Source organism: Hesperophylax consimilis, chromosome 7 (genome assembly GCF_061612785.1).
Source record: "Hesperophylax consimilis isolate HC1 chromosome 7, BYU_Hcon_1.0, whole genome shotgun sequence".
Lineage (NCBI taxonomy): Eukaryota > Metazoa > Arthropoda > Insecta > Trichoptera > Limnephilidae > Hesperophylax > Hesperophylax consimilis.
In genome coordinates, this window is record NC_142842.1 from 32,747,073 (window position 1) to 33,900,505 (window position 1,153,433).

The 1,153,433-nt window shown below is 33.6% G+C and overlaps 3 protein-coding genes, 1 long non-coding RNA gene and 2 other non-coding genes across 7 annotated transcripts; 2 read left to right on the plus strand and 4 right to left on the minus strand.

Moving 5' to 3' along the window:
* Positions 1-9,204: 9,204 nt before the first annotated feature.
* On the plus strand, positions 9,205-424,834 carry Nmdar2 (glutamate ionotropic receptor NMDA type subunit 2). 2 transcript variants are annotated; one of them, XM_089633429.1, is made up of 19 exons: positions 9,205-9,300; positions 21,157-21,795; positions 132,593-132,766; positions 140,571-140,752; positions 141,468-141,705; positions 176,686-176,860; positions 200,660-200,807; positions 245,722-245,951; positions 325,623-325,824; positions 342,922-343,080; positions 403,376-403,543; positions 405,206-405,330; positions 406,743-406,895; positions 407,101-407,203; positions 408,156-408,304; positions 409,703-409,923; positions 415,383-415,569; positions 419,784-419,894; positions 423,208-423,316. In XM_089633429.1, the coding sequence occupies exons 2-19, from the start codon at positions 21,411-21,413 to the stop codon at positions 423,314-423,316; spliced, it is 3,219 nt and encodes a 1,072-aa protein (XP_089489555.1). In that variant the 5' UTR covers positions 9,205-9,300; positions 21,157-21,410. The 2 variants fall into 2 exon arrangements, with proteins under 2 accessions (XP_089489555.1, XP_089489554.1); XM_089633428.1 differs by lacking the exons at positions 9,205-9,300; positions 21,157-21,795; positions 132,593-132,766 and adding an exon at positions 424,425-424,834 and having other exon boundaries at positions 140,581-140,752; positions 423,208-423,312.
* On the plus strand, positions 88,351-89,219 carry LOC149422641 (uncharacterized). Its single transcript, XR_016302434.1, has 3 exons — positions 88,351-88,398; positions 88,486-88,557; positions 88,642-89,219. It is a non-coding gene; the product is annotated as an uncharacterized LOC149422641 (long non-coding RNA).
* Positions 424,835-425,008: 174 nt separating the features above from the next.
* Aptx (aprataxin) lies at positions 425,009-433,037 on the minus strand. Its single transcript, XM_089633430.1, has 2 exons — positions 432,418-433,037; positions 425,009-430,957 (listed from the first exon to the last, which is right to left on the minus strand). Exons 1-2 carry the CDS (start codon positions 432,857-432,859, stop codon positions 430,803-430,805), a joined length of 597 nt encoding a protein of 198 aa, XP_089489556.1. The 5' UTR covers positions 432,860-433,037; the 3' UTR covers positions 425,009-430,802.
* Positions 433,038-441,460: 8,423 nt separating this feature from the next.
* On the minus strand, positions 441,461-922,182 carry LOC149422643 (dipeptidase 1-like). Its single transcript, XM_089633431.1, has 3 exons — positions 922,081-922,182; positions 516,795-516,842; positions 441,461-443,344 (listed from the first exon to the last, which is right to left on the minus strand). The coding sequence occupies exons 1-3, from the start codon at positions 922,180-922,182 to the stop codon at positions 442,001-442,003; spliced, it is 1,494 nt and encodes a 497-aa protein (XP_089489557.1). The 3' UTR covers positions 441,461-442,000.
* A 186,798-nt stretch (positions 922,183-1,108,980) lies between these two features.
* On the minus strand, positions 1,108,981-1,109,052 carry TRNAP-UGG (transfer RNA proline (anticodon UGG)). Its single transcript has one exon. It is a non-coding gene; the product is annotated as a tRNA-Pro (tRNA).
* An 8,030-nt stretch (positions 1,109,053-1,117,082) lies between these two features.
* Positions 1,117,083-1,117,154, minus strand: TRNAP-UGG (transfer RNA proline (anticodon UGG)). Its single transcript has one exon. It is a non-coding gene; the product is annotated as a tRNA-Pro (tRNA).
* Positions 1,117,155-1,153,433: the final 36,279 nt, after the last annotated feature.

Genomic DNA, 1,153,433 nt, shown 5'->3' on the forward strand with positions numbered 1-1,153,433 from the left:
GCAGTCCTAAGTAGAGACCCATTCCCTTCGCAGGATAACAACAAAGATATTTTGATTTTATTCCTGGATATCTGACAAATATTTATGTCATCACAATGGTGAGTTATTGTTGGTATCTCATCGTATTAAAATCGTAATTAGTTTATGCATGTTGCGATCTCTGCATAAAAATATGAGTATTTTTAATAACTAACAGGGTTACGTCAAAAAAACTTATTTGATAATTTAAAATAATAAATTACGCTAGTTAATCCTTCAATACTGAAACTTCCGTCAAATTTTAATGTAACGCTCAAATCTGATTTACGATCAGAGAAATTAATTTGCTGTACGTTCACGCCGTTTTACAAAGGCTTTTGGCTTCAAGTTTGGACTTGGTAACTTTTCCTTGGCTATGTTACTAATGAGATTTTCTGGTAACCGGGTAACTCAGAACAGCGGCAATTCAACAAACTACAACACACTCTTGAAAAGTGATATAAATTCATGAAGCGTGATGAAAAAAAATCGTTAAATACGTTACGTTAGGTATAGTTATATGGGTCTATCAATTTTTATGGCTTTTTTATTTATTTTCAGTAGTGTATTGATTTGCCACTGCCTGATTTTCCATTGAACCGATTTTTTATTGAGGATCATGTTGATTCATGAAATTTAAATACACATTACTTTTGCAGACCATTGTTGAAGGTGATATTATAAATAGTTTACTACCGGTCAAACTTTACGTTAAGCTGTTGTGAAGTAGATATCTATATACTTTAATTTACTGTTATCTATAAGTTATTACGGAATTCAATACTTCGTTTGTGTGAAAGCACTATGAAACAATACATGATTATCTCTTCAATGGTGAAAGCCAAAGTTAATTTTATTCAATATGGTAAATAACATAAAACATAAAATAAAACCGACTACAATAGCAATGCAGGTACAATAAAATCTTATTGCGTTTCCGCGCTTTTGCAGCGCTTCTACAAGCAACGCCTTTATATCTCGTCTGATGCACAAGGTCACTAGTTTCAATAAAAATCAATAAATTTGGGACACCTTTTTAAAAAGATCATAGTATAGCACGAAAAAAACAGATTTTTAATGAAATGAACATTTGCATGAAAGATATAATTGGACTATGAAACCCTAACGGAACTTTTTATTTGTTTAAAATATATACAGATTTAGTTCGATTATAAAAACAAGCAATCGGCTTAAAATTCATTGCAAATGGATTTGTTGGTATTGATTGTGATAGATAGATGTCATCAGCCAATTTGCTTGTCGCGTTGTTTTCGATATAGGATTAAACCGCAATTCACTGAAAGGAAATATAATAGGTAAATACCCGTTCAAACCTCTGGTAAAACCAATTAATAGTTTATCAATCCAAAATATGGAAAACTACAGTAATATTTACTTTTGTTTTGTAATTTTGAATGTATCTATTCGAGAGGAGTCAGGAGGGATTTAAAAAGAATTCGAACTGCTCAGACTTCTATTGAAAAAAAAAAGTTTGGTAGAAAGTATTAGGAGGAGAGAATTGCTAATTATACGTTTTTTGTCACTGAAGCAATATCCAGAAACTGTTCTGAATCAAATGGTGATCTTTCCACACAGTGGTATAAACGGTTGAATTCAATCTGAAGCACAATAAAGCTCTATAAAGGCAAAAAACTTACTCACAGGTATTTCACATCTTGCCATTTTTTGTTTTATGTCAGCACCTAACGTACAATAGTCCCTCCTGCTCCCAAATCTGAAGCCGTTGTGACTTTTGTAGCTTCATAGGGATATGTTGTCAGGCTGAAGGTAGTGAAGAGGTAAGTATCATGGTTTGGAATACCGGAATATTCAGATTTGGTCATCAAACACGGCTTAATCCAAGCAACGTTTCGATATTGAATGGTGGTCTTTCAGCAGGGTGATATTATTAAATGAGTAAATTGTGAAATATCACAAATTAAAAAAAAAATAAAAGTTGAAATTAAATTAAAGTTAAAATCTATTTTATCTAATCGTATAAAGCTTGTTATGGCGTGCCCGTTAAAACTGCTTACAATAGTTTCTAGCAAGTGAACCTTACAATAAATTATTTTTCGATTATACAAAATTTACGTGTGTTACAGAATATTGCTATCATCATGATTTTCAGCTATCGTGGAAGCCAATCTTAAGTATAATATTTCAGAGGCTAAAACAATTGGTACTAATGGCAGCAAATATGTGCTGAGTTATCCAATGTAGTAGATTTAGGAATTGTTCTCCAAATGAGATATGGCTTTCGAAAAAAATCGAGTTATTTCTAATGATAGATACTACGTACCCACTGAATTCAATGTTACTGAAAATAGTAATCGTTAGAACGACTGATCTATGATTCTTATAAATAAATAATCAGCATTAATTGGAAAAATATTGTTATGTAGGAAGTACGATAATATTTAAATAGCCATTTCAACAAATTTACCATTTTGAATAATGGTAGATTGTCTGTTACATTCTAAATAGTGGTAGACTATCTGTTACATTCTGAATAGTGGTAGAAGATCTGTTATATTCTGAATACCGTTAGACTATATGTTACATTCTGAATAGTGGTAGAAGATCTGTTACATTCTGAATAGTGGTAGAAGATCTGTTACATTCTGAATAGTGGTAGAAGATCTGTTACATTCTGAATAGTGGTAGAAGATCTATTACATTCTGAAAAGTGTTAGACTATATGTTACATTTTGAATAATAGTAGACTATCTGTAACAATTGAAGGAGATGAAAGTAATGTGCACGACGTCCTTCTTATAATGCAAGATAACATTTTTTGTATGGGTAACCTTCCCTTTCTGTTCTGTGACTTTAATGAAAAACACATTGAATAAAAAAATATTCGTCTAACGGCAATTTTTAGTTGAATCGTTTTCTAAAAAAAGTAAATTATCATCAATCTCATATCTTTAAAAATTCATTAATCTGGTGATGAATTTAACAATAAAATATATTTTTTTTTTCATTTGAACAATTACAGAAAAAACTGATCAAAATATTTTGATAAAAATATAAACAGACGTGGAACACCTGTGGTATTTATCCGATGAAATGTTTGATAGGTTAAGTAATAATACATATTTGTAATTTCAGAGACAGGTACGGGTACCGTCGCCCCGGGAACCACTTATCGGATAGCCAAAACCTCTGACAAAGGGCACACCGAATGGTTCGCTACGTTTGGTGGCTTGGCAGAAGTACCCAGCTTCATGGGGGTGGGATTTGCTTGGCGGCGAATGCGTCTGCCCACCAACCGAGTGGAGATCTTTTGACCTCTCCAACAGGTCTTTCTCCGGACATGGGAGAGACGAATTCATACGTCTATCACTTCTGAACACACTGACCCCCAGATTCCTACCCACCCTTTGTACCTTATTCCTTCCCAGAACTCTCCTTCCTTTCCAAAAAGACCCTCCACACAGCATCCCCAAAGATGACATAGGCCCTGAGGAAAATAATTTTCCTTAGGGACTACTGAGTGTAGCTAATGTAAATAAAATAAATAAAAAATAAAAAAACTTAACTCTTTCTAAACGTCTATGCCTAGATGATGGTGAAATAATGATAAAATGATTGTGAGTTGTAATCAACCAACAGCTTACATGTTTTTTTAATAATATTCATATATGTAGTTTGCACAACTTTAAAACACCTTGCCTAGCAGAAGGCACAACTATTTTAGTAGACATTACTTGGAGGAGGCCGGGATGGCGAGGTTAAATGTAGACAAGACAATAATATTCCATTTACTGAACTGTTGGAGAGTTAACGCTATCAATGGAAGCATACAAACCGCTTCCTAATTAAGATTCGCGAGGTTATCAAAATAAGGCTCCGCTTTGCAAAATGTAATTTGGATACATTTCCGACAGAAATTTTGTATTCTGATTACCCACTCTTACATAAAATTGAAAACATTTTGACGTAAATCCGTTAATCAAAAATAACGATATCTTCTTATACATCACAAATAGACAGAACTTAATCGTATTTTATATTTCTTAACATCACTAAATCATTGTTTTTCATTATACAAATCACCTATGTGCATCCATAATATTATATAAATACTATCAATTTAAAGATTCTGAATTGACCATCGACATTTATAATTTACAAACTGCCCCCCATGATCTTTATGATATACTAAATTGTACTTCAAATTTATAAAAAAAAACTTTTTTGTGATACCACTACACCATATTCTATATATTTTCAATATATAAAATCAACCAGTTTTGGTGCAGCCTAAGCCTTCACAGGTTTAATTATAAAAACATTTTAACTGTTTTAACCACTAGAGCTTTCTGCTATACGAGTACATAAATATAATCGCGAAAAGCTCAAAAATGTTTTAAGTGTTTGGTTTGAAATTTCCCGCCCTCTTTCAAAAAATTATATCTCCGAATATTGATATGGAGACATACAAACTGCTTATAGTGCTAGAGAAAAATTGAATGCACCTACATTTTATCGTTTATCGCATCTTTTAATAAAAAAATCATTAAATTTATAAAGCATGAATTCGGCTTATTATTTACTTTAAAATTGCCATTTGCATTACCTAATTGATGAAATATTAGTGTTTATGACTTCTGTGTGTTGTCTTGTTTCAAATTCACTGATGTAGTTACTCCGACTCTCAGAAAGAAACAGGTTGGGTGGGAAATGCAGGAATGTGTGTTAAAGAGGGATTCATATAGTTGCGTCAACAATTTTCATAAATCCAACATTAAACATGAAGGTAAGATTCACAATGTTTAGGGTTACTATTACCATTATTATTATTATATTATCTTGCAACGCATTTATTGCGATATAATATGGTGGGTCACCATGATACATCCATAGAATAAAAAAAAAACAGAAGTGTTTTCCATACAATTTTAAAAAATGTTGCCACTGAACCTTTAGGTTCTAGATAATTTAGCTTGCGTACTGTCTCTCTTACACTCGTATGACATATTTAATCTCTCGTCAATCTCTTCGTAATCAAAGCAAATCACAGTTTTGTACTAGAAATTTATGGCCTAACCACCCTACCTTAATCCCATATTTTTTATTATAAAATTGTTACAAGGAATGAATCCAAGCTTTCAAAAATATGCGCAAAGTTCTATCTAAAAATCGCAGTGCCGAACACGCCACTATGACCGCCTAGTACAACGAAAGTTTTCCGTGTATTTTAAATACGCTTTATACATCTTATTTCTTAATTTTCCCAAAAAACAAATTCTCTTTTCGATTATTTATTTATTAATTATTTTTATTTTTTATTATTATTTTTTTCTCTGGTGCAATCTTCTCACATATACGGAATAATAGGATGGGGCGGTGCGCTTCATGCACATATAAAACCTTTACAAATAACTCAAAATTATATCATCAAAGTAATGTATAATCGGAAAAGAACATTTTCAACAGATAAGTTATACAAAGAATCTAAATTATTCTGTCTCCGTAAACTATTTATTTTGCAAACTTTGAAATACATCTTTAAAAACAAAAATAAATTCGAAATAAATGAAAACAGAATCATCATTAGAAATAATAATGTATTTTATACTCCCCAAACGAACACAAAACAAATGCAAACACACTGCAGTTTCATTGGACCTCGTACTTTCAATCTTTTACCGAAAAATATTCAAGTGATTACTAAACTTCCTCAATATTTAAAAAAAGATAAAATTATAGCTTTTCGATACGGCATTTGAAACTTTTTTTTATTTAATTTGTATCAATTTGTGTTTCTCATATAATATTCACCATATATTACACTAAACACTTATAACTTCACTATACATTATTGTAAACAATTTTTATACAAAGCGCTTAGACAAAATCTGGTTTTTGTTTTATATGCCCACAGTTTGTTTATTTCTAGGTACAATAATATAATAACTGAAATATATAACCCACGCACAGGCTGCGCCTTATTGGGTTCCCATCATTCATATTGATTTATATAATATTGTATGTAATTAATGTAAAAATTGGGAAGAATAAAGGAAATAAAAAAATAAACTAGAAATCTATATATATTTATATATATATATATATCTTTCCCGTGTATGCATTTAAAATAAACATAACTATTTATAAATGAGAAAATTTTCGTATAAAACGTGAAAAAGGTTGTGAAAAACGTTGACCACAGTTTTACTTAATTTTTTAATCCAAAGAAAAATTGGGAGAACTCGATACTAGAAACACATGTTCTTTTTGTTTGGGGAATTCGTAAGAAAACTGTACCTTTGTTTTTATCTCGTTCTTATAATAAAAAATAAGAAACAATTTTGAAAATTAAACCGATTGTTTCGTTTTGGTTATTTTCAGGATTTTATTAATGGATTTCAGTATAAATATTTGAAGCAAACTGGGAAAAATTATTATTTCTCTTCTCAACGTCAAATGAGTTAAGTTTTTCCACATGATAGGAAAAAAGAAAAAATACTTTTAAAAAAAATGGTCCTAACCTAAGCTAAACTATCCTTACCTAACCTGTCCTAACCTAACCTATTTTAACGTAACCTAACCTAACATAACCTAACCTAACATATCTTAACCTATCCTAAACTAATCTTACTTTACCTAACCTAACCTAACCTATCCTTACCAAACTTAACCTAACCTATCCTAACCTAACCTATCCTAACCTAACATATCTTAACCTAACCTCACGTATCCCAACCTAACCTAACCTATCCATACCTAACCTAACTTAACCTAACCTAACCCATCCTAACCTAACCTATTCTAACGTAACTAAACCTATCCTAATCTAACCTTATCTATCTTAACCAAGCTATAGTGACCTAACCTACAACAACCTAACTTTTTTTTAAATATATCTTTATTTATAAAACATGCCTACAGACCTTTATTTTATTTTCAGAGTTCGGCCAAAATAATGCCTACCTATCTTTCCAAGAGTAAATGGTAATAACTCTCTTGTAGCCACTCGTATGGTATCAGGAATACCAACATAAGAAAATGTCATCAACAGAAATTATTTTAGTTGTCATCCCATACAATGAAAGCGAGTTTTTATAATTTAAAATTAAAATTTTAAAAAATCCCGAATGCAGACAGTTTCCTTTTATAGTAATTAAATAAAAAAGTTTTACTTAAAAAAATCGTATTAAGCCTGGCCAGCGAATTCAAATAATTACCAAATGTTGATGTGCGCGCAGTGCGCATTCAGAAGAAGACTCGCTTGGGTTAGTGTCAATAATTTCTTTTTTGAATTATTCGTATTTCAATGTTTCGGTTACCTAAATTTTTGTTTTTGGACAGTAATATATTGTATCATTTCACACCGAAATATAAATAGTGATGCTGAGCAGCGGTAGTCTTAACATTTAGATGGCTATTATGCCTTTTGTTTTGAATTTATTGCTTTTGCTGTCGTCATAAACGGTGAATTTTATTTATGAAATATTCTTCATTAAATTTGATGTAAGGTGTTTTTTTTATACAATTCAGTAATAGACGGTACATTAAATTCCCAAAATATGTCTAAAATTGGGAAGTCTACAGTTTCTTAAGGATAATTTTAACAATTATTCTTTGAATTGTTATTAAGGGCTGTAAGGTAGCTTTAAAAGCCCATCCCCACCAAATTATGCCACACTGCAATAGGGACTGTATTAACTATTTTAACTAGCATTTTACCTATTACCTTAAAGTATATGTAATTCAACTATTTTGTTACGTTTTTATTTGTGTAATAAAATACCACTCTTCATTTGAAACCGGTTTGATAAACGTTTAAAAATAACTTTCATTTTCCTTAAATATGTATTTTTGTAAAAGGTAATTTGTGTAAAACGCCACTTTGTTTCAAAATAAATCATTTTTAATTCTCGAGAACGGAAATTATGACAGTAAAGGGATTTCATTTTGAAACAACAGAATAATAATAAGACGTTGATGAAATAACAAGGAGTAGCGTGAAAATTGTGTATCAAATTTATTATTCCATCAACTCACCCTTGTACAGATTGATAACTTCACCAAACAAATGTTAAAATGTATGTAATGTCGAATCAGAAAAAAAAATTCATTCGTAAATGGGATTCTATTAAATTATAAATTATTTCATTTTTTAGGGGAGCAAGAATAATTATAAATCATTAAATTTTATAAAGATGAATTTCTGAAATGAAACCTTTTGATGGAGGCACTTAACATTAATTGAAATGGAATGCGTTCTTAATAGTACAGGCTATTCTGCGGAATTCTTAATTTTACAACGGTACCGGGCTGACCGTTATTAGATTAAGGGGTGCTTGACCGTTATTAGATTAAGGTGCTTTTATTAAAAAGAGTGTAAAAGCCTAACGCCGTTCTGCTTATTTAATTACCCACTCGCATAAATTGCGCTTAGAAGTTGTAAAGATTTTAAGGCTTTTTTAAATTTATTTACTGAAGAGTGAGTTATTAAATATCGAGCACTAATTTTTTTTATAGCTCATAATGCTAACCAGGTTTTCTCTCTCCTTTAATGGCTGTTTTGGAAATAAGTTACAGAAAGATATTGTGAATATTAAATAATTTCGAAAAAAGGATAAAACAATTAAGTAGAAGTGTTTCATTAATAAGGTCTCAATGGGCGAGTGGTTACAAGCGTTGTTCCGGTAAAACAGAGATCATGGTTTCGTTTACCAGTTGAGACCGTCGCCTAATTTTGTTTTCTATGTTTTGTTCTGTTTCGTGTTTCATTTAGATATATTAGTATTTTCTTGTTATTCTTGGATATAACGTAAAATTTTATTCCAGTAAAATTATAGTTTTTCCTTAAATAATAAAATATATTAAATATTTTAGAGTTAATAGCTTTCAGCGTTTGAATGTTCTGAAGTGATTAAAGCATAATAATTATGTTCATGGCTAAACTTATTTTTCCCTAATGCATTAGACCGTTTTAGGGTGATACAATTCTAGTGAAACCAATATTGGTAAAACATCAGTATAACTTATTTACAGATAAATAGCACAGTCAGTAAACAAAGTACCATCACGTCACAGTGCGCTTAAAAGCTCCGTAAAGCGCGCAACTTTTATCCCTGAAACGGTGGCCTGCGGGATGCTGCGAGAAAGGCTGTAGCGGGAGGGAGGGGGGGGGGACGCCGCGGCGCTTCTATAATCAGTTACAGTTGGGCGTCGCCGCGCGCCCGACGCCTCGTGAAGCTTCCGAGCCCACCCCGCCCCTCCTCCCTCCCCGAGGGGAAACGTCATCCTCGTTGAAGATGACAAGTGAACACCTTAATCTTTAAAAGTTCTACACTCTACCAAGTGGCAGTTTTGCATCTTTTGGGGGTTTGTTTTTTGTTTGGCGGTTCTCAAGGTGTCGGAAGGTCGAACGGTTCTTATCAGCGAGTGTTGTTGGGATCCTGCGGATAGTAGCTCTGGTGATAACACGTGTTGTTGGGGAGAAGTAACGAAAAGATACCACCTTCGAAAGTAGATCTTTACTAACATCACAAAACAAATTTATATAAAAAACAAAGCCTTCTTTGTTTTGTTCAAAATATTTAAAAAATCACACAACCGTTTTTTATTTAAATATCACGCTTCAGAATTTTTGTCACTTCTAATCGATTCTCCGTTTGTTCTCATTTCTAATCAAAATAATCTTTTCACAAATTAATTATTTAGTTAATTTAATTCTAATTGTTGTAAATATGCCAAAATCGCTAAATTAATTCAATAATTATTTTTTAAATATTTTTTTGTGCGGTGTAAATAAATGTCAAATTTTCCATTCCACGAAATTTAATCCGTTTAAATTTTGGCCAACGAACATAAATACAAATTTACGTCTTAATATTTAAACGTGTTGCATTATTTGGCAAGAAACTTTTATGGGCGTGTAAAATTAAAAACTCTAGCGCAAGTTAGCTGAGATATGATATCATATTATTGTTGAAATACATCATATGTTGTTAAAGAGATAACATTAATATGAGCTCCAGATTATTTTACTGAATTGTGCTGCCTTTAAGCTTTGGCGAGCTATTTTTAGCTACGTGGCGGTGGAAATAAACTGCATGAAAATAATGTAAACGATTTAAACACGTACTGAAAATGAGTTATTCCAAGCTTATATTGCTAAAATATGACACATAGTATTTAGCTATTGTTAGATATTGAACAAATCTTTTGAGGTTCAGTGAACCTGCGTGTTAGTGATTTCAAGTGATTTTGAACTAATGGGAGTTACTATTACATAATCAAAAACATATTTACTTACATCAACCTCTTTTTTGACATTTTGAGCTAATTGGGGCTATTGGCTTTTTTTATTGAGTGGTTGTGTAAACTCTTTGCAGCATGTAGTTTTTTGAGATAATCTGAGCATAGTTTCCTAAAAAGATTATTATTTTATGTACTTATTCAATTGATTATATGTAAACATAAAGTAAATTTATTATAAAAGATCTAATTTCCATTATAAGAAATGCAGAAGAAGTTTTCAGATATAATTAGTTAGAATTGCCAAATCATACAATAAGCAATTCATTCATATTTCCCAGAAAATAGTACCAAGTACTCTCAAAAATTTTTGTAAAAATGCTTGAGCAGTTATTTTGATCTCATGTTAGACGATTTGGAAAATCGAAATAAAATTTAAAATATTCATTTTATTTTAATAATTTAATGAGTAAAACCTCAATTTGTAATATTTAATGATTGAAAACAATATGAGCGGTTCTTTAACGAAAATTTGAAACAGAAAAAGATACGGTCATATTCATTCGACTTCAACCAAAACCTCGTAGATCACAAGGCCGGGACACTGAATCAAATCAGCTTCCTAACTTGTATGGTAACTATAATTAACTAAATTATTTTAAGACGTTTTAATAATTAAGAATAAATTTAAAAAAATTTAAAACTATATTTTATGTAAAATCCCATACAAGTTATATTCATCGGACTTGAACCAAAACCTACTAGATTACAAGGCCGGGACACTGAATCAAATCAGCTTCCTAATTTGTATGGGAAATATAATTAACTAAATTATTTTAAGACGTTTTAATAAATAAGAATTAATTTAAAACAATTTTTTTTGTAAAATCCCATACAAGTTATATTCATCGGACTTGAACCAAAACCTACTAGATTACAAGGCCGGGACACTGAATCAAATCAGCTTCCTGACTTGTATGGGAACTATAATTAACTATTTTTGTTGTTTGTTTTTGGGGTGTTATGCCGTGTTGCGCTAACTCCTTCTTTAGCCGACGTTTCGGACAGCGTTGCAGTGTCCATCATCAGGGCAGATCCGGTAGATCCGAAGATGTGTCTACCGGATCTGCCCTGATGATGGACACTGCAACGCTGTCCGAAACGTCGGCTAAAGAAGGAGTTAGCGCAACACGGCATAACACCCCAAAAACAAACAACAAAAATGCTTTTGGCCGTGAGAATCTAAAAACTTACCTATAATTAACTAAATTATTTTTAGACGTTTTAACAAATAAGAATAAATTTAAAAAAAATATATATTTTCTTTGAAAAATCCCATAGAAGTTAAGAGGCTGCTTTGAATGAGTGTCCCGGCCTTGTGATCTAGGAGGTTTTGCTTGAACCTAGGACCCTCGTCTTGCCGGGACGCCGCTCTACCACTACTGATTATACTAATTTTTTGTTTTTCTTTCACATATTGAATAATATTATTATACAATTTACAAAAAAAAATATGTTTATTTGTGATCAAGTTCTTCTGTGTAACTACTGTTTCGCCTTTTGAAGGCAAAATCAAATTGTTTTTTTTTTCTGTATATTGTAAAATAATATTATTCAATACATGAAAAAAATAACATAAATTAAAATGTAGTTCTACAAACTGAACATAATAACAATAAAAAATATACTTATTTATAATTCAAATGTTCAGAAAGTCAACACAATTATTCATAATTAAAACGATTTATTCACAATATTCTTCATAGTGTACCTCTATACCTTCCATTATTATTAGTTTCTTTCACAAGTTCTTATATTGATGGAATTTTTTTAAACCTTTCTCGATACTTCGAGGAAATAAGTGTCTGAATTTCTTATCTCGAATGAATCGTTCGTATTCAGATGAGGCTCTATTTCTTCTTTCCAGGAGGCTTAAAGCTCTTTGACTCAACTTAACCGCGGCATCTATCGTTGTTGGCTCCAGGCAATCGTCTTATCTTATTTATCTGAAAGATCGGAAGATGCTCTGAGGAACTAGCGTCATTGATCCCTTCGGCACCGGTGCGTAGTCGGGATACACGCCAAACGCGCGCCCAACATTTGTACACAGTTGACACTTGTCACATGAGAACGGGTCGCTTCTATGATTCGTTCTTAAGTTCAACAGCTCGGCTGTGGAACGAACTGCCGGCCTCTGTGTTTCCTCCCTCCCACAACATGGGACTCTTCAAGACCCATGTTCACTCCTTCCTCTCCACAAAAAGACCCTCCACACAGCATCCCCAAAGATGACATAGGCCCTGAGGGAAATTATTTTCTTCAGGGCCTCCTGTGTGGAGTAAATATAAAAAAAAAAAAAAAAATCTATTTATGTAGGCAAGTCTCAGCTCATTTTGTACCTGTATTAAAAAAGATTAAAATTTGACGTTGTTAAATGCTAATTATTTAATGTGTTAACGTTTTGCTCTTAAAATAAAACGCGTTTTTTTGCACATGGCAAACAAAAAATATAAAAATAATTTTGCAGCAATATTTAATTTGCGCCATTTTTTAGAAAAATCAGTTTTAATGTATGAGGAGAGTATGTAAGAGACGATGTATGAATGTGAATAAGGCAAGGAGTGTGTGTCAAGACCGAGTTGTTTGGCGGTCCGTCATCTCTTTTTACCCCTTCAGAAAAGGACGTGATGGTTTTTTAGTTAGTTATAAGTGTGTTTGTTTTTATAGCGCGAAAATTGGAATCTCAATTGAATATCTGGTTAGTGTTTTGTAATCTTTTGTATGAAAATATATACGGGTATTATTGTACAGCTGAAAGAGTCAAATGTAATTTATGTCATGGCAAATTTATCATCCCCCAGCTAATTTAATTATTTGATGAAAATTTAAAGTTCAGCTAAATTATGCGGGTTTCAAAAATTTCATGCCATCATTTGTATGTTGGGTTAAGTTTTAAGCGATTATAATTAAAACATCTTCCATTCCGTGATATTTTCATTCTATACCTACAATAATTTCTTTCTTTATATTTACGGACTTTTATTTATCAAAATGCTGCTTCGTGTTCAGAACTGAAGTGTATGTGCAACGAAAGTATCGATGCCGGAAAGGCAAAAGGGTGTAAGCGACAATTTAGTGAAAAATTAGTTAAATTTACAGTTTTGATCAGACCAAAATTCCAATCAAAACTGTGTGATTAATTCATTAAATTTTTACTTAATTGTTGCTTACGCCCTTTTGATTTTACGGCTTCGATATGTTAATGCGGTGATCTGGAAACATAAAAGTCGCGTATCTCCATGAAAGTAGATATAAAAAAAAGTTGGCTCACGACAGTGACAGTAGCTGCCGTGTTCTATTTTGTTATCAAGACACGGCGTGGTCTTAACGTACTAGGAACACAAATACGTAAAATTGGCTCACGACACTAAGTCACAGATATGTTATCAAGACACGGTGTCGTCTTAACGTACTAGGAACACAAGTACGTTAAATTGGCTCACGAGAGTGACAGTAGCTGCCGTGTTTTATTGTGTTATCAAGACACGGCGTGGTCTTAACGTACTAGGAACACAAATACGTAAAATTGGCTCACGACACTAAGTCACAGATATGTTATCAAGACACGGTGTCGTCTTAACGTACTAGGAACACAAGTACGTTAAATTGGCTCACGAGAGTGACAGTAGCTGCCGTGTTTTATTGTGTTATCAAGACACGGCGTGGTCTTAACGTACTAGGAACACAAATACGTAAAATTGGCTCACGACACTAAGTCACAGATATGTTATCAAGACACGGTGTCGTCTTAACGTACTAGGAACACAAGTACGTTAAATTGGCTCACGAGAGTGACAGTAGCTGCCGTGTTTTATTGTGTTATCAAGACACGGCGTGGTCTTAACGTACTAATAACACAAGAACGTAAAATTGGCTAATGACACTAAGTGACAGATGTGTTATCAAGACACGGTGTCGTCTTAACGTACTAGGAACACAAGTACGTAAAATTGGCTAGCAAAAATGCTTTTAGTAATCTTGCTTTGTTGTTTTATTGTCAAAAAACACTGCGCGGTTTCAAGATATTAGAAATAATTATTAATTACTTATAATTTAAAACATACTTACTTATAATAGTGACAGTTGCTGCAATGTCAAATGTTGGCAAATGACTCTGAATGATCTTTATACCAGACACATACTTATTATATACGTTAAATCAGCTTACTACAAAAATTACATAAATAAACAGAAGTATATGACTCTTGAACTTACGATGGCAAAATTCCTTCCACAAAAACATATTTAAATAATAATTAAGAACTACAAAAATGTGAAAATTTATTTACTGAATATGATTTTTCCGTTTAATAAATGACAAGCTTCTAAAACTTATATTTATACATATAAAACAACAATAACTTTGAACGTAAAAATAATGATGATAGATAAATTTACACGTATTTTTGCGCTAAATGCAACACATCTACGATGATCTGGAATTAGAATCTTCAAATTTTGACCGGTCGGTGGCTGAGTTGACATCGCGTTTGGTTCCCAACTTAAGTGTAGTGTTTTCAATTCCTCGGCTGGCTAAGTTCTCCATCACAACACAAGCAACATTTTCGCTTACTGTGGTGGTAGTAGAAAATTTTCAAATATTGTCAGGTTATTCGTGACCTGGGAATTTTCTTTCTTTCTTTTATAAAAAAAAAACTATTTTTGAGGTGAAGACGGTATTAAAAGTACTTGGTCGAGGGTTTTGACTTGTATTGAAACTGGAAAAAAAGGAAACAACAGCTGTCTATCCCCCAGCGCGCGATCTCTATCAGAGTTTACGAAGATACTGAGACGCGCGGAGCACAGCATACAGGAAGAGAGACAGAGGGGGAGAATAGTTGTGAGTCCCATGGACCATGGGACCCACAATGTCACTTAAGGGATAATAACAACGTTTTTTGGACTGGAAAGTTTTACCGTGGAACAATGATGAAGAAGAGTACATAAAATTAACGCAATCCAGTTTTTTTTTCATTTTATATGTACTATGCTTTTTACGCCAATTTTTTTTTAAACAATTTTTTTTTCACCATAATTATGATATCGCTAAGAAATCGTTTATTTAATGCTTCTGATGAGGTGATCTGTTATAATTTTAGTGATTAGAATACGTTGGACTCTTAATTTGTTTTCTCGATATGATTCCAATAGCTTCAAAGTCCTTTTCTACATCATCAGCGATTCCAACTCATAATAACTGAAACGTGTTTACGATCAATCCATGCAAGAGTCAACAAAGGAATAAGAGCAAAAAGAAATGTATGTATCGTGAAAACCTCCCCTATCTCTAAGCTGCAACATTCGCCTGATTCCAGCAAAACCCCATTCAGCAAATTTATCGAATCGTGTAAACGAAATGTAAATGTACATGTAGTTTGTCACGCTTTATTCCACATAAAATGTACATAATAAGAAATTATGCCTTATTTATGTAGTAGCACACACAGCAAGCATTTGGGTTCGGTAGTTGGGGCATTAACATGCGGGTCCAGGGCTATGGTCGGCATGCTACGAAATCATATTTTATAACGGTCAGTTTCAATTTAAACCACCCGTTTATACTTTCAGGGATATTTATTTGTACTAAAATAAGTAAGTCTGTAGAATGTAGATATCCACGTAACGGGTAGGAAAACTTTAACGACTCCTCCGCAATGTATTGACATTTATGGACTTCAATATTATTTTCTTACGATCTTGGTAATATTATTGAAAATGGCTAGTCTTGGAAACGTTGAACTCTCAGCATTAATGGGAATGATTTCGAAATGGAACGAAGTACAGTAATTATTCCAGATTGCACATTTATTAATGACCTGATGTTCGTGTACAGATGTATTGATAATTATAAGGCTTTTCAGGAAACAATTGCTCCCAGTGAATTATCCATACATTATTAAGAGAACGACTGAAAGCTGTCTTACGTGCAGTGATGTTTATCAGTAGACAAAACATTGACAAAACGTGGTATGAAAAACATGGCCGTGATGGAGAATATAAAATATTGTTGCTGTATTTTGTATTATTAGTGGAAATGAAGACATAGTAACAAAGGTTAATAAATATTTTTAGTTAGTCTTGGGTAACTTTATTTAAATAGGCGTGGTTGCTTAATAGAATTAAATAATATAAACCAAAATTGTGAATGTTGTTACCAAAAATCAACACGTTAAAAATGAAGTTTTTTATTTTGTTTTTGTTTTAATACATATATTTTCAATGTTCGACCTAGTCGCGCCATCTCTTAGGCTGGCTAGTAGCCAATTTCAAAGATTTTTGTTCCGACTGAGGATTAAACCTTCTTCCCCAGGGACTAGCTCTAAAACTGCTGTGAACTTTTGAAAATATATTTTACAACTTGAAAAAATAATAATAGATTTGTCTGTGGATGAGTTAATCGCGCAATAAATGGTATAGAGATTTATTTCGTACAGTTGTAATTTTTTATAATGTCATATAATTTCCACTTCAAAAATTCCATTTCATTCGTTCATTCATTCAATTGCATTTATTTATTAATTCACTCAAGAAAACAAAATCGATATTGAAATAAATGTATTTAAAAATAGTTAGGTTTTAGAATTATCGATAGAAAAATAAATTCGGGAATCCATCAATCCGGGAATAAAGTATCCTTCAAGAAAACTGAAGTGGGACTAAAAATAAACATTTTATATACCTACGTCCACCAGTGTTAAATTTTATTGTCCTTTCAAAATGCAATACAAATATTTTTATAATTATATATAAATCAGTAATAAATAAGATATCTAAATAATTTAATCGATCGTGCTTTAATTGTGTAATACCGTGTAATAATATTTAATATTTACTAATTTTATATTTTATAATATAATATTTTTTAATGCAGTAAAAACGTGAATCTATATTCAGATATTTATATGTATGGGTAAAATAAAATTTTCCATTATTTGTTTAACTAATACATTTCAAAATGTTAAGGTCAAATTCATAAATAACTTGTTATTACTAATAAATTTCTTGAGAGTTTCAACGTAAATGTTAAATATTTTTGGTCTAAAACGTTAGACCAAAAATATCTATGCATCTGATACAAAAATAAATATATTTCAGGCCAGTTTAGGGATATTTAATGTATGATTAATTATAATTGGTTGTAATTACCGTAAAGCACATTTGAATTGAAATAAATGTTCTCGAAAACGCCATGAAAATATCATCACAACAAAACTTGCCATTTTTTGAACTTTTAGTTTTCCTTAATATATATATATACAGCTTTTTAAAATTCAAATGATAATGGGTATCAACCCTTTTAGAACGCGGATAAGTTCTTCACACGCGTCATTTAAATAAAAGACATTTTAACGTTAAATCATGTTCAATTTACTGACGTGATAATAATACAATCACGTTATTTTGAACCGTGTTCACATCTCGTCAGTCTGATTCCGACGCGCGCAAATAAAAAGGTCTTGCGTAACAATTTGTTCGCTGTTTGATCACTCCGTTCACCTCGCGTATAGCAGTTACTTCCACCCCATTGAGTGCCTGGCCGGAAGGACAGCGCAAGGATGATTATTTTTTTTAAGCGATTATTCTCCGAAGCGAGGCTTCCTGAGCTGATTACACAGGGGATGTAGATTTTACGCGCGCCGGAATAAAACTCCCATGTAAATTAAAATCGTCACCTATAAAATGAAAATCGGTTGCTCCAAAACGACGATAAACATGAATTATCTGAAGTAGTATAGTGTTACTCACCATCGTATTGATGTTTTATTGAACCAAATGTATTTATTGGTTTATGCCATCTTATTTGAGACTTTGATTTTTTTAGAAAAGAAAAGTTAGTCAGAATACTGTCCGTCAAAATAATTCATACTGAGATGGGAGATGGGATGAGAGGCTTTCAAATTCTATGAATTTACTTGTTTGTAAGATTTTCCAATAATGTATTTGAATTTTTATTTTATCAATATTTTTTACTGTAAGACCTATTAAGTAAAACCTTAAATTAAAATATAAACAACTCTCAAAGAAAAAAATAATGTAGAACAGAAACATCTGAAAAAGATTCGGTCGCATCTAGGAGGCCTTAGAACCTCAGCCTTGCCGGGGCTATGCTCTGATAACTGAGCCACTCTGACCCTGTCCCCTTCGGTCATATTTAAGTGCAACATACTTCGACTAAGAACTACTAACAACATTTACAATTAATGTGAATCACACTTTGATTAAGAACTAACAACATTTACAGTTAAAGTGTATCAGTTTTTTTTAATTACTAACATGTTTAGGAAAAGCGTATCATACTTCGACTAAGAACTACCAACATTTACAGTTAAAGTGTATCATACTTTGACTAAGAACTACCAACATTTACAGTTAAAGTGTATCATACTTCGACTAAAAGTACCAACATTTAAAGTTAAAGTGTATCATACTTCGATTAAGAACTATCAACATCTACCGTTAAAGTGTATCAGTCTTCGACCAAGAACTACCAATATTTATAGTTAAATATAATCGAAGGGGTTAGGGTCGGATTAGCTCAGTGGTCAGAGCAAAGGCAAAGCAAAGGTTGATGTTTTGGGTTCAGTTCCTAGTAGCGACCTAATCTTTTTCTTTATTTCATTTTTTAAATTTTCGTTTGAGAGTTGTTGTCAATATTATCTTCAATGATTAAATAATATTATATTTGAGGTTTTTTCAGCTTTTCGAAAGTAAGTTTGTAATGTGATTGTTTGGCAGATTTCCAAAAAACAAAAGATCTTCTGAAAGAGTTTAGTTCATTTACTCTAAATAATCATGATGTTGATTTGAAATCTGGCATTTTAGCAGTGTATCCTTTCAAAGGCGTACTACCAAAAATGTCACAATTATTCACAATAAATACTCGATTTTTTTGTTTAGTTGAAGAACTACGAATTACCCACGGTGGTAGAGCGATAAGCTCATTAGCCTGATTTTTGACATTAGCCTGATTTTAGACCTAGATTTTGCAGGTTTAAACTTGACGAAGGAAAATTATTTACTAACCGTATTTTATGAGTCTGGTACTAAGTACGTCGTAATGAAGTCTTCACCACCATTTTTTTTTCATCTCGTTCCCCTACTCAATATTTTTTAGTCTCATAAATTCATCCTAAAACGTAGATGTCATTATTCCACTGATTCTGAGCAATTGAGACTCTTTTGCGGTATCGCAGAAGAATCATAAATTCCTTCATGTCAATAGAATAAAACCCAAATAAGATTATTTTGTTCTCATATAAAACGAGTGTTGGATACTGGGCTCGCATTTGATATTTTTCATGGCTAATCTTTTAGAGCGCATTCAACTAAGTTATTTGAGAATACTGTAAATTAGGCCTCTGTGCTGGTACCTACCTGTATTTTTTTTAAATTTATCATAATTTATTATCAATCAATGGTATTCATATAAAAAAATGTGTAAATATCATTTGAGTCGGAAATCTATCAGTATATACCCACTTTTATACTACTTTAATAAATAACATCACGTGAAATGAGCCCAATAGGGGGATCAAAGTCAATAGTTCAACCATTTGTTAGCAATGGTTGAATCGCTGTATTGTGTGTATACAAAGCCAAATAAGCGGGGAGACGTCTATTTCTTTCGGGACCCAAACAATTAAAGGCCTCCGTCTTTGAGGGATTACGATCCTTTGCTATGAATCCAAAGGTCACAGTTCAGGCGTGCGCAAGTAAATTTTATTGAATTTCTCTGTAATATTGCAATATAATAAAATAAAATTATTTAGAAAATAATAAGCCAGCACAGGTACCCTGTATTTAGTTAACAGAAGAATATTATTGTTGCCAACTCACTATAAACGTACTGCCCAATGCTTCTTTTGTTGACAATTTTTGTTTTATTTTTCGTACATTTGTTACTAAAATTTCGTTTATTTTTGTCTACCGGTCTCGAAACAACCGTGTCATTAACTTTTCTTTTTTGGGTTTAAATTAAATGCTATTATTATATTAAGTTTACATATATGTATTTTTTTGAATGATGTAATTGTAAAGCTACACATCTTGATACAAGAATGCCCTAGTGAGATGTGCAGAGTATGTTTTTTATGCTAAAAACTGTTGTTTGAATAAAAAATAAATCAATTGCACAATTTATTAAATTTTTAAAATGTGTTTGTGCGTTTTCGGGACGTTCCAGAGTTGTAGCTACTTTCAGTATCGTCCTGGTGAAAACGTTGCTTGAAATGGCTTTAGCCATGTTTGGTGACGAGTACTGAACAGCTGAGAACTTCCCTACCTCCCTTTCCCTATCTACTTATTCCTCCACAATACCTTCAGCCTCACAATATACCTCAATTGGGTGTGCCACAATCTCACTGGCTCCAGACGACTCGAAGCAATCGAGACTTTTGTGCGGTGCTCATATAAAAAATAAAAGAAAGGCTTAATCGACTTCTGAAATGGGTCGTCTGAATAGATTTCAATAACTGTTGCTTACCTGGTCCCACAAATTGGACCTTGGACATAAAAAAGTCACAATCCCTCTTAATCACGTGCATCGTATTATTCCCTCTCATAACAATATTAATAATATTTCTTTATCTGGGATTAGATGGCTTCTGTATTCAAAGGAAATTAAATTTTCAAGAGCCTTTGTACTCTTTAATAGGGATACTTTAAGATGTTTTCTTTTACAAACGCTCCTGAAAATATTTTATTAATTTATTTGTAATCACGTCGTTCGAATGGGAACCACCGACCAAAGACGATTTATTTAATTTGAAACCTCAAAGTGAATAACGTCCATTTTCGTTGAGACGGTTTATTTAAAGGACTGTTTTTTTAAGATTTAATAATATTATTTTTGTGTAGGCATGTGATTTTCACAGCTTTGACGGAACTAAACGGATAATAATGAGTGCACGTGGAGTGATTAAATGTCAATCTTCAGCTTATTTATGCGAGACTGTATTCGAGAACATAAAACAAAACAATATAAAATGAAGTGACGTAAGTGAGCGATGAATAAAACCTTCTTAGGAGCTAGCAGTAGATAGAATATACTAAAATGTATTTCTTACTACTTCTGACTAAGTAGATACTTTCTTGAATGCAAGTCTTCCGAGATGCATCACTTAGATAAGAACCTTCCTCTTCCTTCAAAGAATCTTAATTATTTAAGTCTTAAAATGTGCGATTTGCGATGGAGGTCCGACAGAATCTGGAAAGTTGCATTGTCAGTGATGTGTTTAGTGGTTGTTTGTTCCGGTGAAAGGGAAGCAGAAGCTTGGAAGAGTCACGCATCATCGAAGAGTTCTTCCACAAGCCTTAACATTGGGCTGATAGTGCCCAAGACCAACTTTGGCGTTCGAGAATACATCAGAGCCGTCAACACAGCTGTGGGGAGCCTCCACAGAGGCAGAGGGACCAAACTCAACTTCCTTAAGCAATATGGACTCACGCCCAAGAACGTCAACTTCGTCATGTTTTCTCTGACACCAAGTCCTACAGGTATTTATTAACAATTTATGCGTGCTTATCTCAAAGTGGCTTATATTATATGCCTATTTATGAACTTTCGGAACTACGTGTTCTGTAGACGATTTGAAAATATACTTAATACTTATTTGAAAGCAATTTCATATTTTTGATGTCTCTCGCTGGCAGCGAATATAATAGCCACATAATGTATTTTGGTACCGCGAACAGCACGCGTTTGTTGTATTGTATATTTAACCATTAAGTTCTCATTGCAAACGTGAGAGAAACTATTGAAGGATATGCTTTATTCTGGTGGGTTATGCTATGTGATATAAACTGTGTTTGGACACGTGAGTTAACTTTTCGTCCGTAATATGAGAAGAGATACCTCTACCAACTGTGGTGTGGATTATGAAAATTAATTCCATTTGATTTTCTATTTTTTTTTAGAGAATCATGCTTGTTCTAGTAAACCTTAAAATATTCCAATATATACGAATATATACCAACGTATACGAAGATATGCCAACGTAAACGAATATATGTGATAAGTATATATATTAAAAGTTTTGTTGTTGTTCTTTACGTTACCAGATATTTCATTGTTAAGTCTGTGAAATTAATATTGGTGTCTGAAAAAAATATATATATTTTAAAAATGTTGAATGTCACAAGAAATGATTTTATCAAACATAATTTTCGAAGATTATTTTACGTTTGCAAAAAAGCATTTTACGATTACAGCCATTTTTATATATTGTTGACTGTTTGCTGGACTAAATTTAGATATCGTTGAACGATCTGTCTTCCGACTTTTCCGTAGAAACCATCTATGATTTACAATATTTCGTTAAAAGAATAAAATAAACTTTTTTATCCACTCGGACGATGGGTGTTTTGTTTTCGATTTGACCAAAAGATTTAATTAATATCATTCCTCAAAATATTAAAACCGAAATATGAACTACTTACTGCAGTTTAAAGCTTAATCCCATATTTTTAGGTTCAATATAAAGTTGGCACATCATTCAGCAACAGCAAACGTTAGAGTTGTTTTAAACCCCGATTTCGTGTGCATCATTATCAAAATATTATTACTTTTATTTAATAGTGGTACAAAATTAATCATTTTAGTTTTATACAAATGATGCCGCAAAGCGAATTTAGAATATTCTTGAAAAAAAAATGTTAATTTATTACATCATCAATGATATGAGGCGGTTAATATTTCTGTTAACAACGCTTTCGATTAACACGTGCTCACGTACTGCTCCGTTTATCAAAGTCAGACTAAAAATCAAAAAAATTAGAAGATAATAATATATTGTTTTCATAAATATGCTTCGTTTTGCTCGGGTTCCCTGAAAATATACCCGCAATGACTTTTATCAAAAAACTGGGGAACCTAAGAATTTTCTTTACATCTTGTCCGCATTTTATCATCGCCAGAATCATTGAGCGGTAACTTTGGTAATCATCCTGCCTTTTCTTTATGATAGTATGGCAAAAAGTATTATATTCTGTGGATACAATTGTGTTCATTTGTCTGGAAACAAACATAGTTAAATATTGAGTTTAAAACCGGCTTAACAATACTGTTAATATCTGTTACACATACGGTTGTTGGTTATTTCGTAGTACTTCAAACATACTGTTAAATAATCCGCTAATTAAATATATTTACAGGTTTCAAACTTTTTTCCACTATCATAGAATAAATGATTTCTTGTATTTAGGTATTATGTACCATTTACTGGCTGAAAACGATGGTGGTTAGTGGTTATATAGACAATATTTGGGGAGGGGAGTCGAGACGTGACGTGACCGCCGAATGTTATTAGTAAACGTAGCTTGTAAACGTAGCTTTTTCAAATAAGGAATTCCATCTGGGTAACCAAGCTTACAATGTTTTTTTTAATTTTATTTAACAGATATTTAAACATTAAAATTTTCAACTACCACACTAGGCTAATGCCTGTGTTATGAAAGTATTTAATTTGAAAGGGGAAAAAGCTACCACAAATACAAACAACTGTGTCTAAATCTTTGAGTTGAAAAACGATGTAGAATATTTAGTTAGTACACAAAAACAATACCTAGTTAAGTATATCAAAATGTTTCACTGAATAAGCATTCAAAATTTATGACTTTTGCAAAAAAAAATTTTTGAGTGAATTATTTTGTTATGTGTACATTAAAAAGAATTTTTGCGAATTGAGTTTTAAATAAAAAAGGAACCATGTTAGTAAATTTGGTTTAAAGTTTTATTTTTATTTGCGGGTTTTCAGACTTTTGCACACTTTTGTCCCTTTCCTCTCCAGCAGCGGTTCTCCGACAAACAATTTCAAGTTTATGGTAATCCCAAGCTGATTTGACAAAAAATAATGAGGAAAATTCTGAAGCCACTTTGAAAAAAACCCCGCTTTGTCCGTTTAATAATAAAGCTTTCCCAGCTTTGATTCCACCATCACGGCGGTATTCATTTTGTTTCTGGCCCCAAACATTGTTTATTTTAAACGAAGAACCTTTTTTTACGGCAAAATTGTTGTTATCTTAAATTAATAAATAGTAAAATAACATAGACCATTTTTTCCAGCATCATGTATCCAAAAATCTTCACAGTGTAATTTATTCAACTTTATAATTTTTTTAACAATGCAAATATTTAATTATTTAAATATTGTTTTTAGGTGTTTTACGTCAGTTCTCCCTCATCGATGAATTCATTTTGTACCTACCTACAAAATTTAATTTTTCAGATGTTTCTATTACAATCGTACTCGTATACAAAAAACTTTACTGTCTTACATTAAAATTACGTTAAATTATTATTATTCGTCGTGTTTAAAAACACGACGAATTTTTTTTTCAAACAGTTACTTGTTTTCTTTTGTATTTTAATAGACTTTCGACTAGATCATTTTTATTAATAATTTAAACTTTTTTATTGATTATATTACATTACTTTTTTTAACATAATAATAATAATATCACAATACAAAGCATATATACAACAAAACATTATTGAAAAACAGTAGAAAATTATCGAAGAATTTGGTAGGGACCTAGCCACAAATTAGCTTCTTCTGAATAAAGTAACGAATGATTACAGAATATTGTTTTGATGCAATACATGATTTATGCAATTGCATAAGTTTTTCTAGTTTCAGTACATTTTAGCTCTGATGAATGTGAACCTATGTACAAAAGTAGTTATGCATTAATCTTTTTAATTTTTCAGTTCACAGTAACAATTTATCAATATCGCACATAATACAAGTGCATTTTATTTAAATGTGTACAGGTGTTATTATGTCTTGTCAGATCAATATAAGTTCCTAGCTAGGCAGATTGCCTGTTCTGAGGAACCAAATATATATTACATATATATAAGTTCTATATCAATCATTCCATTTTTTGTACTTTATTTTATTACATTTTTATTGACTTGCGTTAACGTGTAGGTACCATGATGAACGTGCTAGTAATTTTCTAATTATTAACGTTTTTCCCTTTCTTCTTGTATCTATAATAAATTTAACATACTTTTGCACTTTAATACGAGTACTTTGAATTAAAATTATTATTGCCATTAAAATACATATTTTCTATCTTCTACGAAATGTCCATTTTTCATCTCATTTCACTGCAATAGCTACAGTTTTTTTTATTAAAGTTAATATATATATATTTTTAATTTATAAATTAGTATTTTTTGTTAAAGGAAAGGTTACGTGGAAAAATAAATGTGAAAATGGGTTACACATTATTATAATATTAGCGAAACAAAAGGTTTGAAATTTGTGATTTAAATTTTACAAAGGAATAAATGAAAATATGAACAGAACTTATATTATTTCCAAGATTTTGAAGCCGTTGGACAGGGCAATGAGTGAAAAAGTATTTTTATTTTATTTTCAGGAAGAAACAAAGAACTTTTTTACGACTACCATTATACTGGCATAAACCTAGGTAACGTGAAAAAAGTAAAAAAAGTTTTTCTAATGCAAACTCGTTTTTTTATGATTTGATAATCAGTTCATTATTGACTGAGCCATCCGTCTGCAAATGTATTCATGTGTTCTGTGTCCAGTCAATCTTGTAAATATAGTATATTGTATATTCAATCCGGAGCGCAATAGCGTTGTGACTGTTGCGAGCTGTCAAGTCAGAGTAATCAATAGTACACAAGGTCTGCTGTTCACAGAACTACAAGTCTAAAATAATCTTACGCGGCGCAAGTTATGGAGCTTAAAAAAATAAATAAGAAATGTCAAATAATCACCAGCACTAAGTACTTAACTCCCGAAGTCGTGGCCTTGTGATTTCTAACTAAAAACTTAACTTCACGGAGTCGTGGTCTGTTATTTACAACTAAAAACATAACTCCACGGAGTCGTGGTTTTGTAATTTCTAACTAGAATTTTAACTTCACGGAGTTGTAGTTTGTTATTTCTAACTAAAAAACTTATCTCTATCGTTATTTCGTTCATATATTGTTTTTTTCCCCGCCAGTTAGCCCGGAAATTATTTTATTTCTACTGACAGCTTATCAAGTAATTTTAATCTCCCTGAAAAATAGAGATTGAAAAAAAATCTTCCTTAATATCAAGACAGATAAAAGAATTCTTTGGAAACCCAACTTCAAAGTTCTCAATGAACAAGTAAATATCACTATGATAAATAAACAATGCTAATTGATTAGCTCTATTTTGTCAACCGCTTATTCACAATTCGTTTTATTCGTTAAACTTTCATAAAATTTCAAGATTATTCTTTCAAATCGTTAAATAGTTTTGACGCCGAAAGTTTTCTGCGTCTTTAAAAGAATTCAATAAAAGTTGACATTTTCACAAAGTTTTTTGAAAACTGCTCTAACAAGGAAATTGCTGCCTTTGCTTTATACCCATCACATATCGTATTAATTATGAATTAAAGATTGGCTCGTGTCAGGTGTTTATTTAAACTCTAATAATCTCATGTAAAATACATTGGTATTGTGGAAGAGATTGCTCTTTTAAAGAAAATAACGTCAGATATCAAAAAAAAAAATTCTCACCACCGTTAAATCACGGGAGATTGTTTCATATGGAAATAATAATAACATACAAAATAATCAATGTATCTACCTACCATCACATAAATTAAATTTTATATTTTTTCTCTCAGGCTCAGGCTATTTTTTTTTATTTAAGAATTTTTCCTATCAATATGCCAGTAGTGAAGCTAGTAAAGTATTTATAAGATATTATTCAAGTTGATTCTGAAACACCTTCACCACAGATAAACACATACCTATATCATGTGCCTCACTGCAAAACCAGGTTGGCCCAAAGGCATATTAGTTTTATTGCTCCAAAAATGTATAATTCTTTATGTACAACCTTTAAAAGGGACACGTGTGTAAACCTTCAATCTTTTAAAAAGTACATCAAATCTTGGCTAAAAAACACTGAACTAGATATTTTTTTCTTATAAGTTTAAGCAAGTTGAGTAGCGCCCTTTGTGGCAGCTGGACGCGTCATGCCGTCTCCAACCGCTTTGTGTTTTTTTAGTATTTTCAAGGGAAACGAGGCAACATCCCTTTGAAGTTATTTAAAAAATCAGTGAATCAACATTTTAAATTAACTTACCAATTAGTAAGCAGAACTTAATAGTAATGTGACTAGAGTGCAGTGTTTCAAAAATGAATAATCGAAAATTGTGCTAAAAACATTCTAAATTCGCTGAAGTTGAAGTTGAACTTGGGACGAGAATCGGTAACTGTTGTACGCCAGATGTTTTCAATGTTATTCTTGGAAACAGTGAAAGCCCTAACAAGTGCCCAAGGTGATTTATTATTCCGTCCGCCGCCTTTTATTTCGGAACAATGCACCACTAACATAATCACCAGAAACAAGTGTACAAGGAGATGGACTTTCCGAGCGTCACAAGGTTTGTTATCTATGTGAGGATACTGTGTCAGCGCTTAATTAGCAGCAGACACATACCTGAACGGATGACGAACCTCGTGCTGGCACTGTTGGTGGCGCGGTGCACTCTTTCGCTGCAGTAGCTGGTCCAGTTTCCTCACCACCTGGGATTCTTGCTGCAGAGTCTCCATCCTCTACCTTCGTCGAATGTCACAGCGGTGCTGCCAAGGTCTGGAATCCATGAGAGGACATTGTGTCAGCGCTCTATTAGCAGCAGACACATACCTGGAAGGATGATGAACCTCGTGCTGGCACTGTTGGTGGACGCGGTGGACTCTCTCGCTGCAGCAGCCGGTCCAGTTTCCTCACCACCTAGGATTCTTGCAGCAGACTCTCCATCTCCGTGTCACCTGTTTCTGTACTTCATTTTATTTAACTTAATTTCAATTTGTAATATATATATTTTTTTTTGTAATATCTGCATTAACTGTACAGCGCCCCTGAGGTGATATTTCGCAAAAGCGGCGCTATAAAAATCATCCAATAAATAAATAAATAAATAAATAAAGCTATCTGTAACATTTATATCCATGTATACATTTTTTTTATTATTTCACATACATACAAAACAGCGGATATATTTTATTGTTTGTAATGCTTTGTCTGCTAATTCACTTTTGAAGATGTCTTCAAAAACTAGTATTTACCTTATTTTTTTGTGTTATTTTAAAACTTTTATATGTTACATGATTTAGTTTCTTGTATTGCATCTCTACAGTAACTCTTTTAAAATAACTTAAATTTATATTTAATATTGTATCTCCACTTAAACCATAGAAATAAGATAAAAATACTTATAACACCCACACTCAGGCTTCGCCTTCGTGGGATTTTTTTTTAAAATTATGTACATTTATTTCAATATTTTTAATATATTTTCAATATTTTATGTAACCATGTATGTATAAAAAAAAATTCAATAATAAATTTAAAAAAAAAAAATCAGATTACGTCTTCATGTAGTTGGAACCGTGTTATTTCAGTCTTGCGAAAAATGACGGCCTTCAAAAAATAAAAATTAATATATAATGAGAGTCCTTTACATCGCGTACCAAAATCGAGCTTCTGAGAAGAAAGTCTTCTTTCCGTAAAGCTTCGTGTCCTTCGAGTCCTTTAAAAGTCTGTGCTAGGCTCGAGGGTGCTTTTACAAAAAGAATGCTGGCTTATTATCCGATGCTGACTAAACGGGGCTGGGATTGTCAAGTCTAAGCCCTGAGCTGACTTCAACAGTTTTTGAAACTTCGACAGGTTAATTAAAAAATTAACCATCAAGTTGATAAGTTGGAAAAGTTTTAATGAGAAAATATTATGTTTGGTTGGAAAACATCACTTTGTTCGGAAAACATGTTTGTTCGAGAACTTCACGTAGTTTTTAGAGCGAAGCTACGGCTGCTTTTCATTACATTTACCAAAACCGCAGCGATTAGTAAAAGCGATTTATTATAACTCTCCATAAAATAATGTCTAAGAGACATCATTGAATGCCAAAATTCTTAAAAAAGTCTCTACTATGATATTGCGTATATAATACATGAGGTATGTATGATTTACTTTGAAATATTTACGTATCTAGGAATTATGTCGTCCATCAATTGTATTGCTAGTTTTGCACTTTAATGCTATTTATTTACGAAAAAGCAAATCTATTATAATAATATTTGTGACTTTTTGTATGTAATTATATCCGAAGCAACCTACAGCTCTTATTTTCTTGCTTGCCTTAAAAATATATTAGGAAAACTCTTTGTTTATTGGCCGAGGCGTGAACAAATTTGACATCATTTTACATTGTAATTGATCAGTGACATGTAAAACCAAAATGTCACCGATCAAAATAACAAAATGTTGCAGTGAATATAATTTTCATATTTATATAAAAAGTAAGAGTACAACAGTGAAAATGGAATTAGATAAAGTGAAAATCTTTATGCCATGGCAAACGTGTTGGTTACATCTTATGTAACCAAATTACTGTACTTTACCATGTTGCCTTGTCATGTTTATTAGTTACTTGTAGCTTACTTTGAGGTAATTTGATTTTATCACCTGAGAGAAGTATCATTTTTAATAATATGTTAACTGTCTCATATTTTCCTTAAGTCAAAATACTACCAAACAAATATATGTTTTGACATACACTTAAGATGCATGACTATCGAGTGACTTTTCATTACTACTTAAATATTATCGTAACATTTCACGACACAAAGAATTTTCCGCTTCTGTAAATGAACGCTGTACGAGACGTGTTTGCCTGTACAAGAAAAGACTGTAAATAATAAGCACCGGCACATATCGGTCCTCAACCTGGGTAATGATTTAAGTTAAACACCGTGAGGTGTTCTATCTAAACAATTATAAAAGAAAGACGATTCAAATCAAAATTAACATTTTTCCAACCCATTTTATTTAACAAGTTTTCCAACCCATTTTATTTGAAAAATGGCGTAAAGCAAGGAGGAAGCATGTCGCCAGCACTGTTTAATATATATACTGATGAAGTAATTCAAAGACTAAATAACAGTAAGATAGGTTGCCATGTTCAAGGAGCATGTGTAAACAATATTAACTACGCAGATGATATGGTTCTTATAGCACCGTCACTTAGCGCACTGATGAAACTACTCCAAATATGTGAAGATTTATAAAAAGTCATAACCTTGTATATAATACGTCCAAATCAATAGTTATGGTTTTCAAATGCAAAAACGAAAACATGCTAACACCTTCAGTATGGCTAGATGGAAGGAAAATGGATGTTAGTCGTAGCGTCAAATACCTGGGACATATTATCACAGACGACCTGAAAGACATCGAGGATATGGAAAGGCAAAGAAGAGCGATATCCGCTAGAGCAGGTATGCTGTCAAGGCGTTTTTATCTCTGCAGTACAAACGTGAAAAAGATACTTTTCAATGCATTTTGCACTTCGCTGTATACGTCAGAGCTGTGGGTGGATTACACTTCATCCCAATGGCATAAGATAAAAGTTGCATACAATAATGCATATCGCCAACTATTCTGCCTACCGAGATACTGCAGCGCCACGGAAATGTTCCTGGAGGGACGAGTACACTCTTTCAGAGCGCTTCTCCGCCATCACATGGGAAGCTTATGGCGCAGACTACGCCAATCTTGTAACAAAATCATCGCTGCCATGGCTGCCTAGATGGAGTCCCCTCTGATGGCCCTCTGGAGACGGGAGATGTGCAAATATCCCCCATAAACGGCTGTTTACACTCATTTTTGTGTTTATATTTTATCTTTTTTCACTTAAATTACGCTTTTTTGTGCCTGTCGGAATCGTCATGTTTTTACCAACCTTATTATTATTTTTATTACTTATTATTTCAAATATGGGTATTGCATTGCACTACCCCTGCATACATTCTGGAATAAATTCTTATTATTACTATTAATTATAAGTATTATTCTGGTATACATAACGTACAAAGTGGTGTAGCTTATAGGTACTTCCTATTTTTTACAGCCAACCCAATTCACAGGAAATAGTTATATGTATTTCAATACAACTGGGTTTTAATACACAGATAGAAACTGAGACAATCGGGATTTTTTCAGCGATAATTTCAGATTGGAGCATACTGTGCATCATCGTGCCATACGATACAGCAAATGGCGTTGGTGACTGCTGCAGCAGTGGCCAGTTCAATTGGTAGACAGCAAAAATTGGCCAGCCTTTAGGTGATCAGCATCATTGACTAATTCAGTCGGTAGCCAATAGAAATTGGCCAGCCTCTATGTTGTCAGCATCCCTGGTTAATTCAGTTGGTAGCCAGGAAGAATTGGCCAGCCTCTAGGTTATCAGTAAAAATAGCTTATTCAGTCGGTAGCCAGGAATAATTGGCCAGCCTCTAGGTTGTCAGAATCAGTGCCTAATTTAGTTGGTAGCCTGGAATAATTGGCCAGCCTCTAGGTTGTTAGCATCAATGGTTATTTCAGTTGGTAAGCCAGGAAGAATTGGCCAGCCTCTAGGTTGTCAGCATCAGTGCTGGTTCAGTCGGTAGCCAGGAGGAATTGGGCAGCCTCTAGGTTGTCAGCATCAGTGCTGGTTTAGTTAGTAGCCAGGAAGAATTCGCCAGCCTCTAGGTTGTCAACATCAGTGCTGTTCAGTCCGTAGCCAGGAGGAATTGGCTAGCCTCTAGGTTGTCAGCATCAATGGCTTATTCAGTCGGTAGCCAGTAAAAATTGGCCAGCCTCTAGGCGATCAACAGCGGCGGCCAGTTTAGTTGGTAGCCTGCAGGAATTGAATTGAAATGCCTGCGGCATGGTCATTTGATTATAAGGGCCGGCACACGGAGACGCCCCATTATTGAAATGATTACAGATGCGTCTGGCTCAGTTGATAGAGTGCCAGCAGTAAACAGCTCGTTGCACATAGTTGTAATCTTTGAAATGATTGTGCCGTGATGGATGAACAGAAGCGACTACAGATTTCAGTTGACACACAGGAATTTATAATTTTAAATTATAATTAACAGATTGCGTTTTAACTGGAGGTGTTCCGTGATGGAGGAACAGAAACGAATACAGCTTTCAGTTGACACTCAGAAATTGTAAAAATAGATTCCGTTGTTACCGGCGTAGTTTTAAAACTTGAATCCACCAATATTTTGTTTTAATGGGCGATTTATAATATCTCCTACAAGCTTTTGTGTGACGTCAGCTTGCAAAACATGTTTACGTTTTCAAAATGCAGGTATTGTGGTGCGAATAATATTTCAACCAGCAACTGCTTTTGGCTTGGTCAATATTTAAATTTTGTTTTAGAAAATAGGTTTATCGAACTGTTTCATGTTCGATCAAGTTTTTTTGCCACCTGGTAACAGATTGATGCATTCTCAACTGGTAAATATTATGATTTTAAAAAAGTGGTGATCAAACTTGCAGGTGTGCCACTTTAGCCGCAATTGATATTAAATGCAATAAAATCATTTTTCATGTTTGATACAAACGCAATTTAATATCTGACATCATTTTGAAAAAATAATGAAAGTTTTTTAAATTTCTACAATCAATTATTATTTCTTTAATCTCAATTCATGTAATATTTTATCATTACTTCAGTTAGGTACATTGAAATGTGAGACTTTATTTAATAATTCTACTTCTTTATTCCGCACCTAAATGGAATAAATATCGTATTTGGTACTTTGTGGATGTCGGGTCATTTATCATCAACTACCGGTCCCCCTTCACCCTTCTCTACTCCTGGCAGCTGCCGTAGATGAAAGCATCTGATAGAAGAATAAATATGAAGAAAGGTTCTATGAATTGAATTAGGAGTGTTGATATCGTTATTAATAAGAAATTTCTTCAAGAAATAAAACGAATTGATCGATAGCACTTTAAGACCATTCATCTTTTTTAAACTCGATTCCTGTTATTTTATGTAAATCATATTGTATTCTTTTTTACAATATTTATAAGTAAATTGTTAATAATCTTTCACGTGACGTTTATAAGTTTCCGTATTTTTTATTTATATAATATACCTATAGATTTGGGATAACATTTATCAGTTTGTACATGTGTTGTACCTTGACCGGAAAAAATATTTTTCATTCTTGTGACTTAATATAATTAAGATAAGATATAAAAATTAATGAAATAAATAAATAAAACTATGTTACAAAACGAAAAATCGCTTAAGTCAAGTCAGAAAATTATATAATTTTATAATTTATATAAGGTTATTGTACACGTACACATAAATTATATAATTATGCAAGATATTATCAGAATTATAATTATTAGATAAGACATTAAAAAAATGTTTTTCATGACAGAATTATATTATAATATTGTTTTATTTTATAATTAAGTTATGTGTGAAAACGTCGTTAAAACATAAAACTAGTATTGACAAGTTAACTTCGCGCTATGATTACTCCGACTTGACAGCTTGGAGCGCTTTAAATCTGGTGGAATAAAAAGGTACAGTCAAAGACGGCTACCATCTTGACAAGATTGAGCGGATACGGAAAACACAAACAAATGTGCAGACAGATGAAATGCAATATGGTGGAGTCAAAATTTTCAATAAATAACATAATGTGTGTAGATTGATACCTGTAACTACCGCAACAATTGTAGAATCTACAATAAAAAACAGATTAGTTTGTTTTTGACCACTTAAATTTTATTTAAACTTTACCGGTTTCGGAAGAACCCTTTCTTCATCAGGAGAATATTAAAAACTAATCTACGATACAAAATATTGACATATATACAAAAAAACTTTAGGTGTATGAGGGAATGGTGGACAAAATGGTAATTACGGGATTTCCAGGAAGAACAGAACAATTAACGGTTAACTGGAAGTATCTATAATATAAGACTGGTCGGTGGCCGAGTTGACATCGCGCTTAAGTCTCACTCGGGCGTAGTGTGTTCAATTCCTCGGCTGGCTAAGTCCTCCATCACAAAACAAGCAACATTCCCAGCTTACTGTGGTGGTAGTAGAAGATTTTCAAAGTTTGTCAGGTTATTTGTAACCCGGGAATGTTTGTCTTTCTTTTAAAAGAAAAAAAAACTCTAAAATCGTATTAAACGATTGATGAAGGAAGGGTTTTTCCGAAACCGGTAGAGTTTAAATAAAATTAAAGTGGTCAAATACAAATTTATGTATTTTATATTGTTAAATATGATGAGCCACAAAGTTAATGTATTTTACAAATACGTAAAATAGAATCATTTTCTAGAACGCTTCCAATAAGGAAATCTGTAATTCTTGGTAAGAAGTGTCGTTCGGAAAAGGTAAAGCGCCCTTGAGGCGAAGCCGTGTTTAAAAAAACGAATCTTTTTTCTTTCATTATCTTTTTAAAATGCACAGAGGAAACATACTTATATGAAATACTGTTAATTTATAAAAAAACTGGTAAAATTATTTGTTTTACTGTTACTGGACTGCGAGCCCATAACGAATGAATTAAAAGAGTTCGTAACGAAGTATAAGTCATAAGAAAATGTTTTATACAGTTGGCGGAACACGTGTTCATACAAATTCTGATTTTGATTCAGAAATACTTATAAATATTATGGCATGCCGCCAAAGCTTGGAAAAGAACACGTGTTTTCGATATATTCTGAATGACTAATATTTTATCAGGAAATTAGCATACTGCCACAAATTTAACAGGATCATTTTTCTCTTCTGATTTTTTTTTAATGAATTTTAGGCAACATGCAATTTAAGCATACAGAAGTGCATTTAAAATGAGTTCTTAAGCTGATAATTTTCTGTAATAAAGGAATGCAGAGCTTTTCTACGTATAATTTTTCCTCCGTAGTGAAAAACTAATGTTTTCGAGAGTCACGGTATTAACATTTAGTATACATAACCAAAAGCTAGCATTCCACAATAGAGCGCCGATACCTGATACCTGATATCTGATTTTAAATGTTTTAAGCGTACAATGACATATATATCTCTTAGGGAATTATACGATTTGCAGTATGTGTACGTGTGTAGAGTATATGTAATGATTAAAAATAAATGTAATGAGTAATATAAAGAAAGGGATGCTCATATTTTTTGGCATATAGATCGAATGAATGAAAAAGTGGGTGTAAGAAGAATATGCGATGTGAATGTGAATGGAAGCAGAAGAGTCGGGGTTATCGTGACTCGTGGCACGATCAATTGAGTCAGGCCATGTCAAGAGTCAGTGTGCAATATTCGCGTGGACTATCGAAACATGGCCTGTGTAAATAAACGCTCTGTTTGCTGAACCAAAAATATAGGTATTCGCAAATATGACTTACGGAAGAGTTGGTTGTAATGATCGATGATATGGTTCTTTTGGTAGCGCTCGTTTGGTGGAGGAATTCACAGGCACTCGTATAAGATTGAGCTAATTATAACTCTAAAATTCGGCTAAAATTCGAATTGACACATCGGTTCTTTTATCGGTACGTTGTTTTGGTCTACTGTTAAACCGGTAAAATTTGAATCCTAGCCTCCTTATTGGTTGGAGCGGAAAAAGCGTTCAAACACTTCAGCGTGACGAAACAGTCAGAATTACAGGAGCATTTGCTTAGGACGATGTATGAATGTGAATGAAATAAAGAGTGTGTGCAAAGACCAAGTTATTTGGCGGTCCATCCTCGTTTCAAGTCCATTGTATAGGTTGAAAATTGTGTTTTGCGTTGGATAGTTCCGTAGACCAATGAATTCCACACATTTTTATAGACAAAATGTCTAGATAACAGAAACCATAGATAAACTCTTGTCACTAAAACAACTCCACTTGGTACTAAAAATCTTGTGTTTTCTTAGTAACGGGTAATGAACAAAAACATTTTTATGATTACTATTACGGATGGGTTGTTCACAGAACTTAAACAATTCATTAAATTGCAACGCTTTGTGAAAGTCCTATTCAAGTTCTGTTATTATATCATTATAGGCCAGTTGCTGGTCAGAAATGAAATAAAAACAGAACTTGAAAAATCTTTCGCATAACTTGAAAATTAACTAAATTTGAAGAATTGTTGAAATTCTGAACAACGCTTCCTTTGTCAAATTATTATTTTTTTTAACATTTCATTCACTGGTTTTAATGTGGTCATAGCTTTGAAAAGATTATTCATTATGGTTTTTGAAACCAACCTTCCTATAAAATACCCTAATATTTCTAAACTTGAACGATGTTAAAAAAATAATCCTGAGTAACAGGCAATTTACGGTGTATTTATCAAATCATATAAATTTGGAAAATACATAAGGACCGTGACATTCCAACCCTTGAATATTCAACGGTATAACAAGGTGCGCCTGGCTTACGCCGCGCGGCACAGCTACGGTGCTGTGCGGATTGCCTGCCCTATCTCAGGCAGGCGTCATTCAATATTTCCGCAATTTTATCATGACCGTTTACCGGCTGCCGGAATAAACGAGTTTAGATATCAAGGAAATTGCCGCTACCTCGAAGGCGCTAGGATCTCGGTGGTTGATTTATACAGGCGTCTATTTCGTGACGATGCAGCAAGAAAATTAAAATCTATTTGGTATCATTAGTAAGCACAACGATTGTGGTCATATCATTAGAAAATATAAAGTTCAAGGAATTTAAATGATTACAAGAATTTGAATTTTCGATAAAATTCTTGTTACTTAATTTGAATTCATACGTTATTAATACATTAATTCCATACAGGGCATTTGTCATATCTGGGAGTGCTGAACCTACGTAGGATATTTTCATCGAATGGAACGATACATGTAGTCTACCTTGTTATCTTGTAGCAGGGAGAAAACACAAAAGCCGGTTGGTAACGGGGTACATTTTTGAAATCAGTTCTGGCTGCGCTGACTGAATAAATGACGTCAGTTCTTTTGCGCATCTACTATCCAGGTACCGGTAGAACGTACGTAGCAAGTCGAACTTATTTCCGAGCTAGATACCTAATGTTACAAAATACACGGAGAAAACTAACTGATAAAAAATATTGCTAATTTATTGAGAATCTCTTCGAATTATTCGTAATTTGGTTAAAAAAGGGATTGCAGGGCCTCAACGAATGAATTGAGAGGATTCCTGAAAGAAATTTATGATGTCGTAAAGCGTGTTTATAAAATGATAAATTTTTGTATTTCGTCATTATTTGTTATCAAGACAAACCTATTACAAAATCCCTATTACACTTCAATCTTCTTCGTCGATTATTATCCGTAGAATATCACAGTGAAGAATTGTATCATCGATTTTGTCACCATTTTAATAACACCATACTGGACATTTATTTTTCTCCCTTATTGCTCGATACTGATTCAACAGGCAAAACAGCGTGTTTTATTACAAAATGGTAAAAGGAAACCCTTCATTTTGGGAAAATTCTGGAATCTCATAGTATAATATCTTATAATTAAAAATATTCGCACATTGAAGATAGTGTAGTGTTCAATTTGTTTTGATTTCAATCTCTAATGGAGGTGGGTGAAATTCAAATTTTGTAGACACTTTTTTGCGTATCACAAACTTTTCCATACAAAAAAAATTGGTTATCCTGAGATAATAAAACTGGCAAATATCGAATAATTTTCTAGATATGTAATTACTATATTCCTTTTATGTAATAAACTTCGTGAACACCATCTCAACGGCAGTAATTATTAAGTATTAAAAAATGTTTCAGTTATAGATGATTTGATTTTTAACAATGCTTTGACCAGTCTTTCCCAAAGTAGTATATATCGACCCCTGGGGTAAATTTCGACCAACAGGGGTCCATGTCAATGAACAAAAAAATGGGTGTTCATGAGATGTGAAGCCACATTTTTTGAGAATTAGTGGATTCGAAAATATTGTGTGGAATCCCAGTACTGAGCAATTGAAAAAGCATGGGTCTACCCAAAACAGAAAAAAATGTTTGGGGACCTCTGCTTTAGACTGATGTTTTCGATTCCACTCTGCCGGAATTTCATTTATTTGTGAAACTTTCAAACTTCTATGCCTGACTTTAACACTTCTGTGGATTTTTATTCTTTTTTTATTTATTTTTTGTTAATTTCAGCATCCGACGTGACCTTTATTTGATTGTTAAAGATGTTTCCCCTTACAAATGAAGCGCTAAATACAGGAAGAATCTCAAAATATACCTAACACAATGTCTGAAGCCTTTCTATACTACAGTATCAATCATTGTTGCCTTATAATAACAAGCTTTCAATCCTAATTCTCTTCTAGAATCAGATATTCTTGATAATCAGAAAATCAAAGAAATACATACAGTTTGTAATTTTTACAGTTCTTACGGGTTGATTCACAGAATTTGATCATGTTTTCAAATTTCAAGTTATGTAAATATTTCATAATTGGCCGAATGTTTCACAGTATATGGATAATAACAGAACTTGAATAGAACTTTCACAAATTTTTTGAAATAACCCATCCTTATTATTTTACATGCCATTCCTTTATTGTTTTAATTTAATATATAAATTAACACGTAAAAAAACAATCGTAGCCTCTATATTCTAGGCAATTTAAGGTGAGTACTTACATTATCTGATTAAATGAAGATACGCCAGTGAAAAACAATTTAATTACACATGTGGTTTGTGGTTCATTCAGCCGTTCTTACGCAGACAAAGAACTTTGCAGCATCCCTAATGAAGTAGATTAATTGTAACTTATGGTCGATCTACCGTACTGGTATGCGCCAATATGTGGTTTATTCTCTAGAACGTAGTTGAACCCACCGATGCATTATATTGCTATACAGGTACCGTGAATTTATATGTAAATATTATTACAAATGCCTTTATTCATAATTGATTATGAATTGTTTATTTAATTATTTTAACCCAAGAGGGCACATTGAAAGTTGTCACAAATGATGCAAAAATTACATTTATGTTACCTACCTAACGAGGGCTCCTCGTGTTATTTTGTGTACAACCAGGGGATTACAAAAAAAAACTCGTTTACATTATATCGCCACTAGTTTAGGCAATACTGTGAGGCGGTAAACGTATATTTTATTATTTCTTAAATTGTGTTTCAATCGAAGATACCCTTTTACGGTGTGTTTTTGTATTTAATGAACTTATATCTGACACTTTATCTGAGCACTAAGACTTTAATACTTTGTTTATCTTTGAACACATTTGAACAAACACGCCTAGCATTTTATTTTACAAATTCAATTTTGTGAACACAGATGATCAATTTACGATAGGAAAACAAAAAAACAATGAAATCGTAAATCAAATATTTTCACTGACTAGACGGTACATAATAATATGATAAAATCACTTCAATGTCGTTGTACCTAGGTTTATAATCGATTCGTTAACTAAATTGTCTAAAGTATTCCATTTATTTGCGCTAATTACTTTATATTCATTAGCTTAATACCAGTGTTACAAATTCGTGACTTGGGTGTAATATTCGATGAAAACTTGACATCATTGCACACATCAAATATATAACTAATAAGGCTTTTTTAGATGCTTGGCTTTCTTTGCAGAACTTTAACTGATTTTAATACATTAGACTGTATGAGAAACCTCTGTATTTCATTAGTCAGAAGTCAAATGGAATATAGTTAACCTATTTGGTCCCCTTTATATAAAGTTCACTCTAGCAATATAGAAAAAAAATCAGCACAAATTTCTTATTTACGTAAATTTAAAGCTCAGAATTCCAATTGATTACATTAAATATGTCAGTTTGATGAATTAATTGCCTCTAATAACACTGTCTGACATGAGAATTATTTCAGACCTGGTTGTGTTACACAGAATCATTAACAACGATCCACTATTAAATTCCATGTGCCGACTAGGAATACAAGATAAAATATAACATTCTTCTGCAATACATACACAACCAACTATCAGACACACTCACTGACCAATAGGATGCATAATCAGGGAAGCAAGTATGAGGACACTATTGATATATTTATTGACTCCATTTTTAGAACCAAGCATAATCTATACCTATAGCACTTACCTACCTACTTAACCCAGTTAATAAAGTTTTTGTTTCATCACTTTCCATGACTTTATATAACTTTTTAAAGATGTGATGAATTATCACTGTGATGATTTATCCGGTCACCAAATAGTCAATGTGTTGAGTTAGCATGGAACCAAAATACATATATTCTCCTATGTACACTGCATCATGTATTACTTTTATATAAAAGCCTTTTTAGACGAATAAATAAATAAACTTAGGTTTACGTTGTTTGAAACCAACACCAGAGGTGCTTCTTTGGTTAATATATGGTTTTTAATTGCCACAATAGAATATATTGGTCACCAAAATATCCTAAGTATTGCCCTTTAAGCCTTTTTTTTCGCCATCAAATGCCACCCAGTTGACCATTTGAGGTAATCCTTGTTCACATTCTGAGATACTTTCAGGTCGTTAGTTGTTATATGCCTAAATCCTGAATCGTTGGTTCACGTGGGTACTCGTGCGTTTGAATTTACTTGCATGGTTGAATTATAATCGTACGTTTGAAATTACGCGTGTGTTTAAATGCACTCGTTAATTTGAATTGACACATAAATTTGAATTTACACATGAATGGTAATTAGCAAAAAAATTAGCACCTGTGCTAGAATAAACACTACAATTTGAATTCAAACAATGTACATTTGAATTGACTTTTATTATAGTTTACAATATATATAGTCAAAGTGTGTCATTTGCCAATTTTCGTGTATTGCAAAGTGTAATTAGTTTTATATTAAATATCCAGACAATTTTGAACATATATAATTTTTTTTAAAGTGAAATCTTATAAGAATCTCAACTTCTTCAAACCGTCTAGGGCAGTGAAACTGTGACATCCCCAATTGGTGGATGTTGTTAGGCTGAAGGTAGTGGGGGGGAAGGAGAAGGGGAAGAGGAAGAAGCATATAATAATAAAAAAACAAAAAAAAATGTTTTCATACCGACCATGTATTTACACAACTTTTTTCTGCTGAAAGGCGCTTGATAGAAAATATAGTTTATCAGTGTAAAATTATTCGATATTTTGACGAATAAAGAATGTCATCAGGAACCCAAAATGCCTCTGAAATGTGTTCTTTGAATTTCCGATTTATAAATGAAAACAAAGAATTCTCAAGACAGGGGTCACGTCCTTCCCATGTCACCCCTCCGCTACATCCCCTTTTAATCACCCATAGTACTCCCCGCCCTCCCCTAGATCACCGCCCCCACCCGGCTGGGTGGGAAGGCTGCTAATGATATTCTCTAGTGACCCAATTCACCACTTAAGAAATTTTGCCTTCATCGAGCAAGAAAGACCGAACTGCCACTAAAATTTTCTAGAAATTTCTTCGGCCTCTAAAAAATTAAGCTTAGCTTGGAGGAGTTTTGTTCTCTTTTGAGAATTAGCTTTTTGCTAGAGGCGTTTAGTGACTCCCAAGAATAATTTGCAAGAGAACCTATAAAATTGAAATTTTGCAGGCGTCTTAAATGTTTGAATTTTTAAATCATATTGGTTAAAAAAAATCCCATTGACATTTTAAATACGTTTAATTTGTAACTGAAGAGTACCTACCTAAGTGTTGTTTTGTGACGTCCTTGATCATTTGCCAAGTATCATTCCAATAGCATTAAAATACATTCATATAAGTATCATTCGACACTTATTGAAGTTAAGAAAGTACCTACCCATATTAAATGAATATTGCGATTGAGCGAAATTAAACGGTTTGGGTTTTGAAAAATACACTCCCGACACATTTTATTTCAAATCAATGGGCTCACTCTCGCGCCCATTTCATTGGAAGTCAAACGTGTCGAAAAATCCCCCGGCAACTTCCATTTCAACGCTCCTGTCAGATTTCACATACTCGTAAAATTGGTGTGGCAGTATTTAAAACACGCTTTTTAACACTCGAATTTTTTTATGTGTGCATCGCACAAGAGTCCAAATTGCTCCCAAATGTCTGGAGTCAGTGAGAGAGACTATGGCATTCCCAATAATTGTAGTATTTTGTAAGGATAAAGATAGTGATAGGAGGAAGAACATGGGAAATACGATGGTGGGGAAGTACCTAGATATTCAGGTCTGGTTACCAAACACGACTTAAGCCATTTCAAGCAAAGTTTCAATTCTGAATGGTGGTCTTAAACCAGGGCGATAAATACAGTATCTTTCACTCTGGAACATGTCGCAAATATACCTTACATTATTTTAAATGATTAAATTGTGGAATGATACAAATAAATCAAATAAAATTTATTTGCAATTGAAAGTAGGTATGAAAGATTTAAATTTATTATTTGAAAGAGAACCTATTTTTTTAACAAAATCATTAGCTAATGTGGCGGATTTAAATTCTATGGATAGTTTGTATCGACCTTTCGGTTTTATTGATCCATTTATAATACCGAGGTTATTGAGTTTTGAGCTAAAAATATATTTACCAAAATCCAGGGGATGAATTATTTTCCCCTGTTCAGTCCTTTGGACATTAAAAATAAATGGAGCTGAATATTTATTTGTGAACGCCGGGATTTGAACCTGCAACCTTTGGATTTCTAGTGGAGAGCCTTACTCCTTGACCACGAGACTGTCAAAATATTATCAAAAAATTTGGTAAAATTATGCATGCAATGTAAACTTCACTTAATTCAATATTTCAGTGTACTCTTAAAGAGGCCCTTTGGTAGTAAATAACAAACCAAACGATGCAAAGCGAAATATTTGGTGACCAGAGCTGGACTGGTAATCATTATTTTTACCTTTATAATTTTCTTCTTCTCTCTTCGGCATCACAGCATTATCCAATTTGAAAATAGCATAGTTGAGTTTACTTTAGTATTGGGGAGTTAGTACTATAGCGCAATATTAATAAAGTATTTATTTTTCACTCTCCGGGAATTTTTAATTTACGCAATTTTTTATTGTGTACAATTTAACTGTGCTGAGGCCATGAATACTAATTATACCCACAGCCTTCCGATTAAAATTCTAATGGGTAGATCACTAAGCCATGAATCCATAGAATACAGACGAACATAAGAAATGCCTTGTGGACGTGATTCGTCATCCAAATATTTTACCAATCGAGCCTTAAATTTCCAATACAAAACTGTGTTTCGCCAAGAACGCCAATTCGCCAATTAGGATATTCAAATGGGAGATCTACGATGTCAGGTGAGTGTAAGTAAGAAATAGTGCCTGATAAATGGCCTAGAAACAAAAAATTGAAATAAAGTCATTTGTGGCGACATTTTTTTCCATTCAAATTTGTATGGAAGGTACTCCTAGCTTTCTTATTTATTCTGTGTATGGGGCCATCAGCCTTTTTTTCACTCTATATTAAGCTTGAATTTCAACAACACTAGAGTGCTATTTATGTGAGATAGTTATGTGATTGATTAGCATTTATGCTATACTTAAAATCACCGTGTAAATCGAGAACCTACAATTTCGGAGGCGAATTTGGGTACCGCTTCCCCGGGAATTATTTATTGGACTAAACTCAAGAGCTAGTTCTCTTCATTGGTGTAGATATACTAAAAAAACAATGTTGGTCTTATGCCATTCTTATTACCAACACTTACATTTATAAATTTACTTAATTTTGTTTGTTAAATACTATTACTGATCTGTATATATTTTTAAATAATTATTTAGATAAGAAGGAAATATGTTCTATTTCTATATTCAAGTAAACAAAGTATGTATTATTTAGATTATTTTTTTGGTGTCAAATAGCTTACATAACATGTTTCTTAAAAATGTACAATTTTTACATAAATTCTTACCAACATTGGAAAAAATGATGTAGGTCTTTTCTAGTAAAGATTCCGTTAGTTTCATTACGTCATTACATTAATTGATTTTTAACGATTATTTTTGGAAAAAAATTATGAATAAAATCTCAACTTGTAATATTTAATTATTGAAGACAATATTAGCGATTCAGAAAGGAAAATTTAGAACAGAAAAATTTGGAAAAGATACAATCGCGTCTAGAACTTGAACCCAGGGCATTAACTTTGTCATGTTAAAATAAAAATGGATACATTTATCCGAGACACTATGTTGTAATCGCTCGTATTATCCTATCATGGTATTTGTACAGAAATAGTTAATTGTTAATAGTTGATACATAACTGAAGAACCCTAGGAACGATCTTTTGTATTTATTAAGTAATAAATTGAAGATGTCCTTTGAAGAATCCACGTTATTACCCTTCATTAGTATTATAGGCAATAAAAAGTATATATTAAGTCCCAAAATTTCTGCCTTCAAAAAAAATCCCATTTTTAAATAATTCGGTACTGGTGAACAATTTTTCAAAATTTCAAAGTAAATTTTCATGATCTGTGAAAAAAAATTTCAAACTCTGTTATAATTTCAGTTCTATCGGGAACCTAGCCTATAATGATATAGTAACAGAACTGAATAATACTTTCACAGAACTCGGAAATGAGAGTTGAAATTTCATGAATTGTTCGAATTCTGCGAAATAACCCATCATTAGAAATTAAACGTAAAAATTTCAAAATATAAATTATAAAATTGTGAAAAAATGCTCAAATTTTGGCGAAAATGCCCACATTCTTACTAAAATCACGCTTCAAGATGAAGAGAAGGCACAAAAAATTAAGAAATTGCAGAAATCTGAAGTAAAGAAACCCTCGAACGGTAAACTCTGGAGTCATGAAATGATAAAGTGCTTTTTGGGATTAAATTGAATACTTTATTTGTAATCAATCAATCTCAAGTCTGGTAAAACTCGCAGACCATTCGATACGCAAAGGCGTGCAGTACATGAAGACTGAAAAACTCTATAGTAAATAAATATCCCATAATACGCGAAAAGTCAGTTAAATGCGTGCTTATTTATTCAGTTGTCTGCAACGATTAGTGCAATACGAGAAAATAATGAATATTTTCAAATATTCCATGCTCATCTTTTCTTTCCCTCCCCAAATTATAGATTCTGTGGTCTAGAAGTGGGGACATCAGATCACACGTTTTTCTGTTGTTCTTTTCTAAATAAATTAAATTATATGTATGTAGTAAAATACTCGATAAAAAGTAATCATAATAGTCTTAATCGTTATTATAAAGATGAATCATATTTTGTTACAAAGGCTTTATTAACATTTTGTAATTATTTTGTCGATACTGATGGGTATTTCTAAATTATCCCAAAACTCGAAATATTGCCATCCTTGCTCGTGCATAATAGATATTAAGTCATAATAACCAGAACCAATTATTATTCATAGAATTACCATCATCATGTCGCTAAATCCCTTATCTAAAAGGCGATGCCATGTTTTAGCAGAAGCCATCAGGTTGTATGGTAATTCCGACAGGAAAATGAACGCAGAAACACATTAACGTTTTCACCGGGACATGTCCCCACTCCCGCGTCTAAAGGGTAGTTCTTCTTATCGAAAAGGGTCGCCAAAGGGGATGAACAAAAAAGGGTCAGTAATCTAATTTTTGTTAATGCTTCATAAAGTTTGCCCTCTAATGTGACGTTCGGTGACAGAGACGGTAAAAACACTCTAGTGTAATTCGCTGAAACTCCCTCACAATGAACTGTCATATTTTCAAAATATTATGTAATAAAGAAGGTTATATCAGTGCTTTTTTTTTCAATAAGTTCGAAGCTTTTTGGTATTCGAGGTAAATTCGGAAAGTTTTTTTTTGTTGTTTGTTTTGGTTTCGTTAGCTTATGAAACCGAAAAAACACAATCATATGACGCTTCTGACGTCACATGTCATATTAAGGAATTTAAAATTTAGAAGTTCTGAGAAGGAAAGTGGTATGAGCGGTGGTAAAGAATCCGGGAGTGCTGGACGAATAAAGAAGAGTCTGTATTGTGTGTGATTTCAGTTGGTGTCTGTATTGGTGTCAGTATTTTATATTTCTGATCTCCCTATGTTTTGAATCTAACTTTTTTTTTATATTTAAATAATATAAAATTTTATTGATGAAGAAGTTATTAATAACGAAACATGAAACAGAACAAGACACAGAAAATCAAAAGCTGACGCTCTCAACTAGGAATAGAGTCAAGGATTTATTGTCTTACCGGAATAGGTATCTTAACCACTCGAACATTGTAACCTACTTATTTAACGTCATATTTGTCGATCTCATATTTCAAATTAAGAAATAACAATATCGTTTGCATCTAATTTTTCCGAAGTTTTTGGCAGTCACCTTTTTAAATGATCACAGAGTTTCTAATGAAATTGGTTTATAACTTAGATGGTGTCTCGGGTAAACATATCTGAATTTTATTTATATGAGAAATATTTTGACTTTTTGAAGTCAAAATAAATATTTAGGAACAACTTTTTCTTTTAACTTATTTTAAAGTTTAGACCCATCAAATACCAATCAATATAATATAAAGAAGATAAAATTGTTTGATATTCTTTAATATAAAATTGTTTTGAGTTTTGAATGAGGGTGGGATTTCGTTGAAGAGTTTAGTATCATAGTAAAGGAAGCTTTTTTGACAAAATATTGACCAAATAAGTTGGTTGTTAAATATGTTTTAGACCTTGAGATCTAGGGTTTCTAATATACATGTGAGTTTTTATTTATTGTATTTTGTATTTATAAATATAAAAATATATTGTTTTAGAATAGAGTGATAGTTCTTCCTTTATTTTTCATCGTGGATTTTTAATTATGACTTTCATTGTGATTTGTCTGTGCGTGCAGGCAAATCATTTCAATGAGGGCATGTTTGCGTTTGTGCGTAAGTACCGATAATATCGTAATAAAAACAAAAATACCATTAAATTATATAATTTTTGATCCATCCCTCACACCACCAACAAATCAAGGGCCTGGAGTTTATCCACCGCTCACGCGCCCTGGTATAAGTAACAGATGGTTACTCCTTCAGGGCTCTCACAAGGACTCTAATTTTTTTTTGGTTAAACGATTCTACATTTATTATAAAATGAATCTAGACCTCCAATGTCCCTGCTGGTTATGCTGCATGATGCCTACAATATGCACAAAGACACAAATAACAATATTAAAATATTTACAGGCATAGTAAAATAAAATAAGCCTAAAAATAATACAGGACGAAATAACTGCTTAAAGACTAGGCCATCTGTAGAGAAATATGAAATGAAAAGAAACACATTACATACATTCATGTTTATATTGTAGGAATCTACATTTAAACATATATAAATCAAGGGTGTCTTTAAAAAGATAAACTTATTTTTCAACCGATGAAAAAATATTACTTTTAGAAAAGTTCTGTGAACATCTTCACATTTATTCTAAGCCATAATGCGTCGGAATTTTCTGATTCACTAAAAGTTTTAAAGAATGTTTAAGACCTTAATTAAATTTGGAGCAAACTTTGTAAGAAAATAAAAGCTCATCTTTTTCTCCCGCAATAAACAAATCTCTATCCCAAAATTTTGAACACATTTTATTTTGTAATTGCGATATTATTAAGAGATTTTTATTTAAATTTAATGAAAATTCGTGTTTTTTCTCAATTTATTCTTTATTTTTTTTTTATTTTAACCTTCAAGTAAAAGTTTTTTTTTTCAATTTTGAAATTGGTTTTTAAAAAGTTACGTTTATTCAGCTAGAAATAATCACGTATGTAAATTAAAGTTAATATTATATTTTGACTAAAATAGAATGGTTAAAACTGTAAATAATAATATCCTTGATTTATTTTTCCAATTAAAAATTTTCGCTTTTTGTTTTAGCGTTTAAAAATTGGGTTCAATCATTCCACCCATCAGTCGTCGCGTCACGTCGTCAAGTCAGTAGAGATTGTAATGTATAGAGGTATAATTGAAAAGCACATCAGCTTCCAAAATAGTTTATTTTAGAACTGGCGGTACAATATGGTATTGCCCACACAGTGGGTAGGACGCCTCATTGCCAAACTACAGAGATAAAATAGGATTTGTTTTGCAAAAGGTGTTCTAAGAGATATTTTTATTTTATTTTGTAAAATTATAGTTGGTTGGTATACCCTTAAAAAATTAAAGTTTTCAACTCTGGGTGACCTCTATGAAGGTCGCAATTTCTTATGAAAGGTACGAAAAAAAAATTTTTTCGAAATAATTGCACGAAATTAATTTTACGAAAAAAATATTTAAGACAATTTAAAAATAAAAAATAAAAAAAACAACACTTTAAATTCTGACATTTGTACAAGTAAATAAATCCATTTTTACATCACGTAACACGGCGTAAAGCCCTCCGCGCGGCTTGAGTGCAACATCGATTTCTGTTCGTGAAACTGAAACACTGTAGATCTGTGGATACAACGGTTAAGAAAAACACACTTTTCTGTTCCTCATGATGGTGTGAATAATAGATCCACGGCCCCGTTCCATTCCATATCCCGGCCACGATCCACTTTTCACAGCCAAGCTGTAGAACGAATCGTAGAAACGAACCGTTCTAATGTGATAAATATCAACCATTCACAGGTGTTTGCCCCGCGTTTGGCGTGCTCCCCGACTGCCGAAGGGAGCAATAACTCTAGTTCCGTAGAGCAACTTCCATTAAAATACCGGTATAACAAGGATCGCACTGTGATCTAAAGTTTTTTGGTGGCTGCCAAATTTAATAATAGGCGCTTTTGTTATTTTCACAGAGTAAACATTTGTGTACTATGATGTACAGCAATTAAAAAGTTATAAATATCAGAAAACATCTTATGCCACTTCGAGATGATATTTTTATGATTCAACATTTTATCGAAGCAATCACGCGTAGGCAAAAAATATAATTGAAAAAGATTCTCGGAGAGGCTTGTTACGGACTTGGCTTCGTAACCTTTACACAAAAAGTCGATTTGACGGGTGAAAGTTGACAGGTTCTAATGAGCTGAGTTAGTAGGTGACCTTTCCATCTTGTATTCATCAATCTTGGACAAACATAAACAACATTTTTGAACACATTTTTGAACATTTTATACAACTCAGAAATAATTATTTTACTGGGCAAAAATATCGGATTTTAGCCCTTATCAGCTAATTCACAGAAGTGATAAGTGATAGTAAAGAAATAAATGTTGACACTCTACGTAAAACCTACATAGCCCATGGCAGGCTAATAATATTCTTTATCTGCTCTTGAAATCATTTAGATAATTGAAAATGTTTGATTAATTGAATTAACACTAGAACATAATAAAGTAATAGAGTTTTATTTTTGTATAAATTAAAATAAATAGTCGTTCGATATACATTTGGTAGAATATAGTCTACAAAAACACAAAACGAAACCAATATTCGGTGAATTGAAATATGTTTGCAGAGATAAACACGAGATAGAATACTAAGAACTAACACCAAAAGACAGTGATCATGTACATATCGAGTTTGAATGATATGCGATATCGAAAAAAGAGACAGATTAGCACTATAATTTTTCGAGGTGGAATGGTTATGTTGTAAACTTGGAGGAAAATGGTTTTAAACAAACTTAGCTTAGTGGCCTTAACCGTCACATCGACGGCGGCGGTCTTTGTAGGTATAAATATATTTTTTTATATTTTACCATACTCGTTAAATCAAGAATCACAAAAGAAAAATAAAATAAAATGAATAACAATAAACTTTAAGTAAAATATCCTCACATTACAGCCGTCAAAATGACGGATACGGTCTTTCAGTGTTAAAAGTATGGAAAACTTAAGCTTACCTAAGCAATATGATTACGCCCTCAATTCATATACGAATCGATTTATCTCTTCAGTGAATATATAAGTAAAATTGCCTTCTAAATTTATCATTTTATAAAATGACAAACATTATCTCTAAACTGTTTTAAGAGCTTTGGCCATAATTGTTTGCCTTTTACAAATAATAATTTTTTGAAATAATCGTAAAAAAAAGTAATTCCAATATGTAATCGAATTCAATATCAGTGACCTCCTCACTCGATAATCCTTATCTAATGGTGTTTTCGACTTTTCACTTTTAAATTAAATCAGTGACCTCCTCTCTCCATAATTCTTATCTAATGGTGTGTTAAAATTGTGACCTTTTAATACAATCAGTGACCTCCTCACTCCATAATCCTTATCCAATGGTGTGTTAGAATTGAGACCTTTTAATTACATCAGTGACCTCCTCTCTCCACAATCCTTATCTAATCGTGCATTCGACTTTTCATCTTTAAATTAGACCTTATTTTTCTAATTCTTTCAGTGTCCATCTACCCTGATCAAATTTCCTTTGTTCATCTTGTAATGTCACACACATATTTGCTATCAATTTTCCATATTTCAAGTTGTTCTGTAAATCATTACCTCCCAGATATCTGTTAATCCATCAAAACACCTCGAGTCCCAAAGGGCGGCGCGATGGGCTGTTCGACGACCACTCCAATTCCCCGCCCTATTACCTTTCCAATTATTTCGTTACCAAAATGTCCGCCTTTGCGCTGGGGGTTTAATATCGAGTTTAATCAAAGTGCTTCTTTGTCACCGTTATTTTTATTAGACCCGTTTTCTTCATGCAAATTTCAATAAATATTAGGTGTACTGGCAATAGACTTGTTTGTGATAGCCAGATGGCATCCGCATCGTGAGATTGTAGGAAGTAGAGAAGAAAGAGAAATTTTTGAAGAATATGAAACTCAACATTTCGTTTCTGATTGTCTGTTTGATTCTGCACCCAACATAATCCATAGGATTGGCCTTCATTTAGTAGTATTCGAATAGTCGAAAGTTTCGGGTTCCTGTTCAAACGTCACGAGTTTAATCCTTTGCTGTGTCATTTATCAACACACAAGCAACATTTTTAGGCTATAATAATGCGAGTCAGAGATATTCTATTACTTTCAGTATGTTTTTATTAAAAAAGAAATAAAAATATTCCAAAGCGACAAATAAACTAACGAAAAATGAAATTCTGCTTTTACCATTACAGTAAGCGAAAAATATTGCTTGTATCATGATGGAGGACGCATGCTTGGGTTCCCAGAAGCGATGCCAACTCAGACACTGACCGGTTTTTGGCAGGTCGAATTTTTTTAACCCTTCAGTACTTTCATCAATTTTGTACAGTTTGCAATTTTTTCTTTTTTTTTTAATTTTTCATGAAACAAATACTGTTTTAGAAACAAGATAAATTTATCTTTCCAAGTATGTCAATAAAGTTTGTTAATAACGCTAACCACATTTTTACTTCAATCGTAGAAAAATTGAGACACCTAGATATTTTTAAAATTTTGAAAAGAATTTGTAAGAAAACTATTTCTTCACTTTTATCTCGTTCATATATCAAAAATAATAAATAAAACGACAGCGGCGCGAAATATGAATTATTCATTTTGGATATATTTGGATTAAATTAATGGATTTCAGTACCTACTTTAAAAATTTTTCAAGAAAAAAATATAATTTCTCTTTATTACGTCAAAAAAATTAAGTATTTCTGCATTATAAAAAAAAATATAAAATACGGACTCCCGGTCATATATTACCTTCAAACGCTGGAGAGGTTAAAAAAATAGGTGCTGCAACGGTGATGCATCGGAGATGCCAACATGTATCAAGTGTAGTCAATAAATTATTCAGGTTATGAAATAAAAGAGTACACGGCGAACGACAAAATTTTATTTCATTTTTGTAAATGATTTAACTGTAAGTGCAGGATTGATTTATGGATTACATTTACACATGAAAATCAGGGGTGCACAAAAACAAGAGATTTTGTCAGTTAATTAACATAATTTACTCCCGTTATTATCACATCAACCTATTGGTCAAAATAATATTATATATCAAATAATACCTATTTATTTTTCAGTGCGCCATACGATTTAGACATAATGATATTGTATAGGAATAAGTTTTTTTTCTTGTTTATTCTAGATCTCGGGGAGGGTGGTGCAATCCCACGAGCTCCATATTTTACATAGAATATATAAAGTAAATATAAAAAAAAATGTAAGATAATATAAACACAGTAAACAAAAACAAAATATGTTAATAATAATAATAATACAAAAACATAATGAGACTAAAGTTTTTAAAAAAGTTTTTCGCTTGTAAATAGGTCCCTGCCAGAAGTGCAGTGCTGCCAACACAAGACCGTTTTCGCTCGTAAGACTAAGTTTGAAGTAGTAACTAACTATGAATGTTTATGTGTTTCGTTGGTGTCGCCATGTTCGTTTAGCTTCTGATGCATCTGTCACTCAACCTCTTCGTCCCTCGGCCCTACGTGACTGAACCAGAGATTCTGTCCAGCTGTCACAAATGCTTGCAGCGGCGTGTAGTTATTCCAGACAGTCGATATTGTTGTAGCGGCTTGAAGTTTCAATTTTCTACAGTGTAATTTTATTTTATTGAATTACTTATACCTGCACTCACGCCTCTACCTCTATTATTATGCTGTAAAAACATAACATATAAATTTCAAACTTATATAATTTTCTCGACGTTTAAAGATTAATTTTATGGAATTTATTTCATATTATTATTTTTAGATAATATTTGAATAATCACCTTCTCCGACCACTTTTTGCTACAATTGTATCAATTGTATCGATTGCCCTCCTCTAGAAAAAACAGAACAAATAAAGTATCTAGGAATCGTAATTGACCATAACCTTAGATGGATACCTCACATCAAACAAATCACAAATAAACTTCTCAAAACAATACACATTTTCCTAAACATAAGAAACATATATAAAATAAAACAATTGAAAACAATATATTTTGCACTATGCCAATCGATAATAGAATATGGAATTATTGCTTGGGGAGGAGCAACAAACTCGGCTATCAATTACATAGAAACCGCACAGAAAACGATCTTAAAGGTAATACTAAAAAAACATAGACTGACTGATACAGACCAAATATTCAACAGCTGTGACGTACTAGATATACGCCAATTATACGTTAAAACACTACTAAACTACATTTTTGACCAAAAAAAAAATTTCAACATACACAAAATAACACTAACAGACCAGTTAGACAAGCGTACAAAGAAAAAATAAAAACTCCGACAATAAATTCAAGCTTTGGACAAAGACACTACCAATACCATGCTATAAAAGCTTTCAACAGTGTAAAAATTGAAATTAAAATTGAGGAAAATAAAAATAAATTCACACACAAAATTAAAAAATGGATTAAAGAACAAAAAAGACAATATTACCGAAATGTCATAGCATAAAATAAAAATAAAACCTACACGTAACACACAAAACCAATATAAACACACATCACTCACAAACACACAAGATTATATATAAAATGTATTATTTTATCTTATATTGTAGATTGTATTTAGATTTTATTATCATATTATAAAATTAAGGACGTTAATGGAAAACTTTGTAATGTAAAAATATATTGTACCAAATAAAAAAAAATAAAAAATGTTTATTTGTCCATAATTAGGGTCATGTCATGTACTTATGAACAATATCCAGAATAAGTCATTAATTATTAAGTCGAAATTCTCTCAATGATGGTGAAAACTATATCAAACTCCGTTGCATAGTTTAGTGTAACTAAGCGTACAAAGAGACAGACGCGGATAGTGACTTTGTTTTATACTATTTAGAGATATCAATGTACTGTCACAGTGTACAACGTAATGTACAATGTAAAATATTCCCGAACATTCCATAATGTTCCGGGATGTTCTGGAATGTTATGGAATGCTCTCGAATACTCTCGTTTCTTATGTTCTGGACTGTTCTAGAAAAATCTAGAAGGCGGAACTTCCAGCCCTTATATCTTCAAAAGCACGCTATTTAGGTAAAAACGGCAACCTTCTTCATGGATAGGGAATGGACGGCTACCACACCATATTACTACCTTGATAGTACCGGAACGGTTTTTCTGAATTTTATGGAACGGAATGTTTCTACGAGTATGAACGATACTTATTATGTCTGTTTTTTATTATTAAATATTGGATTTATCTTAAAAAAAAAATATATATATAAATGTGTAAACTTAGTGAAACCCATTTTTAGGGCATTTAGTTTGATTTCATCTTTTTGTGAAACTCTTGCTCTTAGTTGTGACGTCCAAACATTCATCTGACTAAATGTAAATATTTCTCGAGATTGAATGCTATGTATTTGATATAACGTCGCCTAAGCCCCCCATCGCTTCTTAATATAGTTTCTGCCTAAAATACACTTCCTTACTTGTAGTGCGGAAATTCAGCATGTTTTTATTCTGTGAGCATTTATCAATATAATATGCGTATATATTTTGTCATCATTCAGTTCCAGTATTTTCATAAATATTCTGCGTCCGAACATGATGGTAAAAATATTCTCGTTTATAATAATAATGACACTGTGTTTTTCCAGAATTTGAGGAGGTTTGTGCAATTCTATACAATAATAAGAATATACAAAATGTTAAAAGTTAGATTGACGGGGCAGACAACTTTCTCCAGCATGCTGTGATTCTTGAGTCTGGACTCTGGCAGGATTTCATGATAAGGACAATTCAAGGAGTTGTCCTCTCCCTTAAATCTGCTATCCGGGCTCTTATAAGGGCTGCAAAGTATTGGATTGAATCATCGGTAAAATATTGTATTTGTGTGCCTTGCTCGAAAGAATTAAGTCTTTAAACGAACAAAACTATTGATTCATATTCATATTGCGTATATACGGGCGCAAACAAATGATTTGTCCTAATATTGTAAAGCAATACCTTGCAAAAGCGTATTTAAACGAAATTAATTAATTAACGCCATCTGTGAACACGTAGAATACAACGAGCGTTGCGTTTAACCAACGTTCAAAGATAGTTACAGGGAGCGCGCTAATATTTAAAAAAACGATAATGAATAAGCGAAAATGGTGAAAATACTTAATAAAACACGACTCATTTGAAATAATACAAAAATCTTTCGAAAAATGCTTTAGTTGCATTTAAAGATACAGTGTGATTTTTTTTTTATTTCTATATCACATTAAATAACAGAACAGAACGTATTTTAAATAATTTTCGAATGTTACTTTGCAATTTTTTTCTATCGATGGAATTTCAGGTAATTAACGTTTCAGCCTAACAAATGTATATGTTTTATATTAAAAAATAACTTTCTTTTGGAACACACAAACTTAAAGAATTAACAAGAAACTTGTTTTGATCTGTAGAAATTGGGTATACGGTGGCTTAAGGTTGCACGTGTAAAGGATTTACAAAACGTAAGTAATAGCATTATTTTTACACGTAGGCTGCAAAACCGGAACCTTCTACTGAGTATATTCGACTTAGTTTGTCTTTGCCGGTCGATATCATCGATCGTCGTCCATCAGTTTATTGTTACTTCTTTCAGAATCTCACCGTTCAGGAAAACTGGTGGAAATCTTTTCGATGGTTATGAAATTGGAATAACCAAAATTTTTTTGAGATATGCGACAAGTTATGATACAATTGAGGTTAAATTTGTTTCGTAAAGCTAATTTCTTAGTAATTTAAAATTAAACAATAACTTTGTAAACATCACTTATAGACAAATACTTAATGCCGACCGGGTTTCGCTACAACCGTAGCTTCATCAGGGCAGTATAATCTGTATTATACTGCCCTGATGAAGCTACCGTTGTAGCGAAACCCAGTCGGCATTAAGTATTTACCTGTAAGTGATGTTTACAAAGTTATTGTTTAATTTTAAATTATAATGTCACATCACAAAGTAACCGCTTCATATGAAGAAATAATTTCTTAGTGTTAATTTTCTATAGTTAAGTATAATACCAACCTAAAAATAAATATACATTGTCATATTAGGGGTATTTTTACTTAACCTACAGTTATAGACATTAAAACATTTATTTTTTCGTGTAAGTGAAGAGATTAGTGTAATCCAACCCACACGTCACAAATTTCATAATAAATTATATTAATATATTAATAATCACAAGATACTAAAGGATCGGTCGGTGGCCGAGTTGACATCGCGTTTGGGTCCCACCCAGGCGTAGTGTGTTCAATTCCTCGGCTGGCTAAGTCCTCCATCACAACACAAGCAACATTTTCAGCTTACTGTGGTGGTAGTAGGAGATTTTCAAATATTGTCAGGTTATTCGTAACCCGGGAATGTTTGTCTTTCTTTTAAAAAAAATATATGATTTGTCAAACTGTCAAGTAGTTATAAAAAAATATTCGCCTCAGAATCATTGGGGCAAGTATGTTTTACAAAAGAAAAGAAAAAATCGAATGTAAGTAAACTTACGACATTTAAACAGTGACATTATACAAATACAAGACACGTTATATTCGCACTAATCGAACAAAAAATGCAGCAACTCTTATGAAAAGAATACCTATGTTTGTACGAAAAAATAGCTATAAGAAAGGCACGTTAAAGTATGTCCACTGAACCTAGTTCAGTGAAACCTAGCGCGTTGTTTCAGCATCGTATTTTCACTTTATGTATTCATATACATATCTTTTAAACATACAAAACAAATACGCATACGAATAAAGAATTATTATTTAATTAAATTATGTTGGTGTCTACTTTATCGCTTGTTTGATGTTATGATAATGGAATACGTCACATTACCCGTGTACTAACAACTGGAATTAGTTTGTTGGGTATCTAATCCATACTTGAGGCTCAGTAGTAAGCGTTTAAAGAGAAGAAGAAGATGGCTTGAAAGGGAGATAATATGCTAATACGAATGTTAAAGAGCGTGCAATAATATCAAAAAATATATTGAAAAAAGAAATCGAAAATATTTAAAAAAGCATAACATTTTTTAAAAAGAGCAAAAATTTCTCAGCAAATGTATAAAGCAGCTTTGATAAATATTTTTTCCTACCTATTATAACATGTTAAATGATTTTATGATAATATTCTGAGCATACATTGCGATTTTGTTTACATCGAGGGTATTTCATAATATTACCGGTACGGCTCGTCATCTGTAAAGATATTATAAAAAATAACAGATATTTTTTAAGAGCTTAATGTTCAAGGGAAATAATATACCTCTTGAATTGATAGAAATTCGTAATGCAGGGGCTTTAAAGTAACAGTATGAACGTTTAAATGGGAAAATAATGTAATTAATTCTAAGTTCTCTTATATATCAGTACAAACGCATACTAAAAAGTTTCTGATAAATTAATACCTTCCGATAACGATTTTATAAATTAAAAAAAAAAAAACATTTCTACGATCGAGCCGCAGAGAAAAGTACTTTTTAATAATAACATGCAATTTGGATTTTATTCTTATTTTATTTAACTTCGTTAAAAATATGAAAAAAATACCTATTTTCATATGGATAACTTTTTAAAAAAGAGCCACTAGAGTTCCAACTGTTCCCGGCTGGGTATGTTGTGAGGTTGAAGTTGGTGGTGAGGGAAAGGAGATGGGATGGTGAAGGTTAGGATGTACTGGCTGTTCGAATCTGGTCACCAAACACGGATAAAGTCATTTCAATTCAGAGTGGTTGTCTTACACCAATACGAAATTGAGTGGAAGGTATGTTGTGAGGTTGAAGTTGGTGGTGAGGGAAAGGAGATGGGATGGTGAAGGTAAGGATGTACTGGCTGTTCAAATCTGGCCACCAAACACGGATAAAGCCATTTCAATTCGGAGTGGTTGTCTTACACCAATAAGAAATTGAGTGGAAGGTATGTTGTGAGGTTGAAGTTGGTGGTGAGGGAAAGGAGATGGGATGGTGAAGGTTAGGATGTACTGGCTGTTCAAATCTGGTCACCAAACACGGATAAAGCCATTTCAATTCAGAGTGGTTGTCTTACACCAATACGAAATTGAGTGGAAGGTATGTTGTGAGGTTGAAGTTGGTAGTGAAGGAAAGGAGATGGGACGGTGAAGGTTAGGATGTACTGGCTGTTCAAATCTGGTCACCAAACACGGATAAAGCCATTTCAATTCGGTGTGGTCGTATTACACCAATACGAAATTGAGTGGAAGGTATGTTGTGAGGTTGAAGTTGGTGGTGAGGGAAAAGAGATGGGATGGTGAAGGTTAGGATGTACTGGCTGTTCAAATCTGGTCACCAAACACGGATAAAGCCATTTCAATTCAGAGTGGTTGTCTTACACCAATACGAAATTGAGTGGAAGGTATGTTGTGAGGTTGAAGTTGGTAGTGAAGGAAAGGAGATGGGATGGTGAAGGTTAGGATGTACTGGCTGTTCAAATCTGGTCACCAAACACGGATAAAGCCATTTCAATTCGGAGTTGTTGTCTTACACCAATACGAAATTGAGAGTATCTTCCACTCTGGAACATGTCGCAATTATGCTATACTTTTATTTTTTATTTAATAAATTGTGAAATACCATAAATTTATCAAACAAAATTTATTTTGATTAAATTGATTTGATCCCGCTACCTCCGGATTGTTAGTTGAGATCCTTGCCTCTCTCACGGGGGCCATTAATTACAAGTTTCTTCAGATATCAAGCTTCAGTATCAATGGTTTCACTTCACGCCCACTTATGTAAATTTAAAATGTCAACAATATTCCATCACTGCTGTCCCCGCCCTGAAAAACGTAACGGTAAATTCAATTCAATTATTTTATTAAAATACGCTTTTGTAAGTTATGCTTCAAAATAATTATTTGTTGCGCCCGTACATATGCAATACCAATAAATATTTTTTTTCAGTATAAATGTATCCGTGATTTAATGCAATGTTGTATTTGTATGCCTTTCCCTTATCCCTTTGACGCAAAGAAATAAAACTTATAATATTTTAGAGCAAAGCTTGCAAAAAGTATATTTTAATATAATCTATGATTCCGGGCTGAGTTGGTGACGTCGCATTTAGCCTTGGAATTCAGAATCCTTCCAAGCAAGGTACTAAAATGTCTATGTTTTGTCAGATGAAATGTAAAATAATTATAACTCCGAGACGATATGTGTATTATTTATAAAGCACAACTAGTAGCCGGTCAAAATGGAAAAAAGGCGACAAAAACGCGTACCGGGCCTTTCAAACATTCGTTCAAATGTATGAAGATTCATCAGTGACATACATTCACCACTATTTCGTGGTCTTCGACCTACGTTCATTAGAAGTACTGACTTCCAGGGTTGCCGCGATCCGTTTGTTTTCTGTCTAACAATACAAGCGTACTGATCCAGTCATGATGGGATTTTAGTGTAACAGGCCCGCTCATCTGGAATAGACTTCTCTCAGCTCTTATTAATCTCCAGAATTTGGCTGAATTTAAACGGGCTTTAAACAAAATTATTTTAAAAATCTTACAATTCATAAATCCTAACTTCTTTTCAATATTTTATAATAAGCCGTATTCTAAAACTTTCGGTAATTGTTTGGTTTCGGTTGCCTCCTAATTGTACCTTTTTAAAATGTCTGCTCAGAAGATTCTCAATTTTTCATTTCTGAGCACGAACTGCCTCCTGTTTTATATTATGTTTTAATTTTAATATTCTTGTGTTGTCCCGTCCTGCTGTTATTGTTATTCTAAGTTTTTTCATCACTTTGTACAGTATATTTAGTGTTATAATTATTGTAAGTATTGGGTAAGGCACACTGTAGGAATAATTTTAAGAATATGACCTCTAATACTGAATTACCGTTTTTAAGTTTGTTATAGTTTAGCGCACTTGAAGTGAAATTACACTAAACTGCGCTATAAAAATGCAATTAATATTAATATTATTAATTATAAAACTTGGCACTCCTGCTAACTCACCAAACTTAGCGAACTACAATTGGGTAACCTGTGGTAGAGATATTTGTTATCCGATGAATGGTTCCCGGGCAGCGATACCTATACCCATCTCCCAAATTGTCTTGATGATGGATTGTAAACTGATCTTCAATAATTTGCCGTAATGTCGACCACGAATGTATCGAATTTCATATCAACTTATTTAAATATCTTCATGGTTCATGTCTTCTACTTATCGAAAAGACCCCGAATTATATTTTAATTATAAAAAATAAAAACCGGCTACATAATGTTCTTGCTAACAACAAGGTTAATTCTCTGATTAGATTATATTGAGTAGAATTTACAAGGGTCAATTATGATGCAAATACATGCTGATGAATCCACAAAGGTATAACTTTAGTTACACCACCAAGTACCCTTTGTCATCCAACCTCAGACTCTAGCGCTTGGCACAATCAATGAACTTTGGCTAGTGGCGCATAAAGCCATCGGTGCAGGTGAGAGGAACTAGTAGGCCATTGTTTTCTGTCGAATGAAATAATGCTTTGACCCGGTTTGTGTGTTGATTTTATGCTCGGCGTTGTTGAAATGTTTCCTAAGCGCGGCTTAAATGCGTATATAGGGCGTCAGCCTGTATGTAAGCAATACATATATTTTTTTTTCATGTATACGTTGCCATCAACAAAAGAATAAGAATAGTGAAAGTACAAAAACTCAAACAAAAGTATTAAGTAACAAGCATAAAATGTAAAAGTTCAGCAACTCAAAGAAATGTATAAAATGTAAAAGTACAACAACTCAAATAAAAGAAGAAGTATAAAAATGTCAAAGTAAAACAACTCAAAGAAAATTATAAAGTTACAAGTATTTAATGTTAAAATAATAAAATATCTAAAAGTATAAAATGTACAAAAAAAAATTTTTTTTTTTTAATATTTCAAAAAGTGAGTACTGCTAAGTATGAGCAATGAAGATGAAAATAATTAACAGGAGAAGAAAATCTTCGATAAATATAATTATTTATTTAAAAAGTTCAATATCAAGTATCCAGTTGTGAAATTTTCGATTGTCCCATATATTTCAGGCCATTTTAGTTCTAGATTATACAAGAAACGGGTAAGCACTTAACTTATTAATGCGGTGGGCAAATACCTGGCTGTGTGATTATTATAGTAGAGCCGTGGCTTACTGGCAATACTAATTTTATCAGATATTGCGCGCGAATACGTTTGACACGGACCTGTCAGATGAAGAAAAATATGATTTTGGAAAATAGCTTTAAGTGACAATCATAGACATGTTTTCAATACTGAGCGAAGCATTATTAACAATAAAATAATTGAAAACCAGTCAGTAAAGATCGACCAATGAGAATTTTATAAATATAAATACACCTTTTTTCTCAATTTGTTAGTAAAAAGGCCTTCCAAATTCATATCCCTGAAGACTAATATAATATCCATACCTACCCTTTGAAATGTAATTCCAGTCAAAACTATTATTATAGCCTATGATTTTAATAGAGAAACGTTTTTCTTCTATCTTCATAAAACTATTGTCTACGCTAGTGATGTACGAGTATATATAATATCTAATAACATCGCGAGATCGCAAACCTTCAAAATGCCAACGACTGCGGTTTATTTTTTAATGGATGCAATTTACTAGTTGATTTTTGAAAAAGCTCCCCACTTCAATCAACATGCTATATGCCAGGATACTAATTTTGAATTGTATTTTTTTGCTTGAGTAGTGAACTGTATATAAAATTCTGACGAACTAACCACTGAAAATAAGCTGTCCTGACGTTGAAACTTTTAAAATCATTCATATTAATACCAACCCAGACTATTTTAGATTGATTATTGATAAATAACATCAAAATTCCTCAGCGCTCGATGAATATAATACTCCATACTGATAAAATTAGGCAATTTAGGTAAATTTCGGTGAGACTTTAATGTCAGATTTAAAATGCGTTCCTTACTGCTAGCGCCTCGGCGTCTAAAAATGATAATTTCCGCTCTATGTCACAAAGCATGAATAGAAAACGCCTATTTATGATAATTGGTAAACTTCTTCACTTGCGTGATCGACCGTAAGATAAATGATGTTATATTTGATATGATTTGAGATTTTCACGGCCAAAAGTGTAAAAGTTAGTCCGAAACGTTTTTGTTCGAAACGTTGTCTAAAGCAGTACGTAGCGCAGCACGGCATAATACCCCGAAAATAAATCACTATTAGATATTGTATTCTGTATAGTACAGGTTCTTGAAATTTAACACCTTAGCCATACCACTATGAAAAATACTAATTTACGATTTCAATGCCAGCTTATTTCATCCGGGAACATAATGTTATGTATACATAACCTTACTATGATTAAAACATTAGAAAACGAATCACTATAACTTTGCGCATACTTTACATTCCTTTATAAAACCTGAGATATGGTATGAAAGTACTAGTTCAGAGTTCAGAGAATTCAATTTCAAATCATCTACAAAGTCTGAATACTCGTAAGGACGTTGATTGAGGCACTCGATAATTTCTAGGGAAAGGTGAACCTTTTACAGATGCACTAAAACAATCCTAGCTTTAAGTCCGAAAAAATTCCACGCTTTTGGCATTTCTCAAGTTACTAAGAGATGACATAAAGGCAAACGGAATTATTCTCAGGAAGTCAGATAAAGTACTTGCATGCTTTTGATGAGACGGAGTTATTCTCCTTTATATTAATAACATTCAGAGAAAGCCCTTGCATGCTCTTGATGACACGGTAAAATTGAGATAAAAGATAATAATAATTGAGACTTGCTTGCCTTTTTTTACATTAGCTCTACACGGGAGGCTCTGAGAAAAACATTCCCTCAGGGCTTTGGATGCTGTGTGGGGGGTATTTTTATGGACAGGAAGTTCTGGGAAGGAAAAGGGTATGAGGGGTGGGTAGGAATCTGGAGGTCAAAGTGTCCAGGAGTGACGTATGAATCAATTCCTCCCACTGCGGTGCAAGGAGATGGGTCGAGAGACTCCGTCTGGAGAGGTCAAATGGTCTCCCTCAATTATTCTCTCCGGATTCGGCCCGCCACCCAGTATGTGGTCAAACGCATCCGCCACCAATATCTAGACAAATTTTACCCCATGAACCCGGGCACCCCTGCTAAGTCTCGAAACGTAAACATGGGGGTACCCATGGAGAAGTGCTGGTTATCCAATAAATGGTTTAAAGGGCGGTGGTACCCATACCCGCCTTCCAAATTGAAGAGTTTCAAATTTTCAAAGAAACTTACTCGAAGCGTACGTAATTTATTTATTTATTATTTATTTATTATTTTATTTACGCCCTAATGGGCTTTTACATGAAAATATACATTTACATTGATTACAATAATTGAACATAAGAAGATAAATGGAGTTAATTGTAAGAAAGCAACACATATAATAAAATTTTGTGCAAATTAGCAAAACACTAATAAGATGGATTCAATATAAAATATACCCAAGCATGAAATAGTAAGTAAAAGAAAGTTCAACATAAACAGTAAGTAAGTGGGTGTGTTTAAACCCAGTATTAATTGTGTGTTTAACAAATCGATAAACCAATATAAATTAGAGTGTAACTTACTCGTGAGGTAAAGAACATTATAACAGAGATTTAAAAAAAAAAAAAAAATAACAAAATAAGAGTTGCACCTGTAAAAAGCAAAAACTAATAGAATTTAGCAATATCGACATGAATAAGAAATAATAAGATCTGAGATGGAACATAGTGTTATGTATAAAAAGTAGTTAGTAGGTATATGCATACAATTATAAGTGTATAGTAGAGCAAATAAAAAACAAACAAATATGGATATAATTTACTTGAAAGGTTTCGAATGGGAGAAGATGTAATAAAATTATTAAAGCTATAAAAGTTAATTATTAGCCGATAGAATCGAAATAAGTTGCCTTTTAAAGCTCACAAAATTGTCAAAACCAAATATATCTATAAGTTCACAGTATTTATTCGCAAGGTTGTGAATTCTAGGAATTGGTGAAAAAATAGAATAATTAGTGTTGAGGTTCTTGTTAAATTTAAAAGTATCTTTACTGCGAGTTTGCCTAGCAGGAACATTAATGCAAATAAGTTCCAACAAATTAGGGCTGTCAATTAAAGATTTAATAATTTTGAATAAAAATAGCAAATCAATTAACACTCTTCTATCAGATAATTTAAGAAGTTTAGTTTCAGCAAGCAAGTTATTGTAATTTATAAATTCGATTGGAATTTTCATTTTAAAATTAATGTACCGAAGGAATTTATTTTGTACCTTTTGTAATGATTGAGAATGGACCTTGTAGTACGGTGACCATACGGTGGAATTGTATTCTAATTTGCTTCGTACTAACGAGCAATACAGATGTTTTAATGTTGACATACTTTTAAAATTTGCTCCCATTCTCAAAATAAAACCTAGTATTCTCATCGCATCGCTTGTTATTTCATCGATGTGTTCGTTAAACTGTAGACTCTCGTGGAATATAACACCAAGATCACGAATCTGTGATACACGAAGAAGATTAGCACCATTCATAAAGTAGGAAAAATTAAGTGGATTTTTGCCTTTGTAAAAACTGATAATCTGGCATTTACCTAAATTTAGTTGCAAATCATTGACAGAACACCACGCACATAGTTTATTAAGGTTCAACTGCAAAATTGCGCGATCGTCATCGTCTTTGATTATTCTGTATATCTTCAGATCGTCGGCAAATAACAGGACTTTAACATTAGTAAAAATATTAACAATATCATTGATAAACAAACAAAATAATATTGGGCCCAAGTGAGATCCCTGTGGTACACCGCTCGAGGCAGCAAATGTATAAGAAGTAAACGAATCTATCTTGACTGCTAAGTACCTTCCTAATAGATAACTCTTAAACCATTCCAACATACTCCCTCTTATTCCCAACAATTTTAGTTTACGTAATAATATTTTGTGGTTTACTTTATCAAATGCCTTACTGAAGTCAGTATATATGGAATCAGTTTGATGTGATGCATTAAGGGCATTAACAATATCATTCGTGTACAATATCAAATTGGTAAGAGTAGATCTACCTTTAATGAATCCATGTTGAAGGGGAGAGATGGTTCGATTGATTCGGGATATCAACTTATCTAGTACTAGGCTTTCAAAAAGTTTGGGTAAAGTAGACATTATACATATTGGCCTATAATTTGTTACTTCGCTCTTATTACCTTTTTTGAAAATGGGCGTTAAAAGACTAAACTTCCAAAGGTCCGGGAATACACCTGATGAGAGTGACTTTGTAAATAACTTATGAATAGGATATGACAATGTATGCATACAATTTACTAAAAACCTGGGCGGAACATTATCAGGTCCTGCGGATTTTCGGGAATCAAGACTCTTCAGCTTAGATATAATATCGTCTATGGTTACATTACAGACAGATATATCAAGAGTTTCAACCAAATCAAAGCACGAAATATTGCTGTCTTCACTTGCATTAATGTAAACGCCGCTAAAAAAATCAGCAAAAAGATTAACAGTTTCCTGAAGATTTTGGGATAATTTAGAATCGAATGACACACTACTAGGTATGTAAGTACCATTTTCTTTTTGGGATTTAACATATTTCCAAAAGAAATTTGAGTCGTCCATGATAGAGCCTTCGACATCACTAATGTAATTTTTGTAACATTTTGCGGAGAGCTTATTGCACTCTGCCCTCAATTTTTGAAACGCAGTATAATCGATGGCCAGGCGACTTTGTTTGAATCTCTTATGAGATAATTTTTTAAGGTAAATTAAGTCTATCAGGTCTTTTGAGAACCATTTTGGGTATAGAGTTTCTCTGTAAGTCGTTAAAGGAACAAATTGTTCAATTGCAGAATTAACGATGAAGTAAAATTTTTTAAGGTGTACATTAATATCATCGTCGCTATCAAAGAATGACCAGTCAGTCTGTTTAAGGAAATTTGAAATTTTAACATAGTCAGCTTTTTTGAAATTTCGAGTTTCTACTACCTTTTTTACGATAGGAATTGGTTTAAGATTAGACATGCATATTTCTAGTGGTGGATGGTAAACATCGACAGGTAATAGAATTTCGGTACTTCTCACAACACAGATGTCAGACACATTTGACAGTGCCAAATCCAACGTACGACCTCCTATATTATGAACATTATTACACTGTGTTAGACCTAAGAACAGTGCCATATCTCTAATAACACGAATATTAACATTAGAACAAGAATTGACAGAATTCATATTACACCAATCATAATGTGGCAGATTGTAATCACCAACTAGAAGTAGTTTAGTATTAGGATATTTAGCACAAATTGATTCAACCTCGTCGCAGTGATTGCTGTAGCTTTGGACATCAGAATTCGGAGGTAAGTATGCACATCCCACTATTATTTTACCTCTAGAAGTGTTCACATTGACAAATAGTTGCTCGATGGATGTGTTTTTTGTGGATATTTTTGAAGAACTGAGATTTTTAGAGATAGCAATGGCTACACCACCTCCTCTCGTTTTGGCACTTGTTTTAGAATTCCTATCCATACGGTAGATGTTGAAATTTGGGAAGCCTAATTCGGCAGAATTGATTCCTGAGTCGAGCCATGTTTCGGTTAAAATGAATATAAAATTATATAAATAAACAAGACAAAGGAATATACGTGAGTACAAAGTTATTGTAAGACATAAAGAAGAAACAAAATCTAAATGTTATACAATGACCTCGTTAAAAAAATTCACTGTCAAAGTTTTAACTAATAGAGCTTTATACTTCAATAAAAACATCAGCTAATATGGCATAAGAGTTACATATGGTTTGTTATCTATTTACATGAGAATTGTAGCCTGAAACTGCACTGTTTATTACAAAAATGCATACATACCTCGTTTTTTTACATTGATCCCCACAGGAGGCCCTGAGGAAAATAACTTCCCTCTATGCCCATGTCATCTTTGGGTATGGTGTGTGAAGGGAATTTTTAGGGAAGCGAAGGAAAGGATATTCAAGGAAGGAACAAGATATGAGGGGTGGGTAGGAACCTAGGGATCACTGTGTCCAGGAGTGACGGACGAATGAATATACACCATGAATATGTTAGATGTAAATTGTAAGTATTAAGACGAAATTAGTAATTCTTTGAAACAAAAAAATCAGAAAAAGGTACGGTCGTATCTAAGACATGAACCCAGGACTCTAGCCTTGCCAGGGCGCAGATTATCCTAGATGCTACCGTACCTTCTTTGGATTTTTCTGTTTCAAATTTTCGTTTAAGAATTGCTAATACTGTCTTCAATAATTAAATGTATTACATTATTTTGTATATCTATGAAACGTAATAAACGTCTTGGGTAATTCACCCTGCCTGCTAACCGATGCGACGCTTTGTCTGACATTAATAAGGTTACGAACGCCACCCTTAACCTGTAGGAAAAATTAAACCTTTGAATCCTCAATAATCATTAGGCCAGGTCGCAAGGGATAAAGGTTCTCGCAGGCTTCCCTACCCTTACGTATAGAGGGTACCAAGCTATGTCGGAAACTGTTTGGGGTAGTATTTTGGGCTGCAAAGAAAATATGGAAGTAATAATTCTGCTCCCACAGCGGGTACTAATTAGTTTCAGAAATTACGTGCACGATTAATTTTCGTAATGGGACGTTTATCTTCATTTCATTTAATAAAATTACTTGGATTACAAAAGAATCGTACCAAATTTAGATAAATTATTGTTTTAACGATGCTGATTGACCATTGACTTTTCAACATCAATTACAGGCAGTTTAGCAAATATATTTTAATGCACGTCATAAAATAGAAAACTGTCCTTTACAAATGACCTTTGTGTACTTCTACTTTGCTCTATTTCCGTTCAACCTTTTTAAGTGGTACCAACGTAACATAATACATTAAGGTTAACAATTGCGTATGCCTTTAATATTTAGTATTTTAAATTTTTACTATACCCATGTTATTTACTTATTTTTATAACTCGTTATTGCTACGACTTGTTTTTTACACACATATATATTTACCATTTCTCACTTTGTATCTTAAGTGAATTAAAAAATAAGATAGGTTATCGGGACAACGCGCGAAGTTACACTGAACTGGGTCCAGTGGACAAACTTGTGATTTACTGCGTTTAGTAATGCATATAAGCCCGTCGGTCATACAAGCTGACACCGGCTGCCGTAAACACATCGCTCTAGGTTATTTTATCTGAAAGAAATGCCTTCCTGTGCTTTTGAGATGTGTTTAAATTATTCTCGAGTAAAAACCAAATCTGATAGATTTCTTTCCATTGGCGTGTATTCAAATATGACTTATTATTTCAATAAATACAATTATTCACAATGCTTTTCGAATAAAATAAAGTAAGATAGCAAACATAAAAATACATAAGAGTATGAAAGAAAACCAAGTGACAGTACGTCATATTCTATTACTCTGCTCGCTAGTTTGTTAGTCAAAACTGAAGGCAAGCATGAGCATGACGTCAAAAATGCTCGTCGCTCGCCCGTCAGTGGGCCGTTTTAAGCTCGCAACTGATGTCGCGAGAAGGTAAGAGAAACGAGGGGCGTTCATAATAATATAGCCGTTTCACACGTACACACATTCTTTAAATGGCTATCTCTTTCAAATGCGTTCCGTTCATTTAGCTGTGAATGATGTTATTTTTAACCATTGCATTCGTTTACACAATTCGTTGTGTTTATTATTTCCTCGTACGTTTTGTTACTCGATTTCAACCTAGAAATAAGAGCGTGTCATATTTTTTGTTCGATTCGTATGAACATAATGCGTCTTTGTTTTTATATCAATTATATGTTCCCTAAATTTATAATGTAATGGTGAATGACTACTTTATGGAGAACATAAAAAAATGAATAGATTCAAATTTTCCGTCATATTATTAAAATGTGAATATAAATGCTATAAAAAATACTCTCATTCAAAATAAACGAGTCAGCTTAAAAAAATCATTGGTTGTATGTGATAATATCTGTTAGTCACAAATTATTATGTTATTGCTTTCTTATCATTGTTAATCTTACTCGTAGTACATTTTATAATTAATATTTAAGTGTATAATAATAACAAAACATAAAGTTCAAGGTTTACGTGAGACATGGTGTCATGTGCCACTATGATCAGTCTACCTTGCGGTAGGAACGCGAAAACTAGTAAATAACGCGAATTCAGGTTGTAGAACCTGAAAAACTCTTGGGTTTTTAAAATATTCCTTCACAACCAATGTTCAATATTAGAACCAGGTCAACTGCAAATGAAACTGATTTCATCCATCATAAAACGAAATATTTATCTTATCCAGCCAATTTCGAAGGGGTGACAAAAACGTATATTTTCGCCAGAATATTTTAATTCCTCGTTCGAATGTTCCATTTTCAATAATTGAAAGAAATTCAAAGCATTTCAAAAATATTACTTTCACAAAAACGTTCAGGGAAAACCAACACGCCATGCTGCGTGTTGGGGAATTACCATTTAATTAACGTTTGGTGACGTAATAAATAATGTAGGTATAGTTTATATGCTGCACGTTCAAGAGCGGAAGATATATCGCACTTGTGAAAAACCACCCTTCGGAATAAAAACGTTGTTAAAATAGCTTTAGCCATGTTTGATGACCAGATATTCTTCATCTTCTTCTTCCCCGTCTCCTTCCTCTCCCCATTACCTTCAGCCTTACAACGTACCTTAAATATCAATGATTCTTAAATATAAATGATTGTCTCACCGGATCTAGATGGTTGGAAGCAGCTGCAACACTGGTGTCTATTTTAGTCACAATTTCAAATTTAAGTATTTTTAAAGTTATTCTACGCAAAAATTGCAAAAGAAACAGGTTTTTGGCACAGCAAAAGTTTTGTTATTAAGGATGATTGATCTGTGCATTTACAATAATTTTAGATATTTAGATAGAAATATACAATTTTTCACAAATAGAATAAAAATATAAAAAATATTGTTCGTTGATTCGCCCTAAGAAGCCTGTGTTATTTGGTCTACATTCTATGGTATTCCATGTTAATCATATCGAATCCGTTGTAAAGGGCGCAATTTCCCTGTGAGAGGTCCATTGCAAAAAGGGTGCCTTAGTACATATCGGCGTTAGCTCAGGTGGTAGAGGTTGAGATCATGATCATCAGGCGTCAGGTCAGCTACGGCTTTTACACGGGTAACTGATTGCCAAACAAACCACTTCGAATTCGTCAAAGGAAACGCATTAATGGGGTATGATAGTATATTCACAAAGCACAATTACAAACAGATACACAAATGAGATGGGTCATTTACATCCTAAATATTCCTAGCGTTTCGTTAGGAACAATCTCTCTTGATAATTTAGGTTCTGGCTGGCAAGCGTGTGTGTAGGCATAATTCAAGTCACAAAAGGCACATAAAAGGTAAAGATAGTTAATCCGCTTACATGAATTTGTAGTAGGTTTCGCGTACATGTTGAACCACAAAAGGAGGGTTATCTTCCGTACTGTACGCGCTATTACGCGTACATTTCTCCATGGTGAGTAGGCACAGCAATTAGGTACAGGCTTCGAAAATACTTGTACAAAGCGGCCGTTAATTTAGGCGCGCAATCATGGCGTCCTGGTTGATAGCAAAACAGACATGTTGACAGGGCCAAGGCTAGATTGTGAGTGTGGGCGGTTGGTGATTTGAATGGCCGGCGTGTCGAGCGTAGAGCAGTTTTACCAACTTGGCCGTGCACAAGGCAGGCGCGCGCGCACAGCGACAATGGTAACAACTCACCGCTGACTAATTTGAATTCGCGGGAGTTTTGAACGTGTCCGATTCGTTACGTGACACATCCCCGCCCGCCCGAGAAAAAGCAACGTGGCAATGAAGCAATAGGCTTAAGAATCCTCTTTTACTTAAAACATGCCACTGGCTTCTCAGAGAGATGGCTTGCGAGAGAGAGAGAGAGAGAGAGATTGTTGGGTGTGCTAGCTAATTGATGACAAACATAAAACACATAGTGACATGACAAGACAAGACAAAATACAGTAACATATGACATGACAAGACAAGACAAAACATAGTAACATATGACATGACAAGACAAGACAGAACATAGTAACGTATGACATGACAAGACAAGACAAAACACAGTGACATATGACATGACATGACAAGACAAGACAAAACACAGTGACATTTTGAAAGAGAGAAAAAAAATGACTCTAAGTTTATCATTGGTCCGGGAAGCTAAGATTTGCGAAGCGTAGTTTGTTTGCGTAGTGGGTCGGAGTTTGCGTAGCACTTGTTATTTTCAAAACACATGACCCTTTGAGATTACACTCAAATGAACACTAGGGTCTTGGAAAAGAACACGGTGTGGAGCTTTGTTGTTGCGGAGGGGTTCTACTATCACAGAGGTCAAAATAGGTGCTTCAGGTTTGTAGAGATGCCAGAGTGGATCCATGCTGGTAGTAAGCAAGGTTGTACTGGTTATTAAAGCGTGCAGGGCTGCAAGTAACATGGGTTGGTGCCAAATGGAGGTTGGTGGTGAGTATGCACAAACGGCATTTGGTGAGTCTGCATGAACGGCGACTGGTTGGTCTGCGTGTTTTAGTATTTGCAAGACAGTGCTTGTGTCAGTGCTTGATGGAGCAAAAGACAACTGTTGATTTGGCAGGAACGGACAACTAACCTGGAGCTGACATGCTCGGAGGTTGTTGTTTGGAAAGTGTCATTATATTGTGAGACAACTTTTTCGCAACTGCACAAACGGATCACACTTGATTGAGTTGAGTGTGGTCGGGTGCTTTTTATATAACGAGGCTGAAGAGAGGGGACCTCCGTGACGGTAGTGAAGGCGGCAATGAAGAGGGCTCAGCTGGTGATGAGAGAGGCTGCTGGGCTTCTTTTTAGTCCAGGGGTGAATTATTATTAGAACAAAATTCTTGAAGTTTACCAGCCTGGTAGACCAATGATGCAAAAATGGTTGGAGAGAAACAAATGTGCCTTGGGTAGAAGAAAGAGATTTGCTTGCCAGAAACCAGAGAAAGAGAAAGATAGAGATGTTCCTAACTAGTTGATATTTTACAAATGTGAAAAAAAATATGTTTTCGTATCAAGAGGTGACTCTGTATAGTCCATTCAGTGCAATAGTACTGAATACAAATCCACTGATACAAGAACATGTTTGTGCAGTGAGACAAAAAAATAACTTCTTTGAAAGCAATTGACCTTTCATGGTCAATGTCATCGCTAAAGCGGTAACAACGTAAGGCTTTCAAGGAAGAAAACATAGTGAATATATTTCATTGAAGGGTGAAGGGATGATGGAAGAAGGGGTGAGAAAAAAAGATTCGTGGATGAGGTTTGTCCTATTTGACAGGCGATAACCCAATGCTTATCGTACTATTTCCAAATCCGTGAATAATTTTTAACAATATGTACATGGTGAAAGTGATGACGAAAGAAGATGTTTGAGTACAGAAATCTGCTGAAAACTGGCTAGAGTCCGGATTCGATCTTCAGGAGAGAGCGAAATATATTTGACAGCAGGTTTCCCGACTCATTACATTTACAAGAAGGTGTGATGAAACATAACATACAACATCATACAATTCTAGTCTTTCATGTGTGTTGGATGAAAGACTAGGGGTCGATTTAATCTTCTACAAATTTGTGAGAAAATGACAGACCCTTGTTCAAATTTCACAAACCTGGGAGTTTTCTTATTCGTTTCCCAGCCGACGAGTTAGGTGTTTTTGTGTCATGTCCCGATTGACCTCCTACGACACGATACCTCATAATCAAAAGTGAAGCCGATGATTAGTCCATGGTCAATGGATAGTAGATAGTTCTTGGGTTTAGTTAGAAGAAGTCTACAGGCATCAGTTCAACCAAAATTTGCTGAATGCACAGCTTCAATGTTATTATTATTTTTTTTTTTTAAAATTCTTCCAAGAGGGAAATTTCCTGCTGTTTGGCAAGTTAAACAAAAGTGTCAAATGTTTTTAAAATGACAAGACATATCCGGGTAAAATGATCTACGTCAGGTAGTTCAAGTATAAACAGGTGGCAATCTTAATTAAGAAAGGCCAATTGATATTATATCGTTCACACGAATCACGGTAAGTATTATGACGTCTTCACGTATCATGTAAGAATTTGAACGATTTTGAAAAAAAGGTCGAGCCTAGTATTGCAAGGGTGTAAGACAGTAGGTATTTATATCAAAACATTGAGACAAATTACCTATTCGCTGCATTGGCGAAAAAATTAAGTGATTATGACGAGCTTCTCGTATAGCGTTGGATTTTATAACGTTCGCACGTATCATGGTGGATTTTATAACGATCTCTCGTATCATGGTGGATTTTATAACGATCTCTCGTATCATGGTGGATTTTATAACGATCTCTCGTATCATAGTGGAAGACAAATTTACGTTTAAGTTGATAAAGAAGTTTCCATTTCAATACAGACGGCATATGAACAAAATACACAATAAACATACTCGGTGATGTCGATAGTTATTGGTACCAGCATAATACAAAAGTAACATGACAAGCAGATACAATTGTACAAGACATGTGATGTGATGGTAGTAATTACTTACACAGCGCACAAATATAGCGAAAGAGACCTATTGGTTTTACTTACTCTTTGCTTACAATATACTGTGATGACACAACCAAAAGTTGAGTTTACACGGTAAGTGATGACATAATACAAGACATATGTCAACAAGAATTTTTTATACAAGACAAAAAAAAATATATATATATATATATATAGAAAAGGAGGCCTATTTGGCTTTACATATTCTTTGCTTATAATATAAAAGTTTGTAGTGGTTTATTTAAGACCTGATTGGGTTTTACCTACTTAAAATGACCAAACAAAATGAGCAAGGAAACACGCTTGGTGTTACCAATTGCCACAAACACGAATGTTGTGAACTTTACATGTTATACATTTTTATATACAAAAAGGAGGGCACCTTGAGACACAGGATAACTTAATATGAGTGACCTGGCTTGGTGTATTTTAACAAGGCAAATTAATGTCATTCAAGACAAAATAAAGTGCGACAAAATAACAGATTTGGGTCAGGAAGTTGAGATCCTATGATTTTACATACTCAATGTGACCGAAAGGTGTTATGCATGGTACAATGTTATTGATCAGGAAGACAAATTGCAATTTGTTTTTCTTTACAACAACTATTTTCAGAAATGACGTGTCAATATCAAATTCTGAAAAAAGACAAGAGCAAATGGGATAGTTGAGCGCCATTCAATTTTGGGAAAACTGAAAAAACTTTAACATGGTAATTGTAACTTATTTGTTACACCTGTGTAACTTGAATCAAATGACGATACCGAACTGGAATTACACACGCATTTTGATTACAAATTACAGGGGTAGAACATTCACCTCAATTGGGTGTATGTTGCAAAAGGGTCATTGTTTTATACGATGGAACCCATTAGAACAAATATGAAGGACAATAGGAAGAACAATAGGAAGAACAAGAGCAAAAAAAAATAAAATGATATGTCAAGAAAACTTGGTGTGTTGGGAACAGGGAATGGAGAACATTTTCGAGTATCGCGCGTACCCAAAAATACAAACCGACATTGAGGAGGTGTCTCTTTTCTGAAATGATCAGTTTCAAAAAAGGTGTGTACATGAGAAAAAGTGAAACGTGAGAAAAAGAATAGTAACAAAAGTTTATATACAAAGAAATAGTGTACCGAGGTCAAGGTTACAATTGACACTTATTGTACCTTGTCGTATAAGATTTACTTACAACAAACCATAATGGATGATTAACTTATGAAAATCAAGAACATTATGGTTAAAAAGGCTAATGATTTCAACAAAAAAACGAATAACACTATGGTAGACGGCTTGTGAGATCAATAGTAGAAGTCATAGATAGTTGTTTGAGCAAAGTTTGTAGTGTATGGCAGTGGTTGTTTCTGCCAATGAGGTACAAACGTAGGGACAGGAGTGATGGTTTCTATTGTTTCTATATTTCCAGCCTTGACAATGTCCTTTATGTGGTAGTTGCCTATGTGTTTACCAGAAATGTCGGACAGGGTGTACACCAAATCTGAGATTTTTCTCAGTACTTTAGCCTTGATAAAGCGGGGTGCCAATTTGGCAGAGAAGTACATGGCACCTTGTGACAATGTGTTATTTCTTCTCCAGACAATATCCTCTTTATTAAAAGTGACATGTTTCCTGCGTAAGTTGTATCTGTCCGCACTTTTTTGGTGGGCCAGTAATAAAGCGTCTGTTACTTCGCTGTAGATAGCAGAGAGTTCTTCTAAACGGTGAGCATATGTTTCTACAGGGTCTTCAGATGAGGGGACCGATGATGGGAAATCAATATTCCGATGTAGAGAGCCGTGAACAATTTGTTCCATGCCGTGTTTGAGGAAGAATGGGGTGTAACCGGTTGTAAGATTTACCGTGTTGTTTATAGCTGCTTGATTTTTTTCCAAGTTTTTACACCAAGTGCGTTGGTCTTTATCAACTAAGATAGCCAGGGCAGTATTGATGTTTTGGTTATAACGCTCTACATTGTTGTTCTGTGGTGTGTAGAGAGTATTATAAAAAATGTCCTTTATGCCGTATTTGGACAGGAACTCCTTAAATTCAGTTGCGATGAAGTGTTTTCCGTTATCCACAATAATTGTACGGGGGGTTCCGTAAGGTATAAATATGTGTTTTTCCAAAAGGCTTACGACTGCAGATGCGGTGGCTCTTTTTAAAGGGAAAATCCAACAATATTTGGTGAAAATGTCCACTACACTGAGTATATGCATGTGTCCAGCATAACTTCTGGGGAAAGGTCCAATAAGATCCATTGACAGTGATTGCAGTGGTCTATCGGCGCGTTTGGGTTTACCCATAAGACCAGCAGGGGGTGCAGTGCTGTGTTTATAAGCTTTGCAAGTGTCGCATTTAGAAATATAATTTCGCACTTGTTTGAAAAGACCGGGCCAATAATATTTCAAGGATATTTTTTTATATGTCTTGAAGGTTCCGGGGTGTATGGATTCCGGGGCACTGTGGTTGTTGAATATTATTTGTTCTCTTTCTTCAGGAGGAACAACCAGTTTCCAGGCATGGTCTTCGAGAATAGACAAAGGAGGTTTGCAATTACGGTACAATTGTCCTTTTTTTATGATAAAATTGGGAAACTGTTGAGGAGAGTTAATGCAACCGTTGAATATCTTTAGATACCAGGTGTCCTTAGTGGAAGAGATGGGAGCAGTTGGTTCGGTGTTTAGGAGAGCAAGCTCGATTCTTGAGAGTGCATCAGGTACAATGTTGTCGGCGCCTTTGCGGTGTATGACATCGAAAGTGTATTGAGACAAGCGTGATGACCAACGAGCGAGTCTACCGGATGGATTGTTCAAGGAGATTAGCCATTTTAGGCTGCTGTGGTCAGTAATTACAGTGAATTTGCTACCGTCTATGTATCCTCGAAAGTGGTGAATAGAATCCATTACTGCCAGTAACTCTTTTTCCGTTATTCCGTAGTTCTTTTCGTGTTTGTTTAAACTTCGGGAAAAGTAAGCTACAGGGTGTTCTCCATCGGGAAATTCCTAAGTTAGTACTCCGCCGATTCCAACATTAGAAGCGTCAGTATGGAGCGTGAAAGGAAGTGTGAAATCAGGGCAGTTCAGCACAGGTGCTGTTTGTAGAGCAGATTTCAAAGTGATGAAGGCTTTTTCGGTTTCAGGAGACCATAAGAAATTACTGATGCCTTTGCGTGTACCAGTGATTTTGTTGAGGGGTGCTGCAATGTTGGAGAAGTCTTTGATGAACCTTCTATAATAACCAGCCAGTCCTAGAAAACCTTTGACTTCTTTTGCGTTTTTGGGTCTGGGGAAATTTGCCATGGCTTCGACTTTAGCTGGGTCCGTTCTCAGACCTTTTTCGTCGATAATAAAGCCTAAATAACGCAAGCGGGACTTGCAGAATTCTGATTTCTTCAAGTTGATGGTAAGACCGGCGAGCTTGAGTTGTTGGAAGACTTTTTCCAGCATTTCAATGTGTTTTTCGAAAGTGTCAGTTATGATGATGAGATCGTCTAGGTAACAGAATAAGTTATTATCCGATTCTGGGCCGAATAACTTGTCCATTAACCTTTGTAGTTCGGCAGGGCTGTTTTTGAGGCCGAATGGTAACCTTTTGAAGTGGAACATACCTCTACCTGGTATGACAAACGCAGTTTTTTCACAAGATGCAGCATCTAATGGTATTTGCCAAAAAGCTTTGCTTAGATCAATTGAGGATATAAACTTGGCGTTTCGTAGTTTGTCGAGGATGGCGTGAACAAATGGAAGTGGATAGGCGTCAGCCTCAGTGCAAGCATTAAGCCTTCTACTGTCGATGCAGAATCGTGCAGAGCCGTCCTTTTTTGATACAAGTAGAGTTGGGTTGGTCCAGGCGCTTCTACTAGGAACTACAACGCCTAAACTCAACATTTCGTCTAACTCTTTTTCCAATTGTTTAAGTTTCTGGGGAGCTAGGTTATAGTACCTTTGTTTGATGGGTGGTCCGTTGGTTTTGATGTGGTGTTCGACTAGGTTAGTTAGTCCTAAACCGCATTTTTCGAAGGATATTGATTCAAATTTGTTGATCATCCTTTTTAATTGTTGTGACTGAGCAGAACTTAGATTTTCGTAAGGTATTACTGTACGAATTTCACTGACTTGTGTGGAGTGAGAGGTGTTGTTGCAAGTGTTAAATACCTGGGGGGCGACATTAAAGGCCTTCCAGAAGTCTACACCGAGGATAAAGTTCTGGGTTATTGAAGGAATCACTAAGAAGTTGATCGTGATTGTTTTGTTTCCGCAACTAACAGGTAGTGCTAGAGAACCTGTGACAGTTTGTGCTGTGTTGTCTGCGGTTGTGACGTGTGTAGAATGCATCTTGATTCTAAATCCGCAATTGACGAAAGGTATGTGTGCATTATTGCCGAGGCAACTAATAGATGCGCCACTATCCATAAGTCCCGAAAAGGTGACATTATTGACAGAGAATTGAGCATAGGGTCTTCCGTCTTGAGCTTCTTTGCAACTAACAGTTGAAAGATGTAAGGCCTGGTTGAAGTATTTTACGTGTCTCAACCACTCTATCCATTCCTTAGGCCTTGGAGTGAAATGGATTCCCGAGAGGTTGGGTATTAGTTTTTTTGCTTCTTGTTTACCCAATTTGGAGGGGGTTTCGAAAAGTCCGGTGGAGGTTTGACAACTTTATTGGGAGCGTGTAATCTCTCGTAATTGTGTCTTGATTTTTTGAAAATTTCTCGTAGATTGTCACGAGGTGGAGAGCGGTTTTGGGAAGAATGCCTCTTAGGTGCTCTGGTGTCTCGGGGTTTTTGGAGGTTAGCTTGCTTAAAACAAGTAGTTTGAGAATGACCGGTTTTCTTGCAGAATGAGCAGGTTTTTTTTTCATTATATTCTGGTTTGATACCAGAGGATCTGCTTGGTTTGGTGATTTCGTTTTCATCGTTAGAGTCTTTTCTTCTGTTTTGGTATGTTTCCAATAGAAGGCAAACGTCGTTAAGTTGGTTTATGCTGAGGATTTTTTGTGAAGTAATGATGTTCTCATATTTATGGAGGAGACCATCAATTATAATCGGCAGCAGTTCGTTGTCCGAAACAGGTGAAGAGAGCCTGGCGTTTATGAATTCAGCTCTTTGTATGTAGTTGGCAGCTGATTCATTTGAAAGTTGCTTGATTGCAAACAGCGATAGTTTTATTTTGTGTTGGGCTTCCTTTTTTTCAAAACTGCTGATGAGGGCTGATTTTAGTTTGGGCCAAGAATCTGCCCTTTTTCTGTGATTTATGCCACGAGAGCAATTCGGGTGCAATGAGATCAATAAAGTTGCGATGTAGGATCTCTATGGGAATTCCTCTGACTTGGGCAGTTTCTTCTATTCTGTCAATAAAATTTTCCACATCGGTGCGACCGTTGAATTTAATTTTCCAGGATGATAGGTCGTTACTTTTATTTTGTGGAATGACCGGTGCTGGTATGTTTTTTGACTCAGGTGGTACTGGTGTACTTATTTTTGCTTCCTCTGGTTCGGGGTAATTAAAACGTAAATTCCTGATGTATTTCTTGTTGAAGTACAAGGCGTAATTTATAAGCGACTTCCTTGATTTGTCAGTTGGCGACAAGTCCCTTTTACGAAGAGCTTGTAGTAATATTTCTCTTTTTGATTGGAAAATGTTGGTGATTACACCAAATGTAATTTCTGTAGGTACAGTGGGTGAGTCCATTTTGAAGGTTTGCTTGATGTTTGAAAAAGGAAGATGATTGTGTTCCGGAATTTTTGAAGTGTTTTGAAATTTTGAAAATTTGGCCAGGACTTTGCTTTGTAAAACTGTGTTTTTTAGTTTCACTAGTCACTTTCACTTGTTGAGAAGAAAAATTGGCCAGAACTTTGCTTTGTAAAACTGTGTTTTTTAGTTTCACTAGTCACTTTCACTTGTTGAGAAGAAAAATTGGCCAGGACTTTGCTTTGTAAAACTGTGTTTTTTAGTTTCACTAGTCACTTTCACTTGTTGAGAAAAAATTGACCACAGATTTACTGATTTGAAATTGAGGATGTTGAAGAAAAGGAATGAATTTAATTTCACTTTTCACGTCACTTGTTGTAAGGTTAAAACTTGTCGAAGGCACTTGGAAGGTTAACACTCGTCGAAGGCACTTGGAAGGTTAACACTCGTATTTGCACACTAGAGGAAAAAACAGTTGTACCTATAATTTATTAGGAATAAATGTATAATTAGTGTTGAGACAATCCCGTGTTTTTATTTACACTAGTTGAAGGAAGGTGATTTGTTGGTAATGTTCGCTATGTGAAAGGAGACATTACGGTTTTGAAATGGGCGTTGAAAAAAAATAAACACACACGAATTCGTGATGTTTATTGCTTGTTGAGAAACAAAAACAACTCTGTTGTGTTTGTTTGTAGTTGTCGTGAGTGTTCACGATACGCGGCAAGGTGTGAGCACGCGTGGCCACCATTTTGTGAACCCAGTTTTTTGCGAGCGCGCCAAAAAAAACGGTTTGTGGACATTTGCTAAGGAAATCACATGTTGTTACAAGAATAATGTACATGAGTAGAATTTCAATTGACGAACACGAGGTAGTCTATTGTTGGCTTATGAAGGGATGACAAAAAAAAATTTGCCCTATGTTAGGCGACAGTGTAAGGGGCGCAATTTCCCTGTGAGAGGTCCATTGCAAAAAGGGTGCCTTAGTACATATCGGCGTTAGCTCAGGTGGTAGAGGTTGAGATCATGATCATCAGGCGTCAGGTCAGCTACGGCTTTTACACGGGTAACTGATTGCCAAACAAACCACTTCGAGTTCGTCAAAGGAAACGCATTAATGGGGTATGATAGTATATTCACAAAGCACAATTACAAACAGATACACAAATGAGATGGGTCATTTACATCCTAAATATTCCTAGCGTTTCGTTAGGAACAATCTCTCTTGATAATTTAGGTTCTGGCTGGCAAGCGTGTGTGTAGGCATAATTCAAGTCACAAAAGGCACATAAAAGGTAAAGATAGTTAATCCGCTTACATGAATTTGTAGTAGGTTTCGCGTACATGTTGAACCACAAAAGGAGGGTTATCTTCCGTACTGTACGCGCTATTACGCGTACATTTCTCCATGGTGAGTAGGCACAGCAATTAGGTACAGGCTTCGAAAATACTTGTACAAAGCGGCCGTTAATTTAGGCGCGCAATCATGGCGTCCTGGTTGATAGCAAAACAGACATGTTGACAGGGCCAAGGCTAGATTGTGAGTGTGGGCGGTTGGTGATTTGAATGGCCGGCGTGTCGAGCGTAGAGCAGTTTTACCAACTTGGCCGTGCACAAGGCAGGCGCGCGCGCACAGCGACAATGGTAACAACTCACCGCTGACTAATTTGAATTCGCGGGAGTTTTGAACGTGTCCGATTCGTTACGTGACACCGTACAGGTTCGTTTCTTAAGTGGAATTCCTTGAAGGTTGGCGCTAGAAAGATGTGATTACTTGAATCATAAACGTGAAGCAAAATTTAATATTTCTCCTTTAGAAAAACGTAGGAAAGAGTTTAATCTCGTCTGAATTTTCAAAAATAAACAGGATGATTGACTCACCTACTTTGTTCCAATTGCTTTGTTGCAAATATCCCTTCAATATCCCTTCCCGTAGACTCATTAACAATGATTTGATTTTCCTTAATCAACACTTCACAAATTATGGATACCATTCACCAATGCCTAGAATGGCAAGTCTTGTCAACTCAAGTCAGGTGACCAGACCAGATCTGAATGACAACGAAGATACTTATTTTTCTCTTTCCCTTTCCTCTTCCTTTAGCCTTAAACATTCCTTAAATGAGAATGCCTTAATTCTACTGGCTACATCGAGTCTGAACCAAACGTACGGTACCACTTTTTTGGTTCAAATTGTTCTACATTTTCAAATTAAAAAAAATATGTATTTCTATAATTAATAATAATTATTATTATTTTTTATTCCAGGTTGTGGGGAGGTGAGTGCAATCTCACACATCCCGTAGAGAGCATAAGTACATATAATATTTACATCATAGGTATTTTATAAATAATTAATTCGGTATTTTCACCAAGTGTGAATACTGTTAGGAATGTGTGGAAAATTTAAAGTTTATTTTTGTGTTTACGATTATCTTACTAAAATATGTAATTTAAATATTTTCATTCATAGTAATTGATTTCAAAAACAATCCAAAACCGCACATTTCGAAACTGTTCCAACTGGCTACAATGTCAATATGTCATAGAAAACGCCAATGGCTGGTAAGACTGCTGTCGGCAACATCGCCCGGCATGACTTCAACGCCGCCGAATTCACGAATGAAAACGAATATGTCGTTTTGGCCGCCAATCGAAAATGGCACATTTTTAATCGTTATTGAAAATCTTATTCATAACATATGAATAAGATTTTCAATAACGACATAAAACGACATAAAAATACCTCCATCATTGTATTTTTTTTGTAAATTAAAAAAAACACAGTCAAAATACCCTATTGAATTGTACTGAAATCATACTTTGTGTTTTGCCTTTTCACAAAAATGTTTTAAATTGAATGGGAAAAGGAAGCACGCCATTAAGGCGAGGCTATCAGTGGAATCACAATTTTTGATTAATCTTTACGACGAATCCGCTTACATTATGAACACAAAAAATATGTTTTGGATAAATTGAAGGTTTTCCGATCGTTTCGTTTATGCAGAATTTATTTTTTGTTAAAAACTTTATAGAAATATAAAAAAAACAACTCTTAGCATAAACTACTTAATAATGTTTATTTTTTGGAATAACATTATTGAGTAAAACCTCAAATTGTAATATTTAATTATTGAAGACAATATAAGCGATTTCTAAACGAAAATCTGAAACAGAAAAATCAGAAAAGGATACGATCAATATGTCCTAGATGTGACCATATTCTTTTCTGATTTTTCTGTTTCAGATTTTCGTTTAGAAATCGCTAATATTATCTTCAATAATTAATAATGCTTTATTTTTAGATCGCAAATTGTAAAAAGCATACAAGAAACAACTTTTAAAACTAGTGTTTTGTTGATTATACTATGTTTTGTGACCTTGATTTACTTTTTCTTTTTATAAAATTCTTCCAAAATTCTAAAAAAGCTTTTTGCGCTTAAAGCGACCATTTCTGGACTCCGTTGTCCAAGAAATTTTATGCCTTTTCCCTATATTTGTGATGATATAAGACTTAGAATTACATACCAAGAATATACATATTTTGGCTTGTCCTCTTAAGGAAATACAATAAATAAGTTAGTTATTATTGATTATTAATATTTCAAATTTACCATTTGTTGGTCTTATTATAACTGTACTCGGATAAACATAAATATCACAAAAAAAAATTTTTCCGAGGAAAATAAAACTTTGAGAAACTCTTAACTAAAATATCAAAATATTTACTGTTTTTCTTGCATTAATCCACGTCATGATTCAGTTAAGCTACTAAGAAAAGTTGGAAACAACAACATTTATTTTAACGAGCTAATAAACTTCGAGATGTTTGGCTAAGCAAGAACACCATCGTCTCAAATTCTCTGAAAATCACGTCAGCCTCTTTAATAATTACTTTGAATCAACATCAATACAAAACAATTTCAAGTCGACGAGCTTCAAAGCGCTTAACACTTCATCACGATTTTTTTTGAGGAAAATGGTGGGTGGAAAGGAAATCTAAAATGTGACAAAACTTACAATAGTTATTATTATTTTTTTGGTAAACTAATGTTTTAAGACAAGGTTTTTTATGCATAGCACATATAAAATAAAGTTGGTTGTTTTCAGTTGAAAAAATGTAACAAGCAGTAATAGTTGAATGAAACGCTAGTATATATTGAATCATTTCGCGGGTAAGAGATAAACCGCCATAGCTCAGTGGTCAGAGCTGTCGACCGGAAATCGAAGGGACACGGGTTCGAGTCCCGTTGGCGTCATGTATCTTTTATCAGGAGATTTTTCAATGTGGATGAGTATTTCAGGCGAATAATTATTGCTTGTAAAATAATTGTTACAATAGTTGTTTATTGTGAATGTAGTGTAGAAATATACTGGTAGTATCTTTCATTACGAAGTGATTTTTTAAGACCGTTGGTCAAACCCGAGCTAAATGTGCATGTGGCTCTGTTCTTCTGTGCTTATTCTATTCAGACCAGTGGCAGTTTTCTCTCTAGTGCGTTTGTGCAGTGAATCCCCATTGAAAAGATAGACAAACTTGCAAATTAATAAATTTAGTACATTGTAAACAGCGCACTGTTAAAATTCCGAGTTTTTTTTTTACAGGTGTTTTTCGATATCTGTCTCACAAGGATATACCTGTGTCGAGACAGACGTATTGGATACACACATGAGTATTTACATATTATTTTATACATGTATAACTTTAACCAAAAAATAAATTATAAAGATGTATACATTTTGAACCGCAAAAATATAAAAGAAACTGTAGGTTATCCTACCGAGATAACAATATTATTTTTTTTATATTAACTCCACACAGGAGGCCCTGAAGAAGATAATTTCCCTCAGGGCCTATGTCATCTTTGGGGATGCTATGTGGAGGGTCTTTTTGTGGGGAGGAAGGAGTGAACATGGGTCTTGAAGAGTCCCATATTGTAGGAGGGAGGAAACACAGAGGCCAGCAGTTCGTTCCACAGCCGAGCTGTTGAACTTAATAACGAATCGTAGAAGCGACCCGTTCTCATGTGACAAATCTCAACCGTGTACAAATGTTGGGCGCACGTTTGGCGTGTATCCCGACTACGCATCGGTGCCGAAGGGATCAATGACGCTAGTTCCTCAGAGCATCTTCCATTGTAATACCGATAGAACAAGGACAGAATACCTACCTGACGCCTGTGCTCTAAAGATTGCAGTCCGTTTGTTAAGATTTGGGAATCTATCAAACGGACCGCCCGTTTTTGCACAGAGTCAAGGGTTTTTTTCAGGTATTTAGGGGCTCCGGACCAGAGATGGCTGCCAAATTCGACAGTAGGGCGCACTTGCGATTTGTACAGGGTCAGCAGTTGTGTACTATTAAAGTATCTGCGGGCCCTGTACAGTACGCCCAGCTTCTGAGAGGCCAACTTTACTCTGGCTTCGATGGAGCCCCCGTACCTGATCTGGTCACTTATAGTTATATATATACATGTATTATAAATGTATATGGAAAATTTAAGATAAAATAGATAATGAAATAAAAAAATACAGTGTGTGACAAGCCTACGCACGACGGAAGTGAAACTTTTAGAATTCTTTTCTCTCTCTTTTCATTTCGTTCTCTCTTTTTTTCTGTCTATTGACATATTTATAAGTAGCATGTGATAAAAAAAAATTAAAAGTTATAAAAATATGGGATTAGAACCAGGGTTCTGCATAACGAGTGTCGAACGCTCTGCCTCTAGACCGCGAGGAGAGGTATCTCGCGCAACGAGAACCGCGTATACAAAGTATACTTCTTAATTGACTTGACAAATTTTTGTTTTCAAACACGGCAAATGAATAATATCACATAACGTCTCGTAAACGCTTTATATAGGGTATATATATACAAATGGTTAAATTTTTGGATGAAAATAAAATATTATCAACTACGCAATACGGTTTTAGGGAAAACCTGGGTACTGGTGATGCTATAGCTAAAGTAACAAATACAATTATAAAAAAACTGGATGAAGGTAAAAAATGCTTGGCAGTTTTTATTGACCTTCAAAAAGCTTTTGATACAATTGACCATGAAATACTATTTTTTAAATTAAAAAAAATGGAATAACACAAACAACTCTAAATCTTATTAAAAGTTACTTAACTGGAAGAGAGCAGTATGTACAAATTGGTAATAAAAGTAGCAAAACTCTATCAATCAAGTACGGTGTCCCTCAAGGAAGCGTATTGGGTCCAATACTATTTCTCATTTATATTAATGACCTTATGAGTCTTCCCATTGAAGGAGACATAATGAGCTTTGCAGATAGCACTGTCATTATATTCTATGAACAAAATTGGACAAGCACACATAAAAAAGCCGAGCAAGGTCTGACTGTACTCCAAAACTGGTTAAAAGCAAACTTCCTTACATTAAATGTGAGTAAAACTAACTATCTAACTTTCTCTAAAACCAAAAGAGGTCAACCAACGAATGAGTATATACTCAAATAACATGAATGTCTAAACAAATATCCGCAATGTTCTTGCCCGCATATAGTCCAAACTAAAACAATTAAATATCTTGGGATCGTAATTGACGATAAACTTCATTGGGATGCACACATCGAAGGAACCTCAAAAAAGCTAACAAAACTCATCTATTTCTTCAAAAAATTACGAAATATCTTGTCAACTACAGATCTTAAGGGCCGGAATTCCGATATTCTACCGATTTATATCATATTTCCCTTGAACACTTTAAGTTTCTAAGTTCTTAAAAAAATATATGCTATTTTTCAAGATATTATCTGAATATGTGTAGGGCCGAAACGTTAATTACATAAAATTCCCTCGATAGAAAAAAATTGCAAAGTATGCTCCAAAAATTATTATGTACACATTTGTTTCTGTTATATTACAAGTTACAGGTATGAAAAAATTCAAATTGCTTCTTTAAATGCTACTTAAGAAATTTTTAAAGAATTTTTTGCTGTATTGTTAATAAGTCATGTTTAATTAAATATTTTCACAACTGTCGCTTACGCTTATTGCTTTTAAATCACATTTATTATAGCGCGCTCGCTCCGACATGAAGATTAACCTATCTTTCATTGCAAAATTTCATTCGCCAACTCGAGGGCTTTGGGGGCAGACGTGTCGTTCAACGTTTTATGATATACAGACTTGCGATTACGTGCAAATATTTGAACCTATAAAGATAATTTAAAGCGTATATCAGTTCATAAATATTGTTTTTTCAAAGATGGGAAATAAGCGAAAGACATCTCGTATTCCAAAGAAAACAATATATCTCCAAAGGGTTCAACGCATGATAGGTGAGAAGAAAAAAGTACAATATTTGATTTACAAGCTTATATTTATTATAAACGTTAATTTATTATAAACATTTGTAATTCATATTTTTATTTATGTATTGTGTAGTAAAAAGTTATAAAAATTATTATTTTATTTTTTTCAGAATACGATAAACGATAATTTATTATAAAAATTAATTATTATTTTTATTTATGTATTGTTTAGTAAAAAGTTATAAAATTTATTATTTTATTTTTTTCAGAATACGTACTTTGGGAAATAAAACTAATTCCAAAACATTAGAAATTACGGGGCAAGTTCTTATTAATTTAGTTTGCTTGTTGAGGATACTATATGATCGTGATTTATTTGTGAATTAACTTTCTACGTACACAAATACACACGTCACTTTACATCTGCTCCTTAGAGTAATATTACTCTAAGATCTGCTCTAATGATTCACAATGCAACGATGTCCGAAATATAATATAATATGTAATAATAATATATGGGCCATCTGTTTCAAATAACAATACTCGAACGTGGAATCCAGAAAAATAATGAAGTGCGAGCGAAAAAAGCTATTGAAAGTTCTGAAACTGTGGGGAATATAATTTTATAAAATAAAATACTTTTTTGTTTTAAAACCACGATATTTATTAATTTAAGAACCGACCGGTTTCGCTTTACTTAAGCATCATCAGGGTACAAATTAATACTAAACAATAAGTACATAATGTAGAAATAAACGTAGTATAACAAAATATAGAGGGAGACAACATGATACAAATATAAGCAACACAAAGACGGTCATAAAATACATTAACATAAGTGCACAAGTAATGGAAAAACCGCTAGATAATTATGTAGACTAATGGGTTATACGAATAAATCGGGAGAAACAAAACATCAACTGGCAAGGTGGTAAGGAGGTAAGGAGAACTGGGAATTTTTTATGGGTTTATTCGAAACAGACTTAATATTGGACTACTTGATATGTCTAATTGATTATTAAGTATCTGACTTTTGGTTTTTACAGCTTTTTTAATTTCTAGTGCCTCTAAATTGTTTAGTCTGTTACCATGCCCGTTTTTATGTAAGATGTTAGCACCGGTGCTATGACAGAATGTATGATCTTTATCGATCAAATGATTTGCGAATTCGGAAAAACCGTTATTATTGAGGTTTTATTGATGTTTTGTTTCTCCCGATTTATTCGTATAACCCATTAGTCTAAATAATTATCTAGCGGTTTTTCCATTACTTGTGCACTTATGTTAATGTATTTTATGACGGTCTTTGTGTTGCTTATATTTGTATCATGTTGTCTCCCTCTATAATATATTTGTATCATGTTGTCTCCCTCTATATTTTGTTATATATATGCACACATTATGTACTTCTTAGTATTAATTTGTACCCTGATGATGCTTAAGTAAAGCGAAACCGGTCGGTTCTTAAATTAATAAATATCGTGGTTTTAAAACAAAAAAGTATTTTATTTTATTAAATATGTCAAACCACAAAGTGATTGCTTTCTACAATAATACAAGAATATAATTTAGTTCAGTGATGTTATTTTTTATGTCGGAAGGAGGCCCTGAAGAAAATAATTTCTCTCAGAACCTGTGTCATCTTTGAGAATGCTGTATAGAGGGTCTTTTTTGAGGAGGAGGGAGTGAACCTGTCCTGAATGTCAACTGTACAATTTCTACCCAGAATTAACTTTATTGTACGTTTTTTGATTAACCGTACCTTGGTGTTCTATTTTCAATAAACTTTTTAATTATGTTTCAGATGTGAAATCTATATTCCGCTACAGAATGTTTTGCCCAAGTCTTGTAAAGATGCAAAGGCACGGAGGTAATAATAAAATCATTTGAGCCCTTTACTGTTATTTAAAAGGTCACTTGAAGTGCAGTTATAATCAATGATTTTATTTTTTTCTAGCTTCCACGAATAATCTGAAAAGGCATTATCTAAGGATTATACTCTTAAGGAGAATATAGAAAATGTAGAAAGGTGAAACGGACTTAAGATTTTCGATGAAATTATTGTGTTGTGAAATATTTATTTTGTTATTTATTACTTTATTTTTTTTTACAGTTTTACCGTACGCGGTCTTGTTGTAGAGTGGTATATCTAACTGTCATGGAAAGTTTTTTTCTGAGCTTTAAGAGAAAGGTTTCTTAAAGATACTGGAGTTATTCTAGGGCTATGTTAGATTTTTAACATCGATCACCGTAATGCTTGCCTTCCTGAATAAATCTAATTTTATTTAATCATTTACGGCCAAGATATTTTTGACAATGGTGTGTTTTTATCTTTCTGTATTCCAATCATTTAGCTTTGCTTCTAGGGTTGTGCCCCAGTATTGCTTTTTGGAGACTGTAAACGGATCTCTCGGCATTTAATGAAACTGCAGCAGAACAAAGGCTGTTGCTATATTGACGTTCATGGTATGTTTTGCTCAGATTGACGATAAGGTTTCCAGATCCGCATTTCGCTCGAAGCATGTTTAGGGTAATAAGTTTATAGTTTAGGGTTCTTTCACCGTATTTATGGGAACATTTCGGAACCACCAATCCTTCATTTTGAGTGAATCTTGTGTTTGTGATTAAATTATATTTGACAATTTAAACAAATAATATTTAGAGAAGTTAAAAATAAAATTGAAAGTTCACTGAAAGCTTAAACTATTAAAAGTAGTAATTTCATAAAAATGTAAATAAATAGAGCCCCTTTCATATTTTAGAATGTAATTTTATGATGCTTACATGTTTTATAACTCTTTATAATTATTGAATTGTTTAAATGAATAAATAAATAATTACCTAAAATTCTTCTGATTTGTAAGTCCTCAGGAAGCACTAAGGATCCTTCTATCTATCTTTATAATATAATAAATTTGATGCGCATAAAAATGTAAACGTGTATATAATTTATATAAATGTACAAAAGTAGATATTACACGTGTATAAATATTATATAGCGCATATTATACAAGATGTCGGGGGTAAAGTGCACAAACTTCGGGAGGTGATTCTAATTGATAGTACAAGTAAAAAAGATAAAAAAACTTTTTTTGGAATTCCAACGTTTTAAGATAGTTTTCGAGTAAAAAAGTATAATTTTTTGTATAGAAAAAAAAAACAATTTCTTCTACGGAAAATAAATTTTTGTGGAAAAAATTTGGAAATTCGAATAATTTCCATTTCTTTTTTACTTCTTCTAGCATTTAGAATAACCTCCTGAAGTTTGAGCACTTTACCCCCGGACACCCTATAAAGATAACCATATAAGAAAAACCTTATTGATGTAAAAATATATTTATTGATTTTATAAAAGTTATAAATTACTTTTATAAATGTGATAATAGTATTTTAGTAAAGTCAAGTAATTTGTATACCTATACAAATAACTTTCGTAAATGTTTTTTGTAAAATTAAAAAAAAAAAATTAATTAATTAAATCCGTAATAAAACCCATATTTTGAGAACCATCTTCATTTCGACTTCGTTCTAATTTGCTCGGTGCTAACTAAAAATGGGTCTGTTTTTCTAAAATTGCAATAGATGTCGGTAATTTAATTTTGTTATTTAAATTATTAAATATTCCCCAAAATTATTCCTAATACGAATTCAGACACCTCTGTCGGATTCTTTTAACACTAAATATTGTTTATTTTGTGGGTGTTGCCCAAATCTAAATTCTTTACGCGGAAAGCTGGCCCTTAAGAGAGTATATTATGCTCTACGCCACACTCTACTGGAATATGGAATAATAGGATGGGGCTCAGCATCATCAAACCATATTAAACTACTAAAGAAAACTCAAAATTGGATCATAAAGACCATATTAAAGCTCCCCGTAAGGACGCCACTTACTGATATTTTAATCTGTTTGATGTTCCAAGTTTACAAAAAATCTATGTTAAAAATATTCTAGTTCATCACTTAAAAAATAAACCAGAGGCAAACCCCTCTCACGATCATAAAACCAGAGCCAAGCAAACAGACATGCTAAATATTCCTAAATGTAATTTTACCTTTGGACAAAGAAACTCTGAATTTTTAGCAATTAAATTATATAATAAACTTCCTCTCAACATCAAACAAAGGAAAACGAAAAATAACTACATTAAGGACATCAAATCTTGGCTTAAGGAAATATCGGAAGAAGAACTAGCTAATATATTTAAAACATCATCTTAGTTGCTGAAAACGTATACTAACATATATAGTCCCCCTCAGCACAGGATCTCCTAGTGAGGAGGACTTCAATGATCTGTTTTAATTTTATATATATATTTTATTTCATGTGCCATACAAAAATGTACCTAATTATTTAAAAAAGTAACTAAATAAAAAAAGGGTCGAATCGAAGATATATCGGCAGCGTGAAGTCATATCTGTCGTTTTTCAAAATATTTCCGTATATTTGTCCGTTTTGGAAAAGATCTATCGTGTTTTAACAGTCTCATACCCGTATGGAGTCTGAATTTGAAAAACATTTCTAAATTTTGAAAAACTCACTTACGGCTGTGTTTTTTACTAAAAAAACTTGTCACGCACGTCTTCGGGGGTAATTAGTCGCGTTATCGGCCTTGATTAGTAATTTTAATGATTCAAAATAAAAATAATTAATCAAAATACCGAGCGACTCTACCGGCTCGATTTGTAAGCTACATTTCGACCAAAATATCATATAGTCAAAATATCTAAAAGTCGCAGCACGAGAGCATTTTATCACTTTTCCTCGTATTAAAAAAATCACAAAAAGAAAAAAAAAATAGTTAAAGCGGGGATCGAACCTCGGTTCTTCACGACGGTAGTCGGGCGTTCTGCCTCTAGACCGCGAAGCTGAGTTTGGAGAGTGACCTAAACTAGGTATATAATATTAGCTAGGCTCCTTAAGCGAAATGATCACGGTTTTTCGTGACGGTCATGAGTCGGTTTTTTACTCCGGTCCTCGAAAATGCATAACGCGCGTAAAGAAGTTTCACTTCAATAAATGGAAGTTGATATAAGCAGTATAACCTAAGATAACATATATAACAATATTTCATTACATTAAATGACAGAGGTCAATTAGTATCTAGTTAGAGTATATACTTATAAAGGGGTTTTTATAAAAAAATTGATCATAGATCTGTCTTGGCTGATAATCCAAGACTTAAGTTTAAAATCAACGCGACCAAAAAATACCGTAGAAGAGCCACCCGATATTTTAATCTTGTACATTATACGGAGTTTTCCAATAAGAGGTGTTATTTTGATATTCAATCGTAAAAGATCAATTGTTTCGTTGCTTGTGTGGCACCTACCGCCGTCTTGTTGAAAGTAAACGTTGTCCAGATTAATACCATCCAATTCCGGCCATAAAAAAACATTAATCATATCTCGATAGCGCAATCCATTCACCGTAACTGTTGCTCCAGCATCATTTTCAAAAAATAAGTTTCAATGACTCTGCTGGACCATAAACCGCACCAAACAGTCACACATTGAGGATAAAGAGGCTTTTCAACAATAACTCTTGGGTTTACCGAGCCCCAGATGCGACAGTTTTCCTTGTTGACGAAGCCACCGCGGTGGAAATGGGCCTCATCACTTAAGATGATTTGCATTTGATTCACTCAAGTGAATTTTAATAATTTCAATGCGTTGTTGAGGCGTGTATCGTTCCATTTTTATTAATGGCGTAGTTTTTACTTGTCAAACGTTAAAAATGACAGCTTTAAAAGTAACATCTACTCAAATTGCGGGTTATTCAAAATAACACCTCTTATTGGAAAACCTGTAGAATCAACTCTAAGTACTTAACACCCTTTCAAACAACACAATCCTCCTGACAGTGAAATTCTATAACCTACGTCAAAATAAGACAATCTTTGTGCGCCGCAATAGACGAATATTTGATGCCATGTGACCTCTGGAATTTGACGAGTGTCACCGAGATTGGCTGATTCCTGCGCCCGCGCCGATGCCGGTAACTAGACTTGGGACTAAATTTAATTCAATTTTACTCTTTAATAATAAAAATAAATGTATAATTTGTATAGCGCTGTTTTTGTGAAAAATCACCTCAAGGGCGATATAGTAGTTAGTAGTGAATTTGTTTTTTATTGTTTTTCTGCAACCTTTTGCTTATGGCATTTGTAAATCTACCATCAAAACAGATATTGTCTTCAGTTTTCAACTGAAAATCCGTTGCAATTATTGGTTTGTTGCAGTAATTTTTTTCTGGTGTACCAACGTATGAAAAAGGGGGTTAAAATTAAAAATGAGGTAACTCCGTACAATTTGATGAATTTGGTATGTAATATCTTCCCTTGAATTTCTGAACCCCTAATGAAAAATACCACTATCCACCACTGATCGGGACACAAAAAATAATTAGCTGCCCGAAATATCCAATTATTTAACGCTTACGGACATATATCATTTGTTTGCTATCACGCGACATGTCCGAAAAAGCAAAATTGGAAAAGTATCCTTATGAAGTCATTTTTATTTGCACGATTAAATACGAATAATATTACATCTGCCCGTTTTTGTAAGATTTTTCCAAGATGCATTATAACTACTTCTATCGTTAATTTCACTCCCCTTTTTGTAGTATTTACGAAGGATATTTGACTGGGTTTGAAGAGACAGATGAAAGAGGGAAATAAAGAATTAACTTTGTATTATTATTTTTTTAATAATAAACTGACATTTATAAGACAAGGTTTTTTATACATAGCACAAAGGAAAACAAATTATTATAAGCAATAATTAGTTGCCTGAAATATCCATACAAATTAAAAATATCTCCCGAGTAAAAATAAATTCCCGTCGGCGGCATATAATCGGGAGAATTTTCAATTTTTATGGATGTTTCAAGCAACTAAATATTGCTTATAATAATTTCTTACCTTTTTTATTTTCACCTGCGAAACATCCACAGCTACATGTAGCACATTCATTCACCTCCATTTTTTTTATAGGATTGCAATTATCATTCGTGATGCAATACAATAAGTTTGACAACTAGTACTAAATTTTTAACGGTAACCCAACAAACCATCGTAAACACGTGACTCCAAGGACGCAATAAGTCACTCTATTGTAGACGATATAATTTTTTAAAATAACAATATTATATGTATTGCATTTCAAATATTTTAAGCACACAATAACCTAATTTGTATTCATGAAAGTAATATATGGAGTTTCATAAAAGGTAGACGTTTCATCATGTTTCATTTTGTATTCGTAGAAAATTGTTCTATCAACAACTTTAAAAAATCCTATTAAAATGCTACACCTTTTTTCTTCAATATTAACTATTATTCATCTCCGAACATTTTTTAGTCTTTCTGTCTTGCATAACTTTTCGCAAAAAAGATTATTGTCTCCAAATTGAAAATGGCATTAGTAAATACCAATTCACCTACGGTGGGCAAACCTCAATATTATCTATTAAATTTAATTCTCACGCAAGAAGGCCGGCTAAGAAGAAATTTATATTAGCAGAAAATAAAAAAAATATATGGCCATTAGACTGGCGTCTACTAACTATATTTAAGAAAAACGTCTGAACATTGTTACTTACGACGTGAGAACTGGTGACGAGTCAGAAGTAGTTAGGTATCACAGGATAAGGGTAGGTTTTTTTTTAGTAACCCTTCTTTATCCATCCAAGAAGGTCGTTCTTTTCCCATTTAACACTTTTTGCTTCCGGTAAAGTACCATTTGTTTTACAACTTCAACTTTCAAATAGATGGAATTTCACGGTTTTGAAATAAGGCTTTTTGTACGCTGTAAGAATTTCGGCATGAATCGTGTTTATTACATTCATAAAAAATGTGGTTTTAGGAGCTGGTAGTAATATGAAAAGGCGAAAAGTTTAATTTAAAGCATGCTTTTCCTAAAAAAAGCAAAAGTAAAATATTTTTTATCTCAAAATTGAACAGTCTAAAATGCTGGCTAGGAATGTATTTTAATATTGTGTTAAAACGATCCACTAGTGTCTGATCAGAACTTTTATAGAAAATGTTTTGAATGCCCTGAATTGAAGTCTGAAACAATTATGTTCATTCCAGAATGCGACAAAACCTATTATAAAACCTAATTAGTCATGAGATTTATGTGTTTCCACCATCTCTATTTTTGAAATTTAAAAAAAAAAAAGTACCCTTTCCCCACGTCTGCGCAAAAAACTTCCAATATTTTATGAACGCAATGTCTTTCAACAATTCAAAGAATTTTAGAAATAGAAATAATTAATATTGTAACTTTATGTTTAATTGATAGTTTTGTTCAACTTGACCAGTAAGCTTAACTACTTTTCTACCTCCCGAAGCCCTTAGTTATTGTCAATTTTCAAATCTCATAAAACTTATTACATAAAGCTCAAAACAAAAAAGTGTACTCCGTTATGACCCTAATGAAGCTCAAAAATGCATTTTGAGTGAAACGCCGATGTTGACATTTTTGAAAAGTAATAATAAAATTTAAAAAATCTAATTACTTTCTTAGCACATTTTATACAATTTGTAATTTCGAATTAATAATATACACAAATATATCATTTATATTTTAAATAAAAATAATTTCTATTTTTTTTTCTTTTAAGTACATAAAAATTATAAACAAGAACTCTTCTTTAAAAATGTGATATTACATTCATGAAAATATTGTTTGAGTAGGTCAGGTTTTTAGGTTGTTTATTTTATCACCTGTATGTTTCTTCCCCTTTTTCATCACACCGTCATAGGAACAGTAATAATAAAAATCATAATAACTTTTTTCACCATTAAGAGAATTAAATATTATAAAGAAAAAATATTAAAGAAAAAAATATAAACGCAAGATTTATCGAAAAAGGAAAAAGAAGCATTTGAAATGTTTATATGTATATGATTTATTAAAGAGAAAAAAGATAAACGCAAGATTTATCGAAAAAGGAAAAAGAAGCATTTGAAATGTTTATATGTATATGATTTATTAAAGAGAAAAAAGATAAACGCAAGATTTATCGAAAACAGAAATATGAAATGTATATTTATTTTTTATTCTTTTTTTTTGTGAATACCGCACTGCTCCCAACTGTCTTGAGCCAGTGAGACTATGGCATTCCCAATTGGGGTATATTTTTAGACTGAAGGCATAGGGGAGGGGGAGGAGATGAGGAGTGAAAGGTCAGGGTACCTGGCTGTTCAGATCTGGACATCAAACACGGTTAAAGCCATTTAAAGCAATGTTTCAATTCTAAATTGTGGTCTTACACAAGGGGATACTGAGAGTACCTTCCTCTCAGGAACAAAAAGCAACTATACTGTATATTATTTTAAATTACTGAATTATGCAAAAATACAAATTCATCAAATAAAATTTACTTGCACACGCCGAGATTTGAACCCGTGACCTTCGAATTGCTAGTCGAGAGTCTTACTCCTCGACCACAGAGGTCGTCAAAGGTTAATCTTGAAAAGTTAAGTCAGATTTTGTGATTTTTCAAAGGTCTGTGCTGTTTTTTCCATTTTCAAGAGAGCGTTATTTTATCTATTAAATGAATAGATTTACATGACTTCTACCAATACAAGTAAAGAGCGGATTATACTTTGGTTTAATTCAATCCCATCTAAATTTTCTCAAAGAAATATGGGGAAACACAAACATCACATATCTAAATGAAATTCAACTAATACAAAATAAAGTTATAAAAAAACTTTTTAACTATAGACCAGATACCCCCACCGAAAGTGTATACCAAGAAACTAACTTACTTAAAATTAGAAAACTGTACGAATACAACATATGCCTATTAATTCACAAAATCCAAAATGGCCTCATACACACAAATACTTCATTTATGAAAACATCACAAGTACAAGACCACCACACAAGACAACATAATAAATTATACACAAATTCAGCAAAGACAGAGTGTGGTAAAAGAAACATAGACCATGAGGGTGTACACATATATAATCTCCTTCCTGATAGCCTGACAACCGTAAATAGAATAAATATATTTAAGAAAAAACTGTTTGCCCTCAAGATCAGTGAGCAAAACCAAAATGCTCTTACTTAAGAAAAATATGTTACTTAGGTAGTAAACCATAATTATTAATATATATATATATATTTTTTTTTTAATCCATGTACACTTAAGTTAACAAAGCGAAATATTTATTTCTTTTAACTTAATAAATAACAAAAAAATAATAATAATAATGCATTTACAAATTTATTAAATGTTTACATTATGGTGTGCTATTTTTATTTGGTACAAAAGAATCCATGAAATACGAGATAAATGTGTTGAAAGAATAATCTTTCTAATTAATTTTAACATTCAGTTATTTTGTTTGCAGTGATAGGAAAGGGGATTTTTGAACTTAAATCTTTGATGAAGAAAGTTATTCCAATCGCGAAACATTTCTTGTGTATTTTCTTTGACAAGAAAAGGTTCTGGTTTATTTATTGCTTATTTTATGAGATGAGCCTATTCCCCGTAGGTAGTGGCTTTGTATGAGCTTTTTGATTGAGCTTCCCTATAATATTACCATCGTATTTCCCGTATGAGTTCCCACGATTTTTTTTGTGGTTTATATAACGAACTCCATCAAAAGGACATTCTGAATTATCCTTTTTCATAGAAAAAAATGTACGCGTACGGTTGAATGGAAGATGAATGGAAATTTTTTGTGGTCCCAAACAATGTTAATGTTGACTTTTTAAAAAGTAATTTTGTTGTGTCTCTGTCAGTAACTTTGGTTCAGTGAACTCTATAACTTTTGCTTTGAATTTAAGCTTCAAAATTGGAAATGTTTGTACTTGGTATTCAGACAAAGTAAACAGTAGATACTTATCTAAAATATGATATTCAAAAAAAAATATATATATATATTAATAATTGTTTCACTATTTTTCCTTCAATTAGTCTAATTCGACCTCTAACTCTTTAACGCCAAACGACCGGAAACTTTCGAATCCGGTCCGAGCCCACTGCTATTCGCGTGATAATAATGGAATTCAATAGCGCCTCTATGACAATGAAAGGAAGTAGTGAATATGGGTCTTGAAGATACCCATGTTATAGGAGGCAGGAAACACAGAGGCTGGTAAATTATTCCACAACCGAGCTGTTAAACTCAAGAACGAGTTTTAGAATCGACCCTTTCTCATGTGACAAAGTCAACCGTGTAAAAATGTTGGGCGTTTGACGTGTTTCTCGACTGTGCATCAGTGTAAAAGATCCATTACGCTAGTTCCTCAGAGCGTCTTCTATTAAAATACCGGTAGAACAAGAACAGCATTCCCACCTAACGCCTGTACTCTAAAGATTGCAGCCTGGTTATGACAGGGGAATCTATCAAACGGACCCCCCCGTTTCTACCGAGTCAATAGATATTTCAAGAACATTGGGGCTCCTAGGGGCCATGTTTATACAGTCGAGGAGCACATCAGTCATACGCTTTCATTTAAATATTCGTCTAATTCGTACTCGGTTGTCTCTTTCATATATGTGGACAAATGTTCACTTGCAATAAAATTTTAATTATTTGTCAGTAAATTTTATAATATAAATGCGTTATGTAATTATTCACATTACTATAATCTCGTGATTGGTTAATAGTGTTGTCATCTGCCTCGTGATTGGTCAATAGTGTTGTCACTTTTGACGACTTTTAAAAATATCAACATGAAAAACACAAGGGCGAAGCAAAGTTCAGATGCGTGCTCTACAAAAACCGATCAGAATATCAATGTCGAACCACTCAATAAAGATGACTTTCAGCAATACACCAAGTACATCGATGATAAACTCGAAAAACTGACGGCAGCTCTGGAACATAACCTAATTCAAAAATTTAGTGATATAATTACAAGTTAAGTGACAATGGAATTGAACTCAATAAAAGAAAAATTTGTCATGCTCGACGAAATAAAGACCTCACTGGATTTCCTATCTACAGAATATGATCGCTTATGCAAAGAAGCCAAAGAAAATTCCGCAACAATAAATAAATTATGTGTCGATAACCAACGTCTCCAAACAAACAATGATATTCTTACAAAGAAAATTGATTCTCTTGAACAATTTAATCGGAAAAATAATATAGAAATACAAATGGTTCCTGAGAAATCTAATGAAAATCCAGTGAACCTGTTTAAAAAACTTTGTTCAGCAGTTTCATTCCCAATTCGGACAGAAGAGATATTAGCTTGTCATCGTGTCCCTCAATCAAACAAAAGCTCCATTCGACCTAAAAATATTGTAGTGGAACTACCTAGCAGCTATACCCGAGATGCTTTACTGTCTGCAGTAAAAAACTACAATAAAAAATACCCAAATTGCAAACTCAACAGTGAACATCTGGAGATTACTGGAAAAACCCCTGTATATGTATCGGAACAACTTACTCCCAACAATAAAGAACTTCACGCCGCAGTACGTCACGCAGCCAAGGAAAAAAACATTAAATTCATTTGGGTACGGAATGGGAAAATATTTATTCGAAAAAATGAGAATTCCCCGGCAATATGGGCAAGTAGCAAAGACGTGTTAGAGAAAATCTAATTTCTGCATACATATACACATTTCTATATCCCTCTGACAATCAAAATGGAAATGTCTTTATATTATCAGAATATAAGAGGCATGAGAAGCAAATTAGATCAAATCTCTTTAAACACTCTCTCCTCAAACTATGATGTTATATGTTTAACAGAGACATGGCTAAATTCCTCAATTCAAGATGCAGAGATACTGGATAAACGATACACTATTTTCAGACAAGACCGAGAAAAACTAACATCCAGAAAGAAAGACGGAGGGGGAGTTTTAATAGCTATCAAGAAAAACATTGTAGCCTATCAAATATATGATGAACCTTCTAATATTGAACATATTTGGGTAAGAATTAAATCAAACGGATCAAATAAAAAATTTATAAATATTTGTATAGCTTATCTTCCACCAGATATTGCAACTGACGCATTTACTAATTTCATCAACAAGTGCCAAGATATCTGTATTAAATCACACATCAATTCTCATACATTAATACTGGGAGACTTTAATATCCCTTCCATTGAATGGTCAGTTAACGCCAACAATGATAGTAATTATGTTGAATCATTTGCTAATCAAAAATCTTCATTGTTATTAGAATTTCTACATTTCTCTAACTTACATCAGTATAACTATACAAAAAATGTTAACGGTAGAATACTTGATCTAGCTCTCTCTGATTTTACGCTTAATGTTCAACCTGCCCTCGCTCTTTCTAAAATTGACGTGCACCATCCACCAATTGAAATGGATCTAACTATTAATACAATGCACAATCTTAATGATAACCTTGAACGTCCTTTATTCAATTTCAAGAAAACTGATTATCTTAATTGTACCAATGAATTATCCCTAATCGACTGGACCCCAATGTTAACACTAAATTGCAATGAGTCTCTTCAATTCCTATATAATAGCATCTGGCCAATTATAGAGAAACACACACCAAAAAAAGTGAATAAAAACAAATATCCTATCTGGTATTCCAGTGTTGTTATCCATCAAATCAAAGAAAAAGACAAACTTAGAAAAAAATTCAAAAAGTTTGGGAATCCTAGAGACTATGATAGTTTCACAATCCTACGATCAAGGGTCAAAACTGGAATTCACAAATGCTTCCAATCTTATATTAATTCTATCGAAGACACTTTACATCATAGTACAAAACCACTATGGACTTATGCAAAATCAAAAGGTATGACTCACTTAATTCCTAAAATAATGCACTTCAATGAAACTGTAGCAAACAATGGTCATGAAATTAGTGAACTTTTCTCAAATTACTTCTGCTCTGTTTTTAATACAAATGATGTATCAAATCAACATGTAAATTATGATTCTCAAGAAAGTACCTATGAGCTCAGTCATGTCGAAATATCAAAGACTGAAATATTCAACGCTATGAAATCACTAAACTCAAACAAAGGTCCAGGTCCAGATGCCATTCCACCATTATTTATATCAAACTGTGCTAAATCTCTTGTTTATCCTCTTCATGTTATATTTCGTAAATCTCTTAAAGAAGGTGTTTTTCCTGATCTTTGGAAAACAGCACGTATCACTCCTATCTTCAAATCTGGGAATAAAAGTGACATCTCTAATTATCGCCCAATAAGTATACTCTCATGTTTTGGGAAAATTTTCGAATCCTTAATCTATAAAAGCATTTTTACACATTTTAAACATATTTTAAGTTCTGTTCAGCATGGATTCGTATGCAAAAGATCCACTACCACAAACTTAATCGAATATGTAGATTTTTTATGTACCAATTTTGACAAAAGAACACAAGTAGATGCAGTCTATATTGATTTCCGAAAGGCTTTCGATAAAGTCAGTCATCCTCTTCTGATCCAAAAACTAAAAAGAACAGGTTTCCATGGCAACCTCCTGAGATGGATCATATCTTATATCTCTAACAGGAGTCAATATGTACAAGTTATTAGTTATGAGTCCTCTCCCAAACTTGTCACATCTGGTGTCCCTCAAGGATCCCATTTAGGACCACTACTCTTTATTATATTCATAAATGATCTAACGGCAAAACTTTTTTGTAAATGTTTACTATATGCGGATGACTTAAAAATTTTTCAACCCGTGAATTCACAAGAAGACTGCAAAACTTTGCAAAAAGACCTCCTCACATTGTCTCAATGGTGTATAGATAATAACATGGAATTAAATATTAGCAAATGTAATATCATCTCGTTCACGAGAAATGTCCGTAAAATTGATTTCCCTTACACGATCTGTGATGAAATCCTAAAACGAGTAGACTCCATTAGAGATCTGGGAATCTTACTTGACTCGAAGCTAACCTTCAGAAACCATTACCAAAACATTGTCAATCAGGCTAATAAAATGCTCGGTTTCATCACCAGAGTCACTAAATCATTTAAGAACACCAGTAGCTTCAGAATCTTGTACTACTCATATGTAAGAAGCATCTTAGAGTACGGCTCTGTGATTTGGTCACCACATTATGCAATTCATAGCAGGAAAGTGGAGTCCGTTCAAAAAAAATACCTCAGAATACTAGCTTACAAATCTGGAGTACATCGGAATCTCAGTAACTATGCTGAAAGACTTACTCACTTTAAAGAAGTCTCACTCGCCAAAAGAAGAAACATATCAGATATAATCTCTCTGTTTAAAATCATTAACAATGTATATGATTCATCTTTAATTAATCAAATTAACCTTAATATAAGACCGAAATCCACAAGAAACCCTGTAACCTTTTGGATAGATACTTGTCGTAGTAATACAAGTTTTTTCAAACCAACATCGAGAATGACTCGATTGTATAATAGATACTGCAATCTTCTAGATTTAGATATATTTTCAAACTCAATTAATACTTTCAGAAAGAACTTACACATACTTATATCTGATGATCTCCTCACTTAGAGCCATATTATTATTGCATTTTCTTTACCAATCACCTACTTATGCATTAGCTCCACTATATATGATTCGTGCGTGCATATGTGTATATATGTTTGCATACAATATGCGTACAGTGTACACACTTATGAGTGTGTTTGTATTTAAATGTGTATGTACGCATCTATGTATGTGTGTATATATGTATGTATGTGTATTTATTTGAGTATTTAGATGTATGCATGTATGCGTATACATATATATGTATATATGTATAATATATTAATAAGTATGTAAGTTTCTTCCTAATAATTGATTTCGATCCTCCTTGTTTTTATATACACTCTTGTAATTAAATTTATTATTACTGTAACTAACCAATTATTATTACACAAATAATATTGAGATGAATGTTGTGCTCACCTATAATTAGAAACATCATTATAACCATGTATAAATGTAAATTACTGTTAAAATTATGTGATGTATTCTGTTGGCGAGCCAATAAATAAATAAATAATAAATAAATAAACCGAAAGCAAAGTTGGTAAAACGAACCACATAACATGACATCGTTTTGCACAAGAGTAGGCAGACAGGATGAAATGCCACACAACTTTTTAATGGCGCACTCCTTGGTTCACATGTATTCAAGCATCTTCTAGTGGTATTTTTATTAGGCAATAAATATCTACAATACATTGTTTCAGAAAAACAAAGCCGTATAATACAGCGCTCGTAGCCTCCCGCCATGTTGAATTACAGGGTAGTCATAAAATACTTTGCTGTTTAAAGTTTTTTTTAATAAAAACAACATTATTGCACACGTACTGTTACTAAATTCCAATTTGCGGTTATCGCAGAAGAAAAAATTGGACGTGAGAATATTCTCATAAACATCATTTCTTATAAACATCCACTTGACTATCAGGGCTGAATGATGGCTTGGCATATAACTAATTAATATAATAAATATTTTTCGTCAACAAATAGTACTTACATTACAATAAATCCTAAACATGTTGTATTTGAACTGTGTTGGTCAACAAAACACATGACACGACATCTCTTTAGTTGAGCATTTTTTAGTAAATAAGTGTGACATCAAGAAATCGATGCTTGGAGTAATTTTTGAAGAAAATTAGCTACTGTATATTAGGGTCTATCGATTTTTAACTTTTTTTTTGTTTTCAAATTCCAAGTTGAAAAAAAGTTGCTACTAGGTATCATAACTTACCACAAAAAATTTTGGATTTTTAAAAAAATGTTTTGGTCTCCCGCACAAGGCCTAAAGATTTAATTTTTTTCAAAAAATATCAATTTTTTTTAAATTTAAAAAAATAAAATCGTAACTTTTGTGATTATTCCAAGTTAAAAAACAGTAATATTGGGGCATAAAAATAAGTAAGAAACGATTTTTATTTATAAAAAATGGATTTTAGGTGTCCCGCACAAGCCCCAAAGTTTGTTAATTTTGATGAACTTTTGTAATTTTGTGTACATATATGAACCATGTTTATTTTAAGTTTAAACCAACGGAATTAATTGTACTTTTCTTACAGAAGGCATAAAATGAGACAATATATAATACATAATTCATATATACATATAGTAAAAATATATACCACATATATACTATATAAATATAACATGTTTTATACCTGAAAAAAGATAGTTGGACGGTGTAAATTGTATGAGAAAGGTGTTGAAAGTAACTAATGTTATTTGCTATAACTGTTGTTTATTACAAAAGTATAAAAGGTTGTAACATGTCATAAAATGTAGTATAATAACTAAGCACAAAATGTTTCTGATTACTTTCCATACGAAATTAGTGGCAGTTTTCTTGTTCTACTGCAAATTTACTGACTTGTTTAAGTATTCGTCCTTTCATCTTGGCTTCAAAACCTCAAATCAAAGTTATGTAGGTATAGTATTTACATAGGCCTAGTGAAAATTTTATAAATTTTATAACAGTTCCAAAATGAAATTTGTCATTTAATATGGAAGACAGTATGATAAAGACGTTATTTAGAAACATTATAACTACAAAATAGTCGAAAAAAACTTACTTAAATTCTAATCCTTTGCAGAGGTTTTGTACTGGCTCTTGGTCTCGAACGTAAGTAGCTCTTTACGGTCTTCCAGTCTGGCACGGATAAAACCATCTCTCTCGATCAGCTCACATACTCGCTTCGAAGCTTCTGTGACTTCCTTGACAATTCGTTCCACCGCTTGAGTGTGAGAAGGAATTCTAAATTCAACCCTTCCAATTTTTCCAGTTTCCGCAATTGACTCCAACTCTTCTAGGCTCATATCAGTAACAAAAGGGGGTTCGGTTACTGAAGTGGATTGCCAGTCAATCATATCTATATAGTCTATCGTCATCAAAATTGATCTGAGGGGGTTTAAATACCCTTACCCCTATCCTTTCGGTTCCGCGAGCTTTCTGGATTCTCTTATAAGCCAAGGCTCTTATATGTTTTCGTTCATCAAACAGCATAGCTATCAAAACTTGCTCTGGGTGAGCCATGAAAGCATTTCTCTGTAAAGTTGCATGGACGACTTTTCTTAGCTCATCTATCCCCAAATCCCGCAAGCTTCCATTCATTTTTTTTAAATGATTTTTTTCAGCAATTACTTGGAAGATTTATAAATAACGTCTTTATCATACTGTCTTCCATGTGAAATTGAAATTTTATTTGGGAACTGTAATAATATTTATAAAATTTCCACTAGGCCTATGTAAATACTATACATAACTTTGATTTGAGGTTTAGAAGCCAAGATGAAAGGACGAATACTTAAACAAGTCAGTAAATTTGCAGTAGAACAAGAAAACTGCCACTCATGTCGTATGGAAAGTAATCAGAAACATTTTGTACTTAGTTATTATACTACATTTTATGAGATGTTACAACCTTTTATACTTTTGTAATAAACAACAGTTATAGCAAATAACATTAGTTACTTTCAACACCTTTCTCATACAATTTACACCGTCCAACTTTCTTTTTTCAGGTATAAAACATATTATATATATAGTATATATTTGGTATATATTTTTACTATATGTATATATGAATTATGTATTATATATTGTCTCATTTTATGCCTTCTGTAAGAAAAGTACAATTAATTCCGGTGGTTTAAACTTTAAAAAAACATGGTTCATATATGTATACAAAATTATAAAAGTTCATCAAAATTAACAAACATTAGGGCTTGTGCGGGAGACCTAAAATCCATTTTTAATAAATAAAAATCTTTTCTTACTTATTTTTATGCCCCAATATTACTGTTTTTTTACTTGGAATAAATACAAAAGATACGATTTAATTTTTTTAAATTTAAAAAAAAATTGATATTTTTTGAAAAAAATTAAAACTTTAGGCCTTGTGCGGGAGACCTAAACATTTTTTTAAAAATCCAAATTTTTTTGTGGTAAGTTGTGGTACCTAGTAGCAACTTTTTTTCAACTTGGAATTTGAAAACAAAAAAAAAGTTAAAAATTGATACACCCTACTGTATATTTCAACGGAAGACACTAGAAAGTTTTATTTTTTAAAATAACTTAATAAGTAAAATCTCAAATTTAAATATTTAAGTATTGAAGACAATATTAGCGATTCCTAAATGAAAATCTGAAACAGAAAAAGATACGGTCAAAAGATAGTTGCCAATAAATATGTGCGGTGAAAAAAATGAAGACAATGTTGGTAGTTCTTATTCGCAGTGTGATACAGTTAAATATGTCCAGATGAGATAGGTTCCATTAGCTCAGTTGGTAGAGTTGTGCCCCGGCAAGGCAAGGGTTTTAGGTTCGAGTCCTAGATGTGACCGTAACTATCTATTTTTTCTGTTCCAGATTTTCGTTTAGGAATCGCTAATATTGTCTTCGATAATTAAATATCATTAGAAAGAGTTTCAAGGGCGATAAACGATAGTCCAACACTTGCCACCATAAATATTTATGATAAGTTACACAAAGATGTCATCGAAGTTCAATAATATGATGTGGTAAAGGATGAAAAATTAAACATACAAGGATTTTGAAATTCTTAAATTTAAAAAAATCATTCCGGCCTAATAGAAATTCACTTATGTATATGATTTCGACAGTGAGAAGGGACAAAACCATAGTTGAACCTATATAATATGTTGAAGCCCTGTCTCAATTGTCATATTTTTATAACAGACCACCAGCCACATGTTAATCATAATCCTATAAATGGTTTGAATCGCCTATTGAAATAATTGTATTGTTTTAAAAGTTTTCTTTAATCAAAACAACCATAACCACAGAATGGTTCAAGTAATTTATTATTCCATACCAAATAACTGGTATAACATTGGCGCAGCCGGTAGGATATAATTTTCTATTGTGCACGAAAATCAATTTCTGGCCTTTTAAAGAAAATTGATGGTAATCGCGAATCATTCCTCTTTTATTTACAATCAACCCACCATTCGTAATCTCAAAATTCCCCATCAGTTATTCAATCTCTTTTATCGAAAATTTATGGCATCAAAAGCTGATAGATTCGTTTGTGCCGTTAACTTACTCTAAGAATTTGTTTGACTTTTCACACTCTTCAAGTTTCTTCAGTCGCAGAATAAAATAACTAACATTACATTATATTTTGCACGCTCATTTCAAATTAAAAAAACTTAGTCCCTCTATTAATTTCAAATAATAAGGCCTTGTTATGGTAACCCTATATCAAATGTTTTATATCATTATAATATAATATTATAGTAGATTCTGGTACGCCATTAGTGCCGCTGGCCGACTTCGCAAAACAGCTTGGGGATTTAGCTTCCACTCCTTACGCTTATAATATCCTAACCCCCTTCTCGGGCGAATGGAGTAATATGCTTTATGCTAATGCCCGTGTGTTCTAAATTGCGTGTCCGTCGGAAGGGACAATATAGTTTATTTCAGACCGAGCCGACAGAGGCTTCGTTGAGAAATTGAACAGATTGCGGGAACTCGGCCAAGCATCTTCCGGCTATACACGGGCTAAACTACATACTTCCAATATGGTAAATACTGTGTGGTAATATGAACTAGAAGTGAAATAAGAACAATCTATAGTTAATCATAACTAAAGATGTGTGTATTAATCGATATTGATGACATTATTTTTACTAGCTATAACCTATAACGAGTATCTCTGCTTCGTACAAACTTTTTAAACTCGGTTACTGCTTACTTAGTTTTTATTTTTAAAAATCAATCCACACGGAAAAAAACTTCCTGATTAAAAACATTGTTAATTTATTAAGGATCTCTTCAATTTTTTCGTATTCTTGTTAAATACTAGATTTTAGGCCATTAACTAATGATTTGATAAGTATCCTGATAACTTTACGTAAAAAATCAATGCATTTCGTCTTGTAATATTATTAAGAAAAACGCAGGTTCGTGAATACGTGTTCCGATATTATTATTGAAGTGAAACTTCTTTACGCGCGTTATGCAATTTCGAGGACCGGAGTAAAACCAACTCATGACCGTCATCAAAAACCGTGATCATTTCGCTATAGGAGCCCTAGCCAATATTATATACCTACTTTCGGTCGCTCTCCAAACTCAGCTTCGCGGTCTAGAGGCAAAGCCCCCGATTGTCGTCGTGAAAAACCGAGGTTCGATCCCCGCTTTAACTATTTTTTTTTCTTTTTGTGATTTATTTAATAATAATTTTTTTTAAAAGTGATAAAATGCTCTCGTGCTGCGACTTTTAGATATTTTGACTATATGATATTTCGGGTTCGAATCCCATATTTTTATAACTTTTAATTTTTTTTATCAACGATTTGTATTTTTACTTATAAATATGTCAATAGACAGAAAAAAAGAGAGAATGAAATGAAAAGAGAGAGAGAAGAATACTAAAAGTTTCACTTCCGTCGTGCGTAGGCTTGCCACACACTGTATTTTTAACCTAACACTTTATCAGGACGCGGCTTGCAGTCCCATTATTAACAGGATTACCAATAATTTGACGAGATTTATAATATTGGAGCGTTACTCATTTTTCGCCGTGCATAAAAAAAAAACAATTTTATTTTACAAATAAATTTATTTTAAAATGTCAATGTGTAAAGCAACAAGGAGTCTATCTGCCGAGTTTCGGCGCGATCGGATTTTGGAAAAGTAGTTTAATTTCCGCTTTGAAGATTTTAACTTATTAATATAATAATAATAAATGTTTTTGTTTGTAATAAATAAATATAATGATATTATAAACATATGTTAAGTTAAGAATAAGTTATCGTATGAATTCGGCTGTTATTTTTGTGTATTGATAATTAGTAAGGCAAATATAGGATCACGTGTAGTGGATTCCAGCATTTACCTTTCTCGCTCAAATCTAATAAATATGCTAAAAAGCCTTCCGGAAAACGTTCGCTGGGGACTAAAAAAAATGACAGTGATGAATAATTTATTATTTTCCCATGTAACAACATAACCATTAAAAATAATTCATGATATCCGATTTGTTTTTCAAATTCAGCGACTCACTAACTTAAATAACAAGCGTTTTTTTTGCTATGTGTAGGAGATTTTTCTCATGATGGCGATAATAAAGTATGTATCTACGTGCATAATAATATGATACAATTTATAATTCATTATATTTTTTCCCTAAATACATAAAAATACATTTCAAATTACTAAGTAATTATTAGATGTTGTGAGAGCCAGTATTTAATTAGCCATGTGATGATATTTCTGTAAAAGGTTTCAGTAGGTTAACTTTTTTACACACATCATCACTAAAGTCATAATTATTTAATAAGCAGGCGTTTTATTCCCTTGTGAGGTTTTAACGAAACCAAAGAGGAGTTGAATCTTCCGTCGTGGGGCCGTCAGGGAATCAAGGAAGATTCAAGAGGAGAGATGAGATCCTCTTTCCTCGTGGGACCTTCAGGAAACGAAAGGGGAGTAGGGAGGAGAAATGAGACTGTGAAGACACATTGTGAAACCAGAAGATTATAGTCTTATATCCAATGACAACCCAGGTGAACTTTATAAAAGGGACCGGGTTACTTTTAAAGGAATGATATAAAATGGGCCTGCGACGTGTGCTCACGTAAACTATATTGTGTAATGTGTAAGCCGTCTCCGCTCTATGATCAATAAAATAATGAGCAGGCTGCATTCTGCTGATGTGCACATACCTAATTTCAGTTTTGTGAAACAACTGGCCACTAATGTTATTCTAACAGAACTTGAGAATCAACTTCAAAATTAGATAATTTTTTTTTTCCTCTAAAACAACCCATCCTAAAAGTAATTCAATTCAATGTACCTGCGCATTCAACACGCTCTTCTGTCCTGTTCAGAGTGGATCTATGCAAAACGAACTCTAAGCAGAATTTTTGCCTGAACAGTCTATGCAATAATTACAATAGCGTATTATCCAAGGTGGATATTTTCAGTTGCAAACTTACCAAATACAAGAGGTACATAAAATAATATTTCTCTGATGGTTTGTAAATAATGTTATGTCTCTTTTGTTTATATTTCTATTATTATTTGATTTATATCTCCAACCTCTCTCCAAAGCTATTAATGTATTGATAAATGTTTTTTTTGTATATTTTTCGTTTTATATAATCTTTTGTTTTGTATAAATTTTTGAATCCATATTCTGTCTCTGTAGAGGCAAAGTCACAAGAAGGAAATCCTTAATTGGTTTTATTTCGGCTATATAATACTTATGTACAATAATTTGAAAAAGGTTAATTCTTTCTTCTCTCCAAATAAGAATCCAATCAAACGTTAAATTGGTTTATCTTAGTAGAATCGATGCTTGTGGAAGTTTGCTCCATGCATTCATTACACTATTCTCAAGGAATTGTTTTCTAGGATTCGATTGAAAAGGTGATTTATTATTTTTATTAGTATTCTCAGAGATGTATATTTTTGTTGGTGGTGAAAATTTTCTGGATGCCAGGGCAACTTTAAAATTTGCTGAATTATTAAAACCATATCCAGATACATTTTTGAAAGTCTCAATCAAGTCACCCCTTTCTCTTTTTTTTCTTTTAACTTGGTAATCTTAGATCTTTGAGCCGATCTTCGTATTGCCAATCTTTCAAAGCTCTTGGTATTTTATAAATGTACAAGAATTTTTCCTCAAACTCGTTTGCAAAATATATACCTGTTTTATGACTTATGTGTGCAAAATTGTGTCTTATTTGATATATTGATTCTACTACCTATAAGCTGTGTAAAATTTTTAATCTAAAAATACCTTTACCAATCAATTATTGTTTGTCTACTTTTTCAGTTTTAATATTTTTTTGTATTTTAAATTAATTTATCTCGGTTACAGAAAGTTATGTTACCAAAAAGTTACATTTAAATGAGGCATAGTAAAATTAATGTATCTATGTATCAAATAACTTTCATGGGAGGGTTTTTTTTTATAATAAGCCTTCAACACATGTTTATAATTGGGTCTCATGGTAAAGTAGTTATACTACATAACATGTATTTGTAAACGAGTAATTAACTTTAACCTTTATTTGAAATTGAGTTAAACTTGACATATCCGTGTAAACGTTGACCCTCTAACGAGAATAATTCTCTAAATGTTGTACCCAGTAATGGCCGTGTCTATTCGTCTAGTTGAATAATGGATGTAAAACAACTCCACAAAAGACACAGCCCAGAATATAGAACCTCAACATTATTCGGAGAAGTATTGAAATTAACATTTTGTGTGGTTTGCCATTATAATAACACAACAACTACTGTATTAATTTCATGACTTTAGAAGATTTATTTTATGAAATTATTATATTTTTACTTTATTACACGTTTACGCCAGATGCCTCATTGCCACTGGGAGTCAAAAATATTTATGATGGTCTCGAATAACTGTCGAAAAAGGTTGCCATTTTTTCGAAGATAATGTCAATTATCCGTGTGTGATTGGAAGTCAAGCTCCTAGTATTTTTCAGATGTCCTCATTTCGTTTATTATCTATTCACGTTATTAATTTATGTTCTCGGGTTTCGAACAACCTGACGATATTGAAAATCTCCTACTACCACCACAGTAACCGGAAAATCTTGCTTGTATTGTGATGGAGGTCTTAACCAGCTGAACAATTGAACACACTACACTTGGGTGGAACCCAAACGCGATGTAAACTCAGCCACCGACCGGTCAATTTATTAATAGTTATAATATACGGTAAAAAAAAATTCATTGAATGAACAAAATTGAGACAAATATGTTTCCTTACCATGGGTACTAAAGCTGAAGGCACGTGGAATCTTTACACATTTTTATATCGTTGACTGCAGTAAGTACATAAATAATCAGCATTTTTCGTTCTTTATTAGTCAGTTCCATACATATATAAGGGTTAGTATCAGAAATCTATTGTGGCCTACTAGTTTAACTTATTTTGAAATATTTCATTCGCGGCTAACACTTTTAGTAGTTCATTTAATGAAATTTCTGCATTCACCCGTAATTCAAAGTCCTGACCAGCTTTCCTATCCCTCGAGAACATACTCCCTAATAAACTTACAGGAAGTTTTTAAACTTCCAGCAAGAATTCACGAGTTTGTTTACATTCACCAATATATCATTTTGCCGGAACACTTCGTTCGTTCTAGACACAAGATTCTTCAACACAAATCTTCAGATAACATTAATATTATTTTAATTCTAACTAAAGCCGATAAAGGAAATACTGTTATTATTATGAATAAATGTGATTATCATTCAAAAATGGGTGATTTCATTAATAATGGTAATGTGGAGACCCTATCCCAAGATCCAACAAATAAATTCCTCAATAATGTTAAAAATGCTTTAAAATCATGTAAAACCCCAATCTTTATAGATAACTCACATAACCAAGTAAAATTTTTGACAAAAAACCCTAAAGTCCCCAAGTTATATGGAGTTCTAAAAATCCATAAAGCTAACACCCCTATTAGACCTGTGGTTTCTTCCTGTGAGTCACCAAATTTTAAATTAGCATCATTTATTACTAATGTGTTCAATAATTCTAAAGTGTTTTCCCCAAAACATACTATTAAAAATTCATTAGAACTAATTAACGACTTAAAAGACCTAACTATTCCTAGTAACAGTAAACTCATTTCTTTTGATGTAGTGAACTTGTTCCCTAATATCCCAACAACAGAATATAAATCTTTAATTGGTGAATTACTGACTAACTCTAAATTACCATGTGACTTTAGTAATGACCTCTCTCGTTTGTTTAATGTCTGCTTAAATCAAAATTATTTTAAATTTAATAACATCATCTATAACCAGACTACCGGATTGGCGATGGGTTCTCCAACTTCACCCTTGATCGCGGATTTATTTATGGATAATTTAGAAAATAAAATTTTTACTTGTAAATCGCCGCTCCTAAAAAATGTGCTAATATGGAAAAGATATGTTGACGACATATTTTGTATTTGGTCAGGTACGGATCGACAGTTAAATATCTTCCTCCAGCTTTTAAATTCGTTCCATACCCAAATTCAGTTTACCCTAGAAGTAGGTGTCAATGCTTCTCTAAATTTTCTAGACCTCACGCTCACCCTGATAAATAATAGAATTGAATTTAACATATACCGAAAACCGACCTACACAGACATAACCATCCACAATACTTCTAATCATCCCATCTCCCATAAACATGCAGCGTTCCATTCAATGATACATAGGTTAATTTCCGTCCCTCTATCTACCAATAATTTCTCAAATGAATTATCAATAATAAAACAAATAGCAGCAAATAATGGCTATGATTCGGCCTTAATTGATAAAATTCTTAATAAAAAACAAAAACATATTTCCACAAACAAATTTCTATATAGCAGTATTCCGCCAATTAATATCAACACCCCTATTCACCACTGGCGTAGGATTTTATTTATAAATAATTTTTCAAATCAAAGCGTTAGGAACCTTCCTTTAGATATTAAACCTGCCTTTTATACAAACAATACCCTAGGAAAATTTTTGATTAATACTAAAGACAAGGATGACATACTAAGCCATTCGGGTATTTATAAACTCAACTGTAGTGATTGTCCCGCCTTTTATATAGGTAAAACATCGCGCAATGTAAACACCAGAGTGAAGGAACATGTACGGTGTTTAAATGGTAAAGGTTTTTCGGAACTCGCCAACCACTTAATATCAGCAGACCATAGATTTGATAAAATAACAGGTACTAGCCTCTTACATAAAAATAGTATAGGCATTAGGTTAGACAATTTAGAATCATTAGAAATCAGGAAATCTATAAACAGTAACTTATCAGACCATTTATTAAATACACAAGTTAATTTATCTAATCAAAAAAACACATTCTATAGTCCTATATTTAACTTGTTTCCCAGAATCCTTTCCACTCTTAATTAATAAGTTTATGCTTTTTCTTATGTCTTTAAAATGTATTATTATATGTATAATTCATGTAAAAATGTTAATTGTTATTATATATCTTCAATTCACTATGCCTATGTAATATTTGACTCCTCCCACTTTTATAATGTATTATATTCTGTCTCCCTCTGTTTTCCTATAAATATGCATCACCTCTGTCTTAGTTTTTAGTTATATTTCACATCCTGATGAAGCTCGACCGTAGCGAAACCGGTAGATGTAATAATAATAAAGTCGTGGTTAATAAACAAAGTGTTTTATTTGATTTAATATAATATGTCTAACCACAAAGTGATTGCTTCCTACGAAAAAAAAAAAAAAAATAAAATAAAAAATAAAAATAAAAAATTAATATTATTGTTTAGATTAATAATTGTGAATGAGGAATACTTGGAACAGGTAGATGTGTTTGTGTATTTAGGAATTATGTTTACGAGAGATCGGGAGGCTGACATAGATATTGAAAAAAGGGTAAATGCAGGTAACTCCATCAATAGAGGACTGAACGCTGTTGGCGCTAACAAAAAATTGTCCAAAGAAGCGAAGCTAGCAGTCCACAATGGAGTGCTGGTACCTACCCTGATGTCCCGAAGTGAGGCATGGAACAGGCAGAGAAAGGATGAAAGTAGACTGAATGCTGCAGAAATGAGATCCCTTAGGCATATGTGTGATAAAACCATGTATGATCGTGTGAGAAATGTGGAGATGCGCAAAGAAAGGGACGCTTAGATGGTTTCGGCATGTAGAGCAAATGAGCGAAGAAAGGAGTGTAAGGAGAATATGAGATTACGTAACGGTAATTTATTTTAAAAACTTTGTAAGAAAAATATTCAAAATTTTTAATTTTTTATCTGTCTGGAGCGGTAGACCGAATACTAAGTTAAGCTAATTAACATTTTATGCGAAGGGGCTTCCATCTCTCATCTAGTCTAGGTGACCCTTGTCAAATAATAAATAATTATATTTGACTAATCTCGGTACCACTACACACGTCATTTAAATTGGATTTAATCTCAGAGACTTGCCATACGTACGGTATTTAAATTACAGAAAATATATTCCTCTCATTGGTGCCACTGTAGAAATAAATTGATGGAAATGTGTTGTGGGCATGTATGTGTACCCAAACTATGGTAATATTTACCTTCACCTTGGAGTAAATACTTCATAATATTGATTCAATTTCATCTTTAGTACACGTTTTACGCCTTATGCCTCGTTCTCACCGGAAAATACCTGTGATGGTCTCGATTAACTATCGCAAATGGTTGCAATTTCACAGGATAATATTAATTATCCGTGTTTTATTGGAAATCAAAAAGCTTCCGGAATTTCGAAATGCATTTTTTTGAATATCCTCAATGCGTTTATTGTTTATTCACATGGTTAATTTATTGTTCCCATTATAATTTTTAACCTTGTAGCAATGCTACGAGGTTTATCTAGAACACTCCAGACGCAATGCGAAACGTTTGTACGTTCCTACCTACGGCCTACGAGTACTTGCCGCTGAGCGAACTCTCTACGTCAATACGTTGCGAGTCTGGCTAGGTACATTTCGCGCATTCGCTAGAAGGGTCTAGACAATCACCTAGGCATAATTCCAGCGCCATCGAAATTACCGGAAGTATCTAGTTTGAACGACTAACCTCCAGTTTACCAGCGGTCTCGCGTAGTTACTACCGCCATCGGCTGGACTATATAAATAGGCCTGACGCAGAGAGCAGTCAGTCAGTCAGTCAGTGACAATCTGCGCACCTTCGCTGCGTACAGAACGATACACCCGGCTTTGCACGGTTCATCCATTGTTTATGCGCGATTGCTTTATGTTTTATTTTTATTTTTATATACTCATTGGTTTTACTTTCTTTGTCTTATGGCATGATCGCAATGCATTTATTATTTTATTTGTTTGTTTTATTATTTCTTATTCATTCATTGTGTATACTGGCTTTTTACACCGTTTTTGCCAATTCTTTACACTGTTTTTTTTTTTTATGCACATTCTTCCTTTTACTTTTGAATTTGGGCCTTATTTATTAGGAACGCATTGATAATGATAATACTGTTTCTTTTTGTGTTTTAGCTCTTTAATACTATGTTAATCTTTTTTTTCCCTTCTTTTTTCTTTCTATTATGAACGGTCAATTTGTTGTTGATCACAACTTATTTTCTACGTTTGTTATTTGCCTTTTTATTTGTTACTAACAAATTGGTTTATGAATAGGTTGTCGAACTGAACTCTATCGTACTGTATTGTTCATTTCCCCACCACGGGGGCGGATAGACCCTGTTCCTGCATCCAGTAAGGTGACATTAATCCGGGGCGGCTGTCCCACGAACCACGGGTGCCTCCCCCGGCATCATGAGCGGGCCTGGGGAATGTTTGCGCGAGCCCGGTCCCCTTCCGTCCTGCCTCCGGTGACCTGAGGCTCACTTCATTCCCTAGGGTCTTTGGGAGTATCTCCCCCCCCCTCCCCCCATTTACATTTCTTCGAGGGTACTCTCGGAAAACTGGCTAAGGGACGCGGGTGCTTGGGATTGTTGTGGCCAGGCCGCTTGCCACGCTCATTCTTGCCGGGACCGCCCCGTGATAGTGGGGTAAACTGCCCTCAATACGCGGCTTGTATATTTTTATGTTTCAATCATACTTCCATTTATAAAATTTGTGCTCCTTATTTATTATTTAATTTTAGATGTCAAACCACCAGGCGAACACATTTCATATGTGTTCTTATGTTGTGTTACTATTATTGTAAGTATGGATACATTATTTCGTACTAACAATCATGCATGCAGGGACATTGGAGGGTCTAGAATCGTTTTAAAATAAATGTAGCTTCTTTTTACAAAAAAAAATTAGAGTCCTGACGTGTGCGGCTAAGGAGGTTAAACCATCAGTTTCCTCACACAGCCGTCGGGAAAGGGTGGGTCCCCTCCAGTGGTTCATCCATGGACTCCAACGGGATTATCACAGCGCCCTAGTTCCAGCACATATGACCAGCGCTACATCCACGCACCTTGACTCCGCGGCATCCTCGCTGGTCCATGCATCTCCCGCACAACCGCCGACCAGGTACACCGCACCTTCGGCTTCCCTGTTCAGCACTGGATCACCCGGAAGACCCATAGTCTTCACCAGTACCTTACACCTCTACAAGTCCGGTCACCAGCAGTGGCATCGACTTAAAGGCCAGCACCTTGACCAACTCTCCACCGCCTGCATCCGGAGTCTTCATCATCGGTCATGAAGTCATTTTATAAACTGATCCTGATTCACCAATAAACACCAAAACCTCACCAGGACAACTCATTTTTTTTAAATTGTAAAATTAATTTATGAATATTTAATATATGGCATAATTGTGTGAAATATGTTTCTAAAAAATGGGTGCTTAGGTGAAGGTGTGGAGAATCATTTTACATCTTTAAATATTAATTTTGTTTACTGCACTCCCTTCGTACCTGTCTAGTTTTATATCGTTTTATTTGCTTACTTCTGGTCAAATTCGATCCAACAATTTTTGACGAGATAATAAATTTCATAAGAAGATGATAAATTCGAAGGAACATATTGCTTAGATAGGAGCAAAACCATTAGAAAATTTTGATATTCGAGCACCCAAAAATAAAAGAAATAGCTCAAGACCATCACAAAATCAGAAAGATTGTTAAAAAAATAGGTTAAGTATAAAGACATGGCCGAGTAACCGGACACCGATAAATCGGAGACCATTTCACCTATAAGCGTGAAGAGAAACTGTATTTAATGAAACAAATTAAGGATTGTGGCCAGGAAAACTGAGAGACCTGTTAATATGCCATAGATTAATATAATTGGGAGTTCTAGTTGCTCGCTCATTTATCTAGTACATAGCTAATGGTTACAAATTATATTTGTTGCGTTTATCATAGAGTTGTCGGCGGCTTTTCGTAAAAGATTTTCCTGTACCTACTCTTTTTTTATTTATTTATTGAACGCCCGGCTTTTAATCACATAAATACAATATGTGGAAATTTTATAAACGTAATACAGAGATACATAACAGTACTTATAACACATATCAGTATAACGTTATTCAAGAAATACATATCAGTATCATAGACACATTTAATTTTTCAAAGATAAAACAGAAGTACATACCTGAAACATTCAAAAAACAAATTATTATTTTTGGTGTGATGCAGGACAGAGATATTTTGAATATTTTTAAAAGGTCTGAATAATTATTACGTATTACTAATTTGGTGAAATCGCGCCACAGTGGTATGAACAATTGGTGCTATGGTTGTCAAAAAAAGTTCGTAAAAAAAAGTTTTTATGAGTAGCATATAATTTTAAAATGTGTAGTAAAAAAAAAAAAAATTTTTACAAGTTAAAAAAGTTAGAAACTTTCTTCCCAGGGACTGGATTTAACCGCGCTAGCAACCGTTGGGTTGGACCGAAATTTATTTCGTGTATAAACTGCTGTAATGTCATACAATTTCAGAGACATACGTATATGGGCGCTTGTGATTGTCACAAAAGGTTGAAATAAAGCATGGTCATTGGCAACATGTTTATGTGTCGAGTTTCAACTTGATCAAATGTCGGGAAGTGGGTTAATTTCCACTTTCAAGATTTGAGTTCATTCATTCACTAAGAAAAAGTAAAATTCAAATATATTTTTAAAGTATAAGAATATTATTATTATTTCTCCAGGTAGAGAGTAGCGGCGGTTTATATTAGACATTATTGTTTTGTAGCAGATACCATTTGTCAACAAGTTGTCTTAACTTGCATATTTTGAACATATCTGAGAAACTTCCTTTGTACTTTCTCCAAGCAGTGTAAGTTAGTTTTGATATCAAATATTATTGCTGAGCAAAACGAACACCTAGTCACAATAATACGGTACACAAGTTCCTTTCCTACAGTGGGGGTAAACTTATTTTGTTAATAATTGTAATAATAATTAATCTTGTTCAAGAATTACGTCAGTCGAGAGACAATAGGGTGCTTAAATGTGTTTACCTAATTATAAGTACTAACCAAGCTTCTGGAAACGCTGAGGCAAGCACCTTCGAGGCAGAACAAATTCCGAGAGGAAAAGCAATTTATCAAAAGTCGGGAAATAACTAATAAACCTCAGTTTTATTATTAACGACGTTTATTTGCATTAACAATAACGGTCATACTTTTTCTCTTTATAAATTTAATAACAACAAGAAGTCGATTAGGGAAGGTGGATGGCGAAAGCAGATGAAAGAGAAAGCTTTTCGAGGGAATTTTATAAATAATTATCTTCATTATTTTATGTTCTGTTTCAGATGATATGCTCCAAAAGCAGTTACATGATAGGAAAAAAACAGAAAAACTGAAATTCGTTTTTTAAAGTGGAAATAAGGGAAGTAGTGTTTTACGACCCCGCTGAAATTACATGATTCCACGCATGTTTTTTGGTAAAGCTCAGTTTTGGTTTCGACAAAAAAATCTATTGAATTGCCAGGAAATATCCAAATAAACTTGTTTTCGTGTGAAAGTTCTTAGAATTAAATAATAATAACATAATCAAAATTATGCTTAAATATTAAAGAGCTGCAGTTACCGATGAGTTGGCAAAATTGGTAAAATATCCTTCTCGCAGTTAAACGACAATCTAGTGAAAGGGTAAAAATATCCTTCCAGCGGTTAGTGCGTTAATTACAGATTTTAAAAAATTTATGATTTGCAGAAGATATTTTTTTTATAATTTTATTTATTTATTGAACGACCAGAGGGCTTTTACATATAGGTGGTACAATTTTAATGGCAGTTTTGAAACATAAGAAAGAAATAATAAAAATAAAATTACGTAAAAAAATAATATATGCATGAAACAAAATTAAAAATAACAAGAACATAAATTAAAAAATACAGCGAACTGACTGGTTCACTAAAATTTAACTTCCATTTAGGAATAGTTTTGAAATAAGTCTTTTATCGTTAATTGTTATAAATATATCGACATCACCTAAGTATTGGTTTCTCATAGTGTGAAACCGTTGTATTGGGGGATTCGCAATGTAATTGCGCTTATGTGTGTTGCAGTGGAATAGTTTATTTTGTCGTGTTGTCATTGTAGGTATTCGTATGTTTATGAGTCGCAGAAGTTCGCAACAGTCAAATCTAGAGTTTAGAATCTTGAATAAAAAAGTGAAGTCGTTTATCGTTATTCGTCTTCCAATGTGTGTATTTTTAGAGTATTTAATAAGATATGATATTGTAAGTCTTTTAGTGGGATATTTAATTAAAAATTTATAAAAAGTAGAATTTTTTTTATATGAACGCAATTTTATTTTATTTGTGTGCAAGAATACGATAAGAAGATTGTACTTATTTCATGGTTAAGGCGGACCGGTAGAGGTAAGAGTAATACGTCTTAAACACTTAAAATTGATTAACTCCTAAAGCCTCTGCAATAAAGATATTCTGCAATGATATTTTCCAATGTTATTGCGGAAAATACATATGCGATTGAAAATAGTTAAATTTTAAACGTAATCAAAGATAAAGTCTGAAAGTCGCTTACTTATGATGATTTCTACTGTCTGATTTGTAAAATGTAGCACCCTGGTATTTTTCCTTCGATTTTCCTGTGCAAGTGGTGGCACCCCTTAGGAGGCATACCTTAAAAAGGAAACCCTAGCTAAGCCTTTCGATCTCTGTATAGAGTTTATAGTAACAAGATCTTAAGAGTTATTTTCGCAATAATGCTCTTTTTCAGCGTTGTGTTATCTTTTTTGGTTTTGAACTTCATATGTAGGGGACTTTCCCTATGTGAACGAGCTATTAATGCATATGTTTGTGGTAATCCAGTTTCGTTTAAATTAGAGTGAGTGATCTCTTTACCATTGAAATTTTTAAAACTTTTCTTATAAAACCGTGCGCTTGACCTACTCTCGTCCCCTACAGTACGCTTAATCTAATACAGTTCTACAACTCTTCACTTGTATGTTTCAATCTTTCTGACCTTAAATAAATCCGAGGACATGAAATAGTTTCGTTATTGCACAAATTAGTATAGTATAGTACCGACATGCATAGGGTGTCGGGTTTCGGGGAATTCCCTACCACCTCAGCTCCGGGGTCGCCTCCATCTGTTCTAATATATATACTAGTTTTGTTACTCGACACTTAATCTTATTAAAAGGAAGGAATGAGAGGGGGGAAGAGGAGGAATGAGAGGGGGTAAACTATGTGAATGAAATATTTTTAAAACTACGTTGGCTCCTCCACTAACCAATACAATAACGGTGGATGGTGATCAGAAATCAAATATTGACTCCGACGTGGCTGGACTGTCTCCCATAGCTGGCAACCCATTTCATAAAGGTACCCTGCCCTACGTGGATCCATTCACGCCCGAGAGAAAACAAATTAAGTCATCACGCCATTTCCGAAATCGCTCCCACGCTCATACCTCCGGAAGATCTACTGTTCTGGCTCTAGATGGGGAAGGTAATTGCATCCCATATCATGATGCTAACGCGGAAAAAGTGTCATTTAGGTTTCGTCTGATGAAGCTCATCTCCCACGCGCTGTCAGACCTACACTCCATCTTAAAAAAATTGTTGTAATTCCACCAAGGGATCATTCCAGTTGGATTACATCAGCTTCCTGGTCGACACCACTGGATTATGTTATAGCGCTGTGGACTTATTCTCATGTGATATCACGTCTTCAATTTCACAGACACCCCGAGGTATCTTCATTCTAGACGCCCATCAACAGCGGACCATGTTCCCGTTCATTACAAGGCGGCGTCACAATTTTTCATTCTTCTTTCACGCCCCTCACTCAACATGGTCCCGTTAGAGGGAATAGTTTTCAACATCCCGTTAGTCCGCTTCGTCCATGTTGGCAACCCCTATCACACGGTAGCGTGAGAAAAAAAGTCCTTCTGATTGGCCCGTATTTGCGGAACACTGTGTTACAGCGTCACTATCTGTCATCAACCAACTATGAAGTTTAATCAAGGTTTAAATTCGGGGATGAGGTAAAGGTTTGCGAACCTTAGCTGTTAACTACCGAGGTAAAATCGGACTTGTTGAGGAATCTTTAAAAATTGACATGTTGGTTTTTACATACATATTAAAATGGACCTCAATTGGAAGTGAGAACACTTACATAGCTCCTACCCTATAATAGCAAAATCCTGTCGGGAAACACACAACCATTGCTATTGGGTGGAGCGTCCCGTAATTACTACTAGATTTATCCTGAGATGGTAACCTAAAATTTTATACCTTAATCCGAGATATCTACCATCTTATTTTCCTAATGTGATTCTGTTACCCACACTACCCTCCATAATTAATGTACTTCGAACTTTCAATTTTCTACTAATCTATATTTGAATTGCCTATATATTCAACCCCATAATTGTTAAATCAACACCCCTCCCTAACCTAGCAATTATTGAAATCTAACAGCTATTTTTTTTTTTTTTTAAAAAGAAAGACAAACATTCCCGGTTTATGAATAACCTGACAATATTTGAAAATCTCCTACTACCACCACGGTAAGTTGAAAATGTTGCTTGTGTTGTGATGGAGGACTTATCCAGCCGAGGAATCGAACACACTACGCCTGGGTGGGATCCAAACGCGATGTCAACTCAGCTACCGACCGGTCGAAATGTATGTCTATCCGCTATGTCTTTTATTATGTTTTGAGAAGACTTCAGGGATATTATTTTATTTATCATAATTTTATTTTTAATGCGCAGCGTTGATCGAGCATAACATTCGCGTTTCTATACAGTTCAAAAAGACATTTAGGTATATAAATTTTCAATTATAAATTTATTTACAATCGGAGACTTCATCAAAATCATGACAATTGCGTTTTTATTCTGACCGTGAAAGAATTAGTCGTAATTACACGTTCTGATCAAAACTCCGCGAAACTGTTAAAACTCTTTAAATTTAAATAGAACACTTTACTATTTTAATTTGAGATTTTTATCTTGAGGTATCTAACACTGAGTTCCAACTCTCCTAAGTCTGAATTTAATTATTTAAAATACCGCGACGTATTTACTCTGCGAATTCGCTTCTCAAAACTGCCGAAAACTTTCCAAAACTGTGTAAAACTGTTTAAGTTAATTTGAGCACTTTTTTATTTAAAATAAAGCAACAAAATTACTCTGCAACTTACTCCCCGAAAATTGTCAAAAACTGTCCCATTTTTTCTAAATTCAAACTATTTATAACTGTATTTTCCCATTAATCACGTTAAAAATATGCTATTCTAACCTTTATCGACTCGTATGTTCTTTTCTATTTGGGTCATAGTAGCATCATGCTAATTAAGGCCATTCTGGTTATTTCAAAAGGTTCACTCCCCGAAATCTGTTTCATCCGATCAAATGGTCAGGCGCGGACTGGAAAAGCGAGTTCCGATTCCCATAGGGCGCTTTCAATATAATGCTTTAGTGAACGCTGTTTTTTGAAGTGTGAATTCCGGACTATTTTATTTTAAAAATTTATTGTGTCCGCAAAATTGCTTTAATGACTGTCGTTAGCTACCCTGATAGATGAATGTCTCTTTATTCTAACCAGTCCAACCTGAGAAATGCCCACTGCAATCGTCCTTGACTGAGGTTACAATCTAATGTAGACCTGGGGGGTTTGCAAGCATTACCGCTTATGTCGATTATTATTTCAATTTCGTCGCTACCTACGTCTTATCACCCGTTATCGTCGAAACACTCCCTTTCATATATTGTCCTACAATCACAAGAGGCGTAGATTGGTTTAGGCCTAGACATCAGTATTCCCTACCGTCTACAGTTGTTTATGATGTGGTACGCTTGTTTTTAACGCTTTCGCGAGCCTAGCTTTGATCGTCTTCAATTTTCCTCTGATGACTCACTTCTCCCTCTCTTCTACGTGAACCGATCACTATTTCACGATTTTTTTTGTCTCCAACTTCCGATTTTTCCCTGATTGTACGTAATTTTAATTGCCAATTTTTCTTGTACGCTCCTTCTTTTGGACGTGACTTTCCCATCTATTCGGGGCTGTACCTTTGTTTTGTCTCTTTTATTTACGAAAAATACATAAATAAGTTATAATGTGCCAAACATCACATGAAAATATTAACAAAAAACTATAAATTTATGTTATCTCTGGCCATTAATTTTAATGGATATTCTCATTCCTATACCCACCATGTAAAGTCTCATGGGTACTTTAGACTAAAATTCTGTTAAATCTTTCCCACTTGATTTTTAAAGAAATCGGAAACCTTTTTCTCGAGTAACAGATCTGTTGCAACCCTGTCTCGCGTCTTCCCATCCGGCGATAGGCGTTTAAAAGGGTTGTGAATCCCTCAAAAATGTCAAGTTAATCAATCTTGATCCTGAGTGGCTCTAGCTAATGCGTTCACGTAAACATTTGGTCGGAATATTTTCAAGGTCGGTGTCATATAAATCAAAGCTTAAACCACACCCCTCTCTTAAGATATCTTTTGTCCTGTCAAAAGTCGTACCTCCTTCTTTAATTAATCCGATTGGGCAATTCAATTCCTCTGATAATCCCTGATAGAAAATTCTGAACCATGTATGCAGTTCCCTTTAATTCATATACGCCTTTTCCGATAGAGGTCTATGCCATGTCGGTTTATGCCATCCTACTTGGGTAAGACCTTGGTCCATCACATGGTTTATGTAGTGTTAACTGAAATTAATACTTTTAACCAAACCAAAAAAACCTAATTATTTAGGCAAAGAAATAATAAAAGTTAACGTCACTTAATTTTTTTTATTAGTATGAATTCCTTCATGACAACAATGCTGCCCAACCAAATGGCGATATGGTTGTTTTTTCTTTACACTGCACAGACAAGAGTGCTCTTGTGAGGTGACATTTAAAAATAGAAATTAATATCATTATAAATTTCTATTGTATATTGTTCAAGAATTTCGATTAAAACTTTCTTGACAAACGTATAAAAAACATTAATTCTGAAGTCCTAAAAGATGTCAGTAGTTTACCGGCAAATATGATAAAGACAACAAACCTTTGTACATCTAAATGTATAAAAACTAATAATAGAGAAAGTTAAATAGAATCAGTTTCGTTGAAAGTTAACTAATTGAAAATATATACTTTACCTTTTTTCCAATTGTCTATAAGTTCATACTCGAGAAGAATTTTTTTGCTTAAATAAGCTTAGTTGTTTACGTTTCAGATGTTTTTTTTAAATGAAAGTCGTTTTATTTTACAACAAGAGATGCTATTCAGCTTTTAGGTATTGCGGAGCCTTAGAATTAATGAAGGACTCTTGTTAAAAGGCTTCATATATTTGTCCACCTTTTTTTTGTTATTTTTTAATGTGAGTTCTGCACAATAGTTCCAACTATTCCCAACCGTCTGGAGGCAGCGAGACGTTAGCATCCCAATCGGGGTATGATGTGAGATTGAAGGTGGTGAGGAGAGTAGGAAGTTGGTCAAAGGATGGTAGAGAAGGTGGAATAGAACTGTGATTCTGAAATTATTTACCACTCATGTATCAAAAATGATCGCACCTTAAATACATTTAACTGAAATTAGTCCAGGCGCTGCTTATATTTTTTCTAATAAAACCATAGATATTATAATGAAACGTATTTTGTAGGACAAGAATATTCTCGGAATAGATTTGCTTGGGTAGGTGGGAACTGGGAAGAGTGGGGATGTTTAATTAGGGGCTGTAAACAATGCTGCTTTATCACTTCCGAGAAGCTCAGATATCTGAAATAATTTACGACCGCATGCCGCTTGCTTATTTCTGAAATGCTCCGCTGATTTTCTCCAATCATGAATACCTACTAACCGCAAGATTTATTAACCCAACTTACCACAGCCATGTAAAATAATTAAGGTTTAGTTAAAGATTTTTGGTTATTAATTTACGTGTTCTTTGGCCAGAGTTTTCCATCTTATCGCCTATTTTCAAAGATTTTTTTTCCAGCAATCGCTTCTCCAGGAAAATTTGTTTTGTCAACTAATCTTAACATTTGATAATGTAAGTTTTAGTATGACAGAACTGGATGTATGTATATTGTACTATTGCGTATTCAGCTGATATTTGCTAGACTGTAATAATAATAATAACATGGAATTTATATAGCGCAGTTTAGTGTCATTTCACTTCAAGTGCGCTTAATAACTGTACTAGGCAAGACTAGGATAGTAAAAGGGGATACAGAATTATTTCACTTTAAATCGGTGTTCAATGTAGGTATTACATATTTTAGGAACGATGAACTAGAATTATCGTTGAGTTCGAGTTTTTTAGGACCACGCATCCATAGTTTATTGTAAAGCGGGTGTGTTTGATATTTTGAAGACACCAGCAGGTTATTTTACCGTATGTAGCCAAAGCTTGTCTTAGTTAATAACTGACGAATATCTAAGATCCTTATTTTAGCAAATAGTTATTTTGAGAGTGGGTAGGTTGGCATTTAAATTCAAAATTTCACTGTCATAAGTGATCTGAACCCTAAGCGTGCAAGGAAATAACTACTTATGGATAAAAACCCCACCTATCGAGAAATAATTAATTTCATGATTATAAAATTATTTAACCTTGTCTTCAAATAATTATATGCTTAATTCGTGTTATGTGTTGTTCTCTTTTTTTCTCTTAAAAAAATGGCATCACCGTATTCAGGGCTCAGAGTTTGAAGATGGCCAAAAACATTTTCAATTTTCCGTAATTCTTCTGGTTGAATGGAGTGGGACAGCTGTTCTCCAACAATGGGTCACTTTTAATTCATTATTTAACATAATCCGGATAGAATAAACATTCGGAGATATTTTTTTGACTATTCATCTCAGAGCGTATCATTTTGCAATGCAGATTACTTTAAGAATCGGAGAACTATTTGGTAAAACGGAAGTTTCAATCGTAATGGCAGGTTCTTGTACAGCGTATCGTGCTCCGAAATTCATGGGTTAGTGTTAGTGTACCACAGCCATCCGATAGTACTTACGATGGTACGTGTGATTAATTTCATTCCAGATAATTTTCGGGCTTATTACGAACAATTTGGTACCAGATTCCACAAAATTACCCAGCCACTCTGAACCTGGAAGAGTGTGCCCATCTAAAAGGCATCTAATTGTTAGGAGGGTAGCTCCACACTTGTAAAGCCCATCCGGTGCCTATTGACGGATCAGCGCTGGTGGCTGAGATGTAACACAACCACATCGAGGGTCTGACCAATCTAGATCCTGACACGCGGATGTGAATGCCACAAAACGTTAGTTATGACAAGAATTATGGGTCTTCAAGTATGAATCTGCTTTATATCTACGTGAGTGGTTTATTTATGATATCCATCTTGTATTCTTAAGTAAGTAGTATATTTATATTGCTTAGTTCTACCCAATTGTTTAATTCCGAAATGGGTAACATTTTCCCAAGTAGAGTTAAGTAAGTTATGGAAGCGATTAGAGTTTGGCGCCCATTATTTTGTAAGTCACTTTCACTGGGATATTGATTTGTTTATAAATAATATTCACAATGATAACACACGACACTGACGCCTGCAGTGGTCACCCGCTTATCATACATCACGAGATAAGAGACGAGATATTGGGAGTAGAAAGCACAAATAACTGTAAGACATTCGATGAAAATGAAAGAACGTGGATCCAAGTAATTTTATGCTAGTTTCTTGCCATGGTGGGTAGAATACTCGCCTAGCGAGTAATTTTGTGGAATTTAAACTCAATTAACTATCCTGAAACCTGACTCTGTATTTTGTATCTTCCGGGTTAGCAAACAGTAAGTTCATAGTTTAACCTTTCCTTGCCGGTGCTATCAACTGAGTGAACATCGTCTCTAATTAATAAAATATCTCTTTAAATATACTAAACACAGAGTTCAAATTTCAGGTATTTCTCTGCGATACATTTATGTATTGCATTAATTAATTTCAATATATAAATATTTACCGAGTGTATAGCACCGGAGGACGAGGAATTTTTTAACACCGTAAGGGAGGGGTTAATACGGGTTTGTGACATGACTAAACTGGCGGCAGTAGAATTTCGAAAGATGCAGAGTAGGCCCTTTGGTCTACTTTAGGGACTGGGTTTCTGTCAATAAAATACTGTGAAATATGGTGAGTAGCAAAATGGGGCTGTAGCCTGAAATTTGGGACTATGCAGCATGCAGATCATAGAGACATCCGAAAACAATAAACTGAAATAATCTTTGGTGATATTTTGAAGGTATCATCACCGATTTACTTTTCCTTTGGGCTAATTATTTACTTTTGGAAGGACTCATATGTTTTGTAGTACAGTACAGAGTGCAGTACCAAAATATCAAGGACTCTTAACCCCTTGGGCTAGTTAATTTGGTTTTACGGCCTATAGCTTGGAGTCAATTTGTTTGCTTTTGGGAATAGCTCATTGTATGATTTCAAGTCGTTCTGCCTCCATTATTGAGATGGTGAGAATTATAATCTTAACGGCGTTAGAGAAAAACAACACCACGATTTAAATTCAAATTTAGAAGGTAACCATAGAATAAAATGTGTTTTTTTCCAAATCAATAATTTTAGTTACAAAAAACATAATTTTTGCAGTCAAAATTTAGTTCACTTCAAAAAGTGGACGGTTAACCTACCTATCTATCTTACATCTCCGAAAGCTCTTCACTGATAGCTTTAAAGTTTTGACACCACTGGTAAATACATTAAATGAAATGGGACTTTAACTAGATAGTAAGTATTAAAATAGAAAATAAAACATTTTTTAACTTATTTCCACTTTTTTATTTTACCACTACCGGTTTCATCCTATTATGGACATCTTCAGGCTGGCAATTGAAATTCTTTTGTTACAGAATTTATACAAAATTAGGTACACAATGTCAAGGTAGGTACATATTATTGGGTTATTAAATTACAATGGTTCTTTAAGGTTAATATGTCATAAATAAGAAATAATAATATAACAATGGTCACTATAGCAGAATAATCGATAATTTAGTAAATAAAATAATGAATTTTCCTGCATACCACGCAGGACAATCCGGAAGAGAAGAATCAAACCGTACAAAAGAACACCTCCTTAGTTTAGCAAATCATAAAGTTGGGGGGGGATTATGATCTATTGAACATAATTTTGCATCTACCAGAAAACGAAAATTATTTCTATCAAGATAGAGATGTCAAAACTCTTAACGTTTGTAACAAAGGATCAGAAGATTACATAATTAAATTACATAACTGTTATTTAAGGTAAATAAGTCATGAATAACAAAATGTTCAATAATCATCAATACATACATCGCAAATTACTTAGAATAAAATTTTACCTCAGAGTCTAAGGTAACATTATTAAAATTAATTACAATGGATATATTAATGGTGACTGAGCACCATGTTCCAACTGTTTATTCATGACATATTTACGATCAATTTTCTTCGTTAGGCGATTAATTTCTAGTAATTCTAATTTGTCTAATTTCTGTCCCTTTTCACAAACGTGAAGAACCTTGACATCTCTATCCTTGTCAAAAGTATGTTGGTTCTCTAGCAAATGCAAGGCTACGTTCGATAAATCTCCCTTTCGATTTACCCAACATGCGAAATGCTCCTTTATACGGGTCGATACTGCTCTTCCTGTCTGTCCCACGTAACATGCAGGGCAATTCGAGCAATTCACTTGGTAAATTCCAGAGTTCTCCAATTTATCTCTCTTATCCTTATTGTTTATTAATATCTTACCCAAAGAATTCACGCTACAAAAAGCTGTCTTACACTTCTTGTCACTGTCTATCAATTTCGAAACTTTATTTGATACTTTCCCAAGGTATGGTATTTTACACCATTGTTTTGTTTCAATTTCATTTTCTGGTGTAAGGCCATATGTAATTGAAGTTATAGTCAGTTTTTTGTTTTTCTTTTTTATTAAATTATCTATTATTCCGCTATCGTAACCATTATTCACCGCAATAGCTTTGATAACATTCAATTCATTATTGTAATCTATATCATTCAATGGTACATATAACAGTCTATGGATTAGACAATGGAATATTGACAATTTGTGTGAGATGTGATGTCTCGAAGAGCTGTGGATGATATTATCACTATATGTAGGCTTCCTGTATATTGAAAATTCCAACTTGTTATTAATAATCCTAATTCCTACATCTAAAAAGTTGATTCTATCTCCTCCTATCTCCATAGTGAATTGAATCGACCTATTGATTTGATTTATCTCTTTGATGAAGATATCTAGCTGCCTCTGTGTACCAGTCCATACGATCAAAATGTCATCCACGTATCTCCGATAGAAAACAACATTCTTAAAGGACACTAACCTCTCAATGGTCTCTTCTAAGTGGTCCATCATGATCTCTGCTAAAATTGGAGAGATTGGGCTACCCATTGCCAACCCTTTCGATTGTAAATAGAATTTATTATCAAATCTAAAAAAATTTTGTTTTATGCACACATTTATTATTTGATTAATTTCTCTCTTTTTTATAATATTTATGTTGGATTTCTCCATGTAGTTATTGATTATTATTTTTAATTCATCTGTAGGTACACTTGTGAATAGACTAACAACGTCAAATGACACTAAAGAGGCGTTGTTTGGTATATTTATATCTTTTATCAGGTGTATTAGTTGTAAACAATTTTTAATACCATATTTTGGTTTGAAATTTAAAGTATTTTTAATTATTCTATTGGCGTATTTTGCTAGTTTGTAGGCTGGTGCTGAGTTATAAGCTACGACGGGTCTCACTGGTATATCTAATTTGTGAACTTTAGGTTGTCCATACAATCGTGGACATTGGGGGTTCATGACAGTGAGGTAGGATTTTTGGAATTTATCTTTAACAAGTGTTTTGCATGTACTAAGAATTGAATTTATTTCTGCGGTAAATTTTGGGGTTGGATCTTTATTCAATAAAATTACATCACTAGAGTTTAGTACATTTTGAACTTTTTCAATATAAATATTTTTTGGTAGAATTACTGTGCTATTAAGTTAAAAAATGTTTTATTTTCTATTTTAATAATATATAATTCCACCAAGTATAACAGTATAATAAATAAAGTCATAGATAGTAAGTATTACTGCATTACATTTTAATTATGACTGATAACAAAATTCGGATTGATATCACTAACAATAAATACATGTAATGCTTTTATATTTATTGCGTACACATTTAGAATATTTATGGCATTATGTTAACACTTCTAAGGTTCTATAGACTCATAAAGCAGTCAATAATCCTAAAAGGCTTTATTTTACGCGTCACATTTACAAATGTCGTGCAACGAACTTTCCACTGGGTGACATGGCGTCGCTGCGCGTTTGTGTTGTCTAGACCAGTGGTTCCCAAATGCAGGGCGCTTGTGATCACAGTGGTAGACTCAGGGCAACGGGGGTTTTCGGGATAGTAAATCAGAATTTGATGGCGAAAAGGAAAATAAACTTTGAAAACATGTTACTCTGCGATTTTAATACACAAGGTGTATCAGCAAGTACGCGAAATGATATGTTAAAACCTTTCAGGTACGTGATGATAAACCTTGTACAGAATGTTACAATCAATGCGACAGAATGTACTGCACATGACTTACGCGAAATTTTACAAGTGTGTGTTTTTCAGTTCAATACCAAAAAACTACCAGCATTAGTCTCTAAGCATCAGAGTGAGTTTTGAGAATTTCTCATCCAGACAAAGGATACCGCCCGGATGATCACCTATTTCTCCACAGCTCAGCGAAAGAATTTCACATATAGAAGATACCGTTAAATAAAATGAACATTATAGAACAGTAACGCAGACCCGTGAAAAATCACAGAATAGTCTGAATTATTTACGTATTTTGAAAATTTAATTAAACTTATTTACTGTTTATTTATTATAATAAAGACAGGTATTTTATCGCTTGTCTAAATTATTGACGTAATCAATTCCAATTTTAAAAATGATAGTAAAAAAAAATTTAAATCTGAGTTCAGAACCAGTTCAAAATCACAAACATACATGCAAAATTAGATGTTCGATATCACAAAAAACAATTAAAAGCATTCGATGTGAGGAATGGGGGCAGAAGGAAAATTGGGCAATAAGCATAATGTGTTTGAGAATCTTTGGTCCAGACAAAGGATACAGCATTGACGATCACACTTTTCCCACAGCTCAGCTGAGAAACTTTTCACCACGTACAGTGAATTCCGTTTACGAACATGAACATTATTGAACACGAACAAAATAAACAAGCCCAAATTGATCAAAATCTCGGTTCATTTGGCTCGAGCTTTATAACTTTACGCATGAGATACGATGAAATTCTGTGATGCTTTAAATCCATACAAAAGACACGATTACCATTCCCACTTTTTATCACCTGTTTGTCTTGAGTTATCAAAAGAACAAACAACGAAAAGCACGTCCTTTGCGTTTCCTGGATTATTTACATTCTGGGTTGCTCGACTGATTTTTCATTTTACAATTATATGTATACTCTCCGGAAATTCATGTAAGTTTTTGGTTTTAATAATTAAAAGATAAAAAAATATTAGGTCACTGTAACACAAAAAGGGAAAATTCTTTCATTTTCTTTTGGAAGGAAATAAATGCTATATATCCCTATTTGATTATGGGAAAATAATTTTAATAGTGTGTTTTCGGTCGATGCACAATTTTGCTGAAACGCTAAATTGTGTAACCGAAAAACACGTTAATACAGAGTTAAACTAAAAAGGCGCAAGTGTATAATTTTTTAATGAAAATCATTGCGTTTTTCATTGCCTGCAGTTAAAAATTAAAGCGAAGTCCAAGAAATAAATAAAAAAACATGCATTTTATGAAGTACCTACATCTTTTATAACATAAGTATTTATGGTATGGTATATATAAGTATATATTATTAGATACAAGATGCAATAGTTAATTGATAAATTACATATGGGATTTGTTAATTGACAGTTAACAAAATTATTCTGCTCCTGTGAGATAGTTTTATAAATATTTATCAAAGATCGAAGAATTATTAGGGGATTACACAAATATAAAGGTGTCCGCTGTTGAAGATGTATTCGGAACCACTTGTTTAAATATTGTTATATTATTTTTGTTCATCACACTTTTTTTTACAGCCATCCTGAACTCTCTCTGCAAGGAGTTTCTGTCGGTAAACGTGTCGGCCATCCTGTACCTGATGAACTATGAGTCCTATGGCCGCTCTACCGCCTCCGCGCAGTACTTTCTGCAGCTGGCGGGCTACCTGGGCATACCTGTCATCGCTTGGAACGCAGACAACTCTGGCCTTGGTATGTTTCACTTCATTACTTATTCACCGCTTGTTCAAATAGTTTCTGTCAGTGAAAGTGTCGGCCATCCTGTCCCTGATAAACTTTGAGTCCTGTGGCCACTCTACCGCCTCAATGCTTACCGTACTTTCTGCATCTTGCAAATTACCTGAGCATTATTGTCATCGCTTGGTACGCAGACAACTCTGGCCTTGGTATGTTTCACTTCATTACTTATTCACCGCTTGTTCAAATAGTTTCTGTCAGTGAAAGTGTCGGCCATCCTGTCCCTGATGAACTATGAGTCCTGTGGCCACTCTACCGCCTCAATGATTACCGTACTTTCTGCATCTTGCAAACTACCTGAGCATTCTTGTCATCGCTTGGTACGCAGACAACTCTTGCCTTGGTTTGTTTCACTTCATTTCTTATTCACCGCTTGTTCAAATAGTTTTTGTCGGTGAACGTGTTGGCCATCCTGATGTACTGATGAACTATGAGTCCTGTGGCCGTTCTACCGCCTCCATGCCTACCGCACTTTATGCATTCTGCGGGCTACCTGGGCATTTTTGTCATCGCTTGATGAACTTTCTCTTGATGAGTTTTATGGCTACTCTACTCCCATCATGTTAATGCGCTTCTGAATACTTAACATGTATTTAAAGGGTTCAACATAACTAATGTTATTACGACCTTAACAAAAACAACGTATTTTCAAATTGAATTTATTCATTTCAATTAATTACATTGCTATGTTTGTCTTACGGTGTCTCAAAGAACTTATGTATTGAGAGCAGTCGGAATTTATAACATTAGCAGCTTACAAAAAACAAGTTAAGGGTTAAATTTAAAGGCAATCAGCATCGTACCATGGAAATACATACTTATAAATAGATTTGAATAATAATCGTTGATATTTGATTGTCTAATTGTCTAATTGTCCGATGATCCAACACTTGGTGTAATGGCCAGTGGAAGTGCTTTGTATAGCTAAGTATCTAAAATTTATTAGTTTCTGAGCTTTGAAGATTGGATCAATGGCAGCGGCGTTTGCTTTTCCCTAAGGTAAAATAACACACTCGATTAAAAATTGACATAGTTAATTGTTTTTACTTGATTCGGGTTAAGATAGTTGCAAGTGTAACTAAAAATATATATGGATTTTCTAATTTTGTTTGCTGTAGTGATGATACGTTCTTTTCACTTTAATTAACGTTTAATAATAAATATTGCTTTGTCCTTATATTATTAAAGCTTAATCTCCGGTCCACGCGTATTCTGTGCCTACATTTACTTACTGTTTCCTCTGGGAAACAAATACCCACTTTTGACGATGGCGTATTAATGGGTAAAATTATTTGGATATTCTAGGGTTTCTATATTCAACAGGGCATGCCGGAAAATCAAAGGATTTTCACTGATCCCTCAGCATCTGGGGCATTTTAGACAATGAATTCCTAAGGATCTGCTCCTTTGAACTACCTGGATTTAGAACTAAGGATCAGAAATTCACACCTGAAATCATTATCTTGCTGAAGCTTTCATTTACTTTAACTTATATGAATTATTTATGATAAACCCCTAATATGGTCGTGTGTTAATTTTTGAAAAACTTGACATAAATCATGAAAGGAAATTAAGACAAAGACCACTTTTTAATTAGGTATATGTGATTCTATTGCTGTTGTGTGGTCATCTTATACATCCTTATAAAATAAATTATATATGTATAATTTGAAAAAAAATCACTTTCGTTAGATAGCGCTTTATTGAGTATATAAATTAATAAAAATAAACCAACCGGTTTCGGTTCAGCCTGAACTTTCCACAAGATTTCTATAAAAACAGTTCGATGATAAATCAACACATCGACAATTCAACAAACTTTTAAAAAGTGATATAAAGTCATTAGAAACGATGAAAAAAAAATTAAACCTAACACAACCTACTTAACCCAGTAAATAAAGTTTTTGTTTCATCACTTTCCATGACTTTTTATAACTTTTTAATGATGTGATGAATTATCATTTTGATGATTTATCCGGTCACCTATAAAAAGATAGGTTTATATTAAATAGATTGATTTTATGAAACCCTAAGGAAGATTCAGGCTAAACCAAAACCGATTGATTTAAATATTATTTTATAAACTCAGAAATTCGTGTCCTAATAAAGTTATTTCATTCTAATTATAACTATGATTTACCACAAATTGATTGACCGTGAAAGTTATATTTGAAATGCTACCAATGCATAAACATTGTCAAATATACCACCAACAATATGAAAAGGAAAAGGTTATGATGAAAATACTGTTGGAAACAAATGTAGGTAATATTAATATTTTTTTACCTATTTGTATTGATACGCGTAGAATATTTTATGCTTATGTACTTTTACTTATTTAGCATCTAATTTAAAATCTGTTTTTTTTTATGTTTCTTACATCACCACACAAATAGTATAAAACATGTCATAATTAATCATCTCTTTCATCGTCAAATTTTATTCTTACTTTCATACTATTTTTACCCACGTGTATATTAAGAAGGATAAAACTATTTTTTTGCCTGAAGAACTTTCGTAAAAATTTCAGTCTAATTTTTGGTTGAAATTGAATATCTATTCAAGTAGTTTAAGTAGATACAAATAGACACCTCCCTTCAAACAAATGCAAACTCAGTTTAATCAAAATCTAACCACTTCAAACGAAATTACTCATGACCAATTTCCATTACCAATCTCTCACCACATATCGCAGTTGCTTAAAGTTTCGTCTAACATACACGCTTCGTAGTTTTTCGTTATATTTGTATAGAAGATACGCAATATGTAGAAAATCTGCCCGAACTTCCCATTCCCTTTTCCTATTCCTTTCTCTTTTCTAACCGCCTGGCAATATTCCCCGAAATTAGATATAGAGTCACGTGGGGTAACCGTGCGCAATTTTTACATTGGGATTTTTGTATTAAAAAGCTTTAGGTATTTTACTCAATTTTTTTGTTCATTAATATGATCGATTATTAAGGCATCTCAAACAACCATAAAAACTTCATATGGTTCATAAATCAAACAGTTATATAAAAAAGTTTACATGCATGTCGATTGCGTACACTTACCCCGTGTGCGGGGTAAGTATACGCATACCGTAGGGTAAGTGTTCGCACCGCGAAGAGTTACCCCCATTGCAATTATCACACTTAAATTGCCCCTTATCGTAGTCTGTGCAGTTCTCATGCCACCATGCTTTGCACACAATACATTCTATCCAATCTTCTGTTGGTGGATCTCGATATTTCTCCTTGCATTGTGGGCAAAAATAGTCCTTAGAAGCCTGTTTTTGTGCTCTATTTAAACAGTTATGCACGCTGGAATCTTCCGCCTTACGCTTTGTGGTGATTCTTTGTGGTGTGACTTTCTTGAAAAGAGGTGGTCGTCCGATTTCCATGGTTTTAAATATTGGTTTTCGGGCAATTTTTGCATCTGCATCTCTCTGCTTCTGCTGAAGTTTTTTTTTATAAGGACTTGATTTTTCAGTTTGCGTAATACCGCCGAACTTGAACAATGTTAAACCCAATAGCTCTCGCAATACTTGTGGGAGTAGTCTGTCTTAAATCTAAAACAGGGTTACGTTTTAGAAATCCATACACCCAATCCTCGCCAGCCGTTTTTGTAATGTTGTCAAATCTGTTCTCGATCTTGTTGATTTCAGCATACTCGTAAACAATTTTTCTCATTGTCTGCATAGTCAGGCCGTAGAACATTTCGTCAGTTTTTTTACAATGATCAACGATTTCGGCCTGAAAATAAATGAATAATTATCAGATCAATAGTTTCACAAAAAAATGACATCTGCACGATAAATTAAGTACCTATTTATCTAAAAATCTACCTCTTTATCTGGTGTAAAAGTCGGACGATATCTCCCCATTGAAGTTGCTATTAATTTTAGTTTTAGGCGTTTACGCAGAGTGGCTTCACTGATCCCAACAATATCTGCAGCAGCCCGCTGACTCTTCCCCTCTTTCACAAGCCTTTTTGCAGTTTCAATCTGCTCTTGAGTGCAAACTGACCTCTCTGGATGCTTTCTCACATAGACACGCAGCATATTTCACTGTAAAAATATAACCAGAGTTGAAATATTATGCTATAAAATCAATTTTATCTATCGGGGTAAGTGTTCGCACTCATCCAACTGCGAACGCTTACCCCAGCACACTTACCCCATCACACCAAAATTCAATAAACTTAAAAAATCAGATTAGTGGTTATCTTTATTAGAATTATCACTTTGCACCCGTCTAACTAACAATATTTCACTAAAAATTATCATAGACCAAGTCGCTCTGACACAGCTGGTTACACAATAGCACACATCGGTAACGGAGATGAAAAATTTAAGAAAAGCACGAAAGAAAGGAATTTACCTACCAGTTTTTATGGACAAATCAGCATCCACTGTACACATTTCCCTCTTCGGCGCGATCCAGAACGCTACTGAATTAAGGAACGCGCGGGCGCTTAACAGGCACAATCTTGTCGGAAACATCACTGCGAACACTTACACTCCGCGTACGGTTACCCCACGTGACTCTACTATAAATAGTCCCATATTCTCGGGTAGTTGGAACTCAAATACATCTCGTAAAAAGCGCCCCTAAAGCGACGGTATTGCGGTATTGTTAACCACATAAAAATGTTCCGCTTTTAATGTACTTTTATAGGTTTTAATGTCGGTTGCTACACGAATTTCCTAGTTTTCTCTTTTCTTCTGGTAATAAATAATCAAACTTGTAGTCTGCTTTCAGAAAGGCTTTTAATAATAAACATGGTTATTGAATCGAAATGAAACCTCACCATTTTAATTAAACATAAATATACCTTTTGAAATATGTATTATGTTAATACTTAATCTCAAACGGGAGGCTAAAACGATTTATTTTTTTAAATGCTAACTTTTGGTGTGTAGCGTAAAGTTCGTGAAATGAAAAATGTATATTAATATCCAGTGAATAAAATACTTAACCCAAAAATAAATTTTTGGTGTTTTATTAATTTTTTTTTCGTGTATCCGCACAAGAGTCCCAACTGCTCCCAACCGTCTGGAGCCAGTTAGACTGTGGCATCCCCGATTAGGGTATATTTCAAGGCTTACAATAATGGGAAAGGGAAGGAGATGGAGAAGAGGAAGATGGAAAATTGCCTCGTTAATCAGACCTGGTCACAAAACACGGCTGAAGCCATTTCAAGTAACTTTTCAATTTTGTATAATGGTCTTACACTCTGGAACGTACCGTAAAATATGCTATATATTATTTTTAATGAGTAACTTGTGAAATAACATAAATTATTCAAACGTTGGGATTTGAATCCGCGACCTTCGGGTTGCTAGTCGAGAGCTTTTTTGAAAAGTTCTGTGGTTGTGTAAAAAAACGCACAAAACTTACAACTGCCCAAAGTCAGTAGAGCTATGAAATTCCTAATCAATAAATGAAAATAATTAAGAAGAGGGTTGCGGAAAACGGTCTAATTTTAAAACATTGCATTGCTTCTATTCTTAATGATAGTTTATCAATAGGGTTGGGGGAAACAGTGTAATTTAAAAAAAACGATACTATACATTTTAAAAGATACTATACCAAGAGGGTTGGGAAAACAGTGTAATTTTAAAACATCGCATTGCTTCTATTCTGAATAATAGTTGATCAATAGGTGGGGAAAACAGTGTAATTTTAAAACATTGCATTGCTTCACTCCGGAAAGTGGTTGAATTTTTGCCTTCAGAACTTTAAATTACTTTTGAAACCAAAATCCGAAAACCAAAACAATGTTTATAAAATAGTTAATTTATTTATTTCATTATTAACACTCTTTTTAGGAGCTTTTATAAAGAAATAGAAAAACTACACAGTTTTTACTTTCTTTGTATGCATAACTGAACTGCTCGAGCAATAATATCAATATTTATTTAATTATAAATGGAAGATATCCGCTAATTCGGCAAAATTATTTCCCTTCTTTAGTTATACAATAAATTATTACTCTACTCTAATTCAGAAGTTCATATAAGATAACGTCAATATAAATATAATCTAAGCAATAACCGGTAATGATTCCACGTAATAAAAAATAAATCAATAAGAAAAATAGTTATATGATCAATCCACGACTTTACAAAATTCTGATAATTCGATTTGCGCGCCAGCGGCAAACCAAGGAGGAGAACAAAAACCATTTTGCAGGCGGAAAGTAATGACTAGGTACCCTTATTCCATTTTTGTGCCTAACAAAGCCCGGGGGTAGGTGCTTATTAAACCTCAAAAAGCCAAAGTTCGTCCCTTGTTACATAAAAGCAAACCTTCAGACCTTTGAGCTCTGGCAGACTTAAGATTGTATCACTGCTCGGGATTAATGAAGACTGCTCCAATACGGTTTATTCTGTTCTGCTTTTTAACCAATTCTCAAAAGAATGATTATAACCGCCCGGTAAAATTAATTAAACCCCAAATCGAAATTCATAAATTCACTGGCAGCAACTCCCACGCTATTTTCTGGGAAGTTATTTATTGGAATCCCTGGCATCCTAATTAACGATACGGGGATATAATTCCTCAAAATTATTATTTACATAACCGTTATTGTACATTCAACGAATTGAAGAATTTTCCAGCCACATATTTCATATTCATGTTTTCTTGAACGTATATATTTACATTAAATTAGAAATTCTCCTCGTGTTTGTGTTAAATAACATTCTACTTTTGTGAATTGTTTATGTTTTGCAATGCAGTATTAAGATTAATTAATTCATTAGCAACCAGCATCTAGTTTTCTGCAAAGGTATGCAAGAGGATGGAGTACTGCATCCATCTGTCGTAGTACACAATTTTTACTTCACTCATAATTGTGCACCTTCTGATACAAACTGTTTTTCTTTTCGCATTCTTTACACAGCCCAACTCGAGTCCATAACTTGCTCAGATTATTCCGACTTTTTTATTAATAAAGCGTATCTTTTGAGAAGTTCGCTTTATATTTGGCTACCATTTACCACATATATCAAACCTAAGAGGGCATATTTATACAGAATTCTTTCGTCCTTCCTCTGTCAATTCCACAACTTAACGCCATACATCAGGATTATTATCAAATATCTGCTGTGGATTGTGAGCACTGTTCCACTTTATCAACATTTTTTTCCCGTTATTTGGTTATTTGATTTTTATTTTTTTATGTGTGTTACGTCAAGCATTTTGTAATAAAGATATGTAGGTAGATCCTTTTAGAAAGAATTTTATCTATGGTGTCGATGTGTGGCACTTATTGAAGAATTCAGAATTTGGCATTAGCCATATTGCAAACAATGGATTTTTGGGTGGCTATGGTTGTTAAAACTGCGAACTAGCAACCGAAACTGGCAGTTCAAATCTTGAAAAAATGTATTTCTTGTACTGCAGTCAAGAGCTTTGGAACTTTGTATTGACAAATGACAAATAAGAATTTACTTATACTTCTTTTACTCTGAATACAAAACTCAATCCTTTGCAGATCAGTTTTTTAATTAGAGTTCAAACCCAAAATTAATCAAGAGTAGATATAATAGTGATTATTTTTGGGATATTATTCTTCAGCAAATGTATCGGACAGCACTATAACGTTCATCGTCGGGGCATATATCTAAATATTGTTGTGAGAGTAGATACACCCAGAAAAATACGTTTAATAAGCTTGACATATTATTTATTTATTTTAATGAAAATCTGACTTTTTGTTTAATTATTTGAATAAAAGTATTTTGCAATTTGTTTCGTTCTTTTTCTTGTAGAACGAAGGGCTTCTCAGTCAACCCTACAGTTACAGTTGGCTCCTTCCATCGAACATCAAACGGCGGCCATGCTCAGCATTCTGGAGAGATACAAGTGGCACCAGTTCTCAGTGGTCACTTCGCAGATTGCCGGCCATGACGACTTTATTCAGGCTGTCAGGGAGAGGGTCTCTGAAATGCAGGTAAAGATAAAACCAATCTGAAAGTTAAAGAAAATGTAGAAAGATTTAGTTTATACCATCATCAAACTCCATCCACCGCTGAATGAAGGCCTACGTAAGGTGTCTTCGCTCATCTTGTTCGGTGATTTGCGTTACTACCATCCAAAATTTGTTTTCGTTGATTGTGTCTAGTCATCCAGCAACTTTTAAAGCAAACTCTTGGCATCAATTTGACACGATATTATTTGTTAATTAGTTTTCAAAAGACCGAAAGATGTTTCCTGTCCATTGTCACTAAGCTTGGTGGTTATTTTTGATTGCTTCGATTTAAAAAGATTTTTATGTTAAAAATAAAAACAAACATTTCCGGGTGACGAATAAATTTAATATTGATATAAGTGGGTACAGTGGTGTTACATATCGGTACAAAATATATTTACAATCGCAATCTCACCAAAGAAAAAAACTGATTTTTTTAATATTTGTAATATTTAAAAATCTCCTACTACCACCACAGTAAGCGGAAAATGTTGCTTGTGTTGTGATGGAGGACTTAACCAGCCGAGGAGTTGACACACTACGCCTGGGTAGGACCCAAAATCGATGTCTCCTCAGCGACCGGTCTTCCTCATCTCTTCAAATGATACCTTGAATAAATTTTTTCATCCACCTTATAGTAGAAAAGGGATAAGAAGTTATAAATCAGTAATAATTATTTTTTTTCGTGTGTATCCAGGACCGCTTCAAGTTCACCATCCTCAACGCCGTGCTGGTGACCAAGCCCGCTGACCTCGTAGAACTGGTATCGAGTGAGTCACGCGTCCTGCTGCTGTACGCCACGCGTGAGGAGGCAGCGCGTATCCTGGCCGCCGCGAGGGACCTTCACATCACCGGGGAAAACTATGTGTGGGTGGTCACGCAGAGCGTCATCGAGAACTTGCAGACGCCCAATCAATTTCCCGTCGGCATGCTTGGTGAGTAAACTTGAAAACTTTTTATTTGCATTTCATTACCGTAATGTCGCAGCTTGCGACTAAAAGTTTATTTGTTTAAATATGAAAACAATATTATACACGTCAAAAAATAGCAGGGGAAGCACAATTTAACTAAGTATATTAGTTAAACTGAGATATATGAAGAGTTGTAGTTGTCGCAGCGGAAAAATGGTAGCGTCGACTTTAACATGGACATGTATATTTATGGCTTAGGCAGGTAGATTAGTTATTAATATTTTGTAGCAGATATCATTTGCAGGAACATATCCAAGAAACTTCCTTTGTAGTTTACCAAAGCGCTGTCAGTTACAAGTATAAATAGGAAACCATACAGAAGATGCATACTCTAGCTGCGATCTTATAAGGGAGCAGTATAGGAGTTTCATTGACTCAATGCTGCTGTGAAAGTCTGAAATATTACCTAAAATTTTCTTGGCCGTTTCACAGTTCAGTGAAGTTCGAAGGTAAGTTTCACATCGAAAATAACTCAAAGGTATTTGAGGAATGGCACTCATAAAATTTCGTTATCATGAATATAAGTGAATTCGATGTAGATATTGATTTACCGCGAATTAATAAAAATGTAAAAACATTTTTACATGTTTAGTAAATATTTCGTATTTATATCACACCACAATCACTAGGATACGTGCATTATTTATTTATTTAATTTATAATAGACATTATTTATTAAAACACATAATAGACTTCAAAAACTAGATGAAAATAGAATGAACTCAACTTAGTGCAAACACAAAAGTTAAAAGAATTATATACATTAAGAAGAGAAGTGGTCCCAAATGAGAGCCTTGAGGCACTCCCGACATTATTTAAAATTAATAATAAACTTTATTAATCAATCTAACCATTATTTATTAATAAAATATTAAGATAATCATTAAATAATTAATACCAAGGGCTTTTAGTTGCCACAATAAGTCCACCGTAGTCCCAGTAAATGAGTAACTAATATATTACATTGTCCTCTCAGCTTACACCTTCAGATGATTGGCTTTGATTATTGAGTTAATCAGCAATGGTTAAATCCATGGACATAAATACAAAGACGCATTAAATTCGTATTATTCGAAAAAACATATGGCAAATTCCTGTTTCTAGATTGAAATCCAATAACAAATCCCACACGAAAGAAGGTCACAACGAATTTGTATAAAATGGCTACAAATAACATAATTTATGTATAGCTAAATGAACAAAACTCTTTAGAACGAGATAGATATTAAAAAAACATGTGTTAATTGTATTTATTGAAATAAAAAGAGATTTATGAGTACATGTGAATGGAAACATTGATGAAAATGAAAACTCCATGAGATTTTATTTTTGCTCGAAAACGACTTGGGCACATCTCAAAAGCAAAGGAAGTGGCATGTAACGGGCTTATGTGCGATACTAAACGCAGCAAATCACCAGTTTGTCCACTGGACCCAGTTCAGTGCAACAACGCGCGTTTTCTCAGTAACCTATCTTCCCCTTTAATTCAACTAAGGTTTTCCAAAAGTTTCTAAAAAGTAAAAAAAATAAAGAACGAAAAACATCTGTTTATTATCACATTGAGGTAGGTAGGTACTCGTAACTACATAAAACTTCACATTTTAATACATCGCAAACTATGGCGCGCTTTCACAGAAAGTTCGCAATCAAATCAGTATCAGTTCTATAATCAACGTGAACGGTCGCGCGCAGCGAAGTAAAGTATTGTCGCAAAAATTGCAAGCGCTGACGAGCGCCGAGCTACTTGCGCAGCGAGCGCAGCGAGTTAACACATTATGGACACGGCCATTGATAATATAAAAACTGAAATACAAAAAATTACAACAGTGAAAGATTCGAAAGCAAAAACGAACCTAGAACAAAATGTTTATATATTAGAAGAGCTTTGGAAAACTGAAAAAATTAAACACCAAAAAGAAATAATCAAACTACAAAAAAAAATTATCGAAAATTACGAAGAACTTACGAAGAAAATAGAAAAAGTCGTGGAAAAAAACAGTAAAATACCATCTTACGCGCAAGTTCTAGCAGCAAATAAAAAAGAAATTTCAAAAGAAGAGAGGTTCTCTATAATAATATCATCAACTAAAAAAACAACAAAAGCTGCAGAAATATGTGACAAGATACAGAAAGACATCAAACTAGACCAACTTAAAATTGGAATAAATGGATTAAGAAAAACAAATAAAGAGCAAGTAATCATACCATGCCCAAAAAAAGAATATAACAACATTCTTACGGAGGAAATTAAAAAACTCAATTATAACCTGGAAATAAATGAAATAAAAAAGAAAAAACCCAAATTAATTTTGAAAGGACTCAAATCGAACTTGACGGAAGAGGAAATAGTAAATGGGATACTCACACAAAACGAAGGGATTCAAGACATTGTAACGAAAAACGAAGAAAATAAAATAAATTTGTTTACTGAAATAAAATACAAACATTCTAATAAATACCAACGTGGTACTCGGGATCAAGAAAATGAAGAACAAAACAAATTCTCGAACACTATATCGTGGAAACCAGCGGTACAACACGAAAAAATTTGCTATCATTAGAAAAGATAAATATCCAGTACCAAAGGGTTAACATAGTGGATTGTGATCCTTTAACTCAGTGCTACCACTGCTGCAAATTCATGCACACAGCCTCCAGATGCCTAAATCGAACGAATCCATCGGTGTGCCCGCATTGCACGGGTGACCATACTTTTGCTAAATGCCCTGAAAGAGAAAAAACACCGGTTTGTGCAAATTGCACATCGCAAAATAAGAAATATGGCGAGAAAAATAAAACAGACCACGCAGCTTTCAGCAACTTATGTCCCTACAAAAATAAAATGCTCAAAGTAGCAAGAGACAGAATAGACTTCGAAGAAAAATGACAGAATTTTTATATAACGCACTAGACGAAAAAAATAATATTGACGAAAAAACATATGACAGCTATCAAGAATACCGTACCCACCAAAACGACCTCAATCGCAGCCCTTTAATTCTACACATGAACATAAGAAGTTTAGAACGAAACATGGATGAATTTTTGACAACAGTAAATAATGATCTCAGGAAGCCCGCTTGCATTGTGTTAACGGAAACACATTCAAGTGGCGAAGTGGCGTACTATATACCGGGATATACCTATGTATCTACTACAAACCGAATTAACAAAAACAGTGGAATCGTTATGTTCGTAGAAAATAATTGTGACATATTGTGCGAGGAAGAAATTAATGTGAATGGAACAAACTGCTTACATGTACAAATGAAGTGTTATAACAAAAAAATTGATATTATCTCTCTATACAGAACGCACTCGTCTACTGTCTGTTTGTTTATTGAAGAATTAAGACATGTGTTATTAAACTACAGAAACGCGAATACAATAGTTTTAGGTGACATTAATTTAAACATATCGCACGATTATACATCGAACGATAAAGATAATTACTTAAATATGATGGCGGAATTGAATTATGTGTCGTGTATTAACTCTTACACCAGAAACGTCAATGGGCAACGTCCATCATGCATTGATCACATTTTCACAAATATCAAGGATATAAATAATTTAAACTCGGGAATTATAAAAACCTCAATTACCGACCATTACATGACTTTGCTACATTACAATTCAATAATACCTCAGGCGATAAACCAACATTGCGGACAAACTGCTAATAATAAGAACGAAATATCTGTTGTTAATATCGAATCTTTGAAAAATAAATTGTCATCTGAATTATGGTTAGATATTCTCCAAAGTGATAACGTCAACGAGTGCTGTAAAATATTTGAAAATAGATTAACGAACTTTATAAATGATTCAAAAAAAATTATTCCAAAAGGAAATTCGGCAAAATTTCGTAAAATCAAACCGTGGATAACACATGGGCTTGTTGTGTCCATAAGACACAAAGAATGGCTTTATAAAGAAACAAAAAAAAAAACCACTAGACATTAAATTAAATGTTCATTTTAGAGAATACAAAAATAAATTAACCACGCTCATAAAAAACACGAAAGAAAATTATTATAAAAATAAACTTGATGATTCTGAAAATGACAGTAAGAAAGTTTGGAATATAATCAATGAAATCATGGAAAATAAACAAAATACCAAAAGTAATACTATTAAGAGTGTAATACAAAACAATAACATAATTAACTGTATTGAAGAACCTAAAAAAGGAGCAAACGCTTTTAACGATTTCTTTGCAAATATCGGAAAGAGTCTAGCAGAAAAAATTACCGTGAAAAAAATAAATAAGATGTATATTGAAAATATTCCGAATATAGAAACTAAACTTGAACTCTTCGAACCAACCAATCCGTCTGAAATTGTACAAATTATATCAAAAATGCGAGGTGGTTCTGCTCCGGGATTTGACGGTCTCGCTGTAAAAACACTAAAAATCATTAAAAATTATATTTCTACACCAATTTCTCATATTATAAACAATAGCTTTAAGACAGGAGTTTTCCCGAGCACGTATAAGAAAACCATAATCTCTCCAATATTTAAGTCCGGTAGCCCGGAGGACATTTCTAATTATAGACCCATTTCACTCTTATCTAATATATCGAAAATTTTTGAAAAAATTGTTAAAAAAAGACTAACTGCATTCTTAAAAAAAAACTCGATTATAAATGAAAATCAATTCGGTTTCACAGAGGGAAAAAGTACCCAAGATGCCATTGCAAAAATTTCATCTAGTATTCAGAGTGCCCTGGACAAATCAAATAAATGTATAGGAATTTTTATTGATTTAAAGAAAGCATTTGACAGCATTTCCCATGAAAGACTTATATTAAAATTAAAAGAAAATGGCATTGACCACTTAGCTCTTAAATGGATAGAAAGCTACTAACAGAGAGACCTCAAATTCTAAAATTAAACCAAACCTTTAGTACACCACTAACAAGTACATTTGGCATTCCTCAAGGCACGGTCCTCGGACCATTACTATTTCTAATGTATGTAAATGACATTTTCCAACAGAAAATCAAAGGTGAATTAATCTCTTATGCTGATGATACTGTCTTATTAATAAAAGGTCAAACATGGGAACTAGTTAACAAACTTGCAAATGAATGTATTAATATCTTAAAATCATGGTTTGATAATAACCTACTCACACTTAATGCCAAAAAAACAACATATGTATTATTTTCACTACAAAAAATACCTAAACACAAAGTAAATATCATAATCCATAGTGAAAATTGTGACAATGTCAACTGTAAACTACTTAATCCTATTTGTACTGTAATCAACTCTTCTTCTGAAATAAAATATCTTGGTGTGATCATCGATGAAAATTTGAAATGGAAAAGCCATATTACGGAGTTAGTAAAGAGAATAAGGAAATGTATATATATATTTGTTAGGTTAAGAAATATTTTAAATGTGAAAATACTAAAAAATGTATATTATGCTCTTGTCCACTCCCTGCTTATTTACGGAATCATAGGTTGGGGAGGATCTTATAAAAACAACCTACACTCAGTAAAAGTCTCACAAAAAATTATTATAAAGGTAATACTTAAAAAAACTCTACTTTCCCAACAAAATTGCTTTTTAAATTGTTTCCAGTACCAAATATTGATGATATATTTAAGCAAACTTCAATTATAAAAATGTGTAAAGAAAAAAATAACACAGAATATCAAGAATTTTACAAACTGATGAGAAATGGAAATCAATTTATTACGCCAATCTTTAAAACAACTCAAATGCAAAACCATTATATTTACCAAGCCATAAAAAACTACAATAATCTCCCTTCCGAATTGCGCTGTATTACGAACCAACAAGAACAAATAAATAAAATCAAACTTTTTTTCCAAAAAAACTTATATTAAAAAAAATATGTATATATATATAATATTTATATTTTACACATAACATTGAATCTAAGTAAGAATCGTGGCTCCCTTATCAGGCACAAGAGCTCCTCTTTTCTGATAAGGTATACATGACCAACTATGTACCTAAATATGATATATTGCAAAATATGTATGATTTAATGTAACTATGATCTATATTAAAATAATAAAAAAAAAAAAAAAAAAAAAAAAAAATTAAGTCAGACGTTTCAGTACTGTCAGGGTTCAGCAAGAAATGCCTTAAATGTTGGAAATGCTCTGATGGGCGAACAATGGCTCTGAATTAATTTCCTCTAGAGTAATTCGTTTGTTACCCTGTGATTATAGCCGTGCAGCAAAACTCCGTTCAGAGTTACATCGGGTCGGTATACTACATATAATATAATTGTGTGTAAGTTTGTTGGTCGTTGCACAACTTCCACTGCAAGCTTCGAGTTACTATCATCAAACTTGGTAATACGAACCCGTCTCCGGGCTCTGAGTTAATCATGCGGCTAGATGGCGACAAAAGGCGCAAGATGCTAAAACCCCAACTTTTAAGACCGAGTAGTTTTTTGTATTATGATACAAGTGATAAGGTATATTAAATCAAACCTTTGTAATGTACCTATTTCGTAGGTTTATACAATATCAGTAGTCTCGCCTGGAATGAGAACGGTTCTTCTTAATCTTAACAAATGAATATGTGAATAATAATAATTAAGAATAAGAAAGGATGTGGAGAGTTAAAGAGCATTTAATAGAAAGTAATTTATTTTGTTGAAAAGTTTGGAAGGCATTTGTATGGATTGTCAAATAGTTTTGTTTATTGTCACAATAAAAACGTTCAGTTAGTCTTAGTTTTTTTAAATGTATTTATGTCATACTTCATTGAGTATTGAATACAGTGTTATTTTTGTCGAGTTGGTTTGCAAATATATTTTTTATATAATTTTTCGGTGATAAGAAAAAACTTCGCAGGTTTTATTTTACTACCGCAAAAGAGCTCTCTCCTGCTCGCAACCGTCTGGAGCCAGTGACACTATAGCATCCACAATAATCTGAATATTTTGTGGGGATGAAGGTGGCGGGGAGGGGTAGGAAATGGGGAAGAGTAAGGACGAAAATAAGCTGGTTATTCAGATCTGGTCACCAAACAAGACTTAAGCCATCTCCAGCATCGTTCCGATTTTGAATGGTGTCTTTCAACAGAAAAATACGAAAGTATCTACCACTCTGGGACGATTTGCAAATATACTAACTTCCGAATTCGTAGCCAAGGATCGTAAATATTCAACCAAGGAGGCTGTTATAAAGATCTATTAAATCAGTATTTTTTTGTATATTTTTACGAGTGCCATTAACATAAAATATATTTTAATTAGGTACATAATGTGTATGGTTGTGATGTAAAATATTTTCAAGTTGTTAGATTGCGTTAGTTATGTACCTACGATGCAGAAACAAAAAAATTATTTCTAAGATTGACTCCATATCATACGTGTATCGTTGGATACAAAATCACTACGGAATTGAGCTCTTATTGCAATATTGTATTTATCAGCATTTATATTTAATATAAATGATTCCTTTCTCAAAGCATTTTAATAGAAACAAAACATAGAAAGTTATCACATACATCACCGCCTTACGAAAATACTTGCTTATTGTAATTTTATTCGAGTGCCTCTCCAATAATTCTTGTTGATGTTAATCTTATATTATCATTTAGATTAAAATGTTCATCTTATGCCTATCAAAATTGATAAATTTCACGAAATTCTGGTTATAGTATAACATTAGAATGTTCGAGAATTTAAGTCACCGATCAATTCAAAGAACTGCTCCCGAAAATTTATAATTCACTGGGTTATTGTATAACGCTACTAGCAAAAGACCTACCAGTTGATATTACTGTTATAAGAAAAATGTCTAAAATTCTTAATTTGTTTTTGATACGCTGTTTGCACTTAGTAGATATACCAACACAAAGACACAATAAGGTATTTTCACTTTTTTTTTTAATTCTCGATTAAAAATTATCGAAAAAATTACGATTGTGAATATATTTTTATGTTGACGAATAAATTTTCTTTAACGATTTGAAATGTGCCATTTGATAATATTCGTTTTTATTGGTGAATTCGGCGGCGTTGATGACACGTCGGGCGACGTTGGTGACAGCCGTCTTACGAGACTTTGGAGTTTTCTATGTCATAATGAGGTTGTAGCCAATGGGAATTGTTTCGTAATGTGCATTTTAGATCGTTTTTACGATTTGGAAAGGACGAATAAATTTTCTATGACGATTAAAAATGTGCCATTTTCGAATTGCCGCCAAAACGACGTGTTCGTTTTTATTCGTCAATTCGGCTGCGTTGACGTCACGCCGGGCGAATTTATATGTCATAATAACGTTGTAGCTAGTTGGAACCATTTCAGGATCTGCGATTGTAGACAGTTTTCGAAATCAATCATTATGAATGAAAATATTAAAATTTCATATTTTTAGTACGACAATCATAATCATAAAAATCAACTTTACATCTTCCACATATTTTTAACGGTATTCATTGTTTTTTAAAAACCCCACTGTATAATTGTGCCAGTGTCGCCTAAAGTGTAATGTCGCTTAAAGATTGTTAAAATAGCTGATTGATCGGGGAAAACAACGTTCCAGAGAACTTCTGAATAAATCTAAAACACGTTATCACTGAATAGATAAAACACACTAAAAATGCCTTCTATCTACACGTGAAAGATCTAGATCTATCTATCACAGTTTTTGATTTATCTATCAGGCTTTTGGATCGCGAAACACACCCACCTTACATTTCTTTTGCTCTTCTTATTTATGTGCATGTAATTATCTCTGAACCACTGATAATGTTTCTTATATCTCTACGGGCCTCTTTCTAGAAAAAAAAATCTCAAAAATAACTTGAGAGAATTCTAAAAATACCGTCAATAATTTTTAATTCAGAATAACTTGACGAAGTTTAATTTTATGGACAAAACACGGAGCTAAAAAGATAATAAACTAGGGCCGCGTATTGACTTATTGGTAAAAAATTTACGCATAACATTGGTAAAAAATCTAACTAATTGGAATTGCATTTTTTACTTACCTATCTAAAATCACGTGTGCTTCTGAATTAGATACCGTTTCTGCGTCGGTGTACAGACAGTATCGATTTAGTGGTGGGAACAGTACCTATCGCTATAACACTTCAGCGGTATAATCATCTAGTCTATCCAATTACTCGATTTACATTCCCACCCCGCTTCGGTCTCACAGTAATCTAAGCTTCGTGTAAACTTTACTGCCGTTTACAGAGCTAATGATTTATTATGATTGAAATCATAATAAATTTGAGACGCTTGTAGCGAATGGAGAATATTTACAGAGTCGGGCCGTTGATACTTTGTTCCCGGGACACAATCAAGCCACCCCCTTTTCTGTCTCCACTTTTGTTACGCTGGTGATAGTAGCCGTTAACAACGCTCATTGATCACGATTGTATTTTGTAGAAAATAGAATAATTAACATAAAAGCCAGTTAATTTCTGTCAGCATAAAACAAAGCGAAATCTTATTTTTTTTCTTTGCTCTCGTTCCTTTGGGGCTTAGAATATATGGTTGATGCGACGGTAATTTATTAAATGTCGAATTAAATGTTTTTGTTATTTTTTTACAGAAATTGGATCCCAAAAATAAGTTTCCTTCAACAGAAGAAATATTCTCAACAAACTTTCCATTAAAGTGACAAATTAAGTGGCCAGCTCAATCATAGGGGCTGCTTCGAAGCCTGAGTTAAGCTGGCCTCTGAGAAACTGGATATAGCCCACAGAATAAGTACAGTCCTGGAAAATATTACACAAAAACAAGGCTTGTGTAATTATTTGGTAGCTACTTCTGGCATGGAACCGTTGTGTAGGTAGCTACCTAAAATAGGATAATTTAATACTGTTAGTATAGTTGTAGTTCGGACTTCCAAGGCACTGCAGTGCCTCCTCGATGTTAACAGAAGGGCGAGTTCCAGGATTTACAGCTCTGTTAAGAACCAGGATTGCAGGACTGAGGGAAAGGATAAACCATTCCAGAAAAACTATTATCATAGAATCCCGTCTGACTTCAGGATCGAGCATTGAAGACCATTGGAGAAAGATACTTGCTCCCACAATCTTAGATCCGATGGATTTCCGTGCTTCTCTGCTTTAACTTAATTTCATTTTCTATTTAATTTTTTAATTTTTTTTAATCTCTTTTTATTTATTTTACTTTATGTAAATATTATTTGTACTTATATCCTCTATGGGATGTGTGGGATTGCACTAACCTCCCCACATCCTGGAATAAAGAATTTATTATTATTATTATTATTATTATTATTATTAATAAAAATAGTATAAAATTACAGACAGCTCATTTCTGTGGAATGACATTAAGTTTTTTTATATCCCCCATCTTTCAATATGGGTTTTAATATCTCCTACCTTTGAATATGGGTTTTTATATGCCACATCCTTCAATATGGGTTTTTATATCCCATATATTTCAATATAGGTTTTATACGCGAAATTTTTCAATATGGGTTTTTATACTCCCCATATTTCCTTGTGGGTTTTATATCCTCCATCTTTCATTGTGGGTTTTTACATACCCATCTTTCAATGTGAGTTTTTTTATACTCATCTTTCAATGTGGGTTTTTATATCCTCGATCTTTCAATGTGAGTTTTTATATCCTTCATCTTTAAGCATGGGTTTTCATATCCCCCATCTTTAAATACGGGTTTTTATACCCTCTATCTTTCAATATAGATTTTTTAATAACCTCCTCTTGTGCGTAGTAAATATAAACAAAGATGAATCTCATTTCCGCTAAATTTTGGTAAAATACAAATCCAAATAATAACACATGTATTTTAACCGGTAATTTCCTTTAAAATTTTAAAATCCTTGCATAAAACGTGTGAACGTGTTCTCTTCCAGAAATAATAAAATTGTCCAGACCGTCACCGCGAGAGGCGGCAATAAAAGTTTTTTGGATGATTTTTCATCTTACGACCGCGAAGATGAAGGGTGTGAAATTATTTCTTCATCCCCCAAACCTTTCCCTGTCAAGACGTCTTACATAGTACCTGCCAATATTCCCATGACAGCTGCGAGCCGCTTTTAATTGAAGAGATTATTAAAATCCTGGAAAAAAAATAAAAGATGAAAATTACATTTCTTAATTTTTTTAAACAAACTTATAAATGAGGAGCGTTTTCGCAAGGAGAAATATGCAAACATTTTTTTTCGTGAAAGTGAATAATTACTCGGGATAAATATTTTATGATCATCTTTAAATGCAAATTCAATGTAAGATATGATGAACAATAAAGAATTTAATTCAATTTGTAAAAAGCCATCTTTATCAAAAAAGAAGTCGAAATTTTGAGAATTTTTACAAAAGAGGAATATCTAAGCATTTGAAAAAAAAAAGATTTCACAAAATCTTTACACTTAAGCTCTACAACGAAATGATGATTTTCAATAAAAACAACAAAAAAGTTTGCTTTATCGTTCAAAGTACGTAATGTTTCCTTGGCTCTCCTTGAACCGCGAAGAAGCCTTGTCCGACAGGGAAATTGTAGTTGGGGTCACGATCCACGGCAATAAGGAAGAGACTAGAGGAGAAATCGTTTCCCTTGTTAACTCAGTTCGATTCTCACTCCAACTATTTAAAAAATAATAACTTTAATGCTATCGTTCTTTATTAATTTTGTTTTGTTGTATTCATTATAATATATGTTTCTACTCTCAAACTACAGCAATACTTAATTTCTTTTTTATAAAGAAAGCCTTCATTGGCAAAACTTTTTAACTGCTACGGTGTACCAAGATTTTAGCCACTATTACGGCTGTCAAATAATATCGTTGCGATTTTTTTTTTCATTTAACAAACCAATCAAAACTGGCGAGATTAATTATTTCAAAAATATTTTCAGGCAGAACATTCATTTTCGCTGACTAAGTTTGTTCTTATACGGAGAAAAATGAATACTGCTGATACGTTAAATTCCTGTTATAAGTGTGATTGCACGTCATTTCCCTACAAACTATCAGTCAATTCAGAATATACCAGAAACCGTATTCTTTCTTGCAGGTGCGCTCATAAATAAATATAAGGACGCAATGCTAAAATATTACAATTTTTACGAATTTATTACTTGTTCCGATATTTTTTTAACATATTCTTATTTAAGCGAGAGTTCTTTAGGAAACCTGTTAATTCATTCATTAAATGCCTACAGTCCCGTTTTCAACAGGAATACGAATAATATATCCAGATTTTTAATAAACTAGCAATATTTTATATCAGTAAGTTTTCTCTGTATAAAATCTATTCCTATATGTATACATATCATAGCAAATTTATTATTCCTCCCAATGAGACACGCATAGCTCAAATTGTTATGTTAAATGCAACCAAGATAAACGAAGAGAAATAAGTATTTTCGCTAGTTAAACCTGAATAACATATTTATTTAAATCTATGTTTTAATTTATTGAATACAATAACTTCCCTCTTATCACGAAATCGTTACAAATAATCAGATTCGCAACAGGCAGGTTGTAAATTTTTCCTTGCAGGAGTGGAAAACAATTAATAGAGTTAATTGTTGTTCAGTTAAATGGCTTCTCTTTAAAGTGTCGTTTGGGTGGGGTAAACAGCTACAGCCGAAGGGGTAATTAGAAGCACCGGAGGTTCGCAAAGTGCCTCTCTGACGAGACATTTTGTAGCTGTATTGTTTATTTATTTATCAGTTACTGCGAACAAACTTAAGCTTAAAAATCTGCTCTTTAATTTATATACCTACGTTAAATTTGTCACAGATAATGATATGAATCAACAGATTAATCAAAGTGTTTTGCTTCAATTAGGTGAGCTTTGTAAGTTTCAAGAAGTGATTTAACTAGTTATTGGTAAAGTGTTCCTTACTTTTTCGTTGAATTCCATGAATTGTGCTAGCTATGAAACTAAGAAACCTCTAATAAATTGAACATATTGTAAGGAACAATAAATACTTACAAGATTACCCAGATGATGCAGGTGAAGACGTAGCAAAGAAAGACGCACCATAACTTCATAACTTAGTAATCTACAATAAAGTTTGCCTTAATGATAACAAACCTCAAAAGATTAACCTATTCCTACAATGGGCTTCATTAGACAAATAACGAATAATAAGTTCGTTATAATAATGGATACTTATTCAGGTATAAAAACGGGAATTTTTTGACATGGGCGTATCAAAATTATTTCCACAGATATTATGTGATATCTAAATGTGTTCGGGTTCTACGTCGTATATTGCAAAATTCTACTTGATAAATAAATAATAATAATCATATATTACCTTGGTCATGAGGGGGGACAAATATATACAAGTTAGCCATTCTGAATAAGGGAAGACATTTCACATCTTGACCTTGAAATGTGACTTGTTGGAGTACCTTCAATTCCCTAATAATTATTGTCCAGAGCCTTACTGCAGCCCGCAACGTAAAAATTGCCCTGTCGATAGCCTAACTCTGATAGGTGATTGCACCAGTGCATAAAAAATCATGAATTCAAGTATTTGCTAACAAAATTAAAAATGTTACGTTATGTACTAACTTCTGTACACTTGTAAGCGTTTTAAAAAGAAAGAAAAAACACTTTAAAGCCATCAATTTACTTCCAGATTTTTAGCAAATCTGTTTACCTATATTAGGCCAGTGCAATTAGCGCCAAAAAGGGGGTCGCGATCGAAGTAATTCCGGAAGTCCCAATTTTTTTATATATTATATAAACTGATTTCCTGATGTAAAATCTGAGTTTCCGACCTTGGCGCACCTGTGCTCGCGCCGCCATTTTGAAAAAACTGGCCGAAATCGGGCCAAAATCTAGTTTTTCCCAAATATCTCATTTCCAATGCAAATTTCGGCTAAAGTATAATAGAACATAAAATAACCTACAACTTTTGTTAATATAAATTTCTTCTATCTCTAATAGGTACCGAGGTAGAAAGTCGTAAAGGTGCGTATATTTTTGAAAAAACAAGTTTTTTGCGCGACTAGGTTTGGTTTTTTATAAATACCTCGTTTCCAGTGGAATTTCATGAAAATTTTATTGATACCAATTTTGTAGAACATAAAATTTCAAAAAAAGCTGTGCAATTTTTATGTTTATATAGTTTTTTTTACCGATATAAAGAATAAACAAATTTAGGTAGGTACGCACAGAAAATCTATCACGATTTATTATCACGTTATTAGATTTTTGTTTGCATTTTTAAATACATACATCTATAAATTTACTAGAGGGCACTTCGGTATGGGGGAGGCTACCACCCCCCCACCCTTCTACTCCTCCCTTCCGGTTCCCTTCACAGACAGTTCCATCCTTCGTTGGACTGCTAGATTCGTTTATCTGCATAACATTTGTGAGGGTATGGAGTCATTCTGTGGGATTGAATCAGAAACGTCAAAGCAACATGTAGAGATGAGGCCTACAAGAATTAGGAGGGATGATCGAGACGTTCAAACTCTCATTGATTGGTTTGCTTGCCATGAACCATTTCCTCAAACAAACGTGATTATGTCTATTAGCAGTGGCACAATCGGGGATAGCAAAGTCACTTGTCACATGGCTGAAAAGATGGGGAAATTAGCTATGTCTAAAGTTATCAACCAGAACTTTGGAAACCTACACTTAAAACGTAATGATGCGATAGTTTCTCTTGCGGCGGTGACCAGCAGTGTCAAAAATCAGGGTGTGACTATGGCAATAGATCCATTAATGCTATTCAATATGAACTCTCTCCTGTACCATTGTCTCTTTTCTCAGAGGAAGGCATGCGCAAAGGAACGAAGTCTATATTTTATTCATCATTCAACCCTCTACCAAATAATACAAAACTGGGAAGCAGTAAAATACAGGTAATTGATGGAGGATATTTACTGCACAAAGTGGTATGGGGTCGTGCTCAACCTTTTTCAGTAATTTTCCAGCAATATGTCAGGTATGTACAAAATCATTATGGATCCAATGCAGTAGTGGTATTCGATGGATACCCAGATTCTATGGAAAAGAAAAGCACTAAAGGGGTGGAAAGAGCACGGCGTGCCAGAGTTACAACTTCTGCTGAAGTTTTTGTTTTTTGAAAGCATGCACCCACAAGTGCCACAGAAAAAGTTTCTGGGAAATGAGAAGAACAAGTCTCGTTTTATTTCCTTACTCAGAACCTCATTTACACGATCCCACATAACGACAGTACAAGCTGAAGAGGATACTGACGTTCTCATAGTGAACACAGCAAATTCATTGTCATCTCAACATGATGTAGTCATAATCGTTGGTCAGGATATTGATCTGCTGGTACTCCTCACAGCTCTCTCACCTCCCAACGTATATTACCAAAAAGTTGGAAAAGGTAAATCACCTAACGCGTTGTACTCGAACAAATGTTTTAAACACATTGAAATAGTTGAAAACATTTTATTCCTTCATGCCATAAGTGGTTGCGATACAACTTTTTTACGATAAAATTTTGTAATATTCTTCTCAAGAACCACTCAGTGAATGAACATGTTCGTGTATTTCAAGACCCAAAAGCAAAGACAGAAACAATCACTTTGGCTGCCGAACAACTATTTGCACTTTTGTATGGCGGCAACGAGAAATCAAATTTGGAAAATTTAAGGTACAGCATTTTTGTCAAAGGAGTAAATAAGAACAAATTCAATTTATCCAGGCTACCACCCACCAAAGATGCAGTCCAGCAAGACGCTTCAAGAACATACTTGCAAGTGCAGACTTGGCTTGGTCACGATAAAGATCCGACTGAATGGGGGTGGAAAAAGGATGCTGTTGGGTTACTTACTCCAGTAACAATGTTGAAGGAAGCTGCACCTCAGGCCTTACTGAACTTCATATCATGTCAATGCAAAAAATGTTGCGCTGGAAAGTGCACCTGCAGAAAGTCGGGTTTGAAATGTTCCCTACTCTGCATTCATTGCTATTTCAACTCCTGCGAGAATGCTGTAGAAGCCCTTGTTGATGACGATCACGAGGAATATGATGACCCAGTCGCCACAAATTTGGGTGATGAGACAGATGAAGAAGCTATTCAGGGCCAGAAGTAAGAAACTATAGTCAAGGGCTCGTACTTCTGTCTAAACTGATCTACCATTAATTTTATTTTTTGTTATGCTGACAACTTAACTAATAAAGAAAAGAATGTCAATAAATGTTAATTTTACGAAAATACCAATTTTTTATCTTTTTTATGTACCTTATCATCTTCATTGTATTAATAATCTTAAATGTATGTTGTGATTACGTTGATAGGCATGTCAGACCAAGCTGCGACCACAAATGTAGTGGCTTGGCCAATTTTAGTGGTCTTCCCATTGGGAATGTATGGCGACCGATATGCTGAAATAGTCTATCTACTATATTTATTGCTAGGTCTGACACAGCCATGACGATTGTTGTCAACGTATATGTTCTTAGAACAATAATTGTTAAAGAAAAATAAAATCAAGGAATGCCAAGTTTAAAACACCAAACCTCTGTTTCAATTTTTGGCCTGGTTTTGGTGGATTAGAGTTTGGATACTTAATAGAGATAAAAAATATAAATTATATACCTATTTCTTTAACGAAATTTTATTTTCTACAAAATTATTATCCATAAATTTTTCACAAAATTGTACTGGAAACGAAGTATTTATAAAAAACCAAACCTAGTCGCGCAAAAAACTTGTTATTTCAAAAATATACGCACCTTTACGACTTTCTACCTCGGTACCTATTAGAGATAGAAGAAATTTGATCTTACAAAAGTTGTAGGTTATTTTATTGTCTATTATACTTGTCAAATACTTTAGCCAAAATTTGCATTGGAAATGAGATATTTGGGAAAAACTAGATTTTGGCCCGATTTCGGCCAGTTTTTTCAAAATGGCGGCGCGAGCACAGGTGCGCCAAGGTCGGAAACTCAGATTTTACATCAGGAGATCAGTTTATATAACATATAAAAAAATTGGGACTACCGGAATTACTTCGATCGCGAATCGCTAATTGCACTGGCCTATATATACAAAAGCTAGAAAAAGAAAAAAAGATTTACCTTCGTTCCAGATTACCTTTCCGCTAAAAATGTAATTACAAAACTTTCTTTAATCACCGGGGAACTTTACCAGGACATTTCTACGGATATATTTATCTATAACAACTGTATCGCAAAAGTTGGGGTAAATCAGCTGTATACCTTTGCCCCACCCTTGGACCTATGGTCCATCCGGAGACCTCCAGACCACCCCGTAGCGAGGGTGTCTGTTGATCCCTGTACTCTTTACAGTCCTGAAAATTTAATGAGTTTTTGGCGAAAACCGTTCTCGGTTAATTCCCGGTGCGTTGTATTAAATGCTGTAAAGGAATATGCTTCACAAATTCACGTTCCAAATTTTGTGGTGTGAATCAAAATTACTTTAGTGATGAATTTGAAGAACCTCTGGTAATTGACTTAACACCCTTGGAAAGAGTGGGAATTCCCCAAATTAATTGGTAAATATTTTGTCTTATTTGTTGAAATTTGGTAACTTTGTAATGGAAAATATTTATTGGCCTCCGTGGTCAAGGGGTAAGACTCTCGACTAGCAAACTGAAGGTGGCGGGTTCAAATCCCGGAGTGCGCTTGAATTTGATTATTTCGTATTATTTCACAAATTGCTTATTTAAATTAATAATAAAGATTGCATTTGCGGCACCCTCCAGGGTGAAAGATACTCTCTTGAAATGACTTTAACACTGTTTGGTGACCAGATCTTAGTACTTCCAGACCTTTCTCTTCCTCATCTCTTTCTTTTGCCCACTATCTTCTGCCTCAAAATACCCTAATTGGGAATTGAACACTTGTGCGGTTTCACAGTTTTAAAGAAATCTTTGAGGCAAGTTTTGGATACAACATTTGCTCTTTCTGTTCAAATTGAAGTAAAAAAGTTTTATCATTTTCATTCCCATTTTAAATATGAATGCCCAAGGCATTATATAGTAATCTAGTTAGTTGGTACGCACCAACAAGAGATTTTTTAAGAACTATATAATTTTTTTTAACAAAAGTTTTCTCTAATAGAATATATATACCAGTCAGTGGCTGAGTTGGCATCGTTTATGGATCCAACCCATGTGTCTTGAGTACAATTCCGTCGCTGGCTAAGTCCTCCGACATCTTATCACAACCCAAGCAACCTTTCCGACTTACTATGGTGGTATTAAGAGATTTTCAAATATTTTTAGGTTATTCGTCACCCGGGAATGTTAGTTTTTCTTTTAAAGTATATATATTTTTTTGTAATGCTCTTAACATTATTAACATAAGATATAAATGCATTATCAGAAGAGAGGGTTGGTTTTAATTTGTTTTTTTTTTTAAATGCGTGGATGTAATCAAACAATGCTGCAAAACTCATAAAATAAAATAATATGCTTGAACATTTTTAAATTTCAACGAATTGAAAAACAAATCGGTGACCGAATAAATTGATTTCATATTTTGCTAAAATCAAGCCGCAGAGAAAGATTGACAAAGAAATATAAGTCAATTTCGGTAGCCAAATAATTCCATGGGCGTTTCTGAACCCATAAATTAACCCGGAAATTCAGATTAATCGTCAACTCAATTCGCGAGGTATGGCTGGGCCCTGAAGCCAGACGAATGGATAATGTTTCCAGTATCGGAGTATCTAGAATACGCATTTTTGCTTTATTTTTGCCGGTTCCACAGTAAAACAGAACAGTGACATAACAGAGCACTGACAAAATAGAACAGTGACATAAGAGAATAATGACAAAACAGAACAGTTGCACAACAGAACAATGACAAAAGAAATCAGACAAATAACAGATTAGTGACATAACAAAGAATTGAAAAAATAGAACAGTGACCAAACAGAACAGTAACATAAGAGGCACTAACAAAACAGAACAGTGGGCACCACAGAACAATGACCAAACAGATCAGAAAAAAAAACAAATAAGTGACATTGCAGGGCAATGAAAAACCAGAACAGGAACCAAACAGAACAGTGACATAAGAGAGCACTGATAAAACAAAACAGTGGAACAACAGAACAATGACGAAACAGATCATATAAAAAACAGATTAGTCACATTGCAGAGCAATGACAAAACAGAACAGTAACCAAACAGAACAGTGACCAAACAGAACAGTGACAAATAGAAAAGTGACATAACAGGACAAAATAGAGAAGTGACCAAACAGAATAGTGGCAAAACAGAGAAGTGATGAAACAGAACAGATAATTAACAAAATAAAACAGTAATTTAACAAAACATTGAAGAAAAGTAAACAAAAAATCTTACTTAACTTATTAAAGGGATTTATTTTTGGAGTATTATGGCGTGTATTCTGATTACACCTCTGCCCTGTTATTGGACACTGTGATTATGTCATATCTGACTAACAAGGAAATCAAATTTTGTCAAAATTTGAGGAATTTCAAAACGGATTAATCATGAACAAAGCATTTTTTTCACATTAGATCCACACAAAATTTCCAAAATAATTTCCTCAGGGCCCATTTCATCTTTTGAGATACTGGGTTGAGAATCTTTTTAAGTAAAGGAAGAAGAGAAAATTCTTGAATGGGAGTAGGTAGGAATGTAGAAGTGTGGATAAGAATCAGGGGGCAGTGTGTCCAAGAGTGACGGAGTATGAATAAATCTCTTCCACTGCGGTGCATGGAAAGTCTGGTTGGAGAGGTAAAAGGGTCTCCCTCAACACTTCTCTCTCGATCCGAACCGCCACGCAGTATTGAGCAGACCACGAACCCGGGAGTGACCGGATAACTCATCAAAATGACAAATCTGTTAAACACACCTTCAAAGAGGGATATAAAACAAAAAATAGATTAAATAGGTTACGTATGTTAGGTTTTTATGTTTTTTCGTTAATAATAATGATTGGATTACTTGTATAGCGCCGTTTTCGTGAAAAAATCGCATCAAGGGCGTTTAAGCTTTTAATGACTACATATCACTTAAAGGTGTGTTGAATTGTCAATATGTTGAGTTTTAATGGAACTGAATACGGGGACCCCTGCTTAATCACCAAACTACTTGGTGATCTATGGCAGAGATTTTGGCTATCCGATGCATGGTTTCCGGGGCGGCGGTACCAATACCCGCCCCCCTAATTGTATTATGTGTACTCACCTTTTCTTAATTATATATTTTCTAATACTTTATTCTATTCTAATATCCACACTAGTAATGCCACCAACTGTAAAAAAAAATACTGTAGGTAGGTATTTGGCTTTTGATAAGGTGCCTACACTACAATATATTTGCCACCGCGAGTGTAATAAAGCAAAAATTTGACTGTGGCAAGAGTGTGGGTTTTTCTTTTGCCTTTTCTACGTGCTTTGTAAATGTTCAATAATGGGTAAAAGCACAAAAAACGAGCCGGAGGCATTGGCTCCAAGAGCCGATTGAGCTCAAGTAGCGTGAAAGTGTTTGCCTCAGTGAATGTTCAATACAGTGATTGTAATGTACCTTCTTACAACTTTTCATGTGAGCTCTATGGTGTTAATTTAGGTAGATATTCTCAGTATCGCACTGTTTAAAGACCACCATTAAAAATCGGAACGTTCCATGAATATTCGTGTGCGGTGACAAGATCTCAATAGCCGGGTAGGTTTTCCACGCTTCTCTTCCTAATCTGCTTTAGTTTTCCCCTTACCATTTCAGGCTCACTACATACCACAGATCGGGGATGCCATAGCCCCCCTTAGTTGAGACTCTTGTGCAGTATTCACATAAAAAATTGTCAGGAATCTATGAGCATTTTACATAAATTAAAATTATTGTCAATTATTATTATTATTACAATTAATATATTTCAATTTTGACAGTGACTTCTCTGGTTCAAGATTATAATATAATAAAAAAAAAAGTGGGTGTGTCAAGCCTACGCAAGACAGAAGTGAAACTTCTAGTATTCCTCTCTCTCTATTTTCATTTCATCATCTCTATTTTCTCTCTTAGGTTAGTTTGAAAATTAGAGGTTAAATAATTCAACGACGAAGCATGGATTTGCTTTTTCTAATATTTTCTTATAGATGAATGACGTTCGATTAATGTATAGTTCCAAAAATTTTCAATTTATTCACAAGTATACAATATTACATAAATAACAATATTACAATTAAATATCTCGTCACTACTCATTTTTAACACTGAAATTCTGTACCAAACCGTATGAACCACAATTTATGAATGTGGGTTCTGTTGGTTTGTCGGTTTCTTACCTTTGTCGTCTGCGCCTCGAGCCGGTACAGCCGAGATGTTCCTGGTCTCGAGGAACTGTCTCACCTTACTGCAATTGCTTTCCTCGAAGGTTCTATCGGAATTATCCACATTTTTGGAGGCAGCACTACTCACTAAAACCAGCAGCAGCAAGCTGAACGCACAACACGTATATTTACACGGCATTTTAAACATATTTTTTAAAGTTTATAACAACTTCCTCGACAGTAAACAATATTTATATACTGGAATACGAATGGAACGGCAAAGCGCGCGACGCGAGCGCTCTCGACGGACGACTAAACCAGACTGAACGGCGGACGGACGGTACAGGAAAGCCCTGTCCACGTCTGTACCACAGCTAAGGCATGCGCCAAACAAAATTATACTACCGAGTAAAAAAGTACTTAAATAAAACACATAAAAACTTTTATGCGCATGCTAATGATTTGTTGCTTTTACTGAAAACAGTGAACGGTGAACGGTGAGCGGTGGTGGGGGTACCCGCATTTTCGTGTCGATCCTGACTCGGTTTTACTCCGTCCTCGAAAATCCATTACGCGCCTAAAGAAGTTTCACTTCAAAAATACTTCTATTTTATACCACAATGTCAATTTTAAAAAGATTATTAAATTCATTTTATGGATTTTTTGTTTTATTTTCCCAAAATACCTTTTAAAGTGGACATTTTTACATTTTCGGCTACCATGGAGTGCCTTAAGGCGAAATAGGTAGACTTGACCTGAAATTTGGCATTTTTGAGGTCACTTTTAGAGGTATGGACACTTTTCTAGAAAAAAACACAAATTGATTTCGAAAGATCGTTATTTTATCTTGTAAAGTAAGTTGTAAAATTTTGGAAAATGATATTATTTTCATACCATAATAAAGTGTTACCGTTGGACGATATGCAGATTTGTTGCATTTTCAAAGGCGAAGTTGTATCATACAACAAATATTTCAAATCATATAATAATACAGTATAAACAATCAATAAATTATCTATCATATATATGTATAAGAATTTTGTTTTTATTTCAAATAAAATTACTAATAAATAAATCCGAGGACGCGTTTTGTGACGAAAATCCCTCAATTTGACTATTTATTTATGACCTTACAAATTGGTATAGTTGAGATCTTTTTACAAAAATAATTTACTATGATGTTATTGAAACATTAAAAATAATTTTTGACCAAGAAATATATTCTTAAAGTATATAATAGTAATTAATTTCGATTCGCGTTTATTGTTTGTTCGTTGTTTCTGATTACCTCGGCGCAAGCCAAAATTTTATCATTCCCCGCTGCGACAGCGCGGCGAGCAGACGTCTATTCCACGCCAGTCTACTTGATAACATTTTAACGAAATTCCTCGTTTAAAAATGAGGAGAAAAATACTATCGGACAAAATTTTTATAAGAAAACAAAAATTTCGTCATCAAAAACGTACATGGGAGAAATATTTGCAGAAAAAAAAGGGTTAGTCATATTTAATTATCCTTGTACATTGTACGTACTCTATATGCTACAGGGTCGTTCAAACGAATCAGTCAGAATACGCATATATTTTTTATAACATTTAGCGATAATTTTGTGTTGTTTAATTTTCAGGGAAAATAATCACCTACCGACGAATGGTTGTGATTCTGAAGCAAATATTGTCTCTAAAATTCCGTCGGTATGTGTAATTTACATTAATATTATTATTATTTTATTATGTAAATAGGTAATACCTACAATATATTGTGAATCATGGATATTATGGTGACCGAAACCGTCAATATCGGGGTATTTATAAACTAGCAATTATTCCCGGCGTTACGCGAGTTACACGCACAAAACCATACCCTTGTATACATGGTGTCGGGAAACGCGTAGTATATTACTGTGACCGATTCAACTCTAATTACCGCAGTAATTATAAACAAGCATTTATTACCCGGTGTTGCGCGATTTACGCGCATGCAACATTACCACGTGTACACGGTGTCGGGAAACTCGTGGTGAAATTACGGTGACTGAAACCGTGAATATCGCGGTAATTATAAAATATCAATAATTCCCGGCATTACGCGAGTTACACGCACAAAACCATACCCTTGTATACCAGCGCCCTTGAGGTGATTTCAGCGCCCTTGAGGTGATTTTGCACAAAAACGGCGCTATACAAGTCATCCAATTATTATTATTATTATTATTATGGTGTCGGGAAATGCATGGTATATTACGGTGACCGATTCAACTGTAATTACCGCGATAATCATAAACCATAATTTACTACCCGACGTTGCGCGAGCAACACGTATGCAACAGTACCTTGTACACACGGGTAACTCGTGGTAAAATGTTTCCAGTCATGGATTCAACGTTGGGATAAGTATATCTCTAGTCAAGCACATTACTTCGAAGGAGATTAATTCCATTTCCATGTAAACTTATTTGTAATAAAATTTTCTTAGTTACACATTAAGCTGTACAATTTCTGTTTCGAAATCTTCCTCATATAAATATATTTAACTGGCTACAAAAGAGCAGGCAATGCCGCATTCTAGTCTATGCGTATATGATTCCCGTCAAAATAACGGTTTTGAATCGTGATGTGCGATTCAAATCATGTTTTTGTTAATAATTTCTATTCTATTGTCCAATTCCCTATTACATTGGTATAATTCAACATATTTAGTATTTTTAGTGTTACTTTTTGTCAGTTTAATAATGTCATATTGTGAATTGAGCTTCTTGTGTTAGAAGAAAAAAAACAAGGTTATTTTGATATAATTACTTTAAGTATTAGAAATAAAACTTACTGGTAATACCTATCTTACAAACGGATAAATATGTAAGACGAGAGGTTTTTTACAATCAAACTTAATGTTAATCACTTTTGTAAAACCTATGTAAAATAAAATTTAAAAAAAAAACAAGTGAATAAAAATATTTGAAAAATTAAAAAAAAAAGTTTATTCAAATACCTACCTATTTTGTACCTACTATGTCAACGCACTACATTTGTATTTATTTATGTTTACGCACTCCGACGTATAATTTACAAATATGTATGTAACTACTTATTAGGAAGAAAGCTACAACCGAAAATTCAAACACAATAATTGTTATTTCATCGGAACCATGCTGTAGGTTTCGACCGCCGCGCGGAGTATACGGCTGGCAGTGGAATGAATATGGTATTTCTGTCTCGTTCTAAAAAACTTCCGATCGTGAGACTGTCTTTTGACGAAATTCGAATTCTCGGTCGCTGGTTAATACGCCTTAAGTTACTTTATCTAGTTTTTGCACTAAAATCCATTGTCACAACTGTGATTGACTGTGAAATGAGATGATTGTATTTGATGGCAAATAATACCACAGGCCCAGTGGTACCTTAATTAGCTCATTACTGATGCAATTGAAATTCGACGGTTACTACAGTTTACCTAACGCCAGTAACAGCCATGTTGTACGGACAACATCTACGTTTGTGTACATTATGTACAGTAACAGGTGTATATTATGCACAAGTCTGCAAGTACGTTAACGCCAGAGTCATAATCACCAATTTGTTCATTGGTGATTATGACTTATTAAATAAAAGGGACTACACCAGGGACTTAATTAAATAAAAGAACAGATATAATTTTAAACTTTCGGACTGGCAGAAATTCTTTTTGACAAATATATTTTTTAAGAAAAAATGGGTTGATTCGTGCAAAGAAATATCAAACTGAGTGGTTTTTAATGTGATTATTTATTTTCCAATCTACGAAAGCATTGTTTAGCTTTCCCTAGATTTTTCTTAAAAATTATACCTTTGTATTTTATTCAATATTTTATAATTCATTAATTTTGCTGTACCGTTAACATATTGCATATTTATGTGAAAGTTTCAAAACCTGTTGAGAGTAAAATTTAAAAAAATTTTTTCATTTAATTTAAAAATTAAAGAAATGCCAAGTTTCCACTACCGTAAAACCCTCAGGATAAAAAAATGATTCAAGTTTCTATTGAATTATTAATTTAAAACAAAACGCTTAGCTTTTGACAACACGCTGTCCTAGTTCTTGTATGTTCAATAGACCTTTTTTTGCAAAACTGAGTTATGAATGCCAATATGTTCATTAGCCTATTGCCCATTAATGAAGCTGAAAAAAACAATATTTTTTTGTTTTTAAGTGACATTTTAAGGATTTTTCGAGTGCCAATATCCACTCACGGAATAATGTTTCAGTTCTTATTTGTTCAATCTCCTGGATATTGAACATTCAAACACTCTAAGTTATGAATATAATATTTTTTAAAAGTTCGTAGATATTTGTTCAACATCCCGCCGAGCGTTGAGGTCTTGAATGTTCAATCTCCACTGTCAACCAATCAGGAGCCGGCTAGTTAAAATGTGAGGCCATGTTGATTTTTAGTTGTTTTCTAACAACTAAATTGTTCCACTAAAAAAACGTTTAATTACGAATATATACTGTTATTGAACTAAAAAATGACCGACTCCAGAATCCATAAACCTTAGAACAGTAGCTCAAATAGAAAGGTAAGTCTTAAAATTATGTCATTTATAGGCTTTTTCACCATATTTTACATGTACTTCTTGAATTTGCTAGGCTAATATACAGGATTATTGATTTATTTATTCAATTATTTTTTTACATACTTAGGACTTTTACCTAAAAAATGAGTATTAATAAATTATATTAGAGCATTAAAACTTATTTTTATTCAAGAAATATAACAAAAAAGCCAGGACCTGGAAATGTGCAAAAAGTCGACTGTCCTCATAGTTTGATTGAAAGACATCTACGACACATATTTTGTCCGTTATCACTGCTGAGATCGCTGATGAAAACGAAGTCCAAATATTTCAATAATATAATAATAATATTTTACTCACGATAATCAACATAAATAATAAGCTCACGGCAAATAAGACCTTCCGAAAGAAAAAAAAAAGTGGGTGTGTCAAGCCTACGCAAGACAGAAGTGAAACTTCTAGTATTCCTCTCTCTCTATTTTCATTTCATCATCTCTATTTTCTCTCTTAGGTTAGTTTGAAAATTAGAGGTTAAATAATTCAACGACGAAGCATGGATTTGCTTTTTCTAATATTTTCTTATAGATGAATGACGTTCGATTAATGTATAGTTCCAAAAATTTTCAATTTATTCACAAGTATACAATATTACATAAATAACAATATTACAATTAAATATCTCGTCACTACTCATTTTTAACACTGAAATTCTGTACCAAACCGTATGAACCACAATTTATGAATGTGGGTTCTGTTGGTTTGTCGGTTTCTTACCTTTGTCGTCTGCGCCTCGAGCCGGTACAGCCGAGATGTTCCTGGTCTCGAGGAACTGTCTCACCTTACTGCAATTGCTTTCCTCGAAGGTTCTATCGGAATTATCCACATTTTTGGAGGCAGCACTACTCACTAAAACCAGCAGCAGCAAGCTGAACGCACAACACGTATATTTACACGGCATTTTAAACATATTTTTTAAAGTTTATAACAACTTCCTCGACAGTAAACAATATTTATATACTGGAATACGAATGGAACGGCAAAGCGCGCGACGCGAGCGCTCTCGACGGACGACTAAACCAGACTGAACGGCGGACGGACGGTACAGGAAAGCCCTGGCCACGTCTGTACCACAGCTAAGGCATGCGCCAAACAAAATTATACTACCGAGTAAAAAAGTACTTAAATAAAACACATAAAAACTTTTATGCGCATGCTAATGATTTGTTGCTTTTACTGAAAACAGTGAACGGTGAACGGTGAGCGGTGGTGGGGGTACCCGCATTTTCGTGTCGATCCTGACTCGGTTTTACTCCGTCCTCGAAAATCCATTACGCGCCTAAAGAAGTTTCACTTCAAAAATCTTTCTAAAGTGAGTAAACTTTAAAAATTACAATTATCAAATGTGGGTAACGAAACAATAAAAATAAAACAAATTTTCAACTGAAAATTGAACTTCAATAGTTTTACGCATCACTCGGGATTTTTTTATGGAATACCGAACACAGTCTCAACTGCTCCCAACCATCTGGAGCCAGTGAGACTATGGAATCCCCGATTGGGGTATATTCGTCTATTGTGAGGCCGAAGGTAGTGTGGAGCGGAAGGAGATGGAGAGGAGAAGAGAGATGGTATGTGAGTATCTATTCAGATCTGATCACCAAACACGGCTTAAGCCATTTCAATTCTTATGGTGGTCTTTACACCATATCTTCCTCTCTGGAACATGCCGAAAATAGACTATATTTTATTTTAATTTAATAATTTGTGAAAATAACATAAATGAGTAAATAAAATTTACTTGCGCACGCCGGGATTTGAATGCGCGACCTCCGGATTACTAGTCAAGAGTACGCCTAGACCACGGAGGCCGTAATACGTACGATGTAAGAATATTTCACATCACGCATGCACCGACAACCGATAGTAGTATATTAGCGGTAGGTACCTTTGTACTTGTGCATTGTTTTCAAACTTCCAAAATATTGGATGATTTATATAGAGCTGTTTTTGTGAAAAATCAACTCAAGGACTCTGTTTGTATATTTTAAAGTAATACTTTAAGTCAACTACTAACTAAGATAAAAGTAAAGTATTTGAAATCTGAAAATAAAGCTGTATATGCAATTTACCACTAATTGGCTAATTGAACAAAAAATACCTCAAACTTATGGGAGCCGAATTGTTCAATCTCCAGACGATATGTTCAATATCCAAAATAATCATTCATCATTTTCAAGCCATGTTCAACGTCCACCTTTAAAGTCATATTATGGGCATATTATAGCTTCAATCTTCGAAAAATGATCTTTAATAATTTCCTGTTACACATATGTATTAAACGAAATGACCGAAATCGAGAATTTTTTAGAATTTGCCTGTAAAAACAAAAAAACGTCTCCTGTAAAATTTGCCAAGTTGTCTATTGAACATACAAGAACTAAGGCAACGAACAAACAAAATCCACTCCGGATAGTTGTAAGATATATGGTAGAGTTATTTTATAAACTGCTGATATAAACAGATATGTAAAATATATGTAAATATTAAATACCAAATCAATAGACATTTCTTTTGTATGTCGATGACCAAATCAAAAGAATGTACCTAATTACTAAGATATGCACTATAAATTCGTATAATTTATCGCTTATTGGAGACCTTCGGATCATTCCCTTTGGGACGAAAAATAATTACGTTAGAAGAAATACCTTCTGAACCTTGAATAAACAGCAAAATCCATTCCCGTAGAAAACATTAAGATCAAAGTTAAACTTTTTTTGAATTCCATCTATTTGAAAAAAATATCCAAAGACCGTCGTAATAGTCCGAATCTAAATTACCGGTTAAAATATTTGCTGAAGTCCCAAAAGGCAAGTTCCAGAAAAAACTATGCAGCCTTTCCAATTTGATTTAGGTAGGTACTTTAAAGATTTACTAGTTTTAAAAGAATGTCGTGTTCGCAGAAAAGGAAACTAATGTTTTTACCATAAAATAATTATTTTAATTGAGTTTACCGGGTTAAATGGATCGAGTAATTTGAGGCGATATTTTTTCATATGATTTGAAAGAAAAGTTTTCAAAAAGATCTTCCAACAAGCAATTTAATTGAATTTTCTTAGCCAAATTTAGAGAAAAAAGTATTTCTCTTCAAGATTTGATCAATCCAAATAATTTCAGATTTTATCTCATATAATGTATAATATAAAAGCATGCATAGACGAAAATTTATATAGGTACATGTTTAAAAAACATTAAACCAAAATAAAATCTTTGATTGGCTGTTGATTAAATTTAACTATTTGGAAGAATCGTTTTCATAGAAATCGATTAGATGAACATTAAACATTTGAACTTTGGACCATTTTGCTTTGATTTTAAGGATGTTTATTCAAAATTTATATTAAGTTCCCAAGTACAATGTGTTACTTATAATTGTCAATGACCGATATGCAAATAATTAAGAAGTGATCTTCTATTGAAATACATCGCACGAACTAATTTCAATAATACATAACCGAGGTCAAGTTAATATTAAGTACTAGATTTAAGGAACCTTTCCATTAATAAGATAATCCGCTTAACACAACTGGTTTATAAAATAATTATATTTATTTAGATTGGGGATTGTGTTAATTGGTTTAAGAAGGGTTCAGCATATCCCTAGAATAAGTTATCGGAATAAACACGGGATTTAAAATAATAACAGAATTTAGCAAAAAAATGCATAAATTGAAGTGATTTTACACAAAAATGACGCTATACAAATCATTCAAATATTATTTTTATTATTATTTATTATAAACCGATTTGAGAAGTTACCGTGGTGAGCACCTTCTTTGTGCAATTATTTATAACATAAGACTTTAATCATTTTCTTTCTCATTTTGCAAACAACGCTCTATACTTAGGTTTTATATCGTGGTTGGCACCTATAAATGCTCTACTCACCTGAATTATTTTTTATCATTACTACCGCTCAAGAGACCTAATTAATCCCGACCGTCTGGATCCAATTCTTAAACCGGAACCAAAACGTAACAACAAATTTACAGATAGATAAGATTTGGCGGTCGAGTTAGAACTGGACTTTGTTACGGAATCAATATAGTAAAATGTTTATCCCACAAAATAATAATAACAAAACTTATTTACCTAACAACTCATATTGGTTCTGTACATCTTTAAGTATACTGAAAACACTTCGCCTTTATTTTATGATAAATTTTTCTTTATAAGCATTTTAAATGAGTTTTATTTTTTGTTCATAGTAAAATTTTACATTAAACTTTCTCACGCTTACGAAATAAAAATAACAAATAAAAGTGTTATGTTCAATTCTCAAACAAATAATATCAGATACTGAAGAAATCTACGCTCACTAACGCCGACAGTAAAAAACTTTTCCACCCTTAATCTCATATTCAATGACCATGTTCGTACTTCTAGAGAAGGGTTTGGGAAGCGTTTTCATTAAAGAGATGGTAGATAGGATATGGGACGAGATGGGGACTAGTGTCAGCAGATAACCTGAATTCTAAAGTAAGCACAGATGTAATAGAATTACACATTGTTAGAAATTTTGCGGAAGCACGTAAAGTAAGGTTCAGTTATTGATCCGCGTATGATCGTACTCTGAAAATAGCTTTATTCTATCTAAGTTTCACGCCTTAATTTCATAAACTTATTGAAGGTTTTTTTAAATTAAAATTATTTTTTAATGGTTTCATATTTTCATACTTGTCCATTAATTTGTAAAAACTCAAATATGTTTTTATTAAAAGTTTTTTTTTTGGCTAGCAAAATTAAATGAAAATTAACCGTTTCCAGTGTTTACAATCGACATTTTAACAACCTTAAGATGTAATTATTGTAAGGCCCTCTTCAACAAGAGTAGATAAGTTTCAGATACTGATGTTGTGTATTCGCATCGCAAATATAATGTTGCGCAAGGTCCGTAAATGTCGCAAATGAAATCACAAGACCCGAGTCTTGTCGCCACTCAAATAGCTTTCACCATCTCACTTACAACTGCTAATATACAGGGTTTTCCAATAAGAGGTGTTATTTTGATATTCAATCGTAAAAGATCAATAGTTTCGTTGCTTGTGTGGCACGTAGCGCCGTCTTGTTGAAATTAACCGTTGTCCAAATCAATACCATCCAATTCCAGCCGTAAAAAACCATTAATTATCTCTCGATAGTGCAATCCATTCACAGTAACTGTTGCTCCAGCCTCATTTTTGAAAAAGTAAGGTCCAATGACTCCGCCGGACCACAAACCGCACCAAACAATCACAAATTGAGGATAAAGGCTTTTCAACAATAACTCTTGAGTTTTTTGAGCCCCAAATGTGACAATTATGCTTGTTGACGAAGCCACCGAGGTGGAAATGGGCCTCATCACTCAATATGATTTGCATTTGATTCACTCAAGTGAATTTTAATAATTTCAAAGCATTGTTGGAGCGTGTATCGTTCCATTTTTATCAATGACGTAGTTTTTACTTGTCAAATGTCAAAAAAAATACAGTTTCAAAAGTAACATCTACCAAAATAGCGGGCTATTCAAATAACACCTCTTATTAGAAAACCCTGTATACGCTATTCTTTTGTTGACTGTTTTGTTCCCAGCATTGATGTCATTAATCCCAGCAATCACATGCATTGTTACAAAATGTCATGTAACCATGTAACAATACTATTCGCTAGACGATGGTATTTATTGATTGCTCCGCTATGCTTAAAATCTCGATAGTGTGAGTGGTAAGGACTTTCAGCAACTGGTCGCGGGAGACTGTTGTCACCGACGAAAAAGTCTGCTACGTGTGTCTATGTAGGTACAAACCTCCGCGCAGATGTATTGTCGTAGTCGAGAAGATATTTGAATCGTCAAGCAGCGAGTAATTGCATACCCCTGTGGAAGAAGGCTTTCCGTGTAGTCTATGATTCTATTCAGTATTTAGGCATTTTTAAAATCAAAATATATGCCGTTTTCTAGGGAAATAATATGTCATATAGGTTGAACCGACATAGGTGTGTTGTGTATGTTACGGTTCCATGATAAATAAACACAATGACAATTCAACACACTTTTGAAAAGTGATATAAAATCATTAGAAACGATGAAAAAAAAAATTAAACCTAACCTAACCTTCTTAACCCAGTTAATAAAGCTTTTGTTTCATCACTTTCCATGACTTTATATAACTTTTTAAAGATGTGATGAGTTATCATTTTGATGAGTTATCCGGTCACCGTACGTTACAATTTTCCATGTTTACTTGGAATGTTTACAATAATACCATAAAATGGAATTTCTTTTTATAATAAAGTCAAGTAGACTTTATGACGATCAATCTTTTTTCTGATTTTTGGTTGGATGACCTTGTCCAAAACGTCAACGTAGCCAAGATATTGACGATTTATTATTAATTATATTTTACAAGATTTCGCACTTTTATGACAGCAGACAAATAACTTTTACGTTAGTTTCCTTCTCTGATCTTAGTATGTTGAAGAAGTGCCAATAAATCATTTTTTTATACAGCCTGTGAAATAACGCGATACAAGAATAGGATTTTTTTTTATCAGTTGACACAAAAAATGTAAAACAACATTAAACTATTTCTTGATTATCCTTGATCTTGGATAAATAAAAATAAACACAAAGACTTTTTTGTATATTTCACATCGCGGAATTCTTTATCCGATTATTATTCTTATCATAAGCTTTTCCTTTTTGAGACAATTGAAAGAGTATATTTATTTAGTTTGTAATTTTTTTTTTCGTTTGAAAAATTCCGATGTTTGAAATCTTAAGATGTGAGTAATCTAATTTTTTAATTATTATTTTTTTTGGTAAACTAATGTTAAAGACAAGATTTTTTATGCATAGCACAAAGGGTAACAATTATTTTATAAGCAATAATTATGTAGATTTAATTATTAGATGATATCGATGCTATCAAAAACTTTTGTGTTTTTTATGATGAAGCCTAACATTTTAGCAGCTTTATTTGTGATTTGATGTATATGGAGGTTATATTGTAGTTTACTATCAAGGGTTTTTCCAAGATCAAGAATATCTGAGACTGTTGCAATCAGTGGCGGTTCTTCCCTTAGGTCAATTGGTGTTTGACCCCCCAAAATTATAAGACAACAATAATAATCAATTATGTGCATCAAAACAACTGGTCTAATTCTTATTTTATTTAAAATGTAACGCGAAACAGCGGCGGCGGCGAGTGACTACCAGTGACATCTGTTGTCTCTAATAGAAGCTTTCATTCACAAGTCCACACGATTGGCCGGGTCAATTTAAAGAATGTCCTCTTTGGCATCTTCTGTCCCTATGCGCGCCATAGAATAAACGAGATGGCACTATATTTTTCGTCGAAGTAAAAATTAGGTACCGAAGAAAACTTAGGGACGTTTAGGTCATGACCGTGGGGGTGACAACACGATGAATATTATATGTTTTACAGAGATGGTGACATAAACAAATGTCGGTTTTTCATTTACACGCTTGTAGTGTGTGGAACGATGGTTGTTTTTCAATTGGATAGTTCGAGAAACGTTTGGAATAATTATTTATGTTATTATCGATTTAGAATGAAGCTGTAGAATGAAACAAAACAAAAAAAAAGTAAAAGATCATTGTCAAATATAATCAAACTCTTATTTTATTTACTTTAATGTTGTGCACAACTACATTAAAACTAAACATCTTAAAAATAATTTGCCGTAAGTAGGTACATGGATTGTGTATTTATTTCAATGGAAATATTATAACAAATTGATATAGATAATAATATATGGGCACACATTTTTTTCAAATGACCTACCACGACTGGATCCTTAGAGCCGCCTCTGGTTGCAATGTTGTTGTTTGTTTAAATAATAATAATATAATATTTTATTTTTATTTCTCAAAAAGACAATGTGATGATATTTTGAAACATTTAAATACAGTTGATTTTGTTGGCAATAGGTGGATATATTGATCATGTTGTAAAATGACAATCGTTTAGACTTTTTATTGGCTTGTATAGCTTTAGATCATCAGCAAATAATTCTAATTCAGAGTTTTTCACAATATTGATCAAATAATTTATATATATAATGAAAAACAATGACCCGAGATGAGAACCCTGTTGGATCCCAGAGGAAATTACATTGAAATCCGATTCGAAGCCCTTTATTGCTTCTGCCTGTGATCTGTTGAGTACATATTATCCAAACATAGTAGTAAAATTTCGGATCATAATCTGCTACAAACATAAGCACAGTTTGATAATGGCCTCAAAAGCCGAAACAGCTGTCACATTAAAAACTGTAAAAATAACAGAAATACTTGCAGAACTTAATAATTATTATAACATTATTAAATTTGATTTATTTTAAATTTATTTAAAAAAAAATTAAATGGAGTTCTACGAGTTAAACACCAAAACAATAAATAACATAAGCACAGTCGTAAGGCAAGTTACGCTCGCTTAGTAGGTACCTAACGTATGATATCTTTGACAGATATTATAACTTTACCGAGTTTCGTATTGTGATTAGCCATGTCGGAAATTTTGTTGTTGTTCCGCGCTCGACAGCACACACTAACTGGCCGCTACTGCATCACAGTGGACATATTGCACGGAGATCAATATTATACGATCTCCATAAATACCTAATAATATCTTCTTTTATAATTGCAAATTTCCTTCGTAGTGTCATATTGATTAAACGTAAATAACAAACTTTGTTTAAGCCAATCTTTTAAAATGATCAACCTATTTTAAAATCAATTTTTTCTTCATCAGGATACAAAACATACTGAAAATTAAAATGTATAAGAATGGACGAATAAGAATTGACAAATAAGTACCTACCTATATAAAAAAATATATTCCATTAATTTTATTAAACAAAATTGGTGTCTACAAAGTTATTTGTTTGTATTTAATTGAAACAATACCATGTTCAGATAAATAATAAATACATCATTTCAAAATTAAAATCAGTACTTGGCTGAACATGCTAGATAAATTCCAAAACAAAATCTCAACACTCCCAAACGAGGTACTCAAAATACTGGATGTGAAGTCTTACGAATAAACCCGTATTCAATCTCTCAAAACTCCAAGAAACTAAAAAATATCGTGATTGATTTTGTTCCCAGGTGTGCACTTCGACACGTCATCGGCTTCGCTCGTGAACGAAATCACCACGGCCATCAAGGTGTATGCCTACGGGGTGGAAGAATACGTGGCGGACCCGAAGAACTCCAACCGGCCGCTGGGGACACAGCTGTCATGCGAGGGACCGGGTGACGCACGCTGGCCTGCCGGGGACAGGTTTGTTACCATTAGATACTATTGTCAATGACTGTATTACTGCTGTAATAACCGGTGCAAAAGGCGCATTACGCTTTGAGATCACCATGACCATCGAGGTAAGCCAACGGAGTGGAAGAACTTAATATCCGTGGTGACACCAAGAAATCCAACAAACCGAAGGCGCTGGGAGCGGGCATTGCACGCTGGCCTATCATTTGTTACTGTATTTTTTGTTGTTTATTCCGGATCTCAGGGAGGGTGGTGCAAATCCACGAGTTTCGTATAATACATAGAATATAAGATAGTGAAAATAAAATTTTTGTAAGATAATATATAGAAAAGAAAAATAATAAAATATGCACAAAAATAATAATAATACAGAAAAAAGAAAATAAAAATACTGTTAAACTTTTAGACATATGATACATAAGGAATTTTCTCCATCGCTTGTAAATGGGACCTTGCAAGAAGTCCAGTGCTGCCATCACAAGAGCGTTATAGCTCGTGGCTAATTACGTTTTGTAGCTAGTGATCCCTTTTCTGTTTAGGGCTCGGAATCCAGGAAATCGCATTTCTTCGAACATTGCAGTGGCACTGCAGTACCGGAACATCCCAAAAAGTATTTGGTAGGAGTTGTTGTATTGAACTTCCATTATTTTTAGAGACGCTTTTCATAGTCGATCCAAAGCTCCGAGCATATAAGCTGGTGCAGTTGGTGATGTGTTATTATTAAATCTTCGAGAAATCATATTTGTCCTAATGTACAGTGATCTTCTCAGTCGATATTGTCAATTACTTTTGCAATCACCTTTGTGAATTATGTGAACGAGATCACTACGGCCATCAAGGTATAACTACATCTCCAGACACTAAACCGGCTCCAATTATTGTTAACAATGAAATTAATGATATTGATATGAAATCAATGACAATCAGTCGGTTAACGGTAATCAATCTATCAACTAATGTAGGTAGATAATTCAGACTTATTTTTTTGACGAACAATTATAATGCTGTGGTTTTTGACAGTAATATTATGTTTTACTGACAGTTATTACTTTTGTCAGTGATGTCAACTAATATTAAATTTGTCAATAAAAGAAATTACTTTAAAGGGGTTGTTTAAAACATCATCTTTGGACTTTTTAGTCCAATTTGATGGTCAGTATATGAAAGTTAAATATTTATCCACAATAGAAAGACAGAATGGAAAGGATAATAATGGAGGTTATTTTCGCCTGAGAGTTTTTTTAACTTAAGAAGTAATAATAGAGTGGTTGTAAACTGATTCGTCGTGTATGTACTGATTCGTTTAAGTTGGTTTTCTATACACAGTGTGCTATCATTTTCTTTTCCCATCACCTCCACATCTAGAAAATGCAGGATTTTATCTTGGTTTTCTAGATTCATTGCGAACTTAATTTTGATGTGGAGTGAATTTAGATGGTTCAAGAATTTATTGAGTTTTCTGTTCCATAGGGCCAAATGGCGAAGAGAGCATCAAAGTAGCGCCACCATACTTTAGGAATAGCCAACTGATGCAAGACACAATTTTTTTTGTGTCTTGCGTCTGTTAACTCATCTTAGATGATTAGAGTTAGTGACACGGTATCACATTTACATATATAATTCATCACAATTTTACACATCTGCCTTTATGATGGACACTGTAACGCTGTCCGAAAAGTTGACGAAAGAAGAGGTACCGAATTGCTGCGTAATACTCCCAAATAAATCACTATAGTTGTAAATTTTTCACTCTCATAAAATAGTCGGGGTCATAAATATACCACCCACTGAGGGGTTTCACTGGGAGAGGTATTAAGGTACGACTGGTCATCAACCATAACCATAGTAAATTTTAATTAATATAGACAATTATACCATAAACAATACAGACAGTGTGACAATATCGAATGTAAACCAAAATTTAACATATTGAGACAATTGTTCGCTAAAAAGGTTTAATTCACTACTGTTGAGTTCGTAGTTGTCACTTTCGTTGTAAGAGAGGGGTAAATTAAAAAAAAAACATTTGCGTCATTTCTTATTTTTGAGTTTATTTGGTCGTAAAAACGGTGACATATAAACTGATTATATTTAATTATTGTCAAAATTGAAAACTGAAAACGTTAACGTAAATACAACATATATTATAACATATATTATAAAAATAAACCCGTATTTTCCTACCAGCCTAATCTTCTTCACGACCAGCCACTGTCACCAACCGGTAGTTATGGTGGTAGCTCTTGGTGTCACATCGAAAGTTAGAGAGTTTGGTGGGAGTGGCTGAGCGTAGGTGGTAGTGGGTGACGAAAATGTTATACTTTGTTGTAGGAAGCCCGCAAAGGCTTCAGATTATTTCAGAATGGCCCCGCCGACTGTAAGTCTGAAAGGTTCTAGAAAGTTCCAGAAGGTTCTATAAGGACCCAAACTGAGTGGCGGAAAGTGTCGGTGAGTCTAAAAGATTCGGGAAAGTTAAGGAAAAAAGAATGCTATTAAAAGTTCTGGACATGTACTGGTGGTGTACAGCTAGTATTTATATTATTACCGTGTAATAAAAGTAATATAGTATATATAATATAACAAATAACTTCAATTGGTGCTTTCTGTTAGTACAAGATTCTCTAATTAACTAAGCAGATTGTATTTTCGATACATTTAAACCTATTGCATATACCTAAGAGGAACCGTCGGTAAAGCCGCCAAATAACAGATCATTACAAAACACACTCTGAGCTAATAAATAGTGTTTATTGACTTCACGCCGCAGCATTATTGACAGAAGATTGGGAGCTAAACGAGCTAAATAACACCTGTCTCCCATAATGTTTCCGTTAGCGCCTTATTACGTTCTGAAGTTCTTTAGCCTCGGGTGCTTCAAAGTGATTGATCTCGTTTTTGTTGTTTCTACTTACATCACAGAAGTGCCGCGTTGATAAAATCAAAGGAAAGTGAAAAATTAAGTACCCATTTTTTGAAGGGGATAAAGTGCCATCTAGAAAATATTAGAAAGATTTACTGCGCTTTTGAGTGAAATATTACGAAACCATACAATAAAAGGTAATAAGAAACACCCAAAATGAGTACCTATTATAACTCCTGGGATTTGTTATAAAGTAAAAGTAAAAAAAAAATTAAAAGTGAAAAAAACATGTTAATTGAATGAGCTTAGCGAAATTCTGTTTTAACTAGATCATTTGGAATTTCATCTATCTGTTAATTTATGACTGCTATTTTTTGTATTAATTACGCAGGTAGGTATAAAGCAAAATCGAAAATCTTATTATTTGGGGGGAAATTTTGGTTTCGACTTCGACAACCAGAAAAAAAATGAATAATATTTTTTTGGGAATGAAGTTTGCCTGTTAACAGAAGTAATAGTATTGGATTAGCTTAATATCCTTTTTGTCAATATGTGTGTACATGTGCTCAGGTTCACACATATTATTATTATCTACATAGGTAGGGACTAAACTTTTCACGAGGCAATTTTTTTTTTATTGGCGCTACAGTTGTTTTTTTTTATTTATTTCCTAAATTAATTAAGTTCAATTCCCATGATGGGTGAGAAACTCTACGTTATATTAATATGTTATAAGTCTACAAAATTTACCCATATCATCCAGAGGAGAAATAGTGTGAAACGATGACTTTAACTCTCGAGTAAAATTGTATGTCAGTAAAAGTGAATTGTTGAGCAAACAAAAAACATTAAGAAAAAAATCCTATTTAACGACCAATGTACTTCGAAAGAATCTTAAAAATTGATCACAGTTCTGATGATGCATATTGAAAATTTGTTATAGGTACAAATTTATTTTAAAAAATGTTAGCGTACTCAGTTATATTCTTTTACCCAAATATTGAAAAACAATATACAGCTTGTACTCAAATGTTGATGTTAACTAGTGGATGTCATTAAAACTTTGGTAATCAATATGTTGGTGCTGTAAGTGAAAAACGAATGTGACCAGAGATTTATCTGAATTGAATTATTTCATCTTACTCAAACATTATATTCAAAATGGTTGATTTTGTGAAAAAGAATATATGTTTAATTATTACCCTTTATTCAAACCTAACATCACAGGTTTTCTTTCTAACTTCATTTTTACATACCCGTATTCCGTTTATAAAAAGTAATACCGATATACTCCTTTTCTCAAATGAACATAAAAAAATTAGCCTTCGATCTGTGTACTTCACTCCATTTTAGCAAAAATGCAAGATATACCCTCGAAAGATTGGACATTGTCATGAAATTAAATTTAACTAAATTAAACAACAAAATGATTGTCATTGCGTCATGTTTACTAAATTAAAGAAAAATTGTAGTACTTGCTGACAAGTTGCCATATGCCAATATTTTTTTTAATATTTAATTTAAATGATGAGACAAAATGAATTTGCGATTAATCAAGAAAAAAACACAAATTTATTTGAGAATTGAAAAAAATTGTGTTTGAGAAACCAGAAAATTCATATGCTTCATGTCAAAAATGATCCTAGTAGGGATGTTTTTATCCCTCTTTGTATGACTTACCATTTTTGGGTGTTTTTGTTTCGCATTCATATTATAGTACTAAAATCTTGCGCCGTACGAAATATTTTTTAAACACAAATGTAAAGCGTATACAAGCAATCGATCTGAGCTATGCTCATCTGAGAATTTTTGTAAATACACTATATTATTGTAATATCTCTAGGAAACCTCCATCATCGTTTGTCTAGGGATGCGGTGTTCGCCTAAAAATTAACCAGTTTTCTTTATTTGTGTGGATAATATTAATTATTATACTAACTTTTACTTTTACCAATTATTGTACTAACTTTTATAATTTTGTAACTATTGTCATCTATGTAATTATGTACTGTTTGTTTCTGCAATAAACAAAAATAAAATAAAATAAAAAAATAAATTTGTTCTTGCAATTTACGATAATACATTATCCAATCACAGTTCGCTCAATAGTTTGAAGCATTTTGTCACTGCGGAATTTCATCTCCGCCATAATAAATGGCAGCCAGCAACTATCGGGATCGGAGTCAAACTAATTAACAAACTCGAAATTATCTAATAAAACCAGTTTGCGTTCGCTAATTACTGCTGAACGCAAATTAATCAAGATCGTCCCGAATAGGGTTGACGGAGAGAGTCTGGTATTGAGCTAGTGGTACTTTCCTTTCATTATTCCGGCACACAAATCGACAGGCTCAACGTAAACTCTGTTATAATATGCAAATCTGTTTTAAAAGTTTTTTTTACATTAACTTTAATTTTCGATCATAAAATATTTCCGACATATTTAAAGAATTAATTGGTATATATGTATCTTGTTGAGATTGGTTGTTATTCTTGTTGTGTGTACGTATCATGTTGAGATTGTTTTTTATTCTTGTGGTACGTACCTATCTTGATAAGATTGGTTGTTCTTCTTGCGGTATGCATGAATTTTGTTAAGATTTATTGTTTTTCTTGTTGAGTGTATGTATCTCGTTGAGATGGGTTTTTCTTCTTTGGTATGTGTGTTTTTTGTTGAAATTGGTTGTTCTTTTTGTGGTATGTGTGAATCTTGTTGAGATTGATTATTGTACTTGTTGTATGTACGTATCTGGTTGAGAATTAATTTTTCTTCTTTGGTATATATATTTCTTGTTGAGATTGATTGCTCTTCTCGTGGTATGTACGTATCTTGTTGTGATTGGTTTTCTTCCTTGGTACGTATGTTTCTTGTTGAGAATGCTTGTATTTCTTGGTGTATGTACGTATCTGGTCGAGATTGGTTTGTATTTTTGTAGTTTCATCTTGATAAGTATAGTTTTGCTTCTTATGGGATGTTTCTTTGTATATTGTTGAGATAAGTTGTTCTTTTTGAGTTATGTATGTATCTTGTTGACAGTGGGGGTTGTGCAGTGTAGATGAGGAAGTGCTTTCATAAAAAATTAACTGTAAAAATATACATGTATCGAACGTGAAAACAAGATTTACTGCATTTGACTCGATTGCGACTAAGGTTGAACACCTGCAAGTTTGATGACCCCTTTTTCTAAGCCATAATGTTTACGAGTTGAAAAATGCACCACAATAATCGGTTACTAAGTGAATCGAGCCGGAGAAAAATCAAAATATTGACAAACCAGCCGCTGTGCGAAATTATTATTCTCACCTAAAAACACCTGCGTCTGAAACGAAAACAAGTTGTGGTCAAGATATTGACGTCACAAGAGGGCTTGCTAGAGAAATTATAAATAGCTAAAAACACTACAATATTCGGCAGTCAAAATTCAAAAAATTAACACGAGTGGACGGAATCCAATCCTACAGTTAAATCGCGATCTGTTAATTATAATTAAGAATTATAAATTTCTGAGTGTCAACTGAATCCTCCATAACGGCACAACCATTTTAAAAGTTTACAACTATTTCTAACGAGCTGTTTACGACCGGCACTGTATCAGCTGAATCAGACGCATCTGTAATCATTACAATAATGGGGCATCTCCGTGGGCCGGCTCTTATAATCAAACGACTGAACTGCCCACTGCCGGTGATCACCTAGAGGCTGGCCAATCCCTGCTGCATTGATGCCGACAACCTAGATTCTGATGAATTCCTCCTTGCTACCGACTGAACCAGCCACAGATGCTGACAACCTAAAGGCTGACAAATACCTGCTGGCTACCGACTGAACTGCCCACTACCGGTTGTGATGGACCAAGGTCTTTCCCGAGGTAAATGATATAAAATCTTCATAGTAGAGCCATCTATCGGAACAAATTACAGGGAACTGCATACAAAGGTGGGAGGTTTCCTTTAGGGTTGCGACGGGAGGGTTGAATTGCCCAATCATGATTACAGAGAAAAAAAGGGCGCAACTTTCTGACAGGACTAAGGATATTTAAGAGAGGAGGTGTGTTTAGGCTTTGATTTATATGGCATCGCCTTTGGAAATATTCCCACCAGATGATTAGGTGAACGCACGAAGCTGGATTCAAGGCCGAACAACTTGACATTTTAGGGGTTCAAAACCTTTCTTTAGAGGCGTAGCACCACTGCGACGGGGCGAGATTTGGTGGAAACAGATCTGTTACTTGAGGTTAAAAGAGGGAGAAAGGTGTGCGATTTCTGGCACTCGAGCGGGTTAATTTTGTAAAAAAATTCGAACATGGTTTTGCATAATTTAGACAGTAATAATCATTAACGAAAGTAATAAATTTTACACGTGGCTTATGGAAGAAGAAAATAGATTAAAATTAATGGGTGAACCACTAACAGAGGAATTATGAGCGAGTACATTCGGTTTTGTTGTGACAGGGACTTGAAGTCTCTGATTGATGTGAGGTGAGAGGAGAGACAGAGACAAAAGATAGGCGTGTGGCAGAATCATTAGGGTCAACACCCATAATTGCAGAGAGGAATCGTGAAAATTCAGTAATGGTTCTTAAAATAAAACTGGCTGGAGGAATAAACAGGATATCGAATCGGAGCGGTCTCGGGAGAAGGACAAGAGAAATAGCTGACATAATGTGTACTGGGACATTTAAACTAGAACGAGTACCGAAAGGCCTTAGGAGGTTGGAATAATCGGTGAAAAGTGTGATAGTTATACTAAACCACGGAAAAGAAAGGTGAATAAATGTGCAATGTAAGAGACGACCTTACGCAAGGGATTTAGCATACGGTGGAATGGGAATGATTGTCAGAAGTTATCGATTCGGAAGGTAAAGGGAGGAACGGACGTGTACACCATTTAATTCGACAAGAAGCGAGTTGCGAATTCTAGCTTTAGACAGAGGAAAGAAGACGGGGAGGAGACTGTAGAAAATATGCACGAAAACGGAGAATTAAAAGGAAAATTTTGGCTATTTACGCGCAAGGGGATGGCTTGACGCACTAAAAGGAAGGTCATCAGAACACACATCACGGACCAAATAGAAACGCAAAAAAATTTAAATTAGAAAATTAGGTCAATTCTGACGGATTAGAAGACACCTACCAGATGAGGCGAACTTGAGATTTTCACCAGTACGGGCCTGTGCTGTGAGACGGCAAATGGCCGTTTTTTTCTGAGAAACGCGGAAGTATAGACCTGAGAAGTTTTAAGTGACACAGAGGAGATTGGGCGAGAAATATAGGGCCGTAGCGCTTCAATAAAGGTGGGATTGCAATGACAAACGTAATTAATTACTGTTATAAAACAGCGTGCACGGGCACAAATCAGGATAGTTAGTCACAAATCGCCGGGGCCTTTAAAAAAAGTATACGCGTCGCGCTACGTATTAATACTACTTGGTAATTTTTCTGGACTTAGCAAGATTTCCAGCCAAACAATTAGTTAAACTCAGTGGATCACGGGTCGCCGGAACTTCAAAAAAAATATATACTTGTCGCGGCAGTTTAAATAATTAAAATCAGACTTGGATAGTTAGTCACAAATCGCCGGGGCCTTTAAAAAAAGTATACGCGTCGCGCTACGTATTAATACTACTTGGTAATTATTCGTGGACTTTTTTAGTCAAACAATTAGTTAAACAGAGTTCGACAAATCGCCGGGAACCGTTCAAAGACACGTCACGCTACGTCTTAATATCACTTGGTAATTGTTCGTGGACTTAGAAAATTTTCTGGTCAAAAACATACGGTTAAATTCAGTGTTTGAAGGAATGATAAACCGGACCTTAAAGAATTTTGAAACTACGAACAATTAGTTAAACTCAGTGTTCTAGACGTAACAATTAATTCAGGTTGAAAAATTTAACTGGTTTAAATTCAGTAACTAAAATTCATAAACCCTAAAATTCCTTCTCGAATAAAATTGAACGCGATTGCTATGATTTAAATAAAGTCACGGATTATAAATGAATTGTGATTAAACAATTAAACCCTAAAATTCCTTCTCGAATAAAATTGAACGCGATTGCTATGATTTTAATAAAGAAACGGATTATAAATGAATTGTGATTAAAAAATTAAACCCTTAAATTCCTTCTCGAATAAAATTGAACGCGATTGCTATGATTTTAATAAAGAAACGGATTATAAATGAATTGTGATTAAAAAATTAAACCCTTAAATTCCTTCTCGAATAAAATTGAACGCGATTGCTATGATTTAAATAAAGTCACGGATTATAAATGAATTGTGATTAAAAATTAATAAACCCTAAAATTCCTTCTCGAATAAAATTGAACGCGATTGCAATGATTTAAATAAAGTAACGGATTATAAATGAATTGTAATTAAAATTAATAAACCCTGAAATTCCTTTTCGAATAAAATTAAACGCGATTGTTATGGATTTAAATAAAGCCACGGATTATAAACAAAAAATGTAATCAAAAAAAATAATAAACCCAAAAATTTCTTCTCGAATAAAATAAAACGCAAGTGTTAAAATCTCTCGTTGGGACTTTGATGAAGTCTCGGACTAAAGTTAAATTTATAATGAAAAATCTATATACCTAAGTGTCTTGCTATCGCGTGTTAGGCTCAATCGAAGCCGTGTTACAACGAAAATTTTTTCAATAATTACTAGGTTAGGGAGGGAAGATCGAAGTACATTCATTACGGCAAATAACGAGGGTAACACAATCAAAATTAGGAAAATAAGATTGGGGATATCTCAGGTGAAGATAAAATATTAGGTATAAACTCAGGGTAAATCTGGTGATATTTGCTGACACCCCACCCAAATGGCAACGGTTGTGTAAAATCCCACCAGGATGTTGCTATTTAGCGGGTAGGGGCTTGGTAAGTGTTTTTATTTCCAATTCAATACAACCAAATTCCCAGATTAACTTGGAACGCGCGGTGCTGATATCTGTCGACTGACAGCTACTACTAATCCACTTTAATATGTACATAAAACCAACATGTCAATTTTCAGAATTCCCCGACAAGATCAATATTACCACCCTCAAGCCTTACCTCATTCCCAAATTTAACCCTCGACTAAACTTCATAGTTGGTTAATGTCTGATAGTGTCGCTGCAAATCCGTATCCCACAAATACGGACTAGTCAGAAGGATTTTTTTTCTCACGCTATCACGTGGTAGGGGTTGCCAACGCGCACGGATCGGACCGACGGGGCGCTGGGGGACTACTCCCTCTGACGGGGCCGTGTTGAGTTAAGAGGCGCGAAAGTGGAATGAAAATTGTGATGCCAACTGGTAATGAACGGGAACATGGTCAGCAATTGGGGCGTATAGGATGAAGGCACTTTGGACGTCTGTGAAAATCCACGTGAGGGGGGCGACGGCGTGATATTACGTGAGAATAAGTCCGTAGCTCTATCACTTTATCCAATGGTGTCGACCGGGAAGCTGATGTAAGCCAACTGGAACGCTCCCTTGGCGGAATTACAGCAGCTTCTTTGAGGTGGAGTGTAGGTCTGACAGCACGTGGGAGTTTGAGTTTCATCAGGCGAAACCTACACGACACACTTTTCGCGTTAGTATCATGATATGGGATGCAATTACCTTCCCCATCTAGACTCAGTAAAGTAGTTCGTCCGGAGGAATGGGCGTTGGAGCAATTTCGGAAATGGCGTCATGACTTAATTCGCTTTCTCTCGGACGTGAACGGATCCGCATTGGTCAGGGTACCTTTATGAAATGGGTGGCCAACAGTGGGGGATAGTCTAGCCGCATCGGAGTCAGCGTTTGATTTCTGATCACCATCCACCGCTATCGTATTGGTCAGTGGAGGTGCCAACGAAGTTTAAAAAAATATTTCGATCATATAGGTTACCCCTTCTCCCCCCCCTCTCGTCCCTTCCCTATAAAAGATTGAGTGTCGAGTAACAAAATTAATATATGTTAAAACAGACGGAGGCAACCCCGGAGCTGAGATGGCGAAAACCGTCGCACTATGCATGTCAATACTATACTATACTAATTTGTACAATAACGAAACTTTTCATGTCCTCGGATTTATTTAAGGTCGGAAAGAGCTTAAAAGGAAAAATTTACAAGTGATTACTACTGTATTAGAGTTAGGCGTACTGTAGGAGACAGGAGTAGGTTAAACACGCGGTCTTATAAGAAAGTTTTAAAAAATTTCAATGGTAAGGGGATCATTCAATCTAATTTAAACGAAACAGGATTACCACAAATATATGCATTAATAGCCCGTTCATATCTCATATGAATTTCAAAACCAAAAAAAACACAACGCTGAAAAAAGGGGCATTATTGCGAATTAAATTTTAAGATCTTTTGCCGTATGTTCCATACAGGGATCGAAAGGCTTAGCTAGGGTTTCCTCTTAAGGTAGTCCTTTTAAAGGGCGCCACCAACAGCTTAGGAAAATTGAAGGACAATGACCAGGATGTTACAACATTTTGCAGATCAGACAGGAGAAATAATCATTATTTTAATGTAGGTATAAATGTAGCATGACGGAAAAATTACACGGTGATCACCTAGAGGCTGGCCAATCCCTGCTGCATTGATGCTGAAAACCTAGAAGCCGGCCAATTCTCCCTGGCTACCAACTGAATTAGCCATTGATGCTGAAAACCTACAGGCTGGCAAATTCTTCCTGGCTACCGACTGAATTAGCCATTGATGCTGAAAACCCAGAGGCCGGCCAATTCTTCCTGGCTACCGATTGAATTGGCCATTGATGCTGAAAACCTAGAGGCTGGCAAATTCTTCCTGGCTACCGACTGAATTAGCCATTGATGCTGACAACCTAGAAGCTGGCCGATTCCTGCTGGCTACCAATTGAACTAGCCACTGCTGCAGAAGTCGCCCACGCCATTTACTGTATCGTATGGCGCGATGATGCACAATGTGCTCCAATCTGAAATTATCGCTGAAAGGATTCCGGTTGTATCAGTTTTCTATCTGTGTTTTAAATCCCAATTGTATTGAAATACATACAACTATTTCTTGTGAATTGGGCTGGCTGTAAACATAGGAAGTACCTATAAGCTTCACCCCTTTGTACGTTCTGTATGCCAGTACAATACTTGTAATTAAAATTTGAATTTTGATTCGAATCGTTTTACTTTTATAATGGTTTGGATAGAACACCTCACGGTGTTTTACTTAAATCATTACCAAGTTGAGGACTAATGTGTGCCGGTGCTTATTATTTACAGTCTTTTCTTGTGCAGGCAAACACGTCCCGTACAATATAAGTACCCATGTACCCAAAATAAAACATAATTTCATAAATATTACAATCTCATTTAGTGTAAGCTTTAAAGTTACATGATTTTAAATGTAACCAATTAATAATATCGTATTTCCTAATGATTTTTTTTGCATTAGCTCCACACAGGAGACCCTGATAAAAAAAAATCTTTCAGGTAATATTTTATTTTTATTTTATTTATTTTATTTTATTTATTTATTTATTTAACGCCCAGAGGGCTTTTACATGTGGGTGGTACAAATTTAATGACAGTTTTGAAACATAAGAAAGAAAAGAAAGAAATAATAAAAATAAAATTACATAAGTATATGCGAGAAACAAAATTAAAAATATCAAGAACATAAATTAAAAAATACAGTGATTTGACTGGTTTACAAAAATATAACTTCCATTTAGGAATAGTATTGAAATAGGTCTTTTACATAATCCACAAAATTCGCAAAGTTAATGTTAAATATATCGACATCACCTAAGTATTGGTTTCCCATAGTGTGAAACCGTTGTATTGGGGAGTTCGCAATGTAATTTCGCTTATGTGTGTTGCAGTGGAATAGTGTATTTTGTCGTGTTGTTATTGTAGGTATTCGTAAGTTTATGAGTTGCAGAAGTTCGCAACAGTCGAATTTAGAGTTTAGAATCTTGAATAAAAAAGTTAAATCGTTTATTTTACGCCTGTCTTCCAATGTGTGTATTTTTAGAGTGTTTAATAAGAAATGATATTGTAAATCTTCTAGTGGAATATTTAATTTAAAATTTATAAAACGCAGAAATTTTTTTTGTATTCGCTCAATGTTATTAATGTGAATTTTGTAAGAGGGAGACCAAACTACTGAGTTGTATTCAATTATGCTTCTAACTAGAGATATGTATAACAGTTTAATGGCTTGTATGGAGTTAAAGTTTTTAGTTGTTCTTAATACGAAGCCTAGTGTTTTCATGCCTTTGTTTACAATTTGGTGGATATGATTGGCGAAACTTAGTTTTTCATCCAAAATAATTCCGAGATCTCTCATTTCCGTGACTCTTTCTAAAGCTGTATTGTTAATGGAATATTCAAATAAAACAGGATTTTTATTTCTGCAGAAAGTCAGGGTTTTGCATTTGTCTACATTTAAAAACAGATTATTTTGTACGCACCAATCTTTAAACTTATTAATATTTGATTGTAGTATTTGGCAATGATTTACATCAGTTATTTTTTTGTATAGCTTGATGTCATCAGCAAAGAGCAATACCTCGACATCGTCGAAGCAATTTGTTATATCGTTAATGAAAATGAGAAACAAAACGGGACCAAGGTGACTACCTTGCGGTAGGCCACTGGTCGCACAGAAAGCTTTCGATAGCTAAGATTTTATTTAACAAATAGTTTACGATTAGTTAAATAGCTAGTGAACCATTTTAGCATGTTGTCTCTTACTCCTAGGGCAAATAGTTTTCGGGTTAGTAGTTTATGGGATACTTTGTCGAATGCTTTTGAAAAGTCTGTATATATGCAGTCGACTTGTTTATTTTTTGCAAAAGATTCTAATATAAAGTTTTGAAATATTGTTACGTTAGTTGCGGTTGATCTACCTTTGATAAAACCGTGTTGTTTTTGGTCGATTAGTTTTATTAATTTGGGATAGATTTCATCAAGGACCATTGATTCAAAAAGCTTAGAAAGTACTGACTGTATACAAATGGGGCGATAATTGGTTATGTCAGTGTCGTCTCCTTTTTTGAGGATAGGTGTAATGAAGCTCGATTTCCAGCGGCTTGGAAAATATCCAAGGAATATGTCATCTTTGGGATGTTATGTGTAGGTTTTTTTTAGGGAAAGAGAGGAGAGGAAGTTTTCGGAAGGAACGGTAAGGTAGGGAAGGTTTTGGGGTGGGTAGGATTTTGGGGTCAATGTGTTCAGGTGTGACAGACGTATATCACTCCCACTGTGGTGTAAGGCGATGGGTCGAGAGAGAGTCCGGCTAGAGAGGTAAGAAGGTCTCCCTCATTCAATCTTTCCCGATCCGACTCGCCACGCAGTAGCCAAACTATGGTAGGAAAACATATCCGCCACCAAGACTTCACATCAATAACCTGGGATCCCCTGCCAAGTCACCAAATGAAGCGAACCACTTGGGTTGACTTCTGGCAGGGGTGTTAGTTATCAAATAAATGGTTAGTTATTAAATAAAGGGGTGTTAGTTATTAAATACCCTGGGTAGCGGTCTCCACACTCGCCTCCCAAATTGAGGTTGTCTTTATTTATTTTATTATTTTTTTATTAAAAGTATACAATACAGAATATAGTATATTATATAAAGCATTGTACTCCCAGGAGTTAATAAACTCATTGCGGGAATGATACGCATTACATGAAACATATAGCTGTATGTATTAAATGGACATATGATGGGACATACACAGCATTATTATTTCAGATAGTCATTAATAAGATGAAGTTTGAGCATGTTAGTTTGGGTCTTTTTACATTGACTTGCACATTTGATCTCGTTGGGTAGTTGACTATATTTTGTGTGAGCTATGTATTCTAGGGATCTTAGTCCATATTTTGTTGATTTGATTTTTGGTATATGTAGTTTGTTGTGATTTCTTGTGTTGTGTTGGTGTACGTCGTAATTGTAATAGAGTGTAGTGTTGGAATGTGCCGAGTGTTGAATTACTTGTAATATAGTTTTCGTTATTTCAAAAGTGGGAATGGTATTAAAAGGAAGTATTTGGGTGTTTCTGTAGATGTCTTTGACATGTGTGTCCCAAGGTAAACTGAAAATATTTTGCAGGGCTCTATTTTGGACGACTTGGACTTCTGAAATCATTTTTTTTGTTGCAAATCCCCAGATTCCGGCGAGATATATTAGATGTGAGTGAATCATAGCATGGTTAATCGATTTTAATAGAGAGGGAGGAAGTAACCCGCGAAGTCTATATAAAACACCAGTTATAGGAGTAATTTTGGATAGAACATGTTTAAATTGGTGATTCCATGTGAGTTGTGAATCAATGAAAAGGCCAAGATATTTTGTAACATCAGCCCTTTCAAGGCGGTTATTATCAAGACTTATCTTAAGACTTACATTTTTTTATTTACAAACAGTATGTAATGTGTTTTTTTTTATGTTTAGACTAAGTTTGTTTAATCGCAGCCAGTTTGCTAACTATTAAAATATGTAACTAATTAATATGTAACTCATTAAACCAGGGGGCCTACTCTGTATCTTTCGGGTTAGCAAACCGGTAAGTTTGTGGTTTAACCTTTCCTTGCCGGTGTTATCAACTGATTGAACATCGTCTTTAATTAATAAATTATCTCTCTAAATATACTAAACACAGATTTCAAATTTTAGGTATTCCTCCGCAATACATTTACGTATTGCATTAAGTAATTACAGTATATAAATATTTACCGAGTGTATAGCACCGGAGGATGAGGAATGAACACCGTAAGGGAAGGGTTAATACGCATTTGTGACGTGGCTTAACCGGTGGTAGGACAGTTTCGAAAAATACAGAGTAGCCCCCAGGGTGACGCGGCCGGCCACACGCTAGGGAGGCAAAGATAGGGCCCGCCTCCGAGAGCCGCTGATTTCGTGTTGGCGGACGGGGGTGAAGAAGTCACACTGAACGAAATAAATGAAGTGGTTGTGAGCAAGATGCATTTATCTACTCAGTCACCATATTATTTTACTGAAAGCATTCAAAACGCATTTGGGGTTTAAATTACAATTTTCCATAAGAGTTTTTAAATCGAGTGTTTTAAAATTTTAATAAAGTAATAAACTTCGAAAATCAAATGGAAATTCTATTTGTTTTAAGAAAATACAAACAAAAGTTCCCTATCTTCTCCAATGTTCTCCAATCTTCAGTCAAAAAGCCCTAGGCATACAGAAACATTTACAGAAGCTTCAGTAGTTTACGTTACTTCCAGAAAGCTCCTTTAATAAGGGTAGAACTCGAATGTTTCTGTTCACGGGCTTTAGGCTCTCAAACAGGAATGAACAACTTTTTCAGTATTTTAGTATTAAACATTACTTTTGACTTTTTTCCACTTGTTTAGATTTGACCGGACAAGACCGGTTTCATCTTACAATCGGCGCAATTTTAAGTAGAGCTTTATTTAAAATACTTTGCTTAAAATAGCACCAGTCTAGAGATTTCCGTTGAAAGACACAACCGGTCCAATCCAGTCAAAAAAATAAATTATAAAGATTTTTTAACCAAAAATAGTCTTTAAAATGGATTTCCATTATGAATTAACTGTTTTAAAATTACAAATGATTCATTTTTTTGTCCTAAAAGAAGTAAATAAGTTTAGTACAAACAAACTTCAGATCCTTAAATGCAAACATTTAAAAAATATATAAAACGGTAGTTACATAATCATTCAGATATTTCCCACATATTTCGAATGTAATGTTTATGTAGGTACTGTAAATGTGGGTGTGTTTATACGTTTGTGGGTACGGTTAAGTGGGTTATTTGCTATCCTTTTTCATGAGGCTTCTGTAGTCAAGCTTATGACCTTCCTCAATTTTATCAAGTATATTTGAAACTTGGCAGCTCTGAAATGAATTTTCTATTTATTTGTGTTCTTTAAACGTACATTGTTTTAGTATTGAATTCCGTTGTCAACAGTTATATATCTCCCCGACTCGTTTTTTTTTTAAACGGCTTGAGTTATTGAATGTGGAATCGAGCTACAGGCATTTATTTATCATAATCAATTTTACTACGGGCCTTTTTTTCAGTAATTGAATTATTTTCATCGTCACAGGAAGATTGCTCATTGCTCATCGATCAAGTTTTATTTTAAAATCTAACGTGCCAGAATATAGCTCGCGGGTCGCAGGTTTCTAACAACTGCTGTAGAACTTTCACAATGTATGGCACATTTTGAAGCGCTTATGAGTTTTATAATTCCATTAACATTTGCCGCCTCTTCTTCATAGTAATTACTCCGGGCACTTGACACAATCACTTTTCACGGCACGTCCTGGAGACACGTGGAATTTACCTCAAATGTTAATTATAATGTAAGCCTTGCCACTAAAAACTTATTCAAGCAGGTAGAAGTGGCGTGTCCTGACCAACAATGTTTGCTGTATTTTTTACTTGCTACTAAACATTTTAGAAATAAAAATTATTTGTTCAGAAAGGACTTATTATATTAAACAATATTGTTAAAATTATGATTTGAGATTTTTACGGCCAAAAGTATTATCATGATTCACTTTTATGTTATTATGCCGTACGCGTGTGATTTCCAAGCATAGTCGAGAAAAATGCCAAAAGTTAGTTAGATCATTTTGTTGAGTAAACGGCCTCACGATTATGGAAGAAAACACACTGGAAAACAAAACTTATCGCCCCCTGAGGGACGGATATATTAATTGTTCTAGATAGTGAGGATCATTTATTATTCAAGAAATTCATAATTCCAATTTAAAGTACGTATTAAGTATTATATAATAAACAAATAGTGTAATTTAAAATATGTATTTCTTATTAACCTGATAACTGGCCTAAATTATAAACTTATTCAACAATATATACCCAATAACCCGTCCTGATTTCTGCTTCACAAAATAATCTATAATAATTTTAGTATTTTCCATTTTTAAATTATTTCATGTCTACTTCAGTAGTTTTTAAACAGAATAGCTTTTTTAAATAACTGTAAAGGCGATGCCATACGTAGTAATGCAAAATCATGTGTTTTTGGTTTGAAAGTTTGGTCGCCTAGAAATGTTTTAGATGCTTTAATTAAATACTGCGAGTAGAATAAATCTTGGCCTTTGAAGTAATTGAGTATTTTTTAGATAAGTTTTTTTAAAAGCCCAAAAAAAATAGTGTAAAGGCCTATAAAAACTGCTTTAAAGTTCAAAATCTCCTACTTACGAACCCATTTTTGGTTATGATTTTATTGTATAATGTGGCAAATTAAGTTATTTATAAAATGATCGGAAAAAAAATATGCCTGAACATCCACAAAATAAAATAAAAGGCACTTTTTGGCCATGTTTTTTTCTTGCATAATTCAAAACAGGCGGATAGTGTTAAGCGGGAATTTAAACCTTATCGCCATCTACGTAAGGGTTGTTGTTGATAGCGGCTCAATTTAAAATATTACACGACGTAGTGCGTCGCCTTAACACCACCTCACAGATACAAAAATAAATGTCGGCGTTTAGAGTCGGAACTACAAAATTATACTCCAAAACTAGTTTTCTCTTAAGGCGATGCACTACGTCGTGTAATATTTTAAATTGAGCCGCTATCAATAACAACCCTTACGTAGATGGCGATAAGGTTTAAATTCCCGCTTAACACCATCCGCCCGGTTTGATTTATGCAAGAAAAAAATATGGCCAAAAAGTGCCTTTTATTTTATTTTGTGGATGTTCAGGCATAAATATTTAATGTTTTTTCGATCATTTTATAAATAACTTAAATTGCCATATTATACAATAAAATCATAACCGAAAATGGGTTCGTAAGTAGGAGTTTTGAACTTTAAAGCAGTTTTCATAGGCCTTTACATTATTTTTTTCTGGGCTTATAAAAAGACTAATCTAAAAAATACTCTACTATTTCAAAGGCCAAGATGTATTTTATACACGCAGTATTTTTTTTAATTTTTTTATTATATTTATTTATTATATAAGTACATTTTTGTTTATTTGTTACAATATATGATCAAATATTTAAAGACTCCTCTTCCATAGAAGCATTAGCTTGTGGCTGGAAGAGGAGTGTACATTTTTTTATTACAATAAGTAGGTAATTAAAAATAAAATTATTTTAAACTTATTTGAAGTGATTTATTCTTAAGATTAATTCAATTGGAAACATTTTTATTTTTTGTAAGTTTGTCTTTAAAATATTTTTTCACAGTGTTTATTTTAATTAAAGCAACTGAAATATTTCTAGGCCACCAAATTTTCAAACCAAAAACACCTGATTTTGCATTACTACGTATGGCATCGCCTTAAATTCAAAAGAAGTAAACCTGCAAAATTAACAATTATTATTTTCGTTCTAAAATCAACACTTAGAAGGAATCCATTATTTTTACAACTGCTGAATTTTACCGTTTTTGTCCAGTTAAAATGGCTTCGTCAGACTCTGTTACTTGGTCAGTGACCTTTCTTTATTTCAAACGAAACTTTTTTTGCTTCCGTTGTAAAGTTGGTATTTTTTCCAATCTTGTTATTTTACGAGGGGGCAAATCTCACCCCTATATTTTTGAGAGTAATCGGTTTTAAGAAAAACTTTTCATGTCTACTTTAAATATCTAGTAGAGGCTATTACAAATAAAAGCTAATTGAAAAAATACAATTAAAAAAAAGTTACTTGTTAACTTTTCTCGAAGCAGTTGTGTTGGCATTTAAATCAATATGAAATGATTAAGCAAAAATGTATTATTATTAATTAGTATGTAAAAGAATCCTATATATGTACAACTACACATATAGATAATCCAGAAGTTTCAATTGTTCCTATTATATATATACTTACCTATTGCCTAATGTCATTCTATTTTCCTTATAATTAGTGTAACTCGCTCACCAAGCACAAGAACCAGTTTCTTCTTTTGTGAAATTGCGAATATAAATATATTTTATAACTTTATGTACTTATATAACATCACTGTACCCACTTATTTATATGAAAAAATATATATATATACTGAAAACTAGTAGAAAGTAAAAATTAAGTTAGTATCTAGTTAGTATATATATTTTTTTAAATTCAATTCATAACACTGGTCGACATTTATTTTTTTAAGTGCAGTCCCTTAAGCATAGCTAATTTTTTTATATGTATTTAGTATCCATAAACACGAAATGAATCAAAAAAAAAATTTGATAGGTCAGGTTTTTTTATTATTTAACATTTTTTTTACATTATTCTTCCATAGTATGACGGGTATTTACTTAACAAAATTTCAAAACTAATTCAATTTAATTTTTTTTGCTCCTGATTTGCGCTTGTGAGTATCTTGAGAGTCTCTCCACAGGGTCCAGCAATAGTCTGCTAGCATAGATGGACTCCACTTTCCTTGGTATCACTTTTCCATAGCCGCAATGTCCTGGTGAAATCGTTCGCCGTGCTCCCCACTGACATCTCCCATATTTTCGGGGAAAAAATTCAAATGAGAGTGAAGGAAGTGTATTTTTAGTGACGTGTTACATCCCATATTTTTATAGGCCATGTACATTTCAGACACAATGCTGATATGGTCTTCACTTTTATGAGTTCCAAGAAAGTTTTCGACAACATTCTTGAAGGCTGACCAAGTGGCTAGCTCGACTGGTCTCAACACTGTTATAAAATTTGGATCAGTCAAGACCTCCCTTATTTGTGGTTCCACGAATATTCCTTCTTTAATTTTGCCTCGCTGAACTTAGGAAACTTTTGCTTTAAGTAAATCATGCCATTTCCATCCTTAGACAAGTCTTTTACAAAAAATTTCATCAAACCCAATTTAACGTGTAAGGGTGTAAGTAAGATATCTTTAGATTTTACTAAGGGAGCATGTTGAACATTCTTCGTGCCAGGTTTAAGGTGCTTTCTAGTAGGCCAGTCCTTCTTGGCATAATGGTTTTTCCTGTCTCTGCTGTCCCACTCGCACAGAAAACAACAATACTTTGTGTATCCCGCTTGCAGTCCTATTAGGAGCCCTATTATTTTTAGATCACCACATATTTTCCATTCGTATTTTATGTATATATATTTTTTGTTAACAGCAGCTTGTTGTCATAGTTCTCTTTCATGTTTGCAGCATGACCAAGTGGAATGGATGGTCAAAAAATCAAAAAAATCAATGATAACTCACGAATAAATATGAATTAATACACATTTTAGTAAAAATTAAAACCCATAGAAACCTGACGTGATAGAAAAAAACTAATCACATATCTGAAATCAGCGTGAAATTTCCTGTCAGATTTGGCTACTTTCGTTAAAGGGACAAAAAATGTGTTGACCAGTGTAATCAGTCGAGTGATTTTCGGTATATTATGCCGAGTTTGCAAAACGTCTTGAGTGATCGCAAGCCATAATATTCCATTTTTGACTAGCAGAATTCGCGCATTTCTGATTTTTAATAATGATTTTATAAATTCAAAAAAAATATGATAAACGTAAAATATAAGTAAATTCACTGGCTATATAGCACTATAATCTTTTTATATGTGTCTCCGTATTGAAATTCAGAGGTATGATTTCTTTTAAATGATGACGAGTAAACTCGAACGCAAATCATTTACATATCACTCAAGTCATATTCCAGATATTGACGCAACCGCTCGAGTAGTGAAAATAATTATTAAATAATTACATATTAAGCTCAAAAAGTCGTACCCAAATAATATTATAATGAATATTACTTAATCACCACTTTGGCGTTTAGCATTCACATATTTTCACGGGAATCATGTCGAAGAATTTCTGTGGAAATTTCTAAAACTTGCAAACAGTATTTTTAAAATTACTTTAAAAAAAATTTTATGGCAACTAATTTTTTAAGGTTTTAAATTGAAAAAATAAACTTTGAATCAAATTTAGTTATCAAAAAAACTAAACTTTCTTTTACCTTTTATATATTTAAAAAAATACTGATTAGCAGTTGCCCACTAGTTTTGCCACATCAAAGAGTGAAACATATATATTTATTTTTAAAAATATATTAAAATGTTAACAATTGTTACGGAAGCTTTTTTATTATTGTGTCGCAAAGGTCATAGACCTCATTGAATGTTTTTATAAAATCGTTTCATAAAGATTCAGGCCACGGAGGGGCTAAATAAACAGTTCAAACCGCTCTTTCTGCATTTTTATAATCACATTTGCCGGAATTCATAAAACTCTCACGTGAGCTAGGGGATGATCTAACGAAGCCTGGGGTTGGTAAGGGAGCATTTGGGGCGGAAAAGGGAAGAGGGAATGAAAGTAAGAACGGCACCCTTAAAGGTTTGAGCGGCAGAACATCTGGGAAAGGTGCAAGAAGTACGGGAGTGCCGACTTTGTTCTGGCACATTTTGGGATTATGTAATATGTGCAGAAGTTTCGTATCACCTGGTAGAACAAAATATACTCTGAAACGATAGTGGAAGGTCTTAATTAGAAAATAATATATTACTCTAGTAGATTTCGTTCTGTTTTCAAAAGTTGATAATTTTTTTTTGCAAAATCAGTGATGATTTTGTTTATGTGAAAAGGTACCGTACAAGAGACAGGAACCGTTCTCATCTGTCCAAAGCCAGTGGGACTGTGAATTATATTAGTATGTTAGAGACTAAATGGAGTGGAGATGGGAAGAAGTTGGTGAAGAGGAATGCTTTGAAGTACCTGGTTATTCAGATCTGGTTATCAAACACGGCTTAAATCATTTCGAGCATTGTTTTGATTCTGAATAAAGGACCAGGACGTTTCTTAGTGTACCTAAGTACCAATCTGTAACTTGCCGCAAATATATTGAATACATATATGACATGAAACGTATACTGAATCGTTTTATATTTTTATAACATATGAAGTCTATTTTGGTTACGTTTTATCCGTCCTCCACACACGCGACCAAATTCTTGTTTAAGTGTATATATTATTTAAATTTATTAATTTTACATAATACATATCATTCAATGAGCTATAATAATGTTAGGTATTCACAGCATCCCCAAAAAGACATTGACCCTCAATACCTAAACGCCTCCCACGTCAAGTTAATGTAAAATAAATCATCAATCAAAATATCTATTTTTTTTAAATACGAGTACCTTAAAATAAATATATTCTTTGTACCTAATGAGTAGTCCGCAAAGGACCACTCCATTATTCCTTCCCTGGTGTAATTGATGAGGTCCACGGGGTGATGCCTGAGGCGCTAGATAGGCTCACAGTTTGGGATGTTCCCATTTGATCTCCGATCACACGAAATAAAAATAAGTCATTAAATTTTAACTAAGCCATCGGGCGTCAGTAAAAACTTTTTAAAGATAGAATACATTGTATAGGAACGTTTAAGATAATCGATAAAATGGAACGTATATAATATGTGAATTATACGAAAATTATCTAAGAAGCTTATTTAAACCTGTGTAATATACGATGTACTTTGATTAATAGTTCTTTTATCCGGTTTTTGATGGCTACACCCAGATTAAACACCGAAAACCACATTTATTCAACTAAATATTATACTGAAATACCGGCTCTAAGAGGATCAATGTGCGCAAAACGGTATATCTTCAGCTCATAACAACCTACACGTCGGTTGGCTGCTCGGGATGATGATGATGCAAAAACATGCAATTTCGTAGGCTTTTTAAATTAGGTATAAAAATGTGACGCCGCGTGCACATGATGCGATTCTATTTGTATTAAGAAAATTACCTTCAAACTCAATGAATGTAAATGATTTTCTATTTCATGTAAAATAACAATTCCCTGATGAGGGCACTGTAACGCTGTCTGAAACGTTGGCTAAAGAAGGAAGAAGCGTAACACGGCATAGTAACCCTTAACTTAATAACGCTAATACTTTTGGCAGGGATGTGTACAGGGGTATCTTAAATGGTATCCTACCTAAAGCAATAACATTTTTGATTTCTCAATTAAAGGATCTAAATCAAGTGCATTTTTGCAGGTTCTTCAAGTACCTTCGAAACGTGTCTGTGGAGGGCGACCAAGGGAAGCCAAATGTGGAATTCACGGCGGACGGTGACCTGAAAGCAGCGGAGTTAAAGATCATGAATTTGCGTCCGGGAGTATCCAAGCAACTGGTTTGGGAAGAGGTAAGTTTCACACAAAATACATATTTATTTATCCGTAGTTAATAATAAAGACAGAAAGACTTATTTCATGTATCTATGCAAAAAGAAATTACTTTGTGCACTTTTATTGTTAACTAGGTGACGGGCACCCAGCGTTGTTGGGAGACTTATAAATTGTTTGGAGTAAAGGTTTGAGGTTGTGAATTTCAGTGTATCCACCTATCGGGTCCAAAACTATCATATGCTTCAAGCTAGAACCAACCATACGCATTCACAAAATTCATTGAAATCGGTTAAGCCATTTTCAACACAGTGACCTGTATGTCTTTTAAGATGCGTGGAAAACTTTCATAGTATATCGATACAATAGATTTAAGTGCTTTATAGTTGGCAGGTTCTTGTAAGGCATCACAAAAAGCATTCATTATATGTCACATAATAACGAATCGAGGTCAATTTCAGGCTACATTTAGACGTGGCAGAATTATCAGCGCAAATATTGGCGGCTTTTCAAAGGGGCAGAATCCAACAAATCAATCGTTTCAAAATTCAATGCTCGATCAACTGAATGCTTACGAGTCATTGCATAGCGCGCTGATTCTTTGGATGAACCGCATTACGAATTCTTCACTCATGTGAACGAATGTACCAAAATCGATACACTGTGACACCTTCCAAACGAATCACTTACGTCTGAATCGGCCTTGTACTTTTGTCTTTCTTTATATACATTATTGTATAAAAGTGGGCTTTTTGCATTTAAGTATGGCATTTTTTCCAAACAAACCTTTTTCCAAACAAAGGAATTAGCAAATATACAAATTGACGATTTGCGTTTGTAGTTTTTTTTATATTACACAGGGGAACCTGAGAAAAATAATTTTCCTACAGGGCCTACGTCATCTTTGAGAATGATGTGTGGAGGGTTTTTTAAAGGAAGGAGAGAATGACCGCACGCTGGCTGAGTTGACATCGCGCTTGGGTTCCACCCAGGCGTATTGTTTTTAATACCTCAGCTGCCTAAGTCCTCCATCACAACACAATCAATATTTTAAGCTTACTGTGGTGGTAGTAGGAGATTTTCAAATATTGTCAGGTTATTCGTAACCCTAGAACCCTATTTGTCTCCCCAAACCAGTATCTCCCGATAGATGCCGCCACGTAGATGGTGGGTAGTCACATCCCCTGCTAAGTCACCGAGCGTAGCGAAGCACTAGGGGTGACTTATGGCATAGGTGTTAATTATCCAATAAATGGTTCCCGGGCGGCGGTACCCACACCTGCCTCCCAAATTTTTCAAATAATATTATCATTCTGTTTTTAAAAAAAAAAACTTAAAAAACCATTTTTAACTTTAGTCGTGTTAGGATTTGTAAATTGAATAAGGTAGTGACTTCAACGTGTAGTATGCGGAAGGTGGATTATGTCATTATTTTTGCTAACTTTGGGGCGTAAACCACATCCGACCAAGGGAATAAGAGCCGTCAAAAGTTTATTTGTTTCAGTGTAGTTTAATTTCATTGAATAAACATTAGAGTTGAGTTCCCATTGAAATGCATTATTCATTCTTATATTTGTTTGTTACTGTGTATTTATGCGAATGTGAAAGAAATGAACCAGTAAACAAATTTATATTTCGTGAGGTTTTTGTATTTTATATAGATCTCCGTTTTATCTCATTTGAAATTGTAATGGGGTTGTTTAATGTGTAATAAAAAACGTTGTTTTCCTAACGTCGCTCAAGTTTCAGCAGTAGTTTTCCAAAACTTATTTATTATGGAACAATGAGTTGTGTGAAAATAACAATATGGTAATTTTTTTATTGTTAAATTGAATTTTCTCAGCATTGATGTTACGAGACGAAAATGATTTTGTTAACTTGTAAATCCACACAGTTAATTAATTCGCGATGCTATTTTAACAAAGTATTTCTTTGTTTTTATTCCACCTTAAAACAACCACTCATTGTGTAAGATTCAAGAGGGAAATGAATACGAAGGTTAAAATTTGAGGCAAACCTTTCAGTCCGCAGCATTTTCTACATTTTAGATTTTTTTTTGGCATCTCTCAAAATTCTAACAGTAAACCATGAAAGTTTTTTATTCTGTTTCCTGGTTTAGGCTGGCCGCATACATACGTTTTCCGTATTTGATTTCCGAATTCGTTTTCCGTATTCGGAATTCCGTGAGACTAGCGCAAACGTTCGTTTTTCTTAATTCGAATGTATAAACGTCAGTACCAGTGTTGCCAACAAGGGCGATATATCGCCATTTGGGCTACTTAGCGCGAGAATCGGCGCCGAAGAAATCTAAAAGGCGTAGAAACCTAACCTAACCTAACCTAACAGCAAATTCGGCTACTTTACGCTACCTTATGTATGAGAAACGGCGATATTAGGTCAAGATCCGTTGGCAACACTGAATTACGAACGGAAATTTCCGTACGTTTGCGTCGGCACAAACAAACTGTATGCAATAGCTGCGTTCCACATGACGTCATTAGGTTTTTTCCATTCGGTTTCTCCGAACGCGCCGGCTCGCATTCGGAACGTGCGTAAGGAATTTGTTCCGTTCGGAACTAAAACGAACGTGTGCGGCAGTTAATGTATTTTCTACTGATTCCGTGCATTCGGATGTCCGAATACGGAAAACGAATTCGGAAATCGAATACGAAAAACGTATGTATGCGGCCAGCACTATGATAAGTCGATATTTTTTGTTCTTTGTGAGGGATATTGATAGAAACATGGAACAAAAAATAACGTTTTTTACAAAAAACTACTTTGTAAACTATCTGTGTAACCTCCACGCCGTTTCCAAGGGATGGGCGCAAATAACGGACCGATAACAAAACTCGGTCTTATCATGCACTCCTTGCGTCGTTCTGTTACTATGACTCTTGTTGAGGTCCGATTTAAGTACCTGATTCACTCGATCGTGCCATGTCTTCTTCGGGCTTTTTCTATCACTTACTTTAACGTCATATTCGCACTCCTTTCTTCGTTGATTCGCTCTAGACGCCCCAATCAACTAAGGGTCTCTTTCTCAAGTTTTCTCATTACATCGGCCTTGCATCTTTTACGATTCTCCCCATTTCTCACATGATCATAATGTACGTGGTTTTAACTCACGTACTCCTCAGTCATTTCTACAGCATTTGGTCATCTTTCAACCTTTCTCTGTCAGTCAGCCTTCATCGTTGACTACTAGCTTCGCTTATTTGGAAACGTTTTGTTGTTAGCGCCAACCACTCAACATTTCTAGCTATATTTCGGGTCCTTTTTTAACTAGGTAGTTAATGTTCAAACCTTTAATGCCTAAATGTAGGTCATTTGCTTTATAACATTATTATTATAAATAGTGAAACATTTTAAGCTTCATCAAAAGTAAAACACTGAAATTTGGAAAATTAGTTAATTAACATAATAGAGCGAGGATCACTCAAAATATCCATCAGGCACACTCCATTTACCATTTAAAATGTAGGCAATTATTATAGAGACATCCACATTAAGCTGTCAGTGGGCTTTTTCGAAGCTTTCATCTTTCAATGGGAGATGTGACATGTATTTGTTATAAAAATGTTCATAAAATAATTGAAAATAATTTACGCTAAATAAATTGACATTCAAACAAATATACAGAAGTTTTACATCAGTGAAGAAATTCCTATTTTTCCAGGGGAATTATTTCAACATGCATTTTTAACGGTGTAAATTTCTCAACATTTTTTCATTGTGTTACTTTACAAAGGCATTTTACTAGCGAGTTGTTAGGGTTCATTTTTTAAACATTTTCCCTGAAGAAAATATTTGTTCTAGTAATTTTTTCAGGACCTATGTCATCTTTGGAGATGCAGTTTGGGGGTTTTCTTTAGGAAAAGAAGGAGAGGAAGTACTGTGAAGGAAAAGGGTATGAGGGATGAGTAGGAATCTAGGGATCAATGTTTTGTGTGGATCTGCAGTGCAAGGCGATGGGTCAAGAAACATAAGTTGGAGAAGTGAAAGGTAAAAGTCTCCCCAAACCAACCTCTACCGATCCGGCCCGCAACGTAGATGTTGGGTGGTCACATCCCCGTTTTTCAGTCCGGTTCCGGTTCACTGCCGGTAGACATATTTTAGTGGCCCATTCATGGACCCAATTATTTTATTTGAATACAATAAAACATGTTGAAGCCCAAAAATTATATAAATGGATGTTATAATGTAAAGTAATAACATCATTTTACAAACATGGATGTTATGATACAAAGTAATAACAAAAATGTATATACCTGGATGTTATAATACAAAGAGATAATTTACGTACATGGATGTTATACACGGAATACATTACAACTACAATACTCATTCATTCTACACTCAATCAATTTAATTACCTTTCAGATAAAACAAAATATATCCTTATTCCCTAACTTAGCTGTATAGTATGTATTTAATTAATAAGTGTGATGTATTTACTAATAATTTCTCAAATTTTTCATCTTCTTATAATTCTCTAACTTTTCCATCCTCTTCTTGCAACCCAAACTAGCTATACATCATTTTTCTTATTTTTCTATTTTATATTATAGTTATGTATAGATCCTATGTCCGCAAACTGTAAAATTCACCCGCCATAACTCAGGGTCATCCCTAGCATGGAGGGTGAAATATAACAAAAAACCGCTTGTACTCTCTAAATCATGTATCAATAAAATAAATAAATAATACAAAGTAATAATTTACGTACATGCATGTAATAACACAAAGTAATAATTTACATACATGGATGTTATAATACAAAGTAATAATTTACACACATGGATGTTATAAAACAAAGTAATAACAAAAATGATAATGCATTATTTGAAAGGCTATCTTTTAATGAGCACTTTTACATTTTTTGTTCGATTAGTATGAATAAAACATGTCTTGTATGTTTATAGTGTCATTGGATAGATGTGATAATGTTCAAGTTTATTATTTATAAATTTTTATTTATCGTTAAAAACAATACAGGATTATAAACAATGTACTATTCCAGTTAAAATTAGATATATAAGAACAGTTCTAAAAAATGTGCATTTTGGCACAGTAATAAACATAACAATACTTCTATTTATATTTAAGTTGAATGCAAACCTGCCTAACCTGCCTAACCAGTCACTAGGTGAACTTGTATTGAGGCAGCATTTTTTAACAAAATTAATTAAAACGATATCTATGGTTTACCAATACATATAAAATAAAGGGTTCCTAAAAAAAAATATTTATTAGTAGGTACCTACAAACTTTACTCTTCGTCTATAGAACAATAATTTCAAACAAAAATCGCTAGTCGTAGATGAGTACGACCTGTGTTAATTTTCATAAGTAATTTTTTGCTTATGAAAGATAATGATTTTTATTTATTTATTTCTATTATTTTTCATTCACAGTTTACAAGTTTTGTAAACACACCAATAGGAGAACCTGTGTTGAGGTGTTTGCATGTTTTTGAAAAGTATTATTATGTTATTATTTTTAATCCTGAGCAGTTTTTGTTTATAAATACTTTCAACATCACGAATCCTTCAAATATAATTTCCCGTCATTTTTCAGGGGTCTACGCTAGTACGATAATAAAAATCTTGTTAGAAATGGATATTATGTAAATATCCTGGATTTCAACTCTGGGACCATTCGTGAAAAAAATTAAGAAATAATTTTATTAATTAGTATTTAAGAGCAATTTAATTTACCCGCCACTTGTGACGTGTATTTGAGTAACATATTACGCACCGAGTTTTTCTGCCTAAGATTTTACTATTAAGCAATACTTCATGCTACTTTTAATTGGTGAAATATTGAGAAGATGTTTCTTAAAAATAAAACAAAGATATATTATAAATCAGATCTCGTTTATTAATCTTTACGCGGATATACTTAGAACACTAGAAATTACCGTTTAATTAAAAAAAAAATTATGCTAATTTAAAAATATCAAAACTTTTTGCAATCATTTTTTTTAAGCTTAATCATCCTTTATCACGACTGATACCTGATATATTGAATTATTTCGCGGATAAGAGATAAGCCGCCATAGCTCAGTGGTCAGAGCTGTCGACCGGAAATCGAAAGGACACGGGTTCAAGTCCCGTTGGCGTCATGTATCTTTTATCAGGAGATTTTTCAATGTGGATGAGTGTTTCAGGCTAATAATTATTGCTTATAAAATTAATTGTTACCCTTTGTGCTATGCATAAAAAATCTTATCTTAAACATTAGTTTACCAAAAAAAATATAAATTAATATTTGACAGGTTCAAGTATCTTCACCAAAAAATGTAGATAATTTGTCTCGACGCCATCTAGTGAGAAAGTTAGCACTTACAATGCCTTTCTCATATAAAATAAAGTTGGTTGTTTTCGGGTGAAAAAATGTAATAAGCAGTAATTGTTGAATGAATCACTAGTATATATTGAATTATTTCGCGGATAAGAGATAAGCCGCCATAGCTCAGTGGTCAGAGCTGTCGACCGGAAATCGAAAGGAGACGGGTTCAAGTCCCAAGTTGGCATCATGTATCTTTTATCAGGAGATTTTTCAATGTGGATGAGTGTTTCAGGCTAATAATTATTGCTTATAAAAATAATTGTTACTTTCATATTCGTCAATAATAGCAACTCAAAATACAGCATCAAGCTTGCTTCTCTAAATAAATGATCTACTTACTCAATTAACCTAACATGACATATATTTAATTTGACTATGGGATAACCAACTATCAGTTAGATGACGTTATTGCACAGGCGTGAATTTAACGTACCAATATTTCAGTACCAAAATTACACATGAGTATGAACCAAAAAACCCTGATAACCTGACCTGACTTTTTTTCAATTTAAAATTTATTTTACTCAAACCTAAACACTCTAAACTTTAAACCTACAAATAAAACTCAACAAATGCACAATAATTATATTTACAAAGGCATAAGATATTTTAATAGTCTTCTCGAAGAAGTGAAAAAAATACCAGATTTTATTTTATTAAAAAAAAAGGTCAATTTTATCTTTAAAAAAATTAATATCACCTTTCAAATGTTATTACTTCAATTCATGTTACAACCAAAATTAACGTCACAATCCTCATTTAAGTTTATTTTTATTGTACTGTATTTATGTTAATTACTGATATAAATATGAAATAATTGTGAAATAACTCCTACGCCAAGCTCAAGAGCTAGCACTCTTCACTCTTCATTGGAGTAGAAATTCAAAAACATACGTTTTTGACTATTACCTATTATTATTACTTAATTTTATGTACAGTGTAACAATGTTATAAGTTAAACAATAAAAAAAATAAAAACGGTTTTTTTACCTCTCTAATTTCAGTAGGTGCAATAAGTAGATGGAATTCTCTCCATCTGTAATTTCGTACTAGTGTAATTCCCACCATATGTATTTCTGGCATGGGTTTGTGAAATTTACGTCTGTGTAGTTTTGTCCTAAAACCTCTTTCATATTCAACGTGTATATCATTTCTGGTAGGTACATTATAACTTCGTGCCATTTCAATAATTATTTAGCCAACAAACCCCGCATTAAATTCCTAGAACAGTATATTAGATCGAGTTTCAATTTAATTGAAATGAGTTAATTTAATCAAATTTTGATATATCTTCATTCATCAAGTTCCAATATCTAGCATCATCACAGTGTTCCAATATCTAGCATTATTATAACTTACTCCTCTCAGCAAATATATTTCAAAAAAATTCTTTCCTTTATTCGTAAAATATATATGTATCCAGTTTTTTACATGCTTTTCGACTACCACACTAGACGCATGTCTATTGTGTAACATTATTTCTTGAGGGCCCTTGCCACGTCTAAAAAACTCCTCCGCTTCTGATACTGTTGTATTCCTGTTTATACGGTACGGAATTATAGTACTAATATGGTATCAATACTATAATTTCTCTAGTAAACAATCTTCTAGCCACTCAAATAAATTTTGGTCTCCCAATATGCTTTATCCTTCAGGCGTATAATAAAGGAGCCCCTTTGGAGATGAGTTATCATTAGATCCTTGCAATATTTCCATTGACTCCGAATGTTTTTCTAGAAATCTTCTTTCCAATTCAATACTTTTTCACTATTTTGTCAACCTGGTGTTGGTTTGGTATTTTATGAAGATTGGATTTGGTTTATATCGAGAGAAATCTAGAAATGCAATTTCAATAGAGAGAGCATATCATGAACTCGCATGATACTCGATGATGTTTCAATTATCTTGTCACCATTTGTGCGCAGTTCGTGGAGACTCTATTATTTATTATTAAACTTTGTCTAGTACAATAACTGTTAATTCACTTTGTGCTATAACTTTCATTTAAATAAAATAAATCACTTTTTTACACCACTATTTAATCAAAATACTCGAAATATTTCGAAAATAATAGGATAAATATTATTTTTAATTTTTTTGATTGAATAGTGGTGACCCGCCAATATTTAATAATAAAAGTCATTTATTTGATTTAAACTTAATATTGTATTCTAGTTTAATCTATTGTAACAGCTTTAGCCTATACCCCTATACAATATTTTGTAATTAAACCTCGGCAGGTATTAATAATTCAAAAGTGGTGTTGGTAAAACATCAAGAATGTGACATTTCCACTTCATTAGTAATAAAACTAAACTGTAAGCATTTTTGGATTGGTAAGGGCTTACGCCGCCATACAGTGAAAGAACGCGAAGAATATATTTCAAGAGGGTAGATAAAAACACACTTTCGTAAACGAAGTATAAACGCAGTAATTTCAATGTACTCACCGTATTTTTACTTACATAAACATAAGTACTGCGTTTTTACTTACACATAAATTCAAAAAAATGTGTCAACTTCTTTTAATACGAAAAATGTTTAATATTAAGTTTTAGCGTAAGTACAACATGAGAAATTCGAATCTCAATAAGGTCGCGTATTCAACTCATTTGTCTAACTTTGGTAATGAAAGTGTTTTTACTTTCCACGGCAGAATACAGTATAGCAGTGTGGGTGTGATTTGTTGACTATTGTCTCTATTGTCCAAAGTGAAATCTTTTTGTTTCTTATTATTTATAAAGCAGAAAATATTTTCTTTTGTATCCAATTGTTCTCTCTTCCAGGAAAAATAAATTCTTATTCCACTTCGTTAGATACGAACTGTAGGAAAATCATTCCTGGAATGGTGGGAAGAAAAAACTGAAGTTCTTCAAAGTTAACTGCCGGCAAATTTTTCAAACTTCAGCTCTCTTCGTATCGTACCCTTTTTTGTTACTATAAAACATGGAATTACGATTTTTAACAGTCTTTCATCGAAAATTTTTTTATGCTGAACTATGTACGTATTGAACACAAAAGATACAGTGATTTGTCTTGTTATTTACACATTGATTTAAATTTCCAAGATTCATAGCTCATGACTAAAATTAAGTTGTTTGCGTGAGAATTTTTTATGAACACAGTTTACTTTTTTTTTAATAGCGTTTTGGTATATCTTTGTCTTAACCACAAGTTTATTCGAGGTTAAATTCAACTCGTTTCGATCTCCGCCTTCATTATGTTAGAATAACAAATGCAAATAAAATAATACATTTTTTCATTAATTGAAACGATTATTTTCAAGGGCTTTCAACTATCATTTTATTTTAGTTAAAAATATTTGTTTTTGTGCTGATATAGAAATAATATCGTTACATTTGAACACACCATTCCAACTCAACACACGGAGAAAATCGAGTATCGCTGATAAATAGATAACTGAATAGGGTAATTTCCCAAGATCCTTGATGGAACTGTCCGGTGCAATAGAAAGCGTTCGAGTTTGTACTAAATTTTAGGATGCAATTTCGGAGTTCAACGAAGGACCACCTCTTCGGCCTTAGTAGTTGGATGATGCTTTTTTACTAAATAAAGAAAAATTTTAACTAATGCAATTCAGTATCTTCGTAAATAAAAACTCTGCCGATTACCACCCGTCTTGTGATGTTGTTTGTTATTCTTTAGTTTGGTAGAAAGATCACATCGAATAGTGTAACTTCTACAAACGCATTCAATTATCTAAAAATGCAGTAAACTTGTGTCCTGAAACAACAAAACTCTTGAGTGATGTGAATTTGTTTGTCTCATTGTCTGGTTGACTACCTCCATGGCTGAGCGGTTAGGTCCTTATTTACGAATTCAAAGGTTGCGGGTTCGATGCCCGGCGAAAGCATTAAAAAATATATACATAAGTAGCGGCATTTCCAGAGTTCTTTAATACCTCCGTTGCTTTTTTCAAAGTTGAACATTCATTCCCACAGGAATATCAATTTATCTAAATTGTCTACCACCTTGCAAAAGCACCCAAATGATGCTGCATTCACCTCACACGTCCCCGAATGCCGCCCTAATGAACAGACTTCTTGAGTATGAAATTGAAGTCTCTAGTCAGAAATCTCAATTTTCCTCGAGCCTTACATAAATACATCTACTTTTTCTATTTGATGTGACATCTGTTAATAAATTACAATGTTCAGACGGAGTTTCCAGCCCGCATGGTTTGATTATGTACCAATATAGAATTTCACGCTTTTTCCAGGAAAATTAAATTATTTTCGCGAATAAATTCAGACTGTCTTTATTGAACACACAATTATACGATTTTATGAGCATTCTCAACATAATTGGTATATCCAACCATATTTGACATTATAAATCAAGACACCTACACCTTTAAAAGTTTTTGAAAATTGCTATAATATCCCGAAAATCACTCGAGTGGATATAACACATTTAGAAATTAGTTGATATTTAAGTTTAAAATGAAAAAAAAAAATTATCCCGCTGTAATCCACATTAAGTGATAAAATTGAAAACATTTTTTTTATGCAGATAACGCACAAGAGTCCCAACTGCTCCCTTCTAACCGAAGTCAGTAAGACTATGGCATTCTTAAACTAAGTGAAGGTTGTGAGGCCTCATGGTATTGAGAATGGATAGAGTTCAGGAAAAGGAAGGTGGGAAGTAAGATTCAGATCTGGTCAATAAACTCGACGAAAACCATTTCGAAATCATTTCGATCCTGAATGATGGTCTTTTCCAGGGCGATAGTGGGAGGATATATCCACCATTCTGGAAAGTGCCGCAAGATTAGTGTTTAACAGGATTATGTTATTTTATATAAATTGAATGTGAAATAACAGAAATTAATTCAATGAAAATCATTTGTCACACATTTATGTATTCTTACTGGAACAATTATTTAAGGTTTTTAATGAAAGGTTTACCCATCAATATTATGGGACCTAATTATTATACGTCATTCATGTCGATCTGATATTTAATATTCAGAATTAACAATATTATATGTTAACTTATTTTTCCCATATTTTTAGCAGCTTCTGAAGACGACTAATTTATTCTTTATTTGTGACCTTTTTAATAGCCTAAATGAATATTCAAGTAATAATTCGAACAACTTTTCTTTAATAAATTTAGAAAGGTTATAATTAATGTAATACATCAAAAATTAAGATCGGATAGGTTTATCCGAGACACTATCTAGGTTACAAAATAATTCTTCAAACATTTGAAATCATTCAAAAATGTGGAAAAAAATGTTGCAAGATAATATGTTGAAAATTCTGAATTTAAAGTATGAGAACGACAAAAACTAAGTATAATTAGGTCCCAATGGTCGAATGGTTAAAAACGTTATCCCGCATGATCTGCTTAAGACATCGACCAATATGACTGAATTGCTCTTAGATAAGCCCCTAATCTGGAATTACATAAATCTGAACATCTATTATATAATAATTATTATCAAGTTTTCCTAATAACGATAAATGGATTTCCATTTCAGCGCAAGATATATAAAATTTACCGAACGATTTAAATTGAATATCATCAGTAGTATTATATTTATATCTCAAGGACAATATCCTCTTATCAATTAACTCGAGTGAGCTTAGCCCAAAGTTCCTAAGAAACTTCAAACTTCCAAATTCTCAAATCCCGTACAAGACTTCCAAATATTTTTTTTACGCAAGTGGACAATCCACATTTGAGAATAATCACTCTACCAATTAAGAATAATATATAATTTATGCAATATTGACATTCTTAGATCATACAATATGCCATTAAAATCGTTAATATTGTTATTTAGTTATCCTATTATCATAGAAAGAGCCTATTTCAAATTTCTGTGGTGTATTAATTTTGGCATCGGAATTCTTTTGAATCAATAGATTTTGATTTTTTATTACCTTCATTGAAATTGTTGAATTTTAGTGACAGAAGAAAAAAAAATTATCATATTTTTTTTTATAAAATTGTCAATTATCAGTTAGCCCCGGTATATTAATATCGATTCAATTTTTTGTTCCCACCATTAGATCAAGATTCCCTAGCATATATTTTTGTAACTATTATACTACAGTTGGATTACACATGATTGGTAAATCTTATGCTAATGTTGCTGATGTTTTTAATATGCCTCTATAAAAGTATAAAGAGGAACTAATTTAAAATTTTAGCAGTGCATAGTTTAACAAGGTCACTTCATAACAGATTTTTTTGTTTTTGTTTCTTCTTCATTGCTTTAATTAGCTTTGTTCTAATGTACATTATTATGTTTTGTTTGGTTATATAAATTAACTAGTGGGCCCGGTAGACGGTTTCGTTCCACAGACTAACTTCTATGTAGACCGCATTTTATATAGATCTCATTTTATGCAGAAAGCCTTTTATCTTTTGTTGGATGTTGTATGCATTTGACATAGAATACATGCGCAAGTCACATCCATATAAGACATTGTTTTGACGTTGCATTTGATATCGATCATTTCAGAAGATTGTCCAGTACGATAAAAAATGCAATCGGTAACGTTTTATACTCATAAAACTGCCTTGAAGTATATATATTTTACAGTGTGACAGATATCATTACGAATAAAATCTATGGAAAACACTTTTGACATACGTTTTTTATTTAATTTTTTATTCATCTCGTATTCAGTGTAACAAATAAAATGAAAATTCATAATTTATCATGCAATGTTATAAATGAGGTAAATTAAGAATGATTTTTAAGTCTAAACAATACTGTTGTTTAAAACTATTGCAATGAATTTTAATTTAATGTAGTGCGATTTGGTGAACAATATGTTTTGTTAATCCGTACTTTTAATATTATAATATTTATAATCAACCATACACATTCACAAAATTTCATTGAAATTGGTTGGGCGGTTTTGGAGATTATCGTGAACGAACACAGTGACACGTGATTCTTATAAATTAAGATAATTTGTCTTTTCTTCCTTCTTTTTGTATTTGACTATGACTGTCTATTATTTATGTAAATGTTACTTATACGGTTAATTTTAAATAAATAAATAAGTATTTATTATTGGATTTAATGAGTAAAACCTCAAATTGCAATTTTTAATTACTAAAGAGAATATTAGCGATTCTTAAACATAAATCCCTCGCCTTGCCGGGATCGTTCCTAGTTGCGACTGTATATTTTTTTTTCAAATTTTCTGTTGAGAATCGGTAAAATTGTCTTCAATAATTAAACAAATTAGTATCCTGAAAATACTGCTCTCTGTGGGTGTATATGAACATGTCGCACCGGGATATGAGTGCTCCTGGCTGGGTGGCGATACAATTGTATTGAATTCGTTTAACCAATATTTCATCATAAATACTTGGTAGGCAAAAGAGTTGAATCATATTCTTCTTATTTTGAACCCCTATAATATGATGTTTGGGGATCTCGTGCTGATATGAGCTTTTTTTAAAATCAATGTTCCGAATTCTTTACAGTCTCGATATCTCCTGAATTATCCTTCAACAATGATACATTAATTTTTCCGTTAAATCATTCCTTTTTTTCATTTTCTATTGCGGAAGTATGTTCTACAGCACTGTGGAAAAATATCATATGTTTTGACAGAGTTTTTCATTTCCTCTTTTTACTGACCTCGCATGTTATGAATGCGTGGCTTGTTTAGGTTCTTTGATGTTTTAATTTTGAAATATGGATATTTTTAATACAAATATGCTGTAATAAAAATATTTGAATTTGCTGTTTCTCGGTGACTAACATTTTGAAAGGTTCGCAAAATTTTCTCTTGCGTAATATTTAATTGGCTTCACAAATTGTCACAACAGAACTCCTTGATAGTTGAACATTTTTTGTCGGAATTGTAATGGTTTTGCGTTTTTGTATATATTTTACAGATATCGTTGTTCTAAAAAATATGGGAAGTAAAAATTCGATTTATTTAATTTATGTCTATAACCTTTGACAAAAATCTGTTGTCTCCTTCCTTAATCCTTTCTTTACATTTAACCCACACAGGAAGCCCCGAGGAAAATATAAATATATCAAAGATAAATAATAGAACAAATGAATACATCCATTCCACTGCGACGCAAGGCGATGGGTCGAGAAACCAGATGGAGAGGTCAAAGGGTCTCCCCAAACTAGCCTCTCCCGATCTGGCATACCGCGTAGCTGATGGGCAGGTACATCATTAATACACCTTACCCAATGAATCCGGGCACCCCTGCTAAATCGCCAACGTAGCGAACTACTTTGGGTGACCTACGATATAGGTGTTGGTTATCCAATAAATGGTTTCTGGGGCGGCGGTACCAGAACCCACCTTTCAAACCCTCTTCAACGTCGATTTCAACGTCACACAACCGAATTGCTATTGTGTCTATTTAACAAAAAACTTTGGAACAAAAAAGCAGTTACTAAGCAAGAACCAGAAGTTTCGGGAAAAAATGATCGTTACGCAGTTCGATGGTCATACAGCAAACACTTGGACAGGTTGTTTCGCAGAATTTGAACAATTTTTCAATTTTTAACGTTCATTTTCAAGGTCTGTGATAGTCCTATTCTAGTTCTGTAACTATATCATTGTGGGCTAGTTGCTTCGCAGAACTTGAATTTGGATTTCAATGAATTTGAAAATTAAGTTTGAAATTCGATGAATTTTTCTAATTCTGTGAAACAACCCTCCCTTAGGATAGGTTGTTCAATTCATCAAATTTCAACGTTCATTTGCGAGTTTGAATCATTAAAATTACTTATCAAGGCCGATAACGCAACTAATTACCCTCGCAGACGTGCGTGATAAGTTTTTTCAGTAAAAAACACAGCCGTAAGTGAGTTTTTCAAAATTTAGAAATGTTTTTCAAATTCAGACTCCATACGGGTATGAGACTGTTAAAACACGATAGATCTTTTCCAAAACGGACAAATATACGGAAATATTTTGAAAAACGACAGATACGACTTCACACTGCCGATATATCTTCGATTCGACCCTATATAAAGCGTTAACGAGACGTTATATGATATTATTCATTTGCCGTGTTTGAAAACGAAAATTTGCACTGAACAAGTCAATTGAGGAGTACACGTTGTATACGCGGTTCTCGTCGCGTGAGATACCTCTCCTCGCGGTCTAGAGGCAGAGCGTTCGACACTCGTTATGCAGGACCCGGGTTCGAATCCCATATTTTTATAATTTTTAATTTTTTTTTATCACATGCTACTTATAAATATGTCAATAGACTGAAAAAAGAGAGAATGAAATGAAAAGAGAGAGAGAAGAATACTTAAAGTTTCACTTCCGTCGTGCGTAGGCTTGCCACACACTGTATTTTATTTTTAAGCCTTGTAGCTCTTATTTAGCTTTGAAATATTATGCGTTTCAATAAATTATAAACGTTTTGTTTCTACGGTAGATTTTTAAAAGAGAATGTTATTAATCCGGCAGCGCCAGGTATAGGAATACAATTGTTATCAAATTTTCAAGATACCCATAAAAAGACCCTAAACTTAATTATCTCTGTAAAATAACAAGACTATTTTTCAAAACAGGATCATTTTGATGAAAACATCCAATTAATATCGCTATTTACATTGTTTAGATATTTCTTATCATAACTTTCGAATTATCGAAATAGTCCAAGTCATAGCGGAGATGAATAAGGGATGCTCTCAAGGGATGCTGCGGGTAAAAGAGGGGTGGCGGAATGGGAAGAAAGGGGAATTCTTAAGATATTCACGTGATTTTGGGAATATGCAGAATTTCAAATATTCTGAATACGCCACGCTGTTGTGAAGCTGAATATTTCCATTACGTTGAATTTTATTAATGCTGAATCGAATTTTGTACGTTTTATCATTCAATATTTTCACTTAATAAATACAAAAAAAATCTATTTATATTGCGCTGAGAAATCCGTTGTAACTTTTATAATTAATGTAAATGTGTCGTTTATGGGAAATAGTCCAGTCAGTGGGGGATAAAAAAGGGCTCCACCTTGCAAAAGGTAAGGTAGTAGCGATTTTCACATATGTTGTTAAGATTGGGACTCTAAAGAAAAAAAAAGTTTTCGACCTTGGGGGGGTCGAGCTCGACCCGCCATCTTGGATTGAAAGTGCCAAAATTTGGTTTTTTCAAAATAATTATGAAGTGGTTGATTTTACAACCAAATTGTTGAAGGCAAACTTAAAGACAACTAAATTACCTACATTTTTTGTAAGTCTAACAGGTAACGAGTTACCTGTTCAAGTTTCACAAGAACGGTTTTTTGCCAATGAAAATAACAAAGTCCGTCTGATTTCGATGCTTACAAAGCAATTTATACAGGATGATTTTACAGTTAAGCAGGCTGAAGAAGATGCTGATGAGTTGATTGTCAATACTGCGATTTCCTTGTGTTCATCATATGACGCTGTTTTCATTATTGGCGAAGACGTTGATCTCCTAGTTATATCTTAAAGTTATATATCTTCTTATTATATCTTCCTGTTAAAAGTAGTATATATCTTCGCAAACCCGGGAGAGGCAAAACTTTTGAAAGACTGTATTCCGCGAATAGTGTGAAATACAAAGAGGCGGCTGAGAATATTCTGTTTCTTCATCCCTTTAGCGGCTGCGATACAACATCGTCCTTTTTCAACCAAGGAAAAACAAAATTTTGTTCGCTCGTGCAAAACGACACAAGACTCAATGCCATGATAGGAATCTTCAAACAACATGATGCAACACCAGAAGATATAGCAGTTGCAGGAACACGCTTTCTTGTTGCTTTGTACGGGGGTGACACGGATAAGGAAACCTTGGAAGAAGTCCGCTACAAACGTTTCGCAAAGTCGAAAACAAAAAGCAAATTCAATCTTGCCTCTTTGCCACCAACGAACGACGCTGCATGGTACCATGCATTTAGAACGTACCATCAAGTCCAAAAATGGCATGGAATCCAAAAAAATCCAGAAAACTGGCGCTGGAAACGTGACACCAACGGGCTTGTTTCAGTAAAAATGACAAAGAAACCAGCACCCGAGACTTATTTATTTCATGCAATTGTAAAAAAGGATGCGGCGTTTCATGTAGCTGCAGGAAAGCTGGATTGAAGTGTTTTATTGTATGTGGGTGCTGTAATGGTCAAACATGCCGAAATTCGCCAGAGGTTCACATCGATGTCGAGGACGAAGAAGAAGAGATTTTGTCAATGGAAACCCAAGTATCACAGGCAATGAGTTAGATGATGACATTGATGACGAAGACTGTTATTAAGTAACATAATTTATAGTAACATAATTCATAGTAATGTAACATAATTTCGAAATCTACCATCGCTGGTATATCTGTGGAGTAGACCTACTGGGGATACCACAATAAAAAAAATGCGCCATGTTCTCTACCTCATGGCGGTGTGGAAATGAGTTAGCAAAATTATTATAATTATGTAGTGAATAACCCGAAAAAATTACAAAGTTGGGAATTACATCATTTTTTAGAAAAATATTCACATTTCCGCCACTGTAACTCGTTACCTATTAGACTTACAAAAAAAACTTTCTACAAAAAATGTAGGTAATTTAGTTGTCTTTATGTTTGCTCTTAACAATTTGGTTGTAAAAACGACCACTTCACAATTATTTTGAAAAAAACAAATTTTGGCACCTTCAATCCAAGATGGCGGGTCGAGCTCGACCCTCCCAAGGTCGAAATTTTTTTTTTTTCCTCAGAGTCTCAATCTTAACAACATATATCAAAATCGCTACTACCTAATCTTTTGCAAGGTAAAACTCCCCACTGACTGGACTAAAAGTGGGAGACGCCACGATGGACCGATCAGCCTTCAAAAGATACCTAACGGTAACATTTCTCAATTGCAGACAAGCTTACAGCTTTTTGTCCCTTGTCGTTTATTATAGTGAGCAAAGTTTAACAGTTTGTGAGGCGGGTTTGGGTACCGCTGCCCCGGGAACCATTTGTTGGATAACCAAAACCGCTGCTATAGGTCACCCCCAAGTAATTCACTACTTTTAGTGATTTAGCAGCGATATATTCACTCTTCGACACACTGATTCACAGATTCCTACCCAACCCCACACCCTTTACGTTCCTAGAAATTGTTCTCTTTCCTTTCCCTAAATAAAAACACCCTCAGACAGCATCCCAAAAGATGAAATTGGCCCTGAAGGATATAATTTTTCTCATTTTATATTTTACACAAATTGAACGTATAATAGAATAATAGTAGATTTAAATAAAAGCTAGTAAAACCAGCGGCAGCTAGAATTTAAAATTTTGATTTCGCATGAATTTATTAAAAACATTATTAATATTTCTGGAGAACGAATCATATTCTTTTCTAAAAGCATGTTTTTAAAATATGTGCTGGTATTTTCTTTCGATAAAATTTGATCCTTTCCATTTTGTGCGCATCGCCTCAGGCGCTGCGAAGAAAGGAAAACAATGTTACGCCGTAAACGTTTTGAAGAAATGGTTGCCTCGCTATGGGGCATATTATGCGTGCCATACATTCCCAGCTCGTGCCTGGATTTGGGCTAAGCAAATAATCCTTCTAGAACTTTTTACGGGACACATCACAGCCTCGATTTAGATCAACTCCGGCATAGGACACCAAGGGTATGAAAGGAACATTGATCTCAGGTTCAATTGGAAGCTGGACACGTCCGCATATGAGCATATTTTCCCATTCAACACGATCAGCTGGATTTGTGTCGGAGATAGTGCTAAGTGGAAAGATAAGAGTCGAGGACCCATGCACTATGTATATATATATTTTCAAAGCGAGGACTTCTGCCTACGAGAACATGCCAATCATCATAGCGACTCAACTGTTTACGATTCTGCATTGACCATTGAAATTTACAACGTCACCTACATACAGTCAATACTATGTGTGTAGTTTATGCTATATTTACTATCAACCTTTTTTAGCTATACCAAAGTAACATAAAACAATAAAGTCAGCTCTTGTTCATTTAATATAATTTTCAATATATATATATATATATATAATAGTAAAAGTAAGAAAATAGCGTCAAATATATATATATTTGACGCTATTTTCTTACTTTTACTATTTTTTATTGCTACTACTTGTTAAAAATTGTGTTTTCAAAGAAAAAACCTTAGCGACATACCATTTCTCCATCCTATGTATTTCATGAAGAGGACATATTGACCGATCAGTGGCTGAGTCCCACGTTGGGGTCCTACACAGGTGTCGTGCGTTCAAGGCTTTTCGTTTTAGTAGGAGATTTTTAAATATTTTTTTGGTTATTCGTAACCCGGAAATGTTTGTCTTGTTTAAATTTTTTAAAAATAACCCGGATAATATAAGAAATGTAAGACGTTCAGATTGGTTAATTATTAAGAATTGATCCCTGCCGCAGTTCCAACTCTTTATTGGACCAACGTTATTATAGCCTTACTGGGAATCATCTGGAATGTTTCCATAATAAGAAAAGAGAAAACTAAATTATGGCAATATAATATTGATATTCTTTTCATGTTCAAAGTTCATTCATTTAAATGAATACCACTCAGGCGATTGGTGTCATATTTGTACATATATTATTTAGTTAAAACCATTCCTCAAAATATTAATATGGAAACATATAAAACTGCTTGCTGCATTTTAATGCGAATGAATTCGCCTAGATTTCATTGTCTACCCCGTATTTTAGGTTCAATAAATTTGTCACATTATGGCAAGTGATTGCACAAAAAATGTTTGCAAACTTGACATAATATGCCAAAAATCGCTAGAATGGATATTAGCCAAATCACTTATTTTGGCCAACACGAATTTTTACAGATTGTTTTGACTTATCCTATCTGGGGGCGGAATCTATTGCAATATGTTACACAATATGAAAATTGTGAATGTCAATATGAAAAAACACAATATAATAACAAATTGATGCTTAAAACTATTTTTTGGTTTTTTGATTAGTTAACGTCGTTTCAACCCTGCGGTTTGCGGGTTGCACCAATCAATATTGCATATCATTACTTGAGGTGTTTTAAAGGTGAAGCTATAAGTGAAATCACTATTTATATTAATCTTTACTTCAAATCGGTATAAGTTATAATACCAAAAATATGATATGGATACATTGAAGTTTGTTCTATCGCTTGGCTTGATTAGAATTAAAATAAAATTGTTGTAAACTACTAAATAGATTTCTTTTTCAAGAGTTTACTGTGAACTCGTGTAAGAAACAACTTTTGATAAATAATTTTATATGGCTATGTTTATTTGCTACCACTTGACTTGATTAATTTTTTTCCGTTTTTATTAAATTTAATTAATTAATTAATTTACAAAAAAATAAAATGCACTTTGGCTCTTACGTAATAATTTTTTGAGTGAAAAATTGAATCGAATTCTATAATTTCGTCAGAAGACCGCGGAGCGCGGCAACAGACAGACGTCAGATCTGTGCCAGTTTTTTAACGGTTTTTTTCGTGTTTAAATAAATTTCGCTCGCACCATTTTTAGTTCTCAAACTGTGTGTAAGCTTGTCTTTTTCCGATATAATTATTTTTCATGACCAAAATAATATATCGTCTCAATACATCTTTTTGAAATTCACTTTCGTTTTCTTGAAAGAATGTATCAATGAAGTGATTTTTGGAAGTTGAAATTAACCCACCACCCGACATCCGATCGAGCTGAAACTCGGCAGATAGTCTCGTTGTCAAAAATAATGCATTTTAGTGGCACATAAATGGACATATACGCATTTATCTCAAAAATTGAATGACATTACAACAGTTAATATACGCAATAAATGTCGGTCCTACCAAATTGGGATTTGGCTGAGTTGTTAGCGTGGTTGACTCCACACCCCTTGGAGGAATGTTTACTCCTCGGTAAAACAGTTATTTTGTAATTAGGAATCTTAGAAGAAATCTTGAAATTAACCCACTACCCGACACCCAATCGAGCTGAAACTCGGCAAATAGACTCGTTGTCGATGATTATACATTTTAGTGGAAATACACACACGTGGAAATGTATGAATTTATTTGACATTGTATGACATTACAACAGTTAATAAAGGTATAAATGTTGGTCCTTCCAAATTGGGATCTGGCTCAGTTGTCCAGTTCCCGGAGAGGAAGGTTTAATCCTCAGTAAAACCATTTTTTAAACTTTATTATTAATAAAAACAGATTTTTTATAGAGAAAAAAAAAATTGTTTTTCACAGTTTGATTTTTTAAATCTAAAAATACTACTTGTTAATCGATGGTTTAATTCCTTATTTACCTGAATTAATTATTTATGTTTCATGGAAAAAATGCTTTCCATTTGTATTTATAATGAATAATGACTAATAATTCGTTTTTATAGTTCTATAATTCCTCGATAATTTCTAATACTGAGATTTGTTAGATTGTTTTTTAAATTGCATTTGTAGAATGTTTTTTATAATGATTCTAGTGGGCCGAGGCAGACGTTGTTCTGCCACAGACCGCCTTTATGAAGGGAAGTTAAATTTTGGATTTGTATGTTTTTTTGGATGAGAAATCAGAAAAATTAAATTTTCGTTGAAAAAATATTTTTAGATTTCGACAACAGCGCCACATATCGGGTCTAAAACTATTCTATATTTCAAGCTGCAACCAACCATACACTTTCATTGAAATTGGTTGGGCGGTTTCGGAGATTAGCGTGTACGAACACAGTAACACGCGATTTTTATATAATAAGATTATGTAAGGTCTTCTTCTGCAGCACATATTCTTATTAAAAATATAACATAATAGTTAAATTAAAATATATTTAACATATGTATGACCGGTCAATGGCATATAAATTATAAATTTCGACACACCATGTTTTTCACATGGATAATTATAATTGCTATGTTCTCGCTTGGGTAAACCATCGAGCTGTTAGATGTGTTAGCTAAAGACGGACTGACAAAAAATATTGTACACTCAATTACTCTTCGAAATTAATATTGATTTGCTTTATTTCATTTTCCTACTTTAGGATAAAATATATATTGATTTTTTTCACTTTTCATTTAATTTTTAAAAGATCGATCAATGAATAATGAATATGCCCGTTACTTTAAGGAAACACATTGAATTAAGAAAATGAATGGTTGGCTTTTTTTTTTGTTTTTATCTTCTTCAGTGCTCCATTCATCTTTCTGCGATAGATCCCATCCCAATATACACACTTAAAATACATTCGTTTTTTTTTTATTTAACAACCGAAACAGCTAGTAAAATATAAAATGTAGATGGCTTCCGTGGTTAAAAGGAAAGACTCTCTACTAGCAAGCTAGAGGTCGCGGGTTGAATCCTGGCGTGCGGCAAGTAAATTTTAGTTTATCAATTTGTGTTATTTCACAATTTACTCACTTAAAATAATATACCTAGATATTTGCGGCACGTTCTAGAGTGAGAGATACTCTTAGTATTGCCATGGTGTAAGACCACCACATAGAATTAAAAGATTGCTCGAAATGACTTTAGCCATGTTTGGGGAATAGATCTTAGCAGCCAGATACTCCCCCACCTTCGAATTTTCTATCTCCTTCGCATCCCTACTACCTTCAACCTCACAACATTCCCCAACTGGGAATGCCATAGTCTCACTGACTCTAGACGGTTGCGAGCAGTTGAGACTCTTGTGCTGTTTCAATTTTTTTTAAAGATGTATTGGCATTCATTATAACAAGCCTTTGAAATTTGCCGGGCCTTTTTCCTGTCAGCCTATCGCTAGTACACTCATCATTAATCTGGCTCAAGGGTTATCGACCTCTTCAATCCCTTTGTTATCAAAACTGGACCCCGCCGTAAAACCTACTTCAAGATTACAAGATAAGCCCGAATAGGCTTCACCGTGAGATCATTAAAAATGCCTCGTCTTTTTATCCCTTCCAACATCAACCCTCCGTTTTTTCTCTTAAACTCTTGCAAATTATGGCCGTGTTACATTCCTAATAAATGATAACTTTTTAATACTTAAACTATTTATGGTTTGATGTTTTTTTAAAATTTTATATCTTTGTCATCTGGAAGCACTCACTTATATTTTTTTTTTATTCATGGGCTAAGATTCTAAAGACAGCGGGTTCAAATCACGGCTTGAGCAGGCAAATTTTATTCGATTGATTTAATAATTGAACTTATAAGAAAAATAAAAATTTATTGAATTATGTAGAAAATTTTCGGCACGTTCCAGATTGGTAGATACTTTCAATATCATTCTGGTTAAAGATCATCATTCAGAAATAAAACTTTGCCTAAAATGGTTTTAGCCGTGTTTGGTGACCATATCTGAATAGCCAGGTACTTCCTCACTGTCCTCTTTGTCGTATCTTTCCCCTCCCCAGAATCTTCAGCCTCACAACATACTCTCGGTATCACCAAGACACAATATGCACACAACATACTCTCGGTATCACCAAGACACAATATGCACACAACATACTCTCGGTATCACCAAGACACAATATGCACACAACATACTCTCGGTATCACCAAGACACAATATGCACACAACATACTCTCGGTATCACCAAGACACAATGTGCACACAACATACTCTCGGTATCACCAAGACACAATATGCACACAACATACTCTCGGTATCACCAAGACACAATATGCACACAACATACTCTCGGTATCACCAAGACACAATATGCACACAACATACTCTCGGTATCACCAAGACACAATATGCACACAACATACTCTCGGTATCACCAAGACACAATATGCACACAACATACTCTTGGTATCACCAAGACACAATATGTTGGAAGCCTGATGCTGGCGGATCTACGTCTATATTTATTGAAATGATTGTTTGTTTGTTTGTTCCCTATAGACTCAAAAACTACTGTATCGATTGAATGAACGTTTGTTATTATTTGTGTCAGAATTTTTTAAAGAGTAAATGGATGATAGAAGAAGTCGGGGACGCTAGTGGAAGACGTAACACTTTATCTCTGCATTGGAATGGGATACTTAGTCGATACAATGTAGTTTTTTTAACAGTAACAATATGGTATACAGTGTTGAACGGTAGAAAGAGTTAGAGACGCCGAAGAAAACAAATAATCAAATAATTATAATTAATTATCAAATAATAATTTGTAAAAAATTTATAAAATAAGACGTAAGTAATGAATGAAGAAAGGGGTGTAAGGAGATTATATGACATGGAAGTAATGGTTGAAGAAATCAGGAACGCCCGAGGAAGACATGGCATGTTCAAGTAAAACAAATACAATAATGTTATTTTCACATTAAAACTATCCATTATCCAGCCCCCAGTATCCATGTATACTAGAACTCACAAACTCAAAACTTTACTCAAAATTATTCACAACCCCGTGCAAAGCCGGGTACACGTCAGCTAGTAATAAATATGATTAGAAAATTAAAATATGTTCAAAAGGGTTCCATGATAACTCAACACAGTGACTATTCAACACACTTTTAAAAAGTGATATAAAGTGATTAGAAACGATGAAAAAAAAATTTTCACCTAACCTAACCTACTGAACCCAGTTAATAAAGTTTTTGTTTCATAACTTTCCACGACTTTATATAACTTTTTAAAGATGTGATTTTATTTATTTATTTATTTAACGCCCAGAGGGCTTTTACATGGTTGGTAGTATAATTTTAATTTGACAAATACTTTGAAAGATAAAAAATAAGAATAAAATTACATTTGATAAAAGCTATGCAACAAGTCATACAAACACAAGAAGAAAAAAAACAGAAAATTACAGCTATTTGTAGGTTTACATGATGTGTTTAGGAGTATTGTTGAAATAAATGTTTTAAATGATCCACAAAACTTGCCAAGTTGGTATTGAATATGTCAACATCACCCAAGTAATGATTTCCCATGGTGTGAAGCCGTTGTATCGGAGAGTGGGCAATGTAGTTACGCTTATGTGTGCTGCTGTAGAATATTGTATTTTGTCGTGTTGTTACTGTGGGTGTATGTATGTTTATAAGTACATGTTACAGGAATTCACAACAGTCGAATTTAGAGTTAAGTATTTTGAATAAAAACGTTAAATCGTTTATTTTAGGTCTATCTTCTAATGTAATGTATGTATTTTTAGAGTGATGAATTATGGTTATTATACATGGTTATGAATTATCATTGTGATGGTTTATCCGGTCACCGTTCAAAAGTGTTGAATAAATATAATTAACATGTGACTAGTTTGAGGCAAAATTTATGATCGCTTGGTTATTTTAATGTGTTGTGGTTTGTTTTCACAGTATCAACCATAAATATGTGTTATTTTGGTATTTCGGCAGGGATATTGTAGGTAACACTGTGAGCGTAATGTTTTGTGGGACATTCTATTCTCCGCAAGCCTCAGCCCTAAAACACATTACCGTGTAATCTTCCGGTAACATTTGGTCATTGCAAATACATTAGGCGTAATGTGTCTCGTTTCAAACATTAACCAATTATAAATGGTCCGAGTGTTATAACTTGTCATTATTAACAAAACGCAATTTAAACAACGTAAATAAATACTGCGGCAAAATAATACAAATCATAATATGTATTTTTTATAATTAGAAAAGGTTCCTCTTAGTTTTAATACTGTGGAATTGTGTAATTTTACTCCAATTACAAATATGATTTTTTTAAATTTGTCGAAAACAAAATATGTGATTCTTTTCATGGTTGAAAAGCGACACATAGACGCGGAACTAATTTTATTTCCAAACCAGCAAAGGCTTGGAAATAAATTCAGTTCCGTTGTTGATTTCATTAAATATACATTAAAAATTTTATCATTTTGCTTACGTTTACTTATTTTCTGTTTTCTTTTATTTTGTTTTAGTCTGTTAATTTAAAAAAAATCTATTTTGTATATTATCTGTATGGATATACACTAAGATACTCGTAAATAAAAATTAATATTCTTGAAAGTAGCTATAAAAATTAATGAATTAATTAATCAATTTAACTTTGTTTGAACGTTTGTTTTATATAAAGTGTTTGTATTTACATTTACTTATTTAATAAAATATATTTTTTTAATAATTATAACTAATTCATCGCCGCTTATTGTACTTGATGAATTGAATGTTTTTTCGTCTTTAAGTAATTATTTTTCTATTCTAATGTTTATATTCTTTGTCTATTCTTTTGTGTATATATTCTCAGTATCTTCACGTAATATCCTGATGAAGAAACCATTGCTTTTGAAACATATTTAGATTACACTTTTTATCAAATACTGTTGTAAACAAAGTTTGTTATTTTCATTGAGTTAAAATAACGCTTCAAAGGTAATTTGCTATTACTGAAGAAGTAATCCATTTTTTTTAGTGTTAATATTGTATATTTAATCCCTGATGGCTTATATAAACAAATACACAGAGAGTGACAAATCAACGCACTTATATAAAGTGGTATAAAGTCATTAAAGGTGGTGAACAAAAAACCTACCTGAAAATGTAACCAAACGTAACTTATTTAAACTTTTTTTTACTTCAATCAATCTTTATGATTTTATATAACTTTTCCAGTTTATTTGACACAAGTCCCGAGTTGTCAAGTACATGTGTGTCTTGCAAGGAAGGTGTAAAAACAAAACATCAAATAAATATAAGTTTCTTTGAAGCTAAGTACCTACTAATTGTGAAATAATGTATGTATTGTGTGTGCAGTACAAAGTACAAAATAATTTAATCATTATTATGATTTTCTACTTTCTTTCACAGACAGATATACTCAGTGTCGCCATTGTTCCCGAGTAAACCTTGATATAATAACTGCCTATCAAATAATTTAACACTCCAAATAAACACCTCTTCAGTATTCCCAGTTTCAATACTAGATATATATCCGTAATGAAGGTGTTCTGCAAATGTCAGTCAACCATCACTTTTTGAACGGAATTAGTTCTATGAATTGTTACAGTAGACCTCGCGTTAAAAAAATATGTTCATCATTTTAACTTTTTTATGTGACTATCTGCTCCCAACCGTCTATAGCTAGTGTGACTATATCATAACAATTTAAGTATTTTATCAGGTTGAAGGTAGTATAGAGGAGAATAAGATATTGAAAAAGAAGGTGGGGGAGATCCTGACTATTGAGATCTGATCACAAAACACGGCTAAAGCCATTTAAGGCGAAGCTTAATGCCAAAGCACTATTTTGATTAATCTTTATAACGAATTGGTGTAGGTACATTATGAATACAAAAAAATATGCTTTAGATAAATTAAAGGTTTTTCTATTGCTTTGTTCGAGTAGAATCTAAATAAATATATAAATTACTCAATGAATAATATAAATGCAAACTACTAAAAAATATTATTTTTTCAATAGAAATGTATGAACGCATAAAGGAAACAACTTAAAAAAAATACAGTATTATAGCTAAGATTATCTGTGACACTTTCACTTGATTAACTTTTTTGCTTTCTTATCAAATTATTTACAAAATAAATAAAAACCAGTTTTTTGCTTGAAATCGAACGTTTCTAGACTCCATTTGTCAAGCGATTTTAATGCCTATTACCTGCGATATAAGGTATACCAAGAATATACACATTTTTGGCTTGCAGCTTCCTCTTAACGTAACTTTTCAATTCTGATCGGTGGTCTTACACGAGGGCGATACTGAGAGTATCTTCCACTCTTAAACGGGTCGCAAGCTTATTTTAAATTATTTTAAATTAATACATTGTGAAATAACACAAATTTACCAAATAAAATTTATTTGCGCACGCCAGGATTTGAACCCGTGACCTTCAAATTGATAGTGGAGAACCTGTTTTTAGAGCCAGTGAGACTTTGGCATCCCCAATTTGAGTATGTTGTGAGGCTGAATGTAGGAAGAGGTAGGTGGGGAAGGACCTGGCTATTTAGATCTAGATTATGAAATCAAAAAACATATATCCCCTGAAATCATAAGGCGCCAGACGTGTACCATATTTTGAGAGAAATTAAATAAAAATTCTTCAAATTACTATTCTTTTTAATTTTCGAACCGTTTTACATAAAATATTTAAAATAAATTGAATGAAAATACTTGGTTTTAGGTCACTTTATTGATACATTTTATTGTCTACTGGTTATAGAACATCCGCACCATCATTATGATAGTTATAAAAATTCAACTTTTATAACTGACCTGATGATGGTGCGGCGGTATTGAAACCGATAGACAGTAAAATTTACCAACAAAGTGACCTAAAACCAAGTATTTTAATTTCATTTATTAAAAATGTCAAGTCACAATGTGTTTGCTTCTTTGGAAAAATTAAAAAAATTTTAATGGTAACGTCTTGTTTTTAATAATTTTAAATATAAATAACTTACATCTGTGTGAATCCCTCTAGAATGTATTGAGATTTTAGTAATACGTTCATCAGAAATAGTTAAAATGTGAGCGCATAGTGAACGCCCGTTATTAGAGTCTTATGTCGTCTTAACTGATGCTTCGATCGAGCCCCCGTGCCTGAGCTGGCCACTTTAGGTTGCACCGAGGACATAAATGAAATACTTTTAAGGGAGATTGCTTCCATTGAAAGACACTTGATTATCATTTCGATCCCCTTAGTCATTATCTCACACTATCGGAGCTTTGAAACGTCAAATTCTCACTCAAAGGGAAATTCTCTCTGGGCTGTCATACGCACGAGAAATATACTATCTTCAAATAATTGCTCATCAAACAGCAAGTTGTCTCATCCGTTATGTAGATCGAGTACTAGTACCTATTGACAAATTTACTTCTTACCTTTTCAAGAACAAAAAACATTTTACCCCCTTCCAAATGTCATGGACCTTGTACTTCGTCATGAACCTACATATCTACCCATAGTAAACTAACAAGACTGATTGTAGCTTCCTTATTTATATGGACATCAAATAATTAGAAACCATTAAATATCTTACATAAATGTTTATGCTAATATCTATACTCAAACAATTGTAGTAATGATAACCAAAGACCTTATTTGCAGTCTGCAGTTTTTAATCTTAACTAAATAATAGAAGTAAATAAGTAAATGAATTCAGTCTCTATCTATTATTGGAAATACAATATTTGAAGTATTAATCAATACATTGTTACACAACAACTAATATAAATTCAAGAGAACTTCTTCTCAGCAGTCAGTCAAGTATCACATCAGAATCAGTTCGGTTCAGTTCGTAATAAAAATGATTTGTGATTAAAATGTAAACTAAGTGATTTAATTGTAAATTATAAACTTAACCTCTAAATAAACATCCTAACAATAAAAGTGTTTTCATACTTCAAACAGGCCCATAACACAAAAGGGTATATAAATAAGTCAATTATTTGAAATAGGTACAAAATTTTCAAATATCAAATTAAAAATTCTGATGAATTTAAATATTTTTATATAAAAATGTCATGAAAGCATCCAATTGCCGCCTTTTTCTTTTCTCTTTCAATGGTATAACATCCCTGTCACAAAAATGATAGCGCCGAAACTTGAGTAACTCGTTTCTGATTTGGTTTCAATGTAAAATATTCAAACACCGTGTTGTATGCTAATTGCAATGACCTAACCAATATTGGTACGGTAATGATATTTGATTCAAACATTTAATGGTCTCGCTTCCAATTAGGGTTTGCGAAAGACAAACCGTTTCGCAAATCTCCGGCGCATGTAAATAATTTATGTCGTACGGTCCAACGTATTTTATTGTCATTACTGAACGACTCGATGGGACTAAACTAGCAGTCATGGGTGTCGTAAAAGCCCTTTAGGGATATTTTAGGGTAAACAGAGTTCCGGTACGAATCGGGTCATTAATCACATGATCCATTTGTTTAGACATCACTAGGACCGAATATTTAGACCCTTTTGAATCAGGGTCAAGAATTCGATTTTTGTGAAAGACTTTCTATTTTTATGCCTACATGTTTCTAGGGTAGTAATCAAATTGGCTTTTTAAAATTCTTACATTTACTTAGGAAAGAAACATGAACAAATATCAAAGTTTCACTGCTGAAGTATTTCACTCTATAACTAAGAAAAAATCAATATATTTTGGATACATAAAAATGTAGCTTACTTTTGGAAGCCGTTCGCTGACGAGACTTAGGCGGGATTATTTTGCAGGCAAATACAAATGTGGACAGAATTTATATGAACTCATGGATGAAAAGAGAATTTCTAGTTACAAAATACGTGTGGAACTTTGTAAAGACCTATTTCGGGGTAGTTATCATTAACGATAAATTCACTTTTTAAATTAATATCAAGTCAACCCCTAATGTTCAATGAAACGTTGTAGAAATTTATTCTGATTATTTTTATATTGATTGTAAAAAATAACTAAAATTTATATCTATCGTATACAAATTGACTTTTTAAATTTCATAAAAATATGAATGACAAACTGAAAGAATTTACACTTAAAATGTTCATGCAATCAACAAGTATAAATTCGGTTCCAATATTTACATTGAAAACTTTTCCAATACGTAATTAAATAATCCAGGTATTTCCCTTTTCTATGAAAACAGTGGTTCCATTTCTTAAAAAAGGTCATTTGTTTCGCTTTCTATTATTTGACCAAGCCATCAAAGAGAGCCATCGCAGTAAACAAGAGAGATCTTCATTATTTGTTCACGTTTTTGGAACAATGCGACCATGTCGGTTTTGCAGGCAGAACCCTACCCCCCTACAGGCACCCTAAGTTCCCGGTCATCCCCTAAATCAGTGACGTGCATTTCTCTTTGACCTAAGGACTGTAGCTTCTAGATGCTGATTATAACGACAAATAAATGACTCCGCAGAGTCATATCAGTTGTTCCTAGGTGGAAATATTAATTAATGAATCTGGTTATTGAAACGCAAAACGATTGGCATTAAAATAGTTATAATATGTGTTTTCTTTAAAAAAAATTTTAAAGAATACTATTTATCAAAAATATACAATTTTATGTCATATTTTTTTATCGTTCATATTTTCTCGGGTTTTCTGAATTTAAAACTTTGTTAAAAAGAGCATTACGAAAAAAAATTATCTAGTTTTTATTTAATATCTTGATGTTTTTTTACAAATAAACACGACGGAAATATTAAATTATATGTAAAACATAGTGTAGTATGAAGTTAACATATATTGCTGTTCTTTGACATACAGATTCAAGGTTTATGTGGTCAGTGAGCGAATTTTGCTCAAATAATAAAATCACATAATAAAAAGTAATGTTTAGTTTTGACAATACAATGGAGGAAAATATAAAGCAGTTGTGCGAAATTCGTTATAGTTGTAAATGTTAGTAAGTAAATAAATAAAATACAACGTTTGCGGACAAATATAAAAGAAAAAAAAAACAAAATAAAAGCAAATGGATTGTTACAGTATAGTTTGAGATAGTATTTATATTTAAGTTCAAATTCATGTAAAATATTCTGTACAGTATTAAGATTTGAAGAAAGATTTTTAAAGTAAGTTAATCATAGATGGATGGGATTCGCTTTTCTTACAGTTGGCACAGCTCATTAGTCTTTAGACCGCACGCCACTGCCCTACACTTAGCAGCGCTCCAAAGTTGCTTATTACGTCCCGAGACAACACTATTCATAGTGCTCATGAGTAACTGAGTTCTTCTTGTTATTCTAACAATGTTATATAATATGGAATGTGAATTGTGGAACTTCAACATTTGTTAAAACTGAAAAATGAATGATGAACCGGATTATATGCAGAAATGAAAAGAACGCCTAAAAAATGAGTAAAAAAAAGACGACGCAAGTTAAACAGAGTAACCATATTATTATACTATGTGCGTTAAGAAGAGCTTTTCTTAAATGAACATCTGTTTCGCCTTTTAAATTCCTTATTTTTATTCAATAAGCAGTTTACATTTAAAAAAAATCTTGATAATTAGTTAATAAGATAAATAATATTACGCCAATACCAATAACTGACATTTATTCAGGGATTTTTATGGTACAAATTTAATCGCATTTTTCAACTATGTATATAATTTAGATTTTCCTGAATCAATTTGTTTTTCTTATTTTTCAGATAGGTATTATAAACAAATCAAATCTACGTTATGTAAGCAATGTCAAGACAGATTGTGAAGTTTTGTTCAGTATTTTTTTCCAAAAATTGATCACAGAATAGAATTTTTCAACCTACCGCCATTTTATTGTCGCGAATTACAAGTTTTGTATTTTCTTGTTGCGAGTTACAAGATTTGAATTTTCCTGTTGCAAATTACAAGATTGGTATCGTGTTGCTTTGTTAGGAAGATATTATTTTCACATTAAATAATTTCAATACATTTTCACTGTGAAGAGAATAATCTTGTTGGTTGGTTAGGCGTGATGAAAAAAGAACACCACAAAAACTTATTGAAAATATACAGCATCTACTGATACAGCCATATGAAATTATAAAGTGCAAAAATTCTGGGACTAACTAGCATATGTATTCCTCAATGCCCAGAATACTAATGGAGGGAAACAATTATACCAAGTCAGTGGACATCTTGAATTTATCTTTAAACAAATATAAAAGGTTGTTAATGAAGCAATTCAGTTGTGTATAATAAAAAAATGTATATTTCTTAATGTTCATATGTAAAAGCCCCGAAAAAGGGCGTTAGTTAATAAATAAATATTCAACACGAAACATAATAAGTCATAATAAGTTGTGGAAAAACTGACCAAACGCAAAATACCGCCCCAAATTGTCAACATATTGAGTAGATGGTACAACCAGCAAGAAAATTTTGTCAGAAGGGCTATTAGCCTATCAGAAGCAGTCAAACTAAAGTGTGGCATTAGATAAGGAGCATCAATATTCCCAGTACCAACTGTTCAATGTGCATATTGATGAGCACAGTAAATCATTGAATAAAAACAAGAATCGGATGCCATATTGCCGGTGTATGTATGAACTAATATTAAGTTATGCAGCCGACACGAGCAATGAGGAAACTTTTGGCCATATGCGAAGTATACGTTCATAGTCACGGGCTAATGTAAAATCCTAAAAAATCTTCACTGCTAATATAGCAAATACTGGTCCGGCTGTCATTCTGCCCATATGTCTAAACGGAGCAAATCTCAAAATCTGTAGTGAAAAATATATTTGGGACAAGTCGTCACCGGTGACCTAAATGATAAAAATGACATAGATCGTCAAAGAAGAGTGTTGAGAGCGTGAACCAACATGCTCGCCAGTAGATTCAACAGGTGCAGTCTTTCGGTGAAGAAGCAACTATTCCAGACATACTGCATGAGCTTTTACACTAGCGAACTACGGACAAGGTACACACAAGGCGTCATGAACACACTCCAAGTGCAGTATAACCAAGCATACAGGGCGCTTTTCGGCCTCCATTGGCGATGCAGCGTCTCACAGATGTTCGCAGAGGGAAGGATGCATGGGTTCGCTGCCTTGACAGAGTAGCCGAGACAAGTCAGCGCTACCGGAGATCGGAAAACACTCTTGCCCAGGACGTCGCCCAGTGACAGGGCGCGCAGTACAATTTCATTTAATTTAGTACAAGTGCTAAATATGTTTACCATTTTATTTTATTTTCATTTTGTTATCATATTAGTTATTTAAATGTACGGTTGTATATGGCAGACAGAGTATTGCATTAACTGCTCCTTTCAACTGAAATAAATATTGTTATTATCATATTAAGTATGCCATCATGTCATATTTTAAATTAAATTTACGTTTATTTCAAAGCTTTAACTTAAATTTCAGACCCAAAACGTTTAAAAACTTTACTCCAGACCTCAAAGTTATTGGGCTAACGACCAAAATTTCAGATAACGAAAGATTTCTGCTTCAGATTTGTTCAATGAAAAGCTCAATATTATTTGTTCTATAGCTCAAAAAACTCAGGTGGCATTAATGTAGAGTTTGTAAAACGAATAAATGAGAGAAATGGTTTTTGTTCTATATCCCATTAAGAATCATAGCATTTTTTTTTTTTGCAACTTCAACGGAAAAAAGAATGCTTTACTATCACGGCAAAAAATCAAATAAATATCAGGCAGCCATGAAAATTCAAAGTCACGAAAATCGAGACTGAGCCTTAAACGTCAATGATTTATTCAATTAAATTATTCAAATCAATTTTGCAAAAAAATACGCCCGATAAACGGGAAAAGAATTATAATGAATTCTAATATCTAGGAATTTCCTTATTTTTCAATAGGACCCCCATCGATGGTAAAGAATTCCCTTTGAACATTGAACGACAATTAAATTGAGAAGACTTTCTCGTTTGGTTATGCTGGGTTAGATTAGGTTGACTGTACGAGCGATTTTTTTTATTTGAACATTCCGCAAATTGCCCTGTCACGAAATAATTTGTATTGAAAAAAGTAAATAGATTTAAAAATAAATTTATCTTTGCATACATATTCATGTCAATTACAAGAAAATAAGTTATGGGTACAAGCAAACAACCAGGCTTTATTTTTATTAAAGATATGAACCAATTTAACATAAGAACGAAAGTACCCATGTTATATGAATAAATTATGACACTTGAGTAGAGGTATTTTTTCCTTACATACATTTTTTGGTGCTCTCTTTTATCACCTGCTCTCATACAAAATGCAACGATAAATCATTCAATTTATTGTACAACATTATTAGGTCAGGCCAATATTTGCCTTGCATAGTAGAGTCAGGAACAACCCAATATAATCTTTCTGGAGTCTATCACAGTGAAGTCAATAATTTTACAATATCGGATCGATATGCGTAACTGCCGATGGTTTTATATCTATTTTCCGAACACGGTCGCCCTGTTGATAGCCAGACCGATATTGATAATGCAATAAATAAGAAATCGACATACCCTGGCAACAGACGGCCGGCGTGGTCTAGTGGTATACGCTTTTGACTACAGATCCGAAGGTCGCGGGTTCGAACCCGGCGTGCGCAAATAAATTTTATTTGATTAATTTGTGTTATTTCACAATTAATAATTTAAAATAATATATAGTATATTTGCGGCACGTTCCAGAGTGGAAGATACTCTCAGTATCGCCCTGGTGTAAGACCACCATTCAGAATTGAAACGTTGCTTGAAATGGCTTTAGCCGTGTTTGGTGACCAGATCTGAATAGCCAGGTACTTCCCCACCTTCCTCTTCCCCATCTCCCTCCCCTCCCCAATACCCTCAGCCTCACAACATACCCCAATTGGGGATGCCATAGTCTCACTCGCTCCAGACGGGAGCAGTTGGGACTCTTGTGCGGTATTACTGTAAAAAAAAAAAAAAAACTACTAATAATACTAGCACATTTGTCTAAACGTCAGACAGCTATGTAAAATTTAAAAATACTTATAAATAAATGACAATGTCAAATTGATATAATAACTTTGATATACATTGGCAATCAAAAAGTCATTTTTGACACTAAAAAGGGAGGCAATAGTTAATAACGGTTTTAGTTACAATAATTATTGTTTCTCCAAGTTGGAACGGAATCAATTGATGGCGTTCAGATAAATTAATTAAGAGCGTAAATACGATTTCTTTCAATACTAAAGGCAAGACCAAACCGCCGCGATCATTTTGCGTCCGCGATAGCGTGCACGGTGAGCGTCCTGTGTGCGTGCAGAACCGTTCACACCAAACTAGCGATCAACTAGCGATCAGCTGGCGTCCGTGGCACTCGTACGTTCGTGTCGGTTGTGTGGTAGGTATAGCTCGGAGCGGGAACCATTTAAATAATCATAATCATGTTTGGAGACGAATCTGAAGAAGAATTATTACTTCTGTTTTTGTGAAAAAATTACTGATACAATTTTTTAAGAGAAAATAATTTCTAAAAGAGGCGTGTTTTTAATGTTTTTCGCAGTTTTGTTCACTGATATAATATTGATATTTTCTCAAGTATAAACAAATATTGCTAGGTGAAAACAGAAGATGTTAATTCGTGAAAATATTAATTCATAAAAATGTATGTCCTATAAAAATAAATATATTTTTTCTAAAACTTAACACTTAATCCCAATAATTCTTCTATTTCTTTCCAAACTTGATACTTCTTTCTATTATTTTTATATTCTGGATGTGAAGTGTCATAAAGTAAACGATGCTTGCTAATTTCGTTGATCATTCTCTCTGTATTTGTATCCGACATCATGAGAAATACCACAAACTCAGAGATAATTACGTTGCGTGCAGCGTGCAGATCCTGCAAGCAGCAACTGATCGCGGACGCGAGCGATCGCCGCGTCCAGACACTGCACAGGACGCCGCGGCCGGTCAGAGAACGCTTCGATGTGAGCACGTTGCTACAAGTTCATACACAACATCTGATCGCCACCGTGCACGGGATCGCGGACGCGCTTTGATCGCGGCGGTTTGTTCGGGCCTTTAGAGTTCGGATACTTCACCATTAGTAAGCCAGTTATTTATTTTAATACGAAAGACATTGTCCAAAAAGTTGTGCATATTGACAGCTTATCTGAATTTTTAAATTGTTAAATTTTTTAACTCATTACCAGAAAAAATTAGAAACATGAATGCAAATATAAAAGAATTCAAAAGCCACTTTAAAAAGTATTCCGAACAGTTGAACTGAATCATATCAAATATAAACCAATATAACAACACCCCCATACATACAAGCCCTGCTTATTTATGAGGGTACATCAAATACTAATATTATGTAATTAATAACTGTACTATATTGTGTAATTATATTATGTAATTGTTATATTATGTAATTCGTGTATCTTTTTTTTACTAATAAAAAAAATAAATAAATAAAAATAAAAAATCTGACACGCTGGAGGCTGCGCTAAAATCTGATCGTGGTCGTAAATATACGTATGTAACTGACCATAGACGACGGATTTCGTCAATATCGTATGGATGTAGCGTTTTATCTATCTACCGTACTAGATAACCTGGTCAATGGGTATCATAAACCTTTTTCTGTACCACGTTTACTATCTTTATCGAAGGTCTTAGGTAAATTAGTGTTACCATAAGCCGGTTACAGTGCTCTTTGTGATATTTTATGACAGTATTATTAGGTCAAAAACTTCACAGGTCGCTCTTGTTAAGTCTAATACTTATATACCGTGCATAAAATAATACTACTCTATAAACAAAGTGCTTTTAGGATTAATTAAGCTTTTTTATTTACATGCAATAGTATAATTAACTACAGCAAAATTTAATAAAATTATATTTGGACATAGCAATATATTTTCCTTGTGAAATAAATGGTTTTACCGAGAAGTTTTCAAAATAAATATTTGTGCTATGTATTTGTGATAATATATAATGGGTATGCGCTGTTTCTCTTAATAAATTCAATGTTGTGTTTGATAAAAATTTGGTAATAATATTTAAGCAACACAAATCAAAACATATAAACAAACATAAATATCTTGTAATGATTTAACGTTTTCATTCGTTTGAACCCCGCCTATCCTTATAAGCAAGCCACAAAAGTTTTAGGCGAACTATTGATGTATAATGTTTCCTTAAAGAGCTTCTTTGAGGAAATATCCAGCTAAACAGTAAGATTAAATAACATTGAAGTATCAATATCTTCGTAGAAAGCTATATTGGTCTTGAGCTAATTTGAACCTAACACGTGCGAAGCTTATTTTCCGAGTCATTATTAGTAAAAAAATGTAACTTCATTTTTTACTCTAACCTAGGTCAGAAATCGCTCGTTAAAGTAAGTGAAGGACCCTGTACAATACAACAATAAAGCGTCGTAATAATAGCAGCACAATAAACTGATATAAATTAACCCTTACTTTCACATAGAAATAAATAAATGTTTGTTTAAAAAATTAATGTCACCATAACTTTTGTAGATAGATTTGACCTTATTATTTGAACTAAGGCTTTGCTGCAGGAATTTTGTTTTATATATAAATTATTTTCTCCTGGATCCGTTACAACAAAGGGAGCCTTTCAGTCTATTTGCCGAAATTAGCATCTCTCCTCATTCTGCTAATCAATCCTGATTGTTTTGAGGTGAGCCCCTGTCAATAACTGATCGGCAAAGACCTGTCTTGGAATAAGGATCTATAGGTATTACAGGTCAGCCGTCTAGAGACAAAATTACTCCTGCATTGTCCTACACACACCAATCTCGTGAATCTCATATCAATGTGCCTCTAGTGGTTTTCTGATTGAAACCACCCCTTCTCGGTGAAAACTACCCCTTAAGTTTGACGAGAAACTTTACGGCAGACGGGATCTTTCCAATATTCCACCCTCTATCTCCGGCACGTTCCGCTAAATTCTATTGACACTGCCGGCGTGAAGACTTAAGATGGGATGTTCCGTCCTGCTCGTGAAACCGTCACTATGTGTGGTCTGTTTCGGCTTCATTTTAGTACTATTTACTATTTACACACGGTGAAGTAACTGAGTTAAAAAGTTTATTTGTTTTTTTACGTTTGCTGGACGTACTCGTACGATAGCCGAGGCAGAGTAGTGAAAGCTTTGGTCATGTGATCGTATAGGTCACTGTCACTGAAACAAGATTAAAATAGCCATTTCAATAAAAAAATGATTGATCACCTGTAATTTTGCTTCCTTCACTATTCTAAGTTTTAATAAAATGCTCTGGTTGGTGAACACTACCAGCCTTTTCGAAAAGTTTTTTTTTATTGAAAATGCGTTTGGTAGTTTTTTTTTCATTTTTAAATTAAATTATTTATTTCGGTTTTTAAATACTTATTTCAAATGCCAACAGCTGTTTTGTTGAAAAAAATATAAAAAATATATTTAATATTTCTGTTTATGGTATTTTCCTGGTGACTGAAAGTAATGGGTATTTTACCATCCTCCGGAAAACTATCTATTAGTTATAACTTGAGGTAGTAAACTCTAGTAGGCTAACGTATTTATAAGTTCGATTACCGATTAGTAAGCTTGAACTTTATTTAGATTTTATCTTTTATAAACAATATAAATAATAAAATTATCATGTCATGTTTGATGACCAAATCTGAATAGCCTTTCGCCTTTTTTACCATCTCTTCCCTTCTCCACTACCTACAGTATGACAACATACTCCAATTGGGGATGCCGTAGTTTCACCGGCTCCAGATGGTTAGGAGTAGATGGGACTCTTAGGGGCAAGTTGTTGTTCTCAATTTTCAATAAGGATTCGAAAAATGTTAACCGTATACATATGAACTACCTGACGCCACCTCCCACTCCCCAATCCCCACTACCTTTAATCTCAACGCGCTCCGATTGGGGACTCCATAGTACTACATTATACTGTAGAGAATTGGTTGAAATTAGATTAATATGTACCATGTAGGTACCAAATTCATTACAATATTGTTCTCTTAATATATAATCTTTGTGTCATTTTGTAAAATTATTAACCTCAACACCGGCTTGTTCTAGTGATGTTAAAAATTCAAACGTTAAAAAAGATACAATGTAAAGAAACAATAAACAATAGTCTCGCTGGCTCCAGACGGTTGTGAACAGTGTGTACTCTTATGCGGTAAATATTATTTAAATATATTCACACAGTTATATTATTTTCGTTAATAATAACTTTTTAGAACTTTTATAAAAAATATGTAACGTTTCGTTAGTATTTATATCGTTTTAGCGTGTAAATAATGAATAAAATAAATTAGTCATTACTAAATATCAAGATACTAAAGCTAGCCGCAGCCATTTAAAGGTCAGTTAAGATCCTGAGGAACATAAGTATATTAACATAGTGTATATTTTTTACCTTGAAAATGATTTTTATTTTGTACGAGTCGAGAAAGATGGGGAAGGAACACAATAAAATAACAGCCGTCGCTAAAACAAAATAATAAAAAAAACGAGTAAAATCCTTGTACCTATCACACAAAGTTATGTAACACACTTAACTCCCTTTCCCGCCCTGTTATGATACTACTATGGTGCCAGGCTGCCAGGAAATATTTTGATATCAGTTTTATTTTATTTTCAACGGGGACAAACCACCCGCGCCACTTAAACACGGAATATATTTTCACTTTGAGTCACAACGTGTCAAACACTCTAAACAATGAAGTTGCTCTACGACTGTGTCGATTTCGAAGGTTCTTTAGATAAAGTTCTTGGTCTACGTTCTCCTCCCATTTTACCTTGAGTAAACAGTTGCAGAACATAATACTTATCGTTCCTCATTGCACAAACAAAGTTTTTAAGATGTCTACGCATAATTTTTTTGAAATTTAAAATCTCTGCGTTAAGCGACAAACCAATGTATTCTATATTCTTAAAAAATCTATCCACTGCAAGTCGTGCAAATTCTATAAATTCGATAAATAAAGAGATTTGTGTAGAGTAAAATAAAATGGAATGGGTTATTACATGAAAACCTTTGAGTTTTTTTTGTTTCATACTCTTTACGCCATACAAAGAAAACTATTATGAAATTACTTGAAAAAAATGTTTTACTGGAAGCTTTTAATGAGCGTTTAACTGGTTCTGCGTCTTGAAATACAATTGTGGAAAATATATCGTATTCTTAGTATAATGGTTATATTTTCTGTACAATTTTTTAAAATAAATTATGCGCGTCTCATTTGAGAAATAACACAATGATAATGTTGTAACAGCAACAAAAGAAAAACCCTGAATGATATCTATTCAAATGCCACATGAATAATAATGGCCCTTCAAAAGTGCACAGTCTGAATTGCTGCACCTTGTATTCAAATGCTACATGATTTTAATTTTAATTTAAAATGATTTCATGATATTATTGTCCTTCCCTGAATTAGTTCCGCCAATCTCATTGGGAGACCGTTGTAATAAAATGATTTTTTATAAAAATGTTTATATAAATAAATAAAATCTCTCAGTACAAATACCTCTTGAATGTTGTAGATTATTAATGTTTGAGTAAGGTTAAACGTGCTTACCTTTGTGCAAAGACATTTTTTTTGATAAATGGATTTATTTATTTCGGGGAAGACATTTAAGATTTCCGGTGATTATGTCTTAATCAAAAATCTATCAAAATTGCCGTTTAGATACTCGGGATGTTTTGGTTTATATTTATTTTTTCTCCTATGATATATGAACCTTTTTTGTTTACATCGCAAGCATTAATGCAAACCAGCCAATAATAATAAAAAAATTGTTAACGAATTTAACATTTCACCGATCCTACAATTTTTTATCCATTTAAACAGCACAGAGATAGCTATTTCGTTTATTTTAAACAAAAAGTTGAAGTGTTGTTTAAGTAAACATAAAAATGAAATGATTTGTGATTAGTTAATACGTACTGAATTAAAATAATTATTATCAAGTTAGCTTCTCCTAGTATCAGAAGATGTGGGACAACAAAGTCAGGTGTTTGATTGACTTCCTTAGTGTAGAGCGAGACAGATAAATTTTAGAAGTATAAAAGGCTATGTATTTGCTTCACTATTCTCTAACCAGGTACGCATACTTAATCACTGTACTCGGTTAAATAATAAACTAAAGTAATCTAAACAGAGTATCATTATACCAATAATTCCATAATAGTTATTTTATTATTATTATTTATTTTTTTTTTATTTTTTTTTTTATTAATTTATTTAACGCCCAGAGGGCTTTTACATGTAGGTGGTACAATTTTAATGACAGTTTTGAAACATGTGAAAGAAATATTAAAAATTACAAGAACATAAATTAAAAAATACAGCAATTTGACTGGCTTACAAAAATATAACTTCCATTTAGGAATAGTGTTTAAATAAGTCTTTTACGTAATCCATAAAATTCGCAAAGTAAATATTTAATATATTGAGATCACCTAAGTATTGGTTTCCCATAGTGTGAAACCGTTGTATTGGGGAATTCGCAATGTAATTGCGCTTATGTGTGTTGCATTGGAATAGTGTATTTTGTCGTGTTGTTATTGTAGGTATTCGTAAGTTTATGAGTTTCATAAGTTCGCAACAGTCGAATTTAGAGTTTAAAATTTTGAATAAAAAAGTTAAGTCGTTTATTTTACGCTTGTTGGTGATGATCTGGCTTGTAAGTAGCACAGACCATCAGGTAAATTAATTCCCTATGAAACAAAATGGTTGATTGTTAAATTCACTCTGCAGGAGAAGTAAATTCAGCCACCAGTTACATAAAAACAGAAGACTCACCAGAAATAATACTCGCATTGAGTTTAGCTCCAATCTTCTAATTCGGCAGCGGACTGGTGATCGGCACAATAATATTTGCATTCGCAGTATGAAATTATAATCTGTCACCACGAGCTCAAGAGAGTGAAATTTAGAATAATAAAAGAATCAACACATTGTAATTCTAAAGTACTGTCACATTATTGTGACAAAAATATTTTAATCATTTTAGTCTTAAATCTACCTCTTTTGACAAACGATATAATTCGGATGAATCCATCTGATTAATGCAAAGATGACTGTAATTCGTTATCACTCACTTACAGAGCAAAATCTATACAAAACTGACCAGAGATGTCTCTTCTACCCACTATTTTAAATTTTATTTCAAACTAATTTTAAGTCTACTGCCTCTCCACCTGTCTTCCAATGTGTGTATTTTTAGAGTATTTAATAAGAAATGATGTTGTAAGTCTTCTAATGGGATATTTAACAGTTAATATAACAGTTAACATAACAATGGCGCAGCAAATATAATTTTTAAAATAACAGTGGCGCAGCTTCAGTTACTACTGAAGAAAAGTTAAAAGTTCCTCTATTTTGAAGAAAACTTACATTTACTTCAAATTTATGTTGATACCGCATTCTCACTCCAAAGTTACGATATGTTTGACTGGACCCTAGTAAAAAAGTGTGTAAGGGTATGTAAGTATGTAGTTTGGTGGTCCGTCCTCTCTGCCTACCCCTGTGGAGAAACGGCGTGATGGTTAGTTAGTTAGTTAGTTAGGGTTTTGGAATTTAATTCATATAATATAAATATTCAATGTTATTTATTTACACAAACGATCTCTTAATAGTCCTTATACTAACTTTTGATGGCCTCCGTGTTCGAGAGGCAAGGCTCTCGACTAGCAAGCAAATTCACGGTATCAAATGCGGCGTGTGACAAGTAAATTGTGTTTGATCAATTTGTGTCATTTCACAAATTACTCATTTAAAATAATATATAGTTTATTTACGGCACGTTCCAGAATGAAAGATACTCTCAGTATCGCCCTGGTGTAAGACCACCATTCAGAATTGAAACGTTGATTAAAATGGCCTTGGCCGTGTTTGGTGACCATATCTGAATAGCGAAGATCAGCCCACCTTCCTCTTTCCCATCTTTTCCCCCTCCCACTATATTTTGCCTCACAACGTACTCCAATTGAGGATGCTATGGTCTCACTAGCTCCAAACGGGATCGGTTGGTACTCTTGAGTGGTTTCATATTTGAAAAAAATAATATAGAGAAGAAAATGCCAAAAAACAGACCAATTATAAATGTTTAAACGTAGATTTAGATGAACAAAACTATGTAAGTTCCTACATAATCAATGAAAGCAGAACTATGTTACAAATTTTAAAAATAAAATTATAAGAGTTTTTACCTACAACAAATATAATAGAACTTATAAAATATAAAATACACAATTATTTTTTATTTATTTAAAAGAAACACAATCATTCCTGGGTTACGAAAAAACTGAGATAATTTAATAATATCCTTCTACCACCACAATAAGCGGATAATAATTCCGTGTGTCGGAATGGAGGCTACAAGAGGAGTTGAACTCACGACGCCAGGGTGGGACCCAGACGCGATGCCAACTGCTGATAACACTAACCGGGCCAAAATACAACAATATAGAATATATGTTATTATAGTTAGATATACCTAGATAGAATGAGAAACGGATATGTTGCCGCGCAAGTAAAATGAAAATGATAGGTTGTAATAGTAGTTGTACACACAATTAATTCATTAAAATAAAAATGAAGTCTTCGTGTTAAGATCTTCAATCGGAACTTTTTTCTTTCATTATTTGCAAGAGCTTAAGGCATCTCGTTTTAGTAGATGCGTAGATATCGTACGTTAAAAAAAAGTTTCCACACTTTCACCCAAATATCTATTATTTTTTTTTATTAAAGAGGAAACCAGTTCTCTTTCTTTTTAGAAAGACAATTTTTACCGGATCATAAAAATAAACTGTCAGTATTAATTGAAAAAACTCCTACTATTCGGAGAAAAATGAGTATCGCTAATTTATTTAGCATTAGAATCACTTTTGCAGGCCGTTTCCTGGAAAACTTTTAAAAAATCCTAATATATCGGAACAGATGTTTTTGCAACTGCTTTAGTCTTGTTAACATGTAATGACGAAATTTGAAAATTTTAGGATTTTTATGAACACGTGTTCCGACATAGTGCTATAATAATATATTTGTATTATATTATAAGTTTATCAGGAGACCTATCTATTCATTCGTTAAGGGCCTAAAATTATTAATAATTTGAAGGTATTCTTAATAGTTTCCGTGTACCATCAATATAAGCGAAAAATGTTCACTCAACTACTAATCAATCAACCTTTGAATGAATATATTTCTTAGGAAGTATTAAAATCATGTTTTCTTTTCAGATTGGAGTATGGAAATCATGGCAGAAGGAAGGTCTTGACATCAAGGACATCGTGTGGCCGGGCAACTCGCACACCCCTCCGCAGGGTGTCCCCGAGAAGTTCCACCTGAAGATCACCTTCCTGGAGGAGCCACCCTACATCAACCTGGCGCCCCCTGACCCGGTGTCGGGCAAGTGCGCCATGGACCGCGGAGTGCTGTGCCGAGTGGCTGCCGACCATGACATGACTGAGTGAGTACCTGCTCTACATACGGATTTTAAATATAATTTCACACATTTTTAATCCATGTAGTAAAATATATTGATCGACCTTATTCAGTAAGATATTCTTTATTAAAATTAAGTATTACGAAAGTGGTATTACAAATTTCATAAGATCCAACGCTGTACACTTACAAAGAAAGCAGATATCTTGATTTCTGTCTTATTAATTACTTGATAATTCTAATCTCAGCATCTTTTTCTAATCCATGCGTGTTCATATTAGGGGCAGGGGCAGGTCATATAGAACCCGATTGCTGGATTCACTTCAAACTATCCCGCGTTTGTTCACTAAGATTCATTTAATTAATTTATGTCTTGTTTCGTAACAAAAATAAATAAAACATTGCGTCATTAGTTAATTAATTAATTAATTTTGTGGACTGTGATTAATATGTTTTGGTAACCTATCAATTTGACACAACTATTTGGAAAGTGGGATAAAATTTAGTTACAATTGGGACCTAATTTACCCCTGGTCCTTAAGAAAATATCTTGTGAGACCACATATGTGAACTTTCCAGGTTATTTTAGCAGACACGATATTAATACTCACCGAGAGTCACTCAAAGCGTACACTTCACGGCTTGCTTTAGTAGAGAACATATAAACCTTATTCGTTTTCTTAGCAGACTCGATATTAATACACTCTTCTGGTCACTTAAAGGTGACACTGCACGGCATAAATAAACCACTCACCTGCGCGGCTTGTTTCAGTAGGGTCGCAAGGTAATGATAAATTGTCAATGAGGTGGGTATACTCCACACGTTTTAGATTGTTCTTGACAGAACAGGATAGGTAATTGGGTAAGGGAAAGAGGTCAGGGAATGTAGGAACATATGTTTCGTCAACAGTTATTAATATTAAAAATCCTTTTCATACATTATCATTATTTTTATTACTAGTAATCAAATTTCAAATATTTTTAGTATGCCATAAAATTCTCAATAGGGATGTTTATTAGTATTTTTGTAAAAATATTTCAGTAAATATTTGCGTAATAACTTTAAAGGGGATTTCACCGTTTTTGGCTGAAAAAATTTACCTACCTAACTAATATTTCTACTTTTATAACGGGATATTAAAACGTTGCGAAAAATCAATCATGTTTTTTACGGATCCAATGCTAACGATTTGGGAAGGCAACGTAATTAGTAATTACATACGTATTGTGGTAGAATATAATTATATAATAGCCAAAAATTGAAAATATTTTGATGGTGACTGGTTAACCACCATAATATTTTTTTTCGGTTATCTTATAATTTCCTAATATTTAAATAAGTACCTCAAAGATTGTGTTTCATGCCTCTATGTATTTATATAATGTGTACTAATCTTGTAAGTACTTACCCGAATGCATTACAAAATTGTTTTAGTCTATGCTTCAAAAATAGAACTACGTGTCATTGTGCTTTTGGTAATTATTGAAAGTAGCAGATGCCAAATTTGCCAAACGACAGTAAGTGACAATAAAGCCAATAAAAGTAATAAATTATAAGTCTAAGTGATAGGAATAAATTAAGTTGTTAGCGCCCTTGAGGTGGTTTTCTCACGAAAACTGTGCTTTACAAATAATCCTATCACCATTCATAGACATATTGGTAATAAGCATTTACTTTGTGGCTCGTCATAATTTACAATAAAAATATATAAATTTGTTATAGACCACTTTAATTTTAATTACACTCTACCTTTTTCAGAAGCACCCTTCCTTCGACAGGAGAATATTAAAACTAACTAGTGATGACAGGTAGAGTTTAATTAATATGAAAGTGGTCTAAAACAAATTCATATATTTTTATTATTTATAGATTCCGAATAATTACCATATTTTCTCCTCACAAATTGCCTTCTGATAAAACAAAAATCGCTTGCGCATATTGCTTAGGCCACAGGAAACCTTACAATTGCAGGAACGGACATACAACAGGTAAGTGCACGTTTTTATTATACGTTCAGGTGATTCGGGTGAAATGCAGATTACGCCAAACTCTGGGAATTGAATAAAAATGCACTTTCTAGATGAGAAAAGTGTGTAGAAACTAACCTAACTAAAAATTAGTCTAAATCAAGTTCAATTTCGGTTATTCGAGTGACTCCGAATTTTACCCTCCGATCGCGAAGTGCAATTTTATTAAACTTTGATCGGCTGTATCTCCCTCAATTTATTCTTCCGCGCCTTAATTCTTTTTTTAATGAGTTTCTACACCCTTTTCTCATCTAGAAAGTGCATTTTTATTCAATTCCCAGAGTTTGGCGTAATCTGCATTCCTCCCGGTGATTCTTCACCATAATCTTTGAGGTTAGAGTAATTTGTCAGTTTTACTTTATTGGGTATAAAGCTCTTTTTTGTTGGGTACACGCTCCGACAATGACAGTAGGAGGGATTTATTTTTTTTAAAGTGGGAGATTCGTTTAAGGGTGCGAAAAAAAAACAAATCAAAAGCATCTGGTAGAAGGTATCTGTATGTTTTTCCTGTGACTGCACTCTTTCTAGTATATCGCATAGGTTCCTTTGTATCGAATATCACTCTCAATATTAATTAAATAATACCCAGTAATACCCACTCCCATGTTCGAGATAGTGTAATTGTTCCCCACTCAATCTCTAAGTTATAGGTGGCTTTTAATTATTTCTATAACTGATGGTATATTAATAAAATCCTCTTTTATTTGGATCGCATTCGTTATAATATATTAATTTAAATAACAATGAATAAGATTTTTTACAATTGGAATCTTAATTGAAATAAAACTCGTATTAGCAGAATACATTGTCTCGTGAGCTTTGTGGCAACATTTATTTTTCGGTGACCGGATAAATCATCAAAATGATAATTCATCACATCTTAAAGTTATATAAACTGATGAAACAAAAACTTTATTAACTGGGTTAAGTAGGTTAGGTTAGGTTTAAAATTTATTTTTCATCGATTCTAATGACTTTATATCACTTTTTAAAAGTGTGTTGAATTATCACTGTGTTGAGTTATCATGGAACCGTGTAGTGCATAGCTAGGCAATATTGCTAAGCACTTGTTTACCTCGTTAAAAGTAAACTAGACAATTTCTTGCCAGCAAGGTATTTCCGTTAAGATTTCCACATTGTTGGTCAAGATTGTAGTTTATTGCCTATATTGTATGTATGATTGTATGTTGTGAGACTGAAGGTGATGGAATTCCGATCAGGTAACCAAACATGGCAAAAGTCATTTCAAGCAACGTTTCAATTCTGAATGGTGGTTTTATACCAGGGCAATGCTGAGATCGTTCCACTCTTAACGAGTCGTAAATATAATGTTAATTATTTTAAATGAGTAATTTGTGAAATAACACAACTCAATCAAATAAAATTTACCTACTTGCTAACGGTGGGATTTGAACCCGCAACTTTTAGCTTGCTAGTCGAGAGCGTTAACCCTCGACCACTGAGGCTACCGATATATCTATTTGAAATCTATTTCCTTTTAGCTCTGTAACCCACCCGCTACCAAAACTAATGATTAATAATAATAAATAATTTCGCATTTTTTCGGTTCCATGATAACTCAACAGAGTGACAATTCAACACACCTTTAAAAAGTGATATAAAGTCATTAGAAACGATTAAATTTTTTTTTTGCCTCACCTAACCTAACCTACTAAACCCAGTTAATAAAGTTTTTGTTTCATCACTTTAAATGACTTTATATAACTTTTTAAAGATGTGATGAATTATCATTGTGATGATTTATCCGGTCACCGTTAGAAACATAACTTACACCGATGTTATTGTAAATGATTTGCTTAAAACCATGCGGTATATTTCAAATAGTTAATAATGAAACGTTTATTTGTCAACAGATAATAAGTTTGTTATTTAATAATAATAGTAATAAAATATTTACTTTTCAACAGATTATTTGTTTTTTATTTAAAAATAATAGTAAAAAATATTTTTTTGTCGACAGATTATTAGATTGTTACATATTTGGTGTGATAATACTTACAAAAAGATCAATGCTCAGCTATATATTCCGTACAGGAATGCAGCTGGCTTTCTGCAGCGCCCTTAATCTAGAAATATACCTAAAAAGTTAAAAGGTAAATTAAATTAATTCAAATTAAATAACGAAATCAATAATACGAGTAGGTATCCCTGTGATTAAGTATTTATACTAGCAGTGCAACGATATTGTCCAAATTAATATATAATTTGAAGTATGTTAACTGTAAACGACACACTTTTTTCAAGGCTTTTTTCATTTCTTAGGTAGGTACCTAAGAAATCTGAATAAATTAAGTACCTAGTTTAAAAAACACAATGAATAAAAGTAAGTTTTAACTTATTCTAAAAAATATATGTAAGATTCAAATCCTTTCCGGTTTCAACGAAATTTTAAATACACGTCTCGTATTAGAATAAAGAGCTTTTACAACCGCGACAAGAAAACTAAATTCAACCTTACATTATGTAAATATAATATTATATCCTACTTCAAAACATAACGTTATCATAATCGCGAAATAAGGAGTATCCTATATCCATTTGGCTTATAAAAACAATGCCCCCTAAAAGCTTTGTGAATATGGATAACGGCGAACTGGCGGAAAGCTCACGGGGAAAGTTAAGGCGCTGATCCCAGAAAAGGCGCCTATTAATTACAATAAAAACGGTGTTTTCCTGAACTGTATTAACACATGCGCAAAAGTTATACCTACATACTACAACCTAGAATAATAAAATTACGTTCATATTATACAGTTGAGAACAGTCCGGAATAAGAAAAATCCATGTAGGGATTTAGGAAAGCCTGGGTTGTTTCTGTTCACTAAATTCTTTCAAAAACACATTCGGGGTCTGCAAATTTGGGGGTATATAGTTGATAGTTGTATTACCCGGTTTCACCAGAGTTTTCTGACGCTATTGGTAAAATTACTAATAAAATATCTTTTCTCAATTATAATATACATTTTGCCTTAATTAAAATGCAATTTCTTTTTAAACCCACCAGATTTAAATAGTTAACACAACATACCGCTTCTAGTTTTACATTCTATATAGTTTACATGTATGACGGTGTTATATTAATAACCTATATATAATTCATGCACGTTTATCTTCGGTTTAGATCCATTAACCTTAAAGAGTTAACACAACATACCCATTTATTTATTTATTTATTTATTTATTTATTTATTTATTTATTAAACGCCATAAAAGGCTTTTACAGTAATGTGAAACATGGGATTATAAGTACACAGTTCAGGGCTATCAGAGACTTGACAATTAGAAATAGCATTTTTGATTAAAATAATACATCCACAAGCAGTTTTTATTGATGCTATACATATACATTTCACATATATGTATATATTATAGAATTATAGAATTACATCCTTTATAGTTCATACTTATATCCAATGGTGCTATAAGCGTAGCCTACTATGTAAATAATGCATGTACGATCACGAGGCTTTTTTTTCAAACCCCCGGACTTAAGTTAACACAACATGCTCCTTGTAGTATTTCACCCTTTACAGTTGATATTATATCAAATAGTTCCATACCCATAACCTATATATAAAATGTAAGGTGTAGTGTGAGTATGTATAAAAAAGGGAGGGATGGATAAACCGCACGTGGAGCCAAGGGTATAAAAGAATATCGGATCCAATAAACGTAAACGTACCCACGAGTGGCTGGCTTATTGACACCCCTGACCCGATGCCTACCTGAATCTAATATTAATCGGAACGTAAGCGATCCCACTCAGCCCCCAATAACATGCTCACAATACTTTAGGGATGCGATTTAAGATATCGTTTACGTATTATATTTTACTTAATCAGTATGCTGATATTTCTACTTTATTCCGTTTTTCTCGCATGTTTTCTGGCAAATTTTTCACAATTCATTAAAATATTCATTCCAATACGCATTCAAATAGGGTGGTAGTAACTGCATATAATTTAAAGATAAAACTATTTAAAAGAGAACAACAAAGCAGTATACACACACCAACTAGACATTATTATATGATATTCGTGGTCTCACAATATTAAATGTCAGAAATTATGGAGATTTGTTAAGGCATCCAAAAGAGGCTGAATGAAAATGTCGTGTGTGTTATGTGTATTTTTGAATAAAAATTATAAAAACAATGTATTGTAAGTAATGTATCACAATTATAATGTAAAGTAATGAAAATAAATAACTTTGTATACATAACATCAACATGTTTCAAAACCAATGGTTTCTTCGTCAGGATAAACATGTAATGAAAATATTTGTATATCTGAAAATAAAATAATATATTTTATATAAATGTACCTTCATAAAATTACACACTGGAACAAAGTGTAAGTTATTGGTTATTTTAAATGCAGATATTATGTATAGCAGTTTTTTTTAAGTAAGCTTCACACAGGAGGCTCTAAGAAAAAAAAACCTTCAGGGCATATGTCATCTGTGTAGAGAATCTTTTATGGAAAGGAAGGATAGGAAGTTCTGGGAAAGAAAAATGTATGAGGGGTGGGTAGGCATCTGGGGGTCAAAATTTTCAGGAGTGAAGGACGTATGAATCTCTCTCTCCCACTACGGTGCAAAGCAATGCGCTGGAGAGCTCAAAAGGTGTCCCTCAACCAGTTTCTCCCGATTTGGCCCGCCACGCAGTAGGTTGGTAAGATCAAGACAAACCACCTCACCTCCATGAACCCTGGCAGCCCTGCTAAGTCAATAAACGTAGCAAATGACTTGCATTACCTGTGGCAGGAGTGATGGTTATCCATTAAATGGTTCCCGGGTCTACGCGCCTCATTAAATTGGTATGTCGTCAGTGTACGTGATGTCGTGGTTCCAGTATCTTCTGTCTTTTTCGTTTTCATACAAGATATGTGAGAAAGAAGAGGACGATCGACAATGACGTCTTTACGATCTCTCTCTCGGACTACTACAGGTACCTACTTAGAATATTGCATTATTTTATAATATGATAAAAACTCTCTTGAAAAGAAATTGATTTATGTGAATTTCGCTCTCAACTACTCCCAATCGCCTGGAGCCAGTGAAACTACGGCACCCCCGATTGGAGTGTGTTGTTAGGCTGAAGGTATTGGGGAGAGAAGGGAGATAGAAGAAGAATGTGGAGAAGTACTTGGCTATTAAGATCCTAAATTATGCCCTTATTTGCTTTGTTATTTTTAATTTTCTGATTCAAAGATTTAAGTTAGTTTGAACCCGTTAGCTTAATTTCGCACCATCTGCTTTGTCGGGAATGTACCAATGATCGTTACTTCTACAAACCTTTAATCGATGCCGATTATTCAACCGTGTAACAGGCAATGAGTAGACAGATTCCCAGTGGTCGTTTTTCTTCCTGAATATAGTCACAAAGGATTTATATAAATTTGTACTCAATCCTCGCTAGCTCGGAGCTTTGCAAGTGCAAAAAATATTCATTTGTTTTTTCGAGAACTAATTATTCTTCACTTTAATGCTTCCTTTTTTGCTCATAAATGCAACATGAATAGTTAATTCATTTGATAGTGTCAAGTTTTCTTGGGGCGTCCCCGACTTTTTCTAACATTTACTTTAGAGTGACAGATTTCTCCTGAGACTCCTTTTTACGTTCATCAAACCATTCAAGTATTCCTTTTATCTGGATTATACTGACAGCCTTACCTTTTATTAAAAAGTATTTAAATCAGTTAAGTTTAAACGTTTAAAGCATAAGTTTTCGTAACTCAAAGCACACAATGCCTACATTAGTATCACATTGTTAAAATATTATTGACATGCCGTGTACTTCATTTATTTTCATGTAATAAAGTATTCCGTTTGATTAGCCGCAAGTTGTAAACTTTAATTCATAAACTATCCTTACATTTTTAAAATAAGGACCAAAAATTAGAACACATAATACAAATTCTGCAACACTGTGTTTATCAAACGGTATATTAATATTCATTCGCAGCTATGTATATATAATAAACATTAACCATCTATGGTATTTTTACGGAAAACCACTGCCGGAACCTAATCTAATACATATTATAAAAAGAAACCCGTGTTTCCCTACCCGCCAAAAAGCCGGTGGTAGATTTCCCTTGGTTTTACATCGAAAGTAAGAGAGTTTGGTAGGGGTGGCTTATCGTGGGTGGGAGTGGGTGATGAAAATGTGCTTTGTTATGGGAAGGCCGCGAATGCTTCAGATTATTTTAAAATGGGCCTGCTCACTGTATCGGTGAGTCTGGAAGGTTCCAGAAAGTTCATGAAGGTTCTCAAATAATCTAGAAGGTTCTAGAAGGAGAAAGTTCAAAAAGGTTCTATAAGGTTGGTGTGACGGTTTCTGTATACTAAGTGGTGAAGTGTGACGGTGAGTCTTGAAGGTTCCGGAAAGTTTTCAAATGCTCTTGAAAGTTCTGGGAAGGAGCCACAACAACGCGTGGCGGGGTACAGCAAGTTTATAATAAGTTATACAAGTTATCTATGATAACCATTCAATTATCTGTTAAATTAATTTTAAATATCCAATGAATTTAAGTATACATTTGCAATCACTAAGATGTCGCACACTGCCTTTCCCGGTTAGTCTACTTTCTATTATTTTCTCACCAAATATTACCAAAGAAAAAATACTAAGCTCGTTATAGGTAGGTACGTTTTATTCCATTTTTTGTATTATATTGGTCATTTGCCAGATTATGGGAGGGGACCTACCACTTTCTCAACGGCTATGTGAGGAAACCTAGACGCATGCGTCAGGACTCTAATTTTTTGTAATTATCAAACTACATTTATCTTTAAAACGATTATAGTCCCGCCAGTCTCCCGGATGCGTAATTTTAAATATTTACAGTAACTCAAAATAAAGATATGTGTTTGTCTGATAGTTCAGCATCTAAAGAAAGAAAACAATGTTGACAGTCGTAGTTATGATTACAAAAAAAAAAAAAATAGGCAAGCCGGATATCGTGGGCAGTTGGTCACACTATCATGGGCTGGTCGCGGGGAGAGTGAGCGCTTTGTAGGCCGGCCACAACAGATTGCTGTCACTTGATTGGATGCAGGGACTGGGTCTATCCGCCTCCAAGATGGGGGAGATAAACAATTCAGTACGACTGAGTTTGGTACAGCAACCTCATCATTAATCAAATATTAGTAAAAAAATAAAATCTGAAAAGGCGAAAAACAAATACAGAAAATATGTTATAATCAACAGCAAATTGACGCTTTTCGGTAGTATCATAATTAATTAAAATTCACAAGTTGAAAAAATAATTTTTTATCCAAGATCAAAAGTTTTTTACACCCAATTGATACATAATTTCGTAGAGCTTTATTGTAAAATCATCAATTAGTCGTCTATAAAAATCTAAATTATTAATTCAGTTCATGGTATTTGGTATGGTATTTCCCAAGTATTTCCAATAGTACAAAAATTGCATAACCCATCACAGAGAATGTTAATTAAAATATTAGGTAATCTATTTATATTTTACTTATTTTAAAGGCCCAGAGGGCTTTTGGATACTAAGTGGTACATCTTTAGTAAAAATGGACAAGAAGAAAATACAAATAACAGAAAATTTAAATGCATCTTAAAGTGATTACAGGTAAAAAAAAATTTTTCGAAAAGTTAATATTAACGAAAATATACAAAATTTGATTTTGGGAATAATTTATAAAAAAGATATCAAAGAATACGACAAATCATTAGAAATTTTTAATAATTAAACAATAAAAGCTCTAAAAAATACTATTTATCTACGCAAGATGAATTTAAACTTTGAAATACTATTAATACGTTTTAGTTTAACTCGTACTTAGTAATATTCTCGTAAAATTATTGATTTTGTAATATTCTCGTAAAACCGCAAGTTTAACGTGAAATCATTTCTTCAAAACTAGGATAGTCTTAAACATAAAATAAATAAGAACCCATGAAATACCTTGTGGTTGCGTTTTGCCATCCAAATATTTGTCCAATCGGGGCTTAACTTTCCAATACAAAACTATCTTAACGAAATTCAAATGAGATGAGTGAGATAGAGCGCTTGGCTATTGGGCTAAATAGAACATTTGTTTCATTTACGTTTTTATGGGAGGCACATCTAGTGTTTATCTTTATTTTATGTCATTAACCGTTAACATTTGCCTGTAAATACGTTTTTCCACCAGGAATAATTCCTGGAATCACATCCCCCTTCCCTCACATATTGCACTATTCCCCTTGCCCTGTTTTACACATAATTGATTCTTTGTATATACTCTATCCGCTTAAAATCAAGCAATTAAATATTTCGACTACCCAGGGGATGGGGAAGGGGAGGTGTTGGTTTCACCCTCTCTAGATGAGAGATATTTCACTGGCATGAAATTCAAGTAGCGGGTCGGTTGTCCAATGTGAAATGTGTGAATGGCCTCAGTAGGAACTGCACTGCGAACAGTCTTATCTACACTATTGTTAGCACCTATGTATTTGAGTGCAGCGTAGGTAGGTACCTACATAAATTGCTCTAGCACTACTTGTGGCGGTTAGTTTCAGTCAATGGTTTAGAATACGTCAGATGGGCCCTTACCTTTTACCGAAACTAATGAATTTATGAAATATTTTCTTAGGATAAATTAATTAAGTATTTGACAAGTATCAATACAAATAGTAATCCCAAAAAGCTTTCCTAGTATATTCAGATTGTTCTGTTTTGCTATGTCAGCACGCTTTAGTTTTGGTCATTATTCAATTATTTCAAAGAATATTATGTACCAACCTGCCTACTGACATTTAAAAACTCAAAATACCGTTTTTGAGTTTAAATAAATAATAAAAAAAAATTAAAAACTAAAAAAAAAAAAAAATAGAGCCTACGAATATCAAGTATAAATAAATATATATTTGTATCATGGCGATAATACAGCTCGCAAACTGGCGACTCAAAGATATAACACGGTAAAATTGACAAAATAACAATATTGGATCAATTGAGTACAATTTCTACCTTAACATGAACGCAAATCCGGCGAGAAGACCACAGTTTCGATAATAGTAGATAGAATAAATGTAAGAATACACAAAGAAACGGAAAATGGTACTGCAGTGAGTATGCCACCAGAATATCAAATAGACCTACCTTGATGGTATCCTCTTTGTTCCTTCAGATGCACAAAACACTCCACGGCAAATTTCTTCACTTTGAGCGCCACGCGGACTTGATCTTGTAACTTTTTATTTGTTGCACAGTAGAAAATGTACTTCCCGGGTACTTCGTACTTTCTTTTCCTGGCGACAAAAGGAGAAGACGGGTAGGGAAAATAGTTATGGATTAAACGAATATTGATCAGCAATGCCCGAACAATAATAATTCTTGTCAGAGCTACCTATATGCTTGTATTTGTAACCTCATTCTCTCAAGCGCTCTTCTCAAAATTGATAGGCATACCTCAGTCGACTTTTGCTCCGTCCGAAATTCCCGAACTGATCGTATTATTTATGTCATCGCGACTATCTATAATATTTTACATCTACGGCTCCCACCCTATAAAGAGTACGGGCGCTGCATGGGCTGCTGGCAGTTGCACCACGCCTGCACTTGGACCTGAAATATGCACTTGGCCTAAATTCTTGCGGCTAGGACTAATGTATTCCAAGCTGACTCCTTTCATTGTGAGTCTGTTATGTTTTGGATATTTATTACATTGGAAATGGTTGAAAATTCGATATGAAAGCGGTGGCGTTGGCGAAATATTGTTTATGGAAATCCTTTTTCTCTTCTTTTGTTCCTTTAAGAACTATTATGTAATGACAATTCTGTAATGATATTATGATTGATATATTAATATAATATTATGTAATGACAAAACTAAAATTCTGGCAAATAATATTTCTACAGAGCATGTTGATTTGAAACAATGTACATTTATTGAAAATCTGGTCGAATTATTCGTTTTGCTGTTAAAAACGGGACTGCACGCCAAGAATGAATTAACATAGTTCGTAACAAAGTATCAGTCAAAAGCAAATGTTTTATTGGGACGACGGAACATGTGTTTATACAAGTATCGATTTTGACATACTGATATTGTCGCATTCCATCATGATATTTACAAGGAAAAAAAAACGTGTTCTCGATATATTCTGAATGACTAATATTTTATCAGAAAAGTAGCATCGTATTTTTTTTAAGAGCATCATTATTCTACGTGGGTCCTCGGTGATTTTTTTTAAAAACGGCGTCAATCAAATTAAACATATTATATAATTATTGTTTTGGTTAAATATTTTAAATACTACCCAATAGTTAGGTACTAATCGGCTTCGTCCAAGTTTTTCAATACATTTTAAAAAAAAATTGTGGCGTAAATTAAAGATTTGTTTTTTTTTTTTTTTTTTTTATTATTTTAATATAGATCATAGTTACAATACTAATACATACATTTTTTACAAAATATAATATTTGGGTACATAATTGTCATGTATACCTTATCAGAAAAGAGGAGCTCTTGTGCCTGATAAGGGAGCCACGATTCTTACTTCAGTGATTCAATGTTATGTGTAAAATATAAATATAATATATCCATATATTTTTTTAATATAAGTTTTTTTTGAAAAAAAGTTTGATTTTATTGATTTGTTCTTGTTGGTTCGTAATACAGCGCAATTCGGAAGGGAGATTATTGTAGTTTTTTATGGCTTGGTAAATATAATGGTTTTGCATTTGAGTTGTTTTAAAGATTGGCGTAATAAATTGATTTCCATTTCTCATCAGTTTGTAAAATTCTTGATATTCTGTGTTATTTTTTTCTTTACACATTTTTATAATTGAAGTTTGCTTAAATATATCATCAATATTTGGTACTGGAAACATTTTAAAAAGCAATTTTGTTGGGAAAGTAGAGTTTTTTTTAAGTATTACCTTTATAATAATTTTTTGCGAGACTTTTACTGAGTTTAGGTTGTTTTTATAAGATCCTCCCCAACCTATGATTCCGTAAATAAGCAGGGAGTGGACAAGAGCATAATATACATGTTTTAGTATTTTCACATTTAAAATATTTCTTAACCTAACAAATATATATATACATTTCCTTATTCTCTTTACTAACTCCGTAATATGGCTTTTCAATTTCAAATTTTCATCGATGATCACACCAAGATATTTAATTTCAGAAGAAGAGTTGATTACAGTACAAATAGGATTAAGTAGTTTACAGTTGACATTGTCACAATTTTCATCATGGATTATGATATTTACTTTGTGTTTAGGTATTTTTTGTAGTGAAAATAATACATATGTTGTTTTTTTGGCATTAAGTGTGAGTAGGTTATTATCAAACCATGATTTTAAGATATTAATACATTCATTTGCAAGTTTGTTAACTAGTTCCCATGTTTGACCTTTTATTAATAAAACAGTATATTTGTATAATTTTTTAAGGTTAAATTAAAATTTTAGAGCTCCATACCTCATACGGAAATAAGTGTTAGCTTAAATTGATTTTGTTGATCAAATAAATTAAATACCAGACGAAAAAAATGTGTGCTAATTTGATGATGCCGGAGCTAATCGTTAGAGATTTTTATGTAACGTTTTCTGGTTTGTAAGGAATATTACAAATTTTACGACCACTTCGAGCCAATACCCACAATTAGCAAGATTAAGCCAGACAAAGGGTGTTCCTTGCTTTGAAATGACATCACTATTCGAAGCATATTGTACATATGCATAAATATATACAATCCACAGTATGTTCCGGTTATCTCAACTCCCGTAGTGCGACCTTTTCCTTCTTAAATTGTAAATAAACGATTTATTTCTAGCTCAAATTCTGAAGAAAATACGTGGATATGTTTATTTTATTTTCATAAACCATAAATACCGTTAAACTGTTTTGAACAATTAAAGTTTATATTTCTGATTATGATCATTGTACTAAAAATGCTTACTTTAGTATAATCATTCGTAATTACTGATTTTAAACACGATCTAAAAACACACTTTCCCTCGGGCCTGTGTGATGTGTAACTATAATCTTTTTAAGGAAAAGAAAAATAATAAGTTCTGGGAAGATAAAAGGTATGAGGGATGGGTAGGAAAATAGGGATCATTATGTCCATAAGTGACTGACGAATGATATTTTCCTGCCGCTGCGGCGTAAGGCGATAGGTCGAGAGAGACCGGTTGAAGTGGTCAAAGGGTCTCCCCAAACCAGCCTCCCCTGATCTAGCACGCCACACAGCTGGCGCATCTTGAACACACCGCACCCGATGAACAAGGCACCCTTGCTAATTCACCAAACGTAGCAAACCGCTTTGGGTGACCTATGGCAGAAGTGTTGGTTATCCAATAAATGGTTCCAGGGGCGATGGTACCCACAATCTAAAATGGATCCAAATGACCACAATTTCATTGCGCCATGGAAAATATCTGGTAAGACGGTTATCACCATTCGTCGTCCGGCGTGTCGTTAACCCCAGCGTATTGGAAAATAAAACGAAGATCTCGTTTTGGCGGATAACCGAAAATGGCACATTAAAGATTTATTTCCCAACATAAAAATAGGAAATATTTAATCGCTAATGACAGAATGTTGACTAATTTCTGCAACCAACACGAACATCTAAACATACATACGTATGTTACCTACATAAATTAAGTTATTATTTTTATCATATTCTCTGGAAAATAGCAAATAATATTAAAACCGTTCCAATTCACTCCATACTAGATTACATATGCATACACAATACACATTGCAGCGCGCCGTAAAGCAGATGGTTTATCCTTGAACCGTGCATCGGATGCCACATTGCGCATTCGACTGCAGTCAGGGGGTTAAACCAGATACACTATAATAATACGTCCAACTCCAGTCTGGCAATACCGACAACTCTGGCCACTAGAGGCGCTAGCGTACCATATTGACGTCGACATTCCTTTCAATGGTGGCGAATTGACTTTATTTAGTACTTGGTGGTGGTGTTTTCTGCTTCCTATTTTGATCAATATTGATTAAAAAAATATACGAAATGTCTCAAAAAGTAGGTTCTGTTTGTCTAGTTTACGGATGTTATAATTACAAACAACAAAACACTACCAAGTGGTTTTTCCAGATCCAATACGTTGACGGTGAAATATAATATGAATTCGTTAAATCCTAGCAAAAAAAATGTTCTTGATTCCGTAAAACTTTGATTATACCATGAAAATGTAATTCTTAAAAAGCTAAAGTTAACTCAAGGAGCATTATGTGTTTATTTTGAAGATATAAATCAATTTTGACGCTCAAAACATATTTTTCGAAGATATTTATATAAAATATTAATGTATTATGTATTTTTTATAATTAATTTATAAGAAAATTTCTCCTGAAAGCTTATCACTTTGTGATGGCATTATTTATTATATTAAATCATAAATAACTTTGTTTACATCACTTTAATATATATAACCTCTACATGTTTCGTTAACAAAGTTCACCTCATCAGGGGCAATTATATACTTAAGTCAAAAATTAAATAAAGATTACAATTGGAAAGAATAGGTGGAAATACTGCACACAGGATATAAAGCTTTTCAAATAAATAATTTAGAAATTAGAATACATGTTAATATAAAAGCAGACTTAATTTCCCACATAACTGGTCTTTCCCGTCTAACAATATTGTAATTCCTTATTCTGATAAACCCTGCCCACTCTTACCCCTCCCCACTCCTTCCACTTCTTCTTTTCAATTATAAAGTATATTTAATTTTTGACTTTAGTATATACTTGCTCCTGACGAGGTGAACTTTGTTCATGAAACATATAAAGGTTATATATATTAAAATGATGTAAACAAAGTTATTTGTGTTTTAATATACTATTTTTTATACTTACATCAACTTTTTTAAATATATTGAAATCTTTTAATGAAATTTCTCAAAATTATGAAAATATTTTATTACCTTTCTGAACCATAAAAGACACAGTTAACAGCCGCTTCAAAATGTTTTTACATGTGGGCAAAAAGCACTAAGGTCGTGTGTGGGTTTCTATTTTTTTCGATTTCGCTAATTTACTAACGTAAAATAAAGAACATTTTTCACATAAAATCCTTTAGAATGTATGAGAGAAAACCAAGGCGCATAACTCATGCCACTATTGTAGCAAGTTACCATCAGAATGAATGGGAAATGTCACAAGTTTGAAGTATTATTAATTTTACAGGCTATTTGGTTAAACTAACATCTAGATGCAAAACTTCACAACAGATTTCACCAAAAACGTATTCTTAGTGTACAAAAATTTTGTAGTAAATTTAACTTGAATAAGCCAATGTGTGGCGAGTCATAGTTTGATTACATTAAGGACCAAACGGTAACACGTGGTGTGATAATTTTACGGCCTCCATTACAAAACTTTGATATTTTTACAAATACGTAGCTTTATAACTCTTGCATGGAGAAAAATTATCCTATTAAAAAATTGACAGCAAGTTCCTGATAAAATATTTGTCATTCAGAATATATCAAAAGCACGTGTTCTTTTTCAATTAGATACAATGACGACATGTTATTATATAAGTATGCCAGTGTCAATATCCGTTTTTATATCAACACGTGTTCCGCTGTCCGCATATGACATTTGCTTTTAAATGATACTTTGTTACGAACTCTTCCACGTCATTCTAAGGCCCGTTGTCCCATTTTAAGAAATTTAGCACATTTGACTTCCAAAATAAGAAGAAAATTACAGTTTACATAAAGATGCCAAGGAAACGCCGGGGATTTCAACTAGTTTATTATATTTTTCCTTAAGCTTGAAGAGTAAGTTGTTTTAATCGGAAAATCGCTGGAGAACACAAAGATAATTGTTTTTGTCCATTTGCAATAGTATGTCATAGTGACAGTAATTGTCCGTGTGAATGCAATTTCACCGATCCACGAAGTGTCGATATCTAAAACAAACCCATTCAACTACACGATTGCTTTCTCCACCGCGACCGGCGCTTTCATTGGCAACTTAGTTTTGCGGCAGGACGATAAAAAAGTGTAATATATTATGCTGTCGACAGCAAAATAACTATCTGGAACATAAAAATAAACACGAAGAAGAAAACACGATACCGAACATTTTAAAAAATCAACCAGTAATAAAATGTTGTTTTTTAATATTATACACCAATTTTTAGTAGTAGATATCTTATTAAAAAAATTGTTTGATAGGATTAAACCTTCCGCCCCAGGGACTGGCTCTTAACAGCCGTGATAACAGATTTTAAAACTTAAAAAAAATGCTTTGACTGAGGATAGTATCTTCCTTCTAAGGGACTGGGGTGGACTCATCTAACGTAAAATATTAAAGTAATAAAAACGGTATGATAGACAAAGGGTATGAATGGTACAATCCCTTAGGCGGAGAAAGCAAATTCATATTTTATTTGCTTACTTTCAGTTAGTATTTCTTGAAGTGTAGATTTCATCCAACTTATGTATAATATATAATACGGAGGAACATGTTTAGAAGAAAACGTTTCTCAAAATCACGCGCATGCGTACTGCGTATACCGGCCGTAATACCCCAGTATGGATGACAGATTTTTAAACCGCCCGACACTTAGAATTAGGGACGTATTACTATCCTATTAAGACGGAGATCGCGGAATGTGTTAAAAATCTGGTTGATTTGACAAATATCGATCGGTCGCGCAGTGAAAATATTAAAAAGCAGTAATACCCATTAGCAGCACTTTCCGAGGAATATTTTAAATCTAAATATGGATTTACAAAAGCAAATAAGGAACGCATAATCAAATTGGCCAAATTCCAAAGCAATTCAAACCATTTCGAGTCAGTGACATCGAAAATGCCATCTAAAGAAAAGTAAAGTTAGCAACTAAATGCGAAAATGACTGTGTTTTTGAGGATCGGAACAAAGTGGTACCAGTCTAAAACAATCTTTCGTGAATATTATTAATAAAGTAAATATTTTAACCCGAGCAGTATACGGCCCTCTACATCGTATAGCTATACCAGTACTGTAGCGTCGTATAAGGGAATCTTTATGAGTAAGACTGCTTTAGTTTAATATTTCTCAATTCTGTATTCATAACACAATAGTATTAAATATCAAACACAAATTAATCTTCTTTAATATAACTATCTAAACATCTAACCTGTCATCTCATTGGTGCTGGTGAAATGGCAAATCACTCTTAGAATAATTATAATTAATTATTAATCATAACGTCGCGTTTATTATTATTAATGACAAGTGGGTACGACACATTCTCAACGATATTACAGACTAATATCCTCGGGGCAGGTATTTACTCACCCGTGAAAGCTTCATATCAATATAAATCACCTCTTGACGGCTACTTCAGATCACCACGGGTCCATTCACCAGAAATAAACTGCCGAACAAATAATACTGAAAATATTGGTTTGACGTGTAGACCATTATGTGCGGAAAATCACTTTTTTTATCCTAATATGATGAAAAGTTATCTTTCATGGAATGAATGCGGTAACCCGAAAGCAGAAATATAAATCAACATTTATTTACCCTTGAAAAATAAATGAAAAGAGATATTTCTCAGTTTTTAACGATGCCTTTAATAATGCCTAGTTTTTTCTCAGTAGGTATAAATATTTAAAGAAATGTGATTTGTGAGTGTTATTGAACAGTAAGACGAAACAATACCCTTAAATAACGCCAGAATCTAAACGACGTAAGTGAAGCAGCGGTGCACAAAAATATGCGACGCGCGGCCCTGGTGTATTGGACAGAACTGCGGTTGAATTTGCCCTATCAAATCGCTAAAATAAAGTGGGAATCTTATCGACATAAGTGATGAAGTCGTGTAAAAAACAGTATTTGGCGCGCGGCCCGGCGAATTGGATGGACCTACTGTTGATTTTGCCCTAGCAGGTCTAGAAAATCGATCTTTCCGTGGGGTTTATTTTAATTAATTCTGATGAACGTATTACTAAAACCTCAAATATTTCCATAGGGATCCCTTGTGAAGTTCCTAACTCATCGTCTAAAATAATAAAATCTGGTGCTTAAGGCTAATTTTATAGTTGAAAAACGTTTTGTAAAATTTTCAAACCATTTTAAATAAAATATTTTAATTGAATTTAATAATCTTAAATACTAATAACTGACATCCGTGGGAATCCCTTTAGAAACAATTGAGAATTTAGTAATACGTTCATCAGAAATAATTAAAATGTGAGTGTCGACCACACCCCTTTATTAGAGTCTTATGTCGCCTTAAACCACTACCGGACTTTAATTTTCTTTTTATGACCTACTCGTTACAACAAACGACTACTTTTTTATTAATTATTTCGGTACATGTCATTGGAAAACATATACAAATAAAAATACATTTTAGTATTTAGTAAAATATTAAACAATTGCAAAGCCTGTGCGTGGGCATTATAGTAATTATTATCACATTTATATGTTTTAAGAATAAAATATAGAATTGAGGTGTAAATTTTCTTTGAAGACAGATGGTACAAAACAAAGATACGTGAAAAATGAAAAAAAAAAAAATATATATTATGTCTTTGGTTTAATGTGGCTAGAAGGGTTTGATTTTTTTGTGAAATTGTTTGGATGCATGTAAATACACTTATTATTTCAAAGCATTTACAGCGCCCTTGAGGTGTTTTTGCACAAAAACGGCGCTATACAAGTCATCCAAGTATAATTATTATTAAAGCAAGCAAATACTTTGGTGTGTGACATTATATAATAAATGAAAAAAACACACTTTGTAATTCACCACTTTTTATTGAATTAACAAATGACAGCCAACCAGGTTTCGCTTGCCTCAAGCTTCGTCAGGGCTATTATATTAACTAATTTAAATTGCATACAGATTCATCTGCATAAACATGTCTCTTTCTCTCATTACTCGCTGTAGGTTTATCTTAGGTCCAAAACATATCTTTATTGAAACAATTTTATGAAGGGGAAACCTTTGATTTTATTTTAGATATTCTTGATAATCGATGTTTGTGCAATTGCACAAACATCGATTAGAAATAGATAAAACTCCCAGAAATTTCTAGGAGTTTTATATAACGATAACCACAATAACCACAGTAATCTTCTTTCTTAGTTTGAAAAATATAATTTTCTTTTAGATCAACCGTGAAAAGTATTGCAACCAAACTGCTGCCGGAAATTTCTCACCCGTAAACTTTTCGCAGCCGTTCGTGTACCTGCAATATTCTTCCACAGCATTTCACAAGTAAACTTTGTGAGTCGTGAATTTTTTTCTTTATAAATATAAGTAACTAGTAAGTAAAATACAGGAAAACTTGATGGAGCCATAGTTTGTCTCGCTGTAGGATTAAATCATCGATAAATCAGCTCTCGACGCATATCGTCAACAATACGATACGGAATTCGAGAGTACTTTTAAACCGTTTATAATAAATCCAGCAAATTAACCGGGCACCGCTAATAAATCACCGGGGCTGGTTCGATCTATTCAGCAAATCGTCCTTCAGTCGTGCGTTATAAAACCAGCCCCACGAGCGCCCCTTGCGACAAGTGACCCCGCAGTCCCGGGCTCGGGGCGAATATGGGCCAAAGACATTGACCCACTTTGCCCCAGCTTCCCCCTTGTAATTCTTACCCCTGGTTTGGAACTAGTTCCCGGATCGTCGGAATGCCCGGAACGAGGAAGCGGATCCTCACTATAAAAACTTCGGTGCATTGCATCGCTGAACTGTGGCTAACTTACGTTTATATCTTATAAAGTAAGCAAACATATAAGGAATCTTTAATATAAAATGCTACCACATAAGATACTTATGGCGCACAAAAACGTCAATTCCGTCGATTAATACTTGCAGCAGTCTTCTACTAGTAATGTGCAGTAATGCCTGGGTACATTATTGATCCCTCGGGTACACGCCAAACTTGATAACCCCGAGTAATTTTCTTCCCCTCCCTCTTTTGTGGAGTTAATATGGGAAAATTTAAAAAATGCTGTAATTTCTGAATAAAACCTGTATTTCGATTGACATCAACTGTTTTTATTTCTTTATTTAGTTATATTAATGTTGAAAATAACATATTAAAAAAAAATAATGTTGTTTTTTAAATAATATATTTTTTTAATGTAGAGAAACGTTAATAGTTAAATAAAATGTTGACACAAATTTTTCATAAAGAGCTCTTGCGCTTTGTTTATTAAAATATTATGGGTAGGTATATGGAAATTATGGATACGAAAGAATAATAAAAAAATGCTTATCATTACATACTAAAAAAACAAATATTAAATATTATTATTAATGATTGCGAATTTTTTTTTTTCTAAATTCAATGTATAACTCCGATTCAAAAGATTTTAAAATATTAGGTACCTACCTTTGCACTAGGAAAGTTGTTCAGTCCAAAGGGGTTTTATATTCCCCCATTTCTGGTAATATAGTCCTAGCGCCAAGTTTTTGATTGCATCGAATTAGTATCCAGAACGGACGCCAAACGTTTGAAATTTCAGAATGGGATTGCACTTATGCTACCTACTAACTTTACTATCGACATTACGTTCTACCTTAAACTCACATCTAAACTCTCAATATACCACAAAACGTATATCGTGTTCCGATTAAAAGCACAGAATTTGAGCGATGAACTTGATTACCGTGATGTCTGTACGAATGTGGATGAGTGCAAGCGAGATGGAATGCTTGCAAGATCTTATAAAAGGCGATGCACGTTAGTTGTGGGCCTCTTTTGTTACAAGCAGCTCCCCAATAAATATCAGTACAAGATCACGTATGATTATTATGTACTACCTTCACCCGCTACAATAATACGTAGCCTCTATACCACATTAGCATAGAGCTACATTTGGCATACATTACAATTACTGAAGGAATAAAGATAAATAAATATTTCAGCTTCATGAAAAGTTCTCAATCGTTATGTCTGCTACCTATAAACTCTCGGAACTATGCAATAAAAAATGAATCAAACAAGAACTAAGAGACGAAAATTAAGAAAGTAATTGATACTTTGAGTCACCTCGCTTCAGGAAAGTTTCATAGAGTGTAGAGCACGCAATACTGTGCGTTGTATCGATCGAAAGTATTTACGAGTAATTTGACATCTACCCATTTAAAAAATTAATTTACACGCAAAAAAATACCTGTATAACATACCAGAAACCACTATAAACCGTGTCCTTGGTGATGAGTGACCCACTTTACTGCGGTCGGCAGATGGCACTAACGATCGTTTGCTAAATCATAATAGAATGGGAGTATACGCGACAATATTATTTATCATCGGTTCACGTACGAGTATCCCGTTGTAATTGTTAGGTCGTGTGGAAAACGCGATAAGCCTTTGGTAAATTGTATCATTCTTTGACAAAACCGTACTGAAAACGCTGAAAGATTTAAATGTTTAATACATGTAGTCTTAATCTCCCATTGCTCGTGTCGACACAATATATAGTATACTCTAGCCTTTAAATATTAATATATGTGTTTTATTTGATACTGTACTGTTGTGAAATCGATTCAATTCAATAGAATAATAAGTACATACCAACTCTTTGTTGCTAACAGTATTATTGTTTGTTCCGTGCGTTTACTACTCTGTGGTGAAGTATTTCCTAGGATTGAATGCAAAAGGTGTTCGGTTATTTTTTTAGTTTCCATGGAGATTTATATTTTAGCTTTGCTACCAGGGCAACTACAATGTTCAGATAAATAATTTAAAGTCTCAATTAAGTCACAACTGTTTCTTCTTTCTTTCAACCTCGGTAATCTTAGTTCCTCGAGTCTCTCTTCGTATTGCCGGTCTGTCAAAGCTCTTGTAATTTTTGTAAATAGTTTGTGCACTCTCTCTCTATTAAGTCTATGTCCTTCGCAAAATATGGATTGTATATTTGGAAAGCTTATGGATATATATATATTTGGTACAATACTTATATTTTCATGTATAATTTTATATTTATTTTTCGGGATAACTTTATTGAGTAAAACCTCAAATTGTAATATTTAATTATTTTATAGTGTGGGTCTCACTGGGTGATTTACCCGTTCTGCAGGCGTGGTCCGTCCATTCATTCTGTGGATGCTCCGCATCCCTGGCATTTTAAGATTTAAATAATTGGACTTCTAGCCGTAAACAGCAATACTGCAATTTAAATATTTTAATATTTTTTCAGCGACCTTAATGTGATATTATTATTGATAATATTATTTTCAGACATATTATTATAAGACATCGTGCATATATATAGATAGTATAAAATATCTAGGAATTATGATAGACAAATTTCTGAGATGGGACCTAAATAAAGACTCGATTTCCACAAAAGTCAGAAAACTTACTCATCTTTTCCTGGGCATTAGAAATATTCTCTGCATAAAAGATCTGAAATGATTATATTATGCTCTGTGTAACTCATTACTTGAATATGCATATTTGGGATGGGGCGGATGTACCAAAACAATACTGGATCCCTTAGCAAAAGCACAGAAATCACTACTAAGGGTCATCCGAAAAAAACAATTTAGGTACCCCAGTGATGTATTATTCGAAGAGATACCAGTTCTTGATGTAAGGCAAGTATACATAAAAAAAATTATATTACACACTCAAAAACAACGTCACCACTACCCTTCCATTGATTATTATCACGACACTAGACATTCAAGGAGGAATCCAGTTGTTCCACCTACTACTATGACATCCTTAGCCCAAAGACAATTCTATTACCTTGGTCCAAAATTATTCAACCTCTTACCCGATTTATGGAAATCGAAAAGCATAAGCATTCTGCGTAAACTAGTTAATGTTTGGCTTCTAGACTTAGGAAGAGTCGAAAGCGAACTTATGATGACCAACAGATAAACAAAAATGTTCTGTACTCACATTTATTCATTGTTATTGGCAGTTAAATAAAAAATTCCTACCATGCATCTGATTGATACAATTCGATTGATAATTTTTGTGATTGATAATGTTTATACAATATGTTTTCATGTACCTTGTTTACATTTTTCTTGATTATGTATATTATATTATATGTACCTTGATTATGTAAATTAATACACAGCATAGTAACAGCGAACAAATTAAGAAACCCACCTAATATTTTTCTTATATTGTAACTATAAATTGAATTAATCCAATATGTTATCATGTACCCCGATACAGTGTTCCTTAATAATGCATATTATTACATGTACCTTGATAACATTTATCAGGTGTTTTCATAAAAAAAAACTAATATTCGGGTGTACAAATATGTCTGAAAAAGTTTTTATTTTGATTACTTTGAAAAATATATATGTATATAGACTATATATTACTAGCTTAACTATTAATGTAAAGTATGGAAATATAATTCATAACAGCAGCGTGTACAAATGTTAACTAAACCAGGCAATTTGGCTGTCCTAAAACGGGAAAATTTCCTAGTTGAACAGCCAAAGCTTCCTTAATATGTATGTAATTATTTGTATCTAATAAATAAATAAATATCATCGTTCCGTTTTTGTGTACGGACACGATACAAACAGTGCGGGCGAGTCTAAATACACATACGTATACAAGCAATAATACTGTAGTGTGGAAGCGATCTGTAAACCGTATCCAAAATGCTACAACTTACGTTCTTTCCGCGCATGCGCACTGAGACCCACAAGCCAATATCTTCGTCAACTTTATACGATATTAATGACAGCATCCAACGTACAAAAACCGTCTTTAACGCTCATATGTATAATGCACAGAATCGTATACTCTATTACTAACCCATTGGATTATATGCGCGCGCTGCTTTGACAGTTTGCTTCGAGCTTGAATACTGAAGTCGAATTCTAATTGAATATTATTAACCAGGGATTTACTTTTTAATCAAAATTTTAATAAATAAAAATTAATACCCAAAATAAGGTGGATACTTCACAAACGCGTTTTAAATGATTTTAGTGAATTGTTTGGTTGTATAATTAAATCATTAATGCTAAAAAGTTTTGTGTCTCGGCCATTTGCGGAAAAAAAACTTATTCTGCATACTGGAAATATTGAGTTAGACGGTACCTAATTGTATCTTGTTAGTGGGCTAGCGTCTAGATGTGCATATTTGATATCAAGTACGTAGTATGTACGAGTATAAACATTTGATGTCCAGCATCCCTTCTACAAAAAATCACTGACCGCCACTGCCGTGCTGAGGCCCCCATTTTATAGTTTAAAAAATAATTAGTAAAAGGATGACATGAAATGAAATAATAAATTGAAAATAAAATAAAATACAGGTAATCAATGCGGTAATTCCAGAATAGGTCGCACATACGTTATGTATATTTATATTGAATATCAATGTATTACACACCTTATTTATTTTATTTAAGCGCCCATAGAGCTTTTAAATGTAAAAATGTACATCTTTATTTTTTTTAGTTATACAGATTACATAAAAAATCAGTGTTAGCAAAATATAGGTTGCATAAAAAATATCAGAGTTAACAAAATATATGTTGGATAAAATATAAGAGTTTATATAATATAGGTTTGATAGAGTACAAGGAAGTGAGTCAAAAAATAGAAAATCTGCCAAAATCTTCCAAATCAACGATAATGAACAAGAAAGTATAGAATTACTTGATAAAAATAGTTTACAAAGTAGGTAGAAATAGTTCGCACATACTCCGCTTAAAGTTTGCTAAGTTCAAATTATTGTCAAATACATTTATATTATTTAATTATTTGTTACCAAGAATATGTAAACGTTGTATTGGAGAGTAAATACTATAGTTGGAATGAGATGTATGTATGTAAAATGCTGATATTTGCCTAGTTGTTAGTGTAGGTGTTATTGCAGGAGTTCACAACAATCGAATTTAGAGTTCAATAATTTAGCCATTTCCTTTAGCCTTTGGTAAAAGTTTTGCATTTTTCTACAATTAAATATAAATTGTTTTGTAAACACCAGTTATTTAGCATGTCTATATTAGATTGAAGAACTTGACAGTCGTTAAAAAAGTTTATTTCTTAATATAATTTAATATCGTCGGCGAATAGCAGTACATTATTGAAGGATGCGTGTGGCTGGGGGATATGAAGGAAAGTAGAAAGAGAAAAAGAATACTGAGCATCAGGTATTTTACTTACCAGACTAAACAGCGAAAACTATTCCAAGCAATCCATCCATTCGAATAAATGAATCAAAATTAAATTGTTTCAGTTTTCCAATTTGTTTGAATGACATTTGACTATCATATTAAAAACTCACAAATAAAAAACTCTAGCGATATACCTATTTTTAAAGTCAGAGCAAAATATATTTTCAGCTCACATTGTTATTTCTATTCCAAGCATAAAACTTATCGTTTCCAACGCTGACAACGGCTAGATTTGTTCGTTATAAAAGTGATTAAGATTTTATTAAACTATAAAGTATATTTGATAATCAGATCTAAATGCAATATTGAACTAAAAATGGTTTTTCAGACAGTAAAATACGAGTAAGGGTCGATATTATAATAGCATTTGGTAGGTGATGATAGATAAAAATACCCCTATATCCCAATTTGTAATTACAAACATATAGATATCGCCAGATCTCTCTGAGTTTGGCCTCGGAGTACGTCTCTTAAGTCTGTAATCCCAAGTATATCCACAGAAGGGATTGAAAAAGTACAAAATCGTTTTATACGATACCTTGATTTTAAGGGCTATTGTCCTGATCTGAGTCATAATTCCACAGCAAAAATAGCCACCTCTATGATACAATGCCTGGAAATACTTAAAAGAATTCAATTAAGAGTGCCCATCAGACAAACCTTACGAAACCACAAATTTTACGACCCTTAAAATTCACCAACACATACCAATATTATTCAACATCGACGAGGTTTATTCCCTTTCCTTCCGTCCCACCTACCCATCCCAATAGTCAAATGTAACTCTTCTGTCTTTTGTTTCACTAAATTAAGTTATATCATCGAAAACCTTTTATCGGTTGAGTAATTATACCCATTTTTCCATTGATTATAAAATATAATAATTACTCGTAAATAAAAGAAAATAAAAATCATTGAAAAATATCAGGATGAGGTGAATTATCAGTAGGAGGTGAATTGGTTTACTGACACTACAAAAGGTTCAGTGTTAGCACTGAAACAATATATTTTTTGAAATGTCTCGGTTAGATGATTTCAAAGCACACCATGTGTTTTTCTCGTGGAAGGGAATCTCAAGTTTACTCATCATAATTACTTAAACGTCAGAATGTGTAAAATGTATTATTTACCCACATTTGCAGGAGTAAAACTACTGTTCTACAGTATGGAATTAAATAGTTCCTTACAGGCTAAAATATGTAGACTCTCAAAAATAAGCGATCAGACCTGATTAGATAGGTGCTGAATAACTTAGTCATACTTGCTCCCTTCTAATTTCTCTCCCCGAATTATTCCATAACTTTATTTGCTCCAGGCAGTTGGTCTCTTATGTGGAATCACAGAATAATACTAAAACAAATGTTACAAAAAATTATAACTTGTTGCAAAAAATATATAGTCAAACTCAAATGTTTTGAATTATTTTACAAGCAAAGTTGTTAGCCTGAAACACTCATCCACATTGAAAAATCTCCTGATAAAAGATACATCCCGTCCCGTCCCGTTGGCGTCATGTATCTTTTATCGGGAGATTTTTCAATGTGGATGAGTGTTTCAGGCTTACAACTTTGCTTGTAAAATAATTGTTACCCTTTGTGCTATGCATAAAAATTCTTGTCTTAAACATTAGTTTACCAAAAAAATAATAATTATTAAGTTTTCGCTTAACCAAGATTTACAGAAACCATTTGTAAGTAAACAAAGCGTCTATCCCGTCCAAACATCTTAATCAGAGTGTTTTCTAGAAATAGATTTACTTAAAACTTGTTTAAAAGACGTTAGACGCCAAAGGGTATATGAATTGGGAATACAAAGTATTGCGGCATTCTGGGCGGCTGCCAAGAAGGTGATCCAAGTTACAAAAAGCTGGCACGGTCGGGACATAAATACCTGGGATTAGCCTCTTAGGGGTGAAACCTGGGGGAGGAAATGGGTTCCAAGAAGGGGTGGGTTTATCTACGGCACGCACGGGACGGCAAAGTGATCATCGTATTAATCATACGCTTAATAACGCCTTTTCCGCAGATAATTTTCTCGTTTTCCAAGCAACGACAAACAAATATGGAAGGAGCGTAGTTCATGTCGTACTAAAACCACAAATATTTTTTATGGGTTTTCATAATTTATTCCTCGACATGGGTTATTTTTTGTTGGTTGAAACATTGAAACATAAGTATCAAATTACTGTTATAATTGTAATATAAGAAAAACTTAGAGTATTATATGATGTTATAATATCATTGTATTCGTAGTAACGGATTTCCATTTGCGTGATTCTAATTATTTTATAAATACATTAAAAATAGATATATATCTCCATGTAAATCTACGTAGAGAGAATTTTTTTATTAAATTAAATCTCTCTTCTCGATAACCCATTTAAACTCTTTACTTGATAATATATTTGTTTTGCCTTGGATTCTAGTATCATTTTCCGCCTTAAGGACATTACTAGCCACAAACACCATATTCTGTTAGAGCCTCCGAAGGAAAGATCTGACCGGGTCGTCCATACATTATAAAAGATTTTTTATCTTTTTTTCTGCAACGTGGTGATTTGTTATTTGTAGGAAAGAAAATGAATTATTCTTTTTAGTTTGTTTCAAATATTTATACTTAATTCTATGGATAAAATTGTATAAATGTATATTTACAAATTGACGGGTTTTTTACGTTGATAATTTAAAAATTAAAACATTTTCAATGCTTTTTTATTGTGTGAACTTCAAAAAAGTGAAGTGACAGTTTACTTACTAATTTCCACATAAAAGAGATGTGTTTTCTAAATTTCTTTTTCTTTCAAAATTAATGTTTCGAGTGAAAATTTTTTGGTAATTTTTTTTTTTACCGTCTTCATGTTTGATACTAAAACTTTATTATTTATAAATACGTTTACTTCAAACATCGGAAAGATAATCTTATTCGGTTTCTAAAATGGTAATTGTTTTTGCGACTACATCATAAATGAGATATAGGAACACTTTTAAAATACCATTAGAAATTTCACCGTCGCTGGTACTTGTAGGTAATAAAATTTAAAAGCCTGAAGGTTTCTTGGCAAAAATTAGAGTGATTTTTTTTTAAATTTAAAGCTAAGTAGCCGCGCGCCGCTTTTACATGGGTTCATTTTTACTACAAACTATTTTGAATTTTTTAGTACTCACGTTCTGTACTTTTATAAAATATCAATAAGTATTGGTAAGTAATAAATGCCTACTCTCGTTACAACGGAGTTTACGACACTATGTAAAATATCCACGGTTTTTACTGGCGCTTTTCCGATATATTTCAGTCCATCAAATAATAATATGAAGGCGGTGTTTTTACGTCATGCACCAGAAGACATTTATACCCCTCCCATCCTTTTACTCTTTTACTCCGCATCCCTGCTCCCTCCAACCTCCTTTCCTCCCAACCTCCTCGCCTCATCCTATAGCAGCGAGGAGGGAAAGTTCATTATTGTTCCAGAAAAAGCGAAGGAGACAAATTATCATTGCAAACCTCCCGCATACAAACCAGATAACAACTAATTCTATAAAGAATGCTCTTAGCTGAGAGTAAGTACTATATTTAACCATGTCGGTTATTAGCAATTAACACCAAAATTATCATTAACGTATAAATTACGTTTTACCATGATTATAACTTTACTGTGTGATTATAATATTTACTGTGAAAAGACCATGCTTACAAAAAAAAATTCATAATTTTTTTATTATTTAATTAATGAAAATCAAAATTTCCAATGAAATCATAAGATTTTTAAGTATGAACTTAAATACATACTTTCTTAATTATAAACCATACATTTTATGTAACTTCTTTAAGTTTTTTAATGTGGAATTATACAATTGTCCTCGATAAACATAAAGGTACCAAAATACTACAAATGCTAATTAGCAAGTCTAAGTAAACATGACGATTTCACATTCGAAAAAATGTTTTATACTGAACCATTTTGACGGCCACCATTTTAAAACGGAAACCAAAGGTACAGACTGATAGACGCAATGCAAAATGGTCGAGTTGAAACAGGAATTCGCTATGATCAGTCAATAAATTGATACAGAGACGAATATAACTCCACTAAGCACTTTAACGATGATGCAATGTGATATGTTGATGTATACTTTCGAAATGTTATTAAATTATTTTTGTGCATTGGGGTCGGATGTCTCTGTGCTCTGCATAGACCCCCTAAGCACTCAGGCCACATTCCCATTGTTCCGTCTCTCTTGTTTCACCATATATTCCTTTGACAGCAGCCCTTTGCCTTTAATAACGTTTACCAGGGCTGTTTACGTTGCTGTTTGATGGTGTCTGCTGGTTTTACAGAATGGCTCCACAGGTAACAGCATTTATTCATTAAAGTGGGACAAAGACATCATTGATAAAATGGTATTTCTTTTTAACAGCTTTTAGTGAAGTACACATTTTACCACGTAATCTGTCCAATCGTTTAGTTAAGTAAATAATAATCAACTAGTTATATTATTCAAACACGCCAAATAACGGTTTATTATATATATAATCATTTCTGATTGCACTTGAACAAATAAACTCTAATTTTAGTGTTCGAGGAACGAACAAGGTTTGGGATAGCCATATTTTGAAGGGCTATTCCACACAGATAAAGCATGGATAAAGCCTATGGCTTATGACAGGCGAATGCGATAACACAATTTGTAAGGTTAATTCACAGTCAACTTACCGGGTGGCGAACAAAATCTGCATCTCGAGAATCATCTGTCAGCACTGGAACGGTGATCGTTGTCAGGTAGCACTCGTTATATTGAATTGGATTGCGATAGTTGCGATAAAATACGTTTAAGGGATTATTCCGATAAATAACCAGCGATAGTACACACATTGGTTTTGACAAGACAAACGTTTCGATGCGATTGTACGGCTCACGGCACTCCTTGATCATAGCTGACGTGTGTGAATTCAAAAGTTCAAATTCTGACCATAGGTACTATTGGTTAGCACACGGCCTGTCAAAAGCAAATCGGCGTGACGGAACAGTTAGTCTGGATGGGACACTTTTGGCACGAGCGTTCTGATGACACAAATATCCGAATACCTTCATATGCAAAAGCAATTGTATAACATTTCACATCCCTTTTAATATTCGACCTAGAAATATTATTTCCTCCAAGAGAATCAAAAATAACCGGTACCCTTTGTGGAAATATGAAAGTGTCGGTTCATTTGACCTCGGATATAAATAAAAATTAAATACTGAAGACAATATTAGTGATTTTTTCAAACGAAAATCTGAAACAGAAAAATCAGAAAAGGAAACGGTCACATCTGGGACTCGAACCCAGGACCCTTGTCTTTCCGGGACAATGCTCTACCAACTGCGCTTTATTATTATTATTTTTCGGAATAACTTATTGAGTAAAACCTCAAATTATAATATTTAAATATTTAGATGTGACCGTTTCCTTTTCTGATTTTTCTGTTTCAGATTTTCGTTTGAAAAAATCACTAATATTGTCTTCAGTATTTAAATATTATAATTTGAGGTTTTACTCAATAAGTTATTCCGAAAAATAATAATTAAATAAAAATTCTTCCGAGCCTTGTTCGCAAATACCCCATTAGCGTATTTGCGGAAAGTTAAGAAGTTCGATGGTTTCATTGTGATATTAACTGTCCACAACATTCCGGCGAATGCTCCTTGATAATAAGTAATAAACCAAAGCCTTCGTAATAAACCGCAGTCGTAATCCCTTGTTTGTTGTCTTCGTAAATAAAAAAAGAAGAAATTTCCGATGTAAAAGTTATAACGTAACTATTGACTGGACAGATAAAGCGCGCTCCTTTCTTCAATGGCATATTATTATTTATAATAGTTTAATAATTTATTTGTCCTCAACAAAAATCCATTTGGAATTAAGTAATTGAAGATATATGTAGCTTATCTTTGACTAACATAGTTTTTAACTTACAATCCATCACTCCATTTCAGTGCAAGAGTCGTCAGAGACGAGAGAGATATTTTTTTATCGAAGCTCTGTCCTACTGCTAACTAGAGACAATATAATATAACAACTTGTAAAATGAGGCAAATTGATTGCTTCCACCAGGTCATCAGTCAAAAATATATTTTTATTTATTTGGGTATGTACATGTACAACGTACACCAATGAGCGTGATGCTGCGAAAAATTTGTACAGGTAGATTTTATTTATTTTCACTATTTATTAGAGAGTATATACATAGTATATTGCACGCATATGACATAATATTGGAGCACTGCGCATGGCATTATGCTGCTTTATTTCTGGTATTTATTTTTTATTATGTATGCTCTATAGTGTGCACATTGGAAAGAAAAGCAATTTTACGATGGGCTCCTGCCCATGTTCTTTTTTCTACTGTACCCAAGTACATGGATTTGACTAGAATTTATTTCTTAGTATGATTCGTCGCTTAGTAAGATACAGATTGATGTGAAAACCTTTGAATAGGTAATATTAATCTAATAATGTAAAGTGTAATTCAACAAAATCAAAACAAAATTTTATGGAATGTTTACCATTGTAAATTCAAAATCTGCTTTTAGATATAACCTTTCTTTACATCTATTTATTTTAATTTTCTTTGTTTTAGTTTCTCAACTCGCTTTTAAATTTTTATTTTTATATATATTGATTCTCTAGAGCATTAATTCAACAAAATCAAAACAAAATTTGATGGAATGGAGGAAAAACAGACTTTTTTTTTTTTTTTAATATTTATTTGATATTAACTTATTTTTTAATCTTCTATCTATTTCTACTCTTCCTTTCATTCTCTATCTCCTCTCTTTCTTTTGTCTATTTTTGATTCTCTAGCTTATCAATTTCATCTAAATAAAAAGTAAAATTTCAATTTGATAAACTCACATGTCAATAATTTTTTACTATATTGCTATTTTTGAATTATCATATTTGAATATTCTTTTAGTCTATTCTCTACGTTTATATTATTTAAAATATATAGTTAGCAACTTCTTATATCAACCAAGAAAACTTTTCAAATTATTTATAAAGTGCAATAACTAAGTAAAAGTCAATAAAGTAGACAAAACAAGAATTGCATTTAATAAATCTGCCTATTTCTGACTGTCCTAAAACAGGTAATCTCCTAGTTGGACAGCCAAAGATCACTGTAATATGTATTATGTCATGTTTTTAAAAAAATTAATAAATAAATAAATAAGGTTATGTAAGCAATACAAGAAAGGTACCATTCAGGTATATTGAATGTATATGAAAGTAAATACTTGTAAGCCAGGAAACTTTCTACAAACAGCTGCCTTGATGGTGGTCACACTGACCGAGCCGTTAGCTTATGAAGGTGGAGGTAGGCATAAAACCCCAATAATCAACGAACTCACTGACTTCGATTGAAGTTCCTAATTTTACTGTGAATGCCTATTCCCTTTAATACCTTTAAACCATAAAATTAGCGAAAAACACCGGTAAAAAGTCGCCCAATTGAAGATGGAAATAATTGAGACAATAAATTACAATTACCAACATAGCAAACCCATTTATTTATCCACTAAGGTAATTTGAGACTAGATACGAATTTAATTACTTCAGTTATAAATTATTTTCTAGTAAAAAAGCTTTGTTTTCCCGGATACCTAGGCTTCCAAACTACTTGGAACTTTTCAAAAGTTATTCCATTTTGTATTAAATTACAAGACCCTTGATCGATCTATTTTCCTTCCCCTCCAGATTTACCGTTTCCTGTAAAATATTGTTGAAAAAATATTATGGCTATATTGACTAAAAACGGATAAATGAATTAATAAATGATTAATAGAAAAACCATGTTAACTTTCTTTTTGTACATCGCTTTACAAGAAATAAGATGGTTGAGTGCTAATAGATACTACCAAAATTTAAAAGACAAGTTTTCACTAAAATAAGACAACATTCCATCTTATTTATGGATGTTTCAAAGTGCATAACAAATAAGTTGCGAGCTGTAAATATTTTCAATGACTTTTGTTACTGCAGTTTTCGTGAAGGTTTTTGGATCTTTTTAATCACTCGAGGTATGGAAACTTAATTAATATTAAACCGCAAAATAATAATACGAAAACATGTGAACACTGCGGTTTAAAGCCAGTAAATCTACCTAGAACTGCTCATTGCGGCTTAGAGCCAATGACTCTACTTAGAACTGCTCACTGCTGCTTAGAGCCAATTAATTTACCTAAAAGTTCTCACTATGGCTGAGAGTCAATGACTCTACCTAGAACTGCTCACTGCGGCTTAGAGCCAATGAATCTACCTATAACTGCTGACTGCGGCATAGAGCCAATGAATCTACCTAAAACTTCTCACTGCTGCTTTGAGCCAATTAATTTACCTAAAACTTTTCACTGCGGCTTAGAGTCAATTAATTTACTTAGAACTGCTCACTGCGATTTAAAGCCAATGAATCTACCTAGAACTGCTCACTTCGGCTTAAAGCCAATTAATCTATGTAGATTTCACCGCTTATCCCATATTTGTAGGTCTAAAAAAAATTAAGGCATCGTTAAATTTATAATTCAATTAGATGCCAAAATTTTCTGGTTTTCAAATAATCTGATTGATTGTGCAATCGTTAAAAGACTAAGCACAGGATTGAACCCGGGGCGCGTGGGTAAGAACCCAATGCGTCTGTTCACCTAGGTTAATGAGGGGCGAAATAAATTTCTTGCTTCATATATTATATGATTCGATTGTACAATATTCTAAGCCAGGTAAAAATGAAGTTTCTCTCTACATCTCCAGATAATACTAATAGTCCACGCATACAATCAGTATCGAAAAATGAAGAAAGAAGAAACAACACTGTGCTTCAATAATATAAAGCCGGTTCAACATAAAATCAGAAAAAAAATGACGAGCTTTTTTCCCTTTGGGCGAACGCGAGCTTTTTCCCAGTATTCTTGTATTCCTTTCATATCTGCTTCGCAAGTCTTTTTGGTTCCCTCGCGGTTCCTTATTTTTATGTTCGACTGTTTTCAATACCATTGTTTACGTCCCACATAATATATTATTTTTACCCTCATAGCCATTTATCAACCCTTGAATTTTTCAATTTTATATTTGAATATAAAATATTTTTCAAGTGAATTCTTCACGTTTTTACTCATACTGATACTGTAAAATCAGTCCAGTATCATTTTAAAGTATTAGTTTGATTTTATGCAATTAAAATACAGATGTTTATCACAATAATTGTCATTTATCAAAATTCTCGAAGCAATTTCATTTAATTTATTATTTCGGACATAAAATTTGAATAATTATATAATATATTATTCGAAAAAATTCATTTGAAACTATCAATAAGTATATATATCGGTCTGAAATACTACACAAAGCGAAAATTAAAATGTATTGTTTGTTTAAATAATTACATTTCAATAATATCGACAAATACACACGAAATATTATGTACTACGCTCAATGTGTAGCAACACTTATAATTATTGGTGGAAATAATGTTTTATTTATCCTGATTACGGAATGTTTCTTATTTTATTAAAATGTGTTGACAGTAAAACTTTTCTAGACATTTTGTAGATAAAGCAGGGTTATAAACTCTCTTCAGTAATTAACTTGTAGGTATAATTTCGAATAAAAAATCCCCCTCGTTCCTTTCCGTCCTATTATCCGCGAGCGAATATTATTTTCCTCCAATTAAGCTCCCAGAACAACAGAGTTTCTAACTACGACTATCTTATTTGTCCAGCTTCAGAATGGCACCATATTAAGATAAGTTGTAGAGATACTACCCAGTCTACCCATCGCCTAAAGAGAGGAGGTGGTATGCTACAAAGGAAGTGCTTTATTGCAGCAATGGGGGTGATTCGGACTCTGACATATTAGTTTCTAGTTTAGCCACTGCCTAGTTTTTAGTACACATCATTTAGCTCCAGCTCAATAATTCTCGCCTTAAAAAATGAAAACTAATGGCTAGGTACTTTGTAATGCATCTTGACTTCAGTATTCATCACACTAGATTAAGTCACAATGACGCAAAAAATTAAGTTATGAAACCACATTAGTACAGAGAAGCAATATTTATTTTTCGACAAAACTCTTTCAGATTTAAAGCGAATAGAAAATTTAAATGATTACAAATCAAGAATAAAAATCTGTCTGATCATATATCAATGGAGAAAATTCTGAAAAAACATTTAAAATGACATGGAAAACAAATATAATAGAACTTTAGTCCGCCACATTATAGGTCAACCTAGTGAGGAGGACTAAGAAACACAATTTACTATGCATAGATTCAGTTTCATATTTTGTAAGTACAATGTTTAAATAGTCGAAATAATAAAAATAAAATATAAAAAAGTTCAAAGATTAGCAATTTTCAGTGAGTTTGTACTTTTGGGTGTTTCATTGGATCATTTTATGAAAAAAATCGACTTTTATAATTTTTAACATCTTTGCAGTTAATATGACTGAATGCAATCGCCATATTTTAAAACACAAACTTATCAGAAACCAGTGGAACAAATACATTTCCAATTGAGTGCTAGCTTTAAATTAAAGAGGAGACGAAGAAAAAGGTGCTACACAACCACCTTTAAGTAACATTTTCCAGTAATAAATATATAAAACCTAGAAATAAAATAATTTTAAATCTTGGGTAACGAAGCAAACAAATGATTTTTTAAATTTACCTCACCGAGTCTTGAACATGTAACTTCTCGTCCCAGAAATCTAACAACTGCAAACAACTTGGGATACTGCAGCAAGATATTGAAAATCGCCTAGTTAGCATTATTTTTCTGCTTATGAAGTCAAAATGTAGTGCTGGTACGAATGCTCTCTTTTCAATTCACACAACTTATTAAATGCTTAACATTTTTATAAAACACCTTTAGAAATATTTCATAGATTTTAAAAGAACCTCAACAACTTGAATCACGGTAAAAAAAACTTTCACATGTTTTCATAAGTTTCAAATAAATTGGATTGCATACCACATAACTGCCTCAAAACAATTGTACATGTTAACATAGGTCACATAACTGACATTCAAAGTTATTTTGTCGAGCGAGACCTTCGATAAAACGAAAGTAAAGTCACACTATTTTTTTTTTACATACAAACTACATTAACTTTTCTTCTTTAATAAAAATTCATAACATTTCCCGATTTTGGAGGCTCCGCTTTAGATGTATTATTTAAATATTTTGAAATAATACCCACCGAGTATAAAAGATATGCCTAAGAAATCAGAACACGAATCTCCGTTAGGTGTTCGCTATAATGTTAACTTTATGAATATAAACGCACAGATTTTGGTAGAAGATAATGTAAGAAAACCCGGGTTTTCTCTCGCGATCAATTTTTTCCCTCCTGAGCAATAAATTTTCATTTTTAAGCCATTTGCTCTTTCTGTATTTCTACGAACCCTTTAAATATAAACTAGTAAAGGGTTAATGTTAAATGTAAAAAGAAAGTCGTTTCCTTTTTTGTTACTTCTTGTTTGTTCTACTTAACCTCCTTTTTTTATTTGTGTACTGTTTTGTATGTGACACTTATAATTATGATATTTTTCTAATTTTGTACTCCTTCGTATTTGAAATTTATAACTTTGATATCAAAATACCAACGTAAAATTGTAGCTCTTAACTCCTACCTATGTAGGTATTGTAAGTTCCTCTCGTATTAGAATGAGTTTTGTAACTCATCGGAATTGCTCTAGAAAGAAATAAAAAATAAAAAAAATCAGGGTCGGAGATAACGCCATTTTTCCCAGTAAAAAATGCTTTACGAAAACATCATTAAAAAAATCCTCCAATCATCTTGCTTCAGAGATTACACAAAAAAGTTCTGTTAAATTGTGTATTTACAATTTTTTCTAGACAGGTGCACAAATATTTAAATATAGTTTGGACGCGTTGCTCTCTAAACTGAGGACACCAACTTAGAGACACTCATATTCGCTTGCAAAATGTTTGGCAGGAGAAGCAAAGGAAGGTCACCAATGCGCTTAAGTGACAAATTATCACAGGCGTCCGGTATGGGGTGTCCTTGGCTCTCCACGCAGCGCAGTTTTTATGATCACATCAAAGCGAACATAGCTTAAATTTATTCTTCACACAGAAGACTTAGGTTAGGATGTTTCAAAATTTAATCACATTTGATGAATATTAAATCCCCGATCAACGACATTTTGAAATTTTTACATTTGAATGTTCTCCGTTATACGCCGATTATGGGTGCTTTTCAGCTTCCGAGTCATCAGTAATATATGAGTTTGCCTGTCAGGAGCTTGGAGGAATGCTTACTCACCTAACGCATTGCAAGGATTTGCACGGCTTACGTATAGAAACATCGTCAATTTAATAATTCACTTTTAAAAAACTCTGAAATCTTTTCTAAGAACTGTTTTTAGAATAATTTCTTCTAACCTTCTACAAAGGCTATAAACAGTATTATTTATTTCTAACACCATCAAAAAAGAGATGTACCTAACACACCAAACACGGTGAATTGCAATAGGTACTGGCTTACTCTTTGGGGACCTCGTTTGGAGTGTGTTGAGAATATGTAATTCTTGAAAAGGTTTTTGCGTTTTGTTGGAATGAGGTTTGTTGAAATAAATCATTTCATTTTGTTTTTATGTATTCCTATTAATCATTATTTACAAAAAACAGATAATTTATAAAATAGTTCTGCTGTTTAGTTATTATTACGAATGACAGTTGTTTTGCCTTCTGAAGGGATTAATAAACTGTTTGAAAATGCCTTCAGTCTTTCTTCTGCTAGTCGGCTGGGGCACACGACCACAAATTTTAACTTCCCTACATAGAATCATTAAATGCATTTCAAATGGTTGTGTTAAATTATAATTGGTTTCTAATCTTAATTTATAAAAATTCAGCCTGCGTATCTTAGTGCTTGCAAAACTCGAAAAGTAGTCCACCGATATCGCTGAAAATTTCAAAATCTGTTGTTATTAGTGCCAGAAGTGTTGTGTTGTTATTAGTGCCTGGGAGATGTTCAAATGGTAAAAGAAGTCGTCGATGGCTCAAGTATCTCATTACGGGCAATATCTCTGCACTGTAATGAGATACTTAGTCGAATTAAAGTCGATGTAATGTATTTTTTGAACTGTAACATTGCTTTTTTTGTTATTTGTTTTTGGGGTGTTATGCCGTGTTGCGCTAATTCCTTCTTTAGCCAACGTTTCGGACAGCATTGCAGTGTGCATCATCAGGGCAGATGTGTTTTTTGAGGTTGTGTTAAAATGTGAGCTTATGTATGAGGTTGTGATACCGTGTTGCCAGCTCCAACCCTCTGAGCTAACATTAATGTATCATTTTTTTTTTTAAATTTAATGTGGTTTTCCTTCGTTTAGCTCTGGTGTAGCCGTCAATTACCGGATACCAAGAACTATTGAACTTTGCTCCATCGTCTCTATTAATGTTTACGGGATTTTTATGAATTTCAATCCGTAATCAGCCGTGCTCTATAAGTTTTGGGTCTCCCCAGGATTTCAGGAACAAATTCAAAGTAATGCCCGGTGTCAATCAAATGCTCGGCAATTGCTGATTTGTCAGGGTGGCCGAGTTTACAAGCTCTGAAGTGTTCTGAAATCCTTTTGGAGATAGAAAATAATTAAATCTATACACTATTATTATAATCTTCACACTATTGTACATAAAATTCTAACGTTTAGACATCAACCCTTTGTGGGGCGCACCTGATCTGTCAGGCACAGTCCGAAAACTTTTATTAGCCCCTCCCCGTCAGAGTGGCATTGGTTTCCGTCTTTTCCAGTACTTCACTGTCTTTAGGAGGCGAATTGGGCCTCCTACTCAATTTCTAATAATTTGACAAGTACGTGACGTCCGTGTTCTGTTAGGCTCATTGCACCCGATTTGGTCATGCTTTAGTCATATTTTCTTATGTACTCCATCACAAATATGCCTGATTCTTAATAAAATGGTTCTAGTAACATTATTATGCTTTACAATATAAGTTTGTTAAATTTAGTTTTAATGTTTATGCAAGTTTAATAATTTGTCTAATTTTTGTTTTATTACTAAAACAATAATATTACATATTTTTAAGCCATTAAACTTTTTTATATCAAATCACATTCATTCTCGTATAGTACATCCTTATGAAGGTCATTGATTACTTTTGGAAAGCTGAGATTAATATAGGTAGTTAACACTTCCACCCCGGACCGGGGTTATAATTCTACACTAACTAGAGTTTTAAGCTGTATCTAGATGGTTTTTTACACCATATAACAAATAATTTAGGTAATCTTAGAAAAACTATTCAGCTATCGATCTGCATTTAAAAAATTTATATCGCATTACTACTTTTTAAGATATTAAATAAATTACATCTAAATCTGATAGAATATTTTTTACGGGGCGGGACTTTATAAACGTTTCCACGAACTGGACGAAGATCCTGCCGAAGCCGGTAGCCGAAAGATAAATTTTGCATTGTAATAAAAAGGGCTACACCGTTATAATTGAGTCACGCTAGTATTCTTATTATCACTTTACCATTTTGCTTTACCTAATGATTGACCGGAATTGAAATGGGAGAGGCGGTAACTGGACAATTTTTAAGGGATAGTAAGTAATTTCTTAGTTATTAATGAAAAGGACTTAATCCGAATCGGTGACACAGCGCTTCTCATATGTCCTTTTGAAATACTAAGATATTCACTTGGCGGTCCCAGACCATTTCGTCTGGGTAACATCCGGCGCAGGTGTCCTTATACATTCTATGAGCAACACATTTTAGGAACACAATTAAAATTGCATCTGTCTCTGTTTGTCGTATGAAATACAAATAGACCAGAAAGAGACAATTATTTTTTTAAATTTGTTGGAATTTGGAAGATAGAACTTGCTCAAAAGTTTAAAGTACAGTATGATTGAAGACTGCAGCGAATAAATAGTGTTTTCGGTTATTGCTAACTTGTGTTTTGGTGTTAAATAATTCTCTTTGGGAACGGACCAGTTTCACAGTGCTACGGGCGTCTTCAGATTGGTAAGTACATTTATCTTATGCAATGGCGTATAAAAGTATATGTTTCAGGGGTGTTAACTAACTAACTAACCATCACGCCGTTTCCCCGCAGGGGTAGGCAGAGAGGACGGACCGCCAAACAACTCGGTCTTGGCACACACTCTTTGCCTCATTCACATTCATACATCGTCTCATACATACTCTTCTATTTTTCTGACTCTTGACATGACCCGACTCAAGTATCTGATTCACTTGATCGTGCCATGTCTTCCTCGGGCGTCCCCTACTTCTTACACCATTCACACTTGCGTCATATATTCTCCTTACGCTCCTTTCTTCATTCATTCGCTCTACATGCCCAAACCATCTGAGGGTCCCTTTCTTAATTTTACTCATTACGCTCACATCAGCCTTGCATTCTTTGCGGATATCCACATTACTCACACGATCATACATGGTTTTACCACACGTACGCCTCAGGGATCTCATCTCTACAGCATTCAGCCTACTTTCATCCTTCCTCTGCCAGTTCCATGCTTCACTGCCATACATCAGGGTAGGTACCAGCACTCCATTGTGGACTGCCAGCTTTGCTTCTTTGGACAGCTTTTTGTTGGCGCCTACGGCATTTAACCCACCATTTATGGAGTTACCTGCATTCACCCTTCTTTCAATATCCCTATCAGCCTTCCCATCTCTCGTAAACATACTTCCCAAATACACAAACTCATCCACTTGCTCCAAGTATTCATCATTCACAACTATATTGCACACTGTTTTCATACTCTCTCTTTCAAATACCATGACTTTGGACTTACTTACATTCATAAACATTATTTATTCTCCACAATATTAAAATATTGCATTTTAATAGTTTGCTTTTATTGATGGTATCAGTGTCAAAATTTCTCGGTGTATTATTATTATAACTGCATATTATTGCAGCTTGTTTTTGCGCTTTTACTCAAAATGTTCATTTGGTTCCCATATTCTTTTATTTTATGATAAAAATTATTATATTAATTCTAAATTTATTTTCATGTAAACATTATGTATTCCATTGCTCAAACCATACAATTTATAGAATAATCGTACTACTAGTAGTACTAATAGTACCTACTAGTTTTTCACGCATTAGAATATGACCATATGATTTAAATAGCGCCGTTTTTGTGAAAATTCACCTCAAGAAGCGTTAAATTTAGTCTTACATTAATTATAATTAACAAAAAGGTATCATTTAATTCTTTTCTTTATGTGAAATAATAATTTCAAGATGTTTTTGTTATTTATTTTATTTTATCTTCGTTATTTGATAGATCATTAAAAACATAAAAATGTAAACACATAATCAACGGAAGGCACCCATGGTTATTTTTTGGATGCATAAATTTTCGATTTGAGATATTTTGAGAATATCAATCTCAGATGGGAAGGCTGATAGAGATATTGAAAGATGGGTAAATGCAGGTAACTCCATTAATGGAGGACTGAATTCCGTTGGCGCCAACAAAAAGCTGTCTAAAGAAGCGAAGCTAGTAGTCCACAGTGGAATGCTTGTACCTACCCTGATGTATGGCAGTGAGGCATGGAACTGGCAGATGATGATGATGAAAGTAGACTGAATGCTGTTGATATGAGATCCCTGAGGAGTATGTGTGGTAAAACCATATTTGATCGTATGAGAAATGTGGAAATCTGCAAAGAATGCAAGGCTGATGTAAGTGCAATGAGTAAAATTACAATATGCCCATGCTATTGATTATATTACGACTGGCAATTTAATGTTATTTTTCTTGGAAGCCTCGAACCAGGTGAAGGTAGTTATAATGTGTTGATTGTTTTGAGAAAGGAATTGTGGAGCGGGAAAACGAAAAATTAAAAACAATCATTGATTATAAATTTTATGAATAAAAGTGTTGTTTTCTAATACACTACACATATATTAATAGTAGGGGCAGGTAGGTAGGTACTTACGACTTTTAGAAAACCTATTTTGGATAAAACGAGTAATCGCTCTAAGGAGAAAATTTAGTTTTTTGTGCTCGCTATAACCAAGTTTGACTGTATATATATATTCATATATCGTCTCATATATATATATATATATGAGACGATATATGAATGTGAATGAGGCAAAGAGTGTGTACCAAGACCGAGTTTTTGGCGGTCTGTCCTCTCTGCCTAGGTACCCCTGCGGGAAACGACGTGATGATTAGATATTTAGTTAGTTATTATTGAAAAGTAAGTGGGTTGATGCTACATAATTACTTTTTTCTGATTACAGATTGCAGGCTCTGATTGCAGATTCAGTTACGATATCAAGTTTACCTACTTACTTTTTAAATTTACACAATTCTAAAAAAATGCCCAAAAAATTTTTAAACGCTGAGCAGGTGCGAGCGTTATTAGAGAAAGACTCTGGTAGTGATGAGTCAAACAGTGATTTTGAATTTGAAAACATTCAAAACACATCGGACATTGAAGATCATGTTTCTTTTGAAAGTTCTTCTGAAAGTGAATCCGACACCTCTGACGAAGATGCCGAAAAGATTACTGATGAAACGGAAGAAAAATCTTTTACTTCCAAATCTGGATTTAAGTGGAGTTCCGTTCCTCCGACACAATCCCGTAGTAGGCAACACAATATTGTTTACTCTCGTCCTGGCCTGACAAATGAAAGCAAAAATATTTCATCTATTGGAGACGCATTTTCATTGTTTATTACTGACGATATTCTCAAAGAAATAGTTACTGAAACCCAACGTTTTTGTGTGAGGGAAAACAAGGGCACAGCCGATGATGCATCAATTTCTACGGATGAAATTAAATCCTTTATCGGCATATTGCTTGCTGCTGGGAGAAACCGTTGCAGAAAGATGCAGTTGAAAGAGTTGTGGACAACGAATGATCTATTTAGGCAATTTTTTTATACAGCAGCTATGTCTAGAGATAGATTTGCATTCTTATTTAGTACTCTACGATTTGATGATAGAGTGACTAGGCACGAAAGAATCGCACAAAGTGGGACAAAACTGGAGGCGATAAAATCAATTTATGAAAATTTTAACGCAGCTTGCACTAGAAATTACTCCCCGGATTCCCACATCACCGTAGACGAACGTTTGGCGACGTACCGGGGATCATGTCCTTTCCGTGTATACATGAAAAGCAAACCTGGACGATACGGAATTAAAATATGGGTGGCAGCTGATGCCAAAACAGCCTATATTTTAAATACTCAAGTATACACGGGCAAAATTGGCAATGCCCGAGAAGTAAATCAGGGGTTACGAGTCGTAACTGACTTAGTAGCACCATATTACGGTTCTGGAAGAGGTGTTACGACAGACAACTTTTTCACGTCAATACCTCTTGCCAATAAATTATTGGATAATAATTTGACGCTGACTGGTACATTGAGGTCGAATAAAAGAGAAATTCCAAAAGAATTTTTACCTTCTCCGCAAAGGGAATTACATACAAGCATTTTTGGTTTTACCGATGCACTTACAATTGTTTCTTATGTGCCGAAAAAGAAGAGTGCAGTGGCTCTTCTTTCAACCGAATTCCACGACGACAAAATTTCATCAGCGTCAGAGTCAAAAAAGCCAGATATAATATTACATTACAACTCAAGGGGGCTGTAGACACCGGGGACAAAATGACAAGGGAATATTCCTGCGTTAGGTCGACAAGAAGGTGGCCATTTCGTATTTTCATGGAGATTTTAGATATGGCTGCCTTGAATGCTTATGTTATTTGGATCACTAAATATCCAGAATGGCATTCAAATGACCGAAGCAGACGAAAAATCTTTATCAGGGAGTTGGCCATGGACTTAGTGAAAAACAACATTAAAAGTAGAAAAGAAAGCGGTGTAAAATTTCACAAAGCGCAGCAATACGGCTTCGAATTATTTGAAAAAGTTATGCCGAGCACAAGCGACGATATTGTATTAAATGAAGTACAAGTTTTACCTACCAAGGCAATACGAAGACGGTGTTATCTTTGCCCGCGCAACATTGATAGAAAAACTAAGCTGTGTTGTTATACTTGCAGGAAATCTATTTGTGTTCTGCACAGGGTCCAAGAAAATTTTTGTACTAACTGTAAAACTATCAAGGACAATGCCAATAATGAATGTTGTTAAAATAATAAAAGTTGCTTAGGACGGATCTTTTGACAGATTTTAAACAATTCATCAAATTTTGATGTTAATTTTCAGGTTCTGCGAAAGTTCTATTCAAGTTCCGATATTATTTCAGTTCTGTGAAGTACCTGGCCTATACTGATATCATAACAGAACTTGAATAGAAATTTCATAGAACTTTAAAATTAACAAACAATCTGTCATTTTTGTAATAAGCATATCCGACCTTTAGAAATTTCTTCTATTATTCACTTTTTCTAGTATTTTTGCTGTTTCTTTTCAAGTCATCACTATACTAATGGTGCCATGATCTGCAATTTTAGGTTTGTCTAGTATTTTAGAATTTGTTCACGTTCATTTGATTACACAAACTCAATTAGTGTACTGGTTGTTTGTGTTATCTTGGTGTATTCTCAGTCGAATTGTTTCATTTTTAAAATGATCACGTTGGAAAATATTTTGCATAAAAATCCGTTTTGTTTATTTCATATTAATATTATAGTTTTTAATAATAAATTACGTGTATTTTAAATAATTAAAGCATTCATGATAGTGCATGTAGTCACTTACTAACATTTGGTAAATGAACAACATATTTTTCTATAAGAAAACAAACATTTTTCGACCATATCTTTTGTGCTTTTAATCATTTCTCTGTTTATCACTTTTTTATAAGAAGTCCCTCTACTGTTTTAGACGTGGTGCACTTTTCTCATTTTCCATTTAAATTTATGTATAAAGGTTTCAATTGCTCAAAGCATAGTGGTCATTTGGAAATTGTTAATTTATGCGATTGTTTATTGATAACTTGATATCAATTTTACAATGTTTTCCAGAACATCTAGTTCACTTTTGCAGTCTTGTGCAATAAGTATATATCCAGGAGTCATTACGCTATAATATCTTACAAGTGAAATGTTGTCAAAAACCGGACATAATATCCAATAGTTACTGTACCTTCTTATAACATTATATTTTATGTTTTTCCATCAAATTACGCAAAAATTGTGTTGTTAACGTCAGCTTGTTTTTGTTTTGTCTTCTTTTATAAATATGATCCCAATTTTAGATTAGATTATTTCTTGGTAATCACTTTGCATTTCATTTTTTCATACAATTTATTCTGGAGTATATTTATTCGATTTACCAATAAATTAAAGTTTGGGATATGTATGTACCAAAATTAATAGCTGACAGAATTATTCGCTATTTAATAATGCTGATTTTATTCCATGTTGTTTGGGTTTAACTTTCATCGTGTTGTGTGTGTTTTTCTAAATTGTGAATTTTTATTTAAAAAGTTATTGTCTTCTAGCTAGGTTATAATTTTCGTTTATTTCATCTTCAATTTTGGGAACTCGTGCCGTGTGTATATGTTACATTCCACTTGCTCAAGAAAAAAAATTCTTTGTAATAATACGATAAAGAGTAAATATCTTACATTTCAAGTTGTGATTTTCATCACGCGATTTGTGTATAATATGTAAATATAACGATCGTCCAGTTGATTAGTCAGACATCTCCGAAGAATCGGAATTTGAGTTGAGTATACAGTTATATGTAAAATGAAAAAACAAACAAAATATATGTTTTCTGGGTTATTTGTAGAAAATTTAAAAATGTCGTACTAATGTACCGAACCGTTATACTTCCCGGTGTTATTTTTTTATAGCATATTTAATTTATAAAATACAGACACATGTAAATAATATTTGGTTTATGGCGAGCATTCGAACATTGCTTTCCTCATTATCTCAAAACTTTGTATTTAGAGATGTCTGACTAATCAACTGGATGATCGACATGTCTTGTTTACCAGTAATAGGTATGTTCATTATACTATATGTGTAATAATTTTTGCTAATATCTAATGTTTGTTTCATAAAACTCATTTATTATAAAGTAGGTACCTACCTTATGTGTTTCCAAAATGTTGAGGTGTATTTTTGTAAAAATATAATATTTTGAGGTGTGTTTTTTGTCTTTTTGTAAATTTCTTCATTTTACTACGATATTATGTGTGTAAGATATTTTAAAATTATATTAAAATTATGTTTTATATTACGAATGTCTTTTTCTATTTTCTATTATAATTTTGCAATTTTCAGTTTATTTAATCAATCCCTATAAATGGTCACCATAAAAGAGATAGCCTCCTAGTATGATGACGTTTCTATTCTAAATGGTGGTTTTTGTTCAGGGCAATACTGAACGCATTTCCCATCCTTGGCCGTGCGGAAAATATATTATATTAAATGCATTATATTTTATGAATTATTTATGAAATATCACATAATTATTGAATTAATTTGCGCTTGCTGGGATTTTGAACCCGCGACCCAGAATCTCAACCATTTGACCATGGGGGCCGTCATTACTAAGAAAAAGAGAGAAATTCTCCGGTTTCTCATATGTATCCTATTACGAGTTTATAAATACCGTTTCCAGATCTCTCATAAATATTGTTTATCAAAAACGGGGAATTCTCAGGCTACAATAAAAAAATATTTATTTCAAGATTGGATTTCAATACTTTAAAAATACCTTATTTTTAACAATTTGAAGTTATTAAAAATACCTTATTTTTTACAATTTTATTTGATAAAACATTACAAAACAAAACCATTCACCGTTAAAAATGTAAAACATACCTACATAAATGGATCAGTGAAAAACTATAAACTCAATATATACCTATTCAAGCAAACGCATCATTTATGATTACAGGTTAACTGCGGCACGATGCTAGATGATACTCTAAATGAAATTATAATAAAAACAATCAGAAATAAGATATTAATTATTTTTTTTTTTGTAAACTAATGTTTAAGACAAGAATTTTTTTTCATAGCACAAAGGGTAACATTTATTTATAAGCAATAATTATTAGCTTGAAACACTCATCCACATTGAAAAATCTCCCGAGAAAAGATACATAATAATAATAAGAATAATTGTAGAAATAAAATAATTTAATACCTACATTAAATATCAACATACAACATTTGTTTCAAAATATTTAACATCCGTACCTAGTTTAGTAGTACGTAGTAGTTTTCATAAACTATAAAAGTAAAAAATACATATCCATCATTTACAGACCACCCTATGCAAGAAACTAGCCACCCACGTCGACGCTTAATCGCCAATCGGCAGTCGAGATTCGGAAACGAGGCGCGATGCTTGCTACGTACCCGCCTTCTCCGTTTTCTTTGAAAACATATGCGTTATGGTCTAAATTCATTAGAACATTAATTATGACTTTATTTATGAAACGATTTTGATAATGACTACTGAAATATGTAATATATACTTCCCTCTAATTATAACCAAAACAAATTTCATCGAATTATGTCATTAACACCTTTTAATAAGCAAAACAAATTGGGGGACTGAGTGACCCCGCTTCGGATCCAATGTGATTTTTTTCTTTCCGGGACGAAAGGGTTAAAAACGGCAATTCTCAAACCGGTGCCTGGCAGGCACATTGCGCCCAAACTCAGGTGGCCTCGAGATGCGCTCGACGAAGGGTTAAACGTATGCGACAGGCACAACGTTTCCTGTTGAGATGCTGTCTCATTTTAATACGTTGCGAAACCAGTATTCGCTAATTGTTATTCCCATACTTAATGTTTATTAGTAAGCGCGTATTAAAAATATACTAAATTGTTTCTGGTTTAAGGGAAAACATTCTTCGATGGTGCTTTTGCAATCTAATAAGCGAAGTGCAGTTATACCAACGAAGTGCCTCAACAGAGTATGGATATAATTTACTGGCGGTCTCCAACACGCCTTTTACTAAAGTCTGTGAGACAAAATAAAGTATCTAAGAGGACTACTTCATACCGTGACTAAAAGCGCAAAAATGTAATGGCCGTTGAGCGGTGCAGGGACCTCCAACCCAGGGGAGTTTTATGATGACTTTTAAAAGCTCAAAAAAGTTTAACACTTTTATAAATTTCTTGAGATTATGAACATTTTTTGTTAGATCACCTGAACAAAGCGTTGGTGTGATGAACAGTAAAGTTGAGGATTCTATCACCAACATTTTTTTCGAAGTATTTTACTAAGAGTAGTTTCACATGGCACGTTATCAAATAAATTTTAAAAAATGGCTAAATCTAATTTAATTTACCACAGGGACTAAAAATCACTATACCAGATGCAAAGCTGCATGATGTGTCCAAGAAAAGTGGAAGGAAATTTGACAAATGAAAACATTTTTCTAGAAATTTTTCAGGCTTGCAAGTATTAACAGGATTTTGCAAAGTTACCCGGGCTTCACACATACTTTTTTGAAATAAGAGGAACACAGTAATTTTCCTCCAGAACTATCAAATTTCTAATTATGCAATTCGTCAAAAAAGGGTTGGGAAGAGGGGTGGGGTGGTTTTTAAAAATATTGTCTTGTGTTTCAAATGTTCAATTTCATCTCTCTCGGAAATTAAATTTAAATCTGTAGATTTGCATGAAAAACAAACCAGGCGGTCAACCCGCCGCAGTTACTCTACTTCATGATATTATATAATGCGCAATACTAACTAAAGTCCCCGTCGTTGCACGGGCTTTACGCAGAATTTTTCAAAATCAGCTTTAGACAGTATTTTTCTCCAACTTTGAGGTTAAGAGTGTAAAATTTCATCAATCTCGGAATAAATCTCTGGATTTGTCTAAAAACTAATGCCGAGCTGCCCGATTGCCACAGACATTATTATTTTTATAACATATGTAGGTAGACAGAATATATAAATAGGTATAGGTTTTACAATTAATTTATTTAATAATATTTTAGTTTTAGAATAAGATCGGTAAAATTATTTACAGTTTTGGTGGCGCACGCTCTTAGATTTGCAAGTCATAGACGGTTACCATCAGTAGAAGTAAACACGTTGGGAGCCCCTATTTTAAATTGAAGGGGCTGAACTGAATGCACTTTATGCTGCAAAGTGCATGATAAAAAGAGGACATTAATGTAGGAAGTATACTTTACCAACGTTCATTAACTATGAGCTTTTAAATCTTTTTTTGCTCTTGAATGATTTGGGCAGAAATTGTGAATTGAAAATGGTTCGATGCATTGTACTTTAAAACACCATGTTTTAAAGTACAATGTACAAAGAACATTAAAGATCTGTGGAAATCCTATTCAAGATCTGTTACTATCCAAGTATTTCGAAACAACCGGTCAATTATGAAATACTAACAGAAATTGGATAAAACGCATTGAAATTGAATTTTTAACTTTAAAATTTTCATTAAATTTTCAAATTCTATGAAACAACCCATTCTGTGTACTAGGATGAAAATTAACCAGTATTTCATGTAAAGCTTGATATAAGTTTTCGGAACTAGTAAGAACTCTTTCACTGGATAGATTTCTAAAAGTAATGCATTTATTTCGTTATTTCTCACGGTCATCTTCAGGGAATGATAAAGGACGAGTTGTTGTACAGAATTTGATTTTAGAATACTTCAAATATCAAAGTTAATTTTCAAGTTCTGTGAAATTTCTATTAAAGTTCTGTTCTGAACCGGACCTCCAAATTTGATGAATTATTTAAATTCTGTAAAACAAGACATTCTATGTAAAAAAAATATTTATTTTGTTCGGTTCAAACTAAATGGAATAATTCATCAGTCATATACACGAGAGACGTCGTTCAAAATTCGAAGAAGGAAATATTTTTTAATTTTTAAACTCTCATAATACCATTATTACTTTCATAATAAGTTGGCCTCATCCTTACCAACCGTTGTAATCGGATTTTCCGGAGATTTAAAATCATATTTTGTCTTTGCGCAAGTTGGTAAAACAATAAAGAAATAAAACAAGAGGTTTTCGACCAAGAAGAATTTGACTTTACAGAGCTCTTTGTGCGTTTTCAATTTAAATTCTTTTATAGTGTTCATGAATTTTGACGGAGCAGACAATCGTGAAGTGTCAAAATCTAATTAAATCTTGTTCGTGTCTGGGATTTTAGTATTCAAAGTACCCCAAAGCTGCTTAAGTTTCTGGACATGGTATTAATTCCCATAAGAGACCTAAATATATAAGTGAATTAGATAGACTGAGCTGACTTCGAGTTTTATAATAACTTTCCAGCAAACATATATTTTATTACATACGAGTGGTGACATTCTACAAAAAAATTAACGTTGGCTAAGTAAGTATTTGTCACAGTTTTCATCACTTGGTTCACAAAAAGATTATACAAAATAATAATAATGATCGCTAGTAAGATAAGTTTGTCACTTTCCTGTTCACAGTAAGTGGGTTTAGGATCACAGGGGACTATCTACAAAAACATAGTTTTGAGATAAATGCAAATAAATTATGCCCAACTGTATATCTTAAACAGGTGTATGTATGGGATTAAGCTTTGTGTCACTAATAAATATGATTATGGCGTTACCGAAACAATGTTTAAATCAAAACACCTGTTTCTGTAGTTAAGCCCCAGTGATTCTAAGCCCGTTTTGAACATCTTGACGACTATCCGTTTCTTTGACTATTAATTTTGCAATAACTAAACTCGTGCATTCTTCTTCCGTTCTTTAATTAAAACAGGCATCTTCATGGTATGCTTTAATAAGTCCCTTCCTTTAGCCCCTTCCCTAACATGTTTCATGGTATCCTTGACTTTACACAGTTTATTCCTAAAAGGTCTTGTGAAGCAAGTGTCCCATCAAAAAGGGACCTCTGTTCCATTTTTTTTGGTAGAATAAACCAGATATGTATTTATTAATGCTCCCAATAAATTGTTGGATACTGCCGCGATGGAAATGGTGGAAAATCATAGATGTTATCTCTCCTGGCTGAAACATCGAACACCTCCACTCAAACCTAGAGAAAAAAGGTGTCTCGTATCACTACTAAGAAATTCATTTTGCGCCTCGGAAGCGCCTTTTTAGTAGAATTAAAGACAATTTTCCTACGATAACATTTAATGAAGTAAGAGCATATTTAAACGTCCAATGTTCTCAAAGTTTTCTGAGGTGAAAAAGGTTCAAAATAATGCTCTATACAACCGACATTATTTATCTTGTTAAATTCAAACTTTCAAAATGTGTTCAAAACAAGTAAACATAATTGTAATACTCGCATATATTTTTTGTCCTTCAAGTAATCTGGGCCTCTTCAAGCCTCGCATTAATAAATCCCCTCTTACAGCACCTACCAAGGCGATTTAACCAGCGGACGAGAATTCAAATTTCGTTAGAAGACGATCTCGCGATCGGACGTTTTTTTAGACCGAGACAGAAATACCGAATTCATTCCGCTGCGAGCCGTCCACTCGCGCGGCAGTGAAAACTACAGCATGGTTCCGATGAAATAACAATTATTGTTGTTTAATTCTTGGTTGTAGCTTTCTTCCTTATAAGTAGTTAAATACATATTTGTAAATTATACATCGGAGTGCGTAAACATAAATAAATACAAATGCAGTTTGTTGACATGGTAGATATAAAATATGTAGGTATATAAATATACATTTAAAAAAATTTCAAATATTTGTTTAATTTGTTTTTTTTTTAAATATTTTACACGAGTTTTCCAAAGGTGAGTAAAAATCTTTTGTTTTACTTATTTATTCGTTTGTCCGAAAGGTATTACCGGTAAGTTTTATTTCTAATACTTATCTTCAAAGTATTACTTGATTTGATATGTATGACATTGAAAAGAGGGTTTATTCCTTACAACTGAAGTAGTTTATATATTAAAACTAGGTTTTATTTCCAACTATTTTCTACGGTACCTACCTACATATGTAGTTATGCGATTGCATAATATTGTATCGCTTTCATGTATTTGTTTTCATGATTAACGGAGCGACCTGACTCGTCTAATTTTCGAAATGTTATTAAATTCATGAGTAAAAATCATAGGTTTGTATGTCAAAAATAACCTTCTTTTTTTTCCTAAAACAAGAAGCTCAATTCACAATATGACATTATGAAACTGACAAAAAGTAACACAAAAAACATTAAATATGTTGAATTATACCAATGTAATAGTGAATTGGACGATAAAATAGAAATTATGAACAAAAAAATGATTTGAATCGCACATCACGAATCGAAATTCATTTGGTTCGTGTCACTTTTTGACTACCAATCACAAACAGTTTCACGTACTTTGGCATAAGTTTTAACATTTATACATGAAAAAACGATAACAGACATAAACTCCTGTCCATAGTTGATTCTTTTCCCTGGAAATTAAACAACACAAAATTATCGCCAAATGTTATAAAAATATGTGCTTATTCTGACTGATTCTTTCGAACGACCCTGTAGCATATAAGTACGAACAATGTACACGGATAATTAAATATCACTAACCTTTGTTTTTTCTGAAAATATATCTCCCACGTACGTTTTTGATGTCGTAATTTGTGCTATCTAATAAAACTTTTTTTCGAGGGTATTTTCCTCCTCATTTTTAAGCGAGGAATTTCTTTAAAATGTTATCAAGTAGACTGGCGTAGAATAGACGTCTGCTCGCCGCACTGTCGCAGCGGGGAATGATAAAATTTCGGCTTGCGCCGGGGCAAGACACAAACAACAAACGCGAATCGAAATTAATTACTATTATATACTTTAAGAATATATTTTTTGGTCATAAATTATTTCTAATGTTTCAATTATGTCTTGGTAAATTATTTTTCTTAAAAAATCTGAACTATACCAATTTGTAAGACCATAAATAAATAGTCCAATTGAGGGATTTTCGTCACAAAACGCGTGCTCGGATTTATTTATTAGTAATTTTATTTGAAATAAAAACAAAATTCTTATACATACATATGATAGATAATTTATTGATTGTTTATACATTATTATTCAATGATTTGAAATATTTGCTGTATAATACAACTTCACCTTTGAAAATGCAACAAATCTGCGCATCGTCCAACGGTAACACTTTATTATGATATGAAAATAATATTATTTTTCAAAATTTTACATCTTACTTTACAAGATAAAATAACGATCTTTCGAAATCAATTTGTGTTTTTTTCTAGAAAAGTGTCCATACGTCTAAAAGTGGCCTCAAAAATGCCCAATTTCAGGTCAAGTCTACCTATTTCGCCTTTGTAAATAAGTGGCGCTTTTTTGAGGTGTCACATAAAAAGTTAATAATAATCATGAATTCGTCGTATTTGCCTTTTGAGAAAAAGGATTTTTCTAACTCATACGGTTGGTATTTCGTATTCATTCAAATTCAAAAGTCATATACTTACATAAGTACAACATAAACCAATACATTTGTTAAAAAAATTTCTTTAAATTACTCAACCGGTTTCGGAAGCAGCCTTCCTTCATCAGTAGAATTTCTTAGAATTTATAATTAAACTAACCTAAGATAACGAATTCTGACAGGTAGGTATGCATAAATATTTAGGTCCTGGAGTAGGAAGTTAACAAAGGTTGATTAAGGATATTACGTTGAAAAATTTTATTGCCAAAGAGTTACTTTTTCTTCTTTAATAGTAGCAAAATTACTTTGTGGCGTCATTTTAAGTAAATAAAATTACAATTTTTTCCACACCGTTATTCAATTATAATGAAAGTTTTGAAATGTGTTGTTAGTTTTTATTGAATAGTTGAATAAACAAAGTTTATGTTTTTTTCAATTAGTTACTTTTTCAATCAAACATTTTTCAAACTATATGCATTTTTACAGTCTGTGGTCAAACTCGAATTTTGGTTACGTTTTTCTGTTTCATGATGTTTTACGTCTAACAATATTTATTAAAATATTCATTATCAAAGCTCATAACATCGACAATGAATAACAAGCGGAACACTGTTGAGAAGGACACTATTTTGGTAAGCAATGTGATTATTCTACGTACATTAAGGATATACTTAAAATAATTCATATTCTGCTCTTTCATAGGTGGTGCTAATTTAATTATTTTAGGAAAAACACTTTTTTTAATGATGCTTCAAAATAGTAAGATAAATTATTAGTTTGCGCCAGTGCGTACGCAATATAAATATGAGTTAATAGTGTTGTTCGTATACAAATTCAATTCTTCAAGAAAGGCATAAAATATTGAATTGAATCATTGATGCAATATTGTATTTTATCCCTTTTTTGTAAGCATTGAGTACAAAATTGAATTAAGGACACAACTTTTATTCATATTTGTATTGTTTACGTACGGGAGTAAACGAATAATTAATTCTAATATTTTAAAGCTTAATTTCCAAAATCTAAAATAATTAAATTAGCGCCATCTATGAAATAAAAAGCAGATTACAAATTCTTTTCAATATATCCTTAAGGTAATTAATTATTTCGATATGTCATATCAGAAAAGTATACCTTAGTTTAAACAGTTTTTGTACCGTTCGTAAATTTCATTGATTGAAACAAAATGAGATGTAATTGACACTTCCAACATCTCGAAAAAATTAACCGGCCCTTTCTCTCACTTAAAAAAAGATACAAACGCTTAAACAATCAATTTTTGGCAGAGTATTTGAGAAAATTACTTGTAATTTGTCTGACACTGGTCCTTTCTGTAAAGAAAATGAAATTACTTTCATAGAAGATTCTCAAGTGGTAACATCATCTCGAATTAGTGTATCAGTTGGCTTCCAACTCCTTTTTATTGTTAGCTCTTGGCGAAATTTTCTTTCAACGACATTAAAAAAAGCTTTTGGATCCATTATTGTATCGTGAATTTTCACCCCTTATATTTGATGCTTTTCGTGGCTGACATTAATAATTTACATCGATGATGTTCTTTTTGACATCGTGTGATCGATCAAAATGTGAATGTTTAAAACAATTTCTTTCGTTTCCTTTGCGCGATTATTCAAGCGACTCGTCTAAGTGAAGATGTGATGTTTCTAAATATTAAATATTTGGTACTTGAACACAAAGTAAAAGTCATGGAAGGTTAATTTAAGAATTACAAATGAGCTTGCGAATAGGACGTTAAGTGGTTTTCACAAATGGAGCGCGTGGAACTACAAAATAATGTCAGCAGAATATTAGATGACATGCAAATAAATGGAAGAAGGTCCAACAAAAACCTGGCAAGACCAAGTAATTTTACACTGTCGAATTATGCTTTTATTTTATTTTATACTATCTGAAGTCCCCGGCCTTACCCGGCCTGTAAGCTGAATCTTTCGAAATCAGATGTCTGCTGTAATTTTCTACATATTTTGAACGTACTACCAATTTTTATCGATTGTCAAAATTCTGTTTTTAGGGGAGGAAAAATGGTACGGAGATGAATTTTCAAAATCTCATGTAAACAGTCAACTATTTCTTGTTTTGAAGGTCGTGAGAGCAAAATTTCATCACTCTCAGAATAATACTGTAGGTTTTATGAAAAACAAGTCAGGTCGCCTGCCACAGACGCTATTCTTTATATAACCAACTAACCTTACCGCCATTTCGCCTGGAGGGGTAGGTAAAGAGGAAGGACCGTCAAACAACTCTTTGCAAGGTGTTAATCCAACACTTTCCATAGCCCGACTGAAGTATCTGGTTCACTTGATCGTAACATGGTTCCTCGGGCGTCCCCGAGTCTTCTTCTGCTACCATTCACACTTGCGTCGTATTCTCCTTGCACTCATTTCTTTGCTCATTTGCTCTATACACTCAAACCATCTAAGCGTCCTTTCATAGCGTAACATAGCTTTATATAATATATAGATAAATAGATATGTTGCGAGGCTCAAGAGAGTTCGGGAAATTCATTTATAAGAAACGAATAACAAATCCGAATTTAGAAACACATGTTTCATATTTAACAAAAATGCCGATTTTTTTGTTTATTTATATTCTGTAAATGAAAACATCCCTCATTTTAACGGGTGAGCTTGGTCGATGAATGAGCGTGAGCGTCTCCTAGAATAACAGCGACCAAACAGCAGAAGTGATCTCGCAACCATCGGTGAAGTGCTCCGGGCAGCAATTGAAGTTATGCAGACGGATTCAGTAAGCGCCGCCGGAGGCTAAAAATCCAGTAATAAAATATGACTTTAAAAGTATCTAGTCAGAGATGATAAATAAACGATCCTTAGGAAGTAATAATTCCAGAGGAAAATTATTTTAACTATTTCTTCATTTTCGGGGTCCCTTTATTCCCGGAGAATCTTGATTACTCTTCTGCTAAGCATTTCCAGATCCTCAGTTACTAAGAAGAAGAACGTGGAAGCAATAAGTGTGATAACATCGATGGCAGAATTCGAAAACTATCAGAAATAAGATATTTCATATTGAGTGATAGACTGCTTAGATAATGATATTATGTTTGGTGACCAGATATAGCTTATAATAATAGGTAAATTTAAAAAAATATTTATTAATAAATTATTACATAATTTGTATTTTTTTTTATTGTAGTCCAAAAAATGTGGGTTACTTTTAAAGTTATTATATATTTTGTAAATATTATATTTAATGTCATCATTGATCGTGTACACCCCATCGGAGAAAGGAACTCACGTTGTATATTATTGATGCTTTTCGTGGCTGACATTAATAATTTACATCGATGATGTTCTTTTTGACATCGTGTGATCGATCAAAATATGAATGTTTAAAACAATTTCTTTCGTTTCCTTTGCGCGATTATTCAAGCGACTCGTCTAAGTGAAGATGTGATGTTTCTAAATATTAAAGCATTTATCTCGGGAATGCTGGGTATATGCAGCCTTAGTTCCAGAAGGGATGTTGCATTACTCCTGATGGCGTATAAGCTACTAAACGGTTTAGTATCAATACCAGACATTCTGGCTAAAATAGGATTTTATGTCCCGGATAATTTCGCGCGAGGCCGCCAACACAGGCTTTTGATTCTTCATAGGTGCAGAACTAACTTACCAATGGTGATGCCCTTGGGAAGAATCACTAGGTTAATTAACTGCCTCGCAGGAAATGTGGATATTTTCCACATGTCTTACAACGTATTTAAACGTGAAATATTATTATTCAATACTTAAAATTGTAAATCTAAATTTGAAACTTTTTTCTTTGTCCCACTTGTAAATGTACCTATTTGTTATTCACTTTTTTGTAAATGTTAATTATCGATATTGCAATGTTCTGGTTCATACTGTTTTTGCAAATAAACAATAAATAAATAAAAATAAAATTATTATATGTTTGGAATGATATTTATCTTTTAAATGAATTTTTTGTTTTGTTAAATATTTAATTATTAATTTTTTTTTCGATTGGTTGATAAAAAAGCGAAATTCAGAACAGAAATATACATCTTATTTTCAGAATAAATATGGTTAAATTTAGTATGTGTGCAAAAGTGTCACTGCTCAACTGAGGTACTGTCATGAATATATTTAACTATAAATTATTTATTTGCGCCCTTTCGGGCTTTTACACACAACAATAATATTATTTTATAGTGTGTAAATGATATGTGATAATAATGGTTTTATTCTAGGCTGCTGTGCGGTTGATGTTAGATGCAATGCAATACTATCATTATAGCGAACAGCAGAATACAAAATGGGGTGCGAAAAATTCACCGCGGAAATTTCACCACAAGGAACACCCTATGCACAAAAATCATTGCGGAAAGTTCGCTTCTCAAAATTCACCAAAGGAAATTTTATTTTGAAGTGTTAGGGTATTTTAGGTTAGTTTAGGGTAGTTTAGGCCTGGTGAGGTTAGGTAAGGTTAGGTTTGTGAGTTGGTGTTAGGTTAGATTACGATTGTTATTTACTTATTCTTTTTTTCCTCCGCTGCTTATCTCACTAAGAAATTTCTTTGTCAAGATAAGTAGCTTTACAACTATATTCAATCAAATAAGTATATCATATAACACATACACAGACGGATCACATCAAATATGGGGTTCCTAAAATAATTTATGACAGAAGCCACGATATGGGCAATCCAAAATCACCACTCTCAGACAGAATGGAATTTTTTGCCATTTTCTCGAATTGATTCAAAGCGTATTATCAAACGACGGAGCTTTATTAGAAAAACTCTTTTGTCCAAAAGATATTCTGATATTCAGTGGCTGGCACATTAAAGAAAAACCCAATCTAATGTTTTTGAAAAAATCGCAGAGACCCTGTAATATGTACAACTAACTGCCTTATTGGCATAATTTTACTTTCACTGTGACGAATACAAAAAACTTTCCAGATGCACTATTTTTTAAATTAATTTTTATGCAACATTTAAAGGCTCTAGGCTTATTGATTTTCTTGTTGTATTAGTAACAGGATTACATTTATTAAATAACATTTTGTTGAATTTTTTTTATTACATTGCAAGGGTTTTAAACAAGAAGAAATGTACAATTTTTAAAGTGTGTTTAAAAGTTATTCATTTCACATTTTGACAACACATGTATAAAATTTCCAAACAAACTCTAAAAACTCTCTTTCTTTTGTCAAGAAACCTTTTTTATATTGGAACACATTGACAAAGGCGGGCAAAAAATTTGAATTACTTACCCCAATTTGGTAAAAATGTCGCTTTTATTGCCCTGAATCATAAGATGATACGACGGTGAATATTTGAGAGAGCTTTGGTTCCGAGGGTGGTTTGAACCGTATAAAACTGTGACGAATGAACCCAATGTCTCTCCATCTGACCGGTCCCGAGGGTGTGACAGCTTTTTTTCAGAATACTTGATTTCTGTCAACTTGAAGCTTGTCAGGAGATAAAAAAGTGTTGGATGGCAAATAAACGCGAAAAGCAAATGTGGCAGGCGCCTTTCAATGGAAACGTGTTTTATATGATAGAATATGTAATTGATTGAGGACAGATCTTTTTTCACTATTGCAATACCTGATTTAACAAATAAATACAATATTTCAAAGTGGATATGCCTTATATCTTTTTATATATGAAGAAGATTCTGGCCATACAAATAAAACGTTTTCAAAGTCACGGTGCAAATTAGGAAAAAATATGTCCTTAAATGAACACGAACCTACATGTGCGTTGTATTGTATGTATGTTAGTGCAAAATCTCTTATTTTTTTATGTCAAACTGCACAAGATTCCCAACTGCTCTCAACCGTCTGAAGCGTGTAATTTTATAGAATGATCACAGGTTCAAGACGTGGTTGGTGACCAAATCTCAATATTCAGGTTCTTTCGAAACCTTCCTATTCATTATCTCCCTCCCTTTCCCACTCTCTTCAGGCTCACAACATAGCCCAATTTGGGGTATTTTCATAAATTATGCACGTCCTTAAAAATGTGTGGAATATTTAAAGATTATATTTCTGATTAATATTATCGTACTAAAAAAAGTGTTTTTTTTTCATTCGAAATCATTGATTTAAAAAACCGTCTAAAATCGCACATTTCGGAATGGTTCCAACTGGCTACAACGTCATTGTGACATAGAAACGTCTATATCCCGTAAGACGGCTGTCGCCCGGCGTGACGTCATTGCCTCTGAATTCATTATAAAAAACGAACATGTCGTTTTGACGGCAAATCGAAAATGGCACATTCTAAATCGTTTTAAATTTATTGGTCTACGTTAAAAGATAATTAAAAAAAACTTCACTATCTTAATTTCTTTCTTAAGTTTTATCGAGAATTAAAAAAAATAGTGAAAATATCCTTTTGGCAATCTGGCTTTGGACAGTTGGGACTCAGTATTCAGTATTCACAAAATTCTCGAGAATGGCTTAATTTCAGGCGTTGAATAGATAATATACACTAGAAACGCCTTCCATTTAGATTTGAATGGAAACCAATGACCCTACTTACCCAGGTTTACTAATTCAACTTCTGAAAAGGCCCCCGGCACAGCACTCCCAAATTTATTAGTAACCATTAAGTCCTAAAAATATCAAAAAATGTATGGTTAATTGAAAAATGATGAAACTCAAAATAAATTGAAATAAGTCAATTTGAATGACGTCCTCTACAATGTCGCCTTGAAATAACGATTGTATAACACTTTCATGTGGCAATCGGATTACCCTCCAAAAATGCGGCAATTCTAACAGAAAATTAAGTGTCTCTGAAATAAAATTAACTTTACCAATCTCTTTAATACTTAAACTTCTAGTAAGTACTTAAGTGCGAATATAAAAAAAGGATTTTAACTTAAATGAACCCAAGTCAGTAAAATTTATTCGTAAAAATTCCGTTGTTTATTTTATAGAGCCTCCTCGCGTATTTTTATAAGTACATTTAATGCTAAATTTTAAAATAAAAGTCCCATTTGGCTTCAAAATACATTTTTTATCAAATAAATTATTCTTCTTCTCTGTTTTGTTATTTATTTTGCATTTGCATTTTGAAATAATGATAACAATTTTTTATTGCCTATATTTTTTAAGTACTTTCCAGTAACTAAATGGTATATGTTAAATCAAAAATAATTTAAAATCTCAAGGTACTTTAAACAGACTCTACTCTTAACAGTCTTAACTAGTGCAATAAGTTTTTAGAAATGACAGTACTTTATTCCAAAGTGAGTTATTATAAAAAAATAAAATTGTAATATTTAAGTATTGAAAACAATATTAGTGATTCTCAAACGAAAATCTGAAACAGAATAATCAATAAATACGGACGCATCTGTGACTTGAATTCAAGTAGAGCAACGTTCCGGCAAAACTAAAATCCTGGTTTCAAGTCCCAGATACTCACGTATTTTATTCAGATTTTCTTTTGAGATTTGCTAATATTGTCTTAAATAATTAAAAATTACAATTTGAGCTTTTACACACTAATCAAACCCTCACTTTGATCGTATGTACAAACGATTACAAATAGTATATATTTATATTAATTAAACATTTTTTAAGTAAAGTACAGTAAGGTTTTTCATTGGGTGTATCTTACGATGTATACTGCTCTTCCATTAAAAGCATTTGCCTGTTGATGGAAGACGATCGTACATTTGGAAAAAATAGAACAATTTAATAATATTTAGTAATATTTAGTTTATAAGAAGCGTTTTCTTAAGTTTAAGAGTTTGCAATTTTAAAATAATTTATAATTTTTTTTTTAAATTTATCGTTCAAAAAATATTTTTTTATTATATTGCTATTATCTAATATAGAGACTATTAAATGCGAAACTAATTCATTCAAACGCTTTCATTTATGTAAATCAATTCACTGTGTATTTTATTGCACTGTACATTTATTGTGTGTAACTCAAACTTAAAGAACTCTTACAAGTTGGGTGTAGAATGTTTTTTTTACCTTAATTAAAAAAGTAACAAATTCGGTTTCGGCTTCGGCTGAAAACCTAGTTTCGGTCGGTCACTATTTATTACGTATAAATGGATTATTTTCTGGTCACCTTATTCGGAATACTGTTTCAGAACTCCATTGTAGACTGCTAGCCTCGCATTCTGTGACAAATTTTTTTATTAGCAACCATTGCATTAATTAGGTTTTCTCCATTCATCCTTTTGATGCCCTCAACTGTCTTCCCGACTCTGACGAACATAATTCGACTGGATACAATTAATTAATAATTCCATATAATTTTTTTTATATTTGAATAATAATTTTAGACTCGTGGAATAAATTCATAAAATGCCTGTAAACGAATTTGTTTATACGTAAATCAGACAATTATAAAATAACTACTCAGTTTCCCTGGAAATGGAAATTTTTTCCGTAGGTAAATATTACATTGAAAATTCCCCTATTCAAATGAAAATATGCCCCACATTTGCAAATTAGAATTCAGCGATCGGAATATACGCATGAGTTGTTAGCTTTTACGTTTAGGTAATTTGTTTTCATGGGTTAAATTTGTGAGGCTGTACATTGTAATTCTCTTCCTAAAAGTTATTTAAACAAAAGCCAGGCGCAAAGGCATATAATATATTTTATTATAATGAGATAGTAAACTAAACACCTCATTTTATTTTATATTGTCAACAATTATGTAACGAATATTGTGATGACGATAAGTTTTATGATAGGTTTTAGAGAAACGAGAAATGCGTAATTCTTGATTCAGCCTCTTAAACAATAATTTTAACAAATATCAGAAACTTTAAACGGGCATTTTTTCAAGTCATTCTTATCGGCAACTAAATAGAAAAATCGAAACACCATAACTTGAAGCAGTTGCCTTAGGTGGAAATAAAAGGTGTTTTGGTAAAACCCTTCAAGCCACATTTTTGGGAATGTAATTTTTCAGTGGTTTCATATAGAATAGTCCGCAAAAGTAATTTTGTAATCAAGTAATCACTTCTATATAAATTTCAAGATTTTTCAATAGTTTTTACAAATTTTTAAATATTCGTTTTTATCGTCTCCTGTAAAACTTTCATGTCGTGACTTGGAGGGTTTTACCAAACAACAGTCGATAGAGTTTACCTACACATTTGAGAAAAAATCATGATCAAAATACAAGAGATTGTTTTTCTTTCTCATGTATCTTTATGAGTTTATAACAATTTCTACATTTTATTAAAACCGTTAATTTATTTTTTTTCTATGATTTTATTTAGTTATAAAATAAATTTTAATATCTAATTTAAACCTTTAATAACTAGTAAGAACTTATTTCTATGATATTGTGACACACTTTACACTACATCTAAAACTTTTTCTTTATAGCATTTAGGCATAACTCAAAATTTAATATTTATCATTACCTTGGTGAACAGAATTTTATCCTTCTTTCCTAGATATATATAGATAAAGAAGAGTTTAGTAATTTATATGAGTCATTTTTAATAAATCATTTTATGGGAGGTCGAAACAAACACAAAAAACGTCTATCTCTTTGCTTGGAAGCATTGGCAAGAAAAAACGTATTTTCTTACGAAAGGTCCTTAGAGAACTACGTTCCACATAACTTTTGGCGCTGAAATATAGGTAATGATTTCGCCATTTTCCGCAATTTTCTTCGTGTGACGTCAACCTGACACATTCCCTTTACTGTGGCTTGTGATATTGACCGAACGGCAGCCCATAAGTCTTAGGTCCTTAATATAAAAGAGAAAAGCCAACATCCTGTTATCACGTAGCGGAATGGGTAAGGTTTCATCCCTTGTCTCACGGATTACCGACAAAAGTTGACCTGTTAACGTGAACGCAATTCCAATACATTAAGATATAGGTCAACCTTAAGTTAATATTTATTTTATATTAAGAGAAAATTTATTCCAATTCAGGTTTGTTTTTTTATTTCATTTTGGGGGTTTAACACTAGGAAAAATATATATTCAAGGTTCACTTCATATAGAGTAGAAAGTACTTGATAACGAGCATTCTCGAAGAATAAGTATTCAGAATAGGAATGTTGCTTGAAAAAGTCAGTTAAATTTAGGTGCTTTGACTATCTTATTTCCATTCTCCTCCTTCTGCCCGATTTCTTTATGTATATCAATACTACCCAATTTGTGATTCCACGTACCAACAGGCTTCATAATATTGTTGATATTTGTGTTCAATAAACAAAAAATATGATAATGAATGGGTAAGAAAATTTCCTACGATGCACAGTGGACCGCCTAGAACAAGCCAGCTTGACAAAATTGTTTTATATTCTTTCATATCATATTATGTGGTCATTTACGAAGTGTCATCATTTAAAAGCATTTCCGTTAGATTTTTTAATGATATGCAGCTTTATTTAGCATTTTTTGAGTCACTGACATTTCTGTTATTATAGAATACACTTTCTGAGTGCATTTGGAATTGGAAATTATTATAATTTTTTTTTTTACTTTTTTTAAAATAAAGACAAACATAACGAATAACTTAACAATATTTGAAATCTCCTTCTACCACCACAATAAACGTAAAATGTTGCTTGTGTTGTGATGGAGGACATAGCCAGGCGAGGAGAACACACTACACCTGGGTTGGATCCAAACGCGATTACAACTCAGCCAATGATCGGCCAGTGAAATTTCGAAATGATTCCAAGCTGTGCATTCATCATCTAGATGATTGTACTTATATCCATTCTAGCAATTGGTTTTGTGTATATATACATACATTTAATATCATTCCTCAAAATATTAATAAATATATATATCACAGCCAACAAATCGACTTAGATTTCACCGTTCATCCCATATTTTTAGGTTATATAAAGTTAGCGCATTATGACAAGCGATCTCTCAAAATGTTTCTATGACCGATATAATGACTTACCTTCGCAAATGCCATTTCTGTAATAAAAAGTATTATGGTAGTGCTAGCATCTCGAGCAGGTGCGTAAGTCACATCATCCAAGATTTTTTTTTAAGAATGGTGTGGGGTCGATTGATGGAGATTCTATTTCGGTCCCATGGAGCAACTTCCACCACGTCTCTCAAGAATCTCATTTCGTCGATAAGTACCTACCTCACCGGCAAAGCATTTAACGATACTTGAAGTTATTTAATCGAAAAGTGAAAATTTTAATCAAAGTTTAGGTAACCTACTCGCAAAAAATAGAAACGATTTTATGTAAATATTTATTAATTACATCAATTCAATTCATTTTACATGATTTAAGAGAACAAAAAACTAAGGTTAATTTTTCTTTTTTACTATCTGTAAATGGGGTAATTTCTAGGAAATTAGGAAAACGATTCATGGAAAAAAAGGTTGAAAATGTCAATCTCAATTTAAACTTCTCCTCTTTCTTTTGTTCTTCATAAATATTCTTGTGTTTTACACTTATTTTGTGTTTTATTGTAATAAGAAACGTCTTATTCATTACTTATGCCAATCAACTTCACTACGATTACCACCATATCAAAACTATTTGATCAGTTAAAAATGACCTATTTTTAATAATGCTTATTTGACCACGCTGAAAACATTTTTTTTTCTCTCTAACTTTTTACTTTCGGTACACACTTTTAGAACGCTGTTTAAACTTGGTAAACCATTTATCTTCGAAATCCCTAAAGCACCGTTAACACACCAAAATCATAGAGAATTCAAGCAAATAAAAAAGCATTTTTACAACCCCTTTTTACATAAATAAATCGCGTGAATCACTCGTGATCCTGCATACTTGACTAACCCTTAACTAGAAGTACACTTGCAGGAATATAATTTATGTCGCATGTTTTTTACATAAATTTAAAGAGAACTCACTGATGCATATTATTGTTTTCCGATAAAGGCATGTTGTATTTTTCACACGAAAAAAAAACATTAGATAACACTCGTGAATACAGATTTAGTTATTGGAAAAGGACGAAAGCGGAATAGATAAATTTATCTAAGCACATAGCATGAATGATTTTCGAACGTTAAAATAGGCATTATAGAATAGAAAAACGAAACACTGAAGTTAAAAAATAACGTTGTACATTAGATCACATATTATGTATGCTGAATTAATTTCTTAACATCTGGAAAAAAATACAAGCTTCAATATATTAATTTATTTTTAAAAAACTGTGTTCATATATTATTTATCACAAAAACTTTGCCTGTAATTCACTTTCGGAAAAACGGGCAATGTCACCCAGTTCTATTGTATTAAACTTTTATCGGGTTGGTAGTTATGATTAAACGGTTTTCTTGCGTTAAATAAACGATCGTCGAAATAAGATTTATTAGATTTTTTCCAAAAAATGCCGTGAAACTTATATTTTAAAACATTAATCATGTTTCAGGCTATTTTATTGCACTAAGAACGGAAAATATCGCTTCAAACGGATATTTTTATTATTGCCAATAAGAATTTGTAGCACGTTGATTATTTTTCATACTACTATATGTGAAGCAAGTTACTTTAATATTTAACGTTGTGTGAATAATAACGAGTTGTTCAAATGTGGAGTCACGTTATAGCAAAATTACATATTATTTGATTCATTTAACCAATTTCCATTTTCAATTTTGAGAATAAATAATGTGTTTTCATGCTCATAAAAACATGAGGTATCGTATAAAATACATCATTTTGATAAAGTTTTCAGTGTGACCACGCCGAGAGCAGTTTTTATATTGCTCCTAATAATCCTTATAAAAGTGCATTGAATGATAGCATAAATTATTCATTAAGGCCCCGTAGTAAGCGTTCAAAGATGGTTTGAAAGAGAAATATGTAAAAACGAATGTTAAGGGGAACGCGCTAATATTAAATAAAACGATAAAAATTAAGCTAAAATTGTGAAAATATTTAATAAAACACGACTCGTCTAAAATAGAGCAAAAAATTCTCGACAAATTCTTAAGTTTCATTTAAATATATCCATGATTATATTAAATAACAGAAAAAACATGTGTTTATTAATTTTAAGCTTACTTTGCGATTTTTTTTTCTATCGAGGGAATTTTGTATAATTAACGTTTCAAAATAACAAATGTAAAGATATTGATTTAAATAGTTTTATTTTCAGAACTTATAAACTTAAAGAATTAACGAGAAACTTGTAATAAAGCGGTGGGTATATTTAATGGGGTTTAAAAAAATTAAGTAAAGGAATAGAGGCATGGCGAACGATCGAGATCGGACTACTTTTTGTATAGTGAAAAATGGGAAAAAAATATTATTGATGTATAGAAACGTACGAACTTCATATCATTATATATGTCGAAATTCTTTTAGGGTGGCGAACTCTGTGCTGTGTTTTATCGTTTAAAAATGGATTCAATAACTTCCGAAGGGTTGGAAATTGTACAAATAACTATTGATACATATTATATCGTTAGTTATTTTATACCTAAAATTATATTACAATAGGTATCATTAGTTACTTTTATAACTAATGATACCTATTGTAATATAATTTTAGGTATAGGAATCATTAGTTATTAACATTAGGTACTTTTATACCTACAATTATATTATTAAGTAGTTTGTATACAAAAATGTGATAGCACATTTTTTTTAAATAACATAATAATTTGGATTAAAGTTAAGGATGTTAGAAAAGCAAAAAGGTCAAGTCAACGGAATCCTCGGTTTTAGGGTATTTAACAAAAATAATCGGTGATAAATTTTATAAAAAAATAATTTTTTGAAAACCAAATTTCATAAAAAATAAATTTATTCAAAATATATATTTTTTAAATTAATTTTATAAGAAATAATTTGTTTTCAATAAATTTTATACAGAATAAAATTGATAAAAAAATAAATAAACAAATCGCTGACCGGACATTTTTGTAATAACTGTACATTTATATATTTTTTTTAAATCTATGTACAAAGATCGAACAGTATGATTTCTTTCAAGGTACCCGGGAATCCCGGAAAAAAATGTCATATTAAAATACTTATGGCAATGTCCATATTTTAAGAAACACACCATTAAATCAGCGATAATCTACTTCATATTTCTGCATTTCGAAAATAAAACATGGTCTTCATGACTTAGTCATGACTTATTACTCAATGTTTTGTGAAAACTACATTTGCAAAAGGGCTCTAATTAGGTTTAGCAGTCGAAAACAATAATAAATTACCATTGTCAGTGACCTTCTAATGAATAGGGAAGGGGATTTTGTTTTCAATTTCTTAATTAAGCTAAGTGTCTGCAAAATTATTTGTTCTGGGAAGAAAAACAATGCAATATTCAATAAATTTAAACAATCTTCTTAAAATAAAATGAGTATTTTAGTATTTGTCACTATAAGTTTTGTTCTTTCTGTTTTTGATTATTTATTTAGTTGAATGCAAGATTTAATTTAATTTGAGAAATTATTACAATAAGCATTATTTTTTTCCAAAATACGCAGGGGGTTAAACAATTCTTGGATTTAAAAAAAATTCATTACAATAAGTATTCCGTAGATGACCGGGTTTGAATTTTTCATTTATTTATTTAGATGTTAGGTCCAATTCTTAGCTAAATTTATCTAAGAATTTACCTAATATCAAAATTAATCTAACTGGAATCCTTGAGGCACCCCATTTGAAGTTTAAATTTATGAAATTATAATTTATTTATTGTGTATATATTGATTGATTTTATATTTCCAAACCGTAAGCTATTTTACTTTTTTCTTATGTTTCAACAGTATAAAAAAACTGAAGATAAATAAATAACATAAAAAGCTGAAAATAACTAGGTTAATCTAAAAAACCTTAAAAAGCAGAGAGCAGATTGAGAGATTTTCCTCTTTTAATTAGTTACATATAGTTTATGTGAAATCTTAGGGCCAAGGTAAAGCAGAACAGGATAATCTCGGTGTATGATACAAGTTGACGATTGATCAAGTTTCCGACATGTTTAATCGAGGATATCTCCTGCGAGGAGTGCATGAAAGAAAAGAGTTGAGATCCACTTCATTAGTCTGTGGAGAGAAGCGATCCATCACGGGAGATGGATGGTCTTGCATTACGGAAGCTGCAAAGATAGCCCATTTTCTAACCGGGACAATGTATGGATTTATATTCTATTATCATCTAAGAACACTTCTATATTAATAAGCCGATACGACAACGATATACAACCTTTGAAGAAGGTTATTATTTTCTGTTGGTATAGCAAAACCGTACATAAATCAGACGTTTATTATGTTGTCAAATACTAAGCAGACTTTCATTATCAAAAGCAAATAATATCTGATGTCAATTTCGATCTAACGTTTAGAATTTATTAGGAACGTCTCCAACCTAGCATGTTAATTAAAGATACATAGTCAATATTATTTTGCTGACTAATAATATGTTACGATTTAAGGAAGTATAGATATTTATAACATAGTAGCTGACGTGTACCCGGTGTTGCTCGGGGTTATGAATGGTTTGTAGAAAAGTTTTTATGCTGTCATTTAGTTTGCATGAAAACTGGGTGAATTTTTAAGGTGGAAATAATATGATTAAAATTACTTTTAAAAAATTGATTTCACTTGATTGTGCCACGTCTTACTCGGAGGTCCTCAACTTCTACTACCATTCTCTTCATCACATCATATTTGTCACATTTTACCGCTTAAGTTTTACTGATTTTGATTTTATTAATGCCAAAGTTACACTAAGTAACCCACTACGCGTTCATAACAATACACTATAAAAGATCAAAGGGATAGATTTTCTAACCAAAAAAATATATACAGGAGAACATAAATGTTATTTATAAAATATAAGATGAACAAACGGCTTTTAGGTAAACATTTTTAAAGGAAAGTCTGTATAATTATTTAATAATAATAATGTTTTTCACTCCGTAATGTAGCGAGGTTAAAGCAATCCTACATATTATTATAGAATGTAAATACTTCGTCACAAAAATAGCTGTTCTTAGCCCCGAGCCAATACATCTAACCCAAAAATTATTCATATATACTTCAATTGAAAGTACATTTAACGCCCTCTCATCAGACTATAGTTTCATTTCAAAAACGATACTAATTTTCCGAGTACGAGACTTTAAAGAAATGTTGAACATATACTCTATAAAGGTGCCACAGCTTGTGTTTTCTTCCAGGGCTATAAAAGGAGCAATTTAAGTCATTCACTATTCAAAAGTTGAAGAAGACACACGTAAATATGTAATTAGCGCTACAAAACAGCCCCTTAAAATGGACACCACTGCTGACGAAGTCGCTTAAGTGGTGGCACTACTGCAATCAGGGATGTTAAATGTTCATCCAGAGGTGCGGATCAGGGCGACGACGCTGCACATCCGAAAGAGACGATCGTTTTATGGTCTCATAAGATTTTTCATTAAGTGCAATTTTTATGACGTTGAGTATATACACAAGTAATAAAATAAATAATAGAATAGGAAATTAGTATACATCATCGATTCAGCATTTCTTTTTCGCTGTCAGATTGAAGATTGTCGGGGCCAATATCTTACTCTGATTCGTTTCTCATCTCGAACCTGAACTCTGAAAAGAAATTTTTTAGAGTTATTGATGCTTTTCCTCATTCCAACCGCCGATATTACTATTGGGGCTGCAAATCCAGGAACCCGCCTTCGGTTAACATAGAGGGGGCACTGAAATTCCTAGGCAGTTTGAACATCATGCGATATTTAATTTAAGTTTGTTATAGTAAAGCACACAAAATGACATTAAACTGTGCTATATTTTTTTTAATTGCCGGCAACCCGGGCGTTTATTGCAATAACATGATCAAAATTACAAACATGAAAGTAACCAGCCTCACTAGAAGATTTCTGTTCTGAGGCGGGTACATATAATTGCTTCCACATACACATACATTTATACAAATATATTAATATATACATGGAGCATTCCATATAGAGTTACATACACATATAGTTACATAAAAACAGGAATTTCGTAGGAACTTTAAATTTACAAAATAGTAGCGTCTAAATATCATAATAATAACATATCAAAAAATAGTTTAAACAACAGATATTGATAAACTAGACATGCGTAAAACATAAGCAGTTTTAATAAGAAAGATTAAATCACTATAAATGTAAATAACACATGTATGTAAATAAGGAATGAGAATTAGACTAAGAAGGGATTGCTAGTAACTTGCTGACGCATGCCCTTTTTTGTGTAGTAACCATATGTTGAAATGTTTAAGTAAACTGTTTGGTTGTTGATGAGTGTTGCAGTAAGTGGTTTCTTTTAGGAAGGTGTTGAAGATGAAAGGTCCCAGGAAGGATTCGTGCTTTTTGGCAAAGGTTGAATTAATTTTTGGCCCTTGAGGTTGATTCTGTGATTTTGCCCCAGTGTTATGTGGGTGAGTTACGTGGCATAGTGAGGATTTTATGCAGTTTATTTGAATGATCTTTTTAGTGAATAGTTTCCTAATATCTAGTATATTATTTGTAATAAGGAGATTTTCCGTTGGATGCATATGTGGTTTTTTGAACATAATCCTAATTTATGTTTTATGAGTTGTGTTGAGGGGCTTAAAAACTTTATCAGCGGCTCTCACCCAGGCTGATAAACAGTACCTACTTTAAAAGGCTTTGACATAGCGCGAAGTAAACATTTTTTATTTGTTCTTGTTATATATATATATTATTATGCATGAATTGAATTGCACCCGCAGCCTTTCCATGATTTTCTTACTGTGGTATAGAAAGCTAATGGTATGGGCGTGCTTTTCACTTGTGATCTGCAGACCCAAAATCTTCCGCTGACCATATTTCACTATACATAAATTTAATGCTCGCCTCTGCCTGTCCCTTTTTTCATTATCCATTAGCTTGTTGATGATGATGTGCCCAAGTTTTTTTTTTACTTCTGCTAGGTACATACTTCATCATGATCACCAATCACATTAAAAAATTCAAAATCTTATCCCTTTTATCTATAGTAGGGGAGAATGGGGACAGTTGTACCAATTTGGCTTTTATTATTTTCTGCGTCTTAGGTATAAGGCTTATGAAAAAAATACTTTTTACCATCTGATAATTTAGCTGTCTACCAAATTCTTCTATTATTATTTTTATAATATTTTTAAGAAAGCTATAAGCGCGTAAATAGATCGGGAAATGCTACAACACACCACGACCCCGTGGTCAGTTGTACCATCAACGGAATTTTGATTAAAACCCAGAATTAATACATAAAGTTGTTCAATTTTAATAATTTCGGCGAGGAAAAACTATTTTACTATTTTACTTATAATAATTACTGTTCATAATTTCAATTATATTTAACATAATACACAATTTATCTGGCATCTAAAAATACTTGCATTATTTTTAGTTGAAGTCTTATCACGAAACTTAACTATTTTAATATATTAAAATGATAAAACAAATACATGTCTATATCAAAGGTTGTTTTAATGTCAAGAAAATTAGGAAAACAAAGATTTTGTATGAAAAAAATGTGCTTCAACTGTCCCTGTGGAACAACTATCCCCCAAAAATATGTTTATTAATATTTTTAAAGTATAAATACGAATTTTTCATGGAAAAAAAATAGACAAACAGAACAATGAACAAATAATTCGACTTTGAAAGTGTTACAGACGGACAAGCACTTGGGCTTTTAAGACTTGGGAGCTGTATTCACATAAACTTGCTTAGCAAAAAAAACGTTAGTTGCAGCACGAGGTAAATTGTACCGGTAATAATCCCTCAATAAATCAGTTTAACTATCCCCGACCGGGAATTTCAAATTAAAAGGCAAAATTTTGGTAATTCTCTACTGGCGAACGCTTCAAAATCCGTCCTAAAGTTAACCCTTTTTTCCAAAAATGTGTGAATAGTAAAACAGGTACAAACAGAGCATAGTAAGGAGGTATTTCACTATCTCTGATTATGTTCTGACTAAGCACTAATCCGCGGATTAGTCATTTTTTCATTTTCACTATATCTGAATAACGCTAACGCTCGGGTTAAAGTTAGATTTGACTAATCAGTGCTCGAACCTCACGTTAGGCGCTATTCCTCGAATCAAAGATGGCGTCAAAACATTCCGAGTTTGACAGCGGAGAAGTGAGTCGAATTTTGTTGCGAATTATTATGGATACCGAGGTTTTTGATTTACAGAAGCAGGTGAAAGGGCGGCGATGAGAAGGCCGCGAGTTTTAAGAGCTCGAATGAATTTGAATGCTTGTATGATCCATCCTGAATTATTTGATTGTGTTCAACATAAGAAACAATGTATTAATTCGACACGAATCTATCTAAAATGACCTGATAATCAACATAACATAACCAAAAAAATGCACACTTTGCGGTGTGCGGACTGTGGCGGGAAACTTGTAAATTGGCGTTGACGCTAGCATTCCATAGACATTGCGGCAAAACATGACAGGCGTTGTAGTAGAGCAGGCGTTGGGTAACTGCAAACATTTTGCGATGTTGCCAGACTATTTCGAGTGTTATCTATCCGGAAGCTCGGCAACAATGGTGAAACGGTCGCCGTTGAATAACGAAGTTATTCTGATCTTTAAAGCCAGCCAACGGCTAGCTAGTCAGATATTTAGCCCGACATAGTGAAATACCCCCTTATTGTAATTTTAAGCTATGAATGCAATTGAAAAAAGATAATTTTGGTGCCCTAAAATATCTTTTTCCAATTGCAAATGTCCTGGATCCACCGTGTCCCGCGGCCTATTGACGACATGTCCGCACGTGTCAGGGCAATCGCCTAGCGACGCATCATAAACTTATATAGTGAATTTTTCGCTTTGGTACTTTTGACCCGTGATACAATTGTCCACGGTCTTCCCTACTGTATATAATATTATGCGTATAAAGATAAATGGTAGTATAAAACGGCGTGAAACAGCTGTCCTTATGACCTATTATTTTGAGTTTTTTTTGTAAGAAACTGTGAAAGTAAAACCTATTCCTTATATTTCCGTACCTATACCTATTACCAAACATACTAATATTTGTTTTATGTGAGTCCTACGTGAAATCTGACTCACGAACTCAAATTCGCTTTGAATTTCAGTGTCATTTTCAAAATTAGAACAAGTTGAGTGTAGAATTCCGACAAACAAAAAATAGGCACCTACGTATTATATAATATACCTTACATTTGTTTATAAATATATAAAAAGAGTTTTTCATGCCGATAATTTACTAAAACAATTGAAGATATGAATAAAAAAAGTTGCATTCGACGATAATACAGAGTGTCCGGGGGTGAAGTGTGCCATCTTTGGGAGGTGAATAAACATGATGGTAGAAGTGAAAAATAAAAATCGATTTTTCAATATTTATTTTCATCTGCAAACAATTCAATTTTATTAGTATAATTTCGAAGTAAAATATTTTTATTTGTTACTTGTACTTCACCCCCGGACACCCTTTGTAATACTGTCGATAAATCATCATAAGAATAAAAACAAATGAAAAAATATCACGAAATGGTTAATGTTCTACGCACTTTTCCTAATTGATATCCTCACAACACGAGGTCTTCCTTAGATTCTTTTATTTACTTAGCCTAATAACCTTCCGTATGCCAACTAGAAATATGCGATTATTTTTAATGGCAACAACAATATCGGGACTAAGTCATTAAAATACTCGCTTGTACACTAAAAAATGCATGTAATTGACAAAACCTGATCAAAAATAGTAGATGTGTGCAGCTTCGCGGGATTAAGTCACAAGAAGGCTATAATAACATACCACTTAAATTTATATTAATTTTAGATTTTATTACTTTTTTGAATGTGTTATATTATACACAAATGAAAGAATATCTTTGTTTTAAACCACTTTATTAAATTTATATACGTCGACCGGTTTCGGTTGAACTCAACCTTCATCAGGACAGTATAAATATAAAGGGTTTATATTTGTACTGTCCTGATGAAGGTTGAGTTCAACCGAAACCGGTCGACGTATATAAATTTAATAAAGTGGTTTAAAACAAAGATATTCTTTCATTTGTGTAATAATGTCAAGCCACAAAGTGTTTGCTTCCTTCGATAATGTTATATTATAATTTCTTTGATAAATTTTACTCTTTTAATAATGCTCCACTAAATTATCTACTATACGTATCACATGTTTGTAAAAGCCCGTATGGGCGTATAATATAATGTTATGTAACGATATCTAAATGTCAAAGTAAAATATGTAAAACGCCACTATTTTATTCATTTAAAGTTGGCATTTCATCTCGATTTTACTTTTTGGCGCCTATAGCCTCTTTCATTCAGGTATTCAAATTAACCGGGGCTGAAAACGGAGTTGAAGTGTTTTTGTAAAATTTACATCCTATAATATGCATTCCTTTATTAAGTTGTTATTGGTGGCCAATTTTATATGTACCATAAAATACTATTTTTGTAAAGTATCATTTTTTTATCGTAGAAATTGTACAGAATTTCCTCCCGAACCAAACTTGACGAGTGTCGCGTTTATGCCATCATAAATCTTTTTACAACCCCGTTAAGGAATACATTTTACTGCTGGAAATAATATATTATGTATTAGATCCGTATTGGTATAGTAAATAATTACTTAGATCTCGGAAAGCTCCTTGGTTCGTATTTGTCTGACCCGAATCCCGTCCTGTCTTATGAACTCCGGGTAGAATTTAAACTTACTACATAATGTAAGTATATAAGGATTGAAATAAATCCTTAGATTTATAACTCCGGGTAGAAATTAAACTTACTACATAATGTAAGTATATAAGGATTGAAATAAATCCTTAGATTTATTATCAACTTTAAACATTACAAATCGCAATGATACATGGAATTTAGAAATGCTTCCCAATGTATCTAAAATGTGCTACATATTTCTTATTTTTTAAGTTGTTGTAAAAATAAATACTGTTTTGGAAACTAGATAAAATTATTTTTGAAATTTTTGTATTTGAAATACGAGAGTAGATATTCACATTTCTAAAAAATTACATTTGAATATCAAACTTACCTTGGCATTTTGATTCCATAATTTTGAAAGAATTCGATATTTTGATAACACATTCCTTTTGTGTAGGGAATTTTTATGCCGTTTATGCAATAATAAAAATATAAATAATTTTTATCTTTCAACTGTCAATGAAAAAATCTCGCCAATTCGTATTCAGTCTTTGACAATTTTTTGGATTAAAGATATATACTATTCTACTCAAGCGAAGCAATAGAAAAACCTTTAATTTATCTAAAGCATATTTTTTTGTATTCATAATGTACACTAATTTGTTATAAAGATTAATCAAAATAGTGATTTAGCATTAAGCTTCGCCTTAATACAATGCGAAAATGACCTGACAGTTAAATATAATCGTTTTCGGATTTCTCGCACGGTTCTTGTAGGTTTTTTTTATATGAAACCGCACAAGAGTCCCAATTGCTCCCAACCGTCTAGAGCCAATGAGACTATGGCATCCCCAATTGGGGCATGTTGTGAGGTTGAATGTAGCGGGGAGGGGAAGGAGAAGGGGAAGAGGAGGGTCTGAAAGTACCTGGCAATTGAGATATGGTTACCAAATAGGCCATTTCAAGCAACCTTTCAATTCTGAATGGAGGTCTTACACCAGGGCGATACTGCCAGTATCTTCCACTCTGGAACGTGTCGAAAATATACTATTATTTTTTTTTTAAATAACTAATTAATAGACCTCCAGCTTGGTTGTCGAGAGCCTTACCAATTGACCACGGAGGCCGTCAAAGTTTAGTACTAAATTAGTTAGAGCTAACTAAATAGTTAAACCCTGATAAACTCAGCGCAAGAAGTCAGGAAACAGGTTTATTTAACTGTCGTTTTATTTTGTACATCACGTCTTGTATTAATAAAGATGGCGGTGCTTGAAAGCACAGTTCTCTGTGAGTTGGCTTTTAGTTATAAATTGCTTAGGCTGAAAATGTCTTATAACGGTAGAATTGACTTGACGTTGGTAACCGCGCGATTACGTTAAGTTTACTAAATGCATGACACATACCGTTTACTGTCAAATAATAACAATTTTATCTACTAAATTTAAGTCGCAGAAGGTTTAAATCACATGCAAATTCATATTTACTATGTTAAACTGTGTTTTAGAGATGTTCTCATTTATGTGTAAATACTGAACATCCACTTACAAGATCTCAGTCAAAGGATATGTCATAATACATAAATTTATAAAACTATTTCAAACGATAAATTATACATAGAATCAAGAGACATAAAGAGACACAAATTGAATCTGAAAATTATCGAAACTCAAAATGTGAAATTCTGGGAATTGATAAAAAAAGCTACATTTCTCTTCACAATATTATTTTTCGTGTTATTTAATTTACTGAATGGTATATTTTAGAATTTAAAATGGGCTATCAACTTTTGGATTTTTTGAGTTTTGTTATTCGATAATCATTTTGTGAGTTATACTCGTAGAATGATTTATAATATTGTGATTAAAATTATGTCATAATATGATTAGGCTTATATTATTTTTTTTAATTGATGTAACAAGGGTACAATAGTTCAAGGCTATATAAAAGAAATATATTTTTTTAACAATACTACCCATTAATTTCGAGAAATCTATTCTCATGTTTGAGATGGGAAGTAGTTAAAACAGTTTTAATTTAAGTATATGCACAATGTAGAGTAATAGTAATGTTATAGGAAATAAATTTAAAATATAGAATGCTGATAGCAACGCAACGAGAAATTATTGTGATGAAATATAAAAAAAATTTGATGGCTCTCAACATATCAATAAATTGTATTATGAAAGTAAATGTAAGCTCTTTAGAAGATGTGTCTTTTTTACTTTGTGGAAGTATAATGAATAGTAGGAATAATTTAACGCGATTTTATTTATGTTAGAATAAATAATTCTGATAAGACTGCATTTTAAAATGTTCGTACTTATTTATTAGTTCTCTTAGTTTATGTGTTATTAGATAGTAATTTATTGTACCATATTATACCAAGAAAATGATGATAATCTTGAGCCGTGGTGGTTCTCAACATTAGGATGGATATTTATTCCATCCCAATAATAATTTATCGCTAATTGAATCCAAACCTCACATATTTGCAATTCGTACATTTTTTCTGAAATTGTATTTACTATCGACAAAACTATCAACATTGGCAGTGTCAGTGACTTGGCAGAGATGCACGAGTTCATAGAGTGAGGTTTGTCCAGGTCTTAAAGGCGGATGCATCTGTCCACTAACTGCGTGATAGGTGGGATCGGGTGAGGCCGGTTGAGGCTGACACTTTAACTTCCTATCCTTCCTTTCCGACCCTCACTCAACATCCCCAAAGATGAGATAAGCTACTCTTTGTATTGAATTATATAATAATAAGAAGCCTTTTATTCTGAACTTCTGTTATGTATATTAATATTAGAAATGTGTTGTTTGTTATAATATATCCCGATTAGTCTTTTGCCTTTACTTTACTTAATCAGTTTGCCTCTTGGCATAGGCCTCCTCTAACGATTTCCATTGGGACCTGTCACGCGCTACTCTTCTCCATTGATGTCCAGCCGTAAGTTTTAGGTCGTCTTCCCATCTCATGTGTTGACGTCCTCTACTTCTCTTGCCATCTCTGGGATACCACTCAGTGACATTTTTACACCATTTCTCTTGTGGGTCTCGGATCATATGACCTGTCCATCTCCATTTTTGTTGGTCTATTCGGGTAACTATATCGGCAACATTAGTTATCTGTTATCTCCCTTATTTTGCTACATCTCACTATGTCCTGTTTTCTTATTTCTGTCAAACTTCTTTCCATGGCTCTCTGGCAGCGTTCCAACTTTTCTCTGTGGCGTTTGGTGAGTGCCCTAGTTTCGCATCCATAGGTGATGACTGGAATTATACACGTGTTGAAGACGTTCCTTTTTATTTGCAAACTTAGTTCCTTGGATTTCAAGACTTCTTTCAAATACCAGTATTCCTTCCATCCATTCGCTACTCTTCGCTCGATTTCTTTAGTGGTTTGATCTTTGTGTGATATTATTTGTCCAAGATTACATTTAATTATAGTGTCCACCTAAAATACTCATCGCTTATTAATATTTGTCCCCAGGGTCGACATGGGCGCTGCCCACCGCAACGGATCCTTCTACCAGTGCTGCTCTGGCTTCTGCATCGACCTGCTGGAGAAGTTTGCCGAGGAGTTGGGATTCACGTACGAACTGGTCCGGGTGGAAGATGGGCGGTGGGGTACTCTGGAGGGCGGCAAGTGGAATGGACTCATCGCTGACTTGGTCAACAGGAAAACAGACATGGTCAGTTCTATCAAAAACACTGTTATAATATTTCCAACTTCTGAAATTTTCCATACGTTCTGTGGCAGTATGCTACACTATGTGCCTTCTAGCGGCGGGAGTTTTTGTTCAAACATTAAAAAAATATTAAATTGGCTATTAGTTAGCTAATTGGTTTGAACTAACAGTAATGAGCCTGCCACCGCCACCAAGAAAAATATAAAATTCCTTTTTTATATTGTACTTGGGGCATTTGCCAAGTTTGTGGTATTTAGAAAAAAATCACTGAAAAACAAGATCTGGTTGCATCAAAGTAAATGGAATTAATATGAGGTTTTTACGGCCAAAAATATTTATGCAGATGGTAGATAACATCTGATTTAATGATGGACACTGTAACGCTATACGGTGCGCAACACTGAATAATTTGACGGTTTCAAATCCCGACGTGCGCAAGAATGATATATAAAATATCTGTGGCGTTTTCCAAAGTGGTAGAAACTTTCAGTATTGCCCTGATGAAAGAGCACCTCTGAGAATATAAACATTGCTTGAAATGGCTTTATTCGTGTTTAGTGATCAGATATGAATAGCCAATACTTCCCAACCTTTTTGGTTTCCACCTCCTTCCCCAATTTGGGATGTCATATTCTCTCTAGCTCCAGGAATGAAGTAATAAATATGATTTTTTTAGCTATTTTTGACTGGCCAAGAACAATTTTTAATATAAATATGGTTACTCTGTTTTCTAAAACTATAATGAAAAGATACGTTTATTTTATTGTCATGGAAAATCTAGTATTCCTAAATAAACATTTTTTTAATCAGAGTTTCCGTTCATGCTTTTCGGTTTTGGATACAAATTTGAGTATTTCAGGTCAAATATCCATTGCATTGAACAGATTTTTGATTTACGTTCCGTAGAGGCCGCCCTGTCCCTTGACAGGATCGAACTTTGGACTGAAAGTTTTTATTTGGTATTTCTGTACTAGTTCGAAAACACATTTGTCATAATATTTTATAAGATGGCAACAGAAAATTTTCAAAGTTCTCTCCTGTGAAGTAACCAACAAAAATTTTAATTCCATTTATGAAAACATATTATATCACAAATTTATTAAAACATGATTGATGTCAACAGATAAGTAATTAATTAATTAAATGTATTTTGATATGTGTTCATTTTAAAGCTAGTGACATCACTGTAGTTTGATCAAACCGCAAAGCCAAAACATGTATTACAATACACTGATCACAGTGACTGACTGACAACAATCATGTTGTCTGTGGTCTAAAGCTACTCGTGTGGTATTGAGACAGAAAGTGGCGGGCCAGTATAAAAATATATCTGTATTGATTTAACCAATTATATTTGTGACTCATTCGCGTAAGATTCTCTAAGCGTGGGCGTTTTAATGTTGCCTATTATGTTTAATGCACCTTAAAATGTGGCTTTACATCAATGGATATTAATAAGAAGAATTGTTTTTTTGAGTTTATCAGTTGAAAACTTGTAGCTCGATTTAAATATAAACAGAACTACCGTTGTTTAGATACATTCAGCATTATCATATCACCGTCGTCAAAAGTGATAAGTCAGACATTTTTTGTCCATTTTTAAAATAACACCATTGTCAAAAAGTATCTTGGTAAAAGTAGCACCGATTTTGAATCATTTTTATATCACTGATCAACCTTATACCTATTTCTACTATTATCATCAATGAATTAAACTTTCGATTTCATTCGTTCAGATGACAAACACAATTTTATACAATATCATCGTCCATCTGATGAGCAAAGTTAACAATATTAAATTCTTTGTTTTAAAGGTTACAATTATGGTAGGTATGTTTTAAAATATAACAATGTAACTGTCACATATTATTTTGGAGCACAATATAATAAACAACGTTTCTCTGAATATCCGACATCCAGCTAAGGACGGATTACATTTCTTTTTCTAATTTATAGGTTTGGTTAACTACTGAAATTTGTCTATAAATTCTCAATACTTCCAATCAATAGTTGATTCCTATGAATCAATAGTTAATTTCTATTAATCAATATTTAATTCCCAAATCATTTCAAAGAATGAGAGATTAATTAGGTTAATTAGATTAAGAATAAGAATATTTATAATATAGTTTTTCTCTCACAGTATTTCCAGGAGGCGAAAAAAGGCGATCAATAAATAAAGCTTTGTAGATCAAATCCTCCCCGGATTTTTTTCAAATATCGACATTTTGACTGTTGCCTTAGGTTTTTTGATGATATTTTATTTTACAGTTGCCAGAATCAGAGGTTTTACCGTGACCTTTAATAGATTAATTCACTTGTATTTTATTGTATGTATTAATAACTTGACCAGCTTCACCAGTGGCGTAGCTAGGTAACCAAGGGCCTTGGGGCAAATTAAAAAATGGGGCCCTATGCTATACTGCTATGTAAACTGACTAGGTTTTATCAAATAAAAATATGAAATATACAAACACTTTAAAAATTATAAGCTACTTAAGCTCTTTTTGTGCACTGCAGACTGCATGACAGGTAATAAAAATATTAAACAGTAACAACATAAATTACAATTAATACTTGGTGTAGGTTTGGCTAGTAAAACGAAATAGAGAAGATTCAAGGGTTTATTATATAAAGGTCAGGCCTACCAACTGATTAAATAATAATTAAATTAACATTTTTTTCCTAGCTTTAGTTTTCGCAAAAGTATCAATGACTTCGTTTAAATCCAGGCTTGATGCGGTTTTGTTTTCAATTGCTATTAGCGATAAATGTCAGAGTCGAGTTTGGCCCATCTTATTTCTTAAATAATTTATTATTATTTTTAATTTGCTAAATGACCTTTCAGCTGCTGCAGAAGTGACAGGAATTGTAAAGAATAATAACATTGCTGTAAATACTTCCGTTAGGTCGCATTCTAGCACTCCATATTTGCTCATTATTTCCTTACATGATTAGAGTTAGTTGAGGTAAAACTAGATGGTAAATATTAATAAATTGAAGTGAAAAACTAGGACCTATTATATCTGAATATTTTCTTTGGAATTTGTCACACTTTTGTAATAAAGTTGCTTCATCAACATGTAATAAAAATGTTGGTGTTAGATAATCGAATATATGACAGACTGCACTCATACCAATAAAACGTGTATCTAATTGAGATATTACTGTGTCTAGTACATTATTGAAAATCTCAATTTTAAATATTTTTTCTCGGTTTGGAAATCGGTGATCAGCAGCTAATTCATCAATTTTTTTTTAACTTTTCTTTGCCTTTTTTCTTGAAAATGGGTATCAATACCATATTTTCTTGCAGTTTCACTGGCTTTGCACTTAAATAATTCGAAATCATTTCTATAAATTTGCAACTTTGCTTTGTTCTCTGCTAAAACTTTACTCGCCTCGCCCAAATTGATGTCAAATTTTTGTAAAGTTTCGGATGCATAATTGATGTCATCTAAAGTTAAGAGAAGGTTACTTTACTGGAGTAACGCACAAAGCTCAATAGTAGATCAACGGTAAGAGAAGATGACTGCTGCAGTAACACCCAAAGCACCTTAGTAGATAAACGGTAAGAGAAGGTAAATCTACCAAAGTTACACAAAAAGGCTTGAAAACCAAGGATGATATAATTTAAATAGAAATTAACATTACATGTTATCGTGTGTTTTACAATGGAGAACAGAAGATAAAATACCACCAGGAAGAACACAATAGAAATGGAGCAATACTCACTGTGCATAATATTCACTGTGCATGAATTCGCAAAGCAACACGAACTCAAAATTTAGCATTTTTGTTTTAATACTCTCTGCTTCACTACGCTCATCTTTATTAGGACTCTTTAGAACTATAGGACTCTTTTTAGGACTTATTTAGGACTCTTTAGAACTATTTCTGATAATGCTTTGATAATATCAAAATAACGAAGTTTTATTTTGCAGATATTCTATTGACCCTCTATTTAGTCGTATCCATTATGATGGCAAAAAACGGTGACGCTCTAATTTGTTCTAGTAGATGGGTTTCGAGTTTGGTCCCCAAGCCCGAGGAAGACATGGCACGATCAAGTGAATCAGATACTCGAGCCGGGCTATGTCAAGAGTCAGAATAATATAAGAGTATGTATGAATGTGAAGACCGAGTTGTTTGACGTTCCGTCCTCTCTGCCTAACCCTGCGGGGAAAAGGCGTGATATATAGTTAATTAGTTACAAAAAATAGCCTTTCATCGCCAAAAAGAGACAAGGTTCTTGCGTTTGGGAGGGAATTCTATCTCCATTATAAAAAATGAATAAAATATTGTAAATAATAACAAGAAGTTAATAAGAAAAACGCAAGGTTTATCATTAATAGATTTCAAGATTTAAAAACAAAATTATTTTTACATATAAGTATATTTGACATCTAGGTTCCATTATTGGCGGCTCACAGATTTGGGGATCTTGGTATTGGTGGACAAATCCGGAGACATCGTGTTAAAATTGATAAATCAAGAATACTTTAGGTGTCCATTTATTACACACCTTGATTTTGTTGAGAGACACCCCTCCACCTTGTAATTGAGTGTAGGTATTATAATGAAGACGAATTTAGCCAACTAACTAATTGGGATAAGTTGCTTGGCAGCCAGACGATTGTTTACTTGTCAGTGCCCGCAGACCCCAACTTTACTCGGAGGGGTTGTAAAAACAGTACAGGCAGGGAAAGTGTATACCCGACATCTTTCCGAAATTAAAATTAGTTGAGATTACTAGATTAAAATTATTAACTAGACTATCTTTTTTTCTACGAAATATAACATTTGTACAAACTTTGTTTTTATACAATAATACTAAATATATTGTAAGGCGCCAGTGTAAGAAGGGGCAGTTTTACTAACGTGGGCGACAGTGTGAAAAGGTGCCTTTGTACGGAGACTTACCAGTGTACATTTCGGTTTTAGCTCAGGTGGTAGAGAATTGAGTTCCGTATCTTCAGGTGTTAGGTCAGCCAATGGGCTTTTAAACGGGGGACAAATGCCAATTCGACCACTGCATATTCGTCAAAAGAAACACAAAATGGGAGTATGAGAGTATATTCACAAAGCACAATTACATTACAGATACACAGATGAAAAGGGTTATTAACATCCTAAATATTTCTAGCTGTTTGTTAGGAACAATCTCTCTCTGTATTTAAGGTTCTGGCTGGCAAGCCTGAATGTTAACACGATTCAAATCATAAAAGGCACATAAGGAGAAATGGTTATTAATCAGCTTACATGAATTGCAGGAGGAACAACCGTGCATGTTGAATCACTAATATGGCGGGATATCTTCTGTACTGTACGCGCCAATGCGCGTTCTCCATTGTAAATTGGCACTGAATTAGATATTGGTTATTTAAAGTATTAGCACAAAAATAGCCTTTAATTTAGGCGCGCTACAGGGAGCGTCTTTGTTAATTGCAAGGCACACATGTTGTCAAGGCCAAGGTTGAATTGTGAGTGACCGTTGATTTCGTCAGCCAGCGTGCGCGCGCATTGTGCAGTGCCAACTTAACCCTGCGCAATGCGACGCATGCGTACAGCGAACAAAGGTGACAACTGATAGCTAGGTAATTTGAATTCGCGGGAGTTTTGAACGTGTCGATTCGTTACGTGACAATATATATACTATGTTAGTGTTGTGAATGGTTTGAAGTAAATTTTTGAGATTGCAAATTCTAGTGTGTACCTAAAAACTGGGTCTATTCTTAAGGTGAATTTAATATTATTTTAAAGAATTGAAAAAAATATAAATGTATAAGTTTTTGTTTCACTGGTTCGTGCCATGTCTTCCTCGGGCGTCTCCAACTTCCACCATTCACTACTGTATACCACATCGTTACTTTAAAAAAAACTACATTAAATCGAATTTTATTCGATTTTTTATCTCATTCTAGTCCAGAGATAATGCTTTCTCGAGTCTTCCTCGAGCACCCCCGACTTTTTTTACCATACAGACCCTTATGTAAACACTCCTGACATAATAAGAACTAACTTTGAAATTTAAAGGAACATCGGTTCAGTAGTTTTTGAGTCAATAATGAACAAACAAAGAAACATTAGTTGACATATTCGTTATACATAGAGGACAAACAAAGAAACATTAATTCACATATTCGTTATGGTTCCATGATAACTCAACACAGTGATAATTCAACAAATTTTTAAAATGAGATATAAAGTCATTAGAAACGATGAAAAAAAATTTTTTTTAACCTTACCTAACCTACATAACCCAGTTAATAAAGTTTTTGTTTAATCACTTTCCATGACTATATATAACTTTTTCAAGATGTGATGAATTATCATTGTGATGATTTATCCAGTTACCATTCGTTATATATAGGGGACAAACGAAGAATTATTAAATCACGTATTCGTTATATATAGGGGACAAACAAAGAAACATTTTATTTTTTATTTTTTATTGTTGATCCATTATTTTACAATATTTCATATTTTAATTCAGTAATGTTGGCCTCACTGGGTTGTTTACCCGTGCTGAGGCCTCCATTTTAAAATATAAGAATTTATATTATTATATAATTATATTTATAATTTATACATTACTTTACATATTCGTTATAAATATAAAAAAATAAATATAAAATATAATTTATACATTACTTTACATATTCGTTATAAATATAAAAAAAAACAAAGAAACATTAAGTCACATATTCGTTATTTAGGGGAAAAACAAAGATACATTAATTCGCAATATATTCGTTACATATAGAGGACAAACAAAGAACGATTAATTTACTTATTACATTTATAATATACGTACAAGGGTGTATCAGCACCTACTTGAAAGATATTAACCATCGATTCCTGACAATATAATATGTAGATATTATTTTACCGTCGGATGATATTTTTTCTCGTAATAAAAAATACATATATTTTTCCATCACACTAATCCACTAAGAGGTAGTTGGGTACAACCTAGCGGGTTACGTGATAAGCACTCCGTCTCGTTCCGGCAGCACGGTAACAGACGAGATAAAGCGCATTATCACGTGATCCGTTGCGACATTTGTTTTTTTTTTATTGAAAAAATATACTATGGCAAAGAAAAGTTACATTAATTTTTTTACTCCAAAAATGCTCATGAATCTCTGGTTAAAATCCTTCGGGTACGTGCTTACTTACACGTGTATATTAGATTACACTGACGTGAACCGTTTAGACATAATATTACAGCGTGTAGTTAGGAACAAATTAATGATAGCAGCTGTAACCCAAAAAATGTTGGTGATATATTTTTGTCCTTTGAAATGCGAGCACATATTCGAATTTCATTGGCTTCTTATCAAAATAGGAATGTATTTTTATTACCTGTATCGGCTCTCTCTTTGCTTAATTTAAGTGAACTTAATATAAAATAATGGAAACCTGACACACAACATCGCATTCTTTCATTTGAAATGTGGTGCCATTAGATATATGGGCGCATTTCTACACAAACTCTCCGTCAATGCTTTATTTCCGCCAATATCCCACAGATCTTATTCTCCGTATATAAAGATGAATTTGTTTTATTTTCATTTTGTGAGGCGGGTATGGGTACCGCCTCCCGCCCCGAGAATCATTAATTGAAAAACAAACACGTCTGAGAAAGGTCACCAAGTAGGTGACTTGGCCGACGTTCTCGGGTTTATGGGGTGAGTCCAGGTCTTTGGAGGCGGAGGCGTATGTTAAGCAATAGCGTGGCCGGTTGTGGAGACCTTTTCGCGTCTCTAGCCGAGATCTCTCGACCCGTTGCCTTATACCGCCGTGGGAGGGATGGATTCACACTGAGCCCCAGATTCCTACCCACCATTCATAATATCTCATTAATTTAAAATACCCTCCACACAGCATCCTCAAATACGAAGAGGCCCTGAGGGAAAATATTTAATAAATTGTTATAATGTAAAAAAAATTACTACATTCACATCGAGATAATTTTTTACATTAGCTCCACACGGGAGGTCTAGGTAAAAATATCTCTCAGGGCATTTCTCATCTTTGGGGATGCTGTGTGGAGGGTTTTTTTAGGGGGAGGTAGGAGATGAAATTCTGGGAAGGAAAAATGTTTGAGGTGTGGGAGTCAATGTGTCCAGGGGTGGCGGACGAATGAATCCATCACTCCCACTGCGATGTAAGGCGGTGGGTCGAGAGAGTCCGGCTGGATAGGTCAAAAGGTCTTTCTCAACCAGTATCTTCCGATACAGCAGGTTGGCCAATTTATCCCCCGCCAACAACATAGAAAATTTATAATCTTAATATATTTATTTTGTTAGACTTATTTTTTAATTTTATGTTTTCAGACATCTTGATAACTCTTTTATTCTGTTGTGTCGATTTATAAAAGTTATTGATGTACTCATAAATGTGTTACTTTATAAAAGTTATTATTGTACAAACAAATGTGTTACTTTACAAAAGTTGTTGTTAGATAACTAATTGCCTATTTTATGATTACATTTATAATTGTTTTATATAATAATAATTCGTTTATGACCGCTCATTGTAATATCTTTGTCTTTACTTGTTTCTCTATTCTTGGTTAATTTTCATTATACATTAAAGCCTTTTAGACACATTACGCTATTATTATGTTCGCATAATTTGGGCGTGGCATATACATATTCTATGTTTGGGTGAAAAAACTACGCTATAATCTTCCTCAAGAGAGGGGATCAGTTCGATTGGGAAACTGCCGTGGAATATCATTTCTTTGTATGGGATCAGTCACTTTGACAGATGACAGTCGCGTAATTACGGCGTTCCGTAAATTGTTCTGACCCCTTATCCTGCCGTAGGTCGGAGAGGGAGTCGCATAATTTTCAAATATAGCCTGGCTAGCAGATCACAGCGCATATCGTCGCCACGCCCACACTTATAACGCTTTATCTTTGAATTTTTTTTCAATGCAGAAAAACCTAACCCCATGAACACGGGCACCCCTGCTAAGTCACCAAACGTAGCGAAACACTTGGGATGACCTATAACAATGGTGTTGGTTATCCAATAAATGGTTCCAGGGGCGGCGGTACTCATACCCCGTTTAGATTGTTTTTGTAGGAAAAAAATGATGGCAATAAGCCCAACTTTATACTACTGCGCACCCGAAATTTTATGATATAATAAAAATAAATCCTTCATGTGAAATCGTTTCTGAAACGTAGACACCAGATTTTCAACAAAATAGACATAAAATATTGGAAGGTTCTAATTCTATATTGAGTATGGCATTGACAAGAGCGATGCCACAAACAATTCCGATTAACTGTTGTAACCCCTGTTTATTAGTGTTTTTCTCTGTTCCCCTTATAACTTCTGTCATCCGGCAACCCTAACATGCAATGTTGTAGTTTTGTACCAATTATACCTACGTCATGCCACAAAGGCAAAAGAACTTACGAACTTCATACAATAATGAATAAATTTGTTGAACTTAAACATTCGCAATAGCAACTTGAAAGTTTGGCGTATTTTCTTACCTTATAGTTAATAAATGGATTGATGCTAGTTAATGAATTGTGTTTATTTTTAACAGTTAATTGTTCAAATTCAATACCAACTTTTTTATATTTTTTTAAAGAAAATGTATTACATGTGAAGAGTTAATAAATATTGTAAAACTAATTAATTACTTTCTGGTAAACTAATGTTTAAGACAAGATTTTTTATGCATAGCACAAAGGGTAACAATTATTTTATAAGCAATAATTATTACCCTGAAACACTCATCCATATTGAAAAATCTCCTGATAAAAGATACATTGGCGTCATGTCATGTCATCCATATTGAAAAATCTCCTGATAAAAGATACATTGGCGTCATGTATCTTTTATCAGGAGATTTTTCAATATGGATGAGTGTTTCAGGCTAATAATTATTGCTTATAAAATAATTTTTACCCCTTATTGTATAACTAGTTTTTCTATATCTCAAAAAATGACGAAGTCATGTACTTTGAAAGTGAAATTGATTAAAACGAGGTATGCAAATAAGTGCAATATCTAGTAACTTCATTCGAGACATATTTCATTTTCAAGTTGAAACAGTCGGCACTTTTTGGCCAGCTGCAAATATCAAAATTTTGACGTTTTATATCTTCGGTATTATTCAGACATTTACAAAAATTCATTAAATTGTGTCCTCATTTGCTGTCTCTATTTTTTTTTATAATGAAACCGCACAAGAGAGATCCAGTGAGACTATGCCATCTCCAATTGGGGTATATTGTGGGGCTGGAGGTAGTGGGGAGGGGAAATAAATGGGAAAAGGTAGATGGAGAAGTACCTGGCTATTCAGATGTTGTCACCAAACACGTTCAAAACCATTTAAAGCAACTTTTCAATTCTGAGTGAATTTTTGGTGGTCTTACTAGGGCGATACTGACAGTATCTTCCACGCTGAAACGTGCCGAAAATACACTATATATTATTTTAATGAGTAGTATAAAGCCTTACCCCTCGACCGCAAAGGCCATCGAGGGGTAAGGATATATATTATAAACATATATATTATAATCTCCTAGAAAATATATTATGTCAGTTAAAATACTTCGGGCATTTCATACGTGTACTTTCTTAGGAAAGATACTTTTAATAACTACTGTTTATTACTCATAGCAATACGTATTTCTTATTACCTTTTACTGTACCAAAGTTTGCAAACAAAGAACGTCATAAACAAAAAAAAACTAATATTGGCAACCGTAGAAGGCTTTTCTACTCCGTCCTTCCACCGCCTACGAGTATATTATCTAAAGTAACCAAAATAGATAATTTTCTTGTTATTTCCGCTATTTTTATACGCACATTTGATCTTCCTAATGGTTGGCAAGGGACTGTTAAACATTCAGTTTTTTTTGTCCTTTGGCCGACACGAAGTTAAAGTAAAGAACTTGGAAAAGGGGACCTCTTGCGATTGATTATAATATTTTTAAAAATACTCGTTTGCAATCAATTGTGATTTTATTTTCTCCTTACCCTTGTGAAATGGTTCAATGATTATTGTTCCAAGTTCCAGGGAAATGTAAATTTGGTTTGAATATAACTTTCACGACAATTAAAATAAAATGGATCGAAGGAACTTTGCAAATCTGAGGCATTCAAATTAATTGGTACTTGGTGTATCTTTTCAAATGTACTATTTAAATGGCTCGGTTGAGTGGGGCTGAAATCGTTAAAGTTGATGATATTTTGGGGAAGCTAAAACGTGGGGGTGAGTTAAAGGGGGTTGGGCAAATAATGAGACAATTCCGTCACAGTTATATTAAAGGATGAAGTTAGCTTGAAGCTCTGAATACAACTCTTTATGGTGAAATCTATCTCACAGTTATTGCAAAAATAATAAATATTGGACTTATTTTCCCCATGCAAGACGGATTAGTAGATAAAACATAAAAGCAATGTGAGACCACACGAGTGAAACAATAGCATTATTAAAACTGGTAAGAACTTGGCTGTCCAGGCCTGGTCACTGCCACCTGCTACTTTTGCGAGTATGCCCAGATCTCGCAAATACAGAGGCTCTTGCAGATCGTCTGAACAGCCGATTTTTCACGAGCGCACTAAACCACGAAAATACGAACAGAAAAAATACTTCTTTGTGGAATATTATGTACCATGTTTATCAATAAAGATTCACATTTATTTATTTTTTTCACGAGCAAACAATACATTTGTTTAATATTTTTGGCGTGGCTTTACATTTTATTTGAGGATATAAAAAATCTTTACAAAGCTTAAAATATGTTTCATTGAATAAGTAAGTCTTAAAAGATTCGTAAACTCGTCGCGTACCGAATTTCCGAACAAAACTCCGAAATTCTACTGTTTGCTCGTGTTATGAAAATCTTATTATATTAAAAACTTTAATTTCTAAAGTGGATAAAACTTTTATAAGACCTTTGCGATAAATAAATAACCCTCACCCCGAGGCAAATGCCACCCTTTAAGAGTTTTAAATATTTAAACACATTCGCAGTTACATTTTCGAGTTTGAAAGCTTTAAACAACAGTTTTCCATGTTTTCCCATTGCATACTAAATGGTTCTAAATCTTGTTAAAGTTTCCTTTGTCGCGTGTTGTTCCTTGTTCCACGGTAATGCAACGTTATGGGAAGTTTGTAATCGCGAGGAATGATGTTGACCGCGCCCCGCGACAAATAGCTTTACATTAAAAACTTCGAAAAGGAGCGTTTCTTGAAACAGGATACTTTAGAACGACGGGTATTTGGGCAGCATTGTCAGGATTTCACTTAACTAACTTTATACGGTTTTTTGTTAAAAAAAATTTGTTTTTTGCAGGTTTAGTGATCAGAAGAAATGCAGTTCATGTAGGTAATTTCTGTTATTTTTTCATTAAAAGTAAAGGTATTTTTATAATACAATGCTAAGTACAAAAGATAACAAATTATTATAAGCAATAATTTTAAACCTGAAACACAAATATAAATTGTAAAAAACTTCAGAGAAAAAATAAATGCCGAAAACAAGTCAAAATCATTCACCGTTAAATGAAGATATGATATATCTCAATGCCAACAAGTGAGAAATTAAGTATTCAACAATACCTTTCCACAAACGTAAAGTTGGTTTTTATCAGGTGAAAAAAATCACAAAAGAAATATTTGTATGTATCGAACTATTTGGAGGTTAAAAATAAGCCGACGTAGCACAGTGTTTCCGTGCACCTGACCGGCAATCACAAGGTGGGGGTTCAATTTCCGTCGGTGGCATTTATTTTTTCTGGGAAGATTTTTTCAATTATATTTGTGTTTCAGGATGATAATTATTGCTTGTATGTAAATGGTTTATGTCTTTAAGGCGTGGTAAAGGAAAGAAGAAAATAAACTGAATGCAGCAGAATATCTTTTCCCGAAAATAATACATACCACTCATTACCAGATATATAATACCCAGAAAATCCGCACGGCATGAATATCTAAATTTAAAATCTCTTTTTGTATGGAATGGAAGAAGTAGGAAAAAAAATTGTAATAAATTAGAGTGGAGCACATAATTATTTGTTTGGTATTATTATTATTTTTGTGAAAAAAAAACACATGATGCACGAATAGCAAAGATAAAAACTAAGACAAAATTGTACTTTAAGAAGATTAAGACAAGTTAAAGCTTCAGCAAGGGTTCTATAAAGTCTAAATAATATTGAATCATAAAATAGAAATTTATTTGTCAAGTAGTTGCTTAACGCCGCGGCCCGTCAAAAATCAATTTGACTTAGTACCGAACAATGTAATGCTTGGTAATTTTACAAATCACGATTTTCTGAACGATTGAGAATGGTATCCATAATATTAGTAATGTCGATAGGCACAGCAGTTCATAATTTTGGAGTCTACGGAAGGAGGGTTGAACTGAATGTGTTGAAACAAAGGAGGTAAGACATTAATTCTGTTGAAAATTTTGAATATGCAAGTAAGATGAATTTTTTTTTGCATTTTTCTAAAGAAGAAAGGTTTACAGTTTGTTCAATTTCATCAAATTTTATGAGTCACCTAATTCAAGTTCTAACTTCCAAGCAAATCCCCGCAAAAGCGAAATGTGTGACTGAAGGGTAAAGAAAACAACTCTCATGCAATCACGTGAACTTAAAAAAAAAAGTATTTTTAGGAAGTATCGGTTAGTTTTTTGTTGTTTAGAATGGAATTTTAGAGGCAGTAGAGATATATATTAGAGGCAGTCCGAAACCGCAATGCGATGTTTATCTCTGTAAACATGTTCTTAGAAATTGTTTGTATATCCAAACAGATCCTGACCAAATGCTCACAGTCACACGGAGAGCTTAAAAAACTCCCTTATCGGAATGCGGTAAACCTTGGTAGCTTGTCTGTAAAGCCCGTTTCATATTAATGTTTTTTTTAAATGATTTTATTTGTCAAAATTCAAATTCAAATATCATTTTTTTCTATTGGTGCCCTTTTTTACTCATTTAAAGTACGCTCTAGCCTCTAGCGTGTTTAAATCGCACTTTATGGAACGCGCGTTTTTTAAAGTTACCATGGCAACATCAACAAATCAACAAAATATGAAGTAATGTCAACTTTTAACTATAAATCTGACAGGAATATTTTAAACGTCAAATAAAACATTACAAATGTTTCAAAAATTTTATTCAAAGTTTATTGTATTAACCGCGATTCTGCTTTGGTATTTAAATTATGAATGTTAGAACTCATTTTACAACACACAATAACTAGTAAAAACTGTGATGTCAACTATTAATCTTATGTGACAGATTGCAAATTAATGTTTGTGTTTTTCATTTCCATGACAACAAGATATTGTGATGTCACATCACGAATTCATTAATAGTTCTTATTTCCAAATTTTTAATAATAATATCAATATTTATGTTTTCAAAGTGTACCAATAAAAAAAAATAGCGTAAAGTATTCGTGGATAACTGGTCTTTAAAACACTTGCTTTATTTCGAGCACTCGGCTACGCCGTCGTGCTCGAAAAATCGCGCGTGTTTTAAAGACCTGTTTATCCACTTATACTTTAATATACTATTATTGTTCATGTATAAAGGGAATAGTATATAGGCACGTCCTATTTCTTACAGCTAAACAAATTCGTAAGAAATAGAGTAGATTTTATTAGAATATATATGCTTAAAAATACAAATAGAAACAGTGTTATTTAAGTCGTATGAAGTATTTGTGATAGAGTGATATTATATTTAAAATAAATGTTTTCTGTGATGACTTAATGAATAAAAATATTTCATGTATTTGCTTGATGATATATGGAAAGTTGTTATAATGAATTGGTTATTAGGGTATATAATATTATACTTTAAGTATAAATGGCTATGAAAGTATAAATACTTTGATAGCTTTAATTTTAGTTAGCCATGTAGTCAGGTTTTTTAATATTGTTTCGTTTGCTTGTAGTATTAATAACTTCTATTTACCTTTTGTCGGGTGTTAATTTTTTGAGTGTTTTATTGGGAACTTGTTTGGAGATAACCGGCATATGCATAACTTCATTACGTAATATATCTGTGATCGTCAGAAGTTTCAGTTTTTTTAACAGGGGTCTACATGAATCCAGATAACCGGAATTCTTGATTTTTATTAATTATCTTTTAGATATATAATTATAAAAATATCTTTTGCGTTTACTGCATTTCCCAAAAAAAATATTCCTTATATCATTGAATAAATGTATCCATAATATGCAGAGATTACTGACATGATATTCACGTGTGCCTAGAAAAAATGAGAATAAGCACGAAAATTATCATGGAAGATCATATTATATTTAAGTTAAAATTAATTAATTCGCCGGTTTCATGGAAAGTGTACAACTTCAGCAAAACTAATACTATTTAAAAATAGTATCCTTGCATGTAGCACCAGACTGATTGAAGTTGGAACATTATGAAAAATCAGTTTGTAAATTCTCCTCACGAAAAAACCGCTGTCTTTGGCATTTTGAAAGTTCGTTATTGCGCGATTATATTATTGACCATAAATATACTACTCACGTAGACTGTAGTTTGGTTTGGTTTTTGTTTGACAAAGAAAATAAAAGACGTTCCTCTATTAAAATCAAAGAAAATGCTTGTAATATTGCTGATATCTAGACTTACGACCACTATACGGATTATGTTCCAAGCCGTGCTAAGCTCGACATTCCAACCAAGCCAAGCTTAAAACCAACTGATATACCGGGCCTTAGAGTAGAATTATGACTCACGTAATCGATTTCAGCAGATCAACAAAAAGTTGCAAGCAGTTGATCAACAAAATCTTGCCTTGTGAACCAGGCTTTAGGCACCCTGTTTCTGTCACAACAACCCCCTTAATACGCTGAGGGGACTTCTTATCCTGTTTGACTAGTGGTACATTATTAAAGCCCCCAACCCTCGGCTTGTAAACATTTCCGATATTCTTTCTGCTTCAACAACATTAAAACAAAAACTATTTTGTTGTGTTTTTCGCCTACTGCTATTACTTATATGTATGTTTGTAATATCAACAGCGCGGAATCTACTACTGTTGCGAATGTCACTTATGATAAAATCTGTTTTTTGTTTATCGCAATCTGCCAAAGCAAATCATAAACTTCGGACGTTTTAAATTTTATTTCTCGTCTTATATTCCATAGAATTATCACTACCATATTTTGTAAGGAACGCGACTTAGAACGCTTGAAAAAATATGATTTTATTTTAAATCTGTTTGAATATATATATATATGTAATTATATCACGTGTTCAAAAAATATGATAATGGAAAATCACAGATTGAAATCAGCCGTTTCTTATCTGTTTGTCATTATAAGAACAATACAAATAAACCGGAGGCATATTCGGCCAAATCTTCAATTAACGTCGAAATTTCTAAATAAATATCTAAATCATACATTCGATAGTCCAGAAATGCTTGCATTGATAAGCTTTTGAATTCCACCATTTAATGCTAGATTTTGGAATTTATTTCAGTGCAGAAATTATGGGACTAACTACCATATGTACTCCGCATTTTCCAGAATAGGAATACAAATGGTAAAGAGAAATTATTGTACCGTATCAATGGATATATTTAATTTATCATTTAACTAATATGATGAAAACCACCAAATAAATTGTTTTCAGCACTGAATTAGCAAATTTAAGGTGCGTTAAATTGTATAACCTGTGGAAATCGTCGATTCATTTCGTCGTCCTGTACCATGTGCGCGAACAATTAAGCGTTTAGCTGATCGTCTCGTGCAAATCCTATAATAAACATTCCGTGAAAACAGTGTCCATTTCTTTTTTTTTCTAAGAAAACGGCAGCCAATTAACATTATGACATTACTTTTGCCCTACCTGCGTTAAAAGAACAGACCGGAAATTGGTCAAATAAGCTGTAACAATAATTTTGCGTTCTTCGGGTGTGTATCTTGTAGTCAACTAATTCTCTATCTATGTACAACATAAATGTTAAAGCATAATGACATTTGAAAAAATTATGACATATTTGCATTATGACATTACTTTTGCCCCAACTTGTATTTAACGCCATCCGGTTAAAAAAAACGTATTTGTTTTCAGGTGATGACTTCTCTGATGATCAACTCAGAGCGGGAGGCTGTAGTGGACTTCAGCGTCCCGTTCATGGAGACCGGTATAGCCATCGTGGTGGCCAAGAGAACTGGCATCATCTCGCCCACCGCCTTCCTGGAACCGTTCGACACTGCCTCTTGGATGCTGGTAAGTCACATTTATTCTACGTTATAACTTTTACAGGAATAATCGCTTAACAATTATCTAAAAACAGATCACACCGGCACTGTAGAATTTTGGTCGTAAATCTATGCGTGTGTTCAAAATATGAATTGTTGCTCATGGTTGATAATATTTGAAAATACGATACGTAAACCTACTGAATTAAGTAAAAAGGTTGTTCATTATAAGGCACTAGCTTAAGTTCCCAGAGTTGTCCGCACTTTTTCTGCATAAAGGGGTGAGAGAGGCGCTTCGAATTTGTGATCTTCACCTACATATAGGACAAAAAATATGCCATCAGATATTCCCACTTAACATTCAATTTCCAATAGATTTCTAATAGATCTGATTTAATGAGATGGAAGACTCTTTCGGATTTTAACTTTACAAACGGACAAACGCAATTAAAAATTAAAAAATATCGATTGCACGCTTTGCTAAAGTTTTATAAGGTACATATAATATCAAGGTTCCCTAGTATGTATTATTGTGACAATAACACCATGGTTTCAGGCTACAATTCTGTTATAAATGGATTACACACAATTGGTAACTCTTCAACTATGTTAGCTGATGTTTTTAATATGCCTGTTGAATTATAAAGCTGTAGATACTAATTAACCTTTTTAGAAATAAATTTTTTAACGAGGTCACTGCATGACAGGTTTTTTTTTTGTTTCTTCATAATTTTTTTTACTAAATTTGCACTAATTTATATTCTTTTTTCTTTTGTGTTGTTTACTTATGTTATCATTTTTTTTTATTTTCTTTTTTCTTTCTATATTATAATGTGACGGTCAATAACTATTATTTACGTAAATGGCATTTGTGTCTTTGATTCTAAATAAGTTAATATGTCTGACTATAATAGAGCAGTGACAGTACGATTTTTATGAGGACATATCATTTGGTGACAGATATAGCACTACGTGACCAAAGTGTAAAAAGTATTTGATTTCGTGTTGATTTCACTAAAACAAACTATTTACAAAAAAATCTTTAACATTTTGACACATAAAAGTTAACTTTTTCAACAATGCCAAAAAATCAGAATGTCTGTAGAAAACAGACAACACAACTAATTTACGCGCACAGACAAAAAATGTACCCTGGTTTTTATTTGATCACTATTTTATAAATTCTCAAGAAACTGATCACATCATATATACTTATTGGTTTTTATTCAATAAATTGGGCAGCGTGTGTATCAATTATGTTTACTGATATAATTATTGAAGGTTTATCATCCATTAATTAAAAATCATTATAACGACTTTCATCGGAAAGCTATAATTTCAATGACTAATCTTCTGTGTTTACATTGGCATTTATTGAGACAGAATACAAAATCAATGTTTAAATTGACATTGATTGAGATTTGATTAGTAAACATTATAAACCCAACCTGATTTACATACATTCGACGGCTATAGTTGAGGTAGGGAATACTGATTATTGAAGGTATTTGATTAATGGTTATGTGAGTTAAAATTATTTATTAGATACAATGATTCTTATTACATTAGTTCAATATTATCAAACGTATCACGATAAAATAAAAGAATAAGCATACAAACAATGTATGTGTTTTAGAAGACAACTAGCACAGACCCATGCAAAATTGCGGGATAGTTTTAGAAGCGTTATTATTTTAAGTTGTCAATAATATTTAACTTTTTTTTTTTTTCGTAGGAAGCAATTAGACATTATATATTAAATCAAATAAAACACTTTGTTTATTAACCACGATTTTTTTTGTTATTACATCTACCGGTTTTGCTTCAGTCGAGCTTCATCAGGATGTGAAATATAACTATAGTTGACTGAAGCGAAACCGGTAGATGTAATAATAAAAAAATCGTGGTTAATAAACAAAGTGTTTTATTTGATTTAGTAATATTTAACATTATCAGACACATCATCGTTTTCAATTTACACTCGGAAAAATCTTGATTTTTGCGCGAAACTTGGTAGTATAACTTCTAGGAATCTAATGAAAAATAATAAAATTCCGTGGTCTTATTTTGTTGTTTTGGTAGATTTTGAGAGGATCAAATGACATGAAAATAAATTTTGATGGATTTAGAGCAAGCAGGACGCCACTTTTGTCCAATTTCCTGTGTCCTTTCCCCGTTATTTTTCATCTAATGTAAGTAGTATTCAGAGGGACTTTGTGTGTGTATAGGGACAGACTTAAGCGCCCTTGAGGTGATTTTCTCACGAAAACGGCGCTATATAAATAATCCAATCATTATTATTATCCTTGCATTCCACTAGAATTCGTATTAAATCGCTGAGGACAAGGGTGTAGGGTACTCAACTCATTCTCCCTGTTCTTCTTTGTAAAGACAAACTTAGGTTTCAATTACAGGCGAGATCATTTCCACGATATGTTAGGTGATATGCTTAACCCTGGTACTGTTTGTGTACATTCCTTCAGCAATCTGATTTTGTTCTTTGAATTGGGAATCTTTATACTAGAATTTTATTAATAAAAAATTTCATCAGATTTTTTGTTGAGTAATCCGAGGGCAGTGGGTACTTCCCAATTTCAATAGAATCCTGATTTATTTAAAAGACTACCAAATGACTCTGTGTGAAAATAATTTGAGATTTAGCACTTCAAAGCAGACTCATATTTTCTACTTCATTTTTATAAGAAGATAAACAATGAACTCAAATATTGTTTGGTAGGATGTTGTTTTTAATACGGTTTTATTTGATGTTATCGCACTAGGGTTACCAATAATTTCAAGGCACTGGAGCTAAGGCATCCCCATCTCTTAAATATTGTGGGGCTGATGTATAAAGGAGAGGGGAATTAGGTTTATTTGTACCCGGCTATACAAATATGGTCACTTAATATAGCAGAAACCATAATAACGTTTATTTCTCTCTTACCAGATAGTAATTTACACCAAGTTGGTTTCCTATTTTAATTGGAGGTTTGCAATTTGCCAGTTTGTACCATTATTTTTTTACACGTAGTAAAATGAGTATTGCTAATTTATTAAAAATCTCTTCAAATTATTGGTAATCCGGTTAAAAATAGGATTACAGGCAGTTTGCCGATAAGTTTTAGTAAATTCTGAATGTATCGGAACACGTATTCATGCACCCGCATTTGCCTTGATAATATACATTTAGTGACGAAATTCGAAAATATTAGAATTTTTAAGAAGAAGTGTTCCGACATTGTTATAATATATTAGTATATTTATTTTGTAAGAAACAAACAGCTTTTATATAATATACAGTGATAGATATTAATATACAAATTAACTGAAGTCAAGCCACAGAAGTTTCTTATGTTAAAGTGCATTAGAAATGAAGTTTTAGAATTATTATTGCTAAAAGTTTATCAGGATACCTATTAATTCATTCGTTAAGGGCCTGCAATCCCTTTTATATGTTCTTTAAACCTGGCCGGTCCTTTAACACTAGGTTTAAAGAACATATAAGATCTTTTAAAAATAATAATAAAATACAATCTCAATTTGCCAAACATCTCCTAGATGAAAATCACTCACTTAATGATAATAATAAACCAACTCCGTTACACATACAAAATAAAGGCCGTAAACTGAATCTTTTAGAGCAGTTAGAAATTAACAAAAACTCTAATAATCCAAAAGCTATTCTAATTAATGAACAAACAAATATAATTCGTTCACCCCTACTAGATATCTTCAAACCTAATGCAAATATGAGTGCACTATGAAGTACTTAATTATGCTATTAAAATAACCCTATGAGTCATCGTTTGGGAATAACTAACATAAAGACATTCAGTCAAATTTAAACATTACACTAATTGGGGAAACTTTGCTGGGGTAATAACCATTAATAATTTTTGATATTTTACTTAGAAATCAATTAAGAAATCAGTAAATGAAATTAAAATACCTACCTAGAAATAATATAAATTTATCGTCTGTAAGTGGGCTACCCACAGTTTGATAATGCCTTCAGAGGGCGAAACAGCTGTCACGCGTAATAATAATTACACAGCAGAACTTGTTTAAAAATAAACTGTTTTTATAAACCCAATAATAATATTATTGTATATATAAAAAAAAAAAAAAAAAAAAAAAAAAAAAAAAAAAAAAAAAAAACATCTTTATAGTCACTACCCAAATTTTGTATACGGCGAACGGGGGTATAGAATTGAGATTCAGTGTTGGAGTTATCACAATAGAACGGTAGATAATGCCTCAATGTTGGTTTACGAGGTATATTTAGGGAAATCAAATATAATAGTTCAGGGCTGTCAATTATTGAATTTATGATTTTATATAAACATTTTAGGTCATTAACTATTCTACGTTCAGATAATTTTAATAAATTGAGTTGACATAGTAGATAATCATAGTTGACGCATTCCCTTGTAATACCCATTCTGAAATTAATAAATCTTAAGAATTTTTTTTGAATTCTTTCTATCGTGAGTGAATGACTAGCGTAACTAGGTGCCCACACTGAATATTCAATTCAATTCCCAGAGTTTGGCGTGATCTGCATTTCACCCTCGAGTTGTACTCAATTTGACTCCTAACCAATGACACATACAAATGTTTATATGTTTGAATATTTTTAAATTGGCTGCAAATTCTTATAACAAAACCCAACATTTTCAAAGCTTTATTTGAAGTAATTTCAATATGATTTATAAAATTCAGTTTTTGGTCAAAGTTTACACCTAAATCATTCACCTCGGTTACAGCGGTTAGAACTACATTATTGATGGAATAATCATAAATAATTGGATTTTTTATTCTATGAAATCTCATAATTAGATATTGGTTTATATTTAGTTCTAGATAGTTCTCTTGGCACCAAACAAATAGTTTACGCAAGTTATTTGACAATGTTTGACAGTCGTTCATATTTCTTATAGCTTTGAATATTTTCATATCGTCCGCAAACATTGAAACTTCGACATCGTTGAATATAGTGAGCACATCGTTCACAAATATCAAAAAAAAAATTGGTCCCAAATGTGACCCTTGGGGGACACCGCTGGTAGCTTTAAATTTATAAGAAATAAAGCCATCAATTTTAACGGCCAATTGCCTGTTACTTAAATAACTGTTAAACCACATGTATAGATACCCTGTTATTCCTAATTTATGAAGCTTTTATAACAACAGATCGTGATTAACCTTATCGAATGCTTTGCTGAAATCCGTATAGACTGAATCAACTTGTAACTTCTTAGACATGGATTCTGATATATATTTTTGGTAAATTAAGAGATTGGACAAAGTAGACTTTCCTGATGTAAAACCATGCTGGTTAGGAGAAATTACTGGCTTGATACAGTGAATGATTTTATTTAAAATGAGTTTTTCAAACATTTTTGGAATAGTTGATAAAATGCAGATCGGTCTATAATTGCTCACCTCATTTTTATCTCCTTTTTTAAATATTAGGGTGAGGAAGCTGTATTTCCATTTTTCAGGAAAGTGTCCTGTTTGTAGTGACTGGTTAAAAAGAAAATGTAGTGGATATGCAAGAGTAGTGGCGCAATTCTTTAAGAAAACAGGTGGGATATTATCAGGACCTCCGCTCTTGCTTTGATCCAATTGTTTTATCTGAGTCAGTACATCGTTAAATTCAATTATTACATTAGTCAAATTTAAGTCATGATCCGTGAAGAAACTAGGCAAGTGATCGTTGATTATTATTGAGTCACGGACATATACACTTTTGAAGAAGTCGGCAAATAGGTGAGCTACATTTTGGGAGTCGTTGGCTTTTTTACTTTCATAAAACATATTAGAGGGTATGGTAATATCATCATTTTTCATAGACTTTGCGTAATTCCAAAATTGTTTTATGTTTCCATTAATTGACATTTCTACCGTATTTATATAATTGTTGTAACAAATTTTTGACATATTTTTACAATCTTTTCTTATTTTACTGAACTCAATATAATTTGGTAGGGACCTCACTGCTTCAAATTTTTTATGTAAAACTTTTTTTTTAGCTATTAATTGAATTAATTCCTTGTTAAACCATTTTGGATGCTTTGATTCTTTGAATTTTATTAAGGGTATACAGTCTACGATAATGGCATTTATTTTATAATAAAATGATTCTGTATTATAGTCATATCGTTTTCCTTGAGAAAATTCCAATCTACTTTGCTGAGATGGTCATTAATATCATTGTAATTGGCATTCTTGAAATTAAAACTAGAACTTGAGAGTTTAATATTTTTTTTTAACATTGTTTGGAATAATTACTGACAGTGGAGGATGATGATTATCAATGGGAAGGATAGACTCTAATGCTTTACTAACTATTATGTCCTCTTCATTTGAGAAAACAAGATCTAGGAGGCGATTATTCGAATTATGTACATTATTAAATTGGTTGAGATTCAGAAATATTGACATATCAATGATTTCTCTTTCGCATAATGTAACTGATTGGGAATCAGTACAGTTGAAATTACAATTTGGAAGGTTGTAATCTCCAAAAATTATGAATTTATGTTTTTTGTGTTTTGATTTCAAAAGTTCGATATCTTCGGAATGATTTTTATAAATAGATAAATTAGCCGACGGAGGAATGTACACGCAACCAATAATGTAATTTTGATTTTTATCGTTTACCATAATGAAAATTTGTTCGACATCACAATTTTTGGTTTTCAACACTTTTGAGGACATTTTTCTGTTGACTGCTATAAGGACGCCTCCACCTCTTGATCTGGAACTGGTGTTGATATTTCTGTCGAGCCGGTAGACCTGATGAAAGGGTAGACCAAGCTCCGCTGAGTGGATTGACGGTTCTAGCCAGGTTTCCGTAAGAGCGATGACATCGTGTGAAATAATTGGGGCGTTTATCCTAAATTCGTTCAGCTTTGTCCTTAAACCTCTGACGTTCTGGTAGTAAAATCTTCTCGAAGACGGCTTGACGAGTTTTTTGGGAGTGAATAAAGTATTTTGGGTGTTGAATTTATGTATTTTATTGTTAAATTTGATTCACCATTGTTATGTCTGGATTCCAACTCCTTCCACAAGCTTGCAATTTGTTGACGTTGTATTACGGTAAGGTCGTGTTTTATTTTAATAGTATTACTATCCAGAGGTATAGTTTTTTCACTAGTACAAGTTTGGCTTGGTTCGGATCTGATAGTACAATCTTGATTGGGCGAGTTTTTTCAGCACTTTTTCGACCAAACCTATACATTTGTATGTGGGTGGTGTCAACGTTGTCCACTTTCTTCAGTATACTGGTTACTTGGCTCCGATCTTCAATGATACAGTCCGATTGCATTGTTGCCGTACTTTCTGGAATGTTGAGCAATATAATATTATTGGCACAAATTTTCCTCTCCTGAATATGAAAATGAATAAAGAGTTTGTCCGTTTACAAACTCAATTTGTATGCCTTTTAAAAAAATAAGTTTTTATACGGACAAAACTATTTATTCATATTTGTATTGCGTATGTATGTGTGCAAACAAATAATTCATCTTAATATGTTAAAACACTATTAGAAAAGGCGTTTTTTCCTGAAACAATTATTGTAAGCGCCATCTATGAAAGAGCTGATTATAAATTCTTTTAAATCGCATGTTACATTCTGTTACTTTAATTTTTAAAAATGTTTCATAAATGCATGTTGCTAAATATTTTATTTAAAAAACCTAGTTATTTTTAATGAATATTTAGCGATGCTACTTGAATGCTCGGGAACGTTCGCCCATGCAAACGCATCGTAGCTAGAACTCCCTAGATAAGATGCTAGCATTCGGCGCACCTGCCTACACACCTGAATATTCTCGATGCACCGGGCGTCTATAAAACGGGCGCATCGTTACGTGGTCAGTCAGTCATCAGCAGTTATAACAGTGAGCAACCTGTTACCTGGAAGACTCCACGTCATCCCCAGTAGTCCGGTCTCCACCACCACTTAATTTCTGAGATTCCTCTACCTTAGGGAGTATGGCTACTACCCGTGGCTCTATCCTACTGACTTTTTCTTCGGCATGCTCGATATGAACCATCTGCAGGTCAGAAGAGATGTACATATTGTATCACACTTCTTCAAACTGATTCTTGGATGGTTTTAAAATCCGACTATCATGGAGAGTATTAGTCTCTATGTTTCTGATGGTTATCTCCGTCACCGACAGCATAGACTGTTTTATCTCCCGGCCTGCAGGACTAACTTGCCAAAAGTCATGCCGGTGGGGAGAGCAGTCTTGCTGTTGAACAGAATTTATTCGGATATAGACATATTTAGCATCGATGAAGCTACCTTTAAAATGCAAGCTCTATTGATGCTGGTATAGTTGATTCACCGCTTACTTATTATGTAATACCATTTTACAAATGTACTTAAAAACGAATTAAAATGTAATTTTGTAATGTTTTTAAAGGAATAAACTAATTGAATTGAATTGAATTGAATTGAACGCGATGTCGAACCACCGATTTTACCGCCTCGTACACTCCACCGCTTACACCTGGTATCAACGTCATCGGTCTGGAGTCATCTCGCAACTGCGCAACTCTACTAAATCAAAATAAACACTGTGACATCACAACCACCATCTTTCATTGTCTCCTTACCAAATCCCCAAAAATATTAAAACTTTGAAATTGAGTTAATACTTTAAAGAATTTGTAAAATGTTTCAAGACGAGTACTTTTGTATAAACATCATTCAAAAATAATTTTCCTATTTTGCTTGTAAATATTTTTTAATGTTTTAGTAAAATTAAACACTAAATAAATAAGACAAACTATTCAATTAAAATAAACAATGTTCCACATCCACACGCAAACACATGTTACATTCCAAAAGTAGATGGGAATAAAAAAAATTCTCAGGATCGTTGTAAAAGAAATAAAGTCTTCGAGAAACGAAAATACACTAACTCTAACGCTGTTACATTGACAAAAAAGGAGATACCTTTGAGGTTATAAATAGAAAGGCAAGAAAGGGTTTTATTTAGAAAAGGCTTCTTAAAAAAAACATCGAATACTTAAATACTAGTAAAATCGCTGCTTATTCCAAATTGAATTTCGTCGAAAAACGTTAGTAGAAACGTTTATACGGGACAATAACAATGTAAGGAAACAGATTGTGTTCATTTACTTTGATTCTCTTACCCCATCTCTTGGTATAAGTAAGTAGACGCGGTCTTCCACTTCACCCTTGCTATTTGTATCTGAGCCAATCTATTTTATCGTCCTCCGACAATGCTCTGTCAACCAGAGTAAATCTCGTTTCATATTATCAGATGCAGCAGGGGTAGTTCTACACTTTATACGAACTTCTCTTCTCGTTTATTCTACTCTCAAAGATAATTGACAGAGATATTTTGGAGTAAGATGCATTTTGAGATTTTTATGAAGTTACGCCAACGTTTCTACGGTTCCATGAAAATGAATTGGTTAAAATAGCTTACTAGACTTACGTTGAAGTGTAATTGTCTTGTTGATATATTTTCAAAGTGGGGCTAGCAGTCTACAAATGATATACATGGAACAGGCGGACCAAGTGATAATCAATATTTTAAAGCCAATATCAGCGTAATTGTCGAGTTAGAAAGGGACGTTCAGGTGGCTTGCATATTATGTATAGTGGATGTAAGGAGAAAGCAGTGTCTTTAGAATAGAGATGGAATAAGAAGTCAGATACATCCCATAAAGACGTGGCGGGACTAAAGTAACTAAAACGGTGGCTGAGTTGTCATCGCATTTGGGTCCCACTCAGGCGTAGTGTGTTCAATTCCTCGGCTGGCTAAGTCCTCCATCACAACACATGCAACATTTTCCACTCAGTGTGATAGTAGTAGGAGATTTTCAAATACTGTCAGGTTATCCGTAACCCGGGAATTTTCGTCTTTCTTAAAAAAAATAATAAAAAACACTTGCGTCTAGTCACGTCAAGAATATGTAGGGTATAGGTACGATACAATGTAAGAATGTAAACAAATCAATTTCGCACATTTTTTAAGCAGTTAGGTACTCATTGATTGATTTTGAGAAACATAATGGTTGAAAATAATAATTAGTGATATTTTCTTTTTATATGTGGAAGGAAGCCGAGAAACTAAAACAAGCTATACATTTAAAATGTTAATATATACATGGCACCCTCATAAAAAAATTTAAATAGTTTCATTTCAGTTATCGCCCGACTTTCTTTTAAGTAAACATACCCTATCCAGTCGGGCTTTTTGACACATACGAGTATTCAATAATTCATATTTACTTAACCATTATTTAACTTGAGGTTATTCTTTTTGAATATGTTAGAATGATTGTTGAAAGTTATATTTTCAAAATAAAACAATGCAATAAAGTTTTTAAAAAGTTGTCGAAAAAAAAAATTTTTTTTTTTATTTACGGACAAACGAAAAACAAGTAGGCACCCAAATCAATACAAAAATCGAAGTCAATATCGGAATCATCATCATTGACCAGAGCATCATTGTCAGTAAAATTCAATCGATGGTTTCGTTGTTTAGCCATTTTCAATTACACGCAAAGCTTGTGAGGCATCTGAAGCCCTTAAACTCTCGCCGTATAAAAACGATTTGTTATACAGCGACAATATTGGGAGTGTGTGTGATTTAATAATCCCATTTGATTCTGAACTTAACACCTCACATAGTTTATATGGGAAAAACATTCAAACCAAACACGAACACAGTTCGGACTTGGCCAATTAGCCGAAAACATATACACGAACGGAGTTCGGATGAGGATGGAAAGTGAGTTAAGTGCCGGCACATTGGAAGAAAGATGCAAACCGAACAGGATCCATGCATGACCTGGAAAGTGTTAAATTAAGCTTTTGGTGGTAATATTAAACGGACGCCAATAATTAAAAACATCATTTTTATATTTGAACATTTGTTCAAATCTCACAAATTTGATCCAAAACAAAGCTTCTTTTCCTGCCTCTATTTTCCTGCATATTTTTATTCTAAAATCAGCTCTTATATTTTTACCGGACTAAATTTAATTAAGGTGGGTAAAACTATATTATGTATATACAGTCCACCATTTGTTTATTTTTACTCGTATATCCCTGGCATGAGGTAGGGATTTCGCATTAACCAGCGGTTTTCCAGGAATCTAATTACCAGTCGGGACTCAATATTGCCGCAGCCTGTTCGATGGAAATGGCTGATGATGTTATCGGGCATACGTACCAAAATATAAACCAGCACGGTTAATTGACTTGATTAGCACTTAGATTTTTCACAAAATAAAAGATTTTAATATAATTATTGTGGTCCCCCGCCTTGTCCCGTACTACCGATTTAGTCAGTCTTCTCTCCTTCGCCGTTGCAGTAGACTGGCAGTACTTGATTTGTCATGTAATCTGATTCGCGTAAATCACGCATCGTTTCAATTTTAAGTATCGATCTTTCACCAGGTCACTGAGAATATCGCTCTGAGAAATGAGGGTCTTGTTGAGGAGTGGAAGGAGTGAACCTGGGTTCTGAAGAGACCCATGTTGTGGGAGGGAAGAAGTAAATACCGAACTAAAGAACGAGCCGTAAAAACAACCCATTCTTACGTGACAATTGTCAACAACATGCAAACGTTGGGTTACCTTTATTTATTGATGTTTTATCATTTTCTTCAAGGTTTTACCGCAATTTAAATGTTTCATCGTTTTCCACCTACTATTCTTAACACTTATATTTACTACGTTTTGTCATATAACCGTAGGTTTTTTAATCGTGTTTTACATGTTTCGCCATATTCAACCATATTTGTCTTTGGTTTACATAGTTTCACCATGTTTTACCTTGTTTTCTAGCTTTTACCATGCTGAACTTTGTTTTACCATGCTTTACCATTTTTCACCATATTTGACCGAGCTTTATCATGTTTTACCGAGTTTCACCATGTTTTACAATGTTTTACCATGCTATACCATGTTTCGCATTATTTTAATTTGAAACATGTTATACTTTGTTCTAGCAAGTTTCTCCATGCTTCATAATGTTTTACCCTGTTTTACCATGTTTCACCATGTTTTACCATGCTTTATCTTGTTTTACTTGTTTTTACCATGATGTATCATGTTTTACCAAGTTTTATCATGTTTGTCCACGTTTTAAAAAAATTTACCATGTTTTACCTTGTTTCACCATGTTTTACCATGTTCCACCATTTTTTACCGTGCTTAGCCTTGTTTTACCAAGTTTCTGCATATTTAATCATGCTTTACCATGTATTACCATTGTTAACCATATTTTACCATGTTTCACCATGTTGTTATTATTAAGTAATTAACAATTGAAAAATGTGCTCTACAACACAGGTGAACTTCTAGCGTGGAGGACAATTTACAAAATTTTGCTTTATTTATACGATTCATTAATTCAAAAAATAAATTAATAGAACCTGCCTAAAGACGGACTCAGTAAATTGAAGTAGAAGAAATTAAAACATATTTGTTTGCGCCGAAATTATTATCTTTTCTTTGGTCTTTATTAAGGGTTTACATGTTACAGATGATTAGTACTGTGTTCAGTAAAATTTAAAATTGCATTTTAATTTTTTAAGTTTTTATAAATTTTCACCTCGAGTGCCATCATTGTAATCCCGACTATAATTATTCTTTAAAATATTAATAATTGAAAATTGGATAATCTCCTACTCGAGTATAGTTATTACTGCTCGGTTAGTCTTTCTAATATCTAAGCATAAATTGAAAAAAATTATTGTCTTGAAGAAAATAATAATCTATTATATCGTGTTTTTCTAGATCAATGCATTGGTTTTTACCGTAATGTGTAATTTATTCCGTTTTTTAGCCATAACCATAAACGAACCGACGCACAGTGGGCTGAAAATCGCCTTTCATAGACATAGAGACTTGAATTTTCAAGGGTATTTTTTTTGGCTAGAAATGGATTCTGCTGATCATTACTATGCTATAAAATGTCGTACGAAGCAATTGCGTGTACAAATGAAGGAGTTATAATTTTTTAAAGAAAAATTTGTATGGCGCTGACATTAAAAATGAGGCTATCTCTGGAATCATAAGGTTGGCCGTTCTATCCTTACACACAGATATTACTACTATTTATTTGTATTTTTTGACATACTTCATATTGTGGCGCAAGGAGCGATTTTTTTTTTTAAATCCTCAAAGTTGAAAAAAACCCTTTTTAATGTTGATGATTCATTTTAATGCTTAAATGCTTTTAGGTTTCCAGTGTAAATAAAATATTGTAAACTAGACAAAGCATACTCACATGTAAAGCATTTAAGCATTAAAATGAATCTTCAACATAAAAAAGTTTTTTTTTCATCTTTGAGGATTTAAAAAAAAAAAGCACAAATTTCGCCCCAGTACAAAGTATGTCAAAAAAATACAAATAAATAGTAGTATATTTGTGTGTAAGGATATAATGGTCAACCTTATGATTCCAGAGATAGACTCATTTTTAATGTCAGTTCCATACAAATTTTTCTTAAAAAAATGATGACTCCTTCATTTGTAAACGCAATTGCTTCATGCAAAATTTTATAGCATATTAATGATCAGCAAAATCCATTTTTAGCCAAAAAAAAATACACTTGAAAATTCAAGTCTGTATGTCTATGAAAGGCGATTTTCAGCCCACTGTGCACAGTGTTTTGGCTTGCAGTGTAAATAAAATATTGTAAACTAGACAAAGCACACTCATATGTAAAGCATTTAAGTATTAAAATGAATCATCAACAAAAAAAAGATTTTTTTTCAACATTAGGATTTAAAAAAAAAAATCGCACCTTGCGCCACAATATGAAGTATGTCAAAAAAATACAAATTAATAGTAGTATTATCTGTCTGTAAGGATAGAACGGCCAACCTTATGATTCCAGAGATAGCATCATTTTTAATGTCAGCGCCATACAAATTTTTCTTTAAAAAATTATAACTCCTTCATTTGTACACGCAATTGCTTCGTACGACATTTTATAGCATAGTAATGATCAGCAGAATCCATTTCTAGCCAAAAAAAATACCCTTGAAAATTCATGTCTCTATGTCTATGAAAGGCGATTTTCAGCCCACTGTGCGACGCGACGATGAGTTCTACTGGAATCTGAAACATGAAGATGGGGAAGGAAAAATTTCCATTGACGACTTTCTTTGTTTAATGCAATTTTCCAGATTTGCTTTGAACGTTTTGACAACTTTATGTTGATTTAAAATTTGCACTTAAACTGCTGCGCTTTGAATTTATGGTTAAAAATATCCTTGAAGTTATGTTTTTTAAGTCAATAAATAATATGATCATCTTTGTAAAAAGTGATTTTTTCAAGGTTCGTGGTATGAGCATGAAACTTTATGTAGTCAGGAAAATAATAGCAAAACCCTTAAAACAGCAAAAATTTACATTTTTCTCGTGCATTTTTCTCCATTGTGGGTTTCCAATAGAATTAAATAATTCGTTTCATCCATCGACCAATGAAAACTATGCCAATGGTTTCATTCAAAGCTGAAGACGCCCGAACAACGGTATTACTCTTTTTCTTTCAAAGATTCAGTTGAACGCTTCTATTGAAAGTTGAAGCGATTTTAAAATCGAAAAAGTAACTTTACTTTAACATAAAAGAAATGTTAAGCATTTAACAGTCTCTTGTGTTAGCGTAAAATTTAATTTATTTGAGATTTGCGTGGTAATTGTAATAACAATTACGTAATCTGACATTATCTGAAGTAATCTAAAATCTCTAAGACCTAACCTATAAGTCGCTAAATAATCCACCACGTAGCACAGCTATCATAATGTATAAATTAAATTAAAATCGTTTTTATGATTGTTATTTCTAATTTATATTGGGTAAATACCTTATAATTAACATATTCAGTCGGCTCTCAAAAGGTTGCTGTACTGATCACTGAACAAACATACCAATATTAAATACATCTTTTGGTCAGTAAAACCTTATATTCCATGCTACAAAATTATATAATGCCCTTGAAAATTAAATATAGATCATAAAATACCATGGAGATAAAAATTTTAAAAACGACATCAAAATATGACTTACTAAACACGAAGATGAGAAAATCATTAAAATTAAAAAGTAACAACCGAAATTACAGTCAACATATGAGAAAAACATTGTGTACCACCCATACATCAGTTTATAGTCCGCATTGGAACAGAAATATTAAATGAGAAGTACTGTGAATAAAGTAAATTTCTTTGTATTTATAAAATCGGCATTAATAAAACTATAAAATGTTGAGATGTTTACTATTATGTATCAAAAACTGAAAATCCCACGTTGCCCGGGCTTTTCACATAGTTTTTTGAAATCAGACATAGACCGTAAAGCTATTATTAGAGGTGCTACTGCGTACTAATATCTCGTCAAAACTTGTACCACTATTAGAACGCAATAAACGCGTAGACCGTAATTGGTAGTTTTAATTAGAGCTTTGAGAGAGTTGGAGGTCACTTGGAGGTCAAAGAGAAAAACCTATTTTATCGCTAAATGTTTCATCTAAATACAGATATTAATAATTTAACACTTACTTTAAACGTCAAGTAAGCAAAATTTCATCAAGAAGTAGCAACATTCTGCTTTAAGGGACGGGAAAATGTGTTGCGGGTGGTTTTTCAAAATCTTCTGTAGACTGTGTCCTCTCTCCTGCTTTGAAGGTAAAGTGTGCAAAATTTCACCAATCTTGATATAAAACTATAGATTTATTTGAAGAACAAATTCACAACGGGACACTCTTCTTTATGTGTGTAGATTCTTAATACCTATTTATAAATTTAGAATTAAAAAAAAAAAAAATTATGTGAAAATCGATTTTAAAATGTACCCATTTATTTTGGGGTCACTAAGCTGCATTTCGGATTTGTCTAAACTTAGATCTGCGATATTTATGGATCATTTCATTAGTATAAAATAAATTAAGTTAAATGAAGCGTGGGTGTGTCTTTTTCAAAGGTAAATCACTTATGCTTAAATGCTTGGTACAATTACATATTTCACGCTCAAACACACAAACAATTGTTTTACATTTTAATGGGTAGCCAAAATGAATACTTAACAAGTATAATAAGAAACTTTAAACGAAATGTTTCTTTGAAATGAAATTCATCACAAAGAAAATGACTGCTTGATTTGAATTTTACCCTCTCAGAAATCACTTTTCAATGATTTATACGTCGGTTTAGTCGGTTATGTAGACTTCTGTAATTTCAGTCCGTTGAGAGATATTTTATTTCAGTTTGAAAATATTTTAAGAAACCTGAAATTTCAGTCAGACAAAGTGTTCCTCGTTAGTCACATGTCAGAAAGCCTCTTTAAGGGAAGAGATCTTTATTATGTGATTATTCTTGAGATATTTGGTACTTGACAAGCTAACAGCAAGCGTTCCAAGGTTATACGCTAACTATTATGATAAAACCCTTGATGTATAGCGCCTAATTTACTTTGTTTAAAATTACAGTATTCTGTTTACGACGTTTTTATGTGGCTTTAAAATTAGACGAGGCTATAGAGTCGTTTTCATTTTTCAGTCGAGTTTAACTCGGCTCAACATATTTATGAAGGTACAAGATTTTATTGTCTGTGTGATTCGACATTAAAAAAGATTTTAAAATTTGTATTAAAAGCTCACTGTTTGTAGTTTTAAAAACATTTTCACTGATTTTACTGAAAGTGGAGAATCATTTGGCTTGGAAAATTAGTAATAAAGAATAAATCGAGGCGCCTTGCAACTTTAAAGAAAATACAAATCGCGTAATCATATTGCATAATTAAATTAAACCAGTTCGGCATTTTCGTTTTAAATATTTGTAATCTACATTAATGAAACATTTTACGAAATAGGTTTTGTAAAAAAAGTAGTTTTCTTTCCAGGTAATAATAATGAATCATTATATTATTGTTTCGTAGAAAAATTCTTCATTATGCTTATCACTTTTTGATGTCATTAGTTTTTTATTAAAAACTTGGTTTACATCACTTTTATTTATATATACCATTCACATGTTTCGTGAACGCTGTTCACATCATCAGGATTAGATGTACACTTTAGTTAAACGTACATTTTAGTTATATCTAATCCTGATGATGTGAACATCATTAACGAAACATGTAGATGGTGTATATAAATAAAAGTGATGTAAACAAAGTTTTTGTCTTTTTAATAAACAAAACTCAAATGATACAAAAAGCCATGTATTTTTAAAAAATATTAATAGCACAAAGGTCTGGTCTAAACCTCTTCAGACGTCAGGGTCTATGGCATCTTTGGGAATAATTTAGGCTTCTTGACTATTTTTTTAGAAGTGCAATCTATTTATTTCAAAGCTGCATAGTCAATGAAAAAAATTGCAATGCCAGCTAAAAAAATATATGCGTTTACCTAGAAATTATATACAAAAAAACTTCACCATTCGCAGTGGAGATCATTGCTTCCTTGAATGAAAATGTTTTATGTAAAGAAATTAAAAAATTTCACCTTTCGCAATGGAGATCATTGCTACTGTGAATGAAAATGTTTTATGTAAAAGGAAATTAAATCACTGAGGGATTCAGAACTTTCCGAAAAGTGGGTACCAAATTAATTTGTTGTACCCGTTACATGTTCTCTTTTGGCAATAAATTCTGTTTAAAAATCTTTACCCATCCGCGAATGAAAATATTTTTTATTTTTTTCACAAAAGGACAATTTTTTTATAAACCGGATGACGGGACATCATTTATGGGTGCGAACATTTTATTAAATAACAAAAAATCATTTTTTAAAAAAGCCAACGGTTCGCAACAAGGTGCCAATTCGTGGGAATATCCCAAGATTACGAGGAATTTCCGAGAATTCAAGCCGAATGGGTATTTTGTGACGTGGGGAATATGCGGGGATTCTACAATATGAGAATTAGGCGTAATTTCTCAACTTACATTTGCACAAGTGAAGTAAATGATGTCATCATAAATAAACCACTCACGATGTCATGTAATGTAAAATGTCAAATATAGTTATATAGGTGTCAAAAGCAACGGACTACAGTGTTGCTTTATTTAAAAATAAAATTAGTATTGGATTTTATAACAAACATATCGAAGACGGTACATTTTTATGTAGTGACATCACAAGGTAAAAAAATATTTACTTATTTTATTAGAAAAAAACTATACGATCTAATTTTTTTTAGAAACATTTTCGTAACCTTAGTAGAAACATCAATTCACGCGATTTTTTTAAGACAGTGTAAAATGCGTGTAATTGGCCTATTCCAGATAAAATATCGAGAGATTTTCCATGCAAACAAATTGTTTGTATTTAATAAAAATTCCGCTACTGTTACTTATTCTTAGGAAATTTCCCTTCGTGATTTATAGGACCGCGCAAAATGTCAAGCTTTGGTAGATTGTTTCTTGTAAAATATTCCACCCTTAAAACGAGTCTAGATGTGGTACAGGGGAGGGAAATACCATCAACTTGGAACGTGTTTCGAATCCAAATTTAAACAATAATCACTCGTCGAGTTCGCTGTTACAATTGAAGCTTTATGTCCAAACAAGAAAATACTATATTTAATCGAAAATTACGACACGGTATTGGATATATGACTACAAATTTATTGCTGATGTAGAAAAAAAAAAGAAAACAATAATTTTATTTTTTCAATACAATGTAGATTTAACCTGCCATCACCGTCTGTAGATGATCTGATATATACCAACAAAAGCTGTATAAAAGAGACATTCTTATTACTCTACGCTCACTGGGTATTAATACCATCCAAATGCCTGTAGGGGAGAGAGGGGCTAGTTGTAACATTTTTTCCTTCTTTCGATGGAGTGACTAAACTATTGAGTATTTTAATTGAAAAAAGCTTTTAAATGAGTAATCATATATTTGAAAATATATTCCCACTAAATTTTTTCCTGAATCTATAGTAAATTGGTATTTATAACACTTTTTGTGGAAATAGTCGCTTGTTACAACTTACCCCGTTTTTGGGGCAAGTTGTAACTAGTGTGAGGCAAGTAGTAACGTCATATTAAAACAACAGGTTTCATTATTTAAGGCTTAGTATTATAAAACCAACGAACACATAATAAGACAATTGTATTTCTTACGAACAACGAAGTGAATACTTATCGTTTTCTTTAACAACAATAGTCATCTTTGGACTCGTATACTTAGGTTAATTAAACTTATTAATAAACTCAATCATCAGTGAAAACATTTTTTATAATTTGCACTTATAATCGACATAAAACAAATTTTCAATAAGAATTCTTTAATTTTTGTAATCAATGTCGCATACTACATGGGCTTTAAAACATGAAAACAAACAAATCTTACATTATTTTTGGTCAAAAGTTTAAAAAAATCAATTCAAACAACTAATTTCCTCAACCTTCGCTGCTTATGCTTCGTCTTCATCAGATTCACAGTTTATCCAAATGTACGAAACAGGATCACCTCTTATACATAACGTGCGACCACAGTTTACAGATCATACAATCGACCCAATCTTCTTTGTCTGATTTGCTATATTCTTCTCCGCAAATCAAACATAACCACTCTTCTTCTTCAGAATCTAAGTCTTCATTGAAAACTTTATTCTTCACTTAATCAATCTTGGTCTTTTTAGGTCTATTCGCCTTTGCTTTACCAACCTTTAACAATGTGCAGGCTTGGGGAAAGTTGTAACAGGTTACTACTTGCCCCTTAAATTTTGCTACAACTAGCCCCAAACCGAAATTACTGAAATTTTTATTTATAAAAAAAAAATTATTGGCTTTGTTTATGTGAAAGTTCCATAATACGATGGCTTAATAAATGCTTAGCAAAATTTAATAGAAATATTTTTCAATTTGACACAGTGTGATCTTGAAATCAAAATTTACGAAATAATATTTTTTAGGTTACCTGGAAAAAAAACGCACTCCTGCAGAAAACCGGTCACGGCGCTCTCCCGCACTGTATTGACTGTGCTTACGTCGTAAGCCGTATCATAAAGAGCAGAGTTATTAAGCTGTTACTACTTACCCCCGTGTGATGGACTCGCCCTGGGATAATTTTTTTTATTATTGATTTATTATGGTGGGAAAGAAATTTTCAGTTGGTCTCACGACATAGGGGATTACCAGATGTTGGACAACTGATTTTAAAACAAGTGCATAGATTTATTATGGTACTAGAGAAAAAATAAGAACATGCACTGTATCGTCAGAGACCTCCGGGGTGGTTTGAATTCTTAGATTTTATTCAGTGGAAAAGCGACGAATTTAGTTTGGGGCGGATAGAAAAAAAACCCTAACAAGATCAATAAGAAACAATTCAACTAGGTAGAGCAATGCTACTAAGTGACTTTCTAAGTATGAAATACGCCGTTAAATATAGTTACGTAATTTTCAAAGGATTTAGACGAATTATAATTATGAATAGCGAGGTAAATAACATTTTAACAGGACGAGTTTGGAATTTGCCTGATTAAATTAAAATCTCGCAAGAAGATTTAAAAATAAAATTATTACATCATAATTATTTAATACATCCTAGACCGTGTTGATAATTATAAGCCGAGCTAAAATGCTGGTGGGCCAACACGCCACTGGACTAGAAGGGTCAAGTTTCATCCTTTGAACAAAGAATTAGACAGTTTACTTGAGAAGTAACAATTTATTGGTTTTGAAACGATTTACTTAATGTGACGGGTTCTAGAGCTCATAATTGATGGGGTCTTTTAGTGCGTTTCTGTCCTTGGATACACGAAATTTCAAGAATTCAGGAGACATAAATTAGAAATCGCATATGGCGAAAGGCGGGGTTGGTTTGGGAAGGGGGTCTGGATTTGAAAGCGCGGGGAGACGGTCGAGACAGTGAGCGTCAAAGAACGGGAGAAGGAAGTCGAGAGTCGTGGTTAAGGAGCGCGGGCGGATAGTCAGTTTTGATAATCTAGATTGGTGAGAGCTAAGGGGCGGTCGAGGGTGAAAAAAGCGGTTCAAGATAGTCAGTTTGAAAACGTTGAGAGACGATCAAATAGAGTCAAGGTGGTCAGAGTTTCAAAGTTTGGGAGACGGTCAAGTATAGCTAGCATCGGTCAACGTTGTAATATAGTCAAGGCGATTAAAAGCTACAAAACGCGTCAACAAGAATTCATCGTCGAAACACGAACACGGCTAAAGTCATTTAGTGTAGAAGGAGTGGTTTTTCTAACAGCATGGGTATTTTGCTGCATGTGAGTGTGGTTGGTTTTTATAATTGTTTGGATTGCACAAGGAATCGAAATTGGTAAGTCTTGTTATAATCTAATTATTAACCCTTATTTTCCTTTATGTAAACCAAATGGTTCAATTGTATTTTGAAGTGAGAGTATTTAACTTGAGTACTATAGGTGATTATGTTGAAATCTTGAACGGAAGAACTTGTGACAATAGTCCGGACCCGTTAGCAAAGGAGGCCATAAATTACGTATTGTGTTGGGCCCGCCTGGGACTTAGTTAGTTTAGCTTTAGATCATTCAACAATAGACATTATTTATGAGTTAGACTATTTTTCGCAATTAAAAATGATTTAATAATTCTCCAGAAGTTATATTTAGCGTCAAAATTTATAAAATATAAACCATTGTAATTATGCGATGTTTTTATAATTCGACGAACGGTTATTAGTCGAAACAATCAGATACCTATAGGCGGAGTGGTAACGAATGGAACGGTTAATTATATGCTTCAATGCCTGTTATTTGACAATGAGTTATCGTATCCTCCTTGGGAATTCAACTTATTTTTCACGGAATTCATAGAATATATTTAATTAAATATAACTTATTCAAACATCACTCTCACTTAGCGTGTGCCGCGAGCGCACCATTATTTCAACTATAAGAGCCACGTGCGTATACCTACGTACCACTAATACCTATTTTCAAGTCCGTTTTACGAACTTTGTGAAGGCTACAGTGTATTGTAGTTATTACAGGGGTTTCTCTGTAAGCATATAATTTTCTTTCATTTTTGAATCGGGATAACGCAGCGGATTGAAGCTAGCCGCCGAGAGAATGCATCTGTCTGGCATTCCTATTCTATCAAGTGAGATTTTCATTTTTCATAAGTTTGGCGGGGACGAAGTGTACGAATTTTCCGTAGGCTGTCCTATCTTACCAAAGCGACAAAAGCGAAGGGAACAAAATTTGTGATTGGCTTGCCTAATAGGGACTATTGTGTTAGCAAAGTCGATAACCCTGGATACCGAGATAAAGTCTATTTCAGTAGGGCAGCGCCGGCTTTTCCCCTGCTCAGGTGTGGTTGAGTTATTCCCGTAAAAGCATCGGTTTCTGTCGAAGGTGTTGGCGGACCAGCCTTAGATAGTCACCCTGAATGGACCCCTGTTTCGAGTATTTTCAGCTGGTGAGAGGACGCTTTCACGGAGTTTAAATCGAAGGGAACGAAGATTGCTGATGGGCTTTCCTAATTGAGTCAACTTGGTAGACGAAGGAACAAAGCGGATAAGGGCTATGCTATTCTTGTCTGGCGTATGAGGAGGATTTTTTCGCTTACAGAACGAAGGGATCGTGACGAATATGAAGTTGTTTCGGCAATTTCTGACGTCTTTCCTGCCAAATTCAATAAGTACTTACCCCACTATAGGAGGAGAAGTCATCCAGAATTAGGTTGGAAATTGACTCCGACTGAAACCGTTTGAGCTGACGGAGATCGGATGATTTCAGATTCACGACCTGATGATTCCAGTATCCCTGATCCTTAGCGCCGGAAGTCGAGGATATCACTTTCTACCATTCTTTGATATTTGAAGCGAGCGGAGGTTGACAAACGATAGAGCGAATGACCATGACTTTGAAGTGGGGTAAAATCTCCTGTCTCGGAAACATTCGTTATGTCGGATGGACGCCCTCATTCAAATTAAATATTGACATGACTATTTTGAGTGTGGACGAAAGACTTGAAGTATGTTCTGTATTGTACATATGATAAATATAGGTCATTACCTCTACTGGAACGAGAAGCTGTATAGACTGGAGCCAGGAGCTATTTGGAGTAGCGTGACTGCAGAGGCGAAGTCGAACAAACTGAAGCTGAATTCATCATTATCCTTACGAGCGTAAACCAGAAGGGTGTTCACGGGACTCCCGAACTCCTGACGTTGCTGATGCAAACCACTTCAGTATATGTTTATGTTTGAGGTTAATAGAGTAGACTCCTAACTTTCGGCATACTGGCGAAGCTTAACTCATCATCGATTTGGGGGAGGTTGACGCGACCTAAACCTCGCGCTACCCACGTGACCCAAATGGTTCCTGACACCAGGCTATCATGCCACCGGACCGGAGCAGCTCCTTATACCTAACGGTATAAGATGAATCTTCTTCAATCATCATCATCATCAACATCATCATTTACCAACAAGGACCCACATCCCACCTTCATCACCCTCCGGCAGGAGGCAAAACATGTCATTATTTCATCTGTCGCTGAGCGATATTCAATTAATTTCTGGAGGTGTTGGGATTGGACCATCAACTTGGCTGCTCTCGGGCTGGTCACGTTGATGGATGGGATTTGGACGGAGACCAATCGAAAGCAACAGATGTTTTGTCTCTAGCTATTTCCAAAAATACCTACTCATAAAAATAACTCACAAAACTAACAATCCATAGTCAAATCACTAACCTAGAATCTTGTGCATCTTGAATTGAATTGTCTATAGCGAATTTCATGTACTTGTAATTAATTGTCTCATTATATTAGCACATTATCAACTGCAGCAACCGAAAACGTTTGGGCGAGCAAACAAGGTAGGAAAAGGTAGTTAAAATCAGGGTAGTCGGTCATTGTCTTATTTTCAAACCATACAGAGTGTAACACGCCTCATCTAAAAAGAACCAAAGTTACCACAACCAATTAAAAGGATCCTTCAATGAATTAATCACTGTCGAAACAAAAAATTACACAACGTGACATATTAATTCGTTAAGATTGAAGGGTTGATAAACCGCGAGAAGTTGAAAATCAAACGTAACAAAATATTAATTCGTTAAGATGTTAGTGTAGACGGTTAAAAGCATTACAGTAATTTAATATAAATATTTTTCAATTTGACACAGTGTGATCTTGAAATCAAAATTTATTATTTTTTAGGTTACCTGGCAAAAACACGCACTCCTGCAGAAAACCGGTCACGGCGCTCTCCCGCACTGTATTGACTGTGCTTACGTCGTAAGCCGTATCTTAAAGGGCAGGTTGAGTTCAAAATTGAAACAAAATATTTGAAACCGGCTGAGTTATTAAGCTGTTACTACTTACCCCCGTTACAACAAGCCCCTGGCTCCCCTACGTATGATTTACTTCCATAAATGAGTACCGCGGGAAATTTGTCAAACATTTTTAACAACAAAAGTTTTTCAACAAAAATTAGCTGTTAGTAACACAGTTATTATCTATAGTTATTTAAAAACACAAGGGAAAAAGACACATGAAAAAAACAAGATATATGTTTGTATAAACCATAATGTAAATTTAAATTAAACTGAACGATAAAAATATATTTTTAAGAAAATAGAATCAAAAATAAAAACATTAAAAAGTAAGAAGGCTAGAGCACAAAACAGAAAAAATATTTTGGAAGCCTTCAGAGAGGCGCCAAAAGTGGAATCTAAAGTTTTACTAGCCCAAGCGATGTTGATTTTGTTTTTCATACATTTTTCGAAGCGTTTCGGTCAAAATCGCATGACAAATTATTCTAAAAAATATATTATTAAAATGCTCGTATGTTCTCCGGAGAACCATTGGCAGTCCACTGGTTAAAATGCACTCAAAATTATACCAATTATTTATATCAAAATGTTTTCGAGGTTAATCATGGTAGGTACCTATCTAGAATGGTACATGTTTATGTCACATTGTCAGATCTTAATTTGGTAATTTTGTGATTTGAGGAAAAACGAAATGATAAAGTGACTTTTTTTAATAGTGAAATAAACTAATGTATTCTTTAACAAAAAGCTCACCCCCTTTCAAATATCCAATAGTAAAAAAGTGATAAAGAATTATCTGACTTAATATCAGTGCTCTGTACATTGTATAGTTTAAGAGCGATGAACCGAAATTGTCGTTGAGCGATGGTGATTCTAGTTTTAGGGAACACTTTGATTAAAAGCGAGTACGTGCTTTATGTTGTGGTGATACCAGCAGGTTATTTTTCCGTATGAAGCATAAGCTTGTCTTAGTAAATCACTGCCGAATATCTAAGACACTAATTTTAACAAATAGTAATTTAGAGGGATGGGTAGGCTGTCATTTGATGTTGATATATATTTTTTTCAACCATTTTCTCATGTCGCTATTTATACACTTACTTAAGATAAATACTAATCTGTTATTACATAAGATAAATATCAATCTGTTTATTAATCATTTTCTGCATCATTTTCGAGTAGCATCCTTTTAAGTGTCTTTACCGGCTCTTAAAAATGAAGAACACGTCATTCACTTTAAGTTTAATATTTTGTAATCACACTTGAAGAATGTTTGTTTTCGATTTTTGCAAACGATTTAAATCTATTGTTAAACATAAGCATTCAATACTAATTTTCTAGTTTAAGATATAATTTTTTTCTTTCCACTTATTCTTATAATTAAGTACAAAATTGTATATTTAAATAAAACTTCTAACAGGAATTCAATCCTAACACTTTTTTTCGTTCTATAAAATAATATGTTCTATAATTAAACAATGTAATATGAAAATATGATATGGACTAAATTTGTCAATTTGACTGGCATAAATCAGGATCCATTCCTAGTTTGCTAGTCAAAGTTTCCTCATACGTTTTATTGTATAATTTAATGTGAAATATACTGTTTAATTGTTCAATAATAATGTTCATAATTCATTAGTGTTTAATACATTAAAATATAATTCTTAAGATAAGTTTTTATTGTGTTATAGTTAGATTGACAACGGATTTAGCACAACTACCCAGACCTACAATACCATATGTTTCTATGGATTAGAAAAAGGCAAAATAGACGCTTCTTAGAGACTGCAAATCTAAATTTGACCTAAGAGAGCTGAATATATGAGTGCGTCATTGATATGGGCCTCTCAGCATAGTCGGTTATCTGTGATTATTCGCAAATATTTAACTTCCTTTGTTGACTTAAGGGTAGAACATGTGCAATGGATATTAAGTGAGGTTTCGAGAGTGCTTAGGGCAGATATTGTTGATATTGTTTTTGCAATTACACAAAGTACAATTTTGTAGATCGCCATTTGGTAGTACGAGGAAGATTTTTTACAATTACGTGCATCACATCTGTTAGAGAGGGCGTTAGTAGCAGTAAAAGAATAAAAATTACAATTAATTAAACAATTTAACTAAAAAATACTATACACAGAAGATTAGTTTTTTGTGGGAGTTCTTATTTTATTAAAAATATAAGCAGGTACATAATTATGAAAACGAAATGGTAGAATATACAGTATATATTAGTTATTAAAATTAAATGGTTCAATATTATTATGTCATTAAAATTGTACCACCTACATGTAAAAGCCCTCTGGGCGTTAAATAAGTAAATAAATAAATATTAATTTTGAAAATGACATGGTACTATCTATAGTACATATTAATTATAAAAATGAAATGGTACTATATTTAGTACATATCAATTATTACTATGTTATCATTTTATCGCTTCACAAAAATTAATACATTTTGTAATGTTTTTTTCAAATCATCGTTTTTTAATATTTTGTTGTCTCCAAGAATTTATAATCACACACAACGCATTGTATTGTATTTTTAATAACGTTTCACCACAAAGATAAAACTGCCTTTCAAAAGATATACAATGTATTGTTAGGACAGCAACACAAACTCAAAGACGCCTGGGGCAACTATACATCTACATTGGTTTGAGTTTTATCAACACAAACATTAGGAATGATATTCAAATACTGTAGAACTCTCAAATATTACTGTTATAGTTGGAAATTGTGAGATTAAATTGAAATTTTGCGGGGACTGAATCCAATTAATTAATGTCTCTTGCGCTTAAATTTATTAGATGGAACACAATCAAAATTGGGGAATACTGAGCGTATTTATAGAACCTTTTAGCTGAAAGGTTATTTCAGCGGAGTAAAAATTATTATTCTCAAGCGGCTTTTAAGAAACGAATTTCGTATAATAAGGAAATCCTAAACTAAACAATCGAGTATATCGTACAGTGCGTCTCTAGTAGTTAATATTATACCACACATTCTATAAGCATACATACATGTAAAAAGTTAAAATGTATAAGCAAAAAAATATATTTTAAAACATATAATATATTGTACCGAAGTACATTTTGACCGAAAAACTAAACTTCAACAAACAAAAACTAACATTAATAGACCAGCTAGACGAGCGTACATACAATACATAATGAAACCCGTTGGTAAGCAAAAGCTTTACACAAAGACATCACAAATACCAGGCAATAAAAGCATTCAACAAATCTTACACTTGACACAAAATTAAGCTGTGGACTAAAGAACAAAAAAGGCCATACTTAAAAAATATTATCTTAAAAGAATAAAAAATATACCTACATAGTACACATATTTTACACAATCGGACTAATAATTACATGCATTAGTAGACCAGTTGGAGTGTACACACATAAAATAAAAACTCCATCGATTAGCACAAGCTTTGGACAAAGACACCACAAATACCAGGCAATAAAAGTATACAATAATCTTACACTTAACACAAAAAATTAGGGAAATAAGAAATTTATACAGAAACAAAAATAATATACCTATGTATCAAAGAACAAAAAAGGTTGGTAATATTTGGCTAATTTATATAGCACCGCTTTTGTGAAAATGTAATTATCTTAATAGAATAAAAAAACATACCTACATATTATACACAAACGGCTAAACTCCGTAATTATTTTATTTTATCATATATTTTTTATACTTCTTTTTTTTATTTCTTAATATTTCCATAGACTTAATTTTATTTGAATACTTTTTTGTCATATAAAATTGTAAATAGAGGCCTCAGAATGGGTAAGCATCCAGTAAGGCCCAAATTACCAAATAGTATTTTATAAAAAAAATACAAATAAATAATATATATAGTAAGTATGTGAAGAAAATTTCTTATGGTTCGTATAATTCCGCGAACCGAACTGCCGAACTGAACCTGAACTTATGGGAAAGAAACGAAGCAACCGCAAATGGCGTGAATCGCAGCTTACAGTTGATTCGTTCCTTTCCGTAAATTGTGGTACGGTTCGCAAATGTATACGTACCCTAACGCTTAGTAGTCTAGTTATAATATTTTGAAATTAAAATAATATCAGAATAACCCTAAAAAATTTCTCACAACAAAAGTGTGCTGTTGGTATCGTAACCCTTCAACTAAGCTGTCAAAAACTGTTATTTTATACAATTTTATAAATGTCGGAACCTTGATGGATTCAATGAAATAAAATTATAATTTTTTTCTTACAGTTAATTTATAATTTGTAGATTTCCATGGTTTTATACTGTTTAAAATTAATTACGTTTTACACTACCTAAAGTTTATAACAAAGGTTTTATTTATGTGGGTAAAATTACATAATTCCGCTTCACGCTTTATGCGCAAAATATATTGAAATAAGACCACAATATGGGTGGCAGTGTTAAAACTAACAAGAACAAAACATGGCGTTGAATTGTCAAAATACGTGATTTTTTTTTACCAAACCCCCCGATGTAAATAGTGGCTTTTGCAGTAATAATTTGTGCGTGGAAAGCGTGAAGCGATATTCTAGATTTTTACAATTATCATGGTGTATTAATTCTCCTAACGATAGCTTTTAAAAACAAAAACAAAATCTAAACTGCAAGAGCAAAACTTAGGTAATGACAGTACGACTGACATATAACATGAAAAAAATGGTATGAGAGAGCCAGAAGAAAGGTCAGTAAAATGTATGAAAGGTTGTCCAATTTTTCTTCATCATAATCTCTAGTGTTACTCCATAGAATATGCACATTATGTTATTTAGATAGGTACAGTCTATTGACTAGTATTCCGCCATACGAATTCATAGTACAATTAATGTAAAAGCCTTCGAGACACCATCGAGTTTGCAAATATATTCATGAAAGCACTTTGCAAACTTTACAAAGAATATGGAAAATATTTGAAAACACATAATGTTAGAAATTCTAAAATTGAAATAATATTAGATGGATAAAAATATAGAATTCAGTGAGGTCTTAGTGGCTCAAATGGTAGAATGGTCCCGGTAAGAAAAGAGAATCTTGGTTTGTGTCCAAATTGTGACAGTGGCACGCCACTGACATAGAATTCTAGTGAAGTACCTTATCGCTTGGTACCTCTAGGCAACGGCCGATAAGTCCAGTAGATTCTAGGACGGGCTAGGTACTGTAGTACCTTAGCGTTTGGTACCTCTAGGCAACGGCCGACAAGTCCAGTAGATTCTAGGACGGGCTAGGTACTGTAGTACCTTAGCGTTTGGTACCTCTAGGCAACGGCCGACAAGTCCAGTAGATTCTAGGACGGGCTAGGTACTGTAGTACCTTAGCGTTTGGTACCTCTAGGCAACGGCCGACAAGTCCAGTAGATTCTAGGACGGGCTAGGTACTGTAGTACCTTAGCGTTTGGTACCTCTAGGCAACGGCCGACAAGTCCAGTAGATTCTAGGACGGGCTAGGTACTGTAGTACCTTAGCGTTTGGTACCTCTAGGCAACGGCCGACAAGTCCAGTAGATTCTAGGACGGGCTAGGTACTGTAGTACCTTAGCGTTTGGTACCTCTAGGCAACGGCCGACAAGTCCAGTAGATTCTAGGACGGGCTAGGTACTGTAGTACCTTAGCGTTTGGTACCTCTAGGCAACGGCCGACAAGTCCAGTAGATTCTAGGACGGGCTAGGTACTGTAGTACCTTAGCGTTTGGTACCTACCTCTAGGCAACGGCCGACAAGTCCAGTAGATTCTAGGACGGTCTATGTAATGTAGTACTTTAGCGCTTGGTACTACGTACTACAGTACTACCCGGCACCGTCTGGCTAGAGCAGTGGCAGCGACAGCTCGAATTCTATATCAATGGCGTGGCGCTACAAAAAATTTCCGATACAGAATTATATATTCAGTTACTGTACCGGCATCCCGGGCGTTTATTTTATTTTGATTTTTTATTACATATTTTTCTTTACCCGCCTCACTAGACAAACTATGTTCCGAGTCTGTCTATATATGTAATCGATATATTCATCTATTAATCGTACGCCTCGTCTCTTAATAGTTTTAAGATAGCGTTTAAAAATGTTAAACTCGGTTGGCACGTTTCATACATACAAAACCCGTAGCATAATAATATCCCTTTGTCATGCCAATGTTCTCTTGAATAATATATGCCATGTAGAAGATGGCAATGTACCTTAGTATCTGCATAAAATACAACAACTTGACTCGGCAGGGGTTGGGGTCATAAACGCAAGTACTACAATAACTTTCCCCGTGATCGTCAACAATTCTCTCGCAAGATGCATTAAAATCGTACACATGAGAATTTGCTATTCTGAGACAGTTAAGCTGAAATGGTGATTGAAACAGATACAATAAGAAAGTTAAATGTTCTGTTTTAATGACGTATTGACTTCCACCTGTGTATTATACGAAAATTTGAGACCATGTTCAAATTTTGAACCACGTGGTTTTTTCACATACGTTGGTGTTTTGTTGTAAATTGAATACTGAATACAGATATTTATTGAATTAGTTTTTCACAAAAGGTGATTTTTCTGATAGATTGTAAGCACTTACAACTCAAAGACATCAATCAAGAATTTATTTCGATATGGAAACAGGTTTTATCTATTTGTCCATTCACGCCTTGGAGGCTTTTACATTTTAGAATAGATACAGTACTATAGGGGAGTTGTACAAAGTTGTATGTTAAATGTTCTATAACAGTACATAAAAAAAATAAAAAGAAAATTAAATATATAAGTAAATATACTGCTTGTGACTCGTGAGTAAATACAGTGCAATGCCAAACAGAAATTTCCCGAAAACCTGCCTTTTTAAATGTTAGCACTCTAGTGCACCTAAAAGTAACGAGTTGCCTCTGAGAACAACGTAAGCAATTAGTTGCGTTACCTTAGAAAATAGTTAGTTTGATATTTTAATAATAATAAACATGCAAAGTTGTAAAGCGTGTTTGTAATACAGCAAACCTTCATTACACTCAATTGGGTATTTTATAAATAATCGCTAAATTAATACGACGATGCAAGGTGCACATGAAAGAAAATTATAAATCTGTTACGAACATTCAAATAAACTGATATTTAGTTAGGACACTATTATTGTCACTACTATGTGTACATTGGCTACATCAGTTTTCTTTCAAATAAGTAATGATCACAATTCTTGGGATTTTCTATTCAGTGGTCAAAAGTAAAGTTCTGCAGTTGTGCCGGGGCGGAAGTTATGATAACGATTTGCCGTTTTTGCTTCTTCCTCTATCGGCAGCGCGGCACGTATGCGCCGAGTGCATTGCTGCATTGGTCCAATTAGTGATATGTTTTATATCAATTCCGTGAATAGTTTCATAGCTCTACCAACTATATATTTCAATCCAAGGGTCTAGCACAGTGAAATCGATATCTTTACAAAATCGGATCGATAGGCGTAGTATCGATCATTTTATACTGATTTCCATATTGATTAGTTGATAGCCATACCGATATTAAAATTCAATAAATAATAAATCGATTTACGTTACAAAATCGGTAACACTGGGGATACTCTCTATGAATTGACATTAAAAACGTCAAAAGTTAGACAGCTATGTAAAAATATGAATAAATTAACAATTTAGAACTGAAATACTAACCTGTGCATTGGCAGTCCGCGTTTACTTTTTGACACTAATGAGGTGTTTATTCATAGCATTTTATGTGAACAACTTTAATTTATCCAAACCCGAACGGATTCAACTCACCGGGTATACAACTTCTTTCAATTCTACGAGTTTCGTTAGCTTATCTCCGGTAGTAAGCAATTGAGTTTGCATAACGAACGATATTATTCAAAAAGATGTGTATATTGACAACTAACCGAAGCTTATCTGACACTATGAAGGCCGCGCTAAAATTTGCCTATCGGCCGTTGGAACATTTCTTATAAATTGTTGACCGTGCTCGCAAATATCGCTATCTGGTCATAGATGACGAATTTAGTCAATATTGTATGGACACGGGGATTTATCGATCGACCGTGCTAGACTTCCAGGCATCTGTGCAAGTACATACATTCGAGTAGGTTCGAACCAACTCCAACAAAAGTCGAACGAGTATTATATGTATTTATAATACTCGTTTGCTATGTATTATATGTATTGATTTACTCGTTGAACAAGTACGACAATAGCCACTGTATGATAAGTAGTCAAATCGAACAAAGAAAAATCATTTTTGTTCTGCCGGCGTAGCTTGTGGTATTACATTCCTACATCGATATGACAATAATAATATCCCCTAAATCAGGCAAGTCACCGACTCTGACAAAAAGGTTTGAATTTTCGATATTATTTTGTATATTTGGAGATTCAAGTGTCTTTTAATTTAATTAAATTAGTAAGCCTCACAAATTGGGCTATTATACTTAATATATATTATATGTAATAACGTATAATATCATAAATTTAAAGCATACCAAGTACATCTATGTAAGTATAAGTCTCTTCTGACGTAAGTATGTTACTTTGCAGTGGGTATATTGAAAAGTATTAAAAAATATCATTATTATTCAATTTTAAATTAAAACATCCCTCTACAAAGAAATTGAGTAATATGAGGTCGATCATTAAGTCTATTTCTTGAATACGTTAATTTTGTATTGGAAGATGTAACAGCTTTAGATTTGTGGGTGGATTTCGGATTTGAATTTCGTTTTGAATTTCGTTTTGTTTATTTATTTATTTATTTATTTATTTATTTGGAAAAGTTGACAGCAAATCTGTAATTATATAATGATACAATAATAATATTATTAATTATGCCAATTATGAACTTTCCACTGATGAATAGTTAATGGTGTTACAATGGTGTACAATGGCATAGAGATGTTCTCTTAAATTAATTTCTTGTTTAGTTAGGAAATATTAAAAATATTAAAATAAAGGAGGGTGGGGGGAGGAGGGGGAAATATAGGATAAGGATTAAGAGGCAAAGGACGGGAATATATAGGAATTGAACTAGTTTGAGTTTTGTTGATTATTGAGTTTTTGTTTTATGTCGCGTAAAGTCGAGTTAAATATGTCAATATGGTTATAATTTAAGTTAAAAAAGTGTGTGGATCTGTAGATAAATGAGTTTTGTTTGGAATTTGTCTTACAATGAGCGATATTAAAAGTAAGCGACTGTCTGCTGTTGCGATTGGGAACATGGAATAATAGGCGTTGAAGAAGATCAGGACTATCGATTAAATTGTGTGTAATTTTGAATAACATTACCGAATCTGCTATATTTCTTCGGAAAGTTAACGTCTGTATATTGAAGAACTTTGCAGAGTCTTCATTACTGATGTGAGATCGAAAAGAGCGGAAATTAAGGTACCTTAAAAATCTATTTTGAACACTTTCAATTCTATTTTTATGTATTGCATAGCCTGGGTTCCACACTTGTGATGCGTATTCAAGGATACTACGAACGTATGAGAAATACAGTGTTTTGAAAGTAGCAATATCTTTGAATTGTTTACAGGAACGGATTATGAAACCCAGCATAGAAGATGCGTTAGTGACTACGTGGTCAATATGTTTATTGAAATTCAGTTTACTATCAAGTATAACCCCAAGGTCCTTAATTTCTGATTTGGTAGATAAAGGTTGATGATTAATTGAGTATTCGTGTATAAATATGTTTTTGTTTCTAGTAAAGCGTACGATGAAGCATTTGGATATATTTAATTCCAGACAATGGGCATTAACATACGCGTTTAAACGTTGTAAATCCTTTTGCAGCTTGTGACAGTCTTCGATTGATTTTATAGGTGAGAAGATTTTCATGTCATCTGCATATAGGATGGTCTGCGAGTGTAAAAAGCAGTGACCAATATCATTGATATAGATATTAAATAGTAACGGTCCTAACAGGCTGCCTTGAGGAACTCCCGATGTTACAGCAACAGAGTCGGATTTAAATCCAGCAACCACTACTATTTGACTACGGTTGGAGATATAAGAAGAGAGCCAACGATAAAGATTGCCGTGAATACCAATCTTTAAAAGCTTGTTCAACAAGGTTGAATGATCGACCTTGTCAAACGCCTTACTATAGTCGGTATAGACAGTGTCCACTTGTATTCTGTTATCCAAATTATCCTGCAGGTACTCTGTGAAGGTTAAAAGATTTGTGGTTGTAGATTTACCACTAATGAAACCGTGTTGGGTCGTATTCAGGCTGGGCTTAAGAGCAGAATATAGTTGGTCATAGACTATTTTTTCAAAAATTTTGTTAAATATACAAAGTTTGGAGATTGGCCTGTAGTTTTTAACGTCTGTTTTTTTGCCATTTTTGAAAATAGGAGACACATAAGCAGATTTCCATATAACAGGGACAGTGCAATCGGTTAGGGAACGATTGAAAATTAAAGAAAGGGGTAAGGCTAGATTGTGTGCACATTGTTTGATAAAGATTGAAGGTATTTCGTCAGGACCGGCACCTTTGCGAATATCAATTTCCTTAAGGTATTTTAAGACGATTTCTCGTGTCACCTCAATATTGCTTATATTGGATGTATGGTTCCCGATGTCAGTTGGATCAAGGGTAAGTGGATCGGAGGGTTTACTGAAAACTGAACTGAAATATTTTGAAAATAAATTTGCAATTTCCGTTCCATTATTGGCTTTCAGCTCTCCAAAATACATACATTTTGGGACACCTTGGGATGCGTTAGAAGATTTGACGTGGCTCCAGAAGTTTTTAGGGTTTGAGGAAATATTGTTTTCAATATTACTCAAGAAACGGGCTTTGATTTTCCGACATAAGTCTTTGTGCCGTTTACGAAGCAGGGAAAATGCGTCATAGTCAGCCTGGTTCTTGTGTTTTTTATATTTGCTAAAGTATTTTGATTTTTCCTTAGTTACCTTAATAAGGGCAGCACTGTACCAAGGAGGATATTTCGAGTTCCACGAAAGTTTATGAGGAATATGAAGATTTATGAGGTATTTCAAAAACGTATAGAAACCGTCAAGCGCTGGTTCTATTTGAGAGGTAGAAAAAATGGAAGCCCAGTCAGCTTGTTCAAGGGCGAAATTAATTGAATCGTAGTCTCCACGATTATATAGAAAAACTTTTCTTTTCGCATTTGTCAATGAAGGAGTTTCCTGAAATGGCACACTAATGGATAGAGCTTTATGATGTTCATCTTCGGGAACTAGCGGGTCGTCATTAGATTCGACGGAGATTAGTAGATTTGACAGAATCAGATCTAGGATATGGCCGCTTGAGTTTAGTTCACCGTTATATTGAGAGAGGTTCAGAAAATGCATACAGTCTACGAAGTAATTACTAACGTGAGTAGAGTAATTACTAGCTGCATAGTGAGCAGATGGCGTAGTTTGGATCCATGAAATTTCAGGAAGATTAAAGTCACCTAAGATAATAAAAGAATCATTGGGGTTATTTGATACTACGTCTGATAACATGTTCAGGAAATTTTCGATTAAATATTGATGTTGAGTCCCTCCGGGGATGTACACGCAACATATATGGACCAAACTGTGAGGTGTAGTATTGGTGCGAATGGTGACCCAAATGTCTTCAGCACAAGAAGTCCATTCTGGTCTGGCGACGCTGATCAGCTCCTGTTTAATAGCTATCACTACACCACCGCCAAGACGCTGACCGGTGGAAGCGTAATCGCGGTCTCTACGATATACATAGTATCGAGGATCGAAAAGTTCTTCGTCTCTGATACCTTTGGTGAGCCATGATTCTGTGAGGGCAATTAAATCGTAATCGTTTGAAAAGGTATTTTGAAGGATCGTCGTAGTCTTGGTACGAAGACCTCTACAGTTCTGGTGATATATTGCTAAAGACATGGGGAGTATTCGAATAAATATTAGTGAGTAGGCGGTAAGTTATACATATAAATGATAACTTCAATAAGTGAGTTCGGTTATAGTGGTCATGCAGTTTTACAAAGTAAGTACATCTAACACAATAATTTCTTGGTATGGGTGCATAAAGTAGTTTAAAATAATAATGGTATAAAAATCTTGTAATACGCATCTCTGGCTCGGCTAGTGATAATATTATTCTGATGTTGATATAATTAGATGGAGGTAGATATCCATATTTGAGGTAAGAGCGGTTAATAATACTATTCAGTTTATATTTGAGTGAAATATTTGTTGACAAATGAGTATACGGTAATTTGCTTACCACGGCGGAGAATATAATTAGTGTGTGTGAGACCGCGATTGTCCGTCGAGTAGGTCTGATTGTCGGGAGTGCAGGGGGTCGCCAACATGCGGTAAAATGTATTCCAGGTTGGTTCTTGAGAAGTGTTGACTGATTTAGAAAAGAATTAGAAAGTTTGTGGGAGAGGGTGAAATGGTAGAGGGAGGGTGAGTGTAATAGGAGTGGATAAAAGGAGGGGGGAAATGTATGGGGAGACACATGAGTATATGAAAAATCCATTTTACGACGCGAAGAGAATGCAGATCGACTCAGGCTATTTTCTTTAGGTCCTCTTCCTTGAAAATTGGTATGGGAGGCGAAGTGGGATTTTTTCTCACAAATATCCTGGTGTTTTTTATCCACGTGAACTGGAATCCCTTCTCCTTGGCAATACCCTTGGCCCGAAAAAGGAGGTTTTTGTTAGAACTAGTCAGATGGTCGTTGACATAGATTTTTCTATCGTCACCAGGGTAATTCAGGTCCTTCGTGCTTATTCCTTTCCTTCGTCGAATTTCGGTGATGAATTCATTTTTACGCGAGCGGGTGGTAAATTTAACAATTATTGGTTTGATTAATTTGGAATGAAGTGGGTCTTTCGCCGAGACTCTGGTGGCGAACTCAATTTCGTTAGTTTTAAAGTTGTGTAAGCCAAGTTTGTTTGCCATCTCTGATAGAATGTTTGGAATGTTTTCATTGTTATCTTGAGGTATTCCTTTTATTTCGACATTCTGTAGTCTCATCCATTGCTCCCTTTTGTTGGAATCTTCTTGTATTTGTTTGATGGTCGATTTAAGGAAGGAAACTTCTTGTTCCAAAAAGTCTACTTTGCTCATTGACTGTTCGAAAGCTTGGAATCTATTGGAAAAGTCATCCAATTTTGAGTTGTTGAAGTCCACAGATTTTTTCAGTTCTGACATGTCTTCCTTGACTTGCTTATTAAGTGTTTTGAGAGAGGCAAGTTCAGAAGATATTTTTTTTATTTCTACCATTACATCTTCTATTGGGTTGGTTGACGTAGCGGATGATTGGAGTGAAGTTTTGCATGCAGTGCAGCGCCAGCTTCTTCTTTTCTCGTTATTAGCCTTTCTGAATGTAGTTTCAGATGTTCCTCCGCATTCGTAATGAAACTGCTTACTGCAGGAGTAACACGTGATGCCGTCGGTAATAGTTAGTTGGCACTTAGAACAGTTCATGTTGAAAAGGTTGGGCACCTCTGGATTGTCGGGCACCGGCGATGAAGTGGATATATAGCTGAGTATGTATGTCTGTCAGAGCACGCACGGCACTGCACTGCCTCTAGTAGGTAGTATTAAATATGGCTACGCGGAACTGCACCTTACTGGACTTTATAATATTGGTTTCACAGCAAATTAACATCAACACTGTAGAGATTATATAAGAGTCAATTTTATGTGAGTTCACTGAAAAATTTTGCGAGGTTCAATGATACAATTTGATGTTTTAACTGTAGGAAAGCAATTATTTTAAGAGAGCGAAAAATGACGTGTGTGTGACACTGTAATCTGTTATGTTATTGACAGTATTTTTATGACATCAAAGTATATGAACCTTATTAACGATTCACGTAAGATCAATTTGATGAACCTCCAACATATAGATTTTTATGAGAAAAAACGTGATTTATATAAAGCGAGATGCAATAAACATTTTTTTTAAATTTGATAAAAATGAAATTTAATAATATAATTATTAAGTTCTGCAAGTATTTTTTGGTTATTGTTATTATTACAGCTGTTTCGGCTTTCAAAAAGTTTTAAAATGGCCTTGAAAGCCGAATCCCGCACAACGCGCTGAGCCGATCGCAACTTGCAAAATTGTTCGGGCCTTCCCGTCAAAGTAGAATTATGTATTAACTTTCTTGCCAGTACTCGCCGCGGCTCAGCGTGATGTGCGGTCGTCGTGTGGATGGCGCCATTAACTATTAAAGTAAATATGTGCCTTACTATTTAATAGGGTGTATCGATTTTTAACTTTTTTTTTGTTTTCAAATTCCAAGTTGAAATAAAGTTGCTACTAGGTACCACAACTTACCACAATTTTTTTTGGATTTTTAAAAAAATGTTTAGGTCTCCCGCACAAGGCCTAAAGTTTTAATTTTTTTCAAAAAATATCAATTTTTTTTTTAATTTAAAAAAATAAATTCATAACTTTTTTGTTTATTCCAAGTTAAAAAACAGTAATATTAGGGCATAAAAATAAGTACGAAACGGTTTTTTTTAATAAAATATGGTATTTTGGTCTCCCGCACAAGCCCTAAAGTTTGTTAATTTTGATGAAATTTTGTAATTTTGTGTACATATATGAACCATGTTTTTTTTAAGTTTAAGCCACCGGAATTAATTGTACTTTTCTTACCGAAGGCATAAAATGAGACAATATATATATACATAATTCTTATATACATACAGTAAAAATATATACCACATATATACTATATATATATATAATATGTTTTATACCTGAAAAAAGATAGTTGGACGGTGTAAATTGTATGAGAAAGGTGTTGAAAGAAACTAATGTTATTTGCTATTACTGTTGTTTTTTACAAAAGTATAAAAGGTTATAACATGTCATAAAATGTAGTATAAAAACTAAGTACAAAATGTTGCTGATTACTTTCCATACGACATGAGTGGCAGTTTTCTTGTTCTACTGCAAATTTACTGACTTGTTTAAGTATTCGTCCTTTCATCTTGGCTTCAAAACCTTAAATCAAAATTATGTATAGTTTTTACATAGGCCTAGTGAAAATTTTATAAATGTTATTACAGTTCCCAAATGAAATTTCAATTTAATATAGAAGACAGTATGATAAAGACGTTATTTAGAAACATTATAACTACAAAATAGTCGAAAAAACTTACTTAAATTCTAATCCTTTGCAGAGGTTTTGTACTGGCTCTTGGTCTCGAACGTTGGTAGCTCTTTACGGTCTTCCAGTCTGGCACGGATAAAACCATCTCTTTCGATCAGCCCACATACTCGCTTTAAAGCTTCTGTGACTTTCTTGACAATTCGTTCCACCGCTTGAGTGTGAGAAGGAATTCTAAATTCAACCCTTCCACTTTTGCCAGTTTCCGCAATTGACTCCAACTCTTCTAGGCTCATATCAGTAACAAGAAGGGGTTCGGTTACTGAAGTGGATCGCCAGTCAATCATATCTATATAGTCTTCGGCATCAAAATTGATCTGAGGGGGTTTAAATACCCTTACCCCTTTCCTTTCGGTTGCGCGAGCTTTCTGGATTCCCTTATCAGCCAAGGCTCTGATATGTTTTCGTTCATCGAACAGCATAGCTATCAAAACATGCTCTGGGTGAGCCATGAAAGCATTTCTCTGTAACGTTGCATGGGCGACTTTTCTTAGCTCATCTTCCAAGTAATTGCGGAAAAGAATCCTTTTTAAAAAATTTTTGGACGGGATTTGGGGATTGCACTTAATTGAGAACCATGATGGTATGTAGACCTTCATTATGAACTCTGCAAGCTTTCTTAGCTGAGGGGTCGGATCATCGGTGGCTACATACAAACGAAGGACTCGATTTGCCAGAGTAAGCCACCTGGCGTGCGAGATGTTGCCGGGGTTTCGTTTGGCCAACTCTTCAGCAATAGAATTGTCTTCCATATTAAATTGAAATTTCATTTGGGAACTGTAATAACATTTATAAAATTTTCACTAGGCCTATGTAAAAACTATACATAATTTTGATTTAAGGTTTTGAAGCCAAGATGAAAGGACGAATACTTAAACAAGTCAGTAAATTTGCAGTAGAACAAGAAAACTGCCACTCATGTCGTATGGAAAGTAATCAGCAACATTTTGTACTTAGTTTTTATACTACATTTTATGACATGTTATAACCTTTTATACTTTTGTAAAAAACAACAGTAATAGCAAATAACATTAGTTTCTTTCAACACCTTTCTCATACAATTTACACCGTCCAACTATCTTTTTTCAGGTATAAAACATATTATATATATATAGTATATATGTGGTATATATTTTTACTGTATGTATATAAGAATTATGTATATATATATTGTCTCATTTTATGCCTTCTGTAAGAAAAGTACAATTAATTCCGGTGGCTTAAACTTAAAAAAAACATGGTTCATATATGTACACAAAATTACAAAATTTCATCAAAATTAACAAACTTTAGGGCTTGTGCGGGAGACCAAAATACCATATTTTATTAAAAAAAACCGTTTCGTACTTATTTTTATGCCCTAATATTACTGTTTTTTAACTTGGAATAAACAAAAAAGTTATGAATTTATTTTTTTAAATTAAAAAAAAAATTGATATTTTTTGAAAAAAATTAAAACTTTAGGCCTTGTGCGGGAGACCTAAACATTTTTTTAAAAATCCAAAAAAAATTGTGGTAAGTTGTGGTACCTAGTAGCAACTTTATTTCAACTTGGAATTTGAAAACAAAAAAAAAGTTAAAAATCGATACACCCTACTATTTAATCGTCGAAGATAAGATTAACCACTTTTCAAGGAAAAATGTGAAACGAAAAATAGAGAAAAATAATGCAAGAATTGAACTCAGGACTTCTGTCTTGCCAGAAGATCCCTTTAACCACTGTCATTTTTAACTACAACATACTTCAACTAAGAATTATCAACATTATCTTAATTTTTTTATCGCATATTTTTGACACCTATCTTTATGTAAAATTGCAAGATTCCACCAGAATTAAATTGCAATCTAAACGAATGTAACAATTTGTGATTTTACGCAATAAAATAAAATAATATGGTTTATTATAGGGCTAGCAAATTTTTCAATAGTAACCAGCTGCTAACAATCGATTTTGGGAGCCACCTCTGGGCTGGAGCCCCACAATACTTGATAAACCTACTTGATTTTGTGCAAAGAAAGCTGTCGGTCTGATTAACAATCTATTTTTAACAGACCGCAATATGGGGATGCTGAGTCTGTTCTACAGGTATTTTAATGGAGCCTGCTCTAGCATATAATCCAGGTCTCTTCAAGACCCGCATTAATAAATCCCTTCCTTAACCCGCCTCATAACGCTGCTCAACCGGCTAGTGACATAGCTACCTTTACACTGTACAGACAAGGGCGCTCTTGTGAGGTGTCACATTAAACAAAAACAAAAAACAAAATAAGCTACTACAGTCTATGCAACAAACCAGTACAGTATTTGCGACATAAACCGCTTGATTGTATAATAATAAATGGCCAAAACAATTCCCCGGGGTATACAAACTGTAGCAGCTTTCATAATACGTGAATGTGGGTTAATTTTAAACTTAGCAATAAAATACTCATGTCCGAGTTTGCAAATAGTATGGGCGCTTTGGGATTATATGGGTTTTATCGTGCATTATTAGATTGTTGGAACACAACTCACATAAAAGCTATGAATAATAGTGTTGTTGATATGGTGGTCAGTAAAAACCGAAATAAAAACAATAAATTTTAATGGATTTTTTTATTTTTATTTTTAAAGGTTTTACCCATTCATGTAATATATCATTAAAGAAGAGAATACTAGTAAATCTATACGAAACATGAAACAGAATAAGATACAGAACAATTATAAGGCAACGGTCTCAACTGGGAATTGAACCAAGGATTCCTGTCTTACATAAATTACATACAATAATTAGGTCACAATGGCTGAGTAGTTAGGGGTGTTGTCACGGTAAAACAGAGATCCTGGGTTCAATTCCTTTACCTTTCCCTGTTACCTTTTTTTTTCAATGCATTGTTCTGCTTCATGTTTCGTTTAGACAAGGACGGGTTGTTTCGGAGAATTTGAACAATTCATCAAATTTCAACGTTCATTTTCGGGTTCTGTGAAAGACTTATTCAAGTTCTGTTTTATATCATTGTAGGCTAGTTGCTTGACAAAACTGAAATAAAAACAGAACTTGAAAAAATCTTTCACAGAACTTGAAAATGAACGTTGAAATTTGATGAATTGTTCAGATTCTCAGAAACAACCCGTCTGTAGTAATATTATTTTAATCTTCATTTATTTTATTGGTTGTTTATAATTCCTTATAAGAAAGTGAAATTCTTTGTACACACCACTTTAAATCAATGATAATCTACATATTTCAAAGCCAATGGCATCTTCGTCGGGATAATGAAAATTGAATAGTTACTTTTCGTTATGCTGACGAAGATACCATTGGCTTTGAAACATCCCTCCACACAGCATCCTCAAAGATGACATAGGCCTTGAGGGAAATTATTTTCTTCAGGGCCTCCTGTGTGGAGTTAATATAAAAAAAAAAAATGTAGATTATTATTTATTTAAAGAGGTGTATACAAAGAATTTCATTATCACATAATTAAATTAACGCCATAAGGTAATTTAAAGTGGTGTTTACAAAGATTTTCAATTTCACATAGTTAAAATGACGCCATAAGGTAATTTAAAGTGGTGTTTACAAAGAATTTCAATTTCACATAGTTAAAATGACGCCGTAAGGTAATTTAATGTGGTGTTTACAAAGATTTTCAATTTAACATAGTTAAAATGACGCCATAACATAATTTAAAGTGGTGTTTACAAAGATTTTCAATTTCACATAGTTGAAATGACGCCACAAGGTAATTTTGCAACTATTAAAGTTGATTATTCTGCCTGGCAGGCATTTTTAGGTACCATCCTAAAAAAAATATGGTGTAGGTACGTGATTTTGATATATATTATTGTTGATTTAACACTTACAAACTGAGTGCATAACGGTAATAAACGCTAAATGCTTTAATTCACGGCAATTGTACATTAACTGTTTTAGGTATAATCTTTATGATGCAATAATATGTCAAGTTAAACGTGGTTTAACTAAGTGTAGCCGATACTTACATAAAACAGTGCCTTCTCATGAAAAATATATTTACTGTGAAATGCAAAAAAAAGTGGATTACAGAAGACCGGTCTGTGGCTGAGTTAGCATCGCGTCTGGGTCCCACTCAGAGATCAGTTGGCTAAGTCCTCCATTAGAACTCAAGCAACATTTTCGCTTACTGTGTTAGTAGTAGGAGATATTAAGGTTATTTGTAACCCGGAATGCTTTTCTTTCTTCTAAAATATACAATAATAATGTTTTCGTTTATGTTCTACGGTCTACACTTCTACACTAATTGTGCAATAACAACCAAAATCATTTAACAGTAACCTTGATTTGTCAAAAGGACTGATCTCAAAATTTCAGGTTCAACGACGTCACGTATTATATTATGACGATAGCTTCCCTCCTGATATTTTTTCCGTGCATGTTTTTGTAACACCTCACACGTGCGATGGGATAAAGATCTGCGTTAAATATTTTCCGGTGTGAGAATTTTCTTTACGTGTCGTGACAACGTTTGAGAAATCACCATCAAGAAGGCGCCGTGTTTTACACATATAAACGGAGCCAAGTACAAATTCCTCCAATAAAAGCCTTTCCGACGTGTCAGCTAGACCTCACAATTTTTCCCCTTGGCGGGTTGAATATTTGAAAATACCAGGAGAAAAGCAGGGATGCAAAGGTAGAAATCTCGGTCTGCTCTTATTGGAATAAAAAAGTCGCTTTAGGGCAAGTAGGTTACATACTTCTAAGCGAGGGTGTGGGTACTTTTTTATTCGCACTTTTGGATATGAACACGTGTAAATAGAATACATCCTGATCAAACTATCCCATGCAAATAATACTTAGAAAATGGTACCTGCCTTTCGGACACTCTCTGTCGTTTCGTTTATTATAGTAGAAAATGTTTGTCGTAGAGAGTTTTGCGAGGGGTATCACCACGTCAATTGATATTGCCACATTGCAAACAGTCTCAGCGAGCAGAAGTTATCGGCATTTTCCTGAAATACAACAGATTTTGTGGATCATTCTGATTGATGAAAATATTTTTCATTGAGTCCTTTAGAATATTTTAAGACACGATATTGATGAGGTCAAAATATGGACAATTATTAAACCCATCATATCAATCTGGTGCAGGTTTCAAGACGTAAACATTTATCAAAGAGTATATTTAATACTCCAGTACCCAACAATAGATACAGACGTGATGTTGACGGCTTGCGTACTTGAGTTCAAATCCCAGCTTGCGTAAGTAAATTTTATTTGAGTAATTTGTGTTATTTCACAATTCATAAATAATACAGGGTATACTTGCGGCACGTTCCAGAGTGGAAGATCTATAAGTGTGACCCTGGTGTAAGACCACCATTCAGAATTGAAACGATGCTTGAAATGACTTTAGCCATGTTTGGTGACCAGATCTGAATAGCCAGGTACTCACTCACCTTGCTTTTCCCTCTATTCTTCCCTTTGTCAATACCTTCAGCCTCACAAAATAACCCAATTAGGGATGCCATGGTCTCACTGTCTCCAAACAGTTGTAAGCAGTTGGCACTCTTACGAGGTATTCACATTAAAAAAATAAAATAGGAATTAAATATTTTTTTAGTCGTAAGACATTTTATGAAGATGCTGATTTTAAAACAAAGAAATCTCATTTGTTTATAGGTAAAAAATATTGGGTGGTGTCATCGTCCGACACTTTTTCAGAAGAGACATAACTTTATTCATTGACGTCTTTATAATATAATTGGAATCAATCTCAATCCAAGAAATGTACATTCCTTAAAATAAACAGTTTCAGAATATTTAGTTTTTAAAACAAATAATACATAAGGTCGGAGGAACCCCCCAAGGGGACACATCTAAATAAAATTCAATCAATATATCAAAACCAATGATGTGTTTCCATGGATGAAATAACCTAGACAATTTGTATGTGCCGCAGCTGTCGGAGGGTGCCACCTCTATTACAGAAAGCCCTTGGCTGTCAAAACGTTACGTTAAGAAAATCTTATTTTTTCAAATAGCTAAATAAAAGACGCATTACATTTTTCAAATGTATTTTTATGTTTAAAATGTCATTGATAAAACAATAGGGTTTTGTCTTCTTGGAAATAAGTTGACGAGGAAATTACAAAAAAAATCACAATGCTGTTTCGGTTAAATTAAATTATTGAAAACTCCGCCTCCTTATTTTCACATCCTCCCGATGGAAAACAAAAATGCTAATTTAGTGCTCGGAGTTTATTCTGATTATTTATTGTTTGTGTCACCGCGGTGTTCTGTTTAACTACGCTTTACATTGAACAAAAATATCACTTCGCAATTACAGATACAATAAACTCTACAATGTTAAATTTCAATATATTACTTTAATTACAATGACGTCAAGAGCTGGTTGTACGCAGTTCTCATATTTATAGACATGGTTACAGTATTATTACTACAGGGTTTTCCAATAAGAGGTATTATTTTGAATAGCCCGTTATTTCGGTAGATGTTGTTAGATTGCGCTATCGAGAGATGATTAATGATTTTTTATGGCCTGAATTTGATGGTATTGATCTGGACAACGTTTACTTTCAACAAGACGGCGCTACGTGCCACACAAGCAACGAAACCATTGATCTTTTACGATTGAATATCAAAATAACACCTCTTATTGGAAAAACCTGGATTATGCGATAACATTATTATCACCACCGGTTAGGCGACGTTGTTAGCTGAGATATAGTGTAAGAAAAGGGCTGTTTGTTAAAGCGAATTTGAAACGAAACAGGTTTTTTTAAACATATTTTGTACTAATTGTACCCCACCGCGCGTTTCTGTGATTTATTCTGTCCGTGCAGATAGAAAAACAATAGAGCGTGTTGCTACGTCCAACAGATGGCGCCGTTTAAAAAAAAGAATTTTTATCTGTCTGTCTTAAAAGTGTCTTTACCTGATTTTTGTTTTGTTTTGTGTTTGAAACCGCACAAGAGTCCCAACTACTCCCAATCGTCTGGAGCCTTATGTCTTTTTAAGGAATTTTCTAAATAGTATAAAATGTTTACTATCCTCGCCGTTATGGATGCGTGACAAATAAATTTCATGTAAAAAGGATTAGAAGGATGTATGAGTTTTCTTAATACTTCATATACTTATATATGTGCCTTATGGAACCAAACGGGATGAAATTTCGGAATCGTGATAAGAATCATGGTCCAAAACGAAATCAATAACAAAATCTGCATAATGTTGCATTTCTGGAATAATCATCATTCTTATAGGCGCTAATATGAGATTTTAACACCATTTTTAGGCCCTATGGTACCAAACGGGCTGAAATTTTAGAATGGTTACAGGATTCATAATGCAAAACGAAATCAGTCACAAAATTTGCACAAAGTTGAATTTTGAAAATTCATCTTTATTATGGGCGGTAATATAAGACTTGGGTTCGAACTTTAAAAGCCATTTTTTCTGGCTATCTTTGCCCATCAATGTAGGTATAGGTTTCTGCATCTCTCAAAATTTTATCCTTCACCACATTTTTTACCAGAATTCATGGCTTTTTTGAATTAACACCACACAGGAGGTCTCTGAGGAAAATAATCAATTCCCTCTCGGCCTGTATGGAGTGTGGAGGATTTTTTAAAGAAAATTTGTTTTTGTAATTTTTAAGATGTACGCATTTGGTTTCTTATTTTCTTAAGATGGGCATTATCGCGAACTGTGGCTCGAATGATTCAATTTATTTTAATATTTTCATCAACACTAAATTTTTTCAATGAGTCAGACCAAGTAAATAAGATTATAGGTGCTCTTCAAATCTATCGTGCAGAGATCATTGGATATTGGTTATTCGGGCTTTTTATTGTTGTGATTTTATATATGGTTTCTAGCCTTTGGATTAATTTTTCTTACTTGTTTTTTCCATGATGTTTTTTTTTTGTAATTTATGCTGTCTTATCAGACAATGATATAATTATGAAATTAGTATTTTATCTAACATACGTAGTTTCCACAGAATATACAGTTTTGTTCAGAGAATTATTTTTTAATATCCATGAGGATAAGTTGGCACCCAAGACGTTGAAATAGCGTTATCAAAAAATTTCCAAGGAAACAAAGCTAGCAGTCCCCAATGAAGTGCAGGTACGACAGTGAGGCTGGCAGAGGAAGGAACAAAATACACTCAATGCTGTAGAAATGATATCCCTGAGGCGTAAGTGTGATAAAACCATGCATGATCATTGATCACGTTAGAAATGTGAAGATTCTCAAAGAATGCAAGGCTAGGAAATGAGCAAGATTAGTTTTGACGGTTTTGGCGTATAGAGCAAATGAATGAAGAAAGAGTGTAAGGAGAATACATGACACAAGTGTGAATGGTGTAAAAAGTCGGGGACGCCCGAGGAAGACCACATCAAGGATCAGAATAACAGTAATAACATAATAACAGAATAACACGTAACAGAATAACATTTAACAGAATAACAAGTAATAACAGAATAACACGTAACAGAATAGCAAGTAATAACAGAATAACAAGTAATAACAGAATAACACGTAACAGAATAACACGTAACAGAATAACAAGTAGTAACATCTTCTTCTTCCTAGCACTATCCCAACTCATTGCCTAGGTAGGCTGTTGGGGTCGGCTCTTCTCGTTCTCAGGTTATAGCTTCTTCGGTTCTGAGTGTCACTTTCATCTAGGCCGTTTCTTTGTATGATTTTGGAGCATTGGGTCATCCAGGAGTTCTTTGGTCTACCTCTGGATGACTGTCTTTGAAGCTCTATAGACATTGCCTGCTTCACTGTGTGGTCTGGTGGTCTCCGTCTTATGTGCCCATACCATCTTAACTGTCGTTCCTCTAGCTTACTGTTTATGTCAGTGACACCCAGGCTACCACGAATGCGTGAGCTTTTAATTTGTAATAACAAGTAGTAACATAATACACACTATTGCTAATTTATTAAGAATCTCTTCAAATTATTTTTAATTCCGTTTATGATATATCATTACGATATGTATGATGGTTCCATCTCTGCGGAGAATCGGCGTGATGGTTAGTTAGACAGATAATTAAAGTGCCTGTGAAAGTCATCGAACAGCTAAATTCTAAAAGCCTTGCCAAAAGACGTGGTGTTAATATTACGCGGCGCGTAAGATCAGCACAGTGAATAACTTGACTTATTACCATGGCGTTTGTTTAGTTAAAACTGTCTTAAACCATGCCGATGGCCGGCTTTGCCACACCATCGTTAAACGGGCGTATAAGAATCTAATTAGTAAGACGATTTTGCAAGAATACCGAAACCTTAACATCAGTAGTAATTAATAATGTTTTGCAGAATTTTGATTAAAGGCGGTGTCTCATGAATAAACAAAGGGGGTTTCATTTTAATGATTAACTAGAGATGGAAGTAATATAATAGAAATATAAGATTCAACTCTACATTACTGACGAAGTTATTGAACTGTAAATATTTACCACGTGACGTCGGTATTTACTAAATTACCAGTATAGGGAAAACGTGGTTTCACGCAACACTGCGATTCCACTCCTTCCGCAGAACTAACAAACCACGCATTTGGGTAAATATTATTTTAACCCCCATCTTGAGTAAACAAGACACCTTAATAGTAATTATTTATCGGGAATCCCGGATAGAAACAACGAGATTAGATTTCTAGTGCAACAAAAAACTGGCACGAATTTAGCATCAAAACATTGCTTGAAATGGCTTTAGAATCATTCAGTGATCATATTTAATTAGCTAGGTACCTACTTACCAACCTTCCTTCTCCTCACATCCTTCTCTTTCCCGATCCGTTCGACTACACCACAAATAATACGAGGACTAATTATTGAATAATTTGTGTAGTTTCTTCAATAGTTGTACCTTCTTCAACTACCGAAGAAGCTGTATATTTTAAAGCTGCATAAATATTGTTTATTTTAATTATCCTGATGAAGAAGCCATTGGCTTTGAAACATGTAGATTACTTTTAATTAAAAGTGGTTAAATTTAAACAAAGTATTTTATTTATAAATAAATTGTGTAGCGTTTAAATATATGATATAATATTGGTTCAAATCACGGCGTGCACAAGTAAATATTATTTGATTAACTTTGTGTTATTTCACAATTTATTAATTTAAAATAATTAAAAATGTATATGAGGCATATTCCAGAGTTGAGAGATACTTTAATTATTACCCTGGTGTGACCACCATTAAAAATTGCAACGTTGCTTGAAATGGTTGAAGCCGTGTTTGGTGACTAAATCTTATAGCCAGGTACTTCCTCCATTCGCAACCCTACCTCTTTCTCCTCTCCTCTAACTTCAGCATTCCAACATACCCCAACTAGGTATACTGGCTCCAGACGGTTGGGAGCAGTAGGAACTCTTGTGCAGTATTCATATAAAAAAGCGAAGTTTTGCGAACAATCTTCTCAAAGGCTGTTAGTGATGGCATAGTCCCACTGTCTCTGAACTGTCCTGAGAAAACTAATATTATGTCACTCGTAATGTATAATTTATATATTACATTTATTTCAAACACTATAATCAATATCAGGAATGAAAATATTCTGCTGCATGACTCTTTGATATCTTAAAGTGTTAACTAACATTTTATGTATTATTTCTTATTTATAATTACCATTGAATCGCTGACAGCCCTGAATTGATAATGCCAAGTTGCGATGCCTACTCAGGTATTCCGAGTTCAATTAATTTTGCGGGTAACAATGACTCACCTCACCTCACTTCATACTTCTACTTATGACAGGTTTTATACAAACCTAGTTTAAAGTAGTTTAACTATTGTTACACTGGTATATATTTCTTTTGAATTTTGCATTGTTTTACTGTACTTATATTAATAACTGCATCACTTGCAATAGTGTTTTTGTTTACACACATGTTCTTTAATTCATTGCTATTATTATTGTAACGGCCGTACTGCTCCGGGATCGGACGCGGTCGCCACATATTAAAATCTGCTATTTACCTTAACTTTGCCTGTCCTTAAATTGAATAAACTGCCTGTAAATGTATGGAAAATTATGTAAAAATGTATATTTAACGTCAATATGTAATGTCAATACAATAAATGAAACGTCGGAGCTTGGCTAGAGGTATACGGGCAGAGAAGTAGTGTGAGAGCTGGTAAAATCATAATCATATTTTAATTCGGGCACGATTGTTAGAACCGTGCCAAAACGTAGTGGGAAGCCGTGCCGTGCGCCATGCGCCGTCATAGCGTCACAAATGACCAGTGGTACGCCGTTATTACGTCCCACGGGCACGGTTCTGAGGATCGTGCCCAAACAAAGGAAGGCCGTGGTCACGTTCGACCACGGCCCGAAACTACCGGCTGAGCGGCGGGGCGCCGCGATAGCGTCGCAAACACGGCTCACGGATTCCAGGAATCAAAGAGAAAGTGAGCCCGTGTGCGCGTCATGCGCCCGCTGGCGGCTATAAAACGGGCAACAGGCCCTCAAAACGTCAGATCTCCAGAAACCACCACCAGCTCTACACCTCTCTCTCTGCTATGCCCTCTACCTCGCTCCGATTTCTGACTCTGCTCGCCTTCTTTCACTCTGACCCCCGCCTCACCCTGGACCACGGACTGCCTACCCCTTGCCTGCCTGGACCAGACTCGGAATCAGCTCAAGAACAAGCGACAAGCGAACGGACCAGCTCTACAGCGGCTTCAGAGACGGCCCCGTTCTACCCCTCCACGCCACTGAAGGACGACATCTTCCGCCTCCACGGATTGGGATCACCGGCCCCTTACAGTCTTATGTGTCACACGATTACGTCTGATACAATTATCCTGTTTACCACTGTACGCTTGTAAATCGATTATAACTGTATTGTAAAAGCCATAATATGACGTTTGAATAAATAAATAAATAAATAATGAAAGTGTATATTAATATCACTCACCATAACGCAAACAATGAGGAAATTTATTTCCGGATTTGTGGGACAAGACGATACTGCTTTCCGTTAGAGGGCTTATTGATGATATACGAGGCGTATCCAGAAAGTAAGTGTACTGAATTTTTGTAGGTTACAAATCTTTTTATTGAAACAAAAAAATTACATGGTTACCGTTGTACATATGTAACCTATTTTTCTACATAGTCGCCATTCCTCTCAATGCAGGTGGTGAAGCGGGAGATCAACTTTTTGATGCCTTCCTCGAAGTAGTTTCCCGCCAACACCTTCGTCCACTTTTCCACCTCCTCCTTTACCTCCTCGTCGGTTAAAAACCTTTTTCCACCCATGTACAGCTTCAGGGAGGTAAAGAGATAATAATCTGAAGGTGCTAGGTTAAGGGAATGCGCGGGGTTGTTCAGGATATCCAATTTAAACGAAGCAAGCAGTTCCTTCGTGGCGTTGGCCGTGTGTGGTCTGGCATTATCGTGCACCAGGCTGACTCCCTTTGTCAGCATGCCTCACCTCTTGTTATGAATCGCCTTCCGCAATTTTTTTAGGGTCTCACAGTATCTTGCAGAGTTGATGGTCTCCACTTGAGGCAGATATTCAATCAAAATTATGCCTTGACAGTCCCAAAACACGGATGCCACGATTTTCTTGGCTGAAATTGTGGTTTTGAACTTTTTGGTGGAGGGTGAAGAGGTGAGAACCGTTTTTTAAACTCGCGATACCACTTGTACACACTCGTACAATTCATAGGTTTATCGCCATATGCAGTTTTAACCTCATTATAAACCTCAAACGGAGGTTTTTCCTTCCAAACGAGATAACGGATGACGCCGCGTATTTCGCATTTGGCGGGAGATTGGATTGACATTTTTCACGAAACGTGTTGTCGCGTTGACACTTCTCAACGTACTGACCTTGAACAGGTCTCGTTGCGGAGGGAAAGAGTCAGGCTACACGTAAGTGTAGCCAACATATCGAAAATAAAATTCATTCGGTCGTGAGAGCCTCAGTACACTTACTTTCTGGATATGCCTCGTAGTATGTTAGGGAGAGAGAAAAAGAGAGGAACTTTATGGCCGCGTGTTTTTGTTTGAAGGCAGTATTCTCCTCCAGGTGCGTTCTTATAGGATTTTTTCTGGAATGAAGGTAACGAGGTCCATCCCTCTTGTCCGGGAATCAAGCGGCAATCTGTTTCCGATCTTTTCTCAGCCAACTGCGTGTATATGAGCGTAATGAGGATAGCGTGGCTCTCGGCATAATTTCCAGGGTTTCTTTTCAAGTCCAAGGATACTAAACGAAGGAGACGCCCGCACCAACCATGTCAGCCATTTTCATCATTTTGGTAGTCTCACGAACGCAGGAGATCACGCCGTCAACGGGGGGAACGACGAGCTCGTTTGAAAAAACTCATCTTATTATATTACTACGTAGAAATAATACACTCCTTTTAAACTTCGTCGAAATTCCCGGCAAAACCCGGCTTCTGTCTCGCCAAAAAAAAATCCCGCAAAAATCTAAATTTACGTCTATCTTTGCTTCGCTTTCCACTTCTGCCGGCATACTTGCCATACACAAAAACAACATTGCATCCACATTTTTTTAGTAACTACGTTACAATTAAGCCGCACAAATCGTAATGCATATTTATGTGACCGTTAAGAACATCCGACTCTAAGGATCGGTTGTTTCAGAGAAATTGAACAATTCATCAAAATTTTCAAAAAGTTTATTTCAAGTTCTCTGAAGGTTCTATTGAAGTTCTTTTATTGTTTCAGTTTAATGAAAAACTGACCAATAATGATATGATAACAGAACTTGAAAAGAATCTTCGAAGTTTAATACATTGTTCAAATTCTCTGAAACAACCCATACTTAATAATGCAATCGTTCTTATCAGTTAAATATGTGTGTCGTTTGTTTTTTTTTCAAATTTTTCGTTTTTTATATAAAAAGACAAAGATTTCTGGGTTACGATTGTTACAAATAACATGAAAATGTTTGAAAATCCCCTACTACCATCTTAATAAGCGGAAAATGTTGCTTGTTTTGTGATGGAAGACTAAGCCAGCTGAGGAATTTAACCAAAACGCGGTGCTAACTCAGCCACTGACCTTTTGAGACGAATTGAGATACTTTATAGTTTGCAAAGACTAGTTCATAATAATTGTATACAGGGTGTCCGGGGGTAAAGTGCAGTAACTTCGTGGGGGGATTCTACATGATCGTAGGAGTAAAAAAGATAAATAACTTTTTCCGAAATTCCAATTTTTTCTTTTTCATACAAAAAGACATACCTGCAAAAAAGCCATAGTGTAGGTGCAAACTTACCCGATAAATTCGCAAGTGTGAACGTGGCAACGTTGCATATTGTGAGTGGCGCGTATCCATGGAAACCGCATGTGAATTGTAAACAATAACAACACAGAATTCGTCGTATGTTTTGATATTTTACCAAATTCAAAAAGAGAACTGCACTAAAATCACGTTACACTTTTTATTATAAAAAATATTAATAACTCATTGAACACTTAACTAATTTCATCGCTTTTTACTAATTTAAAATATTTTCAAAATGTCCACCTTCTGCTTGTAGGCAAGTATGTAAACGTACAGTAATATTATTTATAATTCGTACATTGTGGCGTATTTCATCTGCGGCTTCGTGAATACGTAACCGGAGATCTTCGACGTTATTTACTTCTTTGGCGTAAACTCGATAAAACTCGAAGTTTAAGGAAAACACGCACCTAATAAAGATGTACTTTTTAGTAAGACTTAAACACTAGATAAAGACACTAAATTAACAAGTTTTTATTTAAATGAGACTTTTAACACTAGATAAATTAAATTTTCAAAGTTGTTTACTCCGCGCGTCAAATTATGTGACATTCAAAGCACAGACGTTTGCTTACTGAATTACAATAGCGGGGGGTGCAGGAAGGGGCGCGGGATGTAGATTTGGCAACGACGAAAAAAATAATGCCGTCTAGGCACGTCGGAGAAATTTTTCGTTATTAGCTTAAAAGTACATCTAAAAGTTGGAATTTCAGAAAAAGTTATTTATCTTTTTTACTCCTACGATCACGTAGAATCACCTCCCGAAGTGACTGCACTTTACCACCGGACACCCTGTATATGTATTTAAGAAAGTTTTCGCTAAAAATAATCATTTTGTTTAATATTTCCGAGATAGAAATGTGGAAATCATAATGAGAGCTTTTTTAACTATTTTTATAGATAATTTTTCTGAGTTTTCTGTCAAAACGATTTGATTCTTAACTACAATCGGACATAGAATGACCCATTTATCAGCTCTCGACCGTAAGGTTAATCTTTCAAAGAATAAATCTACATTCATGTAGCTTATAACAATAACAAAAAAATCGGTTTTTTTGTTTTGTTTTTAGTATATCTCGTGGAGCGATTTTTTGACATACTATGCAAAGTTTGAAAAGCGTTTTGAGCGATGGCTTGTCATAAAATGCCAAATTTATAGAAACTAAAAATATGAGATAAACGGAGAAATAAAGATGGATTCATTGGATTTAAACCGTAGTTAGCAGTTTTATATGTTTTCATATTAATATTTTGATAAATGGTGTGAATTGAATAATATGTCAAATGTATATATAGATGACATCAATCGCTTGAGTAGAAATGGTTTGAATATTCTATAAAAACAATTTATTTTTCTGCTTTTCGCTGCTACTGCGTGCGGTAAATTCCTCTATATTTTTCAATCACAGAGATTTGGTATTATCATTTTTTGCTAAACGTAACGCTCTTTTTGGCCGTATTTTTGTGATTTTTTTGCGTAAGAAACAGCAGAAATCTCACAGTGTAAGTTTTAAAATGAAAATAATGTTGGTACCGTACATATCTAATTTGTTATTTCATTGATGATCCGAAAATGAACAGCTGATATTAACCTCCTCGCGAACATTTTTTTTTATTTGACCTAAAAACTTTTTACTCGATTTACTGGAAAACAAAAGTTCAAACCAAAAAAAGTTATTCCACAAAATCGACTCCAAATGTGATGAATATTCACCAATTTTCCGCTTATACTACGAGTTCCATACATCGTGTGGTATGTATATATTTTATATGTACATACATTGGTACGCAATTTTTTTTTTCATTTCACTGTTAAACTTTTTATGCAGTCATATCCAAAAAGGATCATATTCTTCTCTTCATAGTCCGCATTGAAACATCTAAGAAACTTTTTAACCTCTCAGACAAAGGCATTTGTATGCTATGTGTTCCTTTGAGAACTGTCAAAACGCGGAAATTTTTGTGTTATTCACGACTTTTGCTAAAAGCATCATAACTCACGTCTTGGGAAACGTAGCTTCATTCTAAAAAATGTTTTGGAAAGATTATGAAATTCACTATCGCATTGTTTTGTTATACGTAAATATTTGCGTTTCTAAATATACATTTTCTGAAAACGTCAAAAATATGTAAAAATCGCTGACCATTATTTCAAAGCTGTGAAAAATGTACTTTTTTCTGAGTATCATAAAGAAATAACACTTTATATATTGAAGAAATATAATTAAAAACTATTGGTCACCTCAAAATATTAACCGTCCAAACTAAAATATTTTTAATAAATTATTTAAAAACGCAATAAATTACGAACGAACAAGCTGACAGATTCAATCGACTCAGATAATGCACCTCAAGATTCCATAGATATTTTTGAATGCAGACGCGTAGCGTTATTCATTATCGATACTCTGTTTTTTAAATCATGGCAATCCGTATACTAGTGATGGAAATAAATCGATTTTTGTAAAATCTCGCGCGCTTACGTGAAAAGACGTACTAATGTCTTGACCGCTATTATCATATTTACGTCTTTTGACGTTCTAATGTTCCGAGTGGTTAAGGTCGTGTCATAAAATTTCTACAGTCTTAAAGATCAACTAATCTTCTAATAAATATCTTCTAATATATATATATTTATATACACGGTGTCCGGAAACTCGTAGTAAAAGCGGGAAACTGGAGAATCTACACCACATGGGGAACCCAAATAAACATAAAGTTTTTTGATTTGAGCATTTTCACAAAAAAAAAAAAACAAAAAAAAATTTGTTTCGGCTATTTTAGGGTTAAAGTTTTTTCTGGTGTTTAGGGTTGAACAACAGATGTTTCAACCCTGCAGAGCAGAAATATTTCATGATTACACCGGATTAAATGAAGGGTGATTTCAAAATAATGCTTCAAATCCGAGTTTCTTCATTTGTTTTACTTTCAAATAGTTTTAATTAGTTGGGTTCTTTGATCTTCAGTAATAATTTATAAGAATTTGATTAAAAAAAAAAAATCAACTTCTAACTCGATTTACTCGATAACGAAAGCTCAAATCGAAAAAAAATATACTACAAAATCGACTCCAAATGTGATGTAGATTCACCATTTTCCCGCTTGTACTACGAGTTTCCGGACACCCTGTATATATATATTTATATATATATATATGCGTATTATATTGAATGGTATCAAGTAAGAATGAAAATAATATGTAGGTACTGTTAACGATTTATTTATTATCTATTTCGTGAACTCAAACCTCAAAAATAAGCCTATTTCTCTAAAAACTGTTTTGTTTCCCCTAATATATGACACTTTTTTACTCATAAATGAGTAAATTTCACATTAATGAGTAAAGCACAATAACTAATAATCAGTTCGGCAATACACTTAAGGTAGAATTCAGTATCAGAAAAAAAATCTCAGAAAAAAAAAGAGACAGTTTTAGTCGCATACCTCTGACATTCATGCATGCCTACAAAGTTCGCCACTAGCCGAGTTTTACCTTCGAAAATATTTGAAATTCCTCATTCCTGAATACGCAGAATTTCGTATTTTTCTTTGATCGGCATTCCACTCAACGTTAAACATAGGATTCGATCATAAAAGGGGATGACGTTGACGATATAATATTCCACGGTGATATTCCGTTGTTAGGATCTTTATGGGTTGAAAGAAATAAATGATGTCCTCGCTTCTGATATCAAATCACTCAACGCTCGTTCTAAATGCCATTCGCTGTTTATTGCTAACGGTTGTAACAAAACACGTCTTATCAAGGCAACTTTAATATGAGAGAATTTCCGTAATACTGATAAGGTTGCTGTTGTTTCCCGAAAACGCTTGACACAGGAATTTCATCTGAATTACGTTGTGTTTTATGAAAATTTTCATAAGAACCGAAGCGGACCAAAAAAATTGTGAAAATGGAAATTTTTATCTTAATTCGTTATTTCAATGCTAATAATATTGCAGTTTTTTTTTCCAAAAAAATTCACTGTACCAATAATCAACATTTCCTCTTATATTTGATGAAACATTTAAAAAATTGATAAATTTTTCGAATTCCACGAAATTCATATCATACCTCCGTAAAAGACTATTTTTTTACTATCTATTATTTTTTTATCACATAAAACATAAATTAAAGTCACACTTTACAACGAATTCATTAAATTACTCAACTTTAACTCCCTTCAAACACGATGATTAATTTTGACTCAAATTCTTTATTTAAAATTCTGCATAGTGGCCCAAACGTATCCTGACACTAAAAACTTCTTTTGAGAGGCGATGAAATAGACTTTTCAAATTTCATTTTTATAAATAAATATATCATTTTTAAAATATAAAGTTCTAACAATCATATCTATACAATTAATAAACATAAAAAGTGTTAGAAGTAGCTAGCTCTCCTAACGAATGAATGCCTGAAATTACAGATAAGAAAAATGTATGATAAACATTTTTGTCACCTCATTTTTTTATTTTATAAAAATAATTAATAAAAAAATATGCAGTTCCATAAGTTTGCTGTCGGAACCTTTGGTTTTATAGGGGTGTGCACTTAAATTCTTCCATGATTAACTAGTGGATTTATAGATAATATATATTTAACAAAAACAAACATTCCCGGGTTACGAATAACCTGACAATATTTAAAAACCTTATTTTACCACCACTTGACCACCACAGTAAGCGGAACATGTTGCTTGTGTTGTGATGGAGGACTTAGCCAGACGAGGAATTGAACACACTTCGCCTGGGTGGGACCCAAACGCGGTGCCAACTCTTCCACTGTATGGCTGATAAAGCGTGAAGTTTTCTATTTCTAACACAGTTTAGTTCACATTTCTGCTGTTCAAAGGCGAAGAAATTAACCTAAGTCAGATTTTGGAGTGTTTTTTTTTGTACTGCCCGAGGAAGAGAATTATAGACCATAGTGAATATGTATTTATAGTTTCTTCCTCCAAAAGCATTTACAATTGGGTACATTCATAATATCTTCTGGTTCAAAAGGTGTGGTTTCTTTCGGTTTTACTAAACATTTTTTGAGAAGACATGTTGTATATTTGGTACTGCAAAAGACAAGAAAAAAAGCGTAGTGTTTTCTCTTTCTGACACCCTTTAGTTCGTATTTCTCACCATCACAGTATGGGAGACATAATTATTTCGATGAGACCACATTATAAGCTGTTCCCAAAAGCGAAGAAATTAGCCCGAGGGGTTAAGACACAATAACACTGGTACCTATCCAATTTTAGCAAAATAAACTTTTTCGTCTTCACTTTTCTTGGCCTTGTAATAACATTTGTTTGTGTACATCTTTGAATTATGAAAGCTGTTTGTTTATTATAAATAAATACATTTGTGAGCACCTACGGAAGAAGCAGATGTGTTTTTCAAGACAATGTTTGATGTCGTTCCATCATCATAATATTTACCTTCCCTTGTCTATTAGGACCAGATTCCTGTAAAACAATGACGTTAAAATGAAATATTAATGAAGTTCAAAGGTTACATAAAATCAAATTTGGGTTCAAAATAATAAAAGTGAACATACCTAAAAACGTTAGGTAGACATATAATATTATCTCCTCCATAAACTAGGTTATATTATAGTCATAACACGAGCTTTATGATATAATATACATTTACCTTATGGCCGTTTTAAATTGCACGACGAAGCACAAATACCAATATATAATATTATATAACAATATTTCAATGTTCTCTATCTAAGTATATTGTGGGCGTGTCTGTTTGCCCGAAATAAACTAATATTACTATACTTTTGGTGAAATTGGTCAAACATTTTCAAATATAATACTTGAATAATTAATCCCTCAGGCTAATTTGATCGCTTTTGAGAACAACTCAAAGAAAGCATTGTTTCTCCCTTACTGTCATGGTGAGAAATATAATCTAAACGGTGTTAGAAAGAGAAAACACAACGTTTTATATTAAAATCTAAAAGTTATCCAGGGAAATATTTAAATGTACACTACTATAAAACCAAAGTTTCCTACCACTATTTGAAAAAAAACGAAACCTTATGAATTTTTTATAAATTATTTATATTTAATTAGTTAGAAAAAATAAGGTGAGCCGTTTATGGCTGCCCACCCAGGCGTCGCGAATATAATCCTCGGCTAGATAAGTTCTCCATCATTGCACAAGCAACATTTTTGCTTGTGTAAAATTTTTTTTTTCTAGTCCTGTTTCCACAAACTAGTACAGCGAAGTTGAAAATAGGGCCCTATGAAAACTGGATATATTTAAATAGTGTGGAATATAGTCTTTTCGAAAAATATAAATCGACAGATTTTATTGGCTTGCGCTTCAACAAAGAAATATTTTCGCCTGCGGCGCTATTTCCGTGCGTTCCGTGAGTTATATATCGATTTTTTTAAATCTTGCTCACTGCCTTTCGAGCCTTAGTCTCCTCCCCTGCCAAAGGCTAATCGGGCCCTCGCTCTGTCTCTTTTAAACTTGCCTGGCATCGTATATCGCCATCCCATTTGATCAAAATGTAATTCATGAAACACAATTGTGTATTTGAAATAAGCAAATAATGGTCAGACTTTTGGATCACGAAACAAGCCCACATCGCATTTCTTGTGTAATAAGCTGTGTATTTTCTGTTTGCAGGTGGGAGTGGTCGCTATCCAGGCAGCAACCTTCATGATATTCCTTTTCGAGTGGCTTTCCCCTAGCGGATTTGACATGAAGCTCTCCCTCAGGGCGGACCAGCCCAACACACCGCATCGCTTCTCCCTCTTCCGGACTTACTGGCTCGTGTGGGCGGTGCTTTTTCAGGTGTGTTTCTCGGCTAAGTTATTTACTAAGCTGTTGTTTAGTCGTAAGGGTTGAGCTTTCGTGTTGGTTCGATAGATGGCCGCAATAAATACAACAGCTTATATTACATAAATAATTTTACCGACGCTTTATCTTTCAGAAGAGATTTCAGTAGGTACATTTAGGTTCCTACTTACCGAATATTACATGTACATAATAGCTCCTTCTTGGTCAATGACTCATAAATATATAAAATAACCTGAACATTTTATGAAAAGAAAAACTATGTGTGTGTAACTTACAGTCACAACGTGACGTCAGTGAGTTCAATATTCAATGATAACCCAATACAAGGACAATTCAATTCAACACATCTTTGCAAGGTGATATTATAAAGTCATTAAAAGCGATGAAAAAAACTAACCCACTCAAGCGATTTTTGGCATATTGCAAAAACGTTTTGAGCGATCGCTTGTCATAATATGCCGAATCTATAAAACCTAAAAATACCTATGGGATAAATGGCGAAACCTAGGTGGATTCTTTGAATTTAAACTGCATTAAGTAGTTCTATTAATATTTTGAGGAATGATATTAATTAAATAATATGGTAATTGTCTATACTATATACAACCACTCACTCGAGTGGATATAAACAATAACCAGATAAATCATCACAATGATTATTCATCACATCTTTAAAAAGCTATATAAAGTAATGGAAAGTGATGAAACAAAATCTTTAGTAACTGGGTTATGTAGGTTAGGTTAGGTTAGGTTAGGTTAGGTTAAAAATAATATTTTTTTCATCGTTTCTAATGACTTTATATCACTTTTTAAAAGTGTGTTGAATTGTAACTGGGTTGAGTTATCATGGAACCGATATAAACATAACGTACGTAACCTATTTAACCTAGTTTTTGTTTCAACACATATCATGATGATAATATATCACTAAAGAAATGTTGAATCGTCATTTTGATGAGTTATCCGGTCATCTATTTGAAGATGATGCTTTTATTTTCGTTCTCTTGAGCAATTTTATTTTTAAGTTTATTTTTGATTAATAGGTACCTACTTCTAATGTTAGTAAGTTGTAGAAACTATTATGTAAGATCCCTCTGGGCGTTTAAATGAAATTTAAATTAAATAAAGCTGAAAAAAATCAACATTTCCAACATCAAATTTATTATGCTTTTGTTTGAGTTTTTCGAGGGAGTTAGTCATTGGAGGCCACTACCAAGATGTGCGTCGTTTATGGATAAAATGTCGTCTGATTGCTACTATTACAAAAGCAGCTATTCAAGACCTTTGTTTTTTTTCCATGAGACATCCCTGTCATCCTGATCTTGCTCTAAGGATTACAACATTTTCCCTTCCCTTACCAACAATCCTCGAGATTTACAATTTGTTTTATGTCTCTGCTTTTCAAACAACAACATTGAGTCTGACGTTGCTCAAAATTGGCTTGAAAACCTCCGTACAGTCGGATTTCTTCTATTAATACATTCCCTTGGGAAATAGTCTTAAATAATCAACAATAATTCAAAATGAATTAGTAGGTACCTAAACGCATTTGTTTTTTATTTATAAAAAATACTCCTAATATTTCGTTAATCCCTACATACATTACAATAGGTATAAGCAAAATTAAAACTAACAAACAGTTTTAATTGATTCCAGGCCGCGGTCCACGTGGACTCTCCCAGAGGCTTCACAGCCCGTTTCATGACCAACGTGTGGGCCATGTTTGCTGTCGTGTTCCTTGCCATCTACACTGCCAACCTGGCCGCCTTCATGATAACCAGGTAACCAACAACCTATCACTGGAGTAGGACTAGCCAGATAACCTATCATTGGGAAATGGTAAAGAAGGTAGAAGATTTGTTGTTTCTTTTAACTATTGTTCTTCACGTAGGTCTTACAAATTTGAGCAATATTTAGTTATTTTGATTGTAAGAGATCTTTCATTTTCCATGTTTGTTTGTATATACAATAGGGTGTATCGATTTTTAACTTTTTTTTTGTTTTCAAATTTCAAGTTGAAAAAAAGTTGCTACTAGGTACCACAACTTACCACAAAAAGTTTTGGATTTTTAAAAAAATGTTTTGGTCTCCCGCACAAGGCCTAAAGTTTTAATTTTTTTCAAAAAATATCAATTTTTTTAATATTAAAAAAAATAAAATCGTAACTTTTGTGTTTATTCCAAGTTAAAAAAACAGTAATATTGGGGCATAAAAATAAGTAAGAACCGATTTTTTTTATAAAAAATGGATTTTAGGTCTCCCGCACAAGCCCTAAAGTTTGTTAATTTTGATGAAATTTTGTAATTTTGTGTACATATAAAAACCATGTTTTTTTTAAAGTTAAAACTACCTATTTATTTTTATGCCCTAATATTACTGTTTTTTAACTTGGAATAAACACAAATGTTACGATTTTATTTTTTTAAATTTAAAAAAAATTTGATATTTTTGGAAAAAAATTAAAACTTTAGGCCTTGTGCGGGAGACCTAAACATTTTTTTAAAAATCCAAAACTTTTTGTGGTAAGTTGTGGTACCTAGTAGCAACTTTTTTTCAACTTGGAATTTGAAAACAAAAAAAAAGTTAAAAATCGATACACCCTAATATACAATAGTATTATCAGTAAGTTTTATTTCTACACAGTATACATTTGAAAACTGAAAACCAGGTAACCTGTAGTTCAAGATGGGGAATAACATATCACCAGGAAAAATATAATCAGGTAACCTATCATTTTCAAAAGGGTGACTACGTTAGCTATCAATGGGATTATTGGGAAAGGGGTAAACAGGTAAACTACCATTGAAGAAACCAAATAACCCTTTGATTTATCCTATATGTAGTATTTTTCTAGTTTCTAAATTATTTTATGTTACTGTTACATGTTTTACTAATATTGTTTCATAAACAGCTTACTGTTATACATATCATGCTTAATTTTTTTTGTTCAAGTTTTATAGCTCACTAGGTTATATTCTGTTCTTAAAAGTCATGTAAAAGCCCGGCTCGGCTTAAAACCAAATAAAATATAACCCATCTTTGCAAAAAGTGTAACGTCTCTTTGGGTTAACTTTACAATGATGAAATTGAAAAACGGTTTTCAAATAATCTGGGTACTTTAAACTATTTGCCTATTCAGATAAGAGTTCTTCAAGTTCTCACATTTAACATTCTTCATTTCTTACCTTTCCAGAGAAGAGTTCCATGAGTTTTCGGGGCTGGACGACCACCGTCTGGCGCGGCCGTTCTCCCACAAACCCATGTTCAAGTTCGGCACTATTCCCTGGAGCCACACGGACTCCACCCTGGCCAGATACTTCAAGGAAATGCATGCCTACATGAGGGCGTAAGTATTTTAAAAGTGTTTATGTGTATAATTATGGAACAGAACTTGTCAAAAAAATAGTACAACACAATGATAAATACATAGTTGCATAATCATAATCAATCCTTCTCGTAATGGTACCCATCAATCTTGAGTGGCAGGTTAGTGAATGGAACATAAAAAATGTCTCAAAAAATATTCATGTTTTTTTATGTGATAATTACAGATACAATAAGACGAGTGTGGCTGATGGAATTGGGGCTGTGCTGACTGGTGAAATGGACGCCTTCATTTATGATGGAACTGTTTTGGATTACTTGGTTTCACAGGTATGATAATATTTTTGGCACTGCATTGTCATAATAATGAATTAATACTTCAGTCAATTATGTCCATCTTTTCAAATTAAATTTCAGATAGGTACGATCATGCATATATTATCACAAAGATGGCAAATAAATTTCAATACTCGTCCATCAAAATTCCTATTTTATCATCCTAATCTTTAAAAAAATCCTTATTTTCCTTTGTTTCAATCACTTTCTAAAAGTAGAATCTTCCCATCAATCACCGTCTACTAAGAAACCTCGAAACTATCCATATTCCTTTTCAACGAACCAACTTAACCTCTTATTCAAATGTGTGGACTATAATATAACACCCACTGACTGTACTGGAAAGATTTCAAACATATTAACTTAACTAAATTTCTCAAATATCTTGTTTCACTTGGCTTCACACTAGGCCTAAACTTTATTGTCTCTCTTTTTTTTAAACTTTTTTTTTATGTGACACTTCACAAGAGTGCTCCTGTCTGTACGGTGTAAAGGCAGGGGAGCTGTGTCGCCATCCATTTGGGCAGCATTGGGAGGTGGGTTAAGGGGCTAAAGGAAGGGATTTATTAATGGGTATAATGATAAGATGAGTATAAATATAAATTAATATAATAAAATATAAATGAAAAGGAAAAAACTGATGCGAGTAGCTCGTTCTACATACGAGCCATCTTACACAAAAACAAGTCGAGAAGCAGCCCATTCTCATGAAGCCAAAATCGACAACTGTGAATGGGTGTTCAGCTCGTGTACATCGAATTCCACACCCGTGCACCGGTGCACCGGGGATCAATCTTATATATTGTTGGTATTGAACAGTTCGTATTAACGATTTTTTTTAATTTTAACATCTTTCTGTTGTGTTGATTATAAATTAAATAAAAAAAGAATATTTTGATATTTAATATTTCTAATAATAAACATGGTATCAATGAACGTATTCCAGGATGAAGACTGCCGCCTCCTGACAGTTGGTGCATGGTACGCAATGACAGGCTACGGATTGGCTTTCAGCAGAAATTCTAAGTACGTTAAGATGTTCAACAAGAGACTACTAGACTTTCGGGCCAACGGGGATTTGGAGAGACTCAGAAGGTATTGTTCACTTTTGAAATAGTAATATTAGTAATATTGCGAGCATGAAAGGCAGTGTTCTTATCAAAACTAGAAGAGGCTTTATTTTTAAATAACTGAACATCTACATGAGACAACTTTATTATAAAACTTACTGTACTTTCTTTAGGTTTAAAAAATATGGAAAAATACATGTGAAATGTGAAACACTCTTTACAAAGCTGAAGTTAAATAAGTTTTTATGTAAATTAGGTAATTTTTTGCTAAATTCTAATCTATCTCGGGGTAATCAGGTATTTTTTCAAAATTCAAAAAAATATTTACTACACAAAAATACAGAGTACAAAGAGTATAGCTTATAGGTTACATCCTATTTCTTCCAGCTAACCCAACAAATACACATTATATTACATAACCCAACAATTACACGTTAACAAATAATGTATGTAAATAAAAAATAAAAAACAGAGGTATTTAATTTACATAAGGTATTCTCATGGTGTAGTGACATTTATTTAAAAGAAATTTGTTTGGTGATGATTTAAATTTAAGTATGCCGGTTATTTGTTTGATGCTACGTGGAAGGTTGTTATATACTTTAATGGCTATGTAGTGTGGTCCTTTTTGAAATATAGTTTTGTTTGCTTTTGGGATTAATAAGTTTTCTGTGAACCTTGTAGCGTGTTGAGTTTTTTTGTGGGAACTTTTATGGAGATGATTAATTTATTCCTGTCCTTCGCTTTGTATGTACGTACAAACAGATATTCAATCTTATAGAATAGTGTAGATAAAATCAAAACAGAATTTACAAAAAAAAATGTATTGTTTGATTGATAAGACATTTAGCTTGATCTATTAATTTATAATAGATACGTACTTGTCTTATATTTTTTTTTAAATCATGTAAATTACAAATGGATTGTTTTAAACAATTTTTAGATGAGACAAAATCAAAATCAAAAAAAAAATTAACTTCGAAAATAAAAAAAATATTGTTGAAAAGGGCCAGTTGTTTCACAGAATTTTAACAATTCATTGTCAAATTTCAAAGTTCGTTTTCAAGGACTGTTTTTATATCATTATGGGCCAGTTGATTCACATAACTGAAATAATAACAGAAATTGAAAAAAACTTCGAAATTCGATGGACTGTTCAAATTCTGTAAACAACCTGACTTAGAATCATTCTTGTGATCAATAGCTCGTGTGCGGAATAACTTGCACACTTTTGAATTTTCTACCTCCTTTATTATAGTTCTCTTCAAGATTCTTTCCATTCCTTAAAAAGTCCCTCCGCACAGCATCCCCCCACGATGGAGTGAGCCATATATCCTGCCATGTTTCAGGGCCTCCGGGAGTAAAACATCAAAACAGCTTGATGTGAAGGAAGACATTGATATTTTTCTCCCATCATTTCCAGATACTGGATGACGGGCACCTGCAAGCCTGGCAAGCAAGAGCACAAGTCCTCTGATCCCCTCGCCCTGGAACAGTTCCTCTCCGCCTTCCTGCTGCTGATGGCGGGCATCCTGTTGGCCGCATTGCTGCTGCTTATGGAGCACATGTACTTCAAGTACCTGCGCCAGCATCTGGCCAAGTCCGATCAGGGCGGCTGCTGCGCGCTCATCTCTCTCTCAATGGGTACTGAACATGGGTTCAAATACTATTACTGTTTTAATGTAGACAATAGTTTTTTTTTTTTAATTTTTTCTGTGGGATGGTGACCTCATCTACATATGAATAGTAATCTGTTAAGCTTTATTTAATTCAACGACGAATACAATATGCAACATGAAATTCATGAAATTCCAATTAAAAATTTCTCAAAACACCTAAATTGAATTTTTTGAATTCATAAAATTTTTAAAACTCGTTGGATTGAAGTATGTTGGGTTTTCAACCTCAGATTTGATCAACGATAATTATTGTCATTTCAAACATTGAACATTTTAAAGACATCTCAGTTTATTTGGTCAGTTTTGATCAGCCATCGTGCATAACTAATGTGACCATTTATTTTTTCTTCCAAAACGGGATACTTGGCAGACAAAAGTAATAACGGTGATGATTTAAAGTCCGATTGAAATTCTTGGCACTTTTTTTATTAACCTTAGTGATAAACGTAACTTTAGTGAAGAAACACGCAGTTGCGTTTTGTCAGCCACAACATGTTCATTAGGGGGAACTAATTTTGTACCGGGGCATTAGTGCCAGGCAGACATAAAATATACTCAAAGCTTAAACAACACAATTGCACAATCAATATTCCTTGAATACGCCTGTATCTTTTTAAATAGTATATTAATTAACTGATTTTTGTACTTCTTTCCACGAGCGCATTACGGTAAAATTTACCCAATCTGACTGCAGCGTGGATAAAGTAGTCCCAGCGAGAAGTATTATTAATGAGCATCTTTTTCCTTCTAACATCTATTGTATGAAAACGAAAAAGGTAGAAGATATTCAAACGGGACGTCACGTACAACCTTTCTCTGTGACTATTGTAAGTTTCCACTCAGGGATAGGCTAGCTTTAGACTTGTAAGTTTTTTCGTAAATTTACGATAAAACTTACAAGTCTAAAGCTAGCCATACAATCGGCTCAGTGTAACCTTTATAAAGATTTTGCTGTTTGATATTGCATTTCACTAAATGTAGAAATTTTTGCATCTCCTTGGGGACAACACAGAATACCAATAATGGGACAGTTCTGCTTACTATGGTCAGGTTATGCACAATTGTCACGCTCGAGAATAAGAACCCTTAAAATTAAGATGTTCATACTTACTTTGTGGGTAGGTTGTTACATGAGACATCTCAAGCATTTATTCTTATATCAGTATGAGGTTACCAATCTACAGATTCTGCATGATAAAATTCCTAAGGCGTCTTTTAAAATTTCTGAAGTTTTATTAAGGTATTCTTGATTTAGTGAATACATATCAATATTGTCATATTTATAAAAATGTGTGATCCTATTTTATAATACTCAACTCAATGTCCGAATTAACTTGTAGGTAATAATAACATTTATCATAACATTTCTGGTGAATTTATATTTGTCAATAGAAATATTATGTGCATACCGTTAATGTGATGTAGATTATTCTTATCTTTTAAGATGTTTGTATGTAAGTAAACAATGTTTTAGGGTATCTGTAAGAATGTGTTAGTACCTTGTAGTAAAGTTATGAATGAAATGCCGAAAGTAGCATGCTATAACTCAACATAGTCCCTACTAAAAGAAAATGCAAGATTGTTTTTTAACCATTTATGAAAGCAAGTAATGTGTAGGTATGGAAATGAAAAATTATACCAGTTGCTCAACAGAGATGAAAGCAGGTTGGATATCCGAAGTACCGAACTGGAAAAGTACTCAATTAGAGTTTTAGTGATATTATTATGTTTGTACAAATGGATCATTATAAGATCTCATTGTCAGTATTATTTGTATACACGTATTTTACAGGGTGACTCGTAGTTAATGCAAAATGCTTAAGGTTGCTATAGATGTGACATAATACAATAAGAGCTAATTCTTTCTGGCAATATCTCTGTATCGTGTTCGGTGTTTCGCTGTCAGTTCAGTGAATTTTTCAAGTGATTATTATTATCTCTTAAGAATATTGGTAACCAAATAATCAACTGATCTAGGCCTATTATATTGGTGATACAACTTATTAAATAAGTAAATTGGATCATATTTCGTCAAGAATTATGAGAATGCTCACATTAGCTATTTTGCTTGTGCTCATACCATACACATAATGTCGATGACCTAGCGTAAACAAGCGTTAAGTGCATATTGAAACCCATGTATCAAGATTACATACTATTTGTAAATAGATGTTTCGTGGGAAACTTACATTACCTATTTCATTTAGAAGTGACATCGTAGTTCCAATTTCCATTTTAACTTTGACAAAACTGACTGTGCAAGGTACCTTATAGTCTAAGGTAGGCAACACATTACGCTATACGCATCATGGCTTGGCTTATTTCAACATATCGCTTGCCATGCACTACCAATGGGAATGTATGGCGAGCAATAATAGGCCAAACCACGAAAATATAGTGCGCTGTTTGCGTGGTCTGTCACAGACTTAAATCAAATTTGAAACTAAGTATTCATTCCGGTGATGACTCATCGCCATGAAGAATCTGCCCGCTCTTTTGCTACAAGCCAACGAAAAACCACACCCCAATTTTTCTAAAGCTTTCGAAAATTGAGGTTGTTCAACTGATAGTCCTATAATTCCTAATTTTAAGTACTAACAGCTAGCGAATTTATTATATATTATAATACTGTATATCGTGTGTGTTTGTATGTAGGTATAATCACTAGAGTAAAATTCATAACATTTATCATATTTACTATAAATCTAAAATCAACACTATCACCCGTTGGTGAATATAATAAATACTATGAATATGTAGCGTCCCATAGGGAGACCGTACCATCGTGTTAGACGTAGTCGTGTTTATAGAGGTTTTCATTTGATTTTTTAATTTCTTTGTGTAACCCTTTTGATAATAACAGAGTATTTTCACAAACCACATAATCACAAAACAATTACCATGTTTCTTTTAAGCGCAATCGGACCGAGCCCGCAACAAAAATAGTTAGTATACATCAAAAACCATATATTAAATAAATTAGATTTCATTAAAAAAATATTATTTTTCCTATAATAATTCTCTACCAAGAGAAGAATTGATAAATTATTTTTTTCTTTTATTTATTTTCACCCCTCCTCATTTTTAAAAATATTTTTAGTCCGTAGAAAAACGTAGTAAAAACGATGATTCTCCAAAATAATAGGTAAATCTAAGGTTATTTTTTTTCAACTCAACAACAATAACAATCTACAGTCATATTGCAAAATCGTTCACCGAGAAGAAATCATTTTCTAAAACAAACATTCATGTCATTAGTTTTTTTTCATTCTATTAATAAATCAGTATCATTACACATCACTATTTTATTCTACTGAGATTCAGCAAATTATGAAACTGCTGTAGGTGACTACCTACGAGTGAAAAATTATACTGAAGTACCGGCAACACTGATTTTGTCAAAAGAAGAAGAATTTACAAGTATGCTTAACTAAAATCGGAAATATTTAGCTACTGGTTACATAGACAAAAAATGGTTTGGGTTCCAACCAAGGATTTGTGACGTCAATCCTCTGCTAGTTATTTTCATAATAGCACAACATTTACCACCTATGTACATATAATGATGGAAATTAGAGGAAATCAAATAACGTTGTCGGATTATGAGAATATTGTCTTTATTTTTCAATAAAAAAATTGAAGCAGATGTATTTCTGTTGTTTTTTAAAATTGATTTCTTCTCGGTGAAGATAGTAAAATAATATTACATACATATTTTATAATATCATATTGTCACACAATTAACAACATTTTAGGCACATTTTCACTCATAAATGTTTTACTTGTGATTATACCTACATAATCACTATACTTAAAAGAATTTTATTTTAGGTGTATTATAAAAATTTTGCGGCAAATTCATTTTAAGAAAATGCCCCAAAAATGATAATACGGCCACTCTTGTCACAAACAAATGAATTTTATCGTTATAGCTATGTACCGTGATAGATTTTTTGGTAATTATAGAAAATTCCCAACATGTTATTTTCCAGGACTTTTTTTTGCTGGTAAAGGACATTTTTTCTTTATGCAGGCAGCTTTTGCAAGGGGAGAGGATATTGTTCCTTTCCACCAATCTCACTGAGATAATAATAGTGAATACCAACTTACTTAAAGTTTTTGTTTTGTGTATTTCAAAATTCCAGTTAAAATTCACTTAATTATTTTGAGAAAATTTCGCAGGCTGCTTTAATAAAATAATATTTTGTATTTTGCAATACGAAAAAGATTAATAATTATTTATTTTGGGGGACAGTACTGTACTACAGCAATTATCATATTTGTCTAAACTTCTGTATGGAGAATAAAAAGATGCCTGGAGTTTTTTCACTAATTTATTTTGACATAATCGAACTGAAGATGATGGGGAATATTGAAAAAACTTAATTTTTAATAATCTTTTTTTAAAAACTTATATTTTAATCTATATAATATCTATACCTTTGTCTTAGTTATTATTCCATATTATGCATTGTCCATATTTATTACTCTCCTGGCCTGATACTGAAGTGTTTTAGCAGACTGAAATTTCATTATACAAATTTCAAATATATACGACCTTTTATATATGCGATTTTTGCACACATACAAACCTATTTATTTTACAGGTTGCTCAAATGCCTAAAAATTTAAGATGTCAATTATATTTCTGTGCCATAATGGAATGTACAATTTTCGACATTGAGGGATTAAAACTAAGTAGACTGAAGAAAGAATAAATGGTTTGTTTACTGCAGGTATACTTTGTGTTTCACGCCAGTGCGCAAAGTACACGAAAAAAATGCTGTCACAGTTTAACAAACCATAATGTAAAAAAATTGCGAAAAGTGCTATCGCATTTAGATTGTAGGGACAGAAAATAAAAAAAACCCTTTCCCAACCAGCGGCGAGGAAATAAATTAAACTGTTTTCCATAGGTATGATTTGAGATTTTCACTAACAAAAGTATTGTTGTGATTTGTTTTTGGGGTGTCATGCCATGTTGCACTACCTCCTTCTTTAGCCAAAATTTCGGACAGCATTGCGGTTTCCATCATTACACATCTACCCTGATGATGGACACTGCAATGCTGTCCGAAACATTGGCTAAGGAAGGAGGTAACGCAACACGGCAAAATACCCTAAAAACAAATCACTATAATGTTTTCCATGGGTTTTAATGAATAATTTAATAACCCCTTCTGAAATTTTTGTAGTGTGGTTCTGAAACACACACACGGTGTCCGGAAAATCTCAGAACGCAAAATAATTTTAATTTTATTTATCTGTGTGTTCTAGATTCAGCAGTTTCCCTCTTTTGTATAATATAATTAATGTAATACTTAGTACCTAACTAAACATTAAGTAAAATGTATTATACATAATTATTTATAATGGTGTCGATAAGTGAAATCTTACTGACACACAACCCATAAAACTTTCCAGGCAAGTCGCTCACGTTCCGTGGGGCCGTATACGAGGCTACGGACATAATCCGCCAGCACCGCTGCATAGACCCCATGTGTGACTCCCGCCTGTGGAAGGCCCGCCACGAGCTGGAGTTGGCCCGCCTGCGAATCCGCCAGCTGCTCAAGGAGATGGAGGCCCACGGAGTCAAGGCACCGCACAGGAGGTAATCACACCCTCCTATACTTATTAACTTGGTAGATTGTGCACCTATGAATAACTTGAAGGGTGCTGTAATTTGGGTTCCATGGTAACTCAGGACAATGGAAATTCAACACACTTTTGAAAAATTATATAAAAGCATTAAAAGTTGATTATATTGAAATGAAATGAAATTATATAAAAGTCTTGAGTTGCTCGGTTCCGTAAATTGAGCAAAACTTTGGTGCATCTCAAGTCCTTGGTCATTTATAAAAATGGAAATACATATTCCTGAGAGGCTGTTAGTCCTTTATTAATTTTACAAAAAAAGGCAATAGATACCTACTTCGTAATAATATGCAAACTTCCGCCTGAATTTCGTAATTTTTTACCAAAAATACTTTTCGTTGATTCACAGATATCCTTGGAAGAAAAATTTTAAAAGGTTACAATACAATCATCACTGTGATATTTATGAAAAATCTAACTGTTCTCAAATGTTTCACGTCTTTGTAGATAATTGAAATTTAATGTGTTACACATTATTGGCTTTTGTGACTGTGTTTACTTTCTCTCTTGACTAATTCTTCTTCTTCTTCTTTATATTATCACAAAACACCTTGTGTAGGTAAATGCACAAAATTTAAACAGATGATTTTGCATGTTTTGACATCAATTTCAATTAGTCACATTTCGCTATATTGTTCACTTTATAAAATTTATAGTAGGTAAATCATTTAAGTACCTTATTAGATTACTAATACACTGGTGAGAGTATAATAATTATAATGTTGACACTATTTTTTGGTTCATTATTTTCAGAATGTCGGCGTAACAAATTTCCAAAATTTAATAGAATTTCTGGAGGGGTACCATGTTTGACAAAAAGATATATGCTCGTTCTTTATTGTTAGTTTTCAATTTCAATAAACGAAGTACTGTGAAAATCATTCCTCACCAAAATGGTAGCCATGAAAAATAGCGATTTGTATTGGAACATCTTTTGAAGGTTATATTTACCCATCAATGTAGTATATCATTGAAGAACAAGATAAAACTAATAAATCTAAACTAACCATGAAACTGAACAAGACACCGAAAAAAAAGAGTAACTGGTCAACTGGGAATGGAACGCAGGATCTTTGTCTTACCGGGATAACACCTCAACCAACTCACCCGAGTAACTGGTCAACTGGGAATGGAACGCAGGATCTTTGTCTTACCGGGATAACACCTCAACCAACTCACCCGAGTAACTGGTCAACTGGGAATGGAACGCAGGATCTTTGTCTTACCGGGATAACACCTCAACCAACTCACCCGAGTAACTGGTCAACTGGGAATGGAACGCAGGATCTTTGTCTTACCGGGATAACACCTCAACCAACTCACCCGAGTAACTGGTCAACTGGGAATGGAACGCAGGATCTTTGTCTTACCGGGATAACACCTCAACCAACTCACCCGAGTAACTGGTCAACTGGGAATGGAACGCAGGATCTTTGTCTTACCGGGATAACACCTCAACCAACTCACCCGAGTAACTGGTCAACTGGGAATGGAACGCAGGATCTTTGTCTTACCGGGATAACACCTCAACCAACTCACCCGAGTAACTGGTCAACTGGGAATGGAACGCAGGATCTTTGTCTTACCGGGATAACACCTCAACCAACTCACCCGAGTAACTGGTCAACTGGGAATGGAACGCAGGATCTTTGTCTTACCGGGATAACACCTCAACCAACTCACCCGAGTAACTGGTCAACTGGGAATGGAACGCAGGATCTTTGTCTTACCGGGATAACACCTCAACCAACTCACCCGAGTAACTGGTCAACTGGGAATGGAACGCAGGATCTTTGTCTTACCGGGATAACACCTCAACCAACTCACCCGAGTAACTGCTCAACTGGGAATGGAACGCAGGATCTTTGTCTTACCGGGATAACACCTCAACCAACTCACCCGAGTAACTGGTCAACTGGGAATGGAACGCAGGATCTTTGTCTTACCGGGATAACACCTCAACCAACTCACCCGAGTAACTGGTCAACTGGGAATGGAACGCAGGATCTTTGTCTTACCGGGATAACACCTCAACCAACTCACCCGAGTAACTGCTCAACTGGGAATGGAACGCAGGATCTTTGTCTTACCGGGATAACACCTCAACCAACTCACCCGAGTAACTGCTCAACTGGGAATGCAACGCAGGATCTTTGTCTTACCTGGATAACACCTCAACCAACTCACCCGAGTAACTGGTCAACTGGGAATGGAACGCAGGATCTTTGTCTTACCGGGATAACACCTCAACCAACTCACCCGAGTAACTGCTCAACTGGGAATGGAACGCAGGATCTTTGTCTTACCGGGATAACACCTCAACCAACTCACCCGAGTAACTGGTCAACTGGGAATGGAACGCAGGATCTTTGTCTTACCGGGATAACACCTCAACCAACTCACCCGAGTAACTGGTCAACTGGGAATGGAACGCAGGATCTTTGTCTTACCGGGATAACACCTCAACCAACTCACCCGAGTAACTGGTCAACTGGGAATGGAACGCAGGATCTTTGTCTTACCGGGATAACACCTCAACCAACTCACCCGAGTAACTGGTCAACTGGGAATGGAACGCAGGATGTTTGTCTTACCGGGATAACGCCTCAACCAACTCACTCGAGTAACTGGTCAACTGGGAATGGAACGCAGGATCTTTGTCTTACCGGGATAACGCCTCAACCAACTCACCCGAGTAACTGGTCAACTGGGAATGAAACGCAGGATCTTTGTCTTACCGGGATAACGCCTCAACCAACTCACCCGAGTAACTGGTCAACTGGGAATGGAACGCAGGATCTTTGTCTTACCGGGATAACACCTCAACCAACTCACCCGAGTAACTAGTCAACTGGGAATGGAACGCAGGATCTTTGTCTTACCGGGATAACGCCTCAACCAACTCACCCGAGTAACTGGTCAACTGGGAATGGAACGCAGGATCTTTGTCTTACCGGGATAACACCTCAACCAACTCACCCGAGTAACTGCTCAACTGGGAATGGAACGCAGGATCTTTGTCTTACCGGGATAACACCTCAACCAACTCACCCGAGTAACTGGTCAACTGGGAATGGAACGCAAGATCTTTGTCTTACCGGGATAACACCTCAACCAACTCACCCGAGTAACTGGTCAACTGGGAATGGAACGCAGGATGTTTGTCTTACCGGGATAACGCCTCAACCAACTCACCCGAGTAACTGGTCAACTGGGAATGGAACGCAGGATCTTTGTCTTACCGGGATAACGCCTCAACCAACTCACCCGAGTAACTGGTCAACTGGGAATGGAACGCAGGATCTTTGTCTTACCGGGATAACACCTCAACCAACTCACCCGAGTAACTGGTCAACTGGGAATGGAACGCAGGATCTTTGTCTTACCGGGATAACGCCTCAACCAACTCACCCGAGTAACTGGTCAACTGGGAATGGAACGCAGGATCTTTGTCTTACCGGGATAACGCCTCAACCAACTCACCCGAGTAACTGGTCAACTGGGAATGGAACGCAGGATCTTTGTCTTACCGGGATAACGCCTCAACCAACTCACCCGAGTAACTGGTCAACTGGGAATCGAACCCAGGATCTCTGTCTTACCGGGACAACCGGGATTTTTCTTGTTCTGTTTCATGTTTAGTTTCGATTTATTAGTATTATCTTCTTCATCAATTAAATATTTCTCTTTCATTTGAAAATATTATGTGCCGGTCCTGTGCCCAAGGAGCAAGTAGCCAAGGAGGCGATAATAACTTAGTACCTAACACAGCGCCCTTGAGGTTTTTTAATAGCACCATGCGCCGTTTGGCTCAGGGCCGGCCATGATCATAATTAGATTATTTCCAGCTCAATAATATCTTATTCAGTTCTTCCCATTTCATGAAGCGATTTCCACTGCAGATACGTAAGAATATTGGGAAATGGTAAGGGGCCGTCCATAACATACCTTACTCAGAGGGATGTGTAAACGATAACACGCTACTCATGAACCAAGAAAATACCACTCTCTACGAGCAAATTTTTTTTAGCAATTAGAAGCAAAACAAAAAATATTTAAAAAAAAACTAAAATAAAATATATTTATTTATTTAAACTACAAAAAGAACCTAACCCTGTGGACGTCCCCTAGTTGGTAAAAGTAATAATGATGGATTGATTGGACGGGTAGGGGCGTGGTGGGCGCATCATGTTGGCCTTGCGTCCCAGTGGCCATGGAGTCTCCGCCCGAGGTGATGGCCTTCAAGACCTCCTTCTCCGCCAGTGAATCTCGCCTCGCGGAGTAAGTCTCCATCCCAGAAAAATACAGACCTCTAGCCCCAATCTGTACCAGCGAAATATTTTTGGCCTTAAAAACCATGTTGTTACAAAATCATATTGCCAATCTTCAGGGGTGAATATGAATCCAATTCAAATTTTTTTTCGTACAAATGCAAATGGCGCGAAACGCCGCTGGCAGTTGCTTCATTCCTTTTCCTGTTAATCGTGGCTCGATTGGGAGTTTTTTCACTGACGTTACGCACGTCAGTCGTATTACCACATCTATGTGTAACATCTGGAAAGCTTTGAATATAAGGACACCTAATTAGTTTCAAAATAGTTTTCACTGAATTTTACTACACCCCCAAAGGATTCGCAATATTTGAGTGAAACATGGTTTATATAAATATTTTAAGTATTTTTTCATAAAATAAATAATTGACCATAAAGAAATTAATTAATTAATGTTTGCAACATCATTTGAACTGTATTAGCTTCTTGTGAATAAAGGCATTTAGCTTGCAATTGAGGAGCACACGTGAAAGCAATGCGATCAAACCTTCTTTAAACCAATTTGTTTATTTTTAGGCGTAATTGAATGTTCATAAGTTCATATGTGACGGTTTCAATTTTATGTCTGTAAGAGGTTTTCGCAAGTTTGTCACGGTGATGGGTTCCAAACACAAGAAATTAAAAAAATATATATTATAAGTTGACGTGCTGAATGGTTTTGTTCAATTGTTAAGGTCTAATTTATCAATATTTGGGATGGTCAAATGTACAAAAATATAATATCTACCTAATATTAGGTACCTATACATATTAAGGCTTTTAACTATTGTTGTTTTTTCTAAGTATTAATAATCCTTTAGTGCTTTTATATTTCTTTTGTATAGAGATGTTGATTTCATTGGAACTTCTAGAGTGAGCTAAGTGGCAGCTGATGTATTGTTTTTTTCTACAATAATGCTTGTAATATTTCTTACTGCTTTCATAGGTTAAAAAAGCTTGAGTATCCTTATAAAACATGAATAGCTTATCACCTGTAAATCAAAATTAACCCATCCAAAATGTAATACACCACAAGATTTACCCATTCAAAATTAACACCCAAGAATACTATTCCATCCATTATAAAACATAAGTTTACTTAGGTCCTTCGTGCACAAAGATACTTACAAGCCATGTGACTGTGATGCAACCCACAAGTTGCCTACTGATATGCTACTCTTTAAAGCTGGTTTCCATACAAGGCACTACCCGAATTATACTGAATGTGGATCATTTATCACGTGTAGCCGTGGGCTTAATACGAGTCAAGTGAATCGAGCGATGAAGACAATACTGCACTTCTTTATCTTTATTATACTCGTAAGCATAAAAAACGATCTTAAAGAAGATTTTGGGTTCTCCTATACAACAAAATAAATATTGATTGAAGTGCATTCGTCGCTGCCAAGAAATTACATGAAAATTATGTCAGATTGACATTTTTTCCAAACTAAATCCACGCCTTCTCGGCTAAATCGTTTCTTACGTATTCCGGTAAATTATAGTTAAATTTGCATTCATATTTTACCACCTCCAGAACAAATCATAAAATCATGCTCGGAAACCATTTCGGTCAAACGAGTAGAAGATGCGTACGCAACTAGAATAGAGTCCTACCAGCACTGTCAGTAGCGTGCAACTAAAATCATACCCATTGTCGACGCGTCGCGTTGTGTATGAAGACTAGCAAACTAGTATGATGGATACTCATGAGCGACGCATATGCTGCGCGCACAAAACTCGAATCATTTGTAAGTATCTCCATGTACGAATGGCCTTATCCGTCCAATATTATTATGCAATATTGCTTTCCATCCAACTTAATAGTAACACATAGTAATCTAAACCCAATCAATTTTTCAATGCAAGATTACTTAATCATTCATCATTAGAAAGCAATATTACTTACTTACATTATATCCTGTGTTAAAAGGCAATGTTATTACGCATCCAATTTGAAAATGAAAGATTACTAACTTATCCATCCAACATCCAGCAAGGCTACTTACCCATCCAATATTAAAATGCAAGGCTACTTACCCATCCAATATTATTACCATTACCTTTTGTTTTATTACCTTGCATCAGTCCTTTATCATGTGTAAAACGCTATCATGGTTACGAATTGCATTATATTTCTGCAAAGCACACATTTGCCTTTGATAAAACCGCCTTGCCTTATTTTAGAAACACAGAATTATGTAAAAATATATTATTATGTACCTTGTATAATTGATAAACTGTAATCAGCTATTAATCTTTTTGCTATCGCTGATCGCTATATCGTTTCTAACCATCCTGAATAGAACAGAAGCCAGTATGTACATATCCTAGTATGTAAGAGGTTCGGCATACCTACATACATTGTATAATTTCCTTCATCAGAGATAGGACCTGCATGGCATGGGTTGGTTAATCGCAATACTAACCAAACTTATGAAGCTAACTATGCATAATTCAAAAAGTTATCCCACAAACCCGTTGACAAAGAAATTTCCACTTAAGGTATAATACCGTACCTATTAAATTACCAACACATTTCTCCAGAGTGTGGGTACTAATTTTCGAATATTTTAGTTTGCAAACTAGAGTATGGGTAAAAGTAAAATTATTCATGAACTCTTCATATATATCGCTTATTTTTTTTTTTTTAGGAAGAACACTTTTTGCAAGATATGTTTTAAAATATTAAAACGAATTATGTATTTATTTGCGCCCGTACATGCACAATATGAGTATGAACAGATAGTTCTGTCCATGTAAAAACTCAATTCTTTGAAGAAAGGCACAAAAATACAATGTTGTATCGGCGATTCAATCTTATATTGTATTTGCTTGCCTATCTTCAAAGAATTGAGTTTTTATTCATATTTATATTGCGTATATAACAAAAAAATTGTCTTAATAATTTAAAGCATAACATGCAAAAAGTGTTTTTCAATTAAATAATTAAATTAACGAACCATCTATGAACACGTTGATAATAACGTACTTTATAAACTATTTGTTTCCTAAAATTATTAAATTAGCGCCATCTATAAACGAGCAGTTTATAAATAATTTTAAGCTTACCCTTAATAAATTTAGCATATTCCCTTTTACATATCTCATAATGATTACTGAGAAAACTATCCACAAATGTATAGATTGCAATATAAGCCCAAGCCATTAGAAAAGGCAATGCTTTCAACAAGTTCCGCAATATGCTTCATTATCAGTCAGGTAAGCATTTCAATTGAAGTAACCATTGATAGTAAGTGTTTTTTCTTTCTTTTACATTCTAGACTGGCGAGTGCGTCAGATTTACTACGGGCTGGGACAAGGGACATGACAAGAAGTCAATTGTTGTCACCAGAGTTTATTGGAGGCAGCGCCAGAGATCTTTATCGGTAAGCAATTTTTCACAAGACATTTTTCATAGATTTTCTGTATTACCTTTAAGGTCTGTAATTTTAGTTGATCTTTCACACGCACGTCTCAGGGATCTCATTACTACAACATTCAGTCTACTTTCATTCTTTCTCTGCCAGTTCCATGCCTCCCTTCCATACATCAGTGTAGGTACCAAGCACTCCATTGTGGACTGCTAGCGTCGCTACTTTGGACAATTTTTTGTTAGCGCCAACTGCGTTCAGTACTTACAATATCTTTGTCAGCCTTCCCATCTCTCGTAAACATACTTTCTAAATACACAAACTTATCCACCTGCTCCAAGTATTCCTCATTCACAACTATATTGCACACTCTTTTCGCATTCTGTCTTTCAAACACCATGACTTTAGATATTCTCGAAAATGCTAACAAAGAAATATTCCTGTTTCGTAGTGCTGATGAAATAATAATTTCATGAACAGTATTGTACTTTTTTAGGAATTAAATTTGTGCTTATGAAATATGTATATGTAAGTGTTTCTGAGCTCACTCATAGATGGCACTAGATTATTAGGTTACCCGTAGATGGCATTAGCTGTCCAGAATAATCTATCTATGTATATAAATAAAAATGTACATGTTCGTTTGTTTAAAATCTTAAATCTTTGAAAGTTCTTCACCAATCATTTTGAAATTTTAAGACAATGTTGCATTCGAAAACGCTTGAGTTTTCATATACCTATATCATATAGATGTCACCTGTGACAGGTAAAAACTTTATTTGAAAAACAGCATCTGTTGGACGTAAAAGCAACACACACTATTGTTTCTATATCTGCACAGACAGACTGAGCCGGCGCAAAGCGTGGCAGGATACAGCTAATGGGATAGTAATTAAGTAGAGAACCTCAGGTCGGGGTCCAGATATCACAATAAAAGTTCAAGGGTTTTGTTGAAACCGGTGTTTTATTGACTAAGAGAGTTGTGAATCCTAAAACGTTAAAATCTGACTGTTTATTTCACATTATTAATGTTTCTCTTTCCTAAGGCATTGTTAAATGGCTATTATGAGACAACACGTCATTAGTCAACAATATAAATTGAACTAATGAGACATTTGTATTTTCAGGCCGGATCGAACAGAAATAGCTGAGATGGAAACTGTTCTGTGATCCACAAATCATTCTTACTGCCGAAGAATCCACTTATATTAGTTATTTTTTTGTACAAATCATCCATAGTTTTAAAATTTAAAACCAAAAGGTTTTAGTTTTTACAAATAATCCCACAGTGATTCACAGAATACAGGGGTAAACTTAGTAACATTTTTGATTCAGTGGTTATAGAGTTGTTTCCTTGAACTAGTGTCAAATTTTGAGATCTGTAAAATTTGAACATTGCAGTAGGTACCTAATTCCATATTCTTCTGTCACAAGCCTCGTATTCACGGGCATTAAACTTCAAGCATTTCTGCATTAAATTTCATACACAAATTTTCGTCGCCAGTGACGTCATGCTCGCTTGGATATGCTCGCCCGTGAATACTAGGCTACACCTGTAAACACAATATTATTATGTTCTAAATCGGTGGTTCCCAATTAGTGGTACACATACCCCCAGGGCGGGCGGGTGCATTCTATACAGGCATTAAGCCCTGCCGATTTTACCCTTTTCGCATTGAAATATCAAATAATATTAAACTTAATACAATCCAACAAATTTTTCAAATGATTGTTCGGAATAATTTGGAAAAATCTTTGAAATATATAAAGTTTGATATTTTATTTGATTATTTGTTGTGAAAAATGTTAATTGGGCTGTAAAATACACACGCCTGCCCCACCGTACGCACACTGTGCGGTACAGACTATATGTACATTTTGGCTACAAGGGGTACGCGAGTTTGGGCTCATCCTCGAAGGGGTACTCAAGAAAAACCAATTGGGAACCACTGTCCTACATAATACATTATGAAGAGTGTATTAAAAGATTTATTGAGTAAATATCAAAAAAATAATTCCAAGCAGGCTAATTTTTGAAAAAATACCATAATTTTCATTTGAGGCATTTTGTTTCATTTGTTAGTAGATCCACTTGGATCACTTATTGATATCATTCAGCTTTCCCTAGTTGAGGTGAGGTCAGAAACCATCAGTAGTTCAAAATATAAATGCTGTTCCAGGAGGTTAAATGTGCATAAATATATTTACTGCAGTGTTAAGATGGGATACCACCAGAAAATTTAAGATGTGCCAAATTTTATTACATAGAGTGTGCCAAATTATGAAATGGTGTGCCAAACCTTGAGAAATGCGTTACGCAAGATATTTTATCAGTTTACCCCAAGCAGAATGTAAAATATTAATATAATTTAGAAGCAGTATTTTTTAATATATTATTTTCAATTTATTCTGTTTTCTTTTCTTTGTTTTTCTGTTCTATCTTTTTGTTTTTGATTATATATTTTGTTGTATCTCTATATGGAATGTGTGGGACTGCACTAACCTCCCCACATACAGAAATAAACACTTTATTATTATTATTATTATTTAAATTTGTTTGGTGAATAATATCCATGATGATGCTTCCATTATTCTTATGAAGCAGTATTAATAAGTTGGGTAGTTTTCAATAAAACTGAATAATTATCGGGAATGTGTAAAGCTTTCTGTAATGGAGAAGTTGTACTTGCATTATAATTTGGGAGTTCACATCTCTGTACATGGTTATAAACTATGAAACCCATACTTTATAATTATGCAAATAGCTGTGGCTTATTTATAATGTTAGGGCATAAACATAGTAACAATAGTAGATTTAATCATTCATAATATATAATGTACGTAGGTAGATATATTATGTAGATTACAAATCAATAAAAATACATATTTTGTCTTACAAAATTTACAATGATCACGAACATGTGTATATTTATTCCGAATTTTTTTACAACTTCTCCACAATGAAATTATAGAAATGAATATTGATTGAATCAGTTACATAGTTAGATATGTGGTGGAAATGATAATGACAAACATGGATAAATAATATACATATTTAAAGTGTGCTATTTATAAGGTTCACAGGTCTCGGAGATCCGAGGTTGGTGACAGTTGGGCGATGTCTCTGTTGCACGCAGTTAGTAATGTTCCTGTACAGATAACTGTTACGGATTTGACATTGACAAATGGTAAATTATATTCGTGTTACTCTTAAGAATATTACTTGGATGAGCAAATATTTACACCAATTATTCTAAGCCTAATAATTATCTATGTAATAAACAGGAAATAAATGAATTACACTGTAATTATTAAATAAACTATTTGAATTCTTAAATTGACTGTAATACATGGTAGGATAAATCAGAGGTTGGCTCATTTATATTTCAATAAGATCGAAGTCATTTTGTACCGGAAAAAGTCTGGGAAAAAAACACTTTTCATTGTTCTTAAAGAAGTATAATTTTTGTAAAATTGCGTCCACATTGCATTTTGAATTGTTATTTTCAGAATGTTTTTCTATTTAGTTTTCTTAATTACGAGTAGATAGGGAGGTAAGAAACCCAATAAGATTGTAATGAAGTTGATTTGAAAAATAATAATATATTTTTTACCTGAATTTGAGAGCTTTTTTTTTTCAATACATACACGATAGTTTCTTATGAAATTTGTTGGAAATGTTGTTGTGCCCATAGTGGATGGATTGTTATTACTGTTAACTGTTGTTAAATTGTTGTTATACCTCACTTAGCTCAATTCTGCGATTGCAGTAGATCCCTTTCCTACATTCACTGTTACGGTTACCTGGCACGTTATTCCAATCCATGGCTGGGGCAGGGATAACTTGACACGTAACTATTGAAGCGTCAATCTTTTATTACATTTTAATGCTAACAACGTTTATTTAAACTACAAACATAATAACGTCACCTCAAAATCAAAATGGCAATACAGTTTTACTAGTAAGTTTACTCAAAACAAAACAATTGGATAAAAGTAAATTAATTAATGAAATCACATAGAAACATAAATAAATCATAATTTATTATACATGTATTTGAAAATTACCTAACTCCTATGAAAATTTTGTAAACTTCTCAAATCCAAATTAAATATTGAAAATTTTGGTAGAAATAATAGACACACTTCTACAATTTCAACTTTTTTGGATTGGAATTTTCATTGACAGTAACGAAATACATCTAAAACATTTAAAACTTAGCTTTACATACTGCACACTGCAGTGCACCTCAAGATAGTTATAATTTCACTGGACTGCAAATGTAGCCAGCCGCACTATAGGGGTTAAAAAATGTTCAGTTCATGTACAAGGCTAAAATAAAGCAAAAATATTTATGGTGAAATAATTTAAAAAAAAATTTGGTCACAAAATATATCGCTGACGGCAATCCTTCACTTTCAGGAGAGATAAAAAACTGGCGATGATTTTACCCAAACAGAAGGCAATTGACATGCGCGGTGATTCTATTTTCATTGCAAGATTATTACTTTACATTGAAAAAATCCTAAATTAATTCAACCAATGTAGGTTTATTACAGCAGTCAAATGGCGTTGCAGGATGACTTACGCGGGGATGGATTGCCGTCGAAGATATACACAATGATAAAACACAAAAATGTGTGTTTTTGTTAAAAACACAATTAATGCACAAGTGCCCTTTTGATTTTAAGGCGACTTTATAGATAAATATGTAGTATCTGAAATAATGTGAACCAACTTTATTGATTCCATTTTATTAACCCGTCGTCGGTGTAAGTCCTATTCCATGGAAGAATCATTTGTATAAACGTTCAGGAGGGACAAAAACTATCTACGGATACGCGCTCTTGCTCGCTTATGCACAGAGGATGGTTCACATGTGGTATTGACTTTAACCGTGTACAAGCAGGCTATTTAACTAAAAGTGCCAAAAAATGTATTTTGAAATTATCGGCTCATACGAAATTAAACGAATTTTTTGAAAAAGAATTCCTAAAATCACAAATTTTTTCTTGAGTACTTAATTTTAATGATTCTCCTGTCTTATTCTCACATTTCTTAGTTAATCTAACCTTTTTAGTTATTGAATAAACATCACTGAATGCTTGACGCACAAAATGTAAATGCACAACATAAGCAGGCGTCATTATGTGGCGGCAATCAATGGGTTAAAATTCAGATCAACAATACACACATTTCTTTCATTAAAATGTGTAAGAGCATTATTATATTAAAATAGATGGATTCTGTATCAAAAGTAATTGTTTTTGAAGCTGTAAATACATGCTGAGGTATACAAACTGCGAACATCTACTGCAATCAACGAATCATAGTTGTAGTTTAACTTAAGAAGCTCAACAAACCGCTTATTGTAATCTTAATACATACTTGCACACTGTGTGTCATACAAACTCACTCACACAATCACATGCATTTTGTACTCATTAATCTCATTCCATTCATTGTACTCTTCTCACTTCCTCTAAAGAACAAATCGGAAACAATAAACTCTGTAAATAGCTTCTAACGTAATAAGACGAAGCGATATACTAAGAATAATTAATTAAATCAAAACTTCACTTCAGTGTGGTTTTGGTAACAAAATATGTACTGACAAATTACTGTAATGTGTGATGTATTACTTTTGTTAATGAATATGAATGTTATGAGGATGTAAACATTATGTAGGTATATGTATCAAAATAATACATGTATAATACCTTTTATAAAAAGCACTGTCTTTTATTGTTACACTTTTTATTTATTTGATCTATAATCAATATTCTTCAATAACCTGCAACTACATACAATTCATCAGAAAGGAAATGGTCGATACATAATGTCAGTTTTTAGCTACATATGTATTTTTACTTTATTTTCAGGGGTTTGTTGTTCGTAAACCACTAGGTTTATTTTATATTACATAGTTATTCAATAAGACCACCAATTCAAAGACTGATAAACAGATAGAAAACAATTTAGTTTTACAAAATCAACAATAATTTAATCGCAAAATGTTACATAACATCAAATTTAGTACATACTTGTAGAATCTGAATTTATTGTTATTTATAGAAGCAACAATCTTCAAACAATTATATTAAATATCTCTTACACCAGTTGACACAAGTAATGTCAACTATCTACACAGTGTTCGGAAACTCGTAGTATATGCGGGAAATCGGTGAATCTACATCACAAAGAAAACTCAAAAAACTTTTTTTTATCGTTTCGAGCATTTGAATTTTTGTTTTTTTTTAAGGGCGGAGACGTTTTACACATAGTTCCCGTGAGCACTTAGGCCATAGGCCCACTGTGCTATCTCCCATTTTACCTCAATCCTTTAACAACAACCCAGTCCCTTTAATAAAGTTCACCAGGGTTGTTATTGGGTATGTGGCTATGTCTTCTGGTTCTACCGTATGTCTCCCCAGGTATCTGAGTCTAGTTCCCACCAGGGCAGGACATTGGCACCATAGGTGAATTGGAGTCTCTTCAACCTCTTTACATTTCCTGCATCTATTGGTGTTTTCCACTCCCAATTATCTGCATGTGTCTCCTGCGATGGCAGTGTCCTATTAGTAGTCCTACCAGTTCCCTTTACGAGTTTCTGTCCATATCGAGAAGTTTCTTGGTTCTTCTAGGGTCTGGTCTTTTTATTTTTTTACATTTTCAGTTTTTTTTGGCAACTAAAGGGTTAAAGAAAACTTTTGAGCTGGGTCTACGCTTCGGAGCATTTTAATAGACATTAAAAAGAAGGTATATATTAACCCTCTAGCGACCAATATCTTTAAAATTTAACCAACTAATTCCAACTTCTGACTTGGTTTATTTAAAAACAAAAGCCCAAATCAAAAAACTTATACCAAAAAATCGACTCAAAATGTGATGGAGATTCACCAGTTTCCCGTTTGTATTATGAGTTTTCCGGACACCGTGTATATTGTATGAGATAAACAGAACAGATACATTGCAACAACGGTGCAAAATATAGTGAAACAACAATATTTTAAAGATGTCACAGACGATAGTATGTTTATTGGTGGTTGGGTGATAATGCCCCCTTGAATTTCCTCCATCTTTGGCCAATATTTCACCTATTCCTCTACGCAGATGTAGCATAATACATAATCAACAAAGTTTCACTAAAACATACAATGTTATGTCAAAACGTGCTACGTGGTGTGATTGCGTTGAAAAAGCCAGCTTTTCAAAGTATAGATTATTAGTACAGTTTTATTCTCTATGGCTCTCGGCTGACGCTCTTGAAGTAATAATCATGTATTGTTTCATAGTGTTTTCACACAGAGTATTGAATTCCTGTCTAAACATAAAGAAACATATATCAGAAAAATGCATTTTAAGTAATTTTCCGGAAGTCTACCCCGATTTTTAAAGTAGATTCAATTAATAAAGAAATGGGAACATTTACACAATATAACAACACCTGAAAAAAAAAAAATTTAACAGAAAATGTATTAAAAAATAATGTGTTCCTTGATTTTCATTTATGAGATAGAAGATGTGTCTTCAATGTTGGCATATTTTTGGGAATAAAATCGCATTTATGGCACTTTAGCGGGGTCGCCATATATTCCTTATGCAGGTCATCGGATAATTTTTTAACACAGTTATTTTCTTCAATCATCTTTAGCAGGTCTGAAATGCAAAATAATACACCATCAACTGAGACTTCTGGGGATAAATTGTTGAGATTATCTAAATACAAAAATAAGATTTTACAAAGCTATTGTAGAATTCATAATCAGTTGAACAACGGCTACCCATATTTAGGCCTCATCGCTGTAGGCCTTGAACGATGGCTGCCTAAATTTAGTTAGAAGATTTTTCTGAATTTATTTTTAAATTTCCGTAAACAGCTCAATTATAAAACCTACAAATATGGAATAAACGATGAAATATAGGTGAATTCATTTACTTCAAACCACAGTAAGCAGTTTATATATAAATAAGCGCTGGCGAATCCAAAAGCGAATGCCCGGAAATCTCCATCGCTCATGGCAATTATTTTGTGAAAACCCCATCACTCGAGTGGTTAAGTATCTATACAATGCATGGTTCTTGTTAACTTCAGGAATAAAACTTTGCATCTAACAATAATACAAAATGTTGAGGTCAGAATTGTTCAACTTCACAAAATCGCTGGCTGAGGACACGAATGTTCAATATAAGTATGATGGAATTTCTTGTTCAACCATAAATATATAAGTATTGTCTAAAGCAGTGATGAGAAACACGCGGGCCACACGCGGCCTGCAAGCCAATTTTCTACGCCTGCGAGACTTTTTGCACTTCCCAGTCTTAGCTAAATAAAATCTCAAAAAATTCTGCTTTATGAGGGTAGGTGTACTTTCAAATTATGTTTTTCTATATTCTATGTATGTAAATAACAGAAGAGAGTTTTGATATGTCTAATTTAAGAGTAATCGTTCAGAATTCCGGGTGCTATTATCGAATATTTAACTTTTCAAAATCTTTATTACAAAATATGAAAGGGTTTGGCAATAAACTTTTGTCTGTCTATTTTGAATCAGCCTTTCAAAATAGCAAGTATTTTTAATTTTTTTTCTTATTTCAGATTGATAAAATCGACAGAATTTATTGTTTTAGCCGTGGAGACGAAATTTTTTCACCTGCAGTGAATTTTTTTGTATTGTATAGTTTGTTTATCAAAAAAATACAGTTTTAAAAAATATAAATAGGTTTGCAGCACCACCGACTGCAAAATCAACCACGTCAAGCTGAATGTACCCTACCCCTTGCGGCCCACGAATAAATTGAAAATAGATATATTGGCCCTCTGGTTAAAAAGTTTGCTCATCACTGGTCTAAAGTAATACAAAATCATGATTAAAATATGCACAGTGCCCAAAAAGAATTCTGTTGAAAGCGATATAAATCATTTCAATAAAATTTGGAAGTGCCAAGCATAAAATTGCTCAAATATTAATAATAAGGTCTACTAAGGGTCTAAAATAATTAATATCTCTTAGGCTACTTCCCAACCATCCTATTCCGTTTATTCCATACATCGGACACACTTGGGCAGTCACAAAAAGGAATTATTAAAATTTCCACTTGGTAGACTAATTATTTACCTTCAGATGGAATGAAGAAGTTGGTTGTGAAGCTATTCCAGTGCGTTTTACTCTTCAAAGACGGTGACACCATATCATCGCTGATGACATGAAGATGTAACCTCTGCATGCTGGGAACACTGTGGTAGCCTATCTTAAAGGTAACCTCATCATTATCCGCGATGACTTTCCGTGCAACTGTTTCCATATGTTTGAGCAGGGGCAAATGAGTTTTATCCAGCTTAAATATATTGTTGATATTCTCTTTCGGTAAAACTAAATAGTGAAATTTAGCTTTGGGGTAGCTGTCCTTTATAACTGTAACTTGTTCATCTTGTATAACGATGTTTTCAGGGTTTTCCATGCTGGCCACTAATCCTTGAGACCAATGATTTGATGTTTTTGATTTCTTCTCCTCTCCTGCCGAAACCGTCTCAATCGTTCTTCTTTTAGTAGCCGACATTGCTCTTCCAGTGTTGTGTACAATAAACCTTAACAGATCTCGGTTTAATTAAGAATACCAGCAATTAAACAACAATACCGCGTAGCGCCGGTGTAGTATTATTATAATATTACGAATTATGTTTTAAAGTACTGCGCGCTAAATAAACATAACCTGTAACAAAACTGACAGTTATTGACAGCACTGACAGAAGCAGTTGCCATGTTGCCAAATAGCAAACAGTTGAAAATCGGGTTGGTGGAAACCGGGGAAGGTTGTTTCAACAATGTTTTTCTTGGTAAAAGTACTTACCTAGTAATTCTTTTAATAATATTTTATTTCTAGCCAGATAACATTTTTCTAGACGTCAAAATTTAAATGTGAGCGGTTGATTGAGAGTGGTATATTTATGGGTTGATTTATGATTTAAATTATTGGCGAACAATGCCTGAAAAATGAAACAATGCCTGAAATATTTAATTATATTCATGCAAGGATAAAGACAAAATATTTTGATAAACTTGGCGAATTCCGCTGCACACTTAATACGATAAAAACATGTAAATAGTACATAGTTTCAACTTAATTAGTACAATAAATAACTATTTATATGGTGGGAGATGGTAAAAGATGAATGGTTCCATTTTTCTCAATCAAAGTAAGTTTGAAGAAAAAAATAATCATTAATTATTAAAATAACCCAAACTAAACCCTAAAAACCTATTTTGTGCATATTTATTTAAACCCCCTACTTAAATAATTGTCTCCATTAGGTATTTAAGTTAAAGTAGAGTTTTGTTTTTAAAAAGAACCTTTGCTTGCAGCGGAATTTGACAAGTTTACCGAAATTTACTTAAGATGTGATTTATTAGTTTTTTAAAACAGTTTGTTCACGATTCTAAGTGTTTCAATAATTTTAATATCTGAATCGAGTGTTTTGATTTATTTTTCACTATCCATATTATCATATCCACGTCTTGGAATAATTATGAAAAATTATCTTTCCTTCGAGATGTAGGTACATTATCCTATGCGGAGTTTATTGTTTATTTACATGTTGTCTTTTTTGTAAAATGATAATAAAATTATTTTATTTGTATTAGGATGAAAGTAGAAGGCAATGAAATCACGGTTTTATTTGTATTAGGATGAAAGTGGAAGGCAATGAAATCACGGTTTTATTTGTATTAGGATGAAAGTGGAAGGCAATGAAATCACGGTTTTATTTGTATTAGGATGAAAGTGGAAGGCAATGAAATTACGGTTTTATTTGTATTAGGATGAAAGTGGAAGGCAATGAAATCACGGTTTTATTTGTATTAGGATGAAAGTGGAAGGCAATGAAATCACAGTTTTTCTTACACTTAAGTTATTTTATTCATCAATTTACCTTTTCAGATTTGGCTAAGATATTATCAGTGTTAAATTGTAAATACACGGATTGAAGGTCAGTATTTACTGTGTGATTTTCATTACTCTACAAACTACACTCAACTCAAGCAAATACAAATGTTTATCTTACCATTCAAAGTGCTCAGGTATTTTAAAGTAACTTTCCTTAATTTATTATTAAAAATAAACAAAAAGTAATTCTGTGCGTGATGACGTCCTACTTTTGAATTATGAATTTCTTCTTTTTTATTCTTTGTACATTTCTTTTAATCTCTTAAATGGTTTTGTTATGAGATGAAACAACGAATAATAGTGCTTTATAATAAGAACATTAATTGAAAGTTTTAAATAACTAACACAATTATTGAACACATTTAATAGATTTTCACATAAATATTATTTCTGAATTGAAGACATTTTGATTTGATCGTGCTGGATTTACAAACATTTTGAAAATTTATAAGTAGTATTTTCAATAGATTTTAGAACAGCATTAACGAAAATCACCATAATCAACTTTTAACTAATACAATTTATTTCAATAGTAAAGCTATAAAAACAATAATAAATGCCACATAAATAATAACGCAAATTTCTTTTATATTTGCAACAACAATAACTATTAATCCAATCTTGCATAACAGTGAAATAATTATTACCAATCAATGTTATTTTTTTCTTACAAACTTAACAACGTGCTTTAAAAATGTTCACCTACTGAAATCGAAAATATTATGTTTATATGAAAGCAATTTCACGTTGACTGGCTTGCTGTTACCAGAGGTTTTAAATATACCCTTTTTTGTTACAAAGACAAATAACTTAGTTCGCATTACTTGATTTTTATATACACAATCTACATGTTTCGCTAACAATGTTCGCTTCATCGGGAGTAAATGTACACTTACTATCTTACTAAGTAATAGATACTGCCTGCTTTACACCACCTTTTTTTAAATCAAGTTTGTCTATTCCTAGCGATTCGAGATGAAAAAAGGACGTGTTCTATTTTGGTAGTTTGTACCGTGAGTGGTATGTCAATGTTGGTACCGATTTTCGTACAGTTTCAGATGGCAGACATTATTTGACATCTGTCATCGCTCATTGTTTTAAGACGATGCACTACGTGGTAATTTAAAATCATGTGTTTTTGGTTTGAAAATTTGGTAGCCTAGAAATGTTTCATATGATTTAATTAAATACTGTGAGTAGAATACATCCTGGCCTTTGAAATAATCGAGTATTTTTTAGATAAGTCTTTTTATAAGCCCAGAAAAAATTAATGTATAGGCCTGTGAAAACTGCTTTTAAGTTCAAAATCTCCTACTTTCGAACCCATTTTCGGTTATAGTTTTATTGTATAACGTGGAAAATTAAATTATTTATTAAATGATCGAAAAACATTTAAATATTTGTGCCTGAACATCCACAAAATAAAATAAAAGGCACTTTTTGGCCATGTTTTTTTCTTGCATAAATCAAAACAGGTGGATGGTGTGAAGCGGGAATTTTAGCCTTATCGCCATCTACGTAAGGTGTGTTATTGATAGCGGCTCGATTCATAATATTACACGACGTAGTGCATCGCCTTAAGTAACTATATTACGTGAAAATGTTGCTTGTTTATTCAGTTTTATATTTTAAATATCAATAAAAATACTACAAATTTATTTATTACTACTTGTGAATGTGTATAACTGTAAGGGTTTATGAATTTCGCATGTATGTTTGATGATTTGACATTTTGTTTTGAGGAGATGTACACAAGAACTTTACATACGTACTGTTAACTCATTCAGAATAAAGAATATCAATGTGTGTTAACTTCATATTGTTACATGCTTTTATTAATTGATGAACAGAGCCATAGTTGTGAAAGCTATTGCTTTGGTATCTGCGCTGCCGTGTTTTGATGGTTTCACCTTATATTATGTTATACGAATATCTTATCAATCAAGGTACGGTGATAAGGCAGGCAATTTCACAGAGGCATAGTTACCTATAAAAATCATTATGATTAAAGTTCAAACGACGAACGGATAGACAAAAACATCGTTTGGATAACGACCAAGCACGTGACACAGTTCGAAATGATAGTGAGAGATGCTTTCATAATTGTGATCTAAGGCTATGTTTAAGGTGTTGCCAATTTTTGATGATTTAGTACCGTCCCAAAATATTATTTTTTCTAATGGCAATCTGTATGAAATCGTAGGTATGCAAATAATGATCGTGTAAAGAGAAGATTTTTCATATAGGTCCCGATATGGGGATCAAAATGAAAAAAGGGATGGTGTAATGTTGCATAGGTGTACATTAGGGTGTATCGATTTTTAACTTTTTTTTTGTTTTCAAATTCCAAGTTGAAATAAAGTTGCTACTAGGTACCACATTTTACCACAATTTTTTTTGGATTTTTAAAAAAATGTTTAGGTCTCCCGCACAAGGCCTAAAGTTTAAATTTTTTTCAAAAAATATCAATTTTTTTTTTAATTTAAAAAAATAAATTCATAACTTTTTTGTTTATTCAAAGTTAAAAAACAGTAATATTAGGGCATAAAAATAAGTACGAAACGGTTTTTTTTAATAACATATGGTATTTTGGTCTCCCGCACAAGCCCTAAAGTTTGTTAATTTTGATGAAATTTTGTAATTTTGTGTACATATATGAACCATGTTTTTTTTAAGTTTAAGCCACCGGAATTAATTGTACTTTTCTTACAGAAGGCATAAAATGAGACAATATATATATACATAATTCTTATATACATACAGTAAAAATATATACCACATATATACTATATATATATATAATATGTTTTATACCTGAAAAAAGATAGTTGGACGGTGTAAATTGTATGAGAAAGGTGTTGAAAGAAACTAATGTTATTTGCTATTACTGTTGTTTATTACAAAAGTATAAAAGGTTATAACATGTCATAAAATGTAGTATAAAAACTAAGTACAAAATGTTGCTGATTACTTTCCATACGACATGAGTGGCAGTTTTCTTGTTCTACTGCAAATTTACTGACTTGTTAAGTATTCGTCCTTTCATCTTGGCTTCAAAACCTTAAATCAAAAGTATGTATAGTTTTTACATAGGCCTAGTGAAAATTTTATAAATGTTATTACAGTTCCCAAATGAAATTTCAATTTAATATAGAAGACAGTATGATAAAGACGTTATTTAGAAACATTATAACTACAAAATAGTCGAAAAAACTTACTTAAATTCTAATCCTTTGCAGAGGTTTTGTACTGGCTCTTGGTCTCGAACGTTGGTAGCTCTTTACGGTCTTCCAGTCTGGCACGGATAAAACCATCTCTTTCGATCAGCCCACATACTCGCTTTAAAGCTTCTGTGACTTTCTTGACAATTCGTTCCACCGCTTGAGTGTGAGAAGGAATTCTAAATTCAACCCTTCCACTTTTGCCAGTTTCCGCAATTGACTCCAACTCTTCTAGGCTCATATCAGTAACAAGAAGGGGTTCGGTTACTGAAGTGGATCGCCAGTCAATCATATCTATATAGTCTTCGGCATCAAAATTGATCTGAGGGGGTTTAAATATCCTTACCCCTTTCCTTTCGGTTGCGCGAGCTTTCTGGATTCCCTTATAAGCCAAGGCTCTGATATGTTTTCGTTCATCGAACAGCATAGCTATCAAAACATGCTCTGGGTGAGCCATGAAAGCATTTCTCTGTAACGTTGCATGGGCGACTTTTCTTAGCTCATCTTCCAAGTAATTGCGGAAAAGAATCCTTTTTAAAAAATGAATGGAAGCTTGCGGGATTTGGGGATTGCACTTAATTGAGAACCATGATGGTATGTAGACCTTCATTATGAACTCTGCAAGCTTTCTTAGCTGAGGGGTCGGATCATCGGTGGCTACATACAAACGAAGGACTCGATTTGCCAGAGTAAGCCACCTGGCGTGCGAGATGTTGCCGGGGTTTCGTTTGGCCAACTCTTCAGCAATAGAATTGTCTTCCATATTAAATTGAAATTTCATTTGGGAACTGTAATAACATTTATAAAATTTTCACTAGGCCTATGTAAATACTATACATAACTTTGATTTAAGGTTTTGAAGCCAAGATGAAAGGACGAATACTTAAACAAGTCAGTAAATTTGCAGTAGAACAAGAAAACTGCCACTCATGTCGTATGGAAAGTAATCAGCAACATTTTGTACTTAGTTTTTATACTACATTTTATGACATGTTATAACCTTTTATACTTTTGTAATAAACAACAGTAATAGCAAATAACATTAGTTTCTTTCAACACCTTTCTCATACAATTTACACCGTCCAACTATCTTTTTTCAGGTATAAAACATATTATATATATATAGTATATATGTGGTATATATTTTTACTGTATGTATATAAGAATTATGTATACATATATTGTCTCTTTTTATGCCTTCTGTAAGAAAAGTACAATTAATTCCGGTGGCTTAAACTTAAAAAAAACATGGTTCATATATGTACACAAAATTACAAAATTTCATCAAAATTAACAAACTTTAGGGCTTGTGCGGGAGACCAAAATACCACATTTTATTAAAAAAAACCGTTTCGTACTTATTTTTATGCCCTAATATTACTGTTTTTTAACTTGGAATAAACAAAAAAGTTATGAATTTATTTTTTTAAATTAAAAAAAAAATTGATATTTTTTGAAAAAAATTAAAACTTTAGGCCTTGTGCGGGAGACCTAAACATTTTTTTAAAAATCCAAAAAAAATTGTGGTAAGTTGTGGTACCTAGTAGCAACTTTATTTCAACTTGGAATTTGAAAACAAAAAAAAAGTTAAAAATCGATACACCCTAGTGTACATTTACTCCTTATGACGCGAAGATTGTTGGCGAAACAAGTAGATTGTGTATATAAAAATAAAGTGATGTAAACTAAGTTATTTGTCTTTTTAATAAAATAAATAATGCCATTACAAAGTAATGACCGATTGGAAGAACCTTTTTTAGAAAAAATTAACACAATTTTTATTTTCTGTAACACAATACTTCGTTATAATATGTTTAATTAATGATCGAAACCCATTCAATATAATATGTAGTATTTTTCAACGGTTATCATTTCATATCCATTCTCAATAATTATTATTATTTCAATCTTAATTAACAGCTTATCATAAATATTTTTAATTTTGTCTTGTGTTAATGGAACAAGTCACAATATTGTTGTATTATCAGGTTTCTACCAGAAGTAATTGCGTTTCCAAAGTTGATTTTGAGTTATTTATTAACTTTGGACAAATATTGATTTTTCAACGAAAGTGAAAATATGTTTGTATCAACACAAAAGTTTTACAGGTTTGTAAGAACAACATGATTCTGAACTACGTAAATCATTAAGGTGGCCTCTGTTCAACATAGAACATTCAAATGTCCCTTCTGGTCTACATAGAACACTTAAAAGTAGCCCCTCGTTCAACATTGAATTTTAAAAGGTGACTTCTGTTCAACATAGAAATTCAAATTAGACTTCCGTTCAGCTGAAAACATTCCACAGTGACTTCCGTTCAACATAGGACATTCAAAGGTAAATTCTGTTCAACACAGAACATTAAAAAGTACCTATGTGCAACACAGAAAATTAAAATATAATACAGTTTGGGGCTTTATTTTTTACAGGATACCAGTATAGAAAGCTTTTTCCGACGTTTTATGACAGCGCAATGAAAAATATCACTTAATTTAAATTAGCTTGCGTATTACAGGAGTTTCACAATACATCATGTTATCCATTGTGAATTACACACCCGCTAATGTTTTGAACTAGAACATTTAAATTATGTACATTGTGTCACGCAGGAAACAATAAGAGCTATTTAAATAATAATAGTGAGTGAAGGAAGCTACGTTTTCTAACATTGTCTAATGAATGAAGTAGGAAAGATTGTGCATGAAATTTAACAAAGGATTAGTAATTTTGTTTACATTTAAAATAATACATAATTCAACCGGACACAATTTCAAATTAAGGACATACAAAATTCTGTAATTGAAATATTTTTTAACAAAAAATTTTGTTGTGTTGAAACAAAAGTTTCTCACTATTAAAGTAAGTTCGTCAACTGTTGTGGGATCCAAACTCCTTTGTTAGCAGATTCTTCTTGTTTATTTCTTTATTGGTAGGAATTGAAATTACTTGCGTTTACTACATGGAATGAATTTCTTGAAGGATGTTAGTTTTTTTTCAACGCTTTTAACGAATTTTTATCACTTTTTAGTAGTGTATTGAGTTATCATTATTTTAATGAATTATCCTGACTTTATTTAATTGTGCAATTTTAAGAACCGGATTTAATTCAATATTTAATCTTCCACACTTATTGACTTTTGTACATAAACATAAGCGTACGATAAAGGTTAGTTTTGGTCTTCTTTTACCAAATTGGTAACCTTTTTATATTTCGAAAAACGTACGAGATGAATTATACTATGTTATGAAGTTGGATGAATTTAATAAAAAATTCTCCAGTTTTTTGGATACTAATAGGTCGCAAATTAAAGTATATATTAATAAGTAAAGAATATAACCTGACGGAAAAATATTGTACCTACTAAGAGCTAAGGAAAAATTTCTGTTTAGTTAAAACTTGTGCCTATGACATAGTACGAGAAGTAGGTAGTTAAAAAAGTTCTTAACATAGAGGAATTCTCTTAACGTTTAATTTATAAACTGATATCTTTCATTTTGTGCGTTGGGTAAACTCACACTGATTTTCTTACAATAATTAATATAAATTAATTTAGTTTAGTTGTGTCGCCTGCAAAACATTATTATTATGTACTAAGATAATGATAATAGTTCATTGGATAGAAAACAAATATCGGTTTGTTGCAGTAAAAAAAACGGTCATAAAAAAAATACACAGGAAGAGGTATTTGCTATTTTTAGTGAATTCTCTATTCTGTTTATATCGTCCAACATCCAACCTAGTTGATTAAAAAATAAATTTTAAACTTATTTATGCAGTTATTAAAACTTCGTTATTATTTACATAATTTTTTAAAATTTGTATTTAATTTCATATTGTAGGAATTTGAAACAATATTCGGTTTTTTTGTAAACTTTTCTTGGCCCACTCGGCTAGAATAATCAATCATTTAGAAATTTAGAGTACTTGTTTAGGATTTAACAATTTTTAGTGAACTGCAAATTTTTTTGTTTTTTTTTTTTAAATGTTCAATTATTGTTGCCCGTTGATTAAATGAACCAAATTTATAGTTAATACAAAAAGAGTTTTACATATTTTTCGTAAACAGTTGAATCTGTGGTGAAGTTTTTCAGAGGTTAAACCAATCAATTATCTGTTCAGGCCACGCTTTACAATGCTTATAAATCATTATCTACTTAGAAATACGTTACAGAAATAAACGGAACATAATGTTTTGTACATGATGATCATAATAAATATCAAGATAATTAATTAATTATACAAAGGCATGGGCGAGACCATCAAACCGAGTTTGGACGAATAGAAATGTTCTTTGCGCCATCTTGTCGGGGAGGAAGAAGGTGAGACGAAATGAAGACGTGAACAGTGAACATGACATGAAATGACATGTATTGCACAACCTGCCCCGGCTGCCCGGGAGTGTCCCAGACCACACAGTTCCCACGCGGATCGGGTACAAAACAATTGGCTAATTAGACTCGAACAATAACTTAGGGTAATCACTAATCACATCACCTCCACTGAGAGTATGTACACGTAGCCGGGCCGGCGCGGCGGTCAGGAGAGTGGGTATGAGCACGAGGAGGGCTCGGCGGGTGCAGGCGGGGGCTCCTCGGCTGGTAACACCGCGGCCAGGCGCCACTTGTCCCGCACCTCCTCCACGCGGCCCAGCGCGCGCACCACGTTCAGCCCCGCCAGCTTCAGCACGTCGCGCTCGCTCCAGGCCGGGTCAGCCAGAAGCTCGGCCAACAGGTGCGGGTAGCGCGACACGTCCTCCAGCCCCGTGGGCGTCATATTGATACCGTCGTAACCCGCACCGATACCTACGTGATCCACGCCCGCCACGGCGCGGATGTGGTTAATGTGCCGGATTACGTCTTTGATGGTGGCTGTGTCGTTGCACGTCACCAGCTGTGAGAAGAAGTTCACCATTACCACTCCCCCGTTGCGCGCTACCAGCTTCAGGATGTCGTCCGGCACATTGCGGGTGGAGTTGCACAGCGCCATGGCACCCGAGTGGGAGAACACGACTGGAGCGTGAGACGCGTTGAGCGCGTCGCGAGCAGTGGTGGCCGCCACGTGCGACAGGTCGACCAGCATCCCTAGGCGGTTCATCTCCCGGATGACTGTGCGGCCAAAGGGCGTAAGACCCTTATCCCCTCCGGCGGCTCCGGCCCATGGAGTGTCGCACGTATGAGTCACGGTGAGGTACCGCGCGCCCAACCCGTACAAAGATCTAAGTACCCCCAAGGAGTTGCCTAGCGAATGTCCACCTTCGACACCGATGAGCGAGGCGATGCGCCCCGCTCGATGAGTGTCGAGTAACTCTCGCGAACCCGTCACCAGGCTCAGATGGCGTGGGTTGAGGTCGATGAGCCGTTTGATGACATCGATCTGTTCCAACGTGAGCTGCACGGCATCAGCGTGTTGGGCGCCACACGGCACGTAGGCTGACCAGAATTGGGCTCCCACCAAGCCTGCTCGCAGTCGCGGGATATCCGTGTGAGACCACTGACTCTTGGCCCAGGGTTCGACGCGTGCTAAGTCCGCGCTCAGGTTGAGGCCGCCGATCTTGTTGTGCATGAACTTGCGTACGTTCCAGGCGAGGTCGTTGTGCCCGTCGACGAGCGGTGAGTCCCTGAGCAGGCGGCGCACGGTGTCCAAGCGGGCTTGCGGGGTGTCCCGGCGGCCCGGGCCCCCGAGCGCCAGGGGCAGGCCCAGCCCGGCGCCCAGCGCGAGCAGTAACGCCAGCGCCACCAGCCACAGACGCCAGGGCCGGGCGGGGGGCGCAGGCCCCTTGGCGGGCTCCCCGGACGAGCTGTAGCTGCTGGAGGCCGAGTCCGCCGCCAGGAAGTGGCCCCCGTTGCAGCGCTCCGCTACGTCCGGCAGGTCCCGTCCACCCTGCAACGCAATTATTATTTTCAGAAATATTCCAGAGTCGTTAATTTCAAAAGAAAATTTTAATCAATTTGAGTGCTAACCCGAAAAATCGGACAAATGGTGACAATGATAAAGTTTCTGTGAAAAATATTATCACAGGTTCTCAAACTTATTTCGACTTTGAGATTAAAAAAAATATTCTTGCCCCCCATGTTTTTTAACTTACCTTTTTACGTAACCATCTTTTACAAATCCTAAAAACAGTAATTGCAAATATAGTTTTTAAACATGCATTATTTTATGAATAAGATGGATAGGGTGTGTAACTCATAACCTTTTTCTTAGATCAAATCATGTTTCAATGAGAGGAAATAAAACTCATACTTAATCATATTTGGAAGTATTTTTTAGTAACATTAAAAGAAGGCTTTGAATTTAAAACTTATCTAATGTGAAGGATGAATCAAATGCATTTCGACGATTAGGCTCGAATTCATTTAAAAACAGCCATAAGTCGCCACTTTCAGTAACTTGCAGACGATTTCTCTTTTTAGTAAGCAACATTGCTACAGCACTAAATCCACGTTCACACAAATACGACGATAACCCAGGGTACAGTTGGGAGATTTGTTTCTGCAGCTAAAATTTTGATACATTTTGTTACAAATGTTTTGTTATGAGAAAGTAAAACATACTATTATTTTTTTTATTTCAGCTAGATTTCGTAGGATTTTTATAGATATAATTTGTCTGGTGTCGCCTCTTCAAATTTCCTTAACGCCCCCTTATTGTTTTGAGCCTTCTACTGCCTCCCTAAAGCCTCCAGCGCACACAAGGGGGCGTTGTCGCCCACTTCGAGAAAGACTTACTTTGAAAGATCATCAAACGCTGATTCTGAATATATAAGTTTTACTGTATATAATTTACGTACAGTTTATGAATCTAAGTAAAATATTCTTCCTCCTGCAATATGTATGTAGGACTAATTTTGATATTTTTTGTCATTTTGCTCTACCAAATATGTATACAATATGCAATGCAACCAGCAGTTTCCAATCTTTATGTTTTTTACAGTTTATTATTAAGCTTATTATTAATTATTAACTTAAATGTACAAACAAAATAAAATAAAAAAATAATTAATAACATATGTCTCTAATTTTATTATTTATGTTAAGTAATCGAAAATCAACGCTTTATGTATCAATCAATGTTAATTTTTTATTCATTCTCTCCTCCTTACTAAATTAACACTTAGACGAGACAATGCGAATGGACGACGGTCGACTTTTTCCTAGCTGGCCTAGAAAATCGACCTTTCCGTGGGGCTTATGTTAATTATTTCTGATTAATGTATTACTAAAATCTCAAATGCTTCTAAAGGGATCCCTCGGGAAGTTACTAATTCATCAATTAGAAAAATAAAATCCGGTGCATAGCGCTAATTTTATATTTATTTTTTATTTATTTTATTTATTTATTTATTTATCAAAAGAAAGTACATATTACATATTGGATGCTTTGCCTGTCCAACTAGGAAAGTTTCCCGTTCTAGGACAGACAAATTGACATGTTTAGTTCATATTATTACTGAAATGTACATAATTACATAACAAAAACCAAAAAAAAGTTTCATTTTTCTCTGAAATTAAGTTGTGTAATAAAGAAAATGTATATAATAAATATAAGTACACATACATTGTTTTGTGAGAAGTAGAAAAAATTAATCTGGTAGCATATATTATAATCGGATTTACCGAATTAACCTGGTAACATAAAATATTAAAATTTACAGAGTATGAGGTATGCGTTGTAACTAGAATGTGTAATAAATTATGTGCATGATTGTTTTCACTGAATTAAAACATGAATTCAGAACAAATTATATTATACAGCAATACGAATATATACCGCGCTCATTTCTTGAACTACTGCTAAAATGTAAAAACAATAACTATATATATAGATAGTAGAAACCATTATAAAATTTTCAAAACTTAAATTATTTTGAATGTAAGGTCCTGTTATTATTGATCTAAAATAAAAATAAATTACATCTGTTGAGATCTCTCTAGAAACATTTGAGATTTTAGTAATACGTTCATCAGAAATAATTAAAATGCGAGCGTCGAGTAAACCCCCGTTATTAGAGTCTTATGTCGCCTAAATAAGTATCAATGTGTTAAGAAGAAAATGTAGGGTCGTGTTGGGATGTCAAGTACCTATCTAGTATCTACCTATGCTAAGTAAGTCGAATTTTGTTTTTGTTATCCCGTTAACTTTTGTAAATGGCAAATAAAAGCTGTCATATTTTAACTGAATACCTACCTACCGACGAATTTTACTTCGACTAGTCACTAAAGCAATATTACTGGACCTCTCCCTCTCCCCAAAATTGTTACTACAACATACTACCGTTCTACCTTTATTCCCTACTTCTCAGTATGTTCATAAGACCTAAACAATATAACACATCTAAATAAGCTAATAGCAGTCACGTCATTATCAAATAATTAAGAAAACATTACCATTTAATGCGGAAAAAAACAGATTTCAAAGTACCATACAAAATAGAGAATCTATTGTCACAATTACTTTCTCAATAAATCGGTTCAACCGGTAATAAATCATTTTAGACATCACTAAAACTGAAAACGGGTAAATAGAATCATATAAATAAGTCGTCTCAACGTGACCTGACCACAGGTTTTAAAAAGAACGCCGAAACTGCTGTCACAATAATAAAAAAAACCAAAATGCTTGCATAACTTAATAATAAAATTATTAAATTTGATTGATATTAAATAAAAAAAATTATTATTTCTACGAATTATACACAAAAACAATTATTAAGGCGATTCCATACGTAGTGATGTAAAATCGTATGTTTTTGGTTTGAAAATTTGGTCGCCTAGAAATTTTTCAGATGCTTTAATTAAATACTGCGAGTAGAATACATCTTGGTCTAATCGAGTATTTCTTAGATAAGTCTTTTTATAAGCCAAGAAAAAAATAATGTATAAGGCCTATGAAAACTGCTTTAAAGTTCAAAATCTCCTACTTACGAACCCATTTTCGGTTATAATTTTGTTGTATAATGTGTCAAATTAAGGTATTTATAAAATTATCGAAAAAAATTAAATATTTATGCCTGAACATCCACAAAATAAAATAAAAGGAACTTTTTGCCCATGTTTTTTTCTTGCTTAAATCAAAACAGGCGGATGGTGTTAAGCGGGAATTTAAACCTTATCGCCATACTCGTAAGGGTTGTTATTGATAGCGGCTCAATTTAAAATATTACACGACGTAGAGCATCGCCTTAATCAATTAAAACTTCTTCCTTCAGATTCATAACATTCCCAAAATCGGGGTTATCATAGTCCCACTAGCAGTCCCGACTGCGATATAAAACAAAATTATTTTCAGGATGATACAAGTATACAAAACAAAAATAAAATCAATCGGACCATTTATTCCATTAAAAGTTCTGTATCGCCAAGCGGGAGAAAGGAATGATTAGGTAACTACACGCTTGCTTTTATACGGATAGATTTCACGATTTGATTACATTCTCCATTCACAGGATTTTAGTTGAAATTCCGAGCCACGATTGTCGAATCATGCTCTCGGCGTGATACATTTAGTTTTTCGACTGATTTATTTCGATTCACTCCACACTGGAAATGCAATCCGGAACGAATTTGCATTCGAATAAATGTGTTGTTGTTCGGAGCTTTAGAATTTATTCGATTAATGTTGTGTTGGCGTACCTACTCTGCCAACTAATAATATTGAATTAAATTGTATCGACTTAGGGACTCTGCCCACTATAACGTATCATACCATGACCGTAACCGTATCGACACATATATTTTTTTATGTGAATACCGCACGGGAGACCCAACTGCTCCCAACCGTCTAGAGCCAGTGAAACTATGACATCCGCTATTGGGGGATAGTTGGGAGGGGAAGGAGATGGGGAAGAGAAAGGTGGCAAGTAGTTGGCTATTAAGATCTGGTCACTAAACACGGCTAAAGCCATTTCAAGCAATGTTTCAATTCTGAATGGTGGTCTTACACCATGGCGATACTGAGAGTATCTTCCACTCTGAAACGTGCCGCAATACACTAAACATTATTCTAAATGAATAAATTGTGAAATAACACGAATTCATCTAATGACATTTACTTGCGCACGCCTTTGGTTTGAAACCGCGACCTTTGGCTTGCTAGTCCAGAGTCTTACCCCTCTACCACGGAGGCCATTATTTCTATGAATTAGGGACTCTGCCCTCTACAGCGTATCAAACTATGACATTAACCGTATCGACACATGCAAAAAATATTATTTCTATGAATTAATTTGAAACAACTGCCACTACACCGTTCAGTCACCGACCAACACCGTAGCGTGCCATGACCGAACCGTCAGCTCAGTCAATCCACGGCTATTTATAAGAATATGACCATTACCATGTTTGTTCTAATAATGTCAACATGTATTTATTTTTTCTTTTGAATTTGACGGCTTACATGGTTAAATGGTTACGATCCTCAGCCACGGATCCGGATAAAAATCTGCTGAAGGTAATAGAGAGGGGAAGGAGACGAGGAAGAAGAAGGTGGGTACCTGGATTATCAGATCTGGTGACCAAACACGGCTAAAACCATTTCAAGCAACGTTTCAATTCTGAATAGTTGTCTTTCACCAGGGCAATACTGATAGTATCTTACACTCTGGAACGTGGCGCAGGTATACTTTATATTAGTTTATAATTATAAATTGTGAAATAACACAAATTAATCAAATGTAATTTACTTACTCCCGGCGGGATTTGAACCCGCGACTTTCGGCTTGCTAGTCAAGAACCTTCAACCAAGAACACGGTGGCCGTCCTTACTCTTATATTTCTGTTGAACAGAGTCATTAAATCAAAGGGCTTTTCCATAGTTTATCAATATCTTTGTCCTGTTCCTCACTTTCTTATATTTCATCCTAACAAAACGCTTCCTGTCCAGGGAGTTCCTCGTGAATTGATCGCAGAATTGATAGTTCCGTAAGCTTTATAATGGTCATATAAACTTTCTAGTCAGGCGGCGCGGGCGTGATGGAATGCGGAAACGTGTTCGCAAAATTAATGGAAAATTTTACTCATAAATTATAGGAAAAAATACCCCCAACGCTAACTCCGGGTTATGGGTTATGGCTCTGCGCCTTGCGAGGTTATGAATGGAAATACGGGAACCAATTACAGTGAAGATCGTAGACAAATTCATTTTTAAATTAAATTAATCTAGCAAAGACTAATGAACAATCACGGGATATTGTACATAAGTGTAGGAAATGAGAAGCTGAAAGTAACTACTCATAAAAAAAAATTCCTCGAAGGAAGAATGATTGTTGCCTTTCAAAAGAAGAAATTTACCTCTCGAATGTTAGTAAACTATTTTTTTTATTAACATTAGTTCCAAACAGGAGGCCTTGAGAAAAAAAATCCCCCAGGGCCTATGTCATCTTTGGGGATGCTATGTGGAGGGTTTTTATCATATGATTATTTTGTGGTGGTTCCTGGGGCAGTGCTACCCATACCCGCCTCCCAAATTCTATGTAATGACATTATAATAATCCAAGACACGTCAAATACGGTGACCGGATAAATCGTCACAGTGATAATTCATCACATCTTTAAAAAGTTATATAAAGTCATGGAAAGTGATAAAACAAAAACTTTATTAACTGGGTTAAGTAGGTTAGGTTAGGTTAGGTTTAAATTTTTTTTTCATCGTTTCTAATGACTTTATATCAATTTTTAAAAGTGTGTTGAATTGTCACTGTGTTGAGTTATCATGGAACCGTCAAATACATACTAACCAAACAATAAATGTAACACCGCTTATGAAAACGATAGCCATTCAAAGAATATTAGGCCGCTAAAGTATGTCCTCTGGACCTAGTTCAGTGCATTGGCATATTTTATTCTTTATTATGGTTAGTGAAACCACGCGCTTTTGTCTCGCTTGCTTTTCTTCACTCTGTTAATTTATCAAGCATTTAAACAAAATAAATAAACTTTTCGAAATGAACAGTTTATTCATAAAATATTGTGGTCCCTACTTTATCGCTTGTCTGATATGATAATTTCCAATTAGTAGTTCCAATTTTCAAAGTTCACGCGTTACGTAGAATATAATAACACTATGCAAAAATTATATTTAAAAACGTATTCAAAGAAAGTGACAATTAGTTTATGTTACAAGGGAAAAATAAAGAGGTTTAAAACGAAAAGTTATAATTTTTGTCAGTGTATTTGCGGGTGCAATAAAAGTAGAGGTACTTTTTCTTTAATATTTATATTTCAAATTTACTTATAAACAATGGACTGAGTTGGAGTTAGTGATTTCAAAAGTTTTTATAGAAAAAGATCTTTCAAAAGAAAAAAAACTTTGGTTACTTATATTTGTAAATAATTAGATAAATTATCTTAACGTAAACAATATTGTACTACCGGCTTTAGAATAGGTGAGTATCGGCAAATTAATTACATAAATTGGCGTTTTTATAATATTCACTACGCATTAGCAATAGTTAGTTATTGGCCCGATCACCCTTCATAATCAAACGGTAAGGAGAAACTTTACATTTATTGTTTCGAACTACAACAATAATTATCCACTTCGGTAATTCTCTATCTGCAACTAGGGTGAAACTCCCGGTAACTGACACGGACAGTGGAGCTCCCATAAACATATAAACTATTTTTTTTTAATTTTCGTATAGTTATTATATCAACATGCCTTTCTCAATGGAATTTTTTGATGAGGAATTACACAACCAAAACCTTTCTTACGCAACTTCAGATACTAATATGTGTAAACGCCTGATTGGAAACTCTGCCAATACAAAAATTATGCACCAAAACATAAGATCTATAAATAAAAACTTTGACGAACTCTTAATTCAACTTCACCACATAGATATTGTTTTCGACATAATCATTCTGACCGAGTGCTGGTTGTCAAACACATATACACCTAAAATCATAAAAAATTACACATCACACAATTCAACTACGTTTGATAATCAGAACGATGGGATTGTTGTTTACACAAAAAATAATCAAAACTTCACAGTAACCGAACTAAAAATTCAGGATGCAAGTTGCACACAAATAGAATACAACAATGATACAGTTATCCTCGCTATATACCGCTCGCCATCGACTCGTAACATCACGCCATTTCTAAACAGTCTTAGTTGCACACTTTCAAATCTTTCCAATACCAAAAATATCATAATAATGGGCGATCTAAATATTAACATACTACCGAGCAACCAACACCACCAAAGCCAAGACTATATCAACATGCTAGAATTTCATGGATTAGTGAGTACCGTTAACTCACCAACAAGAACGACAAATGGATCTATATCATGCATTGACCACATTATGGTAAAGTCAAAAAAACCATCTAAAAGTATCGTCTACAAATCAACTATCACGGACCATTATTCAACTATCTTTGCACTACAAACAGCTATCCAAATAAATAAATGTAGCCTGCCTTTAGCATACAATAAATACAATTTTCAAAATATAATAACCAATTTAAAGAACAAATCATGGCAAGAACTCTTCCAAATTAAACAATCGGAGGACGCATGGATATACTTTATTAACTATTTGAAAACCGAATTACACCACCATACCCTGACGATGACCAAAAATATAAGTAACAAATTGAAACCCTTGAAACCATGGATTAACCACTCCATTATAAATTGCATTCACAAAAGAAACACACTACACAAAAAAACCAAAGAAAATCCGTATGACCAACTAACATTCAACTATTATAAAAAATATAGAAACATGTGCTGTAACGTCATCAGAAAAGCAAAAGAAATTTACTACTCAGAAAGAATTAAAGAAAGCAACAATAATCCCAAAAAAATATGGGAAATACTTAGAGAAGCCACAAACTCGCAAACTACAAAAGAGAAACAGAACATAAATAAACTTTCTATTGATGGCCATATTGTTGAAACCACAAAAAATCCTAAGCTCGTTGCTGATCATGTAAACAATTTTTTTATTAATATCGGTCCAAATCTTGCTTCTCAAATTGCCCAGAGCGGAATCACCCAATCTACCGATACAGTGGTTCAAACAAATAACATAAATACAAAATTTCTATTCCAAACTGTGTCACAGGAAGAAATTCACAAAACAATTAATTCTCTAAAAAACACTTCTTCTGCTGGACCAGACGAAATTTCAACGAAAATCCTTAAAACGCTGTCTTCGGAGATTACATTGCCACTAGAATACCTTATTAACCTAAGTATTACACAGGGCTACTTCCCCTCTAACCTAAAACAAAGTATCGTAATTCCCATCTACAAATCTGGAAACAAGTCAGATATCAATAACTATAGACCAATTACTTTACTGAATAGCTTGTCTAAAGTTTTTGAAAACCTTATTAATACACAACTTTTAAAATTTATCGAGAGCCATAAAATACTTTCAAAAAATCAATATGGTTTTCAAAAAAACAAAAATACCTCAGATGCCATTGCCAGGGTGACAGACTTCATTGTAAAAAGCCTTGATAAAGGAAATAAATGTATTTCAATCTTTTTAGACCTCTCTAAGGCTTTTGATACAATATCACACTTTAAACTAATTAAAAAACTTGAAAAAATCGGCATCACGGACAAAGAGCTAAACTTCTTTAAAAGCTACCTGAATGGACGCAAACAACAGGTTAAAATACATAATACCCTCAGTAACCAGCGCTCAACTGACTATGGAATTCCACAAGGAAGCGTATTGGGACCAACTCTGTTCTTACTCTATATAAACAACTTTTGCAACCTTGAAATTGAGGGAAGCATTGTTAGCTTTGCCGACGATACTGTCTTACTGTTTGAAGGCAACAATTGGTCAGCTGTATTTAAAAAAGCTGAAAAAAATATTAACTTAGTTAAAAAATGGTTAGATATAAACACGCTTACCCTTAACACGAAAAAAACAAAATATATCACTTCAAGCATCAATACTGCAGGCCAACCTAATGATGATTACTCCATAAAAATACATAACTGTACGAATTCCAATGTATGCAATGAGTGCCCCTGTATAGAGCGAACTCCACAGATGAAGTACCTCGGCCTCACCATTGACCCACACCTCAAATGGAATATACATACTCAGATCATTGCGAATAAAATTAGGAAAACAATACATTTCTTCAGATCCGTAAGGAACTTCCTTAACTTACAAATTCTAAAAACGATTTATTTTGCATTAACCCAATCTATCATTGAGTATGGTATCATTGCATGGGGAGGGGGTACTTCATCAGCTCTAGATCCTGTTGAAAAGGCGCAGAAAACAATTATGAAAATTATTCTCAAACTTCCTCAAACTGCAAACAGTAACTTAATTTTCAACATAATGAGAGTATTTGATGTTCGACAGATGTATGTAAAAACTATCCTCATGCATCTCTTTAAAAACAAACATGTGCTTTACGAAAAAAAAACTAACTTTAGATTTACACGTAATTCAAACAAAGACATGTTGCAAGTTCCAGCACTTTCTTCCACCTTTGGTCAACGTAGCTTTGGCTACTTTGCCACAAAGATCTTCAACATGCTCCCGGAAAATATTAAAGAGAGTCAAACACGGAAAGAGTTTAAAAAAAATGTCAAAATTTGGATTTATTCAAATGATCGAGCCTACACTGGTGCCCTCACCCAAACGCCTTGTCATTGACAGTTATTGCAGTATGTTCGGTGCTAAAACTTACTATATACGTATTGTGTAAACGCAAACAATAATGAAAAGTAACCAAATGCCTTGTCACAGTGAGTTATTATAGTATGTATTGTGTTTAAATTTATTCTATCTGTATCTTCAATATGTAAACAATAATGTAACCTAAAATAATGGATTGCTGTATGGGAACCCATATTAAACATTTACATATTAGCAAACCATAGACAAAATGGAGAAATAATTAACTAAAAATTCTGCCTCAATACAGGTTCGCCTAGTGAGGCAGGTTATGCACAACCTAAAATATAGTATATTATGCCATTTCTATATAACACTCTTACATTCATATATATTTTTCTTATATTAGAAACTGCCGTATTATTGTAACATTATTCTTCCAACAATTTCATTGTTTCTAACTTACATATAATTATACAACTTACTAATGATATATTATATATATTCTGTTATTTTTTGATGAAATAAATAAATTTAAAAAAAAAATATGTTTTAAGATTTCATGTAAATTTTTTTAAAAATTGAACTTCCACTTCTGGGCCCCCAGAGCCGCTTCTGCATTGTAATATAATGTTTTTTCCTTTATGTATTTCTTTAATCTACTTTTTTCAGTTAATAGCTATTTTCAAAATAAATATTCTATTTATTTTTGAGTTTATTTTATAAATTAAACCACTTTTTAAAGAGATACATTTTTTAAGAAGAAGTTTTTTTTCTCTCTACCATAAGTAATAATTGAAACTGACAAAAGTCAGTCTTAAAAAATACAACCAAAAGCACATTGAACTGAAAATTCTTTTAAAAAACACAATTGATTATATTGTTGATATTTTTACATACAAAACTTTGTTCATCTTCAACTACAATGTTACAACCGCATTTTTCAGTACACTGTACAATGGCTATTATTTAATGTGCGCAGAGTTCGCCTTAATACGATGTAATGTTTTCCTTCAGTGGCAACATGACCCGATGTTGCAAAATCCCTATACCTACAACAGCTAAGCGAATGTAATATTTAAAGTGGCAATATTCTCATTTGTAATTGCTATGGCACATTCTCGCATTCGACGCAATGTCGAAATTACAGTATTCATCCGTTTCCTAGCTATGTGCATAGGAATGTGTAATCTCATACTTTATTCATTTCCCAATCGTATAAAGCTATACACACAATCCCTATGGCCGTAATCTGTATTGAAATATAGTGTTTCATGTTGCGATTTCTTGCAGGAATAAATGTCATCACCTGGCAACACTGATTCAGCCCGAGGGGTAGTTTGGGGAGGCTTTGCTGGGTGGGGGAAGGCAAGTTAGAGGATAGGGGTTGAGGAGGCCAGTGCGTCGATACACATAGAAAATAATAAATAAACGCAATGCCAATAAATGTTCCAGGCATCTGCCCGGATTAAATAGTAGATAATAAAACTCCCTGCGATAATTGGGGTTCTCACCTATATTAGGGTTAGTTTATAGATTTTTTGGGTATCTACTACCTACCCAATACCGAATATAACAAACGCTTGAAGTAGTCCATTTTCAGTCATTCTCTCATTGCTAAAAATCATAGCGCCTGCTATGATTATGATTTATTATTGTGATTTTATATTAAATTTATTCATTTTAAGTTGAAAATAAAATTTTAAAAAATAATTAAGACAATTTTAATTATTTATTTATTTAAAATTAATGTAATCAGTGCCATTTACATAGATGAAAGCTATTGACATAGTAGAATATGGAAAGAAAGGAAAAATCATAAGATAAAACAAGTTAACAAGAAAAAAGAATACACATTAGTACAAAGTTATTAAAATAAATAATGAAGAAACGAAAACCAAAAAAAAACCTTTTATGCAGTGATCTCATTAAAATGTGCATTGTAAAGTTATATTCTAAGGAACTTCTAACGAGAGATGTGTGAATATTTTTAAAATCGTTGGAAATGTTTATTATAAAACCCAACATTTTCGTAGCCCTGCTAGCGATAGAAGTTATATGAGATACAAAACAGACGTCAAGTATTTCGACTACAGAGTTTAAGTCAACATTACACAATTACACATTACACATTACAACATTATGTTAAGACCATGGAAAACGAATTAACGCAAAATCATATGTTTTCGTTTTGAAAATTTGATCGCTTAGAAATACTATAGACGCTTAAATTAAATACTACAAGTAGTACGCATCTTGGCCTTGGAGATAATAATTATTTTTATGAGTCTAGAAAAAAATCAAGCATTAGACCTGTAAAAAATTATTTCAACTTAAAAATCTCCCACTTACATATCTCCTTTCGAATTAAGTTCTTTACAAAATAATGGTAAAAAATATTAATATTATTTTCAGAATTTCGTTAAAAGTATAAAACGTTTATTTTGGAGATGTTTTTTAACGAATTAACACATGCGGCACACAACGAATTTGTAAAGGCGAATTTAAACCTTATGCCATCTACCGAAAGACTTAGCTTGGTATAGGTTAGTATCCACAAAGATTTTACGGCGAACGGACTATTCGCGGGAAAATCCTTTCCCAATAACGAAATACCGTTAGACTAGCGACAACTACATAGAATCTTCTCCGAATTTTAAATATCGCGCACTTTCGAACTACAAAATCGACGCACAGTGGTCAAATTTAAAAAAATCGTAAATTTTTAGGTAAATTAATTTTTCATGTAAATTTAATTTAAGCAAAAAATTACTTAAGAGTTATTGCTTAAACTACCACATTCATTTAATAATAGTTGGATAATTTTAATAGCGCCGTTTTTGTGAAAAATTACTTCAAGCGCGCTATAAAATTGCAATCCTTAGAATATAGGTAAAAGGTGGGAATGTCGTGACCGTTTCATTCGAAGGAAGGTGTTCTAAGAAAGTAATTCTTTCAAAATTTGGGAAAAACTCTGGAATGTCCATTAATTTGTGATTATTTCTCTATCTTACGATGAGGGTATTTAAGTCTGAAATTGATCGAAGAAACAAAAGGCATGTGGGTGTACAGATATACAATATCCTTTCCGATAGCCTAACAAGAGTAAATAGAACGAATACATTTAAGAAAAAACGGTTGGTCTTAAGATTTGTGAGCAAAATAAAAATGTATTTATATGAGTAATAGTAGAATACTTAGTAGAATACTTAGTCGAATAATTAGTAGATTACTTAATAGAATACTGAGGTAGTAAACAATAATATAAAGATTTTTTTAAGATTTACTTAACTTAATATACATTATATATTTTTTTGATTGCCTAGTTTACATGATCTTCCTCCAAAAACCAGCATTCCCAGAAATTCTTCATATTGTGGGGAGAGCCATTTAAATAAATCACTGGTATTTTAAAAATACAGTCTTTGAATTTACTGAAAAAACCCTACCCAAATCATAGAAGTCGCTGAATTCCCTCCATCTAAAATCTGGTTCGCTTCGGCACAGGATCTCCCAGTGAGTGAGGAAGATTTAAGAAATCTTTATGATATATTATCTCTTTTTAAATGTATATTTCAGATATTTTCTTTAAATAATGTCAAAATTATGTAGTAATTAAATACAAAAATTTGTTAAATTAATGTGTATTTATACTATAAATTTATGAGGTTTATTTGTCGACTCTAAAAGTAAATGTGTTTAATTTAATACTATCATAGTTTGTAGTTAACTATCACATCCAAAATGACAATAATTGATTAAAACTTTATTAGTCAATCACTAATTACATTGTATTTATTGTTACCGAAAAAGCTTAGGTAATTAATTAATTTAATACTATCATAGTTTGTAGTTAACTATCACATCCGAAATTACAATCATTGATTAAAACTTTATTAGTCAATCACTAATTACATTATATTTATTGTTACCGAAAAAACTTAGGTACCCAATAGGAACATTGGCGGAGCCCCAAAAAATAACGTGTTATTTTTTTGTGTAGGCGTCAGAAGTTTGATGGATTACGTGAGATTTGTTTAATCTCAGCGCCTGATAAAGCCCAGAGTCTGTGTGTTCATCTCAGTCTGTACTCCAGGTACTAATGCTTCATGGGACGTGGATACAGAGGTGGACCGACCATCAAACTGGGAGCAAATTTTTGTTTTAAAGTATCCCAATTGTTTTTATTGAGTCAAATTACATAACTACCGTGAGCGGCAATAGCGGCACACTTATAATTATGAAACTACGTAAGTAAATTAATATCCATTAAAAACGAGATTTATTATTTTATCCATATTTTTAACTAATTTGTATTCCATTGCCTTTTTAGAGTAAGCCCGGAATATACATTCCGTTTGGTAATCTTATCAATAACTGTTCTAGGCTGCGGCTTGCAGGATGATGATTGACCTGATGACAAACCAATCTACCTAGGAGAAGGCAAAAGAAGAAGAAACGTAATCTCTTGAAGAGTGCTTTGTGGCCCTCAGACAAAATTTTGTACTCTATTAAATTCGTTTTCTCTTTCGTCGAAAGGCTATCTGCCGAGAGTTTTACGGGTATTTCAACCGAGCCTGCTTGAAGAGATTTATAGTTATCAACCTCTCCGCATCAGTATACTAGCCAAAAACGAAATACATTTTTTTACGATTTTTCTTCCTTAATTTTATCCACATGTCTTTAAGCATTAACACATCCTTTTAAGCAGCTTTAACTCTCCTCACTACGTTGTTTAAACGAATGGCGATATAGCTCCCCTGATTATAAACAGTAGGTACAGACCAAAGATATTAGAAGAACGAGATATGTTATGTTGTCTGCCGGACCGTAGGCGGAGTACTACCTAATTAGGGTACTTTGAATACTATCGGGACGTGTACGCACATAAATCTGTTCTATGTAATAGTGCGGATACCTTAGCGTAAGCGAAGGTGTGCAGTAGTATTGGTGAACAAAACCGGCGACACTGGGCACAACAATTCCGCACAGTATGAACTGCGCATAGCACATCTCGTTCTTCTAATATCTTTGGTACAGACACAGGGAGCTGTTGTGAGGTGTCACACAACAAAATTTAAAAATGTGTGCTTACTCTAAAAATTTTACTGCATAGATCAGGCAGTCAATATATTTTGACTGCCATTCGGATTTAGCACCGCATCGGCACGGTGAGACGGTAAATTTTAATTTCACCAATCCGGCCCTGTCGTGCGATGTGAAGATGTTGATTATGACAGATTGGCTGAATGCTCTATACTCGACACCTCCTCCGCAACGTCTCCTTGAGTCTTTATTCGCGAGGAATTTATAACGCGTGCCATCAAGAGACATTGGGAGTGCCAGAGGGGAGGGTTTACCGGGATAACTTTATTAGAATAACGTTTTTGTAAAAAGTTATTGTCACCCACATTTTTATAAATAATATCACCTCTTTACTAGCGAGGGATTTATTAAGCGTGCTATCAAGATACGTTGGGGGTGTCTGTCGTCTGAGGTGGAGGGGTTACCCGGGATTACTTTATTAGAATAACGTTTTTGATGAAAGTTGTCACATTTTTAGTAATATACACATTTATTGACATTAGTAAAAATAATTTACCAACTAACTAATAAATTATTTTTACTGGAGACCAATGCAAACGCATCCCAAGTACATGTATTAGATATAGTACGAAAGTACACGGTGGACACGCAATCGGGTACTCTCGGTATTGCCTTGGTGAAAGGACACCATTTATAGTTTAATTTGTAGAACTCCATTTTTATTTTTATTTTTTATATATTCAATAATATTGTTATTGGCTTTATAAAAACAGTTTATTTTTAAACAAGTTCTGCTGTGTAATTATTATTACGCGTGACAGCTTTTTCGCCCTCTGAAGGCATTATCAAACTGTCTAAAAAAAAAAATAATAATAAAAAATAAAAAAAGACACCATTTATAATGGAAACGTTGCTTTAAAATGGTTTCAGCCATGTTTAATGAACAGATCTGAAACTCACGAAATGGGATTAAATCTAAAATTAGGTTTTTGGTAAGAAAATGCAAACGGCCGCGAAACCGTTCCCCTTAAGACATTGTTGTAATATCATTATTTCCACAGTTCGATTAAAACCTTTGAGGGCGATAACAGTAAATGAATGCACATAGCTGAACACAAAATGTCTTAAATGCACGGAGCGGCCATCTTGGACGCTTCCTGAGCAATCGTACAAAATGGTTTTACTGTAATCTTTGAATAGTCAAGTAGTAAAAAATACGGTAATATTATTTATTATCTTTTGTACGCTTTAATTACAAATATAGTTTTACGATAATTTTAAAACGATCTTTCCAGAAAACATTGTTATTGTGTAGTATTATATTGTATTTTATTTAAAAAATGAACAAAGGAGTTAGGGAAAATTTTCTTCGCGTGTTGGTCTTTTGTGTATCGCGGAAAAGAGAAAAGACCTTCAAACAGATAACGCGGCATTATGTGTTTGAACTATATCTACGTATTACCAGAGAGAAGCTTTCAGAAAAGAATGTAGCAGCATCAACTGTATAAATTAAACTAGGTCGAGATAAAAATATCTACCGAACCTCGCGAAGAATGGCTTAAAGGTATGATTATGTAAATAGGACTGTACGAAAATGGGTGGTATTTTTTCGATGAATACATGACCACGGGTAGAGAAATGCCATTTTCAAGAATTTTCCGAAGATGGTATTCCCAAGCTTTGGGCTTGTACCATTTCAGTGAAAATTTTTTTTTCAATGTCGACTACAGTTGTAGCAGATCGGTAAATGAAAAGCGGGTCAACCCCGACCTGAACATGTTTGAATTAACTAGTTTGTATTTACTGTTTTTTGTCTGTTTTGAAGAAAAATAAATTTTTATTTTTGTAATGGTACTGTACCCGATCAAAAAGATTTTCCCGAAATCGTCTTCAGGAAAGATTATCTTTGCGCATTTAAATATTGCTTTAATTAGCTGTTTAGCCTTTTTTAAGGACTAGATCTGGGAGTCTAGCACAGAGAAATCGATAACTTCAAAATATTGGATCGATAGACGAAACTACGATGGTTTTAAGCCGATTTAGCGAGCACTTTCGTGCTGTTGACAGCCAGTCAGATATTGATGACATTCCTAAACGTCAAACGGCTACGTTAAAGTTAAAAATGCTAATAAATTAACAATGTCGGATTGAAATATTAATTTTGGCATGTATTTTTTTGACGCAAAAAAGAAAGTTAGCTAGTTAATAAGGTCTTTAGTCATAACTTACAACTTTTGTTTCTTTAAACTGGAACGAAATTAATTGATCGCATCTTAGATGAATTAGTTAAGTCAGTTGATCGTGTAAGGGTTTTTTTTCAATTCTGAGAGCTTAGTTAGTTCGCCTTCACTAATAAGTCAGTCATTTGGCATGATGATCAACATTGTTCAAAAAGTTGTGTATCTTGATAGCTTATCCGACACCTTGGAGGCCGCGTTAAAAGCAGCGGCTTTTGTCTACCGACTGTCGGAATCATATTCTGACCGTGCTCGCAAATATCGCCAACTGATGATATATGACGGATTTCGTCAATATTTTTTGGTATTGGGGTTTATAGATCTACCTTGCTGGATGCCCTGATGAGCCAGGTACCTACTTTCATCCAAATTTCATCTTCCTTTTTCCACACTTCATTTAACTTGGCTAATAACATCTGGTCACTAAACACAGCGAACACAATTTCAAGAAGCGTTTAGTTTTTGAGTGGTGATCTCAAAGGGCAATAATCAAACTATCCACCACTCTGCAACGGGTCGTAATCGATATATTTAATACATTTTTAATTTATATGAAATAGTACGAATATCAAATTAATTGTATCTGGGTCAGAAACTAAGGATTTTAAGTGCTCAGCTACATCTGCTCGATCCTTAAAATGCTCGTCAATGCTGTGTGTTTTGTTTTGAGCCAGAGGATTACGGTCTCATTAGAGCCAGAAATACACATATTTCAGTCAGAAATATGAAATCATAGTAATTAGTATTAAAAATTCTGATGATAATTGCGACATCTGTTTGTACATTTATCATTCGGTTGGTAAGCTTTTGACCTAAATATTCGTCCCCTGGGCCGGGAATAATTCCAGCCACCACCGCCGCACCACGTAGCGTTTATGGACCACAATCAGAGTCAGAGGGGAGATAAAACTTGAAGCATGTTGCGAATATTTCGGATACCAAAATTATTTGCGTAAGCACCAAACATGATCTCCTTTTGATATTTACTTGCATCGCAGATGCAAAGATTGTGATAAATAAGGATTCGTAAGATGATGAAAAGTTATGAAATAAATCTTTATAGGATAATACACAGTATCAAAAAATTTTAAAGTAGTTTTTTATATTTTTCAAGGGATTCCTCAAGGTTTAGCGTCCGGCCCATCCCTAAAAGAGGCCCGCAATGAGTTAAACATACACAACAAACGAGAGATGTTTTTAGAAACCTTATTTTAGAAAACGGACTTTTGCAAAGAAAAATAGTAAGAAACACACTCAGAACGTGTTTTCATAATTAACGCCATTACACGAAAGGCACTGGGCCAACCTTTGGGAATACACGCACAAACACTACGGTATCTTAATAGCTACTCGGCAATTCCATTCCCAGAATTTCTTTTTCCACAACAACACCATTTTTATGTAATTTAAATATTGTCAGCCATTGAAATAATACTTGAAACCAACGATTTCACTTTTTAATTCAACCGCTGTAAGTTTGAAGTAGAAAGTGTTGAGTAATGTCGTTTTATTAAAGAAATGGTCTACGTTTTGCACAATTACAATTACAGATAGTACAGGGTTTTCCAATAAGAGGTGTTATTTTGAATAGCCCGCTATTTCGGTAGATGTTACTTTTGAAGCTGTCATTTTTTGACATTTGACAAGTAGAAACTATGCCATTAATAAAAATGTAACGATACACGCTTCAACAACGCATTGAAATTATAAAAATTCACTTGATTGAATCAAATGCAAATCATCTTGAGTGATGAGGCCCATTTCCACCTCGGTGGCTTCGTCAACAAGCAAAATCGTCACATCTGGGGCTCGGAAAACCCAAGAGTTATTGTTGCAAAGGCTCTCTTTCCTAAACGTCTGACTGTTTGGTGCGGTTTATGGTCCGGCGGAGTCATTGGACCTTACTTTTTCGAAAATGTGGTTGGAGCAACAGTTACGGTGAATGGATTACGCTATCGAGAGATGATTAATGATTTTTTATGGCCGGAATTGGATGGTATTGATTTGGACAGCGTTTACTTTCAACAAGACGGCGCTACGTGCCACAAAAGCAACGAAACTATTGAGCTTTTACGATTGAATATCAAAATAACGCCTCTTATTGGAAAACCCTGTATATGTTGAACCGTGCTCCATACCACAAAGAGCACAAATACGACGTACGTGAAATTGAGAGAATAATACGAAGTGCTCAAAATGTATGAGAATGCGTATTCACATTTCCATATGAGGATGGTGCCCGAACAACTAAGTTTTTTGCTATGCCACTGGCTCTCATAACCTTCGTTTATTACACAGTTGCCCAAATCCAACAACGTTTTATAATAAGTCGATTGGAGCTTATTAAAAAAACTGAATGGAGACAATGAAAGCGAAGAACTTGGAAATTTGTTTTCCTTTTGAAGACAATGTACAATTTACAGGAAGGTGAATATAAATGAAGACTTAACTAAGCATTAGTTTCAGCTCTATACATTGTTAAGAATTACCTTTCCCAAATCCGGTTCTGCGGTGCCTACTTACACAACAAAATCTTTGTTTTTTTTCACTGTACATCAAGCAAGTATTTTTAATGAGTTTTCACTGCTTGAAATGAACTACTCAAAACTTTAACTGCATTAGTCGCGTTACCGTTGGTGTAGAAAATACAACGCAGCCGTCTGCGAACAATATTAATGTTATTGAAATATTTAGTCTAATTTTCTACGGCAGCGTAATCTATTTAAAAAAAAAAATTACAATTTAAACCTGCTAAACTGCTTTTGCAGTTTGTCAGCAAGTACATACAGACAAAACTTCATATAATGACACGGTTAAGTTCATATAACAGAATAGAAAAAAATAAAAATTTAAAAATATAGTTAAAATTGCAGTATAAGCATTATATATCAGACAAGTACAATTGAAACAGTCACATCGAAAGAATATCCATATTTAGTATACATAGGTAGGTACAATTTACTATATATTTTTAAGTTCCATTGTGAATTCTAATTAGCTATACAAGGGCCTCAGTAGGGCATCAGTAGGTACTTATCATCTGTCCAATAGCCATTTTCTTAGATTATATTTGACTTTATCAGGGCAGATGTGTAATCTGATTACACATCTGCTCTGATGATGCACACTGCAATGCTGTCCGAAACGTTGGCTGAAGAACAAAGTAGCGCAACACGGCATAATACCCCAAAAACAAATCACTATAATTATCGATTTGGGTCTCGGTTTTTAGGGAAATGGGAATGAAAATTATATAATTTATGTTATTCTTAGATTTTTTTTTTCAATAGTCTATATTATAAGTGCCATACTTTGGCTTAATTTTTTACGAAAATCGGATAAAACGTTATTGAAATTAATTTATCAAATTTACAACTTTAGTTCGCAAAGACTAATACTGTAAAATAATGAAAAGTATTAAACAAAATTGCATTTATGGCTAGCACAGTTGTCACTTGTTTTTTTAGTAATCGGCATCACGGTTATTAAATGCTGCCCGCATAAAAAGCAGGCTTATTATTCAATATTCGCGTCCCCTGGGGACTTTTGGCTAACAGTCAGATCCGGACCTACAATACACATTTTTTATACGCAAGAGAGAATAATCGTAGAAACAAAAATGGTGATTTTTTTAAAATAGCCTCATTATTTGCGTTAAAATACAGGGTTTTCCAATAAGAGGTGTTATTTTGAATAGCTCGCTATTTCGGTAGATATTACTTTTGAGCTGTCATTTTTTAACATTTGACAAGTAGAAACTATGCGATTAATAAAAATGGAACGATACACGCTTCAACGACGCATTGAAATTATTAAAATTAACTTGAGTGAATCAAATGTAAATCATCTTGAGTGATGAGGCCCATCTACACCTCGGTGGCTTCGTCAACAAGCAAAATTTTCGCAGTTGGAGCTCGGAAAACCCAAGAATTATTGTTTAAAAGCCTCTTTATCCTCAACGTGTGACTGTTTGGTGCGGTTTATGGTATGCCGGAGTCATTGGACCTTACTTTTTCGAAAATGTGGCTGGAGCAACAGTTACGGTGAATGGATCGCTATTGAGAGATGATTAATGATTTTTTATGGCCGGAATTGGATGGTATTTATCTGGACAACGTTTTTTTACAACAAGACGGCACTACGTGCCACACAAACAACAAAACCATTGATCTTTTACGTTTGAATATAAAAATAACATCTCTTATTGGAAAACCCTGTATTAAATCCTTACGTGGTGTAAATTTTACTCTGCGCGTAAGGTCAGACCAGTGAAAAACTTGCCTAATTGGCGTTTATTTGGTTAAAACTAAAATCTCAAGGCCGGCTTTACCATAACAACGTGCTATGATTGGGTGTGTAAGAATCGAATTAGTAAGACAGTTAGTGTGCAACTTTTTGCATCAGTTTACATGTTTTATAAGGAGAAAAACAGATAAAGAGAGTAATTTTTATTAATAAGACAGCATTAAACGTTAACTGGAGAATTTGCCTGCATCACAATTATTTTTCACGGATGAACATTAGCGGCACAAAGATTAAAGTTTACAAATATTTTTCACATCAGTAAATTTAAAGGGATTTTTTTGTATTTAAAATTTTTGTGTTTTATGTTTTACCTATACCTGCAGTAAATCCGGCCCTGTCGCCAGTCGGGCAAGTTTCCATTACCATCGCAGACGCTTTTATCAGCAGCACAAAAAAGCTCCAGGCTTTTACACGGATCTCCCTCGCTGGCTTTGTTCACACACGGAACACAAGTTACTGCTAGTAGCTAGAGGATAGGGTAGGTGCCGCCTGTATCTGTTCGCCGAGTACGAATTCCGGGACCCAGTATCCGAATTCTTTCGTGTCATTGTCCCGCCCGGGCTGAGTACATCATTTGGAAGGAAGCTTTTATCATTACTTCTTTATTTGAATATTTTAAATCGGGTTTTTTCAGTTTGTGGGGATCGATTGCGCTCGGGCGGACGGTGCTGGTAACCTATTATGAAGGTACCTACTTACTTTTACGAACCATGAAGAAATATCATAATTTCTATTGTATTTTTTTACGTTAGTTCCACTTAGGAGGCTCTGAGGAAAATAATTCCCCTCATGGCCTAAGTCATCTTTGGGAAAGCTGTGTGTCTAGGGTATTTTTAAGAATGGATAGGAAGTTATGGGAAGGAACAAAGTACGAGGGGTGGGTAGGAACCTTGGAGTCGGTGTATCCATGAGTGACGGACGTATGAATCAATCAGTCCCGTGGAGAGGTCAAAAAGTCTCACTCAATCGGTCTATCACTATCCGGCCTGCCTGATGAATATTCGTATCTGCCGTTAAGACCCGGACAAACCTCGCCCCATGCACCCGGGCACACCTGCTAAATCACCAAACGTAGTGAACCACTAAAGATAACTTATAGGTGTTGGTTATCCAATAAATGGTTCCTGGGGCGGCGGTACCTTTATCCGCCTCCCAAATTCCTTTGATTCTAACAGTTCCATCCCAACTTCTATCTCGAGTGAAAATATTACCTATTTTAAGTTGCGAAAATAGAACCTTTGGTAGGTTTTCTAAGCCCAAAATCATTTTCTAACCCTTATCCTAATCGCTTCCACAATGCGCCTTCAGCCTGTAATGGCAACTTCAGTATCCTCTGTCCATTGCAAGCCCAGTATTCCCCTGCACTCTGGAGTTACTTTCATCAGCTTTATTTGGGACGGCCATATGAATAACCGCAAGTATTTTGGAGATCAGTATCTACAACACATTTAGAGATGATTTTTTGATTCGGTTTGAGCTTTAATTTTCAAGTAAACCGTGTACGAAGTTACATATGTATATTTAGGAAAATTAAAAAAATTTAATAACTATAGGGTTAATATCAGGTATTTTATATCGAAGCCTAGAATTAACTTCAAAAGATTTTCAATAATTATAATTTTTTTTTTAAAATTGAAAAAGTAAACAAATAAATAGAAATGGCAAAAAAACGTTTTTCTGAGTTTTTCATGTGACATAGTTTCATCAGTTTTCCGCTTGTGCTACGAGTTTTCGTACACAGTGTATATATAAATACCAGTGTCTATTGGCAGGTTTTTTTTACAAATCTAGTGTTAAGTTCAGAGATTTCTCAGAGCAGAATAATGCCCGGTCAACGGTGGGTACTTCAGATAAAATAATTCTATTTTTTTTTAAATATGCTAGGATACCTGAAAATAATACGGAATTTTTAATCTGTTTTTTTCGGCCACCCTGTTATTATGAATACGCATTGAAAATCATGTTTTCGTATTCATTTGGTTCCGAGTGTTTCTACGGCGTCTGCCCTCGAGTGAAAGGGCCCGCCCAGACGCCAGACGGCCGCGGACTTAAAGTTTTAATGAAGGCTGTTGTATTCTTTGTGCTTCCCCTTTTTGTTTGGCGAAGGTGAGACCGGCGGATCAGTGTTATGACTTCCCGCGCGGCTCAGAGGCCCGGAGGTGTTCGGAAAGGAGAGGAACTTTTGACTCCCGAGGGCCCGGATGATGTTCTCCGTGTACTTATAGGCCTGGTTTCCCTTTCTTTTCTAGACAGTGAAAAAAATGAGAGAACTTTATGAATAAAGCTTCTGGTGAAAACAAAAGGTTGGTGAACACGGTTAGGTAGATATATTGCATTTACTTTATTTTCGCATCGTACAGGAGCCCCTGAACCTGGGTCTTGAAGATACCCATTTTGTAGGAGGAACGATACACCGAGGCTGGCAAATCATTCCATATCCGAGTCGAACTAAAATTCGTAATTTTATGAGGCTTTAGAACTTCTATGAGCGTGTTTACACTCGCCGACGTGATCAAGTATCGTGAAAAAATCACGTATTCGACATTTCGCGACTTACGTTTTTGTCAACAAAAGACGAATGCGGATACAAGACTATATTATATTCCACCAAATCAAACGAAAATATAACGGAAATGCTTGTATATAAAACCAAAGTAAAAACATGACTCAGAGAACAAATTGAAAAATCAACTTGCATTTAATGCAAACATTATAAAGACAACTAAATACTAATTACAAAAATATTTAAAAAAAAAACTACTGGTCCTCTCAGAACAAGAAACCTTGGTGAGGAGGAATGTCAAAACTTTGAATTTGAATTATATATATTTAGAATATGCTTTATACTTAAAACATGTACAAACTTTTCCATAGAAAATAATTTAAAATATATACCTACGATCGAGTTCACATTATTTGTTTTTTTTTTTAAATAATGTCTTTTGCTTGACGATTAATTATCAATATTATACACGGAGAAAACTTATCGATATGAAATATTGTTATTTTTTTTAAATCTGGTAAAATTAATCATTTATTGGGACTGGAGTATGTCATGAGGAAGTCGGAAGACGTGTTATTCAGAATAATATTAGATTCGCATCTCGGCCATTATATTTATTCGGACAAGGGTACCTGCATGAACACGTATCAGATATATTCTGAATGACTAATATTTTATTGGAAAATGATTATGCAGTCGCACTTATAAATAACAATATCTTGATAAAAAATGGCGTATTCATTTTTCTCCGTGTACCTAACGCACATCGCCGTTTTCTCTTCGAGGCTAATAGATTTTCTAACGTATGTGTCTTGTTTTTTCAAATTATTTTCAAAATTTTCAAGAAGATCTTGGAAAATAGCTATGGATATACCAAAATAATTGACTTGTTATTTTTTATTGATAAACTTATGTTTATAAGACAAGGTTTTATGCATAGCATATGCATAGCATATGCATAGCATAGCAGGATAATAAATAATTATAGGCAATTGAAAATATCTCCCGAGTAAAAATAAATGCCGCCAACGGAAATTGAACCCGTGCCTTCTGATGTCCGGTCAGGTGCTGTGTAACCACTGAGCTATGTCGGCTTATTTCCAACCCGCAAAATGATTCTATATGTACTAGTGCCTCAATCAAAAATTACTGCTTATTATATTTTTTCCACCTGTAAATAACCAACTTTATTTTTGTAGGAAAGGCTTTGTTAGTGCTTAATTTCTAACTAGATGGCGTCGAGACATATGATATCTTCATTTATTGGTGAAATATTTTTTTTCACTTGTCAAATATTATTTTTTTTAATGATAAACTAACGTTTATAAGACAAGGTTTTCTGCATAGCATAAAGGATAGCAAATAATTATTGCTTATAATTGTTTGTTAATTGACTTCTGTTGCTGCAACTGACGCATTAGTATTCGAAAGGTTCCTATGTTATGTCGTTGTGTCACAAGTGGATGCATCCAGTGTTTTCTGGTTTTCCTCCGATAGGCAAGTTGATGATACCAACCCAAAATCATGAGAGTATTCATCTTGTTTAGAGTGTCAATCTTGAATACTGGACTCTGTTGGCTGATAGAAAATAATTCTTCACAGATTACAACTCAAGTATCTGTTTTTCAAGTAAAGTGATAAATAAATGTATCACGGGCCGTAAAGTTGCGGATTATAAAATAGGTATCGCAGTGGATGTTGAAGCGAACACGATTTTTACACAGATGCATTGTTTACATACAGCACGTTTCGCAGAAGTCAATTGATTAATACAAAATTGCTAATAATAAAAAGTCGACAAGCACAAAAACAATTTTTATTTTAGAATGACCCATCTTTTCAAATGTATTACAAAACTTTAAATAAAATGTCTTAACTGAGGATTGAAATTCCTCCACGGGGATTGAATAAAATTAGAAATCACCGCTAAAGGCGTTAACACTTAAGCCAAGTCCCAATTGGATAGCACCGAGTTTATTGCGGATATTATTTTTTTTTAAATTCCCGAAAAGAATCCAAACTGCTTTTATTTTTATTTTATTTTATTTATTTGGGAAAATCAACAGATTATTTACATATATAAGAATAAACTAAATAATAAAGGTAAAATCCAATAACAGATTTTCACTTAAAATTATAATAGTAATAAAAAATATTTTAAAAAAACTAAGGGTTCTGTACCCGTGGCCTGAGAGATTTACAAAAAATACAATATTGTAAATAATAAATAATAGAAGATGTAAGAACAAAAAAAAAGAAATAAATAAATATCAATATCAATAGTCTGAAACCAGTGAGACCATGAGGCTGAAGGAAGTGGTGAAGAGAAGGAAATGAGGAGGAGGAAGTTGTTGAAGTACCTGGATATTCAGATCTGGTCACCATACACGTCAAAAAACATTTCAAGCAACGTTTCAATTCCGATTGGTTGTCTTGCACCAGGGCGATACTGAGAGTATCTTTCACTCTAAAATGTGCCGCAAATATATTTAATGTTATTTTTAATGAGTAATTTGTGATATAACACAATTAAATGAAATAAAATTTACTTGTGCACGCCGGATTTAAACACGTGATAAAACTTAACTCATACTTAAATTGTACGTAACTGAAGAGAAACGCGAATATATCCACGTGCGTTTGCGTAATTGACACCAACAGTTGATAGAATACATTGTCATCAACAACGAGTCTATCTACCGAGTCTCAGCCTTATCGGATGTCGGGAAGTGTGTTTATTTTCACTTCCAAAATTTGATTTACTCACGTTAACCAAATCGAAATTAAAAGAGAATTTAAAAACATTGTCAAACTTTACTCGTCAATAGAAATATATTTTTAAGGTTCTGTCCTCACAGCACTACCCCTAAATAAAGTAATTAAAAATTCTGTTAATTAATTAACTCGGGAAGTTTCCGAGGTTTTGAAACCTCTTCAAACTAAGAAATAATTTTATATTACACTAGTCTAGTTTCAAAGAGTTTTCGAGGTATAATTTTTCGTACCTAAATGTTAATGTTTTAAAATAATGGATCATAGAGGAATAATGCATACAATGTTTGACCATCATGATACCCACGAACGCCTAGTTTTATGGTTGAACTACCCTAAAATGTGAAACTAATTGACAAAGGAACAATTGAAACAATAGTCTCTGTTAATAATTTAATTTAAATTTTATTCGTTTTGTTTCGAACTTCCTAAAACTGTCTTCAGATTCCTTACAATAATTTTAAATCTCATTAGCCAAAAAAAAAAACATTGAGCATCCGTTTTCTTCTTAATTGAATCTCCACTCTGTTAGGTACTTGATGAAACAAAGCATTTTCAAAATTAAATCTCGGAAAAAAATAAACGAAAATTCTTTGGGCTAGTTAAGGGTAAGTGGATGGCGCAGAGTAAGTAAAGTTAACACAAACTACTGGCAGCATGAATAACAATAGGGATAATATAAACTCCCACGTTTACTACGTATTTTACAACCCATGGCAGAAATTATCTTCAACGTAGAACGTAGATCGTTCTCTCGTACGTACATTATTTTATGCTTTTAGTTAACGGTTTATCTTGTACATCATAACGATAGTTACGTTTGTCGTGAAAAGTGGAGGTACATCACACGAGAAAAATACCGGCCAAAATTTTGAATTATAATATCATTATTTATTAAATTGTGTAATGTTGAAATAATTTGTTTACTAATTTTCGGGAAATCGACAGTTTATATTTATTTCAGTTTGTGTATAAGTAAAAAATAAAACCAATTATGGATTATCTCCTTGTTAATTTACCTCTACTGAGACAGCATAGTAAGGAATAAGAAAAATAAATTTGTAAGAAAGGAATATGAATTCAAAAATTTATACAAAACAAAAGATTATATAAAACGAAAAATTTACAAAAAAATCATTTATCAATACATTTATAGCCATGGAGAGAGGTTGTAGATATAAACCAAATCATAATAGAAACATCAACAATATAGACATAACATTATTCACAAACCATCAGAGAAATATTCTTTTATGGACGTCTGGTAAGTTCGCAATTGAAAATATCCACCTTGGATAATACGCTGTTGTAATGATTACTTAGTCTGTTCAGGCAATATATAAAACCACTTTAAGAATATCTAAAAATCGATGAAAATAAAGTTTCTTTAGTATGTTTGTCACTTACCGTCTTGCCAAGACCCAAAACAAACATTTTATGGTGATTTGGAGCTGTTTTCGTCGAAAAATCAGATTGCAGTCATTTCGACTACTGGCGACAGTTTCAAACGTATTGGAACGACTCAAATTTTGTTACAAGTAATTTGAATTACTAACAATAATGAAATGAGCATAATATCTCGCGTTATGTGTACAAAGGCAAAGAAAGCGTTGAGAGACATGGGTCGCAGGGATTAAAAGGGAAGAACGGAGAAGTGCGGGGTAGAACCACGGGTCTTACGAGTACACAGGGCACTGAAAGTCAAGACAAAAGACCGAGACGGGTGAGAGTAGAGACGGAGACGGCAGTGGTGGTAGAATACCAAGCAAGCATCCCCTGCCCAGCAGCTGATTTTGGACGGTGGATAGAGAAGTTATGGTCAAGTTTGAGAAGGTGATTCGCAAGATATGTGTTCCCCCGCTCGGCGACGTTAAGCTGGGTGTGAGACGAAGAAAGCGCGGTGGCAGTGGCCACAGTGTGAAGACAAATGTGCCACTAGGAGACTTTGGCTAGAAGGGACCTAACCTAACCTGCAGAGTTGCAGAACCTTCATCGAGGACCTCAGCCTTACTCAGGCCCACGCAGAGAACTCAGTGACATGACGACAATGACGATGGTGAAAAATGGAGAAGCAACCCCGAACCATATGACAACGTAACAATATTTAAGATTTAGACATAAGTAGATCTTAGTATAATGAAGATTATATATTAAAACTTGGCCAAACTTCATTAAAATCCACTTAATAGATATTTTAATTTTAATTCATTCCCTTTTCCATCTGAAGCGACCCAAATTGGTGAGAAAGCAGAATGGAGTACTTACTCCGTGTGTACTTACTGGAGTAGCAGAATGGAGTACTTACTCCGTGAGTACTTACTGGAGTATATACTTCACCTCTTCTGTCGTGGAGTACTTACTCCACGACAGAAGAGGTGAAGTATAAAACTGCAATTAATATAATTATTCAAAAGTTTATTCTGAGCTAGTTACCGGAAGCGAAACGGAATGTGGGTTACAATGTAAAATTATTAAAAAAATATATTTTCAGTATATTCTAGGACTAACAAGTTAAGATTAGTAAAGGTTTTAAAATATTCCAACTGTACGACGAAGGTTCGCCTATCAGGAGAGTTGTTGTCAAATACTTGTAGTTGACGGCTGCCGCAGTGTTTGTCGTGTTCTTAGGATCATTAAACTAGATTATCAACATCACAATACTCAGACTGGAGGTTCACAAGTTCTTATTAGTTATCAGATGGATACTGGTTTAATGTATTGCCATCGAATTGTTCTACTGAGATTCTCCAGTCTCCCATAAAACGTCTTATTTGAACTATCTTGTCAATATTTTGAAGTTACTTCAAAGCTGTCAGGGTTTTAAATCGAGAATAGAAAAGGCACCTTTGAAAACCGGCGAAAATCATATATTTTTATAACTTTACAATTAAAAATACGTAGTAAATAAACTATAATAATGCATGTGTTTATTATATCTCGCAAACGCTCCTAGCATCACAGTGGTGATGGATTGTCAGAATCAAAAACTGTGCTCGTAATGGCAATGGCTGTGCTTATTCACTACTTCTAAACATTTGCCAAATTCCTGTAAATTGAAGATCTATGTTTATCAGTGTCTAAAATTAAAGACAACATTTTCTAACGATTTCAATGATTTGATTTCTATTCTTTTCCGCAAAATACCTTCAATCTAAGCAGCTAAAATTTCACAGTGAATTGTTCGTGGGGAGTGCCAACTTAAGTAAATAAATATTAACATATTCACTAAAATGTACTTGCACAGAAGATACACTATTGAGCGTACCATAATTTTTTTTAATGTGAATCCCGATTACTCCCAACCGTTTGGAGACAGTGAGTCTATCACAACCCTAATATAAGTATGTTGTGAGGCTGAAGGTAGTGAAAAGGGAAAGCAGATTTTGAAGAGAAAGTTGGGAAATACCTGGCTATTCGGATCTGGTCACCAAACACGGCTAAAGCCAGTTCAAGCAACATTTTGTTTCTGATTGGTGGTCTTTCACCTGCTCGAAGTTGCTTCTACTCGGAACGTGCCGCAAGTATATTAGCTATGATATAATGCATCTATTTTGTATTCTTACAATCTGTATCTGACAAAAAGGCGCTCGCATACTAAACGGAAAAGTATGACGAAACGACAGCGAAGAGGCGGCAAACGAAGTTAGTAAGAAATATAAACACAAGGCAGCGGGAAGTTTAACTGGTGGGGGTGATATTTTATTAAACTTGGAGGAAAACAACGGAAAGGTGGTGGGTGACAGGGAAAAAACTTAATGTCTATATTCACTCCGCAGTGTACACAGTAACACAACCGGCTTGTAAATATACCATGAAAAACTTTCACGTATTTTGGATATCAAAAGTCTCCCTGAAAAATGTTGAATCTCTAAAAATGTTGGTGTTGCTGATGTTACAAATTGAATTCTTGCTTTTTTATTTGATTAGACTGAATAATGTGTTACAAATAATCGCAATTTTCACTGATATTGATATAATATTGCCTAGTTTTTTAGAATTTTTGACCAAATTAGTCAACATCAATTTTATTTTTCTTACACACGTAGACAAAAAGAAATCACTTTTCTGTTGCATATGATTGTATTCATTGTTTTGCTAAGCAAATTGCCCGTGATTAATATTCGTTTCTAATGTTTTATTATTTATTATTCTGACTCACTGATAACTGAGAACGAAGTAAGAAAAATACTAACAAATGCGCTAGTACTGTTTCTACCGAATCTTTTCCTCAATTAATATTTTCAAAACATATACAACTATATGAAGTCACAAAGTTACAAAAATTGCAACGCGCGACCCTGTCGAATACGGTCGAATGATCCTTAGCAAATAAAATAAATTAAAGTCAGGATCTTAACGACGTAAGTGAAGGAGACATGTACAAAAATATTCGACTCGCGGCCTGGCCTATTTTACAGACCTGCGGTCGCATTTGACCTAACAGGCCTAGTAAAATTAACTAATTTAATTGTTTTGCAAAAAATACGGACAGCGAGCCCTGGAATACAACGTGCCCAAAATATTCAACATGTTACGAAGCAATATTAAAAAAATTCGAATTACCTCAGATATTCAGATATATGTTGAAAACATGGCTACTAAGCAGAGATACTCTGTATTAGTAATACTTTTGATTATGGCAGTGGTTGGTGATACATATGATGTATAAGTTGTATTGTACGAGTAATAAGTAATAATATTATGAAAATATGTTATATTGTAATTGAACATGAACATCCTGTTGACAAACTGCTTAATTGCGGTTTAGTGGGATTGTACTTTGAAGAACAATAAAAAAAAAATGTTTTGTTAAATATTTTAACGGTAAGTTTCTGTTTTTATCAATTTCAAATATAAATAACTTGCATCTGTGGGTACAGGTTTGAGAGAAAAATAAATTATGATTACGAATTCGTCGGAAATAATTATATTGCGAGCTTCGACCATTAAGACTGTTATGAGAGTCTTAAATTCATGATGGAGATGTCATCCACAAATTTGAACTTCCAGACGACAGCGATGAACCTCGTTCGAGAGTTTTTATCACTTCATGCAATCAGATTTCCGCTTTATTGTTGAACCATTTCAATTTCGTCACTGCAAACGCCATCTCTTGATTGTCTGCAAGGTAATATTACATTCTATATAGATCACAAGGGCAGAGCTAAAATTCCCTTCAATCTAAGTTCGTTACGGTTGTTGTTTGACCGAAGCCAGAGATGAAGGGTTAAACAGCAGTGCGTCCCTTCTCCCTCAAGTGTCATTAATTAAGTTTAATTGCTCATAAGGCAGTGTTTCACCGCAGGACATAACTAAATAATAATAATAACTAGCCCTGCGTTACGCTGTATATTCTGTTAAAGGGTGAAGGGCATGCATTTATCACATACTATATTTTATTAGGGGTGAAAAGTTCGATGGCGTCTGGGAATCTGTCCCCAGGCAAATTACACGGCACGGAAGTTTTGATTTATACTGATTGTATGGACGCTGGTGTATTCCAATCAGTTCGTATTTATATCATTTTGCTCATGCAAGTCTTAATTTTACTCACAGTAATATATAGTTAATTAATAAATTCGTTCGATTTCAACACCTTAGAAACACGCCGAAAAATATTTTTAGGTAAATACTATCAATACATCCGTCAATAGGTAAATACTATCAATACATCCGTCAATAGGTAAATATTATCAATACATCTGTCAATAAGTAAATACTACCAATACATCCGTCAATAGGTAAATACTATCAATACATCCGTCAATAGGTAAATATTATCAATACATCTGTCAATAAGTAAATACTACCAATACATCCGTCAATAGGTAAATACTATCAATACATCTGTCAATAGGTAAATACTATCAATACATCCGTCAATACTATTAAAAAATTGTGTTCATGTTCTAGCTCTTCCTATTACCATAATTTTTAATTGATCTTAAGCTACCGGTTATTTTAGGAGATAAAAGTCAAATGAAACATTATAGACCAGTATGTATTAAGTCAACGCTTCCTAATATTTTGGAAAATATTATTGAGGAAAATCATGCACCAAATTAAACCACTTATGACATCGTATCACCATGGTTTTATGCCATGTAGATCTATGATATCTAACTTAATGCTTTACGAAAATTGTATTTCCAATGCTGTAAAAGGGTCACTAGTTGTCTCAATTTATTTTTGAAAAGCCTTCTATACTGTTTCTCATCGAATCTTAATGGAAAAGTTAGAACGTTTGGGTATGAGTGGTAACTTTCTCGAATGGCTTAGAAGTTATTTATCAAATAGGAAACTATTTTTAAAAATAACGCTCGCATCTTCTTATACTTTTTTGCCTTACGTGGGGTACACCATGGTCCCAAGATTACAAATGCTTGAATTCATTCTCATAATAAAAATAATAAACAAGAATCAACAACTGAAAAACCATAAAATCATTGGATACATATGTGGTTAAAAGTCTGGTAGAATATAATTCATGCATTTGGTATCCTCATAACAACTCTCGTTGCTTACAAATCGAAAATAAAAATAAATTTTTACGCTCGATTAATTTTATAATTGGTTTTCCTATAAATTAAATCAATTATGTGAATTCACGAAGTAAACTCAATTTATCGAAATTATCCGAAAGACGAAAAATGTTTGATAAACTGTTTAAAGTTGTCAATTTAAGATTGGACTGCCCTGACGCTATAAATTTGCTTTCACTACATGTACCTCCGAAGCATACTAGATGGAATATATAATTTCATAGCGATAACTTCGTGTTCAATTGAGGAGGGAATATGTAGACTGGGCAATGAGCTTATTTTATTCATATTATAATATATAAACTATTTTTTTGTTGCCTAATATGTCATTTATAAAAAAAAGCTAAACATTTTTCTACAAATCTCTAGAACTCTACTTAATCTACATATATAGAAAGAAGTTAACTTATATATTACATAACAGCACTATATTATATAATAATAATAATAATAATAATAATAATGTTTATTTCAGCTGGACAGAGCGGTGTGTGCAATGCTCTGCCTGCCATAAAAGTTTACATTTAAGTTAATACATAAAAATAAAATGAATAAAGATATAAATAAAAATAATAAATAAAAAATCAATACATTGATGTGCACATTAGGACTTTATGGTGGCTTGAGTGAAATTCTCCATCTCCGGTGTAGAGGCGCTCCCTGCCACTGGGCAACGGCCTGGACAAGAGTGTTGTTCGATCTCTGGTATAGGTTTTTGCATAACTCCAATTTGTACTGGAACAATTTTAATCCTAATTTTAATTTTAACTTTAATTTTAATCTTTATTCTCTCTAGAATGGTAACTACACTTATTAAAGAGTATTATTTGATTTATTAGTAATATTACTAATAATTCGGCAAAAGAGAACTCTAATCAACATATTTTATATAACCCAGATATTACTTATTTTTCATACTTATACTACTTTTTACTGTCTTTTGAAAGAGAAAATGCCTCACACTAACTACATACGTTATTTATTTCCTGGATTTTATTTCAGATATTATTTCTTACTCATATATATTTTATTTTTCCTAATTACATCATTTTGTTTACAGTTTTGTCGCTACATATTTCGTACTACAAGTATTTATATGATAATAAAATACTGTTTTAAAACTTTACCCAGAAAACAACAATTAATTTTTGAATTCTAATGGTAATAAACGATCTTCAACATGAAATCGATAGTATCTTAGTGCCAAATACTGAAATAATTTTTGAAAACATTAACAAAATTATGCAATTTAATTGGGAATCTAATAGGATTAATATTGTTCATCAAAATATTAGAACGATGGGAAACTTGGATGATTTTCTTATATTTTTGGAAGAAATAAAAGCTGTGGTAAAGTTCCATGTACTAATTCTCACTGAATGCAGGTTAAATGATTCATACATAGCCAAACAAATTTCAGGCTATAACGAATACCATACAACATCGCATATTAACCAAAATAGCGGAGTAGTAGTATATATCGACAACACATTAAATTCCTTAGTACAAGAAATAAACATAAATCAGTGTAATTGTTTAAAAATCAACATTAATGAAAATTTAGGTATCCTAGCTATCTACCGATCACCATCGTTCAATGACATCCAAGATTTCCTGGAAAATCTTATTGGTGAGTTAAAAAAAACTAAGGATTATGCACAATATGTACTGATCGGGGACATGAATATAAATACTATAGGAGAAGTATTGCATAGGCAGTCCGACGACTACTTATGTGCTATGGCTGAAAGTAACTTTATTTCCAATATTAATTCTCCAACTAGGGTACAAGGTAGCTCAAGCTCATGTTTGGATCATATATATACCAGAAATATAACAAATTCAAATGCATTTGTAATACATAATACAATCACTGATCATTACACCACTGCAATCAGTATCCCAAACTCAACACCCAAAAAACATAAAATTAATCACAAACAGATTATCGATTATGAGGCTTTATTAAATGATCTTAATAATAAAAATTGGGAATATGTTTATAAAGAGACTGAAGTTAACAATGCTCTAAACTATTTTATTAATGAAATCAATACATTCATAACAAAACACACAATAACTAAACGCATTCCATATAGTAAAATACATCTCACACCATGGATTACCAACGGCATTGTTAAATCTATACACAAAAGAAATCACCTTCATAAAATAGCTAAACGAGACCCATTGAACGATACTAAACAGCAAAACTATTACCGATATCGTAATATTTGCAAAACCGTTATTCGCAAATGTAAAGAGCGTTATTATAAATTCTTACTTGATAAGGATAATTCCAGCAAAAACATGTGGAATGTTGTCAGAGACATAACTAAAAGTAAAAGAAATACCAATGCATCTGTAACTGAATTAAATACCGGAAATTTGATTATAACTGACAATCAATCAATTGCATGTCATACTAATCAATATTTTGCATCTGTTGGATCAAATCTAGCAAAAAAAATTTTATTAGAAACCCAGAAAACGGAAGACTCTTTAGCATCGACAATTGAAACAAAGGAACAATCTTTTTCATTTAATATTAAACCAACTACTGTAGAAAAGGTCTTAAAAATAATCAACAGCCTTAATACTACACATGCAAAGGGTCCAGATAGTCTAAATACACAAATACTAAAAAAAATTAAAAATCAGATTTCTGCTCCGCTATCATATATTTACAACTTAAGTTTTGCATCAGGAATATTTCCTGATCACTTAAAAAAATCAATAATTGTCCCAATTCACAAAAGTGGACCTAAATCTCTTGTAGAAAACTATAGGCCAATATCACTATTAAGCGCGATATCCAAAGTCATTGAAAAGCTTTTCAAAACTAGGTTAAACGAATATGTGGAGAAACATAACATTCTAAGTCCTAACCAATACGGCTTTCGGTCGGGTAAGGGAACGGATGATGCCATCGCATGTCTCACTGAAACTATTGCAGGGAATATGAACCGTGGCAAGAAAACTATTGCCCTTTTCCTGGACCTGGCCAAGGCATTTGACACTATATCTCATAAAATTCTTTTACAGAGACTTAGAAATATAGGAATAAAGGGAAAAGCTTTTCAATGGATAGAAAGTTATATATCTAATAGATTTCAACAAACCAGAATTAACGAAGCTATTAGCACTTCAGTAAAATACACTTTTGGGGTACCACAAGGAAGTACACTTGGGCCCCTTCTCTTTATTATATACATAAACGAACTTTGTAACCAACACATTGGTGGCAAAATTATCACGTTCGCTGACGATACAGTTATTTTGTTTGAAGGAGATGATTGGAAAGAAACACACCACCTTGCGAACACAGGTATAAACAGAGTAAAACAGTGGCTGGACAGTAATTTACTTACACTAAACATACAAAAAACAAAATATCTCACATTTAGCGCTACCCTTGCAGGTCAACCCAAAACACCTCATCACCTCACAATACATAATATTAAGTGTAGCCTTGGAAATAATAACCATACTTGTAAATGCGAAACCCTTGAATGTGTTAAATCTATTAAATATTTAGGTATAATAGTGGATAACCATCTTAAATGGAAACAACAAATTGAAAACACAGCTAATAAAGTGCGCAAGCTTATTTATATATTTATAGCATTGCGGGAAATTATAAAAACTCAAGACATTAAAAAAATATACTATGGGGTCTGTAACTCCGTCATAACCTACGGTTGCATTGGATGGGGTGGAACAGGATTAACAATATTATACCCGCTACTGAAGGCACAGAAATCCATTCTACGCGTCATTATGAAGAAACCCTTCAGATACTCGAGCGACGCTCTCTTCAAGGAGTTTAATGTGCTTGATGTTCGACAGTGTTACATAAAAAAAATAACAATCTGCGTCCACAAAAATAAAAACAAAACGATAACAGTCGATCATAATCATCAAACCAGAAGTAAGAGCAGAAACGACCTTTCTATTCCAACTAGCAACACTGCGGCTTATCAAAAAGTTTTCTCATACCTGGGACCAAAAATATACAACAAAATCCCCTATTAATTTAAACTGTGTGAATTATCAGCCTTCGGTACTAAAATTACTAAATGGTTATTAGACTTAGGTAGGACAGATTCCGAAAAATTATCAAAAAACGTAGTCTGAGTTGATTTCTACGATTTTGTATTTTGTATTTACCTAAAAAATATTTTTTTATTTTTCTTTCTTACATTGATATATTATATTTTTATTTTATATTTTACATGTACCTATCTGGATTTTATTGTTTATTACTGCTAAATTGTATTTTCCTAAAAAATATATTTTCTTTCTATTTTTCTTTCTTACATTTATATGTTATATTTTAATTTTATTTTTATATTTTACATGTACCTACCTAGAATTATGTACACGCAACCTGCCAATTTGACTGTCCTAAAACGGGAAACTTCCTAGTTGGACAGTCAAAGCTTCCTTTTATATTTGTATATCTTGTATGTAATAAATGTAAAAATAAATAAATAAATAAATATGCCTAGCAAGTATACTCGTTAGAGATCCCGTGCACTTTTTTATAATTCGAGGACTTCTGCCTATCAGAACTCATTATCCAACAGAGCGACTCAACAGCTTAACGGTTCTGCATTGACCATCGATATTTTCAACGTCACTTACAGACAGTTCAGCAACTGTCTTTTGACGTATGTCACAAAATAGTAAAACTGCCCCGTCACCTATTATACTAACATGTTACTCAAATTTACAACCTTTTTTTATTTATTTTGAATGGTTTGAAATCGGAAGTTGTTTTGCGAAAACATTCTGAAATCAAATTCAAGAGAAAACTTCGACATTTTAACCGAAATAACTCGTCCGCAGTGACCTGATCACAATTTGATGGAAAGCTAAAACGAGCCTTGAATCGGTGAAACACTCCAATTTAAATGATTTTTATAGATGAAAATTGTATAGTCATCTTGGCGCTTTACCGAAAACTTTAACTTGAATAGTCATCTTGACGCTTTACCGAAAACTTTAACTTGAATAGTCATCTTGGCGCTTTACCGAAAACTTTAACTTGAATAGTCATCTTGACGCTTTACCGAAAACTTTAACTTGAATAGTCATCTTGGCGCTTTACCGAAAACTTTAACTTGAATAGTCATCTTGGCGCTTTACCGAAAACTTTAAATTGAACAGTCATCTTGGCGCTTTACCGAAAACTTTAACTTGAATAGACATCTTGGCGCTTTACCGAAAGACTTTAATTGGCATAATGGTCTTGGCTCTTTATCGAAAACTTTAAATTGAATAGTCATCTTGGCGCTTTACCGAAATACTTAAAAAAAAACAGCTCTGGCTCATTACTGGTAAAACACCGTTAATTATTAAGTAAACGGAGAAAAAATACCTTTAAAAATATTGCTGATTTATTAAGAATCTTTTCAAATTATTCGTGATCCGGTAATAAATGGGATTGCAGGCCTTGGTTTCTTTGTAAAAATTTATTAAAATACGTATTGTCACGATGTCGGGATACGTGCTCATAAAAAACCTAACATTTTCGCATTTCGTCATTATATATTATCATGAAAAACGCAGGTGCATGAACAAGTTTTCCGATATTATTACGAATTTACGAAAAGTTTATCGGGGAACGGCCTGCAATCCCCTTTAACCGGAATGCTAATAATTTGAAGAGATTCTTAATAAATTAGCAATATTCGTTTTTCTCCGTATACAATTACTTAATCTCTAACAGTTTTAATTTTCAACTATATGAATGCGCTTTTAAAATTACAGTAGAAGAATTATTATTCATGAGAAATACCTGTTTTTCAATCTAAATTCGTGTCCGATTCGCACTCACGGACTTAATTATACAAAAGTTGCAATCTTCTCTTAATGAATTGTTCCTTCTGCGAGATAATCAAGTTTGGCCAACTGAAGCTTGCAGCGGCGCTAAAACTGCAACAAATGGACAATGCACAATGCGCAGCACACAGTGCACCTGCATATAGTGCTCATCCCGCGGCTGCACTTAATTGCAACGGCAAATGGCAGCCTCCCAGAGATAAGCAATAGTTAAATGACTTTCAGCGCTATACCTGAAAGGTGGAACAGTGCATGTCTGTTAAAATACATCTGTAGGAAATTAAAAGCTTCAGCAACAGTTCCGGATATATCTGAGTGTAACTTAATTAAATAACAAATAAAGCATATAAAATAAAGAACACCAGTCCATTTTTTTACACACTGGTATATTTGTTTTAATTTTTACACTAAGTTTTAATAGTCAAAATAATTTTCAATATTTTAATTTATCGGGTCTCACGAAAACACACCACGTACCAAGTACCAGTCTCAAAAATTCATTTTTTTTTTCAACCGGCGCTGAATTTTGTATAGGGGTCGAAAAGTTTTTTAATCTTAAGATTACCTGTTTGTAAAATTGAAAACAAATTGTAAGCATCTCTTTACCAATGTCATTGTATTGAACCAAAGTGCAAATGCATGACCGCACCTGATAAAAAATTTACCGGTATTTAAAAATTTGCATTATAACAGTTTCATCGGTTCGAATGTGAATGTGGACCAGGTTGAAAACTTGATGCGAAAGAAAACGAAAATTTAGTACACTCTCGCAATTATTGTAAATATTATTTTTCAATGTGGTTGAATAATCAAAAAATGTCCAAATATTACTTGCAATCTTATTTGTTTTAATAATATCAATATGTATAACTATACGGGACGTGCGGGATTGCACTATCCTCCCCACATCCTGGAATAAAAAAAATATTATTATTATAACTTCTTAAATAATGATATTATATATTTAAAAAAATAAAAAAATAAGAAAATACACAGATTTAGGAAATGAGATAAAAGAATTTGGCATTCTCAGACTATAAAAATATTACCATTCGTTATTTCGGCTACTAGCATTATACCTAGTTCTCTCATTAAAAATTTAGGCGTATTAGATCTATCAAAATATTTAAACATAAAAATTCAAAAATCAGTCATATTAAATACATGTAGGATAACGAAAGATTTTTAAATATTTATGTTGAGGGATCAGTAGGATTTATAGGCCCTGTTAGAAGTTCTACCGAGCCGAACCTTCTGATATGAAAATATCTGGAGTCGCTGAATTTTTTTCCCATTTGATCTCTGGCGAGTTGACGGGTTGTTCTTGTATTGTCTTGTATTTATTTTGATTATATAATGCACTTGCATAATGTTGATTGACTAGATGATCATTTGTGGAAAAGTCATGAAAAAAATCATGTGTGGAAGGGTTTATTTTTTCCTATGGGGAAGATTTAACCCGGACATAAAATCGTAAAGATAATTATTTTGATGATTTGTATAAAGCCGTTTATGTAAAGAATCACCTCAAGGGCGCTATACAAATATTTAATAAATTTCTACAATTATCTATCCTATTTCTATCGGTATTGCAATGGAAGATGCTCTGAGGAACTAGCGTCATTGATCCCTTCGGCACCGGTGCGTAGTCGGAATACACGCGAAACGCGCGCCCAACATTTGTACACGGTTGAAATTTGTCACATGAGAACGGGTCGCATCTACGATTCGTTCTGAAGTTCAACAGCTTGGCTGTGGAACGAACTGCCGGCCTCTGTGTTTCCTCCCTCCTACAACATGGCACTCTTCAAGACCCATGTTCACTCCTTCCTCTCCACAAAAAGACCCTCCACACAGCATCCCCAAAGATGACATAGGCCCTGAGGGAAATTATTTTCTTCAGGGCCTCCTGTGTGGAGTTAATATAAAAAAAATATATATATTACTAAATAAAGACTTAAAGTATTATCAAACTTGGATAATAGATTGTACCACCGGTTCGACGATCAAATTATATGTACAATGTATAATAATAATAATAATAATTGGATAATTTGTAGAGCGCCGTTTTGTGAAAAATCACCTCAAGGGCGCTTAGGGCGCTTATATGATCAATGAACGTGATGCTGCGTCACAATTTACAGGCAGATTTATACAGGACAATAACTTACCTAGAAGGTTACTTGATATTAACACTGTTTATTAGAGAAATTTTGATACGGTTTGCACGCAGGGGACATCATTGCAAAATATGTAATTCGAAATGACATTATTAATTCCGGTATTCATTTAATAATATTTATTTACATTCTTCGATGAGCATGCTTAGGAGAGCATAAGAAAATTTTATGTTAGACGGTACAACAGTAAAGGGATTTGATCAAAATTTATAGTATATGATTGTATAATATAACACATTTTAATTGGCATGTATATTATGTTTTTAGTTCTACTAAATATATTATTGTTGTATAATTATTTTGTAATGCTTTAAATACCTGCATTTTGAATATTTGCATCGATTATCATCTACATCTATTTTGTTTTATTCTCTTTATATTATAGATACTAGAAAAATACTACATACAAGACAAATCACTAAAACTACATTACCAACGCTACTCTAATTTGTGGGATTCAACAAAGTGCTGGAATAGATTACGCTTAGTTCTAAAGATAAATAGTAATAATCAATAGTACCCCCATACTGGTTGCCCAGATCATGCATCCTAGTGGTCAGTGAGTATGTCTCATAATTGGTTGTGTATGCATTGCAGAATAATGTTATATTTTATCTTGTATTCATAGTCGGCACAAGAAATTTAATAGTGGCAACGATGGAAGGACTGTCAATTAAGTTGTTAATGACTCTGTGTAACAGCATGATGAAAACTCCGTGTGACGGCATAATAACACTTTCTCGTAGTTCTCTTAGTGGTGTGTTCACGAATCTTATATAAACATTAAACAGTATATAAAAAGAATAGAAATAAATAAATTAAACAATGGTACATTATTATGTTAAGCTTTTGTTATAAATTAGGGTCCTTTTAAATTAAACTCCGTGTTTGTTGAGAGCAAACTGAATTATTTTAATCACAAATGAATATACACTTTCACATGATATGACTAGGCACTTTTTACAGTAAAATACTCCAGATACAGGCCAGTTTCTGTGATTCTTTAGGAAAGCTGAAACCTTTGGTTGTTTTTGAGCAAGAGAGCGTTTTTAATAAAACCTAACCTTTTATACGAAAAAGCTGTTGACATTGACATTGACAATTCAAATTCAATAGGCCGCAATACAGGAGTTGGCCTTGCCAACGCGATTTAATTACAAACAAATAGCAGAAGCGAGAACCTTTTTTATAAATTCTATAACCTAACCTTCACAGGTAGCACTAATAGTATCTAATTTATCCAAAAATAATACAGCTTTTACAAAAAATTAGGTTGTAAGTCAGAGTTAAAAAGAATTTTTTTAAATGTTACGTTGCACACCTAAAAATTTAAATAAATTTAAATAGTGCAAGAGTAAAGCTTAAAAACTAATTCAAATTTCTGAAATACTGGCGCAAGTATAGCAACTGTTAGAAAATAGAGTTTAGTGTAGCTTTGCATAGATGTCGCTATATGTAGATACTTACCTTTCCAACAGACTGTTAAAAGTTAATAAATAAGTTGATGTTTATGTTAGGATAGTTTTTCATAGATGTCGCCATAGATTCTTCCCTGTTAAAGGTTAATAAATAGGTTGATTTATCATTTTTATGTCTCTTCTGCAATAAACAATATATATGGTACAATATATTATTGTCCAAAAATAAAATTAGTGTAACCGAAACTGTGAATTATGAACAATTCAAAAAGTTAATTAAGTCCCTAAAATTGGATAATGATATATTGTACCCCTAATTTTCTTACACTTACTCAATCTGTAAAAAATATATATTAATTTGATTGTCTTTAAAAAAAACTACTTTTCTAAATTTTTCTTGATATATTGTACCCTTAATTTCCTCACGCTTACTTAATCTGTAAAAAGATGAATTATTTTAATTATCTTTAAAAAAACAATTTTCTAATTTGTGTACCTATGTTAATATTATGTTTGTATTTATTTCAAAAGTTTTTGATTATTGTTTAAAAAATCATTAGAACTAAATGTAAAGACTCCTCCCATAAACACGAGCTCCTGGAGCTCAACTTATGGAGAAATAGAATAATAATGAACAAATTATTTATAAGTCTGCATATTGTTATCATTTATAATGTTAAATAATAAATTTAAAAAAAAAAAAAAAAACATTTCTGGCGAAATAAGTGGGTTTATATTTCTACCTTGATCCAAAATTAAACATTATTGCAGAAGAGACATAAAAATGATAAATCAACCTATTTATTAACCTTTAACAGGGAAGAATCTATGGCGACATCTATGAAAAACTATCCTAACATAAACATCAACTTATTTATTAACTTTTAACAGTCTGTTGGAAAGGTAAGTATCTACATATAGCGACATCTATGCAAAGCTACACTAAACTCTATTTTCTAACAGCAACAACGTGTATGATTCCAAAATTCGCACGAACAAATCTGCTGTTCCAGTTGGAATTGTTTCCTTCCGGAGAGAATATGTTTTCCGTGTTTTATTTTGTATATGAAATGTTTTTGTTTTAGTACATGGCAACTAGGTAGTAGCAGCTCGCGGCTGTTTCAAGAAGATCGCATCAGCAATTAAGGGGTCCACGGCACAGGGAGACGGCTAAAATTCGGCCCATTTTACTGGACTAATTACTTCATTTAACGGCAATGGCTTAATTTGTGGAATCAAAAAATAAGTTTATTGCCCATTTTAAAGATAAATAGGTCCGAATGCGCCGTGAACTTACAGCACATTGGCATAATTACTTCAGAAGCTGCTTTACCAGTTCGGTTTTAGTAGGACCAGCGTTTTACTAGCTGTCGGTTAATGAAACTGAAATTACTCAGCAGTGAAACTGACAATTAAAAATACTAATATCAGTTGTAGCTCTATATTTCCGTTTGTAACTCCGATTCAATGAACTCTTCAACTCAGATTTGCTCTGAATGTAAGTGTTATTTTCGTGTTAAGTGTTTGTTTGAAAAATTCAGACAAGCAATAAAGCACACAATAATAAGCATATAATGGTTTTGATAAAACAATTTTTTTATTTAAAGAAAATATTGTATTCAGATTATCCGTGATTTGTCACGGGTTTGCGCTAGGTATATAAAAATAAATATCAAAACAGGAAATCTGTAATGAAACTCACCAAACACAAGAGCCTAGTCTCTTAATGGTGAAAAAAGCAATTATGATTGTTAAGTTTATAATACAGCGAGAACCTATAATAATGATGGCATATTTGTAAATAAATAGATAAAAAATAAATAAAAAAGATTTAACTCTGTTGCAGTAGTGGTGTTACAAATCACATCACGAGGAAACCATTTACACATTTTTTTTAGTTATATTAGATACTATTCAATTAAGAAACAAACCCAAGTTTAAAAAAAATGTTTATATGAGTTTTTTGTCGGTCTCCCGTCTAATTTTGCAGAGTACTGCTTTGTTCTGCTTACCAAATATAATAAGTAATTCTTATAAAAGCTACCCATATTTATAAAAAAATGATTTAACTAACACAATAAAAAAATAATGCATTGACAGGCCGGTGTGTAGCCCCAACTTACTATTCAGTAGTGTCCTACCTTAATAACAGAGAAAAACTACCTTATCACATCAGTGCAATCTAAAGACCCAAAGGTCCATTAAGTAAGACATCAGGGGCTCTGCCGAGGTTTAAACCAAATATGTGATAGTATAATAATATAGAGGGCAATAGTAGTAACTTTTAAAACATAATTAATTACCTTTTTAACAATATCATTACAAAACAATTCAGACAAACGTGCCATCATCAAAAAACGTTTAAAACCAAAATATTAACACTAAACTTAAATGATTTTCTAAGATAACTGGTTTTTACAGAAAATATTCGTAAAGCTCTTTAAAAGATAAACAAATAAAAAAAAGGATAGGGGTTTGTAAAATCATATCCTAATTAAGTGGTTTCAATGTGCTAGTTTCAATTGTGCAGTTTGATAGAAGCGGTAAACGTCGAAACAGCTGTCACAATTATAAAAACTAAAATACTTGCAAACTTTTATAATACTCACTAATTTTGATTTGGCTTAGTTAAAAAAATGGAGTTCTACGAATCAAATACGATAATGATAAATCCTAATTTCTTTTACATCATTTTATCTTAATTTCCAAATCAAGAGATGTCACAGACTGCGAAAAAGTTCACAATTTATTAATCTTAAATCAACCATAGTTATATTTTTTTTAAATTAAAATCGCTGCAGATATAAGGAAATCCGTATGTGTACAATATATAGTGCAAGCTGTTAGTTTAGCATTTCGACACAAGCGGAAATTAAAAATATTGGTCGTTCTGAAATATCTTAGATATCTTAAAATATCTCTTGTACAATGTACATCCCTCTATGTTTTAAACATTTTTTGTTTTACTTTTGTATTGTGCTGGTGTACTGTTTAATTATTTTCTTATTATGGAATACTCTTGATCGGGAGTATTCAATAAATGCTATGGTTGGTCAAATATCACTTTATGAGCACTTTATTATCGTAAAATAATAATAAATAAGTTCTATCAGAGGTTAGGTTATTCTGAGGAAGGGAAGTGACTGGAATTGAGCTGACAACCTTGGAACCTTATAGCATTAGCTGTTCTCGTCATCAATCGAGTACTACTGACATTCTGTCTCTTTCAAATGGTGTACCGTCATCTATAGAAATACCCTAAAACTACATTTACTGGATAATAATAACTTAAATCTACACACTCAACCGACATGTGGTGGGCGGTATCAAAACTACAACCAAATAACACTACAACTTTTGACTTATTAAGATATGATGATGGACACTCAAAGAATGTACGAACCATTGGCTAAAGAAGGTGGAGAAAGCGCATAGTCAATTTATTTATACCAAAAACATGATTGTCTTAGAGTCCAGCGATGTGTGCAAACTTTCCTGGGAAACGCTGTAGGTGCAGGTAAATCATTTTAAGTAGACCCTTGCTTATGTTGTGTTACAAAACAAAACAAAAAACAAAAAAAGAACGTTGTCTAAATGAATGGCGAGTCATTTAAATGAAGTTGTAAACGACGCTACGGACCTAATATCTTTTAGCATTTGAGTGTGTTAAACCAAATGTGTGTTAAACCAAATGTGTGTTAAACCAATGTTTGAATTTCAAATAAACAGTCTTACGGTAGAAAAGCACGAACGTTGCTTTGACTCGGTTGGTACATTTTTGCTTCCCAATGAATCTGATTGTCGGTTGTTCACCAGGCGACAGCAAAATTATTCCACAGTTACCGTTTATTTTTATCCTTGGTCCGAGTTTTTTTATCTCTGTGAATAAGTTCGCAAAAAGGAATTTGTAAAAACCGTCTACCGAAAGTGTTAAGCGAATGTCAGAGCAAAGTGAATCACAGGTCGCCGATGTGTTAGGGAGATTTAATTATCTCCAATCTACTTTTAAGGCTGTTGGAGATCCCATTTCTCGGCTTTTCGATTTACCCTAAAGAAATAAATATTCATTAAGCCACGCTTTGAATACTTAATAGAAGCTCTCGGCATTTTTCCATTGAAATCTTTATCGAATTGAAAGTTTTTTTTGTGCTTATTGGAATTCTGGGAAATTAAATATTTCTTCAATTATCTTCAGATTCTAAATAAATATCCCCCCTCAAGTTGAGTAGGAGACAGCTTCTTTTGATAATGCATTTTTAATATTTAAAACAATATATTTTTAATAATATTACAAGCGCATGTTGTAAGAGTAATATTTTTTTTTTTTTCAATTATGTAAAAAACATTAAACAATATTTTTTTTAAGAAAGACAAACATTCCCGGGTTATGAATAACATGACAATATTTGAAAATATCCTACTACCACCACAGTAAGCGGAAAATGTTACTTGTGTTGTAATGGAGGACTTAGCCGAGGAATTGAACACACTACACATGGGTGGGACACAAACGCGATGTCAACTCAGCCATCGACCGGTCAAATCAATCTTTTCACAAAACCAACTAAAAATCTCTTCCTACAACCAATTCTAAACTCATGTTGAAAGAGAAAGGGGCCTTTTTGGCCCGGAGCTCTGTATGCCATTTATTGAAAAAGTCAAAAGGATTCTAGGTGGAGATTTCAAAGCTCTATTGCTTACTGACCTGCGTGGATCTAGGAATATCAAAAAAAAGGTCTTGGGATCTTCCTGAGGTGTTTTTTCTCAAGGACATGAGTTTTAATGATATTAAAATGGATTCTGCTTCGTAGTTTTTGGAAATATAATAATGCTTTCTTGCGGATCTCTAACACACTTAATTGTAACCTTTTTAGACATATGGCAACTAACAAGGATTCTTATTTTGGAAAGGATTTTCTACACTTGATTTAAAAATATTTTGAAAAATTTTAATTCTTGCTAGAAATTTCTGTACAAAAAGCATTCAACTTTAATTCGGCTTTCATTCATACTTTCCCAGCAAATCTTCTTGATGTTATTTTTGCAGGTAAAGTTTTCTTTCTGGGGTCTCATTCTGAATTCTCAATTGGCTGAATTATTCTTACAATGTTAGTGCGTGCCGACCAGACAAGTCAAACTTTCTTTAACGAGACTTTTGTTTGCAATCTCTCTGAATGTTTAATGTGAATGGGCCGCCTGAAGAAGTGAGGGTAGTTGGGATAAATTGGAGCCTTTTAAAATCACTTACAAACCTGATATATCCAAAAACGTTTTCGTTTAGTCTAGCATTTCTCTTAACAGATGATTTAGATGAGGGTGCGGTAGTACTCTTTCTAAATAGGAGCAGACTGTAATATATGCAGGCTTCCATCGGGAGGGAATAGGGACATTGCTTCGACTGAAGGAAAACGATTGTTTTTCTTCATGCTCCCCCTTCGAAGACCATTTCAGAGCATCACTTCCAAAAAATATTTCAGAATGGGATAGAGTGACAAGATCTGAATAATCAGATACTTGTTTCGCTTCCTGGAGGTCATATAAAGAGAAATAAAGCCCTATATCAATAAGATATTGACGAAATCCGTCGTTAGTCATTTAGCGATATTTGCGAGCACGGTCAGAAATGATTCCTACAGATGGTAGAAAAAAGCCGCTACTTTTAGCGCGGCCTCCAAGATATCGGATAGGCCGTCAATGTGCACAACTTTTTGGATAGTGTCGTTTGTTATGCAAAATAGCTGGCTAGAAATGAGTGGGGATGAACTTATTAACGTTTTAGAACTGAAAGAAATCGTACACATGATCCATAGACTTAATTAATTCATCTATGACGTGATCAATTGATTCATTTTCACCAGCGAGAAACAAAAGTTGTGAGTGGTGACAATGACTCCATGAATTAACCTTTTTGTTGTTAAAAATTACATGCAGACTGCCAATGTATATTAAACTTATTATTTCAATTCAAAATTGTCAATTTATTAGTATTTTCAACTTTTACGTTGCCTTCCGACGTTTAGTAATTTCCATTCATAGACAGAGGTTGATGACGATTTGTATTATCAATGTGGGTCTGGGTATCATTAGTGCCATCGTGCTAGGGAAATCGGTATAAAATCATCGGTAAGTACGCCTATCAACCCTATATAGCAAAATTAATAATTCACTGTACTAGACACTCTAGTCCCAATTTCCTACCTGTCCCACATCCTTCGATCTTTCAATATACCACAATTGGGGACGAGATAGTACCGCTGTCTCCGGGCAGGATCTGTGCGGTAGTCAGAAAAAGAATTGTCTCCCTCACACGATTTGATGGATGTACAATAATACACTTTTATAAAAATGGTGCGGATTATTGTGTTGAATCTCAATCTTTTTGAGATTGTTAAATATTGGAAGAATAACTTGAAAATAAGTAATTTAAGTGATTTCCGGAAAATCCAAAACTGTAAATACTTCATTATCTAAAATAACGTAATGATAAGTGTGTTAGAAAATGATTTTTGATTTCTTGAATACCGTACCGTGATTTCGAGTTTATTTGTATGCGGTTTTAATATAAACGCTTCAATATTCATTCTCTCAATTTCAATTGTCATTCTTTCCCTACATGGCATAAACGCCATTTGACAACTATGTCACTTCATCTGACCCTGATTTAAATGGCTCCACTTTACAAGGCGAAAAATCTCAATTTATAAACTTTTTTAGTGTGAAAACGTGCCTTTAAAATACTGACACTTTCGACAGGGAATATTTTTAAAATAATATTTCAGAGTACTGGAGTTTTTTGAAAACTTACGCGGAGGCACTAAAAAGTTTTAATGGTCATACTTCCTAATGTCTTGATATATTATGTAATATATGTCGATTGTAGATGACGTGGTGTACTACTTCCAGCTGCTGGCATCCTCACAAGCACATACATATAGGAAATATTTAATACAAACATTCACGATATGCGATAGAGGCCTTAAACTTAATGCCATAATGTAACAATGATGGTTGATTGTGATTTTATATCTAATGAAAACGCCTCTAAAGTTACTAACACGTATATTTACAATCAGATTATAATAGCGATAGGCAGAATCGATGAGTCATCAATGATTTACTCGAAAGTTTGAGCATCGAAATATTTCGATTTAATGTCATGGACAAATCAAAAATCATCACACAGTCCGAGACAATCGTTTGGAACGTCATCAAACAGCAATAATATCTCGGATTGCTTGACAAACGAGATATTATTCTCATGGTAAATTGTGTTACGTACTACCTAATATGATTTGGGATAGTGCAATTATTCTTTGCTAATTGTCAAATGTTGGTATGTTAGGTATTAGATATTAGCTGTTTAATTATGATATTATCTATCAACCGAAGAAGCTACGAGTATGAGAACAACAATCATTTTTAAATGGGATTTAGGGGCGCCCGTGCATTTAGTTTGTATAAAAAGTGCCGTTTTAACTTATAATAAGTTTAGAAGGTTATTAAATTAAATAAAATGATTATTTTTACACTGTCGTTTTGTGAAAAATTACCTCGAGGGCGCTCCACAAAGAGTGAATCATAAGGTCGAATGTATGTATTTGTTGTGAAAGATGAAATCGGCCCGATACATAAATATTATTTTCATAAGCACTGGTTTTACCCATTTTCGCAAATGCAGTACTTACCTACCAAAATTTTGCCATACCAATCTACCATACTTTGTGCATGTGCCACTAAACTTCGATACTATTAAATTAATATTACTAAATCCTCGATATTATTGATCAGGCCAGACCTTTTTTGCAGGAGCTACTGGCCGGATATAAATAATAAAATAATAAGATATTTAATATTACATGCTCATTAATTTTGCGATCGTTTGAAAGTCGTCCTTCAACTAGCCCTTGGGAGAGTTCACCCTTATCCGCCCACTGTCGAAAATAAACCTCCTACAGTTGAGTGGGAGTTTCAAGGAAAATTCATCCCCAGCCATAAAACCTTTGAAATAAAAAAAGACCGTGGACAGTTCTTCCACCAGAAAATAGATCTAAATATGTTCTGGTCTTAAATTTGACATTTGAGTAAGGTTGGGTTATTTGAAACTTCGTCAAATTTGATTGACAGGCGAATCGAAAACCAAAACCATTTCGTGTTTGACATTTAAACGATTCTCGGCCCGTTTCAACGTGTGTTCAAATGTTTGTGATCAGTCGTAAGGCGTAGTATTATGACTAGTTGTAAACCCCCAATCTCATTAATCTATTTATATATTTTAAACATAATTAAAAACATCATAAAAATATCACCTACATCATGTACAAACTTTGCAATTGAAACTAATTGAAAAATATACATTGTGAGGTGAACGGTATATAGGAATGGATAAGTTAGGACTTAGAAGTCTATTAAAAAGCCTGACTATTTGGATCTGAAGAAAACAAAGAGTAAGCTATTGAAAGCAATTTCCGTTTCTCATCATGGCATTTATTTTTGTATCAGCTAAAATAATAATATTATTAATGTCATAATTTTAATGAATAAATACATTAGTATAAGAACAAACAAATATTAACTTCTGGTAGGCCACACAATAATTAAAAAAGAAGTTTGGGAACCTTTGGTATATGTTATTATTATTAACGTGCACTGTGTTCAGCATTGTGCGAGCATCAAACCGGTAGTGTGGGGGAGAATGGGGTGAGTTCGTCCGGTCATTAAATATTTACTCTGCGTACAAATGAAAATAATTTGGTTGAATTTTAATAATTGGTGCACCCTACTTGTTCCAAAAAAGTCCAAACATTATTCGTTTAATTTTGGAAACTTCGTTAAAAAGGTATGATATTTTGAGCACACACAACACATGAAATTTTGAAAAAAGGTTGACGCAAAAATGATTAGTGAGCAAATTCTGTACACAATAGATAAGCATAACTGAGGCCAAGTCAGAGCCGTGGTTAAACCAAATTTAGATTATTTTTTCCGATACATCATATTTTTAGTATTATTCAAATATGTGAATTATAAAAACATAAAAAAAGAAAAGAAAAAAACAACCTCTAAACTAGAATCGAACTCGAAACCTTACGCTTGCACTTATTTTATATTGCTGTTTTATTAATCATAAATAATGTTGGATTATGCTTCTTTTAAAGAATTGCGAATTCAGAGCTCAACTGTTGCGAATATCTGAGACAGGTCAATTTAAGAGTACCTACTCTACACACTAGGCATAAGGACCAATTTCAATGTCACCGTTCACAAGAAATTTTTGTAGCAATCTCGCCAATTTCTCCCACATATTTTGCAAATGAATATACCAATGATATCGACACTTTTAATGTAACAAACTCTATTAGAGTTTCACAATAATAAGTACTTGATCTAATAATAGAGTTAAATATATTTTTATACACATATTAGCTTAGAAATTGCGCTAACTATGGACAAAAAAAGAGCAGATAATTTATTTTATGATTGAAAACGAAAATCATTGTACCTACCTGCCGAACAATATTTTATTTTATCGGTGTCTTAGATAATATAATATTCTTTTGGGGCAAGTACTGCGAACTGATTTCAATTAAGAAAATCATATTCGTTATAATTCTAGTGATTTTTCAATCTGCTATCGGTTTTAACCCCAAAATAAATTAATTTCTACTGAAATGTCAACGAAAAATGTAAATTTCATTAAAAATAAATGGTGATTATATTAATAACGCCATAGAGTTGCGAAAAAGTTTCCCCCGTGAACAATGCAGGGGCAATCACAACACATCCATTAATTCCCTCGCGTGGCATTTTTGCCCCATATTTACTGAAGCTTTCGCCGGCTTCCCCCGGTTTCCCCAATCGCAGGAAGTTAATGTATTTAGCCACAGAACGCTGTCAAACATTGCCAGAAAACCGCTAATGAAAGCCATTTTCAATTATTTTTGCACGCTCGGAACAAATTATTGTGCGAAGCGCCGCTGCATGCTTCGTGTTTGCAAATATTTAGCCACCGTCGCCCGCTGAATTGTTGACTAAATATCCATTTTAATGACCCGTATGCAATTAAAAATCACATTTTAAACACACAGTAAAATAGGTGGTGATCAACGAAAAGCTTTGATTGTGATTTTGCTATCATAAATTAATTTTAACCCTTTATCCATTTAGATTTTCTTTTCAAATTGTTACGTATTATCTTCTACCTGTTCTACTTCTGAGGTGCCCATAATCTTGGATGATAAAATGAGGATTTTGAACTTTCGTTTTGTAATAGGCTCGTCTGTCATCTACCTATTGTCTGTCATCGCGAAGTGAAATTCAGTACTCGTAGATCAATAATTAACTACGTTTTTGTTATTTATTTATTTGAAATACCCCAAATTAGGCACAAGATGGTAACATAATACAAATATGAATTTGGTAGGCAAATCCTAGGACATTATGTTGGATAACAGGTTATATATGTATTCAGAAACGTTTCCAGAAATACGCCACATTAAGAAGTTTCGCTATATTCCGCTAAAGAGAACATGCCGTAATATGTATATAAATGCATAAATCAAACAAGAATTAAAAAAATCCCAACCAAGATTTGTACAAGGTTTCACACGAGTTCGATGAATTGCTTAGATTTCGAATTTATATCTGAATTCGATTCACGTACTAGGCAAATATATATTTTTGTTTAATAGTTGAATGCTTTTTAATCTGCATATCGCGCTATTGTAGGCAGGGAAGTTTGCATAGAAACTACAACAAATCGCGAATTTAGACAAAATATCATGGAATTAGAGAAAATAAAACGAAATTACAAAAAATATCACCAATTAGGATAAAATACTACGAAAACAGAAAAATGCGATTAATTTTCACAAAATAACACCAGATTAAACAAAATATCGCTAGATTAGAAAAAAATATCACGAGATTAGACAAAATATCACGACATAAAAGAAAATATCACGAGATTAGACAAAATATCACGAAATAAGAAAAAATATCTAGAAATTAGAAAAAAATATCACTAATTTTGACAAAATATCTGAAGATTAGAAAAAATCAGGAAATATGAACAGTTTCACGATTTTTATCGAAACATTACATGTTACGAGTATTTGAGTATTTTTTTTGGCAGGTCCCGAAATAACCTTTGCCGGAGTGATATAGTGAGCCGGGTGATATATCAAGTAACTGACAGTGACTCTCCCCGGAGAGGAGTCGTTGGCCCGGTTCACACCGCGCGAGTTAACTTTTGTTGTCTTCTTAGTGTTAAAAAAAAGAATATAACTTGTGGATGATTTATCCTTTATTAATTAATTTAAACAATACAACTTAAAATATGTAAGTACAATTTCAAAGGGAAACTATTAAGTGAACAATACGACAAGCAAGTGCTTGGATTCGATACACGGAATAGAATGTCGTCTGGAAGCTGGAGTTGGGGTTTATATAGTCCATGCTGGTGCGGTGGAGTGGGGCGTCGTCTTCCTATTTTCGGGCTGCGTGTCAAAGCGTCAATGTGTCATTCCGATAATGGGGTTATTGTACCAGTGCACGTGGAACACGTGGTCTTTCTTAAATCGATCCTTTGTTTTGGGATTGCTGCGCGTGTGGCCGCGTGTTGTTTTAAGTTCATCTAAATGTTCGTTTGTTTATTAATGGTCTTCTCCAAGTAGCCGTAGAAGGGTACGTGTTGGTATGTCGTTTCAGGGATTGTGATTAGAGTATATCGTCCCGGTGATTGTCCTTGTCCGGATGCAACTGCTATCCATAAACTATTAAGGTTTAATAGTTTATTTTAGGCGAGATGAAGTGCTGGTTGTAATGGGCGTGCTGCGATGTCTTCCTGTAGGTGAGGGTCGTCTTGGGTGGTTAACTCTCCCCCCCTAAAATTGAAACTCCTTCGCACTGTGAAGAGTTTATATCTTCTCCAAAGGATATATCCGATGGCCGTAATTATCAAGCAGCTGGTAAGTGTGATGTGTATAGTTCCTTCAAATCCCGTCGTGGTGGTAGGGATATCGAATTCTCTGCGTGGTTCTTGTATTTCATCTACATGTAGGATGGGTAGTTTTAGTACATGTAATTCTTCCTTTGAATATGTGATGAGTAATGTTTCTTGGTTAACGATTCTTCCCATATTGAAGGTTTTGCCTTGTATGCTGCACTCGTCATTTGTTACAAGTACAGATTTGGAAATTACTATATTTTGTTGGTGTTGAGGGCATTGTGCTTGTAATGCTGTTGGTTCGTTGCGAAACAGGTACATCATATTATCTCCAATGACATGTGTATATTCTTCTGGACATATAATCTGGCGTAGACTACAGTTTTGTTCGCTGTGGTTTTCTAGTACGGTAGTTGTGCAGTCATCAATAGAGTTGAGTTCCTTGTTGCATATGCTGAGGCTGTCTGTAATAACTTGGCACTTGTGTGCATTATACATCTGCTTTCCATCTCTCAATAATCGTCTCGGTAGGAGGTGGGGTTGGAAACATTTATTGTTAGTTTTGGAAATGATGGGAATTATTTCGTTATACATATAAACGGTGCGTTCTACTAAAGTTAGGGAGAGAATAAAGTGTAAAGTTTGTTTAACTTTAACGAATTTAACTTGCAAAAAGCGTTGAATAATATCAAAATCTTTAGAAGGTAGTTGTTCAGGATTTACATGTGAAATAGATTCCATAAATACCTTCGGTTTTATAATGCTAGGGTGGTACATTCCATGAGAGGCAAACGTGATAGCTTCCGTAATTCTAGTTATTAACTCGGTAATAGTTTCCGTCTGATAAATCAAATGTGTAATCAACAAGTCTGTTTTATCTTCATAATGGTCATGGCTCATTTGAGACCAAAGTACCAATTGATTATGTGAAATATTTTTTAGTTTGCCGTAATAATCCTCCAATGTTCTTGAACTCAACGAGATTCTCTTTTCATTTATATTTTGGTTAGTTTCAATTCGTTGCACTAATTTATCCAAATCATTATCATCTAAGTTTCCCGTAATTCCTTTAATTATTGAACCGAGTCCGTTTATTAGGCCTCTTTTATTCCTATTTATAACTAAATTATCAATTATCTGATTATTATGATCTATTAAATATTTCAAACGTTCTAATCCTACGTGTGGTAAGGTTACATTGTTACATTTTATAAGTTTATCGTAATTAATTCCTAGTTGTTGCGATTGTTCAATTAGTTTAGATAAATCTAGGGTATGAATGACGTGCCACTGTCCTTCGACGGCTCGTGCATTTCCCAGGGACGCGACGATGAAGTGCTCATTGTCTGCTAATTGGCGGATCCGTAGCGCTTGCGTCATGGCCGTCAGCCTGAAACAATTTAACACTGTCTTTGTGAATTGTTGTTAGGCCTCTCAGACTTTTATATTCAAGTACATTATGTGGTAGTATTTTAGTAATAGTGAACGGTCCTTTAAATTTATTTTTATGTTTACCCCGTGCGGTAACCTTTATAAGTATCTGTTGTCCCACGGACATTTCTTGCTGCGTACGTGTTTTGTTTACTCGTTCGCGTGTTTTATTTTTTGTTTTATGCTGTAAATCATGTATCAATTTTTTGAGTTCTTTACATTGATTTGCGTGGTCGGCTACGTAGCTTTGGGTAATCACACCATTAGGTTGTGGTACTCTGTTCCCATGACAAAAGTGTACCTCGTTTGGTGTATGTTTAGTTACACCGTGTATGTTATTATTATAAGCATTCAAGGCTAAATTAATTTGGGTTTCGGATGTTACGTTCGGTATTGCCGTGCGTATTAATCTCAATATTTCTGTCAGAGTGGAGTGAAAGCGTTCTATATCAGCTTTTGATTGTGAATGACCAGTAGTAGTCACATGTGTTTTAATATTGTACGTTTCTAATAACTCTCGTGTCGTAGTGGACGTGAACGTGGTTTCACGATCTAAATGTATTTCTTTCGGTATACCGATTAACGAAAATATTTTAACAAGTATTTCACATATGGCGACATTGTTGTCGACAGTGATTAAAGTACAAGATGCCCATTTAGAGAATCTATCTACAATGGTTAAGAATTTTTGACGTCCGAAATGGTAAGTATCAATCTGCCATATTTCCATTGGACAATTGGGGGTAACGGTAGCCTCTAATGGGGCAGACTTTGGGTGTCTTTCGTATTTAGAGTTTTGACATATTATACATGTTTTTAAAAAATCTTTTATTTTGGTCCGCATGTTATTGAAATAGTGCGTCCGTTTTATTTTACTAAGTAAGGCATCTAGGCCCATATGACGTTGGTTCTCGATATGCGTCGAACGAATTACTTCTTTTTGTTCTTCTAAATTTATGGGTTCAATCTTAACATTTGTGAAACGTATTAATTTTAACGAGTTCTTATCAATATTTTTTCTATAGCATTCGCTTAAACACTCATATAGTCTATCATTATTTATAATTACTGCGTATTTATCCTTATCTAAACATGTTTTAATCAATTTTAAAAATACCGCTTCCGCATTTGCTAAAGGAATGCACCATACAAGGTCCGTACCTTTTTCTTTAGCTCTTAAACTATTCTTCTCAATATCGCTTAATTCGATAAAAATCCTATTCATACGCGGGGGTGGGTGTTCGTTACGAATTGGGATTCCACCCTCATGGTCATCCACATTGCTATGCACGGTGTCAGTGACACTCTGGGCACCCGAGGTGGCTTCTACTCGTAATGAATCGTGCTCCTCACCGTCCTCACTATAATGAATTTCGACCCTTGAAAGTGCGTCGGCTACATGATTATTACAACCTCGCTTATGTCTAATTGTATAATCATATTCTTGGAGTTTAAGTCTCCACCTAGTAAGTTTAGCATTGGGTTCTTTCAATTTGGTTAACCATACTAACGGTTGATGATCCGTTTCTATAATAAAATGTTTACCATAAATATACGGACGGAATTGCTGGAGGGACCATAGTATACCAAGCAATTCTTTTTCCGTCGTATTATACTTGGTTTCCGTTTTCGACAGTGTCCTAGAAATATAGGCAATAGGTTGAGATTTTTGGCTCAACACAGCCCCCAGAGCAATGTTACTTGCATCTGTGGTTACAGTGAATTCTTCGTTAAAGTCGGGATATTTTAATATTGGGGCATTCATCAGTAATTCTTTACATAGCCTAAATGCATTTAGAAACTTTTCGTCTTGGTTATTTATTTTTACGTTTTTTCGGGTACATTCTGTGAGTGGTTTCGTCACTCTGCTTAAATTTGGGGCGAATTTACGGTAGTAACCGATTAGTCCTAGAAAAGATTTTATATCCCTGACTGTCTTTGGTAAGGGAAATTTTCTTATAGCATCAAGTTTTGCGGGATCAGGTTGCAGTCCATCACCATTAAGAATATGGCCTAAGAATTTAATTTCTTCCTTGACAAATTCACATTTATTGATATTTATTTTTAAATTTGCTTCCCGCAGGGCGTTGAAAACTATTTCTAAGCGCCTGAGGTGTTCTTCTTCGTCGTTGGCATATACTATAACGTCATCTAAATATACCAAACATATTTTCCCTATGTATTTACGTAATACATTATTCATCATACGCTGAAATGAAGCAGGAGCATTTTTTAATCCGAATGGCATTCTAACAAATTCGTAGTGTTGATTAGGAATAGTGAATGCTGTCTTTTCTATGTCTTGATCGGACATTTTGATCTGGTGGTACCCACTTGTCAGATCTAAAGTTGAAAAGTATTTATTACCATGTAACTGTGAAAAAATGTCTTCGATGTTTGGGAGCGGAAACTTGTCACTACGTGTCTGTTCGTTGAGTTTCCGATAGTCTATGACCATCCTCCACTTTTTTATACCCGATTGGTCGAGTTTTTTCTCGACGATGTGGACAGGGCTTGCCCAAGGCGAATCGCTTGGTCGGATGATTCCATCCTTCAGAAGTTGAGCGACTTGTCTTTCAACTTCAAGCCTCTGTTCGTACGGTAATCGATAAGCGCGTTGATACACGGGCTCTTCTTTAAGTAATTTTATTTCATGTTTTACATGAGGTGAGCAATTAACTACCAGTTCTTCAGAGAATAAATCCCTATTTTTCTCCAATAACTCATCAAGTTTACTCATATCCATTACATGGAACAACTGAACTTGTTTGGTTGGAGTTTTTAAAATATTATTTGAGTTGTTTAAAATTAATGTTGCATTCATTAATTTTAACATATCTATTCCCATTAACACATCGTATTTATGGGAAAAGTCAAAAATATAAAAACGCATTTCAGCATTATTATTGCCGAATACTTTTCTCCAAAATGGCGTCACGACTGTACCTCTATGGGCGGTCGTAGAGTGCGCTGTTTGTACAGTAAACTCTTCATTTATATATCTACAGTCACGAAACAATCTATTATATACATTTTTAGTCATGAATGATTTGGAGCTTCCCGTATCAATCAGAATTTTCATATTTAATGGCGCTACTATATATGGTAGGCCATTATTGATATGATTCAGGTGGATTAGGTTTCTCGGGGAGATTCTTGGTCTTCCCAAAAATCCGGCCGTTCCTGATCATTGCTGTCGGTATAGAATAGCTCCTGCGCCGTACGTCCGTTGCCGAGGTCGATGACCGGGCCTTTAGGAGGTCGGGACATTGGGGCCGTTCTCATACTGACATCACCGGCACGTGTCTGGTGCGTATTAAAATTGTTGTTGTTATTTCCGTGCCACGGGCGGTTTTGTCCGAACTTATTATTATGCGTCTGGTTATTATTATGCCACGGTTTATTATTATAGTTATTGTGATTAAAATTATTATGTGGTTTGAACGAGCTTTGCGTTTGCGGAGTAAAAGGTTTATTTGATTGTTGTCCTGGCCGCATAAAATTAGATGGTCCTGCTTGTGGAAACACAAGATTTTGTTTAGACCGCTGGTGGAGCTCGCCATGGGCCTCCAACATTCTTATTTCTGTGCACAGGGCATCATAATTTTTTGTTAAGTTTGCGCATTTAATGTGCGTTGGCATGAGGTTTAATAAAGTATTTCGAGCCGTATCTTTGTATGGTTCCATCAATATGTGAGCACTAGGCCCTCCATATTGATCGGAAATTTTAATTTTAATCGAAAAGAGAATTTGGTTGATCTCATGGATCGTTGAGGAGAAATCCTTCTGACCGCGGTTGAAGTTTATCAATTCTGTTTGTAATAACGTCACAGACTTATTGTCCCCACATTCATTTTTCAATGTTTCTAATATTGTTTCAATATTGTTATCATGATCGCTCATGAGAATTACGTGAAGTGCTTTCCCACGTAATCTTGAGATTATTTTCTCAACATTATTTGGCGTATTGCCGTTTCGAGTAATATACCCCCTGGCTGATTTTATAAATAAATTAATATCTTGGGGAGAGCCACTGTACTCCAATATCGATTCCGAGTATTGGGGAGCGGGCCTCTCATTTGGCTGTGCCATTTTAATAAATTAGAAATATACGAAGTGACTTTTAATTAAAAAAAAAAAAATAGTTTTCTCTCTAACCTTTTGGATAAGGAAGGGAAGGGATCTATCGTACGTATGGGATAGACGATCAATTGAAAAATGTACTCACAGAAGTATTGATGCGATGATCTTCATTGCCTAGTTAACGAATTTGTTTGGTGTGTGGTCCTCTTCGCGTCGAGATATTAAAGAATATCTAAGAAGTCCTGGCTACGGCCAAGTTTAACAGCTTCTTCGAAATGACCCACGTACTGGGCGCCAGTTAACTTTTGTTGTCTTCTTAGTGTTAAAAAAAAGAATATAACTTGTGGATGATTTATCCTTTATTAATTAATTTAAACAATACAACTTAAAATATGTAAGTACAATTTCAAAGGGAAACTATTAAGTGAACAATACGACAAGCAAGTGCTTGGATTCGATACACGGAATAGAATGTCGTCTGGAAGCTGGAGTTGGGGTTTATATAGTCCATGCTGGTGCGGTGGAGTGGGGCGTCGTCTTCCTATTTTCGGGCTGCGTGTCAAAGCGTCAATGTGTCATTCCGATAATGGGGTTATTGTACCAGTGCACGTGGAACACGTGGTCTTTCTTAAATCGATCCTTTGTTTTGGGATTGCTGCGCGTGTGGCCGCGTGTTGTTTTAAGTTCATCTAAATGTTCGTTTGTTTATTAATGGTCTTCTCCAAGTAGCCGTAGAAGGGTACGTGTTGGTATGTCGTTTCAGGGATTGTGATTAGAGTATATCGTCCCGGTGATTGTCCTTGTCCGGATGCAACTGCTATCCATAAACTATTAAGGTTTAATAGTTTATTTTAGGCGAGATGAAGTGCTGGTTGTAATGGGCGTGCTGCGATGTCTTCCTGTAGGTGAGGGTCGTCTTGGGTGGTTAACTCGCGACAGAAACATTTCCACGTTCAATTATTTACTTCGAAGGGATATTCTAATATTCTGATGGACAGTGGCCGATATGATGTACAATATTTTAGTATTTACAAAAACTTTACATTGTTGTATTATTATTTTAAGCATTTTTTGGCTGGCACCGCGATGCTATGCCATGAAAGTTTCATCCGTTTTCTTTTTAGGGTAGATAAAAATGATATTTTTATTATTATTTTTCGGAATAACTTATTGAGTAAAACCTCAAATTATAATATTTAAATATTGAAGACAATATTAGTGATTTTTAAACGCAAATCTGAAACAGAAAAATCAGAAAAGGAAACGGTCAGATGTGACCGTTTCCTTTTCTGATTTTTCTGTTTCAGATTTGCGTTTAAAAATCACTAATATTGTCTTCAATATTTAGATATTTTTATTAATATTTCTCCACAGAAAATCGAAAAACCACGATAAATTTTTGTATCAAAATTCCTTCGAATACGTATGGTGATATTTTTTTATATTTTTTTTATATTTATTATATAAGTACATTTTTGTTTATTTGTTACAATATATGATCAAATATTTCAATACTCCTCTTCCATAGAAGCATTAGCTTGTGGCTGGAAGAGGAGTGTACATTGTTTTATTACAATAAGTAAGTAATTAAAAATAAAATTATTTTGAACTTATTTGAAGAGAGTTGTTCTTAAGATTAATTCAATTGGAAACATTTTTATTTTTTGTAAGTTTGTCTTTAAAATATTATTATTATTATTATTTTTTTTAAGCTTCCGATTTTGTTGTCCGGGTTAAATCTTCCCCATAGGAAAAACTAAGCCCTTCCACTCACTTTTCCACAAATGATCAGCTAGTCAATCAACACTATGTAAGTGCATTATATAAGTAAAATAAATACAAAACAATACAAGAACAACAACACGTCAACTCACCAGATATCAAATGGGAAAAAAATTCACCGTCTCCAGATATTTTCATATCAGAGGGTTCGGCTCGGTAGAACTTCTAAAGCTGGGTCCAGACATGTTCTTTTGTCCGTACCGTACCTCCGTTTCGTACCAGCGCCGCGATCCAAAAACTCTGGACGCATCATCTTTTGTCCGTACCGTACCTCCGTTTCGTATCCGCGTCGCGATCAAGAGCATCCATCTTCTTCTTCATATCGTCGACACCGCACTCCATTTCGAAAGACAGTTCCTCCCATGCATCTTGCTTTATATTTTTATTGTAATAATTCCTGTTTCCGGGATCCCACAGAACTTCCCTGGCCCTATATCCATCGATAAGCTTCACAATATTATAGTTATCCCACTGCATTTTTCACGCTGATTCGGGTAGTGACAGAGAACACGACCAATGCACGCCGCGAACACGTCCAGACTGGCGCAGACCCGTACCGTATCGCCTTTGAACGGGTCGAAAAACCGACTCGCGATGGATCGGAGCGTACCTCTATCCGTATCGAGACGTCGTACCACCGTACCGTACCGAACGGGCGTCCAAACTAGCGTTCTTGATCGCGACGCTGATACAAAACGGAGGTACGGTACGGACAAAAGAAAATGTCTGGACCCAGCTTAACAGGGCCTATAAATGGAGAGATAGGATAGAGATTGATCGTTTTTGTGGTTTGTGACACAACCACACAAGCGTTTTTGTCTGGCTTGTGCACTCAGCCAGGCCCCGCTACTTTTGCCGGCCGGAGGAATCCCGCCGGCCCACTGAACAGGCGCTCGCGCCCACCCAACTGCCTTTATCAAGGCAATCTTTCACGCAAAACACTCAACTTACGAAGATCCACGCTGGCCCCCACAAACCGCCCGCAAGCACCCGAGACGTGCTCCCTTTTTAAGAGGAGTCACCGTTCGACACAGATGACCATGTTCCCGACCCGGATGCTCCCCATTGACCACGAGGACTCCCCGGTCGTGGTACCGCCCGGCGCTCGCCAAATTGCGCATCGCACTAAGACCGGGACCGTGCGCCTTACGGTCCCCGCACCACAGCCCCGCCCCGAGGACCCAAGGACCCGGAGACCATCCACAACCACGGCTCCCACGACGCCCGACGCCACCGAGATGACGGAGCCCGTAGCAGGCCCCTCTTGGGCAGCAGGACCCAGTCCTGCCCCCACGCGCCCCCCGATAGGCCCAGCGTCGGCCTACGTGGCGCCCCCGAGACCGCAGCAGCCGATGGAGACGGCTGCCCCCCAGGATGGAGGCTGGACGAGGCCGTCCAACCCCGTGAAGAGGCCCATGTCCCCACGGGGACCACAACCGCTCCAGTGTGGCAACCGTTTTGAAGAGTTGCCCGAGGTAAGCGAAGGCGCTGGCGCGCCGCGTATAAAGCGTGCCAATACTAATACATCTTTCTCTCCCGCAGGTACCGGCAGGAGAAACCGCGTTCCCCCGGTTGTGATGACCCTGGGGAACATGACGCACGCGCAGATCACAGCTGCGGTGCAAGGACATCTGGGAGCTGGTAAGCTCTTCACTTTCAGATACAACAGGGGCGGCACGGCTAACATCTTCGTGCGCACGATGGAGGACCACCGCGCCCTTACCAACGGGCTGCGAGCGGAGGCTCGCGGCTTCCACACGTTCACGGCCGAAGCGGAAAAGATGAAAAAAGCCGTCATCAAGGGCCTGCCGCTCGTCGAAGTGGAAGAAATAAAGGCAGATCTGGAATCGCAGGGATTCCCAGCTGTGAAGGTGGTCAAGATGACCGCCTCAATTGAGTATCCCCTATACTTAGCACACTTCAACAAGGAAGTCAACATGGGACAGCTGCGCGCGGCCGTCAAATACCTGTGCCACTGCCGCATTCGCCTCCAGAAGCACAGGAGCAACCATTTACAGCACGGCACCCAGTGCTACAGGTGCCAAGACTTCGGGCATGGGTCCCGAAACTGCTCGCACACAGCAAGGTGCGTAAAATGCTTACTGGAGCATGCTTCGGCAGAATGCCCCAAGAAGACAAGAGATGAGCCCGCCGCATGCTACAACTGCTCAGGCCCGCATCCCGCCAACTACAGAGGCTGCCCCAAGCGGGTAGCGTACGTCGCCTCAATACAGCAGCGACCTGCCAGAAGGGCCCAATGACCGCCGGCAGAACAGAACCCGAGCAGGCCACCTCCTCAGCCGAGGACGGATGGACGCACATGGGCCAACGTAGCCGGAGGCACCGCCCCCGCCCAAGAGCAGCGCGAGACCGCGCCGCACCCACAGCCACGCCCCCAGCCCCGCCCGCAGCAGGAGCCCGCGCGCGCGTCCACCTCTTCAGAAGACAATCTGGACTTGATGGCCCTGCTCCAAGGCCTCCTGAGGATGCAATCACAGCTCGCCCGCTGCGCAACAAGAGCAGACAAGCTCGTCATCCTGATTGAGCTCCTAGACACCCTCGATGCCTAATACCGAGACGGTGAAAGTCCTCGTATGGAACGCATTTAGCGTGCGCAACAAGACAGACGAACTGCTCGCTTTGGCAAACGAATTACACACCGACATTATTCTCCTATCAGAATCTCACTTGAATCCAAGCGTACCGCTGAGAGTGCAAGGTTTCGAGATTTATCGTGACGACCGACAAGGAAGATCAGGCGGAGGAACCGCAATATTCGTTCGGCAATCTATGACGTCCACAAGAATCCCCACTCCGAAGTTGAAGTACGCCGAAGCCACGATTATCGAAGTCACCATAGAGGGTAGAGCGCACACCATCATCTCCGTATACTGCACCCAACATAACCTAGTGAGAGAAGATCTCAATAAATTGCTCAATCTGGGACCGATTGTTGTGATGGGAGGCGACTTGAACGCCAAACACAACTATTGGAATAACTACAGAGGAAATGCGAACGGAAATACGCTCTTTACACACATGCAGACAAATACCTATTCGATAATGGCGCCCGACAGACCTACGTACTACTCGCAACTATCTAGATATCCGAGTACACTGGACATAGTACTCGAGAAAAATGTCAAGACAATATCTCCACTGCGCACACTAGACGAACTGTCTTCGGACCACCTGCCCGTGAGCTTTACTATAGGCGGCACAACTTCAAGGACCCCCAGAAAACAGCGCAATTACAAGGATGCGAACTGGGAAGGATTCAAAAAAGAAGTCAACGAACGAATTCATCTCACTTCGGGAACTCTGCGCTCGCCACAAGAAATCGACGCAGCTACAAGCACTCTCACAGAGATTCTTCAAACAGCACAAGATACACACATTCCTCTCAAAGAAATACACCCATACACGATCAAGCTTCCCGAGTACGTTCTATCGCTCATCAAGGAGAAAAATCGCCTGCGACGCATGTTTCACCGCACACGCGACGAATATTTCAAGACAGCGTATAACTGCCTGCAGAGGGAAATCAAGACCGAAATCGCAGAACTCAAGCGCGAACTTTGGGACAAAAAAGTCGCATCACTCACGCCGAAGGATAATTCCCTATGGAAAATGGCAAGCGCGCTGCGACATAAAGACTTCACAATCCCCCCGCTACAGAAATTGAACGGCCCCGGGACGGCGCTTTCGCTACAAGAAAAAGCTGAAACACTCGCCGACGGATTCGAGAGAGCCTACGCCGCTACAGACGGCCTTTCCGACCCGGCTACGGACCGGATCGTAGCTGACTCTCTACGAGACTTGAGGGAAGCGGAGCAGACAAACGCTGAAGATATTCACTTTGCTACGCCAAGCGAGATTGCTGTCACAATCAGGCGATTGAGAACAAACAAGGCGCCGGGAAGCGATCAAATTCACAACATTTTACTCAAACATCTCCCTCAAAAAGCCATCATCTACACAACAAAATTGTTCAATGCCTGCCTGATGACCGGGCATTTCCCCCAGATTTGGAAATCGGCGACCGTGCTGCCTTTCGCAAAGCCGAATAAAGATAGAACGCAGCCGACAAGTTACCGGCCGATTAGCCTATTATCTACGCTGAGCAAGGTATTTGAACAAATTATACTCAACAGGCTTGTATCACACCACGACGACAACAAAACGTTACCCGACGAGCAGTTCGGCTTCAGAAAGAGGCACTCCACGACCCATCAACTCACCAGAGTAGCGGAATACATCGCAAGAAAATTTAACGAACATCGCTTCACCGCCGCTGCGCTCATCGACCTAGAGAAGGCATTCGACACCGTATGGATAGACGGGCTCGTGCATAAACTGCACCGCACTAACACGCCCATATACCTAACGAGACTGATACAGGAATACCTAAAGAATAGATCGTTCAGAGTGTTCATAAGGAACGTGCTATCTTCAATGCGCGAGATTCCAAAAGGCGTGCCGCAAGGAAGTTTACTTGGACCATTTCTCTTCATTCTGTTTACCTTCGACATCCCCCGAGACGAGAGATGCAATCTGTCTATCTACGCAGATGACGTCAAACTATACGTTTCCTCGCTGAAAGCGAATATGGCCGCTATTTACCTACAGAGGGCGCTCGACGCGCTCGTAGAATACTACAAAAAATGGCGCCTGAAACTGAACGAGGCGAAAACTGAAGCCATCATGTTCACGAGAAAACGTGTAAACAGAACACCTGACTTTAACATCGAAATGGGAGGACACAGCATAGAATGGAAAGATGAAGTGACATATCTGGGCCTGACCATGGACTCCCGCCTCAACTGGAAATCTCACCAAGCGAAGATGCACACGCGCACGCGACAAGCGATCGGCATGATGAAGCCAATTTTCAATAGACGGAGTCCGCTACTTCCCAAAACCAAACTCCTCGTCTACTACTCGCTCATTCGTCCAGTACTCTCGTATGCGATTCCCGTATGGAGCAGCATCTCACACTCAGACCACAAGAATCTACAGACACTTCAAAATCTCTGCATTAAAATCACATACAACACGAGACTCAGAACAAACTTGAAGAGATTACACGAACGAGAACAAATTCCAACTCTATACGAATTCACACACAGACTGACTGAACGCTTTTACAAATCACTCACACTTAGTAAAAATCAACTAATACGAGACATAGGACAATACAATGCTCCGAGCGACCTGACATTCAGATACACACATAGACTACCAAAACACATCCTCATGGACCATGACCACATATGGCACATACCAGAACTAGACGCGGACGAATAGCGAGCAGTAGGTATTTCCTAAACTCCCGACCTTCTTCCCAAATATATAATGTTTATATATCTATTTATATATTTATATAATATTTTATAATTTGTATGTATATGTATGTTTATTTTCTATCTTCCCATAAGTATATATTAACATAAAAACAGACACACACACACACATCTCAAAAATGCAGGACATCATATACCGATGTTACTGAAGGCCGCAAACGTTTCAAGTTGACGTTCGGCCGCTCCTTCCTGGGTAAGGTTTTCTGCGATTTTCCTTACTCCCAACGGCAAATGCGGAAGGACTCCAACAAAAGGGCGCAGCCAAAATTTCCTCCCCATTCCCAACACAACACAAACAGACACGTATGTAGTATATGGCCGCTGTAGGTCGCCGCTGGTGCTGATGCTGGATGATGATACATGCAATTTTAGTAGGGTTTTTAGGTAACAATTTTTTTCCCTACCGAGAAAATACAAGGCCTCTAAGTCTATAAAAGCCAGGTAATATTTGAATAAACCCATATGAGGTAAAAATTGTGAGGCGCATATGACGCCGTTCTATTTGTATAAAGAACATTAACTTTAAATTCAGTAAATTTAAATGATTCACCACTTCATGGAATATAAGAATCTAGAAAATAAAAAAAAATAAAAAGGGCCTATAAATTTTACTGATCCCTCAACATAAATATTTAAAAAATCTTTTGTTATCCTACATGTATTCAAAATGACCGACTTTTGCATCTTTATATATAAATTTTTTGATAGATCTAATACGCCTAAATTTTTAATTAGAGAGCTAGGTATAATACCAGTAGCCGAAATAACGAATGGTAATATTTTTATAGTCTGAGATGCCAAATTCTTTTTATTTCATTTCCTAAATCTGTGTATTTTCTTATTTTTTGGCTAACAGATTTTTGAATATCAATATTAATATTATTATTATTATTATTATATATTGAGATATAAAAATATATACTTATCATGATGAGAATTATTCAAAAGTTGTATGAATATAATATGCAGTATTTTTACTGTTGTAGTTACAGAAAATAATAGTAATATATAGTATACAATCTGATCTAAACAACCTACACAACCTAACACAGTCATTCTTTATAATATGTTATCGGCGAGCAATACCTAATCCCATTGGCTAGGAGCAAAAATATTGTATCTCCACTTCTACATGAACAATTAGTTAATTTTTTTAATCTCTTACATTAAAATTTCGTATTTATCTACGTGTATACGTCTACATCTTTGGATGTATGTAGGTTAGAGATGCCATATTTTAACACAAGAAGATTCTCTTTTGAAGTCTGTGCTCCAAACATTTAAGCCTTATATTGATAAACTGGAGGTCTATCATGGATGATCGATAAAGCCCTACATCAATACGATATTGACTAAATTCGTCATCTATGGTCAGTTAGCGATATTGCGAGTATGGTCAAGATAATATATATCATAGAGAAGATAATAATAGTAAAAGTATCAGATAAGCTTCGGTTAACCGTCAATGTATACTCTTTTTTAGAAATCTAGTTCGTTATGCAAAATTACTGGCTTTTAAACGAACGGTGTTGAACCAAGGAAGCACTTTTAGTTTTAATTTTTTTTAATTTTTTCAACACCTTCAGTGTTGCCACCGTACATCATTTTCTTCTTTATTGTATTATCAATATCGTTCTGGCTATCAACAGCGCGATCGTACTCCTGAAAGCGGTGTAAAAACATCGGTAGTTACACCCATTGATTTCATATTGATAAACATCTGACATTTAAACAACAGGTAGAAAAATTAAAAGCAAAAATTATCCCACTAATTGGTGTATTTGGTAGAATTGCCCATTTCCTACCAACAGATGTAAAGAGGAGCTTATACTTTAGCTAAATCCAGTCCCATCTAAATTATTTAATAGAAATATGGGGAAACACATACATTACATACCTAAATGATTTACTTACAATACAGAACAAAGTTATTAAAAAACTCTTCAATTATAACCCTGACACTCCCACAAAAAAACTATATCAGGAAATGAAACTTTTGAAAATAAGAAAATTGTACGAATACAACATATTATGCCTCCTAATCTACGAAATCCAAAATGGACTTATACACACAAACACAACATTTAAACAAACGTCACAAGTACACGAACATTTTACTAGGCAATATAACAAATTGTACACACATGCTGTAAGGACTGAAAGTGGCAAAAGAGGCATTGGCCACGAGGGTGTACAAATATACAATCTCCTTCCAGATAACCTTAAAACGTAGAGTGTAAATGTATTTAAAAAAAGTTTTAATCTTAAGTTATTAGAACAAAATTAGAAAACTACTTATTTAATGTTGAATGTACTTATTTTAGTTTAGAAAGTGAAATGTAAAATTTCTTTTAACTTAATAAATAAATAAAAAATAAAATCAAAATAAAGTAAGAACTAATATTTTATTTCGTCTAAAATAAAACATTGCGCAATAGTTTTCGCATGAAAAAAATACAGTGTATTCACGCTATAATTTTCGATTCTATGCGCTAAAGTAATATTCTGTGCAACATTCACTAAGCTGTAGTAATTTTTGGCTGGTTACAGTACAGTTCTCATCACTGAACCGACACGGAGCGTCCGGCGGTGTCGGTGGTCAATCAATACATTTCCAATCTAAAATAATCGGTAAACTTATTCAGGGATAGTTCGTCGGAATCGATACCACTTTCCCAAAGGGTTTTGGGATTGCTACCAGATTTGTTTTGATTATTAATTGGAGTCGAGTTGATGAGATATACTGTACACCTTTGTAGATTTAATTCTATTTTAATTTCGAACTAAGATGCTCATAGTTGGAATTGATTCTACTTTTTAAAATTGTTTTCAAAGTTGACAACAAAATTTGTTTTTCATTAAATATACTAATTTCGGTTGACTGTGCATTAGTACTGCGTGGAATCTGGTTCGATACCTAAACTCAAATTTGCTATGAATCATTATATTTAAAAAAATTGGAACTGATTGTTTGAAGAGTTAAGAAAAGCGATAAAGTACCTACAACATAATATTCTTTAACAGAAAAATATTTTATTTCCCATAGAAAAATATTAAAGTGATTTGTCGAGAATTTAGACTTCTTTAGTTAATCAATCTTATGATTACAGACGAAATTTCGGTTTTAAAAAAAATTGGGAGTCGATAAATATAACAATAGTTTGCTCAAGCCTTTTGCCAAAATACTTGTTTTGGTTGTGTGTCTGTCTTGCGTAACACTTACTCAATGAACTAAAATTTTCTTTGAATGTAAATGTCATTTCAATTTTCGAGTTTGAATTTGAACTAATTATGTAAATAATTCAGATAAGCGATAAAGTACTTACCTATTATGATAATATTTATAACAGAGATTTTTTTAAATATAATTTTCAAAATGGGAACTGATTTGTCGAGATTTCAAACTTTCCCATGATTATTCAAGGGTCTTTAGCAATAATTATTAAAAACCCAATGAATTTAAAAAATTACGAACAAAATTAAACCTTTTCATCGATTTCCAAGATTTAAAAAAACACAATTATTATGAATATCCACTTTTTATCCCTCTAGATGAAATAAGTAATATAAATTTTCAATGAAACAGCTATTTACAAAGTAAATAATCTTGATGTATGCTTTTCAAAACACGTAATTGTTTTTACTTAAAACTGCACATTACACATGTGTGCGCTAGGCTATCAAAATACAGAACCGAACCACCGAAGACATTTACTCACAGAAGCATGTTTGTCTAGTTTATCTAATATAATGCCAATTTTCCTTTACTTTGTTTTTTTCTCATGAAAAATGTTAAAATTATATAAAACTATTTTTTTTTATTTATTTATTTATTCAAAAAACAGTTTTTACATAAAAAAAATACTCTGCACATCTCATTAGGGCATTCCTGTATCAAAATGTGCAGCTTTACAATAATATCATTTAAAAAAAATACATATATGTAAAGTTAATATAATAACAACATTAAATTTAAACCAAAAAAAGAAAAGTTTATGACACGGTCGTTTTGAGACCGGTAGACTATTACCATTATCTATTGATAAAAAGTTACACTTCTATTTTTTCGTCTCTCAATCTCGGGATTCGAGAGTTCAGGACATCTTTCAAGGAATCATCAAAATGAAAACACTTTTTTCAGATTATACTGATGTACCATTTATTGGCAAAATAGTTATGCATACGATTAAGAATTATCTTAAACCTATTGCACGGAACAATTGTGTACTGAAAGTTACTGGCTCTGTATCATTACCTTAGTTAAAGGTACAATATATTTACAGCGCTTACTGCTGTGAACCGATGCCGGACGTACTGGTTACTCATCCGGTCTCCATAGCGTGGTTTTAACTCTCCAGAGGTAAAGTAAATCTGCATTCGGCCTCGCCGCTATGTGTGAGTGATCAGCGGCTCGTCTCCCGTCTCTCCCAACTGAAGTATCGGGGTCTCAGAACTAAAGTGCCGGGTTCTCCGAACTGAAATTCAGTATTGCCGCTATGTGTGTTCCCGCTTCCCCTCCTGTTTCGTGTCCTCACTCCTATTTTTCCCTCGTCCGTAGTTAATCATTCCTTTTATGGGCATGATTTTACGTTAGCGCTTATCACTCTTCCGACGATCGGGAAATCCTTCTGATTGGACGTGACCAAGTCATGTTTTACACGTCTTGAAGATGCTTGATTAACGGAGGATATGGCAACTCATAACGACAGACAATCTACTTCACTATCCTGTGCGGGGCTTAGTAGTCAAAATATCTTATTTGAATTGGGAAAATCAAATCTGTAAAATAAGTAGGTTTCTGTGTTACCGACTGTATTTTTTCAGCTTTAGAGGCAATAGTACCACGTACTATGTTAACTGATATTTCTCTGCAGTTGAGCACATGACAATTAAAATATAATTATGCTTTTAATAAAAATAATGAATTTTTCGCTCTCATTCATTCAGAGAGCATTCATGTGAAAACATTTAAAATAAAATTCATTGCTATGAATCCTGAAATATTTTTAAATGAATTCATTTTTATATGACAGGATGACATGAATTTCATCAGAGAATTAATTAACTGACTGAGTGCAATTAAAATGTTAATTATTGCATTAATTAATGTTACATAAATTTCTTTTGTGCTGGAAATTTTTGATGGGCAATTTAAATTATGGAACGTTTTGGTTAAAAAAAATAAAATTTTAAATTATGCGCAGAGTTTTGTATTGCTAATTGAAAAAAGCGAGTGCTACATTTATAATAAGTATAAATGATCGTGATTTTTTAGATTAAATCAATATTTCGCATACATAATTATTTTATGGCAGTTCATATATTATTGTAAGTTTTTTTAAACACGGTTGATTATCAATTGTATACAATATTCACCACGTTTATTAGTAAGGCTGGTGTTTAAAAGTTAGGACATCAAAACGGTTTCTATATTCTTGCATGAATTTTTTTTTTTAAATTTATCAGTAACCAAATGGTGTGCAAGAATGCAAGCCGTAGGCCTATTGTGCTTTCTTGTATGTTTATCGTATTTCCATTACATTATTTCTTTGTCATTTAGTTCTACTTAGCAATGTCTTCAGGTTCCACAATATCTCTTCCCAGTGTCTGAGTATTCTACCTGTCTATGCGGAAAAATTGGCAATATCAAAATATGTTATTTGCGGTTAACAGAAATTTACCATCGTACTAGCTGGCCACTAAATAAATAATTCACTCTAGAAATACATTCTACGTAGTTTTTAATTGTAACCAATGTCGCTATTGACTTAATACATTGTCGTTTTAGCCCATTCAGGACTCGCTCTATCTCTCTTATACCTACTGACGTCGTATATCGCCATCACATGTGAATTTTATATATTGACTACGAAACAAGGTTTTTATTGGAAATGGCCAGATTGTCCTTACTTTTGAATCGCAAAACACGCCCATATAGCATATCACCGTGTCAAGAAACTCGTAGTACCTAAATGTATAATAGGTATCGGTAGTTTAATATCATATTTTTAATATCTTTTTAAATGCATCGAACAAAAAAATAAAATCCCGGAGACACAGAAAAATATTGAAAAATGAGAAAAAAAAAGTTTTTTTGGGTTCTCTTCTCTATGTGATGAAGATTCACCAGTTTCCCGTTATACTTCGAATTTCTGGACACCGTGTATACGTTTATGCTTTTAATTTTTTTTTCGGGTTTTATTCAAACCAAATACCAAAATAACATAAAAAATGTGACATTAATGTATTCTAAAAATATAATCTTATCTCACCTGACACGTGGTGCCAGTAGTGGAATGGCCGGGACCTGGGCAGCACATCTGGAATGAAAATAATTATCATTAGTTTGGATAGTGTTTTTTTATATTTCTCATCAAATAACTAATTTCGGTACATAATTTCCCACCAATATGTCAAAATTCATTACAATATCCATATAAATAAAAATTTAAATGTTGGTTTGTTCAAAATCTTAAATCCTTGCAAGTTCTTGATTTTTTTTTATTTTTTTTTTTATTATTTATTGAGTTAGTTGTAAATGTATAAACATACATTTGAATATAAACTAATATAAACAAGATCATATTTCATTTTGTAATTTTACATATTTTTACAATAAATATAACATTTCTTTTTAAATACATTCATTCTTCAGACTTTCAGGCATTTCATCATACATTTTTAGTCCTTTGTACATTAGGCAGTTCTGTGATTTTGTTTTTTTCATATGTGGCAATCTAATCCTATTTACATTTCTGGTTTCGTAATTATGAACATCTCTATTAAAAACAATTTCATCCTTAAAATATTTTGGCATTTGGTTGTTCATGATTTTATGTACAAAAATTAACACATTATATAATAGTCTCTTTTTTATAGAAATCCAATTTAGCTGTTCTCTCATTTGATCTATGCTTGCGTATTTTCCTTTTCCTAGTATACATCTCATAGCTCTATTCTGTATAACATCTAGCTTGTTCAAGTTTCCTTCATTGGCCAAATATAACATAGTAGAGCAATAATCTAAATGTGGAGCAACTATAGTTTTATAAATCAGCTCTGTAGTGTTTCCATTTAGTTTATTTCTTAATCTTCTAAGAAAATTGACTTTTTTAGATACCTTCTTTAGCACATATTCAAAATTTGCTGCGAAAGTTAGTTTTGAATCTAGTATCACACCTAGGTACTTAATTTCATTTACTTTTTCAATTTTTTCGTCATTAATTGTCAATTTTAACTCTGTGTTATGCGTTTTGTTGCCTATTTCCATATATTTTGTTTTGTTGACATTCAGTTTTAATTTGTTTAATTTCAGCCATTTCGCTATATTTTGAAGGTCTTCATTTAATTTATTGATTGCATCTGTGTACTCTTCACATGAAATATAGATTAATGTATCGTTTAAAATCTAAGAATGCTGCAATGGTGATTTTTTTATTATCTGTTTCTTTCTTCCATGTATCAATCACAATGTTTATTGCAGCTTCACAAGAGTTATTATTACGGAATCCTGATTGTTCGTCACATAATATATGATGTTTTTCCAAATACTCAACGAGTTGTTTCTTTATTACAATTTCTAGTACCTGTTCGTATTTTGGTAACATATTTATAGGTCTAAATTCTTCACATTTTCTGGTATTAACAACTTTCGGAATCGGGATCACAATAGATGTTTTCCATGTGTTTGGAAATTTTCCACTTCTTAACGATTCATTTATTATGTTCAGTAGATGAGGTCCTATCACTGGCATTGCATCCCTTAAAACTGTAAAACTTATTCCATCTGGACTCTCTTTTGATTTGGTGCTGTTTAGAATCTGTAAAAGATATGTTTCATCAATCTCTTTAAACACAAGTTTTTCTCGGTTTAGGGGAACATTTCTCACGCGGTTGTCTTCCTTCAGTAATGGTATACTCTGATGTAATTCCATTATGCTGTTTACAAAATATTTGTTGAAGCAGTTCTGTATGCTACCCTGTATCTGATGTGGAAATTCAATGTCACGTTTCATCCCTTTATCTTCAGTTTGCATTAATCCTTTTATGGTTTTCCACATTTTTTTAGTAACTCCTTTTTCACAGATAATTTTATTTTTGAAGTAATCGTTCTTACAAACTTTCAGTTGTTTTGAGTATTTATTTCTTGCATTTTTGAATGCTTTCCAGTCTTGTGAGTTTCTTGAGATTTTTGCAATTTTGTACATTCTATCTCTTTTATATTGTATTGATTGTAGTTTTATGTTATACCATTTATTTGTTCCTCTTATTTTAGTAGTTTGGATTGGTATTAACTGGTCGATTACTTCTTGAAGGTTATTTATTAATGATTTAGACTTTTCATTAAATTCCATTTGATGAAGTTCATTCATATCACCCAGAAGTTCAATTAACCTTTCACTGTTATATTTTTTATAATTTCTGTATTTTATTTCTTTGCTGGTTTTCGTATTAGTTCTTTTTGTGTTATCTGTAATGTGTATAAGGTTATGGTCGGTTATTTTTGGCTCATCTAGAACTTTTACATTCAAATCTAATCTGTTGGATATGACAAGGTCAATTAACGTCCTGGATTTATCCGTTATTCGTGTCTCACTTTTAACAAGTTGTTTCATTCCCGATGCTTGGATAATTTTTTTAAGTCTTTTAGTATATGTATCATTCAAATTTTTGAAATTTATATTAAAGTCACCAGTTAGGATATTATTTTCTTCCTCTTCTAGGTTTTGGGTGCACCAGTTCTCTATAAATGATAGAAAGTCTTTGGTACTTGCATTTGGAGAATGGTAAATTACTCCGTATACTCCTTTCTTATATCCAGAAGTTATCCTGATCGCAAGTATCCAGCAGTTCTTTTCATATTGTGTGTTAGAAATAACTTCATATAATATGTCTTTTTTGATAATTATTATTGCTCCCCTGTATGTCTACTGTAGGAATCACAGCGTATTGTTGTATATCCTTCAAAAGTAACTTCGCTATCTTCAATATCGCATGTTATGTGAGTCTCGCTTAACATTACAAGTGCAGGATCATTTCGTTCTATTAGTATCTGGATTTCTTCATTATTCGATATCAGACTCTGAATATTTAAGTATATAATTCCTTGCAGTTGGTTGCATTTTATAAAAAATTTACCTTCTTCTTCTCCAATTCCAATTTCCTTTTGTATACTGGACATTCGAAGCTCCACGCTGGATGATTTGAGTCTAGGTTTATCTTCAACTTGTTTTTAGTATTAATACAATTATTACACTTTTCTGTTCCTCTAATAGCCTTGCATTCTTCACTTTTATGACCACCTGTACATTTAGGGCATACAAAGGAGTCTTTTTTACATTCGCTCCCTTTATGGTTGAACCCGTAGCATTTATAGCAGCGCTTAATGTCAAATGCATCAAATACTCTGACCCTTTCCCATCCAATATTTATTTTTTGCATTTGCAACATTATTCCATGTGTTTGTGTATCTACTTCCAAATATATTATATATTCTTCTCCTGTTTTTAATTTCTTGTTTTTTATTACAGTTACTTCCATTTTTTGTGGTTCTTCTGGAAACTCGTTCTGAATTTTTATGTTCTGAACGATTTCTTTTTCATCCATTTTATGTGTTACTCCAACGACTTTTATTGATGGGAATCTTTTATCCGGGATCTTCGTTGTATATTTTTCACAGAACTTTATTTTTATGTCTTCCTGTAGTTTTTCAATATGCTGACTATTTCTACATGTAACAATTATTTTACCATCCTTTGCATTTTTTATTCCCATCACTCCTGTTTCAATTGGATCAATTTGTTTTTTAATATCCTCTTCGGTTTTCTCCGTGGTCTGCTCTTCTTTCGGAGTGATAATAATTTTTTTCCCCAAATTTTGGTATTGCTTATTGTTACCGGTAATTTCCTTAAGTATTCTATTTTCTCCAGAAATATCGGCCATTTTTGCTGCCATTTCGCTTATTAACCCCAAAATTGTAATTGTTTTCGGGGTTAATTTATTAATTTGTTCTTTGTTTAGTTTTGTCGAACTGTCATTAATGCAATTTTGTAGAATTAGAACTGCATCTGTGGCTTTATCAATAAAACTTTTAGGATCCATCTTGAGTTACTTTATTTATTTCACTATTCACGGCAAAAATCAAGTTTTATGTCCGTTTATCTCAGATCACCTGTCTATTTTAATGTTTTTCTGTGGTTTTCTTCTGTCAAAACTTTTAATGTAAACTTTAAAGATATATTGCACCTTGTTTACTCAAGACAACGAAAAACCAATTATTTGAATACATTCATTTACCACTTCTTTTTAAAACGATATATTGCTTGATTATTTTGAAACACCAATATAGCAACACTTTAACATAATTTAAGGACAACTTTATTGTTATGTTCAGAGTTCAATTCCATAGACACTTGATGGCCATGACATTTTTGACACAGCGTTGCGTTTGAATACGTGTGTGTGTTTATATAACGATATTATATAGGTGTCATCTGCGACAGGTAAACACATGTTTTTTTGAAAATCAGCGCCATCTGTTGGACGTAAAAGCAACACACGGTATTTTTACTCCATCTGCACAGACAGACTGAGCCACATTGATGCGTGGCGGGGTACAGCTATTTTATAAAAAAAACGTGTTTATTTTATTTCGAGCATTAAAATTACAACTTTATAAGCGAATCCGGCGTTCATAATTTTTTACACTTTTATCACACATAAGCCTTAGAGATCTCACTTTTACTATATAATAGCCTTCAGTTTACTTTCATCATTCTGTTTTTAGTTACATGCTTCACCACCAGTCAGAATCGGCATTCTTCCACATATATACAATTATATAACATTCCATCTTCGTTCTCTCTCTTTCAAACGAAATGACTTTGGACTTACGTTCATCAACTCATTCTGCATATTCATTTAATTCATCTTCGTTCTCTCTCTTTCACACGACATGACTTTGGACTTACTTACGTTCATCAACAACTCATTCTACATATACATTTAATTCATCTTCGTTCTCTCTCTTTCAAACGCCATGCCTTTGAACTTACTTAGGTTCATCATCAACTCATCTTATATATACATTTAATTCATCTTCGTTCTCTCTCTTTCACACGACATGACTTTGGACTTACTTACGTTCATCAACAACTCATTCTACATATACATTTTATTCATCTTCCATACTCAAAAAAACATACTGATATAAAATACTGTTAATTTATTAAAAATCTTTACAACTATAAATAATTTGAATTTATTTGTTTTCCTGTTAAAAATAGGACTGCAGGTATTTAACGAATGAATTGACAGAGTTTATAACAAAATATCAGTTGAAAGCGAGTGTTTTATGAGTAAGGCGGAACACGTGTTCATACAAATACGGATTTTGATATTTATTAGGTAAAGAATACGTGTTCTCAATATATTCTGAATGACTAATATTTTATCAATAAATTGGCATGCTAATATCAATCAAGACTTCATAAATTAACCGAAAAACTTAGGAGATGTAACGAAATTTTAAGTCTCTACGACTTCTACAAATTTTTTTTTTAAAAAAGCTACAATTGTGCCTATTCCGCAAGACAAGGTTATTTTTTTACCGTATAACTTAGAGTAACTTATGCAATAACAAAGTCAATGTCAAGACTCTCCTTAAACTCTTTAGTTTAAAAAAAATGGTCAAGGGACTAAAATAGTACCTAAACGGAAATCTGAAGGCAGCATCAGGATCCTCATTCAGTTATCGCCTGCGTACTTTTTAGAAGAAGGCTGTTTTGTTAAACTCATCTGATATAATGTACAGAAAATGTAAAGCCTGGTGTTTTTAAATCAGAACACGTGCTGCAGACAGTTAACACGGAGATATCAGATAAAGGTTAGAAAAGAAGATGTTCCCAAAGATTCTAATTTTGTGATTCGCGAGTACAACCCTCTATTCCGTCAGGAAAGATTTTATCATATTTCTGATTTTTCTTTTGTGTGTTTTTAACCAAAAGGTTACGAGAAAAGGCTTGAAAAGAATATTTTTGTTGAAAAAGACTGACTAATGAAAGCCAAAATGGTAAAAAAATATTGTGTCGGTTTCACATAAAACAATTATTGCTGAAAAAATAAAACGAAGAAGCAAAATAAGTGTACAATAAATATTATTATTCACTTCAATGTACAACTGTTCAAGTCTAATACAAGACAATTTTGGTTTTGTATACTAGCATCACTAATTAACTAACCGACTTCGCCCAAGTTAATGTATCCCAACATTACTAATTAACTAACCGACTTCGCACATTTTTTTACGTATACTAACATTACTAACTAACTAAGCGATTTCTCCCAAGTTTACCAGTCAATTGGGTTCATTTTAAAAGTGGATACACTATTATTTAATCATACTAAGTATTTGTTTCAATTGATCGTGCTATACCTTCCTCGGGCATCATCGACTTCCTTAACCATTCACTTCCAACGCATATATTTTCCCGACACCTCTTTCTTCGTTCATCACGTATGCCTCATTTTATTACAAATGTTTATTTGATATGTGTTTTCTATCATTCGCTTCATGTTACCCACATTTTTACTGTTAAAAACTACATTATATCGACTACAATGCGAATAAATATCTAATTCTACTGCATATATAAGAGTGAAGTCTTCCTCGGGCATTCCCGACTTTTTTAACATTCACTACTGTGGGTATACTACACTGTTTATTAAAATTTCATTTGATGGAGTTCTTACTGGTATTCTGGATTATTTTTACTATTGCTTTTTGTGTTTTAACGAGCTGCTTCATGTGGGTATTTGAGGCAGATCAATATCCAAAAAACCCATATTCTATAAGTGATTGGCAAAGAGCACAGTAGACTTTGTACAGATTATTTTTAAGCATATCACGTATTTTTCTAAAGTAGTACATGAGCTATGTGAGTTTCTTTGAATGCTTTTTATGTTGGAGTCCCGTCGAAGATATTTTATGCTTCTAGAGTGTGTTATAGTGTCGTAGTGGTGTGATTGCGTTTTTCCTTCACATTCATATCATTTAAGAGCATAATCATCAGCTGACTGTCATCTGTCTGTTATAGAAAAGTCAAATACAAATTTAGTTTTAGCATTAGTATGGGTAAATTTTGCGTTAAGCCATTTTCGCAGAAGGACAAGCCATTGTTCAGCTTATTATATTTAGGTTATCCATCACTTTCATTGAGTACAACGACAGCATCGTCGGCAAAGTTAATTATTTTTTCTTTGGTGTGTAAGTTGTAGATATCATTGATATGCGTCAGGAATAATTAAATACGCTTCCTTGCGGTACACCGTATTTGATTGGTATGCGATTATTTTTTCGGTGTTCATTTTAACACACTCTGAATGTTCTTACATGTAACTTATTAACAGGTTTAAAGTTGTGTTTGGCATCTCAATTTCTTAAAGTTTCCTTTCCTTTTTATGGTCTATCGAATCAAAAGCCTTTTGAAGGTCTGTAAAAATTGCCAGAGTTTTATTTCCTCCCTCTAAGCTTTTTGTGATCGTATTTATGATATCGTCTATGGCGTCGGTGATAGTCAAAGATTTTTAAAAACCATAGATTTCAATATAAAGTACATTTTAAATACATCTTTTGTTGTTTTTTTAGTACTTTTCCAATATTTTGAGAAAGTATTTAGAAGGCTTGTCGGTCGATAGTTATTGATATCATTTTTACACCCTTGTTGTTATATATGGGTGAACAGATGCATCTTTAAAGGAGGTGGAAAATATGCCTTTAGTAATGGGCGGATTGATAAGACGTGTTAGTGGTAAATTTCAACTGCATCATTAAGTTCTTTTCATAGATTGGTAGCTTCATTTGGTTTAACTGCATCATTAAGTTTGTTTTCTAGATTGGTAGCTGCATTTGGTTCAACTGCATCATTAACACGGCGTGTAATTTGTTTTGCTAATTTTGTCAAGGTTTTCGGCATATAGAGAGGGAGCCATGTTAATGTTCAGTTCAACGATTTTTGATGTATTGCTGGTGGATTTAGAATTGGTCACTTCATTTATAATTTGCCACATTTTTTTTGAAGTTTCGTTACATGTTTCTATTCAATTATTGCAGTGGGGTTCTTTTGTGGTATTTATGAAGTTTTTGCAAATATTTCTATTTCTTTTGTAGTGTCGTAGCTTGTGTTTTTTATATACAGCCAAGGCGTACGTATATTTTTAAGTGAAATATTCTTTACAGTGATTTTGGTATTAGACACTGTATTATTTTGAATTAGAAGTAACTAATTAGAACAAAACATTCAGCCAAATCGGTCCGGTAGTTTTGGAATCTATAGGGCACAAACAAAGAAACATTAAATTATATGTGTATAGATTTATTCGTGACAAAGAATTTTTGTATGTCTAAGAACAATACATTTTCAGCGTTAGACAAGTGAATTGTATTTCTTTTAAAAGTAGGTTTAGGATTGTTATACAGGTTCTGTTGTTTTGAAATATCTACAGTAAAATTGAAAGTAAATAGTGTGCCGCTAATAAAAAAACTGCCTTTGTAGACAATGGCCTGTTTATATGGTGTTGGATAGGGAGGGTGAGTTTACAATTCCCACCGACAACTGAAAATATAGCGTTACAGAAGTAGCCGTAAAGCTGTCGAAAGAAAAAAAATTAAAATATCGATGTCTTCAAAAAAGCCTGTTTGTTTTTGTTGCTAAAGCTGGAGACATTAATTTGTTGCGCAAGGAATACAACGGATGAGAAGAAAACGAAAAACAGTTTTATTTGGAAGTTACTGACAATGGATTGGTTAGTAAAGTTTGTTTCACAAACGATGATTATATTTTTAAAGGTGGTATCTAAGAAGTGCGATACTGAAAGTATATTCTAATCTGGAGTGTCTGGATGTACAAATAATACTTTGTTAAGAAAAATTTTATCATATAAAATATACCCAAAGTCAAAATATATAAAATAATAATTTTATTTTTGTATTTATTGTAGCAAGAAATTAGTAGAAAAATGTGAAGTATAATTAAAATATTATATTTGGAATTAAAGTGACAAGCCAGTCATAACAAGTATGATGATTTAAAATCATTTAAACTTGTACTAAAAAACAGAAGGTCTTGCCTTGAGTTGACCAGTCTAATCATTCTTGACAATGGTGAATAGTGTCTATAATTTTTAGTTGAGTATTGATTGAGGAAGAGCTGTTCACTAAATATGGGAAGATCAATGAAAACTAATTGTATAAAATATTTTTCAGCGATCTTCTAAAGGATTTAGAGATAAATTTCATCCGATTTATTAATTTGAGTAATTTTTTTATTTCAAACTAATGTCCTAGCGATCCCTCTTAAGAACTGTCGTTGAACTGATTGAATGTAACGAATATGGAAAACATAAAAATGAAACCAAACTACACAAGCATATTCAAGATGTATGTAAAAGAATGTACCAACTCACACATATGATCATAAAATTACCGTGCATGAATTTGTACTCCGTCATGTTTTTAGCACATCACTTCTGAGCCCTGGGGGTCTAGCACAGTAACTACCGATGATTTTAAATCGATTTTCCGAGAATATACGCGATGGTTGATATACGAATCAGAATCGATATTCGCTGGCAACACTGGCACATCTCTCTGTGAATTGACATTCCTAAAAGTAAAACTCCTACACAAAAGTTAAAAATATTAATAAATTCCCAAAGTCTTATTCAATTATCAACTTTCCATATTAAAAATATAACCTTTGTATATATTGGCAGTCCGCATGTACTTTTTGACACTAAGAAAGGGATAGCAAATTATTTTAAGCAATAATTAGTCACTTGAAATATCCATACAAATTGAAAATATCTCCCTAGTAAAAATAAATGCCGCTGACGGGCATTAAACCTGGGCCTTCTGATGACCGTTCAGGTGCTCTGAGACCACTGAGCTACGTCAGCTTATTTCTAACACGCCAAATAATTCAATACATACTAGTAATTCAATCAACCATTAAAAAGGGAGTTAATTGATTCAGGAAGTCATTATTTATAGAGTCAAAACATCAAAATTTGTTTCTCGAAGCTGGAAGGGAATAAATTGATCGCGTCTTAAATTAATTAATGAAGTCCATGGATCGTGTAAACGATTTCTTTCAGTTCTAAGAGCTTATTTAGTTCGCCTCCATTCATTATCAAGCCACTTATTTTGCATAACGAATGACTCGGAGGCCGCACTAAAAGTAACGGCTTTTGTCTACCGACTGTTGGAATTATTTATTTATATATTCACACCATAAAGTCTTTTACATCTACATTATATTTAAGATAAGCTGATCACGAGTACAATAATGTATATATTATATAATATAATAGGCTGAGTACGGACAATATAAGCAAGTACAATACAAGTTATCGTTGTGAGTTGCACATTCAAGTAATACTTGTTTACTAGTTGTGTACTATGAACGTAGTAGCGGAATGGAATTAAGTAAAGTTGGTGATGTTAGTAAAATAAATGTGAATTTTTATTGCTAAGCATGTTAGTATTTAGCAAATTTTTATAATGCCAAATTGGGTACTATACAGAATACAGCCTAACATTAGTATATGAATATACAAGTACTGTTTGTAGTAAAGCAAATTTGTAATCAAAAAACATTTATTACGCCCGATTGGGTGTTTTATGGAACATCGACAAATTTATATAAAGATAAAGTGTGCATGTAAAAAAAAATGAAATTTTGTACTTCAGTTACAAATATTCAAGCAGATAGATTTAAAAAATATACTATAAGCAATAATTAGTCGTCTGAAATATCCATACAAATTAAAGCAGTAATTGTTGATATATGTACTAGTACATATTGAATTATTTAGCCGATATTTTTTATAAGCCGACGTAGCTCAGTGGTCCAGAGCACCTGACTGGACATCAGAAGGTGCGGGTTCACACTTTATCTTTATATAAATTTGTCGATGTTCCATAAAAAACCAATCGGGCCTAATAAATGTTTGTTGATTACAAATTTGCTTTACTACAAACAGTTCATGTTTATTCTTATACTAATCTTAAGCTAGGTTCTGCATAACACCCAATCTGGTATCTGGTACTAATTATTACCTAGTCTGTATAGCCTATAAATTGGTAAAATTTCTAAATAATAATATTCGAAATAAATAAAAATAATAATTAGCAGACTTTGGGACATTATAGAGTGTAGTCTTGTCTTACGCGTGGGTACACGTTGAGTAATAATGTTCTTATATGGCGTCTAATCCGCCTTCGCTATTTTGAAAAGACAAAATCAACCACTGTACACTTTGACGGTAAGTCTGTTAAGTTTAGTTTAGTCCATTAAAAAGGTGTAATTAATATCTTCAACTGGTATTCCTTATTTATAATCAATAAATCTAAGAAATTTATGCTGAACTCTCTCGATTTTTAGTTAGAGAATCTTATACAATGGAGCCCAGATTGTTGAATTATACCCTAGATTTCTTCTCAACAACTGAGTGAATAGTAATTCAAATGAATAAATTAATTAAATTAAGATCTTTCACCGTTCTCAAAATAAACCCCAAATATTTCATTACCTTGTTCGTTATTTCATTTATATGAGGATCAAAAGTTAGTTTACTATCGCAAGATCCATAATTTGCTCGACTCTTTTTAGAATAATGCTATTGATGCATGATAAGGATTGATAAGGATAAAAGTTAACGTTTGACATTTTTTAATATTTAGGAATGCACAGTTCATTACGGGTGCACCACTCTTGTAACCTCGCAAGACTTAATTGTAATATATTACAGTCATAAGAAAGAGATTAGAAATAATTTTGTAAATTTTAACATCATCACCAAATAGGATTATGATAACTCCACAATATTCTGACCGTGCTCGCAAATATCGCTAACTGACCATAGATGACGGATGTCATCATCGTACATATAAGGCTGAAGTGATGGTCCGTGCGAGACCTCCAAATATAAGGATCTAAATTATTGGCAACAAAAACCGAATATTGTGAGCCTCGGGTATTCATGAATATATTGAAATGTCCCTGTAAAACAATCCTAAAGTGGCTCCCTTATATATCCGGAAGTTAGCTACCTGAGTAAAATGAATGTGTAATGACTTAAACCACGGGGTTGGGCAGGTACCCACCCACTTACCTAGGGTAGTACGTAGTACAGTACCTCTCCTGTGGGGAGAGCAAAGAGGAAGGGATTCAATTATCATTTAACAGGTTTTTCAAGGATGGCTTTAACCGCGGGTTTTCGCAGTTCAAGGGGCTTTTATTCACCCTTTCCGTTTAATTTAAAACGTAATAATTTATGAGGACTCAAAAAGTGTTATTAGGATCAACAAAAGAATAAAATTACCAATAGCACCGTTAGCGTCGAAAAAATGTTTCGGCTGTGTAATTTGGTAAAACAAATTTCAAATTTTTACGATTTTTTCACACGGATTTTTGTCCCAAAACGTGACCTTTTTTAATTCAATTAATTTCGACAAGAAAATCAATAACGAAATGGAATGATATTTTCAATTTCCATCACGGAATACTCTCGCATTGATGGCGAAGAATACATTCTATCAGTTCAATTTAATACCCAAAAAAATTATCAACAGAGATCGAGATAAATGTCCCTTCAAAATATTGTACCTCAAAAATAAAATGTGTAGCGCATCGTACTTTGCGAAAACAACGGATCTTCAAATCAACTAAAAATATATATTATGATTTCCAGCATTTGTCGAATAATTTTCGAAACATCTATTTAGCGTCGTATCATTTAGGCGTTTTACACTGAAAAAGGATATCATTCGTATACCAAACTAATTACTATGAAAATTACTCCATTCCGACTGTTACTTATAAAATTACTGGTATTAATGTATTAAACAATGATAAATAATTGTACATATAAAAAAATAAATTGCAACTAAAAACCGATTCGTCATTTAAAATCATATAAATATGTGCAAAGAAGTAATTAATGATAAATGAGTGAGATACTGTATGCCAAAAAAATATGACAATTTACTAAGTTTATAAACACATTTGAATTATTTACACATAAGAACATTGTTTCAAAGTAACTCACTAAAACTAACTAACCATCACGCCATTTCTCCGCAGGGGTAGGCAGAGAGGACGGAACGCCCAACAACTCGGTCTTGACACACACCACATTGATACATCGCTTCATCGTGGCATGCCATTATTTATTTTACCTGTTTGTATCAATGACAGCCTTTTGTGTTATTTATTGTTTTTGTGTTTAATTCATAGAACTCCATTTATTTTTTAAAAATTTAATTAAAATCAAATTTAATAATATAATACAATATAGATAGTACAAGTGTAAAAGATAACATGGAATTCCAAAGTTTTGATGTAGTTTTCAGGTAAATAAATTGAATTTTTTGTTAGGATAAAAATATTTTTGCAAGTCGATTCTCCTTGATAGAATATGTCATGATGATTTGGAGGGCTAATAAACATAAAAACATCTATATTATATCGATGGATAGGTAGCATTATATTTTAAATGTCGAAGGGTAAGGTAATGATGTTAAGCGATAATTTTATTTATAAACGATGTTTTTATTGATGTATTCTTCCACTTTCATCCAAACATTTCTATCTCCAGGCTTTTGACACGACTCGTTTTCCTGACGCCTTTCCGGTTTCGTTTTCCATCAGGATGTGAATTTGTGCCATGCTCTGCCTCGTGGTGAAGTGGTCTAGTAGGATAATGAGTTACGGAAGAAGAAAATACTTGTACAAATCAATTTCATTTTTCTCAAAGAACCGTAACTTGTACATTCTGTATTTTTTTTTCGTTTTATAAATTGTATCCAAACGTTTTCCGATAACAACTGATACTCATATTACGTAATACATTAAAATAATACAGAATCGTTAGGAATTATAAGTAAAATATTATTATTATTTAATGAGCTTGTTTTAAGTGAATATACCATCACAGAAGACCACATCATTGTAATTAAAACAAATGAAGCCCTATTTATATAACTTTGTTTAGTAAAGTGGGTACTTGAAATGCGTTTGGACCCTCCCCAGGTATTGCGAAGGGTTAATTGTTGATATAAGGGTTCAAACGAGAGGTGTTGGGGGTGGCAGGGGAGATTCATTAACCCTTCCGAGCTACACCTAAAACCATCCCTATATTATTTGCATTAGAGACTGTTGTTTGCTCTCGAGGGTAATATAAGGGAATAAGGTTATTTATCTACGTTTAACAATGCGCAATTTGATTTATATTACCAACTAGTTATCCCAAGATATGTGTGCGGTTGTGGTTAGTAAAATCATAACTAACCCAATAAGCTTTCCTGCAATAAGAACAAGTTAAATACCATTGTTTGGAATATGTTTACTTTTGGTCCTTAGTAACGTGTTCAATCCTAGGCGGTGCTAAATTTGATATTCTCAACAAAAAGTTTATGAAAACAGAGATTACCTTTTTTTGAATATTAATCAATACGTTTTTTGAAATTTCTTCAATAATTGCAATACTTTGTGGCGTCCTTTAACTATATGAAAATGAAAGACTTTGTAAACAAAAATATTTAATCTATAAGAATTGACTTGTTTCGAAACCTATGGTTTCTTTTTCAGGATAAATATAATACAATGAAAATGAACAAATTTAAAAATAGACAAATGAGAAAGGTAGTTATTATTATAAAAAAATCTATTACATAAATTGAATTCTAATAAAATAGTTACATTTTACATTTATGCATACGGCTAAAACATTTACGAATCCATATAAAAGAATAAAGGAGTTATTATTGTTATTAAAAGCTTTTCGATGTAAACATAAAAGTGTTAGTTTATAATGACAAATTGCTATATACTTAAATATATGCATGTAATTATAACCTCTTTAAAATAATATAATTGATTGTACATATTTTTTTTATAAAAATAAATGTTTGTGTTTACGAACTTATTTTTCTATACTTGTCAATTTTTAAATTTGTTCATTTTCATTATATTATGTTAATTCTGATGAAGATACCATTGGTTTCGAAACATATCGATTCTGTATGATTAAATTGTGTTGTATACAAAATATTTCACATATCATTTTTTAAAGTTTAAAATGCATTTCCGGCAGTAGAACAACTACTCTAATTTAATAAATTACTTAGCTCTGCTTCAACTACTCTAATGGAATAAATTACCTAGCTCTGCTTCAACTACTCTAATTGAAGAAATTACCTAGCTTTTCTTCAACTATCTAATTGAATAAATTACCTAGTTCTGCTTCAATTACTCTAAATGAATAAATTACTTAGATCTGATTCGAATTTATTTTATTCTTTATTATTATTTTATCCCATCTCACTGGCTTCGAAGAAAGGTCCTGGGTTCAATTCAGGAATATTATTTTTACATTATGAGCCTATGTCATCTTTGAGGATACTGTTTGGAAAGGTCTTTTAGAGGAGATGGAACAATGAACATGGTTTCGAAGAGACTCCATTTTGCAGGAAGGAGGGAACACATGAGTCGGAAAATCGTTCCACAGCCGAGCTGTTGAACTCAAGAACGAGTCGAAGAAACGAATTGTTCTTATGTGACAAATATCAACTGTGTAAAAAAGGTGCGATAAACAATTTACTGGTGCTTAAAAACTCGCATTAATGTGAATATGGACCAATGTTTCCAATTTCTATGTTCTATTGAAATTGGCATTGTTTTTTTTCATTATCTAGTCATTTTCGGATTTAATATTTCGTGCAGGCTTTAAATTCAAACTTTTTTGAAAATATGCTACAAACGAAAATGAAATGTAGTACGTTGTCACAATAATTGTAAATATTACCAACATGGCACATTGTTACCGAAAAATGCTCAGATCTCCACAAAAAGGTTCTCCGCAATTTCTCTAAAATCTTAAAAATTCCCCGCATTTAATGACATGTTTTTTTATTGGTTTTTAAATGACCATTTATAAATTCTACGTATAATAATATATAATATAACTTATATATTCAGAATCATCGTTTGTTGATCTATATAAATTTTTCCTGCAGCTTATTTGGCCGTAAATAAATGAAAAATATTATTATATTTGTGGTTATATTAGTGTACAAATAAAAATCTCGTTTATTATTCACAATAAAATGCTGGCGATATTTAGGTCAACTTGGCTGGCGGTTTGGAGACGGAATACTGGTGAGTTCTGATATCTAATGGATTTTTTTTTTTTCCGAGGTGCAAAGTCTCTTGTTAGGAGCTTTTTTTCTCGTTGTCTGAAGTGCGCAGGTACCTGGAGGGGGGGTTTTGTGCCCTATGTGCGGGCTGCCTTTAGGCGACTGAGTGATGTGAGATTGTTTTTTTTTTTATTTTGGTATGTGTGATTTATTTATTTATTTTTAAAAATATATTGTTTTAAGCCCGCACATTAGGGGGGGAGTAGAATGGAGATGGGGTATGGGCATTTGGAGAAGGTGTCGCTTGGATTGGGTTTACCCAGGCTAGAGATGCTGGGGTTGGGGTTTGATGCTAGGTTGCTGAAGAAAGTTTTGGCCAGATCGACTATGTGTTTCCTAAGTGGGGGGATTTTCGTGCCTGAATTTATTATCGAGTTTCTGACAAACCATGGACTTTTGGTGTATCGTCTGAGCGTTGCATTTTGGAATTGTTCCAGACGTTTGGTGTTCCCCGTGGCCCAGATGGGGGAGGCGTAGGTAATGATAGGTCTGATTTTAGCGCGGTAGATGGTGAGTTTATTGTAAAGAGAGGTTTTTGAGTTTGCATGAAGGAGGGGGTAGAGGGCACTAGAGGTTTTCCTGGCTTTGTTAAGCGTTTCTGAAATGTGGGCGGTCCAGGAAAGTTTTTTGTCAAGGGTCACTCCAAGATATTTGGCGGTGTTGTGCCATGGTATGACTTCGCCGTGAAGAGTTACAGCCCTCCAAGGGGTGCAAAGGTTCTTTCTATGGGAGAAGAAAACCGCTACACTTTTGGAGGGGTTCACATCGATGCGCCACTTGTCATACCAGTCTTGGAGTTTGTTGATGTCTTGTTGGAGTCGGTAAGTTATCATCCTGGGAGAACTGTATTGCGCCAGAAGGGCCGTGTCGTCGGCGTAAATTGCTTTTTTGGAGTGGGGGGTTGAATTTTCTGGAAGGGGAATATCGTGTGTGTAGATATTGAAGAGGGTGGGGGACAGCAGGGATCCTTGGGGGACGCCTGCTGTCATAAAGCGAGTGGTGAAGAGGGCACTGCCGTACTTCACTTGGAAGGTGCGGCGATGTAGGAAAGATTTTAGGGTCCCGAGTAGCTGGGGATCGATCCCTGTGTCGTGGAGTTTGAAAAGTAGGCCGTTGAGCCATACTTTGTCGAAAGCTTTGGCTATGTCCAGGAATATGGTGCCAGTTGACCGCTGGGAGTTGAAGCCGCCGAGAATGAGTTCGGTGACTCTTAGGAGTTGATGAAGGGTAGAATGTTCAGCTCTGAAGCCGTGTTGCTCGTCGGGAAGTGTAGAGACTTCGTGTAAATGCTTGAGGAGCCTGGTGAGGAGGATTTGTTCGAAGATTTTTCCAATGTTGGAGAGGAGGCTGATTGGTCGGTGGTTTTCGCACTGGAGCCGGTCTTTGCCAGGTTTGGCTAAAACGATGACGTGGGCGTGCTTCCAGCTTTTGGGGAAGTGGCGCAGTCGAAGGGCGGTGTTGAAGAGGTTTACTAGGGCCAGAATTGTTTTGCGGGGGAGGGCTTTTAGTGCGAAATTTGTGATGCCGTCGGGACCTGGAGCTTTTTTGTTCTTCCGACTTTTTATAGTTCGGCGAACTTCTGCGGGTGTGGTGAAATGAATGTTGGTGGAGGGGAGGTTGTTGAAGATTGAGTTTACTTTGCGGTTGACGTTAGTAATGTGTATGGGGTCGGCGTGTTTGAGGCTGGGGCTAAATTGTTTTTCTAGGCTGTCTGCGAACGCCTCAGCTTTGTCCGGGTCGTCGAAGACGAGCCCGGATGAGGTTTGGATGGGGTGGTTTGGTGTGGAGGTGGTTTGAAGGGCTTTTGCAAGTTTCCATAAGGAGCCATCTTGTAGGTTGATGCTTTGTAGCTTGTCGTTCCAGGTTGAATTGGAGTGCTCTGTTAGTGCTTTTTTAATTTGGGCTTGAAGGCGGTTGATGACCGTTTTGATTCTGGGGTTTTGATATTTGTGCCATTGGCGACGAAGGGAGTTTTTTGTTTGGATGAGTGATTTTATTGGAGAGGGGAGAGAATCTTGGAGTGGGGGGGGGCTTTTCATGAGGTGAGATTTTGAGGCTTCAGATATTGCTGAGGAGATGGTTTCGGTGAGTTCGTCAACCGCGAGGTCCAGGTCCGCGGTGTTTTGGATGGATGAATTTATTTGGGTTTTTTCGCCGACTCTGTGCGAAAAGTATGTCCAATCAGTTTTGGTTTTCATTGTAGGTGGTGGCGTGGGGGCGAAACGTTGGAGGGTTAACAACACGGGGTTGTGGTCAGAGCTGAGGTCGGTGATGGATTCAATACAGTAATTCCAGGATGATTTGTAGAATAGAGCTATGTCGAGTACGTCGGGGGTGTAGCCCAGGTCGGAGAAATGGGTGGGGTCCACGGGGGCGACGGCTATGGTGTCTGGATGGGTATCGAGAAATTTGTGTAAAAAGATGCCGTTGGGGTTGGTGACTCTACTATTCCAGGCGGGGTGCTTTGCGTTAAAGTCTCCCGCTAGGATAGTAGGTACGTCGCCGCCAAGAAGTAGCTCGAGATCCGACTCCCGTAGCCGCTGCTGGGGGGGGTTGTAAATCGAGCTAAGTCTCAGCGGGCCGGAGTGTTTCGTGTATATGGTTATGGTGGTGCATTCGAGCGTTGTTAATGTGGGTGTGGGGTTGTGTAAGTGTGCGAGTTTAGTTCTCACGTAGATGGCGGTGCCGCCTCCGCGAGAGTGTGTGCGGTCATTCCGGTACATCGTGTAGTTTGCGATTTTTGGTGTGTGAGCGGGGGTGAGGTGAGTTTCGTTGATTAATAAAATGTCCAATTTGTGAGTGTTGGTGAACAGACGGAGCTCTGGGAGTTTGTTTCCGATACCGTTTGAATTCCAGAATGCAATGCGTAGCGCGGAGGGCAGGGTAGTAGGAGGGCTAGCCATTTTAGTTGGAGAAAAGACCAAAGATTTGGGGGACTGCTGCTAGAAGGATGGTGACGTAGTCGGACGGTGAGCCCGCCGACATGAACTTTGGGAGGAGATCGAAGAAGAGTTCTCCGATCTTGGAGAAATTTATTTTGGCGATAAAATCGAAAAAACTGAAGGGGGGGGCGGTAAAGGGGGGGGCGGTAGAGAGGGGGGCGGTAGAGAGGGGGGCGGTAGATAGGGGGGCGGTATAAAGGGGGGCGATAAGGGGGGCGGTGGTTGTGAGGGGGGCGGTATGGGGGGCGTTAATGTTAAGGGGGGCGGTAAGGGTTGGGGGGGCGCTCGGGTTTGAGGCCCTGGCGTAGGAGATGGTTGGGTCAGATGGGCGGGAGGAGAAGGTGGTTTGGGAGGGTACCTGCGCACGTGAGTTTGTTCGGAGGGCGGATGGTGCTGGTCTCTTTGGGCAGAGAGAGTAGTTGGCGGTGTGGGGTCCAGAGCAGTTTGCGCATTTGCCGGGGCCGTCTTCCCTCTGCTTCAGGCATTCAGCGGTGAAGTGAGGCCCCGCGCATTTGACGCAGCGGGGGGGGAGGTGGCAGCCCTTCGAGGAGTGTCCGAAGAACTGGCATCGGTGGCATTGGGAGGGGGCAGATTTCTGATCAAGGAATTCCACCTTTATGATAAGGTGGAATATGGAGGTAAGTTGGAAGATCTGCCTCCCTGTTTCTCCGTGGGTGAGCTGGACGAGCACCATTGGTACGTCGGTGCGGTCGGGTCCAGCTCGCATTCTTGTCACTGAAATCACCGGGAGTTGTTGGTTTTCCAGCTCCACTCTGATTTCTTCGGTGGTTATTGATGTAGGGATGCCACGGAGAACTGCCTTTGTCGTTTTGTCTTCGGACAACTCGAAAGTGTGGAAGGGGGTCAGCTGCTCATCAAGCATCTTTGTCGCAAGACGGAAACTGGAAGAGTTGGAGGTGGTGAGTGCGATGCCGTGGGGGATGACCTTTGCGTGGGCGATGTTTACCCCCGCCGCCATCAGTTTTGTACGGAGGGCGTTCCAGTTTGTTGCAGATTTGATTAAAATGGGCGGAATTTTGGCCGTGCGGTGAGAGTGTGCGGTGGGGGTGGTGAAGGGGCCAGCGGTAGCGGGTACGTCGGTGATGATGGTTTCAGTTGGGTCGGAGTCCGGGGTGGTCAGGATGGTGAAGCTGTTATGGGTCGGTATCGGTGAAGAGGGGCGGGGGGAAGAGGCGGGGGCCCTCCTTTTCTTCCGGGCAGGGGCACTCCATTCACCGTTCAGCGGGGGGAAATCTTCCGTGGGCTGGGGGGCGTGGATTTGTGCGGTGGTGGTCGGTTGGAGTATGGTGGTGAGGTTTAGCTGGGTCTTGGGAGCAAGCTTGGTTTGCGGCGGGGCGGGGGCCTTTACGGGTGACACTATGGGAGACAGGAGCTGAGGAGTGTAGTTTGTAGTCGGGAGCCTGGGTGGTGGTGTGGTGGTCGAAAGCGAGGTCGTGGCTGTGGTGGCTGGTGGGAGAGTGGTAATAAAAGCTTGAATGACTGCCAGAGGTGGGTTTTTGGTGCGGAGGTCATTCAGTAGCGACTCGAGGTTTTGTGTCAGGTTCATGACTCCGACTGACTCGGCTGGCCTGAGTTCTGGTTTGCTGGTTTTTTTTTTACACTGAAGTTCGACTGTGGCTCGTTAGTTCCTTCACGCTCGACACTGACTCGACTCACTGGACTGACTCGACTGACTCACTGGTGAGTTCCTTCACGCTGCCGCTTTTATAAGTTAAAGAAGATTCTAAAACAATTTGGTTACTATGTAGAATTTGCCAAACAAAAATGAAAAATAATAAAAGAACATCCAAGAATCTTGTTTGGAAAAAAAAAAAAAAAAAAAAAAATCGAAACTTCTGGAATTCCGTTCAAATGAAGTAGTGGCGTACCACTACATATTTTTAGGTGTTACTGGAAGTGTTTACCTGGCTACGTATGAGTTTCGGTACTTTTGTATTGGAAAAATTTAAATATTGTTTAAAGAATATAGCGTATTGTTTTATTTTTCCTCGTATTGCCCCCGAATTCTCAGGAGTAATGGTGAAAATAATGTTGCACATATTAAAAATCTAATCCATCTACAGCGATTTATGAAAATTTGTCTGTGATATTTATGTAATTTAAGCTTTTATTAAAAGAAAATTTTTTTAGTCAATACTAATATAGAATATTGCCATTTTATCAAAAATCTCTTCTAATTATACCTAAGCCGGTTAAAAACTGGATTTCAGGCACTTAACAAATGAATTGATAGGTTTCCTAATAAACTTTTAGTACGATACGAATGTATCATCACGATGTCAGAACACGTGTACATAAAAAATCTAATATTTATGCATTTCGTCATTTTATACTTTAAAAAAAATGTAGGTGAATGAATACGTACAGCCTACAATCCCGTTTTTTAACCGGATTACTAACAATTTAATTTAATTTTATTTCAATATAAATACCCGTTAAAATGGCAAAGCAGTTGGTCATCAATTATACAACAAAAGCGCTCATTAAAAATATTAACATTTGTATTTACTTACGCATTTTTTTTACAATAAATTAATTTATAGTATTTCAAAAGGTGATTATTGAGATATTGTTTTTATATTTTTTAGCTCCCAAAATACACATTGTGGTGAATACTAAAATAATCAAATAATAACGCAATACCTACACACTCGTACGCTAAAAGAAAATAAACAAAGGAATGCTGAAAAATGCGCGATAAAATTTAAATAAACAAAGCGTTCTGACCAATTTTCATCATCGCAATAAACTCAATATAGCCCCAAATTGAATTCAAATTATTGAATGATTGTATTGTGTATGCAACAAAAGAAACCATACCCAGTATAAGCATATACAAAGTTAATGTAAAACCGGCCTTCATTGAAAACAATTTCTCTTGGAATTCGCGCTCTATGAAGTAGGCTTTCAAGGAATATTATACAGGCTCCACGGGGCGCACACGAGCGGCGGGGGTGAGGGCTGGCGGCAGGTAGCCGCACTCATTCTCGTGCAATTACACGCCCAGGGGATGAAGGCTGGTGAGGGGTATGGTGGAAGAGGGGTGTAGAAGTATGTAAGGGACGGGAGGGTTTAATATTACCTGTGGGGGTGGCGGACATTTTGTTTCAATGCTGGAAATGACGTGACGGGGTGAAATTTGGATCTGTCAGCCGGTTAATACTTGACTTCTATACTCTACCTCTGCGGATATGCACCTGAAGTTTACTGTTTTTAAACGAAATTTATCAACTTAAAAAGTATCGCTTTAAGAAGGTATATCATTTATTTATTTCATCTCATTATACATAAATCATGTTTTATTCTCATAAAAATCAACCTCACTAGGACTAAACCTGTATCTAGGTTTACAATTTATATTTGAGGGAAGCAAAAATAGAGTTCACAAACTTTAAGTAATACTACATACAAACACAAAATATTTCAAAAAGAAAGGCAAAATATGTATTGGATACCAGATAATTTGACAGCATATTGTAACAATCTTTGAACCGTAACTACTTATTAATCATTATTCCCAAGAAGAAACAAGGTCGATAATAAAGACAGATAGAGTGACATTAAGATTTAATCAAATGGGACTTACATAAAATCTTATTGTAAGAAAGGACAAGGATGAAAAAATATTAACTAACTTTTTAAATTAAAATAGACTTAATATGATTTGCAAGAATACTAAACAAAGTGGTGCCTGATATGATTGTTAATTGTCTTAAGTCCTCTTTTGCCACAATGATAACCTTCTTTAAAAGTTACATAAACTATTTAACTTAGGTTTTATTTCATCACTTTTCATGACTTAATATCACTTTTTAAAGTTGTGTTGGATCGTCATTTTTATGAGTTACTCGGTCACCCAGAAAACCATGTAAGTACTAGTGGAAATTTTGGAAATTGATAAATTAGATTATTTCACAAAATAAACACTTTCGGAAGTGTAAATTATCCATTAAGGTTTAATTTAGTAAAATGCATAATAATATATTTTATTTTTAAAATTGATATTGTAAGATTCATGATGTTACATTTTTTTACAGAAATCAAAATGACAATTCAACACATCAAATTCAAAAGTGATATAAAGTTATGAAAAGTGATGAAATAGAAACTAAGTGAAGTAGATTTTTTTCTCATCGCTTTTAATGACTTTATATCACTTTTTAAAGATGTGTGTTGAATTATAATTGTGTTGAGTTATCACGAAACCGAATACATTTTTTATATATGTTTAATAGAGATTTTACATTTATTTCCGTTACAATTGAAGATATCAATATCATCTTAAATATAAGCAAACATTTTGATTATAATTTAAATTTTAAAATTTATTTTTTTCAAAAAAACATTTATATATTGTACTTATACCAGTTTACTACATTATATACTATATACTAATTTGTTCTTATACCATTCATTATGAATGGTAGATATAAGAACAAACTTGTAAAAATATACGGTGTTTTTCCTTAAAAAGATTGCACGGACGTGTGTGCCGTGTCACCAATCAATTTTATTTAATAATTCAGGACAATCAGTTATAAATGTTATTCAAGATTTTATATAACAACATCGCATGTGAAAATTGCAATACTGCACTATAAAATTTATTCGAATAACAAATTAGCATAATTGTTCGATAAATTATAAATGTAATCCCCTCCCTAACAAGTCAAGTACTGTTCAGAGTATTCAGTGACTTAAAATAACTTTCAATTTTAATAATAATCTTCACGCGTTCACGTAAAAAAAATAATCAATTACCTTTTATAAATAATGGTTTCTTTTAATCCAAAATAAAACTAATCAAATTGGCTAATGTTATACATGCTTATTATTATTTCTCTGTTATGATAATTATCAAGGAAGATTAATAACAAAAGGAACAAATAAAAATCCTTTCCAAGTATAATTTCCTCTAATTGCTAGAGTTTCATTCCAGGAGTTTGTTGATATTCCTTGAGCGTTTTAGATCTTAAAAAGTTCAACTATAAGAGGCTTAAACTGTTCGCGATTCTAGAAATTAAAACGACATCTAAACCGTTTATTTTTTGTTCGTTTCGCAAGACTGATTCATAAAACCATGTGCTAACCATTCGACAATAATTGTACATATGAGAGTCAGTTCCATATAAGCCTCATTTCTGATTGCTAATAGTTCAGAAAATATGTTTTTCCAATAACATCCTGGGTTCTATGATATCTCAACAAAATGACAATTCAACACATTTTTAAAAAGTGATAATAAAGTCACTACTAATAAAAACTAACATATAAACCTAACCGGTTGGTGGATGAGTTGACATCACGTTTGGGTTCCACCCAGGCATAGTGTTTTCAATTCCTCGGCTGACTAAGTCATCCATCACAACACAAGCTACATTTTCCGCTTACTGTGTGCGGTAGTAGGAGATTTTCAAATATTGTTAGGTTATCCGTAACCCGGGAATGTTTGTCTTTCTTTAAAAAAAATACTAACCTACACAGACAAAAATGAGATTGCTAATTTGATAAGAGGCTCTACAAATGTACAAAATCTACAAACCCTGGAAATCTGGAAATTTTAGGATTTTTATTAACATTTGTTCCGACATTGTGATAAAACATGGCATAGTTTATCAGGAAACCTACTAATAAATGCGTAAAGGTGCTGCAATCCCGTTACTAACCGAATTACAAATATTTTAAGAGATTCTTAGAAGTATTTTTCTCCACGAGCTATTTAATCTACTTTTTGTTTCATGACATTATATCACTTGTTAAAAGTGTGTTGAATTGTCATTTTGATGAGTTTTTTGGACACCATCGTCGTGTAATCACACAATCAATTGGCAAGTACATGACATAACAGCGAACTGCAACATCAAAAGACTTTCTTTATTAATTATTACCTAAGAACAAAGTTCCGAAGAAACAGAGCAAAAGCGGAAATTCCTGGATCAATCAATTTGGGGCTGACGGACTAATTGACCCGGAACCGCTTCGAAAAGTTAGGCCAGCAAATTTAGCCGTCTCAAGCGAACAATGAAGAAAAAGAGTGCATGAAGCTTTTGTTATCCGCCGACTATAGTGAGGTATTTTACCCATATAAGTGGGGTGTAGGAAATAGCTTCTTGCGGAGGAAAAATTCAACCACATGAAAGAAATTTAAAAAATATTAAACCCATTTACAAAGAATTATTACGTAGTACTTCATTACAAGTTGAGACGCGCTGTGGAGCTATTCTAATCAATGCAACATTCTGCATAATATAAATCCATGCTATGACACTGAACAATAACCTTCTTTGCCAAATGAAAATAAGTTATTATTTATTACGTTTAAAAAACAAACAAAAAACAAACAGTGTCCCATTTCCGACCTACTTCAGTCATTCAATATGTTTGTTTTATCAACGTTGATAGCTCGAATCAACCAGTTAGGTTTCTGCTATACATAGTTATAATATTCATAAAAAATACTAATTGCGGTTGTCTGTGCGTCCTGCGTAACTCTGGTTCAGTGAAATCGAATTTGCTTTAAAGTATGGTGTCACTTTCAAAATTTGAACTGATTATGTGATCTTATCAGACAAACGATAAGCACCTACCTAGGTATATGTTATATTTAAAAAAATGTTTTAAAATGTTTTAAAATTTCAAAATTGGAACTGATGTATCAAGAATTCAGACTATCCGACGAATGTTCACGGGCCTGAACTAATAATATACAAATTTTAAAATTGTGTCGCTGCTTAAAAGTTGCTTAGTAAGTCATTCTTTATAAACAATCTGGATGAGAATCGAAGCGTTACGGACCAATAAATTGGATAAATTTGAACAAAGGCCAAATGTAAACCAAAACAAAATCCAGTTATCTGCTTCTAGTTTTATTGATGACAGTCGCGAAATTGAACTAACTCCATTCTTTCAAAACCTAGCCTAACCTTCTACAAACAAGCACTCTCACATTTGAAAATTATTAAATTTATTATTAAATCCCGTATATAAAATTTAAAAAACATTATTATCAGAATCGTGATACTTTCTCTTTTAACTACCATATAACATCCCGAACCGACTGCTACTGGATTTATGATAACATGGAGTACGCTTTCGCAGTGTCTCTGCACCAGTAAGAAGATGAACAACGATTATTCCCCAAACACAATAGGAACGGGTTTATTCATCCCCTAGCCTTTCTGTGCTCTTGTCACGATACTCCCCTGTTTCCAAAGCCTAACACATGAGTATATCACCCTCCTACTACCCTACATTCTACCTTCTATCTCCTTGTTCCTTAAAGTGGCACAAATTGTTGGCACAGTGGGAAATAAGAGCTTGGTTTGGAAACAAATTGTCGTGTATGTATTTGTATACCGTTCAATTAGACACGTACTGAGAATGCATCCAATTCGTTAGAATCTTTCGATCAGAATCGACATTACTACAAACGAGTGACAAATGGAAGTTTGTCAACGGGTATAATATGTAGAACAGAAGTAAAATTTATTGCTACAGTGTTGGTCTCGGTAAGGCTAGATGATAAGGGTTTTAATCAGTTACCACAGTATATACATATATTTTTTTTATAACAGACATACAATTTTTACATTATTGTAACTGCCAAAGTCATGCAACGCCGGACGTTGTCGTCCGGCGTTGCATGACTTTAAAGGAGAGGCTACAAATAATCATGGACTCCGCGGGATTACAACAGCGCCTTGGCCTTGTGACATCTTCCATGGTCACCACATACTTTACACTGGAGCACGTCCTGGAAGACTCCACGTTTTTACCAGTGATGAACACCACCTACATGCATCTACACGTGATGCATACGAACTGACGACATCGTCGTTCGTCGTCAGTAAATCCGGTCTCCACCAACGCGGTATAGAACCACCGACTTTATCGCCTCGACCACTCTACTCCGTTCATCTTCGCTTCATCTGGTATCGACCATTGACTTGGTGTCAATATTCAGCCCGGGGAAAACTACACTGACTCAATAAACTCTGTGACCTCACAACCTCTTTCAATCGTCTCCTTACCACATCACCAAAGTGGTGACCCTGACGTGAACTTGCTGCCCTGCTGAAGACTCGCAGCTTTGCGGCAACCCTGTAACTGCGCGGTGAATCATCGGTCGACTACCTACGAGAAAATACGATAGTATCGGATTACGTTGACCGGAATCATCTAGACGTTCGAGAGCCTGGAGACTGTTCGGGAACATTCTCCAATACACTGCACAGGACAGTATGACGCGACTCCTTTTCTCCCCGTGTAACACTTCTGGTAAGAATTCAGTGATTAACATGATCTCCTATTTAAATTTTGATGTAGTAACAACGAATAAATATTCAGTCAATTTCATTAATAACCAATATTATTCATAATGGAGCTAATACCCACAAATATTTTTCGATATTAGTGGACGAAATTACAAAAATTACATGTTTGTATAATTGTAGATGTTTATGGATCAAACATCAGTGATGGAACAAAGTTTGAACAAAAATTGAATAAAATACATCCTCTTTGGCTTTGTGGCAATATAATTTTTCAAAGAAAGACGTGCATAATACTCGTATATAGTTCACGCAAGCATAATGTGCGTAAATTGGTTTCATCCTTACTCGTATCTGTGTTTTATGACTTCGCCTCATTTTTATTTCTTGCTCCATAAATACAGCGCTCTTGAAATGTTTACCGACTGAGCCGACTCAATATTTAAAGCAATATGTAACAACCTAGCTTTTATTGTATTAATAATTCAACCTACATCCATTCTGACGGCATTAAATTTTGTGTACTAACTTTTTTGTAATTTGGGAATATACATTGTTAAATAAAGTAATTGAACAATCAAGGCAAATAATTTCCAGTTTCAATACATGTACCTTCTTATTTGCTTGGTAAAGCACCTCTGTGGTTATGTAATATTTGAAAAGCATTTGCTACCCGGTTTCGATAGAAAACTATTAAACATGTTGACTAATGTCGAGGAGGTCAGAAAAAGCATACCTAGCTTTCATAAAGAAACATCTTGCATGTTTATTTGGATGACTGTGTGAGGGTTTTTTGATTTTTTTGCCGTGTTTGGTGTAAAGATCTGAATAGCTAGGTGCTCCCACACCTTCCGCTTCTCTTCCTCATTCCCCTTCTGCCCCACAACATACTCTCACTGGCTCTAGTCGGTTGGGAAAAGTTGGAACTCTTGTACGGTATTCACATAAAAAAGGTAAAAATGTGGTTTTGACATGCTATACGCCAGTTAATCGATTAACTATTTTCATTTTAAAGCGATTTACAAACTTGACGTAGGCACTTCTAGCATTAAGCACACTAGCCTCCTACCTAAACAGATTGAAATACAATCTCTTATTGTTAAAAACAGGTTTAAATTAAATAAAAATACTAAAAAAAATCGCCGGCCAAGCTTCACACCCAGCGGTCTATCGAATACTTCAAAGGAAAGAGATGGACCTCCGCGAACGATTTTCCTTTGATGAGGCGGAAATCTATAAAAATATCATGCCTTACTTATAAAGTGTGTGAGGTAGAGAAATATAGCTAGAATGATGGTTTGATTTTATTTTGATTGTAAAATAAATTGTATTGTCACATTTGTTATTTATTTTTTGTATTATATTTATTTTCAAATCCCAAAAGCAGTTGCGGGTCTTCTGTGGGGGTCATTTGGTTAATAGTCTCCCAAAAATAAGCTGCAATATTATTAATAAAATAAAATGGATTAATCAAACTCCCCGATTATTAATTAAGCTTGAAATATTCGTACAGTAATAGCGGGCTCCAGTGGCATCTAGGGTCTAAATGAAAATCTATTCTATATATCAAACTTGGGTTACTTTAAATTTTGTCCCCCAACTATATATATCCTTTCTTTCCGTTTGCCAAACAGTCAAAAGCGGTAAACACTATCATATCTGACATATTTATTTATAGTAGCCATCTTGAATATTAGTTCGCGAAATTATGTTTATTATTGTTGAGGTAGTTTGCATGGATTCATTTGAAATGTCAAATTCTATGGATATCGTATTGAAAGAAATCGCAAACAATTCATTGAATTATGACAAACATTTTCATGTGAAGTGTCAATTAGTTTCTGTTACAGGGGATAAAAATAAAGGGGTTATAAACGATATTTTAGAACGAAAATTTATAATTTTTCTTTGTTTTTGTGTTCTATTAAATGAACGTATAGGTATTTTTTCTTTCGTTATTTACTTTTTAGGCCAACTGATAAACATTGTATTGTGGAGTGATTTGAAAACATTTTAATAGGAAAAGAGTTTTTTAAATAAAAAAATGATTGTTTGAAAAGGTGATTTTAAAACATTTTTATAGTAAAAGAGTTTAAAAAAACAATTAAAAGTGTAAATAATTAGATAATAATCTTAAATAAAATAATTTTGTACTACCGGCTTCAGAATAGGTGAGTACCGGCAGATATAGTTTTCATAATACAACGCAGCATATTCATTTTTATTTGAACGACCTTTCACTTCCGGACCCCTAGGTCGGCTCTATGCCCAAAAGGGTGTTATGGTTAATATTTATCTTTTATATATCTTTCCAATTTATTTTCCAGTAAACCAGTCGTTTATTAGTGTATGTATAATATTTCTATTTATATACACAAAACGCCTCAGCAGTCAATTATTTCCGAGAAATTTATTTGTATCCATAATCATACGTCCTCACATGGTTAGTGGGTAGCAGTGTTGACAGATATGTGATTTTTACCATGTTCACAATATTAGGGGGAATCTCGAATTAAGTTGTCAATAAATAATATGAAAAAATTAATAAAATTTAGTGAATATATCACGTAACTTTAATTGGGTACCTATCAAGGTACTATACTATCAGTGTTGCTTTGGTGAAAGTCCACCAGTCAGAATCTAAGTTTTTCTTGAAATGATTTCAGCTTAGTGACTTGATGTGAATAGCTAGGTACCCCGTTCCTTTTAACTCTCTTCAACTCCTTTCAACTCTCCTCAACCTCTTAACTTTCCTCAACTTCTTTCAATTTCCTTCAACTCCCTTCAGCTCGCAACATTCCCCAATTGGCGTCGGCGTAGTATTGGATTCGAGCAAATTTTGTAATTTTTAAAAAACTTTTACTAGGTGAAGTTGATTTTAATGGTTATGCTTCTATCCTTACTTATAAAGAGTTTTGTAATAATCCAGTAGGTACTTATCTACATATAAAGCGTTTGTTTCGGAATGCCGTATAGCGGCTGTGGAATCGAAAAGTGGATTTACCGATATCTGACGTTATGAGAATTGAGTACGCACCCATGTTTCTTAATAAACGGTTTGTGAGGGTTATTCAACCCTCTTCCGACTTTATTTTATTTGATATTCCCTGTTTTTCTTTATTCGTCACGTTCTATGCATTTAGCGTCTTGCTTGGAGACGTGACCGGGTCAGATTTCCTCCCACCTTCGCCCCTCCCACCCTCCCAGTTTTTTGCCACCCCCTACCCCACGGAGCACAAACTACGGAACTTTACCCACTGAAGGAGAAATCATTAGAAGTGTGATCAATACCGATTCGAGAGAAAACTGACTATGAAAAAAGTTATTAAATCCACCATATCAATCAATCCATCTACCATCGACCTATCCACACTTTTAAATTACAACACTTACTAAGTTTTACCATTAATCGTATCAAGCTGATATTATTATGAAGCCCTCTACTTAAATAGAACAAGATTGTACCTACGAAATCAGTGTCTTATTAGTAGGTACAGGTGACAACAATAAATTGTTTATTGACATATTTGTAATCCACCTTTTACCTATTTTTGTTATATCTTTGTATTATAACATCCATGTATGTAAATTTGTTGGCCCTATTACGCCTTTATGTACTGAAATAAAATATATATTTTTAAAAAACATCAGCTCAATTTAGTGGGGAGTCCAACTACCGTCATATGTATCTAACTGTAGTGTTAAATATTATTGTAGTTTGAATGTCTTTCAATATAAGTAGATAGGATATAAAGTTTAATGTAGTTTTAAGGTGTTTCCATAGATGTCATTAGTAGTACTGCATGATAAAAACCGTCAGACGTTAGGGTATAATACCCGAATGGTTTCGAAAAAATCCGATCTACAGTCGAGCATTTTCAGTGAGCGATTCTCCGCTTCAGAATAACTTATATTCATTGTAAGACATAAATAAAAACTCCTTATCATACAAGTTTGTTGCTAACCATATGAATGTATCAGTACACCACACTAACTAATTTGCCTATCTAATTGTTTTATATCGTCAGAATGTGGGTTGTGATAACGTCAGAATCATTGAAAAGCTAACTATGAAATTTTCATGTATTTGAACCAAAAAACAGATTTGAAAGAAAAATACAGACATGTAAATTAAATAAATAAACCTGTATTTCGACGAAAAATGCTCCGTTGAACTAGAGTCATTGATCATTTCATCATCGTTGTACATTCGGGAAACACGCCAAACGTTTTCCCAACATTTATAGACAGTTGATCGTGATGTTGTTTTACCACTTTTTCTTGAGTTCAACAGCTTGGCTGTAGAATGATTTGCCAACCTCTGTATTTACTCCATCGTAAAACTGCCTTTTCTCCAAAAGACCCTGCGGACAGAATTCCCAACGATGTTAAAGGCTGTGCTGAAAATCATTTTTAAAATGGCCGTTTTTTATGTGAATTACTCTCTTTTGTTATGTGAATACGTACAAGCGACCCAACTCCTCCAAACCGACTAGAACCAGTGGGACTATGGCATTCCCGATTGGGGTATGTTGTAAGGCTGAAGGTGGTGGGGAAGGGAAGGAGATGAGAAATAGGTAAATGGAGGAGTACCTGGCTATTCAGATCTGGTCACTAAACACGGCGAAAGCCATTTCAAGCAACATATTTTTTCTGAATGGTGGTCTTATACCAGACCGATACTGAGAGTATCTTCCACTCTGGTAAGTGTTGCAAATGTACAAAATATTATTTTTAATTAATAAATTATGAAATAACACAAATTCATAAAATAAAATTTACTTGCGCACGCCAAACACTTGAACTAGCGACCTTATAAGGTAAGGCTCTCAAGAGCCTTACCCCTCGACCATGGAGGCCGTTATTCCTCTCGTATATATCGATCATCTGTTCAAAACAGTAATTTGAAATTTAAGCCCCGGTATATCTAATTTCTACCGATTTTCTCGTTAACTCTTTAAGTTCCAAATGAAATATATATCATTTCTTAAGATAATATTAATACATTTGTCATGCCGAAACTTTAATTATATGAAATCCCCTCGTTGAATAAAACGCAAAAAATGCCAAGAAAATTATTAAAAACACGTTTTTTTCCGTTATTTAATATGTTATATTGTAACAAAGGCATTTTTTTGTACTTCAAACGAGTCTTATTATTATCGTTTTTATTATTAGCGCGTTCCCTCTAACATTCGTATTTAAATATATTCCTTTCAAACCATCTTTGGACGCTTACTACGGAGCCTAAAATATTTGGTTTACTCAATTTTAGCGGAAAGAAAAAAAATGAGCTCAGTTCGGATAACTGATACGCCCACCATATACTTCTATTGGTTCATTTTGTTCAGTGGCTTTACCTCTAAAATGTCACGGACTACCGTGTAAAGACAATACGGGACTTTGCTTCAGTGTTCCAGTATGCTGCATATTGCCGTGTGTCGTCCTCGAGATAATAAGTCTCCTCAACTTGTAAGTTTAGCATATTGAAGTAACAAACACCCCGCTCTGATGAAATCTCACGTACGGATAGTTTATTTCGACAAGCTGAGATGTTGAATGTACGACCGCTTGGTGTTTAGGAAGTTTCGAGGCCGATTCATGCAAGGCGAGTTACTTATTCTTTTGTGATAGAGGTCTGCTTTGTGTGAAACCGCACAAGAGTCCCAACTGCTCCCAGCCATCTGGATCCAGAGATACTATGGCATCCCCAATTGGGGTATGTTGTGAGGCCGAATGTAGTGGGGATTGGATGGAGATGGGGAAGAGGAAGATGGGGAAGAAGTAACTGGCCATTCATATTTTTCATTGGTTTTACACAAAAGAACCTGAGCAACAATAATTTCCCTCTGGGTCTATGTCATCTTTGGGGATGCTGTGTGGAGGTTTCATTTTAAGGAAGCGAAGGAGAGAACGATCTGGGAAGAAAAAAGGTTTGAGGGGTTAAAATCTGGGGAGTCAGTGGGTCTACGAGTGACGGACGTTTGAATTACATAGACAACCCCCAATCCATGAATCCGGGCACCCCTGCTAAGTCACCAAAGGTGGCGAACCACTTGAGGTGACCTATGGCGAAGGTGTTTGTAATCCAATGAATGGTTCCCGGGGCGACAGTACCCATACCCGCATCCCAAATTGAAAATATTCAGATCAGGTCATCAAACACGGCCAGTCCATTTCATGCAACTTTTATACTGATTATTAACTATTTTAGTAATACTGGCATTTTCGTAAGGGCTAGTATTGACTATTAAATTGTACTACTAATGTTTCAATTCAAGTAAATATTATTATGCACGCACTATTGTTATAAGGCCACACATAGAACCGTGTTCCATGTTCGTATTCAGTGCTGGATGAAAGAAACAAATCCCTTTAAACAATATTGTTCATAAAATGATTTCCCGAGATAATAGGGGTGGCTTAATTTAATCTAAGTTCGAAACGTTTTACTATTCATGTAACTGTTATTATTATTATTATTGGACAATTTTAAATGTCGCTTAGCACTAACAATATCAGCCCAAAGGCGAATTGTCATTATTGTAGATTGTAGTGAAATGACACTTAACCCTGTTATTATAGTACCGTTATCTATAATATGGTATATTATACTCGTGTGTTGGAATTCACGTAAGTACAATTAAATTAAATATAATTTCAAAGATTGCTTTTCTTCCCGAAGTAGGAATGGAAAAGAACAGTCCTTACTTTATAATTATATGTTCATGGAGTGGTAGCGGGTGAATCGAGAGATGCCTGATGAGGGAGACTTTTTGACCTCCCCGACGTCTTGCATGGCAGTGGGAGAGATGGATTCATACGTCAATCGCCCCTTATATATTTTTTTATTCTTAGAATTTTCTCTGATTCCTTTCCTTAAAAAAACCTTCCGCACTACATCCCCAAATATGAAAGTTAAAAATTGAGTGATATAAGAGCAGATATTCTTTGTATGGTTATTTTTGTTTATTTTAATACATTTGACAATCATTCTGCCCAAAACTTACCTAAATTAATGTTTAATAAAAAGTTATACAAAACTAAATGACAAATATGTTTTTTTGTTTCATGGGTTTAATCATTAATTATTATGCCATTAATTTTGTATTTTTTTTTATTTTCATGGTTAAGTAGAGTTGTATTCTAAATTTGAGTTGTAGGCATTGATCCAGAAAGTGTATTTTATCCTCCTTGTTATTTTATTTTTTGACGATGAGTTGATGTTTGGTATATCAACAAAAAGTTTACATCTGGCTGTATAGAAAGTAGTTTATGGTTTAAAATTCTACATGTTCCAATTTGATCACATAAACTAAGAGGTACGGTTTCGCGGCCTTTTTCATACAAAACTTAAATTTAGATTTGAGACCGAAATTCTCAATCAAACAGAAAATTTATATTTTCAATTAACGGTAAAACAAATATCTAGTGTAGGCCATTGAAGAATATATATATATATATATAATAATATATATAAGATAGACCCTTATTATGTCGTGAAATCAGCCACATCTACCCTGATGATGAACACTTTTATACTGTCCGAAATGTTGGCTCGAGAATGAGGTAGCGCAACACGGCATCATCCCCCAAAAATAAATCACTATAAACACTTTGAACATTTCGTGTTTATTTTCAAATCAAATTTGAGCCCAGAGCAAATGTTCTTTCCGCACTCTCATTGGTTTAAATCTCAGATATAATATTTTACCATTTTTTTAGGTATCTATTTAAATACTAAGCTTTATTAATCTTCAAATGCATTTCTCCCACAACAAACAGCGAATAATACAAATAAAAACCTTACGCTGTGGAAAAATAATTAATTGGCCAACTACAGGTATTCTCTGTGAAAAATAATATTTTCCGAAAGACAATAGGTGTAGTTAGTTACCCGGCCGCCGTTTATCTGCGAGTATTTGCTTTCCCAGCATTAAAATTACACTGGAAATTTATGTTAGACTCGCTCGTATTCGCATATCATATTATCTGCTTGCCAATAAAATTCCGGCCGAAGACAAAAACGTTAATAATTTACCTCGGCGAACAGCGGTGGCTGTGCTAGCGCTACTGGAATAATACTTCGTTCCTATTCTGATACCCATTTCCATAATCCAAGACAGGATGATAGAACCTGTTAAGTAACTACCGTAAAATAGCATCACTTTGCCTTTGCTTTCACTTTGCCCATTAAAAGGTAACTTTGCCCATTTTTTTTTTTTAAATATCTCAAAAAACATGATCAATTATTTTTTACATGGAATGTAGTGCTTCAGGGCCTCGATTCTCGACGACGTCATTCCACTCGAACAACGAATGATTCGACCCACTTCTATCGAACACAAAAACATGATTATATTGCATTTAATTTTAATTGCGACTAAAGTTGAACACCTGCAAGTTTGATGACCCCTTTTCCATATATAATTTTCATAATATTTACCAGTTGAAAAAAATCTATCAATCTGTTACCAGGCCGCAAATAGTCTGAATCCAACATGAAACAGTTCGATAACCCTATTTTCTAAAACGAAATCAAAATATTGACAAACTAGTCGCTGGGCGAAATTATAATTGGCACCTAAAAATACCTGCCTTTTGAAAAACGTAAACATGTTTTTGCAAGCTGACGCCACACAAACGCTGGAAGAAAGACATTATACATAGGCCATTTAAACAAAATATTGGCAGTCGAATTTCAAAAATTAACATAAGTGGACGGAACACCTCCAGTTAAAATGCGATCTGTTAATTATAATTTAAAAAATTATAAATTCCAAGTGTCAACTGAAATCTGTAGTCGCTTTTGTTCCTCCGTCACGGCACAATAATTTTAAAGATTACTATTTACAACGAGCTATTTGATAAACTATTTGCAACGAGCTGTTTACGGCTGGCACTCTATCAGCTGAGCCAGACGAATTTGTCATCATTACAACAATGGGGCGTCTCCGTGTGCCGGCTCTTATAATAAAGTGACCATGCCGCCGCTGATGAATCCCTGCTGGCTACCGACTGAACTGCCCACTGATCACCTAGAGGCTGGCCAATCCCTGCTGCATTGATACTGACAGCCTAGAAGCTGATGAATTCTTCCTGGCTACCGACTGAATTAGCCATTGATGCTGAAAACCTAGAGGCTGGCCAATTCTTCCTGGCTACCGAGTGAATTAGCCATTGATGCTGAAACCTTAGAAGCCGGCCAATTTTTCCTGGCTACCAACATAATTAGCCATTGACGCTGAAAACCTAAAGGCCGGCCAATTCTTCCTGGCTACCAACTGAATTAGCCATTGATGATGAACACCTAGAGGCTGGCCAATTCTTTCTGGCTACCGACTAAATGAGCCATTGATGCTGATAACCTAGAAGCTGGCCGAGTTCTGCTGGCTACCAATTGAACTGACCACTGCTGCAGCAGTCGCCCACGCCATTTACTGTATCGTATGGCGCGATGATGCACAATCGCTCCAATCTGAATTTATCGCTGAAAGGATTCCGGTTGTATCAGTTTTCTATCTGAGTTTTAAATCCCAGTTGTATTGAAATACATATAACTATTTCTTGTGAATTGGGCTGGCTGTAAAAAATAGGAAGTACCTATAAGCTACACCCCTTTGTACGTTCTGTATACCAGTATAATAATTGTAATTAAAATGTGAATTTTGATTCGAATCGTCTTTCTTTTATGATGGTTTCGATAGAACACCTCACGGTGTTTTACTTAAATCATTACCCAGGTTGAGGACTGATGTGTGCCGGTGCTTATTATTTACAGTATTTTCTTGTGCAGGCAAACACGTCCCGTACACCACTCGTTGTAGGAATGACTTTTTTCATATGCAAGTGTGTATCTTCGACGAAACTCAAAAATAAGAATGTCGAACAAATTAATGTATGTGCTTTCAACGGCGATTACGAGCGATCTGGATTGAAAAATCGATACCTAGTACTCCGTTTCGATTCTAATAGTGAAATTTTATATTATTTTGTCAGTGGGAATTTTCATTATTTTCAAAATATGTTATTTCTTGTTTTAGAAGAGTTTTAGTTTGTAATTTCGTTTCCAAATTGTTACAGATCTAACTAATGCAGATCAATTCTGCAATTCGCACCCTCGATTGAGTGCTCCATCGCTAGCAAAAGTAAAACCAGCAAGCTTAAAAACATTTTTGGCACTGTTAAATTTTAAATGACCACTCTAAAGTAACTGCAAAGTTCTCAGAATTTTTCAATTTGGTGAAGGAATGAATTTTTTTTTTCACATTTTCTTTAACATTTTTTTGAATTTGGCGGAGATCGCAGGTGGAATTTTGGCTTCGGTACCCATCAAAATAATGTTGACCGGATAAATCATCACAATGATAATTCATCACATCTTTAAAAAGTTATATAAAGTAATGGAAAGTGATGAAACAAAAACTTTATTATCTGGGTTAAGTAGGTTAGGTTAGGTTAGGTTAAGTTAAAAAAAAAATTGTCCCAGAGGCCCAGAGGAAAATAATTTCCCTCAGGGCTAATGTCGTCTTTTGAGATGCTGTATGGAAGAACTTTTTTAGGAAGGACAGGAAGTTATGGTAAGGTAAAACGTATGAGGGTTGTGTAGGGATCTAGGGATGATTGTGCATATGAATATATCCATCCCACTGTGGCGCAAGGCGACGGGTCGAGAGACCAGTTAGAGAGGTCAAATGGTCTCCCCAAACCAGCCTTTCCCAATTTGTCACGCCACGCAGCTGGCGAGCATGCGTAACTTGAACACACCTCACCGAGATAAACCCGGGAACCCCTGATAAATCACCAAACGTAGAGAACCACTTTGGGTGATGTATGGCAGAGGTGTCGGTTATCTAATATATAGTTCTCGGGCTGCGGTACCCAAACCCGCCTTCTAAATTGAAATTATTATTTTTTCTCACGTGGTAATATTACCCCAAATGTACAAAGTAAGGCCTTATTACAGGATAGGGAATGTGCCCGAGGGCATCGTTATGATGGGTGTTCCATTGCTAACGCAGTTTTTGAGGATGAAGACGCCTCCGGCCTTAAAAAAAGTTCAAACGCAGTCTTTCTACCACATTTGTTTCGGAATCCAATAAAGAATTTTATTTGTATTCCATACTTCCGTTTTTAAATTCTTTAACAAAAAACCTAATACAAGAAATATTTTTCTCGTTGTTTTTTTATATTATAATCACGCTAGGATGTCGACTTTACGAAGCCACAGTAGGTACAATATATTTATGAATGGTAATTCATACAAAATCTTCATCTCATCAAAGAAATTATTTGTATCAGGCTTTAATTCTATTTAATATCTTTCCAGAACACATTAAGTTGTCTCATTTCTCGTGTACTTTAAAAAGAATGTTAAATTATCTTTTAACTTTTTTTTTCATCTTTGTCTTTTAAAATTAATGGAATAATATATTGTACATGTTTGTTTTTCATTCTTATCCTTTGATAATGTAATTATTTTTTCTTTTCTCTGATCCTTTTTAAAATAAAAGTTTATTATGTTTTTTTATTCACAATCAAGAGATGAGGGGGCTATGCTTAATAGTTATTGTATTGGGTATTTGATAGCTACACCAAAATTAAACGCCAAAAACCACATTTATTTAACTTATTATTAAAGTGAAATACCGACCTTAAGAGAATTAACTGCAAACATGATCACACACTTCACCACAATTTGCAATGTAAATGGATACTGCTAAAAAAGATTTGCTAAAGAAAAAGGAAGCGCAAAAAGGTATAGATAATAATAAAATTAATCACGGTAATATTTTTTGTCGTTAAAAATCTCCAATCGTATTATTGTAATTACTTAAATAATAAAACATTTTTTTTTAATGTTTAAAAATTAAATACTATAAATATAGCAGCTAATTTCACCATAACGCTGAAACAAAGTGATCCCAAAAACCGACTCTGCAGCACGGCTTTTAACTGTTCACAAATTTATAAACATTATTAACGATTTTTATAAATCCTTTCTTTCCATTCCACAATTTTTATCCCGGCGAAATAAGATCCATAAAACCCTGTGGATTCATTGTCATCCCAGCCGTGTTTTTATTAACTTAGAACCTAATTAGGCTGCCGGTAAACGTGTTTTTTCATTTAAATTTTGATGATTGGATGTTACACCACAATAACAATGTAATCCCTAACTACCTAAGGCAATGGAATGGAGTAATACTTCTTGTGATATGGCAAAACGTGGGGTCTCCAAGCACACAATTCGAAGTTGCAATTAGTTTACAAAAAATGCCGGCGTGATGCCTTTGCTTCTGATCAGGATCGGGATTGGTAGAGAGAATTAATTATCTCGATGACTATCAAAATTGTCAATCAGCGAGATTAAACGATACCCTGATCATTTGTTCGTTTCGCTTTTGATCAAATTTTAATCGGCTGTCAACAAAGTCATCCAAATTAATAGACAGTCAGTGAAAGGGGAACAAACTAAGTTGGGGGGGAGGCGGCGTGACCGTCCCACTTATTTGTCAATATATGAATCGGACAGTAGATATACAGAAAACTCGAGAGGAAATTTTATCATTCAGTTCTTGAAAATAAAATCTGCTTATGAATTGCTAGTCCATTTTACAATGGTGCGCAAATTGCTGGCTGCTAAAAATATAAATACACATCCAAAATTGTGTAACAAAAGTTCGGGCTTGTAAATAAAATTTAATATTTTGTTACACTATTTAGTTTAACACTTTTACAAATGTTTGACAATTTAGCCAATTCAATCAATTTCAGCGTGACTATACCAGACGATTCGTTTAAGAACGAACATCCAGATCCTGCGCAGAAAATTCCCACGACAAACAGCGCTGCAAACCTTTGCCTTACTATAGAAAACCTTAGTTTTCTGTGCATGGTTTGGTTATTTCAATGTGCCCTCTTTGGTGGTCAACATAAATAAACCACTCCCGTCTGATGTTGTAGTTTATTCAAAGCATTCTCAAACCCCCATATTGCCAGAAATATGGTCACGTAGTTTGCTGGTGGTCAATATATGACTGATGTCGTAGTTTATTCAAAGCATTCTCAAACCCCCTTGGTGCCAGAAATATGGTTACGTAGTTTGCTGGTGGTCAATATATGACTGATGTCGTAGTTTATTCAAAGCATTCTCAAACCCCCTTGGTGCCAGAAATATGGTTACGTAGTTTGCTGGTGGTCAATATATGACTGATGTCGTAGTTTATTCAAAGCATTCTCAAACCCTCTTGGTGCCAGAAATATGGTTACGTAGTTTGCTGGTGGTCAATATATGACTGATGTCGTAGTTTATTCAAAGCATTCTCAAACCCCCTTGGTTCCAGAAATATGGTTACGTAGTTTGCTGGTGGTCAATATATGACTGATGTCGTAGTTTATTCAAAGCATTCTCAAACCCCCTTGGTGCCAGAAATATAGTTACGTAGTTTGCTGGTGGTCAATATATGGCTGATGTCGTAGTTTATTCAAAGCATTCTCAAACCCCCTTGGTGCCAGAAATATGGTTACGTAGTTTGCTGGTGGTCAATATATGACTGATGTCTATTTTATTCAAAGCATTCTCAAACCCCCTTGGTGCCAGAAATATGGTTACGTAGTTTGCTGGTGGTCAATATATGACTGATGTCGTAGCTTATTCCATACATTCTCAAACCCCCTTGGTGCCAGAAATATGGTTACGTAGTTTGCTGGTGGTCAATATATGACTGATGTCATAGTTTATTAAAAGCATTCTTAAACCCCCCTGGTGCCAGAAATATGGTCATGTGGTTTGCCTCCAGCTCGTCAAAATGATACCAATATTTCATGTTAGGGCAAGTCTATTTATTTGAATGTCTATGGCTGTCAAGCGTTACTGCCATACTGTAATGATTTTTAGGTATCATAATTTGTTAAAATCTGAAACGCACCCAGAAGCGCGTTTAAATGAAAAAAAAATCGAATTGGGGATGGTTGATGATTTAAGAGTCAGAAAAAACGATGGAACGAGTGTTTGCAACACCCCGAACTAACTATTTGTAAATTTAGCATTTTGTTAGTTAGCATAACACTTTTTTTTAATTAAAGGTAAATTTCATTTCTGCCGCATTCAATTTACATTACGATAAACGCGTTTATTTGAGTTGTAAAGCGTTTTGCCCGACAAGGGAAGAAAGAAAATAATTAGGTTCTTTGTCCATCTCCGAACCTTCTCCCCTTCCCACACCTACAATTCCCCGCCATTACCTTTCAGCGGAAACAAACTTGTTAGGCTTGGAATTACAAATTATTGTTAAATTTAAAATTTATTACAAAATATTTAGGGCAAACCAGACACGAAATATTTTGCGGCTGTTCTGATAAATATAATGGAGGATCACACTAATATTATGTGGAATCGTATTTTGTTCTTACAAGAATTATATAATTATTAAAATGAATTAACGCGAAAAGAAACTGTGGAAATTTTCTAAAATGCTTTCATAAATAATTATTTAATCTGCAAAGATAGTAGTGAGCAGTCGACGTAGTGTCTAAAGGGGTATGCTTCTAATGTTCTCTAATTAGAACGGGTTTTTTCACAGAATTCGAACAATTCGTAAAATTTCGATGTTAAAAATCAAGTTCTGTGAAAATTATATTCAATTTCTGTTAGTATTTCATCATGAGGAGTTATTTGACAGTAACAAAAAACTTGAATAGGACTTTCACAGAACTTGAAGATTAACATTGAAACCTGATTTTTGTTGAAATTCTGTGGAGCAACCCGTCTTTAATAAATCAAAACCAAAATTTCCTCTGAAATCACAAGATTGTAATTATTATTTTTTTTTTACTTTTACCCCACCCAGGAGGCCTTTAGGAAAAGAATTTCTCTCGGGGCGTATGTCATCTTTAGGATGCTGTGTGGAGGGTATTCTTTAAACAAAGGGAAGTCTTGCTGACAAATTGGTATTTAAATAATTTAAAAAGCCCAACTTCACAGCTCTCACACTAGTTACTAATCAAACCATCAATTATTTAAGAAGAAGATAATATTAATAAATCGAAATAAAAGACGAAACAGAAGAAGACACAGAATATAAAAAAAAATTAACGGTCGCAACTGGAAATCGAACCCAGGATATCTGTTTTACCGGGACAACGTCTCTAACCCATCTGTAACTAATTGATCTTACAATTAAATCTCATAATAGACAATATCATTCTCTGCAAATTTTCCCATATGACTTTGTGGTTGCGTTCGTTAACTTTTATTTCATGTGTCTTGTTCTATGTTTTAGATTTATTTGTTTAATCTTCTTCTTCAATGATTAAACCATTTTATATCTTAATAGACAAAACTTGAAATATCCATAAAAATAATACAAGTATGACATATTCTAAGCAATAAACCTGAGAGAAAGAAAATGCTGGATTATAATAAAACATTATAATATACATGTCGTTTTATCGGTTACCTAACTGACAAAATTTTTCAAAGCTGAAGTCCCCAGCGTTGCTCGGGATTTTCACGTTTTTTCGAGTTTTTTTTAATCAGACTTAGACAATTACCATTTTCGAGTTTTGTAGGTCATGTGTGCATTTCATAAGTTTTGTAGGTCATGTGTGCATTTCATAAGTTTTGTAGGTCATGTGTGCATTTCATAAGTTTTGTAGGTCATGTGTGCATTTCATAAGTTTTGTAGGTCATTTGGGCATTTCATAAGTTTTGTAGGTCATGTGTGCATTTCATAAGTTTTTGTAGGTCATGTGTGCTTTTCATGAGTTTTGTAGGTCATGTGTGCATTTCATTAATCTTGAAATAAAACCGTAGATTTATATAATTTAAAAAAACTCCGTCTGCCGGTGTCTGCCCGCTTAGATTTATATAAATATAACACATGTTTATTATATTTATATGTAGTAGAGAAAAGTCGCCGAACAACGCCGGGTACCCGTCAGCTAGTATTATTATCAAACTAACTGACATCTAGCCGGTGTTACTCGACTTTTCTCTAATTTTTAAAAATATAATGTGTATGTTTTATATATATGTAAACCTTTCGGAAGAAATTTTCTGAATTATATTGAAAACCCTATCAAAATCTGTTCACACACCTGCATAATTTTAGTATTTTTAAAGCCCCTTGAGGTGATATTAGAAAGAAAACAACGTTCCTGAAATCGTCCAATTATATCGGGGTTTAGGATCACAGAGGCCTATCTTCAAAAACATGGTTTTGAGATAAATGCTAATAAAGATTGAAATGCTCATATGCCCACCTGTATGCATAACTGATATGCCTAAGTGGGTTTGTTAAACGGTTGTATATACGAGATAGAACTTCGTGTCACTAATAATTTGACTATGGCATTACGGAAACCAAGCCCAATTCAAAACATCAGTTCTTGTAGTTAGGTCTTTGTGATCATAAGCCCCCGATTTTATCTCTTACGATAACCATCTTCATAGCCATTTGGGTATTTTTAAATGGGAAAACAAACATAAAGATTCAAAGGTTCCACATTTATTAGACAAAATTTTGTTGGAAATTATAATTATTTTTATAACCTTTGTACTCTAATTTTAATTAGAGATTATCTGGAAACGTGACCACCAAATAATGGCAAATACAGGGTTTTCCAATAAAAGGTGGTTTTTTGATATTCGAATAAATGATCGAATGTTTATTTCATTATAAAGAGGAAAGTATGCCGTTAATAGTGAAAAATAACATCAGTCAAATGACTATCACGACCACGCCTACAGGACCATATCCTTTTCATAATATTTTCCATAACCAAATCGCAAAGTGGCTGCCTTATGTCCTCGATAGCCTCATGAATTCCATCTTTGAGATTGACGCTGGGCTGTTGGCGTAGACCTTGTCTTACACATGGCCCCAAAGGAAGAAGTCGCAAGGTTTTAAATCACAAGATCTCGGTGGCCAATTGTGATCACCTCTTCGAGAGATAACACGGTCCGGAAACTTTTCCCGTAAAAGATCAATGGTTTCGTTGCTTGTGTGGCGCGTAGCGCCGTCTTATTGAAAGTAAACGTTGTCCAGATCAATACCATCCAATTCCGGCCATAAAAAAACATTAATCATCTATCGTTAGCACTTTGAATATTAAAATAACACCTCTTATTGGAAAACCCTGTACTAGCGCAGACCCGTGAAAAAAAGATATTATAAAAGCAGCATTTATGAAGTTGAAAGTATTTATAAAAATATTTGCCTCACGATAACTGCCTTTCAAAAAACGATCAGAAATAAACATTTCGAATTAAAACCATTAGAAAATTATAGCTATTTATTTTTGAGGTATTATGCTGTGTTACGCTACCTTCTTCTTTAACAGATGATGGACATTGTGATACCGTCTGAAACGTTGGTAAAGAAGGAGGTAGCGCAACGCGACATAACACCCCAAAAATGAATCACCATACTAGCTACTTTTTAAATAAAACGTTAAAATCTCAAATCGTACCATTAGTAAAGTTACAATTTGAGAAAATGGCGAAAATATTACAGTGATTTATTTATGGATTACACATTTGCCCTGATGATGGACAATGTAGTGCTACCCAAAACGTTGGCCGAATAAGAAATTAGCGCAACACGGCATAATACCCCATGAATAAAAAAAAAATTGAAAACTTAAGTGTCTCTGTCAAAAATGGAAACAAAAGAAATACACACTTGAAATACAAATATATTATTGGTACCTAATTTATCGTTCCGACAATCAGCATTAATTTCAAAAATCAAGCAAATTTCAGTTCAAGAGGAATAACGATAAGATGGCGATAAGGTTTAAATTCCCGCTTAACACCATCCGCCTGTTTTGATTTATGCAAGAAAAAAACATGGCCAAAAAGTGCCTTTTATTTTATTTTGTGGATGTTCAGGAATAAATATTTAATTTTTCTTCGATCATTTTATAAATAACTTAATTTGCCACATTATACAATAAAATCATAACCGAAAATGGGTTCGTAAGTAGGAGATTTTGAACTTTAAAGCAGTTTTCATAGGCCTTTACATTATTTTTTTTCTGGGCTTATGACTTATCTAAATAATACTCGATTATTTCAAAGGCCAAGATGTATTCTACAAGCAGTATTTAATAGAAGCATCTGAAACATTTCTAGGCGACCAAATTTTCAAACCAAAAGCATATGATTTTGCATTACTACGTATGTCATCGCATTAATACTAATAACCAATCCCATATAAAAAAGCACCGTTCGTCCAAGATGCGTGTTTAAACCAATAAGGCATCCACGTGCATGTCTTTTGCGAAAGCTTTTCTGAACGTTGATAACTTTTAACACAGCAATAAAATTGTTTCTCTAATATTCGAAATTACGTGAAAGTCAAAGAAAAAAGTGAAATACATGTGGCAAATTATAGTAAAATGCATTAATTACGTGGACATCAAAGTTAGAACCAAACCTAATATACAAATTTAATTCTCATGGTACATAATTGTATCCAGGGCCGGCCCTACGCGGGTGAAATTGGAGCTCAAATTGCTAAACTGCCAAAGGCGTCTAGGCGCTTCTTATACCTCACCTAACGTATCGTCCTTGAAAATATTATTCATAATAACGGCGCCACACGATAAATACAAATCATCTAAATATACTTGATTAAATTGCTCTCCTAAGTTCTACTGGCGTCTCCCATTGATGTGGCGTCTACTGGTGTTGACAAGGGACGCCAAAATTGTAATTGCTCCATGCGCCGTTTGGTTTAGGGCCGGCCCTGATTGTATTTATTCAAATTTTTCAGAGATCACTGCCAAATAAATTTGCTATTCACTTTTTTTTTAATTTTAATTATTGATATTGCAATGTTCTGGTTTATACTGTTTTTGCAAAAATACAATAAATAAATAATAGATTGATCCAAAATTATTGTTGATGACTACTCGTAGGTGTCATCAAACATAATTATTTCGGTTGTCTGTGATGTTGTGCGTGATGTGAAATATTTGCAATGAAAATAGTGTTTTTTTTAATGTGAATACCGCACAAGAGTCCCAACTGCTCCCAAACGTCTGGAGCCAATGCGACTATGGCATCCTCAATCGGGGTATGTTGTGATGCTAAAGGTAGTGCCGATTAGATATTAAATTAGGAGATGGCGATGAGGAATGTAGGGAAATACCAAGCTATTAATATCTGGTAACCAAACAAGGCTAAAGCCATTTCAAGCATTGTTTCAATTCTGAATAGTGAGCTTAAACCAGGGCGATACTGAGAGTATTTTCAACTCTTTATTATTTTAATTGAATAAGTTGTAATTTAAAACAAATAAAATTTGGTTGCGCACGCCGGGATCTGAACCGGTGACCTTATAATAGTTAGTCAAGAGCTTTACCCCTCGACCGCGGAGGCCGTTGGTGAATTAAGACAAAATATAAAGTAGGTAGGTACCTATCTAATTATTTGATCTACGATCAAATAATTAATAAGTTTTTATTTTAATACTTCCATATTCAAACTATGTATTTCTATAATATGTTTTTGAACAGTTTAATAAAGGTTTTCATTCAAAGGGTAAATTTGTAAAAAAACATATAATTATATTATGAAGAAAATTGGCAAAAAATGTTTATGAAATGGTATGAGATCTTGAGGCAAATATTTAATAAATACTTTAAAAACCCTACAAAAATATCCCATGATTTCTCACGGGTTTGCGCTATAAAGAAGAACGATACTTCAATAAATTGCTGTAAGTAATTATTTTGGGATCATTTGCTGTGGTCCTCATTAAAATAATTTCCTTTGAAATAAATGTGATATATTTTTTGTGAATATTCGAGACGGATATAATAATGTAGGGAATAGGTTAATAAGAATTCAATCCATGCGTGAAAGTCGAACTCTGCGTAAAACATAACTTTGAACAATACGAGTATAGCTTCCCGTTTCAATATCGGAGAGTAAATAAAACCAGGAGTAACTTACCACGTAAAGAAGCCAAACTTAGCATAATAAACATGTTTCTTTACGTCCTTTGATAGGCTTCACTTTCCCGAAAGGAAACGGATATAACGTATTTTGAAACAATAAAACTGTGAAGTTATATTGAACTGTAAGCAATCTTGCTCTCGATTTTATGGTGTTTGATTTTGTAATATAATTGCGGGAACGAATTTCTAAACGATTGAACTTCATAAATTAGAAATTCATATTAGTTAGTCAAACAATAGACTAACAATTAACGATATTTGCTTACGTTCAAGTTATTATTATAGCTTATATTGTCCAAGTACATATGTAATATAATCGTTTTTTACAACGAACTTAATGGTTTTTTTTATTTTTTTATTTCGGAGACCCTATTTGAAAGGAAGGAGGGGAAGTTCGGGGATGTAAAACAGGTATGAGGGGTGGGTAAGAGTCTGAGAGGTCAATGTGTCTAGGATTGACGGACGTATGAATCCGCCCTTTCCACTTCCGTGCAAAGTCGAAAGGTCTCCTTCAAACAGTAGGTGGACAAACTTATCCACCGCCAATACCTTAACAAATCTCATCCCATGAACATGGGCGTACTTGCTGAGTCACTAAACGTAGCGTACCACTTGAAATAACCCATGGCAGGGGTGTCGTTTATTTAATAAATGGTTCCCGGGGAGGCTGTACCCATATCCACCTCCCAAATTGCAACTAAAGTAGATTTGCAACAAAGAGGCTTGCCTGATGATGAATTATTCATTTTGCCCATGCTAAAACCGAAACGAATTAATTGTCAAGCAAAATTTTTCTCTCATTTTAATGTCTTGTATTTTGTGTTTTGGCTTTATGGATTGTAAAAGAATTGGGTAATCCAAGGGTCAGGCTGGTTCTAATAATCATTTGATCTGCTGTCCAGCTGCTGCAATCGAGACCAGAAGGCTGTAGGCTATATACTACCCTCCCCTACCGCCGAGGTTAGCCATAGAGTCTTATTTATGTTGCCAATAAAAACGAAAAGGTTTGATCGGGAGTTTTATTATTAGGTATTTCTTACTTTTTTTTCAAAAGATTGAAACGTAGAACCGAATTGCAAAAAAATATTTTATTTCTCGTTTGTGATCTTTCATTTTTAAACATAATCTTTTTCATGATAATTTATATAAATGATTATACGCCCAATTGAGTTTTTGAATAGATTATAAAAACAGAATGTAATGAGGTATCGAAAATTATATAACAGCTAACAGTATACAGTAATATGACACTGATGAACTAAATATTACGTTATAAATAATGTTTTAAAAAAAGAGAAAATAAAATAGAAACCAAAACAATATTATAACAAGATATGTATATGTGATGTATGGTAATAAGTTGAGTATTTTAGCGATAGATGGCGCTATTCATAAAGCTTACTCCAGAGTCCGTCAGATGTGGCTAGAGTGTAACAGATGCTTGTGAGATTATAGTGACAGGGAACAAGCTTCTCGAACCAGAGAATTACCAACTCTCAGGTAATGAATAGTGTAGCTAAATCCAGACCCTTTATTTGTATCGTAAATAAACACAATTATAAGTAGAACCTTTTGCTTTTTACAAAGAGTTCCCAACAACAAAATCTGCACAGTAAGACAAATATAACAGTATCTTTGGTATTTTACTTGCTAACAATGCTGGACTAACACAAACAAGTCAATTTCGTTATAAATATTCTGGTAAACATTGTTAAATTAAGCTCAGTTCAACGCATTTTTTAGTAAGCTCGTTTAGTATACTAATTTCGAAAAATTACTGCATTTAATTAAAACGGAGGTGCGCATTGCGCAGAGTTTTCGGAGAGCAAAGAGAAAAAAAACACGGACAAAGTTTTCTGCGGTCGCTTTTGGTTAGCGCGAGAGAGTAAACACTTAAATTCTCATATTTTAGTCGAGACAATATTATCATATTATTTAGGAAAAATAAAAAAACGTCCAAACCAAAACATAACTTCCCTGGTAATATTGACAGTATAATCTATCTACTTTTGGTGGCATTCACGCAGATACAGCCGGACATTACAATTGCGTGATTGTACGTGTATGTGTGTATACGAAATAAATGTCGGTCCTACCCGATCGAAATTGGGCTCAGCTATTAGCGCGGTTGACTCTCGTCCCTGGGGAGGAAGGATCAATCCTACGTCAAGCCGGTTATTTTTTTATGTTTTAAAAGATATTTTAAAAGTTCACAGCAGTTAAGAACCAGTCCCCGGGAAGGAAGGAACAACCCCCAGTCAAACCAAAAAAAGTGTTTTTAATAAGTCTTTTAATTAAAATAAATGTATTATATTGAAAAAACTATGATTTTTTACTTATTATAAGTATGACAGGCCTTAAAATAGGGTATCAGGATAAGGGCAGAAACGATATGAATTTTATCCTTTATTTATTCAGCAATATTTCTATGTTTCGTAGAGGAATTTAATTATTGTCACCCTGTAAGACTGATAAATTTAACACTTATTTATAAAATTTACATAATATAAGTATATTACCTAATCGTAAGTTTGAAAAAACTCCTTATAAGCAAATTAATAATATGTAAATATTTAGATCAAAGTTATGCAATAAAGTTTTTTATTCCCGATAGTAAATATCTACGATTAAAAGCTTAATGATTAACATTACCACCACAGGAGTCTAATACGCAAATATTACGTAAACAAATTTATAGTATAACGTAAAGTTATGCTCAATAAACCGCACAACCTCTCAGTTTAATAAACCTCGTCTGTTAGACAAATTATCAATCTTAAACAAAACTTGTCAACTCACCCGCTTTTAACTCCCTTCTCTCCACACTCTCTCCCTCCGCCCTTGTGCAAATATCTGCTCCCACCCCTATCATACAGAATAGTGCTAAAACAATGCCTTAATTTAAGGCTGTTCTGTGACGTGTGAGGCTTTTATTGGAAACAAAACTGACTAACTATTAGAATGGTGATTATTTTCACGGTTTAATATATTTGTCACCCAATTAATGCTCATAATTGTTATTATATTCAAATTTACAATTTCTTGGGATAGGTATTCGGTAGGTATCTAAAAACGGAGGTTTGTTCCGTTTATGCTATAAAGAATACCTGTAGATTAATTTTCCTTCTGAATTATGCGTTAAGCTACTAGTAAGAGAATTATAAGAAATTAAGAACAAGAATTTTTATATTATCTCTTCCCTGAATTTTGCCCCTCAGCAAATGATATTGTTGATTATGCTGTTTGGAGGTAATTGTTATTTAGAGAAATTTCTTTCACAGCTATGTAGTGGAGCACAGGTGACTAAGTCGTAAAATCAACACATTCTCAAGTAATATGCAGAACATCTATTTGGTGGTGAATAATGTCATATCCAACTTAAATATACCTACTATTATTATATCTTTATTACTGGGATATTATAAACATTTTGTGCAACTATTCTTATATTTCTAATGTTTGAACTTGAATTGTACGAATGTTTTTATCTTGTTTTGTTTTGAATGATAGATAAATAATATGACAGCAGCTCCTAAGAGAACTTTCCCATAAAATACAGCACTCGTATCCCTTGTCAATGCGTTATTATATAATTAATAATCATATTTAACATTTAAGGCAATGTTTAACTAAACGAAAATTTGAAACAGAAAAAGATAGGTCACATCTAGTGCTCGAATCCAGGACCCTTGCCTAGCCGGAGCACGGGTCAAGGGTCCTGGGTTCGAGTCCTAGATGTGACCGTATCTTTTTCTGATTTTTCTGTTTCGAATTGCTAATATTGTTTTCAATAATTAAATATATACTATTTATACACTCCTAACGAATGCACAGAGGAATTTATATTTATAAATAAGCAGTGGCGGTTTTCTCTAAAGTGCGTTTGTGCGGCGAACCCCCATTAAAAAGATGAGAAAATAAAACAAACTTGTTTTATAATAATATAAGCACATTATAGATAGCACGCTATTAAAATTTCGCCTTCAAAACCCGCGCCACCGAAAAATACGATACCTATTCCAAATTTGTGCGAGTTGAAATCCGCACCAAACTCTTCATACAAAATAATCTTAGCCGGTACAGACCCTATGACGGTGATATATACAAAATTTGGTCTTTCTTTGCAAAAATAAGACAAATTGTGTGCGTCGAACACGCGTTACGATATCACGTGACCTCCGAACATTGACGAATGTAACCGAAGAAACCCGAGAACTTCGCGGCCGACGTTTGACCTTTGAACCATAGGGATGCAAGTTAAGTGTTATTTTTTTATGTTATATTATGGTATTTAACTTTGTAGTCATTTTTGTACATATTTTTGTTTTCTTGTTTCTGCATTTCTCCAACCGTTTGCTTATGGCATTTGTAAATCTACTACCTATTGAAGTAGACCGATTTTGATTACTGTTTTCGTATTTTTTTTTTTAGATAAGTCGTTATATTCCTTAATTATATTTGCGAAAGTTTCGGCAAACGCCCCATTGTCGTCGCTAGTTATGCAATTTTGTGTTTTGTCTTCTCCAGTTCAGTTCTCCATCTCCACTATCTCCAGTATTCTTTCGGATTTCAAATTGAAAGCGTTTAATAATTAGCAACATACCTACATTGAGTGCTATAAAAACATTAAACAATTTAATTCCTATAAAAATTTTCTCATTATCTAATAATTGTGTCTAGGTAAAGTGATTTAAAAACAATAATATGTAGGTACCCCTCCCACTAACTTTATTTAAGTTGTGTGACTGCTGCCGTATTCGACTATTTGACGAAGGACAACAGTAAGTAAATTTTAATTAGATATGTTTATCTTCTCTTGAATTTCTGAACCCCCTGTTAAAAAGACCACGAACCGCCACTGTAAATAAGATTAATCAACGAAAATAATCATTGTTTTAGATTTAATAAGATTACTTTATTAAGTATATTGCGTAGATTGAAGTTTTTTTGTCTTGAACACAACACGAAAATTTCATAATAGACGTTAGCTTAAAAGGTTTAAACAATTTTCTCCCTATTAGATAACATATGGGTTGATAAATAATTCTGTTATATTTGTAGTGGTCAATACATTTTTTTCAATAAAATTTTTCATAAAATGAAATTTTGTTCAATGTTTTAATGTTTTTTTAAATTATTACTTTTCAAATTTCCCAATGGTGAAATCGACTACAAAGTTAACCTCGTCGAGATATATAGAAAAGAGTATGGTGGAATTTAGGTTTATCTACATATTCTGACCACCCTTGCAACATTGTTAGCGCTAATTAAAAATAAATGCAATTGAAGCCACGCTGGTTCACCAAGCTCGCAGTAACGCCTGCCATTTGTAACAACTGCAATCTGCATAACACCATCCCATTTAAGGGTAAGTACGACGCGAACCGAACGGCGATCAGCTAAGTAACTACCCCTGCAGTTATGCACCCCTGGTACTGTTATGTAGGGATGGTTTCATTTACTCCCCGCAGCTGGTGCGGTAGTTTGTTAGTGTATAGCAATCGTATTGGTTTTGTTAACATATTTTTACGGCTTTACGATTCAATGTTTGAATTGAAAAATTTAATAAAATCATTTCCACGTTAGTTTTTTACTGAAATAGCTTCATCTATACACCGCACATCTAAAAAAAATGTGTTAGCAGTCACGCAGGCAAAATAAAGTGTTTGAAAATCAATTATTGTGAAAATAATGTAATAAATTTTGGAAAACTTATCTACGTCCAACAATTGCTTGATACTTACATACAGTTATAAATTGATTGTATTTTAACGGTGTAAAACTTGAAAGATAAAAAAACGTGTAAAAACATATTGAAGCCTTTTAATTGTTTCTTAAAATAAATACACACAGTTGAGTTAAAATTTTGCTAGGATCTTTACCAAAGGTAAGGTTCACTGTCTGACAGGAGAATTATTTCAGACCTGGTTGTGTTACGCAGAGTCATTAACAACTTAATTGATAGTCCTGCCATCCTTGCCACTATTAAACTCCATGTGCCGACTAGGAATACAAGACAAAATATAACATTCTTCTGCAATACATACACGACCAACTATCAGATACACTCACTGACCAATAGGATGCATGAGCTGGGCAACAAGTATGTGGGTGCTATTGATTTATTTATTGACTCCATTTATAGAATTAATAATATCGTTGCGGCGTGAATGGACTGTAATTGCGGTATTTTGTGATATTGTTTGATCGACTTACCAATATCTCCAAGCTGTCGGCACCTTTCCACTTTGCACTGCGGTAGTCACCGGTGGGGTAATTGTTAGTATTGGAGGAGGTCAAGGAAAGGAATAGTGATATTGGATTTTCGAAATGGTTCAATGCGTTATAGATTGCTATTTTTATGCACTTTTCACGGCGTTCTTTGCGGTATAACATTTGCCGTTTATAGCGCGGCGCGGTGGTTTTAATAACTCAAGATAGGTTATGCGGAAGCGGTCGGTTGAACCTTGCGGGCGGCGCGATACTTTAACAACTGACTCATGTAGGTGAAAGGCGCGGAACGCGGGTGGGAAACAACAGAACCAAATACTTTGCAACAATAACTGGCCCGAGCATGCCCCCCGCCTTGACCAATGGTCAAAGTCACTAATACAACAAAAGAAACACGTTATGAAAGGATTCAATAAACAATACTGAACCCGCGGTAGAACTAAATTCTAAATTAACTAAATCTAAGATAACAATATTAAACTTGTGGTAGATCTAAATTAACTAACTAAATCTAAGATAACGTTAAAGTTATTGTGTAGGCAGGGGACAGAGTTTAATGACTGCCCTGCGATATGTTCCGGAGTTAGTCTTAACGTCCGCAACGCGGATCACCCCATCTACGCCGGGGTGGACGTTTACCACTACGCCAATAGGCCATTGTAGTGGTGCGATATTGTCACTCTTAATTATTACCACGGTGCCTTTCGTTATTGGATTCGAATTTGTATTCCATTTCTGACGCGATTGCAGCGTGTTCAGATACTCCATTCGCCATCGATTCCAGAAAGTCTGGACGAGACGATCGACAAGATGTTTTCGTTGCAGCAAATTTACTGGCACATCTGACAAATCAGCAGCGGGTAAAGATTGTAATGAAGTGAGCGTTAAAAAATGCGCGGGTGTTAAAGGCAATGGAGCCGAAACATCGGTAACGCTGAGCACTGATAATGGGCGTGAATTTAGAATAGCTTCAATCTGATGAAGAACCGTTTGCATCTCTTCGTACGTGAGAAGAGATGTACCCACAACTTTATTTAAGTAACATTTAATGCACTTAATGTTACTCTCCCAGATCCCACCGAAGTGGGGTGCTTGTGGAGGATTCATCTTCCACTCGATACGGTTTTCCAACAAATTTTCTGAGAATTCTTTCTTGTAGTCCGGTGACTCTAAAAGTTCGAATAAAGCCTTCAAATGCGATTTAGCTCCTACGAAATTCGTCCCATTATCAGAATACATTACCTTTACAGGCCCTCGACGGGATAGAAAACGTTTGAACGCGTTGAGAAAGACTTTGGTCGAGAGGTCTGAAGCGAGTTCAATGTGAACCGCGCGGGTAACCAGACAGATAAATAAGCAAATGTATGCCTTTTGGCTTCTAACACCCCGACGTCTATGCGGGATTATTTGAAGCGGCCTAGCGTAGTCGACCCCCGTGTGCAGAAAGGCCTTAGCTTCGCGGACGCGGCAAGCGGGTAAATCTCCCATTATTGGGAATTGCGGTTTGGGATTGACTTTAAAGCATGTATTGCACTGATGCACGCGTTTCCGAATCAAATTGCGCGAAAAAAGTATCCAAAACCTTTGCCTCAACAGAGACATAAGTAAGGTGGGTCCCGTATGCAAGTTCTTAGTGTGGTAATAATCTACTATTAAATCAACTATATGATCATGAGCGGGTAATAAAATAGGATGACGACTATCAAATTCGAGTTCGGCGTTTCTCAATCTGCCTCCTACTCTTAGGAGACCGTCCTGAATAAATGGATTTAATTTAGCAAGAACTTGCCGTACTTTCTTGCCGTCGTTCACTGACTTCATATCATCGGAAAAATGTACTTGCTGAACTGCCTTTATAATAGCGATTTCTGCAATGTCAATATGGCTTAACTCAAATTTACGCGGCAATTTCCTAATGAAGCGAAACACGTAAATGACAATTCGAATCAATTTCGACCACGAATGAATGCGAGAAGCCAATGTGCATAATAAAGGTGACACGATTGTCTTGAGGCGATTATCGGTTTTAGGTTTCATTTCGGGTGGATCAGCTACACGAGAGCACAAGCCAAAAGTAGTTGGCTGTTCATACTGATTGGGTTTCAATTCCGGTAACTGTTCTGAATTTGCGTGCTTAAATGGTGAAATAGGCCACTCGAAATGCGGCTGGCAAAGCCATTTTGGACCATTCCACCAAATGTCATTTGCTATCAATTGCGATGGTAGCATACCTCTTGACAGGCAGTCACTAGGGTTATCAGCACCTGCGACATGATAAAAATGACTACTGTTTAAATTTTTGTGTATTTTTGCTACACGATTGGCTACAAAGGTTTGCCAGCGGTGAGGTGATGAATGAATCCAACTTAAAGTTACAGTCGAATCAGAAAAGGCAAATGTTGAATGAATAGTAAACCTAGCGGAGTAATTATCAATTACCTTTTTTAACAGGTGCGATAACAATAATGCAGCGCATAATTCTAGGCGTGCTAAGGAAACGATTTTTAGCGGCGCTACCTTTGATTTTGCGCAAACTAATTGAACCTTAATTCGGTTATCAGGAGTGGTCACATGAGCGTATACCACTCCTCCATATGCTTTTTCGCTGGCATCCGCAAATCCAACAAGTATTAACGTGCATCCTTCCGTGACTCCTATATGACGTGGAATACGAATCGACGATATTGACGGCAATTCCGCGTTGAACTGCTGCCACTGTTGTGATATCCTTGCGGGTGGGATTTCGTCCCAATCGATTTTCAAATTCCACAGCTCCTTTATTAGAAGCTTGGCTTGTACAATTATAGGTACTACCAGACCCATCACGTCAAAGAGTCTAGCGACAGATGATAAAATATTGCGTTTCGTACAAGTTCGATTGTCTGGAGTAACTTCAAATGCGAAAATGTCATCCGAAGGATGCCATCGTAGCCCAAGGATTTTTAGCGATGCATCATTATCGAAAGTTACACTTTGCGACAGGCGAAGTTCCAATGGAACGTTTTCTAAAACTGTGCTGGAATTGGATGCCCACTTAGCGAGTTGAAAACCTCCTGACTGGAAGAGCTCAATCAACTCTTCAGCCGCGCGGATAGCTTCTTGCTCATTTAAAGCAGAGCTAGCGATGTCGTCTACATAAACATCTCTATTAATAATATCCCTTGCAAGAGGGAAGCGAGCGCCTTCATCTAACATTAATTGTTTGATTGCTCGAAGGGCTAAGAACGGACTACATTTAAGACCGAATGTTACGCGATTGTATTGGTAAGCCTGAAGCGGCTTTTGCGGATCGAATCTATATAAAATTCGTTGATAACGACGATCTTCTTTGCGAACATTTATACATAAATACATTTGACGAACGTCTGCGGATATTGCGATAGGAAAAAGGCGTAAATTCAGAAGAATGCAAAATAAATCATTCTGTAGGCTTGGTCCCGTGTGTAAAATATCGTTCAAAGATAAACCAGTTTTTGTCTTTGCGCTTGCGTCCAGAACCACTCTCACCTTTGTTGTCATTTTATCTTCACGCCTAACTGCGTGATGCGGGATGTAGTATGCGTTTTCTGACGGTAAGGCTTCCACCTGGGACAAATAACCTTTATGAATATGTTCTCTTATCACTTCATCATAAAGCGGTTTTAGTTCTGGCAGATGATTAAATTTTCTTTCTAGTGCATAAAACCGATTTTGCGCAGCTTGCAATGAATCACCTAAGTCACAAGGGTTGCTTTTGAATGGCAAAGCCACTTCATAAGAACCGTCCTCAAGGCGAGTTGTGGTGCCTTTAAAAATGTCTTCAGCTTCTTTTTCTTCGAGGCTGTGAACTGGTTCCGAACCAATGTCTTCGATTTCCCAGAATTTTTGCATTAAGTTCTCAATTTCGTACGTAGCACAGAAAATTAATGCGGTGTTTGGTTGAGAATTTACTGGAGCGTCACCCATAAAAACATAACCTAATGTGGTTTGAATCGCGACTGGAAAACCGGGGGTGATTATCTTATTTGGTAGCAACAGTTGAGAGAACAGACTGACGCGCAAGAAACACAAGTGTACTGGGCGACAATTTGTACTGACGAATTATAGTGGAGAAGTTATTTTCCAAATAATTAAATATATTGAGCGATACTCAAAGCGATGTTTACGTACGTACTTAGGTTGGCATTAATACATATAGACGAATATATTACACTGTAGTATCTTTGCGATTTGCACCGAATAAATTTGCTACAACAACAACGATAAATAATTTAATTACCCAAGATATCAAAGAGTACCTATACCTAGGCATGTAATTTCAAATAGCGGACGAGTATTGCTAACTGAATTCTTACACAAAATGAATGTAATTTGGGATTTAATAGGAACAAATATGGTTCTAGAATTACCAAAATGTAATTCTCAATTTAAATAAAGCGGCTCGAATAGGACCAAATTTTGCGGCGTGAATGGACTGTAATTGCGGTATTTTGTGATATTGTTTGATCGACTTACCAATATCTCCAAGCTGTCGGCACCTTTCCACTTTGCACTGCGGTAATCACCGGTGGGGTAATTGTTAGTATTGGAGGAGGTCAAGGAAAGGAATAGTGATATTGGATTTGCGAAATGGTTCAATGCGTTATAGATTGCTATTTTTATGCACTTTTCACGGCGTTCTTTGCGGTATAACATTTGCCGTTTATAGCGCGGCGCGGTGGTTTTAATAACTCAAGATAGGTTATGCGGAAGCGGTCGGTTGAACCTTGCGGGCGGCGCGATACTTTAACAACTGACTCATGTAGGTGAAAGGCGCGGAACGCGGGTGGGAAACAACAGAACCAAATACTTTGCAACAATAACTGGCCCGAGCAATAATCTATACCAACACTTTGTCAAATCCTACAAATCAGAGTAGCGTTGGTAAATTAGTTTTAATGACTTGTCTTATATGTAGTGTTGTTGTAATTTCTTATTTACTTTATGTTACTCTTAAGTTTTACTAATATTGCTTCATATTTAGTTTTTATGTCTTTATTTAGTTTTCCTTTTAATTATTTCTTAATATTTTCTCATTATACTTGTAATCACAATTTTACAATTGTGTATTTTGTACCTTCTTTACAATGGATTACATCTATTTACTGTCAGTATCTCCAGTATAATAAAGATATTCTCCTATGTACACTGCATCATGTAACACCTCTATGTAAAAGTCTCTTTTAGGCGTATATATATAAATAAATAAATAAATGAAGGTAAAATGAAAATTACAAATTGAAGTGCATAAAATTATGAATCTGTTTTAAAAACTAAACGGAAACCTCTATTAGTTTTTAAAGTGAGGTATGTTATGAATTAATACACTCCATATTTAAATAGTTAGTTATGATTAACTAAAATTTAATTAGGTACATTATATTAATTAGGGAAGGTACACGGAAGTAGCGCAGGGCCTCCGGGCTTTATGTTATAGGGGCGGCCGGAACCAGCTTGCTAGGGACAGACGAAGCCAGCCGGTCAAGTAAGCTCATTAGGATGCTGGGAGGTGTTCGCACATTGAATGATGTCCTAGCGGCCAGGTTCTGCCCACTGAGCTACTCGGCTGCCCGGAGAATGGTAAATTCGTCGACCATTGGCCGTGTGTTTATCTGGGTGGGGCGCTTTGTTAGTGCCTGCGTGCAAATGGACCAGTTATCAGATAGATCGCAAATTTCCGCTGAGCGGAACGTGATGCATTAATACGGTTTTATGTTTTCACGATGAACTCATAAATTATATCAAATATATTTTTTACTTGAAGATGGCCTCCGTTGTCGAGGAGCATGGCTCTCGGCTAGCAATTATTTTACAAAGTATTCAATTAAAATAATATATAATATATTTATGGCACGTTCCATATTAAAAGATACTCTCAGTACCAAGTATTCAAGTGATTTATTTTAAGGGTATTATGCCGTGTTGCACTACCACCCACTTAAGCCACAGCTTACAACCTTACAGCTTCACATTGTCCACCATTAGGGCATTTGTGTATGCCACATACTTATCTGCCCTAATGGTGGATACTATAATGCTGTCTGAAACGTTGACTAAACAGGATGTAGCGCACGGCAGAATACCCCAAAAATAAATCATTTATAATTTACAGGGATATTTCAAATCTCTGTAACTTGTTATAAGGATGACATTGGGTCTGAAATTATGCGCATTAAATTTTAGATTTCGGAAAGAATCTGAAAAACATAAAAGATTATTATATATTTAAAGTTTTACATTATTTCTCTTTACATTTTTGTGAAAAATTTTAACCCAATTGTTAACAGATGCACCCAATGCTATTTTTTTTAAGTATATCGTGTTATTACTAAATGTTCTAAAACGATAAATTAACATTGCTTACTTAAAAAATGATCTCTCTAGATACCCGTATATTCGTATTTAGAAACCCGAAGACAACAAACAATACTCAATAATTTGATAAACTCTCTTTCAATATTATGTACTTACAAAAGTAATATTTCATGTTTTTTTTTTGCAACGATAAAAAGCAGTATGTAATACTTATTGTTATTTGTTGAGAAAAAACGTGCTTCCAAACTTACGAACCCTTCCGTGATTATTCCAACTTCCCTCTTTTCACCCCCAGTTGTGGGTTACTAATAAATCACGTAGTCGCTGAATACAAGCCACGCTTTAATCCTGGATATACTGAAAACATATCTCGCTCAGGTAAACAAACAAACCGTAATCTATGTCGATAGGTGGCGCCCTGTCGCGAGCCGCTTCAGTAGGCACCAGCCACCGAATATATAATAACTAGAGGGGTATTATGATAGTTAGATATATTATTATAGCAAGAATAAGTTGGGGTCTAGCACAGTCACATCCACAACTTAACATAAGAAACGACAAAATAGACTACGCTATCGATGTAAGTGTATAATTTCAACCAATTAGAATGCTCGGAGCTACTGTATATATTAATAATTTTATCAATATCAGGAAAATCCACCCCACATTGGCTGCACTGACCCTTTCACACGGAAAAAAATGATTCTAAGATTCTTAAATAATTTCTAATTTATTAAGAATCTTCTTTCATTATTTACTAATTATTTCGTAATCTGGTAAAAACGGGATTGCAGGCAGTAAATTGCTCATGTATCGGAACACGTGTTCATGCGCCTGCATTTGCCTCGATAAATACATAATGAAGAGTTGCGAAAATATTATGATTAATGAACACGTGTTCCGACGTCGTGATAGTAAATTCCTCTTTTAGTAAAATATTTACAGGAAATCTATCAATTCATTCATCGATCGAAGGTTTTACCAATTTCTTTTTCCGGAAGATTTTCTGGTTTATGGTTTCCTCATAATAAACATTATTTTTGATATTCAGCGCCGAAAGTAATATCGTGGTTATTTTTTGGGTTATAGCGCCGTGTTCCGCTTCCTACTTCTTTTGCTAGCATTTGTCCTGGTGAGGGATACCGTGATGCTGGTCGAAAAGTTGGCCAAAGAAGGAGGAAGTGCAACATGTCAAAAGCCTGCAATCCCGTTTTTAACCGGAGTACGAATAATTTAATGAGATATTTAGTAAATTAGTAATATTTTATATCAGTAAGTTTTCTCCGTACACCTGCTCTACCTTTCGATGTATACAAATTACAACCATAGTCAAAACAGCCAGCCATCGATAGCCATTATCGGCCATTATCCGTGATAATATGAATAACCGTTGAAAATCCATGTATACAAGTTAAAATCTTAGTTCATTAAAAAAGTAGAAAATACCTCACTTGTTATCGATGTTTATCAGAACATAACTTTTTGGTTTATGTTGACGATCGACTAATTGCCGATATTGTTGACAAAACCTTATCGTCTCAATGTCAAATGTTCAAGCTTCGACCTTGACGTCACCATAAGGCGTCAGACAGGCAAATGAAATTGTTTACGCGAAAAAGAAAGAATTGCAATATTTAAAAATGTTTGAGTAATATCTACAGAAGTAGAAATGAGCATACTTTGGGCATACGAAAACGCCTACACCACACTTCTACGAGTTTACTTCTTCAGTGGTAGTAGCCATCAACAAGGAATAGTTATCGGCAAGGTTGTAGGTTAGTAGGTAGTAATGTATAGAGAAATAAGCCTAGAATCTTATACCAACTCTATTGAAGTATATCTGACAAAGGCTTTTGCTGATTAATTATAAAGTAAGATTTGTGGTTTTGGTATTCACTTACTAAAAATAAAAAAGTGAGATTCCTTAAAATCACTCAACTTATATTACTGTTTTTTACAAAAAGTCGGTAGGTGCTCCATCGACTTTTTTAAGCATTATTGAATATTTTCTTATTGAATTATGTATTTAATCTAATAATTTAACTAACCTAAATACCTATCTGTAATGAAAATATTCATAATTTTAGAAACTTCTAACGCGTTTTGTTATATAATGAGCTTTATAGAAAGCTTCTTTATTACTGTTTTTACTGTCCAGCTTGAACCAACCAATTCTTAGCATCCATTTTCTCTTATTTAATACTCAACCAATACTCAACCAATACTCAACCAATACTTAACCTCTTAAGGACCACGCCCGAGTATACTCGGGTGGCCAGAATTCGGAATTCATACTAAAGAAATTTTTTAATTATTTTTTCACACTATGCATTCTATTTTATTCTATGCACACTATTTTAATTATTTTTTCACACTATGCAACATCAATATTCAGTCCCATTTTGGGCCCGAAATGGCTTTTATATGAGGATATATATTTTGAGTAAATAAAATTCATTGATAAAAAAAAACTATAAAAAAGGTGTTTTTTTTTCCATTTTTTATTTTTAAATGATAACTGAAGGGGTTAAGCCACAGTGAGGCCAACATTATCAAACAATATTATTTTAAAATAAAGATGTTGTAATCATCATTTTTTTTATTTTTTTTTATTATTTTTATTTTATTTATTATATTTGTTATATAAGTACATTTTTGTTTATTTGTTACAATATATGATCAAATATTTAAAGACTCCTCTTCCATAGAAGAATTAGCTTGTGGCTGGAAGAGGAGTGTACATTGTTTTATAAAAGAAGATGTACAATGTGCGTGCCGCTAACATTCAAAAACAAGTCCCGGTACGATCAAGGGTGTTATATAGTGTGGTAGCCATTTATCCCCCATCCACGAAGAAGGTTCCCATTTTTACCTAAAGGGAATGTTTTTCAAGATATAAGGGCTGGAAGTTTCGCCCTCTAGAAATGTCTAGAACAGTCCAGAACATTCGAAAGTATTCGAGAGCATTCCATAACATTTCAGAACATCCCGGAACATTCTGGAATGTTGTGGATCATTCGAGAATAGTTTGGAATGTTCGAGAGCATCCCTGAACATCTCAGATCAGAATGAACTAAAAACGGGTTATCAGGCCGTTTCCTGATAAACTTTTAGTAAATTTGTAATCGTGACAATACATTGCATCTCTTAATAGTTTAAAATAAAGTCACTATCTGTCTGTTTTTGCGTTTAGTTCCTTAACAAAAATCAACGCCGGATACATGTCAGCTAATATAAAAATAAAATAAATGTTTTTTTTTAACTTAAAATTATTGATATTATTGGAGGTCTTATTGTCAAAATTATCAAGAGATCAATATTAGGAGATGAAAATTGTTTTAGTAAAATAAAAAATAAAAATTAGTTCACATATTTCATCAGAGATCATCGATCAAAAGTTTAGCCAATTTATTTTTTCGGAAGTTTTGCTGCTTTATGTTATTTTTTTTTAAGAAATACAAACATTCTCGAGTTTCGAATAACCTGACAGTATTTGAAAATCTCCTACTACCACCACAGTAAGCTGAAAATGTTGCTTGTGTTGTGATGGAGGACTTAGCCAGCCGAGGAATTGAACACACTACGCCCGAGTGGGACCCAAGCGCGATGTCAACTCGGCCACCGACCGGTCGCCTCGTAATACACATAATATGAGATTTTCAGCGCCAAAAGTAATATTGTGATTATTTTTGGGTTATAGAACCGTATTGCGCTTCCTTCTTCTCTAGCCAACATCTGCCCTGGTGATGGATACCGTAAAATGTTGGCTATGGAAGTGCAACACAGCAAAAATACTCAAAAATTAATCACGATTACAGCATATTTCAATAAAAGCACTAATTACAGTTTTCACCTCATTCATGATATTAAATACAGTTATAAGTAAAAATATCGTATTAAATGAAAAAAACACACTTTGTAATACACCACTTGTTTATTGAATTACATTTAGACAGCCAACCAGGTTTCGCTTATCTCAAGTTTCATTGGGGCTATTATCAGTTAATATAATAGCAGTGATGTAGCTTGAGATAAGCTAGACCTGGTTGGCTGTCATTAATTAATTCAATTAAAAAGTGTTGTACTACAAAGTGTGTTTTTTCATATAATATGTAATTTCAAGAATCTGCTTCGTTCAAATTCCTTTAACCATCGTTTCATTAAGATCCATTATTCCGGGAACTGACCGTGAAATATTTTACCTAATTTTTACAATTGATTAAAATATTCTAAGCAGCAGGATTCAAAACTACCCATTTGTCATTTTTACTGAAAGATTCCCTTAGTGTCAAGTTTCTAAAGTTGGCCGATTTTTCACCCAATCCTAAATAGAACAAAGGTCGTGGAGGAATCGGAAAATGGGAATAAAATAGGGGAATGAAGATTAATGAGAATTGCGGATGACTGCTCTTAATGGGATTCTCACGATCATCAAGAACTCAATCTCAGTTCTTAAATCTCCAATGCATTTATTCATAGGTTTTTTGTTTTATCAAACGAAACACTGTAAAGATATCATGTTTTTTTTTACTAGCTGTACCCCGCCACGCTTTGCTGTGGTTCAGTCTGTCTGTGTAGATAGAGAAACAATAACCCGTGGTGCTTTTAAGTCCATCAGATGCAGCTATTTTTTTTAAAATCATGTTTTTACCTGTCACAGCTGACATCTATGTAATATAAGCATATAAAAACGCATGCGTTTTCGAATGCAGCGTTGTGTCGAAATTTCAAAGCATTCGGTGAAAAAACTTTAAGATTTTGAACAAACAAACATTTTTATTTATAAGATTATACACTATTCAACTGAGTAAAATAATATTTTTCAGCTATAAACGGTATCCAAAAACTCGTAGTAAAAGTGAAAAACTTCTGAATCTAAGGCTGGCCGCATACATACGTTTTCCGTATTCGATTTCCGAATTCGTTTTCCGTATTCGGAATTCCGTGAGACTAGCGCAAACGTTCGTTTTTCTTCATTCGGAATGTATAAACGTCAGTACCAGTGTTGCCAACAAGGGCAATATATCGCCATTTAGGCTACTCAGAGCGAGAATCGGCGCCGAAAAAATCTAAAAGGCGCCAATTAAGCTACTTCAAAAACATCAATTTCAAACATGTCCCGAAATTCTCTAGCCACCCCCCCCCCCCCCCATGAAATTTATTTTTCTGGGGACAAATTTTATATTTTCTTGAAATTCTCTAGCCCCCCATGATTTTTTTTATTTTCTGGGGACAAATTCTATTTTTTTGAAATTCTCTTGTCACCCCCCCCCCACGAAATTTTTATTTTCACGTAAAAACATCAATTTTAAACATGTCCCACCTAACAGCAAATTCGGCTACTTTACGCTACCTTATGTATGAGAAACGGCGATATTAGGTCAAGATCCGTTGGCAACACTGAATTACTGAACCGAAATTTCCGAACGTTTGCGTCGGCACAAACAAAGTGTATGCAAGAGCTGCGTTCCACATGACGTCATTGGGTTTTTTCCATTCGGTTTCTCCGAACGCGCCGGCTCGCATTCGGAACGTGCGTAAGGAATTTGTTCCGTTCGGAACTAAAACGAACGTGTGCGGCAGTTAATGTATTTTCTACTGATTCCGTGCATTAGGATGTCCGAATACGGAAAACGAATTCGGAAATCGAATACGGAAAATGTATGTATGCGGCCAGCCTACATCACATAGAGAATCTAAAAACATCTTTTTTTTCGCAAAATAAAAGTTCTACTTAACTTTTGACGCATTTTTAAATACATTAAAAATCTAAAAGAATAACGTTCCTACGAATGGCTTTTTCAAAATTAAGTTAAGAAATTCAATCTTCGCACTACTCAATTTACTCGAAATCAAAAGCTCAAATTACAAAGTCGTAAAATTGACTTCAAATGTGATTCAACAGTTTTCCGCTTGCTCTATGAGTTTCCGGATACTGTTTATAATGTCAGTTGGTGTATATTTATAATTTTATATTTTGTCCCAAAAAACACCTTTTCAGCAATGTTAAAATTTTATGTTATATGTTGTTAAAAAAAAGATATATTTTATAGATAACGATCTTTCCAGATCTCAAGGAAACATCAAAATGAAAAAAACTTTATAAAGATATACTGATATACCTTTTATTTGGCAACAAGGTTATGCATAATATTAGTAAATTAGCTTAAAACAATTGCACGTTGGAGGTTACTGGCTCTGTTTCATTACTTTTGTTAGAGGTACCATATATTTAAAAGGCGCTTACTGCTGTGCACTGATGTGGGACGTTTGTGTTACTTTTCTCGTGTCATCATCACGTCGTTCAACCCTCAAGATTTTAGAGAAAAAGAGCTTTTGGCCTTGTCACTATGTGCGGGTAATAACCTCAATGTTTTAATACAATGTATTTGCAATGTATTTCCATTTTTCAATCATAATTTATCATACTAAAAATTATCCTAGAATAGTAAAAAAAAATTTTTTCTTATTTATGAATCACTCAAACTGAGAAAATATTATAAAAAAATACACACGTCACGATATTTCACCTTTTATTTAACGATAATTACAGCACCAAAAAAATTTTTTTTTTTGACTGGTCGAAATAAAATTCCACTTCAAGATCTTATTTTTCATTTTAGGATTTTAAAATAAGCTGAACGTTCAATATCGAATACAGTGACATAAAATACATAAAAGAATTTGTGAAAATAAACATTTACGGGCATTCTTTTTGCAACGACTAGACAGCACTTCAAAAATATTTCGATAGTGAACAAACTTTGTTTTATTAGAGCACTGCATAGAGATGGGACACATCTATTGAAAAACGGGGAAAATATTTGCTGTGTAAAACTATTAGAGAAAATATATACATATCTTCGTATTGGCTACATTTTGGCAAGCTTAAAGCTCGGGGTTTCGCAAATTGGCCAAAATGAGGACAAATAAGCTCCAGTGGATACAACACATAATGATTCCAATTCAAAATCTAATGTTGAAAAATCTCAGGTTTTACCGGAAAATTATTAATTGGCCAGAAAGTGGTAATAATGCAACACTATTCCGCATTCACCGGAAAGAAAGTTTGGGATTTCCGTTGCAATAAACGGAACCGGATTCGCCGGAACAGAGCCTCGGTGTTACAGCATCCCACTAGGGGGCCGGCATTTCCATATCGATGGGGTAAATAAACGATTTTTCATGAATTTATGCATGGGGACAGGATTCAAACGATATCCTGAGTTTTCTTAAACAGTCCTTTGTCAGCGGGTTTCTTGCGAGAAAAACAAATATCTGATTTTAAATAGCGCATTTGTTTATTATGAAACGGGTCACTGTCTATCTTTCTGTTTCAAAAAATACCAACTTCCTTGATAAAATGATTTCTACCAAACTGACAAAACGGCTAGAAATGGTAATAAAAACCTGTAATATAAAAAAAGACTTTCTTTGATTTTTGTTTAAATTTTTTTATTTACTTTTCTTTATGATAAAAGATGCGAATAATCCATAATATGGTCGTTAATAGTTGAAGGCATGTAGTTGAAGTGCATAAGATGGCTTTCCCATGCACCATAGAGATGAAAAATTATTATAAGCAATAATTAGTCGCATGAAACATCGATAGAAATTGAAAATATCTCCCGAGTAAAAACAAATGCCGCCGACGGGAATTGAACTCGCGCCTTCTGATGTCCGGTCAGGTGCTCTGGACCACTGAACTACATCGGCTTATTCCCGACGCCAAATGAGTCAATATTTCTTCGCCAAATAAGTCAATATGTACTAGTACTTCAATTAACAATTACTGCTCATTATATTTTTACAACTTTATTTTGTACAAAATGCTTTGTCAGTGGTAAATTTCCCACCAGATTGCGTCGAGACATGTTATATCTACATATGTTTGTGAAATATTTTGATTTGTCAAATATTATTATTTTTTAAAGATATACCAATGTTTATAAGACAAGGTTTTTTATGCATAGCACAAAGGATAAGAAATAATTATAAGCAATAATTAGTCGCCTGAAATGTCAATTAAAAATTTATAATATCTCCCAATGGGAATATAATTTATGTGGATATTTCAGGCGGCTAAGTATTGCTTATAATAATTTGTTAACCTTTGTCATTAAAAATAACTAAAGAGATGGGCAGGGATAATCCTTGCACGATCTTTAGGAAGACTAGGATATTCAGCGGAATCGAAACATGAAATAGCAATAGCCGAGTTTAGATCTGAATAGTCAAATTCTTCCCAACCTTCCACTTTACCACCTCCTTTCCCTTCCAACTACGTTCAGCCTCACAAATTGGGGATTCCTTAGTATAACTAGACCCATGTAATATGAACAAAAATAGATAATAATAGAATACAAAAAAAGGGTTAAAATAAATTAAAGCAAAAATCATCCCACTTGTACCGGACAGCAGGCGGATGGACATAATCATTAAAATAATTAAGGAAATGAATATTTACTGTTATCATGCAATTAACAATGCTGAATCCCTTTTGAAGCTTATCACCGGACACGTATCATGTGTCAAATGGGATTTAACCGTAGTAATTAAAATTTGGTTATTTTTCTTGGTTCCTTAATGCTCTCATGCATCCTGTTTAGAAATAAGAATAATTGCTGTACATGAACACGTGTTGAATTTGAACTCAATAAATATGCAAACAGCTGGCACAACCAGTCAGTTGTCCGATGACATTCGCAAGTTGTGTTTCTTTGAAAATCCTTACCTAAGGTACCCCCGAGAGGAAACCGGCATTTACAGTCGATGTCACTGGCGTAGATGTCCAGTACACCACTAATTGGTGTATTTGGTAGAATCGCCCATTTCCTACTAACAGAGGTATAGAGGGACTTATACTTTAGTTTAATCCAGTCCTATCTAAATTATTTTATAGAAATATGGAGAAACACATACATTACATACCTAAATGATTTACAAACAATACAGACCAAAGTTATTAAAAAACTCTTCAATTATAACCCGGACACTCCAATAAAAAAACTATATCAACTCTTGAAAATAAGAAAATTGTACGAATACAACATATGCCTCCTAATCTACTAAATCCAAAATGGACTTATACACACAAACACAACATTTAAACAAACGTCACAAGTACCTACACGAACATTATACTAGGCAACATAACAAATTGTACACAAATACTGTAAGGACTGAAAGTGGCAAAAGAGGCATTGGCCACGAGGGTGTACAAATATATAATCTCCTTCCAGATAACCTTAAAACGGAGAGTATAAATGTATTTAAAAAAAACTTTTTAATCCTAAGTTATCAGAACAAAATTAGAAAACTACTTGTATGTACTTATTTAAGTTAAGAAAGTTAAATGTAAAATTTCTTTTAACTTAATAAATTTGTGGACAGAAACAAATCTATGGATTTAAAAAAATTACCTTCCTTTTTATGTACTTCCTCTGGCCGGCCGCAAAGTTTAGCGTGGCATTTTATATTTTGGAGCGCAGTGACCGATATCTGTATAAATACACGTACATGTTCAAAGTTGTTGATCATCCCTGCCACCAGCTACTTCAGCTTACTATATTTACCTCGCGACATGCATTAATGCGACCCACGCGCAGCTGTTGAAACTATCCGCTAAATAAACAATGATTCTGTTAACGGCTATTGTTTAATCACTACCGGCGTGACTACTCTCATTACTCGGATTACGGAACATAGTGGAATTCAAGTGACTACGCAACAAAAATCTATCATTGTTTTAAATATAAATTTTGATTATAGACTTAAAATTATACAAAAGTTTTACTTATTCTCAAATGGTTAGGTTGGAAGTTCATTAAACTTCGTCACATTTGATGATCATTGAATCGAAGACCAGGGCCATTTTGAATAAAAATCTCATAAGCTTACAACATTCAAATTGTTACCCTTATTCTTTTTGTTAGCACAATAGAGGGTTCACCTGACAACTGGAAGATCTTGAAGATCACTCTCAAAACTTGTCTATTTTCTTGAATTATAATATTGTTAAAAAATTATAAAATAAAATAGCACTTAACTATTATGGTATCGATACTAATGTTAATTTAAGAAGTAGGTACTGCAACTCATGCAGAAACCACATCTTTTATATGCATTAAATACGAATCTGCGGGTTTATTTTTAATACAAATCTACAGTTTTATTTGAAGATTTATGAAATTGATACTTGAACTTAAAAAAAATTCAAAACACTGTCTTCATGAGATTTCTAAAAAACATCCGATTCGCCTTTACCACCAATTAAAGACTAATAAAGCCTGGGAAAGCCGGGTTCTTCAGCAGGTTTAGTATTAAATTAACGTTTTTTTCACATAAATTATATACCGTGTGATTTTACTAACATCTCACATTTGCTTTCCTGTCGACTGTGAAAATGTATAAGGGGGTTAGAAATATTTTTGCAAACATGGTATTATTTATTCTTTATTACTGTAATCCATGCAAAATGCAATTAGGAGCTGAAATGAAAAAGTATTATGGCTTAAATATATATACTCATATAGATCAACAAACTCTTTTCTTAGAATATATAAATTGTCTTATAAAAACGAATAAAACACCACGACAATAAAAACATACCACTTGGCTGGTACGACTAATCTGCTGATTAATTACAACCAATCTAAGTCAGTACTATATCTATGGTTTAAAACATCCACACTAGGGTTGCCATTTCGCGGAGTATTCCCCAAATTGCGGGGAATATTTAAGATTCTTACGAAGTTAGTTTTTTGCCTGGAAAAACTTTTTGTGGGAAAAATTTAGGGATTCTGAGAATTTCCTAATTATCCTACCATATTGAAAAAAATATTAAAAATAATTATGATAACGCACTACATTTTGTCTCTAAGTATTTGCTTGTCAATCGTTGACTGTCCATTTTTAGTATTCGTAAACAATTTGCTGAACACAAATTTAATATAAAACATTGTATTTGTTTTTTTTCTTCTCCATATTATGGTGATGTGTACATATTAACGATTATTATAATGATATTATTTATAAGACCGCTTTGATCGTCATTATAAAAAAATGGCAGGAAGCGGTAATAATTACATAAATAATATAGAAGTATCAACTCAAAGACGCTTGTACGGGAAGTGTTTGCATGCACAAGAAAATACTGTAAATAATAAGCACCGGCACACATCAGTCCTCAACCTGGGTAATGATTTGTAAAACACCGTGAGGTGTTCTATCCAAACCATCATAAAGAAAGACGATTCAAATCAAAATTCACATTTTAATTACAAATACTGTACTGATATACAGAACGTACAAAGGGGTGAAGCTTATAGGTACTTCCTATTTTTTACCTCCAACCCAATTCACAAGAAATAGTTAAATGTATTTCAATACAACTGGGATTTAAAACACAGATAGAAAACTGAGACAATCGGAATTCCAGATTGGAGCACAATGTGCATCATCGCGCCATACGATACAGCAAATGGCGTAGGCGACTGCTGGAGCAGTGGCGAGTTCAATTGGTAGCCAGCAGGAATTGGCCGGCCTCTAGGTTGTCAGCATCGATGACTAATTTAGTCGGTAGCCAGGAAGAATTGGCCGGCTTTTAGGTTTTCATCATCAATGGCTAATTCAGTCGGTAGCCAGGAATAATTGGCCAGCCTCTAGGTTTCCAGCATCAATGGCTAATTCAGTTGGTAGCCAGGAAGAATTGGCCGGCCTCTAGGTTGTCAGCATCAATGCAGCAGGGATTGGCCAGCCTCTAGGTGATCAGCGGCAGTGGGCAGTTCAGTCGCAGGAATTCAGCGGCGGCATGGTCATTCGATTATAAGAGCCAGCACACGGAGACGCCCCATTATTGTAATGATGACAGATGCGTCTGGCTCAACTTCCGGCCGTAAACAGTTCGTTGCAAATAGTTGTAATCTTTAAAATGATTGTGCCGTGATGGAGGAACAGAAGCGCCTACAGATTTCTGTTGACACTCAGGAATTTATATTTTTAAAAATTATAATTTACAGATCGCGTTTTAACTGGAGGTGTTTCGTCCACTCGTGGTAATTTTTGAAACTTGAATATTTTGTTTAAATGGCCTATTTATAATGTCTCCTACCAGCGTTTGTGTGACGTTAGCTTGCAAAAACATGTTTTCGTTATCAAAAGGCAGGTATTTTTAGTGCCAATAATATTTCGCCCAGCGACTGGTTTTGTCAATATTTTGATTTCGTTTTAGAAAATAGGGTTATCGAACTGTTTCATGTTAGATTCAGCCTTTTTGCCGCCTGGTAACAGATCGATAGATTTTTCAACTGGTAAATATTATGATTTGGTAAAAGGGGTCATCAAACTTGCAGGTGTTTAACTTTAGCCGCAATTAAAATTAAATACAATAAAATAATTGTTCATGTTCGATACAACGCTCATACCAACTCATCTATAATAAGCAAAATTATTTTACCAAAAACGTAAGCTTTTATTTAGAACCGTTAAAAAATCAAAACATAAGAAAAACTAATAAAGAATTTGCATGAAAAAATTTGCTTTTCAAGACTGGCTTTAATGATCACGTTAACACGCGATTTAACAATATTATAAGACTGCTTTGTGTCTATTAATAATAAATTTTGCTATATTAATGTTATCATTATCCTCAACATTCAACACAAATTCATTTAGAGTGCGAGCTTTAGAATGAAATATTACAGTCCTTATATTCACAAAAGGATTCCCCTCGATACTGTGATTTTTACAGGGTGTATCAGCACGTAACCAAAGGATTTAACCAGTGATGTTTGAGCATATTTGGATTTAAAGTGTACATGTAATTTTAGTGTTTGATGATATTTATTAACATGAAAAACTAAAAAAAACATGTTTTTCCATAACACGTCGCCAATGGGTGAGCCTAGCCGGTCACGTGATATGAACTCCATCTAGTTCCAGCAGCACCGTACTGATGAGATAATTCGCGTATCACGTGATCCATTGCGACATGTGGCAGTGTGATCAGTGGTGACATGTGGTAGACAAACAGTTGTTTATGATTTATTAACAAAAAATAATCAGTTCGAAAAATGACATTTACATTTCTTTAACTCCAAATATGCTCAGGAATGTGTAAAATCATTCCGGTACGTGCTTCAGTGTTTCAATATCGATCAAAAGAAGATGTCGTTAGATTGTGTTGATTTAAGAAAGGTCATGTAGTTTTAAGATGTCTCTATAGATGGCAGTAGAAATACCACATGTCGGCCGCTTGTGTCTAATAACAGAAAGGTTTGGTTATGAGTACAGCCAATGCTAGCCAATCTACAGTACGAGCATCTCAATATAAGTCCCCTCTCGCGACATAATAACTTAGAACCTCCTGTGGAATATCTCACAATTATAATCAAACTCTTAATATCAGACGAAACGAAGTAATTATTGATATCTACCGATATTCAAGTGTATTGCAAATTAACAAGAGAATTATCAGTACAGCACAATGCTGGTACTCCCTGTATAGATAACGGCGATAAATAATAAAATGTAAACCTCCTATAAATAGTGGAGGTTTTACTACAAAGGAATATTTTCCAGGTGTAAATATTTGAAGGGGTCACCATTCATTTATCCGCAGGATAATAATACGACGATCGGAGGAGATAATAATAATCGTAATATAGTGTTATCGATTATCATGGATATTTAATAGGCTGCGCGGCCTCCCAACACTTTAGTGATCTACATTCCTTTCAGACCCGGGGGAGGGTAGGTTGTTAGGGGGATTGGGGGTTGGTTGGGACTAAGGCAGTTTGAATTCTGATGGTGAGCTGCGACCACAGTGGAGCTATTGGACAGGTACGCAATGGATGTGGGCCATAATTCCGTTATTTCCCAATATCACCCTCTCTGGGAGATCTTGAAATACACACACAATACAGTTATAGTAGGTACCTACCTTTGTAAGGCATTTCCAAAGGTAACAAACTTTATACAATCTATTGGATATCAGAAGATACCTTGAGAGTTATTTTTAAGTTTTTTTTTTAAATTTCTTCTTTTTTTTATTTTCCCGATTTTATTTAGAAAATTTTATTTCGGAGGTTAACTTTCATCAGTAAAATTTTCACACAAAAATGGAATATTCTATCAACTACGTCTATATTCCGCTTATTTTAATAGAGCCACAATTAGAGGCGTACGAATATTTCGTCGAAACTTGTATCACTATTAAAACGCGACAAGCGGTTCATATAGAATTGGAGGTCAGTTGGAGATAAAAAAGAGGCACCTATTTTTTCGATTTATGCGAGTATCTCATCTAAATATAATACATAATTTTTTTTTGGAGTGTCATATTTTTTTTTGTTTATGATCTCGTACAACTTAGAACATTACTATTTCTATTTTTAATACTAATAATTCTCGGTGAAATTCCATTAACACGATATATTTAAATGATTTAAATATGGATAAAGTTTTAAAATTTGTTCTTCTATTTATATTAAGAAGAGTGTCTGTGGTGGGCGGGCACGCGGGAATATATACATAAGTGGTTCTTAAATACATACAAGTAGTTACCAACTGGTTCCGAAATCACTCATTTTTCGGAAACATTTTATCTTACTGAATAGTGAATAATAATAAAAAAAAATTAAACTCGCTTATGTTCTTATCTGTTTGTCGTCTAATATGTCACCGTAAAAGCCTGTTTTCCCTTCGGGGGGAAGGCGGAAGCGGGGGGTTGATGTTGGAGAACAGAGATCGGAGAAGGCTCTATCTAGGCTAGACTTTATAATCTATATCATTATCTAATGTTCCTTGATCAGAGCTGTATGCTTCCTAGTTATATATTTTCAAGTCATCATTCTATTAGTTCATTTTGTTATAATTATGTTCGAGCTCTATCAAGTCGTGTGTAACGTGATTTAAAGCTTATTACATGTCTTACATATAAATGATCCCCGTAACATACGTATTGTAATAATGTACAGTTAATGTAACTATCCTTTAATAAGGCCCGTTTGAAGTTTGTGTATAGAATATACATTAAAAAAATATATTTATTTATGGCTCCGTAGTAAGCGTTTAAAGATGTTTTAAAAGGGAGATATTGAAATACGGATGTTAGAGGGAGCGCGCTAATATTAAAAAAAAAACGATAATAATAAAGCGAAATGGTGAAAATATTTAATAAAATACGACTCATTTGAAATAGAGCAAAAATCTCCCGAGAAATGTTTTAGTTGCATTTAAAGATACACTGTGGTTTTTTTCTTGTCTATTTCATATTAAATAACGGAACAAAACGTGTTTTCAATAATTTTCGGAGATTACTTTGCGATTTTTTTCTATCCAGGGAATCTCATAGAATTGACGTTTCAGCATAACAAACGTATAGATATTATCTTCAAAAACAACATGTATTTTTATATTATATTTTTTTTGGAACTTAAAGAATTAACGAGAAACGTGTATAAATCTGTAGAAATTGGGTATGCAGAGGTTTAACCACAACCTCCTATATCACAAGGCCGGGACACTAATTCAAAGCAGTCTCCTAAATTGTATTGGATTTTATGATTACTATAATGATTACAAAAAAACTCGCTTTCATTTTTATTTTTTTTTATTTTTTAAAACATCTTAAAATGTTTTAGTTAATTTTAAAAAATAAATAAAAATACATTTTCTGGAGGTTCTGGAGGTTGGAGGGAAAAGTGTATTTTATTTTTGGGTATTTGTAAGTTTATGAGGAGTTCGTAATAGTCGAATTTAGAGTTTAGTATAAGAAATTTAAAACGTTTATTTTACGTCATATTGTCATGCTAAAATAGTACATTTCTAAAATTATAGAAACTATTACGTATACAGGTTTTATTCAAATATTATTTTATTTTATTTATTGGTTCGTTTTCTTACCTGACTGAACGCTACTGGTTGATATGAGCCTAGTTTACTGAGTGCGTATTCCCATTAAAATAGCTAACTTCTGAATTATAAAAAACACCAAAATATGACAAAGTTTCGTCAAGAAAGGATGACTGGCAAATAACTTGGCAAGCTGGAAAACTGCGTTAATAAAACTTAAGTTCCCGTAGAACTTCTAATTTGTCCATTTGTCATGGGTCGAAACATTTTGATAGTTATGCTTGATGCCTTTTAGGAAAGGAAAAAAATCAAGAACAAGAATTGAAAGAAGAACGAAGCATTGTACGAAAGACGATGGGGCCAACGAAGAAAAAAACTAATTTAAACTCACCCATTTCCCTGGAACTTAATTTTGTTGTCTTTGTCCTTTTTATATTAATTCCAAGAGTAAGCAACATTAACCGAAACATTGTCCCAGCATGTTTGGCTTGTTAAATAAGTGTTGTACACGAATACAGAGCTTAACAATTTAAGCTAAACGAGAAAATGGTATTTCGTTGAATAAATAAGGTTGGTAACGGTGTCGCCGCCTGTTCTAAATTATTAATATCCTTATTGAAATCCCATAATCACCCCCGGGAACACACTCGCGTAATTAGAATATAATCTTCCCTTTGGTTTGATCGTGGAAATAAATATTAATGAGGATTCTGTGCGTAAGCCTCTGGTTTAACTCCTGCCAATTTGGTCGGGAGAGGAAACGGAGGTTAAATATCCAACGGAACGTTTGTTTACTAAACAATTAGGAGATGCCTCAATGCAATAAAGACATTATATTATGTAGAGTGTAAACACTTGTTTTGTTTGTCTATACATCTTTTGTAATTGATAAGGATACATAATGGGATTCTCTAACTGTTTGAAATCTAAATATTCATTACCGCTTAATTATTTAATTGTTGGAAACAGAATGTTATTTTCATTAGCGCGCCTTAATTTTATATCTCATTATTACTTGTAGGTTCAACGTCATAATTATCATTACTTTTAAGTAGTTTATTTTACATAACTCTACACAAGAGGCTCCGTGGAAAATAATTTTCCTCAGGGCCTGTCATCTTTGAGGATGCTGGAAAGGAAGGGAAGGTTAAAAGTTCAGGGAAGGAAAGGGATCTGATGGATGGGTAGGTGGGTCAGTTGAATATAAAGAAATTTTAAAAATATTTAAGAATGTGCTTTCCAAAGGTCAAGTCTATTACATGTTTATATTTGTTAATTTATTTATTTAAATTTTTATTAACATAACATTATTCGTTGCAAATACACTTTGTTCATTGTTCATTAAAACATTTAGGCAAGTTTCCGAAAAATTAATTAAAAACAAGTTTAGTTTCTTTGAAATTTCACTTAAATCTAAAAAAATAGATGTTTTGATGCCTAAAATGTTCACAATTATGTCGTACCGTAACAACCCATTCAAATTCAAATTCAAATGAACAACAAAATCGCATGATGTTACAGGAGAACATTTTTTTAACGGAGAATGAAGAAAATTTTGGCATATTCGTTAGACTACAAAGGAATAAATTTTAGTCTTCAACTAATATGAGAGTCCATAAATCGGAATTCCTTCATCTTTTCATTTCTGTCCCTTACGTATTGTTTTTTTTTTTATATTGCTAATTTAGTCAATTGCAAGTAGTTAAAATCACTCCGATAGCCAACTCCAATAAAAATAAATAAAGGTTGGCTAATATATATTTTTTATGAATAAAACCTAAAATAGTAATATTTAATTATTATAGACAAAAATAGCTATTTATAAACGAAACTTTCAAACAAAATAATCAGAAAAGGATACTTTTTGATTTTTTGGAATAACTTAGTGATGGGAAGTGAGTTAGCTAAGAGCTTCACAGATGCAATCATAGAGGGCAGTGCAAAGAGCTTGCTTGGAAGTCCGCAAGATGGCAGCTAGTGGCCAGTAGTCGCTAGGGCCATTTAGGCTGCTTCCAGACAAACACGATGTTTGCAGATCTCATTTAGCCAGCTCCTAGTTAGGTCGACCATCGAAATCACACTTGTAATACGTAAAGAATTGATTAAATCCCTGATTTAATATAATGAACTTATTCTCTAAAATCGCCTTCCACGACGAGTTGGAGAACTGTTTGTGGGAACACAAACACTAAGTGAGTAAAACCTCAAATTGTAATATTGAATTATTAAAGACAATATTAGCGATTCCTAAACGAATGTTTGAAACAGAAAAGTAAGAAAAATATACGGTTACATCTAGGACACGAACCAAGGACCTTTGCCCCGGCAAGGCGAAAGGCCTGGGTTCGAGTCCTACATGTGACCGTTTCTTTTTATGATTTTTCTGTTTCAAATATTCGTTTAGGAATCGCTAATATTGTCTTTAATAATTCAATATTACAATTTGAGGTTTTACTCACTTAGTGTTTAATCACTTATATTGTCATTAATAATTAGAAAAAGATAAGATTGCATCTTGGACTTAAATCCAGGACTTTTGCCTTGCCGGGGCGCTGCTCTACCAACTGAGCTAATGGGACAGTATTTTCTGTAGTCATATTTAACTGTATCATACTGCGAATAAGAACTACCAATATCATGTTCATTTTCTCAACGCACATTTTTATTGGCTGTTACATTTATGTACGAGTATGATCACAATAATTATTTTGTATAATATCCATAATTAAAGCGTCAGGACTTCACGTATGTACCGTACAATCCGAAATAAAGCCATCAATGATTAAAAGTATGAACGCAAACAAACAACTACGTCCTGCGCGCTCCAAATTATTTTTTAATACCTCGTCAAAAAAAATCTCCATCAAATTCTAGCACACGTTAAGTTTAACGTGAATTTTTAATTAATATAGCCGAGCGGGAGATGTTCCCAGAGGGAGAGATGAGCATTTTACACGTCGTTAAAATAGCGCAGAGTGGTGAAATTTTACATAAAATTATGAATTAATTATTATTTTATTACTTGAGATCGTAATATTACTATTCACACCGTAATTCAATAAAGTAGATGAAATGTTACGCAGACCGCATAGTTTCATAATTAAACTTGATTTAAATTTGAATTATTTTACAAAATTTCACAAAATTTGAACAATTCATCAAATTTAAAAGTTGATTTTCCAGTTAATATGATGGTTCTATTCAAGCTCTGTTTCAGTTTTTTCAAACAATTCGCCAATAATGCTATAATAACAAAACCCGAATAGAAACTTCACAGAACTTGAAAATCAACTTTGAATTTTGATGAATTGTTTAAATTGTATGAAACAAACGGTCCTAGGAATAGAAAAAGAATATTCGATTTTAAAACATCAATGGTATTGAAAAAACTTTATAAAGCTTTTAAAATAAACCAGCATGATTCCTAGTTGATCTAAAAACGTTCTAGAGCGACCTCTTTGATAGTCAAAACGTAAATCAAATGCGTTATGAATGTTAATTGTTGTTAGTGTATGAGTGTAGTTAGTGTATTGTTAATGAGTGATGAATATTAATTCATGCTGTGTATTGAGTGATTAATGTTTTTCGTATTGGCAAATTAATGTGACGAGTGACGAATGTTAATAACTTCATGTTGGTGTATTAATGCGTGATGAATATTAATTCGTGTTGGTGTATTACCGTGGGATAAATTTTAATTCATTTGGATTTACACCAACATGCATTAACTGAAATAACCATCACTTGTATCGTGATGAATGTTAATTAAAATTGGTGAATATGCTTGATAAATATAAATTTATGTTGGAGTAGTAATGCGTGATGATTGTTGATTCATGTTGAAGTATTTATTCATAAATAATGTCAATTCGTGTTCTTGTATTAATGCGTGATGAATGTTATTTAATGTTGAAGTATTAACGTGGGCTAAATGTTAATTCAATTTTATTTACACCAACATGAATAAACTTAATCAACAATCTTTTTTTTTAACCTAACCCAACCTAACCTACTTAACCCAGTTAATAAAGTTTTTGTTTCATCACTTTCCCTGACTTTATATAACTTTTTAAAGATGTGATGAATTACCATTTTGATGATTTATCCGGTCACCGTATAAGTTTATGTTGGTATAGTTTTTTTTTTTTTTTTTATATTTACTCCACACAGGAGGCCCTGAAGAAAATAATTTCCCTCAGGGCCTATGTCATCTTTGGGGATGCTGTGTGGAGGGTCTTTTTGTGGAGAGGAAGGAGTGAACATGGGTCTTGAAGAGTCCCATGTTGTAGGAGGGAGGAAACACAGAGGCCGGCAGTTCGTTCCACAGCCGAGCTGTTGAACTTAAGAACGAATCGTAGAAGCGACCCGTTCTCATGTGACAAGTGTCAACTGTGTACAAATGTTGGGCGCGCGTTTGGCGTGTATCCCGACTACGCACCGGTGCCGAAGGGATCAATGACGCTAGTTCTTCAGAGCATCTTCCATTGTAATACCGATAGAACAAGGACAGCATACCTACCTGACGCCTGTGCTCTAAAGATTGCAGTCCGTTTGTTAAGATTGGGGAATCTATCAAACGGACCGCCCGTTTCTGCACAGAGTCAAGGGTTTTTTTCAGGTATTTTGGGGCTCCAGACCAGAGATGGCTGCCAAATTCGACAGTAGGGCGCACTTGCGATTTGTACAGGGTGAGCAGTTGTGTACTATTAAAGTATCTGCGGGCCCTGTACAGTACGCCCAGCTTCTGAGAGGCCAACTTTACTCTAGCTTCGATGGAGCCCCCGTACCTGAGCTGGTCACTTATAGTTACACCAAGCATATCAATGGAAGGCCTGTTCGGAAGATTGCTTCCGTTGAAGGAGACTAGATAATCATTTGGATCCCTTTTAGACGTAATCAGACAGGATTGGGTCTTTGAAACATTAAATTCGACGAGATTATTTTTACCCCAGGAGGAAATACTCTCGAGATAACCGTCCATTCTCTGCTTCAAAGCCCTCCGAGCCGTTGGAGTTTGTGTGCCCTTTGGGGGCTTGTCAAACAAAAAGCTATCATGAACTGTACTGTCATCCGCGTAACAATGAATCGGTGCACATGTCAAAAGGTCATTGATGTGCAACAAAAACAAAGTTGGAGACAGAACCGATCCCTGTGGGACGCCAGCATTTATGGAGTGCGAGGAAGAAGTGAAACCGTCAGCAACCGCCTGAATCGACCTATCCCTTAAAAAGTCAGCAATCCACGTACACAGGGATGCGGGAAGTCCGTAAGAATGCAATTTGTTGACAAGTCCTCGGTGCCAGACCCGGTCAAAAGCCTTGGATATGTCTAGTGCGACCGTTTGGGTCTCACCGTGACGTTCCAGGCACCGCCCCCAAACATGCGTCACATACGCGAGAAGATCACCGCACGAGCGGTTCCGCCGGAATCCGTATTGACGGTCGTTGATAATTTTGTTCTTCTCGAGGTATGTGAGCAGTTTGTCGTTGATCACACGTTCCATCACTTTGGACAGAACTGATGTGATCGCTATGGGGCGGTAGTTGGCCGGGTTGGAGCGGTCACCTTTCTTGGGAATAGGGTGAATTACCGCTTTTTTCCAACCAGAGGGCACAGTGCCACACTTCAGGGACATTTTGAAGAGCTTTGTCAAAACTGGAACTATTTCTGCAGCACACCTCTGCAATACCAAGGCAGGTATTCCATCAGGTCCACTAGCTTTGTTAACATCGAGCCCCCGTATGACGTGGAGTACATCCCGATGCCGGATCCTCAGCTTTTTCATATAGAAGCCGCAGTGAGGAACCGACGACGGAACAGCACCCCCGTCGTCGAGGGTCGAGTTTTCCGCAAACATTTTCCCTAAAAGGTTTGCCTTTTCGGTGGCGGTGTTTGCTAGTGAGCCGTCAGGTCTGGTAAGAGGTGGCAAACTGGGTTTGCAAAAATTTCGACCTATTGAGCCCGCAAGCGACCAGAATGCTCTGCTGCCATGCGGGCAGGCAGCCAGCTTTTTGCTGATCTGCAGGTCGTGTTCGAATTTTGACCTATTGATGATTCTCTTGCATTCCTTTAATATTAGTAATAGTAATGCGTGATGAATGTTAATTCATATTAAAGTATTAATGTGGGATAAATGTTAATTCATTTTGATTTACACCAAAATGAATTAACTGAATTAACAATCTCTTAATGTGTGATGAATGTTAATTAAAGTTGGTGTATTAATGCTTGATATGTATTAATGGTTCCATGATAAATCAACACAATGGCAATTCAACACACTTTTAAAAAGTGATATAAAGTCATTATAAACGATGATTTTTTTTAACCTAACTTAACATAACTTACTTAACCCAGTTAATAAAGTTTTTGTTTCATCACTTTCTATGACTTTATATAACTTTTTAAAGATGTGATGAATTATCATTTTAATGATTTATCCGGTCACCGTATTAATTTACGTTGGTATAGTAATGCGTGTTGATTGTTAATTTAGGTTGGAATATTAATGCATAAATAATGTTAATTCGTATTCTTGTATTGATGCGTGATTGTTAATTAATATATAACAAATATTAATTCATGTTGGTGTAGTGCCTGATAAATGTTTATTCATGTTGGAATATTAATGCATAACAAATGTTGATTCATGTTGGTGTAGTTTTGCGTGATGAATGTTAATTCATGTTAGAGTAGTAATGCATAACAAATACTAATTCATGTTGGTGTGGTAATTCGTGATGAATTTTAATTCAAACAGTGTGCAATGTGAATCCAATTAGATGAATTTGTCCGAAAATAGATTACCCCTCTGCAGATGCTGTACCTACTTAACTGGATATCCTACTAATATAGCAATACTAGTGTTGTTTGTAATTAGGGAAACGTGTTAATTGGGAATAGAAATACGTGTAAACACAAATATGTCTGACCAGTGTGTAGTACCGGAAACCATAGATAGATGTGTATTACTTCTAAGACAATACTAGACGAAAATGAAGAATTTATCTTTAGTATTAAGGTTGATTTTGAAGTGGCCGGCACAACTTACGTTAATTGGCTGAAATAGTGTTCTTTTTAATGTTATTTGCTATAGTATATATTAGGAGAAATTTAACTACCTCTGAGTAAACTGTCGTTTAGCTACCCGCCGAGTAGCGTTTATTATCTATGTCACTATCACTGAGTTACGCCACCCGTCAAGTAAATGTCCGTTTTTTCAGCTTCCCTGTTTAAATGACTAAAGTTACGTGACGAATAGTTGATCAAAAGTTTTCTCGTAAGTGATGAAATACCACTCTCAGCATTGAGTAGTAAATACTTTCTGTACCTATTGCCCAAGTGAAAATTACAATAAATTCAAAATCTTAACGTTCCTAAATTGTACTAAACTTGTTTTGTGACTAGATCTAAATAACCAGGTATGTACTTTCCGATCTATTTTTCTATCTCCTTCCCATCTTAATTTCCCCAAATTGTCTCAAAAATTGGATGCCATAGTCCTAATAGCTCCGATATATTGGAACATTTGCGCAGTAATCACTAAAAAGTTTATCATTTTAAAAATAAACTAATACCAAGTTTTTTTCAGATTTCATATTGGTTTTGCAATTTTTTCCGTCCCAAAATAATGGAATTTATTGAAAAAAAAAACTTTTTAAATTTGGTAAGTTTTTTAAATTTCTCCGAAATTTTATTTTCTGAATCCGCTTAAATTATTTTATGCAAGCATTGCTCATATATTTGATAGTTGCTACATTTGTTTCAACAGCGGCTCAACTTTGGCTGCATTGACGTCAACTTGCTTCAAGTAAGCTAGTAATTGTTACAAATCTAATTCAGAGAGATTTAAAATCGCTTGAATGGTTGCATTAAAGAGAAGATTAAAAAGGCAATTCTCACTTGTGCCTGATTTTCATGAACTTCCTACAGTTTAGCTATGGTCGCTTGCAAGCCGAGCACATAAAATTTAAACTTTTTTTAATAAGGCATAATATAAAGCTCCATAACTTATTACGGAATTGATGTGATGAGCTAAGCATGGTTTCGTCGTCCTTGTAATTTGAAAGAGGAAATCTGCACATATTTTTTGCAGTCCATGATTTTTGCTGGTTTAGGCATCAGACTTGCAAATCATAATTTAAAAAAATGCTCACCCATGTACAAATAAACTCAAACACTGTAAAAGAAATAACAAATTTACTTTATTATTTTAGAAACACACAGTACTCTAGCAAAATGAGTGGATAACAGTTTACAAGGATTTAAAAATAATAACAAGTACGGGTACCACTCACTTTAACACTTTTTTTATTGAATATACATACAAATCATTACATGTTACACTGAGATAAAGAAAAAAATGCTTTTCCTCTCCATGAAGAGCTAGGCTCTTTTTGGTGGGGAAATCACGCTGAAATAATAAAGTCATGGCAAAAGTAAGTTTATTTGGTTGCTACTATAATTTGTAGGATTGAATAAAGTGCTGTAGTATAGATTACGCTTAACTATAAATGGAGTAAATAAATATATCAAAAGTAGGTACCCACAAACTTGTTGCCCAGATCATGCATCCTATTGGTTAGTGAGTTTGTCTGATAGTTCAGTTCAGTTTGTACATAAGTATTATATGGCCAAAATAAAACCAATTATGGATTTCCTCCTTGCGACTTTATCTCTACTGAGACAGAATATGAATTTAAAAAATTATACAAAACAAAATATTATATAAAATATAAAATTTACGAAGCAAAACATCTATCAATGCATTTATAGCCATGGAGAGAGGCTGTAGATATAAATAATAATACTAACAAGAAAAACGCCAGATTTATTTAAAAAAGGAGATTTTTTAAATAATAACAAATTTGGACTCTTTTAATATTGTCAACTTTTATGATTTTAAATAATGTTATTGATATAAGTTATTCCTAGGTAGGCAATTTTAAATATGACTGTTGTATAATTTTGAAATTTTAATGTGATTTTTATTTACTGCTGATAAGTTAAATTATAAGTTATTTAGCTGTTTTTCTCTAAAAATCTGTGAATTGTTTAATTTCGTTTGAATTTTGTATACCGTAGGTAAATTAAATATTATAAAAATAATAAATTTAGATTGCTTTCAAGAGTACTGTTTCGATTCCTGAAATATTTCTGGCCGCGAGTTTCTTATGTACAAAATATAGAAAGGGGAACGGAATAGAACTTTGAGAGGATGCCACCACAATATAAAAAGAGGAACGGAATAGAATTCTGAAAGGATGCCACCAAAATATAGAAAGGGGATCGGAATAGAACTCTGAGAGGATTAGACCAAAATAAAGAAAGGGGAGCGGAATAAAACTCTGGGAGGATATCACCAAAATATAGAAAGGGGAACGGAATAGAATTCTGAGAGGATGCCACAAAATATAGAAAGGGGAACGGAATAGAACTCTGAGAGGATGCCACCAAAATAAAGAAAGGGGAACGGAATAGAACTCTGAGAGGATGCCACCAAAATATAGAAAGGGGAACGGAATAGAACTCTGAGAGGATGCCACCAAAATATAGAAAGGGGAACGGAATAGAACTCTAAGAGGATGCCACCAAAATAAAGAAAGCCCTCCTTTTATTTGTTTCCTCTCTCTGCTAGCACAAAAACTCCACGGCGAATTGCACTTAACCCGGAATTAAACCTGCAACCTGTGATCGGTTGCGCGTTAGAAAAGGTACTGTTTCAACACTTCCCTTCTCCCGGTGACAATGATAATAGGACGACGATGGAAGAAGGTATGGAGTAAACTATTAAAGATAACAATCGGCTATATGCCCGAACAAGAACTCAATCAATCTTTGAATTAGCGTATTTATTAATTAAATATAATCAATTATTCCTATGAAATATCTAAAGTATTTTAATATACATTTTAGTGGGGTTAGTATAGCCTTCGAGATAAAGATAAACAAAAATATGTACTGGTAAGTGTATATGTTTGTCTAAGTAAACGTGTAAAAATGTGTACCTATGTGTCTGAATTGTGTTAGTTATTGGACCGTTGTGAGTGCGCATTGATTATGTTACCAGGGCTCCTACTCTGTATCTTTCGAAACTTTCCTTAGCTAAGTCACAAACCCGCATTAACCCTTTACTTACGGTGTTTGAAAATTTCTCGTCCTCCGGTGACATACACTCGGTAAATATTTATATATCGTAATACTTAATGCAATACATAAATGTATTGGGGAGGAATACCTAAAATTTGAACTCTGTCTTTAGTATATTTAGAGAAATATTTTATTAATTAAAGACGATGTTCACTCATTTGATAGCACCGGCAAGAACAGGTTAAACCACGAACTTACTGGTTTGTTAAACCGAAAGATACTCGAAAGATAAACAGTAGGCCCCCAGTATTTTCCTTAAATGAAGGCATATAGTTTATGGAGGGTTCTTACTTAAGCTTGCTAAAGGTTTATTGTAAAATATTAACATTTCCTCCGAGGCAGTTAACTAACCTAGCAGGTATGTCTTCATAACTTTGATCTGATCAAGATCTACTGTAAATCATCAAGTTAAATGTAGATAAGTACCTAAGTTTTGGGATGGTATTTGTTGAGTAATTTGAAATGTTTGCGTTCAATAATAACTGTTATTTCTCATATCATTTTCAGATAGAGATTCGTCTACTGAAAACTATTTCACAATTCCGTGGTATATAACAAACGAAATTGCATTCCTAACATTTCAAACGACGCATGACGGCTTCAACAGCTGTCATGTTCCTATGACTTCATGGACGTCGTGGACGTCAATCCCTTAAACTACATTTATTCCGGAACAAAGGCCCAATCTCATTTGCGCTGTAGAGGTAGTTTACTATTCTAGTAGATACGGTTACCTATACAATGAAAAGTAAAAAATTCTTTTGATAGTTTGTCTATTTATTAGATAGGTTATTTGCTTTAGTTTTCGAGCTCGATTTGCGTAATACTTCACATTAAAGAAGTTCTAGTGACTTTATTTATATGCAGTGTCTATTTTCTTTTTATCGTTCATTTGAGAGAATCATCTAATTAATCAAAAAAAAATGCTAATTTTTCCTGCCGCAGTCATTGCAACTTGTTAAAAATTTTAGTGGCTTATTTTAAAAAACGAAAGTGAATCTATTGCTGTGAATACGGGATAAAAACTATTGATGTTTCTTAATTAAACATTCTAGTGGCTTATTTTTAAAAACAAAAGTGAATCTATTACTGTGAATACGGGATAAAAACTATTGATGTTTCTTAATTAGAGGTAATAAAAAAGTAACCGGGATTCACTTCATCTCTTGGAAAAAGTGAACAAATTAAACCACATTCAGTGTAGTTACACTAAGAAAACTTACTGATTTAAAATATTTCTAATTCATTAAAATCTTCTAAAAATTATTCGTTTTATTCGATATTCCGACGTCAGAACACGTGTTCGTAAAAATTCTAATATATTTGAATTTTGTCATTATATAATAACAGGATAAACGAAGCTGAATATTTTAATTCATTAATTCATTCATTTTAGTGCAGCTGCATTTTTTTATAACATTTTAACAGGATTTCAATATACTAGCAATATCACTTTTCTCCGTACATGACGTTGCATTACCGTAGCACAACATGGTTGTTTTGCGTAGGTTCCTGCGTAAGGCAGAAATAGGAAAAATAATTTGACTTGGCGTTGTGTAAATGTACCTACACAACGGGATGATCCAATACCTCCCAGAATCATAGGTACCCGATGAGCAGTTAAGGCTTGATATTTCTGGGGTCTCAAAAGTTGCATATTAGGGTCTATACATATACCACTTAACACGGGGAGAAAAAAAAAACGGATTTTTAATATCAAGATGCTGTTGAAAATGTGATCCTGTTCAAGTAATATAATATTGGAAAGAAAAAAATATATATTTAATATTCTGTAAAAAAAAGATATATACATTACCTTTTCTATCTTAAGTAACTGACTTAAGAATAGTTCTGAATGAGCATTGTAAAAAATAAACATCTCTTATGAGCGTGTATAACATCAACATAATACAACATAGAAGGTGCGATCCTGTACTCAAGACAATGATTAAAAATATATATTTGCATATTATATTTAATATGTAATTTACCTAACATAATGGTGAAGTATATAAATATGTAGGTTGATTCTTAACAGTAGGTATGTAATGGGTAAAATACATTTTTAGTTGATGTTGATTATACATCACTAGACAAAATACAAAATTTCCTATGAAATAATGTTAGTAAAATTTTGAACTCGTGAAAAGAGGAAAAAAAAACGTAGGTAAAACAAATTTATGAAATTATGGGTTGTAAGGGCTTATATTTTTCTAGATAATTAATATTACCATATAATCTATACATTTAATAATAAAAATACATAGGACAATCGGTAGAAATATGTATAGTATTTTCGTCAATATAGTTAATAAAAGGAAAGAACTTCTTAGCGAGCACTTATATCAGCCGTAGATAAATGGTTTTGTTAGTACATACCTATCATAAGTTATCATAAGTTCTGGATTCTATGTATCGGACTGTTGAATCGTGCGGCAGTTGCAGTATTGTAACAGCAATAAGATAATGATATTGTTGTATTTCTGGCCGGCACATTAAAGGTAATTAGTGTGCCGGCCAGAAATACAAGAATATCATTATCTTATTACTGTTATATGTCCATAAGTATTACCCAAGTTCTGAATTCTATGTATCAGACTGTTGAATAGTGCGGCAGTTGCAGTATTGTAACAGTAATAAGATAATGATATTTTTGTATTTCTGGCCGGCAGATTAAAGTTAATTAGCTGCAATAACTCAGGGCTGTCAATTTTACAATGGAAGAATTTAAATAACAATAAAAGATCGGAAACAATTCTTCACTCAAATTTAACAAATTCGTTAATCGTAACAGATACGGACGGATTTCTTCGGAGTATTTGAACAATTCATCAAATTTCAACGTTAATTTTTGGGTTCTGTAAAGTTCTATTCAAGTTTTGTTACTATATCATTATAGGCTAGTTACTTAAAAGAACTGAAAAAAAAACTTGAATTTAACTTTGAAATTTGATGAATTATTCAAACTCTCCGAAACAACCCGTCCTTAGTGTAGTTTAGTAGTTCTTTAGGTATATTGAGTTTATAATTTAAAAAGCCTAGGATTTGTATTAGTTATTAGTCTTAGTCATTTTTCTTTTTTTGTTATGATGTTTTCAAAACATATTCGTGCTTTAGTGATAGTTTGTAATGACATTTGCTTAATCATTCGTTATAGGCCTCCAGTCCCATTTTCATCGGGAAAATGAAAAAAATTTACCAGATTTTTAATAAATTAACAAAATTTTATATCAGTAATATTTATCGGCGCAATATCTAATTATTTAAAGTTTTCTAAAATTATAGTGTCGAAACTGGAAGTGAATTATAAAAAATAAAAATCTCTTCAAATACAATTTGTACTTGCTTCATTGCTTAGTACGACAGTATCTTGTTATACAGTGTTGTCACTGTATTCAGAGCAATTGTGGGGTATTCCCCGAATCAGATGTGTAATTTAGTGAGACGTATTGTGGACACCAATCGGTGTGATTAATCAATACGTCATTGGAGCTTATCGGATTACCTCGTAATTATTACAAATCACTTGACGAACGGAACACTCGTGGCAGCACGTTCTCCTATTGTAATACATGCACGACGATTTGCATCGATTGAGTGAACATGTATCACAATTTGAGGGAAGACCAATGAGATTCAGGAAAATTTTCACAAAGAAAAATATCTACCCAAAACGATTTTTTCTCTATTTAGGTACATGGAGAAAAATGATCGTTTGAAAAAAAGTGATATCATGCCAATTTTTTAATAAAATATTAGTCATTCAGAATATATCGCGAACACGTGTTCTATTCATAATAAATATCGTTACAGAATGCGACAATATCAGTATGTCAATATCACAATCGGAACACGTGTTCCGCCATCCTCATAAAACATTCAATTTTAACTGATACTTTACTAGGAACTCTGTTAATTAACTTGTTGAAGACTTGCAGTCCCGTTTTTAACAGATCAACTAATAATTTGACCAGATTTGTAATATCTTTATTGTATATCAGTTTTCTTCGTGTATCTACAAAATGGCTAGTTCAGATTTTCTAAAATCAACATATTTACCTGCTCTAAAAAGAATAACATATATTAGCAGTTAAAAACCTGCTCCGCGGGTTTTTTGCTTTTTTTAACTTGTATTATTATTAAATAAAATGACAAAATGATTGTTTTATTATACATATGAGTAAAAATCAGATTTTTTGGCTAATTTTACAATCAATTATTATTAATTATATTTAGATTTTTGTGTTTTTAGCTTCCGATTGTGGTTCATGTTTTTTTATTGATAGGTTGGCTACGCTGCCTACAAATATTTCATATCGGTGTTATGTCAAAATGGTACGTCGGTTGGAAAATTTTCGCGCAAATTATTATTTACGTAAATAATATTAAATATCAATATTTTTCAATATCGTAAATGCAAAAAGTTGTTGTTTATTGTCAAAGTTGAATAAAAAGTTTTTTTTTAAATATGTGTTAAAAACGGTAGTAGTAGATAAAATTTTACCCAACTGTTACTGTATCAAACAAAGTTAAAAGTTATTACAAAGTAGACTGAAATAATAGATTATTTCAATTTAAAGTTGACATTTTATTGCGTACATATGCATTGATACACAACGGAAATAGATTAAATAATGTAATCTTACTAAAAGCTTGTGAATGACCAAATAATTTTTCATAACTATGTGTATTGTTAGCTGCATATTTAAATATTGGCGCTAGTCATTTGGTTCGCTCTTATGCCGTCAGAGGTGCCCTCTGTCAGCCAACAGGGAAACTACTCCAGCTTGCGTGAGTATCGGCCGTTTTCAAGGAACCTCAAATTATTAAGTTTCAAAGACATATTTTCTTCGATATTATCCAAAAATTATATGAGCAGAAACGATGTTTTTGAAGAAATCTTGTATTACATAAGGCGATCCAAAAATAATATATTTTCTAACGGCATGACGGCGAAAAAACGGTGTTTCAGTATGAAATCGGGTCTTAATTTTCAAGTCTTAATTTTTTGGGTCCGGTCGCCTGCAAACCGAAATGAACCTTACGGTCCGTTAAAATTGAGGGGCAGAGTGGTTGGTTTTTGCCTGCAGACCCCCGATTTATTTATTTTGCGCGAAGGCTATACGGAATTTACCCGAAACATACGATTTTAATTTGAACAATCAGAGGGCAAAACCATCCAGACGATCAGATACCCTTATGTAAAAGTGAAATAACAAGTTTGATATATAATGTAAGTGAGCCATTATCAAATTATTTCTATGTTTCTTGTTGTGTAGTGTGAGTAGGCCACAAGTTATATAAGAAATAAACTTTATTTCTGATTCCCTATCAAAATGTTTTTTTTTGCATGTACGCATCAATGTGTAGGTATTAAACATTTTTTAAATTTTTAATTAAGAATTGTTACAGTTATTTTTTATATGTAAATCAGAACATTTAAAGATAAAGCAAACAAAAAAATATTAAAAACAATTATTTTACTGTAAAACCAAAATTGTTTAGTATTTCACTTTGATGATATTTATTTTATTCAAATGTGTAGATGTGTAGATATTTACTCCTGTGTCAAAATTCACATTTTCGACTTCTCTTAAAATAAATATGGCTTTGCACAAACGAATTGAGAATTCTGAATATTATTTTTATATATATAACAATTAATTCAATTTTTAATGTAAGATTATCATGAAATATGGACCTTAAATTAAATATTCACTTAAAACTGCATCATAATTTTTTTTTTATTTCTGTCTCTAAAAACGATCTTGAATCGATGTAGGTGTTTTATAGTATTCTATTGTATCTTATTTGATCCCTATTTTACTGTCAATTGTTTAGCTTGTGTATATTATAAATATTTTCAATGTGTCTTGTGAACGTATCGTAAAAAACTAAATATTATTTAAAAAAATCTTGCGTCTCAAAGGGTTGAAAACTACCTTCCCTCTATTGATGCCAGTCTTCGTGTATTTGTAATATAAAGAAGTATGTAGGCATTCAGCGCCCCTACAAAAGGTTTAAATATGTGACTAAAAAGCCGTTCCACGTATTTTCATTACGGGGAAACATTTCGGCAGGAATGGAAAAGTGCCTATGTCGCCATACAATCGACGAGACTACCGGAAAACTGAAAACAAGAATCTGAGGGTACGATTTCTAAAACGTCTTTCCAAATAGCGCAGTGAAATAATATGACCGGACAGTAGGCGAATCACACGCCATCAATGAGGAAAGATGGTCAAATAAAGATTACCTAAGAAGCTTCAGAATTTCATTCGGTATTATGTTGTGTTTATTTCGTTATAAACGTGAACCCATTGAATCTGTTAAGGGGGATAAGGTTATATTGAAAAAGGGTTAAGTTTGCACATTTAAAGCTTTTTAATTTTATTTTTATATATTTTGAGATATCCACCATCATCGAAAGTAATGAGTTAAATCTGTGTCATTTCCAATACAGAGAATTAAGTCAAATTGAAAAAAGTGTCAGTTACGCGAAATTGCCTCACCGAGATGATTCTTTGCGGCTACTTGTATTTCATTCAAGCTGTAAGGATGTTTATAATAACAGGACATCGACATTCAAAATAAAGTAAGTAAATAGAGGCAGACCGAGGATGAGATAAACTGACTTTGTGGAAGAAAATTGGATCAGGATGTGAAGGTTGGAGGACGGGTATAAATTACTTTAGACCAAACTCATAGGAAAACATTTCTAAATATGGCCAAATCCCAATATGCGGTCTACTATCATGACATTAATTTAATCATTCCGTCGTTTTAACGTACCTCGGCATAAAATCTTATTTGTTCTATTTTTACATTAACCCTAACAATGTATCAACTATGTCATATTTGGGGACACTGTGTTGGGGCTCTTTTTAAGGAAAGGAAAGAGGGAAAGTTCTTGGAAGAAAAACAGTACGAGGGTGGGTAGGAATCTAGGGATCAGTATGTCCAGTAAGTTTATATAGCAGAGAAAAAAATTCGCAATAAAAGTATAAATGTAAATAATATTGTATCTCACAATTGGTTTAAAAAACGGTAGCAGAAAGCTATAAAACTATGAAGGTGAGATTGGTTTAAAAAGAGGTTGCAGAAAGCTATAAAGCTATAAAGGTGAGATTGACTTAGAATACTGTTGTGGTGGAAGATCATGAATCAGTAATAAGACAGGTTTTTAAGGTGAGAGGAAAGAACGGAGGAAATCGGATAATATGGCACCTCGAAATAAATTTTATGACTTATTCATTAATGACTTGTTTTAATATTTTGGTGTAAATATAGTTACAAATGTTAATCTTTATCACCAGCCAGTTTGACATTGTATTTAGTTTCCTGTTTAGAAATAAACAATTGCAAAAAGTAGTCCAGAAATTTGAAAAGAGATTCCTCTTCTACAGAAGTGATAATCAAAATACAGATTTTATTTAATTGGGGATTTATTATGAAAATGTTTCAAATTTTAACCGAGCTTGAAATAATATACCAGCGCTTTGCAAAAATAATACGAATATCTAATTTATTACCGCGAGAAAACGCTTTCACTGCATTTCTCCAGAATATTCACATCATTTAATATGAGAAATGTATATCCCAAAATATTTTCAATATTTCCTGGAAGCTTTGTTTTGTAATATTCGTTTTGCTTGTTTTTTATAAGAAACGAGGGGATGTTTCCCGTCGGCAAATATATTTGATATATTTGCAGACCAACCGTGATAAGGGTCGACGTTAGGGGAGTCTAGGGATCGGTGCCGGGTCTCTCCGGGTCCTTGGGGCCCCGGACTAAGGGCCTCTTACCTGGAGATGCGGAGATACTGGGAAACTGTCATATTTAATAAAGAGTGTCGTGAACTTGGATTATGAACCCGAAAAAGCAATAATCCAGCATAAATATCATTAGGAGCAACGTACATTTTGATTTTCTACGAGTATAATAATATAAAGATACGTTTCGTAAATTGAAATACAGGATGCTAAAAAAATAGGTACGTTGATCGGAGTGGGAATTTGAATGCGATTATTCTCAAAGAAAGCTGAATGCTTTATGATGCCTTGAAATAGTACTTTTGTGCAAGGCATCATAAAGCATTCAGAAGCCGAAAAGGTGTAATTACACACTAATTAGTAATAATTACACACTACTTCACTTAAATATATATATTAATTTTTCTTGTAAAATGGTGATTTAAAATACATGAACCTAAATTATTTTATATAATAAAAAGCCAGTTTTTTTCAGTATAATACGTTTGAATTATATACATCATCTGGGTTTTTGAGAGTGTAACCGATTAGAGATTAGATCAATTTATATTAATTACGTATAGATGTTTGAATTTCTTGCTTTTCATTGTTGTTAGGTTGGCAGTTATACATATAAGTGAATTTCACATCGGTATTCTTCCAAAATGCTGTTAGTTTGCAGATTATCGCGTAAATTAATATTTACTTAAAAAATATTACATAAAAAAATTTCTAAATCGTAAATGCAAAAGTTGTTCTTTGCCGTCGCTGAATCGATGCTTTTTTTTGTAAATACGTTATTAAAAACGGTAGTAGTGAAAAAGCTCACCAAAAACTAATCTTGAAAAATCTTAGAAAATCTGCAGTTAAGAGAATTCTCCACGAATTGGCAACCCTGATCTGGATATTGTGGATCATAGATATATTATTCAAGTAGACTAGTTGTGATGAATCAGCAGGTTCAACCAAACGGTGTGTTTTAATGCGATCGTGTTTTGTTTGTTTTTAAATGACTATTTATAAATTCTACGTAAAATTACAAATAATAAAACTTATATATTTCGAATCAGCGTTTGTTGATTTAAATTAAAATTTTATATAATTAAATAATACATAAAAAGTATGGCATTGGCACTCTCTTACAATATTTTGACAGTTAAATTGATTTCATAGCTCTGACGAAAATCACATTCCTAACTGAAGAAAGTTACGTCAACCTAGAAATTCCAGATATTTACACGCTCCAACAATATTTTAATGTTAGGTACCTTCGTAGTCAAAGAGTATTAATAATAATACAATTTACATCAATACAAATTAAATAAGTCGAGGCAAAACTACATATTATGTAGTTTTATCAATTGAGTCGTCGATTTGCGAAACCCGCTCTGAAATTTTTAGAAAATTTTTAGAAAATCACGAAAAACTGTTTGAAACACTTTGGATATAAAAATAATATACCTTTTATGCTAAATATCAACGTAATTAGGCATTATTATTTTGATATTTGGCGAAAAAAATATTTAAAAAAATTATTTTAGGATTTTTTGCGAATGTACTAGAACAAGCAGATGTTTCTAGTGTGGGTTTTGTTAGTCGACGAATCGGTAAGACTAGTTTTCCTACTTGCCTAAATTAATTTTACTAATTATAGTGATTTATTTTTAGGGTATTATGCCGTGTTGGGCTGCTTCATTCCTTAGTTAAAATAATTTTGGACACTGTAATTCTATGCAATGTAATTCTATGAATCGTTGGCTAAAAAAGAAAGTTAAATCAATTTAATACTTTTGGCCGTGAAAATCTCAATTCATATCTACATTTAGTTAAGTTTAGTAACGTTTATTTTAGTAAATTATTTGTTAAATATATCAACGATATCCTTAGAGTTATTATATAAATTCTATATACGGCGAACCGGATTACCATTCACCGTTCGATAGTTTATTCAACTTGCAGATATTGGATAAAATGTTTTTTTCAAGTATTCTTTGAATTTCTACAAAATATTAAACAAATTTGATTTTGAATATAACATTCATTAAAAACTGATTCCACCCAATAAAAATTTTGAGTTTTAATGTGAGAGCAAAAAATTAATTTACTAACGTGTCTCTTTTTCGCTGATATCCTTCGATATACAGTTGGTCGATGCTGATATCACTTTTAAGAGATAGATACTTTATCTAAAAAAATACGTACAAAAAATTCCGAACTCCATTTGCAAATGGGTTTCGCAAACGTTTGCCAAACCGTCGAAAGCTTAAACGTTCGCCCTCAAAATCACCCGACCAATCTATCGAAGTAGTGATTTGCCTCGATTAGATACTTTGCGAAAAGGCAATCTTATGAGGAAACTTATGTTAACCCGAAGCCAACCTACCAAGGACAAGGTTTGTATAAACTTATATTCTGAAGAAACTTATACGAAAAGAAAATGCTATCCATCAAAGTAAAAGCCACGAACTAAAATGAAGACTTCATTTGGATAATGTGAGAAAAAACTTTGTCTACTTTTATAAGACCTTTTTCTCTATTCTGTGACCCAGTGACGGAAAACTGACAAATTTTATTTTACATGTGTTTAAATATTGGGCAAAAAAAATACCCAACATATTTTGATTAAAAAAATGAAACGTACGTGTGACTGATGTATGAGAGAGGACACCTCTGCAATAGGTCACCCGAAGTGGTTCGCTTCTTTTGCTGATTTAGCAGGGATGCCCGGATTCATCGGGTGTGGTGTGTTCAGAATGCGCCTGCTCACCAGCTGTCGTGGTGTTTTGGCGAGACCCTTTAACCTATCCAACTGAAATCTTGACCCATCGCATTACTCCGCATTGGGAGGGATATGTTCATATGTCCGTCACTCCTGGACACACTGATTCCTAGATTCCCACCCGACAGTCATAACTTTTACCTTCCCAGAACTTCCTCTTTACATTCGAGTTTTAGCGACCCTATCCGAAATATTTTTCTAATTGAATGGTTTAATAATAAAGACAAATTTTTTAGATAAATTTGAATTACAAAAGTTTGGTAAAGCAGTTCATTATTGTAATGATGTTGCCTGCTAATAGTAGAGTAGTGTAGCGCTCTTCGTGGCAGCCGGACGCGTCCTAACGCGTCTTAGGCTGGCCGCATACATACGTTTTCCGTATTCGATTTCCGAATTCGTTTTCCGTATTCAGAATTCCGTGAGACTAGCGCAAACGTTCGTTTTTATTCATTCGGAATGTATAAACGTCAGTACCAGTGTTGCCAACAAGGGCGATATATCGCCATTTAGGCTACTCAGAGCGAGAATCGGCGCCGAAATCTAAAAGGCGACTGGTCGCCAATTAAGCTGCTTCAAAAACATCAATTTTAAAAACATGTCCCGAAATTTTCTTTTTTTTTTCTATCCGCCCCTTACACTTGGCAAATTCGCTACTCCACTGAATAAAATCTAAGAATTCAACCACCATCACGGAGGTCTCTGACGATACAGTGCATGTTCCAAGTTTTTTTCCCCACCATAATAAATCTAAGCACTTGTTTTAAAATCAGTTGTCAAACATCTGGTAATTCCCCAATGTCGTGAGACCAACTGAAAATTTCTTTCCCACCATAATAAATCAACAATAAAAAAAATTATCCCAGGGCGAGTCCATCACAACATCAATTTTAAACATGTCCCACCTAACAGCAAATTCGGCTACTTTACGCTACCTTATGTATGAGAAACGGCGATATTAGGTCAAGATAGGTTGGCAACACTGAATTACTGAACGGAAATTTCCGAACGTTTGTGTCGGCAGAAACAAAATGTATGCAAGAGCTGCTTTCCACATGACGTCATTAGGGTTTTTCCATTCGGCTTCTCCGAACGCGCCGGCTTGCATTCGGAACGTGCGTAAGGAATTTGTTCCGTTCGGAACTAAAACGAACGTGTGCGGCAGTTAATGTATTTTCTACTGATTCCGTGCATTCGGATGTCCGAATACGGAAAACGAATTCGGAAATCGAATACGGAAAACGTATGTATGCGGCCAGCCTTAAGCGTCAACAGCTTTGTGTTTTTTTAGTATTTTCAAGGGAAATGAGGCAACATCCCTGTCAAATTATTTTTAAAATGAATCAATCAACATTTTAAATAAACTTAACAACCATTTATTAGATTTATAATATGTCATTTTAGTGCAGTGTGTTAAAAGTGAATATTCGGATATTTTGCTCTTAATATTCGACATTCGAAACAAACGTCGGTCGGTAAAAGCACCCCAAAAATTCAACGGAATTCTCGGAAACTCTAAAAGGCGAGTGTCGCTAAGTCCAGGGTAATTTACTATTCCGACCGTCGCCTTTTTACTGCGGGCAGAATGCACTGCTTCAACAATCACCATGATGGACTCGCCGAACGTCTATATGAGGTGTCAGCGCTTTATTAGCAGCAGACACATACCTGGACGGATGACGAACCTCGTGCTGGCACTGTTGTTGGACTCTCTCGCTGCAGCAGCTGGTCCAGTTTCTTCACCACCTAGGATTCTTGCTGCAGAGTCTCCATCTTCTATCTTCGTCGAACGTTACAGCGGTGCTCCCAATATCTGGTATATGTGAGAGGATATTCTGTCAGCGCTTTATCAGCAGCAGACACTTACCTGGACGGATGACGAACCTCGTGCTGGCTTTGTTGGTGGACGCGGTGGACTCTCTCGCTGCAGCAGCTGGTCCAGTTTTTTCACCACATAGGATTCTTGCTGCAGAGTCTCCATCTTCTATTTTCGTTCACATGTTCCTGTACTTCATTTTACTTAACTTAAATTCACTTTTTTTTTGTAATATTTATATTTTTTGTAATACCTGCATCAACTGTAAATATCTTACAAAAGCGGCGCTTTAAAAATTGGCCAATAAATAAATAAATATATGATGATTGAGTTCACTAACAAACTCCTTAAGAAAAATAAATGTCACAAGTCTAGAGGTCAGATTTTTTGCTTTAAATTTTTCGCACACATATTACCCGGCATCAAATCAGCATGGCCTCAGATCGACACGTTCTGAGTGGGATATTTTCACGTCTAACTTAACGTCAAAAATGTTTGGAAGATTTAAAGTTTATTTTTCTGATTCTGATAATTGTACTAAAAATGTTTTATATTAATATTTTCACTCATAATTGTTGATTTTAAAAACAACACGTTTTGAAACTGTTCCAACTGGCTACAACGTCATTATTACATAGAAAACGCAAATGTCGGGAAAGACGGATGTCACCAATATCGCTCGGCGTGACGTCTACGCAGCTGTCGCCAAATTCATGAATAAAAACTAACCTGTTGGACAAACTACTAAAAAGCAGTTTATCGGGACTTTTTTGCCTTATATTTGTAAAGTGTGTAATATATAATAAAAAAATAAAACGAATCGTTTTGGCGGAAAAACGAAAATGGCTCATTTTAAATTGTTACAGGAAATTTTATTTATTTTTATGTTCACAAATTAAAAATACCTTACTTTTTAAAAAAAAATTCCAGAGTAAAAGCATTAGGTTCTGCCACACGTACATTTATAGGCCGCCAAGCAGTAGAGCCTCACAATGGACTGATATGTAAACCGTTACCTTACTTTCGGACTTTACTTTTCTGCGCGGTGGCCTGGAGTGGCGCGTGGCACCGCAGTTAAGATTTACCGGGTTTCTAGCTACCTTATTTTCAATTTTATTTAGTTCTTGGGTCTTTTACACCCTGCAATCTGAATGGAAAAATTATATCTTTGGCTTATTTTGGTCATGAAAATAGACATTTTAATTGTTTTTTTGATTAATTTTATGTGAAATGACACTATTGTCCCAAATGCTTCCAACCATATGGAGCCAGTGAGACTACGTCCTCCCAATTGGGGTTTTGTTGTGAGGCTGAAGGTAGTGGTGATGCTAACAAGATGGGGAAGAGCTTGGTAAGGAAGTACCAGGTCATTAAGATATGGTCACCAAACACGTCCAAAGCCCTTAAAAGAAACGTTTCAATTCTGAATGGTGGTCTTACACCAGGGCGTTATTAAACGTATATTTTACTCTAGAACGTGTCGCAAATAAACTATGAATTATTTTAGATTATCTAAATTCTAAAATATAACAAATTAATCAAATAAAGTTTACTTGCGCATACCGGGATTAGAACCCGCGACCTCCAGCTCGCTAGTCGAGAGCCTTATCCCTAGACTACGGAGGCCGTCAAACTGTTTGATATAAATGTCAATCAATGAGAACCCTTCTTTCTGAAAGGTTCATTAAGAAAAATTGGAAAAATCATTGCCAACACTTGATCTAATGGCCAGTTTTCCCGGGGCGGAAATTCTTTCTGAGAATCGATGAAAGAAATGAAAAGTTTATTAATGAAAGATTATAATCCTAAGATTGTAATCCTATTAAATGTGTTGAAAGGTTTTTGGACCTATGTAATTAGTGACGATAAAATGGTTGGTCCAATGAAAATCCGCATAATCTCTCCCTTGAAAATCCCATAGGGTAGGTATCGGATTTAATTCCGTGCATGAGTGGGATAAGTACGCATACTTTTTAAAAATGGTTGATTTATAAAGTTTTAAATCCTGTTTTGTTAAATATATATAAAGAACACAATTTTAAACTTTTTTCCACTTGTTTTTTATTTGACCGTGACCGGTTTCAGCCTGTTAGGGCCATCTTCAGACTGGTACAATTTTTGTCTTAAACTAGGGTTTATATACATAGGCAAATTACATTGAGGGGAGGGGTTAACATAGTAGGTTGATTTGAATTATGAGGGGTTTTTCGTGAAATATGATATTTTCCAAATAAGTATTGTTATTAAAATCAAATGAATTTATCTGTAGAACTATGATAATTATGCCTATTAGGACTATCAATTTAAGGATTTACCCAACATAAAGCTATCGGTAATCTATTGTGTGGTTAGGAAACATATTTTAATGGATTTTATATAATTCAAATACATATTTAGGATAGGTGACACACTGATTATAATGGGTATAGCAACGGAGATTTAGCAACTGATTCTAATTTTGTGTTCATAACATTGTTGGAGTTTACTTTTTTAGTTAGGCGGGTTATCTCTAATGACTCTAGCCTATCTAATTTATGACCTTTGTCGCAGGTATGTAAAAATTTTACATCTCTATCCTTGTCAAACGAGTGTTTATTCTCAAGTAAGTGTGCCGCAACATTCGACATTTCGCCTTTGTCATTTACCCAGCTTGAAAAATGTTCTTTTATGCGGGTTTTGAATGATCTACCTGTTTGGCCTATATAGTAAGACGGGCAATTGGCACAGTTGATTTGGTAAACTCCTGAGTTTTCCATTTTATCCCTTTTATCTTTATTATTTATTAGGATTTTACCTAATGAATTTACATTATAGAATGCTGTTTTACAATTGTCTTTATTGGTTATCCTAGATATTTTGTTGGATATATTACCAATAAAAGGTATTTTGACCCATTGTTTTTTTGTGAAATCCTTTTCATTGTTGATTGTAAGACCTTGTGATATGATTGCCAGTGTGAGTTTTTTATTCTTTTTCTTTAATAAACTATCTATAAGTTCACTACTATATCCATTATTATTTGCTATGGTTTTAATAACATTGAGTTCATTATTATAATTTATACAATTCAGGGGTATATGTAAGAGTCTGTGAATGAGTGAGTTAAATACTGATAACTTGTGAGAAATGTGGTGTCTAGATGTGTTATGTATAATGTTGTCGCTGTATGTTGGTTTTCTGTAAATTGTAAATTCTAATTTATTATTAATTATTTCAATACCTATGTCTAAAAAATTAATTTTATTTCCCCCCATTTCCATTGTAAATTGGATGGCTTTGTTGATTTTATTAATTTCTTCTAGAAAATTATCTAATTGTCTGTGAGTTCCCGTCCAGATAATTAAAATGTCATCTACGTATCTACGATAGAAGGTAACATTTTTAAATGATTTTAATTTTTCTATCTGTTCTTCCATGTGATCCATGAAAAATTCGGCCAGCACCGGTGATATCGGGCTGCCCATGGCTAGTCCATTAGATTGAATATAAAAATTATCATTAAATCTAAAGAAGTTTTGTTCTATACATGTATTTAGTATTTCAGTTATTTCTTTCCGTTCTATCAAATTAGTATTACGTTTTTCCATGTAGTTGTTAATAATTATCTTTAATTCGTTTGTCGGTATGTTAGAAAATAGGCTGACAACATCAAACGAAACCAGAGTGGCATTGTTAGGTATGTTTATGTCTTTGATGAGGTCTATAAGTTGTAGGGAATTTATTATGCCGTATTTTGATTTAAAATTGAGAGTGTTTTTGATGATTCTATTTCCAAATTTTGCTAATTTATAGGCAGGAGCTGAATTGTATGATACTACTGGTCTTACTGGCATGTTATTTTTATGTACTTTAGGTTGTCCATAAAGGCGTGGGCATTGGGGGTTCATAACAGATAGACTATTTTTATGGAATTTGTTCTTAATAAGGACTTTGCTAGAGTTTAAGATTGAGTTTACATCAGATGCGAATTTCGAGGTGGGGTCCTTTTTCAATAGGGTTACTTTACTAGTGTCCAGCACATCTTGGACTTTTTCTATGTAATCTGATTTGTTTAAGATTACTGTACTATTTCCTTTATCTGCTTTTGAGATAATAAGGTTGTTTTGTTTGATTTTACTTTTTAATGATTTTATTGTGTGTGCTTCGCTTGAAAATTTACCCTCAGTCGTTGCTTTTTTAATTATTTTAGCGCATAGGTATTTATTGCTATAGTCTGATGTTGCTATATCTGTGTCTATAGCTAGATTCTCGAGATCTTTTAATTGAAGTGGTAAGTTTGGGCAGTATTTTAAACCTTTTTCAAGCATTTTAATTTCGGTATCATTAAATTCTACATCGGTTGTATTTACTACCTTATCGTAAAATAATAGGGTGGGTGAATTTACTGTCTTTTCCGTAGGTGTTAATTTAACTTGTTTTTCTGTCCAATATGTTAGTTTTTTAAGTTGTCTTTGGTAAGTTGCGTGTATTTTATTGTTAACCATAAGGGTAGTATCATTAAAAAGACAGTCAAATTCTACGGGGTGTAGTTGTGATGTGAGTGCAGTGTGTACATAATATAAATAATTATTTACGTTATCTCTAATGTTGTACCATTTCTTCATCTCCTGTGTGGTCCATGTTCTGTGGGCTGCGGTAACTGCAAGTTTGGCTGCTTTGCTGTCCGTGTTCGTCTTGATGTTGATGTATTTAGGTATTATACCCCGTTTTTTGCATTCTCGATTGAACCACAAATGTTGTGAAGCCATCCGTCGTTTAAGAATGAGTTTTTTGTAGAGTCTCTTCAGTGTCGCTGTGTTTGCACTTTTTAATATTTTAATATTTGAAACTGTTATTTCGTGGTGGAATTCCATTATAAATATATATAAAGAACACAATTTTAAACTTTTTTCCACTTGTTTTTTATTTGACCGTGACCGGTTTCAGCCTGTTAGGGCCATCTTCAGACTGGTACAATTTTTGTCTTAAACTAGGGTTTATATACATAGGCAAATTACATTGAGGGGAGGGGTTAACATAGTAGGTTGATTTGAATTATGAGGGGTTTTTCGTGAAATATGATATTTCCCAAATAAGTATTGTTATTAAAATCAAATGAATTTATCTGTAGAACTATGATAATTATGCCTATTAGGACTATCAATTTAAGGATTTACCCAACATAAAGCTATCGGTAATCTATTGTGTGGTTAGGAAACATATTTTAATGGATTTTATATAATTCAAATACATATTTAGGATAGGTGACACACTGATTATAATGGGTATAGCAACGGAGATTTAGCAACTGATTCTAATTTTGTGTTCATAACATTGTTGGAGTTTACTTTTTTAGTTAGGCGGGTTATCTCTAATGACTCTAGCCTATCTAATTTATGACCTTTGTCGCAGGTATGTAAAAATTTTACATCTCTATCCTTGTCAAACGAGTGTTTATTCTCAAGTAAGTGTGCCGCAACATTCGACATTTCGCCTTTGTCATTTACCCAGCTTGAAAAATGTTCTTTTATGCGGGTTTTGAATGATCTACCTGTTTGGCCTATATAGTAAGACGGGCAATTGGCACAGTTGATTTGGTAAACTCCTGAGTTTTCCATTTTATCCCTTTTATCTTTATTATTTATTAGGATTTTACCTAATGAATTTACATTATAGAATGCTGTTTTACAATTGTCTTTATTGGTTATCCTAGATATTTTGTTGGATATATTACCAATAAAAGGTATTTTGACCCATTGTTTTTTTGTGAAATCCTTTTCATTGTTGATTGTAAGACCTTGTGATATGATTGCCAGTGTGAGTTTTTTATTCTTTTTCTTTAATAAACTATCTATAAGTTCACTACTATATCCATTATTATTTGCTATGGTTTTAATAACATTGAGTTCATTATTATAATTTGTACAATTCAGGGGTATATGTAAGAGTCTGTGAATGAGTGAGTTAAATACTGATAACTTGTGAGAAATGTGGTGTCTAGATGTGTTATGTATAATGTTGTCGCTGTATGTTGGTTTTCTGTAAATTGTAAATTCTAATTTATTATTAATTATTTCAATACCTATGTCTAAAAAATTAATTTTATTTCCCCCCATTTCCATTGTAAATTGGATGGCTTTGTTGATTTTATTAATTTCTTCTAGAAAATTATCTAATTGTCTGTGAGTTCCCGTCCAGATAATTAAAATGTCATCTACGTATCTACGATAGAAGGTAACATTTTTAAATGATTTTAATTTTTCTATCTGTTCTTCCATGTGATCCATGAAAAATTCGGCCAGCACCGGTGATATCGGGCTGCCCATGGCTAGTCCATTAGATTGAATATAAAAATTATCATTAAATCTAAAGAAGTTTTGTTCTATACATGTATTTAGTATTTCAGTTATTTCTTTCCGTTCTATCAAATTAGTATTACGTTTTTCCATGTAGTTGTTAATAATTATCTTTAATTCGTTTGTCGGTATGTTAGAAAATAGGCTGACAACATCAAACGAAACCAGAGTGGCATTGTTAGGTATGTTTATGTCTTTGATGAGGTCTATAAGTTGTAGGGAATTTATTATGCCGTATTTTGATTTAAAATTGAGAGTGTTTTTGATGATTCTATTTCCAAATTTTGCTAATTTATAGGCAGGAGCTGAATTGTATGATACTACTGGTCTTACTGGCATGTTATTTTTATGTACTTTAGGTTGTCCATAAAGGCGTGGGCATTGGGGGTTCATAACAGATAGATTATTTTTATGGAATTTGTTCTTAATAAGGACTTTGCTAGAGTTTAAGATTGAGTTTACATCAGATGCGAATTTCGAGGTGGGGTCCTTTTTCAATAGGGTTACTTTACTAGTGTCCAGCACATCTTGGACTTTTTCTATGTAATCTGATTTGTTTAAGATTACTGTACTATTTCCTTTATCTGCTTTTGAGATAATAAGGTTGTTTTGTTTGATTTTACTTTTTAATGATTTTATTGTGTGTGCTTCGCTTGAAAATTTACCCTCAGTCGTTGCTTTTTTAATTATTTTAGCGCATAGGTATTTATTGCTATAGTCTGATGTTGCTATATCTGTGTCTATAGCTAGATTCTCGAGATCTTTTAATTGAAGTGGTAAGTTTGGGCAGTATTTTAAACCTTTTTCAAGCATTTTAATTTCGGTATCATTAAATTCTACATCGGTTGTATTTACTACCTTATCGTAAAATAATAGGGTGGGTGAATTTACTGTCTTTTCCGTAGGTGTTAATTTAACTTGTTTTTCTGTCCAATATGTTAGTTTTTTAAGTTGTCTTTGGTAAGTTGCGTGTATTTTATTGTTAACCATAAGGGTAGTATCATTAAAAAGACAGTCAAATTCTACGGGGTGTAGTTGTGATGTGAGTGCAGTGTGTACATAATATAAATAATTATTTACGTTATCTCTAATGTTGTACCATTTCTTATTGTAATCTTATTGTTGTACCATTTCTTATTGTTTCTCTAATGTTGTACCATTACTTATTTGGGAAATATCATATTTCACGAAAAACCCCTCATAATTCAAATCAACCTACTATGTTAACCCCTCCCCTCAATGTAATTTGCCTATGTATATAAACCCTAGTTTAAGACAAAAATTGTACCAGTCTGAAGATGGCCCTAACAGGCTGAAACCGGTCACGGTCAAATAAAAAACAAGTGGAAAAAAGTTTAAAATTGTGTTCTTTATATATATTTATAATGGAATTCCACCACGAAATAACAGTTTCAAATATTAAAATATTAAAAAGTGCAAACACAGCGACACTGAAGAGACTCTACAAAAAACTCATTCTTAAACGACGGATGGCTTCACAACATTTGTGGTTCAATCGAGAATGCAAAAAACGGGGTATAATACCTAAATACATCAACATCAAGACGAACACGGACAGCAAAGCAGCCAAACTTGCAGTTACCGCAGCCCACAGAACATGGACCACACAGGAGATGAAGAAATGGTACAACATTAGAGATAACGTAAATAATTATTTATATTATGTACACACTGCACTCACATCACAACTACACCCCATAGAATTTGACTGTCTTTTTAATGATACTACCCTTATGGTTAACAATAAAATACACGCAACTTACCAAAGACAACTTAAAAAACTAACATATTGGACAGAAAAACAAGTTAAATTAACACCTACGGAAAAGACAGTAAATTCACCCACCCTATTATTTTACGATAAGGTAGTAAATACAACCGATGTAGAATTTAATGATACCGAAATTAAAATGCTTGAAAAAGGTTTAAAATACTGCCCAAACTTACCACTTCAATTAAAAGATCTCGAGAATCTAGCTATAGACACAGATATAGCAACATCAGACTATAGCAATAAATACCTATGCGCTAAAATAATTAAAAAAGCAACGACTGAGGGTAAATTTTCAAGCGAAGCACACACAATAAAATCATTAAAAAGTAAAATCAAACAAAACAACCTTATTATCTCAAAAGCAGATAAAGGAAATAGTACAGTAATCTTAAACAAATCAGATTACATAGAAAAAGTCCAAGATGTGCTGGACACTAGTAAAGTAACCCTATTGAAAAAGGACCCCACCTCGAAATTCGCATCTGATGTAAACTCAATCTTAAACTCTAGCAAAGTCCTTATTAAGAACAAATTCCATAAAAATAGTCTATCTGTTATGAACCCCCAATGCCCACGCCTTTATGGACAACCTAAAGTACATAAAAATAACATGCCAGTAAGACCAGTAGTATCATACAATTCAGCTCCTGCCTATAAATTAGCAAAATTTGGAAATAGAATCATCAAAAACACTCTCAATTTTAAATCAAAATACGGCATAATAAATTCCCTACAACTTATAGACCTCATCAAAGACATAAACATACCTAACAATGCCACTCTGGTTTCGTTTGATGTTGTCAGCCTATTTTCTAACATACCGACAAACGAATTAAAGATAATTATTAACAACTACATGGAAAAACGTAATACTAATTTGATAGAACGGAAAGAAATAACTGAAATACTAAATACATGTATAGAACAAAACTTCTTTAGATTTAATGATAATTTTTATATTCAATCTAATGGACTAGCCATGGGCAGCCCGATATCACCGGTGCTGGCCGAATTTTTCATGGATCACGTGGAAGAACAGATAGAAAAATTAAAATCATTTAAAAATGTTACCTTCTATCGTAGATACGTAGATGACATTTTAATTATCTGGACGGGAACTCACAGACAATTAGATAATTTTCTAGAAGAAATTAATAAAATCAACAAAGCCATCCAATTTACAATGGAAATGGGGGGAAATAAAATTAATTTTTTAGACATAGGTATTGAAATAATTAATAATAAATTAGAATTTACAATTTACAGAAAACCAACATACAGCGACAACATTATACATAACACATCTAGACACCACATTTCTCACAAGTTATCAGTATTTAACTCACTCATTCACAGACTCTTACATATACCCCTGAATTGTACAAATTATAATAATGAACTCAATGTTATTAAAACCATAGCAAATAATAATGGATATAGTAGTGAACTTATAGATAGTTTATTAAAGAAAAAGAATAAAAAACTCACACTGGCAATCATATCACAAGGTCTTACAATCAACAATGAAAAGGATTTCACAAAAAAACAATGGGTCAAAATACCTTTTATTGGTAATATATCCAACAAAATATCTAGGATAACCAATAAAGACAATTGTAAAACAGCATTCTATAATGTAAATTCATTAGGTAAAATCCTAATAAATAATAAAGATAAAAGGGATAAAATGGAAAACTCAGGAGTTTACCAAATCAACTGTGCCAATTGCCCGTCTTACTATATAGGCCAAACAGGTAGATCATTCAAAACCCGCATAAAAGAACATTTTTCAAGCTGGGTAAATGACAAAGGCGAAATGTCGAATGTTGCGGCACACTTACTTGAGAATAAACACTCGTTTGACAAGGATAGAGATGTAAAATTTTTACATACCTGCGACAAAGGTCATAAATTAGATAGGCTAGAGTCATTAGAGATAACCCGCCTAACTAAAAAAGTAAACTCCAACAATGTTATGAACACAAAATTAGAATCAGTTGCTAAATCTCCGTTGCTATACCCATTATAATCAGTGTGTCACCTATCCTAAATATGTATTTGAATTATATAAAATCCATTAAAATATGTTTCCTAACCACACAATAGATTACCGATAGCTTTATGTTGGGTAAATCCTTAAATTGATAGTCCTAATAGGCATAATTATCATAGTTCTACAGATAAATTCATTTGATTTTAATAACAATACTTATTTGGGAAATATCATATTTCACGAAAAACCCCTCATAATTCAAATCAACCTACTATGTTAACCCCTCCCCTCAATGTAATTTGCCTATGTATATAAACCCTAGTTTAAGACAAAAATTGTACCAGTCTGAAGATGGCCCTAACAGGCTGAAACCGGTCACGGTCAAATAAAAAACAAGTGGAAAAAAGTTTAAAATTGTGTTCTTTATATATATTTATAATGGAATTCCACCACGAAATAACAGTTTCAAATATTAAAATATTACTGTTTTGTTAAATTAAATCTTCAAAACAAATTGAGAACATAATAATGAAAATGGTGAAAATATTCAGAACGGTTTCACAGTCAATGCCCAATATTTCACGAAAATTGAAATTTATTTGCTCAAAACGATGCACTATGTAGTAATGCAAAATCATGTTTTTTTTGTTTTATCATTTTTAAACATTTTAATGCTTTAATTAAATACTGTGTGTAGAACACATCTTGGCCGTCGAAATAATCAAGTTGAGTCTTTTTATAAGCCTGGAAAAAAAATCAGGCCTATAAAAATTGCTTTAAAGTTCAGAATCTCCTTCTTACTAACTTATTTTCGGTCATGGTTTTATTGTCTAATGTGGCAAATTAATTTCTTTATAAAATAACCTTAAAACATTGAAATAGTTGTGCCTGAACGTCGGCAAAAATGAAATTCAAGCCATTTTTTGGCGATGTTTTTTACTTGCATAAATCAAAACAATGGGGATGGTGTCAAGCGGAAATTTAAACCTTATCGCCATCTGCATGAGGGGTGTTATTGTTAGCGGCTCGTCTCAAAATATTACACGACGTAAAGCGTTGTCTTAAACAACATTGAAACAACAAAACTCATGCCAATCTCTTCATCAGACAGACGGTGAGACAGGAAAACTTATGTAGGTACAGATCACCTAGTAAAAACTAGAACCCGGCGTTTCTCGGGGTTATGAATGGCTTGGAGCAAATTTATTAGGTTGTGAATTCTAATGTACCCGAACGCTCTTCATGAAATGACTTCTACCATCCACTACTGTATACCACTTTGTTACTACAAATATAATCAACAATATATCGGCTTTTATAAGACTCTGTATTTCATTAATTGAGATTAAGTCTCCCTTGGACGTCCCCGACTTTTTATACAAAATAATTGATTTGGCATTTTCAAAAGCATTACGTTCCTAAGAAAGGGCAATCTGCCTAACAAATAACTAATATGGACCTGGCAAAACAATAACACTCGTACTCATTTAATTAAAAATAAAATAAAACGGTTTTCTCATTATATTAACAAATTGTTGCCATGGATCGAAAAATTAGAATGATTAATATATAACTTCTTCTTTCTACAGCCTCACATTAATCAGGGATGGACTACACTGTAACTATAAAAACTTATGATATTGCATGAATCATGTATTTCATCAAAACCTTGCTCAGAAATCATAACATTTCTAATTCGAAATATATGCTTTGTACTGTATCATCATTTGATAAAAGTTTGTGAACAAATATAATAAATAAATTTAAAAAATAAAATAATGTATTAAAAAAATATGAAAATATAATTGTCTGCACAACAAAATATAACATTATTATTAATGCATCCATCTGACACATTTACTGTGATCAAAATTCTACAATGCGTTAGTAAAAATTAAAATGGTGGAAAGTTCAGCATAAATACATAAAAAAAGATTTGCATGTCTCTTTAAGCCGTCGAGGTTTATCTTGAAGATAATCAATTGTTTAGCAGCTCCATACCACCCCGTTGAGCTACGCTGAGCCAAGACGTCCTCCATGTGAAATTCAAAGCAGATCGTGGTGCCGCCCCTGGCAGTAGTTGTTTGGTAAAAACAAGTATGTCATTCTAGCAGGTATGGACTATCTGTAAAAGTATTATAGTAGTGTCGAAGATTATATATTACTGTAATTACAGTGCTTGGTTGCTAGCTCAATGAAGGTTAAAAATCAACCTGATATTGTGTAAATAATTTACTGGGTGAAAAAGTTATTTCTGGATGCAGTAGAAAATTTAACCAGTTATAATTCTTGAGCTTTACTGAAGTAAATATTTAAATGGGCATTTTCGCAAAAAATTGAACTTTTTTTCATTTTTATAGTTTCCATTCCGTCACTTTTACGTTTTATTTATATTATTCCACCAATATTTTATACTTTCCATTCCGTCACTTTTACGTTTTATTTATATGTTTCCACCAATATTTTATACTTTTCATTACGTCACTTTTACGTTTTATTTATATGTTTCAACCAATATTTGTTTTCAGTGCAGAAAATTGGAATATTAATGGAGGGAAATAATGTGGATTATTCTGTAGATATCTTCAACTTATCACTTAATAAATACAAAAGATTGTTGCTGAGGCACTTTAGTTATGTATATGTTTTTTTAAACTCTTACTATTGTATACAATTTTATAAGATATTACCAAAGAGGGCGTTAAGATTAAATAAAGGTGGTCATGAAATGAAACTAAATATTAAATATATTTAAAGCTTTTTTTGTTATTTGTTTTTGGGGTGTTATGCCGTGTTGCGCTAACTCCTTCTTTAGGCTAAAGAAGGAGTTAGCGCAACACGGCATAACACCCCAAAAAAAAATAACAAAAATACTTTTGGCAGTGAAAATCTTAAATCATATTTGATATTTAAAGCTTGCTGTTTATGTTGTGTTATGTTGGTCCAACTTTATATAAAAACTTTATTTTATTTTTACTGAATATTAAAAAGAGAGATTGTATAATTAATGATTTTTATCTTAGTAATTAATTAAAAAAAGAAAGAAGCTTCGACAATTGTATTTAACTAACCAAATAAAGTAAATTAAAAGGTTCACTGCTAGCCTTGGATGGTGAAGGCTTGGAAAACTCCGATTTGTAAACTTTAAAAGCTTTGTCACTCATGTTCAATACGCTATAACTTTAAAGTTGGTGTAGGTACTGTAGGTAGTCAAACCGCGCAGGGACAACAATTTTTGATTTATTCAAGCATAAGGCCAGCACAAAAACAACATGTAGCGATAGTTGCCGGATTTTCACTGAAATGTATTCACCTAAACATTTATAAAAAATCAGTAAGTTAAAAAATATTGGATGTTTAACGTTGGGATGAGGGTGTGGGTTAGGTTAGGTGAGATTATTTTATGTTAGGTAAGTGTTGGAGACGTACCAGCGGTTTCTAAACTTATTTGCAGTAAAAAATGTACTTGGTATTTTGGTGTCCGGTGATTTAAACTATTTTTTTTTTCACTTAAACACTAATAAAAAATCTTTAGATGTTGGATAGTATTTTTTGAAAAGATTTTTATGCATAGCGCAAAGGGTAAAAAAATATTGTAAGCATCAATTACTCGCCTGAAATAATAGTGGGAAATTCAGCACTGACAAAGCCTTTCCTACAAAATAAATTTGGTTGTTTCAAGATGAAATATATAATAAGCAGTAATGTCGATTTGGCGGGTTGGGAATAAGCCAACGTAGCTCAGTGATCCAGAGCACCTGATCGGACATCGGAAGGTGCGGGTTCAACGGATTCCCGTCGGTGGCATTTACTTTTACTCGGGAGATATTTTCAATCTGAATGGATATTTCAGGAGAGTAATTAATGCTTGTTGGGGTAGGGGGTTATGTGCGGCTAGGTTAGGTAAGGTTAGGTTAGGTTAGGTTAGACTAGGTAGGTGTTAAGAGACGTACCAGTGATTCCCAACCTTATTTGGAATTAAAAAAATTAAATGGCTTTTTGGGTCCGGTGACTTAAAAAAATTGTATTTGACACTTGGGGTGGGGATGGGGAGTTGGGAGGTTACTACAGCTAACAGTCACTCACTTTTGATACAATGTTTCTAAGTGAAAAAAAAACTAGAGACCAAAATTTAAATATCGTTTTGACTCCTAATAAGGTCAGGAATCACTCTTCGATGTTTGTCTTAACACCCTGTATGTACCTATATGTAATTTTTTTTTAAATTTTTTTTTTACTTTATTTATTTTCATTTCTTCACATATATTATACATATTAATAGACAGTAAATAATAACATAATATATATTAGCAAATTGAATACACAAGAAATGAAAACCCACTAAGGCACTGCCTGAGTGTGGGTAATATATAACCATTACTATATTTCAAGTACCTAAGTATAATATATATAAGTAGAAAAAGTTTTTTTTTTGTTAACAGTTATTGTAAAAGTAAAGAGAAAACATTATGTACAATAGTTTATAAAGTTTCAGCAAGTGAGTTGTAGAAAGTTTCAATAAATTTATATAAAAAACGTTTCAATATTTGTGTCATTCAGTCATAATTTTACCTCCTTAACATATTCTATTGTTTTATTTATCATTTGAGTTTGTAGTGGTAGAAGGTTAAATGTACGAGGACCAATGAAACTGCTATGTGTCTGCATTGATTTAAAATATAATTAATTATATTTTAATTTAATATCCCAAAACGTTTTGTTTTATTTTATATAATGCCGTCCAAGTATTTTATTTCAACCACATTGAAAGTGACCTCTAGGCAAAAGATATTATTGGTCTTCTTTGGAGGTCATTAAAATGATTTTTCAGAACATTTTTTGTTTTTTTTTTTATCTCCATCGTTGATTTTATAATTGAGAAACTCACGATGAAGCAAAGGAATAATCTCAATTTCTGTAGATAAAGCAAGGAGGCGAGAATGGTGAGGGGAGACTGGGGTAATAAAACAAAGAAGTAAAGTGTTTATAAGGAAGATAAATGATACTCGCGGAGATTTCCCTCTAGACTAGGCAGACAGAACTTCGTGTGTAATAATTGTTATTTTGTTCCACTTCTGTTTCTTTCACGGAAAGAGATCTGTCAAATTAATGAACTACAGATAATGGGAGTAATTTTTCTGTTGATATTTTGAAAAGTATGTTTTTTAACTGAGCGTAAAGAAGTCCTGTTTTGACTCGACCACTTTGCATTTTGTCTGTCTGTAAATTTGTCTGTGTATTCCGTTTCCGGTCAATCCTTTCAATATGGTAGCCGTGTTTAATAGGACAGATGCGATAATTTTATGCGCTCTGGCGCAATAATTGCGCCAGAGCGCATAAAAATAGCACAAAACGTTGGCATCATCACGATCTATCGAGTCGAGTATCAAAATTATAATTCACAGAACTGGTGTTTGTCTTACGACAACTGGGAGTTGTGATGTGAACACTTTCCTAACTGCTCCCAACATAACCTCAATTCAGGTATGTTATGAGGCGGAAGGTAGTGGGAGTGGAAGGAGATGGGTAGATGAAGGTAGAGTGGTTAAGGTAAAGTCGTTTCAAGAAAAGCTTCGAATATGAATGGTGGTGTTTCAACAGGGTAATACTGAGTGGGTCATCCCTTCTGGAAATATGCTTAATTGTATTTTGCTTAATTTTTATAAAAATATGTTTCCCGAAAATTTGCCATATAATCATTTTTTTATTATTTGGGATCGCTGTCCAATGTTGACTTAGTACGATTTTTTTCAAATATTTTATATTAACCGTAATTACTATAAAAGGAAACTATCCTCATTTAGGAAATTTTTAATTTTACCATTCTAATTTAAATTACGTAAAATGAACATGCGCTTTCGTTTTAAGGTATGACAGCCTTTTAAAATAATTTTGTTGATAACATTTTCTTATATTGGTATTCTTGATACTATTTGAGTGGCTAGAAGAAACGTTATTACCATTGAATTTATGCAAATTAGGTAGGTACTATTTTGGCGGAAATCTGAAAATAAAATAAAAATAAACAAATGTATTTAGGCAATTTTTTTTTAATTTTAAAATATATTTTTTAAATAGGATCTTATAGGTTAGGTGAGTAGAGTATAGGCAAAGTTAGTATAGATTAGGTTAGGTGAGTAAAGTATATATTAGGTTTGTATAGGTTAAGTTAGAATAGGTTAGGTTAGGTTAAGTTGGGTTAGGTTAGTATATTGTCACATTTTAAAATCCCCGCGAAACTAAAATTCAAAGCAGAACTAGGCGGCGCAGAACGGTGCGCATGCATACTGCGCATCAACACAAAAGCCCAACGGTTTTAGCCGCCCGCCAACTTGCACTCCGATTCTAGCCTTGGTCTCGATATCACGTGCTCTTCAACTCTAAACAAGCCCTCGGACGCTGTGCGTTTGGCCCCTGCCTCCTCATCATAGCCCGAGCCTAGCACGCGTACGTTTTGCGCGTGTAGACGATTACTACCTTGTTTCCACTCTACAATGTCTGAAAGTAACACCTCGCTGGCCTAGCAACTCCTGCATTCCCGGGACAACTCATGTAAGCGTGCACCAAACCTTTCGCCTACTATGTGTCTATTTAAATGCACGTTAAAGACGTCTGCCAGACAAGCCAATATAAGAAAGAGATTTGTTCAATTCAATCAGCCAGGTATAATTTAGGATGTATATTGTGTGCCCTCTTTGTGTACTATGTGTGTGCTTGTTGACCTGTAAATACATTCATCAATCATTCCTATTTAGGTGTTTCATTTGACGAGAGAGTGGAATCTTGAATTGTTGAATGTTCCCCGTGTAAAGGCATAATCTGCCGACCCTACCTGAGCTAATAATTAGAGTCCCACGATTCTACCTTCTGAAGCTGAACAGCCGGCACCAAAACCTACGTGGCGCCCTTTTACAATGGCGCATAACGTGGGGGCTCCAAACGCAACACTGGCGCCTGCAAAAATATGTTAGGTTAGGTTAGGTAAGGTTAGGTTAGGTAAGGATAGGTAAGGGTAGGTTAGGTTAGATTTTTTTACGCACAAAAATATATTTTTTAAATTTAAATAAACTTGCCTAAATATTTTTTTTTTTCTAGAGTTCTGCCAAAATAGTGCCTACCCAATATGCATGAATTATATGGTTATATCGTTTCTTTAGACCCTCGCGTCGTATTAGCAATACCAACATATGAAAATATCGTTGACAGAAATTATTGGAAAAGATTGTCATCCCATCTCAACGAAAGCGAATTTTCATTTTTCGTAATTTAAAATTAGAATGTTAAAATTAAAAAAAAATTCCGATTTGAGATAGTTGCCTTTTGTAGTAATAAGGTGAAGGAAAAGGTTTTATTTTAAAAAATCGTGTTTAGCGTGGTCAGCAATCCTAAATATTTATTACTATCACTTTTATAAAATTTGTGAAACTAAATTAAAGGATTAGAATTTGCTTTCATAGGTCAAAATTTGAAATCGCGACCTCTTGTTAATCGAGTTTTTAAATATATCAGCAAATCATTATCATTTTCAGCTGGCTATGATTATGGATTAAATTTATAACTAACCGCTCACTTACACGCTAAGACTTCATAATCAAAATTTACTTTCGCCAGTCAAGCAATAGCTAAGTCAAGTACAAATCACAGTAACAATATCGGTGTTAAGAACGCGTCTGGTTCAGGATTATACATAAATATATATTTTTATTATTATTATTAAGTGGTAGCAAAACACTTATATAAATTTGTCTTTTGAATTAATCTTAATGTGAAAAATAGTTGTATTATTTACTTATTTAAGGCCCAAGTTGATTTAAATATAGACTTTAATATTGTTAACAAAGTAAGGATAACCAAACAATTATACAGTGTTAACATACTAATATGATAGCTAATTCTTTTAAATAAAATTTACAATGATGCTACAGGAAACAAAATGTTAACTTATGTCTAAATGTATGAAAAAGACATTCTTGTACGAAAGAGATAGCATGATTATACTGACGTGTAAATGGGTATGTCTGCTTTCGTATTGTCTCTTTATACAAATTACCTTCCTTTGAGTAATTTGTATAATTAGTGCGACAATAACCAGTGTAAGTATTGTACCTACACTTTGTTATGATTAAGTTACCCATCCTAAATATTTCTCTAAAACCATCCACTAAAGTAAACAAACTGGAACCTGGCCACCACAAATTGGCGCAGTTTATATCACTACAAATTGGCGCAGTACATGTCAATTCAAATTGGCGCAGTTAATATAAGTACAAATAATAAAAATTTTCAAAAAATATTTGAAATTTTCTTTTCTTTGGTGTTATTATAAATATCTGCTACTTCTGCACATTGGTTATAAGCTGTTTTCGCGCGATATATGGGAGTTTATAAGCGAATTGGTATTAATATTATTGTAGCAGTGAAATATAGTTTAGTGCATGTAATGAAAACAATTGCAATAATGCAGGGCTGCCAATAATAATAAATGATTATAAATTAAAATAACTTCAGATACCAATCTTTTGTTTGAACCAACAAGAATTTTTGAAAGAATATCCATTATTCAACCTGCTAAGATTGCTAAGATACTAAGCTAATTTCATTAGCATTACAGCTGGAGCACAAAGGAAAAAACTTTAAGCGGGTTTCCAAAAGTTGGTACATAAATGTGATAAATAGTAGTTGTTTCAATAATGGTACAACTACAAGAATCGTGAATAAAGAGATTTCCCCAGAATTTTCTCAGAGTTTCCGGACTTTTAAACAAGGGAAATTAACAAGACGTTCATAACTATACATATTTTACTTATTAGCGCAACTTTTCACTTCCTAGAGATAAACGAATTATTTATGTATAACCAGCTAGGAGCTGAATTATAGTTGACCCGTTATAACTGCACTGCAGCTTTAGAAAAGTTCACCTTTAATCTTGAGTGTAGTGTTTGTTATTCATTCAACTCCGGAATAAAGTTTTTAATATTTTTCCGGAAAAACCCGCGTAATTTCTTTACCGTTCTCTACCCAAAACCCTTCCCCACCCCAACAACTTTATTTGGTCGATGTCTACCTGTTTTCTTTCCAACTTTGTTATGTAATTAGATATATTATGTGTATTAGTTGTATATACCGTAATCAATTAATACATACCTAATACTCTGCTTACTGACTTCTAGAAACTTCTAGAATATTTCAAATTAGAAACATAATGAAGGTTGTTGCAGAGAATTTGAACAATTCTTCAAATTTCAAAGTTATTTTTAAGTTCTGTGAAAGATCTTTTCAAGTAATTGTTATTATTTCAGTTCTGTCAAGCAACTGGCTAATAATCATATATTAACAGAACATGAATGGGACTTTCATGAAATTTGATGTATTGTTAAAATTCTGTGAAACAAACCATCCTAATTGAACGTTGCGTCATGACAAAAATGACATCAACAATGAAATAATCCCTAAACTTTTCATATTCCTTTTCAAAGAACCAACTTAACCTACCGCCTACCTCTCAATGGCTTCCACTATAGCGGCAAGATTCCGAAGATATTTAGTGAAAGCTCCCAAAACTCTACAAAAATTATTGAATATCTTATTTATAGAATACTGCACAAGAGTCCCACAGCCGTTTGAAGCCTGTAAGACTATGGCATCCCCAATTAGGGTATGTTGTGAGGCTGAAGGTAGCAGTAAAGAGAAGGAGATTGAGGACAGGAAGGTGGTGAAATACCTGGCTACTCAACCATGCCTAACCTTAACCCGCTTCATAATTCTGCCCAGCCAGGTGGCGATATAGTTCCTCCATATTTACACTGTACAGACAAGGGCGCTCTTGTGAGGTGTCAAATAAAAAAATAAAAAATCATGATAACACACAAATTTTATATGAATACTGCACCCAACCCTGTCCGGAGTCAGTGAGACTATGGCATCCCAAGGCTGAAGGTAATGGGAAGGGAAAGGAAATGGGAAAGAGGAACATGAGAAAGTACTTGGCTATTCAGGTCTGGTCACCAAACACAGCTAAAGCCACTCCAAGCAGAATTTCAATTTTGAATGGTGCACTTAAGCCAAGGTGATACTGAGAGTAACTTTCACTCTGAAACGTGCCGCAAATATACTACGTTTTATTTTAAATGAAGGATTTGCGAAATATCACAAATTAATCAAATAAAATTTTAGTTGCGCACGCCGGGATTTGAACTCGCGACCGGCGGATTGCTAGTCAAAAGCCTTACCTATTGATCGCGAAGGTTTTCTTAATTGTAATTTTTTTTTGTTGTTTTACATACTTATTTATTTATTCCGTTATATTTTTGTACACCAATATTGAACGATTGGTAGTTATTATTTGTTATTTGTTTTGTTATTTATTTATATTTTTTGTGTTAACCCTCTATTTGTTTTGTACATTCTAAATACAATAATTTTTTACGGTTTAAAACATGTACTAATATAAAGTATCTAAACAACTTATATTTTAAAAATACTTTTGTTAAATTTTAAATTGAATTCAAAATGTCTGTTTTTTTTATCCCCCATTACCTATTATTTAATGATATTACTATTTATTTTTGTGAATGAAAATAAGAGCTACTTGGTGTAAACAAATAGGTAAGTGTAACATTGGGAGACACTTTATTCAGCGGAAAATCTCCTACAACGCAGCCATCACGGCCAGCCAGGGCGGCATGTTTACTTCTCGCAGTTAGCTATGCTGTTGGCTGCTGTGAGCTTACTGTTAGCTCCAGTGCTGAAGCTAACAAGGGGTGTCAGCGAGGTGCCTGGTGCTAACTAACGGTGCCGGCGTCACGGGTGCCAAGAGCGCTGCATCACGCCGAACAGCACTATTGTGAAGAGATTCGAGTTATTGTAGTTAAATGCTTGGAATAATGGGCGGCCATTAAGCGAGAATATGGAATTACGCCTTACAATGTGTAGGCGTGCGACTACCTCGACGGGAATGATTGAGCTATCCTTTCTATAAATAATCGAGCGAAAATCCTTCGTATTAATAAGTACAAGATACAGAGTGGCAGCTCTTGACTTTTGGGAGTAATAGAGTGCTAATATAAAAATTAAATGGCATTATTGATGTTGTTGTACCGAAAAGGTTATTTTTTTTCGAATATTAAATTTTTGTATGAAGATTTTCAGGAAATCGGTGCAGTGCACCACCAAGCTGAAATTTCCTGAAAATCTTCATACAAAAAAATTTATCGAATTTTCGATAAAAAATTTTAAAAATTCTTTTCCGCACAACAACATCAATAATGCCATTTTCTTTTAAACGTTTCAGGCTACAACAGCATCAAAAATTATTAATCATAATTAGAATGTTTCTTTACAATTCGTGTAGTCTTTAGGTACTGAGATTCGGGAAGAATTTTTTTATCTTATATTTTGATGTTAAATTGTAAATTATCAGTTGGATATCCTTGATATATTAACTTTAATTCAATTTTATGTTCTCGCCATTAGCTTGTATGTTGTATGTTAGAATTATGCTACGGTTTCAGGTTACAAATCTGTTATAAATAGATTGCACATCATTGGTAAAACTAATGCTACGTTAGTTGATGTTTTTAATATTTTAGGTATAAAGCTATTGAAGTATAAAGCTGTACTAATTAAAAATTTAATTAGTGCATATTTTAACACACTCACTACATGACAAGTTTTTTGTGTTTTCTTTCTTCTTAATTTATTTATTTAACTTTGTACTAGTGTATTATATTTCTTGTTTACTGATATCATCTTAAAACTTTTCTTTTCTTTCTTATTTATATATTGTATTTTAGCTGTCAATAACTACCATGTTTGTAAATTGCACTTGTATCATTAATTCTTAGTAAATATGTGATAATAAATAAGGACTTTTGTTAATATCCCTCTCCCTCTCCCAATATGGGTTGTCCCCAGGGCTCCGTTCTGGGACCTGAATTTTGGAATATTGACTTTGACGACTCCTCTAGGTTACCCTTGCCTGAAGGATGTATCATGATCGACTACGCGGATGATAAGATGTATCTTGTCTCGGGGAACAGCAGAAAGGAAATTGAAGAAAAGGCTGGTGATGGTTTGAACACCCTTCTTAAATGGGGGGAGAGGAATAAGATGACCTTCGCTCCCCACAAGACAAAGGGTCTCCTGATGAAGGGCTCTCTCAGTAGAAAAAGAAACCCTACCATCCGGATGGGAGACACCAACATCAAATTTGCAGACACGGTCAAGTATCTAGGTGTAACACTCGATCGATCGTCCTCATTTCTGGCTCATGTTAAAGATGTTTCAAGCAAGGCTCAGGCGCTGTTCCTAAAGCTGAGGAGACTCTCCACCGCTGAATGGGGACTACGCAATCCGGCACTACGTGCTCTGTACAGGGGCGTATACGTTGCGCAAGTTTCGTATGCTGCCTCTGTTTGGGAGCACCGCCTGGATAACTGCCTTATACTCCTCGCTCTTACTAGGGGCCAGCAAACTTCTTTGCTGGCACTATCTGGCGCATACCGTACTGTTGCTTCGGACGCTTTGCCAGTTTTGGCCGGCATTTTGCCAATCGATCTGGAGATTAGGGAAGTCTTAACCAAGCAGAGACTTTCCAGAGGATCCCCGGCAACCCATCTTGGTGTCGTTCTGACACCAGGTGGACCGGGAACTCTCCCTGGACTGCTTCGGACGATGAAGGACCTTTCGCTCAAAGAGTGGCAGGTCCGTTGGGATAGGTCGAGCATGGGAAGATGGACCTTTTCCTTCTTCCCATCAGTTAAACTCAGAATGGAAGGGGCCTTCCTCAAACTGGACCATCACATGACGCAGCTCCTCTCAGGACATGGGGAATTCAGGGGGAGGCTTCACAGCCTTGCCCTGTCTACCCATCCCAATTGCGCTTGTGGCAATACTTACCAGTCGGCCGAGCACATTCTGTGGCACTGTGAGATCTTGAAGGATGCCAGAGACGAAATGATAGACGGTCTGAATGTCCCCATTAGACCGGTGTGGAACACCGATCTTGTTTCTAACAGAGTTAATTTCGAATGTCTGAGGAAGTTTACTAGGATCTGGGTTGAGAGATGGTCTGTGCTTAGAGTCGCTGACTAGTGTGATAACTGAGAACCCCTGGTGTATTGCTCCTGCTCCATGACTAATTCTTTTACAATTCTCCGATTATTGTTTATGCATTCTGTTCTTCTTATTTTTATTATTTTTCTTTCCTTACTGTACCAGCTGCTTCAGATGATTTTCTTTCGTTTACATTTCTTTTAAACAACTTGTATCCTATTTTCTTCTAATTTTCAGTTTTCTTTTCTTATGTTTTGTGTCTAAGGTAGACACACTGTCCTTTTTACAGACATTGCAGACACTCTTTATATATCTTTGCTTAGCTAATTATCTCTTTTACTTTGTCTTTTATCTTATACTTCACATACTGTCCTCTTTACAGACCATGCAAATGTTATTTTTATGCTTTCTACTTTTGTTTTACTTATTCTACCGATGTTCTTAAGTGGCACTTTTGGATTGTTTATTGTTTTTCTTTTTTTCTTTTCTTTTCTCGTCTTTTTTATATGTATTTTTTTTTGGTTTTCTTTCTTTTTTTCAGTAACGGCAACGAGTTTACAGGCTAGAACTGAACTCCGTTGTTTGTTTTGTATTGTTTACTTTTCCCCAATAGGGGTTGGACAACGGGCCTCGTCCCCGCATGCACTGCTGGAGCTTCTTTTAATTTCTTGTTTTTACCGGGGGACTCCGCCAATCACCTGCGCCACCCCTGAGGAGCGTTGGTGGTCAGAGGGGTGACTGTGAGGATTGGGGTAACCTCCACCCTGCCTCCGACCTCCTGACGCTTCTTTCCCCTAGGTTCTTTAGGGTTTATCCCTCTTTTTCCCATGCTTATCTTCAGGGCACCACCGGGTGGTCGGCTAAGGGGTGTGGAAGTCCTGACCTGCACCAGTCACCCCAACCACCACCAATCTCTCAACAGGACTGCCAGACGTGGCACGGCGAAACTCCCCCGTCACTCTATTATTTCACTTTGTTCTTTTTGTGCTTACAGGTACTGGAGTGTGGGTTCCCTCCACCAACTATTTGCCTGAAACTTGTTACTTGATTGTTTGATGCTTATTGTTCTGTGTTGTCTTTGGATTAATACCTGTAAGCGCTCGCATACCGCTTTCTAACACCGTATGCGGGGACATTGAAGGTCTAGCTTCATTTATATACTTTGTAGAGCCGTTTATTCAAAAATTAGATTCATGCGAGAGCTCCGAAGGGGTGACCATAAGTCACCTATACCGGGGTGGGACAGGGCGGGTGTAACCTTCAATCCCTCTCCCTGACCTTCGAGGTCGTCTAAAATTATCGGTTCTTTTAGAACGTTTGTCTACTATTTGACCTTTTAGGAGAGCGGAGGAGACAATCAACACAATATTTTTGTCACTATAATTCTAGAGTAACCTAAAATTATAGGTACTCTAGAACATTTGACTATTATTTGACCTTCTGGGAGAGCGACGGAGACAATTTTTTTTAAAAGAAAGACAAACATTCCCGGGTTTCGAATAACCTGACAATATTTGAAAATCTCCTACTACTACCACAGTAAGTTGAAAATGTTGCTTGTGTTGTGATGGAAGACTTAGCCAGCCGAGGAATTGAACACACTACGCCTGGGTGGGACCCAAACGCGATGTCAACTCGGCCACCGACCGGTCAATAAACATAATATTTTTGCAGGTCACTCTAATTCTCGAGTAACCTAAAATTATTGGTACTCTAGAACATTTGACTACTATTTGACCTTCTAGAAGAGCAGATGAGACAATCAACATAATATTTTTAAGTGTTTACCATGAAGCATCATTTGATTTTAAAATTTCCATCAATTTAAATTAACATCGATAAGAGTAGCCAGTAGTATTTTTTTCTTGATATTTCTGCAGCAATTTTCTTTGTTCTACTACTAATTATAATTTATACCGCTATTTTCACGAATCTGCACCAGTATCATTTATAAAAAATCACAATAAAAAGTATACTTCTAAAGTACTTTTGCTTGGATCCCAAAGAAGTAATAAAAACGATTACTCTCTGAAAAAAATTCACAGTCTCGCTCAGTACGGCGCGCGTTAATATGACTTGAATATTCTCGTTTGTGACGGGTAACACTTTGCAAATCGTTTGTTGAACGTACCAGTACATGTCATACATGTTCCGAGTTGGCAGTTGAGCGCCTGAATTTAAAATGTAGATCTAGCATTTCATTGTCGGCGAGAAGTTAGATCATATGTGTGAAAGATGCAACTCGCATTCACTTGAAATTCCACTTTTACGTCAAGGAGATGCGACGGGACAACATTGCAGAAATGAATTTTCTAACAGAAGTGCAGCTGAAGCATTTTGATGTGCAGTAAATATTCAATTCCTGGAAAAATTTATTTGAACATCTTTAAATACAGACAAAAAAAAATAATTTCAACCGTCCAATGACATTGGACAATAATATGAAAACATAAAACAATAAGGCCCTTACTAATAAACATGTCTTACATTTTACACAACCGATAAACATTCATGAATATTCTTTCTTGATATTTCGGTCTACAATAGAAACTATTATTTACAACCACTTGATGAAATAACTAAAATTATTGAAACTCTCAGATAGAAGATTCGTTTACGACTTGACTTTAATTTTTAAATTGTTAGTGGAATTATAGAAAGCCCTGATTTACTCAGCCTAATATCTTTTTAATACCAACTACGACTACTCTATTGAAAATTATTTTTATTTGCACCAACAACATCAAGGCTGAGCCATTTAGATATTCGCTTGTAACTAGATTGCATGCAATTGGCAATACTTTCGCAGAAATAATACATATGTTCAACAGCACGAAATTTAGTTACAAGAATGCTATAATAAAATACCCCAATAAAACTTATAATCAATTGTAAGTGTGTAAAACAATCATATAAAAAACAAGAGAAAATAAAACTAACTTATTTGTGATTCGTTTTTAACACGATTTTTAATATTATTAGTTTTTTAAATTTGAAATAGTCATGATATTCATACACATATACTCTAATCAACAACGAGAAATAACCTACATCGATGGTGTTATGAACGTATATCATGTATTTTGTTTTTTTTTTTACTGAGATTTGAAAATGACCTAGCCCAATCGTACAAATGATTTTTACTATAAAATATGCATTGATGTTATTACATTCGTGTGAAATGCAAAAAATAAAAACGAAGTAAAATAAGATAGGACATGTTCTCAGATCACCATCGATACGTTATATATTTTTTTTAATCGGCTCCAAGATTTATGGGCAGTACCTAGCCATTGACGTCTTCACTAGGTATGTTTCGATAGCTCTTGGAATATTTCCGACGAACGAGTTTCTTGTAGAAAGGGGAACGGAATGGAAAACTCTGAGTTGAAAACTCTACCTTGTATTTGGTGTCCTCAGTGGTTCGTCTCTCTGCCAGTACAAAAACACCACGGAGAAGTGCACTTAATCCGGAATTGAACTAGCTACTAATGATCGGTGGCGTGGTAGAAAAGGTACTGTTTTGGTACTTCCCGTCTCCTGGAGACAAAGATAATAGGACGAGGATGGGGGTAGGTAGGAAGTAAACTATTAAAGATAACAATCGGCTATATGCCCAAACAAGACTTTTTTTTGAAAGGGGAGGACGTTTGTTGCGCACTGTAATAAGTACTCTTATACGTTGTAAAGCTGTATGTTAATGGTGAAAGTCATTCATAATAGATAAAGATAGCAAGTGATTGTAAACAAATTTTTGATACTATAGGTGCTCTCAAACCAGAAAGGTACAACAAATTTCTTCCAATTTGTGGACATCATAATATAATTAATATCGGTAATAAAATCAAAATCAAATTGTTATTCGACACGAGTATTCGCTTTCATTTTTATTATTCATTTAAACTGATTGCTAACATTCGAAACGTCATAAAGTTACCCCGACAGCGTTATAATGGTAATATTCGAGCGACCGTCCGAACCAGACGATTTTTCATACACACGAATGAGTGGTACATGTTCAACGTACTATATATATGGGCAGAATAGTATCTTCTTTGCCAGGGGTATCCAATAAGACGGTCGCTTACAATGAATGTTAAGTCTTTTTTTGTGAGACCGTGAGACTATGTCATCCCCAAATGGGGAATGTTGTGAAGCTGGAGGTAGTAGGGAAGCGAAGGATAAAGACAAGAGAAATGTGGGGAAGTACCTAGATATTTATTTCTAGTCATCAAACACGGCTTAGCCAACAAATTATTATTAACATTAGTTACTCGCCTGAAATATTCATACAAATTGAAAATATCTTCCGAGTAAAAATAAATGCTTTCGACCGGAATTGATTTCATCACTTCTGATGTCCGGTCAGGTGCTCTGGACCACTAAGCTACGTCGGCTTATTCCCAACCCGCTAAATAATTCAATATGTACAAGTACTTTAATCGACAATTACTGTTTACTATATTTTTTTCACCTGTAATCAACCAAATTTATTTTTGTACGAAAATCTTTGTTAGTGCTGAATTTCCCACTAGATGGCGTCGATACATTTTATATCTACATTTGTTGGTGAAATTTTTTGACTTGTCAAATATTATTATTTTTTTAATGATAAACTAATGTTTAAAAGACATGGTATTTATGCAAAGCACAATGGATAGCAAATTATTTTAAGCATTAATTTCTTGCCTGAAATATACTCGTACATAAACATAGAAAAAAAAATATATATATATATATATATATATATATATATATATATATGTGGGAAGCATAGAATGAGGACAGTTTTTCGAGCGCGCCCATACTTCGGGGACATTTGTATAGTTTGGGGACAGGCCCAAAGTATCTGTCCCCAAACTAACACTTTGCATTATATACGCAACGCATAGATTGAAGCCAATTTTAAAATTATGCAGAAGGCATGCTTTGAGCCATACATTACTAAAATATCCATAGATGCCACTATCGTATCGTTCTCAGATTTTTGAAATTTTCTATTGTGAATTTTCGAATTAGCAAAGGCTCGGTACCTATTTACCTAATTTATGTTTGTATTCTTTTTCGCTTGCTTTTGTCGGAGAATGTCGCATTTTTAAACCCGGTGTCCGCATTGTTGGTATTATTTTTTCTCATTAGATAATAATAAAATTAATATGCTCGTACATAATTTGATGGTGTATTAAAAACTGATTTTAAAATAATCTAATAAAAATAATTACACATATTACGTTTGTGCAAACATTAAAAAAAAAAGTTTTTTTTTTGGTTTTAGGCATTCCACCCTGAAAAGAGTGCTTTGTGAAAAAAAAATACTTCCATAATTTTTAATCATATTACAGATACCTGTATTTTCAAAATAAATTTATTTTCATACTTTGACAATGTGGGCTTCACTACCCGTACTGAGTTTTATACTTTTTATTTTTATAGTTTTTTTTTTTCTAGGTACCTATTCAAAAGTATAAATGTATGAAAAATAATAATGAGAGGTACATACTTCCTACTCTCATGTTACGTGAATAATGCAATAATAATATAACTATAAAAAAAGAATTCAGAAATCGCGGGTTCAAATTACGGCGTGCAATTTGCATAATTTCACAATATTTATTTGTTGAAATAATACGTTAGTACCTACCTATATGGTATAGGTATTTGCGGCAAATTCAAGAATGGTAGATAGGTACTTTCAGTATCGCCATGTTACTTGAATAATGCAATATTTTAAATAACTACAAAATAGTTGTTCATTGTTTCGCCGTTGAGATTGAGATTACGATCCTTGGCTACGAATTCGGAGGTCGCGGGTTCAAATTACGTCGTGCGCAAGTAAATTTTATTTGATAAATTTCTATAATTTCACAATACTTATTAGTTTTAAATAATTCGTTCGTACCTATATGGTATATTTGCGGCAAGTTCAAGAATGGTAGATAGGTACTTTCAGTATCGCCATGTTACGTGAATAATGCAATATTTTAAATAACTACAAAATAGTTGTTACATTTTTCGCCGTGGAGATTGAGATTACGATCCTTGGCTACGAATTCGCAGGTCGCGGGTTCAAATTACGGCGTGCGCAAGAAAAAAATATTTATTATTTTTTTGGTAAACTATCTTGTATATCTTATATCTTGCGTCATGTATCTTTTATCAGGAGATTTTTCAATGTGGATGAGTGTTTCAGGCGAATAATTATTGCTTGTAAAATAAAAAAAATATTTGATAAATAGGTGTAATTAACAGTTTATTAAGTTTACTTAATACGTTGGTACCTATACTATAGTATATTTTCGGCACTTTCACTTTGCATTGGCACTTTCGGAACATTTGTAAATGTGTACTTTCACTGTCGCCAGACGGTTAGGAGCAGACTCTTGAGTGATGGTAGTGGTGTTGATGTAATGGTAGATACTGCTACCCGGCTCAGAACATTAAAATCCTAGACCTCTTTAAAATCGAAAAACTTTTAATTTCATTAATTTTGTCTAAATAAATTGATTACATTTTTCAGAAAACTTATTGTTCATAGATATGTACCTAGGTACCTAGGTAACTGGGCTAAATATTGGTCGGTTACAAGATTAATTTTAATTTAATTGAAAAACATCATAGGTAGGTGGTTAATAAGTTCAAAACTTAATTCATAACAAAGTTCTCAAACGATTAGCTACGAATTCACTCCGCGATCACGTGAACATTTTAACACGTGTTACTGACGTGCTCCTGCCACCGCGCAGAAAAGAGACAGCTACCCAACAGTTTGTTCCGTAATTTGATTGAACCCTTTCCACATATTCTCGACCGGATATATCCCAGACAGCTATCGGATTACATTGAACAAATATATTTCTTTTAGGAAAGGGTTGTCACAACCAATGATAATTAAAATACATTTTTAATATTATTTTCAGTTAGTGGCCATATAAGATTATCGGTATTATCATTCTGTGAACCATCATTTCTATTTGTTGTATTTTACGGAAATCAACAGGCATAAACCAGTTTTAAAATGAAAATGTTATCCTTATCAAAACCGTAATAATTACTAGTGTTTAATTTTTTATCAAATCCTGTATTATAAAATTCTAAATAATGGCCGAGACTCGCCAGAGCTTACCAATTTAATAAAAATTCCAATTCCATCAAGATCAACCCGCCAATCCAATTTATTCCATTTGCCCACATGTAGAACAAACATTAGAAAAAAAAATCCCAATTCCTGGAATATGTACGCAATATAACAAAAAAATTCACAGCATAGACATTTTTAAAAAAATCTTCAGAAATATCGAATAGAAGAAACGCGTACGATAAATTAATACGAAAGTATGAAATGTATCGGGAGCATCTTATATCCTTATCCTATATTCCTCTCCTTTTTCTCTAACCAAACATTAATTTTAAGATATAATAAAACTCCATCTCCAAACCAATATTAGCATAAGAAACTTTTTTGGCTTGACTGCAATTCACTTGTGTGAATGGATTGCAGTCGTATTGTAGGTATTTATCTCTGTATTATATATTATGTATACTGTAAGCTGTTTGTTTCTTACAAATAAATACATATTAATTCCTTATCTCACTTATTTAAGTATCGAATAAAATAGTTAATATTTATTCAGTTGTTAGATTTGAAGAGGTTTTAATTAGGACGTTTACACAGTAATTAACTAGGTTTGAACAGCTAGGATTCGATTGTATTCTCTTTACACTCTTTTCTCCATTAATCCGTGCAATATGCCTAATCCATATAAAGCGTCCACTTCTTTATCGTGTTCATTATAATAACTTTAGTCTTGCTTGGTGACCAGATATAAATACCTAGTCAGGAACCTTTACCGCTCCATTTCCTTCTCCTCGTACCTACAGTACCTAGTACGAGTAATCGTTCGTTTCGGGACACCGACTGGATTCTGATTTGGTAGGTACCTAGATAAACAAAATACACCAGAGATTTTTCCGAAAGGCGAAATAGCGAACCTAATTGTATTGTAAGAACTGTGGTAGGTATGCGGTCTATCTTCTTTGATCTTACGAATTCGAATCAATTTACAGAATGCAACATAATTATATTCCTACCTACTTTGTACATATCTTTTCATAAATTATCGTAAAGTCCAAGTAAGTAGTGACCTAGGTAGGTACCTGCCTACCGAAGTCTAAAACATCAAGATTTGATTTAACTATCGATATCAAGCATGAAACTAAATTGTTTGTTTTGTGTAGCCCTTGCCGTTGTATCTTTCTTGTGGCGTGATACATTTTAGCTATCATTGGTTAGTGGTGTTATGTGTTATGTCACACTATCGCGTAGGGATATATAATAGTGCTATTCCATGTGAGTTCGATTTATATGCAACACTTCAAAATTTTCAACACTCCTGATGGAGAAAATTAATAATGTTTGTGGTAAGGTTTGGTCGAGGGGTAAGGCTCTCAACTAGCAATCCGGAGTTGCGAGTAAATTTTATTCAATTAATTTGTCTTATTTCACAATCAATTCATTTAAATAATCTGTTGTGCACTTGCGGCGCATCGCATAGTGAAAGGCGCTCTGAGTAAAACCACCGCTCAAAATTGAAACGTTGCTTTAAATAGTTTTAGCTATATTTAGTAACAAGATCTGAATAGCCAGTTATTTTTTTTTAAGTTTTCTTGAGAAACTGTTTTTTACCTTCCATACAAATTAAATTGGTGTGGCATGGAGTTATCAAAATCACAAATAGTTATCACAAATAAATATATTTTCTTTTAAGCTATAATATAATAAAGCATTGTATTGGGTTTTGGACATTTTGAAGTCCGTTTCTACATTAAAAAATATATTATGTTGCCCTACGAAAAGTTCCGGTTTCGGAATTCGGTTTTGTTACCGAAATATACGAACATTCTTATAATATCATATCGATTGTAACATTTCGATATTTATGATATTGTGATATTTCTACAAACCATAAAAAGTGTTTTAAGGGGCGCCCACATACTTGTCTCGGCTCGGCAAGCGTCCGCAAGCGTTTGGCTTGGCTTGAATAGGCTTGCGATAGCTTGCTGCCGATCAGGCCGGGGTCCGGTTGGTATTCTGTCCACAAGGCGCGGCAAGCGTTGCTAACTTGCGCCTTGTATATGGCAATTAACCCTGAGAAGAGTGCAACTCCGAGCTGTTTATAGTAAATATCGTAAAAATGTATAACTGGACAAACGATAATCATTTTTTTTAAATTATATCAAGCAGGGTCCTATGTATGGATTTATTAATTTAAAAACATATATAATTAATTCAAGTAAATTAGTTAATTTTTATATGAAAAGGAACAAGTCACAGAAAAATAAATAAAGTAACGGTTGAAACTGGGTCTCTCGTATATCCGGGACGAATGCATTATACCACTCTTTTTGTGTGTGAATACCGCACAAGAGTCTCAACAGCTCCAAGCCATCTGGAGCCAGTGAGACTATGGCATCCCCAATTGGGGTATGTTGTGATGCTGGAGGTAGTGGAGGAGGGGAAATAAATGAGGAAGAGGAAGGTAGGGAAGTACATAGCTATTTAGATCTGATCACTAATCACGGCTACAGCCATTTCAAGCAACTTTTCTGCTAGCGAGAGCACTTATTTTTAAGTTGTTTCTGACGATTTCAAATTTCAAAATTAACAATATTATCTTCAACTATTTTTTCCCATAGTTTTGGCAGCAATCTTTTTACATTATTTTCAAATTTCTTCTCAAATTATTAATAAAATTAATTTGTCTTTTTTTTGGGCAATTTCTTCGTTTAGCTTTTAAATAGAAATAGGAAAAATGACATCTGACACAGCTGATGTAGTTGCCTCGACGTCCGCCAAGAGCGTAGATGCCAACGTTTGGCTTGCCTACGCTTACCTAGGCTTGCGTTGCCACAAGTGTCAAGTGGCAAGTGTCTGGGCGTAGCATTCACTTTTCGTCGGGACAGTTTTTTTTTCGAGCTTGTTGCCGTGAATTCAAGGTAAAATACTTTATTATTTTAGGTGATTTTTAAATTACTAAGAAAGCGGTGTAAGTGGTGTAAACAAAGTGATTTGTTTTTATTTAATTTGTTATTATTATTAGAAGTGAGTGCATATAATAAAGGCTTCGCATTTATCGTTCTCGATGGTAGTCAACGCGCATGGACTTGGCACGCGTGAATCGAATGTTACCTACAGGCTGTTTCAAAGTTCGTTCGTCGCTCAACAATATTAAAATATTTAGGTACTACTATTTCGGATTTTCGTCGCTCAACAATATTAAAATATTTAGGTACTACTATTTCGGATTTCTTTCGGAAACTGCTTCCTTGAACCCATTATTAGAACCATTTAGCGCCCTTGAGGTGATCTTTCACAAAAACGGCGCTCTACAAATTATCCAATTATTATTATTTTTTTTATTTGCCTGTGATTAATTAAGATCGTTAATTAAGCTAGTGTGTGTCGGAGTAATGTAAGCTTAATCGATAAATACTGAAAGCATGTCTTCCGTTCGATGTTTCCTGCTTTAATTAAGACAGTTACTATTGGCAAACTGCGTTAATTGTATCATTTTGTGGAACAATAAAAGAAATCGGTTTTAATCGAATACTAAATGTTGTTTTATTAATTTAAAACCAGGAATATTTCTGTGTCATTTATGAAAATGAGATGTAGTATATGCAGTTCTACTATAAAAGGTAAACAAAGTGTTTTTATTTTATTTAATGGTGTTACTAAGGTTAGGTAAAGAGATGCAACTCGGTAAAAAAACTTAAGTATTTAGAAAATAAAATTGGTATAAATAGGTATTCATCAAAATTAAAAAGTAATTATGGGAATAGAGGTAAAATCTTTTTTGTTATTTGTTTTTGGGGTGTTATGCCGTTTTGAGCTAACTCATTCTTTAGCCAACGTTTCGGACAGCATTGCAGTGTCCATCATCAGGGCAGAACCAAGAATCAAGGGCAATAAATAACACATCTGCCCTGATGATGGATACTGCAATGCTGTCCGAAACGTTTGCTGAAGAAGGAGTTAGCGCAACACGGCATAACACCCCAAAAGCAAATAACAAAAATACTTTTGGCCGTGAAAATCTTAAATCATATTTGAGGTATAATCTGATTACTATAACATGACGGCCACTTTTTCTAAATATTGACGTAAATAAACTAACGTGAAGTTGACAACACGCCGAAAATGTTAAATGCTAATGAGTATTGCCACGCTAAAAAAATCGTCACCAATATAATTCGTCAAATCTTCTTGTAAAAAATTTACAATCCGGCAGAATCAGTCCCCTCCCCAGAATAGCTAGTACGATGTTGAAGCGTCGTTTTAGGGAATATTTATGAGTAGGGCCGTAGATATATTTATTTTCAAATGTATTGACTTAATATTTAATAAACGTAATAAGTGTGCAAGGACATTTTGAGAAATAAAGGAAGTGAGAAATTAACTTTATATCTCCTAATGGAGAATTGTGATAAAAATTATTCATCTAAATGTTACACATTTAAAATTTAATGTGTTTTTGTTGCTGAAGGTAAATGCTTAATTTTTTTCTGAATGTTTAGTCGAATTACACATTTTTTGTCGAAATCATAAAAATATATATTTTCAATTCATAAACGTTTCCACTTCTTTAGTAAATCCTTTTTTGGTTTGCGAAGGATTACCACGCACAAGTTTCATCATGAAAAAGATTTACGCAAAAAAATTACTTTGCGAACTCCATATATTATACTTTTGCATCAAATATGCACTCACTCATTCAAGGCTTCGGCCAATAGTGTTATACGAAAGAACTCACACAATCACAGACCAAGTTTTACTCCCCACACGATGCAATCTCTGAGAACAGGAATTGCGTAGAAAATTAGTGCGAGAAGCAACTACATTAAATGGAGCATGGGGTCTAGTATTGTATTTATTGGGTACGTACTAGGTCAGGGCTGCCTGACCAGATCTGAATAGCCAGGTACTTTCCTCTTCCCCATATCCTTCCCATCCCCACTACCTTCAGCCGCAGAACATAACCCAATTGTGGACGCCATAGCCTCACTGGCTCCAGATGGCTGGGAGTTGAGACTCTTGTGCGGCATTCAAATATCAACTGAAAACAATACAAATAACTCCTAGATTAATATTTTTTTTATGTGAATACATCACAAGAGTCCCGAGTTTTTTTTTTATTTTTTTTATAGTGAATACCTCACAAGAGTCCCAACTGCTCCCGTCTGGAGCCAGTGAGACTATGGCATCCCCAATTGGGGGATGTTGTGAGGCTGAAGGTAAGTGGGGAATGGAAAGAGGAAGGTGGGGAAGTACCTGGCTATTCAGATCTAGTCACTAAACACGGCTAAAGCCATTTGAAGCAACGTTTCAATTCTGAATGGTGGTCTTACACCAGGGCGATACTGGTAGTATCTTCCACTCTGGAACGTGCCGCAAATATACTATATATTATTTTAATTAATTAATTGTGAAATAACACAAATTAATCAAATAAAATTTATTTTATAAGTGCTCCCAACCGCCAGGAGCCAGTAAGACTATGGCATCCCAAATAATTGGGGTATGTTTTTATATACATATATGTGACACCTCACAAGAGCGTCCCTGCCTGTGCAGTGTACCGACAGGGGAACTATGTCACCACCCGGTTGGGCGGCGTTGTGAGGCGGATTAAGGTAGGGGCTGTAGGAAGGGATTTATTAATGCAGGCCTTGAAGAGGCTCGGATTATAGGAGGGAGGAAAAACAGATGCCGGTAGCTCAAAATTGCTCGTTGTTAAGCTAAAAGTATTGGAGAGAGGAAGGAGATGTGGAAGAGAAAGGTGGGGAAGTACCTGGTCACCAAACACGGCTAAAGCCATTTCAATCAAATTTTCAATTCTGGATGATGGTATTACACCAGGGCAATACTGAGAGTACCCTCCTATCTGGAACGTATCGCAAATATACCTTATATTATTTTTAAAGATAAATTGTGAAATAATACAATGCCATATCTGCTTTGTTTCTATTATCTATGGGTAAAACCATGTAGGTGCCTACCTAACACAAAAATTTAAATTTGTAACGGAACAAGGAAGATAGGCCATTAATCGTTGTTAGTTTGTGTGTAGTGTCGCCAACATCATTTAACCTAACAATGCCCTGCATCTACACTCCTACATAGTCACCAAACGTACAACCCGTGCAGTATGGTCTAAGCTCGATGACAGTTGGCAAACTTCCATGCCATATCCGCTTTGTTTCTATTATCTATGGGTAAAACCATCTAGGTACCTACCTAACACATAAGTTAAAATGTGTACCGGAACAGGGAAGATAGGCCATTAATTGTTTTTAGTTTGTGTGTAGTGTCGCCAACATCATATAAACTTACAATGCCCTGCATCTACACTCCTACATAGTCACCAAACGTACAACCCGTGCAGTATGGTCTAAGCTCGATGACAGTTGGCACGCTTCCATGCCATATCCGCTTTGTTTCTATTATCTATGGGTAAAAGTTTGTTGGTACCTATAAAAAAGCTAAAATTAACAATAAGTATTAAAAATGTTTTTTTTCGAGATGGATGAAATTTTTCACTCTTACCTTTCGAAAAACTCAACGAAAAAGTTTCATAAAGGATTGGACTTGAAGACGAAACATTACTTTATCATAATGTACCAAATTCACAGCGCGTAAATATCTACATATTTGATATTATTATTTGTGCCATCTGGCGTCAAAAATATTAATAATTACACATTATTCCAATGGAAGTTTCCTACTTACCATAGGTCGAAAGTATGCTTTATGTACACGAAACACCTCTCTGTGAAAAGCATTGTTTGAGACCACGACGGGAAATTATATATAACGCATACATTGAGGACTGTCTTCAAACTATCGTCTGTACAGAATAAAAATATGTCTTCAAAGTATGCTCTAGATGTATGTATCGATATATATATTAAACGGTACATCATAGACGTATATAGCTGTGAGGGGGTAGTTTTTAAGGGTTGATTAAACAAAATGGCATTAAAAAAAAAGTGTATATAATGTGGCTCAAAGTATGCTTTATACAAATATATATATATATATATATATATATGTATATAAAATGGTAATAAATGCTTAAAATAATTTGTTATCATTTGTGCTATGCATAAAAACCTTGTCTTTTAAACTTTAGTTTATCATTTAAAAAATAATAAACGGCTTAGCCATTTTGAGCAAAATTACAATATTGAATGGTGGTCTTACACCAGAGCGATACTCGAGTATCTTCAATCCTGGAACGTGCCTCAATAATATTTTTAATTAATTAATTGTGAAATAATGTAAATTAAGTAAATAATTTTTTTCTTGAGCACGCCGGGATTTGAACCCGCGACCCCCGGATTACCCGGTCTTACCTCTCGACCACGGATGCCATAAATATAGGAAAACAATTGACTAAAAATGTCTACAAACTCGGGCTTAAGCAGCACACCACAATAAAAATCGTTAGTATAAAATAAATATGTACCGAGTGGTTAAAGGCATAGTCAGAGTTCTTTGGTTCGATTCCAAGTTGAGACCTTTACCTTTTTATTTATGTGCGTCTTGTTCTATTTCATGTTTCGTTTTGATGTACCATTAGTATTATTTTCTTCTTCAACAAAATATGTTTTTCTTAAAAGTGCTTTTAATTCATGATTTACAGTACAGACCTTTCAATGAGCATAACATGGGTTGAAAAGTAAGTAAATAGATCCCGCTGCGTGAAACTGGGAAGGTTTCACTTCCCACCGGGCTATCAACAACCTCGCGCTGTTATTCCAACATTATGTACTATTAACCTTAATGTGAAAGAGACCGCTCGGGGTTTTTTTTAACGTACACACTCTATGCAGCTTTGATTTTGACCCTTTGAAATAAGTGTGCTTAAAAATAGATTTTTATAAGGAATCCTGCATCATTGCTGAATTAAATTGGTCCGGTATAAGTTTAGATTAATTTATCAATTGTTCAAGTAATTTTTATAACAAAAAAGAAAAAGTACATAATAATAATATGCCTATAATTCTAACATCAATAGATTAAACCAAAATTGAAAGGTGCAGCTTTAATTACAGAGTTCACAATATAATATTATAAAATTTAATGAAGACAATGTCGCATGCAACACTTCAACTGTTATTTCTCATGTTCTGTGTCCTCTATATCAAATTCGAAGAGCATATCTTTAAAAGTATTGTTTTTGAATTGTCTTAACTCATTGTATAATCATAAAACGATGGAATGATGTTGTTTGTACAAAATTTAATTGGATCAGAATATTTCTTTGACGATATTGGTAGCATGTCAGTATAAATTTGCTCCGTTGTAGACGCCCGATGCACAGTGATCAATAAAAATCGTTCAGTCGTTAAAACCCTATCAATACATTATTAACTTAATCCCTCATCTATGGTCAGTTAACGATATTTGCGAGCACGGCCAGCATATGATTCCGACAGTCCGTAGACAAAAGCCGCAGTTTTTAGCACGGCCTCCAAGGTGCCGGATAAATTTAACTGTCGGTTATTTTTCAAAATACGCAACTTTTTGAATAACGTCGTTCGTTAAACAAAACAACTTGCTTATTAATGAACGAAGGTTAACTAAAGTAGCTTTTGAAATTGGGAGAAATTACATTCACGATAAATTGAGTCCGTTCCAGCTTTGAGAAAAGAAAGTTGTTCAGGTATCACCAGTTATGAGTAAATACCTCACTAAATAAATAACTGTTGTTTTATTGTCAATAAATAAATACGGATTGTCAATGTATATCAAAGATAATATTTCAGTTCGACGTTGTCAATTTATTAGTTTTTTTTTTATATAGCCATTGGATTAGAAATAGACATATCCGCCAGAGTTTGATCCGATATTGATAAGTTATCATTTTGATCATGCTAGACCCCCAGCAGGCAGCAGGACTAACTTGTCATGGGTCATGCCGGTGGGGAGGACTATTTTGATGAATGCAATCGCTTCGAAATTAGACACTTGTGTAATCAATAAAGCTATGTTTAAACAACAAGCTTTCATTTATACTGTACCTGAATTTTTGTGTAAAATAATAAAGTTTTGTATTAGTAACCCTGATTTGATGACCTAACTTCTTAAAAATACGCTTTGAGACATCCGGTACTAATCTGAAAAATGATCGACGCATGATCACGGGCTCTTTTTCAAACCTTATTCCCGACTTGTCTTTTGCTCCAAAAACAAAATAAAATTTAACTTTTCTTACAAAACAATTATCAATCAATGAAATTATACAAGTCAAACGTAACAAAAGCATACGTAAAAAAAATCAAAGTTACTTTTAAATTGGCTGCACAAGTTTTACTTGATAAAAGTGCAGCACTTTTTTTAAGGCACTTTGTATTATTTAGTAAAGTTAGACGACACCTGACCCACGAATACATCTGGCAGAGTAACCACCTCCCCCTCCCACAGTCCCGTGGCATATGCAGAGCAGTGCTTGCAGTGGGCGGGCATTATTATGAATACTTGACGGCGGGCGGGGGCGGTGATTCACTCCTTCAGTCCGCCCAGCCGCCCAGCCGCCCAGCCGCCCAGTCGCCCAGCCGTCCAGCGTCCCACACCGCCCAGCCCAGCGGGCGCTAGGACTTTGTGATGCACATCTGCCGGAACACGGCGATCGGAATCAATACGTTCTCATATTTTATGTACCGCAAGCTTTGTTTAATAATAGCAAAAAACATCAACAAACGATAAAAGAAAACTGATTGACATCCTCTAAATATGGTGTTAGAGAATGTTCAGATGCAAACAAGCGCACTAAATATATCAATTTGGGAGGTGGGTATGGGTGCCGCCGCCCTGGGAACCATCTATTGGAAAACCAACACCCCTCCATAGGTCAACCCAAGTGGTTCGATATGTTTGGTAGCTTAGCAGAGGTGCTCAGGTTCATGGGGTGAGGTTTATCTAGGTCTTGGCAGCGGATGCCTTTGCTCACCTACTACGTGGTGGGCCACATCCGTCACATCGGCGAGAGAGACTGGTTGAAGCATACATTTTGACCTCTTCAGCCGGACTCTCTCGACACGACGCCTTGCACCGCAGTGGATTCATACGTCTGTCACTCATGAACACTTGGACCCCCAGGTTCCTGCCCACCCCTCATACTCTTTTCCTTCCCACAACTTCCTCTTCTTCCTTTCCATAAAATATCCTCCATACAGCATCCCCAAAGATGGCATTGAAAAAACAATCAGCTTCCAAAGTAGGATATCGGCTGTCCCAACAACCAATACTAAGATGCTTCGGATAAGGAGCTCACTAAACTGAGATTTCGTACCAGGATAATATCTTTCAATTATTTATGATAATATCACCGATGAGATGGAATGGTCATTTTAAAAAATACTATTTTTTGGAATTTCGATTATGTTTTCATGATTAAATCCAATGATCCATTAAATCGTGAATAATGTAATGGAATCTTGGAAGTGAAAATTAAACCACTTCCCGACGTCCGATCGAGCTGACACTCGATAGACAAACTCGTTATCGATGGCGATGCATTCTATCGACACTAACGGTGGCACTCACGCACACATACTATTGGTAAAATAAATAATAACATAAATTGGTTACTTTATATTTTAAAAAGTTTACCGCATCTACCGGATAAATTTCGGTACTACCCAATTAGAATTTGGCTCGGGTATTAGCGGTGTACACTTCAGTTCCTAGGGAGGAAGTGAAACCCTCTTTCAAATAATTAATATTGTTTTAAAAGACATTTTAAAAGTTCATAGCGGTTTAACAGCGAGTCACTGGGGAGGAAGGTTCAATCCTCAGTTAAACCAAAAAAAACTGTGAAATTGGCTACTAGCTGGTCCAAGAGATGGCGCAAGTAGATGGAAAATATAAAAAAGATATACCTATAATAGTAAAAAACTTTTTTTTTACAAGTTGATTTTTTATCCTTTATTTTGAAAGATCTATACAACTTCCACACTAAAGGCAGACAAACCGACACCACTTACAATAAGAGGGTGTATTTTTCAAACAACCTTTCACGAAAAACTATTTAACTCAGCCTCAATAATGGAATTCATAAATCCAACACCCACAACTTTTAGAGCAAATTAATTAGCTTTTAAAAGACAACATTTCGCCTGCGAGGAAGCAAGGAATAAGTGCTGGAATGATATTTTCCCTAAAGGAAACCCTCTACCCTTTTGGAAATGTAAATGCGTACATTACTTTCTTGTCACAATATAAATAACAAGTCAAATAGTGGATACGCTTGGGTAATCCCTAAGAAAATTACACAGCCTTATCTCCCCATCCTCCGACACACAAACAAACAAACCCTCTTATGGAAATATCCCTCTTCTATAGCCTTCAAAATTTATGAACAGTTTTTTTTTTCACATTTGTAAAAATATGAAGCGGTTTTTTTTTATTCAGCTTGTGTTTACCCAGCACGGATTTCACGGTGGAAAATGATATCAAAGTGAATTATTTAAATTTGAAACATTCATTTCGTTTTTACCGTGCGGAATGTTGTCTGTTGCCAATAAGCTGGTAAACAATTACTTGTTTCCGTTGGTTTTTTTAATGAAATCTCACCAGGCGTCGTGAATATAGGTTTGGGATGGAAATTCGTTTCTAGAAAAAATGTCGGTTTCGCATCGAGTATTTGAAACATTTCAAGGCCAAAAATGAGTTTGATGACCGCTGTGACAGAGTCATAGGAGATTGAACTGTGAAGCAGTAGCCTTTCTGTTTTATTTAATTTTCCACTATCAATTCAGATATTTTCCATCCTAGATGACAAAACCTTTTACGAATTTTAAATTTGCTTTTAAAATGGCTTAAAAAAAACAAGAGAAGAAAAAAAAGGTTTTCAATCACGAGAGTTTTTCAAGGGTCAATTAACACTTATCTTTGTAAGGCCATAACCATTATAAGCTCTAGTTACCTATGTTCATGTTTTAACGACTTAAAATGTTTGATGACTAGATCTGTATATCCAAGCACTTCCTATTCCCTATCTTCTTTCCCTCTCCACTACCTCAAGCCTCACAATATACCCAAATTGGGAATGCCATAGTCTCTCTGACTCCAGACATTTGAGAGCAGTTGGGACTCGGGTTGTATTGCACACTTACTCAATGCACAAACAAGTTGGTAAAAGCAAAACTGTTTTTATAAATTTTATTATCTTTGCTATTGTATTGTTGGATTTTCAATGACAAGCACCGATAACATCAATAAAACACGACAGTTAAAAAAAAAATGAGCGATCAAGTAATAGTCCAAGGGTAGATTAAGACCTGGCGACCAGGAGAATAGGAGCGGATAGGAGAGGAAAGAATGGCAGTTCGATCAGCGGAGCCATTACGTCTGTATTAGGGGCATTACGGCCCAGTGGAGGGGCTAATCGGGCCAGATCACTCAAGGGGCAGGGGGCACAATAGGCTATGGGGCTGGTTTGGCCCGCTCTTCGTTCCACAATAGCCCTTATAACGGTTAAAATGTTACGCCAAACGTTGCTACAAATGTTTTTCAATGGGAATTTTAGATTAAGGTTTACATGCTCGATTGACGACCGAAATGAGTGTTTGATCTAAAGCGACATTGGAACTGTGATTTGTGATTTTACAAGAGATGACATGATCATAAAATCATAGTATTTTTTTGTTGTTGATTTTACAATTTTTTTTTATTAAGAGCAATTGAACAAGTGCTTTTTTAGCCTAACCAAAAGACAACATTATCATAAAATGGCAATTTTTTCTGATATATGTAATTTTATTATACATAACATCGTACAAGGGTTTCATGTGGTGAATTTAATGATTTGTGATTTTTCGGGAAAATTTTGTCATGCGATTGTATCTCCATTAAATGCGTAAATGTTGAATATAATGCTGGTATACACTTGCAAGCTAAAGCGCGAGTCAAACCATGAATCATGGGAAAGGAACGAATCAACTGCTAACGGGGCGAACCGTCGCTTCCTGTTGCACGGAGAAAAATGAGTATTGCTGATTTATTAAAAATCTCATCAACTTATTCGCTATCCGATTAAAAACGGGATTACAGGCAGTTTCATGATTAACTTTAAGTCAATTCTTAATATATCGAAACACGTGTTCATGCACCTGCGTTTGTCTTGATAATATAACAGAACACAATTTTCGACATCATGATAATACATTCTTCTTTTACTAAAAGTTTAACAAGAAAACTATTAATTCATTGGTTAAGGGCCTGCAATCCCGTTTTAACCGGATCATGATTTTTTTGATTTTTTTTTTAATAAACTTCATGATTCGTGGTTCAGCTCGCCAGTGTATACGTAGCATAACAAGAGCCGTATTAACCTTGACCGAGAGGTGTATGTGAATACCGATGTTAAAGTATTCACATAGCCATTTTGATGATTTTTCATTATTTGATCAAAATCGTAATTTTGCATGAAATAAAATGTTAGTGAGGTTGAACCAATTTTCACTTAATTACACGTAGTTTCATATAAGGTTACATTTAAATACCTTTATTTTCTCGTCGTTGAAGTAATATTCTTTTTAACTGGACTTGTTTCGGAGAATTCGAACAATTCTTCAAATGTCAAAGTTAATTTTCAAGTTATGTTATTATTTCATTTCTGTCAAGCGATTAGCCGATAATGATATAATAACAGAACTCGAATAGGACTTTCACAGAACCCGAAAATTAACGTTGAAATTTGATGAATTGTTTATATTTTCCGAAAGAACCCGTCCTCAATGTGATATTGCGGGAATCATGTTTTTCCTAAAAATCTCATAATAAAAGAAATAATATTAGAATTATTTCCGATTTTACCTGTTTGTATAAAATCATTAATTCAATGTTTGATATCCCTGATTTATTTTATGTAATCTCTTTACATACTCCAAGCAGGTCGGTTACAAGACAGTACCTACCATATTATTGTAGCAATTCTATATCAACGTTCCAATATCACACTCCTATGCGACGGATTCAACAGCTAGGAAACAAATACTACGATGTTGTTGATATATTTAGTACATCAATTTCAATATATAAGCATACCCTATTGAAGTTTTTTTCATCAAGTAGTGGAATATTTTAATAAAGGTATTTAATTTGACTAACACATAATAATTTTGTCTACTGAAACCGAAAAAAATATTTTGTTAAAAATATTTTTTATGTTTTATATATATGTATGTAAAAGCCTTAATAGGCGTGAAATAAATAAATAAATAATATAACTGAAGTATGTTTAAGTGCAATCTGCCATAGCTTTATTCAGGTGTAGCTAATTTGTAGCTAGGAAACTTTTTTGCTGCATTATTAATTATTGATAATAGGCTGCAAACAAACGTAATAAATAATAATCCGTTGATGTGAATTTTACAAAAAATAATGTTTCATAATGATTTATTTTATAACCGTATAATACTGTTTTTATAATCACAAGTTGAAAAAGAGCCTCATTAGACCTTGACTAACATGTTAAGGATTAAGTGCTTAGGTAAGTATTTAAATAGCGTAATTCTGAACAATTATTTGTGAATAGCGCCGGCTTTTAGCTAATATGGATTACCGGATTAAATAGTTTCACATTTCTCAAGAATAATGACTTATGTAGAGTTAGAGCTTGGGTTTATATTCAGCTATAAAGTTATGTAATTTGTTATTTTATAGTGATTTTGTATGTGAGACATCACGGAAAATAACGAATAGAAGTTTAATTCCATATGTTTGCTTTCACTGACGCTATTTACTTTTTTGACAGAATACATTTAAAATATATTGAAAGATTTTAAAAATAGCTGTCGTGTACCCAACGTTACTCGAGGATTAGTTGTTTTTGAGTATAGTTTAGAGGTTGTGAATTCTAGCGTACCTGAAAAAGTGTGAATTTTAAATGTGAAAATAATGGTGACCGGATAAATCATCACAATGATAATTCACCACATCTTTAAAAAATTATATAAAGTCATGAAAAGTGATGAAACAAAAACTTTATTAACTGGGGTAAGAAGGTTAGGTTAGGTTAAAAAAAAAAATTTTCATCGTTTCTAATGACTATATCACTTTTTAAAAGTGTGTTGAATTGTCACTGTGTTAAATTATCATGGAACCGATAATAATATCTATAAGGAATTAAAACTAATTACTTATTTTTTAAAGATTTTGTTCGATTTGATCGTGCCACGTCCTTCTCTGGCGTCCGGGACTTCATCTATCATTCGCTTCCATATCATATGTTCTCCTTACACCAAATTTGCCTAATTTTACCATACGTAGATAATTAGATATTTGTTTCAGTTAATCATGCCGTGTCTTCCTTTTATGTCATACATGCTCTTTACACCACTTTATTCGATCACACACGCCACATTAAACGTAAGCTTTTTAATCATTTGATCACTTATTATTGCTCTTTCAATCCTCATTGAAAGAAGGTATCTTTCCTGATCGTTGGAAGAGTGCTCTCATCACACCTGTTTTTAAGTCTGGGGCTAAAAATGATGTCCAGAACTATCGACCGATATCTAAATTACCAATCTTTAGTAAAATTTTTGAAAAAATTGTTCATGAACAACTATATAACTGCATCGAGTCTGTAATACTCGTGAACCAACATGGCTTTATGAAAAAAAGATCGGTTGTATCTAATCTTGCCATTTTCATTGAAAATATTACTAAATCAATGGATGATCAAATCCAAGTTGACGTAATCTATACAGACTTCTCAAAAGCGTTTGATAAAATTGACCACAGTCTTCTTTTGTCCAAATTACTAGCTTTGGGAATTCATGGGGATTTATATAGATGGTTAGTCTCCTATCTTAATGGGCGCACTCAGGGAGTAACAATAAATGGCTTCATCTCTGAGATTGTAAATATACCCTCAGGTGTGCCCCAAGGATCTCACCTGGGACCGTTACTGTTTACAATTTTCATCAACGACATTATAAAATGCTTTAATTATGCAAATGTTCTACTTTTCGCTGATGATATGAAAATATTCCTGCCTATTAATTCTATAATTGACTGCTTTAAACTACAAGAAGATCTGTATAGGCTTAATGATTATTGTATCCGCAATCGTCTCAACATGAACACTTCTAAATGTTATGTAATTACCTTCACTAGAAATAAAATTAAGTTTGACCATAATTATCATATAGCTGGCCAACTACTCAAAAAAGTTACACAAATTCGTGATCTAGGTGTTATACTTGACAGTAAACTTACATTTGAGGCTCATATTGATATGATTGTTAAGAAAGCCCTTAGAATGCTAGGATTCTTATTCCGTATTGGAAAAGAATTTAATAATATCATAACACTTAAAATATTGTATTTTTCTTATGTTCGCAGTCATCTTGAATTCGCTTCTCCCATATGGAATCCTCAATATAATATTTACATAAATCGCATTGAAGCCATCCAAAGAAAATTTGTCCATCATTTAAATTTCAAACTAAATTCAAACCTTGACGTAAATAGCTCGATGGACCTTTATGGACTTAAGCCATTAAAAACTAGAAGAGACTCCGCAGATATAATATATCTCCATAAAATTATCAATGGCTTTATTGATTGTTCTCCCCTTCTGTCTGAAATTAATTTTAGAGTTCCGAGCGTTAGAACTAGAGAAAAATCACTTTTTCATCTCCATAAATGTTCTACTAATATAAGACAAAATGCGTTTATATTCAGAGCCTGTAGTATATTTAATAAGAATTTTAATGATATGGACATATTCTCAAGTAATTTAGGAACCTTTAAAAGATATGTAATAACTAACATTAAATAATTTTAAATATTCTACTTGAAGTTATCATGTTATTGCTTTGAATCCTTTCCAGTTACTTACCTTCCAATTTATACTCATGTGTTCAATTTAGTTGTAGGTATACATTTATTATATTGTTATTATTGCTATTGTGTAGTGTTATTGATTGCTGCTGTGTTGAAATTTTACAATACATTTTGTTTTGAATTTTAGTTGGTTATTAGTATATCAGTTAAATTTAAATTTTTGAAATTTAGCTGGTTATTAGTATATTATTTGTGTTCCTAGATCTGTTATTATTTTTTATTTATTATTTACAATTTTGTATTTTTTGTAAATTTCTCAGGCCACGGGTACAGAACCCTTAGTTTCTTGTTTTAATATTTTTTATTATTATTATAATTTTAAGTGAAAATCTGTTATTGGATTTTATCTATATTATTTAGTTTATTCTTATATATGTAAATAATCTGTTGATTTTCCCAAATAAATAAAAAAAAAAAAAAAAAAAAAAAAAAAAATCACACAGTATCTTTGTTGGGCGTCCCCGACTTTACTACCATTCACTTAACTTATGATCAGAAAATCGATTATTATCGAAAACATTACTTCGATTCAAATTTGACTTCTTATCTAATTCCAGTGCGGAGTTAATGCGCTAAATCTTCCTCGAACATGTCCGAATTTTTCTACACCTTACTGCCATAATACCATGTTGTTACAAATATAAAACTATATTAAATCGACTTTTATTCAACTCCGTATCTCAATTCATTGCGTAGATAATCTGATCTAATCTTTCTCGGGTCCTCAACTGCTATCATCCAAACCACTCTCAAAACACTCCTGACAACAACAAAAAACTTTGAAATTTTCATCGAAATTGGTTCATTAGTTTTTGAGTCTATAGGGCACGCGCATACGGAAATTGCCTTGTTGCCTGAAAGTTAGTCAAAGATTTGATTTATTTTATTAGTTTTTATAGAACGTTTGGGTCATTATAATTTCTGAAACCTTAAGGTGAATGACAATTTTTTGTTGTTGTTTTGTTTTTTTTTGTAGAAAGACTGACGGGTTATTTCGGAGAATTTGAACAATTCATCAAATTTCAACGTTCATTTTCGGGTTCTGTGAAAGTCCTATTCAAGTTCTGTTATTATATCATTTTAGGCTAGTTGCTTGACAAAACTGAAATAAAAACAGAACTTGAAAAAATCTTTCACAGAACCTGTAAATTAACATTGAAATTTGAAGAATTGTTCAAATTCTCCGAAACAACCCGTCCTTAAGAGAATTGACTTAATTACGTGACACTTCTGAAAATCTGTCGCGCGCTGACAAACGTGATATACCATTCACCGTCGCGTATCTCCCGTCCGAATGGAATAAGATTTTCATTAACTATGCATTATATGGGATATCTATTTTTTTTTTATTTAACCTCACACAGGAGACAAGGTGGAAAATAATTTTCCTCAGGATCTTTTGTAATGCTGTGTGTAATATCTTTTTTACGCAAAGAAAGGAGATGCATTTATGGGAAGGTATTAGGTATTAGGGGTGGGTAGGAATCTAGGGAGGAGTGATAGACCATGTGCACTTATCAATCCCACTGAGGCGCAAGGCGATGGATCGAGAAACCAGCTGTAGTGGTCAAAGGGTCACCCCAAACCAGTATCTCCCGATCTGGCATGTTAGGCAGCAGTGGGCAAGCGCATCTTGAACACACTTCATCCGAAGAACCCGGGCACCCCTGCTAAATCAGCAAACGCAGCGAACCACTCGGTGTGACCTGTGGCGTATTTATGTAATCATTTATTTAACTCAATGGATTTTGTCTCATCTTTTTTGGCCTATACAATATTACTTTCCCCCAGAAACATTAAAACACAATCTCTTTATTCTCCCCGCAAGTTCCGCCCAAACTTATTGCAGAGACGGATATGAAGCTCAGAAATTACCATGTTATCAAGTGAAACCGACCCCGAGGACTGTTTTACTTTACACTCCCGACTTTTGCAATTTATTATCCCCGCTGACATATTATTCTGCGAGTGTTGAAATAATACTTTTGATAAATAATATTTGTTGAGATGTAAAAATTCACAAAGGGAGGAAACAAAAAATGGATACCAAAAATTGTTTTGAATGATTTTTTGCTTGATTGCTTGGGAAATATTTGTGGTAATTTTCAAAGTTAAAATGTTTGCATTACTGCCCTAGTGAAAGACTACCAAGACAAAGTTTTAGCCGTATTTAGTGACCATATCGGAAGAGCCAAGTTTTTCACATACCTCTTCCCATCTCCTTCCCCATCCGCTACCTTCAACCTCATAACATAATCCAACCGGTGATGCTATAGTCTCGCTGGCTCCAGGCGGCTAAGAGCATTTGGGTCTCTTGTACTCACATAATATTTAAAAAAATGATTAGCAATGAATTTACCTCATATACCTAGCTACCTACATACTGTTGCATGCTTTTATTTGTAAGCTTTCTGGCGTCTAGTTCGGACTTAGGTCTCCCTCAAGTTTCTCAAGTTTTGTTGATTCTTGGCCTATATGAGGTATTTAAGCATAGTAGAATAATACTCGTAAAATTCTTTAGCGAGTGTGTACTCGTAGGTATGTACCTATTGTATAAAATATCTGTGTTCTAGCGAGATAAAAAATGTACCGCCATTTTTTCTACCGACGTCATTACCTTCAAAAGCAGTGGAGCTTTAAAATATCACCATCATTGTTAAGAATAATGCAATACCTATGTTTACCAATTTCTTAAAAATGTTTGAAGTAAATGTAAAGCCAAGTAATAATAGTTATCAGATCGTCTAACGATTACAATACATATGGAGAAGCAATACATTAATGCATTTGACAGAGCAAGCTATATTATCGTGGCTTGACCTATTTTACAATATTAATATAAATATATATTAATACTTTTTTTTGATATAACGGAGATGGTTAACATACAGTTTTTGTGAGCACTTATGTCATACACCCATCTACTATTTTACCTCATTCTAACAGTCACCCGATCCCTTTTATAAAGTTTAGGGGGGTAATATTCCACTTCTCCTTGGTTTCTTGAAGGCTCCACGGGGGAAGAGAGCAACATCTCTCCTCTCCATTCGTCTTAGGTTCCCTGAAGACACCACATCGGAAGAGTCCACTCCTCTTTGGTTCCAAGCCCCACGAGGGCAGAGGGCCTCATCTCCCTTCTTCACTCCTCCTTGGTTCGCTGAAGGCCCCACGAGGGAAGAGGGAGTTTTTGAACGGTTCATTTTTTGTCCCACGAGTATCAAGGGAAATAGAAGGTCCACTCCAGCAGAACACCGAGTGCTGGGGTAAGGTCTTAATTTTCCGAGATGTGACCCTGTTTCTCGGAGGCACTGTTCCTCAGGTCATTCAACCTTTAGACCTCAAACGTTAGATTACTTTGTACCTATATGTTCATGCATTCTATTTATGATTTTGTTTTAAGGCAAGCCTTCAAAAAATATACATGCTGAACCCCGTTACGTTAAGTATTTACTCTACTTGAAATCAGTTAAATTTTATGATGTGAATACAATACACTATGATTTAATCTTGAGGCAACAACATCATACTTTGGGAATTTATAAATATATCAACATTTAAAAAGTAAAAAAAGTTTTTTTGATTCTTTGTGTTTTTTTATGCACCTCTGTAAGGACCTAATTGAATAAAGGTTTGTGCCCATAAGTAGCGTCAAAGAAAACCAAATTTATCTTCCAACTTATAAATCCTATTGATGTGGTTCTCGCTTTATAAAGCGCGCCTCGAGTGCGAAGAAAGAAACTTAAATTTGTCAATGCCACGATATCCAACCGTGCGCAGTTCTTTGAGAAAGGTGAGAAGAGTTAGGGGGTGTAAGTGCTCTCTTAGGGGTTAATTCCACCCGTCCACCCACTCTCCCAACCCCACTGAGTGGTGGGGGTGGAAAATCCCCCTGAAGATTTGGGGCCACTACTGACCAAACGGCCGGGAAAATTGCAACCATCAATTATTATTACATCAGACAGGATCGAGGACTATCGGATTAGGGGTAATCAAATGAAAGGGGATTGTGTGGATATGATCTGAGACGTCTGTTTTATCTTATTTATTTCTGTTTGAAGGCCCCTAATAATGTTGTAAAGCCAGGTTGTCAGGTCGAATATAAATAACAATTTCACATTGTCTGCGACCAGTCGCTGAAGCGTAGGGGTGGTTTACAATAATTTTGAGAATCGGAATTTCGCAAGTTAATTTAATATTTTTTATTCCCTAAGAAAGCGATCGCTTTGTGATATTAAGTAATTTGCTTTGTTTTTACCACTTTATCATAGTGTATACATTTTGTCCTTGATGTGATTTTTCACAAAAACGACCCTATACAAATAATCGAATTAAAATTATTGTATCTAGTTTACTTTTTTATATTTTTTAATTGGTCCAAGAGTCCAAACTGCTACCAAACGTCTGTAGCCAATGAGACCATGAAATCCCCGATTGGGGTATGTTGTGAGACTGAAGGTAGGAGGGAGGCAAAGGAGATGGAAAGAGTGAGGTGGCGAAGTACCTGGCTATTCAGATTTGGTCACCATACACAAAAAGCGAAAGCCACTTCAAGCAACGTTTCAATTCTAAACTATCAATTCTTAAGCCAGGGCAATATTGAGAATAACTTTCAGTATGGAGTATACAACAAATATGTAACATATTATTTAAAAGACAAGTTCACTTCTCGACATACAATCGAGCTGAAATTTGGCAGATAGACTCTTTGTCGATTTCCATTCTATATTTTGGTGGCAATCACGTACCCACGGATATATATACACATTTTTTTGAAATAAGATGATATTACAGCAGTTAATATACGAAATATATGTCAGTCCTACCCGACCGGCATTTGGCGAGGTTTTTAGCGCGGTTGACTTCAATCCCTGGGAAGGAAGGTTCCCGAACTAGGCAAATGCCGGAATTATGGTGGTAACAGAACAAATATCATGATATAACATAGTCAATAAAATAATGATATGAATATACGTAGTATAACTAAAAATATAAAAAAATAATATTTAACAAAAAAAAAATAATTAAAAAAAAAGGATTTGAGAGCCTCGGTGCGAATAGGCAAATCCGGAGACGTCGTGTTTCACAACAGCAGACTCATAATCTGCTTCTTCAGTCCTCGAATCCAGTCCTATTCAGTCCAGTCATCAGTCTCGTCATAGTCATCAATCTCATCATAGTCATCAGTCTCGTCATAGTCATCAATCTCATCATAGTCATCAGTCTCGTCATAGTCATCAATCTCATCATAGTCATCAGTCTCGTCATAGTCATCAATCTCATCATAGTCATCAGTCTCGTCATAGTCATCAATCTCATCATAGTCATCAGTCTCGTCATAGTCATCAATCTCATCATAGAGATCAGTCTCGTCATAGTCATCACTCTCATCATAGTCATCAGTCTCGTCATAGTCATCACTCTCATCATAGTCATCAGTCTCGTCATAGTCATCAATCTCATCATAGAGATCAGTCTCGTCATAGTCATCACTCTCATCATAGTCATCAGTCTCGTCATAGTCATCACTCTCATCATAGTCATCAGTCTCGTCATAGTCATCACTCTCATCATAGTCATCAGTCTCTTCATAGTCATCAATCGATATACTGGGATATCAGAGTGTCAGCAATTCATACTCTTTTTTCCATCAGAATTTACTTGAAACAAAATTATTCGCTTGCAGTAGTGCTAAAAAATGTGTACGACTTTAATAAGTTCAGTAATATTTTTTCTTTAGTTTATAGCTTTTCTCGTTTCTGAATGGGTATTTATTTAAAATGGATGGGGTATTTATTTTCAAAAAGTATCCAAAGCGTAAAATAATCTATTTTCCAAATGTTATTCCGAACACGTAATATGGTTTAAATAAATAAATATATATATTTTACATTTAACCCGTTGCAAAACTTTACCTCATTTCAAAGTGTAAGTAAAATATAATTAATGTTACTTTTCGATGAACGTACTGTAGGTTCTCATTAATTTTGCAAATTGTATTTACATAGAGCAGTTGCAAAGTTTTAGGAATATTTTATTATATCAAATATTCTTATATGGTCTACGGAATATAATTCTTCAGCATTCTCCAAAATAACCAAGAACCTTTGGGAGCAGTTTTTCATCATTCCGGTGGCAGAAAAGTTTACTTGCAATATTTACTAAGGAGTTTATTAACTAAAATCTTATTTTAAACGGAGTTTTTATATTATTTGCAACATAATTTTTGATACAGGACTATAACAATTTTATTTCAACATTTTATGTCAAAATATGTTTGGCCTCATCCTCGCCGTAAAACGCTACTTTCACAAATTAATTGGATGATGAAAACTAGGTAAACTGAAACCTTAATGGATTAGTATATGTCATTGGTAGAAGCTTTCAAATATTCAAATATTAAATGGTGCCTTCCGAGCAAATAAATAATCCACGGAGCTTTTTATGGAGAACTGAAATATTATATAATTGGGGCTCATTGCTCTCTATTCCAGGTTTCAAAAAATCTTACAGAAAAAGCCATCGATGACTCAAGCCATATTTATCACGAATACGATCATACAGAATTCAATAACAATGTTTTGTGTACATCATGTCTATTTTTATATTTAGTTGTGTTTATGTTTGTGAAATATTGTTCACTTGAACTAAATTAAGATTTGTTTCTGATAATTGTCCCCATTATTCCATATCTAGGATTCCGCCAATGATAGATAATTAATTTTGTATTTAATTATTGAAGACAATATTAGCGATTAACAATATTAATTAATTAATTATTATAACAATATTAAAAGGATACGGTCACATCTAGGACTAGACGTGACCGTATTCTTTTGTGATTTTTCTGTTTCAGATTTTCGTTTAGAAATCGCTAATATTGTCTTCAATAATTAAATATTACAATTTGAGGTTTTAAAGTTATTCCAAAAAATAAAAAATAATTAATTTTGTATTTTAAAAAAATTTCAAGGTCGTTTTTTGTTACACTTCTTAGATCACAATCACGTGGCCCTAGCTGCTTCGCACAATCATTACAACTCTTCTCCGGTCAGTGGTTGAGTGGGCATAGCGCTTGGGTCCCACCCGAGCGTCGCGTGTTCGATTCATCGGCTGGCTAAGTCCTCCATCACAACACAAGCAACATTTTCGGCTTTCTGTGGTGGTAGTAGGAGATTTTCAAACATTTTTGGGTTATTCGTAACCCGGGAATGTTTGTCTTTCTTTAAAAAAAAATAAAAAAAAAACTCTTCACAATAGACAACCTTCGAAGAGACCATGTTTCGTCAATACATTAACCATTAAAAACTGTTTCAAATTTTGGCTAAAATACACCAAAATAGATATATTTTTCTTGTCAGTCAACAGTCATCTAGAGTAGCATTTACTAACGTCAGTTTTGTTCTTGATTGTACCAATAGCACAATAATACCATACTTTTATGAAACTTTATTTTAAAAAATACATTAAAAGGTGCATTATTTTCATGTCTGGTAATGATAATTTCAAATATCTGATAATGTCAAATGTCATATTTTTGTTTGTTTTTACTTCGTTTGCTGTTTCATTTTTTTAAAATTCAATTTAATTTGAATTACCTTTTACGAAAAAGCACTTAAAACTTTATAATAATGACTTAAATACCCACGCACAGCTTTTGCCTTAGTGGAATTTTTTGCTGCGCATTACGCAGTAGTTTTATTTATATAAATAAAAAATTTTAACCCCTTCATTGTTTGAGGGTCATATATGGCCAGGCGTCCATATTTAAAGTATTTTTCTATTTTTTTCTATAAGGCTGATACTTAAAGGGCTGATTTCGGAGTAGAACTCCAAAATCAGCCTTTTTGAGTCACACATAAAACAATGTGTGTGTTATACACTAACTAACATTACTTTAAGAAATTTTTCCATTGCAATACCAGTAGAAACTAGTTGTAGTAATTATCTCACGATTTGATTGTGCAAGAAGGAGGGGTACCGGTCATGAATCATGCAAGTTTTTCCGCGCTTGTTATATCGACCACTTAGAATAGTAAGATTCCATCTGACAAAGCTACGTGTTTTAATAATGAACTCTAAAGTATCAATCTCTAGCGCCTATTATCGCATGACATTGTTGTGTCAGATGGAACAACTGCTTCTAGGTATTATTTGAGATTTTCACGGCCAAAAGTAGTAGTGATTTATTTTTGGGTTATTATGACTTGTTGTGCTACCTCCTTCTTTAGCCAACGTTTCGGTGAACATTACAGTATCCATCATCAGGGTAGCGTAACACGGCATAATATCACAAAAATAAATCACCATAACATTGCATCTATTTTATTAAAACAATAAGATCAGGACGAGTGGCTTCCATTCCGAATCCAGGTGTAATAATGCGTTAAGCCTTATAATATCATTTTATTTTTTAAATACATCACTGGATTTGTTTTGAACTTGAAACTAACTCCCGAATCTTTGTAACTGATCCATTTGCTCGTGCCTTTTGATAATCGTGTTTACGTTGAGCGTATGTAAGGTATTATGTTCTTGAAGGCCTATTAGAAAGAAACGCCCCGGGATATTTGGAACAACTTGTATATATTGTAATAATATTCCGCAGTATGTTGAACACTTGTTCCCAACTTACGAACATATGTTCGTCAATTATTATTCTGAAGTCTTTTAAGACGAAACAATACCCTAAAATAACGTCGGAATATTAACGACGTAAGTAAAAATGCCATGCATAGAAATATATTGAAAGACGCGCGGCGCTGGTGTCTTGGATAGACCTACGGTTGAATTTGGCGTAGCAAATCTCTTAAATAAATTGAAATAAAAATCTTTTAAAATTTTTTTAATTTATTTATTTATACTGGGTTTTTACAGATGTTCTCACTTACGTGAGAACTATCCAGTTACAAAAACTCAGTTAAGTTACGGACAAACATCTACAAATTACATACATACAGGTAAAAATGCAATTAAATACAAGTTACGTACAATTAAATAAAAGTATAAAATTATAGATAAGCTCAGTAAAATGACAAATAATACTGGGAGAATTACAGTGATACATAATATAATTATCTGAACACTTTATTTAGCTGTAGCAGAACATTTTTTTTGAATCTGTGTAGATTATCGACGAAAATATCTACTTCAGCACACTAAGGACGGGTTGTTTCGGAGAACTTGAAAAATTCTTCAAATTTCAAAGTTAATTTTCAAGTTCTGTGAAAGATATTTTTAAGTTCTGTTTTATTTCAGTTCTGTCAAGCAACTAGCCGATAATGATATAATAACAGAATTTGAATAGGACTTTCAAAGAACCCATAAATGAACGTTGAATTTTGATGAATTGTTCAAATTCTCCGAAACAACCCGTCCTAAATCTTATTATACAGTCGACACATTTGGGTCGAGGGCTAAAATAGGCTATATTATTTTTGAAAATATTCAGATGAAAAATGTTATGGTGTCTTAAACAATGGGAATCGGGAACATTTATTTCAATAATTCTAAGACATAATGAGGTATCAAGATGACCGTTGATAATTTTACGCAAAAATATTAGGTCAGTCAATTGCCTTCTTACTTAAAGTGTATTAATCTTAAAGTATTCACGGCGTGCGTCGTATGATCTAAGATGGTCATGTAGTCCACATTTGAAAGATAATAGTCTAAGCATATTTTTTTGAACCGATTCTATAATGTTTTTGTACTTGCAATAATGTGGATTCCAAATAGACGACATATAGTATGGAGTCGTGTAAAAACAATTATTATGGCCCGGCTATTAAAAAAATGGACGGACCTATTTTGATTATTTCTGATGAACGTATTACTAAAATCTCAGATATTTCTAGAGGGATCCCTAGGATAGTAATTCATTAAACCAATAATTCATCGTCAAGAAAAATAAAATCTGCTGCTAACCGCTAATTTTATATGGTACTGTTTCTAATAATCTTAAATATACATAACTTACATCCGTAGGGATCGCTCTAAATGAATATATATAATCGTTACGAATTCGTCGGAATTAGTTAAAATATGAGCCTGAAGCGGATATCTGTTATTAGAGCTTTGTGTCGCCTTAATGTTGGGAAAATTTGTTAATTGTTTAGCTTATTAAGCATGAAGCTATGAATACTAAGCCGATTTTATATCTCCATAATATTACATAACTAATTAAAAATATATGTTTCCATCATTTGGCAGTCCACAAAGCTGATACAAACCTTGATAAGTGGCTGTGAAGTATGGAACTGGCAGAAAAATAATGAAAGCATAATAAACGCTGTGGAAATGGGATCCTAAAGGCGTATTTGTGGTTACACTATACACCAATGACCTTGTTACAAATATAAAGATAAATAAATAACGCAAGATTGATTTAAGCTTACTGAACAAGATTAAGAAAGGGACGCTTAGTGTAATGTATGGAGCATTATAGCAGGTGAAGGTCGTACACAATAACGACACTTGATCTTGTACTGATATTTATTGGGGAGCTGCTTGTAAGAAAGAGGGACAATCCTAGTATGCATCGCCTTTTATAGCATCTCGCAAGCATGCTATCTCGCTTGCACTTACACACATTTCCACACAAGCTTCAAGAAACAGAGAATTACCAACCCTCGGGTAATGAAAAGTGTAGCTAAATCCAAACTCATTAATTATTACGTCAATAAACACAATTATAGTAAAATAACCTTGTACTTAAAAATAACCTTATACTTATAACAACTTAATCAAAAAGTTCCCAACACAGAAATCTGCAAGTAAAGCAGAGACATAACAACTGGCGCAGCCTTTTTAATTTAATTCGTGTTGAAAGTTAAGTTGATTATTTTATATGTTTGATTATTTTCAATTTTTGTACTATTTTGCATGTGAAACTTTTAATTTTGATATCAAAATAACAATGTAAAATTGTACCTATTAACTTTCACCTATTAAGTTCTTTTTGGCCTACAATGAGTTTTGTAACTTATCGGAATTGTCCTAGCAAGCAAAAAAAAAAAAAAAAAAATCTTTTTAATTTCTAAATATCTGTTTCTACGTGTAATCAAACTTGTATTATTCAGAATTAACGTTTGTTGACCTTTAATAAAAAAATATTTTTCACTAGTTCGGTTAAGTTCTAGTCAGGTTCAGAAGAACGCCTGCGCGGCCTTTTTCATACAAAAATTAATTTGAATTTGTGGCCGAAATACGTGACCAAACAAAACAGTATTGTTTTTATTTAAAAGTTATAGTAAATATCTAGTACGGCTAACTTCTACATTATTTATTTTTGTTTCAAATTATAAGATGTAGGCCAGTAAATAAATCGATTTTAAAGGCAGTTTTGGCAATTATTTGTGAATAGGTGATATTCAATTAAAAAATTAATAAGCCCTAATTAGTGTGTAAATATAATGAAATACAGAATAAAAATACAAGTCATAAAAAATCACTTTGATGGGCTTAAATTTAAATTACAACTGACCGGCTTACGTTGGAAAACATAATTGTCGTAAATAAATTTAAAATTTCGACCCAAAACTGTTTTTAATTAGATATTTAATAATTATGTAATTTTCATTAACTCACTAAAAGTTATAAGTTCTGACCACTAAAATGATCAAAATTGGAATTCTTTAACGGCCTTTATTTTATAAGTAAAAACAAATAATTATATTTGCACGTATCCGTACTTCATATTTGCTATAATTTTTGATAAAAAAAAAACATTTTAGCTTCAAATCCAAATTTAAGTTTTGTAGGAAAAAGGACACGCAAGCTGTTCCTCTTAAGAGTCCAAATAGGAGAATAGTGTGGATGAGACGATGCATGAATGTGACTGAAGCACAATAGAATTGTGAGGCGGTGCATCCTCTCTCTCTACCCCCGTTGTGACACTGCTTAAAAGTCAGATATATGTATATTTTTTTTACATCTCAACGGTCTCCGAATAATATGTTTTTTTTATTAATGCAACTTTCATCCCCTTTTCCTAGTACGTTCAGGACCTACTTCTTTGATAAGATTCCTCAAGGCACCCCTATATTGCTTTTCTTCCGTGATATTCGTCCATTGTGAACCTTCCCCAAAGCGCCTCTGATCGCTACCTGGAATATAACCATCTTAGGCCGGAAAAGAAAACGATTTGACCGAGGATGCTTTAATACTTATGAGAAAGAAGTAAAATCTCATACATTGCCTAGTTTTTTAAATGATGTTTTATATTACGGATTTATTTATTTTCTGTCTTATATTTAATATGTTTTGTATTCTATGTCAATATGGATTATTATGTAACTCGGAATAAAATATTTATATAAACTGTTTTAACTCGACTGTTTTGCATTTCGTATGTTAGTAAATTGTGTGTGCGTTCCGTTTCCATTTCAAGATGGTGGCTGTTTTATTGGTTAAGTAAAGTTGATTTTTTCAAATGTGAAATCGTCGTATTCTTTTGGACTTTCTCATTTGTATGTATGATATTATTATGGTACCTGCCTGAAGAAAGTTTTAAAAAGACTCCGTCACCGGCCCCCGGCCGCATGGCCTTGAGCTACCAACCTATTTTTGTGACCACATTTCGGAATTTACAACCATTTATCTCCACCACCCACATCTGCACCATCTTAGGTGTCGACAAACTCACTGGAGGACCAGGAAAATCCTTAATCTTCACCACCAGCTGATAACAAAATCACTGAGCACACAGTCACATCCCGACGCGATGTGACCTTGCCGACGTGCATTCCAATGTGATGCGCGCTAGCACGCTACAAAATTATAATAATGACCATCGTGATACCTATATTATCATCTTTCATTTGTTCAACCGTTATCCACAATACAAATAGTATGAATGCCATCTGTAAGATAATGTTTTCTAGTTGTATCTAACCAGAAAAGACAAAATCTCGGTTGTTCGTCATAGGTACCTACGAGGTTAAGTATTACATTTTCGATTATTCTCAATGTGTTAATTCCGATCTTAAACAAGAAATGTGAAACTAAATATAATCGGATTCATTTCAATTTTTTATAATTTTGGTCGGCTGATTCCAATTACTATTTCGCTTCACCTGAATAATTTTTAGCTTTCTGTAAAATTTTCAGTAGAGTCGTGCTACTGTGCTTTTGACAGCCGAGCTTAATGTGCTTGAAAATAGACAGAAGTGTATTCGTTTCTAAGAGGATTAACATCGCTACAATATGAAGAAATAAATATTAGGAAACTAGTCTTGTCGAATGTCCGTAGCGCTACGAAGGAAGCCTTTTCGTAACCGGGAACTGTCTTTACTGCATTGCGATTAGACAAAATAATAATTTGATTGCACGAAGATATAGATAGGTATAACGATTTTTTTTTAAATATAATTAGACATATTCACTAAGCATAATCATTACTTGAAGGGGAGTAAAAGTTAATAACAACTTTGAATATCGATCTTGGTAAGTTCAAAATCTAGCCGAACATCCTACCAATACTTGATCTATCTACAGATCTTGATCGACTGACGGATTACTGTCTCAGAAATAAGCTTTTCATCAATATTTCTAAATGTTGCAAAGTCACATTCACACGTAACCGTTTGAAAATACTGCATGATTACACCATTTCTGGATCGATTTTAACAAATAAAGACTATGTGCGTGATCTCGGGGTTTTCTTGGACTCTAAACTTACCTTTGATAAACACGTTGATAACATTGTCACCAAAGCATCAAAAAGTCTAGGTTTTGTACTGAGAACATGCAAATTTTTCAAAAATACTAAGACATATTGACTTTATACAATTCACATGTTCGTCCTCATCTAGAGTACTGTTCACCGGTTTGGAACCAGCGCTATATTGTTTATGTTAACAGGTTAGAAAGAGTTCAGGAACGATTTCTCAAATTCCTCATTTTTAAATCATTCAACATATACAACTCTTACGACGAAATCGAGAAACATTTTCGAATGACGAAACTACTCAACAGGAGGATTGTCGCTGATCAGATGCTCTTGTATAAAATTATTAACTCTAAAGTTGACTGCCCGTAGTTGCTGAACAAAATAAATGTCCATGCGCCAATTCGATAAAGCAGACAAAATACCCTTTTCTACATTGATAGATGCAATACCAATTCCAATCAAAATGAATTTATGCAAAGGACATGAAACTACTATAATAATAAATTTGCAAATATAGACACTCGTGCTGACATATTCACTGCTAGTTACTATCACTACAGAATTTCATTGTATCACATTCTAACTCATATTCACGACTGTTAAATTGATTGTACCTAATATTTTAATATTACTTGCGTGGCAACTTTTCCTTATCCCTCTCCTTCCCTTTCCCGTTCCAACCCAAGTCTATTTAAGTATAGTTATAATAATAATAATAATAATAAAGTGTTTATTCCGGTATGTGGGGAGGTTAGTGCAGTCCCACACATTCCATATAGAGATACAATAAAATATATAATCAAAAACAAAAAGATAGAACAGAAAACCAAAGAAAAGAAAACAGAATAAATTGAGAATAAAATAGAATAAAATGATAAAATAATAGAATAATAGAAAGTTGAAGCCTTTAGGGAGCCGTGACTATATTAGGAGCTAGTATTTTTCTCCAGTGTGCGTCAATGCTGGAGGATGGAGTGAGGCGGGCTTCCATAGTGAGGATATTTCCAGAGCTTTTTATCCTTTCCCTCATTCCTGCCACCCTGGATCTAATAAGGGTTGCATATCCGGGAACTCGCCCCTCCGTGAACATACGGGAAGCGCTGCTGTATCTGGGGAGACAAAACATTGTGCGGAAGGCGTTGTTGTACTGGACCCGTAGTCTTTCTATACTACTCTTTTTGTAGTTTGCCCATAGTTCGCACGTGTACAACGTTGCGCAGAAGGAAAGGAAGAGCGTCCTTTTTACTGCGGTACTACAAAGGCGAAATCTTCTGCTGAGCATGTTTGCTTTAACGCTGAGAGCTCTCCTTTGTCTATCAATATCATCATCGTCCATCAGATTACTGGTGATTATGTGCCCAAGGTATTTAGTTCCTTCGGTCACCTTCAAGTTCACACCGTTCAAGGTAGCTGGAGGAATATTTTTCGGGCCTTGCCCATGTCTTATGACCAATAGAGCCGTTTTAGCAGGGTTATATAACATATTTGTTTCTTCAGCATACTCTTCACAGATTTTCAGAAGAATGCGCAGTCCCCTTATAGATGGTGCCATCAGGACCATATCGTCCGCATAACTGACGTTATTCAAACACTGTCCTCCGATGTGGCAGCCTACTCCTGCATTGTTTAGCCTATCGGTGAGTTCGTCCATGTACAGATTGAACAATATCGGTGACATGCATCCTCCCTGTCTGACGCCACTCTTTAGGAAGAAAGGTTCGGAAAAATCATCCCTCCATCTTACCAAGTTTTCCTGCTGTCTGTGCCACGAGTCGAGGATATGTATGACCTCCGATGATATGCCTCTTTCTCTGAGTTTAGCCCATAGCAGAGGGTGAGAAACCCTGTCGAAGGCCTTGCTCAGGTCTAAGAAACATGCATATGAGGTAGTCTTTTTATTCCTGTAGTATTCCAGGGTTCTTTTTACCGTAAAAATAGCAGTATCGGTAGCAGTTTGCTGTAATATGCCTACAATATAATATATTGTGCCTATAATATGCCTACAATAAACAGCAATAAAATAAAGGCGATTATAACTAATTCTTCTTTTGGTTAAAAATATTATTTGCATCGGGCTACATTTATAAATAATAAATTGCCTTCCAGAATAAATTTAGTCGAATAATTCCTTATTTACAAAAGTTTTTTTTTTTATAAATGTTTATTAGCTAAAGATTCGTACTATGTTTTTTTTCATTTGTGTCTTCAATCAAATCCAAATAATCAATTCCAGAGTCATTAGTCACCCAGTTGACTACATTATAACTATTCACATACCATTCATTTTATTGCAGAATGATGTTCTTTCAATATATTGTTTATTTTTATTAACATCAATACAGCTCTAGTGAAGATAAAAATTAATATATAAACAATAAATAAATATAAATTTCACCCGAACGAGAAAAAATGACTCTAAATACTTCAGAGCCACAGATACACTCACAAAACATTTATATCAACTCGAAATTTTGGTGGCGGATTTGGGTACCGCCGCCCCGGGAGTCATTTATTAGGTAACCAACACCTTTGCCATAGATCACTCCAAGTGTTTCGTTACGTTTGGTGATTTAACAGGGGTACCCGGATCCATCGGGTGAGGTTTGTTCAAGATGCGCTTCCCACCAGCTACGAGGCGTACCGGATCGGGAGAGGCAGGTTTGGGGAAACCCTTCGATCTCTCCAACTGGTCTCTATTGACCCATCTCTTTTGGCTGCAGCCGGAGGAAAAGATCATTCGTCCGTCACTCATGGTTATACTGATCCTTAGATTCTTACCCACCCTTCATACCTTTTTCCTTCCCAGAACTGCCTCTCCTTCCTCTCCTTAAAAATATCCTCTACTTAACATCCCCAAATTATCCCTTCAGTGTAAAATACATCAAAAAATAATAAATTCATGACATCTTTCCAAATAGCTGAGCATTGGCTTGCATATGTGTTTGTTCTCATGCTGTGTATTCACGAAGCTCTGTGAATATTTATTATTCTTTACTCGCTTCTATCCAAATTTGTCGCTCAAACCGAGCTGGTCGGAGAACAAAGTGCAGTGGATATGTGAAACTAATGGACCTCGGGTGAAGAACTGATGCAAAAATATCGCTCTGCCATTTAATTGACAGCGAAACTGACTTTATTCGAACCCAGGGACAATGGATATTGGACAGGTTTCCCGTACCTCCAATCATTGGTAAAATATTGCATTTGAAATGCTATTTTGTGGGCACCTTTGTTTGCTAGAGTAATGTTTAATATATTTATGGAATGTGGGCTTACCTCTTCTGTCTCGATCCAATAATCCATTTTATTTGCTTCAAGATATGGGTTGAGTTTTCAATTCACAAACCTGCAATAGAAAAGTGTTATAGTCAGTAATTATTGTGATAAAAATGATAATGTTTGTTCTTGTTCTGTTGATTAATCATAAATTTATTAAAAAAATTACAAATTTAATCATGTCTCTATCAAATCAACAATATTCATGAGTTCGGTCAACATCACACATAAAACGATAAATAGAATCGTATGAGTGAATAGAAAGAGTCTAGAATTTCTCTCATAGAAAAAAATCGAAATCGTGTCTTCAGTAAAATGTCAACTTTGACAAATAATATAATATATCGGTAAAACCATACAAGAATTCAAATATTTTGACAACTTTTTGTATCGAGTTGAAATCAGATAGACAGTAATTTTCTTCTCATGTTTAACGTCAAGATTAGAGTAAAAATTTCACCAAAAAGTATCACAATTCTACATTAAGACAAGAAAAGAAGAGTTGGGGGTGGTTTTTAAAAATATCATGTAGACAGTGACCTTTCTCCTGTTTTAAGGTCAAATTTGTAAAATTTTGTCCATCTTGGATTTAATCTCAAGATTCGTTTAAAAAAGCTCATCACACCGGATATTCATCGTATATAATATATTATATCCAGATGCATTTTTTATTACGTATAAATGTACATATTTCGCTTTCTTCTACAAAGTACTTATTTTCAATTTACATATTTTATTTTATATATGAGCCTTATTAAAAGAAATCACCGTTAAATGGAGTTTTTGTTACACATTCCATAAATACTGTAAAAGCTTAGATTCGAGTTCGAGTAAATTAGATCTTTTTTTTAAATCCAGTAACATTGCATTTTGCATGGATTGCACAAATTACGGGACTCCCCACGTATGCGCGTTATTAGATTATTTTACATTTGATATCGGGGATGTCAGTTATTTAAATGAATAATAATTTTTTTATTTAAATACAAGAGAATGTAAAAATAAATAAAAGATAAACAGCAATTACGTGAATACAATAAACTTTAAGGGATATAAGAAAATTTAAAAAATAAGCAATTATAAATAAATAATTATCAATTGAATCAAATTTTCACCACAATGCTGTTCATATTATGGGATTTTATATACTTAATTCGTCTGTGTGTCTATCCTGTTTAACTCTGGGATAATGAATTCTTGAAAACGGATTTGCTTTGAATTTTACATTATCATTTTCAAAATTGGAGCCCATAACATAATATTTTTAACCAGAAAATTATTTTTTAAATTGTAATCATAATTATAATATCCAGTGATTGTTCACGGTGCAACAGGAGTAATCGTGAAGTAAATATAGCTTATTGTTGTTTCCTATCATACATATATCACAATACATATCTTAATTGTGTATTTGTTGTTTTCTAAATAACGTTATTTTGCATTATTTATTGTTTTTGTGTTTAATTCGTAGAACTCCATTTAATTTTTTTATAAATTTAATTTAGATTAAATTTGATAATATTATTATTAAGTTCTGCAAGTGTTTTATATATAAAACACTTGCAGAACTTTATTATAAAACACTTGCAGAACTTAATTATTTTGCATTCGCTAAAACAGAAAAACAAATTTTAAATCAATACCATTTCAATCGGATTTTTTCTGCGTCCTTTGGATAAGAGATTCTAAAACATATTACAGCCGTGATTGAATGGAAGAACAATGGATAGGTATGTTTTTCAATACAACCTTTCCGTTTTGTGCGAAGATCCGGAGCACATAAGCCCGTAATAGGCGCACGTGTGACCGTTTTCACTTTCACCACCTGGGCCTATCTCACTAGCTACCCTTCTTAGCCGATTCGCAGGAACCTCCATAAATAAATTCTATCATTTTCACTTTGCGCGGGCTCTTTTAAGACCTCTTATTCCATGCGACTCGAGGGTCGCGGAAGGATTTAGAACATAAATGCAAAATGTCTCGCTGGATTGAAAGGTGCCTCAAAACTTTCAACGTCACGGACACAAAGATAATCTTTACTAAAGCTCCTTAAAATACATAAGATTCATACATGGATACATTATGTATTGAAAAGTTGCGATGCCAGTCCGAGATACGGCCCGAACTTTCCTTTGAACATTAGAGATAAGAGTGGGAGGGTATTTCGTAAATTCCATATTTCATGAAGATTATTTTAATAAATACTTACTTGATATTTTCTTTCTAAGACCCGTAATATATTTGGAAGAGATTCGCCGTATGTGACTTGTGGGGAAGGCGAGAGAATGAAACATTAATGATATGTACTGGTTACTGGTTACGGTTGCCGAATAAGTAATGAACACATCTCGCTGGAAACTCCGAGAATATCAGCTAAATGTAGTCTTTTCGCATTTTTTTTATCTGGGTTGAAGTAAATATTCATCTTAAAGCAGGTCGGCGACCTAGTTAGGGGAACACATTGATGTTTAAATTACCATAATATCGCAAAGAAGACCAAACAAAAAGGAAGAGTAAAAATATAAGATTATCGGTATACAATATTTTTTTTGCTAAACTGGGTTGGAATTTTTAAGTGAACGTAAGTAGCTTTGTTCGTAAAACAGCAAAAAATTTCTAGTAGTGAGGTTCAGCTTAAGAAAATTTCCACCGCTCCTTTTGTCCGGGATTTCTAGGTCAATGCAAGTAATTTTAACTACCAACGTTGTATTCACCGTGAGCTTTGTTCAAATTTAATAAAATATTTCTCAAACATATTTTTAATTCTAGGCGAAGCTGAAAAGCAAAAATTGTGTATTTTCATAATCTACGAATATTGTTAAAAATGGGTTTAAGATATAAAGTTTATTTTCCTAATTCTTATCATCGTAATGAAAATGTGTAATTATAATAATTTTCATTAATAATTAAAGATTTCAAAAATGATCTCACATTATGAAACGGTTCCAACTGGCTACAACTGGGTCATTATGACATAGCAAATGAAAAGGCGGCTATCTCAAACGTCGCCCGGCGTGATGTCAACGCCGCCGAATTGTGAATTATGAAAAAAACGAAATTCGGAAATGTCCTTGTTTTTGAGGTTTGGAACAAGGTGGTGCCAGTCAAAAAAATATTGCATGAATATTATTATGAGTAAAGATTTAAACCCGAGCAGTATACGGCCCTCTTCCTCGTATAGCTGTACCAACGCCGCAGCAGTGCATTAGGGAATCTTTATACGTTAGACTGAAATTTTATACATTTTAAATATTTCATAGTTATGTTGATTTAATTTACATTTAATCGATTTTCACATCGTTGGATATCTAATTTCATCAGGTACTTATAAATTTTCTACATTTTGCTAACCCATGTGTATTTAACTTTTATTTTCTATTTTTTCTAATGCTTGAAAAATTGTAAATTCTCAAAAATCTGTATAATTTTATGATACCAATAAATAATGTTGCAGTAGAAATATGATTTAAAAACTGTTTTAATATTCAATCGACATGCTAGATCGATAAATAAAATAAACACATAAAAACACCCTGGTAATGGCCATACAGTATGGAACTATGGAGGTCATACGGACGTCATTGGCGATGGTTCTCTTTCTTCTCAGACGTCTTGTACAAAAACCAAAATGACAGACCTCTCTCTGGGACTACCATATAGAATATCAATGTACTTGTTTCTGTGGATAGATATATTCGTTGAGCATGATATCTAAACAAGTGTACTAAGTGGCCGCCGTTATTTTGACAAATGATAGTCAACGAAATATCACATAAATCCCACTCGCGTCGGGAGCCCTCGAGAGAATATAATTGCTTTAAAGATTTGAAATTAAAATGAACGGTCATGTGCGCCGTCCCCCGCTTCAGACTAGGAAATTAATATTTTATTTTTACTCGAGCGCAGCTTTTTGTTAAAAATTCAGAATATTAAAAGCGGGAACAATAGTCCCAACAAAGCCACGCTTGCGAGTCGGTAATCGTAAATTAACTAGGGGATTTTTTTTACGACCAACGGATCCAGAGAAAGTCGGAACAAGGATTAAAATTTGAATTCATCAACTGTTATCAAATTGCTTTACTGTGTTTTCGTTACGATAATTTGGGCTGAACTCCAAAGTATTTATAACGCTTTGTAATATCTGCCCGAAAAACGAATCTACCTTCTTTCAATGTATGAATCCAGATACAGGTTATTTTGTTCCATATAAAGTATTTTTAAAGCGGGTATGATTACTTTTAAATAAAATTTCAATAACGCAATTCAAATTTTGACATTATTTGTTGGTTTTGACAGCAAATACTTCCAACAATTATCATGCGTATTAAAAAAAAACTCTCTTACGTGATTTCTACATAAAACATCAAATAAATAAAAATGAAATTTATATGTTTTCGGTTGTTAGATAACACTCGGTGGAAAAACATCGTGTCGATAAATACAATTAAACTATTTAAAAAATACATTATTTAATAAATACGTTTTTTTACAATAAATATACAATGTTTACATGTCATACAGTATTATTATCTAAAATAAAAAAAGCCTTTCCTATCCATAAAGAGACAAAGTTCTGAGGGAATTTTAACTCAAATAAGAGTTAATAAAATATTGCAAATAATAAAAAAAAGATAAGTATAAAAAAAGCAAGATTTATATATAATAGATTTTATGATTTTGTTTTAAAATAATAACAGATATGTGGACTCTTATAGTAGCCAATTTTTCAATTTTAGCTGAAATTCGTGAATATTTTCGATAATTTTTAGATAAACGAAGGTTGTTAAAGTAAGTTATACCTAGATAAAGGTATTTTCGATGTGTTAAGTATTCAATTTTGGAATTTTAATAATATTCTGATTGTTGCTTATATATTGAATTTGAAGTTATTTAATTGTTTTTACTTAAAAAATTGTTTTATTGAATATTTTTTATATATTTTGTCTACTGTGAGTACATTGAATATTGAATAGAGAATTTTGGTGAAAAATGTGGATGATTTTTCAAAATTTCCTTAATAATCAATCTTTAAGCTATTTTAATTGGATATAAAATATGTTCATATGTTCTTTCGCAGCTATTTTGTAATTTAGGTTGAACAATTGTAATGTAGATTGAGCAATTGCATAGTTCACTTTTCTTAGGTTTTCTAGTATAATTTTATTTTATTTTATATTGACTGATTAGATAAGTTACTTGTGAACAAATTGTAAGATATTATCATATTTTTATCATAGTTTGAATACATGGGAATGGCATTTTACGAAACCTCTTATTTTGGCCCAAGGTATGGTACGGTCCCATACCGTGAGTCATATTGTATACGACTTGGAACGATATATCGCACGTTATGTAAAGTAATTGTTGTATAAAAGTGTTTGTAAAGTTCTGTATTTCTGTTGTTTTAAACAAGATGTATTACAAAAAGTAGAAAACGACAACATTTGTGAAACAAAACACACATTCTGTGAATTATTGCAAGAAAATATAATTACATAGTAAAAAACTCTTCAATAAAAAAATATGTATTTTTTATTACAGGTTTTATTAGCTACAAAAGAGGAACAAATTAATAGGGATAAAACGTACCAAAGTACTAATAAATAATAAAAAGGAAGTTTATCTTAAATCAAAAGCCTACGTGCGTAATGTCCAAGGTACGGGACACACAGATAAGCAAATATATTTTTTTGAAGTTGAATTTTCTTGGCTAAAGATATTGTTAGAGAAAATATAATAAGTTAACAGAAGCATAAAAAAATTAATTGTAAATAGCTTATATTAAATTTCAAAAATTTACAGAGTGGTTGCTTACAAATTGGGCGGAAGACATTTACTATGTTACTGTAATCTATGTTATTGTAAATGGAACTTAACTGGTTTATTTTATACTCAACATATTAAATGCGAAATTAATTCAAATGCTTAGCTGAATGTTTCCTAAATTAACTCAAATGAAAAAAGTTATATTCAAAAAGCTTTGCGAATATTTTAATAGATGGCCGACAGGAACCGATTGACCATGGTACGGACCGTGAGTGGTTTATTTACGTACGGACCTGTCCAAGGTTCGGTCCTCTGCCGTACATTATATTTTATTGTGGTCTCCCTATATGTAGTGCGCATTGATCCTTTCTATGATTCTAGGTATTTTGGAAATTTTTATCTGCATTTGAGCATTTTCGCTAAAGTTTCTAAATTGCGTTTTGGTTATGTCCCACAATTTCGATAGGCTTTTCGAAGTTTCGAATTATGGAATAATGGAAAATTATTTATTTATCTACGCCCTACTGGGCTTCCACATAAAGATCATAATGACGATATATGATAACGGTATAACACAAATAGAAAAGATTAAAAAAAAATAAAGCATAAAAAAACAGTTATCATAACACATACTGTTGCGGCGTGAATGGACTGTAATTGCGATATTTTGTGAATTTGTTTGATTTGACTTATGTGCCAATATCTCCAAGCTGTCGGCACCTTCCACTTTGCTCTGCGGTAATCACCGGTAGGGTAATTGTTAGTATTGGAAGAGAGGTCAGGAAAAGGAATGGTGATATTGGGTTTGCGAAATGGTCAATGCGTTAGAGATTGCTATTTTTATGCACTTCGTCACGGCGATCTTTTGCGGTATAACATTTGCTGTTCAGCGCGGCGCGGTGGTGTAAAACTCAAGATTGGTTATGCGGAAAGCGGTAGATCGGTTGTACCTTGCGGCGCGGTAATTTTAACACAACTGACTGATGTAGGTAAAGGCGCGGGACGCGGGCGGGAAATAACCGAACCAAATACTATATGCAACAATTATAACTGGCCCGAGCACATACTTTAAAAAGACCTCTTGAAATTAATGTAAGTGTAATAAAAAAATAAAAATATAAAATATTGTCAGTAATATATTGAGCCTAAATTATGATCAGCTACTCTTTATTTTCAGCAACTAAAAAATTCTGAACTAATTTGTATTGTGTCTAGATTTGCAACGAAAATATCATCGATATTAAACTCATTGCCCAGCCTATGTACCCTCTCCATAATAGAATTGAATATGAAGTCAAATATTCCATCTAGTATGTTTGGGAGTTATATGTAGTGACAGCAAACTTATAGCGTCAGGGCAGTCAAACATTAAAAAGAAGTAATAATTTGATATAATAAAATGAGATCAAATATTTTTCGCCTTCTGATAATTTAGATATATTAAGTTTACTTCGTTAGTTTACATAATTGATTTGATTTAGAAATTAATAAAACGTAAAAAAATATTTTGATTTTTTTAAATTTGAAAGTTTAAATGAAAACACAAAATGCATTTGCAGTCAAAATATTTAAACACGCAAAATTACTAACTGTTGAACCGGCATAATATATTTGTAATTAAGGGCCATCTCAAAACATTTTTCGAAACTTTACGCCGATAGATGGTGTTATTTTCAATATCGTCTAATAAAACACTTTTAACACGTTATGCTTTATAATATTGAGATGAATTATTGGTTTGCGAACGTATATAAGTAATATTAATCTGTATAAATTTTTTATGGTACCTATAATTACATAATCGTAGAAAACGGCTGAAAAATACACAATTTCATTGCAAAAAATACGTACAAAAGACATTTCACGCAGCTCCGCGCGCGTTGGTACAGGAAATTTTTATTTACCCAACCAAAACCATTTGCGAAAAAGACTCCATTTCAAAAAATTTACGATGTTTCGCATGAGTATGAAAGAGACACGAGATAGAGGTTTGTTCAATTCACTAAACTAAATCAATGCCTGGGAAGATTAAATAATTTATAAAAGGAGCCGGCTAGGAACAACGGTATGTGTGCCGGGAGCTGGCGTTAACTGGACCTTTTTTTTAAAGGCCGCTTTTGCTAAATGAACATAATCATACCAAGCGATGTAGGTATATACCTACATAGTAACCATGTATTCGCGCTTTTGCTTGCTCACAAATATTTCGCGAATAAGTCAAAAGGTTACACTTTTTCTTACATTTCTATGGGGCGCATTCATCAAACCAACGAAGTGGTTAGAATTGCCAGACGGAGAAACAAATTTGTCATATGCATAAGTCAGAAAGGGCTCTCGTAATATCAAGCATCTAAATAATATAGGCATTGTTTTGAAATCAGCTCGCCACGTGCGTCGTAATATATTATGAGTGTCCACAAAGACGATGCCTACAGTGTGCATATGAAGTCGCCTTTTCACATTAAAAAACTTTTTGTATTTTGTAAATGGGTATATTTTATTTTCACAAATGACAAACATGTCATGTAAATAATAGTAAATCCTTTATAGGGCAGAAAGGTGATTGAAAAAAAAAACTTTTTGTACAAATATCTTATACACGGTGTCCATAAACTAGTTGTAAAACTGCCATCACAGTAAGCGGAAAGCGTTGCCTGGGTCGTGATGGAGGAATTAGCCAGCTGTGGAATTGAACTCACGATGCCTGGCGGGAACGACGATAGTAAAAGATTTTTTATTTACTTATTTATTTATTTTTTATTCTTTTCACATATTCTGTCCATATTTCTTTTTTTTGTAAGATCCTTTTTCTTTCAATGTTTGTTTTAATATTTTGTCCGATAGCTTGAATTGGTCTACTTTGTCCAATTAATTCATCATCTTTCTCACAGAGAAGCAGTCCTGGATTTCTCCACAAAAATTAATTTTAGGGGTCTCGTCATTCGAACACTTGTTTTCTTTATTTCCGCGCCAGTGTTTGTGGGAACTAAAAGATATAATATAAAGGCATTAAAGGAGTATAATTTTTGAGCAACATTAAATATGAATCACCCTATACCAAACGAGCGACATGGGTCATAAAATAACAAGCGTGATGGTTAGTTAGTTAGGTAGGTACCGAGAAAATATTTAAAAAATAATAAAATATTTTGAAATAATTTCATAATACTTACCTGTATTCCGATTCGCCGTGCTGACGTTTCATCCCGTTCGCACTTAAGCTGCTGCCACACGCAAAGCTCACATCAACAGATAATATAAAGCACAATAGCGCTCGCCATACAATCCCATACAGACCCGACACACGTAAAAATATAACGCGCTATAAGTGTGGTTCTGAACTTCGCTAACCGAATTTATTTTACGTAACCGCTCCCGACGCGATATTTGAAAAGTTATGCGTCCCCCTCTCCGCCGTAAAAAGGAGAGGGGGTCATTTTAAATTACGGAGCTACCAACTAAGTTCCGTGTTCCCTTTGACAGCCATGACATAAGGAGCCTAATAATGCATTTCTTATTTATTATGTTAGCTCATATCGTCATGTGTGCTAGTAAATTTAGGAACATAAAAAAAACTTTATTTGGCAAACATACTTAACATATATTTAAAATATAAATATAATCAATATTTGAATTTGAAGTAAACAAATTTTCGCCCTTTCAAAATTAATCATATTTTTAATCTCAGTATGTTTATATGGTAATATCATTCGGTTTTTTGATAAAGTTGGACGGCTTGGACGAAAGTTGAACTTATTTTACAATAATTTATTATATGTCGCTTTCGTCGATCGGCGTGCGAACTGCGAATTTCCTGATTCGACGGAGAGGTTATGTCAGGTTATGTGAAAATGCGCTATTTACGCGCAGATTGTTTAAAATCTAAAAAGTTTTTTAAATAGCATTTATAACTATATAGTTGGCGGCATCTTCATCTGAGGATGAGCTGTCCAACAGATCCAGCAATAGGCGACAAGTATCATCCATTTCGAAAACGTGCTCAAGCTGTCAGTAAGTAAAGTTGTCACTTTGACAAATGAAATTATGTTCCTCGGCCGCTCTCGAATTCAACTGACCCCCTCTCCTACCATAGGAAGAAATATTTGATAGCGTCGTGTGTCGGTAGAAAAGATGATGCGCTGTACATTAACTTTTGATGTGAGCTTTGCGTGTGGCAGCAGCTTTAGTCTTGGATTCACTCTTTTCCCGGAATACTGATGATTCTTATAAAGGGCACGCCTCATTTTTATGGAATAACAATGCTGTACAAAATCGAAAAAAGTCACTTCAAACCGCGGCAGACAATGACTGTTGTAGCCCAGCTACACTACTCGCGAAGTTGATCGAAGTTGACCGAATACGATAGTGTGGGCACGAACTTCGCTTCGCTTCGGTCATCTTCGCTTCGCTTCGCCCGACTTCCGATTGTTGTCGGTAAATGCGCCCGAGTCAAAGGACTCGAAGTTCGAACACGAAGTTTCTGCCCACACTACTCGGTTCACTTCAGTTCGCTTCGAGACGTCGTGTTTGGTGGTTGTGCGTGCGCAGAGTCATAGTGACTATACGTAATAAAATATGGCTTCTACACTGTGGTCACAGGACCTAATTTTTTTGTTCCTAGAAACACTCCAATCCGAGGCGGTTATTTGGGACCCAATTGAAAGGGACCATAAAGATAACTAACTAACTAACTAACCTTGAATAAACTTGACGGCCGGCATAGTCCAGTGGTAACGCATTGGACTGCCATTCCGAAGGTCGCGGGTTCGAACCCGGCGTGCGCAAATAAATTTTATTTGATTGATTTGTGTTATTTCACAATTAATTAATTAAAATAATATATAGTATATTTGCGGCACGTTCCAGAGTGGAAGATACTACCAGTATCGCCCTGGTGTAAGACCACCATTCAGAATTGAAACGTTGCTCCAAATGGCTTAAGCCGTGTTTAGTGACTAGATCTGAATAGCCAGGTACTTCCCCACCTTCCTCTTTCCCTTCCCCACTTACCTTCAGCCTCACAACATCCCCCAATTGGGGATGCCATAGTCTCACTGGCTCCAGACGGGAGCAGTTGGGACTCTTGTGAGGTATTCACTATAAAAAAAAAAAAAATATATAACCATCACGCCGTTTCCCCGCAGGGGTAGGCAGAGAGGACGGACCGCCAAACAACTCGGTCTTGGCACACACTCCTTGCCTCATTCACATTCATACATCGTCTCATACATACTCTTCTATTATTCTGACTCTTGACATGGCCCGACTCGAGTATCTGATTCACTTGATCGTGCCATGTCTTCCTCGGGCGTCCCCGACTTCTGCTACCATTCACATTTGCATCATATATCCTCCTTACACTCCTATCTTCGCTCATTCGCTCTACATGCCCAAACCATCTAAGCGTCCCTTTCTTAATCTTACTCATTACGCTTACATCAGCCTTGCCCTCTTTGCGGATCTCCACATTCCTCACACGATCAAACATGGTTTTACCACACATACGCCCTTGAGGTGATTTTTCACAAAAACGGCGCTTTACAAATTATCCAATTATTATTATTATTATTATTATACGCCTCAGGGATCTCATTTCAACAGCATTTAATCTACTTTCATCCTTTATTTGCCATTTGAACGTCCATGTTGCCTAGTGCACGGACTCCGAGAGACTGAGCTACTCGCGAAGTTGCACGAGTGTGTGGGCACGCACTTCGGACTTCGGCTAACTTCGTCGAGGACTTCGTCGAAGCGCCGAAGCGAGTAGTGTAGCGGCCGCTCAAATGAATGAGAGAATGTGAATTGGCGGGCGTCTAGCTAGTGATAGTTACAGATTTAAGAAAGTTCTAAATAATTACAACCGCTCTCACTATAATTATTATACAGTTAATTTTGCCTTTTTTACTGCGTGCCAAAACCGCAAATGTTCCTTGCGACGAGTAATACTGGAACATTCGTAAAAAAGCAAAACGAACATTCTATCAGAATAACAAATCAAGCCGCGCAAATTCACATTTTTACTACAAATTTACTGACCACTTTAACACCGTAGGAATGGGCTAATAGCGTGCACGTGAAACATATGGCTCGCACATATGTTTGTCTCCTTCTAACACGGATTCGGGCATTTCGGCTGGCGGTGCCCGCATAAAATAATTACTTTTGTTAATTTAATTACTTGGTTATTATAAGTGATAGAACAGTGAAATTTTCGTTCGCGATAAACTCATTACGAGTATTATTTTTCGGTACTAAAATAAATAAAATATTATCTATAGTTTTAAAATGTGGCTGAAAAATAGATTGTATGGGAATTGTCACATCTGTTTCACCTTAATTATTCAGATCAATATGAAATGTGTTTTTACCATGTCCCATTTCTACATTCAATGAAACAACGTCTGATTTCGTAATTAATTTTAGGTTTATAAGATAAATTTGGTGGTTTCTTCAAAAGCAAACATTTTTTGGAAAAATCATACGTAAATTTCGACCAAAATTGAGAAAAATTACTTTTAACATTTCAGAAACCGTTCAAAAATTCGTTAGTTTCATTTTTGATTTATTTTTAAAAATTAAAAACAATTATAATTATTCAGTACATAATTGAACTGCCCCAGCAACAATCTTTTATTATTAAGTGATAAATTGAAAATCTCGAAAAAAAATCACATTGTAACCCTCCATTAGCACCTATTTTGAACAATGAGGAGTAAATTTAATGGTAGTCAGTCTCAGAATTTCTGCACTGTAAAAAAATCACAACGTCTTAGCAGTCTGGTATTAATTGGTGTAAACCTAAAAAAAAGGTAAAAGTAACTGAATGGAAAGCCCAAAAAATGAACATATACAATCTTTGAAGTAGGAATTTATATTAATAAAAAAAACTGACAATCGGGCTGATAATTCAATTTGGGAGGCGGGAATGGGTACCACCGCCCAGGTAACCATTAATTGGATAACTGACATCACTGCTTTAGGTTACCTCAAGTGTTTCACTATGTTTGGTGACTTAGCACAGGTTCATGAGGTGAAGTTTGTTTAGGTCTTGGCAGCGGATGCGTTTGCCCACCTAAGGGTCGGATCCTATGGTTGAGGCAGGCTTTCCTCTCCAGCCGGACTCTCTCTCTCTCGACCCATCGCCTTGCACCACAGTGAGAGTGATGGATTCACGCATCCGTCACTCCTGGACACATTGACAACAGATTTCTACCCACCCCTCTTACCCTTTTCCTTCCTTTCCCTAAAAAGACCTTCCACACAGCATTCCCATAGATAAGATAGGCACTGAGGGATTGATTATTTTTCCTCAGAGCCTGTGTGTGGAGCAATTATTAAAAAAATACATATAAAAATATTATTTGTAATGATTTATTGACATTTGCCCAAAAAGATTGAGTACTAGGTGAGAAGCGTATGTCGTTAGGTATATACTATCTCTGAAATCTCTTCTCCAATCATAAATCATAGCTTTGCTCCAGTTTCTTCGGCAGCGAGATCTGGAGAATCACTGCCTCACCAGAGTTCGGTTGCTCTTCCGAGTTTAGTGTCCCATAATTCTGCAAATGTTTACCCTACCCCCTCTTCGTATCCGTGTTCCTACCCTTGAGAAGAGGCGGGGAGAGAGAAGGGGTGGAGGGGAGTAGTGAAGCCTTTTCCCACTTTACGTGTTTACTTCCTAAACACGATCGATTCCCAATACGCTTGAGAAGGGGTTGAAAACCCGTGGTCTGACATCACTTTTTACATCATTGTATTTAGATAATATTGGAAACATCGACAAACAAAACAAAAATGAAGAGTTAGGTGTTATATTTGTTGCTTAGAAGAAATGTAAGAGTTTCATTTATTTATAAATCACACAAGAAAAGGATTAACGCCTCTATGATGGTGTAATGAGATAAAGAATTATTTTTTTTGGTTATTTGTTTTTGGGGTGTTATGCCGTGTTGCGCTAACTCCTTCTTTAGCCTTTAAATCATATGTATTAAATAAGTTTATTATAACGGGATGAGCCTGATGGCTAGAAATGAAGGACTAGGGAGAAAAAGCGGCAAAGAGCATTTAAGAATCAGTCTACAATCACCTAAAGTGATCAAATCACAGTGGGATATAACGATAGTGATGATTCTGTAGTACCTTAGTTTTTTTTTATAATTTCGTTCACATACAGTCATCATTCAAAGTGGGATGTGGTTCCTTGATAATGATGGTTATGATTCGTTTGTATTTTCGTTTTTTTAATGCTTTGGCGGAACAGTAAAAAGATAAGTGCAATTTGTAAAATAAAATTTTAAAAATCCTGGCGGTTTCTATTTCTCATAGAAAATTTTGATCACGATGATAAATAATGATTTAACTAAATTATTGCCTTTTTACCTGAATAAAACGCGAAGAAAGGTCATATTTTCAGCCCCATTTTTACTTTAGAGGGAAACCTTTAAATAAGGCAGAAAAAAAATCCAAATGGTTTCTTTCAAAATATATTTTTTAATACCTATTCAAATAGATTTTATTTATCTACCAGGATAAAATAATCCAATCCCCACTTTTCTCAATTCATTTTGCACTCACTCGTCACACTGGCTTTGAAATTTCTAATATTTCTTATTTTTGTTCCAAATTTGAATGGTTGCAGCCCCTCTCTCCCCCCCCCGCTATGATATTCCCCCCTTCTTTATCCCCACCCCCTCCGGCTGCGGTATTATCCCGTCCCGGATGACTTACGACCGGGAAACACCCGGTGAAAAACTTGGCCCGATTTTCTAAAGAGGCCAACATAAATTTCATTATTTCAAACGAATTAAATTCGCAAGTTCCCCGCAAAATTTTATATCAATATTCAATGAACATAAGACCTTAAGCGGCTTGAAAATAATTTTCCCGATTTTCCCCGTTTAAATTGCCTATAAAATTATTGTATCTTTTCGATGCCTGAAGCAAATGAATTGATAATCAATCTTAAAAACGCCCATTGTGTTTAAACTTTCTCAATAATAAAGACCTTTTCCTAGGGCTTTATTTAACAACGATTTTTTATTGCCCATAATACTTCATTGCCACTCATTTCTAAACATATGTTGCGCGTTCGATTGTTTTTCATCATGAGCTGTCACTTTAACAGTCCATTGGCTCTTAGCCTCTTTGAGCAGAGTAACGGCACTGAGGAATAACGGTCATTCTGTCAAGCTTGAAAGCAGATTCAAATTTGATCAAATACTGAAAAAGGCCAAGGTTTGTTAACAACATCAAAATCATCGATTGAATTTGAAATAGATATAAACAGCCCTACATAAGAATGATACCAATGAATTATTAATTTCATTGAAGACAAGAAAAACAATTTGATTTGGAGTAAGTTAAATCTACAACAAACTTTTATACATACGTAGAGAAAATATTCTGATAAAATAATATTGTTAATTTATTGAAAATCTCTACAAATTATTTGTATTCATGTTATAAACGGGATTGTAGGCCAATAACGAATAAATTGATAGGTATCCTAAAAATCTTTATAAATCTTAAAAATAATAAAACTAAATCTTAAAAAATACCACGATTATTTTATCACGATTTCTGAACACGTGTTCATAAAAGTCAACACATTCTTGCATTTTGTCCTGATATATTATTAAGACAAACGCAGGTGGATGAACACGTGTTTCAATATTATTACGAATTTACCCATACTTTATCAGAAAGCGGCTTGCATTCCAATTTTTAACATGACGACTAATAATTTTTACTAGAACAAGATTTTCAATAAATCAGAACTAATCATTTTTCTCCATGTACAAAGGTGCTTTGGTAATAAGGGTTAACCTGGACCTTTAAAACTATTGATAAATACTTTTCAAAATAGCAGACTGTGGAGGGATGAAAATTTGATAAGCTTACCTGTTGGGTCAAGCCTGCAAAAGGATAGAGGATGTTGGGAGCCAAGGGTTGAGGGAAGCTTCAAAGAAGGTTTAATCGTACAAACTCCGGGGCTAAAGTGTGACCCGAGTACGCTAAAATAGGTAGTTCAGATAGATCACTTCAATCTCTTTATATCGTGGAGATATTAGAAGCTCTGTTTTTTTATTTAGTCAAGGGCGTATTATCAAAAAAAAAAATCTGAAAGATTTAGAAATCTGTGACGTGAAGATCCGTCTATTAACTACCCGACTTTATCTAAGATACCAAAACTATTTTTCTATCTGATAAACAATGCAGTCTTCCTCATAATCGATAAAAAGGGAGAATCGAATCCAAAGAATGGGTTAGTAGAAAGTGTCACTCATAATCACACGCGTTCGTATTAGAACTGAGTAAAACAACGTGAAACAGTTTTTTTGGAAGCGTTTAAGTTCAAAAATGGTTACAAAAGATTTGTGGTTTTTGGGATAGCCGTTTTAAAAAGTGTAACTAGGCCTGCAATAATTTTTATAGATCGAAATTATTCCAATAGAGCACAATATGTCTACCACATTGCAAAAAAACGCTTACTCGTGAAACGCTTTCACCGTAAATGTTTATCCATCCGTACGCAATACTCACACATAAACCGCATCGTAAACTGTTTAGAGAAACTGTTTAACCTGCCTGCGATTGGCCGCCCGTAAACCGATGCAAAGAAACGTTTTCTCGCTAAACGGTTACCATCCCGTCCGTGATTGGCTGCCTGTAAACCGATGTAAGGAAACACTTGTTCGAAAGCTTTCTCGTCAAACGCTTTGATGTTAACACTTTCGCCGCAACCGTTCACCGATAAATTAAAGAATTATAATTTAATAAAAGTTTCTTACAGTAATCCAAAAGCCATTACAAAAATATACTAAAGCAAACACTAGTCGAGTGCAATCAATCTCTGAAATACAACATAATTCAACTTATTTTTGGAACGCAATGAACCCTTACCGTAGTGAATTATAACTCGTAAACCAAAAAGTTCTTATTTTTACAACTTGTCTTCTCGCTGGTAATTCAAAACAGAATTTTTAAAATAAATCTGGTAGATTTGTTTTTTGACTCATTATAAGTCTCAAGTAAGATAATAATAATATTTACTTCCATTCTATGGTCCACAGACTTGTCACTATTCCGCTATCTAAAGTTAACTTTCACATTGAACTCTCTATAATTAAATCTATCGCCATAAATTACGGAAATACCCATACCTTAATTGATAAAATCCTTGCAAAAAAAAAACAACGACTCATACTATCTAATAAATTCCTGTACAATAGTATCCCCAACATCGCAGTAAATAAAAACCACGGTTGGCGTAGAATTTTATACATTAATAATTATCTCTCATCTTCATGTATTTTAAAATTTCCAACAGAAATTAAAGCCGCTTTATATACAATTTTTAATTTGAGATAAACTTTTAATTAACTCAAATGATAGAGAAAATAATTTAAGCCATTCTGGCATCTATAAACTTAAATGTAATGATTGTGAAGCATTTTACATTGGTAAAACTGCAAGAAATGTTCAAACGCGGGTAGTTGAGTACTTGAGATGCTTAAACAACATAGTTTTTTAGGAATTTGCAACACATTTAAATTTTTTTATTTGACAAAGATCATTTATTTGATAAGCCTTCAGGTATAGATGTATTACATAGAAACGGGATAGGTCTACGCCTCAACAATTTAGAAGCACTTGTAATAAAAAATCCCTAAAAGTCAATAATATTAATTTATTAAATAAACAATTAGATTTAACAAACAGCCCCATTTTAAATATATTTTCCTTACCTACACCTATGTTTACCCCCTCTCTCTTACAGTCTACAATCCCCACCAAAGTTGATGTTCTCTCTCCCTCTTCCAGCTTAACTTTAAGCACCCATACACCTATGTAATTAATTTAATATGTTTTTATTAACCCTGATGAAGATTCGGATTGAACTGAAACCGGTACGTTATAAATATAAACAATAAAATGGTATTCAAACAAAGTTATTTTATTTTAATTATTATAATTGTGTATACCCATAAAATGTTTGCTACAAGTGAAGATAAATATTAAAAATATAATAATAATAGTAAAATATCACGAATAGTCATTATCTCTCCAAAAAGAGTAAAAATAAAAAATTACCACAATGGAAACCAAAAAATTTTTAGTTAGCTCAGCGTCACCTTAAGAATAATGGATACACAAGAACAATAATTGCTTTTAAAATTATTATTTGTAAGTGTGTCATTCGGGAAGATTAATTTTTAATTACTTGAAGTCATAAATAATATTATTGTTTGAGGGGATATAATATGTCAGTGTTTTGTGAAGATATTTTCTTAACACAAGTGTCCTCGTTCCTCGTTCCTTATTATAATTTTGTTGTCATTCTTATTAGTAAGAACCTCAAGGGCACTGTGTTACGGATTAAGTTTTATCATCGCCTTGGCTCCCTGGCGCCTTGGAGGTTGGCGCCCGGAGTAAACTGCTGCAATTGCGCCCGTACAGAACCGGCACTGAATCTACTGTATCACATTTTAAAACACACTTATAGAAAACTCTTTGCAAATTTAACTTTGTTCATTTCTAAAACTTCCGGTCGGCAAAACGAGATTTTTACGCTTGCAAGTCAAACTTTATTTTAATAAGTCATTTTAATAAATGTGAATACCGCACAAAAGTCAATGGGAGTATTTAATCCCCATTTTTTTACATTAGCTCCACACAAGAGGCCCAGAGCGAAAAAAACCTTAGACCTTAAAACTTTTGGAATGCTGTTTGGGTGGGTATTTTTAGGGGGAGGAAGTAGAGGAAGTTCCGGGAAGGAAAAATGTATGAGAGGTGGGTTAAAATCTGGGGGTCAATGTGTTGAGTAGTCATCCCCAACTGTTTTCTCCACACAGGAGGCTCTGAGGAGAGGAGTCGGTAGAAATCTGAGGGTCAGTATTTTCAGGAGAGGCGGACGTATGAATTCATCTCTTCCACTGCGGTGTAAGGAGAAGGATGAAGTTGGATATTGATTGGACACGGTTAAATCCATTTATGCATAACATTTTTATTAAAAAAAAATTGTAGTGTATAACGTTCTTTTGTAGTGTATAACGTTTTTTTAAAACGGTTTCTAGTAACCATTTATTTTGAGAAACTAGAAAGCTTCCGGTTTTTTTAAAATAAACCGAAACGCCCACCTCTAACGAATTGCGTATATTATAAAACAGTATAAGTAGCTGTTCGATTTTTAAGCCACTGGACCTCCAGGAATAGAAACGTATTACGAAGATGACGAGCCTTGTTAACAGTATGGCGGATTTGACAAATATTGATCGGTCGCGCCATTGCGCGAATTTTTTTACATTTTATTCAAATAAAATTTAGAAAAGCAGTAATACCCATTTGCATAAGAGAAATATTGATTTACTAAAGGAAGTACGGAACGCGTAATCGAATTGTCCGGATTTCGAAGCAATTCAAAACAAACCGGGTCAATGAAATTACAAGTGTCATCTGAAGAAATCGATACACGAAGATCGAAGACTTTGTTAACAATCTGGTTGATTTGACAAATATCAATCGGTCGCTCAGTGAGAATGTAAAAAGGAGTAATACCCATTTGCAGCACTATGAGAGGAATATTTGATCTAAATAACGATTTACCAAAGCAAATACTGAACGTATCTGGATTTCGGTTTTCGTTCGAAAGGTAAGTATCTGATCGTGAAAGGTAATGATCCTGTGAATTTTATTTTTTCATAAATACATGATTTTTTAATAGGAGGTGTTATTTTGAATAGCCCGCTATTTTGGTAGATGTTACTTTTGAAGCTGTCATTTTTTAATATTTGACAAGTAAAAACTACGCTATTAATAAAAATGGAACAATACACGCTTCAACAACACATTGAAATTATTAAAATTCACTTGAGTGAATCAAATGTAAATCATCTTGAGTGATGAGGCCCATTTCCACCTCGGTGGCTTCGTCAAAAAGCAAAATTTTCGCATCTGGAGCTCGGAAAACCCAAAGGTTATTGTTGAAAAGCCTCTCAATCCTCAACGTGTGACTGTTTGGTGCGGTTTATGATCCGGCGGAGTCATTGGACCTTACTCTTTCGAAAATGAGGCTGGAGCAACAGTTACGGTGAACGGATTGCGCTATCGAGAGATAAATAATGTTTTTTTATGGCCGGAATTGGATGGTATTGATCTGGACATCGTTTACTTTCAACAAGACGGCGATACGTGCCACACAAGCAACGAAACCATTGATCTTTTACGGTTGAATATCAAAATAGCACCTCTTATTAGAAAACCCTGTAGTTTCAACTTCATAAATCCCACAGTAAACAATATCCCGTATTTTTTCTCGGGGTCGCTCTAATTTATGCATAATAATAACGGATTTTCTCATTCGTGTCTACACCACCATATTGCAACAAACTGGGATTACTTTTCTAATTTATTCACTAGTTACAATATTTGAATTTGCCCTTGTCCGTAATGAGAGCAGTTAAAATGTTTGTTAAATAAATGAGTACTTGCTTGGCTTTTTATTTACTCGGCTACAAAACGGTCAATCCACTTTCATTCAATTCGATGTGTCACTGCCATAGATACATCTGTAGGTATCAGAAATGAAATGATACTTCCTATGACAATCTTTCATTAACGACTACTAAATTCGTCCATAAATTGAATCTCCTGCCTTTGCCCTTCTGCCAATGTCATTATCTGCTTTCTCATCTCTCTAGAACATTCTTCTGAAAACACACAAACTTATTAACTTGCTTCATGCAAAATAATATTACAAGTTACTTAACGCTTACATTTTATTTAACACAATTGACGAGCTTCTGACGGCGGTTAAAACCCTACCATAATAAGGTTGTGTGCTGGCTGTTGCGGAAAACGGAAAGTCTTCTCAGAGATGTCAGAGCGTAGCCTACTTCCTACTTCCGGCTGCTTCCGCGCTTCGTTTTCGACAAATAGAACCAAATACGCTACGGCGATTATTGTCGTCGATGCCATAAATGACGCTCGGTTAAGTTTCTTGAATACATTTATCTTCATTTACATTTGCTGTGCATGTGTAATATTAGTGTTGTCCCTTTATGTCAATATTTTTACAATTTCAATCATGTGAAATGTGCCGCTGAGCCAGCGGCCACACCGGCTGCTGACTCGCCATCTTAAAAAATTACAACACGTCTATTGGCGAAGTGAGGTTTTTGGCCATTTGTTATTGTATACCTAAACAACAAACTTTTGATTTTGAGCCCTATTTATTAGGAACGCGTTTAACAAATATAAAAAAAAGGTGTGACCGAGGCAGATTAGTTATGTTTAATTAACTTGTACTGTATTAATCCAATATTTTTACTCTTCGTTCGTAAAAGCCCCTAAAAAGGTCGTTAATAAAGAAAGAAATAAATAAATATCTCGTTCCAATATATCACCTTCCTAACAAGACATTCGATAAGTTCAGTAATTCGCCACCACTTCGCCCGATTGAACAAAGTTTGTCGTAACATTACTCTACACTTTTATTGGTTCCATTATAAGCTTTCAAAAAGAAGAAGAAGATTACTGAAGATGATTTGAAAACGATATATGTAAAAAGAAATGATGGAAGTAGCGTGGTAATACTTAAAACGATTATAACATCTGAGTTAAGTAGCATTAAAATAAAAACTGAGATTTGTTTCATACCTAATGCGTGAAGTATAAAAAAAAAAAATTTTTTATACTTTTCACAGCTTATTTTTCTATCAGGGAATTTTATATAATTTACTTTTTTAACTCGGCCGTGGCATTTGCATACAGATTGTCTTTAAATAAACATATAGAAATCAACCCATTGAAATGCAAGCTTGTTTTTTTTATAATGACGATTATTGTATAATTCATATTTGTTAGCTTCTATAGCCTAGTGGTCAATGCTTTTGATTTTTTTTTGTAGCCTTGTCTAAATTCTGTCACCATGCCAAAAGCTTAATTTTTATGGGCGCTACAAATTCAAATACAATATTCATTAATTTTTATTATTTTGCGCTACAATAACCAGTGACAGACCTTCAAGTGATCTCATCCGCTAAATTATTCCAGTAATAATTGCTAAATAGAATGATAGTTTCCGAGAAGATGATATTTTACTCAGAATTCCATTGTGCTTTTCTGGTTAATTTATTCCTAGGTATATGTAACCTGTTAACCCGAAGGTAAGGTCTGCGAACTTGGTATCTGTGTTTTATTTTGGATTCATTAAACATTCCATTATAGTGAGGTTTCTGATCCACTAGTTGATTGGTTTAAAATGTTATTTTTAGAAATATAAAGTTTATACTTCGAAAGTGGAAGCATTTTCTAATGGCTTTGAACACCGAGAGTTTCAACGGAATCCTTTCTGAATTCACACAAATTAGGTTGGTACGTACTGATTTGGAGGGAAATTTACCGAAAGGAGTTCGAGACACCGATCTGTTCAGATTGGCGTTTGTTAAATTTATCGCTCTGAACTTCTTCTTAACGGCCGCCGAAAGTTTAAGAAACTTTGAAGTGCAATTTTAAGAAAATGGTGTTATTCGCCGATTTGAAAAAAGAAATTTTAATCACCCGTTGTTTCTATCTTGAAAGTTATTCGAGTTAAATTTTAGCATTTACGGCATTAGGTGTATTTCAGATGGCCTATTTTGTGTAGTCGTTCCCAACATTTTAAAGTGATCTCCTAACAATTGACTTTTTTGTTCTGCCGACTCCCCTACAATATCTGTGAATCACTTTAAATCAAACTAGCTTACTCTGTATGTTTCGTTATGACGTTAGTCATTTTTCTGACTTAATCAGTTTTGTTCTGCTCCCACTAACCATAGAGCAGGAATTCGAACTCCACGCTTGATTTTGTACATGAAACGGCACGCACCTGGGAAGAAGTGTGGCAAATATTAATTCAACCGTCATCGAATAAAGACCGGAGAGAAAATCTCATTATTCGAAGCACATACTAACCGATTGTGTGCATTAGTTCATGTGAAAAGGGGTGACTTGTGATTAATCGCACGTTCTTCACAAGTGCAAGCCCCACTGGACATCAAACCAAACTATCACCAAACTCTACATTACATCCCCAAGTAAAACGGATTACTGTGATATTTAAATGCTCTGTAGCTCGTGATAAAAACCGCATGAATTTGCTTCATTCAAACATTATTATTTCTGTTTTATTTTAAAGTTATTTTACTACATACAAGATAAGTTTCGAGTAGATAAGTAGTTTTAATACCCAATACGCTTAACATAAAGCTAAATTGGTTAAACAAATAAGCCGCCTTGTTTGTTCCCAATGTTTGTTTGTCAAAAATGGTTAGGAAAGTCTTCTGCAGAAGGAATATGTGACTCCAACCCGCCCCCTCTCCCCCTCTCCAGCCGTATCCTGTATAATATAATCGGCAAAGTTTAAGTTGCCTGAAATTTCATACGTTTCTCTTACAAACTCTTTCAAAGATCTGCTTTATATTTCCTTCAGTATAAAAACAACTTGGGAAAGAACTCGCGACAAACTTTCAGCGATGTGAAAAATGAATCGGAACAGAATTTTTCGCAATACATTTTTGTGACTGCAACGACTTCCAACTTTTTGGTGTTTTTGTCCAAACCTAGTAAGCGAAAATAATTGACAGGATTCTAAAAAAATCTTCAGTAATAAATGAGAATGAATTATTGCTCAATGCATTATTTTTACCGAAGCTTTTTTTACATAATTAGTTTCCCATTTTATAATCAGGAACCCCATCATAATATTTTTCTGATTCAAAATTCCAACTTAAAAATATTGATTATATTAAATACTTCCATTGTATTATAACATAAAAGACACAATACGCTAAAATAAAATTGGAATCTTAACGACGCGTGACATAAGTGAAGAAGACGTCTACAAAAATATTCGGCGCGCGGAACAGCGTATTGGACAGACTCATGGTCGAATTTGCCTTGGCGGTTCCAGAATAGTGATCTTTCCGAGGGGCTTATTTTAATTAATTCTGATAAGGGTATTAATAAAATCTTAGATTTTTCTAGATTAATTCCTAGGTGAGTTACTAATTCATCGACAAGAAATTTAAAATGTAGTGCTTACCGCTAATCGTATGGTTGAAAAACGTTTTATAAATTTATCAAACCGTTTTAAATGTAAAATATTTTAATGGTAAGGTACTGTTTTTAATAATCTTAAATATAAGAAACTCCTATCATATTTACGAATTCATTTTAATGTGAGCCTCTTTTATCGGCTGAAATGATTTATATATTATAACAGTATTTCTATAAACTAAATCTGCTTCAAACATTTGTATAAAGTTCTGACTTCTTAATGTTATAAAGAATGAAAAAATTCACTATTATAATTTCTAAAATAATTTATATTCATCACTTAAGTTACCCATTCCCATTTCATACGATTACTTAGTAAAACGTTTTATAATATGAAAAAATAACTCGGTTTTTGTAATTGATCATAATCTATTTTATCAATGTACTAGAGAAGTAAGTATCTTCTTGTAAATTCCTACCTTGGCTTTGTGCTTATGTGTATATCCCTGTTTTTTCGTGTTGAGTTTTTTATTGTTTGTTCTACTTAACCTCCCTTTTCCTATTTTTCTACTGTTTTGTATTTAAAACTTATAAGTTTGATATAAAAATACCAATGTTAAATTGTACCTATTAACTCCCACCCATGTATTGTAAGTTCTTCCCGTCTTTCAATGAGTTTTGTAACTCATCGTGATTGCTCTAGCAATAAAGAAAAATAAATAAAAACTTCTTACATTAAATTCATTTATTTTGTAAAAACTTTAGGAAAAAAACAAAGAACTTTAACAAAAAATATGTAATAATACAAATTAAATCCGTTTATCTGATTCAGTAAATACTCTAGAACAGTGTATTCTGGAATCGTGTAATTTGCACAAATGAGTCTCTTCGGCGAGATTTAATCGAATCGAAGGGGTGTGTTAGTTAAAATTAGCAAATTTTGTGTTGTTTTTATAACATTTATAAAATTCAGGGGCTTAGTGCTGGAAATGTCTATGTCAAATTTGTGAATCGCTCAGGAATGAATATTGATTATCTAATCCTTGGCGTAAAAAATGCTGAAACAATATTTGGTCTTCTAAATTAGATTGGCCACAATTTCGTTAAGGTAAGCATCATGGCATGGTCAATTTCAGCGTATCGCTCGCCATACAATACCAATGAGAATGTGTGGTGAACGATTTGCTGAAATAGGCCAAGTCACGAAAATATAGCGCGCTTACAACGTTGTATGTCACAGGCTTAAATTAGAGCACCTAACGCAGGCATATTTAGATTCATGAATATGAAGGTAAAAGTTAATCCAACTTTCTATAAAGTATAAATAAAAAATGTGTTTTTTTTGTTTCAAGTAAGTGACGTTGTTGTGGTACTTAAATCAAAAACCAAAATCTGACATAGGCACTTCTAGCATCATCCCCTTGAATTCAGTTTCAGTTTCAGTTTTAGTTTCAGTTTTAGTTTCAGTTTCAGTTTTAGTTTCAGTTTCAGTTTCAGTGCCGTCAACCTCGGCGATAATTTAATTTTGATTTTGTTTTATTACAACGTTTTCTCTAACCGCCTCACTAGACAAAGTCTGTTCTGACGAGGTGAGGCTGAATTATACTAATTAACTAACCATCACGCCGTTTATCCGCAGGGGTAGGCAGAGAGGACAGACCGCCAAACAAATCGGTCTTGGCACACATTTCTTGCATCATTCACATTCATACATTGTATCATGCATAGACTTATTTTATTCTAACTCTTTACCTGGACCGAATCAAGTATTTGGTTGACTTGATCGTGCCATATTTTTCTCATTTATTTATTCATTCAGCCGCTCTACACGCCCAAAGAATCTAAGCTACTATTTTTACATCAGACTGGCATTTTTTTGCAAATCTCTGCATTTCTCACGCAATCATACCACACATTTGTCTCAGGGATTACTTTATTAGGCTATTAAAAAATCATACAAATTTTTTTTATGTTTTATTTGTTGTTCAAATAAACAATATTTAATGCTCGTAAACTGGCAAGTTATCAACTAAAATAGTTATAAAATTGTTGCCTACGCTGATATTTCTATTAATATTTTGGTTATAAGTTATGCTTTTAACAAATAGTTAACTCGCCTTAACTCATGAATAATACAAAGATTGGAGGTCAAATAATTAATTCCTATCGTGCCACATCCTCTGATAGTTTTTGTCAACCCTTTATTCGATTAAATCTCACCGATGAGACTCATTTCTGCAAATTCAAAAACCTTGTCCTTCGATATGAAACAGGCTAGACTAGGCTAGATAAACAGGCACCGAAACACGTTGTTGGGCTCACTTGATTTTAATGTTTTTAAATTGTTCAATATTTTAAAAGCATAAGTAAATATCAAAAATTAAATAAAATATATTTCAATTCTAAGCATTCGCCATGGACAGTCGTAGAAATATTATATACCTGTGGGAAGCGAAAAAATTAATGACCTTACTTTACTTTACCAGAGTAGGTACATTCTATTGGTGTCTCGTCTACCAATAGCTGAGACATGATGATTGGAGGTATGTCTCCTGCACCGCGAGGAGCCGAGCTAGCTAAAACCAATTCATTGCCGAAATTACGAGAGCCTGCGAAATGTTTCCGTGTTTGTTCTCCACCGTCTCGTTAAAACATAAAAAAATATTTAGAATATTATTAGATTGAAAATATTTCTGTAAGAAACTTTTAGATGTTTTTGATATAATATTACTATCATCTATATACCTATTTAGATTCATGAATATAAAGGTAAAAGTTAATCTAACTCTCCACAGAGTATGAAAAGGAAACATTGCGTTTTATTACTTCATTTAAAGATTCAACTTAATTTAAGATTTGACGAAGAAAATATGTTACTACAAATGGCGAGGTGGCGCATTTAGAGGCGTTTTTGTAAAATGTCGTCTCAACTTTGAAAATGCTCTCGGAAGGCGAAACAACTGAATTTTTAAAGAATTTTTAAGGACCTTTATTGACTGAAAATTATTACATTTTTTTTTAGACAATGTGTAGATAGTCCCACGAAGCTGCCACATGGCTGCTTGTCTGCAGGTTCTATCTCAATATACAATTATAATACAATATTTATATCTTAAATTCAATATCTCCCGTTATATAAAATAAATAACAGACTCTTACATACAATCATAGAACTTACTAAAGCGTCCCAAGTACACGAACACTTTGAATGACAATACGATAACGTACATTCAAAACTGTAATGTGTTGTGATAATTACACCGAAAAAGTTATTTACCAGTAAAAGTTTTTTAAAAATGTAATTATAATGCATATTATGTATCTAAATAAACAAAAATGTAAATGTTCGTTTGATCAAAATCTTAAGTCTCGGAAAGTTCTTCACTAATTGCTTTGAAATTTTGACAGATAATTTGACAGAAATTTCGAATACGCTTGTGTTTTTATATACATATATTATATAGATATCACTTGTGAAAGGTAAAAACATGTTTTTTTCATAAACATCCCCATCTGGTGGACAAACATGTTTTTTTAAATAGCGCCATCTGTTATAGTTTCACTATCTGCACAGACTCGAGTCTTCACAATGCATTGCGGGGCACAGCTTGTTAAATATTAAAAAAAAAGAATAATTTCAAAAATCGTCTCAATATGTCACATTTGTTTTTAAATAAATAATTTACCCTACACTTTGCATATTACATTAATTTTGTACAAAAATAAGATGATTTCTTGCGCCTTCTAAGAAAATTAACATAAAATATATAATAATTATCGCAAATTATAAACAATCACGGCATGAACAAAGTGAGCGGAAACGAGAATCATTCTATATCAGTTTTTTTTATGTTGTGAGGCTGAAGGTAGTGGGGAGGAAAATGTGATGGGAAAGAAGCAGGCGGGGAAGTACCTGGCTATTTAGATTAGGTCACTAAACAGGATAAAGCCATTTCAAGGATACTGAAAGTATTTTCCACTCTGAAACATGCAGCAAATACCTTTGCATTATCTAACATTGCCAAATTTTTATTATTAATTGTTTTTATCAATTAATAAACGTAGTTGAGGAGTATGTTACCAAGAGCCATTTATTTCAGAAAATTTTAATTAATCGAATTTCAAAATTAACTTTAAGTTTTTTGAAAGTTCAATTCAGGTTCTGTTATTATTTAATTATGGGCCTTCTTCAAGATCGATTTTCACTTCTTCCTCTCCTCGAAAATTCCCTCCACACAACATCCTAAAATATTATATAATTTCTGAGGGGTATTATTTTCTTCAGTGCTCCTTGCGTGGAGCTAATGCAAAAAGGTGTTTCCCAAAACTATTTACAGAACTTGAAATTTAATAAATTGTTCAAATTCTGTAAAATAACTGCCTCTAACATTGAGTTAAGACATTGTTCAAAATAAGAACGAAAAGCAAGAACAATTTGTAAGCGAAAAATAAAACAATATTGTGCCCAACAATGTAAAATCTACGAAGAGTTCTCTAGTATATTGCGTTTCACTACCCTTGCGATTTCCCCCGTTTATTAATGAAACCTCATACGCAGATCTCCACCATGAAATGTTTTTGCGAGGAGATAAGGGTAGCAGACGAAGAGTAAATTAAACATGGGATCTCTCCAGGAGTGAAATATTAATCAGCTTCTAAAATATATTAGTCCTTATAACCCAAAGGAGATTATGTATTTATTTTTAAGAAGTATTGTAAGTGTATAAAATCGGTAATGCTATCATAAATTTGGATACCACATACAAACATATGAAAACATTCGGATTTTTGCCGAGAAACATTACAAACCCCTTACTTTCATATTTTATTTGTCTCATTATTTCGTAGGCAATTAGAGTATAATTCTGTTATATGGTCGCCTCACCAATAAAAAGAAATGTTGAAAAAGTTCAGTGAAAGTTTTTTGCAATTTATTAATTTTATGTTGAATATCCCCTCAGAATAAATTAACTAATTATTTATTTATTAATTTTCTAGAAATCGACAGTTTACATTTAATCAGTTTGTACAAAAGTATTGTATAGCCAAAATAAAACCAATTATGGATTTCCTCCCTGTGACTACCTCTACTGAGACAGCATAATATGGAATAAGTAAATTAAATTTGTAAGAAAAGAATTTGAATAAAAAAAGTATATAAAGATTATATAAAACGAAAAATTTGCATAATAATACATTTAAGCCATGGAGAGAGGTTGTAGATATAAATCAAATCATAATAGAGATATAAACAATAGAGACATAAACATTATTCACAAACCATCAGAGCAATATTCTTTTATGGATCTCTTGTATTTGGTAAGTTCGCAACTGAAAATATCAACCTTGGAGAATACGCTATTGTAATTATTACCTAGTTTGCTCAGGCGATAATTCTGCTTAGAGTTCGCTTTGCATTGATCAACCTTGAACAGGAGCGTCAGCACACACGAGCGTGTTGAACGCGCAGGCACATTGAATGGAATCTTGTTTAGCAACTCTGGGCATTTTATGCTTCGTTTTCAAAATTTGTTAATTCAGAGCTCGGCTGTTGTGAATTTCTTAGTCTGGTCAATTTAAGAGTACCTAATCGACACACTAGGCATAAGGACCTATTTCAATGTCACCATTCACATACCAATTATGCAGCAAACTGGCCAATATCTCGCCTACACAGTTTAGCAAATGAATCTACCAATTATATGGACATTTTTATCTTTACAAATTCGATGTTTAAAACATACTTAAACATATTGTTTCTGATAATTTCACTTCATGATTATTTTACTTTTATTTCATCCAATTATAAACCACTAAAATGTAAGAAATTGTTTTGCAATCATTGTTTATAACTCCTGTATACAAAATTGTAAACATATGAACCCAACTTATAAGCTCCATGGACATATAAAAAAGTAAATAAATAAAACTAGTCATAAAAAAGTGAATGTAATGATTCTCTTAGGCGTTAGGTGTATCGGTGTTATACGAATCTTTCCCCATGGCGGTATACTAAGAAATCGAGATACTTTCCATATTCCTTGCCAAAGAACCTATTTAATATATTAAAACACAAATAAATTGTTTACATCATTTTAATAAATATAACCTCTACATGTTTCATGAACAATGTTCACCTCATCAGGAGCAAGTATATAGGTACTTGTATATCACAAAGTGATAAACTTTCAGAAGAAATTTTCTTCGAAAAATTAACCTTTTTAACCTTCTCCCAACCTCCTATGTAAATGGCTCGACTATATATACGTTGTCGTGGCAAGATTAAGATTCTAGGTTCTTAAATCTCTTGTTTTACCTCGATTCAAACTTTATGCCTTCTGTTTTTTTTAGTTGTTTTTGTTTTACTTACTTAGCCCCCTACTTATAAACGTGTTTTAACCCTACATTAATGGTTCTTTATCAGTTTTGTATAATTTAAAACGCGTTTATTAATAATCAGTTAGGCTGTTTTATATTATTGAACACCGTTAACCGTTGGTATTTATTCTTAATAATTTTTCAAAATTTTTAACAATCTGTTTTGTATATAAAGTAAAATAAAATAGATAATACTAATTAAATAAAATAACCACAGAATACGAAGAGAAACCAAGGTCACGTCAATAGTCTGAATAGCTCGAAAGTGCGTGCTAGACGATGTATGAAATCCAATTAAACCATATTAAGTAAGTTCCACGCAGAGTTAGTTAGCCTGTTAGTAGTCAGAAACTAGTGGTCAATAGAGTCAGGTTTCCACACAGCGTCGCGGGTTCAATGTTCTAGATAAGTTCTCCACCATTGAAAACGTCACATTTTCCGTGTATTATGATGGCAGCAATTAAAAAAATAAAGTCAGGCTATTCATAACCTAAAAATTTTTGACTTAGTTCTACGATACAAAGGAAAAATAATTTGATTGCGTTCAATCATCCATGTCTACCATAGCATGAGAGTTCCTTTATTATCTAATGAATCACAAATCGAAATGTTTTCATTTACTTACGATTATTTGAGATTCCATTAAGGAGAGAAAAACGATACGCTAAAAGGTATTAAGCCCACCTGTCTCCAGTTTCACGAGATAATGTGTCTAATCCACATCCCTCCGCCCCTATAAATACCTACCCCTGAATCCAGGTCTGGGTTAGTGTGACTGACAGACCCTTATTCATCCCTTGTTAATCTCCCGGTGCAATGATTACAGGAGGGGTGAAATATCTCTAACGTATTCGTCAGTTTCCTTTGATGCTGCAATTAGTGATTTAAGCGCTGAGTTCTAACATGAATTTCTAAAAAAAATCAATTTTTTCTTGGAATAAAAAGCACATCCAAAGAATTCATTAAATTTTATAAAAAAAATGAAGTGAAATTGTTAATATTCCACAATGTTCAACTTTGCAAGATTAATTACCAAATTTAGAATATGTAGGTACCATATATTTCCAGATACTGTGAGGTTCTCGGAAAGAAAAAAAAATGTTTGGTTTAGATTATGTGGGTACAATAAATAATAGTTTACCAATTTTTTTAAAATTTTTTAATTATAAAGAAAGGGTATATATTAACATTCTATAATGTTACATTTTTATTTACTAATTTAATTACCCAGTTAATAGAGAAATATTCTCAGGTATAACTGAGGTGCTAGTATATTTACTTATACAAAGTAGTAAGCAAATCTTAGTATTATCCAAAATATTACAAATATTCTACAATAAATTAATCAATAAAATTAAATATAAGATAGCAAGAAGAAAACAAAAGTTATAGCAAAAATAACATATCTGAAAATCATCAATAAAATATCGATCAGGTTTCGGATAAAAATGGAATATTTGTGTTTTTTTTGTATTTTCAATAGCTCTTCTCACTTTTTATTGAGTTCGGTAAATCACTAGCTTCGGGCCTCATCATTACTCATTATTTATTGCATCCGGTAAATCATTTCAATAGCTTTGGGCCTCATCATTACTCATTATTTATTGCATTCAGTAAATCGTTAAATAGATTTGGGCCTCATCATTGCTCATTATTTATTGCATCCAGTAAATCGTTAAAAAGATTTGGTCCTCATCATTGCTCATTATTTATTGCATTCAGTAAATCGTTAAATAGATTTGGTCCTCATCATTACTCATTATTTATTGCATCCAGTAAATCGTTAAAAAGATTTGGGCCTCATTATAACTCATTATTAATTACATTCTGTAAATCGTTAAGTACTGTTTTAATTAAAATTTATAAAGTTGTATGAGAATAACAATTATAAACCTTTTCTGGATCCATTAAATAAACTTTCGGAAAAGTCTCTCTCGGTCATAAATAAAACATGCGCTGTTTCCACATTGGGTGGAAAATAAGTTAATTTTTATTAAACGCGCTGAAAAAACGCGTTTCCGGCAGCTAAATGAAATTTATTTTTCTTCCAGAATTCAAATTGCCCTTACGGAGACCTTTGCACCGGTTAACAGGGGAGGGGGAGGGGGGTTTCTTTAGGGTTGTTGGTTTGGGGGAGGAAGGGTGAGGGAGGTTTTATAATATCTTGCCCAGAAAAGATTTACCGCCCTCCGCCGACAGAGGAACCGCCGCAGGGTTTATAGATTAACGTTTTAAAGTGCAGATAAACGATTATCAACCTTTACTATAGTATCTGCGAACGACCCCTAATGAAAAATAACACAGGTATTATTAAGCGTAAAACATAATGTTATTGAGGCGCCTACATAAAACTCGAAAGTTAGCCACTATATTAACCTTTTTTATGTTTTTGTCCCCCATTGAAGAAAAGAAATACGGTGATTGCTTTTACCAAAACAATTTTTAGGTTTCATTATCGTATGGTGGGCTTTCTCTTATAACTATTTGCTCTGAAAATTGTTATTTTCAAGGAGGAAATGCTTCTAACGTAAGGTTTATTGCATTTGTTTATGAAAGACAACAAACTGTTATTTCTTTACATAATTGTGTCGTTAATTTATTATTGCTAAAGAACGCCGCATCTTCTAAAAAAAACAATTGTTAGGAATAATAAGATAAGGACAGGAAAAAATGCATTTATTGTCATTCTTATACTAAAAACATTGATTCCACTATTTAGGAAGACATTTTGATTAAATAACCTTATTTTATACAAATATTATGAAAGTGCTGAAAAAAGAGTAGCTAAATGGGTTATTAAGAAAACTAGATTATTATGCTACCCTATAACTAACTATAATGAAAATAAGATTTTTTTAATTTAAAGCATAAATCAGTGAACGATCAATGCGTTAACTAAATAAAATGATAACGTGAGGAGCTGACAGTAGAACTTTTTTTTCGGTAAAGCAAACGCGTGTTTTGTAGCACAAGCCTAGGCAGTAAGAGATAAATATAATACTTTTGAATGGGTAAATTTTTCATTCATAATTTTACTACTACCATACTTAGTATTCTGTAAATAACACATTCCATAAATTCCTTCCTATTCACAATGCAAAAAAAGCTTCGTTTAATGTGTTCAGCCGCGGGCTTACGTAGGCAGTTGAAGTCGTAGATTGTAGGCTGTAAGGCGATGTTGTACGGCTTTTGAACTTTTTTATGGCAAATATCATTTTATGTAAGCTGACTCCAGTGGATCATATTGTGTGAGAATTCTTACCTTATTTAATGTTGTTATTATTCTCTTTATAAGGCGCGGTAAAAAAGGTTTTTTGCTATAATTTACACCCGGACTACGAGAGCTGCACACATGGGGCTTATTCGTGATCTTTTATTTTATTTAGAAGGATTAATTATTTAAGAAAATATTTTCACGGTAACATTAAACTTAATGCGATATTAAATATAATGTTACAAAACTACTCGTGTTAGAAATATTATTACCTATACTATACTAAACGCTGACCAGATAAAAATTAAATTGTCCAAAGAAGCGAAGTTAACAGTCCACAATAGAGTGCTGGCACCTACCCTGATGTATGGAAGTGAGGCATGAAACTGGCAAAGAAAGGATGAAAGTAGATTGAATGCTGTTGAAATGAGATCCCAGAGACTTATTTGTGGTAAAACCATGTATGATCGTGTGAGGAATGTGAGGATCCATAAAGAGTGCAAGGCTGATGTAAGCGTAATGAGTAAGATCAAGAAAGGGACGCTTAGATAGTTTGGGCATGTAGAGCGAATGAGCAAAGAAAGGAGTGTAAGGAGGGTAAGTGAATCAAATACTTAAGTCGGGCCATGTCAAGAGTCAAAATAATAGAAGAGTATGTATGAGACGATGTATGAATGTAAATGAGGCAAAGAGTGTGTGCCAAGACCGAGTTGTTTGGCGGTCCGTCCTCTCTGCCTAAACCTGCGGGGAAATGGTGTGATGGTTAGTTAGTTAGTTAGTTAGTGATTTATACCCATCTGAAATAAAAGTAATATCTTATTTATGAAAGGTCTTTTAAGACTTTTTCTCCATCTCTCTTGTGGCACTAAATTGCTGGTTCCATTCTAAATTTTATTGAGAAATTAAAAATAATTTGAAATGGAAATATATAGGAAATAAAGAATAATGTGTGTAAAACAATGGCATTGGAGTGAAAACATGATTAGACACAAACATACTCACACTGAACATATCCACAACGTACAGTATAAATAGCAACAGACAGCCAAAAAAGAATACAAACACCTTAAAAATACACATCAAGATCTGCGATTGCCCTTCTCTAAAAAAAAAACAAACAAAATAATAAAAATCATAATTGTCCAAATATGGACACTTCATATCAAAGAAATCACAAATAAACTTTTCAAAAAAATACACATTTTCATAAATATACGTAACATATAAACACAAAAAAAGTGAAAACAATATAATTTTAGCATTGTAAATCTAATAAACTTAGCTATCGGTCATATGGAAATCGTACAGAAAACCATCTTAAACATAATCCTTAAAAAACATTGAATGACTGACAGAGACCAAATATTCAACATGTTTGATGTCCTAAACATTCGCCAATATACCTACAGACCACCACTAAATTACATTGTGGCCATTCAAACAAATTTAAACAAAAACACACTATCGTTAATAAACCATTTAAAAGAACGTACAAAAAACATTCAAAAATCCGACTGTAAACACAAGCTTTGGACAAAGACACCACAGATACCAGGCAATAAAAGCATTCAACAATCTTTCACACGATACAAGTGAAGAAAACGAAAACATATAAGACACAAATTTAAAAGATGGATTTAAGAACAAAACAGGCAGTATTGCTAAAATTTTATAGTAAAAAAAAATAAAACATAATATAGAAGTAAGTCACAATAACGTCCATTAAGTTTATTTAAAAGGTGGTCCCGACCGGAGACGTGGTATTCACCTAGTATTCATAGAACATCATAGACAGCCATGCCAGCATATGCCAAGCGTATCAACCTATGAATTCTCAAATAATTAGGCATACGTCAAAACAGGCTGTCAACTGCAGGGGAGTGATATGGCTTTTCAGAAACAAGCAGGCAAAATTAAACGGTTGGCTAATCAATAAATTAATTTCTTCATGTTTGGTTTACAAAATCACCCATAGTGTGATTTGGCATAGTGGAAATAGGAAACCCCGGTGAAAAAAAGATTCGGATTCAAATGAATTTTTCATCTAATGAATTAAAATTCTTTGTGAATATTGTTCAGCAGTATGGTTAAAGTTGGCAAATACCGTTGTATTATTAATATAAGATTTGCAGCCTCTCGAGATGCGAATAAAGAAGACGTCTCAGATTAATCTATGAACCGCAGTAACCTGGCCGATTGTTTGTTCCGGGGGGGTTGTGACAAGTGGTCATAATTTATAGCCACCCCCACCCCCTTCCCCAAGCGTAGAATATAATAAAACCCTCAGCCTGCGATACGAAATGCAAAAGAGTGGTCATATTTTGTCTTATACACTTGCTCCTAAGCATAAACCCTGAGTTATAGTTTTAAAGTAACAAACATTCCCGGTTACAAACATAACATTCTTTGAAAACCTTACTATCATCATTGTAAGCGAAATATGTTATTCGCACAGTGGACTTAAATGCTAGAAGATTGAACTTGCATCACCTGTTTGGAAACCTGACTCATTTGTCCACCCAGCTACTAACAGTTACTGGCAGTGCCGTTGTGTTCAGTAGAATCGAATATTCTTAGTAGGTATTGCTAATCTTCCGTTATGACGATTGTCATTTTTGTGGCTAGGTCACATTGGTAGCTTCATTCGGCTCTACCAAACACAGAGCTAGGACACACAGTTGTGTCCGCGCTTTATTCACCCAGAACGCCGTGCAATAAACGCAGCTGGCGTTTAATGCCAAGTAATTTGGGGCAATAACTAATTCTGAAGTGATCAACGTTTTTTCAATGAGTAAATATAGATACCGCTGTGAAACGCATTCCAATACGGCATATTGGAAAGTTCCGAGTACCTTTGTACAGATTTTAAACGGCCGCGCCGGTAGATACCGCCGTTGAACATAATTATTTACAGCAAGGAATCGCCGATTGTGTGTGTAGAATGTTAGATCGCAGAGGTGTGTACTAATCTCGTGTACATTCAAATTCAAATCATACATTTTCGAAGAACATAGGTCATAATTCAACAATAATTCATTCGACAAACCTTTAAAAAGGGATATATACTATATAGTCCTGCAAAATGATGAAACAAAAACCAGATTAAATAGGTTTCGTAGGTTTTTTTTTTCCATTTTCCATATATTTTTAAAGGTGTGTTGAATTGTCATTTTGTTAAGTTATCATGCAATAATTCTCGTAAACTCGAAAAGTAGTCAGGCGATATCGCTGAAAAAGTTTGTTCTTATTGGCGTTTAAAGAGTTGGTTAGAATAATAGAAGAAGTCGGAGATGCCAGAGGAATACTTAACGCAATACCTGATTGAGATACGGAGTCGAAGTAGTGTAGTTTTTTAAGAGTAACATTGTGGTATATAGTAGTGAATAATTGAAGAATTCGGATACCCTCGAGAAATACATTACCAGAAGCGACGCATTGCGGAGTCCATATACAGTGCTAGAACAGAGTATATACTTTCCAAAGTATTTATTGCGTTTTACTTTTGACCATACAGCGTTAGTAAAGGTGCGTTTTGGCCTTGTATATTTTCTAAATACGCGTGTACAATAATTTTTCATATTTCATAAATAATAAACTTATGTACGTTATTGGCAATGCATCTACCAGTGCAACAGTGATTATGCATTTCCAGTACCTAAACTCAACTCAAAACTCAAACTAAACTCATAGCATAAAATACTTTTACCCATACAAATCAGTAGCGGGATCGCCTAGTGCGGGCTACAGCAAGGCCAATACAGCCTCGGCACTAGGCCCCCGACTCGGCGCGAGGCCAGGGCAAAGCGGGCCAATGTCCCGCCCGACTCGCTCCGCCTCGCCTCGGGTCAGGGGAGAAATTAAGATGATGTTAAGATGTTCTTGCTAAACACAAGGTTTCATTATTCTGTGATATATGGCTTTCGAGAAGACACATTTTTGGGTAGGGCTCTTGGTTGGATTCGTTTGCAGCTTTCTGGATTGTTTTTCCTCTGTTGTAGGATGACATTTATTGTGTTTGTTCATTGATTCTTGTTTGTTTAATATCGTAGCAATTTTCATGTTTACAAAAACAGTTTCAGCCGAGTGTCAACAAATTTTTTGGAAATATTTTTCTTTTAAAATTAATTTGAAATATGGTTAAATAATTTTGTAATTAAATTATATTAAAGGTTAATTGGTTTATAACCACTTTATTGCTGAACAAATTGAAATTGTGCTTAAGTTCGTCTGTTTTAAAATCTGTTTGTACGTTCCGTTTCCTTTTCAAAGGAGGTGGCCGTTTTAATGGTTCAATTTTTTCAATTAACGAATTTTTCAATACTATCTACCTGTCTAAAGAAGCGGAAATTTTGGTTTTGATTTTTTAAATACGAGAAAATTAGAAACATATTTTTAGACGTAACGTCTATTGTTCTCAAAACAATTTTGTATATTAATTCATATACTTTATGTCGACTATTTAAGGCTATATCCAAATCTTCTTCGACACAGTATTATTAATTTCAAACTACAAAATTATTTCTATCTTCTATAATTTAAACAAAATGGCGTAATTTTTAAACTCAATGGGTGTATTGAATTTTTTAAAGATGCTGAAATAAATACATAATTACCGAGCAAGGGCGAATTTCTCTATGAGTCATCAGCTGTCAAGTCCCTGCTTGATAACCTTCTGATTTTTACCTCTTCAAGAATAGCCGGCCCTCTGAGGCAACCGTCAGGCGCCTCTAGCAAGCATTGGCGAAGTACATCCAGTGATCAACACCTTCCGAGCACTGGGTGTGGGAGGAAGTATAAAGCTCCATCTCTCACCAACATCCCCAACAGTTGAAGACACGGTTTGGAACCGGTACCTTTAATCTACAGTGTTGTACAGGCAACTCGTCTGGTATAGTCCAACCAGTCAAACGTTCTATATTTTGTTAACAATACATAAATATATTCTTATTTTTGTTCAAGAGGTTTATACCTACAAATAATTGTTGTATGCATTTACTATTTACTTGTTGTTATAATATGTCTAATGGATATGGTTAAATGTATTATTACTGTTTCTATTGTGAACTTACAATCTTCAAAACATTTTTCTTAAGAACTATGTATGTAAAAGCCCAATGGCCGTATAAATAAAATAAATAAATATATAGCTAGTAAAACGCATTATTCGTTAAAGTCCAAAAAAGCGCCGTTGATCTAGAAACCTCTGACAAAAAAAAATCTGTACATATTAATTTCCTGACGCCAAAAAAACTGCACAAAATATTTGTAAAAATAAAAAATTCGTACACCGCTTTTCAATGTCCTCTTTACAAAATCTGAATTTAAACGAATGGAACCGAAAATTCTTAAGCATTTAATTATTTTCAATCAACAGGCCATTACGAACTTATAATAATTAAAACGATAATATCAGCTCCCTGTAAACAGACAATGCGGTAGCAAAATCCATTCACACAATTCCGAAGTTAGCGAGCCATTTGGACATTTCGGCATTTTCCAGTTCTGTGTTCCTAACACTAAATAGTTCCGGGTAGTTAACGTTAACTGTAATTCCCTCGCTAGGTATTTGGGTGAAGGGGTTGGTATTTCGTTAAGGGAGTAGATATGGCAGCCAATTTTCTTTGCGATGCGGCGTACATTAGTACCGCTGGGGTGTGATACGGAACGGGCATTTATCTCAATGAATTGTACGTAAATAACCACAATTATTAATGCGTCCTTTATTAATAAAGGAGGGAAATCTCCATATAACCTTTTTAGCAAATAATTACTTTGGAATTGTGATTAAGAGGATTGTGTTGTCGGTGATAAAATTAACCGAGAATGGATAATCTATTGTATTTGTGAAAATGGTATCGAACCACGGACAATATTTAAAAATTTGTTTTTTATATTACAAAATGAAGTTCCTTGTATTGCCCGAGATTTGAACAAAGATTTTCCAAATCAGATGTCACAGAAATTTTTCTCTTGTTTTGAACCTCAAGTGTGCAAAATTTCATCAAGAGGTATCAACATCCTTGAGGTGGGAAATGGGATGTAGACAGTCACTTTTCTCTTGTTTTAAAGGTCCAATGTGCAAAATTTCATCAATTTTTGAATAATTTATACAAAAAAGTCACGCCGTCACAGATACTCTTCTGTATAAATAATAATAATAATAAGTGTTTTATTATCTTTTTTTTTGTGTAACAAATAGATATAATGATATCCTCACTGGGCTCCCCCGTGCTGAGGATTTCATTTACATACTATGTATAATTTAATTATAAGAAAATTAATATTACATCAAAGTAATGAATAACTAGCTTAAGGCAAAGTTTAATGCCAAATCACTATTTTGATTAATCTTTATAACAAATTAGTGTACATTATGAATACGAAAAAATATGTTTTAGATAAATTGAAGGTTTTCCTATCGCTTCACTTGAGTAGAATACAAATAAAAAAAATAAATTACTCAATAAAAAATATAAATGCAAACTACTAAAAAAAATATGTTTTCAATAGAAATGTATGAACGCATAAAGGAAACAACTTAAAAAAATACAGTTTTATAGCTATGATTATCTGTGACAGTTTCACTTGATTAACTTTTTTGTTTTCTTATAAAATTATTTACAAAATAAACAAAAACTAGTTTTTTGCTTAAATCGAAAGTTTCTAGACTCCGTTTATCAAGCGATTTTAATGCCTATTACCTACGATATAAGGTATATCTAGAATACAACATTTTTGGCTTGTAGCTTCCTCTTAAGTCCCAGGCGTTGCACGGACTTTTTTTTCGAAATCATTTGTGATCTTTCTCCTGTAAAAGTTTATGAATCTCCGAATATAACTGGAGATGTAAAAAAATCATATTCACCCGCCCGCTACAGACACTCTTCTTTCTGCATGATGTCCAGGGGTAAAGTACACTAACTTCGGGAGGTGATTCTACATGATGGTAGAATCAAAAAAGATAAGAAGTTATTTATCTTTTTAGTTCTAAAATGATGTAGAATCATCATAAGAAGTTAACGGACTATACCGCAGGAACCCTACACAAATAGACAGACCAGCAGAAGTCTTCGGCGTTGTCCAGGCTTTACACACGATTTTTTGAAATCAGACATGGACAGTGACCTTCCTCTTGTTTTATAGGTCAAATGTTTCATCATTCTTGGAACCTGCATAGCCGCCATAGACTATCTTCTTTATGTTTTTTTTAATCAAACAAAACAATTTGTACAATAAATATATAATTATTATTATTTCACCCGCTATGCCAGGGATGGTATGGCGGGTGAAGTTTATAGAATGAAGTTATTCAAATGATTGATGACAATAATTTCTTTACGTATTATACAATTCTGTTATATTTTAGTCCCTAATTTAAAGTCTTTATGTTAGATATATGTCTAAGATGTAAGTCACTAGTTTTAAGCCCAAGTCGTAAGCCTATAGACGTAAGTCTTAGATGTAAGTCAATAGTTATTATTATGATACTTTGTTGAAAGCCAGTTATATAAATATATATATATATGTATATATAAAATATATGTTATTAGAACGCCCTTTGAAGTGTTTTTTTTCACGAAAAGATCAGCAAAATATTGCCATTTTTTATATAGATTAGCTGCACAAAGGAGGCCCTTCGAATCTGGAGGTCAGTGTGTCCAGGAGTGACAGACGTGACAGAAACGGGAGTTTTCAGGAAGGGGGTAAAACTGGTAGTTTGGCACTCGCGAGTCTTTTGACAGCTCTTTCGGGTTTTTAAGTCAGTAGTGGCCAATATTCGTGACTCAGGCATTGAGAAAAGAGGAACGATATTTGACAACTCTGTGCAACTATTGGCTTACGCTGATGATATCGACATAATTGCGAAAAACCGCGATGATTTACAAGACGCCTTCATAAATCTTGAAAGTTCTGCCAAAAATATGGGTCTTGTAGTAAACCAGCAGAAGACCAAATACATGGCCGTAGGATGTACCCAACAAACCCCATCTCTCGCATGTGGAAGCCAAAATTTTGAAACGGTACCAAGATTCACATACCTGGGCTCGCTGATAACAAACAATAACAACACTACAGAGGAGATCCAGAAGCGCATCGTAAATGCAAACCGCTGCTATTTCCGCCTACAAAAACAAATAAAATCCAGACTGCTTTCCAGAACCACCAAGGTATTAGTGTACAAAACACTAATTAGACCCGTGCTTACGTACGCAGCCGAGACGTGGGTTCTAACTAAGAAGAATGAGCGAGCACTGGACGTTTTTGAAAGGAAAATTTTGAGGCGCATCTTCGGACCGGTTCTAGAAAATGGATTTTGGCGCAGACGTTATAACAATGGGCTCTATACTCTGTTTCAGGAGCTAAACGTAACAAAGTTCATAAAACTGGGAAGATTTCGGTGGCTAGGTCATGTCACGCCACCCCTGATGAGCGTTGGTGGTCAGAGGGGTGACTGTGCGGGCTGGGGTAACCTCCACCCTGCCTCCGACCTCCTGACGCTTCTTTCCCTAGGTTCTTTAGGGTTTTATCCCTCTTTTTCCAATACTTATCTTCAGGGCACCACCGGGTGGTCGGCTAATGGGTGTGGAAGTCCTGACCTGCACCAGTCGCCCCAACCACCACCAATTTCTCAACAGGACTGCCAGTCGTGGTTTGGCAAAACTCCCCCGTCACTCTATTGTTTACTTTACTTTTATGTGTTTACAGGTACTGGAGTGTGGGTCCCCTCCACCAACTATCTGCCTGACACTTGAACTTGATTGTTTTGTTGTTTATTTTTCTGTGTTGTCCTTAGTTTAGTACTTGTAAGCGCTTGCATACCGCTTCATAACACCGTATGCGGGGACATTGAAGGCCTAGCTTCATTTATATAAATTGTAGAGCCGTTTATTCAAAAAAATTAGATTCATGCGAGAGCTCCGAGGGGGTGACCATAAGTCACCTATACCGGGGTGGGACAGGGTGGGTGTACCTTCAAAGGTCATATGGAGAGAATGACCGAGCATCAAGAACCAAAGTCCCTGCTGAGCTCAAGACCGATAGGTAGAAGGAGCTTGGGAAGGCCAAGGTTAAGATGGAGCGACAGCGTCCTTAAAGATTTGTCTGCCTTGAAGCTTCGAAACTGGAGAGAGCTGGCACGGGACCGAGATGAGTGGAGGAAGACTCTTGAGAAGGCCAAGACCCACCAGGGATTGTAGAGCCAAAAGTGATGATGATGATGATCAGTGGCCAATGTACATTCCCGTGCCCTTGAATTCAAATAATTGTATTTAACGGATATTTTGAATTATTAAGAAGTCATTTCATTGATTTTCGACGTATGTTGTCCAGGTTTTGATCCAACAATTCGATGGGTAACGTTAATTGAATTTTTGTTACAAGTTTTGATTTGTTCACAGATCTGATTTAGCTGAAATAGATGTAAAATCAGTAAATTAACTTCCGAATCCGTCCACAAAGATGTGAAAACTTTTCCTAGAAGCGCAGAATCATTTGATGCAATATATGTCCTAAATGGAGCATTTCTTAGATCATAAGAGATCGTTTAGTTTATAACTATTACCGTATTTAATGTATGTACCTATGCTTTCATTTCCAAAACCCCACGGAGTGTGGTTTTCTTCCACCATCAACGAACTTAAAACGGGACAAACATCTGTCCGAACGAGCTAGGAATGGGAAAAGTTAAGTATTTAATTATCAGTTCGTAACAATCAAGACAAACCCGGTTCGAAGCCGTGTCTTTAAGAAACAACATGTATGAAGATTGTTTTAATGGTTAGTGTGTAGAATGTATGGGTATTATTATTGAAATTTATTTCAGATGTAAAAATCCACCTCAAATATACAGATTCTAGTATGTATTACATATAGCCCTGCCATTGTTGCCACTATTAAATTCCATGTGCCGACTAGGAATACAAGACAAAATGTAACATTCTTCTGCGATACATATACAACCAACTATAAGACACACTTACCAACCAATAGGATACATTATGTTGGCAAATAGATTTTGTGGTATTATTGATATATTTACTGACTCCATTTACAGAACTAAACGTAATATATACCAGCACTTCGTTGAATCCTACAAATTATAGTAGCATTGGTAATTCAAAAAGTTTTAGTGATTTTTCTTATATTTAGTATTGTTACAGTTTCTATATTATTTTATGTTACTGTTACATGGTTTACTAATATTGTTTCATTATTAGTTTAACGCTATTTCATGCTTTAAAAACTTTGTGTATTATTTTCGATAGTTCACGAGGTATATTCTGTTCTTAAAATTCATGTAAAAGCCCGTTATATGTATATGGATAGATATGTCACTAGCGCAAGAGTGGTTTAACGCCAAATATTAAATAGATAATAATCGTATATGGATAGATATGTCACTAACGCAAGATTGGTATAACTCCAAATATATAAATAGGTAATATATGGATAGATATGTCACTAGTGCAAGAGTGGTCTAGATCCAAATTTGCACAAAGAAGATAAATGCGACAGAAAATTATACGATTTAATCCATGAATATGTTATTATGCTTTTTTCAATGAAATATCTGTGATTTTTATTTCTGTAATAATGTAATAACACATTAAAAAAATTCAAGTAAAGAAAAATGCAGACCATTAGGTACTTCGAGAACTTAAAAATTTCTTTATAAAGAGAGAGTTGATTAAATTTTTCACTTTTAGTAGGTACATCACAAATAGTTACAATTTGAGGTACATAGTATTTATTCCTTTATTCCTTTATTCCGTAGGTACTTTTTTGACAGTCTTTATAGTCAGCGCTGCGTCGTACGCGTGCAACTTATTCCAGCCTAAACATCGCAGATCACCATTCAAGAGTTTTTAGTGAGACCCCTGATATGAAAAAAAATCTGCTTAGTAAAGAAAGGACAAGAGAAAAGTAGTGAGGAATATTTGATGGAGGACTCTAACCTTAAATCATCAAAAGCGTGTTTGTCTTAACACTTACCTTTCGTGCCATGGAAGTCATCCTAAAAATACCTACCTTCACGATATCTAACAATTTAACTAAGTTATAACTAAAAATCCGTATCCAATCATTATTTATTACTATAAAATTAATGACTTTTGTGCCACTCCAACAATTTACAGGATGAATTTCGAATTCAGTTTCAACCATAAATTTCTCCGGATATTTCGATTTTTTTTTTACGCTTTCCCAGAACCGATGAATTGAACTAATGAAATGGAACCAAACGCTTTACCTCCGCGGTAAAGGCTGACATTTATGCAGCCCAATAAATACAATGTTTGCAAAAATAATGATTTAATTGATTCTGTGAATTCAGGTGGAATTTTTGGGTCACCCTTTACTACATGATTGCGGTTTGATGAATTTTGTTTTTGGATGACGGTCCTAACGGCATTAACGATAAAATTTTAAGCGTTTTTGCTGATTTTACTGGCGTTTGGTATTGATGGGTCCATTTTGAATAATTATCAACGTTTTCGAATCAAATCGATAGTTTAATTTTTTTGTAAAGTCAAGCTGTTTAGTATCCCCAAAAAGAAAAGTTCAAATTCGATTAAAAAATTAACCCAACATTCCTTTTAGTGAAACACACTAAAACTCAAAGTAACTTAACCAGAACAAAATAAGTCTCACGACCATTTTTTAGTCATTAAAATCTTTTGTTCGTTTTCGATACCACTTTTGTTCTTTCTTTCCTCAGAACATTAAAATAATTGGACTTGTTTATTAACTCAATTAGAGTGGTTTGAATTATAGAAGAAGTCGGGACTCCCGAGAAAGACAACGAAAATAGCGAAGCATTGACGTGTCCGCTAATTGATTAAAAAAAAACTTATATTTATGAAGATTACTGCATGTCCTGGGATTAAGACGTCAAGTAATAACATTTTTTATTTTTTTTAAATCCGGTTGTTCAATTATTTTCCAGGGTAGCGTTTATTTCATGATAAAGAAGCACACCCTTTTTATAAACCACTTGCCTTATTGAATTCGCCTCGAGCAACTCAATCTTGCTTTCGGAATTTAGTGCTATCAATTCCTCCAGGAGATTTAATAACCCATCAAGTCGAGGGTAGTATTCAACACTCGATCAAAAACTATGGGGTGACCAATCCCCCAGTACTAATTGGCGGCGCTTTGAGGGCATTAGTGCCGTAAAGAAGTAACGTCACACCGCATTTAAAATCATTCATCTGGCACAACAAGCATTCTCCGTGACCCTAGCGGGGGTCTCTCCCAAACCACAACCTAGTTCACCCTCTCGCTTCCACTCCCGGCACAGTCTCTATCGACTGTACGGTACAGGGTTGGAGCCTTTTTAGCACCAATACTTAGATTTTGGATGTTGGGAGATTAGTTTCTGCAAACTTGTCACGCGTCGGAAATATGCTATGCACCTAATGACTTAGTGATTACCATTTTAAGCATTCCTCAAGGAACTCATAGTTTTGATAGGGAACCATTTTTTTCCAAAAAGTTGATGAGGTTGAAATTGCTTCGTAGCGCCAACCGCCTTAACGAAATATCGTTAAAAATTGTAAATAGTACACTTGTTTCTTTTGATCTGTAAGTTTCAGTCCTGATTTATTTGTAGTATTATGTAAATTGTATAACTACTTCTAGATCATACATTGCTTGAAATTTTACAATAGCAAACTATGGACAAGGTGCACATAAGACGTCATGAATACACTCCGAGGACTGTATAACCGTGCATGCAGGGCGCTGTTTGGCCTCCCTTGGCAATACAGCGCCTCACAGATGTTCGCAGAGAACGCGACAGAACAGCCGGGACAAGTGAGCGTTACCGAAAATCACAAAACACTCTCGTCCAGGCCGTCGCCCGATGGCATGGCGCGATTCTACACCAAAGGTCGAGAATTTCCCTCAAGCCATCGATTTACTGTGAAAATTAAAAAAAAAAAACAGAATAAATTCTAATTTTCTATTTATTTTAATTTTAACTTCTATATTTAATTTATATTATGTGTGCTCTTATATGGCAAAAAGAGTATTGAACTCACCGCTCTGTTTAGCTGAAATAAAAATTATTATTATTACAAAGGAGAAATATTTACCAATCCTCATAATCACTCGAGCGATTTGTCTTATATCAATAAGTTTATCAAAATATTAATAAGGAAACATATAAAACTGCTTACTGCGGTTTAAAGACAATGAATTCTTCTAGATTTTTCCGTTTATCTCATATTTGCATCTAATAACACTGTCTGACAGGAGAATTATTTCAGACCTGGTTGTGTTACACAGAGTCATTAACAACTTAATTGATAGTCCAGCCATCCTTGCCACTATTGAACTACATGTGCCGACTAGGAATACAAGACAAAATATAACATTCTTCTGTAATACATACTCGACCAACTATCCGACACACTCACTGACCAATAGGATGCATGATCTGGGCAACAAGTATGGGAGTGCTATTGATTTATTAATGACTCCATATATAGAATTAAGCATAATCTACACCAATCTACACCAACACTTTGTTGAATCCTACAAATTAGAGTAGCGTTGGTAAATTAGTTTTAATGATTTGTCTTATATGTAGTGTTGTTGTAATTTCTACTTTATGTTACTCTTATGTTTTACTAATATTGCTTCATATTTTTTAATATTTTCTCATTATACTTGTAATCACAATTTAACAAGTGTGTATTTTGTACCTTCTTTAAAATGGATTACATCTATTTACTGTCAATATCTCCTGTATAATACATATTCTCTTATGTACACTGCATAATTTATCACTTCTATGAAAAAGCCTTTTTAGGCATATATTTATATATAAATAAATAAATATTTTTAGGTTCTATACATATGGCACATTATGACAAGCGATCGCTCTAAACGTTTTTTGCAAATTTGTGATAATATTCCAAAAACCTCTACAGTGGAAGTATTATAATCACCTTGCCAATATTACATCACGTTAATATAACCACGTTGTAAAAGGGCTATATTCAACCAAACTACAAAAAATAAGACCAATGTGGAAACCAGTATCAGTTTATGACTTGCGTTGGCACAATAACCAGTTTCTAGTTGTGGGTCACATCTCAATCGCGTTCCTCACCCAGTAGGCACTTGGCATGGCATCTAAATTAAAAAAGCAACCTATGGATGAGCAGCGTCCTCGTGTTGACTCCAGAAGCCTCCAGTCAGGTTGTAAGGCTGATCGGCTTGTGTTGGCTTCTTTCGTTTCACGCCAAGGATTGGCTTGCCGTTGAGATAGGTTCGTGTGTTTTATTTTTGATACGTTTAATATGTCACAAAGAAGAGGGTAGACATTAAAACTTTGAGAGAGAAGCGAGAGTTTGGTGATAATGATTGTTGAAGAATGCTAATGTAGAATTAAATTGTATCTCGATCACAACAAGCTATTTATAAAAAAACATAGATTTGACGTGACTACAGACACAAGATATTACAGACGCGAAATTATGACAATATTACACTATGACGTGCCATAGACAAAAATATTTAACATAAAAGGTGGCATAGACAGAAAAAGATAATGTAAAAGGCTCTACACATCGAGATTATAAAATAAAAAAGTGAAAGAGTTTAGGCTTGACTGAAGTTAAATAAAACAGGACGATCACAAGATACGACACGCAACAATGGAGACCATGCACTGCACATGTACCACTGGGCACCCAGATAAACGCACATGTGTTGATCCTAAATTTGACTCACTGCACAGAACACAAAGATTTTTAAGCACCCTGTGCAAGCCCTGAATCTGACCCACTGGGCACCGCGTCCAGCCTTGCAGTCACCTGGTAGACAGCCCTGTGGGTGACCCACTGGCCCACATTGTGGGGGTAGGAATGCCATTAGTGGGCGCCGACACCCAACCATCCCGCCACTCCGCATTGCCCTCCCCCCGCCCTTTCACCGCTCGCTACCAGGACCTCAAGGGGAAGCAGAGGTTGGAAAGTGTATGTAACAATTCCGGTATGATTTTAACCATATTTAATTTCGATGGGCTCCGTCATTTTTTTACGTGAAACCGCTCAACAGTCCCAACTGATTCCAACCGTCTGGAGCCAGTGAGACTATGGCATCCCCAATTGGGGTAAATTCCTGAAGGTACTGGGAAGGAGAAGGAGATGGAGAAAGGAGGGTGGAGAAGTGCATGGCTATTCAGATCTGTTTACCAAACACAGCCAAAGCCATTTCAAGCAACGTTTCAATTCTGAATGGTGTTCTTACACCAGGTCGATACTGAGAGTATCCAACCTGCCGCAAATATACTATACATCATTTTAAAAAAGTAATTTTTGAAATAACACAGATTGATAAAATAAATTTTGTTTTAGCACGCCGCGATTTGAACCCGTAACCTCAGGCTTGTGAGTCGAGAGCCTTACCCCTCGGCCACGGAGGCCGTCAAAAATAGCATTTTTACTCACACTTTTGTACGGTCAAAGATTATTAAATATATACTACACAATTCACATCATAATTCTTTGCCAACATAGAACACGATTTTTTTTTTCACGCCATGTAAATTATTTTAAAACTTTTAATTACATGCATTTTAAATACATTGATGTTCCACACACTTTTTTCTTTTTATTACTAATTTCTACATTAATTAGTTATGATTAAGAACCGTTCTCATCGCATACGAAACAAAGATATCAATATATTTTTCGAGGATTTACGAAATAGAATGGTTAACTGTGTATAATTTAATAAACTCTTTACTTCAAATAGCTGATAAACAAACAAAAGACGCGTAATAGGTACACGGAAAAAATACTAATATTAAATATTGCAAATTTATTAAAAATCTCTTTAAATTATTTTTAAACCGTTAAAAACGTGATTGCAGGCCGAATAAATAGATTGGTTTCCTAATTTACTTTTAGTAAAACACGAATGTGTTATTACGATGTCGGAACACGTGTTCATCAAATATTTTCGCATTTCGTCATTGTATATCATCAAAGCAAATACATAAAACTGTGTTCTGATATATTACCAATTTACTAAAAGTTTACTAAAAAGGAAACAGCCTGCAATTCCGTTCTTAACTAGATTACCAATAATTTGAAGAGATTTTTAATAAATTAGCAATACTCATTTTTTTGTGTACTTGCAAATGTACTTTAAGAATATTTTCTAGATACTTATATCAAAAAGTGGAACATTATTATTTCTAATATATGTTAATGTCATTTTCCAACAGAAAATTTAAAGAGAATTAATTTCTTACGCAGATGATTTTGTATTATCAGTAAAAGGTCAAACATGGGAAATACTCGTAGTTAATAAACTTGCAAATGAAGAAATTAAAGTAAACAACCCGATCCTATTTGCACTGTAACTAACTCTTCTTCTGAAATTAAATATCTCGGTGTGATCATTGATCAAAACCTGAAGTGGAACAGCCACATTACAGAGCTAGTAAAGAGAATAACGAAATGTTTATATGTATTTGTAAGATTAAGAAATATATTAAATATGAAAATAATCAAAAATGTGTACTTTGCCCTTGTCCACACTTTGCTTATATACGGAATCATAGACTGGGGAGGATTCTATAAAAAACAATCTAAACTCTGTAAAAGTTTCACAAAGAATCATCATAAAAGTAATACTAAAAAATTCTACCTTCTCAACAGAATCACTTTTTAAATTTTTTCCAGTACTAAATATCAATGACATTTTTAAGCAAGCTTCCATTATAAAAATGGGCAGTAAAAAAAATAATAAAGAATACCAAGAATTTTACAAACTAGAAATGGAAATATTTTTGTTATTTGTTTTTGGGGTGCTATGCCGTGTTGCGCTAACTCCTTCTTTAGCCAACGTTTCGAACAGCATTGCAGTGTCCATCAGCCTTAAAAAACTAGAATAATCTCCCTTAATAACAAATAAATAAAAAATTAAACATTACATTGAAAAATAAATATTCTATACAAAAATACTATTATAGCATTAAACTTATGTAAGAATCGTGGCTCCCTTATCAGGCATAAGAACTCCTCTTTTCTGATAAATTATACATAACCAATAATGATCTACAATTAAATATTGTTAAATATCTATGTATCTATGTTAATTCTATCAATTCCTTCTATAATCTTCTATGTAAATAAAAATGTAAATGTTCGTTTGTTCAAAATCTTAAATCTCCCAAAGTTCTTCATCAATTGCTTTGAAATTTTTACACAATGTTGCATTCAAATACGCGTGTGTTTTTATAATATAGATGTCACCTGTAACAGGTAAAAACATTTTTTTGTTTGAAAAACAGCGTCATCTGTTGGACGTAAAAATAATTCGCTATATTGGTTCTCCATCTACACAGACAGACTGATCCACAGCAACGCGTGGCGGTACAGCTAGTTGTTTATGAATCACATAAAGTTACGGTACATTTTCCATGTGAATTGTATTTTTTCATTTGGTAATCTCTACTTTCTAATAATGGATATTTGTCAAAAACTTTCCAGAGTGACGGAATTAACAATCAATAGGAAGATTGATGGAATTTTTAAAATATTTTCTTTTCAAATAAAAATAATCTTTAATTATTGAAGAAAAGTGTCCTGAGTTCATGTCCTAGATGTGACCGTAGCTTTTTCTGTTTCAAATTTGTGTTTAGGAATCGCTAACATTGTCTTCAATAATTAAATATTAAAATTACAGGTTTTATTGATTAAGTTATTCCAGAAATAAAATATAAATAATATCTTCTTCTCAAACTATGGAGATGTCTCTATCTATCAGCAATCACATTATTTATAATAATCTCTTTTCGTGAATAATTTGAAAAAGCCCTTACTGTCCACAATAAAGTAACTTAAATTTTATAACTCCATTTGTATTTTTTTAAGCCCAAACGTTGAGCTTTTTTTGTCCAACCCTCTAGATGAGAATTATATTGTGTTTGTGTTCCCTCGCGTTTGTTTACTCAAATATGTTGCCCTATTCATTTGACTTAACATCAAAACAACCACCACAAAAACGTTTCAAACTTTTGTTTAATTGTCCAACTTCATATTTCCTCCCCTTCAAATGGCGGTTGAAGGGAGTACAACTAAAGCATTTCTGCTCCCAGATGTGATCTGGCTAGGTTGAACTCAGCGTATGGACATAAAAGCGAAAGAGTAGACCAGGTTCATGACATTGTCAAATATTTACACAGACTACAATTTTGTTTTTCCTACTGTTTGATGCCGGAATGGCGGTCAAATGATTGCAAATGAAAAATAGGTTAAAATCACTGGGAGTTTAAAAAGAGATAAAAAAGGCTTATTTTTATGCAGTTGATTTATTTAGATGTTTTATTTTTGGAATAACTTAATGAGTAAAATCTAAAATTGTAATATTTATTAATTGAAGACAATATTAGCGATTCTTAAACAGTAAGATCAGAAAAAGATACGGTCACCTCTACGGATTGAACCTAGGACCCTTGCCTTGCCGGGGCACCGCTCTACCAAGTGAGCTAATGGGACCCTATATCCTTCGGTCATATTTAACGTAGAAAATAAAAAATGTGCGGTGAGAAAATGAAGATATGTTGATAGTTCTTATTTGAAGTATGATACTGTTAAATATGACCGATAGAGATAGGGTTCCATTAGCTTAGTTGGTAAAGAGGTGCCCTGGCAAGGCAAGGGTATTGGGTCTCCTAGATGTGATCGTATCTTTTTCTGTTTCAAATTTTCGTTTAAGTATCTTTTGATGTTGTTGGTTTCCTGAAAATTCAATCGCATGGATTACTTGAACTAAATAGAACTCATATATTCACAATTAAAATTTCCACAACACGACTTTTTTTTAATTTCACCACTCAATGATATTGATTTTGGGGATGAACTGTACACGGTTTAATGGACTTTTCACGAGAATAATTGTCTGAGCAGCAATATAAGATGAACAACGACAATATTAACTACGAATAAAACAAACTACAAATGTGTTAAAATAACAATTGTTGAATATCACTGGAATAGGTTGATGGTTTTGTCTTCTTTCTTTCCAGGTAAAACTTTAATGAAGGTTTGGGATCAAAAGAGAGATGATAATATTTTGAACAGAAACTTGGAATATGGATTCACAAAACTGTTTCAATATTAATAACCTACTTTGTTATTATGGTTTGAGATTTTCACGGGCAAAGTTTTATAGTAATATATTTATTTGGGATATTATGCCGTGTTATGCTACCTCCTTCTTTAGCCGACGTTTTGGACAGAATTAGAGTGTCCAATATCACACATCTGTCTTGGTGGTGGACACTGTAATGTTATCCATAATATTGAGTAATTTTCTTATTATTGAGAATGTGAAGTGTGCAAAATTTCAAAAATAAGTAAAAAAAGAATCTGTTTTCAGAGTGGGAAAGGGCAGTGGGGTGTTTTTTTTAAATCTCACGTAGACAGTATTAACCTTCCACCCATTTCGGATGTTAGGTGTATAACAATGCATCAATTCCGGAATTAAACTGTGAATTGTTTGCGTTAATTTCGGTAATAGGAACTCGAATGCGGAATGTGTTGCCTTCCAGGTGATATCAAAAAGTGTATTATTTATCAGACATCAACCAGTATTTATTTTTTTAATGTTTCTAAATTTATATATAGTTTTCCCAGGGTAGCTACTTATATTTGAGAAACGTATTTTTCACTCTGATTTTATAAAAATATAATATTTTTATGAAGACATACGAAAATCTTATTCACTTTATTATATTTTCCAGCTAAATGAGCGTTCTTCACTGTAAAAATAAGACGTATCATGAGACGTTCCTGTAAATAAATACAGTACTGTGACTCTTGAGAATCGGAATTATCACATTTGACATGAAATTTTGTAACGCACTTTTCACAGAAAAAATAAGCATATTTGCAAGTGACAAAACACCAAGCCGGAATATTATTAAGATACATTTTTTTTTTTGCCAACCAAATAAAATTATACAGGATTTTCCAATAAGAGGTGTTATTTTGAATAGCCCGTTATTTCGGTAGATGTTACTTTTTAAGCTGTCATTTTTTGACATTTGACAAGTAGAAACTACACCATTAATAAAAATGGAACGATACACGCTTTAAAACGCAATGAAATTATTAAAATTAACTTGAGTGAATCAAATGCAAATCATCTCGAGTGATGAGGCCCATCTCCACCTCGGTGGCTTCGTCAACAAGCAAAATTGTCGCATCGGGGGCTCGGAAAACCCTTTGAATTTACCCCTTATTGTTGAAAAGCCTCTCTATCCTCAACGTGTGACTGTTTGGTGCGGTTTATGGTCCGGCGGAGTCATTGGACCTTACTTTTTTGAAAATGAGAATGGAGCAACAGTTACGGTGAATGGATCGCTATAAAGAGACGATGAATGTTTTTTATGGCCGGAATTGGATGGTATTGATTTGGACAACGTTTACTTTCAACAAGACGGCGCTAAGTGCCACACAAGCAACGAAACCATTGATATTTTACGATTGAATATAAAATAACATCTCTTATTGGTAAACCCTGTATTTTTTTTGGATTAGGAGCACTTTTAAGGTCAAATCAAAATGCCATAAAAGTGGGGTGAGCTACTGGCAAATCCACGGTGAATTTCTTGGAACACAAATATCTTGGTGGTTTATAATTCGGGAGGCGGGTATGAGTATGGAAACCATTTATTGGATAACCAACATATCTGCCGTAGGTCACTCAAAGCCGTTCGCTGCGTTTGGTGACAAGCAGGGGTGCCCGGGTTCATTGGGTGAGGATTGTCTCGGTCTCGGCGGTGGGTGCGTCTTCCCACCTACTGTGCGGTGGACCGGATTTGGAGAGACTGGTTAAAGCGGCATAAGTCTCTTATAACGAGGGTTCACTCGACACTTACATTTTATTCATTAATGATGAATTTATTTCAAAAATCTCAATTTTTTCTAGAGGGATCCCTACGGAAGTAAAGTAATTTATATTTAAGATAATAAAAACAGGACCTTGAAAATTTTATAAAACGTTTTTCAACTATAAAATTAGCGGTAAGCACTAGATATTCTAGATGACGAATTAGAACTTTCCTAGGGATCCATCTAGAAACAATTGAGATTTTTGTTGTATATTCATTATATTAAATTAAAATAAACCTCACGGAAAGATAGATTTTCTAGGCCTGCTAGGGCAAAGTCGAACGTAGATCCTTCTTCTTCTTCATCTTCATCATTTCGTTAAAAAGAGCCTCCACACAGCATCCACAGAGCATCATCCAAATTATTTTCCTCAAGGCCTCCTGTGTGGAGCTAATTCAAAAAAAATCATAATAACCCTTTTAACATTTTCTGATATTCCCTACTCTGAGTTCAAACCATTAATCAAAATGTTTAAATGCCTTTTAAACCAGGACGAAACGTTCTCTCAGTAAAAGGTTTAGTAGATCTAATGATTAAACTGATAAACTGTCTTCCTTTTAATTTAACCCTATGGCCTCCACTCAACAGGTGTATTAAGTTACAGTAGCTACACATCGCGTGACGGGTCAATTAGTATTGCAGTCTGATAAGTCACGCAAGCGGTAAGTGAGTCGTGAACTTCGAAGCAAACTATTGTTTACGTTTTAAATGGGTTGCACGTAATGCGAATAATTTAGTTAGGAATATTATGCTTCTGTACAATGCAACAAAGTCACGTCAAATAGACAAACAAAGTTTGAGAGAAATTATTTCTATCGAGACCTACGCAATATATTTTTTATTTTAAAAATTACAACTAGTACAGGAGGCTAGGAGGAAAATAATTTCCCTTGGGCCTATGTCATCTTTGGAGATGTCGTTTAGAGTGTCTTTTTGAGGAGAGTGAGGAGTGAACATGGGTCTTGAAGACCCATGCTCACTCCTGGGTCTTGTTCATTTTTGTTGTAGGAGGGATGATACACAGAGGCCGGCAAGTTCCACAGCCGAGCTGTTGAACTCAAGAACGTTTAGTAGAAACCGAGTACATATGTGTGTTGGACGCGCGTTTGGCGTGTTTCCCGATTATGCACCGGTGTCGAAGGGATCAATGACGCTAATTCCTCGGAGCATCTTCCATTGTAATACTGGTAGAACAAGGGATGCAAACTTGCCTGTGATCAAAAGATTTCAATGTGTTTATTAAGATAAGGGAACTTATCTATCGGAACGCCCGTTCCCTCATAGAATCGAGGGTATTCTTCAACTATTTTGGTGCTCCAGACCAGATGAAGCTGTATAATTCAACATTAGGGCGCACTTGCGATTTGTATAGGGTCAGAAGTTGTGTACTATTAAAGTATTTGAGGGCCCTGTACCGTACGCTCAGCTTCTGAGAGGCCTACTTGGCGGTGGAGCCCCCGTGCGTGAGCTGGCCACTTGAGAAAGTGCACATAAATGAACTAATGAACCTAGGTCTTGAAGATACTCGCATTGAAGGAAACTTTATTATGTCTGCATGTCATTAGGACTTAGGAACGATTTTTAGGAAAGACCTGATCTTAATAAGAGTGTAATTATTTGTTTTTATTTGAGTGATCTTTATCATGACCTTAATTTGAGAATATTATTAGGTCGTTTCTTGTTATTTAATTAATTTTAAATCGATGGTAATACAGGATTTACGAAAATCTTGTATCTATAACGCATTGGCGGAATCAGTTATAGGTAAGCTACAGAGTAAACAGTTATTGTATAACGTACGAATAGTGGGAAATTAAATAAAATTGAGCAAATTCAACCCCGTTTCATAAAATTGATAGCTGAAAAATATATATTTGATGCAAAAAAAAGGTTTTCATAGCAGGGTAGATCATTAATCAGGGTAGATCATTTAATGAACTCTGGAATACGCAGCTTTGTAAGATTTATATTATATATTATTTATAATTTATATTTAAAAAATGGCAAAATCATGTACAATGATTTTAAAATCTTTTATATTCAAATACTTTATGAAAGCAAGAAAAAGTGTGCTGAAAAATGTCTTCGCGATTTCTTTAAGAAGAGAAATTAATTTTTTTACATTAACGCTAAACAGTAATATTTTCCCTCAAAGTCTCATCTCATTTTTGGGGATGCTGTGTGGTGGATATTTTAAAGGAAAGGAAGAAGGCTAAGTTCTGAAAACAAAAAGGATAAGATTGGTGGGTATAGGTGTATCTGGGGGTATAGGTGTGTCTAGAATAGATGATATATTCTATAGAAGACAAATGGTCTCACTCGACTGCCTCTCCCAATTCGGCCCGCCATGCAGTTGGTGAGAAAGCGTATCCGCCGTAAAGACCTGGACAAACTCCACCCCATGAATCCGGGCACCCCTGCTAAGTTACGATCGTACCAAATGTAGTGAAGCAATTGGGGTGACCTATGTATGGCAGAAGTATTGGTTATTTATTTATTGCATCTCACTATACATAAAACACTTTTTTTCTCATAAAAATCAACCTCACTAGGACTAAGCCTGTATCGAGGTTAACAATTTACATTATAGTGAAGCAAACATAAGAGTAATCACGAACATAAATTAATTCTACATACAAACACAAAATATTTCAAAATTAAAGAAAAAAATAAGTATTAGATGTGTTACCAGATGGGTAATTTGACAGTATACTGTAACAATATTTGAACCATAACTAATCATTAATCATTATTCAAAAGAAGAAGCAAAGTAGATAATAAAGACAGATAGGGTGACATTCAGTTTTTAGTAAATGGGACTTATATAAAATCTTATTATTTAAGAAAGGACAAGGATGAAAAAATATTAACACAATTGTCTGTCAATACAAAAATCTTTATTAAATTTTTAAATTTAACTAAGGAATTGGTAGACTTAATATGATTTGGTTATCCAATGAATGGTTCCCGGGGCGGCGGTGCTCATTCCCGCCACTCAAATATAAAACCATTAATTAATTACGCTCAGTAAAAGTATTCATAAATAATGTATTTGTATATTTTAAATATTTGTGTTATGTACAGGTTTGTGAAAGTGCCAAACACTGCCCATAATAATAATAATACTTGGATGACTTGTATAGCGCCATTTTTGTGCAAAAACACCTCAAGGGCGCTGTATTCATTTACTATTGAAAAAAAGTCAAGGAGTAAAAAAAATAGTACAACAAACATTAAAAAAAATTGCTCGAGACTATCGAACGACCAAATATCTCTATATTCAAATTTATTTTTCGAGCAGCAAAATACTAAAATAAGTGTCGTTACTTTTAAGTAACACTGGCTCTCAGAGGGTTAAATAATATTCGCACAAGATGGCAGATAGATTAGTGACCGCAAAAACTAACGTGTATCGCACAAATCTGCGGGAAGGCTCCCACCTTAATTAATTAAATAAATTACTTTGCTTGCTCGTTGTGAAATATACATCAAGTTTCATTACTCTGAGGTAAGCCTCTATTCACTACTGAAAAGGTCTCAGCTTTGCCTATGTGTCTCAAGGTGTTAGGTATACGAATAGATAGATAACTTCAGAACACCTTCATCTGTCGCATTTCGTTTCTTCTTCCGAAATTTGATCATTTTCTCAAACGTTTTGAGAGCAATCATACCTTTTCAATACCAGTTGGTGAGAATATCTGCTGTCAAATAAAAATGAATCCATCAAGCTTAATGTGGATTTCGTTAAAATGAAATGGGTTAACGGTAACACGTAAGCATGTAGTAAAGGTTGAATATAAATATAATAAACTCACACACAAAAAACACAGCATGCGAACGCTTCATAAGACATTGTTTGAATATCGCCTAAGACACTCAATTGCGTGGAGCCAGTGAGATTGTGAAATCCCCAATTTGGCTATTTGGTGTGGCTGAAGTGAGTCTGCAGAGGAATGGGAAAGCGGAAGGTTTGATGTTATAAACGTGTCGGTTCAAATCAGGTCGCCTTCAAGATGCCACATGGCAGAACAGATACTCTAGCACATCATCTACTGACAAGAGGAAACTGCTATTAAAAAATATATCTTTAACAGTAGATACATCATGTTATAACTCTTTATAATCCTTCTCCTCAGACCCGAGGGCTTAGGTATTTGATATTTTTTTTTTGCAGGGAGAATATATTAATATTAATTATAAGTGTTTTATTATCTTTTTTTTTGTACCAAATAGATTTAATGATATCCTCACTGGGATCTCCCGTGCTGAGGATTTCATTTACATATTATGTATAATTTAATTATAAGAAAATTAATATTACATCAAAGTTACATTTGAATTTAATTATGAACATATAGCATGTAGTATAATTTTTTTTTAAATAATTTTAAAATAAGTAAAATAGTGTTTTTTGGTATAGTTCAGTTGATTCTGTTTTAGTCTGTGTTTGATCTCAGTAAATTTTCTATTTCAGATCTCCCTATGTTAAGTATCCAGCTTTTTATTTGAGATTTAATTGTTTAAGTATTGAGGTTTTTGAGTGAGAGTAGTATTTTATTGTAAAATTTAATACTATGATATAAGAAGCTTTTTTGCCCAAAATTTGTATTATTAGTTATTTGTTGGATAAGTTTTTGACCATGAGATCTAGTGTTTCTATTGTACGTGTTAGTTGTTTTTTCTTGGGTTTTGTACTTATGCATGTAAATGAGTATAGTTTTAGAATATAGTTGTTTAATTGATATGATGTTAAGATTGGTGAAGATTTCGTAAGTGCTAGTTCTTACAGGAACTTTCAGTATAGTTTTCATTATGGCTTTTTGAGTTTTAATTAGTGGATTTAGTATATTTTTATTTGCACTGCCTCATCCGATAATACCGTATTCTATCAGTGATTGGCAGAAAGCCATGTAGATTTTGATTAAGTCTTTTTTAATGAGCACATTCCTGATAGTTTTGAAAAAATAACTTAGTTTTTTAATTTTATTATCTAAATAGCTAATGTGACTGGTCAATGGTTATATGGTCAACGTTTTCTAATAAGGGACAATTACAATGCTCATTTAAGTGATGCGGGCTATGAATTTTCAAGTTAAGGTTTTCTTCGGAGTTTTTTGTATTTTTTATTTTGAAAGTGAAGAATTTGGTTTTATTAGAATTTTGTGTAAAATTGTTAGTTTAGTGTTAGTGTATGAATCAAATGTGAATGGTAGAACAAATCAAGGACACCCGAGGAAGACATACTTGAGTCAGAATAATAGAAGAGTGTGTATAAGACGATGTAGAATGTGAATGAGGCAAGAAGTGTGTGCCAAGACCGAGTTATTTGGCGGTCCGTCCTCCCTGGGTAATCAGGTAGATTACTTTAATGATGTAGAATTGTTCATAGATGTAATCACAGAAGCCATAAAGAACTATACAAAGGGAACAACAATCTAAGAGGGTTGTGGTTCCAGGGTTGATGATGAAAAAGGTACCATAATATGATCACCATTTTTCTTATAAACCCAATCATTACAATGTTTTTGAAAAACTCGCTCAACTGCACGCTGTCAATGGGTAAAATATATTACGCTGTGATTTAATTAATATTAATATTTATACGTTTCGACCTATTATACCCAGCCAGCCTCAGCCGGATCGCTGCTGCATTATGCTAAAATGTTATAGGGAAAATTGCCCGGTGGCCTAATTTACATATATTTTTACAAGGGATCTCTTTCCGCCAGCAGCGGATACAGGTCGGCTACGGTGAAAAACACGGAGAAAGTTATTATGAATAATTTCATCTGTTGCTCCAATGATGTAAATTTAACGATATCAAAACAATTCACTCGGTCGCGTAATGGTTTCATTTAACTACGTGTCAGTATCACTTCCAGACCAAGTGTTAAAAATATGTAATTGAAAAACTACTAAATATTTTTTCAACTGAGACTGAGAATCGATCTAGAAATCAATTGTTTGGTGCGTTTACCGATTCCGCCATTGAATTGCCTTTTAAGCCATCTTAATAAATTTAAAATTAAGTTGGTTAAACACATGTGTAAAATTTTCTAACTAAATAGTGTAAAAAATATTGAATTTTGGAACTTTTGTTTTCCTGATTTGGGATTTATGTTGTTTGTTCTTTTACGCGTTGTAAAACTGACTATTGTAAAAATGACTTTTAATTCGTTAATTCGTAAGCAGATTTTATTTTCGAGGAATGAATGTTGATATTACAACTTGAGTTGCCTGTATACTTTCAGATTCATTTAATGACAAATCACCGAAAGTGGGACGATCACGCATCCCGAGCTCTGCGCAGGTTAGTTTGTCCCACATTCCCTTATCGGTTATTAATATAGATGCCTATGCGTAAGGCACAAATTAATATTGGTGTTTCTTTATTCAAAAATATTTTAATGATTACAATTATTTTGTTGTCTACAACCACTATACTAGGCTCATGCCCGTATTATGGTAGTCGTAATGTTTTTGATAACAATGTCAAGATGTTAAGATGTACAGAGATAAGAGAGAGAGAGAGAGAAAAAAATAGGTAAAAAAAAGAAAACATATGAATAGAATGGAATAAAAGAACAGTTAATTTAATTTAATGTCACAAGAAATTCTTTGAAATAGTTCCTTCCCTTTATCAATAGCCAATTCTGAATATTTCTTATGAGATGATCAGTTTCCGATTTTCTAGTATCTATATTGAGTGAATTGAATATTTTGGGAGCAATATAAGAGAATTGTCGCTGGGCGGATGCTGTTTTTGTTGGAGGAATTACATATTTTATGTGTAACGAGTAACGGGTGTGAATATTTTGTTGTGTTTTTTTCGTGATATTTTTTCCATGTATATAAAGAATAGTCTTAATGTATAATTTACTAATATCTAGGATTTTAATTTGTTTGAAAAGTGGCTCTGATGGGTATGACGGGTGACATTTGAATATTATCCTTAGTTTTTGAGTTAAAATCATGAGATGGACAATCGAAAATGCACAACCTCCCCATCCTACAATCCCATATATAGCAATAGCTTGAAAGAGTGCAAATTAGACACATTTTAATGTTTTTAGGTTTAGGATAGATCTGAGAGATCTGAAAATGTAGCATATTTTGCGGAGTCTTTTTGTTGTATAATTGAAATGTGCCTCCATATAAAAGAAATAAATCATTTATTTATTTTCCAAGACTTCAAGAAAGCATTTGAAAATATAGTGCCGAGAACAACCAAAAAGACCAGAAAACATAATGACAGCTATTATAAACATGGTCCTGCTTTTGTGAACAAACAATTCGTGATTTGTATTCCTCTTGTATGTCTGCTGTAGAGAGCTTTTGTTTCTTTAAAATTCTTAATTAGTGGTCTGCTCAAATAAAGTGCCTATCCGGAGCATTGAACAAACAAACTTAATGGCATCAACTTGTTTGGAATGAGAACAGAAAGGAATACAGACCTAGATATATAAATATACCAACAATGTACCTACATGCAGACAGACGTACATACAGACGTACAAAGGAATTTATGTATATTATATTCCCTATAGTTCCGACCACCGCACATTTCCAGTAGTACGGGGAGACGGACTACACTAATATAACTAATATTACTGAAACTAGTTTTAAACTTAGTTTAATTCGGAGGTGGGGGAATACTATTCAACTCCTAATGTATTTCAAGAAGTTCTTGTTGGGACAAGTGTTGAGCGGAACTGCAGTATAGTCAAAGATATTGTTTTAAATGTTCAAAGTCAGCAAACGCTTTGTGGGTTGCCTTAAAAAAACAACTAAAATTGTATTTGGTTTTAAACCACATTAAAAAAAGAAATACAACAACTTTGTATTAAAAATATACTAAAAACATTAAAGAACCATCTTCCATTAATATAATTATTGTTGTGTTTCCGTGGTTCCTCACAAACTATCTTATTAACAAAACACTTTTAATGTGATAGATTAACAATGAGTTCTTATTAATCTTAATTAACAGACGGTTTAAATAATATACATAGACCCCGGCCTTGAGGTTCCCACCCTCTTTACCGTCCATTCGGTCTCTACAATACTCGGCAGCTAACGCCATCTATGGGTAATCTAATAGACTAATCTAGTGCCATCTATGGGTGAGCTCATACACTAATATCAAGGATATTACAATTATAATTAGAAAATGATGATCGTGCAATAGCGGAGGACTTAGCAGAGGAATTGTTCTGGAAGAAAGTTCTGGGAAGGTATTAGTGTTGGGTAGGGATCAGTCTATGCAGGAGTGACGAACATTTGAATATATCCCTCCCACTGCGGCGCAAGGCGAAACAATTTTTAATATTTAGATGATTTGAATCAAAATCACCTCAAGGACGCTAGGCCGAGATAGGTCGAGAGACAAGTCGAAAAGGTCAAAGGGTCTCCCCAAACCAGCCTCTCCCGATCTGGCATCTTGAACACACCGCACCCGATGAACCCGGGCATCCCTGCTAAATCACCAAACGTAGCGAACCACTTGGGACCTATTCCCATTTTATTTTATTTTTATTTTATTAATACAAGACTTAGGGGGTACATATGGTTTTTTTGATATTTCACCATCCATACCAGGGATGACCCTGTGTTATGGAGGGTGGATTTTACAGTTCTTGAGAGAATAACATTAATTAAACAAGTAAGTATAAATAGAAGATCTACAATCGTAATGGTTATTAAATGCAATGAAAGTATGAGATTTATTTGTTTGATCATAACAATGTAGATAATTATAATGGTGGAATGGATTACATGTATAATCAGAGTTACGCAAGTAAGGAACGTAAGCGTTGGTGTTGAGGGTAAGTGGTGTACATATGACTTGTTGTGGTTATGAGCACTGATGTGTGAGGAGTGAGTTGAGTTATATAAAAATAGAGTCTACATTCATTTGCAATATCAGTTTGAAATATTTTTCCCGTGCGGGAAGTAGGAAGGAAGTGTGACGTCTGTCGAAGTCGCCCGAAACATTCCGATGACGGACGAACTCAACGAACGCGTCAAATGTGACCGGCGAGTTTTTATATTTATAAGTCAATTTACACGGCAACTGATTATGGTAAACCCTTGCCTACAGGTGAAAGATAATGGTTTCTCTTTATTTTCCAGTACGACTTTTTCAATATCTCAACGTAAATGTTGGTATATTAAAGTTGTCGCCGGTGATCTGTACCCGGCGAGCGCTTGTAACTGACTGATGCCAGTGATATCTCACATCGGACAATGATCCGATATGCGTGGGCCATACTTCGAACGCCAAAGCTGACTCTATCTATACATCTCATTGCCCATGCCTGAGGTGTTGGTTATTCAATTAATGGTTACCGGGGCGGTGGTATCCAAACCCGCCTACCAAATATAAATATTCATAGCTGAGGCCTAAATTTCATTCCGATATGAAATCAATATATCAAATTAAAAAAATAAAACGCTTCTTAACTCTTCGTGTGCTGAAAGTGCCTATTGGCCACAAAAAAATGTTACCATTGGACGCCACCGTTGCCAATAGACACATTCAAAACATACATCATTTTCATAGAATTTTGCACAGTAAAAAATGTTAGTGGCTTACTTAACTAAATCTGATTGGATTGGCAACAAAACAATGCGATAAGCATTCTTGTTTTTTGTTTTGTGAAGAACAACCATTTTATAATATTAACAAAGATACCACCGGGTTATTCTTCAACGCGCACTTCGTGTAGTTTGTTGTGTTTTTTTTTAGCTTTTTTTTTAAATTTACTATGAAAAACACTTATTTAGCTTTATGGAAAATATATTTACGAATTTCTTTAAAATATTTTTTACAAGATCAGAAAAAAAACTTTTTTTCTGAACGTGAGTTGCTATTCTGGGCAAACTACTTATGGTAGATTATGTATTCTTTTTATAAATATACTATCTGGTAATACGGTACAATTTACAAAAATTATAATTTTGACAAGAACAAATAAGTTTTTACGAAAATACAATCATCTAACACACGGCAAGTCGTGCAAAAATTTTGCTTCGGCACACGACAGAGGTCACAGCAACTCGGCGTTCCAAAGGTTAATAAATAAGGAATTCCATTTGTGAATTTGATATTCTCTTTGAATTTTGACTGAAAAGGTTAATGATATTACGTACGCTTCATGGTTCATGTGTTCAGAATACCTACGCATTCCAATATATCATTTGGCCATTTTTTTTATTCATTATTTAAGTCTAAAAGGTTCATTTTTTATCATACATTTTCCCTTATCATGTTCTGTTGCTCACATTAATATTAAATCATAGAAATAAACCAAAATACTATATTTAGTGAATAATTTCTTTATAATTTAAAATTAAACAATAACTTTGTAAACATCACTTATAGGTAAATACTTAATGTCGACCGGGTTTCACTATACAGTCCTGATGAAGCTACGGTTGTAGTGAAACCCGGTCGGCATTAAGTATTTACCTATAAGTGATGTTTACAAAGTTATTGTTTAATTTTAAATTATAATGGCACATCACAAAGTAACCGCTTCATACGAAGAAAAAAATTTCTTTATACAAACTTAAATATTATTAATAAATGTTTCATATAGAACACATTTTGGAAAAGGTCTATAAACAAATAATGGGATTTATTTAAGCACTGCAAAGCCCTTTACCAAACCGCATACAATTATTTTGCTATAAAAAACGTAAGATCACTACTTGATTTTACTTGTTTGGCGTGTTTAATTATGTACCTTCGACGAAATTCAATAATAAGAACGTCGACCAATGTATGTATTTTCAACGGCGATTGCGAGCGGCCTGGATTGGACTAACGATACACTGAACGCCGTACCAGATTGAATTAGACTAAAGGATAAAAACCACGACCAATATATGTACTTTCGACGGCGATTGCGAATGGCTATAGATCGAATGATTTATTCAGTATACTACATTATAAGTTTAACTATGACCAAAATCATTAGTGGGACTTATTTGCAAAATATTCAACATCCTGCGAGATTAAGAATTTTCGAATGTATCTTGAAAACATACAAATTTTAGGTACATTATTATTATTTGCACTGTTCTTATATAAATATATATATATATATATAAATATAAATATATATATATATATATATATATATATATATATATATGGGCATATTGACCCCCATATTCCTACCCACCCCTCATACATTTTTTCTTCCCAGAACATTCTCTCAATGAGATATGCAGATTGTAGGCCCTGATAGAATTTTATTTTCTCATGGCCATCTTATGTGGAGATATTGTAAAATAAAACTCTACAATATCTTTCTACAAGAAAAAATTAATTAAAAAATATGTATTCAACAACATTTGTGTACTTATAGAGTTACATGAACGTAATAATTTTAAAATAAGATAATTGAAGAAAAAAACTTCCTTAATGCTAAAGGTTATAGCTTATTGTAAAAAAATGTAAGCGTTATATACTTATATGCAAGCAAAGGAGAATCAATTTGTAGTTATTGGGATTGTTTACAGATCATCATCTGAATTACAGTTGATGCATCGGTAGTGAGTCGACTAGCCGAAGTCGCCATTTTTTATTCTACTGCATTATTTTCAGAAGAAAATTGGTCCGGCAAAAAATATAACTACCGGGATTCACTCAAAATAGACGCCTAATTAGCAGATTCTACACGTTTACATGATCTTGATTATCAGGGCGCTCCGAAAACAATGAAATTGAAGTAAAAAAGTTACTTATCGAATCAAATTATCGAAAATCAGCTCTAAGTAAATATACGCGAGCAATATAAAATGAACAGATAGGGAGGAGGACTTAGAGCACCCTCAGTTGATAAACAGACGAGTTATCACCGATGAGTCTACAGACCTGTGGTCCACTAACCCTAGTCTCCCCTACCTTTAAATTATTTGTTTGTTTATTTAATTGGTTCATCAAATATTGATGTTATGACGTAATTATCTTATAATGATTCCTAAACATAATCTTAAAATATATATAATAAAGGAAGCTTGTAAATGGTTCAACTCAACGTTGAAATATGAAGGTGTTTCTAGATCATTCTGAATTATTTTCAAAAGTAAGAATTTCAATTAAAATGGAAATGAAATTTCACCGTAAAGCATTTAAAAATTATATAAATCAAAACAAACAGCGTGAGCTCTGGCCACGGCTGTCCGCCCAAGACTGCGGGGCTGCTAAAGCTTGTGTGGCTGGTCCTAGGGCGGCTGGAGGCAGAGCCGTTTTAATACGAGGGCGGCGAGCGGATATCGAAGGCTGTTGTATTTCGGGGGTATTGTTCTGCTCTCGCGTCGCTGAGCGGGTATCTAATCGGCACGGAAAACTCTACCGAGGCACCATAATACATGAGTGGGGTCCATTGCAAAACTTGCCTTACCGCCGGGGCTGTGATCTAACACCGATAAATACTTGTTTAATGAAGACTTTTATCTGTGCAGCGATCAACTTTGCATTTCGTTTGTCAACTCTGTTATAGCATAACATTTATTATTCACAGATATAATACTTTATTCTCCTCTTGGTGGTACCACCAGACCTTGTAACTTAATAATAACATCACCAAAAATACATTACTGTCGTTTTCGAAATCAGAACTGGTTGTATAAAGAATTTAGAAAACTTTTCCATTAAAAAAAATGGAACTGATTTAATTATACACATATAGTATTAAGTTGATTGAACGAAGCGGAAAAAATGGTTCCACGTTTTTGCTTCCAAATATTCCAATTTGACTTTCAACACTCTAACACCTAATGACCAGAAACTACCGAATCCGGTCCCCGTACACTGCTACTCGATTTATAGTAGTGGAACACGTTTCGACGAGACATTATTACGCAATAGTGACGATCCCATGATTTTTCACGGGACTGCGCTAGCTATATACGACGTGTTTAAGCAAAAAAAAATTTAATGGTCATTTTCTGAAAAAAATTATTTTTATAATACTACATCCCATAAATAAATTTGCCATTTGAATGTGATGACTTTTGGAAATTCACCATACCATGATGATATTGATTAAAAAGTACCACCTGCGTGGCGTGCCAGATCGGGAAAGGCTGGTTTGGGGAGACCCATTGACCTCTCCAACTGGTCTATTGCCTTGCGCCACAGTTGGAGGGATATATTCATTTGTCGATCACTCTTAGACGCACTAAACCCTAGATTCCTACCCAACCCTTATACCTTTTAACTTCCCAGTACTTCATCTCCTTTCTTTCCTTAAAAAAGACTCTTAACACAATATACCAAAAGATGAGATGGGCCCTGAAATTTTTCTCCTCAATTCCTCCTGTGTGGGGTTAATGGAAACATAAAATTTAAAAAATACCGTCCACAAAAAACACTATTCTTTACATAAATAGATAGATGGATAGATAGCAGATAGATTTAAACTCTCTCTATCGGAAACTACTTGAAAGTAATAATCGACCACCATCACATGGGCATGTGCCTAGCATGGTGGTCGAAAAACCCTCAATGCATGTAACAAACAATTCAATGAATAAAGAAACTTAAAAAAAATGTCCCGGTAAAAGATAAAGGATATATAATTTTTGAAACACAATCGTTCGTCAAAGTGGTGTGCTCTCGTTAAATAATGTTAATAATAATGAATCACTAGTGCAGGTAACTTCTACGGAAAGATCTATACTTAAGCAAATATAGCGAGATCCAGTCCAGGTTGAGACAATAAACTTATATGTATGTGATAGAAGTAAACGATTCAAATGTAGCTCTAATCAAATTAAGCTCATTCCATTTTTACTGAAAAGAATCATCTTTCCTTTGCTTTAATGAAATACCAAATAATTTAATATTTTGTTTCATAAAATATTTGATTTCTACATACATTATATTACATGATGTAACTATTGGCCACTTTCTATAGCGATGGTCTATTTAAATATGGACACAAAAAGTAATAAATAATAATTTTAAGAAGAAGATACCAGTAATAAATTGAAATGAAACGTGAAATAGATCAAGGAACAGAAATTAAAAAAATGTGACTGTATTACGAAGACAACGCTTCAGCCCACTATTTTGATTGTTATTTTTTTTGAGACAGTTATACCGTAGGGATTGTACAATGTACATTGTATTCGTACAAAACATATCTTTTCTGGAGATTAAAATAGGCCAACCTATATTTGTTTGTCATTTTATATCTATCTGCTGATAAGAAAACGTTTTCCTCATAAACAGCTGTAACTGTGACAATTGGGCTAATGATAATTTAGACACCATTGGTCGCCAGTGTAATGCAATAATCTCACGTACAAATTTAACCACTCTAAGGCCATTGTAACATGATTAGTAAAAGACAATGAGGATTGCTTTGTTATTGAATAAAAGAGGTACGATGATTAATATTATATTTATTCAAATAAAAAAATAGGGCTAGAGACTCTCAAATAACAAGATTAGCATGATCTCAAGGGGTGTGCGACAATTCGAAGAATTGATCGCACGGAAGACATTTTAAAGTAGCAATAATAGTTAAAAGTGTAACATTGTGTATAACATAAAATATCTGAACTGATTCTCCGAAATGGGCGCCATACAACTCTTAGGAAAGAATTGGAAAAAAGTGAGAGATTGACATGATGACGAGCGATTAAATATAACTAGCTATGTCCGCCATCAGCGTCTCCCGTGAAATATGTCGACTGGAGCAGTTGCTCGTATCACATCAGTTGGCGCGCCCTCCCCGCAAGGGTGTCCAATTGGTACTGGCTTTAGGAAATTATCTCTTCTGCTTCCTTCTAGGAAAGCCCATAAAGCACGAGTCCCATAGACGAAGGCGGTCTTGGATGGAGTTTGTTAAAGTTTGTTTAAGTTTGTCTTAAAACGGTAGCTGGGCAAAAGTGAACTGCTACACAGCATATCTAAGAGGCAGAGAAAGTTAAAAGTCAAAATGGTACAATTGTCTCCGGTCTCCTCAATTCTTAAATTGATCTTGTAAAGGTAACGAATTTCCAGTAAGGCTCAAAACACACTAAGCGTTTCTTGCGCCACGTACCTACTGCAATATCTTAATACAATATCTTAAAATAAAACCAGAATCTCAACAATGTGAATAACAACTACCAAATAACTTGTTAAATTCAATGGTTTTTTGTAATTAGATTCTCAGTATGTTACGACTTAGCGATGGGATAAGGTAAAAAGTCATTCATACTAATATGATAGGTATTATAATATGTAAATATAAAACAACAGTTTCAAGTACTATGAAAATACAAATTGCCATTTATTATTCATACCTCATTGTGAATGCAGCGTTTGCATTTCCGTTGGCACTGGCAGTTTATTTATTATTCCTATAAATTCTACACTTGCTGTTGTAGTAAATGTATTATATTGTTGTTTACATTGTCGAAAAATTTTAAAATCTAAGTACATCCAACTGATGCCAAAAAAAAATTATGGGTGTTCAAAGGTTTTTTGGCCAATTTTTCAGAGAATTTTCAGATTGCTCTATGTTGAATTTGACTTATTATTAGTGTTTGATGTTAGACAAATTTTTATTAAAAAAAATTTTTTGGTAGTTGCGGTCAAAATTTCCAAGAAATATTTTTTTCAGAATTTAAAAAAATTAATTTTTATTAATGATCGAATTAATTTTTGAAGAATTTATATTTTTCGTATTTATAATTTTTAAATTAAAATATAAAATCAACGCCACATAATGCTAACTAACTAACTAACTAACTAACCATCACGCCTTTTCCCCGCAGGGGTAGGCAGAGAGGACGGACCGCCAAACAACTCGGTCTTGGCACACACTCCTTGCCTCATTCACATTCATACAACGTCTCATACATACTCTTCTATTATTCTGACTCTTGACATGGCCCGACTCGAGTATCTGATTCACTTGATCGTGCCATGTCTTCCTCGGGCGTCCCCGACTTCTGCTACCATTCACATTTGCATCATATATCCTCCTTACACTCCTTTCTTCGCTCATTCGCTCTACATGCCCAAACCATCTAAGCGTCCCTTTCTTAATCTTACTCATTACGCTTACATCAGCCTTGCACTCTTTGCGGATCTCCACATTCCTCACACGATCAAACATGGTTTTACCACACATACGCCTCAGGGATCTCATTTGATAATGCTTACATCACCAAAAAATAATAACCTAAAAAACAAGGTTTGTTTACCATTTTACATATATTTTAACATATGTCCGCGTGTGCATGCGCGATTGCCACCAAAAGTAGAAATAATGCATTGTCATCAACTACGAGTCTATCTTATGAGTTTCAGGTCGATTGAATATCGGAAAGTGGGTGAAAAACTTCCGCTTCCAAGTTTTGCAATCAAACAGATGTGTTACACCAATATTTAATTGGTTGTGTTCCAAAATGATGATTCCGTATTGTTTTCCTACCATTATAAATGTCAATCAATGATAATCGGCATGCCCTTTTATTATTTAAATTAACAAAAAGGTGTCATGTACATCTGTACAAACCCATGCAAGGATATACCTATTTGGCAGACTACTGCAGAAGTCTAATGGGTTTTGATTAATAAAAACAAGCCAATATATCCATTAGTACTATTATTCATTAGAGATCCTCTTACGAGAGTCTGTTAATTCAGTGTTGTTTTCTATAACAATGTATCTCATCTATCGATCGTGTGTAACTCGATAGTTTAATACAAGTGCAGTGGAAAGTCTTCTCGTGTTGAATTCGTATCGATACTGCAACTGCAGCTCTTGCCAAGTGTCCGCTTTATTTTGTCAGTGTCTTGTTTCCTATTCTCAAGTTTGAAGCATTGCCGGCAGTACTAGTTTTAAGGTCACTCAAATATTGAGTGGAAATAGAAACCCTCCGTTTTAGAATTGAAAAGAGCTTCTAGTAATTACTTTGTGAAAATACAGGACTATATTTTAATATATTATAGCTATAGATTTAGATTAACCACAAGCACTAAATAACTACCACCACAATAACCACCACCACAACCACCACCACAACCACCACCACAAACACCATCACAACTACCACCACAACCACTACAGCAACCACAACCACAAACACCATCACAACCACAACCACCACCACAACCTCTACATCAACTACCACCACAACCACAACCACCGCCATAACCACAACCACCAACACAACCACTACAGCAATCACCACCACAACTACCACCACAATCACTACAACAACCACCACCACAATCACCATTACAACCACTACAGCAACCACCACTTAAACCACCACCACAATTACCACCATAACCACCACCACAATCACCACCAAAACCACCACCACAACCACCACCACAACCATCACCACAACCACCACCACAACCAACACCACAACCACCACCACAACCACGATAGCAATCACCACCACAACTACCACCACAATCACTACAGCAACCACCACTACAACCACCATTACAACCACTACATCAACCACCACCAAAACCACAACCACAACCATCACCACAACCACCACCACACAACCATCACCACAACCACCACCACAACCAACACCACAACCACCACCACAACCATCACTACCACCAAACAACAACCACCACAATAATCACCACCACAACCATCACCACAACCACCACCACAACCATCACCACCACCACAACCACCACCACAATCACCACCACAACCACCACCACAACCACCATCACAACCACCATCACAGCCACCACCACAACCACCACCGGAACCACCAAACAATAAAATAATATAAAATGTATTTTCGCCACGCTGGTAGATTAAATAGACCATATTGGAACGTTGCTTGCAATGACTTTAGACGTGTTTGGTGGCTAGATTGAATAGTCAGGTACTTCCCTTCCCCAGTTCTTTCGTCTCGCAACATACCCCAATCGGGGATTCTATAGTCTTACTGGCTCAGAGTAGTTGCGACTCTTGTGGCGTATTCTTTTTGTACTGCTTTTTCACTTAATTACAGGCACTACCGTTTGTAATTAAAAACATTAAATCTCAGATTTTCAACAGATATTATTATATTTAAGAAATTTTTAAAACGGATTAGATGGGCCAAGTATTTTGACAAAAAAATCATTATATTAGGCCAAGTATAAGTACGTTAAAAGGTTAAACGAAACATCAAAACATTGACCCCTGATTCAGGAGAATGACTCCCATGTGAAACGCACATGTGAATGGTAGCAGAAATCGGGGACGTTCGAAGAAAACATGGCACGATCAAGTGAATCAGATACTTGAGTGGTCATGTCAAGAGTCAGAATAATAGAAGAGTATGTATGAGACGATGTATGAATGTGAATGAGGCAAGGAGTGTGTGCCAAGACCGAGTTGTTTGGCGGTCCGTCCTCTCTGTCTACCACTGCGGGAAAAATGGCGTGACGGTCAGTTAATTAATTATTTACTGATTTACTGTCTATTTACTTACCACGGCAGTATTTACGGAGATAAGTAGATCTTTGACGAAAAATTAAAATTCTTGTGCAGAATCACAAATAAAAATATAAAATAAAACTAGTCTTTAAAATTTGAATATAATGGAATTCTTAACAGAGTTCTTAAAATAAAATTACTATTTAAGCTAATGTTGAACTTAAAACGATCCTTTTCACACTCCCCTATTTATGAAAGCTTCCAAGAACCGAATGAGCTTATTGGCAAAACCCGTTTGTACGATATAGATATGGGATATTACAGATATGGTTTGGAGGAACAGGAGCAAGGGTTGGTTGGGTACAATATCTGCAGAGAGGTCTCGCTACTGGAAACTGATATTAAACATAGCACTTATCGCGCTCCGATAAATTCGTTCCGAGCTCAAATTGAAAGCGTCCCGATCCATTGTCCGTTGTAACAAAGAAGACATTTTTCACTTAACTTAAAAGTGCATTCATTTGTAAACGACAAAACTTCGCTTTTCTAAGACAGGTTTTGATGTTTTTTTTAATAATTTTTCTGAAAATTTTTGGTTATTCGAATCGTTTTGAAAAAGTATATTTAAATAGTCCGCTTGGCACTAACGTCATCAGAATCCTATGGAAACATCTTGCAGAGACATTTACAACTATAGTGACTTAATGTGATGCAAAAATATATAGTGTCAGTAAACGTTCAAACAGGCTGGTTTTAACAAGTAAAAAATCATAAATATATATGATACATGGACGGGTTGTTTCGGAGAATTTGAACAATTCATCAAATTTCAAAGTTCATTTTCAAGTTCTGTGAAATATTTTTTCAAGTTCTGTTCTTATTTCAGTTCTGTCAAGCAACTAGCATATAATTATATAATAACAGAACTTGAATCGAACTCTCACAGAAACCGAAAATGAACGTTGAAATTTGATGAATTTTTCAAATTCTCCAAAACAACTCTTCACAGAATATCATTATAAACTAGTTGCTTGACAGAACTGAATACAACGTTTGCTTTTACCGGTATGCCCTTTTATTACTTTACATTCACAAACATGTTTTTTTATACTGAAACATTCTCCACCGATATTTCTAGTGGAACAGTAATAAATTAAATACCAAATAGCCAATCTCTGAAGATAGCTATAATTCTTTATCGTACAACAGTGTTTATCGTTTTGGCTTGTAAATGGCGGGATTCCCTTGTCCGCGCCGAGGCATCGATATTCGTCTTGCGAAAGGATTGTGTTAACCTTTCGGAAGTGTACAAAGATTTATGATGATATATTTCAGTGTTTGTTTATGCGGGGAAAGAGTAAGAACATGTCGGGGGCAATCCGTCTTCTTTGTGCTGGACTGCGGTAACTCAGGAATAGTTCCGCCATCCATCACCGCCCGGTGCACCCGGCAAGCAAGCAAACAAATACCATTGATTGTTAAGGCCGAGTGTAGTTTTTTATTAATTTTAAATAATGATTATATTATTAAGCAAATCGATTATGATAGTGTTTTCAACAAGTAAAAAAAATTTTATACATTTTTTAAATTAACATAGGCTTAGTAATTATCAAAATCAAATCGAAAATATGACCTTTTTCAGACCGTAATACGTGCGTTTTAAAAAATACTATTAAAGGCTGAATATCGTCAAAAAATACCTGAAGGGGTTTTCTTTAAACGTACGAAAAAAAACACTAAAAAATAAATAAAATAGGTTCGTAGTTTAATTTTTTCATAAACTCTAATTGTACTTGTTTTTAAAATGCAGATTGTAAAACTTTGGATACGTTTATTTAACAAAACTAAACGATAAATTACTGGTATTATATTTTTCCATTTTTTAAAGTTAATTTAATATTTTTTATACTACAATTTAAGAAAGAACTTTTAGATTTTTAAATTACTTTTAAAACAAGCCGTCTGCTGGCGCCTATTTGAAATTTTAAATACGGTAGAACATCGAACTAAAAGCTTCTTTTAAATATCCCAACAGATGGCGCTATCATGGTTCGCTATCGACTCTTCCCATGTCCGCCAATATTCAATGTATAAATCGGTAAAACAACTTACAAAAATGTCCACCCGCGCAAGGCGCTTTTTAGTTATGAGTGCTATGTGGCATCGTTGTAAATGAACTGAATGTTGCCAAATCTGAGGTTTTGCTTCACCAAGGACTGTTGAATACAAGCGAATTTTGGGCCCGATGGCGTTTCTGTGGGCCTTAGAAAACAATAATGTTATTTATAACGCTTATTGTTGACCGAGGTAGAACGAACAGAGGTACTCTGTTTTTTGACCAGATGTAGGTATATTTTTTACAATGCGTGCATCTGACGGCCGGCCTGTCCGGTGGTGAAGCTTTGGACTCCCATTCCGAAGGTCGCGGGTTCGAACCCGGTGTACGCAAATAAAGAAGTATTAGCATTTATATCTGAACCTAGATATTTATTCTGGACCACAGAATCAATAAAATTTTATTTTGTTAAAAGTATTTTGGTATTTAAAATTTTAAGTACTTAAAAAATTATTTATTTATATTATTTCATTTAATTCATTGTTATCTATTGAATTTAATGTGTTAATTATTGTGCATAAAACTATGTAAAACCAAATGCCAAAATGTTTTTAATAGAGATATACATAATTAAGAAATTGGCACATACATCATCATACATGTCATTATATGGAAAATCAGGACTAAAGATATATGAAGAAATAATAATAATATAAGCGATTAGTCATAATAGACCCGATATAGTTTTACATGAAAAAATTAACTAATATCATTGATGTCGCTATACCAAATTCCTGTAATATTCAAAAATCTGTTAGCGAAAAAATAAGAAAATACACAGATTTAGGAAATGAAATAAAAAGAATTTGGCATTCTCAGACTATAAAAATATTACCATTCGTTATTTCGGCTACTGGCATTATACCTAGCTCTCTAATTAAAAATTTAGGCGTATTAGATCTTTCAAAAAAATTATATATAAAGATGCAAAAGTCGGTCATTTTGAATACATGTAGGATAACAAAAGATTTTTTAAATATTTATGTTGAGGGATCAGTAGGATTTATAGGCCCTGTTAGAAGTTCTACCGAGCCGAACCCTCTGATATGAAAATATCTGGAGTCGGTGAATTATTTTCCCATTTGATCTTTTGTGAGTTGACGTGTTGTTCTTGTATTGTTTTGTATTTATTTTGCTTATATAATGCACTTACATAATGTTGATTGACTAGATGATCATTTGTGGAAAAGTGAGTGGAAGGGTTTAGTTTTTCCTATGGGGAAGATTTAACCCGGACAACAAAATCGGAAGCATAAAAAAAAAGAAATGTCAGGCTTTCTGTAAAAATATTAAAATACATACAATTAAATTAAATGTTACCTTGTATATATTCGTTTATATTCTAATTAAATAAATAATACAAAAAAATAGTGCCATCTGGTAACTGAAATTCATAACTTTTATAACGAAGATTTACACTACCGCCATCTTACTGTTTTCAGGCAAACGTTTTTAAAATAAATTCTAGTTAGAAAAAATATTGTTTTGGAAATGAACAACAGAGTTCGTGTGTGTCGAAAATAGTTGATTTTGTCAGGTATACAATCACTCTTAAGAGAGACAAAATGCTGCCATTACCGGACAAAATGCGACCATTTTCAGTGGAAAGTAAATTGGGTTCGGTTGTTAAGAGTGATTGTATACCTGACAAAATCAACTATTTTCGACACACACGAACTCTGTTGTTCATTTCCAAAACAATATTTTTTCTAACTAGAATTTATTTTAAAAACGTTTGCCTGAAAACAGTAAGATGGCGGTAGTGTAAATCTTCGTTATAAAAGTTATGAATTTCAGTTACCAGATGGCACTATTTTTTTGTATTATTTATTTAATTAGAATATAAACGAATATATACAAGGTAACATTTAATTTAATTGTATGTATTTTAATATTTTTACAGAAAGCCTGACATTTCTTTTTTTTTATGCTTCCGATTTTGTTGTCCGGGTTAAATCTTCCCCATAGGAAAAACTAAACCCTTCCACTCACTTTTCCACAAATGATCATCTAGTCAATCAACATTATGTAAGTGCATTATATAAGCAAAATAAATACAAAACAATACAAGAACAACACGTCAACTCACAAAAGATCAAATGGGAAAATAATTCACCGACTCCAGATATTTTCATATCAGAGGGTTCGGCTCGGTAGAACTTCTAACAGGGCCTATAAATCCTACTGATCCCTCAACATAAATATTTAAAAAATCTTTTGTTATCCTACATGTATTCAAAATGACCGACTTTTGCATCTTTATATATAATTTTTTTGAAAGATCTAATACGCCTAAATTTTTAATTAGAGAGCTAGGTATAATGCCAGTAGCCGAAATAACGAATGGTAATATTTTTATAGTCTGAGAATGCCAAATTCTTTTTATTTCATTTCCTAAATCTGTGTATTTTCTTATTTTTTCGCTAACAGATTTTTGAATATTACAGGAATTTGGTATAGCGACATCAATGATATTAGTTAATTTTTTCATGTAAAACTATATCGGGTCTATTATGACTAATCGCTTATATTATTATTATTTCTTCATATATCTTTAGTCCTGATTTTCCATATAATGACATGTATGATGATGTATGTGCCAATTTCTTAATTATGTATATCTCTATTAAAAACATTTTGGCATTTGGTTTTACATAGTTTTATGCACAATAATTAACACATTAAATTCAATAGATAACAATGAATTAAATGAAATAATATAAATAAATAATTTTTTAAGTACTTAAAATTTTAAATACCAAAATACTTTTAACAAAATAAAATTTTATTGATTCTGTGGTCCAGAATAAATATCTAGGTTCAGATATAAATGCTAATACTTCTTTATTTGCGTACACCGGGTTCGAACCCGCGACCTTCGGAATGGGAGTCCAAAGCTTCACCACCGGACAGGCCGGCCGTCAGATGCACGCATTGTAAAAAATATACCTACATCTGGTCAAAAAACAGAGTACCTCTGTTCGTTCTACCTCGGTCAACAATAAGCGTTATAAATAACATTATTGTTTTCTAAGGCCCACAGAAACGCCATCGGGCCCAAAATTCGCTTGTATTCAACAGTCCTTGGTGAAGCAAAACCTCAGATTTGGCAACATTCAGTTCATTTACAACGATGCCACATAGCACTCATAACTAAAAAGCGCCTTGCGCGGGTGGACATTTTTGTAAGTTGTTTTACCGATTTATACATTGAATATTGGCGGACATGGGAAGAGTCGATAGCGAACCATGATAGCGCCATCTGTTGGGATATTTAAAAGAAGCTTTTAGTTCGATGTTCTACCGTATTTAAAATTTCAAATAGGCGCCAGCAGACGGCTTGTTTTAAAAGTAATTTAAAAATCTAAAAGTTCTTTCTTAAATTGTAGTATAAAAAATATTAAATTAACTTTAAAAAATGGAAAAATATAATACCAGTAATTTATCGTTTAGTTTTGTTAAATAAACGTATCCAAAGTTTTACAATCTGCATTTTAAAAACAAGTACAATTAGAGTTTATGAAAAAATTGAACTACGAACCTATTTTATTTATTTTTTAGTGTTTTTTTTCGTACGTTTAAAGAAAACCCCTTCAGGTATTTTTTGACGATATTCAGCCTTTAATAGTATTTTTTAAAACGCACGTATTACGGTCTGAAAAAGGTCATATTTTCGATTTGATTTTGATAATTACTAAGCCTATGTTAATTTAAAAAATGTATAAAATTTTTTTTACTTGTTGAAAACACTATCATAATCGATTTGCTTAATAATATAATCATTATTTAAAATTAATAAAAAACTACACTCGGCCTTAAACGATTTGATTTATATCAGTAGGTAGTTAAATGGTTGGTAGTGTTACTTCGTTGTCTTGCTAGACAAATATCGTAATATACTGAGTAGGTAATTGTAACTAAAAATCAATGACAAATCAAATAACATTGATTATTAACAGCGATAAAATGTTGCCATTACCGGACAAATTAAAACGTGGAAAGTTTGGTTTTAAAACTATTCGACGTATACCTTATATCAGTGGTTATATCGTTTGTTGCGTAACTTCGTTGCCTTGGAAGACAAATATCGTAACATACTAGTAGGTAATTGTAACTAAGAATTAATGACAAATCAAATACAATTGATTAATAGCGCAAAATGCTGCCATTACCGAACAAATTGCAACCATCTTCAGTGGAAAGTAAATAAAGATTTGTTTTAAAACCATTTGACTTATACCTTATATCAGTTCTTAAGTCGTTGGTTGCGTTACTTCGTTTTCTTGGTAGGTAAATATCGTAACATACTGATTAAGAATTATTATTTAGAATGAAATGACAAATCAAATATTCCCATACCGGACAAAATTTCAGTGGACAGTTAATGAAGTTTGTATATAAAACCAATGGTTTAACGTATAGTAGTTAAAACGTTGGTTGCGTTACTTTAATGCCTTGCAAGACAAATATCGCGAAACAGTTGTTGAGTAATTTTGGAATGGAATGGCAAACCAAACAATACCATTGCTAGTTGAGGGACAAAATGCTGCCCTTTGCAATTGAAAGTGAGGATTGAGAGAAGTATGGTTCGGTTATAAAATAATTTCACTTCAAGGTAAAAAAAAAACTTCATATATTTTTTTACATTAACCCCACACAGAAGTTCCTGAGAGAAAATATTTTCCTTCGTGTTCATATTTGGAGATGTGTGTGGAGGTTGTTTTTAGTTAAAGGAAGAAGAGGAAGTTTTGAGAAGGAAAAATGTATGAGGGGTGGTTATGAATCTAGGGATCAGTATGTCTAACAATGACTGATGTATTAATCCATCCCACCAAACCGGCCTTCTTTGATGCGGCCGCCACACCTCACCCAACGAACCCGGGGACCCCTGCTGATTCACCAAACGTAACAAACTACTTGGGATGACCTATGGTAGAGGTATTAGTTATCCACTAAATGGTGATTATTGATGATAGAAATAATGATTATTACTTCAATTAAAGCTATCAATATAATGGAAAAGACAGTAACACTTCTGAGATTCGAGCTCAAACCATTCTACTACAAATCAAGCATTTTAGTTTTTTAATTGCAGCGTACTAGCTGCAATTAAAAAACTAAAACCAAAAAAATCTGTTGCACCAGATTTTATTAACACAATTGTCCTGAAGGGATATGCAGATCCGTTAATGGTACCGCTTTTACATATCTTTAATATTTCACTTAACTCCGGTAAGTTCCCCGACCGCTGGAAAATCTCAAAAGTCACGCCCTTACACAAAAACGGCGATAAATCATGTGTATCTTATTACAGACCTGTGGCAATTCTTTCGGCACCGGCCAAATTATTTGAACTCGTAATACAAAAACGTATATACTATAAAGTAGAACCATTTCTCATAAACCAGCAGCATGGGTTTAGAGAGGGCAGGTCTACAACGACCAACTAAATGGTATTTACGGATTACGTCTCAAATATATTGGACAATAACGAACAAGTAGATGTCTCATATAATGATTTTGCGAAAGCTTTTGACAAAGTGGATCACCTCATATTACTGAATAAACTTGAAAGCTTCGGCTTCTCATACATGCTGCTTTTGTTCTTTCATAATTATTTGTCTAACAGAAAACAATACGTTGTTTACGGGCAGTTCACATCGAAACTCTACGCCACAAATTCTGGGGTCCCTCAAGGGTCTAATTTAGGACCACTATTATTTTTATTGTTTATTAATGACATAGGAATGTTCATAAGATTTGTAAATTTTTTATTATTTGCGGATGACATTAAACTATACACCTGTATAACGACAAATGAAGACTCCATTCGTCTACAAATCGATATCGACGGTATAGTAGAGTGGAGTCATCAAAATAAACTTCATTTTAACAGTAGTAAGTGTTCAATTATGTGCATTACAAGGGCAAAGCGTACTTTATATTTTAACTATAAAATATCTGGTACCTCTCTAAAACATATTTCGATAACGAAGGATTTAGGAATCACTTTTGACACGCGTCTGACTTTTCGAACTCTTATCGATTCGGTGTGCAACTCTGCAATGCGAATGCTGGGTTTTGTTATATGTAATTCGAAATCTTTTACGAATACGGCAGTCATAAAAATGCTTTATTTTACTCTGGTTCGCAGCATTCTTGAGAGTGGATCGATAATATGGGGACCCGAAGATGCCCTTTACTCAAATGATGTAGAAAAGGTGCAAAAAAAGTTTATGCTATACCTCTACATGCGAGAGTTCGGATATTACCCTTTATTGTATCCCTCTGATTTTCTTGCTGGAATGCTGGGGATAGAACGTCTAGACGTTAGGAGAAATATTCCAATGGTGTTAGTGGCGCACAAGCTGCTAAATGGGCACATTTGCAATCCAGATATTCTGGAACGAATTTCTTTTTATGTCCCTGATAATTTAATCAGAGCTAGACACCACAGATTATTTATTTTTCCAAGGGGCAGGACCAACCTACCAATGATCATGCCTTTGGGAAGAATAACTACTTTGTTAAATCACATTTCTTCTGTGATTGACATTTTCAATTTGAACCAAAGAGAATTTAAGACGGCAATAAGCATACTATTTAACAAATCTGGTTAATCAGATAGTATTGATGTATTTACCCATGCAAATAAATATATGTACTGACTTCTTATAAACTGTAATTTATAAACTGTTATTTGTGAAATGTAAATGGAATATACTGTTTTTCACAATAAATCAATAAAATAAAATAACCACCACCGGGCCATCGACTTATTTTATGCAATCCCGTAAGACCGTACTAATATCGTAGAGTGTCCAAAGTCAAGGATCTTAGCACTCTGCCACCGAGAACATTAATTGAATACAAAATGCGAACATCCTTGACCTGTTATTTATCAGAAAACGTTTTTTGTCACCAAGCTAAAATACAATAAGCAGTATAAACCGGATAATATCATTTGTAAAATCCACCTAGGAAGCAGGCCATGATATACGCTCCATCAAAACAATTGAATTCCCAACCCTCCCTCAGCCCCACCCCCAATGAATAAACACAATTGACCACGATCTTCACGGAACACATGTGATACCAAGTTCATGAGAAATACAGCGCCGGGTGGAAAGGGAATACTAATGAGACCGCCTTCTGAGAGTTTTCTTTCACAAAACACAATGAAGAAATTTCTTCTTAAATCTGTAGGACGCGTATGAAAAAAATCAAGTATTTGATATCTTTATAGGAAGTAAAGCAATATGTCTGGCAGCTATGTTCTGGAGGTTTTCTCAGGGCGTTCCAGAAAAGAAAATGTTATATATTTCATATATAAAACGTTAAAAAAATTGTGCCTGAAATTTTTATATCTTAACAGGCGGCTTAAGCGAGAATTTTAACCTCATCGCCATCTATATAAGGAATGATTTTGTAAGCAGCCCGATTGCAAATGCTACACCACATGGTGCATCGCCTTAATAATAGTGTTACTTTCTTGAATGTATTTTTCTATCACATTTAAGTATAATAATAATGTATTTTTCCTTTAGTTGAATTTTTTGACATATTTTCAAAATCTTTTCTCTTATTGAACATTTGAAAAGTTCAACGTGAACAATATTTTTTATATTTTTCAATACTTGCATTGATAATTCAACTAGTTCTAATTCCATAGCTCATTTGGAAATGAATCTTCGGTCTGACGACATTTCAGAAATGCGTTTTCCTTTTCGCGACCAAACTTCAATGTTACAACATTAAATCGATATTTAGAAAAACCTTTAACTATTTTTTTCTCAAATTCCTTCATCGAAATTTAGGGAATTCTTGGTAAAACAGAGTCGAAAAGAGTCCATAATTGTTCTAAAAAATATAAGAATATAAAACTCTGCTTATCGTGGCAAGGTTTTAGTCATTTTACTCTGAGATTATAATTATTTACCAACATTTTTCTAAAAGCAGAATTTGTTACGGCCTTTAATAAAGTAGTCAGCGCACGTGCTCCGTGGTTGGTGTCACAGGAAGGAGGGGGGAGGGGTGGAGAGAGGGGATAGCTCACCCTTCTATTTCCTCTCTCCATCCCGGTCTCTTCGTTGAACTGGATATTTCGTACCACTAATACAACTTTATGGACACTACAAAGCCGAAAATACTCCTATCATGATGATTGGCTCCTAACTAGCACGAAGTTTGAGTTTTTTTTTCAAAACCGTTTTAAATGCCTTCTAACTACATAAAAAATGAAGTAAACTTCACATCATGTCAATTAACACTATTCTTAAATAATAAGTCTTTACATTCGTAAATACAAAACACAAGAAATAACAACTAACATGTGTTTCAGAAACACTACACCTGAAGGTCATAAACATATCCAACAAGTGAACAACTATGAATATAACATTTGCACAAAAAAAATTGGTACTAAACTCTACAGCGAAATATCACTTGAATATCACATAAACATTACAAAATTTCAATCTGAAATAGAAAGCTGGATCAGAAATAGAAAATATTTTGACACTAAAAACAGACTGAAACCAAAACCACTTTAACCGCTGCACTAAAATTCTACATCATATATTTTTATAATTCCATCAGAAAAAACAACATAACATTCATAATTACTGGATATTATAATTATTAAACATCTTATGAGTATTCAAAGAAACTGAAGATTAATTGGCATCTACAGTGAAACCAAAACAAAATCCATTTTCATTTAAATACCCATTTACGACAAATAAATAGGTTTTATAAATTATTGTCGAAACTGTCAAGTTCCCAATTTTAACACACATAATATACTAAAAATCATTCAACACAATATGACATTGCCTTTATCGAAAATTTTCTATAAATATTTTTTAGGGTTTTATCGGACCATCTTAAAATATCTATAGTAGTACCAGTCTACAAAAGTGGACACAAAAAACAAGTGGCCAATTATAGAAAAAATCTTTAAAAATAAATAAAATTATTATGAGATTATTTTCTGGGAAGGAGCATCTAAGACTGAACATCGCAATATGCATCCCATACATATTTGTTGATATTCCGTGAAAATATTCAGAAAAAATATATTTTAAGGCTAGATACAAAAGCCAATTATGTAATCGAATAAAATAAAATTTTAATTATTCTTAGCATTTAATTTAAATTCAAGCATATAAAATGGTATGAATGGACAGTAATAGAGTTTTCCCTTTACAAAAATACCCAATTAATTTTTATAAAAAGATTGTCAAATACACAATGATGTTCCTTGAAAGAGGACTTTAAATAAAGTGAAAAGGCGAGGGACAAAAGTTTTTGGATTAATTGAAGAGCAAGAAAGTCAACAAAGTAATGCGACATTTTAATTGGAGGGAGACGTATTCACTGTCCGTTTTTAAATTAATTACGAAAAATCACTGGCCATAATAATTTATTTTTATTTTTTATAAACCCTACGAAGTGCTTATTGTTTATTGCGATTTTCGGCTCCAAAAGAACCATTTTTTTACCAAACATACGTTTCAAAGAAGTAAATAGTTTGTATTGTACATATTAGGCACAAAACCTAAATAATACATCTTTCGCATTTTTCCTTGATATAATAACGGGGCTCAAACAAACAATAAACAAACGCATTTCGGTTATTGGTGCATGGGTAATAAAGTGAAGTGAAATTATCATGCGCATTACATTATTTAAGTTCAATGAACTTTTATTTTTAATATTGGAACTATCTATCCTATCAGAAAAGCGATCAAGAAGGAATCAAAGTTATTTTATGAATTAAATAGACTAACAATTATTTTTATAAGCAATAATTGTTCGCCTGAAACACTCATCCACATTGAAAAAATCTCCTGATAAAAAATACATGACGATTGCTTATAAAAATAATTGTTATCCTTTGTGCTATGCATAAATAAAATCTTGTCTTTAAAACATTAATTTATCAAAAAAATAATAATTAAATAGACGTTTATTTCAAATGTTCATTATGTTATATTTTTCCATTAGTTGAATTTTTTGACATATTTTCAAAATCTTTTCTATTATTGAACATTTGAAAAGTTCATAGTGAACAATATTTTTAAAATTTTTCAATTTTTGCATTGATAATTCAACTAGTTTTACTTCCATAGCTAACCTTAGATGAATTATTACAATGAAGATAAGTGAAGAAGACGTTACTGAGACAACGTGCGTGGTATTACCGAATTAGGTCCGATGGACATACTTTAGCGGCCCGTTCATATATTTATTCTTTGAATGATAATCCTTTTCATAAGAGGTGCTACATTTTTTATTCGATTTTAATACTGGATTTGTATAATATATTTATATTTTAGGCATGTTCCAGAGAGGTAAATACTACCCTCTACCTAGTGGCAAAAACCTAGTGAAAGAACATCATCCAGAATCGAAACTGACCATGAAATTTATCTAGCCATTTTCAAATCTTAAAAGCGCTCTTGAATATTTATTTATTTTAATTTTTGGTAATTTAAAAAAAAAACAATTTTTAAAGGTTTTTTTTAATTTAATTTAATTTAATTTTAAATTATAATGTTTGGCAGCAGGATTTTTTTCCAAACATTCCTATTTGTCGCCTCCTTCCCGTTCCAACCTTCAGACACACAACATGCTACATTTTAGCATGCCATAGTCCCACTGGCTCTGGTTAGATATATAACCATGTAGGTACCTGCGTTTTAGTATGTAAAGTAGTAAGTATTGTTGCACATGCATCCAAAAATCCAAAAATCTTCTAAAACACTTTAAAAAAAATAACTTCACATGGGAAAATCGATAATGGTTACGCATTTCTATTCGGATTTATTTCTAAACGAGCATCCCTTAAGTCGGAAATTCTTGTGATATAATACATTCAAATTGAATTTAAATATGGCGCCCTTCCGCTTCCGTTTCCCGGCCAGTTAGGCACTAGGAAGATATTATATTGTTATTATAATTATAGTCATCATATTCTCGTTCCGAGAGATGGCGTCTTAGCCAGTGAAAGAGTTTTATTTAATGACTTGTGAACATTGAGAAAGGTAATTTATCCGCAAGCCATTCGCCGGAAACCTATATTTTCTACGATTTGTATTCGAATTATTTGTGAAAAGGTTTAGAATAGCAAAAGCGGGAACTCACCAAATAATTGACATTTTCTTCGTTTTTTTCGTTAAGTTTATGTTATTTTATTAACCACTTGAGTGACCTGTGACAGAGGTGTTGGTTATCCAATAGATGTTTCCTGGGGCGGCGGTACCCGAACTCTCCTCCTAAATTGTAAAAATTGTTATAAACAAGCACAAAACATCAACTGGGTTCAGTTCAGCATGTACTTTCCTCAGGACTAGAGGGGAGGCGTATTTATCGTACCCAGTAAAAGTACCGGGTATTTTCATGCGATACTTTGTACTTGTGACAAATCTCCAAAATAACTGATTACAAAATACTCACTAATAAGTACTTTATACTGGGACTATATATTTATAAATATTTATACTTATACTTTTACTAGGTATTTTTGATGTGTATTTTTAAAAGGCATTTTTGATGGGTATTTTTAATATTTATTTGATGGGTTTTTTTGATGGGTATTTTTGATAGGTTTTTGTAGCAATTAATCTTTTTGTAGAGAATTTTTTATCGGAAAATTGTGGGTTAAGTTTGTGGGGAATATGTGGGTAGAATTTATGTAAGTACAGTTTAGAAAGTACTTGTTCTTAGTCAAACGTCAGGTTGGTATTAAATAATTTTGAGTATTTTTTCACCGGGTATTTCTTTGTACACGTACTCATTGTACCCAGTAACGAAAAGTACTCACAAGAACCACCTTTAACTTGGGACTGTATTAGTTCATACTAAAATTAATATATTATCACTGTAAATTTTTAAATATAGATGAGGGAGACAGAAAATTAACTTTGAAAGGGAGGGTAATGGAAGAGATTGTGTAAGTATGGGTGTATCGAACATGAAAACATGATTTAATTGCATTTAATTTTAATTACGACTGAAGTTGAACACCTGCAAGTTTGATGACCCCTTTTCCAAATCATAATATATACCAGTTGAAAAATCTTGTTACTAGGCCGCAAAAAGACTGAATCTATCAGTTGTATTGAAATACTACATATAACTATTTCTTGTGAATTGGGTTGGCTGTGAAAAATAGGAAGTAACTAAAAGCTACACACCTTTGTACGTTCTGTATACCAGTATAAAACGTGAATTTTGATTTGAATCGTCTTTCTTTTATGATGGTTTGGATAGAACACCTCACGGTGTTTTACTTGAATCATTAGCCAGGTTGAGGACTGATGTGTGCCGTTGCTTATTATTTACAGTATTTTCTTGTGCAGGCAAACACGTTCCGTACAATGGGTGTAGGGAATTAAAAAGGGAACATATCTAAAAGTCGAATAGCTTATTTAGTAAGTAAATAGAATTTTTTCCAGCATTTCCAGATAATTTATTCGTACACCTATCCCATTTCTATTGAATACCGACGAATACTGGAAGGAGTGATCTTTATCAATGAAATTTAACGCTAATTCCGAATAAACTGTTTTTGTAGGCACGTCGTCTGTTCAATCACTTACCTCTTTATAATCGCAGTTTTTTACATATTATATTTTGTTTTAGTTTTCTCAAAAAATATTGCTGTTTTTAAAAGATAAGGTTTTTTAATATATGTGTTTCAGGCTGATAATTATTGCTTAAGATACTTTAATATTGTTGTTACGATTTTCATCTACAATATCTACCTAGTGTAAACGGTTTTTTATGTTTCTCAGGGGTCTTTCTGACAAAGTGAAATATAATGCTTTTTAATAATGTGGGAAATTTTATTGTTATTATGAATTTTGGTTAAAATAGATAAAGTGAAATTATTATTATAACTTTTTTATTTATTATTATTAATTTAAAAAATAAAGACAAATATTCCCGGGTTACGAATAACCTGACAATATTTGAAAATCTCCTACTACCACCACAGTCAGCTGAAAATGTTGCTTGTGTTGTGATGGAGGACTTAGCCAACCGAGGAATTGAACACACTACGCCTGAGTGGGACCCAAGCGCGATGTCAACTTGGTCACCGACCGGTCGATGCCACCTCCAAAATGCATCCATTCCAGCGAAACTCAAAGCTAGATAGAGTTATTGTAATTTTTATATCCATTTTTAGTCAAGTTGAAAAGCTCCGCGTCGAGGGCAGCAAAATATGCGATTGTTATGTTCTAAAGCTAAATGTTTCACATTTCCCCAAAGTAGCGCCCATTTGTATCTCGAGCTCAACCCTGTATCATAGAGTAGATGGATGCGTTCAATAAAGTATATACCGTCGAGGGAAGGAGTCAATTCTAATTCGAGTAATTCTTAACTTATGGAAAAAAACAAGATTTTTTTTACTGTAATATAAATAATAATAAGTAAAATAATATAATTTATTTAAATTGGGACCGATAGAATAATAATAAAAGTGTTTAGGATCATAGTGGCTGCAAATAAAGATTGCTCCAAAACTGAAATACCCAACTGATATGATTATCCACTGGAGCATTCTCATATATAATCAATTTCAGCCTTGAGCGATCGGAAATTTGTAAGTGTTTGGTTTTTAAATTTCCCGCCCTCTTTCAAAAATATATATCTGCGTATTTTAATATGGACACACATAAAGTGCTTATAGTGCTAAAGATCCGTTGAATACACCTACCTTTGATCACTTATTGCATATTTTTAGGATTCATGAAAAAATTATTGAAAAATCGTTATATTTATAAAGCGTGAATTCTGATTCTTACATATTTACTAAAAAAAATTCCGTTTGTGGTTACTTGGAACAATAATTAATACTAGCAGGCGGCACTTGGTTGGGCTTCGCCCAGTTTAAGTGATACTAACAACAGTTATATTTAATAGGTACATATTTGGTCATTCACAGATAGAGGGTGAGTATATATTGTAAATAGATTATTACAATATTGCGCCTCTGAGGTGATATCTCACAAAAGCGGCGCTATACAAATTGTCCAATAAATAAATAAATATAATGTTTACATTTTATTTCGTACATATGCATTGATATACAACGGAAATAGATAAAATAATGTAATCTTATTAAACTTTATTTCATTAAAACACAAATGATTTTGTTTACATCACTTTATTATGTAAAACCACTACATGTTTCAAGTTCACCTCATCAGGAGTAAGTATACTCCGAAGTCAAAAATTAAATATAGATTGCAATTGGAAAGAAGAAGTGGAAGGAGGTGGGAGGGGTTAGAGTGGGCGGGGTTTATCAGAATTAGGAATTACAATATCTTGAGACGAGAAAGACCAGTTGAGTGGGAAAATATTTAAAAGGGAGTTTATTAAAAAAAATCTTTGTTAATTATATCTGCTTTTATATTAACATGTTTTCTAATTTCTAAAAGTATGAATTATTTATTTGCGATGCTTTATATTCTGTGTGAAGTATTTTAAGACCTGAAAAAACAAATAGCATTTAACCATAAAACAATATATTCACAAAACAAATAGCATTTAATAACGGTTATTTTAAAAAATTGATAGTTGAAATACTAAATAAACAAATTATACATGATCTCTTCAAATGGTATATTTACCATATCTCTAAAGATAGAAATAAACAATGGCGTAGAATTCTATTTGTGGATAACGATACTTCCAAAATTGTAAATAAAAACATTCCTGGTACTTTTCAACCGGCGTTTTACACTACCAACAAAATGAAGAAATATATATTCTTAATAATAAAGACAGCGACAATCAAACAAAAAAATCGAGAGTTTATAAACTCAATTGGGATGATTGTAATTTCATTTACAATGGTAGAACCAATAGAAACATTGAAGACAGAACTAAAGAACATCTCGGAGCTCAAAATGGAAATAGTGAATCTGAGTTTGATCATCTTTTGAATAATGATCACACTTTTGATAAAAATTGAGGTCTTAAAATACTTCACACAGGATATAAAGCATAGCACATAAATAATTTTGAAATTTTAGAAATAAGAAAACATGTCAATATAAAATCAGATATAATCAATAAGCAAAAAAAAAATTATAAACACTCTTTTAAATATTTTCCCACTCAACTGGTCTTTCCCGTCTAACGATATTGTAATTCCTAATTCTGATAAACTCCGCCCACTCTTACCCCTCCCCCCTACTTCTACTTCTTCTTTCCAATTGTAATCTATATTTAATTTTTGACTTCAATGTATACTTACTCCTGATGAGTAACTTATAACTTCGTTCGTGTAACATGTAGAGGTTATATGTAATTAAGTGATGTTAACAAAGTTATTTATGTTTTAATAAAATAAATAATGCCATCACAAAGTGATTAGCTTCCAGAAGAAATCTTCTTATCAAATAATTTTGCGTATTGTTAGCTGCATATATAAATATTTGCGCCAGTCATTTGGTTTGTTCTTATACCTCCAGAGGGGCAGAGTGGTCGAATTTTCCCTACAGACCCCCTATGCGGAATTTATCCGAAACACACGATTCGAATTTGACCAATCAGAGGGCCTATATCGTCCAGACGCTAGGGTAATAATACTATCAGATTATGAATGTTGTATGTTGTATGTGTCCTAGTTGAAAAGCACTACTATATGTACATTTAAATTCAAACATGCATTTTTTTACTATGTAAACACATGATCATTGATTTGTAAGAATAAATATTTGAATAATTTCGGTTTATGAAATGTCAATAACATACAAGTCAGAAGAGATGCGAGACATCTTTTATTAGAGTGTAAAACTACTAAGTTAGCTTTATGATTTATCGAAGATTTTATGCACTGTGGCTAACGAAATAATTCCAATAAATGTTTCAAAATATATCTTCTAATTGCCCACATCTTTGACAGCGTGAGTTCGCGGGCGTTTGAAAAATAGCCAAAATGTGGCTAAATAAGGTCCAGTGGTTATGGCGTTACTGAAACCAAGCTTAACTCAAAACACCAGTTTTGTAGTTAGGCCCCTGTGATCTTTAACTCCCGAAATCGGACAAGCAATAAAGTAGGTTACTTATTTTTGATAGATTTCATGAATTTTAAAGTTTACTGACTGTGCTCATTCGAAAGACAAATAAATTTCTTATCATCTCTCTAATTTGTCAACAGCAGAATATCATTATATTATTTTTTTAAATGACAGTAATATTTGAAAGGCAATGATCTTGAGTTTAATTTTTTATAAATACTTTTAGATTCACGAATCCTTCAATCATCATAATGTACCGTGATTATTCACGGAATATTAACTAATTATTTTCTGGTAAATTCGAGAAGGTAATAGTTTTTGGGGCCACTCAGTGAATAATAACCCTTTATTTTCTATATATATCGCACTTTGTACATTTAATTACAAGTAATAATTCAATAAAAAATCGCACTATTATGTAACATTGTACTGCATTTTAATAATAATAAACACATTTCACCGAGGCATCGGTGGTTAGAATCTTCCCTAAGCTGTTCCGGGGAAAACATCCATTGAAAAAGAGAAAACTTCTCTGAAAGGCTAAACTTTACTTCGCTCGATCCACAAAAGGCTGTATTTCAAATGACTCGATACTTTGAAAAAGGCTGTGGATATTAAAAAAAACCCTTTAACATCCTTTCAACTTCCCTAAGAACGTACCGATGTATAAAATGTATAGAAATTTTATGGCGTAATAAAATGGCGAGAAGAATTACAAACGAACGCGAAGAATACATACTGATATAAAATAATGTTAATTTATTAAAAACCTGGAAATATTATTCATTTTCTTGTTAAAGATTGGACTGGAGGCCTATAATGGATGATTTGAACAATTTCATAACAAACTATCAGTAAAGCACAAAAATGTTACGAGGAAGTCGGATAACGTGTTCTTCAAAATAATAAGAGTGACGCTTCTCGTCCATTATATTTATTCGGACAAGGGCACCTATATGAACACGTCTTCAGATATATTTTGAATTGCTAATATTTTACTGGGAAATGATTATGAAATCACATATTTAACAGTATCTTAATAAAAAAGTCCGTACTCATTTTTCTTCGCGTACATTTTGATATTATTGAGTATGGCTACTACCCGTGGTTCTATCCTACTGACTTTCTCTTGGGCATGCTCGGTATGAACCATCTACGGGTCAGAAGAGATGTGCATATTGTATCACACTTCTTCAAACTGATTCGTGGATGGTTTGAAAATCCGACTATCATGGAGAGTATTAGTCTCTATGTTCCTTATGGTTATCTCCGTCACCGACAGCATAGACTGTTTTATCTCCCGGCCTGCAGGACTAACTTGCCTGCAGGTCATGCCGGTGGGGAGAGCAGTCTTGCTGTTGAACCGAATCAATTCGGATATTGACATATTTAGCATCGGAGAAGCTGCCTTTAAAAGGCAAGCTCTATTGATTCTGGTATAATTGATACACCGCTTACTTATTATGTAATACCATTTTACAAATGTACTCAAAAACGAAATAAAATGTAATTTTGTAATGTTTTTAAAGGAATAAACTAATTGAATTGAATTATTTCATGCATATTTTTTTTATTTCCTCAACTTCTTGTATACTAAGCCACATGTTTTTAAACTTCTTTATGACCATGATGTTTTTAGTTTCATTTGGAATGGAGTTATATTATTTTGTGGAGTGGAATTTTTGATTAATTAATAATATTGTAAAAATATTACTACTAATTCCCACAAGCATTCAATAGAATCATAGGCACAATGTAGGTAAAGCGCATTGCGGGTAATGCAATTGTAATCCTCAACTACAATTAATTTAGATGAGGTATCTATCGACAATACTAGAAACCAACTATTGTATTATTTCTACTTCAAATTGAAATGGGATCTTTAATCTACGAGCAACATAGGGCTTATATGTAAATTTATTCAGTATTTTATAACAATTCATATTATTTTCAAATATCTTATGTAATCTTCTAATCTTGTTATGTTCTAATTTGTTATTATATTGGTCATTGAAACTGTGAGTTGTATAACACGGTATAACTAATTAGATTTTTTAACGATGGTATGGTAAAGCTGGCCTTGAGTCTAGTTTAAGACCGCTTAAACTAAATAAGCGCTATGGTTATTAGTCAAGTTTATCATTGTATGCTGTCAAAAATTGTTTCGGAGGTTTGTTGGGCCCTTTGAAATAGAGTGAAAAGACTTTATTTTTAAAATAAGTTTATGATATAAGCAATCATTCAAACGACATTATTTATTTACAATTTAATAAACTAGCAAATCATAATTATTATCCTTGCTCAGTGTAAATAACCCCAAAAACTTGTACGATTTTTAAAATTAAATAATAAAGAAATATTCCTCTCCCCTGCCTTCTCGTTTCGAATACGGGGAGAATGTTTTCCATCGACCACGGAAAACACGAATATTGCGTTTTCGAACAATGGGAAGGCCCCCTTTTCAAATGTTTGAGTCAATGTTTGTCATAAAGTTTGAATTAATGTTGTGAAAACGATCGCTGGAGATTCGGCTGTAGGTAGTCAGAAGGACTCTGCTTGCTCTGCGGTTGGATAAGGAAGATTGAAGTTGTGTTAAAAAAAGATGACTTGATATTTTTCAAACAACTACAAAATGATTTTATCTCGTGAGCTTTGAGTAGAGATTTATTCAAGTTCAAAACCTTAAAAGCTCAAGTCTTACGCCTAGAGAACAGTAGTAGCTAATTCTTACAGACCTTCGTTTTTAACACAAAACACATATATGTCTCACTGTCATACCACGATCACATAGCCATAGGTATACTTCGTTTTAATATACAATTATTTAAAATAGTTCTACACTTTTGTGACGTTACAGACAACATTAGTGTTCACCTGGCTACTCGAAGTTTCCCTGTTGATTATGAAGCACCCTCAGGTAAATAGTGTAGTGTTGAAAGTAGCTCTCTGTAGAGTCTCTAAAGCACAATAAGAGAACAGAACAGTAAGAAGAGATGGAATAAAAGAGAGGTATAAAGTATCTCACTTTGCTGCTGCGGATCATAAACCAGGTGGAACAGCTCATATCACATTGCTTTACTAGTGGATACCAAGAAATGCTTTGCTATTGCTAATGTCTTTCTCAGACGCCTCTGACTTCTTCCACCATTCAATACTTTATACCACAATATTACTGTTAAAAACCTACATTAAATCGACTCCGCATGTCATTATGGTTCAAAGATATTACGATAATTATAACTCAGGCGTTCCCGATTTCTTCAATGATTTAAACATCTCTAAACACTCTTGGCACTTATAACAACAAACTTTGAAATTTTCAACGAGATCGGTCGACTACTTTTCGAGTTTTGCGAGCACAAACATACGTTGGCTGATTTTTCATATGTCAAGATAAGAAACCAGTTTGAAATTAGTTCAACCATTTGGAATGCATTTTATAATACAAGACGTTGTCATGTCACAGACCGCCTTCTATGTAGGCAAGTTAAAATTTGATATTTTAGTTGAGAAATTGGAATAAAAATGTCGTGTCCCAACTGCTCCTAACCTCCTGGAGCCAGTGCGACTGCGGCATTCCTAATCGGGGTATATTACAAGGCTGAAAGTAGTTGGGAGAGATCTGGCTCATGTCTGGAGACCAACATTTCATTTACACTTTTTCTACAAATAATGTCAGGAATTTCTGGTTAAAGTAAGTCAAGTACGTCCCTTAACACCCTGTAAACAACAATGACAATCACAGACATTACACAAGAACGTGCAACGAATTTAGCAAGGCCACCAAAAAATGACAAAGCCAATACACACAATAGTTTACTATACGAAAGAATACAATATTATAATATGATCACCAATTGATAGACTCAAACTGGATTGTAAGCGCCATATTTATAAAATAAAAATGTAATAAATTTTAAAAATGTGATAACGTATGTGTGTAAGTAATAAGGCAATAGATATTTTTTAACTTGTATGTAGAAATGCATGAAATAATCTCACGTGGAAGACATTCATAGATTTGGCATTACTTTTACATTACTTTTCATTTGTTAAATGATCATTATTATTATTATTATTATTATTGGATAATTTGTATAGCGCCGCTTTTGTGAGATATCACCTCAGGGGCGCTTTACAGTTGATGCAGGTATTACAGAAAATATAAATATTACAAAAATAGAGTGAAGTTAAGTTAAGTAAAATGAAGTAAAGGAACAGGTGACATGAAGATAGAAGATGGAGACTCTGCAGCAAGAATCCCAGGTGGTGAAGAAACTGGTCTAGCTGCTGCAGCGAAAGAGTCCACCGCGTCCACCAACAGTGCCAGCACGAGGTTCGTCATCCGTCCAGGTATGTGTCTGCTGCTAATAAAGCGCTGACACACTATCCTCTCACAGATACCAGACCTTGGCAGCACCGCTGTGACGTTCTACAAAGATAGAAGATGGAGACTCTGCAGCAAGAATCCTAAGTGGTGAAGGAACTGGACCAGCTGCTGCAGTAAGAGAGTCCACCGCGTCCAACAACAGCGTCCAGGTATGTATCTGCTGCTAATAAAGCGCTGACACCTCACATAGATAGTCCATCATTTATCTCCATGTAATCCTGTTCCTGGTAATTGTTGAAGTGGTGCATTCTGTCTGCAATAAAAAGCGACGGTTGGGTAATAAATTACCCTGGGCTTAGTAAAAAACTTGCCAGTGTCCAAGCTTGCCCAGTTTCCGAGAATTTTGTTGAAAACATCTGGAGTGCATTTACCGATCGCCGTTCGTTTCGAAAGTCCAATATTTTCGAGCAAATTTCAGAATATTCACTTTAAAACACTGCACTCAAATCACATATTACAAAGTTCTAATAATTATTAAGTTAATTTTTATTTAAGTTCAAATGTTGATTGATTGATTTTAAAAATAATTTCAAAGGGATGTTGCCTCATTTCCCTTTAAAATACTAAAAAAACAAAAAGCGGTTGGGGAAAGCGTTAGGACGCGTCCTGCTGCCACGAAGGGCGCTACAATTAGTGTGGACAGTTGTTAAAAGTTTGACAGATTAAACTATTTTGTAGAGCTTTTTTTGACCATGTGTTCAAACATTATTTATCGTTGTTATCAACCATCGTTTTGCAAGCAATCAACGTATCGCCTGGTAGGTACTTTAAATATTCTATGCGCCGGATTGCAAGCGCTAACTACAGTGATACGTTAAACATATCCAGACTCCCATTTGTCAGATTCCCAGCATCCAAAGTTCGGTACAAACAGAAAACAAGCGTGCTTACACCAGCAGCGATAAATCAGTAGCCGGCTAGGACTAGCCGCACCACAAGTATCCAACATTAAGTCTAAAGAAGTGCTTTGTACACTCCCTCCAGATATACTATACAAGTAGGTTCGTATCTGGCTACAAAGTTGCTCGCATGATGTGCAAAGCTTGGACAAAATTACTCCGGCTTTTTACTGTAATTCAAACTCCATAAATTCTTCAGTTGCTTCTTTCCAGAGTAAATGTACATTTTAAGAGATTATTTACAGAGCAGAGCAGCGCAGCGCAGCGGAGACCTCTATTTGTGCGGAGAGATGCGAGTAGTTTGCAAAGCTCTTTGAAGGGTTGACTAAAACTTACTATAATGCTTACCATTGTAATAATCAGGACGGGCTTTTTACCTGTGGAAAATGAAGGTAAAACTGGGGCTTGTTCAAGTTTTTTTTATTTAAGTAATAACATAGGTAATCATAATATATACGCATTTAATCTAGTTAAGGCTTATTAACTAAGTGTAACACCGCGACCATTTGGCATTTTTGACGGTCTTCGTGGTCGAAGGGTAAGGCTCTCGACTAGCAAGCGGATAGAGCGGGTTCAAATCCCGGTTCAAATTCCTAACTATTCCTTTCCCCCCCTCCCTCTACCAACCCCTCTCCAAAGGCGATCAATATTGAATTTATAAGTTTAGTGTGCATTTCTGCACTCCTGAGGAGGCGAACATTGTTCACAAAACATGTAAATTGTGTTTAATATTGCGTTTAAATCAAATGAATAATGACATTATAAGTGATAACCGGTTAGAAAAACAGTTCTTCCAAAAAAATATGTTTGTGTTGTGAACGCAGTGATAGCGGTTTATGATTTTATGGGGGTATTTGATGAGATAAGAAATGGGATAAGTCATAAAAAAAGCTTGTAGGTTTTGGCATTTTATATATACTTTCCCTCTCAAATATTAGTTTCGGTTTTAAAATTTCGGGCTTTTTTCCAAAATTTAATATGTTTTGTTTTACTATAAACACTTTAACAGGTGTTTAACTAAATGGTTATAATTGTGTTATAATTTACCACCTCACTCAAGTTTAGCGTCGCCATGCCAAGTGATTTATTTAAGAACAAACATTCGGATCCTGCGCAGAAAAGTCCCACAATGAACTGCAATGCCAACCTCTGCCATACTTTAGCGAACTTTACTTTATATTTGTTTATACCAATATCCGCTCTTAGTTGGTCAAAGTACAAGTGATGTCATAGTTTGTTCAAAGCATTCTCGAACTCTCCTGGTGCTAAAAATATGTTAACTTAGTTTTTCTCCAGCTCGTCGAAATGATACCCAGATTTCGTGTTAGGGCAAGTCTATTGATTTGGATGTCTGTGTTTCCAACATTTTATTTCTCGATTTGAGTATTTGATATACGTGATCGTTCCACGCCCCATTTATATGTAACCATCTACAAATCATATAACCATATCCTGATTAACACTGTTCAATACATTTAAGACGATTCACTACGTCGTGTAATATTTTGAATCGAGCCGCCATCAATAACACTCCTTACGTAGATGGCGATAAGGCTTAAATTCCCGCTAAACACCATACAGCTGTTTTGATTTAGGCGAGAAAAAAACACGGCCAAAAAGTGCCTTTTATTTTATTTTGTGGAAGTTCAGGCATAAATATTCAAAGGTTTTCCGATCATTTTATAAATAACTTAATTTGCCACATTATACAATAAAATAATTATTTCAAAGATCAAGATGTAATATACTCGCGACATACATACGAGTTTAATTCGTTCCGCAACCTTGCTCGTATCTTGAATTACTCGTTACCGTTAATCGTTACCGACTACCATTAATCCGTTCCAACCCCCAAAATGTCATCCCAGTTATTTTTGTTACGTGGTTTTGAATAATAAAAACGTATTTATAAATAAAAACAAATATTTATTGTACTAAAACAAAAAAGAGAATGTAAATAAATAAATTAGATATCCTTACTGGTCTTTGCCTTTTTCGCAACATTTTTCTCGCTTTTACCTGTAGGCCGTTTAGAAAAAAACATGTCCAAGGAGGTTTGTTTCTTCCTCCCTCTCAGAATGTTCCGGAAATGAGTTAGGCAAGTCTAATTAAAAAGATCAGATGCACGACCTGTTGCAACTTTTTCTGGATGTTTCTTCTCCACAAACTGTGAAACTCTTTCCCACATTCCTAAGATCTCCTTTACCTCACTTGTAAAAATAACCTCCTCCTCTTCTGACTCCTCGAAACCAATTTCTTGCATAACATCCGTATGCTGCTGTAACTGTAACTCTTGTATCTCCTCAGTCGTCAGTTCCTGGGTGTGCTCCTCGACGAGTTCGTTCACGTCTCTCTCTTCCACCTCTAGACCCATGGATTTCCCCAGAGACACAATCTCCTCCTCTACTGACATACCGGGTTCCAATTCTCCAAACTCGTATCTCGAATTTCGCTCGTAACTCAAAGCAAAAAATCACTCGCTCGCCGGCTCGTATCTCGAAAAACTCGTATGTTTGGGCACTCGTATATCGAGGTACCACTGTATTTATTTAAAGCATCTAAAACATTTCTAGGCGACCAAATTTTCAAACCAAAAACACATGATTTTGCATTACTACGTAGTGCATCGCCTTAATTGCATTTAGTTCTTTTGAGACCTATTAAATTATAATGTGGTATACGTGGTTTTACCACAGATAATCCTAATGGGACCTTATTTCTACTCCGTTTCTAATTTGGTACTTTATTTATTAATTGACAACATGATATAAACATTAAACAGTTATATATATAACTATTTGTTGTACTTAGAAGCAATGGTATAGCAATAACATAGTTTTGATTTATAAAATAAGTTGGAGTCGCAATATTGTTTGCGAATCAGTTTGTGGTTTTACTGTGGACTGTAATAAATATTTGACACAGCTATTGGGGTAGGAGTGGTCCACAGTTATAATCGGAAAAGGATTCTGATCCCTTCGTCTTTTTGATCGATACTATGGCATTGAGAGACAGTGCTGGTTACCACAATGCTGGTAATGACTCTAATCAACTAAAGGAACTGCACCGGTTTTCTTAACACACTGGTCATGTTTAAATTAATTGATTCAGTATCATAGAATGTAGATACTCCATACTGTCGGACAAAGACGGGTAATTGGGTGAAGGAATGCAAGAACATAATATGTTAAAAGAAGATGCATTTTTGCGTCGACATAAGTACAGTTACAAAACATAACGCATGAACTTGTGAAGTAATATTAAAAACTTTATTTCTTAAATGAAACATGTATAAGATTAAAAAAACAAAAAAGTGTAAAATATTAAATAATCTTTAAATTATTAAAAAAAAATAAAGAAACATTATAAAAAATGTACATTCACTACGGTGTGGTAAACTCGTACAATTTAGAAAAAACAATTGTAAAGATTGCATTTCATCACTAATACGGAACTTTTAAGCTTGTCTACAACATTCCCAAATCTATTATCAAAATTATGCAGTCAATTTATAGGAGTCTAAGCCAGTTCTATTATACCTTATTGTTATATGCAGTGCAGTGCAAATAAAGAGTGAGAATTTGTGGGGAATTCGTTTTTGTATGATTAATTTTGCATAAAAAATACGGCAAATATGTTATGAAGCAGGTGCGTGGGTACTTAGTGCCGTACTCCTAAAACCTTATATTGAAAGCTTTCGTTACTTTCTTATAGTTACGTTGATCTACCCTTAACATGAACGCGGATAATTATAAAAAAACCTTTGAAGGCTGTCGGGCGGAAGATATACGGGTTGAAAACCCACTGAGCTAAGAGTTTAGGGTTTACATGTCAAACCACCCTAATCTTGTTAGACAACTATGTGTGTCTAGTTTATGTGTTTATACTATGTGTTTTTACGTACCGCATGCAGACGTACAGTGTACATACGGCAAGATTATATATGCGCGAACTGACATCCTCCATTTGAGGTTATATAAATAGTATTATCTACCGTTGAAATATAGTGCACTGGGGGAAGCGTCTGATGGTAGTTTGTTTAATTAATTAATAATACAAGCTGAGAAAACCATACTTTAATGTGAATTAGTATTACGATAGCCAGTGTGTTTCGACCTCAGACCGTAGTTTAATCAAATTCAAACGAAATTTAATAATAAATTCATATTAAGTTGAAAATTATAAAGAGTTTAAAATGGAAAACTATTTCAAAAGAGGACTAAATAACTCGGCTTGGCATTTTATAAATGTTAGACAATGTAAGAAAAGCATAAGACCAACATTACATAATTGCGAAAAATTAGTAGTTTTAATCTGTCAGGCTGTATGCACACTAAAAATAAATAGTTTTAATCTGTCAAGCTGTATGCATAGTTAAAATAAGTAATTTTAATCTGTCAGGTTGTATGCATAGTAAAAATAAGTAGTTTTAATCTATATGCATAGTCAAAGCGATTAAAGAATATTTTGGAAAAAAGGCTTTAGAAAAGAGGTCTGTATTCAGAGTTTGGTAGGTCAAGGAAGAAGAAAATTTAATGATATAATAATATTTCTAAATTAGTAAATATCTGGTCAAACTTTTCGTATTCTTGTTAAAAACAGTACTCCAGGCCTTTGATTAATAAATTTACAGATTTCATAACAAATTATCAGTTTATTAGAAACATATTTTGTTCTGTCATTTAACGTGTTAAGTATGAACAAAATCACAGTGAATCTTTAAATGCAACTCAGGCATTTGTCGAGAGATTTTTGTTCTATTTTAAAAGAGTCGTGTTTTATTGAATATTTTCATAATTTTCGCTTAATTGTCATCGGTTTTTATTTTGATTTTAGCGCGCTCCCTCTAAAACTCGTATTTTCAAGTCTCCCTTGAAAACCATAATATTTTTCTTCTTTTTAAACGCTTACTACGAAGCCTTAAGAAGAAGACCCCTATAAATAGTACCTACTTATCGTATCGTAAATCCAAACGGTAATAATACAAACGGAAAATATAAGTGATTTACTTGTTACATAGGAGCACATCATTATGCCGAGTTCATGTTTACATTGTTGAATTAGCTTCAGCAAACTGACGATCATCGGCCAAGAGTTAATTATAATCATGTTTGATTTCTGACAGGAAACTGAAATCCACAATGACGTCCGTAGATTCCTTCAGAGGTTATAGTTGTACATGTCACTTACAGCAATATGCTGGTAAGAAATAATGAATAATTTCCTAACGTTTCTGTTTCTTATTTACAAAATATCGTGATTTTTGGTGTGAGTTGACCCCAGCACATTCGATGCTTGAATTTCAAATAACGATTTGATATCTCGAGCTCTGATACTGATAATGGACGCGATGCAAAAATATAATTATTTTTAAGAACACGTGTTCCGACTTTCTCATAACATATTCGTGCTTTACTGATAGTTTTTTTGTCAATTTATTTAGGCCTATAACGAATAAATTTGTCAATTTGTTCGGCATAAGCCTTCAGTCCCGTTTTTAACATAAAAATTAATAATTTGACCAATTTTGAATAAATAAACAATATTATTCATGTGGTAATATTTCTCCGTGAATCTAACGATAATTTTTAAATCTCGACTGAATAACGTTGCCACATCCAAACATTAAAAAAAGCCAAACTAAACGTCACCCCATCCAATTTTAACATTTGAATTTCGAACTCCTTACCAAATCCAACACTAATTTTTAAAATTCCAATGAAGAACACCCAACAATATTTTTTTAGTTTTTTAGTAGCGAACCTCTCACTCATTCATTCAGCGACAAAAAAGAGTAGGGAAGTGACTACCTAAGATACATATCAATAATTGGATGAACATTGAACATTAGCATTGCTTCAATTAAGGACACATTAGCTGGGTTATATTCCTGTCAAATTTACTAATCTTATTCACGCTTACCTGAATGTTAAAAGGGTGTTTTTTTCCACGAAGGCCATTCTTGTTTATTTATATCATTATTCATGCGTGGTCTAGTATGAACAAACCGCAGAGAAGCGGAGCGGGCTGAGAAAACTTTGCAAAGTTTTATTTAATTAAATTAGTATTCTGAATTTCTCCCCGTGAAACCTTAAACTGTTGTTATTTTGGGGTAAACGGTAAAGTTATTCGCGTGCCTGTGTATTTAAATAAACCGCATTCCAAAGCCTCCTTAATGTAAGTTATTCATAATATTTCATATAGAATACTAAAATTGCATACACCTATAAATTATTATTAAATAATATCTGCTTTCGAAAGGTTTTAAAAAACAAATTTTCACTAAACACGCCATTTCAAGCAAAGTTTCAATTCTGAATGGTGGTCTCACACCAAGGCTATACTGAGAGTATTTTCCAATCTGAATGCTTCGGCTTTGTATACAGCTTTGTTGTATAAAAATTCACTCTTAAAACAGTTGGTATGACTCGTTTCAGCACAATATTCTAGGATCCTTCCCAGGAACTTCCCTTTTAAGCAATAATGGTTCTGAAAAGCTCAAAGTAAGGAAATAACATTGCTGGGAGTTATGCTGAAAACTTCTTATACTATGAAAGGATGTGTTATTTTAATACTGCCCGCCCTAGGGCGTGTGTCGAATCCCCATGTTAAAGGCTGGGCGACCATACAGAAACAACCTACCATCTTCTGCCAAACTATCCCCTATATTCCAGTGGTGTTTCTAACAAAACTTAAGAAACAATTTATAAAATATCAACAGCTATTTCTACGTTATACCTCAACTGAATATGTGAAATGATTTAACCACGTCTCCACAGTTGTTACTTCTTAAATTACGCATAACTAGGATGACATTATGCTACAAATAGATTTGCAATCAAACCTTATAAATGACATTCTTCTTCTTTCGTATTATGGGGAATCAGGGGGGACATCTTCGTCTGTGAGCTAGTCCAAGGCCTCAGGGCATCGAAAATAAGTGGACCTCAGACTGCAAATTATGCCGCTACATAATGGGCCGTATACCGACAGGTCTCCTGCCGAAGCGGAAACACTAAATATATATATCGGAGAAAAATTAAAAATATCGTCCGTGAATATTGAGGAAACATCTCACTCAAATGTAGATTTCTTAAATGTAAATGATATTAAGCTCACCTGTAGAGAATTCCCGTCAAAATTAACAAACACAATAAAAAAAGATAAAACTGAACTTTCCAAAAAAGCATTTTACATTTTTTTGTTAAAAACAATTATTAGCTGCCATTTTTTTCCTATAGCCTTATTTAAAATTTAAAATTTATTTAAATCATATTTAGTATGTGTACACTGTTTAATCGTTTTGAAACAATATTTTATTCTGTGTATAAAGGTACTTGTACCATAAATAAATATTTTCTCGTTTTAAATAAAGTTAATTTTAAAATTAATTTACCTCCATCTCTCGTGGGTGATTCGAAGCTTTCATTGCATAATATATTGTATTATAAAGTATAATATATTCCGCATTTTTTTGTGTCTATCGAAAACCTACATTAGCGAAATAGTGGGTTCTAGATTTTGAATTTGCCCAGGGGCAGAGTGGTATTTGCCAGGCCAATGGATTAAAACCCAAACTCGGAGGACCAATTACTTATACGTGTAAGGCCAAAAATTTGAATATGTTTCACAAACCAAGGGATGCATACACATTTCTGATGCCTGTAGAGAATTCCTTGGGTTACAAAGCTCTTAATTTGTCATAGAACTAACTGTTAGAATTTAATTTTTGCTTACACGTCACTGCTTTCCCCAGGGGCGGAGTCGGGCCACTTGGAATTTATTTCACTTTGCGCTGTGTAAAAACGGCTTTTTACGCTTTCCGGGCTCCAGGGAAGTAGTCAAGCGTACTGCAATATTTTACCTGTAAAAACACGAGACATTAATTTATTTTTATTGGAATAATTTTTTTTGTTAGAAACTGTAACTTCTAAATTACTAAATACACTCAAATCACTTGAAGACAATACAAAAAAAATCCGGTAGTGTCCTGTACCTGCTCAGTACAATGGGACAATACAAGAATTCTACGGTAGTTTAAAGGCGGAACTTTGCCAAAATGAATCCACAAAGACGCGATTTATGAACGAGTTTGCGAAAAAAAATCTTTGTTTCGGAATGCTTTTATACCAAAATGTAAAAGTGTTCCATTTACGCTATATTTTTAAGCCGAAATAGGAGATTCGAGCGCCGAGAACCGAATAGCTACTGGCTATATGTATATTGTCCAACTGTTTTGTCAAAACGCGTTTACGTGCGGCCGGGCTCGGCAGCGGGGGTAAGACACTATCCTGCTGAGGTAGCCTGTCCATATATCTCTGGAATAGTGTCTTGATTCATTGTCCCGTCTTCCAAACTACAGTTCACACTAGAACAACGGGTCCGGAGCTGGGACAAAACAGTATTTTACTGTCCACGTGTGATCGCTGCATTAGAAAATATCCTCATTATAATTATTCACACTTGGTGACCAAAAACGACAGTATTGCTATATTAAGCATAACACATAGTTTCGTTTCTGAATTGTTGTATATCACTAAGGCCATACTGAGAGTATACTACAGCTCTGATCTTTATCGTTTCCAAGAGAAAACCATGACTTCTCGTACCCTTTTTGTAAATAATGACTTTTACATTTAAAAAGAATAATTGTTACGCCCTTCTGGGCTTAAACATAAACAAAAAAATATATAAATGAGCACAACATAACAACAAAATATTTTACAATGCCTGATGGAAAAATAGTAAGTTAGGAATAACATAATAAATAAATCAAATTTAACAAAGAGCGCTAATCAGTTTGTTCAATTAGACTTGTTCCGCTTGACGGTATACAATCTACTAAGACTAACTTAAATTTCATACTTATTTTTGTTTAAACTGTTCGGAATTCGTTCAGAAAACGATGTCCATGTGTTTTACTAGGAAAAAAAATGCCTTTGAATTAAAAAAAATGGTTCTGAAAGCTCTCAAAAAGCTCACAAAAACGTTCCGGAGCAACCTTGTCAAATATTCTTCTAAGGGCCAATATTCCGATTCGAAGAATTTGTGAATGGTTCGAGATATTATGATTATTAACTTATTGATATAAAAATTCACGTAAAACCAACTTCTTACATAAATCTTCCTTCACTCCCCTTTTTTCTTCCATAATAACAGGGCTCTGGCCCTTTCTATGGAGACTTTTTGGCAGCGAATTATTAGTTCTGGGATAATGAAATATGCTTATTATTCTTAGGTCAACAAAACTTTTACATCTTAGTTCGTTGAGCAGCCCATAGCGTCTGGCAAATAGGCCTCGCGGGTTAAATCCTCCATCATTACATAAATAAGATTTTAACCTCATAACGAGGGTTATAGGAATAAAAAATTTGCATGGTTATTCTTTACTTTTCTTTAAAAATATAAATGACTATTTATTTATTTCAAAAGTTCTGTAAAGTGCTTTGTAAAATAAGATAAGTCTACCCGGCTTCTCCTGTTTTACAAAACGCTTAAAAATATTTGTGATACGGAAAAAATATCTCATATCAGAAACCAGGTCAACAAAACTTTTACATCTTAGTTCTTTGAGCAGCCCATAGCGTCTGGCAAACAGGCCTCGCGGGTTGAATCCTCCATCATTACATAAACAAGATTTTAACCTCATAACGATGGTTATAAAAATAAAAATTTTGCATGGTTATTCTTTACTTTTCTTTAAAAATATAAATGACTATTTATTTATTTCAAAAGTTCTGTAAAGTGTTTTGTGAAATAAGATAAGTCAACCCGGCATCTCCTATTTTACAAAATGCTTAAAAGTATTTGTGATACGGAAAAAAATACCTCATATCAGAAACCGTTTTTTGTCAAATGTTTTTTCTCTTTGATGAAAGCCATAGTACGTATGAGGGTTTTGGTAGAACGCTAGTCACTTCCTTGACAAAACGTTAAGCGTTTGTATAATCTCGTCCGCGGCTACCCTTACAGAGTTGTATAAAAACAAACCCACCCCTTACAGGGTATCAGAGACAAGAAGATGGAATTGACTTACTATAATCACAACCCCGCATGGGTCCCAGTTTATGGGTCACTTGCGCAAGGGTTGCCGGGGAAACCCCTTGAATGATTCAAATTCCTATAAAACTAACTCCCATCAAACATGTATGGGGATCACAGATGCTAGCGGAGACAACTTTCGGTTGATTTGTCAAGATTTTTTTACCCTTTCCTTGGGTTATTCGAAATGAAGTTGACCCAAGATATTTATATCGCATCACCGTACAATTTTTTTTAAATATATGTGTTTTTTTACGGATTGTGATGCACAGATGGAATCTTGATGACTCCTATTGTGATGGTTATAAATAAAATATTGTTTAGGGGTTGAATTAAGAAAAATATCGCTTTGTGCAAAAAAAATCCAAAATGAATACAAAAATTTGTCGCGTTTTTTTAGAAATAACTTTAAATCTCGTTAAACGTTTTGTGCTATTATTATCTTTAGAAGATGATTTTATATTAACATATCCTAAAATAAGCCTCCTTTTTATATTGTATAAAAATCAAAACATTCTTTGTATTTTCACAGAAAGCTTTGTCTAACTGCAATTTCCTCAATCTTTAAATGTGACCGAATTTTACATTGTCTTTTTCTGAAGAAATGAGCTGGTTTTGACATGTGGTTTATTGGAAAGAATACAATGTTTACAGACCGTGGATTGGAGAGAGGTTGATTGTTATACTTGTGTGTTGTTGAAATTATGTGAAACAAAATATTTTAAGAATATTGGAAAAAAGTTATTATTAGAACATTTTTTTAAAATTAAATATTATTTACGCGGTATCATTCAACTCAATTATTGCTATTCAAAAGTCTGTAATATTTACTTGGATTTTTTCCACCTCCGTAATGATGTTCTTTTTACGTTGGTCTCTTTTAAGTATGATAAACATGCTGCAAAGCAAAAACACAGCCTTTCAGATATTTCAGAGGCCGACAAATTGTCTAGAACCTTACATTTTCGTCGTACTTTCCACCCTAGTTAGTTTACGACACAGATCTTATCTCATCCTCCAGAAGGATTCGTCTTCCTTAACTTTATCCTCGTCACGATACTGCTGAAAGATGTCCTTCCTTAAATTTAACTTTTTCCTCCCCTTACATGCATGGAGGAACAAATGGATTTGGTTAGGCAGGAAATTACATTTCCAATGGGACTTTTATTTTTCAAACTCGTATCGTTATATTATTTTTACATTTTTTCTTCTCGGAAAAATATATGTGCGCATCACACGAGTATGAAACCAAAAATAAAATTGGTATATTTTGTGGAATTAAAAAAAATATTTATCAAAATGATTTTTTGTTGTTTTATACACATTTTATCCGATCAAATATAATCATGGCGTATAATTTAATTTAATTTGAAAATAATTTTTTATTTTTCAAGAATTGTGATTCAGTTAGTAATACATCTCTGCCAAGGACACGAGTGGCTTACAAAAGCACCGCTTAATATCGCTTTTAAAACACCGAAAATACGGCTATCTACATGAAAATCTTTATGGGTCGTCGCGCTGATCATTCAATTAGCAATCATCGTATTATTTCAAAAACAATTAATCCCAAATTTATTCCGATCACATCCCATCATATACCAATAATTTTCTTCCTGGGGTGCCGAAAGTACAAATCGAAGAGATCACCTATATCGCTTCGGAAAAAAATGATGAGTCATTAACCCTTGAGACGTTGTTGATTTGCACGGATCGAACCTTCTACAAGTTTCCATTTTCTCAAAGACAATAACAAGCACTATTTCGTTCTCTTTCTGACATAAAAGAAATAATTAATTTTTAGATGAGAGGAAGAGAGAAATATGCATTTTAATAATGTGCGGTCGTTCTGGGACAAATATGGTCTTAGGAGAGTATAATGCGCGCACGGCATTTGGGACTGTTTGGGTCTTAGAAGGTCCCAAGGGTTATTCCAATCGATGTTTAAAAAACAAGAATATTTTCAATAAATTTTTAGTAATATATATGACAAATCATCTCATCCACTCCTCAAGATTATTACTATAAACTAGCTGTACCCTTCCACGCATTGCTGTGGCTCAGTCTCCCTGTGCGGATAGAGAAACAATAGCGCGTATTGCTTTTACGTCCAAAAGATGTCGCTGTTTTAAAAAAATAACATGTTTGTCCATCAGATGGCGCTGTTTAAAATAAACATGTGTTACCTCTCACGGTTGACATTTATATAATATACAGGGGGATTCAAAATTTCAACGGAATCGGAGAAAAACTTTCAGAGATTTAGAATTTTAAACAAACGAACATTTAGATTTGTATTTATATAGATATATTACAAGTCAAAGTCATTGAAAGTACGTACAACATTTGGTTTGGCTTATAAATGCAACAAATAATACTCGGTAATTTTATGTATTATTAGTTTATGTCACATATTAAACACTTTATAGGATTTCAGAAAAAAATATGGCATAATTGATTATCCTACGAATAAACTGACACAAACAAGCGGGTTGCTTTATATTTACAATGAAAAATGAAAATTAACGGCAAAAATTTTTGGAAATGCTACCACTTGATCTTGTAAACAGAAATATCAGTAATTTAACTCTTTAAAAAAAGTAATTAAGGCCATTTATTTAACATTCGCTTGAAAAATTAGGTTTGATGTTTATTCTCAAGATAAACGTTTATTTTAACAAGCGTAAAATAGGGTGGCATCTTCATAAATGGGGTGATTGCTTTAATAAATATAAGGTTCTCTGAAACATTTCCGGGTCGCATCCCTCATAAAATTGTTATAAAAAATACAGTATTTTCGAAAATGACAGGAAGCTAATTCAATTGCGGGTGTTACGATTGTCAGGAGGGTGGTTTGGAAAAGGGCGGCTGTTGACTGTTTTCGAGTTGCAGTTTTAATATTGCCTTTATTAAAAATACATTTAACAAGTTTCTTGGAAGTTTGATTGTATTAAATGTAAGACAGGATAAATGTGTTTTACATCTTTTTATTTCTCGTGAAGGCTTCGTGCATGGTAGGTTAAATTGCCGAATTTAAAATGGTCGCGGGTTCAAATCACGGAGTGGGCAAATAAAATTAATGGCTTAATAAATAAGGTTTTTATAAATAGCACAAAGGATAACAAATTATTATAAGCAATAATTAACTGAAACACCCATACACATTGAAAAAATCTTCAGAAAAAAAATAAATGCCGCTGACGGGAATTGAACTCGCAACCTTCTGATTACTGTTGAGCTACGCTAATCACTACGATACGTCGGCTTATTTTAAACCCGCCAAATAATTCAATATGTGCTAGTATATTTTTATTAAACACTTATTGCTTATGAGATGTTTTTGTTGTATCACAAAATTTGTATAAAACAATATACTATCAGTATTTAGAATCAAAGTGTTCTTTGAAAAGGCTTTAAACGTTTTTGGTGACCGGATCTGGTTATGATAATATATTCTTCCCAATGTTTCTCATCCGTATTTCCTTCCCTGTCCCACTCCCTTTAGCCTCACAACATACCTCAATTTGAATGCCAAAGTCCCACTAGCTTTGGAAATTATTGGGATTGTTGTGCTCTAATCACATTAAAAAAATAGTGGGTAGATGTATCCCTCAAGTGTCTGTAGTGCTGTCGAATTTTGCTCGCATCTAAATAAAAGCAGGCCATTTTCATTCTCGTCAGTAGGTACTTCTCTAAAAATACCCTTTAAGCATTTTTAAATAAAGAAGAAAAAAAATATTCAAAGTTTTACGAGGTGTTGAATATCGAGCACAAAAAAATCAATCGCTGCCACTGTCTATAAGGGTTCCTTTATTGAGAACCGCTTCTTCAAATTCGCAATTCATTCCATTTGCATAAAACACACTTATGTCTGCAGTATAATGATATGTATCTTGTTTCATTTAGGGATATATTTTTATCTCTAACCTATCAGTATTTTGTGGATGTGTCAATGTATTAAATTAAAAACAAAAATTATGGTAAAACTTTTCTTTTAATAACTTTTATTAATTTATTAACGCCTTTTTCGGAGCTTTTACTTGAGAATTTTAAGAAATATACATCATTTTTTGTCCCTAACTGAATTGCTTCAACAACAACATTTTATATTTATTTAAAGATAAATTGAAGATGTCCACTGACTTGGTATAATTGTTTCCTTCCGTTAGTATTCTGAGCAAAATGGAATACATATGGTAGTTAGTCCCAGAATTTCTGCACTGAAATAAATCCTGACTTCTAGCATTACGTTGTGGAATCCGAAAGCTTATCAATTTTATCAATACCGGACTATCAACTAAATCATTTAGAATTTTATATAGAAATACCAAGTCAGTGAAAATTATTGAGTGTTGTAGTTCAACATAATTGCTGGTTTTGTATTCTTTCAACAGCTTGTACATGTATATTATTATGTGAGTTCCAGACAGAAGAATTGTAATTTGAAGGTTAATCATTGAAGAAGAAGATAGGTAATGCTAATAATTCTAAATGAAACACGAAGAAATCAAGACTCGAAAAAATAAAAAGATAAAGGTCTCAACTGTGAATCGAACCCTGTATCTCTGACTTACGTCTTTAACCACTCCACCATTGGGTCCAAATTATTATACGTAATTTTTGTCGATCTCATATTTCAAATTAATAATAAACAATATTTTCTATCTTTTTGAATGATTAAATTAAAAATTTGAAATAAGAGGTTGTTCCTGAATATTCATTTTGACTTTTGAATCCCATATAAATAAAAATCGGATATGTTTAACCGAGACCCTATTTAGGTAACAACCCAATTTCATTTAAAACTTTGTTTCCATTTAAAAAGGTAGATGCCAAAAATATGGAAAAAATTATTTATATTATTTATTGTTAATTTTGAATTTGAAATATTACGTTCAGTAAATAGATCTCGATGGTAAAGTTGGATAAAATGCCTGTCCCGGTAAAACAAGAGATCCTGGGTTCAGTTCGTAGTTGTAACCGTTATCTTTTAATTTTTCTGTGTCTTGTTCTGTTTCGTGTTTAGTTTAGATTTATTAGTATTATCTTCTTCTTTGATGACCTAAATAACTACTTATATGGCAATCATTTCCTTCAATGACATTATAAAACAGATATTTTTGCGAATATCTGCCATTTGCTATAAATTTATATAAAATATTTATTTGTAGGTTTATTTTCTTCTCTCAGATCAATGATTATTATTAAAACTATCATAAGTTTATTTTTTTATTCAATAACATTATCCAATATTTGATTATTCAATGACACAATCTTCAAGTCTTTGGTTTACAGGTAAAATGATTTTGTCAAGTTTTCCTTGTAATATCAGGTAGTGATAAGATTTTTGAAGTACACAAATTAAGTTCCATCCGCTTTATTGAATAAAAATCAAACGAATTGCCCAACCCCCGGCATCTCTAACAAGCGAGGCGTCATTTAATTAAATAAAAAAAAGTGTTCTCTCTTCAGGACATTTTATTTTCTCAATTCCTCCCACCCCGAAGCCTTATTCCAGCTAAGGGTGGGACAATTGACGAGATGGAACATCCCTGGGAGTAAAACTCGGCACTGAGCTCCCGTTAGGGGTAGTACCTGATACCTACCCTCTTACCCCCACAATCTACTATGTCGAGGTGATGTTTTTTATAAGACATTAACGAAACTTGGAGATATGATATCCCCGCTTTGATTAAATGATGTGTTGCTATTGTTGCCTAGTCTGTAGGAATATAGAACGCATTTTTCAAATCGATTGTATAAAAAATTTATTTGAAAAATGTTAACTTATGTGCTAGTATTTTAAAATTCACTATTCGTTTTGATTTACATATTACTTGAATCAATAGAAAATATTTGATTTACCTACAAAATATTTTTTTCAAGTAAAAAGTTTTTTAAGTTTCAATTATAGGTTCGACTTTTCCCTTTTACGTACCTACTTACATTTTATTTAACAGTAAAATTTTGTTGTTACCTTTTTTGTATTAAAATAGAGATTATTTATTTAATGATGTAGTTTAACTCTGAATGTGCAAAATTAAGTTGTTTGATGTCTGATGCAATTTAAAAATTTATTTATTTTTTCTCGTTTAACTTTGTGAAAATATTGTACAAAATATACGACATGTAAAAGTTTATTTAACGGGAGTAAAAAGATAAATTAATAAAATTATTAACTTGTTGTATTCCTTATTCAAATTCTTCGACGATTTAATTACAAAGTAACATCAAAAGTATTCATTGTACCTAATGATGCTTATATATTATTTGTCTGTATTATTTAAAATTAATGATTTCTGTAAAAGCCCTACGTGTGTTCTATAAATTAATAAAAAAACTGTTATATCTCTTTGATAATTAAATATAAATTGTAATAAAAAGTGTTCACGCTTATTTCACGGAAAAGTTTAACAATATTGTTGCAGTTTGTATCAATACGTATCTGGAATATTTTAAGAAGCGATACATGAGCGTTTTTGGAGTAAAAAATATATGTGACGGTGATTTATTTTTATTTCTATTAAAAACAATTTTTTTCCATCACACGTCACCACTGGGTACAACCTAGCGCATCACGTGACATGCATTCCTTCTCTTTCCACCAGCACCGTAAAGAGTGATTAAGTATCACGTGATTCGTTTTGACGTGTGACAGTGTGACCAGCCGCGACTTGTGACGGAAAATGTTTTTTTGTTATTGTTTTTGATTGAAAATTAAATAACAAAAAATCTTTTATTCTCGATTTGCTCAGGAATCACTGCTTAAAGTGTAACCCTGTATCGGATTCTTAGTAAGAAATTTTTGTGGCATTATTATATTACTTCATGAAATGTGAGAGTAGTAACAAAAAATATTTAAAATGGAAATCTGATATTCTCTTCTATCGGTTTAATAATTTGATAGCTACATCAGAAGTTCACCTTTTTGCTTTTTCATTGCGGTGAAAGAAAAGGAATGAAAAGCTTTTGACATGAAATAATGGGAAATTTTTTGGTGTTAACTGACTCAGCTCATTTTACTTTTCTGTAAAAAAACGCCTTGAAAATAGCTTCTAACGGCTAAACTGTATTACTCTTGCGGTGAATTTTAAATGCAAGTTAAGTTAAATTGTTAGATACATATTTTACAAACTGTGGTTGTTACCTAGTTAGAACAATTAAAATTTTAATTAAAAGTATTATTACTTGTTTTCTAACCTTTGAACCATATGAGGATTTGTGTTTGTTTGAGAAACTTTAATAATCAATCTTATTAATAAAAAAATGAATTTTAAGCCTTTTAATACAAAAATCCATTGGAAAAATTAAGCACGGTTACTCCACGTGACCAAAATTTCATCATCATCACTTTTGGCTCTACAACCCCTGGCGGGTCTTGACCTCCTCAAGAGTCTTCCTCCACTCATCTCGGTCCTGCGCCAGCTCTCTCCAGTTTCGAAGCTCCAAGGCAGACAAATCTTTGAGGACGTTGTCGCTTCATCTTAACCTTGGCCTTCCCAGGCTCCTTCTGCCTATCGGTCTTGAGCTCAGCAGGGACTTTGGTTCTTGATGCTCGGTCATTCTCTCCACATGACCTAGCCACCGAAGTCTTCCCAGTTTTATTCAAAATTAATTAACCAATATTTCATACCAAGTTAAAATTAGCACGTCATCAAAACAATCAACCAGCAGAATAAAATACTTTTTTGGTTTTTATTTATAATCAATAAATGCTATTATTAAATTAATAAAAAACAGTCCACAAGTTGTGCTGTGTTATTATCATTACGCATGGCAGTTGTTTCGCTCACTGAAGGCTTTATCAAACTGTTTGATGTTCTACAAAATGGAGTTCTATAAATTAAACTTGACAACAATAAAAATGGAAGAAATTAATATTATTCTTTATTAAAGTCTGCTACGCAAATAAGTTTATTTCTCTATTTAACCGAAAATAATAAATTATAACACTACAACGCTCCAATAATGAAGTAGACATTTTGATGTCCAAATTAAGCTTTCAAAAAAATTTACCACGCTGATGTGATTAGATGAATAATTAATGATGAAGCAAACTAGTAGGTCATCAGCACATGTCATGTACCGATAGACAAATAAGTTTGTCATCACCATATGTCATGTACCGGTAGAAACCTAGTATGTCATCAGCACATGTCATGTACCGATAGACAAATAAGTTCGTCATCACCACATGTCATGTACCGGTAGACACACTAGTATGTCATCAGCACATGTCATGTACCGATGAAAATTTGTTTATGCACCTATATGTATTTTATTTTTACTCATCTAACTTTTTCGTCATATAATTTTTTATAACTTTTACTTAACTAATTTTAGTTGTTTCGCAATAAAATATATGTTTATTGCAATTTAAATCTTCTCGTGGATACTCTCAGTATCGCCGTAAAACCACCACTCAGAATTAAAACATTGCTTGAAATGGCTATAGCCGTGTTTGGTGAGCAGATCTGAATATCCAGGTATTTTACTACCTCTCCATCTCCACTACCTTCAACCTCACAATTTGTCATAGTCTCACTGGTTCTAGGCGGTTGGGAGCTGTTGGGACTTTTGGGCGTTATTCACATAAAAAAATAAACCTTGTATAAATACTTGAATACAGCTACGAGACTTTGAGTCTGGAATAAACTGGTGGCAGAGTTGACATAGCGTCTGGGTCCCACCCAGGCGAAGTGTGTTCAATTCCTCGGCTGGCTTTTAGGGAGACTTTTTGTGCTGGTAGTAGGAGATTTTAAATACTGTCAGGTTATTTGTAACCCGGAAATGTTTTTCTTTGTTTTAAAAAAACCATTATTTTAATAATATTATTTAGATCGAGAAGAGCACCCGTGCTTGAAAGTGGAAAGTTGAAATTGGAAAGGATTTAAGTTTTTTGGTAACAGATTATTTTTTGAAAAACGTGTTAAACATTGCCTGTTTAAACCAATGTTATAAAAATGGCTAAAATCAATGGTTACCCTGTTGACCATTATAATATTGGTACATAATTTCCCCACAAGTCTCTCACTTTCATAGTTTCAACTTTTTGAACAATTCACTCATGCTATTAAAACAATGTTGCAATTTCTTGATGGCTGAATAAATATTTGAACAATATTATTATAATATCCTTCGTAACCACTTTGTTACAGATAGTTTTTTATTAAGTCAGAACAGTCGATCACGATCTCCCGGTTTGTGAAAATTATGAAAATTTTCTTCACAATATTGAAATACAATGTCGAGTACCCAAAAATATTTATTAAATGTGTAAAAAGGCGTTACATTACATTATTCTCATTTTGTTAAAACTGAAAAATATTGGAGACTTTTTTTTCAATTCGTTAATTTTTAAATGTTTAAAAATTCAAATAGAAGCCTTACGCAAAATTAAAATGAAGATTACCTTTCTTTTTATATTCTGGCTCTTATGACCTACAGTTCTATTGTTTTTATTATTTGGGGATCAGGAGAGAGGCACAAAATGAAAGAAAGTTGTGAAGTTCAACTAGATGTTAAATACTCCGGTTGCTGCGGTGATGTGCTGGTCAAGCGCGGGTCAGTGAGTCGACGCCGGGCGCTGGTGACCGGGACTCGATGAAGGTCAGGCACTGGCGAAGAACGTAGGTCTTCAGGCACTCCAGTGCTGACGAGACGGCCGAAGGTGCGGCGGACCTTGTAGGCGGTTGAACGGGAACGGTGTGACCGGTGAGGATGCTGCGTGTCCTCGTGGTGGTCATGGTAGCGTGGAAGAAGTGCTGGTCAGAGACACTGGAACCAGGGCGCTTGTAATCCGAGTAGCGCTGGCCATGGACGTGGCCGAGGCGCTATGATGGTGTCTCGATAGAGTCCATGATGGTACGGGCGAAGCCGGGAATATCGGCCTTTGCGCTAGTAAGAGTAGCGCGGGTTAACACTCGTTGATCCTTGTAGACTGACGGCGGAATGATGAATGACTGACTGACTCGCTGCGTCGGGCTTATTTATACTACACGGCCGATGGCGACAGTAGGTAGTAAATTGCAATTAAATCGAGACCACTCGCTTGGACTGTGTTTCGGGAACCTTCGACATTGCGGTGATTATGCATAGGCCGTAGACTCAAACCTTCTGGCGAGTTCTCGTAGTATCCCAGACGGACTGCAGTATTATTGTCGTCGATAGACAGGTAGGTACTTGAAGTACGTAGGTTGCTCTGTTTACGATGCGAATTGGAATGCAGGTACATAATTTGGGAGTAGGTACTAAGTAGGTCGAGTGGTTTATTATTAATTAGTTAATATAGATTTTTCTCGACGCTACAATTACTTTGAAATCATTTAATTTTAAATATAAAACTCGGAATTCTTTTCAAATCAATGAAATTGAATTTCTGGTGCCCAAACTTACCCCCACCACCCGTTTAGGTGGCTAGTGAAAGAATACAAAGTACCACAGACCACATAAAATTAGTTCAGTCGCAACTAATCCAGAGTTTAAGCCCTGAATGCTTATCATTCACGTAGTAATCCAAAGTTAACTAACTTTAGTTAAATGGTGACAGTTTTCCATAAAATTATGTACGTGGGTTGTTTAACAAACTCTAAGCCCTCCTAAGTGATTTCGTTAATGAAATCATGTTGATTTATTATTGTGTACATGTACCGCATGACAAACAGAATATTTAATTACAGATGAGAAATAATAGATATCTAATTATAATGAAGCAATATTTTTGATCAACGTCTAAAATCAATGGTGACAGTTATTATTTTTTAAAACTTTCCACTATATTAGCCGTAAAATTCGGGTAATTGCACAAAATTCCATTTAAGCCGTGATCTTTTTTTCAATCAATTAGTTTCTCCAAATATTATTTATGCCCTAAAGGATTTTCTTTGTCCTGGGTTGAACTCCATTTTTGCTACGATATTATATTCAGTAATAATGAAAATACGCATAGGATCTTCAAAAAAAAAATCTACTCTTTATTAAATCCTAAATTTAAAATGACAGGTATTTTTTCATTAATCACAAGAAGAAAACTTTGTTCCCGTTAATTGTGTTACCTTCTTATTTTCATTCACCTCCATTATTACCCTACAACTTCTGTCTCATCACAATTCACGGAGGGAATATTCTTTTGAAACAGATGGTTTCTGGTTTACAATAACAGGAAACGGTAAAGTTTAGACACTTTGCATTCAGACTGTAGTTAAATCCTGTATTATACTGTAAGGTTTATTGTTATTATGTTGGCAATATTCTCTACGCGAATACTTAAATATTAAATCATCTTACTTAGTACGACGAAAAATTACAAAACTCCAACGTTATAATATTTTTATTTATTTATGTAATAATTAAACAGTATACAATGTATAATAATATTTGCTAACAATAATGATGATAAAAATTAGTTCTCACAATTTTTTGTTTGAATTTTTTTGATGTCTCTTTTATGGAAGCAGACGCTTGTGTTTAAAAGAGATGCTGAGTATCGAGATGAACATTATTTATGTAAGTATTCTTATTAATAATTTAAGGAGTTAAGAATATTAAAAATAGAAGTGTATATCAACAATGTACAATTTAACGATTTATAACGTTACATTATTTAATTGACGAATTTCATTATTTTGATTTTTTACATTGAAATGTTCTTTGATCGCTTTGAGTAGGGTTTTGTCGTCTTTGATTTTTCTGATATTATCAGGTAGGTTATTAAAGTATTTTTTGCCTAGAAATGTGTAATGATGTTGTGCAAATGAGGTGTTACATTTTTGTATTGCAAATATATGTTTTTGACGAGTACGTCTTTCAGTTGAAAAACTGTGATTTAGTTTTTCTTTTATTATTTGAATTATTATGTTTTTTCGGATAAGATCATTAAATTTTAGTACTTTAAATTCTTCAAATATAAGTTGAGTTGGATAATCTCTCGGTTTTTTCAATATTATTTTAACAATCAGACGTTGTACAATTTCAAAAGGTAGTAGATTAGTTTTGTATGCGGATCCCCAACTGGTTACACTGTATTGGAGATTCGATTGTACTAATGCGTAGTAGACTGAAGTTAAATTTTCTAATGATAGAAAGTTACTCAGTTTCAGAAAAATATAAATTAATTTCCTTATTTTGTTAATGGTAAGGTTAATTTGATCTTTCCAGTTAAGGTTTTTGTCCATTATTATTCCTAAGAATTTAATTTTTTTGTAATTTGTAGTGTGGAACAATTTATTGTACAGTGATTTGTATTATGTTCTTTAAAGTTTTCGTGTATAATTATGTCAAAATTTTGTGGAATATCGTTTGATTTTATTGCGAATGGCAATACATGGTTATAATATTTATTTATTAAATTATTTTAATAATATTCAAACAAATAAAAAGAAAAAAAAGAAACTGCCATGTGAATTGAGCAAAATTCAACGCCAGATAAAATAAAAATACATATTTTTCTATAAAATATACTTAGTTATCAAAAATTGTGTATTCTAAAAAAAACATATGACACTAATCTCACTAGGGAATTCCTGTGTCGAGATATGCAGCTTTACAATTAAAGGAAATTATAAAAAAACTTATTTTAAATTGAAAATATAAACCTGAAAAATTATTACAAAAATAAACACTAGTTATTTAAATTAAATTACAGCTAAGAAGTTCGTTTTAAGTTGGCAACAAGAACATTCTACTGACTAAATAAGTATTACAAAGTATCTGTGTTGGCTTATCAGCCACAATCATAGGGTATCCAAAAAGGATAGTATTAGTAATAATTATTAATATTATTATAAGTTATTATTGAAGATAATATTAGCTATTCTTAAACGGAATACTGTAACAGAAAAATCTTAAAAAATACAGGCGCATCTGGGAATATTAAAATGAAAATAGAATATAGTTATCCAAGACACTCTCTATATTGTAGTCAGTTCGAATTGAATGTTGCAATCATAGGTAAAGATAACATAAAGCAGTGAATAAAAATGAAGATAATGTTGGTAGTTCTTATTCGAAGTATGATACAGTTAAATATGGCCGAAGAAAATAAAGACGGATTAGCGCAGTTGATAGAGCACCCTCCAAGATGAAAGTCCTGGGTTGATGTCCCAGATGCGCTCGTATTTTTTTTCAGATTTTTATGTTTCAATTTTTTTTTTTTGAGAATCGTTAATATTATCTTTAATAATTTAATATTACAATTTGAGGTTTAACTCATAAAGTTATTATAATATATATGCAAAGCAAGTACATAATAATAAGAAAATAATGATGAGTAAATTTAAATTCGTACATAAGTTAGGTAAATAAATTATAGTTAAATTAATTAGATACGAATAATTACATTAAGTAGATCATTATTATGTAAACACTTATAAATACATAACAAAAAATTATTAATAATAATATGTAAGTAAATTATATGTATTATATTGGATGTCTTATATTTTTTTATTATTTCTGATATATGCATATGCATTTTTATGTTCATGTGAGTACAGCACAAGAGTCCCAACTGTTCTCATCCATCTGAAGCCAGTGAGACTATGGCATCTCCAATTGGACTATGTTATGAGGCTGAAAGTTGTTTGGTCTCCAAACACGGCTAAAGCCATTTCAAATAACGTTTAAATTCTTAATGGTGGTCTTCACTGATACTGAGAGTTTCTAACAATCTAGAAAATGCCGCTTATATTAAAATTTAGTATGTAATTTTATTTTAATTAATAAATTGTAAATTAACAGAAATTTATCAAATAATTATTTCTTGGACCCCGACCTCCGAAATCGTAACCAAGGATCGAAAACTAGTTCTAAAAACCCTTTCGAAACTTTTGATGCTATTGGTATACATCAAATACATTTAAACGTGCGCTCTTTGAAATGATTTCCCTGTCAGAGATGGTATAATATATAATATTATGAATTCAAAAACCAGGATAATTTTGAACAAACAATCTTGAGTCGATTCAAAAGATCATCCTTACAACAAACACTCCGAAAATCTACAACGAAAACGACCTTTGGACAAAAAAAATATGCACAAATAAAATAAATTATTTACTATCCTCCCTCTTGCAATAAAATACCATTAATAAAATCACCATCTGCGAAAGAAGTATAAAGATATGGATTATGGACACGGGAAGGAAGAATATAAATACAATGTTGCAACATTACAAATAATAACGTTTATGTTACGTTTTTCTTCTAGATACTGATTTTAACATACTTTACAAACTTTTATAATTCACACAAAACAAAACATGTACAATGTCACCTTGTAATGGGGTACCCCAGTAAGGTCACAATCTTTTCGACATTTGTAAAAAATTATAAATTAAAAAAAATAAAAACTTGTTCATGTGTTCATTGTTCGCGCAAATTATTAGTTTGTAAGACATGATAGACGAACACATTTGCTGTGATATATACATGAATAATGTCTGTACCCGAGAAGCATACGGATGCAAGTCCAAAATTTGAAGAAATGAGTTTTTGATGAAGACATGAAGTAAATTATCATGTTCATTAGTGGCAGAAAGATGCAAGCCCTATCTTGAATATTTATGGTATTTTCAAAAATATTATAAGGATGCAAGAACCATTAGCACATTCACACCGTAGAAGCATAAAGATGTACATTGGACTTGCATCTTTCTGCCTCTAACATTACTACGCTTTCCATGGAAGTAAACATTCGAATGTAGACTCAAGTCCATTTTGCGTCCTTCTGCCTCTAATTTCTATGTTTTCTGTGGAACTAAACAGAACAATCCCAGTGCTCTCATCATTATTTATTGCATTCCTGCAATAAATAATGATGAAAAAGAGTATTTCCGTGTATGAATGTATGACGAGGCTCAAGAAACAGAATTCTTCTTAAAAGACTGACGGAAACATAGGTGGTGATATTATTATTGAAGACCTGACCATGTCACTAATTTTTTTATTTACTTACATTTACCTTACCTCATCATTATACTACTGAATGGACTATATAGGGATGGAAAACAGGTGGCAAATGAAGTAGCTTCTTGCCTCTTAAAATGGATATACAGCGATATGGGGAATAATCTTGAAGAAATAACCGTATGGTCTGACAACTGTGCAGGTCAAAATAGAAATATAACAATAGCCATATCCTACGTATGGCAGGTTTTATAAAAAATTAAAAACCTCAAGATCATTCATCTTAAATTTTTATTACCTGGAAGTAGACTCTGTCCATTCAGCGATAGAAAGGGCAAAAAAAAACTACCCAATTCCAAATATTTTACCGCACGAAAAAAAAAAATACCGGGAACAATTCATCAGATATTGCAAAACTAATAATCAGTAAATTGTACACTCAATGAACTTAGAAAATTTCAAATATTTAAATTCCCTTTAAAACTGGTTCACAATCACCTTTTGTATATCGAAAAAAGAATATGAATGGTAAGGGTTTCCTAATATTAACGGTATTATGGCTACGAGCTGACGTAAATGTGTCGGGGATGCTACTGTATAAAAATGGTTTTCAGGAAACTGAATTTAAATATTATTATATTAGAAGAAAAAGGAGAGGTGTTTTGAGCGGTGACCGGATAAATCATCAAAATGATAATTCATGATAATTTCCCATTTTTAAAGTTATATAAAGTCATGAAAAGTGATGGTAAAGTGAAGAACAAAATCTCTATTAACTGGGTTAAGTGGGTTAGGTTAGGTTTAATTTATTTTTTTCATCGTTTCTAATGACTTTATATCACTTTTTAAAGGTGTGTTGAATTGTCGATTTATCATGGAACCGTTTTGAGCACCCCGGAGGTATTGCCCCAGGTAAATACAATTCCAATCGCATTAAATACACAAAATTTTGGTGGCCCACGTATGTGATGCACAAACTGAGATAAGGTATAACTCATTTCAAGAAGCTCGGTGATAGTAATCAGGGTTTACTTCCTTGGTACGGGGCTAACTACTGATGCTAATACATTCTAGTGCAGATGCTTTCCACGATAATCCTTTAAACATTGAACTGAATATCTCCAAAAATGTAGCCTCTTCGGTAAGTAAGTAATAATGTGAAGGTGTGAAATAGTAAATAAATGTGAAAAATCGCCGTATTTTTTTAATCATATGTATTATATAAAACAATGATATAAAAAAGGTTAATAAATAAAAAAATTAATAATTTTAATCGCCACGGCTTAAATTGAACCTGATTGACCATTACATCAACTTTCTATTATTCTATTATTTTATCATTTTATTCTATTTTATTCTCAATTTATTCTGTTTTCTTTTCTTTGGTTTTCTGTTCTATCTTTTTGTTTTTGATTATATATTTTATTGTATCTCTATATGGAATGTGTGGGACTGCACTAACCTCCCCACATACCGGAATAAACACTTTATTATTATTATTATTATTATTATTACACCACCAACTACGGGGTTTTCCAATAAGAGTTATATTTATTTTGAATAGCCCGCTATTTTGGTAGATGTTAATTTTGAAGCTGTCATTTTTTAACATTTGACAAGTAAAAACTACGCCATTAATAAAAATAAAACGATACACGCTTCAACAATGCATTGAAATTATTAAAATTCACTTGAGTGAATAAAATGCAAATCATCTTGAGTAATGAGACCCATTTCCACCTCGGTGGCTTCGTCAACAAGCAAAATTGTCATCGAGCATCTGGGGCTCGGAAAACAAAGAGTTATTGTTGAAAAGTCTCTCTATCCTCAACGTGTGACTGTTTGGTGCGGTTTATGGTCCAGTGGAGTCATTGGACCTTACTTTTTCGAAAATGAGGCTGTAGCAACAGTTACGGTGAATGGATTGCACAATCGAGAAATGATTAATGATTTTTTATGGCCGGAATTGGATGGTATTGATCTGAACAACGTTTACGTTTAAAAAAACGGCGCTACGTGCCACACAAGCAACGAAACCATTGATCTTTTACGATTGAATATCAAAATAACACCTCTTATTGGAAAACCCTGTACTTTAGACAGTAAAGAACGGCAGCATATATTCTTTTTAATAAATATTATATAAAAGAATTCGAAATGTATACGACTGCCAAATTTTGCAAACTAACTCATATCAATTTCATCAATTGTGTGAAAAAAAATCTTTATTTGTGAACATTCAGAAATGTCAAATAATTAATCATTGATGTATCTATTGTATTTAAATTAGACACGAAGCGAAAGTATAGTTTCCGCTTTTTTTACCTTTAAGTGACCTCCAACTCTCTATATTTAAACACTCCTGGCATCACTAAGAACAAATTTTGAAATTTTGAGCGATATCGGTCGAGTTTTGCTAGCGCAAATATACACAGGCAGAATTTATATTAAGATTAATATATATTTAGGACGGGTTGTTTTCCAGAATGAAAATAGTTCATCAAATTTCAAAGTTAAAATCCAAGTTCATTTAAGGTTCTATTTAAGTTCTGCTATTATTTCATTGAAGGCCTATTATTTCTCAGAACTGAAATAAAACCAAAACCTGAATAGATTTTTCACAAAATCTGAAAATTAACTTTGAAATTTGATGAATTGTTCAAATTCTGCGAAACAGCAAGTCCTAAGACTTTTTTGATTAAAAACCCTATTTTAATTTTTTTAAAGTGGTAGAAAGGTGATAATCATAAAAAGTCATAATTAATAATGTCACGAATAATACGTTTTTTTTTTGTAAAGAAAAACTAACATTCCCGGCTTACAAATAACCTGAAAATATTTATAAAATCTTCTACTTAGTGGTAGTCCACAGTAAGCTTTAAACTTTGCTTGCGTCGTGAGTGAGGACTTACCCAGCCAAGGAATCGAACGCAGGATGCCGGGGAGGGACGCAAACGCTATGCCAACTCAGCGACTGACAAGTAATGATGGAATTTCACTACGAATAATATTAAAGGTTTTAAATTCTATATTCTTCTGTCTATTATACAAAAAATAGTGTTTGTGGCTTCCGTGGTCGAGGAGTAAGGCTCTCGACTAGCAAGTTTGAGGTCACGGGCTCAAAATTAGTCATTAAAAATAATAATTGGTATATATTTGAAAGATATTTCCAGTATTGCCCTGGTTTAAGACAACCATTCAGATTTCAAACGTTGCTTAAAAGAGCTTTGGCCGTGTTTGGTGATCAAATCTGAATAGCCGGGTACTTCTCCTTCAGCCTCACAAAATACCCCAATTGGTGATGCCATATTCTCACTGACTCCAGATGGTTGGGTTGGGGTTCGACTCCTTGTCCCCTCACAGGCTAGTGAATTTAATAACACAGGTCTGCAACGTTTTTTTTTCTTTGAAATAAGAGGTAATTCCCATGTATTTTTGGTTGCTGAATTCGGGAAAATTATCAAAAAAATTCTATCACGTAAGGTTTTTCCGCAAAACGCAAAATACTGTGGGATTGCCTATCTTAAGTCGCAAAACGGGGTTTATTGCCAAAATATATATTTTCTATTATTTACAACTTATTATAAGATAATATTAAGTTTTATAGACTGAAACAAAACATTTAGTAACTCATGACGATAAAATTAGTCAGCTTTGAATCATATATATTTGGAGAGAGTCTCGAAACCACAGCGATGACTGCTACTTTTGTTCGCGCAATGTGCAAGGGTATATTACCAAAAATAAAAAACAAATTTGTTACCCAAACATGGATTCAGCACTCCGCCCAGTCCCTCATGGACCTGGCATTCCTACACCACAAGAACCCCAAAGCCTGGACGATTTGCCATCATCAGAAATTGAATCAGAAGAAAGTTCTAGTGACGAGTTTCAAGTAGGCGACTCCAGTGAACCTCAACAATTTTCTCAAGCTGAATTAAATGACCTGATCCGAGATTTAAAATCTTGGTGCAGTTAGTGAAGAGCAAGGTGAGAGGTTTCACCAAGATATCAAGGAAATGGAGAGAAGGTATCAAGGTCGATGGGATACAAATATGATGGGCGACTACTGCTGGATGCTGCATAGGGAAAATATAACGTCCCACAAACGAAAAAGCACAAAACGAAGCTTCCAAACTAAAAAAAGCATATTTTATAAAGATTTATAGTTGCATATGATGTAAATAAAATATATTATGACTTAAAATTAATTAAATTTGTATAATTTTATGATTTTTTTTCTTTTGAACATTCCCTACAGAAGTAGTGTAAGGCGGGTTTTGCCTATATTTTAATTTCCACTTTGCGGAAAATCCTTACGTGATGGGTCAAAATGGATGGCATTCTCGAATTCAGCATTCCGAAATACATATAATTCAACCATTACCATTTAAAAAAAAATTCAAAAATGTCAATTTGCAGACCTGTGTAATCTATTCAAAAGAGTTTTTATAAATTTGAACCCTTTAGCATTTTGAGATAAAAATTACCGCATTTCGAACACACAAACACGTCCATTGGGCACTTATAGCAATTCATCTTTTCAGTGCCGGTAAACACCAATGGCCCTTTCTCGCGTAGCGTTGGGGAACTGTCGGGAAAGTTACGTAAGGGTTTAACGAAGTTAATTAACACAGAACCGCAACCTTACCATACCTATCCCAACATAACCAAACTTTGCCTATCCTAATCTATCACCTACGAACATAAGAACTGGCATCACTTTTTTATGATATAAGATGATGTTTTTTTATTTTTATTTTCGTTGCGGCTGAAACTTTTTTTTAATGTTAAAAGTCAATATACGGTATCAACGGTAATGTACAGTATCAAAGACAATAAGAAAAAAACACATTCCCATATTAAATAAATAGACAATGCGTATAATATTAGAAATATCTAGGCTTACAACCTACGTCCGGATCGTGCTCTAAGCTGCGCTAAGCGAGCTTAAAATCAACTGATATTCCGTGCAAAGAACCACTGGCTTCGGGCAGTTGGGACTAATGTGCATTGAGTATATAGGTACGAACGAAATTACACCTATTGTAATTATGTACGTCTAAAAACCTATCATAATCTAATTTCTATTTTTTTTTTGTGATATTTAATTTAAAACTTAAATACTATGGAATACCAAATAAAAAAAAAATTTTATAATATATTTACCAAATCCTCAGCCCTATTCTGTCAGAAGGTCAAAGTAGGTACTTCCGCTTTTCAATAAAATTCAAATCAATTGAATATTATTAAACGTATCCGAAATCTAAAAAGTGTTTCTGAAAGGTGGTGAAATACGCTTTCAAATTTTAAATAAACATATAATTTTGAATGCACTACCAAAAAAATTTCAAAAATTGCTCACATTATGTTTTTTCTAACTAAAATTACTGATAACGAAAAAAAAAATAAAAACACCCATCATTTTTAATACTCAAATGTAGTATAAACCTTACTGTCACTTAATTTGTTTTCGTTTCATATAAAAATAATAAATTAAGTTTCATAATTTTTTCTTAAATTGCGGTCGGAAACTCTGGTTTGATTAAGGTGCAAAATTTTAATTCTTCTGTCGTTAGCTTTTATCTTTGTTATACCGAAAATTTTATATTTTTCACCATGACAATGAGTAAAACAACGATTTCTGGGAGACCTATTTGATCTGTTTCCAAAAGCGAAAAAATTAGCCTGAGGGATTAATTCCAATAGGTGTAACTCTCTCTTAGTGTAAATTCGTCCGTAGGTAATTCTGACAGTTATTCTAGTGGTACGTGAAATTCGCGCCTTTGTAATTTCACCGTGACACCATGCGAATACAACAATGCAGGAGCCGTGTCTACGTAGCTGAAATTAGAGAGCCGATCACTTACAAGGTAGAAACCACTTACTACTTGTAGTTAGGCACCTACTGAAGTAGGGGAGACCGGAGACAGTTGTACCATAGGTCAGTAGTACGAAATCGAATAACTCATTAAGGCGACATACACATTTTAATTATTTCTGATGAACGTGTTTCTAAAATCCCAAATCTTTCTAGAGAGATCCCTACGAATGAAAGTTATTTATATTTAAAATTAATAAAAACAGGACCGTGTCATTAAAATATTTTACCTAAAACGTTTTGAAAATTTTATAAACCCTTTTTCAACTATAAATATAGCGGTAAGCACTAGATTCTATTTTTCTATCGATATTAGTAACTCGTACCTCGCGGATCCCTTTAGAAACTTTTGTGAATTTAGTAATACGTTCGTTAGAAATAACTAAACTTCCGGTAATTTTTTGGTTTCGTTTGCCTCCTTATTGTACCTTTTTTAAATGTCTGCTCAGAAGATTCTCATTTCTGAGTACAAACTGCCGCCTGTTTTACATTATGTTTTTGTTTTAATATTCTTGTTTTGACCTGTTATTATTATCTTAAGTTTTGTCATCACTTTGTATAAACTGTACATTTAGGATTATAATATTAGATCTGTATTGGGTAAGGCACAATGTAGGAACAATTTTAAGAATGTGACCACTAATACCAAATTACCGTTTTTAAGTTTGTTATAGTAAAGTGTACTTGAAGTGAAATGACACTAAACTGCTTTATATAAATGCTATGTTATTGTTATTAAAATAAACCTCACATAGAGGCTGATTTTCTAGGCCTGCTAGGGAAAAATTGAGGTCCGTCCATTGATCATTGTTTCTTCATGACTTCATCACTTATATCGTTAAGATTTCCACTTGAGTTTAGAGATTTGAAAGGGAAAATTCAACCGCAGGTCTATCCAATACACCGGGGCCGCGTCGTATTTTTTGTGCACGGCTGTATATAAGTTTCTGACTGTAATTTAGGGTATCATCTCATATTAACTATAATAAATAAGTTATGATACGTCTTCAGGTGATGGTCCTGACAAGTGTGGACGTGCCGCCAGTAGCCTGCGGGACATAGTGGAACCTAGGCGTTTGCTAATGGAAGCAGATATTTTTGAGAGCGACAAGTAACTTTTTTCGATTGCATTCATAAGATAATATTACAATTACTTTTCTCTATTTGTACCTGTTTTACTAAACACACATTGCTTTGGACAAGTGAGTTTACTTTAGGACGGGTTTTGAAGCGTTCGTGAGTAAAGAACAACCATAATTTTGCGTTTTAATTTTAAATGACTAGGATAGTCGGAAAGTTGTACCGATATATCTAGAGATGACTGTACCGGTGCAACAGACCCCGTGCTACAACTAACCCCGAATTTTTTAAGTTTATGTTAGTTTTTTTAAGCTTCCAAGTCTTATAAACTTAAGTGCATGTCCGTCCGTGACACCTTCAATGTCCAATTATTTGTTCGTTGAACTTTTTGTTTCTCTCTTTTCTATGACAATGGTGCTATTTTCATTTCCCTCGATCTGTTTAAGCGCTTAGAGTTTATTTTCTATAAAATTTATAAAAATAATAATATGAGAAATAGTAATAATAATAATATTTGGTAGATTAAATTATTTGTCGATTAAATATTTTTTCATAAACCTTACACCTAACACGTAAAAAATGGTAAAAGTCAAATAGTATTGGTATAAACAGTCCCCGACCTCCCCTACGTATGTACGAGTATATACATATGTGGGTAAGTGCGCGCGCCGGGCATATGTGCGATAAATTGGAGTTTAAAAGGCACTTTGGTTCTGTAATACTTCCGCCGTAATACCGCCCAAGAAAGTGATATCAGCCACGAAGGGCGGATCCGCTTCCAATTTCAACTTGCTTTATTTATTATTTCTAGCGACAACGTTTTAGCGAATATAAAAGCATTTAGACGCAGCGGAATCCGTTACGTCATTTCACCATTTTAATTTAGTAACTTGAAACAAAGCAATCTACAAGATATACGAGTAAATACATCTGAATATCTCAGAATTTTGAATTATACGTGTTTAAATTATCTATCTTTTGAATTGTTGGGGGCCTCAGCACGGGTAAAGCACCCATTATAATATCAAAGCATGATTACAAAAGATATTGAGGTAAATTAAATAATCACTTTACTAGCTTACTAATTACCGAGCTGTTTCTCGACATGGTTAGGCAGAGATGATGGACCGCCAATAAAATCGGTATTGGCACACACTAATTTCATTCAGTGACTCATATAAACTACAGGGTTTTCCAATAAGAGGTGTTATTTTGATATTCAATCGTAAAAGATCAATGATTTCTTTGCTTGTGTGGCACGTAGCACCGTCTTGTTGAAATTGAACGTTGTCCGTATCAATACCATCCAATTCCGGCCATATTTTATTAATTATCTCTCGATAGCGCAATCCATTCGCCGTAACTGTTGCTCTAGCCTCATTTTCGAAAAAGTAAGGTCCAATGACTCCGCCGGACCATAAACCGCACCAAACAGTCACACGTTGAGGATAGAGAGGCTTTTCAACAATAACTCTTGGTTTTTCCGAGCCTCAGATGCGACAATTTCGCTTGTTGACGAAGCCACCGAGGTGGAAATGGGCCTCATCACTCAAGATGATTTGCATTTGATTCACTTAAGTGAATTTTAATAATTTCAATGCGTTGTTGAAGCGTGTATCGTTTCATTTTTATTAAAAACGTAGTTTTTACTTGTCAAATGTCAAAAACAGCTTCGTCAAAAACAGTTGACAGCTTCAAAAGTAACATCTACCAAAATAGCGGGCTATTCAAAATAACACCTTTTATTGGAAAACCCTGTATATTTGTACCTTCCCTTTCCGTCATTCTGACTCAAGTATTTGGCTCACTTGATCTTGACATTGCTTCCTCGGGCGTTCTCGATTTCTTCTACCTATCACATTCGTGTCATAATATTATTTTTACACTCTTTTCTTCGTTCATTACATGCCCAAACCATTTAAGAATCCATTTCTTTATCTTTACGCTACCATGCACTGTGTGAAAATCGCCACATTTCTCAAACGATGATGTTATATGGTTTTGCAACAACACCTATGCCTCAGGGATCTCATTTCTACACCATTCGGTCTACAGTCCACAAAAAATACTGTTTGTGTGATTTTAAATACAAATCGAATTGACAAAGAATGAGATATTTTGTTTGGTTTGTCAAAAATAACACTTTTTAATGTAAATGCTGCACAGTGCACAGGGGTCTTAATCTCTGGTTCCATTGAGCTTATGGCATCCCCAATTTGGGTACGTTGTAAGGCACAAGAGAGTAGGAGGGGAAAGAGATCGGGAAGTGCGCGAGGACGGTTAAAGCCAATTCTAACTGCGACTCTTATTGGTTTCGATCCAGAAAATTCCCTATCAGGAGGTCGTCAAAATTAACTCTAATAATCGTTTGGATGATTTATATAGCGTCGTGTTTGTGCAAAATCACCTCAAAGGCGCTGGAAAGAGGACGACTATCACGAACATTCAAACTACAGTTGACGTTGATTGTATTAAGAACACTTTGGACTTGTCCTGTCACAGAATTTGAACAGTCAAATTTTAAGTTTTTCAATTTTCAAGTTAAATTCAAGTTTTATGAAAACTTTATTCATTTCCTGTTAATATTTCATCATGGACCCGTTGTTTCACAATACTTACTTTGATAGAAACAGAACTTGAATAGGAATTCCATCGAACTTGAATATTAACCCAGAAATGTGATGAATCGTTCAAATTTTGTGAAACAACCCGTCTTTTCGAACTGTTGTTTATTCGTTGGAGATCTGCAGTCACGCTAGGGAACTATGATAATTGATTAAAATTATTTATAAAATCTCTATCGATCGACCTTGCTAGATACCCAGCTCAGCAAACCAAAGTAGAGAACCTTAACTTAATACTCAATAGTACAAAATCGAACATTTCAAAGCGGTTAAGACGATGATTTTGGGTTAAGAAAGCTATTAATAAATTAATTCACTGGCGGGCCCAGCCAATAGATTGATTGACTTTACCCATTTTTTCATTTCCCGCTTTCCGACATAACAGCCGGGTTCGTTTTATCCTAAATTGAAATGCCAATCAAGTATCTGATGAGGCAAATTCTTAGCCAAACCCAATAAGGAGAACAGAGCATTTGCCCTTTACCCCGACCACGTATTTCAGATTAAAACTATTAAAGGCAAACAAAAACCAACAATACATACAGCTTTTTTAATCATCTGGCAGGTATCCTAGGGAAATGTTTTCGTCCATGTAATTGAATTGTTAGAGAAGTTTTTTTCACTCAACTCACGAGTAGGTGAGTTACTACGGTATAAATTCAGTACACAAGTTGTGTTTAATTAAAACAAACTTGTTTTCATTTCAAATTATTGAAGAAGAAGATAAAACTAACGAATCTAAATGAAACGCGAAATAGAACAAGAATCGGAAAACAAAAACGTAAGGGTCGCAACTAGGAATCGAACCCATGATCTCATGTTTTATCGGGACAGCGTCTTAACCATTGGGATCTTGTTGTTAAACGTCATATTTGTCAATCTCATATTTCAAATTCAGAAATAACAATATTATCTTGCAACTAATTTTTTCCATAGTTTTGGCAGCTACCTTTTTTAATGGTTATAAATTTCTAATTAATTGGGTTGTAATCTAGACAGTGTCTCGGATAAAAATCGGATATGTTTACTGTTGTGTCAGTTGTTATAATATGTGCTTTTACTTTGCAGACTTCAGGTGTTGGGAACTCTTTAAAATAGTTAAAATTTCTTTATATAATTGCTTTATGTTACAATAACCTGTCTGGCTAAACTACACTATTCGTTACCCGATGGTAGTTAAATCTCCAGACGCTTGCTCTTTCCGATAATATCTCTCGCAAGTACCTGCTATACTAGCGTCATCTGGCTGGACCCTGGCGTAAGCTTTATGTCTACCGCCATCTATCGATTAACTACTCAACCTTATTATCGTACATCACATTTACCAGGCACTTTCCTCTTCCCCATCTCCTTCGTCTCCATTCTCAATCAAGCCTCAAAACATATCCAAATCGAGAATTAAACAGTCTCCATGGTTCCATGCAATTGGGACTCTTGAGCTGTATCACTGAACGCAGCATTTAGGTTCTAAAAGGTGTTAAATTACCATGTTAATTATGAGATTAATCAACTGATATTAAACGAGGGGTTTTAAAATAATTTAAAACTTACATGTATTATCAGTTGTTCGTGTTTTTTTTAGTTTTGCGGACTGTGAAAACGTGTAGATTTATGGGATTAAATTACAAAGTAAAAAAATAAAGAAAATATAATATGCTGTTTTAGGAGGTGCTGAATCGTGCATCGTCATTCCGGTAGAATCGCGAATTTTAATAGCAGTCTTTCTAGAAAACAATTTGAGTGAATGCTCTAATCTTGATTTAATTTCAAACAAATTATGATTACTTTCACAAGTAGAAAAACCCAATTCAATTTAATACATTTCTAGGCCTCAAACCAAACACTTACCGCTCCACCAAGTAGGTCGTTATTAGTATGAAAAGCAAGCATTCAATTATTAACTTGTTGGAACCCAACAGAGGAGTTTAGTTACATACGCAGCGCCGGATCTGTTATTGTAGGTACAACATCTGAATAAAATACCGCGTTACGTTTCCATTTTCTTTTTTAACGATTGACATTAAAACGCTGGCTTATTAAAGAAAAAGGACAATATGGCAAAATGACCGAAAAATTAATCACCGTAACACTTTTAGCAGGGAAAATCGCTAATCATATCAGGGGTCAACACTCTATAAATTGACATTGCCGTAAAATTAAAAAATAATAATAAATTGACAATGTCGAATTGAAATAATTTTTATTTTATTTTATTTTATTTTATTTGGGAAACAAACAGTTATACAAATATATTTTAATACAAATCATTTTTACCAAGTTGCATAAACCAGTAAAGTTTCCACAGAAGATTCATTGGTAGAAAAACATATGAATATAAATAATACAATACAATATAAATACTAACTAGTAGAAAAGGAAAATCTCCAAAAAAATAAAAAGACTACAGATTCAACCCATACAAAAACAATACACACACTAACACTACTAAGTTTCCCGCAACGATCGAACGCTACTCTCTTAGGAATGCTATGAATCCTGCGAGGCTCGTGTTAAACACATCGATATTTGTGCATAATCTATTAAAGGTGCTACAGCTTCTTCTTATAAATACATTTTCAACATAATTGGTATTGCTCTTAGGAATATAAAATGTGTCCGGAGATCGAGTTACTCTTAATGGACATCTGAAATGAATATTTTGTAAAAGGTATGGGCTATCAATAAAATAGTGGATTATCTTATATAGCATTACTAGGTCTCTGATATCTCGGCGTTGATCAAGAGTTTTAAAGTTCATGGACACATTGTTTTCATCATTTCGCATGCGATAAGAGACATATTTCAAAAACTTTTTCTGAACTCTTTCTATGTTTGATTTATATGTAGAATTATGAGGGTTCCACACTGTTGATGCATACTCTAGGTGGCTTCGGACGTAAGATATGTAGAGAATCTTAAATGTTTGTGGATTTTTGAAAACCGAACATACTCTAAGTATAAATCCCAGCATTTTCAAAGCCTTCGACGTAATATGCTCGATATGAGATTGAAAAAGAAGCTTACTGTCCATTAGGACTCCAAGATCTCTAATCACATTTACCCTGTTTAAGGGTTTGTTTTTAATATTGTAGGGATATAATATTGTGTGTTTCTTTCGAGAGTAAGATATGACGCTGCATTTGTCTGCATTCAAAAGAAGGTGATTTTTTAAACAATATTCATTCACCAGAGAGTCAAGGTCATGCTGGAGTTCTATGCAATCCATCTCAGACTTTATGATTTTGACTATCTTTTTGTCATCAGCATATAAGTATAGCTGAGAATTACGGATAATTATGCTAACGTCATTCATAAAGATATTAAATAAAAGGGGGCCAAGGTGAGATCCCTGGGGTACTCCTGAGGTTACGGGCACGAAACTAGAGCAAAACCCTTGAACAGTTACAGCTTGTGTACGATTGTAGAGGTAAGAGGCTAACCAACGAAGGAGGTCACCGTGTATACCCATTGCTTCGACTTTCTCAATTAAAATGCTGTGTGGGATTTTATCAAAGGCTTTGGAATAGTCTGTGTAGACTACATCTATTTGATATCCGTTATCCATAGCAACAAGGACTGTGTCAACAAACTCACAAAGGTTAGTTTCTGTTGATTTTTTGGTCATGAAGCCGTGTTGATTCGGAATAATGTGTGGCCGTATACAAGGAAAAATATTATCATAAACAATTTGTTCAAAAAGCTTATCAATTACATTTAGTTTAGAGATCGGTCTGTAATTTTCAATATTGTGCTTGTCTCCTTTTTTAATATAGGTACAACATATGAGCTTTTCCATTGCTGCGGAAAAATGCCAGAAGACAGTGAGGTTTTAAATATTTGACTTAGCGGATAACATAAAACACCAGCGCAATTCTTTAAAAACACTGGGTGTATACCATCAGGCCCACTGCCTTTATTAGGGTCTAATGATTTAAGATATTTACAAACTAATTCAGCGTCCATATTAACATTACTTAGATTGAGTACTGAGGTGTTTGGATTATATACTCGAGTGGTCGACGAGGTGCACGGGGTGTGGGATTCGAAGGAGGATTGGAAATGTATATTGAATAAGTTACTTATAGCTTCCCCACCCGATACATGCTGAGAGTTAAGATACATATTGTTAGGTAGTTCAGAGCTTTTTTGCTTAGATTTAACAAATGTCCAGAAATGTTTGGGATCGGTATTAATATTAGATTCGGCCATATTAATGAAATTGTCATAGCATACTTTCTGCATGCACTTTTGTCGTTCTCGAAGAAGAGAGAAAGTATGATAGTCTGAGTAACGGTTATAAATTTTGTATTTTTTATGAAATTTAAGTTTTTCTTTAATTACTTTTTTTAAGGCAGAGCTGTACCACGGAGGATATCTAGAGTCTATGTTAACTGTTCTGGATGGTACGTGTGCGTCAATTACCTTATTTAATTCAGAATAGAAACGCGCTGTGAGTGAGTCTACATTACTGCTGTTTAAGGTCGTTGTCCAGTCAACGGCTGCCAAGGCGCTATTAATTAGTACATAGTCAGCGCGGTGATAGGAGCGGACCGTGCGCGATCGCGGGGTTTGGAGGGAAGGCTCGCGGGATATGCGCAGCGCCAACTCTAAGGAGCGGTGATGTGCATCTTCTGGCACTAGTGGAGTGAAATATACATAATAATAACTTTAATATACATTGTCAGTCCGCATATACCTTTTGACAGTGAAAAGAGAGTTAATTAGTTCATAAAATCAGGTATAACTAACAACTTCTGCTTCTCAAAGTTGGAACGGAATCAAATATTAAGTCTATGAATCGTTTATATGATTTCTTTCAATTCCAATAACTTAGTTAGTTCACCTCCATTAATTAATAATTTTGCGTAACGAACGATGTTATCCAAAAAGTTGTGCATGTTGATAGCTTATCTGATCCCCGGAGGCCACGCTAAAAGCAGCGGCTTTTGTCTACCGACTGTCGGAATCTAACCATCGTAGATGATAGATTTCATCGATATGGTATTGATATAGGTTTATTTGATCTACCGTACAATATAACCATAACCAAATAATTTTATTAACCACCGCCATATACATCGCATGAACTTCGGCGAAATCGTTGCATTTATCTTATTTACGAACGACCCGTGAAACAATGATGTAAAATATAATATTATCAAACCTTTAAAACTATTTTCATAGGGACAATATTGGCAAATCACAGTTTTGTTTTCATAAAAAAGTGAAATCGATTCAGCTTTTATTTCGATACAAATACTATTGCCAAATCCGATAAAGTGAAGTTCGCACCGTATGTACTACATTCTTCAATAAAAATAAGTATTTGGTAGATAGTGTCAAAATCTTCAATTTACTAATGTCAAGTCAATCTGTAAGGGGTGTACTTGAATTATTCTAGTGATTCCTGACATTATTTGGAGTAAATATGTACATGAAAGTTTGATCTCCGGTGACATTACTGTTTTGTTTTTCTTTTTCAACTTGAAACATTAAAAACATTTGTTGAGCGATAACTTGGCTGAGTGACCGATGGCGACATCTTTCATGTATTTTTTTAAAATTTTGTTTTTAAAAATTAAAAAGTAAGAATTGTATCTTGATTCCGAAATTTCATTAATTCCAAATATGTCAGGAATAATTGGTTAAAGTAAGTCAAGTACATCCCTTCACCCTGTGTAGGTATTTATGTAAAGAAGCGGGCGGGAGGCGTTGATTTGTTTTTTTTTTTTTTTTTTTTAATTTGATTCCACTTTTTTATTTCAAGATTTAAACTTAATTTTATTGATTTAGACTTAACCTCCAAAGCAAGAGAATGATCACTCTACATGCAGCTGCGTTTATCATTTAGCCTTGATGATTTATAATAATGACATGCGAAAATATTTGGATTTTTATGATCACGTCTTCTTACACCGTGATAATGCATTCGTATTTTATTTATTTATTATTTTTTTAGTATTTATTCGATTTTGTAACTATATACCGCTAAATCAGTTTCAAGTAACTTTTCTATTCTGAATAATTGGCATTCTACGGTGACACTAATAGTTATCTACCTCTCTGGAATCTGGAATATCTTCAGCGCCTACTTTTAATTTTTTTTAACATTAATTAAAAGCACTGATCTCTATTTAAAGTAACTTTCAGGCCTTCACCATGCAGGACGCCATTTTAATTCCCGGACAGGGCGCAAAATGTTTTAGTTCTGGCCCTGCGCACTGCCTGACCCTGCTGTGAAATGGTACGGCGTTAGGTTAATTAGTTAGTTACCGCAAGACATCCCTCCACGCTCATAATCGAATAAAATGCTGAATATGCAGAATGGGAAGCAGGCATTCCGGTGGCTCCCCTTTGCTAAATTCGTTTGAAAAGTTTCCTTTTATGTGGCGAATGTATTTCCTGGTCTAAGGTTATTACAGATCTCGTTAGCGTTAAGAATGTTTCTTGCCAGGTTCATACTAATGAGTTTCCTTAGTAATCGCATTACCTGCCTTCCCCGTGTGGAACACCCACTCTTTGAGGAAAGCGTCTTAACGATTCGTGGCAAAAAATATTACCTGCGTTGTTATTAATATAAATAATTAATTAATTTGGTATTCAGCAATATGTATGCTTACCACCAACGCTTTATCGTATAACATGTTTATCGGAAAAGTACGTAATAAAATGTATTATTCAAGCAGCCTTACTAAGAAACATGGTGAAAGTTTTATACAATTGATCATCCATGTGAAAACGTAACTGATTGAAACCTAAAAAAGGAATGACATGAATAGTTCATAGGAAGATATATACTCGTATATTTATTGCATATCCAGCCACAGAGGGTTGTTTATCTGTTGTGTAAACTTTAAATAATAATAAAAAGCCAGGTAGAGTATAATTCGCCTATTTGGTCCCCATTGTATAAAACGCATTCTGACAATATTGAAAGGGTACAGCATAAATTTCTAAGATTTATTAACTTTAAACCAAATATCCCAATCCAAAATATTAACTATGTTCTTCTGATGAAACAACTTAACTTAAAAACGCTATCAGATATGCGGATCATCTCTGACCTTCTACTTTTAAATAAATTATTAATAATTCCATTGACAACCCTGAAATTCTTGCCAAAATAAAATTTTACGTACCGACTAGAAATATGAGGCAAATTGCTACATTTTTTTGTGACAATTTTAAAACCAACTATGAAACTCTTACTGTAGACATATTGTAGACACGCTTAAAGATTCCGTATTAGTTATAAAACGAAATATTTTTAATCATTTTACTGAGATGTATGAATTCACAACTCCGTAGTGAATACACTTTTGTTTTTATATTTGTATTTTCCTTAATATGTACATATTTAGCTTTCCGTAATCCACACTATTAATTTGAATTTACCTTAATTTAATCGAAAATCATAATTTATTGTAAACTATGTAACACAACTGTATTACTTCTTAACTACTTTTGTAAAAGCCCATTAGGGCGTAAATAAATAAATGCATCGAATTTTGGAATTTTTCCAAAGTATTTTAAATTTTCTATATATTTTTCATTTTGAATATGTCGTAAAAATAAATACTAATTTAGAAACAAGATAAAATAACATTTTGGATTTTTCTATTTAAAATTTACATTCATATTTAAAAAGTGCATTATTTTAATATCAAACATGAAAAAACTGTAAAAAAACTTACCAAAAACATTTTTAATCAAAACGTCGAAAAATTGCAGAAAATACTTTTTTTTTTCGTTTTTTAAAGAATTTTTAAGAAAAATCTAACTTCACTATATTTAAGTCTATTATTTACTTATTGGAACCAGCTAATGGGGTGATTTTTGAATCATATCAGTTTTGGGTATATGGTATATTAATAAACGTACGTACATCATAAAATATTCTACATAATTTTGAGTTTCTCTGCGCCATTTCTTCACTCGTATAGGACTGTGAATAAGGTACACACAAGTTGTCATGAACACATTACGAGTACAGAATAACCACACATACAGAGCGCTTTTTGACCTCCCTTGGCGATGCAGCGCCTCACGGATACGCCACAGAGTAGCCGGGGCAAGTCAGCGCTACCGGCTGGATAGAAAACATTCGTGTACAGGCCTTCGCCCAGTGGCAGTGGCGCCCCTACACAATAGATGGAGAATATTCCTCAAGAACTAGTGCTAAATATGTTTACCATTTTATTTTATTTTCATTTTACTGTCATGTAATTTATTTAGATGTATGATTTTATATGACAGACAGAGTATTGCACTCACCGCTCTGTTAGGCTTAAATAAACAAACATTATTATTATTATTATTGTAGACAGAGTATGTAAGGCCACACAGATCTATCCTGCGTGCACTCCTTGCATCCATCAGATTCCCACTTCGACTCTTACACACAATCGCGAATCTCATCAAGACCCTTCACAAGACAGTTGTTGCAATTTTCCTGACCCACAATGTTTTCCTAGAGCATCCTCAACTCTTCTTCTATTTACACTCCCATGGCAATCATTTCTTCGTCAACGCACTCTAATAAATATCCAAGCCTGATTTGGTTGTCCCTTTCTCAATCTTGCCAATTATCCAAACATTGTTATTTACTGTTTACAAGGTTTTACAAGGATCGGTACCAATGATATATCTCTGTGAAATATCTGGAGGAATTGTATACATTTTACCTGGCGAAGTTTGTACATTAAGATAAACGATATATTTATGGTCAAGGTATACTGCATGTGCATGTGTGTGAATGTGTGTGTATGTGTCTAAGGGTGTGTGTGTGTGTGTGTGGGTGTGTGAATCTGCATGTGTGCAAATTTATGAAGCGTTTTGAGTGCGCATTGATTAAGTTACCTGTGATGTTATTGTTAAATGACGGCATTGAGTCAAAAAATAGAGAGTTGAAATGGGCAAAGAAAAATAAATATTTGGAGTATGAATTTAGGCAGAGAAATCAAAAAACTTTTGTTTCATTTGATTGTTTTTGTAAGCTGTCTCCGACACCTTCTCATTTATTTTTATTCTCCTTGTTTTGCTTAAATTCTGTTCTTTTAATTTCCATCTCATTACGTTATTATTAATTTCAGCTGCCTTAAAAATTCAGTAGAATAACGTCCCTGTAGTCCACAATGCTTCAGTTTGGATAAACTTAATGCGCACTTATTTCACAACAAGGCGAGAGTTACCCTTTATACTTTATAATATAAGGCTTGTATTTAACCCGCCGTTGGAATGCGAGGAACGGAGTATTAAAATATCCCAACAAGGCGGGATTTTGTTTTGTATTCCCTTCGACCACTGTGTATTATAATATATATCCGTCATCCTTTTATTCAGAGTTCGGACTTGGTGCTTAATTTCTGTGTTTCATGTTTTATTTGACTTGGCCTTTTATTTCTCCGAGTGAACGAACAATAATGATGTCCCTTGGCATTGCTTGCTACTGCGGGCGCACACTTTATGTCCCCCATCGAAGGTCTTTTATTTTATTCATATTTCGGCTGTTCGTAATATTTAACCCGGCGGCTTAAACCATCATGGCGTATTCATTTAGAGGCCCCGTAACAAGGGCAAACCCACGGGAATATAAAGCATATTAAATTATTTAATAAGGTTATTTTTAATTGAGTAGACGATATATCTACCATAATTTGTAAAAGCGTACAAGTTGAATACGGAATTTCAGATTTTCATAATTTCGAATAGTGATCACTTTTTTGAAAAACTTATTTTTGCAAATAATAGGCTGTATTTGATAAACTTTCTGTTACATACATAATTTAAGAGTTTACCGGCCAATTACATTCTCGGTATCCGGTATTTGATGGCTACATCAAAACTAAACGCCAAAAACCACAATAATTGAACCAATTATTGTATTGAAATACCGGCCCTTAGATTATTGACCACAATCTGCACATATGCCTCGATGATGGACATTGAATAAATGTCCAAAATTTAGTAAAAGTCCGAAACAATTACAAAAGAGAGACAAAGCTCAAAACGGCTTAATAACTGAAAATTAATCAAGATAATTTTTTTTTAGTAGTTTAAGACATAAAGGCCACTGATGAATTCAATTTCCCAAGATTTCGGAGGCAACTTTGGCATTTAAAAAAAACTTTATTGAAATTGTTGAAAAAAAAAAATGTTGACCTACGTTCTGTCTTAATATAATGAAATATAAAATCAAAATAAAATTGAATTATTGATAGGCTTTTATTTTTTAATTTAAAGCACACATTAATAAATAAGCCCATATCCGTAATAGATATTTGCTATACCTTTTGATTATGAAAAGGCTTTAAATCAAAATTTACCCTTTTTATGAAAAAGGTCTCGCGGCCTTTCCTCTTACCTTGCTTTACAAAGATATGTGTTATCTTAATTTAAGATCATTTATGACTTAATATAAATATGTACAACTCGTAATACATTTTTGGATCCAGCAGAAACACGTGGAAGTTTGAAAAAAGTTGGAAAAAAACCTTTGGAGTTACCCCTAAAATCCACAACTTTGCAGGGACAAATATTTCTATTTAAGGCCTAGCGAATTTGTATACATAACTCCTCCCACAATTGTTTTGCATGTAACTAATTGATTTTTATTTCTTATTTTAACTTATTCATTTTTGATAAAATCGTAAAGTTTTCTTTATAGAATCAACAAGCAAAAATATCACGTGTATTGTACTATTTTTGGGAAATTCAGAAGTTGTTTTAAACAGACCAGTATTATAGAAGTCCTTTGACCAAACTGAAGTCTGCTTCTGGTATGGTTCACTGCTGGTTTACTTTACAAAATTGCAGGGGGACTACCCTAGTTCCACTCGATGGCATTTGTCCCTTTCTCTCGCCATCTATGTCCTCCTCTCTCCCGTACTAGGAAGCAAGAGAGAATATGTTACATATTTTGTTTTCATCTCCGGTGTTACTGATTTGTGTTGATGGTACACAATTCGTTTGTGTACCTATTTGTTAAAGGTTTGTTAACTAAAAAAGGTTATTTGAATCGTGGTTATAATTGTGCAGTACATATTAAAATCGCACGCGGATGTCCACAATTTAACAAAAAATCAATTTTATTTATAAAAGCTTTATTTTTATTAAAAAAAAAAAAAAGATATCCACCATAGACGATTTCTTGTCGTGTGCAGTGAGTAAGTATAATTGCAAACATTCTAAATTTTATCGTAATTTATTTTGGGTTATTATACCCTATTGCGCTTCCTCTTTCTTTAGTCAACGTTTCAGAGTTACAGCGTCCTGTCCTGGTCTGATTATGGCAACAATAATTTGCCTTAATGATGGCCATTTTTTGCCGTGAAAATCTAATACCATATCATGCTAACTTTTGCTATTATTACCCCCCCGACATACAGGCAGTGCCTTACTGGGTTCCCGTTACTTATTTGAGCTTTATATTTTATATATTTTTAAGCGAATGTAAAAAATCAAAAGAAATCACTATCTTTGTTGAAATATTGGAAAACCCAAGGAATTGAGTCAAAATATCGGTAATTAAATGCTGTCGATGTGATTATTTGATTATTTGTCGTTTAAGTTATAATTAAGCTTAAAATATGCTCAGTATAATATGAAAGAAATAAAACTGAAAATTTACCCTTTTGACGACCAGTGTTAATCCAAATTAACATCGTATAATTTCTAAAAAAAAAAAATATTTAAATACCAAAAAATTTCAAATAATTTTCTGAGGTATTATCAAGCATTACATATTTTATATATGTGGAAAAAATAATATGGGTGTGAAAGGGTTAAGAAAAAAATCAAAACTTTTCAATCTTGGTAAGTGTACAAAATTATGATGTCCTTTAACCCCTCCAGCGTTTGAGGGTCATATATGTCCGGGCGTCCATATTTCATAAAAGTTTTTTTCTGTCGTAATTTGTTTGATGTTTAGAAAGAAAAACAGTAATTCTTTCCAATTGCTCTCAAATATTTATTCCGGAATACATTCATAAAATCCTAAAAATAGCAAAAATTATAATTCATATTTCACACCGCTATCGTAACAATCGGTTTAACTTTAAAATGTATTTCTAATTTTTTTATTATATGAACGAGATAAAAATGAAGGTAAAGTTTTGTTACAAATTCTCCAAACAAAACGAATGTGTATATTTAGTTTTTTTTTTAATTTTTCTATGATTGGAATAAAAATTAATTAAAAATGTGGTTAACATTTTTCACGTTTGATATCAAAATTTTATTGTTTAGAAATAGTTATGTTTATTTTAAATGCATACACCAAGAAGATAATTTAATTCAATTTCTAAAACATTATTTTTTTACTGAAAAAAAATGTATTTAGCGCATCAGAAATACACAAAAAACATTGCAAACTGTGATGAAAGTACTGACGAGATGTAAATGATTGTTTAGATAAGATATTATGTTTTATTGTTATATTTTGCAAATATTATAATTATAATATGTATCAATATTACATAGATTTCATGTTTATTATATTTTAGTTTGAAATTAGTATGGAGTTCGATGACTATCAAATCTTTTCTCGGAGCGTAAAACCGATATAAAAATAATCAAACAATTCTGGACATGTTCCAATCAATTTCCCGAAATTTTATGATTTATGCATTCATATGTTTATGAATATTCTTTTAGGCATTTTGTAACAATATTTATGACATAAGGAAACTTATGTTGTAATGTAATGTAAATTTATGTTTGTTTGAAAAGGGAATATCTAACTTTTTGTTTTTCCTGTGCTTCCTTTATTAATAAATTGAAACATCAAATTGAACTCACACCACAAGTCGTTACTGTGTAGACCATCACTCTATTAGTATTATATTTTAAATAATAATCTGTGTTATCAAAATAAGGGACCGACGTTCATTAGGTCTTCCCAGTGGCTGTGCGCTTTGTTGAATTAAAGCATTTCCGCATCTAAATTTATACACCTCGATGTAAATTTCCAACTTGTTACATATTCATTCGTATTGATATAAATTCGTTTCAGGGTTCTTTTTCCTTCACATTCCCCTAACCATATTTATTCTGCATCATATTCTTCAATTAGAATTTAGTCACAATGGTTCTGTAAAACTCCACAGTGATAGTAACCAAGTTAAAAAAAATTTCAGAAGAAAATTTCTTCTGAAAGCTTATCACTTTGCTGTGGCATTATTTATTTTATTAAAACACAAATAACTTTGTTAACATCACTTTATGATATGCAACCTCTAAATGTTTCATCGTTCAATGTTCACCTCATCAGGCAAAAGTATACACTGAAGTGAAAAATTAAATATAGATTTCAATTGGAAAAAAGAAGTGGAAGGAGGGGGGAGGGGTAAGAGTGGAAGGATAAGCTTGGAGATGCGCCAGACACGTGCCCAAAATTTGTATACGGTTGGCATTAGCTAGATAGGTGTTATATCCTTGGTATTAAGGTAAGAGCTTATCCTTAGATGGAACTCGTAGAAGTATATTAGGTTACCCGTAGACGGCGTTAGCTGTCGAGTTTTGAAGAGACCGAGGGGATCATAAATAAGGGTGGTCTATATTATTCCAAGAGCCTGCGGAATAAATAAGCAGAGCCAATTGTAAAGCAATCACATTAACAGTCAAGTGTTTTGTTGAAGCCGAAGTTTTATTTTATCACGGATTTTGTGAGAAACCTCAGAGATACAACAATAAGAAGGGGATGTTTTTATATTTCTCATGTTCAAAAAATTTGGATTTATTTATATGTTTTTTCCTCTTCTTCTAACATGTATCCCTGGAAGAGCCAGGATAATTTCTTCCTTTCCGTTAAAAGATCCTACACATTACATCTCCAAGGAAGACACAGGACCTAAGGGAAGTCTCAAAGTCAACGAGTGTACATTAAATGTAAGAATAAATGGGTTTGTTATGTTTTGGAAAAAATAACGGTTTTTTTCTCATCCATTTTCATCATACTTCTGGTTCCCCCGAGTGGCCAGTTATTTCTTCTACCTCCCTCGCTTGTTGATTCTGCCGGAGAAGTTGTTGTGAGACGTAACTCTGCAAATATGCAGTCGCAAAAGGAAGAGAGAAGAATGCAACTTTCTTTGCAACAGGACCAGGATGGCTTGTGCAAATTTCCTTCGAGGAAACTTCTCCTGGAAAATGTAAACAAGATTCTTTGACGACTGCATAAGCGAGCTATTCGAGATCTATTTGTGTTTCCCTTATTTAATATTCACATCTAACGTAAACAGTAATTTAATTTGCAAGAAACTACAGTTTCCGACATTATTATTATATTTTTATAGAATAATTAATAATAACCAGTGGCCGTCAGCCAATAAAGAATTATGAAATTTAAACTAACCTTTAGTCCATTTTACGTCATTTTAAATACCGATCCATCCCATCATAAAAATCTGAAAAAGTGTTCGTTATTTTAACAGTTTACGAGCATCTTTGCGATAAATAAGCTAAGAATTTCGCTAACTAACAAACTAACCATCACGCCGTTTCCCCGCAGAGGTAGGCAGAAAGAACGGAATGCCAAACAACTCGGTCTTGTCACACACTCATTGCCTCATTCACATACATACATCGTCGCATAAATACTCTTCTATTATTCTGACTCTTGACATGGCCCAAATTCGGTATCCGATTCACTTGATCGTGCCATTTTTTCTTCGGGCGATCCCGATTTCTTCTACTATTCAGATTTGGGTCACATATTCTCCTTACACTAATTTTTTCGTCATCTGATCGTCCTTTTCTTAATCTTAATCAATACGCTTACACCGATAGGATAGATCATTGTAGAAATATATATTATGTTTGTACAGCGCCCTTGAGGCGATTTTTCACAAAAACGGCACTGTAGAAATCATCCAAATATTATTATTATTGTCAACCTTGCATTATTTTCGGATCTTCTCATTTCTCACACGATCATACAGCATTCAGTCTACTTTCATCCTTCCTCCGCCAGTTCCATCCCTCACTGCCATATATCAGGGTAGGTACCAGAACTCCATTGTGGACTGCTAGCTTCGCTTCCTTAGACAGTTTTTTGCTAGCGCCAACCGCGTTCAGTCCTCTGTTAAAGGAGTTACCTTCATTTGTCCTTCTTTCAATATCTCTATCAGCATTCCTATCTGTCGTAAACATTCTTTCCAAATACGCAAGCTCAACCACCTGCTCCAAGTATGCATCAATCACAAGAGATTTTAAAGCTTATTTCTCGAAGTTTTTGACCACAAGTGCGTTCTTTCTTAGAATTATTTTTAGTAAAAAGGTTGACATTGTTTATTAAAGCATCTTTTTAGAATTGTAAAAATAGCTTTTGCTCTCTACATCAAAACCCCAAAAATGGGTTGTGAGATGAAATCGTGGATTCCACTCCAAGTTACGACTGTTACTTTTTTTATTTTTCTGTGTTTTGTTTTGTTTCATGCTACATTTAAATTTATTCATATATATTCATATTTTTCTTCAATGATTTATATAACATCGATGGGTATATCCTTCCGAAGTTATTACAATAAAATCAAAGTTCATATTTAATCGTCTAACAAACCATGACATGGCGTCTATTGGCATATTTCGTAAAAAGTAATTTATGTGTACCACTCTCTCCTCCCTTTTCCCAATGTCTTCTAAACCATGGGTCTTTCAATCTTCTACAATCCCAAAAAAAAACCATTCAAACACACCCTCCAAAAAAAAATAGTCTTCATTCAAACTCACCCTCCAAAAAAAAAGTGTTGTTGAAAGTAGTTTCTGCGACAATGACGATAAATTGTGTCCTGAAATATTTGTCTAAAATTTAGTATTCAAAACAGCGCGACGCGACGCTGTGTTACAGGACTTTGTTGAGATATTAACTTGATATGCTTCTGGTTTAATATCCAAACATAACACCGCACAACATGCACGACACGACAGCCTTCAAGTGCACAGCCTTTATTCCACGAAGTAAAGTCGACCAGTGAACTTTTGGTAACATTAAACTAAGTGCATAAAACAGACGAATATTCGTGAACAATATAACTGCAGAGTAGTGAACTGAAATATTCTAATTATTATGAATATTATTAATATAATCTCATTCAACGAACTTGACTAATTTTAAGGGGTAATATTTATGATAAAATACTACTTTTTTGATATAATTGTACTTTTCAAATACATCTTTATGAATTTTGGTTTTTTTTTCCTGATTTAATTAATGAATTGGAAAGATAGACTTATCATCGGGTGTATGTGTCACTCGTGCACACACACGCCTAAACACATGAATTTTTCAGAACGCGAATTGCACTATTTTTTACATCAGTAATATACGAAATAAATGTCGGTACTTCAACTATCGGCCATATGAAAATCGCACAGAAAATCATCTTGAAGGTAATACTTAAAAAACAATGAATGACTTGTGGACACAAAAAACACTACTAAACTACATTTGTGACCAAAAAACAAATTTTAACAAACCCAAACTATCATTAATAGACAAGTTAAACAAGACCAGTTTTAAAAAACTCCGACGATAAACACAAGCTTTGGACAAAGCAACCATGAATAAAGGCAGTAAAAGCATTCAATCATCTTTCTAAATACCAAAATTGAGGAAAACAACAAAAACTTCAGATGCAAAACTAAAAGATGGATAAAAGAAAAAAAAAGTAGAACGATGATAAATGAAGACAGAATGGACAGTATCCAAAAGGATATCAGAACACTTTCGAGGATGTAAACTTGGCCACCCTGACAAATCAGCAATTGCCGAGCACTGAATTGTAGCCGGCCATTACTTTTGATTTGTTCCTGAAGTCCTGGGAACACTCAAAACACATAGACCACGCCTAAATACAGAGGCGATTGAAATTCATAACAACCCCATCAATAGTAAAGACGAAGGGGCTAAGCTCAAAGTTCTTGGCATTCGATAATTGACGGCTACACCAAATCTAAACGCAGAAAACCATTTTAAATAGTACTGTAATATCAGCTGTTAGAGGACTGCAACACGGAATCACGTGCCCTTATGATGGACGCTGTAGTGTTTTCCGAAATGTTAGCTAAATAAGGATTCAGCGCAATACGGCATAATACCCCAAAAATATATTACCATACAAAATAAATTTTAAAAAAATGATAACGTAAAAGAATACTACATATATACGTAATATACAAAATAATTACAATTCACACTTTATTTAGAACCGTGCAACATAATATTTTCCGATTTTTTTTTCATTACCGCCTTTAGATATATTGTATTTTATTTTATATCATCACAATTTTATTTTATTTCATTTTATCATTTCTTTTTATTAAAATTTATTAATTTGTAAAATGAGGTCCACGAGAAAAATAGCCAGTTAGGGCCACATTATCATTATAATAATATTTGAAAATACGTCACATTGTTGTATTCATATATCCATATAAATCAAAATGTATTCATATAAATATGTATTCATATAAATAAAAATGTGAATATTCGTTTGTTCAATTTCTAAAATATCCAAAAATTCTATACCGATTGCTATGAAATTTTGACACAACGTTGCATTAAAATACGCGTGCGTTTTTATATACTTTATCAAGGTATATAAAAACATACAGAAAGACTGAGTCACAGAAACGCACAATTGTAAAAAATAAAATTAAAAAAATAATCAAATTTTACCCGATACGAATTGGACGCTTTCAACCACCCGAAGCCTCAAATTCTCCTGAGGTCTCAGGGCTATACGGTTCGCAATGGTAAAGTTATACTTCCATTTGCTAACCAATATTCGTTTATCATAGCCAGCACCTTGCTTCTAATATTCTCATTAGTTTACTTGCCTCGCAGTCTACCTATTTTATGGATGGTTTATTCCGAGGCTCTTTGTGAAGTTGTCATTACTGTCACGATGTTCTAAGCGAGAAAAGAGTCCACGTTTGTGCTCAAAACGTCAGAGCAAACATAAATGTAATAGGGTGCGTGGTTATATTATAATGTGGCTGTATTGATACATCGCAAACCTGCAACCATTCTGCAGCTAGTCAAAATATGTCACCGTAGGAAAATGGATTTTATAGTTTGGCATCTTTGCTAATATACAGGTTGTCCAAAAAGATGTTACCACTTGCACGGAGTTAACTATTATTTTATTTATTTATTTTATTGAGACATGATTTGGAGAGTACATGTGGTTTTGTGATATTTCACCCTCCATGCTAGGGATGACCCTGTGTTATGGCGGGTGAATTTTACAGTTTGCGGACACAGAATCTATACATTACTATTATATGAAAAAGAAAAAAAATAAAAATGATGTATAGCTAGTTTGGGTTGCAAGAAGAGGATGGAGAAGTTAAAGAATTATAAGAAGATACAAAATTTGAGAAATTATTAGTAAATAGATCACACTTATTAATTATGTACATTCTTTACCGCTAAGTTAGAGAATAAGGATTTATAATGTTTTGTCTGAAAGGTGATTACATTGATAGAGTGTAGAATGAATGGGTATTGTAGTTGTAATGTATTCCGTGTGTAAGGAATGGGGTTGACTCATGGTTTTTAGGTTTTCAGGAATAAGGTTAAAGATTTTAGGAGCTAGGAAGAAAAATTGTCTTTGAACTGACGTGGTATGTAGTGAAGGTACTTTGTAGTGACCGTTGGTTATTGTTCTGGTGGTGTAGTTGTGTTGTAAGAGAGTTTTTTTTATATTTGAACAGGAAATGTATTAGCGAAAATTTTAGGTGGAGTTGTCGTATGTTTTAAGACCTTATACTCTATGAGGAGTCGAGTGGAGGGATATCTTGTCGGTCGCTTGTTAATGACACGTTTTACCATTTTTTGGGCTTTTAAAAGAGGTTCGATGGTAGATTGTGCACAGCCACCCCAGATTATAATGCCGTAAGCTAGTAGGGATTGGCAGAGAGCGTAGTATACAGTTTTAAGAATTGAGGTGGTAAGGATATTTCTTAGATTTCGAAAAGCATGAGAGAGCTTACGGATGCGGGGAGTTAGATTGGCCAAGTGGTGATCCCAGCAAAGATGTTGATCAATGATGACCCCTAGGTATTTTATGTGGGTGACTTGTTTCAGAATTGGGCAATAACAGGAAGATCAAGTTCTCAGACAGGAGTTAATTATTATCTTCTGGTTGCTGGTAGGTTGGGTTGCAGCTGACAGACTGAAGGTTAAAATTTTTGTTTTTTCCAGCAGTAAGGATAAGGAGATTATCATCTAACCATTTTTTTATAAGGTCTATGTCGTTTTGAGCTATATCGAATGCTCCTTTCCAGTTTTTGTGTCGAGATATAAGCACAGTATCATCTACAAAAGATATTAGTTTTCCGGTTATGGGAAGTTACAGAGTTTATTTATATAAATGAAGAACATAATAGGGCTTAGGACACTTCCTTGTGGGACTCCGAATTGGATAGGTAAATTTAAAAAATATGTGCGTGTTATACTGTTATCCAAGAAGTTACTCTCAGGATTGCCCTGGTATAAGACAACCATTCACAGTTGAAACATTGCTTGAAATGCCTTTAGTCGTGTTTGGTGACTAGATCTCAAGAGCCAAGTACTCCCCCACCTTCATTCTTCCCATCTCATTCCTCTCCCTACTACCTTCAGCTTCACAACATATCCCAATGGGGGATACCATAGTCTCACTGGCTCTAGACGGTTGGGAGCATTTGTGACAGCGGTATTCACATAAAAAATGAACATACGTCCAAAAAATTACTATTATGGTAATTATTTGAGTTATATTGTAGTACCATAATTATGATAATAAAAGTAAAATAATAACATAAATAGTTATTTTCATGATAATAATAATTTACTTGTATTTTTTTTAAATTATGTAGCACCATGTGAGTAGAAACAACATTTTGGACAACCCTGTATTTCAAAAGCGAATCAAGTTTTTATAATAATTTTAACTAGAAATCAAGTATAAATAATAACGATTTCTAGTATTATAACATTTTAAATAACACTTTAACATTCAAAAAACAACAAAAAAGTACGTCTAAAAAGCCTTCTAAGGTCCCTTATCTGAGTTACATTTCTTTCGAATTATTCATTCATAACATTTTAACGTCTGCACATATAAGTTTGACGATCTGTAGTACACCCTTATTGAAAACATGCTTTTGTGGATGCTGCTTTGATAGTTTCTTGTTTAAAATTAACCACTTATTTACCTAAACTAACTATCTCGTTGAACTCGAATTAACCGACATTCAAATCGGTCTTGACAAACGCCCTTTGGTTTATTTGTATTCATACATCATCTCATATACATTATTTTGTTATTTTGACTTTTGACATAATATGACTTAGGTTTTGAATCAACCAATAATTCCAATTTTGCTTAATTTGCGTCTACAGTAAAACGTATTTAAGGCGATGAACTACGTAGTAATTCAAAATCATGTGTTTTTGGTGTGAAAATTTGGTCGTCTAGAAATGTTTCAGATGCTTTTAATAAATACCGCGAGTATAATATATCTGGGCCTTTGAAATAATCGAGTATTTTTTACATAAGTATTTTCATAAGCCCAGAAAAAAAAAATTTTTAAGTCCTATGAAAACTGCTTTAAAGTTAAAAATTTCCTACTGACGAACCCATTTTCGGTTATGGTTTTATTGTATAATGTGGCAAATTAAGTTATTTATAAAATTATCGGAAAAAAATTAAATATTTATGCCTGAATATTCACAAAATAAAATAAAAGGCACTTTATGGCTTTTTTTTTCTTGCCTAAATCAAAACAGCTGGATGGTGTTAAGCGGGAATTTAAGCCTTATCGCCATCTACGTAAGGTGTGTTATAGATAGCGGCTCAATTGAAAATATTAAACGATGTAGTCCATCGCCTTAATGTGTGGCGATTGACGAGATTTATCTAAAACGTCTCGCCTATACAAAAAGCATTGTAACAGGAACACTCCAGACAATGCGAAGCGTTCCTACGTACCTACCTGTCTACGGGCTACCGACGCGCGACGTCTAGAACTACCTACAATACGTTCCGAGTTGGTCTAGCACATTAACTTCGCGAGTTCACAACACAAATTAAAAAGTTCAATAAGACTTCGCGAGTGACAACTCACGCCCCTCTGCTGCGCGCGGGACAATATACCCGGCTCTGCACGGTTCATTAATGGACTCTAACGCAATCACAGCGCCCTGGCCCCATCCTTCCTGGCCAGCGCTACATCGGATCACACAGCGCCCTGGTTCCAGCACATCTAACCAGCGCTACATCCACGCACCTTAACCACGCGGCATCCTCGCTGGTCAATGCATCTCCCGTACAACCGCTGACCAGGTCCACCGCACCTTTCAGCTTTCCTGTCAGCACTGGAGCACCCGGAAGACCCATGGTCTTCACCAGTACGTGATACGTCAACGAGTCCGGTTACCAGCAGTGGTGTCGACCCACTGACCCGCACATTAACACTTCACCGCCTGCATCCGAAGTCTTCATCATCGGTCCTCAAGTCATCTCATATACGGCAACCTGACTCTCAATAAAAAACTGTGACCTTCAAGACATCTTTAATTTCGTGCCTCCTCACAAGATCCCCAAAAAAATATCGAGAGAATCTCCTATCTACATCCTTAATTCCTTTTCCTCTCCCTTTTACCTACTTATTAATTTTAAAGTATAATGAAACTCCTATATTAAATCAATTTCAACACCCTATAAGAAATGCTTATGGCTTAACCTTATTTTACCTCGTATGTATCTTATTAATCTTTCTTTGATTATCTCGTATGTGTTCCAATGCCATTTATCTATTTTGGCTAAAAATTTAAAAGTCTTTTCTTTTTAGTGCCAGGAGTGTTAAGAGAGTGGTTTGAATGGTGAAAGAAGTCGGGGACGGTCGATAAAGAGTCAACGCATGAGATTATCTCTGCATGGAAATGAGACACGGAGTCGAATTGAAGTCGACATAATTTAGTTACACTAACAATGTAGATTTCATGATACTACATGAAGGGAATGATAGAAAAAGTTGCGGATACCCAAGAAAGACACGAATCAAATAATTATTTGTGGTAAAATGAGACGAAGTGATGTACAAAGATTGAGGTGTAAGAAGAATATATGACTAGGAAGTGAACCGTTGAAGAAGTCGACGAAACCCGAAGAAGACACTTCAAGATCTGTTTTACACCTTAAAAAAAGACCCAGTTGTCAGATACTCTAGAAATCATAACCTCAAAACTCAACCCATAACAATTAATACGTCCACGAGCAACGCCGGGTAGTCATCAGATAGTGTCTTATAAATAACTTCGTATTATGAAAGATTCAGTAATTGTATAATATTGTGTGTTTCTTTATGTGGGTGTATTACTTTAGCAAAATAATACAATTTTATACAACCCAGTTCCATTTTTTTCGGCCGGCATTAGGGGATGATTGATTCTTTTAACGTCAATACGACAAAGGCCTCATAATTCCCAGAGCAATATTTGCAGAGCGGAATTTACGAGATCTTTCAGTAATTCGGCAATATTTGTTGACGTTCCGCACAAGTATAAATCAATACGGCTCAACAGTGAAGGCATTTATGCCTTGAGCCGCAGTCCGGTGCCTCTCGCCGTATGCCGCGCTGGGGGAGGGAGAGGGACGCTAACAGCTAACTCGCATGTCGACAAATCAACGCGAGGTTTCATTTGGACTCTCGTGCCTGTGGGTATATGTGCTAGGGATACGTGAAGGTTGAAAGAGATTGACATTTTGGAATTGAAATTAAGATGAAAACATAACTGTTTCATAAGCAAGTTTCCAATATGTTCCAGAATTGTTCCAATGTACAATCTTAGAAATCCCCATTAATAATTTTTATCGATATCACAAACAGTTTTGGAAATAATCTCTACGAGAAATTTATATTATTTGTCATTGACACAATGTTTAGGTATAACATTCAAAGAATATGATTAATATAATATGAGAAATGATGATTCCTGTCCAACTACGACTCGCATTTGAAAATATGGTATTTTCACTGTTTTTTTTTTCACTCTCGAAAAAAGGTGCTGTAGTGAAGCAATATTTATTTAATTTTTATATTGTCGAATAAATTTTCTAAATCGATTAAAAATGTGTCATTTTTGATTTGTCGCAAAATGACACGTCCGTTTTTGTTCGTGAATATGGCGTTGTTGACGTCACACCGGCCAACATCCGTGACAGCCACCTCACCAGCCAGTAGCATTTTCTGCGTCATAATGACGTTGTAGCCAGTTGTTGGATATGATTCGGAATGTACGGTTGTGTATCATTTTTAAAATCTATATTATTACGAAATAACATATTTTTGTAGTATGGTCAGAATTATAAAAATAAACTTCACATCTTTCGCAATTTTTAACGGTATTGGCAATTTGCGAAAATACCCTACTCTTTTTTACAGGGCGAATGCTTTCACATTTTGGCCACTGAACCCAGTTTATGTATATTCTATCCATTTTTACCAACCATTTAAATTGTTTGAAAGTTTGTTTCAATACATAAATAGATTTTATGCTCTGAAAGTGTATTGTAGCGTGTAGTGTAGGTGTATTTTTTCTGTATTTACGCTATTATTTTACGCCATTGACATTTCGAACATTCAACCCCTCGCCTCAGAATGTTAATTTTAATTTCGGAATAAATGGCTACCCCACGAGAAACTGTGGAGATTTTAGACTTCCAAAAACAAATTAATCGAGAACCCAAAATAATCCATATTTTAAAGGATTTAAGATTTTCAATGAATTACCGACAGATATCAAAGAAGCTAAAAGCTTTGCTGCTTTTCGTGGGTTATGCCTAAATACGATAACAAATAAGTTTTAGATGTATTGTAAAGTGTCCTTAATGTAATAGAAATAAGTTAAAAGGTTTATACTTGATATGAATATGTAAAAAAAATATAACTAAATAAAAACATAAAAAAGAACCTCAACCCATTATTTCCGTGACTTGAAAAAAAGGTAAACTCATCCATAAATAAGGTCATAGTCATTTGTGGTTGTACAGATAATTGAGCCCGAGACTTCGGACTTATTTTAACGGTTGTAATTTTAAGCGCTTTGCTTTGTGTAAATAAATTGATAAATATATAATAATAATAAAAACATTTATTTGCCAATAGATAAATTTTACATATTTTTAGCATAAATTCTATTGACAAAAAGGTCACTGCTCAGCTATGCACTGCGGATCTCTCCGGGAATGCAGCTGGTTTTCAACAATTGTTATCAATTGCGGAAATCTGTTTGTTTGTTGAAAACGTAAAAAAATTGGTTTCATTGATTTCAGCATCGTCTTCCGTCGCTTTTAAGCTCGCTACATAGTCTCATTTCATTATTATAAACATTTTATTAAACTGGCTAGTTGTTTTGAGTGATCAGTTAGCAACAGTACTGCTGCACTGAAAAGATGAACCGATTTAAGTGTGTTATGGGTATCTGTGGCATAACTGAAGTAATTTAGTTTTTTAGATATTTTTTTTTTTTTTTTTTGAATTATTGTTTTATTTATTTTTTTAAATTTTATTATCAACCTCATTAAATTGTGTTTTCTTGAAACCCGAGTTTTATTAAATAAATAGAATTTGTATGAAAGACACAACAGTTTTCTTGCCATCCTACTACCTAGTATGATATTTTCCAATGATAACCAGTAGGTACCATCTCGAATTTGATACGTAGAACACGAATGTAAATTGGCAGATAAACAGAGTACACAAATACTTAGATACATGATGGCACATTGTGTGTGAAGGTACTTACATGTACTTGACATGTTTTGACGTCATGTTTGCGAATGGGTAAGCAAACACCACCATTAAATAATTAAATGGGAGGAAATGCTTTCCGTTTGTTTCAGAGGCGAGAGGAAATTTCGACTCTGTGATTTTTCCGTGTTTATAAAAGCTCTTTCAGTGCGCAAACAGCGGATTTATTTTCAGGGAATGGGAAAAAGGCATCTAGCAAAATTATGTTTAAGCCATTTACGTGCTTATGTATATACAAATGTTCGTCATGACATTCGTGCGTGATTAAATTATTAACACAACAAATAATATTGAGTGGAAACCAAAAAAAAAATGAAATAAGGCCATTAAAGAAGCCGAGTTATTGGCATCTTTGTCAATTATTTGTGTGATAATAATTATTATTTGAAAAAATTGTTCTATCTTCTTCGTAAATATAATAAGATATTCATGACAAACTGCTTTGGCAGTTTAGCGGGAGTAAATAATAAAAATAAAAAAAAATTAAAATTAAAATAACGGGCTTAAATTTATATTACATAATATGATTGCTTAAATTTGGAACACAAATTTTTCAGTCACAAGTAAACTTAAAATTTCGACCCAAAAAACGATTATTCATTTTTTTATTTTCCATTTCATTATAGGCTGGAAAATATAATTTTTTTGTAAATTACCATTAAATCACAAAAAATTGTGAAATTTGGCTCTAGGTATGTAAAATGATGAACATTAAATTCTTTGTATATGTTATAATTTAAAACACATTTAAATAAACTTTCTTATTCGCATTTTTTCAATATTTTAGGGCCTACCTAAGTACCTGCCTAAGGAAAAATTGATAAAAGAATAATAATTGTCATTGATGTAGTTCTTTGGACAAATTGTATAAAACCCTAATAGGAAATTAAAAAAATGTTTTATGAAATATATGTTGATTTTATTTTAAATTTGGTATAAATCAAATTTAATAATATTACTCTTAAGCATTAATAAATGAATAAATATATAAACATGAAATATATGGTTTATAATTAAGAAGGTACCGTAATTTTAATTCTGAATGTTAAATTATAAGAAATTAGAACTTATTTTTTGGACGCAAAGTTTAACTGTTCACAAAATTAATAGTTTATGTTTTCAAAGTACTTTTTTGTTATTTCAATTCTTTTAAAATATTATTGTATTTAGATTTTCTTCACTCTTCTACTCTGTTCAACAATTTTTAAAAGTCCTCCAACTCTTTGCACGCGGCCGTATCAACTGTTGTTACGGCAAAAAGTCTATACTCACACGCGGCTGTATCAACAGTTGATACGGCAACTTTGACAGCCGATATTCCCGCTCTCTTTCGTCATAAATGTATTTCTTGCTCACTTGGACATTTGTAGAACTATCACGATGCTGACATCTACAAGAATTTCTCAAAAATAAAATTGTATTTCATAAAAAAAGATCGATAACCAAGTGCACCTCTTCGCGCCTTTTAGTCCTTTAGTTTACATTTTTGTCAACGGATGGCGTTAGTACTAGTTTGTCATTCACAACTTTTCATAACTAAGAATGATAAGTGATCATGGTGTCCCACTTGTGTCTGTAAACACAGTGGCCTAAGTACACACACACCGAGAGTGGTTTATTTATGACGCCGAGTGAATGGCGGGACCACATTCAAAAGATACGGTACGTCTTTGTATGAAATTTTATGTTTTTGTTTTTATAAACATCTAAGAGTGTTGACACACGAGGATTTGTTTTCATATTGTGGAGAATAATCTGTTCTGTCTATATAGTCCAATAAATCATGCCAGAATGCTATAATTTGACATTTAATTGCATGCATAGGTATTTGAAAATATGTACCGCGTACGGGTATAGATAAAACGGAGCAAATTAACGCGTTCAAAAAGTTAAAGAACAACGTTGTTCTTCAAAACTGGCTTGAACTAGATCCCGAACCACCAGATTTTTACAGTCGTGGAAATGAAAAAAACCACCCGAATAACTGAGTCGACTTTTTGGAAATCCATAGATGTCACAAAAAACTGTTAGAAGATTTCTTTTTTGCTAAATATCATCATAATTAAACATAACACTTTTTTGAATTTAGCGAAGAATATTAATAATTAATTTATTTTCTATTTACTTAAAGATTTATTTTTTTGACGTATCCAGCAGAAAATTCAACGGCTCAACTTTTGATTTCCAACGTCAGGATTTGAAGACGTGAACTCTAGGTCCAGAATCTAGGAGCTTCACGTTCAGCGACAAAGTTAGTCCGGCTTTGCTAACGTGGTACTTATCTGTATAAGTTTAAGACCCATTTAGACAGAATTAAAAAGCACCCGGGAGACATCTTTTGGTCAGTGACAGCCACTAAAAAGTGTAGCCAAGGGTTGCTGTCGCAATAATGAACACTTTTTAGCATCTGTCAAGGAATGAAAAAAAACCTCGGGTGCCTTTTACCCCCATCTGAACAGTGCCAAACTAGATCCTTAATTAAATCACTCTCTGCCATAAATGATGCTAGTAATTACTCTGCATGATACCAGATTATGTTTAAAGTCAGCTTCACCTCGTTCACTTGAATTCTCGTGGATCATAAGTTGGTTGTTATTTCTCATCCCATGTTACCCTATTTCATTGTAGTTGTGTTTTTCTTCAATCTATGTCTTTTTTTTATTTTAATTTTAATGTTAAAATAGGTATTTTTTTACATTACACAGGAGACCCGGGTGTATTTCCTCTGGGCCTATGTCATCTTTGTAGGTAGTGTGTAGAGGATATTTATTAAAGAAAGAAAGGAGAGGAAGAGATGCGATGGAACAAGGTATGAGGATTACCTAGGAATCTAACATATAAATTTAATATAATCACGCAAGAGTGAGATGACTACCATGAGCGACCAACCTATTCAGCTGTTTAAAGGCTTCTGCGCGCAGACGGTCAGCCAAGTGGCCGCTCGCCCAGCGTTCGGTAGGCACTCGGTACCATTCGGCTGTCTCCGTAATGGACTAACACCATCTTTCGAACTACCCGAATACTACAATTATTAACAACGTTTATTTATTAGGAAGCGTTAAAGATTTATTCGATATAAAGTTGGCAACCATATTGACAACATCGGTAACACGATATTTGTACATTACCAAATTTATGACGGTTATCAGAAAGAAAAAAAAATGAGAGACTTTCTTCTTTTCAAAATAACAAACACGCATTTTATTACGTTAACCTTTCGAAGATTTATTCTAGAAAGTATTACGTAACATATTCAAATGTAATTATATATATTTTTTATGTTAACACAATATTCTCTTAAATCATAAGATTTGTAAGTAGGTATCTTTACCTTCTTAAACTATAAACCAATATATAGATATCTTAATTTTTTATAAATTCAAATAAGGAACAATAGAATTTGCCCAAAGAAACGTCACTATATATTAAGAAGATGCTAATAAGAAGTCCAAATAATGCCGCAATTTAACATTTTAAAAATAAATATTTACTTAAATATTAAATCAGCCACCTTTTTGAAACGGAAACAGAACTTTAAAAAAAATACATACAGACGGAATGCAAAACGGTCGAGTCAAAATTAGAAGATATTGAAAAAAAATCTGTTCGATTTGTACGATAAAAATCTGAATTAGTTTGACGATTAAAAAGTTACGAAATGTTTCGAAATACCAATAACCAAATTGTTAGAAAATTTTTCTATACGTGAATGTATTCATACATCATGTTACACTATTTGGTAAAAACAATTCCTTTGTCTATCCATTCTTCCTTTTAATATCTCAGTTTCTCCGTTGAGTAATGGGCACAATGAAGTACGCCAGTCAGTGGTAGTATCCCCTACCCAATACCCTGGCAGTACCTACCTCAGCTTGGCACGTAACCAAGCTTTGGAAGAGATATGTGCAAATAGATTCGCTAACACATCACTTGAGAGGGATTGTGTAAAACGTTGGAACAAACGAGGAATTTGCCAAAAAACTTGCCGAGCGTGAGAGGAAGGTAGTTTTATTTCCAACCAACATATTCCCTATACAAGAAAATATCTATATCAATTACTCAGCTTTAGAATAATTTGTTTGAAGTTGTTGAGAAAAAATCTTAACATTTTAAAATGCGTTATTCTTTGTCACATTTTACAAAGGTCTTTACTAAACTACCACAGGAATAAAAATGTGTATTGCTGATTTATTGAAAATTTCTTTAAATTATTCTTATTCCGGTTGAAAACGATTCCTGTCATGCTTTTAGTATGTTCCTAATATATCGGAACACATGTTCATGCACCCGCACCATGCCTTGATATATTAATATAATGACGAAATGCGAAAAAAATATGATTTTTATGAACACGTAGATATACATACATTCCTCTTTTAATAAAAGTTTAAAGGGAAAAATGTCAATTCATTCGTTCAATTTTAAGAGATTCTTAATAATTAATTAATATTTAATATCCGTAAGTTTTTTCCGAGCAGATATTACGCAAACAAAAATATATGTCTTATTAACATTTTAGTATCGCGGCATTTTTATTTTTTTCTTATGGAAGGATTTTATTTTTAAAATTTTTCTTCTATAAATCCAACAATATTATTATAAAATTTATTAAAAAATATATTATATATTTATAAAAAACTTCTGCTTCGTAATAAATATTGGTACGCCTGACAGCAGTTTAGCCTTCTGAAAGCATAATCAGAAGGCGAAACAGCTGTCACTCTTAATAATTATAACAAAGATAATTTTAATTGATATTAAACTAAAATATAATGTTTGAACAATTTAGAAATGTGGATTAAACAAAAACTTACCACTTAGATATTTTTCAAATATATATGAGTATTTTTTGTATTCACTCCACGCGTATATATTTTTCATCGGGGCCTACGGTGTATATTCATGCGAAACAATCACTTAGTGATGTGATTTTATACTTTGTTTAATTTACATTTTCAAAGTCAAATTGACCTAAAAATAACAAAAAACAAAGACAAAATTCTATGCTAATTTCATGACAAATCACTTCGTTTGAGTACAACTGCATTCAATGAGATATTCAAATCATGCTTAAATCTCAGGCTTAGCCAGGCATACAGTTTTAAATAGGAATTCAATGTAAGGTATTACCATTTGCATTAAAATAGCAGTCACCGAAAGAAACAAAAAAATCTAAGATGATCGTTTAATCTGAGCTCCGTCTTTCATGAGGCCACTTCTCCTGAATGGAAGCTCCGAGGAAGCTACTTCTCCTGATCCTGGAGCAATCCAAACTTACTCAGCTGTAAATAACTTTCACAACTCGCATAAAGCTGAGCCACTCCACTAAAAGACGTTCCGGGCAGGGGTGGTGTGGGCGGGTGGGGCTGGTATGGGGGCAGGGGGCCAGCAGGTGTTATTGCAATACATCGGCCCAATAAAACATCTTGCCCCCCAATCACTTTATCGAGAGATCCATTCAACTAAGATGGTCCTTTCAAACGGCGGCACTTAAATCTACTAGGGCTTTTCATTTTATTTAACAGCTATTTAATATCTCCACGAGATTCTTTTATTATTACTTCTTCACATTGTTTTATCTAGGGGAGTGAGTTATTTGTTGTAACTGGCAATGAATCGGAACAAATCGCTCGATAAACGATATTAGTTCATTTGGTTGTGCGAATTGTTTTGTTTATTGAAATCCACTCGATGTTTATAGCGGAATAAATTTTATTGTAAGGGGTTTTAGTATTATTTATGAATACTTGATTTCTTGTATATTAGATTAATAAAATAATCATTTCGTTTTTACTTTCGAATATACATCAATAATTACATACCATTAAGCATCTGCGAGAAACTTGGCAGATAAGTTAACAAGTTATTAACAGGATGATGAGAAAGGGTTGGTTTTCCGTTGAAAATATGTTAAAGCACGCATATAGAACGAACTACAATCTTTCACGTTTCCTCCTTCATTTAGTCCGGACTTTATCAAGACCCGCTTTAAGCTTACCCTTCCTTTTACATCGTTGCTGGATTACGATATAGTTACCCTGGACGTACATGATTCAAATATTGACACGAATAGTTTTCTACATCTATCCTAATATATACTTCGAATCCTAATATAAACGAATTAGTACACCTTTAAAGGTTTAGAACTTCATGCCTCCTTCCATATTACAAAATATCGATGGAAGATTAAGGCGTTCGACCAGTGACACCATAACTACGATGACAACTGCGCTTTCATTCCGTTATCAGTTTAGATAGAGCATAGTAACGGTGAACACGTCAAATACGAGGAGACCTGGCTAACTATGTCAATGCAAAGAAGTTTACGAACACGTAATAAAATAATCATTTCATTTAGCACTCTTTCTATTGGTTTATTATGTAGCTTCTTTAATTTATTACTTGTTTACTATGTTAAAATAAACTGGCTCCTAATTGAATTCATTAATTACTTGACTATCTTATAATACAATAATATGGTGATATTTGTACCTTAACTATGAAAAATTATCTTTGTGTTTTTGACATTTATATAATATTCCGAAATATTCTCCTCTAAACTCTTCACCTTTCAAAATAAACTTTATTTTGTTATTCAGAACTTGCGTATCATTAAGATTATAAGTAAGAACCTACAAATTATTTGTTTTAACTATCTAATAAACGTGAACTCTTCTATTATTCCTACCTCCAGAATTTTATGAGCTTTTCCACTATCCATGACCGATTGGAAAAAAAATAGCTTGTAACTTGGGGAGAAGAACAGAGAAAGGACTTAAACCAGATGGCCTATCACCCCACTGAGACAGCTCGATGAAGACGGCATCCAGAAGCAAAATATAAAATAAATTAAGTCTTGGGATAACTTATTGAGGCCTCTGTCCAACAATGGACTGAAAACCAAAATATCATATAAACCTTTTCACTGCCGTTCTGTAGGTACTCCTTCCAATTGCTATCTTGTCGTAATTTGTTCTGATTCTCCACCTGCCTAACTATTTGTAGTGGTACGCCACTACTTGATTCGAACGGCATTCTAGATGTTTCGGTTTTTTCCAAACAAGCTTCTTGGATGTTCTTTTATTTATTAATTTTAGTTTGGCTATATCTACATAGCAACCAAAATGTTCGAGAAGTTTCTTCACCTTATAAAAGCGACAGCATGAAGGATCTCGTCAGTCAGTCAGTCATCAGTCAGCCGTCCCTGGCCAGCGCTATAACGGATTACAGTTCCCTGGTTCCAGCGCCTCTGACCAGCGCTTCATCCACGCACCATGACCACCCCGAAAACATGCAGCATCTTCACTGGTCTACGCAGCTCCCGCTCAACCGCCTACAAGGTCCACCGCACCTTTGGCCTTCCCGTCAGCACTGGAGTACTGATTGCCAAGATCGCCAGTGCCTGACAGTCAACGAGTCCGGTCACAGCGCCCGGCGTCGAATCACTGACCCGCGCTTGACCAGCCATCACAGCCAGCATCCGGAGAATACAACATTAGTCCTAAGTCAACTCACATCACGGCAAACTGACTCACCAACAAAACACTGTGACCTTCACGACACGTCTTTCATTTCGTGCCTCCTCACCAGATCCCCAAATATCTATCGTTTTATCCTTATTAGGTATGGCTGAATAAATTTAAACTTGCACACATAATATGATTCAATAACCACTATATACTTGTCTCATCGACATCATTTCTACAAATACATATCGTAATTTCAATTATATTACATTTTCTGCATACCTCGTGCATATATTCCTATATTTCATCTTTATGTTCATATAGTCGGAATAAATATGAAGATGTCTAAATATCTCATGATAAAATATCTACCAGACAGTGGTTTTATCGACGGATGGGTCATTTACAGTTCAACAAATCTACTTTAATATAAATGTAATCCGATGATTTATTATAATTTTATTCAATTGATTTCATGTCCCTATTTACTTGATTATTAATACCAATTCCAGAAAATATAATAGCTCTATCGGAAGCTACCATTAAGCATGAATCACTTTAATAGGGAAGAGATTCTCGAATTTACATAAATGATCGCCTTTCAATTTCCTGCAGTCCCTGGGATTTATTTTGTGGAATCTATCCCCGCTTCCTGTTGCCGAACTATGTATTTCTGAGAAGGGGTTGTGTTTACAAAAGATGTTTCCAGAACCTTCAAGACTGTAAGTGGAATCTTACAGAATGTTTGTAGAGTTCAGGAGTGGACTGGTTTTTCTCGGTGGGCTGATATTGGAAGGACCCCAAATTTTCGGCGGTTAAATACAATGTGCTGATTTTACCTGTAAAGCTTTTGTTTACGCTAAGTAGACCATTTTATTTTACGATTTTACATTCGGCTATACTATTTTCGTCGCTCCCTTTGCCTTTGCTATTGTTACTTATAATTGAAGTGTTCGTCAAAAACGGATTAATTAATTCGAATTGGATTACGGCGCCTAATGTGTGAATCGAATATTAATTGTCTGCTAGATTTGTTGAATAGTTAAATGATAAGCAGGGACAGCTTCGATTTTGGTTATTTGAAATGTGGACTATGTTCAGAATCATTTGTTGAATGAATTGACCCAGCTTTATATCACCATTCAACCTTCCAGTACTGAAAAGTGCATTCGTTATAAAGGTTGGTCCTTCGGGCCTGACTTTAATAAGGATAAATATTGTGAATTCTGCTGATTCCTAATAGTGAAGATTTCAGAATTCGTGACATTTTTCTTCGTTTTCGGTGGTAGATTTTTTTGCGAGGGTTATTTTTAAAAAGCTGGTACTGTTGTTGTAAAGATATTATCGATTGAAAATTTACATAGATATCTTAGATTAATAAAAATAAATAAAAAACAATCAATTTGTTGGTTTAAACTTATCTGCACAGAGAAGTGTTATCTGATCCTTAATGGCTAGCGTCCATAACAATCAGCCACGTGTTATACAATAATGTCCACCAGTATTATCATTTTCTATTTTGACTCGTAGCTTCAGTGCACCGGAAAAATCAGTGTAGTAGTGTAATGTTAGCATCCCACAGGGATCGGTTCTGTATCCAACTTTATTTTTATTTCACATCAACAACCTAGTAACAAGATAACAGTTATGTCCATGATCTGATTGCGTTTAAAGGGAATTGAAATCTAGACTTCTTCAACAGAATATATCTTCCCAACAAGCCTTCTATTGATATGTTTGGTATAAGTCTAAGTGACCTGCTCAGACACAAGGACTCCATCGAAGCCAGAGTCGAGTTAGAAGCTTTTCAGATGCCAGGCGTGCTGAAAATGTACAGACCCCCTCCTAGATATTTTGATAGTGTACAACCGCTGACCTTTTACAAATAGAAAGTGCGCCCGGCCGTTGCATTTTTCAGCCTCCCATGAACGCTTGAGTCTTTGTAGAAACGGGCAGTTGGTTTGATAGATTCACCTTAACAAACGGATTGAAATCTTTTGAGCACATACGTCAGGTGGGAATGCCATCATTGTATGTTACTGTAAAATTCTTCAAGGAACGGACGTCATTAATCTCTTCGGCACCGGTGCTCAGTCGAGAAGCACACTAAACGTGCGCCCAATATTTGTCATGGTACATGTTTGTCACACGGAAACGGGTCGCTTTTACAACTCGTTCTCGAGTTCAACAACTTTAATTTGCTAGCCTCTTCTGCCGATGTTTCTTAACTCGTATGGCATGAATTTATCCAAAACCCAGGTTCACTCCTTCCTGTTATTCAAAAGACCTAACACATAGCATTCCGGAAGATGATAATGGCAAATTATTTCCATCAGGGCCTCCTTTGTTGAGCTAAGCTTTTAAAGAAAAAGAATTAGTGATTCAAAAATATTTTGTTTTGTGGATTGGTTTTAGCTATTTTGTAATCGAATCTGACGGGTCACGATCTCCCGGATCTAATTTGGTTAACAGTTCGCCCCTGGCATGACCTGTCGGAAGCTCTCAGATAAGCAGAGTAATGCTAATGCCGCGTCACACTCTCAAGGAGTTTGCGATGTTTGACAAACAAACATCATTCACACTTCCTACCTCATTGCGACGCGATGTTACGGCACAAGAAGTGGTAGCGTGCATTTAACATGTTAGCCCCTTAGATGATTTTGTTCCTACATTTATTAGGGAATTAAGTCTCATTTGGTGTATAGTATTTTTTTATATTGCGTACAAGATAAACTTAAAAACATAGATTGTATTGTTAAAATGTTTGATTCCTGGAACTCAACACTTAATTTTTTTTTCAAAATTAAAGTAAATAAAATTTTTAAAAAGTATTCAATTTGAAAGTGGGTTTGGGTACCGCTGCCCCAGAAACCATTTATTGGATAACCAACACATTTGCCATTGGTCACCTAAAGTAGGTCGCTACGTTTGGTGACTTAGCAGGGGTGCCCGGGTTCATCGGATGAGGTGTGTTCAGAATGCGCCTGCCCCCAGCTGCAAGATCGGGAAAGGCTTTTTCGGGAGACCCTTTAACCCCTCCAACTAGTCTCTCACTTCGTCACTCCTGACACACTGATCCCTGAACTTCCTCTCTCTCTCCGTTTCTTAAAAGACCCTCAACTCAGCATCCCAAAAGATGATATAGGCCCTGAGGGTAATTATTTATATAATATAATATGTGAATAGATATTTTTTTGTTTGTGCAATCTTTTTCGATGTTTAATGCCATTATCAAATTGTGACTATGGTTAGGCCACATTGGGACGACTTATTGTATTTCCCCCTATCCCGTTTTAATTTTTTATCTACCATTAACTCACAAATAATAATCGATAACTAAAGATACCTCAAAGCCATGATACATCAAGTTCTATAATGGCCTCATTAGCCTTTATTGTGTAATTTCAAATTCAAATAAACGAATACTTCCTTTACCTTTTGATTTTAAAAATACACTCAGTTTGGTTTTGTAGTTATGAAGACCTCAAATTCAAAATTAAATTTTGCATGAAAAGGGGATTTTTGAAATTTCGACATTTTGATGATGAACATCTTTTAGCTTCAGTGACCATAGAAGGATTTCCAGAGGATTTTAATAGATAATCAACCATATTTGCTTGTTACTTATCACTTTAGGGATAGAAAAAACGTTAAAATGTGAGTTAAAAAAATTTGCTTTTCGTGTAATGATTAACAAATACAAGTTTGCTTACCTGAAAATTTCAACGTTTTTTTTTTTATTCAAAGTTAAAAAATAAAACTGGTCAAGACATTGACCAGCGCAGTTTTACAGAGCACTTCTCTGCCATCATATATTATCCATATAAATGCTGCAGACTGAAATGCCAATCCAAGAAATCACTTAATGGCCCTATTTGGGACTATGTCATTTTTGATAATACTGGAAACGGGAACCCAAAAATATAATATACTTCATACGCATCCTGGAGCCACGCCAAGCGCGTGTTCAACTTTCGTATATTGTTGACGTTTTTGGCCTTGAAAGTGAGCTGTTTTTACCACTATTTCTAATCCTCAACACCCGACTGTGGTATGACTTGATAAACGTTAGTCTACTCTTCATTCTTTAAGACTTAATTTGTTTAAAAGACACTCTGGAAAGTATCTGCAAAATATAAGTCCTACAAGAATAAAATAAACAAATACCTCTCTCTGAAAATCAAGTAAGTACATCGTGAGTAAATTAAAGGTTCTTTCTTTTTGTAAAAAACAGGGCTTTAGAAATGAAAACAAGAAAATCTTCAGAATACAAGAACTAATCCCTGGGTTTCCTGAGAGAATGGCCCAGCATGAAAAACATCTAATTATAGAGCAACGTTTCCAATCTCCATATTAGATACCCTGTGATTTCATTTATATCAATAATTGGTCCAGCAAATACAACGTTTGCTTCACATTTAATCTCCTGCAAAAACAAATCACTCGACGGCAAAAACCGCCGCAGCTGATGATGGCGATATAAACCTCGGAGCAAAAAGTTCGCTGGGTTTTGATTTGATGAACGTGGGCGATCGAGGTAGGGCGGGGGCGGTATGAAGGATTGGGAGGCGATGTGGAGGGTAGGGCGGGGCGGTGTGGAGGGTGGATTAGGGTGGCGGAGGGTAAGGCGTGCTGGGAGGCTGCCCGGGGCACGCCGGGCTTCCAGGGGGGTTGCCAGGGTTACCAAACATCATTTAAGTAATGTTCCATTGATGGATTGAATAAGTTTGAATGACTCCTTTGATTATTTTGTTGAATGCATGGTTAAAGTGCTTAAACTCCTATGGTCTTGTAACTTTTCTTTCTCTTACATGCATCGTTAATGGAAAATAGCGAGGAATTTATCTCACCTAAGCCATTTTACTATATTATATATAAACCAGTATGGCTTTAGAGAAGGACTAAATACAGATTCAGCTATTTTAGAACTAACATCACATATAACACAAGCCTTAGACAAAGGTGATAAATGTTTGGCAGTATTTCTGGATTTAGCTAAGGCATTTGATACAGTATCTCATCCAATCCTTCTAGCCAAGCTCAAAAAAATCGGAATAAAGAATAAGGCATTTGATTGGTTCAAATCGTACCTCACAGACAGAAAGCAATGTGTTAAGCTACCATCGCATAAACCATCCCACTCAACTAGCATTAACTTTGGTGTGCCACAGGGCAGTGTACTCGGTCCCACACTTTTCTCATTTATATCAATGACTTATGTAAACTATCTATTGTTGATGGCAATATAATCACTTTCGCCGATGACACTGCCCTAGTACTAAAAAGTAGGACATGGGAAGAAACATTTCATAGAGCGGATCTAACATTGCAAATTATTAAACAGTGGTTGGATGATAATCTACTCACCCTAAACATAACTAAAACGAAATATATAACGTTTAGTCTTAATATTCCGAGTCAGCCTTCAATCAATCGTAAACTAAAAATATATTATTGTAGAGATATTTCTAGTTGTCTGTGCAATCCACTAGAACGAGTAGATTCCATTAAATATTTGGGTGTAATAATTGACAATAAACTACGATGGGAAGATCACGTAATAAATGTTACAAACCGTATACGGAAACTGGCATATATCTTCAGGTCATTACGAAATATTCTAAATAAAAATACACTAAAAACGGTATACTTTTCTTTATGCCAATCAATTATATCTTACGGTATAGTAGTCTGGGGAGGATGCTCTAACACGATATTAGATCCATTAATTAAAGCTCAAAAATTGATAATGCGGACTATTTACAAAGTACACTATATTCACCCCACGAAGGAATTATTTAACGACTTCAAAGTACTCAACATAAAATCCTTATACGTCAAAAACATATCCTCCTACTATAAATTCAAACAAAATATTTTTGAATCGACCCATAACACAAGATATTCCAACAAATCCAATTATAATATTCCCCCAATAAAAACCTCAATGGCACAAAAACAATTTAACTTTCTTGCTCCAAAACTATTCAATAATTTAACGTTAGAAATAAAATCAATAGCCAAATACGACAGTTTCAGGAAAGCGCTCGGGGATTTTTTGATGTGTGATTGTTATAGTGTTAGTAGCCTATTCCAAGTACTCAGATAGAGGTGTATATATTGTTTATATGCGTGAAGATGCGTCATATGGGTGTATGTATACATGTGTTGTTATATGTATATAGGTATGTCTGCTGCTATATACACATGTGTGCTTGCATGCACCCATATTAAAAATTATAAATATAATTATGTACATTTTTACAATCTAATGCTAATTTCTTTCTCCTTTCTAATTTCTATCTTCTACTTTTTATTACAATTTTTCCAAAATTTTAGCTTCATCTATAGTTACTAATTTCATATGTTTACACTAGATTTCATTTTCATACAAAGTAATTACACTCAATTGGTCACCATGAAACAGGCAGCCGCCTAGTATGGTGATTCATTATATCTACTTTATGTAAATTTCAAAACAATGTAACATGTATTAAATAAATAAATATATTATATATTAGGATATATAATAAATATTCCATTTTTCTTGTAAGATTAGTTATTACTTGGTAATTTACTAAAGAAGAAACTATCAAAATGTTAACTCCATTATTGTAAAACATGCACGGCTTTATAAATTTTGAATTTAAAGAACAACGATCCTATTTTCTACTACAGAACTTTAAACTGTACGACTGATTTTCAAGCCAATATCTTGTAGAGTAATTTGTCAAAATTTATTCTCTCAGTAAAGCATAAACTATTGCCAAAAATTCGATGACCCTGAAGTCAAAATATTCGCTGAGATAGGAGAAATGAGCAGGGGGTCTGTACGTAACCTCGGACGAGAGTCCCTGGGCCAGGGGAGAAAGGGGGAAGGTAGACGAAGAGGGAGAGAGACTCCAGGCGAACCCCGCCATTCATAAAGCCTGACCCCCCGTTACGAAATCAGAGTAAAGCTGCAAGACACCTCAGAAAAAATAACAAACCAAAACTTCAATCTGAAAATTTAGCAGAGTTTTTGTAAAGGGCTTTTTGAAAAAAGCTTTTGTTTTACTTCCCTATGATGTCATTGTCTTAATCGGAGAACCACTTTGCCAAAATTCAGATAGTAAAGGCACTTGTGGGCTACAGAATCAAAACCCCTAAAGATCGTCATCGGCAAAATCCATAAACAGTTAAGGGAAATTTCAGGTTGTTTGCATACTACGATCTACTTACACGCGGCGTTAGATTTATCTGCGAAATGTCAAAGTCCCGGAGCGGGGGACACGTGTCGGGGTGTTGCTCATTTTTCGGTCACTCATAGGAAATTTTACGTGCCAAGGGAACCTGTTGATTTATGGCTTATCGTCTTGAATACAGCGCAATTTAAACACGAGAACCTGAAGTTATGCATAGTAAATCCCAAGTATCGTTAAATTAAACTCTTTTGTTATATATGTCCCGCTCGGTGATCTCAGACGTTATGAATATTTAGGTTAATGTTACAACTTTTGGAATTTATCTTAATTCGAAGAGCTCCGAAATATATATTCTGACTGTCAAAAAATAATATAAAATGCCGTATTACTGGATCCATACATTCCAACACCAAATGCACAAAATATAATTTCAATGAGCAGACAATTTCAAATACCTTAGATTAATAATTAATAGAAAGCAAGCCTAGATCTTCAAGCTCATGAAAAAAATATAGGACATAGTTACATTAAAAACTGTATATTATGCGCTTATTGCGCTTATTCAATCAATGCTTTCATTTAATGTTGTCTGTTGAATTTATTGTCAGACTATCCTAGAGCCTTTAAATGTTGCATAAAAATTAATTTAAAAAATAATATACGAGTAAAGTTTTTTGTATTCGTCGAAGTTATTTAGTATAAGGAAAGTAAAATTATAACAGTAAAGGAGTTGTACATAACACAGGCTATCTGTAAATTTTTCAACAACATTGATACTACCAAAAGATCTAAACAAATGCGCGACACTAGATTGGGTTCTTCTTTAATGTATCAGCCGGTGAATACCAGAATATCCTTTGGACAAAGGAGTTTTTCTTATCACCGTTGCTTTATAAAATGTATTAATGAAAATTTAAAAAAACAGGTGCGTTCAATGTATTTAATAAAAGGGTCGAAAATTCTATACTAGCTGAGAATAACTACCCATATCGTGGCTTTTATAAAAAATCGCTGTAGAAACCCTTTATTCGATATAATAAATATCTACGTATCTATTATGAATTTTACTTATTTTATAGAATTGTAAAGCTGCTCATCTCGAACCAGGAACTTTGTAGTGATATTAGCGGCGGAGGAATCTATTGTAATGTATCATGTTATGAATGAATAAATGTAATGTTTTAAGTAAGATTTTTTCTTTAAATAAAGTATAATTGAGGAATTATACTTTTTATTCAAAGAAATGTAACCATCTCAATGACAATCCGTTTTTCAAAATTTCTTCGGGCAGGTAGGTACCGTCATATTTGAAAAGATGGTTGCAGAAGAATTACGAAACAGGAAACAGAACGTACAAAAATCTACAGACGACTTAAATGTCAAACGGTCTCGTTAAAACAAGACTTTAATGCTCTGATTCAGTTACATATATAGTTAGTTATAGATAGTTTGATGATGCTTTCGGAAGGCTAAACAGATGTTACGTAATATCTGTTGCCTATCTCTTTCCATTTTTGTCCCCAAATCATTTATTTCATTGATTGAAATAATTTCAGGATCATTAAGTGAATATTGATATGAGATGAAGGTTTTTGGTTTTATAAAATCTAATAGTTTGACATTTTCTTATATCAAGATGCAGTTTAGTAATAATACATCAGTGGTGTGGGTTTTTAATGTTATTCTTTACACAAATGCAATCATTTATACATTTTACAATTTTATAAATATTGTGTCATCAGCAAAAAGCAAAAATTAACATCATGAAAAATAGCAACAATGTCACTAATAAATATATTATATAAAATTGGGCCAAGGTGCAATCCTTGTGGTACACCACATAAGGTAAATTTAATTTTTAGCGTAAGAAGAGTCCCTTTAATAGTAAATTATGGGACATTTGAACGTGATTTTTAATGCCTATCGTCTCTGTTTCTTGCTTCCGTCACGTTAAGTTTGTCCTAGAAACTTATTTATTTCGTCGAATCAGCGCAGTTTAGGGCGGCCCAGAGCCCTCTTGGGTAAAACTTGAAAGAACCTTTGAAAAGAAAATGGGTAGATGCGTACCAAGCATCACCGGAGGTATAGAAAAAAAAGCTAATAGGTAAAAAGATAACAAAGAACCCAACGTAATTCAAATCACCAAAGAAAATAAATAGCATTGAGTAGAATTGGATAGCGAGCAAATTGTGGAGAAATTATTATATTTTAAAGAATTTCTGTGTGTGACAACGAAAATATATATAACTATTAAACTTAAATTATCCAATATGCATCAGATGAATCAGATGACGTAACCGTTGTTGTTCGAAAAAGCATCTCGATCGGATTCAGATCACATCAGAGCGAAGCCGGTGGGTTCATATCTGAAGATTTATATTGATTTTTAAACTTACTTGTAGAGGTCATCGGTATGTTGTTTGTTATGGGTAAATACATTTTTATCAATGCTATTTTCACTGGAATTATGCAATGAATTTAGGCTTCAAAAGTCAAATAAATAAGACTGTAAGCACCGGTTCTTTTCACCTAAGACAACTCAAGTCTGTCCGAAAAAACCTTCCTACAGAAGCAACAAAACTACTAATCAACTCTTACGTAATCTCACGTCTCGATTACTGCAACGGCATTTATGCCAGCCTTCCAAAATATCAAATTGACAAACTTCAATCAGTGTTTAATGCAGCAGCGTGGCTCATAACCGGGTTTTCAAAATATTCACACATTTCAGAACACCTTCGTAACCTTCATTGGCTCAAGTGCCCTGTAAGAATCCAGCACAAACTGTGCTGGATGGTTTTAAAATTGTTTATTTCTGTTGTTGAAATTTTTGATAGATAGATGTCCTAATTTTTCAAATTTACTAACGGTGTTCATTCAAAAGGTAAATTGTTTATCGTCTCTAAAATTTACAATGTTTATTTTTGAAAGGTCTGCGCCAGTTGTATGTAAAAGCATTGTCCATTGTCTGTTGGAATACGAAAGAAAACGTTTTTGCAGGTTAGCCATAGAATCTTTATTTAAAATGTATAGTTAGGTATTAACAAAAGAACTTGTACACATCAATGAATAATATAGAAGGTAAAAGTTATATGTTAAATGATAGGTATTAAATATGATAGAAATTAACAATAATATGAATCAAGAATGACAGGTATAAACAATAAATTATAAGAATTAAGAATGACAGGTATTAACAATTTTAAGAATTAATAACGTCGGGTATTAAAAATTTTAAAAATTAAGAATGATAGGTATTAACAATTATAAGAATTAAAAATGTCAAGAATTGAGAATGATAGGTATTAAAAATTATAAGAATTAAAAACGTCGGGCATTAAAAATGTTAAGAGTTAAGAATGATAGGTATTATCAATTATGAGAATTAAAAAAGTCGGGCTTTTAAAATTTTAAGAATGATAGGTACTCACGATGATAGGTATTAAAATTATAGGAATTAAAAATTGTAGGTATTAAAAATGATTGGAATTAAGAATGATAGGTATTAAAAATGACACGTATTAAAAAATTATAGGGATTAAAAACATCGGTTATTATTATTAATTGCTAAGAATTAAAAATAATCGGTATTAACTATGATAGGCATTAAAATTAGGTATTAAAAATGTCTATTAAAAATTAGAAGTACGAAGTAGATGACAATGATAGGTATCAAAAATGATGAGGTTTTAAAAATTATGGGAATTAAAAAAGTCGGGCATTAAAAATGATATATAATAACGATGATAAGTATTACAAATTAAAGCTATTAAAAACGTTGGGTACTGAATGATAGTTATTTAAAATTATAGGTATAAGCAATGATCGGAATTAAAAATGATACGTATTAAAAATAATGTCGAATGTACCATAATTAATACTTTATGCGTGTTGTATTAAAAACAGGTATTTTCGTGAATAGTATCTACAATTATTATATAGTACTATTCGGTGATATTCCAATCTAACTGAATATACCCTAATAGCTTAACCTTTAAATATTATCCATTATCTTTGATAATCTACAATACAATACGACTCCCACAGAGGTGTTTACTTTGTATAAACGAAACATCTTACATCTATGTTAATAATAATATTAAAGTTTTAGATCGTTTTCCTTCCTACGCTTAAATTTTGATCGTTTTCAATCCTCGTTAATGTCACGAATAGTTATTTGAAGATGATTTTGTGGAGTTTTCGAGATGATGTTGAAGGAGTAGATTTTTGAAGGACTAAAAGAAGCGTGTTCGAGTCGCCCATAGGAGGCGCTTTGTGTTTCTCACTACAAAAGGAAAATAATAATCGAAAAGGTTTTACAAGCGAAAGGAAACGCAAATAGCTTACGAAATTATTTGTTTTTTTGGGTTACATTAAATCGTATTTTATTTGTAAAGGGCAGTAGAATATTTTTTACCTAGTTAAATATATACATAAGACTTACATTCACTAGAGCGTTTTGCATTTCATCTGTCTGTAAATATGTTTCTAGGTTCCGTTTCAATATGGCAGCTGTTTTAATGTTGAGAAAACATTTTTTTAAATGTGAAATCGTGTTAAGATTTCAGGTACTGAAATATTAATATTGGTGCTTGTCACCCTAATGATGTGGCAACATTTATTTTGTGTTAGCGATTGCCGGGGCAATTTCGTATTGCCACGGATTTAATTTTTCTTCTCTTGTTACCATCCGTCTTGGGCGGTCGTTTTGGCAAAACGGCGGAGCTGCCAGGTTTTCACTTACATGTGGGTTATAAAACCGCGGAGAGAGATAGCAATATTGGGCTCACCTTACATGAGCTGCCCTACGGGTCTTTTTTATTGTTAAAATAAAGACCATTATTCGAGAGCTGGAGTTATTATTGAAGAGTTACTCCAGTCATACTTCCTTGGAATCTGGTGACTCACCACGCCGGATTGCTCTGTCAGGAGAGTGAAGTCAAGATCCTGAACATTGGTCATTCAAGAGCCGGATGATTATTATTTGGATTGATCCATTTGAGACGGAAGATCATTATTTGGAGTGGTCCAGTCGGGCCTCATCATCATCGGGAGTGGTCCAGTCGGCGTCCTCATCACCATCATTGGATTGATCAAGCGAGCCTCATCACGACGCTCGCATGCACAGCAAATCAGGTTGTAGCCTTCCTTTCATTGTCCTTTCAAATTCCATTTAAAAAAGCTAAAAATCTGTGTAGATGCCACATTATTTCGTATTGATTATATCGAATTATATTCGGGTGTTCATAATCAGATGCTTTCAAAATAGCATAAAATTGTTGGTGATAATAATTTTTATTGTTGTATTCTGCCGAATAACTTTGCTTTGCCTTACCTACATATCTAGCCACGCGTTTGCAAACTTTGTCTTTGCAATTTGCATGCCATAGTATTTTGATCGGTTTCTTTATAATCCATAGTATTATTTTATTCACGTCAAAACGTCAAACTGCCGTTTCGAGTTGTGTATTAAGTTTTAAATCAGGTTATTGTGTTATTCGTTTCTAAAAAATGGAACTCGACAAGTTGGTTAAACAGCGCGGGGTGTTGAAAGGTTCATTAACGAGATTTGAAACCTATTTAAGCAACGAAAATGATATTAGGCCCAGCGTATTGTCGTCGAGATTAGATGCCATCAAACCTTCTCTGATGGAATTCTCCAAAATTCAGCTGGAGATTGATTTATTGAATAAATTAGAAGATCATGACGCGAGGGATAATTTTGAAGGTACATATTTTAATTTAATTGCATTAGGACAGGAAATATTATCAAAATTTAAGAAGATTGAAAATGTCCCGAATACATCTGTGAATTTACCACCAATATCAATACCAATTTTTTCAGGTTATAGTCATAAATGGTTGACTTTTAAAAACTCGTTCATTGCCCTAATTCATGATAACAGTAAATTAAATCATGTTCAGAAATTTCATTACCTTATTAGTTATGTGTCCGGAGACGCACTTGATTTGATTAGTTCTCTAGAAATAACCGGGGATAATTATACTGCAGCCTGGACGATGCTTATTTCAAGATACGAAAATGTCAGACTTATTGCAAATAGACATCTGAATTTCTTATTTAATGTTACACCGTTAAAACGACAGAATCATCATGAATTGCGAAATTTAATTGATCAAGCAAACATTCATTTGAGAGCTTTACATAATTTAAAGCTTCCAACAGAACATTGGGACACATTAATTATACATATTCTAACCTCAAAGTTAGATAATCACACACGTAGCCTGTGGGAATCCATGGAGTGCGATAAAATTTATCCTACGTTCGAGCAGTTTAGCAATTTTATTTCACAAAGGTCGCAGATCCTGGAAACTATCCAGGGTGATAATGATGGAATGCAACAGAAAGCGGAACCAGTTGCAACAAAACCAAAGTTTTTTAATTTTAAGGAAAGGAATTCTACGAACAAGGTTACGTTAGCGTCAAGCAACGTTAATTGTATGCTGTGTAATGACAGCCATTTCATTTATTCTTGTAAAATATTTGTTAACAAAGCACCAGCGGCACGAAGAAAGTTCGTTTCAGAGAGAAATTTATGTTATAACTGCCTAAAACCGGGGCACCCTTCAAAGGTGTGCAGGTGGAAGGAAAAATGCAGTGTTTGTGATCGAAAACATCACACTCTGTTACATATCAATACTGATAATGTACAAGCGGGTACTTCAACTGGCAAGGGTCAGTCGGAGGCACCAGTGAATTTAGCGTGTCATAGCGACATGAACGGGCGAGAAATTTTACTATCTACCGTAATAGTAAAAATAGAAGACGCGTACGGTGGAACACACAAAATACGCGCACTTTTGGATTCAGGTTCAATGTCTAATTTTATTACAAAGGATACTTGTAAGAGATTAAATTTGCATTGTACAAAATTGAACATACCTGTTTCAGGTTTGCATAATAATTTAATTCATGTAAAGGAAACAGTTGACATTAAATTTAAATCATTATGTTCTCAATACGAGGATGAAATATCTTGTTTGGTATTAGATGAGATTTCTTGCAATCTTCCACAGACCGTGATTAACCCAAAAATGTTGAACATTCCAGACGGTGTCCGGTTAGCTGATCCGCAGTTTTACCAGCCAGCTTCTATTGATATGCTGATCGGAGCAGAGGTTTTCTGGCAGGTGCTTCGTACGGATCTGATACAGTTAGGAAAGGGTAAACCTACATTGCATCGAACGGAGCTAGGCTGGATAATATCAGGAGCTGTACAGAGTCGTCATAATACGAGGCCAGTTAAAGTTTGTCATATTTCATTAAATTCTTTGCAGAACCAAATAGAAAGGTTTTGGAAGGTTGAAGAAACCGAAAATAGTAAGCATCACTCTCTGGAAGATAGTGAATGTGAAAGGATTTTCGAAGGCACGCATAAACGCGATGCAAACGGTAGATTTGTAGTCAACTTACCGTTTAAATCTAACCTATCTCAATTAGGAGATTCATTTAGTATTGCTAAAGGTAGATTAGCGTCAATGGGAAGGAAATTCTTAAGACAACCTAGTTTAAAGGAACAATACTCGGAATTTATTGATGAGTATCTTGCGTTAGGTCACATGACTGAATGTGAACCTCCAAAACGCGATGAAATTACTTATTATTTACCACATCACGCTGTATTTAAAGAAGCAAGCACAACTACTAAAATTCGTGTTGTTTTTGACGGGTCGGCTAAACCCGCTCGAGGGATTTCTTTGAATCGCGCTCTAATGATTGGGCCCACCATTCAAAATGATATATTTTGTCACTTGGTATTTTTCAGAAAACATCAATATGCAGTCACCGCAGATATTGCAAAGATGTACCGCCAAATTAATATCAACCCGGAACACAGAAATTACCAACGTATATTATGGAAAAGGGATGCGGAGGATTGTTTGAAACATTATACGCTAAACACGGTGACATATGGTTTGGCTCCTTCGCCTTATTTATCAATACGTTGTCTGCACCAGCTAGGTAATGACGTTTCATTTACTACATTTGATACTCCCACGGAGTTGCCAGAAACGGCGAGGATAGTTTTGGTTACTAGTAGTCCTGTCGATTGGGAAATATTTAATAATTATTCTTCATTAAGACGACTGAGGCGCGTAGTTGCTTATATGTTACGTTTCATACATAACTGTTCTAAACGAAAACCGATGCGGGTCGACGAGCTTTCTGTAATCGAACTGGAACATGCCATGCATGTAATGATTTTGAACGCTCAGCGATTCGCATTTCGTGATGAAATAGCTTCTTTAAGTAATGGAAGATTTGTATCTAGGCGGAGCAAGGTAAAGGCACTAAATCCTTTTATGCAGGATGGGTTATTGTGTGTTGGAGGTCGACTATCACAATCTGATATTACCTCGGTCTCTCAAAAACATCCAATTTTGTTACCACAAAATCATAAGTTGACTGACTTAATAATAACCCATCTGCATTATGAGAATTTGCATTTAGGATGTAATGCTCTGCTCGCATTACTGCGTTTACGGTTTTGGCCAATATTTGGTAAAAACGCAGTAAAGCGAGCACTGCATAAATGTATTGTATGTTTCCGAGTCCGTCCGCGCGAGTGTCGCCAGCTCATGGGTGACCTTCCTGCTGACCGATTCCGAATCCAAAGACCATTTTATGTAACCGGCATAGATTATGCAGGTCCAATTTTAATTAAGTCTGGTTTAACCAGAAATGCTAAGAGTGTAAAATCTTACATATGTTTATTTATTTGTTTTTCAACGAAGGCAATTCACCTAGAATTAGTGACTAATTTAACTTCAATGGCATTTATGAATGCATTGAAAAGATTTATAGCTAGGAGGGGTAAACCCTCACGACTCTTTAGTGATAATGGAACTAACTTTACAGGTAGTTATAGGGAACTTACTGAACTATTTGATTTTTTGAAGGCATCTGATAAGGAAATCCATAATTTTTTAGCCCAGCAGAATATTAGCTGGAGTTTCTTGCCTCCCCGCTCACCGCATCACGGTGGACTTTGGGAAAGTGCAGTTAAAATGACTAAGTTACATTTAAAAAAGGCAATGCGGTCAACTGTTTTGACATACGAAGGCATGAATACCATACTAATACAGATTGAGGCTTGTTTAAATTCCCGTCCTCTGACTCCATTATCATCAGATCCAAATGATTTAAACGCACTCACTCCTTCACACTTCCTTATTGGCGACAACCTGTTAGCATTGCCTGAGCTTGATATCCATCATCTGCCTACAAACAGGCTTAATATTTACCAAAAGATGTCTACCGTTGTTCAATCTTTTTGGCACAGATGGAGCCGGGAATACCTAGCAGAATTGCAGAACCGAGTCAAATGGCAAGAAGGACGTCAACGCAGTTTACAGCCTGGTGACATGGTCATCATCAAAGACAACCAACTACCTCCGCAGTACTGGAGGATGGCGCGAGTGACGGAGATCCACCCTGGTCAAGACGGACGCGTCCGCGTCGTCTCCTTGAGGACGGCCAGAGGTGTCACCAAAAGAGCCGTGACACAGCTCTGTCTACTTCCCATGGAGGATCCTTCCTCCAACCTGGATTAAGAACAAATTACAACACTAAAAGTGATGTTATGTGTGAATCAAAATGCCGTCAGGCTCAACAGTGCCAAGTGATAAGATATTTTCTCATAAGTGGGTGCAGCGCACCAGAAGTTTCTACGTTATTAGACTTTTATTTTTTAATGTCAAGTCCGACATAGGGTTATATACGTTGTTAAGTTTTTTGTTATTATTTTGATATCCATGTATTGAATATTGTTTATTTTTGTATGTGAACCTGTTGGGTAAATTCTGAGTACCAATGTTGCAATCTCTTCCTACATTATTTTATGAAAAACGACTATTCCTTAATACTCGTTTTGGGGCGGGAATATGTTAAGATTTCAGGTACTGAAATATTAATATTGGTGCTTGTCACCCTAATGATGTGGCAACATTTATTTTGTGTTAGCGATTGCCGGGGCAATTTCGTATTGCCACGGATTTAATTTTTCTTCTCTTGTTACCATCCGTCTTGGGCGGTCGTTTTGGCAAAACGGCGGAGCTGCCAGGTTTTCACTTACATGTGGGTTATAAAACCGCGGAGAGAGATAGCATTATTGGGCTCAACGTACATGAGCTGCCTTACGGGTCTTTTTTATTGTTAAATAAAGACCAATATTCGAGAGCTGGAGTTATTATTGAAGACTTACTCCAGTCATACTTCCTTGGAATCTGGTGACTCACCACGCCGGATTGCTCTGTCAGGAGAGTGAAGTTAAGATCCTGAACAAATCGTCTTGTTAATTTTGACTTTCTTATCCGTATTTATTTTAAATATTATGGTACCTACCTGCTTTAAGGAAGTTTGTAAAGAATTGTCATTGAGATAATGATCTTTTTCTGGAAAAATTGTATACTTCCTTTTTTTAAATAAAAAATGTGGGTTTTTTTAATTAAGTAGGTAGGTATATATATTTAAACCTACTTACAAATATTATGATTTCGGAGAAAATTTTGAATTTGATTTATAAAATAAGAAAAAGTATACTGGTAATACTAATAGGTAGTGGTCGAGGGGTAAGACTCTCGACTAGAAATTCGGAGGTCGAGGGTTCAAATTTTGGCCCGGGCAAAGTGTGTTATTTCACAATTTAATAATTTAAAATATTACATAATATATTTATGGCAAGTTCCAGATTGGAAGATACTTTCAGTATCGCGATGGTGTAAAACAACCATTCGAAACATTTTGTTTTAATTGGCTTTAGTCGTGTTTGGAGACCAGATCTGAATAGCAGGTACTTCTCACATAGGTATGTCTTGCCAATCTCTTTCCCCTCTCCACTACCTTCAGCCTTACAACTACCCCAAAATGGGTTGTCTTAGTCTTACTCGCTCCAGACGGTTAGGAGCAGTTGGAGCATAGTTCATGCAGTGAAATATTCACATAAAAAACTTTTAAAATTTTATCCCGCGTACAAAAAAATATGCAAACATTAATATTATTAAGTGTTTTCGTATTAGAGTATAACGAATTAATATGGTACGAGAAACAAGTTGTCAGCAAAATCTTTGTCGGTGGTTTGTAACTAACCTGTATTAAATTATCTAACACATAAAACCAAAATATGCAGGGTAGAGTGGGGTTATTTCTAATGGCGGGTAATCCTGAACGATGAATTTATAGAAAAGCGAACGACATTTTAACCACTGAAATACTCGTACCAAGGCCATTTTCTCCGTCCGCTTCTATTGACTTGCAAGTCGTATACAAAAATATAAGAACTTTTATATTTTAACAAAAATATAAAGAATTCAAAATAAGAACTTTTCACATTTTAATAAAAATAAAAGGCATTCAAAATAAAAACTTTTATATTTTAACAAAAATATAAGGCATTCAAAATAAGAACTTTTTATATTTTAACAAAAATATATAGTATAGTATAGGCCGGCATAGTCCAGTGGTAACGCATTGGACTGCCATTCCGAAGGTCGCGGGTTCGAACCCGGCGTGCGCAAATAAATTTTATTTGATTAATTTGTGTTATTTTACAATTAATTAATTAAAATAATATATAGTATATTTGCGGCACGTTCCAGAGTGGAAGATACTACCAGTATCGCCCTGGTGTAAGACCACCATTCAGAATTGAAACGTTGCTCCAAATGGCTTTAGCCGTGTTTAGTGACTAGATCTGAATAGCCAGGTACTTCCCCACCTTCCTCTTTCCCTTCCCCACTTACCTTCAGCCTCACAACATCCCCCAATCGGGGATGCCATAGTCTCACTGGCTCCAGACGGGAGCAGTTGGGACTCTTGTGAGGTATTCACTATAAAAAATAAAAAAAATAAGGAATTCAAAATAAGAACTTTTATATTTTAACTAACTGATTTAATAAACATAAAAGGCATTCAAAATAAGAACTTTTATATTTTAACAAAAATATAAGGCATTCAAAATAAGAACTTTTATATTTTAACAAAAATATATAGTATAGTATAGGCCGGCATAGTCCAGTGGTAACGCATTGGACTGCCATTCCGAAGGTCGCGGGTTCGAACCCGGCGTGCGCAAATAAATTTTATTTGATTAATTTGTGTTATTTCACAATTAATTAATTAAAATAATATATAGTATATTTGCGGCACGTTCCAGAGTGGAAGATACTACCAGTATCGCCCTGGTGTAAGACCACCATTCAGAATTGAAACGTTGCTCCAAATGGCTTTAGCCGTGTTTAGTGACTAGATCTGAATAGCCAGGTACTTCCCCACCTTCCTCTTTCCCTTCCCCACTTACCTTCAGCCTCACAACATCCCCCAATTGGGGATGCCATAGTCTCACTGGCTCCAGACGGGAGCAGTTGGGACTCTTGTGAGGTATTCACTATAAAAAAAATAAAAAAATAAGGATTTCAAAATAAGAACTTTTATATTTTAACTAACTGACTGATCGGTTAAGGTGATGCCACGAAATAAAATACTCGTTTTCTCTGAAAACGAGTATTTTATTTTAAAGCTCTTTGAAAATTTAAATTTTTATCTTTTCAGCTTGTAAATCAGTTTTCTGAAGCTGTAAAAACTGATATCTTGAGGCATACAATTAGAATAGTTTTATCTGTGTAATTTCATGTTCAAAACGAATATTTTCACGTGACGTCATTTTCTTTCCTCTGTGAGATATTATGTAACCACACGGAGAAAAATGAGTAGGTCTGATTTATTGAAATTCTGTTAAAAACATTATGACCCTTCATTTCTTGACAAAATATTGGTCCATTGAGAATATATTGGAACACGTATTCCACCGACCTTATAAAAAATGCAATTTTTACTGATAATTTGTTAGGAAATGTGGCGATTCATTCATTAATAGCCGGCAGTCCCGTTTGAAATACGAATAATTTACTATATTTTAATAAATAAAAAAAATTAAATCCGTAAGGTTTCTGCGCTCTCAAAAAAAAGATATATTGCTTTTTCCATTTTTTTAATTCGAAAAAATAAAAGAAGAAATTAGTATAATCCAGAGAGGCTACATATTAAAATAACTACTAGTATCTCTATTAAAAAACTAATTCATCTACAGAAAGGAGAATCAAAAAAATGTCACAAATTTGGTGAGTTTTCCGATTTCATTGGATTTTTATGGAATTTATGTTAAACACTATTTACCCGAAGATAAGAGAGTGTGATGTAATAGGTCATAAATAAAATAATATTATTTTTCAATTATAGTCTGAACATACCCCTTTCTCCTTTGAATACCACGTGTGCCCACAAATAATAACGTTAGTGAGAATACGGTGGGTAATTCCTCCGCGATAATTACACCCGCCACGCGCCACGCTCTACGCCACGCGGGGCGGGATGATCAATTTATTGCCCGGCTCGCTTTGCAACGTTCCCGTGATACGTTGCAGGTTGCAGCTTTACAACGTTTCCCATGTTAGGTTGCAGGTAACAGCTTTGCAATGTTCAAAGAACGAAACGTTTTTCGGAGAAATCATGATTTGCCATAATTTGCGGTTACTTATAAAGTAAACTATTTTTGCTGTCCATCTTTTTTCAATTATATCTATTTGAAGTTTAATTAAGTTTCCTTGATTAAACAAAGTGGAATCTTGGAAGTGTAAATTAATCCACTTCCCGACACTTGACCAGATTGACTTGTTGTCGATGACAATGAAATTTATCAATTTTTTGGCACACATGCATGAACATTTTTCTGAAATTGGATGGCATTAAATTTAAAAAAAATTTTTAGCAGTTTATACACGAGATAAATGTCAGTACAATTCAATTTATTCAAGAAAACGATCTTAAAGGTAATACTAAAAAAACATAGACTGACTGATACAGACCAAATATTCAACAGCTGCGACGTACTAGATATACGCCAATTATACGTTAAAACACTACTAAACTACATTTTTGACAAAAAAAAATTCAACATACACAAAATAACACTAACAGACCAGTTTGACAAGCGTACAAAGAAAACATCAAAAACTCCAACAGTAAATTCAAGCTTTGGACAAAGACACTACCAATACCATGCTATAAAAGCTTTCAACAGTCTAAAAATTGAAATTAAAATTGAGGAAAATAAAAATAAATTCACACACAAAATTACAAAATGGATTAAACAACAAAAAAGACAATATTACCAAAATTTCATAGCATAAAATAAAAACAAAACCTACACGTAACACACAAAACCAATATAAACACACATCACTCACAAACACACAAGATTATATATTAAATGTATTATTTTATCTTATATTGTAGATTGTATTTAGATTATATTTTCATATTATAAAATGAAGGCCTCAGCACGGGCAAGCCACCCAGTGAGGCCAACATTACTGGAAAACTTTGAAATGTAAAAAAATATTGTACCATTTAAAAAAAAAAAAAAAAATTATAATTTGGCTTAAGAGTTAGCGTTGTTGACTCCATTTCCTGGGGGAAAAGGTTCAATCCTCAGTCAAACCATTTAAAAAAAATTACAAGACATTTTAAAAGAACATTGCAGTGCGGCGCCAGTACCTGGGGAGGAAGGTTTAATCCTCGGTAAAATAAAAAAATATATGCATTTTAAATAATCTAATAATAAATTACTCCAACCTTACCTACTTTTCTAAATTATTAATCTTTTCTTACTGACTTTTCTTTACTATATCTATATTTTGTAGCAAATGTCCAACCATGTCAACAATAACTAGCGTCTAAATGGGTTATATATTTTAGCGAAAACCCGACATCTTTCTCACAGCTGGTCGTGAATACACAATAATACGCAGTAGGAGGAATAATAATTATTTCGACATATTATTTTCATTTAAACAATATAAACTTTGCAGTAAAAGTTTATCAACAAACTTTATCTGGCGATTAAATTTAATTAATTTTGAATTTTTCATAACAGAAGCGGGAAGTCGTAATTTCTTTTAGGGTCCATTTCTACTTAGTTTTCCCCCATAAATTTAGCGTTTCGTTCTCGCGCGGGCTTACCGCAAACTCTTTTATCAGCAACGAGCTTTTATTTTAATATATTCTTCCATTTTACAAGGTTTCAACTCTACAAAAGATTATTCGGACCACAAAATCTACATAACATTCTAAATTAAATTGCGGAATAGTTGAACTTAATTGATTTATGCGACGTCATTATCTAATGCTGCCTGTTCAAAGGCTAGTCGTTATAATATTATGACAATACTCGCCGGACATAAGCTAATAAATCAGCTGGGATAAAATGGAAATCTACGCATTTGATGTTCGGATTGTGAATATTGAAAATCAATGATATTCTAGATTCATAGCATTTGTCGGGTTTCGTGATATTACATTAAAACACGTGCAATTTACAATGCGAAATATGAATAATTTGCTTCTACAGTAGTACGAGTCGATCTTGTACGATCCAGCTCTTTTTGATGATCTGTATTTCTACGACTCTCGGTAAACCCTACGGTAGCTCAATTGAACGATTACTCTTTTTTATTAGGAGATATTTCAGAAAAATAGCTCCATTAGTTGTTATTACATACTCAGAGACGTGAACGACGTCCAGCAGTCCGACATCTGTACATGAGAATTTGTACTTACACCTACTAACTACCTAGCATCTTATTTTTCTCGCGGTACAAGCGGCGTAGAGTCTGAAGAGCTGTAAGTCGTATCGGGGAGCCGTGTAGCGGGGGAGCCGTATCGGGGGAGCACAGTATTCTCATTGCTCATACGCCCTGAGCTCACGGCTCACGTTCAATTGAGCCGTAGTTTAATTTAGTCGACTCTTTGAGCCGTGTGACATGGCTCCCGCACTTCATAAATAGTCATGACCCATCGCTATTCTGCAGTAACTAACTTCAAAATTAATGATATAATCAGTAACGCAGGTGGAATCCTCTTGATTTATGTGTCATTAGAATCGGATTACCTTTGTGTTCCTGGTAATTGGGCTCAGATCGTTCACTGTTCCAAAACGCATAATGAATCTACCTTTTAACAATCTCCCTGTAAGAATATTTTTCAAATTATTGTATTTCTTCACCCCTGTTATCTACAGACGGCTAAAATGAGTATTGCAAATTTATTAAGAATATCCTCCAATTTAATTGTTCTCTGTGTATTTGCCTTCTTATATTGTGAATGTTAGAACAGATGAGCAGTTCCAGCTCTTTCTTATTTTTCAACTTAAAAATATGCTTACTTAACTAAAGTTTTTGATTTTTATTTCTAAATGCAATTATTTTTAACATAAATGACAGTAAAAAACACGAATTAAAATACTTGCAATAATTTTTAACCATATTTTCATTAGCAAAGACACCGAAATTAATCGTAATCTGCGTTCTCGTGTTTTTGCTCATGGGACTTTGTAAATTGTCTTATTCTCGGTATTTATGTTTTTTTTTGTAATTAAAAAAAATGCAGAAAAGTGTTTCGTTTTGACACTGACATAAATTTTGAGCTTGGTTTTTCTTTATTACAATGCGTTATTTATATAAATAACGTGGAACGCACACTACCATACTATATATGTATATGAATAGCGTGGAACGTATAATACAATCATAATTTTATATGAATAGCGTTGTACTCGTGTAATCATATATGTATATGAATAGCGTGGAACGCAAAATACAATCATATATTCATATGAATAGCGTGGAACGCACAATACAATCATATATTTATGTGAATAGCGTGGAACGCATAATACAATTGTATATTATTATAATAGTAAACAATTGCAAATTATTTTATTCGCATTAAGTACATAGTACCTATTTAAATTGAACAAACCTTAAGTCAATATATCACAGATCTTTTGTCAACGAAATCTGAGAGAGACTGACCCATAATGCCGCATTGAGGGGTTACCTAGAAAAAAAAATGGGAAGTTTTAAGGAGAAATACTAACCAATAAAAATCTAGTTGTTATATTTTTACATTAGCTCCACACCTGTGTCATCTTTGGAGATGCTGTGTGAAGCTTTTTTTATGGAAAAGATGGAGAGAAAAAGTATGAGGGATGGGTATGAATCTAACAATGTGTCTAGGAGTGAGCGAACTTAGCCAACTACTCGGCGTGACCCATGGCGAAGGGGTGGTTATCCAATGAATGGTAAGACAGAGCATTCAACAACATTTCACGAAGTATTAGATAATCATGATGTTGCATGAATAACTGTTACATTAATAACATCAGTTTTGTTTACAGCAGACTTGTTTTGAACAAAATATCGTTTGTTTATTTATACATTATTTTTTATTAGATGTTTAAATGACAAACATCTATCTCCAAACAAATGTAGTTGAGGAGTGTAGTCATTCTCTGCAAAGGCATGATTAGTGGGATGGTCTTGCCTCTTGGACAGTAAAAAGGCTTGCTTAGCTCTGGTGATGTTATCAGGGATAAAAAGCGTTATACGTTCCAGAACATCAGAATTGCAAATGTGCCTATGGAGCAGCTTATGTACTACGTACAACATTGCGATATTTCTCCTAATATCTAGACCAGTCGTTCCCAACCTGCGGCTCAATTGAAGTTTATGCCGTCCAAAATGATGTTTTTAGCCATCTATGTTTTGAATTTTGGTATTGAAAGTAAAAATATCGTTCTCGTAAATTTATCACATTTATCTTATTATTTAATAAGTGGATGATGGATGCAAATGATACACAATGGCGCGTCTATACACGTTAAATACGCCGGTTAAACATGTGCCATTTTGTTTACAACGCGTCAAAGCTTAACAAGTGGATAGTGCAATATTGAAGCGAGAATAATAATTCTGTGAATATATATAACGCATCACCAATTCGTGTCTGGAGATGTCAAAGAATAAATCAACACCCCCATCGAGAGTCCGAGCCATACTTGTTATGTTTATACCAGTTCCGACATCAGCAAACTTATTGTTTACTCGTGTTAGCAGTGATGTCATTCCATATAAAACCTATGAAAGTATGTGAATTTTTCTTTGTATATTCTCTCCTTTCTGACATTATTCGCTGTGTGGTCCACCACGGGTCGCTTATACGATTCTTTCTTAAGTTCAACAGCTCGGCTGTGGAATGAACTGCCGGCCTCTGTGTTTCATCCCTCCTACAACATGGGACTCTTCAAGACCCATGTTCACTCCTTCCTCTCCACAAAAGACCCTCCACACAGCATCCCCAAAGATGACATAGGCCCTGAGGGAAAATTATTTTCTTCAGGGCCTCTTGTGTGGAGTTAATATAAAAAAGAAAACCTAAGCTCAGTTGTATTTATTTAACCAAATGATTTGAGTTGGGCATCCCTGATCTAGCTTTCCTGCAACTTTTTTTTCGACATTCGATGACTTACTTAATTAACTTAGTGTGGTGAACGAAGAAATGCTTATATTATAAAAATACATTCTTTTAAATGTGTCATTATTTGGCATAATAGTGAACGTCATGCAGGAAGATACCATTGTGTGAGGGAAATACCCGAAATACGATGTTTTTACTTTGCACGCGTCCAAGTGTACAATCTACCTAAACCAACATGCAATAATATTTTATGATTTTTATTTAAACTAACCTGTACTGTTTGATAAAATTGTGGATCGCGGATCGATTGGTGTTTGCGGGTTATGGGTTGCAGTTAATAGAGTTAGCACTTAAAACTACCGGGATAATAGCAAACCTTCGATATGAGAGAAAAAAAGGACAAGGATTATAACAGCTCTACCAAATGAGCGTAGTACAGCACCGTTTCATTTTTACTCCAAATGCAATTAAACGAGTTTTCATGCATTGATAATAATCGCAAAATAAACTATAAAATATAATGTTTGTGTTATGGGAGCCCTTTTGAATTTATTAAACGTAAATTCCCGAGGCAGTAAAAACCGCCGTAAACGTAGAGCCTCATGAAATTACCTGCCGTAATAAAATCGTGAAATATTCGTTAATATTCCACGTTTTATTGCTGAAGACATCCATAGGAATTCCTCTTCAACCGAGAGTTTCTTCAGCGCAAGTTTTGAATAACGCGTTATTATTTTATCACTGTTCTTAACAATATTTTCGTAATAACGTTTTAGACACGTTTTCCGTTATACGTGACATTATAACATCAACATTAGCGTTCACAATATCACTACAATATTTTTAATATACATTTTGAATCGTTTTAATTATATCTAACATCTTATAATTTGACTAGGTATGTTATATAAGGAATACAATTATATCGAAGGGTACGAAGTAAAGACGACAATTTCGTATTTGCTGAATATTCCTTGATATTTATTTGTAATGTTAATTTAACATACGAATTCTAAACTAGATAGTTTATTATTCTTACTGTCATTTTTTCAAACAAACATTATTTCGTGATAGATAATTAATTCATTTAGCCTTATATTGTTAAACTGATTTCAACAATAATTATTAAAAAAATTTCTTCAATACCAGTTGAGAAGATTGTATCCTCAGCGAGATCACCCAATAAAGATTTCATTAACATATTAAAATTTAATTATATGAATGATATGTGAAGTTGCTGAAAGAATTATAAATACTTTATATTGTGCTTTTTTTAGTGCAGTTTCTGTGGTTTCAGTTTCACACTATGTAAGATATATCAAACCCGAAAACACAACATTTAAAAAGAGATGATGACTAGAAGTAGTACCCTGCGGTACGCCGAACATTAATGGGGACGGGTTGTTTCGGAGAATTTGAACAATTCATCAAAATTCAATGTTGATTTTCGGGTTATGCGAAAGTTCTATTCAAGTTATGGGATTATATCATTGTGGGCTAGTTGCTTGACAAAACTAAAATAATTACTGAATTTGAAAAAAACTTTCACAGACCTTGAAAATTAACTTTTAAATTTTAAGAATTAATCGAATTCTCCGAAACAACCCGTCTTTAGTATTTTTGTCTGGTATCTTTAAGCTAGGTTTTATAAACCGCTGTTTTTTTCCTGAACCGTTAACCCCATACTAAGAGAGAGCTTACTGTCGTACTGTGCTCATGAGCATTATTTTAACGTAAGTTTAAATGGAATTCTTTTAGCAATGGCTTTTAATGTATCGGACATAAACTGGACTTTCTTTTTATTTGCTTTCTTCTAAAGCGGAATTATGATTTTGATGAATTTTCGAGGAAGAAACTGCGAAAATCTTTAAAATGTTGTTTAAATAGCATGACTATCTGTACTATTTAAGATTTCATTTCTTTTAAGTTCGGCAGGCGTCCTTTTGCTTCAACGCGATGCCACCAAGCAACCATATCTTATGCTACTTTGTTGTATTTTGTCCAAGGCAGGCCCAGTGGCCCATCATTTGAACCCTCGAAAGTACTATTTTATTGGATATCTAATGTTGGTTTATTTTAGGTTAGAACAGTACACTGACTTAAACACTGCAAACTTAGTCCAGCAACCTCGTATTATTATCTTTATCACAGAGCTGTCCAAAGAACATAGAACTCTTCTTGCCGCTTCTATACTACAGCCGATCTCCGTTCTGCCTGATATTGCTTCGAAAATTTAACATCAAGGTGTTAAAACTGGTTGACTTAACAGCTCATAATAATGAGCATTGCATAACAATACATTTCTTTTGTAGTCTTCCAATAATCAATTTTATGTTTTAGAAGTAGTTTTCAACCCCAGTCTTTCTTCCACATTTATATATATTTTTTTAATTCGTACCTAGAGAAATCTTTTTTCTTAAAAATGTGCATTGCGTTTCTACACATAGTTTCCCAAGATTTATCTTCAAAAATGTTGCCTTGCAAAAAAATGTTTCAACTCCTCCACTATTTTTTTCGAAAGGGCTGAAATTCGTGTATAACCATATATACATGCAAATCGTTATTCTAAATTCAAATAAATTCAAAGGAAGTACTTATCCCTACCACGATTCGGTTTCCACAGGGCAGGTACCTACGATTTGGCGGTAAAAATTGTGAAGAAATGTAAATAAAAAAGATTTTTGATCAAATAAATTCGTTCTCTGTGTACACACAAGCGACACAAAATTGAATTGGAAATTTTAATTGTTCACGTTTCACGTTTTTGGGGGGTATTATTTATTAAATGGTAGCTTTTTTAATTCACCTGAACGTGATTGTTTTACCTTCCGAGCGCGTATCGCGTTCCTCTTTATTTATTCTAAGTCAATATATTGTGCGTATCTTTATTGAATCTTGCTCTGAAGATTAATATTCCGAGTAAATAAAGCGGTAATATTATTGATTCTGAAAACGTGTGCGAGTAAACGGAGCAGGTATATCAAAAGTCTCTGGAGAGACTTACATAATTAAGATATGATATGTTGCTCATGAAATATTTAAACTCTTCAAGTCTTCACCTAATTTTTTAAATATTTTTTCCGTAAAATAAAATAAGTTGAAAAAACTTAATTTTTTTTTCATTATATCATCAAAGTGGAATTCCACCAAGGTTTTTCAGTATCACAATATAAATATGTTAATCAACTGTCTGACAGTTAAATTAAAACTTTAATTAAAAGACAGAAATACTCATGTTAATTTATTAAATTATTTGAACATAGTTATAAATAGGTACATATTAACGTACGTCTTAATACGATCCTTACTCAGTTATTAAAAAAAATAACCATCAATTTACTTTTGTAATTTAATTTAATTTTTTTTTATGTTTTCTTCCATATTTATTTTATCTGGTAATTCGCCAAACGTATTCATTGCTCCGTACTTCAACGACTTTTGACTTTTTTTTTTCTGAAGAAGAGTCTTAATTAATTTATTTTCCTAGTCTCTTGTGTGTGTTTGCGCTGAAGGTTTACCATTTTTTTTAGAAATTCAGTTAACGTATGGCCATTAATTATTTTTTAGTTTAAGAATTAAGTACTGAAGTATGTATATATGTTTAAATTGCAAGATAACTCTTCAATATTTCTTTGATTTTAGTAAATATAATTTCCCTCATTATAATTCTTAGTAAATTTTAAGTTTTAATACTATATGAGAAGACAAAAAAATAATATTTTTCCGTCTGTTGGTAAAGTATAGTGCACTAATATCAAGAGTTACTTCTGAGAAGTTTTAAAGATAAATCAGATTTTTAGAAAATTCTAGTATTTTTCGTTAGAAAAATATTTTTCCGTAAAAGGATATATTTTTAAAATAAACAATAGAATTTTCTTACCGGAAACTACAAAAAAGTTCGAGTTCAACCTTTTTTACATAAATAATCAGATAAAATAGGCTTAAGGGACATCGTATGGAGCTTTTTTTTTTTTAATTATTGTAATAGCAGAAAAAAAAATTGTGTATTTAAATTTTCGTAACAATACTTTCTATATTTATATTTCTTTATACGGTAAGCTGTCGATTTATGAATGTGAAAATTTCGTCCTTTTGAAATGAAAACTGTTAAAAAATGTCTATTTTTTTCGTTTGTTTTAAACTATCTATAATCTATCGATTATAAAAATCTGTACATCAAATGATTTTACGTTCAGTTATAAATATAAATAGTCACACAGATTTGCCCTCGGTGGAAGCTTTAGCGAAAATAGTGATGGGAAAGCAATTACACGATTTTAGCCGGTTTGTCTCCCCTGTGCTAAGAAATTCTAGTTTAATTTAAAACTATGAACGCAAATTTTATAAAAAAAGATTTTTATAATGCCTTCAAATATCAATCAAGATACTTATATTTTAATAACATACATCTCTGAACTATGCGTCCCGGAAAACACTGGTCTGAGGCAGCAACTCTTAGATCAGCAATATCATCAGCTGTAGGCAGACTGATGGAACCTAAGCGCAAGCCAAATACTATGTTTGGTGATCGCGCTTTCGGAGCATCTTGGCCCAAGGCTTGGAATAAACTCCTTCTGGAACTAAGATCCATAATAAGTCCAAAAGAATTCAGGTCTAAACTAAAAACTTACCTTTTTAAGCTGTCATACCGTTATATCTCCAATTTTCCAATAATGTCCTAAATCCTGTATCTAAATTTCGCTAACATAAAATTAGTTAATGTCAATTAAGTGTTTATCTCAAGTGACCTACCAGGTAAGTATTATACTGTTTATTATCTCTATATTATAGTTAGTAATATCATAGAGCATTGTAGAAATGTAATACATATTTGTACAGCGCCCTTGAGGTGATTTTGCATAAAAACGGCGCTATACAAATCATCCGTTATTATTATTATTATAAAAATTACCATGTTTTTCCTTTATTCTATGAAATTACCCAATTATTATTGTTATTATACGTCGTATGTATGTTTATAATTATTACATTACTCCTAATATATCAGAATTGTCATTACGTACGGGGATATTACTTTAGGTTTTAAGATAACATGAACCTACTTTACTTTTCACTAACATTATACCAAAGCAGTATTCATCATTTTCTCTCGTACAGCGATTCTTTATTGCGAAATATTCCCGGTGGAAGAAATAAGTATGCATTAGTGTTAGCGTAATGAGACAACTTGAGAGTGATGGGGATTGTAGACTGTAGACTGTAGACGCTCATTTTCACGGTAAAAGTATTTTAACTACAGAATTTAAAAAATACATTTTATTACAGAATTAATTCTAGAGTTTTTTTTTATTTGTTTCATATTTTAAGTGCTTAGTTGTTAAAGGAAAAATATTTGTCACTAAGAATGATAAACTACAAAAGATAATTAAAATAAGGCACACGGAGAAAACTTACTAATTTAAATATTGTTAATTTATTAAGAATCTCTTCAAATTACTTGAAATCCGGTAAAAAGTATGATTGCACGCCTATAACGAATGAATTGATAACTTTTCTAATAAACCTCAGTAAATGAGTTTCCTAGTAAAATACGAATGCGTTATCGCGATGTTCATTTAAAAATAATACTTTCGAATTTTGTAATTGTATATTATCAGGACAAATGCAGATGCATGAAGAAGTGTTCTGACATATTAGGAAAATACTTAAAGCTTAATAGGAAACAGCCTTCAATTCCGATTTTAACAGGATTTTATTAAGTCAGCAATACTGTTTTTTCTCGGTCCACCACTTTAATCATTTATTACGCTTAATTTTTACCCTAGTAAAAGTCTTTGAATATTTCGCCTGGGATCCATAATCACTCGAGCGATTGGTGTCATATTTAGGTACATATACAATATTATTTAATTAAAAGCATTTCTTATAATATTAATATAGAAACATATAAAACTGCTCATTGCGGCTTAAAGCCAATGAATCCGTCTAGATTTCAATGTTTATACTATACTTTTAGGTTTTATGAGCTTCGCACATTATGTCAAGCGATCGCTCAAAACGTTTTTGCAAACATGGCATAATGTGCCAAAAATCGTTCCAGTGGTTAATTACTTCTTATTTCATGAACTTTCCCCGATAAGTTCATATTTTTTCAAACACCAGATTTAAATTTTAGATCAACTCATTGCTAGCAGATGTATGTATTTAAAATAATAATTTGCTTTAAATCAAGTAACTACCTATGCTTTTTTTTGGTCCATTGTTGTTAGATTTCCTTCTTAAAGGCTCTGTCAAATTCTTGTGAAACACAGACTGTTTTACAAAAAAAGAGTCATCGTATGTTTCCTTAGTTGAATCTTTTGAAATAGGTTACTGGCTGTCAAAAAGAAACAACTTAGTTGGATGCAACGCGCGGGGAAATGAAAACACTTAAATGGTATAAATAACGGTTGGCAAGACATGCTGGCTTACTATAGCATGGCACCATAAACGCGAGGATTTCTATACAGACTCAAATAAAACAACGCGACTCAAGAAAGTCTGCACGAGATTCACAACGTAATAGACATTAAAGGCATGTACGAAATTTAGTACAATGCGAGACTCAAACTACAAATTTAAGACGAGGGTTGTGGAAATGCAATGGGGCAGAATTATTATGTATGTTCCCAGGGCAGGCTGCGAAGTTTTCTGCACATTTGGTAAATATTCGCATATGCAATGCATACAAAATACAACTTTTTACTATTCACTTAACATCCGTAAGATTGTGGAGGTCATAAAGACCGCAATGGGGTGTCCATGTGGAAATAATTCCAGATGACAAGTTACCGAAATTCAGGACACAATGGGGTGCCTCGGTAGAAGTTACAAAACGAGAAAGAGGTGGCTTACTCTGTGCAAGATGGAGAGATGCAAGTATGAGGAGAATAAGCAACTCTAAGGACTGGCGATAACTTAATGGATATGGACCGTTTTATGGAGAAATCCAAATCCCACACTTAGATAGCGCAGTAGGTAAAGAGATTGCATGTAACTCTGAAGTATTTTTTTTTTACCAAAGTATTAAAAAAAAATATATATTTTTTAAATTTTTTAATCCATTTGCACTATTGATTAGAGAATAACAAAGAAATTTCCCAAATCACAGAGAGAGAGTAACAAGTAAATTATTCATTGGAATCGCATAATTTCACTCTTCTCTAGACATCGCGCATCCCTTGCTAGACAGAGACCAGAATCCTTTTTTTCAGTCAGTCTGTCAGTCGGCTAGTTATTAAATATAAGCTTAAAAAAATTCAGTAACAATTTAAGTTTATTAAATAAATATTTAAAATGCCGGAAAAGTGTTCATCCAAAGACAAAAATGTTTCGAATAAAAAAAATGCCAAGAATATCATTTCATAGGTAAAAGAAAGTTTTTGAAACCTTTGCTGTCAAATATTTTTCAAATAATTTTATCATTCAGATATAGCTTACAATATTTAAGTATGTTGTTATTTACTCTTTTTCTTCGACGTTCGACGCGAGTTGACATCGCGTTTGGGTCCCACTCAGGCGTATTGTGTTCAAGTCCTCCATCACAACAAAAGTAAAATTTTCCGTTTAGTGTTGTTGTAGTAGGTTATTTTCAAATATTGTCAGGTTATTTGTAACCCGGGATTTTTAGTATTTCTTTAAAAAAAAAGTTGAAATTGTTTTCATCAAGAAGCATATTTTTCATGACGATATACTCCAAATTTTATTTTTTATCATTGTAATGGATAGCCGTCATTCAAATATTTGCATTACACAATGAAAACACAATCGAATGCTGCGCGGCCCGTGTCTAATTTATTTTGGTAAAACAAATTATTTTTAATTATATCAATGATAACATTTATAACATTTATAACAAAACCTCTATATGTAAATTCATAGAAACATTAATTAAACACCTTTCAATGATTTTAGATCGTTGTGAAAAAGGTTAAGGACAAATGAAATTATTTTCACATTTGTAAAAATCATTAACTTTGTAGATAGCCATAGTTTACAATATAAACACATTAATTTGTTTTTGACTTTATTTTAATTACCCTCAACCTGTTTCAGAAATACCCTTCCTTCATCGGGAGAGTATTAAAACTGTTTGAATAATATCCTAATGATGGAAGGGTACTTCTGAAACCGGTGGAGTCTAATTAAAATAAAGTTGTTAAAAACAAATGAGTGTGTTTATATTGGATATTATTTTATTTTCTTTGTTACACTTTAATAATGGAACATTACGAAATCACTATTCCAACTGTTGCTGAAAATTCCTATCCTATTTGTTTTGTTTAATACCTTCCATCTTTATAAGTATAACATGGTTGTGATGTGCACCTTTAAGGTATCCAAAACAAATTGCTTCGAAGCTATGCGACCTGAGGGTTTAAAGTCAACCAAGAAATCCCCCGTGTTCAAAGTATTTTGAAGAACGTTTCGTCAAAATGACAAGGAATGTAACTCGATGGATGAAGCAGGGCACAAAATATAATATATATGTATAATTATATTTATTAGGTTATGAAGTAAAAAAATAAATAAAAAATACGTATTATAAAAAATTATGTATCCTTGTTGTTAAAAATGATTGTAATTTCCTTGATATTTGCTACGTAATCTTGGGCTTGCCAGAAAAAATATTTTATTTAAATACAGCATTGTACAAACAAAACCATGTTTTATTTAAGTAGAATAATTTATTTGTTTTTTGGAAAACAAGTATGATAAATATGATAAGTTCGAAATAATTATTGTTGCCCCCAAATGAAAAGCCGCTGGAAAATAACCATGAAAACGTTTATTTTTAAACTAGTGTTTCTACAGAATGTTTTATTAGTATGCCAAATCCTATTTTAAGTATTTTATTAATCATTGATTTGTACCTCTTCACTACTGTTATCATCATCAATCTTCAAAAAATACCAATTTTCGTTGTCATTTTCAAAATAGAATTTGATTTGTTAAGAATTCTGCTAGTAACTAACAAAAAGTGCGACTTTAAAAAAAAAAAACAACGATTTTAGTGCTTGTTTTGGGTGATGCTATTAAGATATACTGTTTTGACTATTCAGGTATACCAATGGCCTGGTATTGTCTATGTGGGATTTTTTGTTGCTTTATTTTTACTTTTTCTTCGTTAACTTTCTTTTTTTAATTGCTTTCTCTGCATAGTACGTTTTATTTTTTTTCTATTGTCGTTTGAAGAGAATTTTTTTCTTTGTTTGTGTTCTGTAAATAAACGTATCTACGCATGGGTAACAAAAAAATATTAATAATTTTTTTTTAAATTTTGAAACGCGTTTACCAAAGACGCGATATTTGTTAAGTCCTACGCTTTCACTAATGTTTTATTGAAAAATACAGAGTGTACGTCATAAGCGGGTTTCGCTGAATACACAATAGGATTATTTTTTGTGGCACGTTATTTGAATGTCGACATTTTTCGTCGTATTTGCTATTTTCCGCCTATTCTATGTTCATTGAAAAAAGAACATTGTTATGAAAAAACAAACATAGAAATTAACTAAATATGATTTGCGAGAAATTCATTATCAATTCTGTGAGTAATTTATTAATACGATACCACTAAAATATTTTCACCACAATAAATCATGCACAACGGAAATTCAATCATCTCATGGCTGTAACCGTAAAAAAAAAGCTCGTATGCTGCGTATGCACTTGCGAGTCGTACTACGAATCATTGGAAAATGATGCCGCAAGTGGCAGGTCTTGGCATAATATCTACCGTATTATTGCGACAGCTCCAACACGGAATAACAAATGTACACTACCGTTCGCCGTATACAGAATTTGGGTTGGGATTTTAAGGATTTTGTTTACATTTTCAACGCAACCGTCACTAAATATGAACAGGTCTTGGTAGAATTTATGTCGGAAAGCAGAACAACAAATCTTATAAACAAACTGCCTAGCTCTTTTTCGACTTAATTAATCTATTTTTTGTTATTTTTTTCTGGGGTGTTATGCCGTGTTGCGCTAACTTTTTCTTTATCCAACGTTTTGGACGACGTTAAAGTGACCATCATCAGGGCAGATGTGATGATGGACACTGTAACGTTGTCCGAAACTTTGGCTAAAGAAGGAGTTAGCGCAACACGACATAACACCCCAAAAACAAATAAGAAAAATACTTTTGTCCGTGAAAATCTTAAATCATATTTAATCCATTTATTGTACCTAAGATTCGTAATCTTCTATATTGCATCTTGCATTTAAGCGGGTTCCGACGTTACAATTTTAATTGTTCAACTATTACTCAAAAGAAGGTTCACACTTGGCGAATGGCGAAGACATCGTCGACGTAGCGCCACCATACTTTAGGGACAGCCGAAGCTGTGTCGAGTGCCACTTCTTCAAACTTCTCCATAAAAAAGTTGGCTAGTACTGGCGATAACGGACTGCCCATCTCAACTCCCTCCTACGGTGCTACGTCGACGATGTCTTCGCCATTTGGCCTCATGGAACGGAGAAACTAAACGAATTCCTGGACCATCTTAATTCTCTCCACAGCAAAATTAAATTCACAATGGAACTGGAAAACAAAGATAAAATCCTGTCCTTTCTAGATGTGGAGGTGATGCGGAAACACGATGGTAGCCTAGGGCATACTGTGTATAGGAAACCAACCCATACGAATCGGTTCTTACACGCTGATTCGCACCACCACCCAGCGCAGAAAAGAGGACTTATCCATACATTGGTGACCCGAGCGACCAGAATATGCAAAGAACATAAAATCGGAGCGGAACTTACGAAGCTGACCGATGCACTGGAGCGTAACGGCTACCCAGCAAGTCAGACAAGGCAAATCATAAGAGCCAAATTTGCACCAAACGAAGACAGAGTTGAACAAGAGTCGAAAAGCTGTGCCTTCCTGCCTTATGTGCACAATGTGACAGACAAAATTGCCAGGCTTTTGAGAAAGGAAAATATCAAGACTGTCTTCGGAACAACAAAGATACAGGACTTACTGAGGTCTGCAAAGACTAAGTTTCCTATGGAAACAGATGGAGTGTATAAACTCAGCTGTTCCGGATGTTATAAGGTCTATGTAGGCCAGACAGAGCGGACTATCTCCAAAAGAATTTCAGAACACTTCAGAGCTTGTAAACTCGGCCACCCTGACAAATCAGCAATTGCCGAGCATTTGATTGACACCGGGCATTACTTTGGATTTGTTCCTGAAATTCTGGGGAGACCGAAAACTTATAGAGCACGGCTGATTACGGAGGCCATTGAAATTCATAAAAATCCCGTAAACATTAATAGAGACGATGGAGCTAAGCTTAATAGTTCTTGGTATCCGGTAATTGACGGATACACCAGAGTTAAACGAAGAAAACCACTTTAAATTAAAAAATGATACGTTAATGTTAGCTCAGAGGGTTGGAGCTGGCAACACGGTATCACAACCTCATACATAAGCTCACATTTTAACACAACCTCAAATAACGAAAAGGGATATGGATATTTTTTGTGGTTTGTGATACAACCACAAAAGCGTTTTTTGTCTGGCTTGTGTACTCAGCCAGGCCCCGTTACTTTTGCCGGCCGGAGGAATCCCGCCGGCCCCCTGAGCAGGCACTCGCGCCCCCAACTGCCTTTCTTAAAGCTAAGCTTTTAAGCGCAAATACTCAAAACAACTCAGATTTACGCTGGCCCCCACAAACCGCCCGCAAGCACCCGAGACGTGCTCCCTTTTTAAGAGGAGGTACCGACTACCACAAGTCAAGATGTTCCCAATGAGGATGCTCCCCGCTGACCACGAGGACTCCCCGGTCGTGGTACTACCCGGCGCTCATCAAATTGCGCTTCGCAGGAAGACCGGGACCGTGCGCCTTTTGATCCCCGCACCACAGCCCCGCCCCGAGGACCCAAGGACCCGGAGACCATCCACCACCACGACTGCCACCACGCCCGATGAAACCGAGATGACGGAGCCCGTAGCAGGCCCCTCTTGGGCAACAGGACCCAGTCCTACCCCCAAGCGCCCACCGATAGGCTTAGCGTTGGCCTACGTGGCGCCCCCGAGATCGCAGCAGCCGATGGAGACGGCTGCCCCCCAGGATGGAGGCTGGACGAGGCCGTCCAACCCCGTGAAGCGACCCATGTCTCCACGGGGACCACAACCGCTCCAGTGTGGCAACCGATTCGAAGAGTTGCCCGAGGTAAGCGAAGGCGCCGGCGCGCCGCGTATGAAGCGTGCCAACACTAATTTATCTTTCTCTCCCGCAGGTACCGGCAGAAGAGACCGCGTTCCCCCGGTGGTGATGACCCTGGGGAGCATGACGCATTTCCAGATAACAGCTACGGTCCAAGAACATCTGGGGGCTGGCAAGCTTTTTACCTTCAAATACAACAGGGGCGGCACGGCCAACATCTTTGTGCGCTCGATGGAGGACCACCGCGCCCTTACCAACGGGCTGCGAGCGGAGGCTCGCGGCTTCCACACGTTCACGGCCGAAGCGGAAAAAATGAAAAAGGCCGTTATCAAGGGCCTGCCGCTCGTAGAAGTGGAGGACATCAAGGCAGACCTGGAATCGCAGGGATTCCCAGCTGTGAAGGTGGTTAAGATGACCGCCTCAATTGAGTATCCCTTATACTTAGCACACTTCAATAAGGAAGTCAACATGGGACAGCTGCGTGCGGCCGTCAAATATCTGTGCCACTGCCGCATTCGCCTCCAGAAGCACAGGAGCAATCACCTTCAGCACGGCACCCAGTGCTACAGGTGCCAAGACTTTGGGCATGGGTCCCGAAACTGTTCGCACACAGCAAGGTGTGTTCAATGCTTACTGGAGCATGCTTCGGCAGAATGCCCCAAGAAGACGAGAGATGAACCCGCCGCATGCTGCAACTGCTCAGGCCCGCATCCCGCCAACTACAGAGGCTGCCCCAAGCGGGTAGCGTACGTCGCCTCCATACAGCAGCGACCTGCCAGAAGGGCCCAACGCCCGCCGGCAGAACAGAACCCGAGCAGGCCACCTCCTCAGCCGAGGACGGATGGACGCACATGGGTCAACGTAGACGGAGGCACCGCCCCCGCCGTGCCAGCGTGAGCCCGCGCCGCCCCCACAGCCACGCCCCCAGCCCCGCCCACAGCAGGAGCCCGTGCGCGCGTCCACCTCTTCAGAAGACAACCTGGATTTGATGGCCCTGCTCCAAGGCCTCCTCAGGATGCAATCACAGCTCGCCCGCTGCACATCAAGAGCAGACAAGCTCGTCATCCTGATAGAGCTTCTAGACACCCTCGATGCCTAATACCGAGACGGTGAAAGTCCTCGTATGGAACACATTTAGCGTGCGCTACAAGACAGACGAACTGCTCGCTTTGGCAAACGAATTAAACACCGACATTATTCTCTTATCAGAATCCCACTTGAATCCAAGCGTACCGCTGAGAGTGCAAGGTTTCGAGATTTTTCGAGACGACCGACAGAGAAGATCAGGCGGAGGGACCGCAATATTCGTTCGACAATCTATGACATCCACAAGAATCCCCGCTCCGAAGTTGAAGGAAAAGTCGCCAAGGACCCCCAGAAAACAGCGCAATTATAAGGACGCGAACTGGGAAGGATTCAAAAAAGAAGTCAACGAACGAATTCATCTCACTTCGGGAACTCTGCGCTCGCCACAAGAAATCGACGCAGCTACAAGCACTCTCACAGAGATTCTTCAAACAGCACAAGACACACATTCCTCTCAAAGAAGTTTATTCATACACGATCAAGCTTCCCGAACACGTCTTATCGCTCATCAAGGACAAAAATCGCCTGCGACGCATGTACTACCGCACGCGTGACGAATACTTCAAGACAGCGTACAACAGCCTGCAGAGGGAAATCAAGACCGAAATCGCAGAACTCAAGCGCGAACTTTGGGACAAAAAAGTCGCGTCGCTCACGCCGAAGGATAATTCCCTATGGAAAATGGCAAGCGCGCTGAGACATAAAGATTTCACAATCCCCCCGCTACAGAAATTGAACGGCCCTGGGACGGCATTGTCGCTACAAGATAAAGCTGACACACTCGCCGACGGCTTCGAGAGAGCCTACGCCGCTACAGACGGCCTTTCCGACCCGGCTGCGGACCGGATCGTAGCTGACTCTCTACGAGACTTGAGGGAAGCAGAGCAGACAAACGCTGAAGATATTCATTTTGCTACGCCAAGCGAGATTGCTGTCACAATCAGGCGATTGAGAACAAACAAGGCGCCGGGAAGCGATCAAATTCACAACATTTTACTCAAACATCTCCCTCAAAAAGCCATCATCTACACAACAAAATTGTTCAATGCCTGCTTCATGACTGGGCATTTTCCCCAGATTTGGAAATCGGTGACCGTGCTGCCATTTGCAAAGCCGAATAAAGATAGAACGCAGCCGACAAGTTACCGGCCGATTACCCTACTATCTACGTTGAGCAAGGTATTTGAACAAATTATACTCAACAGGCTTGTCCCACACCACGACGACAACAAGATTTTGCCAGACGAGCAGTTCGGCTTCAGAAAGAGGCACTCCACGACCCATCAACTCACCAGAGTAGCGGAATACATCGCAAGAAAATTTAACGAACATCGCTTCACCGCTGCTGCGCTCATCGACCTAGAGAAGGCATTCGACACCGAATGGATAGACGGGATCATGCATAAGCTGCACCGCACTAACACGCCCATATACCTAACGAGACTGATACAGGAATACCTAAAGAATAGATCGTTCAGAGTGTTCATAAGGAACGTGCTATCTTCAATGCGTGAGATTCCAAAAGGCGTGCCGCAAGGAAGTTTACTTGGACCATTTCTCTTCATTCTGTTCACCTACGACATCCCCCGAGACGAGAGATGCAATCTGTCTATCTACTACGCAGATGACGTCAAACTATACGTTTCCTCGCTGAAAGCGAACATGGCCGCTATTTACCTACAGAGGGCGCTCAACGCGCTCGTAGAGTACTACAAAAAAATGGCGCCTGAAACTGAACGAGGCGAAAACCGAAGCCATCATGTTCACGAGAAAACGTGTAAATAAAACACCTGACTTCAACATCGAAATGGGAGGACACAGCATTGAATGGAAAGATGAAGTGACATATCTGGGCCTGACCATGGACTCCCGCCTCAACTGGAAATCTCACCAAGCCAAGATGCACACGCGCACGCGACAAGCAATCGGCATAATGAAGCCAATTTTCAACAGACGAAGCCCGCTACTTCCCAAAACCAAACTCCTGATCTACTACTCGCTTATTCGCCCGGTACTGTCTTATGCGATTCCCGTATGGAGCAGTATCTCACACTCAGACCACACGAAACTAAAGACACTTCAAAATCTCTGCATTAAAATCACATACAACACGAGACTCAGAACAATCTTGAAGAGATTACACGAACGAGAACAAATTCCAACTCTATACGAATTCACACACAGACTGACTGAACGCTTATACAAATCACTCAGACTTAGTAAGAATCCACTCATACGAGACATAGGACAATACAATGCACCGAGCGACCTGACATTCAGATACACACATAGACTACCTAAACACATCCTCATGGACCATGACCACATATGGTACATACCAGAATTAGACGCGGACGAATAGCGAGCAGTAGGTATTTCCTAAACTCCCGACTTCCTTCCTAAATATATAATGTTTATATATCTATTTATATATTTATATAATATTTTATAACTTGTATGTATATGTATGTTTATTTTCTATCTTCCCATAAGTATATATTAACATAAAAACAGACACACACACACACACATATCAAAAATGCAGGACATCATACACCGATGTTACTGAAGGCCGCATACGTTTCAAGTTGACGTTCGGCCGCCCCTTCCTGGGTAAGGTTTTCTGCGATTTTCCTTACTCCCAACGGCAAATGCGGAAGGATTCCAACAATAGGTCGCAGCCGAAATTTCCTCCCCCGATCCCAACACAACACAAACAGACACGTATGTAGTATATGGCCGCTGTAGGTCGCTGCTGGTGCTGATGCTGGATGATAATACATGCAATTTTAGTAGGGTTTTAAAGTAACAAATTTTTTCCCTACCGAGAAAATACAAGGCCTCTAAGTCTATAAAAGCCAGGTAATATTTAAATAAACCCATATGAGGTAAAAATTGTGAGGCGCATATGACGCCGTTCTATTTGTATAAAGAACACTAACTTTAAATTCAGTAAATTTAAATGATTCACCACTTCATGGAATATAAGAATCTAGAAAATGAAAAAAAAAAAAAAATAACCTCAAATAACACATCTGTCCTGATGATGGACACTGCAATGCTGTCCGAAACGTTGGTTAAAGAAGGAGTTAGCGCAACACGGCATAATACCCCAAAAACAAATAACAAAAATACTTTTGGCCGTGAAAATCTTAAATCATATCAGCTATTAAAGAGTATTGTGTATTTTTATGTTATGCTCGATTAGATTTTCTTTGTGTTATTTAAAGTTTAATATTAAATTTTATGACAGAACTGCAGTCTGCAATGGGAGTGAAAATATGCATTTAGAAACGGACAATGCTTAATTATTCAGGACAACTAGAGTTTGCCAGTGAAAGTTCACTAAATGCTTGGAGTTCAATTAGGATTAAAATTATATGCAGACAGATAAACATCACTTCCACTACACCTTTTCAGGATTTATTAAAATTTGTCATGGAATTTTATAATATTGCAACTAGTATTCTGTTGTAAATCTACCGGTTTCCAAATTCTAATTTATATTAATTAATCTCTTATAGTTAATCAATTATTACAATTTTTATTTTATTTGGTTTTACGCCCAGCCAGGCTTTCACATGCCTTTTAGAACAGAATATACCTAGTGAGCTATCGACTATAATACACATAGTTTTTAAACCATGAAATAACGTTAAACTGAAAAACTAAATATGAAGCAATATTGGTAAACATGTAACAGTAACATAAAACTATAAAGAAACTAGAACAATACTACATAGAGGGTTTTCCAATAAGAGGTGTTATTTTGATATTCAATCGTAAAAGATCAATGGTTTCGTTGCTTGTGTAGCACGTAGCACCGTCTTGTTAAAATTAATCGTTGTCCAGACCAATACCATCCAATTCCGGTCATAAAAAAATCATTTATCATCTCTCGATAGCGCAATTCATTCACCGTAACTGTTGCTCCAGCCTCATTTTCGAAAAAGTAAGGTCCAATGACTCCGCCGGACCATAAACCGCACCAAACAGTCACACGTTGAGGATAAAGAAACTTTTCAACAATAACTCTTGGGTTTTTCGAGTCCCAGATGCGACAATTTTGCTTGTTGACGAAGCCACCGATGTGGAAATGGGCCTCATCACTAAATATAACTTGCATTTGATTCACTCAAGGGAATTTTAATAATTTCAATGCGTTGTTGAAGCAGACATCGTTCCATTTTTATTAATGACGTAGTTTCTACTTTTGAAATGTTAAAAAATCACAGCTTTAAAACTAACATCTACTGACATAGCAGGCTTTTCAAAATAACACCTCTTATTGGAAAACTCCGTATAAGACAAATTACTAAAATTATATTACCAACGCTACAATTATTTGTAGGATTCATCGATGTGCTGGCATAGATTACGCTTAGTTCTATAAATGGAGTCAGTAAATATATTAATAGTACGCCTAAACTTAATGCCCAGATCGTGCATCCTATTGGTCAGTAAATGTGTCTTTTAGTTGATTGTGTATGTACAAAGAAATTATGTTTAATTTTGTGTTGTGTTTCTAGTCGGCACATGGAATTTAATAGGGGTGACGATGGCAGGGCTGTCAATTACGTTGTTAATGTCTCTGTGTAACACTACCAGATCTGACGTAATGTTACGTTAGTGCGCTAAGATATCCATTATAGGTTTTAAGCGAATACAAACTACATATTATAATATATCATCCCTGGACGATTACATTTTTGTTAGGGTAACAGTGCTGAATTTTAGATTTCATGTCAATAATGTCAATATAACATAATCTTAGATTTAATCACATATAACGTGAAAAATATTTAAAATGATTTTAAATTTTGTATTTATTTTTAAATTATGTATTTGACTAAATAATAGTCTGAAAGGCATGTATTATTCAAAATAAGTCTGAAAAGCTTGTATTTCTAAATAATGGTCTAAAAAGGGTATATTGTTAAATAGTAAGCTGAACAGCATGTATGTTACGAAATATGATGAAGGCATGAATTACCCATTAATTGTCTGAAAAGTGTGTATTGTTATGTAATAATCTGAATGTTTGTATTACTAAATAATGGCTTTAAATGGTGAATTACTAATAAATAAGGTGAACACCAAGTACTTTACTAAATAATAGTCTGAAAGGCATTTATTATTCAGAAATGGTCTGAAAAGCATGTAATACTAAATAATAGTCTAAAAAGCGTGTATTTTATTGAATAATACTCGTAGTTTAAAGTGCATATTGTATTACTAAATCATAGTCCGAAAAGCGTGTATTACTAAATAATGGTCTAAAAAGCATGTGCACTGAAATTGTTCCATGACAGCTCAATTGCCATAACTTGGCGTACTAAATTCATTATTCACAGGCAATAAATCTGAGAAAATTGATAGGCATAATCTTCCCTCTCTGATATATAAAATAATGCCTGGGGTGGAAACACCAACGTTAACGTGTCGTAACAAGCGCGTCTGTTTGGCGTGACATCAATATTTACGCAGATTTGCCGAGATTTAGCATAAATAATGCAGAACAACGCCATTCAATAATATGGAGATTGATATTGACGTGGAGACGAGATGAGGGGTTCACGGCTCACGGCTCTCGGCTCCTGTTCCAGCATCCCTTGTTCGTCGTCTTGTCTTGTGTTTACAGAGACAACTTGGATTATAATTGGCGTGACGTCAGCCTTATTGTTTATAGACTACGGCACTACGCAGTGGAATTTTAATATCGTTCTTGTTTTAAAATTAATTCGATGTGATATTGGGATATTTTTTTCCAAGATTGATTCTTACTACGGTCAAATCCTTACACCCTTTTGCATATTTCCCTAATAGTGCTGAATTATGAACATGGAAGATTTAACGATGGTTTATCTCCGGAATCATCTCAAACTTTTAATAAAAACACCGGTTTTAACAAAACACTTTGGACTTTATTGCGATAGATTAACAATGGGCTATGGTATCTTAAAAAGGCGGTTGAAATATTCCGGACCTCGATCTTGAGGTTGTCACCTTATTTATTCTGGACAGCTAATGCCATCTATAGCTTACCTTATATAATAATCTAGTGCCATCCATGGGTGAGCTCATATACTAATATCATAATATTATTACACAAAGCATTAATGATAATTTTACTCATTGTTTTAACTATTGAAAAGCATAATGCTCATAATATTTTAATATTCGCAATCGAAGTGATGACAGATAAAGGATTAGATCAAAATGGTGTGAAGAAGTGAAAGTGCGGGGCTTAAGGACCTCGGGTCCTCTCGGGTTAAACGGGAACCAGAAGTTCAATTCGAAGGGGCAAATAGAAGGTTTACCACATTCAGACATCACTTTCTCTGTCCTTATAAGTATGTATGTTCAATCCTACAAAGTGTCAATTCATTAATCTTATTAATAAGTAACTGCAATGAAAATATCATGGCTTAAGAAATATATATTCATAAAGACCAACAATTGATTCTGAAAATATAAGTTTACTATATTTTATTATACGTAGATTTTATAAAACGTCATTTAAAAATGAATAAAACACCATCACATTAAAACACACCATTTTGCTGGTACGACTGATAATGCAGTTTCGTCACAACTAGTCTACGTAAGAAATATATATATATATATATATATATATATATATATATGTGGGAAGCATAGAATGAGGACAGTTTTTCGAGCGCGCCCATACTTCGGGGACATTTGTATAGTTTGGGGACAGGCCCAAAGTATCTGTTCCCAAACTAACACTTTGCATTATATACGCAACGCATAGATTGAAGCCAATTTTAAAATTATGCAGAAGGCATGCTTTGAGCCATACATTACTAAAATATCCATAGATGCCACTATCGTATCGTTCTCAGATTTTTGAAATTTTCTATTGTGAATTTTCGAATTAGCAAAGGCTCGGTACCTATTTACCTAATTTATGTTTGTATTCTTTTTCGCTTGCTTTTGTCGGAGAATGTCGCATTTTTAAACCCGGTGTCCGCATTGTTGGTATTATTTTTTCTCATTAGATAATAATAAAATTAATATGCTCGTACATAATTTGATGGTGTATTAAAAACTGATTTTAAAATAATCTAATAAAAATAATTACACATATTACGTTTGTGCAAACATTAAAAAAAAAAGTTTTTTTTTGGTTTTAGGCATTCCACCCTGAAAAGAGTGCTTTGTGAAAAAAAAAATACTTCCATAATTTTTAATCATATTACAGATACCTGTATTTTCAAAATAAATTTATTTTCATACTTTGACAATGTGGGCTTCACTACCCGTACTGAGTTTTATACTTTTTATTTTTATAGTTTTTTTTTTCTAGGTACCTATTCAAAAGTATAAATGTATGAAAAATAATAATGAGAGGTACATACTTCCTACTCTCATGTTACGTGAATAATGCAATAATAATATAACTATAAAAAAAGAATTCAGAAATCGCGGGTTCAAATTACGGCGTGCAATTTGCATAATTTCACAATATTTATTTGTTGAAATAATACGTTAGTACCTACCTATATGGTATAGGTATTTGCGGCAAATTCAAGAATGGTAGATAGGTACTTTCAGTATCGCCATGTTACTTGAATAATGCAATATTTTAAATAACTACAAAATAGTTGTTCATTGTTTCGCCGTTGAGATTGAGATTACGATCCTTGGCTACGAATTCGGAGGTCGCGGGTTCAAATTACGTCGTGCGCAATAAATTTTATTTGATAAATTTCTATAATTTCACAATACTTATTAGTTTTAAATAATTCGTGCGTACCTATATGGTATATTTGCGGCAAGTTCAAGAATGGTAGATAGGTACTTTCAGTATCGCCATGTTACGTGAATAATGCAATATTTTAAATAACTACAAAATAGTTGTTAAATTTTTCGCCGTGGAGATTGAGATTACGATCCTTGGCTACGAATTCGCAGGTCGCGGGTACAAATTACGTTGTGCGCAAGTAAATTTTATCTGATAAATTTGTATAATTTCACAATATTTATTTGTTTAAATAATCCGTTAGTACCTACCTACATGGTATATTTGCGGCAATTTCAAGAATGGTGGATAGGTACTTTCAGTATCGCCCTGTTACTTGAATAATGCAATATTTTTAATAACTAGAAAATAGTTAATAACTACAAATAACTACAAAATAGTTGTTCATTGTTTCGCCGTTGAGATTGAGATTACGATCCTTGGCTACGAATTCGGAGGTCGCGGGTTCAAATTACGTCGTGCGCAAGTAAATTTTATTTGATAAATTTCTATAATTTCACAATACTTATTAGTTTTAAATAATTCGTTCGTACCTATATGGTATATTTGCGGCAAGTTCAAGAATGGTAGATAGGTACTTTCAGTATCGCCATGTTACGTGAATAATGCAATATTTTAAATAACTACAAAATAGTTGTTAAATTTTTCGCCGTTGAGATTGAGATTACGATCCTTGGCTACGAATTCGCAGGTCGCGGGTTCAAATTACGTTGTGCGCAAGTAAATTTTATCTGATAAATTTGTATAATTTCACAACATTCATTTGTTTAAATAATACGTTAGTACCTACATGGTATATTTGCGGCAATTTCAAGAATGGTGGATGGGTACTTTCAGTATCGCCCTGTTACTTGAATAATGCAATATTTTTAATAACTAGAAAATAGTTAATAACTACAAATAACTACAAAATAGTTGTTCATTGTTTCGCCGTTGAGATTGAGATTACGATCCTTGGCTATGAATTCGGAGGTCGCGGGTTCAAATTACGTCGTGCGCAAGTAAATTTTATTTGATAAATTTGTATAATTTCACAATATTTATTTGTTTAAATAATACGTTACTACCTATATGGTATATTTGCGGCAATTTCAAGAATGGTAGATAGGTACTTTCAGTATCGCCATGTTACGTAAAAAATGCAATATTTTAAATAACTACAAAATAGTTGTTAAATTTTTCGCCGTTGAGATTGAGATGACGATCCTTGACTACGAATTAGGAGGTCGCAGGTTCAAATTAGGGCGTGCGCAAGTAAATTTTTTTTGATAAATTATACCAAATAATTTGTTCGTACCTATATGGTATATTTGCGGCAAGTTCAAGAATGGTAGATAGGTACTTTCAGTATCGCCATGTTACGTGAATAATGCAATATTTTAAATAACTAGAAAATAGTTGTTCATTGTTTCGCCGTTGAGATTGAGATTACGATCCTTGGCTATGAATTCGGAGGTCGCGGGTTCAAATTACGGCGTGCGCAAGAAAAAAATATTTATTATTTTTTTGGTAAACTATCTTGTATATCTTATATCTTGCGTCATGTATCTTTTATCAGGAGATTTTTCAATGTGGATGAGTGTTTCAGGCGAATAATTATTGCTTGTAAAATAAAAAAAATATTTGATAAATAGGTGTAATTAACAGTTTATTAAGTTTACTTAATACGTTGGTACCTATACTATAGTATATTTTCGGCACTTTCACTTTGCATTGGCACTTTCGGAACATTTGTAAATGTGTACTTTCACTGTCGCCAGACGGTTAGGAGCAGACTCTTGAGTGATGGTAGTGGTGTTGATGTAATGGTAGATACAGCTACCCGGCTCAGAACATTAAAATCCTAGACCTCTTTAAAATCGAAAAACTTTTAATTTCATTAATTTTGTCTAAATAAATTGATTACATTTTTCAGAAAACTTATTGTTCATAGATATGTACCTAGGTACCTAGGTAACTGGGCTAAATATTGGTCGGTTACAAGATTAATTTTAATTTAATTGAAAAACATCATAGGTAGGTGGTTAATAAGTTCAAAACTTAATTCATAACAAAGTTCTCAAACGATTAGCTACGAATTCACTCCGCGATCACGTGAACATTTTAACACGTGTTACTGACGTGCTCCTGCCACCGCGCAGAAAAGAGACAGCTACCCAACAGTTTGTTCCGTAATTTGATTGAACCCTTTCCACATATTCTCGACCGGATATATCCCAGACAGCTATCGGATTACATTGAACAAATATATTTCTTTTAGGAAAGGGTTGTCACAACCAATGATAATTAAAATACATTTTTAATATTATTTTCAGTTAGTGGCCATATAAGATTATCGGTATTATCATTCTGTGAACCATCATTTCTATTTGTTGTATTTTACGGAAATCAACAGGCATAAACCAGTTTTAAAATGAAAATGTTATCCTTATCAAAACCGTAATAATTACTAGTGTTTAATTTTTTATCAAATCCTGTATTATAAAATTCTAAATAATGGCCGAGACTCGCCAGAGCTTACCAATTTAATAAAAATTCCAATTCCATCAAGATCAACCCGCCAATCCAATTTATTCCATTTGCCCACATGTAGAACAAACATTAGAAAAAAAATCCCAATTCCTGGAATATGTACGCAATATAACAAAAAAATTCACAGCATAGACATTTTTAAAAAAATCTTCAGAAATATCGAATAGAAGAAACGCGTACGATAAATTAATACGAAAGTATGAAATGTATCGGGAGCATCTTATATCCTTATCCTATATTCCTCTCCTTTTTCTCTAACCAAACATTAATTTTAAGATATAATAAAACTCCATCTCCAAACCAATATTAGCATAAGAAACTTTTTTGGCTTGACTGCAATTCACTTGTGTGAATGGATTGCAGTCGTATTGTAGGTATTTATCTCTGTATTATATATTATGTATACTGTAAGCTGTTTGTTTCTTACAAATAAATACATATTAATTCCTTATCTCACTTATTTAAGTATCGAATAAAATAGTTAATATTTATTCAGTTGTTAGATTTGAAGAGGTTTTAATTAGGACGTTTACACAGTAATTAACTAGGTTTGAACAGCTAGGATTCGATTGTATTCTCTTTACACTCTTTTCTCCATTAATCCGTGCAATATGCCTAATCCATATAAAGCGTCCACTTCTTTATCGTGTTCATTATAATAACTTTAGTCTTGCTTGGTGACCAGATATAAATACTTAGTCAGGAACCTTTACCGCTCCATTTCCTTCTCCTCGTACCTACAGTACCTAGTACGAGTAATCGTTCGTTTCGGGACACCGACTGGATTCTGATTTGGTAGGTACCTAGATAAACAAAATACACCAGAGATTTTTCCGAAAGGCGAAATAGCGAACCTAATTGTATTGTAAGAACTGTGGTAGGTATGCGGTCTATCTTCTTTGATCTTACGAATTCGAATCAATTTACAGAATGCAACATAATTATATTCCTACCTACTTTGTACATATCTTTTCATAAATTATCGTAAAGTCCAAGTAAGTAGTGACCTAGGTAGGTACCTGCCTACCGAAGTCTAAAACATCAAGATTTGATTTAACTATCGATATCAAGCATGAAACTAAATTGTTTGTTTTGTGTAGCCCTTGCCGCTGTATCTTTCTTGTGGCGTGATACATTTTAGCTATCATTGGTTAGTGGTGTTATGTGTTATGTCACACTATCGCGTAGGGATATATAATAGTGCTATTCCATGTGAGTTCGATTTATATGCAACACTTCAAAATTTTCAACACTCCTGATGGAGAAAATTAATAATGTTTGTGGTAAGGTTTGGTCGAGGGGTAAGGCTCTCAACTAGCAATCCGGAGTTGCGAGTAAATTTTATTCAATTAATTTGTCTTATTTCACAATCAATTAATTTAAATAATCTGTTGTGCACTTGCGGCGCATCGCATAGTGAAAGGCGCTCTGAGTAAAACCACCGCTCAAAATTGAAACGTTGCTTTAAATAGTTTTAGCTATATTTAGTAACAAGATCTGAATAGCCAGTTTTTTTTTTTAAGTTTTCTTGAGAAACTGTTTTTTACCTTCCATACAAATTAAATTGGTGTGGCATGGAGTTATCAAAATCACAAATAGTTATCACAAATAAATATATTTTCTTTTAAGCTATAATATAATAAAGCATTGTATTGGGTTTTGGACATTTTGAAGTCCGTTTCTACATTAAAAAATATATTATGTTGCCCTACGAAAAGTTCCGGTTTCGGAATTCGGTTTTGTTACCGAAATATACGAACATTCTTATAATATCATATCGATTGTAACATTTCGATATTTATGATATTGTGATATTTCTACAAACCATAAAAAGTGTTTTAAGGGGCGCCCACATACTTGTCTCGGCTCGGCAAGCGTCCGCAAGCGTTTGGCTTGGCTTGAATAGGCTTGCGATAGCTTGCTGCCGATCAGGCCGGGGTCCGGTTGGTATTCTGTCCACAAGGCGCGGCAAGCGTTGCTAACTTGCGCCTTGTATATGGCAATTAACCCTGAGAAGAGTGCAACTCCGAGCTGTTTATAGTAAATATCGTAAAAATGTATAACTGGACAAACGATAATCATTTTTTTAAATTATATCAAGCAGGGTCCTATGTATGGATTTATTAATTTAAAAACATATATAATTAATTCAAGTAAATTAGTTAATTTTTATATGAAAAGGAACAAGTCACAGAAAAATAAATAAAGTAACGGTTGAAACTGGGTCTCTCGTATATCCGGGACGAATGCATTATACCACTCTTTTTGTGTGTGAATACCGCACAAGAGTCTCAACAGCTCCAAGCCATCTGGAGCCAGTGAGACTATGGCATCCCCAATTGGGGTATGTTGTGATGCTGGAGGTAGTGGAGGAGGGGAAATAAATGAGGAAGAGGAAGGTAGGGAAGTACATAGCTATTTAGATCTGATCACTAATCACGGCTACAGCCATTTCAAGCAACTTTTCTGCTAGCGAGAGCACTTATTTTTAAGTTGTTTCTGACGATTTCAAATTTCAAAATTAACAATATTATCTTCAACTATTTTTTCCCATAGTTTTGGCAGCAATCTTTTTACATTATTTTCAAATTTCTTCTCAAATTATTAATAAAATTAATTTGTCTTTTTTTTGGGCAATTTCTTCGTTTAGCTTTTAAATAGAAATAGGAAAAATGACATCTGACACAGCTGATGTAGTTGCCTCGACGTCCGCCAAGAGCGTAGATGCCAACGTTTGGCTTGCCTACGCTTACCTAGGCTTGCGTTGCCACAAGTGTCAAGTGGCAAGTGTCTGGGCGTAGCATTCACTTTTCGTCGGGACAGTTTTTTTTTCGAGCTTGTTGCCGTGAATTCAAGGTAAAATTATTATTTTAGGTGATTTTTAAATTACTAAGAAAGCGGTGTAAGTGGTGTAAACAAAGTGATTTGTTTTTATTTAATTTGTTATTATTATTAGAAGTGAGTGCATATAATAAAGGCTTCGCATTTATCGTTCTCGATGGTAGTCAACGCGCATGGACTTGGCACGCGTGAATCGAATGTTACCTACAGGCTGTTTCAAAGTTCGTTCGTCGCTCAACAATATTAAAATATTTAGGTACTACTATTTCGGATTTTCGTCGCTCAACAATATTAAAATATTTAGGTACTACTATTTCGGATTTCTTTCGGAAACTGCTTCCTTGAACCCATTATTAGAACCATTTAGCGCCCTTGAGGTGATCTTTCACAAAAACGGCGCTCTACAAATTATCCAATTATTATTATTTTTTTTATTTGCCTGTGATTAATTAAGATCGTTAATTAAGCTAGTGTGTGTCGGAGTAATGTAAGCTTAATCGATAAATACTGAAAGCATGTCTTCCGTTCGATGTTTCCTGCTTTAATTAAGACAGTTACTATTGGCAAACTGCGTTAATTGTATCATTTTGTGGAACAATAAAAGAAATCAGTTTTAATCGAATACTAAATGTTGTTTTATTAATTTAAAACCAGGAATATTTCTGTGTCATTTATGAAAATGAGATGTAGTATATGCAGTTCTATTATAAAAGGTAAACAAAGTGTTTTTATTTTATTTAATGGTGTTACTAAGGTTAGGTAAAGAGATGCAACTCGGTAAAAAAACTTAAGTATTTAGAAAATAAATTTGGTATAAATAGGTATTCATCAAAATTAAAAAGTAATTATGGGAATAGAGGTAAAATCTTTTTTGTTATTTGTTTTTGGGGTGCTATGCCGTGTTGCGCTAACTCATTCTTTAGCCAACGTTTCGGACAGCATTGCAGTGTCCATCATCAGGGCAGAACCAAGAATCAAGGGCAATAAATAACACATCTGCCCTGATGATGGACACTACAATGCTGTCCGAAACGTTGGCTAAAGAAGGAGTTAGCGCAACACGGCATAACACCCCAAAAGCAAATAACAAAAATACTTTTGGCCGTGAAAATCTTAAATCATATTTGAGGTATAATCTGATTACTATAACATGACGGCCACTTTTGTCTAAATATTGACGTAAATAAACTAACGTGAAGTTGACAACACGCCGAAAATGTTAAATGCTAATGAGTATTGCCACGCTAAAAAAATCGTCACCAATATAATTCGTCAAATCTTCTTGTAAAAAATTTACAATCCGGCAGGATCAGTCCCCTCCCCAGAATAGCTAGTACGATGTTGAAGCGTCGTTTTAGGGAATATTTATGAGTAGAGCCGTAGATATATTTATTTTCAAATGTATTGACTTAATATTTAATAAACGTAATAAGTGTGCAAGGACATTTTGAGAAATAAAGGAAGTGAGAAATTAACTTTATATCTCCTAATGGAGAATTGTGATAAAAATTATTCATCTAAATGTTACACATTTAAAATTTAATGTGTTTTTGTTGCTGAAGGTAAATGCTTAATTTTTTTCTGAATGTTTAGTCGAATTACACATTTTTTGTCGAAATCATAAAAATATATATTTTCAATTCATAAACGTTTCCACTTCTTTAGTAAATCCTTTTTTGGTTTGCGAAGGATTACCACGCACAAGTTTCATCATGAAAAAGATTTACGCAAAAAAATTACTTTGCGAACTCCATATATTATACTTTTGCATCAAATATGCACTCACTCATTCAAGGCTTCGGCCAATAGTGTTATACGAAAGAACTCACACAATCACAGACCAAGTTTTACTCCCCACACGATGCAATCTCTGAGAACAGGAATTGCGTAGAAAATTAGTGCGAGAAGCAACTACATTAAATGGAGCATGGGGTCTAGTATTGTATTTATTGGGTACGTACTAGGTCAGGGCTGCCTGACCAGATCTGAATAGCCAGGTACTTTCCTCTTCCCCATATCCTTCCCATCCCCACTACCTTCAGCCGCAGAACATAACCCAATTGTGGACGCCATAGCCTCACTGGCTCCAGATGGCTGGGAGTTGAGACTCTTGTGCGGCATTCAAATATCAACTGAAAACAATACAAATAACTCCTAGATTAATATTTTTTTTATGTGAATACATCACAAGAGTCCCGAGTTTTTTTTTATTTTTTTTATAGTGAATACCTCACAAGAGTCCCAACTGCTCCCGTCTGGAGCCAGTGAGACTATGGCATCCCCAATTGGGGGATGTTGTGAGGCTGAAGGTAAGTGGGGAATGGAAAGAGGAAGGTGGGGAAGTACCTGGCTATTCAGATCTAGTCACTAAACACGGCTAAAGCCATTTGAAGCAACGTTTCAATTCTGAATGGTGGTCTTACACCAGGGCGATACTGGTAGTATCTTCCACTCTGGAACGTGCCGCAAATATACTATATATTATTTTAATTAATTAATTGTGAAATAACACAAATTAATCAAATAAAATTTATTTTATAAGTGCTCCCAACCGCCAGGAGCCAGTAAGACTATGGCATCCCAAATAATTGGGGTATGTTTTTATATACATATATGTGACACCTCACAAGAGCGTCCCTGCCTGTGCAGTGTACCGACAGGGGAACTATGTCACCACCCGGTTGGGCGGCGTTGTGAGGCGGATTAAGGTAGGGGCTGTAGGAAGGGATTTATTAATGCAGGCCTTGAAGAGGCTCGGATTATAGGAGGGAGGAAAAACAGATGCCGGTAGCTCAAAATTGCTCGTTGTTAAGCTAAAAGTATTGGAGAGAGGAAGGAGATGTGGAAGAGAAAGGTGGGGAAGTACCTGGTCACCAAACACGGCTAAAGCCATTTCAATCAAATTTTCAATTCTGGATGATGGTATTACACCAGGGCAATACTGAGAGTACCCTCCAATCTGGAACGTATCGCAAATATACCTTATATTATTTTTAAAGATAAATTGTGAAATAATACAATGCCATATCTGCTTTGTTTCTATTATCTATGGGTAAAACCATGTAGGTGCCTACCTAACACAAAAATTTAAATTTGTAACGGAACAAGGAAGATAGGCCATTAATCGTTGTTAGTTTGTGTGTAGTGTCGCCAACATCATTTAACCTAACAATGCCCTGCATCTACACTCCTACATAGTCACCAAACGTACAACCCGTGCAGTATGGTCTAAGCTCGATGACAGTTGGCAAACTTCCATGCCATATCCGCTTTGTTTCTATTATCTATGGGTAAAACCATCTAGGTACCTACCTAACACATAAGTTAAAATGTGTACCGGAACAGGGAAGATAGGCCATTAATTGTTTTTAGTTTGTGTGTAGTGTCGCCAACATCATATAAACTTACAATGCCCTGCATCTACACTCCTACATAGTCACCAAACGTACAACCCGTGCAGTATGGTCTAAGCTCGATGACAGTTGGCACGCTTCCATGCCATATCCGCTTTGTTTCTATTATCTATGGGTAAAAGTTTGTTGGTACCTATAAAAAAGCTAAAATTAACAATAAGTATTAAAAATGTTTTTTTTCGAGATGGATGAAATTTTTCACTCTTACCTTTCGAAAAACTCAACGAAAAAGTTTCATAAAGGATTGGACTTGAAGACGAAACATTACTTTATCATAATGTACCAAATTCACAGCGCGTAAATATCTACATATTTGATATTATTATTTGTGCCATCTGGCGTCAAAAATATTAATAATTACACATTATTCCAATGGAAGTTTCCTACTTACCATAGGTCGAAAGTATGCTTTATGTACACGAAACACCTCTCTGTGAAAAGCATTGTTTGAGACCACGACGGGAAATTATATATAACGCATACATTGAGGACTGTCTTCAAACTATCGTCTGTACAGAATAAAAATATGTCTTCAAAGTATGCTCTAGATGTATGTATCGATATATATATTAAACGGTACATCATAGACGTATATAGCTGTGAGGGGGTAGTTTTTAAGGGTTGATTAAACAAAATGGCATTAAAAAAAAGTGTATATAATGTGGCTCAAAGTATGCTTTATACAAATATATATATATATATATATATGGTGTACATCATCCACATCCGGGTTGCCAATTTGTGGAGAATTTTTCATATTACGGATAATATGGTTTTTGGGGGTAGAACGTTTTGTTGTGGGGAAAATTCTGGAATTCTGGGCATTTCTTGATTATCCAACCATATTGAGAAATTATGTTTACAATGATTGTGAAAACGCACTGTTACCCATTTTTATTCGCAGAAATTATTCAAAAACAATCTTTAAAAAATCTAACCTGAATGACAGCGAAAAAAAAAATCCGAAAAAACATGCTGATTTCAATATAATATTGTTTCATTTTGGAGGTAAAGGATCTTGTGGGAAATTTGAAAATCTCTCCGTCTGTGGATATTTTAAAACACATGCATTGGCAACTCTGGACCACATTTACATTTGAACCGATGAAAATACACCAGGTGCGGTCATGGATTCATTTTTTCACTTTGATTCAACACGATAACATTAGTGAAAAGATAATTTGAACATTTCACTCAGTTTTCTTCGATGTAAAAGGCTAATCTTAAGAATAAAACACATCTTGACCCCCATACAAAACACAGAGCCGGTCGAAAAAAAAATTTATGATTTTTGAGACTGATCACTGGTGACATCACGGGTCACGTACATAGATTCGGTGAGTTTTTATGCGGGCCTTACAGCACTACAGAGCAACGAAGATGGGGAAATCCAAATAATTGTAAAAAATCATTGTATACCAATCCTGTTAACCGCCACCCACTCCTCCAAATGTTACGTACATAAACCATAGTTTAAGGAATAATTGTATCAGTTTGAAGATGGCTATAATAAGCGAACCGGTGTCTCTGTCAAAAAATAAAATAAATGGAACAAGTTTTGAATTGTATCAATGTATCATAATAATAATTACAATAAAACTCTTAAGCATTTCGAGAACATTATTTTTACGAAAATGACTTCTCTGAAGTTAAGAATCAAAAACATTTACTGGTTTATGTTTGGATTAGAGGCACCTCGTGACTTTTGGGTGTACTAGAAGTGATTATATTAAAAAAATGGCATTATTGATGTGGTTGTAGTTGAAAATTTTTTTTTTTTTTTTTCAAAATTGGATTTTTTTGGCCAAACTGAAATTTCCTGAAAATCTTCATACAAACAATCGAATTTTCGAAAAAAAAATCGTTTTCAGCTACATCAACATCAATAATGCCACTTTTTGTAATAGCCACCACTGGTTTGGACCTAAGTGTTGAGAACCTCGACTGTACAGTGAAACGATTTATCTAGATTAAATATCCTTTTCTTATCAACCACTAGTTATGAAAAAAACGTGTTTCACTGTATCCGCAAAGAGTAACGAAATTGAGACGTCGTGCAGTAAATTAAGTGTAAAATCGTAGGCAATTTCAAGGATATTTCAGCAGCTTAAGCGAATCAGAGGCGGAATATCGAAGGGATTATTGTGTTATGTTGCTAGCCTCATCATGCGATACCCCTTTGCTGCCCCCTTTAACCTCTCGGCCCTGGGGACTCTTTGTACCAGAAAGGGGAAACTGTCTTAGAGATGTTATGTTATCTCGAATGGGTTTCCTATTGCATTGGCCCTAAAGATAATATATCTGGGCTAAGGAGTAAATCACCGTAATCGCCACTTGCTATTGTTACCATTATGTCAGATTGTTAACTTCTTGAATATATTATATCTGTTAAAGATTAGTTTGACCCTTTAGAGTACATTATTCAGCTAGATGAAGTTTCCTTCCTCCTGTGTATTACCTCGTACCTGGCATCGTTTAAAATAACAATTGTATGTAAGAAAGTTATTTGGTTGTTTTTTTTAAATCTCGTGTAGACAGCGATAAATTTTTAACAATCTTGGAATAAAACTGTATAGTTTTATTTAAAAAAAAGGATTTTTTATTGTAGTTATTGGGAAAACAAACATTTTTATATATTTTATATAAATAATTACATTTTACATGTTTGCATGAACCAGTCAAGATTCTACATAAAATTCTTGTTACATACAGAAAAAAAACACAAATTAAAACAAAAACTTATAAACAGCTGAGAAAATAACTTAGATATCTTACACCTAGCAGTGGTAGAGGTTACGTAATTTACTATTAGATTTAATTTTCTTCCATATGCATTTAGTAAACTGAACTAAGGAAAAATGGAAAATATCGGCATCTGATAATATATTATTGTATTTTGTGCATGTCCTTCTGAAAAACGAATGTTGTGTGTAGTTAGTTTATGAGTGTGGGTTGTGAAATAGTTTGTTTGACCGTATGTTTTGTACTGGACAGTGAAAACGAACATTTTTCAGAAGGTAGTCTAAGTCAACAAGGTTGTGGATAATTTTGAATAGTATCTCTCCTATCTTTTAATATTAATAGTTTGTGGAATGCTTAAGGGTCTTTTAAAGTTGGGTGGTCGAAAGAATTAAAAATATAAGGTCGGGTTGTTCCACAGAATATGTTACAATTCATATACAATTCATCAAATTTCAAAGTTGATTTACAAGTTCTGTAAAAGTTTTAATCTTTCTGTTTAAGTTTTTCAGAGCTTTTTTTGAATTCCTTCTTACCTTACAATAAAAACTTTATATTAGGGATTCCAACTTCTAATTTTGATCGAACAAAAGAGACAAATAGAATTTTTATAAAATTATAGAAATATAAATATAGATTATTTTCGATTAAAGTATTATACCTATATAAATGTTTTTTTATGTTTTGCTTCTCTATTTAGGCCAGAATACGGTTTTCATGATTACATTATTGAAAAAAATATTTTTCAATATTCTATTGGTAATATAAGTACCTACCCATCTATTATGTATGATTTTTTTTTTAATATATATATTCAATAATTTTTTGATAGTTTGATAATGCTTTCAGAGGGTGAAACAGCTGTCACGCTAATTATAATAATTACAATATTAATAATTACACAGCAGAACTTGTTTAAAAATAAACTGTTTTTATAAATCCAATAACAATATTATTGAATATATAAAAAATTAAAATTAAAATGGAGTTATACAAATTAAATTTGAAAACAATAAAAAAAAATAAAAAAATATTATGTATGAACTCCTCAAAACATTATATCAACTGAAAGCCTAGAGTTAAATTTAATTGTTAATATCAGATTATTTAAAATGTGCACTTTCATATTGCTAGTACTCTGTGCTCAGATATTTTCTGTTTTCATTGAATGTGCACAAGTAAAGATATTTTTCTCTCAAGCGAGCTTCTACATCATAATACCATACCTGTATATGAAAAGTAACTCCTTTATCTGATGAAGGATGAACAGTAATGCAGCTAGGGAACCGTGAATAATCCCATGAATCCTGGTTTGGGCGCAATTGGACGGAGCAAAGAGCATTATCGTTGCAATAAAGACATTTCACAGCGTAACAGGAGCTGGCGTTAAAAAGCTCAGGGAAGCCTCCTCTAAGCTCTGTGGCCATATTTCTTTACTGTTAGGGGATCATTCTGACTTCGGGCACTGCGGGAAAAGGGTGGTAAGTAATGGCCAATTAAGGTTAAATAAATAATGCGCTTTTGTGAAATAAATAAAAAATGCTTAATCCGTGCCATTAGATAGAATCTTATTTACGTTTAATTTTTAAGGACGGGTCGTTTTAGAGAATTTTAACAATTCTTCAAATTTCAAAGTTAATTTTCAAGTTCTTTTCAAATTATATTATTATTTCAGTTCTGTCAATTAACTGGCCTACCATGATATAATAACAGAACTTGAATAGAACATTTACAGAACTCGCAAATGGACGTTGAAATTTGATGAATTGTTCGAATTCTATGACACAACTCATCCTTAAGGTTTTTAAAAATGATTATCTAATAAATTAAAAACTACCTTTACAACAATTTTTTTATTTCCATGTTTTAGTTTTTATTTCTATTCTATTTTATTTCTATCCCAAACAAATTTTAACACCCCATCTAAAAGAACTCGACACACCAACCTTTTTTACACAACTATTAATAATACAAACGCTGCAGCCAATTCCCCTATTTCTCGCATCCTTCAAACATTCAACTCAATTCAAACAAGCACAATTACCGATATATTTTTTGATTCTCTCCCCCTATTTAAGAAAAACTTTTTTTGCACACTGAATTCGCCCACATAACACATACAACCACACACAGACACACATGCACACTTCAAAATGTAACTTAACCATAAAATGTATAATATACCTCATATGCATATATGTCAGCGACATGTCATTGGTACCAATTATTGTACTAACTTTTATAACTTCGTAACTATTGTCATCTATGTAATTATGTACTGTTTGTTTCTGCAATAAACAAAAAAATAAAATAAAAAATTATATGTTTACTTAATACCATTTTCTAAAATAACATCTCCTGACTTCTTTGAAGAACCAACTAAATTCGGTAATTGACTTTAAGATATTTGGATGATATTAAATAAAAATTGAAACACAGAAAATGAAAAAACATATGTTTCAAAAAAATAACGATGGTTGTTCACAGGTGAAAAAATATAGTAAGCAATAATTGTTGATTGAAATACTACTACATACTGAATTATTAGGCGGGTTGGGAATAAGCCGTCTTTGCTTAGTAGTTTAGTGCGCCTGACCTGCAATCAGGAGGTGGGGGTTCGTTTCCCGCCGGCTGCATTTATTTTTACTCGGGAGATATTTTGAATTTACATGGTTATTTCAGGCGAGTAATTATTGCTTATAATAATTTGTTATCCTTTGTGTCATGCATAAAATAAAACTTGTCTTATAAAATATGATTTAAGATTTTCACGGCCAAAAGTATTTTTGTTATTTGTTTTTGGGTTGTTATGCCGTGTTGCGCTAACTCCTTCTTTAGCCAACGTTTCGGACAACGTTACAGTGTCCATCATCAGGGCAGATGTGTCACACATGATGGGTGACACATCTGTTTGGTGAAACATTAGTTTATCATTAAAAAATAATTTTATCATAAAACATGTGTGTTTTGCAATTATAGCTAAGATCTTCGATGTTATTTTCAAGTTCATAATACTTTTATGAGAATTTGGTCCGTAGTCTGGAGGGCTGTTACGTATTTGACACTCTTTTGCTTCCTGTATGTAATCATCAATATAAAGTAAATGTATATTAGCTATACTATACATTTTGCTACCAATAGTAGAAAGCTATCATTTTTAAATACATCTATTTTAATTTCAAATGCAAATCTTAGAGATGTAAATTAACCCACTTCCCGACATCTGATCGAGCTAAAACTCGACAGACTCGCTGTCGATCACAATACATGCGGACATATATATCTAAGCATTTTTTCTGAAATTGAATGACATTACAGCAGTTTATATACGAAATAAATATCAGTCCTACCGGTCGTTAGTACGGTTGACTCCTCCTTGGTATAGAAAGGACAATCTTCGGTCAAACCAAAAAAATTAGTTTAAAGGCATGTTCAGAAACATGAATGTAAATATAAACGAATTCAAAAGCCACCTTAAAAAGTATTCCGAACACTTGAACTGAATCATATCAAATTGAAACCAAAATAACAACACCCCCCATACACACAATTTTTGCTTATTTATGGGGGTACATCAAATACTTATATTTTATTTTGTAATTTAAAACGGTATTATATTGTGTAATGTAATTCGTGTGACTTTTTTTTATTAATAAAAAAAAACACATGTACATAATAATAACCGATCGGTTATACCGGTCAGTAGCTGAGTTGGCATCACGTTTGGATCCCACCCAGGCGCGGAACGTTAGATTACTCCTAAGCTAAGGCTAAGCCTATCATCACAACACAGCAATATTTTACGCTAACTGTGATGGTAGTAGGAGATTTTCAAATATTTTCAGGTTATTTGTAACCCTAGAATTTTCGTCTTTCACCTTAATGAAAGTAACTATACAGGGTGTATCGGCACGTACCCGACCAACTTTAACCAGCTTTTCCTTAGCACATTTGGAGTTAAAAATGTTATGGGCACTTTGCTGTCCGGTAACATTTTTTTTCAATTAAAAACAAAAAAAATATAAAAAAATCCACACTCCGTCACTGTCATTGGCATTGTTTCTCGTGTTCAACAGCTGTTATTAGCAAGTGTGTCAAAAACCGTCTTCGCTCTTTCATACACACTAAATAATAATAGTTAAAAATGAGACGAATGGTGCCATGCCATATATACGTACGTGTATTATTCAACGAAACTCAAATAAAATATTGCCAGATGGGTTTTCAAACTGTGACAAAGGATAAAACAGTTGTGACATGTGGTGAAAATATGAATGATACATTTTTTATTAAAAAAAATGTTACCGGACAGCAAAGTGCCCTTAACATTTTTACTCCAAATGTGCTAAGGAATAGCTGGTTAAAGTTTGTCGGGTACGTGCCGATACACCCTGTATATCACCCAAATTCCTCAACAAAAAAATAGACGAGCTAAACAACAGCGTCACTAAAGGCAAGGCCAAACCGCCGCGATCATTTTGGGTCCGCGATGGCGTGCACGGTGAGCGTCCTGTATGCGTGCAGAACCGTTCACACCAAACTAGCGATCAACTAGCGATCAGCTGGCGTCCGTGGCACTCGTACGTTTGTGTCGGTTGTGTGGTAGGTATAGCTCGGAGCGGGAACCATTCAAATAATCATAATCATGTTTGGAGACGAGTCTGAAGAAGAATTATTACTTCTAGCGGCTATTGCAGATGATGAAGATAGTAGCTTATCTACCCTAATAACGAATATTTTCGATTTACGATTTACGGTTTATTTATTTATTAAGTTGGAGTTTATAATTCGGTAATCGAACCTATGTATAGTGGCTATATATTGGATAAGTTGGCCGATTTTTTTAACCACTGCAAGTATTTTATTTTTATTTTAATAATATTCGTTATTAGGGTAGATAAGCTATTGGGAAGATGGTGAAAAAGCCCCTGAAAAGTGTAAATTTACTTAAAAGACGGTTTGGTAAGATAAATAATTTCGACGGGTTGGTAGGATAAAATGAAACCCATAATGCAATTTTGTTAGAATTTATGAATTAACTAATTAATTAATTTATTATTTTATTTGAATTAACTTTTTTTTAATGAATTTTAATTACAAGAGATTCTTTCGATTTCAATATTTTAAATATCAGATTAATGGGGACAAAATTCTTAGGAATGGTTTACACTTACATAAAACAAATTAATCGAACACATATATAATAATTACAACTTCTTTTGTACAAAATGAAAACATAGAACTCTGCTAAAAAAATACACGCGTTCAATATCGGAAAAATATGAATATTCATAGCTAATCGATTATGTTTATTATATTTTATATCAAAAGTGATAATAATTGTAATTTAATTGCTGAAAACATGAAAAAACCATCGGCAGATGCTAATTTCGTTGATCATTCTCTCTGTATTTGTATCCGACATCATGATAAATAACACAAACTCAGAGATAGTTACGTTGCGTGCAGCGTGCATATCCTGCAAGCAGCAACTGATCGCGGACGCGAGCGATCGCCGCGTCCAGACGCTGCACAGGACGCCGCGGCCAATCAGAGAACGCTTCGATGTGAACACGTTGCTACAAGTTCATACACAACATCTGATCGCCACCGTGCACGGGATCGCGGAAGCGCTTTGATCGCGGCGGTTTGTTCGGGCCTTAAGGCGTTCACTCACAACAGAAATAAGCATGAAACTCAAAATGTGTTAATTATTAATACCCCTTTATCTACTATTGTAAACATCACGATAATTTCATATTTCAATAAACTTGGTAGGTATATAAAATCTGTAATATCTTTTGCTACTTAATTATATTATGATTTTATCATTTTGTTTGATCTCACAGTGTTTACAATATCGTTCTTAAATCTTTAAAGTAGCTGTGGCAAATAGTGAAATGATGTAATTAATATAATTATTACAACATAAGTTAGGCTGCTTATATTGCGTAAACACCACTTTGGGAGTGATTAAGAAAGCAAGTAAGAAAAGCACCCTTTAAAGATTAACAAAGCAAATTTAATTTTAGTTTGCGAGGTAATTACAGTAAAGTGCAATTGGAGTGAGATACAATAAAATTATGACACAAAAATACACAAAAAGTTTCAACCGTATTATAGTTTTGCCGTCTTAAGAAATCTGTTTTATGGGTAAGTACACCGAAAGTTATAAATTTGGCTGCCACCAAAAAATACTGCGAAGACCCAAAACGCACATAGCACGTCCAACTGCGAAAGTAATTGAAGTCCACAAAAACTCTATTATCAATATAGATGACTGAGCTAAGTTTAACACTGCAAGGGTTTTCAGGCTGCGCATTTATGTGAATATATCAATGAATACATTTAAGTGAATATATCTTGAATACATCTTAGTGAATATATCGGTGAATAAATTTATGTCAATAAATTTAAGTGAATTTATCTGTGAATACATTTAAGTGAATAAATTTATGTGAATTGATCGGTGAATATATCGGTTAACATATTTTTGAATTCGATTTCCTGTAAGTTTATACAAGCACAAATTTCAGTTTTTTGTTGTTGTTGCGTTTTCAGCGTTTTTTTTTTTTATTTTTACTGAGCTGATCATTATTTTAATTTTTCCATGGAGGGTGTATTTTTCAATGTCTAGGGTCCAAAGATGCGTTCAAGCATTTAAAAATTTCCTTAGAATTTTTCCTATGGAAATTTTTGTTTATGCAAGCATGAATTTTCAGTTAAAAACAAAGCAATGTATTTTTTAAAATATTTATTCCAAAAAATAATGTTACATAATTTACTGAAAATATACACATTGGGTGAAATAAAGAATTATTTCACCAAATTTTATACATAAGTTGTACCACCATAATAAAGATAGGCTTTTTTTGTGTATGGGAGATATGCTATTTAGTGCATTATTTTTTATGAATATTATTCCAAAGTTAAATTTTCAATGTGATTTTTAACGTAAATTTTAAAATCTTGGTTGTTATTTATATTTTGGACACTTTCTAGTAATGAATAACAAAAAATTTCCCTAAGATATTTATAGAAGAATTCAGCCACCGACTGGTCTATCATCATCGGCAATCATCGTAACTTCCTTTTCCAATACTAAGGGACTCCTTTGTATTAATTGGCATCGGGCGGAGTTTGTTTCTTACTTCAAAGGATTCTGATTTTACAAAGAATTTGGAACTATGTTGTCTTATTTTAAAACTTACATTTTAACTGTGGTATATTATTAAAATTACACGAACTAATTACTTGCCATTAAAAAGAGAGGTTAAACAAACTAATCTGCCATATTTTAATGAAGTAATAAATTCCAAGTGACATCATATTTTTATGAGAAGCTGCAGAAAATTATTTGAAAATGTTATTCATTTTATGAAATTTCAAAAGCTCAAAAATGTAAAAAAATTATTTCATCCTTAATAAAATTGTTTGTTATATTTTACACCTCGCGTAATTTAAGAGTGATCCCTTTTCCATAAATTTTACTGTTATAACCATGAATCTACATTTAAGTATGTGTAATTATTCTTATATCATCATAAATAAAAATAAACCTAAAAAGCCCATTAAATAACTTACCTGCTAGCACACCACTGTAGAAGTTTAATGGACTTTTATTAAGAATAAAAGATAAATAAAAGGGTGCCCATCAAACAGGCATTTCAAAATTCAGAGCCTGTTCAAACTTAGGAAAATTTCAATTATTTACTTGCCAACACTTAGCATCCTCTCAAATGAAGTACTAAAAAGCATAATAATTATTAATAAGGTCGTTCTTTGCAAGCTGAAAGCATTAAGGGAACAACCTCAGGATGATAATTATAATATGTCCTTCAACATTCTACTCGCATGTATGTCGTTGCGGTGGCTCATAAATAATACAAAGTTACATTTTACAAGGAGGTACAACAGTGGCGAGTAGCAACCCTCACAAACACTGTCCATCGCGGCAGTTAGGCGCGCGCCTCGCTCTGGAGATATGAATACTGTAGGAGCGGGTGTTCGCAGCCATTAATATTTCACCCCTAGGAGTGCTGAATGATGATGGGTCAACCCTTATAGTGGGCAGTGGCCGGCGACCACCCTGCGTCCGGCGGGAGGGCGGGGGACCCATCGCCGTAAAACAACATTATCATCTCCCACACAACATGTGCTCCCGATACATTCGGCCATTTGATTCGTATATCAAATTCATTTATTTATTGATTTTGTGAGTATGTTTTTAGTTTTTTAAAATTTTGGATATCGGTGTATGAAATGAAATGCTGCTGCGTGAAATTGTTCACGTTAAATGCTCTTAAATTTCCTATGAAATTTTCAAAATTATAACTGATTGTCTGAATTCAGACTTTGAAATTATTTCATTTCTATTAATCAATATTTCTATGTTCGAAATTCATATTTCTTTTGGTTAATTTTTTGATAGATTTCGTGATTTCGATTGGACTTGCATTCGCTAGTAGATGTGTGAAGGCTTCTTCTTCTTCTTTCGTATGGTGGGGGTCAGAGGGGGACATCTAGATCTGCGAGCCATTTTAGGGCCTCAGGCGTCGCCATGTGGACCTCATCAATCCCGCCGGGGAATGAATGGAGCGGGCATTCGTTGACCACATGTTCGGTAGTCTGCACCGCACCACATTCACACATCGCCGACTCTTTAAGGCCCCATCTGTGCATCATGTGGGCACAGCGGCTATGGGAGCACCTTAACCTATTGATGGCGGAGCAGGTTTTGCGAGGCAGTGAGAACCCAGGCTGTCTCTCGGTGGGGTCCTGTATGAGATGGGCATTTCCCACGTTGGCCGTTTGCCACTCAAGTTTCCACCTATCTTCTGGGGTGAGAGGTAGTCGGAGGAGCCTCTCTCCTTCCGCCCAGAAGGGCTTTCGGGACTTCAAGCGGCATGCCGGGTGGGAGACGACATCTTCGTGTAGAGGTATTGCGCTTTTTTGCAGCGCCAAAAAGGAAGGCTTAAGATTGATATATGCCACTCACTTCAAAGTTATCGGTGAAAAATTTTTGGAAGAACTCTTTCAGGATAGAAAGAAAAAATTCCTGATACTTTGAACCGGGCTGCCGAATTTCTGGGAGTCTTAAAATCTATTGATCATTTTCAACCAGCGTTGGGTCAAAATAAGGCACAACGCGGAGATATGAGAAGAGCATGCGGAAGAAAAGCGGTTTCTTCTGTCTAAGTTTTTCTGTATGAAACATGCGTATCTATCAATCAACCCACGTATTTTTTATCTCACCTACATACTCTTACCTAACATACCGACTGTTATTTCAATGTTTCTACATTTTATGGAGCCACCTCACGCTAAAAGATATATGTTAACAATAGTTTTTCAACAATTAAAAAAAGACAAAGTTTCATTACAGCAGGGTTACTCTTTCAAGTAATAGTTCCCCACCTTTTTTATGACGAACCTAAGTATGGCTACCTACAAAGCAGTTGCTTTTTAAAAGGATGGAATAGAAATCCTAATTTATGGCCTATATTTTTTCATTTCGACTCTTCATGTAAATATAACATTTCAAACGGTAGAAGTTCGGGTCCATCATTGCAAACTTAAATATCACTAGGAACTTGATACTTGATACAAGTCACTTGAACCCCAAACTTTCAAAGAGCTCAATAATAATTTGCTTCACATCGAATATCAGAAATTTACTTGGAAAGCGGTCGGCAACCCTAGACTGATTTTGCAGGTTTGTCTTCAACTTGAAATTGAAATCTTCCGCTGTTTGCTCTAAAACTTGTTTATTGTTTATTTAACTAGGTTGTCAGCATCTCTTGCAAGTATCAAAAACTTTTTCTATATCAATAATAACTCGAATTGGAATTATGAAGATTTTAGGAGTGTGGTTAAATTTTTTTCAGTGTTGTTCGTGCTGCAGATTCGAAAGTTATTATTGTCATGTCGCTGAAAATTGCTGAACTCTATTTACTAATTTATAAGTAATAACAATAAAAAACACATTTAATTAGACAAACATAAAATAAATGTTATTATTATCACTTTTTTATCATTTTATGTTAAAAATAATTATTAAAAAAGTAGAAAAATTTGACTGGGTGAACTTTTTGGCGGTTTTTTTCTGTTTTATAGAATTATTTCACAATTATACGGAAGAGTCAATGGTAAACTTTAAAATGCAAAGATCAATCTTGGTGCTATCTTATTCTAAAATGGTTTATATTGTATGTCTGACTATAATAGAAAATGAGATAGAACGAGTTTAATGAAGACGTTTCACCTGGTGATAGATACTTCGTAGCCCGAGCAGTTAAAATATATGTATCGATGCATTTATGGGTGGGTACACCAATATACAATTAATTACAGGCAATTTTTTTCAAATTGCATTAGAACTCCGATCAGCATTATTCCCTTACTCAGATCAGTACCTATTTAATAGCACTACTTGACAATATGATTGAAGATCAACATAGCTAGATGCTCAGTATTTGGTTAAAAGAGTTTCATACGTACAATGATTTTCGCAGCAAACTTTGGAGAGAGAAATGGAAAATTATTGGAATAAAGCGACCACACGATGGCGGCAGTCAGGGACGTCAGGATTCTTTCCAATAGGTTACCAATCGTCCGATAATTATTGATATGAGTAACGCTTATTAATTAATATTATGTTTAACATCAGCAGAGATGTGCTTTATTTCAAATAAATCCATTTCAAATGGAAATGCAAAATGCAAAATGGGTATTTTCCATTTTGCATTTTAAATGCTTTTCTAAAAACCATTTTGCATTTTGCATTTTAAATGCTTTTCTCAATGCATTTTCCATTTTAAATGCTTTTTTGCAACATTCTTCCTACTATCTCCACTCATCTTTTTTTCATAAGCCCCAAATGTCGGTCCTCAACCTCGCTATGAGAGATAATTTGCATTTTTCAAGTTGCTCCCTGGTAGAAGCCCTGGCAATCGAGTGATACCATTACAAAAAATACTGAACATGGGGCCATGACGCTGTAATATTAAATGTTATATAGCAGTTTCTATGTTTTTACGTTGGCAACATTTGTCCCGCGCAAATTTTTTGTGGTTCATAATCTGTAGTCGTGGTGTTTTTGATTTACCATCATGTAATTATGTTCTACATTGATGTCCATTATTAAATGACAAAACTGTTTAAAAATTCTATAATTATTTTAATTGTTTGACTTGAGAAACCATTTTGCATTTTCAATGGATTTTGAAAATAGGTATTTTGCATTTTAAATGCTTTTCTAAAAACCATTTTGCATTTTCAAATGGAAAAGTTTTGACCCATTTCCATTTTGCATTTCAAATGGTTTTGGCTACCCATTTTGCACATCTCTGAACATCAGTAACATTAAATAATCATTTGAGGCAATAATTTATTTAGATTATAAACTATAAATATGAAAATTATTATTTTTGTCCCGTACGCGTTCCTATAACATTTATCCGATGAACGGTGCAAATTTCAATTGGAAGTGAATGGTTGAAGTCGAGGACGCCCGTGGAAGACATGGCACGATCAATTGAAACAAATACTATTTACAATACAATAATATTATTTTCACCTACGGTACACTAGAATTCACAACCTTAAAACTTTACTGCAAACCATTCATAAGTCCCTGAGTAACGCCGGGTACAAGTTAACTAGTGTGTCTGTTTGTGTAATTGATGCAGCCAAACGACATGCTCCAGGCTGGTGACTCTGTTCGTTGAGTCCGTTCGAGGTCGGAAGGATTCGGGAGACATCGACAGCCACCACACCCCCCGTTCTAACTTCCCGCACGGGTACAAGACTTTACACTTATTTTGCTAGGAATTGACTCTATTTATATAACTCAATGGTTGGTCCATGTTTTTTGTTAGAGTTACCATAATCCGTTTCACAAAAGGCCAGATGGATATATTGTTTTAAATGAGAATACACTTATTTTTTTAATGATAAACTAATGTTTATAAGACAAAGTTTTATGCACAGCTCAAAGGATAACAAATTATTATAAGCAATAATTAGTCGCCTGAAATATCAATACAAATTGAAAATATCTCCCGAATAAAAATCACTAAAAAAATTATTATATTTGACAAATCAAAATATTTCTCCAACAAATATAGATATAATATGTCTCGACGCCACCCAGTGGGAAATTAAGCAGTAACAAAGTTTTTCCTACAAAAATAAAGTTGGTAGTTTACAGGTGAAATAAATAAATAATAAGCAGTAATTGTTGATTGAAGTACTAGTACGTATTGAATTATTTGGCGTGTTGGAAATAACCCGACGTGGCTCAGTGGTCTAGAGCATTTGACCTAACATCAGAAGGTGCGTGTTCAATTTCCGAGAAAACACTTCGCCACAAACATTTTTAAATGTAGTTTGAATTTTAAATAGGTATTTTTTTAACAGGTTTAATGGGATCTTTAGTAGTAATTCTAAAGTATTTCGTAAAAATAATTTATTAACTGCTTATATACCTAATGCCCTTCTATTTACTATATATATTTTTTAAATTATATCTACAGATAATTATTGCCTTGGAATAAACAAGTTAAGTGCTTACCCGTTTCTTATCTAATCTAGAACTTAAATGGTCTAATATATGGGACAACCATTACGCCTTTAATGGCACAAAAAGAGTGATATAAAATGAAAATTTCACAACTGGAAACTTGATATTGAACTTTTTCAATGAATAGTTAGATTTATCGAAGATTTTCTTCTCCTGTTAATTATTTTCTTCTTCATTGCTCATACTTAGCAGTACTCACTTTAAAATAAATAATATTTTTTGTACATTTTATACTTTTAGATATTGTTTTATTTTAACATTTTATACTTGTTACTTTATACTTTTCTTTTAGTTTTTGTACTTTTATATTTTATACTTTTCTTTGAGTTGTTGTACATTTATATTTTAAACTTTTCTTTCAGTTGTTGTACTTTTACATTTTATACTTGTTACTTTATACTTTTCTTTGAGTGTTTGTACTTTTTAATTTTATATTTTTCTTTGAGTTGTTGTAGATTTACATTTTATACTTGTTACTTTATACATTTCTTCTAGTTGTTGTACTATTACATGTTATACTTTTCTTTCAGTTCTTGTACTTTTACATTTTATACTTTTACTTTTATTTGAGTTGTCGTACTTTTAGATTTCTTACTTGTTACTTTATACCTTTTTTTGAGTTGTTGAACTTTTACATTTTATGATTGTTACTTAATACTTTTGTTTGAGTTTTTGTACTTTCACTATTCTTACTTTTGTTGATGGCAACGTTATGCCGTATATATGAAAAAATAAAATAAAATACTACGCATAAATATATACAAAGTCACATCTGCATACGCAATTACTGTGCCTACGAAATGAGAATATATTTACATGATATTGCTGGAAAGATATGGATCCATTACAAAGATGATATAAAAATAGTAATTAGTAGGAATGTATTCACTTAGCAACGTAACTGTGTACTGATGTACTGCCGCATCAGATATTAGGAGTATTATTCTCGTACTGTTCACGATCACGATCACGATCACGATCTCGTTAACTGGTGCTAATTAGCTGCAGCTTCCTACATTAAGCGAGTACCAATCAGCCCTCAAATCCGGGCTAACCAGAGGATCATTATTAATACTTGGACGTATCGTAGTGTATTATGTTCTACGAATCGTATCGTGCTTTTGAGCCAAATATAACTAGTAGGATAAAGCAGAACAAGGATTACACTTTTTTTAAACGGTATTTTGTATGGTCTCTCAACGTGAAAACATGTTTAAAAAGGTTTCCAAACTAAAGTCCCGCAAGAGCTAGCAGATAATTTAAATACGTCTCGTGGCCCAAGGGTCGTGGCGCCATGTAAAATGTATATTCTAAAACTAAACCATTGTTTATTATTTATTGTTTTGGTGTTTAATTCGTAGAACTCCATTTAATTTTTTTAAATAAATTTAAAATAAATCAAATTTAATAATGTCTGTTATTTTTACAGTTTTTTCGGCTTTTGAGACCATTATCAAACTGTGGATATGTCCACACGGTGACGTCTTATTTATATGATTTTATTTATCCACAGCCATTTAAATTTCTAAAATGTTCAAAAATGATTCATTAAGAATTGGAATAAACAAAATATTTGGAAATCCAGCAGTGTTTATACACCTGTTAAAATTAATGATCTAAGGGTTTTCTTAATTTTTGGTACGTGGGTGATTATTATTATTATTTTTTTTTTATAGTGAATACCTCACAAGAGTCCCAACTGCTCCCGTCTGGAGCCAGTGAGACTATGGCATTCCCAATTGGGGGGTGTTGTGAGGCTGAAGGTAAGTGGGGAAGGGAAAGAGGAAGGTGGGGAAGTACCTGGCTATTCAGATCTAGTCACTAAACACGGCTAAAGCCATTCGGAGCAACGTTTTCAATTCTGAATGGTGGTCTTACACCAGGGCGATACTGGTAGTATCTTCCACTCTGGAACGTGCCGCAAATATACTATATATTATTTTAATTAATTAGTTGTGAAATAACACAAATTAATGAAATAAAATTTATTTGCGCACGCCGCACTTTGGACGGAATGGAAAAAAAACGCGAATTAAGTGGTTTTTGCATACGTTAATTTTTTTAATATTTATATTTTTTTTAGTGTAGTACAATAGTTTCTGCATTTTATGTGTTAATTTAAATATGTCAATAGGGCTTGATGGAAGTTTGGCAACGCTGCAAAGTGTGTCGTAAGTTGAATGTTCGGCATCGCGTTTTTCAGTTCATTCCTACGCGTGAGCAGAGACGGTTGTGTAATAAGTGACTTTTGGATATATTTACAAAAGTTTCTTATGGCTGACATTTCTCAAGGTATTCTTAATTTAATTTACAAAATTATATATCAATATATCATGTGTGTCAGATTTGAACTAACATCTAATTTTACACTATTTTTGAATTTTTTTGCTGTTAAAATGCATATTTCAATTAGCATTTAGAAACAAAACATCGTTTGTTCCCATTTATGAATATAAAAGTATTGTAGACTGAAGTCTCACCTTTAATGTCATATATAAATTGTGATCATCTTTTGTCCTTCCTTGAACAATTTTGTTATTTTCAGGAAGGCCTATATGCATTCTCCAGAAAGAATTATTCGAGGCATTAAAAAAACGGGGTATATTAAATGCCACTTCTGAGAAATTAAAATAGTTTTTAATTAATTACGTGACACAAAAATACCACATAGCGGCAGGTTCTAACATTTTGAGCCCTACATTTTACAAAAACATTAAGAATTTTTCACTACAATTAATGACGAAATGGAGAAAAAGCTATTTATAATAATAAATTAATATTTTTACTTAAAAATATTTATAATTCATTAATAAGATTAAAAAAAATATTGCACTAATATTTAGCCATCAAACAATTAATTCGTGTTTTTTCTTCATTCCGTCCACTGTGCGCCGGGTTCGAACCCGCGACCTTCGGAATGGCAGTCCAATGCGTTACCACTGGACTATGCCGGCCGTCAAATTATGTTAAGGAATTATATTTTTTGGGTTTTTTGAAAATATTAAGCAGGGGAGAACCATTAAACCATTGTTAGTTGCTTGCTAGTGGCCTAACTTCATCGAGGGGGTGAGGAGGGAGGTTTATAATAATACAAGCCTTGAAATTCACTCTACGCAACCAAAAAATCAGTCATAACTCCGCGACGGAAAGGGTTAAACGAGTTATTTGTGCGTCCTCCTATAGATATTGAAGTTCTCTAAAACATATACATTAGGTCCAGTGAAGAACAAAAAACGTTTTCACGCAAGAAAGTTAACGGTGATGTTGAGATTCTACAACCCCCTCACTTTTAAGATCACCTAAAGGAAAACACGACGTATGAGTAGTGTATATAACTGATTGAAAAGACGGGTTGTTTCATAAAAATTGAACAATTCATCCAATTTCAACGTGAATTATCGAGTTTCGTAATTCTATTATTATATAATTATGAGCCAGTTGCTTCACAGAAGTGAAATATAAACAGAAAATTGAAATTTGATGACTTGTTCAAGTTCTTTGAAAAAACGCGTCCTTCATCGCGCAGAGTGAATATCAGGGCTCTTATCTTACCCCCCCTCCCCACTCAATGACGTCAGCATGTAAACAAGCAACGGGCATTGGTTTAATTTTAGAATATACACGCCACTTAGTGCCACAACCATTGATATTTAAATATTCGGCGACAGCAAAATCGTCTCATCGGTAGTTCTGAAGAGACCTTATAAAAACGTTCACGTTTAAAAAAACGCGATAAAAGATTATTGTTCTTACTCATTCATCTACTGACAAATGACCAAACTGTTGTAAACTACTGAGCTATCTAGACAACTTACAGACCCAATTGAATAATAAAATACGTTTTATTGATTTAAGATTCTCTCCACTGCGCTAGTGGCCTCCACCATTATTTATTGCAAGCGAACATTTTATACGCACGAAATAGCGGCTAAATAATGTCGTGGAATTGGTTTTCTGCTTTGTTGCAGACTAGGTGTGAATTAAATTTGGGTTTTTATTTGATTTAAATTCGTGCGTTGCAAAGAGAATAATGATGCGCAAATGTTTTGAACCAATAAATAATTTTTAATTTTACGTAATTTAATTAATTTTACGAATATATGATGCAAATGTGAATGGTAGCATCCAAAAGTCGTGAACGCCCGAAGAAGACATGGCACGATCAAGTGAATCAGATACTTGCATCGGGCAATGTCATGTGTCAGAATAATAGAAGAGTATGTATGAGAAGATGTAAGAATTTGAATGCGGCAAGGAGTGTATGCCAAGACCGGATTATTTGGTTTGGTATTTGTCGATAAACAACGTGATGGTTAAAGTAAGTTAGTTTATGAACTGTAACAAACATAAAATAGCCGTCACGGGACGCCTGGCAGATGTGAAACAACGAAATGAAAATGAAAATAAACAAGTCTTTGTGCTTTTGATAATGAAAACAATATTTTATTATTATTAATATATCACAAATTCAAATTTCGTTATCACTTATAATGGATCCATTGCCAATTATAGTGAGAGCAGAATAAAATATACAGCACAGAGTTTTGGATGCCGGGCGGAAAGAGCCGACTATTCGAGAGGCTGACCGAATGAAGCGTCGATGCGTGCAATAGTGGCGTCCCGTTTTCATGCAAGATCGTCGTCCTATCTTGCCATGAAAGTGTCGGATTTAAGCTAAAAGATGATTCATATCAAAAATATTTGCAATTATGATTTGAAAGGTAGTGGGTAATAGTCAAACACTCTAATTTTTAATTGAATTTGAAAACAATGCAAAATATTATTTTTTAATTCAGCGCATAAATGTATAACAGAGGAATACCTAAAATCTGAACTCAGAATTTATTATATTTATAGAGTTATAAAAGTTATTAGAAGGAATGTGTAGTAAATACACACCACAGATAAGGAAAGGTTAATAAAACATTCTTCTTTCATCCAAAATACTGTGATGATAATATTTCTGTGATAGATTTTGCTCTGTCATTTTAAGAGTACCTACAAGGCTGTGTTCGCTGAGCCATGGCGTTTTTTTTTTTGTTTTCCATCGGCCACGGAAAACAAAAACGTTATGTGGTCCTGCCCCAATGTTTTTATTTTCGTCGGATGTTTTGAAAACATATTGCCGCTGGAGACACGCTTTAACGGTTCGATGAACGCAACAGGGACAAAAATCGTTGATTACCAAAATAACGTCTAATACTCATATAACGAATTTATAGGACCATTTGTTTTTAGTTTTAGTAAACATTGAGGTTTGCCTGTTTTTTCAAAAGTTTTATTTCGAACCTAGACTCAATTACTTATTTGAGTTACTACTATATTTGGACTGGGTGGATTTTTAAAAATCGGCCTCATGATAATATTTAAACAATCTATTTTCGGTTGTCGGTGCATGGGTGCGTGATTTGAAATTGATTTTTTTCTGTGTAATGCACAAAATTATTCACGTTCAATCAAATTAACATTTTTGAAATTGGAACTGATAAGTATAAATCATAGCAGAAAAGCGATAAAGTAGGTAACAAAATAATTTTATTACTAATTATTCTTTATTTGAAATTTATACTACTTTTGTTCAAAAGTAGGCAATTTTTCAAGCTAACAATCGAAAGGTAAGCTCCTTTTTTGAAAGGGCATATATACTGAAGCACTTTTCTTTAGTAAATAATTTCAGATATGATGATAAGTAACTGACGTTATTGTTTAAGATGCATTTAAAAGTAAGCCTGGAGGGCAATTCTCGTTCTACTTAACGACACTAAAATCGTCTTTTCATTCAAATTAACAATTTTTCTCGGATTATTCGTATGAAGCGATTCCGGTTCTCTCGATGACAGATGGAATCCTTAGATTTTCGATTGCGCGCCAAAACTTATAGCCTTCCGCGAAGGGTACCCCTCAACCTGTCTTTCGCCAGCCGAACGCTAGCATTCGCGGAGAATTTGCTTCATTTAAGTGTGACGTTTTGACAATTAGCAATATTTGCGTAGTTTTAACAAAAGAAAACTTAATATTATCGTAAGTATTGACTGTAAACATGATTAGTGACTTGTTTGTGGCACAATGATGCTATTAAATGAATTGAATAACATAATTGCGATGTTTGTAAAGTACGTAACATGTCGAAAGCCAGATAAAAGTGATTTAATTTACAATAAACTACATATACCATTGAGGATTTCTACATAAATAACAATAAGTTTTAACACACTATTCTTAGGTTTTAAAAACAATGATGTTGAAGAAGGATAATAATACAATAACTGTCTCACTTTTTCAGCATTTGCTTACCTCATTTTAAACAATTTTGTCAAGTTAATTGGGTGACAGTTAGCGGCATTAGAATCGACAGCAAACGTCACTTTAGAAGTGGTGAATCTGTAACAAAGTCATTACTATCCAGCGAGGTAAGTACCTTTTCACAAAACGTGAATCTTCGATAAATGGCTTATTTATGTCATTCACAAATGAAATAAGCAGTTATTAAAATGAATTATAATATTAAGTAATTGTTTTTTTAAGTTTTAGTTAGAAACCTTGCGTCACTTAATTATATTTCACCAATTTGTGTTTTCAATAATCTCTTAACAATTTCTTAGATGCTCTTAACCACGCTTCTTTAGGATTTTTTACTAGGTCTCTCCAAAATCGAACTTGTAAGGCTATCAGAAGAACGAGAATCGCTTAATAGTTAAGAAAAGATGTTACAAGCGACGGACTGCTAGCTTTCGCAAACGATAACAGTCGTTGACGAATGCTATCATTTAGCTTAAGGCTAAAAAAACGAGAAACGCCCTCCAGGGGGTTAACGGAGCTTGATTCGAGTAGCTACAGGTCATGACTAATTTTATTAGGAACTGGAGTCACTGTACCAGCGCAATATTTTCGTTCGGCTCAAAGAGTCAACTCAATTGAAAGACAGCTCAATTGAGTGGGAGCCGTATGTTCAAAACATATGATACGTATAGTGCTCGCACGATAAAACTCGTCTGATATAGCTTCCCGGTACGGCTCCCTTAGTACGGCTCCTCTAGTATGGCTCCCACGATACGGCTTCCAGCTCCTAGCTCCTTGCTCCCAGTTCCCAGCGTACGAATCTCATTACCGGTACGCCACCTCGTAACACGAGATAAATAAGATTCTAGGTAATTAGTAGGTGTAGTAGGTACATACTTCCAAGTCAAGATGTCGAACAGTCAGACCCCGTTCACGTCTTTGAGTAAGTAGTAACAATGATTACTTGGATAATTTTAATGGCAATATTTAAAAAAAATCTCCTGATTAAAAAGGTTAACCGATTAATTGAGCCGTGGTACGGTTTACCGGGAGTCGTACGATTACAGCTCATCGCTAAAATCAATTTAGTTACCGTTGTCTTATCATCTATACCCAGTGCTCTTTGGGTGATTACTTATCCACTATTAATCCTTAATTTTTACTTTTCGTCCGATCACCTGAATCCTTGATGAATTTCAACCAGAATTTTGACCGTATTTTTTCAGTTTCCGTTCCACCATCGAACGTTTATTTGCAGTTTTCATGACCATAGAAAATATGACATAATAATGTTATTTTTCTTCTTGAATCATATTACAAATATCACCAGTAATGGATTACAAATGCTTGGATTTATTCTCAGAATGGCAAAAGAACAAAAAAACAACAAAAAAAAACATAAAATTATTGTACACGTTCATGAATCGGGTCTCCTCATTGCTTACAAATTGAATAACAAATTTTATGCTTAATCAATTTCAAAATTGGTTTATTTGTTAAAGAAATCAATTAGGAAAATAACGAAATATATATACTCAATTTATCGAAGTTATCTGAAAGGCGACAAATATTTGATCTTTTTTTATTGCTTAAAATGTTTAATTAAAAATTGGACTGCCCTGATGCTATTAATTTGTTGCCATTTCATGTAGGTACCTCCGAAGCATACTAGATGGAACATATTGTTTCAAAACAATATTTTTTTGTTAAATTTTGTCACGGAGAGGATTCACAGACTCGGCAATGAATTAATAGCTGTCGCTTGATATTTTAATTTTAACTTTAATGCAATTAGAACCTAATTAATTAATCACTTTTTAGTGAATCTCAATAGCTGCATACCATAATTTATGCATATGCATAAGTTTTCGTGATATATTTTTATTTATTTCAAGGGTTCTTCAGTTGGCGTGCTATAAACTTACATTTCATTTCTAGAAATTGTATTTCATGCTTTATGTATTTATGTTATATTGTTGTAATTTATTTAATTTAAAAGCCCAATAGGACGTTAATTAATAAATAGAAGTAGATATTTTCATCCACCAGATGACTCGCTGGAGCCAGGTAATTGAAATCTACAGCACTCCCTTCATAATCAATGCAGTTACCGCTGCAGTTAAGTCTCTTGTGGCTGCTGTACCATAGTCCTAGTTAAACTTGCCTAGAGATCACCATACACAGAAAAAAATGAGACTGGCTAATTTATGAGGATTCTTGATAAACATTTAGTAAACGCCCAATATAATGGAACGCGTATTCGTGCACCAGCATTTGCCTTAATAATTTTAAGAGATTCTTAATGAATTAGCAATACATACCAGGACCAGGAGGTTATAATATCCACTACACCAATGGCTAAAAAACTAACTAACCGACCATCACTCCATTTCCTTGCAGAGGTAGACAGAGAGGGCCGACTGCCAAAGAACTCTGTTTTGGCACACACCTTTGCCTCATTCACATTTATACATCGCCTCATAACTACTCTTTTGTTTTTGCGGCACTGAAAATCTGAGATACACCTTACGCAGATATTAATGGATATCACTCATTACATACTCGTTACAGCAATGGATCATTCGAAAGATATTCGATGTAATTGCCAACAAGTGCTACAAGTGCTTTTGTAAAATAATTATTCCAGTTCTATTTTCAATGCTGTTGTACAACATATGAAATCCGTATAACACGATCCATCCATAACAGACACCATTCACCTGATTGGAGCCATGAGTCCATGTAGTTTGCATTTCCCATGAGTTTACAAAATACAGATACTGTCTACTTCAGCTCCACTTATTTTATAATACAATTTCTTCCTCTGCTCTGACGACACCCACTTTATTTATGACACGTTACAATAACAAACGGCACTCACCTGAGATTCAGTGTAGTTATCATTATTACTTTCACATTTTATTTGGTTACATAATATAAGCGTCTTTCTAAATAAGTTTTTACTGTTGCAATTTCATCGGAGGAAGATTCAAGGTAGTTGCTTTGACTATCTTCCCGAGATACTTATCCACTGATCCCCAGTACGTTGCTGTAATCTACACCGCTCACCTGAATACAGACAAATCTCATATGGTTTCAGAAGTCAGGTACTACGCTGTCTCAGCTACAGTTAAATATACTGTATTCCTCATAGCTGGAGCGGTTAGCAAAGGTATGACGTCTGCTGCAACTAGGGAGGATTGTAATAACCTACGGCACTCACCTGATAGTCCATGTAGTTGCCATATCCCATGTGGTTACAGGTACAGGCGCACGTCTGGATGTGCTGCCGCAGCTCCAATTCCACCTCCCAAGGGCTCTCCATGCCTCCCTCCCCGTCACATACCTCACAGCCCTCCCCCACCCCCACCCTGGTAGCCCCACCAGGTGGCGGGGCACATCACAAGCCACTAGGCCGAGGGCTGACGCTCGGGCTCGCGAGCAACTGGTGCTGGTGCACTGACATCACTCACTCAAATCACTACCAACCACCAAACAATTAAAGTTTACAAAAAAATAAAACAAATACCCAAAATGCGAAAAATTAAGTCACCCTTCACTTTTGATCAACACAGTTTTTAAAATACCTCTACTAAAATCTTGAAGCTTGATTATGTTTATATGTAAGTTTTTTTTTATCACTGCATTCCTTAAGCACTTGTTTTTTTGAGAATTAAGTAATGCCACTTGATTGATGATGATTAATTATTAGTGAATCACGCTTGTATTTTGGACAACTGAGCGTTTGAGTGAAGGGAAAGAGCGCGCGGCGGGGGCTTGGCGCGGTAGGGGGGCGACATGTCGCTCGGTACGCTGCTCACGGCAGACTGTTGGTAGAAGCCTTTACAGCCTCCTTCTGGACCCCCTCTCCCCACAGCCTCTCTCCTGTTCCTACCCCCACACACTAACCAAGGCTATCGATGTTGCCAGTTGAGAAGAAAAATTTTTTTCGCAGGAAAATCTTGCAAAATTATGTGTAGATATTATTACGTTGCGAAGTAGGTTTCATTAGTATTTTGTTATCAATTAATTTTATGATGAGGTAATTTTAAATAATACTTAATAACATTCGAGGGGATCCCACGCTGTTCCACCCCGTTCCAAGTACCAAAATTACTCCTATTAAGGCTTTCAAGTAGTCTATTTTTTTTTAATTAAGCTAATTTATTTGAAAGTACTCTAAATCCTCGAGTGTCCCTGTACAGCAGAATGCAAAAACAGAACCTATCATTGAATGTGTCCAACTACTTTCCAGCTCTGGTATAAGTAGCAGATGGTTATTCCTTTAAGGCTCTGACAAGGACAATTTTTTTTGTTATAAACGAAGCCATATTTAATATGAAACGAATTTAGATCCCTCCAATGTTTCTGCATACGGTGTTAGGAAGCAGTATGCAAGTACTTACAATTAACACACAAATAATACACACGTAAAATGGCGGGTGTCTTTTGCACAGTATTGAGATAATTTCATGTACAATGTGTAAGTATTTACAGTAAATTAAAATAACACAACAGTTCAATGAGATAAGAACTACTGAATAGTGCATTTCAATGGTCACCCTGCAGTTCTAGTGAGAATGTGCGAGTTAACTTAACTTTAGTTAGTTTCTCGGTTATGCCATGAAGAATGTACATGAGAAAGTAGAAGAAGTACCCAAAGCCCGTAAGTAACAAATTATGTGTAGCTAAATACCGATTTAAGAAATGATCCTAGATTATAACCCCTCAAACTCTCCAGCCGGACTCTCTCAACCCAACGCCACGCTCCACAGTGGAGGGAATGAATTCATGCGTCATTTCTGGATACTTAAACCTCCAAATTCCTACCCATAATTTTTTCAAGAATTTTATTACCTTCCTTTACTTTAGAAAACCTTCAACACAGCATCCATAAAGATGACACAGGCCCTTGGGAAAATTATTTCCCTCGCAGCTTGTGTGTAAATTTTATCAAAAAATAACAAATAATGTAAGTTTATTGAAACATATTTATCTGTATTACCGTAGAATATGTTGAGAAAATCGAAATCCACTATTTCTAAAACAATTTAATGCCAATCTAATGTAAAGATTGTTTGAACTCGTTTCAATCCTTGAATCATGTTTCCTATAAAGTTGCACAGTTTGAATCGTTGGCAATTGTCAGTAAATTAAAAGTTTGACTGACACTTTAACTCAACCACAAAGAGAAAAATCTGTTAGTAGGTACATCCAACAACAACCAACGACCAGTAGAGGAACAAACCTTACATAACTCTTCTATTTTCAACTAACAACGTCATTTTCGTATTGAGCATTTGATTGTTGTAATTTCAATGTTACTGACCATTTTTTTTATGTGAGTACCGAACAGCAATTACAACTACTCTCAACCACCTGTAACCAGTGAAACTAAGACATTCTCAATCAGGTTATATTATGTGGCTAATAGTAGTGGGTGGGAGGATTGGGATTTTTTATTTATTTATTTACGTAGGTACCTATTTAAACTCTGAATCATCCGAAATACTTTTAGCAAATAGTGTAGAAATAAATTAATAAAATGAATCCTTTGGGTGGCTTTTTTAATGCAAATCTAAAGTTTTATTTCGAAATGATGAAATTTTACACACTTGGTCTTAAAAAAACAACCTCAACCCCATTTTATTCCCATTTCTCGATTTTGATACATTCTAATGAAATTTTGTACACTTCACCCTTAAAAAAATTTTTAAAAAATACTCTCAGCATCTCATTTTATAAAACTCTTCGTTGAACCCGGACAACGCCGGGAACTTCAGCTAGTAAATAAATAAACACATTCAAAAATGATTTATTAAGAAAATACATAATTATTTAACAAAATTCAAAAGCCTTACAATCTCGCCAAATGTGGCGAGATTCTCCGCTGGCAAGTCTGTACTTTTCTCCGGGCCAGCAGCGGCTGCGGTTGCCTAGCGACGCCCGCCCCCACCCCGGAGCACGCACACAGGCGCGCTCAGACGGGCACGCACACACCTGTCCCGACGCCCGTACCGCCCCCGCGGCCCAATGCCGTCCACCCGCCACCGACTATTTACACCGCCGACACCGGGGTACGCCGGGACGAGAGGGGATGACGAGATGCGATGCCGGGACGGCACTGCTGATGGCTCGTGGTTGAAGACCGAACAGAAAGACGGTAAACATGCTTAGTGGGAACACTGTTACTTTTATTTTGTATAATATTTTATTTTTTTATTTATTTTATTTTAATGTATATAACGTTGCCATCGACAAAAGTAAGAATAGTGAAAGTACAAAAACTCAACCAAAAGTATTAAGTAACAAGCATAAAATGTAAAAGTTAAACAACTCAAAGAAAGATATAAAGTAACGAGTATAAAATCTAAAAGTACAACAACTCAAATAAAAGTAAAAGTATAAAATGTAAAACTACACACAAAACGTTAACTTTTCTATTGCCTTTTTGTTTATAGTCATTTTTAGACGTTTTATTTAACCTCAACGTATTTGTGGTTGCATGGAATTTATTGAAAGATGATTTTTTTGTTTTTTTTTTAAATAAATTTATTTGTTTTTATAATGTACTATATTATTTATTTCATTATTTTTAATAATTGCTATTTCATTTTGTGGCGTCATTTTAATTTAAATAAAACAAATAACTTTGTATAAACCTCTGTTTGATCAAAAAGGATTGACATGTTTCAAAAGGTGACCGGATAAATAACAATTCAACACACTTTATCACTATTAATTGCTAATCTATTTCTCCATTTTCACATATCTATTGTACAATAAATGTGTATGTTTGAATGACGTATGACATTGCACTAACTAATTCCACATCCTGGAATAAAAATTGTTATCATTATTTAAGTGATATCTAGTCATGAAATAAAAACTACGTTTAGGTTAGGTTTGTACGTTAGATTTTTTCATCGCTTTTAATGAATTTATATCACTTTTTAAAAGTTTGTCTAATTACCTGGGAACAGTTTCAAAACCAATGGTTTTTCGCTTTACTTACGAAGAAACCATTGGTTTCGAAACATGTCGATCATTTGTGATTAAATACTGGTGTACATAAAGTTATTGTTTTGTTAATATAAATTTTCTCTGAAACACAAACACAACAATATTTTGGCAAACATTTTTTGTTTAGTTGGTAAATATAGATTGCTGGCGTTAATACATTGTTATCAATGTTTCTTTATTTATGTGAATACCATACAGCTTCAAATGCTCTCAACCATTTGGAATCAGTGGGACTAAGGCATCTTCTTACACGGTATCTTGTGAGGTTAAATGTACTGGGGAAGTGCTATTCAAATGTCGTCACCAAATACGACTGAAATCATTTCAAGCAACGATTCGGACAACGATTCAACGAAGGACATTAGCCCCAAATAGGAGTCCGATAGGAAAATATTTTCCCTTAGGGCACATGTCATCTTTTGGGATGCTGGGGGGAGGGTATTTTGAATGAAATGAAGGAGATGAAGTTCTGAATAGGTAAAACGTATATAGGTTGGGTAGGAATCTCGAGAAGTCCAGAACGTCCAGAAGTGACGGACATATGAATATATAACTCTCATTGCTGCGTATGGCGATGGGTCGAGAGATCAGTTGGAGAGGTTAAAAAGGGGTCCACAAGCCAGCCTCTCTCGATCTGGCACAACACGCAGCTGGTGGGCAAGCGCATCCTGAACAAATCTCAACCGATGAATCTGGGCACACCTGCTAAATCACCAAACTTACCAAACCACTTGGAGTGACCTGTGGCAGAGATGTTGGATATCCAATAAATTGTTCCCGGGCGACGGTACCCAACACCGCCTCTCAAATTGATTATGATATTGAAAGTAGGATTGGTACTAATAAAAAAATTATCCAAAGAAGCGATGTTAACAGTCCACAATGGAGTACCTACCCCGCTGTATAGTAGTTAAGTAAGGAACTGGCAGAGGAAGGGCGAAAACAAACGGAATGCTGTAAAACTGATATTCCTTAGGTGTATGTGAGGTAAAACCACGTGAGAACGTGTGAGATGTGTGGAGACCCGCAAAGAATGCAAAGCTGAACATTTAGAAAGGGACGCTTATATTGTTTGAGCATGTTTTGAGCAAAAGAACAAAGGAAGCAGTGTAAGGAGAACATATGACGCTAATTTGAATTGTAGAAGAAGTCGGGTATGGCCGAGGAAGAAGTGGCATCATCAAGTGAACTAGATACTTGAGTCGGGCCATGTCAAGAGTCAGAATAATAGAAGATTATGTATAAAACGATATGTGAATATGAATGAGACAAGGAGTGTATGCCAAAACCGAATTGTTTGTCGGTCCGTCCTCTCTGCTTCCCCTTGTGGAGAAACGATGGTTAATTAGTTAGTTAACATTCACAAATATTATATAAATTTGGGAAAAATGGTAATATTCGCCTTTCCTTAGCAAAAATAATATACACTTTTTACAGCATGTGTTTGATATAAAATAAATAGATTCTGCTCGTCAGGTATGTCAAACTGTTCCAATTATTTCTCTCTCGTAATTCCAGTAGTTTGTTCACCATGCAAATTATATAATCTGCATACGAACATGTTATATTACGTTTGTACAAAAAACTTCAAGGGTACACGGCGAAGGAAAAATAAAATAGTTCTGAGAAAGAATGGCGCCGCTTTGCGAGAGTGAAAAAAAACTTTAATTGAAAAAAGGATCTTTGGGATTGTGCCGGGCAATGGTTTCTACAATTTTCTTCAATCTGGGAATGATAGGGTTCCAATCATGTTGGGACCTTGATTCAAAGTGTCAATTGCTTGTTTTTGTATTAAATTAATATTCACAGTAACTCTTGTTTATTTAATTGAAACTATGGACAAATTTTTAAATTGGTTAAGTTAATTTTTAAATGTTCTGTTGTGAAAAATTTCTCTAATGGTCTACAAAATTTAAAACTTGCAATTTTTATTTACCACGCTCGGTTTTGAAGCCGTAATTCTGGGTCAAATGAGTCTAGGGGTATCATGCATGGAAGATCGATAAAATCCTATATCAATACAATAGAGACGAAATCTTCCATCTTTGGTGAGTCAGAAATATTTGCGAGCACGTCATAATGTGATTCCGACTGTTGTAGACGAAAGCCGCTGCTTTTATCGTGGCCTCCAAAGTGACGGATAAGCTGTCAATATGTTCAACTTTTTGGATGATGTCGTTCGTTATGCAAAGTAACTGGCTTATTGATTAATAAGGGTGAACTAACTAAGCTCTTAGAATTGAAAGAAATCGTGCAACCGATCAATGATCATAATTAATTCATCTAAGACAGTTGATTCCATTCCAACTTGGAGAAACAAAAGATGTTAGTTACAACGTAAAGACCTCATGAACTAATTAACTCTTTTTTTAGGGTCAAAACGTACATGCGAACTGCCAATTAATATTCAAGTTACTATTTCATTTCGACACTGTCAATTTATTTATATGTTGAACTCTGTGCATGTCGATATATTACAACAGAACACATCGTACAAGACTATCCCCTTGATCAGTTTTCCGTTGACATATCTGTACTGAACCGAGTGACTTCTGGTGTCGTCGACTGGTTGCGTAACCTAGGCACCCTACTTTGATCTTCTCCTCCACCATACGAAGAAGAAAAATGAATGAATTAATTGAATGCTTATTGTAAGGCCCAGTTGTTTCACGAAAATTCAAATGTAACATTGTCATCCTGTGGTCATTCAGAGCCATTTTGTTTTTTTTTTTAACATTTGAAAGTTCCCCATTAAACGCTGATTCTTGTTATCATAGTTGTCCTCTTCTGTTAAAATCTTAATTGGTTGAGGAACTTGAAACTGGCTTAAAATTGTAAGACCTGCAATCCCGTTTTTTAATCGGAAATACCAACAATTTGAGAGATTAATTGATCAGCAAAATTCATTTTTCTATGTGCGGCTCTAAAGATTTATAGATTCGATTGAGTCATGAAATTAGCAAAACTTCAAAGGGCGTACTTAAGCATAACTAATCCGATATATAGCAAAAAAAATGTTGTTTCGAACATCGAATAATTAACTCTGACTTTTTAGACAAATAAATCAAAAATATACGTTATCCTACGGATAATCTATCAAGAGGATGGTGAAATGCCTCCTAAGTGAGTTCGTTCGGCAATGAGGGATGCTGTTACTGGATGACTTAAATGAGGGATGCTGGTGCTGGATGGCTTAAATTCTCGACATACTACGTTGATAAAATTTTGCTGCAATTGGCGATGCCAGTTTATGACAATTTTACGACTGCTTTAGGTACACCCGTTATAAATAAATGAACATGGTAAATCTATAGATAAAGTGGATGATTTGTTGTACTACGGAAGTATATTTGTGAGAGACGGGAAAAACGCTAAGGGTATTGGCGGAAGGTGAATGTGGGCAATTAATAGAGGAATTTACACTAGTAGGAATAAGAAATTGATGCTAGGAAGGATGAAAATGGAATGAATATAAAATAAATGAGGTTCATAAGACAAGTGTGTATAAAATTACAACTAACGAAAAAATACGGTGTTTTCACAAAATATGAATGCCGTTAAAAATTGAAACTACAAGGTTTTCCAATAAGAGGTGTTATTTTGATATTCAATCGTAAAAGATCAATGGTTTCGTTGCTTGTGTGGCACGTAACGAAAAAAAAACTTGTTGAAAGTAAACGTTGTCCAGATCAATACCATTCAATTCCGGCCTTAAAAAAATATAAATCATCTCTCGATAGCGATATACATTCACCGTAACTGTTGCTCCAGCCTCATTTTCTATAAAGTAAGGTCCAATGACTCCACCGGACCATAAACCGCACCAAACAGTCACACGTTGAGAAAAGAGAGGCTTTTCAACAATAACTCTTGGGCTTTCCGAGCCCCAGATGCGACAATTTTGCTTGTTGACGAAGCCACCGAGGTGAAAATGGGCCTCATCACTCAAGATGATTTGCATTTGATTCACTCAAGTGAATTTTAATAATTTCAATGCGTCGTTGAAGCGTGTATCGTTCCATTTTTATTAATCGCGTAGTTTTTACTTGTCAAATGTCAAAAAATGACAGCTTTTAAAGTAACATCTACCGAAATAGCGGGCTATTCAAAATAACACCTCTAATTGGAAAACCCTGTATATTTTCTGATTGTGATGATTGCACTAAAACGCATGACTTCAATATTGTTATTCATTTCTTAAACCGTATATTCCGAACCGGTTCAGCATCATTGTGACGTTGAAAACGCTACTGGCTGGTAATACGGCTGTCATCGACATTGGCCGGTGCGACATCAACAACGCCATATTCGCGAACAATGGAACAAATGTATTATTTATTTTAATTAGCCTTACGCAAAGGCCCTGAAGAAAATAATTTCACTCAGGGCTTATTTCATATTTGAGGATGCGGTACCGTGAGTCTTTTTAAAGAAAACGAGGAGAGGAAGTTCTGAGAAGGAAACAGGTATATGGGGTGGGTAGGAATCAGGTGTATGAATTCATTCCTTCCATTGCGGTGCAAGGCGATAGGTCGAGAGAGTCCGGCTGGTGAAGTTGAAAAGCAACCAGTCTCTCCCGATCCGATCCGATCTACCGCCAAGACGTAGACAAACCTCACTCCATAAACCCAGACACCCCTGCTAAGTCCCCAAACGTAGTAAGCCACCTTGGGGTGGCCTATGGCAAGGGTGTTGGTTATCCAATAAATGGTTCCCGGGGTGGTAGTACCCACACTTGCCTCCAAAATACTAAACATAAAAAATATACACAACATTTGTTAACATAAAAATAAAATTAAAATACCTTCATTATTGTAATTTTTTTTAAGACTAATTAACTAAAACGGTGAAAATACGTTATTGATAAAATACGGACATGTATAATTTTAAAATATAGCGAATGACGATACAATATAATATCAGAGAAATCATACATAAAAGCGTGAGAGGCCAAGAGGATTAAAGAAGAAGGCAGGAACGTGAAACATGACATGATCAACACGTCAAGAAATTTCAAATGTTGTAATGATGCAAGTTTGTATTATAAAGTCGTCACCAATGGCTTAGGTTCTGCTGCCCAACAATACTTACACTTTATTTAGAAGGAAATTTACACTCCCTTACTTATAATCGTGTTGTACATGTCTGAACAGTGAAAAACTTGACTATCGGCTAAAAGCCGGCTTTACCATACCAACTTTCAAAAATATTATAAGTAATACGGACGTTCATAGGAGTAAACAAAAAGCATTATTTTCGAGCGTTCTAAAGAATGCAGTGAAAATTTTAAAACTGTAATGCCGGTGTGTCCTCTTGGGATGGATGAAAGTTTTTACGAGGAAAGTGTGAAGAACTACAACCTTACCAAAATTTTTTCAAAAAAATAAGTGTTTTACCAAATGTTTGCAGTACAGTACCACATAGAAACAACAACACAAACAATGGAAAAGTTTCATGATAAAGAGTTCATTGGTTTGATGTGTTCGCTACACGCCCGACTGTAAAACAGTTTAATAAAGCTGCCAAGTGTTCGCTAAAACAGTAACAGAAACTGCGGGTGATCTCTTCTCCCGCAATAAACATTTAACGACAGCTGTTAAAGACGTAGTGGGTTCATTAGGCAACACCAGGGAGTACCGTCAGGACCTCAACAGCAGGAAACCGCTCATTATCTGGACACCCTTGCAGCGAGATAATTTAACAACATTTTATATGAATTCGGGGTGTTTTAAAACTAATTATTTTTATTTTTAATGTGGTATACGGTCCACCAAAATTAAATTAACACTTGAAATGCTATGTTAATATCTTGATTTTTACGGTTGTGCCTACAGTCATAGATTATTTAAATAAACAATATTCAAAATAACACAACATATCTCAACATGTAAACCAGGACACTTTAAATCAGCGTAAGAAACGGACAGACACACTCAAACCATGGTGCTGAAAAAGATTGTTCAAAATTCCTTGGATGACCAGGCATAGTACTAACCCGTCTGCCTGAAAAGACCAGAAGAAGCTACTCAGTCACTAGCAATGTGGAAAACAGGAGTAGCAGATAAAAAACCACCAAAGAGCTTGACTGATCCATCAATCAATTTTATTGTTAATTCATTTGTGTTGTAAAGTTAATGATTTTATAGTCAAAGAAACAGTTTAGAAGACAATATTTGGCTCTTAAGATAGGGGCATTAAACCAAAATAAATATTTTGACTGGATATGATCCTCGGGGTTCTTCAGAAGTCTCTTATCCATCTCTATTCTCCGCTTTCATAGGGGTCACGTCTGACCATTGTACTGCCGGGGACGATGTGATGGGTTCGAAGAACCACCTTTCCGACCCACTGCTCATTGTCTCCCAAGGAGTATGGATATTCCTAGTTCCATGTTGCCTCCCGTCGGGACTGATTGTGGCTGGCCAGAAGCTGTAGCTGCTGTTTTTTTGCTCTATCCTGCCTTAGAAGCATATTTTTACATATGTTTTTAATTTTCTAATGTTTGTTCCTGTTTATAAATATTGTCTCTCCGCTAGCTTCATGTATAATAATAAACTGCCTCGTATATTATATAAAAGCTGTTTGTTTCTTACAAAATAAATAAATAAACTGCCTTGTCCTTGTCCCTGTACTATCGTTTTGGTGCAATATAAATGCCCGTTGCATCGTGTTGGGACAGTCGGGAGCTTTTTAAATAATAAAATTAAATAGACAATAGATAAAGAGACCCATTAGGGTATCTAAGCACGGTAGATTGATAATACCTGTTATCAAAACGATATTGACGAATTTCTTCATCTATGGTCAGTAAGCTATATTTGAGAGTATTATTCCGACACTCGGTAGACAAAAGCCGCTGCTTTTAACGCGGTTTCCAAGGCGTGATATTATTTATTTATATATACTTCAAGGCGTTTATTGATATTATAATCGGTATAATATCAGTAAACAGTCTACTACGCACGCCCAGTCGATAGCAAGGATGATGCTGTCGGTGCAGGGCGACAGAATAACGGCTCACAACAAGTCAGGTGATACTGGTGAAGTAGGTAGCGTCGGGCGCAGGGTTGCAGACGAAGGGCGGGAACAGTATAATGACTCACGACAGGTAATGTGATGCTGGTGAAGCACGGAAACAGTTCTATGATTTCCAGGATTTACGAGGGTTGCGGCCATTTTGTAACGCATCGGCATAGGCTATAGCGTCGGTGGCGGAGCGTTTGGCGAGGTCGGAAGAAGTTCAAAATTCACTACAGGTGAGGTAATTCGGATGTAATAACATAGTGCACAACTGTTTGTAGTGGAAACACTCGTAAACAATACTTTGGTCACGCTGGCAACAAGGTGGCAAGGCTCGTGCCGCGTGGTCGAAACGTGTAATCTATTTTTGTCTGAATTCGATGGCCACCGGAACTTGACTGTTATTCCATGCGTGCCTCCTACACTTGTGGGATTGTTGATTTTTTTTTAATGTTATCTCTTGTGGAGATGCAATTGGCATGCGCTTCCTCATTGGTCGATCTGTATCACGCCTTTTTATTCATTCTTGTCATTGGTTGTTCCTGTAATATGAAACTGAAAAACATCTGGGTAATGCGTGATTTTACTTTAACGTTATCGACGTAGTTTCCTATTTTAACCTTCCCTTTGCAAATCGTGGGAGGTAATGCAGTATTTTTACACTATGCAGTTTATTATAGTTAATATTTCAATTCAACATTGTCAATTTTTTAGTATTTTTAACTTTTACGTAACATTCCGAGGTTTAGAAATATCAGTTTATATAGAGAAGTGCAGTGTTACCAGCGTATGTCAATTTCTGATTTATTAAGTTATCAAAATCGGTCTTGCTATCAACAGCGCGACGTGCTCGGAAAATCGGTATAAAATCCGATCGATCCGACATTGTGAATCGAATTAACTATGCTAGACCTCCTGGTCGTCAAAACGGCTCGGGAAAGTGGTGGGTGCCCTCGACTTAAATATGACGCCGACTAAGACCGATTTCCATTCATTATGGGGTAATATAAGAATAATAAGTCATAATTGTGCTTTCTTCTCCTTCTTCAACGAACATTTCGTTTTCAATTTGGGAGGTGGGTTTGGATACCGCCGCCCACGGAAAACATTTATTGATTTTTATTATTCAGGATGCGTTTACTTACCAGCTGCGTGACTTGCCAGATCGGGAGAGGCTGATTTGATAGCTCCAACTAGTCCCTCGACCCATCGCCGTGCGCGGCAGTGAGAGTGATATATTTATATGTCCGTCATTCCTACCCAAACCTCATACCCTTAACCTTACCAGAACTTCCTCTCCTTCCTTTCCTTAAAAAAACCCCCCGCATAGCATCCCAAAATTTGATATAAGCCCTTAGGGAAACTATTTTCCACGGGGCATTCAGAGTGGGGTTAATGTAAAAAAAGAGACCCGTGCAGTTTGTGACCGTGTGCCTTAGTACAAAATATCAATAGTTGGTGGGTGCTTACTAAATATCAAGAACTTTAAAAAAGTTTACCCTGTATTTGGTTATTGAATTCTCCTGGGTGAAATAATATTCCTATCTAAGTGTATTATTTGCAAGTTCAAATACCGTTTTAAGTGGGTACTTTTAGTTACAGGTAGCTTTTAAGCACCTCCCAAGGTCTTCGCGCGGTCCCATAAATATTAAATATAAATTTCACCTGTCAAAAATCGCTTACTTCATCGTACAGTTTTCGGGAACGAACTTTAATGTCCGCATCCAAATTTAATGGGACTGCCGTGGAAATGGCCGAAGTTTGTACACAAATTTTACGATTAACCTTTTAAAGGGAAACGCGGCCAACAGATTCGGCCCGCGAGGAGGACTAAACATTTCACCGTTGATTTTACTGTCTCGATGCCATGAATTTTATACCATCGAAGTTTAGTAAGATATATATATATAAAAAGAACTCTTGAATAATGCGTAAACCTTATTCGAATTGGTTTATAGTGTAAATTAACTAATAATGCAGATTTCAAATGAAGTTTTATTAAATTACTGTTTCTTTTACTGTTTTAAGATTCAATATTGTAAAGTTATATTATGTTTATATTCTTTACTATAACCTGTCTTCGTTTGTGTAAGGAACACCATTCATTGAAATCGTTTTCATGGTTAACTGTTGAGACATATATTATTATGGTATATTCGCATAGCGTCTTATGTTATATTTTAACAGAGGATATTTCAAATCCGTAAAGCTCATAAAAATGTTGAGGTTATTAAATGGTAAAGATGTAATAACGAAGAAGTTCCAGACGAAAAATTAACTGTTAAAAAACAAAGAATACATTTTCATCAACAACGAGTCAGTTCAGCTCGAACGGATGTCGGGACAGGTGGCGGCTCGTGACTTTTGGGTGTTCTAGAGTGCTAAAATTACAAAAATGGCATTATTGATGTTGTTGTAGCTGAAAACGATTTTTCAATTTTTTTTTTCGAAAATATGATTTTTTTTGTATGAAGTTTTTCAGGAATTTCAGTTTCGCCGCACGGATTTCCTGAAAATCTTTATACAAAAAATCGAATTTTCGAAAAAAATAAAACATCGTTTTTAGCTTCATCAACATCAATAATGCCAATGTTTATAACATTTCATTCTAGAAAACCCAAAAGTCACGGGCCACCACTGGTCGGGACGTAGGTTAACTTTCGCTTCCAATATATCATTCTTTAATTTTTCACTTGTAGCAAACACTTTGTGGGTATACATAATTATAATAATTAAAATAAATAACTTTGTTTTAATACCACTTTATTGTATATATTTATAACCTACTGATACTGGGTTATAAATATATACAATAAAGTGGTATTAAAACAAAGTTATTTATTTTAATTATTATAATTCTTTAATTTATTAACTGAATTAGAAAAACAAATTCAAATAAATGTATGACAACGACATCTGAGCTCACCATTCAAGAGTTTTCGCTGCTTCAGAACACAACCACATATTATATACGGTTGCCCTCTTGAATGCCAAGGCAGCAAGTCATTTCAATAATCCAAGGTTATAAAAAAGCCAATAAAAAGTTTTAGATTAAAATTTAAAAGTCAACAACATATAATAGTATCACAGTCAAATCAAAATACACATAGAGTAGAGAAAAAATCATACTGTTATAGAGTTGCATTAACTCGAGAGCCAAAAAAAATATTCTTCTTGTGAGGAATTTTCTTAAACACAGCCCCTTGTTCTGAGATTTATCTACCATCTTCCTTAATTCCAGCGCTGTTCATTAGGAGGACTCGAGCTACTAATGGATCGCATCAAATTACAGACTCCATTAAATATTCCAACTTGTAAAATATCCTTTATTATTTAAAGAGGATCGCGAATTATCTTCACAGATTAAAATCACCTCGGACTTCGAAAAAGAAAAGAAAATTAAACTTACCATAAAACCGAGAATTTCAGTCGTTACGAATAACGCCTGGTTGTTCTGCAGTTTTAACACCTTTCCAAGGTACCTACTCTTTAATGTTTTAAGGTAGGCAGTTAAAAATCAATGTTTAAGATCTAAGAAAGCGACGTATTGGCTTGGCATTTTAAAACTATTAACCTTCCCGCTGCCAACAGGGGTACTCAAAATTTCTAAAATACTATTATCAATGAAGGTTTGGTATTTTTTCCATACCTACAAACGTATAATCTACCATCAGATTATTTTCAGTATCATTTTTTTAAAACATATATTTCTTGCCACAAATTAATCATGTTTTTGTGCACTGGAACCATACCCACAGTAAAGTTGTTAGAGGCTGTTGTTATACGGAAGCCATGTTCATTGATGAATGAAGATTTTTTTTAATAAATATATATATATATTTATAAAAAAATATATTCATTCATATATATATTAATTAAATTAAAATACACGAAAATACATTAAAAGGCCATAAAATGTATGAATAAATGGAAAAATTAAAATAATAAATTGAATTGATTAAATGCTTGTGGTAAATGTGTTACCCCTCATGGTACAAAAGTTTAATTTTACATGAAGAAAATTAATACATTAATATTTAGGTACTTGATTCTGTGTTAGAATTCACAAAAAACAGAATCCGAGGCCAAGCTAATAAATAAAAATAATGGTATGTGATTAAAAAAGCAAATAATATTATATATATTTTTCCTTTTATTGTTCAAGACATAAAAATACTGTGCGTAAATATTTATAAATAATTGAAAAACATGATTAATGCGTGGGGTAACTGTGTCACCCCTCATGGAAATAAAAGTTTCGTTTTGCATCTTGACTGACGAAAGTTAAAACATTAAAAATGTTGACTTATTTCAAAAACGTTTATTTGATTAGGCAAATTCGCACAAGCGAGTCACAAAAGAACAAAAAAAACATGGAATAATTAAAAAATAATGTTACATAAAAAAATAACGAGAAAGATTTTTTTTTCCTTTTTCTCCCACATTCATGCTTTTAACCCGGATTTTCGGTTGTATTAGCCACATAAAATATTAAAAAATGTACTTCGTATTTAAAATGTACATTATTGTTTTTTTCGGAAATTCGTGAAATTATTCAACAATAAAAAAAAATTCTCTGCCTAAAATGGAACGTTTGTGCTACTCCATTGACTCTTGTATTGCGCAGTAGTTGCTTGGATAGTTATTGGTTTCTCGGGTCCTCTCAAGTAATCTCACCGAGAGCGTAGATAAGGCATTAGAATTTTATACAGATTCCTGCTTACTTTTTTAAAACATTTTATCCATTATTAAAAGTTGTAATGGAAAATTAATAAAAAAACTGCTTACTTCTAAAATGCCTCAATCATTCAAAGTTGTAATTGAATCGTACCGCTAGTTAAATTTGAATGTCTGAAATTCGATTTAAATACCAACACTGAAAAATCGAACAAGTTCCGAGTTTCTAACACAGGGGTGTTATAATGTCTTTTCATTGTCATCGGCTGACTGGACATTGAATATTTTAAAACTCAACTGAAAGCATTTCAGCGTCGACCATTGTGTAAACTCGCCCACATTATTTTAAGAACAATGGTGTATTATTCATTTTACAGAAAAGGAATCAGCAAAAACTAAGAGATAAATAATTTTTTATAGTTGACTTAAAAATATCGCAGATACTGGAACTTTTATTAACATTTTATTTCGGATATAAAATATCAACCGTCTAACTAATTAGATTTTTATATGCCCGTTCAAAGTCGGTGTGCTAAATCTGGTCTCCAGCATGGTTTAAGACAGTTTTAACCAAACAAATTTGTCATAGTAATAAGTCAAGTTTGTCACTGTTTTGACAATTCGCGCCGCGTAATATTTACACTACATTTTTCAGTAAGGCTGTATGTCATCATCCTTGGCTCTAGTCACGGTCATATTTTAAAAATTGTTTCACTACAGTTCATTATGCCCAAGAGATGCATTGCAGTATTTGTATCCACAACCTTCTGACATGTATGTTATGTTTCTCATCATCATTTGCTTTGTTCATTGCTCTACTTAAGAGGCAACTATGTCATCATTTGCTGGTAACAGTTGTTTTTTACTGGAAGCCCTGATATGTCATCTGTAGGAATGATGTGTAGAGGGTTTTTTTAAGGAAGGAGAGGAAGTTCTGTGAAGTATGAGGAGTGGGTAGGGATCTGGGGTCAGTGTGTTCAAGAGTGACGCATGAATCAATCCAACTCTCCCACTGGCGCGGAAGGTGATGAGTCAGGCTGGAGAGGTAAAAATGTCTCCCTTAACCAATCTCCAAATCATCAAAGGTAGGCATCCGTCACCAAAATCTACACAAACCTAACTCCATGAACTCGGGCACCCCTATTAATTTCCCAAAAGAAGCGAGCCGATTTCGGTGACATATGGCAGAGTTGTTGGTTATCCAATAAATATTTCCGAGGGTGGCGGTACGCATGAGTATACCGCCTCCCAAAATAACAATTAATTATAATTTTTTTGTTGTATTAAGTTGCTAGAAATACATTTTTTGTGTAGCATCAAAGACTCTTATAAGGATCTGGCTCTCAAAAATATCCGATACCTTTTCGATACTACCCGTGAGAATAAAGCACTCCAAACCGCAATTTATCCTTTTTACTATAGAGACAAGTTTTGTATTGTTCATAAAATGAATCTGTTCCTTCTGGTGAGTAGTCACGATTTAAAGTGATTTTGGGATAAAGCATTTATGATCATTCTGTTCATTTTTCGGCGTAAAGCCAAGGAAAATGAAAAGACTCACATCATCTTTTATCAATATAAATAAATGTTTCATATATCTAACTTCTAATGTTTTCCAGTTTAGATGTTCCGATATAGATAAAACAAAATTAACAAAAGTTTTCAGGTCTGATTTTAGAGAGTTATTCAAACTTTAAAAATCTCTTTCTCCTTAATATGTTTCTTTTTTTTTATTTTTATTATCAATATAAAGTTTTTTTCACAGGTTTTTTTTTCTATGTCTGTCTCACTAGGATAAACCTGTGTCGAGACAGACGTATTTGATACATGAATAAATGCTTACATATTTTTTGATACATAAAATATTTCATTATATTAAATGACATTGTGAAAAAGATACAAAATAATAAATAATTATAATAAATGATAAATTTGTTAATCAGCATCTAGTTGGAGTACATACTTATGTAGGGATTTTTATAAAATTTTTGATCATGGATCTGTCTTGGCTGATGATCCAAGACTTGATGTCTGTTTTATATTTCAAAAAAAATTCGTTCAGTCTAATGGCTAGTGGGAGAGCATTATAAAGCCTTGTTGCAAAATATCTAAAATTTCTCTGGCCAAAAGTTGTTTTAGCGAAAGGGATTTGTAAGAAATTATGTCCTTTGGTTCTAGTATCACGAGCAGTTTGGATATTGTCAAAAGTAGTTTTGTGTTTGAAGAGGTATGTTAGTATGTTTTTGGCATAAAGTTGCCTAATGTCCATAACACAGATTTTCCTAAAGATTTCATCCGAACTGCTTGTGATTGGTAGTTTGAGGATAATCTTTATTATAAGTGTCTGAGATTTAGATATTGGATCAATGGCGGCAGCGTTTGCTCCTCCCCATGCTATGATACCATATTCTATTAAAGATTGACAAAGTGCATAGTAGATTGTTTTGAGCTGGCTTAGGTTGAGAAAGTTGCGAGTTTGTCTAAAAAAGTAAATGAATTTTCTAAGTTTGTTTCCTGTAGTGGTTATATGTTGTTTCCACTTTAAATTTCTGTCAAAAATAATACCTAAGTATTTAATTTTAGTTACCTGTTCTAAATAAGGGCAATCGCATATTATCGTATTTGTCAGGTTGCAAGCAAATATTTTAATTTAATTTTCTGGGTTTCTTAAGGAAGGATTAATACTCAATTCAATGTTTTTAGTTTTGGTCACATTCATTGTTAGTGTATTATTGTTTAACCATCTTTTAACCACAGTTATGCCCCTGTTAGCTTTTATGTAAACATCATTCCAATTGCTTGATTTGAAGAGGAGAATCGTATCATCAGCGAAACTTACAATTTTGGCATCTATTTGAAGATTACATAATTCATTTATGTATATTAAGAACAGGGTAGGACCTAAAACACTTCCTTGAGGCACGCCGTAGCTAATTGGTAATTGATTACTATTGCAGTTGTTGATTTTCACACTTTGCTTTCGGTTTGACAGGTAATCGCTAATAATAGTAAGTTCATCACCATTTATACCAATATTAGATAGTTTTTGTAAAAGTTTAGAGTGAAAGATAGTATCGAATGCTTTGCACAGGTCTAAGAATATTGATATGCATTTTGATCCCTTGTCTAAGTTTTCATTTAGAAAATCGGTAACTGTTGCTAGGGCTTCGGAGGTGCCTTTATTTTTCCTGAATCCAAACTGGTTGAGTGATAGTATGTTATTTTGTTCAAGGTATTCGATTAGTTGATTAATGTTAAAATTTCAAATTTCCTTAAACAGACTGACTGGTCATTCTTTGATAGCGACGATGATATTAATGTACACCTTAAAAAATTTTACTTCATCGTTAATTCTGCAATTGAACAATTTGTTCCTTTAACGACTTACAGAGAAACTCTATACCCAAAATGGTTCTCAAAAGACCTGATAGACTTAATTTACCTTAAAAAATTATCTCATAAGAGATTCAAACAAAGTCGCCTGGCCATCGATTATACTGCGTTTCAAAAATTGAGGGCAGAGTGCAATAAGCTCTCCGCAAAATGTTACAAAAATCACATTAGTGATGTCGAAGGCTCTATCATGGACGACTCAAATTTCTTTTGGAAATATGTTAAATCCCAAAAAGAAAATGGTACTTACATACCTAGTAGTGTGTCATTCGATTCTAAATTATCCCAAAATCTTCAGGAAACTGTTAATCTTTTTGCTGATTTTTTTAGCGGCGTTTACATTAATGCAAGTGAAGACAGCAATATTTCGTGCTTTGATTTGGTTGAAACTCTTGATATATCTGTCTGTAATGTAACCATAGACGATATTATATCTAAGCTGAAGAGTCTTGATTCCCGAAAATCCGCAGGACCTGATAATGTTCCGCCCAGGTTTTTAGTAAATTGTATGCATACATTGTCATATCCTATTCATAAGTTATTTACAAAGTCACTCTCATCAGGTGTATTCCCGGACCTTTGGAAGTTTAGTCTTTTAACGCCCATTTTCAAAAAAGGTAATAAGAGCGAAGTAACAAATTATAGGCCAATATGTATAATGTCTACTTTACCCAAACTTTTTGAAAGCCTAGTACTAGATAAGTTGATATCCCGAATCAATCGAACCATCTCTCCCCTTCAACATGGATTCATTAAAGGTAGATCTACTCTTACCAATTTGATATTGTACACGAATGATATTGTTAATGCCCTTAATGCATCACATCAAACTGATTCCATATATACTGACTTCAGTAAGGCATTTGATAAAGTAAACCACAAAATATTATTACGTAAACTAAAATTGTTGGGAATAAGAGGGAGTATGTTGGAATGGTTTAAGAGTTATCTATTAGGAAGGTACTTAGCAGTCAAGATAGATTCGTTTACTTCTTATACATTTGCTGCCTCGAGCGGAGTACCACAGGGATCTCACTTGGGCCCAATATTATTTTGTTTGTTTATCAATGATATTGTTAATATTTTTACTAATGTTAAAGTCCTGTTATTTGCCGACGATCTGAAGATATACAGAATAATCAAAGACGATGACGATCGCGCAATTTTGCAGTTGAACCTTAATAAACTATGTGCGTGGTGTTCTGTCAATGATTTGCAACTAAATTTAGGTAAATGCCAGATTATCAGTTTTTACAAAGGCAAAAATCCACTTAATTTTTCCTATTTTATGAATGGTGCTAATCTTCTTCGTGTATCACAGATTCGTGATCTTGGTGTTATATTCCACGAGAGTCTACAGTTTAACGAACACATCGATGAAATAACAAGCGATGCGATGAGAATACTAGGTTTTATTTTGAGAATGGGAGCAAATTTTAAAAGTATGTCAACATTAAAACATCTGTTTTGCTCGTTAGTACGAAGCAAATTAGAATACAATTCCACCGTATGGTCACCGTACTACAAGGTCCATTCTCAATCATTAGAAAAGGTACAAAATAAATTCCTTCGGTACATTAATTTTAAAATGAAAATTCCAATCGAATTTATAAATTACAATAACTTGCTTGCTGAAACTAAACTTCTTAAATTATCTGATAGAAGAGTGTTAATTGATTTGCTATTTTTATTCAAAATTATTAAATCTTTAATTGACAGCCCTAATTTGTTGGAACTTATTTGCATTAATGTTTCTGCTAGGCAAACTCGCAGTAAAGATACTTTTAAATTTTACAAGAACCTCAACACTAATTATTCTATTTTTTCACCAATTCCTAGAATTCACAACCTTGCGAATAAATACTGTGAACTTATAGATATATTTGGTTTTGACAATTTTGTGAGCTTTAAAAGGCAACTTATTTCGATTCTATCGGCTAATAATTAACTTTTATAGCTTTAATACTTTTATAGCTTTAATAATTTTATTACATCTTCTCCCATTCGAAACCTTTCAAGTAAATTATATCCATATTTGTTTGTTTTTTATTTGCTCTACTATACACTTATAATTGTATGCATATACCTACTAACTACTTTTTATACATAACACTATGTTCCATCTCAGATCTTATTATTTCTTATTCATGTCGATATTGCTAAATTCTATTAGTTTTTGCTTTTTACAGGTGCAACTCTTATTTTGTTATTTTTTTTTAAATCTCTGTTATAATGTTCTTTACCTCACGAGTAAGTTACACTCTAATTTATATTGGTTTATCGATTTGTTAAACACACAATTAATACTGGGTTTAAACACACCCACTTACTTACTTTTTATGTTGAACTTTCTTTTACTTACTATTTCATGCTTGGGTATATTTTATATTGAATCCATCTTATTAGTGTTTTGCTAATTTGCACAAAATTTTATTATATGTGTTGCTTTCTTACAATTAACTCCATTTATCTTCTTATGTTCAATTATTGTAATCAATGTAAATGTATATTTTCATGTAAAAGCCCATTAGGGCGTAAATAAAATAATAAATAAATAAATAAATTAATAGTTTTTTCAAAGACTTTAGATAGTGAATTTAGTAATGTAATTGGACGATAGTTAGTTATGTCCGCTCTAGAGCCTCCTTTATGTATTGGGATTATGATTCCGTGTCTTAGTTTGTCAGGGAATCGGCCTTTTAGAATGCTTAGGTTAATAAGATATGTTAAGGGAGTAGTTATTTCTGATACAAGTTTTTTTAAGGCAATATTTGATATATCGTCCAAGCCAGTTGAAGACGAGTTTCATGGTTTCATGGTTTCATGGTTCTACACAACTTTGAAAAGCAACTCCAATAATTGTAAACTTAAAATCCTTAATGTTAAATACATAATATGTTATAATCTTGTAAAAGCTATAACCAGAAGAAGTATTGACGAACGTACTTAATGTAAAGATGGGTATTTGTTTTCAAGATATGGCTTGATACAGTGTATCATCTTACCGAGTAAGATCAAACAAGAGTGTAAATAACGAAAGGTTATGTATGGGAAGACCGATAAATGTAAATGAAGCAAGCAATGTACGCCAGGAAAACTTGTTTTGCAACCTATCGGATGGTAAATTGGTTAGTATACAAACAAGATATATGTTAGTTTCTCACGGTTTTTCCGGATGTAATCGTTTGTGTTTTTTAATAAGGATTTGGTACGGATTTGATTCTTGTTATATCTGTCTTACTTAGCTGGTTTAAGGGTTGGGAACTCTTTGTTAGAAAATAAAAGGTTATACGTATAATTGTGTTTATTTACGTTACAATAATAGGCCTGAATTTAGCTACACTGTTCATTACCCGAGGGTTGGTAATTCTCTGATTCGAGAAGCTTGTTGCCTGTCAATAACATCCCACAGGTAATTGCTACACTCTAGCGACATCTGTCGGACTCTGGAGTAAGCTTTATAACTAGCGTTATCTAACCCTTAAATATTCAACTTATTACCATACATCACAATTCTCTACAATCTTTTTTTTTATATGCTTAACCCCTCAGGCCTCTGGCATATTGATCGTTATATCTCTGAAGGACGCTCTCAGAAAGTCAAGAATTTGTTTTTATTTCCATTTTGCAATAAAATTCAAATGAATATGATTATTTATATTTTTGAATGTATCCTAAATCTAAAAACGGTTTTGGAAAGATGAAAGAATACGATTTCAAACTTCATTATTAAAAAAAATATATATAATTTTGTACAATACAAAATATTAAAGCAAAATAAAAAAAAGTTTTTAAAATGGCTCAGCTGACATTTTTCGTCTGAACATTCAACTAAATTTACTGATAAAACGTTAAAAAATACACTTTTGTTATACCAATATACTATAAACATTATGAAGACCTCACTTTTTATAGTTTCTTATTTAAATAATTAATTAAAAATTACACAAACTTTCATTATGTTTTCTCAAATTACGTTCGAAACCTTTGGTTTTATAGAGGTGTACATTTTAATAATTAGTCGGTGGTTATCTTCTGCATTTAAAAACAATACTTTGTTTTTTTTCTAACACCGTTTAGTTCTTATATGTAACTATGAGAGTAAGGGAGACACAAGGATTTCTATGAGTCTCATAATAAAATTTAACAGAAATGAAGAATTATATTTGTTTATGGAAATTTTTAAGGTAACGGATACTTTCAGAACATCCGATCCTTTGCGTAAACCCATTGTTCAGTGGATATAATATTTCGATCACAGTTTAATTGGCAAACGCTACTAGCAAACGTATCAACAATCCTTTCCATTCCAATTGTTATGTCGTTAGCACATCCTCGATGATTAGAGATGTGAAATTTTCGCCATCCAATAAAAGCAATTATCTCCAGTAATTCTAACCGATTTTCGTGAAATTGTGATATTTCAATAAAGAGAGATTTATCAAATTCAAAAGAATCATTGCGAAATTTTGTAATTCACGGATTTGAACAAAAAAACTCTTGGATTTTGGATTCTTTATCGGCAGGAAAAGGATATATTTTCTTTTTTAGTATCCAGTGTTTTCAAACTAAAATAAAAATTGTGAATAAATTAATTAATTTACTGAAAATCCAGAACTTTTTAAACACAATTATCTCTAAAATACTACGTTTTATTGTTGTCTAACAAATAAAATCTACGTTTTATGGTTGTCTAGCAAATCTACGTTCTATTTATGTCTAAAAAATTTATGTCTTACAGTTTTCTAATAAATTTACGCTTTAAAGTTGTCTAAAAAATCTGAGTTTTACAGTTTGTCTAACAAATCTACGTTTTATAGTTGTCTAACATATCTATGTTTAATATTTATCTGACAAATTACGTTTTATAGTTGTCTGATAAATCTACGTTTTAGAGTTGTCTAACAAATCTACTTTTTATAGTTGTCAAATAATAATAACTAACTGAATAATAAATAATAATAATAATCAAATAATAATAACTAATTTGTGTAGAAAATGTTTGGCTTTTCCGGAAACTATAGAACATATTATATCGGGATGTTCTATATTAGCACCGTCCGAGTATACATTTAGGCACAATCAAGTTTTAAAAATAATTCACCAAAATTTGGTAATTAAACATAACTTGATTGACTGCCGTAATGTAGTACCATATTATGAATACGAACCAAATTCATTTTTAGAAAACGAATTTTATAAAATATATTATGATAAAACTATACTAACAGACTGAGCGATTAGTCATAATAGACCCGATATAGTTATACATGACAAAATTAAAAAAATAACTAATATCATTGATGTCGCTATTCCAAATTCCTGTAATATTCAAAAATCTGTTAGTGAAAAAATAAGAAAATACACAGATTTAGGAAATGAAATAAAAAGAATTTGGCATTCTCAGACTATAAAAATATTACCATTCGTTTTTTCGGCTACTGGCATTATACCTAGCTCTTTAATTAAAAATTTAGGCGTATTAGATCTATCAAAAAAATTATATATAAAGATGCAAAAGTCGGTCATTTTGAATACATGTAGGATAACAAAAGATTTTTTGAATATTTATGTTGAGGGATCAGTAGGATTTATAGGCCCTGTTAGAAGTTCTACCGAGCCGAACCCTCTGATATGAAAATATCTGGAGTCGGTGAATTATTTTCCCATTTGATCTCTGGTGAGTTGACGTGTTGTTCTTGTATTGTTTTGTATTTATTTTGCTTATATAATGCACTTACATAATGTTGATTGACTAGATGATCATTTGTGGAAAAGTGAGTGGAAGGGTTAAGTTTTTCCTTTGGGGAAGATTTAACCCGGACAACTAAATCGGAAGTTAAAAAAAAAAAAACTTATTAACTTATTTTTTTATTTTGTGAAATAATACTATCATCGTTGTTTATTTTATAGTTTATTTAATTGCATTTAGTATTATCATGAGAAAACTGTATTACTACTAACTGCCTTCACTTGTTTCATAAAATTTTGCAATTTTTTTTTTATTGTTGATACATTATTTTACAATATTTCATATTTAAATTCAGTAATGTTGGCCTCACTGGGTTGTTTACCCGTGCTGAGGCCCCCATTTTATAATATAAGAATTTATACATTTAAAAAAAGAAAAACAACATTTAAATAAAGATAAAATTCCTTATAATGTTTATTTATTTTTGTATTTCTTTGTCATTTATAAATATATTGTGTAGGTACAAATACTAAATCAATAACTAAACTTAAAGGACCTTTATTGGTTTAGAACATATGAATAAATACTGTTCATGTTTAAATGTACGACCGTTTGTTTCCTAAATAAAATAATTTTAAAAAAAATTAAAAAATAACAAATGAACCCGTAAAAAACAAAGGTTTTCAACAAAATCAATTTTAAAATTTCTTTCAAAACTCCAAAAAAAACTGCTTTGACTGAATTGTACCTTCCTTCCATCTTACCAATCGGGTAGGATTATCATTTAATTCGTAAATTAACCGTTGTGATGTCATTCGATTTCAGAAAAATACGTATATGTCAGCGTGTGTATATAAAAATGGTTAGAATGCATTGTCATAGACAATCAGTCTCTATGTTTCAGCTCAGAAATGGGTTAATTTTTGTTTGCAAGATTTGAATTCATTCATTACCGAAAAAAAAGTGAAATTCAAACAGATTATTTAAAAAACACGGTTGTTATTTGAACGAAGCCAGTAGTTAATATTTCAGTAAAACAAGGAACATGGTACTATTCCTTTTAAAAATAATAAGATCTCTCTATCTTATCTATATAATAGGATCAGCCATCCAATTCCGTTTATTATCACAGCGCCATAGCACATTATATAAATATTTAAATAAGTACGGCGATATCCGCTGTGAATATTTCCGCACAAGATGCGGCCCGACACCTCCGGTAATACCTACTTCTGAAGGAGTTTCCTCTCGGGAGATGCAATTTCCCATAAAATGATTAAAGATTTCTCCACTTCTGTCTCCTGCGTATTACGACCAGACTTGCAATCTTTCATTTTGTTATCTTTAGAAGCATTTTATTCAATCATATTAACAAACCAATGAAATATATACACACTTAAAAAATCAATCCGTAAAAAAGACATTATACTTGAGTTTTAGTTTTATTGGGGATTGAACTTTCTTCTCGAGGGGCTGGTAAACAATAGTCAGTCGTGCTAAAAACTGAGCCCAATCCCGATCAGGTAGGACCGACATATATATAAATATATAACTGCTGTAATTTTGTCCAAGTTCAGATAAATACGTATATATCCGCGTGTCTATGCGTGATTACTACCAAAAGTTGCTAGAATGCATCGTCATTGACAACAAATCTGTCTGGCATGTTTTCCACGATAAAGAATTGCATTCAAGAAAACAAAATCTAAACTCAAATGGATGAATTTGAAAACAGAATTTAGATATGTCTTAGAGGAACACTATTTTTTCATAACCTTTTCACTCTTAACCAAACATAAAACAAGTTAATTAGTATTCTCTTTTAGTCTTAGCTGCTCCATTAGTTTAATGAAGTGGTATCCTTTTATTTTCTTTTCTCTACATTGTACCATATTGTGTTTGTATAATATTGTTATGTTCAACTCAACTTAACTGCTATTAACCTAATATACAGTATTGCCGCCAAGGGTGGAACTTTACCACAATAATCTCCTTGAGAGTCTCAAAAAGGATACTGCGTTTTTAGATATGACAGAAAAATTATAATTAATGAATATGCGAGCACCTCAGAACAGGTTCTCCTAGTGAGATATTCACAAAACACTACTTTACCTATGTGCATACAGTTTTTAAATATTATCATTTTATGTGGTCATTTTTAATAATTTTATATTTCAATTTAAGAATTAACGTATGTTGTTGCAAATTTTTCATTATGACTGTGTTTGGCATTAACCGAATCTATACAACATTAAACAGTTAAAACATCGATTTAACTGTTTCATCCGATTTTTCCTTTCAATTGGAGACATTTCAAGAAATTTTGTACATTTATAAATGGAATGATTTTCTCTGCATATAGCGCACAAATCAGAGCTAGGATTTGCAGTCAATAAGGATATTCTTGTTTTTAATGAGTTTTATTATTCCAATGTACATTTGTTACGTATAAATTTTATTAATTAGCGACCGGTTTCGACTAAATTTTATATTTTGGTGAATTTTATTAATAAAAGTGAGAAAATTGCTTAATTGTCTGTTGCTACCTGTCCAAATTACAAAAATCCCATCAACATATCTATACCAAACAAATACATTAGCTAAAAGGGAAAGTCCACATTCGAAAAGTTTGTTTTCAAAGGAATCCATAAATATTTCAGCAAACAAAGGAGAAGTGGGATTTCCCATTGGGAGACCATTATGCTGTTTATATAATTTATCATTAAAGGTGAAGTAGTTTTGATTGATACAAGCATTCCCACTAATGAATGTAAAAACCTAATTGTAAACATTTTAAATAATTCCCATTTAGATCGAACCATTGTGAAGGAAATGTCCACTTTCTTTGAAATTTGTATCAATCAAAACTCAACCCCCTCTCCCTCCCTCAAATCCCCTTCCGCCAAAGAACCAAACTAAATAAAACCCCATATTTCTGCACTTAAAAATTTCGTTTTAAAATATCTAGTTAATGACACGGACGTGTCGAAACCGGTCGCTAATTAATAAAATTTATACGTAACAAATGTACATTGGAATAATAAAACTCATTAAAAACAAAAATGTCTAGAAATTGTTACATAGTGAATACCAAAGAAATACAAAAAAAGGACATTCTCGCAATCGACGCCTTTAATTTAGGTATGTTCGTAGTTATTTGGTTTGATGCTTCAAGAACTCTAATTTGGTTGTGTAAGAATTGAAATAATTGAGATGTTTCTGGTAATTAAAGTAGTGAAGTTTCGAATTGTCATCTGATGTCTTGATCCAAACATCGTACGATTATGTGGGCAACAAATTTGCTAAAAAAGTTTTCATATATTTTCAATTAATTCCCGAATTTCATAAAGGCAACCTTAAAAGTATCACTCACACTTGCCTGAGATCGTATATCCTCAACCCATTCGCATTATATAATGATGATGAAGCACATTTCTGTATTTAATTTAAGGCGAAGCTTAATGCAAAATTACAATTTTGATTAATATTTATAACAAATTGGTGTACATTATAAAAACGAAAACAAAAGTTTTAGATATATTGAAGGATTTCATACCGTTTCTCTCAATACTAAGAATACAAATAAATAAATAAAAAATTACTCAGTAAAAAGTATAAAGTACGCTACTAAAAAAATATTTTTTCGATATAAATGTATTAACGCGTAAAGAAACAAATTTAAAAAAATACAGTATTCTAGCTAAGATTATCTGTGATAGTTTCCGTTGATTATCTTTTTTCTTTCTTATAAAATTATTTACAAAATAAATAAAAAACACTAATGCGCTTGAAATCGAACGTTTCTAGACTCCGTTTGTCAAGCGATTTTAATAACTATTGCCTACATTCGTGACAATATAAGGCATACCAAGAATATACACATTTTTTGCTTGTAGCTTCCTCTTAAGGCCCAATTGGCCAGATTTTTGGATTACGTAATAATCTCGCATCGCATATTTTATGTTCTTCTTTATGCTATGCTATCTTATCATTAATATTTGTGTACTAGAAGTTTGCTCATTTGATCTTTTCTATTGACCAATCGTGAAACGCACATGAATAATAAATTATCTACAGCTCAATAACTCCATTAAGTCAGTTTTAAAGTTCCACATTCCTTTTGTACCACCGGATAACAGTGATGTCCTAATCATCGACAAGGTTCATATACAATGACATTGTTTAACCCTTATTTTAAATTGAAAGAGCAATTTCCTCTGACTCTTAGTGACTGAAAAGTGGGTTTAATTAATTGAATTTGAGGTCGGAAAGTGTTCTGTTTCCAAACTAAAAGCATTCATTAACATCATATTGTCGTTACTCGGTCGGCTAATATCGAGAAGTATACTTAATAAGGTACAATAAAACTTTAGTACAAGTTTATCATAATAAACCGAGCTATTTAGTTGGGCACTATCATATGGGAAAGCAATTACGATAAATTTTGTTAATGGCTGTTTTTTATATCTAGTCATTTGCACGTATTTAAAGATAATATCAACATTGACAAATGAGATGGAATAAAGTCTATTTGTTTTAATAATTCTAATTATGTCGCGCTGTCATTTATTTTTATTTGTATACATGATTTGACAATGTTATAACAATTATAATAAAGAACTCAATTCTTATTTTTCTTTATTTAAATAGTACTCAAGAGTCCCAACTGTTCCCGAACGTCTTCATACAGTGAGACTATGGCGGAGAAGAAATGGGAAAGAGAAAGGTTTGGAAGTACCTGCTAAAGCGTTTTCGAACAGTAAGTCGATAATAAAATGTGGTATTTCACCAAATATCACTGACACTGGTGATATCTACCACTCTGAAACTATTTATTATAAAAGAAGAAAAAAATTTAAATTACACAAATTAATCAGATAAAATTAACTTGCGCCCACAGGGATTTGAAGTCGCGTCCTTCAGGATTCTAGTCGAGAGCCTTGTTCCTTGGCCACGGAGGACGTCAATTGAATAAAATTAGAAAAAAGATCGTTGAAAGAACAAGCAGAGAAAAAGTCACATGATTAATTCGGTATCCACTTTACTGGTACGGGTACGCAGGGCGGGGTGAATATTACCCGATGATAGTTGACTTACCATAAGATAAGGTATCAGAAGAAGAAGAAAATTAATTTGCCTTCCGATTATTGATGAAATCACTTACCTATATTAAATGTTTTGTCTTGTAACATAGTAATAAAAATAATTTGTAAGTAATTATGAACGGCAAAAGAAACCTAAAATACAGTAATATTAATAAAATAACTTTATTTAACAATTAAAAACACACTTTTACTGAATCAATAAATGACAGCCAAACAAGTTCCATCTATTTCAATCTTCGTCAGGGCTTATCTATCAATAATTATAATTAAATACGGACACATATTATGAAAGAAAATAATACATTGACAGAAAGAGATTTGCTCTCTCTCTTTCTTTCTGTCATTTTAATATATATTTTTTTAATTATAATTAGTTGATTTATAAGCCCTTACATATTCTAAGATAAGCGAAACCTTGTTTAGCCGACATTGATTAAATGAGTGGAGTATTAGAAAATTGTGTTCATTTAATTTGCTTCCTTTGCTAGATTTCACCGTTTATCCCATATTGTTAGGTTCTATTAATTTGGCAAATTATGGCAAGCGATGGCTCAAAACGTTTTTGTTAACTGGCATAATATGCCAAAAATTGCTCGAGTAGTTACTCAATAAAGTGCTGTCCAAACAAAGTTTTTTACTCTTAGTTATAATTATGTACTACCACAAGGTGATTGCTAGATGCGAAAGTTTAAAAGCCATTGATGTAAATTTCCTTGTCTTGCGGTATCTTACAAATTCAAGCTAGAAATGAAACATTATAAAAAACCGTGATAAAAAATAACAACCCCCTAAAATATCAATAAAGTTCGACATTTACATAGATGAAACATCAAAACTCATAAAATACGTCCTTTGTTTGAACCTTCGCCCTCGTTCGAAAGGACCGATGAATTGATTTCCACAAATCCATTAATTCCACATGAATCAGTAGAAATGTGGTAACAGAACGTAACTAAAACATACGACGCAAAATGTTAGTGACGGCCCTGCCCATATCCCGCCGGTTCCGTCATATTTTCCCGGGAGAGAAATATCTGAAAATATTCCCGAGAAAATATCTGGGAACATTCAGGAGAAAATATTGTAAAGGAAAATATTTCCTCGAAACGGCACGAGAATGCCGATTCTCTGCGTAAGGAGGTTTGTTATTCCTAAGTCAGGCCCGAGCAAAACGATTTCAATATAAAGAACATTTTTCTTTAGGCAGCCCGATCTTGAAAATATATTAAAAAAAAAACATACAAAAGTTGAACGCGCGTTTTTAAATTCAGCTTTTTTTGTGTTGATTAGTAAGAAACACATACACAAAGCATAAAGAAGTTTTTTCCATAAAATTTTGTTTTCACTTGTGGTTTGGCACACTCTGTATTATATTTATGATTAAAATTTTATTCTATTAACTTTGTGATTAAATGTTTTATTTAAAAAATAGTGTGTTTTATCATAATCTGTTTTTTTAGTTTTTTGCTAGATTAATTTCTGATCTAACATCGTCGTCACAGAAATAACCGAATTAGTAGTCATAATTCTAAATAAAATTATTTATTATGAATAATCACGGGATATAATAATTCCAATTACTTAAAATGTCAATCAATATTTTTCTGTTAAAAACTATCTACTATGTTATCCATAAGTAGGTATTTTACCGTTTGACTGAATTATTCAAACAAACACCAATTTTGGAAATGATCACACTTAAATTTAAAGCAAATCATAGTTCTAGACTTCATCAGACGCACAACCGATATTAGTGGTTTGTGTAAGTAGTACCTACAAAATTAAAAGAAATCATTCGTTTCTTAACTTTGCAAAAGATAAATGACGCCTGTGATTTTGCACTGCATTATGAATCTCCTCAGAAGAATCGTTGCTTGTGAATCCGTAGTAACGCCGGGCACAATCCGACAGTAACAAATCATTTGTTTTTTATTACAAAAATTACTAGAGTTTATTTCAAAGCACATATCTTTAAAATGCTTAGTCCGGGTTTTATTTTTTGATTATAGGTACATATCTAGGAAACATACAGTTACAAATGTTAATTAATTTTGCGTTTAAAATATTGAGTATAAAATAAACCAGTTAAGGTCCATTTTCAATATTTTTTATAGTTACGGGTAAGGAAGAAAGTAGATGTTTATAGTTATAAGTTAAAAATATATATATATATATATATATATATATATATGAAATAGACGAACAATTGAAAGTATTTGTTTTGGTTTAAATACATTTTAAGGTTAATTAGATTTTTTTTAAATAATGGTACAGTGGAAAATATCAATGTCTCCTCATATGGTGTTGCAGATACGTTCTAGTAAAGAGTTTATGGCGTATTTAGATTTGAATTGTTGTATGTAAAATTAGGTATTCGATCTGGTATTGCGTTCAGGGCAACTAAACGCAACCTTTCCTAATAGAGCTAGTGAGTTTATAATGCAGTTCACGATCTTATATAGAAACAGGAAGTAATTTTTTTTCGTCGATTGTTAAGAGTAATAGGGTTACATTGATGATTTTCAAAGCGCTACAAAAGGTGTTTAATTTTTTTTTTTGTATTTTCTATTCGGTTATATTAAGTTTGGTATTGAGGATTGTAAATGACAGATGCAAATGTGAGATAAGATCTTACGTATGCCATAAATAGTAGTTCAAGTGTAAAAAGATTATTGAATGGTTTTGCGATGCTTCGAATGAACCCCTATTTGTTTATCGGCTTTTGCTAAGATGTGTTCGATATAATCTTTAAATAACAATTAGTCGAGAAATACTCCAAGGTCTCTGATTTTTTCAACTCGTTGAGTAGGAATGTAGTTCAGGTGGTAAGTATGGATGATTTTTACGTGAAAATGTTATCGCATTAAATTTATTTATATTAAGAAATAATTTTCTTTCTATTCAATATTCATTAATTTTATTAATATGGTCTTGTATTTTTTACAATTATCTTTCGAGCTTATGAAATTGTATATGTTCATATCGTCAGCTTAAAAAATAAAATCAGAATGACCGAAAACATTTTGATGTCATTGAAGTACAAAGTAAAGAGCAGGGGCCCTAAATGGGAACCTTGAGGTAACCCCGAAGGAATGCTTAATATCTGTGACATTTAACTTTTTAGGGCAACAGCTTGACTTATATTTTTGATGTAAGATGAGAACCATCTGAGAACATTTCCGCTTATACTCGTACCAAGTATTTCGAGTTTCTTTAGTAGTATATCTTGATTCACCTTGTGCCTTAGAAAAACGAGTATAGGTAGAGTCAACAGTTTTGTTTTGTCCATAGAATTAAAAACAAAATCGGTGAACTGCCCCAAGTTTAATTCAAAAGTGCCTTAAAAAAACCGCGTTGTTAGGTGTTGATAATTGTATTTTAACATAAATTAAAAAAAATTATTATTGAAGACAATATTAGCGATTTCTAAACGAAAATCTAAAACAAAAAAATCTGAAAAGGATACGGTCACATAGGACTCAAACCCTCGCAAATAAAAAATAGTTGCCAGTAAAAAATGTACGGTGAAAAAAAAAAAATGAAGATAATGTTGGTAATTCTTATTCGAAGTATGATACAGTTAAATGTGACCGAAGGGGATAGGGTTCCATTAGTTCAGTGGTAGAGCAGTGCTCCGGCAAGGCAAGGATCCTGAGTTCAAGTCCTAGATGTGATTAGATTCGATTCGATTTTGTCCTGATTTTCGTTTAGAAATCGCTAATATTGTCTTCAATAATTAAATATTACAATTTCAGGGTTTACTCAATAAAGTTATTCCAAAAAATAAATATTCATCCTAAACTTGCAGAAAAGTCAATAGATGTCGCACATTAAAATAAAAAATAAGATAGGTTTACCTAAAAGACGCTGTCTAGATTACATTTAGTTCGGGTTGAATCTTGCGATCATACATAAAAATAGTTGCCTATAAAAAATGTCCGGTGAAATAAGAGAAAATGAAAAAAATAAAAAATTAGACAATGTTGGTAGTTCTAATTCGAAGTATGATACAGTTAAATGTGACCAAAGGGGATAGGGTCCCATTAGCTCAGTGGTAGAGCAGTTCCCCGGCAAGGCAAGGGTCCTGGGTTCGAGTCCTAGATGTGACCGTATCCTTCTCTGATTTTTCTGTTTCAGATTTTCGTGTAGAAATCGCTTATATTGTCTTCAATAATTAAATATTACAATTTGAGGGTTTACTCAATAAATTTATTCCAAAAAATAAATAAATTAAAAATTTGGTCATAAACGAACATTGAGTTTACTTAAGACTTTGATATAGTCATATAATTCTCAATATCGTGATTATACCCCTTAACCTAAAATAATGGGTAGATGCCACCGAAGAAATAAACTGATAGATGTTTCGGCTTACAAGGCCATTTTCAAACTGTGGTTAGTCCACATTGAGACGACGTTTTTATACTATTTCAAATGTAAATTTTGAAGGTGCATACATTGATTTATTACTGGTTACACCGATGACATGATCTATTGTTGGTTAAACCAATCTATGTTTTCCCCTCAGTAAATGGTAATGGGTTCTTAATTATTTACTAATGACTTTATTGCTATGAATTATTTGGGTGCATTATACTGCTTGGGTTTTGTGAAAATACTAAGAAGTGGTGAGTAAATTATTTTCCGTACTTTATTAATTAGTGTTAAATTTGGGTCATTCGTTCGTTTATTGATTTCTAATTGTTCAAGTAAATTTAATCTAATGCCCTTTTTTTCTATATGCAATGGTTTAGGACCCTTGTTGTTAAGTGGGTTATGATTATTCACCAAGAGATGTTCTGCGAATTTTGAGGATGTGTTTTTATTATTATAACATCGTATATGTTCTTGGAATCTAGTTGAGAATGCCCTCCCCGTTTGTCCGATGTAAGTGGCGTTACAATCGGCGTGGTCACATTTTAATTCATATATGCCACTGTTATTGAGTATAGGGATTTTACTTTTAGAGTTTTTAAGGCTTGTTCCTAAATTATTGTTTGTTCGAAAAGCTATATTTAAACCACATTTTTTAATTTCTTTTGCAATTTTTTCAGATATTGGGCCGAGGAATTCGAGACATGCAAATTTTTCTATATTTTTGTTATTTACCGGATATATTAAATTGATTTTATTTTTATATTTCTTATTTTTTATTATTTTTTCAATGTTATTTGCCTCATAGCCGTTATTAATCGCGATCGTTTTTATCGTTTCCTTTTCTTTTACATAAGCTTTATTGTCTAAGGGAATGTTAATGAGTCTATGTACCATTGAATGGTACGCTGATAATTTATGAGACCAAGGATGATTTGGATGAAGGTCTGAAGGATGAAGGTCTGAAGGACCAAGGATGAAGGTCTCATAAATTATCAGCGTACCATTCAATGGTACATAGACTCATTAACATTCCCTTAGACAATAAAGCTTATGTAAAAGAAAAGGAAACGATAAAAACGATCGCGATTAATAACGGCTATGAGGCAAATAACATTGAAAAAATAATAAAAAATAAGAAATATAAAAATAAAATCAATTTAATATATCCGGTAAATAACAAAAATATAGAAAAATTTGCATGTCTCGAATTCCTCGGCCCAATATCTGAAAAAATTGCAAAAGAAAATAAAAAATGTGGTTTAAATATAGCTTTTCGAACAAACAATAATTTAGGAACAAGCCTTAAAAACTCTAAAAGTAAAATCCCTATACTCAATAACAGTGGCATATATGAATTAAAATGTGACCACGCCGATTGTAACGCCACTTACATCGGACAAACGGGGAGGGCATTCTCAACTAGATTCCAAGAACATATACGATGTTATAATAATAAAAACACATCCTCAAAATTCGCAGAACATCTCTTGGTGAATAATCATAACCCACTTAACAACAAGGGTCCTAAACCATTGCATATAGAAAAAAAGGGCATTAGATTAAATTTACTTGAACAATTAGAAATCAATAAACGAACGAATGACCCAAATTTAACACTAATTAATAAAGTACGGAAAATAATTTACTCACCACTTCTTAGTATTTTCACAAAACCCAAGCAGTATAATGCACCCAAATAATTCATAGCAATAAAGTCATTAGTAAATAATTAAGAACCCATTACCATTTACTGAGGGGAAAACATAGATTGGTTTAACCAACAATAGATCATGTCATTGGTGTAACCAGTAATAAATCAATGTATGCACCTTCAAAATTTACATTTGAAATAGTATAAAAACGTCGTCTCAATGTGGACTAACCACAGTTTGAAAATGGCCTTGTAAGCCGAAACAGCTGTCACAATAATAAAAAACTAAAACACTTGCAGAACTTAATAATAATATTATCAAATTTAATCTAAAATTAAATTTATTAAAAAAATTAAATGGAGTTCTACGAATTAAACACAAAAACAATAAATAAATAAACTGATAGAAATGTAATCTAATAGAGAGACTAGCCAATTCACACTATACCTTTCTTATCCAATGCCCTAGACCAATCCAATGAAAATCGTTTTCTGTTCAAGAAAAAAATTCAATGTTCGAAAATTTGTTATCAATTTCAGGAAAAGGTGGAAAAAATAACCTTAGTTCGAGCACATAAAAACTCACGTATCATTACTATCAGTTTATATATTCATTGAAACATACCTTTTTGTTTCAGTGGTAATAACTTACACATTTCACACCTTGGTCCAATATTGTTTGCCTTTATTATGATTTATTTAGGGTATATGTTTTGGACAGCATTACATTACGTCAATCATCAGAAGAGATGTGGATGTATTTATTTTGTTTATATATGATATTACAAAAATATTTCATGATGTATTTATCTTACTTTTTGATGACGACCTCAAAATTTTTAGAAATTTTCAAAATATTTATAGTTGTAATATTCTTCAAGATATTGTTAATTGACAACAAATTGTTAATTTGGTGCAATGAAAACAGACTTTTTTAAATATCTCATAATGTAAAATTTTAAAATTTATTACAACATTAATAACAATACTCTTGAGATGTATACATAAATTAAAGATTTGGGCATTATTCTTCAATCAAATATTTCTTTTGGGTATATAGTATTATAATGTTGTGTTTTTATAACAAATTTAACTAGAAATTTCAACAATATTAAGTGTATTAAACTGGAATATTTTGTTTTTGTTACAAGTCAAGTTGAATACAATTCTCCCGTCTGGAATCAAATTACAATATTCATGTACAAGCCATTGAAAAAAAACAAAAAATTTAAGTTTTGTATGTTTTAAAATGGGTATTCCAGCAATTTTGTTAAACCACAACACTCTTTTAAATTAAATGAATTAGCTTAAATTTTCCGACAGAAGGATTTTCACTGACTTAGTAGTTCTATATTAAATTCTAAATGAAGAATTTGAAAGTTCAGAATTGATTGCATTGATAAGCCGTTGGAATCCACTACCTATTACTAGAAGTCGGGATTTATTTCAATGCAAAAATTATGGTACTAACTACCATATGTATTCCTCGTATCCCAGAATACTTATGAAAGGAAATAATTATACCACTGGACATTTTTAATTTATCACGTAACAAATTCAAAATGTTACTGAGACAGTAAAGTTATGTATTAATTAGTATAAAATAAATGATTCTTAATTTTTATGTTAATAATATGTTTAATAATTTCACAAATAATAAAAAAAAAACTACGAATTTGAATTTTTTAACACTTTAATATGAAATAATATTACAGTATGTAACCAAAGACTAAATAATATAATAAAAATTCATCCTACAAAATGTAATGCAATAATCTGAAAAGACAATCTAAAACTACACTCCCCTTATAAACACACAATACAAAACAAATAACTAAAACGCATATTGATAACATTAGACATATCTAACAAGCAACTACAATTACAACATTTGGGCAAAAAGCTTGCTATACTATGGTACATATTTACAGTAAAATTCCACTCTCATTCAAAACTAACAACTATTTAAAAATATTTAAATCTTAAATAAAAATTAGCAGAAGTCAGGGACGCCCGAGGAAGACATGGCACGATCAAGTGAATCAGAAACTTGAGTCAAAAGTCTTCAAAAGAAAGTCAGAATAATAGAAGAGTATTTATGAGACGATGTATGAATGTGAATGAGGCAAAAAGTGTGTGCCAAGACCTATTTGTTAGGCGAAATAAACCTCCCTGCCTACCCCTGCGTAGAAACGGCGTTTTGGTTAGTTAATCAGTTAGTTTATTAGTTAGTTAGAAATAGATAATAATATATTCTAACACCAAATGCAGACTAAGGACGGGTTGTTTCGGAGAATTTGAACAATTCATCAAATTTCAACGTTCATTTTCTGGTTCTGTGAAAGACTTATTCAAGTTCTGTTTTTATATCATTGTAGGCTAGTTGCTTGACAAAACTGAAATAAGAACAGAACTTGAAAAAATCTTTCACAGAACTTGAAAATGAACGTTGAAATTTGATGAATTGTTCAGATTCTCCGAAACAACCCATCCTAAAACTGTTAACACTAAACTGAACAGAAAATCACTATGTAATGTATTTATAATTATTAAAAAAAAATCACTTTTTCATACATTTTATTACTTTATATTAGCCATTTTACTAAATTATATGTTGTGGAATGGTATGTAAATAAAATCTTCAGCACAGGATTTCCTATTGAGGATATCATTATATCTATTTGTTACATAAAAGGAAGAAAATAATTCACACATTTTTATTATTTTTTTTCTATCTCAAATAATAAAAACAACGAACTTAAGACGAAATAATATTACAGCAGGTAACCAATGTCTAAAAAGAATGAAATTTCATCCTACAAAATTCAATGCATCAAAAATTAAAAATAAGTTATGAAAAATTTCAGACGTAAATTAAAAAATATGAAGGAAAAGCAATTTTCTTATTCACAAGTCAGAATCAGGCTACCTAACTGAAATAGATGTTTGAAGGTCCGGAATACAGTTGCTCTCGTCCCAGGAAAAAATATATTCTACTGGAAAGAAAAGATTTTTTTCATTTCATCCTTAGTCCCGCCTAAATAAGTTGTACACAATGATGAAAACACTTTAAGAGGTGTGTTAACATTGTCGTTGAAAAGAAAAAAATGGAAAAAACTTTAAAAAATATGTTAGTGACGCTGTTATAAACTTTTAGACGGTCGTCTTCCAAGTGTTTTTTTTTAAAGATTTTTCATTATATAAGTATATAGATATGTGAATAAATGTGTATTATTTTTGCATCAATTAGATACCGTTAGTGCCACCTGTGAAGGTTTGGTTATAGTATTTATGAAAAGTTCTCGCCTCTGCTATTTGTTTGTATTTAAATCGCGTCGGCAAGGACAATTCCTGTATGGCGGCATTTGGAATTTGAAGTTTGTCAACTGTCTTTATCATATAAAAGGTTAGGTTTCATTAAAAATGCTCTCTTGTTCAAAAACAACCAAATGTGTTTATTCATTTGTGATTAAAATAATTTAGTTTGCTCTCAACAAACACCGAGTTTAATTTAAAAGGACCCTAATTATTAGTAAAATGTACTAATAAAAAAATAGGTGAGTAGGTAAAAAAGGAGTACACTACATACACAGAGTTGGTATTTAAGCTATCTTTGTAAAAAAAAATATATTTATATTCTGGAAAAAAATTATGATTACGAAGGTATTTATAAATTATTTTAATGTCGACGAACAAATTTTTACAATTTTTGATTTAAAGTGGACCATTTTCAATTTTCAGCTAAAAAGACATGTTAGTTTTTATTCGTGAATTCAGCGTCATTGACGTCACGCCGGGCTATGTTGATGACAACCGTTTGGCGTTTTCTATGTCATAATGACGTTTAAGCCTGTTGGAACAGGTTTTGTAATGAAAGGTCTTAGGATGTTTTTTAAAACAATAATTATGAACGAATATGTTAAAATTACGTATTTTTAGCACGATAATCATAATCAGAAAAGATATATTTGAATCGTCCACAAATTTATCATAGTATTATAAAATAACTCATTGCCGAAGCCAATGAAAAAAATGTCACTCTTATTTTCTATGAAAATTAACATTCCTAGATATTTTACAATCATAAAAGGTTATCATAACGTTCCGCAAATTAAATCATGGAGAGCATTCATTTCTATGTTACCGATGGTTATCTCCGTCACCGATAGCATAGACTGTTCTATCATATCTCCCAGACTACAGAGCCTCGATTCTCGACGAAATCATTATCAACGAGTAGAATGACTTTTGACATTTATCGTATAGTATATCGTGTGTAGCTTCGATGAGACACAAAAATAAGAATGTCGACCAATGTATGTACTTTTAACGGTGATTGCGAGCGGCCTGGATTGGAGAATCGATACCCATCACTAACTTACTAATGGTCATGCTGTTGAACAGAAGTAATTCGGATTTTGACTTACATACAAGTAATTAGCGCCAATGAAGCTGCATTAAAAAAGCAAACCTTTAAACTACTTGTAGCTGTTACCCGTACTGATTATGTTTATGTATTTATTTGAAAACGCATTTAAGTGAACAATTTTGTAATGTTTTTATAATTTCAAACTGATTATTTTGTTCTTATATGTGGGGTAATTTTGACATGATGAATAATTTAGACATGAGAACGAAACAATAAAAGTAAAATTACAATGAACAAAAAATACATTCCTACATGAATACAAATACTTGAAACGATTATGTTAAAAATACAGAGATCGGATAGGTTAAATAAAAGAGACAACCGTAGGTTCAAGAAGAGGATTGGAATAGGTTTTGAATACGTTTCACAATATTCACCAAATTAACATTAAACATATCAATATCACGTAAGTAATGATTTCCATTAGTTTGAAACCGCTATATCTGAGATTTTGCAATGTAGTTGCGCTTCTGCTTACTGTAGTGGAATAGAGTATTATGTCGTGTTGTTTTTGTGGGTATGTATAAGTTTATAAGTTGCAGGAGTTCGGAACAGTCTAATTTAAAGATAACTTAAATAAGTTATTTTACATCTGTCTTCTGATGTATGAATTAATAAAGGATAATTTATTTATTCTAGAGGGATGGGTCTGTAGGAATGTAGATGGGTGCAAGCGAGATGGAATGCTTGCAAGATCTTATAAAAGGCGATGCACGTTAGTTGTGTGCCTCTTTTGTTACAAACAGCTCCCCAATAAATACCAGTACATAGATCACCCAAGAGTATTATTGCATTCTACCCGACACGCTACATAATGGCACGATAATACTCCATACATTACAGTAACATAGATTTTTTTGTATTCGCTCAATTTTATTAAGATGAATTTCATAAGAGCGAGACCAAACTACATAGTTTTATTCGATTAGGCTTCTGATAAGAGATACGTATAACTACACAATTGATTTTTGGCGTATTATGCTGAGTTCGCAAAACGTCTTGAGTGATCGCACGCCATAATATGCCAATTATGACTTGCGGGATTCGGGCATTTACAATTTATTTTTTATTTTTTTTTGTACATTCTAAAAATATAGGATATACGGTACAATATAGATGAATTCATTGGCCATAAAGCACTATAATCAGTTTATATGTTTTCTTAGTTAAATTCAGAGGAACATTTTTTTTGAAATGAGGGCGAGATATTTGATACTCAAACGTCAATCACTCAACTCATATTCCAGTTATTGACGCGAGCACTCGAGTGGAAAACAGTTGTATGACTATAAAGAATTACAGTTATTGGTCTTTTTAATATAAAGCCTAGTGTTGTCAAATATTTGTTCGCAATTTGGTGGATGTGACTAGCACATATATTGAAATATATTACATTTCATTCAACCTCCTGATAAAGCAGATACTTATGCTTAGGAGAGAAGAATTAAATATTAACTACTTCTATTCTAATAGTGAATTGAATTGGAAATACAAAATCCGCAATGATGTTTACCAATAAGATAGTTCCGGACAGTTAACCTTGGGAATCCAAGTTTATTTGATCGTGGTACTGCGTCTTCGACAGGCCTGAGCTAACACAGTCCAGGGTAGTTCAGGAAAACATTAATCTAGTTTTGTGAAGCTAATTGGGTTCCTATTGTCATGTTATAAAAACACTTAAAGAACCTAGTGTACCTTGGTGCTCTTTATTATTTCATGGTTGACCTATCTCGTGTTTACACATTTTAAGGGTATTGTATTTGCTTTTCGTTGTTTACAATACGTAGGCAATAAAACATTTAATTAGCATGGATTTTTATTTTTTTTAGAGAAATACTTACATTTCAAAATTATGAATACAATTTATCTAACAACGTAACATAATAAAAAAAGAATACAAGAATAATGTGGGCGTATTTCGTCATCTAAAAGTCTTACAATTCTTTGCCATTATTCCACATAAAGAACAGTGTTTAATCATCATTATAAAATTTTAATTTTAATAAAATAGGAGGGCGACATACGATTTCATGCAATTATAAGAGAGTCAGTGTTATAAATTGTCAGAACAAAACAGTCAGTGGCGACATTGATTTTCATTTAGGTTAATTCATATTTACGTGGCATCTCTAGCGTGTATTTTACAAAGTGGGGCAAAAGTACTATCATAATGTAAATTGGCAGCCATTTTGTTAAAAAAAAAATAGGGTTCTGTTTTTACGGAAATTTTATTTCAAGGTGTAAAATTGATGAAATTAAGTTGAAAAAATGATTTCCGTAAAAATTACCAACTCTGAGTTGATACACATTTAGAATTATTGCTCGCAAAATATCTGGCTCCAAATTGATGATTTCTTGTTCAACGTTAGCTTTCAAGACTTGCAAGGTTTGTGGTTTGTTATGGTAAACACATGATTTCAATAAGCCCAAAGGAAGAATTCTGAACACCCTCATCCAAATGCTTGATTTTTCACGCACATGGTGCTGGACGATGAGGAAAACGACGACGAAATTCAAGCTGCTTAACAGATCAGAAATTGGTCAAATAAGCAGTAACAATAATTCCGTGTTCTTCAGGTGTGTATCGCTTCATTGCTTGTTGTCTTCAACATAAATGTCAAAGCACAATGACATTTTAAAAAATTATAGCACATTCGCTTATGACATTACTTTTATCCCACCTTGTATATTCAGTTCCTGCCAATATTTCAATATTTTTCTTATTACCGTCATTGTGAACGTTAAATGTAGCTTGGGCAATATGAAGACACTGATATGTAAAAAAAATATATTATTTACATAATTAACTCACATCATGCTATTTCCTCGCAAGGGTAAGCAGAGAGGCTGGCCTACCACACAACTCTGAATTGACAAGCACTTTGAAATACAGCACATTCTAAATATTTTTTATCTTATTCTGACTTTTGACATAATAACCCGATTCAAGTATTTGATTTATTATCATAGTCTATCTCGAACTTTTAACCAATTATTCTGCCATTAACTTTCGTGTATTCTCTTTTCCTTACACTACTTTCTCTCCTTGTACTTTCTTTTCAATTATTATTACTTTATCTCATACCTACATCAAGGATCTTTAGGCTAGAAAATCACGAGAAAATTATGTCGTTTAGCGGGTTTTTTTGCATAATTTATAACATAAAATTTTTATTTTTATTTTAAAATTTTCATTTTTATTTTATGTTATAAATTATGCAAAAAACCCCGCTAAATAACATGATTTTCTAGCCTTAAAGATTCTTGATTAAGGTATGAGATATAGTAAGAATAATTGAAAATATGTGAAAATCTTAAAACCAAACATAATATTGAAATTAATATTTGAAATACTAGACAATACCTACAATATCGACTTTTTTTCTATGGTTTTTTCATAAAAGTTAACAAAATACGTTTAAACATCTAAACCTATCTCTACACACTGCAAGACTGCAGTGCACCTTAAGGTAAGTATTATTTCATTTGACTGCGAATGTAGCCCTGTAGGGGTTAAATAATGGTTTTTCCAACAAACTGAAAAAATAACTTGTACACAAAAAATAGCATTTACTCCAAAAGCTGAACCTATAAATAACATGCAAGTATACATTAACATAGATTACCAATTCAAATGATGTACTTATTAAAAGTTAGATCGACATACGTTTACATCTACATATTAAAAATAACTTGTTTACCGATATGAAGTAACGATTTCTCAATAAATAAAGTTATTTAGAAGAATCGTTGATTGACTCCACCTAGAAGGAATTCATGAATAACAAAATACTGGCGTGTTCCCTCCAGCGGGGAAAATTGTTGATCAAATTCCAACCCACTTACGTATGTAAGGGTTACATTTGATGAGCAGGAATCAAAAATATTCAACAGCACAAATGAAACGCTTATAACTTTCATTTGGCAATTTATTTGGAAGTACCGAACCCAAGGATGAGATTGGCAAGATGGGGTGAGATGCGGAAAAATAGGTTGGGATCTGGAAGTTTTTAACTTTCCGTTGGGAAGGTAAACTGAAGCAAGTTGAGCATAAACATATCATAACCCTCCACGCGGGGGAGTGAACGGTGCGCACTTGTAAAAATATCATGAGGAAACGCCAGCGTCATTCCCGAAGGATGGGCCATTGTCTCACTTATAACTTTGACGTAAAATGGATTATTTCGTTAAGTGCTTGGAAGCGTTGGTTTTTAAAGGGAAAGCTTAAAGATTTTATGTCTTCATTATTTTTTATGCACTGTTTCTATGACATTGATGTTACTCAACACAAAAATCCAAAGCATCTTCAGGCAAAGAAAATGGTGATGTGAAATAATTTTAGGTACGTTTATCTGTACCCCAGTGTCTGTGTATTCTTTGGTATTTTCAAATCTACCTAGATTATTATCTTCCATGCCTACCTATGGAAGAAATGGGATGATGGTGATTGCTTCAAAAACTTTTAATAAAATTCTTCTAAAAGAATTAAGGGAACGGCTGTGCCGCCCTTTTCATACAAAACTTAAATATGGATTTGAGGACAAAATACCCAACCAAACTTAAAAATTATGTGTTTTATCCAAAAGTATTAAAAATATCTAGTAGGAATATGTGCCATTTTATTTATTTATGTTTTAATGTATAATATACAAACCATTACATAATGAAATTGTTCATGATTTTAGAGGATATTTTTAGAATTAATTTATAGTTCAAAAAATAATTTTAAAAAAAATATACTAGATTTTATTTAAACACGATGAAATATAAAATTAAAATAAAGGTGCTAAAAAAGCATTTTGGTGGCCGTTAATTTTAATTACAAATGACCGACTCACAAATTTGTTCTGTATGAATTAAATTTTCTACACAAAAAAATCTCTTTTTATGAACATTATTTTTATTTTATTATACATTATATTCAAACAATAGGTCAGAGAAGATATTTTTTTAATATTAACAATTATATCAATCATGCAAAAATAATATTAACATATATAAATAATATGGCACACAACCGTGCTAAATATTTGTTATACCTTTTGAATAAAAAAAGTATTATTCAGTATGAAAGGGGATGTGCAGTCGTCAGTCTTGATACAATACCCTAAAATAAAGTCGAAATCTTAACGACGTAAGTGAAGAAGCCTTGCACACAAATATGCGACGAGTGTTCCTGATGTATTGGACAGACCTGCAATTGAATTTGCCCTAGCAAATCTCTTAAATAAAATGGGATTCAGTGATGAAGTCATGTTGAAACAATATACGACGCGCGGTCCGGCGTAATCGATAGGTCTACGGTCAAATTTTCCCTAGCAGGCCTAGAAAATTGATGTTTTCATGGGGTATGTTTTAATTATTTTTGATGAACGTATTACTAAAATCACATTTGTTTCTAGGGGGATTCCTCGGGAAGTTACTAATTCGTTGTCTAGAAGCAAACTCCTGTGATTAGTCTTGTGTGGCCCTAAGCTTGTAGTACCTACGCAATCATGTTATTTTAAATTATGGAAAACTCGAACGGTGACCTTCCCAGGACATGCTACCAAACCTAACAGTAGGCACTTAACTCAAAACATTTGATATTTCAATTAAAAAAGTGTTTAACCACGGTATCCAAAAACTCGTAGTATAAACGGAAAACTGCTAGTATAATTTTTTTTGATTTCAGCTTTTGTTTTCATGAAAAGTTTTGTTTTTTTTGTTTTCGAGTCCGAAATATTCGGTCGAATTTAAAAATGACCGGTCGCTAGGGGGTTAATATCAGCTGTTCAATGTCTTTTAAGATCCACCGAAGAGTACACCTGGCTCTGGAAGATTTAACCCTTTAGTTGCCGGAAAAAAAAGTTCTCTATGCGATGTAGATTCACTACATACTACGAGTTTCCGGACACTGTGTATATAGAATTCAACCAAAAATCCTCGTAAATAGCATGAAGTGTAGTCATAACATTTTTATATTTTTGACTAACGTAATGTGTAAAAAGCTCAAAATGTAATATTTAACTATTGAAGACAATATTCGCGAAAAGAAAAAAATATTCATCCTACATTTGCAGAAAATTCAATAGATGTCGCACATCGAAATAAAATAAAAATATATGTGTATATTGGATTTACTTACCCAATACACTATCTAGATTGCAACAAATATAAATCTAGCGGCTAATTAAAATGAAAATTAAGATAATGTTGGTAGTTCTTATTCGGTTTATGATACTGTTAATAGTGACCGAAAGAAATAGGGTCCCACTAGCTCAGTTGGTCTTGGGTTCAAGTCCGCGATGCGACCGTATTTTTTTCAGATTTTTCAGTTAAAATTTTGGTTTTAAAGTCGATAATATTCAATAATTATGTATTTATAATTATTATAAATCATATATTATATTGTGTGTGCTTTTATGTGATTCGTGCAAAAAGTATATTATTGAACTCGTTATAAAGTAACTCGTTGAACGATAATTAATTTTGCACACAAGTGAAACACACGTCTGGTCGTGACATTGAATCACACAACGAAATGAAATCCTTAAGGTTTGCGGTTCTTGCTTGTCATTAGCAGGAACATTTTCCATCGAATATTAATGACGTATTTGCCTTAATCCTCAGCCAAAATTCTGCGAACTTCTTACGTGGGAGGAAAACCGATAATTCTCATGAATATATTATGATTTTATGATAAATATGCACATTTGGTAACACTTTATTCGTGGTAAATTTGCCCATCTGGATAGGCATTGGGGTGTATTTCCTAGAACGAATGGCTTGCTAAAACTAATAACGCAAAGCTCATTTTTACAAAATTCATCGACTCCGCTTAGATGTTCAAAACAACAAGACAATTTTTACTGACTAAATCGTTTACATTTGGTATTTAATGTAAAATGAATAAGGAACTACAGTAAAGAATATTATGGCTTAAAATTTATATGTTTTTTTCGTATAAATTAACAAGCGCTGATTCTGAATATATGAACACCATCTCATTAAAACACAACGTTTGGTAAGTGCGACTGAACTTTACTATTGATTGATCATAACCAATCTACGTGAGTACTTTATCTATGGTGTACAAAATCCACACCAAGGTTACCAATTCGTGGAGGATTGCCAAAATGTTCAATGTTCAAAACAACAAGACAATTTTTATTGACTAAATCATTTACATTTGGCATTTAATGTAAAATGAATAAGGAACTACAGTAAAGAATATTATGGCTTAAAATTTATATTTTTTTTCGTATAAATCAACAAGCGCTGATTCTGAATATATGAACACCATCTCATTAAAACACACCGTTTGGTAAGTGCGACTGAACTTTACTACTGATCGATCATAAGTTATCATAACCAATCTACGCGAGTACTTTATCTATGGTGTACAAAATCCACATCAAGGTTACCAATTCGTGGAGGATTCCCAAAATTGTAGAGAATTTCTAAAATTTTTTAAGAAATAAGTTTTTTGTGGGGTGACCCTTTTTGTGGGTAAATGCTGGGATTTTGGGAATTTCTTGATTATATATTGTTATACATAGAATTTATAAATCGCCATTTTAAAACAAATAAAACACCATATCATTCAAACTTGCCGTTTGGTAGGGCCGACTGAACTACGAATTGATTATAGCCAGCCTACGTGAGTAATATATCTATGGTTTACAAAATCCATGCAAAGGTTACAAATTCGTGAAGTATTCCAAAAATTGTGAGGAATTTCTAAACTTTCTCAAAAAATAGGTTTTTTGCGAGGAAAACCTTTTTGTATTAAATGAAAAATACACTTCGTAAAACACCACTTCTATTTTGAATTAATATTAACAGCCAACCAGGTTTCGCTTAGCTCAATCTTCATCAGGGCTTATTATTTCAACTAAAGTTATTTTAAAATAATAATAAAATAATTATTTTAAAATAACTTTAGTTGATATTATAAGCCCTTAGGAAGCTTGAGCTAAGCGAAACCTGGTTGGCTGTTAATATTAATTCAAAATAAAAGTGGTGTTTTACAAAGTGTACTTTTCATTTAATATATAATGTCACATCACAAAGTGTTTGCTTCCTTCGATAAAACCTTTTTGTTTTGAAAATGCGAGGATTTTGGCCATTTCTTGACTATTCAACCATGTTGTAAAATAATATTTACGATGATTGTGAGAATACACTATATTTCGTTTTCGTTTGCAGCAAATTTTCAAAACAATCATTGGTTATTTTTGTAAAGCCTGAACGAGAGAGAAAATCGTAAAATCACTAGATAGTAAAAACATAAATTATAATTTTAGTACAATTATGTTTCATTTTAGAGGTAAATGAACCTTTGGGGATTTTGAGGGGAATTGAAAAATCTCTGGGTATTTTAAAACATATGCATTGAAATGAGAAATATAATTGAATATGTATTTTTATTCATTAACTTTTCGTAGATCCAGAAGATTTTAATTCCCCATTGATCATCACATTATCCTCAATATAAAAAAGGAAAATGTATAATACCTACGTTAATTAAAAATATACGAATGGTTGAATACGAAATAAAATCTGAATATTGTTTAATTTGTACAGACGTGAAACCATCTTCACTAATATGATTGCCTGGGGGTTGTTATTTCAATTCAAAGCAAACTCCGGGGCACAGGTCATAGGGAGGAAATAATATCTGCCTGTTTTACGCGGAATTCATGGCTTACTTTTGTGCGCAGTAAATATTACGATGAATAATACGTAAGTGCTTATTTTTAATGACGACGGTATAAACTAAAAATGTTAATTAAAAATAATATTTATGTAAGAAACTTTGATAAACCGCATACTTCAGTGGTCCAACTTTCCGGAGACAGTGAGACTTTGCTAACTTGTATAGCTGAGTTTTGTGGGTGAGTGGAGTAATTAGCAAAGAAATTTTGTGAAAATTTATTTCACAAATGTAACAAATACTTTGTTTTTAACCACTAATTTATTTAAATTTATTCACCGGTCGTTTTCGCTTGGCTCAAGTTTGATCGGGTTAAAAATTTAAACTACACAAAATACACAGTGTAGATATGCATAACATACTTTAAATACTATGGATTTTCACCAAGTGAACTACTTTAATGTACATTTAAATTTGTATGAAAGGAACTTCTAGTATTATATTCTATGCGATGGGTGATTATTTTTGGTTTTTAATAGAAAAAAATATAACCGGACAGCAAAATGACATCTACATTTTTTCTCCAAATACGCTTAGAAATCTCTTGTAAAAATCCTTCGGTTTAGTTACTGTTATACCCTGTATTTTAAAATTTAAAACACAAAATAAAATAGCTTACTATGTACACTAGATGTTTGCTAATATGAATTTTATGTGAAAACTTTACTGGTTTATCCAAACATGTAACATGTGATTATTTAAGTAAATAATTTTTGTTTGTTTCCCTGATAAAATGAAAAAATTACTGCATTTTGTTTAAAAAAGATTTTCGTTTGGTTGGGTGTTTTGGAATCAATTTTTTTGATTTGACTGTCAATTGAAACTTCCTCCACATAGACTGGGGTCAACCGCACTAACAACTGAGCCAAATTACGATTGGATAGGGCTGAGATTTATTTCGCATATTACGCGTTAGTACTAAGTAAGCCTGATTACTACCAAAAGATAATAGACTTCGTTGTTATCGGCAACGAGTGTATTTCTATTTATTTGGGAGGCCGGTGTGGGTACCACCACCCCGTGACTTATTTATTAGATAACCAACTCCCCTGCCAAAGGTCACCCCAAGTGGTTCGCTAAGTTTAGTGACTTAACAGGGGTACCCGGGTTCATGGGGTGACTTTTGTCATGATCTTGGCGGCAGATGCATTTACCTACCTACTGCGTATCATGCGGAATCAAGAGAGACTGGTTGGGGGAGGTCTTTTGATCGGACTCTCTCGACCCATCGCAATGTCGCCGAAGTGGGAGGGATCGATTTATACGTCCGTCACTCCTGGACAAACTGACTCCCAGATTCTAACCTTTTCCTTCCCAAAACATTCTCTCCTTGCTTTCTAACAAAAAACCCCTCCATACAGCTTCCGCAAAGATGACATATGCCCTGAGAAAAATTTTTTCAGCAAATGAAGTGAGTTAATTTCCACAAGATTTCATTCAGGAGAACTAAATCGAAATTTCAATAGTCGTATTGAAAAAACATATCGATTTGAATAAAGGGCGAAATTGGGAAACAAAACTAGTGCCTAAATAAAGAAAGATAGTGATGGGATGACGATAACACTTAACTCTACCATATTTGAATATTTAATATTCTTATTTCATACTCCTCCCTTATGAATCAAAGCATGTAGCATCCAGCATCCCTTGCAGGTTGGTTGGTTGGTTGGCCGGTGAGAGATCAATGGGGCATTGAGTCGCCGAGCCAATCTCCAAATGGAATTGTCTCTCTCGGGGCCGGCAGAGTCAGTGGGGGAGGAAGGGGCGGACAGATATGGCTGCGCGGCGGTGGCACGTGATATTACGCCCGCTGCGGGTTAAATCTCAGAGCGGGCCCTCAAAGGCAGAACGACACAGAAACTAGAGACAGTGGTGGCCAAAATTGTATAATATGAAAAAATATATTAATGGTTTTTTTATGTAACTTATCTAGCATATTAAACTGTAAAATAATAGATATCCGTTTCCTTTTCAGAGACATCGTTTAGGAGAGTTGAGGTTTTAGAAAAGAAACACTATCTTTATAATAAAAATCGCATTATGTCATGCTAGCGCAGATGCGTGAAAAATCTATAAAATAATATTATAATTGTTGGATTTATGACGCTCAAATCATTGCATTTCAAAAACAAATATTGTACATTTTAGAAGATATCAGTACTATTGAACACCGTTAGTAACCTTAAAACAATACATTTTTCAAAAATTTAAACAAAAGAAATAGGCATTTCAAATATAACATGATACAAAAATTAATTAATTAAAGTGAAATGATTTTTGATACATTCTTTATCGCTTGTAAAAATTGTTCCCACAGTCAGTTTCAATTTTGAAAATGAAATTTTTAATTTAAAGCAAGGATTGTGAATGAGTTCTTTGAACCGGATTACAGACAGAGTCATAACAGAAATTATTATTTTTAATCAACTGATTTTAAAAAAAATGTATAAAAAAAAATTATACTACAATAAGGGCGGCAAAGCAGTGTTTTTCTTCCAAGCTAACCTTATTTTTATTACATAAAATGCGAATTTTCTAATTTTTCTTCGCTGGGTGTCGAACCCTATCTTACGCCTGGTAACCGGATAAATCATCACAATGATAATTCATCACATCTTTAAAAAGTTATATAAAGTCATGAAAAGTGATGAAACAAAAACTTTATTAACTGGGTTATGTAGGTTAGGTTAGGTTGGGTTAAAAAAAAATTTCATCGTTCCTAATGACTTTATATCACTTTTTAAAACTGTGTTGAATTATCACTGTGTTGAGTTATCATGGAACACTTACGCCTTTAACGCTATCTCAAAAGTCATCAAGCTCATGAATATCTCTGTTGTTGCGTAATATAACATATCTTTGGAGGGAATCGAATGCCCGTAAAAGTTCTACACAAACATCTGGTGTCATCAACACTACATTACACAAAGGATATGTGCGAAGGGATCATCACTCACTATGCATTATGCACCCTAACCTAACATAACCTAACTTAACCGATCACCAAATCGTGGTGCATTACGTTACTGGATGGGACCTACATGTTTACTCACCTTATATCAAGTGGTTTATTTTGACAGATTTTTTTTATTGTAGGTTATTTTGTTTTTAGGTTAGATTATATTAGTATGGCTTGATTAGACCAATGTTAAAGTGTACATTTTTTAGCGATGTGCTAAGTCACACGCTGTTCAAAAACGACGAATTGCACGTAATTTTTTTACTATTTATTGAGTTTATTTCGAAAGAAATTACAGTACTTTATACACATTTTTCCGAAGTGGAAGAATCGGTACCCGAAGGAAACGGTATGTATTATAAGTAGGACTGTATTTTAAATAATTCCTTACATCAAAAAGAATAGGTCATGCCTTTGTACAATAGGTCCCTAGATTAGAAATCCAAGATCTTCACAATCTTAGATATTCCTAGTTTTATCGTTAATCTAAATAAAATAAATGTAAATAAAAAATGATGTTTCTTTCAGACTCAAAAACTACTCGACCGATTTTGCTGAAATTTACCCAGTTTTTTCCTATTAGTGCCAGGTTTGTGTAGAGGATAATTTAAATGGTAGGAAACGCCTTGAAAAGAATTAGCATTATCTCTGCACCGGAATGCGATATGAAGTCGAATAAAAGTCGATGTAATATAATTTTTCAATATTAAAAATTTGGTATACAGTAGTGAACGGTAATAAAAGTCGATGTAATGTAGTTTTTCAATAGTAACAATTTGGAATACAGTAGTGAACGGTAATAAAAGTCGATGTAATGTAGTTTTTCAATAGTAACAATTTGGTATACAATATTGAACGGTAATAAAAGTCGATGTAATGTAGTTTTTCAATAGTAAGAATTTGGTATTCAGTAGTGAACGGTAATAAAAGTCGATGTATTGTAGTTTTTCGATAGTAAGAATTTGGTATACAGTAGTGAACGATAATAAAAGTCGATGTAATTTAGTTTTTCAATAGTAACAATTTGGTATACAGTAGTGAACGGTAATAAAAGTCGATGTATTGTAGTTTTTCAATAGTAAGAATTTGGTATACAGTAGTGAACGATAATAAAAGTCGATGTAATTTAGTTTTTCAATAGTAACAATTTGGTATACAGTAGTGAACGGTAATAAAAGTCGATGTCATGTAGTTTTTCAATAGTAACAATTTGGAATACAGTAGTGAACGGTAATAAAAGTCGATGTAATGTAGTTTTTCAATAGTAACAATTTGGTATACAGTAGTGAACGGTAATAAAAGTCGATGTAATGTAGTTTTTCAATAGTAACAATTTGGAATACAGTAGTGAACGGTAATAAAAGTCGATGTAATGTAGTTTTTCAATAGTAACAATTTGGTATACAGTAGTGAACGGTAATAAAAGTCGATGTAATTTAGTTTTTCAACAGTAACAATTTGGTATACAGTAGTGAACGGTAATAAAAGTCGATGTAATGTGGTTTTTCAATAGTAACAAATTGGTATACAGTAGTGAACGGTAATAAAAACTGATGTAATGTAGTTTTTCAATAGTAACAATTTGGTATACAGTAGTGAACGGTAATAAAAACTGATGTAATGTAGTTTTTCAATAGTAACAATTTGGTATACAGTAGTGAACGGTAATAAAAACTGATTTAATGTAGTTTTTCAATAGTAACAATTTGGTATACAGTAGTGAACGGTAATAAAAACTGATGTAATGTAGTTTTTCAATAGTAACAATTTGGTATACAGTAGTGAACGGTAAAAAAATTAGACGCCGAGGAAGACTCAACGCATTATCATTACACTGAAATGAGATACGGAGACGAATAAAAGTCGACATAATGTAGTTGTTTTTAATAGTAACCATATACAGTAGTGAATGGTGGAAATCGGGTACACCCGAGGAAGACGTGGCACGATCAACTGAAACAAAAACTTCTATAAATAAAGTTTTCAATTTCAACGAATAATATTATTTCCACCTTAAAAATAGACACAGTTCATGTACGCTAGAATCAACAACTTTAAAATTCTACTCCGAACCACTCAAAACCCCGAGAAATTCCGGGTTAGTAAAAATAAAAAATGTAATATTTGAAATAAGTCTTTCGTTTTTTAACTGAAATAAAGCTACCGTTTTTGAATAAAATTAAATTACATTTCACTTTGTGCTTTCACTGTGGTGTAACTAACCCATCTCTCATCTCGTCTATTCTGTGGAAATTGATAATTGAGAACAGGATTTCTCTGCTATATAATACCTGATAGAAATATAAACCCAACATTGAATCAACTTCAGCTTTCGTTCTTACTACTTCTATATAAACGGCAATTGCTACGCGAACGCGTCAAAAACATGGACCTAAAAAGCCTTGGACGGAGCAATTCGAGAACAATTTAAAGCCGCGCGGTGAGGGGCAGGATGTGTGGAAAAAGCCAAAACCTACCTAATTTTTTTCCCATTCTTCGTATCATCAAATAGTATAGAAAATACGCCGTTATAAGTGCATTAACAACACTTAAATACAATAATAATAATTCATTATGTACCACTTCGCATACAAATCAGTTCAAATGTTAGTCATACAAGATGGCTGCCAGGCCAGATCAATGACAATTTTGGCTTCAATGCCATTGATACAAAATCGCACTAATGCTCTGTCCACCGCATTTTAGGTCCATGATTAAAAAGGTAGTAGGTAACCAAACCCATTGCAATATAACAGAAAATAGAGCAAGAATAAACGCGCCACAGTTCTTTTCCATTTGCAAACGATTCGTTCTATGAAATAGATCATAGAATTGATCAAGTGGGATCGCAGCTTAAGCTAGAAGGATACATAAAATAAATTGAAATCATCGCTGAAAAAAGAATAAATTCAATTGAAAATATAACTTTTTAGAAAATGGATGTAAAAAATCTATACGTTGTGAAGTTCATGGATAGACTGAATTTAGATTCGGAATCGAGATGCCGAAATATTTCATCTCTATAAGCCTCTATAGTTTTGAGATGGTTCGTCAAATACAGAATTTTTCGAAGTTTTCAAAAGTAACCCATGATTGTGGCTTTACGTTTTTTGCATATTTCTGTTTGATATCTTGATGATTATGATTGGTTTTATGAGAACCCTCCCACAGTTACAAGATTACTAACACAGCGACAATTCAACACACCTTTGAAAAGTGTTATTAAGTTATTGAAATCGATGAAAAATAACTAACCTGTAAACCTTACATACGTAACCTATTTTTAGTTTCATCATCTATCATGACTTTACAACATTTGTATTTGTCATTGTGTTGAGTTTAAGTCAGTAAGGTATAAGCCTTAGTGGTAAGTCATTTAATGTATGTCACTAGTTACTATGAATTTTTTCTGCTAATTCAGTTATATTTATTATTAGATATTTATATTTGTACAGCATTCTTGAGGTGATTTTTCACGAAAACGGAGCTACGTAAATAAGCAAAATAATATTATTATTATTGAGTCTGGTTACCATTGGGAATCATAACTGCCACCAAAATACAGTTATCTTTTGAAATAACTTAATGAGTACAACCTTAAATTGTAATATTTAATTATCGAATATAATATTAAACTAATCAAACAACTTATCAAAATTTTACTACTCATCCTAATTTGACTGTCCTAAAACGGAATCCTCCTAGTTGGGCAGTCAACACATTTCTTAAATAATGTATATAAATTTATAATCTTTTACTAAATAAATAAATAAATATTAGCGATGATGCGGGGCGCCCTGAAAAGGCGAAGATCCTGGGTTCAAGTCCTGATGCGACCGTATCTTTTTCCAATTTTTCTGTTTCAAAATTTTCGCTTAAAGAATTGCTAATGTTGTCTTCAATAATTAAAATTTAAAATATTTTATTTACGATCAAAATAATACACAGTTGTTCAAACAGAGAAAAAGCTCCTCGCCACTGGACAAATTCAATCCTACATTATCAGATGCTTTGAATAATTCACAGGTTTCTATTGGTGATTCCGGGCAGTGTGCAGTTAGAGCTATTTACCATGAAGGGATGATTCTGCTACTGGCCCAATACTGTATGGTGTGTAGATAAGTCAGTGCAGAGTAGGTTCTGTCTCTATTGGAGACTCTGGAGGTTTCTGTGGGGTACTGGCATTTATTATATATTATTTGGTGAAGTTATTATTTAACAGAAATTATTACTGCTGACAGAGAAAAATACGGTCATACTTGTAAGTATAAAGTAATTAGCTTTATCTACAAGTTTTCTACATTTCTCTACTGGTATTATATTTAATTAAATACTTAATAACACCGACCGGTCGGTGGCCGAGTTGACATCGCGTTTGGGTCCCACCCAGGCGTAGTGTGTTCAAGTCCTCGATCACAACGCAAGCAACATTTTCAGTTTACTGTAGTGGTAGGAGGAGATTGAAAAAAAGTGGTAGGAGGAGATTTAAAGTTAAAGCGGGGATTGAACCTCGGTTCTTCACGACGACAGTCGGGCGCTCTGCCTCTAGACCGCGAAGCTGAGTTTGGAGAGTGACCTAAACTAGGTATATAATATTAGCTAGGCTCCTATAGCGAAATGATCACGGTTTTTCGTGACGGTCATGAGTCGGTTTTACTCCGGTCCTCGAAAATGCATAACGCGCGTAAAGAAGTTTCACTTCAAAAATATATATCATTAAGTACTTCCCTCCAACTGTCTCTCTGCATTGAATTAATACTTATCACAATCTAAAATCTTACAACCGCTTATATAACGCACTGCACGATCGCTTTCACTAGCGAACTATGGACAAGGTACACACAAGGCGTCATGAACACACAATGATTGGCGATGCACTACGTCGTGTAATATTTTAAATTGAGCCGCTATCAATAACAACCCTTACGTAGATGGCGATAAGGTTTAAATTCCCGCTTAACACCATCCGCCTGTTTTGATTTATGCAAGAAAAAAACATGGCCAAAAAGTGCCTTTTATTTTATTTTGTGGATGTTCAGGCATAAATATTTAATTTTTTTACGATCATTTTATAGATACCTTAATTTGCCACATTATACAATGAAATCATAACCGAAAATGGGCTCGTAAGTAGGAGATTTTGAACTTTAAAGCAGTTTTCATAGGCCTTATACACTATTTTTTTCTGGGCTTAAAAAAAGATTTATCTAAAAAATACTCGATTATTTCAAAGGCCAAGATGTATTATACTCGCAATATTTAATTAAAGCATCTGAAACATTTCTAAGCGACCAAATTTTCAAACCAAAAACACATGATTTTGCATTACTACGTATGGCATCGCCTTAAGTACAACCACGCATACACTCTGCTGTTCGTCCTCCCTTGGCCATGCAGCGCTTCCCAAATGTTGGCAGAGAACAAGGTGGATGGGTTTGCTGCTTGGATCTGTCAGAGTAGCCAGGACGAGTCAGCGCTACCGAAAATCGGAAAACTCTCTCGTCCAGGCAGATGACCAGTGGCACGGCGCTCCTCTACACCATAGATGGAGAATTTTCCTAAAACCACCGTTGTACTAGTGTTAAATATGTTTTAATTTAAATGCATTTTATATCCCATATTCAATTTTATATCTTTTTTTTGTATTAGGCAATTCACCCTAAAAAGAGTGCTACGTGAATTTTATATCTTTTAATTCATTTAAATTATGTTTGCTCTTATATGGCAGACGGAGTATTGCACTCACCGCTCTGTTTAGCTGAATTAAACAAACATGCGATTTTAAGCATCTTTCTCAGAGTTCTCGTATCATTGAATTTGCGCAATTTTTTTTCTTTTCGAACTTCAAGAATAAAACAACTGTTTTCAAATCGCAGCGCCATTTTTTCAAAATTTTATGGAGATTCAAAATATTTTTTAAGCATACTGAAGATTATTCATTTTGTTCCATGTTTATCAAGTGATCCTTCAATTCAAAAATACTGTCAAATAACGGGCGTAAGCGGGTTGAAAAATCTTATTTTTTCTTATAATAATCACTTTGTTTTTTATCATATAACTAAAGGAAACAAACTCTCTGCCTTACTATATTGTCTCCCTCTTTACTTATATATGTTATAACCAAGGTTTTTTAAAACATTATTCCATTTTTATTTCTTTCTGACCGGACCGGTTTTGTACAATCACGTCCATCTTCAGAATAAAGAGGTAAAGAAATAAAGTTTTTATAAAAAAAAATTTATTATATAATACGGTTTCATTATAGTTTATTAGTCAACTAAGATAACTTACTTAAAATCATCAATAAAATATTCAAATTAATTAATCTTTAACAAAACGACAGAGAAAAAAAAACATTTGTTTTTAATTCAAGCAAAGATATCGATTTTTTTATTAAAATTAATTAATCATCCAAAAATCTTTAACTACAAATCTGATTTTTTTAATATATGTGTTTATTACACGGACTACGTAGAAAAACTTTTCAAAATAAATGGAATACTTTTTTTATATAGTATCATAAACAGACAAAATTTAATAAAATTATGAAAAGGTTTGGTTGTGATTATTGTTTTTACTCAACTTAAAAATGTGCCGTACTTGCGCAGGCCAATAGCGAAAGTTAGAATAACAACCAAGGATTTAAGATTCAAACAATGAAAACTTCACCGTCCTTGTATAATATTACGAGCATACTTACCTAAATCAATTATAAAAGAGCCCAACTTTGTAAATAGCGAAAAACAAGAGAAAAACGAAAACTTTATAAATTGAAATTGTATCCTTGTAACTTACCTTTGTGTCAGAAGATTTCATTGTAGACAAATTTGAGTGGAGACTGCTACAATATTTAAACGTTTTAATACAAAACACCTACCTTAAAATTTGACAAATTAACTAACAACTCAAAGCAATACCTTCCTTGTACGTCTATTTATATTTATTTTTTATTATTATTGACTTGTCACTGACAACACGGGCAAAACCCAAAACATGTATTTTTAAATGTAATTATGTTGGTTCTCTAACATTAAGCCACAATTGTAAATATTTATGTCATTAGATCACTAGTATTTAGTCAGTAGTGATGAGTCTTAGTCGTAAGTCACAAGATATAAATCTCAGATAAAAGTCATTAGGTTTAAGTCAGTAGTTATAAACCTTCGACGTAATGTTTAGTTGTAAGTCACTAGTTATTTTGAATCTTAGTTGTATTTATTATGCGATACATATATTTTAAAAACGCCCTTGGGGTGATTTTTCACGAAAACGACGATATATAAATCAGCCAAATATTATTATTAAGATTTATAAAAATTAAGTCGCATTAATTTAAGCATTGTGCTCTTATTTAAAAAAATAAACACCAAAAATTTCTACCAAAAGCGTTAATTGCAAAATTTCTGAGAAGCTCGTAATTTTTATAAGAACTATCTAAAGTCCCTGGCGTCGCCCAGGCAAGTATCGAAATTCAGCTTTAAGGGATGAGAAAAGGAGATGGAGTGATTTTTCGAAATCTCATGCAGCCAGTTACCTTCCTCTTTTGAAGGTCAATTGTGCGAAAGTGCTTTAACCTTAAAATAAAACTCTAGATTTGCATAAAAAAAATCCATGCCGAGCCGCCATGGATGCCCTTTATCGTGAATATTACAGAGACAGATAGATAGACAGATTGATGGAGTGTCAATTGCCTACCAAATACGAGCCAAATTGAAAATATGTTCGTTCTGACTAGGACAGGCAACTCTAGGTTAATAATGCCATTTGACCCTCTGTCGGGATGTTGAGTCAGTTTTACGACTGTAAAAAGGCCTGTAATACAATATTTTATACGCTTCATGGAATTATTTAGCTGTGGTGGACGCTGCGGATATTCCGCATTTTTACTACGAGTGCTTTAAGAGTATTTTTTAATAAAATGTTCTTAGTGGTCAGTCCGGGGACATTATCTCCATGAATGGCACTCAGAAGTATCGTGAAAGCGGAGAAATGGAGAAAGTGGCACAGAAACGGTGGAGAGATGCCAGAGAATGGAGAATAACGCGTCTTAAGGAGGTCTTTTCTACGCAAAGGGTGAAAATTACAATACTTGAGGCACTGATATAAAGCAAACTAGATATAGGTATTCGTACTGTATTGTCGTGTGAACAGCCCTATGATCCATAAAGCGTCGGAACGACTTCAACAAAGGCGCCTTCTGTCTGTTCTTTTACAAGTAATATAAATATAAACAGATCTCACTAGAGCCGCAACCTGTTTGTCTAAGTCTTTCATTATAACTTGGTGGTCCACGTACCTTGAATTTTTTGCTTCAGAGTCAGGGTTTTCTGAGATTTAAACAATATATATTTTATTTAGTAACTACTTGTACGTCTGTGTGAGCAGAAGAAAACTAAAATTATTATTGTATATTGATTTTAATTTATTAATTTTGTTGACAGGCATAGTGCTCAAAACTTAAATGAAAGTGTAAAGATTAATACAAATTGATCATGTACTTATTTATTTAGATATTATGTAGATACGGTGCCTCATCAACACATCATTCAGAATTGCGAGTTTTTGCAGTTTTGCCTACGTTGGATGAGAACTGAGAAAAGATAGATTTTCTTATGTGGTAATGACCTGAAATAATTAACATTCTCCTTATAATCAAGTGGTGGAATTGGACAACCCGCTAAAAGCATTAACCATCATAAATAAAATTCATGGCAAACAATACGAGCTTTTTACTATTATACTTGTAATAATTGCAACAGGTCTCTTGACCCATCGCCTTGCACCATTTGCGGGATGTTTTTTTATTTTTTTTTTATTTTTTTTATTTTTTTATTTATTTTTTTTATTTATTTTTTTTATTTATTATTGATTTTTTTTATACATACATGGATAGTTACATAAAATATTGAAATATGTATTAAACATATTGAAATAAATGTACCTAATTAAAAAAATCCCACGAAGGCGAAGCCTGAGTGTGGGTATTATAAGTATTTTTTGTATTTATTTATACGTAACTCCTAGACATACTGATCCCTATATTCCTACCTACCCGCATACATTTTTCCTTCTCAGAACTTCCTCTACTTAAAAAGACCCTCAACACAGCATCCTAAAAGATGACATATGCCCTTAGGGAAATTGTTTTTCTCACGGCTTCCTGTGTTGAATTAATGTAAAAAAAAAAAACATTTTTTTCATTTTGACAGCTGAAAAACATGGTAATATATCGAATGATATTTCAACAATTTTTAGCAATTTTTTTTAATGTATTTAGAATGAACATTGTAATATTGTGTTGATGGAAATAATTCTATCACAAGGTACAATCTAGTGAATTCTATTCCTATGAAGGATGGAAAATTTTGTACGGTGGTAATTTCCCCGTGCGGCCTCTCGGGCGGGAAGTGGGGAGCTTCAGAGTAACGCGGTGTTATCGGTTTATTAATCTAAACAATGTATGGAGACTACGGAGGTTTACAATTCAATATTAGCCTGGGGGGTCTTATATCTTGAGAAACCAGGGAAAAATCACAGGAAAATACTCAAATTATTTTTTTTTTAAATTTACAGTTAAAAAGTTGTCGATAAAAATTGTTGTAAGCAGCCCGTAAAAATGTTATGATATCAACTCTGATGTATGAAGTGAGACACTGAACTTGCAGATGAACATAAATCTAGTTCTAACATAGGTCGAGGGATAAGGCTCTCTCGACTAGCAAGCTTGATGTCACGGGTTCAAATCCCGGTATGCGCAAGTAAATTTGATTGGATGAATTTGTTTTATTTCACAAATTACTTATTTAAAATGATATATTTGGTGGAAGATAAGTTCAGTATCGCCCAGGTGTAAGACCACCATTCAGAATTGAAACGTTGCTTGAAATGGCTTTGTCCGTGTTTGGTGACCAGATCTGGATAGCCAGGTACTTTCCCACCTTATTTTTCCTCACCTTCTTCTTCCCCATCACCTTCCCCTCCTTACTACCTCCAGCCTAACAACATACCCCAAATAGGGATACCATAGTCTCACTGGCTCCAGACGGTGGAAGCAATTAGAAAAATGTAAAAAATTAGTAAATTAACTCTTCACCAAACAAACGTGTTGTCATTTTGTACTCCTGTAGATTGCTGAGTTCGTTGCCGCTGACAACACATTCCACAATACTATAATTAAAATATACCTAAAATGTTCCTAAACAGATTTTACTGTATGTGTTTTTGAAACAATGCTTCAGAAATCATTAATACATTTATGAACCTATTAAATTCCTATACCTGAAATACAGATTCAAATTTGTTAAATGTCATTGTTCTTATTTGAGTACTTCGCTAACTTTATTCAGCCAAAACTGTCACGCTACAATAACCAAGCAACAACCCACTCAAGTTTTGTGAAATTTTCCGCAAGTACTACGGCAGCTGAAGCAAGTATTCCCATAGATGTTTGTTAGCGGAAACAAGTGTTAATTACAATAATGATACGCCAAAAGACAAACTAACGATAAATAGTTAATTAGGGTATAACAAAATGGGAACAGTTTACTCAGCAGCTTAATTAGCCAATAATGGAATACCTTCCTAAAACACTAAATGCCTCAAAGCAGCGTTTGAGCCCGGTCTATGAAAGATTATTTCATCTGTTGTGGGGTGTAATGCTGATAATTCTCTCAGGATTATAATTTGATCGCAGATAGATTGTACTAGCTTGCACTAAAAATAATTCTAAATATGCCCTCTAATAATACTGCTTTTTTGTGTTTCTGTTGGTTAATATCAAGGTAATCTTCATGCTACAATGCTTCCCGGAACGACTCTGCGGATTTGGAATTATAATGCTGCTTTAAGCAGGTATTCAAATTTATATTGGATATCGATGTATCGATTAGAGTCAATTTAAGAGTACTTACCCAACACACTAGGCACGAAGATCTGTTCCAATATCATTATTCACAAGCAAATTATGAAGTAAAATTCCACAAATCATTACTTGAAAAATGACACATTAACAAATGTATATATCCACAGTATCAACATTCTTAATGTTACAAATTCGATGTTTAAAACAGACTTAAGTTTGAACGTAGCGTACGTTATAATCTAAGCATTCATAGATGACGTTAATGTAATTATTTTATGAAAATACATTTTTTATATAATTTTGTGCGTACGAAAATTCAATTCTTTCAAAAAAGACATACAAATACAACATTGATTGAATCATTGATACAATATTGTATTTGTATGCCTTATCTTGAAAAAATTAAGTTTCTATGGGGATAAATTTATTTATTCATATTCAGAATATACGAGCGAAAACAAAAAAAATACAGTTTGTGGCAAGCCTACGCACGACGGAAGTGAAACTTTTAGTATTCTTCTCTCTCTCTGTTCATTTCATTCTCTCTTTTTTTCTGTCTATTGACATATTTATAAGTAGCATATGATAAAAAAAATTAAAAGTTATAAAAATATGGGATTCGAACCCGGGTCCTGCATAACGAGCGTCGAACGCTCTGCCTCTAGACCGCGAGGAGAGGTATCTCGCGCGACAAGAACCGTGTATACAACGTCTACCTACTCCTCAATTGACTTGTTCCGCGCAAATTTTCGTTTTCAAACACGGCAGGTGAATAATATCACATAACGTCTCGTTAACGCTTTATATAGGGTCGAATCGAAGATATATCGGCAGTGTGAAGTCATATCTGTCATTTTTCAAAATATTTCCGTATATTTGTCCGTTTTGGAAAAGATCTATCGTGTTTTAAAAGTCTCATACCCGTATGAAGTCTGAATTTGAAAAACATTTCTAAATTTTGAAAAACTCACTAACGGCTGTGTTTTTTACTAAAAAAAATTGTCACGCACGTCTGCGAGGGTAATTAGTCGCGTTAACGGTCTTGATTAGTAATTTTAATGATTAAAAATAAAAATACTTAATCAAAATACCGAGCGACTCTACCGGCTCGATTTGTTAGCTATATTTCGACCAAAATATCATATAGTCAAAATACCTATCTAAAAGTCGCAGCACGAGAGCATTTTATCACTTTTCCTGGTATTAAAAAAATCACAAAAAGAAAAAAAAAATTATTAAAGCGGGGATCGAACCTCGGTTCTTCACGACGACAGTCGGGCGCTCTGCCTCTAGACCGCGAAGCTGAGTTTGGAGAGTGACCTAAACTAGGTATATAATATTAGCTACGCTCCTATAGCGAAATGATCACGGTTTTTCGTGACGATCATGAGTCGGTTTTACTCCGGTCCTCGAAATTGCATGACGCGCGTAAAGAAGTTTCACTTCAAAAAATCGTCATTATATTTTAAAGCATAATTTTTAATTAAATTAACGCCAATTATGAAGGCATAGGTTATAACTAACGCTACGCTTACCCTTAAACATTTTTTGTATGTAAAGATAATTTTAGTTTATCATTATTTTTAATTTTATTTTATTCAATTAAATACGTACCACTGTAATGTAAGAAATTATTTTTTCGCAACCATTGTTAATAATCCTTTTGAATTATTTATAGAGCGGAGACGGTTTAAATATAGTTCCCGTGAGCACTCAAGAAATTTTACCTAATTTCTTTACCAGTAACCCTGTCCCTATTATAAAGTTCACCAGGATTATCATTGGATATGTGGCTATGACTTCTGATTCCTTCAATATCTCTTGGTTCCCTGAAAGCCTCGACAAGGGAAGAGAGCCTCATCTCTCCTCTCGACTCTCCTTTGGTTCCCTGAAGGCCTCAAGAGTTCACGGAGGTGACCTTATCTCTCCTCTCCACTTCTCGTTGGTTCCCTAAAAGTCCCACGAGTTAACACTAGAAAGACCGAAGCGGTCATTTTGACCGTTTCTCGATGTAATATGACGATATTTTGCTTTAAATTTATGGTAATGATCTGATTTTTTTTTACTTTTCATGATTCATGATTTAACGACTATGGTGAAAAAAACAGGTATGTACCTTATTTATTTATCGAAATATAATGATTTATACCTACAAAGACCACCGCGGTCATTGTGACCGTTAGGGCCATTTCAAGCTGGATTTGTTTATGATCTTCTTTATCCAAGTTTAAATATACCCATTCCACCTTACACATGTTAGTACTAATTTACCTTTCTCTTTCTTTCGGTATCATTCTTACTCGATCTGTACTGTGGGTGTCGGTTGTTAGTATTCTACTGCATGTTGGTCTGTGCGTACGTATTTCAAGTCACCGAAAATTTCGTTTTATTTTTGTAGATTGTGTTCTAATTATTTTTGCTATGGTTTTATTTAATTTTTGGAACATAATATCTTATCGATATGAGTGCTCGTAGAAATCTTACCGAGTTGGATATAATGGGAGAACTAGCAAGACTTCAAAACATTGCAGAGGATCAGTCAAATGAAGAATGTTGTGACAGTGAAATTTATGACACCGTTTTTGTTTTGGAGCCCAATATTTCTTGATGAAGATTTTCAGATGACATCGACAACTTTTCCTAGAAATCCGATTTCAAATCGTCGTGGTCGAGGGGTTAGAATAAGAGGCAGCCGTGGAGGGAGATCTACACAACTTGAAGGACGTTTTTCTGCAAGAGTAACAGAACTTCCGGAAATTGGAGATATTCAGGTTGCAGTTGACGGTACAGAATGGACGTCTACATCACATACTCAGAGTACTTCCAGCCAGCAAGTACGACGTAATCGAGAAAATATACTCAGAGAAGTTTCAGGCCCAACACCTTATGCGAAACGACATGTTGAAAACATCAAAGTGCTTGGCGATTATCGATGAACCGACCCTTCGACATATAAAAATGTGCACCGAAACAGAAGCTCGTCGTCAGACAAACAATGATAATTGGAGCATATCTTTGGATGAGCTTGATGCATTTATTGCTGTTGTTTATGCTCGCGGGGCTTATAATGCTAGCCACCTGGATATTGACTTATTATGGTCCACATTATGGGGACCCCCCATATTCAAAGCAACTATGAGTAAGAACAGGTCCAAAGAAATTATCAAATATTTGCGTTTAGATTTGCGAACTACGAGATCTTCACGACTGGCAACTGATAAATTTGCACTAGCATCGGCAATTTGGAACAAATTCATTGAAAACTGTAATCTGTGTTACGTTCCTGGTGAAAATTTGACGGGCGATGAACAGCTATTTCCTAGCAAAACTCGATGTCCATTTACTTAGTATATAACAAATAAGCCTGACAAATTTGGAATAATGTATTGGCTTCTGGTGGACGTAGATAATAAATACATATGTAATGGATTTCCATATTTAGGTAAAACTGAAAAGATTGTAAGAAATCTGTTGGCGGAAAGTGCCTAGGATATTATAAAAAAACAACAGTTTGTACTAAATGTGCACCTAATTTATTAAAGTAAATTATTTTATAACGTAATTATTGTTTTTTATTTAATATTATGCCAAATAATACACAATCACAATAATAATTAACTCGTATGTTATCAGCGGTCAAAATGACCGTTGTGGTCTTTATAGGTATGGAGCAGTACCCGGTCTTTCTAGTGTTAAGAGAGTCTCATCTCTCTTATCCACTACTCTTTAGTTCCCCGAAGGCCCCATGGGAAAAAATACCAGTCCTCGTTGGTAGCCTAAAAGCCCCACGACGAAAAAATCCACTCCCCCTTGGTTCCCTGAAGGCCCCAAAAGGAAAGAAGGCCTCATCTTTCCACTCTTCTTTGGTTCCCTAATTCCCTAGTTTCGCGACTTCCGGATTGCTAGTCGAGAGCCTTACCCCTCGACCATGTATTATGTGCTATTCAATAAATAAATAAAATTTGAAAAGCTCATTAAAATTCACATTAATAATGTAATTACAATTTATTAAAATATTGCTTCTGCTTTACCTACCGGCCAAAAGACAGTATATTAAAAAAAAATTGAAAATCCTAGTAAGTAATTTTTTGAATAAGTTTAAATTTTGTAAAAGACAAAAAGACGTGTAAATAGAGACAAGAGACAAAAATAGAGATGCAAGTAATATATGATGTAATCAGCGCAACATATTTTTTATCAAAAGCAGAACATTTTTTCTGAATCCGTATAATTTAATGACGAAAATGTCTACTTCAGCACACTCCATCTCATTATATAGTCGACACATTTGGGTCAAAGGGCTAAAATAGACGATAATATTATTGAATGTATTCAGGTGGAACGTGCTATGGCGTCTTAAACAATGGGGATTGGGGACATTTATTTCAATATTGCTAAGACATAATGTATCAAGATGGCCGTGAATTATTTTGTGTAAACATATTAGATACCTAAGTCTAATATATTAGATATGGTCTTCTAATTTTAAGCGTATTAATCTTGAAGTATTCAAGATGTACGTCGTGTGATCTAAGATCTAAGATCAATTTTAACCATTGACTGACTAATACATCAATATTTTTAACTCTAAGGTACATAGGTTTCAAAGAGGTGATTGTTTACTAATTAATTTTAAAACTTCACTGTCGAAAGTCAGAATAAATATATTGAAACGATGCACGATTTATATTTGATGCCAGAATGGCGGTTAAAACGGACTGTAAATGAAAATAAAAATTTCGTTCGATCGGGTGAAAATCACTGGGAAAACGAGGAGATATGAAAGGAAGTTTTTGCCTTATCGAGATGTTGGTTTCTTTTGTTGATGTTTTTTTCTTGTATATTCTCATCATATGGATAATTTAAAGTTTATAATCACAATTAATGTTTCATTTCCACAACACAAATCTGTTTAATTTCACAAAACGATGATATTGAATTGGAGGATACAATTCACAATAATGAATCGAACAGCAAAATGATATAATAATTTTACGAATAGTAAAAAAATGCTATGTGTGTTACAATAACAATTGAATATCACTGGCGTAGGTTGGTAATTTTGTCTTGTTTCTTTTTTTTTCAGGTTAAACTTTAAGGAAGGAGAGGAACAAAGGAAAAGTCAATTTGAACAGGACATTGGGATATGGAATAGCCACACAACTGTTTCTTCTATAAATGTTCTATGACTTTTAATGAACTTTATTTGCTTCCTTGCTTCACACGAATTCCAGAACAAATTCAGCGAACAGACCAGAGAACCGTTAATATTCAAATGAATGTGGGGGAGGTGTAAAAGATGGCCGACACACTCAACGTAAATATAAGAATTTAACTAGAAATGTCAGCTTGTCGTCATAGGTACCTTTTAGACTAACTATACACGTCCCAAAACTCGGAGTGAAAGCGGGAAGAATCTACAACTCACTAGGAGTCAAATTTGATCTTTCGCTTTAAAATTTGATAAAAATCGTTTGCTAGGGGGTTAATGTCAGCTGTTTACTGTCTTTTAAATGTGTCCAAACGTAAACCCGGTATCAAAAGTTTTTTATCCCTTTAGCTACCGAAAAAAGGATTTAATCCTATATATATATATACATACATATTCGGTTTCTCTGTGATGTAGATTCACAAGATTCCGCTGCACTACGAGTGTCCAGACACCGCTTTACACTTGTTTACAACACAAACAAGATTATTTTAAAATTGTGCTTCTCGTATTACATTTTTCTCCCAATAAATGAACTAAAAAGCAAATTGTAACAGCTCAATAAAACATAATATAAGCTGAGGATAAATTTATGCTTAGTCGTTTTTACATGTAGTCTTCGTGCATGACAAGCAAAAGCTCACCCTTAGGCAATTATTTTTTATATCTCCCGCATGAAGAATAATGTTTGTATTATCGAACGCGAAATACTACCCTGCCATAATGATTTTTATTTCAATAAGCTACGGAAAGCATAAATATTAAGTAGAATTCCCTGGAAAAGAACTGTGTGTAGGAACTGTGGGTAGAAACTGTGTATGGGTAACATTAATATCTGCCCGCATTGCCTGTTTGAATAACATTATATTTTATTCAGGTCGTTCATGAGTTGGCATTGATCGAACATTTTGTATTCGGATAACAGGGAAAGATTTGGATTCAACCTCAGCTTGTAACGAGAGATTAGGACGAGAAAGGAGCCGTGAAGATAATGCATTCACAGAAGAAAGGACGGTGGACGGATAGATAGATAGGGTATGCTAATGCAGTAACCAAATTGAAGGCACTGCCAGAACGGGGTGGTTAGAAGGCCGTATTTGTTTATGGCGAGGGGTTGAGGAGGCTCTAGTATATCAATCATCCTGTTGTGCTACCGTAATATATTTTCTGTGAAACATTTGACCTCTTTTCTCGCATTTCTCCTCGGAAAGACGTGTTCTTTCCTTCACTGATGTGTTTACGTAAAAATCGTTTGCGGAAATACTGAGAAATGCGCGTAGTAAGAAATTGATCGTGTTTTGTGAATGGAAAAATAAAACATCCTTTCTTCATTTCTTCTACAACAGCGAGCTTTTAGTCCAAAACTACAATTGAAATCGAAAGTAACACAATTTATTTTTTCAGCAGTGCAAAAAACGATTTTCATGTTCATTCTTAACGTTATAGTTTATTTTTTATTTTATTTTGCACAACAATTCCAATTCCGTTTCAACTGCTTGGCTTGAACATTATATACCTTTGGCTTCTATATTTTAAGAAATTGTAAAATTTTTGTATCAAATGAGGGAAGAAAAAAAGATGTACAATAATAAGACTGGGATGTACCTGAATATTCAAATCAACACACCTTGCTAAAGCCATTATATGATGTGTAAAGGGAAAAATCTTTTTTTAACCAGTAACCTAGATCTGGAGCCAAGGAATTCACCACTTTACCAGGGATATAATAATATCAAACTTACACAATTAACCCCTCGCGTCTAGACAGTATAAATATCATATCATCAAATATTTAATCTCAAATAAATTCGCTGCTTTTTTTAAACTCTCTCGAAATAAAATTCTGATTATGAAAGAAATTGAGACTTTTTAGATTTTAATATTACAAACGGCCATTTTTTTACAGGCTTAGTGTTCTCTCTTTCTAAATCTTTTTGTTATATTTCTGACCTTAATAAAAAAGGAGTTTTATGAAGACGTATCATTTGGTGACAGATATAGCACTATTTGACCCGAGTGGATTTAAAACAATAATATTTTGGGTTCTCGATTTATGTTCTCCTTAAAGAATTTTCATTGTTTTTACGATATGTGATAATATATGTATTAAAATTATAATTTTAATTTATTTATTTTGATGTGTTTAAAGTACATATTGTTTGAGTTTCTGAAGAGTGGTGGGAATTTTAGGTTTAGAGGCCAAAAATATTAAATAATTATATGAAAGTACTAAAAATTTGTTGCTTATCAGTTAGTTAGCAATATACTACACATAACTGCATATGTGTTGACTCTCTCTAGTCCAGAAGCCAATTGTTAACCGATTGACGCAAAATGCATGCACTTTTCGATTTCAATATATCGGGTATGAGATTAAATATTTTTGGTTAATTAGAGTTGTCTTTGAGCAAGGGATGTCTTAGTAGTAGGTGGAGCTACTGAATTCCTCCCTGCATGACGAGTGTCGCAATTATGGTTGATAATAATTATTATGTTGACGGCCGGCATAGTCCAGTGGTAACGCATTGGACTGCCATTCCGAAGGTCGCGGGTTCGAACCCGGCGTGCGCAAAGTCCAAAAAAAATAAAAAGAGGTGTGGACTTGTGTCGACTAATAATTAATCCTAGATCCATATTTTTATAAATACAGATTTCACCCACGTTTCTTTGGGCCATAGATTTCTTCGTTTCTTCTACTTTTCTATGCACACAACACAAATTTCCCCAATGGAATATTTTCACTGAGTTATTATTATCATTAGTTACATTACATAATTAATGGATTTTTTTTATTAGGTTTATCGTACTAAAAATATGTAATTATAATATATTCATTCATAATTACTCATTTCAAAGTTGACGAATTCACGAATAAAAACGAACGTGTCGTTTTGGCGACAAATGCAAAATGTTGCTTTTTATATCGTGATACAAAATTAAAATCCAACAAAAAAACTAAATCCCACAAAAAACTTAATCCAACAAAAAACTAAATCCAACAAAAAAACTAAATCCAACAAAAAATATAAACGCCTTCAATATCGTAATTCTTTCTTAATTATTATCAGGAATAAAAAAGAACGTTGAAAATGCCCTATTGGGTTGCCAATGTCGGATTGGCTTCGAACAGAAAAGAAAGTTAGCAAAAATTATCTTAAAAAGTAATTTCGAATAGTGCTTTAAAATATTGCGTTTGCTACTTAACGACAAGCTATCAATTCTTCCAACAACATACTCATCAGAGTTTGTTTGCACTAAGTGCTTGTCAGAGTTTTTAATGGCAAAAAGTTTACCGACCAGACTCAAATGTGCACTTTGTTAGCAGTTAAGTACCTACTCAAAAATGCTTTTCTATTGAACTTGCCAATTTAGTTACACTTATTTCGTTATGACCTTGCAACAGAACTATCGAGGAATCAAAATAATAGTGTATATTTTTTATGTTTTTATTTATTTATTAACACCCTTTTATGGGTTTTTACATATAAATATTAATTTTAAAGTATTAATAGTTAATAATTATACAGGATTAATAATTATACATAGTTATTATCCCTTCCAAAAACATGAGTTATTCACAATTAGGGAGGTATTAATTAACAGCTTGAAACTTTAGATTATATATGTACTTACGGTTGGTATATGTACTTAGTAATTTTTTTAATGCTAACCCTTTGTCTTTATTATATATTATCACTCTGTTAATAAATAAATAAAATAATTAATTGCCTCAGTAACAACATTTTGTATTTGTATGGTGATAAATTAAAAATTTCCACTGACTCGTATCACACTGGTATATTTATTTATCTCCATTAGTATTTTGGGCAGAGAGGAATACATGCGGTAGTTAGTCCCAAAATTTCTACACTAAAATAAATCCCGACTTCTAGTATTATTTAGTGGAATCCGAAAGCTTATAAACGCAAGTAATTTTTGGCAGTTAAATGTATTATTTAGAATTGTATGAAAAATTACCAAATCAGTGAAAATTCGTCAGTCTGATAATTAAAGCATTTATATATTATTTAAAAGAGTATTTTATCTATACAATCTAAAAATATTCAAACCTATATAAATTTGTATGTGTCATTGGTAAGGAGTCAAATTGAGTACAACTCGATAGTGTGGGCACCTAGTTGCGCTAGTCATTCACTCACGATAGAAAGAATTCTTAAGATTTATTAATTTCACAATGGGTATCACAAGGGAATGCGTCAACTTTTATCATATACTATTTCAATGCAATTTATTAAAATTATCTGAACGTAGAAAAGTTAATGACCTATAATGTTTATATAAAATCATAAATTCAATAATTGACAGCCCCAAACTATTATACTTGATTTCTTTACATATACCTGGCAAAAAAACACTAAGGCATTATCTACCGTTCTATTGTGATAACTCCGACACAGAATTTCAATTGTATACCCCCTTTCTCCGTATACAAAATTTGGGTAGTGATTATAAAGATGTTGTTGATATATTCAACACATCATTCACCAAATATAAACAAGTCATTACCCAATTTATTTCAGAAAAAATAATATCAAATATAATATAATTTAACTATAGAAACTAAGTAGCTCCACTTTATTTCGTTTTGACGTTGTTTTTGTTAAAGGGGTTGTGTTTTATTATTTCTTCTATTTTCTTTTTGATTTTGTTTTTTGATTTTACTTTGACTTTGTTTTTCTTTTTGGTTTTGTTATGTTCTTTGTAAAAAAAATAAGAAAAAAAATGTAAAATCCCAGCCGGGCGCGATTTATAATTTATTAATTATAAAATATATAACTTATTTACAATGAGATTTATTATTTATTTATGATAAGATTTATAATTTATTTAGGTATACTTTGTTATTTATTTTATTTTATTAAAATATTTTTTTAATTTAAAGTGAATTTTCAATTATTGAAGAAGTTTAATTGTTTATTTAATAAAATGAACAAATATTAAGAAATTGGAATATTATGTTTTTTGTATTTCACGACGCCCGGTTAGTACACACTACTTTTCAATGGGTACTTTCAAATTTGGAAAATTGTTTTAGTTAAAATACAAGTAAAGTAGTAAAATATTTGTTGTTACACCTTTAAGTTTTCTAAGTTCACTCAAAAAAATGTTATAAGAGAGATCATTCGTATTGAAATTCCTGTCATTCGACAAATTGTACAATTATGAGTCAAGTTCAAACATGAAGCGTAACAAAACTGCCAAGAAATTACAGCCGCTCAGTTAAAGCAAGCAAAAGCAGAACAGAACAGAATAATACAATTTATATAAAGTTTAAGCAGAGTGTTCTGTAACGATTTGCTTGGAACCATTCTCCTCGCACAGAATCACCGATAAACTTTAGCAGAGCAAACTTCATACGGTAATAATTTCAGGAGAGGCGGGTTCACTCCTTGTGTGGGCGTGGGTTCACCGGGCAGGATGTTCCAAAACTCACTTGCAACAATAATAATAAGAAAATTATTCATAAAGTGCAATATAGTTCTGTTTCACCTCAAGCGTGCTTGATCCAAAACGGTCGATAAAATTTCTTAAAGATAAGCTATTTACTGCCTAATTTTTAAATGAACCACATTCATGTCCCGAAGAAAACTCAATTGTTCTTACTTCTTGTGAAAATGGTTGAAATTTCTAATTAATCAGAATCATTGTAGAAAACTTTAATATGGAAACATAAGAACTGATTAGTGTCCTGCTTAAAGCCAATGAATACACCAAGATTTCACCATTTATCCCCTATTTTTATGTTCTATAAATTTGGCAAATTATGACAAATGATCGCACAAGATGTTTTTACAAATTTGCCATAATATGCTACAAACCGTTTGATTGGTAAGACAGTTAATTCATTTCGATAGTTCGATTAGGATCCAGGAATTGAACTTCCGTTAACCAGTGACATTAGTTTTCTTTCAATTCCAGTTAAATTTTTAATATTCTTTAAGAAAGTTCACCTTTAAATTAAATACCTTTAATTTTACTATTGTTTACAAATATCGATTTCAAAATTAAAGTAACATTCCAAGTTTAAGTTTTAGAAGTCCGCCTAAACGATAGAATTCTGACGGGGTACGCGTGACGTCATACGTACCCCAGATTGACGGTTAACAGTAATGTCGCGTAACTTGGGTCAGCAATCGACAAATCCCAATTTAAAAAGTTTTCTAAGAAACATGAATTCTTTATAAATAATTTGTATACTACAGTGGTAACCCGGGTGCGATTCTACTTAACGCAACTTTGCATAAAATTGTTAACATTTTAATGCATGTGGCCGACCGACGAGTGAGGTAGCGGTGTAAGATCTGTTGGAACCCTCCTACCAGGGCGTATATGTCTCTTACAGTTAAATCATTTTTAAAAGACTATTTATTAATTCTACGTTTAATGATATATAATAAAATATTAAAAATATGAATATGTGTTTTTTTAAGCCATAATATATCACTCTTCTTGGAATCATTTTTTACGTTCTCCCGATTTTATCATTTGTGACTGAGCGTAGCGCATTCCTGATTTAACTCGGACTATTTCATTATAACGTTCCAATTTTGGTCAAGATGGTAACGGTTTTGGATACTACCTGTATGTACCGCCAGAGTTCGCATGATCGTGGTTCCTACCATACACTGTCAAATGAGAATAACCAATATATGGTGATATTTCTTTATAATTCCTCATTCGAAAGTTTAAAAAAAGTTACACAAAACATTTATGGTTTAATAATAATAATTAGGTACCTACTTAATGCAAATCTTATGATTTCAGTTAAAATTATGGTTTTTATTCATTTAATAAGATAAAGGTCTGATGAGATATACTAGTTTTACACAAAATGATATCGTTTAATTTTTTTGTATTGCTAGAAAGATGGAATTCTAATTATAAGTGTGTTTATAAAATAGTTTTCCATACGAGTTTTCTAAAATATTCTGTGCAGTCTTTGAAAATAACGTCTGTGCTCATTCACAAGACATGAAACGACGCCGCTAAAAAATTCACATGTTCTGATTGAATAAAATAAATTCATGTAGAATAGAATTTATCTGCTAACCAATGTATTGATCCCCCGGTTAGCTCTGCTTTGAATTTCATGACCCGTTGACTTTTCAATATCGGTTTTCGTCAGCCTGGTTATATTTCGGATGAAAAAATTATTTGATTTGAAAAAATATATTTATTTAGAAATGTTTGAACCTATTTTCTTGGAAGGAATGCATCTCTAAAGAGCGGGATTTAATGTTTTGTAAAATAATAACAAATGCAAGAGGGTTATACTGAAAATTAATATAGGCAGATGGAAAAGAGAGATATTATAGATAGGCAGAATAGACAAATAGAATTGGTAGACAGAATAAAGAGGTTAATTAAATAGATATAAAGATTTATAGGAATGACAAATAGAATAGATAGATAAGGTAGACAGAGACGTATAAATTAGACGTATAAATAGACAGAGAAGATAGACAGATAGAATAGAGATTTAAAATAGACAGATTAAGCAAGTAGTTCAAATGCACAGATATATTATTAAAGACGATAAATGCCTAATTGTGGAAGAGAAATAAAAAAAAAAAAAAAAAAAAGTTGTGAAAATAAATTTTAAAAATATTGTACAAATTGTTATTGTTTCAGGTTAGGGAGTTAGGGTACCGTCACCTCTGAAACCATTTATTGGATAACCAACACCTATGCCATAGATCACCCCAAGTTTTGCTTGCCGAAACGCGCTACCAAAGTCTCCACTCGAGGATGATTGGGGCCCTTGCAGTAACGGCGTACAAAATTCTTAAAAATTTAATAGATAGCCCATACCTTCTCCAATGCTATAAGTTGTTCGTACCGAACAACTATAGCCAGGGACGGCACCATGATCTGCTATGTATCCCACGTAACTGACGTACTGGCTCGGCATAGCATGACACGAGGTATGGCGCTGTTAAACAACGCCTCCAAGACTATCAATATTTTTAATAGTAGCCTTGAAGAATTCAAGAGGCATGTCAATGCCAAAAATCACTATTTATAACTTGTTATTTCTATTATTTTTTGAAGTGAAACTTCTTTACGCGCGTCATGCATTTTCGAGGACCGGAGTAAAACTGACTCATGACCGTCACGAAAAACAGTGATCATTTGGTGGTGGGGGTACAGGACACCCACCACCGCTCACCGTTCACAGTCGCTCTCTCACCGTAGTCGCTTACTGAGGTGAGGGAGCCACTGACGAACGTTCTCTGTCTCTCTTCTCTCTTTTCCTCTCTCTCTAGCCAACGACGCCACGCCAGGCATCAGCTGCTTGCTTCGTGTACTGCGCGGTGAGTGTAATACGAGTGAAATACGTAATTGATTGTGGCTTATTCGATTTGGAACAGAGTTGTACTGTCAAAAATGAGTAGTGACGAGATAGAAGTGAGAAAAACATTCGTGGCACAAGAATAATGAAATGAAAAGAGAGAGAGAAGAATACTTAAAGTTTCACTTCCGTCGTGCGTAGGCTTGCCACACACTGTATTTTTTTCTTTCATTGTTTCGTATCATCTATATGTAGTTAATGTTACATGTGTATTGTAAATAGACACACAGTCTGTAATACACAAAAAAATACAGTGGATCGCTACATTTAATGATTTAACAGGGTTGCCCGGGTTCATCGGATGAGGTGTGTTCAGGATGCATTTACCCATTAACTGCGTGGCGTGCTCTCTAACTGGTCTCTCGACCCATCACCTTGCGCCGCAATATCACTCCTAGAAACACCGATCCCTAGATTCCTACACAACCCTCCCACATTTTACCTTCCCATAACTTCCTATCCTTCCTTTCTTTAAAAAAGACTCTACACAGAATCACAATAGATGACCTCGGGGCCTCCCGTGTGGGGTTAGTGTAAAAAAACATGAATATAATTAATTGTACTTCTGTAAACTGATTAATTACAAAACAGCGTATTAATTGCTGCACATAGTCATATTAAAAGCTTCAGTATTGCATGAAAACGACGATTTAACCTTACCTGACTAAACTTCACCTAAATACCTGTTTAGTCAATTGTCAATCTTGATGATTTCGTCATACTTAAATTATGTAGAAATAATTGCGAAAACTGGAGATCATAAAATTGGCGGTTAAAATTCAGAAATTTTTTTTGCACCAATATTATAATACTTTATAGATTAAAAAAAACAATCTAGTATACTAGAAAGGTTTGCATAAAGTGTACTGTTAATACAATTTCAAAGAACCTTATTGAACTAAAAGGGGAAAAATAAAATCATGTAAACAAAATACAAGTTTTATTTGAGAAAATCTTTAAAGAATTCTTGTAAACTCGGAGGAGATCATCAAAACGACCGTAAAAATAACCTTTGGTTTATTTTAAATGGATCAGGAAACATAACAATATTTTTAAAATATGTTTAAATACCAGAGAGTAATAAAAACGACGGTTAAAATAAATACGTATTTGTGATTTAATCAACAACTGACCAGAAGCATTGAACCAAACAATTCTCCTTTAGGGTTCAACAAAAAAGTTCAAATGAATTTAAATGGAAAATCATCTCGCAAACCATCAGGAGACCAGGATATGGTAACAATTAAAATAACTTACAGTTTTCATTTTCTCAAATAGGTAATAATTGTAGTAAATTCTTGTATACAAACTATCTCAAGAATGGAATGAGATATAGGATTGAATTAAATCCAATATAATGTAGTTTATTAATGACACCAATGTATAATACTTTAACATAACCTCCAAGGTAACCGAAGGCCGCAAAATTTTAAATTTGTGTTAAAAAACGAACTAAAATGGAACACCAACTTCATTTTACAACAGTCACAAGGCATTCAAATTTCGAACTCCATGCTACGGTCGGGATAAATTCGAACATTGGACCCAAAATTCAAAACAAATACGAGTTCATTGAACAAGATTTACGCATGACGCGTAAATAACTGAAATTAGTATTTTTAGTAATCACTGCACACTCGCATATAATGAAAAAATAATGGCACTTTGATATCGCATGAACGAAAACACGCATTTCACGTCTTCGGCACCCTTGCGCTCTACCATCGCGAACCCTTCTAAATCAATAAAACACGAAAAGCGTTTATGTAAATGAATCATTTTTACAGCTTGCCGTCTAATACCATAAAACCTTTCTCTCATAAAGGCCGTCCGGAGACCCATGTCCCTTTATCCCCGGCCGACAGATAAGGCAGGCCCTGTACTCCAACAAATCCGCCCTTAAGAATGCCAGGCCCTTTGAATTCTCAGGATCAAAATTTCGGCGAGATTAGACAATCCATAAATTCTTGACCGCCATAATACGAGCGGCAGGTGAACAGTGAGAATTTAATATTAAACTAGGCGCTTAGCACGAGTGAATAGAAGCTAAAAGATACTAAGAATAAGTTGGTACTTGTTATTACGGAATAATGATACAAAGCATCAGTGCGTCTACTAGGTTTCTGAGAAGAGAAGAGGACTGAACATTCCTGAACATGTTTGGATTAAAAATTTAGATGTCATTTTGCTGTCCGATTTTACATTTTTTCATTTAAATTTTTTTTTCGCCATCACACGTCGCCACTGGGCACTGCCTAGTGGGTCACGTGATACGCACTCCATCTAGTTCCATCAAAGCCACACAGAGCGAGACACGGCGCGTATCCATTGCGATGTGTTGCAGTTTGATCAGTGGTGACGTGTGGTCATTTTTATTTTTTATGTAATAATACATTACTGGACGGCAAAATGACATCAAAATGTTTACTGAAAATATGCTCAAGAATCACTTGATTAAAAATCTTCGGATATATGCCGATACACCTGTGTATTGTGTATGCGTCTATTTTTTTGATATCAAACAAGAATCTCAGCTGTCCTGAGCTAGTGGGACGATGGAATTCCTAGAAGAGTACTATTTTGTTATGCTAGAATGGAGAAAAAAATAAATATGACTACTGGCTTGACTATCTAGTCAATAAAAAACCGCTAAAGCGATTTCAAGCGATGAAATATATATAAAAAATAATTTACTAATAAAAACGGCATGTTGTTTTGTTTACTGCCACTTTCCGAAAAAAGGAGTTTTACTGTGAGGTATTTACCTTTCTTCCGCAATTTATCTTTCTAAACGGTTTCCCCTCCGCAAGTAGATAAATCACAGATAAACTGTTGAACATCTTAAAAAAAATATCATTTTATCTTGAAAATTATGGCTTAATTTTGGGGGTTGCGTTGTGTTTATGTAACGACGCGCTCCAAAACATTTTCTATATGAACACAAAGTAACTGACGAACTTACTAACTAACTAACAATCACGCCGTTTCCCTGCAGGTAGGCAGAGAGGGTGGCCCGACAAACGACTTGGTATTGGCACACATTCTTTGACTTACTAACCACGCTAAAAAAGTTTTTAAATGGACTCATCGCAAAACAGACGTGTTGTCATGTTGTCCTGCTCAAGACGCTGAAGTGGCAGCCCGTCGGAAGGGGCTGACCCACATTTCGCATACACATAATAAAATTTATACCTAATGTCATTCAAAAGTTTCAACATGGTCGAATTTTACAGATGTAAAAAGTTTGATCGAATCAGTATAAAAACGATAATTTCGGAGGTGTAAATCTGTGTCTACGTGTTACTCGGGTCTAATGAACTCGGATTTGTTTTAATTTTATAAATTGGAGTTGATTTTGGGAACGATTCGTACAACATAAATTCTCTTTTTAATTAATTAACATAAATAATTTAGTAATTTTATATTTTAAACTTTTAATTCTTTTATTTAAATTTTCGACAGATGTCGTAATTTTTGGTTTGGTTTCAACGATTTTCATTAGAAAGGTTAATTTCTGATCGTATCTAGGCATATATTTTTGACTTTACAAATCCTTCAATCATAATATTAGTAATATATCGGAATACGTGTTCCAATATCGCGGTAGCACATTCGTATTTTACTAAAAGTTTATCAGAAAATCTATCAAACCATTCGTTAAGGGCCTGCAATCGTGTAAAATTATCAGTACTCATTTTTCTCCATGTTATTAAACTCATTTTTTCTCATATTCTTACATACAACGTACCCTATTTTTTTGAGAATGCTATAGTTCCACTGTCACCCGGAAAATGGGTTTCGTGTGCGGTATTAACACAAAAAATAAGAATCACCGTGAGATATTTCCATAGTGACTTGCATCGCAACATTTAAACAAATGTTAATGAAAGAAAATAATTTAAAACGTCAAGTTGTTTTTATCTCGGAGCGGCAGCTAAATATTAGCATTTAAGTTGAAGATTTGCGCTTCGCAAAGAAGAGTTTGTAAAGTCTCCAGGCTGTATATTTATAAACCGTAGTTATGTGGATTATATACTGGGTTTGTGTATAAAGTAACATTAGAATAATTATTAACAGCGGATGCATGCAAAAAGTTTTCTTGCAGTTTGTGCGGAATTGTAACATTATCTTTGCTGAGATGACGTTAGATGCATTCTGTGACATAAACTTTGTTGTCAGGTACTACGAAATATGGAGTAAGTATTATTGTGCTTCAAATATGTTCGAAAAAAAATTACTTTTCAACGGGGCTCTTTTTCATATGTTGCCACTTGTCTAAAAATTAACACTTTTTTTCAGATTTAAAAAAAAAAATTTATCAGCTGCATGGCTTAAAAAATATATGAGAAGTTTTTTTTTTGTTTTTTTTTTTTTATTTAGTAAAAGATTATACATTTAAATACATTATTTAAGAAATGTTTTGACTGTCCAACTAGGAAGATTACCGTTTTAGGACAGTCAAATTAGGATGAGTATTAACATTTTGATAAGTTGTTTGATAAGTATAGTAAAAATAATAATGAAATAATAGGTATATGTACTTTTAATTGGTGCCTAAGCCTACTTACATATTTTGTATAAATATGAATAAAAAAGAGAAGAAATAGAATAAAATAAAATATTCAATTGAACATAAGATTAACTGCTGCTTGGGTAGCATTCTAATTTAAAAGTACTAGGTAGGTACATATATACACATAATGATAAAGATTAGAACATTAAGGTATCTTTTACGTGGTTTATTTTTTGTTGGAGTTTTTGTTGTTGTTTTTGGTTTGTGTTTGATTTAATTTTTTGTGTTTTTATTTAAACAAAGTATTTATTTTAAGCAAAATTTTGTAAAATATATTTGAATGCAAAAATGAAATAATTACAAGGAACATTTAAAAATCAACAATGATTATTCAAGATGAAATCAACGTTGACTTATTAAGTGGGGAAATTTTCTTCGATAATCTTTAACCGCCAAGAGTAAATATTGCTTCTGCGCTTCATCGTTGGTTTGAAGACTTCCATGAATCTTACTCCCTTCTCTGTTGTCATTAAAAACTTTCATAAAATGTACAAGTCTTAATAGGGGTTGTAGCATTATCATCCTTCCAGGTCTTAACTTCGTTAATCAAAAAATGACGCGAAATTGCCCATTGATTTACAAAAATTCAATGTTTAATTTATAACTTGTTTTTAACCAGAATGAGAGCATTTTTAAAGGTCTTCTAAATCTTGACTTTCTTGGGCTGGTGTTTAGTTTCCAAAGAAACTTCATCATCGAAGAATGCAAAAGTAACAGGCTCTTCGGATAGATACTAAAGATGTCCCATATTTTAGCAGTTTTTGCAGGGGTTTGGTATATCTTTTTTGTATACCACCAAGTCTTTCAAAAGCTGTAAGTCACTACTTGAGGCAAACCATGTGCAAAGAGCTTGAAACTAGTACTTTGTTTAAATACAAACAGTTAAAATACTAACATCTTTAATGCCTTTTAGTTCTCTAATTGTCAATTTTATCACCTCTCTAAATAGATACATCTGTAAAGCATACATTGCTTTAGCCATTTCTTGCTCGGTATAGTCCAGCAGGTGCTAAAGGACACACCCTTTTCAGGTGAACCTCCCAAAAATATGAAAAAACAAGGTTCAGTAACTCTTTGAAAATTTTCCGTGGTTGAAATTATTGTAACTAATCGTTGTTGGGGTTAAATCTTCAACGTACATTGACGTCTCTGGATCGGAATACACCGATACCCTTAAGGTCCTTTTGTTCTTATATCTGGCCATTGCTTTTCGATATCTATAGAACATTTTTCAGTTATTTTTGTGTTTGTTATTCTTGCTTCCTTCTTACTTCGCCAACTCATCATAACTTTTTTCTTGTCATTTTCTCGGTCTTAACACTCTAAACCAATAAGATAGCTGACCTGGTCGTCCTTTTCCCTCTGAGTCAGTGGAAAATTTTTTTTCTTCCTCGATAGAAATCATTTTCAGTCCTTTTATTATATTGTTTTTGCTATTGGGTGATTCTTTAGTCATATATTAATACTTTTTTTTCATATTTGCAGAACATCACACGCAGTGGTAATTCCAGATTGGTGTTTGTTTTCCTCACTATAGTTAAATTATCAAAAAACACAGTCATCCCTTTTTTTAATAAACGGTAAGCTTGTTTGATACGAAGTTTTTATAAGGTGTCCAATAAACTATATATGTCTGTCATTTACTTAGTTTTATTAACACTTTAAATGGTAAACGCCATTTATATGGTATGATCGTAAATTCAGTTTAAGATTAAACGCAACTATAAAAGATGGCGTTAATTTAGATATGTTCTAATTATGAATCAGAAATCGTACAGCGGCAACGCTGTTGTACTTAGCGGCTAATAATCATTTAATCAAATCTGAAATCTAAATTTCTTTTGTTATCAGCATTTATAAACTCAAATCAAAGCATATTGGGCGGTTTTCAAATATAAAAACATATTTCGCAGTATTCAATTAAATGCCATTTTTTTTGATACAATAACGTCATATTTTAAAACATTTTTTGATAGTTTTAGCCTCAATGGGTGCTTTCCCGTGCCCCATTTTATAATTTAATAAAATTCAATAAAAAGGTAATATGAAATAATACATTAAAATAAAATACAATAAAACAGCGGTGAAATAAAATAGAATGCAATAATAAAGACGGCAATTAAAAAAACATTATTATAATAACGGTTTTATTTCAATGTTATTATGTATTACAAACTCGAATTATGTATTGTTATTTTATAATTTTTTGTTATAATGCACTTTTAATTTTCTATCTGAAATGTTTTTGGTTTCCCTCGTTTTTACGTTGGTTGTTGAATTTATTACCTGGTTAATTGCTTGTTAGGCCAATTGATTGCTTTCATTGCCTTGTTTTTATGGTGTCTTTGTCCAAAGCTTGTGTTTACCGTGAGAGTTTCTATGTCTTTTATACGCTTGTCTAACTGGTCTATTAATGATAGTTTGTATTTGTTTTTTGGTTAAAAATTTTATAGTCTTTTTTTGTATAGTTGGTATATTTCCAGAACGGCGAACATTTTGTGTTCATTTCGTCATTAATGGAGAAATGAACGCAGCTGGAGCTAACAAAACCATGTCCAAAGAAGCAATGGAGTACTTGTACCTACCCTAATGAATGGCAGTGAGGCATGTATCTGACAGAAGAAGGATAAAAGTAGACTGAATGCTGTATAAATGAGATCCCTAAAGAGTATGTGTGGTAAAACCATGTATGATCGTGTGAAAAATGTGGAGATCCGCAAAGAATGCGAGGCTGATGTAAGCGTAATGAGTTTAAAAAATGGACGCATAGATGGTTTGGGCATGTAGAGAGATTGAGCAAAGAAAGGAGTGTAATGAGGACATACGATGAAAATGTGAATGGTAGAAGAAGTTGGAGACGCCTAAGGAAGACATGGCACGATCAAGTGAATCAAAGACTTGACTCGGGTCAAAGAGTTTGTATGAGATGATGTATGAATGAGGCAAGAAGTGTGTGCCAAGACCGAATTGTTTAGCGGTCCGTCCTCTCTTCCTACCCCTGCGGTGAAACGGTGTGATGGTCAGTTAGTTAATCAAACATGTTTACAAATATTTGGTCTGTTTCAGTTATTTTATGTTTTTCAAGTATTACCTTGAAGGTTGTTTTCTGTGAATTTGTTCCAGTGCATAAAGTATATTCTGACGGACTCTGCATCACGAAAATTATTAAGGGTCTGAAAACACCACATGAGTTGAGAAGTGTTATTTTTATTGCTGTGCTATTTGGAGCCATGCCAGATAGAGGCTAGAATCACTCTAAGGATGAGAAATTCCGTAACTAGATGCTAACTTTAAACGAGTTTAAATGTTCTAGTATACTCCCACCTTTATTGCTTTTCTTGTGACATAAATATTGTTACTTAATAAAGATCTCAACTATAAAAGATAAAATCTGTTGTTCTGGCTTATCGGAATAAATACACCTTTTCTTTCTGGAATTTCAAGGTCATTGATATTACCACTTAATACCTACATTACCCTATAACCTGTGTTATGGAGGATGAAGTATACTGGTTGAGTGTATTGAATTTAATCAAAATATTATTGGTAATACAGGGTTTTCCAATAAGGGTTGTTATTTTAATATTCAATCGTAAAAGATCAATGGTTTCGTTGTTGGTGTGGCATGTAGCGCCGTTTTGTTGAAATTAAATGTTGTCCAGATCAATACCATCCAATTCCGGCCATAAAAAATCATTAATCATCTCTCGATAGTGCAATCCATTCACCGTAACTGTTGCTATAGCCTCATTTTCGAAAAATTAAGGTCTAATGACTTCGCCGGACCATAAACCGCACCAAACAGCCACACGTTGAGGATAAAGAGGCTTTTCAACAAAAATTCTTGTGTTTTTTGAGCCCCAGATGCGACAATTTGCTTGTTGACGAAGCCACCGAGGTGGAAATGGGCCTCATCACTCAAGATGATTTGCATTTGATTCACTCAAGTGAATTTTAATAATTTAAATGCGTTGTTGAAGCGTGTATTGTTCCATTTTTATTAATGACGTAGTTTTTACTTGTCAAATGTTAAAAAATGACAGCTTCAAAAGTAACATCTACCGAAATAGCAGGCTATTCAAAAAAACACCTCTTATTGGAAAACCCTGTACTTGACAAATATTGTTATTCAAGTATGTTTAATTTTTAATATGTAATATAAGAATTTTACTGTAAAAACTAAATAGAAAATGTCATGCCATTAAAGGGTTTTTAAGGGTTGGTCAAGGGTGTAGAATGTATGGATGTTTTGATTGAGATGTATTGCAGATCCGTAGCATTATTTGTTCTTGCGAAGGTATGGAATTAGACTTATAATGTAACCATTATAAATATTGTTATTCAACCATTATTGCTTCAGGGTCCGGTCCTGTGCAGGCGCAAGTGGAGAAGTCCGCTCACTGCGCCAACTTACCAAGGCGCTAAGGAGCCAAGAATCCAAGGCGCTGATAATAACATAGCACCTACAGCACCCTTGAGGTTTTTACTAGGTCCTGATTTGTCTGTCCCGTATTAAGGTTCAGAAAGTATTAAAACTCGGGCACATCCGCGTGTTTTTCATAAACATCTGGACAGGTATCAAAAGATACCCTATTTAAAAGAAAATTATTTGATATTATTTGTTTGACTCAAAATAAAAATGTTATTTTATGTGAATATCGAACAACAGTACCAACTGCTCACTACCAACTGGAGGCAGTGGGAATATGGCATCCTCAATAGGGGTATTGTGAGGCTCAAGGGTATGGGAAGGGGAAGCAGATAGGGTAAGGAAAGGGGAAGGTTGAAAAGTTGGTTGGTAGTGCTACATTTCTTAAATTGCCCAGTAGTGAGTAAATTATTGTAAAACTAGATTTGAAGTGTGTTTAGGCAGATAAGAAAAAAGGAAATAAACAATACCGCGTATTGCTTTTACGTGCAACGGATGGCGCTGTTTTTTAAAAATTATGTTTTTACCTTTTTTTTATAGTAAATACCTCACAAGAGTCCCAACTGCTCCCGTCTGGAGCCAGTGAGACTATGGCATCCCCAATTGGGGGATGTTGTGAGGCTGAAGGTAAGTGGGAAAGGGAAAGAGGAAGGTGGGGAAGTACCTGGCTATTCAGATCTAGTCACTAAACACGGCTAAAGCCATTTGGAGCAACGTTTCAATTCTGAATGGTGGTCTTACACCAGGGCGATACTGGTAGTATATTCCACTCTGGAACGTGCCGCAAATATACTATATATTATTTTAATTAATTAATTGTGAAATAACACAAATTAATCAAATAAAATTTATTTGCGCACGCCGGGTTCGAACCCGCGACCTTCGGAATGGCAGTCCAATGCGTTACCACTGGACTATGCCGGCCGTCAACTTGTCAACCTGTCACAGGTAACATCTATAAAATAAATGTAGGTATATAAAAACACCCACGTATTCGAATGCAATGTTGTGTCAAAATCTCAGAGCAATCTTTGAAGAGCTTTCAGAGAATTAAAATTTTAAAATGAATATTGACATGTATATGTGTTGTGTTTCCACAGTTCTCCAACTCGTCGTGGAAGGAGATTATTAGGGATAAATCTTAATAAAAATAAAATTTAATAAATCAGGGATTTATTAATACTTATTGTATTACAATGGTGACTTGATAGTCGACCAAACTAGAAGCTGGCTAAATGGAATCTGAAAACAGTAAGTTTGTCTGGGAGCATGCTCACTGGCCCTGGCAACTACTAGCCACTAGTTGCCATCTTGCGAACTTCCAAGCAAGCTCTATGCACTGCCCTCTATGAGTACATCTGTGAAACTCTTGCTTCCCAACAATATGGAAAGACGATTTAACTTACACAATAACAAAAAGGCATAGATAGAAACCCATGTGTTGGTAACTACTGGGTAGTGTCATAACTTATCAATAGAGTTAACTTACTATAATCAGTTAAATCTAAATAAGACGACATGGGTTCAGCCAAGTTTCTAACCCGGTACCATAATAGTTGCAATATAGAGGGTAATATTTTTAAATATAATTGAATAATACATAAATTATGCTTTCCTACTAAATACTCTAAAAATGAATACATTAGAAGACAGATGCAAAATAAATGATTTAACTTTATTATTTTAAATGCTAAACTTTCCCGAATTTCCGCAAATTACAAAATTATATATATATATGCATAAGCGCAACTATGTTGCTAATTCTTCGAAACTGCGGCTTCACACTATGGGAATAGATGGATAGATAATATTGACATGTTCAATGTTAGCTTGGTGAATTTGTAGATCATATTAAAAACTATTCCAAACCTTTTCTTGGACCTTTGTTTGTCTCTTTGTAAATCTATTTGATCGATGTATTTAAAAAAAAATTGTGAATTATAATTTTATTTTTATTGTTTCATTATTTTCTTCTAAATTAATCATCATGTCAAAATTATACCAAATATACAGGGTTTTCCAATAAGAGGTGTTATTTTGAATAGCCCGCTATTTCGGTAGATATTACTTTTGAAGCTGTCATTTTTTGACATTTGACAAGTAGAAACTACGTCATTAATAAAAATGGAAAGATGCACGCTTCAACAACGCATTGAAATTATTAAAATTCACTTGAGTGAATCAAATGCAAATCATCGTGAGTAATGAGGCCCATTTCCACCTCGGTGGCTTCGTCAACAAGCAAAGTTGTCGTATCTGGGGCTCGGAAAACCCAAGAGTTATTATTGAAAAATCTCTTTATCCTCAACGTGTGACTGTTTGGTGCGGTTTATGGTCCGGCGAAGTAATTAGATCTTAATTTTTCGAAAATTACCCTGGAGCAACAGTTAAGGTGAATGGATTGCGCTATCGAGAGATCATTAATGATTTTTTATAACCGAATTCGGATGGAATTGATCTGGACAACGTTTATTTTCAACAAAACGGCACTACATGCCACACTAGCAACGAAACCATTGATCTTTTACGATTGAATATCAAAATAACACCTCTTATTGGAAAACCCTGTACTTATGTCAAAGCCCTACTGGTGTAAAATGAATACCATAAAGATTGTAAATTTCCGTTTTTAACACTAATCTTCAATTAAATTTTAAAATAACGAACCATTATGAAAATAACAGCAAATAATTTAAAAATAATAGGTCAAAGAGAACCTAGAATAATGCACAAACAGCCATTATTTTAATTACACCCTCCTGGAAGTTGAAACGTTCGGTCCAGTGAAATGGGGTGCACTGTGGTACGCGGCGCGCATAAAGGTGGGAAGCTTCCGGTATATTTCATAAGATAATACTCCGTCGGTTGGCGGAGGTCCAGGCCAGCATCCCGCCGCCATATTAAGCTGCCCGAGAGATGCGACAGCCTTACCTGATCTCTTTTATTTACATGCACCGCAACCCCTGACATTTATATTTAATACGGACGCCATTATATATTGCGTGCCAGTTGCCAAAAACTGGTGTATTGAATGAAAATAATTGCGACAAGCAAGTCTTCGTCCTACGTAGAAATGTTCCACTTTTCTCTCCTACGTCTACTTTTTTTATTAATTTATTTTTATTTTTTTACATCAAAATATGTTTCAGACAAAAAATTCTACACTGAATTTTTGGCGGGTAGTGACGAAAATGACGGTAATGGCGTAAAATGAGTATTGCAAATTTTTTAAGAATATCTTCAAATTATTGGTAATCCGGTTAAAAACGGTATTATAGGCCTTAACAAATGAATTAACAGGTTTTCTGATAAACTTTTTGTAAATTACGAATATATTATCACGTAAGAATACGTGTTAGCCGAATCCGAATGTAATCACTTTTGCCTTGACAATATATCTTGACGAAATGCAAAAATTCTGAACGTGCACTTATCTTGATAGTATATCATGAAGAAATGCGAATTTTTATACTAGTCTTACCTTAAATAATAAGATTTTGTAAGTTCCATGTGCTGAAAACAGAGTGTCACCCTAGTTGTTTTTACGTTTACTTTATTTACTTTGGCATAAAAATGTTGGGATTTATAACTAGGCTAACCAGAAATTTTAAAAATATAAAGTGTATTGAATTGTTAGAATGCAAAAAAAATTCTTACGTTTTATAAATTTTATAATGGGTATTCCAGCAATCATGTTGAACTACAACACTCTGTTAAATTATTTGAATATGCTCAAATTGTCAGACAGAAGAATTTTCACTGACTTGGTATTTCTATATAAAATTCTAAATGATTTAGTTGATAGTCCGGTATTGCTAGAATTGATAAGATTTCGGATTCCACAACGTAATACTAGAAGTCAGGATTTATTTCAGTGCAGAAATTCTGGGACTAACTACCATGTGTATTCCTCTTTGCCCAGAATACTAATGGAGGGAAACAATAATTTTACAATTATAAGTCAGTGGACATCTTCAATTTATCTTTAAACAAATATAAAATTTTGTTAATGAACCAATTCTGTTATTTACAATAAAGAATGTATATTTTTTTAATATTCTTATGTAAAAGCACCAAAAAGGGCGTCAATAAATAAATAAATCTTCTTACTGGGAATAAAGATTTTTTGTTATTCGTAGCAGATACTTTGTGATGTGACGTTATAATATAAATGAAAACATTAACTTAGTAAAAACTACTACCCTGAAGAAGCTAGAATTGTAGCTAAACCCAATTGGCATTAAGTTTAAAAAATAAAAGTGGTGTTCTTTTAGATATTGTATTAAGATTTATTTATGGTTCAAATATTGTCACAGTGAGAAACTTTTCTTATTTTCTTCTTTTTCTTATAATATTTTGGACTTATGGTAATTACTTGATATTGTTTCACTTAAATGTGCAAAGTGTTAACTTCCATACATGTTATTAGTCCTGGTGAGGTCTATTATTAAGAAATGATGAAAAATTAAATAAAATCAAACATATTGTAAAAGGCATTCTTGGATCGAAATTTTAATTTACACGCGTCAAATTTGAGTTCCTACTCAAATCAATCATTTATAATTTAATTTTACGTTTTCAATCTTTTTTCTTTGTAATGTTTTTTTACATATTGTAATTTTCTCAAAAATATTAAATTTGCCAAAGTTTTCTCAAAAATCATAAAAAAAATCTTATTTATTATATAAAACACAAATTACTAATATAAAACGCACATGTCTACTAGATATTTGATATACCTTTCGGTTTAAAAAAGTTGGGTATTTTGGCATCAAAATCAAAATTAAATTTTGTATGAAATGGCTGTTCCTTATAAAAAGAAGAAATAAAATTCAATATGTAAGATATTATTATGGAAGATATTATTATCATGTGACGTTTATGTGACCGATTCCAAAAAATAATGCAGGAAATTTGATCTGCGGTGAATGTTCCGTTAAGATGACCCGTATTATTGGTTTATCATGAAGACACAAAGGGCCTGTAATGGGGCCTTTTCTAAGTTTTCCTGATTCTGATTTGATTGCCATTTCATTCCTGTCGTTATTTGATTTTGGATTTGTGGTACAAAACTACAAACAAAAGGCACCAGGCTGTCGTTAGAGATGGATGTAAATGTATTATACTAAAATAAGGAAGATTAAAAAAAACTGGAGGATGTAAATTCATATTAGGAACGTCTGATTTACGTTGAAATAGAAATTTCGACACAAAACACAATGTTTTATGATTTTTTAATTTTATATTTCTTTGCCTAAACATAGTAGATTATGCAAGATTATTTTTTTAATAATTTTTATAAAATCACAAAAATTTACTAAAGTTTATGAAAATGTATTGCTGATATATAAAAATTTTGTTACCTAAAATCGTGATGGCAGGCCATGTCCTAACAAACCTTCATTACATTCAGAAAATATCAAAACGTATTGCAGCTGCGTTCATCCTAATAAATACATTATGAAATGCGAAAATTTTGGAATTTTTAAGAACACATGTTCCGACATCCATCATTACACATTTGTGTTTTACTGATAGTTTGTTAGGAAACCTGTCAATTCATTCGTTAAAGGACTTCTGTCCCGTTTTTAACCGGAATTTGACCAGATTTTTAATAAACTAGCAATATTTATATCAGTAAGTTTTTTCCGTGTAGGGTATTAAAATTTTAATTCTTTAATGACTTATGTTTTATAATTTAAAATACAAATAAGTAATATAGTCACATACGTACATGGAATTGGCTGCACATTTTGAATATTTAATTATTACTTTTGTAACGTATTTTACCCATAAATCCATAATTAATGTTTATATGAAAAAGATCGCGCAACCTTTTGTTCTCGACGCCAGTTCTAAAAGATCATCCAAAATATCAATGCGCTCATCATTAAATCCACTATTAATAAAGTTTCAGTGCCGGCAACCCGGGCGTTTATTTAAGGTTGGTTCTGTACAGATGTTTTTTTTTCATTACCCTCCTCACTAGACAAAATCTGTTTTGAGGCTGGTTATTAAAAAATTATATATAAACCAAATGTTTAGTAAAAAATAGTAAAATAAAAATAATTAGAAAAAATAGTAATAAAAAAATTAGTAATATTTGACATTAATATTTAATATTTAACAACAATATTTGACATTCATTTGAAAAAAATAGATTTTAAAGGTATATTTTTATGTTATCGTTTTTTCTGGAACATAATATTTCATAGATTTGTAATGTTGAAAGGTAGTTAAATTGGAAATTATAGATTTGTTATGTCGAAAGGTAGTTTGATTAGAATATTTAATTTGGTCATATTGAAAATCATTTGTTGATTTGGTTACTGGAATGTAGCAGTAACGATACAATCATCTCCTAGTTGTTTTGCAAAATGACAACAATGTCATTTGCAACCAACGTAGGTGAACAGGGGATTATTATGTCATCTGTACAGATGAACCCTAAAAAACAAAAGCAGGTATTCCTAGACAACGTATGAAATGGACGAACGATGTCAATATGTTCATTGTTCGTTCATATTTTTTATGTAACCAAACTAGAAACAGATATGTTGTTATATAGGAAAAAATTACATTCACTTTTCTCACAAAATTATCCGATTGCCCAGGTAAACGAACAAAGATTAGCAGACCAAAAGCGAGCAATTTTCAAAAATAGTTTAATTCCTGTAGTCACATTAGAACAGATTAAAAGAGAAGTAGCAGATAGATTGCAAATGGTAAATAATTTAGAACAAATTAACACAAGTAATGTCATATCAGATGCATTGAATGTAGATAGTTTGGATAATATTCTAGTCGAAATGTCCAATGATATTACAGTAGATTCAAATAACTTAGACGTTATTTATAATCTTAGGGAAATCAACATTGCAAATTTAAACTTTGTTGATGATAATGTAGTAGAATTAGCTAACTTACTTCATAATAATATAAACAGATATATAGATGTAGAGCCAACAGTTAGACCAAAATTACATACGTCAAAGAAATTATCTAAATTAATTTTTGAATTAAATAACATAATTTTACCAAAAATCATATGTGACGAAATTAGTTTTTTAGATCTTCACACAATAGTATATGCTACTGCTATTACTGTTTGTAATAAGTTAGGAATAAAATTATCATCCTCTGATGATAGATCATATAGTCATAATAAACCAGAATGGCAGATCAGATTAGAAAATGATGTAGTAATTTTAAGAAGTAACATAGCTAGAGTAATAGAATATAAAAATGGGAATAGAAGTAGGAAAATTTTGAGACATGTAAATGAAATTGGGAGAAAATTTGGTTATAATATAGATAGTCATAATAATGAAAATATAATCAATGATTTATTGGATTTATTAAAACAAAAATTAGGCGTAAAAGCTAGTAGATTAAAAAGATATAATTATACGTGTAATAAAAAAAATAATAACAGATTATTCCATAAAAATGAAAAAATATTTTATTCCAAACTTGACGATAAACAAAATATTATTTCGAATAATAATATTCCGTTGCCATCTGAATCAGATATGCGCGATTTTTGGACTAAAATTTGGAGTAAAGATATAAAACATAACGAGTCAAGTCCCTGGATAGAAAATGAAGAACTCAATTTTTCAGGCATTGAACAAATGAGTTTTTCTAATATATCGGTTGAATTTTTAACCAAAATTATTAAAAATACTCATAATTGGAAAGCCACGGGTTGCGATTGGATACATAATTTTTGGTACAAACGTCTAACTACTTTACATCCTCTTTTGGCAAAAAATCTTTCAAAATTTGTCAGTCAACCACAAAATTTTCCAAATTTTCTAACTAAGGGCATTACTTATATGTTGCCCAAAAGCGAAAATATTAATAATCCCTCTCAGTACAGACCCATTACATGTTTACCGACAATATACAAAATATTAACCTCTTGCTTGACAGATTTAATATATACTCATTTAGATGAAAAAAATATTTTATCTGAACAACAAAAAGGTTGTCGCAGAAAACATATGGGATGTAAAGAACAACAGAACAGTTATTGATTCTGTAATTCTAAAACAGATTCAAACTCGAAAACGTAATTTACATACTTGCTATATAGACTACCAAAAGGCTTTCGATAGTGTCCCGCACTCGTGGCTGATCAAAGTATTAAATATATATAAAATTAACCCCATTATTATTAGCTTTTTGGAAAATATTATGTCCTTTTGGAATACCAATTTACTTATCAATTTAAAAGGTAAGAAAATAGTAATACCGGGCATTTCAATTAAAAGAGGAATTTTTCAAGGAGACTCATTGAGTCCTCTTTGGTTTTGTTTAGCATTGAATCCTCTATCTAAAATGTTAATTAAAAGCAAGTTTTGAATAAAAGTTAAAGGTAATACAAGGGAGAGTAGTACAATTTCGCATTTATTATATATGGATGACATAAAATTATTTTCGAATTCTGAACAAAATTTAGAGAAAATGATCGAGGTAGTTAAAAACTTTTCAGATGATATCAAAATGACTTTTGGTTTAGATAAATGTAAAACGATCCATACAGAGAAAGGCAAAATTGTAGATGGGGACGAGAGTATATTTAGAAATTTCCAAATTACTAGTATGAAAAGGAATGAGGTTTATAAGTATTTAGGATACCCACAATCAAATAAATAAGACCATAGTAGTATTAAAAATGATATTAGGATTAAATTTCAAACTAGGATCAGGAAAATTTTAAAATGCAATCTATCTGCTAAAAATTTAGTAAAAGCAATAAATACTTGGGCAATACCTCTATTAACGTACTCATTTGGCATAATTAAATGGTCTAATACAGATTTAGATAACTTAGAAAGATTAATTAGAAGAACGCTAACAAAGTTTAATTGCCATCATCCAAATTCAGCTATAGAACGAGTTAATTTACCTAGAAATTTAGGAGGTAGAGGTATAGTCAAAATAACTTCTTTGAAACATAATCAGGTAGAGATGCTAAAAACTTTTTTCCATAGGAAAGCTCATAGCTCAGAAATGCACAAAATAATTTGCAAGGCAGATATAAATATTACACCTTTAAATTTATACGATGAGAATGCCAACATTTTTATAAATCCTTACCAGGAATTATTAGATTCCTGGTCAAATAAAATTTTACACGCAAAACACTTCAATTATCTCAACCAAACGTATGTTGACAAAATTTCGTCAAACAAGTGGTTGAGTATTGGAGAGTTGAGCGCAGAAATAGAAGGATTCATGCTTGCCATTCAGGATAGAGTCATTAATACTAAAAATTATAGAAAGCATATAATCAAAGATACAAATCAAATTGATGATTTGTGTAGAAAATGTTTGGCTTTTCCGGAAATTATAGAACATATTATATCGGTGTATTCTATATTAGCACCGTCCAAGTATACATTTAGGCACAATCAAGATTTAAAAATAATTCACCAAAATTTGGTAATTAAACATAATTTGATTGACTGCCGTAATTTAGTACCATATTATGAATACAAACCAAATTCATTTTTAGAAAACGAATTTTATAAAATATATTATGATAAAACTATACTAACAGACCGAGCGATTAGTCATAATAGACTCGATATAGTTTTACATGACAAAATTAAAAAAAATAACTTATATCATTGATGTCGCTATTCCAAATTCCTGTAATATTCAAAAATCTGTTAGTGAAAAAATAAGAAAATACACAGATTTAGGAAATGAAATAAACAGAATTTGGCATTCTCAGACTATAAAAATATTACCATTCGTTATTTCGGCTACTGGCATTATACCTAGCTCTCTAATTAAAAATTTAGGCGTATTAGAAAAAATTATATTTAAAGATGCAAAAGTCGGTCATTTTGAACACATGTAGGATAACGAAAGATTTTTTAAATATTTATGTTGAGGGATCAGTAGGATTTATAGGCCCTGTTAGAAGTTCTACCGAGCCGAACCCTCTGATATGAAAATATCTGGAGTCGGTGAATTATTTTCCCATTCGATCTCTGGTGATTTGACGTGTTGTTCTTGTATGGTTTTGTATTTATTTTGCTTATATAATGCACTTACACAATGTTGATTGACTAGATGATCATTTGTGGAAAAGTGAGTGGAAGGGTTAAGTTTTTCCTTTGGGGAAGATTTAACCCGGACAACTAAATCGGAAGTTAAAAAAAATAAAAATAGAAAAATAAGTGTAGTACTATATGTGTTGAAAAATTATGTATAAAAATATGAATCGAGTATTTCGTATTATAATTAATTGTAAAATTTTGTAATATTGTTAGAATCTGTGTGCAGTATGGTTTGTAAAATGCATTAGATGTTTAGAATATTTCTAATATCTGTTCTTTCTTTTACCATCAACCAGTTTACAAATCTTTTGAACACCCAATTCAAATTATTTGGTAAGACGTAAGTTTAAGTTTGGGTTAGGAACATGTTGAATATGTGAGGAGCCAGGTTAGATTCATGTCTTTTAGCAAAATTTGATTTGATATACGGTACTTGTAATTGTTTGTGTGTAATTGCTCTCGTGTTTTGCGAGTGAGTTATGTGATGTGGTAATTTTTTATGCAGTTTTTGGAGATGATCTTCTTTATGAACAGTTTATTAATGTCTAATAAGTTATTTTCAATCATTAGCTGTTTTGTCGGATGTTGATAAGGCTTTCTAAACATAATTCGAATTATTGATTTATGATTAATTTTAAGGGATTTGAGATGAGTGTCTGCTGCTACTCCCATACTGAAATACCATACACTAGAATACTTTGACAAACTTCGAAGTATATATATTTTTAGCTGATTTAATGACATAATATTTCGTATTGTTTTGAAGATGTATGATAGTTTTCGGATTTTTTTTGTTATTATTTAATTTAGAGATCCCATTTTAGAATATGGTCAGCAATTATGCTGAGATATTTTATATTATCCGCATAATCTATTTTGTCACAAGTACAGCGTGTGTTATTTGTGAAAGTATTTGTGCAGGGGTGAAAATGTAATTGTGGGCGACTATCTGGCTGACCAGCTTTTGTTTTACTAAAAGTCAAGTATTTTGTTTTAGAAATGCTGAGTGTAAGAAGATTATTCATTAGCCATTTATTTATTTCAGTCACCCTGCTTCTGTGTTTTTGTAGACCTTTTCCCATGATTGTGCTTTGAATAAAATTACAGTGTCATCTGCGTAACTGATTACTTTGTACTCTCTTTTTCCAAGGTTTATCTCAGTTAGACTATTTATATAGATGAGAAAAAGTATGGAACCCAAGACGCTGCCTTGCGGTACTCCATACCTGTTACCTACCTTGTCACTTTCGTGTTTATTTATTTTTACTATTTGTTGTCTATTTTCAATTTAGTTTTACCATTTTAGTGGTGGACCGGTTATGCCGATATTTTTGAGTTTTTGTTGTAGTAATTTATGTGAGATGGTGTCGAAAGCTTTTGCTAGGTCTAAGAAAGCCCCTACTTCCTTTGACCCGCCATCTAAGTTTTTGACTATGTAAGTAGTTAGTTCCGATAAGGCGTTTTCTGTTCCCATTTTCGCTCGAAACCCGAATTTGCTGTTTGAGATCAGTTTGTGTTTATCAAGGTATGCAAGCAATCTTTTTTTCATAGTTTTTTCTAATATATTTATTGTTTTTGTGTTTAATTCGTAGAACTCCATTTAATTTTTTTATAAATTTAATCTAAATTAAATTTATAATTTTTTTTTTTCTAATAGTTTGGATAGTGAATTTAGCAAAGTGATAGGTCTGTAATTTAAAATCATATTTTTGTCTCCAGATTTGTGTATTGGAGTAATACAACCTATTTTTAGTTGATCGGGGACAATGCTGAGGCTAAAACTTTCGTTGAAAATATGTTGAAGAGGTATAAGTATGTATTCTCGCAGATTAATCAGTATATGATTGGAAAGGTTGTCTGGTCTCACCGCGCAATTTGGTTTGAGAGAAATAATGAAATCCGAGATTTCCTTATTTTTTTGCTTACAACTGTATAATAACACTTTACTTAAAACATGCGATCAACTATGAGGTTTTTACAATATAATACTACTAACCCAAACGCTTATATTTATATTTAAGATAATAGAAATGAATTAATAAATGCTCTCTTCTTCATTGGAGAACAGATTAAAAGTCTATAATGACAATTTAATGTTCAGTCGGAAGAGCGGATTTTTTTAATCAAAAAAGGCAAGGAGAAGAGTTCACAGAATTTTCTTTTTTTAATGTGAAACCGCACAAGAGTCCCAACGGCTTCTAACCGTCTGAAGCCAGTTAGACTATGGCATCCCTAAGTGGGGTATGTTGTGAGGCAGAAGGTTGTAGGGAGGCGAAGGTGAGAAATTACCTGACTATTCAGATCTGGTCACCAAACACGGCCAAAGCCATTTCAATCAACTTTTCAATTCTGAATCGTGTTCTTACATCAGAGCGTTTCTGGGAGTATTCTCCACTCTGTGACATGCCGAAAATATACCATACATTAGTTTAAATGAAAATTAATCAAGAAATTAAGAAATTTACTTACGCACGCCGGGTTTGAAGTAAGGTCGCGACCTTCGGCTTGCTAGTCAAGGGTCGAGAGCCTTACCCCACGACCACGGAGGTCACCAAAAGTCCGTAAATATTTAAAATGTAGGCCCCTTTTGTTTAACAGCACAGGGAAATGCATGGTTTCGAGTATGCAATTAAGCAAATAAGCATTGATTTTTTAATCTGTGGTGATCCGATCGTAGGTCTTGAATATTTTAAGTCTAAGGATTTGACATAAAATTCAATACAGCTATCTTGGGCAGAATTACATTGAATATCTAGTCATGTTGAAGCTCTTAAAATATTCTGAAGCACTACGGAGAGAAGAGGGATTCATTAAAGTTATATACCCCAAGATTTTTAATAGGCGTCTTCTAGTTGCATGCTTTCTCTCTAAACGTCCTTTGATGATAAGTTTACAAGAATGGTATTTGCAAACCTTAGGACGTTTCTAAGATTTGAGGACTTCTCTTCTCTAACTAGTTGACTAAGCGTTTCGCTATTTCCCGAAGGGATAGACAGAGAAGACTGACCGCCAAACAATTCGGTATTGGCACAGACTCTTTGATTCAGTCACAATCATACATCGTCTGATACATAGCCTTCTGTTATACTAAGTCTTAATATGACCGGACTCAAGTTTTTAAGTTAACTTTGTAATATTTCCTCCTCTTCTCCAATTCTTTTATTTTGTTTAAAACAATATAAAATTTTCTTCTCCCTTGGCTATGACCGATATTTAATTTTTTTTTTCTAAGGCTTTGCATATGTGTTCGCAGGGTTGGAAAATTCCTCCCATGCTTATGTGTTGTACACATAAGCCTCCATGAAAATTGGACCCTTTTCTTTGATATCTACAGAAAGCTACTTAAAGCTCTCTTGTACTATATATTTTAATAGACATATGTACTTAACTAATTAATACGTTATTTACGAACTTGAACGCAAATATTTCCGTATTTATATTGTAATTAAATTCCATCAAACGTTGTGTAATTTTTTTGATTTATGATATAGGATTTTAATTACCTTCATTTTTGTGGTAACCCCCTTGGTTCTGATCGAGGTGTCGAGTTTCACAATTTAATTGGTCTTTCCATTGCAAACCTAGACTTAAATGAATTCCCTGAATGAGCTAACTTTCCTATTGTAATTATTCTGATTCCCTGCATCATAACAAAGTCGTAGTTAAACGCTGATAAAGGATATTATACATGTTTATTTGGACAAGTAATTAAATATAACTCAAATGGTTAATTGTTAGTAAATTTGATTTTGGTAAACTCTTGTGTCTGTTTGGCGCCACTCCTTTATGATTCTGCTGCTATAAGGTACATTTAAAGATTGATTTAGTAGGTTAATGTAATTAGTTAATTGCATATTTGACGAACTCGGAATAGCCCATTTGCTGGCATAATTTGGCTCCAAATCCTCCTGCAAGTAAACGAGATGATCGTGAGTCAACAATAAATTCGCACAATCCTTTGACACGGCTCTTTGATTGATACCTAAGTTATCGCGTCCCAAAAAGCCTTCCACGTCATCATGTACTGCCTTCAAGTTTCCCCTCGAGTCCCGATACCCCCAAATTCCGACCCCTCCTTGGACTACAATTTACTTAGGGCGAACCGGTTTCGTCCTATATACAATCATATACTCACGGTTGGTGTGGACTTACGGGTCGTGAATCCTCATTCCACGTTTAAAAGAAGATGCGAGAGTGGTCCAGAAGACCTAAAATGCAAGCTGTATGCAGGTCCGCATCCTCCAGTAAACAGTACATACGAATAAATATATGTATACATACAGTTTGGGAAAGGTTTATAACTCGCAATACGAGGCTATCTACCTCGCATTCCAAGCTCGGATCTCGCACGAAGAGTTCTGCGAAACTCTAGGATTGGTAACCGAATATATACGTAAGAATAAGGTGATACTAATAAATACTAGTAAAATAAGGTCTTATTTGATAGTTTGTTTTGGAGAGCTATCGAACTCCAGGCTTTTGTTTGTTTGGTTTTGACGTTTTTATTTAAGAGAATCGCCATCTCTATTTGGTTTGGTTAATGGTCTTGTTATAGGAGCGACCACTGCCTCCTATTGATGAACTGTATTTGTTTTAAATTTTTACCTCCAGGTTTCAACATTAATTTTGTTCATCCTATCCCGTGATTTTCCAATTGTTTCAAGTAGTTGGTTGCCACATTAGAGAGTACTCGACTCTCACATGTCTCAGGCAACTGATGGGGTTTTGTATGAACACCCAATCAATAACATTCAAATGTTTTGTATAATTATTCGATATAAATCTTACTAACCCGTTATTTTTCAATTTTTTCAAGTAGTTGGTTGCCACATTAGAGAGTACTCGACTCTTAAATGTCTCAGGCAACTGATGGGGTTTTGTATGAGCACCCAATCAATAATATTCAGATGTTTCGTATAATTATTCAATATAAATCTTACTAACCCGTGATTTTTCAATTGTCGATTGAGAATGATAAGTATTTGTAAGCACGCAGCTTCCAGCTGTTTCAGGTAACTAATAAAAATCTATGCGACTATCTAAACAATGGTATTTAAATGTTTCATGTAATTTTTCGATATAAATCTGGCTAACCCGTGATTTTTCAATTGTCGTTTGTGATTGATAGGTATTTGAGAGCACGCATCTTCCAGCTGTTTCGGGTAATTAATAAAATCCTATGTGACTAACTAATTATGGCCAAGGTCGTTTCCAAACTATGCGGTTGATCCAATTCTCCAGTGTATGCTTTGTTTTATCAACAAATTGAACAATGTAAACATCTCATCTGACCCACTAACCCAGATGTGAGATTGTTTATTTTAAAATATCTCGCGCTCTCCTTGTGATTCAGTTTTGTTACCGTTTACAGTGCATAGTTAATTTAAATATTTTTTAATTCCTTTATTGAAGTTAAACTATTTTTCATTTTCCGAATTTAGTAAATTTACTAGGTTAAATGAAGAATAAATATAAATATATATATATAAGTACACATATCTCGATTGTCAAAATATGTTAAAAAAAGAGTACATATATTAATAAATAACTATAAAATATATGATTCTACATAGTCTTGAATATTAATAAATACATTTTTTTTTTCAATAATATAGATATGTCCTCGGGTAGGTATTAAAAATCGCTACCATTTCGATGCTTCGATTAATAAATAAAATACATATATATAATTACATTACTCATATATATATTCTTTATATACAATATTTTACTTTACTTTTATATAGATAAATACACAATATATATATATATATATATATATTGACCTCTTCCCGTAGTATGTTGATCCAGTAAGAAGTTGTTAGACTAAGTTGATCCACCTTTAACACCATATAACTTGGCAATCATGGAATACATCTGAATGAATTGACAACAGTGGTACAATAATTATCAATGTTGCCAGTTTGCCAGAAAAACCATTTGATGTACTGTTCATAAAATTTTCAAAATTTGTATGGAAATCGGATGCATAATTTATGTTGATCTACCCAAATTGGCATACTTATGTTGATCTCATATATATTGATCTATTCCCGTAGTATGTTGATCCAGGTAATAAGTTACTAGACAAAGTTGATCTGTGTCCCAATATATGGTTTTACTAAATGAACCAACCAAGGGGGCAATCGGTGGACTGTTCATCACAAGGTTTTATCTGATTCCGTAATCTTTTGTGATATTGAACTCAAAGTATTAGTCTCTAGAGTCGAATATTGCATGAAATGACTGTGAGATGGTACCGTTTCAAATAAAAATGACGTGTTCATTCGACTGTTTGTTGCTTGAATTGTTTATAAGAAACGTATGCGTATTTAGATTGAAACGAAACTTTCGCAAAAATCAAATCCATAAAAAAATACCTACTGCGTGGCGGGCCGGATCGAAAGAGACTGGTTGAGGGATACCTTTTGACCATCAAAATCCAAAATGGCGGCAAAAGGCATAATGTTATATGGGAAATTTTGAACTTGCATCTATTACCATCTCTCCTGATTACGCTTCGTGACTTAGTAGGGGTGGCCGGGTTCTTGGTTATAATGGGTAATTAATGGATGATTGGACGAGGTTGGAGCTAACAAAAAACTGTTCAAAGAAGCGAAGCTAGCAGTCCACAATGGAGTGCTGGTACCTACCCTAATATATGGAAGTGAGGCATGGAACTGGCAGAAGAAGGCTGAAAGTAGACTGAATACTGTAGAAATGAGATCCCTGAGGCATATGTACAGTAAAATCATGTATGACGAAATGTGCGTATGCTGTGTCTATTCTACAGATATTTTATTAGAGCCTGTTAAAAGGAGCTAGCAGCATTGATCCCCGGTGCTCCGTGCCCGTGCTTGATACTCGACGAACACGAGCAGAATACACGTTCACAGTTAAGTTGATGTTATCTATACATATATGAACGGGTCGTTTCTCCGTCTCGTTTTATCGTAAGTCGGCTCGCATGTGGAACGAGCTATCAGCATCTGTTTTTCTTCCTCAATATAATCCGGGCCTCTTTAAGACCCGCATTAATACATTCATTCCTACAGACCCTATCTTAACCCGCCCCATAACCCTGCCCAACTGGGTGGCGACATAGTTTCTATGCATTTAACACGTAAAGACAGGGGCACTCTTGTGAGAGGTGTCACAAAAAAAATCATATATCCGAATTTGAATATAGAGACATACAAAATGATCTATATTATAACCAATGAATCCACCCATATTTTATCGATTATCACATTTTATTAAAGTGCTAAAAACACTTTATTCAACTTCTCGAAATTAGCTGTAGATTTGTAGGAAATATAATTGGCATCTGCTTATAATAATGACAATATTTCTGTTTTCATTTAAAAAAAAAATTTTGAATACCACACCAGAGTCCCAACTGCTCCCGTCTGGAGCCAGTGAGACTATGGCATCCCCAATTGGGGTTGTTGTGAGACTGAAGATATTGTGAACCTCGAAGGAGATAACGTGGAGGAAGTTAGGATAGTACCTGGCTATTCAGATCTGGTTGCCAAACACTAATTGTAAAATAGTACAAATTAATTAACTTTCTTCCACCTTTGGTCAACGTAGCTTTGGCTACTTTGCCACAAAGATCTTCAACATGCTCCCGGAAAATATTAAAGAGAGTCAAACACGGAAAGAGTTTAAAAAAAAAATGGATTTATTCAAATGATCGAGCCTACACTAGTGCCCTCACCCAAACGCCTTGTCATTGACAGTTATTGCAGTATGTACGGTGCTAAAACTTACTATATACGTATTGTGTAAATGCAAACAATAATGAAAAGTAACCAAATGCCTTGTCACAGTGAGTTATTATAGTATGTATTGTGTTTAAACTTATTCTATCTGTATCTTCAATATGTAAACAATAATGTAACCTAAAATAATTTATTGCTGTATGGGAACCCATATTAAACATTTACATATTAGCAAACCATAGACTTAATGGAGAAATAATTAACTAAAAATTCTGCCTCAATACAGGTTCGCCTAGTGAGGCAGGTTATGCACAACCTAAAATATAGTATATTATGCCATTTCTATATAACACTCTTACATTCATATATATTTTTTCTTATATTAGAAACTGCCGTATTATTGTAACATTATTCTTCCAACAATTTCATTGTTTCTAACTTACATATAATTATACAACTTACTAATGATATATTATAATATATATTCTGTAATTTTTTGATGAAATAAATAAATTTGTTGCGTTGTTAATTTTAGTAAAATTTATTTGAGCCCGCGACCTTCGGATTGCTAGTCGATAGCCTTACCCCTCGATAACGGAGGCCGTCATTTAGGTACGTTTTAAATTATGTTTTACATTTGAAAGTAGACGTTTATCACAATTTGGGAGGAGGGTATGTGTACCGCCGCCCCGGGAACCATTTATTGGATAACCCACACTTCTGCCATAGGTCACCCCAAGTTGTTTGATATGTTTGGTGACTTATCAGGAGTGCCCGAGTTTATGGGGTGAGGTATGTGAGGGGCTTGGCGGCGGATGCGCCTGCCTAATAACTGCGTGGTGGGCCGGATCGATTAGTCCTCTTTCAACGCATCGCCTTGCAACGCAGTAGGAGAGTTAGATTCTTATGTATATCACTCAAACACACTGAACCCCAGATTACTACCCACCCATCAAACCTATTTACTTCCCAGAACTCACTCTCCTTCCTTTCCTTCGAAATTCCCCCAACACAGCATTCACAAAGATGACATAGGCCCTGAGGGTTACGATTTTCCTCAGGGCCTCCTGTGTGGATATGATGTAAAAAATATAAGAAATAAACAACAATCTCGCTAAACGTTGGTGGTGACCTATGGTAGGGGTGTTGGTTATCTAATAAATGGTTACCGGGGCGGCGGTACACATAATTGTAATAGTTCTCGAGGGCTCTGATGTACAGACATTATGGCTCCTGTTGATTGACGAACATATACTAAAACATCGTTGGTTGGAATCGTAGCTTGAAATGACTTTAGCCATGTTTAGTAATAAACAAATTAGAATAATTTTTTTAGCAATCATAATTTAAAATTTGAAAAATTTAATTCTCATCAATCTAATCGCCGCAATTTTAATAGGCACATATTATGGATATTACGCTTTGTTTCAACTTAATCATTACAAGAAACTTACGTCGGGAGAGATGGTAAAAGATACATTAAAACAAAATTTTATTCAATCAAAGTTCAAAATTTCTCTTATAAAATGACCCAGACAAACCTCACCCCATGAACCCGGGCACCCCTGCTAAGTCACGAAACGTAGTAAATGATGTATTTAATTTACAATTTTTGTTTAATCAAGTTCAAAAGATTTTTTTAGCAAGGATTTGACGTTTGCGAAAGTTCCATTTCAATATAAATACTCGTGAGGCAGTCTATCCTCTGTAAGTATTAAGTCATTTTCATAGAATATGGATGTACTAACAGGATCTAAAAAGTACGACAACGCGCGCGAAATTGGCGGTTAAGTTACAACGCATGCAAGCGGTCAAGTTTGTCAGAAATATATAGATCAACAAAATAAATCGTGTAAAATGTATATGCGACCGAAAAATGGGCGTGGCTTACAGCTAAATCTCGATGACACAAGTTGATCTGTAGGGATTTACATATGTATGCCAGCTTGGGTAATGGATCAACATATCCGGGGTGGATCAACAAATGCAAACGGATCAACATATACCTGGCGTACCGTCGCTCGAGATCAACATAGTACGAGAGGGGATAAATATATATATATATATATATATATATATATATATATATATATATATATCAATGTGTAATTCCTTTTTGTTGTTTTTAATTTAATATTCAATTGGCATACTTCCACTTCACAGCCCTTCTGTGTCTCCTGGGACCTGAAAATTATTTATAAAAGGAAAACTTACCCCAATCAAGGTATTTCCGGTTGGGTGTATACAACAACCTTGATGAAGAAAACTACCTAATTAATTGTATTTTTCAACTAATTTCAAAATAAATCTTTTCGACTATTTATTCCTATATAGTATTTTATTCTTGCTTGAATCATATAAATTTGCTGATAATTGATTTTTCTTCCGAACGAAATCCTAATCCAAAAAACTCGTTGATTTAATAACACCTTTCTAGTTTAGGCTTTTGAATGATAGCTGTTAAAAATACTTTTTTCGAAATGGTAGATTGATGTTTAGAATTCCGGTTAAAACGACAAACACTTTTAACACTGTCGCTATACGCACGATGGATTTTAATTGATCAATTTTTTTTTATTCTAAATTTCTTTTTATATATTTTTATAAGAAAATTTTTTCCGAATTGCGCAGACTTTTAATTATCTCGATTCTTAATAAATTAGTTTCTTTTCCGAACTATTACTTTTAGAACAAAGGTTTGAGCATTTGTTGTTATTTCTTTTCGAACTGTCTAGATTGTGTTTATTTTAAACTAAGACGTAAATATTTATTACTATTATTATTATTTTTTTAACCAAATTGATGTTTAATTATAATCTATTTTTAAATATCAATTCACGAGCACATCCACTCTAGATGAACGACAAAACTCTCAATCGAATTTTAATTTTCACTTTGAATGAAATAATTATTTTTAAATTTTGATTTATTTTTTTAATTCCGTAACCACTTTTTGCACTTCACTTAACACTTTTTAAGCACTGAGTTTAAATTATATTTATTTTTCACTGTTTAACCAAATTAAACTGACTCAACAAAACTTCACTGATGGGATTTTCAAAGGAATTTAAACTGAATTTAAAATTTCTAACTTTTCACAAAATTTCCTAACTCCAGGGACTTGTTCAGAATTTAAACTTAGACTTTTTCAAAATTTAACACTTAGATTATTTCACTAGAATTTTACCAATAGACGTAGTACTGCGACGTAAACTCCGTTTTCAAAATCTCGACTGACTCCCTGAAAACTGGTCTGCACCGTCATTTTATACCCTTCTCAGATTCCAAAAGACGTATCTGAATTTCCTCTGATGATCGATTCCATCTTTTACCAACTCGCAAATCCGAACATCCCTGCCATCAATATCGATTGTGCTTCCATAAGATGTTCTGGTTTCCGGCTCTGGGCGGTGGTCAATTTCCATCTCACAACTCTAAATCGATAGGGTCCAAATCGGGTAAGTCTGTGTTAATCGCCCAAGCTCCCTTTGTCCTCTGTCCATACAAAATGTAGTTAAAATCTCATGATTTTGCGTTCCTTTTTTTCTCAATTCGCGATAGGTCCGTCCTCAATAACATATATATAGGTCCCAATTTTATGCATCTCGTGCGAAAATTGTTTAAATCCATGTCGAAGTCTTTACTACGCATTTTTGAATTTCGATTTGTCTAAATTCTACTTAATTTTATTGTCACTTATATGAGCTTTTCCATTTCCACCCGTACTTTCTCTTCTTTATGTTGCAGATTCGAATTTTCCCTTTTTCTTCGAATTTTATATTATTCGCGACGTTTTCTTCCACAAATTTCTTCTTTATTCTTATGTTATTCCTCATAACTCCACAGCTACTTATTCTCCAAGTCGTATTTATTTATTTCACGGATAAATTAGAATTGTATCGCTTTTCTCCACTTGGATCATTCCTTATCACCGTTTTTTACCCTTCCTTTTATCTTTTTTTTCACTTTTTCCGATGTGTGTGGTCTCCAGGAAAATTTCATACTTCATTTATTATTAATTAATATATAGTTTTCCACACTTCCATGGGAGATATACCTAATTTGACTCTGGAATATCTGTCACTTTTATTGCCTTACTTGATCTCCGCCCCATCTCCTATCTCTTACATACAAAATTTCACATAAATTATATGTCTGGACACCTGTTTACGTTTTGAATTTATGTACTATGGTCGTAAATTTTATTTAATTTCAAACCTATTAATTTTAATCTCTTTTGCCTAATCTAAATATCTCATAAGCCCAACGTTAAAGTTAATCGATTTTCTAATGGCTTATCACCTTAACGTAAATAAAAATCATGTTCGGATTTCGATTGTTTACCTCCTAAAATACACATGAGACTGTCAACCTTTTATCTTGTTTCGATCCCTCTGTAATCTTGCGTAGCTCCAATATCTATCTAACCTAATAATTATGTAAAATGTCTACTTTTCCTGAATCTAATCTATCGCTATATGTTTAGTTTTACTGTCTTCTTCTGATACTCAATTTTCATGTCCCTAGGACCTTTGTAGCAGTTCAAAAATCTCTGTATTATCCTTCCATTCGGTCGCCGCACTTTTCTAAAATGTCTATTTTTTTTGCGAGATTTTCATTCAAAATTGATTTACCAATATGTCCGTTTCATCTTAAATTGATAACGATTAATTTCCATTGTTTCCAAAACTCTCACCTCTCTTTAGTACGATTTTTTTCGAACTCGACACCTTACTTCTATCATAAATAATTGCACTACAGTTGAAAATTCCGCCAGTAACTTTCCTTTGCTTTTCCCGTCCTTTTTTATACTATCACGTTTATAATTTTTTCATTGCATTTTTGTGTGTGCGCTTTACAACTTGTAAAACTTCCAAAGCCCTCGATTTCAATGGTTCGATACCCCATAAATGTCTCAGTCATTGTAAACATTCCCAGGAGTTTGTCACCTTGAAATTCGACGCTTACCCTAAAGTGCGTTCACCTCTAATTTCTGTGGGAATCGAAATGTCGTTAATTATCTATTTTAATGTCGGGTCCATAGTTCATTCCTTTGTCTTTCGTAGACACACGCCCCTCTTTTCACTGATTGGTTACTCAAAATTTTATAGCTCTTTGTTCAGATCTATTGGTTGACAAAATTCAATATTTATTTTTAGGCCTAGAAAGGGGGTTTTCTTTCTCGTGCTAGACGATTTTACGACCTCTCTGCTTTCGTCCCGGAACCTTGATTTAATTCCAATTATTACAGGTGTCTACTGCAAGCAAGCTGAATCAATTCTTTCTCCGCCAGATGTCGTTAGCATGTCCGTTTTCATAAATAATTTGTATATTTTTTTTGCAGCTATGGTTTATCTGTTTTTTCACTATGATTTAAAGCCTTTCATCACAACTTCATCATGTCATGTATTCCTCGGATGTCACTGACTTCTTCTATCATTCATATTCGCGTCGTCTTTTCGATTGTGCAAAGATTTTTCCTTTAACTCTGCATTCAAAGTAACACTTTCTGCTTTGTTATGTGTTTCAATTAGAATAATATTCTCCCAAAAATCCTCGAATCGAGTAGTAACCGTGGTAGAATAGTAATTTCCTAAGGAGTTCCAAATAAGATATTTTTTAAAGAATTACCAATATTCTCGGGTAACAAATATCATATAATATTTGAAAAACTCATACTGCCATCATTATAAGCGCAAAATGTTTAGGTTAGGTTAGGTTAGTTTAGGTAAGATTAGGTTAGGTTGGGTTAAGTTAGGTTATTTTATGATAGGTTAGGTAAGGTTAGGTGTGGTTAGGTTAGGTTAGGTGAAATTAGATTAGGTTAGATTGTGGAATAATTGGTCTCACGATGCCCACTGCTGAATCAGATAATCTGAGTAATAACCGGAAACATTTTCCAACTAATCCACTAACCGGTCTTGCATTTACACCTCATTTTTTCTGCCTTCCCGGAGGACTTTCTTATAAAATTTATCATTCAAAAACAAAAGGCTTAGCTGAAATTTTCTTAATCTATAGTTAGTGGGAAAATTTGTATAGCGAAATACTTTCTATCCTAAAAAAAATACGATGCTTTAATCTCACTTCGATTAAGTAGGTTTTATTTTTAGTAATACATTTTATTTTTTAAATAGTACTAGTAGGTATCTTGATTTAAAGAACACAAAAATAATAAATCAAGAAAAAGAAACAAAAAAAAAAAACTATGGATAGGAAGAAATAAACAAACAAAATAAGAAATAAATGAAGCTAATAAATAAAAAGTCAGAATTTTATTAATTTTTAAAAAATCCCACATAAGCAATGCAAAACAGATTGGTCTTGGCACACGCTTCTTGCCTCATTCAAATTCATACATCATCTTGTGCATATTATTCCATTTTTCTGACTCTTGACATGGCCCGACTCAAGTATCTGATTCACTTGATTGTGCCATGTCTTCCTCGGGCGTCCCCGATTTCTGCTACCATTCGCATTTGCCTCATATATTCTCCTTACACTTCTTTTTTTGCTCATCCGCTCTACATGCCCAAACCATCTAAGCGTCCCTTTCTTAAACTTACTCATTAGTTTAAATCAGCCTTGTACTATTTGCGGATCTACACATTTTTCAGACGATCTGCATGGTTTTACCACACATAAGCCTCACGTAATCTCATTTCAACAATATTTAGTCTACTTTCATCATTTTTCTGCCAGTTCCATGCCTCACTTCCATACATCAGGGTAGGTACCAGCACTGCATTGTGAACTGCTACCTTCACTTCTTTGGGCATTTTTTTGTTAGCGCCAACTACGTTCAGTCCTCCATTAATGGAGTTACCTGCATTTCCACTTCTTTCAATATCTCTATCAGCCTTCCCATCTCTCGTAAACATACATACTAAATACACAAACTCATTCACCTGCTCCAAGTATTCCTCATTCACAACTACTCGTATATTGTACCTACACTTTTCGTACTCTCTTATTATGTATATATGTTTTATTCTTTTACGTTATAAAATTTGTGTAATATTGTATTTGCCTGACATGGGTAAAATAACCAAAATTCGTCTATGTTTTTTTTGCATTATTCTAAAAAATACTATAAAACCAGTACGTGTAATGTCCATCCAGCAGCCGCCAAGAAGTTACCAATCTCCGTTACCAATCTGTTTAAAATGAAGTCAGCAGTTTTGCAATGTGGCTAAAGATGCCAAGAACGCGGCGCTGCGGAACGGTTATTCCCCTATTTTACATTTTTCAGGTGAGGCGTACACCTATGTGATACGGGTATATGGGTCACCTGATCACCAACAAGGGAACAGCAGGGGTGGGCAACAAAATACTACTTTTTTATTTCAATTAAAATAAGCTATTACATAAACACGTGAGAGCAATGGCTTTCCCCATTTATCACGAAACAAAAAGTTTTCGGTTGTATTTTTATATAAAAGCATGATCTGCGGACAAATACACACATAACTTCGAATTTGACGAGAAAAACTCATCCTCCAAAAAAAACTTTTTATCCATAAAATTCAAATTTAAGATACGCAATCTAATAATAAAATTAGTTACTAAAAAGACAAGTAGCTTAGTTTACATCATTTTTATCAATAAATAAAGATTGTAACTTAGTATTTTGTCTTTTTAATAAAATGAATATTGTCATAACAAAGCGATTAAACGAACATTCCTTCGAAAAAAATAATTAATAACATTATTTACCTAAGCAGTACATTCTCATTATCTATTTATTGGGCCATTTTTTTTACTTATTTAATATCCACTGTGATGTTTTCAAAACGCAAATAAGCAAAGTAACTAACGGTTATTTTATTTTCATTAACAGTATTATTTATAACTATTTAAATTCAAATGATTTAGGACGAGATTTGTCACAAAATTTTAACTATTCATCAAATTTTGAAGATAATTTTCAAGTACTGTTAAGGATCTATTTAAGTTCTGTTATTATTTCATTTTTGTGAAACAACTGGCCAATAATGATATAAGAACATAACTTGAATAGAATCTTCACAGATCTTGAAAATCATCTTTGAAATTTGATGAATTGTTCAAATTCTTTGAAAGAACGCGTAATTCTAAAAATAAGTTTTGTAAGCAATAAGAGGCCATGTTATAAACTCATTCTAAAAACCATCTATTCGAATTTTATTTTTGTTTTCGGAAATGAATGAATGCAAATCTTTGAAGCGAAAATTAAACCTATTCAAGACATCCATCCATCTTCCAGGGATCCGGTAAGGAGACAATGAAATATGATAGTTGTGTTGTGTCACAGCGTTTATTCTGAGTCGGAGATTTATTCGGAGATGACTCTGGACCGATGAGGATGATACCAGGTGTGCCGACCTGGTCGGCAGGTGTACGGGAGATGCAGGCCGGCGACGATGCCGCGGGGCCGAGGCGCAGACCGGCGAAGTCTTGTCGCAGGGTCTAGACGCGTGAGGTCAGTGTTGGCCATAGCCGGGGCCAGGGCGCTGATATGATCCCGAGGAGTTCATATTGATTCGTAGTTCGTGCAGAGCCGGGTGTGTGTAGATTAGGTCCTGTAGCGGCGCGGTGAAGTGACAGCAAGGCGCGACGCGGGGGGAACCGACCATAGCGACAGTCGCAGCGCTCGCTTGTTGATCACTCGTAAAACTATTAATTAATGACTGACTGAGTACATCTTGACGCGCCTCATTATATAGCCGCCAGGTGCGTCGAGAACATTTCAGACCTGTGGGTAGGAACGCCGAACGCTCGCATTGCGTCTTCCCGAGTGTTCCCGGTACAATGCGTTTATTGGCAATTGTTCCAGAATATTTTTGTAGCATCGTTACACATTCTTTCAAATGTTGGTGGCAATCGCGTACAAACACGCGAACATATGTAGTTAATATTATAACAACATTGTTTGCAGATATGGTAACCAATTCGTGAATTGCTATTGTAGAAGATCGTTTATGTAAACATCAAATAAGTGTGAGACATATTACCCCTTTGCCTGACCATTTTAAGGAAAAAAGTTCTTGAATCCTCTCCTACCCATTGAATGTATGTGCATTTCTCTTAAATTAGATAACATAAGAGCAGTTAATATGCGAAATATATTTCGTTCCTACCCGATCGGCATTTGGCGAGGTTGTAAGTGCGGTTGACACCTATTCCTGGGAAGAAAGGTAGAATCTTTAGTCAAAACAAAAAAAAATAATGTTTTTTATTTAGTTTTAAATGAGTTGTATTGTAGTAAAACTTTGTTTATTTATAGATTTTTTTCAATGATTGAGATCACATTTCAGCTGGATTTAGCTACTCGAAATTGATCGTATTTGGGATACCTTGAACGACGCTATACAAATCATCCAAAGATTTTTATTATTATAACAAATATAACAATACGGTTTGTCTATCCGCATTTCGATTTAAATAGAGCTCGCCAACACAAGGTTGTCAATCTCTTTTTATGTCCGGCGGCGTGTTGTTGTGACAAATCTCCACGATGTAGGTAACTCCCAGAGCCGGTCAGGGGTAGGGCAACCTGGTAGTTGCGTAGAGAGAATAGAATGCCATTCAACTGATTTTTTTCTCAACAACTCCGAGCCAGTGGGGCAATGGTAACCCGGTAAAATGGGGTATAATAATTGACTGAGCGTAGCGACGTCCTTTTTTAATTTGACCGTCTTGCATTTCATCTATCTGTAAATTTCCGAAGTTTCATTTTAAGATAAGAAACAGCAATGTGTAAAAACTGATCTCTATGCCTACAATATGGCGCCAAGAAATCCAAAACCAACCCTGCATGCCACCCGCTAGCCTTTTACTCTGATACGTGCACTTTCTGTTTATGATGACGAATAACACCTACCAGCAATGTTCATTTTCCGGAGTAAGATTTCCCCAGAAACTCATTCTATTACGTCTTCACAATCATATTACCTTGTGCGGAAATAACTTATAACGGAAAGCTTGTTATTAGTTACCACATCACTGGATTGTGTTATCGGTGACTTAATTCGAATGCAGTTATAAAATTGTAACGACGTAGATGAAGCATAATATAATGTTATCAAAGCTGTTGAGGTATTTTGCTCAGAATAGTTAAAGGCTATACACGGGTTACGGTGTGTAACCTGAGAGATCTAATTAGGTAGGTTTGTTCCCTTTGAAACCTTAAAACACCCCCTGTTTATTCTGCGTTCTGCAAGGAGAGTGTGAAATTATGGAGCGAGTTTAAAAAGTGATTTTGGAATTTTTTTGCATGATAAAGAAGTCAGAATTAAATTAATGGAGTAGGCAATACGGTATTTTTGAATGTCGGTAGCTCGTTCAAGTAAATGAGTCCGGGAAACGAATCGAAGAGTCAAGTAGAGTAACTGTACAGGTACACATATATCACAACAGGATTTTTGTATAAAAGCTATGAACAATTTTATTCCATTTTTTTATAAAAAAGATTGATTATTTAGGTATCACCGAAGAAGAAGAAAATACTGAAAAATCTAATGAAACGTGAAACAGTACAAGACACAGAAAATAAAAATGTAACAGACACAACTAGAAACCTTACCGGTATATGCGTTTTAACCACTGAACCATTCGGATCTATTTATTAAACATCATATTTTTCGATCTCACAATTCAAATTCAGAATGAACAATTTTATATTGCATTTAATTTTTCCCATATGTCTCCATCTTATATCATCGTGTCACCTGTTCCTGTTCTTCATTTTATTTAATTTAACTTTATTTTTGTAATATTTATATTTTTTGTAATACCTGCATCAACTGTAAAGCTTTATTAGCAGCAGACACATACCTGGATGGATGACGAACCTCTTGCTGGCACTGTTGGTGGACGCTGTGGACACTCTCTCTGCATCAGCTAGTCCAGTTTCTTCACCATCTAGGATTCTTGCTGCAGAGTCTCTATATTCTATCTTTGTGTCACCTGTTTCTGTTCTTTATTTTATTTAATTTAATTTCACTTTATTTTTGTAATATTTATATTTTTTGTAAAACCTTTGTCAACTGTAAAGCGCCCCTGAGGTGATATCTCACAAAAGCGGCGCTATACAAATTGTCCAGTAAATTAATTAATTAAATAAATTCTATTATCAATAAATATATATTAGTGGAATCTCCTTCTTCAATGATATATTGCATAAATTCAATGGTATAATGATATAAAACTTTATTAAAGAAAAAGTTTTACCTGATTATTTAGGTATCTCAATCAAATGTAAAACCTCACACGGTTCTTAAATCAGAAATGTATCTGAAAAGTAAATAATACCCGTGGCGATTGCTTACACTTGACCCATATACATGGGGAGTAAGCATAAGCGTGCCCTAGCTTAAGTGGCCTGCTTTCACTTTGCTATTGCGTACCAAACGACCTGTCCCGATGCTTTCATACACACATATTGGATGAGGGATATTTCACAGTGAAAAATTATCAATATTACTTGTATATTTCAAAATCATTTTTATGTCTGCGTATCCTTACCCCAGTACACTCACCTCATCCAACCAAAATGAAATAAACTTATTAATGTATGAGGATTGCCTCTTTATACCCGTGAACCTATCATCAAAAGAAATTGTCATAGGCCACACTATTCTGATGCAATTGGTTAGGCAATAACACCAATCGGTAACAGATGAAACAAATAAGAAAACCATGAAAAAAGTAATTTACTTGTCAATATTTTCTGCGTGAGACGCACCGTACACCTAACCTGTTTAAAGGCTAACCAATGGGCTACAGAATTGATGAATGAGCGCAGGTAAAGGAACGGAATAGTCGCAAACGTTGTGTACACTTGCCTACTGGGTAGAATACCCCACGTCACTATAATCATGCATCTGAAATCAATCATGGGTTGGTCTTTTGCAGATGTATCTGTTAGATCCTTTTTGAAATGTAAAATATATCACATGCTTTTACTTCCAACACGGAGAAAACTAACTGATATAAAATATTGCTAATTTAATAAAATCTGGTACAATTATTCGTATACTGTTTTGCAACATTGTTAAAATTATTTTATTATTCGAAATTACTTTTGTGATACTCATAAGGTAATACACACGTGGTACAATACCCCGCGCGCTGCATTAAGTCCCGTTCATTGTTACCCCATAACCGCCAGCGAACAATGCAGCATAGAGTTATTAACGAGAGATCAATTGAAAATTATATTTCAATGTTTATCCACATTTGTTAGCTGGAACAATGGAAGCGTACGAGCTGACAAATCAATTAGGACCCAACATTGTTGTTCTAGATACATGAATTAATAAGCTGCTCTCTTTTAACGCTATCAAACGTGTTTGAATAAATCTAAAAATTCTGTCATTCGTATCATATAATATTTTGTTAACCGTTACTATTGGAATAGGGTTCTGACCTGGCCTTGGTCTTTATGAACGATGTTATGGACTTGAGGGACACTGCTTGGTCATCACTGCACAAGCTTCCATAATAGACCCGAATTAAGGCACTGAAGGAACATGTTCACTGTACCGGTTTCCTTAACAGACTTTTATGTATAAATTAATTGTTGCAATGTCACTGAATGTAGATACTCCACACTGTGATACAAAGACAGGTAATTGTGTGGATGAATGCAGAAACACTAATATGTTAAAGAGAGGTGCATATAGTTGGAAAAAATTGAATAACATTCAGGTGTGAGGTTATTCAAATTTGATAAAAAAAGGTTAAACAGTTTGTTTAACCTTTTTGGAACGGCATATTATTTTGTTGCAGGGAAAAATGATTTTTTAGCATGCTAGGAGCATTTTTTAAGATACAAAATCACACCAAAGAAATTATTTGTTGTGTTGTTGATAGGCAAGGCTGGCATACAAGAGTATTAGTAATCTGTAAGTTTTCACTTTAACTTTGCTTTGAAAATCTTCACTTTATGACTTCACTTTCAAATTTGTCAACTTATAATTTCACACAATAATAAACTCAAGTAGTTGTAATATATAAGTTCCACACTCCTAAACACAAGCACACGCACTTTATTAGGAGTGTACGAAATATGATGTAGTAATAAAACTAATGGAAAAATTAAAAAAATATATATAATTTTCCTCCAAAATCATGAATAATCTATTTTGGCTCAAATCCAAAATTAGGCTGTGTATGAAAAAGGGTGCGCTTTTTCTTATTGATGCTTTATATAATTGTCAAAAACGCCAATAAAAACTATTGTTTCCATTTAAAAAAAAAAACTAATTTTCCGCCATTATATTTTTAAAGCGGGTTGAATCAATTGGCACAATGGTGCAAATGATTTCCTTTATATCCTCCGAATGATTTTATTGCCGACATATTCGTTTACCGTAAAGCAGTTAACGGCTCTGCTAAATTATTAAATTCACACAAATTTAAACATGTTCCACAGCAAATGTAATTGAATCTTTACTCGTTTTGTTTGCGTTTATTTTATTGTTGTTCGTTTTGCATCAGAATCTAATAGATATCAAATGAATTCTTTGTGTTATGAAAACGCAATAAATTTATGATATATTTACTAGCTAAATCGTCTCATTTAACATGATATTTGGTAGCAAGAGATTTTTTTGTCTAAAAATGTAAACAAATTTACATTTCTTAAATTATTTCGTTTTAAAACAAGAAAGATAAACTTTATCGGGTTACAAATAACATAATTGAATTCTCCCATCATGGGAGGTGAAATAACTGCCGGTAGAGCTTTTCATTTGTAGGGGTTGGACGAAGCTTTTATAAACCTGATCTTCCTTGGCCACAAATCACGGCGTGAGCAAGTATTTTTTTTTATAATCAATGTGATTTATTCTACAATTTATTAATTTTAAAAAAGCATCGTAGCATATTTTTGGCACGTTCCAGTTTGGCAGTAACGCTCAGTGTCGCCCTAGTGAAAAAAACGTCATTCAGAATCGGCTTTGGCCATGTTAGGTGACATCTGAATAGCCATGTATATTCCCACTTTACTATCCACATCTCTTTCCCCTCTCCACTGCTTTCAGCATCACAACATACCTACCCCAATTAGAGTTGCCAATATGGTTTTGAGCCGTTGGGACTCTTGCCCGGTACTCACATCAGTTCTGTTTCTGGTATCCAGCTTTTAAATGCCTCTAGCTATGTATATTATCGGTTGTCTCTAATTTTATTGTCTTTTGGCAACAGTTTTCTCGGCGATCTATATATCTCTTCTCATCTTCCGACAATATTACATAAAAAAGTAAATCAACATGTTCTCCGGACAAAGATAAAAATGTATACAAAATCAGCAGGGCGAACAATAGTGCCCTTATGCCAAAGATAACGTAATCTTATTTTTTTATGCGTTCATTTTGATGATGTTCCGCTCAACGGCGTTAATTTCACAGCGAATTGAGTTTGTAACGATCAACTTATTACAACATAAAGGCTATGAAGAAAGAGACGGGAAAATCCAAAATAGGATGTGGGTGGGGTGCAAAAGGGAGAAGGAAGAAGAAGGAAGCACCAACAATAGAAAGAATAAACTTTTTAATGCGTACATAAACGCTACCTTATTATGAACGGAAGAAATGTAAACTCTTTATTACTCAAAATGAGAAAAAACGAGGTAGAAGTATTTCAAGTAAGAATGCTTTTTAAATGTATTTTTTATGACTCCAGCCCACGTGCTTTCTGGATATACACAGTGGTCCAGTAAAAAACACAGTTTTGCGATATGTTTGAGAGTTTTAGAAAGGTATTATTGACAGTAAAAATACAGTTTATGCATCAGTTTTGAATTTCTACATATATGGTATTATGTAGGTACACAATAATAAGGTAAGGTTTTAAAAGAAAATTCATTTTTGTATTACATTAACTTCACACAGGAGGCCCTGAGGAAAATTATTTCCCTTCTGGGATGCTGTCTGTAGTGTTTTTTAAGGAAAGAAAGAAGATGAAGGAGGGGAAGATCAGAGAATTAAAAAGGTATAAGTGTGTCCAGGAGTGACGATTGAATACATTCCCGCACTGCGGTGTAAGGCGATGGGTCGAGAGAGTACTGCTGGAGAGTTAAAAAGATCTCCCTGAACCAGTCTCTCCAAATCCAGCTTGCCACACAGTAATCGGGCAGACTTGCACTTAAACTAGGATATTATTTATTTACAGAGTTCTTAAACAATGAGTTGGCTGACTCTAGCATAATTGCAAATTTTGATTTTCTATTTGTGGGCCGACGCATTCGCCGCCAAGACACGGTACACCAGTGTGCCGCGGCACACTGGTGTACCGTGGTAATAAAAAATGCGTCCCAGACGTTTTTAGAGGCCCAGGGTTCAGATTTTGCTTCTGTGTTTAAAAAAGAAGAATGGTAACTTGCATATCTGGCGGACCTAATCGCTCATTTAAATGAGCTCAACAGAAAAATGCAAGGCAGGAATTTTCATATTTTAAGGTATTCAGACAAAATTGGTACTATGGATCAGCCACGCTGTCAATGGTAGTAATGAATTGTTTCCAAATGTCATGACTGCCGAATCAAAAACAAAATGCAGGCTTTGATAGTGAAGCACTCGGAGCTATTAGCAGAAAAAATGAACTGTTATTTTCCTAAGTCTGACCTACAACCTATGGACTAGGTACGAAATCCACTCTCGGATAACATTTCCCTTGGACACTTACCGATAAACGAGCAGGAAGAATTCATGGAGTTAAAAACTGATCGGACCTTAAAACAAAAAAATTTCCAAAGTAGAGCTTGCACATTTTTGGCTGCATATAAAAAATGAGCGTGATGTTGAAAATATATTTCCATTTTCCACAACCTACTTATGCGAATTGAGATTTTCAACTCTCAGTATTATTAAAACGAAAAAAGAGAACGCCTGAGGAAGATCAATGAAAAGATGAGAGCAGCCTTATCAACGTTTGCCCCAAATTTTGATCGCCTGTGCTCAGTTAAACAGGCTCACATTTCTCACTAAACATCTTTTCATATTAGGTATATTGATTTTAGTAGTAAAAAAATATTGCTTTTTTCTTTGGTGTACCTCTAAAATTTCTTGATTTGATAGGTGTACCTTGAACACAACAAGTTTGCGGAACACTGATCTAGACCATAGGTTCCCAAACTTATTTGACCCAGGGCCCCCTTTTCAGACACAAAATTACAAAAGGCTCACCCGAAAATTTACCTTTTAAAATTAATAATCGTAATGAGAAAAACAAACCTCATGTATATCAATTACGAACCTGATGTAAAATCTTCGGAAATATTTTTTTAAGTTATGTTTTGGTACTTGTTGACTGACCGTCATAGGCCCCTAGCGGTAGATTAATGAACTACATGTTTATGCATAAGCGGACATTACACGCAGAGTTTGGACAGAAGGTCGCTCCAGGCCGCCGCACAGAATAGTCTCACAATGAACTGCGCTGTAAAAAGTTACCTTACTATCGGTCTTTACTTTCCTATGCGGCGGCCTAGAGTGGCGCGCGGTACCGTCGCTCCGAAGTTGACGTGTAATTGCCACTATATGATTTGAAATATCACAAAATCATGGATGATATTTATTTTTGAGGTGATTTTTATCAAAAACTTTTGGTATATAACAAATTAGATACGTATGTACATCGTGCATTAGTAGATTTTTTAAATTCTATAAAGTTATACATTTTAGCACCTCATGGCCCCTTGTTTACTTCCGAGGGCTCCCCTACTCCCACATGGCCAGAATTACCCCTCAGCTCCCTCCAGGGCTCCTGGGAGGCCAGGGGGCCCACTTTGGGAACCTTCACAGGTTCATATTTTATATTCTTCATATACTAGACAATTTTCACCCCAAACGTAACGAACCCCTTAGAGTGACCTAAGGTAGATGTGTTGGTTATCCAATTAATGGTTCCCGGGCGGAGGTATCCATTCCCGCCTAACAAATCATTTGAAATTTTAATTGAATGTTAGAAGTATTCAGATTTTTTTTTGGCTTTCACCCTTCAAAGTTCTAGGCCATCATTTTAAATAATTATGGTGAGTGGGAAGGTTTTTTTTTTAATGGGCAAATTTCACAATTACACGGCTTCTTTCACAAAGAATTCGAAGCGCTGAAAATATTTGTTCTTTAGTATTTTTTACAATAAGAAAGCACAAGAGATTTGTAAAAATTCCAGCAGTCTCAAATTACTTATTATGTTGATTTAATATTTATTTTATATTCCGGCACAAAAAACATCGGACAATACAAAGTACCTAAGAATTTTTATTATGTATATTTTTTATTGAATAGATTTCCGTAATATTAATTTTTCCTTATTTTTCGAGTTTGATTCTTGGTCGCACCCGAATGATAATTTTTTTATTTTTTATTATGGTCATTGTTGCAATAATTATTCGGTGACCTGACAGCTGACTCGACGACAGTTCATCCTTCAAACAGTTGATCCCCTGTACAGTTGTTCCCTCGAACAATTGATCCCCAAAAGAATTATTTCTTCCGTCAAGTCCTCATGGTAAAGTAAGTATGGAAAGAGGATATGCGTCCGAATAACAATATAAGATTTTTTATGCAGTCTGTTTGGGTAAACATGCTTTATTTGCTTAGGTAGGTACATATATTTAAATGTAATATATGTAATAGTATATGTCGTATTTTGCTATTTGGCAGTATGTTCTCACTACTTAGGCCTTCGGGACACGGCATTATTGTTAGTCGAAATATTTGTATAGCAGACTTACGAGAAAAATTAGTCATAAAGCTTCATTGAAAATCTCTTAAATTATTAGTCATCCTGTTAAAAAGGGAACTACAAGCCGCTTCCTGATAAAGTGTTGGTAAACTCGTAATTATATCGGAACATATGTTTGTCCACCTGCGTTGGTCTTAATAATATATCAGGATGAAATGCAAAAATGTTAGGACTTGTATGAACACGTTTTCGGATGTCGTGATAAAACATTGGAATGTTCCTAAGGTTTTTTAGTATATCAAATCATTTGTCAATGTCATGCAATCCCGTTTTTAGAAATAAAACGAATAATATTAAGAGATTTTCAATAAAATAGTAATATATTTTTATCGAGAAGTTTTCTCTGACTTTTGATATACCTACGGCAGTATATCCTATCCGTATACACTTATATTATATGTAAATAGATATAACGTATTTTTCTAAACAGACTGCAGTATAATTATGTAAAATTTTGTTACTCGGCCGTACGTTCTCTCTGCAAACTCCTTTGGGGATACGGCATTATTCAACTGTCATGGAATCAATTATGTGTATTATTACGGAAGCAAAAGAAGTGTAAAATATCTCAGAAATTTGTTATATTAAAAATACCTTATGCAGATGATTATCTCAAGTAAAATGATACAAAATAAAATGATAAAATTTGCAGTATTAAAATATGTTTTTTTAACTGAGCATACCGAAGTCCTGTTTTAACAGGACCATTTCATCTGCCTGTAAATTTATTTGTTAAGTTCCTGTTGAAGATGGTGTCCGTGTTGGATACTATCCTTTTATCACGCCAGAGTAGGCATGATCGTTTGTATATAGACAAACTGTCATATCGAATTAATCAATGTTATCGTGCCTACCCGCTGAAGAAAGTTTGAAAAAAGAATTGTCATTAAAATTAGGCATTTCTTTGGACAAATTGGTTGAAATTTTAAATTCCTTATTTAAAAATGTTACGTAAAATATTCATAATTTAAAAGTTGGTAAGTAATTAGGTACCTACCTTCAAATCTAATGATTTCAGGGGAAATTTTGGTGTTGATCGTAGAGCTATACAATTAGAGGCGCTATTAAGTACTAAATATATCGTCGATACTAGTTCCGCTATTAGAACGGACAAACAGTGTGTGTAGACCGGATTCAGAAGTTTTAGTTAGAGCGTTGGGAGAGTTGTAGGTCAGTTGGAGGTAAAAAAGTGGAACCTTTTTTTTCATGTCTCATCTAAGTATAATACATCAGTGGTGTTGATTTATTAGAAAATTAAATTAAATACATAGTCTTTTGGACGCAAGATCTACTGTTCATAGAACGACTAGTCTCCTTCACACTGTTTGAATTTTATTTGCATTTTTTTTTAATTTACATTAAAAATATATATTATATTTATTTTTATTATTTTTTTATTTTGGTACAATATTTTACATTTCATAGTACAAACCAGTAATATTGGCCTCACTGGGTGGCTTACCCGTGCAGAGGCCTCCGTTTTATAATACAAAAAATATACATAGTACATTTAAAGAAAATAAATTAATGTAATGTTGATGAAGAAAAAAAAATAAGATTAAGATAAATTTAAACTAAAAATATAGATTTAAAAATAAAGTAAAATAAAATTTAAATAAAAATGAAATAATGTTAAAATCGAATATGATTTAAGATTTTCACGGCCAAAAGTATTTTTGTTATTTGTTTTTGGGGTATTATGCCGTGTTGCGCTAACTCCTTCTTTAGCCAACGTTTCGGACAGCATTGCAGTGTCCATCATCAGGGCAGATGTCTTATTTGCAATGCTGTCCGAAACGTTGGCTAAAGAAGGAGTTAGCGCAACACGGCATAATACCCCAAAAACAAATAACAAAAAAAAAAATGTTAAAATCGGTATATTTATATTATATGTTGTGTGTTTGTGAGTGATGTGTTGTTAGATAATGCGTTTCCACGGACTCGAACTGCGTAGGGAAATCAAATACACAATATTCACGATTACAGGGCTAGCTTAAGCAGGTTTCATGTCTCCAGTTTGTTTGTATGGAGAGAGAACAGCCGCCTCTTATAAGTTGATAGAACAAAGGGGTTTCTTGGAAATAAAACAATCTTATTATGGTGCTACAAAATGCCTTCAAGAAGACCTATATTACAGGACTTGAATCTACGCGTAGGGAAAGCATCTCTTTGTGGACGGTTAAAAGAATGGAAAATGACGTTAAATTTATTGGAAGAGAGCAGAGACATAAATAAACAGAATAAAACTGGAACGATACCGCAGGAAGATGATTTTTTAGACATCCAGGGTGGCAGCAGCGGTAAATACTGACTCGAAATATACTAGTACTTAATTTTTGGTGGCAAACACTGTTTTGCAAATCAAATCTCGAATTCCAAGCGGAGAAGCAAAACAACCTTTGCGGACGAAAGCTAGGAACCAAGAGAAGCTCTGCCCTCCGTCAGAGCTGAGGACTGGGGCCTCGCCCCGCCTACCCCGATAATGGTTAACGCCCCCAGGGGGTAACCATAGGAAAATATTTAAATATACAAAGTACTTGATTAAGAAAATATTGCGGGGTTGAATGTTTTAATTGTAAGAAATTTCGTTTCATAACAGTGTGTTTTGTGTGTTACGTGTAGGTTTTATTATTTTATGTTATGAAATTTTAGTAATATTATCATTCCAATGCTTGTATTTACCGTCGGAGTTTTTATGTTTTCTTTGTACGCTTGTCTAACTGGTCTGTTAGTGATATTTTGTGTATTTTTTGTGCTATGTTGAAATTATTTTATTTTCAAAATGTAGTTCAGTAGTGTTTTTACGTATATTATTATTTACTTTCAATCGTGGCTGTATTCTATAATGTTATAGTTCAACCCGTGGTCATTGAATTCTAACCCGTTGGTCGTGGCTATATAAGCGTACCACCATCAAAACAACGTTCGCTTAATCCAACTAAAACCCAGTGCAGTACCAGTTAGTACCACTGATAGGTAGAAAATAATGTAGGACAGCAAACAATGTACATTGTAAAGTGCGGCACACAAGTGACAATAACAGATGAAATTACGCGGCATGATGAATCTCTAATGGCGGCGACAGCGGAGTATTTATTGTTCCGCGTTGTGCCATTTCGCAGCCCCGACTGTTGTTCAATTATGCTGAAAAATTATGATTGCATTTCCAATGGAATAACAGGGAAAAATAATTAGGTAAATAATTTATATCATAAGTAACAAGTGTTTTAAATTCAGATTATTCAAAAGAACAACTCCCCGGCAAGGCTGAGGTCCTGGGTTCAATTCTTGGATGTGATCTAATATTTTTCTTCTTTTCGCATTTTTCATGAGAGATTTGTTAATATTATCTGTTATAGTGATCACATATAACAATTTTAGGTTGTACTCAATAAGTTATTGTATTATAAAAAATATTTAATTTCCATCCTAGACTTGTGAAAAAACTCTATAGATGTCGCATATTAAAAATAAATATTGATAAATTTATAAAAGACACTTTCTAAATTCATGAAAATCTTGCAATGACGTATAAAGACCGCATTTTACACAGATATGTGTTAGTAAATTAAAGAAAATGTTCGTAGTTCTTTAAATATGACCACAAGAGATAAATATGGTCGGATTTGCTCACTTAGTCCTGAGCTCAGAGGTCCTGAGTTCAATTCTTCTGATTGTTCTATTTCGCATTTTTCGTGCGAGAGTTGTTAATATAATTCGATGATTAAATATCAAAACTTACCTAAAATTGCTGCCAAATTTTTAAGTTTTCTCAGATCTCGACGATCAGCATTTTTCTGATTATTCGATACTTTAAAAGTTAAACGCCGATTCTCTATCTTCGGTAATTTTCTGATCAAATTGTAATAAATTGCCTTAAATTTAAAAAAAATATAACATCATTGTTATTAATATTTTTTTTTCACACTTATTAGCCTTATTACATTCTCACCTGCGTGATTTAACCATTCCAGACATAGTAACCTAACTAGGCTCTAGTGTGTACGCAATGTCCACATATAACCGTATTGCGGGATTTACACTTCTAGTCAATTTGTGCATAAATATAGTTGTTTTGACAGGCCGCAGACTAAAATCGCAATCGCCAAAGTATACTAGCTTTCAACTTCGATCGCATGCTGCGGTTAGCAAAAATCGAACGTATAACAATCAGAAAACGGTCAATCGCAGGCGACCACTTGCCATAAGGTTTAAGACTCACTGCAATTAAACGCAGCGGTTTCGTCATAGCTGAAAACACAAAACAGCGCACAAACACGCACTTTGGATGGCGTTTTTTCTTAATTATATTTCAATACCACCATGAAATAGAGGTGAAAGGTACCCGTGTTTCACTAACTAAAATTAACTAAAATACATAATAAAGGATTTTGCGAAGGCATGGATTGGGGTTGGAAAGAAAGTCTATTTGATCCGATTATCTTGTGGTTCCTTGGCAACAATGGATGCCTTACAATTAAAATTTATTTCGTTGTATGACTGAACCAAAAATCTTTTTTTTGTGCTTCTAAATATAAATAAGAGGAATATTATGGTCTTTGTCGCTAGAGTCACTTGACATCGTACACTCGACGACTGCCCATGAAAAAATAATCATGTTCAGTATTTTTCGGGAATCAGTAGGCTTCTCGTGGTTGCGTCACAGTAGCTCAACTCAAGTATCTCCATGTACGAAGGGCCTTACAGTTGCAGTTTAAAGATGAGTACGCAATTTTCCGCACCGGTTATGATAGTTGAGTTTAACCATTCCTAGGCCGTGGTTATAAGTCAAGTTTCTCACTACTTTGACCTTACGCGCGGCGTAATATAGTCTGCAAACAAGATTCGTCAATATAATGTATTATTATGTCACATAACCAACATAATATTGCATCCCTATTTAATTTTGTATTTGTTCAACATCATTTTACAGAACGAGACTCAATTTCCACGAAATAAAAATATAAAGTGACTGAAATAGAAATACTCTTCACATAAATAAATATCATCCACACTCCAAAGATTTAACAGCAAGTAACAAGATCAACAAGATCCGTTGCAAGTTGCAAGAGTGTATGATAATATTTTTTGTTCCACTTTCAGCACTCGTTACAGTTGCAACGGTCACAGTTACTGGTAGTAGTTACCTAGTAGGTAACTGTTACTCAGACAGTTAAAGGCACACTTCTCTCTGGGTGTGCTCCTCTTGGTAGCAAAAAAGGAAGAAGCCCGCGTTAGTGAAGTGAAATCCATTCCTACGGCGGAAACCGAAAGTTTATCTCTCCCACGTGATTCCTTTCGGAGCAATCGAATCACCCTGTGTTACCTACTAACCTTCTCATCCAGAAGGTGTTTAATTTATCTAACGTCGAACTTAATCGAATCAAAGTGCAAACATGTTTCGTCTTTTACTTAATATATATTTATCAGACCATGGGCTATTTTTAGCTTTAGAAAATCCTTTAATAAATGTCTGAGTTAAGAAGTTATACCTGACAGGCGGAAGTTAGTCTATATCATACCAGACCAGAAGGGTGATCTGCGTCAAAGGGTGGAAAACAATTCTCTCGGCAATCCCTAAAATATTGGGAAGAATTGTCTATGACAATATAAATCCCCAGATTGCCGCTAAAAGTATAGACCAATAACACGGGTTTGTCAAAGAAAAAATTACCGTGAGTAATTTACGTATTTCTTAAACTTTCTTATTTACCAGCATGAATCGAGGCCACCAGGTATAGTCGATTAACTGCGATTTCAAAAAGCCTTAGATGAAGTTGACCACTTAATGCTTATTAAAAAAACATATAAATATATATTTATAAAGGAATTAGGGGTAACTTATTGCGATTTTTTGTATCGTGCTTAACAAAACGATAGAAAGCTGTATTATTACGAGGACAAACTTATATATGGGAACCAGTTACCTCTGGCGTGCCAGAGGGATCAAACCTGGGTCCGCAGCTATTTATACTTGTTATCAATACCATAGCAAAATATTTCATGCACTGTTTTTTTCTCTGATAATATATAAATATTTGCTATTGTCAATGATTGTCTGCTCATCCAAAGAGATTTAGTCAGGTTTGAAGCATTTTACAACTGCGTTTTCATACACAATTATTATATTGGAAACTATTCACTTGAACGCGTGTACTGTATAAGAGATCTAGGCTTGCTTTTTGAATCCACACTTCATTTCGATGCTCACATTGAGAATATTGTGAATAAAACGAATTACATGCTAGGCCTTATTATCAGAAACAGCCGTGTATTTAGAAATCCTTAAACCTACCTTCTCCTTTACTATGCTGATCTCTTCTCAACTTGAATATTGCTGCTCTGTATGGACTCCACTTTACGGTATTTATTATCGGCAGAAGATATTGAAATTTCTGCAGTGCTTCAATTTAAGAATGAACGCACCTAAACGGGGATGATAAATATGCTGTTGAAATATTATAACGTCTACACTCTCTAACCCGCGAACATACCTTGATCTTATTACCCTGTATAAAGTCTGCAATAACGTTATCGACTGTCCTGACTTGAACAATTTATGAGACACCCGGAATAACTGGGCTTAGCAACTTATTCCACATTAGCTGGTCGCGCACAAATGCTGGTGTCAGGGATCCAATCAGAAGAAGGTATGAATGTTTAATCACAAACCAAAACCTGAAGGATTCCGACAATTTTTTTTATACATGCAGTACCTTTAGCAGAAAATTGAAAGCTGTTTATTTGTATACTATGTGTGTCAAGCATAAAACCTGTAACAAACTACGCCATAAGTGCGCTATATTCCCGTGACTTGGCCTATTTCGGAATATCGCTCGCCATAGATTCCCATTGTGATTGTATGGTGAGCGATATGCTGAAATAAGCCAAGAGATGTTGCGGATAGTGTAATCTATCAGCCTTTTGCCCCAAAGATAAAACGGGGGAGTTAACATCAAAAATTAAAAATAGTAGTAAATAATTCATATTTGAAGAATTTAATTGAAGTTAAAACACACCAACCGAAGTAAAAAGCAAAAAAGACGACCACCGCTGTTTGTGGTCAAGATCCTTGGCTACGAATCTGGAAGTCGCGAGTTTGAATCTCGGCTCGTTCGAATCCCGATTCAAATCAACTTTGCACGAAAATGCTTTAGCCATGTTAGGCCACCAGACCAGGGATGCAATAATCACTGGCTCCGGATGGTTGGAAACGGGTATTGTACGGTATTCATGTAAAAAACATATATATATATATACAAATGTTCGTGTTTGTCAAAAAGAAAGTAACATCCTGTATGTACGTATGTTTGTATGTATGTGTGTGCAAGCTTTGAACAGTGTTAATGCTCCGGGCTGCAGTTCCCAGAACGGCATCAAAGCCAACACTGGGGGCGACTTCTGGAATGGATTTCTTTCTCCACGCGAGGACATTCATTGGAATCCCTCTTTTTCTTATTTTTAACTCCGGTTTCAATCAGAAACCAAGAAAGAAAAGCACTTAGTTTCTTCGATGTTAAAACCTTCAGTTAAAAAAAAATAAAAAACAAATTGTATGTGAGACCGTAAGCGACACTGTCCGGAGCAAGCGGTACTATGGAATCTACAATTTTAATGATATTGTTCACTGATGAATGCAGTACTAAATGTTGAAATATGCGAAAAAGAAACGAAGCCAGCAGTCCACAATGGAGTGCTAATACCTACCCGGACATCAGGCATGATACTACACAGAGAAAACTTACTGTTAAACAATATTGCTAATTTATTAAGTAATACTAATATTATTATTCATAATATTAGTATTCCGGTTAAAAAAGGGAGTGTAGACTTTTAGGAAGTTGATTGACATGCTTCCTAATCAACGATTAGCAAAACACGAGTGTGTTATGGCAATTTCGGAACACGTGATCATAATCTTCTCTTGCCTCTTATTCGTATAATGTCTAGTAATTTAAGTAATTTACCGTGATCAATAGTATCAAAGGCTTTTGAGTAATCTATTAATAACACTAATGTATGTTTTTTACAGTTTAATTCATTATTTATCATGTTGGCAAATTTTTGTAGCAGCAATTCTGTACCATTTTTTTGGAAACCGTATTGATTAGTATCTATTATAGAAAATTTTTCGAAATATCTTATTAATTTTATTTGAACATATTTTTCAAGAATTTTTCTATATGGAACCTTGAGGAACGCCGGAAAAAAACTTTTTTTTTTGCTTAAAGAGTTTGAGAGTTTTAATTTCATGCATCGGTTGTTACACCCACGCTCTCAAACGTAGCGTGACTCACCACTGGAAGTTCAAACACAACCTACATACATAGCAAATAGCCAGTTATTTCCTTTGTATATTCAACTATTGAAGAATAATTGAAATTAAGTTATATGCGGATGATACTGCTTTAGTGTTTGCAAACGTGTATAGACCTTTTACAAAACTACTACATTGAACTCTTAAAATGGTCTCATGACTCTGGCTTAATTATAAATGCCAAAAAAACTAAATTGTTACACACAAGATTCTCTAATGTTACGGTATATATTACACCAGAATTAAAGACCCATACCTCAGATTGCTTACACGATGGTATTCTTGCAATGTGTACATGTGAAAATATGGAACTAGTTAAAAAGAATATGTTTATTTAGGTGTCAATATTGATTGCTTTTTCAAGTGGGACATACAAATAAACACGACAACTAAAATCAATTGTAAGCAGTATTATAAGTATTGTATAAGTATTTTTTTTTTGTTCTAATCTGCACACTTGGATTAATTTGTTTATCTCTAGCTGAATCTCTTACTATTAGCTGAAAAAAAAATATACAAAGAAAGGCATTATATTCCATACTTCTATCAGTCTCAAAATTCTTTCAGTGAAAGCAATTCTGTGATAAAAAATTATATTATAAAAAAACCCGTTATATATAAACAGGCTGGAACACAATCATAATACTCGTTTTAAATTTAATGAAGGACTTATTGTGCTTGTATTCGTTAAACTATGTATATGATTCCCAGTTGTTTTAATATTTTACCTACTGAAATTAAAAATTGTGCCTAAAACAAACAATTGGTGAACTTCCTGAAGACTTGGCTTACTGAAAGAATTAATTTCTATTAGCTTACAATGATATATTATTCTAAAGACTTTTAAAACTGTTATTTATGTTTTTTCATAATTTTCTTTTGCGTTATTTCTGTAAAATTTTTAATTTCCTGTTTTATACATATAATTTTAAAATGTAACTGTAAACTCACTATAATAACAAGGCGGCCAATATTATATCTTCAATTCTCGAAACTAATATCACAGATCATTACCCGACCTTTTATGGACACCTTTTCAAAAATACACCTTTAAACCGAAATTCCGTAACTCTAGAAAAAGTAGACATTGATTATAAAAGTCTAAACTCTTTACTTCAGTCAGAAAACTGGGAAAATGTAATATCAATAGAAAATCCACATTTAACATTAGAGAATTTCTATAATACTCTTAGAGATTATATTCTAAAAAGTGAAAGTAAAATAGTTGTCACTAACAGAAAATATTAAAAAATAAAACCTTGGATTACAGTTGGATTAATTACATCAATTAAACAAAGGGATAAATTGTATAGAGAAATGTTAAAATATCAAAAGGATTGCCAAAATAATAATCTCAGAACAATGACTTATCTGAAAACAAAATATCTAATTTACCTAAACTTACTAAATAGACTGATACGAAACTGCAAAAAGAAATACTATTGTGAACAAATTGAAAATGCTAAAAATAATACTAAAAAAACTTGGAATATTATAAATGAAATTGCCAACAAAAAAATTATTTCTTCAAATATTGTAAATGAGGCTAAAATAAATAATGAAATAATAAATAACAAATCGACCATTGCAGAATGTTTAAATAACTTCTTTACAAATATAGTAGACGAGGTACTTGAATCTTCCGGCATTAATGTTAATGATGATTATATGGAGACATCTCCTCAATTAGATTCTAATAACGATTAAATTAACTCTATAGAATATTTTTCTCCTATTACATTTAATGAAATTGAAAAATATATTGATAGCCTAAAACCATCCAACTCTAAGGGAAATGATGGACTATCATGTGATACATTAAAAAAAAAAAACAACATGTCTTAACTCCATTACAACATATTTTTAATATATGCCTCAAAGATGGTCATTTTCCAGAACAATTTAAAATCTCTACTATAATACCTATTAATAAATCTGGTGATACGCATAAATTAGACAATTACGAACCAATATCCCTTGTTTCAAACCTATCAAAATTATTCGAAAAATGCATCAAATTTAGAGTCATTGAACACTAAGAAAAATATAAAATTCTATCGAAAAACCAATACGGCTTTCGTAAAGATCTAAGCACTGAGGATGCCATATATGAATTGACAAAAAATATTTTCACATCTATCGATAAAAAAAGAAATGTCTTCCCATATTCCTAGATTTAAGAAAAGCTTTCGACACCGTTAATCATAATTTACTCATTAAAAAAATAACTCAACTGGGCTTCAAAAAAGACACACTAAAACTACTATCAAACTATCTTAAAGACAGAACACAAAAAACAAAAATTGGGAATAATTATAGTTCAGAGACACAGATAAAAAACGGAGTTCCGCAGGGAACTGTGCTTGGCCCGATTTTATTCTTAATTTATATAAATGATTTATGTAATTTTGTAATCCCTGGTAAAATTGTTTCTTACACCGATGACACGGCAATAATAGTGGATGGTTATAATTGGACAGAAACTTTTTCGAAAGCAACTGTATGTATTTCACTTGTTTCAAAATGGTTAAAATACAACAAACTTGTCTTAAACTACAGCAAAACATACAAAACAAACCAAAAGACAACCTTAAAATTAGAATCCATAATACAACTTGCAATCAAGAAATGTGCTTCCTGTGCAACGAACTCGCTAATGTCAAAAATATAAAATATTTAGGAGTATCAATAGATATTTATCTTAATTGGAAATCACATATTAATCAAACCACTTCTAAACTAAGATATCTTACCTACATATTTTATAGACTCAAGAAAATTTAAAACGCTGAAAAATATAAAATGATCTACTTCTCCCTAGTGCAATCTGCAATCACTTATGGCATAATAGGATGGGGTGGTGCACCTGATACATTTATTAAGCCCCTACAAATAATTCAAAAACACATAATTAAAGTCATATATAACAAAAATAAAACATTCTCGACCGACCTATTATACAAAGAATCTAAATTATTTAACATTCGTAAATTATTTATATTACAAACTATGAAATATTTATCTAAATACAAAAATAATTTCAAAATAAATGACAACAGAATGAGCAAAAGAACAAATAATATATTTTACACCCCCCAAACAAATACTAAATTAATGCAGACACATAGCAGTTTCATTGGTCCTCGTACATTTAACCTTCTACCACTACAAACTCAAATGATAAATAAAACAATAGAATATGTTAAGGAGGTAAAATTATGGCTAAATGACGCAGATATTGAAACGCTTTTTATATAAATTTATTGATCCTTTCTACAACTCACTTGCTGAAACATTATAAACTATTTTACATAATGTTTTCTCTTTACTTTTATAATAACTATAAACAAAAAAAAACTTTTTCTACTTATATATATTATACTTAGGTACTTGAAATATAGTAATGGTTTTATACTACCCACACTCAGGCAGTGCCTTGGTGGGTTTTCATTTCTTGTGTATACAATTTGGTAATATATATTATGTTATTATTTACTGTCTATTAATATGTAAAGAAATGAAAATAAATAAAGTTAAAAAAAAAAAATTTTAATGTAAAGAACCCGTTAGAAAAACTGCTAAAAAGCAGTTGATCGGGATTTTTTTGCCTTATTGCCTTATTTTTGCCGTAAAGTGTGCAAAATATAATAAAAAAGCAAAGAAATTAGTTTGGGATTATTAATATAATGATAAGAGATACATGAACGTTAAACGTTACGGATGCGTGGTTGCGAGCTGGTATGCGAGAAAGAGATGAAACTAATACATGGACGTTTATACCACCTGAAACAAAATCCGTTTGTGTCACCAGTAACTCATATAATAATGAATATTTAAATAAACGCAGTTTTATACTTTCCTCTTCAGTCGTGTACTTTCTCCACTCTGCCATCTAACCAATGTGGATTTATGGATTTATTTTTATTTTTAAGATCTATTTAAATATGTATTTTGGTTTTTTTGAGTTTTGGCCAAGTTTTAATACTAAATTTTAATTACACTTTTTTATATAAAACCCCACAAGAGTCCCCACTGCTCCCAACCGTCTGGAGCCAGTGAGACCAAGGCATCCCTAATTGGGGTACACTGTGAAGCTGAAGGTAGTTCGGAGGGGAAGGATATGGGAATACGAAATGTGGGGAAGTATCTAGCTACTCAGTCTGGTCACCAAACACGGCCAAAGCCATTTAAAGCAACATTTTAATTTTGAATGGTGGTCTTATACCAAGTCGATACGAGTATCATCCACTCTGGAACGTGCCACAAATATAAAATATATTATTTTTAATGAGTAATTTGTGACTAAACACAAATTAATCAATAAAATAACTTCACTGGCCGCGTCTTGTCACCACACTTTCTTCATCCCACGCGCCGCTTTACGTCGCGTCGCCGAAAGGAACATATACAGGGTGTATCGGCATGTACCCGACAAACTTTTACCAGCTATTCCTTAGCACATTTGGAGTAAAAAATGTTATGGGCACTTTGCTGTCCGGTAACATTTTTTTTAATAAAAAAAATATTATTCATATTTTCACCACATGTCACCAATGTTTTATCCTTTGTCAAAGTTTGAAAACCCATCTGGCAATATTTTGTTCGAGTTTCGTTGAATAATGTACGCACGTACTTACGTTGGCGCGCTTTTACAATCACAACGAAATGGCACGGCACCATTCGTCTCATTTTTAGCTATTTTTATTTAGTGTGTACGAAAAAGCGAGGACACTTTTTGACACACTTGCTAATAACAGCTGTTGAACACGAGAAACAATGCAAATGACAGTGACGGAGTGTGGATTTTTTATTTTTTTTTTGTTTTTAATGGAAAAAAGATGTTACCGGACAGCAAAGCGCCCATAACATTTTTTACTCCAAATGTGCTGAGGAATAGCTGGTTAAAGTTTGTCGGGTACTTGCCGATACACCCTGTATATTGCGAATCACCTTCTAAAACACGACAAGTACTTCTTCATCTACCACCCAGCATCGCACGCGTAATTGGTGTACGACCACCACTCCCGTCTCGGTCTTGATATGTCTGTCTCGCTCGACACTGACAAAGTCAAAAACCTGACTGTCTTGTCCCATGGGGAATATAATATGACGCTGATGTTAATGGTAGAAGATTTTGGACACGTCCGAGGAAGACATAGGACGATCAAGTGAACCAAATACTGGAGTCGGGCCATGTCAAGAGTCAAAATGACAGAAGGGTATGTTTGAGATAATGTACGAATGTAAATGAATCAAGGAGTGTATGCCAAGACCGAGTCTTTTGGCAATCTGTCCTCTCTGCTTAATTACTGCTATAAAATTGGATATAAAAGTAAATGGATTTTCTTTTTTTGTTGCTGCATTTTGTGACTACGGTGATAATGTTTTTAACAGATCAGAAAGGGCCCAACCCGCGGTTGGTGTGATAACGACGGACTTAAAGTAATGACTCCATATAATATAATAGTTTCTTTGAACTTTATTTAACTTAATGTGAAAAATTGGACCCTTTGGACACCGTTGGACCCAATCTAGTATTACCGCTCTGTGACAGATCTAAAATAATTAAAAAAAAGATGCAAGTTCAAATACTAGACGAGCCAATCATGGAAAGGGGAACAAACCAACTGGCGTGACCGTTCACTTTATGTGATTTTTCAATAAATGTATCTGGCAGTATTCAGGCAACTCGCATTGTAATATCAACATTTGGTCCCCTAAAATAATTTCTGCTTATGAATTACCAGTCCTTTTAACAATGGCGCGCAATTTGCTGGCTGCGTAAAAAACAAATCCAAACAAAAATTCGGACTTGTTTCCAAAATTTTATATTTGGTTAGACTATTCAGACACTTTTACAAATGTGTTATAATTTACCTACTTAGGCAATTCGTTTAAGAACGAACATTCAGATCCTGTGCAATAAAATTCCACAATGGACAGCGCTGAAAACCTCTACCTTACTTTAGCATACTTTCCTTTCTGAACATGATCTGGTTATTTTAATGTGCGCTCTTCGGCGGTCAATGTACGACTGATGTCGTAGTTTATTCAAAGCATTCTAGAACCCTCCTGGTGCCAGAAATATGCTCACGTGGTTTGCCTCCAGCTCGTCGAAATGATACCCAGATTTCATGTTAGGGTAAGTCTATTAATTTGGATGTCTATGACCATAATTTATTTTATTATTTTTTAATGATAAACTATTTTTTATTATACAAGGTTTTTCATACATAGCATAAAGGATAACAAATTATTATAAGCAATAATAATTGAATAAACATACAAATTGAAAATCAAGTGGGAGATTCAGCACTAACAAAGCTTTTCCTACAAAAATAAAGTTGGTTGTTTACAGGTGAAAAAAAATATAATGAGCAGTGATTGTTGATTGAAGTACTAGTATATATTGAATTATTTGGCGTGTTGGAAATATGAAATATTTGGCCGACGTACCTCAGTGGTCCAGAGCACCTGACCACGGGAGATGTTTTCAATTTGTATGGATATTTCGGCTTGCAACGCCATTTTCAAACTGCCATTTTCAACTGAATTAAACACAAAACAATAAAAATAAATAAAAAAAAAATAAATATAAAAAAAATTAATAACTATTTCTTAAAATAATTTGCTATAACCATTTTTCGGAATATAGTTTATTCTAAAGTAATCGGCGTGTAAGTTCTTAGAATTCAAATAGTATAGGGTTTTCCAATAAGAGGTGTTATTTTGAATATTAATTAAGGAATTAATGATTTTTTATAGCCGGAATTGGAAGGTATTGATGTGGACAACGTTTACTTTCAACCAAACAGCACTACGTGCGACACAAGCAACGAAACCATTGATCTTTTACGGGAAAAGTTTCCGGACCGTGTTATCTCTCGAAGAGGTGATCACAATTGGCCACCGAGATCTTGTGATTTAACACCTTGCGACTTCTTCCTTTGGGGCCACGTGAAAGAGAAAGTCTACGTCAATAGCCTAGCGTCGATTCAAGACCTCAGAGATGGAATTCGTGAGGATATCGAGGACATAAGGCAGCCACTTTGCGATTTGGTTAAGGAAAATTTCATGAAAAGGTTATGGTCCTGTAGGCATGGTCGTGGTGGTCATTTGACTGATGTTATTTTTCACTATTAACAACATACTTTCTTCTCTATAATAAAATAAACATTCGATCATTTATATTAAAAAATGGCATTTTTCTTTGAATATCAAAATAACACCTCTTATTGGAAAACCCTGTATTTTGAAGTATTATACCAACATTGTACAAGGAATTTATACAACAGCCTCTTTTCGTCAACCTTGATAGATATTTAGACCTATATATGTGCCCTATTGTGTAATATGTATAAAATACCGCAATATATATTCTTTTTGAAGATGAATGGATATAGTATAAAAAATACCGATAACCTTTTGAGACCCAGAATGAAATGAATTTAATTCTTACATATTCTTTTTCTGTGCTATATTTTTTGTAGTCAAACAAAAATTTTGACACCTCGGATTTAAAATACTAGCGGATTTAAAAATTTGAAAACTGGATCCAAATTGAACATGTCACGGGCAAATATAATTTCGGTTATAAACGTAGTATTTCTGTAGTGTTAAATATTATGTAACTTTCTAAAATTAAAAATATATACATGAATGAATGTATGCCGCCTTTCTTAAAATATTTGGTGTCGTGATCCGCATACCTAGTTGCCTTCTAAGTAGTATATCGGTTTACGACTATTTTATTTTTATTTTTTTATCTGTGTACTTTTTTTTCAAACACGTAATTTTTTTATAGATAATTTTAATTAAAATAGCAAATCTATTTCCATTTGTGGGATATATTCTTACTAAGTTTCTCTAGCCAATTAAGAAATAATGACATTACCATGGTGTGCGAAATTTGTACACATGAAAACATTTTAAATCTTTGCAGATTGTCGTGCTTCAACTGATTTAATTTTGATAGACGAAAACAGTTTATATCGATTGTCGTGTTTCAGTTGATTTAATTTTGATAGACGAAAACAGTTTATATCGATTGTCATGTTTCAATTGATTTAATTTTGATAGACGAAAACAGTTTATATCGATTGTCGTGTTTCAATTGATTTAATTTTGACAGTTTATATCGATTGTCGTGCTTCAACTGATTTAATTTTTACAGACGAAAACAGTTTAAATCTATGCAGATTGTCGTATTTAAACTGATTTAATTTTCACAGATCATAGTTTTTATTAAAGAAAGCCTTATTATCTAAATCATATTTAAGTTACGAGATCATTTCCACAAACACAAACACATACGTAAATGAGTTTTATAACTAAATGGGATTTCTAAGCACCAATATTTTAATAATAATAAAAGTAATGACTTTTATTCATTTTATATCGAGAAAACAACTCATAATTTCGACATTGGAAAAAAAACATTTAAGCTGTCTTATTAATTACATTTTTTCCGATTTCACTAACCATAGCAAATAATCATAGTTTTAAAAAAATACACTGATAAATATTTTTCAAAATAATAATAAAAAAACGATTAGATAACAGTGAGTAATAATTATTTATAATAAGTCAAAAATCTGTCTTTCATTCCCATCTTAGACATATTCCCTTTCACCGTTCGTTCCAATTCCGCCCCCCACTCTTAATATATTATGTCCACCCATTGTTTTGTAATGTCAAGTTCTTATTGGTTTGTGGTTTTTCCGAAACCAGTCGGCCTATAAAAAAAATAAATTGCTTTCAACAAAGTTCATTGTTTAATATATGTATGATGGATAACCACAAAGTTGTTGCTACATTCAAAAGTATAAAAAAATTAAGTTAAAAAATCAGAAAATTATTGCAGAACATACTTTCGAAATGAAGCCGGGCCTTAGAGAGTTAATGGGTAAAAAAAGGTTCCCCTGGAAAAAGGTTATGATGTCATTATCTTGCGATATTGGAAGATATTTTTCGAACAAGTCATTTTATACAAGATTGAATATTTTTTTTCCTCTCCAACCGATCTTAGTCCTCTCGTGGATGAAGAATTCATTAGGATTTTTAAAGGTTTTCAGAATAAGATTATTAAAAATCTATTACACTGGTGATATACTTAGATACGATTTTTTTTTGATAGGTTTACATGTTTTTTTAAACTTATTTTAACGAACTTACTTTAACTACGTTATTATATTACTATAGCACACGTATCAAACTCCATTGTGCAATAGTGATTTATTTTTGAGGTATCTCCTTCTACCCTCTTCTTTAGCCAACGCTTCGGACAGCATTACAGCCTTCATCATCAGGGCAGATGTCAGACGAGCAGAATGAAACGTTGGCTAAAGCAGGATTAAGCGCAACACGGCATCATACCCCAAAAAAAAATCACTATAATACTTTTTGCCGTGAAAAACTCGAATCATATCTCCATTGTACAACTTTCGAAATGTCATTCATACTTCTCCATGTACATGGTTTATCGCTGTATTAATTTATCTACGTCCTTTAGAACACTTGCGTATTAAAGGTTTGCTAAATACAAACATACTTTACAACAAACTGTTTATTTTTATACATATCAACAAAGTTACTACACATTGCTCTGTAACTATTTCATAGTATACATTAAATGCTTGTTTTGTAGTCTAGTCATTAAATACAATTCTTTAAATCCTTTGTAGAACAGAACTATCTATGGTATAGTACTAGAAAACTCTCTAATTATATTGTACCTGCTTATATGTGTAGCGATCGACGAGATTTATCTAGAACGACTCGCCAATACAAAAAGCATTTAACCCTTTAATTATTAGGAGACCAAATTTGGCCCCAAACATCATACGAATTTGGGTTCCTTATATTTAAAGGGAGTTAAAAGTTGTATATCGACGAAGTTCATATGGTCGAATCTCAATGGTCAGAGCACTTCCCCGGCAAGGAAGAGGTACTCAGGAAGAGGTGGTTCAATTACTAGTGGCAACTGAATTTTTTTCTGTATATTCCGTTTCACATCTTTTGTTTGATAGTTGTTAATATTATCCTCAATGAATAATACAATTTGATGTAATACTCATTAAGTTTCCAATACAAAAAAGTTTTAAAAAATTCTTTATTGCTATGCATTTTACAAATCGTTTGTATATTATATTATTATTTATTCGCGCTAGGTCAGCCGTTCTCACATTCCATTGAAAATAAATTATAAAGATTTTGAATTTAGACTCTTTAATTTATCTTTTTAACGATAATTTTAACATATTTCATATTTAAATATGCATGTACCCACGATTTTCAATTTAGACTCTTTTATTTATCTTTTAAACGATATTTTTAACATATTTCATATGTAACTAGTCATGTACCCACGCATCTAACTTACAGTATATTACTTTTGATTTAAATATACATTAAAACATCCCAAATACAATGTTTGGATGTAAATTTAAATAAAACCAATGATACGTATATACCGTATATGACCGGTCGGTGGCCGAGTTGACATCGCGTTTGGGTCCCACCCAGGCGTAGTGTGTTCAATTCCTCGGCTGGCTAAGTCCTCCATCACAACACAAGCAACAATTTCAGCTTACTGTGGTGGTAGTAGGAGATTTTCAAATATTCTCAGGTTATTCGTAACCCGGGAATGTTTGTCTTTCTTTTTAATTAAATTAAAAAAAAAAAAATTAAAAATTAAAAATGTACATATAAGATATATGTATAAACATGTCTGTGTATATATCTCCATGCACATAATCATAAATAATATAAACATTTCATTAAGATATGCTGCCTTAACTATTACAGTTATACCCACGTACTGGCATTGCCTATGTGGGATTTTTATGATATTTAACTTTTAACTTTGTGATGAAAGGCTTTAAATCACAGTGAAAGAAAAAACAGATAAACCATAGCTGCAAGAAAATATGCAAATTATTTATGAAAACGGACATGCTAACGACATCTGGCGGAGAAAGAATTGATCCAGCTTGCTTGCAGTAGACTCCTGTAATAGTTGAAATTAAATCGAGGTTCCGGGACGAAAGCAGAGAGGTCGTAAAATCGTCTAGGACGACTGGTAATTCCCCTTTCCTAGGCCTATAAATAAATATTGAATTTTGTCAACCAATAGATCTGAACAAAGAGCTATAAAATTTTGAGTAACCAATCAGTGAACGGAGAGGCGTACACCAAATACAGACAAAGGAATAAACTTTGGATCGGGCAATAAAAAAGATAATTAATGGCTTCTTCTTTCCCACAGAAATTAGAGGTGAACGCACTTTAGGGTCAACATCGACTTTCAAGGTGACAAACTCCTGGAAATGTTTACAATAACTGAGACGTTTATGGGGTATCGAACCATTGAAATCGGGTGCTTGGAAGTTTTACAAGTTGTAAAGCGCACACACAAAAATGCAATGAAAAAAATTATAAACGTGATAGTATAAAAAAGGACGGGAAAAGCGAAGGAAAATCACTGGCAGAATTTTCAACTGTAGTACAATTATTTATGATAGAAGGAGGGTGTCATGTTCGATAAAAATCGTACTAAAGAGAGGTGAGAGTTTTGGAAACAATGGAAATTAATCGTTATCAATTTAAGATGAAACGGACATATTGGTAAATCAATTTTGAATGGAAAATCTCGCAAAAAAATACACATTTTAGAAAAGTGCGGCGATCGAATGGAGGGATAATACAGAGATTTTGAATTGCTACGAAGGTCCTAGGGACGTGAAAATCGAGTATCAGAAGAAGACAGTAAAACTAAACATATGGCGATAGATTAGATTCAGGAAAAGTAGACATTTTACATAATTATTAGGTTAGATATATATTAGAGTTACCCAATATTACGGAGGGATCGAAACAAGATAAAAGGTTGGCGGTCTCATGTATATTTTGAAGGATAAACAATCGGAATTTGAACATGATTTTTATTTACGTTAAGGTAATAAACGATTGGAGAGACGATTAACTTTAACGTGGACCTTATGGAAGTATTTAGATTAAGCAAAAGAGATTAAAATTAATAGGTTTGAAATTAAATTAAATTTACGAGTCTAGTACCAAAATTTTAAACGTAAACAGGTGTCCAGACATATAATTTATGTGAAATCTTGTAAGTGAGGGATGGAGGATGGGGCGGAGATTGGATCAGGCAATAAAAGTGACAGATATCCCAGAGTCAAATTAGGTATATCTCCCATAGAAGTGTGGAAAACTATATATTAATTAATAATAGATGAAGTATGAAATTTTCCTGGAGACCACACACATCGGGAAAAGTGGAGAAAAGATAAAAGAAAGGGTAAAGAACGGAGATAAAGAATAATCCAAGTGGAGAAAAGTGATACAATTCAAATTTATCCGTGAAATAAATAAATACGACTTGGAAAATAACTAGTTAAAGAGTTATGAGAAATGACATAAGAATAAAGAAGAAAATTGTGCAAGAAAACGTCGCGGATAAAAGAAAATCCAAAAGATAAGGAAAAATTCAAATCTGCGGCATTAAGAGAGAAAGTACTGGTGGAAATGGAAAAGCTCACATAAGTAACGATAAAATTAAGTAGAATTTAAACAAATCGAAATTCAAAAATGCGTAGTAAAGATTTCGACATGGATTTAAACAATTTTCGCACGAGATGCATAAAATTGAGATCTGTATATATGTTATTGAGGACGGACCTATCGCGAATTGAGAAAAAAAAGGAACGCAAAATCATGAGATTTTAACTACATTTTTGTATGAACAGAGGACAAAGGGAGCTTGGGCGATTAACACAGACTCACCCGATTCGGACCCTATTAAGTTAGCGACGTGAGATAAAAATTGACCGCCACCCAAAGCCGGACAACAGAAGATCGTATGTAGGAACGATCGAAATTAGGGGAAGGGATGTTCGGATTTGCGAGTTGTTAAAAGATAGAATTGATTACCAAAGGAAATTCAGATACGTCTTTTGGAACCTGAGAGGGGTATAAAAGATGGAACACATCAGTCAGGAGACAGTCGCGCCGAGGATTCGAAAAGTTGTTACGTGGCAGTACTACGTCTTTGGTAGGATTAACAGTGAAAAATCTTTAAGTGTTAAATTTTAAATAAGCCCTGGACTTAGGAAAATTTTGTGAAAAATACAAGTGCTAGAGTCAGTGAAATTTAATAAGTCAGTTAATTTAAATCAAACAGTGAAAATAAATATAATTTAAACTCAGTGCTTAAAAGTGTTAAGTGAAGTGCAGAAAGTGATTACGGAACTAAGAATTTAATTAAAATTTAAAAATAATTATTTCATTCAAAGTGAAAACATTCAAATTAAATTTAAGAGTTTGTTATCGTTAAATTAAAGTGGATGTGCTCGTGAATTGATATTTAAAAATAGATTATAATTTGTTTAAAATTATTAATAGTAAATACTTCATCTTAGGTTAAAAGAAACACAAAAACAAAAAAAAAAAAGGATTCGATAATAATAACGTTTAAACCTTTGTTCTAAAATTAACAGTTCGGAAAAGAAATTAATTTATTAAGAATCGAGATAATTAAAAGTCTGCGCAATTCGAAAAAAATTTTCTTATAAAAATATATAAAAAGAAATTTAGAAAAAAAAAATTTGATCAATTAAAATCCATCGTGCGTATAGCGACAGTGTTAAAAGTGTTTGTCGTTCTAACCAGAATTTTAATCATCAGTCTATCATTTCGAAAAAGAATTTGAAACAGCTATCATTCAAAAAGCCTAAACTAGAAAGGTGTTATTAAATCAACGGGTTTTCTGAATTAGGATTTCGTTCGGAAGAAAAATTAAATATCAGCTAATTTATATGATTCAAGCGAGAATAAAATATTAAATAGGAATAAATAGTCGAAAAGATTTATTTTGAAATTAGTTGAAAAATACAATTAATTAGGTAGGATTTCTTCATCAAGGTTGTTGTGTACTACCCGACCGGAAATACTTTGACGTGGGTGAGTTTTCCTTTTATAAATAATTTTCAGGTCCCAGGAGACACAGAAGGGCTGTGAAGTGGAAGTATATCAATTGAATATTAAATTAAAACAACAAAACAAAGAATTACACATTAATATATGTATATTGTATATTTGTATATATATTTATAAAAATAAAATAACATATTGTATATAAAGAATATATATATGAGTAATGTAATTATATATATGTATTTTATTTATTAATCGAAGCATCGAAATGGTAGCGATTTTAATACCTACCCGAGGACATATCTATAGTATTGAAAAAGAAAATATGTATTTATTAATATTCAAGACCATGTAGAATCATATACCTTATATTTATTTATTAATATATGTAATCTTATTTAACGTATTTTGACAATCGAGATATGTGTACATATATATATATTTATATTATTTTCACCTAACTTCTAGTAAATTTACTAAATTCGGGAAATGAAATAAATAGTTTAACTTCAATAAAGGATTTAAAAATAGTTTAATTAATAGTGCACAATAAAAGTAAAGAGGCACAAATGACTTCTAAGGAATTTTAAAATAAACAAATCTCACATTTAGGTTAGTGTGTCAGGAGATGTTTATATTATTTGTTTACAAAACAAAGGATCACTGGAGAATTGGGTCAACCGCATAGTTTGAAAACGACCTTGGCCATAATTAGTTAGTCACAAAGGATTTTATTAATTACCCGAAACAGCTGGAAGATGCGTGTTCTCAAATACTTATCAATCACAAACGACAATTGAAAAATCACGGGTTAGCCAGATTTATATCGAAAAATTACATGAAACATTTAAATATCATTGATTAGATAGTCGCATAGATTTTTATTAGTTACCTGAAACAGCTGGAAGCTGCGTGCTTACAAATACTTATCATTCACAATCAACAATTGGAAAATCACGGGTTAGTAGGATTATATCGAATAATCATACGAAACATTTGAATATTATTGATTGGGTGCTCATACAGAACCCCATCAGTTGCCTGAGACATTTGAGAGTCGAGTACTCTCTAATGTGGCAATCAACTACTTGAAACAATTGGAAAATCACGGGATAGGATGAACAAAAATTAATGTTGAACCCTGGAGGTAAAATTTAAAACAAATACAGTTCATCAAACAGGAGGCAGTGGTCGCTCCTACAACAAGACCATTAACCAAACCAAATAGAGATGACGATTCTCTTAAATAAAAACGTCAAAACCAAACAAACAAAAGCCTGGAGTTCGATAGCTCTCCAAAACAAACTATCAAATATGACCTTATTCTACTAGTATTTATTAGTATCACCTTATTAGTACGTATATATTCGGTTACCAGACCTAGAGCTTCGCAGAGTTCTTGGCGCGAGATCCGAGCTCGGGATGCGAGGTAGATAGCCTCGTATTGCGAGTTATAAACCTTTCCCAAACTGTATGTATACATATATTTATTCGTATGTACTGTTTACTGGAGAATGCGGACCTGCATACAGCTTGCATTTTAGGTCTTATAGACCACTCTCGCATTTTCTTTTAGACGTGGAATGAGGATTCACGACCCGTAAGTCCACACCAACCGTGAGTATATGATTGTATATAGGACGAAACCGGTTCGCCCTAAGTAAATTGTAGTCCAAGGAGGGGTCGGAATTTGGGGGTATCGGGACTCGAGGGGAAACTTGAATGCAGTACATGATGACGTGGAAGGCTCTTTGGGACGCGATAACTTAGGTATCAATCAAAGAGCCGTGTCAAAGGATTGTGCAAATTTCTTGTTGACTCACGATCATCTCGTTTACTTGCAGGAGGATTTGGAGCCAAATTATGCCAGCAAATGGGCTATTCCGAGTTCGTCAAATATGCAATTAACTAATTACATTAACCTACTAAATCAATCTTTACATGTACCTTATAGCAGCAGAATCAAAAAGGAGTGGCGCCAAACAGACCCAAGAGTTTACCAAAATCAAATTTACTAACAATTAACCATTTGAGTTATATTTAATTACCTGTCCAAATAAACATGTATAATATCTTTTATCAGCGTTTAACTACGACTTTTTTAGGGTGCAGGGAATCAGAATAATTACAATAGGAAAGTTAGCTCATCCAGAGAATTCATTTAAGTCTAGGTTTGCAATGGAAAGACCAATTAAATTGTGAAACTCAACACCTCGATCAGAACCAATGGGGTTACCACAAAAATGAAGGTAATTAAAATCCTATATCATAAATCAAAAAAATTACACAACGTTTGATGGAATTTAATTACAATATAAATACGGAAATATTTGCGTTCAAGTTCGTAAATAACGTATTAATTAGTTAAGTACATATGTCTATAAAGATATATAGTACAAGAGAGCTTTAAGTAGCTTTCTGTAGATATCAAAGAAAAGGGTCCAATTTTCATGGAGGCTTATGTGTTGTAGGGGAGGAATTTTCCATCCCTGCGAACACATATGCAAAGCCTTAGAGAAAAAATTAAATATCGGTCATAGCCAAGAGAGAAGAAAATTTTATATTGTTTTAAACAAATAAAAATAAAAGAAAATGGTGAAAAGGCGAAAACATTACAACTTTTGTTTTGTTAGCTTATGTTTGTTCTGTTTCTTCCTCTTGCCGCTTGACGAGAAGGTTTTTTAGTATTTTCATATTTCATAAATAAATTTACCAATTTATGTAACAAAATGTTATTAATAATTTTTTTAAATCCCATCCCATTTGTTAGTTGAACACTTTTTTTTTTTTTTTTATTGAATAAATAGTTAATACATAATATCAACAAACAAGTCCTGCTAAGCCGATTGAATTGGCTTGTCAACAGGTGCTTAAAGTTAGTTTCAAATACATTTTTTAAAGTTATAATTTACATCTTATATCTACAGAATTAACAATTTTTTCATACAATTTTTCATACATTTAAAATAAATATTTTTTTTCCGATAGCCAATTTTTCACCATATATTTAACCTTATTCATAGATTTACATTGCTTTATAGTGTCAGGTAATAAATTAAATATCTTCGGTATGTTGTATTCAAACGTTCTCTGTCCGTATTTATTATTAAATTTCGGAACTATTAACCCGTCATTGCGCGTGAATCTAGTACTGTATTTATGTTCTAATTTTTCTTTATGCTGCGGGGTAAATATATACTGAATTATGATTTTTTGCCATAGTATAGCCTTAACAGGTAAAATTTTGGCACTCTGAAACAGCAACGGTGTATTATGTCTCTGTTTAAAAATATTAAGGACGACTAGTAATTTTACAATTGCGTTTTGTACAACTTGGACTTGTTTCAGATTGGTTATACTAGTATTTCCCCATATGGTTAATCCATATCTTATAATAGATTCTGCCATTGACATATAAATTATTTTAAGTGTTTCAGTTGATAGGAAAAAATTTAATGTGTACATTCTGCCAGCAATTGATCTGAGTCTTTTACAGGTTTTTTTAATATGTTTGTCCCATTTGAAAAAGCAATCTACTGTAACACCAAGATAGACATATTCTGTAACTAATACTAAGCTTTCACATTTACAATTAGTCGGGATATTTTTATGGATGCAATTAAAACTATGAGAAATAATATTAGGATTAAATTGAAATCTGGCATTAGGTGATCTTATATGCATAACTTTGGTTTTTTTAGCATTTATTAATAGTCCTGCATCATGTGACCATTTACAAAGTTGATTAAAGTCAATTTGCATGAGTTCAATTGCAATTTTTAGATCTTTATGTGATATGACCAATGCCGTATCATCTGCAAATACAAAATGTTTAACAAAAGAGAAAAGTTTTTTCATTATAGTTACATAAATTATATATAGTGTAGGTCCCAATATGGAACCTTGTGGAACTCCTGCAGATACATTCTTTGTTTCACTAAAAGTTTTATTTATTTTGGTACATATTTTTCTATTTCTAAGATAATTTTTAAATAAATTTAACACATTTCCTCTTATTCCAATTTTTTCTAAGGTTTCTAGCAGTTTTTTAGAGTTAATTGTGTCAAAAGCTTTAGAGTTATCGATAAATAACACAATAACATGTAATTTATTATTTAATTGATTATTTATGTAATTGGAAAAATCTTGCAGTAATTTTTCAGTATTTTTTTTCTTTGAAAGCCATATTGATTTGGATCTATGATAGCGAATTTTTCAATGTAATTATTTAATTTATTTGATAAAAATTTTTCGAGAATTTTTTCTAACGCAGGTAGTATACTAATAGGCCTATAATTTATATAATATTTATATAATAGATAAGTAAAGCTACAATTTCACCATACCATTTTTATTTTAATTTTTGTTATTTATTAGAATTGCTTTGTTTGAAATACTTTATTATATAACAGGATTTTTTTCTTATATAAACATGTCTAATACACAAACGTGTCTAAATACAACAATTTTAAGCAAAAGTGTACCGTTTTGAAGACGAACAAGATTGTTGAAATTAGTCCTCTCTGAAAAAAAAAACAAGTGGAATAAAGTTTAATATTGGTTTTACTTCATTAAACGTACATTTATTTACTGCGCTGAAATTCCACCAAGTACCTACTACTAATTTGTAGATATCTTTAAATTTTTATCTCTAAATTCGCCGAATTTATTTTTATATAAATAATCGACCGGTATAAAACAAAGTTATTTTAACCATAATAAATCTATTTTTAATAATGAATTCATTTAAAAAATATACTTTTTGGTTTGACTGAGGATTGAATTTTTCTACCGTTTGATTGCTTTGAACTTTTAAGGCGTCTTTTAAACCTTAAAATAAAGTCGTAATAAATTTGAAAAATTGAAAATTCCAACTTAGGGACTGACTAAAATATGTGAACCGCGCTTCAATCACTTAAGCCAAAACCTAATTGGATGGTATTGAGATTTGTAATTTTTTATAATGTCATCCAATTTCAGATAAACGCGTTTGTGTGCGTAGTGCCACCAGAATAGTAGAATGCATAGTCACGAGTCTATTTGCTTAGATATAGATATTTTCAGCTCGTTCAAATGTTGGAAAGTGGGTTAATTTCCGCTTCCAAAATACCATTTAATTCATAAATTTATTCGAGGAAACAAAATTCAAATTGATGTACACAACATGAATATTTGATAAAAATTGCCGATTGACAGGTAGATAAACAAAATTCTTGGATTATTTATCCCATAAAGTCTTTGACCGTTTTGCCATCTCATCTTGAATAAAAAATAATGAATACTGAATCATCCGGGAGAGCTAACAAAGTGCGTTATTTGGCCAATGAGCAAATTAGAATTTTTGCCGGCTAAGAGTCGCGCTGAATAATTAATAAGTGTTTGGGACTGAAACGCAAGGAAGTGAATAATTAATAATCCTTTGGCAAACTTTGGACAGTGTTGGAATCATTGAAATTAAATGGGCGAGAATGGTCACAGCAGAAAATAAATATGCCCCACATTTTGAACAGTCTGGTCACGAGATAAGAAAACATACAAGATACATTATATTATTATTTTCTATTTACTTGCGAATTGAAAACTACTGCACGAAATATCCTCTGTTTCCATTGAGTTATGTATAGAGTACCTATACATTCCTTGCATTTTCAGTCTAAAATATTTTTAATGTGCGGGAAATAAGAAGGGGAGTGTGGCGGCTGTCTATGTCGCCCGAAAACTTCCGACCGCAAACGAATTAAACTAACGGAGTCGCCGGATCATTTTAGTTACCCGCAACTTCCGTCAACTGAAAATAAACTAGTGAATTATAATTCATACAACAATATCAAACTTTGTTTTTTTATGTGAATATCTCACAAAGGCCTCAACTGCTGCCAACCCTCTGTAGCCAGTGAGACTATGGTATACCCAATTGGAGTACATTGTGAGACTGAAGGTAGTGGGGGAGCAAGGAAGGCGGCTACCTACCTACTTAGGTACCTACATAAATACCTACCTATAATTCAATATTTTAACGTGTTGCTTTTACGTCCAACAGATAGCGCTGTTGTCACCTGTCACAGGCGATATCTATATAATATAGGTATATGCAACGTTGTGTCAAAAACCAAAATTTCAAAGCAATCGGTGAAAAACTTTCGGAGACTTATTTCGCCACTTGTCTCGTAGGCTCCAATGTGATGCGCGTTGCATATATTCGATGTTCTCTTAAGTACAATATGAGAAGGAGATCTTATACATTTTATTAACCCAGGTATACTCCAAAGTACTTAATTTCATACAACAAATAAATCGTTCTCTCTTAACGTTTCCATCACCGGTTAGAATGATAAAAAGGCCCTGCCTCGATGCATTGTTTATGAACCCTAAATCCACTTTAATTGGATGTTTGGTGTGCGCCCCCGCAGCACTGCGGCCGGGCCCACTGGCTTAGGGCCCACCTACTCAACCACCTACCACCTACCTACAACCTGTCACCCACCCACATGACATACCCAAACACTTAACACCTACAAGTGTTTCAGTGTCACAACTGAATAGACCATCACTTATTCTTACAAGTGTCTAATATACTCATTTGAAAGAGAACTGTTTTCGCCAATTGAAGAAATTAAATATACCATTGAGATGAACAACATCTAATTATAATTAATTGAAGTAATCTTGAAGGTCAGGTAATCATAAAAAATAAGGCAGGAGGAAAAGTTATCACTGAATCCAAAATGTGTTAAAATACTTTTGATGTTTATCAAAATTGCAGATATTTTTCAATTCATCCAGGTTATTTCACGATGTCTTTTTCTCAAGAAATCGATGGTGTAATTTTTTTGTTTTATTATTTGATTACGAGTTCTGAATACTCCGATTTCCTCTGTATTTTCAGAGACACGGAAATTTACGCTAATGGGGACGTCAATGAGATTGTATTGATTTATCCTAAGAAATATAATATTCTTTGGAAAATTATTCACCTTAGCACTTTACGAGTAATTTTCTGAACCAATGCAAATCATTCATGAAATGAATGGGAGCTTTATTTTCCTAGGTTATTCAATTATTAATTGGGTTAATTTTCTTTCAAATCAAATTGTCAAAAACCAATTGACGTCTGAGGACTGTGTGAAGTTAGCTTGGTTTTCTCTCTCATAATTAATTTTTCAAGTGTAATTCTCCTCAAACTAAGATCAGAATTAAATATGGGACAGAAATATAGGATTTTTGATATTGGAATAGCAAATCTTGTTAAATGAATGAATTTGAGGTAAGTACACAACTATTGGGGAGCTGTGGTTAAGAGTTATAATTTGAAAGGAATTCCGACTTACCCCTGGGGGCCTACTCTGTATCTTTCGAAATCGTAATATAAAGTATTTTAAAAAATCCTCATCCTCAGGTGCTATACACTCGGTAAATATTATATATAAAAACAGACGTTTGTAGTAATTAGCCGCGGTTGGCTGCTGATGATGCTGAAGCTGAAGAATATGATTCTCCAAACGATGAGTTTTTAGGTAAAAATTGCTACCGATAAAATACAAGACCTCCAAGTCTATAATAGCGAGGTAACATTTAAAACACCCTTATGAGGTAAAAATTGTTAGCCGCATATGACGCCGTTCTATTTATCTGAAGAATATTAACTTTAAATTCAGTAAATTTAAATGATTCACCAATTCATGTAAAATAAAAATCTAGAAAAACAAAAAAAAAAAAAATCGGTTAATATTTATATGTTGTAATTACTTAATGCAATACATAAATGTATCGTGGAGGAATACCTATAATTTGAGCTGTGTGTTTAGTATATTTGGAGAGATATTTTATTAATTAGAGACTCTCAAAAGGTTAAACCACAAACTTACTGGTTTGTTCTCAAAAGATACGGAGTGGGCCCCTGGTATTTGGTATACGTCTTGTTAAAAATCAATATTATGGCCTTGAGGGGCACTGCGGTATGAACAAGCTTTTGTGATTGACTCGAATTAAACGCATAGATGGAGTAATTAACGTGTACACAGCACAGGTTTTCTTAACAGACTGGTAATGGATAATAAATTGTTTCAATTTAATTGATATATTTACTCCACACTGTCAGACAATGACTGGTAATTGGGTGGAGGAATACAGAAACATATTTTAAAGAGAGATGCATATTCCAGCCCCCTGAGGTAATTTTTTCCTAAAACGGCGCTTTACAAATCATCAAATTATTATTATTGTATAGTTGCGTGAAAAGTTATTTAACATTTATTTTAGTAATCATCTGTTATTATGCTTTTTGCAATAAAACATAAGCGTTTTTTTTTACTTATCGGAACTTTATATCGAACATCCAAAATCCTAAGATAACTGTAAGTAGGTACCTACTGCAATCAACGTTGAATTTTGACCAAAACACTCAATTTTCATCAAATCGATGAGTGTTTAAATATGTTGGTATCTAAACTTGCACTAAGAGCGGTTTCTGATTGATAAAAAAGAATAACAGGTAGGTACCTAAATTACTTAAAACTAGTAGTACTGTGAACTGTAGACATCGCGTCCTAAAATATATGTTTCTAATTTTCTCTTATTAATAAATCAAAACCAAAATTTCATCTGAAATCATAAGATCTTTAAGCGTGTATTTAAATACCTACTTTATTACAAACCATATATTATTGTAACTTTTTTATTACAAATATGGAATTATACAATTTGCCCAACGAAACGTCACCATTTCAATGACAATTCCTTCATTAAACTTTCTCCGTGCAAGTTGAAAAATTAAATCCATATAAACATGACGATCACATTTGAATAATTAATCTTTACTTCTTGAACTGGAAAAGGAAAGTTCAAACAAATTTACAGCAGACGAAATGAAAAACGGTCGAATTAATATAGGAATAGTATATATTTAAAATGGGTTTAGTCATGTTTGGTGACCCAATCTAAATAGCCAGGTACTCCCCCACCTTCCTTTCCCCATCTCCTTTCCCTCTCCACACACTTCAGCCTCAAAAAATACCCCAAATGAGAATGGCGCCAGACGTTTGGGAGCAGTTGGGACTCTTGTGCGGTATTCACATAAAAAAGGACTTCGCTAATACGCTCAGTCCAAAAATAATGTGTAAATGGGAAAATTATATTCATGTTTGCAAAATTACAGTGATCAAATAAAAATATCACAATAAACCAACTAAACTAATTCCTCTGATTTTCACGCCATTTCCGCATTGCATTTTCATGGAAATCTCTCGTGTGTGAATACTCTGGTATGCTCTGGTAGGTAACCGTGAAAATAGATGAAAATTCAAAAAATCTAAAATGTTGATCAAACCCCATCTACCGGCGCCCCGTGGAAGCGTGAAACGGTCGGCAGTCAGTACTTTGTATGTAGATGGTATATAGAACATCCGCTGCGGCTCTCATGCCGGAATGTTACTGACACTGTTTGTTTGGTGGAGGCCGTAAGCTCAACACGTTTCTCATATGAGCTCCGTGTTTATAGACACAATATCTACTTCAAGCCTAAGAGGGAATGTTTTGTTCAGTTTTTAACGATACAAAATAAATTAAATCTTGAACTTATTAAAATTATACAAAGAAAAAATGAGTATTGCTAGTTTATTAAGAATCTCTTCAAATTTTTGGTAATCCAATTGAAAACGGGATTGCAGGCCAACGAATAAATTGATAGATTTCCTTAGAAACTTTTAGTAAAATACGAATGTATTATCACAATGTCAGAGCACGTGTTCAAAAACCCTAATATTATGATGACAAATGCAAGTGTTTGAGCAAATGTTAAATGAACTGGTGCAAAAAGGCGTATTTTTAATAAAATAAATTGTTTAATGCAATCTATGGACGCGTAGAATACAACGAGCGTCGCGTTTAACCTTAAATGAACATTTTTACATATAAGAATGCGGTATTTCACTGAGGTAGGCAAGAAAAGCTTTACAGACGACAATAACCTTATTTCTTTCGCAGTTGTTACACTACTTCAAAACATTTTGCACTAATATGACAGTTGATATTTAAATATGAATAGAGTCAGCGTTTTGCGGGAGACTCGTACATAATGTAATCCAAATTACTTAGCACAGACGTGTCGCCATTTTCGCCGTCACAATTGTTTTAACTTGAATATTTTCCGCAGAAGCACGATTTCGCCATTTCCCGCGCTTCTCACAATCCCGTTGTCTGCTACCACGGCTGACAGCTCGCGAGGCACGACCTTCGTTATCTGCTCTCACGGCGCGTCTGACAGTTGTCTGATATCACGGATTGTGACAGTTCTTGTCTGCTATCATGGATGTCATAGCCGCCCAGAATAGGAAAGCGGCTCAAACTATTTTTTATAACTCATAATCTCAGTTTTTAGGAAATTGCACACAAAAATAATGCGTTAGTTTTAGTTATTGTGATTCATTTTTCCGCGAATGTTTTGTCCCATCGACCAAATATGTATATCTATATCGATGTTTTGTCTTAATCTGGTTCTGCCTGTAATTTAATTCATTGTGTAGGTAAGTATACGAATTTCATATTAAAAGGGAAATTGCAAAAAAGTATCAAAACGTCCCGGAGTCGGAACATTTGAAACTTACACTTTTTTCTTTTTGTCTTATTCTTTACTAGTAATAGGATTTTCCGATGCTCTATCCAAATTGAACTGATGAAATGACTGAAAGGATAAAATAATGAAAAAATTGAAACTAATTGAAATGATGAAATAATTAAGAGATTGAAATTAAGAAATAAATGAAATGATGAATTAATGAAGAGATGGAAATGATGAAATGATGAAATGAAGAAATTATTCAAATAATGATATATTCAAATGAAGAAATAATTGAAATGATAAAATGATTTAAATTGTTCAAATGACGAAATGATTTAAAAGATGAAATGATTGAAATGATTAAATGATAAGTCACCTTCCTAAAAACAGATTCTGATGAGGTTTGTAATGTAAAACATACAATTAAATTATTTTGCTAATTTTTGTTCTTGTGTTGTTTTTTGTATATAAAATGTAAAAATAATATTTCAATAAACTGAAGGCACTGAAGCTGTAACTGAACTAATTATACCATTATATATGAAGTACAAACGCTTTTTACTTTATATATAGGTCTTGTAAATTTTTTTCGAAATTATGATGTGTAAAAATTTTTTTCATTTTTCAAGCGATAAACATTTTTATGGCAGCAGAAAGCAAGAAGCAAAATTATTTTGCAGTAAAATTAGTAATTCTCGTTTTATCTCTCACCTCTTGGATGGTAAAATTATTACTGCTGAGGAAATAAAAAATGAAAACTCTGATAAACTCAGAACTAAATATTACTCGTCAGTATTTCAAAGGTTGAGAAGTGAAGCGAGCTAAGTCAGAAAGAATTAACTTTTACGGAAGTTGAAATAATTCATTTTTATAAAACCACCTTATTTATTTCAGAAAATATGAGCGCCTACAATTAGTTGTGTGTATCGTTGTGGAGAGTAAGGTAAGCATGTTCGTGATAATAAGTTTTAGTTTTATAAATGTACATAGTGTATTTTTGTTGTATTTCGTTTAGCACCACTTTAGCTTAACCTCTACTGAGGTATTCAATTGTCCATGTTAAAATTGTCTGTTTTTTTTTATACATATATGAAATAATGTTTCTTTGTTTGTTCAACTTATGGACTCAAAAACCACTGGAGGGATTTTGCTATAAATTTTATAGTTTGTTTTTATTAGTTTCATTAGTGGTAAGACAGTGGTTTGAAAGGTAAAAGAAGACGGGAACGATCAAACTTAAGGCGATGCAATACGTAGTAATGCAAAAACATGTGTTTTTGGTTTAAAAATTTGGTCGCCTAGAAATTTTTTAGATGTTTTAATTAAATACTGCGAGTACAATTCATCTTGGCCTTTGAAATAATCGAGTATTTTTTAGATAAGTCTTTTTATAAGCCCAGAAAAAAATAATGTATAAGGCCAATGAAAACTGCTTTAAAGTTCAAAATCTCCTACTTACAAACCCATTTTTGGTTATGATTTTATTGTATAATCTGGCAAATTAAGTTATTCATAAAATGATCGAAAAAAAATTAAATATTTATGCCTGAACATCCACAAAATAAAATAAAAGACACTTTTTGGCCATGTTTTTTTCTTGCATAAATCAAAACAGGCGGATGGTGTTTAACGGGAATTTAAACCTTATCGCCATCTACGTAAGAGTTGTTATTGATAGCGGCTCAATTAAAAATATTACGCGACGTAGTGCATCGCCTTAACGAAATATTTGATTCGAAGTCGAACTTAAGTTTACATTATGTAGTTTTTTTAACAGCAACAATGTGGTATAAAATCTACGAAGTGAGTGGTAGAAAAAGAAGGGGATGCCCGAGGAAGACATTAATCAAATAAATATTTGTTGTAAAGAGGTCAAGAACGCCCGAGAAAGACATGGCACGATCAAGTTAATCAAATACTTATTACAATACAATGGTATTATTTCCACCATAAAAATGCATCTAATTTTCAATTACTCTTGGATAACCTCAAAACTTTACCCCAAATTATTTATAAGTTCCTGAGCAACGAAGGGTACACGTCTCCTAGTTATAAACAAATTAATAACAACTCTAGGACCACTAGGACTCTACAGTTTAAAGGATTTTTAACAAACCGCATTTCGTGTATTTAATACATTTTTCCTTCTCTGACTTTGCACCCTGGCACACGATTTGTTATGACATTTAATTTTCTAAATGCAGGTTTTATTCACGTCAGGTTGTGACATTTTAACGCGAATATCAACATAATATACAACCCTAATAAAGAAAATATGAGGAAAACAGCATTTGGATATCATATTTGTAAGAACCCTATTAGGATGGAAAATTATCTTTCAGCCATCAATTACATTGAGGGCAATTCAAATAAAAAGAAAATACCACTTTATATTTTTATCGTTGGCTTTAAACGGAAAGTATTTAAAAAATAAAATTTCCGATTTCAAAATAAACATAAGCAACCCGGAAATTCAGAAGCAATGATATTAAACAACTAGATTGGCTTCATATTGATAGCTGAAAAATCGCAAGTCTTCTGGTTGTACACCTGCGTTTAAAAGATTATTAAAGAATCTTCTTCTAATGCTCTCTCCTATTAAAGGTTGACTAACATCAAAGCCGTCGTAACCCTGCAAGCTACAGCTCAGAGCAATACAGAGATACATTTTTTATGAAGTACTGTACAAGAGTCTTGATTGGTCCCGCTTTACGAAGCGTTCGTATAAACACAACTTTACAATTATTATTTCTTCGCGCTCGGTCTCGGCTGTTCTATTTAAGATTTGAAATGTGAGAGTGGCCATTTTGTTATTCGAATACGTGCATTACTCGCAAAAGTCTAATTACCATTACACTTTTTTTATGTCCCAACTGCTCCCGACCGTTTGGAGCCATTGAGAAAGTGGCAACCCTAATTGTGATATTTTTTTAGGCTTAATGTAGTGGAGAGGAGAAGGAGATGAGGAGCACGAGGAAGGTGGGGAATTATCTGACTATTCAGATTAGGTCACCGAGCCTTTTTTTTCACCAATCCGATACTGAAAGTATCTTCAACTCTGGTACGTGATATATATGTCCAAATATAATATATGCTATTTTAAATGAATAAATCGCGAAATAAAACAAGTTGATCAATAAAAAATTTAAAGTCACGCCGGGAATTGAGCACTCGACCTCCGGGATCATAGCCAAGGATCGTAATCACTGGTACCAGCCACATTGATTGTGAAGCCATGAAGTGCAGCGTTTTGGTCAATTTAGTTTTCCATCAATCTGTTCCTGGATAAGCATATAATTATTTATATTATACGAGTAAGTAGGTGACCTAAAATTAACGCGTTGGGGAAAGTTATTTAGGAGTAAATTAATAAATTGAGGGGCCCATCTAATATATTATTAATCACTGCCCATGACAGATCAATCAATAACGTAAACTGGCCCAGTAATTAAGCCATAATTTGGGTATTAATTAATGATGGTGTGTTGTTCGTTGCCAGCCCTGTCACTAATAATCCACCTCTTCCCTCCCCTCACACCAACTTCCCCACCACACCTAATATTGGACGCTTAATTATTTCACAAAAATTGACACATAAAACAATGAATAAATTATTCTTCTGATTAGGTTAAATGTTTAAATAAAATAAAATGTATATTAGGTCTAAGGTTAATAATTATTACTAGAAGTTAGAAAGCTGTTTTTGATGTGAAACTGCATACGATTCCCAACTGCTCCCAACCGTCTGAAACCAGTGAGACTAAGGCATTCCCAATCGGGGTATGTTGTTAGGCTGAAGGTCGTGGAGAGGGGAAGGAAATAGGAAGAGGAAGTTGGAGGAGTACCTGGCTATTCAGATCTGGTCACCAAACACAGCCAAAGCCATTTCAACCAACTTTTCAATACTCAATGATAGTCTGGGACCGTATTCTACGTATTATTTTAAATGAGAAATTTGTAAATAAAATTTACTTGCGCACGCTGGGATTTTAACCTGTGACCTCCAGCTTGCTAGTCGAGAGCCTTACCCCTCGACAAAGGAGGAGTAAAATTGGAACGGTTCTCTTTGAAAATAACCGTTTACAATAATCCTAAACTGTACAGTCTTTAAGATAATAGATAACACCTATCGTATCGTTTTAGTGACCATCGATTTGTCCCTGTCACTTTATATAAACGCAGAAAAATCTCTGATGCATTATTCTTACACAAAATCGTGAACTGTCTTGTTGATTCATCATATCTGTTAGAAAGGATTGCATTTCGTTGCCCCAAGCAAAACACCAGATCGAACGATTTATTTAGAATACCACATTGTAAATCCAAATACGCGCAAAACTCTGTAATAGTACGTATCTGTGAAACTCACAATGCCTCTAGAGATGTAGACATTTTCAACCATAACTTGATATCATATAAAATTCAGTTAAATAAATTAAAATACTTTTCCTTTATTCGATTTTTTTGTTGTGAAAATTACATTATTAGGTATCACCCGTAGTGAATAGTATAGCTATGCGAAAAGTTGTATTTTTTCTATTTGTTTTTAATTTTATGTATTTCTTTATTATGTTTATTTTTTTGCCATTTAATATGTTGTGTAGGTAAAAAATACTAAATCAACATTTAACTCAATGGAACTTAATTGGTCTAAAACATATGAATGTTTATTGTTACAATTATTTACTGTACGACTGTTTGCTTCCTAAATAAAAAGAAATAAAAAAATAATAGATAGTTAAATGGAAAAATGTTTTTTTTGTGACAAATATGATACCCGTTAAGTTTTGTGTCTTCTTTATTTAATTTAATTTTTATTGTTTACTTTTATTTTATTTTATTTACTTCTACGCCTAGTCGGGCTTTTACATACTTTTACTTACTTTTACTTAAGTAAGCAACTCTTTTGCAAATAAATGATCTACGTCCATACCAATCCGTGCACCCAAAAAGCATATCCACGGTCCATATTTAGATGTGCATAAATTGATTTTCTATGACATGTAAATAAAATTATCTGATCATAGAATCATTTCCGATTCAACCTGTTTGTATAAAATCATTAATTGAATGTTTGATACCCCTGATTTATTATATGTAATCTCTTTTCATACTCCAAGCAGGTCACTTAGAACTTAGAAGACAGTACCTACCATATTATTGTAGCAATTCTTTATCAACGTCCCAATATTACACTCCTATGCTACGGATTCAACAGCTAGGAAACAAATAATCCGATGTTCTTCATATATTCAGTACATCAATTTCAATATATAAGCATACCTTATTGAAGTTTTTTTCATCAAGTAGGTGAATATTTTAATAAAGCTATTTAAATTGAATAATACATTAACAGTATTTTGTCGGCTGAAAGAAAAACATTATTTTGGATTTTTTAGATTTTCTACCTACTTACTGTGTGGATCAAATTCAATAATATTTTTACTTTATATTTATTTTTGGTATAAGTATTTTAAACAGTCGTTTCCTGACCATTTACGAGTATATTTTTTTAAATATTGTTATATATGTAAATGCCTTAAAAGTCGTAAAATAAATTAAATTAAAAAAATATGTGAGTTCATTAGATGTATGTATTTGTCATACATAAATACAAACGGTTTACTCGGAAAAAAATAAGTATTGCGAATTCATTAAGGATCTATTCAAATTATTCGTTGTCCGGTTAAAAACGAAATCGCAAACCGTCCTTTTAAACTTTTATTAAATTCCTAATACATCTGAACACGTGATCATGCACTTGCGTTTGTCTTGATAATATATAATTACGTAATACGAAAATGTTAGGATTTTTATGAACACGTGTTCCAACGTCGTAATCATACGTTTATTAAATATTTGTAGGTATTTTACTAAATTATTATCAGGAAACCCATTAATTCATCCATTAAGGGCCCGCAATCCCGTTTTTGACCGAATTACGAATAATTTAATTGGATTTTTAATAAATAAGCAATACTCATTTTTTCCGTGAAGGTAATCAGTCTTCTTGATCTTCAATAAACTTATTTTTTCATCAGCTTCGCCAATTGAAAAGACCAAAAAAGTATTTGTGATTTCAGGATAGTATTAATTTGTTTTATGAAAATTAAAATGTTGAAATAATCATATGACACTCTAGCTCTATTCTTTCGTTTGACAAAACTATGATTACCATTTTTTGGAAATTAACTGACAACAAAGTCCTCTTTAAATAACACAAATACATATCAGTGGTCAATATTATAAATAAAAAAGTACTTTGTTTCTAATTTTCTATCATCTAATAAATTTTAACCAAAATTTCCTAGGATTTCCAAAGATTTTGCAGGTAGGTACTTATATACCTACCTGCTTATTAATAAATCACTAAATATCACATAAGATATACGGAAACGGAAAGTACGAATTCATTAAGTTGTATTTATTAATTCGTTTGAAATAACTATGATGGCGTACCTAAGACAGCTAAACCACTTTCACCAGGCAGTCCCAATCAGTATGATTTCAACCGCCATCCAGACCGCAAGCGAGACCCGGTTTCTGCGCCCCTTAGCCGGCTTCCCGATTGAAAGAAGAGGAAGATTCCCGAAGACCCTGGGGAAAAAGGCCAGTGCTTGGCGATAGGGGAAGAGCAAGCGGGTCGTGGCACAACTTTCTCGGGGGACTCATCACCTGGGTTAATGCAGGGACGGGTCTATCCCACCCCCTACATGGGGTAATGAAAGAAGTTTGTAGGACAGGACAATGAAGCAAGACGTTGTCCCAGAGATAGACGGGAAAGCTATCTCCACAGGATGGTGTCTTACTCCCACTACCTCGCATAGCCACATTATCCGCGTGTTTACTACTGTTTACTCAGTATAAAATATCTAATATTCTTCTATCCTCTTGTATCCATTTTCGCAGAGTTCCGCGTCTGAACTACGGTAGAATTGTTTTATTTTCCCAATATCCTACCCTGCGCGGTCAAGGCTATTCGCAGAGCAGAGACATTACAATATCTTATTGTCTTCTGTATTTTCTTCGTGTGATCCTGCATTAAAAAAATCTACTCTTGTACATAAATTACATGATGTTAGTAATAGATTCGCAGATGTGGCGGATCTATTTGACTGCACGAAAGGTATGTACAAGAAGGCTTTACTATATTTTTTTTAATGTATGTCTACTTTTATATCCTTTAAAGGGCTTGTATAGATTTTATACTTTCATTACAAGAACAAATGCCACACATAATTCTTATTTTTTAAAAATAATTTTAATAATTTCTTATGCTCAGTTTTAACTGTTAGATGCAATTTTTGTTCTTGGTATATTCACATTAAATAAATGAATTATTATGCATTACTAAAAACATTATATTTTAAGGTTTTTCCATTGAAAATTTAATAATTTAAAATTAATTGTTCAGCAGTTCGTGGAAATTTTCGTAGGCACAGATGCAAGAAGCAACTCGCAAAGTGTGTGAAAAGCCAAGTACGAGTATTGCCTGCATCAACTTTAGTGCAATCGTGTTAATCTTGAAGCGTGCTGCAACCCTAACTTGAGATTCTCATTTGAGAGACTGAAAACAAAGAAAACTTAGCTGTCTTGCGAATGTTCTGAACTTTCCTGTTCTTTGTTTGTTTTTAAGTATTACCATTTGCATAGTGAACTAATATAACATTTATTTTTATTACCCGTTAAAAATCACGGAATGTTACTTGACTTCCCAAGATGAAAACTGACGAATTTTGTTTTCACATTAACAAAAATAACATTTTTTCAAATATAGAACAAATTAATCGTCATAGGTAGGTACTTTATCGCATGTCTGAATGGGCAGAGATTCTTTTTATAGTTTGCTTGTAATGGCTTTATCGGTGTTTGGTGACCATGTATGAATAGCCGGGCACTTTCTAGTCTTCCTCTTTCCCATTTCCTTACCTTCTCTACTACCTTCAATCACATAATATACAAGATTGGGGATGACATAGTCCCACTGGCTCCAGATTCAGACTGTCGGGAGCAGATGGGGCTCTTGTGCGATACTCATAAAAATAAAAATAAAGTTGTTCCAATTTCTAGAAAGAAAATGGTTTGAAGACTTCATCATAAAACCATTTTTGACAATAAAATTTTTATGTGTCATCCATAGAATAAAGAATAACACAACAAGTGCCGTGTGGGTGGGTTTTGTGATGCAATCGATAAGCCCAATTTGAGCCTATATTTTTGTACAAAACTGGGTATATTTAATAATACAATTTCAAGCAAGTGTAAGAGAGACTGATCGCGTACTAAATGGTCTAGAACCAAAAGGTACTAAATCAGTGGCATATTTGTTGTCATTCAAATTTATATGGAAGACACTTCTAGTTTTCTTTTCTATTCTATGGTGTTTCTATCTAAAACCATTCGCATTAAAATATCTAGAAAAAAATGATATTCCGATGATACGGTTTTCTGAATATTTCATCGCCGTAGATGTAAAGGGAGCCAAGCCACAAATTTTGCAAAAATGAGTTATGAGAGCATCTTAAAATTATCAAAGATACCGTGGACAATAGATATGAATCAAAAACACACAATTAATTACTATTTTAAAATTTCTGTGAGACCTATAGCACATAGATTGAAGCAGTCAATAATTTCGGAATACTGTATTATGATATGTGGCTTGACGCTGTTGACGACTGAAACTTCTCGCAAATCGCAATTTGCAGCCAGGCTCGCTAGTCTTGTCTTCCTCTAACTACCAAAAAAGACAACAACGAAAAAATAGTTTATCATGTCGGGTTGTTGAAATATTACTGACACGAGCTTTTGAGTAAGATTAAGAAAATAATTTTGGGCATGTAAAGCGAATAAACGAAGAAAGGAGTGTAAAGAGAATATTGTACGAAGCGAATTAAAATCGTTGAAGAAGTCAAGAATGCCCGATAAAGATATGGCACGATCAAGTGAACCAAAATACTGGTGTCGGGCCTTGTAAAGTGTCAGAATAACAGAAGGTTTATGTATGAATATGAATGAAGCAAGCAGTGTTTGCCAAGACCGGGTTATTTGGTGGGGTGGTTTTAGTAGTTGACCACATAAGTATGCCATCTTTCAACATTGGTTCAATACAATACCCAGTGGTCAAGATATATAACAAACATAACTTCTAAGATACTAACTACATTTTGTAGTTATACATCAACATTATAAAAAGATAACATCACAAAGTATCACCGTTCCAAATGTATTTAAAAAAAAATAAAAATAATTTTTTGTCATAAAAAAATTTCCTGCGCAATTTTCTCAGCGTTATGATTTTGTGGCTTGGCTCCACTAACAGCTACGGCAACGTTTTGAAATCTCTCCATAATTTGGTATATTATTTAACAAAAAAAGTTTGAATAAATTCGCGCAGCGTTTTCTATAACATTGACACTATGACAAGACTTTACATCTGTACTTTGTTAAATTACTCCATAAATAATTATGGCGAAAATAATAAATCTTTACCGGGCGGAAAACCTGTACACTGAAATGTCAGAAAATGTGAGAAAAATGGAAAATACGCCATTGTTATTTTTTTTTCAATAGTACGTCAAGAGGACAGATGATACTTTTTACGGAGGAAAAAGTAAAGATTAAAGTAATTGAAAATATGAAATTATTTTGGCAACCTCCGTGGATCCGAAACCTTTAAAATATATGCAGTGTTCCACGCTCATACCGTGAAACTTTAGGAGGGCCTCATGATAGTCCGAGAAAAAAATCATGATTCATAAATAAGGCAATTCTAGTAATAAAAATCAGAAACAAAAGTATTAAAAAATGTCTAGTTGTAATCTTAGCTTTAATTTTGTGAGTTATGTACTGACCGAGTGCGAAGAAATAATAATTATAAATGTATGTTTATACAAACACTTTTTAAATCACACATAAGAAATTTATTTGGGCACTAATTTTATCAAAGTTTTTCATGAATAACTCCCCCACCAAAGTTTCGCGGTATAAGCGTGGAACACGGTGAATGTTATATTTATTCGACAGGTTCCAGAGTTGTAGATACTCTCAGTATCACCATTGTGAAAGAAATGGTTTTATCCCTGTTTTGTTACGAGATCTTAATATTCAAGTACTTTTAAAACTTTACTATATATTTTACCCCAACTCCCTTCAGCATTCCCACTTCCAAGTATCAAGCGGAAGCCTCTCCATTTGGCAAAAATGTCAACACTTCTTCACCGAAAATCTCATCTGCGATTTTCTCGAGAATGGTGCGGAAAATGACATGTATTATGCCCAGCGCATTTCTGTGGTGACAAACAACGATACAGAACGCGCAAGATTCACCTTCGACATTCCAAAACTGACGTCAAATCAGCAAAGGATGTATCAAAAATTTATTTTAAATTTATTGGAATTACTTTGAAAAGGTTAACATTTTAAAATATATATTTAATATACATCATACATACAAAGTAAACCTAGCCCAAAATAGGGAATAAACTGAGTATAATATGGGTAATTTTATTCTACGGATCGATAAAACTACGGAAAATAATCTGGTCTCAGTAGTTCAGTGATAGAGTCTTATCCCGGTTACCTTTTTGTTTATTTTCTATGGCTTTTCTAATTAATGTTTCATTCATAGATTTGTGAAATGATTGAGAGCTTAGCCAGCACAGGATTGAGTCTGCGACGTTACGCCTGATTGAGAAGCAAATGCATTTGTCCCATCGGCTAGTAAAAATGTTATTGGTTCCGCAAATCAAAGCAATTATTTCAGTTCATGTAAAATCATGTCAGATTGCTTTCCACTAACATAGAAATAACATCCTTAAACGCGTTGTTCTTATGTCTTTACCATTTCTCGCATCTCTCACATCTTTACCATTTTCTTTTGTTTCGGAGGACCACCAAGATGATTTTCAACCGAAGGCCAGTAAACAACCCAAACAGCCACGTGTGTCACGTGTATAATGGCCTGAGTGAAAAATGTCTCAGTCAGCTTCAGTCCTAATACTGGGAACACAACACATTACGCAGAAACATTAGTCTTGCTTTAAAAATATCGCGCGGAGGAAATGCCAGGATACCAGAGATGCAAGGAGGTATTGCAGAGCTATCTGGAATGCAAATACATCGAGAAGTACCTACCTAAGAGCTATGAGTTGTGCGGCTCCTTGCAGGATGGGAGATATTGTTTGCCGTCTCGTAGGGTAATGAAATTTTCCGGCGGATCTTGAATTTTGAGACATGCCGCGTTCGGGGAAATAGCAACGAAGTTTACTTAGCATACTCGGGGGATTCGTTGTATGATTTTTGGATTATGAAGCTCCGCTTCTTGGATTATAAAATATCTAACGGTTGCCAATGTTTTGGTATGCTAAATTATTTAATAAGTACATAATGTCTCTGAGGTTCATATTTAATAATAATGATTCGCGATGTTTTTTGTTACTTATTCTCGTTTCCTAGTTGAATTGGGAAACTGTTTTATGAAAAAGGACCTAAAATCATTATTTAAAATTCGCCACAAGGCTCGTGTAGACGAAAGAAAAAATAGGAAATGCTCAAGGAAGATATTCACGAACATTTTAATCGATAGTTGATTCGGATCATTTTAAGAACCGGTGATCTTAAATTCAAAATAATTCTTTGAATTCATTGAATCTAAGTGAAATCACAGACAGACCCACAACTGAAATTAGTATTTTTAAATAAACCTTTTTAAATTTAATTTTATGTTTTCTTGATTGAATGAATAAAAGAGAAAATTAGTCCCACTTCCCGTCGTCCGATCAAGCTGAAACTTGGCAAAGAGATTCGTTGTCAATGACAATGCATTCCATCAACTTTTGGTGGCACTTATGCACATACACACACGTATTTTTTTGAAGTTGGGTGACATTACCTTCCATCTATATAAATAAAATGATAATGTTCGTTTGTTCACAATCTTAAATATCAGAATGATCTGTATCGATTTTTTTTTAATTTGACATAACGTTACCGAATACGCATGTTTTTCATATACCTATATTATATATATATCACCTGTGACAGGTAAAAACAGCGCCATCTGTTGGACGTAAAAGCAACACGCCCTATTGTTTCTCTATCTGCACAGAGAGACTGAGCCACAGCAACGTTGCATACGAATACGCGTGTTTTTTATATTCCTATTTTATAAATTTATATATATGTCACCTGTGACAGGTCAAAATATGCTTTAAAAAAAAACAGTGCCATCTGAGGAACAAACAGGTTGTTTTTGAAAAACAGCGCTATCTGTTGGACATAAAAGCAACACGTGCTATTTTTTCTCTATCTGCACAGACAGGCTTACCCACAGCAACGCGTGGTGGGGCACAGCTAGTATTGAATAAATAAATAAAATCAGAAGTTCAAATCCGAAATAAATATTGGTACTACCTACTACTTGGGACTCTTGAACGGTATTCACCTAAAAAATAAATATAAAAAATGTATATATTTAAATACATCTTTTAATAAAAAAAAATGTTTTATATTTAAAAAAAACTTCGTTTTTATGGATTAATACTTTGATGATTTGTAGTTTAGAATCAACAGTTAACAGACCATGATGCACCAATGTATTAATATTAGTTTTTTAATGTTTCCCCACTGTGGGTCCCTCATAAAATAGAACTTTCTAAAATAACACCAGAACTTTATTTGCTTAAACTTAGTTTTGAATTATACTTCTCACACGTTTTTAATTAAAATTAATTACTAAACCAAAATGTTTAATGCTGTGAAACAACTATCCGGGTTAGTCCAGATATTTTGTGATAACATGCAAAGTAGGGCACAAACCTCAGCCAAACTTTTCAATAATAATTATCACAACTTCCGTAAACAAAAAGTAGTTTGTAGGAATGCTAATTATATATAGCGACTACCCTAGCAAAGTGGAAGGACGGTATTCATTCATTAGAAAGTTGGTCGGCCGTAAGTCTTGATCGAACAGTTGACCTTTCACTGAATTCAGGAATAATGTCCTCCGGAGTCAGAGACGCGGGACGATCTAAATATTATGGACAACGCTGTGGTATTTATTCGCTTTTCCTTGTTGAATTGGGAACCTATTATTTATAAAAGGACCTCAAAGCATGGAGTTCAAAGGTGATATTCACGAACGTTTCAAACAATAGTTGAATCGTATCGTTTCAAGATTCATTGACAAATGACATTACAGTTGCAAGCTCATTTTTTGCCATTGAAAGCCATTACAGAATAATCGTATAAATGTTTGGTTTACACGATCAATATTTTCATGCTTACGATTTCATTCAGAGAGTTGCCATTGGAGAAGAAATTGTATTTTGAAACGGTACTAAATCATAGACAAAATGGAAAACCTTAACTCATAGATCACAATATGAATGCAGAAAGCATTTTTTATTTGTTTTGCCGTTCAAATTATCAAAAATACACGCAAAATTCACAATACTTTACATTAATACACCCTCACAATCAATAATGAACACACTTTGTAGTATTTTTGTCATATTTTTTAAATATAAACTTGTAACATATCCACGTAGAACAGTGACAGATGACAAATGTCAAATTCCGCCATCAAACTGTACTAAAATCGGTAGCAAAATAGAGCACATTTTTTATTCATCCCAAATCCATTTCAAAAGTTAACCTGAGTTAACCAATGCGGAAATTGAGAGCTTGTATTTTCTTATTCCCTTTTTTTCAATATGACAGTATATACCTACATAAAGAATGTTTGAAAAAAGAATTTTCATCGTTATAGTGACATTGTATAATTCTTTATTAGATATTTTAAATTTGCATAATTGTTTTATAATGAAGTTGGTGAGTATTTAAGTACCTTCTTTTTTTTTTAATTTCGGATGATATTTTGGTTTTGATTATTTATTAAATAAAACAAAATTAGAAACACACATTTTGGACGCAAAAACTACTAGTTTAGTATGTAGGTACTTTAATCCTTGATAAATGAATAATAATCGCGACCTCCACGATATTGTATTCTAATCTGCGTCCCTGAAATTATGTACACAGTCCAGAGAGCGACGGAAACAGGGGGAAAAAGAGAGAGCGCAATAACAAGATCGCAGCAGAAACAGGAACCGGGACCAATAGTTTGGGAGGAAACTTTTCCCGATAAATAAGGGTTGTTTTTGAACTACAAATCGTAACAGCCTTATTTATGGCGCACGGATATTGGTCTGCGCTCCGATATGAAATGTTTGCAAGTCAATAACCCGATATTTATCAACGATTTATTTTTTTCGCTTAAACAATCGAATCCTGTTCCAATTATTTATTATTGTTAATGGTTACCGTTTCATCTTGTTTAGTTATTTCACCGATTTGATTTATGAATCTTTTGACCTTTTAGTATCTGTGTCGCAAAATTGTGACTCAAATGTAAGAGGTTGTGTTTTATGTGCTGATAGGATAAGCCCTTTGAAACACACTTGAAGGACCAGTCACAAAACTATGTCAACTACAATTATATTATATGGGACGAATAATTTTCTATGCATCCGCTGAAGTCGATGGACAGTATTCCTCAGTCTTTTAAATCTGGGTTTCTGGAACATAAGAATTAGCTAATAGAACTCAAGTTGATTCCACATAAACGGACTTTATTAATGCATTTGACAAAGTTTGCCATAAAATTCTCTTAGTTAAACTATGCAAGCTCAGTATTGATGGGAAACTATTAGACTCTTCACTATCTATCTCACTAATATAGTTCTACTTTTAAAAATCAATTCGTTCCTTTCCAACCAATTTATAGCTACAAGTGGTGTACCACAAGGGTCTCATTTAGGCCCAATCTTGTTGTTACTGTTTTTAAACGATATTGTTTATTTATTTGATGATGATATAAATGTATTACAGTTGCAGACGAGTTAAAAATATTTTAAAAAAAAACCCGCTCAAGATTGTATCTGTCTACGAAATAACTTAATCAAGATAATTTATTGGTGTACTCTTAATAAACTTTATCTTAACATAAATAAGTGTCATTCGGCCAAGTGTAGACAGCCTTGATTTAATTAGTTTAATTAAAATTCATTTACTTACAAGAGCTACTTGTCCTAAAATCCTGTTTAAATGTAACAATTCTAGGACTAATCAGATGTAGCGGATCTGTTTAAATGCAGAGATTCTAGGTACAAAAAGGCTATACTATCTTATCTTTCATATTAATTAAACCAAAGTCCACTCATTCTTGTTCATAATATTGTATTTCCTTCTATTGCTTGGGTTAAATTTATACTTTCTGTCGTCGTTTTATGATCAAATGCCACAATTAATAGTTATTTTTGTTTAAATTATTACAAGTGTTTGATATGCTTGTATTCTGTCCCATGTAATTATTGTGTATAGTATATTTATACCGTGGATATGAAATAAATAACATAATCCCAGATTTGAGTTTAGGAGAAAAAGAACTTAGCCATAGCAGATTGTGCCACAAAGTCTGCCAGCTGTTACCACGAGATTAGTTTGGCAACAAATAAAATATAATGAGATGTTAAATATTCCTTACTACTCTGAAAAAGGGTTGAGTTTTTTACAACACAATTAATATTATGATTTTAAAAAATTATATGTTGAAATAAATCAAGGCATCCCAAGATTAAACTGTCTGGCAAAAGGGTTTTGCTGAGGGTAATAATATGATTTAATACCGGCTGATGCGTAGTTGATGAACAACATGGCAGGCAGCAATGAAATTCATTTGAATTTCCAAAAAAATAGAGTGACTTCTAGAGTAAGAGCGACCAGGCCTGGCCACGGGCATGGAGGCATGGTTAACATTAACGTAGCTCAAAACCAAAAAGCCCGCGAGTGTCCAAGATAGGAAGATGATTTTCGATTACAAATTCTCCATGAATCTAGTCTATAATTTTAGGTAATGATGGCGTTATTTGCAAATTACGGATTCGTCGACCGTCAGTCTAGAGGTGAACCAATCTCTCGGCTATCGCAGAAGGAATGATCTCTTCCTCAGATTCATCTTTCCAGGTTATGCCCTAGTTTGCAGGCTGGGCAACGGCAGAGTGTCGAAAAACCAGTGTCAGCAATATGGCCAATATACAATTGTCAATTGAATAAGTACTGTAGGTGCCACACAGGTAGGTTTTGACATCTTCTTCTTCTTTCAACAATTATTCCAAGGCTCTGCTCTGCACCAAGAGGTTGCTGGCTCTAATAATGACATGGGAAAAATAAATTTAATACCAAATGTGTATGCTTGTAAATTATCTGAAATAAAAAAAACGTAATTCGTTGTTGAAATATTGTTTAAATAATATAAAACAGTATGAATTAGAAAATCAAACAAAAAGATTTTGGTTTTACCAAGAATCGAACATGGAATTCCCCGCTCAGGCGCAATACCAAGAACTTTAAGAAAGAAAAATATTAATATTAATAGCTTAAAAAACATTTAAATTTAAATTTAAATTATGAATCAACAAACAGTATAACAAATAAATTAATAGAACGTAATATAAAATGATAATATAATAGAGACTTAAACAAATTAAAAAAAAATGTTAAAATGTTAAAAAAATGTTAAAAAATGTTAAAAATGTTAAAAATGTTAAAAATGTTAAAAAAATTTAAAATGTTAAAAAATGATAAATCTTAAAAAAAATGTTATGGCTTAAAAAACATATACATTTAAATTAAGATTATGAATCAACAAACAGTATAACAAATAAATTAATAGAACGTAATATAAAATGACTAGCAGTTAAAAACCCGCTCCGCGGGTTTTTGCTGCTAGGCGGCACTTGGTTAGGCTGCGCCCAGTTTAAGTGATACTAAAAACAGTTACATTTAATATATAGATATTAGGTCATTCACATTGAGAGGGTGAGTATATATTGTTAAAACACGGAACAGGAAGGAGTTAATGAATAATAACATGCTCAATTTAGGCATAATAAGAATGACAGTTGTTTGAATAAATGAAATTTTACGTATTTGTGATGGATTATTTCAAATTAAACACTATTATTGACTACATGTCTACAATTGATATTAACTGTTATGGTACCTAATATAATTTAATCTTGCAGACTTGCAGTGCTTAAATATGTGTTGCAACCGTCAATGTCTATAAGTTGAATCAATATCGTATAGTTTGTCACAGTTAAGTGGGAAAATATTTAAAAGAGAGTTAAGAAAAAAAATTCTTGTTAATTACATCTACTTTTATAAACATGTTCTCTTATTTCTAAAATTTCGAAATTTTTTATTTGTGATGCTTTATATCCTGTGTGAAGTATTTTAAGACCTGAAAAAAAATTGCATATAACCATAAAACAATATATTCATAAGACAAATAACATTTAATAACGGTTATTCTAATAAATTGATAGTTGAAATACTAAATAAAAAAATTAAACATATTCTCTATTTTTCAAATAGAGAATATGACGGTATTTTTTCACGGTATTAATTTCAAACGGTATTTTTACCCTATTTCTTAAGATATAAATAAACAATGGCGTAGAATTCTGTTTGTGGATAACGACACTTCTAAAATTATATATAAAACATTCCTGGTACTATTCAACCGGCGTTTTACACTAATAACAAAATGAATAAATATATTCTTAATAATAAAGATGGCGAAAATCAAACAAAAAAATCAGGAGTTTATACACTCAATTGGGCTGGATTGTAATTTATTTTACAAAGGTAGAAACCAATAGAAACTTTGAAGTCAGAACTAAAAAACATCTCAGGGTTCTAAATGGAAATAGTGAATCTGAGTTTGCAAATAATCTTTTGAATCACACTTTCGATAAAAATTCAGGTCTTAAAATACTTCACTCAGGATTAAAGCATCGCAAATAAATAATTTTGAAATTTTAGAAATTAGAAAACATGTCAATATAAAATCAGATATAATTAATTAGCAAAAAAAAATATAAATAACAATGAAAAATGCCATTGCAAAGTTTAAATAAACTTCCAGAAGAAATCTTACTATTAAACGCTTGATGTTCAAGTAATTTTGCATATTTAAATATACGCGCCAGTCATTTGGTTCGTTATTACACCGCCAGAGGTACGCTCTGTCAGCCACCTATTGCCGCGGTGCGTATCGGGTATCGGCCATATTGAATTAACGCGTGCTTTTTTCGTCAAACGTCAAACGTAATCACGTAATTGTGGATAATTTTCACTGTAATGTAATTAATCCAATGGATTATGAACTTTCTAAGACATATTTTCTTCGATATTATCCAAAAATTGTATGAGCAGAAACGATATTTTTGAAGAAATATCGTATTACATGTGGCGATTCTATTTCAGTATGAAATCGTGTCTTAATTCTTAATGTCTTATTTAAACACAATTTGAATTCGACCAATCACAGGGCCTACATCGTCCAGACGCTGGGACATTAATACTATCAGATAATATAATAGAGACTTAAACGTGTTTGGTCGGCGGGTTCTGACAGAACCAATCCCTTGCGGTTTGGTCGGCCGTGTACATTAAAAATGATGATGCGCTATACAAATTATCAAGTTTTCACTTTTTTTATTCTTACCAATTATTTATTCAGGGATTGGTTGACTTCATACCCGTCGTTTATTTCGACAAAACCGAGATGACGTCACGCGTACCCCGCTCGATACCGTTCGTTTTGGCGGGCTTTTAAAAATTCAAACTTTGCAAATTATTATAACTATGAAAACAACATCTATTCCAAAAATACTGTTTTATAAGTTAGAAATATATATATATATATATATATATATATATATATATATATATATTTTAAATTAACCGGCATGAATTATTGTTGCAACCAAATATGCTTTCCATTCATATTAATATTAGCTTCACGTGTTCCGCTTTATGCCCCAATAGGGCAAAATTAAAGTATGGCCGCACATGTACAGAATTGTTCTACCTCATATTAACTACTACCATTATGGAAAACTAGGCTAGAATTGAATGGTTTCAGGAAACATAAAAATGTGCAATTGATTTGGCTACTTACTTAATGATATCGAAACTCCGATCAGCTGCTGTACAACTTTGCGTTGTAAACATGAAACTACTAAGTCTATTAAGAATAGACGTCATTCCCTTAGAAAAATAGGGTTATGCCATTTGTATGCAACTGAGATATTGAGGGTCTACGTTTGGTCCAGAAGAACGATCAGTTATTGAATTTTCTTCTTGTTTAAGAACATTCTATGCAAACGAAACGTGGCATTTAGCCAAACAAGTCTACTTTTAAAACATCTATTTTTTTTAAATAGATGTATTTAAAAGTACGTTTTTGTTTTTGGTTGAATTTGGTTGATTGAACCTTCCTTCTCGGGGACTGGCTCTTAACTGCTGTGAACTTTTAAAATGTCGTTTGACACTGAAAAAAAAAACATTTTAACAACATTCATCCGCAGTAATAACTAAGTCAAATCCCGATTGGGTAGAAGTGACATTTATTTCGTTTATTAACTGCTGTAATGTCATAAAAATTTTCAGAAAAATTATATATACAGGGTGTATCGGCACTAACCCGACAAACTTTAACCAGCTATTCCTTAGCACATTTGGAGTAAAAAATGTTATGGGCACTTTGCTGTCCGGTAACATTTTTTTTTTCAATTAAAAACAATAAAATTAAAAATTTCCACACTACATCACTGTCATTGGCATTGCTTTTCGTGTTCAACAGCTGTTATAAGCAAGTATGTCGAAAAACGTCTTCGCTCTTTCGCACACACTAAATAATAATAGTTAAAAATGAGACAAATGGTGCCGTGCCATTTCGTTGTGATTGTAAAAGTGCGCCAATATAGGTACACACGTGCATCATTCAACGGAATTCGAATAAAATATTGCCAGATGGGTTTTCAAACTTTGACAAAGGATAAAACAGTGGTGACATGTGGTGAAAATATGAATAATACATTTTTTATGAAAAAAAAACGTTACCGGACAGCAAAGTGCACATAAGATAACTTGCTGTTATTATATGGATATGGTTATATGTATTTTTTCTATTATTTTTGTGAACTTGCAATCTTCAGAATATTATTTTTTTATTAACTATGTATGTAAAAGCCCAATAGGCGCATAAATAAATAAATAAAAAATAAAAAAATTTAAAAAAAGATTTTTTACTCCAAATATGCTAAGGAATAGCTAGTTAAAGTTTGTCGGGTACGTGCCGATACACCCTGTATTTCCACGTGCGTATGTGATTGCCACCAGTTTATAGAATGCATTGACATCGGTAGCGAGTCTATCTAACGAGTTTCAGCGCGATCGGATATCAAGTAGTGGATTAATTTCTTCTTTTAGGATTAACATTTATTCATTACCTAAAACAAAATTGAAATTCCAATAGATGTTTTAAAAATATATAAAATCTTGTCGCTCTGAAAATCAGCTAAACCAAGAACAACCAGGTTCCGTCTAATTATTTTGATGACTTTTGTTTTTTGGTAAATTCCATGTTTTTTAGATATAATGTTTTTGAAACTTGAAAGTAACTTTAAAAGTTAATTCAACTGTAGAACGTTCTGCACATTCGCATTGTCAGAAATGTGAATTTTCATGTATTTTGTCAGTTTAATGCAATTAGCAGACGATTCTAGTCGTCCCAAGTGAATGAGCTCGAAGTACAATGCAAATTACGCAATTGCGGAATTAACTAGAGTTATTTATAAAACATAAGATAGAGAAAAACAATGCTTAGGTATATTTTTTGACCCCCGTAAAGCATTTGATAGTGTTTCACATTCGAAATTAATTTATAAACTAAATAATATAGGAATAATTGGCAAAGCTAAATCGTGGTTAAGGAGTTAGTTACCTCTATCAAAGGATACAGTGGGTCAAATTAACCAACGAACTAAGTGGAATAGAAGAAATAGATTTTGGAAATCCACAAGGAACGGTCTTAGGCCCTACACTATTTTTATTATATGTTAATGAACTTTTTAACTCCCAATCATTGGCAAGATTATATCTTTTTGCAGATGATACAGTGATAACGATATAAGGCACGATAGAAAATGTCTACTTAGAACTATACTCTTCAACTCAGATTGTATACACATAAGTAGTAAAGAAAAAGTAAAATATCTTGGAATAATTATCGATAATAACATCAAATAGAAAAGTCAAATAAACTCAACAGTAAACACTAAAAGGAAACTGATTTATATATGTATTTAGACTTATATATATCATTATAAATATTAAAATATATTTATTTTGCACTGAAGCAACACAAAAAAATGCTGATAAACATTAATTTTAAAATATATGTTAGAACCCAAAAATAAATTTATTCTAAGATTTCCCGATTCCGTCACTTTACGACAATTTTTTTTTGCAATTTACGACAAAATTGCATTACTTCATTTACATAAAGATCTCTTTAGTAAAAATAATACTATCCCACCGTCAAATAGCACGAGGAAAGAATCTGTTGATGGAATCACTCTACCACGTTGTACGAACTACAACACCACAGCATCACTGTTTATATTTACTGTTTATATTTACTGTTTATATTCACTGTTTATATTTACTGAAAACAACATGGAATTAATGAAAAAAATATCAAAAATTATTAACCACAATAACATTTCTTCTCCTCTGAATACAGAAATCCTAAAAATCTGCAGGCTGGGACAAAAAACATCCTAAAAAACCACGAGATCCATTATAGCGACATTCAATAACACCCAAGCACGAGACACCTTTTTAGACAAGATTAAATCATATATAAAATCGACTAATAGCAACCTTAACAAGCTTAACACAGTAGATCTTGGATTCTCGCAAGAAAGAAATCGAATCTACATCTCGGAACTCATAACTCCAAAAGGCAAATTTCTACTGGCCCAGACAAAAAAATTTGCTAGAGATCATCACTTCAAATACACATGGGTAAAATCTGGCCGTATCTTACTTAGGCAGACCGACGACTCGAACATAATATTGTAATGTTTTCACCTTTTCACCATTTTCTTTTACTTTGTTTAAAACAATATAAAATTTTCTTCTCTCTTGGCTATGACCGATATTTAATTTTTTCTCTAAGGCTTTGCATATGTGTTCGCAGGGATGGAAAATTCCTCCCCTACAACACATAAGCCTCCATGAAAATTGGACCCTTTTCTTTGATATCTACAGAAAGCTACTTAAAGCTCTCTTGTACTATATATCTTCATAGACATATGTACTCAACTAATTAATACGTTATTTACGAACTTGAACGCAAATATTTCCGTATTTATATTGTAATTAAATTCCATCAAACGTTGTGTAATTTTTTTGATTTATGATATAGGATTTTAATTACCTTCATTTTTGTGGTAACCCCCTTGGTTCTGATCGAGGTGTTGAGTTTCACAATTTAATTGGTCTTTCCATTGCAAACCTAGACTTAAATGAATTCTCTGGATGAGCTAACTTTCCTATTGTAATTATTCTGATTCCCTGCACCCTAACAAAGTCGTAGTTAAACGCTGATAAAAGATATTATACATGTTTATTTGGACAAGTAATTTGATATATACTCAAATGGTTAATTGTTAGTAAATTTGATTTTGGTAAACTCTTGGGTCTGTTTGGCGCCACTCCTTTTTGATTCTGCTGCTATAAGGTACATGTAAAGATTGATTTAGTAGGTTAATGTAATTAGTTAATTGCATATTTGACGAACTCGGAATAGCCCATTTGCTGGCATAATTTGGCTCCAAATCCTCCTGCAAGTAAACGAGATGATCGTGAGTCAACAAGAAATTTGCACAATCCTTTGACACGGCTCCTTGATTGATACCTAAGTTATCGCGTCCCAAGGAGCCTTCCACGTCATCATGTACTGCCTTCAAGTTTCCCCTCGAGTCCCGATACCCCCAAATTCCGACCCCTCCTTGGACTACAATTTACTTAGGGCGAACCGGTTTCGTCCTATATACAATCATATACTCACGGTTGGTGTGGACTTACGGGTCGTGAATCCTCATTCCACGTTTAAAAGAAAATGCGAGGGTGGTCTATAAGACCTAAAATGCAAGCTGTATGCAGGTCCGCATTCTCCAGTAAACAGTACATACGAATAAATATATGTATACATACAGTTTGGGAAAGGTTTATAACTCGCAATACGAGGCTATCTACCTCGCATCCCGAGCTCGGATCTCGCGCCAAGAACTCTGCGAAGCTCTAGGTCTGGTAACCGAATATATACGTACTAATAAGGTGATACTAATAAATACTAGTAGAATAAGGTCATATTTGATAGTTTGTTTTGGAGAGCTATCGAACTCCAGGCTTTTGTTTGTTTGGTTTTGACGTTTTTATTTAAGAGAATCGCCATCTCTATTTGATTTGGTTAATGGTCTTGTTATAGGAGCGACCACTGCCTCCTATTGATGAACTGTATTTGTTTTAAATTTTACCTCCAGGGTTCAACATTAATTTTTGTTCATCCTATCCCGTGATTTTCCAATTGTTTCAAGTAGTTGATTGCCACATTAGAGAGTACTCGACCCTCAAATATCTCAGGCAACTGATGGGGTTTTGTATGAACACCCAATCAATAACATTCAAATGTTTTGTATAATTATTCGATATAATCCTACTAACCCGTGATTTTTCAATTGTCGATTGTGAATGATAAGTATTTGTAAGCACGCAGCTTCCAGCTGTTTCAGGTAACTAATAAAATCTATGCGACTATCTAATCAATGATATTTAAATGTTTCATGTAATTTCGATATAAATCTGGCTAACCCGTGATTTTTCAATTGTCGTTTGCGAACGATAAGCATTTTTGAATGACCCAAATCGCTGCACATTGCACAATAACATCCTGATGTTTATCCTTATAACTCCGATAAATTATCTAGTTACGGCCAAGGTCGTTTCCAAACTATGCAGTTGACCCAATTCTCCAGTGAGCTCTTTATTTGTAAACAAATAATATAAACATCTCCTGACACACTAACCTAAATGTGAGATTTGTTTATTTTAAAATTCCTTAGAAGTCATTTGTGCCTCTTTACTTTTATTGTGCACTATTAATTAAAATATTTTTAAATCCTTTATTGAAGTTAAACTATTTATTTCATTTCCCGAATTTAGTAAATTTACTAGGTTTAATTGAAGAATAAATATACATATATGAGTACACATATCTCGATTATCAAACTATGTTAAATAAGAGTACATATATTAATAAATAAATATAAAATATATGATTCTACATAGTCTGGAATATTAATAAATACATATTTTCTTTTTCAATAATATAGATATGTCCTCGGGTAGGTATTAAAAATCGCTACCATTTCGATGCTTCGATTAATAAATAAAAATACATATATATAATTACATTACTCATATATATATTCTTTATATACAATATTTTACTTTACTTTTATATAGATAAATATATATACAAATATACAATATACATATATTAATGTGTAATTCTTTGTTTTGTTGTTTTAATTTAATATTCAATTGATATACTTCCACTTCACAGCCCTTCTGTGTCTCCTGGGACCTGAAAATTATTTATAAAAGGAAAACTTACCCACGTCAAGGTATTTCCGGTCGGGTGTACACAACAACCTTGATGAAGAAAACTACCTAACTAATTGTATTTTTCAACTAATTTCAAAATAAATCTTTTCGACTATTTATTCCTATTTAATATTTTATTCTCGCTTGAATCGTATAAATTAGCTGATATTTAATTTTTCTTCCGAACGAAATCCTAATCCAGAAAACCCGTTGATTTAATAACACCTTTCTAGTTTAGGCTTTTGAATGATAGCTGTTTCAAATTCTTTTTCGAAATGATAGACTGATGATTAAAATTCCGGTTAGAACGACAAACACTTTTAACACTGTCGCTATACGCACGATGGATTTTAATTGAACAATTTATTAATTCTAAATTTCTTTTTATATAAATTGATAAGAAAATTTTTTCCGAATTGCGCAGACTTTTAATTATCTTTATTCTTAATAAATTAATTTCTTTTCCGAACTGTTACTTTTAGAACAAAGGTTTGAGCATTTGTTGTTATTTCTTTTCGAACTGTCTAGATTGTGTTTATTTTAAACTAAGACGTAAATATTTATTACTATTATTATTTTTTTTTTTTTTTTACCAAATTGATGTTAAATTATAATCTATTTTTAAATATCAATCCGCGAACCCGTTCACTTTAGTTTAACGATAACAAACTCTTAAATTTAATTTGAATGTTTTCACTTTGAATGAAATAATTATTTTTAAAATTTTAATTAATTCACAATTCACTTTTTAGCACTTCTCACTTTACTTTTAAAGCACTGAGTTTAAACTGTATTTATTTTCACTGTTTGATTTAATTTAACTGACTTATAAAATTTCACTGACTCTAGCACTTGTATTTTTCACAAAATTTTCCTAAGTCCAGGGCTTATTTAAAATTTAACACTTAAAGATTTTTCACTGTTAATCCTACCAAAGACGTAGTACTGCCACGTAACAACTTTTCGAATCCTCGGCGCGACTGTCTCCTGACTGATGTGTTCCATCCTTTATACCCCTCTCAGGTTCCAAAAGACGTATCTGAATTTCTCTTGATGCTTAATTCTATCTCCTATCAACTCGTAAATCCGAACACCCCTTCCATCAATATCGATTGTGCTTCTATAAGATATTCTGCTTTCCGGCTCAAGGCGGTGGTCAGTTTCCATCTCACAAATTTAAATCGATAGGGTCCGAATCGGGTAAGTCTGTGTTAATCGCCCAAGCTTCCTTTGTCCTGTGTTCATACAAAATGTAGTTAAATTCTCATGATTTTGTGTTCCTTTTTTTCTCAATTTGCGATAGGTCCGTCCTCAATAATATATATATACATCTCAATTTTATGCATCTCGTGCGAAAAATGCCTAAATCCATGTTGAAATCCCTACTATGCAGTTTAGAATTTCGATTTGTTTAAATTCTACTTAATTTCATTGTCACCTATATGAGCTTTTCCATTTTCACCAGTACTTTCTCTCTTAATGCCGCAGATTTGAATTTTTCCTTATCTTTTGGATTTTCTTTTATCCGCGACGTTTTCTTGCACAATTTTCTTCTTTATTTTTTTGTTATTTCTCATAACTCTATAACTAATTATTTTCCAAGTCGTATTTATTTATTTCACGGATAAATTTGAATTGTATCACTTTTCTCCACTTGGATTATTCTTTATCTCCGTTCTTTACCCTTCCTTTTATCTTTTCTCCACTTTTCCCGATGTGTGTGGTCTCCAGGAAAATTTCATACTTCATCTATTATTAATTAATATATAGTTTTCCACACTTCTATGGGAGATATACCTAATTTGACTCTGGGATATCTGTCACTTTTATTGCCTGATCCAATCTCCGCCCCATTTTCTATCTTTCTCATACCAGGATTCACATAAAACATATGCATTGACATCTGTTTACGTTTAAAATTTTGGTACTAGACTCGTAAATTTAATTTAATTTCAAACCTATTAATTTTAATCTCTTTTGCTTAATCTAAATACTTCCATAAGGTCCACGTTAAAGTTAATCGTCTCTCCAATCGTTTATTACCTTAACGTAAATAAAAATCATGTTCAAATTTTGATTGTTTATCCTTCAAAATATACATGAGACCGCCAACCTTTTATCTTGTTTCGATCCCTCCGTAATATTGGGTAACTCTAATATATCTACCCTGATAATCATGTAAAATGCCTATGTTTTCTGAATTTAATCTATCGCTATATGTGTAGTTTTACTGTCTTCTTCTGATACTCGATTTTCACGTCCCTAGGACCTTCGTAGCAGCTAAAAATCTCTGTATTATCCTTCCATTCGGTCGCCGCACTTTTCTAAAATGTCTATTTTTTTGCGAGATTTTCATTCAAAATTGATTTACCAATATGTCCGTTTCATCTTAAATTGATAACGATTAATTTCCATTGTTTCCAAAACTCTCACCTCTCTTTAGTACGATTTTTATCGAACATGACACCCTCCTTCTATCATAAATAATTGTACTACAGTTGAAAATTCTGCCAGTGATTTTCCTTCGCTTTTCCCGTCCTTTTTTTTATACTATCACGTTTATAATTTTTTTCATTGCATTTTTGTGTGTGCGCTTTACAACTTGTAAAACTTCCAAGCACCCGATTTCAATGGTTCGATACCCCATAAATGTCTCAGTTATTGTAAACAATCCCAGGAGTTTGTCACCTTGAAAGTCGATGTTGACCCTAAAGTGCGTTCACCTCTAATTTCTGTGAGAATCGAAATGTCGTTAATTATCTTTTTAATTGCCCGATCCACAGTTCATTCCTTTGTCTGTATTTGGTGTACGCCTCTTCGTTCACTGATTGGTTACTCAAAATTTTATAGCTCTTTGTTCAGATCTATTGGTTGACAAAATTCAATATTTGTTTTTAGGCCTAGAAAAGGGGAAGTACCAGTCGTCCTAGACGATTTTACGACCTCTCTGCTTTCGTCCCGGAACCTTGATTTAATTTCAACTATTACAGGTGTCTACTGCAAGCAAGCTGGATCAATTCTTTCTCCGCCAGATGTCGTTAGCATGTCCGTTTTCATAAATAATTTGCATATTTTCTTGCAGCTATGGTTTATCTGTTTTTTTTTTTTTTCACTGTGATTTAAAGCCTTTCATCACAATATCAATACACGATGAAGGAGATATTGAACGAGTGAAACGCCAACTTATATGACTAACGATACACGGTATGCCTATATTTAATGTCATCATGCACACATTTCCCAGTACCGCCACCTTTTTAACCACTAAAAACATATTTTAATTAAAAATAGCATTACTATCATTACACGTAACTGTAACTTACTAAATCCAAATTATCAACAACTTGCCAAAATCGTAATCCTCTTCAATCACACCACTCTCATTATCTATAAATATACGTGAACAGCATACTATAGCCACAATTCTTACTTTCTCTCTAAATATTACTTAATGATTATATATTTCTATTACAACAGTCATTATGTACAACATTGCTTACTACCCTGCAATACCAAAATATTATTTATAAACAATTGAATTTGACCCTAAGTACCAGAAAGTCACCACCTACACCAATAAAAATGTCATTGAACTCTGTTATGACTGAACTATGTATGGATACTGTAAAAATTTCTCACTACCATTATCATCTTTAAACACCTATGGCACCACTTACTCAAATAATTCATATCATTTTACCAGGTTCATCCATAAATACAAAAACATCATTGCTATAACCTCAAGTGAAACTAACCCCTCACACATCAGTGCTCATAACCACAACAAGTCATATGTACACCACTTACCCCAACACCAACGCTTACGTTCCTTACTTGCGTAACTCTGATTATACATGTAATCCATTCCACCATTATAATTATCTACATAGTAGATAATCAAACAAATAAATCTCATATTTTCATTGCATTTAATAACCATTACGATTGTAGATCTTCTATTTATTTTTCAATTTCAGTGCCGGCAACCCGGGCGTTTATTTATTATTAGTTATGTACATACATGATTTTTCTCCTTACCCTCCTCACTAGACAAAGTCTGTTCTGAGGCTGGTAACTAACAATTTCTAATTACATAAAAACAAATAAGTGGTAAAAAAAAATATATATATATATTATAGTAAAAATAATAATAATAAAATAAGAGGAAAATCAGAATTTAAAAACAGAGTAGAAAAAAGAAAATATATAATTTTAGATATTAAGAATATTACTTATCTCTCTTCTTTCTTTGACATTCAACCAGTTTAAAAATCTTTTGAATACCCAATTCAAATTATTAGATGCGACGTAGGTCTTTGTTTGGGCTACAAACTTATTGAATATATGTGGTGCCAAGTAAGAATCATGTTTTTTTGCAAAATTTGATTTTTATATATGGTACTTGTAATTGATTGTGTGTGTTTGCTCTTGTGTTTTGCGAGTGAGTTATGAAGTGTGGTGATATTTTTATGCAGTTTTTGTAGATGATCTTCTTTATGAATAGTTTATTTATGTCTAATAGGTTATTGTTGATCATTAGCTGTTCTGTCGGATGTAGATAAGGCTTTCTAAACATAATTCTGATTATTGTTTTATGATTAATTTTAAGTGATTTGAGATGGGTCTCTGCTGCTGCTCCCCATACTGAAATACCATACATAAGAATACTTTGACAGAGTGCAAAATATATATTTTTTAGCTGAGGTAGTGACATAATGTTTCGAATTATTTTGAAGATGTAAGAGAGTTTCCGTATTTTTTTTGTAATCAGGTTGATTTGGAGATCCCATTTTAAGTTATTGTCAACAGTTAAACCGAGATATTTAATATTTTGCGCATAATCAATTTTGTCACAAACACAGCGTGAGTTAGTTAATGAGGTAACTGTGCAGGGGTGAAGATGAAGTTGTGGGCGACTATCTGGCTGACCAGCTTATGTTTTACTGAAAGTTAAGTATTTAGTTTTAGAAATATTTGGTGTCAGTAGATTATTTATTAGCCATCTATTTACTTTAGTCATCCCTGTTTCCGTGTGTTTGAAGACGTTTTCCCATGATTGGGCTTTGAATAAAATTACAGTGTCATCTGCATAACTGATTACTTTGTACTCTATGTTCCCTAGGCTTATCTCAGTTAGACTGTTAATGTAGATGAGAAACAGTATGGGACCCAAGACGCTGCCTTGGGGTACTCCATACCTGTTGCCTACTTTGTCACTTTCTTGATTATTTATTTTTACAATTTGTTGTCTATTTTCAATGTAGCTAATGAACCATTTTAGTGGTGGACCTGTTATGCCAATGTTTTTGAGTTTTTGTTGGAGTAATTTGTGTGAGATGGTGTCGAAAGCTTTTGCTAGGTCTAAGAACACTCCTAACACCTTTGAACCGCCATCTAGGTTTTTCACTATGCAGGTGGTTAGTTCCGATAAGGCGTCTTCTGTTCCCATTTTCGCTCGTAACCCGAATTGACGGGTGGAGATCAGTTTGTGTTTATCAAGGTATGCGAGCAGTCTTTTTTTCATAGTTTTTTCTAGTAGTTTCGATAGTGAATTTAGCAGAGTGATTGGTCTGTAATTTAAGATCAGCGTTTTGTCTCCCGATTTATGTATTGGAGTAATACAACCTATTTTTAGGGGATCGGGGACAATGCCGAGGCTGAAACTTAGGTTGAAAATATGTTGAAGTGGTATAAGTATATGTTCTCGGAGACTAATCAGTATATGATTGGAGAGGTTATCTGGGCCCACAGCGCAATTTGTTTTGAGAGAAATAATTAAATCCGAGATTTCCTTTGTACTTATTTTGTGAGCATAAAACGAATGATTTGGTTGTATGGTAGAGGATAGTTTGGTTAAAGAGTCTTCTGTTGTGCCGTTTTTTAGAAGAATTTTTTCAGCCAAGTTAGATCCGACTTTTGCAAATTGGGAGTTAATAAAATTAGCTATTTTACCAGGTTCATTTTTTGTAAGGGTTTTGTTTCCATTTATTAACAGTACTTTGATCTTCGAGTCTTTTTTCGGATTGGAGAAAGTCATATCTTTGACGATTTTCCAGATTTTTTTGGGATCATTTTTGGCGGATTTTATTTCTTTTTTGTAGTACTTGTATTTGGCTTGTTTGATTAATTTATTACAAAGGTTTCTATATAGCAGGTAATTATTTTTTAGTTTGTCATCATATGGGTTTTTGCGCACTTGCATGTGCATTGTGTCTCTTTTATGAATGCTGTTTACTAATCCTTTCGTGATCCAGGGTGTTATTTTTTTTTCTTTATGTGAGTAGTTTTTCGGGGTATTTTTTGTTGTATGTTTAGCAATGTAGGTTCCAACTGTGTTCATAAATGTGTTCAGCGCGTTGTTTGGGTCGGGTTCATTTATTACATTTGACCAAGATTCCTTATGTATGTCCTCTTAAAATTAATTTTGTCTTGTACGGAGTTGTTTTTTTCATCTTTTTGTTTCTTGTTATGATGTATGCTTAGTGTAGTAGTGAAATGATCTGTGACCGTTGATCGAATAATGGATGAAGATGTTTTTTTCCTAGTTTTAACAAATATATGGTCAATACAGGATTCAGAGTTAGACGTAATTCTTGTTGGTGAGTTGATTGTCGAATTAAATCTCACTTTTTATTTATACTCACTTGTTTAATTAATGTTATTCTCTCAAGAACTGTAAAATTCACCCTCCATAACACAGGGTCAGCCCTAGCATGGAGGGTGAAATATCACAAAAAACCATATATACCCTCTAAGTCTTGTATTAATAAAATAAATAAATATAAGATAATAAATTATACTAGCAGTTAAAAACCCGCTCCGCGGGTTTTTGCTGCTAGGCCCTGCGGGCGGCACTTCTTACACGGCACTGATATTAACTGTTATGGTACCTAATATAATTTGCTCATAGGAGACTTGCAGTGCTTAAATATGTGTTACAACCGTCAATGTCTATAAGTTGAATCAATATCGTATAGTTTGTCACAACAATTAAAGATATTTATATCAAAGTTGACTGAAATAATAGATTATTACATATTGATTAATTGTACCCGTGTTTATGGATAAAAGGAGGGTAATTGTGCGATGAGATTAAAAGTCGGTTTAATTAAAAGGTGTAAATTTTACTCCAACTGGTGGTAATTCTTTACCTAAAACTGTTACTGTATCTAATAAAGTTTTAAGTTAGAATATATATACACCTTCATCAGGAGAGTAAAAATCTATATATAAAGGTAGATTATTACAATATAGCGCCCCTGAGGTGATATCTCACAAAAGCGGTGCTATGCAAATTGTCCAATTAATAAATAAATATAATGTTTACATTTTATTATGTACGTATGGATTGATATACAATGGAAATAGATAAAATAATGTTATCCTATTAAAATTTATTTTATTAAAACACAAATAACTTTTTTAACATCACTTTATTATATACAACCAATACATGTTTCATGAACGAAGTATACACCGAAGTCAAAAATTAAATATAGATTACAATTGGAAAAAAGAAGTGGAAGGAGGGGGGAGGGGTAAGAGTAGGCTGGGTTTATAAGAATTTGGAATTACAATATGAAAGACCAGTTAAGTGGGAAAATATTTAAAAGAGAGTTTATAAAAAAAAAATCTTGTTAATTATATCTACTTTTATAAACATGTTCTCTTATTTCTAAAATTTCGAAATTATTTATTTGTGATGCTTTATATCCTGTGTGAAGTATTTTAAGACCTGAAAAAAAAAATTGCATAAAACCATAAAACAATGTATTCATAAGACAAATAACATTTAATAACGGTTATTCTAATAAATTGAAAGTTGAAATACTAAATAAAAAAATTAAACATATTCTCTTCAAACGGTATTTTTACCCTATTTCTTAAGATATAAATAAACAATCAGGATTAAAGCATCGCAAATAAATAATTTTTAAATTTTAGAAATTATAAAACATGTCAATATAGAATCAGATATAATTAATAAGCAAAAAAAATTATAAATAATAATGAAAATGCCATTGCAAAGTTTAAATAAACTTCCAGAAGAAATCTTCTTATGAAACGCTTTGGTCAAGTAATTTTGCATATTTAAATATTCGCGCCAGTTATTTAGTTAGTTTTTACACCGCCAGAGGTGCGCTCTGTGTCGGCCAGCTATTGCCGGCCATATTGAATGAACGCGTGCTTTTTTCGTCAAACGTCAAATGTAATCACGTAATTGTGGATAATTTTCACTGTAATTTAATTAATCCAATGGATTATAAACTCTCTAAAACATATTTTCTTCGATATTATCCAAAAATTATATCAGGAGAAACGATATTTTTGAAGAAATATCGTATTACATGTGGCGATTCTTTTTCAGTATGAAATCGTGTCTTAATTTTTAATGTCTTATTTTTTTGTATCCAGTCGCCTGCAAACCGAAATGAACCTTACGGTTGCTTAAAATTGAGGGGCAGATTGGTATTTTTTGCCTGCAGACCCCCAATGCAGAATTTATCCGAATCACATAATATGAATTTGACCAATCAGAGGGTCTACATCGTCCAGACGCTGGGACAATAATACTATCAGATGACAGAAAAACACAAAGAAAATTCTTAAAAAAAAAGAGTTTTAACTTTTTTTCGATCAATTATGTTTAGGTTTATCATCTTTCACATGTATTTTTTGTACATATGTAAAAAAAAGTTACAAAAAAATTGGGCTCGTCCGGGATTTGAACCCGGGACCTCTCGCACCCAAAGCGAGAATCATACCCCTAGACCAACGAGCCATCTGAATCAAACACCGTACATTTGTGACTAATTACAGAATGGTTAGATACATTAATTATATTATCACGTAATTATTACCTGTTTACTCAACGCTTGCATTACGTTTGAGTAATTACTGCAATCATTATTGTAATTACATTGATATGTGGTGCAGTAGATTAGCCCTGAGCTCGTCAGTAATGTACAAAGGTAAGGCGACCTATAAGTTTAACGTATACAAAACCTAAGCCACATGTGTTAAGGCACCGTTGTACATCAGCTTATTAAATTATGGACGTTAGAAACGGCAGAGAAACACAATGTTTTGATAAACTATTTAAGCAATATTCACAAAGAAAAATAAATAATACTGATTTATTAAAAATCTTTTCAAATTACTGGTAGGTACACCTGTTAAAACAGTATTGCAGGCCGATTCCTGATAAAGTGTTAGTAAATTCATAATAATGTCGGAACACGTATTCACGCACCTGTTTAATAATATGATATGACGAAAATGAAATGTTAGTATTTTTGTGAACACGTTTTCGGACATTATCAGTTACTTAAAATTTATCAGGATACCTATTAATTCATTCGTTAATGGCATAAATTCCCGTTTTTAAAACAAAACGAATAATTTTCCTCCATAAAAATTCCATAGCCAAGTCGATCAAAAATATTGCAATTTTGCACATTGCTGAGGCGACAACCGACCAGTTGCCGCTGACTCAGCACATTCTGTTCTGTTCAACTTCTCATGATGAAGTCAAAATGCTATTGACTTGCCTACCAATGGAAAATATCATTGAGAACATAACCAGTGGCGGCTCGTGACTTTTGAGTGGGCTAAGTTTTAAAAAATTCGACATCATTTATGCTGTTTGGTCCAAAACGATCATTTATTATTTTTCGAAAATTTTATGTTTTTATGAAAATTTAAGGATTTTTCAGTTTGAAAGGGCGCCGCAAGAATTTCCTGAAAGTAGAAAAAACCGATTTAAAAAAAAATGAGATGTTTTCAGCTACATCAACATCAATAAAGCCATTTTTGCAATATTAGTAATCGAGTACACACAAAAGTCACAAGCTGCCGCTGAACATAACACGTCAACTCGTTTAATTGTTGGCAGATAAATCAGCCAAATGTGGTAAAGATCGACGATAAATTTTATTCATTCCTTTAAGATATACATATATATATATATATGTATACTTTTCTATAAATCCAGCTAACCCCTTGTTACTAGATAGAAGTCTTAAATGAAAGTCACTAATTTTAAGTAGTTATGAACCTTAGTCGTAAGTCACTAGAAATAAGTATTGGATATAAGTTACTAGTTTATATGGATCCTTGTTGAAAGTCAGCTGTATTTATTATTTATTAAACATATTTTGAAACTACTGACAAATACCCAATCTTCAATTTATTAATATACCGAAACTTGATATCTTCATCTAAATACAGTGGTACTTAACTCACGGTTCGTAATTCACTTGACGTTCAATTCAACCCGTATACCTAATTCTGTTCAATTTTCTAAAATAAACATTATTCTTTTTATAATGTATTTAATATTTTTTCAAAATCAAAAAAGCAATAATTGTTGAATGAAATACTACTATTTATTGAATTTTTGGCGTTTAAAAATAAGCCGACGTAGCACATTGGATCGGTGCTCCTGAACGTCAATCAGAAGGTGCGAGCTCAATTCCCGTCAGCGGCATTTATTTTTTCTCGAAGATTTTTTCAATTTATATTTTTGTTTCAGACTAATAATAATTGCTTATAATAACTTGTATGTAATATTATTATGCTAAGGTCTGCCGTACACTGTCTTGTTCACTTCTCCACGTGCCATTTAGCTATAAACAAAAGTACTCCCATCTTTAAATATATAATTATGATCATGTTTTGGCAACTATTGATTCAAATGAATATAAATTCTGATATCATCTCGTACCGCAAATGCCAGTCTTGTAACATTTTTCATCGCTTTTCAGACAAACACCACACCTGTTTTATCGGCAAATGTTTATTGCTGCAGTACGTTCTGTCAATAGCGGGTCATAAATCTAAAGAATTTGATATCGCACCATATCAATAAACTTTATAGTGCGGAGATACATTTTTTCGGTTTAATCCGACCGTTATATCGAGACAGATGTTTTGTGAAATATTTAGGGGAATTTGTTGAATTACACGCGATATAGGTACTAGCAGCGTCAATGGGTTCGATAACAACGGATAAAAACACTATTTTTGGTGACCGGATAACTCACCAGAATGATAATTCAATACACCTTTAAAAATTTATATAAAGTCATGAAAAGTGATGAAATAAAATCTAAGTTACGTTAGTTTTTTGTCGTTTTTAATGACTTTCTATCACTTTTTAAATGTGCATCGAGTAGTCATCGTGGAACTGACTAGTTTGTCGTAATACTAGTGTTGAGATTCAGATAAATAATAAAGATAATGCAAAGCTGATGAGAGCATTATAAAGAAGATCAAGAAAAGGGGCAATTTAATGGTTTGGAATGAGTGTAGGAAAAAGTTTCGGGAGAATTGTGAACCGAAAGAGAACGAGATTTGTTTTATAATTTATCAATTACTTAAGTCATATTTATTCATTATTGTATCATTATTGTACATTTGATACACAAACACTTTTAACATATTAGGCCAAATAATACAATAGGATATTTGCACAGGATATGTAATAAAATGAAAAAGTACAACATACGTCAAGGATAAGCTGCAATGCAGGCGTGAATTTGTTTCTTACTAGGCAGTGCCTGTTCTATGAAACTAATCATAACAGAATTTAATTTTTAAAAAAGATTATATTATATTTGTTTATGAGCTAAAGAAGTGTACTAAAGATGATTAGAAGGAAAAATATGGAGAAAAAAATGAATGAAAAGAATTAAATTTTGATAGAAAACATTAAAAGCGAAAATACAACAAGATACCTGTAATAAATTATCAAATGATATTTTTTAATCATTTTTCCGAACCTGTCCTGCCTAAATCTAATAACCATTTTCCTATTTTCGGACCAAAAGTTGACAATTCACACAGTTTCAGCTTCAAAGGGATTTTATTGCATACCTATTTTTAATAATGTTTCCGAACCTCTCCTTTTTAAATCTGATAATCATTTTCCTATTTATGGACCGAAATATGACAATTCACACAGTTTTAGTTGTAAGGGGGATTTTGTTGCATATTTTTGGTCCTAGGTACGAGAATACTATTGGATATTTTGCTGTGTTGCTCGAATATGAATTTGTATTCCTCGGTTATTATTTATATCGGTTTCATTTACTTAGAACCGACAACTTTATTTAAACCTTCCTTGCCGGTACTGTATGTGCAATATCTATTAAATAAATATACTAGTGAAAGAGTTCATATTTAAGATGTTCATCAGCAATACATTTATGTACTGAATATAATATTTTTAATTTGCACATATTTATATATCTAAAGCAACAGAAAAAATCATTTTGTCTAAAAATCTTTAATAATATATATATAGGTACGACTGCGTGCCTTCATAACTTGACGAGTGTTTAGTTCACCGTTCCACGACGCACGCAGTAGTAACTGGCGGTCTGCCGGCTGTAATGGACAAATCAGGGGTTTCATACATGGATGATATTTTCAGCACTAATACGCTATATTTTACTTATGTCTGTGTTTCTATAACATGTCCCTACTAGGAATAAATTGATATAAGTAATAAATGCAATCCCATAATTTTGATCCTTCTTAAAAATGAATAAATGCTAGATGTGTACCCTGTATATTAACTATCCCGCAGCTAAGAAGGGGAGTATATACTACCCAAAATTACTATCCTCCTTATATTAGCTTAAATACTTGATATTTCATTTTAGTATTCTACGAATTCCTGCGCAAATACATAATTTACCATTAATCATTGACTGAATAATTTGGATTTCTGTAGTTTAAAAGCACATAAGACAAATAAATGCATGGGGTCGTCGGAAGACCCACTTGGTTACAGACGTTTTGTTTGGCATCTTGGCCTGTCAAGAGTTAAGAACACAGCACCTTATCTCAGGAGATTTTCTAGCACCGTAAGAGAAGGACTTAAACCTGCTTAAATTATTGGAGTGAGCAATTGCATACGTCAAGTAAATATTAAATTAATAGACAAGCTACTTGCAATGCGTGGGATATGTAGAATGTGGGTAGAAAATGTCAAAGGTTCTCTTGGGCCCCATGTTCGGAGTAATTGTGAATATTAACATTTGAAGAGTTAAACTATGGAGATTTGTTGCCTTTCATTCTGTGGTAAAACTTTGTTGATAAGGTTGAAATAAATTACAAGAATAAAACCTACAGCCTTCAGATCCTAGGAAAACTACTCGGAAGTTGTCTAAATGCCTTACCATAAGTTACCATGGTAGGATTCTCCTTAGGCTTTCTATTTAATCATGCGCTTAATCAGAATCCTTAATATGGGGGACAGTAGCAAAAACAACTAAGGACAGGACTAGTACATTTATCATCATAAAACAGACATGTTAGTTTTGTTTACCGAGAAGAAATCAAAGGCTAACGAATATTACCGTAAAAATATCATTAAGGTTAAACGTAACGTACGTTATAATCAAAGCGTTTATAGATTGCGTCAATTTAATTATTTTGTTTAAATACACTTTTAAAGTTATGCTTTGAAATATTAAGGAGAAGTATTTGTTTTCGCGTTAAATCATACACACTATAAATAGTTTTATCCGTCTAAAAAAAACATAAGAAAGGCATACAAATACAATATTTTTTATCGGTGTTTCAAACCAATATTGTATTTGCATGCATTTCTAGAAAGAATTGAATTTTTATTCGGACAACACTACGTATTCATATTATTCATGTTGCTTATGTTCGGGGGCAAACAAATAATTCGTATTAATATTTAATATTTTATAACTTCAAAAAATTGTATTGAAATAAAATAATTATTAATCTATGAACGCGTAGATTATAACATAAGTTGACCTTAGTTTGACCAACTACTTTGGGTTGATTAGAATATAAGCGCTTAAAATGCAGAAAATATAACATGTTTTATTAGCTTATAAAGGTTGTCCGAAAGAGAGCCGGATTTATATTGTGTGCCATTGTTACAAAAATTATAAAATTGGTAGCTCATAAAATTTAACGATTTCATCGGTCAACCCTAGTGATTAGTAAATTTAATATGAAACGCTACACAAAAAAACAACACGTTCAAAATATTGTTAAAACTCATTATAAAAATGGAGCAAGTTTCACTGAAACACTTGGTAGAATTTTTTGTGTTCTTTCTTTTCTTCCGGAATTTTCTTTCGGAAAATTTTCTGGACTGTTATTTTCAAGAATGTGGAACACACCGAGAAAACTTACTGATTTAAAATACTACCAAATTAATAAAAATATTGTCAAATTATTCATATTCCTGTTTAAAACGTGTCTACAGGCCTTGTGGATTGACAAATTTCCAAACAAACTATTAGTAAAACACGAATTTGCTATTATTATTGATAAAAATTCTAACGTTGTCGTATTTCGTTTTTGCATTTATCAGGAAACGCGCAGCTTCATGAACACGTGTTCCGATGTATTCTGAATAGAATATTTTTTTAGGAAATATCTTTCCATCATTTTAACAGGATCTTAATAAATCAGTCGTACTCATTTTTCTCCGTGAATAATTGATCGGTAAGAATATTTTTTGTAATATTATAATCGTTATTTCTCGCTAGAGAAATCCTGATTACAAAGTGCATTGTAGGACGAGAGGAACTTACAACATATAGGTGGGGGAGTTAATAGTTACACTTTTACATTGTTTTTTTTAAATAAAAAATATCAATTTCACATACGAAACAGTACAAACATAATCAAAATTATAATTTTCACATACAAAAATAGAAAAAGGGAGGATAAGTTGATAAAACAAGAAGAAACAAACGAAGAACCAGACAGGGATGTACACATAAGCACAAAGCCAAGGTAAGAATTTACAAGAAGGTACTTAATAATAATAAAATTAAATGTGATAAAAAGAATTTTGCATTCTCAGACTATAAAAATATTACCATTCGTTATTTCGGCTACTGGCATTATACCTTGCTCCCTCATTAAAAATTTAGGCGTATTAGATCTATCAAAAAATGTATATGTAAAAATCAGTCATTTTAAATACACGTAGGATAACGAAAGATTTTTTAAATATTTATGTTGAGGGATAAGTAGGATTTATTGGCCCTGTTAGGAGTTCTACCGAGCCGAACCCTTGGATATGAAAATATCTGGAGTCGGTGAATTATTTTCCCATTTGATCTCTGGTGAGTTGACGTGTTGTTTTTGTATTGTTTTGTATTTATTTTGCTTATAAAATGCACTTGCGTAATGTTGATTGACTAGATGATCATTTGTAGAAAAGTGTGTGGAAGGGTTTTGTTTTTCCTATGGGGAAGATTTAACCCGGACATAAAATCGAAAAAATAAAAATTGGATGACTTGTATAGCGCCGTTTTTGTGCAAAATCACCTCAAGGGCGCTGTACAAATTTATAATACATTTCTACAGTGATCTATGTTACTTACCCACTAATATATTGGAAAAAATAGATTAGGCTTGATTATAAATACAGGGGACAGGAAATGAAAGAGAAAGAAACAAGACTAAATACAAAACGACAAGAATTACGTTTTTTCGTTTTTATATGAATATTAAAAAAATATTCCTATAAAGCCTTACTTTCAATTTTTTGAATATTCTGGCTGTTTTTATACATATCTGGAAGAGAGTTATAGAGTGTGTAGGCAATATTGTCATTTGAATTTTATGTGATTTAACACCAGGTGGCATATTTCTCAGGGATATTTGGAAGTCACGTGTGAATGCCCATAAGTCACAAATAATATTAGTGAGCATAATCGAACCACTATGCAACGATTACAATGCAACGATTTTATCTTAAATTTGTTTCGCATATTATAAACAATATATAATTGGAAAATTATTTGTACTTATACCTACCTATTGGAATAAATAAAGTGTTTAATTCCTCAACTAAATCCAGTGATCTTATTGGGATACATTTAAATGAACGTACGTTTCAAATTAAAGGAATACATTTCTAAAAGGATTTGGTTGTAACCGAAAATTGAACTCAAGAGTCTTTACTGACCAAGAGTAACACAACTCTTCCTTCTAAACCAAGACTTGTTTTATTTGTGGTGGCTCAATATGTAATATCTTGTGTAAGAGCTCAACCATAGATGGCACTAAATTAGTCTATTAGATGACCTGTAGATGGCTTTTAGCTGTTGAGTATTGTGGAGACCGAGTGTATGATAAATAAGGTCAGGGTCCATATTATTCTAACCGTCTGCTGAATAAGATATCAGAGCCCATTGTCAATCTATATCATTAAAATTCCAAGTGTTTTGTTGAAGCCGGAGTTTTATTTAATAAGAGAGTTTGTGAGAAAAATCGGAAAACTCGCTGAATTTACAAAAATGAGACATTTTTGATTGGGAGCATCGCTGAATTGATTACACAAACTAGAAATGCTTTCCACGTAGATTTGAATAGAAACCAATGTCGCGACTGACTTACTAACTTTCGTTTCTCTCTTTTACACTTCCCTCATATTATATATCGCCATCACATTCGATCGATATCAAAAACTTTCATAATGATAACGAAACACGTCCATATTACATTTTTAGGTACTTATTTATTCTATGGGCATAGACACTTATTTATTTTTATTTATTTATTGCATCTCATTTTCATTAAACACTTTTTTTTCACATAAAAATCAACCTCACTAGGACTAAGCCTGTATCGAGGTTAACAAAAATTATATTTATTGTATACATTTTCAATGATATATATGGTATATTTTGTATTATGTGTTTTTTCTTTGGTCCTTTAAGATGTAAAAAAACGCTGACAGTGGCAAATTCGCAATTAATTTAATAAATCTTAAATGTTTAAAAATAAAAGTATAAAAAAATTGGGCTCGTCCGGGATTTGAACCCGGGACCTCTCGCACCCAAAGCGAGAATCATACCCCTAGACCAACGAGCCAGATGATTACCACTTATTAATTTTAGAACGCTTTCCATAGATTGAATTAATGCGATAAAATTGCCGATTGAAATGTGTTTTTTTTTTATCTGACAAGTGATTATTGCACACATTGTTTTTTATGGGCTCTACAGACGACTCAATTTGGTTGAGCGGTTGTTATCAATCTGGTTGAGTTATGTGTTGGGTAGGACACGATATCATAATGAGTAACTCAAATACTGAAATGAGGTGTTAAGTGAATTTTTTGTGCATTAGAGACTGTGTGTCCATTTACAATGCATATGTAACATAAATCACAAATTTGAGATAATTTTGAAAAAAAAAATAAAAACATATATTCGAATGTGAGGCATTTACATGCCCCATTAATCCTTCAAGGCTGTTAAAAATGTCCGCAGTCTTGGAAACGATATTGAACAGCGCCAATCCTCGTGTCATGCTATGTCGAGCTAGTACGTCCATTCTGCTATGTGGGATACAAATCAGATCATGGTGCCGTACCTGGCTATAGTTGTTCGGTGCGAACATCTTATTGTATTCCAGGAGGTATGGGTTATCTATTGAATTATAAATGATTTCATACACTGTTACTGCAAGGGCCCAACTCATGACAACTCTGACAGGAGACATTGTAAGTCAGAAAGACATAGAGAAGTGGTAGATAGTTTTAAAAATGTTCATTGCTAGATCTGAAAATGTTAAGAGAAGGGAATGTTTGAAAAATTCCCGGCAGTTCAGATCTAGTTACAATATAATAATGCTAATGCCATTTCGAGCAAAGTGAAGTTTCGATTTCGAGTGGTCTCCTTGCCAACTTATATGGTGAAATGTATTTGAATAAACAATGAAATTTTTGTGAATGAATGTTTAACTTCTGAAATATCAATTTTATTATTTTTTACGTCTAGTATGCACATATAATATTGTTTTCATACCAAATATGCAATTATGTTCTGGTTTTAAACACAAACAATAAATTTGCAAAATGGTTTAGGTAATGTACGAATACGTTTCTCAATTAATATCTGATAAAATTTTATTTTTATTAATATCAAAAAGATATACAAATTACAAATAAATATAATACAGTTATTAATTACATAAAATATGTATTTACCCCCATAAATAATCAGGGCTTGTGTGTATGGGGGGTGTTATTATATTTGTTTAAATTTTATATGATTCAGTTCAAGTGTTCAGAATACCTTTTAAGGTGGCTTTTAAATTCTTTTATATTTTTTCTGGTAATGTGTAAAAAAAATTAACTCCAAGATATTTATGATTGAACTGTCCTATTGTTTTTTTACATTTCGGAGTATGAAGTCTTGACGTTTGTCTAAGATTTATGTGATTTTTAAAGGGTGCAACTTTTTTTAATATTATTTTTTTATAAATTTATAATGGTGCATGGTAGAAGTATAGTGCACTTAATTTTCTTACCTTCAATTGTTTGAATAAAATATCGTACAAATATATTATGGGAAGTTATGAAAGAAAGTATGCTGTTTCTCACAGTACAAAATACCAGCACATTTGTAGAAAACATTTCTAAAATATAATACCAGCAAAATGTGTGAACACTTTATGGTCATAGTGTCAAACACTTAATTAAACAAACAACCCGAAATTATGAGCTGCTAAAAAAAATTGATCTGTAAGTTAGCAAACATATTTAAAGCGAATATTACAATATGAACCAACATTGAATTCAAAATGATGTGCAATTTTAGTAAAAAAATTAATAAAATTCATTCTGAACCCATAAACCAAATTCTTTTTCGCCAGTACAAGATAACAGTATTTTTTACGAGAATTATTGTGGTACTGAAAAGGTTTATGTCATTTTTTTTATATTTCACTACAGTATTACGATAATTTTAATTTTATGTTATATACCTACTTGATATTGTGACTTCATATTTCGCTTCTTTACAACAGTACTACATTTTTTATCGTAACTTTAAAATTTACATTATAACTTTAAAACGCACTTTACCCCCTTATCAGTTACAACAGTAAACATAACCTTAAAAAACAAACTTCTCATTAACAACCCAACTCCCTTATGGGCTACATCAAACAAAAAGGCTAGAATCATTCCGCTCTGGTTCGTAAGGAATAGCAAAACACTGGCTCAAATATTCTTCCGCCCCGAAAACATAATAGATTTAACCAAAACCTTTTAATCCAAATATAAATAATATAATCCAAATAATAACTAGAATCAAACCCGAATCCCCCCGTCTCCAACCTCGGCCGCTTGACCCCAGCACCGACCCCATCCGTCTCCCGAATTCAATTTTATACCCTCCCTCACCGCAGTGAGCAGGTTTATATATAATATTGGCATAAACACAAAAAATCGTATATTTCGCTATAAACATTTTCATATAAGTGATATATATATATATACAAAAAAGCGCTACAATAGCAAAGGGCAGGCCGCTCAGCGGGTGGAAAAGATTATCTCCTCATATATGCACCACTACCCCCAGTTGACGCAGAAAGAGGGAGAAATGTTTCCATAAAGTTTCTGTGTCATATTTTTTTTACAATACGATAAATATAACTTGCTTGATGCTGTGTTTTATTTTTTCATAATATTTAAAAGGAACATTTATATTCTTAGTTTATAAGTACATTTTTGTTATATTACCAATACGCTGACAGTGACTTACTGGGTTTCCTTTACTTTCCTTAGTTTTAAATTTTATTCAAATTTTTATAAATGTAAGAAATAAACTAAATGGAAACACTACAGAGCTCATTTATAAAACTATAGTTTCTCCACATTTAGATTATTGCTCTACTATTTTATATTTGGCCAATGAAGGAAATTCGAACAAACTAGATGTTATACAGAATAGAGCTATGAGATGTATACTGGGAAATTATTAATCAAATGAGAGAGCACCTAAATTGGATTTCAATAAAAAAGAGACTGTTATTTAATGTGTTAATTTTTGTCCATAAAGTTATGAACAACCAAATGCCAAAATATTTTAAGGATGAAATTGTTTTTAATAGAGATGTTCATAATTACGAAACCAGAAATTTAAATAGAATAAGATTGCCACATATGAAGAAGTCAAAATCACAGAACTGCCTAATGTACAAAGGACTAAAGATGTATGATGAAATGCCTGAAAGTCTGCAGAAAGAATGTATTTAAAAAGAAATGTTATGTTTATTGTAAACATATTTAAAGTTACAAAATGAAATATTATCTTGTTAATATTAGTTTATATTCTAAAGCAAGGCTGCCCAACCTTTTTAACAGTTGGGCCAAATTGACGATTTTGAATCACTGGCGGGCCACTGAATACCTGACGGTTCCTATTTCCATGGGGGGGGGGGGGTTGTTATAGAATTTCTATAAAACATGATTCCCCACAAAAAAAATCAAAATGAGTGCTCCCCACAAAATATTTTGAAATCCATGGGGGGGGGGGTGGTTGTTACGGAACTTCGCTGAGAAAAAATTCCGCGCACCCAAAAACATCATATGTGATTCCCACAACAATTTTTCGAATTCCATGGGGGGGGCGGTGGCTACAAGTTTCCATTTCGGACGCAAAAAATATTATATCAAAAACCGGTGTATTTTTGTTTAAAACGTAAGTTCAACAGGTTACATTTTTTCGTCGCTGATTTTCGTTCTGAGTAGCCTAAATAGCGATTGTTTGTTTTACCGCGGGCCCGCGACACTTTTTCAAATTGGCGGATTGGCGGGTTTTTTGAAAATGGTTCACGCGGGCCACTTATAATTCGTTCGCGGGCCACTTTGTGGCCCGCGGGCCTGGGGTTGGGCAGCCTTGTTCTAAAGTATAAACTAACTCTATAAAAATAAAAAATAAACCTAAAAATGTAAATATATGTTGTAAAATTATTAGGAATAATAGAGAAAAAAATAATATGTTCTTAATCAATATGCGAAATCGCTAAGTACCTACCTGCTCTTCCTCTATAACTTCTCTCCAGTGGCGGTTTTCTGTAGTTCTTTTCTTTTGAGCAGTCAAATCCCAGGAAGACAATAATATATTTTTTAAATCTTAATAAATAAAAATCACTTGTCACTGTATTCGAACACGCTAATCGCCGTAGCCGCCCAGCCGATTTCAATGAAGTTTTGTAAATGTGTATGGTTGGTTCCAGCTTGAAATATTTGATAGTTTTGTACCCGATAGGTAACGCCGTTTCCGAGACCCAAAAAAAATATGTATTTTAGAGAACTCATCAAAAATACATAAAACCACAATTTTTTACTTCCCTACATAGAAAGCGGTCTGTGGCAGGACAACGTCTTATATTATTAAATGAATTCCAAATGGTTGAATTAAATTCTAAATGATTTCTAATCTTCTTATTATATAAAAAAAATTCAACCTGCGTATGTTTGTGCTCGCAAAACTCGAAAAGTAGTCGACCGATAACGCTGAAAATTTTAACGTTTGTAGTTATTAGTGCCAAGAGTGATTTTAGAGAGTTGTATCGTATTAGAGTCGATGTAATGTAGTTTTTCATTAGTAACATTATGTTATACAGTAGTGAATTGTAGAAAAAGTCGGAGACGCCTAAGATAGACATTAACAATAGAGAATCATTGCGGGGGATCCACTAGTATAATTATAATTTTAGCTCACTTATAACGTCACGTTATTCAAATTCCGTGATAAAAATCAGCCCGTACGTGTTAATACTTGTCAAGGCTGAGTTTGAAATAAATCCCATGCGTGCTTTGTTCAGCCACTATGATTCTTTTGTATGAAATAGTTCATACAAAACATACTTGTGGCGCTCCAACCGTAAACCGTGCGAATCTTTATCTGTTAGTTGGCCGGTGCGATTATGTGATAAATTTGTTTGAACCAAATTTCGACGGTGTCTTAAGTTGTTTTTAAAATAAGTTTATTATTACCGAAGACGTTACTTTTGTATACAGAAAAAACAAACGGTTTCTTGCGTGGATTGTGATTTTCGTATTTTTAATATTTTTGTAATAATCTTCGATATTATATTCATCGAATCGCCAAATTGTACAGGTCTCTAATTTATGGTGTGGTGATAAGTTGAAATTCCTTTTTATCTACGGAAAAATATGTACAGTTATGAAAAATCCAACATTAGGATTTATGGATTTGTCAATTTGGGAGGCGAATCACTTATTGAATAACCAACACTTTAATATATCACCCCAAGCGGTTCGTTACGTTTGGTGACTTAGCTGGAGTTCCCGGGTTCATAAGGTGAGGTTGGTCTGGATCTTGGTGGCGAATACGTCTGCTCATCAACTGCGTACCGGGCCGGATCAGGAGACACTGGTGGAGGGAGACCCTTTGACCTCTCCAACAGTACTATATCGACCCATCGCCTTGCAGCGCAATGGGATAAAAGGAATTAGATGTCCTTTACTAACAGATACATTGACCCTCAGATTCCTATTTTCCCCACCCTTTATATCTGTTTCCTTCTCATCTCTTCCTCTGCTTTGTGTCATCAAAAATACCCTTTACACAGCATGCCCAAACTTAACAAAGGTCATTTTTTTCTCAGGGCCATCTGTATGGATATAATGTAAAAAAAACTTATTATTTAAAAACTAATTTTGTCCTCACTTTATTAATCTCCGATTGAACTCCCAATGAGACGCCACGAACCTCCGCCGTATCTAAATATCCCTTTATCCACCCCCTCCCCTAAATCTCAGTGACACAAGTCGTGAACCCCCCAACTCCTGAAAGCTCCTCTTGTCCACATCCTCATCTCCCTGAAGAGTCCCGGGTAGCAACAGAAAAGAGAGGAGGAAGATGTTTACCTTTAATTCAAACGCTCAATCTGACAGAACCAATATTTGCTTTCGGTTGTACCGCGGGGCTATTATATTAGGAGAGAACCATTAGGAACGTTCCTACCAAAATACCTTCGTATACTACTGAACTGGATATTGGAAAGGTATTTCGCACGTTTGGGGCTGTAATGTTTATTTAATAAGGGTATTCATTTTTTGTTAAAGGCCCGAACGGGAGATAATGTAGGGTTTATTTCAGTGAATCGCTTTTTTTACGCCTAGACGTTTATTTACGTCATTATTTGAACTGCTTTTCATTATCTAAGGAATCACGTATGTAGGGCTTGATCCTGATACTTGTGTAAAGGATACACTTATAAATAGATGATGAATAAATACAAGACAATATAAGTCTGGCGAATCACGACAAACAGCAGTGAAGGATAGAAGTGAGAGATAGAGAAAGAATTAAAGAGAATTGAATGGGTTGATTGAGTTGACACTGTCAATACATAATAGGTCTAGTTTGGGGTCTTACCGACCGCCGAGTTCATTTTCAATGGGACTGCCCAGCAAAAGCGATTTAGTTGTCTTCATAACCTTTTACACTTACAAAATTTATTTTAAATCTCCTTTTTTGTCTTTTACATTATCTCTTGTTTATCTTCTATTTTCAGATTGCGACTTCTGTAATATACAACTAACTATGTAAGTACTTGCATACTGCTTGCAGGGACATTGGAGGGTCTAACGTCGTTAAAAAAATGAAGTTTCGTTAAAATATAATAAATAGAGTCTTGACTTGTGCGTTTTCAAAATTTAAAAGATATTTTAAAATAGAAGTATGACAGTAAAAAAACTTTCACTTTTTTCTTCCCTTTGGAATTTTTTCTTTCATATTTTTCTCTAGTGACTTACTTCGTCCTATTTATATATTGTGTATCATTAATGTGAATCCTATCATTCACACTCTCCCTACACTACGAGTTACAAAAAATGTTAGCGTAAAAAGCCGATTTAGAGAAAATACATGAATTATTACTAGGTTAAAGTAATTAATTTGTAAGTTCCTAGGAAGCTTTGGCAACATCAAACCGCATCAGATGCAGTCACAGCCACCGCCCTCAGTACCGATGCACAAATATGGACCGAAGGGCCCTGCATGTGCAAATGCGGACAAGTTTAAACCGCAAAGCGCATTGTTGAAGAATATCCACTCTTCGAGTTCCCGGAGATGTGTCTATGGTGGTCAACCTAACGTCGGATGCAATGGAGCAAGTAGTGTTTACCAAGCACTGAACAAATATCTCCTAGAAATGCGATCTATACCAATATTTTTTATAAGACCATTCTCTCCTAAACAAAAGACTAAGGACGGGTTGTTTCGGAGAATTTGAACAATTCATCATATTCCAACGTTCATTTTCGGCTTCTGTGAAAGTCTTATTTAAGTTGCGTTATTATATCAGCATAGGCCAGTTCCTTGAAAGAACAATAATAATAATAGAACTTGAAAAAAAATAATTACATAACTATCTAACTAACCATCAGAGAAAAATAAGTATTGCTGAATTATAAGAAAAAAGTGAAAAATGAGTATTGATGATTTATTAAAATCCTGTTATAAACGGGATTGCAGACCATTTCCTTATAAACTTTTAGTAAATTCATAATATTTCGGAGCACGTCTTCATGCACCTGCGTTAGTCCTGATTTTATAAAATGACGAAAAGCGAAAATATTAGAATTTTTCGGAATACGTGTTCCGACGTCGCAATAAACATTCTTTTTTTACTGAAAGTTTATTAGGAAACCTGCAAAATCATTCGTTAAGGGCCTGCAATCCCGTTTTTAACCTATTACGAATAATTTGATGAGATTAATAATAAATTAGCAATATTTTTATCAAACATCTCGGTCTTGTCACACACTCCTTGCTTCATTCACTTATTCTGACTCTTGACATGGCCCGAGTTAATTATTTGTCTCACTCGATCGTGTCATCTTTTTCTGGGGGGTCCCCGACTTATGCTACCATAAACGTTACCATTCTAAAATCACGCTTATATTATTTGCCAATCATTATTTACAAATCTCCATCATTTTTCTCATGATATACATGGTTTTACCAGGGATCTCAATTCTACAGCATTCAGTCTACTTCCATCTTTCCTCTGCCAGTTCCATGCCTCACTACCATACATCAGGGTAGGAATCAGCACTCTTTTGTGGACTGTTAGCTTCCCTTATTTGTACATTTTTGCTAGCGCTAACCGCATTCAGTCACATATTCAACACCCTACGAGATGTAGACATTTTCAATAGTACTGGTGTCGTGAAATTGTCACATGTCGCAGTTGAGACCACAAAATTGCCAGATTCGAGATGCTCTACTAGTAAGTTGAATGGAAAGAATACTAAATTAACAAATTATGTTCCGCGGTCTCTTTCATATCACACATCAATCATTTATGTCTGATGTATTAATTTACGCTGAGCATACTGTGAGTTTGTAAGGTGGGTTTTGACATTTTCTTCTAGCAACAATTATTCCACTCATGGTGACATTTGATACGATAGGTACATTGAGTAGGTATAACATTTGCAGGATTTGATACTGAGGATTCCTATCCATAAATTCTGCGAATACACACCTATGTGCTTTCGTATATACTGTGCAAACATGTACCTTGAAAATAAATTCATAAATTCAAACTGTCTGAAGTTATGATAACATTATAATGCGAAAAATGTATGTAGATTTTTTTATATGAAACCGCACAAGAGCTCACAACCGTTTGGAGCCAGTAAGACTATGGAATCCCACATTGGAGTATGTTGCGAGCAGAGATGTGCTTTATTTCAAATAAATCCATTTAAAATGGAAATGCAAAATGGGTATTTTCCATTTTGCATTTTAAATGCTTTTCTAAAAACCATTTTGCATTTTACATTTTAAATGCTTTTCTCAATGCATTTTCCATTTTAAATGCTTTTTTTGCAACATTCTTCCTACTATCTCCACTCATCTTTTTTTCATAAGCCCCAAATATCAGTCGGTCCTCAACCTCGCTATGAGAGATAATTTACATTTGTCAAGTTGCTCCCTGGTAGAAGCCCTGGCAATTGAGTGATACCATTACAAAAAATACTGATTGAAACACTGAACATGGGGCCATGACGCTGTAATATTAAATGTTAGATATCAGTTTCTATGTTTTTACGTTGGCAACATTAGTCCCGCGCAAAATTGTTGTGGTTTCATAATCTGTAGTCGTAGTGTTTTTGGATTTACCATCATGTAATATGTTTGTTCTACATTGATGTCCATTATTAAATGACAAAATTGTTTAAAAATTCTATAATTATTTTAATTGTTTGACCTGAGAAACCATTTTGCATTTTCAATTCATTTTGAAAATATGTATTTTGCATTTTGCATTTGAAATGCTTTTCTAAAAACCATTTTGCATTTTCAAATGGAAAAGTTTTGACCCATTTCCATTTTGCATTTCAAATGGTTTTGGGTACCCATTTTGCACATCTCTGGTTTCGAGGTTGATGGAAATAAGGAAGGGAAAAAGACGGTATAGATGAAGTCGGGAAAGTAAATGGCTATTCAGATCTGGTCACCAAACACGGCTAAAGCCATTTCAACGTTTCACTTCTGAATCTGAGAATATCTTCCACTCTGGAACGTAAATATTAATTTCCCTTTTTCACTGTTCTTGTGATACCATATTGTTTACTTTTCAATTTGTTTTATATTTTAATCTGTCAAAAAAACAACTGAATCCGTTGTTTTTTTTTTTTTGTAAAAAGAAAGACAAACATTCCCGGGTTACGAATAACCTGACAATATTTGAAAATCTCCTACTACCACTACAGTAAGCTAAAAATGTTGCTTGTGTTGTGATGGAGAACTTAACCAGCCGAAGAATTGAACACACTACGCCTGGGTGGGACTCAAACGCGATGTCAACTCGGCCACCGACCGGTCAAAGATTAAATTCTCGTGAAATTGGGGATCGGGAGTTATCAATAAATAGAATAAGAGACGTATATTTAAACTTTATTATAACACGCAAACAATAGTTTTAATTTTACAGAAGAAGTAGATCACTAACAGAAGTAAAAAATGTACCCAATTTATACAAATTAAGGCGAAGCTTAGTGCTAAATCACTATTTTGATCAATCTTTATAACGAATTGGCGTACATTATGAATACCAAAAAATATGATTTAGATAAATTAAAGGTTTTCCTATCGTTTTGTTTGAGTAAAATACAAATAAAAAAATAGATTACTCAATTAAAAATATAAATGTAAACTACTAAAAAGAACATGTTCTCAATAGAAATGTATGAACGCGTAAATGAAACAAATTTTAAAAAAATACAATGTTATAGCTAAAATTATCTGTGACAGTTTTTGAATTGTTAAACTTTTTCGCTTTCTTACAAAATTAAATACAAAATAAATATAAACCTGTTTTTTGCTTGAAATCGAACGTTTCTTGACTCCGTTTGTAAAGCGATTTTAATGCCTATTACCTACAATATACGGTATAATATTAATATACGCATTTTTGGCTTGTAGCTTCCTCTTAATGCGTCTATCTTTTTTTTAACTAATTTATCGAACCTTGACTCGTGTTTGAGACACAGAGTATGAAGTCTTCAGTTTTTTAAAAACAGGACGCAGGACCGTGAAAGGAAGAGTGGTCACGGTCGCTATTATCAGCAACGAGGCAACGTTTCTACTTCCCCATCTTTCCCTTCCCACAACCTTCAGCTTACCAACATAACACCATTCAGGATGCCATGGTCTATGTGTCACCATAACTCTGGTGCGGTATTCATGTAAAATAATATAATTTTAAAAAGAAGAAACAACTCTAAAAGCTGTGTGAAGAGAGACTAGAAAAACTGTCAACGGACATGTGATTCGCCCTCTAATTTTATTATTAGCATAAAATGATTGAAACGGGCAAATTAAATTATAAACAGAATGATAACCTTTGCTACATTTCCTTCCGACCTCGAACTTTTGAAAAATTTACTAAATACGTGCCCGCAATCGCTTGTTGGTTGTCCGCGCGTGCGTCGGGGAGGGAACAGGCAACTGCGGGTGCTGTAATTATTATTCTAGGCTAGTGAAACACCCAAATCCAATTATTAACCCTGCGATATTTCAAAGGTGGGATATTCACGGATCGAGCTTAAATCCAAGTCGAAACAGGGTTGCGATCAAATGTCAATGTGGATTCAAAACATCGATAATTACGTTGTTTTCGATGGTTTCTGATCAACAATTTTTATTGCATTGTACACAACAAAACAACTTACTGATAAAATATATTAAGAATCTCTTCAAATTATTCTTAATCCTGTTAAAAACAGACCTGATAAACTTTTACTAAAATACCAATGTTTTGTGACGATGTTGGAACAAAACTTTTTCGCATTTCGTCACTATATTTTAACTCATACAAACGCCGGTGAATGAACACGTGTTTTGATATTATTATGAATTCACTAAAATTTTCAGTTAGCGGCCTGCAATCCCGTTTTCAACCTTATTACATATTAATAAAATAATACATATAAAACAGCAAAACTCATTTTTCTTTGCGTATGTACAATTTATGCAACCTAAACATATAAGATGCAATATAGAAACCTCAGAAGTTGTATTACATCCAGGGATTTCCAGGACGTCAAGATAATTGTTGCATTTTGTATGATATTTCAATATTTTCTTCTTATGATTTAACGCCAAGCAGCGAGACGTTCGTAGAAGAACAATGCAAATACTTGACAAATTACTTTTACTATTACTTGTACAACGTTGACAGTGTTGAAATATATTTTTTTTAATTGCCATACATTAAATTATTAAATATTATTAGATAATACCACAAAATAAAATACCATTATGAATTGATATGAAATGTTGCTTGAAATGACTTCAGCCTTGTATTAGTGAACAGCGCTGAAAAGCTAAATAATAACTTACTTACTAACCAAAATTACTCTTTTTGATTTCCTCACCTTTCCCTTGCTTCTCCAGTTGAGCAATATTCCTCATATTGGGAATCTCCCTCATATTAGACCCACTGGCTCCGGACAAAACCTTAATTATAATAAAATCTGGCGCAAAAGTCAATATCGTCCCCTGATCGGTAGATACTCTCAATTAGAATATTTGTAACAGTTTGTACAGGGCTAACAGATTCTTCAATATCAATCAGCTGCTTGCCTTATACAAATCTCAAGTACGCCCAACAATTGAATTTGAGAGCCACCTCTCGGCTAGAGCCCCACAATACTTGCAAAGTAGGGCGGTCTGTCAGATTGTCAATCCATTGTTGACAGACCGATTGTCATCTCTAAATCACAGACGCATGCTGAGTCTGTTCTACAGGTACTTTAATGGAGTCTGTTCTAAGGAGCTAACAGCATTGATTTCCTGTGGACCGGTGAACGTGAAACTCGAATAAACGAGCGGAATACCCGTTCATATTTGATGTTAGCTTCATGAGAACGGGCCGTTTCTTCGACTCGTTTTTGTGTAAGACGGCTCGTATGTGGAACGAGCTACCGGCATTTTTTTCCTCCTACGTATAATCTGGGTCTCTTAAAGACCCGCATTAGTAAAGTCTTTCCTACAGCCCCTCAACGCTGCTCAACCGGGTAGCGACTTAGCTCCCCTATCTTTACACTGTACAGACAGGTGTGCTCTTGTGAGGTGTTACAATAAAAAATAAATAAAAAAATTCATTTGTGCATTTCATTATATATTTATATTATTTTTTTTAGGTTCTTTAAAACATCCAATCGGGCGTAATAAAGATTTATTAATTACAAACGTGCCTCACAACAAACTGTTCATATTCATATTTACAATCATTTTACAAAATTACTTTAACTACATTATTATATTTCATATCAAATTTATAATACACTATCACTGCACTACACTGTACAACTTTTGGTACATCATTATGATTTTTCATACTTCTCCGTGTGCATCTTTTTCTGTAAAGCACCTAATCTGGCGTAATAACGGTTTGCTAAATACAAATATGCTTTACAACAAACTAATTATTTGTATTAATATCAACTAAGTTACTACACATTACTCTGTAACTAGTTTCATAGTATAAAGTATGTGTATTTAATAAAATTATTGACCTCGTTTGTACAACAAAACTTGTTGATAACTTGTATTGTTCAAAAAATATTTTTTTGTTAATGGCGTTTTATGTCATCATGGCTTTCACATTTGTGAAGAAAACACAAGCAGAATAGACGTTGACAATCGAAGAACAGGGAATAATTGCGTTTTAAATCTTATTTTTATTTACAAAATTTCTACCTTAATGGTAAAATCGGTAACTTTGTTCAACGCTAATGACTAGATATTATTTCGGCCGAACATAGTAGGTAGTTTATCCGATGCTTTTATTAAAACAACATTAAATTTCCAAAGCCATGTTAATCAATCATTGGGTTGTAGGTAAATCGATATTAGATAGATATTATTTTTTTAAAAACATTAACATCCCTCAAAACAACAAAAACACCCAACTTCAAACTATTTCAGTTCTTCCGGTCATAGACAATGTAAGCCAGATAGAAGGTGTTGAGGTGTAGGAAATGCAGAGGCATCAAATAATATCTAGTCTATATTAGCGAAGGGAGAAAGGACATGGACAATTATATATATGGACTATATAATGCCAAATATCCTGCCCGAGAACAATTCAAACCTTCGTCCGTCGGCCCTGAGGGGATTCAAGTCACTCGGAATGGTTTTCGAGCGATTAATTCTGCCTTTGTCAATTAAGTATCGCCATGTATTGTTATCATAAACCGAAATATTGTAAAAGACAGATTGCCGTAAAATAGATTCGAGGAAATCCTAACTTGGAAATTTACTGTAACCAAGTAAATTGGACACATTTATCAACTTATTGTTTATTTTCTACTTTAAAATTTAATTGTGAATAATAAAATAAGGTTAATTTAATTACTAAGCGCAGTTTTGTGATAGTTCGCCTCGAGTACTTGATTGAAATAATTATTAAAGGCAGTATTGTTTCTCCTCATTCGATAAGAAAATGAATAAATATACGAGTACATGACAACACTCTAAAATGTACAGAAGGTAATCTATGTGCGTCGATTAAAGGTAAATTCTTCGAAAATCAATTCTTCGAAATCAATTTACCAAATCAATTGTTTGAAAGATTTTTTTTAAATGGCAGTTCGAAATACACATTTTTGAAGTCTCAAGTTGTAGAATAGCAATTTTTCTGCATAAACATTCGGTGATATCCCTAAAATGCGCAGAACGCTGTGCATATGGTCTGTAACTGCTAGTCCGGTTACTTAAGTATGGATGGCAATATTTTGCCCCAAGAAGCACAGCCTATTATATACCATTTTGAAGACACATGGGTTGGGCGCCCACAGCGTCATGGTCGTGATTTCGTGACATGGGCCAAAATTTGCACTAAAAATGTGGAACTGTTTTGATGGTGTTCTGCTTGGGCTTCCAAAGACTAACAACATGGAACGGTGGTACAGAGGCTCGTCTAGACAAAGTCTCGGCACATCTTCCAGACATCCAAGACAACGGCCAAACAGGATCTCCTCTAAAGAAGAAGTACGAAGACAGTGCAGAGAGCCAAATTCAACCGCAGGTCTGTCCAATGTACTAGGGCCGTGCGTCGTATATTTTTGTGCACGTCTGCTTCACTTACGTCGTTAAGATTCTGGCTATAATTTAGGGTATTGTCTTGTCTCAACAGTCCAGATCTGAAACGAAACAATTGTTCGTTTGTTTAATATTTTTCAAATATGGCTGTTAAAAAAATCCCCCAAAAAAACATTGGTCAGGGCCGGCCCTAGACCAAACGGCGCCTGGCGCCTCAAGGAAATCTCAAGGGCTCAATGTTAGGTGTAAGGTATTACCGGTGTCTTGGCTCCTTAGTTCCTTTGCAAGTCGGTGCCCGGAGCGGACTGCTCCAATTGCGCCTGCATGACCGGCTCTGATAAGTGATGGTGGTAATACAATAATAAAAGTAATATGAAAACCAAATACAATTATAAACATACATGTAGTTAAACCAATAACAGTATAAAAACAAAAATAATAATCACTCGACATCTCCGCCCCACCATTTGGGCAGCCGTTTATTCATCGGTGGCTGGGGATTGGAGTTCCTCGCTTTTGTAGACAAATTCGGAGACGTCATGTTGGAAACAGCAAACTGTAAGAAATCTGCCTCTCCAGTCCTCAAGATCAGTCCTGTCGAGTCCATTTCTCAAGTCCAGTCCTCTTCCTATACTTATGTCCTTCAGAGTTATCGCAATGTCAGCTTTGATCGATAATAGGGATAAAGGCGGAATATAATGAAACTAATATTAACAATAATTCAAATCATGGGCGAAACCGGATAATAAATCAAGTAAATAATAGGGCTTCTCTCAACTTTAGATACAAAAACAATAATTTTCCAGTCCTCTTCCTATACTTATGTCCTTCAGAGTTATCGCAATGTCAGCTTTGATCGATAATAGGGATAAAGGCGGAATATAATGAAACTAATATTAACAATAATTCAAATCATGGGCGAAACCGGATAATAAATCAAGTAAATAATAGGGCTTCTCTCAACTTTAGATACAAAAAACAATAATTTTGTATTAAGCTATTAATAATATTGGTATCAGATATATTATTCAGAATGATTTCATTAATTTTTCATGAAAAATCGCCTACCAACTACGATACGGATTTTTTAATTATAACAAGAACGCAATCTTTCATAATTTCAGTTTTCCGTGAAGAGTTAATACCTGAAATGATCGCATGGCGTCGCCTGCCACCACGTGAACGTAGTGGAAATAAATTACCTCGGCTTTTTAGCTCGGACCCACACCACTCCAAAGCAGGGTTGTTTTTCCTCTAGCTTCGGAAAGCCGCCCACAGATGGCTCTGACCTCCGGGTTTTATGGCCCGCTTGGCTTACAGATGTGATTTATGTGCCGAAGTTAGTGTTCCGCAGGATAATTAATCGGTTTAGTGGAATCATGAAGCAGCTTCCTCTCAGTAACAGAGTGCTGTTTGGAGCAAAGTTAATGCTGGAGCCTTGGGGTTAAAGCGGACTGCAATTGCAATTAGCATGCAAAACGGACAGTGCTAAATAGCACACAAAACAATCATAATTATTCATCTCCTTCAAGGAAGCTGTTATCAAATTGATCTTAAATTAGAAAGAATAATTACACCTTTCCAGTTTTCTATCCGGATACCCAAATTAAATGGTTTTTTAGTAATATTCATTTCAAATTCCATTATCTTCCAGGAATTAAAATTATTACTATTTTAAAATGTCTAGTATCCGGAGCCTTGGGGTTAGAGCGGACTGCAATTGCAATTAGCATGCCAAACGGGCAGTGCTAAATAGCACACAAAACAATCATAATTATTCATCTCCTTCAAGGAAGCTGTTATCAAATTGATCTTAAATTAGAAAGAATAGTTACACCTTTCCAGTTTTCTATCCGGATACGCAAATTAAATGGATTTTTAGTAATATTCATTTCAAATTCCATTATCTTCCAGGAATTAAAATTATTACTATTTTAAAATGTGTTAAAATTATTTTTAAATAAATTAAAAATTGGTTGAACTGAATATCGAACATTACTTCATTCTATCTGCAGAGGTTCAGCTCAATCGAATGTCGGGAAATGAGTGAACTTCCCCTCCCAAGATTTGCATTAATTACCGAAAACAACAGTGAAATTTAAAAAAGAGCAAACTAATCATTTTTCATCATGGTCACTTCATCACCTCAACACAACTTGAAAGTAATCTTATTACTGAACAACAACAAAAAATACTGTGAGGTAAATGAATGTGATACTAGTAGTTCTGTGAACAATAGACTTGAGTCTGAAAAAATGGTGACCGGATGAATCATCAAAATGATAATTCATCACATCTTTAAAAAGTTATATAAAGTCATGGAAAGTGATGAAACAAACACTTTATTAACTGGGTTAAGTAGGTTAGGTTAGGTTAGGTTAAAAAAAATTCATCGTTTTTAATGACTTTATATCACTTTTTAAAAGTGTGTTGAATAATCACTGTGTTGATTTATCACGGAACCGTTTTTTTTTATTATAGTAAGAGAAATATAAATATTTCGTTTTTACCAAAAATAATTTTATAAAATTAATTACGAAAGTTTTTATATTGAGGGATCAGTATGATTTATAGAGGTCGGTGAATTATTTTCGCATTTGATCTCTGGTGATTTGACGTGTTGTATTTGAATTATTTTGTATTTATTATGCTTATATAATGCACTTGCATAATTTGGATTGACTAGATGATCATCTGTGGAAAAGTGTGTGAAAGGGTTTAGTTTTTCCTGTGGGGAAGATTAAACCCGGACATAAAGTCAGAAAAATTAAAAAACTATAATACAGTAAAGGTTTTCATTACGATATTATTTTGTTCAATTTATTAATATAAGGGGAACGGTTACGCGGCCTTTTTCATATAAAACTTAAATTTGGATTTTGGATACCCAAACCAATCTAAATATTTTTTTTTAATCAAAGGATGTAGCAAAAATCTATTACGAATACGTACTGTTTTATTTATCTGTCTTACAAATTATAAAATATAGTCATTTTAAGAAATTGTTTTTTCAGTATTTTAGAGGCAAATTTGGTAATCATTTTTGATTTAATGGTAATTACTAAAAACATAATCTTACTTTCTTTCTTTGAAAATATAATTAAATATATAATACAAATATCAATTATTTCAAAATCTATTTCGATGGGTTTAAATTTAATTTTTTAACGACCGTTTTAAGCTGGAACCCGAATTTGTCATATTTTAAACTGCGACACAAAAAACGCCTTTTATACGATGTTTTATTTTTTTTAAATTTAAATTCTTTAATGGCCCATATTTTATAATTTTAAACACAAATAAATAAAGCAGCACATACCCGTTATAGATATTTGCTATACTTTATGATTATTATTTTTTTTTTTTAGTTTAGTTAAGAATTTTGGACTCAAATCAAAATTTAAGTTTTGCATAAAGGAGGCCGCGCAGCCGTTCCTTTATTTTTTTATTTTTTTTATTCTTTTATTCATTTTGAGGCCACTAGGAAGGCGATTATAAATGTGTATACTATCATAGCCTATGCTTCTCTTATCATTTTTAGTCTTTATTGTACAATTTAATTGTGTTGTCTTGTAAAGTGTTCACTTACTTGTGACATTGTTTATAAATGTTGTCCATTGTGAAGATTAAAAGGCATATGTTATATTCTAATAATTTTCAGTTTTTTTTTTTTAAATATTGTAAAGTAGAGAAGTAAATTTTTAGTGGGTACCACAAAACTTATCTAGCAAGAAAGTAGTTCATAAATTGTCTACCCAGTTGTTATGCGATATTTTCTTGAAAGATTTCATCTGAATCACCCTACCTCTACATATACACAGGTACACATGGACACAGAACACAGGTAACGTCACCATTCTAACTGCATCGAAATAAAAAATCCCCTATAGAAGTTTTCACCTAAATCAGAAATCTTCAAACTCTGAGCTGCGAAATTTTTAATTTTTGTATAAATGTTTTAATGTTTTTTTTATCTGAAACTATTTACTGTTTCCAACCATCTTGAGCAATCGAGATAGTGGCATACCCAATTGGGGTATGTTGTGAGACTGAAGGTAGAAAGGAGGTTAACGAGATGGGAAAGAAGAAGGTGAGAAGATAACTGGCTATTTAGAACTCGTCATTAAACACGGCCAAAGTCATTTCTAGTTCAATTCCGAATGGTAGTGATTATCACCAGCGCGATATTGAGAGTACATTCCACACTTAAACTTGTCACAAATATATTATTTTAGCTTGACATATATTTATTATAGCACGACAAAAGGTTATTTATTTCTGAAACTGTATAAATAATTACGAAATAAATTAGTTATTGAAGACAATATTAACGATTCTTAAACGAATATCTGAAACATAAAAATATACGGTCACATCTAGAACTCTAACCCAGGGCCCTTTCCTTGCCGGGGCACCGCTCTACCAACTGAGCTAATGGGACCCTATCTCCTTCGGTCTTATTTAACTGTATCATACTACCAACATTGTCTTCATTTTTCTCACCGCAAACTTTTATTGGCCACTATCTTTATGTATGATCTTAAGATTCAACCCGAACTAAATGCAATCTAGACAGTGTCTTTAAATAAACTTATCTTATAGTCTAGGATGATTATTTATTTTTTGGAATCTCTAATGAGTAAAACCTCAAATTGTATATTTAATTGTAAGATTATTAATTCAAAGCAGAACTGAAATCGAGTTACCCTTAAAACATTAGTGATAGATCGAAGTGTTAGATGCTATCAGTATCGCCCTGGTGGGCTTAAAATAGCAGCAGCCGTGTCGTTCATTGGCCTGATCTGAATAGCAAGACAACTCTCAACCTTATTTTTGATCATCTCCTTTTTTTCTTGTGCCCTTAAACATGTCAATATTTTCCTATACTCCCACTGGCTCCGGACAGTAAGGAGCAGTTGGAACTCCTGTGAGAATTAGTATTTTTAAATATTGTTACTTTTCGGTTGTTTATACTTGAAACTTTGAGAATAACTGACCTAGATAACCGTTCAGAGTTGTTTTTCGCGACTCGTGTAACATACTAATAGTCAAATACTGAGCAGCGAGCGCCCCCCAACCTTTGGTTCGACTGTAAGCAGCGGGGAAATAACCAACTCGGGCCGCTAACTTTACTAAAGAAACGGGCTGCAGCCGGGCACCGAGCACCGAGCACGACTGTATGGAGATCACTTCAAGAAATCAAGGAGATAGGTCAAGAGAGAGCGACCTGAAGCCAACCCTCATTACAAATTATTATTTTCTTATTAACTACAGAATAAAATAAGTTGCAAACTCTCCAAAATAGGGCAATGAGAAATTAAATTTTAATGAAACCAAATTGTCCAACAGTGAAACAGATGCTAACACTGAACATGATGATATTTATACATGAAATAATAAATAACATATTTCCAAAATAATAAAAGTACGTACAATAATTACATTTGAAGGAATACAATATTATAATGGGCTGCCGGAAACTATAAATTTTGCACCAATTGATAGATTCAAGCTGTATTATAGAAGCCATATTAATAAAAAAAACGTGTAATGTATCTTCTATCTCTATAAATAAAAATGTAAATGTAGTTTATTATTGATTAAAATGTGGTGTAAACAAATTATTTCATTTATGTATAGTCAAAATGACGCAACAGAGTTTTTTTACAACTATTGAAGAAAAGAAAAAAGTAAATGTTCGTTTGTTCAAAATCTTAAATCTCCAAAAGTTCTTCATTGAGTACTTTGCAATTTTGACACAACCTTGCATTCGAATACTTAATCATTTATTTTTATTTCATTATTTAATATTTGTATTGATTACAATAAATATACAATGTTTACGGTTCCATGATAACTCAACACAGTGACAATTCAACATACTTTTAAAAAGTGATATAAAGTCATTAGAAACGGGAAAAAAATATTTTTTTAACCTAACCTGACCTAACCTAACCTAACCTACCTAACCCAGTTACTAAAAATTTTGTTTAATCACTTTCCATGACTATTTAAAGATGTGATGAATTATCATTGTGATGATTTATCCGGTTACCGTTTATATACCTTAATATTATATTACACAGAGATTTTCGAAATCAGACTTAAGCAGTGACGTCCTCCTGTTTTGAATATTAATTATGCAAAATTTCATCAATCTCGGAGTTAACTTTAGATTTTTTTATAATAATCAAATCTAGAGTTCACAGACGCGGGCACGTTCACGGGATATCGTAATACAAATTTTTGAAAAGACATTTAAAATAACCTTTTAAAAATTTTATATTAGCGGTAGATACCTAATTTATCACTTTTTAACACTTACCCAACACAGGAGGCCATTAAGAAAATTACAACTGAATTAAAAGAAAATTTGAGTTCATTGAACCTTATTTCACGGGGACTGACAGACAATTGAAATTAGTTCGTATTATTGGGCGACAGGCCATTGACTTACAGAATAAGATTTCTTATTTAAACATCTTAACATTTGAATATAAAAAAATGTTATTTATGTATCTATTGTTTTAGAAATATCATTCAATTGCACCATTCCTCTTCTCATGTCATGCCGAGAAAGAACATATATTCTTCCTTGTATTATCCTAAACAACGTGTTCATCAACGCCCTTGAATAAATAATTAAGAATCACACCCGGCGTCACGAATGTGTCCAAATAATTAAGAATCACACCCGGCGTCACGAATGTGTCCAAATAATAACATCCAAACGCCGAAATAAATCCTTGAAAATGATCTGTTATAAATAATTCAATATTATTGCATCTGATAACGCTGTCTGTCAGCACAATTATGTCAGACCTAGTTGTATTACACATAGTTAATAACAACTTAATTGACAGCCCTGCCATCATCGCCACTATTAATTTCCATGTAACGACTAGAAAAACAAGACAATTTTTTTTATGCTTTACATACACACCCAACTATTAGACACACTCACCAACCAATCGGATGCATGATCTAGGCAACAAGTTTTGGGGTACTATTAATATATTTACTGATTCTATTTTTAGAATTGAGCCTAGTCTATACTAGCACTTTGATGGTAATGAGATTTTAGTGATTTGTCTCACATCTATTATTGTTCTGGTTTCTATTTTATGTTACGTTAATGTTAAATGTTTTGCTCAAATTGTTTCATGTTTAGTTATCAGTTAAACGTTATCTCATGCTTTAAAAACTTAGTGCATAATTTTCGATATATTATAGATCTCACTGGATATATTATGTTCTTATAATCCATTTAAAAGCTTAGCTGGGCGAAAACCAAATAAAATAAAAATATTTTTTATTGTTAGACAAACTAGACAAAACATCAAATCAAAAAAAAATTGCAATGAAAAGTGTTTAAGATTACAAATCAATATCCTCAAAATGACGGCCCATAAAACAATATCTAACAAAATAAAAAACTAATCCCTTGAAACGCAAACAAAAAAATTCCTGGCATCACAAAATTCAATGTAGTTTGTATATTTATTTGAAGAGTTTCGAGCATTTCGCCGGATATCCCATTTTTGTGAAAATGTTGTTAATCCCAAGCGAGCGGGATAGCACTTTGTTCTCAAATCCGTTGGGATTAGGGTTGAAAAACGACACGGTTGAATTGATATTTCAATACTGGTTGCTATTTTTCTATGAATTCATTATGCAAAGGAACGGAACGTGCGTTTGTTCCGTAAGTCAAATATTATCTACATATAATATTTGAAATTTAGTATTTCTTCAAACAGTCCATTCATAACCTAACTATACATAATTGTAATTGCTACCTCTTACAAATTGTAGACTGTATTAAATACCTAGGTGTAAAGATTAATAAATCATTAAGATGGAATAACCATAAAGGAGTCGCAATACAGAAAACATATTAAGCTCTTGTTCGTAGTATCCTTAAATGTAGCTCTGTTATTTTTGGTCCATTCTGAACAAAACCATATCTATAAATTTAAAAAAGTACGAAAGAGATGCGTTACTTATATATGAGAGAATATACGTACTATACATTCCAGTGTTATATGAATAAATAAATAGGTAACATAAATAAATGTTAACCTCGATTCTAGCGAGGTTAATTATTTGCGTTGTATGACAAGAAATAAATATAAATGAATTATTATTTTATCATCATATTATTGAGTACCCGATTATCTACAATCTGCTCAAGGTAAGTTGTAAGAATTCAATCTAATTTATGAAATTTTCTCGGCGTCACTATTTTAACATGGTTACTTGTTTTTGGAGTACTCATGTTTATGATAAAATGAACGAATTTATTAAAATATTTTTTAACCATTTCACTCTAATTACACGAAAATCTGCTTGTGATGTTATCGTGCCTGGAACTTAAATTATCTTGATAAGTGGTTTTCCTTTCTTTGTTTATTGATTTCACCCTTCAAGGGTGTTCTAGGCCCTCATTTCAAATTACGGAGAGAGGGAAGGTGGATTTATATTTCAATTTTGTTAAAATTGGCAAATTTTAAAATTTAATGGAAATTTTGAGTCGAATTCAGACTTGGAAGAGATGGGATGTTGAATGGAGGGGAGCCAATTTTAGATAAAGATTGATAGAAGAGAGGATATTTGTTTAGAGAGGGACAAACATAAAATACGTGGTCTAAGAGTCCTACTTCTAGACTAGTCCCAACCGTTTAGACAGGGGCGCTCTTGTGATTATATAAAAAAAATTAATAACTAATTCCATCAAACATTATTGTAATAAAATTAAAGTTTTTGTGATAATCTGACTTGTAAATAGCACAGACCATCAGGGAATATTTTAATTCCCTATGAGAAAAAAATGGATTGATCAATGAATTCACTCACACTTATAACCAGCCACAAATACATATAAACAGAAAAACTCACCAGAGAATCCCACTTGCAATTGAGTTCTTCTCCTTGATCTTCAAATTCGGCAGCAAAACGGCAGATCAGCACTATAATATATTTGCATTCGCACTAGGAGATTATAATATGTCAACCAGCTCTCAAAAGAGTAGAATTATTAATGAACATGAATTAGCACATTTGCAATTCCACACGTATGTCACATTATTGTGTCAAAAAAAGTATTTCAATCATTTTTGTCTTAAATAGACCTCTTTTGACAAATGACACAATCCGGGACGAATCCAACTGATCAATGCAAAAGGTGACTGGAATCCGTCATCACTTACCTGCAGAGCAAAATCTATCCAAAACTGACCAGAGATGTCTCTTTTGTCCATTATATACACTAAAAATTAATTAATTCATTTGTGTTTATATTTTAAAAATCAATTCACACTAATTTTAAATTTTAAATCGACTGCTTCTCCAGTTTTAAAGCCTAATAAATTAATTTCAATCTGTAAACAGCTTGTCAGCGGGTCGTCTAGTTTCGTATGTATTATAGAATTTGATACCAGCTTTTTCTTTGTCCAAAATTCACACTCCTAATTGGGCATTCCATAGTCTCACTGGCTCCGTGTTGTACAACGACTTAAAACTATTTTGTTATCTGAAAATAAAGATCTACATCCGGTCGCTTTTCCATGGAAGCACCTTTTCCCTAACCGCTCCTGCATTGCTACAACGTAAGTACATAATTCGAATAGCGTACGGATCAGTGGCTCGGCGGAAAACCTACCTAATCCCGGGCAGGCTTGTAAGCCAAGCCAAAGCACAAGAGAATAAAAATAATTGTTAACTGAAATGAGTTGTGCAAAATTTGTACCTACACGAAAGTGTTTTTATAATGTATTTTCATGCCTCGGACCTTCATCCCGTATACTCAGGTTCAGAGGACTTTAAAGCAAAGGTTTCGAAATTGTATATTTTCAACAAAAAGGTAAGTATTCATTTTCGTAATCAGTTAATTTAACTCGTTACAAAAGTGGACGCATCTTTCGCACATTTCTAACCGAATTTTTAGCGCTGTGAAATTACGTGAACTTTCGTAAAATATCGTTAACTTTTTTTTTTTAACAAACACATTAATTTTGGTTGCCAGTCTGTCACTTTGTGAGTGTTTGAAAGCCTGTTTCAGTGATGTTGGGGTTTTAAATTGAATGTTATTTTACATCTTATATTTTTTATGCATATATTTGCTTTTAATTAAAGTGTCATTTTCACTGGAACTGGTTGTATTAAGAATTCCTAAAAGCGATAAGCCAGGTACCTACCAATAATGTAATATTTTAACTATTATTTTCAAAATCGGAACTAATGTGTCAAGAATTCAGTATCGTCTTCAGTGCCCGCTTGGTTCAAAAGTGGAATATAATCTTGCATATTCAATATTGCTGGAAAATTCTTCGGCCATCTTTAGGAACTAGAAGTATTTATGTTTATTTTTATTTAGGTGATCGGATAATTCATGAAAATGATAATTCATCACATCTTTAAAAAGTTATATCAAGTCATGGAAAGTGATGAAACAAAAACTTTATTAACTAGGTTAAGTAGGTTAGGTTAGGTTTAATAAAATATATTTCATCGTTTCTAATGACTTAATTTAACTTTTTAAAGGAGTGTTGAATTGTCGATGCGTTGATTTATCATGGAACCTTTTATTTGATACGATGAACTTCTTTTATTGGTCTGGAGAGGAAAAGTATCTTATATGCCCTGGCGGCGCAAACGCTAGCTGCGCCGCTGGCATGGATTATGTTTTTCATCAGGAGTAACTAGTAACTACGACAAATAATCGGCCAAGTCGTGCAAACTTATGATTTGCGTTTAACCGAGAATAATTTGATAAGTGAATGTGCATCTGAACGATGCAGCAAGCTTGTTAAAATAGTTGAACCGCAAACCATGGTACGGGATACGAATAAAATGATATATTAAAAATTGAGCCAATGAGACTATGCATCCCCAATTGGGGTTTGTTGTAAGGCTGAAATTAGTAGGGAGGGAAAGGAAATAGGGAAGAGGAAGGTGGGAAAGTATCTGGCTATTTACATCTGGTCACCAAACACGGCTGAACCCATTTCAAGCAATGTTTCAATTCTGAATGGTGCTCTTACACCAGGGCGATACTGAGAGTATCTGCCACTCTGCAACGTGCCGCAAATTTACTATACATATATTATTTTTAATGAATAAGTTATGAAATAATAGAAACAAATTAAATTTACTCGCACACGTCTGGATTCAAACCTATATCGAAAATATTATTTTTATACTCATAACATGAATAAACCATGAGTGGCCTTCAACCCCTCTGGCCTCTGGCATATTCTGTAGGAATGTTGTTATTGTAATTGAGTATTTCTGCTTTGCCATAATATACAAAAATAATAATATTTTTCAGAACATGTCCAAAAATCTGCTTTAGAAAGGTGATTAAATTTGTTTTAATAAACATATTTTTTTATTTAATAATTTAAACTCGGGAATTATAAAAACCTCAATTACCGACCATTACATGACTTTGCTACATAACAATTCAATAATACCTCAGGCGATAAACCAACATTGCGGACAAACTGCTAATAATAAGAAAGAAATATCTGTTGTTAATATCGAATCTTTGAAAAATAAATTGTCATCTGAATTATGGTTAGATATTCTCCAAAGTGATAACGTCAACGAGTGCTGTAAAATATTTGAAAATAGATTAACGAACTTTGTAAATGATTCAAAAAAAATTATTCCAAAAGGAAATTCAGCAAAATTTCGTAAAATCAAACCGTGGATAACACATGGGCTTGTTGTGTCCATAAGACACAAAGAATGGCTTTATAAAGAAATAAAAAAAACCACTAGACATTAAATTAAATGTTCATTTTAGAGAATACCAAAATAAATTAACCACGCTTATAAAAAACACGAAAGAAAATTATTATAAAAATAAACTTGATGATTCTGAAAATGACAGTAAGAAAGTTTTGAATATAATCAATGAAATCATGGAAAATAAACAAAAAACCAAAAGTAATACTATTAAGAGTGTAATACAAAACAATAACACAATTAACTGTATTGAAGAACCTAAAAAAGGAGCAAACGCTTAAACGATTTCTTTGCAAATATCGGAAAGAGTCTAGCAGAAAAAATTACCGTGGAAAAAATAAATAAGATGTATATTGAAAATATTCCGAATATAGTAACTAAACTTGAACTCTTCGAACCAACCAATCCGTCTGAAATTGTACAAATTATATAAAAAATACGAGGTGGTTCTGCTCCGGGATTTGACGGTCTCGCTGTAAAAACACTAAAAATCATTAAAAATTATGTTTCTACACCAATCTCTAATATTATAAACAATAGCTTTAAGACAGGAGTTTTCCCGAGCACGTATAAGAAAACCATAATCTCTCCAATATTTAAGCCCGGTAGCCCGGAGGACATTTCTAATTATAGACCCATTTCACTCTTATCTAATATATCGAAAAATTTTGAAAAAATTGCTAAAAAAAGACTAACTGCATTCTTAAAAAAAACTCGATTATAAATGAAAATCAATTCGGTTTCACAGAGGGAAAAAGTACCCAAGATGCCATTGCAAAAATTTCATCTAGTATTCAGAGTGCCCTGGACAAATCAAATAAATGTATAGGAATTTTTATTGACTTAAAGAAAGCATTTGACAGCATTTCCCATGAAAGACTTATATTAAAATTAAAAGAAAATGGCATTGACCACTTAGCCTTTAAATGAATAGAAAGCTACTTAACAGAGAGACCTCAAATTGTAAAATTAAACCAAACCTTTAGTACACCACTAACAAGTACATTTGGCATTCCTCAAGGCACGGTCCTCGGACCATTACTATTTCTAATGTATGTAAATGACATTTTCCAACAGAAAATCAAAGGTGAATTAATCTCTTATGCTGATGATACTGTTTTATTAATAAAAGGTCAAACATGAGAACTAGTTAACAAACTAGAAAATGAATGTATTAATATCTTAAAATCATGGTTTGATAATAACCTGCTCACACTTAATGCCAAAAAAACAGCATATGCATTATTTTCACTACAAAAAATACCTAAACACAAAGTAAATATCATAATCCAAGATGAAAATTGTGACAATGTCAACTGTAAACTACTTAATCCTATTTGTACTGTAATCAACTCTTCTTCTGAAATTAAATATCTTGGTGTGATCATCGATGAAAATTTGAAATGGAAAAGCCATATTACGGAGTTAGTAAAGAGAATAAGGAAATGTATATATATATTTGTTAGGTTAAGAAATATTATAATGTGAAAATACTAAAAAATGTATATTATTCTCTTGTCCACTCCCTGCTTATTTACGGAATCATAGGTTGGGGAGGATCTTATAAAAACAACCTAAACTCAGTAAAAGTCTCGCAAAAAATTATTATAAAGGTAATACTTAAAAATAACTCTACTTTCCCAACAAAATTGCTTTTTAAATTGTTTCCAGTACCAAATATTGATGATATTTTTAACCAAACTTCAATTATAAAAATGTGTAAAGAAAAAAATAACACGGAATATCAAAAATTTTACAAACTGATGAGAAATGGAAATCAATTTATTACGCCAATCTTTAAAACAACTCAAATGCAAAACCATTATATTTACCAAGCCATAAAAAACTACAATAATCTCCCTTCCGAATTGCGCTGTGTAACCAACAAGAACAAATAAATAAAATCAAACTTTTTTTCCAAAAAGGCTTATTTAAAAAAAATATATATGTTTAATGTTTATATATATTATATTTATATTTTACACATAACATAATATTATAACATTGAATCTAAGTAAGAATCGTGGCTCCCTTATCAGGCACAAGAGTTCCTCTTTTCTGATAAGGTATACATGACCAATTATGAACCTAAATATTATATTTTGCAAAATATGTATGAATTAATGTAACTTTAATCTATATTAAAATAATTTAAAAAAAAATAATAATAATAATTTGAATGCGACCATAAAAAACGGCTCACCTTACGTTTTCGAATCTTATACAAATTTCTTTTCTACATTCGAAAAGTGAATAATTTATACAACTGTATTACAAACGTTACCGTAACCTCACTTTTTACAATTCATATTTTAAAAAAATCATATAATTTAATTTTTCTTTTCAAATTGCATTCGGAACTTTTGGTTTCATATAGGTGCACATTTTAATTATTATGTGGTTAACGTCTAGATTTGAATATAAAGCGTGATATTTTATTTTCTAAAAATGACAGTTAGTAGAGACGCAACGATTTCTATGAGACCATATGAGCTGTTTCTAAAAGAGAAAAAGTTAGATGATGGCGATAAGGTGAAATGTTACCAATATTTAATTTGGTTGAAAAATCACACAGTTTACCTAAATAGCCGTCATAGTTGGTCCAGCAGCATAGTTACGTATTAATGAGGTAATATATGAGGTGCACTGTACAATATAATAGAATTAGGAATCACGCAAGTGAAAACGTGGTTTAACACAAACTTTCTTACAGTATATATATCGAAAATGAAATTCACAACGTACAGTATAAATAACAGAGAACTGCCAAAAAATAAGAGAATCACCATAAAAACACATGAATGCATAGACACCAACACTTTCGATTGCCTTACTCTAGAAAAAACTGACTAAAATATTTACGAATCATAATAGACAATAACCTCAGATGAGCAGATCATAATAAACTCATCACAAATTTTCCTGAACGTAAGAAACATATTTAAACTAAAACAATATATAATGTACTTTGCCAATCCATTATAGAATACGGTATAATTGCTTGGAAAGGAGCAACAATCTCGGCTATTAAAATGATATGGAAATTATGCAGAAAACTATTATAAAGGTAATACTAAAAATATAGAATGACTGACAGTGACCAAATATTCAACATGTTTGACGTACTAGATATCCGCCAAATATACATAAAAACACTACTAAAGCACATTTTTGACAAAAAAAAAAAATTTCTACAAACACAAACCAACGCTAATAGGCCAGTTAGATGAGCGTAAATACAAACATAAAAACTCAGTCGATAAGCACTAGCTTTGGACAAAACCAAAAATTGAGGAAAACAAAAAACATTTCACAAACAAAATTAAGAAATGGATAATATAACAAAAAAATGTATTACAAAAAAAATTCTTAGAAGTATAAAAAAATTACCTTCATATTCGTACACAACCGTACTAATAATTACTTACATAATGCTTAGTTTTTTTTAACTACCTTAATTATTTTAATTTCATTTCTTTATTTTATTTTATTTATTTTATCTCTTGATATTTCATTTATATTCGTTTAATTAACATATAATTATTTACATAAATTGTAGAGTGGGGGCCTCAGCACCCAGTTAGGTTCACATTATCAAATAATATTTTCTAAAAATAATGTTTCAAATGTATCAATAATAAAATCAAATAATAATTTTCATGACATTAGTATATGGTACTATCCCGACACACTTTAATTACGGCGTATTTTTCTCTCTATGGAGGAAGAAATTTAAGGACCGGAAGAATAAAGGTACAGAAGGGTTTTTTTAAAAAAGCTTATTATCTACGTAATATAATGTTGGTAATTTCGTCAAAGTAATATCCCGTGATAAATTGAGCGAGGTTCTGCAAAATGAAGTCATGAAAAATAATATTCAAAAAGGAACTGTCAAGCATTAAATTTACCTGTTAACCCTGAAGAACAATAACTAGCTAACTGTAGGCTATGGTATCATGAAATTTAGTCGGATTCGTTCGTCTGGAATATCTTAGTTAGTTTCCGATTATGTGTTTCATGTTTTCTATGGTTAGGTCTACAGGCTATATATAATAATAACTATAATATTTGGATGATTTATATAGCCCCGTTTTTGTGCAAAATCACCTCAAGGGCGCTGTTGGTGTTCTGTCAAAATGGTGCGTCGGTTGGCAAATTTTTGCGTAAATTATTATTATACAAAATTGTAAATGCAAAAAGTAGTTGTTTATTGTCATTGAGTTGAATCAAATGCTTTTTTTTAAATGCGTATTAAAAACAGTAGTTGTAGGTAGAAATTTACCAAAAAAATATTTCCAACGGTAAGAAAATAAAAGGTGACACAGCACTATAGTGATTTGTTTTAGGGGTATTATGCCGTGTTGCACTACCTCCTTCTTTAGCCAGTGTTTCGGACAGCATTGCAGTGTCCATCGTCAGGGCAGATGTGTTATCATTACAGTAAATAAAATGGACACTGTAATGCTGTCCGAGACGTTGATTAAAGAAGGAGGTGGCGCAACACAGCATAATACCCCAAAAACAAATCACTCTAATACTTTTGGCGTGAAAATCTCAAATCATACGTTCATTTCATGTTTTTAAATTGTTCAAATAGATAAAAAAAGACAAATTTAATTTTTTATCCGACTAGGTACCGCACAAGTCTGGAGCCAGTAAGAATTGGACATCCCCAATTGGGGTATGTTTTGAGTATGAAGTAAGTGGGGAGGGGAGGGGGATGAAGAAGAAGAGAAATACCTGGATAATCAGATCTGGTCACCAAGCACGGCCAAAGTCATTTCAAGGGTTGTTTCAATTCTTAATGTTGGTTTTACACCAAGGGGTATAAAATCGATAACTTTATAATTTCGGTTTGATTTACGCAACTACCGATGATTTTATACCGATTTCCCGAGCACGGTCGCGCTGTTTATACTAAGACCGATGTTGATAACGCAATAAATCATAATTCGATATACGCTTGCAGCACTTGCGCATCTCTCTATGAATTGACATTCAAAAAGGTCAGACGGGAACATAATTTAAAAATACTATTAAAAAGACAATGTCGAATTTAATTACTAACCTTAATATACATTGGCGTCTTCGTGTACTTTATGACACTAAAAAGGGAGTTCATTAGTTTTTTGAGGTTATTAAAATAACTGGCTTATGAATGCGGTGAACTAACTAAGCTCTAAGAACTGAAATAAATCGTATTCACGATAATTGATTACGTTCCAGCTTTTAGAAACCAAAGTTGTGATATGATTTATGATCGTGATTCTGATCGTGATTATGTTGTGATATGATTTATGATCGTTGATTATAATTTATGATTCGTCATTATTCGTTATCACAACCAAAGTTGTGATATGATTTATTTTTATAACTTATGAGTTATTTTTTATAACGAACAATATTATCCAAAAAGGTTTTGCATATTCACAGCTTATCTGACACCTTCGAAGCCACGCTAAAAGTAGCGATTATCGGAATCATATTCTGACCGTACTCGCAAATATCGCTAACTGACCATAGGTGAGGGACTTCTTCAATATCGTGTTGACTCCAGGGCGATACTAAGAGTATTTTTCACTCTTGAACATGACGCAAATATCCTATAAATAAATCTAGTGGTCACACACTTTACAGCGTAAATCATCGAGTCAGCAGGCATTTAACCCTGCGGGGTGACAGTTGTAGATAATGATGCAGTCTCCAAATCCTGATAAGTTTTAAAGCCAAAACCCTATTATTTAAACCCTTTTTATTTTGTTGGCATGCTTATTTCCACAGCACGCATCGTTCCAGGAATATTAAAATGTGTACCATTCTAGACTGATATTATTCTTGTCATATGGCAACACATGCGTGTGATGAATTCTGGCGATATTTCAGCGGATCTCGTTTTGTAACACCTGAACTTATTAATGGAAGAAGTAGGAGTGGGTACTACCCACCATAAATATGATGAATTATGCAATAAATATAAGATCTAAGAAATCAAATGGATCTTTATGGCATTTAATATTACATCAATATTATTAATGGATTTTGAATGTGCTGTTGAAGAATTATATTTTATTTTATGAAGTGGTGAGGTAGATAGCATCACGTGATGACACAAAATATTTTTCTCCCTTTCGGATAACATCTAATCGTGAACACTTTTCCAAGAAAAGAAACATTCGTCGCTCCAAAAGCAAAAATCAACTAGCAAAAATTATCATTTTTTTACTATAATTTTCCTACTTTATGTCGATGTTAAATCTTCCCCATAGGAAAAACTAAACCCTTCCATACACTTTTCCCCAAATTATAAGCAAATATAAGCGATATATGCAAAAAGAATACAAAACAATACAAGAACAACACGTCAAATCACCAAAGATCAAATGGAAAATAATTCACCGACTCCAGATATTTTCATATCTGAGGGTTCGGCTAGGTAGAACTCCAAACAGGGCCTATAAATCGTACTGATCCGGCAACATAAATATTTAAAAAATCTTTCGTTTTCTCCATGTATTTAAAATGACTGATTTTTGCGTTTTTATATATAAATTTTTTGATAAATCTAATACGCCTAAATTTTTAATGAGAGAGCTAGGTATAATGCAGTAGCCGTAATAACGAATGGTAATATTTTTATAGTCTGAGAATGCCAAATTCTTTTTTATTTATTTATTTTTTTGTTATTATTTTTTTTTTACAAGATTCAAACGTGCTGTGTCAAATCCACTGTCATTGACACAGCACGTTTGACTCCTGTCCCTGAGAGGAAGGACAGGAGTCAAAGTGCTGTGTCAAATCCACTGTCATTGACAACGAGTCAATCTGCTGACGATCTGCTGCTACGAGTATTAGATCGTCAGCAGATTGACACAGCACGTTTGACTCATGTCCCTGAGAGGAAGGACAGGAGTCAAAGTGCTGTGTCAAATCCACTGTCATAGACAACGAGTCAATCTGTTGACGATCTGCTGCTACGAGTTTTAGATCGTCAGCAGATTTACACAGCACGTTTGACTCCTGTCCCTGAGAGGAAGGACAGGAGTCAAAGTGCTGTGTCAAATCCACTGTCATTGACAACGAGTCAATCTGCTGACGATCTGCTGCTACGAGTTTTAGTTAGATCGGATGTCACGAAGTGGATTAATTTCCAGTTCCAAGATTTTACATTCATTGAAAAAAACAAAAGTGAAATTCATATAATCAACAACTTCTTCTTTCTCTCTTCGATTCTTCTCTCTTCCAATTTTCTCATCTCGCTTTAACACTTTTCTAGCTGGCCACACGCGCGATGTATCAATACTTTTTATAGCTCGAACACAGGCGCAGTAGTAATAAAGCCTGCGATTACAACATTTCGATTTTCACTAGTTCGACTAATATACATCTCGGAAAAGGGTATAAATTGCTCAGGTCAGTCTAAATGACCAGCTTAGGCACGGGAGTTCCATTGAAGCAAAGGCTAAGCATTCATAAACTGGGCTTACAGCACAAAGCCGTACGTGTAATGCAAAAAGGTATATAACTACGGTATCAGTATAAATTGAAATTGCTACCAAATGTTGAGTTTGTAATATATTAAATATTTAAAAGCGCAGAAACTATTAATCATTGGAAAATAAACGACAAGTGGGAATGCTATGTTTGTTGGCTTTTCTGATATCTCATTGGTTCTGTCAATAAGGCATACAAGTTCTTGTAACTGGCCGAAACCAGTGGGTCGATGGTATCCTCAATTTGGCGTATATATTGAAGCTGAAGGAATTGGGAAAGACTAAGGTTGGGTTCGGTGATGGGTTAGGTTGGATAATATCCGGTTAGATTATGTTCGGTTGGATTAGGCTAAGTATTGTTGGGTTAGGTAAGGTGTTCTGCTATTCGGACTCGGGTCACTTAGCGAGGCTAATTTTCTAGAAACTTTTTTGATTCCGAACGGTGGTTTTTGCTAGGGGATACTGATAGTATTTAACACTAAATCGGGACGTACCGATAACAATACTCATAAATAACACCCAAAAATACACACTATTAGCCATAATAAAAAAAATCCCTTCGCAACCATTAAACAGTGTTTTTGTTACACATTGTACAATTTGGAATTATTACTAATAAAAAGCATCATTGCAATTTTGGCAGAATGGTGCATGCGCAGACTGGCGCACTTTACCAGCAAGTTCTTTGACAGTTTTGATTTGTGGTTTCAGATGTACGAAGCAAAGCATTTTTTTATTCGTATTTTCGATTCTAATGTCCGATTCACAATTATTTTGATACAATTCAGTACCTATATTTACTATTATTTGTGATATTTTTGTCAGTTTTTATCCATTAATAATGCCATTTAGTTTTATGTTGTCAGAAAAAGGTAGGTTATTTCTGACAAGTTATTTTTTAATTGACCGTTATCGCGTGAATTTTAATGAAGGTGTTTTTTTATTCCCATATGTGCTTTTATACATTTGTATGTAAATAAAAGTCCATAAAATCAACATATCGTGTGTCAAATTTCAACTTTTTTTATGATATGATTTGATATATAAATGAGTATTTTCAAGACCTTTTGCAAATCAAAAATACCATATACACAGCCTCTAAATATGACTACCACATTAATTTAGTTCTGGCTCCTTTTGTGAATTCTCCCTTCCACAACATAAGTCTCTCTTTAACTTTTCAAGTTTTGAAGTTCAAAAAAATATGTGTTATTTTTTTAAGATAATATCTATACATTTGTTATAAAGAAACGTTAATTATATAAAGTTCCCTTGATAGAAAAAAATTGCAAAGTAAACTCTGAAAATTATTAAAAACGCACACAGTGTTTCTTTAAATGTAAATAAAGAATTTGTCGAGAATTGTCGCTCTATTTCAAACGAGTCGTGTTTTATTGAATATTTTTGCTTAATTATCATCGTTTTTTTTATATAAGCGCGCTCTCTCTAACATTCGTATTTAAATATCTCATTTTCAAACCTTCTTTGAACGCTTACCACGGGGCTTTAAAGTTAAAACTTGTGTGAATTTAATATTTTAAAACGTGGTCTAGTTTTCCTTGTATCAATGATATCCCTGTAGTATTTCACTATTTCCTTTGTCATGTTTCATTTTCAGTAAAGTTCCGCTACCCCGTACGTGGCACAAAGCTTTGCTACTGGCGTCGGCTAATGAGAACTTTCATCCATATTTCTACGTTATTTTTCCACCAGCAAATATAACAGCTGTATTGAGCCGCAGTGCTGAGTTATACCTATGCGTAAAAATTATTATAGCTGACGTGAAATTTGTAAAGGGATTGTGATTTATTGAAAAAAAGACAAATGTTCCCTGTTACCCGACCATACTTAACCTGACAATATTTTAGAAACTCATTATGCAATGATGGTCATTATGTATTGAGAACCTAAATAAGCTACTTACCGATCACCAATTCGAAACAAATACAGATTCGCCGAGGAAATAAAAATAAATGACGAAGTTACGAACTTTCAAAGTGAACATTGGTAAAATCGCAAAGTGATGAACATTCGAGGTGAATTTTGGTAAAATGACGAAGTTATGAACTTTCAAAGTGAACGAATTGAAAGACAGTGAGTGAATTAAAATGACATGAAAGCGTAAAATGACGAAGTTATACACTTTCAAAGTGAACATTGGTAAAATCACGAAGTTATGAACGTTCAAAGTGAACATTGGTAAAATGACGAAGTTTTGAACTTTCAAAGTGAACATTGGTTAAACGTTTTCAATGTGGTATTTTTTCAAAAACGTGTCGAAAATTTAAAGTTTATTTTTCTCAGGTATTTTAATTCATAAGTATTGATGTTAAAACCGCAAATTCATAAACGGTTCCAACTGGCTACAACGTCATAATGACATAGATAAGTGCCAATGCCTGGTAAGACGGCTGTCACCAACGTCGCCAGACGTGACATGTCTTTTTGGCGGACAATCGAAAATGGCACATTTTAAATGGTTATCGAAAATTTATTTGTCAACATCAAAATAAATTGAAAATATC

Coding starts and splice junctions, on each gene's coding strand:
- Nmdar2 (XM_089633429.1), top strand. CDS start 21,411: ATGCATCACTTAGATAAGAACCTTCCTCTTCCTTCAAAGAATCTTAAT. Junction 132,767..140,570: donor CGCAGACAACTCTGGCCTTG/GTATGTTTCACT, acceptor TTTTTCTTGTAG/AACGAAGGGCTTCTCAGTCA. Junction 415,570..419,783: donor GTCAAGGCACCGCACAGGAG/GTAATCACACCC, acceptor TTGGACGGGTAG/GGGCGTGGTGGGCGCATCAT.
- Aptx (XM_089633430.1), bottom strand. CDS start 432,859: ATGTCGGCTACTAAAAGAAGAACGATTGAGACGGTTTCGGCAGGAGAG. Junction 430,958..432,417: donor CTTCTTCATTCCATCTGAAG/GTAAATAATTAG, acceptor TTTGCATTTCAG/ACCTGCTAAAGATGATTGAA.
- LOC149422643 (XM_089633431.1), bottom strand. CDS start 922,182: ATGGAGAGCCCTTGGGAGGTGGAATTGGAGCTGCGGCAGCACATCCAG. Junction 516,843..922,080: donor GCAACTACATGGACTATCAG/GTGAGTGCCGTA, acceptor TTTTCATTCCAG/ATGTGCTGCCCAGGTCCCGG. Junction 443,345..516,794: donor CTACTGGCACCACGTGTCAG/GTGAGATAAGAT, acceptor ATTGCGTTGCAG/GGTGGACGGGACCTGCCGGA.